Raw genomic sequence first — 1,080,562 nt, 5'->3', positions numbered from 1 at the left:
TGATTGGCAAAAATTTATTCGATATTCAACATCTTTGGAAGAAAAACCTTACTACAACAACTACTACTGCCAACATTAATTATATCAATTTAAATTCAATCGACCTGATACGATTTAGAGAAAAATCAATATAGCCTCTATATGTAATGTTTTGACTTTTTACATTACTGTATTTCATTTCAGATATTTGATGATATCATCTGGAACGTGTATTTTTACGCTTTGTAATAGTGAAAATGAAACGCTTTTGTTTGTGTTGTTTGTTTGCGGGTAGAAAATGATGATTGTGCGAAGGGCAAATATCCGAATATCGTTCTTTTTTTTGTTATGTTAATTTTTTTTGCTGAAAAAAAAATGAACAAAGTGTCGATGAAATTGAACAATCAAAATGGGTGAAAAAAATGAATGAATGAATTCTAAATCACAAACATTTAACGATGCAAACACACACAAATCGAATATATAACTTAAGGGCAAATGATGATGAAAAGAACAACAACAATAATAATAACAAATTCAAAATTCATTGACTTATTAACTGCAAACAAAAACAAATTACGAATCAAACAAAATATAAAAAAACGGATATTTTATTTTTGTTTTTAAAGGGAGAATAATAAGTTTTCAGAATCAGGATTGTTTGTTTGTTTGTGACTTGTCATTAATTAAGCCGTTAAAAATGATTCAAATTATTATTATTATTAGCTATTTGTGTTCTCTTCTATGTTCGTAAGATTGATGATCCATGAATTTTTTTATTTCTGGCGTTCGTTACTCGGGATCAAGAATACTGGAAAGAAGAGAAGAAAAACGGATATTTTGACAAGTGTATGTGTGTGTGTATATGATGCCATTATGTTTGGGGTAAAATGAAAACATTATGGACATTATTCTATGAAAATTCATTCATGAATGAAATTACAAAACAAAATTGAAGAAATGGAAATTTCTACGTTTTAAAACAAATGTTTATTTTCTCTCGTTAGAATTTCATTGCTACAAGTGTAATAATGATAATTTTATTCAATATTTGATTTGGATATCATTGTTGGTCATTTCAATTCAATTTCAAATCCAAATTCATATTGTCTATAGGGGATTTTGTCAAGAATAATTTTTTTTTGTTCGTTTCAGTTTCAAAATCAAAATCATTGAAGTGGAAATTAACATTTATGCCCGTTTTACGTTACGGTTATTTTATCCCGAAAAAAGTTTCTTGTCATTGTTGCTTATGGTTGACTGGTGGTATCTTATCATTATTATTATTCTGTGATTCAACAACATTTAAAAAAAAGAGCATGTGTTTAATGCAAACAAATGACTAGGATTATTATTGTTAAATTCTTTGTTGTTTTTTGTTTTGTTTTTCATTCTTCTTCATTTTCATCTTTTGTTTTCGCTTGTTTGAATCATATTGAATCTTGGATGATGTTTTGTTTTGGCCAAAAAAAAATAAACATTAATAAAAAATGGAAGAAAAAAGATCAAATCGATTCAATTCAAAATTTGAATTAAACATCTGTTTTGTTTATGTTTTCAAATTGAAAAGTTGATGAAACAAAATGCGTATGAGAAGAATGAAAAAAAAACTAATTTAAATAAAATTGAAATTAATTATTGGAAAAAAAATTTTGTTTTTCAATCAAATCAAATCATATGATTTTAAATTGAAATCGAAAATGATTTGTTTGAGTCGATTGGAAGTAGAAAAAAAATCAGGCCATCGTAGAACGGTTTGACAACATTGAAATGGGAATTTTTTTCTTTCATTGAACAAACGAAATTTACATAACAAATGAAAACAGGATTTAAAATGAAATGAAAAAATTTCAATTTTTCAATTAAATTGAAATTGAGATGCTAAAAGATTTTCCTGACTATGATTTGCGCACGCCTATTGTGTTACATAATCACAAAAAGGTGATGATGATGATGATGAATAAATGAAAATTTGAGATTGTTCAATATAATCATCATATTGGATGCTAATAATTTTGGCCAACAATTTTTGTTTGTTTGCATTATTCGATGAATTTTATTTTCACATCGAAACATCAAATTCAAATTCAAAGCATGCAATTCTTTTATTGATGAAACCAAAAAACGAAAACAAAAAAGAAAACCAAAATATAACTCAATTAAACAACGTGTCAGGTTTAATCGAAAACAAATGGACATTTCAAATTGGAATGATTGATAATTATTCCTGACACGATCATTTTGTGGCCATAAACATAGAATCTATTCGATATGTTCTTTCAATGTACATTTTGAATTATTTATTGTATCGATTTTGATAGAGATAACGATGATAACAACCAACAACAAACAAACAAACAACTATTTGCAAAATTGATTAGGATCGATTATTAGCACTTGAATATTTTCCCTATTTGAATTCATTGTTTACATGTTCAATATATATTGTCGAAAAAAAGGTCAATTGAATTGTTTTAACCACACATTATCGATACATGTTTTCAAACAAACATAACATAATAATAATAATAATAATGTGACACGTGAACCTGGACATCAAACATAATCATCATGATTGAACATCAAAAGAGGATCAAAGGTCAATATAATAAAAATAAAATAACAACATAGCCATTGGTCAGTTTTATAGTTCTGACAAACAAAATCATTTGAATGATCGAGTGAGAGAATCTCTAGAGAATTTCATTTTTTCCAAAAAAAAACCAAAAACGATAGAAATTTATTGAGAAAAACTTTTTAGTGACCGATGGCTAGTTTGAAATAATTGGAAAATTATTCCATAAAATGTTCATACAGGAATATTCTGTGTGGAATTTGGCGAATCATCAATTATAAATGCATGATGTTTGTTGTTGAATTATCCAAAGACACACAGGATGTTATCAATGAAAAGTGATTTTTGAAGAAAAAAAATAATAATCAAAACGCGTGTGCAAAAGACTACTAAACTTCATGTCGGAACAACAACAAAAAAAACCCGAAAAGTAAGCTAATTAATTAATTGATTTTTAATTGCCCAGAAAAAAATACAACGATCGAAACGCGATCAATTGATTCGACGACGATCGGTATCGTATTTGACGGTGATGGTGGTCATGAACATGATTACCTTTTTTGTTTCATGAATTTGTTCGTGGTGGTCGTGCCTTGTTTTCATAAAGAATCATTCATTACAAACAAAACATACTTCGCGTATACAAAAACGAATAAAATGATAGCCAGAAGCTTTTGATATCAATAATAATCTTGGTGTGTGGTACACACACACACAGCTAATGATCGGTGGTATTTTTTTCAATGTTTGTCTATGTGTTTGTGGATATTGATGGTGGTGGTCTTTATTATTACATCTGTTCACATTCATTCATTTATTTAATCAGGCCATATATTTTTCAATGATAATAATGATCCATAGCCAAAATATTTTTTTATATTAATCAGAATCGAAAAAAAATGAAATGAAATGGAATGAAACAAAAAAACAAAAAACCAAATGATGATAAACAACACCGGCGTGCGTATCCAATTGTGTTCAGTCATTTTTTTTGGGTTGTTTTGTTTATGTTTTGCTAACAATATTTATATAAGAATTTTTTTTTTTTGAAAAATTATTTGGAAATTTGGAAAACGTGATACATTTATATGGCTTTGGAGACACATACGCAAAAAAAACATCTTGTTAACAAATTTTGACCAAAAACAAAAATGTTAAGACAAAAACAAAAGAATTGAAATTGAATTTCAAAGAAAACAATTAAGAGTTTGGCCATCATTATTCCGTATGTGTGTGTGTGTTTGCATGGCGGTAAATGTTCTTTGAATTGAAATTCAATTTTTATTTTTTTGGTGTCTTTTTTTTCTTGTTTCAGGAAAAAAAACATTATTAACAACTTAAATGAATGGTCGCGAGTAAGTTTTATTCCACAATTCATCAATTCATCATGATGATGATGATGATCTAGATGCGTGTTTTTTGTGTGTGGCGATTCATTTTTTTCCTTGATCCACAATCAAAACCAGAAAAAACAAAACAAAAAAAACATTCACAATGTCTAGTCATCATCATCGTCGTATAATGATGATTTTTCGACGACGATGTTTATTATGATAATGGTAATTGCTCATTGGCACCACACACAAACACACCAACAAAAACTACCATCAATACTGATGATGATTACACCTCTCTCTCACTCATTCACTTTCGGATGTCGATCCTTTTTGATAATAATACCATATAATGAATCACTTATTCGTGCTTCAAATTGTGTATGTGTGTATTGTAGGCTATGATAGTTAAGTTCTCATATGATGGTGTGGTGTGTGTGTGTATTTTTTTGATGGTTTTCAAATTGGATTAGATTTTAATTAGCTTTTCGGAAGTAATAACCAAGTGTGTGTGTGTGTGTTTGTGTGTGGTTTCCTCTATCATCATTCATTCAAGCAATAACATTGGTTGACTTTTTTGCTTAGTGGTTGGTTGATTTGTTTAGTTATTTATAATTGTGTGTGTGTGTGTTCTGATTGAACAAGGGAGAATGGTGAAGAAAAAAAAACATTTGAAAATTTTTGGTCAACAAAATTATCATCATCATCCACAGCAGAAAAACATATTTTGGATATAAAGATTGTGTATGTAGAACGCACCTATAGTAGCATCAATTTAATTCAATTCAATTGAATTCGACACCAAAAACATCTTGTTGTTTGGAATTTTTCCTGTGTTCACATTGTAAAATGATGGATGTGAATAATTATTTCGACTTTTTCTATGATTCCATATTCCATTAAAATTCAGTTATTTAAATTTAAAATAATTCAATTAATAACTAAATGCTCTGAAATAATCAATTGATAGCTTTTATCTTAAGCTATTTTGACAGTAAACACAACCTTTCTCATTAAAACATGGTGAACAAAGAGGTTGAAAGACAAGATAAAGTGGTTGTTTTAAAAAAAGCAAACTAAATTTTCAAGCTTCATCACCAATGCATACGAAATACGAACACTGACATTCAAGACTAATTGCATAATTAATAGTTTTCCTATCTACTAATCGCTTTAAGTCAAAACAAAACACTAACACCGCAAAAAAACAAAAAACAAAAACATTCCAATTACTTTTCGTTAGCAATGAACGAGAAAAGAAAATCCAAATGACTTGTTTGTTGTTGAATATAAGTTATCATTATTTATTGAATCTTTTTTCTTTTCTGTACAACTAAACATTATCATCAACATTATCATCAATAATAACATAGATGTATTTGTTGGATAAAATTAAGACATTTATGTTGAAGAGAGGAAAAAAAGTTGAATTTGAAAACATTTTTTTGTTTTTCAATGTATTAAATTTTACACTTTTTTTTCCTTCCTACCTAACACTTGTTACAATGTGTGATTTTTTTTTACCATTCCTATCTTATGAATTTTTTCTCTTATAGATGATGTTATGATTTGTTAAATCAAAAATGATTATTATTATCATCATCATCATCATTATAATTGACTATGTGGCAGGTCTTTCTCTCACTTACACATTCCAAAAATTACAGGATTATAAAAGCCACACACATACACTGACATAGGTCAAGATATGAACTTTAATAAGATTTTCTTTTTTTTTCTTAATTCTTTAACTTTGAAAAATGATTAATGAGAATTTACCTGGTGATATTCACACTATATGTTTTTATGATACAATATCTTTTGCTGCTGCTTCTGCTGTTGTTATAGTCATCAATATTGATGATGATGATGAAACAAAATATTTTTCTGAGGCTAAGAGTGATTTATAAAGGAAATAAAGTGAGAAAAGAAACATCCGATATCGATGCGAACAACAAACAAACAAACAAAGACAATTCTCATTCAATTTTAACACGTTAAGTTAATCACATCTCTTTCGGATCAGAAAAAAAAATTGAATTTCATAGTTTTTTTCATTCATTCATTCATTGATTTGAAATAAAAAAAAATGAAAAACCAATTTGTCTGGTTGTCCAAATATTATTTGGCACCAAATACATATCATTGTTTTAAATGGCTGTTTGTTGTTGAGTTGAACAAAAAACGACCCTATCCATATTATCCATGTCGGCTTCTTTTGTCGGGTTCTTTTTGTACACGTATATACTATACATATAAATCGATTATTATCTCATTCAATTCAAAGTCACTCGTGTTCACCAACAACACTTTTTTTTCCTTTATTTATTTCAAGCCAATCAATCTGTACAAAAAAAAATTGGTGCTAAAATTGGTGATTCTTCTTTTCTCTGTTTTTCTTTGGTAATTGAGAACAACAACAAAATAAGCTTTATGATGATGATATTCTATGAAAAACGAAAAATACAATCACGAACAAATTTGGAAATGATAACCAAAACAAAAAAAAGTTCAAAGAATCTACGATAAAAGAACCAAAGATATTTGATTGAACAAATTATTATTGGCGATGACCGATCGATATTGATGATGATGATGATGATGACGACAATAATAATGATCATCATGATATATCATTGACCATTGTAAAACTATTTTAACCTTTTCATCCTCTGATTCCAATTAAAGACAGTAAAAAAAATATATAGAGTAATAAGACTGTGAAATTATTATTTCGAAATCTTTGAGAATTTGATTTCTAAATTTTTGTTTTCAATCGATTTTGATAATTATGTTGGCTTCGGCACTTTTTCTCTGTGATGTGTGTGTGTGTAATTCTCACATCAACATTCAAACGAGAAACACAATACAATACCGGCTTTTTAATGTCCGGCTCAATGTAAAAAAAAAATAAAGCAAAAAAGCGGTTCGAGATCAATTGAAAATCAACAACAACATCATAGTGTAGTAGGATACACAGTTTTACAAATGATGATGATAACGATAACGCTATAGTCACGCAATTTGCCGACAAATAAGTCAAATCAAATCAACAAAACAAAAAAAGTTGAAACTCTACAGCTCAAAACGGGGTTTGTGAATTTATAATTTTTCATCACATTGAGAAGTGAAATTTTTCTTTTCTTTTTCATTGATTACTTTTGTTGTTGTTGTTGTTGTGTGTGGAAAATCGATGAATTCCAATCAAAACAACCAACAACAACAACAATATCATAACGAAAACAAAAAATGAAATGATTATATTCATCATCAATGAATTTATGATTCTCACATTACATCTATGAAAATGATTATGATTATGATGATCATCATCAATTTTGAATGATTTTTTTCTTTTGGCAATCATTCATTCATATACTGAGAACATTGACTTTTTGTTCAGAATCTAATGATCCATAACATGTTAGTGAAATTTCAGTTGTTGTTTTTTTTCAATAATGATAATAAGAAAATCTTTTGAATCAGAAATTCAATGATTCTCTGAATGAACTCATTTCGCCCAAAATGTACATTTCATCAAATTAACCAAAAAAAAACTACCATTTAACAAATGAAAAAAAAGTTGATTTTTTTTTTTTGTTTCAGGTAGCCAAATTTTGTTTTAACGAGAAAAACAAAACCTTTTTACGTTTGTCAATGACAATAATAAATAGGATTTCATCACAAAAACACAATCGATGATGATGAAAAAGCAATAAAACTGAAAATTTAATTATCTACTGTGTGTGATTTGTCCTGAAGATTTTTCCTATAATTTTTTCAATTCATTATTTAGTCTATATGACGCCAGCACATTACCATTATCATCATCATCATTAAACATCACCACAACGACTACCAAACAGAAAAATATCAAACAACTAATTTTATTATATTCAAATCAATTTCAATCAAATAATAAAAATTTTTTATTTTTCAAATTGACAATTATAATTTTGACGCTTATTATCATCATCATAATAATAATTTCATTGAAAGTTATATCACTTTCCATCATCATCATTGAATCGATGATATTGAATTGGCAGCACAAAGAAATTCCAATCAAATGTATCTCATCACCATATGAATCGACAATCAAAATAAAAAGTCAATGATAATGATGATGATGGCAACAGAAAAACAATTTCCATTGATTTAATTACTTATCTTGAATAAGGGGAAAAAGACAATATTTTTTAATGTGATGATGATGATGATAATGATAATGATAAAAAACAATAAAAAAGAAATATATAAAGAAATTGAATCAAAAAAAAATTGATGAAATTTCAATTCGATCCATCATTATCATTATCATCATCAATTTGTTTTGTTTTTTATCAACGAAAAAGAGTAGAAAATTTTCTTTTAAAAGAAGAAAAAAAACAAATGGATGGATGCATAACAATCGTACAATGCCTGTGTTCCGTTATCGAACCAATCATTTATGATTGGTTCATCAATCAATCAATCAATCGATTGATCGTATATCAATCACGATTACAATTTTATCCCAAACAATCCTCAAAAATAAACTTTTTTTTTGATTGATTATCGAATAACAACAACAACAGCAAAAAAAGATTAAACAAGTCAATCAAGTTGTATGGATAAAAATTTTTACACTTCTACACACACACAAACATCATGAACAATTTATTCGTGAAAATCAAAAATATAAAAATTCATAAATAATCTTTCCCCTATGGATTATTTCTCAATGATTTTTTTCAATTTTTTTTCGTAAAAATTACACAACAAAAAAAAGAAAAAGAAGAAGAAACGGGCATGATAGAAGAAACAAACAAAAATGGATCATTTTCATTCGAATGTTTCGGGCGTTATCATCATCATCATCATAATCATCATCAGAGGCTGCGTTTTGTTGTTATTTTTTTCACTATAAAATTATAAGAAACTGCAAATGGATTGGGGAAAAGCTATATAGTTTTAAACATTCATAAGTTTAGCTATATAAACTATTGACTATATAGAGAAGAAAATTGATTGAACTTGTCAGATCATCGGTTATTAATATAAATCTGCTAATTGTTATATCAAATTCAAACTTAATGTTGTTGTTGTTGTAACGGGATTTATCAATTTTTCGTTCGTTTGTTCATGATGAAATAGAGAGAAAAAAACATTTTGATAGCAAAAGATGCTAATAATTCATTATTATAACGGTATCTGTGTGTGTATATAATTTCTTATCAATTTTTGCACAAGTGCATCTTGCAGTGTGCGTAAATAAAGTTATTATTATTATTTCTTATCAACCGAAATACCCGAATTAAGATTGGCCAAACACGATTTTTGTTTTTTATTTGCTGCCAAATCTTTCGATATATAACCATTCGGTCATTTTGTTTCCAATCACATTATCATTTTTTTTTCTTGCTTTGCTTTGGCAACTGAATGATTTAAAATAGCTTCGATTGATTATTGATGATTGAAAACAGGAAAAAAATAAAACCCTATAATCATCATCATCATCAACATTATCATTGGAATTTAGTCATCATCATCATTGATCAAATGATTACAAAAAGTGAAAAAGAAAATTATATGTATCTCTGTATGATATTATTGACTTTTTTTTTGGATTTTTCTCTTTCCATTCCATTTATATGATATGATATGATTGACCAGGAGTAATCGCAAAAGAAAAAAAAATCATGTCAATATGTGTTTAATTGACCATCGATCATTTGACTTTTTTTTATTTTCTTCTACTAAAAACAAACACAAACATCAGTTGTTTCAGGACCACCATGAACCACTATAGTAACGAAACCCAAAAAAAAGAACAATTTTTAAATCGATAGGGATAGTGGAACCGAAAAAAAAAGGTCACAGCTGCAAAGATTGACTTTTACATTGAACAACAACAACAACAATAACTAAGGAGGATTTATTCACATCCAGGATACAATGATAACCATATTACACACACGCACAAACACACAGTTAATACTAATAACAAAATTTATGTATGGTGGTTGGTTTTGGGTAAAATATTTGAAAAAAAATTTTAAAAACCAAACACCAGAATCTTTTTTTTTTGTTGTTGGCTGTATCCATATAATTCAATTTAAAATTCATATGTTAACCAACGAAAAAAATTTGATTTTCAATAGAATACGTGTTGGTATAGTGTAAGAATAAAACATACCACAAGCTAAACGAATCGTTTTTTTGTTTCCCTTCATTTTGAAACATGATTAAATGATGATAGATAATGGTGATCGCTAAAAAAATATAAAATTAGATGACGATCATCATCATTGTATTATATAATCATAATATTATGTAATTTGGAACAAGGAGAGGATCAGAATTTCTTATTTAAATCAAATTTGATTATCCTGATTGAATGATGATGATGATCATAGTATATGATGGTCCACATAATAAAACAATTGTGAGCTTCTGGTTTTTTTTGTTTTCATTGAATTCGACAACCAAAAAAAAATTTAAAACTTTTTTTTATGTAGAAAAACAGATTTTTCTAACCAACAAAAAAAACTTTAATGGTGGTGATTATAATCGAAAAAGAAAATTCGCGTTCCTCATGTGTAACATCAAATTGATTCTTTTTTTTTTGGATTTTTGAAAAATTTTTGTTTTCCAATTTAACAAATTGAATACGAAAACAAGTGAAAAAAGAAACCACAACTTTTCTCTTTTGAAAATCCAGAACCAGCTCGAACAAATAACTGGCAAACACAGAAAAAAGAATTCAATAATAAACGATGGATAAAAAAAAATGTCGACAACAAGACAACCTGTCACCCTTCAATGATAGAGAATAGAATCCTAATAATAAGATTCATACCATGGACCATATCAGACCATCATCAAATCATCATATAGAGCGAACATATTGTCTTGTTTGTTCAAGTGGTGTGCATTTAAATTCATTCACCATATGTGCTGTCAATGTGTCGCAGGTGCTTTGCTTCTGTTTTTGTGGATGCTAATATTAATATTTATTTTGAAAAAAAAATTGGTAACATCTCATCAAATCCAAGTTAAATATTTTTATAACCAACATTATTGTATATGGCAAAAAAAGGGGATTTGTAAACATTAATTTTAATAATCTTGACTATAATATTTCAGACAATAGCGATTTGGATATGATGTGTGTGTATGTGTGTGGTATGTATGGTTTTGACATAAAAATTGTCAGGTTTTTATTCTGCGTTAAGTAATGATTTGTTCATTTGATGAATGAATGAATGAAAAAAAAGTTTAGAATTTGTTTTTGCTAATTTGTTGTATGCTGTGTGTACACGGTTAGCATCACAGATTTGAAATCTAAATTGAATCAAAATCATCATCATCATTATTATTTGAAAAGGGGCATGAAATCTATAATGACCAATTTTTCTTTGAATTCCACAAGCAAAATTCAATTATCAAATTGTTTTCCACCACCACCACCATTGAAATCTTCGAGAAAAGAATCTGAAAAAGAAAAAAACAAGATATACAAAATTCACGGCTTTTTTTTGAATTCAAACCATGGATTTGTTCTTTCTTTCTCTCTCTCTCGGTTTGGTTCATTTATTTCCTACCTGTGTTAGAAAAAAAAACGAAAACATTATTGAAAATTCAATTCATTCAATCATTTTTTTTGCAATTCATTCAAAACTGATGATGATGAGGATACGCACACCACACACACACACATACAGATCAGGTTAGCATCGGTAATTGGAATTTTTTTTCTTTATACCATAACCCTCCTGAACATCATTAGATCATCAGTTGTTGTTGTTGATGATGCAAACAAAACAAAACAAAAACAGAAAAATCTTTTTGCATTATACAAAATGATTTGATAATAATAATCCCTATGATGATGGTGATGATGATGATGATGAGGGCAATATATTCTTTTGTCGGCACTTATTATCAACAACAACAACAACATTGACTTTAGCAAAGAGCCAAACCACTTTACAAAAAAAAAAAAACGTATTGGATTTTCAAAGATTTTTCGTGCATCTCTATCTCACACATAGTGTGTTTTTGCCTGTGGTAGGTCGTTGCCGATTGACTGGATAAATCAGACTACCTCCTTGTTGTTGTTTAAAATGTGTAAATCAATGAACCGAATAATAACGAACAATAACGAATAATAAAATGGCTATGAAGATTAGTTCAAAATCCACCAACAAACAAAAAATGATGTGTATTTTTCCAATGCTGTCTTGTTAGTCAAATGATAACTAACTAACTGAATGAATGAATGAATGAATTCAATCAATGTTTTGATTTCAGGGAAAAAAAGATTTTAATTTAATAGACCAATTCATTTCAAATTCCTGTATTTTTTTCAGGATGAAAACCAACCACACAAAAAATCACATCAAAATCAGAGACATCATTTGATAATAACAAAAATCTTTTGATGATAATGATGATGATAATCAAGTTGAATTATGCATTCGATTTTTGTTGTTGTTGGCATTCTATTGTTTAATATATGCAAATCATGTCAATCAAATCATCATCATCATAATCATAATCATCATTCGTCAGTCAGTCAATGTTAGTGTTTTAAGATGATGATCATCTTTGATGATGATTATATGATAATATAATTTTGTTTTTCTAACAACATTTTTTTTTTTTTTTTGTTACGGAAAAATTGAATGATTTACAATTTGTCGACTCTACATATGAAATGATAATGGTGGTGGTGTGTGTATCTACATCGGGCTATTTTTAACCACCAACATCATTATCAACATTGATCCACCACCATAACTATGTGATTTCGATTCAATTCGGGCCATTCGGTTTTTGTTAGATTTTTTTTTTTGTTCTTCCTATGTAATGAGATAGGAAAGAGAAATCCGATTACATGATTTGATGATGATGATGATGATGAGAAATGACACGCAAAAATATCATATGTCCGAGGACAATGTTTTATTTAAATATTGGTCATAATTAGCCCCTTTTTTACCACTTTTTCACCCCCTCACTCAAAATCGGTCATTTCCATGCGCAGATCGAATGTTTGAACTATAAAATAAATAAATTCGAATATGAAACGGATCCAAGTGTTCGAAAAAAAATATTTTCGAACAAACATTCGTCAACAAAAACAAAATAAAAATATCGATTTAGACATTAAAATTCTTGTTTTTTTTTCATTTTCAAATTTGAAAACTTTAGTTGTCATCATCATTATCATCATCATCAGCATAACAGGTAGGAGGTGTTTTACATTGATTTTAAAATAGATGGTCGGCATTCACTACCCTCTAATTATTTGATCATCATCATCGTTTCGATTGAATGGTGTAACAATCATAACAACAACAACATGGAGAGAAAAAAAACATTTACATTTGTATTTTCAAATTGTCAAACAATTCATTTTATTTTTTATTGTTCCTGGATCAAAATTGGATCACATGCATATGAATGAAACAATGACAAACTGAAAATTTTTTTTGGATATGATTGTAATCTAAATGTAAATTAGCCAAAAATGAATCGTGTAAAGAAAACTCGCTGTTGTCAGTGATTATGATGTGATTTAGGGGAGACAAAACAAAGAAAAATATGATTTTTTTTCATTTTCAGGAAACAATAATCTATATATGTATTACACATCAATTAGTTCCAAATTTGTCATACATTTGTCAAAGTTTCATTCCATTCATTCATCTATTCGATACATTTGAATCATCAATAGTGGTATTCAGTTTGTTTGACAAACTCTCACCGTCTTTCTATTCAACAAAAACAAAGTGTATCCATAAAAAATGTAAATCAAGAGACCATAGAGTGAGTAGTATTTTCATTCTGACAATGATAATACTTTTCAAAATCAACCGAGAAAGTGAACAACCAGATTTTTTTTTGTTTTGTTTGAAAAAAATGATAAGTCCCATATCACGCCTGTCATTCGGTTGATTATTCTACACATCTCTTCCTCACAAATATACAAAACATAATTGATATTGCGTGTCGGTGGTAGTATCATCATCATCATCATCATCATCAATGATATTTCGGTAATCACCACAGGATGGAAAAAAACAAAATTAGAAAAAACAAAAACAAAATTCTCACCAAGCTTATAAATTCAAGCTTGTTTTGGTGTGTAGTGTGGTGATTGATATATTTTCATATTTCACACTAAATTATATCATATTATTCTCATCAAATTATATGATATATTTGGTCGTTGGTCGCATGAAATTTTAAATTTGATTTCAATAATAATGATGATGATCGATATCAGAAAGCTGAATTTATCAAAGTTATGAAATTTTTCCATCAATTTTTTTTACCAATAAGAAATGAATTTAAAAAGTAAACAAACAATTTGATAATCGGGTCGAGCATTTTTCCCGAACAAGTTGGACAAAAAATTATTCACACACGACATCTATTGGCTGGAATATTTTTTGCTCAAAAACAAATCGATTCACAATCATTATCTTTATTTTATTCTGGTTAATTTGTCAATCAATTTATTCATTCATTTCAGCATTTATCAAATCTGACAATAAAGGAAGGAAAAGCAAAACAAAAAATGAACAAATAATAATAATGGAAACACAATATATATCATAGGTCATAGGTTAAAAATGTAAAACATTTTATTTATCTCGAAACAAAACAAAAAAATGTTAAAAAAAATAGAAATTCATAACCATAGGGATGATCGGTCAGTCAAAAAGATTGTTGTTGTTATTACTGGGTGGGCGGAATATATATATTGTTGTCGGTAAAAATCATCATTATCATCATCAGTGAATGGCTGGCCATTTTCGGTGGCTAATTCATATGATGATCTGATCTATAGCGATGTCTATGGCTATTTCAATCATTTTCATTGAAATTAATTGATGTCCATCGTGATTGAATGAATGAATGAATAAAGTAAGTGAATGAGTGAGTGATCAACTTGTTGTTCGGCTTTAAATCAAAAGAAATTCTTGAAATCAAAAAGAAGAAAAAGCCGCATCCAAAATAGCCGACACTTGTTTTTTTTATATTTATTCTCATCGAATCGATCCTGACACATCATCATTATTATTGTTATCAGTGATGACCTTTAGGCTCCAATTAGGGTCGACCCGAAATATTAGAGGAAAACCACACACAAACATACACATTCTTATTATCTTAATTTGAAACATAAACTTGGCGTGTGTCCATTTATAGATTTTTTTTTCTTTTGAAAAATGTTACATTTTCGACAACGATAATGATGATGATCGAATGATTGACAGCCGATTGTCATTGTTTTTTTCTGTTTGTTTCAGGTCCATTTGATGTGTCACCAATTAACAAATCATTTTTTGTTCATAAAATCAAAAAACAACAACATATCCTATTGAATTGAGATAAAAAAATGTTGTTATAAGTTTTTTGTTATTTTTTCTGAGTTATACTTGCCCACATAAACAATAATCGATCAATATTTTGATCGAATCTTTACTGTTGGAGATTGAATTGTTCGATATTTTGTTTTCGCATGCTTTTTCACTGACAAGTTTGTCAATCTTTGACCTGTTTGATCATCAGGATAAATCATCTAAAAAGATCTTTATGAAATGTTACGATTATATTCTTTTATTATTATTACATTGAAAAATAATAGGCAAAAAAAGATACCGACCCGATACAGACAGTCGAATTGATAATATCAGTGGCCATTCATTTGTTGGAAGAATTTAACATTGTTCATATATGGCCGATTACTTTCAGCAATCCGTTTTTGTTGTCGTTGTTAATTTGATTGGTATTTTTTTTTTGATAAAAATTGGTCTATTTTTGCCGAGGAAGAATCATTATTACTTTGGATGATTCATTTTGTTGTTGTTGTTGTTTTGTTCATTTTTTCAAATCCGGTCATCCAATTTTCAATTACAAAGTATCTTTTTAATCATTGTTGTTGTTATTTTTTCGAGTAAGAAAAAATCGAAGCAATTCGGCTAATAGATTCTTTTTTCCTTTTGGCTAATTGTGGTTAATTGCATCCATGGATTCGACCAACAACAATAACAACAAAGAAATTATGTTTTTATTTTGACTTTTTCTTTTGGATATAAATCATTCAAGCAGATAATTCGGACGGTTTAGCCATCGAACCGACAAGTTATTTTAGTTTTTTTTAGTGATAATTCAACTTAGATATAATCAATAAGTATTATCGAATTGTAAAAGAATCTTTGGATATATTTGATAAAAATAAATAATCATGATGATCGATGATATACAATCGTTTGGAGTTTGATTGTCATTCGGTGGACAATATCGATATTTAAGATAATCGAGCAGATCGGAAATGAAAAAAAAATTTCGAACGTTTTTTTTTGACGAGAACTCGAACAAAGACCATTTTTTTGTTGATGAAACAAAAGAATTGACCATTTTGCTCATAGATGGCGGCAGCATGTTGTTAATTTTTTTTGTTCCGTCAAAACAAAACAAAAAAAAATCAAGACGTGCTACGATCTTAATTTGATTGGAAATTTTCGATGATATTACCAACGGTTATAAACGTCTTCAAAAGAAATGGCTTTGGCGACAATCAACAAAATAATTTCGTACCTTGACTTTCTAAAATAATTAACCTGAAACCAAAACAAAAATAAACGAGAAAAAAAACGAATTATTTAAGCCTGATGCCTATCAGTTTGTCTAGTCAAAAATAGCTAAAAATGACCATACGGTTCATATAAGTTAATGAGTTATTCGTTTTGCAATTATAAATCCTGTCATCACTGTTTTTGTTTCGGCCCATAATGTATTTTGATAATTTTTATGGTCTAGATTTTTGTGTGTCATAAAAAAAATGGAGACGTTAACTCTTTCAAATAAACATTGTATTATTACGAAAATGAACGATTCGACGACCACGACGACAATAAAAAAAAGATACATTTCAATGAAATCAATGATTTCATCATTATGGCCAAATGGTAAAATGATGATGTTTCTTGATTTGATTCACGAAATTATCATCTAATGTTTTTTACTTTATAATGGCTAAATTTTAATTACATTTTTCTTTTTCTTTTTACAGGTTCATCCATTCATTCATTCAATTAACTTGATACAAAAAAATAAATGAAATCAATTCATCAAAATATTCAAAAAAAATTTTACAACAGCAAATGGTTTGACTAGACATAATTATTTTGCTTGCTTCCGAATCTTTTTGATTATAAATTTTAACCGATTTTTGTTGTTGTTGTTGTTGTTTAAAACACACAGGTTAAGTAATGTTGTTTTTTTTTTGTATCGAAAATTTCAATGTGGACATTTCAACTCATAAACACAAAGAATAAATCTAGATTTTTGCCTAGGACCATAGGTAAAAAAAAATACCAATGGAAGATGAAAGCAAAAATGCCGACTTTTGTATGAAAAAATTCTCGTCTAATTTCTAATTTTAGTTGATCCGAGAATAATGATGATGCCAGAATGTAGATGGTGATGAGAAAGGTGAAGAAACAAAACCAAAAACGAACAGCACGTTTCATGATGATGATAATGATGAATCAATGGATGGCAAATTAACAATATCTCGGCCAACCAAACTTTTTTACCCAATGAGGCCCAAGATATTTATTTTTTTGGCCCCTGAAGACACAATTTCTTCAATTTCAAACACACACAAAACAATAATCATTATTTATCAAATCTTACCTAATGGACCTAGTCAATGTAAAGAAAAAAGAAAAATTTTCTTTCAAATATCTTACCAGGTGAAAGGTGCGAGAATAGGGCTGGCCACCATCACCATCATCATCGTCACCACCGTCATCATCATCATCATCATCAATAGTCCTAATTGAATATCTAAGTAAATCAAAGACCAAAGTAAAGTTCAAAAACAAATTGAACGTTGAAAACATGAAAAACGTGTGCGGGCTTTTTTCCTTTTTATTTTGTTACGAACCAAAATACATTGCTTCTGATCGTATGTCCATCATCAACCGAAAATTTGCCGCATTTCATCGATCTTTTTTTTTCTTTTTCTTCTTCTGTTTCTTGTTGACCGACCACACCGACCGATTTACATTTAAAAGTTGAAATTTTTTCAAAGTAAAAAAGAAAAGAAACAAAAAAAACTCTAATTATCTAGGTAAAAGGTAAATCTAGGTAAATTGTTATTGTATCATTTTTTCTGTTCTTCAGATCAGTTTTTTTTCGCTCATCATCATCATCATTTATCTTCTAACGGATTCAGAATAATATTCGAAACAAAAAAAAATTTTTTGATTATATAACAGCCATCTATCGGTAGCCATCTCAATCTTTTTTTGGAAGAAAAAAAATCTTTGAATCTTTGAATAATGAGAACGACAAGAATTTTGAAAAAAATTTAAAGAATTTCGATAAATTTTTCAAAAACCCAAGAAAATCAGAGAAAATAATCAAATCAATTTTTTTTTCTCTCTCTCTCTATTATCTTTGTGTATGCCAATGGTGGTGTGAATATGGATCGTCCCTAATTAATAGGTACGTATTTGCCGACACACACACAAAAGGTCACATACAAAAAAAATGCACCGCTTTTTACTGGCCACACTTTTTTTTTCGTTTCTCAAATCAGAAAAAAATAGGTGTCAAGGTAAAGAAACACAGAGAGGTGTTCGGGCGCCGACATACACAAGCAAACTAAATTTTCATTTCGTCAATTCGTGATGATGATGACGATATCGATGATGAGATTCGTTCGTCATTTCTTTTTCCATCATCTCCATGATGATGATGAGATTATCATGCAATCTTGTAATTCAATGAGAATTTGGTCGTTCACTGAAATTGAAAATTTAATAATTTTTCAATTTTTTTTTCGTCAAAAAATGATCAACGATCGAAAATGGAAAAAAATCCTAGTGATGAAAATAGAAAATATGAAAAATTTCACCAAAACATTTTGGATTTTTCTCACCTCATAATTTTTGTTTTGTTTTCTTTGTTTTGTTCAGTTCTAGACACACACACACACACGAATAGATTCCATAAGATTTCTATGAGATCCAATCGGATCAAACTGAAAAAACAAAAAATGAACGAGTTGTTTGATGGTGGTCATAAGATTTGTTGTTGTTGCTGTTGTTTAAAGTCGGCAAATTATTCTTTGATCCTTTTAATGTTGTTGTTGTTGTTTTCATTTCTTCATTTGGCTAGCCTAGCAACAACAAATAATGATGAAACAATGAACAAAAAAAATATTCATAAACAACTTTCCGAACTAAACAGTGAAAAAAAATCTTCAGGCGGTCTATGAAGATGATGAAAAGTTTCTAATCGATGGGCGTAGGTATAAGGACTGACAACAATCATTTCTGATCAGTTAGTTCTATTCAGTTAGTTCACTAACACCTTTTCTACGAGTTAAGTTAATTTCACTTGTTCATTGATTTTAAAATCAACATATATATCGATTGATTATACTATCGATAATAATAAATTACTTTTGAATTTTTTGTTTTTAAAGTATGAACAAAAAATGATTAGCTTCGAGAAACGAAAATGGTTAATTTAAGCTCAATTCGATTAATCGAAACAACACCTTATCGATGGTGGTGTTTTTTTTTGTAGTGCAAAACACAAGCCAACACAGGAAATATATCGGCCAAATTTTGTTTGTTGGTCCTATCATCATCATTATTTACGAATTTTTGTTGTTGCTAGACCTAGCTTCAGTTGATACGGTTCAAATACTAATCAAATGTTTTCTTCGTCTTCAAACAACAACAAAACTATGAAACTTAACACACACCGACATACATATTGTCGAAAGACCACCAAAAGTGTTGACGGATCGAATTAGAATCGGCTGTCAAAAAAAAACTATATGAAATAGCGGGAAAAAAAACAAAAATATGGAAACAAGAAAATGTCATCGACTAAATGTCATCATCATCATGATTTTAGCGGAAAAACAATTTTTCCGGAAAAATTCTTAAATTACAAGCTTTGATTTTTGTGCGTCTATATAGTATTTTATTAGTTCAAAATCAAACGATAAAATAATAATAATAATAAGATATATTGGAAAATCAAGATTAAAAATAAACAAATTCTTGTTGTGTTTTGTAATACAATTTATGAATATGATACAAACATTATTATTATTATGGTTATCATCATTAGTTTTGTTTTCAAATGAATGAGATTATCCGTTTGTGTGTGTGTGTGTGATTGAGAACAATTGACTAAAATATTTACAATCATAGAATCAAGCTGCAGCTTCATTTATGGAACGTTTAGGCGATGATGATGGTGGTGAATTATTTGCCACATCAATCGTTGTCGTATTAATATTATCATTATTATTACAATTAGCTGCTATATCTAATTCTTGTTTTATTGATTTTTGATCAGGTGATAATTCCATTCGTATTGATGATGGTGGTGGTGATAATGATGTTGATGATTTTTCCGTATCGATTTGTTTTAAAAATGTATCCGGTGATTGAATATGTTTATTATTCATTATTGATCCCATATGATGATTTGATGTCGGTATTGATACCGATGGTGGTTGTTGTTGTTGTTGCTGAGCTGTTATGTTAGATCCATTTCCATATGCAGCAGCAAATGCAGCCCATAATTGTGGATTACCAGCTAATTGTGTTGCAGCTATTCCTGGTGGTGTTGAACCAGGTGGAATGTTTCGACCATTATTACCTGATAACATTGCTGCATACCATGGATTTTGCATATAAATCTGTTGTAATTGTTCTATTGATGGTGATGATTGTTGTTGTTGTTGTACGGTTGATTTTCCATCTGATAATGTTGGTGTTTGTGGCTGTGATGGTGGCCATAACATTGGTGGTGGATTTGATACAAACGGATGACCAACTGGAAATTGGCCAACAATTTCTGGAAAATTTCCTGATCCAGGTATTCCGAACAACATACGTTCACGTATAAAATTTGCCATTCTTGGATCGGTAATATCTGGATAACCAGGAGGCATAGGTGGTAAATTGAATGGTGATCCAGTAGCAGCACAAGCTGCAGCAGCAGCCGCAAAAAATGATCGAGCACTAAAACATTGATCGGTCATCATTGATTCCATTGTTTCACTGTTAAAAGCAAAGAAAAAAATTCAAATCATTAGTTAAGAAACAGAAACAAAAACTCGAAAATCAAGATCATAAAACACTGAACAAAATAAGAACAAGACAAGTCCAATGACAAAGTGTGTGGTTTTATTTCTGTGTGGCTTCTCCCCACACAGCATTTTAATCCGAAAATTAATGGCTAATTTGCTTCAACTTTCACGATCCTTATAATCATTGCATACACAAATGTGTCATCGATTAAAGATTTAAAATCCGTTTATTTTATTTTATTTCTGTTTTTTTTTCAATACTAAAAATTGCATGCATCAAGGATTTTAAATTCCATTCAACAACATTCGATAATTAAAGGGTATTCTTGAATAAGATGTTGAAATTCTCCTTGTATATTAACCATATCAACCAACCATTTTTTCTTGATCAGGTGTTCCAGGAACATAATTTGAAGTGATGAAAATTAACCCAAACGCACCCACATTCGTCCAGTGAAAAACACGCCCATTTGCAAAAATTGCTCTCCTGCGGCCATCACTCCGAATATTTTTGTGAAACTTGGCAAGATTATTCGTCTAATTATAAAGTTTCAGAAAAATGTCATTTGAACTTCCCAGGTCAAGGCATCAGAGGTCAAAGGGCAAAAAACTCTCACGCCTCTCCAACGGGCTTTGGTTGCATTTTTTCTTTTGGGTCATCAAGATATTCAAGATCTTCATCTGATTTCAAGTTTTGAAGAAATTATCAATTGTGGCAGAGAAGTTATCGATAAAAAGGTTAATTTTTATGCAAAAAAGACAGGCACCCTTCCGCCGGTTGGGGCGTGTCCACGCCTAATTATTATCACAAATATTGAAGAAAGCCTTAGCCATTGAATTCAATGGTGATATCTCTAAACTTAGGAATTGAATTTTCATTAGAATTATCATGACTCATCAGCATATTCACTCATTAAAAATAAAACATTTTAAAATCATCAAAAGATTTTATTTGAAAAATAATACAAAAAAAATGAAATACAAAAAATAAGAAAATACAAGAAATATGATGATTATGCCATGAATCATATTGGTATTTTTCAATCTTCTTCACTATCCTCATCAATGACAGTTGTCATCTCGGTGAAGTCGAATAACTTCGTCAAGTAATCCGCAGGCAGATAAATATGTGATTGGTATCGACAATGACTAAGATAAAAGACTATAGCCGCCACATGAGAGCAACAACCAATTGTCCGGTTTCCATTAAAACAAGAGCAATAGTGACCGATTATTCCTGAGGTATCATTTCGATTCGGAACATATTGGACATAGCACTTATATGTCTTTCGGTTGATGTGACGTGATTTGACTTCCCATTGAATCACGTCTCGTTCTTTTGCGTATTGAAATGTTAGACTACCGTCTTCGTTAATCATTTCAGCCAAATAAGACATAGCTTGACCTAATTGATAATTACCTGTGAAGAAAATCTTCAATTCCGGTATTGTCAATCGCGGAAAGTCCGCTATGTCCTCCTCGCTTAACGTTTGGAACATTCGCGTTCTCCGGTTCCAATTCTCCTTTTCCACCAATTTAGCCAGTGCATTGGTATTGTTCCGGGATTTCATTCGATCAATAATCACATCCATATCTTCCAAATCGGAAGAAAGGGACTTGCCGAACGAATTTTGCAAGAAACATGCAATTCTGCAAAGCGTTCTTGCATTGGACAAGTAATTATTTCGTAATTGGTGATGTAGCAATTTATATCGTTGACCGATAATTCCGTGAATTGCTTCTACGACCCATCTGATTTTGGTCACAAATCTGGATTCATTGGACTCTATGGTGGTCAGCTGGGGCCTTTTTCCTTTTAAAGCAGGCATCAATACATGGTATCCACGATTTTCCAGCATCGGTACTACATCTCGAAAACCGCGGTCCAATACAAAGTAGTCACCGGGCTGGAGAATGGTAGATAATCCACGAGGTTGTCGCAGCACTTCTTTCAATATATCTGCATCATTTTTGGTTGCTGAATATGGGCCAGCCAGTTCGATAACAAAGCCATCAGTGGCGCATATTGTAAAGGGCTTACACAACGATGTTTTTTTTTGCCCGGAATATGACTTTCTTTGATAGACATTGTTAGAACTTTTTTCATGGCGAAGATATGTGCCATCACATATGATCATAAGATGATCGTCATCAATATCGAACAATTTTTTTGCCACTAGGGATGTATGGTTTCGAATTAGAGAATCTCTTGAAATTGAATTGATACCAAATCTATTTGGCAAAACTTCATTTTCAAAAGATCTCATAACCGATTTGATGTATGATGACACCAAAGATCCAGAATCGATACCCCAGTTTACGGCAATGATGTTGTCCGAATTTCCAGATCTCATCTTATGAAGGAACACGCAGATCGCCTGGATAGCACTACGACCTTCCGTATCACGCATTGATGACATCCATTCTCGAAGCTGTTCGATTTGTCTCCAGCAAAACCCCGTTAACGTTTTTAAGTGAGTATCAGATATAGTCCGATTAGCCAAGTTTTCGAATATGGAACCACGAAAATTCGGAGATAAAGAATTCGGGAAAATATTCATCTCTACTCTTGACATCTCACATCTGTCCGATGCAATACGGATATTTCCAACCTCATCATCGTGCAACAATTTTCCAATCATATGACGTTTACAACAAACGTTATTAGCAGGCACAAAAACTTGTCGCATTCTGAAGACTTGTAATCGTGCTTCTAATGGAATGCTCTTCAAATCACTTGACCCTGAGCATATGAAGCAATAAGCGTGGGTTGACACTGATCTAAAATACGGAACTTCGAATAGCTCTGGATTTTGATGTACACTTGGCATATACAGTGGATCAAGAGATGAATGTGAGGATTGTGAGGAGATTTGCTCTGACGATGATGTTGAAGCCTGAGAAATTGCCATTTCTGATGTTGATGCTTCCATATCAACTGTTTCCGAAGTCGAAGAAGTGCGTTGTCGTTTTTTTTCCAAGCTGATTTTTGCATGAATTTTGTTCATACACCAACGGCAGACAACATCACCAATACGTATACTGAGATCAATTAATGTCAATGCATCCTGAACTAGATTTTGAGATTTGATAGTTTTTCTTTCTCTTTCCGGCCATCTTCTAAGGAATTGTTTGCAAACGGCACACTTTGAATCATCACGGTTTCTTGGAGATACACTTTGATCAGACATAATCGATGAAAAAATGACAAAGTCAATTTGCGAAGAAAATACCAATATTCGAAAATACGAAGACACAAAACCAATATTCGAAAATACGAAGACACAAAACCAATATTCGAAAATACGAAGACACAAAACCAATATTCAAAAATACGATGACGCAATACCAATATTCGAAAATACGAAGACACAAAACCAATATTCAAAAATACGATGACGCAATACCAATATTCGAAAATACGAAGACACAAAACCAATATTCAAAAATACGAAGACACAAAACCAATATTCAAAAATACGAAGACACAAAACCAATATTCAAAAAATCGAAGACACAAAACCAATATTCAAAAATACGATGACGCAATACCAATATTCGAAAATACGAAGACACAAAACCAATATTCAAAAATACGATGACGCAATACCAATATTCAAAAATACGAAGACACAAAACCAATATTCAAAAATACGAAGACACAAAACCAATATTCAAAAAATCGAAGACACAAAACCAATATTCAAAAATACGATGACGCAATACCAATATTCAAAAATACGAAGACACAAAACCAATATTCAAAAATACGAAGACACAAAACCAATATTCAAAAATCGAAGACACAAAACCAATATTCAAAAATACGATGACGCAATACCAATATTCGAAAAGTTGTTGATAAGTCAATAACAGAAGAATATCTACCAAGAAAGTTCTTTTCGTATCGAATATTTATACAAATCTTTTCCCTGGTATTTTTTGATAACGATCAGGTCCAAAAATTGTCCTGTTTGATTTTATTGCTGATAGTGGATTTTTTTTATATATGATTTTTTGATATCGAACGCTTTTTTGTCCTAGAACCTTTTGTGAACTTTTATGACATGCTAGTGGTAAGGCCAGAGGCTAATTCGACGAAGTTCTAGTCAGCACACTACATACTATCATCCATACTGAAAGCATACAGAAGAAAAAAAGTAGCCTGTTGATTACTTTGTTATGTTATTTAGATAGTTTGGAACGCTAAAATATTCTTTTGTTGAAAATAATGATGATAATGGTATAGGATTTTTTCTTGATTGTTTGATAATAGAAGGTTAATAATAAAACGGATAATAAGAGTAATGAAATGATAATACTTTATTTGGTTTTGTCCATTTTAATGAGTGAATATGCTGATGAGTCATGATAATTCTAATGAAAATTCAATTCCTAAGTTTAGAGATATCACCATTGAATTCAATGGCTAAGGCTTTCTTCAATATTTGTGATAATAATTAGGCGTGGACACGCCCCAACCGGCGGAAGGGTGCCTGTCTTTTTGCATAAAAATTAACCTTTTTATCGATAACTTCTCTGCCACAATTGATAATTTCTTCAAAACTTGAAATCAGATGAAGATCTTGAATATCTTGATGACCCAAAAGAAAAAATGCAACCAAAGCCCGTTGGAGAGGCGTGAGAGTTTTTTGCCCTTTGACCTCTGATGCCTTGACCTGGGAAGTTCAAATGACATTTTTCTGAAACTTTATAATTAGACGAATAATCTTGCCAAGTTTCACAAAAATATTCGGAGTGATGGCCGCAGGAGAGCAATTTTTGCAAATGGGCGTGTTTTTCACTGGACGAATGTGGGTGCGTTTGGGTTAATTTTCATCACTTCAAATTATGTTCCTGGAACACCTGATCAAGAAAAAATGGTTGGTTGATATGGTTAATATACAAGGAGAATTTCAACATCTTATTCAAGAATACCCTTTAATTAAATCCGAATCCTATGCCCAAAATGGATGATAAACAAAACAAAAACAAAAATCGATTATTGTTTTAATCATTTTGATTCGATGTAAACAAACATTGATTAAGTAGAAAAAAACGGGAACAATTTTTTTTAGATGAAAATTTTTTTCAAATTAACATCAATCAGCTGCTGCTGCTGCTGTCCATCATGCATTTTTTTTGATGATTTCTTTTTTCACTCTTCTTTGTTCGATTGAAATTATCAATTTTTTCGTCGTCGTCGTCGTTTCTTTTCTTTTCAATCGAAGTAGCAGCCGACATTCCAGCAACAACAAAAAAATAAATGATAAGCTCCGTTTTTTTTTCTCATCATCAATTGAAACCGAACCGGCTGATCACGATCCAATCACACAATGTTTATAAAATTTTCATTATTATTATTATTGTTTAAGCATCGATAAAAACAGAATGTGTGTGTGTGTGAAATCAACGAAAAAAAATGAAAATTTCCAATGAATAAAAGTGGCCAATTTATATGTCATCATCATCATCATCATCATCAAGTTAAAGTGGTAAGGATGAGCTTAATAATCAATGTTTTTCATTTTTTGTTGTTGTTGTTCATCAGCCGAAACCAATATATCTTTTTATGGACAAAATAAAAGACTGATTGACCATAAGACAGATCGTGATCAGTACAACCTTATCGTCGCCTTGATATTTCTTAAAGAAGCCGGTCTCATCATCATCATCATCATCATTGAAACAACAAAATCATAAAGAATTTATAATCAAAAAAAAATTTTCAAAAAAGGCAAGAAAATTATCGACAAAAACAATCAAACATTGAGGAACTCAGATAAAATCAAACAATCAATGTGTTTGTGATTGATTTAAATTAGATCAATCATGATGATGATGGTTGTCTAGCTCAAACAATATATGAATCCTATCCTGTCATCGTATTGTACAGCTGAAGTTTATTATTTTGAAAAATTTTTCTCCCCTTTACTACTACATTCTTTATCATCACCAATTTACTTTGGTCAAATTAACTGTAATTGTGTAATGTTGGGCAATTTTCTTTCTATTTTTGATTTTTTTTCATCAAATCATAATGATCATCGACAGGTTGAATTGATTAATAATTTTACCTAGATGATAATAATAATAATCAAACATGAAAATGAAAATAAATCAAAAAAAAAAATCCGAATCGATCCAGCCATAAAAACAAAAAACCGAACAGGATAAAAAAAATTGATGCGGCGGCCAAATAAAAAAAAACAACAACAATCAAATGATGATTAGAAAATGATCAAAATCAGAAACAAACCACCACCACATAATATGCTTTGATCAAGCGATGCTAAATTAGTCTTTCTTTCTTGATCTCACATCTATCGTTCAAAAAAAAGTTAGTTTAAATATTATGAATGTAGCCAAAAAAAAAAAAAAAATGATGATAATGGTTGGTTGTGTAAAGCAGAGAGAGGAAAAAAAATCCAATGTGTGATGTTTTACCTAACACGGTAAATTAGCCCCGATGAATTAGTAAATCAAAGAAAAAATTTTTCACATTGAAACGATTTGTTCGTTTTGATCAAGTGTTTTTTGTTGTGTATGTGTGTGGGAAACTCATTACAAATCTAAAAAAATTATTATTATCTGAAACGAATAATGATGATGATGAAATCAACGAAGATAAAAAAATTAATGTTAAAAGCCATTGGATTGATCAGAAAAAATTTCAAATTATTATTTAAAAAAAGTATACTTGTACTGGTGTGATAGTATAGTGTTAATTAATATCGCTAATTAATATTGATTATCATCATCATCATCAACAACATTGATTATAATTTATTCGAATATCATTTTTCTTCTAGTGAGAAAAGAAAAAAAAATTCATCAAAAAATAAAGAAGATTCTATCGATCAATCATTTTTTTTTCGTTCGTTTGATAATCAATTTTTTCCCTACTAAACGCATTAAAATCTATGAGGCGTTTTGAGTGATGAACTTTTCGTTTTCAGAAATAAAAACTAAAAGTAAAATCAAATTCAAATGATCCAAATCACCGGTTCAAACATATGTGTGTGTGTGTATGTTTGTTTGCCAATTTGGGTCAACAGCCGAATCGCCCACACACATAGAGCACACACATGATGATGATAGAAAAAACCACAGCAGATGTGTGACAATTTTTTTTTAAGTCAAGAAATTTTTCTTTGAACAGAAATTCATCAAAAGAAAATATCCAAAGACAAACCGAGACAAAAAAAAAGTATACAAAACATTAATCAAAGAGATGATTAATTATATGAAATATTCTTAGCAAGAAACTTTTTCTACAATCCATCAATGTTTGGGTACGCGATTGGGTTTTTTTTCGATGAGATGAGAATAAAGAAATATGAGATATTCTTACTTCTTCAAAAAAATTATCAAATTTTTAATGTTCAATTCAAAAAACAATAAAAGTTTATTCATTGAGTTAATGAATGAATTGAATCAACAACAACAACAAAAAAAAGATGTTATGCTTCAGAAAAATTTCTCTGTGATAATATCTTATAAGATGATGATGATGATAATGATTCATCTTTAATAACTTAAAAGAAAAACAAATTCTGGATTAAAGCACGCGACCAAAACGATGATGGCAATGTTTACTGATGTTTTCTTTTTTTTTTGTTCATATTTATGAAAAATAAACAAATAATATTTCATTTTTTTCGCATAATTTAATTATTAAGAATCCGGAATTTTCTTCATTGTTGTTGTTGTTGTTTTTGTTAGTTATTTCAGTCTATCTTCATCATCAACATTATTTATGGGGTTTTTTTCCTCATTCATTTCTGTCCAGAATAAAAAGATTTCATTCATCAAGAATACTACTAAAGATGAAAATGTAAAGATGATTTTTGTTTCTATTTCTCTTTGCTTTAGCAACAAATATGGTAATTTTATCCATTTGTAGCCTGTTTGTTGTTTATTTTCTGATGATGATGATTTCCAAAAACAAAGATGTGTTCATCATCAACAAAATCCGAAAAATCAGCAGCCTCTGAACTTTGACATTTATTTCCACATCCACTATCATACAAAGACATCATCATCATTAAGAATAGCAACCTTGAACATCATCAACAACAAAATGATTCAAAATAAAATTATCAAGAATAAATCGAAAAAACAATTCATAGAAAAACCGAACACACACACACACACGACAACAACAATGATCATGTTTGGCTGTTGTCGATGTCGATGATGATGATGATAATCGTAAAAACAAAAAAACAAAAATTCTTGATGACAACAAAGCAAAATGAGAGAAAAAGGAAAATTACGACAATGAAAATGATCATCATTGATCGGTGTTGGTGGTTTTTTATTTTTACGTTTTTATTTTCGTTGAAAATTGTGGCCACACACAAACATACATACGAAAATGTTGATAACAACAACAAGGAAAATTCTTTGTTTTGATGATGATTTTTGTTTTTGTTTTTGTTTTTTTGGTATCCGATGGTAGATGAATATTATGATGAATGGATGTGAACATGGCAAGTGGAAAAAAACATTTTTCTGGTTCTTTCTTTGGACAAAACAGAAAAATTAATGATCACTTTTTTTCGTCCTGTCACACACATACACAAAACTTGTCATATTTAAAAATCGATAACCTAAAATGATGATTGCGAACAAAAAATACCCGAACAATTTGTCTTTGAAAAAGTGACAATCTTCTCTTTTCGATCCTCTTCGATTTACAACCAACCAATCAATCAATCAATTTTTTTTCACTTGTAAAACTAAATATCCCAAAAAGAAAATGTTTCATTTTTCATTCATCATATTTTTCTCGACTCGATTTGAGTGTTTGTGTGTGTGTATAAGTGTCATTTTTCATACTTGGTCTACAAGACATTTCTACAAAAATCTCGATAGTAGATAGCTGACTAAACAGGATTATAATATTGAATCAACGACGATCATGGTGGGCTATTCCGATTTAAAATTCAAAGCAAAATGTTCGAATTCTCAACAACTTAAATAATAATCAGATTTAAAACACTCAATAAATCTATCTACGAAACCGAAAAATGACACAAGAATAAATGATATAATGAATGAGTGAGTGAAATAAGAAATTTACCACATTTAAATCATCAAATTTACAACATTTATTAATTACATTCAATTAATAATCAGCTCAATTCAGGATAGAAACAAAACAAAAAAACAAAAATCAATCAACAAATTCATTACGAATGAATCAAGCAAGTTGAAAAAAAACGAAAAGAAAATCATCACAGCAAGCATCTTTGAAGAAAAAACCTAATGAATTCAATTAGTGCCGAAGAAAAAAAAACTTTGCAATGAAAAATTATTGTGAAAATTTCTCCGGAAAAATTCAAATGTCGAATCAAGATTATCTTTGCAACAAAAAAAAAATAAGATTTATATTCGTTTCACACAAATCTTGAAGATATTGGCCGTATCTCAAAATTTTTTTCGCAATTTCTTTCTTTTTAAAAAATGATGATCATTTTTTTACGAAGCAACATTCCAGTTGATGAAATCCATTCATTATTTTTTTTCTTCACTTAATCTAACACTTCATTATGATAATAATAATCATCAACATTGGCACACAGGCTACCAGGAAATTCACACAAACACAAAAAGATGTCTATTTTCACAATACATTTCGTGTGGAAATTGAAAAAAAAACTTACCGTTCAAGATCGGATAAACGGCTAGAATCACGGAATCCTTTTGCAAATGGATTTGAATCAATTTTTAGTTTGGTTATCTAAAATTTGAAGAAAAAAAAATTTAAATTAAAGCTTTTTTTAGAAAGAAGAAAGAAAAAAAACATACCAATTGATTTTGATAAGCAGTAACAGCTGTAAATACCGTTTCAGGAAACACAAATGTACGATGTAATTCGGATTCAATATCGGTGATTGGCATATTAAAATATTGTGGATTTTTTCTTATTATCAAATGTACTCGTGGCTGATAACGATGCATTGAATTTAGAATAATCTATATATGGGATTTTTTGTGGGAAAAAACCGATAATTAATTAAAAAATTAAGACAAAAATATTGAAATAATAACAACAATATCAACATATGCAGATTAGATTAGATATAGAAACTTTGTAATCAAATGTAACGACCGCCTTGAAGCAACAAGTTTTTTTTGCTGTTTGAAATCATAATGCAATTACCATCATAATCGATCGAAATTTTATGGATGCAAAAGTCAGAAAATATTCAGAAATGTATCATTTTTTGTTCTTTTGCTTTAAGGTAATAAACAATGATAATGATGGCTCGTGTCGATTAATTACATTGACAACAGCAATATCATTATGGAAAATCGATGAAAAGTTTGCGAAATTTTTTGCTTCAAAAAACAAAATCATTTTCAATTTGATTATTTTCCCATATTTGATTGATCTTATTATCGAAACATTCGATTAAAAACTAATTTTCTAAAAAAAAACTGGCTTATCACAATCGACTAGACCGAAACAAGAAAAAAGAAAAGACAATCTTGATGTCATAATTGGAAAAAAATTAGCAAATTATAATTTATCTCACACACACACACACAGACGTGCAGAAAATCCAATCCAAATCTAAATGATCTTTTCAAATGAAAATGACATTTATACAAGGTCATCATCATCATGGTTACCAATCAAATGCGTATCGGTCAAAGGTAAAATGTTTCGGCTTGTATGTTGTAAATTTTACAACAACATCAACGAAAAAGAATCATTATATGTATGGACAACATACATATAGACATCAATCTGATTATCAGAAAAAAAACTTTTAAATGTGAACAAAAAAAAACAAAACTGTCAGTTTGATGGAAATATAAAGTGAGAGAAAAACACTTATGGACACCATCAAATGTGTGTGAGTGTGATGTGTGTGTGTGTGTGTCCATTATAATTGCACAGGTAAAACATAAATGCGACAAGCTGATAAAAGTCAATGGAAACAAAAACAAAAAAAATCATTATTATTATTATCAAGGGAAAAAGAAAAAACTAAAATAATAAGATTAGATGTGATCATCATCATCCTCATCATCAAGATTTTATCCTCGAAACAAAATTGAACAAATTTTTGTACAAGAAAATCGCTTTTTTCTTCAAGAAGAACCATTTAGGTGTAATAAAAAAAACATCAAAATGAAGAAAAAATAAAATAAAATAAACAAACGACGACCAATAGAATGACAAAACTACAACACACTTTTATCTATATGAAAAAAAAAGATAATTGAAAGATTTTGTTCAAATGATAAAGCAATTTGTCGCAAATGACTGGCGCCAGAAATGATTGAGATAGTAAATGATAATGATGATGATGACAAAATGTAAAATATATTTGAAATGATGATGATGAGGATAACCTATAATGACAAGGTAAATTTTGTTTTTTAGCTACAGACATTTAGAGCGAGATTCAAGCAAACAATTTGAAAATTTGATTGATTTGTATCAATGTATGATAGAATGAAATCAAAATTGACAGCTGTCAAACAACGATGATCTAATTTGAAATATAAAACAATAAGAATTTCAATGGATGTAAAATGAAGCGAATGTTTGTTTTATTTGCACATCAAAAAACAAACAATAAAATCAATGTTGTTGTTTTTTAAAATTTAGTGTTAATGTAGGTGTCATCATTAATTTTCAAGCATCAACAATGAAATTCTGTTTTTTTGCAGATAAAAAAGAAGAAGAAAACAATGTTTACAGAAATTTACAAACATTGCCATTAAATGAATATTCCTTTTTTTTGTTTCAAAGTGATTTATAATGATGAAGGAAGAAATGTTTTTTGATTACGTTAAAATCAATGATAAATCAATGAACCAAATATATATTGGCTTTCTTCATTTTCATCATTGAACAATCACAAATGATCAACGCTGGCTGACGCCAAAACCATTTACGAAAAAAAAATTCATCATCAGACAAATTTTACGATGTTTAACATTTTAACTTTCATTTTAACAATTTTCTTTCTACTTTAAATCTTTTTTTTTCGTCGTCTATCAATCAATATTTACAATCGGTCAATTCATCTGATTTTTTTGATTTTCGGTTGTTGCTGTTGGTTGATCTTTTTCATCAGAAAAAAAGTATGGATCGAGCAATTTTCAAATATTTTTTTTTGAATGCCGCTCGAACTAAGTGAGGAAAAAAAAATTTTGGCCGCCATGATAATGGACATGATTATCGTCATCGTGTATCAACGAAGGGCTGACTGAAAACTGATTGAGAATTGACTATTTGACTGATTGTGATTGAATTGAAAATGACCAATCTTGGTATCTTATCTTAGACACAAACACAGGTTGCAAAAATAATGTCTCGAGTTATTTTTTCAGTTTCGTAAAAAAAACAACAACCAAAAGTCATGGATGAAATCCTTTTGCTTGTCCATCATTACAATAGTTATTTGAATTTTGTTTGAAAATTGATCGATTTGAATTTGAAAAATAATCAAAAAAAACGATTTTGATTATGATGAATGAATATAATCGATGATGATAAACATTTATGAATCATGAATGAATGAATATATAAAACATAAACATTTTTTTTTGTATGATTAAACAAATTGAACAAAACAAACGATCAGATCGACAATTTGACGATTGGCACGTTAACAGATTTTCAAATTCATTCATTCATTCATCCATCTATTTGTTTCTCACTCTCTCAATCATCATTTTCTCCTATTTACATGATTGTTATTTGTGTTGTTTTGTATCGACAACAAATATAACGACGAAAAATATAAACAACAACAACAATAAAATCTAAACGAAATTGTTCAATGGATTTTAGATATATGGTAAACAAAACAAAAAAAAACAAGAAAATTCCAAGGTCATCACCATCTTTGAATATTATTTGAATATCCGAATATCACAATGATCAATAAAAAAAAGTAAATTTGATGTTTTTCTTTTCAAACAACAACAACAACAACGACCGCACACCTTGATCTGAATGAATGATCAATAACATCATCATCATCATCTTCTTCGTATTGATAATGTGTCGAATATTGTTGTAATAATAAAAATGTTTTACACATTCAAACAACATAATAATTATTATTATTTAAAAGTTGAATATTATGATCAATCAGAATATATCAATGTTTTGGTTAGAAAAAAAAATGCTGCCGATTGTTGTCTGTCTATTGTTATATGATGAATATATTTGGGATGGTAATCTTGGGGTACACATCGATCATCATCGATGGAAAAGAATCGTTTTGAAGGTTATTAATTTTTTCTTTTTTTTTTTGAACGAAAACCGATTGACACATGTAAATTGGCTTCAATTATGTCATCGTCATTTAGATGATGATGATGGCAAGTGATCATCAAAAACATCAGGTATACAAGAGGCAGTGACCAAATATGACGATGTGTGAGGTATTTTTTTCATTTCAATTGATGATTTTCAATCAAAATTGAATTGTATTCGAAATTCCTTTTTTTTCTTATTTGACCGACAATTTAACTTCTTTTTTTTGTTGTTGATTGAATTGAATAGAAAAAAATTCTGATTTGTTTAGTAAGAACAACAAAGTGAAAATTTGCTAATTTTATAATAAGTTTTGCATTGTTGATGTCGTTATTTATTTGATTATAAAAAGAAATTAACTTACATGTCCACTTTTATCCATTTCATTATTGGTTAATTTAACCTTTTCAAATGAGATCACTTGTTTACGTAATTGTTCGATTGAATATGGTGTATCAGGATGTACATATAAACGTGATGGTGATGGTGGATCAGCTTTACCGGCAACTAACCATGAACTACGATGATATGCATAACGATAACGTTTATTATCGATTGGTATTATATCCATACAAACATAGAATCGAACATCATTATGATGTTGTTGATGATGATGATGATGTCCACTTGAACCTAACATTGATGAAATTGTTGTTTCAATACCAGAAAATGAACAACGTAATGTTGGAAACATTCGTCTAGATTGGAAAAACAAAAAGAAAAAAGTTATTTTTTTTGAAAAAATTTAAATCAATTAAACTTCAAATGATAATAACAGGAAAAAAATAACAAAATAAAGATGGTAATGAATTTTTTTTTTTGTTCTATTCCCACCATTCACAACAAACTATAGTGTGAGTATAATTAATGATGTTTGCTTGAAATGATTTTACCGAAACACTTTATGTAAGTGTCAGCTTCACACACTTTGATCATGACCAACGAACAAAAATAAAATCCAACAATGATGATGATGATCATCATCTTTTGTGTAATTGGTCAGGCGGATCAAGTAAGAGATTAATTGTTTTTTCTTTTTTTAAACTTTTCCTGCCATCATCATTATCATTAACGCCAGTTCTATTGAGTTTTCAATGACCACAAAGAAAAACCAAACTTTTTTTTGGGTAATTTAGTAAATTTTGCAAGGGTCCACCATCACTATTTGCAAGAAAACCAGGACCAGGTGCAAGAATCAAACTAAAATAACCAACAACAAAAATTGATTATCATTTCTTTGGTCATGGTTTTTTTCAACTTCTTCAACAAAAACAAAATCTGCATAATTAATTGTCCTTATAATTGGACCAAACTGAAAAAAACAAGAGACTACCATACATCTGTCTTCGTAAGAAACAATTTGTCTTTATATATAGTCTTTATGTATTTTATTTATCACGTGTTTTTTCTTACCGATAAAAAAAAACAATTTGTTCAAGGTAAAAGGTCAAAGAATAACAACACCTTGTTCATCAATGATCACCAATAATCATCATCATCATCATCTTAAATTTAATAAATCGTGAAATGACCATCGGTCAATAACATATGAAAAAAATTGAACAACATTCATCAAAAGAACTGTGATAACCAAAAAAAAAGAGAATATGTACCAAAGTGGTAATTATTAAAATCAAAAAGGAAGCAACCAAAAGAAAAAAATACCCGAAATGGCTATTGTAAAATAATAATAATGATTGAAAATTATATAGTTTTTTATTTCAATCATTATTTCGATGAAACAAGATTTTTTCTCAATAAAAGAAAAATTTCAACTACACCTTTTTTTCTGGAGCCAATTATCATTATCATTATCGAGGATAATATACCGGCCTACATCATCATCATCAAATCTATGGTTCTATATTCACATTTAAATTCCATTTTTTCTGAAGAAAATATATTCGCACCAAACATCATCTACAATCTCTCTTCCTTAATAATCTCGAATCACATAAACAATAAAAAAAATCCTGTTGTAAAAGAAAAATTTACAAGATATTTTACTTTACACGATCACACATTAACCAAATGAATGATTGATTTTTTTCCCCTTTAAGTAATAAGATTTTTGATAATAATGATGATGATGTGATCTTGTGAGAAATAATTTTAACCAACCAACAAAATTAATAACAACGTTTGTAGATTTGACTTTAGATTGAGAAGGCGAGGCATTCGGGTTTTTTATTTTGGCAATGGTGAATGAACCACCAACAACAACAACACTATTATCATCATCGATGGATAATCCTATCTTCGTTGATGATAATATGTTGTGTGTGTGAAATGTACAAGGTAAATTGTAATGGTCAATATTTGATAATGATTATGATGATAGTTTTACCATTGTAACGAAATAAATCATCAATTTTTTTCTCGATTATTCAACTCTACCGAATATGTTGTTGTTGAATAACAGAAAGATAACGACACAAATTTTATAGGTCTTGATTGGATAAATACACAAACTAGTTCTACTACCACTACATGTTTGATAACAGCAAATTTAATTTGATGTTTTTGAGTTGGGGAAAAAAATTTTAACACCATCACACCATTATCATCATCATTATCATCTGAGAAAAAAAAATACACAACAGGTTAAAATGATGATAAACATTTTAATGAATTCTACAGACAACAAACAGATTCTCATCTTGATTGAAACAAACAAACAGAAAAAAAATCAATTCATTCAATGAATTGAATGTTTATGAAAATGCCTCAATGTGTTAGACACGCGTGTCAGGGCGTTCATGTAACGCATTATCAATTTGAAAACAACATCATGCGCATCATATACACATTTAATCACGAAAAAAAACCAATCTGGAAAAGGGTTATTGAAAAAAAAAAAATGGAGAGAAGTAGAAAATTCTGATCATGATTCTTGATATGTTGGTGATAATGATGTTAATGATGGAGAAAAATTAAACACTTTCTTTGAAAAAAATCATTGTGGTTAACATTATCTATTTATGGATTTCTCCTTTTTTTTTCTTTTCATTAAAACAACTGCAAAAAAAATGCCGCTTTTTAACATTTTGTTTTCATTAAAAGGTCATAGGTCAGTAATGGAACTTGGGAAAAAAAAAGAATGCCGACAGAATCAATTCGATTAATGGATCATCATTTTTATTTATTCATTTGCTCAAGATTAATTGAAAATAGAAATGTTCATCATCGACAAAACAAAATTAATAATAATAATGAAAAAAGTGTTTGCCAAGTAGTAAAAGTGTTAAAAACCAGATGGACGATATCAGAACCAGAAAAAAAAACAAAACCTTCAATATCAAAAATTCTCGAAAATTTTTTATTTTCTTTAAAAAAAATTGAATGAAAAAAAAACCATCAGGAAATCAATTTTTTCTTTTCACAAAAATCTATCAATTGTCTGCACCAAAAAGATTCGTGAGAACGTGAACAACAACAACAAAAACAAGCAAAGCACGCATCGGATTCGGCATTTTCTTTTTTTTCTGCGAATTTTTCGATTTTCATCAACCAAGAAAAAAATGGATGTTTTTCTTTTTCCAAGCTCATTATTATTGTTGCTGGGTGTTTGATAATTAAAATTCATTAACAAGCCAACATCATCATACGAAAGAGCGATCGGAAAAAACATTGCTGCTTTTGGGTGCTAAAAAACAACAACACATAATGGATTCAAAAGTCCAAAAATCAAAGGTGAAAACATTGTTTTGAACAAGAACAAGATAGAAAAGACTTTGGACATAGGATTTCATCATCATCATCATCAATGGTTATCATCCATTATTTGCCATCATTTGGATTGATTGCCCGAAAAAAAATCTGAATCGTTGTTGCCGAAGCTCTAACTATTAGAACAAGCAAAGCAACAAAGAAAAAAATGTTGCTTCTGCTGCTCATCATCATCATCATCATGAGCTAATAATTTCATTCTGTCAGTCGGTAGGTCTTTTTTCTTTTCAATTTTTTTTCTCTCCTATTCTCCCTAAAGATGATGAATCTTTTTGATGTTTTACCGATGCCGACAACAACAACAACAACAACAACTACGACAATGATGATGCTTAGATATATGGAAAAAAGAAGAAGAAGACACCTTGAATTTACCCGAAACAAGAAAAAAAACCATTACCAGCAGCCAATAATAATAATATGGCTATAACACCATCATCATCATCATCAAACAACAACCGAATGTAAAAAAAATCACATCTAATAATTGATTCGGGTTATTATTTTATATTGATCGTTTGGGTTTTTCAGATTCACTTGATTCATTCTTTTTATATTCATCATCATGATCATCGTTGTACGATAAATTAATTTTTAATTTTGCCTTTACAAGTTGAAGAACAGAATTCGGTTCCGATTTTTTTCCCTTACTCTCTCTCTCTCTCTCTCTCTCTCTCTCTCTCTCTCTCTTTGGCTGTTGTTGGCATCATTACCATCATTATCATCATCATCATCATCATTATTACCAAGTGTGGTTGATGATGATGATGATGACTAATAAATGATAATGACTATGATGTAATTGATCAATAATTTTTTTTTCTCTCACTGGATTCAATCATCAAAACAATTTTCAAATTTTTGATGATGATGATGATGATGATGATGAAATAATGTTTGAATGGAAAAAATGAAGAAAATCTGATTATCGATTATATCGATTATATATTTGACACAGAAAAAAAAGAGATTTTCAATCACAGTTAAAACAGGTGAATGTCGAATGATGATGATGAAAGACACCTGAACAATTAGACAATTTTTTTGTTCAACCATCATTTTATTTTGGACAAATTGTCCATACATTTTTTGTTGTTGTTGTAATTTCGGCAACATTGTCTTTTTTGAAAGCTATTTAATGCTCAACAACTCTAAAACTAACCTGTAATTTAGTTGAAATAAGCCGCCTGATAATTATATTTGAATTGATGAATTATATATGAATTGTTGTTGGTTGATCATCATCAACAACAACTAAATCATTAGCCAAAAACAAAACGTTAAAGTAAGAAAAAAATGAAATTAAATTAAGAAAGAAATAGAGAGAAAGAAAAACCGGATTATTTATCTCGTGTGTGTGTGTGAACATGTGTAAAAACTTATTAGGAAATTGAATTTGGAAAAAAAATCAAGCCGACAATGTTTTTTTGAAAAAATGAAAAAAAATATTCACAATGACACAATCACCAAACAAAGCTGATATTCTTAACATCCTTAATCTTTTTTCATGGAAATTCAGTCAAAAGAATATCAATTTTTTTTCTTTTCTTTTCTTTTTATTAATAAAATATCATCTTAATATGAATTTGCCGACAAACAAGTGCAAACAAAAACAACAAAACAACAAAGATTGAAAAAAATAATGTTAAAATAGTTTGAAAAGAAATGCCGCGTCTTAAATAATAAAAAGAATGTGTCGGTTAAAATAGCCTCTAATCAAGTAGATGATTATTATAATGATAATGATGATGATGATCAGAGGCGGCGGCAAATATAGCCTCTTTACCTTTATGGACAAGCCCCTTCAAAGAAAAGAAAAGCAGAGATTCAATTAGATCAATAAAATGTGGTCACTTTTTTTTCTGAATGTATCACGATATTGATTATCGATTTTGATTCGACTAATCAATCATTTTTCCAAAGATTTTTTTTCTTGTTTTGACAAATAATTTCCCGGTGAATGGATCGGCAAAATATTCTCAATATCAAAGTGATCAAAGTTGACAAAAGCAAAAAGGAATTCTTGTCAAAACGATTTGAATTCAAATTAGAAAAAAACGTTTCAATCATGAGAGAATCATTAAACTTTATTTTTTTTTTGTTGAAATCATTTATCATTGTTTTTTTTTTGTCCGGAAAATTAATATTAATGATGTTTGATGATGATGGAAAAAAGTGAGAAAATTTATTTTAAACATCGAGATTCATTTAATCTATGGACCGCCAAGACGAATGGATCAATCACCATTCACCACCACCACCAACAACAAGGTAAGGTAAGGCATTCAAAATAGTTAAGAAGAGAAAAAGAAGAAAAATGTTTGGCGTTAATTAATTAATTAATTCTTCTCATAAACTTCTTAACGATCGAACGATCGATGTTCATTTTCTTCAATCTTAAAACATTTTAAATGCTTTCAAAGTATTTTTTCTTTAAAATAATTTTTTTCTTTCTCTTGGTCTTCAAGACCTTAACCTTAATAATAAATCTTTGACGGTGGTCTTTTTTTTCTATGTTGCAAAGTGTCGAGATTTCTTACACAATAATGATATGACGACAACAACAACAACAACAGGTTCTTAAGATGTTTTAAAAAAAAAGAAGAAATTAAAATCGTTTTTTATTGTCGAATGATGATGTTTAGTTTGGTTCGAAGATAAATGATCATCCAGAAAAAAATAAGCTGTAGACATTTTATTTTCAATTGAATTTGAATTTTTTCTACCGAATGAACCAATTTTTCCTATGAAAAACCAACCGATGAATAAAAGGGAGGCATTTCCAATTGTAGAAAAATATTTCGGCAATCAAATAATTTTTTCAAGGGAAAAAAATGATTGTTACATCCAAACAAAAAAAAATTGTTAAATTGTAATTTCTCAAGAGGGTTATAATCATCAACACAACCGACAATACCAAATAACGACTATTCAAACAAACTCAAAAACAATCATCATTATTTTGTTTTGTTTTTTTTGGCAATGGAAAATGTTTCCTTTTCCTGTGTGATTTGTTATGATCTTCATAAGCAACTGTAAATCGAAACCATTACATCAGTAAAAAAAGGCCCAAACAAAAAGTAATTTCACAAGGAATAAAAAGCGGTGACAGTTTGCAAGTTAGCTAGTAATTTGAATATATATGAAAACAAAACACATTTACTTTCACGTGCTATATTCCAGAAACAAAATTTAATGCTTGTTATCCCCCCACCATGATTCCATGAAACCATTTAGAGACCATCTGTACCAACAAGAGGTTCCAATACCACTATCATCATCATCATCATCATTATTATCACATGAAAGTCGTAGGCAAAATCATAACTGTTATTTCTATCTGTGACATTGATAGCTGATGATGATGATAACAACGATTATTCGCAAACAAAAGATTTTTCAAGTGGGGAATTTTGTATGGCCAAAAAAACTTTTTTGACTTTGTGCGTGTTGATTAACTTTTTTGTTTGGAAATCAAACCAATAAACAATACGATGCAGCCGCGTGTATAACGATCATAAACATAATTTTTCCAAGTCATTTTTTTTTCATTGACATTTATTTCATTGTTTGTTGAAAATTTTGTTTTTGTTATTTAGTATTTTTCGGTAATAAATATGTTCCAAATTCAGAATGGGGAAAAACAATGAAAATAAGAGGAAGGCGTAATCACACATCGAATAGTTTTCATCTATTCATTCATAATCGTCACATTTAGCAGTTTTTCTTTTGCTCGATCAAAACACCGTAAACTAGTCGAAAGATTATTATTATTATTATTTTGATTTGAACAGAAACAATTTCACACCAGCTTTTTTTTCATTAACAAACCAAAAACCAAAGAGAGAGCATTATTGAAACCGAAACAATATATATCACACAGGAAAAAAAAGTCAATCATATAGTTCAAATCTATGTATGTTTTTGTTGATTATTTGTTCCATCATCATCAACATCAACAATCAACTGGCTACTGGGGTTTCATTCATTATTATGAATGAAATGAATGGAACTGATCATTGATCAACCCAACAACAACAACAACAATAAAACACAGTACTTGAAATTTCTATTCTTTATTTTTTTTTTTTTTTTGTCGCTGAAATACAATGAATGAATGAATGTTATTGGAAAAAAAGGCGCGAGATTCAATTGACTTTCATTCATTTTTTTCCCCTTATTTATCTCGTTAACGCCAATCATCAGACAGTAAATTCGACTGAAAATAAAAATGAAAATCAAAAACAAGTAAACAATATACTGTTTGGTTCAATTGTGTTTTACACAAAACACACACACACACATTCTCTTTCTTTCACTCGACAATGAATTCAGAAAATGAAAAAAAAACAAATTGGTAACACCGGAGACATATATCTGTTGTGTACAGTATAAATGTCTAACGTCTAGATACCACATTCAATTCTTTCTATTGCCCACACAATATAAATTGAATAGGATGAATTGAATGAGAAAAAAAAGACCCTGTAAATCAAATATGAATAACCAGAAAAAAACTTGATCAAACAATTGAGACTTTTGACTTTTTTTCCATTCATTCATTCATTCAATGATTGAATAGATTCAAAGATTGTCAATTGATTTCAATGAAAGAAAAAAATCATAATCATCGACAAGTTTTTCATGTGTGGAAATGAAATTTTTTTTCAAAAGTTTCACTTCATTGTTCTATTTTTTTTATATTCTACACTGTATTACTTGATAAACAACAACAAAAATGACACGGATACAAAATGTCCAAACAAACAAACAAACAAAATTAAACAAACAGGAATTTTTAAAACAAAATTTTGAATTGATCTATATCGTGTTTTGTTGTTGTTGTTGAAAAAAAGTTATCCATATAATAATGGGGCAACTATTTCATCATCATCATCATCATTATCTTTGGATGTCATGGATCAAAATAGTGAGAAGATCGATTGCCATTTTGGGGTATTATAACAATGAAAATTTTTTTTCACGAGTCTTCGACGACGACGACGATGACTATCATCATTATTGATGTCGACGGCCATGAATAATGTGGTACGATTTGTTTTTTGATTTTCACCTTTATTCTTTAGCTATTGTTACCTGAATGATGATGATGATGATGATTGGTCGAGTAACGACCATTATCATCCATGAAATGATTTTTTTTTATGAACAAAAAAAAATTTGTCGATCATCATTCATCGATTGATCGTAGTCAACTAAAAAAAAAAATAACTAGGTCCTATTATCCGGTGATCAACACAATCATTTTTTGTTGTTTTCGTAAAAAAAATTATCATCAAAATAATGTTTTGCTACAAAATTCATGTTATGGATAGTGGAAAATCATTTTGGACAAAGAAAAAATCGATAAATTTTGTTTCAAAACAAAAAAAAACAAGTGTGAAATTGTTATTTCGATGATAAATGTGTCACCGAATCAAATAATAATAATAGTCATTTCCGTGAATTTCAGTTGTGAAAAAAGAACAACCACTACTGAACAAGACTCTAAAAATCTATAATAGTTGTGAAAAATTCTTTGAACAAAAATTCACAATTCACAATTGTCATATTGATGATTCAAAAACAAAAAAAAAGAACAAAGTCAGCAGGATTTTCATTCTCATCAATAATAATCATATCAGAGAAAATTGACTTGAAAAAAACCAAAAATTCTGCAATTACAAAATTTTGAAAAATGATATAATTTTCATTTTAGTTGCCATGAAATGATTCCATATCCATACCCATATCATAATAATCATAATATGCTTACACGCGCGGTATTTAAAAAAAACCAATGGAAAAAAAGTGTCAATGTCACACATATACTTAATGTGTGACATATCATATACACCCCCTCAAATTCAAATTTCATGTCTTGACTTGATTTCTCATCATCATCATCATTTAATTTCATTTGCAATGGTCTCGCGGTATGAGACCGTTTTATTTTTGTTCATGGAAAAAAAAGAAAAATCCAAACGAATAAGATAAAAAAACGAGCAAGTTCATTCATTATATTTTCTTGTCCATGTTTTGACAGCTTGTAAATTTTGACATTTTTTTCCTCTCCTCTTTTTTTTTGTTTCTTGGTTAAATTAATGAAGAAGGAATCACTTTTGGGATCCCGTTCCTAGTTCATGTGAGGTCTTCTTTTTTTTCTCTTGTTTTAGCTGATTTTCTGGCAATTCAAGAATTTGAAAATTTCTTCTTGTGTGGCTATATGTTCATTCATCCATTTTCCACTAAAAAACAGAATTTACCGTATCGATTATGATTTGGAATATTGAAACAAAAATATCATCAAATGATGAGTAATCAGCAAATAAAATATTATGATTTTATTTGAAAAAAACGTGCCAAACAACATTCAAGAATTTCATCAACATTCAATTTGCATATTGCTTTCTACAAAAGCAATAACATAACCATAACCAAAAATGAAATAAAATCATCAAACAAAATAGATATTTATGACCAATCCAACAACAACAACAACAACAACAAGATTATAATGTCAAAACAAGAACAAGCATAACATGCGTAGGATACAAATTTACAACAACAACAAAAAAAACAGTAAATTTTCACATACAGATGTTTGTTTGAAAATATTCAACAAAAAAAAAAAGATTTGAAATTTGAATCGTATTTTTTTTTTGTGAATATATTTTAATTCAAAAAAGATATGGATCAAATGACTATTTTGTGTGTAACGTGTGTGTGATTGATAATGGATAAATGATTCAGACATCAGTAATATTTTTTATTTATTTATTTTTTTTGCATAAGTTTAAACATCCATTCATTATTCATCAATATGTAATATGTGTGTCTGTGTCTGTGATGTGAACATTTTTATTTCAATTTTTTATTTTCCTTTTTTGTTTATTATATGGTCAATCATCATCATCATTATGGATGAAATCTGATGAAAAAGAAAATCTCTATATATCTGAATGAATGAAATAGATGTTGTTGATTATATACTTTTTTTTCTTCTACATTTATGTTTTATGTAATAGAAAAATTTTTACAATTTTTTTATTCCATGTTTCCAGACTTTAATAATCATTAAGATGATGATGATTGTCGGCAATCAGACAAAAACACACACACATATATTATGTATATGTTTGTGTATGTGAATGATTTTAATAATCTTAATTGAAATTATGGAAATGATGATGATGAAAAAAAAGATTTGAAAATCTTTATGATAAGTATGTTTGGTTTGTTTGTTTGTTTGTGTGAATCAAAAGTGTTGAAAGGATTAATCTATCTAATACAATCATTTAGTTGTGGTTGTCATCATCATTATTATCATTATAAATGAGAAGTTGTCATTGGATTTTATTTTTTCTCACTTATTTTATCAATCGAATGTGAGAGAAAAAAAGAGAAAATCAATCAATCTTTAATCATTGATGAATAATGGCAGATTTTCTTTTTTGCAATTTCGGGAGCAACATTTATTCATGCCATGGGATAATCGTACAAATCATTCAGTCAAAAAGTCATCAAATTTTCGAAGAAAGAGATAAGATAAACACAACATAACGAATGAAAATCAATTGACAATGTCATTGTCAACTGCAGATATGAACAAAAAACATAAACAGGTTAGTTTAGTTTCCTAAGTTTCATCTGAAATAAGGGTGTGTGTGTGTATGCAAAGCACATTAAGGAATTTCACTCAATAAGACAATTGTTTGTCATAATTTGCATATTTTCGAACGAAAAAAAAATTGTCATAGGTAAAAAAGAAGCTAAGCTATTTGTGTGTGTTGGCGTTAGTGGCTTTGAATCAGAAACCAGAAACAAATATCCTCACTGTATACAGAATTGGGAAAAAAATATTTGATAAAAGATTTGTAGATTTCGCGACAATTTTTCCACTAAATCTTATCACTTACACTTTCATAAATAAGAACTTTAAACATCATCATCATCATCATCATCAAGCGTGACACTATAGCATTATCATTCATCTGGGCATGTAGCAAAGTGACAGATGGCAGGAAATGGCTAATTTTTGTTATGTATTTTTTTTTCTGGCCAGGTTTTTTTGTTGTTACTGCTCCTGTTCATCGCTATAATATACCCAGCAATAACAACAGAGAGAAAAAACAGGCTTTTTACTTCGTTAATAAAAAAAGAAAATAGTCTATACTCGTTGTTGAGATAAAGAAAGAAGAGAACGAAAACCTTGTCATCATCAAATGACATTTAACATTCCCACCACCAACAACCATTATATTGCATTATATAGCTATTAGTTACAAGCAAGCTACTTGTATTTTTTTTATGAATTTTGATAAGGTGGGTTTTGTCATCATCATCATCAATGGCGACGATGATGACGACAACATTCAATATGATTGTCACCAGACTTTGTCCCATGTAAATTTGATGCATAAAGTGTATAAAAGTATCAAACGAAAATAAACAAAATTGATTAGGTACTGTGTCAATATATAAAGAAAATGTTGGTTAGAAAATGGGAAATGAATTTTGCACCTATATTGGGTGCATGTAAATAATCAAAAATAACAATAATATTAAAAATTTATAAATTAATTATTTAAAAAAACTTACCTTCCAGTTTTTGTTATAATCATTTCGGTACCAAGTTCATGAAATTTATCCCATAATTCTTTATTCTCTAAATGACATTCAACTTTTGCCAAATTTTCACAATTATATTTTGGTTTTAACATTGTTGCATATGGATTAATTTCCGATGATGATGATGATGATGATGACGAAGATGATGATGATGAAGGTGATGATGATGAATTAGTTGATGCCGGTGATCCATTTGTATTTGATCGATCTTTATTTTTTGTTTGATTTTTTGTTTGTTGTTGTTGTGATTGATTTGTTGTTGTTGTTGTTAGCAAATCTTTGGAATTAGATGATGATGATATTGTTGATAATGCCGGTGATAATGATCCAAATGATACTGATCGTGGTGAATCGACTACAATTGCTAATTGTTGTTGTTGTTGTTGTTGTTGTGATGATGATCCATTATTGTGATTAGAAATTGATTGTATTGTTCCACTATTAGTATTATCCAATTGACCATTATTGATTGATGCTGTTGATGTAGGATAAATAACACCCGTATGTTGATGATGTGGATGATGATGATGATGACCACCACCACTATTAACAATATTTGGAAATGTTGATGGTACATATCCTGAAGCCGTATTAAACATTAATGCAGCATGCATTGCTGCCGCTTTTTGTGCTGCTTTTTGTTGTGTATGATGATGATGTTGTTGATGTGAATTCAACGTTACAAATGAATGATGATTATGATTATTATGAATGCCTGACTTAGAATAATCAATCATATCAAGAAAATTTGAATTCGGTGATAATGGTGATATTGGTTGATTAGGTATGGATGCATTGTATGGATGTGATATACATGATATAGGTAACGATGATGATGGTGATGATGAGACCGACAAGTTTAAAATACCTATGGTTATTATTATTATTATTTTTTTTGTTAGTCATCAATTCAGATATTGTACAAAGATTTTTATTTTCATTTCAAAACATTTACCTTTCATTGGTGATTGTTGTTGACTAGTAGCCGATTCAGCTGTCAATGCTGGTTGTGGTGATGGACGTTGATGATTTGGATAATGATGATGATGATGTGGATGATTATTATTAGAACCAATAATAGCATTGATGGAAAAATCAGTTGATTTTGTTGTCGGTGGTGGTAGTGGTGGCGGCGGTGATCTATCATTCATATGAGATCCTTTTTGAGATGATGCTAATATATGACGTTGTTGCATTTGTTGATAATAATGGAATTGTTGAAGATAATTTGAATGTATTTCGGCCATTGATGGCTGTAAGTATCCAGTATTATTTGGACCCATGTAATTATTATTATATTGATTTATTGTTTCATTTGATGATGATGATGATGATGTCGTCGTTGTTGTTGTGGTTGTGTTATTATTGGTTGACATAGTAGAAATTTGATCAACAGAATTTGTTGAGGCAGTTGATGTTGTCAATGATTCTTGTTCATCATTTGAATTTGAATTTTGTATATTGTTATCAAAATCGGTGGACAATTTTCGTTTCAACGATGTTGATGATTGCTGTGTCATTGTTGTTGGTGGTTTTGGTGGTGGTTCCATATTTTCCTGATTATTATCATCTAAATCTTTAGTACGAACATTATTTTCATCATTACGATTATGATGATGACGATTTCGAATAATACCACCAATAACACTACTATGATCAGAAGATGATACAGTTGTTGCGGATTTTAATTTTTTCTTTTTTAACGGTGGTGGTGGTTTTAATTGATGTTCCATTGATGTTGGTATAATATGTATAAATTTTTCACGTGCCACCAATGTTTCTTTTGTTTCAGGTATATCAAGCATATTCAATTTATATGAGATTATATAATGATGATCACAGGCGTCAATGTAGATTTAGATTGTCAATTCATCTCTAAATTTTTTTCCCAAAAGAAATAAACAAAATTAACATTTTAATAATAATTTAAATGGATCTAGATTAATTTATTTGATACTTTAAAAAAAAGTTAAACCTTGATAAGATATATCTTATCATACATTAATCTTTTTTATTTTGGTTGAAAGAAGAAAAATATTCGGGCGTGTTTCACATTATCATTGAAAAATAGATGATGAATCAAAATGCACCATTAAAATCAACATCAGTTCAAAATAACACCATCTAAAATGTTATGTAATTTACTTTATTTTTCAAATGTAATGCTGTCAATCAAATTCAAAAAAAACAGAGTTGAATGAGAGCAAGAAAAAGGGAGAAAAAAATTCCTTCATTTTCTTTTTTTTTTTTTTTTTTGGTTACCCGGTAATAGAATCCGACTTATTAACTAATGATGATGATGAATTGTGTTTTTCACAGGAAAAAACACAATTAATTAGCCTATTTTATATTCAACCTTTTTTTGTTTGTTTGATTAAATTTAGAAATGTGTCAATCAAGCCAGAAAAAATCTATGTGCTGAATAATTTCACACAAAAAACAAAAAACAATGATGACGACAATCATTACATCAAGGGTAAGTGTTATTATAAAATGTCTCACCCATCTTGGATATTGTTATATAATTTTCTCATCTAGTTTTAATTACACTAAAAATTAGAATCAAAATTCTGGTCATCAAAAAGAAATTTTATTTTGTTTTAATGACACAATCATCATTCAATTTAATGAAAAACCTTGATGAAGGTCAGGCAAAGAACAAAGATAATTATGATGATGATGAAGATGATCTACAATTCAATGATCCATGTTTGACATGTCTTATACTGTCATTCAATATCGAATATTTTCACATAAACAACAACAACAACAAAATGATCAAAATGACAAAATCATCATTGATTTCAATCAATTTTTTTCATACGCATCATTCTTCGAATGATGATTGACACATTCAGGGTGAAAAAAAAGAGGGAAAAATTGAAAAACGGTAAAGTAGAGGTTTGTCATCTAAATCAAGTTAAATTTAGTAGCGAATATAGTGTCAAATTTGGTATCAGTTTTTTTTGTTCAATGTTGTCACACAATTGAAATTGTGAACAAAAAATTTGGACAAAAATTCAAACAATTACATGGCTATCACAACAATAACAACATTGATGATGATGATTGGCAGCAACAACATTCCGAGAAATTTCCCGTGAAAGATTTGATCATCATTATCATTAAAATAAAATTTTTGCTAGACTTTTTTTTTGGAAAAAATGGATTTTTTTCCACAGTGTCACCATCAGTTGTTTTTGTTGTTTTTCATCTAGATGTCAATAATGATGATGATGATTTAGTAGTTTCTTCGTCGTTGTCGTCGTCATAATTCATGATCGACGAACCGAAAAAAAGAATGGATTTTTCTTTTGTTTTTTTTCAAAGCAAAATGAAATTGGTTCTATGTTTTTTTTCAATTTATTTACACTCATCATCATCATCATCATCATAGAAATTATGAAAATGGAAATTTGTACTCGGTACAGCAAGCTATAGCTATATTCGTTGAAAACATTTGGTTGAAAATGAAAAACCAGCAAAACAAAAAAATTTACATAATTTTACTATTTATTATGAAACAAAAACAAAAAACAAAAAATTCAATTATACTTGTCCTCAGTTCATTTACAAGTTTCAACACACACACACATACACACATAATAGACAGACAATAACACTTATAACACCAAATAGACATTTATTTCAAATTCAAATGATAATGATGATGACAATGGTGTGATATGTGTGTGTGTATGTGTGTTGTGTGTTGTATAAATCCACTAATCAAAAATTGTCATTCATTTTGAAAAGAAGAATAGATCATTTAGCATCAATCAAATGTAAACTGTTGAATGATTTGGAAAAACAAGCGAGCTAAATACTTTTCAATGACAAGAATTTCAATGATTTTTGAAATGAAAAACATCAAAGTTTACAAAAATACAAGGGCGTTTCCATGTGTGATTGAGTGAAAATCATCATTTCAATTCAATTTAATTTCTTTTGAGATTAGAAAATTTCATACAAAATAATGTCAAGTGTTATGATACAATCATAATGGTGATAATTAATACGGATATATTTATCATTTCAATCCAATTATCAATGACAATGGTGAGAAAATTTACCATTTGTCACCCCATCTTCTACCCCATAAGAAGATACACATATCCTCATCATCATTATTACATTTAAAACTAATTGATAATTTATTAATTGAATTAATTAATATTTCTGATATGACACCGATATGAGTCGATAGCAAAAAAATAAATTATCATTAAACAAATATCCAAAAATTTAAACCACCACTAAAGTAGCAGAAGAATTTTGTCAGTAACTACAAACACTTGAAATCAATTGATAAATATTAATCAAATCATCATCAATATACACTGTTTTTCTGCCTTCCTTTCATATCATTCAATTGAAAATTTTCATATTAAAAAAACTTTAAAATAAAAATAATTACCTAAATGAAAACGATGATTCAAAAAAATTGATACATTTAAAAAATGATGATTATAAACTTGATGAATTAAAAATGTTTTGGATTTAGATTATAGGAGACACAAAGAAACAAACAAACAAACACAAACAAACACAAAAGTCAATGAAAACTGTAAATGTGACGAACGAATGTGTTATTTTTAACGAAAACTAGAAAAATCAAATCAAAAATCCATCCATAATATATGCAATATGGATGATGATATTGTCGTCGTCGTTGTTATTATCATCAACAATAAAAAACAAACACAAATCTTTTCGTAACTATGACAACAAATTGATTACCTGTTGATTAATTTGAAAAAAAATATGGATCGATATCTTATTTAGATGTATTTGAATTCTGTTCAAAATTCATTTCAAAATCAATTGATCGATGTGTGTGTGTGTTAACAGGTATGATTGTTGAATATAACTAGTGTAAACCCGCGCGGTAATGTTTTGATGATACGATATGATGAGAAGAAATATCAAGTTTGTGGTATGATCAAAACAAAAGCAACAAAAAAAATCAACACTATTATTACTTAAGTGTGGTAGTGGCCATAATTTATCAATGAGAAAAAACTAAAATGTGTGAATGAAACATTCATTAAAACTAGCTTGATTGGCTTAACAACAGAAATAAATGACAGCCCCTTTCTGTCTGTTTGTGTGTGTGTGTGTGTTTGTGATGACAGCCAAAATAGTTGAATGATGATAATGATGACACCAATAACGTGTACAATACAAATGGCTATTTATTTTCGAGAAAAGCAAAAAAAAAAAAATAACAAAATTTAAATGGGCTGCAATTTTTTGCTGTGTTTGGGTAACACCTTTTTCATACTAATTTCGATACAATACTTTACATCAATTCAAAAGGGCGGTACATACCTACCCGTGATGATAATACATGTATATCATTTTCAAATGAATGAATGAATGAATGAATGATGATGATAGCTAAAGCACTAGTTCGCGCATCATCACTTTGTTTTAAAAAAAAATTTTGCCGCATCCATAATCATCATCATCATGGCGATGATGTTGTTGTTGATGGTGATGATGATGATCAGTAAAACTAAAACTAAATGATGAAACGAACCTTCTTAAAAGTTTTTTCTTTTTAATTTCGATGAAAATCTTGATACAAACATACTTAATGTATGATTTTGATCAAAATGAATGATCATATGATCAAAACAAAGTTAGAAGAAAAAAAAACATCAACAGGATTGATGATAAGTGATGATGATGATGGAAAAAAATTTCTCATCTCCAATGATAATTGTTAAAAAGAGAGGTGAGAGAGAAAATTGTAAAATTCATTTTAAAACAAAACAACACAGGAGAAAAAAAAGGTTGCAAACCTAAATGATTATTATTCAATAAAATGTTGTTGATGATGATTAAATAACCGATCATCATCATCATCAAACTCTAAGGATTGGTGTGTGTGTGTCAGTGTGTATGCATACACTGACCACCATCATCGATCGAGATCAATATCAATCACACCAAAAAACAGCAAAAGATCATTGACATTAAATTTTCAACAGAAGAAAAGATGAGAATTGATTAGAATGGAAAAACACTTTTATGCAACGGGAAAAACAATCTATGTGAATGAAAATAATTAACATTTGGATGATGATAATGATGATAATAGTGATTGTTATGTTCATTATTTTATAGTCACATCATCATAATCATCATCATTGCTCTATACAAGTAAAACAAGATTGAATAAATCGAAACAAATGAAGAGAGAAAATAAGTGTCGGTTTGATTAACGATGTGTGTATATATACCGCATCATCATCATCATGCTTACTTTTAGCATCGCCATCAATTTCATAACACAATAGTAACTACTGAAATGGATTGGATTTTTTTCAGTCGGTCGGTTTGTTTGTTCATTTTTCAAAAATATTTTCAAACTTTTTAACATCATAACAACAGCGAACAAATTTCAAAAATTTTTTAAAAATAAATTCCCCATTCAAAGTGTGTTGTGTCGAAATAAATTCAGTAGCTCGAAAATCCATGATTCATCTAAATCACCCACCACCAACGACAACCAAAATTTGACAATTATGAACACTGTGTGTGTGTGTGGCCATGCATTGATTCAGCAAAATTATTAGTAACTTCGGCTTGATAGAGATAGTGATAGTGTGTTATGTTGTTTGAATAAATTATCATTCAACAACAACAACAACAAAAACCTGTAATATGATGATGATAAATAATGACATGACAATAACTTTTTCAGTTGAAGCAAAAATGTATAAAAGTTTGATTGAATCAAAAATAAAATTAAATGATAATTCACCGATACACGCAGTGGAAGCAAGAATATTGTTCTAAATTGTCCATGACAAAAAAAATGAAAAGAAAGAATCAAGATTCTTATTCAATCACAATACGAATCTTGATTTTTGTCTGCTGCTGCTGAAATGAATGACTTTTCACAGATCAAAATAATGATGATGATGATGATGATGAACAACAAGAGAATTAGAATCATGAAATGAAAAATGGCTTACATTCAACACTTTTTCATCATCATCATCATCAAGATCTCACTTTTTCACTTGACTTGAATACTAAAACTATGAAATAAGAAAAATTACGAAGAAAAAGAAGAAAATAAAAGAAAAAATCGCAAACCTCATCAACAACAACTGAACCGAATATATTTTTATGAGAGAAAGAAAAAAGATTCTTACTTCTGTCTAAAGTAATTTTCTTTTCTTTTTTTTTTTTGTTTTTCGGGTGATAATTATACATACACATCGACCGAAACACACACACTAAATATAAATATGAAAAAAACATAGTGTAGAATGAATGAATGATTCTCTTTTTTTATCAAACAACAATCATGAATTCATTTTTTTGTTGTTGTCTATATAATCAGCTCAATCAGCTTTTATTATTTCAAAAAGTTTACATTCTTATATATTTTGTTGCAAATATCCATAACATGATTAATAATTAACATCTTTTTTTAGGGCAACGCTAAACTATTTAATGAAAAAAATTAGGAAATAAATATGATGATGATTTTGACAAAAAACAAAAATAGTGATGACGATGATTAATATTTTTCATGGGGCCCATCAATGATTTTTAATCAACATCATCATTATCCTAATATACAATTGATAAAAGATAATCAAAAAAAACACAATGAATTAAAATTTGGAAAAAGCGATACCTATCGGATGAAAAGGGAATCAATTTTTTTTTACATCAAGATTTTTTTCCACAAAGTTCGCTTGACCATTCGAGAGAAAAAAAAGGCTTGTACAATATTGAAATTAACCAGATAAAAAAAAGAGGGAGAAAAAACACATCATTTATATACACAGACACACACAGAGAGATTAACCTTGAATTTGTAAGGGCAACAAAATAAAAAAAAAGATTATAAATTTAAAGATCAAATAATGTCAAGCATACAGGTAGGTAGGATACGATTTTTCAAGAAAATTCAATTATCAAATTGGGATGAACTGCTATTATTGATATGACTGGCTTGGAAAAAAAAGCTCCACATGATGTGCCATAAGAAGAAGCCAGAAGCTACAAAAAAAAAACTACAAAATTAATGTCAATCACCTTTTGTATATGGTGTATGTTTAGACCTAAGTATTTTAAAATTTAAAAAAAAATTTTGACATTTTTAAAATGTACGATTATTATCCCCTTATGGATTAGTTATGTATTAGTTATTTAGTCGGTTAGTTAGTTTCGCAGGTCAAATGTTTAATTCAATGATGTGTTTGGAAAAACTCGTGTCATCATTTACGAATAACCAACGACCACCATCATAATAATCATCATCAAGATGTCATCCCTCTCTCAAGATAATCAATGACTCTCTTTCCCTTCCTTCTCATAACTTTAAGTTATGTGTGTGTATCTATTGACTATGCCCATTTTGATTGATCAGTAAAAAAAACACAGAAAATCTTTGAGCTTGAAATATATAACAACAACAACCCGGAGACTGCTTGGCACCATACCGTGTATTTATGGCCCAAAACATAGAAAATAAATAAATAAATAAACTTTGAAGAGCAAAATATTTCGATATAACCAGATTCTGGTTTGAAAATAGCATCATCATTGGGTTTTTTTTTCGTTTATGATCAATTTCTTCAATATCAGTGATCCTGAAATGTAAAACGATTTTGTTTATTTTTGCTGAATTTAATCAGTTAAAATCATCATTTGACAATTATAATAATGTTTGATTTTAGCAGAAAAGAAAATACATTATGATTTTTTGTTTTGACAACAGCAATTGAAAGTGAGGGAATAAATTACTATCCTGTATGATTAATAATGATTATTTGAAATGGTACACACACACACAAACCAAAGGAAAAAACATTATCATTTTTTTGTGGAATTTTAAATATTTCATTAGCAAAACAAAAAACAATCTGTCAATCAATCGATTCAATTCAATTCAGAAAGAGAGATGATTACCATCCATCATGTAAATGATTAGCAATTAGTAATTTTTAAATTTTTAAAAAAAATTTATCAATCAATTCTGATGATATCATCAATTTGATCAAATGAATTGATTGAATAACTATTTGAAAACATCAGTTTAAAATAAAACGATCAAATGTGACAACAACAACAACAACATATATTCAAAACAAACAATCATCTATGTTGACACACATTATGGATTTTTTTTTATTTGTTCAAAAATTATTTTTATGGTAAATTGAACAGATTGCTAAATAATTAGTCAATGATTATTGATTATGCTACTATTTATTGATAATTTTTTTCCGTTTACTTTTTCCTTTTCTCTATAGTTTGTTTATCGAAACAATCCCGATCATATTATATTTGGTTAATGATAATGGCCCATCTATGTGTTGTGTAAATAAACAAAAAAAAAATCTGAAAAAAAGGAAGTTAGATTTTTGGAATGTTGAATGAATGAAGCAATGAAGAAAAAAACAAATTAATCGTTATTTGATTATCGATATTTCTGGTTGTATTTGGTTCTCATGGAAATTTTTTTCTTCTTCTTCTTCTAAATCGATTGATTATCAAATGATGATTTTGGATACCAGGAAAAAAAGGCAATGACAAAAATTGTGTTTTTTTTTGTCGCCAAACACCCACCATATTGTGTTAACAATTGTCAATGAATCAAATATTAGCAATGAAAAATTATTGATTGATTTGTATTTCGTATTGACACTTACAATACATAAGGGCTTGCTGTTTTTTTTTGTTGTTGACATTTTTTAGATAAGCATTTTTTCCTTTCTATCATTAATTTTTCTTATCAACAAAATATAACGGTAAATAGTTTGGTGTGTCATATACACAAATATCGTTTATTTCCAAAAATTAATTCCAAGAAGAAAAGAAAAAACATTCGAAATTTATGTTTATTTTTCTTGTTGGAACGAAAATTTCAACAACAACAACAACAACAACGACAACAAAAACATCAATGTATAATGATCATATCATTATCATTAGAAAATTAGACAAATAAATTTATGACATATTCATTCATTCATTCAATAATTGTGTGTGTGTGTGCATCTATTATAAACCACAGGAACAAAAAAGAATTTGCAGAAACTAAATTGAATGAATGAATGAATGAATGAGATGGCAAAGTAATTAAAACCATTAATCTATTCTATGATTGTTTTTTATTTGAAATGCGCGTTGCATTTTTAATGTTTTGTTGTTTTTTTCCTGTTGCCATGTTTCCAGTTTGTGTCACCAATGTTAAAAGTTGATTTGTTTTCTTAACAATTTTTTTCATCTATAAATAGGAAAAGATATAATGAACAAAAAAAACGAAATGAAATGAAATGAAACGAAAGAATATCAAAGTTCAAAGGCATCAAATGGGAAACGAAAACATATAGCCAAATTGCAATAATCTTCATTCATTATATTATGTGAATGGTGAGGACTGAACCATAATAATCGTTAAGATTTTTTTTCGATTTCATTGAAACGAAAAAAAAATAACAATAATAATGATAACCACGATAACAACAACATTTTCTATTGAATTTTTAGCGGCAAAAAATAAACCATAATATAGAAATGATAATAATAACAACAACAACAGCAACGAATAGTAAACATTATTTGGCCACTTGAAAAGATAAAATAAATAAAATTCGATCATGGATAATATAATCGATATATTCGGCATATGTTATGTAAATTGCCCAAAAATGTTTTCATATTTTCTTGGTCAAAAGAAAAAAAAATTATTTCGGAAATGAAATGAACCATATTATAGCCACCATGAAATGAGCAAAGAAATTATTTCATTTATTTTCACATTTCGAAATGTGAAATTTACGCCGATTCATTATCATCATCATGTTATTATGGCTAGCCCATATCGATATTTTAGGCTAATTTTTTTTCTTGTTGTTGTTGGCCCATTGTTTCTGTTCACTGACAATGATGTAATTGAGTATTGTATTCAAAATTACAAACAAACGATAATAAACAACGATGATAATAATAATCGTTAAAAAAATACAGAATACTTTAACCCGTTCTTTTATAATGATGAAGATCTCTATTCGTTATTCGATAATTGCCATCTCAATTTCAACAACAACATTAAGTTTAAATGAATGAATGAATGAATGAAAACAATGGCAACGAAAAAAAACAACAACAACAACATCGATAATATTCAGGCCAGTTTATCATCATTATATGATCGGTCAACTCACGATAATGATGATTGAGAATTGAGCACAAAACAAAAACGTAAAAAAAACTTTAGTGAACTTGGCAAGAAAAAAAACCATAATAATAGTAATTGGACAATTTTGATTGAATTTTTTTATTTAAAAAAACATTTGTTTCATGATAATGATTTGAATACAATTCGATTGTTGATGAATATGAATTTGAATCGGAAATTCTGATTCGATTCGACAAAAAACAAAAATTTCATTCATAATTTTTTTGATTATTGAATTGAAAAATTTCAAAGGCGTGTTTCATTGAAAAATATTTTCACTTTTACAAGAACAGGTCGGCATTTTATGATCAAAATTACAGATCATATCAGACTATCATTATCATCAATTATTGTTTATGGTAGCGTAGCATAATCAAATGGATGAAATTCAGAAAAAATTGTTAGGTGACGGTAGCACGCGTTTCATTGAAATGTCTCATTATTATCATAAATATGATAATGCTATCTTGATTTAATCAATAGCGAGTTTTCCAATTTTCAATTCATTCATCATTATTAATAACATTAATTAGACATTAGATGATGTTTGAATGAAATGATTCCATGGTCGATTTGTTCTATAATAATCAATTCTTTTTTCCTAAAAGAAAAAGAATCATTAATATGATTATGATAATGATAATTCGTGACTTTACCACCTTTTTTGTCGGCAAAGTAGAAAAAAAAACGATTTGTTCCAGGCAGCAAAACAAAAATTTCATTAAAAACAACCATTGAATCGAATTTGAGCAAAACAGGTGAAATTTTTCATTTATTTCGCCAAAATGTCTTCGTTCGATGTTCGTTTTTTTGTTTTGTTGTTGTTGTTTTGTTTTTTCAAGTCCTTTCAATAAATGACGTGACGTTCGTATATGGCGAATGAATACAAAGAATTCGAATCTTTGGGAAAAAAAATCACGTTCCAAAAACAAAAGTTTATTACCTGAATAATTTCCTAATATTGTCAGCCCTAAACTAATGATAATGACGAAGATGATGATGATAATGGAAAAAAATATATCGAAATTGCACACAATGACAACAAAATTCATTCATATTACCGTTTGGTTTTTCTTTCCTTTCCATTTATTTCTTATTATTTCCCCTTTGTTTCAATCTCACAGAAATCATCATTTGTAAATTCATTAATGTGAAGAAAAAACAAAACCATTAATGCTACCTGTATTACATACAATTGTGAAGATGATGATGATGATTAAACCATGTCTAAATATTGTCCCGAAAACATCATTAAATTCCAACCAAAAAACAACAACAACAAAAAATCTCACGTGTATTGCCCATAGACAGAAAACCAAAATGTCCTTAATGATCAGATATTATTATTATCTACAGATCATCATTATCATCACAACCAAATAACAATCCTAGTGTAAAATGAATGAATGAATGATGTTCATCAACGGATTTTTGTTTTTGTCTTTCCAACAAACAAAAACAACAACAATAAGCAGTTATAAAATAAACGAACAAAATGATGATGATGATGATGACCATAAATCTCATCCCTATCCTATTTTGTATCTTGTTAATTATTTTATCATCATCATCATGTAAGGCGCCTATATTAACCATCATCATCATCATCATCAACGACAATAATCTTATTTTGTTGTTGTTGTTGTTTTCGGAAAAAAAATCTCGTTAAATTCAATTTTCTTATTGTTATCCTGCATTACTATATATCATTTTTAATGATATTTTATTGTGAATTGTAATTCTTCATTGTTCATTATCATCATCATCATCATGATAAAGTTTTATTGTTCATTTTTTTCATCATCTTTTGTCTTTATTCTTTTTCTATGATCCACAATTGAATAACTATATTTTTTTTGTCTAAAACATGTCATCGATTCAATTATACATCATCAGTGGTTTTTTTTCGAAACAATCCTGTCATATAGGATTGTTTATGTTGTATTGTGTTATGTCAATTGTATCATTAACATCGAAAAGAATTTTTTTTTCAAAAAGAAAACGGGTCATCATCATTCATTCATCTAACATAATGATAATGGCGATCATCATCAACAACCACAACAATGATATACTTGTCACATATGAATACGAATACAGATTTTTATCGTTAAATTTTTAAAATTAAAAATTTCAAATAAAATTTTACATGAATTTTTAATATTCTTTAATTTTTTTTGAGTGTTAAATTTCAATCAATGATGTTTATTTGATCGTTGATATTTACAAAAATGTAAATTTGATAAGTGATTTTATCAATCTAAAAACAGAAAAAATATGAAATTCAATTTTCTTCAATTCTATATGGCTACTTAAAGTGTCATTTTTTGTCAATGCTAACAAACCAAAATTCACTTGTTTCATTAATACCAAGTAAAATTATCAAATGTAAATGGCGACAAATTGCTTATCATTTTCAACAACAACATCCAAAAATTGTCATGTTTAACCATTAAACAATCTGTATAGTTGTGTATATGCATCTTATATAAATGGATTGATAGTTTAATGGTAATCAAATGGCCATCAAAAAAAATGGTGTTGAACAAAATTTTCTATTTTGTGGGTTTTTTTTATCAAATCCTAAAATGATCAGAAATCCATCGTTTTTTTTCACTGGATAATAATAAGGTGTCTAGCCGATAGATAGATAGATTGACGACAAGATGTCGTCAATCTGCACCATGAAACCAAAAAAAAACGACCAAACTTACCATTACATCATTATTATTACTTATTATCAATCATCAACAGATCTTAAGACACACAATTTTTCCATCATCAATTAATATGATAATAATGATATGAAATTTGTCCACTCAGGAAAAGAGAAAAAAAACATTTTTCCAAACGAAAAAATTGTATTGAAAATTATGTTTTTTATAGCATTTATTTTTCATCCTAATTATGATGATAATTTGTGCCACTCGTCTTTTTGGTATTTTTTTTCTCTAGATTAAATAATATATTCATTTCTTATCGGAAAAAAAATTAGAAAAACCTATATATTTCTTACAAATTGATATTAACGAATCAATAGCTTTTATGGCAAAAAAAAAAATTGTCATATCCTCGACATATATCACACAATATCATCAATGTTAAAGATTTATTTGTACAAATAAAATAAGACTATTATCAATTGTTTGTATGGATTTGGTTTGGGTTTTTCAATGATAGCAACAAGTGGTTTGTTGATCTAAAGATTGTCAATTGAATTTCGTTTTTTGTTGTTGTTGTTGTTGTTGAAATTTCCAGTAGCATACATATACATTTATGTAGTTATCAATAATTTGCTTTTTGAAAATATGATTTTTAACTTGTTGAATCGATTTGTTCTTTATTTTTTCTCTCTACTGGTTTTGATGATGATAAAAAAATGTACATTTTTTATTGGTTATTTGCTCAAAATCATTTCATAGATGTTGAAAATCAGTATTTTCAAATAAATTTTTTTCACTTTACAAAAAAAAAAAAATATGCCAGGATAAAATGCCAGAGAGAAAAAAAATATGTAAATTGATCACCTGTGAACAAATGAATCGAAATCCCATAATTTGTATCAATCAATTGGATTTTATTTCTTTGATTTGATTTTAAAATATCCGTTCTGTTCATCTCTGTATGTATGTTGTCGTTGTTGTTGTTGTTGTCGGTTATCGATCTCGATGATTGGCAATCATTTCTTACTTTTTTTCTGACCTCAATATTCAAGCTGAGCTTTGACACTTGTTGCTCTTTTTTTCCAATAGAAAAAAAAATATGTTATTCAAAGAAACTTCGAGAAGTAAAAATTATTCGGACAAATCATCCACGATGATGATGGTTGTCAATGGGATTTTTTTTTGGCTGATTTGACAGTTAGAATGTTTTTTTTTCTCCAAAACCGATATCAATAATACTTGTCCATAATTTTTTTTTTTTTTTTTTGATATTGATCCTGTGGTGTGAGATTTTTTTTTCCTTTTCAACTTTGGTCCGATTCTCATACAAGATGATGATGATGATGATCGTCAAAATCATCATCATCATCATGAATGATAATCTTACAATTTGAAATTTGTTACCATTGTTTTTCATTATGAATGTTGAGCAAGAGAGGTGAATGCATACATGCAAATAAAGCCTCCTGATCATCATCAACATCATTATATTTATTCATTCTGGTGGCTATTTGTCATTTGACAAGACATACATCCCGGTATAACCAAAAAGAAAAGAAAACTGAAAATGATCAAACATCAAACGTACACAGCACGGTCCGGTCCGATCATTTTATTTTTTTTTCTTCGTTGATGATGATTTCAATATTCGATGAAAAAAAAAATATAAAACTTTGGAAATCTATAGCACAGCAAGTATACCACCACCGCCAATCACAACCTGATATTACAACTGACATTTAAAATATTTATTTTTTTCAAAAAAATGATGAATCTTCAAATCAAATCATGAAAAACGATTTTTTTCGAAGGCAACAAACAAACAAAAAAAAACTAACGACGATTCACATGGCAATTATCATAAATTTTTTTGAAATCCATGATATTTTTTTCAGTGTTTCGGATATATGATGGTTAACACAAATCATCATCATTGAATGAGATGAAAAAAGAATTACTTTATTCAAATTTCGATGAAATACTAGTGGTGATTGTGGTGGTGGTGGAAGAATTCACACACCGCCAATCACACACCAAGAAAGATGCAATGCCATAATTCTTTTGAAAAAAATTTGTAATCTTATTTTTGTTTTGTTGGATTTCATCTAATTTATTTCTTCACTTCAGTTTTTCTTATGTTGGCTATCCATCTTAACAGCATTTCAGCAGCAGCCGGCTTTTCAATTTGCTTAAGAAAGTCATTTCAAATTTTTTTTTCACCTCTGAATATTATTAGATTATATGATCATTCGTTTATTTTTCCTGGAACATTTATTACGTGATCATATAATTCTTATATGGATAATCATTATATACTTTCAACAAATAGTGAACGTAACAACGAGCAACAAAAAAAACTAAAGATAATAATTTATGCAAAATTTTTCACATCTTTTCTTTCATATTCATTCATAATTCCTTCTTCTTCTTCTTTTTTACTGAACAAAACTCATATGGATCGTTGTCGTTCAAAGATGAATTATGGAATTTTTTATTTTTTATTTTCACATTTCATCTTAATCTTCCATTCTCTGTATGTTGTTGTTGTTGTTGTTTCTTTCACAAGGTGTTGATGAAATGACAAATAGCTTTATGGAAATTTTGCATCAGATTCATTTCTATTTTTAAACAAAATTTGAATTTTTTTTTTATTTCCATTGCTACACGTGACTATTTGTTTATTCAATGAATTAATCATTGATTTTAATTGATTTTGTTGAAAATGTTTCTTGTTGTCTGTCTGTCTGTTTGTTTGTTCACTTTGGTCACTCTAATTTTTTTATTTTTATTTATTCGATTCGATTTAATGATGGATTTAAATACAAATAATCCGATTTTGAACACAAAAAAAAATCTGATCATCATTGAATGTCATATATGTTTTGTTCGTTTTGGTTAAGAAATGGATTTTAATCCTTGGAAAAAAAGAGATAACAAATTTTGTTCTCTTGTTGCTTGTAGAAAATGATTAAACTTAGAAAATCAACTGTTGATTTGAATGACAAATTTTATTTTATTTCATTTTCGATGATATCAAAAGCAAAGTAAAGTAAGAGATACACAGAAATATTTGATAGATTTTTTTTGGAGCAGGAGAAAAAAATTTCTGATTTTGTGATTTACTGTGTGTCACCATTTGATCAGTTGATGGAAAAAAAACATATTCCAATGCACCAATATTCTGAACATCCCATCATCAACATTTTTTCTGTTTTCAAAAAGATTATTGTCCAATTCTAATGAAATAATGATCGTTAAAAAAAAGTGACCTGACCAAAGAAAAAAAAACTTTCAAAACGATAATCATGACCTGATGACATTTAAACTGACAACAACCAACCAATGTTTAATAATAAAGGCATGATATGTCGTTGGAAACAAAAATCTACATTTACTTGTGTTTTGTTGATCACTTGTGGTTTGTAAATTGGAATTTCTCGAAAACAGATCGAGGGTATTTCTTTTTTTCTCGTTGATTGTATTTATATAATGACAATTTTATGGATAATTTGTTAGATTTATAGATTGTAACAGCAAACAAAATTCTTCTTCTTTTTTAAAATCATTGATTTTAATATGCATTGATAATGATGTGATTGACCATTTGTGAAGCAACTTTGAAATTAAGAGAGAGAGAGAGAGAGAGAGAGAGAATCATCATCAATGGCGTATCAAAACCAATGAAATTGTTATTTATTGTTCATAGATTGGAGGGGAATTCAATTTACCGTGTCATCGATCCATTGAATGATCATAAGTGGTTGGTTGATTGGCTTATGGTTTGTTCACTTGTTTGTTATATCATTGTTATTGTCCACCCCTTGTTTGTGTCATAATATTTTGATTGTATGAAGCAAACACCCATTAACAAATAAACACAAATTTTCTTTAAGGTTGATTATAGAAAAGAGTACAATAGAAATTCAAAAATTCAATTCAAAAAATATTTGAAATGGTCTAGACACCACACGGTTGGACACATTATTTTAGTTCAATATTTTTTTTTTGATATTAAAATCCTAGCAACAAGCCTGACCGCAACTCAAGAAGGAAAAAAAAGTGTAATAATAATAAATTTTCCAATGAAAACTTTTGGGAGAAAAAAAAAGTTAGAAAATTAATTAGAAATCACACACCGGTATTGAGAAAAAAAAATTTATGAAATTGTTGTTGTTGTTGTTGTTGATCATTTCATGCCATAACGATTGACATGTGATCTCTTGTAAGGTGTCGAAAGAATGGTATTATATTTTTTTTTCACTCACTTGAACAAATCATGTCAATATCAATGTCAATCATACACACACACACACACAAATATTTTCGTAAAAAGTTACAGTTTGACAAGTATTCTGGTTTTTTTTCATGAATCTCAATGTTTATTTCTCGTGTAAATTTAACTCTTGAGACCTTTTGTTATGTTTGACTTGTCACATTGACCTTTTGCTTTTGGTTGTTGTTTCTGGTGATCAAATTGTTTTTTCATCAATCTTTTCCATTGTATGCATAGCACACTTAACAATGTTCCAGTTATTATTGATAAACAAAATAATAATAAAAAACCACATTTATTCACATGGTGGTGGTGGTGAACAATGAAAGAATTTATTCACTTTTTCACTGTGTGTTTATGTGTTTGTTTCAATTTTGTTTTGAAAAATTTGAAAAAAATGGTTTGTCTCGCCTTGGCCTTTGGTTATTGTTGTCGTCGACACCAACAACATTGACATTTATTGTTGTCATTGTTGTTTGGAACAAAACAATAATAACAACAACAACAACAACTGTAATTCATGGCGCCAAGATTATCGAATGGATTGATTTCAAGTTGATAAACAAAAAAAGTTGAAAAAACAATTTCAAAAAGTTGAGAGAATTTTGATATACATCCATACTGAAAAGGATGAAGAGAGAATTAATTTTTTGAATTCCAATATGCAAACATTTTCTCTATTAATCGATAATAAGTTTCAACGATGATGCTGATAATGTTAATGATCATTAATCATTATTCAATTCAGGAATTCCAAAGAAAAAAAAGGTAATCTATTTTAACCTTGTTTTTTTCTTCGAGAAAAAAATGTCACATTTCAATTCTTTTGTTGTCGAATGAATGAATGAATGAGTCTAGACATTGAATCGAAACAGAAAAAATTATTCAATTGAATTGACAACAACAACTTTCTATTCAAAAAAAAAAAAAACTAAAATTTTCATAGAAAAAAAAACATAAATACCTACAGCAGTGAATCAAAAGCGTTGAAAATAAAAAATTTAATTGCCCCACACACTGAAACACTTTGCAATCCTATGTTGACTAGCTTGATTATTGATTAATTTGATTTTTTTGGGCACTTGTTTCAAGTATCATTCTTCAGGTTGAGGGTGGAAGTCATTTGGTTTTTTATCGTACAAAAAAATGAAGAAGAATGATTCCGTATTATTTTTTTTTACCACCAAGTGTGTGTTGAATGGTGTGAATGATTTTCAATTGTTAAAGTCAACATGATTGTTTTTCTCTGGTTAACAATGATAGATAAATGTTTATTTTTTGTTGTTGTTGTTGTTGTTGTTGAATATCTCTTTTCTATTCCTGATGATTGAAGACTCTCTGGAGAGGAAGAGATTCTCATTTCATGGATAGTTGTTGTTGTTTTTACGTTTGGTCATTGTTGATGATGATTTAACCACCTACACGCTACCTTTATCTAATTAGCCTATTTTTTTTTTTTTTTTTTTGATTCGGGAGAAAAACAAATTTATTTAGTGAAATTTTTCTGTAAAAAACGATATTATTTAAGATTTTTTTTTTAAACCCAGGTGGAAGTAATTATTTATGGGTAATTACTTCAAGAATTTATTGTTTTTACAACAAAAACAACAACAACAATGAAAATGACAATAGACTGAATTGTCAATCGAATACACTAAGTTCACTATAGTCTTATGGTATCTGATGATTTGAATATTTTTTTCACTGTAAAACAGTGGTCAACAATGAATGAATGAAAATGAAAAAAATGTTTGGCCAGTTTTTTTTCATATGTTGTTGTTGTTTTTTATCGTCTAATTTTTGATTGATCACCACTCTATCATCATATTCATTGAACAATCAAACATTGTGAATAATAATCTCTTTCACTCATTCACTTACACTGAGGGGGTGTTTGTCCATAATAATCGATGACCATTCTAATAACAACAACAACAACAACAACAACAAGTCAAACAACCAGAAAAATATTCTATAGTTCAATGTTTCACCATCATCATCATCATCATCATTAATAAGAATGATTCTCATCATCAACATCAGATAATCAGATATACATAATATTCAGGATTTCTTTTCGTTTTTATTTCTCTTACATTCAACCAGCAGGTAATATCATAGGTAAACTTTAAGTGTGATAATTTTTTTTACTTTTTCAAGAAATAGATTTTAGAGTTTTTTTTTGCTCGTTAGCTAGAAAAAAAAACTTATAAACAAGATTAATGACATTATGATGATGATGATGATGATTGTAACCACAGATTTTACTCTAAGACACATTCAATCATGTCGAATCGATGTTGTTTTGGAAAGAAAAAAACACGTTGATGTTGATGTTGAAAACATTTTTTTTTTGACCAATAAGATGAGATCATTGAAGTTATCGAGGATTAGAAGAAATTGGAAATGAAATTTTTTTTCATCTTCTAATTTTTGATGGTTTTTTCCTTCATCATCATAATCATCAATCCTGATGATTATGATGAAAAAAATGATGACAAAATTTCTTGTTCATTTTTACCTTTTATTGATTATTTTAATGTTTTTTTTCGTCCCCTTTTTTGATCGAACCAGTGTTAATTACGACTTGTAAAATTTAACGAATCATCTTCGCTTGTCATCGGTTTTTCTTCTTAATCTTTTACTTATGAACATCGATTGCATATGAAGGAAGACAAAAATGAATGTTTAGCTCATAATTCATACACAAAGTATCTTCATATTTGTCATTTGGCAATATTAATTTTTTTTTCTGGATGGTGAAAATCTCCTGTGTTATGATTTATGTGATTCTATGTTGATTTGCTGAATGATTTTCTTTTTTGAAATCACTTTTTTTTAACACTTACAAAACTAAACTGATTATGATGAAAGATGCTATAGGATATATTAACTGCTGTCAACAGTTTACTTATGGATTATCAAAAATTTGAAATTTTTCATGGAGTGAAATGTGATGTTTTATTTGAAATTTCACATTTCTAAAATCAACATTTATCATTTTTTTTTGTGAAAATAATTTCATGTTTGGTTGTTGTTGTTGTCGTTGAATATGAATGATGAGAATCGAATCATTCGTTACTCCAAATGAAAAAAAAGATAATGATCATTGATGATAAACATCATGATGATGATGATCATTCATTCGTGATCATGTTTGTTAGAATTTTAACTTTGTTTTTTTTTTTTGGTTGTTGATAAATTCTTGAAATGATCGATTTCTTTGATAACATCGATTATCGATTGATTGATCATGACAAATTTCTTTCTTATTATTACTGATGATGTTTGTATACTTATCATCATCATCATCATCAATCGTTTTTCTTTCACTGTTTTTTTCTCCTGACCAAGTAGGTGGTAAAAAAATTTTTGAATGATGATGATCGATGCTACATTATATAACATCACTTGTTGCAGTAAATATTCTAAATTTACATAATATTTTCTTTGAACAAAAATACTGGTGATAAACAATTTTTTTTTCACTACCAATGTTTTATGATACTTAATCTCAGAAATTTGATGATGAATAACCCTTCTGAATTTTCTACAATCATCATTACTTATTTACAATTATTCAATAGCAAAAAAATATCAGTCTTTTGACCTTTTTTTTCTAAGATTCTGGCATTTACAAACAAACAAAAAATGTAAAATGAAATAAAATTGAAAATTTTCCTGAAGATGATGATGATGATAAGATTTTAAAGTCAAGTTTCTAAAAAATGTTAATAGTGTTGATGGAAAACAACACCTTATCAAATCCAAGTTAACTATGCAAAAAATACATAAAATTATCACCATGGAGTCGTTTGTTTGATATTTGGATTTCAATTTTTGTTCAATATTATTGTATATGCATAATTTATATGATTATTGATAAAATAATAGGTAAAAGAATTTGCATTTTTTTATTGAAAAAACACGTGCATCATTCATTTTTCAAAACCCCTTTTTTTCCCATCACTTTGATCTGATTGAATGACTATATTACTACATCGTTTCGAAAAAAATTGATATGTAATGAATTCAGAAAACTTTAAAACTTTTATTACTTCTGGAGATTTTTATTTCACCTTTCACCTTTTATTTCAACACCTGAACGATTTTGAAAAAATTGATTTGCAAAATAAAGAGTTGAAAAAGAATTTTCTTCATTCACTGACCAACCATCCACCATCTAGTGGTGAAACTATGAACTTTTTCATAATCTGATCAATTTATTCTTTGTTTGTTGAGAGAGTATTTAAATCGTTTCTTGTGGTTAAATAAGTGGATATTATAATTTTTTTTCGTGTTTTATTTTAAAGATTTTTTTGTTTTGTTAATAATGAAATTAATTAATATTTTCTCATTGTTTTTTTACCAGATTATTCTGCATGATCTATGTTCCTTAGCATCATCATCATTATCGGAAAAACGTAAACATTTAGATCGTATAATTGTCGTTGTTCGTCATGGTGATCGTGCACCATTATTTCCATTTGCATTTGATCGTGATCGAATGAATGAATTATGGCCAAATGGTTATGGATATCTAACATCGGAAGGTCGAACAAGAATGTATCGTATTGGACAATTTTTACGACGACGATATTCATATCAATTCCCAGGCCGTTATATTTCACCACGTGATGTTTACATTCGAAGTTCAACAATTCCAAGATGTTTAGAAAGTTCACAATTGATTGCAGCCGGTCTATCACCACCGATTGGTGTCTGGCAATGGAAATCTGATATAGGTGAATTATGGCAACCGGTTCCTATATTTACCGTGCAAAGATGGCGTGAAGCTGTAAGTTAGAAAAGATGAGAGAAAAGATTACCGATTATGATTTGATTTCTCTTTCGAATAGCTTTTGAATCCATCCTCAAATTGTGAATTGGCTTTCCGATTATTCGAACGAATTCGTAATTCTCCTGTTGTTAAGAATTATTTACTTTTACATCAAGAAATTATTCAAAATATTTCATGTATTACTCATGAAAATCTTCGTGATCATCGCGAAATAAGAGAATTTGTTGACAATCTTGTATCATCTAAACATCATGGACGTCGTTTACCAAAATGGTGTACAGCTAATGTTTATAACCAATTGAAAGAAATTTTTGATATTTCATTACGATTTGATTATACTGGTGAAATTGAACCGGAATTAAGACGTTTACGAGCCGGAGTTTTAATGAATGAAATATTCAAAGGATTAGATCCTGATATAGATCCATATCGAAGTCGTTTATCCATTTATGTGACGGTAAAAAATTAAGAATTCTGTTTCAGAATCAAATTCATGTTTTATTTTGTTTTATTTTCAGCACGATTCACAATTATTACATCTAAGAGATGCTCTAGGATTGGATATGAATAGTGTATCGTTAATGTTTGGTTCAATGTTAATGTTTGAATATAATAAACAAGAAGATTCCGTACATCTTTATTCTGCAAATGTTCCCGGTCCAATGGATCGTATAACGGCGGAAGAATTGAAAATTCCTGTTTGTGAAAAAAATCTTACACGAATACCTTTAGGATATTTGCAAACAAAATATAAACATTTATTTCTTGATTTAGATGAATTTGATCGTCAATGTGGTAATAGTAATGATGGTAAACAACCAATGGATCCATATTTATAATCAAGAAATAGATGGCGCTATGTGGTCTAGAAAATTGTTTTTATTAAAAAGTAAAATTAACCACAACGACGAAATGCCAAATGTCGCTAATCATCAACATCATCGTAAAACATTGCACGAAATTGACCATAAAATAAATAATGATCATGAAGAATAGACGACTAACCAGATCAAATCAGCCATACTATATTCACTAAAAAATAATAATAATCTTTGAGATCAACAGACGCCGCCGCTGCCAATGTTCCGACCATCTGTTTGCGGCCACACTATTTCTTCATTATCATCCGTCATCAGCATCAAATATATCGACAATATTGGCAAAAGCAAAAACATAACACAGGCTACCAGAATAGAAAAAAAATATTATACATTAACCTTTTTTCTTTTTGGACGGCATTTTTATTATTTGTTGTTCCTATCAAACATCAAAAACGAATAATGACGAGGAATAATAATTACAATTTAACCATCATCATTATTTCGGTAGTAAAAACAGAAAGATCAATCTTAAATCTGCACCATCTGTATGTTTGTTCAAATTTTTTTTCTTTTTACTGTTAAAATGTTGATGCATGTGGATGATGTTTTCTTGCAACGAATTCTCATTCGATTTTGATTTGGCAAAAGAGAATTTCTTAATCATTCCTCACAGTGGCATGTGTGTTGGCAGTCAGGCCTGGTTTTTACTTAAATTTTCTTGATATTTCTTTCTTCTGGTTACTGATGATTGTATTTATTATTGGCAGACATCATCATCATTGTGTGTGTTTGAATGGCGATTAATTTCATTTTCGGTTTTCTTGTTGTTGTTGTTTCTCTCGGATTACTCATGATTCTTGAATGATGATATACGATGAATTTTTTTTTCTGATTTTTAAAGAATCTTATTCCTTCTCTGTGTGTTCAATAGCTGATGTCTGGTTCGGTTCGGTTCGGTTTTGTTGCTTGCTGTTTTGAATAGATCAGCTTTTGTATAACACATCAGGAATGATCAACAGATCATTCATGCTGATTTTTTCATACAGTTTTGTGTTTGTACATTTTAGCTTTTTGTTCAAATATTGATCATGCCAGATATTTTTGTCAATCAAATCAAGATGGAAAATAATTTCCAACATGAATAACATTCGGAAATTGCATCCGAAAAAAAAGTATATATTGGTATAATGATGAGAAAGATGAATGTTTTTTTTACTAATTCAAAATAGTGATGATGATGATGATGATGATGATCGGATGAAGATTCTGATTCAACTGAATTGGATTCTCCGGAAAAAAAGCTTTTCCATGGTAATTCTAATTGATCGAAGCCTACACGCGAATACAAAATATAAATTGAATGGAAATTAAGAAAAAAAATATTTGGCCAGGATCCATTTTTTTCCTTAGAAAAAAATCAATCATTACTTATCAAAGAGAATAGAAAACCTAAAAAACCAATTTGCTCATACGAAATATGATCCATTTCGTTCGATCATCGATTTTATTGTTTGATATCATCTCCATCAAAGTGTTTTTTTTTTGAAAAAAATCCAGCAGCTAAATTCACATCTTATGTTTGTTGTTTTTTAATTTTGTATATTTTCAGTCTTTTTTCAATTCATCGAACTGATGACGTTTAGGAAGATTTTTATTTTTTCAATGTTTCGGCATTCTCATAGAAAATGGAGCAAAGCAAATAACATCACAAACAACATGGATTTTTAAAAATTTTTTTTAAACTATTGACCAGACAATATTGAATTACTTTCTGGCTAGATTAATGTGTATGTGTGTGGTTGACTTATATTTTTTTCCCCGTCGGTATCAGATCATGATCATAGGGAATAGAAAAAGATGTCTACTTTTTTTTTGGTAATAGATTGCACGCGCTAAATTTTATTTTATTTTTTTCCGGCTTTTTCTTTTCAACAGCAGAAAAACTTTTCAAATTTTTTTTTTTGTTTAATAGCTTTCGGCTGTCATCATCTTATTGTGTTGCGTGGGTGTATGTCATCAATCGGCTTATGTGTGTGTCAGATGTGATTTGAACAATTGCTTCGAATATATATTGAATAGCCGACAAATATCATTACTATTTATGATGGAATATATTTTGTTTTGTTTTGTTTTTCATTGATGTTGATCCAATTCAATTCGATAAGATGATAATAATCATCATCATCAGTGATTATAATCAATGTTATTTACTACCACACACACATTCAACAAGCAGCCAGCTAACTAACTAGCTAAATAAATGGAAAAATTTTCTGTCCATTTTTACGAACAAATAATTTCAAAAAAAATTCACATTTGTGGCCAGAGAAAAAAACATAGCGGAAAATTTTCATAAATCACTAATTATCAATAATAATGAAATGATTATGAATCTTCATCATCATTATCATCATTATTTATCTATTTTTCATATGATAATGAAAATCCTTGAGAAATTCCACTTGTAAATTTGTTTTGTTTTGGTCGGTTTTTTTGTTTTTGTTATTTATTTCGACAGATATATAATTTAAATCAAATTCCATTGAGACACTTGTCTCACTGGAAACTTTTTTTCTTTGCTTATCCACATTGCTACTGTTTGTATATGTGTGTGTGTGTGATTGATGATTTCATTGTCAAGTTTGTTGGATTTTTTTCATCTTCTTCTTGGGGCCTGTTTACAATTTTTGTTTTTGTTATTGTCTTTATTTCGATTTTTTTCCGTTATCGTTCAATAACAACAACAACAAGAACGACAACGATGATGGCCAATAAACAACCGAAAATTTAAACATTGATCGATTTTGTTTTTCTTTGGATTTGAGCCTTGGCTTCGTTTTCGGTTCGGTCAATTCATTCGGTTGTATGTAGTTCAAATTTGATTTGTTTGGCTCTTTTTTGTTGGTTCGTTTAAATTCAATCATAGAAAAAAACACACACACACGAAAGATTTGTTTCATCTTCATTCTCGATCGATCTATCGATCGTTCGATAGCAAAATCATTGAGAATCAAGTAGAAGCAAACTAAAATTAACTATTATAAACAATTGACAATAAATAAACAAAATGTGAAAAACATTTGGGATAAAACTAAAACTAAATTTGTTTTTGTTTGTGTTGATGGTTGCAGTTTTTTGTTTGTTTTTGGTTTTTGGATTCGTTGTTGTTGAACAATACGAAAATCTTATAGTGTATTTCTCCCCGCACAAATGATGATGTTCAAATCGTTTTCTCACTTTCTGATATGTTTGTGTGGGTGTTCTATACAGTAGAAATCAATTTTTTTGAGAGAAACAAAAAATGAAGTTTGATTCCATTTAATTCGTGTGTGGTAGTTCCTGTATTCTATACAGTTATGTACAATACTAACTAACTGTAAATGTATTTGAAAGAAATTTTCATTTCGGAATATCAATAAACTTTGTATTCAAAAATTGAGAAAAAAACAAAATTCTATTTCAAAAAAACATGGATCTTAATCACGAACACACACAAACTGTCAATAAACTAATGAAATGACAAGAAATGTCTAAACAAAATCTAATAATTTAACATGATATTTTTACATTCTATTAGTTAGATACTTGTAATTTTTGTTTGATCTCGTTAAAAACAACTTGTTGATGGAATCGATTCCAAATCAGAAAAGCCATATCATCGAAAAACTTTTATTTCCAAATTTATGTTTATAAACAGTTTTAACTATGAAACCATTTGAAAAGATAAAAAAGAAACAAAAAAAATTTTTTTCTCTCACTCTCTTATTTGATTTGCTATGAACGAAATGGTCAATTTGTTCGATGATAATCATTGAATGATGATTATGGTGATTATTATGATTGTGTGGGTGGCAAGATTGTTAGTTAGTTTGTTTTTTTGATTGAATCCATAACCAGTAGCTCAAATACAATTTATCTCTTGTTATTTTTTATGTTTACACTTTTTTTTGGTACCAGATTTAGCCGAACAGCCACCCAACACGGACCTAAATTGCCTGGAATTTATGGTACCCTTATTAGATTTCACTTTTTTTCCATTGAAATACACTTTGTGTACATTACCAGTTTTTTTTTCCATAAACACCAACCATAAATTACATTGTAAATTAAAATAAAATAAAATTTTGTTTGGTTTTTTGTTTTTCGTTTTGTTTGTTTGTTTTTAATATTCTCTTCACTTCAAGTCATAAAATCATTATCGATAATTTGAATTGATTGAAATATACTGTGCTTTCATGTTTGTTTTAATGTTTTTTTTCTCCAGAAAAAATAACACAAATTAAAAATTCAAGATGATTGAATTACATTTTCCCATGGAATTGAATTTGTTTACGAAAAAAATAAAATAAAATAAAATTCATCAAGAATTCTATTTCAAATTTCAATGTCAACATCCTAATTTTACCCGATTAGCTTTATCTATCTCATTTGATTAAAACCAACAAAAAAATATGATTAAAATTGAGAAACATCCGTCCATAAAGATTATTATATTTCGAATCGATTTGATTTAATTTGTTTATTTGATTACCATTATTTATCATCAAACATTGCTTCTTCATTTTATCAAACGTCAGAAATTTTTTCTTCATTGGTTGATTTCAATTCTATGGAATTTTAGTCTTGTTGTCTGTCTGTCAATGAGACAAATATTTGATAACATTGTACCAAAAACAAAAAAAAAAAAATTACCAATATTTTTCAATCAATCAAAAGAGGAAAGAAAATCAACACAAATTATGTCTTATAATCCCATTGAACGGGTGATATTTTCGTTTTTTTTACAAGTTTAATATACAGATTGTAAATTGAATGATATTTCTGAACTTGATGTCGATGTTCTTTAATTTTGTTTTGTTTCACTTATTGAAAGTTAGGGTGTGCGTGACGGATATTGATATTTCAATCCACCACAAATCAATGTATTTGTCTTGTATGCAGCAGTGTTGATTGTGTGTGTGTGTGCTTATTCTAGAAGCCATGATAATGTATATTTTTAAGAAAAATAGGAGGAACTAAATAATGTTAGATAAACGCCTACAGAATGATTCGTATTTGTTTTTCTTTAGTATCTGTTAGTGTGGGGTGTTTGTTTATTTTTGAGAATATACTATTCCAACAACAACAACAGTTAGTAATAACAGAAACAACAAGTTGTAAATATAAATAAAAATTCATTTCTTCAAATATTCTTTGCTTAAGAATTTTCTCCAAATTAAATTAAGAAAATTGAATTATTTTGTTGTTTGTTGAATATTCATTCATTTGAAATTGAAAACAAAATTATGGTCAATGATTCATTGATTTGATCGGGAAAAAAAATCAATCGATGAAATTAATTCAAATCAATCGATTGATTATCATACATGTCATATGCATTTTCAATGAAATGAATATTTTTCGTTGTTGTTGTTGTTGTTGTTGACAATCATCCCCAATAATCAATCATTTGATATCATCGATGCTCAACCTAAAATTTCTGTTTTGAATTTTTTTTTTTTTTTTTTTTTGATTTCAACAACAAAAAAAAAATTTCTTTTTCCCCTCCCCCTTCTCATCATCATCATCATCATCATCATCGTTGTTGTTTGTTGTCAATAATGTTGATGGCCGTCATGATATGATTATACGGTGACAAAGACCGATCATCATTTTAATTATCATTGATTGATTTTATTGATTAAACACACACACACACACAAGATATTATTAAAAATCGTTAAAATTTTTTAATTTTCTTCCAAAAAAATTCATTTCGATTCAAACAAACGTAAAAAAATTCAAGTATCCAATCAAATGCACATCATACATATTACCTATCATTATCATCATTAAACAAATGAAAACAATTAATAAATTTTCTGTAGTTTTTGTTGTTGTTCGATTTCGCGCCCAAAAAACAAAACCAAATCCATCAATGAACTGTAAAGAAAAATCTTTTCAATTTTCTTATCTTTCTTTTTCTTTTTCTTGCCAATCTACAATATTTATCATTTTTGGTTTTTTCTTTTTTCCTTTTATTTTCATCGTTAAATCAAATGAAATCAATCAATTGCAGCCAGTCAGTCATATTATTTCACATAAACACATACAAAATAAATCAAACTTTCAAAAAAAAAACTGAAAATATAATTTCCTCGCGTCAGTGATAAATATTCTTTGAAAATTTTCATTGTTTTTTTTTCGGATTCTCCAATTGTTTCTTGTTTTGTTCATTTTGAATGTTTGTTTAATATGTCTATTTCCGGTATTAAATCACCAAAAAATCTATCATCATCATCATCATCGTCATCATCAGCATCAACATCAGCAACAACAACAATGATGATTGATATAAAAACAGTTAATGATGATCAAGAAGTAACAACAACGAAAAAAAATGGATCAAATGCACGACGTGCAGAAAAACCGCCATACAGTTATATTGCATTAATTGTGATGGCCATACAACAAAGTCAAACAAAACGTATGACATTATCCGAAATTTATCATTATTTGCAGCAAAAATTTTCCTTTTTTCGTGGTAAGTGATTTTTTCTTTGCTGAAAAATTTGATGAATTTTTTAAATAGAAAATTATAAATGAAATTAATAAAATTTGAAAATAAAATTTGAAACTTTCAGGCAGTTATCAAGGATGGAAAAATTCTGTACGTCATAATTTATCATTGAATGAATGTTTTATAAAATTACCGAAAAATATTGGCCGTCCAGGTAAAGGCCATTATTGGACAATCGATCCAGCAAGTGAATTTTTGTTTGAAGAAGGTAGCTATCGTCGACGACCACGTGGCTTTCGTCGTAAATGTCAAGCATTGCAACAGGTTAATTCGACAAATATTCGTTCAAATCATCATCATCATCATCATCAACATCATCATCAACATCATCATCAACATCATATTGATGATGATGATAAAAATATTAATCATTCACATCATCATCGTTCACCACCCTCACATTTTATTCTACCACAATCAATGATTGAACCAAATTCAACACCAACTCATAACGATAATAATAAAAACGATGATAATTTGATCATAAATTCCTATAATAATAATAATAATAATAATAATAATAATAATAATAATAATGGAGAAAATGGTCAATCAGAAATAACAATCAATAATCATCATAATAATCAATTATTGGAACCATTATGTACAACAATAAATGGATCATCATCATCATCATCATTATTAAATGAATATGATCATTTTATAAATAATTCATCGACAATATCATCTTATTCCAATCAATATCATTCTGATAATAATCCACATCAATTTTCACATCATCATAATCATCATCATCATCAAACAAATCAATTAACAGCTACATATCCATATCATCATCATCATCTTATATCAACATCACCAATCGGTAATTCATCATCGACAACAATAACAACGCCGTCATCTACATTACCATCAATTAATGCTACCTTTGCTCATCATTCAAATCAATCGAATCTTAATGGTTCATTGTCATTGACACCGTTATCATCGAATCATCATCATCATCAACATCATCATTTTTCAACATCAACACCATTACCCTCTATCATGATAACTAATGCCCAATCATCAACAACACCATCATCATCATCATCTTCGAAAACAACAACAACAACAGCGGAAATAAATGGACATAAATCTACTTATTCAATCGATTCAAATTTAAATCATAATGAAAATCTAATTATCGATTATGATCATTTGGCTTCTTCATTTCGTTATTTAACTAATCCTAATGTTGTTGTTGATATTCCTGGAACAGCAACAACAACAACAACAGCATCGACAAAAACAACATCAGCAACAACGATTACAAATACAACGATAACAGCACAACCATTTACACAATTATGGCCAAGTAATAATAATATCAATAATAATGTTGAAGCATTAAATCAGAATTTTTTTCAAACAAATTCTTCTAATAACAACAATAATAATAATAATAATGGTTTTTCAATGTCAACATCGATGATGACAACATTGAAAAAAGATTCTAATTATTATCATCATACACATCCACATTATGGTTATGATTTTGAAACAATCAACAGTATGAATAATAATCGAACAAATTTTACTACAATTTTGAATCCATATTCAACAACAACAGCGTCAACAAATCAATTGGAATTAGGCCATCATCATCGAAATCATCAATTACAATCATCATTATCACAATCACCATCAACATCATCACAATCATCAAATTCATATTCAATGGCAAATAATTTTCGTAATACATCATCTTCATTTATGTATGGTGATGGTAACAATAATAACAACAATATATCGGCTATAGCAGTTAAATCTTTACCAACAGTACCATCATCATCACCTTTATTAACGGGTAAAACAACAACTGTTGCTATAATTCATTCATTACATCATCAATATCCTAATACTAATGGTAATAATATTGAATCATTTTTATCAAATGTAAATCCATATCAGCATTATAATAATAATGATAATAATAATAATAATCAATTACAAAATTTTAAATCCGAAATTATTGATCAAAATCAATCAATAATTAGTTTGATAAAACCGGAATTTGATGATGATGATGATCATCATCAGCAGCAGCATCATCATCACAATCAATCAACAACAGCAACAACATTGACAACATTACCAAAAGCAACGGAAACATCAGTAATCACTACAGCATTATCATTATCATCATCCACATCATCATCAACAGCATCATAATTTAATCAATCCTTCCATCACACAAACACACACACACATTTTTTTCATAAAAAAACCCCGAATTGAATAAACAAATTTGAATGAAAATCAGAAATTAAAAACAAAGTTATCCCGTTATCCCAAAGCAACAACAACAAAAAAATATGATCATGTTGATGACATTAAGATCAACCACCCCTTCTTACCAAACATGCATACACACACACACACACACACACACACATCATTAAGACATCCGAGTACAAAGACTTTTTTTCATTTGAACTTTTTATTTTGCCTATTCATTCATTTATATATTTTTTCATCAAAATCAAATTATTGATCAATCTCATCATAATTTTCCCTCTTTCATTTACGTTTGATAATCGTTCAATAACCGTTCAAATATTGTGAAGCAAAAAAAAAAAAACAAAATTATGGCCAAATCATCAAATGTCAAAAATCTCGTATCTTGCTCGATTTGATTTGCACCTTTGATCATTTTCATCGCATTCATCGATTCACAAACATACATGCATCAAATATCAATGATTTTGGATTTTATTTTATTTTATTTTTTTGAATTGAAAATAAAAGGATTTTCCCGATTTTGAAATATTTTTTTTCTGTTTGTTTTGCTTTTTTTTAATAGAAATAAAAATATCTTCATTTGTAGATTTGGTGACAACAGCATAAGAAAAATTGCATCTTATCAAATATATAACCAGATCGATCATTCTCGAATGCAAACACACTCATCAAATAGGGGATTTACATTGAGCTCAATCGATGATGATGATAATAATCCAAAAAAAAAAAAATCAATTTTGATGATAATGATAAATAAGTTTTATGAATTGAAATTTTCTAGATTTTTCTCCTGACTCTATTGATCGAAGGTTCGTTCAATTCAATAGGATGCTTATTTTTTGTTAGTGATAATTGATTGATTAGGTTGTTGTTGTTGTTGTTTCATCTTTGTCAATATTTCTTTTCGTCATTCATTTTTTTTTTTATTAATCAGAAGAACTTTGACATGAAGAAAAAAAAGTCAGATGATAATGATGTTTTTGATTTTGTTGTTGTTGTTTTTTCGGCAATCTCATCAAATAGATAATCATTATCATTTTGTTTGTTCTATATTCAAATAATTTGCTGCCGCATCTGAAGGATAACAAGTCTTTTTTTTTGTTGATAATTGTTTCCTAAAAAAAATTGCTTTCCGCTTAAGATACATCTTAATGAAAAAAAAACAACTAAATTATCATGATTTGTGGAATCATCAATAAAGTCGCTATTTATCTCAGAAAAAAACAAACATGTGATTACATTTTCGGTGCAATTGGTTGCGAATATTTATTGCAGGTTTTGAATATTTATCATTGTTTTCATCTTGATAATCGATATGAAGATTTTTGGCTATTTTGTTTAACTCAACTAAATCATGGCCAACCAGAAATAATAACAACAACAACATTAACCATCAACAATATGATATATGTCTATCAATTTTTATACTTTAGATTTTGGACAAGGTTCATGATTGATTGAAATCAAATAGCCAAACGCAACACACATATATAGTAATATCTGTTATCAATCAATTTAAAAGAAAAGCAACTATAGTCATTTGTCATCAATAAATGAATGAATGAATGAATGAATGATACAACAAAAATGGATTCGTTCAAGTTTATGATCCATTTTCCAAGAAAATTGTTTCAATTTTTTCGAGATCAACAGAAAAAAAAATTTGACAGGAATTTTTTCTCTTTTTTGATTGACATACGCGTGTTGGTCTTGTTCCAAATATTCTATTCATGTTTTCAATCATAGATGTTTGACAAATTTTCAAATCTTAAACCAAAAACGAAAAAAAATCCTCCAATCATTTTTCGGGTATATTCATTGATGATGATTGAAACATTTAGGGAAAAAACACCATTTTTAAAATGTTTTTTTTTTGATTCTATTTTTTATGTCAAATGGAAAATTCAAATGAAAATCGGAAATTCGTTGCTACTGCCATTTCATTAAACTATTCACATTTGAAAATTTGGCAAATTTTCAAAAAAAAAAAAAAAAAATAGGATCAAACATTTTGATTTGTGTGTTTTCCATTTTGTAATTCATTTCGTCAATAACACAGGAAAAAAATTTGAAGCTTTTGATTTTGATTCAGAATATTTTTTTTTTTTTTGATTATCGAATCATAAAATTAATATAAAGGAAATCATTGAAAGATTCATTGTGTGTTTGGTGTTTTCATCATCATCATCATCATCATCATAAATCGAAATTTGCTTGGAAATAAAAATTTTCCCTACCAAAACAATTATTTATAGTGTTTGTTTGTTTTGGAATGAATGAATATTAGATTTATGCTAAAAATAGATTCCTGGTGATGATGATAAATTTCCGGTATTTTTTTCGTGTTTTAAATATAACTTTGATCACGACTACAAGATGGCGTACGAGTGTGACAAATTTGATTGTAGAATAAAGAAAAATAATGATATTATTTTGCTTTGTGACAAAAAAAAAAATTGTTGGATTTTGTTCGAAGGAAAAAAAGTTCCAATGTTGAAAATAATGAAAAGAATCAAACTTTTTTTTTGTTTCATAATAATTTTCCCAGGAATATTTCATCAACAAATTGATCAAATGAACATCTATCATCTATCACTATTTCCACTATGACTGAATTATTTTGCACTTTGATTTTTTTTTGAAACAAAAAAATTTATTCAATATGATGAAGATAATTAACTTGAATTTTTCACTTATGATTGTTCATTATGTTTGTTTTTAACTTGATAAAATTCTTCTTTCGTTCATGTCTTTCTTTAGCATTTTGGAATTCATTGAACAATCGTTACCGTTTTGGTTCAATTGGGTATGAAACTACCGCTACTTGAAAAATATTCTCCTGTATTTTTTTGTTTCTTTCATTTATATTGTCGATATATGCTTCCAGCACTTTTTATTGTCGATAATAAAAATTGTTGGTCCATGACGCATTATCGTTACCCAAACACACAGAATATACTGTTTGGAACTATGTTCACATGCAAACACATTCCATTGATTTGACCGAATCCAAAATAAAAATGATTCGTTATACCCAATAGTTGGCCCAACAACAGTAAAATTGGTTTTATTTCTTGGTATGCGTGGGCGATCGAAATGAAAATGAAGAAAAAAAATTCTTATTCAAACACTGTTTGAAACAACACTGTATATATGCTTGTCGATAAAAATGATGATGGAATTCAAAATTCATTACACATTCAACAGTGGATGGTTGTAGATCAAAATTTTCAAATCAAATTTGATTCATTCATCATCTAAAGTTTCGTGTCTAATTTATTGAAATTTTTGTTTTGCGAAATAACCATGATGATATTGTATTTGATTTAAAAATTCAACCAATTTGTGATTATCGTTTCATCATTCTAATATTCAGTTCTGTTCAATTTCTTTGGTGCTTTCATCTGAATTTTATTCTATCAACACATTACAACCGTTCAATTTCATCAATTTGGGTTGCCACTATACAACAACAATTTTCAAGTAAATAACAATTCTGTAACAGCAACAGATTTTGTTGGTTTGTTATCAAATCACCAAAAATCAATCATACCTACCATATTGAATGTTTTTAATTTAATGTTTTTTTTATTATAAACATGAGAGAGAAATGATCAAAATTAATTACAAATAATATGCTCTATTTCTTTCTGAATTCCTAGATAAATCTTTACATTATCCTTATCATCATCATCATGATTATCATTTAAGATGAATGAATAAATATAAAATAAAATAGAATAATAAAAAAACAAATTCTTTTCCAAATACAATAAATGTCGGTATGTTTTGAATGTTTTTGTGATGATAACAAATTATTATATTCACATTCATTCATTCATTTTTTAACACACTATCAAGAATAAATATCAAGATTTTGATTGTATGTGAAGACAAGTGAAGAATTGAAATGAATGGATTTTTGAAATGTTAAAAAAAACCCTTATGGTTTTTTTTTTTTTGTGGGGAGAGGGGAAAATATTTGAAGAAAAAAAAACAATAATTTTTCTTGTTTTCAAAATAAATTGTTTTCTCCTTCACTATTGAATTTTCTCATTTTAATAAAATTTGTTTCTATTCATCTTTTTTTTCTGGTTTTCGAAAGGAAACGGAAATTTAAGGCGTGAAATTTTTGTTCTTACATTCACACAACCCACAAACCGAACAACAACAACAACAACAAAGACACTTATTGAAATTTCCATCTATTCATTGCTTATTTCGTTGTATTGAAATTCAAGAACATATTTTTTCCCATTATATTGGAGAAAAGAATACATTTTTCTTTATAGGGGTTTCACACTAGCAGCAATGTGAATGAAATATTTCAAATGCAATATTTCAGTCCATAAGGCTGAAATGTAGTGAAATATTGCATTTGAAATATTTCATTCACATTGCTGCTAGTGTGAAACCCCTATTAAAGAAACCATCATCAATTCTCTTATCATAATCGCCCTACAGCATCATCATCATCTTTTATTATTTATTTTTTTTTTTTTTATTCAAAAAAAAAACAGAAAAAATGTCAAAATGTCAAGTACAGTGCATGTGTGAGAAAAAGAATGGCCGGTCCAATCTTGTCTGTGTGTAAATTTCAATATAAAAGAGTGATGAATAAAGAAAAAGAATATTTTCAATCTAAATTTTTCATTCAAATGTGTCGACTATGATGTAATTTTTGGTTGCAGTTTTATATGAACCCATTTTTATTCTCTTGTTATTTGCTTTGAAGGGTTTGGCTCTCTCTTTTTTTTTTTTTTTGTTCATGAAAATTCATTCCATGGAATTGGTCCTTTGTGAAACAAGTTAAAGAATCAACAACAACAAAAGGGAAAAGAAATTCTTTTCCTCCGATTTGAAGCTTATAAATTGAATTATATTTGTAGCTATGCTTTTAATTTTTTTTTCGTTATTCATTTTTTCCTTAGCATTATCAGCAATTTTCTTTCAAATAGATAATTTCGAGCAAGAAAAAAAACTAACTAAATAATATTTATTTGATTAACAATATTCAGAAATATATAGAATCTCGTTCTTTGAAAATGAATTGACCCATCAGAAACAAAATTAACTGTAAAATTTTTCTTTTCTCCGTTTCAAATTCCATGGATTAATGTTAGCGAATATTTTCCCAAATCATTTCAAATAATCAATGTTCTTTTTTTCCAATAATTAAGCTATTCAGACTTTTAGACAGAAAAAAAAACTTGAAACATTTTTCGGTTGTTTCACTTCATTGAATAAGATGCAATTTTCTTCAAAAGTTTTTGCCAGATATTTTCTTCAAACTTTGGTTTCCCACTATTTCACTGTTTGTCGGTCGCTGTATTTATATTTGATCAATTTTTCTTTTCCTGTCTACCGAATCTACTGAATTTCGTACACGAAATTGTAGATTCAGTAGATCTTGGAATGAAAAATTTTCCATTTTCAGGTAATAATTTTTTTCTCTTTTTTCTTTTTCGTTTGTATTGTCGGCCGAATTCATGCTTTGTTTCTTTCTTATATCATCTATGAATGTATTTTAAATTTTTTTCTGGCCCTTCATTCATTCATTCATTTCTTATATGCCAAGCTTGAAAATTGCAAGGGAAAAAAATGGAATTGCCATATTATTTTGTTTGCATTTTCTATTTATTTCAACGTCTATTTTTTTGTTTTCTTTGCGTATAACACATTCATATTTGACGATGGCAATTCTTTGGGATTACAGTTAATGTATGTGTGTGTGTGTGTTATATAACTCAACTAACAAAAAAAAAAATCCAATTTTGAACTGTCACTTACAAACACACTATGTATGTATGTATGCCGTGTATATATTTACAACAACACATATTTTGGCATCATTATTATTAATCAGAACTAAGAATAAATAAAATAAAATGTAAAAAGAAATTTCACCTGCACAGAATTTTGGTTATTTTTTACATTGAAAAATTCCATAATTGATGATGATGTTCATTGATGTGTTTTTTTCCTCTTCTCTTTTTGTTGCTGTTGTTGGTTTGTGTTAATATAAATTTCCTTAGATTTTCGAATGATATTTATACGATAGTAACAAATGCTACAACGAACGACGACAGCAAAAAACAAAAAAGATTGTAAAACTAGCTTACCACCACCATCACTAATAATAAATTGGTATATGATATACATGTCAAATGACCAATTCTAACAATGTAAATGATGATAATCATTATTACAAAGAAAAAGTAAGACGAAAAGATTCCTTTTATATCCAATTTAGTGGTCTAAAATTTCGATCGGCTAGTAAAGAAAAAAAAGTTCATTTTTTATACATCAAAATACATTGGACATTTACCATTACATAATGTCGAAAAATTCAGTTACATTAGCAAACAAACAAACAAAAAATTTGTCAATAAATTCAATTGAATACAAACTGTTGTTGCCATATGTTACCATTGGTTATTTTTCATATCATTTTCTTTTTTTTATATATATCTCCCTTCTTCACTAACGTTATAATTATTCTTTATTCCATGTATTCTTTTTTTGTTATTGTCATGTTGTTGCTCATGTTTTTTTTCTTTGATTCCAAAACAACAACAACAAAACTCTTGAACAAAATAAATTTATTTATTCTGTAATGGAAAATTAATGAATTTTTTTTCTGTTTTTGATTTTATTTATTCTGGTTGCTGTGGATTTTCTTTTTTGTTGTTTTATTTTCAATTTCGAATTTCAATTGTATTAATTGTCAAATTTTTTTATTTGTGAATTAATTTGACATTTGCCATTTGGAATTTCCTAAATTTCCAATTTCCATTTCAATTTCAATCAGAACAACAACAATAAAAAAAAATTTTCAATTCCATTATTGTACTAATTTACACAAATTAATCATGGAGAAAAAATGGCCTACTATTGCTACCTGGTATAAAATGTTGCTACCTTGTTATTTTTTTTCTATTCTGTTGTTGTTGTTGTTGTCTATTATCATCATGAAACAAAAAAAAACGTTGATGATGATTTCTTTTCATTATTACAAATATGTTTACGAGTATGTGTTTGTAGCCAATACAAATGATGTTGATGATGATGATGATTATAACACATTGTCATTATAATATTTTTCAAATGATATCATTTCATTGTCAGTCAAACAGTCAACCATATTAATTCTAAATGAATGATAATTACATAAGACATTATTTTGAATAGAATTTTGTTTTCGTTATTTGTTTCAAGCTTGTTATTGTTATTAATATTATTATTATTATAATGATGATGATGATTATTTTTTCATGAAGCTATAATAATGGTTGACCATGGTTCTTATTATTATTATTATAAATATTCATTATATTACCAAATATCACGCCATTATTTACTATCTTTAGGTTATAATATGACATATAGTTTATAGAATGATAGTAACCATTATTATGTATAGAATAAATATTTATTTGAAGAATCGAAAAATATTTGATCTGACAAATAAAGAGAGAAGAGAAAGAGATATAGAAAAATTCATTTCACGTTTTCACGTCAAGGGACTAGTTTTTTTTCGATGTCTTTCTGTGTTTGGTGGTTTTGTTTTTTGCAGGAAAAAAAATCACTTAGGAATTTTTTTAAACACCTTATTCTGGTTTGGTGGTTGTCATAAAAAAACATTAAAAATTTATTCGTTGAATTTTTGGTCAAATAGTTTTTTTTTATTTGGTCACATTTGGTTTGAAATTAATCAATCAAAAATTTTTTTTGAATAAAGTTTTTGAATTTTGAATATCAAGAAAAAAAAATCAATTTTTTTCAATCATTCACCACGTTTGACATTTGCAAAGATCCGAATCAAGCAAACTTTGTAATTTGTATATACGATGAAAATCTTATGATCGGTAATTTTCTCATTCATATTTTACATATTCTGAGAACCCAGAATCCATAATATAATTATATATTTGTGTTGGTTTGGTTTTTTTGTTGTTGTTGTTTTGTTTCATGTGTTTTCTTGGTACATTACATATATACTTTTTTTTCGCTTAGCTTTTCATTATCCAATTCATTATTTGAATAAAATGATAAAATCAATAATCAATAAATATGAATCACATTTGCTTATGTAATCACATTATGGATTGATATTCTTGTTTCAGGTTCTTTTTTTTGTTTTTTTTTGTTATTCTGTTCCAAGGCCATTGTTGTATTTGCAATTTATATAATGACAAATGACAAATTGAATTGTCAAATTAATATTTAACTAATCAACAACCATCATTATCGATTGTGTGTGTTTAGTTGGTATTTATTTCGTTTTGTCGTTGTTGTTCACGAAGGTTTTTTTCATTTTGTTTTCCTTGCTTTCCTTCCTTTACATTTATAAATGATCATTATTAAATATGAAGAATATATTTAAAAAAAAACCATTTGCTACGATCGAAGAATTTTAATGAGAGCAGATAATTGAATTGATTTTTCAATTTACTTGGTTTTTTTACAATGTAGGGATTTTTTCTTTTTGCAATCTAAATCAATCTAAACTGTATTCATCATTAATGAATTTTTCGTTGTTGTTTAGTTTGAAACAATTTTTCTGGACATCTTTTACAATAAATTAATAATAATCATTCATACGATGAAAGTTGTTTATTCTTTATTCTTTATTTCGCCAAAAGAATATGGTTTATCAAAATTATTATTATGTATTTATCATCATTAATCATAATGGCTATCATCATTTAATTCTCATGTTGTTGAAAGCATTTTTATTCAAGTGTCTCATTCTGTGTGTGACTGTATGTTTTTCATTTATTCATAACTCAATTTGTTAAATGTGGGTCTTGGGTGGTAAAGTAAAAAACCACATGCCACAAACAATTCATATCTTGTTTCTTTCATCATCATCATCATCATCATCAAATATGAACCATATAAAAAAATTGTTAATATTTCACGATCTGAAGCTTGTTTGTTTGTTTCATTCTTTTTTCTCCTTCATATTACAACACCCAATATCTTAAAGCGAATAACAACAACAACAACAACAAAAATCAATCCATTTTCACATTGATTAGCAACATTATTATCAATAATTTAATTCGTTAGTTTCGTTTCTAGAGTTTTTTATAATCATTTTTTTTGAATTTTTATTTTTGTTTAACTAGGTCTAACGATCATTATGATCGTATAATACAAGACATGGTTTTTGTCGAAAGAAGGCCATAAAAACGACACACATTTACAAAATTGAAGAATTTTTTCTTTCTTTTTCACTTATTTTTGTTTTTTTTCTCTCTTTTTACATAAAATATCAAATATCATCATCATCATTTGTTTTTGCTCCTGGGAATACATTCAAGAATGAAAGAAAAAAAAACAGAAAATGTAACATCATTTTGGTTGTCATTGGTGAATGACAACAAGCTTTAAATATGAAGAATTTTTTCTTTGATTTTTTCATTCATTCAGGTTTCTAGGAAGAATTTTTTCTATATTACTACTACAGTAATGACATTTGTCATTTTGAATAAAGTTTATGAATATAATAAAGAAAGAAAGAAAAAATTCATTCGATTTCATTCGATTGGATAATAATTTTCAACTGTCAAATCGATCGTTATGTAGAATTTTTTTTTGTGCATAATAATTGGCATTTTTCCCCCAGTATTTATTCATGAAGATCCATAGAGGATCGATGAATATTTGGCGAACAAAATATCAGAATTTTTATTTTATCCTTTTTTTTTTGTTCTACTGTCATTCATTCAATTCTCTAAGCATATTTCATTGTCGTTTTTTAAATAATTTTTTTTTTGTTTAAAATGAATAGAATAAAAGTATTTTCAAATAATGACAATGATGAGAAAGATTGGTTGTATAATTAATCGTTTTGAAATTCGTAGAATTTATAAATGCAAAATTCTGATGAAATCCTAATGACATTGACTCAAACAAACAAACAAACAATGTATAATAACAATTAAATATGAAATGGCAAATAATGATTGCTCCTGGATTTGAAAACTTTTTTTTCTCGGTATTTTATTGCAAGATAGAAATGTTTGACTTTTGCCATTATGAGCTCATTTTTTTTTTTTTGCTAATCGTAATCATGTATCACGAATTTTCAATTGAAAAGCTTGTGGCTTTTGAAATGAATGAATTTATTTTGAATAAAAGTGGATATTGAAAATGGTACAGATTCATTGTTCCATTTTTTTTCTAGGGTTTGAAATTTCATCATTTTGATTATATGAAGAATTTCGTTTTTTTTTTTTGATTGTTCATTTTTTTCCACCCTACTCTTTAAAATCGATTGATAATAATGATTATTGAATAGATTTATAATTAATTTCGATTATCATCATCATCATAGGATATGCCTTATTAGATTTTAACCCCAAAAAAACAGAACACACTACATCAATGACAATAGAAAAAACCTCTTTTGTTAATTCAAGAATGTTTGGGAGAAACAAAACAAAACAAAAAAAATAATTATCATTAATATTTTTTTTTTTGGTGTGTATGTTGACATTTTCATTGTCTGTTTTGTTTGGATCTTGGTTGTTGTATCTCATTATATCATTTATGTACATTTGCCATTGAAAAATGATTTTAATATAATGACAATGAACAAACGACAAAAAAAACAATGAAAAATTCTATTATTAATACCAGTAGTTGTTGAATGGAATGTAATGTTATTTATTTTTTGGGTTGGAAATTATCTGGCATTTGTCATCATCATCATTATCAACGATGAAAATGATGATTATGGTCCTTGAAAAAAATGAAATTTTTGTTTTTTGTTTTTGTCTGGAATAATAAAGTTTCCATATGCCTTTTTTGCCAATCATTCATTTATTCATCTGGCTGTTTTTTTTTTTTTGCTTCTATTTTCCCACCATAATATCATTATCAAATTTGATTGCGCCATCGACAGACGAATTTTTTCCTTCGTTTCTACATCATAACCAAAAAAAATCGATGATGATTGTCATTTTTTGATAGCAAAAAGGTGATAAAAAATCGATAATAATGCGGAAAAAAGTGGAAGAAGAATTTGGTCTGACATTTCGGTTTTTTCCTGAATTTTTAAGTTTTTTTTATTTAAAAATCAAAGTTTGAAAAAATTTGATAACATCCATTAATTTCATCAATAAAATATGACCAATGTTTTTTGGTGAAATCAAAGAACATTTTCGGTGTCAAATATCAATTTTTTCATTATTATTAAGAGATAGTTTGGAATACGAATTTTGAATACTTTTTTCCATTAATGTAACGTATGTGGATCATAATTTTCATTATATTCTTCAGGAATTTAGTTAAATTTTTACATTAATTTTTTTTTGGTCTGGCTGGTTTTAATGAACCAAACAACAACAGACAACAGTCATTATTTATTCTCTCGTTATTTTTTATTTTGAATCGCAAGTGCATGTGATTGTTTATTCACCATTTCAATCGTTTGATGATTTTTCTTCTTCCTTCACTCACTCTTTATCTTTTCCGATTCTAATCATCATATGGTCGAGACTAATTAATATTCTAAAGTCGTCCATGATAATTTTTTTTAATTCACTATATGTGTGTATTCTTCAACAAGATGGGTTATGATGGGAAAAAAAGTTTTGTTCGAACAAATAAAGCGAGCACAATAGCAACAACAAAAACAAGATTTTTCACAAAATTGAAAGAAAAAAGATTCTTGAATAGTGAGCGACCTTGCCACAACCTATTTAAACATACTAAAGTCGATTTAGGTTGATTTGGTCGATATTTACCTTTAGAATTCTTGAATGAAATTCTTTATTTCCAAGCTATGAGCAATGAGAGAAAAAACTTTGAAAAATTCCAGAACAATAAGTCATTGTTTTGTTTTTTGTTTTTGCTGAATTTTGTTTTTTGCCTTATCAAGAAAATTATTCTTTTCGATGTAATTAACATCATCTTACCTACTTTATGCTCATTAATTAATATTTTTTTTAATTTACCTGTTTTTTTCTTTGTAGATAATATAATAAATTTTCGGAAATTCCGGAACAAAAGATAACACTATGTATACTATGGACCATGATTTTTACAAAATTTAACTCATTTTGAAATAAAAGGTAAACAAAACTGAAACTAAATTGAAATTAAAAATAATGTTCCAACAATAGTGGTTTGTAGCGGTAGTTTTTCAATTTCGTTTTTCAGCCGCAAGCAAATATTTTATCCCCCTCAACAAAAGATAAATATCTGAATTCTTTTTTGCTCCATTAATTTTCATCTTTTTTTCATCATCATTTTGTTTAATGATAAAATTTTTTAATATTACATAATGGTTTTTGTTGTTGTTGTTGTTTTTTCTGCTTAGTTGTTTGTCTTAACACAATAATAAACATTATATCAAGCAGGTGCATTTCTTTTGCTTTTGTTTTTTGAATTTGTCATTTATCTGGAAATGTAAAATTCTTTGGAAATTTTCTTTTCAAACCAATTTCTTATCATTTTGGCTTTTTCATTTTTTTTAGTTTTAATAATTTTAAAGAAAATTTTTCATTTGTCATTGTTTTGTTGGTTTCGTTTATGATTCATCTGAATTTTTTCATCTTCTTCCTTCCCTCATCATTGTTCATCATTAGAAACAGATTTTTTTTTCTTCTTTAATTTTTCTTATTCTTGTTCCACTTGAAAAATTCAATTTATTCTCAGTTTTTTTTAGTTTTGTAAGGAATCGACATTAACACACACACACACACACACACACACACACAAAAGATGATTGTTTTCCTTTGTAAAAAACAAAAAAAAAAAGAAGACACTTCTGTTTCATTATTCGTCCCAGCAAGAGAATAAAAGGAAATATATAATTGAAATTGATCATTACAATCAAACAATTCCTTACGCCATTTTTTGTTCTTTGTTCACCGTCGTTTTTTTTTGGCTGTTGTTGTTTGATCTTGTCATTTGTGAAAATTCTCAAGAATATACGATATATATCTAGTTACAAAATATTGTTTCATTTTTTTCGTTCTAATATTCCAATCAAATAATATGATGATAATGATATTTTTATCATTATGTTGAATGGATGATTTTGTTTTTTGTTTGTTTGTTTGTTTGAATGTGAGAATCGATGCGATGATGATGATGGAAAAAAAGCCCGGAATAAAAAAGAATCAATAGAATGAATTTTCTATTGGTTTTTTGAAAGAATTTTCGTTTTTTTTTCACGAAAAAAACACTACAATCGATTTGGATGAATAACAAAATATGTCAGTAGTTGTAAAGATGGTTTTCATTTTTCATTGTATTATTTGGCCATTTTCTATGAATAGAAATGAAAAGTAACATAATTTATGTTCTACGAAAAAAAATATCGATTGTTGAAAAAAAATGTTTTCTTGATTTTGCTACCTGTCTTGAACCTGCTATTAAAAAAAAACAAAAAAACATTCATTTCAGTAGTTTGATTTCCATTAGTTTTTCCTAAAAAAATAAATAAATCAATATTTGCATAGCATTTCTCTGTTTTGAAAAAAACGAATATGGTAATTAATTTTTTTAAGTTTAAATTTGTTGAAAATTTTTTAGTGATTTTTTTTTCTTGTTTAATTAATTTGATAGATTAAAATCAATAAATTCTTTACTGAATGACGTCAAACTTGAAAAATTATTCGATTGATTCTAGTAGAATCATTCTATTAAATGAAATAAATTTATTTATTTTAATTGTATCATTTTCTGTATTTTTATTTATCTATTTCTTAAGGACTTTTTTCTCGAATCTTATCATTGGAAACAGAATCAAAAATCAAATTGAACTATTATATTTGATGAAATAAATACTATAATCATCATCATTTGGTAGTATCGTAAATCGTGTAAATAAACGAAACGAAACGAAAAGTGTTTAATATTTGAGGAAAAGAAAACAAAACAAAAAAATGGCTTTATTGCATCGTTTTTCGAAACTAAATGATCGATCCAATACAGGAATATTTACATTCATTGTCACTAGATCGGTCACAAGGGATTTACATCGTGATGCAACAACTAAAGATTTTTATTATGGTTATCATCGTTGGGCAATTTCATTTACCCGTGCTAATGATAAAATTTTAGGTGTTTATCTAATCCTACGCGATACATCACCATCATCAATAACCTATACAGATTTTAGTATTACATTATTAAATCGTGAACATTTTAGTCGTAATGAACAATATGGTGAAAAACAATCAAAATTTAGTGGCGATCATCCGGCACATGTAAGTAAACAAATTCTTTTTTCCTTGTTGTTGTTCTTATTTTGTTCTGTTCCATTGAATCCGATTACAGTGAAAAGATGTAGAAAAAAAACAATATCTCAAGTTTTAAGTATAACAAAATACCGGATATTCTATGATTACAAAGTATAATATAACACATTCTTTAAATAAATATTCTTCATATAAAAATGATTGAACAAAACTTTTCAATAATCATATATAAAGAATATGATCGAGTAATATTGAATTTGTTCATATCATCAAGAAAAAGAAGCAAAGAAATAGCTTTCAGCTATATTTTGTTATAACGTTAACAGTAAATCATTATTACTTTCTTCGATTCATTGATTCAAATCGATAATTTGAATGACAAAAAAAAAATTCAAATTTCTTTTCTTTCATGGCTTCTTTTCCTTTGCCACCTATTTTTTTTTGTTGTCCAACTTATTGCCTGCATTGAAATTCTTTTTATTCAATCAACCACAACCACAACAATAATGTTAACGACAAAACCAATTTTCTTTCATAGAATTAAGAGTTTAGTCAAGAAAAAAATGGACGCGGCCAAACTTTTCATATATAGACCTTTTTATTTTTTTTGGTGAAAAAAACGATTAAAGCCTAGTTTTGATTGTCAAATGATGTTTTTTTTGGCACGATTATGTTAAAATAAAATAGTGGTGTTGATGATGATCAAACTGAAAATTCTGGCCCATTCCAATGATTAATGAGTGTTCTTTTTCAAGCCTTTTTTTCTAGCTAGAATTTCGTTAGAATTTTTTTTTATTGTTTTTCTTGTGGTCCAACACAGATTATCCATCATTATTTCTTTTCGTGTTTCGAAATGGGTAAAAAAATGTCATGTCTTCGTTTATAGTCTCGAAAAAAAGAGAACTCTCATATTGAATTTCTTGTTTTTTTCAGTTTCATTCAGAAATTTATTTCATTTAAATGAACATTGAAAAATGTTTTCATTTCCTTTTTGGTCCATAATCCATGAAACATTTATTTGGATTTTTTGTTTTTGTTTTTCCCACTCACATTGCTTTTATTTATTTTGATTTTATTCAGTTTATTTTATTTGATTATAACAACAATAATATTAATGAAAATTTATTAATATCGATGACATTTGCTTGTTGTTGATTCTGTTTTTGTTGTTTTTTTGTTGTTTTGTTTTATTTCATCACATGAATAAAATATTCATCAATTTTGTCTGTCGGTGTTTGTAAATCATTAGTTAATGTACAGAACTAATGACCCAACTAATGATAAAATAAGAAAATTCCCAATGATGTAATTGGAGATTTTGAATTTAGAAATTTTTCTTTCTTTCATTTACTTTGTTTGTTTTACTTAAATAAATGAAACAAACAAATATTGTTGAAATAGTAACAACAACAACAACAACAACAGCAGTGTAGATATTGCATTTCAAATTACATCATCATATGCATGTTAATCGTATCAAATATCGAAGAAGAAAATATCATTCATGTCGATTCTTCTTCTTTTCTCTCATCAATATATTCATACATTCATTTTGTTAGGCATTTTTTTTTAATTTGATTAATAATTCATCATCATTTTTGTTTGTAATGTCATCATTATCATATACATGTCTTAATTATGATTATTTTTGTTTGTTAGTGTTTGATGATTGGGTTAGAGAATTAGTGATTCTTTTTTTTTGGGGGAAACAATAATGACTTGTTTCATTTTTTGTTTGTTGTCCAAAATGAAAACTGAAAAAATTCCGGATACAAATTACAGACGTGGAATTTCCGGAGGTTTTTTTTCTTCGTTTTCTGCTACTAAATCAATATCCGTTTTTTGTTCCAATTTGTTCAATAGGATTATTCTGCACTGATGAACTAAATTAATTTTTGTTTTGTTTTATTTTCATCAAAAACAAACACAAAAAAAAACTTCTGAAAAAATAGTTTCAAAAAAAAGTTTGCATTTTCTACTGTTTGTTTCGATTAAAAATTAATCATTTATTTTTATCGTCCGGCTAAAATCATTAATAGTTGGAAAAAAACAAAATCAAAGCTTATTTATTTGTTGGATAATTATAACCAGAAATTCTTTTGTGTATAAAAATTTTATAATCTTATTGTTTTTTTTCCCAATTAAATCAATCAAAATAATTATCCAACAAAATTTTTTTCGATCGGTTCATTAACTCATTTATTCGAAATTTAATTTCATTTTGTTTTTTCCCAATTCAAAACAACAAGAAAGTTAGAGGAATAAAATAAAAACTCAAAGAAACTTTTTTTTTTCGTTCAAAATTTCGAAATACTGGGTAGCCGAAAAAAAAACAAAATTCAAACAGAATTCTCACTCGGTCCATCCATTCATTCATCACACATCATTTACTATAAATTATATTACTTGAGGGCGTCATAGTTGATGTTTTATATTAGGTGATGATTATGATGATAAACTACCTTTGAATGTTTTCTTATCATCATCATCATCATTATTTTCACTATAATCATTATCAATTGTTTGTTTGAATTGAAAATTTAAAAAAATAAACATTCACAAAACATTGACAACTATGTAATTTTTTTGGTTCTGTTGAGACATTTTATTACCCAAAGGAAAAAAAAAAATATTTTGTAACATGGGAAATTTTGCTTGTTTGTTTTTCAGATTTTTTATTCTGTTTGTTTGCAATTCAAAAATGTGTGTGTATGACAGATTTTTTTTTTTTTGTTTTTAAGGCGGCGGTCCCACTTGTATAAACTAACAAACAGACTAAACCGAAAAATGCACTGTGGAAGTAGAAAACGGGAAAAGTTTGCGATTTGACAAACTTTCGAGTTTAACATATCAAGCAAGCATGATCCGGCAAACTAGTTTTTTTAGTTTATACAAGTGGGACCGCCGCCTAAATGTTTCTATTTTTCAATGGGAAAGCAAAAGATTCAATTTTTTGATTTTATTGTTTGCCATCATCATAATTTGTACCGAATGAACAATTTTTTTTGATTGTTGTTGGTCGGATTTGGGTGTTTACAATGAATTTTATTTTCAAAAAAAAAAAATTGAAAGGGCGTCATAGAATCCCGAGCAAAGTTTTATATCGAATGTTTTGTTGCTTATAGTCTTTTGACCACAGTTTTAGTGAAAACAAAACAAAACAAATGGATCAATTATTGTTATTGGATAAAATCATAGTGAACAAAATACTAAAGACGACAAAAATGTTAAAATGAAATTGATTGCTTATAAAAGAAAAAATATAATAATTTGATAATTGATCATCATGATTGTTGTGGTTGTTGTTGTTGTTGTTGGAATTGACATGAAATAAAAGTGTTATGTTTTTTTTTGGGGTGTTCTGGCCTGCCAACATATATTATATGGTTGAATGAACATCGAGAAAAAAAAATTCCATTATCATCATCATCATCATCGTTATCATGATCAAATTCATCATAATCCAAAATAATGGTGACATTTTTCGAAATATAAAAAGTGTAAAAATGAAAAATAGATCAAGCAAAAAAAAAAAAAAAATATAGTGGAATATTTTTTGTGACCAATCGGGTTTGGTATTTTAGGTTTTTTTTTATTAATATCATTCTCTGTTTATACCCTTATCGATAGATAAAGAAAATAAAAAAGTTTAGCTTTTTTTTGGAAAGTTTAGTTTTTTTTCGGAAAGTTTCTCTCTTTCTTTCTATTATTTTCTTTTTCGTTATTCGAATTGCAAATCAATAAGATCAGTAATAGTAAATTTAATCAACAATATTTGTATGAAAGACATTCTCATTCTTTTTTACTATCGTAAAACACTTGCACACTTTATCCCTTAAGACTTTGATATCAAGAATCAGGAATGAATAACAAAAAAAAAGTTGTTGTTTTTTATCAGTTGACCATTGGTAAATATCCGAATAAAAGAAAGAGGTTCTATCTCGGGTGTACGCACTTTTATTCGTTGATATTTCATTAATATTCAATGAATGTGGAATTTCAAGAATTATCTGTGTTTGTGTGTGGTATATTGTCTGTTGTTTTTTTTCTGTTTGGTCTCAAAATGGTATGATTTGAATCCATATTTTTTTCATTTCATTTCTTATCCGATTTTTATTATTATTATTGATTTTCAATTCATTCACCATAAGAAGAAAAAAAACTTGATCCTTTGTTTTTTTCTTGTTCGCAGTATAGATCAAGAAAGTAAACATACAAATACTTTACTATAGTGTTTGAACTATCTAATAATACAATTCTTTCAAGTTATTTTTCTTTTTTCTCTATCGGTTTTTGTTTTGTTTTATCTTGTAGTTGGCATCTTTCAAATGGAAAAGATATTGCTTTTTATTCTTTTATTCTTTACTTTTTTTCATCATTTTCATCTTATTATTATTATTATTATTGTTTTTGGAAAAGGCAACAATAAAAAAAACGTACAAGTTTTTTACTTTTAAGCTAAAAGAACCAAAACACACACACACGCACACCATAAATTGCCCATTCTTAAGAGGCTTATTAGCTCCTTACACGAAATATTTATACCACCACCAAGATGATGACCATACATAATACTCATTTAAACATGATCATTGTACACAGATTCTTGACTACAATGTTGGAATTCATTTTTTATGTTAACATTGTTTTTTTTATGGTGTGTGATGTTCACCAGGATCATATTAAATAAATGTTCATTGATGATAATGATGATGATGATCTGCGAAGGAAAAAAAACAATTTAGTTCAATTTATACATTAGAAGAAAAACTAGGCCAAAACATGATTATCAATTAAGTGGTGGCTTCTTAAAAAAAATTTACTGCTTTTTATCATCATTATCATAATGATTACGTCAATAAAATAACTTTCAATAAATTTTTCTGTTGTTTTAAATTATTTTGGCTTTGTTTTTTTTCAAAATTAATTAATTTTCTTTTTATTTATTTTAATTGTTTTTAATTTAAAAATCAAAGGGAATTAATAAATGGATACCATTATCGGATATACAAACTAGAAATTTTGGCGATGAAACTGGTGAATTTTTATTGGAATTAAGCCTTTGCAATGTGATGACTGTTTATGAGACAAATATTTGTCTACAAAATCCTGGAAATGCTCAACAACAACAACAGCAACAACAATCAAATGCATCGACTAATTCGGCAACAGTAATGTTTAAAAATGGTAAACTTGAAACAAGTTATTTTCATTTTGCTACATTCGAATGGAATTTATCGATTGTGATGCATAATACAAATAGTGGTGGTACTGCGGCAAGTATGGTGCGTGGATTATTTAAAGATTCACAAAATGATTCGGATATTATTAATGCTACCGGTGGTAGTGGTAGCGGTGTTGGAGGAAAATCAAATCGTTCTTATTTAATATTTCTTAATCGTTTGACTGGATTCGAAAATTCATGCCGTATACAATATCGTATTGTATTAGGTCAGGATCAAATTCGTGAAGATTCTGGAATGATTGAACAAATATCCGATATGAATGGTAGATCTCGTGGCTATCAAATTGATTCACATACATTTTCACAATTAACATCAATGGGTATCTGTAATCTTTATTTTGAATTCTATAGCTGTAATCCGATCAGTGATGTAAAAGTATCGATTACACGTTCAATATCACCAACGATCAATTGTTATGATCGTAATAAACAAGGCTGGAGTATTGAATCAGATATGGAGGGTGAAAATCTTAAATTAAAACTTTATTTTATGGATATGCATTCGGTTCCTCGTAATCATCTTCGTTATGTTTCCTGGTATATCTATCTGATTGCACAAGATTTACATAATGGACAACAGGAAAATATATTGGTAAAAAATTCACCACATTATAATTACTATATACAGGATGGTATCGATATGGGTGTCGTAATGGAAACCGATATCCCTGTATCCGATGTATGTATTCTTTAACTGTATATATATTTTTTTATCAAATTTATATGTTAATTCGTTGCAATTTTTTTCGATCATTCAAAATTAGATTAAATCATCGTCGGGTAAAAAATATCTGGAAAATGATAACATTTTGAATGTACATGTTGAATGGTATGATTCGATAATGTTATTCAATCATATCTATCATAAATATGATGATATCGCTCGAATGCATTGCCATCAAATGAGGTATTTTTTTCAATTATGATTTTGATTGATGATCCAGAGCATCAGAAAAAAAATTAATTGCGTTTGTCTTATTTTTCTCTATATAATAATTTTTTTTCTTCGAACAAAACAAAGACGAGAAATAGCTGCATTGACCAAAGAAAATTATAGCCTTGAGCGACAAATATTTGCCTATCAACGATCAATATCAATGGCTAATAATCAGATTAATGTACAAAATAATATGTCACGTCTTAGTATATCATCACCATCGAAACCTAATCCACCGTGTAATTCAAATTTAATCGGTTATGGAAATAATAGTGGTTCGGGAAGTGGTGCTGGTGGTTCTGGTACTGGAACAAATACACCATCATCATCATCGTATCGTTTAACACAATTAGAAACAAATCCAGGTTATTATAATCATATTGTCGATGATATGAATTCGGCTGCTATTGCAGCTGCAGCAGCTATTTCTGGCGGATCTAATTCAGGTTCAAGAACAATTCCACGACCCGAAGCAATCAATTATTCGACAGAAAGAAGTGCTACACCTGTACCAAGTAGTCCTATGCAACCATCATCAATTGGTAATATTGCTCAACCATCATATCTTGGTAGTAATCTTGAACAAGGTATTCCATTACCAACGACAACACGACATTCATTTTCTGGTCCAACAACTCCACATCATCATCATCATCAACAGCAGCAACAATATCAAGGACAACAAGGTTATTCAACGCACCATCAACAACAATTGTATCATCATCATCTTCAACAACAGCAACAACAACATCTACATCACCATCATCATCATCAATTACCACAAATACCAAGTGCAAATGTTGGTGTACCTTATTCATCATCTAATTATCGATTACGTAGTCCAAGTTCAAATCCAAATATTGCACAAATGTATCATGATGATGATGGTGGCCGTAGTGATACGACAACAACAACAAATACAACAACATCGACAACAATGGATGGTTCAATTGATGATGCTTATCAAAGCTATGCTGGACGATATAAATTAACAGTTTAATAACATGGCATATTAACATTTATAAATGATGCTTCCATATCTTCATAAATACATGCACAACAAGAAATTGGAGAGCATTTCATTTATTTCAGCACTGTATGCACCTGAATTCACCCACGTTATTGTTGTTTGCAATTCGAATGCAATTTAAATTTTTATTTTCACTTCCATTTGTTTGATTGTTTGTTTTATCCACATTTTTTTGCAAAAAACGGAAACACATGAATTTTTCTGTGTTTTCAAGAGGAGTGAATAAATACCACTTCTTTTTCAAACCAAAAAAACTATTCATTAAAATTGAATAAAAATATTTGAAATGTTTTTAGATTTTTTTAAAAATAAAAAAAACATATTTTAGTTTATCATACAATTTCATGATAATTTCATTTCTTAACCTGAATCTAAAAATTATAAATTTTTATTCTTTTTATCCAATCAAGATTTGTTTTGGTTGTTTTTCATCATAATCTTTCATTACAACACGACGTAATTCGGAAATATTTGGCCGTATACGACTTTTTGTTGGTTTTCTTAGAGGTTTTTTTTGTTGTTTTTTTTGTTGTTGTTGTTGCGGTTGTAGTTGTTGTTTGCTTTTGATTTTGTTTTTAATCTTATATTTAGATAATAATGATAATGTTGTTTTTTTAATTGATACTGGTCGATAAAATCCTTTTGATTTATAAATCATTTCACTTTTTTGTCCTTGTTCAAGTAAACTAATCGGTATCGGTACACCGGATACATCTGTTGTTGATGAAAGTGATAATCGTTGTTGTGATTTTATTGGTAATGTCTTTATTGCTTGTTGATTTAAAACTTTATCCGAACCCATTAAATCACTTATTGTTGATTGATTGAGTGGTGCATTACAAATGCTTAAATTATCATTACTTATTGGAACTGTTGATTGTGCCTGTTGTTGTTGTTGTTGTTTTTGCTGTTGTTGCCGTGGTGATGGTACCGATGATGATGATAATGAATATGCAGGACCTGATGGTGTTTTAAATGCATCCGATAATGGTGCTGATGATGGTGTTGCTGATGATTGTGATACGGATTGATTTGATGATACTGCTGATAATTGATAATTATTTGATTCTGGAATTAATAATTGTTGTTGAATAGGACTTGATGTTATTGATCTTTCACGATCAATTTGACAACAGTATACACATAATGACGATTTCATTATTGATACTAGAATGATAGCAATTAAAATCATTGCCCATGCCGGAATAAAAAATGATTTTTCTGATAATTTCATACAAAATTCTGGTGATATTTTTCCAGCCCATGATTCATTTCCTATTGGTTTACAATTTATTTCTTTATGATAATCGAATGGTGAATTACAAATAATAATAGTATTATCATTTTTGGTCACATTTTTGCAAAAATCTTTAATACATTGAGTTGTTAACATTCCAATACAATGACAATGTTCATTTTCATCATCAACCGTTACATTTTCCATCATTTTTGTTGATCGTTCAAGACATGACTTTAAAACTTCTTTACTTTTTTCATCATAATTTGGAGATTCTAAATCTTTCATTGTATTTATCATTGTCATATTTACTTCATCAATAGCCGATGATTTAACAATAAATAACATGACTAGAAAGGTCATCATAATTTGTATCGAAAACATTGTGCAAAAAATTTTCTATACAATCAAGAAATACACCAAACAAACCGAACAACATCATACTTTTCATCAATTTCAATCAATTTTTAAATATTTCAACAAATTAATTAGATTAATATAATTTTTAAATTAAATTTCTTTTTTTAATATTTACAAGTAAATTGTTATTTTTTACGTTGTTGTTGTTGAAACAAATGAGTAACAAATTTGAAAAAAAAAAATGAAAAACAAAATATAATTCTGTCAAATTCATAACATTTTGATGATTGATTTTTCATCGTCTCTTTTTCTCTTTCTCGGTATGTTTGTGATGTGATGTAATTGTATGTTGTGTAATAAAATCCAAACATCATTATAATGAGAACAAGTGTAAGTTTAAAATTTCAGTTGAAAAAAAAATATAAAAAGAAATTGGTTTTTCAAACCAAACAACAACAATATTCCAAGCCAAAGGCACAATATATTCTATCCCATCAAAATATTAATGTAGTGTATTTGTTAGTGCATGTATGTGTGGATGTTTGTATGAAAAGAATTTTCTTTTTCTGAGGAATTTTTCACATTTATCCATTGAAAACGTCAAATAGACATCTGTTCATCTTTTTCGTCTTCTAGTCGTTACTGGTAATGATGATGAGTTTTGAGCTATTTGTGACTGATGATGATGATGATGATCTCTTATCATGTATGGTGAACATTGTTTCCATAATGCACAATGTTCGACAGCTTTATTCACCGCTTTTAATAATGGAAATTGTCCCCATCCACAACGATTTCTATAATCATCATAATTGATTGACCATATAAATATACCGGATAAATGATTGCCCAAAGCGTATTTTGTTTTTAAATAAAGGCTTAGCTCATCATCGAAACCGACCCATTGATCATGTAATTGTAAATTGGCTGTTATACGATATTCGTCTTCACTTAATCGTACGTTTGGATTACCCAAATATAATTCACATAACTTTGTTGTTAAATTAGAAAAAAATAGAAATCACTTTTTATTATGATTATCATTTAAAAATTACCTCATTAAATGAAAGCAATCCAGGACGATTAGTAATTGGTCCAGCTAAACCTGGACCATTTGATAATGAACCAATTTTTCCATTCGAATGATTGGCTAGAGTAAAACTTCGTCCATAAAATGCGAATCCAATCATTGTCTGATTTCTTGGCGCTTGTTTTTCTTTGATCCAATAGTTAACTGTAGAATTCTGTTTTTTTCAAATCAAACAAATGTACAAGAAATATAAATAATGGGTTTAAAACTAAATTCATTAGAAATTGTCAAGAAAATAAAAACTTACGATATTGAATTTAACATTTCGTTCATCGAATGAACTGTTCTGTGCATATAGTGGCGAAAAATGATGTACATGATTCTCCCAGGATCCATAATAATCATATGTCATCAATATCAAATGATCTACTGACCTAAAGATATATTTAAAATAATCAAAATCAAAACATACGTATAAGATTCTCAGGGGAAATTTGCAATATGTCATCAACGATAAGATACTTACTCAGCTAATTTTTTTGCATCATAACCACGATCAATAAAATCCTGAAATGGTGGTACCATTAATCCTAATTCCAAACGATTTTTCCTACTGATCGAATCGAATTTCTTACGCAATGATCGAACAAATTTTATAAGATTTTGTTTATCATTAAATTGAAACATGCTATGGCTTGTTGCACGTGTTGAACGAGAATCCATTGATGATTTACTGCCATAAACTGGATAGAACCATGCAATGATGGCACCATCGAATCCATTTTCAAATACAAATTTATAAATATTTTCACTAAGACGTTCACGAAGTTTTCCAGTTGCAACCATTAACGAAAACAATTGCGGTGGTGTATCCCATCCACCTACAGCGATCAATAACCGTAAATGTGGATTATTTTGTTTAAGTTTTCGAAAACGTACAAGAAATGCTTCATTATATTCACGATTTCTATCACGAACTAAACTATCCTGATGCATTGTATTCAATCCGGTATATAATTCACCATTTAGATCAATATTGGCAAATGCATAGATTAGATGGGTACAATATTTTAAAAATACTGAATTCTTTTCCAATTGATCGATATCAAAATAGCGACCTTTATCATTATTACTACTATTATTATTATCATTGTCATTTTCGGCGAATGGAATCGATCGATATGCATCATATGTACAGAATATTTTAAAATTATTTGTTTGATTCATCAATCGATTATTGATCGTACTGTTGATTAAAACTTCAGCCGGTATAATATTGATCGATGAATTATTTGTTGTTGTTCTTATTATTTCATCAGGTCTATCGGTTATTAATTCATTTATTGTTGGCTCCATTGTTGTTGTCATGATTGAAATTTCCGAATCATTATCATTTTGAGTACTATTAATCAAATCTAATGTTTCTATTTCGGGTAATATGGTTGTTGTTTGTCTTAAAATTTCATTATTTTCTACTTTTTTTATATCGAAATCGGAAATATCATCGATCGTACTTGATGATGGTCGTATTGTTGTTGTTGCTGATAGTTGATTACTAACAGAATCATCCGTATCAATAATCGTTGTTGTTGTTGCTAATGTATTGTTATCTTTTCGAATAAAACGATGACCATTCGGAAGTCGAATTTTACGGAAACGTTTTCGATGTTTAAAACGTGGACGATATAATCGTAATAAATTTTCCGGATGTCTATTAATAGTCATCATTGTTTGAGTATTTGATGAAAGTTTTGTTCGCCTTTTTTTCGATTGATTTTTTTCATTTTTATTTATCAATGATGATGATGACTGCTGATTCTGTGGATTTTTCTGATGGTCATCATTTTCCTCATCACTTTGTTTATTATTAAGTTGAAAAACATTAGGATTATTGAATTTATTTCTTGGAATCATAATATGATCGCTGTTGTTGTTGTTGTTAATGTTATTATTGTTTTCAACTTGCTTATTATTATCGATCAAATTCTTGTTTGTATCAATAATTTTTTCATTGTTATTATTTGAATTGTTCATTGTTTTTGATGATCCAACAGATGTTTCCTTTGATTCCGATACTAAACTATAATGCGTATTAGAATAATCATTATTGATTGTATGAATTTGTTTCGATAACAACAATGAATCATTAGCTAACGATATTGGTACATCTATCAATTTTGATTGATTATTTTTATTAACAAAAGATGTAGTAAAATTTGTTTGCTGTTGTTGTTTTTGTTGTGATTTATTTGTTGTAGAAAAATTTGGTAATAAATAAATTTCACCCACACTATTGATTCGACTATTGTTTCCCGGTCCATTTTTTATACGATAACGTTTTATTGATGCCGGATATAATGACATTGATGACATTGTTGATCGTATTAGATCTTGATGACGACGTAATGCTTCCTGATAGATATTTTCATCCGATTCAAATAAATAATCTCGATTCTTATTATTATTATTTTGATTATCGATATTATCGATTGATTGATCTTTTATATTTTGTCTATCGATTTTTATTACGTTATTGTTTTTGTTACCATTAATTGTACGAATTGGTTTCATAATTTTATGAATAATAGTTATTTTAGGCACATGAGTTAATATCATTGTTTCAATATTGGATTCATTATTCTTAATATTAACATTATTGTTGTTATTATTATTGGTAGATTCTTCTTCACCCCCATTACTATGTGATAAGATAAGAACTGAATTTGGTTCATCCATTGCAAACAATGAAGATGGTGATTTTAATGGTTCAATCATTGATGAATTAATTATTGGTATTACGATTTTCGATACATCATTACCAATCGACGATGTTAATCGATTATTTTGTTGAATGATTGGCATTAATAATGGTTTAGCTGTCGTTTTCAATGATAATATTGATCTGTCATAATTACTATCATTCAATTTGATTATTGAATCCGATTCTGTTTGTTTAGCTTGATTATTTTTGAAAATAGAAACTGCTGGATTTACATTTATCCTTATTTTATTTTGATCTTTATTTGATGACTTGACAATTTTAACGTTGTTTCTATTAATATTATTCTTTTCAATAATATCATCATTTGGTTGAATCGATTTGGATGAATGTGGAGAATTTTTCGAATAAATTATCTCATCATTATTATTATTATTATTGCCATTTTCTTTTATCAAATTGAATCGAAAACTTTTCTCTTTATTATTATTATTATGTTTATAAGTTGGTATTTGAATTGCTGTTGTTGTTTCATAATAGGATCCATTATCATCATTTGGCTGAATAGTGGTTGCAACAGCCTTAGCCGTGATGTTCTTATCAATATTCAATGAAGTCATTTCAATGTTTCTCAATGATGATGATGAATATTCTGGCGCACTTGTCGTTAGCATTTCATGAGATGTTTCATTATTTAGTAAATTTTTATCAAAAATATAGGTTCCACCAATTGACGGTTGATCAATTTGATTATCTTGATGTTCATTAAGATGATTCAAATTTGATTCGGTCGTCATATCCAATGGTGATTCTGTTGTAATCATTGGTACAGTTGTTGCTGTTATTGTTGTTGCAGTTTCTGCTGTAGTTTTGCGTCGCTGAAACACAGTTTGTTCTAATGTTTTCAATTTTTCAATCTGAATACTTAATAATTCTCGTGTTCGTTTTAGCTGTTCCAATAAATCATTCTGATTTATTTCCGACATATGTGGTTGTTGTTGATTTGAATCATTAGCCTTATTTTCTTTATGATAAAATTCATCCGTAATTTTTGTCAAATTGATTCGATTCTCGATTATCGATTTCATCGTAGTTGTCGACAAATCATCATCATCAACCACAACATTATTCAAATTGAAGACGGATTTTTCACCGGAAATATTATTTGTTTCATTTGTAACAATCATTTCGGATAATAATGGATCGAATGTCGTTGTTTCCATCATTAATGGTTGTATAGTACTTGTTTCTAAGAAAGTTTCATTCATAGAACTATTCTGTTGATGTTCTATCAAGTTATTTGCGATTTTTCCATTGTCATCATCATTATTGTTGTTATTATTATCATCATCATCATCATTATCGTCATCTTCAGGGTCAACATAGGCCATCAATTCTTCGATGGCAAGATCATTATTATAAGTTCCATCATTGATGTTAGTCATATTGGACATCATTTGTTCATCATCTTGTTCATCGATCAACGCTAATGGTAATTCTGTGGTTGTTGTTGTTGGTTCATTTTTCGTTTTAACAGTTCCTAATACAGTTTTAATAAATGAACTTAGCTCTTCATCATTCAAACCAAGTGTTACACTAGATTTGTCAGCATATCTATTAGTAGGAATTATGATTGAATTCTGATCTGTATTCGATTGTCGTTGCGGTTTTGTTGATGATGATTGTTGTTTTGCTACAACATTTGATTCGCCAAAATTATTTCGTAATCGTTGTCGTCGTTCATCATTCATATCGTCATCATCATCATCTTCATTCAAATCGTGGTGATAAACATATTCTCCCTGAGAACTTGGATGGTTAGTTATCGGTACAAATGTTTGATAGGCTGTCAGCCGAGGATGGATAGCTTTTTCATCACTTGTTTCAGCTGTTGAAATAATATCCTGCTGAGATTTCTTACTATTAGAATGACTATTTTTCTCACGGATTTCTTTACGAATATCCGGTAAATTTGCCAGATATTGAACATAATCTTCTAATAGTTTTCGAATATCTAATCGAGGAAAAAAATCGGTTAAAATAAAATTATCAATTTAATGAATAAAATACCTTTAGCCGTTGTTGTACTGCTGTTTATCGTCGCCGGATAAGACTTACCCTCACCATTTTGTACGCCATCTTTTGGCCGCAATTGAAATGTTGATTTTGAAATTGATTCCGATTGTGCGATTGGTTCATTATTGGATGATGAATTTGCTTGAACATTTGTGATGAATGTTATCGAAATGATCAAAATCAAAATGATTATCATTTTTGGCAATGTTGAACAATGTTTTATTGAATAATTATCATTGTTTTTATGATTATTGAACAATAATCGTTTTATGATTGTGGCAACTGTTAATTTGGGCAATAAAGTCATTTTTGGCAATGATGATTGTAGATGTCGATGATGATGATGAAATTTGACCATATTTCGGAAAATTCTGATTTATTTATTACTATGAAAGTTATTGTTTTATTATTTAATGGATTTGATGATGAATTGAATTATCCATCGATGATGGGCAAATATGTGGACCGATAATTAATCGGAAAAAAAATAATTGAAAATTTCACAGAATCAATGAACGATGATATTTTGCTATTTGGAAAAAAAATAAACAAAAATAATTTATTATTTATGTTTTGGTTGATAATAACTAATTAATTTTGTCAAATTTTTATTTTGATCGTCAACCATTTTAATATATCAAACTCAACAACAACCAAATTCGCTAACATCGATAACATCAATAAGTTGATTGAAAGAAAAAACATAATTTAGACATTCATTGCTTTCATTCGCCATACAATTAATCTTTGTAATGTTTTCGTGTTGTAATTTCATATTATCCGGCTTATCAAACTATAATGATAATAATTAGATTGACAGCAACGAAAGCGAAAAAAAATATTTCAACAAAATTCATTTTCAAAAAAGATATTTTTGGAATTTTAGTCGATGAGTTTTTGTTTAGGATATTTTTATTTATAAAAATACACATCCCTTTCATCATAGATAAAAGATTAATTCACTTGACTTTTCACACTAATTTTGCTTCCGGCGACATGATATATTTTGTGATTTGTGATGAAATTTTTTTTTTCAAAACCAGATTTGCTTGGCTCTCTTTTGATAACCAGAACAAAACTGATGAAATTTCTTCCTCTCAACAAACAAACTAACACAGGTACACACACATCTTCCAATGACATTAACATTATTATCATTTCAGGATCAATTTATGAAATGATACTTTTTTCACTTGTAAAATAATTATTATTTAGTTTTGTTTGATTTGGTTTTTCTTTTTTTTTCATTGAAACCATGAATGCTGAAAAATAGATAAATTTATCAGTTGTTTTTCATTCATTTTGTTCTAATTTCTATATTTATAAATAATGATGATTGGATCCGAGAAAAGAAAAACAAATCTTGTCTATTTCGAAATACAAATCAATTTAACCATTAATTGATGTTCATCCTTACATGATGGTGATAATAATAATGATAGACATTACGAATATTTTGCGCTAAATGTCAATTTGAATTCATCATATACAATCAAATAAATTCAAGATTGATTGCTGTTGAAATATTCTTTTAGATGAGAAGATCATCATCATCATTAGTTAATGTTTTTTTGGTTAGTTATAAAGTCATCATCAATTTTGTTTTTCAAAAGTTGATGATGAATTGACATTCAAATTTATATAATTTTCTTAAATGTTTCTTATCATAATAATAATAATAATAATCGATTGAAAATGTCAAGTGTGAACACAATTCATTCATTCATTCTTGAATTGTTTCGTAATATTGTTTCATGTAGAAAAATGATCAATCAATTGTAAATGTTTAAATATTTTATTGTCATTTTTCGACATAATAATTGCTGATCATAATAGTTTGCATGTTTCAGAATTTTGAACATCGAATGGTTCATCCTTTATCTTTATCACATCATCACAAAAACAAACGTATCGATCGAGGTTAACTGGAAAAAAAAATTTTTCACATCAAAATTAAACACAATTTAAATGTCAGTTACAGGTGATTATCAATGAATGAAACAGAAAAAATTTTAATGCAATTTATCTACACACACACACACACACACACAAAATATTGTTACATCATGTTCGTATTCAATATTGATCACGAATTTTTTTCTTTCCAAAAACTTGTTACATGCTCGTATGCAAAACGCCCATATTGATTTTATTTGTTTTCCCTAAAGAAGAAAATATTTTAATCGATTGATTGATTTGAAGAAAAAAACAATCCATTTGAAATGGATTATTATTTTGTCTTGTTTTTTTTTGTTTTGTTATTCAAATCTTTCGATTATCTTTATTTCTTGGTTGTTAAATGTGTGTGTGTGTATGTGATTTTGAATCTTTTTTTTTTGTTTATCTTGACAAAGTAAAATTTTGTTTCAATATTAACATTATTCTTTTTTGAACAACAACAACAACAACAGAAAAATATAAATTTCGTATGACATAAATCCTTCTTTTTTTTGTTCATTTAATCGTCTATTTGATTATGATGATGATGATGATGATGATGATGATGATGATTAAGATAATGGTCAATGAACTGATCAAACTTTTAAAACATCATTATTCATTCATTTGAATATATATTTTCATTGTTCATTCATTTTTCATGCCAAATTCGATGATGATCGATCAAAAAAATTTTTTTTGATTTTCTCTCTCTCTTTTTTCATTTGTAACAAATGATAATTTCCAGATAGTTTTTTTCTTCTTTGGCTGTGCGACAAACATAATCAAGAGATGATGGTCATCATCATCATCAAAGATTCTACATTGAAAAATTGATCGATCTATTTTTTTTCAAATAATGATGTTGATATTTTTTTAGTTTATTGTAACCGAAATCTATTCAAATAGAAGATTCGATACTTTTCCCATAATTATCATCATCATCATCATCAAAAAAAGTACTAAGTTCTGTATACAGATTGAATTCGATGACGATATTGCTCCATTTTCCATAGTTACAAATGTTTAAAAATGAATCAATTGAGGAAATGGAAATTTTTTTTCTTTTTCGTTGTTGGAAATACATCCGTAATTTGAAAGCTAAACTAATTTATCATTTCCGATATGAAAAAAAAACGAAATCTATAGATCACCTTGTCAAATATTGGGCGCTACCGGCTATTGTATCTGGTAGCCAATCATCGATTTTTGTTATTTGTTATTCGTTTTGTTCATTCACATTTTCGGTAATGATTGAAGAATTGTTCTCTACATTCACATTGGAAAACTTTCATTTTTGTTCATTTTTTTTTTTGCTGAAAATAATTTTGAATCGATTTTTTTCATTCATTTTTTTAAAAAATATTTTTGAATGCAAAATTTAAAGAAAGAACATCAAAATATCATTTTTTTTTGACAAGAAACAAAAAAGAATGTAACATTGCATAGATATCTTGGATATCCAATCTATTTTTGGGTATTTCCAACCTATAGGTATGTCTATGTTGGGCGAAAAATAAAGTAAAAATATTTCTTCTATTGGATACTTTGGTTTGGGTGGAATGTTTTTCATTCATTCATTCATTTTCATTAATCGATTTCATTTTTTTTTATTTCTCAATTTGGCTATGTTTCCAAAATACAAATTGTATTGATTTGAATAATCACAATAAACAAAAAAATTAATACCGGTTCAATTTACTTTAATCGTTTGCTAGTGGTAATTTTTTTCTATAGCTAAAAATTTGAATTTTAGCAGGTAGCACAGGTGTGATTTATTATTATCAACATATATTTTGTTTTCTCGTCGATCAAAAATTATGTTCAATCAACATTTTCATTATGCTGATGATGATGATGGATGCTTTAACTTTGAAATTTTAATTTGAATAACTTTTCTCTATCAATCTACCCAGTTAATTATGATAATAATCTTTTTTTTTCGAAACTTTTTTTTCAAATCATCGTTATTCTCTAGCGAGAAAATAAATGACAACGACCCTTGTTGTAAAGTTTTTTATATTAAATTTTCTATTTTCAAAAAAAAAAAAAAAATTATTTTTAACCATTTATATGCCCTTGATGATGATTAGGTTGATGGCATTTTTGTTGAAAATTTTTTTCCCTTTTTCCACACTGTCTGTCATGGAAAAATTGTAACACGAAAACCGGAATATGTCATGTCATTTATATCTTGATGTTTTTTTCTTCTACAAAATTTTCTTGCTTAAAGGCTTTTTTCTCTGATTATAAAAACTAACTTACAATTATTTGAATGTAAATGAATGGATCTCACCGGTTGATGTAGATGATGATGATGAAGTTAATCTATGTCGATGATGATGATGACCACCGTGATGATAATGATGATGATTTAATAGGAATTTTTTCTCATAATTATATTAATCTGGTGAAATTTTTCTGGTTTGTTTTTTCGTAAAAATTTAAAATTCAGTAAAAAAATAAACAAACATTTAATGTTGATGAAAGTTAATTTTCAAAATTTCATCAAATCACACACATTACATAAAAGTTTTCACATTGCAATGTATTTTGTTGTTTTCCGTTATTTCAAGATAGGTTTCACGAATTTTTTTTCGCCCCCTTTAGAGTAAACATAAACACTGATATAAACACTTGTTGTTGATCAATCAAAACCAGCAGCCAAACTGATGCGGCATCCATTAGAATATGAAAGATTTTTCAAATAGATACTCTTTATTTATTCATTTCATTTTTTACCGTTTCCAAAGTGAAAGGAAAAAAAGTTTTTTTGTTTTTTGTTTTGTAAGTAATAAAAATCTTAAAAAAAGAGAAAGTGGGTTTAAAGGACATTAAAAAATAGAGAGAAAGAGAAAATCCATTTTCGCTTTCGTTCTTTTTGAGAAAATTTGTTTTTTTTTGCGAATAAAATTTGAACAACCATTTTTTCATACACCCCCTTTTCATTCACACCCATTTAATCCCCTTCAATGAAATTGAAAAAAGGGGGCTATTGACATTTCAACAACGGCTATAGATTTTGCTTTAGATTTTATCGATCAATTTTCAATTGAAAAGAAAAAAAATTCATTTATATCTTTTTTGGATTTTTATTGTATTTTGCGGTACCAAATTGATACCGATTGATTCATTGATTGATTGATCATCAGAGAACAAACAACTTTTTCAAAAATGAAATTTCGTAGAAAAACACTTTCTAAAAATGAATTTTTAGAAAAAAAGACTCGATTGTTGATCGTATTTATATCGGACGGTCATTATCAAGTCGGTTCAGACCATCATCGTTTTCAATGATAAAAAAAAACTTGAAACCTTCTTTTCTTGGTCATTTTAAATAAAGAATGATGATATGACCAAAACTGACTACTTTTGATTCATTTGATTGTCATGAAATTGTATTCACCAATATATCAAATTCAATAAACAATATTAAGCCAGAAAAAAATATGATGGCGAAAAATCCATTTCAATGATGATAATTTTGTTTTTCTTTTATGTTCTGGTTGATGTTTCACACTTTCAACCGACATTGTTAAATATTTTTCTTTCTTCTCGAATGTCTGGTGTAATCATTTCGAATGTTTTTGTTGCTGTTATTGTAACGATGTATTTGAATGATCTATTTTCGAATGTTGAGTAAAAAAAATCATGATCCGTTTCGCTTTTTGTTGTTGTTTAACTTTATGTTTCATATTTGTTTTCATGGTTAATTCATTTCATTGCTAAACTAAAAATGCGAAACGAATTAAACATTATTATACGGGATCGGATTTCGTTGTTGTTGTTGTTGTTTTTTCAAAATAATTTTCTCCTTTATCTTGTTTCAAAACATAATCCAATTTTATAGTTTTCTACGAATTTCAGCAAAAAATTTTTCTTCAACAAAATTACCGATTATCACGATTCCATAGATTCGTTATTTATTAAAGTGTTTCTTGTAGATAACAAAATTGAAGAAAAAAGTTTTGTTGTTTTTGTTTGTTTGTCTTTTTATAAATGTCCAAAATTAGATAATTTTTCCAGTTTCTCTTTGGAAACAATAATAATCTTTCAAGTGACAAGTTTTTTTTTGGACATTTTTCAATTGGAATGAAAAATTAAATTATAATTCTAATGAATGTATGTCATTTTTATTTTGCCGAACAAACCATTAAGGTGATGATGATCCACCTTAATTCCGATTATAATACTGACAAATTTCGTAATAATCTTTTTGTTTTTCAACTTAGAAATTGGTTCATTTTTTCTTTATTAGATATATACAAACAAATTGAATTAATCTGTTTTCATGATTCGAAAAGAAAATCCTTGAAATTGATTGTGTAGAAAAAAGCGGTTTTTTCATTGTCTTTTTTTTACTCAAGTTATTTATTTGTTATTTTAACACTTGTTGTTTACAAAATTTTTCAATATAATCGATACATATCGATTCAAATACGATACAAATATGTATTTTAAACAAAAAAAAAAAAAAATTCCATGAATTTCATTTGGATTATAATGCCAAATGCGAAAAAAATTAGCATAATTCATTCATGGATCATCGATGGAGAAAACTGTGAAAAGAAAAACAATAACATTTTTTTCAACTGATCGATTAATTGATCCATTTTTTCCAACGTTATTGTTTTTTTTCAACATTAACATTCTGATGCTAAATCCTGATATGATGAATAATATTGGTCGCTTTGTGTGTGTGTGTGCGTGATATGCGTAACTTAGTTTGTTTGAAATGAGAAAACAAAAAGTTATTTTTTACTTTTTAAAATTAAGATTGCTTTGATTATCATTTGACACACACACACCGACTTATAATCAGACAAATTGTTGATTGTTTTTGTTTAAACAATCAAAACCCATGTTATCACTAATCTTGATTAGGTTATTCCTTGATGTTTTTTTTCATGAAAAAAATACTTTCTTCTCGACAAATCATCATTTATAATCAGATTTTCCCTCCATCCCATATCAATCAGTTTGATGAAATGTTGTTTTTTTTATTATTGTTATTGTAATTAATCGTGTTACATTTGAATCAAGTAAATTAGATTTTTTTTCCAGTATCAACAGATATCGTTTGTTTGGTCATTTCAATTAGATTTATTTTCACACGAAATCATTGATCAACAGGTCCATTGATTGATACAAAATTATTATTATTTCTTTCAAAAACGAGAAAAAAAATTCAAATGTTTGATTGAAAAAAATATGACGATCATCATCATCATCATAATCATATCGATCACGATGATTGGCGATGACCTTCAACATTTTTTTTTCATTGAAAATAAGGATTTTGGAATTGAACAAAAAAAAAAAAAGAAACCTTCGATATCCTTTGTATGGAAAAAACAAAAATTAAATGATTAGTGATAAAAAGAAGAGAAGAAAATGTTGAAAAATCAATTTTTTTTTTTTGATTTGATAATTTGATTTCTTTTTTTCAACATTACAATTTTTCTTAATCCAAAATGTATTCAACATTTGAAAATTCTAATGAAAAAAAAAGTAATGGGGTTTTTTTTTGGTGGAACAGACATTGTGAACAAAAATGATTTTATTCAATTTTTTTTCTGTTTTGTTTGTTTGAAATTGATGTTTGAACATTATGACATTTTTTTTGAAATGATAATCATACTTATTCATCTTTTGATGATGATGAATTGATTTTCCCTGAAGAAAATCTGGCATTTTTTTTGTTGTTGTTCAATAACGATAACAACAACAAAATTACATTCGATCATCGTTTAGAATCGAAAAGAAGAAATTCACTTAAATTTTAAAATTTCAATTTCGACCACACAAAATCTTTTTTTTTTTTTTTGTTATTGTTGAAACTTATTATAATTTTTGTTTCAAAAAAAAAATTCAATCGAAATGTGATGTTAGACTTGTGTGTGTGTGAGTTCGATTCCCACGCGTATTACCTGTCATTCATTCATTTTTGTTCATCTTCTCATCACCTGTGTGTGTGTGTGTGTGTGTGTGTGTCATTCAATTCACACTATGAATTTAAATTTATTCATCAAACATATAGATGATGTGAATATATGATTGAAATTATTGTAGAAACAAACCATAAGATGCTTGTCACTGTCATTATGGTCATTGATAATGATAATAACTTTTTTCAGTTTTTTATTCATCAATTCTTAATTTATTTATTTCATCCAGTTTTGTATATTAGATATCAATACTTTTTCTAGTGGATACTCAAATAAATATTGACCAAATGTATTTAACCCATCGATCAATCCATTCATTCATTCATTCATTTCCTTGATGATGTAATATTCGATTTTTGTTTCTTTCTCATTTAGGAAATTATTATTATTGCTTTAAATAAATAATTGCTTAAAATAATCGATTGAATCATGTAATTTTAAACATTTTTTTCTTTCATTTGATTCATTGTAACAAAACAAAACAAGAAGAAGAAGAAAAAAAATGAATTTTTTTTCTACTTTTCATTCATTAAAAAGAAACTAGGAAAAAAAACAAAAAAATACAATATTTCCTTTAATGGGTGAATATTTCTGTTTGTTTGACGTAAGTAAGTAAGTAAGTATGTCCGGATACTTTTGTTGCATCATCATTCTGTTGACTGATGATGTAAATTTAGAAGAAGAAAGATATAAAAATTACGGATGTCAAATGATGATGATGATGATGATGATCGAATGGCTAAATAAGAAAAGAAATTGCTAATAATGATGATGATCAAAAAAATGAACAATACTTTTAGTTTTTTTGAATCAAATTAGTAAAAAAAAGAAGCAGTAGAAAAAAATTAACCAATTCCAAAATTACCCAAACAAGTTGAATTCAACATTTTTAAAAAAAACCTTTTACCTGCTTTATCTATTTAGCTATTTACCGAAAAAAATGATGAATGTGAATTTTATCCCGACAAACAAAATTATCTTAAAAGATTACCAAAAAAATTGGTCATTAGTAAAGGAAAAACTTTTCCACAATGGTACGAAATTGTCGTCTGCATCTTTATATTTTCATAAAACAAGTATAGATGGAATGAAAATGAAAATTGAAAATGATTTTTTTCATATTACACCACAGTATTCATTGAGTAATATGAATGAAAAACTTTGTTTCTTATTCCCATTATTATCGATATACGATGGATTTTTCGAGACAGATAGTGAGAAAAATAGAGAGAGAAAAAGAGAGGGTTCAGTGATCAGTGGTCAGTAGTCATATCCATCATCATCATCATCATCATTTTTTCTGAAAAGTTTTTTTTCCGTATCAGGTAATGATAATAATAATCCAGGTGGATTGATGTTTTTTTTTCGTTTCTTTTTCTTTGCTTTGCTTGATTTATAATTTTAACTTTTTATTACGTTGTTGTTGTTGCTGATCGGATCGATCGATTGATCCGATCGATTCATTATGCCTGTCTTCTTCTTCTTTTTTTTAGGGAGACAATTATCGGATGATTATTATTATCACTATGTATGTTATACAAAAGTCAATTGATGATAGAAAAAGATAAGATTTGATTTTTTCTCCCAATCGTTGTTGTTGATCGGCATCATAATTATCGAACTTGGTTTGTTTAATACATACCATCATCATCATCACCCGTATAGGCATTATCAATCTGATACGCGGTAATTTTTTTTCTCCCAAAAAAAAAGTTTCTTCAAAGTTTTATTTTTTGTTTCGATCAGCAAAATGATGATATTTTGGATTTGGAAAAAAAGGTTGTTTGTTTTTTTTCTATGGAAATTTATTTTTAGAGATCTAGTTTTTTGTTTTGTTTTTTTGAAACAAAAAATTTTTCGATAATTCCGGATCATCATCAACAATTTTTCCCTGTCCAATTCAGAACTAAAGTTGAAATGATTTCGTAATTGATCACAGTGATATTTTAATGTTTTTTATTTTTCAAATGTCAATTTAGTTGAAAATGAAAGGAATTTCAATCAAGGGGAAAAATAATAACTGTATTAATAATTAGCACTGTCATGAATGTCGCTTGCATCATTGTTTTCTATTCATTCATTCATTTATTTCATTGAACATTACACATTCAATTCAATTCAATTCATCATTCCCACACATATCGCATGTGGATTGTTGTTGATTTATATTGAAAATGGTAGGATTTGGATCGACCTAATTTTATTATTATTAGTTTTTCTTAATTTGAAAAGAAATTCTTTCAATATTATTATTAATCTTATTGATTCAAGTTGTTTTGTTTCAATCAATTAATCATAAAACTAATACGGCTGATCGTTTCAAGGTTTCTTTTTTGCGGCTAAAAATTTCATTTTTTATTATTTTATTTGAAATTTTTTTTTCATTTCCATTAAAGAATCAATCTGATTGTCCATTTCACTTTTCATTTCATCAGACATTTCCTCGTCAATGTTTATTGTTTTAATTTTCAATTTCTCTTTCCAATATGGTTATAATCTATTTTTTTCGCCAAAACAAGCTATATTTGAAAAATAAATAAAACACAGGTAGCCATTATAAATTGAACCATTAAAATGATTGAAACTATATTTATAAATGCATTCATTTTTTTTTGCCAATGATAAATAATAATAATGATGATGTGTGATGCACACATGATGCACGATCAACAGTATTTATATAATGGGTATCCGATCAATCAAAAACGATCGATCCATCGAAACGGAACAAAGATGCTAATATTATCTATATTAACGTTGTTTTTTTTTTGATTACATCTTTTTTTTTGTCGAAATGCTTTTTCATTTCTTTCTGGTTCAATATTTGTACAAAATAGATTTTTTTATCAATTGTTTATGATATAAAAATTCGGTAGTGTAATGATGATGATGTTCAGAGAAAGTGATTGAGATATCGAAAAAAATGGAATTTTTCTCTACGAATATTGATTGATTGATTTGGATGATTGATCGACCGAAAGTTTGTTTGATTGATTGATTGATTGATGATCGAATCGTTGTTTACGATGATCATCATTTTTTGTTGTTGTTGTCTGATCAAACAAGATGATGATGATCTTTGATGATCAGCTATTTTTTTTTGTCCAATCATCATAGTTCATTCGTTATAGTTATTGTTTGCATCGTCAAAAAAAAAAAAATTTCTTTCCGAATCGATTGATTGATTTTCTACAGTCAAATCAATAATCAATAATTTTCAATGGGTGCAGATTCACTTGACTATATCTATGTGTGTGTGTGACAACAAGGATCATTTGTTGTTGTTATTGTTGATGTTCACAAAAACATCCGCTTTTTCAAATGATTCAAAAATCAAAGGAAAAAAAATCCTGCTCAACTATCAACTATTCACACATTTCCAATTCAATCATTCAACATTTTTGTTTCGTTCTGTTGAAATTGTCAATTACAAATGTCAACAAAACAGAACAAAATAATCTTCTTCTATATGTTCTATGTATCAATTTGTTTCGAACAATATTCAAATATCCAATTTGTTGTTGTTGTTGGTGATGATTATGATGAATTATTACCGTAATATTTCCGTAACTCAATGTGATGATACAATTTTTTTTTCTCCCGAAATTATTATTTGATTTTAATACGGTCTACAGACATTTTTTTTCATGATTCATCATTTGGATCTGGATCATTATTCATTTTTTTCGAAAACTACTTTGTCTTTTTTTCTCCATATCGTGTTTTTGTTTGTTTGTTGATAAAGGAATTTTAAAAAAATTCAAACTATGACCTGATATTATTATGTAAAAGGCCGTATGTATTCAGTTATTCAGTTGTTGTTATTATCGTTATTTTTTTTTGTCTAATCACGATAATGGTGATAATCATCTTTCATTTATGCAAACATCATCAGAGAGTGAAAAAAATTCATTGCTGAACACATTTTTTTTCTTCTATTTTGATTGACAATTTCCGCTGTTTATTTTCCTCTAATTTTTTCTTCAATTGATCCGAATTGTTTAAAATGATTACATGGTTAACAAAATAATTTTCTTTTTGTGTCATAACATTCGGATCGAAAAAAATTCAATTGTCCAAAAAATTTTCAATATTTTTTTTTCAATAGAGTTACATTAATCATTCCACTCGATTTTGGCCATCAATGATTTGTTTTGATTTCGATTCAATAAATCCTTTTAATTTTCTATGTAGATAAACCAATCACAATTAATCATTCATTAATCCACTTATTCCATTTACCACAATGTTTAATAAATAGCATCAATGATTTAGATTTCAATTTTTCCCATTCGATTAAATTATGAAATTTTTTTATTAAAAAAATCTTTTTTTTCAATGAAAAAAATCGATAATCTTATTATTATTGTCACCATAAACATTTCCTATGTAAAATTGATCAATTTTCGAAGGATTGACTCACAATGTATAGATAAAAATGTTATTCTACATTTGAAAAAAAAACGAAAATTATTCATCTTTTTAAGTTAGTAAAAAACAATGAAGAGAAAAAAATATTATGTAATACAAACATCGATGGATTTTATCATCATCATCATCATCATTCGATACAAAATTGTCTTTATGTCATTTTGTTGTTTTGTTTTAATTCGCTTTGTTGACTGTTTGTTTACACGTTATATTTCTACATCGACGAATCGTTTTCTTTTTCTGTTATTTGAATCATTTCTTGTAGATACGAATGTCCATTCGACACGAAATACCTCGATTTGGGGATTTACGAAAACAACACGTTGATGATATAACATTAATGATGATGGGCAATAAAAAAAGAAATAGCTTTATGAAAGTGAAAGTTTATATTGATGCTGAAACGATTTAAATTTGTATCAAATCTAAAACAATCATACTTTTTACGAATTAATCTTGAATGGTGATGAAATAATGATGATGATGATGATGACGATGATATTTGTTGTTGTTTTGATCCTTCATTTCGAATATCATCGATCATTTTTCGGCTTGAATTTAATAATTGATTCGAACATCATTCGGCGGCCATTATCCAGATGCTTTTGCCATCTATCGAATGAGCGAAAAAACAATAGTTTTTTCCAAACAATCCTAGATGGCGATAGTTTTGACGGTAGAATTTTTTTGTTTTTTGTTGAAACTTCGATTCTTGGAAAATGTTTGGCAACTAACAACAACAACAACAATGGAATTAGAAAAAAAATTGTCGCGAAAAAAGAAAATTCTTTAGATTTTAAACAATTTCGAAATGAATGAATGTTTTTTTTCACTTTTTCGGGTATGTAAATGGTCTATTATCGTGGTCTTGTTTGTGAATTTTTAATTAAATTCTTTCAAATTTAATGATTTTTTAGTTTTTTTTATTTGGTCGTTTGTCAATTTCAAGAATATTTCAAGTTTTCATTATCGTAAATTATCGTTTTTCATTATAATCGAATCAATGTCATTATCGTGTCCTCATTATCAAGAAACGTAACGTTTTTCTCCCCTGTTGTTAATTTATTTTATTTTTAGAAAAATAAAATTTCATTGATTCATTTCATGATTTTCCTTTTTCTCAATCTAGAAACATCATCATCATTATTATGACAAATTTTTCGACAAATTCAATAAATTGATTGGAAAAAAATAAATAAATAATTTTCAAATTTTGATGAGGACAAAAAAAAAATTTTAACAAGACTTCATTTTGAATATTCTGAAATTATCATCAAACCTTGCTGCATTCATTATTGAACACCTGGTGTGTTTGTGTGGACGGATAAAATAAAATAAAATTCAATATTGAGAACAACGAAAAAAAAATTCCATTTCCTTTCTTTCGTTTTTTTTTTGTGAATTTCAAACATTCATTTTTGTGTTTGTGTGTTTACATTCAATTCTTTCTACACAATGAACAAAAATAAAATTTCATTGTTATAATCAAAATGAAATGATTTTTTTTCTTTTTTGCACCTCTTTTTTTCAAAAAAAAAAAAATTATTGAAATGATGAATTGATGAATTTCGATTCGAAATCTATAATCAACATCAGTTTCGGGTAGATATGCGCAATAAATTCATTTTGCCGTTATTGGTCAAATGGTTTAGGTCAATAAAGCATAAAATATGCCATATATGGTTATGCATTCTTTCATATGGTTTATTTCCTTTCTAAACAATGATGAGACAATCTTTTGTCGTTTTTTTTCACATTCCAAATTGGATTTTTGTTTGTTGTGTGTGTCTCTGGTTTTGTTTTCCAATTGATATGTACTTTGGTGATGAAAAAAAAGGAAAACCAGTATTCCCGTTCAATATTTCCCTATGGATCTTTTTTTGTTGTTGTTGTTGTCAATATTTACCGACAAAACCTTACCGAATGATGATTATAATGAAAATAGTCTTTTTAACAATTTTTCGTTTTGTTTTGTTTTCTTTATTATTTTGTTGTTGTTGTCCGAATATTTTTTCAACCGAATGATGATAATTTAATCGATTAATCTAAATTCCAAATGAATTGAGATTGTTCTTAAAGGAAATTTAGGAAATATTTTAAAGAAAAACGAATTATAAATTTTATGCATTTCCTAACAGTGAAATTCATTCATTTCTTTTTTTTCTCATTTCATTCATTTATTAAATTGAAAATATTTTTTCCCATCATTATCATCATGCGATCAGTATAAAAATTATATAAGAAAAAACAAAAGTAAATTTGAAATGCTTCCAACAACAACAACATTATTAACGACATCCGACAACGGCGCAAAAAAGAAAAAGAATATTCATGACTACTGTCATCGACATTTCTTTGGTGATATTTTTGTTTTCGTTTTGAAATTAACATGTTTCTGTTGTCATCATCATCTTCATCATCGTTGTTTTTGTTGTTGTTGTCGTTGTTAATATCATAATAGTAAATGAATTTCTTGAAAATTAAACTTGATGGAAATGATATTCATATTCTTTTGGTGAGAAAATGAAAATGGAAATGAGAGAAAAAAAATTGATGATAATCATGACAAGGAAGATGGAGAGTGCAAATGAAAAAAAAAACAAAACCGAAGAAAACCGATAACTGTACAAAATACTAAATAAAATTCTAGTTAGAAATATCCAGAAAGTTGACTATTTTGTTTTTACTTTATTATTTCTTTCTCTATTACTCTTACTTTCAATCGAATATAAGATGTCCATCAAATTCAAATTGATTGTTTGAAGGAACCAAAAACAACGACAACGACGACGACAAGTCATATTATTTCTATTTTTGTTTTTTTCTTGTGTGGGTGTATTGATGTTTGAAGACAAAATTTAATATTTTCTTTCTTTCATATTGAAGATTTTGTGAAAATATTAAAGAATGTCTTTCTCGTTTATGTTTGGTCATCAGAATTGTTTTTTTTTCTCTCTCTCCCTGATCTTTTTCTATTTCGTCATCATTTTGATATTGTCAACAAACAATATTTTGACATATTTGTTCATGTATGTGTGTGTGTTTGTGTCCTGAATATTATTCTGGAAACAAAACAACAACAACAACAATAGATCATCAGCATAGCAAACTATAAAAAAATATACTGTCCATTCTTGAAGAAAAATGAAAAAAAAAGAAAAGAAAAATGGAAAATGATTGAATAGAATTGAAAATCGATTTCTAATGGTTTTGTTTGTGTGCTTGTGTGTGTGGCATATCGATATATCAATAGCCAAAGTAAAAAAAAAAATTTCACTATAGCCGACAGGAAAAGATCTTGATGATATGTGGGAAAACCGTGTGGCCACATCATCAGTTTCTCAACAAACAAACAAAAATTGTTTGTTTGATCAGGCTATTGTAAAAAGAATAATGATAATATTCAATATCGATAGATTCCTAAGCATATCAATATAGATTCTATGATCTATCTATGAATTTTTTTCTCACTCTGTTTTGTTGAAAATTCTTTATCGATTCGATGGATTAATGGGATTTCTCATACACACAATTTTATCAATTGAATTTAATGTTTTTTCTTTTTTTTTTTGAAATTTCTTCTTTTTTTCACTTTCTCAGGATTTTCTGTGGCATTATGAATCTTTCTATTTTTGATTTTTGATGATTGAATTTCTAATCCTTTGATTTTTCTTTGATATTTGACAAAAGTCAGCAGTTTTTTTTTGGCTATGAAATTTCCGTTGTCATGAAAATTTTTTCATTCTTATCATTCGTTTATTGTTTCAATAATGAATTTCATTGTAATTTAATGTTTTTTCTTCTTCTTCTTTCCATACAAATATGGTCGTTTCATTTATTTGAAATTTCAATTTCATTTCAAACAAAAGAGATACCTTGAAGCTAAATTCGTGATGCCAAACAAAAAAAAACATTGAAATTGGACAAATGAGAAAACAAATGGAGCATTCATTTTTCATATTGAAAATTGATTGAAAAATTCAAATTGTCTTCTGAAATTGCAATGAATTCAATTGAATATTCATATATTAATAATGATGATAAATTTCACAAATATTTTTTACTCATTATTGTATATGTATGATCGATTTACTTGATTTTTGTTTGTTTGTATCAAATTCACATGATTGGATACAAACAAACAAACAAACCTACCAAACCTTTGGGCTATTTTCACTATAGTTTATCATCGATAATGATATTCAATCAATAATGATTTTTTTTTATTGGGCCAAAATTTTATTACATTTGTTTCTGTTCAAGATTGATCAAATCTCATATAGAAAAATGAACAGAATATTTTTTATCGGGTAAAAATCATGATAAAAATGACAGGAGAGAAAAAATGAACCATATAGCTTTTAGTTATTATAATGAAAATTGTTTGTTTTCTATTTTATTGAATGATATTTTCACTGTTCACATGACCCTATTTCTTTATAAAAATTTCAAGATTAATTAATATTCCTGGGCATGAATCCAAATATAATGATTATTATGATGATGATGGCTACATTATTCAGCCAGTCGGATTCTATTTTTTTTCATTTTCTTTTTTTCCCAGATGATGCATTCTTTTTGTTGTCTGGAAATTCATATATTTTGCACCGATAAAATATTTTTCCTACTCTGGCTTGGTTTTTTTTACATTATTTTATTACGTAATGAAAATTGGGAATGGGAAAGAGAGAGAGAGAGAGAGAAAAAGGATTTATTATCTCTTTGGAATGTTGAATATTTGTCCATATAAACATATATCAACCTTATTTTTTTTTGCATTTTATAATCATCATCATCATCATCATTTTGATTTCGAAAAGTTTACATCATTAATTTTTACAATTCTGTTGTTGTTGTTGTTTTCTTGTTAAATAACAATAATAATCATTATCATTATTATCATTATTATTATTATTATGATAAAAAGTTGATTAAATATTCTTTGCTGTATATTTTTGGAATACGATTGCGAAAATTCAAAGTTGAAATTTGACATTCCGATAACAACAACAACAACAAAATTAAACAATTCATAAAAAAGTGATGTTACAACATGACAACATCAATAAATGTTATAATTTATCATCATTGAATTATAATAATTTTTTTCTTCTTCCTGATGGTCAATTTTTATTATAATAATCATTTTGAAACATTGTAAATATAACGGATATTATTATTATTATCGATTGGCATTATATTTAATGTGATTTTCAGTTTCAACCAACAGCAACAACAAAAAGTTGATTTTGGCCAAGTGTGTGTATGGGTTTATTTTTACTTAATATATAAAAATAGAAGGATATATTATGTGTCTACGAGTGTGTGTGTGTATGTGATGTTTATTGAGTCATTAATAATTTGGTCAACAACAACAACAACAACCGACGTTGATTCGTTTTAGGTTCATTCGAATGTTTGTGTAGGCATGCATTAAAGTTGGAAACTTTCTTGAATGTTGATTTTGGATGTTGATGATGGTTATTTCATGATTATGACAACATCAACAACAACAACAACTTTAGCTAAGGTCTCTTCCAATAATAATTTTTTCTCTCTCTTGGTTATATTTAATCAAATGCTATTTTTTTCCTTTGATCTTTTTTTCCTAAACTATTCATCAACATAAACATCATCATCGTTTCATTATTTTTTTTTCATATTGGCCACAACCAATAAATCAATTGAACCGTTATGTATGATTCGATCTGAATGTTCAAAAGTATCCAATTTATTATCATCATATATGCGGGATATTGAAGTGTTGTATTGATTAATTTTTTCTAAATTGGAAATATATTTTGCTTGTCTGCGTTATTTCGGTTTTTTTTTCTTCTTCACCCATCTGGACATGAGTGACATTAAAAAGGAAGATAGAAGTACAACAGGCTTCAGGCGCAATCATAGTGTATTTATTATCAAAAAAAAATGAGAATATTTTTCATATTTGCTTCCTGGTTTTGTTTTGTTCACTTCTCATTTTGTTTGAAACTAATTTTAACGAAAATATGAAGTTCAAGTGAACACAGAAAGCAATTTTTTCTGTTGTTGACAAATTTAAGATGTATTCATTATTATGATGAAAAAACAAGTCGAATATTTTGAATATTTTTCCCTTTTAGATTCTTACATTTACAAACTTGATTCTATTTTTGTGTGTGTGTGTGTGTGGACAAATATTTGACCACTTGACTACGAAAAATGTTTGAACACATATAACACATCAATCAGCAGCTATATCGATCAGATTCTAACCTCTAAAAAAACTGTGAATTGGATGATAAGTGTTGGTGTGCAACAGAAAAAAAAACAATGATTGAAAGAAAAAATCTACCGGAAAAAAACGATTTTATTTTTGGAATAAGCGCAAAAACAAAATACAAAGATTTATTTATTTTCTCTTTATTTGAAGAATTCTTAAGAATCATTATCATTACCATCATCATAATCATTGATTATTTTCATTCATACAATGAATCATTGATGATCAATATTTACATTGTAAACAATGTTAGCTAACAATTGATGAACAATTTAGCTATTGAATTGTAATTCTGTATTAATATTTATCTGTCTTTTGCACTTACACCCACACTCATTCACTATTACAATGTTAAATCATTCTGTTTGTTTTCTGTTTGTTTTCTCTCTTTTTTTTTTTGATTCATTGGGGCATATTTTTTTCAGAGAAAAAGTAAGAATTTTACACAACAACAATTCCTATTTTAACATTGTCCATATTTGTTTTCTTCAAGTTGTTACTAGTTTTTGATGAAATATATTTTTTGTTTTTGAAATATATGACTTTAGAAAATTTAACATTCATTTTCCAAACCATTCATGAATCTAAATTATGTGTGTTTTTTAGAGTATCTGGACTCATCTTAAATGAAAAAATGTTTATATGATTATTATGTTTTTTTTTTGTAATGGTCTATAATAAAAGATAATGATAATGAATTGTTGTGGTTGTTAGTGTTGTTCATGATCTAATCTATTTATTGATATTGTTATTAACAAACTATAAGCTAGTGCCATCCATTAGTTAATAGGAAGTTTGAAAAAACAAGAAATTTTTTTTTCACAAAATTGATCAATCAATTTATTGAATATTTTTTCTCATTTTATTTCATGGATCATATATTTTGATGAGATTGGTTGAGTAAATCATTTTTCATCTGGTATCTTGTATACAATGAATGTTTCGACGATTAAATGATGTTTGAAACAACCTTTGGCCATCAAATCGAATCGAATCCGACAAAATGTTTCCAAAAAAAAACCAAATTATTATTCGGTTTTTTTCTCAAATTCCACTGTAATTGATGCGGCAACTTGGAATTAAATTTAATTGAATGATAAATTAACTCAGATTCTATTCCTTTTGTAATCGTAATTTATTTTATCATGATGATGATCATCATCATCGATAGCCCAGTAATGTAACAAAAGCATTTGACTGAATTTTTTTTCATTAAGATTTTTTTTACGTAATCAAAACGGAAACTTAAATTGAAAAAAATACACTTCATTCATTCAGTTAATTAATTAACAAATGGCAAACAATGATGAACATTTTTGTGTTGACACTTCATTCAAGCACAAACATGAGAAACCGACAAAATGATAACAATTGATAAAATCGACAATTGTGATTGTCATCATCATACATTTCCAAATGTAAAATTGTTGAATTCAAATCATTTTATTCTTCGAAATTCTTAATCGAAAAAAATTTCAAACAAAAAATTCTTTCTTTCTGATTATTATCACACATTTTCCACAGAAAAAAAATTCTCTAGGTTTGCTGTTATGTTATCGTAAATGAGAATGAACAAAAAGAATGAGAAAAAAAGCTTGATTTTGAATTCACTGTTAAAAATGGTATGACTTTATAAGTTCATAAAGTGGAAGTGTGGACTTATAAGTTCACATTAGACCAAGTGAACATATAAACTCACTTTAAGGAATTGTGAGCTTATAACTTCACTTTAAGGAATTGTGAGCTTATAAGTCCACACTTCCACTTTATGAACTTATAACTTCACTTTAAGGAATTGTGAGCTTATAAACTCATACGAGAACGTTGTGAGTTTATAACTTCATACGAGAAAAAATGTGAGGTTTTTAAAATAAAAATAAAAACCCCTATACGCAAGCGTTTTTTTTTTTTTGATTAAAAAAATCTTGATGCGCAAGTGAAATTAAATTGAATTATCGAAGTTTTTAATTATTTTTCATTTAAAGATATATTATTAATTATTATAATTATTAAACAAGGCTAATAGAAATTTATCAATAGAAATCGTATCAGCAACATGAAAAGAGGACCCGACTTGGTTTTCATTGTTCGATCCATCTTTATAGATTATGACCTCGTGATCAAATGGACAAATAAAGTAAATTAGAATCTTTGCATTCATTCGACACTTGTAATCGATAACAGATAGCAATCGACCATCCCCAACATAAATGTCATTCTTTCTCAATCTTAGCTTGATTCCGTTTTATTGTAGGTAGTGATAAAAAATACTTAAACCAATGAGATCTGGAAAAACATGGAACAAGTTAGATATAAACAACAATCATATTCAATGAGCAAACCTGATAACCAAATTTTGTAAACGAACCACACTTAACAAAAATAATGAATAACAACTAATCGAACAGTAGTTTAAATAATCAAAACAGAACCCTAACAGCTAATTTCAATTATGAGGGCGCTCGTCGCCTCCACATGAATTCAAAATTTTTCAAAAAAATTTTCCAAGTCCAAAAATCCAATTTTTTTTAGTTTGTAATTTTAAAAAATAAAATAAAATCAAAATTGTGATTTTATAACTTCACTTTAAGGAAGTGTGAACTTATAAACTCATACGAAAAACGTTGTGAGTTTATAACTTCATACGAAAAACCATGTGAGTTGATAACTCCATTCGAAAAACATTATGAGTTTTTAATTTTAAAAAAATAAAATAAAATCCAAAATTCGAATTTTTAAAGTCATCCGAAAAACGTTGTGATTTTATAACTTCACTTTAAGGAAGTGTGAACTTATAAACTCATACGAAAAACGTTGTGAGTTTATAACTTCATACGAAAAACATTATGAGTTTTTAATTTAAAAAAAATAAAATTAAATCCAAAATTCGAATTTTTAAAGTCATACGAAAAACGTTGTGAATTTATAACTCCATACGAAAAACGTTGTGATTTTATAACTTCATACAAGAAAAAATGTGAGTTTATAAGTCCATTCGAAAAACATTATGAGTTTTTAATTACAAATAAAATCCAAAATTCGAATTTTTAAACTCATACGAAAAACGTTGTGATTTTATAACTCCATACGAGAAATAATGTGAGTTTATAACTTCATACAAGAAAAAATGTGAACTTATAAGTCCACACTTCCACTTTATGAACTTATAAAGTCATACCATTTTTAACAGTGTTCAAAATGTTGCTCCCTGTTTTTTTTTCATTTTGTCATTCGTATCGATCATCATCATAATAATAATAAAAATCCTGTTTATCAGATCATTATATATTATGGAATTTAGCATTTTTTTCATCATCATCATCATCTTCTTCGATCTCGATTATTTTATTTTTTGTTTGATCATAAAAAATTCTACTCAGAATCGAGATCGAATGGAATTTCTAATTTCTAAGCATTAGTTCCACAACTACATTTCCTATAAATCATCATCATGAATATATGCTGTTCATTTAATTTTTTTTGTTAATAAAAATAAATGAAGAAAACTGAAACATAAGCAGAATAAATTTACATTTCAATGATCAATGTAATAAACCCCATAATTATAAAACTAAAGAATTGACCATTGCAAAATCAAAATTTTGACTTTTTTTGTGAATAAAATAAATTAAAATTCAACAATTTTTATTATTTGTTGTTTTCAACAAGATAAAGAAAAAAGTGATTCAGGGAAAATATCAAGAATAAATTGCAAAATGAAGACATTTATATCTGTTTTTTTTTTGAAAATTTCATTTTACTTTTTCACTTTTTTTTTGTTTGTTTGTTTTGATTGTGGATAAAATATATGAAAACCGTTTGATTGATTAAATATTTGTGAATAGAAAAAAAAAGAGAGAATGTTGTTGATAAATCTGTGTGTGTATGTGTGCAACAAAAGAGAATTTAATGATTTTTTTTCAATTTTGCAATAAAATAACATTTGAAGATCACGATTTTTGTTTTTGTTTTTGTTTTTCAATCGTAACATAAGGGTGTATTTTTTTGAATTATCAGCCATTATATTTACGTTTATTGATATCCTTGAATATAACCTGATAGATAATCATTTTGATCCATTCCAGTTCGAACATTTACTGGTAAATTGTTTGTCATTGTTTGTTGTGGTTGTGGGCAATTCCAACCATTAGCTGGATTCATCAATAATGTTTGTTGTGATTGTTGTGTTTGACAATTTTCATTATCAATAATAACGGTTGGATTTATAAAACGATTACCATATTGATGATGATGGTTATGATGTTGTCCATGTCTTAATGGTGATGATGATGCTGATTGTGATAATGATGGTGCAGGCTGTTGTTGCTTTAAAAATGGTTGTGTTATTGTTAAGCTCGGTGATATCGGTGCACGATAATGAATAATTTCATTATCAAGTGTATTATATGATAATGGAGGTATAAGACCATTGATATTACTATTTCCACTACCATATGATGATGTTTGATGAATGGACATTGTTGATGTCAATGGAGAAGAATAATTACGTTCTCTTGATCGATGTAATGATCGTTGTTGTACAATACGTGGCGATAATGGTTGCGATTGTGATGGTGGTGGCGTTAAATTCGTCACAACATTTGGACCACCATAATCTCCTTGATCTTCACTGTAGAAAAATTTCATCGATGATGATGATGTATTATTTGGTAATGATCCATAATGTGTAAGTGATGCTTTACGTATTGCATTTAATTTTGGTGAATTTGTTATCATTGATGTATAAACAGCTGAATTTATATTATTAAATGAATGTTGATATGGTGGTGGTGTAGCTATTTGCTGTGATGGTTGATTTGGTATTGTTGGTAATTTATGATGATGATGATGAAAAATTGATTGTTGTTGCTGTTGTAGTTGTTTTGGATGAATATTACGTGCATTAATAACTATTTGCTGTTGTTGTTGTTGTTGCTGTTGTTGATTTGTTATAATTGATTGATTTTGATGTATGGATTGTAATTGTGTTGATTGAATAGATGATCCTAAATCCTGATGGCCATTTCGTTGAATATTTTGAGAAATTTGTTGTTGTTGATTATTTTTGGGAATGATTACAGATGATGATGATGATGATGATGGATTCTTGTTTTTGGATAAATGTTCAACATTCAATTGAATTTCCGATGATGAACGTCGTCCACCAATATGATGTTTATGTTGTTGCTGCTGTTGTTGATGTTGATGTTGATATGATTGTTGTGGTTGATTGCTTTTAATTGAACCACTTTCATTACTTGAATTATCTTTTGATAATGAACGAGAATTTCCACCAGTATGTCCAATTGTTTTCTGATAAGAAATTAATTGCTTTTCAAGGCTATAATTTTCATTGCTTAGGGCAAGTATTTCACGTCTATAATTGAAAAAAAACAAACAAAAATAAAACAAATATACCAAAAAGAAAAAATTAATCAATAAAAATACTCATGATAATGATATTTTCCAAATAAACAAACAAACAAACAAACAAACAGCCTAGCATCAATCCATTATTTTATTTTGATAATAAATTGAGTTTTCAATACAAACACATATACAGATGGAAATTGAATAAAGTCAATAATGATGAAAACAATATTCAATCATCGAAAGTTTGTTGTTCATCATCATTATTCGAATATAGAACCAAGAAACAAATTTTTTTTTTGGATACAATTCAATTAACTATTGTATGAAAATATCTTATAAAAACAACAACAACAACAAAAAATTGTATAGAAAGGGTTCTATAATTTTGGGGAAAATGTTCTCGAAAAGAAATGATAAATTTTTCTCCTTTCAAATAAGGGAAGAAAAAAAATGAAACCAGATTATTATGATGATGACCAAAATGAACAAACAAACAAACAAAACATGGCTGTTTTTCTTTAACATCCACACACACACACACATACAAACCAAAACATCAGATAACTATTATTATGTAACAATAGAATTATTGCCATTATTAGAAAATATTTATCATATGTTTCCAATATAGATAAGAGAATAAGAAAGAAGATTCAAGTTTTGTTGTTGTTGTTGTTGTTTTTTTTCATTAACAGATCAAATTAGAGTACAATTCTATTGTTTGCATCATTATTTTCAACACTAATAATTCATTCGCTTCATCATTATTATCATCATCATCATAGAATGATTATTTATTTATTTATTTTTCTTCTGAAGATGATAGTAGTATATTGCGATTAACGGCAATTTTAATCACTTTTTCATACATATGAAAAAAAAAATAAACTTGCAATCATTTTCATTAGTGTGCATGTACTGATTCCCAATGGAATGTTTTCTCACTATATGGAATTTTTGGGTTTTGATAATGATGATGAGAATGATGTGATTTGATTCATTCATTCATATAACACATTGTATTGCGTAACAGGGTAACAAAAAAAAAAATCTTCAGGCTAAATGATAAAACAATATATCAATCCGATAATATGGATAATTGAAATACAACACAAAATGCAACATTCAATTTATCATAATCATTATCATCATTGAAAGATTCTAAAAAACAGAAAAATCTAATCCCGATTTGTCAAATGAAATTAATTTGGGTTCGTTTTTGCTCCACAATCAAATGGATTTTTTTCTCCTGTCAATATAATTATTAATGTTTCCGGTAAAAAAAAATATTGTTTTTGTTATGATGTCAAAAAAATCATTTTTTGACATCATTATTTTGATGATGATTACCATTATGAAAATGATTTTCATCAATTCTTTTTCTTCCATTATTATTATCTTAAATATTTTGACATATGAAACAAAAATCCTGACCATAAATACACCTGTACTATAATCTTATTATGATGACATTGAAATTTTGATGAAAAATTTTTTTCCCTTATTATAAGCTCATCAATTTTTTTGCCATTTTGTCTTTTTTTTTCATTATTTGATACTATGACATTTTATTTCACGGCTACCGAATCACTATAGTGAGATTAGTTTTACTGCTATTTTTTTTTGTTAATGTATTATTGTTGTCGTTGTTTTGTTTCAGATTTATTACCCACATACAGACACACGCATAGGAATATTATCGAAACATTATTTTGATGTCATTTTATCCTGTTTGTTTGTAATGTTATTTAATTTTTTATTTTTTGTTGTTCAAAAATTCTAAACACACAATCGTATTGTGAACAAGTGAAACAAAAATGTGAAGAAACCAAAGAATAATAATAACCTGATGAAACATGAACATGATCTATTTTTTATAAACATGTCCATTAAAGTCAGATTTTCTTTTTGGGAGAAAAAATATCAAGTCTAAATAGATTTTTCAGGTTTCGTAAGAAAATTTTTATAAATTACTTGACTGTAGTGTTTTTTTCACTTTACTTTCCATTTTCATTTGCAACTTTATTCTTGATTTTTTTGTTGATGTTGGATTGTTTTGTTTTGATTTCAATTTTAAACATTGCCGTTTCTAGTTTTGAAATTCAATTAAGAAAAAAAACCAAATTTGTCTCTTGATTTGTTTGCCAAAGATATTTTTTGTTTGTTTCTTGGTTTTAGAAATCCAACCAAGAAAAAATATGATGATTCTTTTTGTTGTGTTTTGTTTGATTTAAAATTGGTTCATTAGTTGTTGTTGTTTTTATTGTACACGTAAATAGATGGACATTGATTGAATTAAATTCTAAACAAACAAAGCCACATTGATATTTGAAATCAAATTGAATTTTGATTCAAAAAAAAATTAGAAAAAAAATCATTGCCACCTCTGATTACACTAGTCGGGTGACTATCGTTTTCAAATCAATTTATTTACTGGAGAAACATTGTTGTTTTACATTAAAAAAAACAAACATAAAAAAAGAACAACTGTATCACCATTTCATTTAACTGAATAACATTAAGTGTGGAGATTTTGTATTTTTTTTTCATTGCTAAGTTTGTTTAGGATCAATTCAATTTTGGTCATTCATTGAAAAGCATTTGCAATCACCAACGAGAAAATAAATAAATGAATTAAATCTAGTTAGTGGTCAGTGATCAAATAAACAAACAAAAGTATTGTCCATTTCACCAAAGTAAAAAAAAATCATGTCGTGATTTTAGTTTGAGGAAAAAGGAAAACAAAAAAAAACATTTTAAAATGTTAATTCAATTTTTTTACAGAATGTATCAATCGAATTTCAAATTGCCAACCAAACAGCCTACTGCTGTTTTGAATTAGATTAATTAATGAAATTAATTATTATTCAACATGATAATCAAAAAAAAAAAAGGCTTAAAAGATATATAAATTGTGTATATTATGTGATCGCAAACGAATGAATGAATGAATGAATGGATAATATATTTTCAATGATAATAATAAAAACTAAACCATGAAAATTTCAAATGAATTTTTTGTTTTTTGTTTTATAATGAATAAATACTAAACACATGTGACTTTTTTTTCTTGTTTTGATTGAATTTTTACATCACACACATTCATTATAATTACCATTATTGTATAGATTTCCTTTTTATTATTTGATCGATTAGGTTCGAAAGGATTTTTTTCTCTAGTATTTTTTATTCGTTTGTTTGTTTGTTTGTTAGTTGTTTGACATTTAGAGACCCTTTTCCTATATAGAAATAATAATAGGAAAAATATTATTATTATTATTTCTGGAATAAGTCGAAAACATATGACAAAATTGTGTTTGGTTCTGCTCGATTCGAGAATGGTGATATTTAATAGTCGTATAATGTGTATGTGTGTAATAACCGATAGAAAATGTGATGAAAAAATAAAAAAACAAAAATGCCAACAAAATGAAACCAAAAGGGATTATCTCATATTGATGAAAACAACAACAACAACAACAATATTTGCTATATTTTCTCCTATCAAAGAAACCAGAAATGTTGAGCGTAAAAAATTATCCTCTCGGTATATAATGATTATTTTTTTTACAATAATAATGTTCGATTGTTTGTTGATCATTTTTTTTGTTTTGTTTCCTGTAATCCATTAAACCATAACCTTGACATATGATCATAATAAATGAAACAAGCACTAATGAAATAATAATAAAAGATAAGATTCAGAAAACACAGAATATTATTGATTATCAAATGAAGGTAAATTGCGAATTCCATTACAAACTTTACATATTTTGTTTATGTACTATGATGATGATTATATTTTTTTGTTTTGTTTTGTTGAAATTAAAAATAATTGATTATGATGATGATGACAATGATAACCATGGTAATATCTAAAAAAAAGTCCAATAATAAGGAAGTTATCATCGTGATTATCGTTGTTGTTGTTGTTGTTGTTGAATGAAGATCATGATATGATCGACCAATCGATCACTATTTGATAATATCGATTCTCTTTCTCTTTCTCTCTCTCTCTATCTCTCGATAACATGTTTATCCTGAACATATTATTTATCATCATGATTATTAATGAATTTTCCAATTCTATTCAGATCAGATGGAAAAAATGCCGTTTGTTTTTGTTGTTGTTGTTGTTGTTCGGAGAAGAATGTGTAATGATAAAAACAAAACAAAAAGTGAATTTTTAAAAGATTGGACATTCATCATATGACATTCTATGAAAATAGAATATAGCCTTGAAATAAAGGCGAAATTTTTATCAAATAATAATTTGATTTGAAATAAAAGCATTGAGCACAAAAAAAAAGTTGGACAAACTTTTCTCAAATTTCAATAATCTTGCTGGCATAGGATTTCATTGACACACACAAACACAAACACACGCAAAGAACTGTGTTAGTTTGTCAAACGAATGTGAAAAAAAAGTTGAAAATTAAATTTTTTTTTCTTGTTTGTTGCTTTCATTTTCATTGATGATTGATTTTTCAAATCTTTTTTTTCGAAATTCTCAAAATTCTTTCATTATTAGTATTATTTTTTTCATATTAAAAATTGATTTGAAAGAGAGAGAGAGAGAAGAAAGAATTTCGGTTCATTTTTTTCGGTTTTACGCCGTAAAAAAGAAAGAAATAGATGAAAAATAAAACAAAAGTTGCAAAGATAATCCTTTTTCCGTTTCTCTTTCCTTCATTGATAATGTAGGTATTATATTTCCTTCACTTTTTAATTTTTTTTTCTTTTCTTCTTTTCCATTTGATGGCTTATCATTGGAAGATTTTTTTTTCTTCATTTATCTATTCATTCATTAAGAAATACACATTATATTTCCTGCTCAAAATGATGCTATTTAATCATCATTTTTGTCATAAAATTTTCATGGAATTTAATCAAAATACGTTGAAAATTCGAGTAAAAAAAAAGTTTGAAGATAAAAAAGGAAAGAATTGAAAGAAATCCAATCAGCAATTCTATTCTATTTTTTTACAATCATCTTTTTCAACATCAAGAAAATTGCTTCATCAACTGAATCAGTTTAACACTGAAAAAAAATCAAAAGAAAACATTTAAGCTGATTTTGAATATAATTAGCGCGCTAAAAATAAGAAACTAAATTTATGTTTTATGAATAGAAAATGTATGTTTGTTTTTTTTTGTATATTTGATTTGAACAAAAATGAATGGAATACAGTTGTGCAAAAAAAAGTCAATCAATTCGAGTCGTTTTATGTGTTTTTTTCCTCATGTGTAAGTGTTTTATTTTATTTCGGAATGTGTGAAAAGAAGAAAAAAAATTCTTTATTCCTAAATTTTTTTTTCAATACCCTAAACAAAGTAAAAATGTCACAAATGATTAAGTTTAATTAAAGTAAATGATTGTCACACACACACACAAACAATAATAATTGTTTGAAGAAAGTATGTTTGCTATCGATGTTTATCTTACTATTTCATTCTGTATATTCTGTTATTTTATTATTACAGTATATATAATACTCATTGGTTTTTTTTCTGGTTGAAAACTTGAATTTGATAAAAGAAATAAAAACGATAATGTCAACCAAGAATAAGACCCAAAAATATCGATATCGGTTCAATTCGAATGGCCGTCAAGTTTATTTCACAAATAATCATTTGTCATTCGGCTATTTTGTTGTTGTTGTTATACGAATATATAAATACCGAGATGGAATTTAGAAAAAAATATTTATTTACAGCTACTTGGCTGCCAATCTTATTTTTTCATTCATTTATTCACTCAATCCTGTTTGTTCATAAATTCCAACGACATTATTGTAAATGGTGGCAACTCTCTGATCTAAAATTCTTCTTTCTCATAAGAAGTGGAAGAAGAAGAAATTCTTTTTTTGCTTTTCAATTTTTGTATTGTTCTCATCGTTTTGCTTTCTGTACAGATTCCAATCCGGTAGTTTAATTCATTCTTTTTTAGCTTTGTTCTTTTGCGATATTCATGATGTTCAACATACAAACACACATTATATCGATCAAACATATGAAAGATTTCAATCTGAAAATTGTTAAAATAATCACATACAAGCAAGCACGCACACAAACATGCACAATGAATTGATTGAAATACGAAAAAATGTCAGATAAGAAAAAAATCGGAATTCATTTCATTTGTTAAAACAAAATTTAAAAAAAATGAAATCTTATCTTGATTTTTTTTTGACGTTACAAAGAAAACAAATAACAAAAACAAAAAATTTTCATACCTCATTTGATGGCCATGTATACGTGTAATATCATCATATTTATGATAAATATGATTGAATAACATTATCGAATCACACCATTCAACATGTACGGTTAATTTTTCATTTTCTAAATAGATTTTTGGTGTTTCTTTGATCTATTTTGGATTGATTGATTGAAATCCATTATTAATTTATTAATTTAAATAAACAACATACTTTTGACACTGGTAATGTTGTATCCATCATTGCACCCATATCAATACCATCTTGAACATAATAATTTGAATGTGGTGCATTTGTAACAGCTAAACTTTCACGTACACCATGACGTGGATCTTTTGCAATCACATAAGCAATCCATGATATATAACGTAGATGATTTCTTGGTACAGAATGAAGATCCATAAAAAAAAGTTTAAGGCGTAAAAATTCACTATCCATATCGGCTTCAATACACCAACCCTAACAACAACAAAAAAAATGAAGTTTTCAAAAGTTTTAAATTGAAAAAATCATCATTTATTTACCTGTTTATTACGATCATAACAGCTAATAGTTGGTGAAGGATTACGAACGATAGGCACTTTTGCTTCGCTAATTGCATTACAACAATGTAATTCAACAAAAACACGAACGGTACCATTTGATTTAAGTAAATCAGTTAATGAATGTTGCATTTGAAATCCACGTATACGTCCACCAGCATCAGATATTTGATCTAAAACACCAGAATCTTCATGATTTTTTTGTTCATCATCACCGATTATAACACGATACTGTACACGACATGGATGATCAAATCCACTTAAACGATTTAAAAATACATAGATTATACGATTCGATGATGTTGTTGATGATGATGATTCATTAACTGTATTATCATTACTATTATTATTATTATTATTATTTGAATTAGCGGTTGTAGTTGTAGATGTGGCACCATAATTATGGATCACAATAGAAACATTCCATTCGAATGAACCGAAACTGAATGAGGCACTTTCAAATTTACCACTTTTGAGCTGACCATTATTTGACACTTGTAGATCAGTCTCAAAAATGGTCAATATATTACCTAGACTAAGTTCTAATAAAAATTCTCCAGTTTCATCACCAAATTTGCGTGATTGAATTTCATTCATCAGTATCCATTTACTAACGCCCTAAAGTAAATAAAGGAGTAACAAAAAAATAAAATTAATTTGAAAAGTTCAGCAATTTTCATTGAATTATCTAATGAAATGAAATGTTTTGTTGTTGTTGTTGTTATTGGTGCAACACCAAATTATCAATGATAATTCAATGATTACTAAATTGGCTACACACATGATTATTAATTGTAAACAACAATCTTATTGTAATAAATAGAAAAAAAAGTTGAAATTCAGAATTTGTTTTTTATTCATTTTCAAAACTACACCCAATATTGTTTTTGTTGTTGTTATGATTCTCAGTTATTCAATGAAATTTAACCTTAGAAAAGAAATTTTGTTTAAATAGAAAATAAAATCTCAAATCTTGATTCAGGTTAATTTTGAATACCAACATAATATATACCGGGCAACAAAAAAAACATTAATTTATCATTATTCTTTCATGCTTTTGAAATGTTTTTTTTCGAGGAAAATATGCTCAACATTATTTATAATAATGAATCATTCTGTGAAATGAAAATAATGTTTTGATGATGAAATTTTTTCTCTAGATTTTACGTTTTTTTCTTTCCCTATTCACAACAATAATAATAACGCTTTTATAATTGCTCTCAAAGATTTCATGTTTATCATTTTGTGGATGACGATAATGATAACGAATACCGAGAAGGAAATGAAGAAAACGATGATGAGGAAAAAAATTCATTTCCATTTTTTCGCACTGAAAACAGGAACTATGAAAAAATGGCCATATTTTCAACAAAAAAAAAAACATTTGATGATGCGAATATTATTTTCGCTTTCGTTCTCTCATATCTTATCAGTTTTTTTCTCATGATATTTACTAAACAATTTTAGTATTTTATATTTTACATTCAGATTTAATAGGGGAAAAATGAAGCTAATATTTGGTTTGGTCCGCTCAGTTTTTTTTATTCAACCAAATTCATTATTATTCGTTTTGTTTTTTTTTGTTTTTTTCGTCGTTCTTTTTTTTGGTTATCAAAATCATTATCATGATGATGATCACAATACCGGCTGTCTACCAAAAACTGTTCAACATTTAAAAAAAATTTTGAAACGAAAAGAAAATCGCTATCGAGTTATCATTTCTTCGAATGATGTTGTCATTGGCCAGAAAAAAAAACGACAACCAACATCAAAGTAACCAGAAATTGTTCGTCGTCAAAGTTGATGATGAGAGAAAGAAAGAGAAAAGAAAAGAAAAGTAAAGCCAAGGTATACGGGTTTCCTGTATTTGGTTCAATGATTTTTGAAGTTTTTTTTTCGTTTTTATCTTTCTGGTTTTTTTTTGTTCACTGTTTTCCACTATTATCATCATCATCTTGATCATCATTATTTTCTGCTATTCGAAACAATTCTTTTTTTTATATATTACGCCTGTATCACTACGAACCAAAGAATCTTTTGATGACGATGTTATTAAATTCAATATTTCGTTTTTTTTTCTATGTTAAGATCTAATTGCTACCATCATTTCATTGCTACAAATGCCACATTCACTCTTTCACTTTCTTATTTCATCCCTCTCTTTCGATGTTGTTCGCTGTTTCTGAGTAACATCTCTGTTCGATTCATGCAACCATGAAATTGTTTTTTGCTACTTCTTTTTTTTTTTTGCTTATTCTTTCATTTTGATAATTTTTTTTTTTTGGGGGGCAATAGATTATTTTACTGAAGACTCATTTCCGAAAAAAATGTTATCATTATTATAAAGGGTGTCTGTATGTTTTTTTGTGGGTGACCTGCCCATAATGTTATATTCATTCTGTGATGATGTTATATTTTCAATTTTTCGATTAATTTATCTATAAAGAATGAAAAAAATAATAACATTGAGATAATTGGTTAGAATTAATAGAAAATTGTTATTTTTTTTTTGGTTTCACCATTGTTTCCTTCATTTAAGATTGATAATGAAAGAATATTGTTATTTTTTTGGCCGGCTGTTTGGTTTTTCATTAAACAACAACAAGAAAAAAAAATATTAATAATATTTTCTTACCTGTGTCGTATGTTCTGTTGTAAATTTACATTGTTTTTCCTGATGCTGTTCATTACGGCTAAAATGTTCACGATTCAATAATGTTAATGTAAAATCGGCATAACATTTTGTTGATGGTGATGGATTTCTTAATATAAGATAAACACCCAATGCACGATCATTTGCACGGGTAAATGAAATAGCCCAACGATGATAACCATAATAGAAATCTTTTGTTGTTGCATCACGATGTAGATCACGTGTAACCGAACGTGTAACAATAAATGTAAATATACCTGTATTGTAACGATCGTTGAGTTTGGTGAAACGATACAAAAGAGCCATTCGGGCTGATTTTCAAAAAAATCAGTATCATTGAATTTGATAATTGCGAAAGCCACCAATTAAAAGCAAAAAAAAAGAATCAACTTGTGAATTGTCACTTATGATATTTGTTGTTTTTTTCAAAAATATATGAAGATAAATGTTACTAGGAAAAAAACAGAACCAAAAATTTAAATTCAAGTAGGCCAAACAATGATAATTGTTAATGATGATTGAAAAATTCTACAACCAAATTGATAATGATTAAAATTTTGTTTTGTTTCAACATTCGATGATGATTCTAAAGAAAACTTTTGATACATTTGTTGTTGTTGACGTTGTTTTTTCGTTTTTTGTATAATGAAAAAAAACCAAAACAAAATAAATGATAATAATGAAATGACAATGGACAATTCGATTGATTGTATTGATAATAATGGTTGACGGTAACGATGATTGTACAATGAAAATGTTGTCTTCACTGCATTTATTATTTGACACATTGCAATTTTTTACACACAAACACATTCAATACAATATTTTAACTTTTCTTCGATTCCTGTTTTTATATTTTTTTGTTGTTGTTGTTGTTCTATTCGTCTATCATTAGATTCTTGTCCTGTTGTTCATTGACCATGACTTTTTTTTTTATATATGTGTGTTTGTATTATAGCTGAACAATCATCATTATTTGCTGTTGTTCATTTGATATTGTTTGATGTTGTTCCTGTTTTTTTTTGTGTGGCTAATGATCGGTAGTAATTACACTGTTCAATTGTTTTGTCCATACAAAATGTCCATTTTGTTATTGATAGTTGACCATTGATGTTTTTATCTCTTATTTATCTCTTTTTTGTTTGTTTGTTTGGTTTTCTTTATTATCAACGAAAAAGATCACTGTAAAAACAAAAAAAAAGGAGAAAAAGTAAAAATCAAATAATTAATCATTCTGAATAATTGGTTTGAGATTATATTGGAGAAAATTGATAGATATAAATGGATAGCATAATTGTGTTTGTGTGTGTGTTGACTACAAACAAAATCAAAAAGATAACACACAATTTGGTTTTTAAAATTTTCAAGATAATGATTGTTTTGTTCATAAGATTGTTTAATAGAGAAAAATGATTTAAATTCATTTGTGATTCGTTTTCTTCACCGATGATTACATGCCAATAATTTTTTTCAATTATTTGAAATTTAACAAAATAATTTTTCATATTGAATGAAATTCTGTTGTTCAATGGAATTTCATTTTCATTCTTAATATTATGACTGAAATTTATTGGAAGAAAATCGTTTTTTTTCCTTTTTTTCTTGCTTCTCTTCTGACTGTTTTTTTTGCCTGAATGATAAATGTTTTTTTCCCTTTATCATTTTTTTGGGCAAACATAAGTTTTTTTATTTCTCACAATTTCTCCGGCATGTGAAAATATTCTTTTTTGTTGATATATTTACATAATAATAATAATAATAAATCGTTGTTTGTTTAATGACAAACATTGACGGATCGAATAAAATGATCGTTTTATTTATTTGTTTGTTTTCTCATTTCAAACAGGATGAAAAAAAAACGAAAACAAATGATGAAGGGATCTTTCGATTTGCAAAATTTTATAATACAAGCAATTATAATGATAAAAGCAAGAAAACCAATGGATGACAACAACAACAATAATGAAAAGAAATTAATTTATTCGGTTCGAATCAAATTGGAAAATAATTTTTTTGAAAAAAAATTGGATCATTTTCAAACAACAATATCATTGTATCAGTAACGTAAAAATTGCCCGAATCTTTTGATGAAAATGACAAAAAAAGCTGCATTACTATTGTTATAAGGAGACACAACGATGAAAAATTTTGTTTGTCATTTATTCTACTTTTAATATTTATAAATTTTTTATTCAATCATCGATAATGTTTTTTTTTCTTGTCAAATAATGGAGAATTTTTTTCCTTCTTTAGAAAAAGAATTACAAATGAATTGCAAAGCAATGGTAATACCAAGCAACAACAACAAACAAAAAATGACTTAAAACAAGGAATATACATCATCATCATTATGACACATATGAAATTTTGTATAATTAATCAAATATCGATATGTAAGAAAAAAGAGAAATTGGAAAGAAAAAAAGATTTATAAATAATAAAATATTATTCTTAAGACTTTTTTTTTTTGGTGAATGCAAAGAAAATTATGAAATGTGCAAAAAAAACAAACAAACAAACAAATAACGGTGCTAAAAATCGAAGAAATTTTTATTGGTTTTATGTTATGATGTGATATATATAGATGAAAATTATTGGAATCATTTCCAAAAAAAAATCGATCTTTAGTTTGATCGTTATATTTTTTTATTATTTTGTTCATCATACTCTTTTTTTTTCGCTGATGTGTGTTTATCCAAAGATTAATAAATAATAATAATAATAATAATAAATTACATAATGTTTTGTTTGCCATTCGGGTTGAACAACATTGAGCAACAACAACAACAACAAAAATGAAAATACATTTATATGATTGATATCTTTACTTTTGGATATAAATAAGAAAAAACACTGTTGATATAACCATGATAGTAATGATTCTGATTATTAGAATGAATGAATAAAGTATTGGCCAATAAAAAAACAGCCATTTTTATTGTTGCTGTTGTTGTTGTTTTTTCTTCATTCGGTTCATTCATTCAACCGTTCATTTCCTACACTGTTAAAAATGGTATGACTTTATAAGTTCATAAAGTGGAAGTGTGGACTTATAAGTTCACATTAGACCAAGTGAACATATAAACTCACTTTAAGGAATTGTGAGCTTATAACTTCACTTTAAGGAATTGTGAGCTTATAAGCCCACACTTCCACTTTATGAGCTTATAACTTCACTTTAAGGAATTGTGAGCTTATAAACTCATACGAGAACGTTGTGAGTTTATAACTTCATACGAGAAAAAATGTGAGGTTTTTAAAATAAAAATAAAAACCCCTATACGCAAGCGTTTTTTTTTTTTTTTTTGATTAAAAAAAATCTTGATGCGCAAGTGAAATTAAATTGAATTATCGAAGTTTTTAATTATTTTAAATTTAAAGATATATTATTAATTATTATAATTATTAAACAAGGCTAATAGAAATTTATCAATAGAAATCGTCTCAGGAACATGAAAAGAGGACCCGACTTGGTTTTCATTGTTCTATCCATCTTTATAGATTATGACCTCGTGATCAAATTGACAAAAAAAAAAAAAAAAAAAAAAAAATAAAATTAAATCCAAAATTCGAATTTTTAAACTCATACGAAAAACGTTGTGATTTTATAACTCCATACGAAAAATATTGTGAACTTATAAAATCATACGAAAAACCATGTGAGTTTATAAGTCCATCCGAAAAACATTATGAGTTTTTAATTAGAAATAAAATCCAAAATTCGAATTTTTAAACTCATACGAGAAATGTTGTGAGCTTATAACTTCATACGAGAAATAATCTGAGTTTATAACTTCATACGAGAAAAAATGTGAACTTATAAGTCCACACTTCCACTTTATGAACTTATAAAGTCATACCATTTTTAACAGTGTATAATGATTGTGAAAAAAAACAAGCTATTAAATTCTTTTATTTCAATCATTTTTTATCATCATAATCCTTTTGACATTGGAACAAAGAAGAAAAAAAAATTAAGAAGAATTCATCAGTGAACAACAACAACAAAAATCGGATAAAATTGATAGAAAACTATAACCGTAACAAGCTATTCTGGATAACAAGAATCAAAATTGTTAAAATGAAAATTTCTATGAAAAATATTAAGAAAAAATGAAACAAGTTTTGAACAAAAAAAAAGAAAAAGATAAGTAAGTGTAAGCAAAATAAAATGCCATAACAGGGGCCAGAGAAAGAAAGAAAAAAAAACAAAATTCAATTTATTCACAGAAAAAAAACAACAGCAACAACCGATTCGTGTCTTCGTTTTTTTTCTCTCTCTCTCCAGATGATAATAATAAATTGAATTTTTTTCTACTTGGTTGCATAACCTAAATTCACCGGAAAAAATTTTGGGTGTATATTTTATCTCTCTCTCTCTCCTTCTTTAAATGTGTATTGGATCGAATGTCATTGATGGAACGACCTGTACCAAACAACAATAAACAACAACAACGACGACGACGAAAAAAAAATCTAATAATAATTTCAAATTCAAATCAGAAACATGAAATAACGATTTCGTTTTATCTTGTTCAAAGATTCAAAATCATGAATCTACTCTTTTGATGATTTCAGGAAAAAAAACATGATTGAGAAATTCATAAATAATATTGTAATCATCATTTTTCATCTTCGATATTGTTGTTGTTGTTCGATTATTATTAAATGTAAATATATGAAATATAATGCCATAATTCATTTTATAATAGTGATAATTTTTTTTTCTCTCTCTCTCTCTTTTTACCTAAACATATCCATAATGACAGTCATTCATATTTGTCAATTTTTGTTTTCGTGGATAATTTCACATGCATATATATGATGAAAAACATGATGATGATGATGAAATGAAAATCACAATTTTCATAATAAATGAAGAATAATGGCAGTGAAGCACATATTGAAAGGATCATTTGAAAATGAATATCATTTTTGTTGTTGTTGTTGTTGTTGTTGTTGAATAATGAAATTTGAATATTGTAATATGAATAAATAAATAGATGAATTTGAAAATTGGGTTAAAAACATTTTCTTTTTCATCCAAATTTTTTTTTCGAATGCATTATTTTTCTGGGGTTTTTTTTTCTTTATTATGGTTCAATTCTATTGAAAACATGAACCACACACACACATGAAATTTATGAACACCTTGAATTTATGACTCTCAGCAAATGTGTGTGTGTGTGACTTTATTAGTATTTTTTTAATAATTTTTTTGCATTTATTAAACCAAACAACCATAAATCGTAATAATTTTCATGATAAATAACGATAATAATAATAATAATAATTTTGGTTTTTTCATTCATTCATTTATCGCCTTTGATAACATCAAGTTTATTATTGTTTTTAGCAAAGCAAAATAAATGAAATTATTGCAATTCCATGAATATTTATAATTTTGAAAAAAAAATTTCCATAAAAAAAGTTGAAAAATACTTGAAGAAATTGAAACTATTTTTTAGAATAAAGGGGAAAAAACGGTTCGATATTGTGATTAATCTGAAACATTTGTAATACGAATAGTGGATTTTTGACATGGATAGAGAAAAAAAATTACTTACCACTTGAGAAATAAATAAAAAAAAACAAAGATATTTGGCAAGATAGATTTTGAATTGGCTAAAAAAAAAGTTCTGTAAATGGTTCTCCATGTAGGAAACAAACAATAAGAGAGAAAATGGATAAAGTTTCAGTTTTGGATATTTCTTCTCTTTTTTTTGGTATGGGTCCCTTTTTATATTCACTTTCACCGTTCAAGCAGATGGTGGCTAGTGGATCGAATTTTGATCGGCACACAAGTGTTGTGTTTTTGCTTTGCTAAGTTCCAATGAATGATTTTCCAAAAGTTATTATTTTTTTTTTGCTTCATATCATCTTCTTTTGATGAGGGCATAAAACTATTTTAGACGATATAAAGGAAAAAAATATATTCTCATATCGAATCATTTAAGCCTCATTTAATTTTTTTCTGGCAATTATTGATCAAATTTTTCATTCTCTCTCTCAACTAATTTAAGTAGGTTCTGAATATAGAATCAATATCAATTTTACTTTATTACACTATTATTTTCTAAATGTTTTTTTTCAAAAGAAAATCAAAGATAATTGTCTTGTAAACATCTTTGTTAAATGTCTTTTATTTTATCACGATTATAACAATATATATCGTTGGAAAGATTGAACAAAAAAAAATGTAGCCCCAAATAACTGTAAGCCGATGAACCAGGATACACATAGGGGAGAAAATTGATTGCAATTCATTAATGTTTGGCTGTAATGAAAAAAAAATATAGGAAGATTATCATCCATAATCATCATAATCATCAATGTCGTCGTCGTCGTCGTTGTCGCCAAAGTCTATGGATTATTTTTTTTCTAACTTTACTAATAATTATTATAACTATTACATCGAATTGAAACCATTATTAATGATTCATTAATGGATCAAAATGAGTAAAAATAAAATGAAAATGAGAGAAATCTATAGAAATAAAATAAAATAAGGCCATACTATTTTTTTTTCTTCTTCATTAATTGATGCCTGAAAAAAATGCCTAAAGTTTTTATATTATTGTTATTTAGGTCGGATATAGTTTTTCTTTTGGCATTGATACTATTTGGAAAAAAAATATATCTCTTTTCCAACCTTGAATTCGATATATATGAAAATTATCCAGATTTTGTCAATTAAATACATTGTTTCCATTTACATTGTTGATTTTTTTTTTAAATATCATCATCAATAATTTGATCGGTGTTGGTTGGTTTTTGTATGTCAACAACAATATCACAAAATCGAATTGAATTAAGAATTTTGGCGACCAATATAAAATGAGAACAATACGAAAAAAAAAGAGAGAAAAAAAAAGGTATTGCCGTTTTTGAATGAAATAATACAATAATAATAAATAAATATTAGAAAAAAAGAAGAAAATTCTTTCATCCAATTTTTTTTTCGTATTGTGTTTTTGTATTGTGTATGTTCAATCATAATGGATCAGGATCTACCGATTGACCAATGTTTCTTTTGAAAAAAACAACAATGAATGAAAGACAAATAAAAAACGAGTGAACGAAATGTTTAAACCCACCAACAAAAAAGAAAAGAAAAAATCGATAACGACCACAATAATCGATCATAATGTTTAATATTTAATGTCTGAATGGTTGAATGAAATGGTGATATCGATTCTTATTATTTATTATAAAAAAAATATGTTGTTGTTGTTGTTGTTGTTGCTCAACGCCCAACTGATCAAATAATTCTCTCAATTTTTTGTTGTTGGTTGCTGCAATATCATGATATGATTGAAGAACAACAACAACAACAACAAAAATGATCAAGTTTTCATCCAATTTCAACATCGTTTTTGTTTAACTTTTTCAAATTCGATTAGAAATGAATGAATAAAAATGAAAAAGAAATTTCAACAATCAAAATATCCGTATTTGAAGAAAAAAATATATAAGATTTTTTCGGTGAAATTTTTATTTCAAATGATTTAAAATTCTTGTCACACAAATTTTATACAATTTTTGTTTTTGTTTATAAGTATATTTTCTATTGTTACAATGAACATTTCTTTGTCTTTTCTGATTTTTTAATCTGATCTGTTGAACGAATAAAAAGTGTTGAAAATTTCATTCATTTTATTAAAACATTCACATATCAATGTCATTATTATTATTATTTTAACCGGCATTCGTTGACTGAATAGAGATAAGAAAGTGGGAGAAAAAACTTGTTGTTTAGTTCAGTAGAGATTTCAAAATGAGAAAAAAATCTACTTAAAGAAATAGTTCAACAAAAAAAAAAACAGAATAATTTCCAAGACAAATAATGATGATGATAGTGATGAAAAAGTGATGATAAATTCTATATTTTTCAATAAAAAAGTTGACATCAAATGCATATCATTTTTTTTTTTTTTTTTTTTCTGTACTGATCAAATCCAAAATGCGCTTATTTCGCATGTTTATTTTTGGTTGTTGTTGTTGTTGTTGTTGTTTTTGATTTAAAGAATCTTGAATATAATGAAAAACTTTTTCAAACTTTCAAATTCAGTGCATATGTTTATATATTTACATTTTCATCACATAAATTCAACAACAACAACAACAATTCAATGGAATTTTCTTTTCCTTCCATTATAAATGATGACATAACATTGATGACAAGTCAAATGTATCTGTTTTCTTTCTATTTGCTACAACAACAAATGAATTTTTTCTTTTTTTCTTTTTTCTTTTTTTTTTTGTTATTTGCAATTCTATTCAATTCTGTTTGTCTCGATTTGTCATTCGATTCGATTGGTTATTCATAAAATCTATGACAATCTAGAAAATTTTTGCTTATGAGCAACAACAGAAAAAAAATTCCTGATAATGTCCAAATAAAATCCCGAATATGAATTCAATGAATGAAACATTAGTGGTCGATGAAAAAACCAAGTGGACAATGTTGATGACTGATTGAGAAAAGAATAAATTTTTTTTTCTTCATTTTTTTGTTTGCAGTCGCATTATTTTTTTCCCACTATTTATGATCATAATGATTATTCGAAGAATTATTTATTTTTCATTTGGAAAAAGAAAAAAAAAGAAGTAGGAGCGAGAGAATTTTCCGAGAATTTTCTTTTTCTTGTGAAAATGTTTTTCTCGCTTTTTCCCTATTTATCAGACACTTACATACACACACACAAACATTTGATCTTCCAAATATTATTGAATGCTTCATCGAATGGCTTTTCTCTCAACAACAACAACAACAACAACAAACAAAAAAAAAAAAAAAAAATATCGACAAACAAACATTATTCATTTATTCATTCACATAATCAATAGACTTTAGATAAACATAACATTAAAAAAAAATATTGAGTAAAGAGAAAATAAAAAAAAATGAATAAATAAAAATGAACACATAAATAGAGATTGTTATAAGAAATGAAGAAGTGAGTGACAAAAAAAATGAAGGAAAAAAACAAGAGAGAGAAAGATTTGCTAATATTGATAATGGTATTTGATGTTAACGGAAATGATGTTCCATGAATAGCAAAAAAAATAACAGAATAAAAACTTTGTTTGTAATAACTTCTATATTATCACATTGTTTTAAATCATCATTTTTCTTTTTCTTTTTCTTTGTATTTTCATTCATTGAATAATAATAATAATGTATTGACTGCTGAAATCAAGTCAGAAAGATATTCATTTGAATGAATGAATGAATGAATGGTTAATATATTTCGTTTTGTACAAGATATTGGTAAAGGTAGGCAATTTCGGGATTTTTTTCCTGATGAATTTTTGATAGGATAGAAAAAAAATCATGAATAAAAATGAACATCATTTTGTGAAATCAATTTGTGTGTGTTCATCAATAGATAACCGCATAATAATGATGATGATAATATGTCACCAATAGAATGAAATAGAGTAACCAGAAAAAATACCCATTTTTTCAAGAGCTTATAGAATGAATTTCGTTGCCTTGTTCAATCGATGATGATGATGATGGTGAAATGAATCAAAAAAAATGAAATATTCGAGATATGAAAATTCGAGAAAAAAATTTGAAAAATTTGATTTCATTTTGGCATCTCATATATAAATGTGTGTGGTTTGTTGAATCAAATGCAAAAAAAAGAGTTGATTTCATTCATTTTAAAATCAACAACAACCACCGAATATTGAAAAAAATTTTCAGAAACCACACCACATCACACAGGAAAACGATGACTGAAATACCGTTTTTTGACTGATTTTTCCGTTATTTTTTTTAAAAAACGAATTTTTCTAGATTCTACTAAAAAAATTGTTGAAATGAAATGCAATATTTCTAAACAGATCATCATGAAAAAAATGTTGTGGAAAATGAAAAACATAGAGAAAACGAATTCAAGTGAATTTATCATTTTAGTTTCCGTTTGAAAAAACATACAATTTATACAAAAACTATTCATTCATTTATTCGATTAATTTTTTTTATATAGATCTTTTGAATAAATGTATGGAAGAACAAGAGAAAATCGAATAAGAGCGAGAAAAAAATTGTCAAGAATGATTTATTTGATAAAAATTTTCTTACAAGAAAATATCAAAACAGTAAAAGCAAGAAAAGTGATAATAAAAAATCATTTTCAGCAAAAAAAAAATTCCTTGAAATTTATTAAAAGACGATTATTTGAAATTTTTTCTTTTTATTTTCACTTTCACAAAAAAAAATATTAAATTCTTTTTCGCAGGAATTTCTCGGAATTTTTTTTTTTTTGCACATGTTTGAATTTGATAAATAAAATAATGTTAATGATAAAATCCAATTACAATCGTTTTCCAATATTTTCAATTAGAAGCAAAAAATCCATTTTTTTTTCTTCTTTTTCCTTTTGTCGACAATAGAACGAACGAACAAAACTGGATGAAAAAAAAGACAAAATTCATGACACGTTTCACAATTCAATTTGTTTGTTTCATTTTGATTCGAATGTGCAAAATAAAAATCCATGCATTATGGCCGATTTATTTATATTTCTTCCCCTCCCCGATAGTGAAACAATGAAAAACAAAACAAACAAATGATAATGATTTCGTTCGAATTGAGAAAATGGGAAAAAAACTCTCCTTGCGAGCGACTATCGATATATCGATAGTGATGAACAACAATGTCATCCCAAATGAATACACACAATATGCGTTTCTTTCATTTTTGTCTGTTTATCTCGACAAATCATTTACGAATGAATGGAATTTATAATTTCATCATTGAATATATGATGAATAAACAAACAATAGTGAGAACAAAAAAAATTCAATTAACCAACCAAACATGCATATTTTTAATGTTAATATAGAATGAAAACAAAAATCATATTAAATTGCTCAATGAATCCAATTTGGATAGTAATATTTTCATATTGATGATTGAAGCCAGAAAAATGATTTCCATCATATATCAATATCGATAGATTTTCCATAAATAACATTTTCTCAAGAATTATTATAATGAAACAAATATCGGATTTTGTGCATTTTTGTTGTTGTTGTTTGGATTTGAATTTGAAAATCAGCTTATTATTTAACATTTTTTGTTTGTATAATGAATTTTTGTTCCTGTACCAAAAAAAACAACAACAACAACATTTGAAGATACATTAGTTGAATTATCTTTTTCTATGTCTCTCATTTAACAATCCAAATGATTGAGATGTTTTTTGTTTTGTTTTGTTTTGCTCAATATCCATTTAGAAACAACATACCTATATGAATTCCGTTTTCAAAAACAAAACAAATCTTTTTTACTTTCAATTCTACGTATAGCTGTCGAATCATATTGAATAATGAATGGTTATAATAACAACAGAAAGAAAGAGAAAATAAATCAATTTTATTCTGACAATGTTTTTTTTTCTTCTCCTTTTTCTTCTTATTATTGTCGTCACCTTTTTTCTCCCATATTGGATTGAAAATCGATTGATAATTAATAATTATATTAAAGGAAAGCAAAAGCAAAAGCAAAAAACAAATTCTGAAAGAAAATTGATTGACGCCCAATCAATAATAATAATAATGAAACACGAACATGGAAAAAAATAGTGAATTACAAGTTTTGAATCTTGTTAAATATATATATGTGTGTGTGTGTATGTATTGATGATGAAATTGATATTGATTTCGTTCGAATTTTGTTGTTGTTTTTCGCTTCTTTGTTCAGATTGAATAATAATAAAAAAGAGAGGGAGAGAAGAAAAAATAAATGACAACCAAAGTAAGAAAACAAAATATAATGAAGAAAAGTTATGATTTGGCTAAATGTTTCCAATTCATTTCACCTTTTTTCCATTTTTTTCAAATGGATCCGCTGTGTGTGTATGTGTGCATGTTTGATTTTCTACAAATTGAACGAAATCAGAATCTGACAATGTATATATGCGTTATGTGTGATTTGACCGAAAATCAAACAATATCAATAAGAAGAAGTTTATCGAATTTGTTTTACTTTTTTTCTGCTTTAGTATGGAAAAAAAATAGACAAACAGAAAATTCAATATTAGCAAATACAAACAACAACAACAACAAAAATTCGCACTAAAAAATCCATTAAGAGTTTCTTTTATTCTTCTTTGTTAACTTTGTTTCATCCGTTGTCATTGTCAATGTTAATGTGTGTGTGTGTGTGTGTGTGTGTGTGTGTGTGTGTGTGTGTGTGTGTGTTACTGACATTGTTTTCAATTATCCATTTCATCCTGTCCATTGGTTGTTTTTCTATGCGTGTTGTGTATTCACCTGAAATTCGTAACAATATATCGATTTTTAGTTATATAACTTATTTGTTCCGGAAAGAAAGTAAATTATTTCCATTGTTGTCCCCCTCTTCTCTCATTGAAACACTCCTAAAAGAAATTGATATCAAATCAAGCTATCATCATCATTTTCATTTTTTTTCCTTAACATAAAATATGGTCTTTATGAAAAAAATGTGTATTGTTTGCGAAGCAAATCACTTGAAAATAGAAATGATCGAAAGAATCAAATTCTTTCAATTCAATTGGTCAATAATAATAATAATTATTATTATTGATTGCATCAATTGATTACAATCGATTATTTATTATGCCATTATTATTATGAATATAGATAACATTTTCTATCATCATCATCATCATCATCATCATTGAAAATTGATGTAAAAGTATCATCATCATCATCATCATTTATTTCATTTAAAATTCATATAAGATGGGAAAAAAAATTTCATTTCTAATATCATGAAAGATAAAGCAAAAAAAAAAAAAAACAAACAAACAAAATACGAAATAATAGAAACAAAACAGAATATAATATAAGAGGAAAAAAAATTGTTTACGGAAAATTTATGATTCGTAATTTTTCATCATCATTATCATCATCAATATCAATGTCATTTGTATTAATATCAATTGATTCTTGAGAATACTTTGAGAATTCAAGTTTGTCTATAGTTCTAGACATACACAAAAACGCTACACTATTATTATTTATTATTATCTTTTTTTTATACAAAACAAAAATAAAATAAACTTTCAAAATGATTGTTTGAAATCAAACATTTAATTTATTAATGAAATCGATTTATTATTTTCATTTTTTTCCAATACAAATAATGAGACGGTGTGTGTGTGTGTATTCGAAGAAATTTACTATGCAATGATTTAAAATGATTAAATATCGATTTTTTTCTAAATTTCTAAAGTAAATGATGGAATATTTAATCGTATTTGATTTTTTCATATTTTGTCACAAATAATCAAACATACAAACAGAATGATAAACATTGACGACAATCAAATCGGCTAATCTCTTTCAATATTTTTTTCTTACAATTTTTTTTGTCCAAATAATAATCTTTTTGAACAAAAAATTTGATTTGATTCCAACTGTTCATAATAGAAAAAAATTTAAGTAGTATTTTTTTGAAGAAAAGAAAAGATTATCCGTTGGTTATTGATTTCTGACAACATAGATTTTCAATTTTATCGTTGAAAACTTTTTGATGACACAATAAATACTTATTGAAAAGAGAATGTTTAAATATTTTTTTTTTTTTTTTTGGTTTATCATTGATGATGATGATGATTATAGACATCGATTTTGTTTTCATAAAAAAAATGGTCAACAATAATAATATTCGACAGTTTCCATTATCATCATCAATGGTGATGACAATTTTTTTTCAAGAACCATAGCAACAAAATAAGAAATTTGACTGGAAATCTTATTCAGAATTTTTTTCTGGGAATTATTTTTTTTAAGCTAAAATTCAAATATTTGATTGGCCCGTATTAGTTTCCGATCAATTTTTTTTTGTTTTTCTATTTGATGTTCATGTAAAAATAAACAGTACTCTATATATATGTCTGACCAAAATTTTAAAGTAAAAAAATAAAATGTCATCGATTGTGAAATATTTAATGGACAACATAACAAGAAATCAAACAAAACAAACAAAAAAAAGACATCAAATATGTTTGATGACGTTGACACTGATCCTGCACAACGAATACACAGGAATTCAAACATTGTTAATACTTTTTTGGTTTTCCTGACAACAACAACAACAACATCATCATCATCCTGTTGTTAATGATAATTCATAATCTCTGGTTTCAAGATTATAAACTGATTTCAAGTGAATGAATGAATGAATGGATGGATGGAAAAACGATTATTTTTAGTTATAATGTAAAATGAGAATTCATTCGCATCGAAATAATAATCTTTTTCAATTTTCTCATTGCCTGATAAGAATTGAAAGAAAGTAAAAAAAACAACAACAACAACAAAAATAAAAATAGTTATAAAAGAGCTCATCTTGTATTCGCAACACAACAATAAAGAGTGAAAACAAAGCAAAACAAAACAACAACAACAAAAAAAGTTTATCTTTGTTTTTCATTTCAGATTTTTCGATGGGTTTTCTTTTTATTTTGACAAAGAAAATTCTTCAAGAGAATCTATTCGAAGTTTTATAACTATAAGAATTTTTATTTTCCTCACTTATTATTATTATTATTATTATTGGTATTATATATTTTTATTTTTATTTATTTTACATTCTTTTACTTTGTTTATTTATTGTATGTTTATGAATAGATGAAGAAAACGCCTTCAATTCTTATATAAACATACAAAATTTTCGATAAATAAATAACATTCATTAAAAGAAGAATAATAATAATAATAAGAAAAGAAATTCTGTCGTTACCAAACAACAACAACAACAACAACGAAAAAAAATCGGATTGTCAATTCTGTTTGATTAGTTCTGGAAAAAACGATAACCAATAACGACAATGACAACAACAACAACGATAACAAATAAATAAAACCATCGGATTAATATTGAACAATTGTTTGCTCTCTCTCTCTCTCTCTCTCTCTCTCTCTCTCTCTCTCTCTCTCTCTCTCTCTCTCTCTCTCTCTCTCTCTCTCTCTCTCTCTCTCTCTCTCTCTCTCTCTCTCTCTCTCTCTCTCTCTCTCTCTCTCTCTCTCTCTTCCTCTATATATATTCATATATGTTTAAATCAATGAAAATGAATCTTAGAAAAAAGTAGAAGAATAAATTCTTAATCTACTACTATTACTGCTACCACAATACAACAATCACTCGAATGGAAAGTTATTATTTTCATTTTGTCATAATGAATAGATTGGATCTACCAGAAAAAAAATAACTACCAACAAGATGAAATTTGAAAGGATGAATAGTTGAAAAGAATATGAAATTCATTTTTTTTCTCTATTCATTCATTCATTAATATTGATTTTAGTGGAGAAAAAAAAGTTGACAATTTTAATCTAAAGTAATATACCATTGATTTTATACACACAGAAACTCAGGATTTATATGAATAAAGATTTTTTGAGAAAATAACCAAGATTTTTTTTTATTTAATTTTCTCTTTCTGTTTGTTTTTTATTCTATCAAGTGGTTTTTTCAGGAGAGAAGAAAAAATAACCTTGTTAACAGAAATTATGATTATTGTCACTAATTAGCGAGAGAGAAAAAAACTTAATGATTTATGCTGAAAATTCATTGAATTTTTTGGGTCTTCTTTTTTTCAATTATAATTGCGAAATTATCAGTACAACTTGAATTTTAAAAATGAATTGTATTTCATTTTTTCGTGAAAAAAATAAACCTTACTTAATAAATATTAATGTGTTAAATGTAAAGAAGAAACAATAATATAATCCATGTTGCATATTATAAATCATTAATAGTAAAGAATAATAATGAATAATAATTTTTGAAAGCAATAAAAAATGAAAAATGAATTTTCAATTTTTTTTCCCGATTTAAATTATTTATGAATCTTAACAACCGAAAATGATAATGTTTTTTTTCCTTTGATGAATTGAAATTTAAATTATCAAGTGAGATTAGGCCAGCACAAAACAACAAATGACCTACCATGAATTCATTCAGAAAAAAAATGATTGGACGAATTTGAATTTTCGTTTCAGTTAAAATCAGTGAAAATAAATGATAAATGTAAATAATTAGGTGAAAAAAATTGTGTGTAACGGCTGCTGAATGTGGCCATCAACATTGCAATTTGTATTTGATTAATTAATTTATTAATTATGATTTCACTATCATAATTCATTCACATGCACATATTGCATATAATGATGGTAATATTATAATTTTACACTGTTTGTTTCCATTAAAATGTTGATTGTGTTTTCATTCATTGTTGATTGAATAAACAAAACAAAACAAAACAAAAAACAGAAAACAAATTCGTAATTGATTTCCTATTACGTCATTTTATAAAGTGAATTTATCATTTTTTTTCTCTCTATGTAAAGATATTTTCAAATAGCTTTTCGATTTGATTGATTGATTTATTATTGTTGTTGTTGTTGTCGTTGAACGTTGATGATTTTGTTATCGAATCGGTTGTTTGTGAATTATCATAAACAAAAATTCAAAAATCTATTGTCGTTGTTGATGATAATGATGATGATGAAAAAGAGATTTATCTTCTTCTTTTTTTATTATTATAATCAAACACACTCCCACACACACACACAGACACACATCATCAGTATTTAAATAAACAATAAATAAGTACGATCCAAATGGATCGATCAATCGATTGATATTATACACAATAAAAGCAAACACACACACAAAAACGTTAAATGAGATTTTATTGATTTTGATTGTTGAAAGATGAATAATTTGTCATCATCATCATTATTATTATCAAGTTGATGATGATGTTGAACCGATCATATTGAAGGCAATCGAACTAATGATACAACAACAGGGCGCAAAAAAAACCTGAATAAGAATTTTACTTTATATTTTTTTTCCGTTTCGTTTCATTCGTTGGATGCACGCATGCATCAAGTATTTTATATTTCTGTAGATTTCAGAATTCTAGTTGCTGTTTATCGAATGATGATGCGCAGAATTTTCCCAAATTTTATTTCATTTTATTTTATTTTTCTCTATTTTTTTTCAACAAACCTCAAGAATATACTATCGCCATCATCATCATCATCATTTTCATCGGTTTCCATTTAATTATTATTATCATTTGAAATCGACTTTTTTTTTGTATCTACAAGTTCAATCATGATTGCTACTACTACCTTATTACGACTACTACTACCGTTATATGATTACTATTACGCGTATTAGACCACCGAAAAAAATTCTTATTCTCATTCTTCTTTTCATAGTTTTTGAATATCCAATTCACAACTTTTTTTTTCCTGACTATAGACTAGGTGTTTTCTTTGGTTTTCGATTCCTATTCTACAAAAAAAAAGTTATCAATGAATTTGATCATTATAAACCGTCATATCAAAAAATATTTAAAAATTAAATTGGAAAACAAAATCAATTCAAGTATATTCAAGTTTTTCTTTTAAATTTGAAAATTTCAACAGAAATTATAGTGAAATATCGGTATCAAGAGACCAATATTTTATCATTATAAGAAAATTGAAAAGCAAAAAAAAGCAATAGAGAAAAAATTCTCATTACATAACATTACATTTTTATAGAATGAATAGATAAATCAAACTGAAATGTTTGTTGTTGTTTTTTTTTTGTAATTGTTGAACAACCAAATGAATAAAATGTATTTCAAATAAAATCAAATAGAATAGAATAGAAAACAAACATGTTGTTATTCTCACTTCTTTTTCCAACAATAACAAAAAAAAATGATGAAATTTTTTATCATAAAATTAGTGAAACATTTTTAAAATGATGATAAAAAAAACAAAATGTGAAACAGAAACATTTGCTTTTGGACACCAGGTACATTGTCGTCATCATAATCATCATTGGGGAATAAACTTTAGAGAATATTCAACTTGTCATGGCAGCCAAATTTTTTGTTTTTTGCTTTTTCTGCATCATCTAAATCAAAACTTTTTGTTTTTGTTTTTCATTATATTATTACATTTTCAATCATACGATATGCCTGATGATATGAATTTTTTTTCCCGTTGAGTTTGTTTTTTATCTCATTTTGTTCAAAAAAAAAACAAAAACAATATGAATTGAAAAGTTTCATCATCATAACTGATGAACATTTCATTTCATTATTGTATTAGATAACTTTGATTCCGGTAAAATCAAAATTATTCAACATTAATGAACAAACATTCAAATTAAACAAAACAAAACACCTACACCTTGAAAATGTGAAACAAACAAAAAAAAAGTTGAAAATTTCAAAATAATGATTATGTACATAACAGAATGAAATAAAGTTATTTTCGGCTAACTTAACCATTTCAAATATTTCAAAGAAAGAGAAATTTGTAGTGATTTTTTGTTTTTGGCCATCCGAAATTCTTGATCGGAAATGAGGTATTGAGAATTTTGGTTATTTGTTCAACAAACCGAATTTAATTACGTGTGTCAAAAGAAAGGTGTGTGTGTGTTTGAATCTTCAGGGAAATCAATAGGAAAAGTTTCAATTTCAATTTTATTGTTTTTAAATGTGAAAAAAATTATTAATTTTTTCAAATAAAAAAAAGAAAAAAGAAAAAATTGCTGATTCTAAAATGGGGTTTTTTTCAGAAAAATTGAATTATTTTGCCGGAAAATTTTCCGAAAATAAAATTGAATAGATTTTCATTTCTGCTGACCAAAAATCCCAATATCATCAAAGATTCTTTTGTCTTTTTGTTCATTGTTGTTTTCATAGGCAATGTTTTCCGCTTATAATTCAATGTTACTTTTTCGTGGTCGCCATCAAATTGATTGTCATTGTCTACTTGTTTTTTTTTTGTTTTGTTGACATAAACATGATCCAAATTCATTAAAAATTTTTTTCGAATTTTTCAAAGCATGCCTTACAGGATCCAAAAAAAGATTCAAGCTAATTTTTTGATGACTATGATGATGAATGTCATTATGGCTGAACAAAGCAAAAACAACGAACACTGACAATGACATCAGTCAACGAGTGAAAAAAAACCTGACATACAAAAATTGTTTTGTGGACAAATTTTTTTTTCGAAAATGTGAAATAAAAATAATAAAATTTTAATAAGTGACAAACCATACAGAACTAGAAATTTCGTATCACCACCACCACCATCATCATCACTTCAACACCACACTCGACATTTGGCTTAATTTGGTTTTTTTAATTACTTTTTTTTTCTAGCGAATATAATAACCATTATGATGAATTTGCTTTCAATTTTCATAGAATAATTTTGTTTTTTTTCAAATATAGCCACTTTGTAGCAGATAATGACGATTTAGCCAGGATTTTGTTTGTTTTTTAATTACTTTTTTTCAAGTGAACAAAAAAAAATGTAAAAATTTTTGTTGATGTTTTTCTTTACAATGAGAAAATTCATTAACGATGATCAAAATGATAATTATGATGATAATGATAACGACAATCAATGAATGAATCTGGGAAGTATGAATTCATCTATTGAATTTGCTTATTCTTAGTTTTTTATTTCAAACGAGAAATTTTCTTTCTTTTTTTCATCCATTTTAAAAATGGTGAAAATTTGACTATAATTTTTTTCAGCACATTGGAAAAAAACAATCCTAATGATTAGGTGGGCGTATTGCTCAATGATGCTTGTTTTTTCAGATAATGAAAATGAAAAATTTTTAACCCCGAGAAAAAAATGATAATTTTTATGCGTAGGCAAACGTGTAATAAACATATAAGAATGCGGAAAAACGGAAAAAATCTTTTTTCTTTTATTAATTTAGCATACATATCTATTCAATTTAGATTCTGTTCGTGGTATGTCAAATTCTTTTATAATTTTATTTGGTTACTTTTTTTGTTTCTCAACGGAATTGATTTCTTTAGTTGTGCAAACCATGATCAAATAATATCATTGTAATAAAGATTCTTCTTTTTTTGCATATATATGAAATTCTAGTTGAGATCATCAGCTATTCAAATAGTGGTAAGAAAAAGAAAAATTTGAATGAAATCAAATCAAATGAAACAGAATAGTGAAAATTAATTTGAATTTAAATATTGTCATCGAAAAATTTAATAATAAAATGTGAATAAATGAATTGAAAGAACAAAAAAAGATGTGAAAATCAAAAGAAAAATTAATACTTTCTGATTGAAATGAAAACACAACAAAACAAAAATGGAAAAGAGCAAATATTCAGGAAATTATTTTACAAACTTTTGGTTATCCATAAATTTCTTTCAATTTTGTAGGTTTCTATAGATTTTCTTTTATCTAATTCAGTAAACAACCATTCTCATTTTAGGAAAAAAATGTGTTCAACATTTAAAATTATCATCATTTATAATGAATTTTCATTGTCAAATCGATTGTTCTTTTTTATTTTTTTTGGTTCCTGATGCAATTGTTATTGTTTTATATGATTTTTTTTGTTCATTGATTATTCAACTATATTGCATTCTTTTTTTTTCTTAGTTTTTCTTGTTATCCAAAAAAAATAATCAATCGTTATGAGAAGAAAATGATCATCATCATTATTATTCATCAACCAACAAAACAAATTCAAAAAAAAATTTCAATCAATTTAATTTCAACAAAAAAAACAACAACAACCCTATTGAAATATAATGATGTAAAGATGGGAAAATAAGTTGGAAAAAGGAATCGAAAATTGAAAAAAAATCTTTGCCCATCAGTGAAAAAAAAAGTTCAATTTCAACAACGACAGAATTCTTCAACAACATCAACAACAACAAGCCCAAAGGGATTGTTGTTGTTCATTTTTATTCATATTACTTCGAAATGCAAAAAAAAGAATATTCTTGCTGAATGGAATGTTTTTTTCTCCTATAGCAAATAATAAGAATTTTTTCCATTTTTTTTTCTTTCATCATTTTTCATTTTACACTCAAAAAAAACATCATCATCATCACTATTTCAGAATACTGTTTTCATCATCATCATCATCATGATATGCATGATTGGATGAAAATAGTTGACGAAAAAAGAAATTCTTCCAACTTGAAAATTAGTGTTTTTTGTTTTAAAAAATATGCTAAAACAAATTTGGAGAATTTACCAAAAAAACAAACACACCTACACCAGCTTACTCCCATTAGCCATATATTGAAAACATATCATCGATCTAAATAAAACGACCATAGAAGAAAAAAAAACACATTATATTCCAAATATAATCTGGTCCTTAAATGACAAAATATTTTATTTTCATATTTTTGTCTCTCAATGCATTAACCTATAGAATGAAAATGTCACTATCCCAATAGGAAACAAAGAAGAAAAAGATGAAGAAAAAAAGGAAAACGATGTTTATAGACAATGGCAAAAAATATTGTCATAATATATGATGATGATGATTTTCAACATACACATACACAGACACAAGTACCATATAATGGTTTGTAATTTTTTTTCTTCGGCTATTTTCTATCACTATGTTTAGGATAGACAAATTTAATTCGACCATAAATAGCCACCATTATTATGATTATCATCATTTTTATGAAACGGAAATGGCCATTTTATGGTATAGTAGGATGATGATGATGATGCTTTTAAAAACCTAAACATATATGGATATTGATTATTATATAGGAATTGTATCAATCATATCAACAACAACCATATTGGAAAAAAAACATTGTTTCAATTAGTAATTTTTGATTTAATGATGATTCTTTCTTTTTATTTTTTTGTTAGGGTTATCGATAATGTATGTTGATGATGATGAAAAAAAATGTCAAAGAAAAATGTCAATCTATAAGAAGCTTTATTGGAACAAAAATTTCGTTTCATTTTATCAATAAGATGATTTATTTCTCAACAATCTTTGAAGAATTTTTTTTTGCTATTTATTATTTGAACATTAGATAAATTCATTCGGTAATGTATTTGTGTATTTTTTTTTTGTTTATTTATAAATAAATGAAAACAAACCGAAACAAGAAACAATCGATTGGGAAAACTTTACCGGAATTTTTGTTGTCTATATTGTTCCGGTAGAAAATGGATTTTTGCAAAGAGTTGAACACACACACACATATATATCAAAATAAAGAATAAAGCCATACAACCGAAATAAAATCATGTGGGAAGGTATTCTCAACAACAACAACAACAACAAAAAATGAACAACATATGGAGCCAAGAATATTGTTTCGTATTTTAACTTTTCAGTTTTTCTTTATCATTATTGGGTATTTCTTCTTTCGATAGTAAACACTCACATAAACCCCATTACGCAACATTATCGATAAGGTGATCGAACAACAACAACAACAACAACAAAAAAAACATTTTTCCGGTTACCGAATTTGTTCGCCTACTCCCAATATTTACAAATAAAGATAATGATGATGATCGGGGTAAATGTTTTTTTTTCATCTTTTTTTGGTTCGATCTAAACAACAACAAAAAATATGGATTTTAGTTTTGTTAGAATAAAAATTCAAATATTCTTTCATTCTAACACAGTAAATTCATTTAAATTCGTTCTTCATTTTTGATTCTGGCCAACAACAGATGTTTAATGATAAAAATGATGATCGCAACAAACATTTTTTTTGAAAATCAAAAACAATCGGTTTTTGTGGCCATATTACGTAACGAATTAAAATCGAATCAATTTTCGTCGTCGTCGTCGTTGTTATTGTTGTTGTAACGTTTGTAAAAGAAAAAAAGTGAACAAATTATTAGCAAATAATAAAAAAAATAAATTGTTAATTTTTTTACCAAATTTATTTTTGTTTATATGAATCCAAAATCTTTTTTTTTTCATCACAGTGATACTATGAGAATAAATCGATGATGATGATGATGATGATGATAATCAAATCAACGGATGATTGGATACTTAATTAAATCTGTCGACATTGCCAAATGATTTTCAATTTGGAATTTGTTCCTAATGTTATTATATATAATTAATAACTATTTTTTTTTTTTGGTTAGGAAATCATGTCACGTTTTAGATTCGTTAATATATATCGAATCAATATTGTTACAAATCATTCATTCTAATCAAAATTATATTCACTAAAAAAATTATTATTTTTATATTTTAAAATTTTGGATCAAGATAAAAAAAAAATAACCAAACAACCATCCAAATGGAACAATATCGGATCAACTTGTGTATACATACTGCCATCTGTTGAAATGATGAGTGAATTTTTTACGGCAAAAAAAAAAAGCTGATTGTATTCAATAACAATAGATGTCGTTGTTCGAATTTTGTTTAAATTCAATTCGATTTTTTCCATTTCCAAAAAATGATGATCATTTCATCGTATTCGTTTGATCTAGATTCTTTTTTGTAAACGACAAACTCTTATACGAATTAGAAATTATTTCTATTGTTTTTATTTTAATATTGGAACACTGTCATTTTTATGAGTTTATTGACGGGAAAAAAAATTTTCGGTAGCTAATAAATTGATTCACAATTATTCGAGATTGTTCGAATGGAAATATAATCTGTGAAAAAATCGAAATTTATCATCATATTGATTATGATAATGACAAGATTTATTTATTATTAATGATATAATGATCGAGGTTTATCGTTTTTTTTCTATCTGGCCAGGTTTTTTAAATTTCTATTTACAAACACCATATTTACGAACCTTTATTTTCATTCAATTATTTTTATCAGTTTTTTCTTCTCTAGATCATCATTCCATATTTATCGTTTTTTATTTTATTTTTGGTAAGCTGAAAATTGATTTCTTGCATGACTATAACATCATTTTCAATTGTTTATTTCATCATCTTCATCAACAACATTAGCCATTGATTGAAAAATTGAATTTGGGTGCCAAAATAAAAAAAGGTTAATGCTGCCTTGAAACGGGAAAAAGTGAGAGAAAAATTTTCCCAGAAATGAAAAAAAAATTAATTATCTCAAAAAGATTTACATTATTTTCTGTACGATTATAAAGATGGAAAAAAAATCATGATGAAAATCCAAAAGTCGTGTGTGTCTGTGTGTTAAATATTACCATTTATCTATATCTATCGAGTTCTAATCTTATATGATCTCAATCATGATCGACAATTTGACCGAATTTCACATCTGTTTCACATTCATTTATTCATTCTCTAATCAATCGATCAATTTCCGATTCATTTTGATCAACTTTTTTTTTTTTGATTTATTTCATTTTGCTCTTTGCCACCACCACCAACCATCATTATCATCATCATCGTTTCTTATGTTTTGATTTTCTATTTTATCAAATTTATGTTGTCGTTTGTTGTTTTTTTATCGTTCTCTCTCTCTCGATAATAGTGGTCAATTGTGATCAGTTATGTTCAGGATATAATGATGATGATGATGATTGGACATATGATTAATCGTCATTGACATCATCAACAACAACAACAACAATATATTCGTATCGTTATGCAAATTTTTTTTCTTCTTCTTTCGATCGCTACCTGCGTTTACTTTTATTTCATTGCGCTATATATTGTGTGTGTGTGTGTTTGTTTGTCTTCACGATAATGATGGCAATATGAGGAAGAAGAATATATGTCGTTTTTCTTTCCACTTTGATGATGAAGATGATTGTTTAGTATAGCATCCTCATACAGCAGGATACATAATGATGATGATGATGGTGATTGAAACATATTTCAATTTTTCAAACCACAAACAAACAAAAAGAAAACAACAATGATCAATATGAAAAACTTTCATCAATTTTTGTTTGTTCGGGATGAATGAATGAAAAAAATTCGTTTTTTTCCCTGCCGATTATTATTGATTGATTATAAAAGTTGAATGATTGACATTACATAATTATAATTTGGGTTTTTACTTCTTGAATTAATCGATTGAATTGTTTTTTAGTTTTTCCGATTGAAATTCGTATGAGAAAATAATTTCAATCAAATGAATGTTCATGTTATAAGACAAAAGCAAAATCATTTCTAAATTTCTGGATCCATTTCTATGCGATAATGCTTTTCCCTCATCAAACAACATTCGTTCGAAGATGTGATTCTTTTTGTTTTCCCTGAACAAATATATTTCGGATTATAATCATCATCATCATCATTGGTTATTATTATTTTGTTTGATAAAACTTTAATCTTGGATTTTTTTTTCTCCTTCTGTAAGATAATAATCATATCATACGAATACAGAAGTCTTTTGTTGTGTGTTGAATAAGAAAAAAAAACAATTTTAAAGATAGAAAAAATTGAAAAACTTTGACAAATGAAATGTCATCATCAGCATAATTTCCATATTTAAATCAGCTTTTTTTTCGACAACGAATTGTAAATATAAAAAGAATTTTCTTAGAAAAAAATGGAAGAAAATCTTCTTCAAAATGAGTATTTAAGCCAAAATAACAATCAACAGTAGAAAATTCATTTGTGTGTTCCAAATGAATTTTATGTTTTTCTTTCCCTCATCCGTTCGTTTTTTCTGTTTGGCATTTTTAAATTTTAAAACCTTTTCATTTGTATTTTTTGTGTGGAGATTTTGCTTTTGATTTCAATTAAATTCAGTCAAAATAAAAAAAAACGAATTATGATCTTTATTTAATCTCAAGACATGAATGGATGTTTATTTGGTTGGCTATTATCATCATCATCATCATCATTATTTTGTTGTGGTTCGTTTGTTATATATACAATCGACCACATATACACATTTGACCATTTTAGATGAGCATCTTTTTTTGACCATTTTTGTATGTATCCTCATATACCCGGAAGAATTGAATTGTGAATGTATGTGTGTGTGTGTGTATAAAATTGATAATAATTTCATTTTCAATTGGATTTTTTGAAAAAATTTCCCAAATTTTTTATCTCTGTTGTTTAGTTGAAAAAAAAACTGAAATAGAAATACAAAGACGGTATTGATTCACAACGAATGTGCATTTTTGTGTTTAGAGAATCGTTTTTTTTGTTCAAAGAAATTTTTCTGTTTGTTTTTCAAAGGATTTTTTTTTGGATCAAGATGTTCATTTTCTTCTATTATTGTCTTGTCATTTTGGTTTTTTACGACGACAACGATGATGATGATGATTATGATTTGATTCAATTTTTCATCTTTTTATTTTCGGTTTGTTTGCTTTTATTGAAAAATTTCATGTCAAAAATCATAGATTTGAACAACAACGAGCAATGATGACTGATGATGATGACTATGTTTATCAACAATGTATTGTTTGTTTTGTTTTTGTGTTGATTTTCATTGTTTTGTTCCAAATTTTTTTTTCAATTCGAAGATGTTTTCGATGGAATTTATTGTTTTGGTTTGGTTCTTACCAATCAGAATCGATTGGATCCGGACTGAATAAGAAAATAAAACATTTTGAACGAAATCTAATCAATTTTTTCCTATTAAATTGATTTGTATTGTCTTTTTTTTGTTTTGAATTTTTTTTTATTTCTATTGGGTTGGGTGATGGGTGATGACTGTTGGTTATAAATGGAATCATTTTTTTAAAATCAGAAATCTTCGAATTGCTTTCTTTTTTTCGGAAATGATATCATTATTTCAGTGATGATATTATCACATAACGAAAATATTATACATAATGAGTCTAATGGAAATTCGTGATGATATAATAACTAATGATAATCCACGAATCCAATCCAATAATAATGATGATGGTTTGTTTCCCATCGAATCGATCAATCTATGCATCTATTCATCTATGATGTTGTTGTTTTTTTTGAAAAATTTGAACATGATTCGATTTTTTTTCAACGAAAACATTTCACACCGTTATAACAATTTTCATTGGAAATATGATTGAAAAGATTCAAAAATTTCTTGAAAAATTTCTTTTAACAATAAAATTTATAGCTTTTCTTCCTTCTTTTTCATTGTTGAGAATTTGGCCAATAATTTTTTTCATTCATTCACTTTCATCATCAATGGCTGTCAAATATTGTAACAAAATACTGATATGATGGCATCATCAATGATGATTTGATAGTGGATCAATCGATCGATCCACTATCAAATCATAACAATATCCCAAATGATTCTCTTCCCATTTATATATCCTTAAATTCATTTTATCAAAACGAAATAAAAAAGTATATTGAATTGAATTCTGCTACATTCTTTCATCATCATCATTATTTAGCCTAAACCCTTTCAAATGATGATGGTTAAGGGAGAGAATTCAAAAAAAATAAACTATACTTTTTTACCAAGTTGGTTCCTATCAAATTTTGTTGTCGTTCCAGTTTACAAACTAAATTGAAATTATAATTTTAAATGACGAACCATTTTGTTTGGAATATTTTTATTATTATTCTTCTTTTAGAATGCTATTTTTTTTCTTCTGTATTTATCGATATTATACAATATTGTTTGCTATAAACCATCATCATCATCATCAAATATTCGCCAGCCGGCCTAGTAAAATGGTATTGCTGGAGAAAAAGAAAATGGTCCCAAATGAATGAAAATTTTTTTGTTCCGCTGTTTTTGTTAGATCCATACAATGCTACACTGTTGGATGTTTGATACACCCTTCTTTTTTTTCGGTTGTTGCTTAACTATTGTTATTTTCATTATTACAAAATGTTTGTATTATTATTATATTGATCATCAAATATATTCAGCTTTTTTTCAGTGTTTTATTTCAATAGCTGCTGCTGCTGTTTTTTTTCGTTGTTATAATTTTCGTTTTAGTAGCAGAAAGTTTTTTTTCAATTACATTTAAGTTACACGTTTTTTGGTATACGAAAATGAATCCAATTTCAACTATTGATTCACAAATAGCCATACCACAGCACATCACCAGTAAGCCAATATTTGCTTACTGTAAATGTTTTTATTTGAATTTTTTTTGTTCCTTTTTTTCTTCATTCTTCTGTTGTTTAAATTGTTTTCATTATTTCGGTTTAATTGATCACCACCACCACCATCATCGTATATGGCCGAAAAAAACCATACGGTTCTGGAAAACTTTGGAAATCAATTTGATCATTTTCATTCATCAACATTTGATAACTAAAAACAACTAATATTTATTTATCCATAACATACGGTATTGGATCACTTTAATTCATTTTATTTTTGTTTGGATCAGCTTGCAAAAAAAATTTTTTCTTTTCGATTCGAATTTCAGTTTTATCTCGACACTTTGTGTGTGTTAGTTTTATCAAACTAAATTATCCCGTTGTTATAAATCACGGCAATCAATGAATGGAAAGTTTGAAAGTGGAAAATTGAAGCTAGGAAAATGAAATTGATACAACAAATTCAAACAATATTTATCAGGTTTACTATACGGGAAAAAACATTCTGATAAAATCAAAATGGGGTATATATTTTTCCCAAAACGACCATGAAAATTCAAGTCAATCATATATATAGAATCATTTTAGTTGCTTTTATTCTTAGAAACTTAGTTTGTTAATTTTCTTTTATACACTCGATATTTATATTTGTTTGTAGACAATGTTATTAACAAAGTCGAATAAAGTCATTATGACCGGAACTTAACCATTTTGTATCCTGACGGTCCAATTTTCTAAAAATTTATTATTGTACGGTTCGACGAACTCGTTCTCGTATCTCTTATTCTTTATATTTTTTCATTTACTTAAATGATTATTATTAAGATTTATGTTCCGTTTTCAAGTTGGTCTTTTTTTTTGGTTCGGCCATTCACTATTAGAAGATAATGGTTTTTGGCTTTTCTTTAGAATTTTTTTTTGCTGTTTTGCAATAATGTAATGAAAAAAAAATAAAGTATATCGTTACATTGTATCAAAAATATTTTCATTTTGTTTCAAACAAAACATCTTAATCATTTTTATTTGTCGATAGAATTTTGTAAAATTTTGATTGATTTTTGGCCAATGACACCTACCTATTCATTTAATTGTTACAATCGATAGTTACATTGATATTGATACAATAATAACTATGTTTATCTTTTGCATTTAGATAGCAATGATGATGATGATGATGATGATGATAATCGAAGTGGATCGATTGATTTTCTTTTCTCTTCAATTATCCATTCATTCACCATATAATTATAGACAAATTTGAATGTAAATTTAACTTTGTAAAATTACCTTTCAAATTTAATTAACGTTTTTTGTTTCATTGATAATCAATTTATTTCATTCCGATTACTTTTCGAATGATTCAAATCGACATAGTTGAAATAGGAAAAATACAATGTTGTTCGATACGTGTTGAATAGGATGTTTGTCTTACTTCTTCTTCTTCTTCGGTTATATTTATTTGTTGATTGATTTTTCTTTCCTATTTCTGTCTTGTTCAAATGTTCAAACAAGCAAGAAAGTTAATTTTTCTTCTTATCTAATTGAGTGAAAAATAGAAAATAATCAATTTGTTAGTCGAGTTTAGCGGTGAAAAAAAACGTGTTGCCTGCTGTTTTGTTTTCCACTTGCCTGAAAATAAAAATGAAAAATCAATCAGAAAATAAAATAAAATGGTAATTTTTCTGGATGGTTTTTTCCCTACGATTTTCGATAAATCTGTTTTTTGTGTCTGCTAATCTATGTCATAAATCTGTTATGGACCAAAACGAACAACGTGACAACGATTAATCATTAATTAAACATTATTGCACTAAATTATCGACAACATTCAGATGATATTCTTTTGATTGATTTTTTTTTACACTGTTTAATTCATTATTACATAACCCAGGTTTATCGTAAATAAAGAGAAGAAAAAAAAATGAAGAAGACAATTAATTTCAGTGTAGTCGAATAACAAAACAAAAAAAAAATCACATCATTATATGATGCTATATTTGTCAAATTAGACAACAACGAAAATCATGATACTCTTTTTTTTGTTAATTTCGGTGGGAATATTAATCCAATCCATGTTGATAATGATGATGATGATGATGATGATGATGGTCAATGAATGTAGAAATCCTTAGTAGATTTTATATTGAGAAAAAAAGAGAACCAAAAATAGTTCAATCTTAATGAATGAATGAAAATCCGAATCAAAAATAGAAAGAAAGAAAAACTATAAACAATGTGATATATAACCGAATTTAATAAGAATGATGGAAAACAACAACAACAACAACAAATTAGTTGTGAATGTGAAATTTAAGGATGAAAGATAATCAGGATTTTATTCCAATTGAAAACCATTCATTCATTCATTCATTTGTTGTCCATGAAAACTATGTCCATTTTTTCTGTTTGGTTGATTACACAAATCATGTTGATGATACAACCAACGAAGACGATGGATGACCAACAACAATTATTTGGTCATCAAAAACTTTTATTTTATTTTTTTCAAAAATTTTATTCTCATTTCAATTGTCCAAATTGTTCAGGATCTTAATTAGAGTAGAAAATATATTTTGTATAAGATGATGATGATGATAATGGTGTTTTTGTAATGATAATGTAGATGATGGACGACAATTGGCCAATTGTAATGATGAAAATTTTTTTGTTTTCAATATTTGTTTGTTGTATGTATTTTTTCTTCATTGAAATTGATGAGGATTATTATTACATTGAGAGACGGAAAATCAAATCATGTGTCGAGAACAATATCCGTTGGTTTATTATTATTACTTTTTTTTTCAAGCAATTGCTGTTTATACTATTTGATGTCGATCCATTGGATTCATTTCATTTTAATCTAATTTCTTATTCAATTAGATCATCATGATCCATATATGGTTCATTCATTTACAAAAACACACACACACACAGAGAGAGATTCATGCGTTCATTCAACCCAAGCATATAGATCAAAAATAGTCGCTTTATCAGAGAAACTTGCTTTATGAACAATATTCGGTTTACTATTCATACTGAATGAATATCCGTACATTGTTGGTTTATATCAGTAAGGTATATTAATCAAAGTTGAAATTTTTTTTTCAAAAATTTTAAATTAAAAAAATACGATGTTTTTTTATAACCATATTTGTATTCATCATGATGGTACTTTGGTTGTTTTCTCTCTTTTTCGCATTCAGTTGGGATTTTTTTTTGTTCCTGGATCTTATTCCCAACATTTTTTTTCAATTTCAACTTTATCTTTTTCTTTTGGCCCAACAGAGAAAAAAGAAATTTATTAAGATAACTTTGCCGATGGACTAAGCATCATTTAATTTTAGTTTTTATTTTCTTTTCATTCATTTTATTCAATTCTTTTATCTGCCCAATGAGAATGGTAGTAGTCATTCGTATAATTTAGTAATTATTATTAATTTGAATGTAAGAAGATTTTATTTTCGAGCAAAAAAAATTGATGATGATGATAATAATAATATCCATAGTTAATCACTTTCGAAAATCTAATTATGTTCCAATGTTAATGATTTGAGAATAAATGAATCTTTATTTTTTCATCATCATCATCTTTTTTTCAATTCAGTCTCATTTTTCATGTCCATTCGACCATTACCGACTGGTTGAAAACGAAAAAACTTCAATGTCTTGAGATTTTTTTTGAGGGAATTTCGCTTTTCAAACAAAAAAATGACCATATATATCGCAATTTCTTTTTTCACTGTAAAGTTTCACTCAAATTGAATTGAATTGAATATGGCCGAAAGACAAATATATAAACAAAAAAAATTTTATATATGAGAAAGAATCTTTGAATCTTTTCTTATTATTTCAGTTTTTCATTTCGTTTTCTTTCACACACACACACACACACACACACTTTTTCTCTTATGATCATCATGAGAATGTATAAATTTATCCTCATAACATCCAATTTTGATTGACAGTAATAATAATCATTCGTCATCCCTAAACAAGCAGAAAAAAAAATTTTATTTGAACATTTTTTGTATGACCGAAAAAAATTTCTTCTGTAACAATTACTTGAATTTGTTTTTGGTTTTATTTAGGTTCGAATGTTTGTATCAAATTCTCTTTCATTCTATTCATCTCAATTTCTTTATTTCTGTTTGTGTCACTAATTTATAATTTGTAAATAAGAAAATGTTAATGTAAACTTTGAACAGAAAAAAACGAAAGAAGAAAAAAAATTATTAATGTTTATATAGAATTGTGTTTACGACCATTCCGAAAACGAATTGAAATTGAATGTTTCATTTTAATCGTTGTGCTTTACTGATGATAATGATAGTGAAACAAATATTGAATTTGTTTCATTTTCTTTGGTCTTATTTATCGATTTACACACAATCCAAACAAACAAACATTTATTTAATTATTTTTTTCAGTTTTGATTTTTTTCTTTATTTATAACGAATTGTCCATGTTTATTTTATGGTCATGTTTTTTTTTTTGTTTATTTATCTGAATTTGAATGATTAATTTTTCATTCAGATCCAATTTCGGGTGATGAAAAGATGTATTGTTTTCGTTTTCTTTAAAATTGAGAAATTTTTTTTCAAAAAAATTCTTGCCCATCCTTCAATCATTATCGATATTGTATTGTCGTGGAAGGTTTATGACCAATCCTATTTTTTTCGTGAAAATTTTTCATTGAATCATCTTTTGGCCAATGTTGTTGTTGTTGTTGTTGATGTTGGTCTTTTCAAATTATCAAATGAAAGCTAGATATATAACCGATTGAATCGAATTTCTTTAATTTATTGTAATGAATAATGGACGATGATAAAAAAAGAAAAAGTTTTCGACCATCATAGCTCACCAAATAACAATAATGTTTGTTCTTTTAGAAACGATTATTGTTGTTGTTGTTGTTGATCTTCTTTGATATAAAATTGATAAAAATACAATACAAATTGACTATTTTAAAGGATAAATGCAAGAAAAGGCAAAAAAAATGATGTTTATTCATTCAGTCAATCAATTGTTTTGTTCCAAATATAATTTTTTTCTTGCTCAAATCCAATTTTTTTCGGTTAATTTTGTCCATTTGTCTTACCATCTTTTTCAGTATTAAAACGATTAAATTCGCATTGATTGAACATAATGTTCAAAGTGTTGTGTGCGTTTGTGTGTTTACATCACAAATGATTTAGTTATATACTTGTATATCCAAAATAATATATTACCTAATGATAGGTTATGTTTGTTGTTTGTATTTTTGTCTAACTTTTACTTTTTTTTTATTTATTAATCGTTTAAAAGTTTGTTATACATATATAAATAAATATATTCGCCCAATAATCATCAATTATAAAAGGAAATGGATTGAAAATCTTCAAGTTTTCTATTTCTTACTTTTATTTTCTTTAGTTTGGCCAGTTTTCGTTTTCGTTTTATAAAATTCATTTACATTTTTGTGTGGATTGGAAAAGCCAATAAATCAGTTGGAATAACCAATCATCATCATCCTGTTTGCAGCCTTTGAGGCTTTTATTTAATTTATTATTTTTGAAAGAAAATAAAATTTTTCAAAAAGATTTATTTCAATTAATTTACATTAAGCTATTACTTAATTAATACATAAATTGAATACGAAAAGAAAATTAACTTTTGGTAGAAAAGTTTTTTGAAAGTAAAAAGTATTTTTTAAAAATTCAATTTTTTTTTCTTAAAATTTTCAAATATATGTCATCTGTTGTTGATGATAATGTTGTAGACTTAATATTTTGGTGTGTGTAGGTGGAAGGGATCCAAACATATAATGAATGTTTTTCAATGAAAACGAATAATATTTTTGTCATTAAAAATGTAATGTGTGTGTGTGGTCTAATATATGTTGATCATAAAATGTTTACGAGAAACTTTTTCTCATTTTCATAATCATTATGATGATGATAATAATCATATAAAACTAAAACTTTTTTTTTAAAATAATATGATAAATTGTATAAAAGATTTACTGTTATATGCAGAGAAATTTTGTCTCGTGGCATCGTTTTGTTGTTGTTTTTGTTGTCCGTATAAATACAATCAATGTATATTATTTTAATGAATCATTTTCTATTCAAACAAAATCCAATCATTCGGTTTAATTATAATGATGATAATGGTAGTTATACCAATGAAAAAAAATTTGTTCATTATTTTTGCGGATTGAATATGAAAATCAATTTGATCAAAAAAATGGGGTGATATTAGGTTTTTTCCTTTCGATATTTCATTTAGAGATCATTCAAGATTTTAGCTTTAGGCTATAGATAGATAGATAGAAAGCTTTTTCTTGTTTGTTCTATTCTCTCTTATTTTTACATCTTTGGTACATCCTTTCTGTTTGATTTATTGAAAAATACATGATGTTGTTGTTGTTGTTGTTTTCATTTTCATTCGATTTTTTTCTGATCGGATAATAATAAATTGAAATCGATCCTTGAGGAGAAAATATGCTTTTTTGAATAATTTTTGCTTGTTTCAAGAATTCAGATAATGATGCAATTCAAACCAAAAACAGTAAACAAAAATTTCAATGAATATTCAATGAGAATCATTAGTGGAAAGACAACAAAAAACATCTTTTTTCTTCAAAATTCTTTAGAATTCTCGAAATTTCTTAAAAACAAACTCAAAACATTCTGAATTTTATTTTGAAAAGAAAATCTAATCTTATTTTTTTCAGTTGAAAAATAATTCTTTAGAATAATGTCTGTATTTCTTTTGTATATAAGTTAGTAATGATGATCATGTTCGTCATCCAACGATGGTTGTTTACCAATGCTGAAATGATGATCTTTTGATGATGATCAATCTTTGTGTGTTGTTTTTGTTTTGAGGAGGGTAGTGATGATAAATAAACCGGGTCAATATAGAATTTTAAACCATTTTTAAAACAATAGATGTTTTTCTGAACAAAAACGATTTAGAATTTGGGAATGTTTTTTTTTGCCTTTGTTGTTCTATCTATGATTTGTTTTTCATTTCATTCTTTTTTTTTGCTGACAAAAAATGACAAAATTGATCACTTTGGGTGTGGTATTGTTGCCGTTATGTCAAAGACGAATGTTGACCATCATTTTATTTATCCCCAAAAAAAAACAAAAACAAAACTTACACAACACTGTTTTGATACAAGCAACAAAAACAAAATCCATTTCGACCTTATATAACAAGAGTGTGAAATAAATTTAAAAAAAATTTGATCAAATGTAAAATGAAGTTTTATTTTCTTCATAAAACATCCGTATTCAATGTATTTTTTAAATGTGTAAACGAAGATCATTTTCAATGCTTTCGGGTTTATATATTTACAATTTATTGAGATAAAATTATTATGTTGGGGAAATGGGGAGAAAATGAAATGAAATGAAAAAAAAAGTGAAATCGATTCATGGCGATGTATAGGTGTAATATATGGAAATATATGATTTTTTTTCCAACATAGTTGTAGGCGTTTTTTTCACTCGCCATTTCATTGATGTTCACGACTTATTTTTTGAAGCCAATTTTTATTGAGTGCCAAAATTATTAAATTTTTAAAATATTTTTGAATTTTAACAGAAAAAAAATTCTTTTCCATCATCTTTTCTCTCCTTCTTTCTCACTTCGTATCACATAATCATCAATTTGATGATGAGTTTGGATCACGTAAAAAATGAATTTTCATTCCATTCTATTGTGCAAAAAAAAAATGAAAGAAATGGATACCTAAAAACCTAGTGAACCAATGATGATGATGACTGTAATGATAATGATAATGATAATGATGGTGGATTGTGGTTAACGGTAGATAGAGTAATCATTATTATCATACATTACAAAGTAAAATGTTCACTGCGGTATATTTTTTTCACTAATTTCATCTTATTCTTTTTATTTCATTTTGAATTAGAATTCAGTTCATTTCAAATAAGATTTAATCATCTTTCTCATCTTTTTTTTTCGTTTTGGTGTCGGAAAAAATCAACTTGAAGTTTTTTTCCCGAATGTTTTTTCTTTCAACCAGTTTTCAACCGAATTGCCTTAAAACAACAATCAATGTAGATATTTCACTGTTTCGAAATAACTTGTTTGATAAACACTGGTTTTTTTTCTATTATGGAAATGACCTATCTACCTACCTACCTACCTGAGTGACTGACTATCATTTCATTCCATAGAATGTGAACACCAGACCAATCAATCTAGCTTGTGATGTAGATGAACATGTAACATCATTGTGTGTATGTTTGTATGTGAATAGATAAGTAGTTTTTCATGATAATAATGATCATCATCTTTATTGTAATTTTGACAATTTTAAATTATCCGAAATGAATGAATGAATGGATGAAAAACCTGAATTTTTTGTTTTCCTCTAAATTGAACTGTACTATTAGTATCATTATAAACAATAATAACACATATAATGTTAGGGAAATGAAGAAGAATATGAAATAGCTTGTTGGTCATATTGTATACACACACCAAGGTTAATGTTTGACATTGACACAATAGAAATAATTTAATTATGTCATATGGTATATGAATTGGTGACATTCCGGTTTTTCGATCGATAAATCCTCTTTTTTCATTATTATCAACAACAACCATGCAACCTTTTTTTTCAACTGAACTTGGCTTCACATCCTTGAATGATGGCGATGATGATGATGATGATAGTAACAATAATTACCTGGTCAGTAGCTGGCTATATGGAAAGGAGTACATGAACACTAGCCCATAATAATTGCATATTATGATGATGATAACGGTACGGATAACGGTTTTTTTTGACTGTCAACAGTTTTATCTTTTTCTTTCTTTTTTTTTTTGATTGAAAATGTAACATCATTAAGAAAAAAAATTCATTATTTTAAAAATTTGAAATTCTTTTCTTATCTCTTCCGTTTCTCTATTGTGTTCAAAATTCTGGTCACATTTGACATTTAATGTTGATGATGATAATGAAAAAAAAGATGGTAGTTCAACTTTTTTTCATCATTTTCATATTATCGTTAAGAAATACCGTAATTTTATTATTTATTATTATCATTTCATGATAGACAGGGCAAAGTTCATCGTACCATTTTATCGTCTTGATAAAATATTTATTCATTTTTTTTGGTCAAAGTTCGAAAAAAAATTCACATTGAATTAATCATTCGATCGATCGATCGATTCAATGATTGATCGTCATAAATATTTTTGTTTTTGCTTCTCGTCCATATGGCTTTTATTACTTGTGATATATATAAACAATGAGAAAACCTTGAGAAAAAAAGAATCATGTTGTTGTTTATTTCAGGAATCGATAATAATTTGGTTTCCTCATTTCTTTTCCCCATGTGTGTCTGGTCAATTAGTCGGTTTTTTTTATTATTAAATTGCATTTCAATTTGATGATAGTATGATGGCTGTAATCCTATGTCCACTGCCACCATCATCACTACCATCATCATCATCATCATCCTCAAAAACATCGATATCATTATCTTCATTGAAGCATGAAATTTTCTTTATTTTATTTCATTTCCGTTTGGCTAGTTTCTTTCTTTTTTTAAAAAAGATCGATAATGATGATGATGATGATTGAATTGTAAAATAATATCAATGTGATCGAATATCGTTTGAATATTTATTCGATTCGATTCGATTTGATCCTGTCTCGTTCCGATTCGATTGAAACGTTATCGTTGTTTTTTTTTTTTGTTGTTGTTGTTGATCAAATGAAAAATGAACAACAACAACAAATTCTAGGAAATTTTTTCAAATGAACAAAAAAAAAACTTGAATTAGAATTTTTATATTTCCTTCATGTTTTCTTTTGAGGATTACTATCCCCCTTTTTTTCTAATTTTCTAAATTCTTCTATCATTTTTTCACTTCCATCAATGAAATGATGTTATTTACTTTTTCCGTATTTATAATAGTGATAATTATAATTTTCACTTCAATATTTCATTTATTTTCTTCTTTATTTTATTGACAAATACCGATTTAATTTGAAATTAAATAATATTTATTATCGTTTTGAAAATGAAAACATCAACCAATCAATATAATATATTGGAAAAAAAATATTTTCAACATTCAACATTCATAATTTTTGTTTTCCATTGAATTTTGTCGACTGTTCATAACAGTTTGGGATTCAGGCGCCAAATATATTTTCTCTTCTTATATATATGATGATTACTTTGGAACTAACCACTACTTTATAGAAATGATTTTTCTTTCTCTCTTTTACAGTGTTTCATACAGGATACATTACTTGCGCAATTCAATAATGGAAATGAGACAAGAGAGAGAGAAAGAAAAAAATTTGTATTTTGGATCCAGTTAGTTGTCTATACACAATCATCATATTCACATTCAGTCTTACGATGATTACCGAATGATGATCGTGTATAATGTTGTTGGTTTTTTTGTTGAAAACATTTGAAAATTGACCCAAGACATTTTGTTTGTGATGATTATTTTGTGTGTGTGTTATGTTACGATGACAACATGAACGTTGAAATTAATTTTTTTTTGTCAAATGAAATTCTGATTGTTAATGGAAACAGTTTTGTTTTGAAATTTAAGAATTTCTTTTTTGAATGATTCTTTTCCTGCAAAGGACTGCCAAATTCAACTGTGTGTTTCTGTGTGTCTGTGTGTATACAGTTTATTAAATTGAAATAAAATTTCATCTTTAATGTTTCCTTTTTTTCTTAAATTAATAATTTTTCAACTTTTTAAATTTTAAATAAAGAAAAATGTGAGTTTTCTTTGGTTGATTCTTAAAAAATAATGAATTTTTTGTTTTCATCTTAACAACAAATTAATAGCCATGAGGTGAGAATTTTATCAAGAATGTGTTTAATGTTTGAACCGAAAACAAAACCGGAATATTTTTTTTTGTCATGGAAACGGGAATTGGATTTTCGTTTAATTTTGAACACAAAAATTCATCGTTTCTTAGCAGCAATATGTGATTCATTCGAATAGAATGCAATATTTCTTGATGTTGTTTGATAAAGATTTTTTGTTTCGTTTTTTATTTTTCCTATGTTTTAGTTTAACTTTATTAGTTGATGAATCATTCATTGATTCGTTTGATCTTGATTTTCTTGTTAGTTGTGTGTGTGTGTGTAACTGACACATCCATGTTACCCTTTTTTTCGGATGTTTAGATAAATTAACCAATCTGATATAGACATTGGATCGGTATATTCAATGTTAATTTATGTCAAATGTTATGCTATAATTGGATTTTGTTCTAGATTTGTTCCTATTGATGTTTATATTCAGAAGGATTTCCACAAAAAAAAAGATTTTTTTTTCTCTTGATATACACTGATCATCAACGTCATCAGTTCTTTGAAAATCAAATTATTGATGTAATTCGATATTTATCAAGAAAAATTAACACACACATAAAATATCTATAGAAAACAGAAATGTTTGCTTCCGAAAAAAAAACAAAGCCTATTATATTCATGATTGCCCCTGAAGAATTCAGAAGGCCATTGTATTATGTCGTTGTTGTTGTTGTTGTTGTTTGATGATATGTGAATGAACCAATTCGCTAATTTCCTAAGAATTTAATACATTAAAAGCTAACAAGCCAGAAAATAGACAAACAAACAAAATAAAACAAGAAAAAAATATGTTCAAACAAAACAAGAAAACAATGTTTCACATATTATGTAACATTCATTGTTTGTTTAAGAGATTTTTTTTTGTAGTTTTAAATTTCAAAACTGGAAAAAAAAACAAAAAAAAAACAAAGGTCTTTCCTGTCATCATATTAAAGATTTTGTTTGTTTTTTGTTTATTTAGGAATTTCCGGGCAGAATCGTTCTTTTCGACAAACAAACAACAACAACAAAAAATTCTGATCTTTTGTTCATCCTTGTTGTTTATTCATGTTGTTTTTTTTCATACGAAAAAAAAATTTCAAGTTTTAAATAATGATGAAAAACGGTTTCATTGCCCTTTCAACTTCCGTCATTGTTTGATTCATTCCATTCGATTGATTGACAAATTTTTTTTTGTTTCTTGTTGTTGTTGTTCAAGCAACAACGACAAGAAAAGAAAAAGAAAAACTAAAATAATAATAGTGGTCATCCTTTAGCTTTTTTTCTTGTTTGACAACAAAATGAATACGACCTTTTTTCCCTCTTCAATTCAATTCAATTCCAACTTTCATAAATCATTATCATAAATGGTTAGGTTATATCGATAGATATATTTATTGTTCTTGTCTTGTATTCAAATTGAATGCAGGGGATAAAAAGTCCGACTTTGACCACACACACACATCATTGATGTTTTTCTCCGTTTAGATGCAGAATAATGAACTTAATAACAATGACATCCTTATTATTGATTGAGATCCATATTGTAAAAACAGTTGAAAACGAATGATGGAAAAATTGGATAAATTCAATGATAATACTGCCTGTTCATTGTTAATGTCAATGTGATTTGGAAAACACGAAAATTTTTACTTGTCGTCGTAAAAAGCCATATGTTATCCATGTGTTTTATACATGTCTTTCACAAGCTTTATCTGTCATCATCATTATTATTATCATAGTTGTTGTGGTCGTAAACATAAAATGCCATTTGCAGAGATTGACATTATCATGATTTAAAAAAATAATCCTTATTAGATCGATTAATCTAATTTTCATCATTTGGAAAAATCCAAAAACTAAATGTTTAGTTTTGTGGGTGGTAAATAAATAATAATATCGATTTCATTTTTGGGATAATGGTGATGGTCATTAATATTACCACTACGAAAAAAAAACAACAACAACATCCATTAAACATCCATACAATATACATGAATAAGATTATTATTCTTACAAAAGCTATTTATTTATTTATTCATTCTGGTCTATGGATCCATTTTCTATGGTTTCCTAGAATTTTTTTTTCTATTGGGTTGGTCTAAATTAGTATCGGAAAAAAAGAATAACAACAAAATCAGAATGGTGTTGGCTGTATGAATAATGATGATGATTATTATTGCCATTTACAAAAAAATTTTATTCTATGTTTAACACTTTAACATAAACAACTATCCAGGGTTATTTTTAATAGTTGAAAATAATATGATTTTTAACTAAGAATAGATTTTCTGTTTTTATTTAAAAAACCAATACAGACTTGATAATCCTACCTTAATGATGAAATTCTGTAACTCTATTAAAATTTCTTTAGAAAAATAATTGAAATTCCTTACACACACACACACGCACACATAAATAATCCACCACAAACACACATGATAATTTAATTTAATTTTTTGGAATTTTTTTATGAAAATTGTCAATGGAACAAAATGGAAAAAATTTGAAAAAAAAACTTTAATTTAAAAATTATCACGTTCATATATGGTTGATGAATATTTTGTCATTGATTCCAAAAGAAAACAAAAAAAAACAATTTTACATGTTTGTCGAGAATACCGACCAATTGTGTATGTTTCACAAAGACATCTGCAAACACGTATTTTATTTTGGGAAAATTTTTCATTCATTAACATATCCATTTGCAAAATGTCCATACAAAAAGAAAATCAAATATTTTTTTTTTTTGTATATCATCATGTGATATACCATGTTATTATTGTTTCAAATTACAATGCCAACATTTTTATCATTAACAGTGTCACATTCATTTGAATTAATAAAATTTATGCAGGAAAAAAGTCTTCGTTTTTTTGTTTTCAATGAAAATATTCCATGTTTTTTTTCCTTAAAATGAGCAAAAGGCATTGATCTTTAAATGAATAATGATTGATGAATTAAAAACATTTTGACGATTTCCTAATAAATGTTCGCCTATCAATTTGTTTCGATTCAGTTCATTGATACTGAAGCTATTCTTTGATTCGATAAGGATGTTGACCATCATCAGCATCATTTTCAAACAATTGAATTCTTTTCAACAACAACAACAAAAATGAATCAAATGGATGCGGTTGGCTAGACACACCAACTTAAACATCAACTTTTTTTTTGGTCAAAAAGAAATGATTGATTTTTTTCATAATTTTCTTTTCTATTTCAATCATTATTCTTTTTCATTGTTTAATTGTTTGATTTTTATTTGTTTTGTATGAATTTCTGTTTTTTATTGCTTTTCTTCAAATGAACAATATTGTTGTTGTCTATCATTATCATCATACATTATTCTTTTATTTTCTGTTGTTGGTTTGTTTTTGGTTAATTGTATTTCTTGGGTTTTATTTTTTTTTATATTATTCATTCAATGATTGTTCAATTGGCCAAAAATGAACAAACCACACAATGAATCAATGAAATCAATCAATCACAATAAATCATTTGCCAATTCTTTTCCTTTTCTTCTTATTGTTTGTTTGTTTAGTTTGTTTTTCGTTCTTTTTTGGAAACAAGAATGTTTGCATTCTTTTTTTTTCTTTTCAGTTTAAAAGTCCTTGTATAAATTATAGGCAAATAAATGAATGAATGGATAAATGTTGAAAATTGACAAAAAAATGATAAATGAATTAATTGCATCGATACATTTGTAATGTTTTTTTTTACAAAATGACATTGTATGATGATAATTATTGCAACAAAACATCGTCATCCGTATTTGAATTTTAACAAATCTAAAATATTTTAACAAAAATTAAATGCTAATAATGAATGGTTTCAAATCAATGAATGTAACAAACATTCGACCATTCAGACAGAAAAAAAATTTGAAATCAATTTTTTTTTCGTTAAAATTTTACTTGTTCACGCTTCAAGAAAAGCAAGGTGGAACAAGCAAACAAACAAAAAAGAAATTTATCAATCGATTGTGAATGAAACAATCATTAAAAATCGAACCAAATCAATCAGATTGAATTGTGAATCAATCAAATGAATTGAACCAATCACATTGATTATTTTTGACGACCATAAACATTGACAATAATAATAATAACAACAACAACAAATGATTGGGACACACATTGGAGAATGTAAGATTGAAATCACCAAGATTTAGGATCACCATAATGATGGTGTTTTTTTTTGAAAGGGGGCTTCATGTGTGTGGAGAAATCTTTGACATTAAATTTTTTCTGTATGTGGATAGATATATTTCAAACATTTTCTTTCTAGTTAAAAATAGATTTTCCCTAATACAGAGAAATCAAAATAACAAAAAAAAAAACTGATTTTTTCTACTCTTTTTTCTTATTTGGATTTTCAGGTACGCCACATTTGTTTGATATACACACTTGGTGTAGATTTCAACATTCAATGATCGATTTGGATTTGAAATCGATCGAAACGAAGAGAAAAAAATCAACAATAAAATAATAACAAACAACGATTATATAGTTGGGTGTGAAAATAATAAGAAGAAATTTTATTGACAAATATAAGTTTGGTTGATTTACTTTCAATGGTTGACAATCAAATAAATTCATATATTTATTGGATTTGATTTGAAAGAATCAGTTTTTGTTTTCGTTTTTTTAATGAAATGAAAATTGTATTTGAAATCATCATCAATATGAAATGATTTTGTTCTTATCACAATATCCGATATAATTGATTGTCAATTCGTCAAGCATGGTGATGATAATAAGAAAATGAAAAATGTTCTGAATCAATTTCTACAGTAATGACAAATGATATTCATGATTGAAATTGAAATTCAATTTAACATACGACAATTTGATGTGTCGAATGTTTATCAACATAGCGTTTATTCATCATGTTAAATACAGATTCTATTCACATGAATGTTGATGATGATAATATCACAACAACTGCTACATTAACATCATTGTTGAATACGAAAGCTTTATTACAAGCTAATGATAATTATCATCTTCATTCTAATCAACATTTATGGATTACATACGGATGGTTAGGCATATGTATTACGACTATATTAGTGATTATATTGATCATATGTTCAACCATAATACATTATACATATCGAAGAAAATGGCGTACCCTAGATATATTATTAGCTGCCATTCTTATACAAGAATTACCGAATGCCATAATATTATTGTCGATATCATCGATCAAAAGTACCATAATACATTTACCTCGTTCATGGAGTTATACGTCAATGTATCAACATGATGATCATTCGAATTGGAATTTTTACGATATACTATTATGGTTATCGACATCAAATCGATTTTTTCAATTTGCCATCATCACATCATTGATTGTTGATCGAGCTTTTATTCTAAAATGGCCATATCAATATCGTTTCTCTGTTCGACATTCACAGATTCGTTTCTATATGATTACATTGGCATTAATTTCGGCAGTATTCGGTACGTTTGCTGTCATCAGTCACCAGAATCATCAATTTGATCGGTCACAATCGATGTCGGCAACAACAACAACAACAACTACATCCTCATCGCTTGATTTTGATCGATCATGGCCAACTATAGAAACAACTGAAATTAAAACCACAAACATTATCGATGACAATAACAGAACAACGGCGGCAGCGGAGAATGGCACAATATCGACGATTGCAATCAAGCCAACAACAACATTATTGAATCAAACGAGCTATTATAATTCAATGATTCAATTCAGTTATAATCCATTGATATATGACATTTATTATAGCTACTTTTTTATCGCAATCTATGGGTTGTTAACCTTGATCTGTTTTGTTGCATTTCTTTATGTTGAATTAAATCGACCAAAAAATCATAATAACAATAATGATCCAATGACAAAAAATTCATCATCAACAACAACAGCAACAAAAAATCTACAATCGATATCGACATTGTTTGCAACAACATCCTCATCAACATCTACATCATCATCATTATCAACATCATCACCATTACCATCTCGTTTTTCATCATTTGCCAATCTGACCAACAATAATGCTGGTCAACAATCAAACAACAATGTATCAGCTGCTGCTGTCAATCATCAATCATCGATAAATACAGGTAAAACAGCATTACTTCCATCTTTTTATTATCCCAATGTCAAACATCATGATCAACAACAACAACAACAAATGAAACAAATGGGAAATTCATTGAAAATCAATGATAGTGATGATTTATTTGATAATTCAAATAGATCTTTTCATCATCATCGACAACAACAACAACAACAACAACAATATAATAATGGTGATTCATCAATGATATCGTTAATAAATTCGACTAATAATAATGATAACGGTGATGGACATGATCCAACATCTGTCCATCTAAATGGAAATAGTGGTAGTACCGTTTTATCAGCTACATCACCAACAACAAACGGTACTACAAGTACATATACATCAATGACAACAACAACCGATAATAGTATACATCGTTTGATTGATAATAATATACCACATCAACATCAACAACAACAACAGCAACAAAAATGTGCCATCAATACATTATGTAATAATAGTAATTTAATTGGCTTCGATAATAATGGTGGTAGTGTCGGTGTTTCATCAATGATTCTATCACCATTAGATGTGTCAATCAATGCTACTGCTGCCGATTCTTATTCATTTCTAAAACAATCATTTAATAATCATGGATTATCATATCAAAAGAGTGGTTCACAATCAAAATTAAATATTTTAAATGATTCATTTGTGGATCATCATCATCATCATCAACATCATCATCAGCATAATCGACATCAACAACAACGAATAAATAATTCGGCATTTGATTTGCGATGGTCATCGGTCATTGGACCAGTATTATTTTGTTTTGCCTTTAATCATGGTCCATTTTTGGTAAGTGTTTTAAATTCAAATAGAATTTTCAAAAAAAAACTTTTACCGTAACAAATTTTCAACTATTTTTCCCATTGTATAAAATTTCTATTTTAAACTTAAAAACATTAGAAAACAAAATTTATCCATTTTGAAATGAGGATTATAAACTTAAAATGGTCTTTGGATGTTTTATTTTCTTTGCTATATTTACATTTTGATGGGTTTTTGTTCATTTTTTTCGTTTTTCGATTTCATTTACACATCTTCTGAATAATTGAAATTATTATGGTTGTTTTTTTATCTAACGAGAAAAAAACTTTTAATTCATTAATGGTAGAATTCCATTTTGAATTGAAAAAACTTTGCATCCCATCTTAGCTCTGTATGTTTTTCATTGAGCTATTTAGATTTTGTTTTTCGAGCTGATCGTAAAAAACAGAACACATTTAGTTGTCGTTATTGTTGTTTCAGAAAACAAATTCCATATATCATAAGCTGATGTGAAGAAAAAAATGAACAAATTTTTTCTCATTTATAACCATTATTTTCATAGTAAAATAGAAATTTTTTCTGCGATTCTTGCGTTTCTCATCACCATCAATGTTGACATCCAGATAATAATGATGATTGCAATGGTTTTTTTTCGAAACAAAAACGACAAATTTCCATTCCATTTATTGTTACTATCTTTGTTTTCTATAAAATTTTTTTCCGGAAAAATATGTTTTCTTTTTATTTTAGTAATATTTTTGAATCGTATGTATTTTAAAGGAAAATATTTTTCAATTTTAAAAAAGAAAAAATATCTTGGAAAATTGTCCATATGTTCAATGTATCCATAGTCACACAACAATCATTGTTTCCTCGGAAACATCATACATCCTTATTAAGAATTTCAAACAATTTCCTTCTATATCCGATTTCAGATGATCACGATGATCATCATCATCATTGATGATCACACGTTCATCGTTCACATTTTCAACATTGATTTTTTTTTCTTTAAAATAATGGGAAAAAAATCAATTTCCAATACATTATTCTTGGAATTTTTGCATAAAAGAACATAATTTTCAAATTTTTTTCTTCTTCACTCAAATTGATTTTAAATCTGACACCAACACACACTTACAAAATCTATTCAAATTGAATTATTGATTTTTAATGTAATTTATATACCAACGGTTATATAATCTCTTTTTTTTCTTTACATTAATAGAAAGTAATAATAATGTTTCTATTATGCATTACGGTTTTTTTTATTTGGAAAATATAAAATTCAATCATTTTAATATCCTAAGAAAAATATGAATGAATCATCTAAACCAGTATCTTAAATAAATAAAAAAACCAAAAATTTTTTATTCCCAAAAATAGATCATTCATACAACCACCACCATCATCATCAATAATGATGTATACATTTGTGAAAATCAAGTTCAATTTCAGGGCAATGTGTCTGTGTGTTTTTTTTTGATGGATAAATATAGATAGGTTATTAGAGCTAAATATACAGGATGATTGAAGTAAACTTTCCTTCCATATTTGGCTATTTGATAGTTAATCTTTTTTTTTAGGAAATTTTGGTTTTAAAAAAAATATAAGATAACCACCATCATCATTATCTATTTTAAATCTCTTCATCAGGATCATTTGATGATGATGATGATCATCATCATCATTATGAAGAGAAAATGTCTCATCATCATCAATGTTAAGAAGAGAAAATTCAATCTTTAATCCCTGAACATTATTTTTCTCATTTCATATTTTTTTTGGCCAATTCAATTTTGAATTGTATTTTATTTTTCATATTAAATCCATAATGATAAAGAATTTATTTGTATTCGTTTTTGTTTGCCATTGATCTCAATTGTTTTTTCTCTTCAATAACAACGATATTCAACCTTGAATATTTGACTCACAATGATGATGATCTCAGATTATCCAAATCGGGATAGTTTATCCATTCATTCATTCATTCATTTATTCATTCATCCATCATATTTGAATTGAATAGATTGATTACATTGACCAAAAAAAAAGATGGATTGACAACAAGATCTTCATGAATCCAAGATTTGAATGAATTTCTTATCTATATGTTTGTTTTTTTTTCTTTCATATTCAAAAATGATAAATAAACAAAACAAAACATTGAATGCTTCAACATTGAGATTCAGTGTGGAAAAAAATTCACAAAATTTTCAATTTGATTCGGATCGACATACTTTTTTTACCATTTCTCCTAGTTTGGTTGCCGTTCGGCATTGATTCGCTTTTCGGATTGACCAAATTGTTCATTTTTTTTATTATCTGTTGTTGAATATCACCATTTTACATCATCACCAACAATTCACTGACCTAGCTGATAATAAATAAATATTGATTGTTTTTTCTCTCTGTTTTGTTAAAAGGGAGATGTTTGGATATAAATTTGAAGTTTATGATGGTTGTTGTCGGTCAGTCAATCGGTTGTCTTTTCTCCTGCCAATAATAATGCATTTCCAACAACAAAAAAAAAAAAGATGAAAAATTGATTTTTTTTAAGCATTTCGTCGGTGATGATTATTATTTTTTTTGAAAAAATAATAATTTTAAAACCTTTTTTCATTCTTCTTTCGATGGATAAATGGTATATGGCTGTATGTTGCGGTATAGCCTGTTATTAGCCAGGTTTTTATTCATTCAAAAAATGTGATAAAAGTAGATCAAATTTAACCTTTTTTTTCGTTTATCTTTAGAATATGGTGGTGGTGTTAACCCTGTTTTTTTCACTTTTTATTTTCCATTTTTTTTTGGTTATTCAATAAAACCGTCAATCAATCAATCATTGAATGAATGAATGAATGAATGAATATGGCCTACACTTTTAAATTGAAATGGTTTTCTATATTTATAATATAAAAAAACAAAATTAGTTTTCATATTTTTCCATTAATCGAAAATTTTTTTTTACACCCAAATAAAATGTTTGACCATTGGGTATTGAGGATTTGTTCCTTTTTCTTTAAAAAAAGTAAAATAAAATGCCAATCAAAAACACATTAAAATCATCGGTTTGAACGTTTTCTTTTTGCTTTGGATTTACCAAAATCTACAAAGTGACAATTAATGTATTTTTTCATAGATAATATAACCGGAGTTATTTCTTGCTATACATATGTAATTTTCATTTTTGTTGTTGTTGTTGTTAATAACGAATATATTTATGTTTGATATAATCGCCACCTGTATTATTATCTGTAAACATTGAAATAAGCTACATTCATTTCGTTAATTTTTTTTTCTTTCCAGTTTATCTGTTAGATTTGTTAGTTAATAGTGTCGGATATCATTATCATTATCATCTATGATCAAGATGTGTGTGTGTGCATTTAATTTTGATCCGATTTATAATTACGTTATCCATGTTGTTGTTGTTTTTTTTGCAAAAAATGATGATGATTAACTTGTCATGACTTGTTAAATAAATGTGAATGAATGAATGAATGAATGTAACAAAAAACATACGGAAATCTTGATCATATCAATGTGCATATACCATTTGACATTTCAACAACAATTTTGAAAAAATAAAATGTTCAAGTCTATAATCATAAAACAATATGGCATAATTTTTTCTAACTCAAATGATCTAAAATGACAATTTTTATTTTAACATTTCAAACACACATATGGATTTAATTTTCAAAAAATCAGCCGACCATTTCCGTTTTTTTTGTTGTTCATCATTCTAATTGTCTTTTGATGATGATGATGATAATAATTTCAATGTGATAATAATTCTTTACTGATCATATTTCAGTGTAAATCTTGATTATCATTCCATTCTTTATAAAAAAGAGATTTAATTTTAAAGAAATTTTATTTTTAGAAATTTTATTTCTCAATTTCTTTGTAAAAAGGGTCAATCCCACACACACACACACACACACACACACATTTTTTTCATCTGATGATGATGATGGATTTTTTTCTGATTCAACTGACCTACCTGCCTGCTGCTGCTGCTAATGAAATTGTCCTCTACAAAGATTGTTATATAACATGACCATCATCATCAGATGATGATGATCGTTGTTGTTGCTGTTGTTGTCAGTGTTTGATATAATCATGAACGATCAAAAATTTTGATCATCATCATTGTTTTTGTTTTGTTTCCGTTGTTTTTGTTTCATTAATTTACTTCAGGTTCAATTCGATTGATTGATCTTGAATTTTTTCTTTTTGGAAAATCCTATTCATGTCAAAAGATTTATAGCCTCGTTTTTCTTTCTCGTTTAATAATCAACAGATGATGATCACACACACACACACCTGTCTTTACCTTGTTTTTCGTTTTGTTGTTTTTCGTTCAATTATTTTGTCATAATAATTTTTTCAAAATTTATCATTTCATTTATGACGCGCCCATCTTTTTTTCCTATTCATTATCTATAGGAAGAAAAATATGGTGTTTATTTTTTCACAGAAACAAAACCGTTACAAATGTTCCTTATGGACTTATATATCTAAAAGGATGATGGTTTTTTTTTGTTTTTAAATTTATAAATGTATGTTGTGCGTGTCTATCTTGTCAATTGGGTTGATGTTTGAAGAAGAAAACAAAAAACTGGGCGCAATATCCGTATACAGAGAAAATTTTTCATTTTTTTCCACCTTTTCTCGATATAATGACCAAAAAAAAACATCGGTAACTTGTTCATATATAATGTTTACACAATGTAATAATGATGATGATGATGATTAAAATCGAATAACATTTTATTTTCTTTTTGTTCTATAAATAGCTTAACCAAGAATCAAAAAGATGATGAACTGGGAAGAGAGAGGGAGAAAAACATGAATGAATTAAGAGTTTTTTTTTGAAAGACCTCACACACACGAAACATATGTTTGTTTGATTAAAATAAGAATTCTATTTGAAAAAAAAACTAAACAAATAACAAATTTGATCTTAAGCAATTAACCCTGTTGTGGTTATTTGTTTGATTAGGTTGAACTTGTGCAAATGAAACAAATGTATCATCATCTCTATGTGTGATGTATTTGGTAATGTAACAGTTTCTGTTGTTGTTATTCAATAAAATGATTATTTAGTATGTTACATAACCTAGGATGTTTTGTTTGCTTTGTTATTATATGTTTTTTTGTGTGTGTGTGTTCACCATTATTGTTTTTGAATGATTTTTTGTTTCTTTTCATTTGTTTCATTGTCATTTTTTTTGTGAGTGAGTACAAAAAAATAAACTGATAACATGATGTTTTTCATTCATATTTTTTCTGGGATGGACAAAAGGATTGATTGATTGATTGGTCGATTGAATGTTTCGAGCAAAACTTTTTTTCATTGTTTTTCTTTCTGAAATTCTATAATTCTTTTATTATTCATTTGCAATTTTATTGTATTGAAAAAACAAAAGATTCGATCAGTAAAAATAATGATTAATTAACATTATTCACATTTTGAATAATCCCATTATGTTGATGATGTTAATGACAATTCATTATCATTATAATCATAAATATTAATAAAGTGTAAAATTGAATTATATTGAATTTCAATTTACATTATTATCATCATTGTAATCAATTGAAAACAATTGATAATCAAATAACCGTATATATCTCTCTTCCTTTATCGACTATTTAAACATATCGTCATATTATTGTATGTAAATATTTGGCCGATAGCAAAAAAAAAGAAAATCTATTCGAGGTTAACGAAAAGATTAACATATTTGTGTAGCACACAATCATTATCATCATCATGATGGTAATGATAATGTTTTTTTTCAATGAATATTTCACACATAAAAATTTAAATTTCAATAGAAAAAAATCTGTATCCGAATGACTTTTTGGAAAAATCATTCGGATTTTGGATTTTTGTTGTTGTTGTTGTTGTTGTTATTGTTCGGCTTTTGAATGTTTGATGATGTTTTTGGCTTTTCTTTTCGATGTGTTGGTAATGATTTTCGGTGTTTCACACATCAGAAATCACATTTCTTTTTTTTTAATCAAATAAATTTCAAGTTTCCTGTTATTTTTTTCTTGTGAAAACCTGTATACACAGTATTTGGCAACTTTTTTATTATTTAGTCTGAATTTATTTTATTTTTTCTCAGCAAAATGAGAAAAAAATCGATAGATATTGTATTTCAAATACAGGGTGAATATTAAAGTATTTGTTACAATATCTGATACGGTTGTTGTATTTATTCGATCAGTATGATGAAATTTATCCTTCAACAACAACAACAACAAATTTGTAATTCAATTACAAATAAATTTTTGGTCAAAACAACAACAAAATGATGAGGGAATAAAGAAAAAACAAAATAGGTTGGACAATTCTTCAATTGTTTTCTTATGATATTATCAATGAGATTTGATACATGTAGTTGCTGTTGACCTTCTTGTGTTTTGTTTCATTTAAAATTTTTGTCATCAATTTTCGTGTTTTTTGGTTTGGTTTTCTGAATGAATGAAAAAACACTCACAAACATACACCGATCCATTATACATTTTGTCGTTGTTTTTTTGACATACATTATGATTTTCAAATAATGTATGTACCATATGGATGGATGAATTTCAATTCAATTCAATTCGAATTGAAATTTTATATTTAATTTCGTTTTTGTCGTTGTTGAAATAACAATTTTTTTGTTAATTTGATCCGCAATAAATCATAATTAAATTATGTTAAATTTATTTTTCAAAAAAAATTTTTCTTTTTCTAAAAAATATATTCAAAGAAAAATTGATCCGAATGTCAATTTCGAATGATAATCATTTCAATGAATGGTTTGATAGAATCATATGGTCAAATCTTTGCATAAATTTTTTTTGTTCATTTGTAAAAGATTAAATTCAATGAACATGATGATGACCTTTTTTTCGTGCTCATTCATAATATTCAGGATTTTTGTTCGATTTGGTCCAAAAGTTTCTGATTTTTTTTCTCTCATTATTCACCATCGTGATCCATTTCCTTTTCAATTCAAATATATCTGTTGTTAAATCATTGATTTGTTGACCGATTCTAGCAATCATCAAATAACATAAGAAATCTCAAAATTAAATCGTTGTGTCAAACTATTTTGTCATGCGAAATAATTTGAAAAGCGACAAGAAAACGCACCTCTATCATTATCATTTTTTTTTTCTTGAATGCATCCAATTTTGTTTTTTAAAAAAAATATGTTATAGATCAATGACACCTGTTGAATGTATCTGAAAACAAAATATTCTGGTTTCGAGGCCATCTATTTCAATTGTTTAAGTTGACATTTTTTTTGATTTCAAGATAGAAAAACACAAATGTTGATGATAGTGGTTATCTTGTAAAAGATTAGATGATGGATTCTACGCTGACCTTTATGATTGTCAAAGTTTTAATTATTTTTTTTTGTCAAGAAAAGACATCTAAAATATATCTGTTAATATTAGCATCATTTTAAGCAATTATAAAACTCATCCAAATACTTGTACTAGTCACAGATCTTCTCCGATCCATTTAAACATCAACATTAACGAAAATTTTTGAAAAAAAATTATTTAATTTGTTCGCATCATCAGCATAATTTTCATCAATCAAATAAAATTTATTCATTGTTTTGTATGCAAAGTGATCATATTTTTTTGCAAAATAATAATTGACCGATTAAAAAAGGTGACTATGATGGGCCAACAAATGATGTGTCATCCCATAATCTTGATTCTAATCATCACTGATTTTTTTGTTTAATTTTCACATAAATCATTTCTGTGGGATATTTTTTTTGCACAAAAACACGAATTCATTGAAATCGTGCATGTTGTTAAATTGCTGTTTTTTTCTATGGAAAAAATTTGAATTTTTTTTCCAATTTCCAAAATACATGTGGATGGCCATTGATTGATGTAATTGATTTGAAGATCGATGGATAATCATTATTTTTCCAGAAAAAAACAACTGTAATCATTTTGTTTTCTTTTTCTATTTCATTTTCGTTTCACACAAATTAAACAAAATCAATCATAAATTTTTCAAAAAATAATTTCTATTTCAACAGTTCCTGCTTTCTTGAATAAATCTTGTCATATTTTTGGTTTATTTCTCCACTTTGTCATTCAATTTATTTCCAATTATTTATTTAATGAATTTTTTCTGTTCAATTAATGTTTATATAATGATTGGTTATTTCAACAACAACAACAACAAAAAAAATCATTCAAACTATTTTGTTTTTGTATTGAATGAATTTCGCAAAAAAAAACTTTTCTTTTCACAAATTCAATGATTAATTACTTTTATATCAAAAAGGGTTTTTCGTTATATTTGTTTTTCTTTTCCGATTTGATTTATTACATTGAAAGTTTCAAGTTTTTGTTAAATAATCCTTTTTTTCATTTATTCATTCATTCATGTTTGTCACACATTGATCTTTATACCTTCGATGAATTGAAATGATTGTATTCGAAACAAAGAAAACAAAAAAACAAAAAACTGGGAGCGACAAAAATGGAACGCGCCCGATAACACAATATAACACACTCACATACACACACGTGTGTAAATTCAAATTTTTTATGATATTGTTGTTGATGATCATCGTTGAAATTTTTTATTTTTCGATTACATCATATACGATGATTATTATTATGTAGATTAGATGGTAAAAAAGCCTTGAATCTTTGAATTGTTTATACTTCTTTGACAATATTTGTCTGTTGTCATATATCATCAGGCTGAAACAAAAACAAAAGAACAAAAGAAACTGATCTTCAATGAAGAAGAAGAAGAAGAAAAAGAAGAGAAATTTCCCTTTCATTCAAATATAAATGATGAACGATTTTCCTTTTTTTAATATCATTCTCTCTTTCCCTTCATTTAGTTCTTTTGTCTTTGGAATCGGTTTTTTTCCTTCATTTTTTTTCTATGTTCCCGAAAACGATTAAACGATTTTTGCACGTTTCATATGAATCTGATGATGATTAACCTATTAAAATGTTTGAATAATGTTTGAGTGCGTGTGTGTGTGTGTGTGTGTGACGATGATATTTATCATTTTCTATATTGGGCGAGACATTAATTTATATTTCAAATTCGTCAAATCGCCCAAAATCTGATTTTATTTGTTTAAATTGTTGTTGTTGTCGATTGGCCTCACAGTTTTATAATCATTCAATTTTTTTTTGCGTGTTATTTGGCGTTAATTTGCATAATCATAATTGCTTTTTCCTAAATCAATCTTTTTGCTATTTAAGTATGATGGTTGTATGAGAAGAAAAATCATCATCTGCTTTGTCAAATATCCATTTATAATCATAGAATTTATTCTTTTGATCAAAATTTGATCCAATTTGAGCAAAGTCAAAAATATCTTTCTTCAACTGACTGTTGAAAACAATGAGATAATGAGTTAAATGAAAAGAATTTCCTTCTGAAAATTTTCATTTTATTATCATCATCCATTTCAATGAATTCAATTTAGATTTAATTGCCATTTCATTTCAAACAATAATCATTATCAATTTATTTTTTTCATTCATAAAAGAATTTATCTGTTTTCTCTTTTTTAAAAAAATCCATATAAATAAATATTTTTTTTTGTAGCTTAAATCAAATTTCAATTAAATATCTTGGAATTCGAGCGAAAAGTTCTCCAATTCCATTATCATTTCGACATTCTACTGAATTATGATCAAATAAATGAATGATAATGATTTTCAAGTGAACTTTATCCAAGAAAGACCAAATGGAAAATAAATGAAATGCAATCAACCATGTTGGTAAATCTTTAATTCATTAAGGAATCAATGATAATAATCATCAAATAGAATGTTCATTTCAATTCATTTTCATCATCAAGCTTTAGTTTTTAATGTTTGATTCATAATAATTTATGATTAATTATCATTAATTTTTTATAAATGAAAAAAATAAAATTATCAATTCAAACGACAAATTAAATATTCGATTCAACATTAATGATAATAACAGGATTAAGACATTTAGTATTTTATTTTCCGACTTTTAGATCTTAGTTGTAGATGAAATTATTCATTTCTTTTCTTTACATTTGACATCAATAAGTAAGGAAAACAAAAAATGTCTCGTCTGGTTTTGTTCGTTATTTTTTTCCTATTGTTTATTTCGTTTACTATTGTTTCATCATCCATCATTCATCACTAAATTCATAATAATTATGATTTAGATAAAAAAACGATCATTATCATAATCGTTATGAACGATGATTAATTTCATTTTTTTTCATTCTTTCAACAAAAAAAACAACTAAAATGAAATTTAAAAATTCTTTTCCTTATTTTTTTTAACAAAAATGCCTTTTTTCTCTTCATTCCATTTTAGATTTATTGACTTGAAAGAATTCTTACTATCGACATCATCATTCATTGTTCGTTGTGCATCCAAATTTTGTTTTTCCGCTAGGAATCACCAAAATCAGAATCGTGAAAGAATAATTTAATTTGATGACTATCGTACCCTATGCCATCATCATATATAAATGAATGATGTTGATGACCTTTTATATTTCTAAGCAAGCAAGCAAAAAAAACGCTGCATCCATTAGAACATTGTCTCATTCGGATCTTTCTTTTTTTTGTCATTATTTCGAACGTCAAGGGTTCATCTTACATTTTTGTTCGCATAACAAATACTAACACAGCATGAAAAAATTCACAGTTAGGATCGATAAATTATATCTTATCATGGATTTATAAATCAAGTAATTTGATCATCATTCAGCAGCCTAAATTATTTGCTTATGATGGAATTTTCTTTTTTTTTCTTGATCAATATTCTTCTTTCATCAATAGCACAAGTAAATTAACTTTGACAACAATCGTCACCGTCTATTGGCAATCATTTATAATGATGTTGATTATTATTACACACGTGATTCATCATCATTGTCAATTTTTTGTTGTGATTCTTGTGTCTTACATTTTTGATATTTCTTTTAGCTTCGTTCATATTATTATTATTATCATTCAGTCAATTGAAATTCAATAAGGCTATTGTCACTGGAGAGAAAAAAAATATGATAAAGTATTATGGGGGGACTTTTTTTCGCCTGTCACTTCCATTATAAATGCTGTTGAAGAATAATAAAATGGGTGTCTATAAGCATTTTTATCGTTATATCACGGTTCTTTAATATAAACAATATGGTTATATCTTTGTTTGCTATTTAATTTTTCTAATTGATCTTTGACACTTTTTTTTGTCTTTTTACAGCTTTTTTTTATATATTCAAGTCACATATATTTATGCCTTTTTACATGTTCAGGGTTCTTTTTTTTCGTAATTTAAGTCTGTTTATATTCATTATTTGTGCCGTATTATCATCATTATATTGGGTTGTTATCTTCAAATGGTCGTCGTCGTTTGTTGTTTGATTTATTTGATGGTTGCTGTTTGTTTTTGTTTCGAATACGAATTTTCCATACCAATTTTTTTTATATTTTGATCCTCTTTTTTTTGGAAATATATAGTGAATGTTCACTTTAATATTCTATACAGCATTCATGTCGCCTGGTTTTTTTTGGTTCCCTTGGCAATATTGTGCTTATGAATTGGATGGATTTTCGATTTTTTTTTCGACTAACATTATTTTTAGGAACGTTAGATTCATGAAGCATTCAAAATAAGAAAAAACAAGTGGAAAACTTATTCACACAATGTACTTAACATTTTTTGAACATCTTTGTTGAATGGTACATTTGGCCATTCAATTCTCGAATAATAATAATAAAAAAATTCAAGCAGTTGAAAACATGAACAAAACACATATACTGAATACACTCGAACCAAGTCAAATCATCATCATCATCATCATCATCATGATCATTTCTGAACCATTTCATTCATCGTTTTCTCTTTTTTCTTTGTGCATCTATACGTTTCAGTTGTTATTGTTCCAGGATCGGTCGTTCATTTTTGCACATTTATAATCCTGAAAATATAAGACAATAACTACAATAACGATTCTTTGTATTTTTTTTTCTCATTTCGGTGTTAACATTGAATGAAAATATTGTTGTTGTTGTTGGTTGATGACTTGTCTTGTCTTGACTTTTGTTAAGTTTTTTTTTCTATATGCACTTAACACTTCACTTACTTTGTTTTTTTTCTCATTCTTGTAGCAAATGTTTTTTTCTTTGTTCCTGTTTTGTTTTCACTATCTATATCATTCTTTATCTTGATGATTCATAAAAAAAAATTTGTTATTATAATAGCAAATGAGGGAAATTTTTCAGGGAAAATTATTTCCCTGGAACTTTTTTTTTGCTAAAGATTTTTACTTTGGTTTTTCAAAAAAAAAAATCAATTAATACCGCAAATGTAAGACAGAAATTGTTGTTCTAATTAGGCATTGGATTTTTTTTCTTTTCTTTTTTTAAATTGAAATTTTCTTTCTCATCATTCGATGATGATGTTTAACAATGAAAAAAAAACTTGAAAAAAACTATAGTAACATTAAAAATGGAAACTTTTCAATTAGCATTGAACAATCACGAATAATCCATAATGATGATGATGATGATGATGATAGAAGCCAAATATAAGTTTTTTTTTATTTTTGAGTCCTAAGTTTTGTTTCATTAAATTGTGAACAAAATAAAATAAAAATAGATTGAAATTGACAAAATACAGCAACAAAAACGAAACAGAAATGATTGTTACTTTTTGGAAAAAAAATACGATTGGATCATCATCATCATCATCATGATCCTTACGATCATCAATATCTCTGTCGTCATTTCGATGATTTTTTTGTTTTGTTTTGTTTTACTAAACATTTCAATCGATCGATCGATTGATCCATTGTTTCATCAATACATCATTGTTTTGTATCGACCTCGAACCTCGATATTCGTTTCATTCATGTGTTTGTGTCAATGACAGAAAAGGAAGAAGAAAAAAAAGAATATAAAAAAAACAGTTGCCATTTGGTAAAACAAATTGGTTAATGAAATCATCGATATACAATGAAACAAAGTCCAACACACACACAAAAAAAAATCAATCGAATCGATCAATAATAAAAATGTTTTCGGTAAACAGGAAAGAAGTGTAGGAAAAAAATGGAATCGTCTTTTTTTTCTTTCTTTTTTCTACGAAAAACGTGACCAACGCCTATATATTTCAATTTTCATTCTCCTCATCACTTCAAGAGCATCTTTTTGTCGTTGCTGCAATACAATTTGAACACTTTGAAATGCAAATCCATTTGGAAAAATAAAATAAAATAAATAATCTAGATGATATGACCAATAGCCAATTTGATTATTGATCAAAAAAAAAGTGATTTCTTTCATTATTGATGATGATCATCCGCATCATCATCATTTGATTGATTAAGTTGTTTGATTTTAGTATTTTACCTCAACATCATCATCATCATCATTGATGAACTCGATGCAAATTAACAATCCTGACATTTTTTTTGTGTTTCAAAAGTTGATGGTTTATTTCGACTTGAAGTGATTGATCCTGGTATACTTTGCATAACATTATTGAACTGCACTGCACTGCACTGGATAACTTTTTTATATTCATCGAAGTTTTGTTTTTTGATTGAAACGTGTATCTTCCATTCATTATTTGTTTGCCATTCGTTTTCGTTTTACTTATTGCCCGGATTATTATTGATCATCATTACATCACAACGAAAAAAATGAATGAATGAATAAAATAGAAATCGATTCATATGGATCATTCGTGATTCGTTATTTTTTGTTTTGTTTGAAATGTTTGTTTATATGCAAATTATTATTATCGATAATAAACTTGGACTTGAAATATTTTTTCCTTATGTAATATGTTGAGGGAATTTGATTTTTTTTTAGTTTGAATCTGATCTAGTAATGATGATGCATACTAATGATAATTATGGAAATGTTTTTGTTTTCACTATAATGATCATTATCATTGTTTTACATCATCCTCATCATCATGATGTTGCTGATTGAGAAATCAAATTGATGAATCAATGTCGCTGTTTATTTTATTGATATCATCATTATCGTTATCATTGTCATTAGTTCATTGTTATAATTTTGATTTTACCAATCAATAATGATTTGTTTAAATTTGATGAATTTTTTTTTCGAAATCATTTTGATTGGGCCATATTGATCACATCATTCATTTTTAGATTGAGGGCATCATCATCATCATCATCATTGATTATTGATCAATCATTTTGTTCTGTTTTTTTTGTGCAATCGATTCATCAATCCATCAATCAACCAATACGATATTTATTCGCATATCATCAACCAAATTATTGTTGGCCAAAAAAGAGAGAGAGAAAAAAAAACCGTTAACCAAATTTGTTTCGTATGACAACGGTGTTTCCATCATCATCATCATCATCATCATCAATAAATACAATCACCATTCATGATCTAAAATGAAATGGAAATAGATTGCCATACAAAAAAAAAACAGAAGCTAATCGAAATATTCAAATGATTAACTGGAAAACAAAAATCGTATCAAATTCAAAACTAACTAGGATCCTTTTCTTTTCTTTTTTTTCAATTTAATCAGATGATTACATTGTCAGATCAATCAGATTTTCTCAATCATTTTTTTTGAAAAAAATATATAGATCGAACAAATGATGATGATATGATTGTCGATCCTTATACCAGATATAGACATATATAATATAAATCTAGGACAAACGACCACGCATCAAAAATGAACGAAATGAACAACAACAAAACAAAAAAATACTTGTGTTTCAATGTTTTTTTTATCATCACCATGTTAATGATGATAACATAACATAATGATTTTCGATTGATGATATGGCGACGATAATGGTGATACCTAAGAAAGAAATTTTAAAAAAATCCACCTGTCGTCGTCTTATATTTCATTTTGGATATCATCATCATCATCTTGTTTCGATATTTTATTTCATGAAAATTTATCCATTGTTTTTTCCCTTGTCTCTTATCATTATAATATTGAGATTCATTCGATTTTCTCGATATAATATAAATATAGAATATTTTCTGATCAATTTTGGATCAAATAAGACCAACAATAAAAAAAATCCAATCGAATCAAATTATCATTTATAAATAATAAAGAAAATTTGTGATAATGAATGGTTTGTTTTTTTTAAAACAAAAACTTTGCCAAAGTGTTGAAGGTTTTGCTTTATTGAAAACTTTGTTTTTTTTTCATTTGTCATTTACACTTAGAAATAATGTGAATGATTTGCTTGTCAAATAGGAAACGATTTCTGTATACTTGTGACACTAATCGTTTGTCAATCAGTTTCTTCGTTGTTATTATTATTATCGTACCGTTATTGTTGAAGAATGAAAATTTCGGGCAATTTTTTTTTCATTTTGATCGACTTATTGAACGATTGATTTTGAAAGTAGTTCTTTTTTTCGGTTTTGTTTTATCATTGTAATTTGTTCAACTGTAATATTTATATCAGCATGACATTTATCTTTAAAAAAATAAAAAATTTCCAATAACCAATGACATTATTAAAATTTTGATCATTAAAATGAGATTCTCCCCTGAAAAAATTGATTAATTCTTACAGGTCCGACAAAGATTACCATAAACATTACCGATGATGATGATGATATCTTTTCTCTTCTTTTTTCTCTTTATATCTATATTTATAACAATTATTTTAGCCGAATAACTGATGATGATGATGTTGATGATCAGGTTTTGATTTTGCTTTTGTTTTCTATTCATAGGCTTATTTTTTATGAGGATTTTCCAAAATGTTTTTTTTAATCTTTTCTCTTAAATTATGTAGAGATTGTCTTATTCGGCGTTGTTGTTGTTGTTGTTTTTGGCATCACCATTATTCTTCTCGATGATGATGATGATGATGATGGTTTCAATCCATTTTTATTGTTCATTATTATTTCAAAACATGATGATGATGAAAATCATGTTCGGTCATGAAATTCAAAGAAAAATAGAATTACTATATAAATCATATTGATGGGTATTCATGTGGATACCACTGCATGAAAAATGGAGCCCCGAAGAAACAGTAAATCAAAAAGAAAATACAAATGATTGTTTTCGAAATGTTGGCCATTTTTTTCCGAACGTTTATTTTTTTTTTGGTCCAAGATAACTAAACAAAGTAAAAGTTTTGAATTATTGACTTAGTTTTTCCACTTGCTTTTCATTTCATTTGTGTGAACACACACTATGTAGATAATGATGATTGAAAATAATCATTCAATGTAATTGCAATTTTTGGCTGAAAAAAAAAGAATCTTTGAATGAGAAGCGAATTTTTTTTCAGCATAGAGCAAACCGTCTATAACACATAACATTGATTCGGCCATAATTAAGAATAGTGAAAAAAAATCATGATGATTTTCGATAATTTTGATGATGATGATTATTATTATGATGATGATGATGATGGCTATTTTTATATCCCATGTTAAAAATGGCCAAATATATAGCTAGCCATAGCCCGATGATTTATATCGGTCATTCATTCATTACACTGTTAAAAATTCATTCTTCTTCATCATCATCATCATCGAAAGTCAAAATATTTTCAGTTTTTTTTTCGTTGGTTTCTGTTGCATATTTAGAAAAAGGAGAGGGAAAAAAAGTATTCAAGTGTTTGTTGCTTGCCACTGAAAAAAAAACATTATTATCATCATTGTCGATGAAAATGAATTGACGATCGATTACCGGCATTCATCTTCAGGTTTTCTTTTTTTTTCTTGATCATCTTCGGGCAATAAATAAGATGGTCATTTTCTTCATTGGACAAGAGTGATGCGAAGAAAATGGTCGTTTCAAATCAACAATGATGATCAAAGAAAAAATGGAAATTTTTCTGTATTTAGCTTTTTTTTTGAATAATACACACAAACCCATCATGGCCATGATCCAAACTTGGATATTTTTTCATTTCTTTTTTTAAAAATGAAATGAAAATTTTCTAATGTCCTTATTTGATGATGATGATGATGATGATTATTATCGTTGTCGTCTTATTCATTGACTGACCAGATTTTAAAGTCTGGTCATCATTTGTCCACCTTTCTCTATCTATCTATCTATCTATCTAAATTAGTAAATGGTCAAATAGAAAGAAAGAAAAAATATTTTAAAAATGGTGAAAGTTATCAACAAAATACAAAGATAAGTTTTTTTTTACAAAAAATTATCAAAATTTTATTTTTATTTGTTATCCGATTCGTTCTTTTGATCAATCCATTGTCTATGTTTTTTTCCCTTCTTTATTCTGTTGTTGAACGATAAGATTCAAAAAAATGTTAAAATTAAATAATGGACAAAAAAAGCTTATTCATTTTATCTTTTGTATTGTTTTTACATTTATTTTGAAATGTTTTTTTTTTGAAAAAAAAACTCAAATCAAATCTTTTTAAGACAACAACAAAACTTTTTGTTGTTGTTGTTGTAATCACATCATAATTTTCTATGACGATGATTATCGAATTCAATTCATTCACAAAGAAATTAACAGAGGAAAAAAATGATGTTTTTTTTCGATCATTGTTATGTGTCGCTAAACATTGTTCACATGGGAAAAAATTTTATCAAATCAAAGATTTTACAAAGAAAAAAACAACAAGATTATTTTCTTTCGATTATCAACATTATTATGTTTGTTGGAAAAACTATGACCTAATCTATATATATTAACCACATCCATTCATTTATAATAATAATAACTTACATAACATATTATGACATTTACATTTTTTTTGGCCGTTATTGTTGTTGGGTCAATTTTTCATACATTTTTTTTCAAATAAAGAAAACTTTTATTCATGCTGATACTGTTGTTGGTATTAACAACAGCAACAACAACGAAAAAAATGTCATTCGACAGAAAGTAAAATGAAAAATGGAATATAATTTTTCTTGCTGACAGAAATAGAAAACTTTTTTTTGCTTCGCCTTGATGATAATCGTTTATAGTTTGAATAAAAACTAGAGATTTTGAAACAATGATTCCATTTGGACAGAAAACAAACAGAAATCTAATGAATATAATGGAATTTGAATTTAATTTTTATGAAGGAAATGAAATTTTTTCCAAAAAAATGAACAAAACACATTAGAAAGATTGTTTTTCTTAATATTTTAGGATTTGAATTGAATTTATTTTCATTTTGTTTATTAAAATTCATCTGGTAAATTGTCTCGTGATAGTATTACAATCTTGCTGCTTTACCGATCATCCGGAAATACCGGAAAACGTTGAAAACATCTTTGTAAAAACAAAAATAAATAATATCTTGAATCAGATATGAAAATATATTTTACAAGATATGTTCTATGTATTCCATTGACATGTGTTATATTAACTATGTTGTTTGGCTTCCGGAATTTTTGTTCATTTCATTTCATTTTTTTTCCATTACATTTATTAATATTAGATTGGGAAAAGAAAAAAAACTATACACACACCGGTATCCTCATATACTGGATTGTTTTGTTTCAAAAGCTTAGAACGTGAAGAAGAAAAAATTCACACACTGGACATCATCTTTATGTCATCGTGTCATGTCATCATGTTTTTTTTTGTTTTGTTATCCTGATGATGATTACACGATGAATTATCATCATCAGTTTTTTTTTGTGTTTTGTTTCAAAATAATAAACAATTTTTTCTACATTCTGTTTGATAATTGAAGAGTTGTTGTTGTTCAACTGAAATGATGAATGATAAATAAACCAATCTTAACTAAATAGTAAACACGGGTGGAAATGCAAACAAACAAACAAACAGACCAACAACAACAATCTTATTATTATTATGATAACTGATTATGATGATGATCTGATCAAAATGATCACATCCGCAAATATTGTTTTCCTTTTATCGAACAAACAAAATGATGTTGATGTATTTTGTTGCTGTTGTTCTAGTTGTTTTTTTTCGAGACAATTTGATTGATTGATTGAATCTTGAATCCAGTTGAAAATAAAGAAAGAAAAACAAAAACAAAAAAGACACATTAAAATCGAAAAAAATGAATGATCAGATTATATAAAGATTTTTTTAAGAAAACAGAGGGAGAGAATTTCTGAATCAAATTCATTTTTCCTTTACAAAAAAAAAAAAAAATTCATACATGCATCATAAATTTATATCTGGTTGGATGTGTTCAGTATCTTGAATCAATGACTTTTGCCTGTTTTCATTGTTTTCATTTCTAAAAACCAAATTCATTTAAATCAAGATAATTTACCAAATGGTTTTTATTTCTATTCAATTCAATTCATTTAAAAACTGTTGTTCATTTAATATTTAAATTTTTCAATTCAAATCATAAATTTTTTTTTGTTCATAACTCAACATGAATAGAAAATTGATGCATCATTGAATTTTTGGAACAATTCTTGGGCTTTCTTTCTTTCGGTTTTTTCTTCTGTTGATGTTTGTTCCAGAACAATGATCATTCTTCAGTCTTTTTTAGTTTACCACAATGTGTGTCTCTAATTGTTTTTTTTTTTTGAAAAAAATTTTCGAATGAAAAAAACGGCTTGGGACATTGGCTAAATTGAATGAAAAATCGATCGATTTCATTCATTAAAATTGAATGAACTTGTTCGCAAACACAATGACAAATATAATACAAAACAAGGAAACTGGAAAAAATGAAAAAAAAACATATTTCATTGTCAATCTTTTGTTGTTGTTGTTGTTATCGTTTGGTCAATTATCGATGTCATACGTGTGTGTGTGTGTGTGTGTTTATGTTTTAGATCGATTCTCTACTTTTTTTTTGTTGCCTTAAAGCCACAATGAAATGATGCTGATGGCCATGATAAACATCCTACATCCTAACAGTAAATTTAAACATCATCATTATTATTATCATCATTAGCTGAACAATAATGATTATTGATCCAAACATTTCCTATCGTTGTTATCATCTCAAATTGATAATGATAGTAATGTTATAATCATTTCAAAAAAAGTTGTCGTGTCAAAAATCAAATCACATTTTCGTCTTTTCTGTTGGAAACATTGACACATTTGAATAACACCAAGTTATTGGTTATGACAGTTGAAGAGGAAAGAAGAAAAAAAAATTGTCACAAAAACTCTTATACACATTATTTACAATTGACAATGTCCATTAGAATTATACAATGGTCAATGAAACTTGTTTTTTTATAAAAGAGAAAATTTGTCCATAACATTTTTATTGTTTTGAAGATGATGGTGGTAATGGTGGTGGAAAAAAATACACTGCCTGGACTACATTATCCAAAATTTTGATTGTTTCGTTTCAATATTCATCATTAACATTATCAATCGAATCGAATTGAATTGATATTAAAATGATGCAAAACAAATCAGTGGAAAAAAATGTCTTGCAAGGATTTCGAGAAACGAAAATGAAAGAAATAGTTCCCAACATTTTTCATTAAGATTATTTTTGCTGATGATGATGATGATAGCATCATTTTATTGTTTTCATTTCATTTTCATTAAACCGGATGTTACAATTTTTATACCCGAACAATTTCAAATTTTGTCCATTTACCATCATCATCATCATCATCCATTATTATTGCTGTTGTTGACATTTCTTTTTTCTTTGAATTTTTTTTTTCGTTTTGTTTCTATTTGATATATATTATATTTGTCATCAAGTTTGTTTCGCATGATTCACATTGTTGAAATGAAAAACTTTTTTTTTCAATTCCGGGTTTAAATGTATGATGAATGTTGATGAAACAAAAGAAAGGTTTATCGCTCTATTTGTAATTTGATGTGTGTGTCGGTTTTTTTTTCAAATCATCATCATTTTGTATGCATCATTTTTCGGTTCTGTTTTGATGCGTGCAATTTGTAATTGGAAATTTGATTGTTGTTGTTGTTTTCCTGGACCGTTAATTTCTTGTACTGTTTCATTGTTTTTTTTATGACAATTTTTAAATAAAATTTTTCAATGAAACTAATTTGATTATTTTATTCTTTTTTTGATCATCAATAATTAGGTATTTAATTTATTGGCTATTTTTATACCGGGAATATGGACACCATTTCATGATCTAATATTGGTTGCACTTTCATTGTTTGAAGCATTATTATTACCATTGATTATATTTATTTCGAATGAAACATTTCGTGATGCTTTTACACGATCATGTTGCCATTGTGGTAGCCATCATTCACATCGTTCACATCGTCATCATCATCATCATCATTCAATTCATGATAAAATATCATCAATTTGTTCAAGTAATAAATCTTCATTGACATTTACGGTTACATCGACAACCACAACAACAAATGACAATAATACTGTTGAACGTAATGTAATGCAATCACAGATGCTTCCACCACCATCATATCCGTTGTTAACATCATCATCAGCATCAAAAACATCATCCAATTCATCAACATCGACATCATCATCATCAACATCAACTGATAATAAACATCAAACACCCATTAATACATTTTTAACATCATATCATTCAGATTTAGATCTTTTGAAAAAATGTTCCAAAATCGGTATGAAATTGGTTTGATTGATTGATCGATAACAAGATGATTTATTTTTTTCCCTTTTTTTCCCATTAGATCAATCTTCAAATAAACTAAATGATTGTAGTGGTGGTAAAATATCGTTTCAAAAACATTTACAACATAATAATAACAACTACAACAACAATAATGGAGATATGAATCGTAAACTACATCAGGCAACATCAATGCTCGACCTTTCTTTAAGTTCACGAAATGCATATCACAACTATTATTTACATCATCATAATCATCCAAACAATTCACAACAACAACAACAACAACGAAATTCCCATTACCAACAACAACAATCGCAAAATCATCATCACGCATCACGGTCTCGTTATTCGTTAGCATTAACATCTCAACAACAACAACAACAATCGCAAACAAATAACTATGATTCATTGTTGCTGACGCCCAAACAATCATTTAATCATCGTCGACAACAACAACGTCCACCATCGGTCGCTTCATGTCATTATTTATTTTCTAATCAATCAGCCAATCAACAACAACAACAATCAAAATGTGGCCGATATTATGGCCAATTTATGTTCGGTTCATCAATTTTAATGCCAAAATCTGAATCAACATTAAGTGTACCATTGAATGTATCATCATCTGAAGCATTTAATCGTTTTGGCTCATCAACACCAACAACAACTTCTGTGATTCCAAATAATTATCAACATCATCATCATAATCAGCAAATGATTTCATCAAATAAGAAAGAATTCGTTCCCGGTGGTAGTAATAAACTATTTAATCATGGAAAATGTAGTCCAATTTCAATCAATCTAAATAAATTTGATTCATCAACCACCGTTACTATTAATAATATGCCCATAAGCAATGATGAAATGAGTACCGATATCGGTTATAATAATAATGATTTTTATCATGAAAAAGATTCAAACGCAGCTGCAATAAAATCAGGTCGTTCGGCAACAAAATTATTTGATAATATAATCAATGGAATAACAGGACGTTCACGTTCCGTAAGAAAAAGTGATTCCGATGCATCAACATTTTATAATCGTCATAATTTGAAACGATCACAAATTGCACAGAATCAATTATCAAATATTTTGTATAATAATTTTTATAATAAAAAATTAGCATCATCTGCATTTGGCAGTGAAATCATATTGTTATCCGATAATGAACAACAACAGCAAAAACATCGTAATAGTCCGCTGTTTGGACGACGTATGGCTAATGATCATAAGAATCAAAATCGATCCGATCATATTGATATTCATCATAATCGTCTAAAATCATCTAATAAACAACAACAACCACAACAATCTGGACAATTTCCTCGACCACATGTATATCTTCCAAGTGTTTCATCATTGCAAGAAACGAATACACGATCAAATTCTTGTCAACAATTATCAATATTAAACGGTGATGCTGATCATTATCACAATCATTTATTGTTGAAACAAAATCTATCATCATTGATTGATGAATCGGCACCATTAATAAGTTGTGAATACGAACAACAACAACAACAGCCACAGTCAAATGATAAAAAACATCACATTAGGAATAGTGATGGTATGCAATTTGCTATTATTTTATTTTATTCCAACCAAAAAATTCAATTCAAATTTTTTCCTCTTTTTTTTGCTTTTTTAAATTACATTAGATTTCAACAAAAACAATTCCATTGTAGATGCAAGAGATGGTAGTGGTGAGCCCATTTATGCTTCATTACCCAATGAAGAAGAACAAGTAAAACATGATGATGATATGAATGGTGATGATGAAATCAAAGCTTCTGGATCGTTTAGCGCTCGATCTACATTACCCGACAATTGTCAGCTTATCTCAGTATATGCACATGCAAGTAACAATGATGATGAGTTGGTACATCAACGACAACGACAGAAATCGAATATTTTGCACAATGTGAATGAAAATTTAAATTTAAAATGTTTCCGAGATAATGATAACAATGAATTTGATAATGATAACGATGTTGACAATGGTAACATTAGCAGCAACAGCAGTAATAGTAGTAGCAGTACTGTCGGTGAATCAAGTGAAGATATCTATGAAGAAGTTGGCCATCTAGCTCGGTCAAATATTCATCCAAATAATGATGATTTGAATGATTTTGAATTAAATCACGATAATAATAACAAGAGACAACGTTCAGCTAGCCAAGATACTTTGATTGAACAGAATAATGATCCATTTAATCTGGAACAACAACAACAACAACAATCAAATTTGAATTCAAATCACAACAACGACAATGATAATAATAATGATGATGATGATGAAGATATGAGCGATGGTGATGATCAAACATTGCCGACAGCCGATGATTTGGATGAAGATCAAATCTCTATTTTAAGTGGAACATCTTCATCAACATTTTCATCATTCACCACTTGTGCCAATCAAGATTTTGAATTTATTGTATCACAACAGTTGACCGATATGACAACAAAACAACAGACAATATCATCATCAAAAAGCCAAAATCATAAAAGCAATGTCGAATCGGTTATCAAATCAAACGCCACTAACAATCAAATGGCCGATCTGCGAAATTTGAAATCTGATCTGGAAAATTTTCTTATTGAAAAGCCATCGTTAGAGCCATCAACGTTATCAATGGCTGCGATGTATTATAATCGATTGATTTTGAATTCTGATTCCGACAATGCCAAATCTGGTCATCGTCAACGTACGAAATTGAATCGTAGACAATCATTTTCAACGGCTCATGAACTAAGACAACGCATACTGTACAATCAATTGAATAATAATAATGAAAATCAAATGGGACTTATTGAAGAAGAGAATGATGATCATAATAATCATCATGATAATGGTTCGATCAATGAATATTCAATGTTTACGACAAATTTTAGTGAAATTTTTCCATTTAAATTGGATCGTAGAATAAGTAGTAGTGAAGATAATTTACTTTCAATCATTTCTACAATTGCCAATTGTGGAGATGATAATAATGCAGAATTTGAATCTCCAGATTCTAATTTTATTCAAGCAAATGTACTGAAAGAAAATTTAACAAATGAAAATGATGAGAACGTTAAAATAATCGATCATTCAAATGGAACATTTGTAATGAAAAGAGATTTAAATCTTAAGAATAAATCAGCCATACCTAGAGCAACTGCTCATTCAAATGCATCAAATGAAACATTGAAAATAACGATAAAAGAATTGAAATCAAAAAAACAGGCTCAAAAACGTACATCAAAAAGTAATTTAAATTCAAATCAAAAATCCAAATCATCATTATTGGCCAGTAACAATGGTAATCGTGTCTATGAGCTCGGTTCATTATGGGAACGACAATCATCATCAAAATTCAATAAAGAATCGACAAATAGTTCGATATTGAAATCTTCATCCAATATTCCATCATCATCATCATCATCTTCGGTGACCAAACAGAATTTTAGTCAAAATAAATTCAAATCAACAAAAACATCGACAACGACATCTCCATCACCATCTTCATCACCATCATCGTCATCATCATCTAGTCGTGTCTCAACATTCATAACGGTATCACCACTTCGAACACCAAAACATCAGACGAATTTCACCTCGAAATTGCTACCACCTTCGGATTATGTAGTCAAACAACCAAAACAGGATGCACGACAAAATGCCATATTGGCTAAAAATGCATTGCTAATGAGTGGAATTAAAACGCCCATCATCAAATTGCCATTACAATCACAACCACCGATGGATTTACATCCATAAGCATCATTGAAAAGCCAAAAATGAAATAATTTCATTGTAAAATTTTTTTTTTCATTATTTGTGTCAATTTATAAATATATTCATGTGTATCATGCATGTCATGTTTTTTTTGCTAAAAATCTATTCTCATTTTCTAAATACAAATGCCAATTTTTTATATAATTTAATTTTGAATTTTGTAAATAAATTTTTTTTCACAAGCAAAAAAAAGTAGGCTCTGCAAAATTGGAGAATACTCTCCAAAAATGAGAGCATGCAAGAATCAATTTTGAAGAGTATTTATTGATTGGCAAGCGAAAAAACAAAAATTTTGAATTTTGAAGAGTTTTGGTTGATTTGAAAGAGAAAAAACAAAAATTTCGAATTTTTGTTTATTCAACGTTATTATTGAAAATTTACGCAAACAATGCTGCCATCTTTTATTGTTAAATCAAAATATTTTTTGTAATGAAATAATTGGCGGCCATTGTTGGCCTGTGATTGTTTTTTAATAAAAATCGGTCTTTATCCATCCATTGACAATCGTATTATATGATTATCTTTATTTTTTTTTTCCTAACAAAAACAATAAGGATGATTACATTTCGCCACATTGAGATATGATTACTGGTATTTTTGGTTTATTATTTGGTCCTGTCGGTACGTTTTCAATTTTCCTCACCACTAACATACCATCAATGACACGTCCTAGAAGTTTATATCCATTGGAAAAAAATAGTTAAAACATTTGTTGATATGAATCAATGTTTTCATTACCGAATACTACATGTTTTCCATCAAGAAAATCACAATTTGCGCAAGTAATAAAAAATTGACATCCATTTGTATCTTTACCACTGTTCGCCATTGAAAGTAGACCTGGTTGATCATGTTTAAGTTTGAAATTTTCATCGGAAAATTTTGTGCCACCAAATATTGACATTAAACCTGTACCATCATGCTTTTATATTAAAGAAATAATCATTTGTTTAAAGTTTTGTCATTTACTTTCGTTACTTACATTTACGAAATCTCCACCTTGACACATGAAATCTTTGATTATACGATGAAATGATGATCCTTTATAGCCGATCGGCACACCATCTTTTTTATATTCACCAGTACAAAATTGTCTAATAACAAATGGAAATGATTAGCAAATCATTATTCTAACGGATAATTACCGAAAATTTTCCGCTGTTTTAGGCACAACATCGGCAAAAAGTTCCATTTTCATACGGCCAACTTCAGTATTACCGATCATAATGTCAAAAAATACAACCGGATTTGATGGATGACGAAGCTGTTGTTGAATCTGTGTCCAAGTAGACATTTTTTTAAATATAAATTTTCAATTTATTTCAAGTTAAAAAAATTAAATTATAAAATATGAAATAAAAGTGTCAATATCATGTGACAGTAAAGTAATGTACGAAACTATCGATATTTACAATTTTTTTACAGTTTAATTGCACTTAAAAAATCATCATCATCATGATTTTGTTCATAGTTCTTCAATTTGATTTTGATTGGTGGTTCATATTGGAAACAAGGAATAGATTCAGAAAAGGATGGATCATTTGTCAAATGATAAAGAAAGAAATGAAAATCATTACCTAAACTTTTGATATTTTTAATTCTTAAATTGCTATCGAACATTTTTTCCAACAATGGATGTCGAAAATGTGGTGCCGAAAATGTAATGGAAAAAAATTGACCTGAATTTTTTCGTAAAACACGATGAATTTCTTGTCCAATCGGTCGAAGCGTTTGTAAAGCTTCATCCGATAAATTCCATGGTGATTTTTCACTCACTAAAAATACATCTAACGTAGCTTTTTCAACAATGACATCGAATGTTTCATCTGGGAATTCAAGACGTCGACAATCCATTGTTGACCATTTCATTCGTTTACATTTCTCACAATGTTCACTCATCGTTTTAATCACATTCGATGAAATATCAATATTATGAATATTTTTATATCCATCTTCGAATAATTGTTCTGATAGCAAACTATTACCACATCCTAAATCATTAATCATAATATGAAAAAAAAGAATGATAATAAAACCATAAATTTAAAGTTTAGATTGAATACCTAAAATCAGAATCGATAAAGATTTGTTGACATTTTCTCTGAAATAATCACAGAATAATGAATAATCTCCAAGCCATTCATTCGTTGCTTGGTTCTCATCAGAATATCTTTTTTCCCAAAAATTCGAGTCTGAATATTTGACATTTTCAGTTGGAATTGTGTGGTTCATATTATCTTGCTATGAATGAATAAATTCCTAAAATTTCAACACGTGGTATTCGAATTGAATATTCAAATATTAAATTCTTAACAAAATGTACCGTAATTTAGTTGAAAAAAATGATAATAGACGGAGTTATAAATGGTATTTGACATACAAAATGGTTAAGCTTTCGCTCGTAAAAAATCTGAGTGATATCGAAAGTATCAAAAAAAATGAAATAACGAGAGAAATGGCCAACAACTGAACCGCCTCTTTTATCTGGTCTTGGGATTTGCGCATGGTCGATCCATTCAGGTACATAATGGCTGTTGTCACAATCACCATTTTGGATATCTATTTTGTAAAGAGAATATCATTTGTATGATTTGATGAATATTCGATGCTTGATTCGTTTGATATTGAGACTAAAACCTTTTGTTGGCTGCCATACTCGCCATTCACATTTATTTGGATTCGGAATCCATTGTCGGCTCACTTACAGCACTTTGTGTGTATGTCGCGCTGTTTTTTTTTCATTCGTTCATTTCGTATCATTATCAATACTTGTCCCTCAGAAAAACCAGTATCCTCAAGCCGATATCATAAATCTTAAGTTATCGTTGAGAAAATAAATAATCCATTTTGGATCTGGTTCATCGATTTACAATACCTAAATCTATCGGATTTGAATCCATTAAATTCAACGTTTTTTATCGGTATTTAATTGATTCTGTTTCATGATTGTCAAACCCAAGTTGACAGTTTCATCATTTCACAAATACTTCAACCCTTGTTTTTTTTTGTTTCTTTTATTTTCATCTTACAGTTTTATTCTATCTTTGAATTTGCATTTTCTTCCATTCAATTTTCGGTCATTCTTGTCATTGGATTAAACAATTTTAACAAATATGTCTGAAACGGCCATCGATACAGGCTCTAATGCAGAAAAAACCATCAAAGAGATGAAATCTGATGTGAAACCAAATAATAATCAGGTAAGCTATACATCCAACCAGCCATCTGTCTGCCAATCAAATGTTGATCTATCATAATCCATGACTTTATCTGATATCTATCTTTTGAAAAGTTTGTTTTCCGAACATTCTTTTTAAGTTTCCCTCCAAAAAAAACCTTATTGCGACATTGACTTCATTCACTTTAATTTTCGATTAATAATCTATCAATTCAGCAATCTATCAATCAGTCTCAAAATAGAATCTTTAATTGAACATCAATTGGAAATCGCAATTAATTAGAATGGAAAAATCGAATATATTTTTCATACCAATTGTTTTGGCCGTTACGTACTATAAGGATAGCACATTTCATGGCAAACAAAAATTAAGCGCGCGGTTTTTAACTCTGTTCATTCATGATTACTAATTTTGATGTTTCAAATCATTTTTTAAAGGTTTCAACCAATAATGTTGCAAATGATTCCAAAGCTCAAGTAAAAAATGATTTGGTAAGTTTAAATTTGTTGATAAAATTTTTAAATCAAAGTTTAATATTTTAAAAAACTTATCAATGAGAAGAAAGAAGACAATGAAACTGCTAATACTCCTGGGCGAAAACGTAAACGAGTCAGCGAAATAACTGATTCGTCATTGGTTTTGGAGACACCACCTGGAGTAGATGGTAATCGTCGGCAAACACGTTCTCAGACACGTGGAACGCCTGCACCAACACCGGCTCCAACTCCAGTTAAAAAGGTCTCATTGGCTAATAGTAATGGTAGTAGTGCTAATAAAGGTCGTCGAGGTCGGCCACCAAAGAGTGCCACTTCATCAAGTGATTCGGAAGAACCGATCAAAATGGAAACAACAAACGCAGCTGTTGCTGATGAAAAGAAAAAAGAAGAAAAAACAGAACAAAAAGATGCGGATATTAAACCAGTCGTTTCTGGCTCCGCTGAGGCTACTGCTCCTGCTAAAAACGAAGGCAGCAAAAATACGATATCGGATAGTTCCAATGTTAAAGAAATGAAAAAATCTGAAGATGATGTTAAAAAACAGCCATCAACAGAGAAACCTAAACATACAGTTTCGAAACCTATTTCGGTAGCTGTTTCTAATGCTGACAAGCAAGCCGAATCATCAGGAAATAAATCAATCACATCCAATAAGACTACAGTAGCCAATGAAGTTGTCAATAATTCACAATCATCGACAACAAACAAACCAGAATCGGCCACTATTAATAATCATGAAAAATAGTCAACAGAAAAAATAACAATGATGGTTATGAAAAAAACATTTTGAAAATCACATAGGTATGAATTTGATATGTTAAGATCTTTTGGTTATAGATTTGTATTCTTTTTCTTTTACAGAATTTCTTTTCTTCATTCTTCTCGCATTTTTTTTCTCTTTATAATCTCAAATCATCATCATATGATTGAAATTCATCGATGAATTCTGGAAAATACACACCTTATTCACAATTTTTTTTGTGTTTATCTTTTTCTCTTTACATAGATAGATTTTTTTTCCACAAACAAATACAATAATCAACGATGTTAACATTAATTATTTTATAAAATTTCAAATCATAAAGAAAAGATTATCATCCTACTTACCCCCCTTTTAACAAATGAAACAAACAAAAAAGTTTAAATTAAAATGAATGAAACATGATGGCTTTAGATTGCGATGAACAATGAAAAAACATTTTATAATACACACACATAAATGACATCTTCCATCTTCGGCATTGGATTATTCGAACGATTTTGACTTTAACCAACTTTAGACTTTATTTCATAAATTTTATTCGAATCGTTCAGTTTTTTCTACATTTTTTTGGTTATTTTGAATCTTAAAAATTTAGATACGACCAGAATCCATCATCACATCATCATTTGAATCATTATCAATTTCATCACAAATATTATCTAATATATGATATGTGTACTGCTATCTTTTTTTTTGTTTCAATCACCCAAAATTCTTTATCATTATAAACCAATGTCAACAAAAAAAAATTGATTTTTTTCCATTCTTTTTTGATTAAAATTTTCATAAAAATAATTGTTTGAATTTTTTTTAAATTATCATAAACCCATCTATGAATATCAATCAATCATTAACAAACCATATGCACACATTCACATCCAGAGATTCAGATCATTCATTCGGAATAAAAAAAATTTTCTAAATAACTTGAAAAAATGAACAAAATTTCTGTTTTTTTTCTACAGCAATATCTAAATCAGCAAGATCAAGTTTGACGTTTTGCTTTAATTGGACAGGTATGGTGTGTGTGTTATATTCAAGTTTTATACGAGTTGTAAGTAAGTATCAATTCGTGTTTTGCCGCCTTTTTACCATTTGCTATTCGATATTATCACGCAGGTCATTTCTCTTTTTTTTCGATTTTTTTTAACTTGATCATTAGATCAGCATGTTTTGAATCAAATGCCTTTTGATCCTTGTTTGATCTTGTGACACATTAACATTGACTTACGACGATGTTCATTATCGTTCATTTTGTTAAACATTGACCCAGTAGTCATTTTTATTTTTAAACATTAACATTTTAAATATTTGCATTAAAAAGTTAACAAATGTGCTTATCAAATTATATCCAATCTTTTTTTATTCTTAAATAAATTTTGACGAATATTCGAATTTTTATCCAAAAAAAAGAAGTGGTATGTTTTGTGTGAAATTGTTCGAATTCTATTTCAACACACACCTACACTCATATTAATATTCTATATAGTATTGAAATGATAATTCTATCCGTATCCGTATTCTGTGTATATATGGTGTGCAAATAGAATTCGATTCATGAGACCAAAACAAAAAAAAAAACGGGTCATCATCCTTTTTGTTGACATACTATATATTGTGCTACTTTTATGCGTTTGTGTAAAGGTTTTTTTTACAAAGAATTAATTTTTTTATAATTATAATAATTTTTTGGTGTTTTTTTTGTATCATCACTTTTTTACAATGTTTAAGAATTGCAATAAATAACAGACATTATTTATTATCTGATAATAATCATTGATGAAATAGGATTGGCCATCATTCATTTTTTTATATTTCCAATTTATATCTCTTTCAATGTTTGTAATTTGTTTTCTGCCAAGTCATCTGATCTACAAAGTAAATTTAATCTGATCATATATAATTATAAATCACATTTATATGTCGATACAGTAAAAAAAACAAAATCTTTCATTCTTTGTTTATGTGTGTGTATTTTACGAACAATATTCTTCCAAAATAATGGATGATAACCGTTTGTTTTTTTTTGTACCCAACCAGATGAATTTACTTAAAAATATTCCAAGTTTATGATGAATGTATGATCATTCGTGCGATTCTATTCTTAGTGTTCATCATTTGATAATAATTCTTATTCGAATCAAAACAGTTTGAAAACGTCATTCACATTACTTCTACATTTCGTTGATGCAATATATCTTCTACAATCATCATTATTCGAATAAGTGAAATAAAATTCTAACCATAACTTTTACAAACAACGAAAAAGAAAGGGAAGAAAAAAAGTAGGTGAATCTTAACCATATATAACAGATATGAACGTAAAAAAAATAAATCTTGCGCAATGTTTTAAAAGAACCATTTCGATTTGTTTTGTTTTGTCTTTTTCGGTATATCTAGGTACATTCGTTACCGACGTTGAATTATATCAGAATCGTTTGTCGTTTTTTTCTGAAATCAATAAATAATTAACAAAGAATATCGATACTTCAAATGTACAAGTGATAAATTAAGTAATAACACTTGAAGAAAATAATAATTTGATCATCAATTGATCAACAACAGCAAAAAAACATCTTCCGGATTCAAGATGATGTCGAAAATTCTTATGAATATAACATTATTTCATACAAAATTGCTTGTAAATACATATACAGCATTGACTTTACCATTCTATGCTATTTATCAACGACCATGGCAACGACTTAAACTTTCTAATAAAATACAAGCTCAATTGATTTCGAAAACACCTGGTTCGGTTGTATGGACTCGTAAAGGACCACCTGGTACTAAAGCTGTGTTACAATGTTCTACATATTTAGAAGCAATGAAATTTTTGGATCGTTCACGTTTATCAGTCGGTGTTCGGGAAATTTTGGATGAAAAAATCTCATTCGACGAAGAAGGTTAGCCATTTAAAATTCAGCCATATTAATCTATTTTCACCCATCCATCCCTTCTTAGGTTTACCAATCACAATTGATGGCAAAATTTTGAAAAGAATTGTTCTTGATGATCAATATAAATGGATGACTGTTGGTGAAGTATTGGATCGTGTGGAAAATATTGCCAAAGGTTTACATAGTTTTGGCGTACAAAAAGGTGATAATGTTGTTATCTATGCTGAAACGTCACCCGATTGGTTTTTCACATCCATGGCTTTGGCCAAATTAAGTGCTGTAACAGTAACATTGTTTGCCAATCTTGGTGATTCTGGTGTTATTTATGGTATCAATCAAACAAAAGCAAAATATGTGATCACAACGGAAGAATTGAAAGAAAAAATGCTCACTTATACGGATCGAATACCTAATGTTGAGCATATTATCTATTACCCACGGCCTAAAAATGCTCCACCTCTTCCACGTGTCGAAGACATTAAAATACCGGCAAGAATAAAAGTTACGCCTTTTAATGATATGACTGAAAAAGGTGCCAAAATGGCTCCTATCGAATTTAAATTACCCGATCCAGAAGATTTAGTGTTAATAATGTATACCTCAGGAACGACCAGTCTTCCAAAAGCTGTGATGATCAATCATCGAATGTTACTGTCCAGTATACAAAGTATCACTACCTTTTTTGAACATATAGATGTCAACGTGGACGAAATGACGATGGCATCATTTCTTCCTTTAAGTCATATTTATGGTTATGTATTCAATATCCTTTTATTTCTCAGTGAGTACATGATCATATCTGAAAGAAACTTTGCGATAAAAATTTCTATTCTATAGATGGAACAAAAATTGGTTTTGCCACACCATTTACATTATTAAATTCATCGCCAGCTCATGTACCCGGACAAATAGGTGATTTGAGGCTAATCAAACCGGATTTTTTTGTTGTCGTGCCGTTAATATTGGAAAGATTTCAGAAAGAAATTTATGCTCAACTAAATCGTCGTGGATTTCTAGCAGCACCATTGTTTACATATTTTATGGAGTATAAAAATCGTTGGATCGATCGGGGATTCCAGACACCCATTCTTGATAAACTAGTTTGTCAAAAAATTAAAGAAGAATTTGGAGGCAAAATCAGTATGATCGGTGTAGGTGGTGCGGCATTACACACATCGATTGAAAAATTTAGCAGAGCTGCTTTAAATATTCACATGACCAATGGTACATTCTGATCATGAAATCTTTTGAAATAATAATTTTTATTTATTTTTTCCAATCATAGGTTTTGGTTGTACCGAAACATGTGGCGGTGTTTACGTAAAATCACCATGGGATCTAACACTTGGTACAGTTGGTGTTCCATCTGATATGGTTTATGGTAAATTAGTGGATTGGGAAGAAGGCGGTTACACAACACAGGATAAACCTAATCAACGAGGAGAAATTGTCATTGGTGGTGATATGGTTGCTTCCGGTTATTTTCAAATGCCAGAAGAAACAAAAGAAAGTTTTTATCGTGATGAAAATGGTATACAGTGGTTTTATACGGGGGATATTGGTGAAATTGATCCGAACACTGGACGATTGAAAATTATTGATCGGAAAAAGGATCTGGCAAAATTGGCCAATGGTGAATACGTGTCTCTTGGAAAGGTAACACAAATCGTTGTCAAAAATTCTGATAATTTTAATTTTGATAATTATAGATCGAGACCGGATTACGTTCATCACGTTATGTGGAAAACATTTGCATTTGTACAGAAATGTTTTCTAACGATTTAGTCGCATTAATTACACCAAATCGTAAAATTGTTAAAGAATTAGCAAAAAGTTTGAACAAAAATCAATTAAGTCACCCTGAACGATGTCAAGATGAAGAAATTATAACCATTGTACATGCATCGATAAAAGAAACGGGACAAAGAGCTGGTTTAAAATCGAAAGAGATTCCTACTAGAATTCATCTTTGTTCAGAAGAATGGACACCAGATAATCATTTATTGACAGCTGCATTCAAATTAAAACGTAAAAATGTTTATCAATTCTATGATAAGGAAATACGTCAAATGTTCAATTCGATTGCCAGCAAATAAGAATATATTCGTATTGAAAACTATTAAAATCTTTTGACAAACATTGCTAAGACAATCAAAACCTCCTATAAAAAGACAAACCTGCCTTTATAAATTTATTGTACAATTTCGTATTTATTTAACAGAATGATTTTTACGTAAATTATTTAATAAACAAGTTTTTTAAATTAAAAAAAAATATTCATTTCATAAATCAATATATTGTACGCATGCGTATTGAGTTCCATTTAAATTTTACAACGGTCTTTTAGTTCCAACCGCGGCCACACTCGCATTTGGATCGGTGAAAAAATTTACCTGACAAAATGGAATTGGATCAAGTGTTAAGATATGAAAATGGTCAAAAATTATTCATGGAATTTCTTCGCAAAGAATTTAGTGAAGAAAATTTGGAATTTTGGCTTGAATGTCAACGATTGAAAAATATTTCCGATGTTAAATTGGTTTGTACGATATTTATTGCCATAGTATTTTATTATTTCAATTGTTTTTCATCAGATTAAAAAATTATCTAGAGAAATTTATTCCAAATATATTTCGTTGAATGGTTCAAAAACTGTTAACATTGATTCGAATACATTGAAAATGATTCGATCTAATCTTAATAATCCATCAAACAATATTTTTGATAAAGCAGCCAAACATGTTTATGAATTGATGGAAAATGATTCATATCAACGATTTATGCAAACTACGGAATATCGAAATCTTCAATCATCTTTAACAATGGAGAATCGATCATTATCAAATCGTAAAAGAAAATCGATTCCTTTATATGAGCCAGCTGAGGATTCTATTCACTATCGTAGAACAGGACCGATATTTTGTGATAATAATCAATTATCTCGAATCAAAAATTCACCCATATTAGCAAGAAGATGGTCAAATCATCAATTCATCAAAGTAATCATGCCTGATGGATCATATGAATTTGTTTCGATCATACAACAATCAATAATTGGTTCAGTAATTGAAAATCTATTGATTAAAAGATCGATGCAAAATTATTGTTTTAAAATCATTGCCATTGGAGATAATCAGGTAATTTAGTAATTATATTGAGATAAATACTAATTTTTCAAATCTAGGAAATCGAACCAACTAGAAACATTTCATCTCTAGTCATGACCGATATTCGAATAGAAAGAGTGATAAATTTTTCCATTTGTTTTCCTGAAGGATATATGCTTTGCATAGAAACTAATCCAAATAAATTGGCTTATTATACCATTGAATCGATATTGAACAGATTTGGAATCTTCATTCATGACGTTGAATTGGTATTTATATTTTATGATATTTTTTTCCTTCAAGTTAAATTTTACCCGATTTTTACTTTTCAGACAAATGAACATGGTGTTAAACTTTGTGTTGATTCATTACTTAAATCTTCTTCATTTCTCGACGAATGTGTGATCAATGTCAAATATATGAGCAGTCTTCGAACATTCTTGGATTTAGGTGATTTTAATGATCTTAATCAATTAATCGAAGATGGTATCATTATCAAATCGGTGAAACATAAAAAATATCATGATCGAAAGGAAAAGCCATTCGATTTTTTTGCTATTGATTGTTGTGATCAATCGAGAAATGTAAAAAAGATCGAAGATGATCGATATGAAAATATCGACAATAATCAAATAAAAGATATTGAAAATGTTGATCTTGGAAATTTAAGTTTCAGTAATGAAACTAAAACGGAAGCATTTTTGCTAAATATGATGATAAACGATTCGAATAGATTCAATTTTACCTGCTCATCAATGAAACAAAATTATTATGAAAATATACATGTTGAACAGAAAGAAAATGAGAATGATAAAAGAGAAGACAGTAAAAATTTACATCATGCAAAATTCGTTTATATTGATGAACCATTATATGAAAACGATCAGATTATTAGACAAGAAATTAATCGTAAAAATATTTCAAAAATATCAAAAATTAGTGATAGTCCATTTACCAAATATATTCAAGAATCACCAGTGAAATTTTCGATATCTCAATGTCCCGAATATTGTTCAAGAACGCAATCAAAAAATTCTACTCATTTAAACAAAAAGAAGTCATTAGCTTCAATTAAACCAGATTTAATTTCCATAACTCCGAAAACTCGAATACGAACATTATCCAAGTTTCATAAATTCGTCTAATGATTTTTCAAACTTTCAAGTGTGAGAAAATTTCCAGAAAACATTCATGTTTACGATAAATTTTCCATTCATCCATGTGATGTTCGTAAAATATTCTAATTTACAAACATTCGATTTAAAAACGAAATGTCTTCGATTTTAAATCAAGAATCGATCGAAAAAATTATCGAACTTTGTTCGAATAAATCGCTTTATATTTGTTTTACATGTATTATAAGATATTCAAATTTACGTGAAATATTCATGTTAAATGATCATAATGATCTTTTAACATTTTGTAAAGAGCGTTTATCCAATAAAAATTTGTTGAACATTCTTGAAAAACGATTTATTAATGATGAAAACAAGCTATGTCAATCATGTCTTGATCTATTAAATGCTGAATATATGATGATTAAAGCCAAAGAAATTGCTGGCCATGTATCGACTACTAAGTTCACTATCGATGAATTTCAATTACATATCTGTCTGCCATTCATATTGACATTACGCCATCTTTATTTTTGCAAATTATTTGAATTAAATCCTGAAAAAGTTATTAATGTTAAAGATGTGATCAAAACATTTATTACAATTCCGATTGAAAAAGCTATTCAAGCACAACATTCGACTACGGGTAATTATGTGATAGAATTGAAATTCGATCATTCTCAATCAACAATGGAATGCGAAAAACTCATGCAAACATGTCAACGAAATGTTTTTAGTCCAAAAAGATTTAAATCTTCATCAATCGTTAATCATGCTGCTATATGTCGTCTATTTGAAAATCCAAATAATCAAATTGTTAAACAATTTGAATTGGCATCGATCGAAACCGTTTGCACATTGGATGTTTGCATCAGTCGAGAACCGATTTATATTGCTGGGCGATATCGGAAATTATCACGAAATTTATCTCAAACTCCATGGTTCGTTAATGATGGTAATCGTTTTAAATCTTCTGTACAGGAGAAAATTTTTTCTGGTGTCACTGCCTATATCAAATATAGTGATATTAAATTCAGTTCATCAGGCCGCGAAGATGTTGATGTTAGAATGTTAGGAACCGGTCGACCATTTTTGATTGAAATAATCAATCCACATTGGTCCAATGATGATAATAATATTATTGCAAAAATAAAAGAATTTATTAATCAAACACATCAAGATGTGCAAGTAAGGGATTTACAATTTGTACCACGAAATGAAAGTCAAAAATTGTTGAAAGAAGGGGAACAAGAAAAATCAAAAACATATCAGGCAATCTGTTGCATTGATAGACCATTTACAGAGAGCGACATGAACATATTAAATTCAGTGAAGGATTTGGTCATCTGTCAAACAACACCTATACGTGTACTACATCGACGTACATTATCCGATCGTCATCGTACAGTTCATTCGATTTCAGCTCGACCATTAAATGTTGATGAATTAATTGATCCAGAATGGAAAGAATTCCTATCACATATGTTTTGCATCTCTATTGTTACCGAAGCTGGTACTTATATAAAAGAATTTGTTCATTCCGATTTCGGTCGCACACGACCGAATATTGGTTCATTATTGGGAAATTGTCGTGCCGATATTATCAGTTTAGATGTTTTGGTATGATTTTATTTTTTATTAAATTTTATCAATTTATTTGAAATTTCTTTCAGGAAGTTAAATTGGATTGGCCTAAAGTTATTGATAATTGAACAATTGACTAAATCATCTAATTATTGTAAGGCTAAATTGCTAAATTTGAATTCGGTAAATATCTTTGAAATGGTAACTTCTTTTATGAAAAGTGCCATATATTCCACGTGACTATCAAAACTTCTCAAAAATTAAAAAAAAAAAAATCAAGATAATGTCGCTCGTTTTGAATACCCTTGATCATTTGTTTAAAATTCAAAAAAACATCGATAATGATTGTCGTTTATCGTCCTATTATCGTTGGCTATTAAATAATCGATGCGATCAGTATCAATCTCGTTTAGCGATTCACCCTGAATCCAAAATCGATCCCAACAAGAATAACAAAGAATTAAAATGTCTTTCAGAAATATGTCCCAATTGTTGGAGTTCAATGGCCAAATTTCGATTGATACCGAAGAAAACAAAGCACAAAAAACGAATGAAAAAGGGAAATAATTTTGATTATAACATTATGAATACTGAATGTAAAAATTGTAAATCTAAATTCAATTTCAAAGCTTTAAGCCGATCACAACCGAATAAACATCCTAATAGAATCATGAAAACAAATAATATATCAGCATCTAAATTAATAAATAAACGTGGAAAAGGAAATGAACGTACGCCGTTAAAAAGTCAAAGCTCTAAAGAGATATTGCAGAAATTATTAATCAATTCAAAGAAAAAAAGAAATCTTAATGATCAAACAAAATTGTCCAACTTTCTTGAAAATTGTTTTGATAATTAATGAAATAAATAAATTCATAAAAATGTTGATTATTCGCTTAAATAAATTATTTTTCAACGTTTCCAAAACGTTTATAAAGTTGCATTGTCAAAATAATAGGTTTTTCCATTTATACATCGTATCTGAAGGTATCAATACTATCATCAATGATATATTGTGTTTTCAAGGATTGCAACAACTTACGTCATAGTTACATATAGTTACAATATAGTTTTGCATCGCCCACCATTATTTATGTTTCATATTTGATCATTCCACCATTGCTCTCATCATAATCATTTATTTGTTGAAAGTGCTCAAGCAAAGATCAAACAATGAGCTTGACATATACCGAAAACCTTTCATTGACATTCGATTCGAGCAATGATGCTCGATTGGATTTTTTCTTCCATGTTATTGAAGGTTCCAGTCCTGAACGTACTGTCGAACTATTGGAAAAATCATGGTCACAATCACCATTGGATACGATGAAAATGATAATCAATTGTCGTGATATTCGTGGCGGAAAAGGAATCCGTCCACAGGCATTGATTTGCTTACAATGGCTTTATAAAAATCAATTCAATAATCTTATGCTTAATTTGGTCCATTTTGATGAATTCGGTTGCTGGAAAGATTATCTAAATCTATTGTTGATCGCTTTGTTCGATGTTCTACCAAATGATGTTGATACCTCCAAAAAGAAGGATAAAAAGTATTTTAAAATTATCATTTAATCATTATTTTGATAGAACTAATTTTGTTTCTCTTGTTTTTTTATAATTATTATAGACTTTATACACACATTAACCCGTTTGATACTGTCATATTACGATCTTTTCCAAAAACGAAACGACAAGAATTGGAAATGATACCAACTGTTTGTCGTCAAGTTGAACGTAAATTCGTCGCTAATGATGAATCGAAAAAAATAGTTCGACAAATTATTACTGAACGCCATCTTGATGGAAAGAAATTCGAATATAAATTATTGAAAAATTATTTTCCGAAGATGGATTATAAAGTTGAAAAATTTCATTATAAAATCAAGACTAATAAAGCCAAACTGAAAAAATTGAATGAATATCGATTGGAATATTTCAATAAATTTTATGAAAATGATAAGAAATTTCAACAGCTTTATGACAGAATTGTTGACCTGTTTGCACAACAACTATCAAAAGATTATGGTCATTTCAAGGAAGAAAAATTCAGCAAATTATCATTGGCTTCCAAATGGCTACCAAATCGTGGTCGATTTTTTGATAAATATCTCTTCATTTTGGGACCTGTTGCTAAGAAATTTTTCGAATTGAAGTCAGAAACCTTAAACGAAATCGATGCAACCAAACGTGGTGAAGAAAAACAATGGATTCGATTATTAACACGCATATGTACCGAAATGAGACGTAAACTTCAGGTGCCTGAGGTTTTCATGTCTTCCAAATCATGGGAATCGATCGATTACAAACATGTACCATCAATGGCCATGCTACGATATCGTCAAGCATTTATTCGAAGTGATCACGAACGATTCAATGAATTTATTGGCACCAAATCATTAAATTCAGGCGCTTTGACTCCTGCTGATCTAGTCAAACAAGTTATGGATGGTACTGTCCTCGGTGTTGATCTTTTCTATGAGCAAATGCCAGAGAATCTTGATGAAGAAAAGTTAACAGCACTGAAAGCTATCGATAATCAATGGAAATCTCTTGTTGATAATGTTCGTTCAAACGGAACACTATTATTCACCAATACGTTGGCCGTATGTGATGTGAGTGGTTCGATGTGTATGTCATCGCAACTCATTAAACCAATACATGGAGCTATTGGATTAACGTTGTTCATCATGGAAATCGCTGATAAGGCTTGGAATAATCGTTGTGTTTCATTTTCCTCAACTCCTTCATTTCATTCAATCGATATGACCAAATCGTTGGCTGATCGTTGTAAACAAATGGTTAGTTGTGATTGGGGAATGAGTACCGATTTGAACAAAGTCTTTGATTTGATATTAAACTATGGCAAAGAGAAAAATTTGACTAATGAACAAATGCCAAACATATTGTTCATATTTTCCGATATGGAATTCGATTCTGCTCTTTGTGAAAAGACTAATTATGAGAGTTGTAGAATACAATATGAACTAGCTGGTTATCGATTGCCATTCATCATATTTTGGAATCTAAAAGGTGAAAAAGCAAGCAAATCAACTCCAGTAAGATCCAATCAAGATGGTGTCATACTATTATCTGGTTTTTCGGCACAGACATTTAAATTTTTATTAAGCGTCAAGGATTTGAATGAATTATCACCTTTAGCTATGCTATTGAGAATTATCAATGATCCTCGATATGATTGTATTAAAGTTGAATGATTGAATTAATTAATAAAATTTATGTTTTTTTTTTGTTGAAAATAATCATTTCATTTATTGATCAAATGCTTCACAACAAATCATTATAATCAATTCATAAAATAATGTTTTGAATATAGGATTGATTTTGTATGGAATCTATTCATGTAGAACTATGATGAAAGGAAATCTAAAAACATTGTTTGTTATGAATCGAAAATTGTTAGATTGATTGATTGATTGATTAGTTGAGACCAGCTAAAATATAATAATTGTAAATAGATGGGTGAGGTCAATATATAGTATATATCATTATTATCTATGTAGGATGAATGAAATGAATAAGTAAATCACAAACATCAAAAAAAAACCAGAACATAAATAAATTAATATCAAATCAAATTTAAATTTTTCAATTAAATAAATGTGTGCTAATAAATAGTTCCAAAAATTATCTGTGGATGTGTTTGTTGTTCTGTGCATTGTATATGATTTTGGTTGTTAATGAAGATAAATATTCAATGTTTCAAAACAAAATAGGTAAAGCATTTCCAAAATAACAATAATGGTGTATGATGGAGGTAAGAAAATGATGATAACATTTTGAATGTAATGGATATACATACTTATCTCATTACATTCTTCACACATACACACACACAAACGAATACAATGTGTAAATGATAATTATGATGATGACAATAATAATAAAATTCATAAATAAAATGAAATTCAAATAGGCAAAAAATAAGCCAACAACCGGATGATGATGATGATCGAATAACAAGGCTTGGGTAAAATTTTGAATAAATCAATAGATTTTTGGTGTATATAGATTGTATAGATCACACATAATGATTCGAAAAAAAACAAAACAAAAATGTTTCAAGAAATGGTATGTTGTGCATGTATTCCAGATATCAATTAAAACAAACGAAAAAAAAACGTTAAATAATATAGCAAGAGCAAAACGAAAAAAAACTAAAGAACTTAATACACACACACACACATCATTTCATTGAAATAAATAAATAAATATATCAATTGCGATTGAATACACGGTGTTCTTTATATGATACAATTTTGTTTGCCCAAAAAATTGGCATACTGTTATCAAGTTTTTTGTTTCATATGACAAAAATCTTAATTTTTTTTTTTTTTTTGATCGATATACATGGTCAAAACATTAAGATTTTTTTAAAAAATTGAATGTAAAATGAAGTTTTGATTATATGATAAATAAGATGATGAAAAATGAAAAATATTCACAGTGTTGCGGTGAGACAAAAAATAAACGAATTCAATTCAAATGTGTCAAAAAAAATGCGAAATATGATTGTATATGCGTGCATGATAAATCAGAAAAAAATCATTAGAAAAAAACAAAATAATTAAACGATGTTTTATCGAAATAGATTTCTTCTCGATTGTAGATTAATGACAACAAATTACTATATTGTATATCGTATATGTGATTCAATGATTTCCAAAATACGACTATGGATATATGATGTGTGTATGTGGGTGTAAAAAATGTAAAAATTTAGTGTAGAATGAAATCCAAAAAAATGAAATAATATTAATGATGATTTTTTTATGGTTCTTGTTTGAATTGTCTGATTAATATAGCAGCAATTTATTTGAATGAACAATTAGTCAATATTTAAAATTGTTCATTCATTAATTCACCAGGCATCGGTATAACGAACATCAATTTCTTGTAATGATGGTAATTTTTGTTTCAAATTTTCATATGTTTGTGATGAAAGATTTGTACTATTGAGATTCAATTTACGAAGATCTTTCAATGCTAGAATAAAAAAATTATTCTTACTTAATGTGAATGTAAAATTCAATCAAATTTTACCTGTGAGATAAAGTAAACCTTTATCGGTGACAGGTGTTTCACAAAGATTTAGAACCTGTAATTGCGTTAAATGTTCGGCAAGTAATTGAAGACCAGAGTCAGTGAACTGTAATTTGACGGAAAAAAATTAATAACAATAACTCTTAATAGAATACAAATTGTACCTGTGTAGACCAAAGATTTAAATAACGAAGCGAAGGCAATTTAATCAGATGCTGTGCACTAGCACTAGTCACCTGTGTAAATGCCAATGAAAGACTTTCAAGATCACCGAATGAACCGGCACTCAATAATCTGGCCAGATCAGCATCAGTAGATCGTGAAGGTAGTGTTAGTTTTTTTGGACCACCTTTTTTTTGCTATAAAAAAACAATTGATAATAATGTTTATTTTAAGAAGAAAATAAAAAAAATAAAAAATGTGAATGAACTTACAAATTCCCTGAGATGTAGTTGTCGTTGACAAAGATCCTCATATTGTTGTCGACCAGTAGATGTACTTTGTAATGTTGTTATTATTTGTTGTTGTACATCCGATGAATTTTCTATAAGCTCCATTTCAATCATATCGCATAGAATTTTCTGACAGGTTTCCTCCTCTCTTAATGCCAATAATAAACAAGCATCCAATGATGATTTGACCAATACTTGATAGAATCTTTTACGTCGACAACAGCAGCTAATCAATGTTTTAAGCTATTGTAAAGGAAAATAAAAGAAAATAAAAAACAATAACAAAAATATTATTAAGTATGAAAATAAAAGGTGGTCTATTGTTTGATGGAATTAATAATTCAAAATACATAGAAAAAAGAAATTTTTTTTATTAGTTAATTTAACAATCAATATAATAGAATAGCGAAGAATATTTTTCTCTAGAAGAGAACATGAAAGAAATAAAAAATTCATGAACTAATGACTGTCAATGCTCGAAAACAAAATTGGGATTAGTGATGATGATGAACATAATTTTGATTCATCACATTATGATCGTTTTTTTATTTTGTTTGTTCAAAGGTAATCAATGAAAAGAAAAAACATATATCATACCATAGTGCTCCAAAGTTGACCATCATCATCGCAGCCAATATTGCCCGGTGTATAGAGATCAAGCCAGTTAGATTTATTTTCACGTATACCTAATAACATTTGGTGTACGTCACAACGATGATCATTTGCAACATTCTCAATCACAGGCTTAAATAATCTATTTGAAAAAAACACAACAAATTTTAAAACTTCTCATTCAAAATTAAAACGAAACTTACAAGAAAAATTTCGGATCACTCAATGCTGAATCGGGTAAAGGAATCGGTTGAAGTATTTGAGCTAATGATAATCGCCAATCTTCATATTGTGATCTAATACCGACCAAGAATGAATAAATGATTAAATGTTTATGTCTTTAGACGACAAAAAAAACGCTTACATAAAACGAAACATATCAATAAAACAATTGACATGAATTTGCCATTCTTCATCATCGAATGTTTCGATATCTGCTTCTGCATCATCATCATCAACATTTTTGATTGATTGAACCGAATCCAATTGACGATATTCAAACAATGAAAATATTGTTGCCAAACAAACGGAAACTAAATTACTAATGACACGTGGATGTGGACACATCATAGTTCGTCCATGAACACTAACAAGAAAAAGAAGAAGAAAAGATGTTTTCATCACCATTATCCGAAAAAAATGCAAATCAAATTATACCTATAGATGAATGTCTGAATCAAATGATTGCCATCATTATGTTGATTCAATGCAACAAAATAATCTTGTACAAGTACACGCATTCGTGGATATTTACCAAAATCCATATTATGTTTAAGAATACGTTGTACAATTTCGGCATAATATTCACAAATAACCATTGATCGTGGATATTTACGGCAATGCTATAATTTTCCAATAATATCCAGTAAAAATAAACAATCAAATTGTGATTTGTTAATATTTTCCGTTTTCCGATGTGAATAATAAGTTTACTAACCTTGCTTAAAAATCGACAAATTTCAATACTAGGATTTGTACGTTCAAGAAATGGTGATAAAAGCTTAATAATTTCTTCATTTACTTTCCGTGCTGTCATTTGCATTTCATAGGTTTTTTCGTCATCTCGTTCAAACTGTTTCATTATTTGAAAAAAAAACAAAAAACATACAAATAAAGGCGAATGTACTATGAATAAAAAAGAATTTCTTTCTTTGTTTTTTTATTTGTTTCAATGTAAAGATTATAATGAATGTTTTCAATCAATAATAAAGAAGGCCAATGACATTCATATAACATTTCATTTATTCGTTCATATTTTATTGACGGGTGAAACTTACGTCTTTAAGTCTTAACTGCAATAATTCATTGATGACATCCAACGATGTTTGATAAATACATTCATCCTGCAATGGTGTAGTCAACGTTAATTCAATCAGATTCTGTTTCGCATAGAAAAAAATCAAAATGAATTTCTTTTTCCATCAAACAAACAAGAAAAAAAACAAACTTTTAATTCTTTAGTAAGTACATCAGGGCGAATCGATGGATTGGCCAATATTTGTTGATATTTGAGCATGAAACGCTAGAAAAGAGTGAATTATAGAGAAAGGGTGAAAAATTGCAAAAATACAAAATATTGTTGAAAAAAAGTGAGAGATGGAAATAATGGAAAAAACAAATTTAGAAAAAAAACGAAACCTAAGCTTGTACGTAAAGCAATTAAAAGAGGAAAAACAAAATTTTAAATTTTATTTTCTATGAGGGTAGAGAAACGGGAAAAAATTGAAAATAGAAAATTCCACAGAATTGTCGCCTTTTGATATTTGATTTCTCTTCTTTTTTTTTGGTTTGTTTAATGTGCTGAATGATTATGATGTTATTAATATAAAAAAAGTAAGAATTTTGAAATTGAAATCAAATATCAAAAAAAATTTTCTCATAAAAAAAATTTATGAACAATATGAACAACATCAACATTTGGAATTTGAACAGACAATTAATGATAACTAACAATGATGATAATGATGATGTCATCGTTCATTTATTTATAAATTTATTTTTATTATTAAAAAAAATCCTATTCATTTTCGATTCCGTTACCCGGCATCGCCTCTTGAAAAAAAATAATATAATAAAATATTTTGTTTTCAATGAATACGTCATTAGAATAGAAAAAAAATGCAAAAATAGATTCTTTTTAGATAACAAAACAAACAAATATTTTTTCAATGAGAATTTTTACCTTCCAATTGATTGAATAAAGCCATTGATCTCGTACCCATTTGTTTGGTAGCTATTGAACAATGAAAAAAAATTTCAATGAAAAAAATCGATTTCAAACTTAAAAAGTCAAAAAATTGAAAAATCTACCTGTAACAGTACCGATCCATCAACAACAACTATACGAATATAAAATTTTTGATTCGTATCCCAACGATTTACAGCATATGCATTTTCAATCTGACTATATGGTAATGGAACTTCCATAAAACCAATTGGCTATATTTTTAAGAAAAAAATTATTTTTAAAATTAATTTTCTTCCAAAAAATGTATTAATATTAAATTCTAAGAATGTGATTCATTCATTTTCAATAAAAACGCAAAAAAAAGAAAGATAAATCCAAAAACATAAACCGGTAGTACTTAATTCTGGCCATGAACGTTATGTTTTTTCATGTACACCCAAACAAACAAAAAAAACAAACAATAATCTACGTAATTTGAATTCAGATAACAGAGCAGGTCAGCTGCTGTTATTGCCTAATGATGTAAACGTAAATATCGAATATACCGAAGTTGACCTAGTTTTATTTTTCTCAATTGATTCGATTCTTATCCGTAATAATTTCGGTCAAAGACTTTTTTGTTGTTGTTAATATTACATACACACGCACATATATACACACTGTATCTAGTTCATTGTGATATTTTGAACAAGACAAAATTCAGTCGGTTACGTTGACGTAACCGATCTAAAACTCTCTGTGTATAGTATTAATACTCTGTTCGTTTCTGGAACACTAAAATCGTCATAGCCTACGTGATTCTATCGACCTAAAAAAACTGTGTCACACACACACACACGAACTCATGTACTCACATATAGTTTATGTCCTTATTCATAAAAAAAATCATTCATAAAACATTTTCATGAATCAAATTGAATAATAATAATAAACAACAACTACGTAACTTTTACAATAAAATACATCCAACGCATACTCGTCAACCAGATTGTTCTAAATTTACGAATGAAAACAAAAAATACACTCTGAAAAAAATCAATGAATGTGCTAAAAAAGCAAAAGAAATGTGAGAAAAGAATTTGGAACACATTCAGATTTTCTTATCATAATAATGATTACGTTATTACGTAAGTTGTTATTATTATATAATCATCAAAAGAAAATGAATTCTAATTACAACAATAACGAAACAAAAGAATCGGGTTAAATCAGTGGTTGACAAAAAAAACAACAACAACAACAATAAAATTCAATTTTTAGGAAACAAAACTTAAGATTCTATATTTAATTATCATAAATATACTGTTTTTGTATGTCGATTGAGAGCAAAAGGATAAATATTTTGTTACACAATCGAGAATTTGTGTTATTTTTTTAAATATTATATTGTTGTTTGAAACTACTAAAATCTATCAGTCCTAAAGCCATGGGAATAAAAAGTTCAAGTATATATAGTGTGTCTGATGTAGGAAAAAAACGAGAATTTATATTGAATTTCAGTTCAGTATTGTAGCATCTTTCAATTCTAAGGCAATGTACATGTGTGTGTACAGTTAGTATAAATGGGTGCATAAATGTATTCAAGTGTATTGAACTTTTGGCATTTACCAATACAAGACTAAATAATACCAATATAAACCCTAAGCAAAAAAAAAGCAGGAAAATGAATGAAAAACTTGATTGAACCCGAATTTTTTTTAAATGGTTGTGATGTAAGAATAAAACACGCGCGTGCTATATGATGATTATTATAAAGGAAAAAAGTTTTGTTTTTGTTTTTGTTTGATTGCCCAATACATCATACAATACAAAAAACATTATTTTTTTAATATTTATATTTAACATTGCTTTATTTCATCGTATTAACATCAAGTTGTTGTTATTAGCATCATTATCATCATTGATTCGATTGTTAAAAGAATTGAAAACAAAATTGAAAACAAAGCAAAATTAAGCATATGGCCTTTTTTTCTGATTCCATAGATATGTATAGGTTTTGTTTTCAATCCTAATTTTTTCTAGTCATAATAATGATGATGATGTTGATAGAAAAAAAAACTTTATATCGGATGGGATAAACGAACCAAACATCAAAAACATCATTAACATCAATAATATTGGTCATCATCCAATATATTGGACTAAAGAAAAAAGGGTTAATCAAACGTCATATAATAATAAAATGATTGTTACAGACTAGAAAAAAAATTTTGGCCACTAAATGATTAAAAGTTTTTATTAGTTTCATCATCAACAACAACATTATCATTGTTATTATGTTTGGGTTTATGTGTTTATATCACACAAAACATTGTTCGTAAATTGTTGTTGTTGTTGTTATTCATGTTTCAAAGGATTTCAATAATAATAAGTGTTATTTGTTGTTGTTGTTGTTGTTGTTTACTATCAAACAACAATAAACAAACAAACATAAAAATGAATCCACTATCAACCCCCCCCCTCCCAAAAAAATTGGCAATACAAATCAAGGGATCCTAAATTCATGACGTCAATATGAAGAAATGTTTTTTTTGTTGCACATATATAAATCTATGTGTGTGGCTGGCTGGTTGGTTGGTTGGTTGATTTCACGACAATCGGACGACACATTTATGATGATCATCATAATGATGATGTTGGTGGTGGTGGTGTTTGAAAATGATTGTGTCAGAAAAAAAATGAAGAAGAGTTAGATAAAAACATTGATACAGAATTGACCTAAATTTTTGTTTTCTTTCTCATTTTTATGATTAGTATTTATCTCTATCACAATAAACCTTGGAAACCTTTATTAATCTAGTTTAATGGAAAATTTTCTCTCTATTATTATTCACAAAACAAGAATTTAAAATATCGATTTTTTTTCTATTCGTAGTTTTGCTTAGGCTATAATATCGATAGGGGAGACGAAAATTTTATGATAATGTCATTCATCATCATCATGATTGGTAATTTTAAAAAATTTATTCGAAATTTTCTTTTGTTGTTTAACATTTCCAACAAAAACAAAAAGCTGATAAAAATGAATCATATACATGATAATAATAATAATAATTCATAAGGTTACAAAGCTAATAACTGAATTCAGTGGATTATCATTATTATTTTATCCATAAACAGTGGCAATTTTTTTTCGGTCGGTATTTAGTTATTTAACAAATAATAATAATGCAACTATTCTGTATCTGGCAATGATAATCTAATGAAAAGATAAAAGACTTTACCGAAAAAAAAGTCTTGTCATCATCAACAAAGTTGGTCAATTTCAATCCAAAATGATAAGTAATAAAAAACTTTTTATTCTCATTTTCCATAAATTATATTTCCGACCAGAAAATAAACAGCTTTACAATTCCATTAATTTACCATTGTGAAGAACTTTATAACCACTAATAATGATGATAATATAGTATCAAAATATTTCAATAAGAATAATTGCAACTGGTCTGGTTGGATTATGACTATACAAAACAAAACAAAAAAAGCTATAATAGCATCCACAATAACAATGAATTCTGAAAAAAAACCGGACCATAAAAAGAACCCAGAATTTTTCGGTTGATATGCACACGCACATATATATCATTATTATGATTGTATATCATCGAGTATGTGCGGGGGGAGAGAGATATATAAATGTTTCAAAATATAAAAAAAAGTGAATTTTATGAAACAAGGAACAACCAAGGCAAGCAAGCAACTATTGGTATACCAAGAAAAAAAATAACACATTTTTTCCCTTCTTCTTTCATATATTCTACAGCCAGATTCTGCAGTACATGCATCAATATTCACGTTGTTGTCGTTATAAAATTTTTACGTTAAAAAAAATTTGGGTCACAATTGACGTCATTATTCAATGGCATCATGCAATGTTTCTAGGTCTCTCTCTGTGTTTTCGAGGTTTTACCATCATCATCTAGTTTTCATTTATATCTTTTCATTCTTTTCTATTATTGTTACTGGTTATTATTTGTTGCAAAATTGATTGAATTGAATTGATGAGATCAATTCAATTTTTTTGTTGTTGTTGTTGTTCGAATGAATTGATCAAATTTTTTTCATTCTTATTCTCAATAGTAGTAGTAAAAAAAAACTCAGAAATCCCTATCACCATGATCATGATCAATCAAACCAACAACAACAACAAAAAAATGATTTGTCAAAAAACAACGATACGTTGAAATGGATAACTTTGGAAAAATTGAAAAAAAAACGGAATGGATGAAAAAAAAACAACAACAAAAATATCCAATCCATCAATTCAGTTGATGTTTTTATTTGGGAAATTTTTTTTATATTTTATTAATTGAATGGAAAAAAACACTGATGATGATGATTGCAATTCTGTAAGGCAAAACAACAAAACAGACAAAACACAATAACAACAACATCATAATATTTGTTTTTTTTTGTTTTGTTTTTCATCATAATAATCATTGATGATCACCATCATCAATGATTGACCAAGTGAAACATCAGATGATGAATGTAAATGAACGTCATATATCTTTTCAGACGATCAATTTGATCAGATTTGAGATTGAACAAGATTTTTTTTCTCCAGAAGAATATTTGATTTTATTTCCAACTGAACAATGTAAAAAAAATCAAAAATTCATGATGAAAGAAAATTTAAAAAATGCAATACAGTGAAGCAAACTATCGAAGGGGCCATTTGACGTGATTTGTTCTCTTTCCATATCACTTGTTCACATTGTCGTCAATGCATTTTCAATAGGGATGCATAGAAATTATGATTTTAATATCTGGAAAAAAAATTTGCTTGACAAATATGCAATTAAATAAATGAAATTTTCATCATCCTGATGACGATGAATATTGCATAATCATCATCATCATTGAATAGTTCAATTGAAATATGCAAACAATCGTAATTTTTTTGGAAATTTTTTAAACTCAAAGGGTTTTTTGTGTTTGACATTTTTTCGTTTTTTAAACATTAAACATTCCAAATAATATTTTTGTTTACTTTGTTCTTTATACAAAAAAATGTATGTTTTTTTTCTGGAATGTTATCGAAAAAATCTTTGTCATAATAATGTTTGAGATTTTGTCAACATTAATCATCAATCTAGTTTAGAATTTTAACAAAAAGAAGAAACTAAGAATAATAAACAAACATACCGTTTTGGAAGCCAAATTTACTGATGTTAAATAGATACGATGTGTTTCCCAACGGCGTAAAAATTTCGAGCTTAATATTTTCGAAACAATCGTACGTTGATGATTTAAACGACAAAGATGAACATCACCTTCATGTATGATTTTAAATTTTGGTCCAATTGGACTTGATGGTGCTGATGATCGATTTGGTGAATTTAATGGTGATTGAAATATACCTTCATCCATACTGGTTGCACGTGATATTAATAAATGTGTTTGATCAAATATCAGACCTTGTATGCGAAGATGAGCCGCACTTTTAACATTATTATTTTTCAAATTATTTATTGTATTCAATGATGATTGTATGGCTGTTTTTGTTGTTATTGTCGTTTTTGTTGATGTTTGTGGTTCATCGATTCCACATTCAGATAATGATGGTGATGAAAATGCCGATGGTAATTGTGATGATGTAAATATTGTATTACCATTTTGTCGTAATAATTTATTACAATTATTGATTGATAATTGTGGCCTATGTGGTATAATATTCTCTTCCAATGGTGTACCTTCATCCGATTCATATGTTATACGGATATCTGTTTGAGCAAAACTACCAAAACTAGATAAACCAGATGATGATGATGATGACGATGAATTACCATCTGATGATGGTGTTGGTGATTTGGATATTGGTGATAAATCCGATGTTGATTCGAATGTTGTTGTTGATGATGATGAAGGTGATGATGGGGCAGCCATGATTTTCTGTTTTTCAAATTGATTGACAATTTTCTGATGATAACTTAATAAATTATTGAACCGGGTTTTTGTTTATCAATCAATAAATTATTTGTCTGATTGACGATTAAAAAACAGAAAACAAAACAAAAAAAAACGTCAAAATTGTTTTGTTTGTTTGATCATTCAATCAATCAACAAATGTTGATAAATTTAAAATGAAAATATTGTCATTTCCCTTTTCAAGTGTTTTCTTTTTTTTCTTTTTTTTTGATTTACGTGATCGATAATAACTTAAAGTTTGGTGCAACAACAACAACGACGACGACAAAGGTGATGATGATGATGACGTAATGGCCGGATTTTTTTCTAGTCAGATGATGATGATCAGTTTTCATCAACAACTAAATTAAAAACAAAACAAAAAAGGATTGTACTCAGTTCAGTTCATTTATTTCATCATGGATAAAAATTAATCAGAATTTTGAAGAAAATTCAAACAAACAAAAAAAATGTCAAATAATAGTTCATTATCATCAGTTTTACAAAAATCCAAATGATTTGATTGAGCCGGTTAGAAAAAATGGGAAAAAACAAACACACTTTTCTTCTATCAATAATGTTTGTTGATTGAAAAAATTTCTATCTCAAGATTGGATTGAAATAGTTGAAGATGAGAGATAAAATCATATTATATATCAATGTGGAAAACAATCATCAATCTAACTGAAAAAAATTGTGAATTGAACCAACAAAAAATAAATATTTCTAGTTTTTATATAATTCCTATTTGGTTGAACAAAACAAAAAAAATTCTGTTCAGTTTCAGAGTAGCAGCATATAGAAAAATGATTGAGATCAATATGTTTATGTTTCCGATGTTTAATTCTATATATTCCATTAGTATCATGTCCATTTAACAAAACAACTGTTTTCTATATAGAAATAGAAAACATATCTTGTATATATGGGGTACATTTATTGCTATTATCAATCTTGATGATTCAAATTCATATAAGAAGAAATGTTGGTGAGAAGAATAGTAACGGAAAAAACAAGCGCGCCAAGAATTTGCGCAAATTTTCTGATAAATTCGACTAACTTAAACTTTGAATTGTTTGTGCGTAAGAATATTTTCAGTAAATGTTTTTTTTTCGTCAAAAAGACAATTCAACATTTTTTTTTGAAATATTAATAACAAATCGATTCATTGTATGTTTCAATAATCCATAAATTGATGACGATAATAGTTTCAATCAAAAATAATAACTGTAATAAGTCTCAAAGAATCATAATCATAATGGAGTAATAAATAACAAAAATTGACTTACAACCAATGACATTAATAATAATAATAATTAATAAATGAAGCTACGGATATAAAATGCACAATAACAATAACAACAAAATGACGATAGATGAGCCGTCATCATCATTATCATCATCATAACTACTGTTGTATAATATTATTTACATTATCGACCATACACCAAAACACAAAATGATAATTTTTAGTTCATCCGTTTGTTATACTGTTTTTTTTCTTCAGTTGTTGACGTAATAACTTTGATTCTGGAAATGTTGAATTCATTCAATGATGATGATGAATCAATCAATCAATCAATCAATCACATGCCATACATTCAAACATTACATTTAAATAGATCTTTTATTTATTTACATCAATCAAATGTAGCAGTTTTTTTTGTTCGCGATTATAACACCAACACCCACACACTGTGAACACAAATGTAAAATTCTTTTTCTTTTTTTTTGTTAGTTCCATAATTCATATGACCAACATTTTAATTTGAAAATCATGTAGTTAAATATCATGAAAAAAATATAGACAAATACATTACAACAACACAAAACACAACATTTGAAACAAAATGCTAGATCCAAAATCAATCATTTTATTTTCACAACTCATTTAGTTATTATTTTACAACAACAAAACAAAACAATTCAGTTTGCAAAAAAAAAGAGTGAGAGGAAGAGAGAGAGGGAAAGAAATAGACATGATGATCATGATGATCATTATTAGCAAAAAAAAAAAAAAAAAAATAAAATAACAGAAAATTTTGTATATGAAATCCCAAATTGACAATTGACAAACAATTCACAATTACAACTGTATAATTTTTTTTCAACCTGTTATATCACACAACATATATACCGGTATAATTGAAAATTTTATACATTACACACATACTAAACAATGATTGTGTGGTACATTGACGTTGTCTTTGTTTTCTGGTTGATTGGTTAGTTAGTTGATTAGGCGTATACAAAATATTATCCATTTGTCTGTAAGGTTCTAACCTGGATGATGACGATTATCATCATCATCATCATCATCATCGACGATGTTATTTTACAACCTGTCGATTTTGATGATGATGATGATGATGATGATTATATACTTTGGAATACAAAATAATGTTGCCTATATCTTTATTGACGATGCAATAATGTACCATAAAACACATAACACATGTACAACATGGAAATGACATGTTTTTTTATATTGATTTTTTCTTTTGAAATGAGAAAAAAAACATTGTCAAGATCATTGTTATCAATCAAAAAAAAAAAAAAAAAAACAAAATGATAAATTATAATTGATTTTTCTTTTGTTTTTTATAGTAAAGAATTTTCCATATTTACAAATTTTTGTCAAATTCCAATTGGCATAAAATTTTTAACAAGAATTTTCTGATTTGTTATTTGACAACGAAAAATAAAATTGATTTCATTTCATCGGTATCAGCAAAATGAAATAACTAAATTGGATATCATCAAGTGGATCAACAACAACAACAACAACAAGAAAATCATAGTTGTGTAATCGACAATCAAAACGGATTAATTTCCTTTTTTTTTGATTGATTGATTGACTGATTATCAATAATGAATTCCATTATGAATTAGATATCGATGATATTAAATGTTTGTACCAAAATGAAATAAAAATGTACAAAATTGTATATAATTATCATAAATATCGGAAAATTTTCCTCTCTTTTTTTTGAATTCGCCTACAACAATATACAGTAGACCTGAAAATACATACAACATTTTCATTTTTTTTCATTCCAAGGTGAACAAAAATATCGGTAAAAAGGAATTCAATACATTATTTTCCTTTGTCATGATAATATTGATGACGTACGCATGTCAAAAAGGCCAACAACGACGATCGCGGGTCGATGAATTTCGAAATTAACCAATTTTTTTCACACATCATCATCATCATGATGAAGGTCTTTATTGAAATGAATGAATGAATGAATGATAAACACATAAAGTTTTCATTCAACAAATTATTGTGTTTGATAAACAGAAAACCAGTGTGGTCGTGGTGATTGAAAGGAAAACTTAAAATGATTTTCTCTGTTTTTCATTGAATTTTTTTTTTTGGATGACGTCAAAAAAAATGAAAATTCGATGATAATTTTATACACACGACAACAACAACGAACATGATGTTGAACTTTTTTTTTCACGTAAACATATGAAAGTTTGATTCATTTTTTTTCCAATGATGTTGATGATGATGATCGTCATCATCAAACGAAGGCTATATTTGTTTGATTTAATGGTATTTAAGCATCTGGTGATTATAATAATGATAGGTTAAGGTTTTCAAGGAAGTAATTTTCACAAAACAAAAATTCCATATGAATCAATTTGGATTGAGTATCGATGATGATGATGATAATGACGATGATGACGCGACAAACAAAAAAAAATATTCATATATAGTTACTATAAATAACCATTCGTCTGTTGATATTCGAATGTTTATGATTGTTGTTGTTCCGAAAATATTTTGTGAATAATAATCAGGGAAGTCTTTTCATTCGAAAGTTTTTTTCAGCATTTAAGTTTATTTTAAAATATTTCATTTTAATACATACAGAGAAATCAATCAACCGAATCAAAAAAGAAAAACAAATGAAGAATCTTGAAAACTTCAAAAACGATGTTAAGATATCGTTTTTGTAGATTTGAGTGGGTTTGTTTGATGATCCAAATGATATTAAGATTTTCAAGTAAATCTTATGAATTCTAATCAATGTCATCATCCTCATCATCAAGATCATCGATAGCAGTCTTCCTTCGATCATACTATAGATTTGGGGAAAAAAATTATAAATTATAAGACAGAAATCAAAAAAACCATTTACACTTACTTTAACGACAGTTTTCTTTTTGGATGTCTGTTCATTTACTTGTTCCAGAAAATTTATTAACTGTTCTTCTGAAAGCTGTTGTTATGGTTGTTCAATTGAAAATTAAATTATTTATTTTCTAAAAAATTCATATTACCTTTTCACGAATAGCACCACGTTGTGCGTTAGTAATGAGAATATTTTCAAGCATTTTAGCGCGCTCTGGTTTAGCCAATGCTATGGTACTCACTTTAAAGACCGAAAGAAAAATTGAGATTGAAATTTTTCATTTTTGTAAATCACTGTTCACTTACGTCTTGCCCTAGCTTCTTGTGACAAAATCTGTGTTAAAATTGTATTTCGTACATCTTCTTCACGTTCTTGTCGTTCTTGTGCGGCACGTTGTTGTTCTTGCTATATTGACATTGATTGAAATTCAATTATTTTAAACCAAAAATATTAATTAGTTAATTTACCATATTCATATTTCCTTGACCACCCATTCCCGATCCCGGTGATTTACCTTGATATTGCATTTGCAATTCTTGTAAACGTCTAGCTCGAATAGCATCTAATTCTTGATCACCCATTTTAAATTATTATTGACAAAACTTTTCTGAGATTAATAAATTGATTGGGCCGATGTTTGTTTCAATCAACAAATTGCTCACATGTGTATGAAAAAAAAACATTCGAATCACCGTCCATAGAGGACGTTGATTATTCCCAAATTAAAAAAAAAGTATTCGAAATTTTTATTCGATCAACAAAAAAAAAGATATCGACGAATTGATAATAGACAAATGTTTTTTTTGTTTCGATAGTAATCCATAGAAATATTTTAAACTCGATATGATTATGATTGATTTTTGATTGATAAGCTCTCACACATATGGCCAATATCTACGAAAAATTTTGCATTACTATGTTTATTTTAAAAAAATGAAATGATTGACATGACCAATATTTTTTTATTACAATAATAATTCAAGATGAGTTCATCAAATAATTCATTCATGGATCGCCGACAAATGAATAGACATTATTATGCCAAACAAATCGATTCATCGGAATTGATTCAAGAAATTCAACTTAGTTTAATGTATCTAATTCGAATGATATTTTCAGCTATTCAATCATCAATAAAACATTTCGTTAAGCGAATCATCCATAGATTGAATGAATTGTACATAAATTCTGCATTGAATATTTTAGTTTTCAAATTGAGAACTTGTAAGTTTTATAAAAAAGATAAGATTTTTTTTCGAATAAAAAACAATACCTATCACATCACAAGATTCATTGATCAGACAAAGTCGACAAAATGGATTAATGGAATGGCTACAAAAACAATTATCATCACCATCGTTTAAGCCGAATAATTTCAATGACGATTGGCGTGATGGAATACGTTTATGCGCACTTTGTGAAACAATCAGACCTGGATCTTGTCCTCGTTTTGATCTCCTTAATCCCAATAATTATGTCAATAATCTCAAATTGGCATTTTACCTTATCCGAAATAATCTGAACATACAAACGGTACATTTATTACATCACGTGAAACGTATAGTTTTTTATTGATTTCATCATTTATACAGGATTTAAATGTTAACGAAATATATGAATGCCATAACGAAGCTAAAATAATACATCTATTATCTCAAATGAAAAAAGTACATACAGAATCAATGTTACTAAAATCAGATCCTATTCGTACACGTCATTCGAAACAATGGATAAATCAAATAATTTCCAAAATCAAATATCTTGAATCACATGATCAATTTTTAAATGATTATAAAATTAAAGGTATGGGCATAACATTAGGTGTTCGTAGTCGTCGGACACGATTTAGCATCTATTATGCATCCTATCCGCGTGAATTTTCGTTTATCATCGAAATATTAGGTCCGATCGGATCATTTTGTTCCGAAAAAATCGAAATTGATAATAGTAAACGATTACAAAATGTAGTTCGGTCAAGTTTTTATCGTGATGAAATGACACAAAATTTAACGATGAAAGCAGCAATGAAAATCAAATACAACCGAATGAATTTAAAAATACCATTCTTTTTTGAATTGATGGACGATCATATTCTAATCACTTATATACCACTTTATGCCGGTGAACATCAAATAAGTATCATTTGGCAAGGACAACATATTGTTGGATCACCATATTATGCTATGATCGAAGAAACGGAATATCTTCAACAAGAATCCAATGAAATAGGACCGAAATTTATACCTGGTATGCAATATCCATTATGTTTACTTCGAACAGATCAAGAATATGGATTAGATGAAATCGGAACAGTCATACGAAAAAAAACGATACGAAAATCGATTATAATCAAAGGAAAAGAATATGATTACTATAACTATTTGGAACGATTACAAAAATCAAGGCAATTCGAATATCCATTTACGAATGTTCAGGATATTTTGAAAGAAATAAAAATTTCCAATGATCATAACAAAAAACCAATGTCAATTTCGGACAGTTCACGAACATCGTCTGTAGATTCTGAATGTTTAACACCTAAATATTCACCAATACAACATCAATTGTCATTACCGGAAGAATCTTTAGACGATAATGTGAATCCATTATCAAAGGATGAACTTTTGGAAAATGTAGAAACAAAATCCATTACACCACGAATCAAATCTAGATTATTTTCAATGAAAAGATTACGATCACATAAATCATTGAATGAAAATAATAATGATTCAAATGAGATTGGTAAAAAACTAAAAAGTAAATTTAGATTTCGAGATCGAAAAACTTAATTTATAATGAATAAAAAATTTTAAACTTGTGCGTAACACCATTTATGAATGTTGATGGGATTGGAGAAAAAAATCTGCGTGACACAGCAGTTCGAATTATTATTTTAATTGTGACAAGAAAAATCATTCATTGTTTCAAAATATTTTTTATCCATTCGAAAAAATGTCTCAAAAAGTTTCAAATTTTCTTGCCAAACAGCAACAATCATCTTATGCATCTTATTGGGTGACATTTGATGAATTGTATAATAAAAAACTTTGGCATCAATTGACAATCAAATTGTTGGAATTTATTCATAAAGAACAGCCAAGAAATTTGGTCGAAATCTATGATAATTTCATTTCGGATTTCGAAACTCGAATCAAAAGTTTATCTTTGGTTGAGATTACTGTGTTTGTTGTGAAGGAGATTTCGAATCATGAAGAAAAGTTACAATTTATCGACAAAATAAAAGGTGAGATTTTATCATTGAAATTTCATTCTTTTTCAAATGCAATTTTTTTTTAATAGAAAAAGTCAAAAATGATTCTTTGGCAGTTATTTTGTGTGGAATATTGAGCGGCCAAATCAAACTAGAAGTTAATGATTTCAAGGGTGCCAAAGAAATAATTGAGAGTATTGATCAAAAGATTGACAATGAATATGGTATCACAACTGTACATGCACGTTTCTTTCAATTAGCATCGGATTATTATCAAAAAATTGGCGATCACGCTGAATATTATCGTAATGCACTTCGATATCTTGGTTGTTGTAGTACAGCTGGTATTGAAATTCAAGAAAGCGATGAAGTTTTAGCTCAACGTGCTTTTACCTTGTCATTGGCTGCTATACTTGGTCAAGATATCTTTAATTTCGGTGAATTATTGCTTCATCCGATTCTTAAAAAATTAAAACCCGAGCATGAATACATGCGAGAATTATTGTTCGCGTTCAATTTTGGAAATATGGCGAAATTCAACGAATTGAAACCAAAATGGCAAACTCAACCAGATCTTGTTGTACATGAAGCAGATATGCGTAAAAAGATTTGCCTTTTATGTTTAATGGAGATGGCTTTTGCATCGCCAAATGCTGTATTGACATTCGAGAAAATAGCCACCTCAACTGATTGTCTAAAGAATGATGTCGAACTAATGGTAATGAAAGCATTATCCAAAGGTTTAATAAAAGGTCACATTGATGAAGTTGAACAAAAAGTCACCATCAGTTGGGTACAACCACGAGTATTGAATAAAGATCAAATTAGAGGGATGCGTGATCGTTTGGATAAATGGATCAAAGATATTAATGATTTCTCGCGGATTTTGGAGAATAAAGCACAGGATATTATGGCTTGAATTTAGCAATTTCATCTGAAAAAATGAAATATTTTACAATAAAAATGTACAATTTATTACTTTATAAAGAAAAGTTTATTGAAAATAACATTTTAAAAAATGAATTTTTAAAAAAATTAAAGTTGGTAAGTTGATGTTGTACTTGATAGACCATTATAGACAAAAGTATTATCGATAGGAATATATTGACAGGTAATTATTTTGATCGCTTCTTGTGCGGCACAACCACCGATAAATGCGCTGATTGAATGTAATTCACATCCACCATATCGACAACTTTAAATTGAAGTGAATTATAATATCGATAAATCAATCATAGTAGGAAAATACTTACATTTCATGAACGAGATCATCTTTGATCACAATACTACAACCAGCTTCAAGACAAAATTCTTTAAATTCTCTCTAATATAATAAACGTTGATAAAAATTAACAAATATTAATATTTTACAATGTCAAATACAATACCTTCAATTCGGAAATATCAACTTCATCAATGTTTTGACCGGGAAATCTTCGATGTTTCGAATAGAAACGATCGATCAGACGCATAAGAATGTAGAAACGTAATTCATCGGAATCGGATTCTTCTTCATCATTTTGTAACCGCAATGTTACCAGATTACGCATTGCTTTACTTTGCAATTCCTGATATATTGGACTGGTTCGTATGATGCGTAAATATCGAACATTTTTACAAAACAATTGAATATCCGAATCCGGTACAGTCGAACATTTTAATGTATCTTGAATGATTTTTGCTAAACATTGTGCATCTTCTCTAGCTTTGGTTTTATATAATTTCTGTAAACGAACATAATGTTCAGAACCAGAATTCATATCTGGTATACTGCCTTTTAGTGGCAAACAATCATAACGGTCAATGAATTCATTTAGGGCTTTCATCATGATCCAGAAATTTAAATTTGATGATTTTTGTTTCAACATTGTCATATCTAGTTGTTTTGCTTCGTCCAAAAGAGTTTGTAGATTTTTCGGTATTTTAGGTGAATCATAAAATATTTTATTAACTAATTTATAGGCTTCTTCAAAGTTTTCCAATTCCATTCGTGCACCACCAGATTCATCAGTAAATGATTGACAAGAATTACTTTCTTGCAAATTAAACATTTCATCTTTGATCATGGATATCAAAGCAGATTTTTCACGGTGATTTCTTGGAATTTCATTCATATTTTTCTGATATTTCACACGCCATTGGAGAAGGTTTTTGTAGATAATCACTAAAGAAGGTATCCGACTCAATTCTTGTCTGGTTGAATCTTCAAATGCTGGAAAAGAATGAAAATAGGAACTAAGCTCTGGAAATAGTTCAGTTAATCGAAGATCTTCAAGTGTATTATCGGGATGTGGTTCAAGAACACAATGTTCTTGTACTTGAAGACGAATGTAGCCCAGAAAACCGATAGATTTGACCACTAACAATGGTATGTTCAATGACCACATTTCCTGGCTTAATCTATTCAATGATCGTTCATCTCGGATGCCACATGCAATGACTAAACTGAAATTGGTAAAATAGCTAACATCTTTATCTAATAATGTTTCGAAATTTTCATGTAAATAATCTCCTTTCTTAACATCTTCATTCATTTCAAGAAGAAATGTTGCTGCAACTTTGGCTCTTGATTGTCCAATCGATCCTTCTACCGAAAGGAAAAAATTACTATCGGCATCATCTTCGCTAACGGTTTGATCATCGATAATTGTAAATGCACGAATTCCGGGCAATACAAGATTCTTTAATACTTCAGTTCCAACAACATTAGCATTTATCAAACAAACATGTGATGTTTCCAAAGCTTGTTGTCCATTTTCGCCCCACAATCTGAAAATGACATCCATGAAAAATTTTTACGACAAAAAATCAATAAAAATAAATTTACCGTATCTGACGATCATAACGTTTACTTTTTTCATTTTCCGGTGATTTTGGACTAGGTGTATGAATCGAAGTCATGGAGAAAAATTTTATTTATTTTTATTAAGACAAAATAGAATCAATGTTTTTATTTTTAATCATAAAGAGATAGAAATTCGGACAACAAACATCTAAACATGAAAGCATGCACAAACTTGTTTCAGTGCCACAACTAGATGGCATTACGCTACAGATTTTTTGTAAGAAATAACATTTTATAATTTATGAAATATTTTTAGATAATTTGATTTCTGATAATGACATTTGTGGTAAAGTTTTAAGCAATTCTTCTACACCTTTTTCAATCGAAATGGTCGAACGAAAACCAAGTCGTTTGATTTTCTCATAAGAAACTTCATAATCTCTTTTATCTTTATCCTGGCCGGTTACGGAAACACGAATCGAACATGGAAATGGCATCTGCTCGATGATTTTTTGTGCAGCCATTTTTTTCGTCATATTCATCGATTCATCGCCAACATTGAATATTTGTTCCTTCATTTTTGCATAATGTGATATTGTAAAACAAAATGCATGTGCAGCATCACGAACATGAAGAAATGTGCGACGAAAATCTGCTTCATACAAATCGATTTCACGTTCATTCAATAAAATTTGTGTGATATTATTGATGAGCAAATCTAAACGCATTCGTTGTGAAACGCCAAACAATGTGGCCAATCGTAAACAAACACCACCTTTGGATAAGATCATTTCTTCCGATTTGGATTTTGTTTTACCATACAAAGTTAACGGAGAGATGGGTGTTTCTTCTGTACATAATCCTTTGATAGCACCATAACAAGATCCGGTTGATGCAAAAATTAACTTTTGATTTGGTCGTATCAATTCAACGATATTAGCTGTTCCTGTTTCATTTACCTCGATGGCCAATTCTGGATTCTCATCACAAGCAGGATAACCAACAATTGCAGCCAAATGAATAACAGTGGTGATTTCATCGGTCAATACTGTACGTAATTCATTTGTGTTACATATGTTTCCTTTAATAATTCTTAGATTTGGATCTGCAATGACCGAAAGCAGTGAAGAAATGCCATAATAAAATTGATCGAATACGGTCACCATATAACCATGTTGTAAAAGTTGTGGAACCAATGATGATCCAATGTAACCGGCACCACCCGTAACAAGTACGTGTTCATTCGTAACGAACGAAATTAATCGATCATTTGTACATTCAGGCATCACTTCGAATTCACTTGAAATCAATTTCTTGAATGATGTCCAAGCGTAAAGTCAGTAACAACCAATTCTAATATTGATAATCAAACAAAAAAAATTGTATTTTATATGTGGCGCCAACCCAAACTATAAATTTACACACATATACACATTGCCCTCGAGGGCACTAACTTACCATAAGTGTAGAAACACTCGTGTTCACATCGTGCTAGAAAAAATCGATAATATAATGCAAACACATGGCAAAAGCAATGGCGCCCGATAAATCACCCTGCAATAAAATATATAAAGAATGTTGGAATGTGTAATATCTAGTTTTTTTTCTATCATCAAATATTACTTGAATTATTTATCAAGGACAGTTCTTTTTTTCCATATGAAAAAGTTTGGGCAACAAAAAAAAAATTATTGCAAATATTTACATGGGGTAACAACAAGCAATGATTGATTTGATAAATTCAATTATTCATCAATTTATTATCGTAATCGTCATCACTGTTTTTGTTTGTTTTTTGATGGTTCACAAACAGGTTCAAACTAGCTAATAGCAGTAGCTTATTTGTTCTGGGTGAAATTAAAAAATTTGAACGAAGTAAAATTATCAACAATTTCGAGTATTAATTTTTATTCAATTTGTTCTGCATACATGCAATCAATTCTGTTCATTTATTTTTGTTTCGAAAATTCAATAACGGTAATGTTCCGGCTTAAATGGACCATTTTTGTTGATACCCAAATATTTAGCCTGTTCATCTGTTAATTTAGTAAGTTTAACACCTAAATGCGGTAAATGTAAAGCAGCAACTTCTTCATCCAAAATTTTAGGCAATGTATAGATTCCTAGATCATGTTTTTTGTTAAACAATTCTATTTGTGCCAAAACTTGATTAGTGAATGAATTACTCATGACAAAACTTGGATGACCAGTTGCACAACCAAGATTGACTAAACGTCCTGCAGCCAATAATATAATATGTCGACCATTTGATAATGTATATCGATCGACTTGAGGCTTGATATTGACTTTTTCAATAGCATTTTCATCCAACCATTTGACATCGATTTCACAATCAAAATGACCAATATTACAAACAATAGAGTTATCTTTCATATTCATAAAATGTTCACCACGAATAATATCTTTACAGCCAGTAGTTGTAACAAAAATCGAAGCTCTTGATAAGGTTTCTTCCAATAAGGTTACTTCATAACCTTCCATTGCAGCTTGTAATGCATTAATCGGATCTATTTCAGTGATGATCACTTTACAACCAAATCCAAGTAAACTTCTTGCCGATCCTTTACCAACATCACCAAAACCAGCTACAACAGCAACTTTACCGGCTAACATAATATCAGTGGCACGTTTAATACCATCCACCAATGATTCTCGGCAGCCATAAAGATTATCAAATTTAGATTTTGTAACCGAATCATTAACATTGAATGATGGAACTTTAAGTTCACCATTTTTCAGCATACGATATAGATTATGAACACCTGTAGTTGTCTCTTCGGAAATTCCACGAATACCAGGCAAAAGTTCGGGATACTTTTGGTGAACAAGAGCTATTTTAAATAAAAAAATGTAAATGAATAATTGGTCCAATAACAATTCAACTATTACTATATTACCGGTTAAATCTCCACCATCATCGAGTATCATATTCAATGGCTTTCCATCGGGAAAAATCAATGTTTGTTCAATACACCAGATATATTCAGCTTCGGTTTCACCTTTCCAGGCATAAACCGGAACACCACGAGCAGCTATTGCAGCAGCAGCATGATCTTGAGTGGAAAAAATGTTACAACTACTCCATTGAACATCTGCACCTAATTCCATTAAGGTTTCAATCAAAACTGCCGTCTGAATAGTCATATGAAGACAGCCAGCAATACGAGCACCTTTCAATGGTTTTGTTGGACCATACTTTTCACGTAATGCCATCAGACCAGGCATTTCATATTCGGCCAACATTATCTCTTTACGACCAAAATCGGCCAATTTGATGTCAGCTTTAAATAAATTTAATTGAAGACGATTAATATCAATTTAAAATTAATAGCTTGAAAAACTTACCAACTTTATATTTCGGTTTTTGTTCCGTTATTTTCAATGTTTCAGGAACAGTAACATTTTGAACTACGGCTGCCATTTTGTATTATTGTAATTTTTTTAGATCAAAAATCAAAAATTATGAATTAATGAAACGACGACGAAAGAAAATAACGCCAGAAATCAAATTCTAAATGATTTTTATATGCGCCACCACGCATTTCGGTAACTCACTCATTGCAACCATGCTTTTTTATGCGCAAGCGTAATTCGAATTAATTGCTGATTACGAAAAAAAACTTGTGGCCAAATCATCGATCAATTGTACATCGTATGATCGACTTCGATTTAAATGTCGTTCGATTTTCTCGAACTCTAATCAATTATTTAATCATATCGTAATAGAATATAAAAAAACCATTTGCAAAACAGGAAAGACATTTGTTGATTATCATTATGATGATAATCATTTGGATAGACCAAAATAATCATCAAACTCTTTGTTTGAAATCTTACTTTTTTTCAATTTTTTAACCATTCTAGCATCTGAATTTAGTTCTTCAAGATCTAATTCATCAAAGATAATTTTTCTCGTACGTCCTTTCATCGTTTTATTGCGACGAACTTTGCGTATTGTTTGGACAATTTCTGGATTACGTTTGAAACCGAATTTTTTAGCCGTATTACTTTCTATTTTTGATACTTGTTCCGAATCATTGTTTTTGATAACTTTCTTATCATATAGGATTTGTTTAAATTTTCCAACAATCTTAGCATCTTCATCACTACCTTTAAATTGAGTGGAGCATTTTTTTGCCTGACGTAATTCAGGCATTTTAGGCATCGTTAACAATCCATAACCATTGGCAATATCAACCACATCACAATTTTTAAATAACCATTTAGCCATCAGATGTTTAGATGAATAAGTTCGAATAAAACTGACAAATGCTTCTATTGACATTTGATAAAAATTGATATTTCGTTTCAATTCGGATCGAATCCAATTGAACAGCGATTCTTTTAATTGTAAATCCGATTTCAATTCATTTTGATCGAATTGTTGTACATCGATACCTCTACTTTTAGAATGATCAACAAATTGCATTTCATGGCCAAGACAAAACAATAATGAATTACCATAAGTGTTGATCTGATGAGCTGAACGGCCACAACGATGAACATAGTTTTCAATGGTCAACGGTAAATCGAAATGTATGACCCAATCGACTTGAGGTATATCGACACCACGACTAACAACATCGGTACAAAGCAACAATGAATGATTTGTTTCACGAAATTGATCATAGATTTTTTGTCTCTTATTCTTAAGTTTTCGATGTAATTTAAGTAGTAAAATTTTGTTACTACTTAGATAACGATTTAAAATTCGTTCAAAATAATTCACTTGTGCACACGTCGATGTAAAAACTAGAAATTTTTCTTTCGAATGTTGTCGAATAAAATCAATAAGAAATGGTAATTTATCTTCAGCTGATTCGAAAACGATATACTTATTCATTAATCTATTGGGCATATGTAATTGATTTGGTTTCAATTTTTTCAAATTCTTTTCTTTGATTTCGATTTTCATAGGATTTCTAAGGCCAGCTCGAATTAATTGACTCACTTCTTTTGTTTGTGTTGCTGAGAATAGAGATGTTCGTCGTAATTTTGGCAGATAGTCAATTATATCGTTCAACGTTTTTTCAAAACCTAAATTCAATAATTGATCAGCTTCGTCCAAAACAAATACTTCAAGACATTGACGAATTTTCGAAGAAAAAATGGTGGATTTTTCAAGTAGATCAAACAGTCGACCAGGTGTAGAAACAATTATATTGGCACCATTGTTAGCATAGTTTCGTATATCTTTATCAGTATTACTACCACCGATTAGCAACATCATTTTAAAATGGAATTCATCTGAATGATCGGTGAATATTTTGAATACGTTGAAAATCTGAGTGGCCAACTCTCGAGTTGGGCTAACAACCACAGCTCCGATATCATGTTTTTTAATTGCTTCTGCTCGTGATTTACGTATGAGTATCTGCAAAATTGGAATAACAAATGCCAAAGTTTTTCCGCTACCAGTAACAGCTTCAACGATTAAATCTTTGTTTGTTATAAATAACGGTATTGATGCAGCTTGTATTGGGGTCATAGATTCGAATTTGAATTCATTTTTAATAATTTTTTTCAGTTCGGAATCAATATCCAAAGAATCCCAAGATAAATCCATGTCGAAATAAAAAATTGATGATTGAAATAAATTGGGAAAATTTCCACATGGATTCTATTCAAACTGCATAGTGCTCAGATTGGGTTAGAATAGCTATCAGACTGGACACATGTGAATCCATGGATCGATGTTGATTATTTTTTAGTTTTCATATATGAATCCATGGCAGAAATAATTAAGGAAAAAGAAGAAATCCAAGAATTTCTAAAAAATCTAGGAATTGAATATCGATTCAGTTGTTATTCAGAAAAAAATCCTCAAGGATGTCAACTATTAGGTGATTATTTATCTCAAATAGATAATGACTATGAAAAAGCCAACAAAGTTTATAGAGAAAATTGCGATGAACGTAATTATGGTCGAAGTTGTTCGAGTTATGGAATGAATCTGTTGAATGGTCGAGGTAAATAATACATAATCAAATTATTAAGAATAAGTGATTAATTTTTTTTCTGATAGGATTTACAAAAAGACATCGAGATTTCAAAGCTGCGTTAAAATATTTCACCAAAGCATGTGAATTGAACGATGCGACTGGTTGTGATTTTGCTGGAAAAATTCTTGCCGGTTTTGAACAACCATTACTAAAATATATTGAACCAGATTTTGAAAAAGGTTTAAGTTATCTAGAACGTGGCTGTAATCTTGAATCTTCCGGACAATTATTTGAATCAAGTGAAAGCTGTTATGCAGCTGCTTTTATGTATGCATCAGGTATAAAAGATAAGCTACCACATAATAACGAAAAAGCCATCAAATTCGGAACAAAAGCTTGTGATTTAGGAAATATGAATAGTTGTAAATTAGTATCGATTGTTTATAAACGTTGCAATAACGAAGAAATGTCCGAAAAATTTATGGCCCATTATGAACGATTAAAGAAACAAGTTACCGAAAATGTTAGCATTGAAATGCAACGTACATAATGTGTTTGTTACATTTTTTCCTTTGTTGTTATTTAGCATATGTATAGTTTTTCTTTCTTTTTTTTTAAATTTTTAATAAAAAAAATGAAAAATTAATTTATTTGAAAAAATCGAAAAAAAATCTTTTTATTTACAGGGAAACAACATTTTTCTATTTACATATTTCAAATGCAAAAATAAAAAACAGATGAATAAAATGACAATTGACAATGTTAAAAACTTCGATACATACAATTATGTATGAGTTTCATCGATAAAACTTTTATTATCGATTCCACCATTATTATTATTACTGTTGCTGTTGTTGTTGCTATTGTTAAACTCTTTCAATGTATTCGGTGAAGCCGTTGATAACGTACCGGAATTTCGAAGACTTTTTGGTGCCGGACGACTATTAATATTATTCGAATTGGGTGTTGATGATGATGACGATGATGATGAAATGCCATTTACAACATGTGGCGGTTGTGGGGCTGCCTGTTTATTATTAAGATGATGATGATCAGCAATGATGGATGAATTGGGCGAATATGAATTTAGCTGAAAATGACTTGCAATCGTTTTATCAACATATTGTTTCATTGCTTCAGTTTTAGGATTTGATGATTTTGATGATGACCAATTATCATTCAAACCATTCAATCGACCATTCAATGATGTACCATTATATTTTATCGTATTTGTTGGTGACATTACGGATGTAAGTTTATCCTTTTCCGTTCGATCTTGTTTCATCATGTTTGGACGATTTTTTTTATGTGGCATTGCATAGTAAAGTTTTTCCCAGAACCATTTTTCACCCCATACCAGATAGGTTTTTGTTGTTAGCAAAAAATTAAGATCTTTATCCAGTTCATCTTTTGGTGGAAGATTACCTCGTACTATAACAATTAGGCGATCCATTTTATCTTCCAACATTTGATAATAGGCGGTATGAAATTCTACTTGAAACCAAATAGATCGAATAAAACTTTCGGACAGTATTAAAATTGTGCGTTTCGAATTCTGTACACTATTCACAATGTTCCAACTGATAAGATTTCCAGGTAGCCAATCACGTTCATGGATACAAAGTCTATAGCTATTATTTTCTGTTCCATTTTCCACATCCATCGATGATTTATTTGTTGATTTAAGTGTTGCAGATTTTTTGAACACATTTTCCGGTACAACTTGATCCACTTTACCTTCATGGATGGACAATCCATTCTGAAGAATTAAACTAACTTCATTCATATCATGTGGTTTTTCAAGTTTTTCAATCAATTCCATCACTACATCACGATCCGAACTTGAGTATGATACAAATGCATCGTAAATTTTTTCTTCATCAAGATCGTCTTCGGTGAAATTAAGACAGATGAATATCGGATTCAGATGAATGTAAATAAATGCCAATATGGTTTGTTTGTTTCTATAATAGAGTACCGAAACGACAAACAATGATGATGCCAAAATTACACAGATAATTGATAATGCCATCAATGCTGTATTGCTTGTTGGTGGTATTAGTACAGGGCAAAGATGTTCATCACTCATATTGACAATGACTAAACTTGACGAATTTGTATCAATTGTTTCACGATCACATTTGATCATATTAACATCGCCAATTAAACTTGGATGACTTGAAAGCCATTGTTTAAAATCACGAATATAACAATCACTTCCCGGTGGTAATGGATCATTATGACAATCAATCGGATTATTACCCAAGAATAGTCTTGGTTTAATTGTTCGTGGTGATCTACGTGTTTGATTAGTTTGAACAAGCGCATCAAAATTTTCCAATAACGATAACGGTATCTGTTTCAAATTATTGTTTTGCAATGATAATTTTTTCAACAAAACCATTGAACCAATTGTTTTGTTATTCAATCGATTCCAGGACAATTTGCTTATATTATTTTTGTCCAATAAAATTTCAACAAATATTGGTTTATCATCAATATCACTTTCGTTCCATTTGATCATCGTATCAATATTATCAACTGATTCAATATGATTTTCACGAAGTTGAAATATTACACCTTGAACTGATGGAGCGATACCAGCATCTTTCAATGATATATTATGATAATTAGATAGGTTTATTTCATCTGGAATGACATAAATATTACGATTATCACAGTCGATAATAGCAGAACGATCTGAACTTCTATAATTACAATCACATTCTTTGGGACAAATCCGTTCATCATCGATCGTACAGATTAATTCGCTCAATTTGAGATTATCCAATGGACGATTAATCAAATTTTCCGGACTATGACAAGTAACTTTTGGATTCGCATCAATCATGAATATAATTTTTCTATTGATCGTATCAAAATGTTTCCCATAAAGACGGCCAACAGATTTTGTATAATTAAGGAATGGAAAAAGATGACAATCACAATTGAGAGGATTATTGTCTAATCGAACTAGCGTTTCTTTAGTAACCGTAGCTTGTGAACGATCAGTAACTGGAATTGTAGATAAAATTTCCTGTACATTTACAGAATCAAATTGATTATTACTGACATCTAATCGAAATTGAGATTCCAGCGAAGCCATTTGATTTGGAACCCATAATGTTCCAGTAAAATTATTATTTCGTAAATTTATTTCGGCAATATGAAGATAAAAATTCCAATTCATTTGCCGTATATCTGAATCAAAATCGAATAATTGGTTATATGACAGATCGATTTTACGAAGATAACCACCAAGACCAAATGGAAGTGCATTGGCTGCAATTGTATTGATTGTAGTGATAAGATTGTGACTTAAATCTAGCTGTTCAAGTTCACGTAATACCATGAATGTCATTGGTGATATCTGCTGCAATCGATTCGATGATACCGATAGTTTACGTATTTTACGCGCTTCAATAAACAAATTTTCCGGCAATTCTGACAGTTGATTTTTATTCAGATTCAATTCAACTATTTCGGTCGAATTGATTGTAAAAATATCAGCACTAATTTGTTCGATTTGATTGGATGAGAAATCAACTTTTGACAATTTAGTATTCCATGCGAACAAACCATTCAATGTAAGATTTTTCAATTGATTTCGTTTCATATTGAGTGAAAGCAAATTGGGTACATTACGAAAAAATTGTCGTTGATCAATACTGATTGCTGTTAGATTACAATGTGCAAGTGATAAATTCGATAAACTTGTCAATCCATTAAATAACTGGGCGGGCAATGGTTCCAGTTGATTGTTCTGACTAATATCTAACGAAATAAGTTTTTTGTTCGACTGAAATAGATATTCGCTCAGATTTTGAAATTGATTTCGATACATTGTCAAAAATTGTAGATTTTTCAACGGTTTGAATGTATAATCATTGAGGTGAACCAGATGATTATGTGAAATATCTAAAATTTCCAAATGTGATAGATTGGTGAATGCATTCGGATCAATATGTTTGATAGAATTATGTGATAAATAAAGTTTTTTCAATGCTGTACCAGCAAATTTGAATGCATTGGCCGGTATTGCTTCCAAATGATTTGATCGTAATTCAAGAAATTCCAGTTTATCCAGTCCTTTTATAACTTGAAACATAACATTCGGTATACTAGATTCTTTGATAAAATTTTTCAACCGTAGATCTTTTAGATTTGGAAGTATGCGAGCAAAATTAAAAACATTATCATCCAACATAATAATCGGTCGATTTTCAATGTTTACATCATTAATGTTATCCTCTTCAAAATTGATCGATTCATTTTCATTCGCAATAGTCGTTGATGATGAAGTCATATTTATGATCATATCATCTGGTTCAATGTTATTCGGATTATCGGGTGACATTATGGTCGTTGCTATAGGAATCATAGGTTTGATGGTCGTGGTTGACATCGATAATGATGATAATGATGATGATGAATTGATTCGACTATCATTTTCAGCATTCATCAAAGTAATTAACGTTTCATTAATAATTTTATCTTCAGGATCAACGACGAATGGATCCTCTATCGACAATGATCGTCCTAATGGCGGTAATGGTAAAGGTAATGCCGTTGTTAAATCCGAAAAATTATCTCCACCATTTTGATTGCTATTTACTGTTGTTTCTATATTTAATGGTAGTACTTCGGTAGTTAGTGTTGTTGTAGTAGGTATAGTCAGAGATGATGACATTTCATTTGTGCTCATAGTAGTGACAATTATTGAATCCCGATTATTATCATCATCATTATGGTTAATTAAATGTTCATCATTGCTTTTTCGTTTCATTCGTTTCGGATGATTAACGTTATGAAATTCATTTAAAACAGATGATGAATGTGTGTTGTCATATGTTTCAATAGCATAGCTATCAATATCGTTAAGATCAAAATCGGTCAACTGTAATTCTTCCAATGTTCGTAGATCGCTCAATAATGTGTTTAATTGTGTAACACTGACACGTTTACGTGATTTTATTACTAATGTTTTTATCGATGGTAATGTATCGAAAAAATGTTGTTGACCAGTTGTATTGATACTGAAACTATGTGAACCAACAGTAGATGTTAAATGAAAACCACCATTCTGTGTTGATGATGTTTGTGTACGATCCAATATAAAACTTAATGGTAATGTTTGTGGAAGTTCACAATTAGAAATCACAAAATTATCGATACGATCGATGCCAAAACCTGTAATAATTAAAAAGAAAAAATAATTATAATTAATTGATGAATATTAATATTTGAAAATGATTAATTCAAATATTAGAAAAAAAAACCTTGAAATAATGCAGGCTTAAATGCAGGCGCCCCTTTATCACATTCAATCTTGAGAGTTTGATGTTGAACATCATATTTAACAATAAATGCAATCGGTATCTCACCACCATAATCAAATTCAATGCCATCTTCAGATTCTAGCCATCGATTATTTTCATTATGATCACTATGATCATTCATGGCACTTGTTGATGATAAAGAATCTTCATCATATGAATTCATTTCATTACCACTTAAAAAGCAGGTAATTTCCCAACCACCTTCATCTTTGACCGTACAATCACATTCAGGTGTTAGCATCATATTTGACATAATTAAATCATGGTGATGAACAGAAGAATTGCTATTTTTAAAATGTAAATTATTTAAAGATGATGATGATTTTGTTGGCATTGTTAAACGTGGTATTAGATTAACATTTGGACAGCTAATATTATATAGTTGCCCTTGAATATTTTCAACCATCAATATAGCTGAAATGAAAATCATTATAATCACAATGGTTAATGGTGGATACATCACATTATTTGATTTATTATTATACAGATTGAATGATGATGGTAATGAAGTCTTTTTCGATTGATAATGATGATTTGTAAATAATAAAAATGGTGATTTAATCATCGATGTGAAACGATGATTATTATTATTATTTTGTATTGATAATTTGGCCATTATATCACTGGATTTTAATAATAATGATTGTTGTTGTTGTCGTTGTTTCTGATGTTTTGTTGTTGATGATGAATTTGGCACTGATGATCTATCAACATTGAACATTGTCATTGTTGTCTTTGTCGGATCTTTGGCATTATCATTATTATCCATCCAATAATGTTGTAATGAATGGTTGTTGATTTTATTATTATTATTGTAAACAAAAATTTGTTTCGAATCCATTTTTATTTAATTCAATTCAATATTGATGTGCAATATTGCCAAAAACAATGATATTTACATTCTGGGTGTTTGAAAATTTGGAAAAATAAACAAAACAAAACAAAAAAATTAGCAAAATATAATAGCAACGGAAATTCAAGTCGAAATAATGAATGAAATTTTTATAAAATTTAATTCATTATGTATTTTGAAAAAAAATGTTTTATTATCTCTATATATTAATGTTTAATGTTAAAGTCTCACGGATGAATGCATCCTTTCATTTTTTTTACTGTTGTTTTTTTTATAAATAACATTATCTAATGGCTAGATTTTTTCTTGTAACGTCTACAATTGTAAAAAGTAACGGAAAATTCATTAGGTACATTGATGATGATAATGTTTCAAAAAAACATCATCATTGGGAAAAAAATGTTTGGACAAAACATCAACAAAATATTATATATGGTATCATTGGCGTTAAAGAATGGGAAAAATTTATATTTCTCAATCTTGTTTTTTTGTTTCTGTACCGTTATTATCAAACAAGCACAATTTCATGTCTATTAAGATAAAAATAATAATGTCACATAAATAATTAAAGGTGAAAGCATCATTATTTTGAAAAAAAATCATATGGGAACCGAACTGATCATTATCATTATGGATTGACAATATACAAACATTTCCGAACCATGATGTATCAACGACAACAACAACGAAATATCAAAGAATCTTTTTTTGTTGTTACATGCAAACTGTATATTAGTTTAATAATTATATCCCCAAAAAAACAATGAAATGTTAATAACAAACAAACAAACGAATTGATCGTATTATTTTTTTTATTAGTTAAAACTACATATTAAAAAAAGAGAAAAAAATATTATGCCGACTTTATTTTCAAACAATCAAAAAAGAAAATGACGTTACGCCTAGTTCAAACAATTCAATCGTGTGCAACAAGGTGCAAGGTGATTTTTGTTCATGATAAAGGTGAAAAAAGTAATGTTGTTTTTTTTCTTTCGAAATTATACAGGTTTTAGAAAAGAAAAACATGCGGTATATATGTATGACCGGCATCAAGGACAAGTAATTAAAGGAAGAGAAAAAAAATGATAATCATTTGACTTTTGGAAATATAGATAGATAAAAGCAAAAAAAAACCATATTTTTCGAAGAATTGTGTCATAATTAGCCTAATTTTGTTTGTTCCACATATATATTGTGATTATCATGATACAAGTGGAAAAAAAATAACAGGTGGAATATATATTGATCCATTGAAACAGATGGTTATTTGATTTATTTATCTTTTTTTTGAATGATGTGATCAAGATTAGATTAGATTAGATTAGTTTAGAACTTTATTATGTGATAAGTGACAGTTGAGAGAAAAGAATGGAAAAAAATTCACAAAATGATGTGAATGGAATGATAAAACTAACTGGAAAATAACTTAATTTTTCAAGAATCTTAAGGATACAAAATTGAAAAAAAAATAAAAATTCAAATTGGCCCCAATTGATTTAACAATTATCGATCGATCGAAATTAATAGATCTCAAATAAGGAACATTTTTGCTGTTGTTTTCTTGCCTATCTTATCTTGATTCGATGTTTGGTTTCGTTAATTTCTATTTATTTGATAAATGAAACAGAACTTCATTTGTAACCTAGATTTGATTGAGGTGAGAAAGAGAAAAATATGCAACTATGGCCAATGGTGACTTTGCAAACTTTGTGTTTTTTTCGTGTTGCAAAAAGGTTATACATTTTATTTATTACAAAAAAAAATAGCGAAATTCACACTGTTTTGGCCAATGAAATACTGGACAATATCAACATCAACAGCCAAGCCTTTGATAATTTCATTTTGCTTTTTCTGTGCTAAATTTATGAATAAAATGTATTGAATTGGAATCGGATAGATAAATCTTTTTCTATCATTTTTTCGATCATCATTATCATAAAGTCAAAAAAAAAAATTTAATATCCAAAATTTATAAATATTGTACTCATTTTTTCGAAATTCAACCTAGTTGCTTTGTTTTTTTTAATGAATAATGTCGGACATTTATCATTCGAAACGTCAACAACACCTTCACACCTGTTGATGATGTTGGTGGAAAAAAAAGAACAATGATTGATTGATCACACATTTGACAAACGATTTGGTTACAACTACAAGTAGAAAAAAAAATCATCTTAAAACGTATATGGTAACCCTAGATTATTATTATTCCATCATTGAAAATTTTTGAAAAAAACTATATTTTGTGTTGTCTATATGCTGTAATCGAAACATCATTTAATCTAGCCGAAAAAGATTGCATCTTACTCAGTGTTGATGAATGCAATATGCAATCATTCATCAAAAAAAAATTCTTTGTTATCATTAGAAAAAATAGGAAAATGCATTGTTTCGGGCTTATGTTGTACATGGAAAAATAAATTATGCAAAAAATGTATACTTTGTTTTTGATTAGATTTTTGATGGTGTATCATCATCATCATAATCATAATGAACAACAACAAATAATGAAATGAAAAGCGTCCTTGAAGCCAACCGAAAAATCATATTATCTAAGCAAAAAAAAGGATGTTTCGATTAATAAAATCTTTCTAAATAAAAAAAAGTGTCCAATTGCATCGAATGAATAAAAAAACATTGAAAAAGCTTAGACAAATTAACCGAGATCAATGAAAATTGTTCTTATTTTTTTACATTTTACGATTAAATTACAGTCAAGAAAGTGAAAACGTCTAGTTTTATTTGATTTTCTTGATATTCAAAATGATGAATGAATAACTTTTTTTTGGGTGATCGATATATATTCATCATTAATATTCAAAAGGAATCTCAAAGAAAGACACGCCAAATTGTTGTTTGTTTCAATAATGAGGCGGCAAGATTTGAACTTTTTCAACTTTTTTTTTTTATTTCTTGAAATATGAATTATGCAAATCCAACTAATCATCATAATCAAATTTGAATGAAAAAGTTTTCGGGATACAACGAAAAGAAATGCCTGGATCAAAGAAATAAAATCTCAATTGAATATTATTATTAAGGAGAATAAAATTGACAATCAATCCTAAAGTAAAAACGGAAAACATCATTCCTGTCATAAAGAAATTATGTTTGATGAATGAATGAATGAATGAATGAATGAATGACTGAGACCAGAACAACAAAAATAATAATTTTCAATCAAGAAAAAAAAGCAGTGTTCTTCCTGTGTAATGTTACAAAGGATTTGATGTTTCTTTGTGTCTTCTTTTCTACTATTGTATCATCATCATTTTGACAAAATTTTCGATAGGAAATTATTATTATTTTTCAACTTACCATGGAATGGCCAGAATTTATTTGTTTGAAATAAATATTTTTTTCGTTGAATTTTAACACACTTTTTGTCGTTCATTCATTTTTTTGCAAATCTATTTGATTGGTGAAAATTATAATTTATTTTTCAATTAAACAAAATGGATGGCCATGAACAATGTCAATGATATGGTCATCACACATATCATATATGTTGATGATAATGATGGCAATAGTCAATATATGAAAAAAGAAGTCAATGTTTTTTTTCATGGTACGTTTGATGGATTTGAGACCTGTTTTGGATTGTCTGTCTGTTCATGACCGATACAAAAAAAAACATAAATTTCAATTTTCAATAAAACAAAACAAAAAAGAAAAAAAGATGAATGATTCGATTTTCTACATCAAAAAAAACAAAAAACAAAAGAAGACTTCGAATCGATCGATTATTGATTATCTATAGCAAATAAGAATGATAAAAAAAATGTTTTGAAAATTCACGATTACGAATCATTCGCAAAATCAAAATTTACAGGTGTTCAAATGATGAACTTTTCACAAAATGAAGATTTTCCAACACAAAGATAACAAGTAAAAAAAAATGATTTTGTTCTATGATATTATTATGGACAAATGTTGTTTTTTTTATCCATAACAATAACAAGTTTTTGAAAAATAAATCAGATGCACAAACATTGAAACAGACACTGAATAAATGAATGAATAGTGTGTGCATGGAAAGCGGGAGAGAGAGAGAGAGAGATTTAACCAGGAAATGAGCCTTTTTCTGGTTTATTATTATTATTATTACGATGATGGGATGGAAGATGGTTTATGGACAAAAGAGAGAGAACAAGTGGATGACGTTATTATTTATTTTTTTTCGAAATAATTTTGCTTTATTTTGCAATGATGATGACAATTTCCAAATTAAATATGAATAGAGCACAATGATTGAAAGTTAAAACAACAACAACAGCTACAAAAGAGGGATGATAATGATGATCAAGCAAGAATGTTGCGATGTCAATAAAATAATTATTAAATAAATTAATTTAAAAAAGAAAATGGTGTGATGCTGATGCGTAAAATAGTTTTTTGTTTTTGTTTTTTGGATTACGATTGGATGATATTAATAATCATTGATTAATTTAGAAAAAAAAACAACAAAGAATATCAAATGCATTTCATTGAAAAAAAATTAGCTGATTAGATTGATTCAACGATCTGGTTTAACGATACGTTTGAATGTTGATCATTATTTTTTGGATGATAATTTTTATTTTTCTTATTCATTATTTGATAATGTTCACACAAAATCAATCACAAAAATAAACATCTTTATCGAATGAATATCATTTATTGATGATGATGATGATTTTGTTGATACGCATCATTTTTGTTAGATTTATTTATTTTGTTATCAAAAAAACTGATAAATAAAAATCAATTTAAATGTAAAATCCGATTATTTTTGGCCGGATATTTTTTTGTTGTTGCTTATCTCGATATTGTCGTTGATTTTGGTAGTGGCATTTTTATTAATTTAAAAAAATTTTTGGATGATCAAGAATTTCCAGATTTTTGGCTGGTGAATCGGAGTTTTGCAATCAGAGAAAATTCTTTCTGGAAGAAAACAAAACTGGAAATATCAGAAAATAAATTTATCTCATTAGCCGATATCGACGACGACACTGTATGCTTGAATTTAAACAAGTGAAATGAGCAACAAGTGAGCTTCAAAGTAATAGGATTTTCAATCTTTGAAATAGCAAATAAAGAATTTCTACCAAACATGTCTGTTCGATATTATCATCGAACATTGACAGCGTTGTGTGTGTGGCAATATTGATGGTGGTAGTCGTAGTATGGCATTTGTGTGGCAGTTTTGTTTTCAGATTCAAAGCTGAATATTTTTTTTGTGATTTTTTTCTGGATTTTTAAAGTATTTTTGTTCTTCACTCACGAAAACTCAACCACCACTTGTTGCTTATTTCATTTTATACTGTTAAAGTCAAGATTTTCGCTTATCTTTTTTTCAGCTATCTTGAATGGATAGTTACAAAAAAAAATTGAATGAAAGAGATGCTTGATGTTAGTGTGTCGGTATATCTGGAAATACAAGTTTCAATTTTTTTTCTACTTCTTCTTTGCCTGATTTAAAGACTATGATAAACATATACAAACCACTTCTATAAATGTTCATTGATAATAATGATGCATCTTCTTCTTCTTGAAAAAGAAAATCTACCGTTAGATCTCATTCGTTTTTCATTTGAAAAAAAATGAGATAATAACCATAATATTCATTTTGATTGATGCTATTTTCGGTTAATGATGTGATCATACTTCAAACGGATGCATTCAAACAAACCAAAAAAAGTTTCCAGTTTACTTTCTGAATACATTGACCATTCAAATCAAAAAAAGAAAAAATGAAAATGATTATGGTCAAGTTTAATCATTGAAATAGGGTCTTAATAATTTTTCATTCCACTATTTCAACAACAATGACAAAAACTTGACTGATATAAATTATATAGCTGGGCGGAATTGAACTTTTGGAATTTCATTGCAAAAATCGGAAAAATTTCTCAGAAGAAAAAAAACAAAAATGTCGCTCATCAAAATCATATCCTGATCATTAATGAATAATAATGTTGAAAAAAACAACATAGTTTGATAAATTAGATTGATAGATATCAAGGATGTTGAATCCAACCAAATTAGGTAAATGAAAACAAAAAAAAAACATCGATGAAATGAAAAAAAAGACCATAAAGATTCATTTTCTTTTCAAACATTTGATTGATTAAATATTAATACCACGCATTTTTATTATGTCAATGATCTTTTAACATTCCACAAAAGTAACAATCCTTTTCAAAAGTTTAATTTAATAGCGTAATTTATAGTATGAAAAAAACATAAGATTATTGCGTGTGCTGTGATAATTGTCTGAACAAAAAAAAAACAACAACAACAAGTGGATTGATCTAGTTTTTATTTGTTTCCAAACCAAAGGTTACGATGATGATGATGATGATGATGATAATTATCTTGTTTTGAAACATAAAATTTTCTTAAACGTATCAATCGATAAAAACATTTGATGATGATATGCTCCACACCTATTTGCCCTATATGTAAATCATAGGTATCGATCCAATGTAGGAGTCAGAAATTGATTATGATTGGAAATCGGGAATTATTGATTGAATGCAAAAAAAAATTATAGATATGAATGTGAAATGAATATAAAAAAAATTAATGAAAAATTGATTATAATGTAGCTGTTTAATTTTTTTTCAATTATGGGTTTATCCCATATGAATTCAATGAATTAATGTACTGAAGAGATAGAAAAAATCAATCAACAAAATAAATCAGTGAAGAAAGGTTAAGGCAAAATGATTAAATATCGCAAATGATGTATGGAAATCATTTTTATCAACAACAACAAAAACGGCAATGACGATTGAAAAATTTCCCCTGAAATTTTTCGTTTTTTTTTCATACAAAATTTTAATAATCAACAACAACAACAAAAGCCATCAACCAAGCAATGAATATTTGTTTGAAGATGCTGATAAAGATGATTTAGAAACGAGTTTTTTTTTGGTGATTGCCGTTTCAATATTCATTAGAATATGAACTGTCTGTGTTTGTTTTTTCCATATTTTCAAGGACGAAATTTCAAAAACAAAATGAGAAAAAAAAATAACACGGTTTTGATTAAATTTTCATACTTATTAAAAGAAATCTTTATTGTATAATAATCAGGGATAAATGACTTGGGAATTACATTTTATTTAAAAAAAAAATTATAAATCACTATAATGTTTATGTTTGGATGGTGTTACGAAATAATCTTCAACCAATTTTTGAGCATTTTTTACAATTTCAACACGATCTGTAGGTTCAACTAAATCATCACGCATGTAAACACATTTATTATCATTTTCAGCACTTGGTGATATCATCGGCTTAGCATTGATCAATTTGTTCGGGTCGATCTGATCGATTTGTTTGGAAAATTCGACACATCTTATTACTCGTTCAAGAGCATCTTGATTGATGCGTACCAATGAAAGTCGTTCAAGTAATGGAACTAATTTGGTTACCGATTGTCTTACGTTCGAAGACATTATTCAATTGTTAACAAATAACGATTTAAATAATAATTTTTCAAAACAAATCACATTCTGTTTTTGAATCCAATCGTTCGATTCCACTATATCTACAGAATAGGGAAAAGAAATCATGAAATAGGAATAGCATTTAGGATAATGTTTACGTAACCAAATAATTGTTTTCTCGTTGAAAACAATGCAATCTTTGACACTTTGATATTGTTTTTTTTGTGTTTTTCCGAAACGATTATGGCCAAATAATTCTATGATGAGTAATCCGAAAAAACCGTGTGCCATTCCATTAAATAATGATGCCGAAAATTTAAAAGTAACTTCTATTGTCGACAAAAATAACCATGGATCTTCGAATCATTCCATTCATCGAAAAAACTATCCGCTTCGAATCGATACAATTAATCGCACAAAATTGGATACATCATATGATTCCATCATGAACGAATTGATTCCCTATCCATTCAGTTGTATTTCAACAATAATTGAAAAAGTTAACAAAGATGGAACAACTATTAACCCGAATAATGTCGAATTAACGACAAAGAAAAGATATAGGAAAAAGAGAAATTCACTACATAAACAACCAAGTCAATCAACAATTAGTCAATCTAGTCATGATACTGTAGATGGTGAATCAATCGCATCGATATCATCATTTTGCCATAACAACTTAGCTAGTCATGAAATAGAAAATAGCCAAAATTCAAGTTTCAATAATAATCAATCATTTGAACAATTAGATATAAGTAATATAGTCAAACGTCTTTGTGAAAAATCTGATCAATCGACGCAGACAAATCCGGTAATTTCAATGGTTGAGAAATGTAATCAATATGTTCAGGCAAACATTCCATTGAATTCGGGTGATACCATTCGAATCGAACAACAACAATCGAATCAAGCGTTGCGTAACCAGATCAATCAATTGACCTACATAATTGAAGAAATGTCAAAAGAACGATCAAATCGTGATCTTCACATGCATCAATTGCAAAAACAATTGATAATGATGGAAAAACGAATCAAAGAATTTGAAAATGAAAAACAACAACAATTGAATAATGAACAATCGGAATTGAGAAAAACACCAGTAGTGACCAAAACAGATGAGACGATTATGGTTGCTTACCAGCAAGAGATTTCAATAATAAAATTGGAAAATGAACAGCTCAAACAACGATTAAATGAAATGATTGCCATTCAACATGAAAATTCAAAACTGATCAACCAAAAAGATGATATTATAAATAATATGACTATTCATATGAATGCATATCAACAGGAAAATAATCGTCTCAATAATGAACTATCACGGTATAATCAGCAGCCGATCGACAAGATCGAAATAGATGATAATAATAGAAAAATACCATATGAACAAACGAAAGACAATGTAATGGTGATTCATGAAAAACATGAAGGTTTTAAGTTGAAAAAAGATGCCATTTTATTATTTAAACATCGATTGTATTCTATTCAAAATGATTGTCGACTATTACAACAACAATTGAATGAATTACGAACAACAGCGGTAAATAACAATAAAATCTTTGTGGAAAAACTTTTAACCGAACAATTATCCAACACTTTGATGCTACAATTTAATGAAATCAAATCCGAAACAAGTCGTTTGAAACGATTGAATGAACAATTGTTACAAGAAAAATTGCATGAAAAAGATCGAAATATTCAACTTAATTGTGAATTTCAATCGTGTCTAAGCCATTTACGAAATGAAAATGAACATCTCAAACAAATGAACATTGGACTCGAAAATAAATCAAAAACATTTCAAAATCAAATGGATGAATTGCGACAAGAATATGATAATAGTTTAGGGCAAATAAATGAATGCAATCATACAATCAAAGAATTATATGATAAAATAACCAATTATGAAATAGGAAAACAACGAGAATTGGAAATTCAACAAGAAATTTTTCAACTCAAAGAGCTTGTTGTCAAAATGGAAGAAAGTAATCAGACTTTGAAATCAAAACATGAACAATTATTATTACAATGTGAAAAATATACATCTGAAATCAATGAAAACCGGACGGATATTAAAAGATTAACTAAACAAAATCTTGCTTTAAACGAAGAAAATGAAAAATATCGAAAGAAAATTGATTCAGTGCCACAGCAATCAGATGATAATATTATTAACGATCGAAACATTAATGCCATTTCGCCTCAAGATGATCTTCATACAACAACTGTACATTATGATTATCATCGTAATAATAATGATAATGATGATGATTACAATATTAATGATGACATCAAACAAGTAATCATGCAAAAAGAATCAATCATACGTGAACAAGACATAAAATTAATTGAATTAGGCAAACAAATTGAATGTTTATGTTGTGAACGATCAGAATTAGAGAATCGAATCAATCAATCAATACAATCATCACAATTAAAGGAAATGGAAATCAAACGATTAAATATGGCCATGAATGATCATAATAACGGCAATCAACAAATTGATCAGCGTATATTATTACTTGAAACAGAATTGGCGAAAGAAAAAGAACGTTCCAAAGGATTGAGTTTGGCGTTGGCGAAGGAAAAACTTCAATCATCATCATCGAAGAATTTGGTTGAAAATCTAAGCCATCAGCAACAACAAACAAGTGTAAGCAATGAAAATTTGGAACATTCATCACCGCAACAACAACAACAACAGCAAAAGTAAGTGTGTGGACAGATTTGTCGTTTCGATTTTTTTGTTCGTTGTTGTCTATATGGATGTGTTTAACCGTGTTGGCCACATTTGTGTTTTTTGTTGTTGTTGTAATTGTTTTTATTTTCATGTGAAAACTTTAAAAAAATGAAGCATTTCGTTCATGATTGTAGAACACATAATAAATCGTGCATGATTTTATCATCCATATAATAATATTATTGATGTGATGTGATTTAAATGAATAAATTTCTTACTTTATTCTTCCGTATATTTTTCTTTTTCCCTATTCCTTTTTTTTCACTCAAATGTACTTATCAATCTCTCTTTTCATCTCTAATAGACCATTGATCAAATTACATTCCAGTGTTAATGAATTGAAGAAAGAATTCCAAAATTTTAAAATAATATTTCAACAAACGTACAACCATCATCAATCATCATAGTCATCATTCGTAACAATTCAAAGTGCCTTTGATAATTAATTTAAATGAATCTAATTAGAATTTTTTTCTGATTATATAATATTTGATAACACATTCCAAAAGGTTTTTTTTCGAATAATAAAATAAAATAATTTTATTTACAAAACTATTTCAAATCGACAAAAGAATTGAATTATATGGGAAATAATATGATGATTCGCTGAAAAATTAAACAAATTCTTTGTTTTTCGTTTTGATGATAACTGAAATTGTAAAAAATATATGAACAATAATTCCTGTTGATAAAGGTGAAATGTCTTTAAAAATTTATTGATTTTGATGAAGAAGCAATTGATTGATATTTCTAATCGACTCATAAATGAGTGGTCGTATTTGCTGATTCAGGAAATAGATTATGATAATGAATAACGGGAACGAATGCTGCTGTAATTAATCGACCTAAAAAGAGATTTTTAAAGTTTAGTTTAATACATTTTGGAAAAATATAAAAAATGAAAGATTGCTATACCTGCAAACCATCGTCCATGTAATGCGTTGACCGATGCGGCTGCTGATGAAATCGAAGCACATTTCACATAAACATGTCCTTCATTTGATGTGGGATCTACATAGATGTGTACGATGCCGCCATGTTTACGACATTCTTCAATCACATCGTTTTTTATTTCCTCTGGCCAATTTGGATTCGCTTCGGTTCTTGGATCAAACATGTTTGATAAGAGAAAACATTGTGTGGCTATGGGAATCTGGCTATTTTGCTGACCACTATTCGTTGCAGTTACCGATCCATTTGTAATCGATTGACCACTCATCTGCAACGCTGTCATTGCTGCCTTTGGAAATTCAATTCCCGTTCCTTCGGCAAGTTTAGCCATCAATTGTAGTCGACCTGTGGCACCTAAATCGATACCTGTTCGATCTAATTCATCACAATCTAAAGCTCCATGGTGATGATGATGAGAATGATGATTGTCAGATGATGAGCGTTCTGTAACATAATTAACTTTCATAGGCCGTCCGGCCAATTCAAAACCATTTAATTGTTCTATAGCTTTTTTAGCATCATCAGCATCTTTAAAATGAACAAAACCATACCCTTTAGAGCGATTTGTTTCGGGATCACGAGACAATTCAATTTTTTCCACTTTCCCAAACGGTTCAAATATACCGCGAAGCATCTCTTCCGTAATATTGAAATGTAAAGATCCAACATATAAGCTCATTGGTCCGGTAACCTGAACACGCTGATGCTGTTTCGCTTGCGAGGCATTCATGCTAGCCAAACGATTCTTTTCGGCTTGTGAATGTTGGACAACAATGGGTACACCACAAAGACGAGTTCCTGTTAAAGCAATAGCCCTTCCGACTGAATCAATATCAACAAATTCAACATATGCTATTCCTTTATGACGACGTGTTCGATTGTCCATGATCAATCGAACTTCACGAACTTTACCAGCATTGGTAAAAAACTCTTCAATATCATTTTGACGCACACGAGCAGCCAGTTGCATACAGAATACAGTACGTTGATCTCTTTCTTCTAGCGGTAATTCTTTGGGTGGACTAGGTGAGCGACGACGTCGTCGATCCCTTGATGAATAACGATCAGGCGATCGTTTTCGATCACGACTTCGGCTCCGACTTGATCGATGTTTCGATGATCGGGAATGATGTTTACTTGATGACCGGCTACGAGATCTTCGTGATCGTTTCTTATCTTTACTACGACTCCGATGACTTCGTTCTCGACTATTACTGCGATGACGACGATGACCTCGATCACGTGATCTACTTCGATGACTACGTTCATTTCTGCTTTTGGTAAGTTCATGTTTGCTAATCAATAAAAAATGAATCATTAGAATTGAAAAAGATTCAAATTAAAAAGAAAAATGTTACCTCCGTTTTTCATCCTTATCTTTAGCGTATCCATTTTTGGGTGAACGATCACGGCTATTAATACCATCACCTTTCGATCCATGATTGTTATTATACGACAAATCCTGATTATTCAAACGATTCAAATTCAATCAATGAGATAAGTAATATTATCATCATCAATGGTCATCCAAGACAGCAATTTTTTAGCAAATTAAATTTTTTTTTGTTTTGGATATTGAAGGATTTTTTGGGAAAGTAAATAAGAAGAAATATTAATGAAAGAGAAAAGAAAAAACATACATTTTAAATAATCAGTTTTTTTATAGCCAACATTTTTTTTGTTTCTTTTTGTAATTATGAAATTCAATCTAAATAAATTCAAAGAATGATAAGCGGTGATTATTGTCAAATGAAACAAATTTAAAAAAAATTTAAATGAAAAATTCGTTTTGAATTATTAACCATTATCATGATCAATCTATGATTGGTTCAATAAAAATTGATGCGGCCGATATTCGTTAAATACGTGTGACTCGAAACAAAGTCACATCATCCTCATCATCAAATACAGTGTCTGCAATGAGAGAAAAAAATTGTATTGAATTTTTGTTTTGAACTGTTTTTTTGCTTGTCAGAAAAAAATCCATTCAAATCCTTTTGAATGAAAAATTAAACACCCACAAACTTTCATGGTTGATATAGATCTTTGCCAGCCATTAATTTCGTCTTGTAGCAATAATATTGTGGTGAAAACATTATACGCCACCATATACAACAAAAAAAACGTTCTTTTAACATGGATAAAACATTCATGCCAAAAGAAACGGATGCAAGTATACGGTGTTAATCACCTGATTCATGAATATCTAAAATCATCATCATCATCACTATTGCTTTCGAGATCACAATCGGATCTAGATTTGGGAAACATCAAAAATCAAAATTTTCATCATTAATCAAAACGAATAATGATTCCATTTAATATATGGTTGCTTGTTGTTTTTTTTCAAATAAAAAATTGTGTTGAGCAAACGCCGATGAAAATATCATTTCGATTCGGTTCATCATGATCGATTTTTGTAGAAATGATCATTAATATTGATGAGTTTTTTTTTGTTTTATAAATATAATCGCAAGCTTACCTCACAAAATAAAGAAAGCAAAAATAGGAAAAAAAACACTTACCCTTTTACTATCGACAGCTGCTTCGAGTAAAGCTTCGACATCAAAATCTTCAGCCATAATTTTAAAATTTGATTATAACAAAAAAAATAATAAAATAAAATTTAATTTTTTTCAGCAAATTAATCACAAAAAAAAACGTGTAACGTGCTCGAACACACCAAGACGCATAATAACAATGGCTCAAAATAAATTGTATCTGCAGCGTTGCGAATATAACTTTGACTATACCCGTCACAATATGTAACGATACTTCATGCATTTCAAAAGAAATAAAAATCTTACTATCAATGTATAAATCGGTTGTGTCAAATACAGCTCCTCCCTTGCGTATAATGTAATTGTATAACTTTAACTGTTTTGCTGAAAATATCTCAGTGTTTTTTAATTTCGATATTATTTTCATGAAAAATAAATAATTGTCGAAAATGATTTTACTCATATTTAATGGTTGTTTATTTTATTTCGAAAAAAATGAATAAAATTTATCCATTGTTTGTGTGTTGTGTATAGCTTGACAGGAATATAGTATAGATTTTGTTTTATCCAAAATAATTTCAATGATAAGCTTTTATCAATCAATTTTTATCGCCTTTTACCATATAAATGATTAATGTCAATCATCTTAACTTTGTTTTTTCAATTGATTGATTATTGATTGATATCCGCGAATTGAAACCATCAAAACAACGCGTAACATGTGCATTGTTGGTGTTGGTTGGTTTTGTTGTTGTTGTTGTTGTTAATGTTGATGTTTGGTGTTTGAGTGCGCAGCATCTCCATTTCAACATTGATCATCAAATTTTTTTTTGTCTTCACGATTTGTTGATTTGATTCATATAATTCTTTTTATTGTTGCTATTTGCATTTATTTATTTCTGTTTCTTTGTGAGTGTAAATTGAATTGAACCAATGAAGTGAGAGCGGGGTAGACAAAACACAAGGATCGTATTGTTTGTTTATTGATCTTGAAACTTTTTTTTCCTATCTTCTTACCCGGGGTATGATGTTTCAACAATGATAACCATTTATTTATGAATTAATAATTATATCGAAAATTTATTCTTTAATACATCAGATAGAATTCTGAATTTTGACTACAACAAAATGGATGGCAATTCTGAAAGACGCCCACTTCTTTCCTCATCAAATCAGTCTTGTTTGTTTGTTTTTGATTGTTGTTTTTCAGTTATTCATTTTCATTTTTTTTTTTAATAGCTGGCCAAATTATTCCTGATATAATTCCAGTGCCGCCAATTCGGCCAGAAGATTTACCACAAAATATTGGCACAAATAATCTATTGGCATGTTTGGTCTGTGGTTCCATGATCGATATAACAGTTAAAAAAGATCAGCATGTTGTCAAATGTGACAATTGTAATGAAGCAACTGTAAGTTATTTCTTTGATATTTGTTATTGTTTTTTTAAATATTTTTGGTTTTGCCATTATTCAGCCAATTCGACCAGCACCATCCGGACGTCGATTTGTAAGATGTCCTTGTAATTGTCTTCTGGTCTGTAATGAAACAGCTTTTCGTATCTCCTGTCCAAGGCCACAATGGTAAATATAACACTTGTATATAGTAATGATTTGATTAATTTGACATCCAATTTTATTAGTCGACGTATTATCATTGTGAAATCTGATCTACCAACCAATAATAATAATAACCGTTCGGGTGATCTTGATTCCAATTATGAACAATCTTCGGTATCTATTTTCTGTGCTCATTGTCATAGTTCATTTTTATTTAGCCGTGATGAATGGTTGGCACGTTGTCCACATTGTCGTAAATTATCATCGGTTAATCCAAAACTTTCACGTATGCGTGGATTTATTTTTTTAATCATATCATTAATACTACTTGTCATCGCTTTGGGCACGATATTCGGTACGATGGCACGTACACGTCTTGGTTATGGAGGTTTCATTGTGCTTGATATTTTTTTGGCCATAATATTCATCTATTTTATCTATCGTACAATATTCTATTTTCGTTTAAAAATCAGTAAAAGTACACAAAGCAATGCATTTACATAAAGCTTTACATAAATCAAAATATCCAACAAAACAAAACAAAAAGAATCATCGAACGTAAACAAAGAATTAATTAATTAAATTTTATATCATTAATAGTTTTTGCCCAATCATCACAACACAACATCAATAACATTCATTATGTAATCCAGGTTATAAAAATTTTTAATGAAAATTTCAAAATGACGAATATTATTCAATTTAAAAGCATTTATTTGTTATATTATTTTTCTCTTTGTTCATTGATAATTGTTCATCTTTTCATCTCAGCTTCGATAATTTTTCTCTTTCAACAAACACACAGACACACATTAATTAAAAACTAATCAATATTTCTATACATTCTGTTAAACTTTTAATAATGTTTTTTTTAATAAAAACTTCATTCATTTCAAATGATAAACAAACAAATCAATTGTGTTAGCAAGACAATAATTGTTTTTTTTCCTTTTCTTATCATTTATATATTGAAACAAACAAACAAAAAAGCAAAACATCCAAATTCATAATTGATACAACAAATTATATTTATTAAGAAAAATTGGTTATGTATAATTGTAAAAAAAAATATATTTTTCAAAAAACATATTTTCTAAAATAATAATATTGCCATTGGTTTAATTTTCATTATCAGTTTAGAAACGTTTTTTAATTAAACCCATTGATTGTAGTTTAGTAGCAACTTTTGGTGTAACAAATATTGTAACCATAACACGTATAGGCATCATTGCTTTATAAACAGCATATGCAACACCAAATGTACCACCAGTAGATAAAATTCTCATATAAGTTTCACCAAATAAATCATTTTTTCAATAAATCCGAATGCATCAATTCCAAATTTTATCGCAACATAAGTTATACCCAAAAAGGTTAAAGAAAGACCGATATGTAAAACGGTTGCCAATGGACCATAAACAATGGCCATCTGTTTTAAACGTTCTCTGGTTGTCATACGTATACCATCTTCCATAAATTGTGATTTTATTTCCTTATTTTCTGTCATTTTTCCTTGTGATTTTTTTTGTGGACCATCATCAGATATTTGTTTTCGTGTTTCTATATAAATTGATGGTTTGTACAATGATTTGCAGTCATTAATAACAGATGAAAGACTATTGATTAGTCTATGATCACGGAAATAGAATCGATTTAATGTTCGTAAGGAAATCATTATGAATGAATGTCGATAAGTATAAAAGTATGACAATTATAGTTTTCGATTCAATTTAATTCAATTTGTTGATTCACACAATTGGCAAAATAATTCACATAATTTTCTATCACACGATATCTACATCAGTGATTGGTTTCAGGTAGAAATAGGGAAATGTTATTTTTTTCATCATTGTATGCGTGGTCCTAATTTGATGACAATTTTTTCCCTATAAATTCATTGATTATTTTAATCATTGTTTTTTGAAAAGAAAATCATTCATGGTTTTATTGAATAATTCATATTGATCAACCATTCAACGATTTGTTTTGTTGTTGTCTCAACACAAATATACGTCAATACAGCGATTTATTGTCTTTTGTTTCCGGCATAATCGAGTAAGTTTGTACTCAAATTAATCATTGGATAATTCCCCTATTCATTATGTTGTTTTTTTTCATTAAAAAAATGTTTAGCATGTATCTTTTCGATGATCATTGTTACTGCTGATGAACGAATAGTGCCGATAGTGCATTTCGCCTACCAGAAAAAAATAACATAAATACACGTCATCTTTATTATTAAATTCATAAATTTTTATTTAATTTGATTCATTTTTCATTCACCGTTAATCAAAATGACAACATGGTTTCCCAAAAACGAACGTACATGGCTGGAACGTATTGTCATACGAATATTGAGCCAAGGTATCATTCCGAAACATATTGCATTCATAATGGATGGAAATCGTCGTTTTGCTAAAAAATTAAACCAAGAAAAAATTCTTGGCCACAGTCAAGGTTTTATTAAACTAACCGAAACATTGTCATGGTGTCGTGATCTCGGTATTACACAAGCTACATTGTTTACATTTAGCATTGAAAATTTTAAACGGCCAAAAGAAGAAGTAAATTACCTAATGGATTTATTTCGAAAACAAACGAAAAAAGTTTTCGAAGAAATGTCCAAAATAAAGCAATACGAAATATGTATACGTGTTTATGGTAATATAAATTTACTACCGATAGATATTCAACAAGGTATCGCTCGTATGGTCATCGAAACAGCTAAATTTGATAGATTTTTCTTGAACATCTGTTTTGCCTATACTGCCCGAGAAGAGATGACCAATGCATTCAATGATCTTCAACAATGTGTTGATAAACATATTATCGAACCGAGTGACATTAATTATACAACCATTACGAATGCTATGTATTCGCTTGGTATCAATGATCCTGATATATTGTTACGAACATCTGGTGAAATTCGTTTATCTGATTTCCTTCTTTGGCAATCATCATTTTCAACAATATTTTTCCTCGACGCATTATGGCCAGAGTTTACCATTTGGCATCTTTTTGCCGCAATACTAAATTATCAATTTGAATATAGGTCGATGAAAAAATCACGAGAAGATTATTTCCAACTTTTACGGGATGAAGATGATAAATTTTGTCGACAAATTTATCATAATCAACAATCATCAAAAAATTATAATAATTATGAACAATTTATTATCGAACGTGAATCAAAAATCAATGAATGTTATGAATTCATCCGTAATAAACGAATTGAACATTTATATTCTATTTTATTAGCCAACGATATTAGCAACAATAATAATATTGATATGACAACTACAAGAAAAAAACTAATAACAAATGGTTCCGATCATCATCATCATCATCATCATCATAACATTGATGGTCTTCTCTATGAATTTAATCAATCATTGTAATAGAATTATAAAAAAATTATGTCGAAATCATATGTGCTATTATTTGAAATGTTTGAAAATTTTATTTGTTATATTCCTGTGATAATCGGATAATGATTATTAAAATTATTATTAAATTGACACACAAATAAATATTATTTTTTGAATTCAGGTGGCAGCTTGTTTGCTTTAATTTTTTAAAAAATTTGAAGTTTTAATTTAGACTCAAAGATTCTACATTTATCTGAATAAAAGGGAATTCGATTTCTTTTAATATTATCAAACATCTCAATCTGATATCGATAGAGATTGAGAATGAAATTTGTGTGTCTGTGTTCAAGAAATCATTCCATAAAACGATGATATAGTGGTCAAATATACACAGACATAAATTAAAATTTTCTTGTACAGTCTATCGAGAATTGATATAAATGTAAAGAAGAAATATTGATCACCGGATTGAGTTTTTCTTGTTGACTTGAACAACGACAACAACAACAAGAATCATTGAATTTCATAATGATTAGAAGTCTTGAATAGTGTAGGCTTCGAATTGAAGGCATCTCACATACATAATATATGTCCACAGGCTATGTTTACATAAAAATCAAGCAAATAACGAGAGAGAGAAAGAAAAAGGGATGAAGAGTATTATCAAACAGCAATCAATAGAAAAATATAAATAGAGGCAGCCATCAGAAAAAAAGATGGCCACAAGGAATTTTCATATAAAAAAAATGGTAAATGCACCAAATGATTGTCGTTGATATTGGTAGATTGATTGGTTGATGCATATTTGTATTCTATATGTTTGCCTTACGGACATTGGATGTGTGTGTTTCTATATTCATAATTTTTTTTGACTCGATTGAACACACGATTCTCTACACATCACCAGCATGATCTCTTTCATTTTTTTATTGAAATTTGCAAAACTGAGCTAATTTAATAGGATCTTAAGAATTCTGAATTCATTTCTCTTTTTTTTGTTTGTTAACGTATACACTGCACAAATATAGTTCAATTGCTTTCGGGGGCAATTATTCAAGACCATTCAAGATGTAGATATTTGGAGTTAAAATTATCAAGTTGAAGGACAGAATTCTTTTCTTTCTTTTTTTTTGGTTGCTTGACGCTGTTTTGTCTTGAATTTTTGAAGATTGATTAAAACATTGACAATTTTATTTATTTATTTAAAAGATTTATATAATTAAAGAATTAATACACATCAAAGAAAAGAAAAGAAAAGAAAAAAGTATCATGACAATAAATTATTTAAATTCTAAGAAAACATAAACCAAACTGCAATTATTATTGATGATATTAAGTAGATGATTTTGATAATGCTATTGGAATCATATATGATTGACTGAATGTATATTTAAAAAAATGTAATTATGCGTATCGATTTTTATTCTATGATGGGCTAATTCATATATTGATGATGATTCAAGATGATGATGAAGATGATGATGATGATGATGATGAACATTTGCGTACCATGAGATATTCAGAAAATTGTTGACCTTCAACACCACCACCATTCGAAGCCATCACTTTGAATCCATAATTAAGAAGACGAACAATTGTTTGCAATGAATTCAATTTACAATAACCATTTAAAGGAAAACGGATCACATGTTTTGAATCTTGATTCCAAACGGCCGCTTTATTTGAATCCATAATGTTTTGGCTAATTTCTGGAAAGACATCTTCAATCAAAGCTCGTTCACCGCTTATGCATACACGTTCACCAAGTTCGGGTGATATATTCACTGCTAAACATTGATAATTATATTCATTATTTTCTTGGCTACAATCTTTTGGTGAATCTGCATTGTCAGAAGTATTGCTATTGATACAAGAGCTAGAAAGTTTAAAATTTGTTTTAATATTCTTTTTATTGCTATTGATTCTATTCTGATCAATCATTTCGCCATAATCATCCAGACGAATACGTTTAGTTGAAAGATTTTGAGCACAATTTTTCGAAACATTCATTCCATTTTCATTGGGTGAACAACAACGGCTATGTGAATCTTGAGCTCGTTTATTTCGAACTTGATCAAGTAATCTGTCAAACAAAAAAAATTGACAACATTGTCGTAGTCTTGTATTCACATACCTGAGTAATGGTTGAATATCGTAGAATTTTACTTCTTCATAGAAAAGATCTAGTTCATCAAAATTCTCAGGTATAACCAATGAATTTGTACGAAGAAAATTCAATATATGACGAAACATTTTACCATCACGATCAATGAAATAATGTTGTTTAAGACTATCCAACACAATCGGTATTGATCCATTGAACATACGGGCTAATCTACTTTCCGGATGTCTGAAATAATTGAAGAAAAAAAACAAAAATAATAAGATAACATCATTGTCGGTAAATAATACAACATTGAACAAACATGTTTTTCTTCTAAATAAATCTTAAAACATTATTTAAAATGGAAAAAGTTGAACAGAAAAAAGATACTTACTTAGTCAATGTTTCCAGTGAAGATGTATAGATTGAGCCGCCCACGTCAATATGAACCGGAGCTGTATATCGTGATGCAGCAGCAACGCATGGTATGCCCGAAATCTTATGATTCATATTGACTATATTCGAATATAATGAATTTGTTGGTGATGTACGAGCCGGTGATGAATTTGAACTATTACTTAGATAAGAATGTGTTGGCTCTAATCCGGATCCGACAACCATTCCACTAGACAATACACTCATTGTTGATTGATCTTCTTTTTGGTTTGATCCTGTTAATAGCAAAAGAAAAATTTCTGCCATTCACAAAAAAAAATAAAATAGAAAAAAATAAACATCATTCAAAACAACAAAAAAAAATTATCAAACGAATAATTTTCTGACATGAAAAAAAATATAACAGAAACAAGAGATCATAGATTAGGTGTGCCATACAGAAGAGGAAAAACATTAGCATCAATCGAATCATCAGATTTTTTTTTTTTTTTTTTTTTTTGACCACATATTGTGAGCTTTAAATATTTTTTTCCCAATATCAAATAATTCGAATATAATTAATCAATATATTTCAATGAATTGGAAAATTGATTCACACAATTCTTTTGTTTCATTTATCGAATGAATGATGATACAACTTTTGATGTTGATGATGATCCTTTGGATTGATTATCATCATCAAGGTTGGAAAAAAAGTTTTTAAATTTAGTTTCTTGAAAATTTTCAAACTCGCAACAAAAATACAATTCATCCGATCGAAATGAACTAGACTGGAATGGAATAGGAAAAAAAATAACAAAAATCACATTCATCATGCCTAGAAGCATCATAGACAAAAAAAAATATAATGATTTCAAAGGTGCATTTCATTCTATTTATCTGAATAGAAAAATCTTCAATGAATGATGATGCCAATGGGCTAAAGAAATAGAAGAAAAAAAATTATTCAGATTGTCAGAATGTACAAAATGAATGATTTGTCTATCTGGAAAAATTTTTTTCCCACACTGGGTGTTAGCATTTTTGTTGTTGTTGTTGTTCTTGATTGAGTATTTTGTTTAAAAATTTAAAAATTTCCATCAAAAATTTAATCAAAAATCTAAAGCAGCTGATAATGTCTTAAATGCGTGATAAATTGATATCTAAGTTGATAAAATCTGAAATAAGAATTGACAGTATTTTGTGGGACAGAAAGGATTTGATCATGTTTAAATTTGCCTATGCAACAAATTTTAGTTTAAATGGCACGAAATCATTCGAAATCGATCATCATATGGAATTGTGTTAATTGCATATTTAAAACCGGAATCACAATGATTATAAAGTTTTTTGTTGTTGTTCAATGATGGTGGTCCAAATTACATGGAAATTTTTTTTTACCAACAATCAATCGAACGATCGATGCCCTATGTATGAATCTATTGATCGATTATAATTTCTGTTTGATTTTCAATCGATTTTTATCAATCTTTATATGTGTAGTTATTAACAATCAAAGTCGACCATCATCATCATCATCATCATCATGGACATTGTCTAATGAATGGCAATCAAATAATAACCATAATAACCATAATAATCAAAACAAATTAAATTATAGCGGAAACTTGAAATTATTCGCAATAGAACAATCATCATAATCAATATTTTGTTTTGTTTTTGGACATTGATCTTTTCTAATTAAACTAAATGCTTTAAGGCATTATCATTTGATCAGGCAAAATGATAAAAAAGAATCATTGTTTTTCGCCGGATTATGATTTCTGAGAATTTACACACTCAAATAAACAATTGAACACAAAATAGGTGATAAAGAAGAAAAAAAAAGATGAATCCCTATTTATAACTCGAAAAATATTTTGGTCAAGATGTATAAACTCAACCAAAAACCGAACAAAACTGTTTTTTTTTGTCTACTCTTCGAATTTAAAAGTATGTTGAATCACAAAATAAACCATCAACATCATCAAACTGGTCATATTATTAACAAACATTTTTTTGTATTGTTCATTCAGGATAGATTGTGGTTGTTGTTGTTGTTGGATTGTATTCATCAGGACGAATCAGACAAAAAGATTGAAAAAAAACACAATCGAAATACAGAACAATTATTATTTAATGCCATTTCAAGAAACGAAAAAAATAATGAAATGAAAAAACCTACCGTGATTGTTGATGAATGAATGAAGGAATTTTTCTTTATAAATTTCGTGGTTTATAAGAAAACAATTGTTGTTGTTATTGTCGAACATACGAATAGAAAAAACTGGCTTCAAGTTTTCAATTTCAAATGATGATGAGGTGAAACAAATTCTGACAACCATCAAATGTTAAAGACGATGATGGTTCGTGATGATCGAAAGAGAAAAAAAAATCAATGTATTTTGAAAATCTTAAAACATACGAACAATGATGAAGCAACAGTTTGCATCTATTATTTATTTATAATATGAATTCTTTGATCAAATCAAATTGATCCGGATGATGATGACGATGATGAGCAATAGTGATAAGGATACATCATCATCTGTCTCACGAAATGTCAAGGATTTAGATCACTGAATGATGATGATGATGATGATGGATAATTATTTAAATTAATCACTAATAGTAAGCATATAATTTGAATATAATAGATGATGACGATAATATTGATTAAGTATTTCAAGTAGATATCCAATAAAATTTGATTGATTTTGATGTGGATGATGATGATGAGGATGCAAATGATAAATATTGAAATAGAATTAGTTAGAAAAACAAGAACAATCGATTTATTGAATGATCAAATTATTATTACACAAGTTTATTGAATTTGATCAATATAAATAAAAGTAAAAATCATTGTAAAGAAGAGCTAAACTTTGCGAATGATTTTTACTGCGGATGTTGTTGTTGTTGCTATTGGCGCGAAATTTAAAGTGTCGAATATAGATATGATAAACATTATGTTTTTATATGAAATGAAAAAAACAAATTGAAAGAGAAGAGAATTTCCGATTCGTCGTAGATTGAGAAAAATAGTAAATCTGTGGATCCTATGATATAAAAAGTAGAAGCATTAATCAATGTTCTGTAAGATATAACCCGAGAGAGAAATATAATTCAAACATCCATTTGGCGTCAGGGCAAAAATATACACATTTTTAGGTTGGTTGGTAGATTTTTGTTTCCCTTATCCAACAGTAACTATTCTAGAATGCTTCTACTACCCATCAATTTTTGAAAATGATATGTGGAAGATGTTTTTCATCATCATATTGTTGCATTCGAATAGCAACACATCATTCTTTCTCTCTTTTTTAGCATCGATCAATGTTGAATACAATTGTGGCCAGAAAAGATTATTTCAAATGTTCCAGCGATTCTGGACAATAATAAAGAATTTTCTTTTTCTCTAAAATTTTCCCAAAAAAAAACCATTTCATAAGCTGATCAATAAAATAGAATAATATAATGAAGAACAATCGAAACATAACCTCATCAGCCCTGAAAACAAACTTTATAGATGGGAAAAAATAGCCTTGTAGCTATATTTGAGAAACGAGATGGAAAAAATTCATTATAAATTATGAAATTGTTTTGAACCAAACAAATTTTTTTTTGTATTATTATTATTATTTCCGATTAATGCCCATAGGCAATTAATGTCAATGTAAAAAATAAAAATTGTGAATCATAAATTCAACGAAAAAATGTGGAGAAAAAAACCAAGGGTAAATTCTCAGTGTTTTTGAGATTTTTTGTTTTTTGTTTTCAACCATTTCAATACTTATCAAATAAACAAACAAAACAATAGAATTAAACAACTTGAATAAATGAAATGAGCTATGTATATCGCATCATAAAATATATATCGATATCCTCAAGGTATTTCAAATAATGTTGCGTAACAAAAGCAACAACAACAAAAAAAAACATTTCATAAAAGGTAAAATATCAAAAAATCAACAATTTCTGATTTTGAACGTCTGTTGATGATGATGATGGTTGTGATATTGACCAAATTTTTGTCAATTGACTCAAACAAACAACATTTTAACCAGAAAAAAAATAAAAACATGGGAATTTTTTTCACGAATTGATCCAATGATTTTCTTTTTTATGGAAATTTTCAATAATTATGCAGAAAAAAAACTGGTGAAATTGTCGTCATAATTTGTTCGTTTATTTTCGCTTGAATAAAAAAAACAAACAAATAAAAATGATTGGCCATCATAGTTGTTAAAAGGCTAAACAATGAGAATCATTTAAAATAAAATTCATTTTATATATACCCTAAAACATTATTCAATCAAAAAATAACAACGTGTATCGATACGAAAAACTAAAATCATCATCATCATCATATACCAGCAACGGGAAAAAAATCATGCCTTCAAGCAGTATTCTTTTTTTCATTTTTCCAACAAAATTCATTCATTCAACATACAGAAACACAGCAGCATCACTTCTCTTAGTTTTGCATCTGCGAACAAAAAAAAATCCTCAGGCTATTTTAGGCCAATAGTCGTATTCGGTTTTTTTTTGTTTTGTTTAGCGTTTTATTTTTTTCATCTTTTCTTTCCTTCCTTACAATCATCTTACATCACGTCATCATCATCATCATCATACACCAAAGATCAATGCAAATAAATGGCAAAGTAAAAAAAAAAATAATGTTTTCATATGGATATAAACACACATCCTTAGGGCTGTTGTGTCATCTAATATTTTGTTTTTCTTCTTTAATTTTTTTTTCATATAAAAATATTTATCATCATCATCATCTCTTATACATTTTAGTAAAAAAAAGGAGTAAATATCTTTAATGAAGAAGTAGACAAAACAAAAATATAAATTCCTTACCCCCACACACTTTATCAAGCATCATCATATTGATAATATGCTAGGGTACAATGTCAAATACACAAACACACATGCAAATTTAATATTTGTACAGATGATAAGCTTCTTAACATTTATAATAATAAAAAGGTAATGTGTAGAAAATATGAGATGATAATATCAATATCATTAATAGTTCAATACAAACAATAGTATTCTGTTGTTGTTAAAATATTTTAAAATACAAAATAACCATATGATTATAATTTTAATTTGATGAAACAATTATATTTGGAATGTTGAAATAAAAAAGTAACATTTGATAATGTTGATGATAACTTATAAAAATCTTATAATCAACAACAAAATGAATGATAGCCACATTCGTTTTAATTTCTTTCTTTCACTCTCTATAAATTTCATATATCTTGAGGCAATTCATTGTTTATTTGATCAGTTTGAATGAATGATGCGTGTGTGTGCCGTATGGTTTTATTCTATGATGATAATAATAACCTAAAGCAATATTTCATGTTGATGATAATCAAAAACAAAACAAAAAATTTGTTAGATAATTCGGGTTTGGCTTTCTATAGCTAGAATACTGTTCATGCATCTTTTTTTCACCCTTCAAAAAAAAGATTGTATACAAAGAAACATATCGACAACAACATTCATCATTATGACCTCGAAGGTGGCGAATGATAGAGATGAATAGAAAATTCAAGAAAAACAACAAAACAATCCAAACATAGGAATGTACACACACACACACACATATATGGGCACCTAAATCGTTTTAATGGCTGGAAATTTTTATTTTTGATTCAGACAAGAACACTTGTACCATTATCATCAAGATTGATGAATATATATGAAAAATGATGATGACCAAACAAATTATCATAATAAATCATCTAAAATCATTATTTCAATAAAAGATTTATTAGATATGTAAATAGCAATCAATCAAACAAAAAAAATCCTTATCATTTATGATGATTTTGAATGTCGATGATGATCAGATCATTGGACAACTTGAATAACAAATTTTTTATTCTCATCAAAAAGAAAGAAAATTTGATTGTATCAAGAATTACGGAAAGAAATGGAAATTCAAATTGAAAACTTGCCCAACAACATTTTTGGGGACATAGACAAACAAACAAAAAAAAGATTTAATGATTTCATAAAGTTCAGTGACATTTTTTTTCAAGAAAAAACAAACAAAGTCATTAAATTTAAATTTCATTATCATTGTTTTAGTTTCTTTTTCTAAAAAATGGTCATTTACAATCAAAATCATTTGGTAATTAAATAAGTTAAATTAATTTTTTCAATGATAACCGTATAACAATCTTTACGAAAATATTAGTTGACTTACAATCATAATAGCCAATTTAACAATTTATATAAGTTATTCGGATAGATTGTGTATCTTCAACTTGATACCATAAATATAATGAAAAATGAAAATCGAATAAAATAATTATTATTTGAAAGAATCTTCAGGATAATAAATATTCATATAATGAAAAAAAATGAAAGGCTTGAAGCAGTCTTTCAAGTGAAAATATTAACGGTAAATATAGAAAGATAATGAATGAATAAACGTGATATTCTCTAGCTAATATTGTTTATATGGAACATAAACAAAGTATGCATCAAAAAGTAAAGAGAGAAGAAAATTTATCACACCCAGAAGCGATTCATGTTTGTTACACAGACCCATACACGGATAAACATCATTGAAATATTCATTCAAAGAATTGAATATTGTGACAGATGAATGAAAATATATATCGATAAATAGATTTTATTAGTTTATAAATTCAATATTTTGAAAACTATAATAATGACCATTAATTTTTGAAATATAAAATTCAAACATTAATGATTGTCTTTCTCAGCCTGAAACAAAAGAGTAAATAATTTGGTCACGATGATGATGATGATAAAAATGGCAAGCAAAAGAATCGTACATTCCAACTAAAATAAAATAAAGAATCGAAATAAAAAAATCAAGTGAAGAGGATGTATAATATAGAATAACTTGAATAATATTGTTTTACGTAATAAAAATCTTCTCTTACTCTTTTTTTTCAGCATCTCAACAACAATCATCATATGACATTTTAGGTTCACCAAAAAAACATATAAAAATACAAAAACAGAAAAAAAGCCTAAAGGTAGTTTTCAAAAGTTTTTTTCTTCATACATTTAATTGGTAGCGATCGATTAATCGATCGATCAATTGATAGACTGATAATAATCATGATGTGAAAATCAAATGAAACAAATGAAAAATGAGTTATACGTGCTTGCAGATATAAATCTTCATCAAAAAAATAAGAAAATTTCAAGTTGATTAATTTCGACATTCAATTCAATCACACCTGTAGACATTCACAGATCGGATCAATCAATGTGGATGAAAAAAACATTTAAATGAGAAAACTTAATCAACTGGGTAAAAAATGGGTAAAAACAATGGAAAACAACAAAAGATAATCGATAAAGATAAAGATCATCATCATGAATAATACTGGGTTTTGGTTTTGAATGTCGTGCTCGAATCAATTTTTTTTTGTACTTGATAAAATTGATAGAAAAAGCTTAAATTTGGTTGATTGTATGAACCTCATAGTCATGATGATAATGATGATGAGAATCAACAAACAAAAAAATCATCAACATCATCGACAATGGTTGATGTTCAAAATGAACAAGGGGAGAAAAAGTGGAAAAAAACTGGATTGATTAGCTTAAGGGCTTTTACCTTCAGGTGATAATTGGCAAACAAAATAAAGATTATTGCAGTAAAAAAAAAGCATAGGACAAACACCAAAAAGGAAACATGATGATAAATGAACGAATGGAATGGAATGGAAAATAAAACTATTGTATGGAATGTATTTTTCGATTTAGATTTTCGAGTCATGTTTTCTCTAAATCATCATCATCATCGTCAACATCAACGAAAAAGGAGGAGAAAAAAAATGTTTGCCCGAATTTGCTTCCAGGCTAATTCTGAACCATTGAAGGATATGCCATACTGATGATGATGATGAACACATAAATGCAATGTTCAATGATGATGCTATTTTGCAATGTTTGTCTCTCACTCTTTCAATGGTATGTTGTGTGTATCCAGAAATTCAATTCCAAAATTTTTGACGCATTGCTTCTGGTTGCGTTGTTTGTGTGTGAACGTTCAACAAAATAAAAAAATAAATATAGAAAAAAATGAAACGGCAACGATAACCAAGAGCCTAAAGTGTATATCAAGTGAAAAAACATGAAGAAAATAAAGTCGGAAACGAAACTAAAAAAAAGATGATGCACCGAATATAAAATAACCGAAAATAAATAAAGTCAATATTTGTGTGAGTGTATGTGAAAATGATGATGATGATGAACCGCTTGTGGCTAGGAAAATATTTTCTTTTTTACGTTAAGCTTGATTTATCTCTTTGGTGTGTGTGTTTGTGTCTCGGTGATGTTTGTATCTATGAACCAGAGAATTCAATATAAACTCTCCACACATTTCTAGTAATACAATGTGTCTGGTGGTCTTCATCTTTTTTGCTACAGGAAAATCATCAACAAAATAAAGAATTCATTTTTTCTTCTTGATGTTTATGAAAAAAAAACTTAATTTTAAATTATCAAACATGTCAAAATAAGTAAAACTATCGTTTTGAATGGTTTCGTAAAAGTTTCTTATTTTTATTTTCAAATAAAAAATTATCAAAAAGAAACTTTTCTAAGAATAATCATCATCATCTTTTCGCATCATCTTTATCCAAATTAATGATTTGACTTTTAAGACTTGTATCTGTATTACTTTCATTAGCTGATCGTTGTTGATGCAATTTTGATTTGGAAAATTCAATCGATTGTTTCATTTCCATACTTTTGGGATTATTAGTATTATCATTAACACTATTTAATGAACGTTTTTCATTGCTGACGTTTTGATCCACTACAGCTTCAATACGATCTTCCGGAACATGAAAATATTCATGTTCCATAATAGATTTTAATGTTGATCGTTCGCAAGGATTGTTGAGGAAAATACCATCCAATAGATTTGCTATGATTGGATTGATTTTATGTTTTTTCACAAATTTTTTCCATTGCTGATTAAAATCAATCTTGGATTTGACATTAAATACATAACGTTTTGTATGAATGGCTACAAGTAAAACCCCAATCGACCATATATCGGCTAATGCTGGATTATAATATGTTTCGTGGAATGATTCTGGAGGTAGATGATAATTATTGAACGATCGTATTTCACGTTTTTGTTGGATAATCTGATTCGAATTTATTCGATCAATATAGAAAACCGAGCGATTTAAACCGAATAATTTTGGTTCTTGACTATTAGTGGTTGGGATCAAAATCATTTCCAATTTGATAGAACGATGTGCAATACCATGAAGATGTAAAAATCTTATGGCATCACAGATCAATTGGATCCATTTTCGACCTTCACTTTGTGTAAATTTTGTATGATGTTTAATCATATGAAGTATTGTATGGCTTGCTGTACGTTCTTCCATAAAAATATAAATCTTTGTATCAATCTTAAATATTTCATAAACATGAATGAACATTTTATGACGAGCTTCCGAACGATTATAACCGCAAACAAATCGTATGATACGAATTGAATTGGCCAGAAAATTTTCCTTTTCTCTTGTACGTATAAAATCAGTATCCAATGAAATAATTTTACATACAATCGATTGATTTTGTTGATTTAATGATGATGGAATTTCTGCACGATATAAACAAAACGGACTAAGCGATACAGGTTTTTGTCGATAAAATCGATAACCTTGTTGTTCAAGATTGGTTTCATCCGCGCAAATGTTTGCAGTTGATTGGGATTCCAATTCGATTAGATCATTTTCATCAATCGTATCCTTTGGTTTTACAATCGAAATGGATTCTGATTTTTCACTTTTATCATCTTGATTATTACTATTAGCCGATTTTGTTGTTGTTGATGATGATTCCTCTAATAATGACATAATGTTTTAATATTTAAATTATTTTTTTTTTTTACTGAATGTCGTTTTTGTTTTCAAAATGAAAAAAACGAATAAATTATATTCGTTTGTTAGCAATAACGGCAGGAAAAAAAATTATTAGAGAAAAACTGACATATTGATTTCGATTCATATGGAAATTTTACATTCAAATCAATCAATTGTTGTTAATTGAATTTAGAAGTAAAAAAAAGAAATTTAATTTCTTATTATTCAAATTTTTTAAAAAAAATTCAAGCAATCATCTAATTGAATTAAATAATTCTGAAGAATAAAAATCTTTTTTTTTTTTTTTTTTTTTTTTGTTGAAATCGTTCTAATTATATTAACTAAAAAGATGTGACATATATGTGCTTGTTTTTTCTGGTAATTTTGACAATTTGATTAAAAGAATTTTTTCTGCGAATTGTTTTTTTCTTTGAATTTTTTAAAAAATTTAAATTAAATAAGAAATGAAATTCTGCTGATTGAATTAGATAGCAAAAACAAAACATTAAAAAGAAAATTCTAGGCCGGATCTAAGAAAAATATTCCAGGAAAGAGAAAAAATATCAAGAATATAAAGAATTGGATATCGATAGCAATTTTTTGTTCTCTACCAAGACCATCACTATCGATTGTTGGTTTTTATCCAAAAAAAATGGTAAACAGCAACAACAACAACAACAACAACAACACCAAACCATGCATCTATTCATATCACAATGGTGCATTGGTATAAATGAGGAAAAGTTTTCTATTTAAGTTAAATTATTATCATCATCTTTTATGACAAATCTTGATTGCTAAGCAACCAAACAAACAAAAACAAGATGTATCGATTATTGTTAATCTTATAAATTGGTGTTCATTATCATTGCTTATGTTCTTTCATCATATCAAATCAATCAAACGATAATAAGCTGCCTTATATGAATATTGCTCAAATTGAATCAAATTATAATGACAATGAATGATAATGGTAATGATGAATCAATCTTGAAATTATTTCAAGAATATAAAAAATTTTGCCATAATAAAATTAACGATCAAAATTCGACCAAAGATGTAAGTAATTTATATTGGTACTTTTCTCGAATTGTTTAATTTTCGCAATTTTTATTTAGGAAAAAATTTCATTTATGAATAAAATTATCAATAATCTATTTGATCAAAATGAACAATTGATTGAATTGATAATCGAAACCAAACAAAATGCTGAAATTAAATCAATGGAAATGAATCGATTTATGTTGGAAACGGCAACAAAAACAATCGACATAGGACATGCACTGTCATCTTACGAGCTAGAAATGAAACACTTTACACAACGAAAATTGCCTCAATATTTGAATCTAATCACTTTACTTGATGATCAATCGAATTGTTTGAATGATTTTGAAAAGGAAAATATTCATCTTCGAATGGAAAATAAATTGCTAAATGATAATATTGAATCAAAGAATATTGAACTCGAACAATATAAGAATATTGTTGCCAATTTGATCGATCATAATACAACTAATGAAAATAGGTAAATTTCATAATGTTTTAAGGATTTTTCTTGAGCTAAATTTAATTCGAAAAATTAGTCTGGCTATTCAACAATCAACAACAGTTTCAGAATCATCTTTAATCGAACGATTTAACGGTAGAAAGTTGGCAGAACAAAAAATGACAATCGATTCGATGATTTGTGCATCAATAATCGATGAGCTAATCAATACGGTTGAAAATGAACAAGAAGAAACGAATTATTCAGATGATTCAACAACAACAACATCCGATGCAACAACCATTGATCAATGGTTTGAATATTCAGAAACGGAATTTGAAAATGCTTGGTGCAATATTCTAATGAATTTTGATAATAACAATAATCTTTATTCATATAAAATGAATGATTGTCGAATTTTATCCTTAATGTCAATCATGTTGAATGAGATTGAACATAAAAATACTGTGATAAATGTAATGAAAAATGAATCCTGCCATAATCGTAAAAATTTTTTAGAGCTTCATTATCGTTTTATTGAACGTGGATTACAAATGTTAAAATTTTTGATAAAACTAATCGATTTGTCACAAGAAAATGATGAATTCAAATCTAATTTACCAATGATACAAACAATGGCCAATAATATTGAAAATGAAATCAAAGAAATTGTTCATTATGAAGAAACATCAATCACTATTTGATGATTCGAAAACAAAACAATAAGATTGTTAATTTTATTGAGTCAATTTTTTAAACAGAAAATTTACTAACGAAATAATTTTTTACATAAATAAAAATAATTTCTTTTTTTAAAATGCAAATTCTCAATGATATTGATCGCAAAGGACATTATCATATCAGAATGAAATGATTAAAGCGAAATTTTTCACTCACACGAACAAATTACCAGAAAACATTGTTTTTTTAAAGGAAAAAAGCTATTAAATTTTTAAATCGACAGACACACACAAAGTATCTGTCATGTCATTATCATTTTATAACGTCAAGTATTTATGAAAATAATAACTATCATTTCATCATCATCATCATAATCATCATCAAAACCAGTAGTCGAGAATTCTTTCATAATCAACCCATTCTATTCAAACACAAACAAATCGGTAATGTGAACGTACCAAACCGGTAGAAAATATTATTAAAAATTTAACCAAAAAAAAAGAGAAAGAAAAAGATTATGATGATGATGGAAAAAATTTTTTAAATAACATTTTTAATGAGCTCATGTAACACGATCAATTGCAATGTAGGAAATTCATGGAAAAAAACCTAAGAACATTCTCCATTCAATTTTTTTATAAACAGGAACTTTATTTTCTCGGGTAAAGATATGATCCAAATGATTATAAGAATAAAATGAAATTCGCCATACCAAACTTGAAAAAAGAAGAAAAAACTGAGCGACAAAATGAGTTTTCATCAAATCATTTTCAGATGATAATCAGAACTGCAACATTTTGCAATTAATTGTAATTTTGGAAATCAAGAAAAATATTACAATCAAAAACAATAAACTCCAAACGAAAAAAAGTTTCAAATCGACTAATTAATTTTTTACCCTATTTCTTTAACGGATGTTGAACCACACACACACACACATCAACAGACAACATCCAGGACTAAAAAAGTAAAAAACTTTAATTTTTGAATATAGAATCTTTACTTTTTTTCATAATAAATAACTTAAGTGGGCACAAAACATCATCAGAAGCAGCAAGCAAAACAAAACAAAAATAAAAAATTATAACCATCTTTGCATCATGTAACACACACACACACATAGCCATTTGTCTCATGTTTCAGTATAACAATAACAGAACTAACTACTTTTGGATTCTTTTCATTTCTCCGTTTCTATTTCAAATATGATGATTATGATCAACAACAACAACAACAAAAAAAGAAACTTGAACAGAAAAAATAAAAAAAGTTTTCTACAGGGCTTGTGTTGTTCTTTGGCATAGAGACCAAATAAGTTTTGTTCTTGATTTCAATTTTTTTTTCATCTCCTGAAAAAAATGCAAATTAATGGCTCATCTTCATCAACAACAACAACAATGAAAACAACATAAGGCAACAATAGTGCTATAGGTTTTTTTTTGCATTCTCATTAAAATATTGTGCAATTATTAGCCAGGAAAATAAACGAAAAAAATAATGTAGAAAAAAATAATGAAAATGAATGGCAAAACTTGATATTGCATAGAATATTATAATAATAACGAATAACAAAACAGTAACAAGAATTTTTCAAGTTGTTTATGTAAAAAACATTAGCCATGGCTAAACTAGTGGAAATAATGAAATGATTGACGTTTTAGATGTTGTTGCAAATCTATAAACCTTTTTTTCCAAAACAACAACAACAACGTTACATAACATTATTATCGATGATTTAAATAAAAAGATTTAAAAAAAAGAAAGTTTTTTCCCCTTCATAGTTGAAAAAATTGCTAATAAATTTTACGAATAAGAAAAATTCCTGAAAAAAAACATTGTCTTTATACTGGAAAAAAAAAGAATCCGGCAATTAATTATGGTTATAAGTCATATAATCGTTTTTAGATCCAAAAAAAAACTTAAAACTTGGCAATATATTAGGAAATTATTTTTTCCCCTTTTAGTTTCATGATGATGATCATCATCATTATCAAAAAAAAAAAATGATGTCGATGATTTAAAGCATCGTTCTATACATATAGACAGACATTGTTTCATTTTCTTAACGAATCATTAGACATTATTCACATCATATGAGATTTTTAAAAAAATAAAATCTATACCGACAGAAAGTGAAAAAAAAATCTTTAAATCTCTTTTCACATTGTCATTATCATTTTCTCAACAAATATTATGCAATATTATAATCATCATCATCATCTTCATCCAAATTTTTTTCTTGCTGAATAAATCTAAAACAAAAAGACATAGTTAACTCAAACTTAGGGTATTGAATGGATAACGAAATGAAAACAAGTGAGAGCTAGGGAAAAAATCCATAATTAATATTGAATTTGTTCATTCATTCTATATTTTTTCTTTTTAATTGCCATAGTAGAAATTATAATTATAATTAAGATTTAGGATACACAGCAGAATGAAACCAAAACAGAAAAACGGGTACCATATGTGCAATCAATGTGATAAGAAATGAATTATTTCCTTGACGTTTTTTTTTCACAAATCGATTTTATTAATTTTTTTTGAGATAAAGTAGTAATCACTGTAAGGTTATAAGTTTCGAAAAAATATTTAAATTAATTATCGTTTTTTGTTGTTGTTGTTCATTTAAATCATCTATGATAATGAAACTTTTTTTTGAATAAAAATTTATACAATGTGTGTGTTTGTATATATGTCGATCATTCTAAGTAAAATGACTGAAAAGAATTCTTAAGAAGAAACAAAAAAAAGATTATTTCGAAACATGAAACACTGTGTATACAGTGTAATCCAGAAAAAATGAGCTAATAAATCTTTTCACTGATGTGTAAATTAAGCTTTTGGATAACAGAAATCAAAAGCAAAAAAAACGGGGTATCACAATCGAATAGAATATCTGGAATATCCATTCCATACTTACTTATTTTGTCTAGACTTATTCACGTATTCTCTTGAATCATATATATAATATCAGTTACAAAACACAGCATGTGTGTATATGATTTAAACAAAAAAAAAAAACAACAGTAACAATTTTCAAATACGTAATAGCAAATGAAACATGCAACAAAAAAAAAGTAAAATTAATTTGATCTAATTAATTATTGTTACCAACTGTATCAGTGGTGTGTGTGTGTGCCTGTGTGCACGCGGATTCATAGCATCATCATGAGTTTTTTTTTGGTTGCTGAAATGAAACAAATGAAAACACTACGGTATGCAAAAAAAATGGAAAGATTCCGATTTTCAAACACAAGCGAGAGCGGGACAGAAAAAAAATTCAAATCAGAGGGATATATTTAAACTCGATTCGGTCCAAATAGTTTTCGAGAAAAAAAACAAAAGAATAAAAGAGAGAGAGAGAGTGGGGAAACAAATTTTTGGAGGGAAAATGAAAAAACTCATTCGTTAATTCACATTGTGTTTAACATTTATAATATTAATATTAAAAAAAATTTTCATTCATTTTCCAAAAATACAAATGAGTTTTTTTTTATTTTAAATTACGCATCCACACACCATCATCATCATCATCACCATAGACAGGGGCATTCTGTGTGAGTATAGAATGTTAAATTGGTAATTCCACACACACACGCACATTGATTTCAAGTTGTCTTTAGTTTTTTAAATACTGAATACAAGATGGAAAATTCCGAATATTGAAAAAAAAATCCGTTGGATAGGGTGGCCAGAATCATCATCAAGTTTTTATTATGAAAACAAAAGCCGTAGTGGATGAATATGAACATAGTGAAAATGGAAATTAGGCTTTAAATCGAACCAAAAAAAACTAGATTGAAATCAATTAGAATACTACAGTAGTAGTGAAATGAAATGAAAAAAAAGAGATTCATGATGGCTTTAATTGTTTTCCATTACTATTATTATGATGATGAAACTGATTAAATTGATCTCTCGCTCTTGGGTGAAAACTTATCTATTCTGATCGTTTTTCGGTTATTCAAATTGCATGATATTCATTTATTCATTCATTTGAAAAACTTTTTTTTATAAAAAAAACTAACAACAATTAAGAGGATTATAAAAAAAGTTTTTGTTTTCATTTGCTGGGTAAGTTTACCAACGTTCTCTTGGGTTGATAATGTTCATTGAATTTTTTTTTCATTTCAATGAATAAAAAAAACCAAATATATTGTTGTCACCAGTCAGAAAAAAAAGATGTTTTCTTTCATCGACCATCATTATTATCATGATTAACAATTAGACATCAATGTTAATTAAGCCATTCGTTCATAATTGGAACATCTTGAGTTACTTTTTTTAGTTGGCCAGAATCAAAGAAAAAAAACAACCTATTGTAACAAAGAAAACAAACACTAAATTATAATGTTATAACAAACAAATTAATTGCTATAATCAAAAAAAAAGTAAATGTAATGTAAAAATATAAAAAAAACTTTTACAACAAGATGAAATGAAATGAAAAAAACTTTCAACAACCCGAAGAAGAAGAAGAAAACTGAAACTGTTATATTCATTCAGGAATTCAAATTAATTATAATTTATTAGCTTAATTAAAATAGGTTTTTTTTTCGTTCGTTTCGTTTTTTTTGTTGTTTTTGATGACAATCAACAGAACAAAAAAAAAGAAAAGAAAAAGTTCCAGCCATTCAGTGAAAAGACCATCAAACATTGATGGTTGAGTAGAGAGAAAATGAGAAAATTTTTTGTTCTTCCTCAGAACAAAAGTCGTTATGTAAATTCCATTCTTTCCACTGGCTTATTGGTTGATTCTAAGCATCATACTGACGAAGACCAAAAAAAACAAAACTTCATTATGGCTCGTTTAAATAATTAATAATTATAGCAAAACCTAAAGAATGTTTTTTGTCTTAATTAATTCTTTCCGTATATAATTAAGAATAATCTATAAAAACAAGTAGCTAATCATCATTGTTTTAACGATGCACAACACAGCTACAAATAATTTTAACACTAACAACAACAAACAAACAACAAACTGTACTGTCAATTCATAATCATCAACTTAATCAACAACAATGATTCGGTCGTTGATTTTTTATTTGCCTATAGTGAATATAGTTCCATAAAGAAAAGGCAATCATCATTTAGTTATTTTTTCGCTACATACTAAATGAATCGAGTGTTGTTGTTGTGTTTTGTCATCCTCGTAGTCGTCGTTGTCGACCGATTTCAAACCCGTTCAACAAACACATTTACGTTTCATTAAAACATTCATAAAAAACATACGATGAAATTGAAAAAAATAACTTGAATTACCCGATGTCGACAATACACAACACACATCGACACAATAAGTCGATTAATTTGTTGATGATGATGATGATCAACCGTTTCCATAACATTTATACCTTTAGAAAAAACTTACGATCACGAGTTAGTGAATGCATAAAATCCAAATACCGAAATTTTTTTTTCTTTATTTAAACTTCTCACTCAAACTTGCTTTTATCTTCGGTTGTTAACAACATAATGAAATTCTATAATATTTTAATTGTTTATCATTATCAATCGATTGGTTGATTGATTGATTATTTCATTTTCGAAAAAATGATGAAAAATTTTCTTTACACACTAGTGCCGATAGATGGCATTCGATTCTTTCTTTTTTTTTGATAGAAATTCCAACAAAAAAAAATTAATTTCATTTTCTGACAAATTTCTGATGAAAAAAAAATTGGCGTCAAAGGAATCGAGAGAGGGAGAGAGAAAGAGAAAAAACTGAAGAAAAACCTGATGATAATGAAAATCGAATATTGAATTAAAAAAAAAATTCTTGTCTAAGTTAAATGAATAATAAAATGAGAGAGAGGGAGAAAAAACCCAAAATTAATAAGAAGTTTAATTAAATTTTTTTTCCTTTTTACATCTACATCTCATCATCATCATCATCACCAACATCGAATCTTTTGGGGTGGATTCCGAACAAGAACAAAAAGAAAAAAAAATATAAAAATGAGGATGTTATTATTATTAAAACGAAGATGAAAATGAAAAAATGTCGTCATCATCATCATCATCATCATTGGTTATAATTTGAAAAATTCATATTCATATGGGCCCTATATTATTATTATTATTATTATTAATCAGAAAATTTGCAAAAAGTTACGAGGTACATACACACATATTCGTGAAATAGAAAAAAAAGTTTAGATTAGAAAATAGAAAATTATTCATTCCAGCAAAAATGAAGAATAACATAGTTAAATTAAAAGAATTGAAAATGAAAAAAAATGGACGACAATTAATAAATTCAACACAGGCAAAATGTTTTCGAATGATCAATGAAAATATTGTATCTAATTAAAGAAAATGGAATGAAATCCAAATACATCCTTTGAAATGATTTTGTAACTTCGATACACACAACACACACATACACATAAAGAGAATTAGCTTTAAGCTTGTATAATTTTACATTCCATAATCAACCAGTAAAACATAGATGCAATGTAAATTTGAAAGAAAGGGTTGTGATAAGGAAAGAAGCAACGAAAAAAAAAATTTAATTAAAATAATGCAAATATACGATCCACACATGCATGATAATATTAAAGCTTTTTTTTTAATTTTCATTTTCAACAACAGCAGCAGTAAAAAAAATCGACAAAAACAAGATGTTCTGTTTCATGGGTAAGGGCAAAAAACACAGAATCTTCTTGATTCTTTTTTTTTCTTCGGAAAAAAAAAGAATTTAGAATTTTAAATAGATTCGGCTTTTCTCTTATCATCATCCTCATCATCGTCGTCGTCGTCGTCGTTGATTATTATTGCTATAATTAATAGAATACCATCATCATCATCATTATTATTATTTCCATGGATTGATGATGAGAGAACAGAGTCTGCATTGAAATTTAGTTTAAATTTAACAAAAAAAGAAAATTTTTTTTAATTAAATCGACAAAAATGATTGAAATTAAGGCAGAGTTTTTGTTGCTATTCTTTTTGTTTCTGGAACACACTTACACAAAAGCATCACATCATCATCATTGAAATAATTATTTTCTATCAATTACAATAATAAGACAAAAAAAACTAACTAAATAAATGAACGATGTTAGACAAAGACATTTAAGAATTGGTAGGCCCGGTAGGCTAGTTGAAAAAAAATCGCGCCATCACATTCGTCATTTACAGACATGTTTGTTTGAGGTTTTTGTTTCTTCAGCTTTCTTTCTTTTTCTTTATGATTCACGAATCCCAAAATTCATCATAGTCACCAACATAATGCCGGCCATAGAACAACGAAAACGAAGAAAACAACGAGAAAAAAAACATTAATTATTTGCCATTCACACATAATGTGTTTGTATTTTTTTAAAAAAAGTTTTGTTTTCCCATTTCCATCATCATATATTCTTTCATTGAATTTCCATCACACACACATACACACACTCATTTTGATTCTGGTTTTTTTCTCTTTGTTTGTATGTTGAGCAATTCTTCTTCAATGCACAATAGCATCGCTCTGAAAGTTTAAATGAGAAAAGAGAGAGAGAAAGAGAAAAAAATTAAAAAATATTAACAAAATTTAATTAAAAAAAACAAACTTGTCTTACAATGCAGAAGCTTTTCCAATGTTGATGATGAACACAATGAAAACTGGAAAAAAATGTAAAAGAATATAATGGAACTTTGCACATCCAGAAGAAAAACCAATGGTGAATGAAATAAAAAATGAAATAATGAAAAAAACAATGGGCTTGAAAATGAAAATGAAAAAAAAATAATTTCTTGATCAAGCCAGAAAAACAAAACAAAATTATAAAAAAAACAACAACATAGAATGTTATTGGCAAAGAAAACTTCTTTTTTTTGTGCGTAGGATACTAAACTAAACTAAAAATATACAGAGTCCGGTTTGGACAGAAATTAAATTAATATTGATGATGATGATTAACCATTGTGTGTGTGTGTGTGTGTTTCTGTGTTTCATTTTCTTTCTATTATTATATGTCCAAAATCAATCAAAACAAACAAAACCAAATGGAAAATGAAATTAAAGAAAGAAGCACGTGTATATGTTTCAAACGTGTTGTTCTGTTTTTTTTTCGTTTTATTTCGTTATTACATAACATTCATACACACTTAAATGAAACAACAAAAAGACATGGAAATAAATCAAAGAAAAAACAATATCAATTATTCAATCAGTAAAAAATTTCCAATCAAAATGGACCAAATTTCATTCGGAAATTGACAAATTTTTTTTCTGTATAAAAAAAAATTATATAACATTGTAATACAGTATCAGGACTATCTATGTACATAGTGAGACAGTGGAACAAAAATGATTCACATCAACACCAACAGAATAACTAATTTTACACCCAAACAAAATGAATGAATGAATGAATGAATGCAGAGGATATTAAATAAGATGACTTTGTTTTTTTTTCTATTTCTCTTCATCATTCCATCAAATGATATGGATTTTTTATTTTCATTTTCTTCTTCAATAGTGCAGTGAAAAAAAACCAAAAAAAAAAAGCGAAGCAAAAGAAAAAAAAACTTTAATCATCTTTGCATGCAAATTAACTTGAATCGAATAGAATGAATGAATGACTGAATATAAGAACCATAAGTATAATAACGTGACAGTTTTCTAGTTCCATCACCATCATCATTATTTTGGTTTGTGTGTGATACTTGAAAATAACAATTACATTCATTCAAATATGATGATGAAGAAATTAATTATTGAACATACAAAGAGAAAATATTATATAGATTATGTAATGGGAAAATATTTTTTTTGAGAAAAAGCTTATCATCATCATCATAGCCCTGAAACCATTCTTTTGTAATTAAAAATGAACAAAAATTTCAATCACTTTTGTTATAGTTCAAAACAAAACAAAAACATTTCGATTTTAAACATCAAATAGGGTGAGAAAAGGGCTTTTGTTTTAATTTTTTTCTCTCGTTTAAAAAATTGATGATTTATATATTTTTTTTTTTTTTGGGAAAAAAATCCAAAATGAAATCAAACATAGCGATGATGATGGTGATGACTGCGAATCATTATCATCATCAACAATAACATTTTAAAAAAATTATTGCTGATGAATGAAAAGAATTACCCGGATCAACAAAAGTCTAGTCATGTGCTATGATGTCATTAGATAATGATTATCATGATGATAATGATAATAATCATCAATTGACTAATGACATTGTCATGAATAGATCATCAGCGAAAAAAAACAGGCTTCATTTTTTTTTGGGATAATTTTCATGTGAAAAGTAAAAAATAAAATGCCAAATTCCACAAGATACCAGAGACAGGAGAATTTACTTTTTTTTGCATAATCCGAAAAAAAACACATTGTCAACATGGTTATAATCATTATTCTTATTATAATTTATCATTATACTTGTCTACTTTCTTTTCAAAACAAAACTTCAAATGAAAATTCACTTTTACCTTTTATCTGAATAATATTTCACAGTATGGCACGAGTTATATTTGAAAATTATTTCAAAAGATCGCCAACCAACCAACCATAGTGATCTTAAGTGATGCTAAGCAATTAGTGTGGTTGTAATAATAATACACACCTAAAAATCAAGTCATGGAATTTTTCGAAAAAAATGCAATTAAATTTTTTGAAAGCATCAATTATAAACATCATCATTCACAACGAAAACATACATAGTCAATTGACATTCATCTTCAAAATGCCACAATTCATTATAATTAAAAACCCTAAAGGCTATTATTATTATTATTATCATCATTATTTAATTGATATTATTCAACAAAACCAACCATACTTTACCACAATATGAAGAAAGAAAAAAAATATTGACCAAAAAAAAAGCTTTGTGAATGTATAATAAACATAATCCACACACACACCAATAATGATGATGATGACCACAAAATAAAAAATCACTGTGTGCATAGTAATTGTTTTTATTTCATTCGGATGTTTAAATACCGCCAAAAGAGAGTGAGAGAGTTTGTATATGATGATGCATAAATCTATTATATATATAGGGATGTTATCCTTAGTTATTAATTAGACAATTATTCTACTCTCTATTATATTGATGATGATAATGATTATCATCACCACCACCACCAACATCACCAAGAAAAAAAGTCTACAATAATAATCGTAATGATGATAATTATGGTATCGACAAGACCTAACCTCTCTTATAGACAATTTTATCATCATCATCATCATCTTAATAGGTTTTATATACATAAACCAAAAAAAATAGGCTTTGTTTTCTTTGGTTTTTTTTTCGAAATTTTAATTCGATGTAAAAAAAATAGAGAATTGATCATAATCATTGAAAATTTTTTGAAAGAAAGAAATTGGCCAAAATCATTAATTGGAGCTATGTTATATTTGATAATTTTTTTTGTTACTATCATTATCATTTTAAAATGATGATGATGATGAAAAAATATCGATTAAATTTGTTGTTGTTTATAATACAAAATCACTGTAATTATATCTATGGCCAGAGATTCTTATGGATTCTTTCAGGCAGCAATTTGTTGTTTTTCTTTTCTAATTCTCAAGGACAAAAAAGCTATGATTAATAGATGATGGAAAAGGCAAAGACAAGCATAGAATATTCTTGAACTTTTTTCGTTGTTGTTCCGCTGTTGTTGTTGTTCACACCATCATTGTTTTCGAATTTTGGTTTTTTTTTGGGAACGGGAAATTTTTCATTTACAAATAACTTAATGGATAACAACAACAACAATGGAAAGATTGAAAATTTATTGTTAAAATGAGGAAATTTGAATTTAAATTGTAAATTAACAACAATAACACAAACAAACTAAAAAAGGAAGAAAAAGTTTCTCATCATTTCTCCGTTTTCTAATTTGGACCCAGAAGAAAAAAAATATATCACGATGATATTCAAGAAGATTTTCAAAAAGAATTGAAAAACCAAAAAAACACCTACACCGAATTTTTCTTTTCTACACATAATTGAAAACCAGAATGACAATTATATAATAAGACAACAACAATCCACAAATGCAGTTGTTTGTTGTTGAGGTTTTTGTTCAATTTCAATATCAAAATTATAGTGGAAAAAAACAACAAAAAAAACTTGTATTTACCTAATATGAAATAATTTTCAAGATGTCCTACTGATTGTACTATTTTACTATTGATTTTATTAAAGAAATAAACCTCTTTTATTCATGTTTAACTCAATTCATTTTAATGTGTATAATGGTTTTGGACGATAAGAGAGTTTAGTGTAAATGATAATTTAACATTATTTTTTTTTTTGCAAAATGCCATTTACATTTATGTTTATTGTTTGAAACAACAAATGGATTCAGATGAATTGCAAAAAAAATATGATAAGAAAAATACAAACAAACAAACAACAATAATGAGATATCCAAATGAAAATGGCATCCAAAGAGTTGAAAACGAAGAGAGAAAAAAAATTTAATTAGATAAGCATCCAACAGGAAAAAAATCTGAAATGTTTTTAACAACTATCAAATACATTGAGTCAAAAAAAAAAAATACATTTAAGGCCAAAATATTCGTTGGAATAGCAATTCTTTTTTTTCGCATATTCAATGTGGCTAAACAAACATTGAGAGTGGTTGCAGCTGAGAAAAAAAATAAGAATCCAAATTAATGGATTGAAATTTATAACGAATTCATAATAATAATAATAATAATCATTATCATCAGTAATCAGGCAACCAGAAACAAGAGAAAAAATCAATTTAAATTTTTCTGTCAATATCGATCACACACTTACAACACATATCCATATAATTTTCGTAAGAGAAAAGAAAATCAAAATGTGAAAACAACAGAATGATTGTTTTTAATGAAACAGAAAAAAAATGATAATAATACCACCGGTATCAAAAAAAAATTGAATGAATGCAAATAATAATGAGAAATAATCAATAATTTTAAACAAAAATAAATCATTTTCATTCATTTCTTTATGAATTCCATTTTGACGAATCATTGGTAACATTATCAAAATCTTTCTCACATTTCAATCACTTTCGCCCTTCTCTAGATTATTATCATTATAATGATAGGAATAACTTGTATATCATTATCATGATGATGATCGATACGGTGAATGATGATGATGATGATAATGATGATTGAAAATGAATCCGATAATTATCATCATGTCTATCCATGATATTTATTATCTAATAGAGGTTTAAAATATAGAATTATATGTTCAAAAAAGGGAATGAAAAAGTGAAAAGAAAAGAAAACCAACAACGACACCAATCTTATCATCATTTCAATGATGATGATGTCAATGATTACCAATCAACTAATAATTTTAACCATTTTTGCTATATTCAAATTGTCATCATTATCATCATAATCATCATTGTGATAATACTTGTATGTATGTATCAAACATCCACCTACATATATTTTATTCGTAAGTAAGTGAAAATGCAAAAAAGAAGGGTGTCAAATTGAAAAAAAAATTTTAATTTTCAAAATTTATGATTATGACAATAATAATAAAAAAAAAGCTAATGATGATGATGATGATGATTTGGTGTTGTATCCCCTACACATACAAAAACAACAGAATAAAAAAACTGAATACAAGTAGCTTGCATGATGATGTTTTTTTTCTTTTATTCGGGGAATGAATGAATGAAAAAAATTATTAGGTTTAGCTAAATTCAGTATAACACACATGCATATAACGAAGTAATAAAAAAAACTGGCAATGAAATTATCGTCATTATTATTATTTTTAACGACAAACCAGAAAAAAAAGAAAGGGGTAAAAAAAACTATCCAAAAAAAAAGAATCCATATAGTAGGAACATAGAATTGTGGGGTAAAAGTAGAACCATTTTTTTTTTTGGTTCAGTTTTTATTATTATTATTTCATTATTAATCTAATTAATAGATTAATTTTCATGGAATAATAATAATTTTTCTTATTCTTGTTGGCTATTTCTTTCTTTTTTTGTTTGACTCACCCTCAATTTTCATTTTTTTTCATTTTTCTTTCCGTTTATGTGTGTGAATGACTGAGATGATGATTGTGCAAGTTTTACCCTATCATTTTTTTCATTTGGAGTGTTCCAAATGTTTTTTTTTAGTACAACGGAAAAAAAAATTATTGGCACACAAACATAATAAAATGATGGTGGTGGATATAATTTTCTAATTTTTATTTTCTAGCACATTTTTTTTTGTTGTTTAAAAAATTCAAGTTACAAAGACACACGGATAGAGAAAAAAGAGTGAGACATACATTTAGAAAAAAATCCCTGGGTTTATGGATCGAAATTGGAACAACGATTGTTTGTTGGTCTAAGCGTTAATGCTGTTGTGTCTAGCGCTTAGCTCAATCTCATTTTACTATGACAACTTATGAATGGTTCATTATGGTTTTGGATCAACAACAACAACAAACAAACAAACAAATGATGAGAACAACGACCCTCGTGAAATTTTGTTGTCTCGTGGCAAAATTAATTTCAAACGCAAAACAAATGAAAAAAGAAAAAAAATTAAATTTAAAATAGACAAATAAAAAGATGATAATTTGATTGTTTCGAAAAAATTTAACCATAAATTCATTCATGAAAATAGACGAATAGAAAAAAAACTCAAACAACCATAACCATTACGTTGAAATGAACATTTGGACAAATTGAAACAATAATGAATTAAATATAGACAAAAAAGAAAATCAATTTGACAAAAAAAAAGAAAAAACGATTCAATCAATTACAACAGAATCAATTTTTTGTTTTTGTTTTGTTTTCAAAGCTATCAAGTGTGATGAAAAATGGTCAACGCCTGAATCATCATCATTTGAATATATGTAAAATTCTATCATACAACACTTGTTGCCAAAATATTCTCAACTTCAAAAGATTTGCTCCAATAGATTTGAATAGAATCGACCATACTTCCTCTTATTTACAGTGAACAAAATACACACACACACAGACGATTGATTTTACAAATAATTACAATTTGTATTTGTTTCGCTTTGTTAATTGCACATTTAAATAAAAAAATTCTTTTTATTGTGTTTGATTGATAATAATTAGAACAAATTTTTTTTTGCATACACAACATGGGTAATTAACATCATCATCATCATCATTATTATGGTGATGAACATCAACCAAACTCCGCCAAATTATTGTCGCACACACACACACACATCATTGACCAGAAAAAAACCCGAATTTATGAAAATGGCATATAATTATAACCAGTGAAGAAGAAGAAGAAAAAAAGGAGATGACAATCAATTGTACATCTTTATTGAGTGTAGGGGGGAAAGTAACCCAAGTATATGATGAATATTTATATATAGCCGGAAGAATAATTAAATTGACAAATTTTTTTCCTTTCTTTTTTCTTTTCATCTTGAATGGATTTCCATTGAAAAAAAACCAAATGAATATTACAATTCTAATGACATTAATTAATGCTATTTTCATTCATTATAAATGTTGATGATTTAGTTTGATTTATCTAGAAAAATACAACAACAACGACAATTGTGTTAGGGAAATTGTTTGATTAGGAAATCCTTGATTAATAAAAGAAAAAGGAACTTAAATCAAATCGATTCAATTTGATGTTGATGATGATGATGATTATGGAGAAAAAAAAACAGAAGTCATTTATTCATCATCAACATTAGTTTATTTCTTAAATGATGAAATAATAATAATAATAATAATAATAAAAAGAAAAAGAAATAATTGATTAAAGCTTAATACACAAAATGAGTATCGTTTGTTGTTGATTGAATGAAATCATAGACAACAAAACAACAACAACAATTTTCTAGCTGACAATTGATTGAAATTTAGCTTTTTTTTAAAAAAAATGATGATCGAAAATACAAATGAAATTAAATTGAAATGAACGATCTCATTTGATTAGATTATAATTGTATTGGGTCCCCTTTTTTCTCTCCCTATGTTATTATAAGTTATTTTTTTTTCAAGGATCAGAAATTTTTGAAATCATTAGAGAGTTTTTTTTCAATAAAATGATGATGATTATTATCATCATTGTTTTGGTTTGGTCAATTGTTAATCGGTTTGATTGAATCAAAAGAAAAAAAAACTACAGTGATGATCATCATTCAATGACAATGGATCCAAAATCAAGAAAAAAAACGAAAATAATCATTTTGCTAAATAGAAAAACCGGGGAAAAAATTCAATAATTATTTTCCCATTTCAATTGTTTCTTATTAGCATCTTTTTCTTTGCAGGAAAAAAATTGACAGAAATTCTTGACAATGAAAATCATAATCATTACAAACACACACAATGTGTGATGTTGAACAAAATGTTCAAACTAAATTCTTTCAAACCATTGTTTTATGAATTTTTTTTTGCAATTAATCTAATGATTTTCAACGGTGAGAATCAACGTCAATTTGATGAGAGTTGATGATTTTCAAGCATGAATAGCATCAACATTATCATGACATGTGACATTACGATGAAAGCTATAATTGGCTATATATTTTCATGTCGCATTCTTTTAATCTCAAATATTTTTGTTTTCAAGAAACAAAACTAGAAAAAAAACTGTGAATAAAATATTCAACCGTCACAAAAAAAACAACTGGTCAGTTGGAAAAGTTTTCACACATTTCAAACAGACGGGAGAAAAAAACAAAAAATACAAAGGTGTTGCCCGATTCAAGTCAATGACATAATTGTATTTAATTACTTTTTTAAAGAAACTATTTTCCGATCATAATGATGACGGTGTGTGTGTGTGTTGATGTTCATTAATAATTGCTTGTCGCAAAACAAGAAAAAAACTGTTTAGAAAGCCATATTTTAAAATATTATTAACAATATTTTCATAAAAGAAAATGACTCTACTACCATTATCTCACACATGAATGTGTGTCCGAAAAAAAATGTCCATGACAATGATACATAATGATAATGTTGTTGATAATTGACAATAATTATTTCAAAATAATTATGTCATAGTAAAATATGTTGATTACATATATGAAAGAAAATGAATGAAGGCTATATATATTTCAATGATTATAATGACATTAATCTTGACACTCATTGGATATTTGGTTACAATGTTGTTTTTTTTTTTTTTTTGCTGTTGCCTAATATAGCTTCAATATGAGTGCAAATATTATAACAATTTTAGCATTTCTGTAAAACTCGAAACAAAAATCCTGATGCTAAATTAAAACAGGAATCAAAGCTAATAATAATCATTATAAAACATTCCTTCATTGAAAATGATAAAAAAAAGATTCATTTCTTTCCAATTTTCCTGAATTATCATACAAATTACATTTCTAATTCGATTTCATTTCATTTCATTATCATCATCTTATGAATATATGTGAGATGGACCGAAAACGAAACCAATGTCAAAATAAATTTGGATTCTCTCCCTCTCTCTCTCTATTTGTATGGCAAAAAGAACTTGTAACAAACTATAACTATCATCATCATCAATAATAATACTATGCTATCTTTAAAATAGACAAGAAATAGAAGGAAAAATATTACAAATTCACGAAATAATTATCGATATCAAGCTACATATCATCATCATCATCATCAAACGAATGATGCTGTCAATATTTCAATATTAATTGAGTCAATATTGGCTATTAATTATCATTATTAATGGTTATAATGATCAATGATGTTGAATTAAATATCCCAAAATAAAATTCATTCGGATGTTGTACGCTTTATCATCCGACAAAAAAGATGATGAAAGATTCGTGCTCTAGATAAATCGATAATATATCCCTCTCTCTTTCTCTTTCTCGTTTCATCAAAAGGATTGAATTGAATTACAGAATCTTAATCATAATCATAATTATAATTATTAATTGTCGATGTACATATAGCATTGATTTGTTTTTGGCCAAAAATTCAACGATAATGATCACCATTTTGACATATAACCAAACACACACACACATACACGAATTTTGTTTATTAGTTGAGCTAAAAGTTGAGAAAAATTAACAATATGAAAGTGAATAAAAGAAAACTGAATTACCGAATTCAAGATGGTCAAAAAAAAACTCTCAGATCAATCATAATGTGTAATAATCAAAACATGAATTTCTTCTCTTGTACTTGTTTCTTCAGTCAAATCATTAGTCACGTTTTGTTCACGCAATAAGCCGATGATGATCTTTTTGATTCATCATCATCATCATTATTAATTGAACTATATTGAACTTGGATGTTTTTTGTTTTGTTTTGTTTTTCAAGGTAGAAACTTTATCTGCTTGTCAAAAATGGTTCATTTTTTTCTAAGATTTGATTTTTTTCGGATAGAAACAAAAAAAAACAAAAATTATGAAAATTACAAAGAAAAATCAACGAAAACATGGGGTTTGATCAATCAAAAATTTTTATTTATCTTCGAATTTTCTTCAGTATAATCGAACAAGGCCATAGGATAGTCTAAAGAAAGATATGCAGAAGGTAAATTATTTCTTACATTAACAAAAAAAAACATTTGAATTATAATTATCGCATCACATTATTATTATTATTATTCGTGAACAACATAAATATTTCTAGCTACCTCAACAACATCAACAAGATATGAGTTCCGGGATTAGACATTATTGAAAAAATATCAGTAAAATACTGAAGTTAATATGAAATGATCTATTCGAGAGAGGATATACAATTCGATGATGAAATATCGATACGATCCATCCATAGTTGAGACAATGAAATAAAACTGGCGCCGATTGTGTATTAATATGTCCCACCTATTATTTCGATTGTCATCATGTGCGAGCCTCGTTATCATTTTTTCCATTTGTTTCTTTCGAATACATCAAACAAAAACAAACAAACAAATTTTTTTCATTGACCCGAAACACACACACACAAATGAATAAATGAAAATTGAAAAAACAAAAAATGTCAAAAAAAACAAAGATAATTAATGGATTGATAGTGAAAAAAACAACAACAACAACAACAAGAAAGAATCAAATTAATAATTGTGTGTTTGTTTGTCCAAAGAGTAAAACAACCGGAACAATACAAACATTACAACAAGCGAATGATTGCATCCACAGGTTTTCCATCCACTGATGTTGTTGATTCATTTTGATTTGATTATTGTTTTTTTTATTGTTATTTTAGAGCTAGAGATATTCAGTTTTATAATTAATCATTCATACCTGAATGAATTGTAAAATGAATAGATGAAAGTATCATTTTGGATATCCTTGTTTGTTTTTTTTATATTCTTCATCATTAAAGTTCAAAAAAATGAAAACGTCATACTTATTTGAAGATGGACACCTTGAAAGATGTGACAAACACAAATCAAAATATATGAAACATAAATAAAAAAACTTATAATCGATCAAATATCCGAAAAAATCAATAAATATTGCATCATAACACAAAAAATTAAAAAAAACAAAGCTGTCTGTCATTCATAAATATTTCACATCGGATTTTTTTTTTTGCAAGAAAAAATTTCTCACATTTTTCTTCTTGGGCAAACCTGTCCGATCATTGATGATGAAGATTTGTTTCTCTTAAATTGTACATTTCATTCATTTTATTTTTTGAATAAATATCAGTGTTTTCGTTGTTGTTTTGGAAAATAAAAAAAAAGATTTAAATTAATTATAATCTCCTATTTGTTTATTTTAGAATCTATATTTGAAAACAACAACAACAACTGATGATGATGATGATGAATCCTGTTTTATAAAATGTTTGGGGATATTATAATATTCATCATCATCATCAGTTGTTGTTATTTTATTTTCTGACAACCATAACATTGGTCGATTTTCTAGATTTAAAACAATAGACCACATATCATCATCATTGAAATGAATAAAACAATTGATCATTGAACCACATGATGATGATAAGCTGATATTTTTTTCATTAATTTTCTTTATTTTTATTATTGTACATCATACGATTAATTGATGAAACACATTGGTGATGAATGAGGAAAATTATCCGTTGCTGTTGTTGTTTTTTATTTGAAGAAGACAAAAAAACAATTAATATTTAGAGATTTTTCATTCTCTCATTCCAAAAACATACCTCAGGGTTATTGTAAAATTTCTTTTTAATTTATGAATTCTCTCTGAGAATGAGAGATGATATGGCTGATTTTCAATGGTGGTTCGATAATCAAATCAGTCCGATGATGATAATGATTGCCGGATCTATACATTTTTCTGCTTTGAATTTGAATATCACATTCACATAAACATGTCTAAGCATTCTTTGATGACCGGAGATGTTTTTTTTCAATCACCATTTTTGGAAAATTCAAGTTGATAATTTACTAAAGAAAATCTCAATTATTAATTTTTTTTTGTTTGTTTGCATGCAATTTTATAATTTAGTTTAGTCCTGTTTTTCATCAACTAATTCAATTTCTTTTCATCATCATTTACACAATGTTGAACGATTGACAATCTTGAATGATGATGATGATCATCATCATCAGGTAATGTTTCAATTATTCACAATGATGATGATGATGATCATTGCACACCCACAATATTCAAAATTGATGCGTACAGACTGAGAAAAAAAAAGAGAATTTAAATATTATAAGCTCTAATTAGCATTGATAATTTGTAATTTGACAGTTTGAGGTTTGGCACCATCAATGATTATGATGATTCGATGATGCTATATTTATTCCAAATATTTAATGCCCATATTGTGAGAGAGTGTCAAATATAGAAATCATAGTGTTTTTCATAAGAAAAATTTCTTACGAAATCTAATTCCTTTATGATGATGATGATAATTCTTAGACATTTTGGCTTTTGTCTCTCTGTGTGTGTCGAAGTTTCGAAGAAACCGAAATATTTCTTTCTTTCTCTCTTTATCTTTATTATTCAATTTGCCACAGATTTTTTTTTTTTTTTTGCCACAAACACATCACACACATCAAACATATCAAATCAAATCATAATCAAAACTAAAAATAAAAATTAAATTCATCAACACAGAGGATAATGTCCGTTTTTTTTGTTATTTGGTCAAGATTATGATAATAAATTATAAATCATGGCCATCATTCAGTAATTAACATCTATGCATCAAGCTTCGTTTAGCTTAGATGTTTATGTGAATCGAGTGATGCTTTTATGTAAATGTTAATGAGGATAATGTCTTTTGTTTTTTTTTCTATCCATCATCAAAATGATGATGATCATTTGATTTCAATCGAATGATTTTTTATTTGAATTTATTTTCGTTCAACAAAATCTGCATCAAATTTTTTGAATAGTACTGATTGATGTTATTGGTTGATTGAATGATTGGTCGCAACAATTTGATTTTGAAATGTAAATTAATTCCTTTAACATAGGTGAAAATTGATTGCCCAACAAAATATTGCTGATCAATTTGAATTCTGAATCATCAAAAATCATTCGAATCAATCAAATTTCGAATGATTTTTAAATCTGATTCTTTTTTCTCTATTACAATGATATAATCATCAGAAATAATTTTGAAATGGTAATTTTTCATAAAAATAATCAAATTCGAAAATAATTGATATTAAAATTTAAACACTAGATAAGAAGCAAAGATAGTTTTTTCTGTCAATTATCAATTGATCATCATCATTTTATAAAGAAAACAAAATATGAATATTTAAAATAGTCATACACAAGACATATGAAATTAATAAAAATTATCACTAATTATCGATTATATTTTGAATTTTGGACAATCACAAATCAAATCAATCTTTTGTTTCATTAAAAAAGTTATTTTTTCTTAATTTTCTTCTTTGCAAATGATTCAAACAAAATCACATAACATTTCAATGATTTAAATTTTAAAATTTTGTTTTGCTGAGAGAAAGAGAAAAAGAAAAAAAGTGAAAAGTTTATGTAATATATTGAATCAACGAATTCTTTTTTTCGAATATTTTTTCTGGTTTCTTTAATCAAATTAGAAATTGTTTCTTTAAAGCAAACAAACAATGACAACAATAAAGTGAATAACCATGTAACTGTGCAATGTGATGATCTTTGATCTAATCTCCAGAGTCTTTAATTGAAAACTGGAAAATATTTCGTTTTTTTCACCATTTCTTTTTTTATTCTGGAAAGTTTTTCTGTTTATATAATAATAACTAATTATAATCATTGAAAATTGAAAATCAAATCAAGAATTGAATAATCGAAAATGAAAATTAATTTCAATATATCGAGAGAATAAGTAAAAAAACTTTTCAAGAACTTTTTTTTCATTTTCATTCAATTTGTGATTTTCTTCTTTCTGTTTTTGTTCCACAAAAAACAAAGATCCTAAAAACGAGAGCAAATCTTTTTAATTTTAATTAAGATTTATTTGATTGGATTAATCTTTTATTTTATTTTTTTGTTAGAAATGTTGAAATCTTCCATGGTTGATATTGGCTGACAGTTTTTTTTTGGTTGTTTTGTTTTGTTTCATTTATTTATAATCATCATCATTCATCTAATGATATTCTGGATGCAAACATCCACACACACACACACACACAAACACATGGCTCTTAAGTAAGCTTAGCAAAATAATATTCGTTTTCATAATAAGTTTCAAGTTGCAAAAGACAATTGATAATTGCCTTTAAATGAATGACAATAATAATAATCATCATCATATTGAGAATTCGAAAAAAAAACAATTTCACATGACTAAAACAAAAAAAAACAACTATGAAAAATCAATGATTCGTCGTCCTGTTGTGATTTTCAAAAGTGGCCATTTTCGGCCTATGGCTATTTTATTGTGGCGATTTTCGACCAAAACCTTTTTCAATTGATTAATTTCAGATCAGTGTTTTGAGTATCGATCGTTTTTGTTTCAAAAGTTATTTTCCTGATAAACTTTTTGATCGTTGTTTGATTTAATTCCCGCGCCAAAAAAAAATTCTGATGTTATTATTTTTAGATAGATTAATTTTTTCTCATTTAGAAATCATCATGATTTTTTGTTTTGAACAGAATTTCTTTTTCTTTCCGTTTTGATTTCATTTCATTTTCATTAGCTTGATGATGATGATGATGATGGTGGTGGTAGTTATTGGATAGGTAAGTAATAGCATAAAGTTGAACAAAAATCATTTCCTTTTCTTTTACTTTTTCTTTGATTTTGAAAATCATGATGATCAGAAAAGAAACTACAGTTTTTTCTTTTCTTATTCCTTATAGTCAATAATTGAATTTGTTTTAATTGTTTTTTCGCTTTTCCCCTTTCATCTACACAACAACCCCAATTTCGAATTGCAGCCAATTAATCTTTTTTTTCTGTTCAACATTCAGTAAGCTAGAAAAAAACTGTCAGACTTTGAATTGTTAGGCAGAAAAAAAAGAAGGCAAGAAAAATTAAAAATTTAACATTAAATTAATGTTTTATGAAATTAAATGAGAAATAATTTCATTCGACATCATTATAGAAGAAAATGTCTGAAAAAATCTTTTTCTATGGATGGTAACCCAATATAAAACAAAATTCTTTGATTTCAAATTGTCGAAACAAAATGAAATTATCTATCGCAAAAAGAAATTTTTCTCCCAATGTTTCCATCGAACATTTAATTATAATTAGTGTTGTTGTTGTTGCTACTGTGTCTCATTAATTAAATTCTTCAATGTTGAAATCATTTTTGATCATCATTAGAAGAGAGAAAAAAAAAGGTTCCAGAAAATGTTCATTCCTTTGATATATACTGTTTTCATTTTTAGTTTGGCGCCATAAACATCTATATAGTGTTTTTATTTTTATTTTTTTGTTAAAAACAAAAACTATGCATTTGTTGTGTAGGTAAGTAACCGCCTATTTTTTCCCATTAGTATTTCATGATCATCATCACGATGCATAGCATTTAATTAGGAAAAGATTAATTGCAAAAAATAATGATGAAAATCAACAAAAAAAAACACTAAAACTAAAACCAACTACGTTTGTCGTGCGCAATACTAATTTAGCCATGCCTTATACTGTTGAAATCTACTGCTAGTAGCATAAAGATGATATCTTTTATACATCATCTCTCTCCTTCTTTATACTTTTTCCATTCATTTATTGTTTTTTTCCTCGAATAAGTAATTAAACAAAAAAGCTTAATGAATGAAATATCTATGTATGTATTATATATGCATTATCATGAAATTGTGAATAAAATGTGGGAGTTGATCATCTAAAAGTGATCCAATGTTAGGCCGCATCTTTTTTTTTGCTATCCAAGGGGAAAAAATAATGATTGCTAATTTTTAATTACATTAAACATATATCTCACTAATGATAATGATAATGATGATGATGGGCATCCCATACATTTCATTATTATTTTATTCTTTATATAGTTAGATAGTTGAAGATATCATCATTTTCTTTATTTTTATGACTACTTCCATAATCATGAATTAAGAAATAAGGGCCTATCAAAAAAAAATTCATTCTTTCGAATATGCAATTAACGTCGTTGTTGTTGTTGTTAATGTTGTGAATAATTAATTAACACAAACGCACAACGATAATGATTTTATATGATGATGATGATGATGAACAGATGTTTAGTAGAAGATGTTTTTCATTCGTTTCTTTTTTTGCGTGGAACTTGGATCGAATAAGTTTTTGCAAAATGAATGAAATCATCATCAGTGTTTAATTTGAAATCGAATGAATTTTATGATTTTTTTTCATCTTCAGGAATCACCTGTAAATTTTTTCATTGCAAATTTTTTTGAACACATCATTTCCAATCAATCGACTTCTATTATTATGATCAGTTGGCCAGCCAACCAGTTATCTATCAGTTCATTCAATCCATTCATTCATTCTTTCACCCACGCATTCAAAAGGTATTTTTAGTTGTTTTTTTTTAAATTTTTTAATAATGAAATTTAATTGAAAAAAATAATGAACAATAAATCGATTAGATAGCAAACAAACACTTATGGTGCCAGAGGGAAACAGCGAATAGAAAAAAATTTATGGATCTAAATTAGTGAGAAAAAAAATCATTTAGTTTGATTGTCTCATTGACAATGAAAACAAAATTCCTAAAATTTGTCTTTCACAACGTCATCCAACAAAATGAAATAATAATTTTCTTTCGATGAACAAAAAAAAATTAGAATAATTGCAAAGATGGAGAGAGAGAAAAGAATTCCGAATTTGATTTACTTTCTTTCTTCTATTCGTTTATTCATTCATTCATTTATTATTTCTAATTTAAATTAGAAATTATTATTATTTTCATTTTATGAAAATGAAAAAAAATTCTCTTGTTTGAAAATGAAATTTTTCAATTTCATTTTCAATCATTTTTGTGTTCATATGTTCATTCCCTGACATCAATCAATACAATTAGTAAGGTATGTCTTTGATAATGATAAACATTGTTGTTGTGATTGTGATCCAATAGAATTGATGTTGGTGAATTAAATTTTGAAAAAATTGAATTTATTGAGGTTTTCATTCAAAATAACTGTGAATGTTTTGTTGTTTGACAAAATTTACGTTTGAATTTATGATTTGAATTGAAGTTTGTTTTTTCATTATCATCGTTATGATAAATATTTGAAATTGATCGTTTTTGTTGATAACATTCTGGTAAGCTGATTGTATTTGGTTTAAATTGTGTAAAACTTTTAATAATAATAATGATGAAGAGAATAAATAGATGCGGCGAATCTAAAAACAAAAAAAAATTATTCAAAGGATGCAAATAACTGCACTAAAATCACACTGAGCATGATTCATTCATTCATTCAAAAAATGATGCTTCATTAATTAAACTCGAAAACGAAAAGAAAAAGGGAAAGTAAAATGATGATGATGATGATAATGATAATGATGATGCGGCTCAAATGTATCCATGTTTTTTTCCATTTTATTTTTGCTGTTGTTGTTGTCGAGCTCATTAATATGATTTGAAATATTTTTCCATTCATTCTTTCATATTCTATATGAATCTTTTTTCCACTTCCCCTTGTTTTGTCTTGGTGTTGAAAGAAAAACATACAAAGGTAACATTAACAATTTTTTTTTTGCCTTAAGTTTCTAACTTTTGGGTAAATTTTATTTTTGTTTCACTGCCCTTTTATCATTATATGATCCAATGATGCTGATGATTACATTTCTTTAGCAACAACCATAGACCGAAATGAAAAGAAGAAGTTGCAAAAAGAAAATGGAAAAAAAATGTCAATTTCATTATTGTAAATTATAAATTATTTTCATTAATTTGCCGTTTTTTTACTTTCATATAAATTTTCTTGCATTTTTTTCACTGTATATGATTCGACATTCAATGAAAAGTAAAATAAAAATGGAATGCCGATAATTTAATGAGATGGGCGCCATCACAATCATTCAATGATAATGCTGATGAATTTCTTTACGATTGAGTAACAAAAATGAATATAATGTCTCTCTATGTTTACTGTGATGTTTAATTAAGTTCGAAAGATACTAATTCATTACTGGAACCCTTTACAAATAGATCAATTTTTTCAAAATTTTCAATACATCATCATCATCTAAAATCATTTGTCATTTAAATGAATTGCCCTTTGGCTAAATTGAAACAAAAAGAGTTTTCCATTTGAAAATACTCTTTATTGATGATGTTGTTGTTGATTTTTTTCCATTAAATAATTGAAACAATTGAAAGAGAATATACAAGCCATCAGTGTCATCAACACCCACACTTATAAAAATTGAGAGGACCAAAAAGAAAAAAAAATCCAAAATCCGTTTAGTGGAAAATCCCTTAGTACCGTTCATCATCATCATCATCATCGAAATGATTGATATGAGAAAACAGGCAGTTAGTATTTAGATAACATTAGAATTAACAGTAACAATCACGAACAAATATGACATGACATTTTTCATTTTAAAGCGATTTTCATTTCATAAAATGAAAATTCAAAGTAACGAAATAAAATTTGTAACATTGTCATCATCGTGCATTCATTCATTCATTGACAAACTGTGTTTGTCGTATTCGAATGATGATAACATTTTTAGGTTTGTCTAAACGACAAATCAAACAGAAAAATAATGTCAGTGCCTCGTGTCCGATTCAATTCGATTCATTAATAGCCTACAATTTTTTTCACAACAAATTTAAAATTGCTTGTTTGTTCCAAAAAAAGAAAAATTCTTTCATAAGAGAGTGAAAGATGAAATCTGTCGACCTTGGCCTGTGTGTCACAGATTTGAATTTTCGAATGAAAAAAAATTGATTCATTGATTAGTGGCCATAGGGCCTTATTAATTGTGTGTGTGTGTGGTTTACTTTCAAATAGTGTGAGGGTGGGGAATCCAAAGCCAAAATCATAACCCTTACGGTAGTGGTGATAGTGGTATTAAGCTGTGAATTTTATCAACTAGAAATAAAAGTATTCATTAAAAAAATGGTAGAATCATCCAACCATTTTCTAATTTTTTTTTCTCTGTTGAACCCTTCTCTTTCATTTGATGATGATGATGATAATTACAACACGCACAGAAAAATTAAAAAAAGCACGCGTTTTGTTGTTATTGAACAACATGAAAGAATAGGGTAACGAATCGATCGTCAGAGTAAGAGTGATGATGGTGGTGGTGGTAACCCTTGGACCATGAGGATGATGATGATGACTATTAATATGCACATTTACCAAATGAATGGATATGATGAAAATGGAAAAATTGTGATGTAAAGTGTTGAACCCGGGTGAGTTTTTTTTTGGAACAAGGGAAAAGTCGAGAGAGCGAAAAAAAACTGAAATATAATAATAATAATAATCGACGATCCCGAAAAGAATAAAGCAGCAGCTATTTCATCATCATCAGTGTTAGCAGCAAAAAAAATGGATAATTTTTTTAGAAATACGGTAAAAACCATGAATGTTGTTGATGCTCGTTATTCTCGGTTTTTTTTACTTGTGCGCTTTCTTTTTTTCCCTCAGATGTTCCATTCGAATACTTCTTCATCCAATGCTTACTTTTGATTCATTTCCATTCAATATACAAGGATACAAATAAAAATTGTGAATGAGTTATGGTGAGTTGTGCGCCGCATCCAATATACATCATCATGCACTTGGTTGGTTAGTTTGGTGGTAGTAGCTACTGGAATATGATATGCATCTGAGAATGATGATGATGATGATGATGATGATAGAGAAAAAGAATTTGACACTAAAAAAAATTGTTCCCATTTTTTTCCATTATATTTTTCAAAATCAGTCAAATTCAGTCATTCGTTCCAATCACAGCATACACTACATACACACACACACATATAACACACTACAATACACATATCGTATTTATTTATCTTTCTACTTAAAATTTTTTCAATGTTTTCGGATGATTCGAAAAAAAAACTTTTGGCGCCCAATTTTTTTGGGCGTCAATGGTATTCTGAACTATGATGGTTCTGAATGAACTGAATTCAAAATAATTTCAAAGTTCCTTGTTAAAATCATTCCTATCATCATCAACATTTAAGAAAAAAACCACAACAACAACAACAAAATGTTCCTATTTCAATGATAAAATCCATTGATTGTCGTTGATGATCCATCCGTTAAAAAAAATATTTCTAGTTCCTTTAAATCAATCGCACACTAATCACAAACAAGTTCCTGTCAATCTTTTATCTAACAACCGAAATACAAAGTTCCCAAAATCTCATGACAAACTTTACGAAAAAGTTCCTAAAAAAAATTTCATTTTCAATAACAACTACAACATTCACGCAGGTTCCTGTTGAAACAAAAACAAACAATTTTCAAAAAAATGCATTGAATGGAGAAACGTTCCTGAATTTTTTTTTCCTCTAAAATTCATCATCAATTACACCATTATCATCATTATGAATTTAATGATCACCGTTTGATTCCGATCGGTAAGTTTATCAATACATTTTTTGTGCATGTATTCGTGGTGGACCCTTGATAGTTTGCAAAAAAAAATTACGTTGTAACAAATTTTTTTGTGTGAATAGAGAGAATTTAATGAAAAAATCAATGAAAGGTAGGTTGGTATGAAAGGTCAACGTGTCATTGTTGACAAATCATCATCAATGTAAGACGTCGACGTTGAATTTTTGTTTTTTTTCATTTTGGAACAAATGTCATGTGTCAGTCAATGTTCATTTTCACAATCAGTTGTGAGTGTGTACCGAGACAAATTATCCATTTGTGAATATCTTTTCATTTTTCATTGAGATTCATTGAATCTGTCAATCATCATCATCATTATTAATCGTTTTGAAATATGAAACAATTTCTGCTTCCTTCAGAACAGATGTCACATTAAACTTTTTTTGTTTTGTTTAAAAAATTTTAAATTTTAATTTAAAAAATCCTGTCATTGGATACATGTATATCCAACCGGTGGCCGTCCATACAATTTCCACATTTTTTTGAATCAATGTGTGTTTTTTTTCATTGTTATTGATGAATTGATTTTGAATCGATCGATTGTTTCCTCCGATCATATTTGTTCGGTGTGCGTGTGTGTATCTGTTTGATGTTCATGCGCAGAATTCAAATTTTTTTCTGATTCTGTTTGAATTTTTTTTCGGAAAACAAATTCTAGCGGCAAAATGAAATCTAACATAAAGAGAGAAAGAGATGCACACTAGTGTTATCAAGAATAAACTGAACTGAATTGAAGGTGTGAAGCAATTAGTGTCTCTCTCTCACACACACACACACTTACATCAACGAAGCATCCTTTTAAAACAATAACCCAAACAACAAGATTTGAAAAAAATCTTTGAATTTTTACTTTAATTTTTTTTTGTTGTTGTTATTCTTGTTCATATCCATCAATTATATCATTATGTAATGCTGCTATCAATTTTTCTTTTAATTTTTACATTGCAAATGCAGTGTGGCCGCCCCGTTTTCTCTTACAATTCTCTTTTCTCTTTTTTTCATTGATAATGATGATGTTCATGACATTACAATTTAAATTTTTTTTCGTAAATAACTAACTTACGAAAAACGAAACACTGTAGTCACAATTCTGAACGAAAGAATGAATTGATAACGTATTTATCAACATTTCGTAATTTAAAACCATTACGTTATTATTATAGCCATTACATTATGACTATTTCGTACTTGATTTCTTTTTCTGTTCAAAACCGGAACATTAAATTTTGTTGTTATTGTTTTCGGGGATAACAGACAGAAACAAATTGATAGAACAAACAAAATCAATTGATGTGTGATTATAAATGTGTGTGTGTGTGTGTGCGGTAGTAAAGGTATTGGTGATAAGAAAAAAGGAGGAGAGAAATTAAAAGAAAATAATAATTAGGGAACAACATACTTTTCCAATGTAAGAAAAAAAACTACGTAAACGTAACACATACCATGTGCAACATTGATCATCAAAATGAATAAGAAGTTGGTTGTTGATCGCCGTTGCATACACATTCTCTCGTCGTTATTTCTTTTTCGCGGTGTCAATCTATGGCAAATATTAAAACCACTTGGCGCGAACCACTCGTACAAATTTTTTTTTTCAAATTCACATTAAACATCATATAAATGTTATTCTTTCTACATGTGCATGTGTGTGATGTTATTGATCTATTTGAAATTCTGTGATCTATGAGAATCAAAGATTTTGAAAAATGTGCCTTATATAAAATCCAACAAGTTTTGGTTGTCAATTTTTTGATTGATCAATTTTTTTAAATTAATTTTTTCCAATTAATTTTTTTATTATTTTGCAGGCCAAATTGCATTGTTTTGAAATAAAATCTAATAATGATTTTATCATCGACATCATCAACTCATCATCATCATCATCATCAAAGTTCCTTTTAAGTATGCAAAATTCAATCAATATTTTTAAACATAAAGATAAAATTGATTGATACAACAATGATAACAACAACAAGATTTTTGTGTTTTGTTTCATTAAAAAAAAATCCAATTTCAAGTTCCTATGTGTCGATGGTGTTGGTGATGATGGATTCTTTTTGAATAAATCTATGAAATTCAACACAGCCTTTTTTGTTTCATAACATCACAGTTCCATCAGTTTATCTATATGGTCAGCGGTTCCTGTGTTTTTTCTTTTTTTTCTTCTTCGTGTCTTCTGTGTTTGTGTTTGTGTTTCGTATGCCAAATTCATTTGGTTCTGTAATAATTTTTCCTTTTTTTTCTGTTTTTATATGTTTTCTGTTCTTTGTGTTTGAATGTGTTTCAATCGATTTTATTATCATCGATCATCGATGAACAAAAAACACAAACAAAATCGTCGATCATCAATGAAAAAACTGAATTAAAATCAAAGGTAATTTGAATTTGAATTTAAGCAACAACAAAAAAAATTCATTAAAGAAGTAATGACAATGTGAAATCATGTTTTCACCAAATATATCCGAAGTTATAGTCCTAATTATTAGTTTTCAAGGAAAAAAAATTTGATTCACACACACACCAAAAAAATACCCACTAATTTTCCAACAATTTTGAAAACAAACCCAGCTAGCAAATACAGAAAAAAAATTCAATTAATTTAATCAATAATGAAAATTTTGAAAATTTTTTTGTTTGTTTGTTTGTTATTGTTATTGTTCACCATTTGCCAATAACAAACACAAAACAACAAATGCAATGAATTGATGATTATCTGAAATGATGAAAAAAACAAACATTTCATTATCATTATTATTATTATTATTATGGTTGTGGTGATCATGGTGATCGAAGATATTCATTTCAATTCAATTCATTTAAAAGTGTCAACAATAACAACGAAATGAAATGAAAAAAATTGATTATTATGATGCGCTTGAATAGTTTGATCTGAATTTTGTTTCTAGCTGATTTTTTCACATGGAAAAGTTTGCCAAAAATTCTTGATTTATTTATTTTTTTATATAACTTTCTTTAATTTTATAATGATGACAATGTGTTTGTTTAAAAAAAACTAAAAATTTGAATAGATTTTCTCTAATTTATTCATTCATTACATATCATTATCATCAATATTGACATTTTTAATTTGAAAAATTTTCTTTCTTATTGTGTTTATCATTCAAGAACGAAAAAAAAACAAATGTTGGATATTGATCAAATGCAAAATAATGAAAAAACTTGAAAGAAAAAAAGGTCAACGAAATATCCCAATGATAATGAATGAATGAATGATGATGATGAATGAATAAATCAAATGAAGGAAATAAGTATGTCACTATTTTGATTCCGGTCAATTGTTGTGGATATAGTGGGAAAAAAAGATAAAACAAAACAAAGCAAATCGGAAATATTATTTCGGTTAAAATAGTTTTGATATTCTTGTTTGGGTTAAGAAAATAGTAAGGAATCGGTATCGATTTTTTTTTCATTCAATTCCGTTTATTTGATTTTTATGACAACCGAATTTAATGACAAAAATCATTTAATGAGAAAGAGTTTTTTGTGTTTTTTTCATTATAGGATTAGCTACTGCTACTGTTACTTTTGATTATCTTTAACTGACTATCGGTCTGTCTAATATTTATTATACAATTTCCCCTTGGCCTTTTTTTTATTTTTTTGTTATTTTAACGTTACTATTGGTGATGTATTGCATTTGTTGTGTGTATACATTTGAGAACGAGAAATAAAAAGGGTAAATTAGTTTTTTCTCGAATTTAACACCAAAAAAAAGAAGATAAAATAAATGGCGACTATATAGCTATAATTAATGCAATGTTGCATTCTATGGAAATGGGTTTTCGATAATAACCAGCCTTGTTTTTCAGAATAATGGGTGTCAATCCGTTTTTCTACATTCTGACAAATTCTACAGAATTCTGTTGAAAAGATTTTTTTGTTTTAACAATGAACAAAAAAAATTTGAATTCTTTTTCAATTGTTTGATTCAGGAAATGAATATAATAAGAATTTTTTTCGATTAGTTTTGTTGATTAGTCATTATCTTGTTTTGTTTCAAGTTGAAATTTGATTTTTGTTTCATTTTTTTCCAGATTCATTATTCGCATTGTATTGCATGCATTCCCATCACAGAACAGAACCAATATTTTTTTTGGAAATAAAAAAATCTGCTAGCTTTCTTTCTCAGCCTGACATGTTTACTTTTTTTTTTTTGTTTGATATATTCATTCTATTTTCCTATTTTTGTTGTTGTTGATCATTTATTTAACCATCATCATCATCATCATCAGCAACAACGACAGCCGCAACAACTAACAAGCAATTTTTTTTGGATTCAATACATTGCTATTTCTTTATCTCTATCCGAGTTTTTTTTTGTAACCATCCAAATTTTGATTTTTTTTTGTACAAACACAATCTGTTCCAATTGAGAGAGTAGTGAGTGATGATGATGATGATATTGACTTGATATTTTAATTAATAAACACACATGGATAGATGACATATTCTCAATATTTTAATATTTGATTCTGGTTTTCTATTTTATGATAAAATGTGTTTTGGATAGATTTTGATCATGATTCAATCATCGTTTATGATAATTATTTTTTGTGTGTTGGTGGTGGTGGTTTTTTTGGTTATCATTACGCAAACATCGTTGTATGAAAGAGAGAGAGAGAGTTTAGCTTTTTTTCTCTTGTTTTGGTTGTCATAGTGATAATGAATATTTTATTGATAAAATATCCCAAAAAACCGTGTGAACGAAAAAAAAATGTTTTTTTTTTTCGTTGTTGTTGTTGTTGTCCAATGGTTTTATTTTGTTTGTGGTTTGTTCTGCTGTACTTTCATATTTGATCTAATAAAAGAATAGGGAAAATTATTTCAATTTCAAATATTCATTAGATTTGATGTTTTTTTTGTTACCATTTGTTTGTTTACAAATGGAGGGAAGTTGAGAAAATGTTTGATTAAGATTTTTTTATACTGTGGTTGGGATTAATCCCCATAATGATTTTCGTTATAAATTTTTTCTTTCTTTCCTCTCCTTCAACATTGATTGATTGATAATGAATTTGTATGTTTGGTTGGGTCGATTATAATTATAAAAAAAAATTACTGATTATAACTGATAATTAAGGGTGAAACATGCTATATTATGATGAGGCAGAATATTAAGAAAATATTATTAGTCTCTGTACTTTTGATTGGTGTGTTTGTGTTTATTATTCTCCAAACTCTCAAGGTCAGGTTAAACTTTATTTTTGTTATAACCGATTTTTTTTTGTTGCTAACTTTAATATGTAACGAAAAATTTTTAATGTGCATTTGTAAAATATACAGCACGTTTACATAATTTTCTTTTGGATGAAGTAAAAAAAATGACAATTAAAATGACTTTATGGCAAATTATGGCTTTAAAAAAATTATGATGATTTCCAATTATTTTCTTCTGTTGAATGGTCATTATGGACATCTGTTATTGTTGTTCATTTTCATTTTTTAAAAAAATTATGGTTGTTGTTTCACCGAATTCTGTTGTTGTTATCTTTACGTTTATTTAGTCGGCATTTTTATCTTTCTGTTTGGATGATGTTTCTTTTTCTTTTTTGAATGTTGTTCATACGAAAAAAATCATTTCGTTTTTTGTTTGATTTATCGACGAATAGTTATTTTCACTCTTTCGAGCTTTTCTGATTCAAATTTTATGATTGAACTGATGATGATGAGAATCTTGAAATTTTGTTCCTTCTTAAATAAAATATTCAACAATAACCAATGTTGTTGATGATGATGTTTAATTGTGTATATTCAACAATTAATTCAGCATATTTTAAATCTGAATGAAATGAATGAATTTAAAATTTGATGTGAATGATTTGTGTGTGTGTGTGTGTGGGTAAATATGGCAAATTTTTTTTTGTTTGGCATCATCTTATCCAACGAAATGTGCACAAGAATCATCATCATCCTTACCTGTCATGCTGATTGGTGTGATGTGGTGGATGATGATGACCTAGGTCACATATCAACCAAAAAAAAAGAAGGAAAAATTTACTTTTTACACACACCCGTATCATCATCTTATTTATTGCCATTATTATGTATTTTCTATTGTGTTTTTTTCAGGTAGAAAAACTTTTGCCCTTTGATTTTTGTAAGTTTTTTTTCAATATTTTAAACTAAAAGAATTGGTAATTTTTTACTATATTTTTTGTTGCCACTAGAAAAAAACCACACAATCAATGATGAGATAAGAACAAAAAAAACCTATCAATCCAATCAAGTGGTCATTCATATCTATTTGTGAATGTGTATAGAGCATCATCAATCGATCGATCGATTGATTTGCATTTTTATTCAGATTATTCAATTCAAAAAAATATACATATTTTTTCCTTTACTCATTCGAGAAGTCATATTGTAATATTTCAACAACAACAACAAAAAACAGGTATGTAAAAGCAGTTAGGTAGTAGTGGTGGTAGTGGACTTAATAATTTTCTTTTTTTTTCTTTTTCCTTGTAGATTGAACTTTTTGGAATCAAGAAATAAATAAATAAATAACACCCTGTATTCGATCGAATCCTCATCATCATAAATATGCAGATTTATTTGAAATTGAATTGAATATTTATTTTCAATCCAAAAAAAAGAGAAAAAACTATCATTAAGATCATGACTATTTAGAATAAAGAATTAAAACAAAAAGTTTTCAAATGAATTTGTTTTTTGTTCTTTTTTTATTTGTCTGAACCTATTGATTCATCTTTTTTTCCTGTGTGATCGATATATATTTGATACGAATCGACGAACTATGATTGAATGATGGAATCGTACAAATCTATTGAGAATGGATAGATGACTAGAGAAAAATATGGCTAATCATAATCGCAGGCTAGGTATTCTTATTTTTTTCATATAAGATGTGATTATATAATAAGAATCATATTTGCCATTTTCATTGATTCATTGCACAGCACGATATAATAAAATATTTGGTTCATACAACAACAACAACAAAAGCATCATGTGTATGTTTTTTTCTTATTGTGGTTTCTTACATTTTTTTAGATATTGAAATTTGATGTGTATGTTTAGCTGATATGGTGACCCGAACAAACAACCACCAATAAAGAAAAAGCTTTTTTTTCATTGACCTCCTGCCTGTAATTCATTTTTTATCGACTTTATTGATGTTGATGATGATGATGGTTCCGGATCAATTCAAGGTGGAATTTTTTTTTCTTCACTTGATCATGAATAAAGAGCGCATGCGTTTCATTATTAATCAGGTTTTAATTTTTTGCACAATGATGATTATTAATCAGAAATTTGGATTTTTTTTTCTTCATATTTTATAGGATTTGATCTGCATATGAATTGAATGAATTAATGCACATAAACAATGGATTGAAGCTGTATACAACAGGAGAGAAAAATAAAGTTATGCGCCCAAATGTTTTATATTAATTTTTTTCTTATATTCTGCCTTCGTTGTCAAGATTTTTAATTCGGTAAATTTCAAATCCAAACAAACTGGGCTTGTTGTATAGTGGTGTTTTTTTTTTTTGGTCATTTTTTCTGCAAAAAAAAGAAAATCTTATTTCGTTGATTGGCATACAGCACAATCTCAATTTAGTCCATGTTTATTCATTCATTTCATTTCATTGATGATGATGGTTCTTTAGCTTTATTTTAAATGTTTTTGCTTCATGTTTTGTTGTTGGAAACAAAATAAAAAATTGTTCATCAAGTAATTTGGCCTCCACCTTTTTTTCTCTTTCTCTTTATGAATTTCTATGAGGATGAAAAATATGAATTTTTTTAATTATTAGCTCTATTTCTATATATTCAACGTTTTGTTTTGCTTCATTTCCATTCATTTGAATTGAATTTTGTTTGGCATGTTGTTGGTTTCTATATATATTGATTATTTCTTTCGTTACAACATTGAACTAATTGTTACCATCATCATCATCATCATGGATGATGATCAAAATGTAAAAGAAATTGTTGTTATTCAACAAAACAAGACAAGCAAATCAAATTTTTTTCTTTCTTTCTGTTCAATCAAACAATGCTTGTGTTTATTTCGATTCGATTCAAACAAAACACAACGAAACATCTTCTTAAGTATAGATGATGAAAAAATAAGAAAAATGCTAATTAATAACCATAACGAAAAAAAATGATAATACAAAGATGTGTAGAAGATACGATACCGCATCATTATTCTCGGTAGACAATAAGATTTCAATGTTTTGAAAATTCAAAGTGTTCAACGACAACAACAACAACAAATTCCAACACAGCGTGTGTAGTTTGTTCAGTTTTTCATTTCTTTATATTTAGAAATCTTTTAGGGAAAAAAACTTGTTTAGTTTTTTTTGGTTTTTGTAATGATCATTTGTTATACATATCGAGCAATTAATAATGAGAGTGATTTTTTTGTTATTCAAAAATCAAATTTATTGATTAATTGGAAACCGGAATAAAAACATTGTGTTTTCAATTCAATCATTCATCATTTTTTTTGGAGTGAAATTTTAAATTCGAAAATGATGATGCCCATTGAAGAAAAATTTTCCACTACATTTATTTTCTCATTTGGTTTCTTTTTTACAAGTAAATCTTAACTAAATTCTGGTTATCTAAACATTATCTTAAGGATGTGCATATATGATATTTGCAGATGGAAAATCTCTTAGATTTTTTCTTCTTTTTTTCTATTTTTATTAAAATTCTAATGAGAGTAATTAACCTTGAAATGGAAATTACTACCACCACTGATGATGATGATGATGATGGAATAGAATTGAAATCGTTTTTTTTTTTGTTTCTCTTTCAAATTGCTTAAGATTCTGTGTTTATCTCTCTCTTGTTTTGATTTGACTGCAGAAAACTAAGAAATTTAATGAAATTGATTATACAGACCAATGGACAAAAAAAAGATTATTCAATTCAATTCTTTGGTTGGTTGATTGTTATTACATCGTTTTGTAGTTACTTGTGATGTTAATTAATGTAATTTTCGTGTTTTTTCTTAGCCATGACTGCCCGTGTGTGTGTTGATTACCTTTTATTCGTCATCATCATCATCATTTTGGTTGAAAAATTCAGATCAATCAATCATTTACTATCGTTGGCTTGAAATGAAAATGATGATGATTGCTGTTGCTGCTCTCGGTTGAGCCAATGACCATCATCATCATCATCAAATTGTATCGTTTTGTGGATCACCCGAAATTTTTCTGTTTTTTTTTAAATAAGGATGTTGGTAGTTGCGGATTGAAAAAATAGAGATTACAATCGATCAGTTCGATTTAGAAATATCTATTGGAGAAAAAAAAGAAAAGAGAAACAGAATTCAATTAGAAATCACATTGATTGATTGATTGATTTGATCAATGTGATTGTTTTTCGGATTGATACGTATTTAATTTTTCATTCAATTTTCATTACGAAATTGATCATTTTTTGATCGATTTCAATTTAATTTTAATGAATTGAAATAAAAGATTAAAAATTCCTAATTATAACCTTGCTGTTTTCAATTGTTTTCTTGATTTTTTTTCATTCGTTGTGGCTGGCGCTCGATACTTGATTTATTTTGGTTTTTTTTTATTTTAAAATTTTAATCATTGAGTTTTTTTTTGAAAACAATTTGATTTTGATCTCTGTGTTCCAGATTCAAAAAGCACATTGTTAATCAACATTTTTTTCAACACTCTAGAAAAAATATCTCGAATAATCTTATTTTTATTGAATTTACAATTAAAATGAAAACAAAAAGTTGAATCATTTTTTTATATGAAAAAGAACAAAATCTTATTTAAAATTATTTAAATTAAATGACCATCATCATAATCATCGTGATGATCAGCCGTAATTTGTAATTTGTTTTCTTATTTTTTGTTTTGCTCAATACAAAATTCGACATCATCAAGACTAATTTACCTGGCCTTGTGTTTTGTAATGTTTTTTAAACAAAAAAATTCTTTAATCACCAGTTTTGATTTCATTCTGTTATCCTATGCTATGCTGTTTTAGGAATTACAACATAGCCATCATTTTAATTAAAATCCGATTTAATTGCAATTAAAATTATGATGATGATGATCTTTTTTTTAGCCAAAAAAAAGTGATCAGTGTTTTTTTTTGTTTTGTTTTGAATTCATCATAATCATTTCTCTCTCAATCTCATCTTGTGTAATCGTAATCGAATTCATCATCATCATCATCATCAATGGTTTCTCTCTCTGTCTTTGTGTGTGAATTGTAATCATTTTAAATGTTGGCGAAACACAACAACATTACCATCATCATCATCAAAGACATTTCAATGGGATAATCTCATCATCATAAGAAGAAAACTTTGATTATGGTGATGTTGATGATGATGATGAGGGTACTTGAAACCACGACAATAAATGGTATAATGCATTGACTTTTAGTTCATCCACCCTTCAAGAAAAAAAAAGTGTTTGTATTCGAATAAAGAAATCGAAGAAAAAAAATGGGAAAGAATTTCGAATTCTATCGATTACTCATATCGATAAAAATATAAAATATCGATTGTTTTTCATTTCCGATTGTTGATTAATTGATTTCAAATGAATAATGAAAATATTTGAATTTTTTTTTAAACAAAAACAATTAAATTTCAAAACATTGTTGTTTCAATGGAAACAATGTAGTTGGTTCAATATTGATTTTTCTGTATGCCTTCAATAACCAATCAATCAATCAATCAAATTATTATTTACATAAATTGGAAAAATGTTTTTTTTTCTCGTTTGCTTGTTTGTTTGATTGCAATCATTTAATTATCAATATGATAATGGATTGTTTGTTTTTTTGTCATCTTCACTTTATTTTTTTACTGATTGTTTGTTTGTTTTTGGATGTTTTTGAAAATTTTAAAAACATTTAAACAATCCTCGAATAATTTTTTTTGTTGTTGAAATCATCGTACAAAAATTTCCCATGACCACATAATTCACCAATAATCATTATTGATGCTTAGCAACGAGAAACAAAAAACAATTAAATGATGATGATGATGATGATGGTTATTCGAATTTGAATGGATGATGTTTTACATTTTTTACTGTAAAGTCAATGTGTGTGTGTGTATGTTTTCTGTATTTGTTTTACACACCATAATTTGATGATGTTGGCCGAATCCAACATTTGAATTTAATCAATAATAATAATCATCATCATCAGTCATAGTTGTCGTTCGCATTATTTCCATTTTTTTCCATGAAACAAAACAAAAATTTGTTCAACACTTTCAAAATATTTGGAAAAAAATTTCGCGCATCCTTATGATAATCATAATAAAAATAATAATTGGGCTGGAAAGTTTCATTTTTTGTTTTGTTTTGTTTGGTTTTGTTTGATTGGTTCACTGGATTCATTCATTAGTTGTTGCTGTTTGTTGTTGATTGATTGATGTGTGTTATATTCACTGATCAGCATTTCAATGATGATCAGTTGTCTTTGAAAAAGAAAATCTTTTTCAATAGTTTTTATTTCTGGTGGCCAAAAAACATGCACACTTTTTTTTTTGATTGATTGATCGATTGATCGAATCGATTGATCAATTTGAATGTAAGAATTTTTTGGTAAGAATCTCTTCTTCGGATGGTGATCATCATCATTGATGATGATTGCACTTGCAATTTCATTTAGGTTTTTTTTTCTTGTTTCCCCATTTCGATTTCTCACTAATTTTCTTAGCTTGATGTCTTTTGATGTGTGGTGGTGATATTTTGGCAGACAAGTGTGAATGCCATTTAAAAAATTCTTTCGTTTTTAGCCAATTGATTCGTATGTTTGGCTGGTTGGCTTGTTTCATTTGTTTTTCTTGAAAAAAAATGATTAGTGCCAAATGATATTGGTAATTTTCGAAACAAATGAATATTGTTTCATGATGTGAAAGCGAATTCTCAATTTATTCGGTTCATTAATTAATTCGGTTTGTTTGCTTTGTTTTATGTAATATTGCATAATCATCAAAATTACTAATTGTTTTCGAATCGTTTTGTTTTAACACCATTGTTATGTCATTGTTGAAATGATATTTTCTGGATTTTCATTCAGAAGAAAAAAATTTCATTCATCCAGATTTTTTTTCATTTTGTAGTTCGGGGAATAAAATTTGACAGCCACCACCACCATCATTACCGATTGAAATCAAGTAATCATTGATTTTTTTCTTACCTTGTTTTCATTGATTCAAAATGAAAATTGAAAACAAAAATCCAACTATGTTGTAGCTATATCAATTGAGGTGATGGTTACTATTTTCACCTGAATGAATATTTAAGGTAGCCTGTATGTGTGTGCGTAAAAACAAAACCTCAGATTGATTAATGATCATTTCTCGTTGTTGTTGTTGTAGTTGGCCATGTTCTCATCAAGTCATTTGTTTTGTTGTTGTTGTTAATCGTTACTTTTACTTTTTACGTTTTCCCCCTTATCTCTCGGTGTTTCCACCACCATCATTCAAACAACTATGGATATCGAATAGCGTTTAATGATAAAAAAGATTTTGTTTCAAATTTTTTTTCAATGAATTCATCCATTCATTCACTTAGGCCTTTTTTCACCTGATTGTTAATGATGATGATAGTCAATATGGAGAAAAACTATTTTTACATGACTATGTTGTTGTTGTTGTTGTTTTCAGATAAAATAGAATGAAAGAAAATGAAATGAAAAATGATTTTACATTTTCGTTTGTTCGCACGAACGTTTTGTTGTTCGGCTGGCTTTCTTAATTGTTTCTTTAATGAATGTGTGTCTACGTAACTTTCGTACCTTGTACTGTTAATTAATTAACTAATTAATTACGAAATTCATTAATTATACGTAGAGATTTTCAAACGTAGTAAAAATGTATTGTCTACACCTTCAACATATGTGATTAATAATAAAATAATGATGTAAACAGCTTCTGAATTTTCGTATAATGATGATATCATTTCAAAAAAAATGGTGGCGAAAATTAAGAAAAAAATCTTGATTAAATTACATTGCTCACTTGTATTTATTTATATAAACATGTGAAATATTAATTTATCAAATTACAATGAATAAATCTTTGTTGTAAATAATAAGAAATTTGTTTATAATGAAAATTTTTTTTTACTTCAAAGAAATTCATATAGAAAAATATCATATTCAAGTAGTTTTGTAAACAAATGTTAATTATTAATTGTTTTTTTTCATTTCTGTTAGTAAAATCCATCCATGATGATGTAAACATCCATTTATGATTTATATTTAGAAAATTTTAACAAATTTTTCTCTACTTTGATTTCATTTTTAAATGTCTAAATATTGTTATTGGAAAAAAAGTGAAACAATGAAATGCTCGAATGATGATTCATTCATCCAGTATAATTAATTTCAGAAATTTCTTCAAAAAAAAGACAAATGGTTACTTTTGTTGCATTTGGTTACAATGTATCATCATCATTTAGCCGGTTTACAATTGAAATCTGTATATGTTCGCAATTGTGATGTGAAAATAAGTAAGATTTGCAAACATATGTTTTGCAGTTGTACATTTGATATGATTGTCATTCATTTCTTTTCTTCAAATACCGGTTGCTTTATGTTTTAATTACAGGTAACACATACACGATTTGTCTGTCGTGTGTTGTTTTTCTCTTGTAAATTTTAATTACAAGTTATAACTTTCAACATATAAAAATTGTAGGAAAAAAATCCTGAAAAGTTGTTGTTGAAGAAAAGTTATAACCGAACAGGTCATCATCATCACATCATTGGATTTTGTTTCGATGTGGGTGTTGAATTGAACAGGGAGGTTGTCAAATTATCAAACACCTAGCCAAAAAAAAAAATTTCAAAGAAAAACAGATTTATAATTAATTTTTGTTGTTGTAGTGGAACAATTAGTTATTGTTTTTCGTACCATTCATCAATCGATCGATTGATTTGAAGGACGACAATTGTACAAAAATAAAATAAAATAAAAGAAATAATCAATCATTGATTGAATGTTCAGGATTTTCTTTTATTTTCTTTTCTAATTAATAATAATTATTATATCGATGAAAGAAAGCCATTTTCACACACCTTGACTATAGTAATTAGTAGGTTTTTTTTATCAAAAATAAAATAACAATAAAATTAGACAACAATAACATCATTTCCATTACATGATAATGCTAAAATCTGATCTGTTCAGTTTTGTGTGTTTATTCGGTTCATTCACACTCACTATGTTTCGTTTTATTATCATTTGATGATGCAAAAACATCAATGTTTTTACATAGTATCAATTTTATGAGAATCAACAACGGCTATGATTCACACTTTGAGTTTATTTATTTTTTCTTCTCTGCAATATTTTTTCGGTTGTTCGGCATAAACAAAAACAACATTTGATAATGTTTTGTTGTTTTTTTTTTTGGCTGACCAAAAAACGTGCCTAGATTTTTCAATAAATATAGCTGCTATTTTTGTTTAATTTTTTTTCAATGGAAAAAATTCAAATCAAAATCGAATGCCTAATGACATCATCATCATCGATGGATGGATGGATACAAAATGTCTTTATTCAGATTTAGTTATTTTCAAAATAACACAAAATTTTGTCACAACTTGATAATGTTTTTTTTTTTTTTGCTTGATTTCAAATTGATTCGTTAATATTATCTAGATCAGAGAATATAATTTTGTTCGAGAAACTAGCATAAAAAAATTTGAAAAAATCCAATCAAATTTTTCTTTTTCTTTTTTTGATTTAATGATGATGATAATGGAATTAAAATCAAATAATATTTATGACCATCATATTCTCTCTTTCTCTCTAGTTTTCAAAGAAAATTTATTTTTTTTAAAAATGGCCATTTTCAAAAATATTTGACTGACAGCCTGTATTCATTTTTGCATATTTATTTCCAATTTCTAATGATTATTGCCTGCGTATGTTTATGTGACTGTCATAATTAATTTTAATTACAATTTTGATCATAATCATCATTGTCGATAGTGAATATCACAGATGTGGCCATTGCCAAGAATCATTTTAATTGCTGATTTCATGTTGATGATGAAAATGGCAGGGCATCATAATGAATGTGAATTGCTTAGTTTTTATTTTTGAAATGAAAAAAAATCTCGCTAATTACTATGTTCTTTAATTATGATCTTTGTTATTTTGCTGTTGCTGTTTATTTATTTATTTGTAATGTCTGCACTGAAATGTGAATTTTGGGGAGGAAAAAAAGTCATCGAAATTGAAATGAAAATTGTTATTGAGTGAGAGGAAATTCAGAACCAGATGTGTGTGTGTGTTTGTTTTGTATTTTCTCTATCTCTTATTCACATTTATTGCTCTCTTCGATCCGAAGAACAGCAAGACATTTTTTGGGTTAGTCCACGGCGGTGATGGAAATTAAGTCCAAAATTTTTTGATAAATTAAAAAGAAAAATTTATGAATTTTTAAATTAGTTTGTTGTTCATCAAATCACAAACATTTAGCATCGTATTTGATTCATTTTTATTTTCTCCTAATATCGATTGATTGATTGGATTTGATTGATCACATCTAATGGTTGATTATTATTTAGTAATGAAACAGAAAAAAAATTCGTTTGTCATCATCATCATCATCGATTGTGTCAAATATCTAAATGAACAAAATATTGAATATTAAATAGAAGAAAGAAAAAATTCATGGATTTTTTCTAATCAAAAATCTTTTTTTTTCTTGTTTACGTTTGGGTCAAGGCCTTTTCTTTGCTTTACTTTGAATCTAGAGATTTTACCTAGTGTTTAGTTTGGATTTTTTTAGGGTCTTATTGTAGCATACCCACACACACATGCCATATTTCCATACAATCAAATAAAAATATCTTGAATCGATCAAGTTCAAGATGTTAAATACACAAATGCATAGACACACACACACACACACACATACATTCCAATGTGATTCGAATATTGAGGATTTTTTTCTTTTTTTTTTTTGAATAAAAAAGCTATGAAAAGCCGCCAATCACAAACGCACACATTTCATATCTTGATGATGATGACCTGTGTGTTTTAATTACTTCTTAGCTGTTGTTGCAGAAATTCCATAGTTCTTCATCATTTTCAATTCTAAGGTATAGAAATAACAACAGCAATTTTCTTTTTGAAAAAATTTTCAGCTTAACATTGCATATCAATTGAATTTTAATTGTTCATCATCATCATTTTGATTGTCTTAGTTGGTAATAATAATACCTGTCCGAAAAAACATGAAAATTTTTTAATTCTGTTCAAAGTATGATCAAATATTCACGAATGATGTGATGATGATATGCTTGACGGGATCCTTTTTTTCATCGTCGTCGTCGAAGACAGAAGAAATTTTAAGAAAACCGTGAGCTTCTAACAACAAATCAAATTGATTGATTTTTTTTTGTCTATTTAGTTCATTGGCTTCGTGTAGCAGTGGTATGGATGTGTGTGTCTTGTTGATATTTGGCAGTCTTATTGATGCACGTTTTGGTGAAGATAATTGATTCGCAATAAAATTCAAAGATTCGATTCAGATGATACTTATAGAAGTTGTATAATGTCCACAAAAAAAAGCGAATATTTAAAAATTTTCAATTATTTCAATTTGTCACAATTTTCATTTTGAAAATATATTGAAACAATGAATGTTAGCAAACATTGTTTCAAATTGTTTTTTCTTGTTATTCAAAAAACAAACAGAAAAATCATTAATCAAATTTATGATATATAAAGGGATGTTTTGTTTCTTGGTTTCCATCATTGTCAACAAATATTCTTTACAATCAATGTTTGTTTTTTGTTTGGATTTTTTTTAAACCGAGAAAAAAATCAATCAAACCCAAAAAGCAAGAACAGGAGAAACAAAAATCTAATTGATTAGCTATATTTGATGATATTGATTGGTCATCATCATCATCGTTTATAACCAATATTTCATTAGTTGGAAAAACAGAGAGGAAAACAGAACTTAAGATGATGAAAAACTAGAATCGAATCTCTATTTTCTTAATCACATGTATTCTAACTATGTATTTATCAAGTTAAAGGTGTATATTTACTATGATGATGATCATCAATTTCATATCATTAAAAAATTCACGAAAAGAAAAACGAAATGAATGGGCAATTATCATTGAATGATGAAAGATTTTTTTCATTTCATTTCATTGATTTGATAATCTGATTTCGTTGTTGTTGTTGTTGATGTTCAATATATCTATGAATGTGATATGGTTTGATTTGATTTGATTCAATTTTGTTATTATTTTGTTGCTAGCTTTCTGAACAAAGAAATGAAATTCAATCCAAATGATGATGATGATGATAATAATAATAATTGCAATTATAAATTATTATTTTCGTGATAATTATAGCGCCAAATAAAAATGTTTGTTCAATTGTTATTATATGTTTGAAGCATCCTGGTTGTCCAATTTTGAGTGAAAAAGAAAACTTAATAAGATTCGTTTTCTTTTCGAAAATTTTGTTTTGTTTTCAAGTCTATCGATCGAAATGGATGGATCGATCGATTTCTCTTTCAATCATCATCATCTTGTTTGTGATAATTGAAAGATACTGTTATTGTTTGCCCTAGAATGTTTTTTTGTTGATTTTTTCATTATTTTTCTAATGAAGTGTTGCTTTGTGATGGCGAAAATATCTCAGAATTAAAAAAAACTTATCAATATTAAATTCATATGATTTTTAATTTTTAATTTATTTATTTAAATCCATAGATTTTTCATCAAACATCATGATTGATTAAAATCCAATACAACTTGTACATCACCAGGTAGGATTTGTGTATTCTTTTGTTTTCATAATTATTATTTTTTGCATGAAATGATGTTGTTTTTCTCAAATTAAAAAACAATGAATAATTTTTGGGTGTTCATATGATTAATTATCATGATGATGATTGAACCACACCAGATTCTAAAACAACAATTGTTACCTTTCTCATCCGAAATAAAACATACGCACACACCCACGCATATAATAATAATGATGACGATATTCAAATTCGATCCATTCGTTCATGATGACAGGCCAATTGTTCCAATGATGATTTAAACAGCAGCAGAAAAAAAATAACCATCACCAGATTGGTTTTTGTCTTTCGATCAATTGTCTAGATATGTAAATAACTATGTGATTAGTTTTTTTGATTGTTTCACATTTTCATTTTTTTTCTGTTTTGTTTTATGGATGCTTCCATGGCAGCTGACAGCAGTTATATTTGTCTATAGCATATAATCTGGTGGGAAATTTCTATTGGTTCCTTATTATTTTCCTTGAATCAATAAATTTCCCTGTATATTTGTAATGGACAACAACAACAACCAAACTGAAATGATGTGAGAATCCTTGCTACACATGGATAATTAGCTGTTTGTGAAAAAGAAATTTAAATTACCAATTTTGTTCATTTTGATTATGGTTTTACCAATCAATGATGATGATGATGATGAGAACCAAACGTTCATTTCATTCAATTAAAACTAATCAATCAGTCAGTTAAACAAAAATGCCTAATGAAATTAGTTTTTAATTGATTTTTTTTTCTCTTTTGGTTTTTGTTAATAATAACAGCAATAACTTTTCAATAATCATTTTCAATTTTTATTTTTATGAATCGTCAGCCACACCTTTTTAATCCTTGAAACGACATTTGGATCACTCACATTGTTTCTTTTCATTCATTTGGATCCAAATTGTTTTTTTGTTTTTGTTTTATTGCGAACAAAAAAGTTGAATTAATTGAATTTCTTAATTATTGAATGATAAGAGAGAAAAACAACAACAACAACAACAACAACATTCATTTGATTTGATTTGATATGACAATGTCGTTTGTTTTCAATTTAAAATGATTAAAAAAAAATTTCATTCATTTCGCTAAGATTGTTGTCGAATTGCCATATAAGTTTAATCAATCAGAAAGAAAATACGTCAATTAAATGACATTGATCGGTTGATGAATGAAGAGATTTTAATTTTCAATTAAAAACAACAAAATTCATTCTTTTTTTGGTTCTCTCTTTTCTTAATCAAATGGTGTATCAAAATGGTTTTCATAAATTGACGTCTATTTATAAGAAGCTAGATTTGTTTGAATTTCGATTTTCTGACCAAAAAAAACTATCAAATCTAAGGTTAATTATGAAGCATAGAGAGCAAGTAAGAAAAAATGAATAGCGTTATTTTTAAATAAATCTGTGCAAACATATAACGTTTTTTTTTTGTATTCATTTTGTTACTTTTTTTTTGATTATTCTTGACATGTCACACGTATTTAAATCTAGTTCGATTCTTTGATATCATTTTTATTGTTATCAATGTGTTGTTTCACTGTTGTTTAATGTGATCAATGTTTCTTTAGATTTTTTCCCTGTTATAATGTATTTTTTACCTGGGTCATATTATTTTGTTTAGTGGTTTTTCTTTTCAAAATGCAGGTGTGAAAATGAACATACCATACCCTGAATACATATATCCCCTGCTGTTGATTTCTATCAAATAAAATGAAAAATTAACAAAATCGGTAATCATAATCTATTATATACACAGACATATATCTCTCTCTCTCTTTTCTCTCATTTAGTCATTCGAATATGATGATGATATTCTGACATTCATAAGGATGGCCATTGAAACATTTATTACCTGATCTATTAATTCACGAAAAATTTTTTTCAAAAATAAAATTTCAAATACTACACCCTTTTTTTCTTGGCTCTTCAATCAAACATGATCAAACTCAGAACAACAAGAATAATGTGGATGATCATGATGATCTTCAGTATGTAGGGTTGCCAGATACGGGGAGGACGGGAGGACATGTCCTCCTTTCAGAAATTTTGTCCTCCTGTCCTCCTTGAGCATGAAAATGTCCTCCTTTCATATAATTTTTAAAAAATTTTGAAAATTATTCAATTTTAATAGACCTTCATGTAATAACTTTTTAAAACTGTCGTGTATAAAATTGGTAAATGCTTTCGCATAACTATTGGTGCACTAAACAAGCTGAATAATGAGTATAAATCTTTTCATACACTGAAACATAAAGAAAATCCGCAACTAACCAATCCAACCTAAGGCCGCGGTCACATTAGAACAGAATAACAGACAGACAAAACCAAAATTTATTTTCCGCCAAAATTTATTTTGTGTCATGATTTGATTGAAAATACGAATGATTAGATTGATTTTCATTTTACATTTTATCGAACCTTACTTGCGACAAAATGATTGATGTTTTTCTTATTCATTGGATCATAAGCCGAATTGTTTACCTAAGAATTTTGTTTTTAATTAATTGAAATGTTGAATTTCGAATTTGTGAATCGAACTAAAAACATATTTAAATCAAAACTGGAAAATTCCAAAGGTTTCAAGGTATGAGTGTTTTTTCTTTAATTTCATTAATTATTAAACAATTTAGAGAATGAATGAAATTCCCTCACATTCATTGTCTATGTTAATGTGAAAACGTGGTTTTTTCTCGAAATGATATATAAGTCGTGATATCTCATAATATCGAACTTCAGCAATCGAAATTATGTAATTTACTATTGCTATTCACGATTCACAATCAACTATTGGAAAAGAAGAAGATTCTCAGCTATCATCAAAATCTTTCTTTATTCTTTCCGTTTTTGCTCAATCAATCAGCTGAACGAGATGAACAATTATATTCTTCTTAATAATATAGTCGAAGATGAGACAAAACAAGCCTAAGTTTTGAGGCATATGCTGTATGAAACAAAATTTTTCTCGGCAAAGAATTTATAAGGATCAAATTCAATACCAAAACAATAAAGCAATTGTGACTAAAATTTACAAAACGAAGGAATTGGATTTTAAAGACGCAGATCAAATTGATTTCCTTCTGTGGCTTGATTATGTTCAAAACGAGAACCTTAATAACGACAACTTTTCAGATTACCAATTTATATTTGTTATAAAAAGATATTCTTCACCTTAGATTGGAAATTTGTATTTGTTATAAAAAGATATTCTTCACCTTAGATTGGAAATTTGTATTTGTTATAAAAAGATATTCTTCACCTTAGATTGGAAATTTGTATTTGTTGAATGAAGATTCTCTTCATGTTAGATTACCAATTTGGATTTGTTAAATGAAGATTCTCTTCATGTTAGATTGGAAATTTGTATTTGTTGATTGAAGATTCTCTTTATGTTAGATTACCAATTTGGATTTGTTAAATGAAGATTCTCTTCATGTTAGATTGGAAATTTGTATTTGTTGAATGAAGATTCTCTTCATGTTAGATTTGAAATTTGTATTTGTTGAATGAAGATATTCTTCATGTTAGATTGGAAATTTGTATTTGTTGAATGAAGATATTCTTCATGTTAGATTACCAATTTGGATTTGTTAAATGAAGATTCTCTTCATGTTAGATTTGAAATTTGTATTTGTTGAATGAAGATTCTCTTCATGTTAGATTGGAAATTTGTATTTGTTATAAAAAGATATTCTTCATGTTAGATTGGAAATTTGTATTTGTTATAAAAAGATATTCTTCACCTTAGATTGGAAATTTGTATTTGTTATAAAAAGATATTCTTCATGTTAGATTGGAAATTTGTATTTGTTAATTGAAGATATTCTTCATTATAGATTCCCAATTTATATTTGTTATGAGAAGATTTGAAATTTGGATCAAATGAACCATTTTGAATTAAAAATTAAAAATTTTCATTTCTTGTTTGAGCTGCAATGCTAATGGGACAGTTGAAAATATGAAAGTGAAATTGGAACTTTTCCAAAACATCGAAAACTGTTTAAACTACGAATACATGGAGTTTGGGCCGTATAATTTCCCTGGTTTGCGCACAAGAGCGATTTAATTGAGCCTGGGATACATTTGCAAAAAAAAAAAAATGTCCTCCTCTGGCCCTCCGCCGATCTGGTAACCCTATTCAGTATGGTTGAAATATGATTTTTCTCAACCAACAAGATTATTTATTGTTGTTGCACTAATAAAATATTTTATTTAAAAAAAATTGGATTTTAATTTTTGTAATTTTTTCCCAAAATCAAAATCAGTATGATAATTGGAAAAAAAATTTAATCACTATTGTTCTCGTTTTGTTATGTTGCTTAATGAAAATTTTTTTTAACAACAAAAAAAGTAAAATATTCAATTAAATCTTTCAACCATTTCACAACATTATTCGTGTGTGTGTTTTTTTAATACTAAATTAAAAATGAAATTTCAAACAAATCTATGGTCGTATAATGTTTAGAAATTGGTTTTTTTTGATGCAGTCATGCTAATCCTTTTATTCATTCATTCATACATAAAAAGGTGAAAAAAGGCAGAAATTTTGAAAAAAATTAAAAATTAATTTTTTTCTTTTCATGAAATCAAAATCATTATCGGAAACATCTTTATGGCTGATTGAATTTTTTCTTTGAAATTCCATTATCCTTATTATATGGACATATTGTATTCGTTGTTTGATTTCATTATAATTTTGAAATCTATCTTTTACGTTATTCATGTGTAACCCTATCATCCAATTTATAATATGATCTTAAATTTTCATGAACTTCCTTCGTCTATGTTTATTTCAAATCTTTTTTTTCACTAAAAATTTCCATTCCATGAATGTCACATTTTGTTAGTTTTTTTTTGATTAAAATTAGTGGTCATCATCATCACTATTATTATATATACCACCACGACCAGGCAATTTAAATTGTCTTTCCCCATTTTTTTTTGTTTCTGGCTGCTGTTGATAAAATGGTTGTCATTAAATTTTTGTTGTTGTTAATAATTAACCCTTTAAGAAACAAGTTGATTGTCCAGGTGAGAATAAAGAAAATTAGTAAAAAGAAAAAAAAATTTAGTAGTTCAAATCGTTCATGCATGTTGATGATGATGATGATGATTACAAAAATATCCACCGGACAATAATTTTCTTCAAGTGAGTGGGTGAGTGGTGGTGCCACTAACAACAGGTAAAATTTTATGATGACCATCATCAAAACAATCAGTTGTTCATTTCAAAATGAAATTTATTTTTTTGATAAAAATGTCCGGTAAATGTTATAATAATCAGAAAAAAAGAAGAGAAAAATTCGTACCATCGTTTGTTTGTTGTAATCAGAAACAAAATATATATTTTTTCGAAAAAGAAAAAGAAAAAAAAGTGTTGTATGTAATTAAAATAAAAATCATTTCATTTGAATTCATTTCATAATGTCATTGTTTATTTGTTCTTATCCATTTGTTTTAAATACATTGATGGCCAATTGTAGTTGCAAAGAATTATCTGAAAATGAAAAACTAGAAATTTTTCAATCCCCATTATTATTATTACTATTATTATTACACTCGGTTTATATGTGTTTTTTTTCGGTTAGAAACACCAGAAAATACATACCAGGATTATACAATTCAGATACCTACCACCATCATGATGATGATGAACCATTTGTTCCAATAGGTTATAATTATAATTTTTTTTTATCATCATCTGTTTTTTCGTTGTTTGTAATTGTTTTAAATATGATTATTAACACTGCATAGAAGAAAATGGCTACAATTAATGAATCAGAAAGAATTTTGTTGAAAAAATTGATGATGATGAAGGCCTTTCCTTTCTTTGTTTTTTTTGTTGTTGTTGTTCTTTTCGTCAAATCAACATTTTTGTAATTTTTTATTTTCATTGACATGTCAATAATGATGATAATAAAAATATATACTATAGTTGAAACAATAACTAACAAACTGCAATCACGAATTAGTTATTTGTGACTGTTTTTTTTCCTGGTCACTTTAATTATTATCTTCTTTTTTTCCGTATCTTTTTGTCTTATATGTTGTTCTCTCTTCGCATCTAATAATCAATTCAATGTTGTTGTTTTTTTTTAGTATACTGTTTTCTTCATTTTCAAATAACATCATGATAATGAAAAAAAACAGCAAAAGACAATTAATACTTTGAATGTAAAAAATATTAATTGTTTTTCTTTGTAAATTGAAAATGATCATCTCATATGATGATAATAATAGAAAGATTCTTTTTTTCTTTTCCTTTGCTAGGTTTGGTTTTGGTTTTGGTGTTGTTTCTTCCTTTTCATCAATGATGATGATGATGATCATTATTATTATAATGATGATGACCATGTTGTCATGATCATCATCTATGTTTTGACATTGTCTCAATTGTTTTTCGGTTGTAGTTTTTGATTACAATTTTTTTAATTAACAAAAAAAGAAATTCATTTGTTTAAAGACATAGACATTACCAATGCCATGAACAAAATATGATAGGTTAATTAAATTCATTCGGGCATTCACAAACATACAACCTACAAAAATGAAAATTCTCTCAATTCATCAAGCTAAAAAATTATGAAAAAAAAGTTTTAAAATGAATAAATTTGAAGTTTTTTTCAACGATTTTTCAAAAATTAAAAGATATTAAAAGTGATTTGCTGTTTGATGATAACGATTTCCTTTGCAAAATACATAAATTATTAAAAAATTCTCATTGAATTAAATCAATTCATAAAATGAATATTCAACCATTCGATGATATATGTAATTTCATTTGAATTCAACATTCAATTTTTTTTGTTGTATTGAAATGAATATATTTGGCCCATAATTCACTTTGGTTGCAATTAATAATAGATCTGATTTATGTATGACATATTTACGTATGTTTCATAGGATTTTATACGATGACCATCTTTCTTTCTCATACAAAACATCGTTTATGAATTTTTTTTTGAATGATGGCCACCTACACAAATTGTATACAGGATTTTAGTCTTTATCATTTCAGGTGTGTTTTGTGTGTGTGTGTGTGTAAAATTAATTGTAGTTTGATGAGAGTAGAATTTTTGTTTCTCGCCTACTTTATCATTCATTCATTCATTCATTTTATATGCCAGAGAAAATCATTTCAATATTGGACAATATTTAATCTGTAATAAGTTATCTAAAGGTTGTTGTCTCCAATTGAAAACTTTATTAATTTTAAATTATGTTTTTTTCCGGCTTGGTTGTGTTGATGATAGTAAGAAGGAATTTTTTCTCTTGTTTTGTTTTGTCCATTCTTTATGAATGAAATAAGAATCTCAAGATCAAAAAAAGCGATTTCTTTTTTTTTAAAAAAAATGATAATTTAAGAAATTTTCTTTAAAAGATGCACACTATTTAAGACTATCCTTCAATCTTACAATCATTTGATGATTAATATATATTTTTCTTTTGCTGAATAGTTGTTTTTAAATTCATCAATGATAAATGTTTCATTTAGAATTTATATTACAAATTTTTTTACTGAAACGAAAAAAAAATAATGTTTAATGATGTTTATATCAGCCATCAACATGGCTTAAATCAAATACACACACATAGTGTAATGATAAAAATGACACACACACACACACACCTTAATTGGAATTCATTGCTAATTAGCACTGTTTTATTTATTTTTTTTTTTGCATCACCATCATATCGATCAATTCATTTTAATCTGAATTTTTTGATCGAATTAAACTTGTTTTTTTTTGTTAATTACGTTTGCTGATAATGTCGTTGTTCACATCGATATCACATTGATTTGATGAATGAATGTTTGGTCGGTTGAAAAAAATGAATGAATGAATGGATGTATTAGTTGTAGTTGGAAAGAAAAACTCAATTTATTTTGATTGGCAATTATAAAATTCGGCAAAACGAAAATCATTGATGTGTATGTGTGGTATGTGTACAATGTTCGATGTTTGTGTGTGGTCAATGACAACCGGAAATTTTGTCTAAAAGTAAATTTCATCTCGTTTTTAGTTTTATGTCAGGTATCCTGGCTATTATATAGAGAAAAAAAAATTCAAATGTAATCCTGAAATCTAATTGTCAACCAATAATAATAATAAAGTGAAATTCGTTGTTCATCACATTCATTAAATGTTTTTTCTAGTTGGTTATTTGGTTAGATTTTAATGTGTGTGTGTGAAATGGATTGTGTTTTAAGAATAATAATAATAATAATGATAGTGAATAATGTCAACGACAAGAAAAAAGAAAAATGTCATTTTCTGGTAGCCGAAAAAGTTGAATTTCACCAATTTCATTCATTCATTCAATCAGAAAATGTTTGCAAAGAAAAAACAACTCGATATAACAAGAAGACCAAGACATATTGTGTTTTATTTTTATATAGAAAAAAATTGTCCCATACACACACAATCGATTGTCAATGTTTAATTTTTATGTTTGTCAACCGTTATATATATATAGTTTTAATTGCTTTCAATCTAAATTTGAGAAAAATTCCTAATTGAAGTTAACCATGTTCATTCATTCATCCATTCTTTGTTTTTTTCTTAATTTAAATGTCTGAGTATCAAAAAGTACGCCATAAATCTATGTGGAGAAATGTGTCAAAAAAAACTTTTGCCATTTACTATTTCAAATGTGGTTATTTTGAAATAAAGAAATTTGGCAGTTGTTCCAGCAGCATAGCTAGAAATTGGAGTTTGTTTTTTATTTTTGGTTTCATATTCTCGATATATTTGGTCTAAAAAAAATTCATTTGCATTTTCATTAAGAATATGACTATATAACTGTTATTTGTTCTGGTTGATGAATCATATTTGTCATCATTATCATCATCATCGTATTCTTTTCTGGACTCTTAATTAGACCAATACACAAATTTTTTTTATCGTGAATATGCTATGAATTGCTTGCTTTGATATATGCTATATTTAATTATTTCATTCAATGCATTTGCGCATCATCATCACCATTTGGAACTTTCCAATTTTATCAAAGTTTTTTAGGTAGTACATTCTCATGTCTAATTATAATAACAATGAAAATAGAATAGGGAAATTAAAAGTAAAGAATAATAATAATAGTAGAAAGTAAATAGAGTCGGCGTGTATTCTCCAACATCGATACAGAATATTTTTCTCGATTTCTAATTAAAATATTTTAATTAGTATCACATACACACTAACAGTCATTGTTCCACCCATTCTACATATATAGACAATAGATTAGAATTTCTTTGGTTCATTCAATTGGTTCCTGGAATATACATGAATTCTGTATTTTTGCATGTATGCATGTATTTGTGTGTGTGTGTGTGTTAATTAGTATCCCGCCTTATCAATGATAATCAAAACACAGCCAATTGGTTGTCAGCCAAAAAAAAAGAAGATTCGGCGACGGTCAACACAAACAACTATATTGCTACAAAAAATGGTTAACCCTTTTTTTTATTATCATTTTCACAAAGAGGATTTTTGTTTTCCTTGCTTGAATAAAGACTGGTATAACTTTTGTAAATTTTAAATGGTCAAAGAATAGAGAAAATTTTTGTTTCTTCGGAATTTTCTCTTTGATTTCTATTTTCCTATTTACTGTTTTCGTGATTTGTTTGTTAATTTTAACATTTAATTTATATTTATTTAGTTTTAGTTTTATTCGATTGACCATACCTTACCATCCGAAAAAAATAAGTTTCAAATCGGATTGTTTAATTTTCTATCTTTTTTTGTTATTACTATTATTATTGCTAAGATTAATTAAATGCGAATAACAATTAGGTGTTAAAGTTTTTCTCTCAATATTCGATTTGATTTGGTTTTTATTTTAAAGCAATTGCCACATTTTAAAGAAGAAAAAATGAATTGAATTGAATGTCGACAGACTTGCGCCAAGGCGGTGATTTTGTGATGTGATGAGAGAAAGAGCAAAAGAAGGGGATGATGATGATGAGTAAATCTCATTAATTATCATATAAAAAAAATTATTGGCGACATAGTGCGAGAATTTTCATTTCGATTTGCTTTAGTTGTTTGGAATGCGGTAAAAGTTGAAACGAATAAATTGATCGATTTGATTGTTTGCTTGTTTGTTTCAGGGAAAAATTTTCAAATTTAAATGAATAAAAATGTTTTTTAAAACTAAAATTTAATGTAATTTTTATGATCATTTCATTTTGGGTACGAAATCCTTCACATATAGCAAAAAGCTTAACGCGTTCAATCAAAATGATGACCACCTGAACAACAAACAAACAAACAAAAACATCACCTGAACAGAATTGCCCTGAATAATTTGCTAGTGATGGTGATGATGATGAGAATGATAATAATAGCAAAAGATTAGTAAAAAAAACAATAATAATAAAACAAAAATCTACTTAAAACAAATGCAATTCTTTGGTAGATTTTGATTCAATCATCATTATAATTTCGAAATTTCAATTTAGTTTTTTTTTAGATTTTCAAATCATTATCATTGATTGATTTTTTTCTGGTTATTGTTTGATCAACAAACATGGCACCCATCTAAAATTGCAATGACCTTGATGGAACGCCCGATTGATTTAATTGATGATAATGATATGGAGATGAAAAAAAAGAATTACGATTGATTCGAATAAAATGGATGCTTGAAACAAAAATAATTATTATCTATCGTCATCGTTGATGAAAATTGATTTTTTTTTTTGTTTATTTTGTCTGAAATTAAATGATGATGATGATTATTATTATTTATCCATTATTCACCCCATAATACAATTGTGAATCATCAATGAAATTGACATTGATGATAATGATTGATTTCTGATTAATAATAATTATAATTATTATCGTCGAGAAAAGAAGAATAATTGCAATTAATTTTTTTAAAGTTTAAAAGATTTATTAATCTAATGGTCAATTTGTTCAATGGACACGATTTTCTTTGAAAACTTTTTTTTAAAGTTTTCATCATAAGAATCCGGTATATCTATTTGGCTATGATACGACATCGTGCATCATTTTTTTCTGTTGTTGTTGTTCTGGATTTTTATTTATTTAAATTAAATATAATGACATTTAATTACATACTGGCGTTTTTTTTTATTATTATTGGAAAAATTACTATAGTTTTAATTATGGTCTATTTGATTCGTTCATCATCATTTGATGATGATGATGAACGTGATTCTAGTGATTAGCATCATTACATTTTTGTTGTTGATCAAAATCTGGATATTATCCATGATGATAATAATGATGGGAGTTGAATCATTTTGTCTGGCCAGAAAAAAAACATCATGATGATGATAATTAAAATTAATTTCTAATTACAGGGTTTTTGTTGTTGTTGTTGTTATTGATGTATTCGATGTTTAATAATTTATTGAAATAACAAACAAGTTTTTGTTTTTGTTTTAATTTGCCGAATCATAATTATCCATTAATTGATCAGATGTTCATTTTCTTTCAGATAGATCAATAGATAGATAGTTAGATAGATTGAGATATGATAAAGTACATTAATTAATGAAAAAATTATGATTAAATTTAATAATGATCATCATTAAAAAAAATAAATGTCGCAATCATAATGAATGTGATCAATCAATTTTACCTGTTCATAAATCAAAAACAAAAAGGTTATTTTGTCAGTTCAATAATTTCGAATAATGTTAGCTTTTTCCGCTACAACAATTCGTTATTCTGATTTCTATTCACATATAGTTTTCTCGATTTATAAAAAACATAATAATAATGGCCTACAATATATATTTCTGGTTCAACATTGGTCAACAACAAAAAAAAACAACAATAATGCGTTGGTGTTCGATGGAGATCGAACGAAACCATAGAGAAACAACAACCACAGAAAAAAAATTCTATCATTGATGTCAGGGTTATTGGCACTTCCAAATAGAGGTCAGTTACATCAACAACAAAAAAAAATCTGTATAAAATTGTCAATATTGTCCAAGAATGCGTGGGTGGTTTACATTTCATAACTGGATTCCATTTACCAGTAAAGAATCAGACGACAACGATGACGACTACAATAGATTCTGTCTAGACTTGAAGACTGTAAAGTAAAAAGAATATATTTTTTCTTCAATATTCTCTATATTGATGATGTTTTCAAGTGAACTGCTTGTTATTGGATACATTGCCGGTACAAATACTATGAGAATAAATGTGGTTTTCCTACAAAAAAAAATCGACTGTAGAAATAGTCTGTTCCAGGAACATGCACACTCTTCATCCAATCTACACATGTATCGATGATGATGATGATGAAATAAGAATTTCTTTTAAAAGTAATAACAGATATTTAGGAATAAAAAACAGCGACACTCAATTCGGTGAATGAATGAATGATGATGATGATCATCAAAAAATTTTGTTGGTGTGTTACGTAATTAGCGCCATCCATTATGCTGGCGTCAAGTTGAAATTTTATAAAATTTGAATTATCCTAAATATACAGTAAAGATTTCTTTTTCAACCAAACATTGCACTAGAATGTTATATAATAAATGAATGTGAATGAATCCTTTAAATTATTCTAATTTCTTCTCCATGTTATTCAGAAACGAGATTCTTTTCTTTGTTTTAAATTTAAAAAAAAATTGAAAACATTTTCACTTATGACCACTGGATGACGCAACAAATTTAAAAAATTTATCTAATTTTTCTTTTTGAAAATTTTAGCGCATCCGAATAAAATTCTATTCATAAATCTGGAATACTTTTATGTTCAAAATATTGGAACTTTTTTTTCTGATTTGCATGAATTGTATATGCTGCTGCTTGTGCGAACCCAGAGTATAATAACATGCACACACACGCAAACTGAGGTAGTGGCTGGGACCATGTTTTTGTTTTGGTTTTTTTGGGTATTTATTTTCATCGTCAGTTATAATAATTTGATTTCCTGTTGTTCAAAAATATTTTTTTCGGGAATAAAAGTATAATAAAAAGAGAGACATTTGATGGAAAGAAAAAAATTGATTGATGCTGGACACTGCTACTACCAATACACACACATTGTATAAAAATTGGTTTGTTAAGAATTAGATAAAACAAACCATGTTTGATGATTTGTATTCTACGCATGCGATAAAATGTTATTCTTTTTCTTTTTTTTAAATAATTGAAATTAATGAAATTTTTTTTAACTCTCTTGCTATTCAAGTTGTTGGCTGTGCTTTGATTCAGACGACGACGACGACGCCCGTTTCATTTTCATTATTATTCAATAGTTGTAGGTCGATGTTTCCATTACTCCCTCCAAAAAAAAATCTATTTTATTTATTACCGGGATTCTTCTATGCTACTACGTAGAATAAGTTTTTTTTTGTTTGACACTAGAATAAACACAGTAGTAGTATATGCTATATGTGTGTATTAATGTATTTTAAATTTTTTTATTTATTTTAAAACTTAAAAATGGAACCATACCCCCTTTATTGGAACACTTGATTCTAGATGTAAAACCATTGACGCATGACGTAGCACCCCCTTAGTGTATGTATATTTTAATGAAAATGATGCTCTTACACTTCATTTCTTATTATTGTATGAGATTGAAATGAAACGGGATATGATTAGTTCTTCCTTTTTTTCAAAATAAGATTCACAAAATACTAATTATTTTTTTCCTCATTGTTGTTCAACCATGAATATGCTAAAAGATGGCGTTACTTTGAGAATAAAAAATATTTTTACTTGTTTTTTTTTCAACAAGAATCATTCGATCGATTAAAACAAAAGCAAAATTTGATAAAAAGAAAAAATGCATATTTTTTCAATTAAGCTTGGTTATGTTAATTAGAACAATAATTAACACTATATTAATGTTAGTAATGAACAACTACTATGTGATGATTGGTCAATTGAAAGCCATTTGGGCGTCATTCCATGTTTTATTCATTAACTGTTTTATTCATTCTTTCATTCACTCTAAACATTCATATTAAGCTCCACCGCTTAATGAATGAATAACACAACTAATTAAATCGACGACTAATGAATATAACACATGCCTCTGAATGATATACCCAATCACGTACGTTGAAATGTACGGACCGCTGCCAATTTAATGAATGACTAAATTTTTCTTCTAAATTCAAAAAATAATCCACCAGAGTGCGATATAAATGCAATATGATAGGTTTTTTCTGTTGAAACAACAGTGAACTTAAACAACATCCGTCCTTTTTTTGGCTTTTCTGTTTCATCATCATCATCATCATTGGATTTAATTGGAAATGGATGTGACAAAATTAAAAAATGTATAGAATCATAAGCGGGAAGTATAGTAAAATAATGAGAATCTATCTGCATATATGATGTCTTTTGTTGGTGGCAGCGGCTATATTACCCCGATGAAAAATAATAAAACTTGGTTTCAACCATCCGTACTGTTTCCGTTTGTTTTTGTTTTTTTCGGGTTTCATTTTGGGTTGGTTGGCTGGCATCATCGCTTGCTTACATGCAAATCAGGCGCCATGAATATTGACATTATAACTGTGCGAAGAATAAGATGGGTTGGTATATTCATGGACATAGCACGCATTCATTTTCAATTTCATTAGTAACCAATGTTGGACTATATAATGCATCATGATCATTTTCTGTTCATTATTTTTTGGGTTTCAAATGTTATATATAACGGAACATTTTCATCCGGTTGCTAGTAGCATCATTTTCATTATATTTTGTTTTTGTTCCAGGGGTTGTTTTTGTTCATTCTTCACTTTTCTGATTACTACTTCTGCTACTTTTCATTATTATTTGGTTTCGTCTACACAATATCCTCGATCCATTTGAAGATCTAATGAGCCAAATTCATCATTATCCTCATCATCATCATCTCATTCTCATCATACACCGACACAGCACCCAACACATATAAACAGACACAGCTCGCGCGCGTGTTTCATTTCATTTTGATTTGTATTTCAGTGTTTAGTTTGAGTTTCATTTGGTTTTGGCATCTGAATATCACATCAGTTGCCGTTTGGCTGTCGTGCCGAACAGACACACACATTACTTATGTACTACCAATATCAACCAAAAATAATTGTTGTATAAAACCGGGCCTAGAAATTTTAAAAAAATTTTAAATTTTGTTTCGGTTTCCTTATTTCTTTTTCAACCATCATCCAATTTATATATACATCCATGTGTCTATGTGTATTTGTTTCTAGTTGTCTTTGATAATGATTGGTATCCATCATCATCATCATTATATATTCAAACACGTAGCACGCAGTATCGATTCGATACCGGTTTGAAAAAAACCAATAACTAAATGTGATGTGTTCACTTGAATCTATCATTCTCTCCATCTTTATTGATCTATCTATATTGATGGAATAATTGTTTTATTTTGTTTTTTATCGTTGCACGTGTTCTATCTCTTTCCGTCTACGTTCAAATATAAATGTTCACGTGTCATTGATGTTCGTTTTGATTTTTTTAGTCTGTGTCTTCTTTTATATATAAATGAAAAAAAATTCTTTGCAAAAAAATTACCTTTGATTTCCGATAAATTTTCATCATTTTCATTTTATCGACAAACAATTTTAGCCAAATGTTTTTTTTTCTAGTTAAATTAAGTTTAGTTTGTGTTTTTTCACATGAATATATATGATTGATGTTTATCTAGAAGAAAAAGAACTGGTTGCTACTGGATCAATAACTAAATAGATTGAATCTTCTGATTGTTTATTCTTTGTGTTCTGTATGTTTATATCAAACAGAATTCTTTAAATATCCGGAATCGTGAAATTCGCGCATCAAAAACGGCGCACACAGACGACATAAACAAACACACCGACACACAATGACCATGTGTTCCAAATTTTTTTTACCATCCAAAATTGGTTGAAGAAATCACATCATAATGTAGCAATCATATTTTGTAAAATTTTTTCTTTCTATTCACGAAGATTATTAAATCAATCAGATTAAATGAATTGACAAAAAAAAACAATGTAAAATCAATTTTCCAATAAGCCAGATTTTGGCTATTTTTTTCATCAACTATAAGTTCCTAATCTAAAGTTCCTAATGACGACGACGACAATGATTAAAATCACATCCATTGATTTTTCAATTTCAATTAACAAAACAAATGTGATACCAATTGAAAAAAAAGTTCCTAGAGAGATAAATTTCCATATTGAAAAAAAATGTTACGGATTTAAATCTGTAACCACTTATTGCATTGGTAACCAAAGTTCCTAACTTAGACAACACAAAAATTTTCAACTAAATCATCCAAAAGTTCCTATGAAAAATAATAACGAAGAATTGTTAATGTTTTAATTCCAAAAAAAATTTCTTTGATATATTCTAATTGTTTTGTCTTGTAAAATCCATCCATTTATCTTGAAAAATTATTCTCATCAAAATTATAAAACAACAACGATTATTTTTCCTGTATGGTAAGTCGGTGATTTACATTTTTTTTCAAAAAATCAATGTCATAAAAAATCGTTGATTCGTGTCATGTCCTGATGATTGAACATAACATACACAACAATACGATACGATACGATATCATTGTTGTTAATGATAATGATGATTATGGCAGTTAATTATCTAAACTCACGAAACTTTGAATTATTTTCACTTTTTTATCATAATCATAATAATAATAATAGCAATCACTGATTGAATTTTTATCATATTAATATATTAATGACCATTATTATCAATCAATCAATCAATTTATGCATTTTGTATTGATATTTCGATAACATAGAATATTGAATATTTTTTCCTTGCAACAACAACAAAAAAATCCACAAAGTTTGCATTTTTTCCATTATTCTGTTTTTGTTTTGTTTGTGATTCACCATATTCCATATTTATTCACTTATTGTGACCTGTCATACACCACCATCATCATTAGCATGTGTCCAGCAAGGAAAAGAAAGAAATTCTGTTTGGATTCTATCTTGTTGTTGTTTGTTAGTCATTCTTTTAATGAAAAAAAAAATTTATATCAAAAAACTGTGGGTGTTGTCATTATTATATGTTTTTTTTATTCACTGTCTCTTTTGCTGTTTGTCACGAAATACACGAAATTTTTTTTTAATTATTGACAAGTTGTCATTACATAATAATTCATTAACGTCAAATCATCATTAATGTTTTAGATAATTATTATTATAATGATGATGATGATTTTTTTTCTTCGCTATCACTTTCTTTGTGTTCTTTGTTATTATCATGATTTTCATATTGTCATATGTATGTGTATATAAAATTATCTTTTTTGTTTTGTTTTGTTTCCATCATTAAATTTTACTGCTCGATTGATTTGTGTTTGTATGGTGTATATATGTCTATGTATTGTTCATTCTTGTTAATGAGTTTATTAATGGATTTCGAAAAAAAAGAGAAAATAATCCGAACCAAAAGTGAGAAGAAAAATATTGAGGGAAAAATATATTAATTATAACACTGTTTGGCTACATGTTTTAGAATACATCAAGAGAACCGCAAACATTACATAGAAAATTTAATCGAACCAAATGTTTTTTTTACGGCTGTCCATTTCTTTATGTAATTTTTTTTACTATCGTATTGAAAATGAGAAAATAATGATTCACATCTGCCATATCAAAATATCAAGAAATTATTTATTGATTAACAGTTGATTTATTCGTGGGTGTTGATAGTGTGTTTACGGTTTATTAATTAAAGAAAAACTCATCATACGATGATGATAATTAAAATCAATTTTCTAAAATGATTATTTTAGAAACCTGAACGCACACACCCGTCACAATGAATGTGACGGTACATTTACGTCAACCATAATAATAATAATAATAATTATTATTATTATTATTTTTATTATTATCGGTTCATCATATTGACCATCGGGTGTGTCGTATATATTAAAAACAAAATAAAAATAAATGAAAAAAACAATGATGATGATACCCATTAATTTGTAAATGACAACCATCAGATTATCGAATATAGAAGCTAAAGTTTGATTCAGTATTCAGTGGGTGTGTGTTTTAATTGTTCTAATTGACTTTTTTATTTTTTTTTTCTTGCCTTTTTCAATGATTATTATTCGATTTCATTTCCATTCATTTCTGATTGCATTTTCAATCATTTCTCTTTTATTATTATTATTATTATTATTATTATTATTATTCTTGCTAAAATTAGTTTAGTATTTTTGCATTGTGTGTGATTCACACACCAAACAAAAATATACCATACAAATATCATCAACACCACTGTCATTAGCACACTTTAATTTCTATTTCTACTGCTGCTGCTGCTGTTTTTGTTCATTTTGACGCCTTGAACTGAAACTGGAATGTCCATTACTTTAATGAAAAAAACAAAACAAAACAATACACGAACGATTCTGTTGTTTGTTTGTTTGTTGTTGAGTAACATTCGTTTTTTTCTCGCTCTTAATTAATAGCGATCGAAATAACTATTTCGACAATGTTCATCATCATCATCATCCGAATGTAGAAGGAAAAATTCATTCCAAAACTATGGATCGAATTTTTTTTTGTTTTGATTGAAATTGGAACAAAACAAAACGAAAAAAGAAATGAAAAAGTGTTTGATATGTTTGACCATCATCATCATCATCACCAGCATTGTTTAACAACATTTGTCAATAATCTTTTGGCTCTCTTTTTTCCCATCATTTGGTCACCATTGTTGTTATTGTCCATTATCGTAAAATGTTTTTACGTAATTTGATCCGCGAACACAGTAAACAGTACACACACACACACACACCCCATTTAAAAAGGAGTTAAATGCACGCGTTCATTATGGTTTTTTGTTGTTGTTGTTGTCGGAGTTATCCCTTTTTTTCTCTCTTGCCCGTATCTATGCCCCCGACTTATTTCAATGAATCGATTGTGTTAGTGTTAGTTTGTTAGTGTGCAAATGATAGATATCCAATTCAATCGATAGCCCAAACGCGTAAAGTTATTGTCGAATAGTTTTGTATATAAAACAACGACAACATCCATTATATGATTTGGTAGGCATAAAATCGTTGTTTAGGTTTTGCTGTTTGTGTGAATTCATCGAACGTTGACCATCATTTTGGTCATCATTGTTGTTCAATGTGGTTTGACCTTCTGGCTTCTTTTTTTTGGTTTTTCGATTAAATATTTATCATGATCAATGTTTACAACCAAACATACAAACATATACCAAATGTGTGTAATTGACAATATATATTTCTTTTACTCTATTTCTGGCCTACTATCCATTCATCCATCTAATATATCTCAGATGTGGTGAATATTATTATTACCTCTCTTTCTTTCTCACAGACACTCTATCTTTCTCTTATAGAAGATTCTTTGATTACTTATTGGCTTGTTGTTGTTACCGCATTAAATTTATGTGGTCATCACACACACACACCACTAACATGGACATCCACTTCACACATTGAATACTTTTGATACATATGGTTAACATTTCTTTCTATTTTGATCACTATTTAGATTGCTGTATACCCAATATTCTTTTTTTTTGAAATGAAATGATATAATAATGGTTGGTCAATCGAACATTATTTTCATTTGAAACGACACATCATCATCATCATCATCATGATTTTTTTCTAATGTTTGACTAAATATTGATGAGGATGCTTAGTGTTTTGCACACATCCATAAACGCACGCACACATCATATGAACGAAACAAACAAGTCTTCTGATATTATTCTTATACTCCTTGGTGAATAAATATAGATAGATGGATGGATTTCTAATGAGGCATAAAAACAATTTGCTTACACACACACACATCTTTATTTTATTATCATTAATAATGAGAATTGGTTGATGTTTTCACACACACTGTGTCTAGCTATAGTTGATGTGGTTTAGTTAGTTAATTAATTAATAATAAGTTTCGTGTTTTGGTGATTGATTTTTTTTTGGTTTGAAAGAAAAAAAAATCAATTTTCAGAATCAATTTTAATTTGGAAAATATAATGAATATTTCCATTTTGTTTCTCGAAAAACAAAACTTTTTCCTTTGCCAACATTTTGGTTGTTTGTTGATTGAAAAAGGGGCCAAAATTAACCACCAAAAAAAACGATCCAAAACCAGAGCCAGAACAAACGAGAAAAAAAAGGAAATTAACCGATAAAGACTGATTGACTATGCGTTTTTGCAAATTAAATGGCAAAGCAAAAAAGATCCAGCTGCTGTATGTCAGCGTGCAATATGCATCATTATTATTATTACTAAACAACAACAACACAGATGCTAAAGCATACAAAAATAATAATTCCTTCTTTGCTCTTCACCATCATATGCATCCTAGATCCAATAGTTGATGATGATGATGATGATGATGATGAAAGAAATTAATTTACAAAAATACCAAACATAGCAGCATCAGCAACAGCAATTTTCCATAAGAAATAATATGAAAATAACATTATCATTCTGCACTGCTGCCTTTTCATTTTGTTAATGGTCATTCCATTCAGTCAATATTGAAAATGGTAATTCCATCACGACTATGTGATAATTAATAATTTTTTTTTCGTTTTTGTTTCATGAATAATACTTTTTTCATATTTGGTGCATACCATTTTTCGGATTTGATCTGTAGATTGTGGATCGATCGATGGATTAGCTTATGTTTATGTTAGATTATTTGGGAAAATTTATGATCATTTTTTCTTTTTCTGTTACATATTTTTGTTTTATATTAATAATTTTTTCGATCTATCTTTTTGGTTCAGTTTAAATATGCATGCTGTTCGGTTCATTTTGAGATACTTCAATATGTTATTTGTAGTTACCGGATTTCAGTTCAACATAGTAGATTTGAAAAAACCAAACATTGAATCTTGAAAAATGTTGTGTTATTTTTTGGGGGTAAATATTCGAGCCTTGTTATCTCAATAAGTATGTGTATTTTGAATTCAAAATAAAAATTGATCCAGGATAAAGTAAATGTGGTAGTTTATTTCTAGAATGAATGAGAGAAAGCATGAAAGTGAAAAATAAAATAGTTTTTCACTGTCAAAAAATACGTTTGAAAATTAATGACATTTCCGAATATCGGAAATGAAAACCGACCAGGGAAATTTTTTTCTGTTTTGTTTAGATCAAACACAAAATCTTGAATTAACTTTTTATTTTTTCATAATCATCATCCTAAACGTAAAAGTATCGAATTGATTTTAAATTTAATTTAAATTTTAAAAACTAAAATAAAAAAAAATACTTGATTACCAAAGTGTCAACTCATTTATTATCATTGAATCATCATGATTCATTGATTCATTTCAATGAAATAAAATACATTAGTAATGATGATGTGACCCCAAAAAAAAAAAAATTTACAAATCCAGTTTCAAATCAACTCGAAATTTCTAAATGATAATTTTGACTTTTTAACAAAATAAAAAAAATCATTCTAAAAAACGGCTGCTGCCTAAATCCATTCTTAACAATACAATATTGTATTGTTTTGAGTGAATTTAAACAAAACAAAAAAATTTCAATTTTTTTTCGTTCCATTTTTTTTGTTGTTGTTCGTTTCAACAAAAGGGACAAACGGGAAAAAACAACCGTTCATTTTATTCGTGGATTTTTGTTTTTTTCAATTTCTTTTATTTTAAAATTTTAACAACAACAAAAAAAAAAAAAAAAATTGAATCGGTTCGATTTCATTTTTAGATCGGTATGGGTCAAAAAAATGATGGTTTTGCACGTGGTATTCGTGCGTATCTGTATTTAATCAAATAATTGATTTTGAAAATTGTTTAAATTTATGTCATAAGATTCGTTGATAAAATAGACCGTTTTGGTTAGGAAGAAAAAAAATGAAATGAAATTTAGAACAACCAAAAAAAAAATCGAATGAATAACGGTTGTATTCATTTAATTTAATTTATCATAATAGAAAAAAATTGAAATAAATAAAACGATCGGGTTATGTTCTGTTTTTTTATTTCCGCATTTAGGTCAATACACACATCGATTCATGTTAAAAATGAATCGATGAGAATCAAATCAAAATGCAAACGATAAAAAATGTTTGTTATAGAAAAAAAATTGGGACATTTTTGATTGATTCATGATAAACTTTGAACGACGTTAATCTAAATTTATTGATGATTTAGTTGAAGTTTTCAATCCTGTCATCATGATTTTTTTTGTTGTTGTTGTTGTCATTTAATTATTGACTAATTAATTTTTCTTGTTCATTTTTCAATTCTTTATTTTTTAATATTTCGGATTCACCATTCTAATTCGGCTTAAAATTTTTGTTTGTTTTTTTTAATTCTTGACTCAGTGAATCAGAAAAAAATCAAGAAAAGTTCTTTTGCTTCATCCATTGGTAGTCAATTAGCGAACAAACAACAATGATGAAATAGAAAAATACCATTTTTTTCTTTTAGAAACAAAAAAAACCTAAAACCAAATAAGAAGTCGAAAAAACAAAAATAAAAACAAAACAAATGAAAATCAAAACAACATTTCTTTCCTTTTCTTTATGTATAGAGTAATTCTTTTTGAATTAAACAATAATAACCGAATTGGTTTATGTGGATGTTAACGAAAAAATTCATTACAGTGAATTCTTTACTATTTTTTTGAACACAAGAATTTGTCGTGAACATGATGTATGTGTGTAGATGATGCTGTTGTCGGGTATTTAATTAGTGTGTTTTCTGGTTGTTGTTCCATTTTGGAACTAAAACAAAGCCATTAGGGTTTGACATTCTGACTTGAACACCATCATTGAAAATAATAATTATCGAATCAGCTTAACCAAAAACTAAAAAAAAACAACAATGTTCAACATTGAATGTAATTAAAAGTTGAAATTAGGAAAAAATAAGTTTGCCGTTAAGCTTTTCGTGTTTTTTTGTCTTCAAAATTGAAAAATGAAAAAATCCCATTTAATTTTTGTACTGTTTATATTTTCCTCGTTGGAAAAAAATATCATGAATGAATGAATAATAAGATGGACCACCTGACAAAACAAAACTAAAATGAAATAAAATTTTCATTATTTGATCATGATGATGATGATTATTTTCCATTTCCATATGATTGGTCATAAATTGTTCTCCTCTTATATAATCTTTTTTCGTTCGTTTGGTTGAACTAACAAACAATCAAAATGCCGACAAAAACCAGGTTGTTGTTGTTAAATAATATTAAACATTTCATGATATTCAAACACAAAACTTTGAAAAATATTTCATTCACACATTTTTGTTTTGTTTGTTTCTTCAAGAAAAAAAACATTTAAGAATTTGCATAATAAATGTAAAGATAGAGCAAAAGGAAAGGAAAAATATTTAATTATTCATTCAGAATTTTCGGATTTAATTTTATAATTAAGATGCCGCTGCCGCCATCATCGTCGTCATTTTGTTTCCAAAATCGATTTGTTTGTTTGTTTGTTTGCTTGTTTCTTCAATCAGTTGATTGATCTATGTGATTTTTGGCAAATTTTTTTCTTTGTTTTTTCTTCGTATTTGAATGCATTTTGCTTTGAAAACATTAGATTTTGATCATCATCATATTATTCACAAATAACACATTTATATCCTCTTAATAAATTTATTTAATGATGTGTAATATTCTTAAAATTCGACTTTTCATGCTATTTTTTTCCAATCGTTAATGATTATTATCATTAAAATTTGATGGTGGTCCGATTTATTTGGCAATTAAATATTTTCCACTGCTGACCTTTTCATCATTCGATTTGATCATACCTATTAATGATTTAACAGAGAAAATTTTGTATTTGCATATCATATTGATATGGATGTTTATTATTGTAAAAAAAATCTTGTGATCAATTTTTTCGTGTGTTTTTTGGAAATCATTTGATCTTTTTTTTTTTTTTGATTATATCCATTACCTAAATGAAAAAGGCGTCGTTTGACATTTTCATTAATTCATTAATATGATGACTGTTTTTTACAAAAAAAAATATACATAAACATAATTAGTTTGGCCAATCATCATTATTATCGATTAGATTGTATTCAAAAACTTTTTGTTATTGTTGTTGCCTTTGCTTTTGCTGGAAATTAATGAATCAATGAAGAGCTAATGAAAAAAACAATATACCTAATAAAATAATGGTTAGTTTTCCCATATTTTTTCATAGGAATGAATCTTTTTCCCTTCAAAAAACAAATGAAATAGAATGGATAAGAGGCAATCATTTTTATTCAATAATTGTTATTTGTTTCATTCGAAATTACGTTGATTATGTACATTTAGAATTATGGCCCACACAACAATAACAACAACGAAAAAAAAATCGAAAATATTGAAACCATTTATTAATTGCATTATTAGAATGTCAATTAGTTTTGTTTTTCTGAAATCAACAAAATTCATTTTGTCAATATAATAAGAGTTAATGACATGAAATATTTTGTCCGTTTTCTTAATTATCATCATGCAAGATCGATTTTTTGTTTTTTTTTTTTCTGGAAAATTTGAATTTTCATTGCATGACAATCATCATAATGATGATAAATTATCGAAAAAGTTTTTTTTCGTTAAAAAAAGTCATCATCAATAATAAATCGATTAATTAATTAATTAATTTTTCTCATTATAATTATTCATTTTTGATTGATTGATTGATTATTTTTACCGTTTTGTTGCGAAAATCGAATGAAACAATGGTTCGTGCGCCAGCGCACACAATCTATCGATCTGCTTTATTATCGATAAAATAATGAATTGGATTTTGCTTTTTTGTTTGAAAATTTTAATTGCAATTTATGGCTAATAATAATCGAATTTCTTTATTTCTTCTCATTTCATTTTCATACTAATTGTGTTTTTTGTCAATTATTTTCATTTTCGTTTATTTGAAATATACATAGTGTATCTACCTGGCAGAGAATAATAGAAGAATTCACAGTCAATCGACAGTTACCAATCATCATTCACCTTTCAAGGGTAAGTTAGTTTCTCTTATTTAACTTTTTTTTTCAACAACCAAACATCAATCAATTCATTTGAAATCACCATTTTACGAATTGTTCACATTATATAATGATATAATTTAATTTGATTAAATTATTTGCCAGCTAAATTTTCAATGTTTAATTACAATGACAACTTGAATGACATTTTCTATGATCATTCATTTGTTCATTCATAAAATTTTCTATTTCAAATGATCCAACATAGATGATCATTTTCATTATTATTTTCTATGTTGTTTGATGTTCGTTAATAAATTTAATCATCAAAGAATGTGACATTCGATTGTGATGATGACGATAACGACCGTCGATGACAACGACAACACTTTTTTTTCTGATTGCATTTGCATCAATTTGCAACCAAACATTATCCTTTTATAAATCAATTTAAGTTTCATTTTGTTTTTCTGTTTTCTTTGTTGTTGTTGTTGTTGTTTGGTTTGATTGGAACATTGCATTCATTTTCGTTCTTAGAAATAATGAATTGATTTTTCCCTTTTTTCTTCCACTCGTTTTTTTCTGATTAAATTGATACCAATTAAACATTGTCAATTGTCAATCCTATTTTGTTTTACCCATATATTTTTGGTTAACAACTGAATATTGATGATTTTTTGTTGTTGTTTTGATTTATTAAAGTTGAAGGAATGATTAGCTGAATGATTGAAATTAAGTGATCAATATAAAATCTTTTTAAATATAGAGAAAAATAAGGATGTCATTGATCAATCACAATTAGAAAGGAAAAAAAATTCAGTTGACATCAATTGACATGCATGGACAGATAAAATTATATTCCATTTTAGATCATAATCATCATTGATTTTTGATTATCTTTTCTTATCATTAATTGTAAAATGTTTTGATTATCATTATTGATTGATGGTTTAAATGCATATTTTGAATGAGTTTCCATAAGAATAATGTTTGAATTATTGAACTTTGATTACCCGATTGATTGTGATTGTTTATCAATGTTTGTTTTTTTTTATTTATCAAAACATCATAAAGCAAGCAAACACACCAAATACGTTTTTATTGTCCGAACAAAATGAAAAAACGTGCTATGAATGTTGACATATTTTTTCAGTGACTGTATTGTAAGTTGGTTGAAGAAAAAAATGTTCAATTTCATTGGAATTCTTGTTTGATTCGGATCCAAAATCGGTTTTCTATTTATCATACGACTCGATTCAGAACAATGAAACAACAACAAAATGTTATTATTTGAAACTGTTTTTTTCTTCTTTTTGTTGAAGCTAATTGATCCAATTTTTTTCGAGGTTTTAATTTATATTTGGATCTTTTCGAACAAACAAATAAATTTGCCATTGTCGTTTGTTGTTTTACAAATATCCATCATATTCGATCAGTACAGAATAGAGTATACCTTATACAAAATCGAATTTCACTATTGATTTGTTTGTTCGTTTTTCTTTCGAAAACAGTGATGATGCTCGAAGAGTACAATTATTTTATTTTTATTTTTTTTAAAGATTTTTTTCGATTAATATTTCTTTCTTGGCTCATAGTTTGATACTCCTCCCCTCATCGGTATTATTATGTGGCCATTAATTTGAAATTTAATTTGAAACTTTTTTTTCGATTTGCTGGGGCAATTTCTGGAGATATGTTTCCGATGCAGTAAAAGAAAGGCCCGAAAAAAAACTGGGAACTTTACTAACCATCCCGATGCAATGATGAAATAATTTATTTTTTTCTAAAATTAAAAAAAAAATTCTTTTAAATTAATGTAATTTGATTTGTTAACTGTCCAAGTTTGTGCTTTGCTATTTCTATGTGTTTGTATGAACTGTCGCTGGTTGTTCGTTGCTGGTCGGGAAAATCAAATTCGATATATTTAGGAATGAGAGAAGAGAAAAAAACCTATGACAGTTTTAAGGGGATTTGGAAAACGGTTTATTTTTCGTTTGAGCTGTTTTTTCCCTTCGAAAAAAAAGAATTGCCTTATTGTTCTTCATCTCAATCCATCCACATCCATACATTTTCGATTGTCATCGAAAATTCGACGATAAAAAAATAGTAAGAGAATGAAAATTCGAGGGTTGTCATGGATTTCGATTTTTTTCCTCTAAAAAGTTTTTTTTTCTCTCTCTCTTATTTTCGACATTGAAAGAATTTCTTTTTTTTTAATTTTCTAAATGATCTAATCATCATCATCATCATCATCATAGTCTTTCGATTTCATTAAAGCAACACACCAATCTTATCTATGAAATGACAATGACGTTTTTTTCTAGAAAAAAATTTAATGAGAAAATATTTGAAATTGCAAATTTATCACATAAAAAGAGATATTTATTTTGCGTTGATTTCGTAAAAGAAAATTAAATTAATAAAGTTCATCAAAGAATATTTCATGTTTGATTTTTTATTTTATTCGATTCATTCGTAAACTCAAAATTGTCGTTGTGTGTTTACCCTTCAAGTTTTCTTTTCAATCATTTTTTCTTTTGGATTTGAATTAATATTATCACCTGGCTGATTCATTGATTTTTTGAAAAAATTTTCTAGTTTTTTCAATTATCATTGAAATATTGAATTTTCTCTGTTCCGGTCTTTTTGTTTGTTTGTTCGGTGCACATGAATAATGATATTTTGTTTCTCATATATTGTATATCATTAGATCATTTCAGTTCGTTTTGTTTTGTTTGGGTTCCGTTTTAATTCGTCTTTTTTTTGTCTTCTCCATCAAATTATCAATATGAATGAATTGATTTGCTTTTTTCTTTTGTTTAATTGCAAGATATATGATCAGAAAAAAATTAGCTGACTTAGTTTTTTTCTCTTTGTTTGCAATCATCATGTTTTATTTTGATCAATATTGCATCATTTTTATTTTCTTTGATCAAAAAGAAAAAAAGTTAGATTGGTGATGAATAGCGAGAGAGTTTAGTAAATGAAAAAACAACTAATAGATCGAAGGCAATGAAATAATTTTGAATCAAATGCAATCACACACACAAAGCTTTCCTTAGTTTTTTTTATAATGTATGCATACAAAATATACACAGAATCGATTCCTAACAAAAAAAAAAAAAAAAATCAAGTAAAACAACCTACTATTCTGAATTTTTTTCTTTTGAAATGATTACCATATATTACCATTTCTCATTTCATTTCATTTTTATTCGTAATGCTGTTAGCAATTTTTTTTCAATGATTATTCCTTATTCATTCTTTTATTGAATTCATAAAAGAAAATGCATTTGCATACAACGATTCTTTAGTATTATAAGGCATTGAATATAAGTGTCAATCCATCTATATTTTTTTTTGTCCATTTCCAATTCTATATAATCATTATTCTGTGGTGGTGTGGTGGTGGTTGTTTCATTGTGTTAGTGAAAAGTACGTACACACACACACCACCATAACCAATAACCATTTGCCACCGTCGTTTATAACATGATGATGATTACGATGTGTAGTTTGCCTTTATAAATGATGATGATGATGATGATGAATGCACTGCCAAATTGATTTAACTAATTATAACGGGCTTTTTTTCTTTCTATCAAATGAATGAAAATGAATTGGAATCGTCCAAAAGCAATAGGAAAATATGATTTGCCTATTTTCCACCCTCACCACTACTACTACTTTTGATGTATTTTTATTCTAAAAATGATGATGAATAATACTTGCGATCCAAATATATACTTATCAAAGAGAAAACAAGCAAATGAATCCCATTAAAAGCTTCAAATTTTTTTTCTCATTTAGATCTATGCAATAATAACGTACGATCACTTATTATTCTTATTTCATTTGGACTATCCCTGTATATATATGTCTCATTTTCGTCATCATCATCCTCAACCAAATAATAATAATAATAATATTCTGGTTCAATGCCATCATATCATCATCAGCCATCACTTGTCATTTTTTCCCTAACTATTACATATATGATTCATGAATCTTTGAAGCTTTTATATTTGGTTGCTGTATAATTTTTTTTCTGTAAATTCATTTTACAACATTGATTTTATTTCATTCATCGAATGATGTTTGCTTTTCAAAAGATTTTTCTACCTATTCTAGAAATCAAATTCAGATTCTATTTTTTCCCTCTCCACTCAATGACTGATTGGCTTACTGTGAAAATCTGACAGATGTATGGTTGATTTCATATGATGATGATGATGAATGTAATGTGTATGTGTGGGTAACGAGTGAGTGAGAGAGAGGGAGAATTATTGTTTTTCTATAGATAATCATCATTAGAGAATTATATTTGTTCCATTTTCGTTACAAAATGATAATTAAATTTAATTATATTGATTTTACGACAGCCAAAAAATGAAAATGAAAATTGGAAAACTATTTTTTCTTCTTTGCTTTTTATTTTCGTTCTTTCCTTTGTTTTTTGAAATCAGGCGTTGTGGAATTAACGGTAGAAAAATAACTGTTGTTTGTTGTTGTTGAGGACAAGTAGTTTTTTCATTTCATTACGATTTTGATTTCATCAATGATCAACAACAACAACAACATTCGACCTTAAATGTAAGCTCATAACAACAACAACAGAACATTAATCAATATGATTAGGATATTTTGCACACACACACACAAACACCAAACACTATCTTCAACTAGCTGATTTAGTTCTTAAAAGTTAAGTTCAATCTCTATTTTTCGCTATATATCATCTTTGCCTGTTGTTGTTGTTGTTGTTTGTATATTCTACATTGCTTATGATCCAAAAACAACTCTTACTTTGAATAACTTTGACTACTATCCTGATTATATGATGAGAATGTGTGTGTAGTTGCTTTGTGTCCACACACAAACATTCTTAATTAGATTTATTGAGCATTTTGTCTTTTTTTTCTGGGTTAATAATAAAAGAAAGAAACTATCCATGAAAATGCACACACGAAGAATTTCTATATTGCTTTTTTGTTTTAAATCAATGGTTAGTTTGGTTGGTCGATCACTGGTTGTTGTTGTTGGTTCCATCACTGATAATAAAAATATCCAGTATTCGAAATACAGAGCACTCTTATTTTTTGGCTTCCTCTGCACTCATTCATTAATTCATTCATTTTTTTTGGCTTGGATCTTTTCAATTTGTTTATGTGGTTTTCTTTCTTTGATGTGTGTGTGTGTTTACACTATCCTGGATCATTGATCTTTTCGATTGACATTTTTTTCCTGAAAAATATATGTAAAATGTCCATTGTATTCATTCGTTTGTTTGTTATTAATAATTGAAAAACAATTAACCAATCATTGATCCATCCAATATTCCATTATCATCATTGTCATAATAATTCTAAAGCTTATATGAATACATTGAGCAAGGCAAATAATTTCATATTTCTCATTTTCTTTGACAAAATTCTGGATATTCTGTTTATTACCCTTTTTTTTATTAATGCAAATTTGTTGTCAAAAATATTACTACAGCTGCCACCTCTTCTTCTTCTATTCTTTCTCTATCTAAATATAATGATATTAATTTTCTGCCTTTTTTTCTTGTTCATATTGAATCACTCTCTTTTTTTTCTACAATTGATATATATGAGGTGCTATAATCCAAATAAAAAATGCATGCATGTGTGCAGTTCAAATGGCGCAAACGCTAATTAAGATTTGTTGCATAATAATAATAATAGAAAATTCTAATATATTTTATATGGAAAAAAATCTAATTAAAAATTATGAATAAATTTCTACTCAACACAAAAAAAAACACAAAACTTTAAAGCAAATTTTTGTTTCCTTATCATTAATTTCTATGATAATAGTTTCCAGCCCCTTTTTATATATATCAAACGCAAACAATACACCAAACTAAACTAATATAAATTAATGAGCATATTTTTTTCTCTCTCTATATATAACCAGAAGGAAACATTGACTTTTTTGGAAAATGAGAATCCAAAAAATTACTTTGCATAGACAAGCTTTTTTCTGGTTTCATTCACTGATGATGATGATGATGATGATGGCCGCTGCTTCTAATTCTTGTTCAAAATGCATATGGCTCCCAAGAAAAACGAAACAAAAAAACAATCTCTAATTACTCCTTGGTCATATTTTTTTTTCTATTTGTTTATATTTCATTCAGACTTTTTTCTTGATTATATACAATTACACGTTCATGTTGTTTATTATAACATTTTTTTTTCAACCCACTGACAACATCTTTTTTTTCTTTTATTTTTTTACAACCATCCCCAAAACACATTCAACAATAATAAAAAGCATAGTGTGTTAATGTTGATGATTATTATATTAGACACACATTCACCTAAACAACGACAACAACAAATTACAACTTTTTAATCAAAAAAAAAGCGAAAAAAACTCGCTCGCCTTCCTGGATATATACTGAGAAAGAATTTTATTACTCATTATTATATTTTGGTCCAACACACACTCACTCATTTTACTAAATTCAGTTATCATTACAGATTCTTTACATATATTACACCCCCCATCATCATCCAAACAACATACCAACATTGTATGTTGTTATATAAATGTTCATTATATATATCGCATGCTATAAATGTTTTTCGTTGTTCGATCCACGTATAGCCTGTGATATTCTCTCTTTTTAATGAATATAAAAAAGCTCATAAACTTTATCCAACAGAGAAACTTGAATGATTATAACATTTATGAATTGCTTTTGATTACTAATAATAATTATTACATGACATCAATGTTTGGTAATGATAATGATCACTACTATATAAATGTTGATTGAATTTTCTGGATTTCTTTATTTTTTTATCATCATAAAATATTTGAATTTGATTCATAAAAACTTGATAATTAGCAATGATGATGATAGTAACCATGCATATCTATGATTTTTAATTAATTAAACGATTGGATTTTTTTCGAATGAATTGAAGACAAATACAAAAAGGGGAATTCTTATTCCATTATTCGTTTTTTGATTCAAATCAATCAACCCTCGGGTATTAACGTTGTTTTTCTAGATTGTTATTTATTTAGAAACATTCATTTCATTCGAATTCAGTATTGTATTTGGTATATTTGTCGTGACAAGAATTTTTTTTCTGATTCATCTCAAGAGTTTTTTTTGCATTTTCAGACTACACATGACACAAGCACACATGCTACTGCATGACGATTGTTTTGTTTAATTTTTTCAATTTGGAATTCAATTTAATTAATTAATTTTGCTCCAAACTGATCTAAAATGATTTTTCTCCCACACTCTTATAGAAAATTGTATTTAATTCAATTAGAAATCAATGGATGTTTGTGTTGTGTGATCAGTATTCGAATTTCTTTCAATCAATAGGACTTTTGCTCTTTATTTTTCTATTAACCGCGAAAAACAATGAAGAAATTCAATCTGTAATTTTTGTTTTTTTTTCGTTCGAGTTTGAAATTAATAATTTTAAAATTGAAATAAAATACATCTTCCCATATATAGATTAGTAATTTCATATCTCTGTTCTGATTTCATAAACTAGAAAAAAAAACAAAATCAAATTCAAGGTTAACCCAGAATATAAAAAAAACATTGGAGTAAAACAATTATTTTTGATCCAGATTCTTGTTGTTGTTGTTTTTTACTAATACAAAAAAAATGTCCGGCAACAACAACAAAAATGATGTACTCGACTTTTACGTTATACATACATAGCGAATCTAGCTGAGAATAAAAACATGAATCACTTTCTTACAAACCATATATATAGCGTAGGCTATTTTATTCTGTATAAAATTTTGATGAAAATAACTTCATTATGATGCTGTGATGGTCTTTACATACATTCGAAACAAAAAAAAAATCGAAATCTTCAATCATACGTACTGTATGTGTGTGTGTTTGCGGTTGATATTCTTCAAAGAATTTTTCTTCGTTTCTTCGTACACACTTGACTTTTATACATACTTTCAATATTAACAACAGTAACAAAATTGAACAAATTATATAAACATCCTCTTATTTTATTTCATTGATAATTTGATTTTTTTCAACATAGTTACATTATTTTCTCTTATCTTATTCTTTGAGTATGTGAGTGGAAAATCGTTGATCTGATTTTTTCTTTTGATGATGATCTACTTTTTTCTCTTTTTTGGATTATCGAAAATAAATTGTCTGAGTCTGTCTGTTTAAATCGTCTACATTTTTTTTTGCCTGTTGATCAATCAATTGATCAATCTTTATTGAAATATAATTTTTTAACTAAAGAAAAATTAATCAGAAAATTCTGGCATTTTTTCATTAACAAATTAATCTGTTTTGTTTTTATAGTGTTTCTCTACTATTTTTCACATTTTTTTTGTTGATGAAGCTTTTATCAAAATTAATTAGTTCTTTGAATGAGAGAAGCCAATCCCCTTCATCAACTAAAACTAATGTTTTCGGTTCGTCCTCTTTTGTTTTTCATTCATTATAAATATCAATGCATACTCTTTGTCTATGTGTCTAGTGTGTGTATATGTATGGTGCTTGTATTATTTTTGCCTCTAATCCTTGCGCCAATTAACATAATGAGTGTTGTTGTTGTTTCAATGTTTTTCAAATGAGTACAAGGGAGTGAGTGAGAGATATAGAGAGAAAAAAATTGTCGTATTTATTTCATTGGGGAAAACTTTGCTTTTATATGTTTATATTCTGAACACTTTTTTCTCTCATTTGAAACCCTTGATGATGATGATGATGATGATGATGAACAAAGTTGAAAAAAAGAGTACATTCATTGATGCGTATAATAATTTGTTGTTGTTTGAAAAACTATAAATTCATTAATTCTATATATAGAAAATGTATGGAATTTCTTTTTTCCATTGCATTATTTTTTCATTTCATAAAATTCTCTTCGATTACAATGATGATGATGATGATAATAATTAAAGTACGGCACACTAACATTTTGATTGATTAATTATGTATTCAATTTAGATGTGTGTGAGTGAGTGTGATAGTGATCGGGTGATGGCCATAATCATTTTTTTCTATATAAAAAATTTTTTATTATTTTTCCCAAAAAATATCTAAAAAAATGAATCGGTTGGTATCCAGTTTGTTTCATTTTCATTTTCGATAGAATTTTTTTCTTCATTTTTTTTTGTTGTTGCTCTGATCATCAAGATGATGATGATGGTAACCCAGGAGAATGAAATTGTAGCCCGTGTTAATTACTATTACTGTTATTCGTTACAGAATATTCTATATATTTGAAACAGAATATTTTTACCAACACACACACACACATACTTTATTCTCATATATTCTATGGTGCATCTAATTAATCTAGTTTTGTTTTGTATGCGTTTATGTGTTTTGTGTGTATAAAGATCATTCATATATATAAATGATGATAGACCACATGCTCATTAGAGCCCTACGCGGAAACAAACAACAAATAAAAATCCTAAATAAAACGAATAAAAATACATTGATAAGAAAAAAAGTGAAAAATTCTATGCAAAAGAATAATAATTTTTTCCATTCTTTCATTACTATATCCATAGTACTTTAACTCTTGTCAGGCGCCATAGAGTAAAAACATTAGCAAAAAAAATTAATAGGCGACGGCCAAAACATTGAAACGAAATGAAACATCATCAAAAGCAGCAAGCAGCATTCTTTAATCAATCCTTTTTTCTGTTTTTTTTTGTTTGTTTCTTTGTTACACGCATGTCTAATTAATTTATATTAGTCTCATGAAAAAAAAGGTTCACGAGTTTTGATCATAATGATTGGCTTTTTTTTCATTATGCTTTTTTCCTTTTTGCTTTCGAAAATTTGGTTCCAACAATGATGATTAGTTTACTACCACCCAATTCTCATCATCATACAACCAACGATCAAGGCAATTATCTCTCCCTCTCTTTCTTTCTGCACATCGATATACATAGAGAATGAGCAAAAAGCATCAAATTTCCTACTTTTTGATATTTCGTTAAAGGATTTCATTTTTTTTCAATGCTCATCACCACCATAGAGGAAAAAAATCTCTAACATTGTTGTTGTTTCTGATGATTATTTTGTATGTGTATAATATCAAATCTATTGCTCCAAAATTTTCATTCATTTATGTATAATATCCCCTTTTTCATTATTCTGGATGATAGACCTTTTCTAGCATTTCAATTTACATTCTTCCCCTTGCTTGATGAATATATATGTAACCATCCTGCAGGATCAAAACTACGCTGTATATGGCCGCCCTTTACATCTACTTTTCTTGTTGGATGGAATGAAAATGAATTTTTTTTATATGAAAAAAATCCGTTAATGAATAAAAAAATGAAATGAAATACTAGGAAATACGACGGAAAGAGAGATATAACGATACAATAAATTTTTAAAACACGATGATGATAACAAACAGCAAATTAAATAGTAACAGTATTTGTGTGTGTGTGCAAATATTGAATCGAAATTTTAAATAATCAATTTTTTTAATTTTGATATTTCAAAGTTATAGCAGAGATGTTGTATCCACATGACGATGATGATGATGATACAGATTAAAACAAACACACATTAAAAGCACGTGTTGTTTTTTTTCATATAAAAAAATTTCATTTTATTTTTACAAATATACTTTATTCGTTGTTTTTTTTATTGTTATAGCCAATACGTGCTTTGAAAACAATTTTGTTACCCATATATCGGTATCATATAACGAAGTTTATTTTTTCATTCATTCACGATTAAAAGTGAGATATGCCTCTCACTCATTCACTCAAACAATGTATTCAGAATATAAAAAAACAAATAATGGGAATTAGTTTCATGAAATGAAAAAATAATAATAATAATAAAGTCTATATATATTGTTCCATACACATCAAATATCCAAACATTATTCCTTACTCGCTGAACATGGATTTTTTTTGCTCAATTTTTCTGCTGCTGCTGTTTGTGGGGATAGAAATTGATTAGGTTATGTATGTGTGTTGCTTAAAATATATTGAACTTGGGATGATTCCAAACTTGAAAAAAAAACATACACACATCGATCTATGAAAATCTGTCTCTCCCATTACCCCTGATGGCATAAACCATCGGCTTTGAAAAAAATTATCTCCGTTTGTACATTATATTTTGTAATATAAAAAAACAGAACGAGGGGTGCCAAAATGAATATCCAGATCCATGTTTAATTTGTATTTGGATTCTTTGCTTTTCTGTTTTTGTTTCGCGATATTCATTCATTCATTTTAAATTTCATCTACCACCCTCACTCATTCATTTAAATTTGCTAAAATTCTATATGAAGTGTGCCTGAAAGCATTACACACCCGAATTACGGAATTGTAAAAAAAATGATGAAAAAAATTACAAAAATTGCACATGATGATGCTGTAAAATGATGTGTGTGTGCATACAACATTGCATCCGCATATGTTACGATGCTACGTGTTTTTTATTTTTATTTTCATTTCATTACAATGCCTAAGCATCATCATCATCGTCGTTGTTTCATTTTACATTTAAATATTTTAAAATGAAAAAAAAAGAAATTCATTTCATTTCACTATTAGTTTTCCTTTTCGTTTTCTATTAGTTGTTATTGTCGTTGCAATTCTCCAATGAATGAATGGAGTAAAAAAAACAAGAAAGAATTGAAATGAAAATTTCAAATTTTATAAAATGATAACAACGACAGGCTGCTGCTTATGTAATAAAGTTTTGCGCCAATGTCTTCAATATCTATCGATTATGTTATTATTGGTTGAATGAATATGATAAATTCAAATTTTCTCTATTTCCCCTTTCAAATAAATCAATATATTCATTGAATGATAAATCAGAGTAAAAAAGAAAAACCGCTTTTTCTATTTCCGTTTGTTGTTTTATTTTCATTGGTTGAAAAAAAACAGAAGTTGAAGAAGGAAACTTTTGCCCATTCAAAATCATCATCAGATTGTTCCATGGTATCAATTACATGCTACAGCCTGTATCAGATTGTATCTAAAGATTGAATCTAGCATCCAGAATTGTTCCTTTTCTTTTTTTTCAATGATAATGTAAATGTTTTTTTCTTTCTAGATAGACTTTTTTTTATTGTTGCTGTTGTTGTTGAAATTCCAATTCGGAATTAAGTAGAAAGAAAATTATTCGTTATCAAATCTTGTTTTTTACTATTAATGTTACGAAAACAACTTTTTTTTCATTCATTGATGATGATGATGACGATGATTACCATTATCATCATCTTACTAATTAGGCTTCAATCATTAAAAATACGGAATAAAGTGTGCGAAATTGTTCAAAAAAAATCATTCTACATAGGGAGTAATAAATCCTTCACTCTAAACAACATCAAATGTAATTTTATTATGATCCTTGTGCGCGTGCGTTTTATTCATTTGAATTCTTTAAAACACGACTTTTTTTCCATGTTGTTATCTTTCCATTGATGATAACATCCATCCATCCATTTATTCATTCATTCATTAATTTTTTGCCTCTATAACATTCATTGGTTTTTTTTCTCTTTTGCATAATCATTTTCATTTTAGGATTCGCAAATTCCGATTCTAGTCCTGACATTTTATACTCTATATATTTTATGAGAAATTATATATTTTTTTCCCAGCTAAAATGAATAAATGATAATCCTTTTTGATTAATTTTTTTCGTTTTTTTTCTGTTTGTTGTTGAATGCTCTATTCACCCCCACACACACGCCAAAATAAAACACTATTACTGAGTGTGCATATTATTAAAATCAACACAAACACCATATATAATGATGATGATGATGATGATGGAAAATATGCACATCTATCTCATATCTAGACTATATTTTGGTATTTGAATGTTTTTTTTATATTCTCATATGTGTGTGTGAGACAAGCGTATAAGGAGAAACTATATCCAGCTAACTAATGATGATGATTATTCATTCATTTACTATGAAAGTTAAAATTAATGATATCAAACACAACAACTAATGAATATTGTCTTGTTTGAATTTGCTTCTTATCATCATCATCATTATCATTAACATTGATCCATTCATTCATTCATTCAATACATGACTAATCTCTTTTCAGGAATAAGAAACGAAATATAAGAATAGAAAAGAAATTTTCAAAAGAATTCATATTGTTTTTTTAGAATTTTATTCATTCAGAATCCATCAGAATTGAATGATTTTTTTTTACTTTTTTCTCTTATTTCAAATATAATGATTAATTTTTTGTTTGTTTCATTCTTCATCATTGATATAACTGATTAATTTCTCTCGCTTGCTTTTTTCCATAAGTTCCGTTCATCAACTGACCAAATGTCCGTTTTTTGTTGTTAATTTTGCTGTTCGTTTTCTCATTATTTGTTGTTGTTGTTGCTGTTGGATGTGTTCGGTGTCTAATTAGATCAAACTTTAACTTCCTATATATTTTTCTGGTCTCTCTTTTTCTCTATCGTTGTATGACAATGTTTGACCATCACACGCAATCAATCAATATATGATATTTGCATTCGTTGATTACTTTTTCTGTTGGATCATTGTAAAATTGACACACGCAACTGACATCTCGTTGTTTTTGTTGTTGTTGTTGTTTTTGTCGACATAATGGAATATTATTCATCAAAAAAATAACCCGATCAAGCATTGGTTGAAAATAATTTGCAAATTTAATGAAATAATACAGAAATTCATATATGAATATATGGCGCCACCACCTAGTCATCAGGATAATTAATCTTGCTTAGTAGCAATAATAGTAGTTCCAGGATTTTGCTTTTCAACATCATTTTTTTTTGGATAATAATGAAAATACAAAATTCAATGATGATTTTTTTTGCTTGCCATACTCTTTTTTTATTCATTGTTTGCAAGCCCAATGAAAAAAAAATCTAATGAAGAGAAGTATGATGATTGCTGCATCTCAAAATCTCACATTGAAAATGAATCAAAATCCATTGGAATCATTCAATCTTATTAATTATATTAATAATAATAACTATTCACTCTCTCTCTCACACACACACCACTTTTGGTCGTTTCACACACACACACACACAATCATCATATTGCTCATCATTGTAGAAAACCTTCGGCTCTATCTTTCTATTCGAATAACAATTGCTTCGTCTCCAATCTTTCCCGATGCTTAATGTTTAATATAATAATGGCTGGCTGGCTGGCTATCTGGCCTGGTCTGGTCGGTCGGTCAGTTTGGTTGAATGAATGAAATGAAATTATATGAATGGCTAGTATATGAATCCCTCACTCGATATATATTTTTCTTTTTTTTCGGTTTGTTTCAAATATAATAATAATAATAATAAAACACATTACAAATAGCCAAATGAATTGTCTATGTATTTGATGAAACTCATCATGGATGCGTTAATTCTAATTCTAATTATAATTATTTTTCTTTTTCATCATTTTCATTATTATTATTATTTCATTTTTTGCTTGGACAAACACACATTTGTCCATCACCCATAGACACACATGGTTTGGCATTTTTTTTCCCGATAGTCATTCAGTAAAGAATAGAGAAATAGAATAGATGAATGAATGAATGAAAAAAAACTTGATGCCCAAAATGATGTTTATGCTTTTTTCCTATTGGTTTTAGCTAAAGTCTGTTCATTCATTTCATTTTGTTTTTTCCAATGGCTAATAATTTGTTCGCACTGTTTGCCTACTGTCAATTCAAATTCATTTGATTATTTTATTTCACATTTTCTCTATCTCTATAGTTGTTTCGAATATTACCAAATTGTCTTTTTATTTTTTTTGTTTTGTTTGATATGATGATGCTTGCCACACTTGCAATGACAATCCATTTTGGAAACGATTATCATCGATTAAATTAAATTTTACTTAAATGAATCTTATGTTCTCTAAGTATTTTTTGTTTGTACATGTTGTACATTTCAAAGAATTCGACTTTTTTTTGTCCAATTTTATCCAATGAAAAAAAATCTAATAATGATCATATGGTAGTGCGTTGATAGGGAAGATCTTTTCTAAAAAAAACTATGAATGAAATATTTTTCAAAACTTTTTTTCAGGTGTTAACCTTAACCAGGTAAATTAGAAAAACACCACCACCAAAGAAACTTTTGTATTGTAAATCACCACACACCGGTGTTTGTGTGTGTCAGTGAATGTGGTCAATCGATTGATTGAATGAATGATTGAATGAATGAATGAATCGGGAATACCAAAATTCATAGAAAACTTTTTTTTCATTGGGGTCATAATTAATTTTCTATTTTTTTTCGTTCCACAAACAAGTGAAAAAAAAGAGTAACAAGCGTGAGCACACACACACCTTATATATTTCATCATTCTATTGTTGTTCACTTGTTCTTTTTTTTCACTTTGCAATTTGAATTTTTTTTTCTACAAAATTTTATTCTGATTTTAATTGAACAACAACAGTGTATTAAGATTCTTTTCTTTATTATTTTTTTTTTTCTTAAGCGAGGGTATTTTAATATTCTTTGTGCTGATTTATTTATCGATCCATTTTTTTTATTGTTACTGTTTATTTTCAATTTCTCATTTTTTTTTCTTTCTCTCTTTTTCTCTATTTTTACCATTTTTTAGGCTTCTGATTTTTCCAATCTTCGTGAGCAACTATTTAATAAACAAAAATAAAAAAAATGTTCCAAAATTTTCATGCTGTGTGAAAATGTCGATATAATCATCATTCAAACAATAACAAATACAAATTCGGAATATCTACCCTGACACACACACACCCACACTAATGCTGCAGCAAAAATCTCAAAAAGGTATTTAGTTTTTTTTTCGTTTGATTGAATTTATTTTGTTTATTGTTTCAAATTTTACATTTCAATTTTCTTCTTGTATTTCAAATTATTAATCATCCGGATGTGTATTTTATTTGTGAACGTTGGATATTGAACAATTAACATTTTTGTTTTTTACCGAATTATTTCCGGTAATATTGCGCCTATCTAGTCTAAATCGACTAGACATGATAATTTTGTCGCCAATTTTTTTTCATATTGACCGGTCAAATTAGAAAAAAAAAGAAAAAGTCTGGTCTAGGTCTAACTTGTTAACCCTTTTATCTATTTTTTTTCGATGTTGTTGCCAAGTGAGTTTATTCATTTTTTTATGATCTTCTGTGTTTGTGTGTCTTAGCTACAATTTAGTTTGAGTGGAATTATCATTGGTTCAATTAGTCAACACTGATTATTGTTTATCGTCATTTGTTTATCGTTTCATTTCTTTCAATCACAACCTGAACTTTCCAACATTCTTATTCAAATACAGTGAAAAAAAAGATTCGAGTAAACTATGCTGTACGAAATGACAAGAACAAAAGAACGAAACAATAACCAAAATTTTTTCTGCTCAAATGTCACATGAATGCAATCGGATGAAACGAATGACAAAAAAAAGAAGACCCTGAACAAACAAATGTTTAATTTTTTTTTGGAAAAAAAGTTTCAAATTTTTCATTGTTTGAAGATCCGAGCACCAAGAGAGAAAATTAATTGCCATCTGTCTGGTAAAGCAAATCTCTCTTCTTTTTTATTTGTAAAAATTTTTCCAATCATAACGATAATGATCGATAAATATAGATTTTTTCCAAATGGTTATCTTCATTTCAAAGATATATGTTCAATCAGTTTTCTCATCATCATCAATTGAACTATATTCAAATTTTGTTTATTAAAAAATGATTTGAAGATTATTATTGAATTTATGAAATTTTTGAATTCATTTTTTTTTGTTGAAAAATTTACTTTAGAAAAACATTCCTGCACACACAGAGAGATATTTCAATACTAATCAATCACTTTGACAAACATTCGAGCTAACTTCAATCTTTGAACGCCCATGTTATTTCAATGATTGATATTGCGAGAGAGAAAGAAAATACAAGCCACATATGTGTTTGTGTGATATTAGATGAACTAATTGTCAGTTCGGTTGGATTTGATGATCATCTTGTGTTGTTTGTCCACCAAATTCAATTCATTGATATTTGCCATCAATAGAAGAAAAAATATTCATATCGTATCGAATGAAATGACCAGAAGAATAAGAAAATGAAACTCAATTGATTTTTGTACATTTTCGCTAGCTATAGCTATAGTTTTCTTTACTTTCAATCGGTGGTGTATGTTTGCTTTTGTTCTTTTTAATAAATTGATTTAAGTTTAGAAAAAAAAGAAATTGAATCTGTGAACACACCTGGCATTAAAATTTGTGCTTCATTTTCGTCAACAACAACAAAAAATACCTTTAAAAAATTGAAGACCATGTTCTTATTTAAACAAAAAAAAGTAAAAATCCATGTTCGTTAACATTAGTTGTGTGATGGTAGCAGTAATAGTAATAGAGGGTGGAGGTTATAGTGAAGATTATACCGTTCAATGTTCCGTTGATTATATGAAAATCAAAATCATCATCATCGTCATCATTGAAATGAATAGGAAGAAGGGTCTAACCTTTGTTGGATCATTTTTTTTCTTCCCCGACTCATTTTCATTTCATTTAATTTGAATATTTTTTTTCTCTTCTCAACAAACATAGTGTTCCCACGAACAAAACAAAAAAAAACCTTAAAACTTTGAAAAAATTTAAATCGTCATTCATCCCCCATCCCCTTTTGTTTTGTTTAATACAACCATCTTACATTAGTTTTTGATATTTTTTTCCAAATATGTTGTTGTAGTTGGTAATGGTAATGGTGGTCTATTGTTTTGTTTCAAAAAAAAGGTAATAATAAAATACTCTTGTCCTTCTCTGATCCATCATTCGTCATTGGTTTTCTTTTTTTTGGCGGTTTTCTTCTTCTTCTTCTTCGTTTTTCGGTATTTAGTTGTGTTTGGTGTTCAGGGCTTAAATGAATCAATCAAACAAAACCAGCAGCCAGCTCATTGACCGTTATATATTTGGGTTTTTAATAGTATAGCGCGATCTCCTACTATCTTCGTCGGTTCTTCTTTTGTCTTGACAATTTTTTCCCCATTCCGAAAATATTTGCCACCGTTTTTGTTTTCTTCTGTTCTCTCGGTTCATTGTTTTACATGTCAGATATATATCCACCATCATTCATTGGAAAAAAATTTTTCGATTTTCTTACCATTTTATTTTGTTTTTTTTTTCGTTTGAATTTCATTTCAATTCAATTGTGAAATCATCGAGATTCTTTTATTTTGAATACATTTTTTTTTGTTGTTGAAAATTATGGAAGGTTTTTACATTGCCAAGGAATCAAGATCAAATCAAGTTATCTCTTCTATTTTGTTGTTTAGTTTAGTTTATCCAATGATTCAATGTTTTATTTATTTCAATTTCAATTGTAATTAATGATATCAATCAAACGAAAAAATAAAAATAAAAAGATAGAGAATGACTGTCATATATATGTTACGCAAGACAAAAGACAAGAAAGCGAGAAAAAAAATTGTTATATAATGAAATGAAAAACACATCCAATATTGGCCGGTTTTTTCTCATATACTTTATTATTATCATCAAGAACAATACTGAATTCTCATTCATGTGTATTGTATGAGTGTTTGTATTTTGTCTTGTTTCGTGTGTGTGTGTGTTTGTATTTACTTCGGATATAATAATGAAGTCTCTAAGGTTAATTATTAAATAGTTGATCATTATCATTATCATCATTATCATCTCCACCTTTTGTCTATCTACGTTTGGCAGGCCAGATCGATCCAATCGATCGATCCGGTCTGTTTAGGTCTGGTCTTGATGTTGCCGATTGTTTTTTTTTTTTTTTGATGATGATTTCTCGTATGACAATTGAAGTTTTGTTTCGTTTTTTCTTTAGAAAAGATTTGAAGTAAAAATGATAATAATGAAAAAAAAATGTTGCAATTAGTTCAATGATGATGATGAATTCTTGTGTTTTGTTTTGTTGTTGTTGTTGTTTTTCATGTCGAAAACAATGTAGACCATAAGGTATAGATTATTAGTGATATTTCGATATATATAGAAAATTATCTTGTTTTCTCTCTTTCTCTACCACCATCATCATCATCATTATCAACAACAACTTTATAATTAACTTTTTTTTCACTTTGTTCCACTCCATTCATATAATGATGATTGTTGATGATGAATCACACTCAATTCTTGATAAAAATGGAAAATTTTCTTCAAAAAAAACAAGTGAAATCCTAAAGAGAAAAAACCAATTTTCAGATGATCGATTTGATTCGATCTTGATCAAATTTAATTGAAATAAAAACAAAAAAAATTGTTCATTTTCATCAGATAATCTTTCCCTACTTATTCTTGCTTGTTTTTTCATTCCGGTATTTCTCTTAATTGTTTGGAACTAAATTCAGTCCTAAAAATTAATTGAATAAAAATATTGTGTCAATGTTCTGTTCTGTCCACTCGTTGATTGTTTGTTTTGTATTTTTGGTCTCGTCTTCTAGGCGATTTGTTGATTTTAAAATTTTCTGGAAAATAATAATTTTGTCGGAATCTTTTCAATTTTTCTGTTGTTGCTTATGAATGAATGAACAAATGAAGTCGGCATTCTTTGTTGTTGTTGTTGTCATGTCATAGCAATATTATGTTATGTTTCTCTTTCAACACTAAACAAATTCAACTGGAAATATATTTTTTTCAAAGATGTGTCATCTTATCTCATTAGAAATTTGATTTTTTTCCAATGCTTGTTTGTATCTGTTTATTGATTTTCTTTATTTAGATTGCGGCTTGATTGTTCCACACTAAAACATTAACAACAACAAGTAAAGTTATTAAGAGGGGTAGAGCATAGTACTTAGCCAATGGTCATGGCTCATATTCTCAAACCCGGTAATAAGTTTTCGGTCGTCGTCGTCATCATCATCATCATCGTCGTCGGTTTGATCGACCTAAGTAAAGCAAAAAAAAAGAAAAGAAAGAAAAACATTCGTAATTATTGTAATTATTTATTGAACAATAATTATGATTTTTTCTTTTCTTCTTTTGTACATTTCCATTTTGATTTGCCCCAAATACACTCATTTGTGGTTCTTTTTCGTCTTTGCAGCAAAAAATTTTTTTTGTCTTAAAATAAATAATAATTTCTTGTGTTGTTATTTTGGTAAGAAAAAAAATAAGGGCCGTAGATTTCATTTGAATGATGTGTGGGCCAAGTTTTTTTTTCCTACGAAATAATTAGGTGCTTACATTTGTAATTATTATCATTAAGTGAGGCGCCAGATTCTAATAAATATACCGTGTATGTCTATGCTGAGTATGTCATGATTTTGGAAAAGTTGTTGTCATAATCACCTTTCATCTTCTCTCTAATCATCATCATCTTTTTTCTTACCATCCAAAGTTTTGATCGAACGATGAATGAACAAACACGATATGTTTATTTGCTTCTAGGTCCATCCATTCCATTGCCATTGCCATGCATTGAACCATACCAATAAACGTTTTTCTTTTCGTAGTTAATTCGTGTTGAAATTTGAGATAACTTTTGCTTTTTTTTCTGTTTGAGGTAACCATCAACTGTAATTATTTGACGCGACTGACTTGAAGACCAAAAAGAAGATATCCTTAGTAATTAAGAATAACTTTTCTAATAATTAACTACAAGGATTTTCATTTGATCACATAGGTAATCTTCGGCTTTTTTTCTTCTGTAACCATAACACAAAAATATCATTCGTGATTTGTTTAGTCACTTGACGATGCTTAAAACCTGAGATTTGATTTTTCTCTGTGGGTAATCATGACCTTTTTTTAAGAATTTCTTTCCTATCAATTTTCACATCAAATTCAAATGTCAATTACAATGTCAAAATTTTTCGCAATTCATTGAAATTAGAATCTATAAATTCTGTTATTGTTGTTTTGTTTTTATCATCAAAAGATTATGGATTGTACACATATGTCATATATCGATGATTTTTTTTTGTTGTTGATAAAAATCGATTATTTATGGCATCACACACACCTCTATATATATCATTGATTGATTCGAATTCAATCGAATCTTTCCTTTAAATGAAAAACATTATCATCATATTTCAATGATGATGATCATAAAGTGACAAGATTTTTTTTATCGAATAAAAATCAGATAACAAAAAATTATGGAAAATGACATTTATTCATTTCATTCCAATTTTTTCATTTCCTTTTCTTTCATTTTTGAGCAGACAAAAGACTATCTTTTTTCTTCTTTATTAATAATTTGGTTTCATTTTTTGGTTTATGTTCTGCTCCAAATGAATCTTTTCATCAATGACAAGTTACCGTTTTTTCTTTTTCTTTATTTTTTGCGTTTGTTGATCACCGTGAAACATAGATTATTTGACCAAAAAAATTTGAAAATAACAGTAGCCACCACCACCACCACTAAATAACACAATGATCAATGATCATATTGATCTAATCAACATTTTTTTCTCATTTGAATTTTTTCTCTTTCTTCCTTTACAATTTTCTTTTCCTCTTCTTGCCAATACGGTACAATGATCTTCGTTTATACAAAGGGGAAAATATTTTTCCTTCCCAAAAAAATGGCTTATTATAATTACAATCACTGTTCATATATTTTGCTTCAAGTTTTTAACACATTTTTTACTTTAGTTCGACTTGGTTTCGAACGATATTTGTCAAATGTAGCGATGATGATGATGATGATGATGACGAAGACCCATACGATACGCGATAGGTCATATTGTCATTTTCGTTAAGATTTTTTCTTTTCTTTTACCAATTTTTTTCTGGTATTAATAAGTGGTCCAGGTGTGTGTGTGTGTGTTATGTTTTTGTTTGTTCATTTCTAAAATAATGTCCAACATAAAATGGAAAATCTTCATTGATGATGATGATGGAAATGTTATTATCGTTTTTTCCCCTTACCACCACTCAATTTCCCTACCCAATTTCGGGTATGTACTGAGTACCACCACTGAGTGATCAATTTTTTTTCTGGAACGAAACAAAACAAAACAAAACTGAAAAAAATGTCCATTTTTTCCTGTTTCTTTTACCGTTGTTTTGTCTTTTTTTCTGGATTTTCAATCTGAATTCTATTTTCAAATTTGTTTCAGCATTTCAGAAATCAGTTTTTTTCCTTTTATGTTTCGTAAATTTTTAATCGGCTACCCATCTTCTTGACCGTCGACGATATTAACCTTCAAAGTTCCAAAATAGTCGGGAAACAAAAAACAAAAAACTTAATCTTTTAAGCATATAATAGGGGAAAAGAAAATGGTTTAACCTTGATATCCAATCATAATCATCATATTGATCATTGCTGATGATAATAAATCGAATGAAATTTTTAGTGAAAAAAAAACAATCCCGGAGTTCGGTTCTAGGTTGCTAACCTTGTTGTTGTTGTTGTTGTTCATTCTTTTCTTGTTTTACGATTTACAAATAAAATCACCATTTTTTCCCGAGTTTGATAGATTTCATTTATCAGTTGAAAATGTTGCAAGTGAAAAGAGAAAGAAAAAAAATTATATAATTAATTTAATGGCAGTCAACCGCACAAATTATTACCGATCAAATGAATGAATGTTGTTGTGTTTTGTGCAAAATAAAAAAGGTGTAAGGAAAAAAATTTGTTAAGTTTCTTTTTTCGTTCGAATACCTGGTGTGATTTTATGACATTTTTTTTTTTTGCTTAGCATATGAAACCATGTATCTAACTTAGCTAACTAACTAACGGTGGTGTTTCATCGATCGATCGCTTTCGTTGGAATTTTAGCTTTCAGGCTTTTCACAATTCACATTGACACCGATTTTTTTTGTTCAAAATTTTATTTATTTTTTTCTGTTTAATTTTTTTATGATACAAATCACACTTGGATATCGATCAACAAAACCAACACTGATTCTGATTATTTTGATTATAAATCTTTGAAATCAATCTAGAAGTAGTTTTTTGTTTCTTCGTCCCTTTGATTACTGAATGATGTAAAAATATCGATGATGTTTTCTTCTTGATCAATAGCTACAACGAAAGATCAGAAATTTTTCTCTTTTTTTACTTATTTTCCAAATAACAATCGATGAAAATACCTGTCGAAAAAAATCAATCCTCATTATTTAAAATAAATTAAATATTTTGGTTGGTTGTAGTGGTTTGATAAAGGTAGCTGAAGCTGTGTTGCAGAAAATTGGTTATATGAATTATTTTTTTGAAATTTAAATTCAAATTGAATTGAAAATGATTGTTGTTTAACACATGTTGCTTACTTTGCTTTACACACAACTCTTGTTGCTGCCTTTGTATGATGATGATGAGGATTTCAAATTGTTGACGCCTTCGCTTTTGAAAAAAAATTACGAAAAAAAAACTTTGAATAAAAAGACCACTATCATTACAACTACCACCACCACCACCGCCGCCTTTTCATTTGTACAAAATAATTACAACACATAGACTGAAGAGAAAATAACAAAAAAATAAAGATAGTGAGAGAAAGAAAGACATTGGATAATGAATGAATGATGGAAAGATCATTTGGCGAATTGATCGATTGTTTGTTTGTTTGTGTGAGAAGCCATTCCCATTCTCATTTCAAGATTAGCCATAGGCCTGTATGGTAATAACAACATACATTTCTTTATTTCATAAGGTTTGGCTTATCAATACCCGGATTGTATGTTGTTTTTGTGTTCGTGTGTGTGTGTGTATGTTCAGTTAGCGCATCAATTCATCAGTTGTTATTGTCATCATCATTATCCATCATTGTGTTGCATCATCGGGTATTTGTTTCAAACAAACAAAATTGTGAAAGGTTGCCATTTAGGAGCCATTATCGTGTTCCATTTTTCTTTCTTTTTTTTATCGTTTGTTCTGTGTTGAAAATATTTAAATGAAATTCAACAACAACTTCCGCTTAATTTGTTTAACAACAAAAAAATTTTGCCTGTGATAAATATATTGATAATTTTTTTCTGTTGCTGCTTTCGTCATTGTCGTCGTTGTTGTTTGATATTTGAATCGATTCTTATCATTTATTTATAAATCAATTTCATTATCTTTCTGCATTTTCTGATTGATATCAATTTTATTTGATTTTTTGTTTCGTCATCATCTCTTGCTTGAATTACACGTGTATGTTTAGTTGTTTTTCTCTTTATTTGTTTCATGATGTGAATTTAGTTTTATTCATTACCATTCTTATCGATTATCGATTATCAACAATCAATTGTTAAAAAAATTTTCAATTTTTTTTTGTTCGTTTGTTCTCATTCTTTATTTCTTCTTTCTTTTTTTCTTTTTTCTATACGAACACCAAATCACAGATCTCATCATCATTCCGGAACGTAAAAATTTATCTCATCTCAAATCTCATCCTTTTTTTCTTGAACTTTGATAACGGCCGCATCATTTGTTATTGTTGAAATGATTTTCGCAAACAAAAATCTTTTTCAAATGAAATGTAATCATTGATTTTCTTCTTACCCTTCATTCCGGCTATCGATTATTATCGAGTAAAGAAAAAAAAATTCATTCATCTGTGTTGTTTGTGCATATGTTTGATGATCGGTCAATTTTTCAAATTTATTAAATATCACCTTACCATCATCATCACTATTATTAATATTTTGTTTTTAACGTTCCTATGGAGACCAGTACGGTTTCAAGTGGCAATCCTGCTTTGATGATTTCGACAACAACTGTCGATGCAACAACAACGGTCAACAATAATAAATCACCATTAAATAATTCGTTGGATACCGGTCAAATGCGTTCATCATCATCATCAACAACAACATCACCATTCACACCAAATTCTTTTCCATTACATAAGAATTCATCATCATCATTGATGTCTTCTTCATCTTCTCCACCAGCAGCAGCGACTGCTATATCACCGTCATTATTGAATGATACAAGACTATCACCAGATAAAGAATCATCATTAACGATTGATGATCAACAAACATTATCCGCTTCATTGAATAATGATGGTAATGAAAGTGTAACCAGTTCATTAAGTGATGTTGAAACATTCAATGGTAAAATAGTATATAATCCGGATGGTTCTGCATACATTATTGAAGGTCCCGATTCGGATGGTAGTGAAGTTGAAGCGGAAATAAGCCAAGAAGGCAGTATTATTGATGCTCGTGGACAAAGTCCAAATTATGGTTCGATTTCATTTCCACAAATTGTATCCGCATTTCATATATCACGTAGCTCAGCAGCAGCAGCCGAATTATATTCATCATTATGTGGCGCAGCAAATTTATCATCATTATCATCCTCGTCATCAACAGCAGCAGCGAATATAATCGCAAATGAAACGAAAACAACCGAAGTGCCAGTTATGCACAGTTATCGGGTATTCACATTACGTAATAAAAAATCCCAAAATACTGACGATAACACGAATGGCAGCAATGACACTGATAATGATGATGATGATAATAATAATTTCATTGAAAAATTCGAACAAGAACAAGAAGAATCTGTTTCATTGAAACAAAATGCTGCCAATAGTAATAATAATTGTCCTTCAGTCCCGGTCAAACCAATATTAATGTGTTTCATTTGTAAATTATCATTCGGTTATACTAAGTCTTTCGTTGCACATGCCATTGGCGAACATCATCTGGCATTAAATGATGATGAAAAACGGATACTACTTTCTTCCAGAAATATATCGGCAATAATACAAGGTGTTGGAAAAGAGAAAGAACCATTATTATCATTTTTACAGCCAAAATCATCTTCACCGACACCATTCAGGACCTTGAATCAATCACAGCAACAACAGCAACAAGTTGATGCTCAACGATTACTTGCCGTGCAAATGGCAGCCGTTGCATCAGCATTATCTCGCTCAAATAATTTTTCAACAGTGAATACGAATACAAATTCTTCTTCAATATCCGATATTGTGAGCCCATCATCATCAAGTAGTCCAATTAACCAATCATCAGATCATAATATGAATGTTGATGACAACAATTCGGTTCAAAAATCATCACAGTCAATCGATGATGATGATGAACAACAACAACAACAAAAAACAAATATCGCCATTAATGATGATAATGATAAAGATTCTAGCCAATTGAAAACAATCGACAATTTTGATAATAATAATAAAAATATCAATAATTCCAATGATGCTGCGTCACAATTTGCATCTGAACTTGCTGATCTCGCTAATTTAGAAAAATTCGCTCAGGCTGCAGCTGTCGCTGCTGCTGCTCAACAACAACAACAAATTGATCTTCATTCAATCGCTGCTGTGATGGCTGCGGTTGCCGCTTCCAATAATAATAAAGTTTCCGGTCAAAATCGTACACCTTCACCCGGTTCAATGTCGACAACGACATCAACAACAACAACAAATAAACGTGTTACATCACCGAAAAGCGGTAGTATTAGCAATCAGCATCAAACATCATTAATCAATACAAGTCCAATTACAAATACATCATCATTTAATAATCTTGGATTACTTACTACTAATGCTGATAGTAAAAGCATATCATCATTATTCAACAGTCAATCTGATGGTGATACTTCAAATCTATTAGCAACGGTAGTGAGTAATCATGTAACACGATCAACATTATCATCATCAACAACATCCAATCATCCACCATTATTGATGCAACATTCACGTAATTCATGTAAAACATTGAAATGTCCAAAATGTAATTGGCATTATAAATATCAGGAAACATTAGAGATACATATGAAAGAGAAACATCCGGAAAATGAAATGAATTGTATCTATTGTCTTACGAATCAACCACATCCACGATTAGCACGTGGTGAAACTTATACGTGCGGTTATAAACCATATCGTTGCGATGTTTGTAATTATTCAACGACAACGAAAGGAAATCTTAGCATCCATATGCAATCAGATAAACATATTAATAATGTTCAAGAATTACAGAATGGTAATATACCAGCAACAGCGACTGAGCATTTATTACAATCTCAAGCATTAGCGGCTGTTGTGGCACAAGCATCAGCTGCGGCTGCTGTTGCCGCAAATGCAGCCACCGCCAATACAACATCACCAATTACGCCTACAACATCCACGACAACAACATTATCAAGTTCACCAGTGTCAACACCAACATCAGTTGCCGCTATGGCCGTTGCTGTAGCCGCACAACAACAACAACAAGATGCCAAAAATCAACAACTTCAAGTGAAAATGGTAACAGCTAATAATACGACTGGTGTTCATACACCACCATCTCAAACACCACCGACAACGCCCACCACTCAAAACAGCAATAACAACAACAACATCGGTAGTTCTGGCAAACAAAAAGCAACATGGCGTTGTGATGTTTGTAATTATGAAACGAATGTTGCACGTAATCTTCGTATTCATATGACAAGTGAAAAACATACGCATAACATTATGGTACTCAAACAGAATGTTACACAAATGCAACAACTAAATGCCATTCAACAGGCCGGCATATTAAGTCCAGAATTATTGCAATTGAATCCGGGATTTTTTGCCGCAGCAGCAGCAGCTGCAGCCGCTGCTGCCGGTATGAACAATAATACCGAAACAAATACGAATGATAATAATAATGCTTCAATGCAACCGGAAGTTGCTTTGGCTGATATGGCTTATAATCATGCATTATTAATGATGGCCAGCCAACAACAACAACGAACAATGGCCGCTTTAATGCAACAACAACAATTGCAACAGCAGCAGCAACAACAAACAAATGAATCGAAATCAATCATGCCAAATGGTTTACAGGTAAACGAATTGATTCCTTATAAAATGTTTATGTAGTTTTTATATATATAAAATTTCCCATTTGATTTTGTTTGTTTTATTTATTAGGCTACATTCGATATGGAACATACAGATCCCAATGTAGCAAGCATAGCAAATTCTGTACCATTTGATGAAAATTGTCACCTTTATCATTGTTGTGTTTGTGGTAATTTCAGTTCCGATTCGATCGATGCATTAAATCAACATATCCAATGTGATCGTACACGAACCAGAGAAGATGAAGTATTAATGTCGATCGGTGGTAGTTATATTTGTAAACTTTGTTCATATAAAACAAATTTGAAGGCCAATTTTCAATTACATTGTAAAACTGATAAACATTTACAACGATTACAGCATGTTAATCACATCAAAGAAGGTGTTAGCACTGGTGAACATTTAAAGCTCAAACTTGTACAAATGTCCAATCCAATACAAGTGTTACGTTGTAATGTTTGTAATTATTATACGAATTCTATACATAAACTTCAATTACATTGTGCAAATCCACGACATGATGTCTATAGCCGTATATTTAATCATCTACAAATCTCAGAGTTTAATATCTCAGGAAATAAATATTTCTATTGTACATTATGTTCAACGGCAACGGCAACAAAAATTCAACTAATACAGCATCTAAATTCATTCAAACATGTGCGAAATGAAAATCTTCGCCAATTAAAACAACAACAATCAACTACCGCTACTTCTACAAACACAACATCGTCTAGTTTGATTAAAGATTCGGATGAAGAGATACGTGAAATGTTTGTTGTTAAAGAATTACGACCTGGTGATAAAATTATCTTCGACAATAATAATGGTGAGTTTTTTTTTCTTTGGAAATATTCCGATTTTTTTGTCTCTTGTACATTTTTCGAATTGAACAGAAACGGAAATAGAAATTCCATTATATAGAAGGTGAATAGAAACAGCTGTTTTTTTCGAGAAAGAAAAAAAAAGAAATTTTCCAGAAAACTCTCAATATGTAATTAAGGTTATCATTATAAATATAAATTTAGCATATTATAATATACCATATGGTGCTTTTCACAATCATATCCAATCTGTTCAAAAAAAATTTTTTTCAAACTCTGCATCCGAACTCTTTATTTTTTCCTGTTCAGTTTTGTTTTGGAAATTCAATAATTGATTATGAATATATATAGATTAGATTATGATCGATATATTCTTAATGATAAATCGATTATTGCGCCAAGATGCGCCATCAGCGGAGATATAGAAAGAGATTCATTCTCTGATGCTGCTGCTGCTGCTGATCATCATTATTATTTCTATTATAGACTAAGAATATTGCATAATATTTTTTTCACTAAAAAATATACTAAAGAGAAAAAATCATATAATGCAATCGATTTGAGAAAACAATTGAATCATATTAGTTTTCATTAAAAGAGAATGAGAAAAAAATGATCATTTTATTTAACATTTACAATTCATTTTCAGGTTTGTTACAATGTATTGTTCGTGTGTGTGTTTGTGTGTGAGAAATATACTTAATATTTAAATGAATCTTTTAGATGATTAGAAGCTTGAAAATGATCATCATCATCATCAAGTGTTTATATCATTAAAACTGGTTATATAATAATGATAATGTGCATTTTGATCAATGTTGTTTGATGATGATGATGGCCAAATGGTCGATGGCCAAAGCTAGACATTGAATTTTTTTTTGAAATAGAAAAAAATTTCATTATTACTTTGTGTGTTTTCCTGCATTGGGGCAAAAAAAATAAATAAAATTGAGAAAAAAGACAAAAAAAAATTATTCGATTTTCTTTTTGCGAATAATCATTTCTTGATTCATTAAAATCTAAATAATAACTGACTGACTGTCATTGGCCATATCGTTGTTGTTGACCACTATTGGATTTGATTTGATTTTTTTTTATTATCATTTTCATGATGAACTTATGGCTAATGACATTGTTCAACAATAGATCATGTGTTGTGTGTGTTGATGATGGTTGAGAAAAACTATTGAAATTTTTTTTTTGTTGTTGTTGAAAAAAAGTAAATGTTTTCACCACCACTTTCTCATCAAAATATTTATCTATCTGGATAAACATTTCAAATTGATCAAATTTTTTTCCATTCATTCATTCATTATGAGAATTAAAACTTGAAATGATTGAATCATCATAGATCTTTCCTTTTCATTTGTTGTTGTTGAATAATGGCGGTCAACTTTCACTTTGAATTTAACATTTCCCATTTTCATCCGGACAATTTCATTTCATTTTTTTTCCAAATAAAAAAAAGTGCCTTATTGTATTACATTTTAATTAAGTTTTTGCGGCCATCATCATCATCATCATCTGATTGTTTGTATCCACAATTGATGATCCTGATGATGATGATAATATCCATCATCATTTTGATCAATAATAATTTCAGTTATTCTTTTCCATTTCATTTTAATTTTTTTTCAAAAAATTGATCATTACAAAGATCATTATTATCTTTGTTTGTTTGAAAGTTTTTTTTCATTTGTAAAAAATCAATGTTGTCACCATATATTATTATCATTAATGCATCCTATATGCTTATATCGAAAAGTATGAAAAAGGTGTGTAAGTAAATTATCAACATTTGATTATTTTCTGTATGATGATTATCAAGTATTTCTCATTGTAAACTTATTATATTTTCTGTTATCAATTTTGTGAATTATCATTTTCTTGATCATTGGACATTTCTGGATGAACAAAAACCAAGAACCAATTCGTTCTCCTTTCTTCATGTTGTTGTTATACATCATATTGATTTATTCAATGTTTTTTTTGTCATTCCTGGAATTTCACTTTTCCAGAAAAACAAGAAAATTCTTAGCATAAATTGAATTAATAATTTTTAAATAATTCTATCTCTAACAACAGCAAGAAAACGAAAAAATTGATTTAATGAAAATGAACTTATCTTGCCACATTCGAGCACACACACAAATTTCTCATCAAAAATGTTTTAAGCTTGTTTTTTGTTTGCTGTTCCATCATCATCATCATAATCTTTGAGCCAAAAATTGGAAAAAAGCCACAAATTTCTTTAGTAAAAAATTTTTTGTTGTTTTTTCAATTCATTCCGTTGGTTTTTTGTTAAAATATCGATTTTTACATTAGAAAAGAAAATTCATAATAATCATCATCATTCGTTTTGAAGATGATGTATATTTTTTTTCCTTCCCGAAATGAGAAAAAAAAAGAAATATGTGAATAGGAAGCACATTTTTTTGTTGTGAATGATCATGATGATGAGGAAAGACAATAACTTAAAAAAAATCGACAAACAAAGTTTGAAAAAAAGAGAGAGAGAGAGAGAGAGAGAGAGAGAGAGAGAGAGAGAGAGAGAGAGAGAAAATAGACATTTTTTACATTATTTAATAAGGTTTATTTATTTATTATATGTGAATCGAAATTTTTTTTACGAAAAAAGTTAGATCTTTTTTGCTTGTTTGCTTCTGAAGTGAACCAATGTGAACAAGAGAAAAAACTTACAAATAACAACGACGAAAAGAAAAAATCCTTTTTCAAAATCTTCAGTGAATGAATGTTGATTGATTAATTGAATGGATAGATTGTTGTTGGTGAGATGAAGTGATGAATTTTTTGAAAAATGAAAATTCCATATCATCATCATCAGTTTAATTTGAATTTCATCAATGAAAATTAGTGTTAAATCAATGTTTATTACATTCTTTCTACCACAAAATGTTTATTATCATATAAATTTATCAATTCTTTTTTCTTGATGAGAAAGAGCGAGAAAAAATAATTCAGGTAATTTAATATTTTTTTTTCACTTTTCACTGGAATTTCAACGTTTAATATTTCGTGAATAAATTTGATTCAGTTTTTTTAATTAAAATATTTTTTGACGTTTAAATTGAAAGAAAAAACTCTTGATGTTGCAAAACTATAATCGATTCTCTATTCATCATCATCATCATCAACTTATATTGTATCCGCTTTTTTTCATTTTTCAAAAAAAATTCAATTTTGTAAAAAAATCATCATTATGAACAATTTTATTTTGTTAGTTTTATTTCATTCAATGAAAATGAATATTGTTTGCCCCACCAGCCCACGCACTCACTATGCACTAACCATCATCATCTTTCTTTTTTCTTTTTTTGTTGCAACAAGAATCATGTTTCACGATAATGAATGAAATGAAAAGAATATTCTCTATTCTTCTTCACTCACTCTTTCAAAATGATTGTGATGATGTGCATAGACACTATATTCGAATTCATTATCATGTTGCGAATTTTTCATTTTTTTAAGCTAAATAAAATTTTTCGATCATCACTTTTTTTCGCAATAAAAATGGAATGAGTATCTTTTACCGAGAAAGAAAGAGACATAGATGGATGGATGGATGAATAGATTGCTGCTATAATGATGATGATGGCAAGAAGAATGTAATTTAAATTCTTTTTAAAAATATTTTGCTTCTGTCATTTTCAATTTATCAATTACAAAATTATCCAAACTTTGAATCTTTGAATTTTATTTGTTCAACAACAACAACAACAAAAATTATTAAAGTTGATAATGATAATACCATCATCATTCTGACGTTGTGATTAATTGATGAATTTTTTTTACTTCATAAAATTCATTTATCAAATTGAATTCGATTCCTCTTACATTTGATGATGTAACACTTATGCATCTTTTTCTATTCTCAGAAATTTTCTGAAATCGAAAAGAGTCACTGTTGTGTCATCAATAACTTTATCAAATTCAATTTAATTTCTGTCAATTGTTTTTTTTCTGCTTAAATTCATTTCCAATTGAAAAAAAAACAATTCCACGACAACGATGATCATTGAACCGCTGTTGTTAGTAGAAAAATTTTACCCATTTTCATTCCAAATTTTTGAAAACATTTAAATTCTTTAACACTGATCAGTTATATAATGATAATTTGTATTGAGAAAAAAAATCGTGTTTTATCATTTAAATTGTTTCTAAGGTTTTTTTTGTTTCTACTCTCGAGATTGGATTGAATATTTCAAAAGAAAATTCATCCGATCATCAACAACAACAACAATCATCATTAACTTTCCTTAGCTTATAATGTTGTCAATCGATTTGCTATGAGCAATATTAAAAACAAAAACAAAAATCCAATTCCTGTCATGATAGATTTAGACTTTAGTGAAAATCATGACTATTGACAAAAAATTTAAAATTAATTTTGAAACAAAACAAAAAAATTTCTGAAACAAAAATGTTAACGTCGTCATCGGCAACAACGATGATGGTTCTATATAGAGAGAATCCTTTTTTCTCAAAAAAAAAGTTGAGATGATTATTATAGAATTTTTTTTCTTTTTCTTTTTTCAAAACGAAATTCATTATCTTGTAATGATTAGATAACTTGAATAAAAAGAAATAGTTTTTTTGTGTCTTGGTGTCAATATGGCAATGATTTTTTAGTGTTTTTTTGTCCACCAAAAATAAATAAATAGTTTTTTCGCATTATCTCAGTGGACAGTAAATGATAATTACCTGATTAGTTTTGTTTTCTTTGTTTTGTTTTTTTTCTGAACATTATCTAATCGGATTTATCATATGAATGTCATTGTTTTTAAAATTTTTTGTCATAATAATAATTTTTGCTTCATTGTTTTTCTCTCTCTCTTTTTCTTTCACTATTTTTTTTAGACGATGATTACAATAATATTGGCAATGGAACAACATTATTCAATAATGATTTAAATGCTGATCCATTAATGTTGAAAAATGTTCTAATGGAACAATTCAAACTTGCTGGCCAACTAAATCCGAATAATAGCAATAATAATAACAACAACGAACATGAATCATTAGCAATCAATTGTCCATTTTGTCCATATTCAAATACTTCTGAATTACATGTTCAAATGCATATTTTAACTGCTCATCATCAACCACAATCATTGAATGATCAACAACAACAGAATCAGCAACAATCGACTACAACAACAACCACAACGAAAAAATCCAACAACAATACAGCACCACCACCAACAATATTATGTCCATTATGTCAGGAACCATTTAATGAAAAGAATCGTCTTGAATGTCATCTAGTCGAAATACATAATGTTAATAAAGAAGGCGTTCAAAGATTAATGTTATTAGTTGATACAAGTGAATTGGATAAATATTCATCATCAATTAACAATAAAAAATCAATAAGTGATGTTGATCAAATGAATCGTGATAATCAACAACAACAACAAAATGATGATGATGATGATGGTAATGGTGATGATGATGATGATAATGTTCGACCAAATTCAAGTGATTCCAATTCAAAATTATTAATGGCGGCTGGTGATGATGAAATGGCGATGATGATGTCAACAATGATGGATACCAGTAATATGATGATGATGAATTCAACATTATCATCAACAGCTACAAATAATATGAATGCATTATTATTCGAACATTTGATATGTCCAATTTGTAATCGAATGTATCTAAATCTGGAAGAATTATTCAATCATATGACAGCTGATTCACATATGAAACAAACTAATAGTGGCCAATACCAATGTTGGCGTAATGGTTGTGGACAAACATTCAAAACGATTACATCAATACAACAACATTTTAAAGAACAGCATTTCGCCAAATGTATTAAGATGATGAATAACAGTACTTCAACAACAACATCATCATCATCATCAAATCTGGCATCGAATGCTTCTGTTTCCGATCGTCATGTTTATAAATATCGTTGTACACAATGTTCACTTGCATTTAAAACATTTGAAAAACTACAGCTTCATTCACAATATCATTTGATACGTGCAGCCACTCAATGTGTCATTTGTGGTCGTAGTTTTCGTTCGGTTGAATCATTACAAAAACATGTGGAATCATCGCATTCAAATCTAAATGATGATGAATTGGAACAATATAAAGCTAATTTGATCAATAATCAACTGCTATTTGCACTTGGTCGTAATGGCGGTATATTGGATCCTTCCACCACAGAATTATTGAAAAAAGAATCCTGTCGTAATGAAAATGAAAATGATGAATCAATGGATATGGAAAACGGTGCCATTGATCTAGCAGCTAATAACAATAAAGATCATGATGATAACAATCCATTATTGGATAGCATTATGGAACAAACATCTGGATCATCCAACAACAATCTAGACAATGTTTCGAATGCTGCTGTCAACATTTTCAATGGTAATGTTGATAATGCAAGTCTGGAAGATTATTTAAATTCACAGCATTTAGCCGAAGATAATTATAATGATCCAAATCGCCGTTTCAAATGTCATCGTTGTAAAGTGGCATTCACACGACAAAGTTATCTTACATCACATAATAAAACATTATTACATCGTAAAGGTGAAAAGATGAGCTATCCAATGGAAAAATATTTAGATCCAAATCGTCCATTTAAATGTGAAATATGTAAAGAATCATTTACGCAGAAGAATATTCTACTTGTTCATTATAATTCTGTATCACATCTACATAAATTGAAGCAAAGTATGAAAGAAAGTAGTGCCGCTGTTGCGGCTTCAGTTGCTGCATCCAATAATGCTAATAATACATCACCAACATCAACCATCAGTGAATCGATGAACGAAGATGATAATAATGAAAATAAGTTGTACAAATGTAATCTATGCAAAGTTAGCTATTCAATGGCATCATCTCTACATAATCATTTACGATCATCATTACATCATCAACGAACATCTAAACTACATGAATTGGCTCAAAGTGGTCAATTGGATCTAAGTTTACCATTGATCGAACCACTTAATCATAATGATATGAACATCAATAACAATTCATCATCATCGAAAATCAATTCAACATCGGTGGAAACAAGTGCCAAAACAAGTTCACCTAGTCCGAATATGAATAAATTTCCTGAAATGTTGATGGCCAATCTTAATGAACAACAACAGCAACAACAAGCTTTAGCTTTTCAACAAGCAGCACTTAATCTTGCATTTGCTGCCGGAACAAATCCAAATCAAACTGGTTCAACACTTGATACTAATCAAACATCATCAATAATGAATGGTAGTAACGGTGGTGGTAGTCAATCACCATTTACCTGTGTAAAGTGTGGTGCATCATTTATTTCACAAGAAGCACAAATTCAACATCAACAATTATGTGGTCTATTCGGTAACATAACCAATGTTGCTAATATGCAATTGTTTGCAGCACAACAACAAGCAAAACAACAACAACAAACTGTATTGTCTAAATTATCTAATCTACAAGGTCCATTATATAAGAATAAACCACAATTATATAAACATTTACTTGAAACATGGGGATTTGAAATCGTCATGCAATTCAATGAAAGTAATCAGAAAAATAAGAAATCGGATGATTGTACCAACAAAGATGATAATGATAATGGTGATGATGAAGAAAATTTGGTAGACAATGATGATCAACAACAACAATCGAAAAATAATGAAAATGATGAATCAACGGTTCAAATCAAATCCGATCAATCAATCGAACAATCCGATGTTGATGATCCGAATCAAACAACGACAAACAACAAACAAGAAGAAAACAATTCAATGACCGAAACAATAAAAGATGGGAATGAAAATGTACCACCAGAAATTAACAAATGTCAATGTGAAATTTGTTTCAAAGAATTCTCCTCAATATGGGTATTGAAAGCACATCGTGAAGAAATCCATAAAGATGTTATACCATTAGATGTTGTCGAATCATTTGCCGATGAATATCGTAATGAATATGATCGTAAATTTTTCGTTAATGGTAATGTTGATGATGATGAAGATGATGATGCCATTAATGAAGATTCAACAGCCAACAACAGCAATAATGATACTGTTAAATGTAACAAGACCGAATCGAAACGAAATAATAATGTTTCAATCGATAATCCATCTACTCAATCACATCATGAATCAATGAATCAATCAGCAAATTCGATTGGAGAATCATCAAACATGATTACAGCCGATCAAATGAATCAACTTGCCGCTGCAGCCGGAGCAAATAATCTTGCTCAATTATTACCTAATCTATCTCCGAATGCAACACCAGCTGAAATTGCCGCTGCAAATCAAATGGCAGCACACATTCAATTCAGTCAATTGTTGATGGGTATGGGATTAGCTGGTATGGCTGCCGGAATGCCAATGCCTCCCGGTATGAATGTACCGTTTGCTGCGGCTGCCGCCATGGGTATTCCACCACAATTAATACCGGTAATGATGGCTGATCCAATGATGGCTGCTGCAGCTGCATTCAATAATCCGGCATTAGCAGCCGCTGCTGCTGCAGCACAATTGAATCAAGTACAACAACAACAACAAGTTGTAGCACCGAATACAAATTCAACACCGGGAACTCCATCACCGGTTTCAACAGCAACATCAACAACACCGGTAATGCCAATTCAAACACAAGTCAACAATTCACAAACACTAAATCAACAAACAGCTGCTGTTGCTGCAGCTGCAGCGGCGGCAGCATCATCCGTTTCTCAACAACAAAAACGTGCTCGAACTCGCATTAGCGATGAACAATTAAAAGTATTACGACAATATTTTGATATAAATAATTCACCAACTGAAGAACAATTAATCGAAATGAGTCAAAAATCTGGTTTACCAATGAAAGTAATTAAACATTGGTTTCGTAATACATTGTTTAAAGAAAGACAACGTAATAAAGATTCACCATATAATTTTAATAATCCACCATCAACATTTTTAAATATAGATGAATATGAAAAAACTGGTGAAACTAAAGTATTTACATTGGATGAATTGAAAAAGACCGAAAATAATGCCATTGTTTCTCAACCAAATGATTGTGGTGGTGGTGGTAATGATCATAAAGAGAATGCTAACAACAACAGTAACAACAATAATAATAATAAAGATAAAACAAATGATTCGGAAAGTGAATGTGATGGAAAAAATTTAAGTGATGTAAAAAGTTCATCATCAAATAAAGATACTGATTATGCTACTTCGGATGATGAAGAAATTAAACATCGAAATCATTCATCAACAACAAAAGAAATTATTGAACAACAACAATCAACATTAATGGAATTTAGTAATAATGAATTATCCAGTAATAAACAACAATTATCATCGGCAATTCAGCAACATCAACAACAACATCTAGCTCAAGATTTTGATCAGCTAAGTAAAACAATGTCATATCAAACAAATAGTCCACCACCATCCGAATCATCAATGTCATCCGCTTGTGAATCGATTAACAATAATCCTACATCATCATCCGCATCATTATTTGCTGGCCTAACGAGTTTCAATCATAGTCTTGCAACATCTCATCATCAAAGTCACATTACATCATCATCGCCTTTACAATTTGCATTGGATGCGGCACAACGATCACAATTAGCTGTTGCTGCTGCAGCTGTCGCTGCTAATCAATCGAATATGATGACAACACCACCGCCGAATGTTAGTACACATTCATCGTCTGGTAAACGTGCTAATCGTACACGTTTCACTGATTATCAAATTAAAGTTTTGCAAGAATTTTTCGAATCGAATGCCTATCCCAAAGATGATGATCTGGAATATCTTTCCAAATTGTTGAATCTAAGTCCTCGCGTTATTGTTGTTTGGTTTCAAAATGCTCGACAAAAAGCACGTAAAGTTTATGAAAATCAACCACCAACAACACCGGTCGGTGAAGATGATGGTTCAGGTCGTTTTCAACGTACACCTGGTCTAAATTATCAATGTAAAAAATGTTTACAAGTATTTCAACGATACTATGAACTGATCAAACATCAGAAAAGTTCCTGTTTCAAAGATGAAAATCCATTGGCCGCACAGATTCGTATGGCAGCCGAAGCACGTGCACAGGCTTCATCACCAAATGTATCAACATCACGTGATTCGGCAACATCCACACCAATTGACTGTACACGATCAAGTACGGCTACACCGGAAAAAAGTCAACTAAACAATCTTATGACAAGTCCGAATTCAGTTTCATCACCATCAAGCCTAACGGGTAATTCGATAAAAACCAGTCCAATCATCAACAACAATAATGAAAGTCAAACATTCCGGTGTGATAAATGTCCATTGGTTTTCAATCGTCTGGATCTATGGAGAGATCATCAAATTGTTCATATTGTTAATTCAAATCTGTTTCAAGCAACGGCTAATCCATTCGGATTAATACAACAACTTGAAAATCAACATACTCCTCCTCCTCCTCCTTCTCAACAACAACAACAATCCTCAATGGCGAATAGTCCACAACCATCACCAAATTCAATGTTACAATCGGGAAATAAACGTAAATTCATCGAACCAACTGATGACGATGATGATGATGATGAATCACGTGATTTTGATTCAATGAGTGGAAATGGTAATAATAGTAATTCAAGCGATCAAACACCACGTGATAAACGTCTACGAACCACCATACTACCTGAACAATTGGATTATCTTTATCAGAAATATCAGCTCGATTCGAATCCAAGCCGAAAAATGTTGGAAAGTATTGCGAAAGAAGTTGGATTGAAGAAACGTGTCGTACAAGTATGGTTCCAGAATACACGTGCACGTGAACGAAAAGGACAATTTCGTGCACATCAACAAGTGATCCATAAACGATGTCCATTCTGTCGTGCATTATTCAAAGCAAGATCAGCGCTCGAATCACATTTAGCCACTCGTCATGCTGATCAATATACGAAAGGTGATATTAATATCGATAATCTGCCTGATGGTGATCCATCTGAAGATGGTGATATTTCCGATATTGTTACTGCTAATAATAATGCTGATGGTTCACAAATGGCCGATGTAATGAAACGATATGAAGATTCATTTAAAAAATATCTCGATGAATTAAATATTCAAGGTTAGTATCTTTTTATATAAAACGATTCCCAAACACCATATTTTGAGATCATCGGTTGGCAAAACGCGTTGTCATTTTATATCGATCAGTCAGTTTCATTAACGGCAGAAAAATTAGTAACTAGATTTTTGTAGAATTGTAAAAAAAAGTTTAGAATTATCCTTGATTACACACACACAACATGAGAATAGACACATCAAAGAAAGTTAGCTAATGATGATGACATCACTTATTTAGTTATTTAATTTCCTATTAACAATAAAAAAAACCCATTTATAATTTCGACTGTAGACATAGCTAACATCTTCGTTCATCTCCAGGAAAAGATGGCGGTCAATTGCCCACAGAGCTCGCCTTCAAGATGATGTCAGCCTTGACAACAGCAGAACAGCAACAATCAGCCAACAATCATACACTATTCAGTCAACATCATGATAATAATAATGACAATGATGATCTATCCATTTCCACAGCCAATTATAACGAAATTGTTAATAATTCTTCCAATCAATTTCATCATAACAGTCGAGATGATGAAGCAGCAACAACAATCGACGACACATGTTCATTAGATGCATCATCGTTATCATCGGATTCTTCTTTTATCGATTCGGATGTCGAAGAAGAGATCGATTTTGATGAAAGTGTCAACAATTCAACTGTTTTTGGTGGTACAACATCGACATTGTCAACAACAAATATGATCAAAAAGAATAATACTCATCATAGTGGTAAAGTAAAAATTACTAACAATAGTAAACGATTTCGTACACAAATGACAACAACCATGATAAAAGTGATGAAATCAATATTTGCCGATTATAAAACACCAACAATGTCACAATGTCAAACATTAGGTAAAGAGCTTGGTCTATCCAAACGTGTCGTACAGGTTTGGTTTCAAAATGCTCGTGCTAAAGATAAAAAATCGCGTTCAGCAACAATGATGATGATTAATAACAATAGCCATCAACAGGAACCGGATCAACTAAATCAATCATCATCATCAGATCGATGTAATATTTGTAATGTAAAATATAATCAAAAACAACGTAAACAACAACAACAATCAATGCAGGAACATCTTTTCTCTAAATCACATATTGATCGTCTTAAGAATCAGATTGATATTAACAATAAAATTTATCATCAACATCATCCAACCAACAACAGTGATGATAATGTTGAGGATGATAATTCCACTGATTTTCCTATTGCATCTTCATTATCATCTTGTTATCCTAATCAGAATCAAATGATTGATATGGACAAACAACAAGAAGAAGAAATGGTAGCTGCACAAAGATTTTTACAACAACTTCAAATGATACAGAATCTTGCTTCCATTCAACAGAATAATTCTGGTAACCAATTTGGTAGTGTGAACAGTGGTAATCTAGCCGAATCAATGACACAACAATCACAAACGAATGGAAATGATTGAATAATTCAACTCACATCCCCATTTCAAAAAGAAAACAAACTACTTATTATCATCATTATCTCACATCATTCTACTTAAAAAAAGTGCTTCGGATATCAATCAACACTCAACACTCCTTCCACATTTTTAACCTTGTTTTATTTTCACTTTCAATTCTTTTCCAAATAATTTCTTTGATGTGGCCAGAATTACTGAACTACAATTTTTATCATTATAAATAATAAACTTTTGAACTTTTTTTTTTGTTTAAAAAAATATTGCAACAACAACAACAATGACAAGACAAAACACCTAAATGTTCCTACTTTCTTTTTAATTTCTTAATAATTTTTTTCAACGATTAAAAAAAATCTCAATTCAATATCGATTTTGGTTCGATAGAATAAACTTGATATATACATACGAAAACATCAAACATCATTCATCACACATTGTATAAATTGATTTTCATTATTTTCTTTGATTTTTTTTTCATCAACATCATTCTTCTTATTATTAACGTTATTTTCATTATTATTAATTGTGGATGTGAATCTCACTCTCGATTTTTTTTATTTAAAGAAAATATAGTCTCTCTTCATTCATTTTGATGAACATTCATCATTCACAAAGTCGTCATTTTGATATATTACAAATACACACACACAATTAATATGTTGACCAAATAAATTTGAAAAAATTAGATTTTCTACAACTACTTCCTAAACTATCATATTCCTAAAACCACCTACACACACTCACACTATATATATGATATTAATAAATTAATATAATTGCATTTTTTTTCTCTCATTATGAATTAATAAAAGAAATATTCATCATTCATTTTATAAATTTGTAGTTGTTTTCTGTTGTTTTTTTCCATTTGACGATTGATTAATCGATTAAACAATTTATGAATGGATGGATCGACCGACCGAACAATGATAAATGTTAACGATGAAGATCGTTTTTTAATTTCATTTTTGTTTTCGTTCTTATCATCGTTGTCATTTAAATTTTCGACTTTATTCGATTTTTTTTTTTGGATTCTGGTTTAAAATAGCAGAGCATAAAAAAAGCGATAATGGGAAAAGCGATAATGTGAAAATAGACAATACAGAAAACAGCCATAGGTAAAAAATAGCCACACTTTGAAAAAAAGCCAAAAAAAAGGAAATTCAAAAAAAAAAAAACAACCAAGCGAGCGAGACAAAAACGAAAAAGAATAAAACAGAACGTTCGAAATTGAAACTCAAAAACATTCGAATTATTTTGAGCGCCATCTTTCCCTAATCGATGGAGTTTTTTTTAGTTTTCTGATGAATTTTAGCATCACATATTCCTAATAAAGTATATTCGATCCATTTGGATTAAATTGATGTCAACAATTCATAAAATTTCCATGTCGTCAGATCGAACAAAAAATTTATCATCAATGTATGTTATTGATTGATTGATTTCAACAGCAGCAAAATATTCTTGTCATATCAACAAGTTTTCTTTTTTGTTTTTGGTTTTTTTTGAATCAAAAAATTATGACAGAAAAATGTGAACATTCTTTTTCAACACCCAAGTGTTGATTTCAGTATTTTTTTAAACAGGCTGCTCAACGAACAAATCAACCATATCATCGTTAATGTTTCATAATAATCATCACCTTTTTTCTTTCAACCATTGTGATGAAGATTATTATTATTGTTTCGATGAGAATGGTTCATTTTTTCTCACACCAATTCTTCTTGATCAATGATCAATATTATTATCATCATTCTATAATTGTAATGTGTTATCAATCAACCAATGATGATTCACCAATGTCAAGCCGAATATTTTTTTTCTTTTTGTTTTTGTTAAAAAATTTTATTTGTAAAACAATTCTAAAGATATTATAATAAAGTTCAATTTTTTATTTTCCTAAAGAACCTTGTTTTCGAATTACATTGTCATGCGTCATAGGATTCTGTGTGACTTTTTTAGTCCAAAAATAGTGATGGTTATATAATGATGATAATAATGGAAAATCAGGCCATTAGTAATCGAACTTTTACGTTCAATATATTGGGTGTATTTGGTTGATTGATTCTGTGTGTGTGTGTGTTTCTTATAATTTTTTCCCCTCTTTCTTTATTATTATTATTATTATTATAACCTTATCTTAACATCTTCAATTTTTTGTTGTTGTTGTTTTCGTTGTTCAAATGATGCTTAAATACAATTTTTTTTTTTGGTAAGAAAAAAATCATCAGCAACCATTTCATTTTTACATTTTAAAAAATTCTTCTTTTTTTAACAACAACAACAACGAAAAATTAATTTAAAATAGATGGCTATAATTAATTATAATGACTTGTCAATGTGATTCACCATTTTCTATTCTCTCTCTGTGTGTGTCTGTCATGATTTTAGTTTTTCGTTTACAGAATTTTTGTTGTTGTTGTTGCTTGGTATTAGTTGTTGATGACCATTATTTGTTGTTATTCTTCATTTCCTTTTCGATTATTTTTTTTCAATCGTTTTTGTTGTTTCATTTTATTCGATCATCAATATGATGTTATATGAAAACTATATATTTTTTTTTGTTGGATCACATGATCCGTTTCGTTTCATGTTCATGTTTTATTTTTCCGTTGTTCATTTTTTTAATTTTCGTTTGTTTTTCAATTAATAATAATAGTAATGATAATGACAACAACAACAATAACAATAGAATAAACTTCACATACAAAGACTGATAATGATTGGTGATTGAAAAATTATCATTATTTTTTCATTTTGGAGCCCATGGATCCTGGATAGTCTGGTACACTAACATACACACACGTCAGACAGGTTTTTCTTTCTTTACATTTCATTGTCATTAGCACAAAATCACAACAACGACAAACTTAATGCAAAATTTTTTGACATTTAATTTTGTTTTTTTTTCATATAGCAATATAGCAAATGACGCCCAAACAATTTTCTTATGATAATCGTTTTTTTTCTTCATCTTTCAGCAACAATAAGACCTACAAAAACTAACAACAAACAACAATTAGGAATTTTTTTTTCATCATTAATATTATCATCGTAAAAGTTGATTGATTTTGTATTAAACAAAAAAAACAAGAAGAAAAATTGATAATTTATTTTCTCAACATTTCTTTTTTTTTACGTAAAAAAACAACATTAATTTCCTATTGATCCTATTGTTTTCATTATTTCTTCTCATCCCCACTTTTTTTCTTTGTAAATGATTAGTTAGTAGGTGTGTTTGTTATATTAGTTACACGGGAAAAAAAATTCTTAAGAAAAATAAATACATTGTCACAATTATAATGTATAGTGTCATTATCATTGGCTTTTTTTTGGTAATATGTGTGTGTGGCTAATGATAATGAGACTTACTTGGTGTGTGAGAAAAAAAAGAAATTATTATAGTGTCTAATAAAATATTATTATTATTATCTTAGCACACAAATGTTGATTGTCTTAACATTAACATTTTTCTTTTTCTCTTGTTCATTTCATTTATCTTATACTTGGAGTTAACTCCTATTCCAATCTATGAATGTATATTATGTATATGAGAAAAAAAAAGAGAGAAAGAGAGGTCATTAATTTATTATTTCAACCATTACAGAATTTGTATTCAATCATTGACATGGATGAATTAGAAGTAAAATAAGAAAATGAAAAAATTTTCAAGCTTGGCTAAACAAAATGAACTGAACTTAGTTGAACTGAATTGAATTGAATTGAATTGAATTTGAAAGACATACAATCATTATCATCATCATCATCATCCATTGATAATGATGATGATCAAATCTAATTCGGTAATTTTCTCAAAACAACGAATGCCTTTCATTCATTTAATACTGAAATCTCTTTTTTTTTCTTTTCAACTCTCAAACATGTTGAAAATTTATTTATAATTTCTGGTTTTTTTCAGGCTATATTTAGCTATATAAACACTACTATAAAATTTAACACACATACATCTATTATATGTATGGATCGAATGAATGAATAAATGAAATGAGATGGGATGATTGTTCTGAATTTTGGTTGTTTTTGTTTAAAACTAATTAAAATTAGCGCAGTGCATATTTTCAAATATATAGAGTAGAGATGAGAAAAAGCTTGTTTATTATTGGCTGGTTTGGTTGGATGGTTTTGTTTTTCTTTTCAACTTCAATGTATGTTCCTCCTCTACACTATTTTTTCCAATGAAAAAAATTCATGGCTCCAAATATTCAGCCAACCAAAAAAAAAGAAAGAAAAAATAATGAATAATTATCTTTTGTAACTCGTTTTTTTCAACTCATTTCATTAATAACTACCTTGTGGTCGTGGCCATTTTGTTTGTATTTGTATTGTGTTTTGAAAATTTTGACTTTCGTGACCGTTTCATGGAACTAAATAATTTTTTTTCATATTCAGTTGATAATGATGATGATGTTTATAAAATTATCGGTTTTTTTCAAGCCAAATTCGAGTTTTTTAATGAAAATCCAAATTCGATAATCAATATACATAGAGTAGTCATGCTTGATTTGATTTGTGAAAATTTAAACGCATATTTTGATAATCCAAAATAGAAACAACAAATGGATGTTTGTTGACCTCGATTTTATGATATACATTGAGTTTGACAATCATGAAATATTTGTCTATTCTTTTCATCATCAAAGTCATTTTTTTTAATTATCGCTAAATTTATGCCCAAAATTTTGTGCCTTTTTCATTTATTCAATCAATGATATCGATCTGATCATTGATATTGACAACAAAATTACGTTGAACACAAACAAAACTAATGAAAAAAATGATGGTAGTATATTTTTTACCTTGTCCAAAAAAAAATGTTTCTCTATCGTTTTAGTTTTATTCATTTTATTTCATGTACATTTTTCATATTTCATATTTTTATTAAATTTTTTTTCTTCAAATACCAATCATCAAGGATATTCAGTCTTTCAGTGTATGTGTATATGCAATTTTTTTACATTTTTTAAATTTTAAAAAATTTTCATTATTCACACACCACATACTTGGAAGAAAACTGTCGATGATAATGATAATGACGGTCGAAAGTTGACATTTTTCATTATTTTTTTTTCATTCATCACCATCATTATAATAATGATAATATCAATATATATCATCAACAGGGACAATATGGGCGTCCATTTTTGTTTCTCTTCATAAAGTTTTGATTTGATCTGATTTTTTTCCCATACGCAAATCATTTCGTCAAAAAAATGAAAAACTTAAAATAATTAGACTTGTCGTGATTCTTTTTTTTTCATTAGACACAAAATGAAAAAATGGTAATCATTTTTTTCAAATTTTTGATTTGATTTGAATTAAATTGAACTTAGATGAATGAGTGTAGGGAGCCAAAAAATCATTAAATTTAAATTTGACTTTTTATTTTATTTTATAAATGTACTCAACCTGGTACCAACCAACTAACTAACCAAAATAATAATGATAATATACGTCATCGATTGTATTGACACTTTTTTTCTCTTTTTCTTTAATCATAATCATAATAATGATAATGACAATTTAAATTATGTAAATATAAGAAATTTTCCCTTTAAAAAAAATACATATGTTATCTATTCTATTTGGCTGCTTAGTGTCACTTTTTTGTTGTTGTTGTTGCTACATTTAATGATTTTCCAATGAAAATCCTATCTATGTTTATTTTATTGACATAATTTTCAAGGATTTATGATTATATGAATGTTTTTTTTAAAGAAAAGAAATGTCATTTCATCCGTTATTGTTGATTGTCAGATCATGTACGTAATTGGATCGTAATTTAGATATGTTTAAATATCTATATTTTTATAGGCAACAAAAAAAATTTTACAAGGAAAAACATTAAACGACCAAAATATCATTCAGACTGTCATTATAATCATAATAAACATTTTAATAATAATTTCCATATTGAAATAAAAAACAATTTTCAATGATTTTTTTGTTTTATTATTTCAATAAAATTGATTTTTATGGTTGTTGTTATTCATTGACAAAATAAACAGTAAATAATTTTCTTTTAGTAAATTACTTATGATGATTTTTTTTTCGTAATTCGTTCGAATTTTTTTAAAAATAACAATTGGGAAATAAAAAATTATGGAACGTCAACAAAAAAAATAAATTAAATTAATAATTTATCGATTCAATCTCTGTAATTATAATTGTGCGTTGTTTGTTTGAATCAACATTTGATGCAGGAGATGGTCATTTATCGATGATTGTATTCACATGATTGATTGAATCAGTCAATCAATCAATAAAGTGAAAAAACAATTTATTGATTTTGTTTTGTAATAACGATTTGATTGGTAGAACACATTTTTTATTTGAATTCATTTTTATTTATCAAAAAGTATCAAAGTTTTTTTTCAATTCGAATAAATTGAAATTCACACCAATGAAAAATCTCATTTGTGTGTTTGCATCTTCTGTAAACATTAACATGTTTTTTTAATGATTTATCACCATTGTCTATTCTTGATGAGAAACATCATTGATATTTTTTCCCTCTCTCTCTCTCCCGACATCAATTTAGTATTGGCCATCATCAGTCAATGAACAAATTGTCAATGATGATGATGAGGAAAAAGGTGTGTAACATTAATAATAAAATTGAAAAATTTTCATTTCATTTTCGATGAATAAAATTGTACAAACAAACATTTAAATATGTGATGAACATTTTCTGTTTCGGTTGTTGTTGTTGTTGTTGACATAACAGGCATTTGTTTTGTTTGATTCGAGATTGAAGATAGGCAGATCATTTATACATTTTTTCAATTGTAATTTTTTTGGCATTCATTGTCACCTGTGTTTTGTACACTTGTGTTCAATGTAAATCAATGATCCATCGAAAAATTCCAAAAGTTTTTTTTACCAAATCATGTTTACCTGTTCTCTTTTCTTCTGCAATAACATGGTGATGTTTTTTCCTTTGAATAATAGATAATTATAATTAGCAATTTTCAAGAGAATTTTCTATATTGGAAATGAGAATTTTTTCCTGTAACGTATACAGTTGTATGAATGTAAATGCAAATTCTGTTTGTTTGTTTGAATTGTTGGTTCGTGTTTCTGTTTTTCTTTCTCTATCGCCAATCAACAAGGTGATGATGATGATGGTAATTTGTCATGTAAACAGTTTGGCTGAAAGAAATTATTGAAATTCTACTCGATTCATTTCATTTATTCTTTTTTTTTTATATATTCTCATTCTGGATGGATGCAAATTGTTTATTCACTTCATTTCATCATTTCAAATACATATCAATGTTTGTTTGTTTGCATTGACAATAATATGGTATAAATTTTTTTTATCATTTTCTAATGAAATAAATAGCAGAAATTTTTCCAATTTATCATTACAATTTTGTTGTTGTTATATTCAACTGTTTTCACATTTCATTTGGAAAAAAAATCTCAAATTCAAACATTGATTTTCTTTCATTTTATAAGAAAATAATTTCAACAAAAATAAAAATGTTTATATTTTAAAGGAGAGAGAGCTTCTTATTTATTTTAGTTTTTCTTCAATTCGTATTTTTTCAAATCATCAGGAATTGACAGATAAACACTAACGACGTACAAACAAACAAACAAACAAATACCATTTACCATTCAACATCGATTAAATAAATGTTTTTCATCATCATCATCATCATATTATTCAATGATCAATTTTGTATCTTGTTACTGGTTGTTATTTATAGATTTCAGAAATGTTTTCTTATTTCTTTAGATTATTTGTTCAAAATACATTTCGGACACAAAAGAAATGAATGAATGAATGAATGAAAAAGAATCTTAATATGATTATCATCACACGGTTATTTGATTGAAACGATTCATTTTCTCATTAGACTAAAAGGGCCATTTTTACACTATTGCATAAGTGAATATTTCGTTTTCATTTATCGTTAAATTAAATAATTCTTAGTACAATCATTTCGGTCTGGTCTATTTGGTTTATTAATCGATCATAGACTTTGTTTGTTTTTTTGGGTGTCCACGAAACAAACAAACGAAAAGAAAAAAAATTAAAATTAGAAATCAGCCCAACTTTTTTTTCTTATTATTTTTGATTTGATTCGATTCTTTGTAAGCAAAACACACACACTATTTCTAATTACTTGATATTTGTTACATTTTATATATTCATTCATTCACTTTGATTTGATTTTCCAATTATTTTGATTCACATTGTGATCAAATTGATCCAAAATTCTGTCCGTCTCGCACACACACACACAAGTTGTAATCAAATTTTTTTTTATTTCTATAAATTGTAATTTGTTTCATACATTTCATTATTCCAAAATGTATGCATGTTTCATTTTGTGTGTGTGTGTGTGTGTGATCCATTCATTTGGAACAAAAATGTTGTCGTTCGACCAAACATTCGTGATTAGTATATTCACATTCATGTTCCCTTTTGAAACAAAAAAAAATGTTTCTGGTAATCATAATGATTATCATCATCTTCATTGAACAACAACAACAACATTCGAATTATATATAAGCACTGGTCACCACTATTATCATCATTTGAAAATGATATACATATAAACAATTTAAATAACAAATATCGACCATAAATGTTGTTTTTTTCCTCTTTCTTGCCCGATCTTAATTGTATTTTGCACGAATTTTTTTTCTCCCATTTGAATCGATGATATCCAAGCCATTTTTTTTGGTTGGTTATGATTTTTCTGGTTTTGCTTGTTTGTTTGAATGAAATTTCTTTTTCTCTTGTCTGTGTATATGAAAGGTAAAAATAGAAACAAAATCTTGTGTTTGTGTCGATGATGATGTGTCAGTGTGTTCCACCTCGTTTCATTTCATTTCGATTCAATTCATTTTTTAAGGTTTTTTCCCAATTGCTCGATATTAAGAAACAAAAAAAAATTAGACAAAATTTTACTGATTTTTGTTGTTGTTGTTGAAATAATAATATTAAAAAACTAAAAAACAACGACAACAACAACACTGACATCATTATCTTGGCAATCAAAGAAAAAAACAACAGCAACCAATACAAAACAAAACAATACCGAAACGAAACGAAATAGCTCAAACTATTACTATAGTCGGTTATGGTTGGAATATGAAAATAATTGTTTTCTTCAAAATATTCTTAAGTTTTTTTTGAGGAAAATATTATTTTTTTTCCAAAGAAACTTGTTGTTGTTTGCATTCACAAATTTTTTTATTTTATCGTTTTGTTTGGTTAGTAAATTGAAGTAGACAACAACAACTATAGTATCAATCAGAGAAACATAACAGAAAGGTCAAAGTTATTAAATGTAAATCTTTTCCAGAAAAAAACACACCGTACCAATGAAAAAAGAATGATTAAAGAAATGATAATGATGATGTTCGTGTTTGTCAAAATAGCAACTTTTTTTTACAAAGTTCGTTTTGTTTGTTCTCAATTAAACAACTAAATAAAAAAAAAGAATCAACATTTACAACAGTAAGGAAAACAGTACAGAAATTATTTTTTCGATGAGTGTATCAATCAAAACCAGGAAAAAAAAAGAGAAGAATGAATAAATCGCGGCGCCATATGCGATATAATCACACACATAGGATCGATGAATGATTAACTGCACGCAATACTTGAATTCACATATATACTCATACAATGTTGTTGGATATATTCAACCTGAATCCTGGACAAGAAAGATGGTGAGAATATAGAGAGATAGAGAAAAACATCATCATCATTATTATCATCATCAATCGATGCTTTTTTTCGAGTTTGATTTCTCAAAATTTTAATTTTTCATATTGATTCTGATTTTCATTCATTCATTCATTCATATTTTCAATGAAAAATTCATTCGTAGTTGATGATGATGATGATGATCAATTTGATTTTCAAAAAAAGTTTTGTTAACAGCCATCCTTAATCATCATTATCATCATCATCATTATTTGAAACATGATGAAAACAAAGAGTGTATATACTTTTTTAAAAAGAAAATTATTTCATTTTTAAATTCATATTCATAATGATAAATATGACAGTAAAATATATTTTATCATCATCATTTGTGTTTGATTATCATTGATTGATTTGTTTGAAATGAGAAATTTTTGTTGTTGTTTTTCTTCCAAAAAAAACTTGCTTTTTTGCGTGATAATTCATATATGAACAGGATATATCATCATCATTATTCGATCGGTGAAAAAAAAAGAAATACAATGAAATGAACAAAATGAAATGAAATGAAATGATGTCAATTGGCTCATCTCAATCATCAAAATTGTGCGAATCATTTGTTGATGATGATGATGGCGAATGGTAGCCAGACTGACGACGGCAACGAAGACGACGACGATGACTTTGTTGCCATCATAATTATCGATCAAATAGGCGTCAATATCATTAGATCATGATGATGAATGAAATGAAAAAAAATGATAAATACCTTTAGATGAAAAAAATTATATTTTTTCGCAAAACTTTTCCTTACACGATCATTATTATTATTAAAATGTCGATTTTTTTTTGTTTGTTTGAAAAAAATGATGATGGAATGACGGCGCCGGTATTTTCATTCCATATTTATAATTTTCGATAGAATCTTTATCGAAATGAATTAGACAATGAATGAATGATGCAAAATTAAAGATACCCTTAGTGTTCAATATATAGAGAATGGCAATGACGCTGATTCTTTCATAATTGTTCCACTTGATCATCATCAATCTATGATGATCAATCGTGCCGAAGTTCAAATGTTGATTAAACAAATTATTTCAATGAATTGTATTGATTGGTTATTGTTTTGTTCAAATATAAATCATACTCATCATCACCCAAAAGAAATGTTATTCAACTTTTCATTCATTCATTTAATTCACCAATCATCATTTTTTCATTACACAAAATCCAATATGTCCATTCAGACACACGCATATATAATTCATCATCATTGTATTTAATAGATCCATATGATAATGATGATGATGATGTTCATTTTTTTTCATGTAGAAATAATAATAAAGATAATTATATTTGATTACTTCCTGCTTAATTTGCTATACAAATACTGCTTCTTGTTTTTCTTTTTGCTGTAAAAAATTTATTGTTCAAGGGTGCAACGATCAATATTTCAATATGATGATGATGATGATTTAATTGCAATCAAATTTCAGAGAAAAAATTGGTGATCGACGACTATCGTCTGAGACTATTTGATTGATCAGTTTGGTTGATTGGTTTAGTTGATTGGAGCGATAAAAAAAGACTAATTAATTTACGAAAGTTGTCTGTGTGTCTGGTATCAGATTTTTTGCTGTTGCTGTTACGAAGGTCGTATGATGATTATGATTACCGCCCATTTATTATCATTAGTTGATGAAATGAATTAGTTTTTTTCTCGATTTATTTCTCAGGTGTTTTTTGTTTCTCTCTGCTCTGGAACTTCGAAAAAAAAAGATGAAAAATTCATAATCATTGATTGCAGACAATGACCACGACGACGACTGGATAGATTTAAGATCAAAATGAATTGAAAATCGTACTATGATTAGTCGGTCGGTCTTTCTATGTGTCGGTTTGTTGGTTGGATGAATGGATGGATGGTTGGGTAGAAAGAGAGAGATGAAGAATTGTTTCTACTGATATTTGACCATCATCCTGAATTATTAACCATCGATCGATCGATTTGCGTGAATGTTTTTTTTTCATTCATTTTTGGGTTGTGAAATGTTGATTTAAACCTGTCAAAAATCAAAGAAAAAAAAGTAAATTATTTTTTTAGCGAAAACAACGACAATGATGATCAATATAGCCTAGAATTATATTTATGGCTTGATTCTGTTTTGTAGTTTAAGGACAACACCATTATCATCATCATCATCATCATTGTAATTAGACACTAGGCACGATTATTTTATTTTTATTTCATTTTGACACATTTTCATAATGAAATGGCTCGGTTTTTCATTTCTATACATAATTAGAAAAAATATTTCAGGAAAAAAATATATAATGAATATTATAATAATAGATATCTAAAGATTGAATTTTTCCATTCGTGTTTTGCGTGTGTGTATTTGTGTGGGTGAATCCCGAATTGAAAGATTGAAATTATTATCATTATGGTTATGTTCATATGATTATAATGTTTGGCTATTCATCATCGATATAGTTTTTGTTATTTATTCCACTTTTTTATCATCAAAATAATAATGATGATGATGATTTCATTTGATCAATGATTGTCAATGGACAATGGACTTGAAACAAAAAAAATAGTATTTTGTTTTGTTTTCCTACAAACCGGATTCAGATTTTTTTTAATACAATTGTTTTTTTTTGTTTTTTTTCATTGACTTTGTTCATGTTTGAAAACTTTGAAATCAAAAATATCTATCTATCTGATTGGTTAATCATTTAATCAATCAATTCATTTAATTCAATCAATCAAAACTGATGATGATGCTGATGATAATAAGAATGTGTATAAGGTTATTTTTGTTTGGACAAATAAATTCTCAATATGAGAAAAATACTATAGTAATGAATGACTGAATCATCATCACCATCTACCACCCACCAATCTTAAGTGAATAACGAGAATAATATTTTCAATTTAAGATAGAAAAATTGTGGTCTGTTGTCTATAGTCCTAACATGGTATAATTGAAAGCTTTGATCGGCATTGATTTTCTTAAAGGTAATTTTTCTTTCCGATTAGTTGTTTTTTTTTGCTTTTGATTAATGATACCGACACGTTTTTCTTTTCGGTTTTTTCTCTTTCTCTCAATATTTATTTATAATAAACATTTCAATTTGTGTTGAATTCTTTCAAAGTCAATATCATCATCATCATCATTATTCATCCATTCAATTAGTATATGATGAGTGATATCATTGCTCTACATGGTGTTCATCAGATGATGAATGATCATCATCAATTAATGAACATTTTATTTTGAATGAAAAACTTGGAAAAATTAATGTTTTAATTTCATTATGATATTGAAATTTTGAATTCGACTTGATTTTTTAGATATTGAATATAAATATTGATAATATATCGAATCCACATTATACAATAATCAAAATAATGATGATGATGAACAGGTCACTAACCAAATCAATCGATGACCATCATCATTATCATTATGATCATCATCACATTATCGTGACCAAATCTTTCTTTCATTTTTACATCATTGACATAATAATTACATAGTTTTTTTGTATCACTTTTTTTGGTTGTTGTCTGGATGATAAATAATGAAAATTGTTTTGATCTTAATAGAATCTTTCGCTCATTCACCCTATCCATTCACAATTATTCATTCAATCAATTGAACTAATTTCAAGTTTTCAAATCACTGACATTAGCAACAATAATTTTCATATCAAAAAGAAATGAATTTTGTTTAAAACATTTAAAAAGGTTCTTTTCTTATATGATCTTGATCTTGGTTCCATTTAATAATTTTCATTGATAATCATCCTTTAAGTTTTTATGTGTGTATATGTGTGGGTACCATTCATTTTAACTATATACCATGTTCTCATTGTGATTATCATCATCATTATCATGCTGTTTCATCTATCTATGGTTGGTCGATAGATAGAATCATAAAAAAAGGATGAAAAATAGGATGTTTCTTCTTTTTTTACATTGTAGAAACGAAAAAAATGAAATAATTCCTTTCCAACAACAATAACAACCGAAGCAAAATACTTGAAGATGAGATAATGTTGATTACGATGATGATGATGAACAATCAAATAAAGTTAATGTTGAAAAAATTATATTGATCAACAAAAAAATGAATGAAGGATGTTTCTCTCATTTTATGCAATAAGTCTAATTACCACCATTTTGGTTATGGCCATCAATATTATTATCATCATCATTTTTTTCTGTTGTTTGAAAGATGCTAACATTATATAACAAAGTATAAGATCTCCTGGTTGATGCGGACATTGAATTTCTTTCCCCTCTTTTTTTTTCTCTCTCTCACTACATGAGATAGTCTTTCAAATGATAATCATCATCAATTCAAACTTTTTTTGATGAACTTTTTTTTTGAAGATCCGGTTTCATGTCAACTACACTACCACTGACTAACTTACTAATGTCGCGGTGTTTTTTTTCCATTCATTCAATTTTTTCATTCATTTAGGACACGACACACGATCAACACCAACACAACACACAAAACACAAGCCGAATTGATCGACACATCTTGATCAAAGAGAAAAAATCATTTGTGCATGGTAAATTATAACGAGAAATACATGGTGAAAAAAAATTCACCACACACAAACATCAGGTAAAAGAAAATTCTAAATTATATAAAGTAATGATAGTAATTACTTATCATTTTCATTCCATCCAAATATCTATCGAATACATCTCTTTTCTCTTATTTTTTTTTATCATTGTTTTGTTTTGTTGTTTGCAACTTTTAAATGATGTTTAAAAAAATAATGTAGATCTTTCTCATTTTAGTCGAAGAAAAAAATGACCATTTTTCTTTTTGATGTTACACACACGTTTGCATCATCATTATATTCAATTCAATTCAATTCAATTCAATAATGATGATGACAATAAACATTCATTGTTAATATTGATTTTATCAATAATTTTTTCATTAAATTTTCTTTGATTTCATATCTTTTTTTTGAAATAAGTGTTTTTCATATAATTATAATCTTGATGATGATGATGATGAATTTTTTCCAAAATAAAAAATGAATGAATGAATGTAAATGATGATTGAATTCTTTTCTTATATAAAAAAAACATGAATAAATTGAAATGTTTATTTCACGACAAAATTAATTATTTTTTTCTAAATTGATTGTGTTGGTGTTTGGAATGAGATATTACATTTGGTTTTTTTCTGATTTATTGTCATGCAATGATCATTTTTATTATTGTTTTTTTTTGACACGTTCGCTTTGTTTATTCATTGTATGTGTATAGATAATGAGTTTCAAATGGAATTCCCTTTTTTTCCAATTCCAAGGAACAAATCATTTTTGTTTAATCTAGTTGATCAACAATGATGATGAATGTCTATGTTTAAATAAATTTCATTGTCATAATTCATTATCATGGACAAAAGCAATATAGCGGCTAATTATTATCAGATGAAAAAAAATCAATATCTAAATATGATACGATATGATTCATTATCTAATGATCATAGGTTAAAATAATCAACAACAACAAAAAAAAGTTGAATGAAAATATTCATTAAAAAAATGAATGTCATTAAAATATCAAATAATCGATGTAGAGAACAAGAGAGGAAATAAAACAATAGACAGACAATACGATCGATTAAGAAATGAAAAGAGCAATCATCGTCATTAGATTTTTTTAGTTTTTTTTTCTAGGAAAAATGAAAAAATTTTCCAGATTTTTATTTTTATTTTATTTTTCTATAAAATTTTATTCACTGGAAATGAAGTAATATTCATTGCAAGAACAATGCAAATAATTCAAAGAAAAAAAGATCAGAACAAAAAAAAAGTGTAGCGATTCTTGACAAACAAAAACACACACACATACAATGGACAACAACAATTATGATTCATCATAATCATCGATTGTCTATTTCGTTATTCATCTAATGGTTTTCATTAATAACCTGTATTATTATTTTTTTTTGTTTAATTTCATTGTTATTAAGTTGTTTTGTTTCTCCAAAAAAAATTAAAAACATATTAAAATCAATTCATGCCTAAAAATCTATGAAAAATTTTGCCATTTTGGAATAATAATAGAAAAAACTTGATTCAATTGTTCAGACACACCAAATACATATACATCTTATTCTTAATGAATCATTTTACTATTTGACTTATTAGCTGATGATTATTGTTCATGGTTCATATAGTTTTAATGATGATAATGATAATTCTTTCCACACACAAACACAATTATTATGGAAATATTGATTGTTTTTAACATTAATATAAACTATAGTTGTTATTATTAATAATGAATATAATGAGGCCACAATGTCAATGTTTTTGTTGTTGATGATGATTAAGTTATCCATATATTAGCCATTGAAATGAGAAAAAAATTGAAAATAACCACATTGCAAATTCAATGATTATTGTTTGATTCACGAATATACATAGTGTTTATGGATGGATAGAAAATAAATGATGCATAATGCCAATTATCACTGAAAACAAACATTTTTTTTGTACATTCAATTAGTGATGCACAGAAAAAAAGCATAATGGGAAATATCAACAAAAAAAAATGCCAATAATAATGGTCAAAACAATAATAATAATGATGTGATGTGATGATCATTATGAAGTTAAGTGTTTCCTCATATACCAATGTTCTTGGTTCTTGAAATATAATAATAATTTTTTTTTGTCACTAATAATCGATCGATTATGATGTTTACAACGAATTCGATTTGGTCGAATATTGTCAAAAACATACTGCTACATTATTGTTTAATTCATTCAAATTTGATTTATTTTGAATTCAATTGTTGGTGTTTCCCCGAAGATAAAATTCTTTAAAAGTCTTAATTATTTAAAATTTTAATTAATGGATATAATTTTATCATTTTTCTTTCAAAAAACATTAATCATTATTTACATCATTACATAACGATTATATCCGGCTATATTTTTCAACATCCTGTTGTTTGTTTGTTTGTCCAAACAAATTTCTATTTGCACATCAGTTTTTTTTGTTGAAAAAATTTCATTTTTGTTTGTTATTTGACTAGAAACGAAGTAAACACAGTAAAAAATATTTATTATCCGAATTCCCTGTTGTGTATGTGTGTGTGCGTTGAATACAAGATATTCATATTTTTTTATTTAAAGAAAATTTTTCATTGTCTAACATAGTTGTTGTTGTTGTTGTTTTATTTTCCCGATTACAACAACATTGACCAGATGCAAAAAAAAAAAGAAAAGAAAATGGAATAAAATGAACATTTATAAATTGGGTTATAAATTATCCATATGAAAACTGTTTATATGGAACATAATGTTTGTGTATGTGTGTGGGAGGAATTGATCAAAGAAAAAGAAAGATCATTATTCATTTTGTGTAAAGAAAAAGAAATAGATAGATCTGATTAATGTTTATGCCTTTTTTTATTCTCAATATCTCGCTTTATCTCAATAATAATGATTTGCTATTGTATTTTGGCATTTTCTATCCGGTCATCATCAGCATCTTTTGTCCATCATCATCATCATCATTGAATAAAACAAAATAAAATTTTTAAAGAAAATTTTAAAAAATAGCAATGACACTAAACATTCAAACAACAGGCGGGTATAGTTCATTCACATCTTGATGATGATGATGGTGATTAAAGATTGAAAAATATCCAAAATGAATCAAAAATCATTACATCATGTCATCATTGTTATTAGTTGAGGATGAAAAAAATGAAATGAAATGAAATAAAATTCATTTATTCATTGTATTAAATTTTTTTTCCCGAAGGTGAATATTATCATTAATATTATGATGATGATTTTCTTTTCCCTTAAAATGAATTTTCAATTTTTAAAATTTTAAATTTTTTTTTCTCATTCTTTTTTTCTTTTCTTTTTTCCCAATCAAATTATTATGTGTGACTGTGTGATCATTATCATCAGCGAAAAGAAAAAAATTTCTCTATTTTTTTACAGTTTAAAACCATCATCATTATCATTATGTGGGCGTTTAGGTTTTATTTTTTCCTCTTTGCTGTTGCTGTTGTTGTTACCTTAATTACAATTTTTTTTCATTATGACTATAGATTATTTATGTTGAAAAATATTCATCATCATCATCATTGTCATTATCTTCATTATGTTGTTATTATTCAAGGTAGCAAGAATTTTTTTCTACTTCTTCTTTCAAAGATTATGATTGTGAATTCATGCATTTCATTAATTTTTTTTTTAAATTTTTGATATGATCGAAAGATCGGGGGCGGAGGATCATGATGATGATTATCATCATATGTCCAGTGTCAATGTTTCATATATTGGGCGCTCTGTTCTTTTCCCTTGTTTTCGTTTTTGTCTGAATTTTGTTCATCATCAGTCAATGACTGGGGTATCATTCGATTTTTGTTGTTGTTGTTGCTGTTGAATATCACATAATAATATCATTGGATTCAATTTTATAATGATGGCTGTTGTATAATGAAAAATTGTATATAAATGAATTCTATATTTGAATAAAGTTTGTAAAATAATTATTATAATTATAGAAATAAACAAAACTGGTTTTTTTTGGTTTAAATTTTCAACTCAAATTCTTTCGTTGTTGTGTATTTTGAGAAGAAAAAAGATAGGCATGAACTAAACCAAATGATGGTGTTTGGGATGGTAATGAAAAAAAATTCAGGTATAGAGAATGATGAGATGAAGAAGAAACAAATGATAAAATATTCATTTGCTTGATAGAAAACTGTGTGTGTGTGAGCTAGTCTTTATCATTATCATTAGTTTGTTCATACAATCCAATCATTTTATTTTACTTAATTTATTACTGCATCAATGTTTTTATTTCTGTTTGATTCTTCGCTCCATTGCTCACACTCAACTTGCTTTAGTATCTTCTATATTTTTTTTTCTTAATTACAATCACACACACACACACAGATACAAGATGATGGAAAAGAGAAAAACCTCCTTTTTTACTTCACTCAAATATCTAAGCAGCTGAATGAATGAATGAATGAAACATCTTTAATCACCTTTTTTTAGTCTTGTGTGTGTGTTGGTTTTCCATTAGATCTTTTCTTTCTTTTTTTTCATTCATTCACACAGACATTAAGTGTGTGTGTGTGTGATCCAATCCCATTTTCATCAATTAGAACCTCCTACTTTTTTTTATACTTTTTTATTCTTAGTAATTTATTATCATCATCATCATCATTATCAACATTTGCTTTAGTTCACTATATAATTTTTTACTTTTTTCTTTCTTAATGAATTGCGTTCTTCATCAACCTTTCTTTTTTTCCCTATTATTTTACTTATGAAGAAATAGTTTTATTTTATTTTAAAGTTTCTTTTTTTTAATCAACTAAACACAAAACACACCTACCTATCCAAACAAACATTTATTTTCTACCTCACTCACGATTAAATGTTGGTTGGTTGGTTGATTTATTAAGTATGTTTAGATAAAATAATAGAATGAAAAGACTTTTGATCGACTCCACCTGTTTAAATAATAATTTTCGCCATGGTTCATCATTATTATTGAATGATGTTGATGACGGCATTCTCTTATAATTTTTAATGATGATGATAATGATTATTATTATTATTATGATTTTTTCCAGTTTATCTCAATCTTTATATATAGATGTAATTTTCAAATTCTCTATCCTTTGCAATGATGATGCTGAAGAAGATGCTTAACATCTATGCTATAGCAACATTTAAGTGCAGAACAATAGAAATTCATTTTTAATGAATGAATTGAATGTCTTTAAGAAATATGTTTTTTTTCTTCTTTCTCTTTTTATATTCATATAATGATGATGATGATGATGAACATTGGCCAAGGGGCATTGAATCTTCTATCTGAATCTATTTGATTGTGTTACCATTACGTTTTTTTTTCTTTCTTTCTTTCTTTAAAATTTCATTTCATTCATAGGTTTTTTCTTTCTGTTGTCTGTTTGGAAAGAAAGCCAAACAAAAATTTTTCTTCAATTTATTGATTATTATTTAATAATAATTGTTATTTGATTGGTTTATGAAGTAGAAATAAAATGATAATTTCATTCATTCAGTTTTTTCTCTTATTTTCAATTCGATTTGATTTGATTTGATCATAATGATAATGATGATGATGATCATCATCATAGCAAAACACTGACATGAAACAACAACAACAACAACAATTGATCTTTTTTCTTCATTCATTCATTCATTCGAATTTTCTGAAGATGATTTTGTTGAATGAACAAAAAAAAATAATAGTAGTCTATATAGTGGTAATTGGTACATAATTAGTTGATCAACAGTCTCATCATTTTTCTATTCTGAATGATAAGAACAAAAAAAAAAACTGAATGAATGATTGGCGCCGAATTTCTACTGTTGTGAAAGGAAAAAAAATGATACACAAAGATATTGACATGGTCCAATTATCTGTCGTCCATATCATAATCATCATCATCATCACCGAAAAACATTGACATTTTAAAATCATCAATTGCGATTGATTTCAATAATGATTATTTATGTTTTGATTACGTAAAAAAATTCAGAATCCATTTTCATGTGATCAGAAAAAAAAGAGAGAAAAAAGTGATTATTAATAATAATTTCTTATGTTTTTTTTTCTCGGAAAAAAAAGAACAGGGGCCATCGTCCGTTTGTTTTTTTTTTTTTTGAGAATTATTTTTTTCGTTTCGATTCATTTCATTTCAAAATTTTTTATTGTTTCTGTATGGCTGTCAATGTTATTATGATGGTAATAATGATGATGATGATCAAGATGATCAAGATTGCATTCATCTCATCATCATCATCATCATCATTATTATTATCATATCGAAAATTGTCGATTGATTGTTTATGTAAAAAAAAAGTATAGCTATAATTTTGATTGCTTTGCATTTATTTATTCATTCATTCATTCATTCATTCACAAGATTAACATTAATTTCGTTGAATCTTTTGATTTTTCAAATTTTTTTTATTTATATTTTTCATTTCAAAATTTGTTGTTATTTCTCATTTCATTTCAATAATTCCATATGCGTGTGTGTTATGCTCGAATTGTTATCGTTGTTGTCCATATATAATTACAGTATTGATAATCATCATAGTCCAATTTTGTTTCGTTTCATCATTTTTTTTAAAATAAATATTATAGTGTTGAATTTTTTACCATTTTTTTCGGCTTTTTAAAATATTCATAGATGAAAGAAAAAATAGTTAAAATTTTATAATGATTATTATTTAGATAGAAATTTTTCATTTCATATTCGTTGTCTTCCAATAGATCACAAATAATGTTTTTATTTTTTTCTTATTTTCCTCATCCGCATCATCATTATCATCTTTGAACGAAAAAAAAAACAGTTTATTTGAATCAATTTTTTGTTTTTGTTTTTTTGTTGAATTTAAACAATTTAGTTTTCTCTCTCAAAATTTAAGGATGTTCAATGTTTCGACCAAAGAATCTCATTGTTCTTTTTTGGCCATGGTTTTGTTCTCATCATCATCATCATTATTTTAGATGCTGTAATCAATCTTATCATATACAAATGACCGATGATCATCATGTTATATTTATCATGATCAAAAATCAATGTTAATATTGTTGATAATGAACGGAATCAATATTCATCATCATCATCATCATCTATATTATTATCATGATCATGGTCACACACACACCGAAGGATCATTGGGCATTCATTTTCACGATTTTTTTTTTCATTGATTTACTCTTTTATTTTCTCTTTCTCTCCATCAAAAAAAAAATGCTCAAATTCGCCTTGTAATAAGAATAAATACATTTTTTTCTCTTGTTTTTTTTGATATATTAAAAAAATTTGATAAAAATATCTGTCGTGATCATATACTCCTTATTCTTTTTTTTCATTATATGATGATGGTAGATTGCTTGTCATCTTGTTTGATGATGAAGATGATGGTGGTGGTTATTTGTGACCATTGTGTCTGATCCTATGTCTGTTTGACCGTATGTTTTTTTCTGAAAAAATTTTAATGATCTATGACCGTTTTTTATATGTAATGATAATAATGCCAGACATTTTTCGTAAATTAGTTTGCTTGTAAATAAATATTAAAAAAAAGAATAAAATGTTGATACCGGTTGTAAAACAACCACGACCATAATAATAATCATCATCATCATCAACATGATAATCATCATATTGGACACACACATAAACCACACATTAGTTAAACATTATTATCATTCTCTTCCCATATCGATTTGTCGAATAAGAATCATACAACCTATGTGATGATCATCGTGTTCTATATGGTATCTAGTTTTGTTGTTATTATTGTTGTTGTTTTTGTTCATTACAACAAAACAGGATGGCAAAGAAATTGAAATCCAGGAATAATCATAATATTGATGAGATATATGTCATTTCCATCCCTCTCAGCTTTTTTTTTCTCTGTCCTAACAATCACCAAAGCAATTTCTTTTCTTTCAATCCTATTTGATAATCAACGTTATCATTAAAATTTGTTTTTTTTGAATGTCGAAAATGAAATGAAATGTAACGAGAAAAACATCATGAAACTATTCATTTTGTATTTGGGTTTATTTTTCCCCCACATCATCATTATCATTGTATTTTGAATTTCATGAAAAAAATGATTAGGATAATTATTAATTGTAGTTCAATATGCACTGTTGGGATTTTTCTCTTCTGCTTCGGTCCACTGGCAAAAATGCAATGATGTTTTTGGTTAAAAAAATTATGAAACATTTCTAGTTTGAAAAAAAGGTAAAAATTGAATATGAATGCAAAAAAATATTATTAACCACAAAAAAATGTTTGAAAAGTTTTTTCTTTTTATCACAAAGAAATGTTGAAAAATTCTTTTCTTTTTTGTTTCCCTAGTAGCATCACTTTGTGTGTTTTGATTTTCATCATAATTTTGGTCTTATTTTATTAAAAATCATCATTATTTGATTTTGGAAAATGGAAATTTTGTTTTTCTTTTCTGATTTCATTTGATTTTCATTATTTCCACACACGGGCACAGTAGCAGACGCCATGAAAAAAGAAAAGAAAAGAAAAACCTTTTAAAACAAATTTTTCGATCTAATACTTACCGTTCCTGTTATTATTAGGTTTCCATTTTCATTTTCAGAAATGGGAATCAAGAAAAAAAATTAGAATTATTCAAAAAAAACGAAATGAAATGAAATGAAAGAATCTATGGACAAAAAAAATAAGAGAAATTTTTCATTCAAACAAAAAAAAATATTCTTTTCCATTTTCTTTTTTGTTCAACAACATCAACATCATATTTTTAATAATATTTAAAAATTAGCTCTTTCTTTCTTTTCCAAAAAAAAATTCAATAAATATCATCCCTTTGAATAATGAATGCTGAATACACATACATGGAATGTGAATGTTTTTTGGGTGAAATGAAAATTGAAAATTGAAAAAAAATTTACTTTTTTGCTTAGGCTGCTTGCAGCAACATTTGCATTTGGTACATTTGGTTTTTTTTCGCTCTTTGTATTTCACTCAAAAATTTTCTCCCCCCTCAAATCAACAAACATTATTCTATTTATGGATTCCATCTATTGATTTGCTGTTCTTGAATTCGTCATTCATTTCTATTTTTTTTATTCATTCACTCAACTAATGTCGATGTTAATAATGATTTAAATAGTTGAAGAAAAAATTTAATTCTTTCAATTTCCCATTTCATTGCTAATGTGTTTGAATGGAATAGTTGAAAATTCTTTGCCTTCCAATGATGATTCTATTCAAGCTTTTTAAAAAAAAATCCATTAAAAAACTCTTGTTGTTTAGGTATATTTTGCTAATCGAGTGAATGAGTGAAGGAGAAAGTGAATGGAGAGACAGTGGATGAAATGGGCAAGTTTCAGGAACAATTTCAGTTTCGTTTTGTTTGAACATTTTATTCATCAATTCATTCGATAATTTTTCTTTCTTTTTTTTTTTGGATTTCTTGTTTGTTTATTGTATCATCTTTTTTTTTGTCTGTTTATTTAAGTTGAACAGTTTCAGTAAAAAAAAGAGGAAGATAATTTTTCGTTTTTCCTAATATTGAATCCAAGTTTATATAAGCCTTGTCCAGCCATCTAGTGGTGATTGTAGACATTTGTGGATTTTGTGGATTCGATTGTTTTGGAACACAAGTATCGAATAAAAACATTTGATACTTTCACGATTTTATTTTTCATCATTTCGATTCATTCATAATTATTGATTATTCATCATCATCATCATGATATCTCAACGATACCGAAAATGAAATGAAATGAAGCTTTGACCATAGAAGAAAACTAGGTCACTAGGCGGTTTCTGCAGGTGATATTATCATCATCATCAAAATCAAACTGAACGAATGTTACACAAAAACAAAAGAAATTAGAACCAAAAAGAAAATCATGACTCGAAATAAAAAAAAATGAAAATATCGTTTTTTTTTTGATTTCATCATAACAAACTAATGAATTTATATGGCTAATTTACAAATTGCCAGGAACAAGAAAAAAAAATCTCATCAACTCATCAGTAAATGGTATAGTTTTTGAACAATTTTCTTCTACAATCAAACAGCCAAGATAAAAAATAAAACACCGGATGATGATTGATGAATTGTTTTATTCATTCGATTCTTCGGTAAATTTTGACGCGTGTTAGGATTTGTTTCTTGCATGCAATGATTTTATAATTTTTTTTTGTTGTTGTCTTGATTCATTAACCTAATTTCGTTTCGTTTTGTTTTGTTTTTCATTTTGCCGTTATATCATTATATACTGTCTTTGGCAAAATTATAATAATCTATGGTCACACACAAAACAAGCTGCTGTTTTCATTTTGTTCTTTCCTTTTCGATGTTCTGATGATGATTACCAAATGTTTCATCCAATTTTCGAAACATGGGATAGTTTGCATGTTTTTCCACGTTCTTGTTTTTTTTTCTCTGATGATGATTTAGTAGAAATAAATTAAAATTACTTTTTTTCCTTTTAAAAGGACAAAAATTCTGTGTTCCGGACAACAACAACAACAACATTTGGTTTATTTGCTTTAGATTTTTTTTCGGTTCCAACAATTTTCCGTTTTTCTCTTATTCATGTCATAACGTTAAATTTAAATAAAAATTGAGAGTGAAAATTGAAAAAAAATTGAATTAAATTCTTTCTGAAAAAAACATCTCTAACATTGTCGGTTTTTTTTGGGAAATTAATTTATCAGGCATCAATGCCATCGATGATGATGATGTTTGTATTATTCATTCGAAAAAAAAGAATAAGATTCTTTCAATTTGTTTGAATAAGTTTTTGAAAATATCGTTGAAATTGAAATTTGAAATATATGCGAACGAATTACAATGTTGTCCAGATGTCCAATATTGTAATCATGATGATGATATTATTCTGCATGAATATATTCTTTCAACATTTTCTTTTTTATTTTGCTCATCCGTCATTTATAAACACACATAGATTTCATTTGAAAATGAGAATTCAAACATCATTGAAAAAACTTTCATTTATCTTATCATTTCATTGCGATCCAAAAAAATACTGCTGGACAACAACAAAAACAAATGTTATTCATTTGTTTTATTATCATTCAATTTCTGATCAAGACTTTTTGTTGCCATTTGTTTTTTTCCTTAATTTATTTATATTTATAAACATTTTTTTGCAAACGATGAATGATCACGCGTACCATTAATTTATTATTATTATCATTATGTTTGTTGTTTTATATTTATTTATATCATCCGGTGTTCTAATCAAACTTGGACTATTTTTGTAGAATTTCTTCTACAACATTCAGACAAACAAAAAAAATGATAATAATTTTGCTGTATTTAGTTAGTGAACAATTTCCTTCATTCTCGAAAAAAAACATTACAATTTTTGGAATATTCTTTGATTGATCAATTGTAGTCGAATGGTTGGCGTGGTTGATGATGATGGTTTTGCTTATCACTTTTTTATCTTGTTTTTTTTCTTTTACTTTTCCATTCATTCATTAAGATGAATCAAATAAACAGAACAACAAATCAACAAAACCGAACCAATAAGAAAAAAAACTGTGACTAAATTAATCGAAATAAACTGAATGTTTTCTTTTTTTTTGGTTGTAACAACAATGAACACCCCACAAAAAACGACGTGCGTACGGTTTCCCTCTCTCTCTCCATTGCTATCTATCTATTTTATTTTTTTTTCTCGTCATTTATGGACAATAAAAAAACCGAAATGTTTTATCGTCATTTATCGTCTTCTTCTTTTTTTTACGGGCAAGGGGACTTGGATAACCAAAAATGAGAAAGGGGGTGGCCAAAAAAAAAGAAAAATCAGCAGAAATTATATTAAGATAAAAAAAATTAGAAATCAGAATGAAATGAACAAAAAAAACTTTTTTTTTCTCAATGTGTACAACCAACAACAACAACAAAATTCATATCAGAATGATTAATATTATTCTGGGTAGGTGTGGGTTTTTGGACCCAAACATAATGATGATGATGACCAATGATGATAATGTTTTTTCACTGTTTTTCTTTTCTTTTTTTTTGCAGCCCGGTTTTTTTCCACCATTCCATAATCTAGTCACTGTTGATATAATATTTTTTGGGCTCATCTTGTTTCATCATCATCATCATCAAACGTGCATTATTATTAAATGACAATTATTTATTATTATTATTCGTTCAATTTTCATTTATTCATTCATTCATATTATCTACCATGATGGAATCAAAGAAAAATTCAACGAAATATAAAAAAATAAATAAATAAATAACAAAAAGCAACTTTTTCGCAAAACTTGGCAAGAATAGAAAATCCAATATCATTGATTGACTTAATTGAACCGAACCGAAACGAAACGAAAAATGAATGAAATGAATTCATTTCCATCTCCATACGATTCGATTATCATCATCATCATAATCACAATCATCAATTGTGGCCAGATGATTATCCACAATCAACTAAAAGAAAAAAGAATAACGAAAGAAAGAAAATAAATATCTTTCTCTTTCACTATCTTTTTCATGAAAAAATATCGATTTTGATTGAGAAACCAGCTGCCCTAATAACTTTTTTTTTCTTATTACAATATTAAAATAATACATATACTGTCCATGATACACATACATATATAGAGAATCCTTAATTGATGAATTAATTCTGTTTCGATTCTGCTTTGTTTTTCTTTTATTATTCTCAATGTTTGTATATTATGAATTGTGTTATGAGTTGTTTTCTCAATTCCAAATTTACTGAAATTCTTATAACGTTTTTTTCTCTAAAAAATATAAAATAAAATAAAATAAGCTTATTTGTTTATATTAAAAAATAAAAATTTAAAAATGAAATTTAATTTTCTTTTCTTCATTTTCCATGATGATCCTGTGAATCAACAAAGATCAGGGATGTTCAATTTGTTTTTGTTATTGTATTATGTGCAATAGTGTATATCAACAAACATAGATTCGATGCATAGATGAAATGAAATTCTGGGCGCCATATTTTTTCATAGACAAAAATAAAAACTAAAATCGAAAATGAACAAAATGAAATGAAATGAACGCGCGTTCAGAAAGTAATCAAGTTATTTTTTAATAATAACAAATAAGTCCAATGTATATGTGGTGCTTTTGTATGTAGAGATTATTCTCGATGTGTATGTTGGTTTAAGTAATCAAAAATAAAAAAAAAGAAGCAAAGAATTGTAGTGAGAAAAAACTGATGAATAAATAGGAACCGCCTTTTGTGGATGTTTCTTCACCATTTTCTAGGCCTATGATTGGATGATAATGATGATGATGATGATGATGGTAATGGTAAGAAAAGAAATGAAGAAAATAAAATGTAGATGAGAAAGACGCGCCTAATTAATGTCATAGTCTAAATAGTATGTATGTGTGTGTATGTCGAATATATACAGAATTTGTCGAAGAATATTCCAAGCTCTATTCATTCTCGTTGAATTAAGTTTTCTTTTTTCTTTTTTTTTCTTGCTAAACAAAAACTAATGTGTACTGCTCTAGTTTCATGTCTATGTACCATCATCAAGAATTTTTTTCTTTGCTTGAAATTCTAACGACAAAATAAAATGAAAAAAGGATGTATATGGCGTCATCATCATCATCATCATTGTTGTTGTTGTTCCTGTATTCTAATTCCGTACTACCACCATCCCCACCTCAGATGCACAAAATACAATGAAAAATGTATTATATTTACAGTACTTGCGCTGCCGCTTATCATTCTTTGAAGTAATGAACTTTTTTTCTATCTCTTTATTTCATCATTATTCAAAGAAGCGCAAATTAAAATGCGCAAATAAAGTTTTTTTTTCTTTTTGAATATAATCATGCACCATAATCATCATAAGACCTTTAAGAATCTCTATGTGCATACATTTATATAGCGATAATATCAGCCAGATAGGAATGGAAATGACGTTAGTCTCTTTTTTTGTTGTTGTAATGATGGAAACTTTGAAAAGAATGAAATTGAATGAATTTCCTTGTATAGATGCATAGTGATGTCTTTCTATTTATTCGTTATATATAGATTTCTTATCAGTTTTTATTCCAATCAATTGATTGAAAAAAATGTATGTGTAGAGAGGGAAACAAAATTGGCATCATCATCATTATTCTAATAAAAACTGAATTTTTTTTAAACTTTAAAATTTCATCATCTTCTTTAATGCAACTAAATTTTAATAACCAAAATACAATCTGAAATGATGGAAAAATTCTGGTTTTTTGGCCTTTGGAATAGATTTTACATTTCCAAGTATTTGAACATTTTGATATAAAAAATCAATTGAATATCCAAAAAAAATTCTGACATTTTTTTTAAGTTTAGCAAAATAAACATGAAAATTGAAATTCAATTTCAATTCATTTCAATATGTATTAGTTTGCATAATGTAAAATAAATGCATTCAATTTACTTTGGCGTCATTAATTTCTTTATTTATCTATGGATGGATAATATATTTTTATATAACGTAAATGAATGAATGAATGATGTTGATGATGATCAACAACCAAATAACCAACCAACCAACCCTAAAATGTATTCATACAGCCTCCTTTTTTCTCCTTTTATCTCATTTCCTTTTGTCATCATCATCATCATCACCCGTTCTCATTACTGATGTTTTCATTACTGTGATGATGTTGATGATGATGATGATGATGATGAAAATGGCAACCTATATAGGCATCTATCCTATTTTACATTCATATACTTTTTGTTGGTACGTATCGATCGTATACAGAAAAAGAGAAAATGTAAAAGAGTGAATAAGTAAGCGAGTGAGAGAAAAGGGTTTCATCTAATGTACATTTTATATGATGTACACATTGGCTTTATGCCTTTGTCACTTGAATGCTTGGTTGGTTGGTTGGTTAAAACATCATTGACAATGATGATGATGATGATGATGATAATAATAATGTAATATGATGTGATTGAGAAAAAAAAAGTAAAAGCCTCTTTTTATTTCTCCGTGATTTTTGAATTAAACAACAAACACAATACACATACAGTTTCATATACATTTAGAAATCTTATTATTGAAACTTGGGCGGGAATTATTATCATAGACATTTTCTCATTAACTGTATATGTGGAAATAATTGTACGGAATAAGAATTCTGATATTCAATTTCCGGACATGCTCTGAAAACAAAATGAAATGAAAGGGCTTCATACTAATAATCATAATAACAGAATAATGGTAATGTGTAATAATAATAATTGGTTAGTTGGAATCCCATAATAATAATAACAGTTTCATTTGTTGAAAACATAAAGATTTTCCGTCTACTTTTTTCGATTTTTAATAATTAATTTTTATTGTTTGGTAAATTACAAAATTTAATGACAATGAAGAAATGAGAAAAAATTCCAATAGTAACTATAGAGATGGGATGATAAAACATTTTTTGTTATAAATCTAACATAATTCGTTAATGGAATTCTGAATTTTTTTTTCTTGGTTCCTAAACACCTGAGAAAAAGAAACCCAATTATTAAAGAATGAAATTTCACTATCAACGGAATTCGTAACAAATTTTTTCGATCCCAAATGATCCAACACATGGTGATAGAAGCGGAATTGAATTATTTTTTTTCAAATTAAACTTGAAAAAAATATTTTTCATTCAGAAATGTTCAGATGTTCACGAATGATTATGATTTAAGCTTTCTTCCAAAATGAGAAAAGCATCATTTGGAAAAAAAATTTCAGATTTGTCGACAAGAAAATGAAAAAACTAAACAAAGAAATGTTCTGTATTTAAATCAAGTTTGAAAATTTTTTTCATTTCCCCATTCTTTGTGCATCTCATTCTTGTTGGCCATTTTTCTCGCCTCTTTTCTTGCATGCGTTCAATATTTTTTTTCGATTCTTCATTTTGGGTCGATTATAAATCGAAATGGCGCCCGAAACAACAACAACAACAATAGGCAAAATTATTCTATTCTAGAAACGACTATAACAACAACAAAACAAAACAAGATTCAAAAACGACCCAAAAGAAAATGACAGTTGCAACAATAACAACAAAAGTATAAAATGGAAATGGGAATGGGAAAAAAATTCCAAAATTTAATCGATTTTCAAAGGAAAAAAACATTAAATTTTAAAATTACAATAAATTTTAATGCAATTTTTTCGTTTTTTTTCTTCTTCGCTATAATTACGATGATGTGTGTGTGTGCAACAAACACACAGAATATGGTAGCGGTAGTGAAATCTGAAAGAAAAACTTTTAAATTTCAACAACGAAAAAAAAACATTTTCCATTCTCATCATTATTATCATTATATTATTATGTCATCGTCTTCTTCGTTTTTTTTTCATTTTACATTTGCCGAATCATAATCATAATGGCACCGTTATAATAAGACACAACAGCAAACGATATGACAAACACAATGCAATTGGGAAATGCATTGATTTTTTTTTTGCTCCTTATGTAATGATGTCACTCGTATTGAGATGACATTTACAAAACAAAACAAAACAAAAATTCTTGTTCAAATAGAATTCTGTTTTATTTTTCTTTTCTCATTCTTAATTTTCTATTTTTTTTATTACGTCGACGCAAGGGACCACTATTATTATTTTTTTTAGGGGAAATGAGAGTAAAAAATTTAAATTTTGCATTATCATTTGAATCAAATTTTTTTTAGTATTGTTTTTTTAAAAAAATGTCAATTTGAATTTTAAAATTTTTTCCAATAATTTTCTTTAAATTTATTATTTTTTGTTTCTTGTTAATTTTCGTTGTTGTCGTAGCAAGAATTTTTTTTCGTTTTTGTCAAAATGTAACCAATAAGTAATCTTTGAAAAAAAATTTAGACAAAATTTTAAAATTAAAAAAAATTCACTTTTTTCATTCAATACATTTCGGAATTCACATTTATTTCATTTCAATTCAATTTTGTTGTTGTTGTTGTTTTTTTTCGTTTTAATCAAAATGATTGAAAAACTCAAATACACACACACACACCGTATACTGAGGATAATATCTTACACCATCAGCTGTTACTATTAATTCCCTATATGATACAAATTTTATTTTAGAATCTCGGTTATTTTTTTCGAGCTGAAAACACATACAGTGAGAAAGAGAGAAAAAGAAACAAAATTTTCTTTTTTTTTGGATCCATGAATCAAAGTTTCAGGTCCTACACAAATATAGAATGCATTATCATGCATCATCTACGTTCAATCGACAACCGACAACAGAAACAACAAACTTGCAACGAACGTGAAAATAATTGATCAGTTTGAATATTTTCTCTCTCATTCTTTACATTTCTTATTCAGGATATCTGCCATACACACACATACACACTTCGAAAGAAAAATTTTTTTCCAAATCAATTTCATACACCAAACACACATACTTTTTTTTCATTACATTCCTTATTTTTATCCCAGGATGTTTTCATTTTGTTTTGTTTCTGAAATCCAAAAAAAAAATTTAAATTTAAATTTTTCTTTCCTACGAATTTATCACCAAATATTTGCTGTTGTTATTTTAGTATAGAACAAAATGAATTCAAAGATAAATTCTCTTAAAAGTTTCAAACAATGTCTGTGCATATTTATCAAAAAAAAATGTATGATTTATTTGATTAATAAAGGAAAAAAAATTCTTGCAATTATTTTCCACTATCCACCCACATGATCTGTGCATGATGCTATTCTATGCTATTTTTTTTGATTTATTAGACATTGAAAATATGAAATTCTGTTGAATAAAATAAATTTCGTTTTCTTTTGTTTTTTCGCTTGTTTGACGTGTATGTGTTTGGTTGGTTGATGTATGTGTATGTGTGTTTATGCATCATGATTAGTTTGATTCGAGGGGAATCGGAAAAAATTCCGAATTGGGAACATGAATTAATGAGAGAATGGAACATTCGCAATCGTTCGAGCTAAAATATAGTCAATCAGGACATGGACTGAATCGCCCTTCTATGATGATGATTGAAATTCTTGAAACAACAGAAAAGAAAAGTAAAAAAATTAATTGCCCATATACATGTTGAATAAATGAAAATTGATTTTTTTTCTGGCTACTGCTTTTCATTGTCCAGTGAATATATATCAAAGTCTAAGAACCGAATATCGATGACAGAATTTAAAAAAATAACAAAATGAATGTGCTTATATCGTATTAATCGTATTTAAGCATTTCCTCAATTTTGCTGGTCACCATAACGCGCATCGTTTGACATTTCATACCCAAATTTTCTTATTGATCACGAAAATTTTGAAATTAATTGGCAAAATAAAATAAATAAATAATTTCCAAATGAACAACATTTTTGATGAAATCGATAAACAAAAACTTAAACAAAATTCTTATTATTAGAAATAAGAAAAGAATTCTTAGGCCAACTATTTATTCTGGATGGTTGAATCGATTCTCATCATTGTAGTTGATTCTACAACGATTCATTATCGACGGCGACAATTGCCCATTTTTGTTTATATAATATTCTAGTTTTCGTTTTCTCTAGGTTTTTTTACAGTTCAATTCGTATGGATGCTATTGTCGTCGTCGTCATCGTCATCATGTAAGTCGATGATTGATTAGATCAGAATCGAAAGATTACTACACACTATTCATTTCGATAGTTAGATCACGGCTTTCCTTTTTTTTGCTGTACTTTGAAAAAGAACCTTTTTTCTTTTCTTTTTTTTTGTTCATTTCATTTGATGAAATAGAATAGCATGATAGATTAATCAGCATCATTCTATGTTTAGATTCAGTTGTTTTTTCATTATTGGTCGATATAATCACAACCATTTACTTGATTCAGAATTTGTTAGAATTTCTTTTAATAATTTTTTTGCTGTTTTTGAATGTTATTACTATGATGATGATGATGAAAATTTTGTTGTTGTCGCTGTTGTTCATAGCCACCCGCTCAAAAGAAGAATTATATATGCGTAAAAAAATTATCAATTTCAATTCGATTGTATAAAGGAGAAATGAGAGAGAGAGAGAGAGAGATTTTCGGTAATGCATCATTGGTCATCATCCGATGATGAAAAAAAATACACATGACATTCATACAGAAATGATTAATAATACCCATCACATCATCATCATCATCATCATATGGATACGCAACATGGATTCTAATTAATATGCCTTGTTGTTTATTTCTTTCTATTGATGTGTCACTAAGGAATCATTCATTTCAGTTCGATTTTTTATTCTTTGGTTACAATCCATGGTTTGTTTGCTACAATTTTTCTAATAGCTATTTTGCATTTGATGCAATCGTTCATTAAAAAACCAGTTTTTTTTAGAGAATATTTATTCACATTTATAAGAATATGAATGTGAATCCTCTTTGGGTTATTTTAATCAAAATGAAAATGTCACCCCGAAAAAAAATAACTGATAAGTATAAGTATTATTTAACCCAAAAGTAGATTACCAATCAAACGATAAACACACATACACAGTAACAGCAACAACGATGATTTGAATGTTAATGATGCAAATAGAAACGAAATTATTTCTGGAGCAAAATATTTATATTTTAATACGGATATCTGAATCATATATTATATTTATCATTTATTATTGTTATTGTGATTAGGATCGATCTAACTAACTAGTATGCTATATTCAAATATTTTTTTGAGTTTTAAAATTTTAAAATGAAAAAACAAATTCCATTTTGAAACACACACAAACAGAAAATGAAAGCTTAGTAATCGTATATGTGTCTCATTAAAATTGAAAGCAAGCCTTATTTTTTCTCGATAAACTAACTACTCCTGATAATAATGATGATGATGATAATATCCAGAATATATTTTTTTCCCTTAGCATCATAATATTCATGAATACATTATATTGATCATAATGATGATGATGTTTTATAGCAAATGATAGAAACGAATTTCTTTTTCTTTCTCTTTTTTTTAAATTGTTACAAATTTCCATTTGTTTCCAATGTTTTATCTTCATTTTTTTTGTTTTATGATTCAATACATAACAATTTCAAGCTCATTACATTTATTTTGATTGGTAATTCTACTGCAAAAAAAACATCCAAATCTTTTAAAATTTAAAATCTCATTGTTAGTTTTAAATTCAAATTTTGTTCCCGTTTTAAAAATATTACATGATCATTATCGTCAGGGAAAAGTCATCAATGTTGTTATTGCTAACGATTTTTATAAAAACTATGGATGCGCAACATTAGTTTTTGTTTTGAATTGAAAGCCATTCAGTGTTTGTTTCAAATCAAACAAATTTGAATATCTAACTTATCAATTATCAGTATAAAACAGTGAAGGGAAAAAATTTAACATCCATTTTTCAGTGTAAAAAATCAATGGTCAAAATTATTGCCAGAATCTAATTGTGAATTCATTTCACTCATTTTTTACAGAATAGAATCCATTATTTTCCATTGTTTGATTCCCCCACCTTTGCCTCGAAGAAACAAAAATGTCCATTGTTTGTTTCTATGCAAATTTTTTTATTATCTATCTGTCATTGATATAAAGTATAAAAAAACAAAATAAAAATAATGACAAAAAAAACATTCAGAATTTTTGGATATGGACAAAAATAGAAAAAAAATACACAGTATAACATCCGGAATTTGTCTCATGAGAGTTTTTTCTGTTCGTTTTATTCCATTTTGAATCTGAAAAACAGCAAACAAAATGAAAAATAAAATATATTAACGAAAAAAAACTGATTGGCCTTTTTGATTGTCACGAACGTTTAATACGAATGACTACTGGCAAACACACATAGACAATATGCAATGAAACATTTATCTCTTCATTTAATTGTTGTTGTTGCAACAATTTATCTTGTACATTTCAAATGAGAATCAAAATTTCCATATATATCATTAAATTGGTTCTGTGGTTTATTATTCTAATATCGGCATTGGTAATAATAAGAATTCTGTTTGGTATTTATATTATCTATCATCGGATAAAGCCTTAAAGCTTAAATTTTTTTCTATTCTAGGAATGAAAAAAAGAAATCAAAAAATGCCCATGACGGATACTTAGCTGTTCATTTTTTTTCTGTTGTCATTTCGAATTTTGTATCAAATATTTGGTTATTTGAAAAAAATTTACTCTTTTTCCCCTCAAATATTATTCTTATTAATGAATCTCAAAGTTCATAATCAATTAATTGATTAAGAATTTGATTCGCTAATCAAAGTTTTCACATCATCAAGTTATGTCTATATATTTAAATGATAAAATACTTTGAGTTGGACAAAAACAAAATTGATTGATTTTCTTTTCTTGATTATTTCATTTATATTTTTATCGGCGTTCAATATTACAAAAAGAAAATAATAAATATAATTCAATCACTCAAAATAAGTGATGGTGATTGGATAAATTAGTTTGTTTGCTGTTGTTTTCGGTTGTTGTTGTTGTTGTTTAGCTCATCATCCTGTCCTTCATCAAATTCATTCATTTCATCTGGTTGTTGTGGTTGTTTAGAATAGTGTTTAGAAGTTTCTTGTGTTATTCAATAGGGATAAATATATTAGAGTAGTTTATTATTGTCCAAAATCTTTCTTGCTCTCTCTTTTTTTTGGTGTTATCTAATATAACAACAACAGAAAAAAGAAAGAAAATGAGAAAAAGTTCTGTGGTCGACCTCAAACAAAAATTTAATTAACTATACCGAAAATCTTTTTTTTTCTTCATTTTCATTTGGGTGTTTGGGTGGGTGGTTGAATAAGGGTGGATGATTCGTATCACATTTGATATTGTGATAGAATGCCGAATGTGTTTTTTTATTTTTATTCTGTTTTCCATGGAATAACACCGTTACTAAGGTTGTCTGTTTGATATTTGGAACAATTCATTTTTGTAAGCTCAATTTTTTTTCTGACCACCACAAATAATAATATAAGCTATATGGCTATTGTTATTCTCTTTCTCTCTTTATTTTCGTCGATTATTAAGCATCATCGTCATTGAGCTTGATGAGACAATTGATTGTACAAAGTTTTTTCTTTCGTTTGGTTTTGGTCACTTGAACGTGTTGTTGTTGTTGTTCACTTATTATTATTCCAGCCTTAATGTTGTTTATGTCATCAGTCTTCTTGTGTGTATGGTTTTGATTGGTTTAGTCAACAATTATTATTTGAAATGGATTGTATACAACTTATGTTCCGTATATTACGTAAATAAGAATTTGCATAGGATTTTTCTTTTGTTTTGTTCATTGCACTCATACACAACACAAACACACATATATAATATTCCATTGATTTTGCAATACAGTATTGTTTCCCACTGATGAATCAATTGTTTAATCGAATTGATTTGATCAGAATTGATGCTATCATCATCATGATCATCATTTGCCTTAAAGATAATGCAAATATTTATATGTGAGAAGGACATAGGAAAAATTTGTAGTTAGCACTGTTTGTTTCGTTTGTTCATGAGGTTAGTTTAAGTCGAAATTAATAATAATAGGCAAAAAAGAAAAAGAAAAAATTAGATGAAAATCTGTTCCCTTTCTCATTAGCATTCGTATTGAGTCATATTTTTTTCTTTTTGCCTCTCAATTCATTCATTCATTATTATCAATTTGGTTTTTCATCAGAATGATGATTGAACGAAACCCTTGTTTGTTTGTTTATTTGTTTGGATCGTTAGGATTCTTTTTTTTTGCTGCTGCTACTTATTATTATATTTTATTAGTTTTCAACACTTGACACTATGTTGAATAATTCTGGTTGTTTTATTTTGATTTCAAGAAACACACATCCATCCATCTATTCATCCAATTGATTTGATGAAGGTCGATTTTGTTTGTCATCATCATAATACATTTCTAACATATAAACGCATCACACCACTATTGTGATACTAAACTAATCCAATCAATGAAATTTATTTGTTTGCATATTTTTTTTTCTTCTGTTTTTCTATGCATTTTTACAATTTCCAGTTTGGCAACAGCTGACTAATAATAATTGATAATCGTATAGGATTCTTCAGAATTCTTTAGGATTCTTTTTTCCAAAAAATTGCAAAGGATATTTCATTACATTAAAGATACATCATGATAATTAAACAACTATACACATTCGTTAAACTCTTTCATTGGTTGTTGGTAATATATGGTTCTTTTTATACGTATTGTTCCTGGAACACTGGTATATATAACTCTCTTACTCTAAACTAGCTAACTATACAACGAGTTACAGCCCACCATCATCATTATCAATAACCGTGTGCGTGTTTACTCCTTCAATTCCTGTATTTGTATGTGCGTGCTATGTTCATAAGGGTTTTTACTCTTTCCTCACTAACTGAAAATGTATATCCTTTCCTTACTATAAACTACTGTGACAGTAACCAGAAAATTTATACATGAATAAATTTTGTTGCATCAAAAACACACAATTATCATTATAGAAATGCTATATCATCATTATTATTAACTATTGTTGACACACTTGTATATATACAAAAAAAACCATTCATTTTCATTGATATTTTTTCATTTTTTTATACATAATTTTAACGTAAATTTTTAGTTATAATTGCCAATAAAACACTATTTGACACATTTGGTAACATTATTATGATGATGATGATAACTTAATGTATAATGGAACGATCATATTGAAAACGGGTGCCGCGGGTAATCACATCACACTTTGTGTATTGTTGTTTGTCGTCGTTGTGATAATGATGATGCAAAAGCATCATTATTAAACTTTAAAATATTGTCAATTCTTTCTCTTTCGGTTATTATCATATAATATTATATTTTGTTTCTTTCTCACTACAAACTACTAACATAACTAAGCAAAAATAAACAATAATATAACAGCATCAGAGAATCAGTTGTAGAGAATCATTAGTTGAATTTTTTTAAATTTAAACTTTAAAAAAAAATCTCGTATAATAATCATCATCAGACTCCCATAAAAACATTTTTGGTGTTTTTTCAAATCATCATCATCATCATTCATGAAAAGATAAATGAATGAATGAATGAATTCCAAACCAGTCATGTTATTTTAAAATATTTTAATTCTATTAAGGTTTCTCTATTTTTACAATTGTATTTTCTTTTTTTCCTTTATAAATCTAATAATATTTGTTTTTTTTTCTCTCTCTCTTCGTTACATTTGTTTCTCGTTTTGTATGTTTTTTCCATTTGAATCTCATTTATAATAACTAACTTGGCTAAAACTTTGCTATGATAGAATCAATGTAAAATAAATGGTAATGGCATGGTTCTTCATTCTTTTTTTTGGCTTCTGTTGTTCTTTGGTTGATTTTTTTAAAAAATAAAATAAATTTTAAAAAAATGATACAAATAATAATAACTATTTTTGATGACAAACTCGCGCGCGCGAATCCCATATCTATTGTCTCTTGATAGTTTTTTAGCCAGTTCGTTCGTTAATGTGGGTGTGTAAAGGAAAGGGGAAGAGGATTGCAAGGGGAAAGATGGTTTAGATCTCATCATTTGTGGATTCTCATCTGCAATCAACTAACCGACCGAACATCCAAAAAAATTCATTTTGGATTCACTGAAAAAAAATTTTGGGTTTGGTTCTTCCATTGTTGTTGTTGTTGTTGTTTTTTAGAGATTTTGATTATGCACCACATCCCTACATACACAAATGATGCTGGCATAATGGACAAACAAAAAAAAGAAGAGTGGCAAATGAAATTGTAGGATATTAACGAAAGAAAGAAAAAATTTTAAATTTTAAAATCGACACACTGGGGCAAGTCAAGCGATGCCCAACGATATCCAACAATTGAAACACATCAATTCGGGTGAGAGAGGGAGGTAAGAACGAAAAAAAATTTAAAATTGTAGTCAGATTATTTTACCCCAAAAAAATTTAAGTTTTTTTTGTTGTTCAATGTGACCAAAGTGAAAATAAGTTTTTTTTATTTAAAAATTGTATAACAGTGCTAAATGTGCAAATCATGTTTCCAATCATTTCCCCCTGAATACACTCAACATCCTCATCATTTTTGCTGGATGCTGCTACACACACACAATATATTTATTGGAAATTACCAAATTCACCACCACTACTACATCATCATCCGTTATATATTTTGTCATTAACATTATATGAATTATCGTTATATGCATGTGCATCCTTGTGTTCTATTCAACTTTTTTTTCAATTTCCCCTTCTACTTTTTTTCCCTCCTGCTTATCGGCTCAAGAGGACCCTTAGTTATTTATTTTTTATTTTTTTAAATATTGTCAAACAAAAAAAAACAAAATTGATCAGGTCAATGGCGCGCGCACACCCTATAGTTATATAAAATATTTTTCATCCATAGTTATGATTACCGTTATATCCCCCATTTTTTTATATTTATCATTCTTGAATATGGAATCAACTTGAATTTTTTACAACAAAAAGAACGTTGGTTATTGTTGGTGGGTATGGGACACTTTATAATTTTAATCCTCCTCTGTAATTTTCAAGAAAGAAAAAACTTTTTTTTTACTTTGTTCCATATATGCCTGATGCTAATATGTTTACTTGGAAAATGTCTTTTCGCTGCTCAATTCAATAGTGGAGAAATTGCTTTGGATTTTGTCAAACATTTTCATTTCATTTTCCAAATTCTGTGTCGTTAAAAAATTTTTTTTGTTCTTTTTTTTGTTGCCTGAATAATTGATGAGTTCGTTTTTCATACACATCCGTATCTATTTTATCAGCAAACGAGAAGGAAAAAGGCAAATTTTTTTTCAGGGCGCGCGCACACACATTTTGTATCATCATCAATATCATCAACGACCATAATGTGCGCATCATTTTTTTTTCTTCACTCATCATCATTATTAGTATTCCTGATTCTATGATTCATTCCGTTATATTCAAAAAAGTTTGCTTTTTTGATTTTGAAATGAGTAGCATTAAATTTAAATGTCATCTCCTTTTTAAACATCGTTTGGATAATTCAAAATGATGATGATGATGATGATGATAATGATGACGAATTTCTTTTGGATCTCAACCAAAACGACAATTTTCAATTTGCATCCCCTTTCCAAAAAAAAACTTGAAATTTTCTAAACAACAACAGAAAATTACCGACCAACAACAGTCAAAAATACGTAGATCCAAGTGTAATGACTCGAAAATGACGGACTGACTGATTGTATATAAGTGAAATAAGAAGGATATATTTGAAAAAAATAATAAAAAATATTGAAAAAAATAATAATAAAATGATGTAACTGACAAACACCCCTCTCTTTGTGTATCGCGCGCGCGAGCTTTAATATATTTTTTAGGAGATCCAGAACAAAGTAAAATAAAAAAGCTTTTTTCAATGCCGCATCTATACTTCGACAACAACAACGATACATTAAATCCAAGTGTGTGTAATTTTAAAATTTTTTAAAAATTGATTTAAATTACTATATTTTTCCTTTTTTTTTTGTATGTTTTTTTTCACAAACGAACAAACAACAAAAAATGGGAATAAGGTTAAAACATGAAAATTCTCTTTCTCTTCGCTATTGCTTTAACTAAATTGAAGAGCTTCATTCGCATCATTTTTTTTTGGATTTGTTTTATCGTATGAAAAAAATGAACATAGTGATTGTTTCGCGCGCGTACACAAAAAAAATAATATCATTTTCAATGTGTGTGAAAAGTTTTTTTAAATTGTTGGTTTTAAAATTTAAAAAATAATAATAACCAAGCATAGTTCGTAACACTGGAATAGTGCATTATCATCGGTCAGAAATAGAAAAAAAATTCTCATCCAGAATCGTTATTTAGCCATGTAGTTTTTAAATATGAGAAAAATTGCCCAGAATCAAATGTCCAATTTGTTGATCGAGAAAGAAAAAGAATAAAAATATTCAATTTTCAATATTAATTCATTTGGTTTATTGCGCATATTTTTTTTTTGTTTTGTTTAATGGAATCTATCATATTCCAAAAGATAACGAAAAAAAACAGAATGAAAGGAGCCATAAATGGATCATTCATTATTGGTTTTTTTTCTCTCTCTCTTTGAAAAAAAAGAAAAAATCCAGAAGCTAGTGAAAGAGAACGTCAAAAAAATTTGATGACCATTAATTCAAAAGTCTGAAACGAATACCCGAATGAACGCCAGAGAGTGAGATGGACATGCATGCATGGAATTCATTCTCTTTCACTTTCGCTTTTTTACATATGAAAGAGCAGAATATTTATTTATTATTTTTCATTTTCATTATTATGATTATGAAGAATATTTTTTTACTTGTTTTCTTTCTCCTTCTATTGGTCTATCTATGATAGAATCACATTTTGTTGTTGTTTTTTCCCCTTAATTCACGATTCTACAAGCAAATTCCAAAGCAAAATAAAAACAGAATTTGTTTTTTATCAATAAAATTTCGTTTTTTTGTTTAGCTTTAGATTTTCTATTGATTATCATCATCATTATTTTCCATAATTGTGCATTGGACATTGGACAACAACAAAAAAAACTTTAAATAGATGTAAATTATACAATGCGATAGCGATGGATCATTATTCCATTCACATAGAATCAATTTAAAATTTCATCTATTTTAAATTAGTTTTTTTTTGATCGGTCATTTAAAACATGAAAATTATGCTATCCATGCATCATTTTTGTGCAAATTCTGTATTTTTTTTTTTGTTGACAAAACCAAAAGCAAACTTTCATAATTAATCATTATCATATGGGTCGGGAAAATGTTTTTTTTTGACCCAAAAAAGAAAATAGAGAAAAGATATTTTTGGCTAATGCTTGCGGTGGATTTAAATTAATGAATCCACCACCATAACAACGAATTGAATGGAATAATCATCATTGATGTATGCATATCCAAAATGACCATTAACCATTAAATAAATGTTTTTTTTTCAATGATAATATTAATGATGATGATTATTATTATTTGGTTTTTGGTTGCAAAACAAAACCAAATAAATCGATAATAATGATAGTAATATAAGCAAAATTATTATGTGTTTTCTTTTCCATATTTTTTCACATTCATTTTATTTAAAAATGATGTTGATAATCAAAATGTCCCTATTTTACCTAGTAGTTGGTAGAAAAATGGTGACAAAACAAAACCCGAATGAAAAAAAAATATTGAAAATCTAAAAAAATGGCTATATTCAGTGATCACGTGTCTCTCCATCATAATCATCATCGTTATGATGATGATGTAGTGACTCGATAGTTGTTCAATCTATAAACGCATCATTTTGGCACATATATTTCATTTTTTTGAACATATTTTAGTTCGTATCCGATTGTGTAATCATCATCATCATTGTTGTTCAATAATTTTTTTTTCTTCTTACTGGTTAGCAATGAACGTTAACAACAAAAAAAGCCATTAATATATAAAAGAAAACGTGGGTATAGTGATAATTCTTCTGATGTTGATGTTGAACGACCGGAATTGATAAATTTTTTTTGACATTGTAGTCTACTACTAGTCATTCCCCTGTCTAAACCGATATTACTTCTGGTCATTTTCTAAAAATCATCATTGTTGTTGTTGTTGTTGCGGTTAATCAATGCGAATGGATATATAGATTTAAGGTTAGGTTATGATTAGCGTGTGCGAATGAGAATGAAACACAAAGATTTTGATTTATGACCAGTTGGATAACAATGATGTTTTTTTTCTGTTTTCGTTGTTCAAATGTGAAAGAAAAAAAAACATGATTTTTTCATTTTTTAAAAAAAATTTATCTCAATAATCCATTTAATAATAAATATGAATCAAAAATATATAATGTTAATTAACTGGAGGAAATCTAAACAGAGAAAAATTTGAAATTGAAACCAATTTTTTCTAAAAAAATTATTCGAATGATTCAGCTAATGATATTTTCACACTATGCTGTTCATTCTATAAAAAGTTCCTGAATCATGTGTCATAAATGTTTTTTGCTATATTAAAATTATAATGTCAAAATTTTACATCATTTTCACAATATATATGATAAAAATGTCAAACAATGATTCACAATCGGATATATGTGTTTATGGTAAACCAAAAAAGAAAAACTTTAAAATGTTTGATAATACTATAGTATATAAAAACATCAAAGAGTTATTATAATGTAAATTAGTTTTATTCATTGTTCTTTAGAATCAACCAAACCGGTTACGGTTTTTTTTTGGTTCGGGTGCGTGTCAAACGCGTGCTACTTGTTATTGTTGATGATTATATGAAAGGGGAAAATTATTGTGTTTATTACACGTGTAGAATATAAAACTCATCGATCTTGTTTTTTGCATAAAAAAGAGATATAATTTGTCAACAATCACTTAAAACTTTCATCAACATCATCATTATAATTTTGAATGAAATGAATGATGAGCACAACCTGAATAAAATTCTCTTTCGATTCTGATTATTATCCTGTAACCTAGTGTAACAAACATTTTGGTGCAGGAGATTTTTAATTTGAAATTCTTTATTATCATTTTTCATCACATTCAGAATTTGTCACTTATCCAAAGTAAAAATAACTATTCGATACACCTACACATTTCCCGTGAGATTTTTTTTTCATATTTGTCGTTGTTGTTACAGTTCTCTATTTTTTCAACATGTTTCAGACAAAAAAAAATACATAAATGTTTGTTGTTTGATGCAAAAATGCATTTGGGATGACAACAACTGTAATCATCATTATCCAAGAATAAAAATTATTGTGTCCACATTTGTGTTTTTTCTTTTGAAAAACTAACAAACATCAATGAGAGATGATGATGATGGCAATAGAAAGAAGAAAAAACAATAGATGTGTGAAATGCAAGTGGTCACCACCAACCAAAAAAAAAAAAAACTACCTATGTTGTCGTCGTTCACATCAATTTGATCATCACCATTCACACAAACACACATCCATTCTATGAATTTTTTTCCTAGTTCCTGGAACCATTAACATAGAGGGGCTAAAAAAGGACCAAAAAAACTTCTAATTTCTCATTTGTGAACGAAAAAAAACATTATCTTAATTTATTCACTCTAATTTATATTTTTTTTTGTGTGTGACATGTTTTTTTTGCTCTTTCAAATTTTTTTCACTTTCCACAAATAGAGAATGTATCGTCCTCATCGTAACTTACTTACTCTCAAGAACTTTTCCGATTTTTATATTGATTGCCATTGGAAAGAAAAAAAAGACAATGAAAAAACAAAACAAAATAAAACTTGTGTTCGTTATTTTTTGCCAACACAAGAGATTAATAATTCTTATTTTTTTGTTTTATAATGTGATTTCATTGATTATTGTTCATTTAAACAACACATTGCCACCCCTCATATAGAAATTTATTCTAAACATTCTGATAATGTTTTACAATGACAATTTTTTTATGCGAGAATCGAAAAAAAAGTAGAAACAATTTTTCGATCGATCGATCGATCTATCTGACATCTTGAATGATTTTTTCGTTATTTTTGTTGTTGATTTTCTTGTTTCATTTAGATTTTCCATTTTCTTCCATAACAATTTGATGTTAATTTACTGTATGATGTTGATGATGATGGCAACAAACAATTTGAATCAAATTATAAAGCAAAAGCATCCAAAAAGACAAAAAACCATATTAAAATATCATCATTTCTATTAATGTGTGTGGGTGTTTTGATCATTGTCAATTTGTCCATGTGTTTATGTGTTTAGTGTCATTATTTTCAGGTTATTTTCGCATCGTGAATGAAGGAAACAAAAAAAAAGAAAGAAAAAAACGTTTCAAGAATAATTAAATGGATGATATTATTATTGTTTCATGCATTGTGTATACAAGGAAAATTTTGTTTGAGATGCTTTTGCAATAGCATTTTTAGACTATATCATGATGTGTGTTATGTAATTTTTTTTCACACTGCGACTAACCGATGATGGTCAAATTAATCAACGATGATGACGGTGTTTTTTTTGTAGAATGTCTCATAGCTTGAATTTTTGTTGCAGTATTTTGGGTCCAATTCTAAAATGATAAAAATTCTGAGATGCTAAAGTTCATCATCAAATAATAGTAGCGAAGTCTCATTAATTTTAATGCATCAATTTACTTTTCGCCTGCGATGTGTGTGCTGTGCATTAGTTGATTTTGTTGTAAAAATAATGTATTTGATATTCTAAAGTTTTGTTGTTGTTGTTTTTCACTCAAAACATCATTCAACATTGATAATTTCCAAGTTTTTTTCACTTCGTTCATTTCGTAATTTTTCTTTTTGTTGTTACTGTTAATGTTTTCATAAATTTTTTAGTTCTAGATCTTAATTTCTTTTTGTTTTTTTTTGTTGTTGATGTTGCAAAAGAATTTCGACAGAAAACAACAACAACAAATTGGACCAAAGGAATAAATGAATGCTATTCAGTTGAATTTTTGTCAAATACAATACAGAATGAAATTGGATTTGAATATGCGATTGAAAAAAATGCAGAGACAAACAGATTGATATAAACAAAGAGAAAAACAGAAATTCAGACAGCTGACCCCATGATGATGATGATTTTCCAGTATCCCATTCGACAGAGAAGAATTTGTTTTTTTTTGTTGTTTTTTAATAATTTATATTCGTACTTGATTCAGACATGAAAAAGTTTTTTTTTGCCAATTCAAACAAGTAAAAGAAAGAAAAAGTTTGGTCGTCAAGAATTTTGAATTTAATTTCAAAACACATCGACAACCAGATGAAACGAACTAAATGGATTGGTTGCATAAGAAGAGGAGATGAATGAATTAGATGCGACGGTATGCGATTGGCATCTTTCAAAAACCTCTTTTTTTCATTTTCATTTTAAGATGGAGAATGGCAAGGGAATGTTTTTGTGTGTGTGTGTGTGTTTCGAATTGTATTTTGTTTTTTTAATTTATTTTAAATTCAAAATATAAGCTTGTTCTTCGTTTTGTTGGATGTGCACATCATCCGCATCATCGCTGATGATGATGATCATTCATTTCACAATATTCACACACAACACACAAACAATAATAATGATGATGATTCAAAACTATATAGTCGATATATATCCATTTCCATTCCAATTCTTCTTCATTTCCCCACCAATATTATTATTATTATTATTATTTTAAATCTAATTCTCGATTTTGTGTCTGAATGTTTGTGTTTGTGTGTGTGTGTGTGCATGCATCAAACAACGGATGTTAACAAACTTTCCTGTTTTGTTTGAATTTTGTTGTTGTTTTTTTATTTTCAAAAATTTTTCTTTCAAATTTTTTATTCGTTTATTATTCTCAATAGTAGTGGTAGCGGTATAGTCAAAAAAAATGCAAAATAAAAAAATTTTTATATTAATTTAAATGAAGCTTTCGTTTCTTGTTATTCTGGTGAAAGAACGCAGATGCCTCATCATAATCATCATCATCATTATATATATGATTCAGAATCATAGAATTGAAATGAAAAATAATGCTTTTGGATTTTAAAATTTCAAAAAAAATTCTAAACATTAACATGTGCGCGTGTGTGTGTGTGTGTGTGGCTATGTCATTTCAATTCCCAATGTGCAATTTTTTTTTGAATTTTTCTTGGTTCGTTCATTTTTTCTTCCTTTCGTTGATTGTTCCAAATAATTCTTATTTCTTTCTTTCGACTAAAACATTCATTCATTTTGGCTTTTTATTCTGTGTATGATGATGGTGATGGTGGTGTATGTTCGTTAGTTTTTTTTCTGTAGATTTCATTTCCAAATGCCTGTTTTTTTCATTTTCATTTTCTGTTACCAATCACACACACACACATATAATAATGCTTCATTGAACATTTAAACTTTTTTTATTTTTTTTTACTTTAAAATAAAATGAATGTGGATGCATACAATGAATGAATGAAATCGAATTGAATAATAGTGAATTAGACAGAGATAGATGAATGAATAATCAAAGAGAAAAAGAAAAGGAAGTAAAGTTTTTTTTGAGAAAAAAAGTTTTGTTCAATTTTGAACATCAACAAGCCTTAAGCTTTTGAAGATGTAAGATAATAGAAAAGATTCTCTTTGGTCCCATTTGAGAATTATTCAATATTTTTTTTTCTTTAAATTTCTTATTATCATCATTATTATTATTTATTATTACTGATTATTATTAGTGATAGAATATTTTCGTTTTTTATATTATAGAATTTCTCATCATCATCTGAATATTCTTGTTTTGTTTTGTTCCAGAACAGTGAAGGGGAATAAAGAAAACCTTTATTATTTATTGCCATGTTTTTTTGGTATTGATGATGATAATGATGTTGGAACGTTATTCGGCTTTTTTATTATTGTTATTTCTGGGGCGTTTTTGTTGTTGTTGCTGTTGTTCGGTTATAATAGATGTTCCCGAAAAAAAACATCAGCAACAGCAGTATTCATTGATTATTATTATTTGAATTTTTTTTCATCTTCTTCATACGTTCAAAATATTTAGTATTCCGTGATGCCTGGTTGATTTGGTTCAGTTCAGTTTCTCTTTTTTGCCCATTCATTTGGTTCCAAAAGAAGTTGGCTGATTTGCGCGCGTTCAATTTTCCAAAAAAAAGAAAAAAAAATTCATTCAGCCATACCAATTCTGTCTTCTTTTTTTTTGTTTCATTCATTTTCATTTTCATTTTCTATTCAATTTTTTTTTGAGTTTGCGTTTTACTTTCACATTTACATTTCTTTTGAGGCTCGTTTGCCTTTCTTTTTTATATATGTGATATTTATAAATGTCAAAACTTTCAAATTAGCCCCGGAAAAAAATGAAATGAACAAAAAAAGAAAATAGTATAGTTGAAATAATGTAAGTGAAGAAAATAGATTAAATTAGAAATATATGTATGTGTGTGTGTGTGTATTGCTGCCATTCTGATTATATTCGCTGTATTCTGCATTTTTTTCCCCGATTCTGGAACCGAATTGGAAAGTATAAAAAAAAATAAAAGGCACGATACAAAACTCACACTTCAATGCAAGGCTCCCAATTGAATAATGTGCTGTCATTTGAATGTGAAAAAAAAGAGGAGAAGAAAACTCATTCGTTTTCTAAAAAAAACGAAATGCAAAAAAAAAATAAAATAAAAAAATATCCAAAAAGAAAACAACGACAGCAACATTTCCCTTTGCAGTTTGCTGTCTTATTATTATCATTATTATTATATTTTAAGATATCACAATTCTTGGGAATATTCTTTCCTTTTGTTTGTTTGATTCGTTAACACAATATCGAAAGTCATTCGGTGTTTCAAAGCATTTCCTTTCAAATTTTATTTTATTATTTTTTGAATAAAAAAAATTGGTATATAAGAGAAACAACCATATTAAAACCAAATAAGAATTGTTAGTTAGTTCAGTTTAGTTTTTTTTTGGTTAGTTAGTTGATTTGGTTCATTTTGATTTTTTTGAATTGTCGTTGGCATCCAAAAAAGGGCGTCCTTATTTGCACAAAAAACGTTTGATGAACAAATTCTTGAACCGTAACTCTTGAGTTTTTCACTGTTTATTTATTTATTTAAATTTTGAAAAAAAATTCCCCAAAACATCAATGAATAGCAAAATTTCCAAATTAAATATCGTTAAACATGCAAATCACGAATGTCTTTTTTTTATATTTTCGTTCATAAGTATTATTTTTTTAACGTTAGAATGAAAATTTGAATTGAATTTTTTTTAGTTCAAAAATTGAATAATGGAGACAAATACTTTATATTCTTGTTTTCAATCTTCATTTGCTTTCATTTTTTTGTGTGTGTGTTATTGCGTGCAATAATACCGTTAATGAATCCAACCGGAATTGTTTGTTTGTCGTATTTTTTTTCATTTCATTTCCATGTTTGCAAGGTTACAGAACAACCAACCAACAGAAATATCCTAAATTTTCTTTGAAAATAGCTATTAATAATGATTTTCCATTAAAATAATAAAAAAAATGATAATGATGATTATTAAAATAATTGAAATTAAGTTGAAATAATCAAAATAAGACATTGCCAAAATTGGAAAAACAAAACAAATATAATCGACTTTTCTTGGGCTAGACCCAAACTTAATATAATTTTTTCAGATTCTGTATCTCAAAATTCTTATGTTTTATGTCTATTTAGTTTGTTCCACTTGTTTTTTGTAGTCCATAAATTAAGCATAAATCGTACACACACACACAATGGCAATGAGAACGATAGTCCAAAAACAAACGAGAAAACAAAACTTTTTATTTGGTCGGTAGCAAAGTCACAAAAAAGTTTTAAATTCTAGCTACGAAGCTGGTTTGGTAACAGCCTAAAAAGAAAAAATTAAATAAATTTTTCATTCTTTAAATATTGCCATTATCATCATCATCACCATCCTCATCCATAAGTCGAATGACAAACATTTTCTATTATGTTGTTGAAAGTTAAGTATGAAAAAATATGGAAAATAAATGGATATTTTCACAAATAATGCGGGATTCACCAATGATGATATATTTTTGTTTGTTTATGTTGAATAATGTTTTTTTTATTCTTTTCTACTGGAAGAAAGTTTCTGGAAAGAATTATGTAGCACCCCCTCCCAAAAAAAATCAAAATAATCATTATCATATGATGATGATGATGATATGACATTAGTTTTTTTCACTCTTTTTTTAAAACTTTGCAACTGTAAATTTTTTTTCCTATTTTTTCTTGGTCGAAATGCAAATGTTGCATTATCTTTAACATTTATTTATTTATTCCATCTATTTAATGATAGTTTTTCTTTGAAAATAAAAGAGAATTATCAATTGCTGAAAAAAATATTCAAAATTCATGCTGATGGTGATTCCTTTTTTTCTCTGTTGCTGTTGTTGTTGTTTGTGTATGAGAAAAAAATGGAATAAAAACGAAACTATTAATAACTAAACATCATAGGCTTGGATATGTAAAGGCGTGCAGATAATGATGACCAGGAGAAAAAAATCATCATCATGGATCAAAAATAAAAAATATATTTTTCTCTGGATAATGATGGCCCAATGTCATGGTATAGTAATATTTTATCATTGACAACATTTGATTATCAATTATATACATCTTTCTTTCTTTCTTTCTTTCAGATGATGATGATGATTATTATTCGAGTTGCATTCAGGTTTTTGATTTCGATATTTGTTTTGTTTTGTCTTGTTTAATAATATTCGATCATTCAATGCTTTCAACTTTGTGACTTTTTTCATTTCTTTCTTAACTGATTAATCGATTATCGATTCTGCTATGTTAGGATTTTTCTTTGCCATTAAAATTAGTTTGTCAATATTTATTTCATTTCTCTATTTGAGAAAATGTTTTTATTTATGATATTTAGACAAAACAAAGCGTATAAGATGAAAAAATTCTGACAATTTTTTGTGTTTGTTTGTTTGTTTGTCGGAAGAAAACCAAATTTATGAAACAAGGAAAAAAGTCAAAGAAAATTTATGAAAAATTTATGTACAAACACATCTCTTTTTGAGATGAGCGAGGCAAAAAAGATGCCATTTTCATTTTCATAAAAGATCTGAAAAAAAAGAAAAACATTTCAAAAAATGTATGCAAGAATCATCATCATTATTGTGTTTTGTTTTTTTTGTCTTATTTTGTTGAGTTGTTACGAAATAAATAAATAAAATAAAATGAAAAAACAAAACAAAACAAGCTCAAATCTTAATCATGTTTCTTGTTTCAGTTAGTATTTTTTCCTCTCTATCTATGATCGAAAAAGAAAAAACATCAACAAGAATTGAATGAATGAATGTGATGCACATTGCATTAATGTTTTTTTTTTGATTTTTTTTTGTCAAAATAAATAAATGTAATTTTACTGTTTTGCATGTCTTGTTATCTTTCGTTTGTTTTTGTTTTTTTTGTTGGGTTTTACATTTACGATTCCCTCTGGTTCTGGAATGAAATTCTGATCATCATGACATTGGGTAGTAGTATAAGTAATGTAGACAACGAAACGAACAGTAGAATGAAAACAACAACGAAAAAACGTCAAAATATTCTTGTACAACTAAAGCCAATTTATCGAAATTCTTTAGTCTTGTATTTTTTTTTTTTTTTTTTTTTTTGTATCTCATTTCTTTCATTTTACATTCACGCATCTTTTTTTTTTATTTGTTTGTTTGTAGTAGGTTTTCTTCTTCTTCTTATTTGCTATTCTTTATATTCATCAAGAGGAAAAAAAAGTAAAATAACATGATTCTATTATAATTAATTGCACATTTATCATCGTTGTTCATTTTTGGTGAACACAGACAACAACGACAAAAAATGGCAAACAAAATGAAATTTCTTTTTTCGGGCGCCATTTACATACGAACAAACAAACGAAATAAACAAATAAATAAATAAACGTCATATACACATCACAAATTTCAAGAAGAAAAAACACGTCTTCTTTGTTTTAGTTATATGATTCTTTGTAAATGGCATATTCAAAATAACATCAATTTTCTTTTCTTTTTCCAGTTTTATTCATCATTTTCATTGGTTCTTTTTTTTTGCATCAATTCATTCATTATTTGGGCGTCATTCTCAGTTATATATGCGTTTCAAAGATCTTTGTTCTTTGATTGGTTTTTATTCTGATATAATTTGTAATTTTTTTTGAAACATCAATTAACTATATATAAAAATATATTTGCACATCTGCTATGTTAAAACACTAAATATAATGAAGACGCCCAGTTTTTTCTCATCATCTACACAATTACATGTTGATGATAATTACAGTTGATAATAGAATTCTTTTGATCTATCCTTTTTTTTTGGTTCGCTATTCTCTCATCATTGTAAATGTAATGAACATTCTTGTTTTCGCTAATAGTTGTTGTGTTTCATCTCATTCATTTATTCATTCATTTTACATTCGTTAAAGATAGTTAGTTAGTTAGTTTAGTTCGTTAGTTAAATACAAAATGTTCACTCCTTTCTTCATGCGCTCTTTATTCACATTCATTCATTCATTCATTGTATAGTGTTTTTGCCTTATTCATTAAATGCTATATAATTCTAACAATTCTTGCCTGTTTTATTTTTATTTTTGTTTTCTTTGTAATTGCCAGAATAGAAGGCGTGTTTGTGTATGGCTGCCATATACATACATACATAGATATTTCGCATCTTAATGTATCGTTTTTTTGCTAATGATGATTGCGCACAACAATTTTCCCATCATCACTAACTAATCCGTTTCCATTTTAGTATTGTTGCTTTGTATTGTTCGCATGGCATTAATCGAATGGACCTATTAATTAAACCCTTTCAGCTCTTAGCATCCCCATTTTTATGATAGATATTCTGTTCATTGTTCTACTTGTTTGTCTGTAGTCTTTCGTTTTGTAACTTTACCAAAGTTTCAATTGAATTCGTTGCGTATGAGGAAGATAAGAATAATTCTTTTTTGCCATAAAATCAAAATCAAAAAGAAAAAATCAAATAATTAATCAATTGGAAAAAAGCAGCATATTCGGATCGATTTTTTTCTGTTCGAATAAGTAACAAAGTTAAATTGACTTGACCAATAAAGAAAATTGTGACAAACACGAATAAGAAGTGTGTGAGAGAAAGAGAGTAAAAATAAATGTGCCCATAGAGATCCATATCAAATAGACATTAATACAGACCCGGTGTAAATGTAGCGTCAAACAATTAACAATAAAAATGTTTCTTTCCACTTTTCCATTCTTTTTTTTTAACATTCACTCATTCAGACTCTGAATGAATTCCGGATCATCGTCATGGATTCGAAAATAACAAAATTTTTTTGCCTGATTTCATTTTAATCGATCTTGATGTGATATATATGGTGTGTGTATTGAGAAACTGATGACCATAATGTATTTGAAGAAAGCCATATGATTTTTTTTCAAATGATCATCATTAATACGATTTCAATGGCCATGATTTTTTTCCAAAAAAAAAGTTTATATACCCAAATGGATCATCATCAATTTTATATGTGTTTGTGTATTTGATTCACTTGAATCATCATCATCTTCATCGTCATTGTAGATAAATTAAAATTTTAAATTAATTTCCAACGTTCTTTTTTCTCCCTTCAGTTTTGTTTCGCATTGATTTCCCGATATATGTGTTACCGAAATCAATGGTGTAACGAATAACGGCTTTTGATAACTGAAAATAAAGTTGAACACAATGACCATTATTTTGTTTTTGAAAACCAAACTAAATTGTTGTTATTTTTTTTCTTGTTTTGATGCGTTTATATAATATTCGGTTATGATCACAATCAAAATATATAGAGTGTTTTGTTGTTGTTGTCTGAACGAATGAAGTGAGAGAAAGAATAAATTCAGTAAAATTCAATTAAAAAAGTTTTGAAATTGTTTTTGAAAATTTATTCTCTATTTTCAATATAATTTGTAGAGGTGCGTAGTGGTCATTTGGTGTACGTTTTTTACTTTTTCCTTTTTTATATTTTGCTCTGTTGATTCATTTCGAAAAAAAACATTCATTTTGTATGAAACGCACCAGGGATAAAAAAAATCTTTCTGGATTTGATCAATTTTTTCCACAATGTGTTATTGAATCTTTTTACAATCAATCAAATATTTGTTTGTATCATTTTATTCACTATATATTTCATAAGGTGGATAAGTGAGAATTTTTTCATGAATCGTTCCTAAGAATGATTAGATATACGCCATCCATTGACCAGTGGACAAATCATTTTAAAATCCTCATACATATTACATTAAAATTATCTAATCACAGTGTTTTTGTCATTACTACACTATTTATTATCATTATCATTTGACATTTGATCATCATCATCATTAGTTTATTTTCAATTCAACAATATTTTGTTTTTTTTTCATTCAAATTTAAACATAATTTATCACAAGTTTTATGCAAAATTCTGTTCCCCTATCCTTTTTTTTGGAATGGATGCTTTAAAAAAATGAGAATTTTAATTTAAATAAATGCCTTTTTCCATTAATATACGAAGGCGGGTAAAAAGATACCATCTTTTTTTTCCAACATACTTTATGTATAAGTGGTGAAAGAATGTTTTACCCATTCTTTATTCCTGAGATTTATTTATTATTATGAAAATTGGGGTGTACAAATTCATTGAAGCCTACATTATTTTTTTTCTCTATCATAATATAAATGAATTCTAACAATGATAATAAAGAAAACGGGTTGAACATTAAATTCTATACCATTTTAAATATGCGAATCTCCATAGGCTTTTTTTCCATACTAACAGAATTTTTTCATTTTAATTGGGCTGTACACAGTGTTTGGACTGAATGCATCATCATTGCATAATAGATAGTTAGATAGGGTTGGAATTACGTGCGCATACACATCATTCAACTACTAAAAATCTTTTACAAAATATTCTCTCACTTTTTTTCGCTATATTCATGAATAATGAGAATTTTTTTTTCTTTATTTTTGTTCGGGTACTGCCTACAACCCTTTACTTTATTATTATTTAGATTTTCTTTTTTTCATCTTGATGGTTGACTGAAATCACTGAATTTGAATGAAAATTATAATTAGATTTTGTTGAATTTTTTGCATTTTGCTTTTTATATTTTTTCTTTCGTTGATATTGCTGTTTATCATCATAATAAATCTGAATTTTTTTTCTGTTGTTGATCGATATGAATTCCTTGAATCTGATAAAGTTTTTTTTCATTTTTTTGCTATAAAATTCTTTAAAATGTGTCATTCTTGTTTGACATTATCATACATCATCATTGTTAGAACTTTTAAAATTCAATTTCAATCATATATTCAAAGAATACTGAGTTGAATTTTTATTTTTATTTTTTTCTGGAATAAAAATGCTATTTGAGAAAAAAGATAGGATGGATGCTATAAAAAAAGTTTAATTTAAAATTTAATTTATTTTATATTAAGACATTTTTTTGCAAATATTTATTTGACATTATCATCACTGACAATACCGACTACAACAACAGTAAATATTTCAATGAAATTGATTTGTTTAAAATTCACACACACACAGAGAATGTTAAAATTTTTATTTTAAAAAATGTTTTATTTTTTTTCCTTTAAAACTCAAAATTTTGTTTCTCAAAATTCCATCATCATTCAAATTCTTTTTGAATATATTTCTTTAATGTCAGTGGTTATTGGTTTGAGAAGAAATGTTTAAAAAAACAAATTTGAAGAATCGATTCTTTTCTTTTACTTGCCTTCATTTAATGATTGAAATTTCCAAACCTAATTTTTAACTTTTTTTTATCAATTCCGAAGATAAATGTTTAGATTCGAATAATAATGATGGCTGTTGATGATGATGATGGTTAAAAGTAAAAAAATAGAATATAACTCTGCATAATAGTTCTGTTGAAAATAATTCCATCACATTTTGCATCATCTGCCTTATAGGCTTTTAGCTATTCAAGCATCATTTTCAGGCATCTCTTATGGAAGAAAAAAAATTTAATGTAAAAAAGTACGAACGATGTGGAGAATGATGAAGACAGAAGAAAAAAAAATCCAACCATTAAAAATCATCCCGAATTGATAATCAACTTGATGGGGAAGGAAAAATAAAAAATTTTTGAATATTAAATGACAATGCCAAAAAAAAAAAATTTGAATGTAATTTTGTGCAGACCAACTTTTTTCTTTTTGCTATTCACTTATCCACCCACTTACTCTCATCACATCAACATCAAAACATCACTAACATTATTCAATAACAAAATATTCCATTAACTATCTTATCCTCATATATGTTAGTGAATGTAGATCTTCATCATTGTCGATAAAAGAATATTCTGTATTCTGGTAAAATGATGAAGAAAAAAGAATTAAATTCATTCATTATACATACTTATGATGCATAGAGCTGAATATTTCACATCATCATCATGATGAAATTGAGGGATGGAGAGGGATAAATGAATGAATCAGCTTGTCATTGTTGTAAAATAACATTTTTTTGGGATTTTTTCTTTTTGTTGTTGCAATTTTTTCGATTTTGATTTTAGTTTCTATTTCCATTTCCACCAAACAATAATTCCAAAATGTATAGCTAGTCATTTTCTACCATTTTGTTATGGAGCAAGCTATATTCTTATTTTTTTCATCGCTCTTTTCCCCCATTTAAGCAGCAGCCGGATCGATTGATTCATTCGATTAGATTAGATTCTGTTTTTTTTTCAAAAATTTATATATAGTAGCTTTTGGCGTATTCAATTTTTAAAAAAGCAAAATGTGTACTGTTGAAAAGCTTTTTTAAATTAAAAATTTGAATTTTATTAAAATTTTTTTCCCGATGTTCATTCCGTTTATAATTCCGTTTTCCGAATATATGTGTGTGTTGTTATCGTAGAAATTGATGAAAAAGAAAAAAATGAGAAACAGGGGAGACGAATGAACGCCAAAGAAGAGAAATTAAAAAATCTAATATTTTTCAAGATTCTTTTGACTGGAAAAAGAATATTAAAAAATAAAATTCGATGACGATCGCAATGACAATTTTTTTTTGGTTATTTTATTCTCTTTGTGCTCTGCATCTTCTATACAATGAATGAATTTATTTTCAACTTCTTCTTCCTATTCGAAATTGAAAGAAAATTCTTTTTAAATTACCATCAATGGCTGACAACGAATGAATGAATGAATGCCGTATGTATACACCACACATCAACACTCTTGTTGTTATCATCATTACACATAAGTGTTTGATGAAAAAATGAAGAGATTTTGATCAAACGAATTGATGAATTGAAATTTTTTTTGAACAAAAAATTTTCTCAATTGGTTTTATTTTCTGCAAATTCGGACACACTGAAAAAAAGAATGAAATTAAACAAAACAAAAAAATTTAATTGTCACATCATCACAGCGAACGAACGGAAGGATCAAGAGAGCATTTTTTTATCTAACACAAATAATAACATGTGTGATTGGGATAAGTGCGACTGAATCTTTTGTTGTTGATTCAGGTGGAAATTTTGTTTAATTTTTTCTTTCATAAAAATAATACATAAAGGAATTTCAAAATCAAAATGAGAAAAAAAATGATGTTCACACTAACGAAAACGAAAAGAATTCGTTAACACATCATAAATCAAATTCTTGATTGATTTCAACAAATTCCATTTTTAAAGGTAAATTGAAAAATATATATTGAATCATTGTTTGGAAACAAAACGAACAAAAAAAAAATTCTACTCGATTTCACACTGCAATAATTATTTTGACACAATTTATATCCAATGCAACAACAACAGCAACAATTTTATTGATATTTTACTTTTCTTTTGTTCGAAAATAAAAACTTTAATTGCCAATTTATTTTTTATTTTCTTAAAAATACAATTAAAAACCAATTTTGATTCTCCAGAATATGGATCCATTTTCAAATCAATTTTTTCTCATTGATTATACTACCTACCCTTAGATGGCGTAGCTATTTATTGAATTCAATTAAATTACATGCTCCATAATAGATTGTATATATACAATCAGCAGTGACGATGAAGATTCCAAATTGATTAATTTCTGTTTTCCATCATTTCGATAATCAGATGACCAATTATTGATAAATTTGGGAGTTTTTTCTTTTTCATTGTTGTTTGAATTACTTTTTTTCATCTATTTTTAATTCTTTTCTAATCAATCTAATCGTTTGGTTTATCACGATCTCCTCGAAAATGCCTGGAAACAAAAATATCCGTTTTTCTATCTGTTCCATTATTATCAACATTATTATTATCATACAATTTATTGTTCATCAAGTTAAATCTAAAGAATTAACTACAAATGATTTTGATGAATGGGATAAAAATCAAAAATATCTATTCGTTTTATTCTATTCATCAGAGTATGTATATTCTATGTATTTATTTTTTATTATCGATTAAACCATTTTCTATTCGAATAGATCATCATGTAAACAATGTGTACAAGTATTATCCGATTGGAAATCCTTTGAAAATCGTCTGGATAATGTACAATTTTTTGCTGAAGTCAATGTAGGTCGTGTTGATTGTAGCGTAAATCGTGATCTTTGTTCACGTGAAGATATCCAAGAGTTACCAATGGCAAAATTATATGTTGAAATTAATAAGATAACACGAATCGAAATGAATTATGAATCGAAAGAATACGATCGAAATTCATTGGATATGTTTCTAATGAAACAGATCACTCGATTTGGGTTTCAAGATTCACAAAAAGAACAACAACCCGATGAATCGATCGATGAAACGGATGCAACGACATCAGGAGAAGAAAGAGGATTCACTATAATGCCATTGAAAGCTAAAAATGGCCTTTACGAATTAACAGATGATGATTCATCTTTGTTCCTAAGTCATGGACAACATTTTGTTAATTTTTATGCACCATGGTGTTCACATTGTCAGAATCTAAAACCAAAATGGGAGATGATTGCCAAATCATTAGAAAATAATGAACAGGTCAAAATATCACAGATAAATTGTCAGGAAAATATCTATACATGTAAAATGCAATTCAAGATTAAAGAATATCCAACATTATTATGGATATCAAATGGCAAAATTGTTGCACGTTATAAAGGTTCCCATGAATTAGATCACATTAAATCCTTTATTAATTCTCAATTGACCGATTTTGAATTGGAAAAATTATTGAAAAAATATTCTGATGTGGATTCCGGTATTGAAGAATTAGAAATTGATTATCGTAAAAAAAGTTCCAATGTCTTACTACTGAATTCAGACAATTTCAAAATGATTACCGATTCGGGTTGGACGTTTGTTCATTTTACTGTACCATGGAGTAAACACTGTCGTCAGATGAAATCTGAATGGGATAAATTCAGTATTACTGCGCCACCGAATTCATTAAAAGTGGCCAAAGTTGATTGTTCTATACAGGAAAAACTTTGTACAATGGAAAAAATCGATAGCTATCCAACATTGTTACTTTATAACGATGGACATAGATTTCCCGAATATGATAATACATTACGTACGGCCGATTCATTTCTACAATATTTCAATGTACAATCAAATAATAACCAACCGAAAAAAGAATTATAAGTAGAATTTTATATTTGTTCATATGTAACCATCCATATATATGTGATTTTTCCAATTTTCCTGTGACATTTTCGTTATTTATTGATTTTTACTATTGAAATAAAAACATACTCTAAGTTTTGACATTGTTTCACATTTATTTTATTTAGATTCGTAAAAGATTTTATTTATTTTTAAAAATTAAAGAAATCAAAGCAAAGCAACAAAAAGAGTTTGTTGGAATAATTTTTTTGTTTCTTTTTCAAAGTAAATTATTATCGATTATCAATTGAATGTTTTTCGTTTTTTCGGTTAATTTAAATTTGAAAAGAATCTATATAAATCTTTTCATCTTTACTAGATGAATAAAGTTGAAAATAGAAAAAAGCGGGCTTGAGAATGTAAAAATGAAATAATGATGTTGAGCATGGATTCAGCAATCAACCAACCATCCATACATCCATAAACATGTACACCATAGAAACAATTTTGGAAAGATGATGATAAATCAAAACTTGATAGAAAAATGTCATATGTATAGCCACTGAATAAAGATGATTAGAATGTCAACTTTTTTGGTCAAAAATGTTTGGCGTTTTTTTTCAAAAAAGACCTTTCTTTTTCTTTTCCTTATTTTTGGATCCATCCAATTGTAGACTATGACAAAAGATTGAAAAAACAAACATTTATTTAAATTAGTTAAAAATTGCAATTATTAAAAAAAATTAGATTGGTCCCTTTTAGTGATGAATACATAATAATAATGGTGATGTTGACGACGAACCAAAGAAAAAATGAAATAAAATATTTGGCCTTTCTCATACTTGTTTTTGATGAAAGAAAAAAATATTGGCGAATCACATATCATAACAAAAGAACATGAGAAAAAATAACAAAAGCAGGCAGCAAACAAAAAATGCAAAATTTTTCAAGTGAAATAATTTAAAAAATTGATGATTGATTAAATTAATATTGATTCTCATTGTTTACGTATGGTGGAAAAAATGAATGCTTTTTTCAGACCACCAAATTTCAGGGCATTCTTTGGTATATAGGCCAGCCTATCGGTTCGAATATCGATGCATGATTTCGAATTCCTGTTTCATTTTTTGTTTTGTTTTTGGTTTATTTGGTTGATTGGGGAAAATTGGTAATACCAGGAAAGATAATCGGTAGGAAATGAATTAAGGAAAAAAATTGAAATGGCAACAAAAAAAAAGAAAATCTAATCAGTCAAAAGAAAAAAGAATGCAAAAAACAACATAACATAAAAATAGAGAATGGGCAGGCAAAAGGGTATTTGGTGTCGAATTATGGAACGAAATTCGGATTAAACACACATTCACAAACACAAATATTCAAATCGACTTCGAGAAAGACACAATGTGAAATAGATCAGTAGGAATTAAGGGACTATGTGAAAAAAGTAATTAACAATCAATACTTACTCTTTCATATTGAGATCCAGTGTATTCACACGGCGAATCTCTTCCATATCTTTCGATACTAATTCGAACGCTGCTTTCTCCTTTTCAAATGCAGCCCTTCTTTCATCCACTTCTTGTCGTTGTTGTTCTAATTTTTTAGCCATTTCCTCATGTCTTCTCATGTACTAATTTGATTTAATACAAACAATAATTAATAAAGATAAACTCCTAATCATCAAATATTATACGAAACCTCTTCTTCCGTTTCTTTGAGTTTATGGAGTTTTTCTTTGACTTTTTGTTCAAAAACTTGTTCCATTTCGATTTCCATACGTTTCATTTTTACATCATGTTCTTTTTTCTCTTCTTCCATTTGCGCTAATGGATTCCTGTATTATGAAATAAAACACGAATAATTCATTCATGAAATTTGAAAAGCAAACAATTTTAAAAAAGCAAAAGTTATGAAAGGAAAATACGAAAACAGGTGATAATGAAAAAGGGACAAATTAAAAAATTTCAATTTGGTAACAAGGTGTTGATAAGACTAAAGTCACTGACAACTGGTTCGGACAGAGCTTACCAGAACACCATTGTAGATTTTGAATTTTTGTTACTGCCATGATCGCAAACACTTTTTAGTGTTATATATCAATCAAGAATTTTATGAAAAGAAAGAATTCAATATAAAATAATGAAAAAGATAAAACAGAGAAAGAGAAGGAAATATGTGAAGCAAAGAAAGCAAAAAATAAATAAAATTGATAAAATCAGACATACTTGTTATCTTTGCCTTTGAGTGCCATTTCAGGTGAAATACCAGTCAATTTACGGCAGCGATAATTTTCATAATGAACATTATTGGTTGTTTCAATTAAATCTAACATATAATGTCGAATCAATAAATTACGTAATGCATGAAAATCGCAATGTTCCAAACTTTCGACTGTCAAAAAAAAGAATCAATCAACTCTAATTCCGATATCACATGCTCAAAAAACATACTTTCGACCAAACCCCATGGATATTTACGACCACGTTTACGCTCACCAGCCACTTCAAGAACATAGTTACTTCCGACCACTGCAAACGGAACACGACTTTTGAAAGATTTCAATAATTTACTTTCCTCTTCATCTTCTGGCTCAGGAAAGTCATAGATTTTTATCTTATTCACATTGATTTCATTCATTATCTATAGAGATAGAGAATAAAAATTAGTTAACAAAAAACAAGGTATATTTTTATTACATTTTTCTTGAATGCTGACAATTCTTCGGGTGTAAATGCATCAGCTTTCGCAATGACAGGTATAATATTGACTTTATCATGGAGATGTAGCATGAATTGAATATCAATCGGTTTCAATGAATGTCCCGATGGAGCAATAAAATATAAGCAACAATGAACTCTATTATCCTGAATGTGAGTTCGATGAACACGTGTTTCTGCATTCAGATATTCTTCATATCTTGATTCAATAAAATTAACTATCGGTTGCCAACAATTCGTATTATCCACAGCAGTTCCATATCCAGGTGTATCCACAATGCTGAGATAAAGATTAACGGATTTTTCTTTCAATGATACACGAGTTTGTTCCACTTCGACAGTTTTGGCAGCACGCTTCGATGGACCAGGATATTCCGGTGAATAGATATCGGTCAAAAACATTGAATTCACCAATGTTGATTTACCTAGACCAGACTCACCAACAACCATCAATGTGAATTCGAATCCTTTTTTGATTGTTTTTCGGTGTATCTGATTTGGAAGATGTGAAAATCCAACAAAATGTTCACCATCTTTAGTAAGACTTGATGACTTCAAGTCATCGGTGTTTCGGCTTGAGAATCCCATTGATTCCAGTCGATCACGAGTATAATCTTTAGTTCCGTTACTTATTGTCGAGGTTGGTGATGAAGAATCGCGAAAATAATATTCACGTTTTGAATTGAGCGATAAAAAAGAAAACATGAATTAATATCAAGAAATAATTTGAATATTTAATTCTGGATATTTTTTAATCTTTGTTTATTTTGTATAAAAAATAGCAGCAGTATTCGAAGACTTACGGCATCATTTTTACTCGGATTATTATTAATATTAATCTCATCATCATCGCATAAATCATGAATTTTTCCGCGAGATAAACTTGATGACGTATTCAATATCGATGTACCATAAACATTACCACGCTGCGCTAGACGTTCAACACCGGCAAAACGATAGCCACCTCCATACGAAGGTGTCGTTGCCATTTTTGTTGAAGAACCATCAAAATTATGTGTAATGATTGGTTGCTGATGATGATGATCATCATCATGTAGTTGTTGTGATTGTGATCGATACTCTCTTATCGGAACGTTTAAATAATTCGAATTTGACGTAGGTGTTGTTGCCTGTATCGTAGATACATTTCCGTTGTTCATAAATTGTTCACGAAGTGATGCATTACGAACACTTGACGACGATGATGCTGATGGTTGATAAATAGTAGAAAATGTAATCGGTGTGAATGACATTGGGTGATGATTAGTTGATGGAGAAGAGGTCAACGAAGGTTGTGGTGAATAAAGATTCGATGATGAACGATGATAATTTTGTGTGGAAAATATTGAATTTGGCCTAGTTGCTATTGAATCAATCATCGGTGAAGTTGGTACAGATTTTTGACCATTTTGAGATGTTGGCGTTACGGTAATGATTGTATTGGATGCAACCGATGTTCGAGATGCTTGCTGCTGTGCATCATTTTTTGATACAACTGGATAGGATATTGTAGTCGATGATTGAATACCTTTCCCTATGTTAGTATTGTTTTCCCAACCAACCATTAACGATTGAAAATTTGATGCTTGCTTAGCATTACCACCACTTGAACCAGTCGATAATTCTTTTGGCCGTGCAGGTTTTGATGGTGTCGAACGAAAAACATTCATCATGATTTTTCAAATTCAATGAAAAAACAACCAATCGAATTCTAAGTCGTATAAAATCTAAGGATTTTGAAATCCCTTTCGATGTTAGTCAGTTTACTTCACGATAAAAATGGATGAATAAATGAATCTAAACCAAGTTCTAAGCAAACATATATACAATTCCTTTTATTCTATCCATTGTACATAATCAACTTCAATCAATAAGACACACACACGAAAACTAACGGAAACTTATTGTGGGTGGTAATCCTCATATCAGAAATGTTTGAAACAATTATGATGATTCTGGTTGCGTGCCATTTTCGTTTATTCATTCATTTATCCCGAATGCCATATCAAAAAATGACAAACTCAATTAACTAACTGATGACAATATCATGGACAAAAAAAATATTCGTTGTTGTCGTTGTTAATTTTTAAATATTTTGAATAAATTTTTCCCTGTTTGATCAATAACGAAAATTCGGTCAATATCAGTGAATAGTTTTGAAACTCGTTTTTCCTTCACCAATTAACAACTTGTTGCCAAAATATAAAAAAATGTTATTGAAAGCTAATCAAATATTCATTGATCGGTTATTGGATGATTGATTGACAGAATTGTGTTTAAACATCAATTGAAATCGATTGTTTTGAAAAAAACATTATAACCAAACAATCAGAAAATCAAACAAACAGGCAATTTCTATCTTGACCAAATATGGAAATCAATGAAATTCGTATAGAATTCGGATCGAATGGGTGGAAAAAGACTTTATATCTTTTATGTTTGACAGGTTTTTTTCTGTCATTCCATCCAAGAAGTAAAATCGTTCATGATGATCGCGTGCATTGTACGCCCAAAAATGAAAATGCAAAACAACAACCTTGATCCTGAACATAAAATAACCAATTTTTTCATCCAACAAAAAAAACGGAAGTATTGTATTACCCATAATAATAATGATGATGACAGTAATGAAATGTGTCAATACTATCAGTCAAATATTGCACAAAACTCAAATTAACTTTTAGCTGCTATTTTTTATGAAGAATATCTTGTCATATGATTATTTGCATAATTTAATACAAACAGAGAGAGATCATTATCGATAAGACATTGAGAAAAAAATATTTTTAAATCTACTTACCGCTAAAATTTTTTTATTTGACCCAAAAATACAACGATGCGACGATTTTACATTGATTTATCCAATGATTGGGGTCAGGTTGATGATGATGATGATGAAAATGAAAAAAAGATTTGAATGAAATATTTAGTTTTTTCAAGTAAAAAGTCATCCAAGATATAAGTTGAAGAAAAAAGAAGAGAAAAAACAAAATCAAGATAAGTTAAATATGCAAAAAGGGTTTTTATAAATAGTAAGTAAATAAATAAATTTGTCTGATTTGTTTGGAAATTTTGGGTAAAATCGACAAAATGAAATAAAACACAAAATCTCACATCGTGTCATAGCCGATGATGACTCTTTTAAAGTTTCATCAATTTTTTTTCTAAACATTTTTTTTAAATAAAAATCAGTTATATTATTTTGTCGATCATACACTTTTTTGGTTGATTTTTTGACAGGTAAATCAAAATTAGCTGGTGTGAGTTTGATTGGCAGATCAAAAAAAAGTCAACAAAGAAAAAATATTTCTTTATCTTAATAATACGATATAACTTTTGAATAGTGATCCAAATTATATGACATATTTTTTTTGTTTCAATGAAATTTTTTTCAAAAATTGTCGATTGAACAATAAATGTTGATAATAGCATTGAGATTGTTCTCGTTTTTTTTGTAAATTTGTTTTGTTTCGTATTTCATATGTGAATTGAAATGTTTTGTGATGAAAATCACTATGTTGTTGTTGTTGTAATCACTTTCATACACAAACTTTCTTACCAAAATATGATCACGGCTTTTTTCATTGCATGATTTTCACACACAATGAAATATGAGTATAAATTATTGAAAGGAAATATCAGAACGACAAAATTCTAATCGATGATTATTTATCAATATATACTAGATATGAAATGAATAATAATTTTCGTTATAACAGAAAAAATGGAAAGGAAATATATCGATTGAATAACATATAAACATTTCAAATAAAAAATCAATAAAAAATCCATGTCCTGTTTCATTAATTTTAAATTCATGATAATCAATTCCACTGATTGATTGATTGAAAGATTTTCTATCTGCCATCTAGTTTCTACAAAAGTATTTCATTTAGGTCTTTACAATAATTGAATTCGCGAGGAAATCAATGAATTTATTTGAAACTCACCAGTATAACGTCGAGTCGATGCGGTATAGGCACCACTTGTATAATCAGTCGTAGCAGCGGCGGTGGCAGCTGTTGTTGTTATACCTAATAATGTATCCGGTATTGATATTGGTATCGATTGTGGTTGTATCGGAGCCATATTTTATGCATACAGCAAAAAAATCACGAGAAAAAAACCGAAAAGAAAAAAGAATAAATCAGCAATGCAAAAACAAATAATGCTTAAAACACAACAAGTGAACACAAAACGAACAAGCAAATATTTGAAAATTGAAAAAAAATTGACATCGAGAATCAACACATCAAACAGGTGATGTGAAATTTATTCACTTTTTCTCAAAACTGGACTGAACTTTTCAGTCATAATAATTTATTGCAAATAAAGAGAAAGAGACAGAGTAATTTTTTCAAATCAAAATCAAAATAGAAAAGAGAAAAAAATAATTTTTTGAGAAAGAGAGAGAATCCATTTTCAATCAGTAGCGCGACAAAATCTAATCCAATCATCATCATCATCATAGATGATGGTAGTCAATCATCGATACGATTTATCAAAACTAACCACACCTGTCTAATTTCAATATCTCATCATCATTTTTCGTTCTTCATATACAACAATTTCCATACATCATTATCACTAATCAAGTATTCAACTTTTGTTGCATATAAAAATAGTAAAGAAAAAAGGCCAAAGAAACACTTTCGAACCTGAACTATAGTATCATCATCATTGTATATTGTCTGTTTGTTTGTTACTTCATTATCATTCTTGAATAATGATGTTCCAGAACAAATGACATCACCATTCATAATTCAAAATGACAAAAGATAAAGATAATAACATGAATAACAATAGAATGAAAAAGCGCGTTTCATTATTGATGTGATGAGAATAAACAAATAATGATCATCATCACTAAATTTGGTAAAATTTTTCATCTTGGCTCATCATTTATTCGAATATAAAATACAGGATCCATGATTTTTTTAAAAAAAACGAAATTCAGTTATCATTTAGTAACATCTCCGGAGAAAAACCGTAAAACACTAAACTATCACTACAAAACCTGAATTTGAATGAATTAAATCTTTAAAAAAAACGGTTAATACCAATAGCAAAAAATAAAATTAAAGCGAAACACACGATTTTAAAAATCTAATATTCATAGCTTACTTAAACCATTGATAGTGATCTTGCAATGGAATAAGTACAGATATAGTGTTTGTAAATGAAATGATGAAGATTTTCAAAACTAGATCAAAAGAAATATTGACATCACCGACCATTCGAATAAAGAAATTTGATTAGGATTTTGAGCGGAGAAAAGTGATTATTCATTCGGTCAAAATCATTTACCTGATTAAATGATCGACGAAATGATGGTAATAAAGTTGAGAAATCAGATAATAAAAATTCGGTTGGTTCGCAACCAGAAAAAAAAACATATTTTTTACTGTAATAATAACAAATAAACTTATGAACCAATTTTCAATTGGTGAGCAATTTAAAGTTCATAGACACCATTTGTGTATTCGCTATAGTAGGAATATATAAAAAGAGGTGGTGGTGGCTGTTGTTGGGAAAAGAATATTCCCTATGTGTTTCGAGAATTCTGAACAACAATAACAAAATTGATGCGGAATATGATGATGGACTATAGAGATGTTGAGTATGCGTTGTAAACGTCGGGATCCATCATCATGGCACATGCCATAACAAAGCCATACAAAAAAGACCGGAAAAATTCGTCATTGAATTGAAATCACAACAAAGAAAAAATTTTTTAAAATTGAAAAAAATTTCCACTTTTGTAAAAAAATTTGACAACAAAAACAAATCAGAAAAAACAACTACAATTGAATGCTATTACATGACATGAATGGCTGAATGAATGATCATCATTAATATCGAATAACGGAATAGGAAATGATTACTTACCATTCTTTTGCATCTTTTATTCTTTTTTTCAAATATCTTGCGCAAAAAGGATTTTAATCAAAATTTTATGTCTGTTGACAGCTGCTAAAGGTGATCGATGATGTTGAACACAATGATGATTGAAATTTACATTGATTTTCCGAGATGATGATTATGATCAATCGTCGTTATGGTCACTTGTTTTAGTTTGTTTTACTGATTGCTTGTTTGCCTGATTAGATAGGCAGTTCAATTTTTCATTCACATAAAAATAAGGTTTTCAAATTAGACAAGCTTTTTGGAATGCTAATGAAAATAATGAAGAGGGCAAAAATTTGGATCAAACCAAAAATTATTTATTGTAAAAAATTATCTAAAAATGTTTCGTTCGAATTCATCTTTTTAATTTTATCATCATACACAAAGAAACAAATTGGTGGATCGAAAACAAACACAAACATCACACAATTTGGCCGTTCGATTTGAACATAATGGGGGAGGGAGTAAAAAGAGGAGGTTGTAAGATGATGGAATGGTCAGATGATGTGTGATGGAACAGTTCAAATAAACTTTCGGGTTTGCTTTTTCATCTTGACCTATGCTTCTATCACACACATTGTCAGTGTGTGATGAAACGCGGGCTATTTTTTCTATTCGTTGTAGCAGTATGATTTGAATGATTGAATGAAGGTGTGTCTTCGGTGCATTTTATCGAATGTACATACTGCTACAACAAATATCACATGGCATTCTTTTTTGGTTCGATGTATCGATTGTGATGGGAAAAAGTAAATATCCAATTTATACATTGGAAATTATTTTCTTCGGATATTTTATTAATTTCTTTTAGTTCCGTTGAGAAAGAAATCTCTGAGTTTAATTTAATTCAGTTTACTGCCATTGATATGATAAAATTCCTAAATAATCAAGATTAGCTTCGAATAAAAATCCATGAAAAAATTCTCACCAGAAAGAACTTATATCGTATGAATGAAGATTTTCAACAAGTGTCTTGTGTGCGTGTGTGTCAAGCACACGCGCACACATACTTCCACATTTCATTCTTCCTTTTCGACTTGTGCTTTGATTTGGTGAGTTTGTTTTTTTCGAAAAATTCTTAAATTTTAATCATTTTGAATTATTATTTTTTGTTTCTAGCGGACCAATTCGAAACATTACCGAACAGCAAAATGGTTGAAACACCGTGTACTATTCGAACTCGAAAGTTCATGACCAATCGATTATTATATCGAAAACAAATGATTGTTGATGTTATCCATCCAGGTCGTGCCACCGTGTCAAAACAAGAAATTCGAGATAAATTAGCAAAAATTTATAAAACAACGCCGGATGTTATTTTTTCATTCGGTAATCGTACAGATTTTGGCGGTGGACGTACCACTGGTTTTGCCTTGATATACGATACATTGGATTATGCAAAAAAATTCGAACCAAAACATCGGCTTCAACGAAATGGTCTTTATTCTCGTGAAAGAACTGCACGAAAACAACGCAAAGAACGAAAGAATCGTATGAAGAAAGTCCGTGGTACTAAGAAAACGAAAGTTGGTGCTGGTGCTGGTAAAAAATAGACCAAAAATAACGATTTATTCCATACAACTTTTGAACAATCTTTTTTTTAATATATAAAATGTCTATTTTTTGATAATAAAAAAATTGTTCAAGTTTTTTCAAATCATGTCTGAAATTTTATGGAATTACTAATTTTTGTAGTACTAACAATCCAAAAGTCCATTGCCATCAATGTCAATGAATTCAGCCCCCAAAATAAACTCAACAATGATAATCATCACAAATGAATCCTGGTTGAATCCGAAATTTTTGTTTTCTCCCTCCAAGAATCTTATCTCAATGTCAAAAGACTTTGACCTAAATAGCGTTAAATATCAGTTAAAAGTTTGATTTTATCTTGCTGACAATGAATTTTTTCCTTTATTTGATTGATACTGATTGTCATTGTCGTTTCAATTATTAGTTGAAAAATTCAATTGTTAGATCGAAAAATTCTGGTTATCTGTCAATTGAAAAAAATCTATGGCAAATGGAATAGAAAATCCAAGTTTTTCCGCCTACTGGACTATGGTCTTTTTTAATTTTTTTCCTAATTTGTTTGTTTGTGTTTTGTTTATTTCGATCCACTCTTTCGATTATTTTTTTATCATTAAGGCGATCAACCAATCAATCAATCAAACACTAATCAATGTATACCGAGATGATGAATATCATATCGAAATCATGTTTTCATGTTGATGATGATGATTGAAGATAACTATGTTGAATGTTTTTGCGATCCAAACTTTGATTTGGCTTTTGATTTATTTCGGTATTTCAGAGTGAAAAAAAATTGGAATGAAAATCTATTAGATTTTTTTAATTGTTTGTATTTCATTGATCACGATTGTTGTTGGGGTGAAACAACAACTCTTCCCGAGAACGAAAAGTGTAAAGAAAATTTTTCTTTCAGTTTATGATTCGTTCGTCTTTTTTCATTTTTGTCTTTGTTCATTCACAAATCGAACATAATTTACTGATTCGAATGATATGATGATTTTCACTTCCAAAATGGATGGCGACTTAATCACACACATCAAACACATTTTTTCGATGTCATTTATTTTCGTTATTATTTGATTAGATATGAAACAGAGTTTTTTTCTATTTTTTCGTTCACAGTTCTTCAATGAGTTATTGAATGTTTGAGTCGTTTTTTTGTATTGTTTAGAAATGAAAAAACCGAATCATTTACCATCATCAGCATTGAGAGGATCACGAGTTTTTTATTTTTTCTCTATTTTAAATGAATAGCGGAGAGGTGGTGGTGGGGTGGAAGAATTCATGTTTTTTTTCAATTTCCATTCTTTTTCATTAATAAATACTGAACGGTGATTGAACAACAGACCGATGAAATGATTGTGATTGTGATTGAACGATAAAACAAAAAAAAATTTCGAAATAAAAATTGAATGAATGATTATCATTCTTATATGATTTACCATGGATTTTAATGATGATCATCATCATTAAAATCAATCGAAAAAATCTTCATTGCCATTTATATTCACACAGACAACAAATATCAATCGTATAAATAAAGGATTACATGTGTGTAAATTTGACATACGTACATCTCATCTTATCTATTTCCGTTAATAAAAGAAGAAGCAATTCATCATCATCGATTATTGCGTTTTGGTTTGGGAAGAAACGTTGCGAATTCATTTCAAATTGAATCTTCACAATATCAGCATCATCATAGCGACAGGATAATTAAAAAAAACAGGGTTCGTGGTCACAAATTGATTTTGTTTTTCATTTCAAGTTCATCAAAAAACATTATCATTTAAATCATGTTGAAAAGCAGATCATTATCATTTTACGGTTGTTTTCAATAAATATATGACCAATTGTTTACGTGTAAAAATTAAAATAAAAATGACATCGATATCGAGAACGATTATAATATCCGATTCTTATCGTTTCAATCAGATTAGATTGTTTCATCTAAATTTTCTTTTCATCATAATCATTATTCTTATATCGTCAATATCATTTAGTAATGGATCTCATTATATGAAATGTAAGCAAATTCTTTCATTTATTTAAGAATTTTTTAAAATTTCATAATAACCAAATTGCGAATATATAGATCATATGAGTGATTATTGTGATCAAACAAAAATCAATCTTATTGAAATGCAACCGCATTCAAATATGACTGCCATTATAATCAAATTGAAACGTGAATCATATAAACCGAATATGAATTGTAGCATTCATTTGAATGTACCATCACCGTATGGTTTAATGGCATTCATAACTAAATTAAAAATGCGTCGTCTTCAATCAAAAGCTGATTATATTGAATTCATTACCAATGGTCATTCATTGATACGATTTCATGGTATAAATCAGGAAATGGTACCGAAAAAAACAATATTAACAAGTAGTGAAACAATGACCATACGTTTTGTTAGTGAACCACAATATTATTCATTACCCGGTAAAGGATTCAAAATTGTTGTCAATCTTTTTGCTCGTAAGTTTTTTTTTAATTTATTCATTTATTTCTTAATTTTTTAAAAATTGAATTTCAAAATCCTATAGCAACAAATGAAAAAAATGAATGTGATGAAAATATTGGCTTGACAATGAATTGTCAGAATAAATTCTGCATTGATAGTATATTAGGTTTGTGAAGAAAATTTGTCTAAAAAAAATTCCAAACAACTCTTTTTCGTTACAGAATGCGATGGAATCGATAATTGCCGAAATGATATTGATGAATTACAATGTGGTAAATCTTAACTTAATTCCAAATTTCAACAAATTAAAATTAATTTTTATTCATTCAAAAATATAGATGAAACATCTGAAACAAAATTAAGCCTTTATGTATTTTTATTCACGTTGTTAATCATGTTCATATTATTGGTCATGTTTTTCACCAAAAGTAAAGATCGCCGTAAAATAATCGTACGTCGTATGTCGGAAGCATATGCTAATAATCATCCAATTCTTTATGCGATGGAAAATAATAGTGGCACAGAAAGTCCAACCAATTCAAATACAAGTGTTGATTCATCAAGTCCAAATCTAAATAATATTATATCATCGGAAATAACGATGATAAAACGACCAATTAGTTCATTAAAAAGTCAGCTATCATTAAGTTTACCACATGGTATCGAACGTCTTCATAATAATATCAATGATTTTGTTGTTTGATCCATTTCATTTCATCACATTGCATTTGTTCTTATTAATTCTTGATAGTTTTTGTTGTTCCTTAAATTATTATTATCAATCATCATTTTTTCATCAAAAAAATAAAAATTTAATTTTTTCAGATAGAAAATAGTTTTTTAGATTAATAAAAAAAATATAAAAATCACTTTCATTGATTAGCTATCATGATCATCATTATTTTTAGGTTGTGAATATTTCACACGATCTATCGCCACATAACAGATTTGATTCTTGACATCTTGATAACCTATTGGACCATATTCACAATCACAACAGGCTAAATATTTTATTTTACCATTTTCTGTTTCAGTTTCTTTTGTAAATGTTACATTTTCAAATTTAAATACATCATCTAGACGCCAGAATGTTGATATGGTATCCACATGATCACCTAATGGTAATTTTTGCTGATGTTTCGTCAGTTTGACAACAAAAATTAAACAATTATATTCAAGTCAATTAATAAAATTAAGCTGATTTCAAACCTCTTGGCGATGTAATGGTGCCGTATCAGTACGAAATATTAATGAATTACAACCAGTAACTTTACAACGGCAATCAAGACGATTATTACCATTAGATAATAATTCAACGTCATCAGATTTAGACTCGTTCATTTCATTCTGAAATTTCAGTAAACGCGATTATTTGAAAAATTATTCCATAAGAAATTTCATCTATTTCATCATCACTTACCATAATTTAAAAAAAAATTCAAATGAATGTTAAATAAAGTTTTTTTTTATTGATTCGGTTTCAGATTTTCTTTTCGATAATAAACACGGATGATTTGGTTCATTCACAAAAAGTGTTTTGAGCATACAATTTCATTGTGTTCCAGATTTTATTGCATGCGTTTTCTTAAATTATATATTCAAAATTTCTACAGTTTGTTTATTTTAAATCCGAAATTGAATCCATTTTATAATGGCTAAAAATATTTCATTTGTTTCGGAATCGATTCTCGATGAGCAACGTAAACATCGCCAAGAAGAATGGTTGAAAAATCGTAAAGAATCTGATCCGATTGGTAAGCAAATTATATTTTGGATTTCATTACAATAATAATATTCAATGATAACAGAGGCTCCTGAACCTGAATATGATCCAAGAACATTATATGAACGTTTACAAGAACAAAAACAAAAGAAACAAGAAGAATTTGAAGAATCAAAAAAAATGAAAAATCTTGTACGAGTATTAGATAATGATGAAATTGAGTTTTTAGCTATTTGTAATAATAGTAAAGCTGAATTAGAAAATCAAAAATATCGTGAAGAATTACTTGCACTGGAAGAATATAAACGTGGTGTAGCACATTTGAACAATGAAGAACAAGAACATAAACTATCCGAATTTAAACGTGAATTATTTCAAAATCATAAGAAACGTTTAGTAACGAATCAATCCATTTCGAATAGTAAACGAAAAAGTCAAGCAGATTTATTAATGGGTGCTATCAAACGGAAGCCAAAAGATGGATTGAAAACTGAACCAGATTCGTTAATAATATCCGATACAAACTTCACCAAAGATGATGGTGATTTAAAAATCAAATTTGATGCATCAAAACCAACCATTCAATGTATTGGAATATTACCTGGAATTGGTTGTTATGATGATGAAAGCGATAGCCTTGAAAGTGATCGTGAATCCAACGAATCGGATTGTGGAGATTTCAATGCGTTTGGTCATAAATTGGCCGAATTAACAAAAGCAGCAGCATCGGAAGGGCAGAATAATAAAAAATAATTGAATTTCAATTCTAAAATTCATTTATCATTGATTTTTTTTCATCAAATTTTATATTTCTATCGATCGATCAATTAATCAATCATACAATGTGTACAGAATAATCATAATAAAATTCTAATGCGAATGTTGTTTTTGATCGTCCGAATTGCCATTTGAATTTTTCTCCCAATTTTGAATGTATTCTTTTTTCAATTGTTCACGACGTTCAAAATAATATGGATATTGAGCTTTTTCAAGTGGATGCCATAGATCCAAAAGAGAATTATCGTAGATATGCTCACGTTCAAACATTAAACCTCCGGGTGAAAAAATAAATTTTTTCGGTTTCGGATGTTGATGTTCGAATAAACGTCGTTCACCATCATCGATCAATAATTTTGCCACACGTAAATCTTTTACATGACGATGTTTTTCGAATTCTGCACGTACAGTTGCCCAAACGAATTGTATATCACCTCTTCATATAATTTAAAATATGAATTTCAATTTCCAAATATATTAGTTACATTTGATAACATACTTATCCTTAACAAAACTTTCTTCATTACGAACACATCGTTTGTAAAGATTTTGCACACGTCGTGTATGCGACAAAAGATCACGTTTTAAATAATCGGCTATATGAGCCATTATTTTCGATTAATCGATTTATATTGAATAAAAATCTTTAAATTTGGATTTTCAATCCGAAAAAACAACAAAGGTCAGACAACAACAACAACATCAATTCGAACAATCATATGTTTACATGGAAAATTTTCCGATTTTTTTTACTGGAAAGATTTCCGAATGATTTTTTTCAATTTTTTAATATCTTTGATTCAGGAGTGGTTCTTGGAACAGTGACTATTTTTTTTTGCATAGCCGAATATCCGCTTTTATTATCAATACATTCCAGGGTGGTGGTGATAATAGTAGTGGTAGCAGTAAATGGAATACAGTATCTCATTCTCTCTTTAAATATACATTCAATGTGGTGATTGCAGACTTCTCAGTTGAACTTCTACCGAGGAAAAAATTTTCTTTAAATAATTATTATCTTTTTTTTTCGTATTCTTTTTTTCACGTTTGATGGACTCAGGGCGCGCGCGTTGTCCGAATCTTATGTTGTTGTTGAAACATTTTGGTGGTGGCTGTGTGTGTCTGTCAAAAAAAAAAAACATCATTGGATAATAACTATACGATTTTTTAAATGGTTAAAATATAAGGTACTTACTACATCCGATGTCAAAACAAAACAAAACGATTAGTATAATCATCTTGTTCAATTTTTTTCCAATTCAATATTATGAATGAATCGTGAGCATCATCTATATAATCAATTTTATGTGGTGGTGGTAGAAGTGAATGTTCCAAATGTTTTCAAAATGCGTCATCCAAAGAATATTCTTTTGAATCATCATTGTGTGTCCGAATGAACTCTATGATTTTTTTTTCAACTATATCTGATACAATTGCGCAAATGTCTTTCGTTTATTCCAAACTTTTCTTCGTTTTTTTTTCGGGACCTAGACAATAATCCTTTACTCATAATATTCCTATAGATTCTTCGATCAAACAATCTTATACTTTAAACAAATAAATGTGTGTGATACAGATAAAAATCGAGTAAGTAACCTTTACATTTTGTTGTTGTTTTCGCATACAAAATGTTTTTCATAGTTTTTAATTTTGAAAAAAACTAATTTCTTCCGTTTATCAAAATACTATTTTCATTTACATTAGGTTGTCATGACGCATTCCTGATATCAGGTTTTTTTTTAATATTAATTTTTCATCATAAATGGATGGATGATATTGACAAACAACACATGAGATAAATAAATAAATATGAAATAGAAAATCTTCAAAAAAAAGAAACGACAATAATTTTGAAATATTTTTTTAGTGTTGTGTTGTTTTCCTGTCTGCTGTTTGTTTGTTTTTTTTTGTCAAAAACAAAATGAAGATAAAACCTAATCATCAGCGGATATCGTTTCATCATCATCATCATCATCAACCAACCAACAAAAATGAATCATTTTTGTCTTCCTTTGAATAATCCCCCCACACATAAATTATAAATAAATAGATCATCAACATTACACAATCAAATAGCAAATGTTATGGTTACTATTTCCATCTTGACTATGATATACAATGATTATCATTCAGAAAAGAAATTATCATCATTTTTTCCATTAATATATGGAATGTGATGATTAACAACAACAACAACGGACAATAAATTCAAAGAAAACAAATGCTTTAAACCAATCGATTATATAGAAAACTTATTTGCGGATATCATAGCATTTTTATCTTCATCATCATCATCATCGTTATCATTCAAACATACATCGATTTACCAGATGTTTGAAATTAAATACACACCAAAAGAGTAAGAGAGAAATAGAGTATTGCATCTTTTTTGTTTCATACCAGAAAATCATTGATGATGATGATGATGATGATTAACATTATTTGATTAACTTGCTTGTTTTACATCATCATTTTGCTATTTCAGTGTATGTTTCGAAAAAAATTATTTCATCAATTTTAAAATTAATTTCTTTTTTGTTTATTAAATGTTGTGTCAATCATATTCTTCCATCCACATCTATTTTGTGTTGGTTTTTGAATTTAAGAAATTATTTTATTCAAAAATTACTATTGGGTTTTTTTCCCATAGAAACCAAATCACTTGATTCATTGACCTGATCAATCAATCAATCAATCCAAAAAAAAGATATAATATCCAACATTGTTTTTTTTTCTTTCTCAAAATTGATCGATTGATTGACACTTGATATATGTCAAAACAATAACCAAAAAAAGAAAATTTCCATAAAAGTGACATGTTTGTGACATTACAATTTGTCTTCATTTAATGAATGAATGATCAGAAAGACCTGATCTGAAAAAAACAATGGTCAACAATTTATCATCAACTGTGACAATAATGACAACAACAATGGCTTCAACTACACCACCACCATCAATAACAACAAATATAAATCAACAACAACAACAACAACCAAAATCTGGTAGTATTAAACGTAATAATCAAGCAATGATGAACATAACTAAAGAAATTGAAGGTTTGTTTCCATTTTTTTAAAATAATTATGATGATTTTTATTCATAACATCATTATAATTATGAATCATTTCATAATTATTACCTTTAAGATTTCGTAAAGAAAAATTTTTTCAAAAAAAATATAGGTGTTGTTTACTTCTTTCTCAATTTGGCCGTAATGTGACTGTGCCAATGGAATTTCTTTTTTGAAATTTCCTACAATCCTTTATATAATTGTGTATTGTTTTTCTCCAGTTTAAAAATCCAAAAGCCTAACCTTTTTTTGAAAAAAATGAGTTAATGTAATATTCTAACTGTTTTTAAATGAATGTCTATTATTTTATTTTATTTTTTTAATCTCGGAATCTTGATGATGATTATCATAATGGCCACTACTACTAATAGATAAACTGAAATAGATAGCGGATTATAAATTATATATGATGATGATTGCAAATTTTTTTTTGAAGGATTTTATTCAAAAACTAGTGTATGCGAGATTGGATTAGATGAATGAACCTGTGTGCCTTGTTGACAGAGAGAAGAGGTTTTAGTGTTGGGGTCAACATTAGATAATATTTAAAACATGATGGTCATCCTTTTTTTTCTCCAATCAACCACAACTGATCAACCAATATGATGTTTTGATATAGAACTTGTTTACAAAAAAAACACGATTCACTAATTTATACCGGTATGTTGATGATGATGATGATGATGAACAAAATGGAAATTGTCTTGATGTAATCTCCAAACCATCACGAATACGTCAATGAGTATATTGAAATAAATTATTTCATTGAGAAATTTTTTTACTTTATCATCAATTGTAAACACATCATAATTCCATAGGATTCTTTTCTAACATTAATCACGTTTTTTTTCTTAAAAAAAAACTTTTTTTTACCTGGTTTAAGTTTCGTTAAAATGAAAAATTATCCTTTTTTTTCTTTATATAATTATCATTGATTGTGTTTGTGTGAGGGCGAACAACAATTCCAGCAACAACAAAAAAAATGAGATTAATTCACCCTTGTTACTTATTTTGAACAATAAAACATTTTTGTTGTTCTGCAGAAAATTAATAGGTAAATTATCATTATCATTAAGGAAATTTAATGAATGAATGAAAAAAAATTCGGTCATTTAGACATGATTTTCTTCGTCATCGTCGTCGTCATTGTTTCGCCCACCATTATCATCATCATTACCGTTTATGGATGAATGAATGAATGAAATGTTTCGTTTGTTTAACTTTGGGTTTCATATCTTTTTTTAATTTCTCTCTCTCACTTTTGAATAGTGCTAAATGTTTTTTTTTATTTCTTATTTTTTGTAATTTTAACATTTTCATTCTGTCTCTTTAACAATTTTCGAATCAAATTCAGTTTTTTTGTGTGAAAATATGTGAAAATATCCCGCTTTTTTGGATTATTACGGTTATTCACAAAAAAAATCGAGCGAATAGAAAAAAAACGATTCACATAGTAATTTAAATAATTAAACAAGAAAAACTTTCATGTTGAATGGATTGTTATTTGCCAACCGAATGGCTTATTTTCGTGAATCGTGATGAAAATTTTTTTCCAAAAAATTGTAAAATTTACAAAATGCAAAAAGGAATGAATTGAATTGTTTTGTTGTTTGAACAATAAACAAATATAAATTATTGAATTGTCATTTGAAATGTTTTTTTAAAATTATCCTTTCTTTCATTGAATAAATCCTTTCATCAACGTTATGTCAAGGTAATATTAATTAAAAACAATCATCAATTAATGAAATGATTGATCAATCGTTTCAGTGAAAATTCAAACTTGGATTTCTCCATATTTATCCATAATGTGTTTGTTATTTTCTTCATTCATTTCGTTTCTTTTCTATTGTCATTCGAAAATCTTTTCATTTTTTAAACTTTAAAATGAAAGAAACGGTGACATTTGAAAAGAAATGTAACATTTTTCTTTGATTGATTACTGATTGATTGAAAAATTTATGATTTTATGTGACATGTATGTATTTGATTCAAATTGGGCTGAAAAAAATTATCGATCCATATATCGATGCAATATTTAAAAAAATGTTATGCATGTCGTCATTACTATTGTCCTCCTATGGTGAATCCTAATTTGAAATTTGAAAAATCCTTCAATTCAACATATAACTTTTCCAATTGTCATTTAATATTTTTTTGACAAGTGTTCATCATCATCTGAAATTATTTATTGCGTAGAAATTTTATCATTTATAAAATAATAATAATAATAACAACAACAGATTGAAAACAATGATATTTTTTTTGATAAAAAAAGATTATTTTAATGATAAACAAGAAAAATATGTTACCGATTTCATTTGTTAATTGAATCTGGTATATTTAACAATGATGATTGATAATCAATAAATATCAATATCATTGATATTATATTTTCCTCTCTTTATTCGCGAAACTGCGATGGAGATTTTCTTATTTTTCATTGCATAGAAACATCAATTTCAATTAACCAACCATTCAATTGTGAAAAATTGATGTTTTTCACTTTTTAATCTTTATATTTTTTTTATTTTTTTGTTGTTGTCATTGTATTCATCGAAATAAAATTGTCAATAAGTTTTTTTCTCCATTAAAAACTTTAATGGCAACAACAACAACAACAAATCGATTAATTTGACATTCCTATTGAATCAATCAATCGTCATTTTCACGACATGAGTCATTTTTGTGTATCCCCTTGTCTTCAATGATTGTGAAAAACATTGAGTTCAGCTGTTTTGAAAAATTTTTAAATTTTTTCTTGTTAAAGATGCCAAAACATCGTAATAATAACGATGATCATCTAATGATGATGGATCATCGTTGGATTAGTATGATTGATGAATATTTTATGTCTGTTGATGCAATAATGTCTTTTTTTCATTTTTATTCCCAATAACAGAACATGTCTCCAATATGATTGGTCCAAACATAAAATTAACACATAAAGCGATGCTTAAATTGGAATTAAAAACGGATAAATTTGAAAATCGTTTATTAATATTTACACAATATCGATTATTTATATTCACAGTGAAAGGAGGCGGAAGCTCAACTAAACTAGAACATTCATATAATTTGATTGATATAAATCATATTGAATCAAGACAATCGGATCGTTTGATAATCGGTTTTCGTTCGATTGATTCAAAACATCCATATTGTTTTCATTCCTGTGATCCAAATCAAGAAGAAATAAATTTGATTATTTGTCATTTGGTTAGCTCATTAAAAACATTATTTCCATATATGCCATTCGAATCGTTCATCAAACGATTTATTGTTGAACCAAAACAACGTTTAGATAATATTTATGAGTATGTTCAATTGATGGAAGAGCGATTACGTTTCCGTTCCCATGATCATCCTTGCGGTGGTTTCTCCAATCAATATGCTTGTTTTTGTGATTATTATGGTGTGCCATATAGAGAAGAAGTTGCCAGAGATATTGATACAATATATGCGGCTCATAATCATACCGAGCTTTCAATATTAGATTTCGAACATCTTGATCTAAAAGATTTACAACCGCTCATTGCTGCATTAACATATAATGGATATTTCACAAAATTTCGTGTTTCAAATGTTAAGATTGTTAATAGTAGCCAATCAGGTAGTGATCAACTTTGTGAACTCATAGTCAATCTTGTACGACGATCAACTAAACTAGAGGAAATATATTTAGATAATACCGGTATTCGTGCAGATTTTGTCAATAAATTATTTCAGGCAATGTTATTGAATAATCAAACATCGATACAATATATTGATTTATCAAATAATACAATTGAAGATAAAGGTTTGAAAAATATGACTGCATTCGTTGCAAAATCATTTCATATGGCTAATTCTATGATGATGAATAATTCATCCGAAGATCTCAGTTCAGCATCATTATCGTTATTAAATTTTTCAACCTGTTCAAATCCGATTCAAAGTCAACAACAATCGAATAATAGCAATAATAATACGATAACATCATCAGCAAAATTAATGTACAAAGGTCTTGTACATTTGAATCTTTCACATTGTGGTATTACATCGAAAGGTATTTCCGAACTATCAGAATCACTTTATTTGAACAAATCAATGTTTTCAACATTGACCTACCTTAATTTAAGTGATAACTGTTTCAAAGATGATTTATCGGTAAGTTTAAATTGTGAAAATTGTTGGTGATTAGTTTATATTTTCAATATTTATTAAATTCCTGAATTCGATAGAAACTGTATAATTTTCTGGCTCAACCAAACAATATTGCTCATCTTGATCTGTCCGGAACCGATTGCAATTTGGAAAGTGTTTTTGGCGCCCTTCTTCATGGTTGTACAAACAATCTTGTGCATTTGAATTTATCACGGAACCAATTTAGTGGAAAAAAATCCAGTCATAAAGATTTGATAGTGCCTGTTTCGATCAAAAAATTTTTCTCTACTGCAATATTTTTACGTACATTAGATTTATCGCATAACAGATTGCCTACTGATGCACTCAAAGCCATATTACTCGGTTTAGCTTGCAATGAATCGGCTTCAAATTTGCGAATTAATCTTTCATCGAATGAATTCAGATCGAATGGCGCCGCCGTACTAGAGCTTTGTCTGGCCGATATTCGATGCGTTTCCGGTTTAGATCTCAGTGACAATGGACTTGATATGGACCTCATTCAAGTGATTGGTGCAATCGCTAAAAACAAATCGATCAAATATTTATCGATTGGTCGTAATTTTAACAATATTAAAGCCAAGTAAGTTTATTTTTTAATTTTTCATTTCATTTTAATTATTTTATTTACTATTTCTCCAGACATTTGCCAAAAGTTTTAGATGCATTTTCCACATTACTACAAGATCCAGATTGTTCCATCGAATCATTATTGTTGGTTGATTCGAAATTACGCGCTGAAATATCAATTATTTTGGATGCACTTGGTTCGAATCAATCATTGATCACTATCGATATTTCGGGTTTGTTTTTTATTCATCCAAAATTTTTCCTACAGCTTTGTTTGACAATCTTTGTTTTTTAATCAGGAAATTTAATGGGGTTACTTGGAGCAAAAACGTTGGCAAAAACACTCCAAATAAACAATCATATGGAAACAATTTATCTGGATCGTAATCTGATACCAACAGCGGGATTTTTTGATATTGCCTATGCACTTGAACGCAATTATACATTGAAATATCTTCCAATCCCGATACAAGATCTACAGGCAGCGATGATGAAAATGCCCGAGCGTACAGAAATCGCTATGAATAAAATTCAGGAATTTATACGTCGTAATAATCTACCGCAAACGGCCGCTGTACGTAACATGCGGTTACATAATCTACAAAATTCCCATTTCATTGTTGACAATAATTTGTTTGTCAAAATTGATAAAATTGCCATACAATTGCAAAATTTAATACGTGAAAAATCACCATTATATCAACAAAATCGCAAACCATCATTGGATTCGATTGATATTAGTACACATTCAAATCAGGATAAAACAATTACGGTCGATGATTTTTGCATGACGAATGAAAATTATATTGGCCGAATTGAAAATCTATTGAATGATGTACGAAATATGCGATCACTTTATAGTAAAGTACAAGAAGTTTATGCACATACAACACAAACAATGAATGGATTGTCATCATCATCTTCAATAAATGATAGCTATGGACGAAGATTTTCATCTATTGCGATTTCACGTCCAATTGAAGCAACAATTTTGGAATTTTCACGTGAATTAAAAAGTTCATTTGAAGGTCAAGTTGTATCGGTTTCTGAATTGATCATACAATGTATAAAAGATGAATTTCCAAATGTATTTTTTCATAGTCAGCATCTTGAAGGTGATCTTCGGGAATTGTATAAAAATTCAATCAATATAAACTCGACTCAATCATTAATACCACCGATGGAATATTTTCAAGTGTGCCTTACCGAAGCAGTCGGTACACAATGGTCAATTAAATTGGAACAGATTCTCAATACAATAGCTAGTCAAATATGTAATAAAGTTTTGATCGAAATTAATCGGTGTTTAATGAATACTCAGAAAATGATTGATAGCTGTGATCTAAAATCAAGGACAAATGCAATCAACCTTAATAATAATCATCATGTTCATTCGAATGGCAATAGTAATGGTCCATCGATACGAAGTTTAACACCATCGGATCTTCGAAGTCAAACATTAATCGAATCATATTGTAGCTCACAAGATTCAAATGATTTATTAAGTTTATCGAAACATGATAATGATCAACAAATGATGGATTCCGATAGCGATAATGCAATTGTAAGTTTTTACTTTTTATATAATCAAAATATTTGTTAGTGTTACTTGCTTTTATTACTTACTTGTCCTATTCTTTGTGTTATTTCCTTTTTTTATTGCTACCATTTAAAGTGGCTAGCTTGGCTAAATCTCGTAAGTTAATCGATGATGTTTTCCTTTCATTATATAATGACATTTTGTATTGTTTTATTAATTTTATTTTGTTTTTTGTTTCGAAATAGGCAACACCTAAACTTGGTAATAGTCAAAAACGTCAAAATGTCTATATAAGAAAATTACGGCCACAATCAGTTCTAGATGGTGATATCATCGTAACGAATGAAGATGATTTTACCGATCTAATGATCAATCGTAATGATCAATCTCAATCGAATGATAATAATAATGCTAATAATGATTCAATACATCAAACAAAACCAAATCTTCATCTAACTAAAATGCGACCACGAAATCGTAAAATTCGCGCACCGACACGAGTGACGATTGTTGATTCGAAAACAACAGCTAATAAAGATCAACAAATAGTAGATAATAATCCGATTGGTTCAAAACTAGATGAAGGATTGGATAATTTTTTCCCCTCATTATCATTGATGAACAATTCATCATCATCGAATGTTTCCATCGAATCCAAAGAGATTGATCAAACAATACAGCAGAATTATCAACTACAACCGAATAAACCTCAACCACAACCTCGAAAAATTTTAAGAAAATTAGGTTTCAAATCTCAAAGCGAACAACAGCAATCAATAGATAAACAGGCAATGATCAAACAGAATGAAGAATTGATTTTTTCAAATTCACCGATCATTTTTGGAAACAGACGAGTTGCTACTGCTGGTAGTGGTGGTGAACATGTTTCCATTTGTAGTGATTCAAATGATGTACATCATACCGGCGGTAGCCGTGTTCATAGTCCATTACCATCAGCAAGTGGTGATATACAGCAACATAATGAATTATTAGCCGAAATGAAAGCAATTCAAGAGAAACGTTCATATAATTCTACACCTGTTTCTAATGAACAGCTAACATTTGCATCAACGTTGGAAAAGAAATCTAGCATAGAAAATATTGATGATGATAAGTCATCAATTATTTCGCAACAACAACAAAGTTCAGATGACACTTCAACAACTAATAATAGTACATCAATATCAGTGGCTAAACGTGCAACCATATTCGGTGATTTACATAAATCACCATCCAAACATTCGATATCAAGTCCAACGGAGGAAAATAATGAAATCATTGGTTCGAAAGAAAATCATATTGCTAATAGTAATAATCAAAATAAAAGTACCACAACATCAACAACATCGTCATCACGGCAACGACCTAAATCAATGGTTGGAATGTTGGGTGCAAAATTTGAATTATCATTAATGAATTCTAATTCTAATAAATGATCAATTGTATACAATCCACTAATATCAATAGTCATTAACAGGAAAATCAAAAACACACACTTGACACAAATATTCAAAATCAATAAAGAATTTATCGATTTGATATGATTTTTTTGTTATTATTATCTGTATATGTTTGAAAAGTAAAAAAAAAAATAAAAGCTAATTCCAAGGGACAATTCATTTGAATATGCAACTATCGACTATCGATGATAAGCGATGTTTTTACAATCGATACTGTTAGGTTAGGAGTGGTCTGTGATATCCAAAACCACTTGTTGCTATTGCCAAATATCCAAAATTTCAATCCGGTGAGTTTTTTCAATTTCTTTGTAGTTGTCACATTATTAAATGATAATTAGTATTATTGGTTGATGATTAGGATTGCTTAGAAACATGACATTAATTGCAATACCATTTATTGTTCCCCTTGTTTATAGTTGATCTCATTGTTGGCGTGTTCGTGTGATATACAATCGTTGGAAGCAAATTTCACAATACATTTTAACCAACGATATGAAGTTCTTGTCATGTATAACATCAATCAATAATGATGATGAGAATGCAGAAAGTATTGTCAATGATCGTAAAAAATCTCAATCATGGTATGAGCCATTGAGACAATTATTCAAATCATCAAACAAAAAGAATCGTGTTATCATTTCTGATCCAACGCCATTGTCAAAAGAGAAAGTACCCGAAGTTACTGGTGTTGTTCAAGTTGGACCCGAAGAATTAGGTGAAACTGTCGAAAAATCACTGAATAATAATAATAATAATGATAATAATAACGGTGAAGAGATATCGGTGAAGGATTTGATTGTTCCAGATAAAGTGAATGCCGAGGCTAACACTGAACAACACGAATCAAACCAACAAAATGAACAGCAACAACCAAATGATCAATTAATAGAATCAAAAGAGAATGAAATTTCAGAAATAATTGGAGATAATGAAATCTTCAATTATGGTTGGTATTGGGGTGATATAACACGACGAGATGCCGAAAATTTACTTAGAGGACAAGAAGAGGGAACATTTTTGGTGAGAAAAAGTTCCAATCAACGATTTCTTTATTCATTAAGTTTTCGTTCGAATGGAAAAACTCTTCATACACGTATCGAATATTCAAATGGTTTATTTGCATTCTATTCAAATGATTCAAAAGAAAGTAAAGAGCTAATCGATGGTAATTCGTCATTATATGATCTGATATCGGATGCAATGAATCAAAATAATGCCGAAAATATATTTTTCTATTCACGCGGTTTACATAATAACGAAGCGTCTCTTCATACCATAACATTGGTTCGACCATTATCACGATTTCAATATGTTATCAATTATAATTATCTTGATGATGATCGACATCGTTCATTACAATATTTATGTAAATTTATCATACATCATTCATCAATTGCTCAAACTCAACTTATCATAAAACAAAATTCTCTACCCGAAGAATTACAAACATTTTTAAATAATGGTCTCCTTTTTCCGTATGTCGTACAGAGAAAAAATCAAAAATGAGCTTTTCTATCTTATTTCTCTTTGATTGTGTTCATTCGCTTTTTATTTTGAACTTAGCATTTTTTTTTTTTTTTTTTTGATTGTCAACCAAAAAAAATTAATTATTTTTTAAAATCAAATTCTTTTTTTCAAAAATACTTTTATCGATTGTATCGATCAAATGTTCATTACCGTTTTTTCACGATTTAAAAGTATCTTGGAAACAAGTGAAAAAATTTCTCAATTAATATTGTCATTATTTAAGCGTAGCAGTATACACTTGATGCTTTTTTCCAATACTGGCAGCAAAGGTAACAATGAATCCATGATAATAAAAATATCACTATTTATTGCTACTACTCTACTGACAGTATAAAAAACCGCATTTATTATGATCAATTCAACAATGACATTGCTATTGCTATTACTACTACCACATCTATTGAATATTTGCGCAAGCTATTATAAACATCTTTATGCTTGCTCAATATATAAGCATTGCCGTCATCGTTAAACAAAATAATAAAAAATATTGAGCAAAAAAGAAAAAGAAAAAAGAATGAACACACAGGTAGAAGCAGCAGGTTTCTTTTAAAAAAAATTATTGAAAAAATGAATGGGTTTTTTTCCTACCTTGCTGCGCCTGTTGCTCTTCAGATATACAGAACTTGAGCATCCAAAAAATCAACTAAATGTATGTGGATAATATAGAGGCATCATTATCAACAACAACAATTATTTGTACGTTTCTTCTATATTGCTATATGGATTGGGCTTTTTTGTTGTTACTTCGTAGTCGTGCTATAGGTGGACTCAATTTTTTATTATAATAATAATTATTATAATCACCATCATCATCGTAGTCGTCATCCAATTGAATTAAATTCCATCCATTGATGTGTGTGTTTGATTCTGTGTTTGTTTTGTTTTTGTTTTGAGTAAACTCAATTTCTTTAGTTAGATATCAAATGTTTCTTAATGAAATTAAATTAGTTAACAGATGACTAAATATTAATCAATCGACCATCATTTTCATCATTCATTCATCAAGGTTGTGTGTGTCCATCGCACACACACCTGTTAACCCTTAAGATTTTTTTCAAATTTTTCAACTTAAATTAGAATTTCAAGAAAATTTGGTGATAAATTCTTAAAAGGCCTTATTATTATTTTAAAAACTTATCTTAAATCATCTTTATTTGTATGATGCCTTATCTATCAATCAATCACTATTACTAACAATAATAATTATTGTAAAGGTATTGTATTTTCGATGAATGAAAGCTATTGATTTAATAATAGGAAATTAATAATTTCAATATTTTTTCTTTGTTTTAATCAAACATGTCACATACGCGGATATACAGATCAATAACTAAACGTAATATAATCTTATTAAACACTAACCAAAATCCTGGTTTATTATTCATTTATTTGTAATGTGTGATGTAAACTTGAAATTTTTTCAATTTATCCTTAGAATTCATTGACTACAAAACAGGTAAGTTTTTGTTGTTTTACTGTAATGTTTTTTGAAGTAAATAATTTTTGTTTTTACCTTTTATTTTCAATTCTCACTTGTAGATTTTATTTTCAGAATTTTTATCCCATAAAAGAATTTTTCCTATACTGCTCATGTGATTCATTTTTTTTTGTCGCTAATCGATTTGTGCCCTCAAAAAAAATTTCAATTAAAAAAATCAAGGAAAACTTTCAACTCTCGAACTTCCATTTTGTTCTATTCGATTTTTGTTGTTGTTCATAATTTGTCCATACTATTTTTTCCAACAATTCCCTTTCAAATGTCGATGGCCATTATATAATGATGTGGTAAAGATTTTGTCGTCGTCATCATCATAATCATCATAACGACAAAAAAAATATATCTAAAATATTGCAACAAATTTACATGAACGGAACTATTCCATCCGTTATTTTCAAAATCGATCATCATCGTCATCATCACTACAGTGTTCATTTGTTTGTTCACGACATTCCATCCACATTCATTCTTCCATCCATCTATCCAATTAGACAGGATTTTGATATTTTCAACAAAAACAAAAATATTTTCATCCATCGATGATTCATTAATCGATTAAATTAAGTTCCATGTTGTAAGTTTTTTTTTGTTGTTGAAAATCATTTCAATCAAAAGGGTATGTGTGTTTTGTCTTTATCTTTTTTGTTTTATTTTCCATTTATCTATACGACAATGATGGCAAATTAAGAAATTCTATTTTTTATTAATTGTCTTTTATTAAGAGTCAAAAGTGGATAAAAATTTTCTCTTCAATCATTTTAAATTGTCAAAACTCGATCAATCCAAAAAAAACTTATCATCATCATCATCATCGAAATATTTAATGATTGATTTGTTGTCTCAAGACAACAACGTTTGTATCAACGACAACGGCATGATCAGAAAATGTTTTTTTTTCTCTCCAAATTTTCAATGTCATCATTGTGAAGATTTTTGAATGAATGTACCATAGAAACAGTGGAGAAAATTCTTTTATTTTTTTTGTGTGGTTAATGTTTTGATTGTTGATTTTGAATAAATGCCAGATGAAAAAAATTGTGAACCAAATAACGGTGTGAGTGTTTATACGACGATGATCATCTTTGTTGTTATTTGAAAATTTCATCATGATCATGATCATGACCGTGATAAATATGATGATGATGATTTTGATATTCTCTCGTCAAAGCTAAATTCAAGAAACAAAATACGGAAAAAAAGAATCCGACATTCAAATGTAGGAAAAAAGGGAGAAAAAATTTGCTAATTTTTCTTGGAATTCTTTGAATATCTCTTTTGATGTTAATAAATTATGAAGTGTTTTTATAGAAAGAAAATAAATAACACTTGGTTGGTGGTAACCTAAATTTAAATTTGTTTTTCTTTCCACATTTTTTGATTTTTTTTTCGATTCACATTCTGAAAATCTTTCAATGAATATTCTATATTCTATTAGCTTTGTTGTTCATTATTATTATAATCATCTGGAGTGTTGTTTAATAGCAAAGAATTTGTTAATTTTCTTTTCTAATTTTTTATTATTGTTTCGCAACATTTGGAAAAAACCATATGTTTTTGATTTTGTATTCCCGATTTTTTTCTCGTTAATTTGTGGTAGCAATTTTATTATATCATAATATTCGAAATAAAATAACAAAAATAAAAATTTTTTCTCGGGAATATTTCCGAAATATCCGAAAAAAGTTGTTTGTTTTCACTTTTTTTCCATCAACATTTTATAACGGCAATTCAAAAAAAATATATGTTTCCATAACAATGTTTATCATAATCATTATGGTTTTGTTTGATCAAAAGATAATTTAGATTGGATTTTTCATATTTGGATTTCGATTGACACAATTAAATTTTCTATTCTATCCTTTTATATGTTTTTCAAATATTTTATCGAAATAATTTGTGATGCAATGATAATCCAGATTTAGTTAATGAAATACAGTGAGTGAGAAAGCGAAACCATGGTAACCCCAATATATTGCTTTATTATTGGTTGTTCCAGGAACAATTTTTTTTTCTTTGAACAGGTGAAACTGTGTGTGTGTTCATTTCATGCACATGTTTTGTTTTGTTTTGATTGTTGACAATTTGTTTTTTTCCCACCATAAGAATGAAAATTCATTTCAAAAATTGATTGATTGATTTTTGCTTTTGATTTGGTGTTTGGAAAATCTTTCTTGATTTGCATTGTATGATCTTGAGTCTTTGAAAATGATTGTTCGCTAAATGTCCGTGTACATGAGCTCGATAGGCCCAAAAACGAAAAAAAAACATGATTTATCTTCTTCGGTCATACCTGGATATAATTGGTTATGTGATGTGATTGTAATCATTGTTTTTGCATTTTATTTCAGCACGTTATGATGATGAAGGATGTACGTGTATTTTTGATAAAAATGTGTAGGTTTTTTTTAAAAAAAAATGATTCAGATTTGGTCACTTTTCATGTTCATGTTGATTTTCTTACATTTTTTTCATTTTCTTATTACATAAAATTATTATCATCATCTTCATTGATAATCATTATCCAAATGCGTGTTTTTTCCGTATTAAAAATGAATGAAAAAAGTTGATCTTGATGATAACGATGCTGAACAATATGATGATTGAGATTTGCATACAATTTTTATATTTCATTTCATAATAATAAAAAAAATATTTAGATTCATACCAAATCTGTAAGAAAATTTATTTCACTGTGATATGGTTTTTTTTTCTTGTTGCGTGTCTGTATTTTAATCTTTAAAACATTTGAACTTTGTTGAAATTTTTATCGCCATCCTTATGTAATGGTTGCTTGTCAAGATTTTGTTTTGTTTTGTAACATCTTTTTTTTTCTTTTTTTCAATGACATTTTCGTTTGTTGTTTCTAGTGATTAAAATTCTCTTTGTTCTCTCAGTTTGTGTTTGAAAGCGGAAAAGATTAAAATTTTATTTGAAAAATTGAAAATAAATAAGAATAATAATAAACAAAATCATTGTTTATTTTCATGATTGATATGGGATTTCATCAAATTATCAATCAATTGATCTAATTTTAAATGATAAAAATTAATAGGATTTATTTCAAAATTTATTTCGAAAATTCCCCATTCAAAATTGTCGTCATTGTTAATTAATTATTTAATTACGTCAATATAAGGATGTTAAATATTTATGATTTTTTTCAAATTCGTTTCTCTCATTTATATACGAAAATAAATCTGGTTGACCTTGTGTGTGTGTGTGTGTTTATATGATGAGTCACCTGTTTTGTTCTGCTTTCAGGTTGTTATTCTATATCTTTAGTCTATATCAATGGCGCCAATCATTTTTTTTCTTTGATGGGTAATTGTAATGTTTAACAAAGTGCATTATATAACATAATAAATTGATGAATAAGGGTAGCAGTTGAAAAAAAATTCATAAATTCCATTCATTTTAATCATTCTGTACATTATTATTTCTTGTTGTTGTTCTGCCGGTCGTTTTATTATAATTATGTAACATATGATCATTATCATGATTGAGAACAAATTACAACAACAACAAAGTCCTTGAAATGTCATCCGACAACATCATTATCATTGAACTTGTTACTTTTCGTTTATTTTTTGTAAACAGGTAAAAATTACATAATGATGATAACCTTACAATTAGTTCTTTGTTCGTTTTCAATTGTTATATTTGTTAATTACATTTACTCTCTGATCTTTGTTCTGTTTACCATTGAAGACCAAAATCTGTCTGATCTGTTTCAGGGTTGAATTTTTTTTCAATTTTCAGAAACCATAATTATTTGAAAATTTATTGATTGTCGTTTTTTTTGTCTGAAGCAATGGAATTGATTTTTTTTCTTCTTGAAGAAAAGTGTGTGTGGGAGGATATTCTGTTGATAATTTTTATAAGTTGTTTATCTATTTTTTTCGTAAAAAAATGATTAAAATTTCATTTTCGGTTTTTTTTATTTGATTTTGTTTTAGTAAAAACAAAATCCTTGTTATTTGCCGTCTTTACCTTTTTCTCAATCCGTTAAGTTTACCCGATAGTTATTATATAAAGATAATGTAATAAAATTAACAACCCATATTGATAATTATAATGGTGCAACCAAAAGAAAAAAATGTTTGGTTGGTTCAAATCATCATTATCATTATCATCATTGTATGGAAGAGAGAAAAAAAATCTCTTTGTATATTATGTGCTCTATACTCACAAACATACATGATGTATCCATTTAGATTGGGATTTGATTTCTTGGAATTTTTTTCTACAATGGTGAAAAAAAGAATAGAAAATGAAACATAATGATAGAAAATCTAATGATAATATGTTGTGTCCTGGTTTTCTTTTATTTTTTTTCTTGATATTGATGAATAATGAAGATTGAGAGAATAACAATGATGATGGAAAGAACAGGAAAAATGTTATTTTTTCTTCATGTCACGTTATCAGTAAATAGTGGATATGAGATTGGTTGATCTATGTTTGTGTGTGTGTCGATCATGATAATAATGATAATGATCATTGATGATGATGTTGTTGTTGTTGGTTTTCTGTATTTAGATTTTGATTACGAAATGATAATAGCATCAGTACTTTTTTTCTGCTGTTATTGGTGATGATGATTATATTTGTTGTATGTATGTATGTGAATGGTAATGGGTTAGAAATAAAATGACGATTTCAAAAATATAAAATTTGACATTGAAAAATTTTGATTGATCAAAAATTTCTTTTGCTCTCCTATTGGAATTGATTTACTATGGTTAGATTATTCTGATCTTTGATTTAGGGTTAGGTTGTTCATTTGAATTGATTTTGAAAACGTGTTTTTTTTAATTTATCATCTGAGATTTAAATACAATAGGCGTTATTATTATTAAATAATGATATGTGATAATGATAATTTAAAAAAATCAATAGTTATTATCAATTTGTCAAATTTATTGATTGATTCTAATCTATAAGCTCATCTTCATCATCAAAATTAAAAAAAAACGATTGGGTGTTTGTTGCGTATCAATATAAAATTGTTTGTTTTCATTTAATCTTAATACCCGTTATATGATGATCATGATCATAAGGTTAATCGATAAATTTTTTTTCTTTGTTTCAATCTTTAATTTGATTTTTTTTCTTAATCTTGAAATTGTTTTTTTTTCTTTTTATCATGCAGATTTGTTCTTAAATAATGCTGATCACTGACTACGTGTTTATTATTTTTTATACGCAGTAGCTTCTGATGATGATGATTATCATTTAATATCCTACATTAAATCAAGAATAAACATCAGATGTGAAAAAACACAATCAAAATGTCAATTTGTTTGTGACAATAATAGCCGAAAATAATCACAAGCAAGAATCGACAAACAAATAAAATCAAAAAAAAAGTCTTTCATCATCTAAAAATCAACAATTGTGTTATTATTTTGGTTCCAGAAAAAATTTAATCAAAATGCAAATAAATTATAAAATTACAAAATAATGATGATGATTAAATATTGATTTTCTCGACGACAAAAGAGAAAAAAAAGGTCAAAAATCTCCATCATTTCAAATACAAAAAAATGTGATGATTATAATGAAAACAAGCCACATATTAAATTAAAATTAGATCATTATAATTGAAATGATTGCCACAGATCATCATCATCATTGTCATCAACCGCAACAACAACAACAACAATTGTCACAACATACAACGGCATCTACTACCTTATTATTACCATCATCATCGACTTTATCGACGTCTTTGACCGAATCACAAATATTCATCAATAATAATAATCATCTTTATCATCATCATCAACAACAACAACTACAACACTCATATCCCAATATGGAGTAAGTTATTCTAAAATAATTGATTTAAATGGATGATGATAATATCATCTTTGCAATTCCAAATTTGTCTTTTTTTGCAATTTGTTTTTTCTTGCTTGAATTTCATTTTAAATCAGATTGACTAAATGAAAGAAATTTTCTTTTCTGTTTTTAATTTCTACACTAGTAACGAACATCAAGGCATTACTAAACGAACTGTGATCATACATAAAGATCCTCGTGGTTATGGTATGCGCATTTCGGGCGATAATCCTGTTTTCATTCAACATGTTAATGAAGGTTTGAATTTTTGTTTTCTTATTCCGTAATTTGAATAAATCATTCTTTGTTTTTGTTTTGTTTTTTTTGTAGAAGGAGCTGCTTATAAAGCCGGTGTGCGATCAGGTGATCAGATTGTTAAAGTTAATGGCACATTGGTAACCCGAATGGGTCATGCTAAAGTTGTAGAAATGATACAATCATGTGGTGCATTCGTCGGTCTAACATTACATACGACTTCGACAAATTCTTTGACTGCATCATCTATTTCATCAAATTCCGATACATCTTCGATGAATAATACAAATAATAATAATGGAATGACAAATGCTACCATTACTTCACAATCATCAACATCGTCGGATATAACTTTACGTCATTTATCGCCAACTAATTCACCAACACCTCCAAACAACAACAATAATAATCAATCTTCTGGCATTAATAATTCAGCATCGATGTCATCTTCATTTGGCCCAAATCATTATTCATCAATGTATCCGATGAATATGGTTGTATTAACTAGTAATAATCCAATACAAATAACTGGGCCGCAACCCGTGCCGGAATCAACCCAGCAACATTATCATGAAAATCAGATTCGAACCTTGAAAGAAATGATTAATAAAGAGCATAGACATTTAGAAGAATTAAAATTAATGTGTGCAAAACAATCAGATTTGGATAGCTGCCAGAAACGTATCAATGAAATGACATCTAAATTGGAGATGCATCAATCAAATATAGCGGCACATATTAACAATATTAATCATAGTCGACAACATAGTTTTGAAAATTCTTCCACATCCGTACAGGATTTTTCCACACCAATCATCAATCAACATCAACGTTCAAATTCATCATCCGATCATTCAATAATTGGTTCGAATTCTAAATCACCACGCATTATGCCGATGGATGACGATGTAGATATTGATGCCGAGAATTCCGGTATCTATCCATATGAATATATTGAAAATATTGATCGCCAATTACAACAACCAGATCAACATCTAACATCTGCAACTAAATCTTCGATTGGTATTGCTAAATCCGTATCGAATCCTTCGGTTCTATTAAGACCGAATAGTGGTAATAGAGATAAAGTAAAACGTGACTCAAAAATTATGCCCATATTAGAAACACCCTCACCATCATCACCGTTACCATCCAGTGTTGTTGGTAACGTATCAATATTGAATCCAAAATCCTGGTACAATATTCATCTGGATTCATTACGTATGAGTCGATATTTGATTCAGCATAAAATGCAACCACCCAATGAATTATTATTCTATGTGATGGCAAGAAATGTATTTCCAAGGATTGTTACATCAACTGCTATTCCAGTTGGAAATAAATTTCAAGTGATACAACGATGGGCCTATCAAATTATAGCTACATTTGTTACGAAAGAATCACCATTGTTTATGCAAGAATTTCCACCAGATTATCTTGAGCAATTTGATCGTAATTTAACAGCATTAATATCTGCAAACCCATCAGCCACAGATATTATTGCTAGCCCATTTGATCCATTTTTAATGACCATATATGAAACATTACGAAAACAATGGGAAGAATTTATGTTGGCAACATCATCAATGTCTCAGATGATGATCAATTCGAATCCTAAACATGATCTACAAGCCATCATTGAAATGTTATTTACCACACATACAAATATTTGTATGGCATCACAACAACAACCTGCACCGACAATGACAACCAATTCCAATATGAAAATTGATCTTCGCGACATTGATCCAATATTAGATTCATTTGTTGCATTAGTAAAATCACATCAATCTGAATCGACAATGGCATTGATTAGTTCACTATTGGCTATTGGTCGTTATATATTCCAAATGACAACATCTAAACATTGTCTTTTACTTGAATGTTCGGGTCCTGGATCATCATCATCATTATCGTCAACATTATTGAATAGCAATTCAAATACAAATTTCAATTCGACTCAAGTACCAACATTAAATCCATTGCTAAAATTATCATCAGAATCATCACGTTCATCAAAATCTGGTCATAAACGTAATTCAATGATACCGATCGGTTCGAAATCATTCACATCGGCAACACATTCATTGGGTAATTCATTTGATTCTTCATTGCTTGCATCATTGACGAATGGTAAATTGAATAAAAATATGGATTCACAATTACAATCAAATGTTGGCGGATCTGGTATTGGCACTGGTAGTAGTAGTAATATTGTCGGAAATATTGCATCATCAAATTTATTAAACAGTGGATTTACAATCGAAGATCGATCACATTCATTCGTATCGATAGTGGAAATGAATCAAATAATTTATTGTACCAGTTGTATGCTGCCTATGTGGGGTGATCCATATACATGGAAATGTACAAAATGTTTGATGTATGCCCATCAATGGTGTAGAAAAATTGCTGCAGCCAATAATATTTGTAATAATGATACTCATCATCATCAACATCAACAACAGAATTCTTTATTATCGCAGACATCTCAAACGGGTGGTAATAATAAGAATAATCGTCGTATAAAATCGGAAAAGAAATCTGTATTTGAAAAATTTTCCGTTGGAAAACGACGTCGTAATCATCCTAGTGATTTTAATATTGGCACTTCATTAGCCCGAACACAATCATCGTGTTCATCATCATCATCAACATCATCGATTTCATCGGAAAATTCTAGTTCTGATCTTGAGGATTTTATTCTTTCAAATCCTACTACAACAACTAATAACAATTACAAAAACATAACCGATGAAGTTGGCTCTATGATTTCAAACAAAAGTGTCAATCAAGAAAGTACAAATAATACTATGTCATCTACATCGACCGCGCCAAATCTAGTGAATCGTTCCGGTTCGTTTGTTCAACGAAAAAAGAAAAAATCTTCTACATCAGTCGGATCACCACGAAAACGTTCCGATCCGGCATTGACTTCCAGACAAATGATTTCAACAATGGCTAACAAAATAATGATGAATATGATGATCGATGATGTGGGGACCAATAACATTGCTTCAACAAGTGGAACATTACCTCAATTGACTAGTGCCAGATCAAGTGGTGCATTGATGAATTCGGCTTCTGTTGGTGCACATGATTCTGTTCAATTCCGACCGATTACTGGTCAACGAGCAAAACACATGGCAGCATCGGATTCATCTTTGATGTCAGTCACATCAAAATCATTGAAATCACCTCAACCAATTCCTAGTAGTAGTAGCGGTATACCGAATTCTACGAACACTGAAAGCCAAAAATCTTCATCTACAAATCTAACATCCACTTCTTCACCACGACGTACTCGACATCGGAATACAAATGATTCGGCAATTCAGATGGATGGTAGTTCTGAAGACGATATCGATGATCAACAATTGAATGAAAATGAAACTCCAGCAACAACTCTATCAAATGAAATTGATGGTGAAAAAACAATTCCATCACCAATACCACCACCTCCTCTTCCGCCTCCTTTAACATCATTGGTACCACCACCCTTACCTCCTAGACCCGATTCACAAACCGAAAAACGTCGACAAATTCAAATGGAAATCATTCAAACCGAAGAAGAACATTATGAAGTTTTACGACATATTCGAAAAATCTATCAAAAACCATTGAAAAAAGAAAAATTATTCAGTTCCGAGCAAATCGATATCATTTTCGGTAACATTAAAGAATTACGTTTAATACATAAGAAAATTTTCGTCAAAATGAGTCTTGCCCACAAGCTACAGATGCAATCGAAAAGTTCGGATTCGTATCATCTAGAGGAATCATTACATGATATATTCTGTGGTGAGCTTGGTACACAACTTGAACAGGAAGCAAGCAAATTTTGTGTTAATCGCAAAATTCGCAATGGTACTGAACTTTGGAATCAGCGGAAAAAAGATTCTCGTTTACGTCAATGGGTGGATTCTGAATGTCGTACTCGTGCTATACCGGATAATCCATTGGCTCGTTTAGGTCTTGACGATCTGTTAAGCCGTGTTTTTCAACGTCCACTTCGGTATCCATTATTGTTTGAACGATTGCTGAAATCTACACCAAAAGATTCGCCTGGTCATCGCTATTTGGAACAAGTTATGATCTGTATACGTCGTTCGAATGAACGGATAAATGAAGAGACAAAAAAAGCTGAACTACGTTCTCGACTTGTTGAACTGATACGTAAAACTGATTTTTCCAATTCATCTGTTCCGGTTAATCTTGAACACCATGAATTATTACATGAAGGGCCACTTGTGTGGAGAATCACTAAACAAAAACTAGTCGATGTTTTACTGGTACTTACTGATCAGATCATTCTGGTATTAACACGTGATTCAAATGATCGATATGTACTACGAACACACACCAATCCGACGACTAAACATGAACATCGTCCTCATGTAAAAATGGATGATCTATTGATGCGTGATGTTGCTACTGATCAATCGGCATTCTTTTTAGTATCAAAAAATCAAGATATTATCTATGAATTTGCTGCACAAACAACTAGTGAACGTAAAAAATGGAAGGAAGTAATAACCGATGCTATTAATAAATATCGCGATAATCGTTCGATACCTCATCAATTACAATCACAACGATCATTTACATCATCACGATCGATGACAATGATGGATCTGAAATCGACGACAAATGATTTGATAGCTAGCAATCAACCCCATAATAATAATAATCCTCATCATCATCATCAACCACCTCCATTACCACCACCGATTCAAAATCGACCATTACCTAAACCTCCAATCGATAGTCAGCAGTCCTCATCATCATCGCCGCCACCAATTCCTCCGCCATCAGCACTATCATTCGCTAATAGGCCATTACCACAACCACCTAGTGATTCTACACAGCCACCTCCTTTACCTTCGACACCATATCCAACAAGAGTGGATGGAAATGTACAAGTGGTCACTGCCAATGAACGACATCCATCAAATGTAGATTTTATACCATTTTCTCAGGTTAAAATCACTTCCGAACAAAATCGATCCGGAAAATTGAATCGAAATAAAACGGATGATCTTCAAGAGATCAGTGATAATTTACAAAATATGATTCAAGAACGTCGTCGTTCTGGTATCCGCAATTACGAAGGTAAGTTGAATATAGTTATTATTTGAACTGTGTGTCATTGTAAATTTCTTTTAGATTTAGCTCGAGAAATTCATGAAATGTCATTGGTTTATGATGTTGCTAAACATGATGATTCGAAAGAGATTTTAATTCGTCTCATAACCGATATGTTTCGAAAAGGTTTGTTATAAATTGTTTTTGTTAATACGGATTTGATATTTTTTTCATTGAAATATACAGCAACTGAATGGAGCTATCATCTTATTCAAGATAATGATCCGGCTAAACAAGAACTTTCACAACGTGTCCGTAATTCTGTCGAATCTTTTGTCAAATCACATATCGATTCGAATTTTATTTTACCATTACCAAGCGATGATATTGATTCAAATGTTGAATGTACGGAAACCTTATTTGATAATTGCGGTCAACCTTCAACATCGACAAATGATGACAATAATGTTGTCTCTAGCACACCATCATCATCTATTGTAGAATCAGTAATCACACCGATGATGGCTAATGTACGGCTTTCAGCGTCGGCACCAACAGCCCCTAGACCCCAGCAAATTCAAAATCGAATTCGACGATCACTCAGTGATAATTATGAAAAGTCCGATAAAACACAGGTAACTTTTATGATTGTATTTTTCATTGCATAATTCTTTTTTTGAATTTGAATGACAGAAAACTGGACTTGAACTAACCATTCATGATGATGATCAAGATTCGAATTTGACTGTCGATGAAAGTAATGATAATAATTATGATATTGTTACTGAAGAAAATTTTCTTTACAATTCAACAACTCAACAACCGGATTCAAACAACTTCCTTGAAGAAGTCATAAACGATTCACCAGGTTTCCATTCATTCGATAATACACAAGCTGATGAATTGAAGAGCCGAAATAATTCCTCTGCAAATGAATCAACACTAATATTATCACCAATTCCATTAGCATCATCATCATCCAATCCATTCATTTCATCCAAAATAGAAGATTCGAATATTGATAATATGACTCCAGCAACAAATATAGAAATTAAATCATTAGGAGTTACGGAAGAATTTGTTGTCGTTCTTGATGATGGTGACATAATTGTTGGCAACGAAGAAAGTGATCATCAATTGCAGGATATTGAGCAACAACAAACAGCAAATAGTGATGACAACGAAGTGATATCGAATGATAATATTGCCGATAATTCATCAATATCTAATATCGATGAACAAACTTATCAAACAAACAATAACACTAACAAAACAACAACAAGTCAAATGTATCTAATCTGATGATCAATAATTGATAATAATTTTGATCTTATTAACTATCTTTGAATTCAAAGTATTGTTATTACTTTTGATCCTTATCCTCTTTCTATCTATTAGATTTATTATTCTTGTTTCTGTTTCTTCTTTTCATATCAACAAATTCATTGTAATGAATAGAAAACAAATCAATATCAATATCATCATCATCTGATTAATCCATTAATTATTTAATGTAATAGAAATTATTTTTATCGGGCGATAGGGTTACACATTTATTTGTTTGAATATTCCTTTTACAACCATTGTTATTATATTGTCTCTGATTGAAAAAAATTATCTAAATGCTTACATCATATATAACCTTTATTTTTATAAAATTTATCCTTCAAGTATTTTTCGAAATAAAGTGTTCAACATTTATATAATTATTGGTTGTGAAATTCAATGGAATTATTAAAAAAGAAAAATATAATCCATTATAATTAGTTTAATAGAATCAAACTTGAATTCTTTTGATAATCAATTCATTATGACATTGTAAACCGGGTATAATTACGTTTGATGGTCGAAGATTTTCATGATAATTCTTTATTTTCAATGCACGATGACGTCGATTTTCAAAACGATTTGTTTTCATTAATAAAATAAAAATTGCAATCACACGATATAATAACATGTTGAATATTAACATTATAATTGTCATTATAAAGTATGTTACATGATGTTCATGGTCATTTTCTTCCATTTTTAGTTTTAGCAAAATTTTTTGGACTTCTTTTTTGCGACAACGATCGAATCCATATTGTAATAATAAAATGCCTTCCATACCAAATCGTGTTGGAGCAAAATTGGATAAAAATTCAAAAATATAATGTAAACGGCGAATAGGTGTTGCTATATTACTAAGTAATAACGATAAAACTTCAACGGCTGGCATCGATATGGCTAATGCAATAAAATCACCCATTGTAAGTATAGCGATTAGATGACCAAGTGCTTGTGCAACTAAACTGCTAATTATAAAGTATAATAACATCCACCAGTACATTCCTGGTCTAATTGGTTCATAAATATCTGTTATATAAGTAAATATTAAGATTGCAGGTAATAGCGGTATGATTTCAGTAAAAATTTTCATTGTATAAAATACACCTGTACTGTACCATCCTAAAAAATGTTAAAAAAAAGAATTATAAAGACAATTATATAAATCAATCAATCTCACCATTTCGATGTTCATTGCGAAAAAAGACCATTTCTTTTGAAAACATAATCGCTGCTTGTAATAAGAACAAGAAAAAAAACATTCCATTCGTAAAAGCTAGATAGATAAATGATGCTTTTAGATCAAAATCTTCATCCTCTTTTTCTTGTGTTTGATTACATGTATTATTAAAATCATCCAGAAGATCGACACAACCATCATAATAAATCATGTTGTGATTGAACATTAGATTTAAAGACGATCCAAAACCTATGTAAAGGCAATACATAATACATAACATCTTCCATAAATATCCACGAAAATAGAATGCATAACGAAGGATCAATACCCAGACAGAATTCAATGAAAAACGATTTCGATTTGTTGGAATTCCATCCATTACATGAATAGTTTCGCCCGATAGAATAGAATCGTCAGTCAGAATATTTTTATTGGTCAGTGAAAACAATTCTTGAATTGAAGAATCCTCAAAATTAAGACAAGAATATTTTATCAATTCTTCAGCAGGAAAGATATCATCGCGGTGCATTCGATCTGAAACTTTCGATAAATGTTGACGTATATCGGATGGTGGGCCCGAAAAAATACAGACACCGCCTTTGGCCAGAACATACACCTGATCAAACATGAAAAGCACATCGGCATTAGGCTGATGGATCGAAGTGATGATGCAAATGTTGTGATGATGAGCAACTTGTCGCAAACATGACACGACTATTTGAGCTGAACTCGAATCCAGTCCACTGGTCGGTTCGTCGATACAAATCAAGTTAGGCATCCGTACGGATGTGAGTTCCAATCCCAAAGCCAAACGCTTGCGTTGACCACCTGAACAATTTTGCACGTACGTATCTTTCGTATCGATCAGATCTAGTTCGTTGAGAATTTTCATGGCGATCGCTTCGTGATTCAAATTCTCATTTTCCATAGCATTTTTTAGCATTGAAGCATAGATCAGGCTTTGTTTAGCTGTTAAACCGGGCAACAAATGACCTGAAACTTCTTGAGTGAGGTAACAAACTCGTATAGGAGTGAATTTACTTAAATGGAATTCGGTAGTATCGCTGAGTCGAGTTTTAGATTGACCATTGAGAACATTCAAAAGTGAAGTTTTTCCTGCACCAGATGGTCCCATCAATGCATTCAGAGTACCAAAACGGAACTGACCATTCAAATTTCTAAGAATTATTTTTGAATTCGGTCCTTCTTTTTCCACATTTCGAATTTCATAGATTGATTTAGTGCCGAATAGTGTTAATGAACGAAAAGCAACAATAACTTTATGACGTGAAAAATCTTCAAATCCAAGTTCATCTTCTTTTTTGATTCTAACAGTGCTTGACAAATCGATCTTTTCTTTTTTTTGATTGGAAAGATTTCCATAATCAATACTTTTGATAGCATCAGATTTTGATGCTCTCACAAATCGTTTTGACCGATTGATTCCACTAAAATGGAAGATCATCAAGATCAACACCAAAAAACGAACGATGACAGTGTTGATGATCAGCATATAAGAATCGCTATAAACTGTATCTACGTTAACACCAAAATCTTCCAACACAAATGAAATTGTCGTTTCGTCCACACATCGATCAAGTCCGTACATTGTATACATTAATCCATTGGGAACAGTCTTGAACGATAGAACTTCCGAAACTCGTAGCATAATTGACGGTAATGTTTTCATCTTGTATGGATTGAACATGTAACCGGTGAAGAATTGTTGACACAATACAATAATGTATGAAGATACAACCGATATTTCGACTTTACCCAAAAATATCAAACAAACAATATAACCGATGCTTTGTTGAAAAAAATTATTTAACCAAATAAAATATAAAAAATGTCGAAATCTGTTCCAATTCAATTGATAATTGTCAGTATACATATGATCAACAGTAAAATATGCAGATAAACCAATGAAACCGGTAATTAAAGTTAATTGAATAAAACGTATGATCATGAAAGACCAATAGAATGTGCCTAAGCTGTACCATTCTATAATTAAATGATCATTATTATATCATCATTATCATTAGTTTTTAAATTGGATAAACTTACGATTACGATGTTCATTTCGGAATACTTTTAATATTGGGTCAAAAAATAGGCTACTTATAGAAACTATGCTAATACTGATAAGTATAATAAAAAACCACTGATTCATTTTATAATCATCAGTCAATGCTTCATCATGTAATTTTTCACGACAGGTGATATTTTGAAAGCTATCATCAGTTTCAAAGGAATAACAAGTGTTTGCATGAGTCATTGATGAATCGAAAAACGTATTGATCAAAATGATAGCGAAGAAAAAGTATGGAAATTGCATGAAAAAACTTTTATATTCTGCCATGAATGTTATTCTAAATATCCGATGAAACTGTAAGATTAAATCAGATATGGAAAATTTTTTCCGTCCTTGCTTTATACCATTCTGTAAGAATTCCAAATTATCGACCAAAGAATCCAACTGATCATGTTGTTCAAGTAAAGTTGAATCTGCCAATGTCCGAACATTTTCACTGCCAAGAGCTAATACAAGAAACCAGAAGTCTTGATTAATGGATTAGATTTTCCCAGAGAGTACAAACCTTCACAAGCAATTTCTAAATATTCTTCGATAGGTGGTATTTCTTTGTCAAATTCATCGTTGACTTTTTTCTTCAAATTGTCACGCAAATTGTCTGGAGGGCCTGAATAGATGCAAACACCACCTTTGGCCAAAATGAAAACTTTGTCAAATAAGCTCATGATATCTGAATTTGGCGTATGAATCGATACCAGGATAGTCAATCGGCTATTATCAACCAATTTTTTTAGGCATTCCATTACCAATACAGCGGCATTACTATCAAGCCCGGTTGTTGGTTCATCAACGAACAAAAACATTGGCTTCTCTAATGACATCAGTTCCTGAGCAATTGCTATTCGTCGTTGTTCGCCACCAGAACATTTTTCAAAATGATTATCCAGTATAGTTTTATCCAGTAAAAGTTCACTTAATACCAACCGTATATGTTGATCCATTTGATTCCATTTACTCATTGGATTCTTGAAACGGAATGCATAATGCAGGATTTCTCGAACAGTCATTCGAGCAATGATGGTTTCGTGGACGTGTTGCTCAACAAATCGAATAACCGGTGTTTGATTAGATTCCGCTTGATTCAGATAAATTTCTGAGTCCGATGTGATTCCATTACGCAATGTACCATTCAAACAGTTGAGTAATGTGGTCTTCCCAGCACCACTTGGTCCAAGAAATGCATTCATACTGCCATAACTGACATGGCCATTCAAACGCTTCAATATGGATTTCTTCCCTTTGCCAAACCAACCACTTACTTCGTATGATAAATTTCGCCATGCCAATGATATGTTCTCTACCGGTAGTTGGCGATCCAATTGTTCATTAAGATGATGATTGTCATTAATATCATTCATAATTTTTTCACATCTGTAGTTCACTGTCAATAAACTTGTGATTATTTGCTATTCAATTTTTTTTTGAATATTTTATGCAGATAATTTTTATGTAATAAAAACAGAGTTAAACTGGTGCGTTTCCTTTTCTAACACTGAAAAATTTAAAAAATGAACGATGATCATAATAACAATTGTTGAAATAATTTTCTTAACATAATATTAAGCCATCAATTTATAGCAGATTCAAAAATATAATGAATCGCAAAAATCATGCGTCAATTTTTTCGAATTGATTCGCTTGATTTTTTTTGTTTCATACCCATTTCACTTAGTAACAACCCATCATACACCCCATTATATATGCTTTAAAAAGTTACTTGTTTTCCATTATTTCCTGTGCATTAGATTCATATTCATGTATTCATTTTTGTTCAAGGGTAGATTGATTGAAGATTTAGACGATATATCATTCAGACAAGCTTTTTTCACGGTCAAATTCTAAAACTAATACAGAAAAAAAAGATAATTAAAGCGCCTCATTTATCATTTTGCTATCGAATTATGAATAAATATGGTAATATTTTAAATTTATCTGATTGATGATTGTAATGATCAAAACATTTTATTTGGAAAAAAAATCATTTTTATTTTAGCAAATTTCATTGCTCAATATTAGTGGAAGACAGCATCCTTTATGAAATTTTGAATGTTGTTGATAACATTGCAATATTATTGACATAATTTATAGGGTTTTTGTTCGATGTACATTGAAACATTTTTCATTATTATTATGACAGTATCTTTGCATCTTAATTTATTTCAATTCATACTATTACTGGTATTGCATATTTTTTTGAAATTCAGAATTAAATTTGTATTTGTTTGATAATCAATTCATTATGACATTGTAAACCAGGTATGAATACATTCAATTTTTTAAAACTTCGATGATGGTTAGCAATTTTTTGTGCACGTTTTCGACGATTTTCATAACGATTTGTTTTGGTTAATAATATTAATAAGGCAACAATTCGGTAAAAAATGATGATAAATATTAACATAATAACTGTATTCATTAAAAATGATGGATGATGTTTATGTTCGTCATTTTCCATTCGTAAACGATATAAAAGTTTTTGAACCTGTTTACGTCTACAACGATTAAATCCATATTGTAATAATGATATTGCTTCAATTCCAAAACGTGTTGGTGAAAAATTTGATAAAAATTGAAAAGCATAATGTAATCGTTTTATTGGTGTTGTCATATTGCTGACCAATAATGATATTGTCTGTATAGCTGGTATGGATACGACTAATGCAACAAAATCTCTAAGTGTGATTATGGCAATAAGGTGACCAAGTGCTTGTGATGCTAATGATCCAAGAACCAGGCAGAATATGATTGAATAATAAACTCCTGGAATAATCGGTTCATAAATATTGATAATATAACCATAGATAAATATAACAGGAATTAATGGTATTATTTCAATGAATATTTTCACGAAATAAAATGAACCAGTACTGTACCATCCTGTAACATAAAATAATAATTAAAAAAAAAAAATAATTAAAAATGAACTAAAATATTTTTTCAGATTTTTTTTAAACAAACCATTTCGATGTTCATTATAAAAAAATATAATTTCTTTTGAAAACATGAGGCGCTTCAATATGGATTTCTTCCCTTTGCCAAACCAACCACTTACTTCGTATGATAAATTTCGCCAAGCCAATGATATGTTCTCTACCGGTAGTTGGCGATTCAATTGATGATTGTCATTGATATCATTCATAATTTTTTCACATCTGTAGTTCACTGTCAATGAACTTGTGATTATTTGCTATTCAATTTTTTTGAATATTTTATGTAGATGGTTTTTTTATAACAATATTGAACTGAACTGATAAATAAAATAAACAACAATTGTCCAAATAATTTTTTAATATTTTGTCATCATCAATATAAAACTGATTTACAAAAAATAATTCGTAAAAATCATGCGTATAGCATATATGGATATTTTATATTATTAATTTATCCATTTTTTTTTTTGTTCAAGGATAGATTGATTAAAGATATGTACAAAATATCATCCGAATTGTAAAGATTGTCAACAAGCTTTTTTCACGATCAAATTCTTCAACTAATTCAAAAAAAGATAATTTCTTGATAATAATTTCCTACTTTATCATTAACAACATTTTACTTTCAAATTATTAAATGAATTAATTTGGCTGTATTTAATATTCATTTAATTCAACGATGACATTGAAATGATACTGATAAATGCATTTATTGTACGGATTTAATATGTATTTTTTATGTTGCCAAACCCCTCAGTCAATTCGTACAATAAATTACCCCACGCCAATAATACAATGTTTTATCAATCAAGAATTATTGGATATTTCATCAGATTTTTGATTGTGATGACAAAATCAACCAAAGTTTGTTGTGTTTTTTTATTAAATATTTAGTCATAACTGAACGGATATATTTCCTTTCATAAAAATTGATAAAAAATAACTTTCAATTAAATCAGCCCTGCATTTATCGGTGATAAACATAAATTAGATCAATTAATAACATTTCTGGTTAAAGGATGTCGAAAGGTTTTCAACCGTTTTAATTTAAAATAGATTAAAATTAAAAAAATTTTTCTTTGACTGTCAATTCATTTAGTTTCTTAATAAATTTAGTTTTGAAAATTATATCGTTTTTTGAAAAACAAACGTTATAACAGTCACTATTCGATTCGAAAGCGAGCAAAAATATTAATATTAATTTTTAATCATATCTAATCAAATGTAAAAATCATTTTCATTCAAACTTGATATGCATGAATGTACATATGTAGAATGATATGAAAATATCTTGATCGCCATCTTAATAAAAACAAAAATATGATAATTATTGGAAAAAATTTCTGATTTTTTGTTTTTTAAAATTGCATGTACACAGAAAATCTTTTATAGTTTTACCGATCACAATTTTTGAATGACAAAAAAGATGAAGACAAGACTAAAAGTTCCAATGTCATACAACTATATTATGAATTTTTAAATTTTTCAAATGATTAAAGATTTTTATTTGAAATTTCCGTTTATTCATTAAGATATATCAGAATAGACTATTTTGAATTGCTTTTTTTCTAATTATGTTGATAACAAAATAATTTTATTGATAAAATCATTCAACTTTGTCACAATTAGACTTGAATTTGTTTAATTGTCAATTCTTGATGACATTGTAATCCCGGTATGATTACGTTCAATGGTTGTAACTTTTGATATGAAACAGCAATTCGCATTGCACGTTTACGACGATTTTCATAACGATTTGTTTTTGCTAACAATAATAATATTGCAACTATGCGATAGATTAGTATATTGAATATTAACATTATAATTGCGTATGTAAAATAATTTTCATGATGTGCATGTTCATCTTCTTCCATTTTGAATCTGAGCAAAGTTTTTTGCACTTCTTTTTGACGACAACGATCGAATCCATATTGTAATAATACAATGGCTTCTACTAAGAAACGAGTTGGAGCGAAATTTGAAATAAATTGAAATATATAATGTAGTCGTCTAATTGGAGTTCCCATATTACTGATCAATAATGAAATGACCTCGATGGCAGGCATCGATATAATTAATGCTACAAATTTTCCCAACGTCAGTATAGCGACCAAATGTCCAAAAGCCTGTGCCGCTAAAGCAGCCATAAGAATGAAGAACAACATCCAGTAAAACATTCCAGGGCGAATCGGCTCATAAATATCGATCAAATATGTAAAAATAACCAATGCAGGTATCATTGGCAGAATTTCAGTTAAAATTTTCATCGAATAAAATACACCAGTACTGTACCATCCTAAAATAATGGATGAAAATTAAAAAATAAATAAATAAGATGCTTTCAATCATACCGTTTTGATGTTCATTGCGAAAATAAACAATTTCTCTCGAAAACATAAGAGCAGCTTGTAATAAAACAAGAAAAAACATGATAGAATTGCAGAAACATACAAAAAGAAATGAAGATTTAAGATCGAAATCTTCATCCTCTTCTGTTTGAGTTTGATTACAGGTGCTATTCATTTCATCTTCCATGTTAACACAGCCATCACTAAATACCATATTTTTGTCGAAGACAATAGAAATCAAAAAACCAAACGATATATACAGAAAATACATTAATGCGAGAATTTTCCACAAATATCCTCGAACATAAAATGCATAACGTAGTATCAACGCCCAGATAGATTTCAGTATAAAACGATTTTTATTGGTCGGTATGCCATCCATCACAAAAACAGTTTCATTTGATAGAATATGGTTATCTGCTAAGATTTTCTCATCAGTCGAACGAACCATATGTTGAACGGAAGAATCTTCATAACTGAGACAAGAAAACTTGATCAATTCTTCAACTGGAAAGATGTCCTCGCGATCCATTCGGTCCGAAACTTTCGATAGATGTTGACGTATATCGGATGGTGGACCCGAATAGACACAGACACCACCTTTGGCCAAAACATACACCTGATCGAACATAGCCAATATGTCTGCATTAGGTTGGTGGATCGAAGTGATGATGCAAATGTTGTGATGATGAGCAACTTGTCGCAAACATGACACGACTATTTGAGCTGAACTCGAATCCAGTCCACTAGTCGGTTCGTCGATACAAATCAAGTTGGGCATCCGTACGGATGTGAGTTCCAAACCCAAAGCTAAACGCTTACGTTGACCACCTGAACAATTTTGCACGTAAGTATCTTTCGTATCGATCAGATCTAATTCCTGAAGAATTTTCATGGCGATCGCTTCGTGATTCAAATTCTCATTTTCCATAGCATTTTTTAACATTGAAGCATAGATCAGGCTTTGTTTAGCTGTTAAACCGGGCAACAAATGACCTGAAACTTCTTGAGTGAGGTAACAAACTCGTATAGGAGTGAATTTACTTAAATGGAATTCGGTAGTATCGCTGAGTCGAGTTTTAGATCGACCATTGAGAACATTCAAAAGCGAAGTTTTTCCTGCTCCAGATGGTCCCATTAATGCATTTAGAGTGCCAAAACGGAACTGACCATTTAAATTTTTAAGGATTAGCTTGGAATTCGGTCCTTCTTTTTCCACATTACGAATTTCATAGATTGATTTAGTGCCGAATAGTGTTAATGAACGCCAAGCCACAATAATTTTGTGGCGAGAAAAATCTTCAAATCCAAGTTCATCTTCCTTTTTGACTCTAACAGTTTTAGACAAATCGATCATCACTTCTTTCTGATCAGATAGATTTCCATAGTCGATACATTTAATAGCATCAGATCTTGATGCTTTGACAAATCGCTTTGACCGAATGATTCCGCTGAAATGAAATATCATCAAGATAAATACCAACAGACGAATGATGACAATGTTGGTAATCAATATATACGAATCACTATATACAGTATCTACATTAACACCAAAATCTTCTAGTACAAATGAAATTGACGTCTCATTTCCACATCGTTCAAGTCCGTACATTGTATACATTAATCCATTAGGAACAGTCTTGAACGATAGAGCTTCTGAAGCTTGTAGCATAATTGAGGGGAAACTTTTCATTTTATATGGATTAAACAAGTAACCGGTAAAGAATTGCTGACAAGTAGCTATCATGTATGCGGAAACTATGGATATTTCTAAATTATCAAGAAAGATTACACATAAAAGATAACCAATGCTCTGTTGGTGAAAATTATTGAGCCAAAAAAAGTAGAGGTAATTTCCAAAACGATGCCAATTCAATTGATAATTGTCAACATAAAGATGATCGATCGAAAAATAGCTTACTACCCATATAAAATCTGTCAATAAATTCAATTCGATAAAACTAACGATTGAAAATGCCCAATAAAATGTTCCTAGACTGTACCATTCTATTTATTATCGATCAAAGATATAAAAAAACAATAAAAATAAAATCCATCATTTTTACTTACGATTTCGGTGTTCATTTCGAAAAACTTTAAGAATCGGATGAAAAAATAGGCTACTCATGCAAAGGATGCTCACACTGATCAATACTACCTCAAACATCTGATGCATAAGATAATCATCTGTTAATGCTTCATCATACAATTTTTCGCGACATGTCAAATTAAATGAATTTTCATCAGAATTCATTGAATAACAAGGATTGGCGTGAGTCATTTTCGTGTCATAAAACGATGCTACTATAGTGATAAGAATTAAAAAAAATGGAAATTGCATTAAAAATTTTTTGTAATCCGCTACAAATGTGATCTTCATTATTCGCCAGAACTGTAGGATCAAATCAGCAAATGAAAATTTCTTCCGTCCTTGTCGGATACCATTCTGTAAGAATTTCAGATCATCAACCGAAGAATCCAACTGATCATGTTGTTCATGCAAGGTTGAATCAGCCAATTTCCTAATATTCTTACTTCCAAAAGCTATCGAAAGAAATCAGTTTATACATCTTGATTAGTACGAGAATTATACATGCCTTCACAAGCAATTTCTAAATATTCTTCGATAGGTGGTATTTCTTTGTCAAATTCATCGTTTATTTTTTTCTTCAAATTGTCACGCAAATCGTCTGGAGGGCCTGAATAGATGCAAACACCACCTTTGGCCAAAATGAAAACTTTGTCAAATAAGCTCATGATATCTGAATTTGGTGTATGAATTGATACAAAAATGGTCAATCGGCTATCATCAACCAATTTTCGTAGACTTTTCGTCACCAATACAGCGGCATTACTATCGAGTCCGGTTGTTGGTTCATCAACAAACAAAAACGTTGGCCTCTCCAACGACATCAGTTCCTGAGAAATTGCTATTCGTCGTTGTTCACCCCCGGAACATTTTTCGAAATGATTATCTAGTATAGTTTCATCGAGTAAAAGTTCACTTAATACCGACCGTATATGCTGATCCATTTGATTCCATTTACTCATTGGATTCTTAAAACGGAATGCATAATGCAGGATTTCTCGAACAGTCATTCGAGCAATGATGGTTTCGTGGACATGTTGCTCAACAAATCGAATAACCGGTGTTTGATTAGATTCCGCTTGATTCAGATAAATTTCCGAGTCCGATGTGATTCCATTACGCAATGTACCATTCAAACAGTTAAGTAATGTGGTCTTCCCAGCACCACTTGGACCAAGAAATGCATTCATACTGCCATAACTGACATGGCCATTCAAACGTTTCAATATGGATTTCTTCCCTTTGCCAAACCAACCACTTACTTCGTATGATAAATTTCGCCATGCCAATGATATGTTCTCCACCGGTAGTTGGCGATTCAATTGTTCATTAAGATTATGATTGTCATTAATATCGTTCATAATTTTTTCACATCTGTAGTTCACTGTCAATGAACTTGTGATTATTTGCTATTCAATTTTTTTAAATATTTTATGCAGATAATTTTTTATGTAATAAAAACAGAGTTAAACTGGTGCGTTTCCTTTTCTAACACTGAAAAATTTAAAAATGAACGATGATCATAATAACAGTTGCGGAAATAATTTTCTTAACATAATATTAAGCCATCAATTTATAGCAGATTCAAAAATATAATGAATCATAAAAATCATGCGTCAATTTTTTCGAATTGATTCGCTTGATTTTTTCTGTTTCATACCCATTTCGCTTAGTAACAACCCATCATACACCACATTATATATGCTCAAAAAAGTTACTTGTTTTCCATTGTTTCCTGTGTATTAGATTCATATTCATGTATTCATTTTTGTTCAAGGGTAGATTGATTGAAGATTTAGACGATATATCATTCAGACAAGCTTTTTTCACGGTCAAATTCTAAAACTAATACAGAAAAAAAAGATAATTAAAGCGCCTCATTCATCATTTTGCTATCGAATCTTATTAATAAACACGAGAAGCGAAGCTTCTCGAGAGTGAGACCATCAGAGAAATGTGTTAGGAAATTTTTAATACACAAATGTGATAGAAAGGGTCTGCAGAAAAAGTCAATGTGCGCAACTTTGTGCGCAACATGAATTGCCTCGGGATAGAAACAATTGTTAACGCTTAGGCCCCGGTCTCATTATTATGGGACCGCGGCCTTAATCAGGTTAGGTTAGGTTTGTGCAATTAGGTTTTCCGAGAGGAACTAAGTGAAGCGCCAATATTAGTGGCTATCTTTGGCGATTTTTTCCAATATTTTTTGGACCGATTTTCGGTGAAACCCGAAACAAATGGATAGAAAACAAATAATTGATTGTATCGAATGAATAAATAGTTGGATCGATCGCAAAAGAACAAAACTTCAGCCAAAGATTTGGGAGATGGGCGGCGTAGCCGCTCATCTGCCAAAATCTACGGCTGAAGCAGTGTGTGTGCTGCTGGCCGAAGGCCGGCAACACACACTTGTTATGAATAAATATGGTAATATTTGAAATTTATCTGATTGATGATTGTAATGATCAAAACATTTTATTTGGAAAAAAAATCATTTTTATTTTAGCAAATTTCTTTGCGCAATATTAGTGGAAGACAGCATCCTTTATGAAATTTTGAATGTTGTTGATAACATTGCAATATTATTGACATAATTTATAGGGTTTTTGTTCGATGTACATTGAAACATTTTTCATTATTATTATGACAGTATCTTTGCATCTTAATTTATTTCAATTCATACTATTACTGGTATTGCATATTTTTTTGAAATTCAGAATTAAATTTGTATTTGTTTGATAATCAATTCATTATGACATTGTAAACCAGGTATGAATACATTCAATTTTTTAAAACTTCGATGATGGTTAGCAATTTTTTGTGCACGTTTTCGACGATTTTCATAACGATTTGTTTTGGTTAATAATATTAATAAGGCAACAATTCGGTAAAAAATGATGATAAATATTAACATAATAACTGTATTCATTAAAAATGATGGATGATGTTTATGTTCGTCATTTTCCATTCGTAAACGATATAAAAGTTTTTGAACCTGTTTACGTCTACAACGATTGAATCCATATTGTAATAATGATATTGCTTCAATTCCAAAACGTGTTGGTGAAAAATTTGATAAAAATTGAAAAGCATAATGTAATCGTTTTATTGGTGTTGTCATATTGCTGACCAATAATGATATTGTCTGTATAGCTGGTATGGATACGACTAATGCAACAAAATCTCCAAGTGTGATTATGGCAATAAGGTGACCAAGTGCTTGTGATGCTAATGATCCAAGAACCAGGCAGAATATGATTGAATAATAAACTCCTGGAATAATCGGTTCATAAATATTGATAATATAACCATAGATAAATATAACAGGAATTAATGGTATTATTTCAATGAATATTTTCACGAAATAAAATGAACCAGTACTGTACCATCCTGTAACATAAAATAATAATTAAAAAAAAAAAATAATTAAAAATGAACTAAAATATTTTTTCATTTTTTTTAAACAAACCATTTCGATGTTCATTGTAAAAAAATATAATTTCTTTTGAAAACATTGTGGCAGCATTAAGCAGAACGAGAAATATAAACAAACCATATGACCAACAAATATAAGTGAATGACGCTTTTAGATCAAAATCTTCATCATCTTTATCTTGTGTTTGATTACAGGTACTATTGAATTCATCCTCTAAACTTACGCAACCATCACGATAGATCATATTATGATCAAATATTACACTGAGTGAAAAACCAAAAAAAATATATAGGGCATACATCATACACATATTTTGCCATAGATAGCCACGAATATAATGTATATAACGAAGTATTAATACACCAACAGATTTCAATGTAAAACGATTACGATTGGTCGGTATACCATCCAATACAGGCGTAGTTTCTTCCGATAAAAAGATGCCTTGTGATTGAATGGATTCATTTGATAATCTTGATAAATTTTGTACATTATCATTTTTATAGCCGGAACAAGAATACTTGATCAATTCTTCAACTGGAAAAATGTCATCGCGATCCATTTGGTCAGATACTTTTGATAAATGTTGACGTATATCGGATGGCGAACCCGAATAGACACAGACACCACCTTTGGCCAGTATATACAACTGATCAAACATGACCAATACTTCGGCATTAGGCTGATGGATTGAAGTGATGATGCAAATGTTGTGGTGATGAGCCACTTTTCGTAAGCATGACATGACCACTTGAGCTGAATTCGAATCTAATCCACTGGTCGGTTCGTCGATACAAATCAAGTTAGGCATCCGTACTGATGTGAGTTCCAAACCCAAAGCCAAACGCTTGCGTTGACCACCTGAACAATTTTGCACGTACGTATCTTTCGTATCGATTAGATCTAGTTCATTGAGAATTTTCATGGCGATAGCTTCGTGATTCAAATTCTCATTTTCCATAGCATTTTTTAACATTGAAGCATAGATCAGGCTTTGTTTAGCTGTTAAACCGGGCAACAAATGACCTGAAACTTCTTGAGTGAGGTAACAAATACGTAAAGGAGTAAATTTGCTGAGGTGAAATTCGGTAGTGTCGCTTAGACGAGTTTTGGATCGACCATTGAGAACATTCAAAAGCGAAGTTTTTCCTGCACCAGATGGCCCCATCAATGCATTCAGAGTACCAAAACGAAACTGACCATTCAAATTTCTAAGAATTATTTTTGAATTAGACCCTTCATTTTCAATCGATCGTGTCTCATAAATTGATTTAGTGCCGAATAGTGTCAGTGAACGCCAAGCCACAATAATTTTGTGTCGAGAAAAATCTTCAAATTCGAGTTCATCTTCTTTTTTGATTCGAACAGTGTGGTCTAGATTTTCCGTATTCCCTTCAAGGCCAGACAATTCTCCATAATCAATTGTTTTAATTGATTCAAATTTCGTTGATCTCTTGAAATTTTTTGATTTCATAATTCCACTGAAATAAAAAACCATGATGATGAATGATAACAATCGTACTAAAGTAATGTTTATCATTAGAATATATGAATCCTGAAATACTGTTTTAACGTTGACACCAAAATTTTCAAGTGCAAAAGATATTTTCGTTTCCTCTTCACATCGATCCAATGCATATATTGTATACATCAACCCATTCGGACTTGTTTTAAATGATAATAATTCCGATAAACGTAGAAATGATGATGGCATACTTTTCATTTTATATGGATTGAACATATATCCGGTAAAAAATTGTTCAGAAATCACGAATAAATATGATGTTATAACAGCCACTTCAATTTTGTTTAAAAATATCAAACAAATTAAATAACCGAAACTTTGATGGAAACAATTATTCAGCCAGATAAAATAGAAAAAATTTGCAAAACGATTCCAATTCATTTGATAATGATCAATATAAAGATGATCAATAGCAAAATATGCGACCAAACTAATAAAACTGGCTATTATTGTCAATTCAATGAATCGAACAATTGTTAATGACAAGTAAAATGTTCCAAGACTATACCATTCTGTTGAATTAAAACGAACGAAATAATTTTTATTTTCTACGGAATTCAAGTATCTTATAATTAATTACTTACGATTACGATGTTCATTGCGAAATACTTTCAATATTGGATTTAAAAATAATGTGCTCATGCACATTATGCTTAATGATACCAATATTAAATATATCCATTGATTCATACGATATTCATCAGTCAATGATTCTGCATACAATCTTTCACGACATGTAATATTGAATTCATTATCATCATGATCAATTGAATAACAAACATCGGCTTGTGTTATTTTTTCATCAAAAAAACATGCAATGATGCTGATCAGAAGGAAAAAGAATGGAAATTGCATCAGAAAATTTCTATATTCAGCAACAAATGATATCATGAACATTCGATATAATTGCAATGATAGATCGATAAATCGAAATTGCTTTCGTCGTTGTCGAATACCATTCGGTTGAAATTTTAAATCATCAACGCATGAATTTAATTTTTCATTTTCTTCAAGTAGAGTTGAATCGGCTAATTGACGAACAAGATGGTTTTGGATGCCTAAAAATATCAACAACAAAAAATTTAACAACAAAAATTTTTGTATGGAAATCATTTGAAGTAAAAACCTTTGCAAGCAATTTCTAAATATTCCTCAATTGGAGGTTTTTCGGTATCGAATTCAATATTAATCTTTTGTTTAAGACTATTACGTAAATTTTCTGGAGGGCCTGAATAGATACAGACACCGCCTTTGGCAAGAACAAACACTTTGTTGAATAAATTCATGATATCTGAGCTAGGCGTATGTATCGATACCAGAATGGTCAAACGGTTATTATCAGCCAATTTTCTTAAACATTCCATTACCAACACAGCGGCATTACTATCGAGTCCGGTTGTTGGTTCATCAACAAACAAAAACGTTGGCTTCTCCAACGACATCATTTCCTGAGCGATAGCTATTCGTCGTTGTTCACCACCGGAACATTTTTCAAAATGATTATCCAGTATAGTTTCATCGAGTAAAAGTTCACTTAATACCGACCGTATGTGTTGATCCATTTGGTCCCAATGTACAGAATCATTTTTGAAACGAAATGCATAATGCAAAATATTGCCAACACTCATTTTACCGATAATATTTTCATGTATATGTTGCTCAACGTATCTTATATTAGGCACATTATCATGTTCATTTTGATTTAGATAAATTTCGGATTCTATTGTCATACCATTCGAATTCGTACCATTCAAGCAGCTAAGCATAGTCGTTTTACCAGCACCACTTGGACCAAGAAATGCATTCATACTATTATAATTAACATAACCGTTCAAACGTTTTAAAATAGTTTTTCGTTCACCACTACCAAATGGGCCATTAACTTCATAACAAAGATTACGCCATGCTAAGGAAATATTTTTTTTCGACAATTGAAAATCAATATCTGTGTCGATATTTTCTCGCAATTCAAATTGAATTGTTTGTACACGATTAGAATGATTGTCATTTCTTTTGAGAATATACATCATTAATTTGGCAAAATATGTTTTTTTTCTTCCAATCTTACCATTAAATACCTTTTCCTATATTGAGAAAATTTTTATCAGTTCGAACTTGAATGATGAATTATATCTGGTTATTTTTTTACCTTTTCATATAATTGCGACTTAATAGATTTGTTTATCATTCAAATCTATTTATCTATTTCATTCATTTCGTAAATTTTCATATAGGAGATATGATCAATAAAAATTGTATTTGGAAAATTATTGAACAATATTTTTATTGTGATTAAAAATACAGTTTTTTCGAACAAAAATTAAAACAAAAAATAATAATAATAAATGTGTTGATAATGATCTTTCATTAATAATTAATTCTTTGATAGTGACGATGTGTGTCATTTTGAGTTATTAGTTTGTTTTAATGATGGCAACAAATTTAATGAATTCATCGAATAAAGAAGAGAAATTTCTTCATACTTCAATCCTTTTGATTATTAATTCAGTATCACATTGTAGACCGGGTATAATAACGTTTGATGGTTTAAGATTTTTATGAAAATCAGAAATTCTTTGTGCGCGTTTACGGCGATTATTGAAATGATTAAATCTAATGATGAGCAACAATAAGGAAACTAAACGATAAAATATTAAATTAAATATTAACATGATAAGTGTTTGTAGAAGAAATGAAGCATGATGTTCATGTTCATCATTTTCCATTTTCAATTTGAAAAGAATTTTCTGCACTTCTTTCAGGCCACACCGATCGAATCCATATTGTAATAGAAACATTGCTTCAATACCGAATCGTGTTGGTGCAAAATTCGATATAAATTGTAGAATATAATGTAAACGTTTGACTGGTGTTCCTAAATTGCTAACCATTAAGAAAATAGCTTCGATGCCCGGAATCGAAATAACTAATGCAACAAATTCACCCATTGTTACAATTGATAATAGATGACCAACTGATTGAACGGCTGTTGCGCCAAGAATTACATAGAAAGCAATGGAAAAATATATCCCAGGACGTACAGGTTCATAGATATCAATCAAAAGTGTATAGATGAGAAAGATTGGAATTTGTGGCAATAATTCGACCCATATTTTCATGAAATAAAATGCACCAGTACTATACCAACCTATTTTCAAAACAATAACATTATTTTCGAAAATGAAAAGAAATTTTCATTTTAAAAGCTTTCTTACCATTTCGATGTTCATTACGAAAAAATACCATCTCTTTCGAAAACATTATGGCAGATTGAACCAATACAAGAAACAAAAACATTCCATAACCAAAACAAACATATATGAATGAAGCATCGAGATGAAAATCTTCATCTTCTTTATCCTGTGTTTGATTACAAGTACTATTAAATTCATCTTGAAGGTCGACACAACCATCAGTGAATATCATGTTATGATCAAATAGAATGTTTAATGTCAATCCAAAACACAGATAAAGACCATACATTAGACAAAGAATCGGCCATAAGTAACCAAGAACATAGAAGGTATATCGCATCATTAAAACTCGAACAGATTTCATGGAGAAACGATTTCTATTTGTCGGTATGCCATCCATAACAGGAGTTGTTTCTTCCGACACGATCAAGTCTTGTGATGTAATTTGCAAATCCGAAGAGGCTACCAAATCCTGAACGGAAGAATCTTCATAATTGAGACAAGAATACTTAATCAATTCTTCAACTGGAAAGATGTCATCGCGATCCACTCGATCAGACACTTTTGATAGATGCTGACGAATATCGGATGGTGGACCCGAATAGACACAGACACCACCTTTGGCCAATACATACACCTGATCAAACATAGTCAATACTTCTACATTAGGTTGGTGAATCGAAGTGATGATGCAAATGTTGTTATGATGAGCCACTTGTCGTAAACATGACACGACGGTTTGAGATGAGCTCGAATCCAATCCACTGGTCGGTTCGTCGATACAAATCAAGTTTGGCATTCGTACGGATGTGAGTTCCAAACCCAAAGCCAAACGCTTACGTTGACCACCTGAACAACTTTGCACGTACGTATCTTTAGTATCGATCAGATCTAGTTCGTTGAGAATTTTCATGGCGATCGCTTCGTGATTCAAATTCTCATTTTCCATAGCATTTTTCAACATTGAAGCATAGATCAGACTTTGTTTAGCAGTTAAACCGGGTAGCAAATGACCTGAAACTTCTTGAGTGAGGTAACAAACTCGTATAGGAGTGAATTTACTGAGATAGAATTCGCTAGTGTCGCTTAGACGAGTTTTGGATCGACCATTAAGAACATTCAAAAGCGAAGTTTTTCCTGCTCCAGATGGCCCCATCAATGCATTTAGAGTACCAAAACGGACCTGACCATTTAAATTTTTAAGAATTATTTTCGAATCTGATCCTTCATTTTCAATCGATCGAATCTCATAGATTGATTTAGTGCCAAATAGTGTTAGTGAGCGCCAAGCCACAATAACTTTGTTTCGAGAAAAATCTTCAAATCCAAGTTCATCTTCTTTTTTGACTCGAACAGTTTTCGACAAATCAATCTTTTCTTCATTCAGATCAGATAGATTTCCATAATCAATACATTTGATAGCATCAGATTTTGATGCTTTAATAAAATTTTTTGACCGATTAATGCCGCTAAAATGATAAACCATCATAATGAATATAAGTGATCGAAAAATGATAATATTGACGATCATCAGATATGAATCACTATATACTGTATCAACATTTACACCGAAATCATCGAGTACAAATGAGATTTGTTTTTCATCCAGACATCGATCCAATCCATACATTGTATACATTAATCCATTAGGACTAGTTTTAAATGATAATAATTCGGACATTCGTAAAAATATTGAAGGCATATTTTTCATTTTATATGGATCGAACATATAACCGGTAAAAAATTGTTCACTAACAGCAATCATATATGACGTTACAATAGATACTTCAATTTTGTCCAACAATAATAGACAAATAAAATAGCCAATACTTTGTTGATAAAAATTTGTAAGCCAAATAAAATAGATAAAATTTCCCAAACGATTCCAATTCATTTGATAATGATCCACATAAAGATGATCAATGACAAAATATGCGACTAAACCAATAAAACCGGCCATTATTGTCAATTCGATAAAACGAATAATCATGAATGCCCAATAGAATGTGCCAAGACTATACCATTCTATAAAGAATTTCACTTTGAAACCGATTTCAAGAATAAATAAAAACAAAAATAACTTACGATTACGATGTTCATTTCGAAAAACTTTGAGTATTGGATTGAAAAATAGACTACTCATACATAATATAGCTAAACCAACCAGATTAAGCCAATACCATTGATTCATTTTATAATCATATGTTAATGATTCGGCATGTAATTTATCACGACATGTTACATTGAATGCGCTATCATCAGCTTCGAATGAATAACATGTTTCGGCATGTGTCATATTTGGATCGAACAATACGGTTATGATTGCAATCAAAAAGAAAAAGAATGGAAATTGCATAAGAAAATTTTTGTATTCAGCAACGAATGTTATTCGAAATACACGATACAATTGTAGAATAAGATCATCTATTGAAAACCATTTACGCCGTTGTTGTACACCATTCGATAAAAATCGCAAATCATCAACAAATTCATCCAATTTTTCATGCTGTTCCAGTAAAGTTGAATCAGTCAATTTACGTACGAATTCATTTCGTATGCCTACAATTTTAATAAAGAATTGATAATTAAAGATTTTTTCAAAAAGTACAAACCTTCACAAGCAATTTCTAAATATTCTTCGATTGGTGGCTTTTCTGTGTCGAATTCATGACTGATTTTTTGCTTCAAATTGTCACGCAAGTTGTCTGGAGGGCCTGAATAGATGCAAACACCACCTTTGGCCAAAATGAAAACTTTGTCAAATAAGCTCATGATATCTGAATTTGGTGTATGAATCGATACTAAAATGGTCAATCGGCTATTATCAGCTAATTTTCTCAGACATTCCATTACCAATACAGCGGCATTACTATCAAGTCCGGTTGTTGGTTCATCAACAAATAAAAATGTTGGCTTCTCTAGCGACATCAGTTCTTGAGCAATTGCTATTCGTCGTTGTTCACCCCCGGAACATTTTTCGAAATGATTATTCAATATAGTTTCATCGAGTAAAAGTTCACTTAATACCGACCGTATATGTTTATCCATTTGATTCCATTTACTCATTGGATTCTTGAAACGGAATGCATAATGCAGGATTTCTCGAACAGTCATTCGAGCGATGATAGTTTCGTGAATGTGTTGCTCAACGAAACGAATAATTGGTGTTTGAGTTGGTTCCGCCTGATTCAGATAAATTTCCGAGTCCGATGTGATACCATTACGCAATGTTCCATTCAAGCAGTTGAGCATTGTGGTCTTCCCAGCACCACTTGGCCCAAGAAATGCATTCATACTGCCATAAGTGACATGGCCATTCAAACGTTTCAATATTGATTTCTTCCCTTTGCCAAACCAACCACTTGCTTCGTATGATAAATTTCGCCATGCCAATGATATGTTCTGTGTCGATAATATATCATCTTTTCTGGTTCTTTCTTCTAATTCAAACTCAAACGATTTAACATATCCATCATTGGAATATTTGATGTTTTTTTCACTGTCCATATTATAATGTTGATTGATAATAAAACAGTGATTTCAGAATGTTTACATCAGATTTATTCGAAACTTTGAGTATCTTATTGATCGTTGAAAAATATTTCATTTCTCGGAATATTTTTTCGAATAACAGTTTCACAAATCACTTTTATGAATATCGATAATGGATATCACAGATGAACATTCACATAAACAAACACAAATATGCAACTGATTTACGAACATTGAAACATCAAGAATGCAGGAATGAATGTATGTTTTTACTAAAGATGTATGTATCAAAACAAAAAGACCTTGAATCAATGTTTTAGTATGGTGTTTTTTTCATTTCAAACACATTAAAGAACGATAATGAGAATCGGTGTTTTTTCCAATGATGAAAGTAAAAACAAATATATTTAGAGAGAAGATTTCTCTTGCTTACCATGATCAATGAATATGGCTTTGAAATATTTTCATTTTTTTCTGAAGAAAAAAAACTCGTTTGAAAAATGAGGGATATTATCAATGATGAATAATGTATCCATTCGATGATGGGGGAACCTCATCGATTTTTGTTTTTTTTTCTGCTCAAAAATGGGTATGATTTGATCATTTTGTTGATTATTGTTCTCAACACTTTTTTTTCTTTGCTTTCGTCAAACGTCCAAGGGTCCAGTGAACTAATAGTTTTCCTTTCTGTTAAAGGGAATATGTGTTCACAAAATTTGTCAATTATGATTTTGAACGGAAATCCTGTACATCTGTGAAAATTCTAGATAAAATAATTAAAAAAACAAACAAACAAAAAACTTTGGCAAAAATAAATGAAGATAACCCATATCCTGCTATATCCACGCGAGTAACAAACATCATCAAACATTCGATTTTTTATTTTTGAAGTTTGATCAATAGATGGCGGCCAGAGCAGATTCTTTTGTTTTAATACTCGAATTTTTTTTCCAATACACAAAACGTTTTATAATTCATTAAAATTTGGAAAATATGAGAAAAAACAAATTTTTTTAAATAAATCATTTTGGACTTGTTATTGTTGAAATAAAGTAAATAATCATTTATTATTCAATATTTATTATATATTTATATATATAAAATCGATCAATCAAGAGAAGGAAAGAAAGAAAAAAAATGGTTCTTATAATAAGAAAATTATAAATTTTGTCTGTATGAAAGCATGTGTGTGTGTGTGGGTGTATGGTCATTGTAAAATTATATAATTTTAATTTGAAAAAAAAGAAAGAAAATTGTGATAATAATGTAAAGAAGGCAATAAAAAGAATTTAAGCATATCATGAAACATCGAATGAGAAAAAATTCCAAAACTATTTGTTAACAAATCATCGATTTCGTATATATACATTCAAATAAATTTTCAATTTTCAATAGAGAAAGTTTTGAGATTTTTGTTTTGTTTTCCATCAAAAAGAAGACGAAGAAGAAGAAGAAGAATTTCAGGAAGGAAAAAATAAAAATAGAATGATAATATGCTTTGATTGAAATGAAAATTAATTATTTTGTAAATCGATCCAAAAAATATGAAAAAAATGGAGAAAATGATGTAGAAAATATATATATTTATAACGAAAAGAAAATGTTTGTTGCTGTTGTAAATGTTATTTCGATTTTACAATTTAAATTATTATTATTTTTTTTTTTTTTTGCTAATTAATGTCGTTGTTGATGTTTTTGCTGCTTTTCACAAATAATATTTAGGTAAATATAGTGTCGGTGAATTTTAACCACGATCGATCAACGGTTTTGGCAGTTATTAGAGGATTTTTTGTTTTTTGCTTCTTTAAAAAAATCATGATATCAATTTGTAATTGTAAAATATAATGATAATGAGAAATTGTAATCAAATAAATGTGTAAATTATTATTATTTTTTTAAAAAAACCTGTACAAACATTGTGAATGATTAAATGAAATATTTATAAATGTATAAAGGCTATATAATCAAAAAAAAAAAAAAAAAAATGATGAATATTTAAATTTGCTGATAATTAATTAATTGATTGACGATGGTGAAAGTAACAAATATAAATCTGCCGTTTTTTTTACTTACAAATAATCTTTTTTTTCGATGTAATTTGTGTGTGTGTGTGTGTGGGTATACAACAACAACACTAACAACAACAACAAAATTGACAAAATCAACAACAAGAATTTGTAAGTGAAAAAAAAACATCAAATTTGTACCATGATTCTGGGGTTGTTTTATATAGATTTTTGTAACAGTTTTTTTACATTATTTATCGTTCGTTATAACCAATCGGATTAGGTGTGTGTCTGTTTGTATTGATTAAAATAAATTGAAAGGAAACGGAAATAAAACAACAACAACAGAAAAAACTTAATAAAATTGAAATAAAACGAACGTTAGAATGTGTTGAAGAAAAATGAATGTTTGTTATTGTGTGTGTTTGTGTGAATTATATATCAAGGAAAAGATAGATACATAAAAAGATTCTCCAAATTTTTCAATTAAAAATTATCATTTTTCATAGAGTTTTGCGGAAAGATTTCCAGGATTTATTCAAAAAAAAGACTAGCACAAATGTCAAATGTGTGTGTGTGTGTTATCATTGAGTTTAAAGTTTCTCGTATAGATTAAAGTGGTTGTGGAAAACAGAAATAATGAGAAAAAAAACAAATTAGGTTTTCATTGCAGAAAAGCTAAAGGGCAGTTTTATGTTAGCACGATTGGTGAGAGAAAAAAATGATGATTTCCGGTGGTTTTTCTGTCTCGTTTCCAGTGTAGATCAGATTTTAGTTGTTTGTGTGGTGGATGTAATTTTTTTGTAATTCGATAATATACGAGAAAGAAGAGGCAAAAGAACTTATCAGGTAAAGTATGAATATTATATACAGATAATCACGTTTAAGGATTGGGATTTTGTTGATTTGATGAAAAATAAAAATATGGGGAAAGCATATATGGAAATTGTTTGTCTCAGAAAAATTCCACTTTGCTTTAGTGTTTTGTAGCTGCTCGTTTGTATTGTTATCATTTAATCAATTAATTTATCGCAATTATTTTCATGAGATTTGTTGTTTTCAATTGGAACCAACACCTGATCCCGATGCAAGAATAGGTGTAGGTGTTGTTGTTGGTGGTGGTTGCGTGGATGGAGTTATCGTTGTACCATTTGTTAACGATGATGATGATGATGATGTTGTTGTTGAAGTATTATTATTATTTGATTGATTCGATGTAGATGAAGATGTTGGTGGTGAAAATCGATTCATAGAATTATTATTAGTTATAATTTGTGATCTATGATTTAATGATGAATGATGATGATGAGCATCATAATGTTGTTGTTGTTGTCGCATAGCAATATATGGAATATTATGATTATGGTGATGATTATTATTATTATGATGATTATGATGATGATGGCCATTTATCATTGAATTATTATTCTGATTATTCATAGTTCCAGTTGTTGTTGTTGTCGATGAATTATTATTATTTAAATTATTATTATTATTGTTACTACTGCAATTCATAAGGAACGGTACATAAAACATTTTCGATTGTAATAGTAGATTTGCAGCCGAACTAACTTGTGCCAATAGATTCAATAAAGAATTCATTCGTGCCAATACATGACCTGCATTTGGTCCTAATGCACTGGTTAGATTATGTGTCTGTGCTGCTGAATTTAATGATGATATAAATGCAGCTGATGAACCATTTCCATTACCATTTCCACCAACATTACCACCACCAGCCATGCCATTTAATGCTAATTGTGCAACTGTTGAACATTGCCCAGAACCAAGTGGTGGTTTTTTATGTATCAAATGTGAAACCAATGCTTTAAGATAACGATCACGTATCTTTAATACAGAATTTGGATCAGCAATATCTGGCTGTTGTTGTTGATTATCACTTCGAGATCCAGAATTATTAATATTTTCATTATTATTATTAGCAACAATACTGGTCATTGCAATAACTTTTAATGCAACAAATTCATTCAATGTTAATCCTAATGATTTGAATGCAAATCGTACGGCACATAATTCGGATACTAAACCGCCGGCTTCCATTTCTAATTGTGCACATGATATAATAGTACCGGATGATGTTGCATTTAATCGTGATAGATTACCAGCTAAATTTGTCATACATTGTCGTATTTCCATATCCAATGATTCAATACATGTTGTATTACTATTTATAGCTGAAAATGCACATGTTGATAGGACTAGTAATTCATGCCATTTATGTGTCAATAGCTAATGAAAACAAACAAACAAACAGACAAAATTTTAATTAGAAATTAAATTTAAATTATTTAATCATTTATTTGATGTAAAACAATAGGAAAATTAGGTTTTAAAACAAAAGAAAAGAATCTCGGCAACACACTTGAAATAAAAAAGCCGATACACATCATTCATCAGATGCATCACATGATTTAGATATAGTAACCAAGAACCGGAAAAATATTTAAAATTTCTCTTTATTTTTATGACCTAGTTTCTAGAACCTAGACTAAAAAACAAACAATCTCACACCATAATGATTATTGACTTGTTCAATTTTGTTATTGCATGTTTATAAAAAAATTGAAATTTATAATCGATACTTGAATCTTACCAAAATAAACACTGATTAGATTTCATAATCAATATTGAAAAAAAAGCAGAAAAAAAATTGATCAGAATTTAGGCAGTGAAGCAAACTTTTTCCAAAATTCAATGGGTAAGGACAGTGAACAGTGAGATTAACCGGAAAATTTTTTTCAAAATAAGTTTCGAGAATATTCTTGAGAATATCATCATATAACCTGCATTCTTGTCAACAATTTCTTTTCTCGTTCAATATAACAATGATGACAACCAACCAAACAAGCAAAAATTTACACAAAAAAATGTTTATCCTTGAAGAATTCTATTATAAACACGCACATACACATCATCACACAAATGACGCCCGCGAATATCAATAAACACACACATACACGACAATATTCTAACGTACAATATATGAAAGTTTGACCTACAAACAGTATATTGATCCCATCATAATAATCATAATAATCTTTTACGACTTTGAGCAACCATCAACACCACCACCACCGACGATGATACCATCAACGAACTAATGATATACATGATGAATGTAACACAAATAATTTTGCCAAATTTTTTCCCCTCTATATTTCTTTATTATAATTGAAAATTAATCTAAAGTCAATGATAACGATAAAAAAAACTACAACTATTTTTTGAAGAAAAATACCAAAAGATGATCAATGCTGTTAGCATTAATATTCCTTTTTTACTTTTAAATGATGATAGATTTTTTTCGCTGATGAATAATGAAAATTGAATATGAATGAATGGAATGAAATGAAATGAAATGAAATGAAAAGGAAAGATTGTTTGAAAAAAGAAGGACCTTGCATTCGTTCATTCGCTTTTTTTTCGTTGTTGACAACCATGCAGCAGCAACAGCAATACCGCAATCATTATCATGCGTTTGTTTTGTTAATTTCTCGATCATCGATTCATATATTTCACCTTGTTCATGATAGTTTTATTTCTTGCAATTGTTTGTGTCTATTGTCGATATTAATATTATGCATAAACATATAGAGATTTTGATAAGTAAAAAGAAAAAGAGAGAAAAAAACGACTATTGCGATATCGAATTATGAATGAATTTGAATGCAACGAAAACAAAAAATACAAAATACGACCAAGGGCGTCAAGACAAACAACAGTATTTTTTTCAATCCGATCCAATCCATATATTGCTGTAACACCGATCACACTGAATGAAAAATATATTTTGACACAAGTTTTATGAAAATATTTTGGAATTTTCAATGACTACACACTACAACAATGGGAATTTTCTTTAAAAAAAAAGAAAAGAAAAGGAATAGCTGTCTGTTCACAGCAAAAGCAAGCAAGTATGAAAAAAAAGATGATGGTCCATGTGTAATGAATATAAAAAAAAGGAGAAAACTTTTAAAAGAAAATTTCGAAATCAACATCATTGTCTTTTTCGCTCTTTTTTTTTGAATACATTTTCCATAAAAAATCCACATTATTTTTGTTAGTCTTTCAAAAACAACAAGAAATTTCTTAAATCAAATTTTTGAAATCAAAAAAAAAGAAAACATTTTTTTCAAAAAGATAAAGAGGAAAAAAATGTTTACGCAAACGTCTGATAAAGTTGTTGAAACAATTTCTGCTAAAATTAAATAGAGAATTAAAAAGAGACAAAATAAAGAAAAAATCGTGAACTTGAGACTTGATTCATTAGATTTTATTTGTGTGTATCACATTTCTAAAGAAGAAATAAAATTTCGTAATTCTATGATCATCATCATATTATGTTCAATGAAATAGAATTAAAATTGACAGGTAATGACAGAGAAATAAGAAAACAAATTTGTATTCAATCTTTCTAAATAATAATCTTTCGATTCTTCAATGATGACAATCCTTCATCATCTGAATTCATATGATGAAATAATGCTAAGGAAATAGAAAAAAAAATTTCAATTCTAAAATCATTGTAAAATAAACAGAATCTAGAATATCAGTTTCACATAAACATTCTTTTTTATTTAAATTTCAATTGTTTTTCACAACATTCTTCATTAATTTTATCATAAATACTTTTTCTATATCTCTATATATAGATACATCATATAAACTATATATTTTCTAACTGTAAAAAATTATTCATTAAATAAATTTTATATTCGAAACGCAAAAAAAAATCCAACTAATACTAGCGTACTCTTATTGCTAATTTAACAAACGTACAAAACGAAACGAAATGAAACGAAAAGGAAGCTCAAGGATCTTTTCAATGCTATAAGTAGTTATTATTGCTATACACTCTCACCATCAAACCATACAAACATTATGAAGCAAACATACAGAGTTCATCAAACTCAACAACAACAACGATGATTTGATATGACGAAAACAACATATACACAATGTGTGTGTTGTACAAATCTGTTGACCTAGATTCAGAAATAGTAAAGAAAAAAAAACATTGCATATACATTTTTGTATGATAAAATGGATGGATGGATGGATAAAATGATCATGATGACGTTGAATGTAAATAAAAAGCATACACATACAGTTAACAATAATAAAATGGATAGTTTTTGAAGCGCGCATTACTATATTGGCGTCTTGTCCTAGGCCGAATAAATACAAAAGAAAAGAATTTCAAGCAATTATATATGAATCTACGGTGAATCTATTCCTGGATCATTTCTGAAAATCAAATTCTCTTTACTACTTTAGAATCTATCAAGGACACACACACGCACAACTATACACAGTATGATTAATGAAAAAATAGGAAATATAATCGAAACAGGAAGAATCGAATGATAAAAGATTCTTTGGTTTTTGTATGTATTTTTTCTTCTGTTTATCCTGTTAATATGATTGACTGAAAACACTTACCTGTGTATGTGTATGAACGGGTAATTGTTCATAGAATGGTAAACGTTTGGTCCATTGTACTAATCGATATACGATTGAATCACCGATTGAACATCTAAATTAAGGAGAAAAAAACAAAAGATGGTTAGAAATTTTGTAAAAGTTTTTACTATATAACACTTTCAGATTTTGAAACAAAAAACAAAACAAAATCCGACGGAAAAAAAAGAAACATTGAAGCTAAACAGAGAATCATAAAGAAAGGCATTTGGGTGCCATTGGAAACGGGGAAAAAACGAACCGGCATTAAATGATAATAATGATCATCATCATCATTGCCGTCGCCGCCAAAGTTCAATGTCTCCTTGTTCTCATTTTTTCTTTTCGGTGTTTATTGTTCGCCCAATACCATGTTTATTCAGGCATTTAATATATTAATAATAATAATAACGATTCTGAACAACCAGAAATACACTACTGTTATATAGCATAAAATGATGATAAAAAGTAGTGGTTATTAAAGTGCATGATGATAACACACAAAAAAAAAGATTAGATCCAAAGAAATCAAATCAAAAAGGAAGAAAAAAAAATTACAATAAAATAAGCGCCAGCGCATTCTAGGAAGAGATTCTTGTTGAAGAAAAATATTAACAGAATCTAACACAAATAGAATATTCATATTTAGATACAGTGAGAATTTTGGATTATATCCAAAAGGAAGAATCCAGAAATTTTTTAAAAATTGAAATTGAAATATCGAATATATTGATCATTAACATTGAAAATTTTCAATTTCATCCACAAAGAAAATTATCAGTAATTGGATGCGGAATTTCCGGGTTCAATTTGTTCATCATCATTATCACTGTCATTATTAATTAATAATTGTGCTTATCATGACTATCATTGCTACCAGAAAAAAAATTTCTGCCAAATGTGATGATAATCAATCAATCAATGTCGAATTGAATACAGCGTAGGGTTTTCATATACACAAATACGGCAACATTAACATTGTTTTTCCTTAGTTATATCAAACAAATAAAAATAACAATATTTTGGCTTTTTTAAAATCTTAATATCATCATTAGATTAGATGATTTGTTAAATTTTTGTGGATGGAGAGGAAAGAAACAAAAAAAAGTCTCATTAGAAAAAATGACAATCACAGATCGACAAATGATGATGATGATGAAGGCAATAATTAATTGTCCATGTGCTATTTAAAGAACATCGAACCCAAAAAAATATGACAAAATCAACAATAACAGCAACAGGTATATTTTTCTAAAGAAAAACAAAGAAACCAGAAAAAACAAAAAGATTGCAACAAAAAAAAAAAGAAAAAGAAAAAATTCTTTAAATTTCAAAATTTTTCAACCTTCTTTTTTCTGGGTTTCGATTTTTGATTTTCTTAAAGATAATACAAAAATAAAACACCTTTGATCTTGTTATTAGGGTCACGAATGAGTGAAATAGAATTACACCACCATCAACACACATTGTTCTTTTTTTCATTTTCGATTATTTGATTTGACCGAAATAGAAGAAAAGACTTATTACACAATTGATCTTCATCATCAACAATGGCGAAAAATATGTTTAAAAATAGAATTTTTGGTTGTCCCCTCAAGATAGAAACAAAACAACCAACCCAGAAAGTAAGAGAGAAATCATTCTAGTTTTTTTTTGTTGATGTCATTCTCTGTTATTATGATGGCGCCCAACAAACCAGAAAGATGTTTTTCTTTTCTAAATTTTCTAATCACCTTGTAATCAAATCAGGTGATTTTTTGTTGAAAGACAAAAAAAGATAAAGAAGAATGATAAGTAGTAGTTTTTCAAAAATTTTCTCATCACTCTGTAAAAAACAGGTTGAAAACAAGTTTTTTTCCTCTTGTTCGTTTGAAATGTGAATATCAGGTTGAATTTTCACCAGGTTAGTCTTTAGGTTACTAGACTAAATTGTGTGAGTATGTTATTTTGATGAACCTTTTTCTCTTTTGGTTTTTCTAATAACATTTAAGAAAAAATAGGCCTTACATAGTGAGAGAGAGAGAGAGATTGATTGTCCACATCAACAACATCATCATTATTATCATGAACATAGCTCACTGACCTACATACCTGTAAATAATAACAACTACTGACACGAAAAAAGTGACTAATGACCATCACCACACTTAGGTCTTTCACTATATAATGATAATGATGATGATGGCCAGTAAAAAAAGACCTTTAAATGATTGTTTAACACCAGAGAATATATTAATTCATGAATAAAAAGAGGATAGATTAAATTCATCATTGTCAACATCAAAAAGGAATCCTCAATCAATCAATTAATGTGATGAGTTGTTCACTCTTTTAATTTGTTACATTTTAGTATGACGATATCATTAACAATATTGTAAATGACCAGAAAAAATGAAATTTTTTTCTAACCAAAGACAAACTAAAACGAAAAGGTCAACGAACATTACAATTCGTGGAAAAATTATATCATCAAAGGTCAAAGGTTATGAACGTTGATGAAAAATATTCCAAAACTAAGAACTAAGGTCATGGCCTTGTTGTTTTTTTTTACTAATCCGAATCCATTTTTGGTTTTTTTTACCCGGTACCAGTCAGTGTAAAGTCATTCTATTTTTCTATATAGATTTTTATAATTTCTAAAGGTCAATGAGCGAATCATTTGTTTAATTCATTCATTCAATCGAATCAACAAACGATTCTTTTTAAAGCAACAATATAATAAAAAAGCGAAATATTCCGAAAACATCAATTGCTCCCTCTTTCCAAAAATGGAATTCTTATGGAAATTTTTTTCAAAAAAAAACGTTATAGAAAAAAATTTGAATAAGGAAGTGACATTCAATATAAATCATTCAATCAACATCATCATGACGATGATGATGGCAAACATTATGAAATAACCAGAAAAAAAATTAAATTGGTTGATACAATGTATCAAAAAAAAATCTCGACCATAATGATTATTAGAAAAATAGAATGCAACATTGAATCAAAGTAGTAGCAATACTTGAATTCAAAAAATAAATGGGCGTCATGTACAATTCTTACGCCTATAAATATATCATCCTACCACTACTGCCACTACCAAATGATGTTGCTATAAATATAAATTTGTAATCAATTGCAAATTGGGTATTTTATTTTGGATTTTAGATATCTATATATACGGATATGGATAATATGATGATGATGGCGTTTCAAGTCAAGTAGTGTGAGAAGGAGTCATGACGACAAGTATACCACAATGTCCAAAACAACGGCGACAACATTGCATAGAGATTATATAGTAAAAACCTAGACGATAGAAAACAAATAGCATAGTCTTTTCAAATTACATTGTTTTCTTTCCTAGCTTCCCCATAAAAAAAAATATGATCACAAACATTTTATTTAGAGGGTAATGTTCCCTAACTGAAAGGCAAAGTTGAATTGCCTTTTTTCATAATTGATTCGTTTATATATGTTTTGGTTTGATAGTGATGATGATGATGATGATGATGATGACCATATTTGTTATTATCAGTTCAAAGACATTTCAATGAGAAAAAGAGATTTTCATTTCTATATTTTCTTATGAATCAGAATATGAATCGAACAAACAAAAGGGCAATGATCATCATCATCATCATTTTATGATAAATGTAAAATCATTGAATTGATTGAATGAATTTTTGGAAAATCATTATTCAAGAATCCAAATCAATAAAGGATTTCTTTATGAATTACATTATTTATAGTTGATTTTCAATAGAAAAAAGGTCATTAGCCTTGATTCTTTTTATTCCAATTAGAAATAACTTGTGTGTTTGTGTAATATGGATGACATTACTTGATATGAAAACGATATAGTCATGACATAAAACCTACCAATTGAACGATGAACTCTCTTTCTATTTCGAAACAAGGGCTAAGGTCATGTCAAGGATAGACCACTTATAAATTATATATCAACACACACTTATAAAAATTTAACAATATGTAAACAAAACAGAACATCAATTATTATGATGAAATTCGTCGATGTCAATAAAGATCATCATAATTTTTCTTTAATATGAAAAATCATAACATTAGGAAGGAATTTGATTTGATTTGATTTGATTTCAACTTATGAGTACCACTACCACTACTACAGCAAAGGTTAATGTCATTATCGTGAGCGTACTTTAACCTCGAAAAGAATATCATCATATAAGATTGAAAATAATAAAAATAAGCTAAGCACAATTATTGGATTCTATAAAGTTTTGAACATTGGAAAAGGATTAGAAAACAATGTTACTTACAATCGATCACTTAATTCATTGCTATTCGACGCTGTCGATGTTTCCGTTAATTCCAATGCGGATAAAGATCTAAACAATTTAATCAATCAAATAAAATCAAGTTAAATCATTAAAATTGATTATTATTTCTTACCCGAATTCGGCAAAATCATCACAATCAATCAAAGCGGATAAATATTGATCACTTTCATCACGTGACATTAAACATTCACCATTATTACCATCATTGGCTGAAGATGCATTAGCTAATATTAGATGCATTTGTCGTGCAATCGATGTTAAAACTTGATTACCACCATTATTTAGGAATCCGTTTACGATCAACACAGGAAATATACTGGCTGCAGCTGCAGCAGCCGCAGCTTGTGCTAGATGTGAATGATTGGTTGATGATGAATTATTATTGTTGTTATTGATTAAATTAAATGCTGAATTCGATCCGATGGTCGATGATGTTGTTGTCGTCGTTGTGGATGATGATGATGTTGATGATGATCCATTAAGATGACGATAAAGAGACACATCACTATTACTATTTTTACCATTTACATATGATAATGATGTTGTTGATGATGATGTAGTTGCTGTCGTTGGCGATGTCGAATGTTGATGATTATGAAGACGATGTGGCATTGTTAAAACAGTTTTCAATATACCAGATGGTGGTGGTGATGATGATGATGATGATGAATTTGTTGTACCATTTAATCGAGGAATTGGAGTTAAACCCCCACTATTATGATTATGATTATGATGACCATTCATCAAGGAACTTTGATGATGATGTTGAGGTTGATGATGATTAATATGGCTACCATGATGTCCATTTAATGTTGCAAACGGATTTGTATGATTGGCAGTGTGATTATTGGATATTAATGGTGAACCATTTCCATTCATCATCATATTGATTGGCGGTGTTGTGGGCGTTATGGTCGTTGTTGTACCATTTGCTGAGACCATCATTGGACTATTTGGCTGTGATGATGATATGGCTAATGATGTGGCAGTATTTGTTCCGACCGGTGACGAACTAGACGAATTATTTGAACCCGGTTTCTTATGTTTTCGATATTTAACTTTGTACAGATTATAAACGGCACCTGAATTACGACCACCAGGCATACGATCTTCTCGTACGGCAGCTAAAACCATACCTTGCCTCAGACATTTCTGAAATCGGCAATATTGACATCGATTACGTTGTTGTTTAGTAATTAAACATTGGCCATCGGCAACACAAGTATAAACTCGTTTATTTTGTACAGTACGTTTAAAGAATCCTTTACAACCTTCACAGGTAATGATTCCATAATGTAATCCGGTTGCTCGATCTTCACATATCATACAGATCATTTGTTGATTATCACCAGGTTGTGGTTGATTCTGTTGCTGTTGAGCAGCTGCAGCAGCTGCAGCAACTGGATCTAATCGTAATTGTTGCTGTTGTTGATAATGTGATAAAGGAAATCCATGATGTGGACCTAATTGTTGAGCTGCAGCAACAACGGCGGTGGCAGTAGTTGTCGTTGTAGTTGCCGAATTTGAACCGGAAAATGTTAACGATGATGATGTACCATTTGCCGCTGATGGTAATGATGCAGTACCAGGGATGGTTGCCGCCGCTGATTTTTGTGATTCTTGTTGTTGTTGTTGTTGAGCAGCGGCAGCTTGTGCAGCAATTGCGGCAGCTGCTGCTGCTGCCGCTGCAGACATTCCACCATTTAACAAAGCTGATGATAATATCAAAGAACCAATCGATGCCGTACTAACATTTGTATTATTGTTATTATTATTATTTCCAGATTTTGAAATCTGTGACGATTGACCACCGACCATCATCATTGAAGAATTTGAAGATTTGACTATGGACGACGATGATGCTGAAGTGGACAGCGACGATGTTGATGAGGATTGTGGTGGTGATGATCCACTCGATAATGAACAAGCCGATGGCGATGATTCGCCTATACAAACGGCTGCCAAACCACCATTAATACCTAATGATTCTAGGCTACCGCTTCCATTACCAGATGATGGTGACGATGCGGATGATGACGAAGTTGAATGTGACTGATGTTCCATTGGTGATGCTGCCCCACCCACATTTGATGGCGGTGAAGAAGCTGATGATGAGGATGATGAACTAATAAAACCATTCAACGTATGATGTAATAAAGAACCATGTGTGTGGCCAATATTCGATGATGTTGATGTTGTCGTTGTCGTATTAGAATCATTTGCTACAGTGGTTGCAACCATTAATAATGGTCGATTAATTGTTGTTGTCGTTGTAGCAGTTGTTGTCATGTTTGGCGTCACCGATGAAGTCGTTGATTGTGGTAAAGATCTTGGTTTGGATAAATCTAAACATTGTTCATGTTCACTACCATTACCAGATGATGACGAAGACGATGATGATGATGATGATGATAACGACGATGATGTTGATCCAGATGACAATGAACCGGTCGCTGAATCAATTGAATCACTTGATTTTGTTGTGACAGTTGCTTTATTCATCAATGATGATAGCATCGCCGTTGAATGATGATCACATTGTATAATTGATGTTGTCGATAATTGTGGTGGTGATGATGATGGTGAATGATTATGATGACGATCAACTATTATTAATGGATCATCATCGGCTAAAGACCCTGATGATAATGGTGATGATGATGAATTATTGGTCATCGAGGATGAAGAAGGTGGTGGTGGTGAAGAGGCAGACGATAATGTCGATGATTCTATTGATTCCGGATTTTCAGTTAATGATAACATTTTTGTCGTCGTTGAAGTCATCATTGTTGTTCCATTTATTGTACCATTCATTGTGACTGTTGTTGTTGCGGTGGTCATTGTTGTGGTTATCGATGATGATGTAGTTGTCGCCGCCGTTGTTGTTTTTATCGAATCGACAATTTTATTTTCAACAGTATCATCAACTAAATCATTGTTGTTGTTCACTGTTGTTGTTGTCGCCATCGACGTCTGATCATCGGATGAAATAGATTTCATTTGATCACCGGAAGTTAATGTAGCTGCAGCAGCGGCAGCTGCGGCTGCAGCTGCTGCCGCAGCCTTTAATTCTTCTTCGACTTTTCGTCGTTTCAATTTATATGAATGAAATAACGACATTATTGTAGTTGATTTGGAGTTATTTTTTCCTCTTGGAAAACAATGAACAATTTTTCACAGCGAAATCAACAAAATATTATCTCAGAATATAGAATCAGAATATTTGTTCAAAGTTCAGTTATGATTGCCTTTTTCAATATGAAACATTTTTTAATTTGAATAAATAAAATGGACAACACACACGATGACACAATATATATTCATATTGTGTCATGGTAACATTGACCAGCACACACAAACACAACCGATTCAAGAAGAAGAATTGGTAAAAAAAATAGGATGATGAAATTTTCCAATTCACCAAGTATAAGGTCACCGAACTTGCGCACTTTGTTTTTCTTTTGTCAATCGATAGTTTTTCATTCATTCATGGTTTTTTTGATGAAATAAAATTGAACAAAAAACATTATTGGTTGGATATGAATTAATTCCAAATTTTTGTAAAATTGAATTTTTTTAAATCACATTCATGTTTCATTGATTTGATGCTGATTGGCTGATGATTTTTTTCAAAACCAAAACTTCTGATATTGAATTGTATAGTAACTTTGTTTGAAAAATAAAGATAAATAGATGAAAATTGTGGTCAAAATTCAATCATTATTTCAATCATATTTGATAAGAAAATCAATTCAATACTTTAAGGTGAAAAAAATATTCCAAATTCATGATGATTATACACTGGTATCACAAACACACACACACATTGTATGTTTAATATGATGATCATAACGACTACACGATATATCGACGACGATAGTAAATGATGATGGTAGTGTTGACTGTCGAACAGCCGAAATATGAATGCCGTAGTGTTTTTGAAATGGTGGTGGTGAATGCTCGATGAATGGATGAAATGAATGAACCAAAAAAAAACCGAATAGAACCAAACTAAAAACACATACACCGAACAACCAACCAACCAACCAGCCAGCCAAACAACAACAACAACAACCAACAAAAAAACGACTATATCACATCATGTGTAGTAGGCGATATATATTTATTATCGTCCCAGAAAAAACTAATAATAAAAAAAGGAACGACCACATCTCTCTGGTTGCATATTAAGATATATAGATGATTATGGTAGCTGCTGTTGTTGTTGCTGTTCTTCTCTTTGCAAATTTTATTACATGAAGTGTGTATGTATATAGTCCGCAATCTTCAGATGAGATATGGGCAAAAAAAACTTTAAAGACCCTGAATAAAGAGACGATACATATCAGTGAAGAAACCAGAGAAAAACGGTACTATTTTTCAAGAATGGTAGAAGCATTAACCAGTATGTTGATGAAAATATCTTGGAGCGCGGTAATTTTTTTTTTTTTTTTGAAAGAAAAAGAAAAAACCGAATTTCTACCACCGCCAACTACACAATACTAAATGATGATGATGATGAACACAACGGGTCAGGTAGATAATAATATTTCTTATTCGGCAAGATAGAGATTAAGAGAAAAGTTCAAAATGCTTTTATTTTTTTTATTGTCGGCTAAAGGTTGATTATTTAAAGGTTTAGAATTTGTAGAGATAGAAAGAGAAAAAAAATGAGATGATATAGAGATCCATAAAGATTATACACGTTTTTCGTATTGGAGAAAAATGAAAATTAACAGCGGAGAATTACGGTACATTTTTGTTTTCATTGATGATGATGATTATGTTTTGATTAGATTAATAACATTTTTGTCGATTGATTGATATTGAAGGATGTGTGATCAATTCAAAAACATTCGACCGCATCACTAATCATCATTAATCCGAAAATAATAATAATAAGTAGCAAGTAGCTGTGCAAGAGCAACAAGCAAGATAGGAATGGAAAATAAGAAAAATATTTCATTTCTGGATTTGTTTTTTTTTCTTTTAATAATTTTGATAGCAAAAAAGAAATAAAATAGCAAAGGGGAAAAAATAGTTTGCAATCATCAAATCGAATCAAAGAGAAAAAGATCGATGTTTTTTTGAATCATGAAGAAAAGAGAAAAGAGATTTTTTTTGCTGTTGTGTTGATGGTGGTTGTGGCCGATATATGATAGTAGCATATGATTTATAATATGATATGATGTAAAAAAAATTATCCCACTACCACAACATTGGTCTATTAGGTTGTTGTTTTTTCTGGAACATTTTTTCTCCCCTCTATTCTCTTTACTTTAAATGATATTACTACATCAAATGATACTGTTGTTGATGGTAGTATGGTGGCATTGTATGAGAGTCAAGTGCATGCAATTAACGACGGCAACGAACAAGTGTTGTTGCCATAACTTTAACGAATTGAAAATTAATGGTAAAAAAGAAATGATCAACCAAGATGCAACCGAAAATAAACCGATGATGATGATCACAAGCAATGGTAGCAGCCGCAGCGGCATCAACGAAGCTGCAACTATTGTGAAGGTCAACGGCCAATGAGTTCAACGAACGCCATTGCAACATCGATCGCGTATACACAGGCACACACACACTTGGACTTGCAATATCAATCCGAAATGATCCACCATCATCAACTACTACTTCCATTATCTTACAAGGACGCACACACGACACCGATATATTGCAATTTTTCTTCTTTTTTTTTCTGTTAAACACTTGAACAATTCAATATAGAATCTTTATAAAAACTTTGATTCTATCGATTATTATCATTATCAGAGATTCTATTTCGGCAAACATTTTTCCGGATTCTGTCTGTTTTATATATATGAATGATAGTGAGGCGGTGATTTTTTTAAAAATCGGGAATCCGAGTTTACGTCAATACCAAAAATGAATCGAAAAAAAATTGGGTCATATTGACCTGGAACTACGACGAAGATGAATTTTTTTTTGGTGCTTTTTCACTTGCCTTTCTATTCCTCATCCAAATGAAATGGAATTTTTCGTATTCAGAAATAAAAAAGATTTTCGCCATTAGGGAAAAATTCAATGAATGAACGTAGAAAAACGAACAAAAAAAAACAGTAAGATGAGAAAAGCACAGAGAAAAGGAGAGATTACTTCAAGAAAAAAATCGAGTAAAGAGAAACGAAAGAGATGAAGAGAATTTTTTTGAAAAAGAAAATTTATAAATATAAATAATAAAATGTAGGGCAAAGTATTTTTTTTTACTTCGATGTGATTTTGTTATTTTTAGGTATCATTATCATCATTAGTCTCGAGAAAAGCCAAAAATGATGATGATGGTGGTGATTATCAACAACACCGATAATAATCATCATATAATCAATATTTATTTGCAGAAAAAAATTGAATATTTTTCAAGCATTATTTTTCTCTATCTCTGTTCATCATACAAAAATCCAATGTATCTCTACGATTATTTTGGATTCCAGAATAGAATTTCAGAATTTAATCCAAATTGATATTTAGAAAAAAAACAATGTAAATTTTTTCCGAAAGAATAAAAAATGTTACATGATAAACGATGATTGCCTTTCAATGTATATTACTAATCATTCATTCATTTCATATACAAACACAGCCCGAAAAAAATTTAGTAAATGCATATGATAACGCTAGTGACCTAGTTCGAGGTCATGTAACTTCATCATCATCATCATCATCTTGTTCTTCATACACCATTCATCCATCCATCCATATATATTTATATATCGTTGTCGAATCATAATAATTATTTTTTCGGTAAAAAAAATAGAAATAAAAAGAGAATGTGAAATTTTTATGTCGAAGAAGAGAAATGAAATGAAATGAAAAGAAACTTTTGAAGAAAATAAAAATAAATTTTATAAAGATTTTAAATCAAGAAAAGCTAAGAAAGTAGTGGAAATTTCGAATCAAAAAAAAAGAGAACGTTGAGCTTTGAAATTTTGCCTTCGTTTCGTTCTTGGCCGTGTGTGTGGTGTGGTGTCAACGATAATGATGTTGATGATGATTATGACGGGCGAACCATTTCTATTTGGTTTCACCGTTATCTTTATCACTAACAAAATTTATAAATATTTTTTTTCGATTTCTATATATGGATCACGAGAATAGGTAACCAATTATTGATGATATTTGATGATGATTATAGTTAAACAACAACCTAGACCATTGGCATCGATTTGGTCATAAATTTTCTTTCATTCATTCATTCATCAGTCAAATTGATTGAAATCATTTGGGGTTTTTAGAAGGATTGGCTTTGATCGTTTTTTTGGGATTGTTTTTCGTAATTTAATATAATTCAGTTTCATGATTTTTTTTCGAAAATTACAATAATGGTTTGTCGGTAATAGGTCGTCATAATTTAAGGGTTGCCATTTATTTGATTTAAAACAAAAGTCAAAGATAATCAAAATAGTCAAAATACTTTTTTTTTGAATGATGTTATTCATTTTATTAATAGACCTTAAATTTTCAAAAGTCAAAAGGTTAGAAGAAAAATGTAAAGTAAATTTAACTGTGGTTATCTATCGAAAGCATTCTATTTATGGATATCTCTCTTGCAATTTCAGTAATTTTTTGTTCTGAAATTGTATTTGAATCAAACAATTTGGTCTAAAAGATGATGATGATAATGATGATAAATAAACTAAAGTTGATGAATCTTTGATGATATTTCAATTGTTTAACCAGAAAAAATACAATATCCGTTATAACCGTTATTCTCTTATTTTTCTTTTTTTACATACAATCATCATCATTATTGGCGAAAACCTGAATGAATAAATGAACAATATTCGAGAGGCTAAAAATATAAAATTTCTATTTCGACAATCCCAACAAAAAAAATGGCTCACACAAAACAATCTGAATCGATAGTGATCATGTCTTGTCAATGTTTAGATTCAACGAAAAAAGAAAAGAAAAATCATCATAAGATTCGTGACCGATATTATCATTCGTTGTTATTCGGGGTAAACGAATAAAGCCAGAAAAAAATAACAAGACAAAGCGAATGGAAAATGAAATTTCTTCTTTTTCTCTATTTTCCATTATCATCATCGACAACAAAGAGAGTGGCATCGATAGACATAAAATGGTGTCAAGTGCCCCCCTCCCAAAAAAAAATTGATGATAATATGATGATGATCATCATCACAGACCAATTGTTGATATGCCATGTTAAAGAAATGATAAAGATTATTGGCCACCATCAACAAAAAAAACAACTTTATCAAGTACCGGTTTTTGAAAATTTACCCGAATTTTATTTATCTTGAAAATACACAATTCATCATCGGGCGTCTCGAAGATAATTCCAAAAAAATCAAGAAAATGAAAAGATTTTTGGTTGAGTGTTTGTAACAAAACAAAAATTCACTGTGTGACCGATAATGAATGTAAAAGAAATTTTTGAAAAACTTAATGATTGTGAAACGATCAAACAAATGAAAAAAATTAAAATGTTTAAAAATATAATGTGAATGACCTTTTTTTTACCGAAAAAAAAACATTCACACCGGGTATTCCTTTGGATAATTAGAAAATCTTTTGAACTTGTTTTTGGTAGTTTGAGAAAAACAGAAAAAAACGGGATTCAAAGTATTTTTAAAACATCAAGATATATTAGTTGTAGTACCTTTCGCTTTCGTGACATAGTCATCGTTTTTCATCACCCATAACCATTATCATCATCATTATTTATTAAAGTTAATTCCATTTCATTCAAGAAAGGTGAATAAAAAATCAACAAGAAAAAGAGAAAAATTTGGGCAAAGATTGTTCAATAAATAAGTTTAAGTTTGGTTGATTAATTGCCAATAATGTTTGGATCATCATTATCAATGAAATGAAACAATCATGGATTATCAAAGACGACGGCCATTTTCTGTTTTATACCATACTGCTTAAGTTTTTTTTTATAAAAAAAATCAGAGTTTGAATTTATTTATTTTCGACTTCTGAACCGGTTATGAATTGAATCAAAATATACGGGTGTCAATGATTTCAAAATACAAATATAAGTGTGTGACACATCGAATATAAATAAAGAAAAAAAAGATTGATGATGATGCGAAACAAATATTCGGGAAAAAAAGAGAAAGTTAGTGACTTTCCGGATTTTTTTTTTTTTAAATTTGGGAATTTTTTTTTGGTTTTGAACAATGAAAGTGAATTACACCGGAGTACAAACTAAATTGAAATCATTTTTATTCAAAATTTTTCGAAAATAGTTTCCATTCTCATATCATTATCATTGAAAAAGGTTTTGATTTATGAACATTAATTACGATATTTAACTAATAAGTACACTGTCAATGTAGGTAAAAACTTAATTCTATCCTGGATTTTGAAAGAATTCAAAAATATAAAATTTCTTTTCAATATCTTAGAATATATCATTATTGGATTTCAAAACCAAAATTTAATCAATCAATCAATCAACCATTCATCCATCCGCCACAAAAACGCAAATATTAACAACAACAACAACAAATGATGATGATGAGGATGGAGAAATATCCCTTCCTCCTTCAATCCGTTCATTCACATTTGGCCTCATTTTCATGGCTCCACAAACAACAACAACAACAACGACAACGAAAAAAAATTGTACAGTTAGCTAGCGTGCGTGTCTCTATTTGTATTTGCAACGAAGTTACAAGGCTTTCATTTTATTTCTATCGTTGACGACGACGGCAATATATATGATGTTGATGATGATAATGGTTTGATGCATTTGCGCGGGGTAATGTTAATGGTAAACAGATATATAATAGTGGGCTATCTATATAAAGTTTTTTATCCAACCATTTTATAATATTGTCGGTTGGTGGTTTCATACAAAATTCTTGGATTTTTAAGCTAATCTACTGTTGCTAAAATAGACCAATTTATCTAAAATTGTTGTCAAATGAAAATGAAAATTTAAATTTAAAAAATAAGCAACATTCAATTGTTGCTTTCAGTTATATTTGATTGAACTTGAAATTTTTATTTCAATTTTTTTGAAAAAAAAATTATAATGGGAGGTGGTGGGAGGCACAATAATATCAACAACAGCAAAAAACACGTATAGAAGGTGGAACAAACACGTGTTGTGAAAGCCTATTTGATTATAATATTTTTTTTTACTTTTTTACACATAATAACGAAAATAATGTGAAAAAAAGGCAGAACAAGATGAAAAATTTCTCAACGTATTGCCATTTCACCATTGAAGAGGATTGCATGTTAATAAAACAATTTTATTTTCAATTTTTTTCATTGACAATGATCGACAAATGATGATTGTTCATTGATGATCTGCTAAAAAACAAAAAAGGAAGAAAAAAGATCAAAAATCAAGGAATTGGTGCTTGGGTTGTTTTAAAGAATTCATGAATTTATAAACTAATAAACTTAATTTATTAAATGTTTAAATTTTAAATATAGAAAAAATAAACCAAACATGTCATCATCATCATTGCATCGAGGTCATCGAGTTTTTTTTAGAAAAAAAAACAGACAAATGTTGCAATCAACCTAAGCAAAATAATGGCCATCAATCAATTGATTGTTATTGTTGTTGAAAAACATTCGATATTGTGACATGACATTCAATCAATTATTACGAAAAAAACTTGATCATCATCATCGATTTGTCAATGACAATCGATTTAATTGCGATCAGTTCATTAGAAATTTGAAAAAAAATTCTTTCTTCTGATTCATTGGAATTTATTTATATCCGTGTTTTTTCTGTTCAAGACTTGAATTAATGATAAAAGACAAAAACACATTGACAAGGGTTTATGGTCAAGGGAGTTTGTTGCTGTTTAATTTTTCTGTTGTTGTTGTTAATGAATCGAAAGAAAACATTGAAAGAATTGAAAGAAAAGTTTTTCATTGGAGCATCATCATCATCATTTGATTGATTGTTTGTTTGCAAAGCAAAAAAAACAAACTACAACTTCAATGACATTCAATCAATCAATCGAATAAGATTCATGAATCAATGGCAATCTCTATTCATTTATTTGATTAATTAATTAATTGATTTTTTTTCTCACTATTTAATTAATAATTAATCAAACGAAAATATATTTTTTTTTAAATTTTACAAAATTATTTTAAACAGTTATAAATGATTCAAGCAATTCATTTGTTTAATGACAAACAAACAAAAAAAAACAATGAATGAATGATGTGAATTTCCTTGAACTCTATCTTGGTAACTTTGAATTTATGCATTGATGATGATCAACGAAAAAAAATATTGTTTCAGTTTTTCTTTTCACTCATACACTACGTAGACATACGCACACAGGTAGTAACTTATTTTAATATTTACCTGACTTAGTATTCAACAAATTGTCCTTGCTGAAATTTTTTGTTTCAGTATTAAACATATTTCATATTCAATAATGATAGTGTGAATGAATTGGTTTATTGGAACAAAACGACAATAACAACGGTCAATCACTCAATTTGGAAAACCCTGACCAGAAAAATTTTTGTAGGAAAAAATTTTAAAAAAAGGGTGGTTGTACTCAATGTTTGTGAATGGAAAAATCCATTTAAAAAATCATATTTAATATAAAATGGATTTTGCCAAATCAAATCGATCATATTTTATTCAAAAAATATAATGGATAGGTTCAAGATCGTTCAAAGCTATTTGTTTTTTTCTCTCCCTCACTTTGTAATGATGTTTCAATGTTACTAAAATGTCGCAATGTCGCTTTGATTGTTGTTAATAAATTAACATTACATTGATGATGATGATGAGGATGGATGATTGTTGGTTGGATGAATGATCAAATCCCAAACAAACAAAATAAAAAATTCAAAATTCATATTGATGCAAACAACATATACAAAAAACATTCATTTTTTGTTGTTGTAATGACCTTGTCGGTCATTACATTCTCTATCTTTCACTGTCTATCTCTTTCTCACTTTATCTTTTTCCATTTTATGATAATTGCTGACCGTTGTTGTTGTTGTTGTTGTTTTACTCTTTTTTCTCTTGTTTAAAATTTACATTATCCCTAAATTGTTTGTTGTCGCTACCTGTTTTTTTTACCAATTTTTTTTTACCACCACTTCTAGTTAACCTTGGTTAATCTTGTCATCAGTTTCGATTATCATATATATCGATCGATTGATCAATCGATGTAATGTCATGTTTGTTAATGAAACATTTTGTTATTGTTGTTGTTGATTATCGCAAAATATTTGTGAATGATCAAAGCCGAAAAAATTCCAGGTAAAAAAATCAATTCATTAGCAACAGGTTCGGGTCCCCAATTTTCCCACATTTTAGTTGTGTTTTTTTCCATCCATAAGTAAAACGATGGTTTAAAAAACTGGGTCAAGTCGGTTATTTGTTTGTTTTCATTTTGTTTTTTTCTTATTGATTCTGGTGAAAATCAGCGGTGAATTAGAGAGAAAAAAAACAATCAACTTTTGAACCAATAAGATATATTTACATAACACTAAAGGTATCCACCACTCTTACCATATCAAAGGAATAGAAAAAATTTTAGAATTTTTTTTCCAAAGAAATATTTCCCTTGATATTATTGTCTTCTAAAGGTCGATTGTTTTCATCAGAATCAATTTGGTAAGTTGTAAGGTTGAAGGTCAATGTTGAACCGATTGTAAAATGTTGATTGGTTAGATAGAAGGTTTAAAGAAATTTTTTTTGAATTTTGAAATGTTTCATCTCAATGTACGGAAATTATTATCATCAACTAATAAGTAAATTCCAATGACAAGAGAAAAAATAAATATATTTTTTTCTACAAGAGAAAAAATTCAAATTACATGGTCATGGTAACAACTTACTACTATCATCAGCAAACTATGAAACACGAAGAAAAAAACAATCAAGGTGTTTTGTTGTTTTTCTCTCTTAGAAGAAGACGATGAAGAATCAATTGAAAAATAATTTGAATTAAAGAAAGTTTCCTGAGAGTAAAAAGAATTATAAGTAATGTATAATGTTTTCCAGGAACATTCTTGCGGAAAAAAACTTTATTAATAATGATAATGATGATGTCCTCAATCGGCGGACATTCACCTCGTTATCATCATACATTGCCATCGTCATCTTCATCATTTTAAATGATAATTTTTTTTTGGCATTTCATCAATGTGCATAAATATCCTTCCTACTAAAAATGTTGTCGTCATTTCATTTCTGTTCTTCTTCATAGAATGGTGCTGCAATATTCAATCCAATCCATTCCAAATGATTATGTCCTTGTCATTATCGTTGGCTTAAAAACGCTTAAATTAAAAAAAGAAAACAAAACGAAGCTATGTTGAGAAAAATACTAAAAAACATTCATTTGAGAGATGGGGTGTCGACATTTATTTCTTTAAGCTTTCAAAAGCGAAATGCAAAAGAAGAATGATAATCATTGCTCAAATGACCAATACGGTGATGATGATGAAGACATTTTTGTCAAGATATGACGACAATCGATGATGATCAATATTTTTGTTGTTGTTGTAGCCCTTTATTACCTTTTTGTTATTATTGTAGCATTGATTCAAATGGTTCGAAAAGAGTTTTTTATGACCTTGTCACACAAAAAGAAGATGAATTTGTTTAAAGTTTTGAAGAATAATTTTTTTATGAGCCCATAACTAAGATAATACATTTTATAAGTTTTCGGGCCATAGGTTCAAGGTCTTCTGAGGTCAAATAATCATTTCGAAATGATTGGTGCGATATTCATTTTATTTTGTTTCCGTAATTATTCTTGTAGCAATTTTTCCTGCTCAAATACTCATCACTCATGCGCAAATCGAATATTTTCAATCATCTATTATATCTAGAAATGTATTAAGTGAGGTTTTAGTTTTATTTTTCTTATTTTTATTCTCTTCAAGTTCGTGTGCCAGTGACATTCATTTATTCGATGATTTAATTTTCCATTTATTGGCTACAACACTGGTTGCTTTTTGTTCAAATTTTTATATAGAATTTCTTTTAACAACAAAAAACAGGAAAAGAAAGAAAAATTCTATGATTCTGGAACGTTTAGATTGGACATTTAATAGCGCATGTCTTAATATTGTTGATGACGATAATAGGAAAAAAGAATATATATGATATTAACCTCTATTACTAACGCATCCTCCAACATCATCGACCAACCGAACAATCGACTGCCAAAATATACAAATGGAAAAACAAAGATGAAACCATAGAACAAACGAGAAAAAACTAAGCATTTAAACGTTGACGACGACATTATCATCATCAACAGTATTATCGCTAAACAGCATTCACCCAGGCCGAAACAGCTAAAAAAAGTAGGCCACGGTCGATCTTCGAACCCGAAAAACCAAAAAAAAAAAAGAGAAGCAATGAAAAAAAACTACAACAAAATGTTGTACATAATAATAATAATATATTGGTTTTGATGATGTTTATGATGATGTTGTTTTTTAGTTATGCCTTGCTTAATTTTCTACCAAAAAAAAAAAAGAAATCAACCATCACATTTTATCCAATGTCATTGTTAACTAGCAGAAAAAGAATCATCATTACTTTACATACAACTGTAATAAAATTGATTTTAAATGAATTACAAAATAATCGAAACCGAATTCAATCGATTATATGGTGTAAACATTCAATCGGAAAGGGTTATCATTTTTATTTCTTTTGACAAAAAAAAATTCTAGAAAAAAATCTTATCATAAAAATAGTGAAATTTCCTTGATTATTACTATTAGGAGAAAAACAAAATAGAAAATTCTCATCACCATTATTCAACAATAAAAAAATGATTATTATGAAAATAAAAATCATTTATCCTTGGCTTGTGTTTGAAAACAATAACAACAACAACAACAACAACCAGCCTAGAACTCCAAAATATTTATTTTGAAAAAAAAACGAAATGACGAAAAATTAACCGTCATCATTGGCAGCGAAAATAAAAAGAAACGAAACGATGATGGCAACCAACAATAACGGCCAACAACCTTTTGACCCGATTTCTTTGCAAAAAAATAAAAACTTCTTCTGGTTTCCCTTCATTCGCTTTCTTTTCTTTTATATTATATATAGATAGATTTATTCTAGAAAAATAAATGCAATGACGCCCGTACATATAACGCCTGGTTTTATAATAATAATAACAATAAGCACAAAGGATCCATGGTCGACATTCAACGTAGTGTTGATATATTGTGACCGCTACCACCATCATCATCATTCATCCGAAATTAGATGTTGATGATATGGTGAAAAATGATGATAAATATAGATAGATATAGAGATAATAAGAAAAGAAAGAAAAATATTGTCGGTTTTAAAAGGAATAAACTAATCAATTTTTATATTATCTGCAATTTTTTTACGAGTTATAATTGTGACTAAAGCTTGGTGATATCGTTTTTTGATAAGAAAAGAAAAAATCAAAAAAAAGGAATTGGGCACTAAACATTCTAACGAAATTTTTTCGAGATTAAAACTTATGATCATCATCATCGATAGTTTTTTTTTGTTGTCGTAGTCGTCATTGCCCTTTTTCTATGTCAATGATGATTATGATGATCCAACCAAACAACGGCAGCAATGCAAAAACACATTGTCGGCGTCATTCGTTGTTTAATAATTTTGTTTTCCTAACTGTTCTTTTTTTTTGGTTATCGTGGGTGAAGGCCGTTTATTCGTAAAAAAAATTTCTGGTTCATTTTTGGGTCTATACACACACATGTGATACCGGAGGTTTTTATTTTTATTTTTTGCCATCAATTTAGTAGTAGTAGTTCGAATTGATTCTTCGTCTGTTTTCACTTTATGTATTTGTTTGTATGTTTTGTTCAATCAATTGGGACAAAATTAGGAAAAACAAAAAATAATGGAAAGTTTGATTTGATCCAATGATATTTCTAGATCATGATCAATTATAATAGGAGATTAAATTTTTTGAATTTTTTCTTGGAATTATTCGATTGGTTTTTGAAGATAACATTTTTGGTGAAATTTTCAGTAAAAATTATCATTATTTAAAGAAAGCGAAAGCTTTTTTTCCCCGAAATGATCGACATAAATACAGTTTTTTTTAAATTTAATTTTAGTTTTTTTTAAAGATATGGTCAAAAATAGCATAATTTCTCTTTCGATTTCAACACAAGATTATTTACTTTTTCTCTTTCTTTTTTTTCTTTGCAATCACATCTAATGAAATGGAACGAAAATATTTTTTTATAAATAAAAGAAAGGTAAGGAGAAAGAAAAAAAATTCTAAAAATAATCTTTTATACCATTCTTGTCGTTCCTATTCGATCGGGTTATCATGGTTCATGTTTGTTAGTCAAACTTGACTTTTTTCCATCATTATAATCATCATGATGAGAATTAAGTTTAGCAACGAAAATCAACCTGTTTTTTCAGCTAAACAAAAAAAAATTCCAGAAATAGAGAAAGGGGTAAAAAGCTAATGTTGAAATGTGCTACCATCTATTTCGGATTTTGTTCAACTAAATTTTCAATTTTTTTTCGTGAGAAAATTTTTTCATATTTTTCCGTTATTAATTATCTCTATTTTTTTCGACAAGTTGATGATTTATATTTGGATTTTCCAATATTGAAAATTATAATGTTAACAAGTTTGAATAAATACAACAACAAAATGACAATTGAACAAACAATCGATCGATTAGTTATTGTTGATTTGTTGAGAAAAAGCAGAAAAAAAGGGTGATTGGAACAAAACAAAACAAAACAAAAAATTTGTTCGATTCAAATTTAAACAATAAACAAAATAAGAAAAATAAAATGACCTGAATAATCGATAATAATCAAATTGATTTCGATAAACAAACACAAGCGCAGCAAAAACATAGTAAATCGAATTTGAAACACCATCGATGAAATCAAATTGATGAAATCACAAATCCAAATCGAATTGAATTAATCAAAAAAAATAAAAATATGAATCTGATTCCAATATGATGATTATGATGATTTTTGACCTAAATATTTTGACCATAAATATGAAAATATTACACAAAAGCTTTCCAAAATACAATGGTAAATAATAAGAAAAAAAAACCTGATATAAATCATCATCATCATCATCATACAGAAACCTTTCACACATATAAAGATGTTTTAATTCAAAAATCTCTCTTGCCGGTTGATGTTGACAACTTTATTATCAATATTATTATATAACAAAGTTCTCAAACAAGTGTGTCAAGTAAGTTTGGAATCAATATGATCATCGGTATCCGATATCATGTGTAGTGGTGGTTATTGTATTACAACAACATAATTGTGTGTGTGTGTGGCGTGTGAAATAAAGAAAAAAAATCAAACAAAAAAGCATCGTTCGATCTATAGATAGATCGATTGAAAATCGATCGATCGACACACGTCGATTTAGTTCATTATATTATGATTGAATAACTCAGTAGATGTTTATTATTTTTTGACTTTGTTTAGATCATTGTTGACGAGGTTCTAAGGGGTTCTTTTTTCGGTTGTCAAAACTTTCTTTTTTTTTGTTTAAAAACCAAAAAATAAATAAATAAAAAATAAGAACAAAAAAGGTTACTTTAACCATCGAATTCAAACAACAACAACAACAAAGTTGATGCGGTTTTCATGTTGCGGTTAGTTAGTTAGTTAGCTTGTTACTATACATATGCATCCTGTTGTAAATATGAAAAACAAGGTGTTCCAAGGTAGGTTTTTTTCATAAAGAAATCAAAGAGGTCGACTAGACTTTAGGTGCTTTTTAAGCTTAGATGTTTGACTTGTCTAGACACACATATAACCCTCAAAAAATTGTTTTTTGTTTTGAATAGCAAAAAAATCAAAATTAATGTTTTGGTTTCTTCAAGAAGCAATTGATCTCATACACCCAACATTGACTCTTTGATCTGTCAAGGCTACTATTTTTACTATGAAATCGGGTGATACTTTTCTTTTACTTATTAATGAGATGATGTTTTTTCTGAATTGAATCTTTTTGATTCAAATTTTTTCAACGAAAAACGAAAAAATTCAGCCAGACGTTGATCAGACCGAGGAAAAAACAACCGAAAAAAAGAGGTATCACGTATACGGTGTAATCAGAAAAAAGGTCGCGTCGCGTGTCAATAAAAACTTTGAGAATCTGTTCTGTTTTGGTTGTTTTTTGTTTGTTGCTGCTCAACTTTTGATTCCTTACAATAAAGTTGAAAACAAGATTATCGAATGGATGTTGTCGGTGTTTTGACCTTTGTCCTAATTTTATCCAGGATGTTGTTGGTTGTTTTTTTTATTGATGAAAAGTTTTAAAAAGTGAAAACAACAACAAAATCCAGAAACAACAACAGCGGAAAACAATGATCAACAGAAAAAACAAGCAAAACAAAATAAAATAAAAGGGTAGCAAACGATTCAATGACAACAAACAAGTAAAAAAAAGATTTATGTGTCTGGCTGAATATTTATTCAATTCAATGTTTTTTATGAATTTTTTTCACAACAAAAAAAAGTAAAATCAAATGAAAATGAAAATAACATTTTTGGAGTATTGTGATTATTGAAACGACCATGGCCAAGAGACAAACAAACATCTTGCATAGAAAAAAAAACATGATTATGCAACAGTTTTCATATTGACGATTTTCAAATGAAACAAAAAAAATTAATTACTAGTTTTTTTACAACAAAAAAACAGAATGATGGCAGAATCAATTTCCATTATACACTTGCGACATTACATTAATTTTGTATTTAAAAAAATTATATTTTGTTCAAATCGTAAACGCAATAAATCATTTCAACGAAAAACTTTGATAATAAAAAACGATGAATATCAATTTAGATCAGGGAAAACATCGTTTTTTGTTGTTGTTGTTGTTGTTACTAAAGATAGATCAGATTAGATAACTTGTTAATTATATAATTTTTTTTGTTGAAAGAAAAAAATAAACAAACAAAAATCAATTAAAAAAGGGATCCGGTGATCAAATGGTCACTATGTCTTTTTTCTTCTTTTCATATCTTCAAGCCCATTAAAAAAAGTTTTTAATTATCAAATCAATGTCCTTCAGAGGATAAAAAATGATTTTTTTAAAAGAAATTTTTCTTTTAAAAAAATAAATTATTTATGGACAAATAATTGAATCCATCCATCAAATATCATTATTTTCAAACATTGGACAAAATTATATCCTAATCGAATCAAAAATTTGTCGTTGTTTCATTAATAAAAAGAAAAATTTGTAATAAAAAAATAATTTTTGGAAACAAAAATTGATTCAAAAAGTGACAAAAAAAGAAAACGAAAACCTCGAAAAAGTTTATTAACATTTTCTTTGCTTGTCATATTTTGTTGAATGAAATCTTTGCGAAATTATGACAAAAAACGAACAATTATTGGATTGATAGGGATATATTCAGACAATGATTAACAAGTTTGTAAGAAGAGAAACAAATATTGATGTCCTGGCAGAAAGGTATATTCTTTTAACAAATAAATTGTCAAAGAGTTGATATTTTTTTTGTGTAAATTTTTAAATTATCATATGATCTGTTTGTATCATTAAATCCAACATTGATCCAAAATTGATCGACAACTGTGGATTTGAATAGTGATTTTTCTTTTTTCTTTTTGTTATTTCATCAAATCCACAGATGATGGATCGTATAATGATGGCCTTATACGATTAGAGACATTTTGTTTATGTTTCTTTTTTTCAACAAAATTACAACATCCAAAAATATTCAAACGACCTTCCACATTATATCATCAAATTTTTAATTAATTTAAGAATGATGATGATGTGTAATACAGCCACAGGATAGAATTTTAAAAAAATCGGTTTGAAAACGAAAAATTTCGATTGATTAGTTGAAAACATTATTGTTTCAATGTTTTTTTTTGTGTGTAATGAAAGGACAATTGTTCCAATTGAAACAAACAAAAAAAAAGCAGATGTTTGAGTGTGGACAAAAACCGGAAAAAAGTTGTCCGAATTCAAGAAAGAGAAAAAAAATTGGTGAATGAAAAAAAAATTATTTTTTACAACCAAAAACAAAATCCCGTGTCCGGTTATTATTCAAGCCCCACAAATACACACACACACAAACAAAGCATCACATAAATAATATCAAGCCCATCTATTTATGATTTCTTATTATTTGATGCGGATATTGTTGGTGAGATATTGTGGGTTGTTTTTTTTCTTGGCTATTTTAATTTTAATTTTTTTTGTGGAAAAATTGGATTAAATGAACAACAATGATGATGATGATAATAATGAATACACATAAATGTAAATTTCAAAACACCGGTTCAAACATCAATCTTTTTTTAGTTGGTTCTCATTAACGTATTAAACAACAACAACAACAAAAAACAACCCAAAAAAATAACATCGGTTAACACAAGCCTACTATTTACCCGAAGAAATTTTTTTTGCCCTAAATCGATGCTTTAAATGAATTTTCATGTATTTTTTTTTGTCCAAAAAAATTGAATTGAATTGATGAGAAATCTTTTAATTTAATAGACACAAACACACACATAACGCTGAGGTAAACATGCACGATAGAAAAATTTTTACCCGAAAAAATATTTTTCATTTTTTTCAAAAAACCCAACAGGCTGTATGTATGTATTTCCGAAGGATTCATAATCAAAAAAAAGGAGAAAACCATAAACCAAACCTAAAATAATGTTTGACCTGAATTTTTTTTGGCTTCAAATTTTATTGAATAAAAAAAGTCTAGTAAGAAACAAAACAAAAACAGAAACCACAATTTAGACATTGAATAGACCGAGGTGGAATACTAGAAAAGATTTTCATATATTTTTTTTTGTTGTTTATATTTGTTTGTTAGACGTTTTCTTATTTTTGTTTTGAGAGCAATGATGGTTATATGATGATCATCATGCGAAAATAAATATAGAAAAAACTACTGAAAGGTTGAATATATCTGAATATATTTCACTAACTATAGGAGAAAAAGGTCAAATTTTGGTGTGCGGGTGTTTCGTTTGGTTTGGTTTGGTGTTGGTGTTGTCTACGACCATAGTCTCAAGTATACCAAGATAATATTGTGACCATGATAGCCATTGATTATTATTATAATTTGGACATTGAAGCTTGACCTTAGACCTAAGATATATACTGACCTTGTTACATGGAGGGAAAGAGAAAAAAATACTTTTAAAAAAGGTGAACGTAACTAATGCAAAAATAAGTCAGTCATCCATTCATTCATTCATTCAAATGTGGCCAGACCAACGCATACAGACAACATCCAGACCTTGTCCTTGGATGAAAAATGCATTTTCTTAAGACCCTTTCATTTTTACTCTAGTTTTTAAAATCTAGATCAACAAAGAAGAAAAGCACACCCACGCATATTGGCTAACAACAATACAATGCCAATGTCATAATTGGGAGAACCATATGGATCAAAATGACCATGATCTTTGGGTCACAATCGAAAAAAAACATATTTGACTGTCTAAATCAAGTCTGCATAAAAAATCCATTCGAAAATCTGTTGTCATCAATGAGGAAAAGAGAGAGAGAGAAAAACAAAAACAGGAACAAGAAAAGTTGGATAATCAATTTATTTGATCTCATAAACCATTCATTCAAACAATTGACCGTTCAAAATTTGTGTGGGTGTGTGGAATGAAATAGAATAAAGATTTTCAAGGAAAAAGGAAGTCTGGACCAATTCAAAAAAACTACCTTATGTCACATAATATACTTGTGTAATATTCAGTAATCAATTGTTGGATTTTTCAACATCAACCAGGTATAGGAAGATGAAAAAATTGAATCAAACCAACAGAAATCCATGTGACCGTCAATTTTTTTTTGTATGTGCACACCAGTCAAGCCTTGTGACCTTATTTTTTTCAATATTTAAGCGTAGGCGAACCCAAAAGCAGTGAAACAGTGAGACCCTGTTGAGTGAACTTGATACCATACTTTAGTGTATCTGTGTGTCAAGAACATTTCATTAAAGTCCATGTTTGTATACTTGAAATATCGATGAAAAAACACGCACAAATATCCTATTACGTTAGTAACGGATCGACTAAAGGTTACGGTTACGTTTGTTGGTCGGTTAGTTGTTGTAATAACCATTTGGTTATGATGATTATCATTATAAAATGTTGTTTTTGATGGTCGAGGTCGTCACACAGAACACATTGAGAGAAAAAACCCCGAGGGTCTAGGGAAAAAAACGGTCAAATTCCTTATGTATAGATCGTGGCATTTGACCTCGAAAAAAAAATGTTTCAACAGAGTGAAAGAAGGTAGTTCTTAACTGAATGGCCCACCATCATCAAATAAAAATCATAATAATGTCACTATTACCTAATGATGATGAAATAACAACCTCCCACTCGAAGAAAAAAACATCTGCATAATCCAACGAAAAAACAAAACCGGAAACATATCGAAATCAATTAAAAGTTGTTTTTTTTGATATAGAAAATATTTACCGAAAATTTTTCTAGGTTTTCATCATCATCAATTAATTGAAAGCAAAATATTAAATAGCCATATCACATGTGATGATGAGTTGGATGCTTAATGGTTACATTCAACAGGCATCTAATTTCTAAATCCAAATCATTAACAACAGAAAAAAAAACATCAACATCTGCCTACACAAACATACACACACCTTGCCTGTCCCTTTCGGGTTAAAGGCCTCATGTCTATCATTGTGATTGAATAACATTTGTTAATGAATAAATGAATGCAAGAAAATATGGATTGACCTAGAATTTTTTGGTTCATAATTTATCAAATATTATTTGATCGGTTTGGATTTAGTTTAGTCATCTGTTGATTGGATTTATTTTTGATTCGGTTTAAAAGAAGAAAACAAAAATATTATGAAATCGGAAACATAATAATCAATATGATTGACATTCGATATGAATTGATTGGTTTATGACAGTTTTTTTTTACTTTTTGGTTCGTTTGCCCATTTTTTGTTGTTTTTTTTTCTGTGTGTGAATTTTTCTGCTTTTCAGGAACTTTTCTTTTGCATGGATACTGAAGGTGTGATTTTTTTATATGAAGGCTTAGGGTTGTTTGGTTTTATTTTTGATTTTCAACAACAACAAAAATTTCAAATTGAATAAAAGGTATAAAGAAAATTAGGTCATATCAACCACCAACACTAACACATAACCATCCATCGTGCACCAGGTGTGTGCATTACTTATGATCATAAACTGTGTATGTGTGTGTGGGTCAATACAATATGGCATTCATTTCTATATATCAAAAAACACAAAAAAATATCAAAATATTGAATCTTTTGATGTCTAACAATCTTTTTTCAATTTTTTTCGTAAATTTTTTGAATCATATTTTTATCGGGAAAGTTGTTAAAACATGGATAAGATGTCGCCATCTATTAGCAATGAATGTTAATAGGATCCTTTTGAATTGAGGATTTTTTTGTTGAAAATGTTCCAGAATGATATATGGCGCGATAATTTATTTAAAAAAATGACTTGTTTCAACGAATTATTATTGTTACAACCAACAAGGTCATTTCTTTTTGATTGTTTTGAGAAATGAAATATGACATGTGAAAAAGTGGTCAACAAGAGAAAAAAAATTGATGACCAACAAAGGAAATGATAGCAATGTGCATAACAAAATGATAATGAAATGATGGAAAAGTTTTTTCTCGGAATAAAAGGATTGATTGTGACACAAACAAACAATAATATATGTGGGTGTAAGAGAAATTTGAATATTTTCTCTTCTCTTTTCTCATCTGTAATTTAATTCAATAAATGGATAAAAAAGTGTGAAAAAAACAGTCATATTCCAAAAAATGAAATCGAGAATCAAAATTTCGACATCAAATAATATAATCATTAAAATAGAAAAAAAGTAATTATTATTCATAACAAAAAAACATTATAACTAAATGATGGCGGGGAAGAGAAATGATTCAAGATTTTATTTTCACAATTTGCTTTTTCATCATTGACATCCAATGAAGGTTTTCTCTCTCTTATTGCAAGCTTATTTTGTGACCATCCAATAGAAACAAAGCGAAATAACATGACTGCAAAATAAAATGAAATTAAAAATAATCAAAATCCAAGGATCCCATCATCATCTGTAATGATTGATTTTTTCAATACATTTTTCCATCTACAGAATATTAAAATGATAGCGACAAAACAAAAGTGGATAAATTTAACACGAAATGACATGATGTATGAATCAAAAAAGACATTTCCAAATTCGGCTATATTCAAAAAAAAAGTTTATTGGGTCATCATCTAAATTACGAACAAACAAAACGGAGAAGAAATTATGAAAAATTCAATTAAATTTTATTAAAAAGCAAAAAATCTTCGCAAAAAATTGATGACGTGTTCATATGTTGAATTATCGATTTTTTAAGATTTTCTATAAAAGTTTCAAAACGAATTTTTTTTAATGATATGAATGGTTTCAGAAATCGAATTTTATGACAAAATTATAATGATTATTATCATCATCATCATGGTTCGTATTATTAAAATAAAAAATAAAATGGAAAATTTTCAACAACAAAAAAACTAAATGAATGGATGTATCCCACACAAATGAATGAATGAATGAATGAATAAATGGATAAGAATCTAAATCGATAAATGTTGCGATGTTTTTTTTTGTCATAGAGATTTTTATTCCAGGTTCGATTACGATTATTATGTACAATGGATGATGAAATCAATTCAACAAGGTTAATCGTAACACAATTCTTTATAACTATTATTAGCATCATTAAAATGAAATGAATGTCATGTTTTATTTCTTGTTTCTTATTTGCAATTTATGCAAAATGATCATAATAATAAAATCTTATTGAAATGGACATGACAATTAAATTGATGGTAAAAACCATTTTTTTCAATGTCATCTTGTTGTCGTTTAAAAAGTGACGTGTACGAAATCCAAAACAAGATGATTAGAGAAATTTGAACAAAAACAACTAAATTTCCAACCTGGAACTCAATCTTAAAAGAAATGAGGAAAAAAATGCTGTTCTCTTTCGTTTTTTTTCCTACTTGCCATTTTCAATTAAATTCAGATTTTTTTCAGCTTTACTCTTAATTACTGATTCATGATCTTCAAAGATGATTTTGGCTCTTTCGAATCATAACTTTATTCAAGAACATTAGAGAAAAATGGCAACGCCTTTATTTCAAATGATGATATATCGAACCATGATGATTTTGTATATAAAAACCTCATACTTATTGATCATTTTTTCAGATTCTTCTTTGTGAATTTTCTCAATCCATTTTTTTTTTGATTAGGATTTATCAAATTTTTGGATAATTTTTCTTGTTTATTTCATTTTTATCAGTGTGTCTGTCTTTGTTCTAACAAAATATGAAATTCTCAACAATTTTTGCCATCACTTTGGCCACATCATCGATGATGATGATGACGGTAATGGCCGCTAACAAGAAAAATAAGATTGTTGCAGCTGCTTCCGAACCATCTACAGTTTCGGTTCAACCAGCAGATCAAACACCACGAAGGCCAAAAATCAATTGGGGCAGATGTCCACAATTAGAGCCGACTGAACGTGATATTGAATCAAAATCAAACATTCTACAGGAATGTTTACGACAAAATCCACCACCACAATCCGAATCGATTACACAAGAACAAATTATTCAACGTAAGTTTATTTTCGTAAACATCATATTCATCATCATTATATGATCTTAAATTATCATTTTCAAAAAACAGATCAACAAAAAGTTACGGAATGTGCATTGAAAATTGAAAATTGGGTATGTTTTTTTTTCATGGAAAAAACTCAACTTGATTTTAATGAATAAAAATTTTCAAAAAAACAATAGTTTGATAAAAATGGTGAATATAAATATAGTAAAGCGGAAAAAGAAATAAAAAACAAAAACCTAGCCAAAGATATGGAAAAAAAATTATTGGAATCACATAAACAATGTTCACAGATTGCAAAAGATCGATCACAAGCGGTGAAAAATATGACAATTGTTGAACAGGTTCAAGTTTATCAAGGATGTGTAAGTTTTGTTTCTGTGTTTGGCCAAATGTTGTTTTTCCAAATCAATAGGGGAAAACCCGAGATTCAAAAATTTAGTTTCAAAAAACTAATGTATTTTTTCTTTCACTTTTTTTTTGTTTCTCTAATTTTATCCCCATTTCACAGATGGATGCTCATATCACACAGAATTGTCAGATTGAAATCAGCGCTGTTTGAAACGGTCTGTTGGGTTATCAATCCGGTTTCGTCATTCATTCTTTCTTCTTATTCCCGAAAGACTGTGGAAAATCCAACGATAATAAAATTTCAACGCAAACAAAAAAAAACAATAATTGAATTCTAATCTAATCTGATATTTTTTTTGAAATAAAATATGATCGTTTTTTTCAAATTTAATTTTTTTTTTTTTGAAAATTTTTCGATTAAATATACATTTACATCGTCAGTGTATGTTTGTGTGTTATATCAATATATAATTTGTTCTGGAGAAAGTTTCCAAGAAATCGGAATTATAACAAACAGACAAAAATAAGGATGGGGCGAATGTTTTCAAGTTATTTAGGTTGAGTGATAATGTTCCAGAAATTTTTCGTGTAATACCCCCACACATACATTGTAAAAAGCAACAACAACCATTATCAATATTTTAAAAAAATTGAAAATATCAAAAGAAAAAAAAATCACATCAACAACGTTTGCTTCACTTCTTCCATATGAATGTTTGACGTCATAAATTCAGTTAAACCAAAAATAGATCAATGAATGAAAATGAAAACAAAAACAAACAACAGATTCTCCAAACATTGTCAAATAATAATACATGTAATATGAAATGATTTTACGTTTGTTATTTTTTCTGAAAAAATAATAGAAAAAAATTCATATAAAATTGACATAATATGCACGAAATTAATGAAAAAAAAACATAAAAGATAACATTATTATCATCATCATAATTATTTAAAAAGGAAGTATATATTTAATGTTTTTTAAGTGGGTGTGTAGATTGTTGATTTGAAGAAATAAGCTTATGTCAACGGAGTGTATTTTTATTTGTAATTGTAATATAATTCAAAATGCCCTTGTTTTTTTTTAAAAAAAAAGTGAGAAAAATTTAAAGGTTAAAATCAATAAAAATTCTTTTGACAATAAGATATTTAAAATTTTGTGGGTGGATTTTTCTGCTGTCGTTTTTGTTGTTGTCACGTACATTCATGTTTATCTCTATTCAATCAATTAATTAATTTAAATAATTTCAAAAATTCAATTGTTTTTGGTAAAATCGTGTTACAAATGTAAGAGGGTGCAAACGAAATGTGTGGTGGGAAGAAAATTCAATTGATTGAATTTCATTTTTTTGTTTTTTAATGTATCAATAAAAATAATGACGAAAAGGTAAATCATGTCAAGGTTGTGGTGGTGATGGAAAAAAATAACGACAATAATAAAAGTTGATGCGAAATTACGATAATGATGATTGTTATGGATGGTTTTGTTTTTTTTTGTTTCGATAAAACAATGATGAGGATGATCGTGATTATATGATATCAATGATCAACAATTTCCCTATTTATATATAGCCCATCTATCACACATAGACATTTTGGACACGCACACAAGCACCGACACCTTAGCGGATAATGATAAAATGGCACATCATTCCACACCAGACATATTAAAGCGGACATTCAAATCTATAAGATCGGAAATTCTTTAGGATTAGATGATGCAGCAATATTTTCGTTTTGATGATGAACGATTATTGAACATTAACACTTTTTTCGGTTTATATTCACTTAGATAGTCCAATTGTTTTGCATTGATTGCACCACGTCGAGCAGCTATGTATGAAAAAAAACAGAGATTATTAATTCAATTATTATATCAATGTTTTTTTATTGTTATTAATATTTACCTCTGATCATTTCGACAGCATCAATATATTTTAAGCCGGCTTCAATTAATGCTATGGCAACAAGTACTGGCGCCCTACCTAAACCGGCTACACAATGGACAGCGATACATGGCAATTGGCTATCAATATTAGCGGCTGCTGTAGATCCTGGCGATCCTTCTACACTATTCGAACCATTTATTTGTGCCGGTGTTTGATTCGTAGTTGTCGAGCTAGCTTTACGATCAGCCCTAGATGTCTGCGGCATCGGACAATCTTTAAAACGTTCAATAATTAATTCCAACCATTGATCAATAATTTTTTGCGGAGGTGGAGTTCCTAATATAGTTTAAATGAATTATTTGAATATATTGAAAAAATGAATCACTTATCATACCATCATCAAAAGCCCAATCATGACATTTAATACCGGCTTGTTCCAAACGTTTTGGTGAATACGTTGCTTCACAAACACGAACAACATCAGTCACATTTCGTCGTTGTAGCTCCTAAATAAAACAATGAGAACGATAATAATTTATTAAAATTGTAAATTACCTCAACATATTGATTCAAAGTAGCATCAGTCGGTTTATCAGTGATTAGGAACCTTAAATTTCTATTACGGATTTCAGTAAATTTTGGTTGTACCAATTGATTTGGATTATGGCCATGAATTGATGATTTTTTAAATGATTTATTATGTGAATGATGACCAAATAATGATAATGAAGGTGATTGCGATGTTGAAGCACGTTTTTTAAATTCAATCGAAACGGCATCACCACCATCGAAGGTAGATAATGAAATCAATGGCATCGATGATGAGCAAAGAGAAAAACGAAGAGAAAAATATAAAAAACGAATTCAATTAGATTTAAAGTGAACAATCAATCAAGAATTTTTTTCTGTTGTGTTTTAATTAGCAAAAAAGTATTTTCAATGGAAAATATAAATCTGAAACAAGAGACTGAAATCGAAAAAGAAAAAAAAGGAACATCAACAACTAGAAGAAAAAATTTGTCGTCAAGTAGGCAACGAATATAAGCATTTTGAAGATAATCAAAATTGTTTTCTTCAGCACCCAAACACACGCAGTCAAATAGTGTGATATTGGATAACTTTTTTAGCTTATCGAAATCAAAATTCAACACGATATTTATATCTATCAAGCTCGATATTTTTTGATGATAAATCAATGAAATCATTAGACATAAATACACACTCACACACTCTCAATCCATATTTATGGGAACATCATCATTTTATAACATACAACAAATAATCTACAAACCAGAAAAGGATTCAATCCAAATAACTATTTATGTCCATTTTAAATCAGATGATGAAATTTTTCCATAAAAATATTGTTTGATAATTTTCAACACTAATGATTATGAATAATAAAACTGTTCGGACATACATTCTTCCTTGTTTACATGATAATTATTCAATCAAAATAGTTCTGAATGATGAAAATAAAAAGTTTTCACATCAGTAAGAAAATCAATGAGGAATAATAATCATAGGTAATTCTACTGAATACAAAAAATTAGGTCATGTCCATGTGTCGGTGTTGAAGAAAAAAACCAAAGAAATAACGGAAATGCACTTACCGATATTTGATCAATGAAGGTCCACAACGTCCTGATGATGATGATGATAATAATGATGATGAAACGGTTATCCCCAGATGATTATTATGATGTGAGCCTGATGTTATTGTTGTTGATGATGAATGATGATGATTACTAACACCACCACCACCACCAACAGCACTAGTAGTCGTCGTTGTCGACGACGACAATGCCGCATTGGCTGTCATTATTACTTTTTGTTTTTGATCGTTTCAATTATATAATTATAATAAAATTTGAATCAATTTTTCTTAACAAAGTTATTCATCAGATAGATCAATGATTGATATAGATAGATTTTTGCTACTTCTAGATCAGTGATTCTCAACCAGTGTGCCGCGGCACTTTAGTGTGCCGCGAAATTCTGAAAATGCAACTGTTATCTATTCAAAAATTCTAAAATTGTGCCGCGACAACAAAAAGGTTGAGAATCACTGTTCTAGATTGTTCGTCGATGATTTTTGCTTTTGTTTTGTTGTTGTAAATAAGATTTCTTCGTTATTTATTCATGGAAGGAAAAAAACATGGTCAATAGTTGCGTTTTGTAGAACAAATAATCTATGTGGTGACTTTCTTGACAAATGATTTTGTTGTTGACGTCTTTCTTTATTATTATTATTACACAAACGATATTATGGTACTTCAACACATCCACGACAACAACGATAACAAAAAATATGGGCAATAAATCCTATAATTTTTAGTTGTCATTGATATTAAGAAAAAAATTGACAAAATTATTGTACATTATCATTTTCTTTATTCAAAAAAATATGATAAGCATACCTTGATGGATGGAACAAATTTATTTGAGGATTAAACTGATAATGTCAATAAGTTGTTGATGATGAGGATGATGATTGGTGGTCGTTATGGCGATCAACAAATTCAATCCGGATGATTAAAATTGAAGATTTAAGCAAGAACAAAAAGGAATGATAACTTTGACGATACTAGGTATCTATATTGTAGTAGTAATCAGAATTTACATGACTGATATATGAATTTTAGATGGTTTTAATCGACGGCACAAATGATTCACTTTTGTTTCACACACGAATGTCACATTGTCGATTTTGTTGTTGTTTGGATTCAAGAAAAACAAGAAAGAAGAGAAAACGATTCTGATCAAAGCCAATTACTAATCTCGACCTTCATCTTTGACAAACCGAAAAGCAAAAAAAACAAAAGCTATTATCATAAACATTTCACGATAACTTACATACCTGTGATTATCGAAACAAATCTTCTAGATATATAAAATACGTCCTTAACAAGATATGATGATAGGTAAAATATATTGAAAAATAACTAAAGAAAATTTTATCTAAATTTTGTTTTAGAGGAACAGAATTTGAGCTCAATAAAAATAACAAAAAAAAAATTCGTCATCGATTTCTAGTTCTTTTTTTTCACACATTTACATCATACATACACACATGAACACCACTGAAAAAAAAATAAAAAATAAAAATTTGCTAAAATGATTAAAGCAGAAGCATATAGCTGTGTTAATCATTTACATCGACTGTTTCATTATAAACAACTACTACTTTTTCATCAATCACCAAATAATCATTCATTATATTGTCTTATACCGAAATTATTGCTTCTATTTCAAACACAAACACACACCTTCTGTTCGGTATATTATAGTTGTAGTAGCATAGTTTGATGCTAAATTAAATATTTACATCTATTTTAACCTAATATGGTACACCTAAATGATGATGATAGTTGTCATTTAAATTTTTAAAAGATTTATATATTCAGATTAAAGTTACAAGAAAAAAAATTCAATCAAAACAATTAAAAAATCTAAATGAAATGATTTCCTAATCACATGATTGCCATGTCTATTGCTGTATGTTTAGAAGGATTGCAAACAAACAAAATATTCTATTCAGACTTTTTTTTGTGTTTATGACACTTATATCATTTTCCATGTTTATATATACACCATAAGATATACATGGTAATCATGTGAAAAAAAACTATCAAATTATAATAAATCAAAGATCAAAAACATTTTTTAAAGCACATGAATTACTGTAATTATAAAACGATAAAATCGATAATTACCAATTATTTCTTAAATAAGAATAAAAGATGGCGCTTCAAACACATTGAAATTAATTCTAAATTTTAACGAGATAATAAAATTTTTAAAAAAAAGTTCATTGAATGTTAACAAAAAAAAATATGATTCTTTTGAATTGCTTGGGTCATTGAAACAACTATCAACACTTGGATATTCCATCTTGGATTACCATCTTATTACCATCGTCATCATGAAGATCGAATCTTTTTTCTTAGATTGTCAACAATCACAAAAAACAACGAATATTGCATCGTAGCGATTTGTTCATTATGATCAGTTGATTTAACAAAGCAAAGCAAAACAAAATAAATAATACGATTTAAATAAACAAGTCATACATATACATGCAAAGATTCTTGGCAGAATAATAGTGACGTCGTATTGAATATGACGATATATAAATAACCTCGACAATTGAAGGAAAAAGACCTGATTATCACACCATTCTTATTCATAAGCAGAATTTCATTCTTTCTCTTAATCTATATGTTTGTGACAAATATAAAAACATCAAAATGTTTCAAAAAAAACTATGTCTATGTTTCATATTGATATTGTTGAAACCATATTATTGTTATGTCCAAGGTATGTAATTTAAAATTAATTACGTAAATATTTTAAACATTTTTTTTAATTAAAGGTATAATTGAACATTCAACACCATCATCCGATGAAATGATATTCATTCATAATCATCATGATAATATGGATGCCGAATCATATGAGGATAAAATTTTACGTGCGCGTGCTTATGTTAATGTTCTATCGATGTCATCTGATGATCATCATTTTAATCAAGAATCATCATTGTCATCATCATCATCATCAAAGTATATGTATGGTCCAATCGAACCATTTGATCATCGAAATAATGATAATCATCATCATCATAATAATGTAAGATTCGAATGGATGTATCCATTTGAATTATACGAATGTAATATGGAATGAAACAAAATGATGTTTATGTATAAATGGATTTTTACATTTTCTATTTCTATCATTTTTTATGCGGATATTCTGGCTTTGTATTCTTTTGGAAAAATTGAATAAATATACATACTTTTTTCTGATCAAAAACTATCCCGGTTTATCAATTTGTTGCTCATTGTTTTGAATCAATAATAATAAAATTTTTATCATCATTATCATTATCATCGGCATCGAAAGCAATAATGTCGTACGGTTTTTTCACAATGATTAAATATGCTAACCAATATTCTTATTGGTGATAATTATCGAGAAAAGGATTGATTTTTACTTTTTTTTCATAAACGTAAACAAAAAAAAAAAACACAAGAAAAATAATTCTTTATAAATGAGAAGATATACTATCGTTGTGATTATTAATAATCCTAGAGGATAATGATAGAAATGATGGAGAAAAAAATTTAAATAAATGGATTTTATGTCATAAATTTCATTTTTTTATTATTATTTGTACTGATAATCAACATCATGATGATGACATGTGTATTTGGTATGATAAAAGCAAGAGGATTTTTTTTAATCAGCGACAACAACAACAACAAACAATAAATTTTGAAAATAACAACAACATATACCATTTGTAGTGTTAAAGATACAACTTGTCAATTTTTTTTTGTTTGGTAAAATAACTAAACAAAATCTAATATGTGAAATTGATTAGATAAATGTTTGTTTTTTTCAAATATTTTAGATAATATTAATGAGTTGAACGAGTGTTTGTTTTATCAAATGATAATAGAATTTTAACCATTGCCAAATAATCAATTATTATTGATTTGATAATCAATAATTTCTTGTCGTAATTGTTGATAATCATCATAAGTATAATCATCATCATTATCATTGTTATTATCATTCATCATTGTTGTCATAATCATTTTATGATCCCATTCAGGTGGATAATAATATGGATCAATAATTGAATGCCAATAATTCAACACATCTTTATTGAATATAATCAACATTGTTATGATGATTGCCATCAATAATATCGATATCAATATACAACCATGTTGTCGTTTACGTTGTAAAGCAATTTCATAAAAATCTGTACTGGTTGCCATAATTTTTGTGCCAATGAACGATAAAAAGAAAAAAATTGATCAATTTTAAGCTAATCAATTGCTTTTTATAACAAAATTTCATCATTTTTGGATTAAATATAATTATTTTTTAAGAAAAAAAAGGTCAAAATAGCATTGAAATTCATTTAAACTTGAGTAATATTCAGCAAAAACAAATTCTATATTTTAGTTAAATTCTTCGCCTATTTCTCATACGTTAATCATGTCATTAGTTGCTTCATTCAAAATTGTACATGAAGTTTTTTTCTCTTTCTTCTCTCTCTTTTTGTTTCTTGACAAACACACAATCAATTGACCATAAAATTTAAATAAACAATAATTATAATTCGATTGATTGATTGTCGATTGCAATAATTTTTTTTCTGATCAAAACAAAAGCTAATCAATAAACAAAACAAAAAAAAAATGAATAAATTCCGATTTTTTCATTTATCGGCAAACGATTGTACAATGCAAATACCTTGAATTTTTAAAAGGCTGCCCTAAATTTCAAAAAAATAAATTCTGATAATGAATTCAAAATTATTAAAATTATTTATTATCGTTGCTTTTATAATCATTTCAGGTGAGTAATTTTGTTTTTTTAAGAAAGATTCAAATTTGCAATTGATTTCAATCAATGTATAGTTAGATCGGCAACGGATAATGTTGGCATTAGCAGCAATTCTCATCATCAAAACGATAATAATGATGATGAAGTAGATGAACTGGCCAATCGATTGATTGATGGAGCTCTCGAAAGAATACGTAATCTTTCGGATATTGAACCATATCATTTGCATCGAAACTATCGTCTGGAAATACATCAACAACTTGGTCTAATTCCAGTCGATATTTGTTTATCATCATGTTATCTGATCATACGTAATGGTATACTAAATGGTTTATCGCGAATGCAACGTACATCAAATGGTGCAATTGTTAATGAAGAAGGTACCAATGATTTGATAGCTTATTTTGTTGTTGGCATTGAAAATGCAAATCTTGAATCAATTCTACAATTTACCATTGGTCACATGGAAGTGTTTAGCCGTTTGACAAGTAGTCATATTGGTTTGATACGGATCAAAATGAAAATTGCATCACGAAAAAAAGGTTTAGAGTTGTTGAGTTTACGCGTACGACGTATACAAAATGTACGGATAAGATTTTCGACAAAAAACGAAACAACGGTTAATAATGATGGTGATGATGATAATGAACGATGGTTACTCGATGCAATGACCAATGCTATAATCACCTATTTCAATGATCATGTTCGTCGTGTACTATCACGTGCATTATTTGAAATTCTAAGTGAAGAATTTAAATTTATGCAAGATTGATTCGAAGAGAAATCATTTGAATTATTTGATAAACAATAATTAAATATCAATTTTTCCCCCTACCCTTAATATTTTTCATTATTGATTTGATTGATTGATTAAAAATTTAAGAAAAATAAATAAATAAGTAAATTTATATGTAGATGTAGTAAATTAACTGGAATTTCGAATGCTTCATCGAATCGAAATAAGATAAGAAATCATCATTCTTCTTGCCATTCGATCATTTTTAATGTGTGAGTGTGAGTAGAACAAAGAAAAAATGTTTTACCGAATCATTTTTCCATCATTGTTATTATTATCCAGTATAATTTCTATCATCGGTAAGTCTATATTCAATAATGTTCTTATATTCGTTTAATCATTTTTTTTCGTTGATGTTATTTCTGGAATTGAAAATATCAATTTTTAATAGCAAATGCGATTGATAATGAAAAAACAATAACAACTCAAAATTCAATCGATCTAAATGATTGGGGTATGAATGATGATGATGAAGTTGATCCAGTTACCAATAATCTAATCGATCAGATGCTTGATGGTTTGAAAAATAATGGTCAACTTGATGAATATCGTTTGCATGAAGATTATGAATTGGATTTGGTTGATGCATTTTTATTTACATGGGATCCATGTTATGGTAAATGTAAAATTCGTTTAACAAATGCAACCGTTTGGGGATTGACTAATATGACCCGTTATGGTAATGGTATTATGACCAATGATGGTAATGATTTGGTATTACGATTTCGTTTACAGGCATATAATCTTAAAATGAAAGGTGTCATGTCAATAAAATTGATCGGCTATAGTGTAACCGATGCACCATTCATTGATATAGTTGGCTATCAAATACAATATATGGATCTATCTATTGGTCCAAAAAATAAGATTAGTCTTAAAGAATTACGTGTCGAAGAAATTCGAGATGTTGAATTGGAATTTACAAGATTTCAAGATTCAAAAATATTGAAAAAATTTAGTGATATGATTGCAAAGAAATTAGTTGCCATGATGGAAGATCAGATGGCCGAACTATCGACAAAAATATTTTTTCCAATTTTAGAAGGTGAATTAAAATATTTGGGCAAAGATGAAGATGAGATTGCCAGTATCAAGGAAAAAGAACAAGGACAATAGCCAACATCATTTGTTTAACATTTTTTGTTGCATTTTAAACCGAATTATAATTTGTTTTAAATAAAAATTTTTCAATTTCAATTGAAAGTAAATTCAAATTTCAAGGCTACTATTGTGATTTTTCATCGTTATTTGAAAAAAAACGAATACAAATTATTATTAATGATTAAAAATAAATAATTACTATCATTCATTAATTTAAAAAAATTTTCAAATCAATCATTAAGAAAGCATAATGTTTTCTTTTCTTTTTTGAATTACAGAATCATTCATGCTAATCATTGAATTATTTAAATTATGAAAAAAAACTTGCATAATAATTAAAGTGAAATCTTTTTTTTCTGTCGAAATTCTTGTTTAATTGTTTTTGTTTGTTCAAGTTTTTTACAAGTAAAAAACTTGTTGTTATAGATTTTTGTTTATGTTTTTGATAGTAAATGAAAATATCCATTTCAACATTGATTAATTAATTAATCGAAAAAAAAATTTAGAAAAAAATCATGATAATGATTAATTACCAACTTGATATGTAAATATTATTTTAAAAAAAACAATGTTAAAACCACCATTCTTTTAATTTGAATAGGAAAAAAGAAAAAGAACCGAACAAGACATTCGAAGGAAATAAACACTTAACTATTCATAATTCTCTATCAAAAGTTTCTCAAACTATAGAAAATACTATAAAACTCAGCACACACAAAAAAAAAAATTTCTTCTGCGCATTGCAGAATCGAATGAAAAAAATTCCTATACTAAAATATACAATACACAAATGGAAACAGAATTCAGTCGCATTCTAGCAATCATCCATTACAGTCAGTTCCATTTTCATGTTCAAAAAGAATGTTTTTTTTTCGTATTGAATAAATAAATATTTTCGTCGAAGAAAAAAAAAGAAAATGAACAAATGATGTGTCAGCTTGCCGAAAGAGAAAAAATCTTTGATCAACAAAATCAACCCGAAAAAAATCCTCAATTCTTTTTTTTCATTTCAATCGCACAAGGTGAGTATTGAATGAAGATTCTTCAATTGCATGAATGGATGTGATCATTTTATTTTAATAACAACCACAAAAAAAAATGAAAAAATTGAATTGAAAAAATCAATTTGAAATGAGTGAAAAAAATGTCCCCATTTTTTAATGTGAAGAAGAAAATTTAAGAAATTTTAAATTAATTTCCATCAACAACAACAATCAACGTTACTACCTCTACCAATTGTATTATTATCATTTTCGATTCAAGAAATTCTTTTTCAAATCAATGAATCGAGCATCAAAACCAACGCACAAAAATTTCCTATAGGAAATCAAACTTATCAATAGAGACTGTCATTGTCAATCAATCAATCAATAAACCTAACAGGAAAAAAAATGTAGAAAAAAAATTCTAGTAGAACGGAAATACATCCGAATTCGGGAAAAAAGTCGGGCTTCACTCATACAAAGTGAAATTGAAATTTTTTTTCTTTTTAATTTTCAATTTTTTTCACGCACAAAAAAAAACGACGACGACACCATTGAATTTTGTTTTTTGTTGCTCCTTTTTTTCACTTTAATTTTCCCATTTTTTTTTCTTTGATTCATATAGTTCCGTTTGGTTTAAACATTCGCTCTATGGTTTCGAATATATTTTCTAAAAATACAATATCTACTTGCCAATCGATCATATTTTTTTCCAAAATATTTTGACATTGAAATGAAATGAATTCATTACAATTCTTAAAACATTCGCATCATTCATTCATTTATTTTCATTGACAAAAGTAGAAATCGATTTCAAACTAAAAAAAATCGACGACGATTAAATAATCGTTTCAATATTATAAATGTGAAATAATAAATCTTATATGTCATTATCATCATTTGAAAACTTTGTCAAGAAGAGAGCAAAAAAAAATTCATCATCACTTAAAACACTATTGAAACGGAATAGAAATTTTAGTATTTTCAAGAATTCTAAATGTGATTCCGAAACAGTTATCGTTTATTTTTTTTTCATTTTTTTCATTGTGTGTGTGTGTTTTGACTATGGTGAAAGATGTCAAAAAGTACATGATACATCAGTCGTTGTTGTATTATTTTCCTATTGAACTCAACAATAATCATCATCATAATTTTATGTTTGAAAAGAAAATGACAAATAAATTTCATTCATCATAAATTCTTCTTTTTTTTCATTCGTGTATCATCATCATGTTTCATTGGATTGTTATTGTTGTCATTGGATGTCATGAAATGAATTGCGAAAAAGGAAGATTGTAAATTTTAATTTTATCAAAGCAACGATAATGACAATTTTTCTTTAGAAAAAAATTCTTCATTTTTTTCGTTTGTTGTTGTTGTTGTTGTTATTGTTAATATAATATGACAACATAAATGACATTTTTCTTGGTTCCAAAAAAAAAGCAACGGAATTTCATTCACTAACATCAACATCATTATCATACATTATTTTCGGAACAATATTTTGACAAATAAATATATAGGTTATTGAGATAAAAAAAAAATAATAATAATAACACCACAAACAACAATAATGATGACAGATCCGATTGTTTTAGCAACAAAAACAGAAACAACCAGAAAACCAAAATATTGGTCGATCAATCAAAATACTAACAACGATGATCATGATGATGATCATGATGTTTTCAACATAGTCAAAAACACTATTAATTATGTAAATGATGATGATAAAAATTTGGAATCGATCGATTATCATGTAAAAAATTCTTATTTTATTAATGTTTTCGAACATCAAACATACAACGATTATTATGATGACAGCAGACAAATACATTTATCATCATCAATGATGAATATTCATAATAATAAACATCAACAACATCATCATTATTATCATTGTAATGTTAATCATAATATTCATGTGAAAATAATGCAAAAATTTTTCCTCTATATATTATTCACAATATCAATAATATCGATTTCAAATGATCATATTACAATTGTACAGTTAGCGAATGCCGCATCATCATCAGTGAATCATGAAAACATAATCAATTCAACAATATTAACAAGGTTCCAGCAACAACAACAACAGCAACAACGATTAATAAAAAAAGCCTATGATCCACAACAACAATCGACGGTATCATATCTTTCTACAATCGATGGTAAGTACATACAAAAATGAATGGATGAACAAATGAATCTTGTTTCAAGTACAAATCATTATCAATTGATAATTAGTTTTCTTTTTTGAGTGTGTGCATGTGTTTATGACATGAATAAAATGAAACTTCATCAATTTTCCATTATAAATTATTTTATTCATTCATTATATGTTTGGGATAAATAATCGAAAAGGTTCAAGTATTGTTGTGAACAATAACAACAACAACAAATCAAGTTTAAACATCGATCAATTCGTGATTCATTATTCTATTTTTTTTCATATCCAAAATAAAAAATGATACAATTTCATGACATCATTAAATATCGTTGTATTGAATATCGCATTCCATTTCCAATTGAAAATCATTATTAACCATAAACGAACAAACCAGAATGGAAAAAAATATATGAAAAGGAAGTAGAATAGCAAAAAAAAAAAGTTTTCGTTCCATTTTTTTCATTTTAATAGAATAAAAAAAATAACCGGATCGATTTTTTTCCAAATGCCAGAAAAATTCTATATATTTTTTTGAAAAATACGAATTAAGATTTTCTGGACCAATGTATACGAAAGCGTGCGCACGTTCGTGTGAGTGTTTGTCACATTTAGAATCATGAATTCATGAATTATGACAAAATAAAAATTTTCATAAAAAATCATGAATTTATGGAAATGATCATTCATATAGATCAAAAAGCAAACGAAATGAGAAAAGAAACTAAGAGAGTAAGGGAAAGAGACCAGGTTTTTCATGATCAATATATTATTTTATGGAATGAATGGCCAAACACGCTATCATTACCGTTAACGATAATCATGAAATTCAATGTTTTTTTTTGTGAAGAAAAAATTCATGTCGTTTCTAAACCTTTTTTTCGAACAAATCGATTTACGATAGTCGTAATGAAAAGGAAGAAAAATCATTCAAACTGGCCATGATCATCATTATCAAAAGCATTATATTTTTTTTACGCTGTCGTCATCCGTTTTTGATAAGACCTAGAAAAAATAAAAAATAAATGTCAGTGTGTGTGTGTATGTGTAGGTTTGCGTGTATCATTTTCGAATGAATATGAAGGAAAAAATTCAGCCCTAATCAATTTTTTTGAGAAAAAAAATTGAAAAATTTATTCACAAAAAAAAAACAAAATGAATGAATAAGCTATTCAAAAAAAAAAAAAAAAAAATTCAAAATTCAATGTAAAGATTTCATTTTCAATGATGAATTCGCAGAATTTTTTTATGATGATAATGAAAATCAATAGGAAAAAGAAGATGAATTTGTTTTATTCTGCAATTCATTTTATGAACCAAAAAAAAAAACGAAAGTTTTTATCCAAAGTAATAATATTTTCATGGAAAAAAAGATAAAAAAGAAAAGAAAAATCATTATTATTATTCATTTATAATGAAATAAAATAAAATCAATGGATGATGTATGCAAATTGATGATCCAACATTAATGATTGATGAAGAAATAAGAAAGAAAATAGTGGAAAAGGGTTCCGAAACAAAAACCATTGATGTCGCTTCTATTTTATTCATCTATGTTTAAAAATCATGTCTCTAATAATTGCAAGAAAAAAATTATCATTGTCATCTTCATCATAAGTCGATATTGGGAAAAAAATCTTCATCATTTTTATGTCAATTATGATTTTGGTTCCCATGTTAGGAACAAGTAATTAAACATTAACCAATATTTCCAGCCAAACTTGTGTCATTTGGTTTTTGAAAAAAATAAAGATTCATGAATAAACATTGACTAAATTAATGAAATAATGATGATTCATTATTTCTCAATAAATCTATAATTATTCATCAATTCATTTCCGATTCTGATATATTTTTTTTCTTATTTTTGCATTCATCACACATACACACACACATTTAGGTCATCAAAAAGCATTCATATCGAATAATGGCAATAGTAACGAGAAAAAACAATCATCATCATTATTAGGATCATGTACAGCACCAGAAGTAATGGTAAATGGTGCACCATCACCAGATATTGCAGGTACTGTAAACGGTGGTGAATGGGGCACTATTGAAGAGATACAATTTGTCGGTATGGTTATGTCGCCAATGATCAAAAACAATGATGATGATGAAACGATCGATATTAAACAGAAACGTATCTGTAAAATAAAGTGCCTTAATGGCGTCTGGATTGGACCATTCTGTGCATTCCAAACTGGTAAGTCAATGATAATAATTTTTGTTTCTTAAGAAAGTAAAACAAAAAAATCTCATCCATCAAGGTGAATAATTGATGTGAATTTTATAAACTGTTCAAAGGCATGCAATTTATTTACATTTTTTTAGTAATATATAATTATTTCACAATAAACATTTGGTACAAAAAGCTTTTAAGTTGAATGAAAGAATATAGAAAAAAAACTTTCAATCATATTCAAACAGCTTAAACTGACTTAATATAAACTTTGACAATCAGGAATATTGATTAATTCATTCATTCGATTTGCATGTTTTATCATTTTTGGAAATTTTACTATGCATAATAAGAAAATAGTAACCAAGAGACAAAGAAATCTCAAAACGGAAAACAAAATGTTTTAATTATAAGGTGAAACAAAAGATTTTTATTGATAAGCCTAATAATTCTGGAAATTCATTAATGTATTTTCTGTGTATGAACATCGATGATTATTTTTTCCATAAATCAATGACAATACATAATTTTGATTACATCAAATCAATTTTTAAAAATTATTCAATATTCAGCAAGTAAGCCAAGCAAATAAGAAAAACAAAATTGTAGTTATTAATAATTTATAGGATTCGATTCGATCCATAAATCATTATCAACAGAATATTCTGTCAAGTATTTGACCGGTCGTCGTCGTCGTATTCATAGATTCTCTCAATTCAATAAATAAAATCAATCAATGACAAAATTACGAAAAAAAATTTGATTAAAAATGATATAGCTTTTGTTATAAAATTTGATGAATATGATTTTTGGAAAAAATTCTCACATTCATGATGAACTGAAAATCATAATCATCAGTTGATTGATTGAATAAAGAAATTTTTTTTGTATATGAAATTAAAATATAGGAATGAATTCTAAAAAAAACTTTTCAATCAATCAATCAATCGATCGATCAATCAATAAATTGATTTCTTTCGAAACAAATGATTAAAAAACTGAAAATAGTTCTATCAGTTTTTTTTTTGAAATTCAGCAGACAAACAACAACAGCAAAATTCCTAAATTGGAAATAAACTACTACCACCATAGTAAAAAAAAACAAAATCTAGACAGAATAATGTTTGTGGTTGGTGGTGATAGTAATGAAAACAAAACTGACAAAAATTTTCCATTCAATTTCTTCAGTTCCTAGAATATCATTTTTCTTTTTTTGTCATTCATTTATCCTTTGCTCTACCCGCGCAAAGTTATTGGTTTATTTTTGTTTTGTTTTTTTTAATAATCAAAATAAAACAATAACAAGATTTATTTGGATCAAATTGCTGTATGACAATAAAATGAATAAATGAATGAAATGACCCTCAAGCATCGATTGTCATGAGAGATGATTGAATATTTTTGTTTTGAATGGTCACAAGAGAAACAAAAAAAAATTCATTATCATTTTATTCAATCAAATAAATTCCAGCTAAAATTATTATGGGATATGATTTTGATGATGATAATATAATGAAATTAATTGTTTCAATAATAATAAGTTTAGTAGCCAAACTATTATAACAGAAGCTGAGCGAATCAATGGTAAATTATTCAGAAAACAAGATTTTGTGGTTCATTTTTTCGCACACACTTTTTTTGGTTTCTTTCAAAGACTTTTATTTTTTTCAAATTTAAATTTAATTAATTTTATAAAGTTTACATTTTATATATTCAAAATAACAAAAATCGAAAAAAATATTCCTGAAAACTAAACACCTGAACAATTTATTTCTTTCATTCCCTCATATAATTCATTAAAATTCCATAAAAATTCAAGAATTTTTATTTAAAAAACAAATTTAAACCATTATTTTCCCTCAAAAAAAGTTTTTTAATTAAACATTTTCGTTGTTGTTGTAACCAACATTCCACAGAAAAAAATAGAAACAAACAAACAAACACAGTTGACAAAATGATACATTGGTTTACTGTTTTTTCCAGTTGACTTACGCTTTGAATTTCCAAATTACAAAATTCAATGAATAAAGGAAAGGAAGAAAACAACATCAACAGCAAAAGATAATCAAACTGACCAATGATTCATGAAAGAAAAACTAGACATGATTAAAAGTAAAAGTATGTGCATTATCATCATAGTCAAATTATTAATTAGCTTGAATACCAAAAATACTTTCGATGAAATGAATGTACCAAACTAAACTAAACTAATTCACTAGTTACATGGACAAAATGTACTGAGATGTATGTTCGGCCCTAAATGAACACGAATCGTGTTTGTTTCATCAAAAAGTTTTATCATTTAGAAAAAAAAAGAATTTTTTTTTCATTTTCCCTTTACTTGTATATTTGGGCTTCAATGAAAATAAATTGGTATGTTTTAACGAATTTAGCTTGGACAGAATCGTTTCGAAATGATTTTAGGGCGTCAATATGAACGACAACAACTTTCAAACATAAAATTGACACAAAAAGTTAATCAATTTTATCAACATTCGATATTTTTGTATTGATGATAATCAATAAAAACTTTCGTCGTCGTTGTTGTGCTATGATTGTGGGACATGCATTGTTGAATTTATAATAATAATAATAATAATAATGAATGAGAATAAGAAATAGACAAATTATTATCAAAGTTATTACTAAATATATAAGTCATTAAATATATAATTGAAGAGTTTTTAGCTATAATTTTTTGGATGAAATTCGTGAAATTACATTTTTTCTTGCTTGTGACTAACTTTTTTTTTGGTTTCACTGATTATATCTTTTATTTGTGCCATAAAATCATAATGATACAATAAATGAATGGAATATAATCCTCACTAATGACGTAATTCAATACAATTATTTAGCCGATGAATATGAGCCAATTTTACGATCATGTCGTGTGCCAATTATTGCCAATGGTTCGATAGTAATTATCGATTCTAAAAATACTTATAATCACAATTCAAATGATGATTATATGATGATGAAAAAAATTCATCATCGAAAACCGCGTGAATTACCTCATGGATCAATTATCAAGGTGAGTAAACAGCACATCAAACAAAACATGGAGTAAAGAATTTTTTTTTGTAACTACTCAAATATGTTCATCATATGTATAACATTTCATAATAGGTAAAATGTAAAGAGATTGGAATGTTTAAGCTAACAACAATGAACGGAAATGAAACAATGCAATGTATTGACGGTGTTTGGGATCAGGCGGAAATTCCACGTTGTGAACCAACAACATTGCATATGAATTTTTCACGTAAGTCTTTATAATCAGCTTTTTTTGTTTATTTTTGGCAATAATAATTTATTTATGTTTACTTTTTTGTTTTTTATTTAGTATCTAGTCCTCCAAGTATTCTTTATACATTATTAGATGGTACATTGGGTATTAATGATTTTGATGAACAATATTTGGATTTATCATTTAATAATAATGATGATGATAATGATGATTATCATGAAATGGAAATCTATGAACAACAACAACAACAGCCACAAATTGTGATATCACCTGGTTCAATTGTACATCTTGATTGTGTATTTCAGGAAACATTTGGACAACCACAATGGTCAGTATCGGATATACCAATCTCGAACAATATTTATTATGATTCTGAGCATGGTACAATCAACAATAAGATTGATTCATCATCATCATCATCATTTGATCAACAACATTATCATCAACTACATCATACACAGATATTGAATGAACAGCATTGGAATCCGAATCAAGAACAACATCAAACACAACATCAGCAACAACAAAAACAACAAAGAAAATATCAATATTCATTATCAAGAAATAAGCATTTACGTCGTAATAAATATCAGAATCGCCGTAAACATTATTATCAACAGAAAAAACCTGGATCATCGGCTAATATCAGGTATGTTTTGTGTTTATTTTACATGCATCTCATAAACATAAAGTTTTTTTTGTCTGCTGTTGTCAAAGTTCTTTTTATTTTACATCATGGTGATCAGATTTTGTTTTTATTGTAAAACAGGATTCTGTTGTTGGATAACTAACTGCAAAAAAAAACTCATTTCTCCATATAATTAATTGATATAAGACACTTTGAGCTTATGTTTTTTTTTGTTGTATCTTTCGTTTTTCTTTTCATTCATTGTCCTATGTTTTTGATCATTCAATTTTCTATTCTGGTTTTTTCAAACATGACAAAACAAAACAAGAAATGCTGTTATCAATGATCAATAGAAAGTCAATGAAATGAAAGTCAATATCATTGATTATCATCATTCATGGTCTGTACATTGATCCAATCTGATGATGATGGTTTTTACGTTAATCAAAAAAGAAAGAAAGAAGACAAAAATTTTTGTTCATTTTCATTAACCCAGAATTTTTTTTTCTTGTTAATTTATTGATTTTACTTCATTCAGTAATGGATTTCTTTCTGCTTTTCTAAAACTTTTTCTTCTTCTTCTTTCAACAAAATATCGATCAATTGAATGAATGATTGAGAGCATTATCCTCTTGGTTTATATATGAATGATTTTTATCCAAAGAAAAAAATATACACAAGGGGAATCTTTATCGAATTGAGCTTATAAAATTATTGATGATGGATGAATATTAACCATATTTATCATCATTTCAAGCATTTATTGCTAAACACTATTTCTGTTTTATTGAAAATGTTCAATTGTCTTGATCTTGATTCGATTTGATTCTATTATTTATTTGTTTCATGTTATGCCGTAAGATATGTACCAATTTATCTTTTTTTCTCATGCTGCCATTTCTTTAAAAATTATGAGAATGAAATCGATTCTTTTTTACCAGTTAAACAATCATGATTGTGATGATTAATTCTTCAATTTAATCTCAGTTTGAAAATGAGAATTCAAATTGCTCATCATATTTTGTTTTGTTTATATGATGCCTTGAAGGCATTATTTTTCTCAATAATGATACTAATATTCGCATTATGCAAATCATTTTTGTGGAAGTAAATTTGTTGAAAATGAATCGATTTATGTTTATTATTTTTTCTTTTATTCTTGATTATATAATAATTTAGAACTCATACCACTGGTTGGGCAATATTAACCGATAAACATTCATGGAAATATCGTTTAGCTATTTATTATGCAAATGAAATTGATACCGGACGTTATACATGTACAACACCGAATGGTTTAAGCAATTATATTGATATTGTTGTTAAAGGTAAGTGTGAAAAAGAAAAAAAAACATGTTTTTTATTGAATTTTTTATTAATCTTTTTCTTAGATGTTCAATGTCCATCATTAGAAGAATTGAGACAACAACAAAATAATAACGATAATAATAATCATCATAATCCTTATCGTGATGATCCAAATCGTTTAGCATCTAAAACTGGTTATCATATGCATGATCGTATTCGATTTTCATGTAAAGATGGTTATCGTTTATATGGTAGTCATAATGAAGTTAAATGTCTACCAAATGGTCATTGGTCACATTCATTTCCAATATGTCAAGGTAGGTTGTTGATTCATCAACAATGACAAAACAAAAATCCCATTTACTATACATGTATTGCGTGTATGAGAAGGATTCCATTAATTATGTTCAATATTATTCGATTTGGTTCACTTTTATATGAGCTGGGAGCAGAAATTTCGGTCTATTATTATATCATAATCATAATCATCATTATGACAATGATGATGAAAAAAATTAACTAAATTAGTAGCCGAAATAAAGCTTTACTCTGACATACACACACGCAGGCATCAAAAGCATCATTTTTGTCGGTTGGATGAACAATTTTTTAATTATTTTTTTGCGGCAGTCATCAATTCATTATCGTTTCATTCTTTTTTATAGAATTTTTTTCAATATTTATATAACAGAATTAGGTGTATTTTAATTTCAAAAATTTTTTGCTGTTTTTATGATTTAGAAAAAAAAATAGTGAATAGATGCTATTCAATCATTCATTTATGATTGATCCTACATAAAGAAAGCATTTTTTCATTACCGTGAACGATATCGAAAATGAAAATCATATCGAAACATTTTTTTTTTCATTATCCATTTCATTTCGATTACATAATGATACACATAAATTGATGATGATAATGGAAAGGAGAATTTTTGAATTGATGAAAAATAATGATTTCCTTTTTTTGGTTTTCAATGAATTTTTGCTTCAACACATCTCATCTTGCCAATATTATTGAAAGATTGATTTTTTTTCACTCATCCATCCATTTACACGCACACACATTGATGATACTGATTGGCTCATTATATATTGCTTATTGTCATCGAATGTATAGTGTTTTTTTCTCTTCTTGCCATTAATTCTTTTCACCGAGAAAAAAATATCATTATTATTCTTCGAACCCAAAATTGTTCATCAATAGATCTTGATTATTTACTATTAGTGAAAGCATCACTTTTGACTTTTTTTTATCATAGCCCATTATAATTTGTGCAGAATGTTTCTATAGCTATCTTTGTCGTTGTTGTTGATGCTTTGACATATAACAACAACAACAACAATAGGCTGTGATTTTCGTTTTCAAGAAAAAATATATTTTTCTTGTTTCAAATTGAATTCTTTCTATTTTAATTCGAAGTAATTTTTTCCAAATCCTTTTCAAATCTATGTTTCGCAAATACCATAATAGTTACGAAAACGAAATATTTTGATAGAAAAAAATCATTGAAATTACAAAGTTTGTTGTTACGTTACTTTGTCTTTTGATATTCTTTAATCCTTATAAAAGATTCAGTTTTCGTTGTTGTTGTTGTTGCTTCATTTTTTTCAGTCAATGAAGCATAAATTCCTTGATATGTTTATTCTTTGAACGAACAAATCTTTCTTATAAATAAATAACTAAAACTGATGTTTTTTTCTCCAATTTCCATTTTATTTTATTTTTTTGAACAGAAATAAGCTGTCCAGATTATGTCAATTTAAAAGATTTAGATCCAAATCTATTCATAACATATGAAAAATTAACAAATGTTCATGAACAACAACAATCATCAATTAATCATTATGGTAATGATGATATTAGATCGACACAGGAACGAAATATGGATTTTAATGATGATTTTTTTATTCATTCTTCATCATCAACGCCACCATCATCATCATCATCAAACGATCATTACCATTCCCATCATCTTCATCATTATCATAATCATCATGATCGACAAGCATTACGATTTCGTTGTCCAATTGGATATCGTTTGATTGGTCCATCATTAATCAAATGTGATCATAAACGTAATGAATGGAGTGAAATATTTCCAAAATGTCAACGTAAGTTTTTCCTTTTATTTTTTTTTTATATACGCAATACAAGTAACATTGTGATTGACTAACTGACCAAACTAAACAATAGTCGTTGGTCGGTAAATCAGAATTTCATGAAACAGCATGTGACATAATAATAAACAAAATTTTTTCATTTTAGCTTGTTTTTTTTTGATTATCAAACCTTTCGTTATTTTCTTTGCAATGAAAAATCACGACAGGGTTTATTTATTGTTGTTGTCGTTGTTGTTGATTCTGATTCTGGTTTTTTTTTGATTTTTTTTCTGCATATAATTTGAATAATTTAGTAACAAGAAAAAATATTCTTTTTTCCTGAATAGAAAGATGGTTGAATAAAAAAACTGTCAGAATTTTATTCTTTTTGAAATGGCTCAACAATAACAACAACAACAACAAAAATCAAAACTGAGTTATAAACTTGAAATAAACAACCATAATAGCAAAAGAAATCCACTATTCTTTATTCATAATTTTGAATTCACAATTTTTTGGCCATTGTTCTCAGCAGTGGAACAAATAATGAAAAAAAAACACAAACACAAGCGGTAATTGTTTTTTTTCACTAACCCGTTTGTTGTTCATAAATATCTAGCTATGAATAATCAAAAAAGAAAAAAGTTGTGATAAAATTGATTTTCTTCATAATGATTTGATGAAATGAATTCTTCCGAAAACGAATTACATTCGTGTTTTTTACCAATTCGTTTTGATAATGATGATGATTCTTGAGAAAATTATCTTGTTCAATAAGAGTTATTCTAATAACACTCGTACTTTGAGTATCTTTCATATCTCAATAAATATCTCAATAAAATATTCATTCAGTTGTTTTCAACATTCAAAATTTATTGAGTTTATTTTCGATTTTTTTCATTTAAAAGAGATATTTGAAAAAAACTAGTTAGTTGGTATACGAATTCTGTTCTTTTTTTAGAATGATTTGAATTCAAACAAATTCAGAATTCATTTGAAAATATTATACAGGTTTTTTTCTGAAATTCAAAAAAAAGAAATATCAAATCAAATATTGATTTGTGTATATTTCGCACCCAATATATTTCTTTTTGATTCTTTATATAAATGTTGCAATAACAATGATCTTTGATCAAATACATTTTTTTCATCATCAAAACAAAAAGTAGTGAAATTTGAAATAGCAGTGTCATCTTTTTAGAATAAAAAAGTAAAATATTAATAATAAGGAAAAAATGACAAACAGAAAACATTTCTAAGTAAAAAGTTTCCCAAAAAAATGGTCAAAAAAAAAGATATTCCAAATAATGAATGAATGCATCATATTTCAACCGAAAAAATTGCTAAAAATGATAGTTTTTTTTCCTTAATGTTTGTTTGTAGACAAAACATAAATAGCATTGTCATTAGCCATTTATTTTCATTTATAGTCATAACAAAATGTGAAAAATGTATAGCCGCCAGAAAAAAACACGATTCGTGAGAATCTAACCTTAAATTTTCTTCTTTTTTTTTGTTTTACATTCAAAACTAAAATGATTTGAATTTTATTCAAATGAACATTGGTATCGTTGTTGTTTTCAACTTGGTTTTTCATCTGAAAATTGAATCGAAAATAAATAAATTTCAAATCTCAACGGATTTTATTCCAAATAGATGATGATTATTTTGTTTTCCATTATGTTTATTTTGGTTTTTAAAAATCAATTTCATATTCATATGTAAATTGAATCATTTCATTTGAAAACTATATATTTTTGTCAAAAAAAATTGAATTTGAATTCTTTCAGAAAAAAATTCAAAAAATAAAAACTTTTTTTTAAGAATCATTATTATCATAAATGGCCATAGTTTCCAAGTTCTTTTTTCTTCGAACATTCAAAGGTTTGTCTGTTTGCTATGGAAATTCAATTTCGTATTTTGTTTTAAATAAAAGATTTTCTTATTAATGGAAAGTTTCACGCTTCATATATTCTTTTTAATATTGAAAACAAAAGAAGAATTTCTGGTAACATTCATGTCATGATTCAATGTAATGTGTTGTGATGTATAATAAGAAAATTTTCAATACCAAAATAACATGACATTTGTCACCCGTAAAAATTAAATGGAAATGGAATTTCATTTCTTTTATGTATTGTGTTGATTGTTTTGTTTTCTGGTCTCATTTCTGCAATATAGACATTCCGTCGCTAATGACAATAACAATGATGATGATAACGACAACAAATTATCAACAAATTCTACTTACCCAGCTATTCTCAGTTGATTATCACAAGTTTATTTGGAAATTTAAGAATGAAAAGTAAAATAAAGAATTTTGGATTCCACATGAAGGAAAGAAATTTTGTTGTTGTTGTTGTTAAAAGAATGCTACTGAAAACAAAACAAAATAAAAAGATGATTATTTCACAGATCAAAGTGAAAAAAACAAAATACAAAAAAATCATATAATATTCTGGATAATGTTTCCACATTATTATTTTTATTACAAATTGAATCCACGAAAAAATAAAAAAAAACATATACGGATTTTGTTATTTTCTTTTCGCACACATTTTTAGATATAAAATGGAACACACACAACAAAGCTAAAACAAAGTCTTATGATGAGTTTTAAGAATTTTCTTCCATTTTGTTACTGCTACTATTTTTTAGGTAATAATAATGGTAATAATAGCAAGAATTGGCTGGCCAACCAATTCTTGAAAATAATAGTAATGTAGGCTCTACTAATAATATACTTTTTATAATGATAACGATGATGTTGGTGATTTTCACTTGCTTGCTTTTTTATTTCAAATTTAGTTTGGTCAAAACCAAAGTTATCTTTAATTCTTTCATTAATAAAATGAAAGATTAGACCAGTTTTAGTTTATAGTTTTGTTTTTTTTGATTAGCTTTTTTCGAATTTTTTTTCGTGATCCAATACTAATTAATTCCAATCTTTCTTCATTATTTTCTAGTTTTTTCGGTTGGTTAGCTATTTGCAGTTTGTTTGTTTGGCTGGTTGTTTGCGTAGTGTTGACCAAAATGAAAATAATAACCAACCAACCGACCAAATAAACAACAATAAGGTGCTATAAATACATTGTAGATTGGTGAATTGTGAACATTTCATTTAGTAATAAGCCAATTTCACTTTTGAAAAACCCACTCGCATTAATGACGAGTAATAATTGAAATGAAAATATATTCTTAGTGATATATACGCTAAGCCCTATAGAAAATTGAATGTTTTCTCTGATATTACTCAAATTAAACTCAATTCTTTTCTAAATGGGATACTCATTTGTTGTCTTTTTTTTTGTTTTGTTTGATTTTTTGGTCCTCGAAAACCTTTTTTTCCTTCATTGATAATGATTGTGAAACATTGTGAAAAAACAATTGTTTCAGATAAAGATAAATGGTATATAACGATGCAATCTTCTTCAAAACATTATATTATTTGATCAATAATAATAACAATAAAATACAATATTGAAACCTTGTATGTAATGTATTTTCCTATACACCGAATATTCTATTTTTATTTATTCTCTCATTTTTTTACAAATTCCGGATACAGCAAAAAGAAAATAAACGAAACAATCTTGTATATTATGGAACAAATTATCATGATGATGATGATTATGGCTTTGATATAGTAAAAACAACAACAACATTATTATTATGTTGATGGAATTTATATGATGATGAAAATGAGTGAAAATGATGATAATAATGGTTATTTTAATGCTACACACACATAGAGGCACTTTATTGAATATAATATTTATACTCAAATTGTTTTTCCATTATCATTCATTCAATGGATGAATGAATGATTGATAATAAATTTGATTAAATTTACCAACAATGAATATTTTTGTTTATCATCATTATAACTAATGTTGTTTCGGAAATATTTTTCAAATAAATTTTTTTTTCGATTAACCTTTTGCATCTCTTTTTGTTGTTGTTGATTATATAGAGATACGATGCCCAGAACCGGAACTACCATCAAACGGAGAAATAATTATTAAATCTAGTTCCGGTAATCAATTATCATCATCATCTAGTTTCAATCAAACACAAACATCATCATCATATCTTGTTGGTGATTATATACAATTTGGTTGTCGTAAAGGTTATCGTATGATTGGTTCAGATATTATTACCTGTTTACATAATGAACAATGGTCTTCATCACCACCGAAATGTAAGTGAAAATCCCGATTTTTTTATTTCTTTTATTTGTTATTACGACAGTTATCATACATGTTACATTATTTTTGCATTTGAGGTTAATGTTAAAAGATTTGAATTTAATCCCGAATGAATGGAAAAAAATTGAAGCTGAAATCCTATGTAAACTGACAAATTTAGACAAACACAGACAATGTATTAATTCATTCTTTTTGTCGTTTCTTTTTGCCTGTCACATTCAATTTTAATTATTAATGTGATGATGCCACCGACAAATACAGAATCGTTGCACACAGATTTTATATAGAAAAAATATGTGGATGATACATTCGAATTGAAAACAAACAAGACAAGTCTTTTTCATTTTCAGGCCTAGATTCTTCAATTGGCTTACGATGAAAAATAAGAATTTTTTATTTATTGAACTTAGTGGCCAAAAAATAAAAAAATAAATCTCTTCACACTTTTTCGAGTTTTTTGCATTTCGATAAATGGGTTAGGAGTTTTTTTTTCTGCTGTTGCTTTCAGAAAATTGAATTAAATTTTCTTAATGTTGACAACAATCTTGTTCGAACACGAATTTCATTCGTTCAAGTAGATGACAACCGACCGTAATAAAGTGAATTGAAATGACAGAAGAAGAAAATCTGGAAATGAAATTTCTTTTTCATTTTCTATGATTTTAAGAAAAGAAAAAAATTCTAACCAAAATGAAAATTCATTATCGAAAATATACCGGCGTAATAAGAGATTGTATTTGGCAATTTCCATAGCATCACCATAGTTATTTGTTTGTTTATTTTCAGGATACCAATTCAGAATTTGAATTTTGAGAGAAAAACCATTCCTAATGAATAAGGTGAATCATTTTTACAATGACAAAAAAAAAAAATTTCATTAGTGAAATTGATTTTTGTTTTTCCATTTTTATTTCCATTTCCTTTGCATGTTTCGTATGCTTTTATTTTATATAAATTATATTTTTTTTGTCTGTTTTTTCTCATTCTTTCTCTTTTTTGATATTTTATTGTAGGCAAACAAGTTTGTTCATATCCGGCTAAACTATTACATGGCTATTATGAACCAGTAAAATTCTATTATGATATTGGCGATATTGTTCATATACATTGTGATCATGGTTTTCGTTTGGCCAAAGAATTTGATGATAATATTTATCCATTGCATCAAAATAATGAAACAATCACAATGTTATGTGGTAATGATGGACTTTGGATTGGACCGGCTATCAAATGTAAACGATTGAATAATAATAAACAGAATGCAAAACATTAATTCGCTTTTTTGGAATAAAAAGTGGCTTATGGAACATTTCGCTATTTCATTATTTAATTGATTGTTGAAATCATGATCTCATCATCAATTTCAAAATTGATTTCATTAGTTAATAGTGGTTTTCATTTTTTTTGTTTTGTTTTTTCTCTCGTAAAATGTAAATTATTTTTTTCTGTTATCAGGTCATTATCATGATGATTATTCTTATTATTGCGTTGAAAATCAAATAAAATACGATAAAATTATTATAGAATTTGTTCAATGAAAAAAAATTGCTAAGACATATATCGTTATTGTTTTGTTTTCAAAAATCGAGAAAAAATGCTCTTTTAAATGGAATTTTCATTATAACGACGACGACGACTGAGAAGAAAAAAGAAACAAAAAAAAAAAAGATAAATAAAATTGATCAAGAAAAATTGAGAATTTTATCCATGAAACTGGGAAAACAAAATATCAACAGTAACGATGAAATATACGCCAATTGCCTTGCCAATTTATTTATTTATTTGTTTATTGACAACCAAAAAGAAAAAAAAGCATTTTTCTTCGTTTATTTTTTTGGTTGTTGAGAGACTGAAGAACAGGAATGAAAAAAAATCAGCTATTTCAGATAGAGAATTAGTTATTGAATGTTTTTTATTTTTTTTTAGCAAGTTTAATTCCATTAATCCGATTAGATATTTTTCTTTTTTTCCACCTCTTTTTTCATATATTCTGTTTATTTGGGCTAAAATTGTTTTCAACAAAAAAAAAAAAAAAAAATTGAAACAGCAAATGGATTGATATTCCATATGGTCTCTCTCCTTTTATGATTGGTTAAAATGACGTAATAGAATTTTTTTTAAGCAAAAAAAAAGGAACGGTAAAAATTTTTCCATCAAATATAATCGTGAGTGTGCTTTATCAGCATCTAAACAAGAAGAATTTTCAATCTTTACTCAGTAATAATATCAGTGATAATTTAAATCTATAAGGAAAATCAATAAAATGAAAATCTCATCACCCTTTCACCATCATCATCATTATATCGTAAACAACATTTGAATTGAACAACATCAATTCATGTTTAACATTAGTTTTTTTCATTTGATTAAATTTTTATCATAATGAAAAAAAGAAATGAAAAGAATGTTGACTGGAATGTTGTATAACTGGAATTATTATTCTTAATTTATTTCCAAATATCATCGATTTCAATTTTCTTTTAAGTTTTTTTTGTTCCTGTGCTCTCCTCGGTTATCACCGTGAAAAATCCAAAATGAAAGATGATCATTTTTTTTTGTTCTGAAAAAATGGACAGGAATTTAATTCCAAATTCTGTTTTTTCTGTTTGTGTTCGAATTCCAGAAGAAAAAAATGAAATAAAACAGATCAACACAATAAATTTTTATCATTCTGAGTTTGTGTATAGATTAAATTGACCCAAAATGTGATTTGGTCAATCAATTGGGTTTTCTCTTTGTTTGTCCACAAAACAAATAATAAATATATTTATTATGAACAATATATAGAGTCATTGTGATGATGAAATTATTTCTGATTCATTCCCTCTGATGGCTACTTTGTGTGTTTGGATAAATTCGTTCAAGAAAAAAAAAAATAAATGAAGATGAAAATTTATCGTCAATTTGATGATGATGAGAAAACAAACAACCAACCAACCATTTTTTTATACATTTATGATGAACCAGCATACAATTTTCAGTAATGTTTTTTTTTGTTTCTTCCGATTTTTTTTTCTTTCGATTGTTTTTGAAAACAAAGTTACGATAAATAATATAAACGTATGTTTTTTCTTAAAACCTACAACATACAATTCACACACACCCACACACACAACATAAATGATCATAGTTAAAAGAATAAATATCAAATAAGAGAAAAATCATTTTTACGGTAGAATAATTTTTCAATTGTTTTTTTTTGCAAAACTAAAGGAGAAAAAAAAATATTGATAGTAAATAAGGAAGGAAAAATGAATGAATGTAGCATCGAAAATAATAACAATGTCTTGTCTTTAGTTTTTTTTGTTGTTGTTGTTGATGTTATTGCGTTGTTCGGTATCACAAAAACTTAAAACAATACAGTAACGGAGAAAATTATTAAGAATCAAAGAAACAAGAAGGATTTTGGGTATACAATATATAAAAACGCATTCATCCAAATCGATCATCAAAAAAAAAGAACATGGTTAAGATTTGGGCGTATTTCCTTCATTTGGTCCTATGAATTCAACAAGATTCTTATTTTTTCCTGTCTAAAAAAATAAATCTACAACAAATCAAAATCAAAAGAAAAAAATGTTTATTTTTTCTGTCGGTAAGCAATAGGATTGATTTGGTATTTAAAAAAACGGCATTCGAAATTGAGAATCATTCCCAAAGGCAATCATCAATTTTGAATTGGATTTTTTTACCAATAATATAAATTTCTCATTTTGATTCTTGGGTGAAGTTCTTCGTCGGAAGAACTCTGATGGTTATTCATCATATATTCGCGACAACAGCCAACTAGAAAATAACTGTAATTTCCTTTAACAACCAAAAAAGGGGTTTTTATCCAAATATTAAAAAAATCGGATATGGTTTACCAATGAACACTTGTAATTATAAAAACCACAATTTCATAAATCCCTGTAAGCCACATCCGATTATTGTATGAATGAAGATTAAATTAAATTTTGTTTTACCTTTTCATCTCTTTCTATCAATTATATTTCAAGTATTTGAATCTAAAATTTTGAACATCATCACAAATAATCAATCAATGAATGACTTTTTTCATAAGCATATCATCTCGTATTTATCTTTATCACCTGCAAATTTTTTCATGTAACATCTATCCTTTTTTATTTTCTTAACATAGATCGATATGAATTATTTATTTATTTTTTTTGCTGTTGTTGTTGTTGTTGTTGTTGTTGTTTTTTATTACAAATCGAATAAAATTAACATTTTGTGGTATTTTTTCAGACATGGATGGTGGATAATAAAAAATAGAAAATTGAGTAAGCATAATTTAATGAATTACTTATTATAAATGAATAAAAAAAAATCTTTTCCCATAAGTTTATTTATTTATTTCGTAATTTATTTTCTTTCACATGTGTTTTTGTGTGTGTGATATGAATGAAAATCTATTTCTTATTTTTAGTTTTTGACTTAGTGTGCACACCATTCTTGTTTGGAATTCATCAGTTATGTGCTTGATTTGAATTTCATTTTATTTTTTATTTTTTGTTTGGTTTTGAAATGCAGACTTTAAGATATTCTTTTTTTCCTGTTGAAAATATATGATGAATCAATTTGCAATTTAAAATCCCAAAAAAAAGTTGACCAAAACGAAATAAATTTGAAAAATATCACCGAAATTCTTATAATTGAATTATGGCCGAAAAGAATGAACCAAATCTTAGGATTTAAATATGAAATATAAATAAAAATGATTACAAATATGATAATTTTAGCTAAAATAAATTCTAGATTTGCTTTCCTTATATAACAAACAAACAAGCAAACTTTAAGTGAGAAATTTTGCTCATTTTTAAAAGATAAATAGTGATATATAGTGTATGTAATAAAATCTTATTTTTTATTCTAGGAAAAAATTTAATTTTGAAATGAAAAAGAGATGAATAAGAGATTCATTCGTTTGCTAGCTTTCTTCATTTTATTTTGGTCGAACGATAAATTTTCAAGAAATAAACAATGTTTCACATTTATTATTATTTTTTTTCATCATCGAGTTTCTGTTTATCTGAACATCATTTTGTTTGTTTGATCCGAGCCAAAAAAAACACTGAAACAAAAAGGAAACAAAAGTGTAAGATTAGAATCTTTTTTATAGAGAAAATCAAATTAAAAATGAAAAACAAAACAAAAAAAATCTTTCCGATTTTCGGCAGTGAAGCCAACTGTTATTTTTTTGCAGTATAGTTTCATTTTTGCCCAAGTGTATTTTTGCTTTACAGTATAGGATATTCAAGAAAGTGAGAAAGTGAAAATTGAGTAAATGAAAACAACCAGAAACAAAATCTTTGCAATTGAAGAAGATTTCTCCAGAGAATTTTTTTTTTGAATCGAAAAAAATTTCTTCTTTTTTATGTTGCTGTTGTTGTTGTTTTATTTCATTTCATTAACATTTAACGAAATTTTATTGCCCATCGAATATAATCTTTCTGTCATTCACATTTGTGTGCGTATTTTTTATTTATTCAATTCATTCATGATCATCAAGTCGAAAATAGTGTGAACAAAATAAAACAGTAGAATATAAAAAACAAAAAAAACTTTAAAATTCATTCAATGATATGATTCGATTGTTTTTACAATGATTTTCTTTTATGATTTTCAAAAAGATGATGTAAAAGCCTATCTTTGTGTATGTTTGTTTTCTGGTTGGCAGACATTTTGTTTCAATGAATTCCGAATAAATGAAAACAAAAATACTTTTTCTTCCTTTTCAATACTTACGTTTCCCTAAGGCTTTTTTTCCTGGCCATGATGTATGTGAAAATGTTTCCCGGTGAAAAAAATGATTGTTTTTGACAGATTATTTCTTTGATTGAAATTTTAATTTAAATTTTTTTTTACAGCCCCCGAAAAAAGTGAAAAAGTTTCATTTTGAATGGATTATTTGATATTTTCATATTATTTGATATTCTTTTTTTTTGTTGTTACTATAGCGCATTATAAATAAAACTAATGATTAAAAACACAAATTAAACAACAAAAACATGTAAAGAAAAAGTTTAGCGATGCAATTATGAATTTTTTTTTCGTGGAATAAAAATGAATTAAAGCAAACGAAAGAAAGTTTGCTTGTTGTTGCTGTTGTTGCTTTTTTTCCATTATTATTTGTCTATAATCAACATCTGGTGAAAAAAAAGAATAATGTACAAACCATTTTGAAGCAATAATTGGTTATCGTCCTACTAGAATAATGATAATAATTCTGTTGATGGATCATAACTCATGGTCAGTAAAAAAAATAATGATTTTAAAGTGGTTATATTTTCTATTACCATCATCATCATTATTTATAATCATAATGATGGTCCCTTACTATTCATTATTATTATTATTATTATGACCACATTCACGAGGAAATAATTAATTTGAATCATTGATGCATATATGATGCTACCGTTGTCGCATTACATATTCATAATCACATCATAATTATTATTATGTTCACAAAAAAAATCCAATCATCATCATTATATCTTCAAATCTTTGGTTGAGTAAGATTTTTAATCATAAAATTAAATGAATTATAAAATTTTTAAAACTGTTTTTGATTGCCATCTAGCGTTGGCAAATTTTGTTAAACTATCATTTTTATAAAAAATAATCAATTATAAAAAAGAATATAATCATTAGATATTTGCCTACTATAAACAGAATTAGATATGTATTTTTACGAATTACTTTGAATTTACTTGGAATAAACACAACATTTTTCTCATTCTTTTCACTTTGGTGAGGAGATGATGTAAAGCGTGATTTTGGGCTTCCTATTGTTTGAAATTCTGATGATATTGTCGTTGTATCAGATCTAGTTCTGTTGTTATCTGGATGAACAATCTCATCATCTTTGTCTTTTGCAGTTGGATTAAGTTTATCCGGACAAAAAAATATCGATTCAATTGACACAAATGTAATCTCCTTATGTACATCCAATTCAGTTAACAATGATTTGTCAACTAAAAGTATCGTTGATTTTGCTGTAAATACCAGATATATTAATTTATTGCAAATAAAACCAAAATCAAATGACGGCCAAAGATAATAATCTTGATCAAAATTATTTCCACAATAATTTTCTGTTAAACTTATAGATTGATTTTTTATATCATGACAAATGTAACCTTTACGTTTATTATTTACAAAGGTTTCATGATATATTTCAAGATCATAATGTGATGTCTGTACCCAATATCTAAGTATCCAGATTGAATTATGCTCATCAACTATATAACGTAACAATATTGATGTACCATCTTTCGGCCATCCATCATCGGTTTTAAATTCATCATGTGATTGTGATTGTTTCAGTTGAAATTCTGTGGTTGTCAATGAATGCGAAGGACTAAATGGATTAAACATTGCAAAATCCAGTCGTATCTTAATGTATTCTATGTCAAAATTCATTGCAAAAACACCACGATATCGTAGCTGATGTTCTTCTAATCGAAACCAATTATCAAAACGTTCAAATAATTTGTTTACAAATTTGGACATTGGTAATTCAAAACCTTCGGCTAAGTAAAATTTAGTAAAAAATTTCGAAATAATGCTCTGTGCTATTGGATAAACAATTAATTTATGATCCAAAGTATAAAGAATGATTAATTTCTTTCCACTTTTAGACACTGGCCATATTGACATTGAAATCGTTCGATTAAGATAAGAATTTCGTTGAGCACAATTAATATTCTGCTCTATATGATGATTTTCATTTGATAAGGTAATAAAATGTTCTCGGAACGTTTTGACGCTTTTGATCAATTCATAAGGTTCTTGCTTCGATAATTTAACAGCTATCATAATTGTAATAAACAACCAAAATGATAATTGAATCGAATACATTCACAATACATTTGTGAAAACAACCGATTAAATTCAAAAATTCCTAATCAATTTTTATGGACAGCCCAATTATAATTATTCTAAAAAACAACAATTAACAAATAGAATTCGAATTATTATTATTCGAATATTTGATTGTATTCAATTGATTCATTTATTTATAATAATGAAAATAATTTGGTGGTGTGTTGTAATGCTGCACAGTTAATTATTTTTTTCAAATGTTTTTGGTTGACAAATTTCTGTGTTTAGTGTGTGTATGGTTGCCATTTAGTAGTGTGAGAATTCATTTTTTAAATAAAAACTTTTACAGTTGTTGTTGTTGTCAAAATCGTATAACAGAGACACAAATATATAATATGCATAATAATTTGAAAGAAAGGAAGAATTTATCATCTTTCAAAAAAAAATCATTAAGAATAAGTAAGTACACCAATAAGTAATTTATATATAGATAAATGATTTTGGCATTCCGAATTCGGAAGAGAGAGAGAAAGAGAAACAAAACAAATGATGGCTTTAAATTTAAGAGTGAGAGAGAGAGAGACTAATTCATTCACAATCAAAACTTTTAATTCCTTTTTTTTTTGTTTTGAGTATTTTATTTCCATTTTGGCTGCTTCTGTGGATAATATCGATCGTTTAATCCGAATAACCGAGCAAAAAAAATTCACTAACTGATTGTTGATTAATGCTTATGATGAAAAAAAATCGAATGAATGGTACGGATGTATTTCAGATGGAATTCTGTAGAGATCATAAGTTGACCGATGATGATGATGATGATGAGAATAAGAAAAAATATTTTTTTTTGTACAAGAAAAATTTTAATGATTGTTTTCAGGTTTCGGTGAAATTGAATACACAATGATGATAAATGAGGAGAATTGATGCTTTAGTTCTTTTTCAATGAGAATTTGGCCGAAATTTGTTTGGCGAAATAAAAAAAAACGTCATTTTTTTGTCGTTTGAGCAATGTTTCGAATCTATCGGTGGTTATAGAAAAAGAAAATGAACAGTGAATTATTAGTAAATCTTTATCCGATCTTTACCTTTGAATTGTGATTCCTCACTAAATTAAAATTATGGCTATGTAAGATTGTTTTTTTGCATTCGAATCAAATGGAATCAAAATTCCTCTTTGACCTGTGTATTTCTTTTTCGGCCACGGCGGCCACCGCCACCACCACTAGTTGTATTAGTTGTGTTGGTCGTCGTATTGCCAGTCGAATTATTCGGTGTAGTTGATGTTGGCGGCGTTACTCTTGTGTTGACATTATTAACTCCTGGTCCAATACCATTCGGTGCTGATTGAGGTGGTTGAGGGCCATTAGGAGGCCCATTAGAATTCGGCATCCCTGTTTGATGACCCATATGAGGATGATGATGATGATGATGGTGGTGATGTGGATGATGATGGCCGCCATACATTCCATTCATGTTATTTGCTCCGTTATTATTATTTTGATTCGGTGGTGGATATCCATTGGGTGGTCCACCTCCCATCATAAAATTTGATGATTGATGAGGTTGCAGGGGATGTGAATGTGATGAATGTGGAGGGTGAGGGTGTTGCTGATGTTGTTGCGGTCCAAAATTTTGCTGCTGTCCAGATAATGGTCCTTGACCGTGCGAATGATGGTTGCCATGCTGATTTTGAGGCGGTTGTCCTAGTTGATGTTGTTGAGAATGGTGATGAGGATATTGTGGTGGCGGCGGTCCATGACCGTGATGATTACCACCACCACCACTTGATATCATTGAACCTGAATGATGACCATGCATTGATGGCCCTTGTGGTCCATGTTGTTGCATCATAGGGCCCATAGGCGTTGGATTAACCATCTGTGAATGTGGATGTGAATGCAATGAGTGCTGCGGTGGTGTAGCGTTCGGTCCAGCACTGGTCGTACCAGAACCTGGCGGACCTTGCGGATGTTGTTGCATAATACATTTCTGGCATACGATCATCTGATCGGTGGTGAGCATGAATCGATCACCGGTTTCCAGACGATGTTGACATCGTCCACAAAAAACGCATTTATCATGCATATATCCATATCCATTGGCTTTGATCACCATATCACTTTGGCTGAGTGGTCTTGAACACGTTTTACAAACGCAATTAATACGCATATAATCATTTTTACAAATCAATGAACCACGAAACATATACATGGATTGTTCACCAACCACCGACGGTGTATGGCCACACATTTGACAAGTGAGACATGATGAATGCCAATAGCGATTATCACATTTCGATACCATCGGTTCGGTGATGGCTTTATGGCACTTGGAACATGAATAGACCATTTTTTGCATGTTTGGCTTATTTTCGTATTTATTGTCTGTACGTCGTTTTGATTTTTTTTTGCTTTCAAGATCAAACATCAATTGATCAACAGTGGCAATGAAGATGGATCTGGTGATCAAATGATTGTCTTTTCAACATTGAATATGAAAATAATAACAGCAATAAACAATGGCGATGAAAACAAATGGAGGACATTTTTGAAAATATTTATCATCAAATTTAATAAACCAAAGGACCTGTTATTGTTAACTTTCTATAATGTTGTCCAGTGGGCGTGTGTAACTGCTTGTTTTTATTTCACGAGAATATTGTAATACAAGTAGGTGCTGAGAATATACATGCAAGCCCACACGCACAATTATTTAATTGAAATTAATATTTTTTTTCGCCAAATTGTTTAATAAACAAAAATGTTTTTCTTTTTTGTTCAATTAGATGATATCTTATCGTTGTGTTTTTCTTCTATATTTTGATTCATTGCCCACACATTCTGAGAGAAAAAAGAAATTTTTCAATTAAAATTATTGTCCAAATTTAATTATTATTTCAGTCTAAAAATCTAATTATTGTTCATCATTTAATAATACCTAAGTCCACAACACAACAAGCTGTCAAATTTCAGCGGGAAACACATGTTTTTATTTTGTTATAAAAACGGATGGATGTGTATTGTTTGAGAGAATAAAGCAATACAGAGTCATGTGAAAAGAAAACAAACACAGTTCAAAAGAATGTTCATTGTTCATGTAAACTAAGAAAACTTTCATACGAACAACAACAACAATGGAATTCCATTCATCAATGAAAAAAAAACATGAGATAAAATTTTAAAATAAGATGATATTGAAATGAATGTTGGCCTCAATCACTTATTAAATTAATCAACGAAGGATAATGATGACAGAATTTTTGATGATGATGACCAATTGATCCAAGGTCCAAGCTATCAAATGAATTTGTACTTGTTTTACGATCATTCAAGAAATTTTGGAAGTTGTTAGTGTTGGTGGTGATGATGATGATGATGATAATGGTCGATATAATTAAAATGATTATCACTTAACATGATTATCATGATTATTTTTTTTTACTAATCATAATAAAATTAATAAATAAGAATGATATATATTCGAGTAGTAGTGGTATTGATTGGATTCGCGCGGATTCAATACAACACTCAATACACAACACAATAGGAAAATAATGATTCGAAGAATAAATGAAGCAAAATAATTCGATGCTCCACACATACACACACAAGGTGGGAGGAAATTTAAGTTACAAATGTTGTGGTTGGGGGCGTGGAATAATGGAATAAAACAAGTTCCTAAACATTCAATTTACTCGTAAGCTCGTATGTGTTTGAATCGCCACCACTACAACGGCTATTATTATTATTGTTACAACTACTACTTTTTTTTATATTCTTCGATACACATTTTCTCTGTTTTTCCTTCCCCTTTCTTTGTCTATTTTCCCCATCCTACACACACACACACCATTATCCATCATTATATTATCATTATCATTGTCCCTTTGTAGATATAAGAAGTCATGCTTTTGGATGTTAGGAATTTTCAAATGGATGTGTTGATGATGGATATGATTATTGATCAACACCAAAAATATAAATGTGAATGATCATATAGGTATAAATGTGTAGGGTTAGGAAGCTTATTATTTGATTAATTGAATCTTTTCTTTTCTTTTTTTTTACTTTTTAATCACATCACATTTATTCTTTTGTTTCGATTCTTGTCGTTAGATGGTGCCGTATAGTTTGAAAAAAGAAGAATAATGATAATTTGAATGTCAAGTGTTTTTCTTGTTCAAGAAAAAAGATTGATTAGATTTGATGGGATCAACTTTAATCGATCGTCATATGATTTTGTTTACGTCAAATCAATAATCACTTGATCGATCTATTTCAGATTAAAGTATTCGAAATCAATTCGATCCACCTACACTTTCCTCTTCAAATTGGATAGACTTATGGCAAAATTTGAAATCAAAATCGGTAGCTTATGGTCAGTTCCGTATTTTTTCCCCTGACAAACTAATGAAAATAGACAAATAAGTGGTTGACCTAAATCCTCTCGTTTTGTTCCTGTTCCATTAGTTTGTGTTTGATGGCAAATAAAAAGAGAAAATAAATTCATTGATCATTTTAAATCACAAAAAATTATTTCTTTTTTTTCCACATTTTTCTCACACTCAAATTTAGGTATTATATTCAAACTCGATTTTTATCATAATCTATTGATTGATTATAAATGAAAAATCTTGTTAAACACGTTCCAAACAGAGTTACATCACATTCGAATCGAAACCTTGTCAACAAGAAAAAAAACACGTTTGACTGACTAAACTACGTACCACTACCGTATCTCATTCCCACCATGCTCTTTAGCTATTATCCGGTTCCTTTTTTCTCACATTCTTACTCGTTCTCTTCTCACATCCAATGATATTTCAATAAATTGCATCAAATTGTAGTGGTATTGTTTGTTGAACGAAATTGTTGTGAGAAATAAAATCGAACGCATGCGTAACACATAAATTGGAAGTGTGTATGTGGTGTGCTCGCGTCATCATTTTTATTTTTCATCATTTTATTTCTGGTAGTTATTCCCTTCAGGTTTTTTGTTTTTTTTCTCTTTTCATCATCTTAATAAATAAAAAAATTAAAAAAAAACCCAAAAAAATTCCATCTTTATTGATCGAAGTAGTAAAATATTTTCTGGATCACCAGACCTTCAAGATTTTGTCGTTTCATATTCGAACACGACATCACAAAATCCACCCCCAAAATCGAACAATGATTAACTGAAAAAAAATAAAAAAAACAACCCCTAATAAACTAAACCACAAAAAAAAACAAAAAAAAATTGAAAAATTCTCAACAAAACTTTAAAAAAAACAAAAAAATCCAAAAAAATCGTAAAATTAAAAAAATCACTTATTTGGCTGTGTGAAAAAAATACCGAAAAATACATAATCGCTAATATTTTGGTGAGTATTTTTAATCCTTTTTTGTATAATATTCTTGTAACGAATGCTTTTAGGCGCGTTTTACTTTTTTTTCGTTCAGTTTTTTCAATAAAGTCAATTTTTAATGCGTCATCTAGTTTTTCATGTGATGATGATTAACACTTATCTTTTTCCAAAAAAAAACTTGCGTTGTAGCCGGAAAATGATAGTTCTGTGTTAGTGATAATCATTACCATCATCCAGAAAAAATATACATCATTTTATATGATTATATGGGTACGCATTTATTATCATCAACTAAGAAAGCATTGAATAAATGCGTTTAGCAGCGACGATGTTGCTATGTTTACCTATTTTATGAATATGCTCAATTAATACACTTTGTTTTTGAACATGACCAAGAGTCACGTTGTTTAATTTGATTAGGATTTTTTTCATTTCATTTTAATTCGATTTCTTTTTCGACCTTATATAAAATCAGTCAATCCAATCATTGGTCAAATTAATATAGTAATTATTTTTTTGTTTCTTTTTTTCTTGTTTTCCAACATCATATAACTTAAAGAAAAAAATTCATTTTCAACAAAAAAAATAGTAAAATCTTTATAAAATCCAATCTTGAAAAAAAATTGAAATCAAAATGAACAATTCTACAACAACAGCGGCACCAGCAGCAGCACCAACTGCAGCCACCACCACCACCACAAGTACAAACAGTTCTGCAAATCATTATCCTATTGCATCGTTGTATGTTGGCGATTTAGCTCCTGATGTTACCGAAGCTGTATTGTTCGAAAAATTCTCCAGCGTTGGTCCTGTTCTTTCTATTCGGGTTTGCCGTGATATTATCACTCGTCGTTCATTAGGCTATGCCTATGTTAACTATCAGAATTCATCGGATGCTGAAACCGCTATCGATACATTGAATTTCGAACGTTTGAATGGCCGACCTATTCGTATCATGTGGTCACAACGTGATCCATCTCTTCGACGATCTGGTGTTGGCAACATTTTCATCAAGAATCTGGAAAAATCTGTTGACAACAAAGTTTTGTTCGATACTTTCTCCTATTTTGGAAACATTTTGTCATGCAAGATTTCTTATGATGACAAAGGGCAATCAAAAGGTTATGGTTTTGTACATTTTGATTCGGAAGAAACAGCTCAGGCTGCCATTAGCGGATTGAATGGAAAAGTTATCAATAATAAAAAAATTTATGTCGGCAAGTTTATCTCGCGTAAAGAACGTGAACACAAATTGGGTACACCGCGGCGATTCACCAACATCTATATCAAGAATCTGAGCGATGAATATGATACGGATGATAAAGTAAGAAACTTGTTCGAACCTTTTGGCTCAATTACATCTGCTGTTGTAACCAAAGATGATGATGGAAAATCTAAAGGTTTTGGTTTTGTTTGTTTCGCCACTCCGGATCAAGCTGAACAAGCTGTTAATGCATTGAATGGCAAAGATATGGGCAATGGTGAGTTGATGCTTTTCATTTTTTGATGAACATATTTTTATATTCATTACTTTTCAGGCAAACAATTGTATGTTGGTCGTGCACAAAAAAAAGCTGAACGTGAAGCTGAATTGAAACGAAAATTGGAATTATTGAAAATCGAAAGAATTAATCGTTCCCAAGGTGTCAACTTGTATGTGAAAAATCTTGAAGATTCGGTCAATGACGAAAGATTGCAAAAAGAATTTAGTGCTTATGGTACGATTACATCAGCCAAAGTTATGACCGATGAAAAAGGACGATCAAAAGGTTTTGGCTTCGTTTGTTTTTCCACACCCGAAGAGGCGACCAAAGCTGTTACCGAAATGAACAATCGTATCATCGAATCGAAACCATTGTATGTTGCATTGGCACAACGTAAAGAGGATCGTGAAGCACAGAAATTGAATACAATGCGATTTGGCGCTCCAAACGCTCGTTTACATCAACCGATGCCACCACAACCTGGCCATCCTCATCATCCGCTTGCTCCAGCACAGATGCCATTTGCTAATCCTGCTTCATTGGCTGGATTTGCTGGTCTTCAAGGTCAACCCGTGCAAGGACCACAATCACAGCCTTACTTGTTGCCAATAGCACCGAATGCTCATATGCAACGTGGTTATTACCCATCGAATGGACCAGCTGCTATGCCACCAGGAAGCCAAGGACCTCCAGGCGGTATTCGTATGGCTCGATGGAATACAAATGCCGGCATTCCCCGTGGCCAAATGTCTTACAACCAACAAGGATTTCAACGAAATATGCCACCACGTGGACAACATCAAAATATGCCTCGTCCTGGAGTTGTGCAAGGACCTGCTTCTAATCAAGGTGGTCCTAGACCATATGTTGGTGGTCCTGTTACCGCAAACGGTGCTGTTAATGTTCGTGGTCAAGGTCGTGGACCGCAAACTGGAATTCGTGGCCCGAGCAAATCGATGGTAGCAACACCCGGTGGTCAACCGTTGCCATCACATGGCGTACAACAGGCACATCTCGCTCCGATACCGATTTTGGCCGAACAATCAGGCGAGGATCCAACACAGTTACTTGGTAAGTTTTTTAACAATGAAAATCATGGAAAAAATTATACACAGAAATCGTATGTGATGATATCTATCCGGAAATTGGTCTAAGATTTGTTAATCTGGTCAGAGCTAGAAATAGCTGAACCCACTGACCGTTAAGGATGGCATTTCGATGGCGACAATCATGCTCCCTCGTCTGAAACTTTTTCAAAGATATCTCCAACCATATATTTTGATGACTAGAAATTAAAATCAATTATTTCTTTGTACGCATAGGTGAACGATTGTATCCATTGGTACAAAAATTGCAACCAGAATTGGCATCCAAAATCACTGGCATGTTGCTCGAGATGGATATACAGGAAATTATGCATATGCTTGATAATCAAGAAAGTCTTCGTTCTAAAGTTGATGAAGCATTAGCCGTATTGCAAGCTCATCGTGCCAAAGAAATGGTTAAAAAGGAATGAATTGATCGAACAACGACCATCGGTACACAGCCAAATAACTAAAAAAATGCAGAGAAACTAAAACCGTAACAATCCTTCCTTTAAATACCACTGATGATGATGAAAAAAAATTCTTTTAAACCTGAATACACACACACACAAACACTACAAATTTAAAAACACCTATCCAAAATTCATACAAACACACATTCAGTCTAAAAATTCTGAAAATCAACTTAACAAAAACATTTAAAAAATTTAACAAAAAAATAGCAAAATTTTACAAAAAAAAACTAAAAATATGTCCACATCGTCTTCCATCTGTGAACAAAATTTTCTTTATGAATGATGTAATTCAATGATGATGGAAAATGAATGCAAGAAACATTTCTATTTTTGTCTAAATGATAATGTTTAATTTTTGTGAAGAAAAAAAAATTTAAAATCAAAAGTTTCATTTTCAAAGAATAGATGGTAGCACTTTTCAGATTTGAGCGGTCGCAGTATTGTTATCAGTGTTTTATTAGTATTGCCGCGTTTTTCAACGGATTTTTTATTTTGGATTGAAATTCAATCACATGTTCCAGATGAACTCTTTTGTTTACCATGGTTTTTAGGATCCATTTTTGTTTTAAACTAATTGGCTTTCATCGTTCATTTATATGTTATAATCACTAATGATTTTTTTGTCATGGCTAAAATTCATCCCGATATCAATGATCATGATCGTCGATGTCCAAATAATGGATTTAAAGTGCAATTACGATGCTTACAAATGAAACACGATGATGGTAATGATGATAATAAACAAATGATTAAACAAGAATCATCCACAACTACGCTCGAACATGATTTGAAACCAATTGTGTTTGATAACAAAAATCCTTCAGTTGGAGTTAAAATCGAATCAACAACAACAACATCTTATTCGTTAAGCTATGAAACGGATCCATTATTGAGTAATATTATGAATAAATTAAATATATCGGGTAAAGTGTTGACCACACCTAAACGCAATTTCGATCATTGTATACGTTCATTACCAAAACCTGCATCATCGGTTAATGACAATAAATATAAAACAAATTCAATGTCTAATATTGAGAACATGAAACAGACATTTAATCATGACAGTTTTGATCATGAATCGTCAGTCATCAATGTTGTTTCTGTTGATCAAAATAAGGATATTGACTCAAATTTAATTCTCAATCGTTTATATGGTGATGATACGAGTAGTAGCTATTCTAAGACCAATTTCGAATTTCATCGCTCGGATGCATTACGGCGACAAGAATTACTAAAACAAAATGTCGATCTTGTTCGTTTGTTTGGCAAAATAAAATTTGACAATTCAGCCGACGACGACGACGACAATATTAATCAATGTGATAATCTAGAAGTTGATGACGATAATGATAACAACGAAAACGACAATATCAAAAACGACATCCAATCCAAATCATTTAATTTAGAACGAACTCTAGATAATAATTCTATTAATAAAATGATACGAACATTTTCAGCTGATGAATCAGTTGCTGAAATTGCACCGGATGATTTGGAGCCCAAATTCGCTAAAAACATTGATTTTGAAATTCTTAAACATCCGAATTCTCGACAATTTCGTTGGAATTCGACATCAAAAAAGAAAGAATCTTCTGGCAAAAAAATTCCCCATCGAGCACATGAAACATTAAAAAATAATCGTTCTCCATTAGTTGCATTGAATCTTGATTCAAAATTCGATTCTGTACAGACAACCAATGGTGAAAAACCTAGCAAATCCAAATCATTGCCAAATTCTTTGAATGATATTGAAAATAACAAATCTAAAAATTCCACAGCAAATAACAATGAAGCAAAAGATTTAACTTTTTCATCTTCATCTTCGTTACCGAAGGCAGTATCATCACCCAATTTTAGTGAAGTGCAGAAAATAGTCGAAAAATTTGGTTCAAAACATTTAATGACTAGTAAAAATAAAAGTGATACGATAATCAAAAAGAAAACGAAAATATCGACTTCAAAAAAGAAAGAATCTTCTAGCAAAAAAATTCCCTTTCGAGCACCTGAAACATTAAAAAATAATCGTCCTCCATTAGTTGCATTGAATCTTGATTCAAAGTTTGATTCTGTACAAACAACCAATGATGCAACAGCTAGCAAATCCAAATCATTGCCAGATTCTTTGAATGATATTGAAATTGACGAATCTAAAAATTCGACCGCAAATGACAATAAGGCGAAAGATTTAACTTTTTCACCTTCATCTTCATTATCGAAAGCAGTATCATCACCTGATTTCAGTAAAGTGCAGAAAATGGTCGAGAAAATTGGTCCAAAACATTTAATGACTAGTAAAAAGAAAAGTGATACGATAATCAAAAAGAAATCTGCTTGTACAATCAATAACAACACAAATGCTTCAACAAATAAAGATGACCTCAAAATAGAGAAAATTTCTGTCAATAATAAAAATTATCAACTATTAAATCAGATTGGTAAAGGTGGATCATCTATTGTTTATCAGGTCTATGCACCGTATGCTATGAAGTTATTGGCATTGAAAGTAGTTGATTTAAATAATGCTGATAAAACAGTGGTTGAAGGATTTCGTAGAGAAATTAGACTTCTCAATCGTTTACGGAAATGTCAGCGTGTTGTACGAATGTATGATTATGAATTTCGTAATGGAAACAAAGAATTGTTTATTGTAATGGAAAAAGGAGATGCCGATCTTTCACAGGTACTTAAATCACATTTTCAATTATCATCATCGAAACATTCACCTCATGTTATACGATTATATTGGCAAGAAATGCTTGAAGCTGTGAAAGAAATTCATGATGCCCAAATTGTTCATTCAGATCTAAAACCAGTCAATTTCATTCTGGTTTCGGGTACTTTGAAACTAATCGACTTTGGTATTGCCAATACAATTCAATCAAATCAGACAAATGTGTATAAAGATTCTATTATTGGAACAGTTGATTATATGGCACCGGAATCAATTCAGAGACGTTCTGAACATCAAAACAAAGTAAAATATAATCAAAAAGTAGATATATGGAGTCTTGGCATCATTCTATACAATCTTGTATATGGCCGTACACCATTCTCACGTTATGATTCAAATATGTTTCAAAAAGCTATGGCAATCGTTAATGATAATATTGAATATGAACCGATTGATGATGATTTATTACTCGATGTTATCAAGGTATGTAATTAAAAATATGGTTGTTTTCTTTATTTAAAATCATTCTTTTTTTTGGTAAATACAGAAATGCTTACAGAAAGATCCGAAAAAACGACCTACAGCCAATGAATTACTTAAGCATCCATATCTAACATTACAGAATCGGACCGATATGTTATTGGATTCATCATCAACCAAATCTAAGCAATCGGAATGTCAACAAGCAAACACTAATATACCCCCGGAATTATTAAATCAGATGAATAAACTATCTCCGAATACATTGCGAACATTTACAGAGGTATATTTAATTTTATGGATTAATCATTTTCTTAATTTTACTTTTCTCAAACAGTTTATTTCGAATTTCACCAAAAAATGATCATGGAATGGATTTGGATTATTTTGATTTTTAAAATTTTGCATGTCATTTTTTTAGTTAATAATAAACGATTCTTTCTATGTATTTCAAGTTCAACGTATTTTAACAGTCGTGATTTATATCACTAGTAGTCATTGCCCACTAATATAACCATCCGTACGATAATCAATCATTGAATGTAAATTATTTGATTGTTGTTGATGTTGAATACTGCTTTCGTCATTTTTGGTAACACTAACACCATAGTTGTGTTGTAACAATGTCTTCGTTGTCGCCATCATCATAGCATAGACACCAGTATCTAACCATAATCGATTTGTCGTTAACGTTGAAGCATCTGTGTAATCATCATTATCATCCAATTGTTGACTACTTCTGTTGATTTGTTGTTTATCATCTGTTGACCATAGATTTTGTCGATCAAACATACGAATTAATAGATCAATGTAAGCACGTGGAAAATTTGATTCATAGAAAAATGTATCCGGAGGTTGATAGAAAATTCTTGATTCATCTAATGAACTTTTTAATGTTTGACAATTGAGAAAAATTTTGTTCATTACTTGAACAGCAGCTGATAATGATTGTAATGGTCCACGGCCACCAACGCTGCCAATGATTAGATGAATGATTTCCTGTTGGACATCTTTAATCAATATTGGCCATGATACTTGCGAATGGATTTGAAATGTTTCATCATTATCGTTGAAAATATCGTGCACCATTCCTGTACGTTTGGAAATGAATTTATGTTTACCTTCAAACATTGATCGCCGTTTAGATGTGGTCAACGTAACTACATCGCCTGTACGTCCATCATAAACGGTGATTTGCACGTTATGTCCTTTCAGTTTTTCATTCGGAATTAATTCCTCATATATCAATGATTTTTTGATGTCAAAATATTCCATATCTCGTTGATTCATTTTTTTCGCAGTACTTTCAGCTATTTGTTTGGCAATTTGATCAATATAGATTTGATTCAATAGATACGATTCATTCGATTGTTTCGCGCGAAGTTTAGCTAATGCTGCTGCTCCGAATTGAATCGTATCAAGTAGATATTGAAATTCTAATGCACCTTCTTTCAAAGATCTAGCCCGATTATCATCATCGTCATTGAGAACATGACAATTCGAACCGGAATCGATTTCATTATAAGTAAGTTTTTCTAGGATTTTCATCATAAATGCCAATGTAATTGCTTCGTTTGAATTTTTCAAGCTTCCAGTCAGAATATTCAATTTTGAATTAAACATTGAAAATACAAATGGTTCATCGATAGTAATCAATTCAGTGTTGGTAAGAAATGAACGAAATTCTTGAATCGAAATTGTTTCATTTAGTTCTTGGTTGATTTCATCGACGTAACTTTCCTGAAATAATGCCATAGATCCATTGGCTGAAATTGATCGTAATATCGAAGCTAATGAAGGATTTTTATACATTTCACCGTCATTCAATAAACGTTCAGTTGAATTTATCGATCGAACAAAACGATCGCGAATTATTTTAAATTCATTTAAAAGTCTTTTATCATTGGCACGAATTTCTCTTGCCAAGTGTTCACTAACTGGTGAACCATTTTCGGCCAACCATAAAGATGGCATTAATATTGTAGGCCAGGAAACTTTTCCAAAATTTTTCCAAAGTAATTGGGCTGCAATCGGTAGAACTGGATATGATAGACTAGGTTTTTTTGTCGAATTTAATTGTTTCAATGGGAAGCTTCGTTCCATCACATCGAAAGTATAAGTTTTTTGATTCGAATAAACAAGGCCGCGAAAACCGGAATCAAATCCAACTAAATGCGGTGATGCCATAGTCACACAGAATAATGATGCTAATGCAGCATCCATTGCTGAACCATTCCTATTCATTAACATTTCACGGCCGGCATCAGCGCAGCTTGGATATTCATTATCGCTAACAAGGACAGCAAATTTTGAATTCAAAACTTCGGGTAAGGGTGATTCATAGAACCGAGCAGCAAAATATTCATCCCGCTTAGCTTTCAATCGTGGTAGACCGAATATCAATGTTACCGTAACAGCAGCGATAAATAATAACATCGAAATGGCTGCAATGAAAAATTGTTTACGAGTAAAATATGTACGTGGATATCTGGTATCAATCAACATGGTACGTTTGAAACCATATGATGATGTTGATGCACGATTTGATTGAAGTGTACCATAACGAGTACTTGAACTGGCACTATTTGGATTGTTAGTCATTAATGAAGATGATGATTGAGGTGTTCCAGTTGATGACGACGATGATGATGATGGTGATGGTTCAATTGCTTTACTCATTTTTTCCGATTGTTTTTCAGCAAAAGTATTTCGGTGACGAATCTTATTATTATTTTTATTGACCATCAATGAGGTTGTTGGTCGCAGATCTTTTAATTCTTGTTGATCGTTATTTTCGTTATCATCATCTTGAAGCAAAGGTTTTGTTTCGCTCATTCTCTGATTTGTTTGTTTTTTTGTTTTTGTTTTAATATAAAGCAAATTTTGAAAAATGTTTCGTTTTTGCTCAACAAAACAAACAAATTATTTTGTCCAATAGTTTAAGCTAAATGATATCAGTAGGGTATGATGATGTGATTGTGTAGGCAAACATGCAATACATTAATACACAAAAACACATGGGCCAAATCATCATAAGCAACAAGTTTTATCTAAAATAATCAAAATTGATGATTGTTGATCGATTTTTATCGCATGCATGTTTATCGCAGATTAAACAATTCAAATCAAATAAAGATGATTTCCATTACTGTTGCGTAGTTTTCAATGGTTGCGAATCACTATGCAATATGATAACATTTTTACTATCATTTCCAAAGTGACAAATAGAAAAAAAAATTCATAATCTGGAAACGATAAAAAAAACATGAATTTTGAAAATAATAAAGAGAGAGCCATCTATTGATCAGAATTCTTATCACATTGAAAATAATTATTTAGCTTTAAATGATCCAAAAAAAGAAGCAGCACGCGCCCAACAGAATATACGCGTTTTGGATGAGAAGAGACAAATACAATTGTACATTACCACCCCTCCTATATATATAAATGACATCAGTCACACAAATACACACACAATAACAAACCGATGGCCTAACCTGCGGGTTTCATATTCAATTTATCCCAATCTGTCTGTCCAACCGATTCGTTCGTCCAAGCTACCCTGTTTTCCTCTTTTTTTGGTTGTGTTATTGAGTCGCATGTTTATTTTTGTGCGTGTGTGTGTTGATGTTTCTGTTTGATGCATGGATCAAAGTTCGAATTATCGTTCGATTCATCTGTCTATTGGACAATTATTTACAAAATAATAATCATTTTAGAAATTTAAATCAATTAATTTAGCATTTTTCATTTGTTTGTAATAGATTTATTGTGAAAATTTCATTTTATCCGTCCAATCATTTTTGTTTCAAAAAAACAAAAACAACAACAAAAAACGAAAGAATCCTATAGCTGCCATTTATTTGTATGTGTTTATTTTTTTCCCCACCAACTTAATCTTCATTTCTTTCTTAATTCTATTTTTTAAATAATCAATTTTATCGTAATCAAAATTCTTGTTTTCTTTTTTTTATTCATTATTATTTATTATTAATAGTTGGCACCTGTTTCATGAATTTGGGATTTTTGATTTATTATTACTGGTAAGTCATTTGTTATTCAATCAATGTTCTGGAGAACCATTGTTGTTTTATTTTATTTTTTTAAACGGTGACTTAGGCCCGTTATTTTTCCAATTGAATTTTTTTTTTTTTTGATGATATTGTTATGTCAATCCTGTTTACATTTTGAGACGTCGTCATAGTTCGAGGCGAGCAAAATCTTGGCTTCAGCTTATATATAGTAGCTAGCGAACTCCATTAAAAATGATTGTGATTCTCTCGTTTCATTTGTAGTTCAAAATATATACATGTACACACACACACACACACATACAATACAGATATATTTTTTTAAAAAATATCTGAACTCTTAATCTTTAGGATTCGGGCATACCATAGGCACTGATATGGTATATGTGATAGCATGGGTTCACCGGAAAATTATAACCAATAAATAAAAATATGCGAAAAGTGAAATAAAAAACATTGGCATTTCTATATCCAAAGTGATCTGATCATTCTGTTTGGATAGCAAAAAAAACTTAATTTTTGTTTTTGAATGAAAAAATGAAATCCTTCGATTCTTAACATCAATTTATAACCTCTGTCTTTTTTCGACTTGATTCATGATTTAGATTTTTCAACCTTTCTTCTTATCAATTCTTTTTCAACAATGATGTCCGTAGTATTATTTGAATGGTGGAAAATTGAATGAGAATATTGGTAGTCAAAAATAAAGAAAATTTGTTTTCCTAACTGCATTTAATTTTGTTCTTCATTAAAAAACAAAATTGCAATTAAAATGGCATCCACTGTTGATGATGGTGGATGCGAACCAGCATCTGAAGTTTCAATTGGTTCGAATGAACATTCAAAAACTAAAATCGCCATTGAATCATTAGCAACAAATATTGATAATAAATTGAATCTAAATGATCATATAAGTGATTCAACAATATCATCATCACAATGTCCTAATGATCATGAAACGACCACCAAATCTGAATCGCAATCTTCATCGACATTATCATCATCATCATCATCAGCTCAAACAAGCTCAAAAACAACAAGTAATGTAACAGCTAACCAAAACAATCATCATCATAACAATACCAATAATGTGCCCAAGTCTGGTACACCAATTCCAAATCGTGTATTCGTCGGTGGTATACCTGATGATGTAAGCATTTTATATTAAAATATTTCTGGTCATGATTATTTGTAATTTTATTTTTTTACAAATGAAAAGGCGACTGAAAATGATTTACGGCATTTGTTTGCGCAATATGGTCATATTAAGTTGGTCAAAATAATTAATGATCGTGCTGGCATCTCCAAAGGGTATGTGACACATTTTATGGCCTCGATGATGACATCTCATCGGTTTTTTTTTGTTCGCACACACACATTTTCATTCATAAACAGTTATGGTTTTGTTACATTCGAACGTGCTGATGATGCACAGAAAGTGATCAAAGAAGCTGAAAATATGATCATTAAAAATCGTAAACTCAACGTTTCGGCAGCTGTGATTAAGAAGCAAGATTTTCCATTGGGTATGTAATAAATGTTTTAACTATTGTGTGATTTTCCATTGGCAATTCTTATTTTATTATTATTATTATTATTATTTAAAGAATCGAGAATGATGCCGACTACTGGAATGTTGTTCTATCCACAGATTTCTACATTTGCCAATCCTGTTACGGCTTCAGCCTCAGCAGGCTACAATCATCATCCATACTATAGTGAAAATTATCCCTATCCATTGATCGAAGGATTACCCTTTGCCATGCCACTGGCCGCGATGAATGGACATTTCATTCCTGGACCACCTCCATCCGGAAATGCCTGTGCTCCTCTTTTGACATCGCCAGTTTCTGCTGCGGCTTCCCAATATATTGCAGCTCAACAACCCCCACCGACAGCTTCAACTCAAACCTATTCTCCAGTCACTCCATATCCACCAGCGTGTCCAACAGCGCCCACACATTTTATCTATTCAGCCAATCCATCGGCCAATTCATCTTCCATTGCGATCTATGGTGGATCACAGCATTCAACACATATGTTAACAGGATCAGGAACTAACCCAAATGCTGTCATGAACGTATCGCCTGTCTTTCCCACACCACCATCGCAAACAACGCCATATCCATCTAATGTCACTGCCACAACTAGTACGACATCCAATACTGGAAATAATGGTTATCAGCAAATGAATGGCGTTACTGCCACTGGTGGACATCCAGCCGGAAATTCAGTGCCAATATCATCATCATCTCAGGTTTGTTGCGGTTTATGATAAAATTGATGTTTTCTTATATTCATTCATTGATTTCGGAAAACAGATGAACGTGGGCAATAGTCAATCACAACAGCAGCAATACTTGGCATATTCTAATTCGCTATCGGATTCAATGGTGGTCAATTCCAACTCTCCGAATAATAATGCTGGTATGATGATTATGGCCGGTGGTCATCCATCGCATCATCAGCAAACATACGCAACATATCCCTCATCAACAAATCCTTCTATGAAAATGGATGGATTGGTCGATATGACATTGGTATCATCTTCGATGGATTCGACAAATGCCGCTATGGTCCCTCATCCCATGAGCACTCATTATGCCAGTCATATGCCTAATGCTCATCATTACATGCAACCACCGCAACCAGGTGCTCATTACATGCATATGGCAGGTATGGGTGGTGTTGAACTACATCCCATGTGGTCATCATCGACAACAACCTCCACCACTTCAGCTCATGGTCATCATCAAAATAATGCAGCAAATGTGCCTAATGGTCAACCTTCCCCACAAAAGTTACCTGTGGCCGGAAATTTCGCCGTTGTGCAACCACATACAACAACTTCAGTGAATGGTCAAAAATCAAATCAACCGCTAATAACGTCTGCAACAGGATCAAGATCCCAATATCATGGTCATTACGCGAATAAACGATCATCACCGCCTGTATCCCAATCAACTTCTTCATCGAATCGATCATCATCATATTCGACTACTAACAATGTTCAGTATAATCAATCGCTAGTAACCAAAGATAAGATGGCTGTTCACAGTAGTCGCCATACAAATCAAAATTCGTCTTCGTACAACCATAACAGTCATTCTAGTTCTTCATACAACAACAATAGTAGTAATGCTAGTCATCATAATAAAAAAATATACCACAATAATAGCCATCATTCATGGAATTCGAATTCACGAATTCCATCGAACAAAGTATTGAATGGCCATGGTCATAATCGTGGTCATAATTATCATGATACTATGGCTATAGCAGATATGGCGAAATCATCATCATCATCATACAGTAGTGGTCATCATTATCCACCTTCAAACAACCATAAAACATCATCGGATATATATTCCAATAATCACAATCGAACGGGTAATGGCCATCATCAATATCCGTCGAGTGCAATAAAAACTAATCATTTGGTACATTCATCATCTACTTCTTCGTCGTTGCAACCGCATCTCCAAACCTTTGTTACGAAAACGATCAATGGTGTTCAGATTTATGCATTGGCCAATAGTAACAATACAACCTCTTTAGATGCTCAATCACAAACAGTACCTGGAAATGGTGTCTCGAATGGTAGCATTTTAACATCGCCTCCATCATCATCATCATCTTCACCATACAAGACATCAACATAACTTAGCATTTGAGAAAAATACGAACGACGATCTCACCTCGAAACCGGAATTTGAACATTCCAAGCCCAATCAGGAAATGACAACCACTTGGATCACCACCATCATACCATTTGTCATTGTTAAATTCTCTCTACCGTTTTCGTTTCGTTTATCTCCTTTTTGTTTTGTTTCATTTTATTATTATGTTCTGTTTCCGTTCCATTTTATATGATTATCCCGTATCCATCTTTTTTCTCATTTTCTCTGTAGCGTTCTGTCTTTGTTCAATATACACACATAAACACACCCTAGTCACATTCATGCTAAATAGGCACATATGCCCAGCATCTACTGCTACTTTACCAAGGTATTTATCTTCGTTTTCTTTAGTATTTTATTATCATCCTTTGTTGGTTGACAGATCTTATTGTTTTTTTTTGGTCCAGAAGTGGTCGAAATTTGAAGAAAGAAAAAAATTCAACAGACACGGTTTTTGTTTCTACTTAAAATATCCAGTTCAACAAACACGCCCAAAACCCAAAATCCAGATTGATTATAAACGTGTGCCTTTGTCATCGTTGTTCATAATTTTTGTTAAATAATTTTCAACTCGGTCAATATCGATAGCTAATGATTATTTACTTATCACGGAAAATTACCTGAGCATGCATATAAACCGAGGTTTGCTTTCGTTTTTTTCGATGAAATCTTATTTCAAATTCTGGTTAGAAGAGGAGTAGTTTCACTAATATCACACTACGACTCCTTTTTTTCGTTTTTCTAATTGTAGAATCAATGGCTGACTGGATAATCTTTCGTAACCTGTTGTCAATTGTGATAACCGAACATACATACATATGCATACACCCACACACCCAACACAACACAATCAGTCAATTTTTTTCTTGTGTTTATTGCCAAAATTAAAACAAGTTTGTAATAACACAAAAATTTGTAATACAAAATTAAATTCAACATTCACACAAAAAACAATAGCAGTAAGAAACGATCAAATAAATGAAAAACAAGCAAGACAGAATTTTTCTGGGAGAATTTTGAGAATAAAATAATTAAAATTTTAAAGCAATTGTAAACCAATGTCCATCTTCATAAGGTTATGGAATGATTAAAACTTTGCCTGGGTTGAATAAGTTCTTTGGATCCATAGTTTGTTTAATTTTTTTCATAACTTCTAAAGAAAAAGCATCGTGTTCTTTCTGTAGGAATTTGATTTTACCACGACCGATCCCGTGTTCACCGGTACAGGTACCTCCCAATCGTATCGCTTCTCTATAGAAAAAGTTTTTTATTTAAACATCCATGATATGTTAGAATAAATTCGACTTACTCGGCAATCATTTCGCTGATCATCAAAACATTGCCAGTTTCAACACTATCATTCGGATCATAAGTAATGACGGAATGAAAATTTCCATCACCTACATGACCAAACGACGAACCTTTAATATTATATTTATCTAGATAGTTTCGCATTATTAGGATAATTTCCGGTAATTTGGATATTGGTACGCAAACATCGGTGATCAATGCTCGGGTGTTTGGTCGGGTATCAAAATTGCGACATGCATAGTAAAGATCATGTCGTGCTTTCCATAGACGCGATCGCTCTTCCATTATGCTTGAATGTTTAAAATCAAGAGCGCCATTATCTAAAACAATTTCTTTAACCAATTCAGCTATTGACTCGACAACGGTCTGATTGCCAGCGATTTCCATAAACAAAGATGGCTTCACCAATAAGTCACCTTTACTGTATTGATTTGAAGCATGAATTGATTGACTATCCACGTATTCGATTCGTGATAAGGGTATTCCATTCTGTAGTAATAAAACTACGGTGTGGATTGCAGAGGCATTATCTTCAAATGGACAAACGCATAAACAAGTCTGAACAGAAAAATAACAATAAATCCTCCTAAATAAAATTTAAATATGATTTTTAACAAACCGATTCAGGTATCGGATAAAGACGTAAAGTCAGTTGAGTTACCGTACCAAGAATGCCTTCACTCCCGACGAATAATTCGGTCAAATTTAAACCTGCAGCTGATTTTCGGCAACGAGAATTTATGCCAGCCGTTTTTATTACTTCACCGGTGGGCAATACGACTTCCATATTAAGGACATTTTCTTTCATTGTGCCATAGCGAACAGCATTAGTACCAGATGCATTGGTGGCTGACATTCCACCTAAACTGGCTGATGCCCCAGGGTCTATAGGGAAAAAAAGCCCGGTATCAGACAGATATTGATTCAATTCTCGCCATGTAACACCAGCTTCAACAGTACAATCAAAATCTTCGACATTTACTTCGATTATTTGATTCATTTTATTAGTTGCCAAACAAACACCTCCTTTGAGAGCGTTCACGCCACCTTCTAAACCAGTACCAGTTCCGAACAATGTGATTGCTACATTCGAATCGTAACATAATCGAGATATACGGCTTACATGATCGGTATTCAACGGCCATACGACAAAATCAGCCAGAACAGGACTGTTGAGAATTTATATATTTATTAAAAGGTTTTGATTTATTTGATTGACAATTCATATAATACCTGAAATGACTTTCATCGCGACCATATTGTTCCCGTACCGCTTCAGCTTTGCTCACATTATCCACACTGACAATATCACACAGTTGTTCATAAAGAAAAGCATTTTCTTTCAAATCCTATGATTCAATCAAGAAAAATTCATTTAAAATAAATTCTTTTAAAAATCAATAAATACATTGTGAATCGCTGTTGTACGAAAATATCTAGACGTACACCTTAAATTATTATCAATACGGCAAAGTTTAATATCATTTTGTAGATAATGGAATGATTTAGAGCGTACTAAATTGATTAAATAACGTAACATTATCTTTTTTTGGTTGTAGAACAAATCAATTAACTTGATCAATAACGGATAACATAACGGGAATTTGTTTTGATTTATACCACCGCCATCAGGCGACATTGAATGCAACCTTGGAATTCGTATAAAATTCGTGTTTTCAAGTTATGTTTTTAAATATGTAATTTATTAATATTTCGAAATGAATAAATCAAAATGTTCAACGAAATCATCAAATGAAAAGATGATCATCATTTTCAGTGATTAGAATTAGAATTTAGTATTTACATCAATGAAGCAGTTACATCGATTTGTGTGCATATATTTAAATTGAACTAGAAATAAATGAGACGAGCATCAGCCGGATTTTGTTCGGCTGGACAATATGGGCATTTAAGCTTAGATCCATTGGATAGCTTGTTCAATGCATCACGGGATATAACATGACCACATTGTAGTCGCATCGGAGGATTTGAATCACAACTTTGTTGTCGAAGTATGGGGCATGCAAATATTGAATGATAATGACATTTACGAGTTACATCGATTTCGATAGGCAATTCATCGCGAGAACTCCAAACATCATTCACGTTTCTTTGTTGGATAGCCTGTTTGATATTGATCAATGCGGGTAATGCAATACATCCAGCATTAAATGTGACAGATAATGGAGAATCAACTGATACTTCCAGGAGAGAGCATGCTTCTTTAGTAAACATTTGACATATTTCAACCCAATTGTTTGAATCCAACAGATATTGATATGGAGATTTTTCAATGCCCGATCGCAGAAACATTAATGAACCCATCAGAGCTTTTATCTCTGCCTGGTATCTCTGAGCGAACGGTGTAAAATGTGTGCGTGAATAAGTGATCAATTTCCATTGGTTTTCGATTCCACCTCGCAATAATTCAATGAATTGCAACCGATGAAGCTTGAATTCAAAATCGCTATTGCTTTTTAGCAGTTGGTCACGATGGGTTTGAGCCCATTTCAAAGCTGGTTGTAAATTGTGATTTTTCAATGCATCTAATACAAATTGTTTATTGTAAGATTAAAAGTATAGTTTTAATATGAAAAAAACTTACCGAGTATTTTGTTCATTTTAATGTAAGGAATTTTATCATTCGTATCGATATCAAGCTTAGATTCCTGAATCAATTTTTCAGCAATATCCGATCGTCCTTGTCGCAAAAAATGTTCGACAATAACTTTGTTAAGAATTTCATTATTTTTGCCTTGTTCGAAAAGAAACTCATTGCCCACGCAAACATAGTCAGAAATAAAATTTTTATCGATTGCCTTGCCAATCCGTGATACGGAAGAATGTATATCTCGATGTTCGGTCGAGAATTGACTTATAATATTGCGAGTTTTTTTAATCACATTATCAAGCAACAATTGACATTGAATATCAGTCAATGGACAATCAGGAGCTAAAATTAGAACATAACAAAACAAAAAATTATGCAACGAACATTAAGAAAATAAACTTACAAGTCAATATGCTCAAATCTCGTTGATAGCTTTCAATCTGTTGTATTAATTCGGAAAGATTTTTTTCGCCATGATCTTTAAGACTTTTGAATTTATGTAAGACTTTTTCCGTTTCTTTTTCAACGTTTTCGATAGCATTAGCCATTTTGTTTCGTTTTTTTTCTTTAATAACTAAAAACGCAAAAAACAACTCAGTTATTATTGTAACTGAGCAAGATGATCATATGATGAGTTGACACAAACATCAATACAAAACAAAAACATTTCGTTCATAGACAATAGGACAATGAAATTTATTTTTTGGTTCGAACTTTTTTTAAATACAAAATCAATTTAAATATTATACTTGATTTACCGAGAATTCTTATTGATTGTTGAGACAATCCAATCACGATAACCAGATACACTAGTGAAAACGGCAGCATAATTTCTGGACACACAATCACTGATCGTCCATGAAGCGATGCCAAATTGTACCCATTCACCATTTTTGAGTCGACATTGAATTGGGCCACCAGAATCACCATTACAAACACCTTTACCACCTCTTAAATCACCAATGCAAATATGATTTTGAGTGATTGGCCAACCAACACCTTTCCAAATTTGACGACAAGTAGTGGAATTATGAACTGGTTGTGGTAATTTCTGCAAAATGTCTGTAACGACACGACCTGAAAAAGAATGAAAGGGAAAAAATAATGTCCACAAAAAAGCATGCCCATTTTTTACCTTTATTACCGCGTCCCCATCCAGTCGCAACGCATTCATAATTACTTTTAGGCACATCTGTTCTTTTGGCAAGACAGATTGTCTTCAAGTGTGGATCTTGTTGAAAATCGATCGGTTTTTCTAATCGCAATAATGCAATATCGTATAGTTGTTTGTTTCGATCATAATTTTCGTGAATAATAATCTGTTTTGGTTTGAAAAATTGTTGAATAGAACATTAATAGAGCAAAATAATTGGAATTTACCTTATCAACTTTTGACAAGCGTTCTGTTGAATCTTGCTTTCGAAGGTTATGTTCGCCTAATTTGATTTGCCATGAATATGGATAATCATTTCGGGTGAAACAATGGGCAGCACAAAGAACCCATCGATTAGTGATCAACGTTGCACCACAAACATGTGAATTGAAGTAACGAATCTGCAACGATGCCTGATGAGGGAATTCCATCGGTTTTGCATCTTTTCCGCCATAAATTCGTTTCACATCGATAGCAAAATCCGAATTACAAGTTCTCAATTTACTCGGATCAAATTGAGCTTGCTGAATCAATTCTAAGCCATGACAATCGATTGTGGCGAATGTTCCAAGTGCCAACCACAGAAAGATGAATAGAAATTGCATTTCGATCGATTAGCCGATAATGATCATGGATCGAAAGGGATGTGATTAACTGCTTCATTACTGAACCATATTTATAGCAACATGATAATTGACCATCTATGAATGCGACATCCCGGAAATAAATGCTCAGGGTTATTCGAATGGATAAATTAATGATATGACAAGATTGTTCATTAAAGATAGGTTCAATTTTAAATATAATCGATCGAATAAAACCAGGCTAAATCATGACATGGATTTTGAAATCGATAATCAGGAAAAACATCAAAGGCTGTGGATATCCGTGCATTTTTAATACAATTTAAAAACGATACAATCGATACTTGGTTATGCAACGTAAAGTCACATGGTCTTTAGCAATAACAGCAACATTATTTGTTCCAGATAAATCGATCAAGAATGGCCACAAACGCATCCGATATTGAAATCAAAACGTTCAAAGATTTCTTTATTAATTATAACAAATTGGCCGAAATGTGTTTCATGGACTGTATACATGATTTTACCTTTCGTGAAGTATCGAAACGAGAAGAAAAATGTGCTGAAAATTGTTTTGATAAATTTGTCAAATTAAACAATCGTATTAGTCAACGTTTCCAAGAGATACAATTTGCTCAACATGAAACCATTTCTGCATCAATTTCGAAATAGTTTTCAAATCTATCATAGCTATTCGGATCGATTCCAAAAAATAGTACCATCATCATCATCATTATTGTTTTGTCTCGTTTGTTTATATACAAAATAATACATTCGCTATACAATGAATGAGGTCAATGTAATAATCCTTTTTTTCCTAAACCAATCATAATCGATTTACGTTATGAACAAAATTTTGTTTAAAAAAATTTATAATTAATAATTAAAATTAATAAATAGTTAATTGCAAAAACAAAAACGTTTTAAATTATTTTTCATTTGTCTGTATATAGATGGCAGTATTAAAGTGATAAATATAAAAAAATTCAAAATTCTATGCATACGATCTTACATAACTTGATGTTGCACACCTTAAAGTGCAATGGTTAATTGTTTTATATGTTTGTATGATCGGTAGGTAAGTAGTTTTATTTGTTAAAAACCAAAGAACTGGTTCGTCATCGAATGTAGTTGCTGTTTTGCTATAGTCTGAAATACCAATGAAAAAAGTCATCACATCACGGGAGGGTTAATGAAGTTCATTTTATTGAATTCTTTCGTTTTGTTTGAAAAAAAAATTCAATGACTGACGACAAATGACCATCAATGATGATTATTTAATGGATTCTACGCGTGTGTGTGTCCGATTCTATGCAATGTGTGAACAACGGGTTTTTGAAAGAACAAAAATTAAATGGAATCATTAATATAACGAATAACGAACGGGTAAAATATACGTACTTTATTTACATATATTTGTACGGTTGTGGAAAAAAGTATTGAATATGAGAAAAATGTGTGTATACGAGAAATAATAATCAGGATCCCAAAGCCAAACATTTTGGCCGTTGGAACTTGAACATAACAAACCAACCAAAACAACAACCGCTGGCTTCGCTTTTTTTCTTTTTATCCTTCTTTCTCTCTCATTCACTCTGACCATCCACATGTCTGCCATTTTTATCTAATATATAAAAAAACCAAGCTATTCTATCTTTTGCATTCAGTCTCGTCGTCACCTTGACTGACGTGAATGAACTGTGTTCAGTGTGTTTTGTATATTGGCGTGTTTGCATGGTGGCATTCTCAATTGTTGATGATTTCGAACGAGTATTTCATTTGCCCGCGCGGCCTAGTCTCGCTCTCGCGCGTTCATTTTTTTTTACAATTCGTTACAATTGTGTTTAAAAAATCTAAACGGCAAAAACTTATGACATTAGTTTTCCATTCAATTTTGTGATTCAGTCTCTCATTGATGGTGATTGTGTTCACTTCGGTTGTGTTTATTGTATAACATCATATTAGATGAAAAAGATCATCATATCCGATGAAATGAATGATGATGATGATGATGATGAATTATCTTTTGAATCCATTTTGGTTATGATAAATACAATCTGTTCGCGGTCACAATTGTACATTCCATCAATTGCTTAATATCACGTCACATTCTTATTAATATTCGAATTTCCTCATTCGTCCATCACCAATTTCAATTATTCTCAGTTTTGTGTTTATTGTCATTATAATTGGAAAAAATAACGAAAGAAATCCTATCGTTTATTATTGTGTTTTGTGTATTTTTGTTGTTGTTGTTCGAGAATAAAATTTAAATGAAAAAAAACACTCATGTCGAACATCACATTCATCATGTATGTCAACAACAAATATACATGTCTGTGTTTGTTTTGCTATTTGCAAATATTAATTAATAATGAATGTCATTGATTATCAATTGAATAAATGATAATCAATTTTAATTGATTGATTTTGGTCGAATTTATCAACATTGAAACAAACTTCCGATTTATAAATTGATAACATCATTTCTGAAAAGACGATATATCACCGATTTTTATCGTTATCGTTTTCCTTTTCTTTTGTTTATAATGTGTGCATGAATGAGAATCACAATTGAAATCGCTATAAGAAAATCTTGTTAAATTGAGTTGTTCACTATTTTTTTCCCATGAACAAATTGTTTTCATTTGAATCATCATTTGAATCTTGTCGTATACTTGTATATATGTGAAACACAACGAGTTTTTTTTTTTTGGTTTTTGCCGCTTTTAATGTTTGTTCTGTTTGTGTGTTTTAATGTTATTATTATTATTTTTTGGTTAAACGACAAAAAAATAAATAACATTATCCAATAAAAAAGTGAAAAAGACAAAGCAATGTTCAATATATAGTCATCACATTATCATCACTTTCATCATAAATTCAATATCAGAAAAAATTGATAATAATCTTGATTGATGAAAAAAAACAAAATGAAAAGAAAAAAAATTCATTTCCTATGTCATATTTGAAATATTATCTTCATCATCATCATCATCATCATATGGCTTTAATCAATAATTTTTATTGAAAAAAAAAGAAATTTACAATAAATTGATAATTTTTTTTCTCTCAACTAACAAACAAAACAATTAATGTTTTGATGATAACGAAAATATCTTTAATAGAATATGAAAGTATTCATCAATTTTGGTGATATTCGTTGTGTTGTACCGGTTGGTGATGGCTCATTAACCGTATCCGAAGTAATTTTATTAGCAATCGAGCGTTATCGTAAAGCTATCACAAAGGTATGATGAATCAATGCAATTGAACCTTTAATATTAATAATAATCTATCAGAAATCAAATTTGATCGAAATATTCCTCACACACAAACACACATATTCGCATCATAAAAATCTAATTTCCATGTTTGTTGATTTTTGTCAGAATTTGGGCGAGGTACTATTTCTCATTCATCAACATCATCATGCTCAATTTCATTTTTTTTACAAGTTAGGTTTTAATATGGTCACCATCGATACCAACCAACAAAAAAGAAAAAGAAAACAACTTTCGTTAGTAAATTTGTCGCTTTTTGTTCCTGTGACACTATGTTGAGCTTGTGGTTGGTTGATTGGGGTTTTTTCTGCTGGTTGGTTGTCCTCCCTCTCTCATTTTTTTTCATTCATAAAACATTGGTGGGTCTTTTTCCTACTCCTCTTTATTCATACCACCACCACCACCACCACCAATAAATATGACCTTATATCGTGTGTGTGTGTTTCATGATTATAAAGGACATTAATTTGAAGCCCAACGAACAAACAAACAAATAAACAGAACAACCAAACATGCCAGGTGTTCGATGACGAACTTTTATGAAAAGAAACTTGAATCTCAAACATAATTTGACTAGGGCCATTTTCACTGTTTTCCCATTGTAGAATAGACCAATTTTGTATAATTCTTCAAATACAAAAACAAGGGATGGCACAGAGATCAAATCACCATTTTAAATGATGATAACATAAAATTTTTATAATGATAAAATTAATGTGAAAAAAACTAAATAGCTTTTCATCATTCATTAGGATTTTCTTTTAAAACATTCAATTAATTTTCATGATGTTCCAAATTGGATTCCGATATCTTTTGTGTTTGTGTGAATAGACACATTGCAGATGTTTCTTTCACTGAAATTTTCTGGAGAAAATTTCTCATTTCAATTACAATTTTGTTCAAGGACTTTTTTCCTTAAATCCTTTAAAAAAAATGTCGCCTACGTTAATTCATTTTTATTATATACAGTGGAAAAAAATTATTCAATTGTTCTTGATAATTCATTCATATCTCTATAAATGACTATTAATTCATCATTTAGTTTGTACCAATTTTTCTATTTTATTATCATTATCAACAAAATAAAATAACACGGAATCATTTAATCTTTAAATCATCCTACATGTTTTCATGTTTTTTTTTGAATCAATGGTTTTTTTTACCAAAAATCTTTTATATAATTGTGAATCTGAAACGGGAGAAAATATATCTATTGAGATAGATTCGTTTTGATCATTTCCTATTGATAGATTGTGCCTACTTACTTGGATTTGTTTTTTTTGGAGTGGGAAAAAAACCTCTCATATTGATGGATCTCCACACTCCTATTTTTGCCTTGTTTGAATAGTCAACAATTTTAAAAATTAAATAAATAAATCATGAAAAATCATCATCTACCATAAATTGGTAGTCATACAATGTTGCAATTATTGTATTATGGCTTGGAGAAATAAACTTAACATAGTAACTTTCTTTGGCGTACATTTTTGAATATTTTTTTTTGACAAATTTTGTTGACTTAATCTTCCGGATGACGATTATGATGATCGTCGGTTATTATAGAAAAAAACACTCGTTTTAATTTGATTTTGTTTGTTTGTTTGTTTGATTGTAAATGTCGTCCATTCATCAACATTAATCATTGAAATATCCATGGATACAAAATCTCTAATACAAACTGGTAAAATGTTTTTCCACCTTTTTTCTTCTCAAACGATTTATTTGGCGCCAAAATGAAATTATTATTTAGATAAATAAACTCAAATAACATTCCAATATTTTATAATGATTGATTTGAATCATAATAATTCAAATTCAAAATTTTTTTTAATGATGATTTTAATGATGGAAAAAATCATCTTGTTGATTCATAATTTTCATTCATAAATTCGTTTAAAAAACAAAAATGAACGATGGATTCACATGACTTTTCAAATATTTCATTTGAATGAATGAATGATTGAATGTAGATAGAAAGAAAGTGAAAAACTTACTGAACCGCCTTTTTCCGTTTTATCAGATTACATCTTTCAATTCTGGATTTTATCTATGAATGAAAAATGTGAGAGAAAATTTCAACTGTTGTTTGCTGTTTAATGGTTTTTTTCTCATTGACAAACCAAATAAAATTGATGGCAAACATACGCGAACTATAGCGAAATAGACAAACAGATGGAAACCATTATGGAGTAGATATTTTGTTCTGTTTAATTTTGTGCGAAATATTCTTTTTGAAAATTCATTTTAAAATCACATTGAACATATTGTTGATTTTCTCTTCATAACTATTTTTGACAGTGTTTTTCTTGGTGATACATTTTGTTGTTGCTGTTGTTGATTCCCATTGATAAAATAGCTTTGACATTCGATACTAGCCCAAAGTCTTCAATTAAAATGTTGTCACATTTTTCTTTCCTCTTGTGTTTTTTTTTAGTTTTTAAAAATTATCCTAGTATTGTTCAAAACTCTGAGAAGAAAATTTACTTTTCTTCTATTCAATACAAAATTCATAACTATAGCGAACTAAAATATTCATATTCGGTTACCGAACTCGAATATTTAATAATAATTTGAAAATCGACTAATAAGACACACATATGGCTTATTTGGATCAAGTCAATGGTATTTAGGAAAAATAATCTTTGCCACACTTATGTTCATCATTTTTCAAATTTATATGTAAAAATAAACTTTGTTATATTCTGATTATTTTTTTTCGAAATCCAATATAGAATATTCGGCTCGATCAAATAAAACATATTTATATTGATGTTTTATTCAGTTCAGTTTGTTTCGGTTCGGTTTGTTAGCTTTAGATGTTATATAAGTAAATATCATTAGTGTCAATGAGCCAATGATGATCTGACGGTTCAACGTTTTTCTTCATCTGAATTGTTTGTTTTGTTTGTATCTAGCAGCAAAAAAAACCACACAGTTCATTTCACTTTTCATTGTCGTGTATTGGTTAATGATATCTTGTCATCTGCAAGATATATTCATATGTTATTGTTTTTGGATTTTATTCAGTTCAAAGCCAAAGAAATCCTGTTCGAATGAAATGTTTGAATTGTTTAGACCCGAACATCTTATTCTTTAATTACCTATAAATAAAAGGATTTATTTTATTTTTTCGTCATTTTAAAATTTTCAAATAAATTATGATGCAATACATGACCTTTTAAATCCTTTTTTTCAAAATTTACAGACCATTGTGTCTTTTTTGGTGTTGCGCTTCATTTCTATAAAATCGTCTATACTTTGTATGTTTTAATTATTCTTTTATTTTATCAAATATATAAATTTTATATACATTTTGATCATGTTGATTTTTTTTAATACTGTTTCGAAATCATCAATCACGAAACATTTCGATGTTCATGTTTTTTTTGTTTTGTTTCACTCACTTCATATTTATCGCCGGCGAAATGCCAACGACAACCATATAATATTATTGATCAATTCGAAAAAAATAAGAGTTAACGAAAGAGAAAATGGGAAGCAAATGAAGACACCTTATTGAAAAAAAGAACGTTTCATTTGTCCATTGATTAATTGATCATTTTTTACGCAGGATTTATCACCATGATTAAGGGCATGATTATAGTCGATTTAATAATTGGTTAAATGATAATCAATGGCCTTCGTATTGCACGTGTTTTTGTTCGATAAATTTTTTTCCTTCACTCCTTTATCTCTTCAAAACATTATAAAATATATCATGATTGATTGGTAAAATATCGATTAAATGAAAATTAATCAAATCGATTCATTCATTCAAAATGAAATCATTCATAAGAGATGATTTATTTATTTTTTTTGTTCAACAATTTCGATAATGCCGACGGCTTTTTTGTGATTGTTTTTTTTTGTCGGCCACTATTCACAATCATTACAAAGATAAAAAATAGGGAAATTGAATGTTTTTTTCATTTGACAAAATTCGGGCAAATTTTTCCAATTTCAAAAAAAATGTTATTGAAAAAAGGATCCACTCTTGAATAATCAGGAAAAAAATAGCCAAAGAATGGCAAAATAGCCAATTATTAAAAAGAGCTAAAAAATGGAAATTTTCTTATCAAATCACTAATGATCGTTACCACCTTTTTTGTTGTTATTGGTGGTGGTGTCAACATTTCCTTAATGTTTTTTACAGTTTTAATAATGATAATAATCTTATAAATGATTATTACCAATTCAAAAATTTCTTATTATTATTCGAACATCATCAGCTATCATTATGTAGATCTTTTTGTTGTTGTTGTTACTGTTTATCATAGTCATTATCATCATTATTATAGATTGCATTCAACTTAATATTCCTTTTTTTCAAACTTGTGGTATAATCAATTCAAATTAAAATCAATTTAATTTTTCGGCAATTTTCCATTATGTTCGTATCGGAAAGATTTTTCATCAATCTTTCAAATGTTTAGAATTTTATAATTTTAAAAAATGAAAAAAAATGTAGGAAGCCGGTAACTAGCATCATCATGATGATGAAAATCAAAAACGAAAAAAGCACTGACTGACTGACTGACATTAATCCTGTGTTGTTTTTTTTTGTTGCTTCTGTGAGGAAAGATGAGAAGATTCGTGACCAATTTTTTTCCATTATGATAATGATTATAATCCAATGAAAAATTGTTGCCAAAATATTATTTTTCATTTATACACACACAGCACACAGCACCTATCTATCTTTAGCTATAATAAATGAATGGATTTGCATAATCCAATTGAAACTATTTATTGTTTTACCTGTTTATTATCATAACCTAATTTGTTTTTTTTTCTGTTTTCTGTTGTCGATCAATATGATCACTTCTCAAATGTCGAAACAGATAGAATTATTTTCGGTTATTATTAATTTCTTCTTTCTTTTTTGACGATGTTCTGGATTTTTTTTCAAAAATTTATTTTGTTTCATTTTTTGTTTTCAGCCATCATCTTCATCATCGACTACAAATACTAAAATCATTGTACATACATTAAAAACATGTCGCGATGGAGCCATTCTTGATCCTGATGATCGACTATACGATGTGGCCGATGATCGTGAACAGGTATGAATAGTTTTTATTTTATTTTATTTAAACATCACAAATTGGATAGTGATGATGGTTTAAAGCTAAATTTAAATCAATAAATCTTAAAATATACATTTTTTGTTGTTTGCTTTCTTTCTTTCTCTTTATTGATCCATTCAAATATGTTGGCTACTAATTATTTATTCCAAATTCGACCTAGTTGATTGCTGTGTTTGATGAATATCCACAACATTCTTTAAATCTAAAAAACAACAACGAATCACCATCAAGATTGAGCTGTCAAGATCAGCATAATGATACGAATTTAGTCGAAAATATGATAAAAATGGCTCCTTCCATTCAAAATCGACAATCATCATTATCATCATCATTATCGACGACATCGAATCCTAAAACAAGCTATTTCCTATCAAATCAACAGCAACAATTATCTAGCCAAAAAACTATTTATGGTCATAGCATCAGCAATAAACCACCGTTACCACCACAGCATTACCATAGTAACAGTATGTCCGATTCGTTACTAGGTAATGATCAGATATTAATCAGACGACAACAAAAACATCAAAATGAGTCATTATTTTTACCTCATAATCGATTATCATCTCTATCATCATCATTATATCATCAGCATTCAAGTTCATTAAGTGACAATAAACCACAAGAAGTTCATTGTTCGACGAACAATAGCAAAATCACCGTTACGGATTGTTGCCTAGATGAAGCGGTGATCATGGCAACTGATGATGATTCCGGCTCAAATATATCTACATCCGATGAACCATTAGATGTAGAAATAACTGTCGATGATTCATCGATCAATACATATTCTGCAAATATTCCTGCCATGTTACATGTAAGACATGGTAGTGAACCGAATCTGAATCGTAGTTTTGTCCATAATTCAAATGATATTTCCATGGACAGTAGTGATCATACTCATCATCATCATAGACGAAATGCATCAAACGTTATGGTTGATGATGATGACAATGATCATAATCATATGAATGCCATCAAAATGAATGATCTCGAACAATCTAACTATCATCATCATCATCATCAATACAAATCAACAAGTAAACGTTGGTCAACTGCCATAGCTATTGGTGATAAAGCCGCAGCAACTTTAATCATGGGATCACCATCAAACAAATCAACAATCAAGCCATCATCTCATCATCATCATCATATGGTTAGTATTTGTTTTATATCATTTCATTAGGATGACTCCATTTAAATTCGATTAGCTATAGTTTTATTTTTTGAATACCTGTATATCATATATTTTTATGTGATTAGTCTGCTACCTGGTGGTATTCATACTTATATAAACATCATTCTACCTGTTCGTTAAGAGCAAAATAATACAAGCCACTTTATTCGAATGTGCTATAGCGAGTGAGAGAGAAAGGTTGTATTTCTGGCCAAATGAATAGATAGGATAGGATAGGATATGTGAGTGAAAAGACCACGACGACGACAACAACATCAACAAGTGTTTTCTTCTTCATAATAGAAATTTCATCTTAAGAATGTGTGCATTGTATTCATGACTATTCATTTCATTCTTTTTTTCTTGTTATTACAATGATAACATCATTGATCCATTCGACACCTGGCTACTAGTTGGTTTATTATGGATCGAGATTGGGTTTTATTAGTATTTTTTTTCTAGGTGTGTGATGTCTTATGTCATATACATGAATTTTTCAACTGTTTAATTGAAGACAATTATCAAATCAAATAATTATAATTTATTAAAAACAAAGCATTACAAACGTGAACGCAACATTTCATTGTATCATTCATTTCATTTTTTTGTTATTTTGGTATTGCGTCGTCAATGATGATAATGAGGATGGTGATTGCAACAAGTGTGTGTGATGATTATAATCATCATCCCATTGGTTCTTATCATCATCGTTCATAACTTTAATTGGAATTATTGTTGTTGACGATAAGTGCATGTGTGTTTTAATGTGTTTGAAATGAAATTGTATTTTCAAGTCAATTCTTTATATGCTTTGTGGCTGTGTTTAGCTTACACAATTGACACCTGATTATATCCACTCATATGTTTCCGAGATTTATCTTACCATCATATTTGTGAAAAAAATTGTTGCGTTTGACACTTTGTTTTTTATATTTGTTGGTTTTTGTGTATGTTTTTGGAAAAAATTGAGCTTATTTTGAATGTAAAAAATATATTTCGCTCCACATGCTTAGTGTGAGTTTTATAGATTTTTGAATTTGCATTTCCTATTTTGTGGTTTTCACTCATTTCATCTTTTTCTTTTTTAATTATCAATCAATGATAATAGGTTTCGAATTATGAACACTCCGATGAAGACAAGTCTTTCAGTCATTCAATCTCACCGCAAAGTACCAAAGAGGAGGGCTATGCTAGTGAAGAACAATCGGCAAATTCTCAATCTGATCCGCCACCTCCATCTCATCATCATCATGAGCATAGTTCATCTACTTCACCTTCCGGTTTGAATAGTCCGACAATGTTTCAACAGCAACAATCAACTTTTGCTCGTGGATCTGGCCGACTTTCAATGTTGGCACAGAACATGGATCAATGGGCTGATGCAGCCGATCGACAATTAATAAAATTGCAGAGTAACTCACACGATACCAGCAATAAAAATCATCAACCATCTGCATCTACATCTTCATCTGCCAATCACACTCATTCTTCACAACAGTATGCCAAACTTCTTCAGCCACAACAATTATGTGACAGTTCATTAGGATCAATGGGATCAAATTCATCGCAAGAGAATGACCATTTGACTATAGGAGATAAGCAACAATCTAATCGTATGACTGTGATAATCGATTTGACCAAACAATCAGGACCATTAGGAATTCATGTACTGCCTGACTCCAGTGATGGTTCCAGTTCTCGTCTTAAACGTGGTCTTGAAATTCAAAGTATCGAACCGGGTAGCCGTATTGATCGTGATGGTCGATTAAATGTGGGCGATATAATCATCGAAATCGATGGTCATCCATTCGCTGGATTGGAATTCGGACGAGCACAAGAACTTTTTAGATCATCATTATATGCCAACAACCAAATCCAGTTATCAATAATCAAATCCCAACTTTTCTGTGATAATTCAAAAAATCAACAAACTGAGCAGCGACTTCATCGACAATTCGTCACTAATAATAATGTTAGTGATGAATCTGATTCTAAACATTGTGACACTACATTAAAATCCGAATCAAACATGTTATTAGTCGAAGGTGAAGAACGATTCGGACCAATGACCAAATTAGCGACTGTAACAACAACAAAAAAACATTCACCTCAAGCTGTAACAACATTGATCGGATATAAACCGGCGACATCGGCTATTGTCATTGCAAATACGAGAAGAATCGGCAAAAAATTTCATATTCAATTGAAAAAAGGCGATCATGGTCTCGGATTCACGATCACTACCAGAGATAATCCGGCAGGTGGTCTTAGCCCAATTTATATCAAAACTATTTTGCCACGTGGTGCAGCTGTACAAGATGGTCGCCTTAAGCCTGGCGATCGATTGTTAGAAGTATGTGGCATTGAAATGACTGGAAAATCACAAGAAGAAGCAGTCAAAATTCTAAGGAATCTTCCTTCTGATTCGATTGTTGATCTAATCGTTTCCAGGCAAGAGGTCGAAGTATCCCCTAGTCCATTGATGCCCCGTCAATTGCCACCCGAAGCAGCAGATGAATCGAATTGTTCTTCCACTAAAACGGAACGTGAAGTAATGACGTTCCAAATACCTCTAAATGACACTGGTTCGGCTGGATTAGGAATTTCTGTCAAAGGTAAAACATTGACTGCTGATGGTCGACAACAAGATTCCGGGATATTTATCAAATCAGTATTGCATGGTGGTGCAGCTTCAAAAGATGGTCACCTAAAACAAGATGATCAATTGATTAATATCAATGGCATTCCATTATCCGGAAAAACCAATAGCGAAGCTATGGAAACATTGACAAGAGCGACGATAAAATCGGCTCATCAGATTACATTGACCATTGCACGACGTGTTTGTCATTCGCCATCACATCAGGTTTGTGATTCTGGTGATCATTCATCGTCCGAACATTATCCTCGACATCAACACGAATCATCCATTTTGAGCAATGATTCGTATGATATGTCTTTCATTCATCCTAATCAAACATCGATTGCTGAACAATCTCGAAATAGCAGCTATTCCCATGAGGATAGTTTTCAATCTTCAGCCGAGAATACCGTCATTTACAGCAAAAAACCTTTGATTGAAACAGATCGATCCATTCAACAATCGACAGTTTCAAATACACCTGCTTCTGCTCAACCACCGCTATCATTGAACGATAGTCAATTGTCATTAAATGATTCAAATGGTGGAGAACAATCATCTATATCAGCAGACGACCGATTCCGACGTGATGGATTCGGCCGGCAAAGTATGTCGGAAAAACGTCATGCCCAATTAGATGCCAAAACTACCGATACATATCGAAGGAGTAAAAAGACCAAGGAACATCCAGCTTCTAATCAACAAGATAAATCGACCGAACATGGAAAGAATCAAGATGATCCAGTCATCAATAAAGGTAGTTTTTTTGTTATAATCAATTGTATTGATCAAACTTCAAATTCATTTATCCTTCTTATAGAAAATATCGATATTCAAACTCCAAAATCAAATTTAACTGCAAACAAAAAAATCAAATCACCAATTTCGAAGAATCAAATTCTTTTTTCTCCTGTTTGTTGTTGTAAGCTACAATATGAGTTCTTTATTTGGTTTCCAATGTAAATAATTTTTTTTTCATTTGTTTGTCACAATTCATAGGGAAATGTCAATCGCCTGGATCATGCCCATGTCGCAGTAAAAGTGAATTATCACCGGCCGACGTTTACCATATGAATGGATCACATTCATTACAAAATGCACGTGTAATGTCCGAACATCAGCAGCAGCTACTCTTACAACAAAAAGCCAATAACAATGGTGGGATTAATATTGTTGGTGGATCAACGTTGAGAAAATCGTGCAGTTTGGAATCATTACAGATAATGATGCAAGATCTTCAAAAAGAACAATTGCAAGAACAAGTTAGCGGCAGTAGTAATGTCGCAGCTAATTCTTCTGGTGGTGGTTATATGGGCCATCATCATCAGACCACTGGTCCGATTCGCATGAGTAAAAATTATCCAAGTGAAAGCTTTCGCGCTGCAGTTGATCGATCTTATGATATTAAAAATTATTTAAATACGACAAATATTCATTCAGGTAAACCGATGTTCAGTTTTTGCCAATAATCTAATTAATTTTGTTTATAGTTTCAGAAGAAAATGATGCTGACGATACTATGAGCCGGCCATCAACGTGTCCATATCGCGTTGGTGGTGGCCATTCAATGGCAAGCACCAATTTCACAATGGAAACCGCTACGACAACTCAAACAACGACGACAAATACAGATGATCACGCTAATCTTTTGAAATCGACTACTAGTTCGGCGAAGAAAAAGAAAAATTCGCTATTCAAAAACCTTTTTCACTTTGGATCGAAAAAAGGTCGATCTAAATCAATGGATCCTGGTAAAAATTCAATCAACAACAATAATAATAGTCCAGAATCATCCACGATTCATTCGTCATCACAAAGTGAAGAAATGAAACACTTTAGCCCAGATTATCGACATAAATATCAACAAGAGCAAGAACGAATCAATGCACAATACCGAAAATTATTGGAAGAACAAAAACAACGACAACAACTTCAACAGCGTCAATCAGGTTTTGTTCGAAATCAACTACATCCGTTGCATCAATCAATGCCTTTATCGAATTCAAATCGTTCTAAATCTGGTGTTTCACCACGTAACCAACAACAACCAACCACTAAATCACCTCAAATATATGATGTTATGAATACTGTGGGCGTTCCTCATGCTCAAAACAAATCTAGTGATAATAGCACTGTTAAACCTACTACAAATGCATATCTTCGATCGCATCATCGAATACATCCGCAGGATTGTTCGCCCATGTTCAATGATGCTAATCATGCTCAATCGACACCAGAAAACCCGAGACATATGAGAATTAATTCGCAAGAATTCTACGTTCGTCAATCAATGGATAGGTCTGTCTTATTTTTTATTTCATTAACTTATCAAAATTGATTCGATGCTTTTTTACAGGCCTACTAGTCGTGTAACAGTTCCTGAAAATATCAACTACGGAACATATGGAATGATTAACAATTCTAATGCTCAACGTATTTATGGTACTGCTAATAGATTGTCTGTCGATCCAGAAAGGATTATCTGTCATCCTCAACAACAACAACAACAACAACATCATCATTATAGGCAATTATCATTACGAAATCCGCAACATCATCGGCAGATTTCTTCACCGGCCGCAACGATGACAACTGTCAATCAGAATTTTTACAAACAACAACAGCCAAGAGGAAATCATTACGTTTATGAACAACAACAACAACCGCAATTACCGGTTCGTGATCAACGAAGCTATACAATTAATCCAAGGTCATATACGGCCAATTCTTACGGTCAGCTTATTGGTACTTCTAAATCTCCAAACATTGAAACAACATACGGAATTATAGGCCAACATCATAACCAACAGCAACGCACAATACCTTCCAATATAACAGGATCATCTACGCTGCAGCATGCACAGACACCACATTCAAATATGAACGTTTTTCGACAACAGCAACCCATTTATCATTCCAATCAGGTACAAATATATGGTACTGTTTATAACAATCAAACAAAATCGAATAACCAACCATCACAACAACAACTTTATGCAATGTCAACTAAATTAAATTATGCGCCAATTAACGGTTTACCACCTTCCAATTAATCCACAGTAAGCCGAATTCGCCTGGTTGGATGAAAAGAAATTCTCATTTTTACTTTTGTCTACATAATAAAAAATAATTTTAAAAGACAAATTTAAACAGGAAAAATATTTCATTTTGTCCCTTGTTTGTATATTGAATTTTTGTAAATGTTTTTGCTTATCGGATTTTATAAACGATTTTTCATTTGTACAAAAAAATTGAATTTTTTTTATCATTAAACAATATTAATTAATTATATCGATTGTTCATCAACTATATGTTCGATTTGGTTTAATTGTTCGTTCAGGTTTGCCATTGTTGAATGCCATTTTTTTAGATTTGTTTCGCCTGCATTAATTTGTGCATCGATTTGTGTGGCAAAATTTTTTGCTGAATGTGCAAGAATGTCATTTGTACGTGATGCTTTAATTATCTGTCGACATAGTGAGCCAACATTGTGTACATTTTGTACCATTTTTTCACATAATTTTATCCGCGAATCTTCATACAATGATCGTTGCTGCTGTATGGTTGTAAATTGCTGTCCGGATGACGATTGTTTCGACATGACTGCTTGTCGATAGTCGTTAATTTATGTATTTTTTATTATTCAAAGAGTTCTTTAAAATTCAACACAATAACAACAACAATGAAACACCATGTATTATCATCGAATATATCACTTACATGCAGTTGCAGTCAATGACAACAATTTCTTGGATACTGTGTGGATAATAATTCATGCAGATCGTATAGATTGCAATCACCTATAGGCTTGGTAACCACCATCGACCGTTTTTTGGATTGTATTTGTGTGTTTATATAAACACAATGTCCTTCAATCTGTCATAATGAATGAATGCAAAATAACCAGAAATTTATTTCATTGTCATTTAGTTAAAAGGAATGAAGTTAATTTTTTACATTATAAAATTCGAATATCAATGCGATCGATTATTTAAAAAAAAATTCTAGCCATTAAAACAATTTATATAATTTAAAATTTTAGTCATATGTTTAGCTATTTAAAAAAACCATCAGCCGGTGAGCAGTCAATTATCAATGGAAAATATGTTCATTAGAAATATGAAGCTTAGTGCATTACACGATAAAGTTCTGCTATTCGTGGCCATGGCTGGTTGGTTTACAATGGCTTCTATGCGCCGTTGTCAAAACACAACAAACAACCCAAAGTAAACGAAAAAGAAATCGAGCAACCGAAAAGAAATTTACAGCGTTGTAGTGAACAAACAAATAAATCTGTCAACAAAAAAAACTAATTTTATTTTTTTCCCTTAAAACTATATCTTTTATCGATATCTTCATTCATTTTTTCCGAGGAGATTGTTGTTGGTGTTTGTAATCAAGTTTACTTAATTTTGCAACCATAGTTTTCAATGGCTTTTAATGATTATAATTAATTGGATGATTTCTATTGCTTTTCAGATATCAATCGCAATTGTATATAATCATTCATAATGGTTCAATAAATGATGACTAATGTAGAAACTTGATACCTCATTCTAGAGGTGCCGTGATAAAGTTATCATGTTGTATGAACAATAACGACGAACAATATTTTATTCTATAATTTTGAAATCCTCAATAACGGATTGTTGATTTTGTGTTTGTGTGTGTTAGTGTTAATACGTTCCAATTTTAAATTCTCCATTATTAATATTGTCATTGTTGCCGTTACTGTTTGCAATTTTTCCGTTATTATTTCCGTATAATGGAAACTTGGGTGAGGCAAATTCCAGAATTATTTTGGATAAGCACAGAACGTGTTGAATTTGGATTGAAAGAGCTGAGCAGTCAACTAATGCTGCGTTCACCTCCAACGGATTGGTTGACAATATTGTTTGATTTGGCTAACAATGCTACTGATCTTTTGATCAATTTCTATCTGGTCAATCCTCGAACGTTCTTTGCAATATTATTGTTTTTATGTTATGTTCTCTATTATATTCGCAATGTTGTCCATGTAAGTAACCAGGATCTAAACAGCATTGATATGATATTCTTATCGAATATAGAAACCAATGTTCGTATGCGCTGAAGGTCGTTTTAAATGGTTCATTAAGGCCAATTGTCCGATTGTTAACGAAAATTATTGGCCAACAATATGGTGCTATGAGACTCATTTGCTCACTCCTATTTCCAATTTTCTTCGCAGTCTTATACCAGAATTAAAATATCATAGGTAATATTATATTATCTTCAAATACAATTCAATTGGACATCTGATTTTAACATTGACACATTTGACAATTTGATATACAGAGAAATATTATCCACTTCAGATGGTGGTCAGATCTCATTAGATTGGTATAATCCTGATGGCAGTGAAACAAAAACTGTTTCGAATCGTCAAGAACAAAGTTCGCCGACACATTCCATGCATGAACAATCTTTCCATAGCAAACCGATCGTTCTTTTCCTACCTGGATTAGCAGGATCATCACAAGCCGAGTACATCAAGTCATTGGTTCCAATTGCTCATCGAATCGGTTATCGTGTGGTTGTCATTAATTATCGAGGACTAGGAAATACTCCTTTATTGACTCCTCGAATGTATTGTGCAGCCGATGATGCTGATCTGCGTACAGCGTTGGCTCACTTACGTGAAACGAATCCAAGAGCAAAAATTATAGCAGTTGGCATTTCGTTAGGTGGTATCATCTTGGCAAGATATCTGATTAGATCGGGATATCATTCATTGGTAGATGCAGCATTCATGGTGTCAGTCTGTTGGGATATAATGGAAGGTATTGCCAGTATGGAAAAAGGTTTGAATTTTGCTCTAAATCAACATCTCACTCGAACATTGGTGGGCATTGTTGAAGCTAATAGGGAGATATTTCAGAAATTACCAAACATCGATATCGATGCAGTTAGTAAATGCCGTAACCAAAGAGAATTTGATGAAAAATTCACCATACGTATGTTTAACTTTGAAAGTGTTTCTCATTATTATTGCGAAAGCAGCCATAAAGGAAAGATTGCTTGCATTAAAACACCAACATTCTGCATCAATGCTGCCGATGATATGTTTATGCCTTTAGAACGTATGTAAATTGATTACAGCGAACTATTTATTTTCACTGATTTTCATTTCTATTCGTTGTAGATTTACCATTGGATGAAGTGCTTCAAAGTAAAAATGTAGCAATGTTGGTCACACAACGTGGTGGTCATATCGGTTTCATGGACGGATTCCTACCGAATCTTAAATGTGAATTCTACTCTGAACGAGTAGTTGAACAATATTTGAGAGCATTATATCATCTGTCTGATATAAAACACGATTTACTATTGTGATCTTTGCAATTCTAATAATTTCGTTGATTGTTTGCTCCATTATTCAGTGTTTATCGGTTTATTTATTTTTTTAGTTTGTTTTTCCATTCTTTCGAAATTCTATATAACCAACCGATATCTGACAAATTGTATCAAAAATGTGATTGTTTTAAAAATATAAATTTATTTAATTTAAAATCACAAATTTAGAAAAATAAAACATTTTTAACATGTGTTTATCACGTGACTATCGATTGTATCGTTTTATTCTCGGATTCAGCAGACAATATTGAAGCGTTGTCACAATATTAACTTCAGAATTCTTTTTATTTTCTTTGATGACGATATCACCTACATCCACATCATTCTGTGATATTTTGTACTTATTTTGATTTTAATTAAAAATTTTTATACAACAATGACTACCCATCGTAAAACAACATCAAATGCACAATTGGACGTAAAACCTTTGTTCGAAAAGATTCGTGAATCAGTTGTCAAATTGGATGCCTATCCAAAAACTTTAGAGGATTTCAGAATAAAAACATTTGGTGGTGCTACAGGTAATTCTTCTTGATCTAGTTTCATTTGATAAATTTGATATTGACATTATTGATTTCATAGTGACAATCATCAGCATCGTATTGATAGTTATATTATTTATACTCGAATTACATCATTATTTAACGCCTTTTGTTCAAGAAGAATTGCTTGTTGATTTATCCAGTGGAAAAAAGACAAAAATCAACTTTGATATAACGTTTCCTCATGTCGTTTGTTCACGTAATTAGAATCGCATAATTTTCAAAGTTCAATTTTTAAAATTTTTATTGCGACAGACTTGTCATTGGATGCGACCGATGTTTCGGGCGAACAACATATTAACATACAACATGATATTTTCAAACGAAGATTAAATGAACGTGGTGATCCTATTGAACTGCCTCAGAAAGACAATAGTATGTTATTCTTACTAATTATTCAATTAATCAATTATTATTAATCGTTAACAAAAGCCATAGTAACAAAGAAAAGTTCAAAGAAAATCAACTCGAATCAAAATGGCCTTGACGATTCAATTGTAACGACATTAGATCCGAATCGATGTGAAAGTTGTTATGGTGTTGAAGATACGATTAAAAAGTAAGTTTTAAATGATGGCCTTGATGAATCAAATAAAATTTTTCTTTTCATAATAAATAATAGATGCTGTAATACTTGTCAAGATGTTCGTGAAGCATATAACGCTAAAGGCTGGGTATTCGATCCTGTCAATGTTGAACAATGTAAAAGAGAAGGCATTATAAGTATGAATAATACGTCCAAAGAAGGATGCCAATTATTCGGCTCGATCGTAGTGAATAAAATCGCTGGAAATTTTCATATTGCACTTGGACAAAGTTTTGAGAAACATCATGTACATGGTAGGCAATATTCATTTGTTTTTCAAAAACATCCTTTCATTTTTTAAAATCTATATGACCATTTTAGTTCATGATATCAACTTGGGCGAATTGATCTCGGTAATCAAAACAAAACAAAACCAAAAATTCGATTACAAACTAACCAACAGGAAATTTTTATTACATTGTAAAATATATAATATAGATGAACACTTCACACCGTATCAATCATCTATCATTTGGACAAAAAGTTCACACCATTGAAAATCAATTGGATGGAGTTTGGTTCATTAGTGAACAAGGTAATTTAAGGTTGAATTAACATCGAATGGCTGTTCCTATTGCCATGAATGTACCAAATGTACCACCACCTTGTATCATAACTTTACCCAAAGATGACAATAGTTCACGACCACGTAGGCCCATCCTAAAATATTAGATGAAAATTGGAAAACCAGAGATTTCATTAAAACATGATAGAACTTACGATAATGCTCGAAAACCGCCAAATAATCCACCTGATGCAAGGCCAACACAGGCACCCATCATAAAACCATATTTGACACGATCCCAGCACGATGGTTGATAACCACGTTGGTATACATTACTTACTGCAGGCATAGTTTTAGAGTGACTGTTGATTAAACTTTATTATTTTAACGAAAATGAAAGAATAGTAAATCAAAATGAAAGGAAAACAATTATAAAATTCTCAACCAAAAAATTCACATGCGAATGTCTGCTCTGATGATGATAATCCATCGCATGTTTTTTTTTGATAGCGGTGTGATACATAGATGTCGTTATCATCATTTTTTTGAAATTCAAAAAAAAATTTCCCTCACTTTTTATTTTTGGATTGATTTTAGGTCATGGTTTAGCTACATTTCAGTATTACATCAAAATTATACCGACAATCTATCAGGATCTCAGGAGTCAGGTAAATTAAAAAAAATGAAAATTTTCTTCAACAACTAATCATATGTCACAATCAGCAAATTGAAACGAATCAATTCGCTGTGACTAGATTTAAAAAAGAATATGGTTCAACGTTAGATGCAATAACGGATGCAAGGTTACCGGGCGTATTCTTTATCTATGAATTTGGTCCAATGTTAATCAAATATAGTGAACAACACCGATCTACATTACATTTCCTGACCAATTTATGCGCAATAATTGGTGGTATATTGACGGGTAAGTTGTTTATTTATGATTTGGCTATCTGAATTTGTTTTTATTTTCTAACATTTATTTCGTGACTATAGTGGCCAGTATTATCGATTCGTTTATCTATCATTCACATCGAGCTTTACGGGCTAAAATTCAAATTGGAAAATTGGGCTGATTTTCATTTATTTACAAAAGAATGCATAATTTTTTTTCTTTTTTTGTTTATATATTGAGATTTAATTATTTTTTGTCAATAAATATATGATTATCTTGTGCAAAAGAATCTTCCTTTATTTAAATACATAAAATTAATTTGTTTAAATTTACAAAGTGAAATAAAAATATTCAAAACAAAAAAAAACAAACTAAAATTCAATCCCTTCACCATTCATGGAGAAAAACTTGGTTAGTCTGGCCTTGGCTGTAGGTATTTTTTTGGTAACTTTTCTTTAAAAAAACAAACGCAAACAATTTCCGGGTTGATCATATTGAAAAAACGGATTCTTCAATAAAATTCATATAGTAGCCCAAATATTGGGACACACATTTTAGATATGTTTGTTGCTTTTATGATATAGCAAAAAGTTTTTTCGTTGTTGTCTTTCATTGGTGTTCATAAACATTTATGGTTTTTGCGCCGTCGAAACGAACAACGACCTGAACATTTAGTTTGGCGTTGTTTGTGTTTGTATGTATGAAAGAATATGCTGTTTTCGATCAAATTCAATGATTATGGCGATTCTTGCGCAGTGTATTGCATAGTGATTCATGAAAAAAATGTCCATGTGTGAAAATAGAGATGATTACCATAGACAAAAAAAATGCACATTGAAATGATAGGCGATGCCATACACTATTTGATGGCCATATATAATCGTATCAAATGATAATGTTAGCTTGATTGGTTCAATTCACCAGTCAATAACCCCAAGAATTTGGATTCTGTGCGCAGAATGACCCTAGGAATTTAATGTGTACAAGTTTCATTAATAATCATTTCGGTACCTTATTGCGCCGACTCTTGACCTAAACCAAATAAACAATTTTGATGATGGATCCCACCATTATCTTCCGCATATATGTGTTTTTTTTGTTAGTCAAGAAAATTTTCATTGATCATTATGCAATGACATGGGCACATTGACACACTCACACCAATTGATTCGAAACATCGATCTGATGATCATACAATCATGATGATGACGATTATGATGATGGTGCTTAAATATTTCATTGATCCTGGTGGATATTTATGGTTTTATTTGCTGCGAATTTTTTATTTTGAGTGTAATGATTTACACCAGAAAAAAACGCAACTTAATTCAACTAAAATTCTACGTTTAAGCTTATAGGCTGTATGTTGTGATCGACTTAAAATGTGACTGAAGAAGTCATTGTATCCGAAATTAGAATCTGGCTGATTGTATCTAGATTCTAGACTATCGTGTAATATTCTTTATAAGTTATGAATGGTGACAACGGTAGGGCTTTCATCATAATCATTTCGGGTGAACCAGATTTTTCGATGGATGGCCTGCCTGCCATGTGTCTTTGCCTTTTTTCTTTCTGCATGTCAGCTACATTTGAATTTTTTTTCGTTCTTTTCATCCATTCAACCAATTCATTTGCCGAAAAATATTATATCGCACCATTTCAATGATAATACGTTTTATCGTCTTATATTGTAGTTTTGTGTTTTAATTGTGTTGATAGTTTTTTTGTTTTTTTTGTTTTGTTTGTTGAAATTCTGTACATTTTGATGAATGATCATTCAAGACAAAAAGATGATTATTATGATCAACAAATCTGATTATTGATTGATAAATAAATAAATAAATTTCCTGCTGTGATTAGCACGTGTTTGTTTTGCATCATTGTGATCCTGATTCATCATTGCAATGAATGAATATTGCAACCATCAACACACATCATCAAGGATAATAAAATTACTTGCTGGCTGTATTCAACCAATGAAATGCCAGATTTCCATTTGCAGAAAAAATCCCTACTTATTGCATCATCCATTTATTCGCAAAGTGGAATTCATCACTAAATCACTGTATGTTTATGTATGTAAGTGCCACATTCTAGTGATAACTAGATCTAACCTGATTCGATTTAGAATAAATAAATAGCCAACCTTGAGCCACTATTGTGGTAATCATTGTGTGTAATGAGAGAAAACAAAATTTAGCAGAGAGAATTTTTCCATTCAGCTTATAACTTGTCCTGATTCAATTCAACTTGTAATGACCGAACTAAACCTATCGATCAACGACCCAACAAAAAAAAGATGATAATATTGTTGTATGGTTAGATTATAAATACAGGAATTCTTATTCTCTTGTTTAAGACAGAAATTAATGATTTTCGTTAAAAATTTTGACTAACAATTTCCTCAAACAACCAAAAAAACAAAATACTTCAAAAAAATGAAATTCATACTTCGTTCAAAGCTAGAAACTAACAATCTGATATGGTGTTCAAGATTTCTTTAAATTCATTTTTCAATCGAATAAATTATCGATAAAATGACCAACTCTGATGAGAAAAATAACGTTACAACCATTTTTTTTGACTTTGTACCACTAATATTTAGCGAATAAGAGGCAAAAACAATAAAAGACCCTTTGAATAATAGTAATTACCAAGTGTAGAGAAAATTACCATCATCACCCAAAGGGCAAGTGTGTTGTTGAAAATTTTGTTCTTTAGTTGATCCAATTTTTCATCTTTTTGAATGCTCAGAGTGGGTGTACCAAGGACAAAGGTGATATTCATGTCCTTGAAACGACTACTATTTGAAAAAATATAGCTAAAAGTTTCAAATTAATATACCCATGTTTATTCCATTTGGCCTTGAAGAAATTTTCGTTCAGGTCTCTTTTTGGAATATGTTTTGGGAATCGTGAATGAACTATTTGGTGCATGAACTTTTTTTGAACACATGTCATGTCAAAAGTTCATTAGAAAACAACAATTCCAACCAACCAACCATCACAATCTACCACTGCCATACTAAAATCGATTGTCCACATGTGTTCATATGTTTTATCCCCACAAATCACCCACCCATTTAAATTCAGAAATATATTCATTCATTCATTCATTGATATCAAGTTTGATTGGATTTTCATATACATTTTGGCTACTACTATCTTGGCCAGCAGCTAAATTTTTTTCTGTTGTTCGTTCATATGTACGTTATTATTTCAAAGTCGGCCATATTGCCGCGCGCTACAAAAATGAAAAAAAAACTGAAAGACAGCCACACATGAATGATGAATGATGAAATAAGGAGAGTTTTGAAAAGGTTTGGTCATATAAAAATCTGCAAACAAACAATACAAAGTTAGCTAAACTTTGTCGTTGTTATTGTTGTTCAATTTTGGCCTAAAATCTATACTCATCAGCTTTATACATTGTTATATGTAGTGTATGTTTATAGAATTGCTGAGCTAGCTGCAATGAGCTCGTTATTGGTGTTCTTTTCCCCTTCCTGGCACTACTTTGTTGTTCGTAATCATTGATTCAATTCGTTGTATGTTATATTCAGGTTTGTGTGCTGTTGAAGAGATCTAATCATTCAACATACATTTAATGTATATGCTACTCGAACAAAACACGAATGACGGCCCAAAATCAACTTTGAACAAGTATGGTTTTTCTCTTCAAAAAATATCTCTTTCTCCATAATATATTTGTATAATGAATCAAATGTGGCCAAAATTACATTCATATAGTATCTATATAATAAACACGAGAAGCGAAGCTTCTCGAGTGTGGTGCACAAGAAATTGTCGTTAACAGAGAAATGTGTTAGGAAATTTTTAATACACAAATGTGATAGAAAGGGTCTGCAGAAATAGTCAGTGTGCGCAACAGTCTGCGCAACACGAATTGCCTCGGGATAGAAAAAATTGTTAACGCTTAGGCCCCGGTCTCATTGTAATGGGACCGCGGCCTTAAGCAGGTTAGGTTAGGTTTGTGCAATTAGGTTTTCCGGGAGGAACTAAGTGAAGCGCCAATATTTGTGGCTATCTTTGGCGATTTTTTCCAATATTTTTTGGACCGATTTTCGGTGAAACCGAAACAAATGGATAGAAAACAAATAATTGATTGTATCGAGTGAATAAATAGTTGGATCGATCGCAAAAGAACAAAACTTCAGCCAAAGATTTGGCAGATGGGCGGCGTAGCCGCTCATCTGCCAAAATCTACGGGCTGAAGCAAGTGTGCGTGCTGCTGGCCGAAGGCCGGCAACACACACTGTCATCTCATAATCACCATCATCATCTGAAATATCATCATCGATAGAGAAGGCAAGTGGACACAACAAACCAAGCTGCACTGCTACAACGATCATAATTTTGAAAGTCCACTTCCATTCATCCATTGACGACGACGATCATCATCATCATCGTCATCGTGGTTAAATAATAATCAACGAAAAAAGAAATTTAACCATCAAAATTTGTTACCATTGACGTCGACAGAAAACAAAAATTTCATTCTAACCATTGGTTTGTCATTGTGTTAATATTTTTTTTGAATATCAGTATTTTTTTTTGTTGCCTTTTTGTTTTTTCCAATTTTTGTCCATCATCATCATCATCATCTATTGGATGTGAAATAAATAAATTTGTCTAGCAAATTTTTTTTGCAGCTACTGGCTAGCTGCTTTTTACAAAACAAATTTCCTTTTACGCCTGTTGAATTTTTGTTTTAAGTTCATTTATTTCAATGAAAAATTAGCTTGGAATTTTTGCTGTGTGCGTTTGTGCATTGAAGAATATTCTTGTGAATTCAATATTTATTTATGTTTTTTTTTTCGTTTGTTCGAATAGTGATCAATAAATTTGTGTATCAATCCCATCAACAACAACAAAATTAATCAAATATGTTTCAACTATTTGGTTCGTTGAAACAATTTATTAAACCACAAAGCTGTGTAATCGATAATCACATTTATCGATTACATTATAAAGCTACCGTTCTAATATTGGTTGCATTCTCATTGATGGTAACAGGTATGTTTCGTTATTTTTTTGTAATGAAAAATTCAAAACCCCCTCTCTCTGCCATTCCTCCATAAATCAAATAAAGCAGTAAGACTAGAAAAAATCATAGGAAAATAAGACAAACCAACACCTGGCTTTTTTAACAAGATGTAACCGGATGGACATTGTCCGGCCTGACGTTCTTCTTATTATTATTACTAAAAGAAATAAATTTTAAGGCTTTTGTTAAATAAAAAACCAATAATTTTTCATCAAATAAACTCTTCTAGTTGTGTTCGATTGGCCTCAATAACCTAATCGATAATTATTCAATTTAAATGTTATGATTTTTCTTTTTTTTTCAAGATTCAAAATTTTAATTACATAAATTGTGTTACTACGACAACAAATGACTAAAAATTTTATTTTTTTATTTTATTCATAGCTCGACAATATTTTGGTGATCCAATCGACTGTATCTCTCGTGACGATATTCCACCAAATCTTCTCGGTATGTTGATCATCTAGTTCATATATTATATTTCTGTGTTTATGTCTGAAAAACAAAAAAAAACAACAAAATATTCAATCATTAATGGTTGACACCATTAAAATACTATGTCACTATCGTGTGGTAAATTTGATTTTTATCGCGATAAGTTTTAAAAAAAAGAAATTATCCCTTTGATAAAAAGGGGAAAAAAATATGCGAACCGTTCTGATTTTCTGTTTCTCTCCCCCGCCTCAATCGATTTCGATTTAGTGATATCGCCCAAATGAAAATATTCACTATATTTTATTTCGAAAAATAAAAAGTGTGAAAAAGTTTTTTTTCTGATTTGAAAAAATATTTCCATTTCCAAAGAACCATTTGCAAGTATTAATTATTAGAGAATTCAATAATTTATTTTTTCCATAGTTTTGTTTATACGATTGCGAAAAACAACATCGATAATAACATCTGTGCAAAGATAAACCACTTGTTGTTTTTCCTTGTTACTGCTACTGTTGAATTGAATTGTTTGTAAATGAAATTCAAAGGCATTTATCATACAAATTACTTGGGTGTTTTAGCTTGGAAACAATTTGTGCTGTTGTTTGGTTAAAATTACAAAAATCCTAATGTTTTGTTATGTTAATTACAAAAAATATTAAAAAAAAATTTATCATTAATACCTGTGAAATGCAAGTGTAAACAGTTATTCTCTTTTGCTTGCCAAACAACATGATTAGAATCGGATTTTTTCTTTCCCTTATTTGATAGATGAAATGTGTGTAAGTGTGTGTTTGTGTGGGTACAGTGTTTAAAAGAAAATTAATGTTTTTTAAATTATAAAAAAAACTTGAATTTCTTCTCTTCCTCCCCCTATTTTATTTAAGCACGACATTTTTTTCAGTAATCAAAGAAATAACTTTTCAAAATCGTTTTTATCAGCTTAGAAAATAATTTGAATGATTTTTTTGATTAGTTACTTCGATACTTCCACCACAACCACTTGTTGAATGTATGTTTTATGTGTGATCTGATCTTTTTCTTTAAGATCTCGTTTAAAAAAGACATTCAGATCACATATTTTGATACTAGGATGTTAACTATGATCAATCTGAAATGTCATCTATATCGGTTTTCAAGAAAGAAAATCAATACCTTTCATTTATAAAATAACGATGTTATGTGAAATGAATGCATAAAAAACTAATTAATATTCGTATGATGAATGTTTGATATTAGCAAACAGCAGCAGCTTATGAAAACCAAATGACCATATGATGACAGTGATTAAAAGTTTCGGCCATTTTTTTTCGCTTGCCAATGTATTTTTGATTGGTTACCAAACTAATCATCATCATCATTCATGATATAGCCTAGCTCAAACAAATTTTTTTTGTTGTTGAGGATATCAATGTATTTTTTTATGCAAGCAAACCACTGACAATCATGATAAAAAAAGATTTATTATTGTTGATTTATTTCAAAAATGAAAAAAATGAATTTTTTTTTTCATTTTGATTTTAAATGATGAAAAATGTCACTCATGCGCGTTTGTTTGATTTGGATAGCTTGATGATGATCTTAATCATCGTTAACAACAACATTTTTCTTGCCTTTTTCGTTTGCGCAATCCATTGACCCCGATCAAGGTTCGATCAACTTTCTTTTTTTTGTTCCTTTCGGTTATTGTATTTGTCCAAGTTTTTTTCCCTAAAGGATTATCCTTTTAACAAGATATATTTCGTCTGTTGATAATGATGATTAAATGAGGACGAAGAAGCCTTTGTGCCCATTCATTATATATTTTTTTAATTTTATTTTTGTTTGGTCATTTTTTTAATAATTTTGGTTTTCATTTCCTATATTTTTTCGGTTATAGATACGTATTGTTGGATTCATACGACATTTTCCATAGAGAATGCATGGAAAAAACGTGTCGGTGAAGAAGTGCCATATCCGGGTGTGGATAAAACTACACCGAATGAAAAACGTGTTTATCATGCCTACTATCAATGGGTCTGTTTTGTGCTTTTCTTCCAAGCGTTAGCCTTTTGTGTTCCTCGTTATCTATGGAAAGCGTTTGAAGGTGGTCTTGTTAAGAATCTTATGCTTGGTTTAGATCGGCCTATTCTTCCGGATGAGGATCGTATGCGAAATATTGATCTTGTTGCCTATTACCTTTACCGTAATAAAAAACTTCATAATACATTATTCCTCGTCCATACAATCACCGAAGTGCTCAACATGTTCAACGTTATTATCCAGATGATGGTAATGGATCGATTCTTGGGCGGCGAATTCTCCAGTTATGGCTGGGAGGTTCTTAACTTCACTGAATGGGACTGGTCTGTTCGTTTTGATCCAATGGTGAGCATAGAAATGATAATTATCTTCAATCAAAATAATATTTTTTTTTCTTTCAGATAAAAGTGTTTCCACGATTGACCAAATGTACATTCCATCGTTATGGCTCATCTGGTGATGTTCAACGACATGATGCTATGTGCATTTTACCAATCAACATTGTAAATGAAAAAATCTATATATTCTTGTGGTTCTGGTTTTATTTCATGGCTATCGCTAGCGCACTTGGTTTAGTGTATCGTGCATTGACCATCTTATATCCAGGTATCCGTTTGATGGCTACACATTCACATTGCCGTATTGCTGAAATAAACTTGATTCGTAATGTTCTTAGCCGTGGACAAGTTGGCGATTGGTTTCTTATTGATATGATTGCTAAAAATATTGATCCAATCAATTTTCGCGATCTATTAATTGATCTGTCCAGTAAATTAGAAATGGATAAAGAGGGTTAGAGAAGATAAAATTCCGAATTCAATATCAAATCGCCAACCATACATTCTTGCATGACGATCAATTTCAATAATATTATTGTTGAACCACGATAAAACGACCAAAAAATTTAATAATGAAGAAAAAGATCTCCTATCTCTCGCTTTTTAAACATACATGCACACGAAACTCTATAAACACACACCTTTTTCGAACCAAAAACAAACCAAACAGAAAGGAACGCATAAAAACAATCAACTAATAAGGCCATATTATGTTGGATCATAGATTTTTTTCTTTTCATGTTAATCATCATCGCCACTTTTTTCAATTAAAAATTCATACATCTAATGATACACCACACAAAAGAATTGTGATTTTATACCATGCTCCCCTACATTTATACAATTTAAATATATATCATGATATCTTTCCATATATATTTTATATTATCATTCTATTATTATCTGTGTCGATATGTGGACATGAAAATTTTCAACACAATTCGTCATTCTAATTGCTATATCAATATACATTTTATTCTGATAGCCAAGCCAAAACATAAACATCTGAATTTCTGTAATTTCCTTACGACAAATTGCAGAAAAATAATTTGAATTCATTACTATATTTTTGGAAACATTTTTTTTTCTCTTCCTTCCTCTCTTGCTCTATTTGTATTATCATATATTTTATATTTTGAAATTATTCCTTTTTTTGAAAACATTTTATGATTTTATATTATATTATACAACACATGCATGTTCAATACACACACATACACCAAAATTACGAATTGTGAAAACAAATTTTTTTCAAAAAAAAAAAATCAAACATTGATGGTCATCATCATTATCATCATCATCATCAAAGCAATCAATTAATTATTAAATTGAGTACAAATATATCACACCTACAGATTCTTTTTAGGATGTTTAATAATTTTATTTGTTTTTTTTTGAAAATTATCATTTTTCTTAAAAAAATCATTTTTATCAAATTAGAATTGAATTAGCTTGATGCTGTTAAATTGTGTTTTTTTACTCATTTTTTCTAACATTTCAAATTTTTAAAGTGATGATGAAATTTTTTTTCAAAAATCACCTCTGGATCTTATAACATTTGGTCATAACAATTACAATGTTCATAATAATGTGACGAATAATAATTATTATTGATTTGACGAATCAGCTATAACATAAACTATTAAACGGGGTGTAGAGGTGAAGGAAGAAAAAAATTACCGATTTGACAATATTTGTGTTTAAAGAGAATTTTCGTTTTCTCCATTTGAAATCCATATCCATAATTTGTTACAATTAAATGGGAAAGAAAAATAATTTTTACCGCTATAATAATACTTGAAGATAATTTTCATCGATCAATCATAAGATGACAGTGATACAGTTGATTGATTTAACTCTTTAATTTTTTTTCTCTCCAATTGTACAATGGTATTTTTCATTGTAGATCATGTGACAATGATTGTATGACATGAATATTGTTCGCAATTTTTTCCATTATTTTCGGGGCAAACAATTTTTTAATTATTACACACGAATGATTTGGATGCGTTTGAATGATTTTCATCCATAAGGTGTTTGTTGATTACTTTCTTTTACTCTATCTTCTAATTGATTAGAACATTGCTTGCATCATAATCATGATTATGATGATAGATCAGTTAATCAGTTAGGCCAGTCAGCCAATCAATCGACTTATGTAGGTAAAAACAATACTTAGGATCATTTTCATTTAGCCAGATTATTATCTTTGTCAAAGATTTTTTTTGTTGTTAGTGCTTTTCCATTATTATTGGAAAAATGGTGCCAAGATAAATTGATTAAAATGAAAACTATTCATTATCATTGAACAACAATAATAATGATTTAACTGAAAAAATGGCTGTTTATTTCAGGTTCCGAAATTTTTAACTGTTTTCCTCATCGTCGAAAATATTGTCATTGTTGTCATCATTTTAACTGAAATTATTAACAGACAAATAATTAGAAATGTCAACCTTAGTTTTTGAATCGAATATTGTATGGCACAATGATCTCTCTTTCGGGACTTCAAGATACACAGATATCCTGTTTGGCCAAATTCAGTAAAATAAGTTTTTCATTCAGTTAGTTTCTAATCTTCTGGCTGTCAACAACTTCAATAAATTTTGATCTGATTTGCTGTTTGAATTTTTGTTTTGTTTTTTTGTTCTATAACACTTTATAAGTGTGTGTGTGATTGTGTGCAGGGTGTATGAATAAGATTTTGTGAACAGAATCTATGCGATTAAAATGATTGATTATAAAAATCAAAAAGGATTGCCGGAAGCTTTAAATGAATCAAAATCTTATGAGGCTCAATATGTCTATAAACAATATAGCCCAGAAAAGAAAGCCGAACGAGATTTTACACGAAACAATATAATATTGCCAGAATGGCAGATGAAAGAAGAATTAGTAGTGAGTGGAATGTCTGGCCGTTTTCCTGAAAGTGATACGATTGATGAATATGCATACCATTTGTACAACGGTATCGATATGGTCACAGAAGATGAACGAAGATGGCCTTTTGGTAAGTGATAACATTCACGATACTTATGTTTTTCTAAATTAAATTATCTCGTCTAGGCTATCTTGGATTACCTCGAAGATCAGGCAAAATTAAAGATATTTCATTGTTTGATAATGAATTTTTCAAAGTAAGCGAAGAAGATGCACATTATCTTGATTCACAAATTCGCATCATGTTGGAAATTACATTCGAAGCCCTCTGGGATTCAGGTAATTTGAAATAGCGTTCGTATTTTTCATTTTAACTTCATATTTATCATAGGTATCGATCCTAATAGCTGGGCTGGTAGTAACACTGGTGTGTTTTTGGGTCATTGTTTTGATGAATATATGGCTGCATATTCAGATGCAGGAAGTGACATACCATCATATAGGCAGACGTATTTTTCAATGTTGCACAATGTTTTTGATTTCCGAGGGCCAGCTAAACATTTTGACACTGCATGTGCATCCGGTTTCAGCGCTTTTCATCAGGCGATAGTTTCGCTTCGTGCTGGAGAATGTGATCAAGCCATTGTTCTCGGCCTAAATATTTGTCTTCGTGCTGGCACACAGCATCAATTTCTTAATCTCAACATGTTATCGCCAGAAGGCAAATGCAAATGTTTAGATGATGACGCTAATGGTTATGCCAAAGGCGAAGCTTGTGTAGCCGTAGTTTTGCAACGCAAATCACAAGCAAAACGAATCTATGCTCGCATCATTCATTCAAAAACCAATTGTGATGGCTTCAAAGAATTGGGCATTACGTTCCCAAGTTTTGAATTGCAAGCTGAAGTTATATCCGATGCATTTAAAGAAGCTCATATTGACCCACTTGAAATTGAATATTGTGAAGCACATTGTACCGGTACCCAGGCTGGTGATCCTTCAGAAATGAAAGCAATTATGGATTCTATGTGTGTTGGTCGTACTAAACCATTGAAAATTGGCGCACTAAAATCGGTCATTGGTCATACTGAAGGTGCATCCGGTCTTTGTGGATTAGTCAAATCGATTCTTTGTTTCGAAAACGAAATAATACCGCCTAATATACACATGACTAAACCAAACCATCGTATCGAGGGCCTAATTAATGGTGTTCTTGAGCCGGTTACCGAATGCACCCCATTTAAAGGACAAAAAATAGCAATGAATTGTTTTGGATTTGGTGGTGTAAATGTGCACGCTATTATCGAAAAAAATACCAAAGAAATTTCTGATGATGATTATCGATTTGGAACATTACCACGTTTAGTGACTTTTTGTGGCCGAAATCAAAAATCATTTGACAATTTACATCAATTCTTTATAAATAATCCCGAAAAAATGACCACTGGATTTTTGGCATTATTGGATCAGATTGCAAAAACCAGTCCATTTCCGAATCGAATGTTCTCCGGAATGACATATAGAGGTGCTCGTTTATTTAAACCTGATGATAGTGGCCGTCTGAAACCGTTTGATGAAGTGCGATTTAATCAGGTAAAAAGCGAAACAAAACCATCAGTTTGTTTTGTCTTCACTGGCATGGGTTGTCAATGGCCGACGATGGGAAGAGATTTGTCCCAAATTGATTCAATGTCCAGTGTTTTTAGCAAGTGTTCGGAAGTTCTAAAACGAATCAACAACTCATTTGATCTTATGAACGTTTTGACAAGTGACGATCCAAAAATGCTGCAATCTCCAATCAATTCATTTGTTGCCATTGCTGCCATACAAATAGCACTCGTTGATTTTCTTCGACAATTAGAAATTGAACCCGGTTTTGTTATTGGTCATTCCATTGGTGAATTGACCTGTGCTTATGCTGATCAATGTCTCAGTCTTGAAGAAACAATTACGGCTGCTTACATTCGAGGTTTATGTATGTCCGAAATGATTGAACAGAAACCAGGAAAAATGGCTGCCATTGGCTGTACTTGGGAACAAGCGCAACAATATTGCAAACAGTATTCTGAAGGTAAAGTTTGGCCAGCATGTCATAATAGTTTTGATTCGGTTACTGTTGCCGGCTCACAATCCGATATGGACAATTTTATATCGAAACTACAACAACAGGAACCGGATTTATTTGTGCGTGCTATCAATAGTTCAAATATTGCATTCCATTGCCCGTACATAAAAGAAATGCGTGAACCATTGAGACGAGCACTGAACAAGAATTTATGTTTTAAGCAACGAATGCCAATTTCGTCTAAATGGTTGACGACAACGTATGAACAAGATTGTCAAGAATTCGATCTAGAATATCTGGTAGATAATTTGCTGGAACCTGTAAGATTTTACGAAGTTTTTCAACGTTTACCTCCAAATACTATATTCGTTGAGATTGCACCTAACAATTTACTACAAGCAGTCATCAAACGTAATATTTTTGAACAAAATAAGGATTCGAAATATGTTGCCACAATGGTACGTAAAAGTGGTCAAAATAATATCGATATTCTTTTGATGAACATTGGTCAGCTATACGTAAATGGATTGAATCCTCTAATTGAAAAATTATATCCTTCATACGAATATCCTGTGGCTAGAACTACTCAATCATTACATTCAATAATCAGTTGGAAACATGATCGTCATTTTAAAGCCACAAAATATCCCGAATTTTTCAATCATGATCAACGAAAAAAGACATATAAGGCTGTTGACTTGCAAAACATTGAAGATAAATTCTTCACAGATCATTGTGTCGATGGTCGTATCTTATTTCCAGCCACCGGTTACTTATATTTTGCTTGGGAATTGGCTAGCCGAACATTAAATTTAAAACGAGAAGAAACGCCCATCATTTTCGAAGATGTAATTATACACCGAGCTACAATTATGCCGAAAAGTGGTATGATGAGTTTCGCCATGAAATATAACCAAGAAAATGGAACGTTTGCCATGTTGAACAATGGAACAGTTACTACTACTGGCCGAATTCGAATACCAAACAATGGATCGAAGTTTCTAATATATCAGGATATGCTAAACACGATCGATACTGTCAAAACAAAAAAATGTCGAATGCAATTGATTACAAAAGATGTGTACAAAGAATTTCGTTTACGTGGTTATGATTATGGACCGGAATTTCAAACTATTAATGAAGTGTCAATTAATGATGAATTCAGTGTGGCTACAGTCAAATTCAAAAATTGGGTCACATTTGTTGATGGTATGATTCAAACGGTAATTATTGGTCGTCCGATACGTGCATTATTAGTACCGGTACGAATTGATTATCTAGCATGTGATCCGATAATAATGTCTCAACATTTGAAATCAATATCGGAAAATGACTCATCAGCAACATCTTCATCATATTTGGATACGATCTATGATTTTTGTCTAAATATTGCCGCTAGTTCAGGCATCGAATTCCGAGGAATAAAAGCTAATCTAGCCCCACGTAGAATACACCCGATCGCTCCATCTAAGTCTACTTATGAATTTGTGCCGTACAATCAACATGATTTACTTTTGGCCACAAACAGATCAAATAGCTATGAACATCGATTATTTCTTACAGAACAATTGTTAAAATATCAAGATCTTTGTGCAAGTTACGTACAAAATCATTCCATTGATGAATCATTCAATATAGAACAATTCGAAACCAAAGTGGCCATACCAGTTCTAATGAAAATACTTCAACAAATAAATACCGATAATTTTGAACAATCACAATTTGATACAATCGAAGATGACATTCTCTTTAATTCCTACATGAATGAAGTTTTCCTTCGTCCACAACTTGAAACGGCCGTCGAAAATTGCCATTTGGAACCATTAATCGAGATTTTAGAAGTAGGCCAGACTAAAAATCTTATGGCATCGAACATACTTAAATGGATAGCGATGGATACGTTCCGTGTGAATTTTAATTGTCGTTTATTGCATTCATCACCATCCACAGTAAATCCGGATCATTTAAATTCAGTTTATTCACAGCATGAATGGCTAGCCGAAAAATCGAAATTTCCTAACGACTTGGTAAATATCGATTTGATCGTCTACAAGGATTCTAGCATTTGCCCTTTGCTTTCCAGACATGAAATTGATTTATCACTCATGTTTGAATCATTATGGAATTGTCTCAAAGATAATGGCTTTGCTATCATTTTGATTAGAGATCATCCGTTTGCTGTCGAACGTTATTTGTTGGAAAAACTCAAGATGAAAGTGCCTAACGTATCGCGTGTTGAACAATTCATGAATGCACTTGGGAAAACTTCGTTTAAATTGATAGGCGACCGTAGCGATCGAATGGGTGTACATTCTTTCCTTATTCGTAAAATTTCCTATGAAATTATTCCAGAAAATCAAATTTACATAAATTTTACAAATAATGTTGAAGATTGGTTCGAAACGTTACAGAATAGCCTTAAAGAAATAAAAAATAGCCAAAGTGTTGAGCAAAAATTCGTATGGCTTATTGCTAATGATCAACATTCAGGTGTATTGGGTTTTGCCAATTGTTTACGTAAAGAACCAGATGGTTTGAAAATTCGATGTCTATACAATGGACAACCAAATTGTACGATTAACAATGAATCCGAAATTTTGAAAAATATCGTCAAACTTAACCTACAAATGAACGCTATTGGACCGGATGGATCTTTTGGATCGTTCAAACATTTTTCATTGCCTAATGAAGATACTGAACTTATGCCAGTGGAACATTGCTTTCTTAATGCACATACACGAGGTGATTTATCAAGTCTTCGTTGGTTTGAAGCTCAGCACAAACTTTGGCCAGTGAATCGTAAACCGAATGAAAATTTCTTCACCGTTTATTATGCCGCATTAAATTTTCGAGATGTGATGTTGGCCACAGGTAAATTACCACCGGATGCCTTGCCATTGGAAATCGGTCTTGATGATTGCTTATTGGGTATTGAATTTGCTGGCCGTGATGAAAATGGTAATCGTGTGATGGGTATGAAACAATCAAAATGTTTGGCCACCACTCTTGTATACGATGATGCTAGCTGTCTGACATGGCCAATACCTGATAAATGGACAATGGAAGAGGCAGTCACCATTCCTGTTGCTTATGGTACTGCATATTATGCCTTAGTGATTCGTGGTAATCTACGAGAAAAGGAAAAAGTTTTAATTCATTCGGGAAGTGGTGCTGTTGGTCAGGCAGCCATCGCTATTTGTCTTAGTTATAATTGTCATCTATTTATAACAGTCGGATCCGAAGAAAAACGAACATTTTTGATGGAAAAATTTCCTCAATTAAAACCAAATCAATTCGCCAGCTCACGTGAAACAGCATTTGAGAAGATGATTTTACAGGCTACAGATGGAAGAGGTGTTGATGTCGTTCTGAATTCATTGGCCGAAGATAAATTGTTTGCAAGTGTTAATTGTCTGGCTCCATATGGACGTTTCTTGGAGATCGGAAAGTTCGATTTGTCACAGAATAGTAAATTGAGTATGTTTTTTAAAAAAGATAAGTAAACATTTGTATTAATGACTTTTATTTCAGATTTATCACAAATAATGAAAAATAAGACATTTCACGGCATTTTACTCGACAATATGATTCATGTTTATGATTGTACACCGACGAATATCCTTCGACAACGAGGTAAAATTCGAGATTTGATTTATGAAGGTATGACCAACGGAGTAATTCAGCCATTGAATCGAACAATATTCACGGCGGATGAAAGTGAAAAAGCATTCCGATACATGACAACTGGGAAACATATGGGTAAAATTCTTATAAAAATTCGTGAAGAAGAAATAGGGGGAAGTCCAGATTTTGCAGAAATAATGTCTCGTAATAATAGCCTACAAATACCAGCACTACCTCGTACGGTATTTCATTCGGGAAAATCATACATTATAACAGGCGGATTAGGTGGATTCGGTATGGAATTAATGAACTGGATGATCGAAAGGGAAGCTCGTCATTTTGTTTTGACTTCAAGAAAGGGAGTCAAAAATCTATATCAGAAATGGCGTATTGATCATTTCACCGAATTGGGTGTAAAAATTGAAATATTCGTTGATGATACAACTACCAATGAAGGTGTCGATCGATTGATTGATACGGCTCAACAAATGGCTCCATTGGATGGAATTTTCCATCTAGCAATGGTCATTAGAGATGGTCTATTTGATAATCAAACATTGGAATCATTTCAAGATGTTATCAAACCTAAAGCTAACACATTTCTCTTATTGGACAAATCAACAAGACAACGATCAATATGTTTGAATTATTTTGTTGCTTTTTCATCGGTCAGCTGTGGCATAGGAAATCCTGGCCAGAGTAATTACGGATTAGGCAATTCGGTTCTAGAACGTGTATGCGATCAACGACGACGTGATGGTCATCATGGATTGGCTATTCAGTGGGGACCTATCGGCGATGTTGGTTATATTATCGACAATATTCGGGGCAATGACATAGTTATTTGTGGTACAATTCCGCAAAGAATACCATCGTGTTTAAATGTACTCGATCGTCTACTGCAAAGTCCATTTTCTATATGCTCCAGTTTGATATGGTCAGATAAACAATTTGGTCTACACTGTGGAAAGACTAGCTTAATCAAAACGGTTGCACATATTTTGGGCGTGAAAGATTATGAAAAACTTGAACCGAATGTAACTTTAGGTGAACTTGGCATGGATTCATTGATGACCGTTGAAGTCAAACAAGTGATCGAACGTGATTACGATGTTGTTTTTACTCTGCAAGATCTACGTAAATTAACCATTGCTCAAATCATTGAAATTGGTCAGGGTAAAGCAAAAGAGACGCTCACCACTAATGATACAGACAATACGATCAATGCAAAACAATCAATGGATGAAAAATTAGCACCTAGCCAACCAATTGTTTATCTGAATGACATAATCAATGGTGATCCTATTTTATTCTTCCCACCTTTGGATTCTACATTCGATGGAATGTTGCCGATCGCCCAGAAACTTAATCGACCTGTTATTGGTGTGAATTGGACACAAGAATTAAAAGGCGTCAGATCACTTAAAGATACAGCCGCATATTTTATAAAAGTGCTTGAAACTCAGCTACCGAATCTGGATCGCTATGACACGGTAGCTTATTCGTTTGGTGGAGTCGTTGCACTAGAAATGGGCCTACAGTTACAGCAAAGAAAATCAGACCGTTTGAAACGTTATAATCAACTAATCCTTTTGGAATCATCACCGAAACAATTCAAAATCTATACCGATGTCATCGCCAAGAAATATGCGATTGAAAATGATAAAATCAATGATACAGCATATGTTGATTCAATGTTGATGTATCTACGTGGTAAAGTGAATATGGATAATACAAAAATGCGTGAAACGTTGTTAAAAATGAACGACAATCAACAACGAATCAAATTTTTGGGCAATATCATTCGACAAACACAAAATATGGACATAAAAGATGAAACACTTGATTACCTGATGCAAACACATTATAATAAATTGTACATGGTAAATCAATATGATTGCCCAACAAAACAATTTGAAGGCGATATTATACTTATACGAGCTTCAAATGTTTTACTTAAATCTGATTATGATGATAAGAATATCCGTCAAGATTATTGTCTTGATGATCTGGTAAGAAATAAGTGATTTATTGCTAATTTTCAAAATTAATTTTCATTTTTTTTCGGGGTCAGATAACTGGTAAATGTCATTTACATATCCTGGATGGTGATCACGAAACATTTATAACAAATAATTATGATCAATTAGTAAAATTGATTAGAAATTATGTCTGAAATTACACTTTACCCTTTTTACCCTCTCTTCTGATTCATTAAATTAATTTTTCTTTAGATTTGAATTTTAATAAATAATGTTTTCAATTTTATTTTGTTTATTGTAATTAAAATTTCATCATTGTATTTTTACGACACGGCTTCGAAAATTTTACGTACATTATGAATCGTAATTTTTTCAACACATTGGAATTTTTTATTGCGGTCAAAATATCAATCCGAATTTCGGATGATCTCTTTTTTTTGAAACATCATGACCGTTCTAATTTTGTCACGTTTAAGGCCATTAGTCCGAATAACAGTGATCAGCAACAGTCAGAATTTTAATCAGGTAATTCGAAATTCATCGATTCGATCATTTTTTTATAGGTTCAATCAAAATGATTCGATCTCAAATCAAACTAATTTGTTAAAACAAAAATATGGAATCAAGTCGGATTCCCGAAAGTATATGTCTATGTTTCATTCGATCCGAAAATGGAAACGGATGAAAAAACCATCCATTTTTTTCATTGGATTCGCAGCAATGTCATTGTTCGTAGTGATAGAATTTTTGTATGATAAATATCGTCGTTCAGGACTAACATTAACAGAATATTTTCGTTCATCAATATCGAAAAATTCGAATTTGATTGTCACATCAAAAGTTGATGACTTTTCGAATAAATTTCAAACAAAATTTGCTTCTGTATTGAATGAATCGGAGATTCCACAAGTAAAACCAACCAGGATTGTAAGTATTTGTAATATATTCTAGATCAAATAAGAAAATTTACTTATTTGATTTTTTCTGATAGATTCCCGGGACGATTGCACTTGATGGCTTGAAATTATCATTATTTCAATATCAGAACTGTCCTTTTTGTTGCAAAGTTCGGACATTCTTGGATTATTATGGATTACCTTACGAGATAATTGAAGTAAATCCGGTGATGCGACAGCAGATAAAATTTTCAAAACATTATGGCAAAGTGCCCATTTTGTTGATTACAGATCTAAAGAATTCATCAACCAATGAGGAGGCTGAAATTCTGGTACGGTACTTCTTTATATAACATATGGCCATTATAACTTAGTTTTTTAATATATAATACACAGCAAATTAACGATTCTACATTAATTGTTTCTGCAATGAATTCCTACATTTTGTCCAAGAATCCAAAATCGAGGCACAATGGAGAATCACTTGCAAATATGATACGATGGTATTTAAATAGTCAAGTTTTATCCAACGAATTAGAAGGAACTGAAATAGACAAGGATGGATCAACATATGGAGCCACACGATTGAAGGATGAGCTAATAAACCGATATTTTCTTATGATTGGCGATGTTGATCAAAAAAAATATGAAAAAATTGATCCATTACTAGCCCAAGATCGTCGCTGGCGGCGTTGGGTTGACGATCATTTGGTTCATGTTCTTTCACCAAACATATATCGTACAATGGATGAAGCATTCGATTCCTTTAACTATTTCGCCAAAGTCAGTGAATGGGATAAAATATTTTCCAAATGGGAGATAATGATCATAACGAATGTTGGTGCCATGGCCATGTATATGATTGGAAAGCGATTGAAAAAGAAATATCGACTCAAAGATGATGTTAGGCAATCATTATATGATTCATGTAATTATTGGTTAAAAGCAATTGGTCCAAATCGAAAATTTATGGGTGGTGATACTCCTAGTCTATCGGATTTGGTTTGTTTGCTATTTCATGTATATTAGAATCTTTTATTGACATAAAAATTTTCTCATTTATTGCAGACTGTTTATGGAGTTTTAAGTTCAATCGAAGGATGCCAAGCATTTGGCGATCTGATGCAAAATACCAAAATATCCGAATGGTACTATTCAGTCAAATCAATGGTCAATGAACATCATGGAGCAAATGATATCCAACATTTGTTTGTTCAATAAAAAACGTTTTTATTAAATTGTATCATAATATTTGGTCTTTATATTGACCTGATTAAAAATTAAAAGGAAAAAAATTTCTCTATGAGTTGAATGAATTCTATTGATAAATAATTTTTTTATATAATTCCATTCTGGATATAAAACAGTTTATCCAAGAATTTGGCAAACGGACAAAACTTAGACAGAATCTTATGAAGGAATCTTGTTAATTACATAGTTGGTTACATCCATTAAATATGCGTATTTAGTCAATACTTGTTGACGAGTAGCTTCATTGTTACATTTAGGATACAATAAGTGACATTGGTCACAATGATAAGCGCCACCTAATTCTCTACCCTTTTCGATCGCTGCCAATATATATGATACATATGCATCATCAGTTGGGTATGTATCAAAATAATTATTGGCCGACTTGTTCATCTCATCTTGACAGGTTTGTTCGCACATTACCTGTGCTGTACATTGTGTCAGTCCATTTTGATGACCTAAAATAGAATCCGGAAATTGCTCCAAAAATTAAATCTTTATGATAGAAAGTTTTATTTGTTACCAACCTATTGTAAGAAATACACGGAATATAAGATTACGACCAGCTCGTTGTGTCAGAGATGTAGCTCCTAAGCTTCTTATCAATGCATTACGACGATGTGGCATGGAACGTATTCGTTCAATAGCCTCTTCAATAGGTATACCGACAGTCATCATTTGTCCAGCATTCCATCGTTTCATTGGACCATCTGATTCTTCATCGATTCCTACTGCAAAACTAGATTGGAAAAATAATGTTGATAACAGCACAATCAATAGCACAAAAATGGTGCTCAAATCAAATAGCACTTGAGACACTTTCATTTGAATAGTTCGTATTCACATTACAAAATCAGTAACAAAATTAATTCGACCATTGGTTATGAACATTCAAGAAAGCAATCGTTTTTTGTTGTTTCAACATCGAATTGTCTTGATCAAATGGTTAAAACCTTATGATAATGTAAACAATTTCGGCAACAGTTTTATTTATTTGTTTAGTTGCAACTAGTGTTGTTTTTACCGGAAGACCAACCTTTTCCGTTAAAAATTATAAAATGGGTAAAGTGATTTTCTATGCTTGGTTGATCTTTATTGTTTTCTCAATATACCAAATTTCTTGTTATATTAACTAACATCCAGCCAAACGTACATATTTAGTATATATTTATATTTACTATAGTTGTCTTAGCCTTGAAAACTATTAAATTCATAATATGATTGTCACATTGATTTCTTAAAAATACAAATAAATGAATCCATACAATATTCGAGCAAAACAAATATCAAGGACAATGAAAATTCATAATTTTTCATATTAAGACTTTTCAAGAGAAAATATAATTTTTAAAAATGAATTTTCGTCAAAATCATCCGGATTACATTTTAGTTTATTTTATTTCATGATATAATCCAATATTTTTTCTACAACTACTTAAATCAAATGATAATTTCAAAATATATGAATGTTTATTGCAAAAAAAAATTTCACTGAGAACAAATGCGTTGTCCACGTCCATGTTGAAAATAAATGATGTAAAATTTGTGGATACGTTCTCAGGAATGAAGCCATCTTCGTTACAGTAGTCCAAATTCCAATTATGATCATAATAATTTTTTTTGATGATTTTAGATTTTTGACTGAAAATTCATACGATAGAAAAATAATGATGCTCAAAAATGATTCATTATTGATTTGGATTTTGATTTTTTTTCCAATTTGCTATCTATCTTATATGAACTAAACTAATGAGAATAAAAATTTGATATCAGTAAAATGATGTTGTAGATCACGTTTGTTTGAATTAATCAATAGTTGTTGTTTGTTGAATAGATCGGACACAATGGTTACTGTAATGATCGTAAAAGATGGCTTCGTTCTAGGGGGGATTTTTTCATTACATTTGACGACGGCATTCCAAATTTTTTTGGAATGCTTGTGGTGCATAACGATTGTAAAGGCCCCATACGCTGTTCATGAATTTGTGATTATAATTGTACATCTCTCCGGTAACTATGTTGGTCATTTGATTCAAATATGAAAAAAAAGAAACAACAACAAAAAAACAAAAAATTATTTTTTAAAAATGCACCCATGCAGATCTAATATATACATACATTGGCTTTGTATATTCGATTTCATGTTATCATTCGAGTCTTTCAATTGTGAACATGATGGTGTTCGATTTGATTGCGAATATTTTTGACCACGTGGTGGATCATCACGACCACCGGATCGTTGTTGTCGTTGTTGTTCACGAATTTTCTGATGAATATCCGGTGTACTGAATGTTATGAATGGAATTGCAGACATCCTGGAGAGTAGGAAAGTAAGATGGGCTTTTTCTGGAATTAACTTTGTTATTTTGATTATATTGCTAGATTATCATTATTATAAAACAAAAATAATGAATAAAAAAACATAAAAATTTAAAAAATTAGTCCAGATTATAATGCATATTGAAATTCTTGTCACAAACATAAATAAAAATCGTATTGGTGAAAAAAAACATACACTTTTTTACAATTTAAATGTTAAAATTTCAAAATGAACACTGACTTTTAATCCTGCAAACAAACAAGCATAACTAAAAATAATAATAATCTGAATTCGAATGAATGTACGAATCGTCACAGCAAACAGAATTTGTAAAGATTAAAATTTTGGTGTGTAAACACATAAATCACTGATTTTATTCGAGCAAATTTCAAATAATTTCTTATGTGAGAATCTATAGTGGAATTTGATTAGACTTTTTTTTCTCATTTTCAGAAATTCACGCAACACCGGTTATTGTTTTTCTCAAAATTTCTAACAAAACAAAGAAACAAAAGAAATGTTATTAGATTATTAGTGAAAATAAAAATAAAAATCTTTCGAAATATCCTGTTGTTGTGATTGATAAAATAAATCCATACAGTATCAATGAATTGGTAACAAGATTTCAATATGGACAGAATACTGTGTTATAATCAAATCTGAATTCAAATTATTATTAAATTACAATTGATTATATTCGTCGTTGCCGTCAATTTCCAGTATGTTTGTGTTTGTATTGATCATACAGATGATAGTGTGAGTTGAGCAAGTGAGATAATAAGACAAATAATAATTTGAAATTCAACGATGATGATAATGGCGTTGAATAAACTTTTGAATGTAAGTAGATGGACACGTTCGGAAAATAATAATAATTTGATTCAGTTTTTCTCGTTTAATGATTTGAAGAATATTGTGTAAATTTCTTTCTTGAATTTTGTCGTTTCGTATTTCTTAGATTAAAAAATTGAATTTTATTTTATTTTATTTTCAGTTGTTGTTCATAAACAAAAGAGAAAAATTTTCATAGTAAAACTAAAAACAAAACAAATCAACAAGAAGAATGGGATTAATTTTCGGGCTTGAAAATATCTTTACTTCTGCGCTAGCAAGAAGTCTAAATTGTGGGCGCAAAATTGATTCAATTTATATACAAACCAGTAGAAGTGATAAATTGACAAAAAAAAATTCGAAAATTTGATTCGTACTTTTCGCTAAAAATGAATTATGTCATACTAAGAAGAAGCAAAAAAAATAACAGAGAGTGTGTATATGATGATTGTGATCGATCAACAGATCATTTCGAATTTAGCATCAAATTTCATTCGCTCGACTCTAAATAGATGATAGATAAAACGATGATAGTGCTGATTATGATTTGAAAAAATAGGGACCGATTTTTATCATAAAATTTTTGTTTTGTTTTAAATCTGTCGATGTTATTATCATCATCATCATTGCTATGAAATCAAGCTAAACAAATATTAGTAATCAGCCATTTCAAATTTGGATTTTTATCCTCATCATCATCATCATCATCATAATGAATTTAGGATGCTTGAAAATTGATGACAATGATCAAAGTCCTTCGATAGACAATTTTTGAATATTATTATCAAAAACTTTCAAGAGGCCGTTGTTGCTATTCGAAATTTTATATGCATTTTTCGACGAAATAATATAGTTTATTTTCTCTAATGATCATTGTAATAATCAAATTTAAAGTTATCCATCGATTCAAAAAAAAAGAATGTAGGTGTTTTCAACAAAAAAAATCATGCTCATTTCTCGATAAAATCTCAAATTTTGTTTTTGTGACTGGTATTCCATTCACTATTTTTCGCCCTTTCATTTTTTTCAAACAAAAAATTCATTTGTTTCTGTATTTGATTTCAATGATTAGAAAGTTATTTAATGTAACCAAGTGGAAGAAACTACGAATACAACTCGAACAAAAAATAATGGAAAATGAAATTCATTTTTTTCACCTTTTATTTCTGGTCAAAAATTTCGTAATCAGACTATATCGAAAATAATATTTCCAATAATAATCATCAAAATGAATGAAAGAAGAATAAAATAGTGATCACTCAACAGTGAAGTTTATATTCACAAATATTATAGAATAACGAACTAACAATAACAATTGATAACAAAAAAAAGAAAGATATTTTGGTCAATGAACAGTTCATTATTTGAATTGAAAATATCGAATCGAATCATTGATATAGCCAAAAAAGAAAAAAACATCATCAAATCGAATATCATTTTTTTAGGAAGATAGAATAGAAATGATCAATACACATTGGATATTAGCAATCATATAAATAAATTTTGAAAACAAAAATGTAAAGCCTCTCTATTCAATCGAATGAAAGAGTTGAATCGATATGTATTCGGTTGGATGGCTCAAATGTCAACACCATATTTGGTTTTTCTTTCTGCTATGATGATGATGATGATGATAATAATAATAATGATGATTAACCAATTTTTTCCGAACGAAATGACGAGAATAAATTTCCAAGGGATTTCATTCTTGAATTTTTTTTCTTTTCATCGATTTGTAACCATCAGAAGATTAAATCTATAATTGTCAAAAATTTTGTTTATATTTCAAGAGAAATAACAACAACAAAAAAAATCAATATATTTCGATGTTAGAAAATTATACGCCCATATGTTTGCAAACACAAACATTTTGGAAAAAAAAAGAACGAGAAGATCCAAAGTACATTCAATGTTATCATTCGAACAGTGTTTGTATTGATCGAATTTAATCATGCATCATACATGTTACGATAGATATATTAGCTAGTGAAAAAAAAGAAAAATATTCTTATAAATGACAACATTGAATTCCAATTTATGTTTATAAACGATTTGTCGATGATGGCGGAAAAAAAGAAGAAAAAAGTAGATTTTTTTCTGCATATTAGAGATAAATAGCAAAAATATAAACAGCCGAATAAAAGAAATGATAATAAATTAGCATGCATTCGATTTATTAGTTTGGATCGAGAATGAGCGACAATTTTGATTATCATCCATGATTTGTTGTCATATATGAAATCAAAGTTTTTCTTTCTACATTTCACATTGATTTTAAATTCACAATCTACACATTATATCCAAACATAATGCTTATTCGTTTACGTTTGTTCGTAGACAAAAAAAAAACGAATGATCATGACAACAACAATTTCGGTAAATATCTTCTCAAAAAAATAAACTAAACTCTTTCACTTCAATTTGATTACTTTATCTAAAAAAACGAATGCATAGCAACGAAATTTCGATATATTCAAATAATAAGGCATGAATGATAAAAAAAAGAGAAAGAAGAAAGTCGATACTGTTATTTGTGAATGCAAATTTATCAACCAACTTAAGACTTGAACTTATATAAATGTATTTTAAAATCTTTATAAAGATTTTTTTGAATCGTTTGAAATAAAACCAAGAAGAGAGGTTGAAGAGAGGAAAATATCTTCCGATATTCTTCATTGGCCTTAAGCTTTTAGATTCGGAATAGACTTTGATCCTGGATCGATTGAAGCGACGGATTTTTTTTGATCCAAACTAACTGATCAGAAAGAATGATATATAACAGTATGACCACTATCCTGGATGTATATTGTGACTTAAATTCAAAAAATATAATATATTTTTTTCATTTTATTAAGGATTCTGATGTGTTGGAAGTAAATAGAAGAATAAATTGAAATTTTGTTCTTTTTCGAGTATTTCTACCGAAATAAGGTAAGCGACAGAAAATAGAAAATCTCAAATAACATCAAAATGTAAGATGCAATCTATTTTTGGTTTGTTCTTCATCTTCATTTAAAATCGTTTAACCGTTTATTATTATTATCGTTATCATTTGCTTAGTCGACAATAGTTAATTAGAAAGTGAGCACCAAAAAACGAAACGAAAAAAATGGCTACATCAAATATATAATAATCAATTAGTAACAAGAATCAGAATCCAAAATCATGAAAAGTAAATGGCATGCTAATCGACCAAAAAAAACGAAATAATATCTACCAACCAACTACTTCTACTACCATGATGATGATGATGATGATGGCTAGGTTATGGGCGATGGAAAAAGTTTTTTGTTTTTTGGATTCATATATTCTTTACAAGAGAAAATGAAGGAAAAAATGATTCAACTCGAAATCGTTCTAATTATAATCGTTGTTGAAGAGAATGGCAAATTTCTTTCGTCCATCCAGCCATTCATCCATTCATTCATCCATTATGTAAATTCCAATGGGAACAAAAATTTCTATAACTTTGGTTCAGCATTTTTTTGTTGCTGTTATTGTTGCTGTTGATGTTTTTTTAGCATTGTACGCAAATAAAATGAAAACATATTATAGACAAGATAGCAAAAAAAATATTCAATTCTCATAGAATCAAATTAAAATTATCTTACTTAGCTAAAGAGATTTTTTTCCCCATAATGCACTATGAAATACCTTTTTTATCATTTAAAGAAAAGGATTCTGTTATTTTATTTCTAAGATTTGTTATTTTTCCTTGGATTATTTTGTACCCAAAAAAATTTATTTTTATTTATTTATTATGCATGGATTTTTGTTTTTGTTGTTTTTGATTGAAAAACAAAACTTAGATTTTTTATATCTAAATGATAAAAAAAAATGAAAAAGCAAATAATACACCCATATCAATATATATCATTGCATGATTTTCATCATCAAACAAAAAAAATAAGGTCGTGTCCATTGATTTCTTTCATATGTTTGTGTGTAATATGATTTTGATTTATTTTCTTTTTAAAATAGGATAAATCTTTATAAATAGACTTAAAAAAGTTATTATATAGAATAGTAAAAGTTTTTTTGTAAGCGAATGTATGTGACTGTTGTTATTTTATTGTCAGAGAATGTAAATAAAATATGAAACTGTTATTCATTCGAAGATTAAATCCAAAACAATTATCGGACCAAACATCACATGAACAAACAAACCAAACAAGGACAACAACAACAAATGCTCTCGTTGATATGAATTCTTATTTGAAATTCTTATCCGAATGAAGAATCGCTAATAATATGATTCCATAGTTTCCAGAACAACAAAGATCACAATCAATAATAATCTTTCAATTTCAATATATTTATAAGAAGAAAGCGTGTGTGTGTGCTTAAAAGTGTGAGCAAGATAGAGCAAGAAATAAAGTCACGTAAATTTGAAAGCGATAAATATTGTTTACTTGTTTGATAAATTGAAGGACAATTTTTATCCACAGATTGAAATATTTTTCTGTTTAGTTTGTAATTATTTTATATAATAGCAAAAGAAAAATTATCACGCAAACCAATATTGACTGCTAACTTTTGATATCATCAATTTTTGTTTTACATCATCGAATTTCAAGCAACAAAGATTATCTTCGTGATTATAATAATCTATAATTGATAAGAAATTGATTTCATATGTTAACGAGATAGGAAAAAAATTGAGCAGCAATGAAATAAATGATTTACATTTGTTTTTTTTTGGGTGGATTCAGAAATAAAGCATTATTTGTTTATTTACTGATTTGATTTTCTTTTTATTTCATTCGATGATGATTGATTAACAATACTATATAAAATAGATTTCAGAAACAAGAGAGAGAAAAAAAACATTCGAAAAAGATTTAAAATACATTATCAGATTCAATTTGTTTAACTGCGTTGGCGTCTAGATTCTTTTATTTAACAATGAATTTTTTCCATCTGTCCATTCATTTAGTTTCAGATGTTAATGAGAAAAAGTGTGCTGGGAAAATTTTTTTCGTGAAAAATACATTATCCGGTTTCACAGTTCCGATTGACTGAATGATAAACGATGCAAAAAAAGCGAAAGAAGAAATATGATTCAAACAATGAATCTCTAAATCAATTAATAATAATTGATAATCATTCCATTCATTTTTTTACATTCATCAATTCATAATGTAAATTTTTATTTAAATCATTAAAGAAAAAAATTATTGGATTTTTTCATTATTTAAAAATTTTATTTCGTCAAAGAATTGAATCAAGGAATTATTAATATTTTTTTATGATTTTAATGAAATAAAAACGAAATGGTTATTCAAATCAATCATAATTCAATGGATGATTTTGAGTGAATATTGTTGTTGAAAAAAAATTAATAAAAATAATTTAAGAAGGAAACCAATCAACAATAATAACAAGTCTGTAACGTTTGTTCTATTAATGAATGTTTGTGTGTATGTGTTGGTGTTCTTTAACAATTATGAAATAAACTTTAAATGACATGAATATTGAATTGATGATTATGTCAGGCAAATTCATTTTTATCGTAAATTTTTTATTTGTCATTATTGTTTCATTATTCGATTCATCGTAATCGGTAACATTAACATTAATTACAAATGACAGCAAACATCATTGAATCTTCACTCGTTTATTGATAACAAATTTGTCAATTTTTTTCCATTCTTGTAATCGTCAATCAACCATCATTTTGTTCTAAATACCGTAAACCAAACTACATGGTCAAGAAAAAACATTGGATAAAATTGAGTGATTAGATTAAAAAATTGATTCGGACTTCGGTTTGATCATAAGTTTTTTTTCGGTTTTGGTTTTGTTTAAACAAATGAAAGAGTCATTTGCTATTTGATTGGCTTAACTTTTCTTGACAGTTAAAAAGTTTGTCTTTGATTTTTTTTATTATTGTCCACTATTGATAATGATTCTGCTATAGTAAAACTGTGTACTCATTTTAAGTTTATTTTAATCAATCAGTCAATTGAATGTGTTTGGGTGTAAATGAGTGTAATTTTTTTGACACTCTTTTTTCTTGTAAGAGGTTATATAATTTGTGTGTTCATTTGATGTATGCGGTATATTGAAGATTAATCATTCCTATATAAATAAATAAACACATCAAACATGATGCTCATTATTCTTGAAACCTTTTTAAAAGTGTTTTATAAATGTGCGTGCGTGGGTGTAATAATCTTATTTAATTTATAGGGTTCTCAATAATGACAATGATTGATTTACTTTAAATTCAAAGTTTTTTCCAGTTGTTGTTATTTTTGTTGTTTCATTTAATTTGATTGATTCAAAAGCAACAATCTGATCGATTTTAAATAATTCATAGTTTCAGGTAACATTTCATGAAATTGGTTATATTAATAAAAAAAATGTTTTATCTGAATCTGTCCAGAATCTTACTGCCTAATTCTTGAAACTTTTTATGTCTATTTTATTAGTTTTTATTGGGCTGATCATCATTATTGTCATTGATTATTTTAACACAAAATCATAAACATAATGTGAAAATTAGAAAAAAAAACATAATTTGTGTAATGTTGAAACTTTTTTTACTATCATCTATTCTTTGCCGCATCATTTATTTCGTGTTTTTATATAACTTTCTTTCTAAAAAAATCAATCATATAAAAAAGAGAATCAAATGTTGATAGATTTTTTTTACCTGTTCACATAACGGACAAAAATATTCGCCGTGAAAATAACAAAACAAAAACATTCTATCATTGTTTGATGATTGAAAAGTTTTTTGTTTGGATTTGTTTTAATGACATCATTATGTGTTTGATGATATTGTACAATACGTCCATCGCTAGATAGTATCGATAACCCTCGGCTATCCAGGTGGGGTCAAATTTGACCCCAACGACATTTAAAACTTCGCCATTCGAAAATCTATCAACATAAATCAATTTTCTCTTGAATGATCGAAGATCTATGTTTATTGAACATGATAGGCAATTTTCACCGTTTTCCGACTAAGAATAGTGGAGAAATCATCGATTTTCGGGATGAAGTCTAAATGTGCATAACGTAAGTGCTGTAGGATCCCTACCTACAACACTTACGTTATGAACGGACCCCAAATTTAATAGGAAAATCAAAATTTGTTTGCCGCTTTGTATCATTAATGATATGCTTTTAAGATAGAATTTTTTGATGAAATTTTAAAATTGATAATATTTTCTAAGAGTTGAGCACAAAATTTTAGATTATTTTAACTTTCTAACATAATTTAAAAGCGATCAAAGTTGGGGTCAAAAATGACCCCACATGGATAACGACGTGAGAAATGCTGCGTGAATAGCGGAGGGATAATGATGATGATGATTATCTGTGATATGCTCTATAAATATACCAGTATGTGTGTGTACGTTAGTTGTTGTATGACCATTGATGACAAATGGATGATAATGATGATTCGATTTGGCTACAGAAAATGGCCGGTATTAACATTTTTTTCGGTCGTAGAAAAGGCATGTGTTATAATAATAAGTATCTTTTGGTTGATTCTCAAATACAATTTTATAAATGATTATTATGATTCACAATTCGATAATGATGATGAACTGTTTTTTTTTCGTTTTGGATATCGATATTTTTCTGGAATAATGATCAGAATAGAAAGCAAAAAAAATGTGTGTCGAATTAGAGGAAAATATATGTGAATTTTGTAACAAACAAAGTTAATGATAAATGATATTAATGATAAAAAGAAAAAATATTTTTATATTTTTATATTTTTTGGTTTTACAATTTTGTCTGTCCTTGTTGTATTACTTTTATATCACTACTTTGGTCATTTTGAATTGAATTTTTTTGTGATAATCATAAGTGTGTGGGTGTGGATATTTGGATGATTGATAGTTCAGATGGAGAAAGAGAAAGAGAAGAAAAAATTCTTGATTATGGAATAATTTTTTGTAATGATAACAAATGATGATGTGATTAGCGTTATATGATGTTTAATACAAGTACATTTTGCTTTTGTTTTTGTTTAATTATTTGCTAAAGTTGAATAGAACCTTCATGTAGCTCATCAACTGTATCACAGTGTACTTGATCGCCATTTGAATCTGTTTCCAATATTGTTGGTGTACCGAATGGTCCAGTTGCATATTGTGAACGTAGATGACGATTTAAAGTTTCACGTAATGCACTACTTTTACGATATGATGTTACTACCAATACAACAAATATGATTATATAGATGACCAATACGACCTTGTTTGAAAAAAAATAAAATATAAAAAAAGACATTATTTATAATGATTTTTCCCTGTATCGATGAATCAAACTTGATCAATAAAATAGAACAACAACAACAGCAAAATTAAAAATTCATTTTTCCAACTAATATTTATTGGATACTGAAAAAATAATGAACTTCGGTGCAGCAGCTTTCAACAGGAAAAAATGCTTAATCATTTTCGATTTAAAACAAAATTCAGATAATAAAAATTAATTCACCAAAATATTATCAAAAAATGTTGAGTAAGCAAAAAATAAAATTCGATTAAATTCTGCAAAAGCCTATCAATAATGAGAAGAGTGATCAATGATTCTATAGTAGAAGAGGTGACATATAAACAATTGCTATGGGCAATGCTGAAGATTCTTCTCATTACATTAGAAAATGGATGCATTTCAATTATTTCATTTATTTTTTTTATGTTGGAATGTCAACTTTCAATTTTGCCGGTCGGTCGGTCGGTCGATCAATCGATGGATTTTGTTTCGTTTTTGTTTTATTCTTATTTTGATTACTGTGTATTGTAAGAGAAAAAAAAAGCTATTAACATTGTGAAATGGAAAAAAAATTCTTGTATGAATTATACAAGTTAACGATAAACAATTCATGTCAGACATTCAATAGTCAACATGTTGACGTTGAAACTATTCAAGCGAATAATCACCATCGACAACAAGAATACAGTGAAGAAAATGATGACCAAAAGAAAGAAGCAGAAATTGTGTTTTTTTTTGTATTTCTTGACATAAACACAAACCGAAATTGATAAGAAACAACAAAAGTAAAAAAAAGTAGGCGACTATGTTCACATTAATCTTTTGACATGAATTCTTGGATTTCAAAATATATTTTCCTTCCCCTAGTTGTTAATAATAAAAAAAAGTATCGTCTTTTTTTGCAGCCGAGATTTCGTTTTTTTCGGAAGAGGGATGATGAAATTGGTGACAAAAAACATACACACATTATAATGGATAAACAAACAATGCATTTTACATTCTTTTCAAGTATTTTTACTATTTATAAGCAAGTAAGGCTATCGACCAAAATGAAAAATCTTGTTGATGAAAGTTTGGGCTATTTTTTTCATGAGGTTTTTTTAAATCATATATTTTTGTTATACAATAATAGAATGTATTTCTTTTGCCATTATCATTCCACTGAAAAAATGGAAAATGAAATTTCAATAACAAAAAATAAAGGAATTCTGAAACCGCCTTAAGGTGTTGAATATAATCGAAAAAATGAATAAAGCGCCATCAAATTTGAAATTCCAATCATTCTTCAATACACATTGTTGTTGTTATTGTTATTGTTTGTAAATGACAAAAACAAAAATTTTCAAAATAAAAAAATATAGAAATATTACCGTTACATAGATGATAGCATCACGAGATTGGGCCGAAAATACGACTTGTATGGATTCATTATCACCACCATTCATTCCAACAACATTATGTCCCATCGAATTATAATGTGTATTCGATGATGATGGTATCAATCGACATAATAATGAGGTAGATGATAATGGTGATAAGGACAATGATGATGATGATGATGCTGATGATGATGGTGAATGTGATGATGTTGATGAACGAGATCCAATCGGATCATTTAGGCTATAATGGTTAACAAAACAAAAGTAAATAAAAATAAATAATTAGATTAATTTTTTCTAAGAGATTTTCGATATTTATTTTGAACAAAAGTGTGCATAGGATTTTTAAAAAAAAAAACTTTAAAAATTTCGTTAAAACATTTTGACAAGTATAATTGTAAGAAAAATGCAAATTAAGTGACATTTGTAAATAAGGTAACAACAATTTAATATGAATAGAGAAAGATTCCTTGATTCTGATTTCGCAACTGAAAAATTTCGTTTTTTTTTGCATAATGTTTTTCTCTTGAATATTGATGTGTTACAAGAATACTTCATCTAAATAATAGTTTGAAAGTGATGACAATTTTTTTTTGTTACACAATGAATGTGTAATAATGAGCTTTTAAAACTTTTAAACTTTTCATTTAGCGAATAAAAACAAACAAGTAATTTAGATATTGAAATCATCAAATCATTTAAAAATCTATCTTTGTTTTTTTGGATTGTTAATCTGCGTGAAAATTCGACATTATTGCTGATTCATATGTATATGATTAGAATTTCTTTTTATTATTTGTTTCAACAACAAAAAAAAACATTACATGCTTACACAATAAATTACCATATATAACAATTTTATATAAATTAAGCATACACGTAGAATTCAATTCTATGTTTTTGGAACCTAAAACAAATGGAATATTTTCTATAGAATAAATAATGACCTTGAAACGCATATCCTCATCAAACATTTGATTCATTCAAGTTAATTATTTGAAAATATTTCCTGCATGCATATTTATCCCATATAGAAAAAAAACGAAACGAAACAGAATAAGAGAATAGAGAGAGAAAAAAAACTGTATGTATGTTCATTCATTCATTTTTTCCATTATCGTCATCAAGAATTCATTGCGGAATAAATGAATGAATGTTGAACGAAGTTGAATGATTAGATGGCTTAATTAAACATTGAATCTATTTTTTTTAGTTTAGTTTATAACGAACACAAGTTGCTAGAGGAATAAATAGGGTAAAGATGGTGTATACAAAATAATAATATAAAATATTGTAAGCAATTCCAATTGAATGGGTGAGGAAAAGAAAAATGAAAAAAATGAGCAATGAATATTGATTATTAAAAAATCGAAATTCATAAATGAGAATTAATTCTATGAATTATATATTAAATAAGTAAAAGTAATTACAAATGACAAATGTAAAAAAATAAGCACATTTGAAATTCTTAATTTCAAATATGGTTTGGGTGCTTGTTTTTTTTTGAATCATGAATCGTTGATGATGGCCATCATAATCTTTAAACTTTTTTTTTGTCACTGATAAATATAACGAAAAAAGATAATGATGACAACAAAAGTTTAGCATTAAAGTGCGTGATAAAAACTAATTTTTTTCACCCTTCATTTTTGCTATCACAACATCATTATAGAATATATAAATAGATAGATGGATATGCCGACCAAAGTTATAGATGATGACAAGGGCAATGTGAAAAACGACAAGGTTTCTTTTTCCAAAAAAAAACAACGTCATCATCAAAGATTATGAATAATATTTAAATTCTGTTTTTTTCCTGTTTTTGAATGACGTTGATAATAAATAATAGATTTTACTCAGAAAAAAATTTATCGATTATATTCATAATGACCGCAATGCCATAATCACAAGGACATTTATTTCATTTAATATTCACAATATAAATGTTACAAGTTTCAGGTGTAAATAAGAAAAATGAATAATGTGAAAAACGAAAAGGTGTTTTTCTATTTTTTTCTTTTGATCAATTATTATTATTATTATCATGGCAATGAAATTCGTTTCGAAAAGATTATTCAAAGTATAAAAAACAAGAGATATTATTAATAAATGATACATGAAAACATGATAATTTTGTTATGTAAGAAAATTGAGAAAAAGAGAAGAAAAATTGAATAACACCTGACACAACGAAATTCGATTAATCAATTGATCATGATGAAGAAAAAAAATATAACCCAAAAAAAAGTAGAAAATTTGAATAATATATTATGGGGAAATAAATACATCAATATCATATCGTAAATGTAAAATCATCATTGAGGATGTTTATAAAGCATTATCATATTAGTCATCATATTGACATTTGAAAACATAAAAAAAATAGAATTAAACATAGGAAAAAAATGATCCTGTCAAAAAGATATTTGTTGTTTGCAAAATGAAAATGGTCGAATTCCTAATACGATCCCATTATTTTCAATTTGAAATTTTCAAACAAAAATAAAAAATATTCTGATCTTTTTTTTTTGCTTTGTATTCCATTACATTCATTCACATTTATTATTTTTTCAAATTCTATTGCATATCAGCAAAATTTTTAAATTTAACTTTGAATTTAACAAAATGAAAAAAGAAAAAATGCAATATGAGATAGAATATCGACATTTTGCAAATGTCTATTGAAAAATAGTCACGAGAATTGAAAAATTTTCCGAATCTGATGATGAAAACATGTCTGTATTTTCTTTTTTACTCATTGTTAAATTCATTTCTTTTTTTCATCATTATTTCGATCATCATCATCATCATCAGCATTCAAAACCTAAAAAAATTTCTCGAATCAAGGTAAATTCATTCAAAATATTCATGTTTGATTTGATTTGATTTGTATGGATGAAAAGTATTTGTGTAGGAACGAATAAAACACAATAGGTGTTATTCGTTTGTTTGGGTAAATATTCTGATTTCATAATGTTTGATTTGATTTGATTTAATTCAATTCTATTTCAATTCAATTCAATTCAATCTTGATTTTATCATCATTGATGGTATTGCGTAGGCAAAAGAGAGAGAGAAAAAAGAATGTAATGAATTGATGAAAAGAAAAAAATATGTTAAAAAACCATGTATTGTCAAGTATTATTTGATAGAATATTATCATATGATGAAAAGTTTAGATTTTTTTTCACTGGGAATTTTTTCATTGTCGGATGATGATTTGTCTCTAGACGAGATATTTGTCACCACCCTGAAAAGTGAAATCTGTCATGAAAATATTCAATTTTTGACAGAAGACTAGGACTTTGAGGGAAAAAACCTTGAAATAAGATTGAAATATTTTGAGAGACAATGAGCAAAAATGAAAAATGGAATAAGATAAGATTCCAAATTGAAAATGACAATGAAGTCCATTCTAATGAATTTTTTTTCTCTTCATATCAAATCTGTATTATATAACGTTTTTTTACGTGTCTACGTTGTCATAAATTTCAAGATATGCAATTTTTTCACATTATCTAACAAGAAATAAATTGAAAAAACACATACACACAATATTCATTGATTGAATAAATAATTCAATTGAATAACCATTGTCAAATTGATGAATCAATGTTATTTAATAATAATAATAATATCTTTTCGTGACATTATTTTTTTTTGTCATTTGACATAACTCACTCATCCATTGATTGTAAAACCATACAAATGTCGTGTATTGTAACAAAGTTTTTTGCAATTCTATTTGATAATAAATTCTGTATATTTATCTATACAGATAGTGAAGAATAATGATAACGAAAAAAAAAAATCAAAAAGAACACAAAATTTTTTTTTCCAAAAACTAGTTATTATTTACCAATTAGGACTATAGAATTATTAGAGACTAAAAACAAATGAAATATGGCTGCACTGATAATAATAATAATAATAATGATGTCAGCTAGATACCATCACATTTTTATATGTGTGTGTGGGTGTCTGTGAAATGATTATTTCCAAATTATCATTAGATAAAATATCTTGGATGTTTATTACATGATTCATTCATGAATTTTTCATTGAAAACACTACAGGAATGAATTTAACTAGCAAAAGAAAAAAATAATTCATTCCAGAAAATTTTTCGAAAGTGAATAAACACTGAACACTTATAAAAAAAATTTAAAGATATAGATGAATGAAAAGTTCGGCAAAAAATATATTTCAATTTTGAAATGTTGAATATTCTGTTTTTGTTGTTGTTGTTGTTGTTATTGTCCATCTGCATTGAACATGTATGATGTAATTCAAAAAAAATAAAGTGAATGGTCAGTGAAAATGATTGAATTAAATGAGAAAAATATTCAATTTCAATATATTCGCCAACCAGAAAAAAAGATGTTCACGAATTCATGTTGTAACAGTTTAGGATTTCATTTTTGAAATAGATAAGAATATGAAAAAAATATGTTCTCGAATGAAAAAGCTTTGAATATAATAAAGATAATCATTCTTTTAGAATGTAAATAGAGATAAAATAAAAGCGAAAATATACGATAAATTGTAAACGACACGGAAAAAATGCAATTCGTGACAACGATGATGATTATCGTCATCATCATTTGATGAAGATTTAAGCATTCATCATGCGACAATTTTTATTTCAAGATTAACTTGACTAAAAGAATGATATAATGAATTAAAAAACTAAAAGTAAAAAAATTCTAACTATAAATGATGATGAAAGAAAGAAAATTCATTTTGACATTTTAAGATAGTAAAACCGAAACAAAGACCATGATATGGACTTAAATATAAAATAGGTGATAATTTCACCAGACAAAGAGTAAGATGAAATTGATGAGATAGCCTCAATTGTCAGAACTCATTAGATTAATTCAACAACAACAACAAAACATTTCAGATGACAATAGTGATAATAATAACAATAAAGTCGAAATAGTCGTTGTAGAAATGATAATGCAAAGACAATGAAGATAGAGATGTCTTTGTTTTGACCTGATTCATACATGAAAAGAATGATAATAATTTTGCTCAATGAAACCAGATATTCTTTTTTCGGACTGTGTTACTTTCGGACCATTGTTTGTATCTCTGTTTGAGATTCTGTTGAAAATTCCAAAAAGGTTTGGCAACCGATCGATAATGTTAATCAAATTTTCTAATGGAATCTTTTTCTCAACTCTCTCTTCGTCAATTCGATACTAATTAATTTTTCTTCATTTATTTAATTTAATTATCATCTCAATCCATAAAATGAATAAAATTATTTATATTATGACCTTATTATGGCCACGAATGATTTGAAAATTGTTAAATTTTAGTAATGAAATTGAAATAAATGAATTTTCGATAATAATTAAATTACTGAATCGTTAATCAATTGAATTCGTTCAATCAATTACATAAAACAACATAAACATACGACGATGGAAATATCTAATGTATAATGAAAGTCTTCGAAACAAACCGATTGTCAATAACCACAAGATATACATCATTCATGTAACAATAGAATAATGATGAAAACAAAAACATCGAAATCCACTTAAACGATGAATAAAAATTCAGTTAGTTATTATAGAATCTACCAATAAAAACAACAACACAAAACCAAAATGAAAATGGGAATTTCAACAAAAAGCGAATGGATAATACATTCATCGCCATATATAAATGGAGCAAGAAAAGAAAAATTTCTATCGTTTTCTTATTAAAAAAAATGATAAAATTCCCATTGGAATTATTAGACTTGGTTTTTTATTTCTCTATCATTTTCTTTTTTTTTCAATAAATTCATCTACACAATATTATGCATATGTGAATGAAATAAATCATTTGGTAATCGTTTACAAAACGGAAAAAATCCATTAATCATTCAGTATCAAATATGCCATCAATCAATTTAACCATCGGCTTTTTTTTTGGTGATCAATATGATGATGATGTAGTGATTGATGAAATAACATTTATTATATACAGGTATATTTGGAATAAATGAGAAAAAAAAATCAACAGAAAAGAATTTTCGAATTCTAATAACAAATCTAATCTATTGATATGTTATTATACAGGCTTAATACTGTTTGATGATTGAAAATGATAATAAATTTTTATTTAATTAAAACCAAGATTCGATGACATATACAAACTATTGTAACTAGATAGATCTTAAGCCAATTTGAGCAACAAAAAAAAATTGGCAAATAAATAAAAATTTATCATTTGGATCATTTTTATAAGGAAAAATATAATGATTCTGAATAAAAAAAACAAATACAAAGATTGATAAAAAACCGAAAAATAATAGGCTAAATTTTTTTTTGGATTGCATTATAGATTTACAATGTTTTTTTTAGGAAAACTTTATGAAAAAATTTAAAGTGAGAAAAAATTGTCCTCTTTTTATTCTCATTATCATTATTGTTATCTTTGTATAGCTTTTTATACTCGAAAAAAAGTTTCGACCAAGTTTTTTTTCAATTCCAATTTGAAAAAGTTATGAAAAAAGAAAAATTTTCTTCATAAATTTTTTTTCTTCTCATCAATTTTCATTCAAAATTTTCTAACGGTACTCATTAACTGTTCCAAAACGATTCGTTCGTTGACATTCACGATCGTTTTTCTTCAACTTCATCATGTACGAATGAATAGAACCAAAAAAAAACCCGTGACATTGCAGAAAAAAACTTGGGAAAATGAAATTGTAAGCCAAGTGGTTGAATTCAAAAGAAAAGATAATTCTTAACCAAATCTAAACAAACACCCTTTACACTATTTATGTCGACTTAGAATAAATTCATTTTGTTCATAATTTATGATGATATCGGTGTTGTTTGATATTACCACACCGAAAAACAAACTAAACAAAATTTATTGTCAAGTTGGCAAAACAAAACAAAATTAACAATTTTGAATTCGAATTTTTTTTTCTTTTCAATGAAAATAATCATCATAAACAACGACGACGACAACAACAACAAAAGCGAATAATAAGAAAAAAAATGAACCAAAAAGTTTTTTTTTCTACGGAAAAAAAGTATAGTCACAAAAAAATAACTCAACATTCGTAAATATAGAAAATTCTTTTCATATTTTTTTCCAAGGAAAGTTTTGTGTTTAAGGACACTCTCTGAAAATTTAAAATAATATTGTCCAATGATTTTTCTTTATAGGGGTTTCACACTAGCAGCAATGTGAATGAAATATTTCAAATGCAATATTTCAGTCCATAAGGCTGAAATGTAGTGAAATATTGCATTTGAAATATTTCATTCACATTGCTGCTAGTGTGAAACCCCTATTACCGTTTTCGTTCAACAGAACAAAAATCGATATGGTTGCTATTTTGTTTTATTAAATTATTGAACTTATTATTATATAACATCAACGATCTAAAAAAAATAAGAATGAACATTTATTAGTATTGTTGGTTGTTTTGTCCCAAAATTTTCATCTATTTAGACTTAATTATTTCGATTTCTTTTTTTTGAAAGTAGCAGCGACAAAACAAAACAACAACAAAAAAAAGAATCTCAAAATACTTGGATAAGAATCGAATAATGGAAAAAAAGAAGAAGAAACAGAAATGAATGACACTCAAGAATGACAAGTACCATCATAAGAATGGTCATCATCATGATCTAAAAGTAGAAAAGAAGAAAAATATATTATGATTAATAATCCAAATATCGATCATAGAATTGTTATCAGGTCAATAAAAGAACAACAACAACAACAACAAAATGTTTAAACGAATGATTTTCACATAAATAAATTATAAAAAATACAATATATATTGTCAATTTCATTTAGAGGAGAGAGAGAATGAGAGTGAAGAAAAAATTGCCAATCGATAATGATGACAAGTTAGATTGGAAAAGAATAATAATAATAAAACCAACCAGAACGAAAGTACGAAAAGGAAATAAAAAACAAAAATGTTTGATGATGATGGTGACAACATTGAAAGACAGATAATTCTTTAGCATTGTTTAGTTGTATTTATTTCGTTCGTTTTTTTTTGTTTTCGGATTCGAACCGAACAAATACAAATTGGTGTGTCGGAAAAAAAAGCCTAGCAAAAAAAAATTGGTTTTTAAGAATGTCAAAAGATAGTGACATTATATATACTCGTTTAAGAGAGGTGAAAGAAAAATCGATTATCCGAATAGAATTCGTTTTTTTAAGTGCAATGTTGACCTTCATCAAAAATAGAAAATAACTTTTTTATTTTTATTTTTGAAAACACCATGAAAAAAATGAGCTTTTCCAAACAAACAAATGATAAGGAAAGAAAAACAAATAAAATGGCAAAAGAAAAATCAATAACATTTTGTTTTTTTAATTTGAAATTCTAAAAAATCTTTTATTTATTCGAATTATTCTAGGAGAAAAAAAACTCCACGCTTTCATTATTATAATGAATTCGAATCTAAAATTGTGATCATAAATATGAATGAAAAATTTTAAAAAATTCCAAACAACATAAATATAATTCAAAAATGAAAAAAAATTCTCATACGTAGCTGTTGAATCAAAACGTAATCAGAATCGGTCAAATGGAATCCTAGAATTTATCGACTATTGTAGATATGAAGAATTTACAATTCACGTCGATTCATTCATCCGTTTATTTTATCGTTTAAAAGAATCCAGATAGAAAAAGATAGGAAAGAAAGTTTTCATTTTTTGTCATTGCCATAAGTTGAAAAATAGTCAAGTTTTTTTTGTATAAAACCCCTTCTAACACACTATATAATGAATGAATCTATATTACAGAATTGTGAACCATTAATTGAGTTTTCATCATTCTATTTTGTGTTAATTTTCTTTCGATCTATTCATTCATTCATTACCAATGGTAATAGTAAAAACAACAACAATAATTCGACAAAAGTATTTTTTTGGTTCATCAAATCTCGTTTAGAAATCAAAATTCTTAATGAATGAATAGAAAAAGAAAAGAGAGAGAGAAAGTGGAAAAAAAGATGAAGAAAGAGTGAAAAAAGCTGATAGAATGAAAAGCTCTAGATAAAATTTGAACACATTTGCAAATTTTTTCCCGTATTTATGTTTTCTATTCTATTATTATTATTATTATTGGCTATTCTGCATTGATGATGATGATGGTATGTCATTATTCAAGTAATCAAGTTATTCTCTTTAAGAAAAAAAATTCTCTATGTTATATGTTCCGGAGGTGAATTCTCTTCTCTATTATTGAATTTATCATTCAGAATGAAAAAACCCGAAGGAAAAATAATGGCTTTAGAGAATGAATGAAATAAAAGAATAAGAAAAAAAGAAAAATATTTGACTTTGGCTGCTGAATGGATTCACATCTGCTGTCAATTCGTAACAGTTATATGTATATGATGATGTCGTCTATCAAAAATGACATTATCACTAATGTATGTAGGTGATTGTAGATTTTATGTTTGTGTATATGTTTTTCACCATTTGTATATATTAATATAACAAATGGGGGTCGATTCTGGTTGTTGATGAAACATTCATCATTCTTAGTCAATAATAAAAATATTGAATAAAAGCTGAAATGAATGGGTGTTTTGTATTTCATTTTCCATTTTTTCTCCTTGGTGAATAGTGAATGAAAAAAAAATTATTAATATTTAGTTTTTCATATTGAAAAGCCAAAAAAACTTTATTTGGAAATAGTTTCAAGAGAGAAAGAGAAAATAGTTTGTAAGGTCGACATAAATAAATATGAATTTCGCGGCGAAACATGGAAATTTTGTTTTAAAAAAATGGATCTTAACAGAAAATTATCACAGAAATATCAAAAAATGAATATGAAACAATATAATGTCATTAACGATAATGATCATCAAAGATTATTTGGAAAATTTACCACGACTTTTCATACTTTCATTTATTCAAATGAAGCGTATAAGTTATTGAATTCTGTAAAATTCTGAACAAACAAAAAAAAATAATACACAAAATTTTGTGAAGTGTGAAGGATTGAAATTCCATTAAAAATGATGATAATGATCGCCATCAATTATATTGAGCAAGATGAAAAAATTGTATGCTTTTCTCACTCTCTCACTTATTTATCCATATTGAAATTATATAATTCAAACAACTATACAACTACAAGAATAACAACTTGTCATAATTCTTTTTTTTGGGACATTTTTTCTCAATCATACTTTGATCAATGATATAAAACTTATCAAAATGAAAGATTAATGGTGTTAGTAGTTGTTGTGGTGATCAAATTGAAAATTGTAAGTTAGATTGAAAAAAAATACAAGAATACAAAATTCACTATCACGATCATCGAATGAATGATCGATCGATTATCAGCAATCATCATCAAGTGTAATAGAAAAACATGGTTGAATAAATGAATGAATGAATGAAAAAACCAATTTTGTTTTTTCCCCAATCAATTTTGTTGAAATAATTTCCGTTCAAAAAATAAAAAATAAATAAAGATAAAATTGAAGAAAATAAATTGTGACTAGGTGAAGTACACAAGTATTGATGTTTATCAGATATTTTTTTTCAACCAATTTCGATTCTATATTTTGTGATTCATATAAAATTGATAAAATTTTTATTGGTTTGTTTGTTTGCTATTCATTTATCTAATCTTTTCTATATATATCTTAAATACATTCAGATGAAATGATGTTTGAAAAATTCAACTAAGAATCAACACTATAAGATTGTTATTTTGATGCTTTCGGCTGTATACAGTTATGATGTAATTACAACGATGAAACAATAATTCGGAAATAGTCATTATTGCTATCATTATTTTGTATTTGTGAAGATGTAAAAAAAAAGTAATAAACATGATGATATTTTAGCAATGATAATTATATAGAATAAAATTGAAAAATATAATAAAAAAACGATAAGCAATAATGAACATAAAGATTATTGGTACCGATTTTCCCTTGTGTACGATCAAATCCGATCCAATCAAATGATCGAATCTAAGACACAGACACTGAAAATAAAAATTGTTAAAAATTTATTTTACAATTTCATCGATGGATAAGAATTGCTGACAACAATAACAACAACGAACAAACAAACAAACAAACAAACAAAATCAATCCACAATTTTTTCATGGTGAACGAGAAAAAGGGGAAAATATATACTGGATTTTTTTCTTCATTCAGTTCCTTTCTCATTGATTTAACAAAAAAAAATCAAATTTATACTTGATTGCGATTTTTTTTTGTTTTTATTTGAAAACGTGATTCTTTTTTCTCTAGATCAACAAATTCTTATTAATAATCATTTGAAGAATATTATAAATTTGAAAAAATCTCAATTTTCAAATGAATGATATTTCGAAAACATGTTTAACACAAAGTTATTATGAGCATGAAATCAAAAATGAAAATCTGGTCAAATCAAAATCAAATGAGAAAAACAGCAAAAAAAATCTGAACGAACGGTAAATTGCCTGAAGAAAGAAAATGTTTTCAATGTGTGTTTGTATGTTTGAATATACAAATAAATCGGAGAAAAAAAAACAAAACAAATAGAATCAAATATATGTCTGTGTGTTTGAATAAAACATTGACGATATTGAAATATGAAACATTTTTTTTGTATTTTGAAAAAAAATTCTGAAAATGTTCTGAAATTGAAAAAAATACATAACAACATTGTAATGAACAAAAATAAATTATCAAAACAGAAAGGTCATATGAATGTGAAGGTCCGTGTAATGTTCTAGTGTTGTACCGAATTGTCGGGAAATTTTCATGTTTTTTTTTTTATCTTATTAGGTTTTTTCATAGACACACAAAACAAATAGACAAAAAATAATAATATAAAAAAAGAGAGAAATGGAATAGAACAAAATTAGATTTCAAAGAGAGATTTAGTCAATCTAAATTTGTAATATTTTTTTTGTAAATAGCAAGAGAATGAAATCTAATCCATCAAATTATGAAAAAAAATGTTTGAACAACAAATGTTATTCTGTAATATCACAGCTTGGAGTGTGATGAAAAATTTAAACAAAAACAGTGTGAGAAAATTGAATTTAATTAGCTCATAAATTTTTGACATTTTCTATTTTTTTTTTTGGTGTTGTTTCCCGGATACCAATCTAGTTTCATAAGTATGTGTGTTGAATGACAAGATTTTATTTTGTTTTTCAAAAAAAAAAAAAAAATAAAAATAAAAATAAAAATAAAAATAAAAATAAAAATATTGAAATTCTAGTTATGTTTGTTCAAAAATTCTCATCATCAACAACAACAACACAGATTGAATTTAACAACAACAGGAAAACAACCTAATCAAATCAAACAAGAATAAAAGAATTCAAAATAAAACAAAATAATCAATTTTAGTCTGTATGGTATTTTCCAAAAAAAAAGACTAAATTATTTCGTGAAAAAAAACATGGAAAAAAAGATCAGAATTCAATACTAAACAACGACATTACATACAATAAGATAACACACTCATGATATATCCAAGTACAAATAAACTCAATATTTTTTTTTGACACAAAAAATATAGAAAATTATGTAATGAAACCTTTTTTCACGCAATTGGAACATATGACACACACACACACACACAATGAATGGATAAATATAGCGATCGAAATCATAAATTCTCAAGTCAGTCATTATTATTATTATTATCATGATGTATATAAAGATAGAGCAAGGAACAACATTTGTTTCATATCAAACATGAAATATCAATTTTTCTTTGAGTTTTTTTGTTGGTTGGTTGTTCATTCTATTTTCTAATAACTAGTTAGTCGTTTTTCTATTATTATTATGGTTATGTTTCCGAATGAATCGAGAAAGAGAGCGGAAGCAAAATAGAAAAAAAATTGAGAAAAATATGAATTACTTGAACAAAAAAGAAAACGCCTGAAAACGCAAGAATAGAGAATTAAACAGATTGTTATGATAATGATGATGATGATGATGACCATGAATTTTTATAGAATAAATACAAAAACAATAATAAATATCATAGCTATAAATATCAAGATAAGATATGATCATCAACAATTTTAAGAAATGTTCCAGAAATTTTATTTTCAAAAAAAATTACCTAACCATTGTGCCGGCTAAATATTATAAAATTTCTGGTTTTTTCCCATATCATTATCATCATCATAATCATAATCATATGAACAACGTCTTCATTATGATGATAATATCATTTCCATCATCATTAGAATAATGAAATTTCATTATAAGCAGATGAATGCGATAAAGATGAAGAGTTCTTTTTTTGGATAAATAAAATAACGATAGCAGAACAAGACGAATATAAAATATGCCTAAATGATTTCAATATGAACGAAAAATAAATAAATAAACAATGAGACCGAAAAAGAATGTCAGCCAAAAAAATAATATCTGTGATCATTATCATTATGATTATCATTTTGGCTGTTGTTATTGCTGCCGTAAGAAATGAAAACAATTTACAGAATTGGATGGGTGTTTGAAAGGGAAAAATATATAATATAATTTGATCAATTTATGCTTAATTTCTATCCTATTTTAACAAAAACAAACCAGATAGATTCAAGGATAATGTTGATGGAAAACGAACAAAAAAAACTGTCATTTGTTTTTCTCATTCAAAAATCTGAATATAATAGAATAGAATTTGAATGTTGACAAAATCATCGGTGATAATCGAGTTGACATTGAATTGAATTGACAATAGAATTCAAGAATGATAAATAAAAATTGACAATTTTTGAATTATTCTAATTATTTTCTTTTAGATGACGTCGAAATACAAATAAGCGGGAAACAAACAAATCAAAAAAGGATGGAATTTTTTTTTGTCCCGAATACAAACAATCAATATTGTCATCCGAAACTGTCGAAAAATAGTTCCTTTGTCATATGAAACTGTTGATAATTATTTTAATACAAGAAAAAAATATGGACAACTAAAATAAATAGGAAATGCTTATATCAAAATGACGACAATGGTGAAGAAAATGAGATTATAAAAAAAAACAATTCGCAGCAAACTATGGTTGCCATTAGATACAATGATATTTTTTTACTGTTTGTTTTAGTATAGAATTTCAATTTTTATATAAATAGCCACAGAAGAAAAATATGATTCTCGGGTATGTTGAACTACCTCGTTGTATCATGTGAGTGGTCAATTAAAAAATGGCCAAACGTTTTAAATGGTTCAATAAAAAAAAAGTTAATGGAAATTCATTCGAATCAAATTTCAATTTTCCAAATTGAAAAAAACGAAAGTCTTATTCGTCAGTCCATAAAAAAAAAGAAATCCAATCATTTTTTATAAACTGTTTTCATCCTTGACAAAAAAAAATTCCATGGTTTAAAAAAAGGTCAATTGAATTGTTTTTTTTTGGAAAAAACTTTAGAACAGCGATATTTATCATCATCGATATATTTGACGGGAATCCAAAATGCCAAACAAAGATGAGTAAATGATGCCAACGAATTTCAATCAATTTCAAAACAACAAAAAAAAACGACGACGATGATGATTAATTACTTAAAATGTTTGATTGTGTGTATAGATGTAGAGAGATAGAGAAAAAAAAGCAATTGGTAATTAATAATAATCGATTAACTATTTTACTTTTTTTCACAGTGTGTATATTACATTCTACTCATCACAATATCAATTATGTATTTTTTTTAATAATAAGATCCAATCGATCGAGAACTAATTTCCGAACCGATCAATAATGATAAACAGGCAGAAATAAAATGAAATGAAACAAGTTGATGAAAAAGAGAGAGAGAGAGAATTCCATTATTATTATTATTATTATCATCATTTTTATATTAAAAATAAAATACGACCTTTGGAATAGTTTTTTCATATCTGATGAATAAAATATCTATCGTTATTCATATTTCATATTCATATTTTTTATATATTTGAAAAAAATATATTGTTTCTATGTCTATGTAAATTTATCGATTCATCGATCATTCACATTTTCCCACCATTTTTTCATTATTATTATTCTTACACCCACTATTTTACGAAATACAATTCTATTCTATTTTTATTATTCACCGGTTTTGGATGGAATTTTGTTATTCATGAATATTATATAACCAAAATGAAGATAAAGAATCGAAAAAGATAGAAAGAAAGAAAAAACATGACCAAATTTTACGAAACGAAACTCGAAACTTTAATTGTTGCTAAAAAATTTATTCTACGTGATCATCATAACAACAATAGTGATAACATTATTTATAAACCAAAAAAAAACTTGAAATTTACAATGACATTTTTTGTAATTTTTCAATTTTCCATTTAACTTTGTGTTTGTTTGTTATTGATTATTTATAAGGTGTAAAAGTTTGTTCGTGATGAAAGAACAAAAAAAACGAATATACGAACCAATTATGAGTGGATCCTAAGCTTGGTATACGCATGATGATAATAGAATTGGATGTTGCTAATCGTTTATATTGAATTTTACTTTTCTTTCGACAAAACACCGGATACAAAAAGAAGAAGAAGAAAAAAATGATAATGAGAATCACGAAAGGTGCACTCGAATCGTCAATTGCTAGAACATAAATGATGATTACCAACCATCGAGAAAGATTCGAGAAAAAAGAACCCGAATCGAAGAATTAAATCAAATGTTGCCCGCTTAAAATACTGCGCATATTCATTCATATGAACGAACAAAAAAAAATCTAACAAACCAATTCATATATAATAAAAAATTTGAAAGAATCCAAATTTTATTTCATAAGAATATATTCATTTTATTCTACGATTTAGACCATGCGCGTATAACGATCGATTTGATAATGATCGATGTAAAGTGAATATTATTATTATTTTCTTTTCTTTTTTGATAATAATTAGAGAAAAAAAGAAATCTCGCTGCCAAATCCAGATAATAATGATGATAATTTTTGTCCTTGAATAGATCAATCCAATTATGATCATTGCTGTTTCCTTTGCTTTGATCAATTCATTTGATCTTGAAAAATAATTTTAAAAAACATTAAATAGATGATTTTCTGGATCAAACAAATGCACAACAAGACAGATAACGAGAATCGAAAGAGTGAAATAAAAAACCACACAATCTAATAGAATGGACAATTTAACCAGAATTATTTTCCATAAGCTTATAATTATGTAATGTTAAGGTATGTTTTTTTTTGTATAAAAATTTTCATAACCAACAACATTGCAATAATAATAATAATAATAATAATGATGATGATGATGATGATTCTTGGTTATATTTTCATAATTATTTATATAATAATATATTAAATTTGCATAACATAACATCGGAAAAGTTTGTGACGAACGGAAAACAATACCCTTGTGGAACGAAAAACAAAAACAAAAACAAAATCGGTCACAGCCGACATTAGTTTACGACAAAACAGAATTTGCAAGCAAAACATTATCCTGGTTGATCACGATTAAATAACCCATTGTTCTGGAAATTTAGCAGAGCAAAAACATCAACGAAACGATAAGCTGTTGCAATAATTATTAGAAACAAAAACTTAGATCAGATAAATTAAATCTTAGTAATTTTATATAAATAAACAAATTTATATCCAGTTATGCCAAATGGAATAAACGAAAAACAAAAATACATTTAAGAAATTGGAATCTTTGGGTGTCAAACAGGTGTAGGTGTATATGTTTGTGAGAAAGAATTCAGATTAAAAAGTTTTTAAAAAAATCTATTGATTTTTCTTGGTCGTGAATAAAATACTGCCATCTATGAGTGTTGATTGAAAATACGGATTTTTCATGTTTATTATGGAAAATATAGAAAATAAAATGAAAATTATATAAATTCTGGTCGATTCTGATTTTGAGAATATTGATCCATAAATTTTATTGTCTGTTCATGGTTATCGGGTGGAGCTTCCGAATCAGTTGAAGTTATTATCGGGCGTTTTTGTCGTTGATTAAATTTGGTCACTAATCTTTTCAATGAGGATTTGATTGTATTTGGTATGATTGTAGTGACAACGTAAATCAAACCAAATGGTCGATTATGATGATGATCGTTTCTTTCAATAATCATTGGATCAATTCGTATTAGATTATAATCAGCATGCGATAATGTTGTTGTTGTTGTTTCTGGTGTTTGTTTCCCGAAAAAATTTACCAAATGAAATTTCGGTTTCGGAATTACTTGATCGTTGTTGCCGTTGACAACATTATTATTATTATTTTCTCGTTTATGTTGTCTTCGTTTTCGTTTTTTTCGACTTTTTTTGTCATTATCATTGTTATTGTGGTTGAATGAAGTCCAATTTGCATAGATTAATAATGAAAATAATAGAAAATATATACACAATACAGCCTTTGATAAAGAGTGAGATTGATAAAATTCAAGTGTAGAATAACATAGGATCCCGACGATATAGTAGTTTGTTTTTTCAATTTTTGTTTTCACAATCATAATCAGTGGAGCATAGAAAAAAAAAGAAAAAGAAAAAAAATTTTGTTTAGTTTGTGAAAAAAATTTGTTAAATTATTCATTTTCACATACAAATTCTTGGTCGATTCAGTATGTGATGAGTCGATTTTTTTAAACAAAATCAAATTCAATATCATAAACATACCATTATATAAATAATTGAATCGGAATATTCTGTTGAATAAAATATATGAAAAACGGGTGTAGATATACGTTGATGATCAATATTTGTACTATCGATACCGGTATTGTTAATATGTTTGAATGATGTTGATGACCATGATTCATTATTGTCGGATGATGATGATATATTATTAACAATGGATGATGCTGATGATAAACCATTTATGGTCATTGTATCGACCCAATCATATTTGATTGATTCACCACGATTAATTGAACTGCATAGAATGAGTTTATTACCTGAAATAGATAATTTTATCAATAAAAAAAAGAACAATATTAATCATTGGTAAATTGGATAAAATTTGCACAAAAATAAAAACGTGATGATTTCAACCAAAAATTCTTTTCGAATCTTAAATTTTCTTTACAATCACACCTTCGCCACACATTTTTTTTGCTGCTGTACATTTTTCCTTGATCAACAACAAAGAAGGTTGAATACATTAATCAAACAAAAAAGTCGGTGAAAAAAAATTTAGATTCAGGCCATTGATATTCCAAAGAAATTCATTCCGTTTCCTATGACCATTGTTATTGCAACCAGCAACAACATTCACAAATGAATTAACATTTTATTTCATATGCAATATATGCAATGATTTTGATTCATCGAAGTGAAAAAATAATAATAATAACATCATCAAACATTGAATTTATTCAATGATTTGCATTATAATGGAAAATAAGTGGGTGAGATTTTTGCATCCAACAACAACAAAAAAGAAGAAGAAAAGTTTTCTTCTCCAGAGAGTGAAAAATTCAACTGAAAAGAGCGAAGGAAATTCAAATTTTCATAAAAAAAACAACATATCCAAAATGTGTGTTACACAAATAATTGATGTTTCAGCTGTGTTTGTGTTGAAAATTTTTTAAAAATTTTGGAATTTTATTCTTTTTTTTCGTCTATTATTGTAGACAGGGTGGAAAGGGAAAATATGACGCTAACAGCAAATATTTCGATCGCAACTCAATCAACCAAAAAGAAAACTATGAAAAAAATGAAAAGTCAAACAATATGGCGCCAATTTTGTGTAAGTAGAACTTTTTTTTATTTAGAAAAAACCACTTTTATTTGCAAATGATAACGAAAGAATTGTTGGAAAAAATTCTGTTTTTTATTACGCTAATCAATATGATTTGTCTGTGTAGGTTGATGTGTCATATCCGTGGTTTGAAAAAGAATGTCTATAAACCGTCTTAATTAAACGATTAAGTGATAATATCCTTATTCTTTGGAAAATATATTTATTTTTTTTACATTATTTTAAATTATTTTTGAGCAACTAAAATCGATAACTATGTGTGCCGTAGATTGAGTTTTTCTATATGACTTATATATGTAGGTGTTCAAGATTAAACTTTACACGGACTCAATTCTATCAAAATACAACAACACAAAAAACAACAGTAACAAAAAAAAGAAAGATTAAATCGATAAAAATCATTCTCAATCAATTTAATATAGTTATTCTTAATCAACCATAGTTGAAGACTTATCAAATAATCATCAATATAAAATGAATAATAATTGTATCTTGTATAGGCATCATACAAATTAATAAAAATAATGATTACAACAATATCCACAAAACAAAAAAAAAAAAATAAATAAATAAATCAATCTATATTTTCATTTTCATTCTACCATTTACAAATACGCATGTGTCAACAAATCAGAATCAATATCTTTTCGAAATGATATCGATTTGAACATTTATTCGAATGACTGTATGAATCTTAAGGTAACCTAACTAAGAATTTAAAATAAAGTCATAAAGAATTGATGAGGTTACATTTGTTTGTTTGTTCATGTATTCATTCATTGTTTAGGTATTTATTTGACACTTTGAAATTACCAAAAAAAAAAAAAAAAATCTTTTAAGAATTTTCTTTGATTTTTATTGTACCATTAGAACATTACAAATGACATAGTAATGATAATGAGAATTTCTTTATTTGTTAATGTTATTGTCGTTGAGATTAGGTATAGTCACATGGGCATACATAAAAAATTCTATTAGTTTTTTTTACAGATATATCCGATCAATGTAAATGAAATACGGATCAATATCTCCCCATGTATGCTGAGGAATGAATTCTTTCTTTCTTTCTTTTTTGTTGTTATTGTTGTATATAAATGAAATGCGTCCATATGTAGGTGTATGTTTTTTTTTCATTTACTGAGAATTGTACATGTGAATACGAATACGGAAGAAAATGGAAATAGAAACATTAATGATTTGAATGGTATTATTTTTATTTTATTTTATTTTTCTCCATTATTCACTATGATTTTTTTTTCATTTCTATTGATTCTATTCGGAAATTTTTGTTTTTGTTTTGTTGTCTACATTGAAATTGAACGTGACTATAGATTTTAATCATTTTATTCATATGGAAACCAAACAAAAAATAACGATTTCAGTAGAAACAATATAAACAAAGATGGACGAAATTATTCTGGAAAGATAATATCGTTCGTTATCGTTCAGATCTAAAAAAATACAATTTATATGACCAAAAACCTAAAATGATCAAATTCACATTGGTATGTTTCAATTCGAATTGATCTATCGGGTTTCGAAATTTTTGTTTGTTTAGAGAAATTCCTTGAAACATGATTCAATAACAACGATTCTTGGATCTTCATTATTGATTGCCGTCATTTTCAATTTTCATTTCGAAAGTATACTGAAAGCATTTTGTAACATTCAATTCATCTAAAGTTTATCATTTAGATTGTAATAATAATTATTTTCTTCATTTTCCAATCAGTCTTGTTTGTCTTGTTGGCTAAATCAAATCAATGATAATTATCATTCATTAATCGATTAGTTTTGAATCACAGTTTTTTTTGAAAATTCACTAGATTTGATTCAAATTTTTAGCTTAATTTATATAATTAATTCCAACAAACATTTGAGTCATCTGATTCAATAGAATTTGATATACATTCACATAGACATAAAATATTGAATGAATAATGAAACCAATCAATTTTTATCATAAAATCATTTTCTATTCCAAGTAAATAGTCAACATTTTTTTTCTGAATCTTTTTATATTCTAAGTAAATAGTCATCAATTGATGGTTGCAAACATTGTAATGAAAACATTTTTGTTTTTTCATTCTCTTTATTTGACTCAAATCATAAAGATTCTGTCATCTCACTTTTACATCAAAGTTACTCTTAAGTAAAAACAAAAAAAAACAAGTAGATCTAGCCGAAATAGTAATCAAACAATGATCATCTCATCTTTTGTTATCAGGATCAATATCACAATCTCTGATTTCTAGTGATTTTTGTTGTTGCTTGTTGTTGTTTTTACTTTTTCCTTTTCCATTCTTCATTATCATCATTTGCAATCATATCATTAGCTGTTTTTTGTAAGAAGCAAACAGGAAAAAAGTTTTCCAATTTGGACATTTATTAAATGTACATTTTAATGTGCTTATTTATTTAAGTGTAAAAGCGAGAAAAAAAGAGATAGAAATGAGGCAAAAAAAAATCCTTTCAAATCCATCATTTGAAGTATGATATTGAAAAAAATCAATCAAATTAATTAGCTGGATTGTTAATCATAATGATTTTTGTTTACAATGAAGGTGAATCATAATGATGAATCAAGAAAAAAACAAACAAACAACGAGATTTGGAAAATCTTGTCGACGGCATTCCACAAAAATGTTAACAAATTAAGTGTCCAGAATCCAATTATTTTTTGTTCATTTGTTTGTTTTTGTTGTTGATGAAAAAAAAATGAAATTCCAAGAATTCAAATTGATTAGGATTCTACAGAAATCTTTTTCAATTTGTAGTTGAAATTTTTTGCTGTCGTTCTCGTTTTTTTTTGTTGCTATTGCTGCAAGCAAGATTCATTCGGGAAATTGACTGGAAAAAATAATGTCAGTTAGAATGAGAGATAGAAAAAAACAAGCAATAAAAGCAACAATTTTTTCATTTTAATGGTCGAAAAACCATTTTTAAATGAAAATGAAATTTTTTTTTATTTCCGATGGCCACATAGCGAAATAAAATTTGAAACATCATGAAAAAAACAGTGAAATTTTTCGATTCTTTCGTTAAAATTAATAATATTTTTCTATGCCGATCGAAACATCAATCGTAACTTTTTTTTTCTTTTTTGTTTGACTGTCATGATCAATAATGAAATATTGGCAAACCAATTTCTCACTCATATCATATAATGCTTACAATCGATTGAATCGATTCATTCAGAATGAAATTCTATGCTTTAGTTATGTGGAAAAACGAAGAAGAAAAAGAAAAAGTTTTTCTTTTCAACTTTTGAAACCAGTCCTATTCGAATATAATGTGAAAATAATTTAAGCATTTTCACCCAATGTTAATCTGACAATATTTTGTTTAAACTTAATGTGAATCTAATCATAATCATAAAAAACCTTTGAGATTTTAAATTTTCCGATACACCCAAAAATTCCATTTACCTTGCCCAGAAAATAAAATCAATACTTCGAAAAAAGAGGAATAAATTGTCAATTTCAGCATAAATAGTTCATACAAATATTACTATTATTCCATCATAAGCATCGATGACAGGCAAATGTTTTAATATCATAATGTCATATATAAATGGAATTTGTTTTTTTTTCACTGAAGAGTCAATCAAATTGTTACAGATTTTTTTTTTCGTTGGGAACAAACGAAAAGAGAAAGAGAAACTTGTCACGCCTGTCAATATATATTGGAATTTTGAATAATAATAACATTTCGAGTGGATTTTATTGGAAATTCAAGATAAAAATAAAATTCAACTTGGCCAACGACAACAACAAAAACAATTATGAAAAAATACAAAGAATTATGTAAACAACAAATAAAAAAAAACAAAAATTCTTCATACAAATCAATTTGAAATAGAAATTAAAAAGCAATGCAGATAAGCCAATATTTCAGTATTTATTCTGCAGAAAAAAACATGTTCATCTTTTCAATGGAAATGAAATCGTTGAATAGTGAATGAATTTTTTTTCTGTCAATCACAAATTCTTTGGAAAACAATCATATGAATTATGATGTTATTGAATTTAAAATCTTCATATTTCACAATAGATTGCATTTTGGAGAAAAAAAAGAATTAATTTATATGTCACTAGACCATAATTGTAAATTGAACATTTCAAAAAAATAAATAAAACAAAATTGAATTTTCAAATGCAAAAAAAAACCCCGAAATATTTGTTCAAACCAACAGACAAAGGTTGTGATCATGTGTCAACATTCTGCATGATGAAATAACTGAATATTCCATCAAAATCCAATGGAGATTTGAAAATCGATTTTCATTCTCTTTTTCATTGTATAAAAATGTGAAAAAAATAATAATCATCGTCATCATGTCATTCACAATATATTTTATTTGGGATTTTCTTTTCATATTCACTTTTTTTCTATTTGAATAATAACAAAATATAATCTTTACTAGAATGGATGAATAAATAAGTAAGCTTGCACAAATTGGAATTGTTAACATTTCAACACAGAGACACACCCACAGACAGGAAACAACAACAGCAAAAACAGCAGAGAATTGAAATGAATTGTGAATAGGAAAAAAAAGAATTCTTACGCAAAAAAATTCAAAAGAATTCTTTATATATTATCTGCATTATTGATTTGTTGTTATGAGGAAAATGACGAAAGAAACTTATTTTGATTATGTAAATTTTACTATATATATTTGATGAACATAATTAAACGAATATAATTGAGCATGAGAAATTTGGCATATGTTGTTGGTTTTGTTGTTGTTGTTTTTGTTCATTTCATTTCAATTAAATAATAATAATCACTATAAATTTTTATTCTTTTTTTTTGTATTCGGGTTCATTCAGCATTAAGACATCAACACAGCAACTAATTTTTTTCAAATTGAAAAAAACGACAACAACAATAACAACTGAAACGAGACCAGAATCTGGAAAATGTAAAGGAACCAGTAAACACAACTACAAAAAAAAAGTTTACCATCAGCAACAGATTTTCATCTTTAATTTTTTTTCTTATTTATAATGTCTGACATTATCTTCAGGAATTCAATGACATGTCCGGCGTTAGTAAAAATATTTTGCTATAAATATGGTTGTTATTGTTGATATAACTAAAAAAATAATGATAATATAAAAGAAGAATACGTAAATTGTATGATCAAAGGAAGAAGAAAAATAGACGACAGAATTGTAAATTAGGTTTAAATTTCTAGATTCTGGCAAAATTTTTTTTTCGTTTGTTGTTATATTCTTTATTTATAATTTTTGTATTTTTCTATCTAAAAAAATTGGAAAAATGATCCAGTGTGAAATATGAAGTTGGAAAAAATGAAAATCCATTTTGAATTTAAAGTAAAGAGAAAAAAGGCTAAATCTTCTCATATGAATCACTGTATTAAATTGCATTGTTTTTTTTCTCCTATGGATTTTGAATTTGAGTTCAAAGAGAAAAAAATCGAGTAATGTAAATTGTAATCAAAAACCAGAATATAGAAAAAAATGAATTCATGGTAAATTTTCATCACCATTTCATATTGAATAATAATAATAATAATTATTATTATAATTTTTATAATGGAAAAATTTCATGAACAAGTGAATCAGAAAAAAAATATGAAAGTGTCAAATCGTAAAATATATGTGGAAAGAAAAAAAAATATGATGACGGCTATTGACAATATTTTTTTTTGTTCATTCGAGTATAATGATAATAATGGAGAGAAAATTTTTGATTGACAAGCTTAGCTGAATAAGTGAATGAAGGGAAATTTGAAATCAAAATTTTTTGTTTTCTTATAATCATTTTGTGTCACAGAATAATTTCTTCTTTGTTAATGTTATGATTTTCTTTTATTTTTTGTTTTGTTTCTTAACTGATGAATGATTCGTGACGAATAAATTGGAAACATAAAAATGTTTTTTTTTCTTTGGTGTCTTTGATCATCACCCGAAGAATATAATTATTGTATGAATGTATCTACACATCGAAACTCAATTTGTTTTTTTTTCTTGATTTAAATTTTCATAATCAATACAACATTCGTTACAATCCTGTTTGATCACAGATTGGATTTTTTTTGTTCTATATATTTCTATATTTTATTTCATTTATTTGATGAAATTCTATTAATTTTTACAAACACACACATAAATGGATCACTGATTTGATAACATTACAGATGAATGATTTTTGTTGTTGATTCAATTTAGTTGAGTTAAAGTTTTGAAAATTCTTTGAACTTTTGATTGATCAAAATGAATGAATGTATTGAATAAAATATTTGCTTTTATTTTTTTCCGAATAGAAATAATTTTTTTTATAAGCAAACAACAACCAAAATAAATTGAAAAAAATAAAACAGAATTTAAAGAATAAATAAAATTAACAAAATCAAATCCCTCTTTTTTCATACTTTCTCTTGAAGTACAGAACGTGATTTGTCTTAATGATCAAAGAATTTATCTGATTGATTTGTGTTTCGTAACAAGAATTCTTCGTAACATGATGACGAAAAACATTATAAAGTTTACTATATTGATAGAAAACTATTTAATTAAAATCGCCTTTAATGATTTGTGTGTATAATGAAAGTAACAAGGTTTTCATTTCAAGGAAACAGGAAAATAATTCAAATAGATTTCAAGTGTAGACCAGTCTACATTTATTGCGTGTGTGTGTACATTGTTTTATCTAATCATAAACAGACATTTAAGTATAAGCAAACTTTATTAAGTAGAATAAGATAAACTTATTCAAACACTGCTGAACTTTAAAAAGAAATAGATATAGAATAAGTGAAAAAAAGAGAGAACCAAGAATGGATTATGACGCCATATTATTTCCATAGTGTGGAAAAAATCTAGTTGATAAGTAGAAATTAAACCTAAATATTAATTTCATATAAGTTATTAACTTTATGACTAAAATAGATTAGATTTTTACAAAGTTGCCAGAAAATTTCTTGCAATATTTAATCGATACAGTTGATAGATGCTATTAGATCATTTTTTTCTGTTGCAGAATGAAAAAAATTGTTGTTGTTTTCGCTTGAAAATTCGTGTGTTTGATACGGATTTTTTTTTACTTTTTTTCTTCATTTACTTTTTGATGAACGAAACAATGTAAAGCATGTTGAAAGAAGCATTTTTTATTCTCAATCAATCAATTTATCTTAGTTATAAGAAAAGTTAAACAAAAATGAAATTGACAATGATTGATTCGATAATCGAGAAATGTGATACGTATTTTGAACCACAAAAAACTGGGAAAAAATAAAATCCAAACACGAAATATGCAAAGTGAATGTATAGAATTAGATAATTTGTTTCTTGTTCAAATCAAGGTTACGTTAAAATCATACAGAATAGAAAAAATACTAGATAAGGTGAAATAACATAGTTAAAAATTTCGAAAGAATTTGGAAATGGAATTAGATTCTGTGAATTTTTATCAAAACATTTCACAATAACAAACTTTCACAATATTATACAATTAATTTTAATGTTTTTTTGAAAAGCAATAATAACAACGATAAAACTTACCATTAAGATTAGCCAAACGTGAACGATTATTGCATCCAATTTGTCTTACAATCAATCTATTTAATGATGATGTTTCTTGCGGATCGAGCAACATTTTCCGGTTTTATGTTGATGTGTAAAAATAGAAATGATATTGGATGACGGAAACGGAACTTTTATTAATGAGCTCGCTTTTATTAATAATCCGTTCAATAAATAAATAAATAAAAGAGATAGAGATATAAAAATTAGTAATCGAATTTCCGGCTTGTTGATTCGAAGGAAAAAGAAATCGATAAAAGTGTGATCGATAAAATAAAAACGCATATGTAATCGAATTTTACCATCTAAGCAATGAATGATAATCGTTTGATGATTGGGTAATTGATTTGATTTTTCAATCAAAAAGAAGGAAAAAACATTGAATTCGATCACACAAATAATAATTGAAATAAATGAATAAATATTAATTATTAACTAACTTTTGATTTTACGATTCTTTAGATTTGATGCAACGAATGACAGTTTTATCGATTCAACAATAAAAATAAAATAAAAATATTTTTTTTTGCAACAAGATACGTGTATGTGTGCGGGTATGCTGCATTCAAATAATGAAATGACCATCGATTCAACAAATCGGTAAGAATAATAATATTAAAAAATACCCGCCGTTATGAGCATAGAGTTAGTTATATATGATATTCTTAGTTTTAGCTTGATTCTCTATGGGTATTTCTTGCTTTCGATTTGATTCTGTCAAATGCATACCAAACCGATTTGACAGACGAAATTTTTTGTTATTATTATAAATATATAGATAGATATAGTCCCTTATACACCATAACCGATTGATAAAATAATAAAAATAAAAATACAGAAACTTTTTTTTATAGTGATAGGCTAAAAAAATAATAAAACAAAGATTAGTCCCATTTTTTCGTATTATTCATATGAAATGCGTATGCGTTGACGCACGGAATTCATGGAGTGAAAAAAAGTAAGAATTTTTTTTTAAATTCTTTAGGCCTGGTCGAATCGACAAAAAAGCTTTATAGATCTCATCGCAATATAAACAGGAAAAATCTGATAATTAAATATAGCTGATTGACAAATTGACAACGATTCATTTTCTGTTTCATCATTAATCTATCATCGACACTTTTATAATGATAAAGGAAATACAAAAAAAAACAAACAAAATTCTGTAAAAACAAACATTGAACAATGACTAAAATAGGAGGGAAAAATTCTAGGAAATACTGATTTGATGAAAAATAAACTTCAGTTCAAGTTACAAATTATCATTCTTTTTTATCATTAGTATCTCCAATTTCGTATTTGACCATCATTCAAATCAAGATGCACATACTTTTCAATGGGTAAGATATGAAATAGATTCGATTTGCAAGTAATATAATTCAAAGTCAATTTAATAAACGCAAGTTAGAGTTAGCAAATAATTAAACAGATAGAAATTTGAAAAAATTCTTTTTTTATTGATGGTAGAGAAAAAACCGATTTTTATATAAAATACATTAATTCAATTCAGGCAGCTCGTTTCTGTGCCAAACGTTTATCACGTTCTTCGGCAACAGTCAAACGAATACCACGACCACGCGGCAATGAAACATAGGGCAAATTATTTTTACCAATGACAAAAATATACGCCGAACGAGTAGCGAATGTATGGCCCAATGCATCTTTCACGTGAATAATATCAAAACTACCCACATGTCGTTCCCGCGAGGTGATAACACCGACACGACCCAAGTTATGGCCACCAGTAACCATACAAAGATTTCCAGTTTGAAATTTGATGGAATCGACGATTTTTCCCGTATCCATTTCATAGCGGATGGTATCATTTACTTTGATCAATGGATCTGGATAACGAATAGTTCTACCATCATGAGTGACCAAATATGGGATACCTTTCGGCCCGGTAGCAACTTTTTTCACTCGACACAATTTGTACTAAAAATTAAAATTAATCAATTTTTGACAAATTCAGAATTAAATTGAGAACATACATTAGCTTCTTCTTGGCTGATCTTATGCAAAATGTATCGACCTTTAATATCGTAAAGCAAACGGAAATAATCGCCGGTTCTATCGATGGTCACAACGTCTAATTTAAGAAAAATAATAAATTGTTAGAGCTCTGGGTATGCTCGTATTTCATAAAATGAAAAAAAACAAGCGACCAAATTTCACTCATCATAAATGATTTTGGCCATAATTTGAACTTGAAAATCATTGATAGATTTCATAAAACATTCAAGTCTTCGATGAATGGCCAATTAATTCATTGAATGATGAAAAAACTTACCCATAAAGCCAGCCGGGTAATTGATGTCAGTACGAACTTTACCATCAACTTTGATCGTACGTTGCATGACGATTTTAGTCACTTCATCACGAGTTAATGCATACTTAAGACGATTACGTAGCATTACAACCAACGGCAATGATTCACGAAGTTTATGCGGACCAGTCGATGGACGTGGTGCATAAACACCGCCAAGTTTATCCAACATCCATGATTTTGGTGCTCGCAAACGTTTCAAATGTTTCTTTGGGCCTCGAGCCTAATATTAAAAGATTCAATTATTTTAGGTAAATTAATTTAAAACAAAAAATTACCATATTTAACGAATTTTATCAAGAAAAATCGATGAAAACTTAGAAAAATGAAAATCTGCCAACAAACATACGGCTAAAGCGTGAAACAAAAAGGAAACATGCATGCTTTGCTTGCCACACACACGAGAGAGAATGTATACTGTTGAGTGAGGCATCCGTTTTTTTGGCTTAAACTATTCATAAAGAATGTTACTTCTTCAAACGTAAACATTTTTTAACATGCTTGTATAATTTTGGAGGTAGAAGTTCAGACAAATGATACGCTTATTCAATCGATTCATAGATACAATTACCAATTAGTGAATAATTCGAATGAAAATTTAACTTCTCATAATAATTAATCGAACATGTTATTATGACGATATATTGATGTCCAATAAATTTATTTCGCAAGCTGAATATGAATCTGTGATAATCATTCCAACATTCACTTATCCGAACGGACCCAAAAATCTCGAACAACAAAATGTCCTCAGAAATAACCATATCATTGGAAAAATCGGTGGAAGGGCCAACTTTGTTAACGATTGGATCGCGTAAATCACGTTTGGCCATGATTCAAACACATATTGTTATTGATGCACTCAAACATCATTATCCAAAATGTGAATTTGTAGTGAAAAATATCGATACAACTGGGGATAATATTCTTGATCGTCCATTGGCCAAAATTGGTGAAAAAGCGTTATTCACTCGTGAGCTTGAAGAAGAATTATTAAAAGGGACAATCGATATAATTGTACATTCTCTCAAAGATATGCCCACTACATTGCCAGATCGATGTTGTATTGGTGCAATAATGCAACGTGAAGATCCAAGCGATTCATTAGTACTTCGTGAGGATTTGATTCATCTAAATAAGACGGAACAAAACATGAATATCAAATATATTATAGATGATTGTACGCAACATGTACAAACATTTGGTACATCTTCATTGCGGAGAATTGCTCAACTTCGTAATTTATCTCAGAATGTATCCATAAAAGATGTTCGTGGAAATTTAAACACCCGGTTAGATAAATTAGACAATCACCCTAAATACGGTTATGACTGTTTGATATTGGCCACTGCTGGCCTTAAGAGAGCTGGATTTAACGATCGTATAAGCTTAAGATTAACCGACGACAATTGGTATCATGCAGTATCACAAGGTGCATTAGGTATTGAATGTCTTGCTGATGATTACCGAATGCAACGAATTCTTCATCCGTTAGTCAATCCGCGTGCAGTATTTGAATGTACATCTGAACGGGTACTGATGAAATGTTTGGAAGGAGGTTGTTCAGTACCAATCGGGGTACAAACAGAATGGTCTAACAATGAGAGATGGTTGTTAACATTAAAGGCCAAAGTTCTTAGTACGGATGGAAAGCAATCGGTCCAAGGTGAACAAACAGAAGATCTGGACAATCAAAATGTACCGATAAACGAAACGTTTGAGCTTTCAGACTTTACTGACATAAGAATTTCAGAGACCGATAATCAGTTTGAATGTCGGTTACAAAATTCTGTGCGACTTGGGCGTTCTGTTGCTAAGAAGCTTATTGATATGGGGGTTAAAGATATTTTAAAACGTTCTTAGTAAAAGCATCATTTTTTATTAGATTTTTATTTTTAATCAAGAATTAATAACATTGAAAATTATGAAAAGAAAGCTTATAATTTGAATGAATTTTCAATCCATTGTTTGTTCTTTTTCCAAATTCTTGTTGAGTAGGCGTAAATAACCAAGCAAAAAGATCGAATCAATTAAAATCAACTTCCATAGATGGTAATAATTCATTGATGATTTTGTTACTTTCCATCACTGATTCATATAAATTTTGTAATTCGGGCATCGTTTTGATGGCATTCATTAATTCATTTGCAGAAGCGTCTTTATCTATGTAATAATTGTATAAAATTAATGGTAGAAAATTCAAATAATTTAATTAATACAAACCAGCATCACGAATACGATAAATGGCGACAAATGCTCGTATAGCTGATCTTCGAAGTTCATCCTGTTTTTCGAATTCTTGTTTAACTGCATTCGATTTTAATTTGGCAAAACAAGTTTCTTTCAATAAACCGACAATATTTTCCAATCCTAAGTGATAAAAATAATAATTTTAATTATACTATAAAGTTTTGACAAAAGACTTACGTTGAAGGATAGCCGATGGACATAGATCGGATAATCGTATCAAAATTAGATACGTTAACATTTTAATGTCATACGTATCTTTTAAGCCGAGTTCGACATTGTTAAGATATTCGAAAATTTCCACCTTATCCAAACAGGAATCCAGTAATGTATACATGCATTCGAATACGGCTTTACGAAGATCCAATCCATCATCGACCGTATGTTTGAATGGACCCATTTCAACTTCTCGTACGTATTCCGGCTGTTTGATCGAAAAAAATTGATTAGAAAAAGATGAATCATAATTTTACGTACCTTGGGATGAGTTTCCCGATATAACATAGGGAATACTTGTCCAAGAAAATCACGTATTAATGATGCTTTGTTATGTAGAATCGAATTCAACGTTATAAATGCTACTCGGCGTACATTGATGTCATTATCATTTAGTGTTTCGATGTAGGCGCCTATCAGCTTTTTTAGCATGGTGAAATATTCTGCTTGTGGACTACAATCAGCGATAGCAAATCGAATCGATGTAATGATTGTTTCACGTATATTCGTTGAGCCATTGCGAAGATTTTCTAATAAAACAGGCAACAGATTCGCCGGTTTCAAAAGAGTTAATTTACCTAGACATTCGGCGACAACATAACGTGCACCTTCTTCATCACATTGGGCGTATTTGATCAATAATTGAACAATGGATTCAAAATGTGGTTCCAAATGACATATTTTTTGGTGATCGACGGATAAGCAGCTAACAATTTCTTTCAAAGCATTTAGGAAGAGATATTGACGTTTTGAATTGTTCGAGATTTCAGCAAGGATAAATGATAAATTACGCTCAAGGTTACCCATTGAAACACTACCCAGACAGATTGAAGCAGCAGATTTTACCTCTTCATGAGAGGAATTAAATGATTGAATCAATGCTTCTTGCAACGGTTGTTGTAGCTGTTCTAGATCCAATGATTTTCCAATCTCAGCAATTGTCAAAAGAGAATATAACTGCACAGACTCGTTTTGAGCGCCAGCACCACTATTTCCGGTAACTAACGATGGATTACGAATCTGTTCAATAAGGTTTGAAACGATTGATGCAGCATATTTATCATTAAGCAATGAAATTGCAGCTATACATTTAGAAATGGAATAATATGCTTGTTTATGTAGTTGCTGGTTTGGCTGCATAATAGGCTGAGTTAAACGAGCAATCAATTCATTATAATCCAAACCAGGAAAAGAACTTTTAACAATAGCACGGAAAAAATCCAACATTGCCATTAAAGTGGAACCTTGCATCAATGGTGATCGAATAAGAACCAATGCTTCAGGTAGAATTCTCTGCGGTATAATATCATGGAATGCCTTATGAGACATGATCATTGCTGTCAATGCGGCCAATGCCAATTGAGAAATATATAGATCAGATTCTGAAATCAATGGTACCATCTGTTTGACTATTTCTTCATTGATATCTTTCGAGCAATATTCATTGTAATTTTTGAAAACTTTTTCCAATAAAATCAACGTATGTATCTTAATCGAACGTTTATTTTGTTTTAGAAACTGCGCCAATATTGAAAAAGCCTCCGGAAAAATTGGGTTCAATTTTAGTGGCTTGGTGAAACTTGTACTTTAAAGTTGAAGAAAAAAAATTACCAAACAAAAGAATTAATAGCAATGATTTCAAAGACTTACCTGGTGATTTTTATTAATGCTCTGACGCAAGTCAACCTGGTAGTTTCATTTTTAAGCCGTTCGAGAAATAGGGCAAAAGTTCGGAAGAGATATTCGTCATTCATATGATCGCCAAATGTACAGATAATCTGTGCCATACAATTAATGGCGCTTTCTTTAACTTCAAGGTCAACATCAGAGACTTTAAGCTTATCGTATGTCATCGAATATAATGTATCAAGATAACCAAAAGCTCCGGAATTTGAATCTATACCATTCGAATCGATTGATAGAGAGGGACGAATTATCTGAACCAATTCAGTGAGAACAATCAACGCTTCACCAGATATCTTATAGAAATCATCGCTAACAGCTTTCCGGATTTCAGTGATTAATGCGTTGAAATAATTTTGAAATACTTGTGCATCATGATTTTTGAACAAGATGTTTAAAAATGATAACGCTTCAATTTTCATACTGGATGATGAATTATTGCTATTTAATGAATAAAGAATACCAGGTATTATATTGTTTAGATAATTTTTCTTTTCATCCGCTTCATTGATTGGGTCAGCCAATGCATTTGGTAAAATTTGAACCAATTCACTGAGCAATGCAAAACAACATTGACGGGTTTTGATGCTTTTCTCTTTTAGCTGTCGATCTAAGGAACGGACAATTTTCGGTACCTGATCCCTTAGGATTTGTTTGAATTTTTCATTATTCTCTGAATTCGTAACTAGAGCACGGGTTTGCCGCAATAGGGCGATGTAAGTATTGAAAATATCAACTTTTACATTTTCTTCGCGCTCACGAAATTGTATGATTATTGTCGGTGAAATCAGTTGATAGAATTCTTCCAATAAATCTAATCGATTTAGGATGATTGTTTCCAATGTTTTGGCAGATGCTCGTCTAACCTTCCAACTCATATCATCTTCGTCACTATATTCTTCATAATCATCTTCACCATTATATTCATCGACATCATTATCCATTTCCATATCTTCATCATCATTATCATCGTAATTATAGTTCGGATCATAAGCAATATATTTTACACAAACATTTATTATTTTTTGCAGATGTGGATTAATTTCTTGGGGACAACGACGTACAAAAATTTCAAAAATTAGTAAACAAGCTTCAATCAGTTCATCTTCTTGTCTTTGTAGGAATTTTTCATTCAATGCCACAATCGCATCAATATATGGACTTATCCGGGTACCAGAATGTTTACAAATGGCTGTCAAACAATTTATATAGATTTTTGCTCGTACATTATCGCATTGTTCCAATTCGGTTAGAAGATATTTAATGATTTCATTGTAAATTTGATCATTACAGCTGATTGACATGCCAGCCAAACAATTTATCGTTCGCTTACTGATTGAATTACGACCATTATTGAGAAGTGGAAGCAATGAGTCTTTCAATGCTGGATATGACATACTGAGAACATGACCGAATCGCATAATTAAATCGCAGAAAATATCGAGAACATCAATTTGTACGGAATAATTGTTGTTCTAAGACATTAAACAAATCAATCAATTCACATTTCAAATATTAAAAATTTGATTTCACTTACCAAACTGTTCAACGCGATAATCAATTTACTTGTTATACGAATACAAATGGTTGATACTAAACTTTTCGAATCAATTGATATTTCCGAAATGACAGTTTTCAGTCCTATACTCGAAGTTTCTTTAAGAACTTCGTCCGAAGATAAAATATTTTCACATAATGTATCTACAACACTTTCCGCTAATTGCTCTTTGATTTTATTGATCAATGGTCCTAGGCTGAATAATATATGAAAATAGATATTTTAATTTGAAAAAAATTGTCATTAAACCATACCATTTGACAGCTAAATTCTGCACTTCGGCATTATTATCTTTCAACCGAACCAATAAAATTTTAACAATTTTTCTTTCCGCATCATCATCTAATTTTATTGAATCATTTTGCAATTCATTAAGAAGATCATTGGTGGCCATAAAACGGAAATCCTTATCCGATGAAGACATCTAGACGAAAAAAAAATTCAATGAATCTTTCATCAATATTAAACAGGTTAGTTTCACCTTCTGGATAAGAGCCGATATCTGATATGAATTGTTGGTAGTGGCCATTTTAGATTTGATTGACATAAAATTAATCAAAGACGATGACAACTTTGAATTTTCCGGAATTCTTTGTTATGTGTGATGATTATGAATTCCAATTAATGAATCAGCAGATCCTAATGAGCGGCATATATCTTCAATACAGAACTCAATGAATTTCAATATTAAGACTGACAAAAAAACACACATCGCACACACAATTCATAAAAACTGATCCGTTCATAAAGGATAGTATATTCGATTTAAATTTTTTTTAAATAGATATTTTAAACTTAATTTTATTTGAAAAATATATTTTATATATCTATAGATTCTCGACATAATATTGGAATGTTCATTTTGTCTTTGGTCTCAATATGTTTTGGAAATGATTGTATGAAGATTTTTCGGTACAGTTTCGAATGTTCCGACAGACAATCGTGCAGCTTTCAGGCCGAATCGAAGTGAATCTCGATATGTCATTTGATTTAACCATCCATAGACTGTAGCTCCAACAAGACTGATAAAATAATTTAAATTAAAATTATAACAAGATCAAAACAAATCACTTACCAATCGCCAGCTCCAGAAACATTTACAACATTGGCTACATTTTCTTGCATCATGTGTACTGATTTAATGGGCACCTTTTATTATAATAGAATTGTATGATTTTTTTAAATTGACATGAATTTTTCAAAAATAGTCATCGAACCTTTTCATTATTATTAAAGAGATTTGAACATGGTCCCAAAACCATTTTACTATCTAATGCATCATCAGGACCAACATAGATAATACCATGTTTATCCACAGTAACAATGATTGAATGTAGACCGGAAAGATGACGAAATAATTCACTACCATATTCATTTACAACTTCGATCAACTCGGCACTAACCAAGAATTAAGAAGAGTTTCTATATTTGTTTTAAATTTATTGAGAATTTCAAACCTTGATAATTTATCTCGTGAAATCGATGAATCTTTTCGATGACCACTTGTTAAAATTTCATAAATGGCTTGTAATTCATTAAAATTTGGTGATAAAAATTTGATGGCATCAAAATTTTCTCCATTAATTTGAAACAATTTATCAATTAAATTCAAATCAGTTGGCTCGAACCAGACTATGAAAAAAAAATTAAATTTTCAATTTAAAAAACATTAACTTTTTTTGAACTCGATAGATGACGACAGTGGGTTCATGAAAAAAAATTTGCAAGTTGCTTTGGCAACTTGAATTCCTCTATTCACTTTGGCATCAACATTTTTTTTATCCAGTTGAACACAGATCATTCGTATGAAAACATCCATGCTTATCGATCAAATTATCATCAACAATGGAACGAATTCGAGCGGCTAAAAAAATGACCAAAAATGTGGACATAACCAAAATTCGAAATGTAACCTATGGGGCCATTTTTACATTTTTAACAATGTTTTGCAATACAATTGCATTTTCAACACCGAATTGGTTAGCAGCCGATGGCCGTCAACCAATTAAACGTTTTAATAAACTTGGTCTTTGGGAAGCTTGTTTTCATCAATTTCGTGATCCATACTATCTATTCGAACGTGAATTTCGTGGCTGTAAATGGATATTCGATGAAGATTTTGCATTTATGATTGATTTTCTTGAACCAGGTAAGTTACCACCCTTTTTGTTTCCTTTTCCGGTCAGAAAAAAATCAAGTACTGAAACTAGGGAGTTGTTTTTTTTATAAACAAAATTGCTAAAATACGTTGGATACAACATCAAATGAAAAGATGAAATACAAGGTATACATCGAGTGCGAGCAGGTTTGATGTTCAATGTGTGTATTGTATGTGTGTTAGTGTTTCCACTCGAAGAATCACCATCTCTCCATGGCAACGTCCAACCTGCTACTGCTGTGACTGACATTACAAGTTGATTTTCTCCGAGTGGATGCCAATCGTTCATTTTCAAATATTTGATCTTGTTTCTGTAATTTGTGTCTGAATTTTTCCGTTATTTTGATAATGACAATGAAAAACTATCGTAGTGATTATGATTATGGTCATGATGATGATGAAGATGGTGATGGTACTGTAGATCGTACCGATGGCTTGGGTTGGCGTATTATTCGACAACGAAAACGAATGTCAGATGCAAGAATTGTTGCTATTGCTGCAACAACCGTAACGGCCATTTCCGTTTTCATCGCTTTTTTTAGCCAATATTGGCTTGCCTCTGAACGACGATTATATGGCGCAAAATTCGTACGTCTTGGTCTTTGGGTTACCTGTTTTCGTAGCTTTGTTAGTCCAGAAGATTATGAAATGAATAAATATTATGCCGGTTGTCGTTGGATTTTCGCTGAAGAATATCAAAATATTAAACATATTCTTATGCCGGGTATTTTAAATCTCACATTTTTACACATTCACACGATTTTGTTATGATAGCATAAAAATTTCATCTATATTAATCAAATTCTAATCATACTTTTGATTGGTTGTTTTATTTCTTTTAATAATGATTCTAGGATTCTTTATCGCTACCCAAGCATTGTATACAATTGGATTTGTTTTCTTGCTCATTGCCTGTATCTGTGTTCTTGCCATACAATTATGTTTTGTAATTGAAAAAGAAATTCTTGCTATGAAATTTTTATCATCGGTCATGTTTTTCTCTGGTTTGTAGAATTTTTTTCTATTTTGATCATTGTTTCATTTCTATTTTTATATCTAGCCTTATTTACAACATTGGCGGTCATTATATTTGGTATACGTGGTGATGATCGTGATTGGATGCCTGATCATGAACATAATTTTCTTTCGTGGTCTTTTGGTTTTGCCGTTGTTGGTGCATTCTTTTCCTGGATGGCATCGGCATTATTCTGGGCTGAAAGTCGTATTCTTTTCAAAAAAGAATTGAAAAAGCGACAAGAAATATACAACATGGAAGGAAATAAACATTCTCTTCAACATCAACAACAACAACAACAACATCGATGATAACAAATGTTCCAGAAGAAAAAAAACAAAGCAAAACACCTAAAGACATCATACACTATATTTATCAATTATTCATTATTTCGATTCCTGTAAATATAACATTTTCATTTATCCATTTTCGAAAATTATTATTTATAATTTTTCAACTAACTTTTATATCTGAAATTAAATGACTGAAAAAAATCGTATTCGATTCTTAAATCTTTTAATATTTTCATTATACATTTAATAATAAATGCCACCTTGCATATTATTGTTCATTTGAGCATGAAACCTGAAAACATGTATTCATCATGATCATGCAGGTAACCATAGTTTCACATTCAACGTTGAATGAGCTAGCTTTTGGTGTGGCCATTTCGTTACTGTGTATACAACGCGTTGCATGTATTGTGTTGACGAGTGTTGTATTCTTGTTTGAATTAAACAGGTCGGTGCTCTTTACCTCTACTATTTTCATTTTTCGATGTTGATGAACACGATGTTTTTTCATCATTCATTTTGACATTTTGATTTTAAAAAATTGTTTAAATAAAGAATCTCGATGAATGTCTCATGATTTGAGAACTTGTAGAGAATCTTTAAAATGTCTTCAGTGGATGGTGTATCGGTCATATCGGAAGGACCGACAATGCGTAAATATCGTTATCGTACATCTTTTCTATTGATTGCCGCTTCGTATACGGGATTATTCGGTTTGATCACAATAATAATCGCCTTTTCAAGCCCTTATTGGCTTTCAGCACATAAATATACCTATAGCTCATTTGTACGGCTAGGTAAGCTTTATTTTCGCTTATTGATTCTTATCATAAAATTCATTTATTATTCTTTCTGTTTAAAATGAATATAAATAGGATTATGGACATTCTGTTTTGATCATTATAAGTAAGGCTATTATTGAAAAAAATGCTGTTGTTATCGAAAATCTAATTTTTCTTTTGCATATTATGAAAATATAGACATCCACCATATCAATATGATGAAACCTTCACCGGTTGTCGATGGATTTATGATCCAAAATATCATAATATTCGTGATTGGCTTCAACCAGGTAATAATATTGCGATCGATGATAATGTATAATGAAAAATGACTTTCATTACTTACAAACATTAGGATGGTTCATATTTGTACAAGTGATGATTACATTTTCAATGATATTCTCCACCGCTGCCTTAATGATTATTAGTATACCTATTATGCACTTTTTAATCCGTTATAATGTTGTTATGATTGGCCTTGGTTCTTTATTCAAATGTCTATCCGGTTCGTTCAATATATTTGCTTATTTTATATTAAATTTAATGAAAAAATTTTTATCAGCAATATTTGGATTCATAGGCTGGTTGGTGTTTGCAGTAAAACATGATGTACGATCATGGCTTATGAATCCCCGATTCAATCATCTTGATTGGTCATTCTATTTGGCCATATTATCAACATTATTAAATGCATCAGCTGCCATCATGTTAGCAATTGAAATGAGAAGAGCACGACAAAAACGTCAACGTTTTACTAATCTTGTGTATAACATGCATCATTCAAGGTTTTTCTAAGATTTTTTTCTGTTTGTTTACTTTTTTTCCTGCTGCCATTATTGTAAATTCATGATGATGAAGGCTATTCAATAGCCATTTTCACTTTCTACTTGCCTGAACATTTAATTGTTTTCCTTTTGAATGAACATCTTGTATATTAAATATGACAAAAACATTTACACAAATAACTTAAGGCTAAACGGAAAAAGATGCTCATAAAAACAATGAGGCAAGAATAATTTTATTTACAAAAAAATAGTAAATAGAATATCATACATAGAAGCTTGATACAAAAAAACTGCAACAACAGATCGATTTTGCTTGAATGAATTTCAATTTTTTTCCTTATCTCACGCATCTTATATATACATAATAGAACAGAATCTATAATGTGGTCATATAAGGGAAAAATTCTTACTGATAAATTATCGATAAAACCGATATATATAGAAGATTGAATGGACAATGATGATGAATATATTTTTCTATTATTAATTAAGTTTCCTGTTACTATTATAGATTTTCTTGAACTTTTTATTTAAATTGGTACGAATCATATAATTTATTTAGTTGATGAAAATTTCTCTTTAAAAAAAAACATTTTATTAGATCAATCGGAAGCGGTGCAACTAATGGATTTGAAACAATACCATTGAAAACACCACCACAGCCACCGATATCAACAACGGGACAAAGTCCACATTATCCACATAGTCGACAACAGCATCATCATCATCATCATCAACAACAACAACATCAACAATCTCATCATCAACAACAACAAGGAGCAAGATCACCAATCGATTCTATACATTCATCACCATATGCATCGATATCAAGATTTTCACAACAACCGCAACAACAACCAATGACACCTCAATCGCAAACAAGTTCAAGACAATTTACAGCAGTTTAGTTGAAAATTATAAACATAATCATCATTATTATTATTAAAATTCATTACACTTGCAAATTAAAAAAGAAAAGAAAAGCAACTTACCCGGAATTTTAGACAATCGACATTGTTGACAAACATAATTCATTGTTTCAGTGGGTAGATTTGCATCAGTTATTACGATAGGTGCTTGTTTCAATTCTGTTTCAAATCGAAATACCTGTCCAACAGAAAAAAAATCCAAAAATAAACAATTCTTCATTTCATTCTAATATGTACAATAACAATGCTAATGCAATATATTGAAAAAAATTAATGTCTTTTTTTGCTTCACATTTTTCATAAAAATTTTTAATATAATAAAAAAAAATGAATTCTATAATAACTGATAAAGAATGGATTCCATGAATTTTCATTGTATAATTTAGCCTCTAGCTATTTATAAAAAGATTTAAACATCATGATATGAGCAATGTTATTGAATTTTTTTTTTTATCTGATAATGATAAATAAATGAACAAGTACAGTGGTACCTCGGTTAACGACGATGATCGGTTCCTGAAAAACCGTCGTTAACCGAAATGTTCGTTAACCGAAATACAATGCAATACTTGTTTTTTAATCATCGTTAACCGAAAAAATCGTCGTTAACGGTTTCCTGACCGAAATCGTTAACCGAAAATTTCGTTAACCGAGGTATTCGTTAACCGAGGTACCACTGTATATAAAAAAAACTTACGAAATTTTTATCAATACATTGATTCGCACGAAAATCTCCAACAATCAAACGACATTCACCATCATTATCGATGATTACCGTACATGATGATGTAGGTAATTGTTCCAACAAACGTATGCCATTAGTCATATCCTTTAGATTTTATTTCAAAATATAAGAAATAAAAAAATTGGAATAGTGTGATGATAAATTTATATGCCTTCACAGAATCTTCTAAAGATTTTTTTTCGGATATTATTAATGAAATTCCGTTTGTCTCTATAACAACAACAAAAAAAATTTAATAATATCCGGGTTCCTGTTCCATTTTGTAGTTTTTTTCCATTTCTTTTTTCAATATATATTAGAAATTGTGATCCATATATTTTCGAAAATTTTCAAATATTAAACACTTGTCGGGAAGACTTACTTAAGAAATATGTTATGAAATTTAAGAAAGAATGAACAATTTTCTTATATCTGCTTGTAATTTTTTTCTCCATCACTTTGAAGATTATATTTTATTTTATATTACCTGATTATTGATAGCAGAAGCAACTGAAGAAATAATCATCTGACCCGGTTGATCATGGCCAACAGCTGTGATAAGTAAACATGGCTGTTGTAAACGTTGTATAGATTCGGCAATATTACGACCAACACCGCCTAATGTTGCCGCCACTGATCCATCATATGTTGAACCATTCAACTATTATAAAGACGACATATAAAGAAAGTGAAAAGATACAACAGAAAAAAGAAAATTTATTTATAAACAATTCAATTTATATTTTTATTATGTTTCTAAATCAAATCAAAGTATTATCGTTTTTGTCGACATTTACATGTCATATACTATCAGCATTTGAATTCTTGGATTCTACATCGATAATAAAAACATTTCTTTATGAATTGAATTTAATTATTTCGTTTTCTGAACAAAATGCTACATTGACAAAATTGAAATAATTTTTTTTCTGAAGAATCTTAAAATTTTAGAAATAAAAATGATTAAATTTTTCAAATCATTATCATTCATTGTTAAATAAAAGTTCTTATTCATTATATTCACTTTTAGAGATTGGTTGTTGAAAAGAATAAAATTCAAAATGATAATCATGATCAATAGTATGGGATGTTAATCAGTATTCAGCAAAATTTCTAAATCAATTTCAATTGACAAATAAATGGTACCGAAAAAAAATTGAGGACAAAGAAATTTTCAATTAAATCCACTGGTTTTTTCTAGTTACTATCATAAAAAAGAAAGAAAGAACGGATGGATTCATTCATTCTATTAAATTTTTTTTTGTTCATCCAAATGAATCTGGAACGAACGAGAAATAAATTAATTCATCAATGATGACAATAGAATTAAATTTGGTTAGTTTAGAGCATGTTAACGCGTTCGCTACCAGCGACGCATATATGCGTCGTTTATTTGCTGTAGTTCTATGTGTTTTTCGAAATCTCCGGTAGCGAACGCGTTAAAGGATTTTTCAAATTCTTCAATTGATATTAATTCTTTCTTTCACTATTTTCCATCATATAAAGCGAATAAAAATACATTTTTTCCAAACTATAAGATCAAATTTTAATGAAAAGAATTGAACAGCAAATCTTTAAAGATATGAAAATTGGAAAAAAAGTCACTACTTGATGGGAAATAATTTCATCACACAGTTGAATGAAGCTTTAATACGCATATATTGGAATTAAATTTATTTAGTCATTTTATTCGATTTGATGAACAAACTTGCACTGCATGTATGAATTTATGAGAAAAAAACATTAAATAAAGAGAAAAATATTTGAAATTTTTCAATCTTCAATTCTAAAAAAATCATTTCAAATTCAATTTCAATTTTTCCATTGTCATTTTTTTCAATAGAAAAAAACTTTAGTTAAAGATGGCCAATATCAAATCAATGAATATAAGATTTCGATAAAATTGTAAAACCTACAATATTTATTAATTTAGGTTTATTTTTTCATTAATTATGACATTGAAATAACCTTGAATATAATGAAAATAGATTTATGACAAAATCGAAATCGAATAATAAAATAGTTAAAATGGAAGTGAAAAACATCGAAAAAAAATTCAGCCCTATTGGACCAAAACTTCGGTGTACAAATCTTCTTTCTATTTTATCCATTGTTATTATTGTAGTTGTTGTTGATGATGATAATAAAAATGAATGGAAAAGTAAATTGAGAAAATTAGAAAGAAAAATAAATAAATAAATCCATTAATTACTCAAAGATTTGATTCTGTTCTTGAGGGAAGAAAAATTTATTGTAAATGTGGATTTATAATTGTGGTTACAGTTTTTGTTTTTCTTTTGAACAACGATGAACAACACATCCATTCACCTTCTACCACCCACCATCAAACCATTAAAGAATATATTTGAAAAAAATTAATTGATCTAACAAAACTAGAATAACCAAAAACAAACAGATGAAATTGGAACTGAATCAAATAAAAGAGAAGAAAATTGAAGGAAAAAAAATTTGGAATGACATCACATTTATGGCTGCCAATTATTACCCAGACCAAATGGCCTTCAAAACAATAACAAAATATTAAAAAGAAAAAAATCGTTCATCATTTATCAGAGCTTGTCAAACAAAACAAAATCAAGATAGTTACAGAAAATTATTACTATTTTTAAATCCAATATCTGAATGACAAACAAATGTTGAGAAACACTGATCTATACATGTTCCATCATCATCATCACGCTACCATCATAAATTGGAAATATTCTAGAATCAGGAACAAACTACGCAACAAAATAAATATTATTAAGCCCATCATCATCATTGAAGAAAATGAAAATTTGCAACATTTTAATTTATTGCTACATTGAACAGCTAAACAACAGACAAAAAAAACAGTGAAAGAGGAGAATTTTATTTGATTGGTGTTTGTGTTTGTTAGTTTATCACCTTCGATGTTTATCCAATGTCTCAAATTATGCTGGACATTATTATTATTATTTTTGCTGTTTTCAACAATAAAAACATTATTGATGGAAAAAATTACTTATTTTGATTAAAATCAAAAAAAAAAAAATTCTTGAATAAAATTATATTTCATTAAATTATTAATAATTTGTTTTTTCTGGAGAATAAAAGCCAACCTCAGATAAGAAACAACAACACTGTGATTTTCTATAAAAATATCGATCATTTAGATCAAATCGATTGATTGATTTGTTTGTGAATTTTGAAGACGACAGCAAAAAAAGCAAGACACAGAAGCCAACATTTAAGTTCGATCGAACAAAGCTAAAGAAGGAAAGAATAGAAAAAAATGTGCGATGGTGATGATGAAATTCGACAACAAGGATTATTATTCGATCAAACCGTATTCGTAAATAGTAAAGGTCAAATTCGAAATGAAACCAAAATAAATATGAATGAAATAACCGATAATCATTGGTTTGAATTGAAAAATGTTTATAATTGTATGGGTGGATTATCCATTACTGAAATTTTACCATTGATTGGTCATGATCGTGATAATTTGTATCGATTTATGGAAAATAATGATCGAATTATTTTACCACGATCAAAGTCAAACAATATGACAGATATTGACGATAATTTTGAAGATGAATTAAAAAAAATGTCACGCCCGCCTGGAGCCTATTTGGTAAGTGATGGTGATCAATTATATGGTGTCACAATTGTAAATGATCAAAATGAAAATATTAAATTTGGTCCTGTGACAATGATCGTTCCCAATAAGAATGGCCAAAATGTTATCGTTATTAAAAGTGGCATCAAAAATGATGAACATAATAATATTATGTTGCAAAGTTTTCAATTACAAACTACTGAGGAGATGAATTTAGATCAGATCATTCTAAATGAACAAAATGAAAATGTTAACATTGGAATTGTGAGCATCGATGGTTTTCTATTGATCACTCAAACTCATTTCAATTCTACAGAATTCGTTTTGTTACTAAATGGTGGTTATATTGTAACGTACAATGCTCAAATTGAATGGATTCGTGCAAATATTGATCAGACAATTATTATGGATGTCAATCAAGAACAAATTTCTAATGTTAAATGTACAAAAATTGGTCAAAATGAAGTATTCGTGTGTTTTAATGGTGCTCTAGTATATGATGATGAAAATCATGATCATTTTGATCATGGTGACAACAGCAATAACGATAATCAAAATCAAACGACAATAATGAAATTGATTGGTACAAATAATGCAATTGTCGATTATTATGCTTTCAAAAAATGCATACTATCTTTAAGTGGTCAACATCGCACATCAGCATCGTAAATTTTTAAATTAAATTTAAAAAATAACTGAATACCCAAAAAAAGACAATGCTAAAACCAAAAAATAATATACAACGAAAAAATATTCAATAAAAACAGACAAAACTAAATGTTCATTACTAAATGATAAAAAAAATTCTTAATTGAATATGTCAACAATGTGAAAATGTTTGAATTAAACCAATTTGACAAATAGTTACAATGAATGATTGGCGATTTAGAATTCTTTAAATATGAGAGAACAAAAATTGAAAATTGACATTTGCATGTATGGTGATGGTGAGTGATGATGATGATGATGATCAGAATGAGAACAAAAAAAATCATGTAAACAGAAAACAGAAACTTTATTGATCAATTTTTTGACTATATTTTTTCTATCTAACTTATATTTTCCATCTGTGTTTCACAATTCTTATCATAAATTTGATTCGATTAATGTGTTATCATTAATACCATGTGATGCAATCATTGGAGAAAGTTTTTATATAGAAGCTCATAAAATTAGTTATATGTGCGTGTACAAATTAATTTCATTTCATTCGCAAATTGATTTTCTTATTCCTTTTTTTCATTTAACAATGAATGGTGGTTTATGTTGTTAGTGGTGTTATGGTTTTGCCTAGTCAAGAAAAAGGAATTTTTCAATGTAAAACCAAATACAAAACCAACGATTGTTTCCAACAGAAAAAATTATTGAACTCTTTGAATGGTCATCAAATAATTTGAAACCAGGAAAAAATTTTGAAATTTGTATTGCGGATTATTATGGAAAGCATGCGAAAAATATACACATGCTACAATCATCAATGAAGAAATAAAAATAAATCAATAGACCAAATGAAAGAGAAATGTTTGCTGCAGATTTTGTCTATAATGGCGAATGTGCTTTACTCAAAGAATTCTTAAAACTCCAGGACAATTCGTTTTTTTCGCTTTTTGGACATGCAAACATACGAAAAATAAAAATATGGTGATTCATCAAATTCTTACATAATATATCAAAATGTGAATTCTGAATGATTTAAAAATAAAAGCTTGTGAATATGAAAATTTCTATATTCCTGATCTTTGTTTTCATATATAATATATATCCAAAACATTTATATAACATGTACGTACAATGGTTAATGTATTTGTGTGTTTTTTCATCGTTTTGTTTTCATTTTGTTTTCTGTTAGCATTATTTTATTGGCCTAAATTCAATCGACAACACTGCCCCTTGCTGTTTAATATAAATTCTTCATGTAATTGATGATTGTTATTGTTGTTAGTATTTTTAGGATAACAAAAAAAATTAAGATTATCATTAGTGATCTCTATTAAAACATATGCATAATGTACGACGAGAAAATGTGGATTTGCCATCATTTTTATTGTTTGTTTTTTTTCAAATGACAGATGAAAATATAATAATGAATCATACATGTGTGTTTTAAACGATATAAAATCTTCAGGTAGTATTGTATTTCTTTTACACTGAACAAGTTCTATATTTTACCTTGATAGTTTTTTTTGCTTCATTATCAACAGCAAACTAATTGATTCATATATCAATGATAGTATAAAATGCTGTGGTAGCCATATCTTGTTCATGTTCTGGGTTAATAATGCAGCTGCAGCTGCAAATATATCGATCCAAGAATTGAAAATTGAAAACTTGTATGAGAAAAAAAAATGAAAATAAAACACATTAAAGGATATGCATAGCATAGTATAATCGTCAAAACAAAAGAGAAACAATACGACGACAAGAATATACACTAGCTAGTCGATAATGACAGGAAAACTGAAAAACTTTCGGTATATTGTTTTGAATGTAGCAAACACAAAAAAAAACCAGAATTTATTTTTTTCTGACTATTGAAATCGTATGTCGGTGTTGTAGTCGAATATACAATTTGTGTACAAGTATATCATCATAGCGGCAATAGAGAGAATAAAACACAGTGGCTAAAAAAAATGCTGCTTACATTACAATCGCAAGAATATAGAGGCGTGACTTGTTGACGTCATTATCGTCGTATGAAAATTTTTAGTTTAGTTTAGTTTATGACATAGTTTGTGTTGATGTTAGTATTTCGATTTCCATCAAACATACATACACACACGCCACACATCAAACAAACACACAAATACACAGTGAAAATAATAAAGAATATTACCGATATTGCAAGTTTTCTTGTTATTCGAATTCAATTCAAATAATCATCATTATTATTTTTGCATTATTTTGAAATATGAAAATTTTCCCGAAAATATTCTACAAACAAGAAAAATGAATTCTGGTCATCATTCAAAATTTTGAAAAAAATCTCTAAAACGACAACAAAATATAAAAATTTCAAGTTAAAATTGATCATCGATCATTAAAATATTTTAGTGAGAATGAAAAAATGAAATAATTCCTATTTGCGTGTCAAAGATTTCCACCAAAAATAAAAATTCTCTCTCTCTCTCATTATATTCGTTTACTTATTAGTTTACTCACAGCATAATAAAAAAGTAAAAAATAAAAATAAAAAAATGTTGATTCTGCTGATTCTGACTTTAATGTGAATTAATGTGTGTGTATGGGTGCGGATCCTATTCTCTCATTCGCATTTGTTTGTTTTAGCTATTTTAGCAAAATTAGTTGAAATCATTATCGAATAGAGGCTAATTATTTCATGATTATGGCCTTTTTTTCGAGAAAAAACTAAAAAAAAAAAAAAATAAAATGTGTTTCAAATATGATTTACCATTGTGTGTTTGGGTGATTTTATCTGATTGACTATCATCAAAAAAATGAGAAAAAAACCACCGAAATTGCAAAACAACAAAATTATGATGTTCAAATCTCAAAAACATCATCATCATCATCAATTGACTCAATCATCAAAATACAATATATCAAAGATCAACGACAATGATTTAAAACAAAAATCTATATAAAGTATTATTATTATTGTTTTTTTAAAAAAGTTTACATTGTAATCACATACAATACCAGGAATTCCATTATCTACATGACAGCAAAACGGAAGTCAACTTAATGTTTTCTTTTCCATCTTTTCTATCCAAAATAAGAACATCCTATTCAAGTACCGTTAATCGACGTCATCATTCTTATTATTATTGTAACAATACAATAGAAAATTCAAGAAGAAAAAAGTGAAAATAATAATTCTATTCAAACGACATAACTTTTTTTCGATCAATTATAAAGATAAAAGAAAAGGTAATGTATAGAAAAGAAAATAAAAACAGATAAAATCAATTATTGTTGTTAGGTTCTTGTTCACAATGACCAATTAGAATTTTTTTTTGTAGCCAATTTATAATTGAAAAAAAAACAAAAATAAATTGAAAACAAACAAGAACCAAATTTATTGTGTGGAAAAAATTGCAAACAAAACATTGCGCTCAAAAAATTGATCGATTTCACTGATAAGTAATTTTGATTACATAAAGAAATATATTTTAAATTATTCTGCAGTGGAAATTGCTATTTTATCGATAACACACAAACAGAAGAAAAAGATGGTCCTTATTTTTTATGAACTATTTTCATGAAAAATAATTAATTATTGTAAAAAAGGTTAAACCATTTTTTAGTCATATTTCAGCCATAAGGAAATTCAAACGACAACATTACAATCACAACTTAAATTAATCATACGAATGAACAAAAAAAAAACAAAAAAAATTCAAAATGACATTTTTTCCAAAGCTTTGATGTTTGTTATAATAGACTTGTTCATTATACGATTATAACGAAGAAAAACAATGAGAGAAAAAATGCATAAATAAAACGATTATTAATTAAATATAGAATAAATAAATGAAGAGAAAAATCATATTTATCAGATAGTGTGAGAAAAAAAATGACAACAACATGGAAAAGATGAGGAAAAAAGAATAACCACCCAAAAAAAAAAAATTGGGACATAATAAAGGTGGCAACCAACTAACATCAAACAAACTAACAAAAAACATCATCAAGTTAGCAAAATGAAGATGGATGAATTAACACTGTAATGATGGTGATAATATGATTATCATCTCAGCAGTGCATTCTCATCATTAAAACAACAACGACAATGCAAAAAAATAACAAACCAAAGAAAGAAAAAAAAGAATAAGCTAAAAGTTAATTATCAAGAAAACAGACTTATTATTATTATTATGATTTTATTTCACTCGAATGGATCAAAAACATGATAGAAACATGAATAGTGTGCAAAAAGACACAAGAAACAACAGTTTAGATATTTGATGATAATAATAATAATAATAATAATTCTGTGATCAACATCATCAAGAGATTTAAAATGGTATACATTCAAATAAATAAATTATTATAAAAATAATGTTGATGAATAAATTAATTCGCGTACATTGTAGACACATTTCTGATCTTTCTTTTCCTTTTTCATTCACTACCAGTTTTTAAGGATTGTTGACAATGTCCATTTGGAGAATAAATTTAAGCAAGAAAAAAAATCTATCAAACTTTATCAATGTTGTTGTTTTGAAAATAAAACATTCAATGACAAGTGAAAGAGAATCCTATTATCAATGATTTTCTTTCTTTTTTTGTTCCAAATCAAAACACTGTTTAGTTTAAACTATTTTGGTAGAGAGAAAATGTTTTAGTTTTTACAAAATTTTATGGTTAGTCATACTGTGTAAATTATTCGTTTTATTGTTGTTGTTATTTTGACAATAATATCAATGAAAATAATGATAATATTAGTGAAAAAGTAAAAGAAAATGAAACAATACTAAATCGGAAATGGCTTTATACACACACCCTAGCGCAAACATATTTAGAATTACAAATGTGAATTCAATTTTTTTGTGGTACATACTTAAACAAACACACACCCACACACACATTTAAAGATGTCTAATTCCATGATTCATTCGGTTGGTTGGCCAAGTCATTTTTTCCCAAAATAAAAATGTTCAACAAACACGCATACATGCCAATAAATAGACATAACCGAGAGATGAGAATAAAAATAAAAATAAAAAGAATATAAATGAAAGCTTGAATTTCAATAATCTTCAAACATCTTTTTTTTCTTTTTTTTTACTTAACGTTCGTCACCAACATCGTTTTGTCAACCGAACCCAACCAAACAAACAAAAATTATTATTATCATATAAAAGAAATTGAAAATACATGTTTTAGTCAAGAGAAGAGAGAAAAAAACCAGACTATCACGGTCATAATGGTCGACAATTTTTTTTTTGTTGCCCGTACGGGGAAAATGAAACACCGAAATGAAAAGAAAATGTCATCATTAAGGTTTCATCATTCTTGCCGACGTCGATGTTGTTGGCTGTTTACTTTTCATATATTCTTTACCATTATCTGTTTACATCTGATAAAATGGTTTCAATGTCTATTGTTATTGAGCCTAAGCAAAAGAATGGCTACGACGACGACAACAACAAAAATAACAACGATGAGAAGAGAAAAAAGAAAAAAAATTTATATAAATAAGAAACTGATGCCTTGGTGGCAGAAAAAAAATATTCTTTGTCACCAGAAAATGAATGAATAGAAAGACATTACCAATTCGGTGCCGTTTTTCTCAATTTTTTCCCTCCTGATTCTTTAGTTTTCATGTTTATGATTCTATAACTTAGTTTTTGTTATAAATGAATAAATACAAAAGTTTTTAGGCAACATTTCTGTGTGTGTGTGTGTGCTAAGTATATGTGTTGACTAAATGTGTTTACTTCGTTTTTTTTCCCGCATACATGATAATATTTATTCATTCTTTGTTGTTGTAGCAAACAAATCATCGACGACAACATGTCTCGAATGAAAACTACGGACCGACCGGCTACCAACATCCGGAATCTGTTGTTGTTCAATATTTTTTTTTCATCACTGATGAAAAAAATCTCTGAATATAAATTTAGATTATTTCATGCTATTGATAGAAAATAGGGAACAAAAAAATACGATAAACTAAATTAATGCAGAATGAATAATTTTTATTTCCTATTCAGAATCGGTGTGAAATTGGAATCTTTCTATCATTAGTATTACCGAATCTATTAATCTAAATAACTTACTATAGAAGATGAATGACAAAAAAAAGAAGAATCTGATAATCAAAATGAATCATAAAATCCAAAGGGAATGTATATCGAATCAAACATCAATCAATAAATGGTGATGGATCATTGAATGAATGAAATCTAATCTTTTTTTTGCAATTATCATCTATCTCATTCATTTGAATATAATATGATGCCATTACTGATAAAATAATTCCATCTTTTTTGTTAACTCCATTTTTCGTTGCTTACGAATGAATAAAATCATTTTTTGTAACTGAAAAAAATCAATTTAAAAAAACAAACCAATTTCGAATGGAATGTTTATTTTCATTGTTTTCCTATATGCTCGATGCTCTCTATTTCTTCTCGCACATCGATATATTCATTGCCTCGAGTAATATCATTTTGCGCACAAATATTCAATTTCAATTTCCGTATTTAATGTTAAAATCATTATCATACAGAAAAAAGGCAAATAAAGAAATATCATTCAATTTGATTTGAAATTGATGTCGAATTCAACAAACAAATTGAAGCAAAAAAAAAACTATTCAAATCAGGCATTACAGAGATAATAGTATTTCTATTGATAATAATGATAATAATAATGCATTAAAAATTGAGGATTAAAAACATACACATGGATTCCAAAAAAAAGGAAAAGAGAAAAACTTGAAATTGATATGAAAAAGAAGAATATAACAATACAACAACAAAAACACAAACCATGAATATATTAATCGTTTTCAGAAAAAAAACATGATTCGGGCCCGTACAACAACAACCAGCAATAAAAATCAATGTTTTTCAAAGCTGGCCAACTTTTTGTTAATATATTTTGGCACTGTTTTCTCATATATATCGATATAAATGATAATGATATTATGTTTGTCTCCATATGGTTCGTGTATTATCTTTGAGCGTCAGAAAAAGTTTCAGTTTTTTTGTTGTATGAGATGATGATTTTGTTACATCCATCCATTCTTTTTTTTTCATCATTTATTTTTTTTATAGTTATCTTGGGCTCGATGAAATAAAGATGATAGTTTTCCTTGTGTGTTTGTTGTTCTGTTTCGTTAGTATTATATATTGTTGGAATCAAAACCTGAAAATTTTATAAAGATGATTTTGAGTATTACACATAAAATCTGTCTTTTTTTCGATCCGGTTCAAACATATAACAAATGAATGTTTTTGGGTTTTTTTGTTTCACAACGAAAAGATTTGTTCTATACGAAGACTTTTCATGAATGTGTTTTTTGTTGTCTTTTCAAAAAGATTCTATCATTAAAAATACAAAACAAAAACAAGTTTGTTTAATTCTAGTTCGTTAAACATTTCAAAGGTTTCTACATCATATAACAATGATGAAGAGCTTTTTTATATATCGATATAAATGAATGAATGAAAATGGTCATTTAAAAAGCAAGAACGAAACATAGAACAAAACAAAACTTCTATGTTTATGCGTTTTTTTAATGTTTTCTCGCACTCACACTCTCTTCATATAAAACACACACACACACAGCCGAATGATTCGTAAGATCATAACTCCAATTCATCATTAATAATTCATTCTTATGTCTGTATCCATAGTGATTCTTGTTGTTGTTTTTACTGTTATTATTTTTTATAAATTTTAAGAAGTCTTTTCAACAACAACAACAATAACAACAGCAAGAAAAAAAAACAATAAAGATTTTTGTTATGCCAAAAAAATTCATCGAAAATATTAACAACCAAGTAATATACTTAAATTCTTTGTGAGAATCTAATCAAACAAAACGAAAAAAAAAGAAGAAAACTATGAATGATAATAACGATGGTGAGTAGAAATATAAAAATCAATTGAAAAATGGCGAAAAAAAAATTCATTCATTCAATATGATGATAATACGAAAAGCGAAAAAAATATCTCATGAAAATTAACAGTAAAAAAGGATCGTTTTTTTCTATCGTTTCGTTCACCTGACATTTCATCAATCATTTTGGCTAATGTAACCAGAAAAAAAACATTCTATTTTACTCATATATAAATAATATTGCTGTATGTCAACAACTTTTTTTCTCTTGGTTCTATTCTGTTGAATTTTCTGACAACGAAAATAAATGATAAGAAAATGTATGTAATATATATAAATAAATTAGAATGCTATCATCATCGTCATCATCGTTGAAACATATAAGTAAAAAAACTTATTTTTTTTTCTTAAATTTATTTTCAAAAGTTACCCACTAAACATTCGAATGATTAAAATTCAAGATGATGATAATAATGATCTATAGAAGAATTACCTTCTTGATATGAAAAGTTTCAAACACGAAAAAAATATTATAGAATCGATCTATTGTTATATCATGTTGTTGTTATAACCTATCAATCATCATCAAATGTTTTTTCTCTCTTTCTCTCTCTTTTCCAATTCATTGAATTGATTATGAAAGATGAGAAAATAAAATCACTTAATCGATAAATAAAGATTCCACTTTATTTGAAATGAAAAAAAAACAAGAACAGTTTCGTTTTTGCTACTATTTTATTTTCAAAAAAAACGACGATGCAAGATAACCATTGGTTTGTCAACTAATAGTTAAAATGATTATGATCGACTATTGTGGGCGTCATTGGAATTTTTTTTTGTTGTCAATTTAGTATCAAAAAAAAACTCAACTCACTTTCTCTTCAAATAGTATAAATTTTCGAATCGATACAACAACAATCTATTTACCATTTTTTTTCGACATTGTTATTTGATTATTTGATTTTTCTTTTTCTGATTCTGGTTTTGTGTACAATCATTTGGGAGAATATAAATTTGAAATTGCCCAAAAGAATTGAAAATCAAAATCAGTTTTTGTTTTTGTCATTTTTTCTTTTTGTTCATATGTGAACAAAAAAAAACAACAAGATTCGACAAACAATATATACTTAAATAAATTGATATTGAATTTAAATTTGAATAAAACAAAACATCACCAACAACTTGCAATGATGATGATGATAAAACTTTTGAGAATAATGATTTTTGCTTTGAACCAACAAACAAACAAACGAGCCAAAATGTAGAAAAGAAAACCACCTAAACATTTGTAACACAATTCTTTCCACTATAGTATTTTTACTAAAAGACCAGCATGGCAAAAAAATAAAAAATTCTTGATCGATAATCTTTATGGATCAAATCAATAATTAATTATTATGGAAAAGAGAGAGAAAAATAAATGAAACATTCATGATATGAAAACAAATTAATCTTTAATCCCAATCACATCAATGATAAAACAAAACGTGAATAGTAAATTGATGAATGAGAATCATTTCATTTCATTTTTCTTTTTCGCTCATAAAACTTTATCATCATCAAATAGTTCAGAATATCCAAGACTAAACTGAAATTGAAATTAGTGTTTTTTCTTTTTGCTTTCTTTTTCAAATGACTGAACCATTAAGATCATGATGATGATGACAACAATGAGCGATATACATTTGATGTTTATTTTTTTTCTTGTTATTACTGAATTTAAATCTAAATTCCATACATGCCATTGTTTTTTTGTTCTTCCACACATGTTTCTTTCTTTCCCACACAAACATACTCACTTTCTCATTTGTTTAATATTCACCGAGAAACATACACACACACGGCATCAGGTTCTGTATGTCTGGGCAATTTGCATTAATAATATACAGCAATTTTTTTCATTCTCCCATCATACTAAGACAAACATTGAAAGCAAATACATGAAGCTTATATGAAAATGTAAATTTTATTGGTTCTTTATAATACTTTTTGCCAATGTTATTATACCGAAGAAAGTAGAAAAAGAAAAAAAACTCTTCTACTTTCATATTTGAAGGTTATGTATTAAGTTTCGGCATTATTTTTTATTTTTTGCTTGACGTTTTTGGAACATGAGAAACTATTTGTTTGGGATACATGCAAATGAATCTATCTATGTTCTGCACTTAGCGCGTGTTGTTTATTTTTTCCGGCTTGTTTTCTTATTTCTATCTTTCAATTTTTTTTTACTTTCAGCTTCATAGAATTTCCATTCAATAAATTATAAAGAAATTGTTAGTGAAGAGAAAAAACTATCACTACCGTTTACGTATAATAATAAATTTAAATTTAATTCTTTTTTCTTTAGTGTTTGTGCTTGAAACAAATAAACAAACAAAAAAGGGTTTGAAAAATTCATACAAATTGATAAAATTAATATTCCAATGTATGTTTCTATGTGATATATATGCAAGTGTGAGTAAGAGAAGAATAAATTAATTTGTTCACAAGTTCACTATTCAAATACAGAATATATAAAAAACACCCACCCACATATGGACAAAATTAGCTACAAACGTATATATTATCTGATGTATTATTAAAAATAAAAATATGATAATAACAATATTAATTCATTCATCAAGCTAACAACAACAACAACAAAAATCTTGTAAATGATAAATCAAAAATTAGAAATAGAAAATAATCATACAATAGATTATTATTAATGATGAAATCATATTGGTAGCAATTATAGTCAATTTTTGTCAAGATGAATTGAAACTTTTATGAATCGACAAGCAGACATATGATTATCAATTATATAAGAAATGAACAGGAATCGATATCCATGATCAATGTAAATTAATGATTTTCTGGTTATACGTCAATATAATAACATATTCAAATCAATTATTATTCTGGTACAAAAAAGAATATCGATTAAATTTTCTTAGAAATTTGACCAATAAATAAAACTAATAGAATAGAAATGACGTCAGGATCTTTTTTTACAATAGATAATAGTGGAAATGAGAAAAAAACGTGCGTTTGCTTTTGGATTACATTTATTTTCACCATTGTTTCGGTTACACACACATGCATAAATCTATTCACATCCATTTCAAACTGTTCAATATTTTAGAATAAAAAAAATCAACTTTTGACATTTACATTTAAATCCATTTTCAAAGATGGACAAGTAATAAAAGTTATTCATCAAACAAAAGCATCTGGTGTTTGGAAATCAAAATCAAAAAAATCTGAATCCTATTTCATTGAAAATTTGTGTCAGTGTAAAGAACTGTGGTGTTTGCATTTTGTACAGTACGTGTGTGGACGAATTTTTTCTTTGTTTTTGTTTGAAATAAAGGGAAAATTTGATTCTGATTCGTGATTCGAATTCGTAATTCTGGATCAACAATCAACAATGACGGTGTTGAAAGTTCTATATATTTAAAATCAGAATCCTCTCTCTTTCTCTTTCCTCTTTGATTTGTTTACTGTCACTCTTTTTCTTTTTGGCAAAATCATTTCGGCAATGGCGTATGATGATCGATTTTTTTTCGTTGTTGTTATTACTTTTTGTGTTTTCCAACAAAATTTTATAGTCCAGTTCAGAAATTGAGGATTACAACAAACAAACAAAAAACTTGGAAGGAATTTATTTTTGATTTTCTTTCCAACAATTTTCATTCAATAAATCATAAAACGGTTACATTCTAACTGAAAAAATTTCAAAGATTTTTTTTCGTAATAACATTTTTGAACTTTATTTTTTTCTGGAAAAAAAAGACAAACGTTAATTCAAGTCATTAATATATTATCATTGATAAGATGGCAAAATTTCTCTTTCCTTCAAGAGAAAGGAGAAAAATACTATTTAAAGCGCGAATTTCTTTTTAAATAATAAAATTTTTATATAATAATGGAAAAAATTAAGTATTTAATCGTTAAACAAAAAAGTTAAACGAACATGATTGTATTGTGGAAATGAGAATAAGTGTGCAAGGATTTTTATTTGTCTTGTCATAAGTTCATCACCAAAAAAAAACCGAATAAAAGATTCATATCTTTCATTTGAGTCTGTTTGAATCGATTTGATTATCAACGTCAATAATCATCATTTTCATTTTGTTTTGCCACGATGATAATCTAAAAATGTTTCGCTATTTCGTTTTTTTTCTTGCTAAAATAAAGGCCAGAATATAAAAAAATACAAAGTTTTCAAAATTCATAAAGTTGAAGTGAAAAAATTGGATTTTTTTTCCTCACTCATTCAGATACAGAATTCAAAAGAAACTTTGACATTTGTTTTCATTTTTTCACCATTTCATTTCTATGTTCTCAAATTTTCAAATCTAAGCCTAATTTAATGGGAATTTAAAAAAACCATGAAAATGTCGAAATATGAAAAATAAAAATGCTGAACAAGAAAGAAGGAAAATAGATTATAGTTAACATGAAATCAAAAGCTTATTATTATTTGTCGTTGTCGTCATTAACAGACCAAAAATATATCTTAAATCAATAAAAATTCTGATCTAAAGATCTTCATAATTATTATCATCACCGGATAGTTCAATGAAAAAAAAGAAAATGTCAAAATTAAAAAAAAATGAGTGACAAAGATTATTGAGCAACGAATCCGACGAATAATATGTAAAAAATTCATATAGAACAAAAAAAAATGAAATGATTTACAAAAAATGAAATTCTCATTCCATTTGGTTGCGTTGCGTTTTTTGCTCACAATTCTATACATAGACAACAACAACAACAAAAAGAATGTAATTAAAATGATTTGCAATGAATCGCTTGGTTTTTTTTGTTGAATAAAAGAAACTAGAAATTAGCTAAAATGCAAAGCTAAAATTCATGAACCAATTCTTTTCAAATAATAATGATAATTTTACCGAAACAAACACAATGGAATCATCTGGCATAAACATAATCATCATAGAATATAATAATGAACATGATGATGATAATTCATTTTATTCTATATCATTTTCCTCACATACACAGAGACATACACTCAGTTTGTTTAATAGGGGTTTCACACTAGCAGCAATGTGAATGAAATATTTCAAATGCAATATTTCAGTCCATAAGGCTGAAATGTAGTGAAATATTGCATTTGAAATATTTCATTCACATTGCTGCTAGTGTGAAACCCCTATAATTGAAATTGGAATTTTGTTGTCTTTTCAATCAGAATTTAGTTTAGGCAAAAAAATACAGCCTGCAGAAAATTTTTTTGAAAACTAAAATGACAAAAGAACAAGGAAGTTAAAAAAAATCAATTCCGATTTTTTCCTTTTTGACATTTGCCAAATAGAGCGGCCAGGTGGTATGTGGTAATTTTGACGATTGAATACAGTTCATTCTGAAATTTGAAATAATGTTAAAAAGTCAAACCAATCTATTATATTATGGAATGATAAGTGTGTACATTTTTTGAACCAAAAAAAATATAAAACTGTTTTTTGAAAAGAAACAGGTGAAAAAAATTCTAAAATGACATTATTCGATCGAAATGTTAAATCAATTTTATGATGAAAATTATGCCTGTGCACGAAAAAATTCAATGAACATTTGATTGTTTTTTGTTTTTGTTTTTCATTTTTTTGGGTTTGGGGTGTATCTTATGATGATGATGACGATAATTTCGGTCAATGATAATTGATTATTGGTTATATTAAATAAAATGAAAAAAAAGTTAATCACCATTTTTGTTTCAAACAAAATTCTATAATTGTAATCAATTATGATTGTAAAATAATTATAGTTTATCACTAATTATTTCAAACTCAAACACTTAATGAAACAAAAACATTCATTGAATTTAAGGATTTAATTGAATTAGAGAAATAGATTGCGAAAGAGACAGAAAGAGAAAGATGAAACTGTACTGTGAAAAAAATAAAATAGCAATAATTGTCCGTAGAGAATTTGCTCTTACGCAAGAGAATTCACTGAAAACCAGAAAAAAAATTCTGACAAAATTTTTCCAAAACGATTAAATAATAATTATACCGGTTAGTGCATTATGTAACAAAAACATACGTTGTATATATAGATTTTTTTTATTTTTGAAATATAAAAATTATAATCAATTGCTATTGTTGAATACATCAATCATCATTTCTATTCTTTTTTTTCAATTCATTAATATGATTCGTGAATTAATTTTTTTTTGTTTTCTCATTTTTTATAATTTTAACCGAAATCTTCAAATATAGAAATTTGACAACAAATCATTCACATTGAAAGATCGATCGTTAAATATTAAGAAAAAAATCAATCCATTTTCTTTTCATGAGAATTTCGTGGTGCCAAAAAAAACAAAGACGCCAAACAACAAAACAAAAAAGTGGAAAAGTAAATCATTATTATTTAATCAGAATTTCGTTTGTGAAATTTTTCATCATCAACCATTGATCATTTTGTAGTGAAAGCAATTAATTTCGATTCACCTGGTTAGAATAATACAACAGCAATATATTTGTTTCAAAATAAAAACAAAACCGTTTGAATGTTCATAACGAATCCATACGTAACGTATCCACAACGTTCATTGTTACATCGTTACCATTTTGGTCGTAGAGCGGCCATTGGCGAGAAACATGAACACATGTTTCTCCGTGCAATAGGCAAGGCCATGCAGTATTATCGTATCTGGATATATTCCTGTAATGCAGCATTATTCATCGGAACATTCATTTATGTAGTTGCCTTCATTACGGTTATAACCGATTCACGTTTAAGCCTTTTTCCCAATATTCGCCTTTATCATCCATCATTTATATATGCCTATCTAGCCATCATTATACAAGGCGGCCTAGTACAGGTAAACAATTGTGGTCATATTAAATCATCATCATATGATCATTCTAATCCAATTATTTTCCATTTGATTTTAAATAGGCGATCGGATGTCTTGGTGCACTTAAGCTCAATGAAAGTTATCTACATTTATATCTAGTAACAATGTCAATATTAGTATTTGGTGATGCGATTGTTGGTGTAGCATGGGCTTTACGATATAAAAATATAACCATGAATCTTAAAAGTGACCTCAAAAATCAAATTTTTAATGAATATGATACCAATATTGAAATACGGGTAAATATTAACCAATTTTTAATAATAATTGATTTGTGTTTCTTCTGAATTCTTATTAAAATTATAATCAATAATTATCCATACAGAATGTCTGGGATGATATCCAAGTCAATTGGAATTGCTGTGGTGTTGATGGTCCAACCGATTATAATGTATCGACATGGGCCTTACGTTATCTTCCATTACCAGAATCCCAGCATCTAGTTTTACCATTAAGTTGTTGTCATCCTGAAGAGCCTACCTTTGGTCCACCACATAATGAATGTATTACGAAAATGAATGAACATGTATTTAGTAATGGTTGTTATGAGCATATTTATCTATGGTTACAGAATTCAACTGATTTATTATTAGTACTTGGTTTCTGTGTGATTACATTTGTTAAGTTGTGCTTCCTATTTTTATTACGCTCAGAAATCAAAGAAATGATTGAAAAAATTAAAGTGATTAAAGGTGAAACTAGTAGTGATATTCCTATGTTACCCTTTCAAGATATTGAAGCCTATTTACCAAGGCCATCAATGCAACAACAACAGGATCAAACGGCAATAGGCACAACAACAATGTTGCTCAATCCATCATCAACAACAACAGCTGCTACAAATCAACATCCAATGATTTTTCGTGGTAATTCAACACAGGAAAGATGTCATTGTCGTCTTAGTGCTGCAAGTGGCTATATAAATCCAACAAATGCAACAGCAGCTACAAATCTAATCAATACATTGACCGGTTCACGTACAATATTAAGCTATTCTGCAGCCAATCTGGCCGCATGTCAATCATTTGCTAAAAAACATAGTATTGTATGATTGATTATCTGTTGTTGCCATAATAAAAAAAAATAATGAATAAATATAGTAAAAAAACAACACAAATATACATTTACGCAAACTTATTAAACAACAAATCAAACAAAACAAAAAAAAACTATGTTGAAATAAATGAAAAGACATTCTTATCTAACCAAGAACAGAAAATTTAGCCAACCGGAAATTCAAATCAATCATCAACAAAACCAAAAAACGCATTAATTTTTGTGTTTATTCAAGATGTTTATACGTGTGTATGTGTGTGTTTGTGTTTATAAGTGTGTTTGGATTTATTTTAGCCTAAATTAAGTGATATAACAACCGCGTAAACAATGAATCAAAACACTCATACAAAATATACACACACACACACACACACACACAGAGATACACTTATACAAACACAAATAAATAGACTATCTTATTATTAATTCAAGTGCTTTTTCTGCTTTCCTCAAAAATAAAATCTTATATAAATATTTTGTTTGTTCATCATCATCTACAAATAAAAACAAAACGCAAAACAATTACCGATTGAAAAAATCATCAAGAATATATAAAAACAAGGAACCATCATTTTCATCATCGATTGAATGTCATAAATAAGTATATATGGTTCATCAATTAATCATTATGATATTTAAGTGAAAAGTTTACATATGTGACAACAACAACGAAAAAAAACAATTTTCATTGTTTCATTCCTTTTTTATTTGGAAAAAAGAGATGTGATATACATTGTGTGCATAGAATAAAAATAAGACAAAACAAAACAAAATTATTATGCAATTCACTTTTCTTCACATTAATTAATCATTTTAAATTCATCATTATTTCAAAAAAAATCACATTCATTTCCATAGGCATTATATAACTTTTTTTCCTCAATTCATTCAATTTGGTCAATTTGATGTTTTTTTCTTCAATTATAATTTTATTTTCAATTGTTTCTATTTTCATTTGTTTTTTTTTGCTTCGGCATTTTTCATTATTTTAAATTTTAATTGTTTTGATATGGATAATATTAACGAAAGAAAAGCATTTGTATTATGTGAATCTGTTACTAATAATGATTGACTTAATTTATCAATTTTGTTATAATCACCAATAAAATAATGATGTACACAATCACGTGATGTTATAAAATGAAAAACATTTAAAATAATTGTAAAATAATTCATTTAAAAATATATATAATGTGTTATATTTTTCAAATTTTTTCCTTTTAATAAATTATCAATTTACAAACAATATTGATTTTTCGCTATTTTGGTAAACAAAAATAATCAATCGATCGATTGATTGATTGAAATTAACAAGAACAAAACCCAAAACATTAATGAATTATTAATTTGTTCTAGAGAAAAAAAATTAATTAAATGTATCTTTCAGAATATTATTAATAATTCTGGATTGAGGTAAAAAAAACAAACAAACAAACATCGAATCTTTCCATGTTAATTTCTAATCAAATTGAATAAATAAAATGATAATCAAGTTCATGTTGGTAAAATTAATCATTAAATAAAATATATTGCTATTGACAAACTTGTTTTAGCATATCGAGCAACAACAACAAAAGTAATATCATAGAATAAATAGAATGATGTTATTGTTTTTTTCATCATTTTGGATTCATTTTGAAAAAAAATGAAAAACAATTAATTTTAGCTAAATGTTTCGCTCATTCTCATTAATAAATTTTTTTTTGTCATCTTATAATGCTGATGACAACACGATACAATGAATGTGTGCTGTGTGTGTTTTTGGATACAGGAAAAAAGCCAAATTCCAAAATAATAATAATAAGGCTTTATTTTGCTCTGCAATTATAAAGACATTAGCGTAGGTTATTGTCTCTTTTGTTTCAAATTTTTGTCTTATTTTACTTGCTTTCGATACTGATGCTACGGCAACGAATTGTTTTAATCCGAATCAAAATTCCCTAATCAATGATGAACAAAAGAATTAAAATGAACCAAAAAAAAAAAAAAAAAAAAAATAGGAATCGATCATAATTACAATGAAATAATCATTAACAACGAACGAAAATGAAATTTTTTTCCATTTTAAATTCAAACATTAAATGAAAAAAGTAAGCTTCACTGCATTGCATTTTTTTTTGCATTGCCGCTGAAAAAACAGACTGAATCTTCCAATTAATATCCGGTTACCATAGGATCCAAAATATACAAAATTGACAATCTCAACCGCAAACAGTTCAAATTCCAGTCTGATTTAATGAATATTAACATTACTAATGTTGTCAGTAGTTGTTGTTGCAACATTCATGCAACTGACGAACAATTTTAGTAAAATTAAAATAATAACAAATCAGTGAATCTAATACAACTACCAGGAATGACAACAACGAAAAAAATGAAACGAAATTCCAACCCACAAATTCAACCCACAAAAAAAATCAAAATGAAAAAAAACCAAAACCAGAAAACAACAACCAAAGCTGCATCATCAATTCAATTTTGGTTTGGGAAAAAAAGAAAAATTTTTACGAAAATATTAACAACTAGATTAAATCGGAAAAACTTGAAGAGTAAAAAAGATGAAGAGAAAAATCAAACAAGCGAAAACAAACTGGTGCGCATAGAAAACCATGCATGAATGAATGGATAAAAATTGCATGTTTTTTTTATTTATGTGCACGAATCGTAAATATATTCATTTTATGAATAAGATTTGATGACTTTTTTTTCTTTTTTTTTGACTAAACACAAGCATACAAAATTATAACAAATTCTCAAATCAAAAATCACCAAGTATTGATTCTAAGTAAAAAAAAACAGTTTTTTCAAAGTTTATCCAAGCCAAAAAAAAACTAGGAAAAAAGACCAAATGTTTCAGGAAAAACAAGAAAAGCAAGAGAAAAGCAGAATGAAATTTGTTTTATCAATCATCATCATCACCATTATCATTATTTTTATCATTAAGATCTTGATGATGATGATGATTAGAAAGTTAGTTGAAAATGATGCAATTCTCGAACATTAAAAACAACAACAGCAACAAAAACATGTTTCGACATATGTAACATGGAACAATCATAAGGAAGGAAATCATCAACATCATCAACATAATCATCGTAAAACAAATATGAAATGGACGCGAAAAAAAACTATTATTACCTAATGTAACGATAAGCATAGAAAATAATGACATTTTCACTATTCAGTGGTTATCATTCGAAGAAAAGAAACCGGCAAAGAGATAGAAAGAGAAAAGTAATTTCAATGATAATAATTATTATGGAACAAACAAATTAATGAAACAAACAAACAAACAAATTTAAGAATCATTAGACTGATGAAAAAAATGTGGGAAAAATTCCTGAAATATTTAAGGTCAAAAATCCATTATATTTTATGTTACAATAGAATGTTAATGGTAATGTTAATGATTTTGATTTTAATGAATATTTTTAAAGCTAATTACATTGTTTATCTTAAAAAATATAACAAATTATATGAACAGAATAAAAAATTGATTTTTTTCAAAAATTTTTAAAATTTGTAATAATAAAAACCAATTATAACCTACCTGAATATTTGATGAATTTATTTTGGTAATTATATCATAAACCGAACCACCGATAACAATGGGCGGTTTTTTCGAATCGAATCTACTAATGTGATAATAATCGTTCTTATTATCTTTGCTTTGGTCATTGACATTTGATGATGAAAAAGACAATGTTTGTTGTCGACAGGCCATCAGTTTGCTATATTCGATAGCAATGGCCGCACCAACATTGGCATTATTTTCAATTAGATTTTGATTCAATTGCAATGTTTGTTCATTGGTCAATTGTGACATTTTTGATAATAGAAATGGTGTTACCATTTTTCCTTTGATTTTTTCTTGTCTATTTTTATTTTCATTAAATTTAATTAAATTATTTTTCGAAATAGCATTGAAATTTTATCCATACCGTGCTTGTTCCAATGCCTGTTTTAATGCATCATCAAATTGTCGTTGATATTCATTAGCTTTGGCTGTTCGATTAGGTACGGCCAATAGTATCGCCATTTTAAGACCAATTTCATCACGTGTATCGATTAATTCAGCAATTGATTTGGCGGTTAAAAAATTATAGTTAACAAAATGGCCACTATTTGGTGTATAGAATGCAGGAAATTCTACACGATTAGTATCATCGGTTTGATCACCATCAAAAACAGCTACACATACACCATTTGTTTCAAGAACTTCAAGAGATTTTTCCACATCTAATATCGATTTTATACCGGCCGATACGACACAAATTGGTGTACGTGATAATTCCATTAGATCAGTACTGATATCCATGGAAATTTCAGCACCACGATGCACACCACCAATACCACCGGTAACAAAAACACGTATACCAACCATATTAGCTAAATATGCTGTAGATGATACTGTTGTTCCACCACTTCCTTTCATTTGACAAATAGCTGCCAGATCGCCTTGAGAAATTTTACTCAATCGATCAGTCTGTAATTTTGGTCCTTCATATCCTGTAATCAAAATTTGTATTATAACATAGATTAAGTTTTTTTCTTAGAATTTTATATCTTATTGAAATGAATTCATGTCAAACAAAACAATCAATTTTCATTTAATTTGATTTTCAATGATGATTTTTGTTGTTATTTCTCTCATAAATAAATAAATATAATCATAAATGACATTTTTTTAAATGATGAAGAAAAAATAAAAAGTTTCTTACAAGGAGCTAGGAATTTTCAAATATAAAAATTTTGGTTCATCATTCCAATCATATCCAATATTGTCTATCATTTATGTGTACCGATGTCATCTCAGTAGATTTTTTTCAAATCAAATCAAAAAAATTTGATAAAATCAATATTATTCAGTTATGAACAACAACAACAGCAGGAAAACATTTGGCCAACAATCAATAAATACAATCACAAACAGACTTTCACAGACAAACACACACAATCCAGATGATCGGTTTTGACATTTGTTAGCAATAGTAATATTTCAGAATTGAAAAATTCATGACCAAAAACGACAACGATAACGAACAAAAAATAGAAAGCAAAAAATAAATAAATAAATAAACGCCATATCCCATAAAGATCATATCGTATTACTATCATTCAAACAATGAAGATGATGGAGATGATACGAAATTTTATCTATTATCTATTATAGAATAGTGATATTGTGTTTTAATATTAGAAAACAAGAAAAAAAAACATCCATGGTTACAGAAATGATATTATATTGATGACTGAATGCCAACAAACCGGCCGGCCTGCCGGTCATAAAGTTATGAAAATTAATATTTTATATCCAAAAGCTGTAAAAAAATACGATTATTATTATATGAAAGAAGGAAATAAAATACTGTATTCATTCATCCATTTATTTATTGAACTGACATTGTATTGTAGTATTGATTGAATGTTTGTTCCAATTCAAAATAATAATAATAATAAATGTCAATCATAATTTTTTTCAAATGTTTAGTCTTGAAAAACAACACTTCATCAATTATATGATTGGTATGTGATGAATTTAATTTTTTTCTGGATTCAAGGATAAAAAAATAAACATCAAATAACGACCATTATTATTGGATTATCATCAATGTCATATCATTATAATTATAGATTTTTGTTTGGATTATTATCATCATCATCATCATCATATTCAATGATCCAGAAAGTAAAAGTAGAATAAAAAAGATGCTGATATGACTTCAAACCATTTCATGCGAAAAAATATCATCATCATCATAAATGATTTGAATCAGAATATTAAATTCACATCAAATACGGGGAAAAAATATGAAACAAAAAAGAAGATAATAATGAAGACATCTATTTCGATTATCTTTTGTGAATAAAAGTCTGAAAAAAAACAAATTCTTCAACAGTGATCAATCGGAATAACGAATAAAAAGAGGAAAATTAATGTCTTTTGTTTTATCATTTTTTCTTTTGCCGAAAGTTAAATTTTTAGTTGTTTTTTTTGAATAGGTTCAATGACAAAACAATAAACTTTGTTCACTTGTCCATGTCAAACGATAGTAAAACTTTAATTCCTTTCCAAACATCATAATCATCGGCAAATTTTTGTTTGTTTGTTTGAAAACATCTACAAAATAACAGTATAAAAGCCAAAGAAGTAGAAGATTTGAGTCATCAATTTTTTACGGCTTGTTTTTTGATTAATATTTATCAAAATAAACAAACTGTGTAATTCTTGTGGACCAAACTAAACGAATGGATAAACAACCAAACAGCTTTATGGTAAATCCAAATATGGGAAAGAATTAGAAAAAAAACAACACAAGCTGACTGATAAATGGAAAGGAGAAAATGAAACATTTTAGCTATATGTAAAAGATTGATTATCGATATATTTGGTCCGATCATTGAAAATGGTTAGCGAGGCATCAACCACACAACCGCAAATAATCTATCGATTTAGCCGAATTAAACTGACAGCTGTATAAAAATATATTGAAAAAAAAAGTTTTTTTTTGACAGTCCAAATAATGATTAACAATCATAAAAACTTGTCAATTAGTTTTATCCACAAAAAAAAACAAATATTTAAAAAATGAAATAGAATAAAAATTCTAGCTACATTACCATTACCATCATCATCATCACTAATATCAATTATTGACATACACACTCAAACACGTCTTAACTGTAAAGTTAATCTCAACATTAAATTGATTATTTAATGACGAACATTAAAGAAGAAGAAGAAAATCATTTGCTATACTAATAAGCAATTAAGAAAAACAATGAAATCATGATATATTGTGTAATTGAAGCAATAAATAAAAAAATGAATATTTATTATCACCATCAGCAGAATCATACGTTGTCTAATGCATTGAATATTAGTCTAATTAGTTTCATATTTCCAATAATGATGACGAAAATCCATTGACAATACAATACAAGTTCAACAATTTTGATTGGATGATTACAATTTTTTTTCAAAAATGAAATTCTGTAAATTTGATCCTTATAAATTGTCAAATAGAACGGAGAATTTTCTACAACAAAAAAGAAACAACAGCGAAATCCTAATGGAATTGTAATGATCAATTACTGTGTGTGAAAAAAAACTACAATTTTTATTAATATTTTAAGCTTTTAGACCTATAAAAATCATATAATAAAAATATATGTGTTTGTGAGAAAAGTGCAAGTGCAATCTTCCATTCAACGGATACAATGATAGTGATGATTGATGTTATAAGAAGATCATCATCATCATCATAATAATGAGATAGCCATTGATGGTGAAATTTATTTCATTTTTTATTTTCATTTTCTTTATTCTTAATACATAGGAAACTATTATAAACATTTTGACAATGATGATCGTTGTTGAAAAGTAAATTAAAGTAAAGTAAAGTGAGTGAGAATAACATCAATCCTGATAATGAAAAAGAAGAAGAAAATGTTTTTTTTGAAAAAATAAATAATCTTTATCAAGCTTCAATTATATTCTTCTTTGCTTTTTTTCGATTTTATAATATGATGAACAAACAAAGTTTTAAAAAAAATTTTAGATTTTTTTCATTGAATGGAATTCATTCTTCACAATTCTTTTTTTTGAAAATAGTGTTAAAATAAACATTTTTCTGATGTTGTTGTTGTGTCCAGTTAAAAGCATATTAACAAACGAAACTAACCTGGCCACCATTTATAACAAGTTTTCTATTTATTTTTTTGTTTGTTTTAGAAATAAAACATTCTATATTTTTTTTGATTACATGAGATTTGTGTGTCTGTATACATTGACTGTATTCATTATATCTTTATGAACATTATTGATGATGATGATGATGATCCAACTATATGGACATGTTGAACAAAGTAAACAAAATAGAAAATAGAAAATCTAGGCTAATGTTTTTCAGAATGAAAAAGTCGATCGATATCTTCGATTGAATTGATCGAATCAATCATTTTTTCATTCTTTCACTCACTCTTTCAAATTCTAAAGAATTTGCTAATTCATTGTCTTTTTTTTTGTTGCTGATGTTTTTATTATTTGTGTTAGTGTGTATACTTATTGGGTAGTCAAATTTTGATTATACACAATGATGATAATTAGTTTTGATAAAATTTAATGAAACTCATCTTTTTGAAGTTTTTTTAATTTTACAAGATAAATAATTCATAACAACGACAAAACATTATACTTGTTTTTTTTCAACAAATAAACAAACCTCTTTTAGCTAGCCATTCTAATTGTTCGGATTGTAATCCAATGAAAATGATACCATCAATAACACCGATTGTAGCGGGTATAGCTCCATTATTTCTGATAATTGATTCCACATTTTTTGCAGTTCTTCGAACAAGTGGAGAGAAACAAAATTCACAATATAAAAAATAGAAATTGACAACATAAAAAAATAGAAATTCAACTTACTGTAAATTATGTGGATATGGCATTCCATGAGTTATAATTGTCGATTCTAATGCCACAATTGGTTCATTATTAGTACGAGCTTCATACAATTCTTCACTTACTACAATTAATCGATTTGATCGATTGAATTTTGTTGTTCGACAAAACGTGTCTATATGATCATGACAGTACAAAAAATTGCATTTATCAGAATGATGAATCTATTAGCATTTCTATAATGTTATCATCTCACCATTATCGGTGACGCGAAATGGTCTGAAACCATTTGGAATTTTTTTCGCATACGAACGAATTGCATATGGAAAATATTTTGTATAAATAAGTTTTTCATTGAAAACATTGGATATATTTGTGATAAATTTCCAATGAATATTTTTCAATATCATTTTTATTTTAAAAATACCCAGGAAATAGATTTTAATGAAATCAACTTGAATAATGAAAAAATTTCCAAAGATATTTAGCAACAAAGACAAAGCAACAAGTAAATTATATTGAAATAAATATCGATTGTGGACAATCGATTGATTGATTCATCGATTAGAAATATGAATTTTTTTAAAATAAAAATTTTTATTACAAAATATTTTCAACATAAATCGTCTAATGTTCAACACGAACAATTTGTTTTTTAACTTCAAGCACTCGTTCTGGCTGTTGACCAGGTTTACTATGCCGTAATCGGTTTGTTTCCCTAAAATGAAAAAAAATTATCAATTAATATACAATCGATAAGATTAAAAAGAAACATACTTTCGTTTTTTAGCAGCAATAATCTCCTGCATTTCTTTTCGGCCATGATAGATATGCTTCGGTACGTGACGAAATCGAGCGATACGACGAATTTCTGGGAATTGGCTAAATTTTTCCTTCAATTTATCCTGATAACGAAAATTGCTAAGCTCACGTGGTGCTTTCTATTGGCAAAATTATCAAATAGATTATTTTTACTTCAAATGCATTATACATACGAATCCTAATTTTTCCGATGCATTTGCCTTCCATATCCGTATGTCCATTTCATCTGAACTACTAATTATATAACGAGCATCTAGTGACCATGCAATATCAGTTAATCGTTGCATTCGTTTTGTGTGATAAACTTCACGACTGCGACGTTCACGTGCACCAAATATTCGTATTGTTTTATCATAACCGGCCGATACGAATTCGCGACCAGTCGGTGAGTAATCCAACGATATAACAGCTGATATATGATCCTTGTGAATTTGTAAGGGAAATTTGAGTTTTCTCATGTCGAACGTATGCAAACTAAGTGATGAAAAAAGTTTTTTAGAAGCATTTTCAAAACAAATCAAAATCTTACTCATAATCCTCATTTGCAACAGTAAAAACGAATGCTTCCATTGGATTCCAGCAAATCGCATTCGAACGCATAGCCATAACTACTTTACGGGCTGGTTGTGATTTTCGAATATCGTATAAAATTAAACTTCGATCAGTTGATGCAGCTACAGCGATATCATTTTCAATCGGATTAAAACGAATATAATTAACTGTGTCGATACCCCATGACCAGGATTTTAATGGTTGGGTTCGATTCTCTTCCCATAATTCTACACCTTGTCCACATGTTATTAGATATGGTTTTTGTCGATGATTATCCATAAAATATACAGGATTCTTGGTCAATATCGTATTGATAGGGGTATCAGTCACCTGCATCAATTGATATTGCCGTTCGGAATCCATTTCAAATACTTGTTCACCATTATCAAGCCATGAAAGATTCCACTGTTTTATGGTTTGACTATCATCAACAGAAAAGAAATATTTTCCATGTTGTGGTATGCAAACATTACGAACAATACTATTATGAGCTTTGATTGTTCGTAAACAATGACAATTGGTAAGATTCCAGATTTTAACTTCACCATTACAGGCAGCTGAAAATAGTAGGGATAATTTAGTAGGATGTTTAGCCAATTTTTGTACCGAATCGGAATGACCATCCAAAGATCCGATAAATGGTTTAGCGAAAATTTTATCTAATTTAACCGAATTCAATGCTCGTTGATATTCACGATTTACGGCGAATGGATGTAAGGATGGATCATAGTTGCGAGGCACTAAAAATAACATGAAATTTATGCTTTAAACACACTTTACACACTTACGTTTATGGATATCATTTTTGGTTTCACGTAGATAATTATCAGCACTTCTACTAATTACCTTAACTTTAGGCATTTTTTTCGCAAAAGATCCAGAATTTTAAATTCTGGTATCATAAATACAAATACCCACGTGTGTCATGAATATGACATAATAATTCCAATACAATCGATATTTTCTTTCCTAAATCGCGCATGTGTAGTAAAATTTTCCAAATTACATTATGAGTCAACATATTTATGGCGTTTTTGTTTGTATTATTTCATTTGTTGGAATCATCGAGAAAAGTCCAGTTATTTTTGCATTGTTATTGCGTTTTAATAGTTTCAACTGAAACGATCAGTATTGTCATTCGATTTTAAAGTATCGTATAGTGAACAATAAAAATTATAAACAAAAATCATGTCTATGTTTAATAATGCCCACCATGAATCAGGTGGTGTCGTCCTATTCAATGGTGAATTGATATTGTTATTCTGTGAAAATGTTAACATTCATGTTATTGAACGAAATCACAATGTAAGTATTGAAGATAACTTTTTTCAAGAGTTCAAAGATTGATGTTTTTTGTTTATAGGAAACTGGCAAACTTTACCTGACCACACACAGAATGATATTCACTAATCGTTCAATGTCAAGTGGTTTGAAATCATTATCGATTCCTTTTTATACATTGCATGACCTTACATTGGAACAACCAATTTTTGGTGCGAATTACATTAAGGGTAAATCAACTGAGGCTGGAAACAATTCTAAATTCACATTTAAATTGAAATTCACAAGTGGTGGTGCAACTGAATATGGACAAGCTTTGTTAAATGCTGCTAAATCTGTTAGGAATTATCAGCAATCCACTGCTTTTCAACCTCCACCAGCTTATTCAAATCCGGCCGGACAATATTATCAGGCGCCACCAAATGTTTATCAGCCTGCCTATAATTGTGGCTTTGCATTACCGAATGATATATTTAATCAACCGCCACCAGCTGGATTTATTTACACATCGGAAGCACCACCACCGTATCCAGGATTGAATACACATGAAATGCAAAAATCAGCATATCCAACACAGCCACCACCACAACAATCTGCCGGTGGACAGCCACCACAAATGGGATTCGGTGGATTTCAACAGCCTGGATTTCATCCACAAAATCCACCACCAGCTTATCCAGGATCCCAGAATGGATATCCATCAAGCGGTCAAAACAGTCAACAACCAACCAATTCAATGTATCCTAATCTCAACAATTTGGCACCATCTGCACCACCACTCTAAAAAAATTTATTTGAAAATCCCACAAAATACTTTATCTTTTATTCATTTACAGAAAAATACTTTTGTTGTTTAATTAAATATTCGCGATTCTTATTTAAACTAATATATCAATGATGAGTTTAATTAACATTAATTTTGCAACTGAAAATTCTAACAATTGTTATATGTGATTTGATTTGAATAAATAAATCAGTTTCAGAACATATATAAATATTGTTTATTGAATTTGAGCGAGTTTGTGTGTTTGTGTATGTACGTAAGCAATGGATCAAGAAATGAAATCCAAAACTAACAATCAAAAAAATGACGAAGCATCAAAAGTAATGAATATGATAGCAGATAAAGTTGAATCAGTTCAGTCAATATATTTGGAAGTTAAAGACAAACAACCGATCGATCAGAAATCAGGCATTGTTATCAAATTTATGTCAAATGAAAAATCTATCATCGATGTTAATAATGAAAATAAAATGAAATTGATAAATGTACGGCCGACTATTGATCAACCTTCGAATGATTCTTCTTGTTATTCTGCAATGATTGATGGCAAAAATTTCCCGGTACCGATGCAATTAGAGGAATCAGAAAGTTCGGAAGCCGATTTATTCGTCACCAGATCGGAATTGTTGGCCGAAGAAAATGTTCCATCGATTATCGGTATTCAAGAAAAAGATCAGCAAATTAAATCGAATATTGTGGATGTCATACCATCTAATCAACAACAGCGACAACAACAAACATCATCGGTCATAATAGAAACCCATAAACAATTTCAGACAAAAGGTACAAAATTAGAATTAACATTAAACAAGGTAAAAAAAGCGATAGAAAATCTTCGACCCTCAACACCGATATCTTCGATGCCTACATCTGCATCGTCAATGATCATAGATTACACTTCGGCAGGTCAGGATTTGGTCCGATTTAAATGGATACCATTGCAGTCGGTAGAAGAAATTAGAAAGAATTGGCTCGAGTGGAATCAAAAACAGGAATCAGCGTGCATATTAATGGATGAAAATAGTTTGTCGGTTGTTGACGGAGATGATCAATCAGCTGTCTATTATGATCGTTATCATAAATTATTTGCATCAAAAATACGTGGGACTGCATTTTATCTAGGACGTTATCGAAATCATCATCCAATACTGGTCAAAAGAATTAATACCGAGCGGAAATATTTTGATTTGGATGCCACCTGGATCGCAATAGCAAAACAAATTTGTTCTCCATCAAAAAATGATAACGAACCATTTATAAAAATCTACGAAATTTTTCATTCACCATCCGCTTCTCAAATATTCATGTTCGTAGAATTGTTACCAAATAAATCTTTACATTATCATCTAAGAAGACGACGATCGATTCATATTGATGAAATTACTCTTTGGTCGAGTCAATTATTGAATGGTATAGCGTTCCTTCAGAATCGTGCCATTGTCAACAGGTCATTGCGTTTGGAACATCTTCTTTTAGATGAACGATTCAATATAAAAATAATCAATTTCCGTCGTGCAATACCATTTTGGATTCCTAGCCCTACTATTGGTCGTCAACAAATGAATCGAATTTCTAGACGAGAACGAAAATGTCGTCAAAACAATCATCTACCACCCGAATGTTTTCATAACAATTATGATCCACAAGAAATTGATCTATGGTCATTTGCTGTTGTTGTATGTTCATTGGTTACCTATCGTTATCCATTTAAATGTATGTCAAGACATATCATTCGAAATATGGAACAATGTTGGCTAGATTTTAAACAAAGACATCAATCATTATTCATTACGACTAACGATGGTGTTCGTATTCTTGAACAAATAGCTGAAATGCTATCAATGATATTCAAACAAGATCCTTGCAAACGTGCTAATGTTAATGATATACAGAAATGTTCATTCTATCGCAAAAATAATCCATAATAATTAGAAAAAAACAATTAATTGAAATAATTTTTTCAAAATAAAAATTATTTGACGTTTTTAACACCATCTAGTGGTCAACAATTATCAATCCATTTATATATGATTATTATGTCGTAGCAGTAAAACTGTGAATGCTATTCGTTCGTAAAAAAAATATATGCCAAATACGACAGATGTTCGAAAGCTGGGTGGCTCACGATATATCGTTTTTTTTTGTATATGTGATTTAGAGTTACTCAATTTGATTTGGATGACAGAAGTGGGATCTTTTCCTTCTTTTTTTTTGGTTCGTTGTAATTTCTTACCCGCTCATTTGTGAATAATAAACATCATATTAATATCAAAGTGAAATGCATTTATGACATCTATAAATTAATTTAATATTGTATGTCTTTTCACCGTGTTTTTATATACTCTATATGTCATTTTATGAAATGAACTTGAAATAAATAAATAAATAATTTTCATTTCTCATCATCAGGATTTTGATTCGTCATATTTATAAATGTTAATGAAGAATTTATTCGAAAAATATTGATCAAATCAAGGGAATAATTTATTTCTGATATTTCATACCACACACATATATAGCAATACGATATTGGCTAAAATCGAATTTTTAACCAGCCATTTCAATTTAGTAACTTGGAAAACCACCATCCATGGATTTTCGACTAAAAAAAAGTTTTGATTGAACTAATATATCTGATTCATTTTTTCTTTTAATGTTAAGAGTCAACACACGACCAACGATCAAATCCAAATCGACTTGTTAAATAAAAACATTCGGGTACATATTATACCCGATCATATCTCTTCTTTATACTGTGATCGATTTTTCCTATTGGTGTAATCGTAACATACACAAAAAAAAGTAAATAATAGTGAGTGATATTTGAAATCCTTGGTTCTAGGCAACCAAATCGTCTATTATTACCAACAATTGTTGTTCATATAGATAAATCGTTCCGAATTTGACTCCCAAAATCATATAACGAAAAGAAAACTGATTTATTGACTTGTGGCTTTATATTGTTTACTAAAGAGACGATTCTTAGATCAAAAAGAATGTCATTTAACAATCATTCTCATCATCATAATGTTCATCACAATCATTATCAGCAACATGACAACAACATCAACAATAACAACAATAGCAACAACACTACCTCCTCATCATCATCATCATCGATGATGAGAATGTCTGCAACAACAACGGCCACTGATAATGGCAACGGCATTAGTTTGTCACCATCGTCATCAACCACTGCGGTCGGTGCCATCATTGGCAGTAATGATTGTATTAATCATAATAACAATAATAATAATAATAATAATAACAACGGTACGTTCCTTTGTGATATATCGAATCTAACGGCGGAAGAACGAAATAAATTGGATGAAATTAGACAAAAACGGCAAAAATTATTGAATGAGATTCAAAAATTAAAAGAGGAAATTTCGTTTGTTAAGAAGGAAATGTCTCGACTTGATCATCATCCACTACAGCAACAACAGCCTCAGCAATATCCACAATCAAATTCAATAATCGATGGTTCGTCTAATGATCATGTAAACAATAACAATGGTAATGGAAACCAACAACGTTTAAAACAATTATCGATTGGAAAGAAAAAATTCAACATGGATCCAAAAAAAGGTATCGAATTTCTTATCGCTCAAAATCTAGTGGGCAATACACCCGAAGATGTTGCAAGATTTTTATACAAAGGCGAAGGTTTAAATAAAACGGCCATAGGAACATATCTGGGCGAAAAAATCGATTTTAATCTGAAAGTTTTGAATCATTTTATCGAACTTCATGATTTTAAAGATTCATTACTTGTTCAGGCATTACGGCAATTTCTTTGGTCATTTCGATTGCCGGGTGAAGCACAGAAGATTGATCGAATGATGGAAAAATTTGCTGCACATTATTGTCATCAGAATCCTGGTGTATTTTCTAATACAGACACTTGTTTTGTTCTTAGTTTTTCGATTATCATGCTCAACACATCATTACATAATCCAAATGTAAAAGAAAAAATGACGGCTGATAAATTCATTCAAATGAATCGTGGTATTAATAATGGTGGTGACCTACCTAAAGAATTACTTTTATCTTTATATGAAAACATACGTCATGAGCCATTCAAAATACCGGAAGATGATGGACAAGAATTGATGCATACATTTTTTGATCCAGATCGTGAAGGTTGGTTATGGAAACAAGGTGGCCGTTATAAAAGTTGGAAACGTCGTTGGTTCCTATTGAATGATAAGTGCCTTTATTATTTCGAATGCGATACTGATAAAGAACCACGTGGTATTATACCGTTAGAAAATGTCGACATACGTGAAATCGGCGATCGTGGAGGTCGGCAACATTGTTTCGAACTTTATTCACCTATTAGTGATGTGATCAAAGCATGTAAAACAGATACCGAAGGTCGTGTCATTGAAGGACGACATTCTGTATATCGATTATCGGCTGCAACTGCAGTGGAAAAAGATGCCTGGGTCAAATCTATACAGACTAGTGTTTCGAGAAATCCATTCTATGAAATGTTAGCGGCGAGAAAACGTAAAGCACAGCAAAATTAACAAAGTAAACAACAAAATCTACAAAAAGTCTTTCATTGATAATTCGCTCATTTCAACTATCATAATTCTATTATTCGATAATCATTGATAGGATTTACGAAAAGATTTTGATTCTCACATTCTAAGTCAATCAGTTAAAATCATCATCTTGCGAATTTTAAATCATACAATTCATTGATGCCTTTAGAATCATGATCACTATTACCATCTTCGTTTCACAGATGCATTTATTTTTCAATTCATTATTGTAAATATGTTCCTTCAATTAACAATTTCGTTATTATTATATTTCAAAATAAAAATTCCATCCTATAACGTTATTTTTTAAAAAAATTTCTCATTTCTAACCGACAAACAAAATGAATAAATAAATTTTTAATTATGTAAATTTTTGATTTTTATTTTACAAAAAATGATGATTTTGTATCTGTTTGGATAATATTGATAAAATCAATTTTCTCAAATTCAACTGTACTCATAGAATATTCAAGGCTATTTTGCGCATTTGTTGATCTTGTTATTTTGATTATTGTTATGCACAAAAATAATAAGATATGCTCAAAAGAAAAATAACCAAAAAAATTAAAGAATAATTGAATTTTTTCTCTACAAAATTTTCTATTTCCACGATAATTATACTAATATGATCGTACAGCTGGCGGTATTGTTTGTGCTTGTTCATCCAATGTTTTATCAATTACAGGACGATACCAAAGTTTAACAGTACCATCAGGTTGTACATACGATAAAGTATGTTTACGCCAATGTTCTTCAAATGAGCGTCGTTTTTGACCATCCAATGGTTTCGAATAATCAAATTCATCAATACGATCTTTATAATCTTCTCGTGCATGTGCACCTCGTGATTCTTTTCGTGCTTCAGCAGAATTTACGGTCATCATTGCATTGAGCATTAAATTTTGTAATTCCAATGTCTCAACAAGATCTGAATTCCATATTAATCCGGAGTCCATTACCTATTAAAAAAACAGATAGATGTAGAGTCATTAAAAACAAACAAAAAACATCTAAAGGGAAAAACTCTGAAATTAGATTCAGCCGTTGACAAATCCATTTTGTATCACTATTAATTATCATTTACAATGATAATGGAATAATAATGAATGGCCAAACAACATGTCAAACATATTAATTTAGAAATCGTGATGAAAAATTACACTTGTCATCATTTCTGGTGAATTCATTGCCCTATCAACAATTTGTCAATGTTATAACATAATATGAGATTGAAAAAAAACTGACATTTTTTACAAGTGGAATGAGCTATCATCATAATTCCAATTATGTGGGATGAATCAAACATGGTACCACATAGCACAAAAATTTAAAAAATTAGGATCATTATATTTTTTCTCTCTAATAAGAGAATGTTGAACTTATTTGTATTACAAAAAAAACAAAAGAAGAAAAGAAAGAAGATAATCTTATTTCTAAATGTTTGATTATGGTGATCAATCAATCAATGATAGATAAAAGAACAAATCATATTTATCAGGATCAATGACAAGAAACTGACGATATGTCTTGTAATAATTATCACTCGATGTTGTAATAAATACACACAATCAAAAAAAAAAAAAAAAAAAAAAAAAGATTTTGGGTGGAATTCGATTCATGTATTGCTAATGTTAAAAATAATGTGTAATATATACTTTTGACATTTACATTCACATCAATCTAATCAATATTTTAAAAATCTAAAACAAAAAAATTATCAATTTTGATATTATCAACATCTATCAAAATCAATTAATAAACGTTCGGAATGAATAAAAAAATTGATGCCTGTTGATTGATAAGACTAATTTTTTTTTGTTGAGAAAATTTGTTGATTTCAATTGCTGTCCAGTCACACTGTTCATATTTTTTGTTGTTGTTGTTGAAAGACTTTGTAAGTGTATTGATGTCACCTTTAAGATTAAGATCTATTACATATACTGAAATTTCTTGTTTGACAATCTGCTGCCAATAATTAATTTCGAAGAACTAATCAATGAATAAGCATAAACTTTGCAGAATAAAAAATATGAAAAAATCAAGTTTTTTCATATGCTTAAATAAGAGCAAAATATTCGATAAAAAATTGAACAAGTTGAAATGATCGAGAGTAAAAATTGTTCTAGATCAAACTTACCTTCAAATCATCAAGCATTTTATAGTCTTGTTTGAGTTTTTCAACACCTTCTTTCAATAATGGACCTGTACGGAAAACTGCTGCATGTTCTTGCATATCTCTTTGCATTTTCAATCGTAATTGAGCTGTCAATATAGAACCTTTGGCATAACGTAAACGATCCAGATTAGCAACGGAAGCTTCACCAGCTGTAGCAGAAAATTCAGGTAATGGTTCACCAGGACGATCAGATTCAGCAATTGCATGAGCACAAGCACGACCAAAAACCACCAAATCCAAAAGGGAATTCGCACCTAAACGATTGGCTCCATGTACGGATGCACAACCTGCTTCACCCGCCGCATATAGACCTGGAACAACTGTATCACCTTTTTCCTTTGAGTAAGTCAACACTTGTCCTTTATAATTGGTCGGTATACCACCCATATTATAATGAACAGTGGGCAGTACTGGTATTGGTTCTCGAGTAACATCAACACCGGCAAAGATCATGGCAGTCTCTGAAATGCCAGGCAAACGAAGAGCCAATTGTTCGGCTGGTAAATGATGCAACTGTAGATAGACATGATCTTTTTGAGGACCACAACCACGTCCTTCTCGAATTTCAATGGTCATTGATCGTGAGACGACATCCCTCGATGCTAAATCTTTTGCTACTGGTGCATATCGTTCCATGAAGCGTTCTCCTTCACTGTTGACCAGAAATCCACCTTCGCCACGACATCCTTCAGAAAAAACGAAACTCGTGAAAATGTCTTTATTCACCTGTATAAATTACCTTCAGTTATTAAACAACCGGCACCATAGATACCCGTAGGATGGAATTGAATAAATTCAAGATCCTGAGAAGGAAGACCAGCACGGTTGACCATGGCCGTACCATCTCCCGTGCATGTATGTGCAGATGTACAGGAAAAAAAGGCACGACCATATCCCCTTGGATAGAATAATTCAATTTCGATTTCTGATCAGAGTTAAATATAACATACCCCGTAGCTAGGATTGTATTCTTCGACTTGAATCGATGCAAAGTGCCATCTTCTAGTGATAATGCTATAACACCACGACAAGCACCACCTTCCATAATCAAATCGAGAACAAAATATTCGATGAAATATTTGCAATCATAACGCAATGATTGCCCATATAAAGTATGTAATAGTGAATGACCGGTACGATCGGCTACGGCACAGCAACGATGTGCTTGACCACCTTTACCAAAATTATAAGATTGACCACCGAATGCTCGTTGATAGATTTTGCCTTCCGGTGTACGGCTAAAAGGCATTCCATAATTTTCGAGCTATGTTATTGATATAATTTGAAATGGAATGATAATACATCAAATGTTCCAAACCTACCTCAGTGACCGCTTTGGGTGCTTCTCGTGTCATGTATTGAATGGCATCTTGATCACCGAGCCAATCGGAACCTTTAACCGTATCATACATATGCCAACGCCAATCATCTGGCTCCATATTGCCCAACGCAGCATTAATACCACCTTGTGCAGCAACCGTATGTGATCGGGTAGGAAATAATTTACTAACAACAGCAGTATTAAATCCTTTTTCTACAAGACCAAATGCAGCACGAAGACCGGCACCACCTGCACCAACAACTACGGCATCAAATGTATGATCAATCACCTGATAGCTTTTAAGCTATAAAAAACAACAGGTAAAGTTAGCATCATTTAAATTTAGGATTCTCACATTTGATTTATCATTGCATCGGGAAGTGGTCGAGATATTGCGATGAAAGATTTTTTCTATCATGTCCATGGCAGAATTATTTGTCCTCGATGTCCCACGCACATCACAACAATTCGACCTTAGCCTTATACATTTGTGTAATAAGCGCATCGACATTTTTGCATTGATCAAATTTATCATCCCGATGGTAAATAATAATATGAATATCAATAAAACACAATGTATTAAACTATTCTGGCAATTATAATCGACAGCCAATTGATAAATCGGATTTGTATAAATCTAATGGTGGTGGTATTTAATATTTGCCCTAGCGCACAGACCTACACACAAACATAGACAATCGCGATAGTTGTATTCGATATATCGATAATTTCACAAAATCCTTTGAATAAATCGTTTCGATTTAAATTGTTCATTTGAGGCCTAAAAAAGTCAATTTATAAATTTCATTTTCAAGTTAAATAAAATAAAATCAAAAAAAAATTTATAATACAAAAATTAAATTTCTTTCTTTGCTTGCATGACAGTGAGAATTATAACATGAACAAAATTTAAGTAGGTTGATGAGGATTAACTCCAGCTGATGAGATGAATGGAGAAGGAATTGGCGGTTGCGGCGCTAATACCGGTAATCTGCCAGGTTGGGCTACAGTTGCAATTGTAGGTAATCCAATGGCATTGATTCCATGCGGTAGTGGTGGTGGCGGTGGCGGCACCATATGAACAGGATGAATGACATGAGTTTTACCAGCTGTAATTCCTAAAAATTAAATAGAATAAGATAAAAAAGATAACGCATATATGATAATCGTACCAGCTAATGGAAAATTATAAAACGTTGCCATTGATGGGTCCCATTGATGTGGTAATCCAGCGGCAGAAATTTGGGTTTGTGCAGCTAGATTTGTGACCACAGGAATGGTTGTTGTGTTTGGTGGAACAATGGATGGGGGTACAGTTACAGCAGCAGTAATCGCTGTCGCATTGGAAATCGGACGGAATTGCCCAAGTGATGCGACTGGGACTGCTACTGGCGTTGGCGGTGGTCCAGTAGGTAATGAAGGTTGCTGTTGCTGAAACATTTTTATTGGAGTCGATGGCGACGATTGCGTTGCAGATTGTGATAATTGAGGTTGTGGCGGTGATCGACCTGGTTCTTCATTAGAATTCGAATACAAATCTAAAACCTGATGGCAAATATCTTCAAGCAATTCAACAGAAAGATCTTCGACGTAAATATCCCACCAATGTTTCTGATGTGGTAATCGACCTTCCCAATCGGTTATCTCATAACGAATTTTCGAAGCTAAAAATATCATGGCGATAGCAACTATTTCTGGTTCCCATTGTAAACAAATGGTAGTACAAAGGCTAAAAAAACAGTAAAGATATATAAATAAAGCAAAGGGGTTGATTATTACCTGTCGTTGGTGAATGTCCATGCCATTTGTAACATGCCCTGTATTTTATCTTTATTTCCTTTGAAACATTTAGCGTAGCTAACTAGGTATTTATACGGATGTTCTACTTGTAAATCAAATCGTATCGTTTGCAAAACGATTCGTTCTAGTGTAAGAACTTCTTCTTTTGGATCATCACCAAATGTACCAAATTGATTATCATCCATCAATGTACGAGCAATTTTTATAATATCTTTACATTTTTTAGGCGTTTCTTCAGCTTTTCCGGCTAAAAATAGGCAACAAGCTGCAGTAACATAACGAGGAAAAACTTTGAACGAATGTCGCATGTAAAATCGATGAAAGTATACGACACCGGTGGCCAATGTATCGTAACGGAGCTTCATCTGAAGGCCAGCATTCAAAATGAATCGAGCACCATCATTTCGATACATTCGTTCTTTTTCATAACTTATACCATCCAATATCGAAGGTGTTCGTTTTAGTTCAGTTTTATCATAATACCAATTGTATTGTTGGATTAAACTAGATGATTGTTGATTAGAATTATTTGATGAATTGTTCATCATAGATGAAGAAGCTGATCCTGGAATCGTTTCCGAATCCATTTGTGTCATTCTTATTAAAAAAATTTAGTTTCTTTCGAAAATGCAAATTTTAGAAGATAATTTATAAAAGAATCACTGGATAAATAAATAAAAATAAAAAATTGTTCGAAAATGGGACAAAAATAAATGATCCAACAAGACAAAAAATATGCACAGAAGAATACATGCGAGCGAGCGCTAATGACACACAAATGGATCATTGTGTTGTTTAAATAGAAATTAGAGTAAAAAAATCCTCGAAATATGACGCGATGCGGTTTCCACGATTCATTTAGTTAATAATTTACATTTAGCACAAATTGTCATAGAATTTTATTCACGTTCGTATGAAATTGGGCAAACTATCTCATTTAAAAACAATGGTTCCATAATTGAATTTCGAATTACTGTGCATTGTTATATATTTAAAAAAAAATTTTAGTGGTCAACGTAGATTTAATTGTACAATATGTTGAAAGATCTTACTTCAGTCCGTGATAGTACCGATCAATTGGTACAAAAAGTTCAGTGTTATAATGTAAAACCACTAATTTTGCAAGGTTTTATTGGGCCATTTTTCACACTACAATCAATTTTATGTGTTTGGTATTTTTATTCTGATGAAAATTATTCCGATATTTATATTATCACCGGTGGTACACTTTGTTTATTGCAAGTGCTAACATTCTTATCTGGAATGTGGTCCGTACATTGTCTTTGTTTTCTTTCCTATTCAAAGGTATATTCAGAAGTTTTTTACATTTCCTATAATTCAAATTTGTCATTTGATTATATGTATTTATGGTTTTACAGGTAAGAAACGTAGCCGATGCAGCCTGGGCCAAAGTAGTGCCGACTCCTAATAATGGTTCTGCTGAACTTGTACCATTACGCCATACAAAAATTGATGATAAAGAAACTATTTGGTTTTTGTTTCAAAAAACCAAATATGTTTATGATTATGAAAAACAAACATTTCATCAAATTATATTTCCTACGGATCTCCCGTATAAAACATATCAAAAATGGCATGGCTATCCCAATGATAATGAGCTACAAACGGCAATTAAATTATATGGAAAAAATCTTCTCGACATGGATATACCAGATTTTTGGACATTATTTCGTGAACGAGCAACAGCACCATTTTTTGTTTTTCAAGTATTTTGCGTTGGTCTCTGGTGTTTGGATGAATTTTGGTATTATAGTTTATTCACTTTAATGATGTTGGTTGCATTCGAAAGCATTCTGGTCACACAACAATTGAGAAATATGGCTGAAATTCGTAAGATGGGCAATAAACCATATGAAATGTTGGCTTATCGTAATCATAAATGGCACTCAATTCTATCGTCCGAACTTATACCGGGTGATATTATATCCATCGGTCGATCTCAAGATGATAATCTTGTTCCTTGTGATTTAATACTATTACGTGGTTCATGTATTGTTGATGAATCAATGTTGACTGGTGAATCGGTACCACAGATGAAAGAACCGATTGAAAATCTGACCGATGTCGGTGATCGTCAATTTAATGTTGATACCGATGGAAAACTACATGTTTTGTATGGTGGCACCAAAATTATTCAGCATACATCCCCTGTGAAAAATGCTGTCAGTTTACGAGCCAGCGATAATGGTTGTGTAGCATATGTACTGCGTACCGGATTTCAGACATCTCAGGGAAAATTGCTTCGAACAATTCTTTATGGTGTTCAACGAGTTACGGCCAATAATATCGAGACATTTGGTTTCATCTGTTTTTTGCTTATTTTCGCTATTGCTGCCGCATCATACGTTTGGATTCATGCTTCAGAAGATCCTAAACGAAATAAATATAAATTAATGCTCGAATGTGCATTAATCTTAACATCAGTCGTACCACCGGAATTGCCCATAGAATTATCTTTGGCTGTCAATAGTTCATTGACTTCATTAATTAAGCTGTACATTTTTTGTACCGAACCATTTCGAATTCCATTTGCCGGAAAAGTTGATATTTGCTGTTTTGATAAAACTGGCACATTAACCAGTAATGATCTTGTAGTCGAAGGCATAGCCGGTCTTGATTCACAAAATGATCAAAAAATTCAAGCAGCTCATGAAGTACCAATTGAAACCATTCAAGTATTAGCCACATGTCATTCACTTGTCTGCTTAGACGATGGACTCGTTGGTGATCCGTTGGAAAAATCCACACTCAAAGCAATCGATTGGACATTGACTAAAGGTGATTCGGTCATTCCTCGCAAAGGCAAGCAAACAGGTCTAAAGATATTCCATCGAAATCATTTTTCAAGTCAATTGAAACGAATGTCTGTTATTGCTGGTTATAATGACGTTACATCAGGTGAATCCAGTTACTTTGTATCGATTAAAGGAGCTCCAGAAATTCTTAAACCAATGGTTTGTATTTTTCTAAAATAAATAAAATGTTGAATTTTAATTCTTTCCTTTAGTTTTCGAAAATTCCTTCACAATATGATAACGTATATCTGGAAATGTCTCGTAAAGGTGCCCGTGTATTAGCATTGGGTAGAAAAAACTTGGGCAATATTTCGTCTGGACAAATTAGGAATTTAACTCGTGAAGAAGTAGAAACTGAACTCGAATTTGTTGGCTTCTTAATCATTTCCTGTCCTCTAAAACCTGATTCGATAGCTGTTATGAAAGAGATTATTGCTTCATCACATTATGTTACCATGATTACCGGTGATGCACCACTTACCGCTTGTCATGTAGCTAAAGAGCTATATTTTGTTTCGGATAAAAAACCAACATTGATTCTTCATGGAACGGAAAAACCTGCATGGAAATCAATAGATGAAACGATCCGTTTACCCCTTATACCTGATAAAGAGGAATTTTTTCGAAAATACGAATTCTGTGTAACTGGTGATAGTCTTAATGCATTATTGGATTATGATCCAAAATTTTTTGTAAAAATTTTGCCAAAAATCCGTGTATTCGCACGTGTCGCACCGAAACAAAAAGAATTTATCATAACATCATTACGATCATTGGGTTATACAACATTGATGTGTGGTGATGGAACCAACGATGTTGGTGCATTGAAGCATGCAAATGTCGGCGTTGCCTTATTATCGAATCCATTACCCATACCTAAAACGAAAACCGAAAAGCCACCCAACAACGCTCTAGCTAATAATAATGGCGATTATCGTCGTTCAATCAATGATGTATTAGCCGAGCGGAATACTAATCGTATGTCAAACAATAGTCATCATAAACAACGACGACATCAAGCTCATAATAATAATGCCATGAATCCTTCTTCAGTAAATCCACGTATGGTTAGGACACAAGAACGAATCAATCAATTATTGAAAGAATTAGAAGAACAAGATAAAGCTCAAATTGTCAAGTTAGGCGATGCGAGCATTGCTGCACCATTCACATCGAAGCTATCATCCATTCAATGCAGTAAATATGATTATTTTTTTATCGTGATTTCCGTTTTTCAATGCTAACTAATTAATAATTTTCATACTTTTTATTCTCTATTTTTTTTATTAGTTTCGCATATAATTCGTCAAGGCCGTTGTACATTAGTGACAACATTACAAATGTTTAAAATTCTTGCTCTTAATGCTCTAATTTTAGCCTATTGTCAATCAGTTCTTTATCTGGACGGAATTAAATTCAGTGACGGTCAAGCTACACTACAAGGACTATTCTTGACTGGTTGTTTTCTATTTATCACTCGATCAAAGGTAAATTTTCGTTAACTTAGTGATATTTATTCTGATTTATTAATGTTGTTCAATAGCCATTATCAGTGCTATCTAAACGCCGTCCATTATCCAACATATTCAACCTGTACACAATATTGACTGTGCTGCTTCAATTCGCTGTTCATTTTGTGACCTTGGTTTATCTAGTCCGTCAGGCAACAGCAATGTCGCCACCACGGGTGGAAAAATTTGCCGATTTAGATACAGAATTCAAACCATCTTTGTTGAATTCGACTGTCTATATAATTTCAATTTCATTGCAAGTTGCAACATTTGCCGTCAATTACAAGGTTAGTGGTTTGTTTTTTTTCTGATTGTGACCGTACTTGATGAATTTGAAATGATTGATTTCATAATTATGTTTTTTTTCAGGGTCATCCATTCATGTGCAGTTTGGCCGAAAATCGTCCACTTTTGTACAGTATTCTTGGCTCATTCGGTTTGGTAATTGTTCTTGTTACCGGTGTGATGCCTGAATTTTCTGAACAATTTTCCGTTGTTGAATTTCCACAGCCGGTAATCATTCAAACTTTTTCAATGTTGAGTTCTTTTTTGACTTTTTTTTATTTCAACAGTTTCAAACGACCATACTAATGGTATTGGCTTCTGATCTTATTGGTGCATTATTTATTGATCGACTATGTGAATTGATTTTGGATCGGTCATCGATGAAATCGATTTAGGTTCTGGTTTATAATTAGAATATTTTTTCAAATTTATTTAAATTGAACAGATACATCTGAATTAAATTTTCAATGAAAAATATCTATTGTATTTTATAATAATCATTTTAATTATTAAAAATATTGAAATTCTAATCAAAAACCCAAAGTTATGGCAGCCGAATTACTTTTTGTCCTAGACTTTGGTATATTATTATCCTTTTCACGTTTAATCGGAAAGTTCATGGATAATGATAAAACCATATTATAAAGGACAAAATCAAACAAACAGAAAATTGTGACCGTTTTGTGATATCAAGATTAAAGTTTTTACTTCTTGGTATGCGATTCGGTCTCAACAAATTTAAATTTAAATTTGTTGTTGTTTTTTCTATAGAATAAATAAAAATTTAGACCACACAGTAAAAAAAATTTTTTGCTTTTCTTTATTTATTCATTTTTCTATCTTCAAATATCCAAAAAACAAACAAACAATAACCAGACATGATAATCAAAAATTGTAACGAAGGACAACTTATTTGAAGGAATAATAATAATAATAATAATGATGATGATGATGCGATGATGAATGATGTTGATGTATACAAAATGGTCATTTATGGTCAGATTGGTCATCAAATGATTCAAATCATCATCAACAATAGTAATGATATAATGATTATGGTTGAAAACCATTGACTTGAATGATGATTGAATGTAATGGCTGAATTGCCTAGATTACAATAATTACTTCTGCAGCAACTAGCACATATGCTTAGCTTAGTTTTTTCACCTATATTTTTTTGTAGATAAAAACGATGGGTATGAGAATAAATGGATGATTATCGTTAATATTTCGACTACCAAATATTTTAAAGAAGGTAAAAAAACTTACCATTACCGATGATAAAACAACCATCCGTGCATTGTTCAGCACAACCACGTTTTAAGGCAAAAAAATTAAACTCTTGTACATTGTCTGGTGCGCTAACGCCTAATCGTATGACTACACAATATTGTTCGTTTGGTGTACAATCAGCACGAAATTCATTCATCAGATTTGGATTCTTATGACCCGCATTATTTGTTGTCGTGTGACCATCATTTGATGACGAAGCTGTTGCTAGAACATCATAGCTACTACTATCGGAGGATAAGATCGATTCAAGTGTATAATGATTATGATTTGGGTTATGATGATGATGGTCATGATTCAAATATCCGGATGTATCACTATCGAATCCCATCATAGAATTGTCATCATTGCCAGTGTTACCGCCTATTTCTTTCTGTTGTTGTCGATGAATGCGGTTGATCGTTTCATTCAGATATTTGCAATTAATATCATCGATTGTAGTGCAAACGAAACAAGATAGATTCGATACGAGTAGCATTTCTGAAACGTCAACTCCAATATTGCCAGTGATTACTTCGCTGTTCATTCCTTTCGAGATCATTCAGAATTTATGGTCAATACTTTGGAATGATAATAATAATCTTAAATAAACTTACTTGATAAAGCTGCTGAAGTTGAAGTAGCCATTATAATCAACGATGGTATTATTAACATCCATATAATTGTCAATAGCTTTAGCATTAATGAACATTTACCAAAATTTGAAAAAGATTCAAATGTCGTAGACGGATTCAATGGCATATAGGAAAGTGTATACATTTTTGATTCAAAATTTGATTGTTAAATTTTCACTTTTTTTACTCAATAAATTATTATTCATACAATGAAATGAATCGAAAATCTTAATTAGTTTTGTACTTTTTTATACAATCATATGTGTTGAAATGTTTTTATTCTATTCTATAGCTATAGTAAGTCATACTAAAACTAAATCAATATAGTGGATAGATCAGACTGATGAATTGACCAGAATCGCAATAATAAAATGAGCGCATGAATCTTGAAATTCGTCGATAGAAAAAAAAATATTCATTTTCCAACCACCACAACTAACGAAGAATATTGACATGACGCCCAAATTATATAGTGAAAATTTGTGTATTCAATGTTAATGGATGACAACAAAAATTTTATTCGAGAGTAAATCAACTTGAAATATTTTTTTTCAAAAATTTTTATTATTCATTTTTCAACAGGAAAAAAAATTCGGCACAGTAGAATGAAAAAAAGTAATAAATAAATGAAAAAATATAACAAATAAAAAAAGGTTTGAATAAAAGCCCATCGATTTCACGCGCCATTCTTATTTGACTTATAATCAAGATGATTTATATAGAAGAATGGTTAAATCTTTGTACAACATTCGGATATAATTTGACTGCAATGTTGGAAAAAAATTAAATTAATTTTCAATCAAAATTTTTAAAAAATATGTTTATTAAATGTAAATGGCGTTTTACCTTGGTATGAGTTACACAGGAACCCCAATTTCGCCCCACAATACAATGCCATGTGGGCTCATAAAGTTGATCAAAATTTTGTTTAATACTTTCGGCTATATGTTTTTCGGTTGTATATGTACGTAATGCATGTATTGTTGATTGCATTGCTGATTTTTGTATTGATGTAGGCATATCGGCTGCTTGTATTTTCAATTCTAATGATGGATCATCATCAGCAGATGAAACATCTGTAGAATTATTGTCGCTAGATGAATTTATTACATTAACATCATGATGATTGACATTACGACCATTATTAATGGAAAATCTTCTTTCAAGATCTTTATGTGCACTTAATAGCCTTATTTTAGGTCTATTAGTATATTGTTGAAAAGAAAAATATTCCGGTACAAATTTATTTTGTAAATATGTTTTTTTAAACAAAATTAAAGCTAAAAATATATTCATTATATCAAAACATATAATAAACTTACAGGTAACCACTTTGTCCTAGATCACCTGAATCAAGTTTCCCATTAATGCCATTACTATTGGTTGGACTTGATTTTGAATTCGAAACAGGCGCAGCTGCCATCATCGAACCTCTATGATAATGTGCCGATGAATTACCGATCATCGATGGAAAACGAGATGTTGATGGCCTTTCGATCATGTATTCGAAATTTTTTACACTTAATAATTCTAGTTATCATTGGAAAAAATAATAATCATAATCACTATTTTGATTGATTTATTTATTTATCTATTCATCTACCTTTACGTGCTCTTCGATAAAATGATACGGCACAAATGACCGAATATACACGTAACGAGGTTAAAAATGTTACAATCACAGAAACAAATATATCGATAACACCCGTACTCGACTATTTATAATGATAAGATGAAAGAAAAGTGTAGGATTTAAATTTAAAGAATTTAAAGATATGAAATAGAAATACCTTCATACTGGCTAAACGAAGTGCAACATGAGCCGGTAATTGATTATATTCCAATGAATGTATAGGTATCCGCATGTCACGAGGAAAATAATGATCACGCATCAAATACTATTATGGAGAGGTAAGAGGGTTTTTCCCATTCATATTCCAAAATTGACAATTCAATCGATCAATTAAAGAATTTAAATAATTTTTTTCCTTACCATTATGATTCGAACCATAACAAAACCAGCACTGGCAGCAATATCAACAGCAGCAAATATGGCCAACAAAAGTACCGTTTTCAATGATATATCTTGCTGTGATCATTTCAAGTTATTTTATGATTTTGTTTCCGAAAAAAAGGGGGCAAACAAAAAAAACGAATTTAAATTTAGAAAAAAAGAATATAAAACACTTCCTGTTGACAAAAATAAAATTTTTTTTTGATTTTACTATTTGATTGATTGATTTATCTCCTAAAACAGCTAGATATAACACTACTGTAAATTCAAATTTTGCTTTTTCCTTAAACAAAACAAAACGAAACAATTTCATACATTTTGGAGATGCTTTCAAGTGTGATGCTTAAAACTAATTTTAGATTTAGATTATTGTTCTTCTTTAGAAACTTACCGGTGTGTTTGTTGCTCGAATAGCATAGGCCATCCAACACCAACTGTTTGGGATATGAAAGGCAAAAAAAGTATGGTAAAATGAATTAATTGAGAGAAAAAAATCTATTAAAAATATTGTAAGAAAAAATTATCCTATATTGATGATGGGATTAACAAAATTCAACGTTTTTTTCAATTCAATAAGAACAATAGTAATACATGACAACAACAAAAAACGTGCCACAATGATTGAATGTTTGAAATATTTTCTTCGCAATCAATTATAAATAATCGATCAATTGACCGATCAATGAAACGATATTCACCATCATGGATAAAAGAAAAAAAAAGTACTACATTTTTTTGTTCACCCCAATTTCTTCTCACCGTATATTTCGATCTGATTTTTTTTCGGGAAAAAAACATTCATCACGATCGACTCATCAAACTTTTCTTTGAATTTTTTCCGAAATTTCAATTTAATTCAAGCATTACGCTTTCGTTTTCACATATGGTGATCACATTTTTTTCAACGAAATTTTGTCATTTTCTTTACCGGTCGCAAGATTGAGAAGGATATGAAGAAAAAAAACGGAAAATTTTCCTACAGATCGACTGAGTGTGCCGACTTGTTGATTATAATCAAAATCGATAAATACTATCATCGATTGTTCTTGTCTATTTTGGTCTTTTATTTTATCGTTGTTGATGTTGCAGATTTTACAATTATGTCATATCAAATCAAATCAATTTTTTTCAAATTGTTTGTTCATCAATACGAAAAAAAAACAATGATAAATAAATAAAACAAAAGCCATTTTCTTTTCAGTATAATAAATTCTGAATTAAACAATAAAAAAACCGTTTGAAAAAATAGCCTTTGTTAATGTGTGTAAACTTTGCTATAGCGTATTATTATCCTAATCATCATTTGATGATTTTCAATTCATAGTGACACATTTCCACTTAAAAGTAGAGATGAGCTCAATTATCTATAGATATTTTTTTCCACTTGAACTATTTTAAATTACGAAACAATAGCCTTTATTTGCGAAAAACTTGTTGAACACGTGTTGATTAGTAATAGCTTTAAAGCTATCATTATTATTATGTTCTACTTTCAACAGATTCCGAATTGAGATATATAAAATAAACAACAAACATGTGAAGCAATGATAAGTCAAGATTTTCATTCTTAGTAATGAAGATAGATGTCTAATCTAGTTATATAAATGTCTGTGTGTGTGCGAAATGCATTCAATATATCCGTAACGAATATGGATATCAGTTTCGTTGTTATCTCATCATTTTTTTGAGGATTTCGATTACATGAAATATCTTTAACATTTTTATGCGATTAGTTTTTTACAAGACTAATAAATGTAAATTACAATAATTTAAATGAAATCGAAATTTAATTTTTTTGTTTAATTTTGTCTTTTCAAATACTGACCTTAATATGTAGACCAAAACAAACACTAGGCTCAATAATAATGTTGTCCGTGATGCCATCAATTCACCTGTTTTGTAAATTTTTTGTATCGTAATGAAAAATATTTGTTTTTAAAATTTAATTTTAGATATTTTAGAAATTGTAAATTTTTTTTATCATACTCATCAAAACATCAACATCTTCTTTTAGATAAGTGATGATTGAAATTATATTTGCCAATTCGATTACATCATGATTACTTGCGGCAAATTCCTGAGGTTCATCAACATTATTTTTATGATCATCATGATGAATTATTATATTTTTAACTGGTGATAATCGATTTTGTTTATGATTGGTAATTGGTTGAGTTTTTAACTGTTGATTATGATGTAAATTTGTAGAAGATCCATCATCAACAATAGATGTTGATGATTTCGGTTTGTTTGTTGGTTGATGATGACGACTAGCTAATTTTTGATTATTCTCTAATGGTTGTGATTTTCTTTTGGCAATAATTGGTGATGAAATTGGCCGTAATCGATAATTGGTGAACGATGATAAATCATTGAATAGATCTTTTTCTTGATCTAAACTTTTTTCTTCATCAAAAATTTCATTTGAATAATTGTCTTTAGTATTGGTGGTAATGATAGTGGTATTTTTGGCAGTTTTTGTTGTGTTCAATATCAATGAATATAGATTATTATTGTAACCATCATCATTATCGTGATGACCATCTAATGGACGGCTATCCATTCTTCGTTTTGATGGTTCTGCATCAATAACAGCAGCAGATGATGATGATGATAATAACTGATGATTGACTGCTTGCTGTGATAGCCATTCATTGGATATATAATGTAGATAATTGATTTCACGATCAACATCATGTAGTTTACAGATGAGCAACAATAATACCAGAAAAGATATTCCCTATTGATAACAAAAAAAAATCAATAATTGAGATGACAACAAGATAATGGAAAAAATCAAATTAGTTTTCAGTAAAAAAAATTGAAAAAAATGGTCGAAAAAAGGATTTTACTAGAAAAAATAAATAATTATTTGTCAATTCAATATCGAATCCTATTACAAAATCCTATCTGATCTAATTCATCCATAATAATTGATCGATACGAAAAAAAATTATGGGCGCACGAATTTACAAGTAGGCTGTATTGTATACAACGTATACGTGTGTGTGTGTGTGGGCATAAAATTGCAATCTAAATCTTTCATCGGTCGGTTTTATGATTTTTTTTTGCTATTCAGGATTAATCAATGACTGTAAGCAATGATTTGGATGATGATGAGATTGTCCAGGAAAAGTTGTTGAAACTTTCATTGATCTTATCATCACCATCATCATCGTATCCGCATTCATAGATATTAATAAAATCATAATCATAATTAAACGAAAGCAAAAAAAAACTGGTTGTAAATATGAATGTCGGACAAGCCAATGATTTTTTATTTTGTAAAATTTTAAAAGGATAGGGATGAATGGAGAAAAAAGATTCAAAAATTCGACATTGGAATGTTTTCGTTGTTGTTGTTGTTTTTTCCCATCAATTACCACGTGTTGTAATTAATTTCAAAATTATTCAATTTTTTATTTTTATTATTTCAATCCGGCAATTTGTGAACCATGCTGATGATTATAATGATAACGAGCAAAATGGATCGATGTTATCTTTTATGCATGATAAAAATCATAATAATTTTTGTCACCATATAGAAGATCAGGAAGAATGTAAGTGATAATCATTATCATATATAGCTATCGGATGTTTATTTTTCTTTTTCAAACTTGTCATATGAAAATGAACTTGCATTTTGAGAATATAATATTTTACTTTAAATGATTATCTACATACAATTATAGGTCGTAAATGAAAGATTTCTCTTTTTTTTCTAAATATTATTGTTGTTTCATCAATTCATTCATAAATCTATGATAATGATGATGATGATCAAGATTGAATCAGGTCAACAATGAACCAATGAAAAATAAACATAAACAAACAATGTATTCAGGTAAAAACAATCCATTGGTCATGAATATAAATTTTTTCTATAAATTATAATGAAAAGTAGGAAGAAGTATAATAGAAATTCTGCTATTTTTTCATATCATTTTTATATAGAAAAAAGGGTTACTAATAATGGAACTTGACTGAAATCAAAAATTTTTATAAAGATTAATTTTTGTTTTTGAAATAACAAATTATTAATCCACACTTCACATTATTAAGTATGAAGTTTTCGTATATTTTTTGATAGCTGACCTCATCACAACGATCATTTGATATTTGATAGCGTTCTGTCAGATATGATGATCTACAAGTAAAACAAAAATGTCTATCTATCGATTGATTGAATTGAATTGAAAACAAACGATTCGATTGGCGATAGAAAAAAAGCCGTTTTTATTTTTATGACCAATTGAAGTGAAAAAAAATTCAATGACAAAATCAAGATAAACTTAAACACGAACATAGAAAATCCATGTATTAGATTTATATCATCGAACAATCGATAGATTGAATGAGAGAGAAACATCTAAAAACATCAAGAGACAGAACGACAAAATGATTGATAAAATTGATACCTATTGCCATTGGGTCAGTAACAACAACAAGTGAAGAAGAAGAAAAAAACTTATCGAAACTGTTCGTTTTAGAATTATCATTCATGTTTAATGTGGATTTCAATCTTATCATCATCACGAATATACATGATTTTCATCTTTATTATTTCTAAATATTATATTCAAATATAATCGCTCTTTTTTCTTTTTATGTATAAAATATATCCATAAAGATGTTACAAGATGTTATCAATTCAATTTTTATGCAAAATTTTTCTCTTTACACATTGAATCCAATGTATTGTATAAAAATAAAATTATATTAGTATCAATGATAGTATAATCATTGATTTGATTGCTTTAAGCATCGATCGCACAATGGACAACCAAATCGATGTATTGCACACAATAATAAGGAAAAAAAACATTTTTTTTTCTATTCACAATCGAAAAATCGTAAAACCACAATTCATAATGAAAATTAAATTTAACTTTAATTTAAACAAAAATAGTAATTTTTTTTTGATGATGTAAAGAAAAAAAATGGATATATTCGCATACAATACCGAAATTGAATTTGTATTACAAACTAACCGATTCAGCGAATTGATTTGCTTTGTTTTGTTTTGTTAGAAGAAAAAATCTAAATAGATTTTGATTTAGGCAATCAATTCATAATCAAAGTAAACAAGAAAAAATGCAAATCGTTTGTATACCGAAGAACAAACAAAGCAAACAAATGTATGGTTGAATCGACAAATAAAAAGTGATTAAGATCAAAACAATGGCATGTGATGGCTAAGTGAAAATTGTGTTGGATAACTTTTTTGGCTGTTGTTGGTCGACAAATCCATCATTCAAATGAATTGTTTATGATGTATGGCTTATCAACGTTATTGAATTTATATTTGATTATCATCATCATCATAAACGAATAAACTTGTTTATCAAATGAAGATGAGCCGAAACGAACCGAAAAGAATCAATCGATCGATCAATTGACCCAAAACTTTTTAGCTATTATATAATTGTAGTTGTCGATTGTTTCAACAAAGTTATCGTTATTATTTTTAATGAAGAATTTTTCATATTTTGTTTCATGTATGTGTGTATGTACACATTCTTTCATTCATCAATTCGATTCGATAATTTTGAATGGTGAAAACAAAAAAGAAACAACAGCAAATAAAATTACCGAAATGAATGACCGACCGACCCGAATGATGATGTTGTTGTTCAAACAAAATGATTAAATTTCCAAACTACAAAGATTAGTTTATTATCATTATTTTTTTTCATATTTTCGACAAGTATAAATGAATCATAAAATTTTAATCACGCTCTTTCTTGATTCAAATGCCTGACAAAAAACCCTTGATTTAGCCAAGAAAGAACAACGATTGAAAAGTTTTTGTTGCTGTTGTTTAGTTTCATGTCAAACATCTGAAATTATTTAATAATTACTAAGAATGACATTTTTTTGTCTATCAACGGACATCATTGTCATCTTCAAGTAGATTTTTGTTTCTTGATTTTTTTTTCTGGCTGTCAGTTGTTGTGGATACTCACAACGAGAAAAAGTTTTACTTAATTTAAAACTATTATAATCATCATCATCATCATTATGATTATGAATCTGATAATTTAAATCAAGAGACATGATGACAAATGATAATTGTCCATCACATCATTATAAATATAAATAAAAAACACTGAAAGAAACAAAATTGAATTATTTCAGGCACGTAAAAACTACCATAATTATATAATCTCGGGTTTTTTTTCATCAAAAAAACGGAATTCCTGTTCGTAAATCTAAATTTAAACAAAGTCTTTAAAAAAGTGAAAATTTTCCCTTTTCCATTCGTCTATGAATGATGATCACTAAATCACGTATTCGGTAATCTTTATCAATGAATTTTCCAAGATTTTATTCTCTACACGATGGATTTTTTGTTTGCCCAATAATTCAAGAAGAAATTTAATAATTTCATTCTAGCCTAAAGATAGATAGCTTTTTAGATGTGTTCAATCATGATGAATCGAACATTATAATCAATCAATCAATCAATCGATTATGATTAGAAAAGGGTCCTTTTGATTATTTGAAAAAGCAACGAAATCGATTCATTTAAAACTAAATATTGAACTTGAAATCTACATTTACAAACATTGATGACAGGATAGAATTATGATAATTGATATTAGCTCAAATGTTTTCAAGTAAAATGAAAAAATTCCGTATTACATCTTGATATTTATTGTGTGTTTGTGTCGTTGATTGGTTTTTCATTTTTATTCTTTTTTTTGGAAAACAAAAATTGGTTGATGATCTCAGAAAATGACATTTATTTTTGTTTTCATTATCCAAATATATGAGTTCAAATCAAAATGTCAAATCATTCACCAAGTATAACAATCTGTAGTTGACAATTGTTAGATGATAAATAATCTCTATGTAGATTCACATAAAATGACAATAATTTACATACAATTGATGCCGTTTTCCATGATTGTAATCGATTACCGAGCTGCTGTAATTTGACACTTGAATTGAATGCATGAAATGATGATTGCAATGGTAATGATGATGACGATAACGATGACAAACAATATGGATAGGATGTTGAATAATATCTTGGATAATTATGTGCTGGATATAGTTTTAGATGAGAATTTGATGACTGTAATGGTGGTGGTGGCTGTAGACCAGAACGATATGGAGAATAATTTGGATTGGCTATACTGTAAATTGGTCTTCTATATGATAATGATGGCCTATGATAATTTGATCCATGTGGATTTTTTGATGTTGATCGTCGATTCATCGATGATGGTGATGAGGTATTTGATGGACAATTTGTACTATTATTTTGTTGATGATGTAATAGATTATGGTTTCCGTTTCCTGCCCCACCACCAGCACCACCACCACCACTATTGTTATTTAATGGATTTGGCATTGATGTTGGACAATAATAACTTACAAATGAATGATATGGTGTACTACCGCTACCGGTAGATTTATTATTAGAAAATAAATAATTCAAATAAGGGTATGAATTTCTATCCATATTCATTGGTTTCCAGTTGAATTTTGGAAAATTTATGCGTGTAATTGATACACACACAAACGCACATCAATCATCATTTTAACACAATTATCACAAGTAAAATCACTAATAAATCCAAATTCTCAATGATGTTTACAATATTAATATCATTTCTGTAGATAATTTATAATTGATATTTTTTTCAAAAAAAAATTCTCACCAAATAAAAATTAACAAAACAATAATAAACAAAACATCGAAACAATTATATCATAATTCCAGTTGAATTTTTTCGAACATGATTTAAAGATCATTTTGTTTTTGTTTTTTTTTGTTTCAATGTAACAATATCGGTAGAAAAAAAAAATCCAATTACTTGAAACAAGCCGACACAACCATTAACAACAGGTCTTGCCATACTAATGGGAAAATATTTATTTCATTCATTGAATTTAGAAAAATCTTAACGAAGAAATCATCATCGAGAAAAAAAAAGAGTCATGAAAAAATGAAGAAGAGAAAATTCTTCTTCCGAGACTAGACTAATAATAAGAGAGAAATAGATTGAAAGTATAGAGTGAGAGTATGATGCCAATACAAGTTTCAAGCCTTCAAACACATCTATCGGATATTCACTTATATAAAGTGTTGAAAAAAAACAAAATCACATCATTTGAAATATTTGTTGTTGTTGTTGTTGCAATGATAATGATGGCTACTACTCATTTTATACGGCAATTGGTCAATAAATAAAAGAGTGAATTTATTTTCAATCATAATAATAATTATTGTTACAATAATAACAACAACAACAACAAAATGATAATTCATCATCAAACCAAGTTTAATTAAGAAAACATCATTCATTTTCAGTTCATTATTATTACCTTTTTTTCTTTTAAGATTGGGTCCACAAATTAAATGTTTTCATTCTTGAATGAAAAAAAAGACCGGTAGCAAAAAAAAACAAAAATAACACCAAATAAATAGAAAAAATAAACCAACGCAGATACACTTTTTAATAGATCTCCCCTTTTTACCGTTCAAAATAATGTGTATAAAGAAAATCTAATTGAACTATTGATAAATGAAAATGAATCGATTCATTATAAATTGATCGATCGATCCATTTATAATGATTTTTTTAAGTTTGCGCTATATATTAGAAAGTGAAGTGAAAAAACCACAATTATAATTGGTTATATTTAAAGTTTTTTTTATTTCATCGGAAACCGAACACTGATTAAATCATCCAATCATTAACCAAATGGAATAAATCTGAAACCAATTATATTGTAGATCAACGATTTGCTACCAAATTAAAAATTGTAATATTATCCGATCCAAATATATCTCTAATACACAATCTCTATAGTATTTCAATGATAATTATAGTGTTTAATGATAAAAAAATGTCTAATTTCATTAACATTTTCAATGAAAAAAAACAAATTATTTCGAAAGATTAATTAATTAGTCAAACACATTTCCCAAAATATAATTTGGTGATAAATATTCCAAGCCATTTTCAACTGAAATATTTGTTCATCTTTGATAATAATCGAAAACAAAAACAACAACAGCAAGGCCATCAAAGTTTTGCTCTCATACGACAATGTTGACCGAAGTGTTGAAAATAATCGGCCGACTGACCATGGAAATTTCAATTCAAAAATTCAAAAATTCCACAAATTTAGCAACAATTATTTCAAATTATTCAAATTGATGTAAGGAAATTGAAACAAAAAAAAACTATTAGTTAGATTTGTTTAAGTCTGGTTGAATAATGAAGTGTCTTCATAATGATAATTGAACCGTTAAACTGTAGAAATGGAACAAAACAACAACAACAACAAAAACACTAACACAGGACAGGTTTTTGTTTACATAAGAAGACACATCAGATATATTAGTCAATCAGTGGTTTTCAACCTTTTATTGTTTTCCATGCCAAAAAAACAAAGATATATGAATTTGATATGATATAAATGATAAAACATCCTGTTGAAATCATCTGATTTTACGTAAAACTTGTTATTTATATGCATGCATTACTAAGTATAGCATTGTTTGAAATGGAGAAAAAATTTCACTTTCATTCATTCATTCATGAATCATATTATTGTTGTTTTGAGAGTTCAAGTTCTTAATTGAATATACAAGTCAATGATACGGTTATAACTCTATCCTATTTTGTTATGATGATGATAATAAATGAAAATGGAAATTGACGTACACGTTATGCTTGAGAGATGATGTTCTATTGAAACGTAATTCAATTCTCAATCAAGATTTTAGAGTTGTAGAAAAAGTTATTGACTTTACTCTTCTTCTTGGTCTTCTTCGTTTTTTTTGTTGTCATTTTTCGTTTTCTCACATATTGTATCCCAGTAGAAGCGAAGAGAAAGAAATCACTTAAGTGAAAAAATAGAAAATAAACAAAGCTTGATCGATGTAAATATTATATCTGGTTCAAATGTTATTTATGCCCAATATATATTGTCATCAATCCGATCGTTGAGAAATGAAGAGAGAAAAAAATATACGATATTCATTTTATCACTTATAACACGGGATATGGACGATAAAAATCGAGACCATCGATATATAAATTACCCCGAAAAAAAACACACACACGCACTCAGACAAAACAATTTCTACATTTGAAAATTTTCCGACATGTTTTTTTCACCCAATTTTTCAAATTGATTTAGCAAAAAAGAAAAAAGATTTACCAAAATAATCATTCAAAATTATTTATTGAAATTTTCTGATCTAATTGCAAGCTTTTTATTTTTAAATTCTTTCACATGGTACAAAATTCATTAGATAAAATATTGACAAATTATCAAAACCGATGAATGAAAAATGAAAATGAAATGATAATAATTTCATTCGATAAAATCTAAAAGAAAAAAAGATTTGTCTATTGATTAAATTCATTTCATCGTCAATCATAATATTAAACAAACAAACAAATCAACAACAGAAGAAAATGGAATGAATTTTTATGAAGGAAATTCAAAACATAGATAATCGATGATGATGATGATCGATCGATCGATAATATCGTTTGACCGATATTAATCAAAAACAATCAAATCATTTATGAAAAAATAAATATTAAAAAAATTGAAAACCTAACCCCAGAAAATCAAAACAAGATAACATCGAAATTAAAATTCATGGGATGGGAAGTATAATTGAAACAAAACTACGAAAAAAAAGAAGAAATTTTAAACGATTTGATGGAAAAAATGAAAAAAAACCGACCACAGATAAAAATTGTCACAGAAAAAAGTTGATGAAAAAACTATTACGAATTCATTTCTAATCAGTAACAAAAATAATGAGAATTGAGCAAGAAAGAAAAAAACGGAGCAACAGTTTAATGAGAATGGTCAACATATTTTTTTTGTTCTTTAAAGAAAAAAGCCCATACTTCTCATCTCAAATGACGACGATTATCATTGTCTATTAAATAGCTGATTAGCCTTGACAATGGAGATGATTATTTATTTCAATGGTTTACTTATCTTTGTATTCTTCTTAATTTTTTTTCTCATAAAAATGGATATTTAAGAAAAAAAAGCGAAATTAAGATTGCCGCATAATAATAAAAAATGCATCATCTTCATTCAACTATATTCGTTAATCGTGAGTAGCTTTAGCTTGATGTTTGTATGAATTTGAAAAGAACATTAAAAAAATCAAATAATGTGTGTTTGTTGTGCAAACCAAGTGACCAAACAGCAATAACAACAAAAAGCCGTGACTGAATGATGAATACATATTATCGATTCGATTAGATAATTCTGGTTTCATAAATTAAGACAGAGAATTTGAGAAGAAAACATATTTAACCTAATTTTCACAGCTGAAAAAAATTCGTGATTTATTAATTCGATCGGCCATCTATGAAGATCTATTCAATAAATATATTTTCTTCATTGATACGATATCGGTCGCATATTGTACAGTTACTTTTCTTTACTTGTAACAAAAAAAAATCTTTCTATTATTAGATAAAAGTTCTATTTGGACGGCTGTAATAATAAATTTTTTGTTTCAATTTTTAAAAAATATGAAAATTTCATTACGTAATGCTTTGTTGTTCGTTGTTTTATTTTCGAATTTTTTTCTAATTTCATTACTGACAATTGCCATCGTTCTTTTTTTCTTTGTTGTTGTTCATCATTCATTTGACCACACATATTACATTTGTTATTTCAATCTTATATCATCATCATTATTATTATCATCTTAGCATCGATATGATATAAACTTTTCTTTTGTTTTAATTTCATCATATAAACATAAAATAGATATAGTCTATTCATATTATTTTGACACAAAGAATGAATATTGTCTGATTTAAATTAATCATACTTTGTAAATTTTTTTTTTGAAAAATATTTTTATATTTTCGTAAAAATGTGACAAATGATAATATTTGCGAAGGCAAATCTGTCAGTTTTTTTTGTTAGATGATATTTTTGGCAGATATTGCTCTAATTTTGGATTTTTTTTCTCTTTTACAACCTTGTAAGCTTATTCGAGCAAGATTTTTTTTTGTTTTTGTTTAAATAAAAATTAATTTAATTCAAAAATAATAAATGTTGATTGTTTTCTTTTGTTTTTTGTTGCTTGTTGAAAAACAAACGATTTCATTTCATTTCGTATCATTATCAAATGTGATTATTAGAATAATGATTACCATTTTCATCACGGAATACACGAATTTTCTTCATTATTATCATCCACATCAATTGAATTGAATTGAATAAGATAATTACAATTATTACAATTTAGCTTTTAATGATAAAAAACGAAATATTGGGATAGTGTCGCCATCTAATGTTCGACAATTGTGAGCTTTAAGAAAATAAAAAATATTCAAAAAATTAACTTACCGCCGCATATCGACAATGTTCGGATACTTGTCGTTTATTATTATAATTTTCCAATGCGCCTAATCGTCGACTTAATCGAAATGAATGTGACATTTGTTTTTTTTAATGATGGATAATTAATTAATTAATCAATTAATGAACGTTGATTAATGAGAATGAATAAATGATTTGGATACGATAGTTTTATCTTTTTTGTTTGTTCAAAAATTTGTTTGATATTTCAAACATTGTTTGATTGATTTGAAAATCATCATCATCATTTGAAATGGACAAAAGTAGATAACATTGTAAATTGATCATCATAAACATTGTTTTTTGAAATGAAATTTATTATATTGTCGTTATAGAACAAAAATCATTACATCATCATTGTATTTATTAACAACAGCAACAAAAATTCTAAGAAAATACAAATTTCACTTTGAATACAAATGAAAACAACATACGGACTTTAATATAAATCAGAAAAAATTGATATCAAACAAAAAAAAACATTGACCATGTTTTCACCCGAAATATCAAACACTAAATGAAAATAACCAGATTACATCGACTATCTGGATCCTATCCATACGAATAAAATGGATTACACACACTTATTATTTGTTGTTAGAGTTGGAAAAAATGTCAACTTTTTTTTGACAAGCAAACGAAAAGAGAAAAAAAGATAAGAAATGGAACAAAATAAATGAATGAATAAATGAATTAAATGGTGAATGAATTAAAAAAAAGGTTGAAACAACAACAACAATTCAAGATAATAGTAGGCATGTCCAGTGTGTCCGGATAATTTATTTTTCATATTTTTTTTCTACGTTTGTTTCATTGCACCAAGCTGTGCTTGTATTTTATTATATTTGTAAGCCTGGAACATAAAATGACCGAAAATATGTTTTTTTGCAAGCTTGAATTTCTGTGCTGAGAAAATTATTATTTTGATTTGCTATTGCTGTTGCTACTGCTGGGAGCGGAGAGAAGAAACATTTTTTAGAATCATCATCATCTTTTTGGGCGATTATACATTTAAGCCATAACGAATAATTTATATGAACTGGACTTACAATGAAATGACCGTTATGATTATGATGATTATGATGATGATGAAAGAAAGGCGATGATAGACAGGTTATATAAATACAACAGGTAGCAACTGCTGTATGCTGCTGCCTGTTGTATATAATATTTTCCCAATGCATTGTTGCTTGTAATGATAATAAAATTTTGAATATTCAAACAGATATTTTATTACGACAATTTCACCCGTATATTTTTTGTTTTGTTTTGTTTTCTCCCTTTATCTTGTTACAGGTTGTTTATGTTGTTTATGTTTCTCTTTTCTATTTTTTCTTTTCATTTCTTTTATATATCAAAAATTCATTCATTCAATATTTCGAATCTGATTGAATGTAGTGATGACAATAATAATTTGTCCATCAAATATTTTCTTCGAGATTTGTCACCTGTCAGGAAGCCATTGATTGAAATTTGATAATGATAATAATAAAATGTAGATTCTGATTCTCTTTCATCGATTTATTGATCCGGTAAACATTAACTGTTGACGATTTTTTCTTTTTTGAAAAAAAAATTTGTTGACAAATTTTCACCACTTGTCAAATTGGCCACATTTCTCTTTTTTTCTATGAATATTTTTTTCTATTTACTAAATGAATGATGAAATAATGATGGTCATCATCATCATTATCATTGTCATCAGATGCATTAAATGATCATAATAATCATTGTCTTCGTTTGGATGTTTTTTCTCGATCAAAATTTTCCTTTCAACTTTTTTGTATCTTTTTTTTCGAAAAAAAATTCATTTCATTGACGATTGTTTTCGAAAGAAAAGTTTTATCAATAAATAATGAGAAACTTTTATATCATGAAAATGTCATTGAAATATTGAACATGATAATATGTATGTATAACATATAAAGAGAAATATTCCTAGTTGGAAAAAAAGTGTCAATGACGGATATTATGAATTGAATACACTACCTAACACATTTGACATTTTGAATTGGTGTATACGGAAATCCAATTCATTCATTTATCATTCAATTTGAATAGTCGACAAATTTTATTATTATTATTGATATTTATTCATTGTTATTAGAATTACATTTCTAACTTGAATTATAAAGAAAATTTTAAAACTATCATTCGTATTTATCAATTCAACAATATTCTTGTGTTAGTATAAACTTATCACAAAATTAGTGATTGGCAGTTATTTGAATGATAATTTACCTGATGATGATTACATTTGATTTATAATGAATTAAAAATAATCGAAAAAAATTCGCCGATTATTTTCAATGAAAAAAAATGTTAAAAATGAAATTCATAACATTATCGAAAAAATGTCTAATGTATATACACAAAATGTCAATGATATTTACAACGAAAAAAAAACTTTGTATGATCGTAAAAAATTAAAAAAAAACGGAAAAATTAAGGCAAAAAAATCATCAAAAAAAATTAATAAATACAACTAATATAATGAATGAAAAATGAATTGTTAAATTATGACTGGATTTAAAAAAACCATTTTAAAAAATTATTATTAGTCCATGTGTTGAGGCAAACAATCGATGATTTTGATTCATCAATTTTGATGGCGAATCGTTATGACTATGAAAAAAACAATTCATATTCCCGGTAAATAGAAAGACGATATACTCATTTATCCAATGGCAATATTATTTGTATAAAGGTTGATTATATTACTAAAACCCATTCGCGGTGTAACATAAAATCCTCGTATCAGATCTGATGCTTTTTCACCAATCATAATGATCGGTGCATTTGTATTTCCACTAGTTATTCTTGGCATCACCGATCCATCAACTACACGTAATCGTCGTACACCTTTTACACGAAGTTCATGATCAACGACTGCTGTTGGATCACTTGGACTACCCATTTTACAAGTACCGACTGGATGATAAATAGTTACGGTGAATATTTGAGCTAAACATTTCATATAGTTACGACTATATAATGGATATAATTCACATCCTGTGTTTTTTGGAAAAACAAAAATGGATTTTATTTAGAATAATTATTTGTTTGGAAAATTGATTATACCTGGTACAACAATTTCACTTGGTTTTGAATTGTATTTTTGCCGAAACGGTGCTGAATTTCCAATTCTAAATGAAATTTCCATAGCATCGGCCATTTTTTCCAAATCTTCTGGATGAGTAAAATATCGTGGATTTATTATGGGGTGATGATATGGATTGGCACTTCGAAGTTTAATATATCCAACACTTTTTGGCTTTAACATGACAGGCAATAACGTGAAACATTCTTTCTGTACAAATGGGAAAAATGATTTTTGCCATTGAAAATCCGTGATACCGATGTTTCTACGGAATACATAGCCATCATCTAATTGATAAAATAAATGTTGATAATCGATAAAGAAAGTTTAAAAATAACAAACCAGATGAAATACAGCCGGAAAGAAAATGGATTTGAAAATCTGGCCAATCTGGAAATGTACGATTGGCAAAGCTTGTACGAATAAATCCGAGTCCTTCTAATGCACCGATTGATGCTATTGGACCTTTGGCAAATGACACATATTTCAATATGTTGGGTAACGTATGGACACGCGATTGAATATACGTCCATGTCACACCTTTTGGCCGTAATGAATCATCAGCGATAAAGTTTAATCCTAATGGATAAATGTGATCTTGAAGATTATGACCAACTGGTAAATCCGAAAGGACAGGGATTCCATGCCGGCTAAGTTCGCTACGGGGACCGACACCTTCATATCAAAATTAACACAGAAAACAAAACATTAAACATTTTACAATTGTTGGCGAAACCGAAAGTTGGCGATGGCCGCCACTTGATGCCGCCTCAGTCTTTAGCAATTTGTTTTTATTTACCTGATAGCATGAGAAGTTGCGCCGAACCAATAGAACCGGCCGATAATATCACTTCACGAGTGGCGAACACTTGATGTCGTTCACCCAATCGATCAAACACCACACCGACCGCCTCTTTAAGATCATTGAATAATACTCTGATGACAAAGGCAAATGTGACTACGTGCAAATTGGCACGATAACGTGCATCACCAAGTAAATAGGCTTTCGCCGATGAACAACGGCCACCACGACGAATTGTAGCCTGAGGTATTGTGAATCCAAACTGCGTTCGTCCATTTACATCGATGTTTGGATAACCTACAAACCGAATTGTATTGAACCCATTTGAATGAATGTGATGTTTGTTTGGCCATAAAACAAAAAAAAATTTCATTAGTGTTTAATTTAACAACAACAATATAAAGGTTATCAATGTGTGTATGCATACCAAATTGTTTTCCGGCTTCAACAAACGTATAGGCCAATGGACTGACCATTTTACTTCGTTGTACAGTCAATGGGCCACCACGTCCGTGAAAGCCATTGTATGCAATGTCCGGATCTTGATTATCTTCAGCACGTATAAAATATGGTAACACTTCTCGATATGACCATCCATAAGCGCCTTTAGCAGACCAATCATCAAAATCATGACGATTACCTAATAAAGAGATAAAATCGTGGAATTCTATGGCAAAACCTGAGATGAATAGAACACTTACCTCTTACATACATCATGTAATTAATGGCAGATGAACCGCCTAAAACTTTACCTCTAGGCCATTTTGATCGTCGCCCTTCAAGACCATAACAAGCATTTTCTTGTGGTACAGTTTCATATTGCCAATCTAATGGTGTACCTTGCATCATAACAGGTGTCTGTGGAATATCCGAAACAAGAATTTCCGAACCACCGGCTTCCAATAGTAAAACTTTAATTTTTGGATCTTCAGATAAACGACTAGCAACAACACAGCCAGCTGATCCGGCACCGACAACAATATAATCATATTGCTATTATGATAAAAATCAACAAAAAAAAATCAAAAAATGACAATCAAAATCAAACAAAACGATTTAGATTCTAAATATAAACAAATGAAAAAAATGATTTTGCATCCCGGTTTTTTGATGAAAGTGTATCAAGATCTACACACACATATCATTATGATTTACAATCATTAGAATATCTCATTTTGATTCATTTTAGGGCAAATTTGTTTTGCTGCCCATACTATAGTTATAGTTATGCAACAGTTTAGATCTTGCCATTGAATTTTTTTTGTGCTTGCTTTTGTTCAACAACAACAGAAAAAATGCATCATTTATGTTTATATTTCAAGGCAATTCTTGTTTTATTATAAATGATTATCAAAAATCTTTCAATCCTTCGACCATATCAAATACAATGTCATTGGCCAGGTTTCTCTCAGTTTGTAGTATACCCTAGATTTTTTTATTCATAAACATTACCAACGAATGACAACAACAAACAAAAAAAATTGGTTCTTTTCGCACCGTTTGAGACACTCTTTTATTTTGTCCAACAACATCTTACATAATTCAATGAATTTCACTTTAGAAAAAAATAAGATATTTGGGAAAAAAACAATAAACAATAGCAATGATGACGACAACAACGACGGCGGGATATCTACCCGAAGAAGAAAAAAAAATGAAAAATATAAATTCAAACCTGACTTTGACTTTGATTTTTTTTTCGAAAATAAAATCGTTAAATCACTCGAATAACGATATCGTTGTTGGTTAATGTAATATAAGTGAATGTGTGTGCCTATGTACCGATTGGTTTTGGTTTTCATCAACTTTTCTCCTTTTACTCTCAACAAATCATTGACCATCATGTCAGATAATAATGATGATAAAATAAATACGAAAAATGTTCAACCTACACCAGATTTATTTGTGTATATATGTAACATTGAAAAAAAATCTTATCTTTTTTTTGATTATTTAAAATTTGACCTAAAAAATCTGAAAAATATGTAAAAAAAGAAAAAGAAAAACAAATTTACAAGGTGACTACCGAATTCGGTACAAATACAATTATTTGATCCGATTAGATTCGGATTCCAATTTTGGATAGATCAATTGATTTATTTTCGATTAAAAAGAAAAGAAAAATCACCGGTTCGATTTGATACGAATTTTATTCCATTTCTTTTTCATTATGTTTTTTTCATTCTTATATTTTCCGAAACGAAAATCGACTCGAATCATTTCATTTTATTATTAATGCAAAGGTTATGTAAAAATAGAATGATTTTGAAATAAAAAAAAAAAAATTCAAACAACCCAAACAAACAAACACACACACACACAACATTATCATCAAAAGTATGAAAATGGAAAACTAACAAATCAAAATTAGAGATGAAGAAAAAACAAAACAAACGGGTATGACCTCAAATAGTATATTTATATTGTAATATTTGGATTTAAATTCTATTTGTACAACGACAACATCATCAACAATGATGATGATGATGATAACCAATAGCCAAGAAATATTTTTGATAATTTTTTTTCTTTGCAGTTGTTGCTAAATGTGTAAAAAAACAATAAACATATTGCCCGATCATCATCATCAAACATTCTTGCATCCACAATTTGTTGAATGTGTAAGATTATACAAATCAATGGATAACAAATATACACAGACACACACACATCGAATGATGATAATGATCATAAAATGGATGTGATGCATACAAAACAACAAAATCTTACACCGGGAATAGCCCTTAATCCTATCTATAAGTTAAATAATGATTTACCGTTTTTTTTACTTTTCTCTTGTGCGTTTGTTTGTTGAAGTGTAAGTGTATGTCAAGTACTCATCACTTTAAACATTTTATTTGAGTAAAAAAAAGAAAAAATTTCATCATTCATTTGTTGAATTTACCGGGTTTTTTTTCTGGTGAAGATGGAAAAAATTGAATTAAGAAACCTTGTCTAGATTTGAGTTTAAGATTTTAATAATTGAATTGAAAAAATTCCATAACTATTTGTTAATCAAATTATTTTTAAGTAATATTTCGGAAAAAAAATTAATTATTAATTAATTAAATTTCAATGTTCATGATAACATTAATTATTTGGATGATAATGATGATGATAGTTATAATTCAATTTATAACAATAAATAACTAACAAACACACACACACACACTCATACAAATAAGGGATAATGAGATTCCTGTGTAAATGATTTTGTTCTTTGCAAGTATAAAATAATGAATATGCAAAATAATTAAAATGATGTAACAAGTTAATGTTATTATTAGATTACATTTTTTTGATGAACATCGCATTTGATTCTTTACCATCATCATCATTTATAATGAATGGTTAGTCTTTATTCATTAAATTTGTTTGTTCTCTTTTTTTTTGTTAATAATTATCATTATCAAACCATATGCTATTGTTTTTCGTAACTCATCACCACCAATCATACAATATACACAGGATAACGTAGCATTAGTATAAGATTTCATAAGACCCAACATGATTTAAATGAAGCCATTCTTTACTGGTTTCTTAATACCAATCTTTCATTTTTTCTTTTCTTTTTTCATTAGCTTAACAGCTAGTTAGTTAAAGGATAACGATGCTATCATGTTCATTTTGATGATGACTTGAATGAATCAAAAATAAAAACCACTTTCACTATTTAACCAAAAAAAAAAATTAATTTACCTGAACACTGGATGTTTTTTCTCTCAATGAATTCAATAACAAAAGTGACATGTTTTTTTCATAATAGTAATTTCAAATTTAACTTGATTTTTTTTAAAAAGTCTTTACTTCATTTTAAATTGATTTACAAAGAAAAAAGAAAAGTAGGGAAAAAAATTTGGCTTATTTTTGGCCAACAATATATATCCCTCATCCGAAATGCATGCACACAAATAACCTTTGTATGAAAATGCATTATCCATCGATTTTATTCAGATTTGAATATAGCGTGTGCTTGAACATGGAAAAAATACCCATCATAATGATTATGTAAAAATTCAACGAAAAAAAACCAGACAAACATATTACATTCAAGAAATAAGAAATACATAGAAAACAAATGTTAGGAATATCTTTCTTTCTCTTAAAATATCTTTTTTTAACCCAGAAAGATACAATAAACAAGGAGAAATCGTTATCCAATTTATAATGGAATCCAATCAAAAATAAAATAATAATACAAATATACTTTCTATGATATTTTTATGGGCAATCATCATCATCATCATCATGGATATTGTCTTCTATTTTGAAACATCATAAATGAATCATCGATTTGGATGATGATGATGATGATGGAGAAGATTTTTTAAACTAAAATAAAATCTGATCATATGAGGAAGAAAGTTGTTGATGTAATCATATACCGATATAATGCTATGGCTATTTCCGACATCCAAACAACATGAATTTAAAAAAAGAACATTACACAGAGTCAATTTCGATTTCATTCTTTTCAACAAAAAAAAACTAATAAAAAAAATTACATCGATCGATAACGAAAATCTGATCTGGGTTGATTGTGGTCAATTCATTTGTAAGTAGAAGATCTTTACTTTATTTCTCTTTTTGGCTTCACTATATGATTGACATAGATCGATTTCTTTTCTCTTCAAACTTTGATGAGACAAATTGTATCCGAATCGAATTACTTTAGCCTAGCTTTGATCGATAGTATGATTGATTGATCAATAGATTTTTAATGACCCAAAGGGAAAAAACAAATCAAAAAAAGAAAACAACGGATTTCTGACGTTCGAAACAACATTTTTCCCATGCTTCTGGTCGTCATATGCTATTGATTTCTTTTTTTGTTTTCAATAACATTTTTGATTATTGATTTTTATAAGGGCGTTGATTAGAAAATATTCATTTATGTATAATTTACTTACCGAATCCCAATATCTTTTGGATACAGGTGGTTGTGTGACAGCATAAAACCAGAATGCCGTCATCGGTATTAATGCCGGCAATGATGCTATCAATAGATTTAGGCCAAGTGCCATTTTTATTGATTATTCCGTTGATGATGACTGTTTGATTGTGGAATTTCATTCGTACATGTATGATTGTTTGATGATAAAAACGACATTACACCATTTGATTTTGTAGAATTTTTTTTCAATACAACTCGACACAACTTTTTTTGATTTCGAAAATACTTAATTGATGATAAAGATTAATTTAAAAAAATTCAAAATATCATTCAATTATTTGATATTTAAAAAAAATTTTTGTCAATGGAAAACACATTTTTTTCTCGTGACAAAAGCTTTTCACATGAACATGGACAAACTATCAATCATTAAACATACATCTTAAATATTTTCAATGACTGTCGATGTTTACGAACATGCTGGTACATCGAATATGATCGTTATGTAGATATTGATGTTTGCGATGTATTCGAATGAATTTGATTTCAGGATCGATATGTTGGAGAATAGGAAAAGTTTGAAAGCATCGTTTTTGTTTCTCGATTTTCAAATATACACAAACAATTGAAAATTCATTGGATCGACACGTTTGGTCATTGTGTGTTTGTGTGTATATTGTAGATGAAATTATCGACAGTGAAGAAGAAGAAGAAAAATAATATTGTCGTTTCAATTGGAAAACGAAAGAGAAATATACATACAAATGAAGAATACCAGAAAGAGAAACCCAAAATATTACTTGTATGTATGTAAAGGAATAGACAAGATCATCACAAGTATATTCGGACAGTAACAATCAAAATAACGGTGATTTGATGATGCAACCAAAATATATGACAATGCAAAATATAATAACAATAATAAATATGATGAAGAGAATCTATTTACCCGAAGAAAATAAAGGTGATAAAAAAGCGAGAGAGAGAAAAAAAAATACAAAGAAATCGAAACTTCCGAAAGAAGAGAAACCGAATATATTGTCGTGGTTGTCATGTTTTTTTGTTGTATTTTATCTTCGAATGAAAAAAACAAAAACAGAACCAGATACTAGATTGACCATGGTGATGATGGTGGTGGCCATAAATATATAACAATCATAATGTACGAACTAAATAATGAATGTGATGGTCATGATGGTAGAAATAGTAGCTGAATGTGGTCACTATAATAATGATGATCTATGATAAAATAGTCGGTCAATGGACCATGATTATGTGATTTAAATCATTCAGTAGGTCATTTTGATTTTTTTCGAACCGATAAAATTTTAGATTTTTTACTCTTACCATACACTTCTGGGGTAGTAAAATAGATTTATTTGAAAAATGAATGAACAAAATAAATAGTTAACAAAAACACAACATTGTAACATGGATGAGGTGTGTGTGTGTGTCTTCACCACAACATATCCAGAACTAAGATCATAGACTGAGTTTAAATACAAAATATTGTGTGACAATTATTGATGACTGAAGCAATCAATTTGTTGAATATGGTGATCTAAGAAAAGAAGCGATGATCATTATCACCTTATCAACCAACTTTCAACCCAGACAGCAATACTTGTTGCCATGTCCCAATTTCTTGAAAATCATCATCATTTCATTTGGTACACAAGGATCGTACATCCTTAGATATTTTATCTTCGAATGAAAAAAAAACAAAAACAGAACCAGATACTAGAATGACCATGATGGTGGCCATAAATATATAACAATCATAATGTACGGGTTAAATAATAAATGTGATGGTCATGATGGTAAAAATAGTGGTTGAATTTGGTCACTTTATTAATGATGATCTATGATAAAACTAGCTCGTCTCAACCAGCCAGACAGTCAGTTGATTAGTTCGTTATGTTAATTAGATTAGATAGTCGATCAATGACCATGATTATGTGATTTAAATCATTCAGTAAGTAATTCAGTGAGTAAGTAATTTTGATTTTTTCGAACCGATAAAATTTTAGATTTTTACTTTATTTTATTTAATTATAATTTTTACGATCATCATTATAATCAGATATACAGGAGTAGTTGGTGATGTACAGAAATTTTTTTTCTGGTAGCCAAAGAAATCAAAATTGTCTTCGATTTTTTTTTCTATTTATTATAATTTTATTAATGACAATTTTCATTCACACAAGGGAAGTGATAGAAAGATGTTTGAGCGTGAGAAATTTTTCGGAATTATATTTACCGGTAAAAAAAACTTTCCCTTTATTATTGAATCATTCGATTGACGTAAATGACTTTTTATTCTTTTTTTCTGTATATAATTCTTTTGTCCTGTGAAATCAACAATTTTTTATGAAATAGAAAAAAATTTCATCAAAGAAATTACAAGTAAGGGAATTACAATGCATTAAGAAAAATAATAATAATAATTTGATATAATGTGCCAGAAACGATGCCAGATTATCGCCGTTCCATGATGCTGAAAAAAAGTATCTGTGAAACTTTAAAATTCCCATCGTTCGATTTATTTTAATATGTTTTCATTCAATTTTTTTGAAAAAATGAAATGAAATCTTCATGCTTTTCATCATCATGTTGATGATGATGATGGCCATCATCGAAATCATGATGAAAATGATAATTCTCTTTTATGTGAGGAATGGTATGTTTTTTTTGATGGACATCCTTTTTCGTCAAATGCCGTTTTGGTTCGATTAGTGTTGAAACTATTTTATTCATTGTTATCTAGGTCCTTTGAAATCACGATCTCTTCTCAGTAATTTTCATATCATTATTTTTTGTAGCCATTTTTTTTCCTTTCTTTCTTCTTTAATGATAACCACATTGAATTCACCCACCACACCACCATCACTGCCATCATCATCATCATCATTGAAATTTCAAAATATCATTATTGTAAAGAGTAGGCTAAAAAAAGGGTTTTTCAATTTTTTCGAAAATCCATTATTTATTTTTATTGAAAAAAATAATAATTCATCTTCATAATAATAATTATTGTGATGACCAGTTTTTATTATTATTATTATCATTTTGATTTTGTTCCAAAACCATTAATTATGATGATGATGATGGTAATAAATAGAAAGATCAACAAACATTGATAGGTAATTGTGGTCATGGACAACATTATATTTACTTTTTTTTCAATAATATCCTAAATTATAACAAAATTAACTATAGTAATTTTGACCATTAAGTTAGTTTGTGTATTTATATAGAGATACTATCAAACAAAATAGAATATATTAGTTTTGATTTTGATTTTCATTCAAGATAAAAATTGAAATGAGAGAAAAATAAGAAAAGTAAAAAGTGACAGATTTTTTTCTTTTTTTGGGTTTGTTCAGATTGAAATACACTTATTGAATTGTGTTTGTTTGTTTATTCACTGATATCTGGTTCTAACTTGTTAGTTTATTCTATTTAAATTATCTATCTGCAAAAAAGACAATCATATTTGACAAGAACGTGCAAATTGGTTTTTCTTGTTGTTTTTTTTTGTTTTGGAAAAATATTTATCCCACACACACTAAATATTTTTTCCGAAAATAATATTCTACCTTTTTTTTAAATTGAATTTTCATTTGTTTCGGATGGAAATAAACAGAAAAGAGAGAAAACATTGGAAAAAATTCAGATCGATCAATCAATTGACACCATTTTTCTTGTTTTGTTTTACTTTCTGATCATAATGTTGATTCGTCATTAATCATCAATCTGATTTGTCCATTATTTGATTGTCTTACATTAATCTGTCTGTTATTTTTATTATTGTCGCCGATAAATTTAATCTGATCAAATGATTGATACAATCTATTCAATAAAATCATCACATAAAAAACAATTTATTTTGTCATCATTATTTTAAAATTTTTAAAAAAGTTTAAATTCTGTCGTGTATGGATCATTAATGTGGATTCAGGTTCCATTAATTTACAAGGGGGAATGAAGGAGATGATGATGTTGACCGTATTTTTTTACGAGGAATGAGGGGAAAAAAACAACAAGAACGGATGTTCTAAATTTTCGCTCTCATTCAATGTTGGCAGATAATCGTTTGAATTTTTATTTTCATTCGAAATTTTTGATGGATTGCTTGATGTTTATCGTCATGGTTTTTGTTTTCTTTGGATCTATTTTTATGTTACGTTTTATTGTTGTTGTTGTCAATAATGATTTGAAAGAAAAAATTTTTCGGTATTGTCCATTATCTCAATGATGTATGTATGTATTTTTATGTGTAATATAGGTTGTATTCTTTATATTTATTTATTTTAACAATACAACAACAACAACATTATTACAATAATATTTGACCTCCTCAACATAACATCAAACAAATCCGATCTAATATATATTTGTAGTGATGATAATGATTATGATGGTCAAAAAATGATGGTGTAAAAGTGTCAAGTTTATGGATTTAGATCTAAAGAAACATTTAATCACTATTGTTATATAATGTTTATATTGTTATCTGGTTTAAAATATATTGACGGTGGAGAGAATAATTTGTCGAAACGAAAAAAAAATCCATATCGAAAGTTTTAAATGCCAAACAAAACAAAGATGATGATGGATTGAGAATATTTAGAAAGATGAAAAGAAAAGCAACAACAAGTGAGATTTTTGATCAACATTTTCACACAAACACAATCCGTTATTGTTTTAATATTTTCGTTTGTCTACTTTATGTTCTTTACCAATTTTTGTTTAGTTTTGATTATAATCAAATCGATTATATTCATTCTAAAATAGTAAATCTGATTTGAATATGTGAAGTTTGAAGAGTGAGAGTTTGAAAAAAATGATTATTTGATGCAAAAAATAAAAAATTACTGCACAGGAGGTATTGTAACAGGTGTGTGTGTTAATGTTTGTGCGTAGGTGAAATTGGGGGGAAAAAATCTTAACGCACCTTGAAATACCAATTTCAAATGAACCATATTGCTGCTGTTGGCATTTACACTCTTTACCTTGATCGGTTTGGATCTTTTTTTTCACTGAAAGTTTTTTTCATTTTTGAATGAAAAACCATTTTTTCATAACATGACCAACAGCAAGGACAATCATTTTGTTTTATTATTATTATTATTATTATTCGATTCAAACAAAAGTGTTGTGATAAATTTAGAGCATCTTCAACAACAATCATAATGATGTTGGAAATGGAATGGAATGGATCATCATCCCCCTCTTTTCCGAAATTTTAAAAATTGTTTTGGATAATAATGAAAACAATGGATTTGATTTTCTGAAAGTTTTCATTCTCAATGTTTTTCTTTTTGTTGTTACTGTTGTTTTTGTTGTTGTTGTTGTCTGGTTAGTTCTGGACTTTCGATGATAATACTTGAAAAAAATATAACAAATTTTTTTTTCTCAAAAAAAAGATCGATCAATAAAAGGAAAAATGACAAAAAAAGAAAACTGAATCGTTACTGTCTGTTTTTTTTTCAATGAGGAAAATGTGGCAGTCCATTCAACATCAATAACAATTACATACTGAATGATCATTGAAAACGCCAGACAATGGACAACGACAATAATAACAGCAACAATGATAATGATGATGAAAGTTAAGTAATTAGCCAATCGATGAATCGAATCGATCGATTAGTAACTTTTATTTTTTCATCCTTAAACTACATTGCTCTCAACACCATTTTATATTCTTTGACCATTATATAATAGTCATACTCCCTTTTTTTTTGAAAAGAAAGTTATTTTCATGGATCCATTTTTAGAATGAAAATACTACATATATACCATTCACATTGTTTTTTTCAAATCGATAAAATTTCTAAATCGGTGGTGGTAGTAGTGGGTGTGGACGGTGATTAAAGTTTTGCTTTTTTTCACTTCAATTTGACCATATCGTAATTGAATTAAATTGAATGGCTACTAAATTCATTCTATAATCGATTACTGTTGCGCAAATTGATTATTTTATTTTCATTTTTTTTGTTGAATTCAGTTTTTTTGTTAAGATTTTATTTTCAAAAGAAAAAAACAATCAGACAGATATACTTTTTAGGATTACAACTGAAAAAATGAAATTTATTCATTTATTTTCATTTGATGAAGACATCATTACGGATTCATAATGTCGTACCATCCATAAAGCATAGCTTAATGTTTGAAAATCATTAATGATTGTGTATAGATTTTTATATGTTATCGAAATGGATCGTCGTAGTTTAATGTAATAATCATTTGTTTCATAATAATATGGTATATGATAAAGACTACATATTTCAATCAATTTATCCTGTATCGATTGTAACATTTGCATTGAATCATAAACCATCAATGATACTTGATTGATAGCAAATTGTATTTTAAATCTTATATCATCATCTAGTTCAAAATGATCAGGATTTATTTCTTTAATATGTTCGCGTATATTTTTTGGAATTCCAGCCAAAAACACAAGAATCTGTTCAAGCATATCGGCATTTTCATCCAGATCAGATTCAGTTTGTTTTATCAATTGTGTGATTAATTCACAGATTTTACATTCTTCATCATTGATTGTATCGATTTTTTCTTTCAATAGCTTAGATTCTTCTTTTGGTAAATTTAATTCAAAATAATCGATAAGATTAGCAACAATTTTACTATAATCACATACACTTTGATTAATAAATCGTAATCGTTGTTTCTCCAATAATGGTTTTTGATGTTTTTTATCATCATTTTCAATATCATTTATATTATCGTTTACATTCGGTGGATTTTTTTGTGCGACAATCTCATTGAGTACGACACCAATCTGTTCCAAACCTTTGATAATGTCCATATTTCTTGTTTTTTGTTCGTTTGTTTTAATTATACAACACAATCAAGGAAGATTAACGATTACAAAAATTAGAATGTAATCAATAATTGATTGCATATTTTATATGAAAATCAAACAAAATTCTATAATTATATTAACATTTTTTTAATGCAATTAAACTATTACAAAGAAGTCAAAATAAAGTTGTTCGTTTTTTTCAATACAGGTTATTTTGCTGAACATTCATTTGATAAAAACGATAGTAAATAAAATGAATGAAACCGATATTTTTCATTGCATTTTTTCTGTATAATAATAATATAGTCAGATTGTCAGAATATAATATAATGATCACATTTTTTTTTGTTATAGTATTTGTAATAATAATTCTGTGTTTGATTCGATCCGATACGTATCTATCAAATTCGATGAATGTTTGTCCTCGATGGTTGTGATTATGAGATTGGAATCGGATATAGGATTACAGGTTACAGGAAACATAGAGACAGACAGACAGACACACATTTATCAATGAATGGATAGGAACGGTGATGCACCAACTAAAGACAGAAATATTATGATCAAGCTCACTATATTAGTTGAACTAGAAGCCATTGTTTGAACAAAACCTTTGTTGACCGTTTCCGGTTGAAATGATGATTCCACTTTTCTTCCATTTAATGGCTGAATTCTACGAAAATTATTAGCCATTTTTTCTCCAGTATGTTCATCAATTACGCCCAAGAATTTTTCAAACTAAAATTCCATTTTGAATTTGAAAATTTTAAAACGTTAAACGAATTTATGAATTATTTTTCTCTCTCGCTCTTTTTTTTTTTGTTTTCTACACAAACCTGTGAACGTCCAATTTCACTCGGTTGACTTAATACTAGCCATACAAGGCCTTCAGTACATGGTGGTGTTGTCAATGATCCATGATAACGATATAATTTTTCCAAATTTTCGGGCAATAAATTCTTTAAGGTAATTGTTTCACGCAAGAATTGACTTTGTTCGGGTGTTGATTCTTGTAATTTTTCAATCATATCGCCTATAACTTCAAATTCTGGATTCATTTTTTTGATCTAAAATTTTTTTAGAAATAAAAATCAATTTAAAATTTATATTTTTTCAGAAAATAATAATAATAATAATGAACATGGAAAAAAAATGGTAAATATCTTGTAATGGCTAATTTAAAAATCACAGCGAAGAAACTGAAACTGAAAAATAGAAAAGAAAAAATATAGAATAGAATGTATATCGAACCTCGAAAAATACACCCAACACTGAAACACTACCATCACGTGCTTCTAAAGCTTTGCTTAATGTTTCATGTTTAGCATGATTATAATGTACCAAATGCATCTATTTTAGTGGAAAAAATTAATTATTTATAATTTTATTTTTTATACCATAGAATAATCATCATTTGTATATATGAATACCTCAACAGGAAATGCACGTCCATTGATTTTATGTTCGGAACCAATATGTTTGGCCATTCCCCAATGGAAATGAAATTGTGCTAGACGAAATATTCCGTTATTTAATACGGTACCAGTAATTGCCGGTGCTGAATCAACATCACCCGTATAATCAAATTGTACTATTTATTTGAAGAAAGGGGGAGAGAGAAAAAACATTTTATTCTATAAAATTAATGATCAAATTTTGTTTTTGTAAGATTTTTCTTACTTGAATGTCCATTATTTGTTACTTTATAGCTAATAAGTGGTTGATCATAATTGATGAGATCCAATTTCAATGTATTATTATAGAAAACATCCTGTGTAATTAAATCGATTGGTGATTGACTACTTCCATCACATTGATTTTCACCATTTGCCCAATTTTGTTGTTCTAAAATGTATTTTTTCCAAAAATTAATCATCGTAATTTTTAACAATAAATTCTCAAGTGTTATTTATTTGTGTATCCGGACAATCGATTACATAGATTTGTTGATTTTTTTCATAGAAGTATTGATTAATTGAATGTAAAACACTTACCCTTATAACTCCAACCGGAACTTATCACTAATTGAAATATAAAAATAAAAGAAAATTAATATTAATCATTTTAACACTCAATTCATTTTGAATAGATATTTTTTTGATATTTATTTCCTATCTCTTTTTCTTTCTCTTTCTTGTTTTCATTATGCTTGATAGATCGATTCATTAATCATTTTGGTTGATAATTCTATGCTTATCTATTAATTCGAACTAGCTATTACATCTTCATCTTGATAAATCGATCAATTATAAACAATCGACAATAAAAAAGCGAAAACGTTTTTACGTCACCTAAAATAGTTGTAAAAAAATGTTACGAAATAACAATGATAGAGCATCACTCTTCATTTTTTTTTTTTTTTGACATTTCAATATATAAATCATAACCACACATTTGACCCTCGAGAAAATGTAATTTATTTTAAGAAAATGATACGATAATGAAAATATTGACCTTGACTGAATAAATCATCGAATTTTTTTATTCAGTTGCAGTTATTTTTTTGCAATATTGGTTTAGAATTATTCTACAATCCATCATTGATGCCAAATTTAGCCACAAAAAGAAAAAACAGAAGGCGAAAACGTCATACATTTCTTTTTTTTTGATGTTGTAAATATAGCGGAAAAATATTCATCCTCGACATTCATTATGAGGATAGAATTTATAAATGATAATCGGAAATTTTACACAATCCGATTTTCTAGACAACATCATCAACCGAAAAGAAAAAAACCGTTTTGATTCATTTAACTAACAGTTAGTTTGTCTGCTTTTTTTGTTGTCTGCTGCAGCCGAATATGACAATTATGTTAAAGATCAAGGAAAAAATGTGTATAAAATTCACTTTTTTTTGTCATTCATCAAAATAAAAATTTTCATTTCAAAGAGAGAACGCTGCATACATTTATCATTATCGATATAACAAAATATAAACATACCGGTTGAGATGTAATAACAGGATAATAATAATAATATGGATAAAAATTTTGCCATTTTCACTCTTTTCTTTCTCACTTTTTTTTTGTCCCACCAACAACACTATAGGTTATATGGTTGATTGAAAATTTTAAAATGAAAACAAACAAGTAAATCTATGCAAATGGAATCACAGCAATGTGGAAAACAAAAATTATATCAACAAATCAATATGGATAAAGATTAAACATCCAAAATGAAATGAAATTCAACTATGATATTATGGCAAAAAAAGAGTTGTTGTTATTGTTTTTAAAAAAAACTCTCCAAATCAATGTTGTAATGATGATCGTGATCATTCAAACAAAAACACAACAACAACAACAAAAATTGTTCAATAATGATCGAATTTTTTTTTCTTGGTTTAAATGTGATTAAATTAATCTGATTTTTTTCAAAATCCAGTGGCTACTATATTTTGGTAGTAAAAAAATCATTCGACAAACAATTACACAGTTGTTCCACATTAATCCACCCACCCACACACACACACACAAACAAACATATACATTGAATTTTCAATTATCCAATCGAAATCCAGTAAAACAAAATGATTAAACAAATAAACATGTAAAAATTTTTAAAGATAATTACAACAAATAACAATGATGATGACGATGTGGATAAAATTAACGATTGATTGTTTTATATTTATAATAATAATAATTATTATTATGATGATGTTGATCGTGATGATGAAAATATTTTGTTGGAAAAAAATTACATTCAATCAATAATACATAGATCGATTGAATAGATGAATTTTGAAGGGGAAAGGAAATGTTGGAAAAAAACACACAAAGATGAATGATGAAGAAAAAAAATGATTGGGAGAAACACTAACTATTGGCCTAAAAATGACAATGATGACAAATCCAAAAAAAACGATTTGTTTTGTCGACCAATAGAATTTTGCCGCCACTTTTTTTTTCTTGACGATCGATATTCAACACACCGGTACGGAGATGATGTTTTATAATATGAAAATGAAGATGATGATGATGATGATGGATGTTTTAGTAAAACACGAATGTTCAACTATTTTGATGTTATTCAACGTAATTTTTTTCTGGTACCAGAAATTTTCTTTTTTAAAAATATCTATCTCCATGTCTATGTCTGTCGATGTATGTATGTATGTGTGTTGATGTTCGTACGCTGCATATTGCTATGAAATCCTATCTACGGCAATGGATTGTATAGTTTACAACATCTACAATATTTTATAACATATAATCATCATCATCATCATCATCATCAAAGATTGTGTGTTAATCAGAATATAAAGACCCGAATTTTTCTTTTTCTTTCTTTCTCTATTATTTTTATCCGGTATGCGCCCGCGCCAAATTTTATCGTCTGTGATTGTGAACATTTTCTTTGAAAATATTTTTGTCAAACATCTTGAAGGATTCTTTTTTTTCATTATTATTGTTATTGTCCAAAGGGTATTTTCGGTTGTTGTTGTTGTTGTTGATCTGTCGATGGGCTGTAGCCATATTAATTTGATTAATCATTATCATTAGGAATTTGGATGCTGTTGATGATGATAATGATAATATATCAACTTACACTATTTATGAAACTCAATTTTTTTGAAAAAAAGAAGGGAAAAAAGATAGAGATAAAAATTGTCATGTCATTTAGAAAAAAGAGACAGATTGTGTGCCATTAATTTTAATCTGGATGTAGAAAACTAAAACTGAAGAGACTGAAAAACTTTCAATTTTTTTTGTCTATTATTGAAATCATAATAATCAGAAAAAATGTACGATAATAAAATCGGGGCCAAATCCAAAAAAAAAGACAAATCGCATTATCATCATGGTAAATTATTTAATTTCATATTTTTTCGGATCAATTTTTTTCTTCTTCGATCCACTACTGGAATTGCTTTCATAATCTTAGTTAATCAAAAAAATGATAAAATATCCACTTTTTAAACCATAAAAATTGCCCAATACATGAAACCTTATATTCAATTGCGAAATGTGAAAACACTTTTTTGGTGATAATCATTATGCGAATGATAATTATAACTTGGCCATATCAAAATGTAAATGAAAATTTCGTTTTTTCCTTTGGAATCGAAAAATTATCGAATTAAAAAATTCTACAATTTTAAGTAATATTTCGGGTTATAATAATGAAATTTGTTTCAATCACAAAAATGTTTACAACAACATTTTTTATTTTATTATCTATTGATCAAATGTAAACAATATTGTTGTCGTTTTCTAGTATCTATTTCTGGAGCAACGTGATGTAATGCTTATCAATCGAATTACTCCGTAACGATTGATTACTATTGTTTCTATCAAATCGAAACAATAATCAATAAAACAACCAAAACATCAAACACAAAAAAGTTTGCCTATAATTATAACCTTGATTAGACAAACATAAATAATTGGGAAAAAATACTAAAAATTATCGATTAATTAGATTTGATTTTTTTTCATTTGTACAATTATAATCAATTATTGCATTGACATGACACCGATGATGATGATGATGATGATGATGATGACGAATAAAACTATTGAACAATTTAGAAAATGAATCAATCAAACAATTTCGATAAATAAATAATTGTCACATGATGACCAGGAAAAAAACTTGTAACTTTTCAATATCCTCATAGCCTAGATTTTATTTATTTCAATATGACATTATCATCTTTGATTTCGGTCATCGAATCTATTGAAAATTATTGTCAAATTAACAAACATAGAGACAAACACAAATGACATGCATTAAAATGAACCGGAATAGATGAAATTTCAAATTTTCCTTTCCTTTTGTTTCATTCGATTTGTTTCGTTTCGTATACACAGGAAACAAGCAAATAACCAAGGAAACTTTTTGAAAATAATTAGTAATTTAACATAGAAAAATAATTGTTTATATTTCATATGGAATCACAATGAATTACTCTGGATTCATAGATTTTCTGGGTTAAAAATTCAATATTGAATGATCTTTATTAGTAAGAAATTTTAAATTCGAATAATTTCTTTTAATCGATATGCAGTGGCGGCATCTATCGATGATAAATATTCCCAAAGAAAAAAAAAGAATTGAATTTTATTTTATTGATTAAAACAATGTCTTCAACAATAAATACAACAATTAAAATGATAAAAGTATTTAGTTAATTTGAACTCCACAAGGTGGTTGCCAACCACCAAATTTTTTAGCAAATAATTCGGCTGCAGCCAATGTATAACGATCATTTAAACGTTTGGCTATAATTTGAAAACCAACAGGCATCTTTGATCGTTTGCCAATACCCATGGCAACCTGTGTAACAGGCATTTCCATTACATTAAATACGGAAGTGTAGCCACAGTTGTTTACACGTAAAAATGTTCCACTATGTTTTGGTGCTCGTTCTGGTAGACATGGCATAATCAAGATGCTACCATCCTCTATGAAATAACACAGAAAAATCAATACGATAAATTTTAAAAATGTTATTGATAAAATACCTAACATAGAATTCAATTGGTCGCGCAATTGTTTTCCCATTTCTATTATCTTTCGAAAAAAACGTTTATTCCGTGTTTCGGGAGAATGTACAGCATTTTCTAATATCACATTCATACAGGTAATTTTACGAAACTTCGAACGACCAAATAATCCTTTTATCAATTCGATCCCTGCATTCAATTGTCCACGTCGTTCAACAATTTCTTCTCCCAACGATGGTGCATCACAATCGCCTAATGTAGCTAAAAATATTAGGAAATTATATTTCATCAACGGTATTTGAGCATCGATGCAAATGAAGCCACAATCTTTTTCAAGAAAATTACGAGCACGTTGTAATGTTTCACGTACATCAGACGAAACGGGTGTTTTAAATGGATCGCCATCTTCATAGAGAAAATAGAATCGAGATTTTTTCAAATCAACTGGTCGATCTAAATCAAGTTGAGCTAATGCCTTTTCATCATCAGCAATAATCACTTTATATAATGGTTTTAAATCCGTTGCATAACGACACAATGGGCCATTGACTAGCAATTTTTCCCTCGATTTATGGCCACAATAGGGAAAATTTCCCTGGTTATTTGTCATATATGATGATGGCTTATGTCCGAATGTACCACAGAAAAATGGCGGTATTCGCAATGAACCACCGATATCTGAACCAACACCAATTATTGAACCAGCTGCTGCTTGTATGGCTGCTTCACCACCTGAACTTCCACCGGTAATTCGTGATAAATCATAAGGATTACGGGCACGACCATATACATGATTGTTCGTATCCCACCATAGCAAAAATTCAGGTACATTTGTCACACCTTTGGGAAAAAATTGCAAAAATTAAACATTTAAAAGTTGATAGCCTATTTTTTTACCTAAAACAATTGCACCAGCTTTGCGAACATTTTTCACGACCTGTGCATCCTCTTTGACGCGAAAATCTTTTCTTGAATATAGACCAGCAGTGTTGGGCATTCCTTTGACAGGGATGCATTCTTTGATCGTGATAGGCACACCAAGCAACGGTAATTGAAGTACATTATCTTCGATCAATGGGTCATTCAAAGCCATTTCAATACGACGATCATATTCTTTCGCTTCTCTAATAGCATCATTAAAACAATTTGCAACAACAGCATTGATCAATGGATTTACCAGTTTAATACGATCGATAAATACTCGAACAAGTGTTTCACATTTTAATTGACCAGTACGTGTTTTTTCCACCAATTCTGTTGCTGTGTGCAATAACAAAGGATGAGTTATGGGTGGAATTCGATTCCGTTGCGTCCAATGATATAAACCAGTTATTTCCATAAGGCTATCAAGAAAACATCGAATTATACGAATGTAAATAGCTATCATCATCGATATGATCCATACTATAGGGATGATTAAAAGTTTTAACTTTTACATAACTATGAAAATTTTATCAAAAATGTCCTATATTACATTTTTAGATTTATATTGTTTTCCCTAAAATAATTCATTTTAATCATCAATATCATTCGATGTAAATACTTACATATTGATTGGCCAAATGGTACATATATTTCGATAAATGATATTATCCATTCCATGTCGGGCTCAAAATTAAAATTTATGATCATTCTCTAGTATTCACACAATGATTGTATATCTATGTTTTCAGAAATGAGAATTACATCAATCTACTTGATCATAACAAATCAAAAGTTTTGAGTAAATGTACTATGAATAGTTAAAACATAATTATTTTTAAAAAAACAAACCATCCAATGTCGATTAGTTTCTCAATTCATGTATACATGCACTTGGCTATCAAGTTTTTTCCCTCCACTAAATAATAGTGTTTGAAATAAAGGGAAAAATGATCCGTTGAAATGAATGTTAGCTTTAGTTTAAACAAATAATTATGTACACAGTAACAGTTATCGTATAAATTCATTTAAAATGAAAATGATGAAGAGACAATTCACTAATCATTCTTTTATTTGACAAAATATCTTGATTTATCAATAATGTAGCCAGTCATCCGTTTTTTATCAGTTAAATATCCATTGTTTATATGAATAGAAAAAAATGTTTTGAAAAAATTCAATTGAAGTTTGTTTTGATTTAACACTTAAAATGCTCCGTAATTTATTCGAATATACGAGAGAATGTTGGGATCACACAAAGTGTTAACCAATTAGTTTATAAAATGAGTCATTCATCATGTAAGGTACATTTAAACGTTTTGCTTTGAGTAAATTAATCAGAAAACATTAATGATGATTTGATTAAATCAATAAAAAACACGACAAATAATTTTCATTGATAATCTGCCGAAACGTTCAAATCCGTTGCACAATTTTTGGCAGGCATTTTGTACCCAATAGGTATATTAAACCAATTTAATGGTTTGAATAATTTTTTTTGCACTGTTTTCAAAAAACTCCATCAACATCACGATGATAATGGTAGAAAAAGAATTCAATTAACAACAAAACATTGAAAACTAAAATTTTTTTTACATTACTTCAATTTATCAATTTCACAGTACAAAATATCAGTAATTTGAAATGATTGAATCATAATAAATCTAAAAAGATGAATGATGATCTGAAATAGACAATGATTGCTGGCCATCTTGTTGGTTGTCGTAAAAGATTTGGCTGTATGAAAATCTGATCCATTAGAAATTTTTTCATTGTAGATAGATAACAAAGACAATAAATCAATAGAATTTGTACAAATAATTCGATGACAAATGCAAATTCTTCGGTGAATGATGTGATTGTCGTAATAATTTCTTGATTAGAATTCACTTCATCGTTGTCATCATTATTATGATCGATGTATTCAGAAATTTCTACAAATTGTTGTTCTACGTTATCCGTCATTATAATCTTATTATCAACATATATTCGTGGTCCAAAAAAAGATCATTGTCGTATGGTTGTTTGTTTTTTAATGACGAATAACGAATGAATAAATCAACAATTTGAAAGAAAGAAAGATTTATTCGAATAAAATTTGGCGAAAACTAAATATCTTTTTACATTGACATTGACTATTGCCGGTTTCTGATTGATTGGTTGGTTGATTTTACTATTCATTTCATTTCAACAAAAGACAATTTTGGAAATTAAAAAGGAAATGAATTTGCTTATCCTTTGTTGTTTTTAAGAAAACTACGGAAAAAACGAAACAAAAACTAATGAATGAAATAGAAATCATTGAAAGCTTTTTATACTTATAATAATGACAACCATGTGTGAATTACTTATGTTGTAATAGATTTTTTTCCTGTTCCAGGAATGACAGGTAAATTTGAAAGCTAACATTCACACTGAAATTCAAATTTCAAAGTTTAATAAATTAAAAGCAATTTTATGAAGAATTTTTTTTAGTTTTTGGGCAGAAAACAAAATTAAATACTCTTGACAATGTGCTTTTGCAAATCAATCATGCAACACTTGTCATCATCATCAATATATAGAATTCAAAACAAGACAGACAAAAAATTAAGAAATTTAGAATGTGATAAATTTTCCAAACCTGAATTATTAGTAAAAAAAATAATGTGCAACAGGTTGAATGTTGAAACAAAAATCTTATACCGATCAAGTACGCTGTTTGATCTTGGATAAACATCAATAATCGAATAGTAAATCTTTGAAATTATCTTTTTTGGTGAATAAACGACATTCTTAAATTGCACGTACGCATCATTTGTAGTTTACAGTGAACGATCACACTAAATTGATTTACTGATAAAAAAAAATATTTCCTCTGAATGAATTTCAATTTCGACCCTGAACTACTATTTATTTCATTTTTTCCAAATTTAAATTTCACAAAAAATTGACCATGATCATTATCATTAATAATTTAATTTAACTAAAATGGTACTAATTATTTTCAAAATAATGATCGAAATGGACAGGAAATTATCGTTTTTTTTCAAAAAATGAGGCCAAACTGGAATGGTTTTTCCCAATTATTTAATTAAATATATGATGTTCATTTGGTTTTTTTTCGAAGTTGAAATGTGTTCCATTTGAATATTGGTCATTATAATTAGATTGCCACCATCATCATAATGATAATTATTCAAAATCTACATCGTTGTTATTGTCATCGATTGATATAAAAACCTATTTTCCTTAGGTTCAAACGATTTTATCGTGTTATATTTTTTAAACGTTGATCCAATTTTTTTTCGAGGACATTTTTCTAAAAAATGAATTCGATAGTCTACTTACTATTATTACTAATCATTAATGATAAATGGACAATTTTTGTTTATTCTACTCCAGTATATTATGATGATTGTGGTATGGAATTGATTAACTTATTTTCTACATTTATTTGTTTTATTTCTTTTCAATTAAAATAAAGGTAATGGTGAAATCAAAAGTATTGATATTGAACCATGTCATTCGTTGCCATGTCATTTTGAAAAAGGTGAACGTGCCAATGTTACCATTATTTTTCAACCAAAACAAAAATCCAATTATCTTAGGGTACATAGTACATTGCGTACAGGTGGCCTATTTGATTATCAGATAAAAGTTACGGATGAAGATCCTGAAGTTTGTCAATCATCTAATTCAAATCGTAAAAATTGGGGAAAAATTAAATGTCCTGTATTGCCCGGAAACACGTATACGTTTAAAGTAAGCCGAATTTTTCCCGCATCGACCACTTGGAATGTGAGTAAATTTTGGAAAAGTCAATCCAATATCAAATATAAATCATCCGTAATATTATAGATGTTTCGATATTCAAAAATTCAATTACTGAATGAATATGGTGAAATAGTCGTTTGTTGTGATTGGCATCTGGAATTCAATAGGGCAAGCAACGATTATAAAATGCTTTATGTACAGAATGCTAATAATTCGTCATTATCATTTTGATAGTTATTAGTTTTTTTTCGGAAAACAAATTAATTTAAATATTTTTTTGTCTGTCGGTTTTTTTGTTTTTTTTTTGTCTTGAAAAAACATTTAAATGATGAGTGATAATTCGTGATTCGTGTAACTGAACAAGTAACACAATAATTAATAAGATAACCAAAAACAAACAAATAAAATTTGTGAAGAAAATAAAATCACAGCATATTTTGTCTGAGGTGGATATGAAATGAGAAAATTTTTAACTAAAAGATAAAAAAAAATAAAGACTCGATTAATTGTGTTAAGTTATAAATTATTGAAAAAACGAAATAAATTTTTATAGAATAACAAAAACAAATAATTAGATGACCAGCTTTCATCACCAACGAACGGAATCACGAAATTCATCATGTAAACTAAGTCGTTTTAAAGTTTCATAACCTGCAGCAATAAATGTTGAACTAAGCCCACTATGGACAAGACGAGCTGATAAACCTTTGGTGAATATTCGATATCGTTCTTCGGACCATAATAGTTGAGCTGCGTTTACTATCGATTGTAATCGTCGAACTTGAATGTTTGCTCGTAGAACATCCAACGGATTTGTTAATGCTATTATGAATGAAAATATTTTTATTGTATTTCAGGTTTGTTTTTTACAGAATTATGCTTACCAGCGACAGTCATTCCCGAAAGACTACCAGCGGTACAATGTATTATCATATGTGGCGTATTATTTGGAAGCTGAGTGACTAAGCATTCCGAATAAACAGGATAAAACATCCACCATAGGCCACTAGTTGGTACATAGGTAGCGACCGAAGATAGATAACCTCGATAATAAGCCTATTAAAAAAGTGGTTATAATTTGATTATAAAGGATCACCAACAATTTGAAATTACCCTTAATCCTCCATCACAGCGATACAATTCTTTGACTACGGTTTTGGCCAATCCATTATTTTTTACAATTTCTGGATCAATGTTTAAATGATACGATGATTTCGTTGATGATGTGGATGAAATTTTGGTCCGTTTAGATTTATTCCAAAGCATTAAATGTTGAGAAATGACATCGAATGGACCTATGAATAATTTCATTCAATTAACTTAATTCAAAAAAAAAAATCGATATAAACTAAGACATACAAATAATTGTTTGACTGACTAGAGATCCAAGACCTCCGGCAATAAGGCCTCGTATTCGATTATCATTGATATCGTTTTTGGAAAGTATATGTCGCGCTTTTTCATAGGTCAATATATAGCCGAAACCTAAATACAAAAGGTAACGTTAATTCGATTTCAATATGAATGATTCGAAAACATTCATTACCTGAAACGACTTGCATTGTATTTACCCAGAATCCTTTGTACAAAGCAGAAAAGCCTTCAGTACGGACAATATGACGAAATGCATCGGCTGTACCTCGATACACTTCTTGGCCAGATTTTTGAAGCTTTTTAATAAAACAATTATTATCATTATTTAGTGATTAAATTAGTGATACGATATTTGATACCTGAAGACGAGTTTTAATCACTGTTAATGGATACAGAAAAAATCGTAGCGAAATAGAATGAACAACACTTAGACCAAAAAATCTTGTTTTATTCATCATATCCCATTCGATTGTTAATAATGGGAGTCCAGTGGATTCCATTTCGTCCATTCTTTGTTTTTGGTAGATCAATAAATGTATGGCAAGCAAATAAAATATTCGCACTCTAATATTTGTTGTGCTTGCTATCGTTCGTTCTGGTGTTGAACCAAGATTCAATTCAATTACTGTTTGATTTTGAAAACAATGTTTGGAAATTTAAAAAAAAACTTGAATTTTTTAGAAAATCATGTTTACGTTTTTTTCGTTGTTTCGAAATTCAGCTGCAAAACTCTGGACTATTGATTCTCATGATTGGCTGCTGAATTATAATGACACGATTCTTTATGAAACGATCGAATGGTTCATCATTGCTCATTGAGGAATTTCGGATTGTGAAACGAAAAAATTTCAGACCAAATTATTTTTGGTTAAACACTCAGCAATAAATTGGTCACTTTTGGAAATTTTTCAACTCTCAAAACTCGATATTGTTGGGAAACTTTCCGGAAATATTTTTGTTGCATGATTTTGGCACGTGTTCCAGAATTTTGATTATAGTGTTTTGTTTTATTTGAATTATATTGTAAAAGTGATGAAATGTCGACTCGTAAACTGAAAAAAGTTTCGTTTGGTAAAAAAGAAATACCGTATTTCTGTGCTGAAGATGGTGGCTACCTAGAACCGGACGATGCAAATGAACAAACGTATCAAATCACGCAGAAAGAGATTGTGAAATCTGTGGATATAACATCTGCTGCGAAACATTTTGATCTACATTTGCCACATTTAGGTCCATATAAATTAGATTATTTTCGAAACGGGCGTCAGCTATTGATTGGTGGCCGAAATGGACATGTAGCCGCATTCGATTGGATCTCTAAAAATCTCAGCTGTGAATTTAATGTTCGTGAATCAGTTCACGCCATCAAATGGTTACATATGCCTACGATGTTTGCCGTAGCTCAAGCGAATTGGACTTATGTTTATGATGAAAATGGAACCGAAATTCATTGTCTTAAGCGGTTATATCGTGTATATGAGCTAGATTTCTTGCCTTATCACTTCCTATTGGTAGCTGCGTCTGACAATGGATTCCTATCATGGCTAGATGTATCCACTGGTAATTTGGTGGCAAATTTTCGGATGAAAGTCCCACGTCTTACTTGTCTTACGCATAATCCTAATAATGCAATCACATTCACCGGGCATCCAAATGGAACAGTCCGGTTATGGTCACCGAATAATAATGAACCATTGGTGCGTTTGCTTTGTCATCCTTCAGCAGTACTAGATGTCGCTATTGATAATCGAGGACTATTCATGGTTACTACCGGTGCGGATAGATCAGTTCGCATATGGGACATTCGTAATTATCAATGTATGAACACATTTCGAGTTCAATCAACACCATCTCGCATAACCTTGAGCCAGAAAAATTTACTTGCAATTGGTTCTGGAAATGAAGTGAAAATTTTCAATAGATATTCCGATCAAACAGATAAGCCATATATGCGACATCAAATGGATTTAAGAACATCGGTCATTTCATCATTGCAATTTTGTCCTTTTGAAGATGTACTTGGTATTGGTCATCAAGATGGTTTCACATCCATATTGGTGCCCGGTTCGGGTGAAGCGAATTTTGATGCATTAGAAGCAAATCCATATATGACCAAATCTCAACGTCGTGAAATGGAAGTAAAGGCATTGTTGGAAAAAATCAATCATGAATTGATTACATTAGATCCGGATTTTCTAGCTAAACGTTGTGATGATTTACAAATTCAACAGCGATCAACGATGAAGATAAAAAAGAAAAAATCCAATAAACATCGATTAATGAATAAAACGATCGATGTCATGGAAGAAGAAAATCCAATAGCAGATTCCATTAATGATAAAACGGATCATCATCAATCAGAAAAACCGATATTACGACGAAAACGTGGCAAGAAAAATTTGGCAGCGAAATTACGATCAAAAGCGGCACGTAAAGAAAAACGACGACGAAGCCTTGTGCAACAAAAACTATCGAATCGAAAGTCATGAATAATGCAAAGAAAAACATTGTAAAAATTTCATTTTATTTTGATTTTTTAAATTATATAATTTTAAAATGTAAATTAACCGCAAAACAAATTGAAGTAAAATCGATATTTTTTCATCGTAAAAAGACATAAAAAAGGGTTTAAAGTTGAAAAAAATCAATTTTTTGTTTTCAAACTTGATAGGTCATAAAATTATTGTTATTATTTTTAGAGTTTTGTGATTTGAGCATAATAATCGAATCATTGATTGTTGGTTGAATTGGTGATGGTGATAATGGTGGTGTCGGTGAATCTTTTACACACCATTTTGGTTGATCAGTTTTTTTAAATGATGTTGAAAATTTTATCATTTTTTTATCATTGTTATGATTGTTATTGTTGTTGTTGTTGTTGTTGTTATTGATGATTATAACATTGTTGGTATTCGTATGTGATCGATTAATCCATGAATCATGACGATTTACTTTACAGCAAATAATGGCTGCCAAATCTGTCATCTAGATTTAAAAAAAAATCAATAATTAATTGATATTAAGTTTATCAATTTTTTTACTTTAGAAAATCATCACAAACCTGAAAATTATTACTACAAAAACAATAGATGAATGGATTCATAATTGTATGTGAACAAGCTAACCAATGTGAAATAAAATATATGGAATAATAGATAATTGAATAATAGCTTGAACCAACAGCAGCAACATCATTATCATTATCAACATTGACAGCATTAGGATCTTGACGTATATCTTCAAATATCCAAAGCATTAGATAGAATATTTGACATGGACTCCAACAAATTATGAATGATATCACCAACAATAAAAGCATTTTGAGCACCTGATTAAAATTAGCAATAAATAATTAAACATTGGTGAGAAACAAACAAAACAAAAAAAATCAACGATTTATTCGAATTAAAAAAATAAGACTTACTTTTACTTTAGTTTGAGTTAGATTCTGATTTGTGACACGATTATCATTTCCTTCGGGAAATTTATGCCTATAAACAATAATACCAATATGGCCATACAAATAGGTTAATGCAACCACCGGTAATATGAATGTCATGACGAATACAATAATCGTATAAATCGTACCAATTGAATGACTATTTGTTGGATCAAGAAAACTCCAATCTTCTGTACATTCTACATAGGTTTCATTTACATAGATTACTGGTGAAATTTTTGTCGCAATTAATATGGGCGATGCAATCAGACCGGACATTATCCATATGAATATAATCACTGATTTGGTGTGGCTAGATTTTGTAAGAAAAAGTGATTCTTGTCCGGTTACAATGACGTAATACCTATATTTCAAAAAAATGAACAAGTAAAAACAATCAACAACAACAACAAAACGGTGAATCATAAATGGAAAAAATAACTTTTTTTAGAATCAGATACCCCCCTCTCTCCCTCTCTCTCTCTATCTCAAAACAAAATTCTAATCAAATTAATTGGCCAGATAAATGTCGCAGCTGTTACATCTATGTCTACTCGGCAAAATAATATGATTAGTCGATTATATTGGTCGGGAAAAAAATTGCTTCAAAAAAAACAAAGTTTTTCGTATCGTATTACTACATACACACACAAAAATATATTCAACTCTTTTATTGAAAATGAAAAACCAAAATGATACTTTCAAACTTTGTTTTGGTTTTAGACTTGTTTTTTTTTGAAAAAAAGGAATACAATGTATACTGACAACTGAAAAAAATGGGAAATCAATCAACTCGGGTTTTTTTGTTCATAAATTTTGTCAGATTAATGATGATTAAAACGAAGAAGAAAAAAATTGATTAATTAAGAAAAAAATAGATTGCATCATGTTGCAAATTTTTCCATCCCTTAAATTATCATTAATCGTTTTTCCATTTCAGAACTGAAAATAACTTAATAAAATGAATTTCGATGAAAAACTAAACGAAACAAATAACCAGACTATCAGAATTTTCAATTTAACAAAGCTTTAAACATTATGAGAAATTTGTTGCCGTGAGTTTTTTTTTGTTGTGCATCTGCAAAATGATCAAAATTGATCATCATTATCATTATATCATATACAATCCGCAAAAAACTATGATAACCAGAAGCAAAAATGAGATTTTTGTTTTTTTTATTTTCAAATAAAATGAAACTAAAACATCTATTTTAGCATGTCTGCAAATGTCAGACTATAGACTTTACTTAGAATGTATGATCAAAATTGTTAGAATCAAGATAGTAGACGAAGAAAAAGAAAATCGAAAAATAAAATAAAATTTTCAGATAAATTTAATTGCAAACAAAAGGCAGACAATTTTTTTTTGGTGCTGTAAATGGACATCATCAAAAGCATTCAGCAATGCGAAAGCAAAATCAAAAACAAAATCCTATCATTTAATGATAATACACGAGACAAACGATAATCGGATGAAGAATGCTTTTTTCGTGATTTTTTTTATTTATTTTTTTTTGGGGTTCAAATGAAATTCGAATCAAACAACGTTCAACCAAGGAGAAAAAACAACAAACATTAATAACAAATTGAATTTTTTAAAAACAATAATCGGATACACCCACAATTTTTTATTTATTTTTTGGTTTTGGTTTTTTTTCGTTGATTTGCATCATTCATACCCACACATAAAAAATGGAAATGAAGTGAAACACATGCACACACACACACACGGGATGTGAATACAAAGAAGAATGAAATTGATTTCGATTATGAATAAATCAAACAAAGATTCTTTACAGGATATGGTTGAATTGTGTTCGGTTATCGGAACATTGAAGTTTGCTGTTTCGGATTCAAAAGAATAGGATTTTTTTTTATTTCATTTATGAATTCATGAAATGGATTCAGTAATAATAATAAAAAATAACAAAAAACAATCAGGATTGAGATAAAAAAAATTAGATTTAAATATAATCTATATGTCATAAATTTTATTCATTTATCGATGAAATTGGTAAAATGTGTGCCAATAATAAAAAGTGCACACGATTTTCTTTGAAAATATACCAACCCACTGATGGGAGAGAGAGAGAGAGATGAAGAGATCAGAACAGTGAATTATGAATGAAAATGGGGAATTCAAACGAAATCACATCAAATATTTATTTATTTATTTTTCTTATTCTGTCGAAAGAAATCCGTTGATTTTTTTGATTGTCAAAAATGTTGACATTTCATACTGAACATTCATGAATGATGAAATATTTCACTAGAAAATTATCAACAATGATATGATTGTTAGATAGTTTTTTTTCTTCTTCATATAAATAAATAAGTTTTTTTTCACGCGAATAAAAAAACAAAAAACTTGAAGAAAAACCTTCCTTGTTACTGATAATAAACCATTTGAATGCATTTGAATTGATCATAATGAATAGAATTAATGATTTCACTTACCGACCAATACCAATAGCGATGAGTGTATAGAATGCAACAGTTGGTGCCAATACCTGAACAAAACTGGTTAATGGACAAAGAAATTCAGGTAACCACCATGTATTATAAATTAATGTAATATATGTGAATGGTATGTTGAATATGGCAAATATAATATCACTGAAGCCAAGATTCGATAAGAATAAATTCAATTGACGGCTAGTACGTCGACTATAATTTAAAATTAATATTGCCACTATGTTGGCTATAAAGGCAACGAAAGCAGTCAACATATAAATGACAACCATAACTGAACGAAATGTATATGACATTTCAACTAGTCGATCGATTCGACGAAATTGATCATTACCATCATCGCCAATATTGGTGATGCTGCCGCCACTATGAATTCCGGTTGCCGATATCTGTCTTTCCGGATATGATGCAAATGAAATCTCATCATTGTTGACAAGATTCATAAATTTTTTAATGTTGGTCGAATTTTGATTCATAAAACTGGACAATAATGTAGATTCATTTAGATTTGTTACTGCAAAATATAATGGCATTATCTGATCATGATGATTATGATGATAATGAGGATTGGCAGTTCTGATCGATGATATCCTGACGTTCAATTCATCATCATTGGATGAATAATGTGATTGATGGTGGACTAAAGTTGATATCATTACTGTAGGAACTAGCAATAACAATAAAGACAGATTATTTGCCATTTATTCTGTGTTATGGAAAATTAAATGTTGAAAGAAAATTATCTATGATTATTATTTTCCAGATTCTTTTGAAAAACAAAAAACATTGAATTTCGGATTTTCCAATTCAGTCGATTGATTCGCTATAAATGATATTCTATAGAAAAAATAAATAAAGTGGAATAAAATAAAAACAAAAAGTATGCAATGAGAATCGATAAACTATGAATGCATGAAACAAAAACAAAACAAAAAAGAATTCATTGCAATCATTCATATTGTTTAATTCAAAAGATGACCGTTTTTACATTCATTTCATTTTTTTATCTGTTTGAATGGAAAATGGAAACCACAAACGACAATGAGAACAACGACAACATAAATACCATCGTTATAATAAATTATATGGGAAAAGGAATAAGAACCAAAAAAATTCAATTCAATTGATTCGGTATAATCAAATAAAATAAGGAAGAAAATCAAATATATAACAAATACCATACCATAAAAAAAGAATGAATATGATATTCGTTAAAAAAATGGTCAAAAAAGGAAAAATTGTCGTTGTCGATAATCAATCGATAAAAATTTGGACAATTTTCGATAGTTGAACTGATGAAACAATTCGAAATAACATTTTTGGTTCTTTACTATTCAATATCAATAGATCGATAGATTGATCGCACAGATATGTAAAAGAATGAAAGGATTCACCAATCAATCGGAGGGAAAAAACGACAAAGAATCCTAAACATACAATGAATAACCACAAATTTCAGATCGATATTCAACGGAAATTTGTTTGTCTGTTTGTTTTTTTCTGATTTCTGATAAAATCAACTTTATATTTTATATAATAGAATTGATGGTTATGATCTATCTATCTATTTATCAGATTACTAATAACAACTAAATTCTGATTTCCTTGAACATTTTGATTTTGATTTTGTTCTGTTTTTTTCTTTTGATTAGATGGACAATCAAGCTTGTACCAATCCAAATGACAGACCAGACAAAATGTGTTAATGTAAAAAATTTGTCTCAAGTTTTTTTGCCAATATTCAAGGAATGTAATATATTTGAAAGAAATTTGATCCACATCATCATTCATTGTCATCGAATTTTTTGTCTCAGGATTTATTCGTGAAAAAAATTGTCTGAATAAAAAACAATGTAAATATTTACAAGCTATTTGATTACATTTTCTAAATATTATAGAAGTTTGATGAAACAAACTGAAAATAAAATCAAAATCAATTTTTTTTCAATGAAAATTCAATATGAACATAAAATATACAAAGAATTTATGCTTATTGAATGAATTTGGATCTGAAACATTTCCGATGAAAACATTCTAGACGATAGGATTTTCGAATTGTTTCTATGGGTCAAATTACATAAACATAAAAGAATTTGTTTGTACTATGTTTGTTTGATTGAGTGTGTGGATGAGGATGTGTATGCATCAATGATTGTATTGCCTGATTGAGTAGATTTTTTTTGTTGTTGTTGAAACAAGTGATAATCATTCAACAAAGAATAGAATGATCAAGTAAATTCAGTTTTTTGAGAAAAAAAGGATTAGCTGAATTTTTTTGATTTGATTCTGTTTTCATTTTCTTCTTATAATAAATAAATAATTAATATTAATCATATGACATGAAATGATAAAGTTATAATATTTTAGTATGCAAATAAAATCTCCGATTCTGTGATTCTTTAGAATTCATAATTATAGAATGCATTTATTCATCCGAATTGACAAACCACACATAAAACCATCAGAATATTTGGGAAAGAATGAGGAAAAAAAGTTGTCGATGTCAACATCATGATGATAATAAGCCTCATAGTAAATGATCGGATAATTTTCTTTTTGGTTATAAGGATTCAAGTTTCGCCAATGAGAATCAATTTTCTGTCACACACACACAATAAAAAACATAAAGAACCAATTCCCAGATGGCTGTTGATGAGTGTAAGAATCATTCAGAAACACTTATCAAATACTAACAATGTTGTTGTTGTTTTTTGTGTGAAAAAGACTGAATAAACAAAATTTTATGAATAAAATGTTGTAGAAAACATTTAGAAAAAATGACAAATGAAATTCTGATAACAACAATTTTTAACATAATAAAAACATGAACAACATTTTATTGTTGACCAACCAATCTAAAAAAACTCATAATAATCATCTAAAATCATGTTTGAAACATTTGCAACTTCGAAAAGAGATGAACATATTGATTGAAATATACAAATCATCGATCTAACTTTATAACTAAATTGAAAATTGACCATGCAAAACTATTTCTATTATCAATATTGAAAGCCTCAAGGCCCTTTCAATGATCCCAAATCGATTCATTCGATCAATGCTGCAATATTTAGAGGTGAAACGAAGAAAATGGAAAAAATCCCATTATCTAATAATGGATTTTTCATCCTTTTTGTTGTTGTTGTTGTTCATATAAATATCAATTCAAGAATCGAGTCAAGAATTGACTATCGTCATTGTTAGAATCAATGAAAAGAAATCCACAAAAAAAAACAAGAAATAGAAAAATCACTGAAAAAATACTTGACATTTTTTCGGAATCACTTGAATAGAAAAAGAAAAAGAAAAATTCCAATACGTGTCTATCATTTTGAATTAGGTTTTTTTATCGAAGCTATTTAGAAACACACAAACAGATCCTATATTCGTTTTCAGAATTCAAAACTACTGTAAAGTTGTTGGTTTGCTGATGTGTATGTGGTATGTTCATCATGATGTTCATATGTTTGGACAATAGCATCAGCAACAACAAAAAACGACTGATCACTTCACTGCATTGCATTCTTTTTATTTTTTTGTATTTGAATTTTTTTTCTTCTGATTCATCGAAATTAAATGTTTGGTTTGAGTATCCTTTTTCTATAAGTTGAAATTAAAAAAAAAATTTTGAACTGAGAAAAGTAATTTCTTTGAAAGTAGTTTTTTTTACTTTTACTGATTATCCAATGATAATGATGATAATATTAGATTAAACATTCGATAATGAAAAAAACAAACAAAAAGCGCATGTTTTTTTCTTCATCTTATGTCAGATTTTGGATAATCAAAATTAATCCATATAAATGGTCATTAATTAAATAAACTATCGAAGCCTAAATCAGCTAAAGAGTTGTACATACTGGAAATTCTTGGAACAAGAGAGAGAGAGAACCAAATCGAAATTTTCATTCCACAAACTTTTATGGTAACAAACGATGGCAAAAAAAGATGGAGAAAAACTTGGAACAATTTGTTTATTTGGAATTTCTTAGGCCTTGAGATCATTAAGTGTACACACAAACAAACAGATAATCAATCAATTCGATCGATGATTGCAGAAAATGAAACAACAATAACATGAACAAATCTGAAGTAAAAAAAACAAAATGTTAGTCTCAATTTTATAACATTAATGAATGATTACAAACAAACAAGAATATTCTTCATATTATATTCATCGAATTTTGATGGAATAACATTATCATTTATCATTCAATTCCTTATTAAGTTAATTTATTTTATTTAGAAGGAAAAAAATGTTTGAAATGAAAAAACAAAACAAACAAAGCAAAACAATTAATAAACAACCGTCTGAATAGATAGCCAGAATGAAAGAAAAGATTCAGTGAAATAAGTAAAATCAAATTTTATGTTTATGTTTATTTTTAATTTTGATTGTAAAACATCATCATTGTTTATTCAATTCAATCTTGTTTGAATGTTTTTTCATTCCTATTGTTTTTTTTTCTAGCTATGAACTGAAATATATGATTGTATTGTCACGGATATTTTTTTTTTCGTTTTGTTTTGCAAGGAATTTTCCATTTATCAAAAAAAAAAAAAATAAATAAAAAAAATATTTGTTTATATTAAAGAAAAGGTTTTCTGTCTCGTTTCTTATATTATTTTTTTTTCTGTTTCCTTTCTGTTTCAATTTACATTATTTTCAATTCAGAAGAAAATGAAAACAAAATGAAAATTTAAAAATAAAAAAGAAAAGAGAACCGAATTTCATTCAAAAAAAGATACGAAATTTAAGATATAACTCAATTCGAACTAATAAATGAATAATGAAATTCAAGAAAATCCGATTATCCATGATGATAAAGATGAATGCAAATTTTTTCTTTGCTATCATCATTTGATCTTCTTTAATATATGAATTGTTTATCTGTTTCAAATGCAGGAAAAAATAATTTAAAGACAATCATTGAAGCAAAAGTCAAATTCTATATCAAATATACCTTACAGAATATATAAAAAGTTTCTTTCTGTTTTATCTAAAAGAAAACAAATTCAGTAGCATCGATATTTAATTGAATTTTTGATTTGGTGAGCAAAAACAAAAACAAGAAGAAACATAAACATAGAAAAAAAATCAATTTGATCAAATTTTTTGCTGTTTGTTTTTCATCATTGTTCCTAAATTGAAGAATCAATGACAAAAAAAAAACAAAAAATATTTGATTGTCTGACTGAATAACAAACCGGGAAAAAAGTGAATCATTTCATTTCATTTCTTTTCTGCATTTGTCCAGCACATTTTACTTACATGATGGACAAATAAAACATTCATTCATGATGTGATTAGTGAATTATTGTATTATTTGCAAACATTCATGATGTGGACGAAATAATAAATATTCTTCACCAAAATAAAATAAAAACATGGACAAAGATTGTAATAAAATAAATACCGGAAACAGTGTGGTTATTAGATGGTGCAATATGGTCATATGAACAAACGGTCCGGAAATTAATTAGTTTTTGTTTTAACCAGAGCGTTTGTGTGTGTGTGTGTGTGTGCGATGGTGTGGGAGGAGAAGGTTTAAGAAACAACAAAAAACATTTCTAATCCATTGCAAATATGTAGTAGTTTTTTTTTGGTATCGGAGAAAAAAAAACTTGGCAAAAAGATTCGTAATTTGAAACTTTAGTTTAAATCATCATCGTCATTTCATTGTATTAATATCGATTGGATGTTAAGTAATAAATGATGATAATGATGATGATGATGATGATAATAATGAGTAAATTGTGTGGCAGTACAATTATATGTCATTATAGGGGGGAAATAAAATGTTTATTCTAAAGTTTCGCTTCTTTTCATCATATATTTTAATGAAAAATTGCATCACTTAAAATACTCTATTATATTGAAATGATTATTCTACTACTCTTTCATATAGCTATCATCATCATCATGATCATTTTTTTGAATGTCAATTAACCTAACGTATTTTTTCTATTTTCATTTCATTTAATTCACTAGAAGTCAATTGAAATAATAATAATCATTATTATCATTATATTAAACAACTGAATTAGATGTTATTATATGATAGCTATTGATGATACTGATAATGATGATAATAATGCCTTAAAGTCAATGTTTGTTATTTCCGTGGTAGAATAAAAAAACGGAAAACTTTGGATCAAATTTGAAATTTTTCCCACAAACTTTTAAAATAGAGGGAAAAAACAATAAAAATTAAAAAACATGAGACGAATCTCAAATTTATTTTTTCAGAATTCTGTTTTTTGTTTTGTTTTGGTTTCATGAAATTATAATCCTCACAAATTTGATACCAAATAAACATCATATTGGACAGATTTCGATTTTTATTTATGATTAAAAACATTTTAATGTTGTTGTTGTTGTATTACTTGTCACTGAGTAACCGAACCGAACCGAATATTGTTTTTGCTGTTGTTGTTTTAACCATAAAAAACAATGAATCAAATGAACCAAATAAAACCAGACGACTTTTGGTTTTAAAAAATGAATCCAAATAATGTTTGTTATATATAATAAATTTAATTTTTAGAAACAACAAAAGACGAGTAAAGTTTTCATTTATTCTTTTTTTTCCACTGACATTTCTTTCGAATAAATCAAGTTTTTTTATGACAAAACTAAAATTGGAAAAAAAATTAAAAATTGATGTATCCAAATCAAATGAAGTTTTGTTTATTTCACTATGGTAATCAAATATTACATAAAAATATATGATTTTCTATTTAAACTTAACGAATTCTAACAAAAAGGTACAATGTTGATCTACAACAAAAAAAAAAAATTTGTTTCCATTTCTTTCACAGACGATTGATTGCATAAAATAGTAGTTTTTCTTCTTTTTTTTGATATAACTTTTTGGTAATCAATAAAAAAAACATTTGTTTTGTTGTTTTTGTCGTTGTTATCCTTTATCCGTTTGATTGATGATTTTATTATTCACTATATATTAGCAAACTAAACACTTTTTTTTGTTGTTGATTAATTCACACTTATTATGATGATAATGATTTTTAAATGGAACAACTAAAATCAAACAGACTGGACATTGCAGACAATACTTTATTTTGTCTGACACATTTGATCGATCCATTTAAAAAATTGAAAAAAAGTAATATGAATGAATGAATGAAAAATTCAGATAATGACAAAGTTTCGAAAATAAACATGAAATGTTGAATACTTAAATTCCCTTGGAATTGTAGAGAAAGATTTGAAACACATCAATACATCGATTACTCAATTGTAAAAAATATTTTGTAAAACTTTATTCTCTTCACATACATACAAAATTGTGCAAAATGACCGAAAGAAAAATTCAATTCTATTAAGAATATTTTGTCAACAATCGTAGAAGGCAAAAAATGAATGATAAATAGAACTTATCGAAATATATTTGATTGAATCGATTTCTTTAATGTTATTGATTCAATCATCGTTCGAATCAAGAAGCAACAAAAAAACACGAATAAAGACATAAATGGTAAAATTCAATGTAAAATCCTACAATTAGAAGAAATTCATTATGCAAATAAATGTATTGACAGACACAAAAAACATATAGATCAAATTTGTTTCATTTATTTGAATATTTATAGAGATAAAATACAATTCACTCATCAACAAACATTATTGACAGACGAAGAATCGATCGATAATGATTGATATTAAATGCAAAAAAAAAAAATTTGTACGTCATCAACATTTCTTTTAGATTTTGATTATGAACGAAAAAAATGAATCTAAATGAATATATTTTACTTTTTTAAATATTTATCAAAATAACCAAATAAATAGAATAGTCACGCATCTTTGATTCTTTCACTTATATTCACATACATAAATCATTATACATTCCTTATTCAATCATCACCTTTATGCTCAATTCGTATATGAACATTTTACGGAATTGAATTGATTTTGGAATAAAGAAACTGAGTGATAATAAGATAAAATGATGAACACGCAAAAAAGAAATAGGAATTATTAAAAAAAAATCCTACGAAAATGATTGAATGGACTATGAATAAGATACAAACAATAGTGGATAATCAAAATAATAATTACTTTTCACAGAAATATTCCAATTTTTTATATTTAAATGCTGTCTAATCAAAAGTGGACGAAAATTTAGCAACATTTTTTATTGGTGTTTTGGCTAAAGCATAATGCATAGGCGTGTCAACGAGAAGAATGAAAAAATGATTTTTTTTTGTCTTGAAATAAATTTTCATTGTTTCATCTCTTATCTGTGGAATTTATCATGTCAGCAGATTATTGTCGAATGTAATGAAAATGAATAGCCACTAGAAACTGTAGGAATCAGAATTTGAAAAGACCGTTTTGCAAGTTTTTATTTTATTTTCAATTGCCAAAATCATTTTCCAAAAAAATACAATAATAAAAATCATAAAAGTAAAAGTGGAAGAAAAAAATTAGAAACCATCTTTAGTCTCAAAAAAATAGATTAAATGGCAGTGTGATTTCCTATGGTAAATATGGCGTATGACTTTTTTCCACATAATACCGGATGATTGAAATTCGAGAGAAAAAAAATTTTCATTAAAATATTCATTGAATAATAAAGGGTGAGAAAAAAAATTGCCGATTTCGCTGTTTACAGTCCATTGAATTGATATTATTTGTTATATAAGGCACATGAATAATATCGTTGAAAATATCTTTTTTTGTCGCTGTTATTGTTGAAAACTTTGGTTCAAACAGTAAAAATATTCAATATCGATTGCCATCATCATGATCATCATCATCAATGTCATTAATTCGAGGAAATAGGACAGAAAAATTCAAGCTATTCTATAAAATTTTCCAAATGGTTTAATCAGAATCCATCAAGGATTGTATGAATTTTTCGAAATGGTTTTTTTTTCTCACAAAAACTAATCATTTTAAACATGATACCAACCACATTGAACAGAATTGAATTGTAAAATTTTTTTTTATTTTAAATTTTAAATAACCGGAAACTTGATGACATTGTTGTAATGGAAACAACAATGGTCTTAAATATTTTTTCATAAAATAGATTATTTATTAAAAATTGAATGAATTTTGACAATTTTTTACTCGAAACAAACAATTTTAATCAAATTAAATCGAATGAATCGCGATTGAATTGAGCAAAAAAAATCAAATTGAAAAAATCTTCAAATTTAACAAATTCAAAATTTCACATTTTGAATTTTCACAGAAAAAAATTTAAATTTTTATTCATCTTTTGTTTTTCATTGTTCGAAATTTTGAAGATAGTAAAAAAAATGGAGATAGAAAGATTTTTCAAAAAAAACTAATCTAAAAGAGTCTGAATAAGATTTTCATATATGAATATATTCTTTTCTTTTGTGGCCGAAATTTTTACCGAATAAAAAGGTTTCAACAAAATAGCCAATTTTTTCAAACAAAAAAAAAAAAAGGCAAATGAAAGAAAAATTGAAATTGAAATTCATCTTGAAAAAAATTGTCAAATTTTTGAATAAAATAAATCCCGTTGGTCATAGAAGGTAAGCAAATATATGAGATAAAAGAACCTTAAAAATTCAATGAATAACTTAATGATGTATATTGAAATTATTGTAAAAAAAATATTGTGATTTTGAATTTTTCTTTTTATTGCTAATAATCATATATGCCAACTCAACCGTATTATCATTAATAATCATTATTATGAAAGTAAAGAAAAAAGATTATTAAAAAGATTTTATGGCAAAAAAGATGACAACATTAAACAACAGTAAGTAAAAACGATATTCAATTTCCGACTTTTTATTCGTTTCGTTTTTATATTTCTTTAGTCATCAATATTGTAAGAAAATTGACTTGATTTATTTCGAAAATAATTTACGAATATTCATTAAAATACATTGTGATTGGCCCGAGATAGAAAAAATCGAAGAAGATGGATTCGAAAACGAAATCAAATTGACATATCAACTTAACGAATCCTTCGAAATTCAATTCACGAATCTGGAAAAAAAAGAGAGTATAAGAAAAGGAGATAAACGTTTAAGATGCTAATAAAAACAATTTTCTCTAGTCTATTTTCAACGAAAAAAGAATGGATAAAAGAAAGTTTTTAAAGTGACAAATTCGTTAGAACAATAATAATAAAAAGGCATCAATAAAAAAAACTTATGATAGCGACTGATGTTGTTTGGCTGCTTGATGCCAACATACGAATAGTGTGATTACTTAGTTGAAATGATACGAAATGCAACAAAAACATCCACACACACTCAGACAACAACAACAACATCGTTTCTTATTAGACATTTTAATGAATATAAAGAATCTACATGAATTGATTTTTTTCAAAAAATTGACTAAATTCAGAACAAAATCATGAATTTATGAATTTAAATAATGAAATAATGGTTTAGAATAGAAACATAATGAAAAACAGAACATCAAACTGAATTTCATAGTAATAGTCATGGGTCACAACCGGTAGGAATTTTTTTTGGAATGAAAAATTATTTACCAAAGAAAATTTCTTTTCTATTTGAAGAGTGAATAAACAAACAAAGAAAAAAGCAAATATTATGCTGATGTTTGTAATAATGCGAATACTGTTTGTTTATATTTCTGCTTTTTTTCGATGATCACCTGAACAATGATGGGAGAAAAAGGAAGAATAAGATTCATGAAATAAATATGTATGAAAAAACAAAACAAAACGATGGCTTTCTTCACAACGTTAGTGCTAAGACTTTTTTTTTATTTTAAGATAGATTTCATTCATTCAATCAATAAATATCTTACATAGTAGAAAAAACATTGTGTGATCCACAAATGAAACGCACAAACACACACATTTATAAAAAATAATAGACTAAACAAGCAAAAAAAAGAATAACAATCTGTATGATCGAAATTGATTGGAAAACAAGAGAGATAGATGATGAAAGATATTGGATATTATATGAAAAAAAATGAAGAGTATAAACAGTTTGTGTGTGTATTGAATTTCTAAACACGAAAAGAAAATCATTTCACTCAAACTTTTTTCCATGTTTCTTTTACAAAATATAATCCTACAATGAATGGTTGAAAAAAATGATAAACTGAACATCTCTCTCTCTCTCTCTCTATACATATAAGTAATGTGTAAAGAATGATATTTCAATAGGATTTTTTTTTCTTATTCGTTTAAAATAACAAAATATTTGTTCAACGATTTTATTCATTCAAAATAAATATCAAAAATAGCCTACAGTGATTAAAAAAACAGAATATCAGAATCTAATCATTATCATTATCACATCGTTTTCCTCTTCTCAAAATGAACATTAATGATGACCGGTTTTAGAAATTGAATCTAAATTATCTATTTTCATAACATTCATTAATGAGAATATAATGTTCATTAGTGATGATGTTTATCAATTTGACAAACATTACTGTTTTGCATATATTATGAAAAACAACAAAAAAATAGGGCCAATTACATAGTAAATTACAAGATTACGATATTCCATCCGATTTTCGTTGAAAAAAAAACAAAAACAAAAATGGATGAAAAAAAACAGTCGAAAAGAGGCCATAAATTAGAATAAAATGTCAACTTTAATTTAGATAAAACAAAAAAATTGGCTAAAAAAAAGTTTTTCTTTACATAGAATATATTTGGATCCAATCATTAGATTAGGTGCAAAAAAATTTTTGAAAATCTTGAAAAATGGAAAAAACTGAATTTAAATGAATGAATGAACAAGAAAATAATGATTAGATTTTCATTTCCAAGTAAACACAGACGGTTATGTTTGTGTTAAACGATGACAAATATATTTGAACAACAACAACAACAAAAATTAAATTTTTTCATAATAAATTGTAGGAATATGGTGAAAAGAATATTGGCCAAATGTAATAAAGTTGAACATTTTTTTTCTGTTTGTTTCTTCTTTTTGCTCAATTTATCTTTGAAAATAAGATGGCATTCACCATTATTATACAAACAAAAACAAAAAAACAACAATAAAAATTGTGAAAAAATTTGATTTTTTTTCCTGAAAAAATTATGGAACCAAAACTTTTATGGTGGGCGGGAAGAAAAGAAGAAAAAATTGTGATTAATAATAGAATCAGTATGATGAAAAAAATATCAATAAAAAAAATTTTTCTTTCTTTTAAACAATTTTTTTAACTCTTAGAATTTTAAAAGATTTGCTTCCATTTTTCTTTTCTTTTTTTTTGATTCTTCATATTCATATTTATGATAAAATATGTTTTTGTTGTTGTTCAATTCTATTAAACATCAAAGTTTTATTCAACATTCATTTTTGTTTTCGCATGTGTGTTTTTGGCATAATTATGATGAAAATTCTTTACGTCTTTATGCGGATCATCATGAATTCTTTCTAACGAATGAATGACATTCTACATACATCACCACCCACACACACAATTGTAAACAAACAAAAAAAAATCTAAAAGAAAATCAAAAATAATCAAACCTGCAAAACGAACAAAAATAAAAATGAATGATAATCAACAACAACAAAAAACAAACAAACAACAACAAAATAATATCAAACACTAAATTCAGACAAATTGATGATGAATATTATTTGGAAGAAATAACAAAAAATTTAATTTAGTTTCAGAAAGAAAAATGTTTTATTTTCCAATGAATCGTTTTTTTTGGTTGTTAGCCGCATATGAATAAATAGATGGATGAATGAAATGAATAAAGATGAAAACGACTAAAAATTTCCATTCATTCGAAAAAAAGCCCATTTACTTACCTTATACTTGCATAGAATATTGTGTGCAAAAAAAAACAAAACAAAATTTTCCCACATTTTCCAATGAGATATAAGAGATAGCAAACTATCATCAAATAATCTTATCAAATAAACATTGAATTCAATTCAATTCAAGCTAATTCAATCAATTCCTGTATAAATTTGGCATCTTCATAACTATTCTTATTTTGTTATTTTTGTTTTTTTTTTGGTCTGAATAAAACATCAATATGGTTTACTTTAGGGGTTGTACTTTACCTGTTTTATTTTAATTTTTAATTTCGGATAAAAAACCATCCGAAAACATGAAAACAAGTTGAAAATATTTTCATTTATTTCATTTTTGTTTTTTTCTTCAACTGGACACTATTAGTTTACGGAAAAATGATAAAAATTTTGAAATCAAATTTTTTTATCGCTTATGGCTATTTTGTTGTTGTTGTTTTATCGATTTCATCTTATATTCTTAAAATAGGTCAATTGTTTTCATTTATTCCATTCCCTAGTAATGCAATGATATGTAATTATAGATTTAAAAAAAATCAATTTTGAGGGAATTTATAAAATTACTTATAACAGACAATGATGATGGTGATGATGATGACAAAGAATCAAAGAATTTCTTATTGCATCAGTTTTCTTTACCCTAAAGCTATTAGAAAATGTCATTTTAGCGCAATGATAGTGGTAGTTTTTGGAGCATAAAAGATAATTGTTCTGAGAAATAAGAGTTCAGTGTAAATAAAGACAACGAAGCGAAAAAAAAATTCTCAAGTATCACTTACCCCAATTAAATGGAGAAAAAAATTGTACAAAGAATTGATATATTCATGCAACAAACACAAACACTCAAGAATGATTAAAAAGTTTATGACAAAACACCCACACAAATCATTATTGATGAATAGAAATATTTTCGCTTAAAGTTAAATAAAAATGCTGAATCTATTGTTGAAAAGTCGAATTTGAAAAGATTGATTCATCATCGTCATCGTAGATCAAAAACATCAATATTTTCAAAAGGAAAAGCGAAAAAAAATTCCCACCAATTTTCTGTTTCAATTGATAGACAAAATTATTTGATAAAAATAAGGGAAAAAATTCATGTTTGAAGAAAATAAATCAATCTGATGATGCTTGATGATTTGATCAAAAAATGTGGAAAATAAAATGAATTTACCAGAAATGGAACCTCCTAAATCATGAGAGAAGAACTATTTGATTTTGAAGACGACCAAAAAATGAACATTTTTCTTTTACATTCTGGGTACAACAACAACAAACAATTAAAAAAAGACAAAATATCACGAACACAAGAGACAAATGATGATAAAGTAGATACATTGAATAAAAATTTAATTTTTCAAACAAAACAAAACAAAAAAATCAATTCTAAAAACCCATTAAAATAATGATTTTGAAATTAATTATTGTTTGCTTTTGAATGGGGAAAACAAATTTTCAATTCGATGTTTTTGAATTGTTCATTATTATTTTTCCATAATTATCATCATCATTTTTTACATTGTTACATTGATAACATTGATTCAATTTGCAAAAATTTTCATTAATTGATTGTTGATGAAAGAATAATGAATTTTTTTTGTCCAGGCAAAAAACAAATTTTTTTCTCAAACGATAAATGTTTTTATTTAAAACCACATTTGGATTTTTGGATTCAAACTGATACACACACACAAAAACACGAATGCGAATGATCCAATAATACAAATATGTAAAGAATCCTTTATATAAAAATCAAAGAGGAAGAAAAAACGGATCTAATGCGTAAGAGATTTGCGCAGACTCTTCAGTTATTTTTTTAGATAGAATTAATCAAATTTACTTATCCAATGTATGGTTACAAATACGTTTACGAGTTTTGATAATCTATTACTAAATCTTTATTATCAACTAATGGAATAATTAACTTTTTCTTTTAAAAATACAATTCACTGTTTTAATCTGAATTGGTTGGTTCACACATATAAGGAAACAACTTACAAAAATCTACAAATCAAAAAACCAAATGTTTTGAATATAATTTACCGATCTAAGGGTTTAATGATTCATTGTTCTGACTTTTGTTTTTGAAGAATTTTTTTTATATCGTAAATTGACAAGTTGACACTACAAGTGGGTGTGTATATCAAAAATTCAATTATTTTTTTCAAAAACGATAGGGTGTTTTATTCAAGGTTTAAGAATTCTATTAACAAAGATGATGATGATATGATGGCTATTACATCAGCATTGAAATGAAAACAATGAACAAAACATGTTCAAAACATTGCATGATGAAATGATGGCCACCATTATTATCGATTACTAAAATTTAAAAAAAAATTTGTAACATTTATGTCTACAGTATGTAACAAAAATAAATTACAAAATATGGCTGACACATTTGACATGGCCCTGCCTCTTTTCCTAAAGATATTTCACTGAACAGAATAGACAAAATATTTTTTTCATAAAAAAAAACAGAACAAAAATTGAAACGAGTTACAAATATCAACGGAAATTTTAGATACATAAATCAACTGATAAACGAAAAGAAAGATATTTCTGTTACAAATAAACATTCGAAATGTGTTTTTGTGAGTGAAAACAAGAACAAGAAATGAAAGGTGTGAAATAAAAAATGAAACAAAAAACTTGAAAGAAAAAAGTTTCAAAGAATTTGACATATTGAACATCATCAAAGTTTTTTTTCATTTTTTTCTAAGTTCTACTTTTGTGTACGTGAAACATTATCATCATTGTTGTTGTTGTTGTAGATCGGAGACCATCCATACAGTAATATATGCGATGTATTTTCGTATACGATAAACGTTATGGCACATGCAGGTGTTACACGCAATATATTTGGAACGATTCCTTTGTAGAATCCTTTGGCACCTTCAAATCTAAACAATAAAAATAAAAATAAAATAAATAAAATAGAGAAAGAAATTCATTAATAACAACGAATAAGTGTCCATTTATTTTTTCTCCACTTTACACCAAAACTACAATTTTCTTCAGTATAATTTTTTATGTTTAACAATTCAAAAAAAATCAATTCGAATTCAATGTATCAATGATGATTGTAATGATGAATTATTTATTAATAAATTACATACAAAAAAAAGAAAAGAAATCTCATTACAAACGAATGAAATTTGAATCGAAAACAACTAATCATTCAGATTTTTTCTAAATCAAAATCATCATTCTATAACTTTAAAGATCACCGGATTCTCGATTCCAATTGATATGCATAGCATGTATTATTATAACATTATCATCATCATTACATCATGACATCTAAATTTTGGAATGAAACTTTTCGTTTTCATCAAAAATCTAACCAAATAAGAATTGGTACTTTTTTTCCCACACCCAATTTTCTTCTAATGGTATTCATATATTTATCATGTTTAAATAAATAAATTATCAACATATACAAACATGGCTAAGAAATAAAACCATTAAAAATGTTAGGGCATTTTTTTTTGTATTCAGATAATGTAAATGGCTGTCGAGTCCGAAAAAGAAGAACCAGAAAATGAAATAAATGAAATTATTTGATTGTCGAAACAAGAACCAGATATTAAAGGAGAGAGATAGAAAAAGGATGTTAACATTGAATATTCACTCAGATAAATTCATTCACGAAAAAGATCAAAAACATGATGGGAAACAAAAACAAAAAAACGCACACATCGATTGATGAATCGTACGTTTCCAATATATTATATAAGTGAACCAAGGGAATAGGCAATTTTTTTCTCCTTTTTCTTTTTGTTTTTTTCTTAGTTCGACATTTCTCTGGTTTTTTTCTCAATAATTTTATCATCATTACAGAGAAATGGATACGGAAAAACGAATCCATCATCATTCAGGTTAAAACTCGAACAATTTGACATTTCCATTCATTTTGTTCAGCAGCATCAAATCTAATTCATTTATGAAAGCTATCTTGGTTTTTTTCTCATTTGATTGGATTAAAAATGTGCGAAAAAATATAATGAATCAAAAAAAAGTTTCTTAAACGAAATTTACATTAAATAATGAACATCTTAGATCATATTCATTCATTCATTATGTTCGTCAATATTCAAATTTCAAAAGTCAAATGCTAAATTTATATTAATAAAAATATATATAATAAGGCATCTTAAAGAGTGATCGTAATTTGTTTTTTTGGTAAACAATATAATTAATAACTATAATTATTTAAACAATCATTCAGATTTATAACACAAAACAATGATAAAAGCGACAAAAAAAATAATTATTGCAAACACAATTCACAATTGATTAACAAAAAGATAGTCTAAAACTTAAGGACGGAATAGTGATTCAATAAATTATCGAAAAAATAAAGATCGATTGCATTTTCCATTCGGCCATCATCATGATCATCATCATCATCAAAACCAACATACTATTACATAATTAAAGATTGTGGTTGTTTGGTCTTGAAATTGGTTCGGGTTTTTTTCTGAGTAAAATTGGTATCACAATTTTTTTTCGAATCGAAAGTTCATTCATCAAATACGAATGATGTTGTTTCAACAGCAGCAATGTCATTGACTATTAAAGATGATAATGATGATGATGGTGATGATTGTGGTTGTTGTAATGGTGATGGTGGAGATGATGATGATGACGGTATTTGATGATCAATAACCGAATCCAATTCAGATGATGGCCGAGAAAAATGTTCATATATAATAAACACGATGCAAATGTTCGGTGTAACATGAAGTAGATAGGCAGCAAGACCTTTGTAAAATCCACGTAATGATTCGTACCTGACATAAAAGACCGAGAAATGAAAAATAAAACAAAAATAGACCAAGACGGGAATAGGTAAGAGAGAGTAACAACAAACACAAAGAAGGAAGTGTTAACTATAATCGAAAAATGTAGCCCTGCTCTATATGAAAATAAATGAATCATGTTGGGAAAAAAAGCATAATAGAGAGAACAAAAACATGGATCAAAATGGAACAATATAAACACTTATTTCATGGAATATGGGTCGTATGCTTTACTTGAAATTATCAGACCGCAATTCGAAGCCATTCATCTTACATCATACCAGATTCTATTGTTTTCGGTCCGATGAATAGGAATTGATAGGAGAATGAATGAAAGAGTTTTATGCATGTTAGAATTAGAATTACCAGAAAACAAAAAAATTTCAAAGGAATTCTCATGAAAATGTACAAACACGTAAACATGTAAACAAAATCCAAAAAATTAAATAATAATATGGAAAGTCGAATGAAGCATGAAAAAATTTGATTTAAATTTTTTTCAATAAATCAACATATTTGAACAATATCCTAAAACCAAAGACAAAAAAAAACGAATCGACTAAATCAAATTATTGATTGAAAAATGAAATTCCATAATTAAGTACAAATTGATTCAAGGCAGCCAATAAAATTAAAAACGATAAAGTTTGAAAAAATAGTACAGTTTTATGCACACACATACCTCCATGTACGACGTATAACATCCATAACTCCATTATAATTTGCATATTGATCTTGAAGACGTGCACGTACCACCTGATATGGATATGTAATGACTGCGGCAAATAGTTTACTCGTAGCAGCACAACCAAGATAGGCTAATGTCCCTAATCTTTCTTCTCGTCTCAAACCATAATGTTCAATATAATATCGCTTCAATTCTTCATAGGCCATAAATTGTAGGGCACCATGTGAGACACCGAATATACCCGGTACGAATCCGCGATATAGACCACGAATGCCTTCAAAACGATAGATTTTAGCTAATGCATCCACCATACCACGATAACGTTTTGTAGGCTGTACAGCGTTTTCACTCATACCACCGTATTGAAGACATAATCTCGTCTTGACCACCCATATTGGATTTGTCAACACCAAAGTCATTATACCCGCTTCGCATGCGGCCATTATATGTTGGCCAGCATTTAAATCCATTTGTATCTCACCAACATTGGACATATGAGATTTTATTGCATTATAACTGTTATAAACATTCGTATACTTATTAAGTAAATGTTTCAACTCAGATGAAAAATTACTTGGCTTACAATAGAAAGTAAAGACCCCAAGAAGTTCCAGCACCCCAACAATTAGGCGTGACACCCCGATAAAATCCACGAATACCCTCCGAACGAAATATAGTTTTAACGGCATTAATTAGGCCACTATATTGTGGTCTAGTTGAAACTTGACCATCATTGACTGATTATTCGAAAATGAAAATTAGCATTTGTCTAAACGAAAACAATATGATGCCTTACCAGCTAGACGAACTTTCAGTAAATCAAGTGGATGCAATGCCAATGTAGATGCTACCCCTCCGGATATGCCGGCGACTAGATGTTCATATTTCACATTAGATGATAAGGTCATAGAAGGTTTGGACGTTTTTTGGCTTTTAGTAGCCATTGATGGTTGATTTGAATTTGATTTAGAAAATGATTGAGAATTCAATTTATTCATCGCATGAAGCGGCGATAAAAATAATAAATTATTTGAATGCCAAAATTGGGTTGAAAACGTTGCCCTTTAAACCGTTCATTATATATAATGGGTCAATCATTCAGCCATTATTATTTCAATGATTGCAGATGATAATGATCGATTTTATTTCATATTATTTCAATCAACTATGCAGTAAATGCGATAAGATTGCAAAATTTGCAAATGAAGAAAAAACCTTAAGCATGCATGAACGAAATGAACCATACGTATCATGTAATGAACGAGACTATCGATCTTTGTGATATTCAATGAATCCTTGGATTTTTTGCTTAAAATAACAACAAAAGATAAAAAAAAGAAATTTACACAATCGATCAAATAGAAATTTTCAAAACATTTTCATTGGATATTCATTATGTGTGTGTGTGTCCATTTTTTAACAATTTAAATTTAAAATAATAATATATCGAACAACTTCGACTTTTCAATTTATCGATAAGATTTTATGAATCTAAATCATGTACAAATAATACGATATTATTGTCAAGATTACATTTTTCTAGTGGCAGATTCATATCCGAAGAATTCGATAAACTATTATCATCTACTGATGGTGAATGTCCGGGAAGATCACGTGTAGGAAAATTGGTACGCAATTTGAAATTTATCAATTCCATTTCTTTACAAAATACATAATAGTAAAGATATTTGACTGGATCTGTACAAAGAAATCGACGCTCTAGACGTGTACCATTTGGCAGTTTGAACATAATGCGCCATGCATTCGATCGATCAGGATCCGGTTCCGGAGATATGTCTGCAAGTAATGTTTTCTTCATGTCTGATATCCTTTGTTTACGTTCCTCTTCAGCTTGCTGCTTTTGTCGTTCAAGACGTTCTTTTTGTTCTATTTTTTCTCGTTCTTCTCGTTTACGGCGTTCTTTTTCTTGATCGGCTTTTAATGATTCTTCAAATGCTTCATCCTGTTGAGCACGAATCAAACTGGCCATATCTCGTTCTTGACGATCGAGACGGGCAGCCATCAAAGAAAATTCATTATTCTGTATAGCAGTACGTAAAGTGGCCACAACAGTATCAACATTGTGAAAGCCTTCCATTTTTTTCATTACAATCATTTTGTGATTCTTAAGGCCAATCAATGCCATAAAAGGGTATTGATTGACCTTCAACGATTGATAAGCTTTATAACCTTCTGGATAATCCACCGAACATGACCAGAAAAGGAGATTTTCTGCGTTAATTAAATCGATAAATTTTTGTGCAGCAATAACAGTTGAACAAAATTTATCAATTTCGCGATATGATGGAGAATGAATGTAGATTAATACGAAACGAATTTCACGTTTACCATGCTCAATCACTTGAGAATAGGTACCACGGAAAAATGTTGGATGTTGTTGGCCATATTTTTCCTCAAATTCGCGAATAAATTGTTCAACTGTTCCATTTGGATCATAATCTGAAAAAAATAGATACGATGTTTTTTAAAACTCATAGCATAGTAGATTTCAAACCTACGTAATGTTGGATAAATCATAGAGATGAAAAAATCATAAATCGTATTCAAAGTATTCATGATCAATATATATGGTAATCTCAACAGCCAGGTAGCCGCATTCCACGGAATCATAAAAAGACTATTATTATTATCATTGTTATTGCTATTTTCATTGTCATTTATTGCACTTGTATTCGAATCATTATCAGACAAAGGTGTCGATGAACTGAGAGCAGCCGAAAACATTGTTGAAGATGTTGGAGCATTTCGACGTCTCAATGATGATGATGTAACATTCGTCTGCTCTCCATTATTATTACCATTTGAATGTTGTATCATATTCTGGATGATATCATGATTATAAGCTCCTTCCAAAGTGAGATCCAGAGCAATTTCAAAATTCCATTCATTTGCCCGCAATATATGATAAGATTCCAAATCATTCATTCCAGATATATCCTAAAATAAATACATCGTATTTAATGCAATATAAATAAAATAGAAACTACTAACTTTAAATTGAGACACTTTTTTCCGTTGATCTTCGGTCAATTGATCACGGATCTGTTCGATAATATCTTGTTGTGAATAATCACTCATTGCTCACTATATTCTATTTACGATCGAAGACTGTAAATCGGCAGAGAATGTATTCAAAAAAAAATGAAAAATAAAATAACCTATCGTATTCAGGATAATAATAAAAACAAATCTGAAAAGCTGAACAAACAATTTGATGATAACAATAATGGTAAAAATGATGAAATCAGAATTTAATAAAGAAATGCAGCGATATAAACATAATTATAACACATTTGCTCGAGACTATTTCTACTCGTTTGGTTCCAAATGTTTACTTGCGAACAATCACATTCGAAATACGAATTGAATTCAAATTTTTATCTTTTTACAATTGATTTTTTTTTTTGTTAGAATTACGGAAATGCAACACATGTTAATCCATCGTAGGAAAATATCTGTTTCCACATCAATACAACGATGGGTTCGTTTGTCGACAGATTCATCACTATCGAATGCAGATGGCAGCTCGACAAAGGATAAAATTTCTTTGACATTCAAAGAAAAACTTAATAAAGGTCCTGAATTCGAAGATTTTATTGCCGGTGTCGTACCACGAAATATAAAAACATTTGGTGATTATCAAGGCAAATTGAAACGAGAAATAGGTGAAAATGAGCGACTACGTTTGCCCCCTTGGCTTAAACGAGAAATTCCTGTTGGTCCAAATTATCATCGATTAAAATCGACGCTTCGTAACCTTAAGTTGCACACTGTTTGTGAGGAAGCTAAATGCCCAAACATTGGTGAATGTTGGGGTGGATCAGAGAGTTCAACAGCAACTGCTACCATAATGTTAATGGGTGATACTTGCACTCGTGGATGTAGATTTTGTTCGGTAAAAACCGCACGTAAACCACCACCAGTCGATCCGGAGGAACCGGTCAATACTGCTAAAGCTATTGTTGCTTGGAATTTAGATTATGTCGTTCTTACGTCTGTCGATCGTGATGATATGCCAGATGGTGGTGCGGAACATTTTGCTCGTACCGTCCGTGAAATTAAGCGTCTTTCACCCGATCTTCTTGTCGAATGTCTTACACCAGATTTTCGTGGCCAACATGCTAATGTTGCAACGGTAGCATCATCTGGTTTAGATGTCTTTGCACACAACATTGAAACTGTTCGTGATTATCAAAAATTTGTCCGAGACCCACGTGCCAATTACGATCAATCATTGGACGTTCTTCGATATGCCAAAGAATCACAGCCAGTAATCATAACGAAAACTTCGTTAATGCTTGGTTTTGGTGAAACAGATGACCAGATCAAACAAACTATGGAAGATCTACGGCAAGCAAATGTAGATTGTCTTACATTAGGTCAATATATGCAGCCAACAAAACGTCATCTAAAAGTCGTCGAATATGTAACGCCAGAAAAATTTGCCTTCTGGGAAGATTATGGCAATCGATTAGGTTTTGCCTATACCGCCTCAGGTCCATTAGTTCGATCATCATATAAAGCAGGTGAATTTTTCATCAAAAATCTGATTGCTAAACGTCGCCAAAATAATTCATCATCATCAAATCTATAAGGTAAGATTGACGACATTTTTTATATTTAACAATTTCTATTATCGACTTCTCCGTTCCTCATTGCAAAATTTTAGATTTCAAAATTGTCAATGATTTTGGAAAGTCATAAATTAATCAAAAATTATTCACACAAATAAATTTTTTGTCTTTAGTGATAAACAATCAATCAATTTATTTGTTTTTGCTAATTGTAACATTTTTTTTAATTCACAGGTTAATATCAATGAAAAAATATCTATGGAGAAAATTGAATATTCTCATTGTTAATTATTAGGTTTTTTAATAAAAAAAAAAGATTATATTCTCAATTTTAAAGAGTATTTGTGCTGCCACCAAGCGAATCAGCCTCCGAATCTGAACCAGATATAGAAGATCCTTGGCCATCATCATTGTTTTCATGATTCATACCACCAACCGTTTCTTTTGTCATTATTGAAATATCATCATCATCATGGCTACTGGATAGGCTATCCATATTTTGAAATATTTCATACAGTGTTGTAATGAATCGATGAACATCGGTGAATGAATTATATAATGGAGTAGGTGCAACACGCATCACACTTGGCATTCGAATATCACACTATTTTCAAGTTCAAATCATAAAAAGATCAGCAAAACCGTACAAACTAGATTAAATTGATTTTTAATCTCTTACCACAATGCCACGCTTCTGAAATTGTTCGTGAATGATCGAAAGTGGTACGGAAAAAATTAATGATAATTGGGCTCCTCGTTGTTCCGGATCTGATGGTGTAATGATTTTGATGGATGGCATTAATAATGATCGACTATCGCCATTATTATCTGCTGATCGTTGATGATTATTTCGTTTATCCGTTTGAGGGAAAAACGATTTAATCATAAATTCTAAATATCCTGTCAGTAAGTATTCTTTTTGTCGTAATTCTTCCATCGATGTTTGTTCGAATATCTCCAGACTCGTCATAAGCATTGCGTTCAACACTGGTGATGGATTGCTCAATTTAAACATATCAGCACCTAAAGCTGGATCGAAATCACCTTTCATCAGGAATTTCGTTTCTACATTATTACCCCACCATCCTTGATACATGGGAAATGTTTCGCTATAATTAGTGAAATATTTTTCATTCACATAAATTGCTCCCATGCTTCCAGCACCGGCATTCATATACTATTTTGAATTATATGATCAAAATAGCTGAAATTATTATTAAGAATTATTTACCTTATATGTACACCATGCTGCGAAATCGACATTCCATTCATCAAGATAAATCGGGACATTACCTACTGCATGAGCTAAATCCACTCCTACTAATATGCCTTTTTTGTGAGCTGCTTCAGTCAAGCGTTTTACATTCAACAATTGACCTGTATAGTATTGAACAGCCGGTAATAATGCCACTTTAATCTGATCACCTTGTTCATCAAACAATCGGATGATGTCATCTTCGTTTAATAAATTTTCTCCCTAATCAATAAGATTGAATGAAAATTAGTTTGATGATATCATCAACATCAAACTTACTTTTCGAGGTTTTAATAATATCAATCCTTTTTCCGGTGATATTCCATGCGATCGTAGTTGTGATTTAGCCACATACTATCAAATTAATGGGTAAAAACCACAAAGTCAGATGATTTGCTGATCTTAATCAAATGTGATAAACATACCGTATCAGAAGGGAATGCATGATCTTCGATCATCAATTTATATCGATTTGAATCGGGTCGATAGAATGTTGCAAGTAGCAGATGTAGATTCACGGTTAAACCGTTTAAGATTGCAATTTCATGTTCTTGTGCACCAACCATACGTGCCATTAATTTTTTTGCCGGAAGATCGGATAATGCAGCCGGTAGATATCCATGAAAATGACTGTGTACACCTTTTTTTGACCAATTATCCAATACTTTTTGTACATTTTGATCCAATAATTTGGGTTTTAAGCCCAATGATTGGCCACATAAGTAGATACATTCTTCCTCAGGATCTTTTAGAATGGTTTTATCAACTTTAAGATAATAATAATAATAAAATGAAAACTTTAAGCATTCAAGTTATCAATGTAATCAATCAAATCAATAGAGTTGTTTTTCCCTCATAATCATTTTCTATCGAATGATTTGATTTAATATCAACTCACTGTTGGGTAGATGAGATTTCTTTGGAAACGTAAACATCTGCCGAAATGAACGCAACGGATCATGTTTATCCATTAACCTTGCAAATTCAGCCGATTCAATCGATACATTCCATTCGTGAGCATTTTCCCGAAGGATAGACACCGGATTAATTCGTGATTTTGATTGCTGTGAATGAATAGATTTAAATCGATCGAATAGTTTGGTTGATTTATTCGTAATCATAATCATTTTCATGCATCGAAAAAAAGGTACTTACAATATCTTTGATTTTCTGCTTACACTTTGATTTTACTTCCGTAAAATTGTCTCGATGATTTGTATCAGATTCATTATTGGTAATGTTTGTCGTTGACATAGCTATTTTGTCTTTCATTTGAAAAATAAAAAAAAAATTCACTTTTTGTTACTGATTTCTGAATTAAATGTGAACGATGATGTAATAATCAAATGGATATCCAAAATAAAAATAAAATTGCATTCAAATATATCATATATCGAAGATATCAATATTTCGCGATCGAACCAATATCATCGATCCGCATTTATATACTCATCATGATGATCATTGTTGGTTTGATGATTATGATTGTACGGTGATTATGGTAGTTTGATTGTGGTTGTGGTGGTGGTGGTTGTTAGAAAATCTAGGCACCATCATCATTTTAAACGTCTACATTGTTCTGACATTATTGTTTTATGTCATTTTTTTTGTGTGTAAAACTTTTCAAATATATTTTTTTTTAATTTTGGGGGTCTTAGCTTGTCATCACCTTTCTCGATGGATTGTCTGACAGGATAGCGATCAAAAATTGTCATTGAAACGCCATTTAATCGATATATGAATAGACCAAACTATAATGATTGTGGATTGAGTTTCAGATTGTACACTTGTGAAGAATCAAACGATGATGTTGATGCTTAACCAGCAGCCTTGAATCTTTTAACAAAGTTTTTATTATGCGACCATATTTTAATGATAAATTGAAAAATTTTTGTCATCCAATTTATCAAGCTTATATTTGTTTCCTCAATTCATTCGAAATAAATATCGATATTTTAAGAAACCTTCGATAAATAAATCTACAGATATAATGACATTTCATATCAAATATAAAATATTGAATTGTCGAGCTTACATTTCAGACACAAAAATTGACATTTTTATTTGATCTGTATTCAATTTATTATTATATAATTCTTTTTCTTTTAAATTTATCTTGCGACCTGTCTATCATTATTTTAATAGAAATTAATTCATAAATATATTATGATGTTTGTATGGCATAAAGTTGGTTACTAATACGGATGATGATGATGATGACCTTGCCAAAATCATCGGTATCATCCAGCTAATTGGATGCCAAAATATCATTGCCCATTTTTTTTTTAATTGAAAAAATTGTTTATTTGTCCATCTATCTTTACAACAATTTGTTATACAGATTTTTTTTTCTAAATAAATTTTCGATCGAACATCATATTTACCTAACGGTCATTATTTTTTTCTATAAATAAACTTTATTTTTATTGTCCATTTGTATCGAGATTATCACCTTTATATCAACATTGGAGGATTATAATTAGAAAAAAACCCTATCGAATATTGGTCGAAAATAATTTCGATTTGTAAAAGTTGTGCAATCGAGAAAAAAATGGCCCACTTTTTTTCAATATAACTTTAATCAACTACAATCAATACAGGTGACAATCAATATTTCAATCCATCACTCAATCAATCATTCAAAGATTGATTAAATGAATTCATGAAAAATCAATGCAAATCATTATTATTATTATAACCACAATTATCATCACCTCCGGTATTGAATAGGTCATGATAATAAAAATAATAATGATAATCATTCGTAGTCACGAAACATTACTACTAACCAACCAGATTTGAGTTTGGGTATCCTTTACAAATGTAAATTGGGATCAAATATATGTAGATTGTTTTTTTTTCATCGCTAAAACATTGGTCTATCATTTGCATATATAATATTATAGACTACGTTTGATATTACAAAATTGATGATGCCTTACAATTCCTGCTACCTGTTATTTTAATGATGATGATGATGAAAAATGACCCTTATTCGTACAAATATTTTCATTTTATTCATGATGAAAAATATTTTCAAGATAATTAACTTTGATAATACATTTTCATCTTATTTAATGAACATTATCACCATAATGATCATCATCATCATCATCATCATGTCAGATAAATTACTTTTTTCAAGATGTATGGATGTCATCATAGGTTATAATCATTATTCGGCAGGTAATAATCATTTTAAAATATTGATGATCAATGTTTTGAATTGATCGATTATTCAAAACATTTGACTATAATTAATTCTTCTTTTTTTTCGAAAAGAAAAATTTCATCTTACAAGAATGATTAAAAATGTCATCAATAATTTTCATGAAAGAAAATAATCAAGATGAATTTATATCAGCTAGGAAAAAAACAGATTTTATCATCAATGTTTTTTTTCCGTAAGATTATTAAGGGAAAAAAACCAAAAAATGTTTTTGTCTTATGTTTTGGTCATATGGAAAACATCATCAACAACAAAAACCGGATAGCGTCACATTGAATAGGTTGTTCTACATTCTCTTCCTAACACACACAGACAGAAACACTAATTATCTTTTTAGTATATCCCATTTTTTTCAAACTGACAAATTTTAAATAAACAATGTTTACAATCAACCAACCAGCCAATAAACAATTGTCAGTTCATTCAGAATGTTCAAAACGAAAGATGAAAAAAATTATTATTTGTCCATGATTCGAATGGAATTCATTCTATTCAATTCAGTTAATTATATTCTATTTTTGTATGTTTGAAAAACAAAACAAAAAACATTTCTCTTTTCCGATCATCCAAACAACCGACCAAGCCTTGAACTTGACATTTTCAATCGGATCGCTGGTCATTTAGATGATGGTAAATGTGCTGATTTCCACTCAATGAACTATCAGAGAGAGAAATAGAAGAAGAGAGAGAGAGAGAGAGAGATGGTAATGATGATGAATGATTTCAGATTTCAAACATGGCAATAAGATGAGCGGGAAAGAGGAATGAAAAAAAAGAGTAAAATTTTTTGGAGAAAAATACCTGGAAATACCGTTTTCTTTTTATTTTTGGTTAGTTGTCGGTGTTAACTTTATTATTTTATTCATTTTAGCTCTTGCCAGTGCACTTAGTGATTGAGTGAAAGATTTCCAGATATTTTTTCTTTTTCATTCGGACATGGTTTTTCTGGTTGTTTGATGATTGAATATTAATTCAAAAACGAAAGAACAAAAATTCCACTTTCAACAACAACAAGAAACAAAGTTTACCTATTTTGATTAATTTGTTTGTTTATTATTTTTGGATGATATTATTTTTTTTCAACTAACGAATCATAATTCAAATCACGATTGATTTTTGTTAAAATTTTTAAATTTCAATCATTCAAGATGATGTGTAATATTTTGGGTAAATTTTTGTTTTCGTTTAGTTTTGTTCTTTGTTTACAAGTGATTTATTTTATATTACATATATAAGCAGTGTTATCAATGATAACGATGATGGTAATAGTGTTAACTGTTTCGAATGCTGCAACTATCCATCATCATTCGACAAATTTTCCGATGAATCCAGATCAATCACAAAGAACGAAAGCAATTCTGCCCGATTCATCGCCTGTGGAAAGAAGTTCGGATGAATTCGTCCCGGAAAAGTTTTTAGCATCTGGTAAAATGGCTTCAACTGATTTTGACAATATTCCTTCACAATTTATTGGACCAAATTATTCATTTGGAAATTCTAGATTACCGATTATCACATCTGGACAATTACCTTTAGGAATATCTGTTACTGAAAAATCTACATTAAATAATTTACCGATTAAAGATGAGAAAATGGACTTACTTGGTGCAGCTTTGAGAAGATATGATATGAAAAGATATTTGCTGAAAAAAATCTTAGGAAATTCGCATGATCTTGATGAAGATATTGATGGCGGATTTTTCAGTAATAAACATCTTAAACGTCATGGAACAGCAGGCGTGGCAGCCAAAGTTCTTGGTGAATTGATTGGCATCAAAATTCGTGAATCAATCGAAGGATTCGGTAAATCATTCAGTGAATATGCAAAGGATTTTACCGCACGAAATTTCGTCAATGCTGGACAATTATTTGGAAAATTATTTCGATTTTCACAGCCATAAAATACAAAAACCAAAACTTTTAAAAATAATACAAATTTGTACATAATAATCTGATAGATTTATTCTAATTTATTGTCAGATTTTAATTTATTTATTTATTTAACAAAAATAATTGTCAAAAAAAACAACTTTTTCTTTTTAAAATCATTATTAAAATTAAAATTCAAAAATCAAGATTGGAAATACCGACCACTAGATGGCAGGGAGTTTTCAATTTACTCAAAAAAAAAAAAATTCGATTTGTTCGAAATGAGTGAAGCGGAAATCAATCCTCATAAACAATATTGTTGCATTGATAAAACAATTTTGATTACAGCAATTTATTTTTCAATCCTTTTGATTATCTAAACTGATTTCCATGAAATATTTTTTCCATTTAATTTTTAGTTTAAAATCGATTTGATCAACTGTTAATATCAGTCAATTGTTTTGAAGTTGAAATAAGTTTATATGAGATGTTTTTTTTTGGAAAATTAAACTTTTTGAATATATAGCTGCTAAATATGATGAAAATAAACTACGAAGTTTCTCACCAACATTATCGAAAATCAAAGTGAAATGATAAAAATCATGTACATAATTGTTGAAGAGAGGTTGAGAGAAAAAAACGGGAATTGTCGTTCGACAGGTTCAGCTGATGGTCTCTCATATACTGGTCATTCGACTAAACCGAAGAGAACCGGCCAATCAAAAAATAAATGAATAAAATTGTGTTTGTTACCTAGTGACCTAGTTAGGCGAATATTTATTATTTTCATTTATTTTGTGTTTGTGTCTTGTTATAAAATACTCTCTTTTTATTATAATGAACTTTTTGAAAAACTTTGCTGAAATTCGGTTCATTTGACATAAAATATCATAAATAACTTATTATTAAAATTTGATTAGAATTTGTTTTTGTTTTCCATTGAAACTGAATTTTTTCTATCAACAAATAATGCAATCCATTCGTCCATCTCAATTTTTCAGATTGGCCACGACAAAATGTACATCATTTCGAAATGTTCATCTATCAATTGCCACGTCAATGTCTGGACGTCATCAACAACAATTAGAGAAAGAAGTTTCATCCAGTTCCAGATTAAATCATGTATTAGCTAATGCAAACCGAATTCTTATGTCGACCGAACAAAATGATCAAAATTTACAGAATTTGATCACCGAAGAAGTGATGGTTATTACTCAAATATTACAGAAATTAGTTGGCACCAATTTTTCACTCTCTGAAATTCAAAAGTATGTAAACATTTTGAAAATGTTGTTTTTTTTGTTAAATTCCACATTGTGTTTTGTCCAGATTATATGAAAATGAATCATCTTCCGATCATTTTATTCGTGGTTTAATTGTCCTACTGATTTCGAAAGCAGCTTCATCATCATCATCCAGTAAAACGCAATTAGGGCAGCAGGATATTTCGACAATACAATGGCGTCTAGCTAAAATAGTCGAAATGATACATATGGCGGTACTTATACATCGACAAATACGAAACGTTTCATTCAATACATTGGATTCCGGTTCCATTGAGACACAGCTTAATTTGCAAAATAAAATTTCCGTTCTGTATGGAGATTTTCTTTGGGCTAAAGCTTGGAAAGAATTGGCCGATATGGGAGATATTCAAGTAATTGATATGATGGTGTCCGTTTTGGTAAACACTTCTACGGGGCAATTTCTTGCCGAAATTGAATCGCATGATTTGAGCCGAAAAATGAAAGTTGATTATTGGCTGGAAAAAAATTTTCTTCTAAATGCCTGTTTACCTGCATTTGGCTGTCGATCAACGTTGAAATTGGCGGGTGTAGATGAACGATTGCAGAAAAATGCTTATGATTTTGGTCAAAATTTCGGCTTTTTCAGCAAAGCATATCAGGAAATAAAATGGTTCGAAAATAATGGCAGTGTTGAAGATTCAAACAATATTCATTCATTGGATATATGTTCATTGCCGGTTATCATGCATTCGATTGAATCTGGTCAATCATTCGATCGAATGATTAAAAAAAATGTATCCGAAAATCACAAACAGCCGGGTGAATTGATCATGGATCAACAAGAATTCATTGAAATCATACGTAAAGGTACTGGTCTGCAAAAATCACGATCAATTTTGGAAAATTTTCGTCAAAAATCATTAGGAAACTTGAATGATTTTCCCGAATCAGAAGCCAAAGTGCATCTAAAATCCATATTGGAAACGATGGATCCATAAATCGAAAAACAATTCTGACTAGCCATCCGAATTCAATTTATTCGTTACCAACAAACGCACATAATGAATATTTTATCAAATCCAAATTGATGTTTTTTTTCACTGTTTTGTTCAAATTATGAATGTGTTTGAATGAATATATTTCAATTTTGTGACCATTGCCTTATTTTTTTTGTTGCAGATTTATTTATTTGTTGATGATCATGATTATTAATGTCTCTCAACGGATTTTTTTAGCTTTAATTTGTATTCGGTGTATTTGAATTGACGTGTCAACACACAATTTTGAATCAATGGGAAAATGGAAAAATTCTTCTAACCATTATAGGTTTGTTTGTTTCAAATTCAACCATCACTTGGGACAATCGATATTTCCATGGCTGTCATTCGCAATATTATAGAAGCTCTGTCTCAAAGGATTCATCAATAAATCGATCAAACAAACAGATTAAGGAGAATATAAAAAAAACAACAAAAATAGTAGCCCAAAATTTTGTTGTTGGTTAGGGATTTTTTTTTCAATTATCCCGATTTGACTTTAATTGATCGATTGATGATCAAGTGATCAAAAAAATTCAAAAATTTTATTTTTAAAAATTATTTTTAAAAATTTTTCTTTTTCATTTCGGACATCTATTTTTTCTTTAATTTTATTTTCTGTTACGTTGATTGATGAAGCTGAATGTTGAATACTTCATGTAAAATGGACAGTTTTTTTTCAATTTTCTGTTCAATAGAACAAGTTGGAAAATTGAATTCTCCAACTAAATAAAAACACTTAATTTGTCCCAAGTGGTTCGATATTGACGGATCCTAGGTCTGTTCTTTTTATTGTTGTTGTTGATTTGAATTGTTTTGCGCAACCTAGACAAATGATGAGCGTTGGTATTCTCCACCTGCCGTGAACGATGATGTTGTTGATGAGGATAATGTTGATGATGATGACTGTGGTGGCTAACCACCAAAACCACATTTATCAAAGGTTTTTTTCTATTTTGGTTTTCAGATTGGTCGGCCGCATCGAGAACGTCAATTGTCACGCAATTGTATGTAGGCTGGTCAATTTTGAATAACATTAAGTTTTTGTTTTCAAAAATGAAAAAAAACATTCGACTTCCTGCAGCTGGTTTTCCATGAATGGCCAAAATAACTTCCAAATTCCGGGATGTATTTAATGATGGCAAAAAAATTATCAATTTTTCGATGTGATTTTTTTTATTGAATAAAGTGTATTCAACTACAATTATTATAAATGAAAATTTTTCTCATTTACGTTAAATCGAAAATGACAAACAATTCTTTTCAAACATCATGACTGATATGATCTGATGGATGGATGGATCATATTTTTAACCCGAGAGATCCATGATCATTTTATGTCATCATCATACATTCGAAAACAAGCGTGAGAACCCGATCAACTATTGTGAAAATAGAACATCATAAATGACTTAATAACTGTATTTTACGTGGGGACATATATGCCCGTGAAACTAAAATAAAAATAAAAATAATAAAAATCGAACGAAACGATCATACATCGAAGCTAAATCCCAGACTCGATGCCAGTCGCGTGTGACCGAATGAGAGAGCGAGAGAGAGAGAGAGAGAGAGAGAGAGAGAGAGAGAAAGCGAAGTGAGAGCAATAGAACAAGGACATGTAAATGTTCCAATGATCCCATGGTTCAAGCTCTAATTGTACAAATCGAGCATAAATGAAAAAAACGTAAGCGTTTTAACTATGGGAACAAAATGAATGCCATTTTCCCACTGTATTCGATCATTGATCATTGAATCGTGTGTTTACATTAGCAGTTCTTATCGGCCTAGTCAATGAAAAAATGTGATTTTTAATGATTGTGATGCTTAATACAAGAAAGTTGTCTATGAAATTTTTTCATTATTATTGAATTTTATTATCAAAATCAACAAAAACTTTTTTCTCACCTTTAACCTGGTATACCAGATACAATGTCATCATCATTATGCATAACAAAACACAAACTGACAACAATAAAAATTAGCCTATCAACTATGCTGAGTAAACTTGTATGTCGCGTGTCTAAAGTTATCTGACTATGACCACAAGACCGGAAATTTTACTGAAAAGACCAGTGGCGGAAATAGACATCCTCTCCCTTTATTTTTTACTCTAGTTCTTTATTAATATCAAATTAGAGAAAAATTATTCTTAATTTAAAAATTAATTTCAATATTTCAATCGTTCCTTACGATTATCGAAAAGACACTTGACAATTTGGATTGATTTTGATCAATTTTCTCGAAATTGTATTCGATTCAACAATGACCTTGATCATGAGATGGCACGTGTCATTTTTGATGTTTTATATTTATTAAGGCTAGTAAAACTTTGAAAAGAAATGGACAAATTTAGTAAACTTCATGAAATATAAGGATTCTTCAAAGAAAAAACTTTTAATAAATAAAGGAATAAAAAAATTGTATTTTCCCACGTTTTTTTGGTTGAGAATGATAAAATATTCTACCCCCAATTCATCGAAAAAAATTCGAATGAAATATTCGTGGGAAACTGAGGGCGGTCCATTAGAAACCTAACAGGCGGGTCAACATGATATTGGTACACCAATTGGTTGAAGCATTGAACTATTGGCACCACCCTGCCAACAGTTTCTGGGCTATACAGATGCATCCATACGCCAGATTCAAACTCTGCATTCACAATATATTACAATTACTGACTATGAGTAAAAAAAACTTAGTTTCCGACCGCGTGCCATATAACAGGCAGCGAGCATCCAAATTTTAAGAATCTTACACATTCACCAATCATTGATTCATTTGATCAAGTGACTTGCATACGGTCGGTCACGTGTTCTTCATATTTTATTCTCCATTCGTGTTGAAAAAAACTTGGCGTATTTTTTTGCCAGAAAGAAAAACTGTTCCATCATCATAATTATGTATCCACAGCCACAACATTATGGACATCATCATCAAACACAAGTCCATTCATTGACTATGATGATGGCGAATCCGGTTGTTACTGCTCAGCATTATAATAATTCGGCGATACCACCCTCAACAACAAGCTCATCTTTCAGCGGTAATTTTTCGATGATGAACGATTCCGATCAGCCAACATATACAACATTAGTTCCACCACCACCACTAGCATCATCGGGAATTAAACATCATGGAATAAATAGTTGTGGTGGTGGTGGCGATGATTCGATGGCTACAACATCAACGGATGAAGAATTGGAAACAATAAGCCATAGTAGCAGCCATAAGAGGTGAGTGGTCTGATTTTTTAAATACATTTTGTTTTTCTTCAAACCATTGTTAAAAAAGAGGGATCCGCCTCTGGTTGTATTACACGTATTGAACACGTGACGCATCATCGTGCCCATGAACAAAGCCAGAGGAAGTCTTGGAACATACACACTCATTCATTGTAAACTCGCGCGAGTCGCATGTCAGTCTCGTGTCCAGTCTTGCGCCCGAACGGTTGCCTTTAGTTGATACCTAGTAGTATTGGTTAGTTGGTCGATAGGTCGGTGTTGATGTTGCAATCCTGATGATTAAGTCTTTAAGATTGACTTAGCTCTTTTTTATTTTTCGTGTCCGGCCGTGTGTTTGACACATTGTCAGTGTACGTGTGCATGTGTTAGTGTGTGTCTGTGACAAATCATTTATTCTTTTAGATCTTATGAAAGTAAAAAAGTTGGCGTGTGTCGGATCATCTGTACGTTCGTCAGCAGGCGTACGGCGTTTCCTTAAGACGACCTATTGTGTAACAACTCTCACGTGTCCAAATTCCAGTCGTTGTGTATCAGTTTGTAAAAAAACAAAATCTGTTGTAACTGTAAATAGTTGATAGTTCCGGTAGTTATCAGGTGATCGACATGTGGCGCAAAACCGCTCAAACAACAAATTCTAATCACCATCATCATCAGCATCATCATAGCCATGGCCATAATAATAGTAATCATCATCAACAACCGCAACAATCAACACATCATGCACAAAGCATGGCAAATAATCATCCCACCCACCCACATCATCAACCACAACAACATCATCCAACAAATTCATTTACACAACCAAATAACAAGTTTAGGTCAGTTCAGGGATATAATTATGAAAAACGGGAAGACAGGTGTAATATCCAAGCACATGCAATTCATTTTGAGTGGTTGATTTCGTTTTTTATTTCTTAGTTGATTAATAAATGATTTTTATTTTCTGTATTTTCTGCATTTCAGTATACAAATGGGCGATGCGAATAGCCTTGACAGTAGTTGTCATTTGATGAGCCGAAAAAAACGAAGAGGGGTAAGTGTTTCAATTATTTAATTATTGTATTTTTACAATATTTTTATATTGATAGATGATTGAAAAACGTCGACGAGATCGTATCAACAATTCTTTGCATGAATTGAAACGTCTGGTACCTGCTGCATTCGAAAAACAAGGCTCAGCCAAATTGGAAAAAGCCGAAATTCTTCAGATGACTGTTGATCATTTACGTATGCTACATTCGAAAGGATTCGATGCATTCTCATTTGATCCGCATAAATTTGCTACCGATTATCATATCATTGGATTTCGAGAATGTGCAGCCGAAGTTGCAAGATATCTGGTTTTGCATGAAGGGTTGGATTTCCAGGATCCACTTAGATTGCGTTTGATTAGTCATCTTCAATGTTATTCAGCACAACGTGAAATAAGCCTGAAATCTAGCACAGAATGGAATCCGAGTTTGTTCACAACGCCCATGAATCATACGGCACAACCGTCTTCAACAGCAACTTCAACATCAACTAGCTCGACAATGGCATCATCAACAAATTCAGCTCCGATCACAAATAGTAACAGTACATTACATTCATCATCATCCACCACAACAACTTCTCAGGCACCTAATTCCGGTTGTAGCGATTCTAATAATAACATGCAAACTGCCATGTCATCTTCATATCAACAATCATCTAGCGGAAAATCCGATTCGAATCCATCCAACACACAGCATTCATCATATAATACTGGTTATTATGGACAATATGATACTACCGGGAAATTGGATCATATAAACGGTATTAGTTCAATGTCTTGTAACAATACGGGAATCAAATCACCAATGTCACCTGCATTCACGACATTGAACTATGCAGGTGCTTCTTCAGCTGCCGTCGCCATTCCTAATTCTCCATCAACAACAACCAATTCATATTCATATTCATATCCGACTTCTGCTGTCGGTGGTTCATATTTTGCACCGAATGCTACTGCCGGTTACATGCCAGTAACAATGATGCCTGGTCCAACATCTATGGCTATCTCTTCGAATAATAATCAAGCTGGTATTCCAGGTCAAACTGGACAATCAAATGGACAAGGCAATGTGAATTCTGTTAAACATTATCGTCCATGGGGTACCGAATTGGCTTATTGATATCATATTAAGCTTAATGCTCATTAATTATATCTAGTCATTTTATTCTTTCATTTTGATAAATTTATATATTTTTTTTATCTTAACGTTTGTATTATATGACAAAAAAAAAGAAATATTTTTTGATCACATTTATTTTTGTACAAAAAAGTTTATAAAATTATAAATTACAAAATTCCAATTCAAATCAAATCTACATGGTGTAATATCTTATATGAAAGGTATTGAATTTACTCGCATGAAATAAAGCGTGCACATGTTTTAATTTTTGAGTTTATTTAATTTTTTTCTTTTTCAAAATCAGTAAAATGTCACCAACTTGTGATAAATTATTGATGGAAAATAAGATATCATTCGATGAAGTTAAACAATTAAATGATTATTTCAAAGATCTAATCAATAAAATTCCACCGAAAATTTTTTTCAATAAAAACGAACAAATCCTTCAAACAATCGAAAATGCAAAGAGAAAAAAATTTGCTAACAATTCCGAATTATCTGACAAATCAAAACATAAACGAGTCAAATTAGATCCTAGTAATCAACAACGTGTTTCAGATGTTGCACAAGAATTTGTTCAACAAAAAGAAAGTGATGGAAAAATTAATGAACTCCGAAAAAAATTGGCTAAAAGAATTAAAGATCTTCGTGACAGAAGAACCGGAGGCAAAAATGTTCATCAAACAATCCCTAAAATAATGGATAATGATAATGCGAATTCTGAAATCAGCCTGAATAAAAATAAGCCCAAAATTTTTAATGAACAAGGTATGAAATGGAATGATATCAATAAACTAATCCAATTAATTGTATAAATTTTCAGGTAATCTGGTGTTCTCCAAATTCGATTTAACCTCACAGGTAGATTTATCTGCCGAACGGGAAATGACCAAAGATCGTGAACTTAAAAAACAACACAACAAAACTTCATTGCAAGGATTATTAATTAAAGCCGAAAAAGATGAACGAAAAGTTTCCCATTTACAAGCCACTAATTCGAAGGCCGCAGAAAAATTTAAAAAAGCAAGAATATGGCAAACAGTACTAGAAAAAAGTGAAGGTAACAAAGTTCGTGATGATCCACAATTGATCAAAAAATCATTGAAAAAACAACAAAAAAAGAAATCGAAAAATTTTAAAGTTTGGAATGAACGAAAAGAATCGGTTAAAAAACGTCAACAATCTAAACAAGATCGACGACAACGAATGTTGGAAGAACGAAAAAATAAAAAAGAAAAACGTTCAAAACGTTATCTTAAGAAAAATAAATAAGACATTCTTTTATTTTATTCTAATTTAATCACTTTATATGTATTTAACTTAAATATTGAATATGAAACAATAATAATTATTACTGTTGTAATAATGGTGACTGGAATGCCAAGTAAAAGATGAAAGGAGATTTTGGCTGGAAAAAATCGGGTAACAAAATGATTTTGATCCAATAAAGGTACAAGAATGATCCATAGACTGTAATATATTAATATGGATGATGTTATAAACAATATGGTAATGCCAAGTGGACGATCATAGCCAGCTAAAATCATTTTAATTCGATCAATAAATTTGAATTTTATTCTCTGATAAATTATTTTTAATTCGATCCAAAAAGTCACATGCTCAATTCTTGCTTTAAAGCGCCCAGAGTCTTACACACATGCTGTTATGATGTTTAAAAAATTCATTTTACAAAATTTTACAGCTCGGAGAATGTTTGATTCGAACATTCATACAAATGTGTTTTCAATTGAATATTCGTTGACATATCAATTGATCTTAATAGTTTATGATATTTTTGCTTTTGCAATTCATAATTTTCATCATCGGCATCATTTTTAGTAAATTTAAGTTTGAGAGGAGAATCATCCGCAAATAAAGCTCGATGCAAATGATGAACAAGCATGCAGTATAAAACCGATTGTTCGGGTGATTGAAATCGTTCGGATAGTAATGTTTTCAGATAAACTTCCAATGTTTCAAGATTAGTTTCAATTGGATACAATAATAATCGAATCGGCAACAACATCTGAAATAAAATGGAAATAAAAAATAAAAAATGACATGCTCTTTAAAAAAATCTCATACCTCATCGAATTTTAAATAAGACATTTTAACAGAAAATGAATATTCGGATAAAAAATGACAACGGAAATAATTTGAGCACTTTGGCTGTAAATAAACAAAAAGATAATTACAAAATATTGTATTATAATAAGATGAATTGACAAATTGATCGGAAAATTTATTAAACAGTTCGATTATGGTACCCATTCCATCCAGTAATTTATCCTCATTCGAACATTGAATTGGTGAATCGGTTTGAACGAATCGAATCAAAAATCGTCGTAATATTTGATCAATTTGATTGTCGAAAAAATAATCTTCATTGATCAGAAATGTTGTGCAAAGAATCTCAAACAATAATATTTGGTTCACATTAATTTTTTCAAGAAAATGTTCGCTAAAATTCTTGTCCAGATGTTCAATATACAATAGAACGGATGCTAATTCTTCCAATTTGATTACAGATTGCTCTTCTTTATTTTTGGTTTGATTGCTGAAAATGCTTTTTACTTGTGTTAATAATGGATCGAAAAGCCAATAACGATGATCAAATTGAGAATAATTTTCATAGGTTTTCCTTATCATTTTGAAATCTAGATTATCAGCATCTGAATAAAATGATTGATCAAATAGACATTTCTGCAGTAATTCTTGCTTGATTTGATTATTATTCATCACATTTATCATGAGAACAAAATTCAATATAAATCTTGAGAATTTTCGATCATTATCATTGAGATCACAATCAATGGAACGAATTGCTTCACCTGTAATAAGACAGGCTTGTGCAACGATATTGATTTCAATTAAATCAAAAATATTAGATGAGAATGTTCCATTAATATTGGCCGTAACTAGATTGATGTAATCGAACAGGTGGTCAAATGTTTCTTTCGAGAATTTCCGTAAGATATCAACATCGGCTATGCAAGCGATACGAATCAAACTTTGCAATAAACAAATAGCAGAATCATGGCGAAACAATGGAACACTATCGAATCCTTTTAGATAAATTGAACCATATGACGGTAGATTTGGTGAATCTCGAACACGTCCACAGATTTCTCGTTTTGCAGTGTTTGAATTGCGTCGACAAGAATCGATTAATTTTTTAAAAAATCGTTGATTATTGCCTAGTAATTTTTCTAATGTTATTTTGATAAATTGATTATCAAGTTTTAAATGTTTGATGATGAATTCAACCAGAACCAATATGCAAAGACTACAATCGAAATCAGGAACAATAGATTCATTATGAATGATAATAAACCATTTCATGGCGATATCATACAGGTCGAAACAATATTGATTAGCATAATCATCAGGACAATTCAATAATTCATGATACATTTTGATCAATAGCATTACACACGAAGCAAATTTGAAATCGAATGTTTTTATAGCCGAATCCAATGATGATGGCTCCGATGGTGTTAATCGTCGACAATAGCTCATTGTTTTCAATAAAAATGGACACATTTCAAAAAAATTTCGCTTTATCATTTTCATTAGGTCATGTTCTGGATTCTGTTCACAAAATGATAATAACTTGATCCATAACCTTAAAGCTTCAATGCTAACAATTGGTATAACTTTCTTGACATTATTAACATCTTCGACAATAAAATCTTCAGGAACTAAGAGAAAAAAGAAATTTATTGAATCGATAATGGCCATTCTATCCATTAGATCGAACAATTTCCGTAAAGTTCTGGACAGTTTATTTTCGACCGAGTTAATGCAACAACGAAATAATTTAAAAATCTTTACCGTGGCTCCACTAATCTCAGAAAGAGATCTTTGTCGAAGACGAGTCAAATTCGTACCGATAGCATTAATTAAATCAGAACAATTAATAATTTTATCTGAAGATTCAGGCGAGTGTCGTGCAAACCGTATCAATATGTCGAAAATATCTTCTTGAAATGGTCCATCCATTGATTCGTTGGTCATATGATTATTCAGCAAATAGGCGAACCTTTCTAAGATAGATGTTCGATTCAATAGACAACCAATAATATCATAGATTAGATATTGTTGATCGGAAAACGATTCAATATCATCTTCATTGATCTCAAGATTCGTTGGTCTAAGATTCAAATCGATTTGATGTCCATGATTGAGAAAATCTTCAAAAATTATAAAACCACGATCAAGAAATATTTCGTCATAAATGGTATTGCATATTAATGCCTTAAGAGTTTGAATGGCGGATTTCCATACGGTATCTGCCGTTTCATCTAAACAGCTTCTGACGATTAAAACGAGCGGTGATTCTTTCAAAAGATATTCGACTAGATTCATGTTGAAACAAGAATCATAAAAACCTTGATAAGCTTTTGTAACAATTTTTTCGAATACTTTCAATCCGATTTGTTTTTGTGATGGAAAGGAACTTTGTAAGTAGATGAACAATTCGTCGATTGTGTAGCCCGGACGTTCGGGATTATCGCCATGGTGATGAAGACCTTGATGAATGGTATCAATTTCTTTTTCAGATTCAGCGGTTAGTAAAACGCCTTCAAAATTGAATCGAGCAACAAGGGAATCAAAGTTTTGCGATTTTTGATCATTTTCTTGGACATTCTGACCCGGATTAACATCGCCAATCCATTCGAGTTTATCATTTTCAATTACATCCATGTGTATATATTTACGAGCTTTAATTTCATCCTTTTTAATAGGGATTTTATCCAAAATGTCTTTGACATTTTTGCTCACTTTTTCTTGATTGTTTGTTATTGTTTCGACAATCGATTCCCTAGTTTTTTGTAAACTTGAACGATATGAAAATTTTTTACTTTTCAAGAATTCTACAGTTTTCGGGCTCAATTTTTTCATTATTTCATCCCGAAGTTTTTCAATATCATCTGGACTCATATTATCCAAAATTTTTTGATTTTCTCGTCTAATTTCCGAAATATCTTTTCGCCAATCTTTAGAACCAAGACCAATCCCAGTGACTATCGAATTATGACCAATCGAATTCCCATCTTTATTCTCATCGATTACATTATCTATCCGTTTCAAACATTTTTGAGCATATAAACTCAAACTACGGGATTTCGTGGATGAATCAACAAATGAATCATTCCCAAAAAACAAACAAGGAGCCTCAGGAAATCCGCTAGTGTTGGTCTCATCATCAACTTCTTTATCAACAAAAGTTGAATCATAGTTTCTTTCGATAATTTTAAATTCTAGATCAACAATATCATGATTATTTTTCTGGTTTTTAATCTCTTCTTCATGATGACCGACCGATTTTGTTTCGATCTTCGGGTTCTGAGCTAGGAATTCATTCTGCTGGCGAAGAAGATCATCTTCATCTTCACAAGCGGTTGGTCGTTTGGTAAACATTGTTTATTTTGATTAATTAAAACTTTTACGAGTTCAAATTTGACGATGACAAATCGTCATGCCTTGACCGTTCATGAATAAAGTGATAATGAGTTAAGAATATTTTATATTTTATTTTTCATATTGTTTGAATAAACAATGAATTATATTAAACAAAAAAACAAAAATCTAAATTTTGGATTTCTTCTTTTTCAATCTTTTCACCAAAGTTTTCTGTCGTTTTAATTGACGTCCATTCATCCAGGCTGGATATTGTCCAAATTTGTTGAGCAAAGTTTTCCTATCACGTTCATTTTGATCGGTTTCCATCGAAATGTAATCGGTATTCTTCTCTTGTTTTTCGACCACATCTATTTGTGATATTTTTGCAATAGTTGCTTTCATTTCTTCTTGCGCTTGTTTTTCATTTTGCTCGGATTTCTGTACCATTTCAACCAAACGTTTCAATTCTTTTTGTCCATATCGAACACGTTTAATTGCACGCATTTTTCGTTTCTGCTTGCTACGAATACTTTTGGCCATTTTCGATACACAAAAAAATTGAAAAAGAGATAATACGAGAATGGAATTTCAATAAGATGGCAATGTAATTTAAAAAAATGAAAATGAAACAAACAAAAACACGTGGAAATCACTTGTTCATAAAGGACGTTAATTCAGAATAATTTACAATTTTATTATGAATTTGATGATATAAATTATTTTGAATCAATCTCAATAAAGAAACAAACAATAAAAAACTTTATTTGGCTTAACTAGAGAAATCGTAATACTGACCAGCTAAAAACAATCAATAGTGGAAGATCAAATATTTTAAAAAGTTTAGGGAAATTAATTCAAAACAATACAATACAATACTTAAGATTTGAAGTAAATAAACACACAAATACTTATAAATTATGCAAATTATTAAAAAAGCAAATCTTCATCGTGTTCATCTTCAAGGATATTGGTCGGTTCCTTAAATTGATTGCCCATTTTTTCTTTCAATAAACGAACATCAGCTTCACGAGCTGCTCGAACTTTCTTCTTTTTTTCTTGTACCTTTTTCAAACGATAAAATTCTTCTCGTTCCATTTCATCCAATTCGGAAATGATATAATTTATTGTTCGTTCGATACGTGGTATAACAACATATTCCAATGCATTAACACGTCGATTTGTTATCTTGATTACTTCGTCCAATGTGATAAAACTTGTTTGCAATGATGCCAATTCGACCAATAGTTTTATTGCGTTAGCATAGTTTTTCTTGATCTTGGTCAATTGTTGCCCGCCACGAGCCAATCCAGCAAATTCATTTGCATCGCTACTATTCTGAAAGGTCTCGAAAATTGGTAGATTCACTCCGGCAACGTTTTCTTTTTTGCATCGAACTTTGAATTGTGCATTTGTCACATTTTGCAATATTATGTGATTAAAATCACTGCCAACGGTGAATTTAGCTTCGGCTAAACTGAAGGATGCTTCACGCATTACATTACCCATCAGATTTTTTGTTTCGATAATCTTTTTTAATATACTTCGGAATCGAATCTGTAATGCATCAGCTTTTTTCTTCAGTAAAGAATGACCTTTTTGTGCTCCCTTCAAACGTGATTTCATCGTTGTGAGTGCCATTCGTGATGGAAAAATATTTATGCGATCTTTGGAACTCATTTTTGTACTTTTACTTTCGAAGATTAAAGAATTTGTCAACTCCAACAGACGAAATCAAAACAACAAAATTGAGTTTTTTATTGGCCTAGGTCATCTATTTCTACCAAAACAATCCTATTGGTTCAAATAGATAATTATTAAATTGTTCCGATATTATTCGATTTAAATTCGTTTATTAAATATTGATTGGGTAGAACTCATTCGGTTGACGATACAATAAATAAAGGTTGTCATGACACCTAGTCGTTTGTTATTCGATTGTCATTGAAACAAAGAAACTTAAGAACAACTAATTCTCAATAGATAAAAATTATCAATATTGATAGTCAATTTAATAATCAAAATATCATTAACATTTTTACTAGCCATGATAATCCATTGGCTACGAAGTGGTAAACATGCGTTTTTTACAATCATCCAATCTTCAATCATATTGACGTTGTTTTTGTTAATAATTACACCCAGATTTGGGCGTTCAACATTGAGCCGATCTGATCGTCGGCCATCCAAAACGCATCAGGTAATATTGTTTTTCTCAAAAAAGACAACATTAAACTGAATTAAATATGCTTAATTTTTCGAAAGCCAATTGAACCAAATCCGCCAGTACTGGAGACCGTATATGAACGATCATTGGTTGTTTCAAATGTAAAACCAAAAGATATCTTACGTGAACATCGATCGTATAGTCTGAATGGACAACAAACCAAAAATTTCAACGGAACCGTTTTGGCTTATGTGACGCCTGTATGTATTGTTTTTTGTTGTTGTTCATTCTTATGAGAAATCTTTTAAAAAATTAATAGTGGAATTCACATGGTTACGATATTGCGAAATTGTTTGCGCGAAAATTCACGCACATTTCACCTGTATGGCTTCAAGCCAGATTAAATAAGGAGGAAAATGATATTATTGTCGAGGGTAAACACGACATCGATTATGGGTGGATGCAAGAATTACGTACTGAAAATGATCGGATCAAAATTGTACCCCGTGTTCTTTTTGAACGTATGACCCATTCACAGTATCTACAATTGATCACCGATTCTTCATTAGCACGACAGATCGGTCGACATCTAGCTGATCTGGCACGAAAATATGAATTTGACGGTTATGTAGTAGAGATATGGCGTGCATATGCCGGTCAACATCGATTGGATCTTGCAAGAATGTTTGAATGGATTACCGACGAACTGTCACAGTCAAATCTTGAGCTTCATATTGCCGTCCCACCTCCCATTCATTATGGGGATTCTCTTAGCACATTCCAAAAAGATGACATTGAACGTTTAGCACCATATATTCAAGGATTTTCTGTTATGACATATGATTATTCCGATCCATCCAGACCGGGTCCTAATAGTCCATTACACTGGATACAAAAGTGTATTCGACTATTAGCACCGAAAGATACAAGTCCAGTGCGGAAAAAAATCTTAATCGGATTAAATTTTTATGGTAACGACTATTCAATTACCGGTGGAGGGCCGATTCTTGGTACACGCTACATAGAAATTCTGGAAAAACATAGACCAAAAATTCTATGGGATGAGTCATCGGCTGAACATTATTTCGAATACAAGTAAGTTTTTATTGAATAAATACCCTTTTTCTTAATAATTCAAAACGTATAACACGTAGAGAATCTTCTGGTCGTAATCGTGTATTCTATCCGACATTATATTCCATACGAAAACGTATCGAATTGGCTATAAAAATGGGCACTGGATTATCCATATGGGAAATCGGTCAAGGATTAGATTATTTTTATGATATTCTTTGAAAATAATCTAATAAAATGCTTAAAAATAAATATTAAAAAAACATAAATGAAAAATATTTTATTTTAATAGAACGAAGCGCTGAAATTTTCAATTATAATAATTAGTAGCAATATTTTGAAATATTCATATATAGAGAATGTTTTTAATAAGTATAGGGAAAATGATTATTGTTTGGAACAATTTTGTGTAATTGTGTTTCTGTGTGTGTGTGCATGTTACATTCAATTTTCGTACGATTCATAACTATTCAATCGATAGATTGTATGATCCAGACAAAAAAATCTTTTTATGTATGGGTAGGATGTTCAAGTACGTTTATAAGAAAGATATTGAAGCATAAATATACAAACCCAAAATCTTCAACACCAACAAAATTCGAAACAATAATTTAGATCGACTTATTTGTGCTCCTGGTCTATCTCTGGTTAGAATCGATGACTTAAGAACAACGTTTATGTTTTGCGATAATTTCATTGATTCGAATCGTGATGGTGGAAAATGGCTTCTGAAATATCTATGAAATACAATTTCTTAATTTTACCAAACCAAATACAGAATTGAATTAAATGGCAAAATGTGTGTTGAACGAGTTCTTGATTAGAATGAAAAAATTTAAATTAACTGTCATAATTCAATAAAAAGAAACGGGTGTAAAAATTAAGAAAAAACATGCATGTTTTTTTTTGTCAAAGCGGGATTTTTTAGTGATAATATAACAAACAAATCAATGGAATTATTGTCAAACATGATGAATAATTTATGAAAATTTTAAAACACAAGATGAATTTTTTTTGTATCGAATAAGAAGTGGACGTAAAAAATTGACTAAATGCACCTACTGAAAATTATTAAAATGTAATGTGTCGGTGTATTTATGTTCTGGACGATTGATTGAAAGAAAAAAATTCGGACACAAAAATTTGAAAGATATGAGAAAGCCAATAATTTTGTATGAAATTGATTGCAGAATCAGATATTATTATCATCGTTGATAAAATGTAAATTAAAAGGATATAAGTGAACGATTGAAAATTCATCAAATCAGATGAAATAGATGATTATATGATACGAAGGGAGAATTGTTTTTCATCATTGATGGAAGATTTATCCAAAAATTTAAATTAAGCAGAATTCATGCTTTACTTTCTGGCCCCTTTCGAAAATAATATTCGATTCATTGTTCATTGGGTACGGACGGTGGTTGTAGACTGATGATGTTTGATGCCTGATTAGATGAGAGCGAAAATTAAAACGATTGTATGTATGCATTCGTGGATTTGATGAGATTCGTTTGCAAGTAAAATATAGCTGCTTCGTTTTCAACATATGTAATGGCTATTAATGGCTAGGTGTGTTTGCAACAACAAATGTAATCATAAAGTGAAGATATGCTAGTGAATACGACGATTGGTCATGATGATTAAGACAAAATTAATATTTGTGGCTTTTTCGGATTTTACTGCTGGTTAAGTATTCAACAATTATCAGTATTTACTGAAAGTTGTTCAAGCGAAATACATGACATTGAATGAATTTGGATGTAATGCTATTGATCGTGACATTGCAGCTGTTGTACGTTCATCCAAATTCGTTCCAGGATAATGACTGGTACCTTCACCACTACAGATAAAAGATAAATTGATTAATAGAGTAATTGTTTTCATTCTGACATGAATACATACGTGGGATGTGGTTCATTTTCCGAAAATGAAGTCGAAGTATTAGATTCGATTTCGGCTAAACTCAATCTTCAGGTGAGAATACGAATAAAAAATTAGTTACTCATCCCTAATCAAATTACTACCAACCTTTCTGATTCTTTTAAATCGACCAGATGATAACGAGCACGGAATGCAACTAGATGAGCATAATAAGCCGGAGCTGGAATCGATACCGAACGAGTACATCGCACATATGTATGGCAAAGTTGATAGGTCAGCACTTGAATTTCATCTAAAAAATATCAATATATATAGAATTCATATAATACTGGACAATGTGGAATAGACAACTAACCCGCTGAGAAATCATTATCATCCCATAATACATGATAATGTGAAGGGCGACTTGTCCCTTGTATACCAGCATGCGAACATAAATAGAAATCAAATTCTGTAGGATGTGTAATTCCAACATCCACAGTGGTACCGGCCGGAATGTTGCCGCTTTTGCCGATTTGTTCTTTTGGGTTGGCGCAAAATAGCCGGGTATGGTGACGTTTTTGTGTAACAATGAACGTAATGCCAGGACGATAATCGTCTTCAAGTTGAACACATGCTTTACGGATGGCAATCAATTCATGGGTTAATACTTGCTGAAATTGGCCTTCGCTTACACCATCACGATACATTATTATACGATACGGTTTAAATCTTGTAGATCGATAGAATTGTACCAGCAATTCGCGCACCATTGTGCTGAGATCTTGAATGACCTCTTGGCGATGCTGTTGAACGCGGACAGTTGCTGCATAACGACTGGGATGGCCATCCATTGAACCGACAACAGCTGCAATGGATGGTTTTTTAGTATCGCCTGCTGGTGGATGAGTTACATCTGCACCGAGGAATATCACAGGCTCGTTGAACACCTTCGGTCTATTGAATATGAACAAGATTAAACATTATAAAACAAACAGATAAAGTTCATTTACCTCATAGAGGGCACAAGGATATTGTTGACACCACCCAATTTGACATTAATCTTCAAGCATAAATTCGATAATGTTTGTGGAGATGTTTTGACAACATTTCTTGTTTGCACACATTGGGTAGCGATGCCTAATACAGTATCTCCAACACGTTTAACTTCCGCATAGACGGGTGTTTTGCCCGGTAACACGCATACGACCAATTGTAGGCCAACATATGTTTGTCTCAGATAACGAAACATAGGTTCCACTTGATCAGCACCGGTAGCATATTTGCAGAAACATGGTTGTCCAATGATGGGCATGCCAGCATCATTGGAAATTTTCTGCAAACTTTGAGTGAATGAACGCAATGCATCTTCACGACACAAACGTTGCGGTGAGAAACAAGCAATAGCCCATGTTCGGATTTCGACACCCGTGTGAAACTGTTTGTTACGCATATCCCATACACCTAAAACTGGAAAAGCTTGTTGTCTTGTACGCCCACCATATTGAATTTTCGGTGGGGGCAGTACTCGTCCTTTTACTTCCATCATCATATTCGATATGCTTAAACCGAATTCACGTACATAGGGATCATTATTAAAATCTGCTTTCTTTACGAGATTATTTATCTCTCGTTCACGATCTGGTGCAGAACGAGCAGTAGCTTTGATCATCGTTGATGTTTGCATATCTGTCAATTTTCTGATACATCGTTGACCAGATACAATATTACACACTTCAATTGGAAGATAGGTATGTTTGTGCTCTTGACCGACTTGAAGACAAGGCAAATTTGGATATCTGAGATCGAGAAATATAGGGTTTGAAAAAATTCAAAGCAAATAAACAAAGAAAGCTTACCTTAATTTCATTTTATATTTGTCCAGAAAATATTTGGCCACAGTACATTCGATGGTTTGACCATTTTCAAGTTGCAATGGAAAAGATTGTAGCTGTGCCGGACGTCGGGTAACATTGCATACACGATATTTTCGTCGCATAGTACCACAATGTGTGATTTCAATTTTAAGACCTTTGATTTCTTTGGTAAATTTAACCCGCATAGAATCAGACAATGCTTTACGGATATGATCATCACGATAATCCAATACTTCCATTAAGAAATCGACTACTGGCTGGGCTTTATAAAATGCAGTCGCTGAAACATCAATATTCAATGACATTTTCCATTGTGATGGACGGACCGATTGATGAAAACCGAACCAAACTTCACGACCACCACCCAAAGGATGAAAATAACCATCGGGTGTTGAGAAAAAGGAACGTCCGACCGGTGTATATGTCATAGATGGTAAATGACGCATGACAACATCCAATGCTTGTATTGAATCCTGTGGCATCGTACGAGAATTGCCTTTAAGTGCTTCTTCAAGCAAATCAAGATTAACTTTGGACACGTATTTGATTGCGACACGAAAAACTCGATCCTTTCCTTCACCAGGTAGTGTTACTTCCAGTTCGACTTTGTCACGGCCTATAGGCAAATCATCACGTGTGTAGATATTTTTTCGACCATCGAAAACGGGTTTTATGTTTCCAAATATTTTGTTGTATGCTTGGACCATCAATTCGATAATTTCTCTGTTAATTTTTCTTGGACATTTTTCTGGCGTGATGGTCACATCATAATGATGAAGAAAACCACGTGGCATAGTGATCTGGAAATGATTGGCTCGCAGTTGAATAGGATGTCCGAAATGGCCATAATCTGGTCGCCGAGGTGATATAAACTTTGGTCCAGTATAGCCTGGATCACCTACCGCACCACTACCAGCACTACCATTTCCGGAACCACCGTTTCCTCCACCACTTTGCAGACCACTTGTCGATGGAACAACCGAACTTCCTGATGCAACACTACCAATCGGACCTGTTGTAGCACCTCCACCATTACCACCGGTACCAGCTGACCCAACGACTAATGATCCGGTGAATTGGCCATGTTGACCGATTGTTGGTGGCTGCAATTGTGGTAATTGTGGAGCCTTCCCTCTAGAAGCTAAACAAGGACAATATGAGAAAAAACATGTAAAAACGACAAAAAAAAGTTGTTAATTGGGTATATAGAAAAAAAAATTTGGATTTCTGTCCAAAATTTTGAAGAATATAGTTTGCTTACGTTGTGTTCCCATTGGAAACATGTTATTCACAATTGTCTGTTTTTGGTGCTGCTGAATTTGGCTTGATAATAATGGCGGCGAGGATGTTGATGTTGACGATGATGACGAGCTCGAGCCAATTGGTGGCGGCAGTGTCTGTGATGGTCCTCCGGTGGCGACAGCAGCAATCGATGGCGACAATCCGGTTATAGCAGCAGCGGCACAAGCAGCCGATGGTAAAGATGTTGAAAAAATATCGTCAAAGACGACTGCACTCGTCGATAAACCGTTTAAATGTGCGAAAGCCGTGTTGAATGATTTTTGTTGAAACGTACGGATTTAATCCGGAATTTAAAAAGTTGATACAAGTATTTGCGAACAAAAACAAAAATGTTTTTTTCAAGAAACAAGTATAACAAGCACTGGTGAATTATACAAAGGATACTATTGATGTGTATCAGATGAGTTGATTGTTTGACAATTAATAGTGATAAAAGGGAATGAGAATCGAAATTCAATTTAAATATATGTAAATCTAAATATAATAAAGACATGTAAAGAAAAGAGAATATTCTAGGTGTTTGTAAGTTGTGTGGATTAGATTATTGTCGTAATATTTGGTTATGTTAAAATTGAAGAATTCAATGAACGATTGAAAAAAAAAGAAATAGAACATCTATTTTTGTGATTCGCAGCAAAAGATTGGTGTGAAGGTTCGATCTTGACTTAGAACGATTGATTGATTCAAAGATAAAAGTTATTAATGTGCGAGGGGGAAGACCAGGACAGACAAAAAAAAATTCAATCAATAAAAAGTGGAAACTAGACGAGGTAAAACTTGGATAATATAAATTCGTAAATTGTCTATCTTTGGCAATTCATTCTATTAGTTCGCAATAATCTATTTGACCATCGATTAGACATTAATTTTTGATTGTTGTAATCTTGTTTAGTAAGTTGATTTGTGAATGTAATATTATTGACTAAATGTATTCGTATTTTTGGCTAAGGAACAAAAGAAAATGGACAAAAACAATAATTGATTCGGTGTCAGATTTGTGTAAGAGTTTGGATGATTTGGCGATTTAAATCTATTTGAAATTTTGACAAAAATCAGATTCTTCGATTTGCTAATATACACACCCAACAAATTGACTAAAACACACAAGCACACACACATACACAGACACCACAATATTGTTGAGTTATGATTTGAACGTGGGAATAATTAAAATGATAAGGATGATTCTATTCCTATAAAAATTAATGTAAAGGTATAAACAATCGAAAGATGTCATTTATTATAAACTGCATACCTTTAACACAATAATTTTATTCATATGGAACACTAAAATAAATGGTCAGAATAGTGTAAATAATTGTTATAAAAAAAATTATCAAATTCAACGGTAACGATGAAGGTTGAGAGGATTTTGATGGCGTTGATGATGATGAGGATGATAATGATGCTGGTAGTAATAATATTCAATTACCAATATCGTTGGGCAGGTCGATGGGTGTGTATTTTCGAAATAAAAGTTGACGTAATGATGATGATGATTCAACAGGGCCAAGAAAATTAAATTTTTTTCGAATTGATTATTTTTTTATTTTGTTCTAAGTTGATATTTGGCCCGATGAAACAAACAAACAAAACAAAACAAAAAAACAATTGATGACACAACGACAACACCAGTCAGCCATACACAAACCACACTCGAATCCACTCAAACTTACAACCAGGAATTATTGTTCCTGTACACAACATTCACTCATACAAACAGCATTGTCGGATGGATTGATCTGGCTGTGTTGTTACTGTATAGTTTTCTTTTTTGGTAGCCCATAGTGATATGTATAGAAAGTTCGAGCTGGAGCATATACAATCAACGCACTTCTCGATTGGTGGTTCGTTCATTTCAATTTCGTTCGTTGTTCGATGATGAGCTCAAGTTTTAGAAGAAAAAAGTCAATTTTCTCACCAATAAAAGGCGGTGGCGCCTCTTTCCAAATGAAAATTCGCAAATATGACGCCTCGTTTTTTTTCAATATTCGCAATTGTTGTGAATGGAGCAACACAGATGCAACAACAACAAGAAAAATTGAAAAAAAAACGAGCGAAAAAAGTTTTAACGGCAAAACTAAACAGCATACAATAAAGACTGAGAGGTATCGTTATGTATGCTTCTGCTTCTATCAATCGAATAATGTTTGGCAGCATATATAGTGAGAGTAAGTGGTAATAATCAATGTTTAATTGGTTGTATTCTCGAATGAGTAAATCTAAATGGTCGCCATTTTTTTCAGCTTTATAATGTGCTACTGCTATGAATTGTTTTTTTTTCGAAATGAACATGCGTATTTTTCTCATTCAAAATTGTCAGTATTTTATTTGCTTCCATTTTACCTACACATACAAAATATCAGAGTTTGATTTAAAAAAAATTTAAATATTCCAACCAAGACAATACCCCTTGTCTTGAAATATAGATTTGGTACTTTCGTTCTTTTTTTTTGAATTGAGGGCACAAGGTAATGGATATGTCAATCTCAAACAATCATGAATCTCAAGATTTTGTTGGCCAAGGATATCGTTCCATTGAAAATTATTAAAAATCAAGGCTAAAATCTAACCTGTGAAAAAAAATTGAAATCAACTGCATGTATAGGACACAATAGAGTTCCGTAATTGTGTACATTCACAAGGTCAGATTCAAATTTCAAGGATTTCTCTTTACGAACCTGGTCCATCTGGTTATTTTTAAACATTTATGAATCAAAGCATCCGGTCGATTTTTTTGTTGAATTTTTTGAGACTTTCATTTCTCAAGGCTGCTACCCTAATTGTCAATAAGGATAACAATAAGGATAAAGAACTTAACAAGTCATGACCTTATTTTTCTGGTCACATGAGATTCAAAAAAAAACAATAATAATTTTAAAAATTTCAAAAAAAATCTAAATAGTTGAGGATTATGAATGAAAGATGTCGCCACTACAAGTGCACATTTATCATTAATTTTTTTCCGGTTAAAAAATATTAAATTTTAATGAATTTTTAGATTGAATATATATCGATAAGATCAAATCAATCAAAAATGAACATATTAAAAAAAAATTCTTCACTTAATTAAATCAGATATATTTTCGCGCAACTCATAACATACATTTTTTTTGATATACTATTCTACATGAACTATATTCTATAGATCTTGATTGGAATAATGTTACCAAACAGACTATATATATATTCTGTTTGTGTTGAATGTTTATGTGCGAATAAAAAATTCGACTATTCAATGATGATGATATTTTTAGCTTATTATTTTATACAAGGACATATATCAAGCAATCATATTACAGCTTGATAGCCTTATGATCAAACCCCGTAGATAGAATGACGTCGATGTACACGATGATTATCGTCATTTTATATTTCTTTAAATGATTAAAAACAAGAATTATTTTTTATCATTCATTCATTTATTGGTGTTTGTGAATTGGAAAAATTCTAGTCTCGAATCATTTTTGTTTTTGTTTTTGAATTCAAAATTTCAAAATGGGTAAGTTTTCACTGTTGTTGAATTGATTTGTTTGTTTATAATATTCCCGAAAGTTTTTAATCGAATATGAATTCATCAATAGTTTTTTTCCAATAACATCATCATTTGTATGAAATAAAATTTTAAGCACAAACATTTAACATGTATATATAGATGAGATAATGATTAACAACAAGTTTAAATATTATTGCAAATCAGATATTACATTTGTAAATATATTTGAGGAGAAAATAAAATTACTGCCACACATTCACAGGATTAAATATGAATGTGATATGATTAGTTTAGTAAATTTGAAATAAAATCTTTTTTTTTATTTTATTACTCGGTCTAATTTATTCAAGGATCTCCTGCATTTTATTTATTTCGACATATTTTTGCAAAATAAAAAATCCCTGTTCCATGTTTAATGTTTGATGTATAAATAGTGTTGCAATCATTTAAAATTCAATATTATTAATTGAACACGTGAAATTTTGATCTGAACTTGATCTTGTCCTCAATTACTCTAGATTTTTTGTGTGTTTAATATTGATTGAAATAAAAATAGCTTTATACAACAACGACAACAAAAATGGTGGTGATTGGTAATGGTTGGATCTTTCCATTCGATGATATATTTATTTCATTTTACATTCATACGTGTGTTAAAGTGGTGATTGACGAAATCGAAAAAGTCCTCCCATTTTGTTTTTTTTGACTGTTTTTGATTGATTTCAAAGATTGTCTGTTTTATCTCATTCACCACTATTGTCGTCGGAATTGCTGTAATCAAAGGATGTAATTTCTTTTTCTTTTTTTTCGTCGGAATGATAATTTTTTTTTCGTTCTCTGAATTAATCATTTGAATTTCGTTTTCATTTTTTAGTTCGAAAATTTTCATTTAAATGAATCGTTGTTGTATCGAGACAAATGTTTTTTTATAATGGTGTAACCAACAACAATCATGTCCAACGATTGTAATAATAATAAACACATCGATGGCTATGATTGTGATTCCACCAAAACATATTCCATATTTATGGTCATGAAATTTGTTAAAACTTTAATGGTGAAATTGTTTCCGATTAATAACAACGATCATAATATGGGCAAATTGCTGAATACAAATTCATCGATTCGATTCGATGAATTATTTAATTTTAATCCAATGGCAAGCCAATTAATTACATCATATCAAAAAAAGGTAAATAATTACCTTTATATAATTGTATATGGAATTTTATTTCATAAGATTCCTAAAAATAAAAGATCTGTCATTATGATAAACAACAATGGGATCGAACATCGGCTGCGATTACGATGGCAATGACCACTGAAGATCAAATGACTGTGGGTGTCAAAAGCAATAAATCATCATTACATTCACAAAAAGCTACACCATCACAGTGGTCATCATCAAATCAATCAAATTCGACTACGACAACTCCGAACAATATAATCAATGCTGATCTTATTGATTTGGACCTAATATCTGGTTCGGCATATACGATGAAATCTAAATCGCAACAAGGATGGATATCGATGCTATTTCAGGCCATTTTACGTGTCGCATTCTTTCCTTTATATTTACGATGGTGGGCCGAACAAACTAGCGCTTTTTTAGTCACCTTATTATTCATTCTATACATCATGCAAATCATTTCTATTCGTCTTTATTATCAGAAAAATATAACAACTACATTTAACAATGCTTCATTTAATTCATCAACGGCAACAAATTCATCATCAACATCAAATTCAACAAAATCGAATGAATTTTCCGAAATTTCTGCAACAGAAGTTTTAATGCCCATTGCTATGATGATTGTATTGGGTATTATACATACACAAATTGTTGGTATCAAAAATTTCAAATTATCGTCAACATCTTCATCGTCATCATATGGAACATCATCATCGAATACTATAAACAACCACTCGAATTTATCATCGACAAATAATGCTCACAAAACTCATCATCATCATCATCATCATAATCATCATTCAAGCTCGCACCAAACCGATTGTTCATCTACATCCGGCAGCTCATCGAGTAGTAGCAGTAGTACAAGCTCATCGGTTGATTCATCACCGGTTGCTAATGTTCATCAACGAATACAGAACCGAATGGCACGTTTGGAGAAATTTCAGAATAATAATAATCATCATTCATCAAATTCTTTACCCACGAATTACCAGAAATCACTTCTGCCAAAAACAAGTCCGATCAATTTGCCTAAAATTCGTTTCTCCAATGAGAATGGCAACCAAACTATTAACCGATCACTTGATGTTGACGATGATGATGATAATATGGTAAATGATTTTCCTGTCATTCCTCCACGAAAGCGTGCCGATTCACTGCCTAGATCATGGTCTAAAAATAAACCAAGTCGGCTTCGAACTTCTAAAAAACCGACAAAACCTTCGTTCACATCATCATGGAGTTATGAAGATGACCATCTAAATTCATCACCTGTTTCATTAAGATCGAGTTTATATGGAAGTTCAATCGACTCGGAAGGAACAATTTCACCTATGACGCCAACTGTCTTACAGGTACAGGTGACGCAATCTAAACTTAATTAAGGTTATCCATAATATTTATTTCATTAGGGCGAGGAATGGCCAACCATTCAATCAGATGCTTCATCATTCTTAGATGAAGAAGAAAATAATGCACAATATGACTATTATCCTGATCATTCTCGTGTTCGGAATTCACAGTACAAAAGTCAATCAACAGTCGTTGATGAAGATTATGAAAATCATGATCCAACGCCATCTAATCAATCGAATCAAAGCGATAAAACCTCTAAAATTCATATAGCAGAGAATGGTCCCACCAATACACAACCACCATCTTCAACAACAGCCACTTCTGTACAAACTGTATCGAATGAATTGAAAGGTTTGTTTTCCATCTTGGAATTCTTTTTCAATTTTTTGTTAATATCCTTATTACAATTCATTCAGTGAGCTGTTCATTGTGGCAGCATAATGTTTGCCAGAAATTTGACCTTTCCGTTGTCGATATAAGTTCATCTATTATACGAAAAGTAGAAACGGTTGAACATAGTAATGAATACATCTATTTGGGAATTTTATTCTCACTCACCGTATCATTAATACCATCATTTTATCGTCTACAATATTCAACTAAAGATGGTCCAAGCATTGCACAAATATTGAATTCATCTTCATTAGCTGTTTCTATCGCACAACCAGTTGTAGCAGCTGCTGCTGATGTATCACATCTATCCGATCTTTATGGATTATTGAATTTTTTTCTTGATGAAGCATTCTATTTCAATCGTAGCGCACGTGTTCGTTTCGTTATACTTACCGCAATGATTGAACGCTTTGTTCTAAGTTTAATTTTTTTCTTCTTACTTTGTGTTACTGAACGAACTTTCAAACAGGTATAATATTTTAAGTAAAATTTTTCGGAATCATTCTAATTTCTATTTTCTTTCAAATCAAGCGGTTCTTATATTCAAAATATTTTTCACATATAACACGACGTGATCGTGCAAAACGGTCACAAATTCCTCATTTTCGTTTGCACAAAGTACGCAATCTTAAAGTGTGGCTTTCAGTTCGATCTTATTTGCGACGGTAAAACTTATAATTGTTCAAAAAAAATTATTCAATCTATTTCTAATTCCTAATTCTAGATACGGTCCACATCGTTCGGTCGATACAATATGCTCGACAACTTTTATCATATCTATTTGTTTATTAACATGTATCAGTCTACAAATACTTAAGGATTCAAATGAATCCTGTACAACTCGATTGATCTGTTGGGAAATGATCTTCTGGAGCTTAGCAATGGGCATATATATTATGCGTCTTATGATACTTGGTTCTCGTATCAATCAGAAATATCGTTCCAATTTATCAGTATTAATTACTGAACAAATTAATCTTTATCTTCAATTAGAACGCAAACCACATAAAAAAGATGCCTTAATGTTGGCTAATCAGGTATTGAAATTGGCCGTCGATCTACTCAAAGAGCTTGAATCACCATATAAGATCTCAGGTTTTAGCGCTAATCCATATCTATATAATATAACTAAAGTAGTCGTGTTGTCCGCATTTTCTGCCGTACTAACCGAAATGTTAGGTTTCAAATTGAAATTATACAAAATCAAATTGATGCGTTGAACAAACCTTTCTCTCCTTTTACGTTTTGTGATAATGTTCCAAAACATACCCCCATATTAACCAATTCAGTAAGCAAGCTGCAAACAAATAACTGATTGTGATTGTTCGTACAATTTTATCTATGTGATTATGTAATTTGAATTGAAAATATATCTATTTTTCTTGTTAAATTGTTAAAATGATTTATGAACTGAAAATAAATTAACTTGCAATATGACGATTATTAGCGAATTTATTCGGTACGTTGGCACTAGATGGTGTTATTAATCAAAATTTGTCCACGTTTTCAATCAGATGGTCGACCGTGAGATCTCATCTTTTTTTGATGGCCAAAAAATGAATTTCTTTTAAAAAGTTCATTTATAATTATCTTAAATTCATTATCTTATTAATTATGAATAGCGGCAGCAGTAGATATAAATTTGCCATCCCATTGGATGCAAATGTACCAATTTCGGCTGAAGAATTCAATAAATTGGTACCGAATCCAGCTAAAAGATATCCATTTGAATTGGATACGTTCCAGAAACAGGCTATTATTCATATTGAAAAAGGAGAAAATGTTTTTGTTGCGGCTCATACATCAGCTGGAAAAACGGTTGTGGCCGAGTATGCAATCGCATTATCTTTCATCAATAAAACACAAGTTATTTATACATCGCCTATAAAAGCTTTATCAAATCAAAAATTTCGTGACCTCCGAAATGAATTTAAAAATGTTGGCATCATTACAGGTTCGTTATTTGTGCATTATAAGCCATTGAATGATTCAAGTCCTTTTTTTGGCGGTCAATAAAGGTGATGTTCAACTTGATCCGGAAGCACCATGTCTTGTCATGACCACTGAAATTCTTCTTCAAATGCTTTATGCCAGTTCTGAAACAATTAATCATTTGGAATTTGTCATCTTTGATGAATGTCATTATGTAAACGATACGAAACGTGGACATGTTTGGGAAGAGGTTTTCATACTTTTACCGTCTACGGTTAAGCTTGTATTACTCAGCGCCACTGTACCGAATGTTGTTGAATTTTCCGATTGGCTTGGTCGTACACGACAACGGCAGATCTATGTAATCAGTACAACACGACGTCCAGTACCATTGAAACATTATCTCTATTTGGGTCGTGATGGTAAAACACAGAATCAACAAATTCTCATTCTCGATGGCGATGGTTCTATCAACAAAGCGAACCACGAGTTAGCTATGGACTTAATGGATCAAAGAAAAGCTAGATTTGGATTTATCAATCGATCACCACAAACCGAACGAAACATATATCTGAATCTGATCCGTCATCTTGAGAAGAATGACAAACTGCCTGTTATCTGTTTCACATTATCGCGTCGAAAATGTGATCAAAACCTTGCAATGTTATTAAATATTAGAGAAGAGAATTCAACATTGACGAACAAAAGAGAGGCATTCTATATAAAACGTTTTATTTACAAACATCTTAAAAAATTAGATAAAACCGATTTCGAGATTGATCAAGTAAGACGAGTTAGTACAATGTTGGTTCGCGGTTTTGGCGTCCATCATTCGGGTATTTTACCCATTCTAAAAGAATTGACTGAAATTCTATTTAGTACTGGTTTGGTGAAAGTTTTATTTGCCACCGAAACATTTGCGATGGGTGTGAATATGCCGGCACGAACTGTGGTGTTTGATTCGTTAAACAAACATGATGGAATTTGTCGACGATTTTTACGGCCCGCCGAATATATTCAAATGGCTGGTCGTGCAGGACGACGTGGCAAAGATACGGAAGGAACAGTCATAATTGTTGCCAAATATGAGGTGCCTTCATTAGTTGAATTGAATCTTGTTATGAAAGGTTCCGCACAACTATTGGAATCACAATTTCGTCTTACTTATCATATGATTTTGAATATGCTCAAGTAAGTTAAACTTGGAAATTTTTATTATCAAAACTTCAAAATTCCAATAATTTTTTTACACAGGAGTCAAGCTTCGTCCATCGAAAAATTTCTTGAACGTTCATATCGTGAGCATAACAAAGTAATAGCATCATCATCAGTTGAATCTGATATTCAACAGCTCACCAGTAAGATGAATGAGTTGGCTGAAATTTCCTGTGAAAAATGTTCTGTCGATATAGATAAATGGTATGAACATTTTAAAACCTTCAAAGAGTTTAAAAGACCGTTGATGAGCAAAATTGTTCTTCGAGCTTCGGATAGAAAATTATTGAATTCAGGTCGAGTTATTTTATTTGATGATACGGATCATTTTGTGCGGGCTGGTTTATTACTCAAGTCCCTCAAATCGGCTAATGCAATCAATGAATTAATCATATTATTCACAATTGAAAATGGTGATGTGAATGTAAAACCCATACCAGTGCATGAAGTGATATGTTTACTTAATAAACAGATTAAAGGAATCGATTCGGCAGAAATTATTGCCGAAAATGAACAATCAAAGTCATCGTTTGGAAAGAACAAAATAAAATTTGCAACCAAAGATGGGATCCAAAAATTGAATGATCTAAATTTGCCAGAAAATTTTCAGCTACTAGTTTATGCAGCAGATAATTTTATAGGTCATGATAAATTGGGAAAATTAGATCCAGATACTATAATGCTGCTACAGGAATATGGTCGAGGGTTGAAATCGGTGAGCAAGGGTGTATATTCTTGCATTAAATGTGAACAATTCTCATCACATTATCACATGTATCGGGCACGAGCTGAAATGCAAAATTCTCTTGAACAATTAGATTTCAAATTATCTAATGAAAGCTTGGAATTGTTGCCAGAATATCGACAAAGAATTGAAGTGTTGAAAGATTACAATTTTCTTGATGAGCATCTTGTTCTACAACCAAAAGGTCATATAGCATGTTGTCTTGCCGAAAATGAATTAATTATCACCGAAATGGTATTCGAAAATCTTCTTGGTAATCTAAGTGATGAAGCTATACCAGCCGCATTGTCTTGTTTTATTTTTGATAGTAAACAAGCTAATCAAAGTGTTGAATCGACTCAACATATTCAGGAGGTTGAAGAATTGGATCAAATAATCAAGAAAATTGTTCAAATATGCATAAAATTTGGTCGAGCTGAAAATGATCGTGGCATTGAAGATAGTGATACTCGTTATCTAGATCAATTGAATCTCGATCCAGTACGTGCAGTTTATGAATGGGCCAAAGGACGGTATTTTGCTGATATTATGGAATATACTGGTCTTCAGGAAGGTATAATGGTACGATGTATACAACGGGTTGATGATTTGATCAAAAACATTCGAATTGCTGCACGAAATCTGGATCTTGTTGATTTTCAGGCGAAATTGGAACGATCATCTAAAATGATCCGTAGAGATATTGTTTTCATGCCATCATTATATACAACTCGAAGTATGGTTGATCAATTTATTGATCATGATAATAGTGAGCAACAAAGCACTCATATTCAACAGGATATTGTCGATGATCAAATAGACAATTTACAACCTAATAATTATACCGGTAAAGATGATGATGATTATGATGTTGGTATCGATCTGGGCAAAGATTTTTTCAACTATCGATTTGATGATACCGAATTTATTGAAAATCCAGAAGCATTAAATGAGGAAAATTTCAGCGCAAATTTTCTTTGAATATTTTTTCTCAAATTCTATAATTTTATTTAAAATTTTCTTTGTTGAATAAATCTGTGATATCATTCGTCAGAAAAAAATTATGATCAATAAAAAATAATTTTTACAAAGAAATTTTTACAGATTAGTGATGGAATTAACTTTTCAATTTCAATCATCATTTTGAAATGACTGACTGAAAACACCTATAACCACCACAATCAGCCAACCATTAAACAATTCATGGCCATGAATTTAATTTCAATTTTAATCATTTTTTTCAATTACTTATTCAGGTATTTTAGATTTTTTCATTTTGAATTCTTTAGTACAAATGTACCTTTATTTGTGAACATTTGTTTTTCTTATTGACCATGTGCTTATCACAAAATTTAAAATTCATTTGAATCCATTTTCCGGTTGATTTGGTCGTTGTCTGTTTGGATTTCTTTTGAACAAAAAAAAATTTTTTTGTTTTGTTTTTGTTTTTCCTATATCGTTATTTTGTCAAGCAGAAAAAAAATACAACAAAATTAACATTCCAACCATAACATCAATGTTTTGTTTAAATTTCTACAAGTTTTTTGACTGATCGTTGTATAAACAATTTTCAACACATAGAAAAAAATAAAAAAAAACTTTCAAAAAGATCCTAATAATCTCACAAATGACGATGGTTGCCTAGACATTTATGATGATAGCAATTTTGAATGTGAAATATCAGTTTCCCCCCCCAAACAAACACCAAAAACATTAAAATCAACAATATACAACGTGTTCATCATGATCTGGTTGGCTTGCTTACTTGCTTTCCATTCCATTATCAGAATAACATCATCATCATCATCATAATATTATCTACATAATCGATTATCATCTTTCAGATTTATCATCATTTTCAACCAGTAACGCCTTTGTTGGTGACAGTGATCATCTCATCCATAGACAAACACTCACGCATACACACAAACAGTATCATCAACATTTAATTGTAAATGTAAGGTTCATTTTTCCAAATTAAATAGTTGTTGTATGTGCGCACATACTATTTGTTGATCATTTTCAAATGAATTTGTTTTAATTACATTTTTTTTAATAATATTGGATCGGCAAATTTTTCTGTACTGTTTTTTGAATTGGTTACTGTAGGTGTGTATATCATCATCATCTCCATCATTATCATTATTTATTCTTTATAGCTTGATTAACACAGATACATCTGATAAATTCTATTCCAAAAAGAATCAGAATGAGTTTAGTTAAACTTGTTCCTATTGTAAGTTTATTATATTTCAAATGTATAAAATATTATCACGTTCAATTTTTTTTAACATCAAACGATTTAAATATATTTTTCAAAAAAAATAACAAATATAATTAGAGTCGTATCAAATATCTGAGTAAGTATTAATAAGAATCAAAAATTCAATTTCGAATCAATCAAAATAATGATGAATAATCGATTAATATAGCTAAAATTCGTGAAGTGACCATCGATGATCTAACATTTCGTTTACATTATCGTTTTACATTCTCATTTCTAATCATTGGTAGTCTTCTGTTGGCTGGTGAACAATTTTTCGGCAAACCAATACAATGTATCAATATTAAAGATGGAACCGTTCCCGATGCCGTAATCAATTCCTATTGTTGGGTAAATTTTTCTTATTTTTTGAAAAATATTTAAAAAGAATAAAAATTTGATATTTTTTAGATTGAAGGGACATTTACTTTACCTAAAGGATTGATGAAAAGTAATTGGATCTGACTTTACGAATCTAAAATATCAATTAGCAATTCAAATTTTTTCTCTTATAATTATTTTTTAGTTATTGGCTATGAAGTATCTGCTCCCGGTGTTGAACAATATAAAGATTTTGTCGAAGAGGCTAAACATGAAAAAGATGAAGTTATTGAACATTCCTATTATCAATGGGTCGGTGTGGTTCTTTTTCTTCAAGCATTAACTTTCTATGTAGCACATTTATTCTGGAAAGCATGGGAAAAAAGTAAGTGCTTTTATTTTCAGAATTTAATAAATAGCTATCATTTGTTGTTCCGTTTTTCTTTTGATAGACAAAATGAGAGACATAATAAATGATCTGAACAAAGCAATATTGGCTGATGCAAAGAAAACAACAGGGAAATTAAATCTTGTTAATTATCTTTATGCATCATTTGGACGTAACGATAGCTATGCATTTCGATATTTTCTTTGTGAAATATTGAACATGGTAAACGTAATCATACAGATGGTATGTTCTTTTCTGACTTTTCTGACTACTGTCGTTGCTAACATAGAAAAGATATAGATGTTTATCAATTGGTTTTTGGGTGGACAATTCGCTAGCTATGGTCTTGATGTTTTAGCATTTCTTGATGGTGATTATTCTGAACGAATCGATCCAATGGCTAAAACATTTCCAAAAATGACTAAATGTACATTCAGACGATTTGGTCCATCTGGCGATATTGTCAAGTAAGTTGATTAATATCGATTTATGTATCATATGAATTGATATTTTCTACCTTAATTTCATGATTTAGAACTGATCATCTTTGTATGTTACCATTGAATATATTGAATGAAAAAATGTATGTCGTATTCTGGTTTTGGTTATATTTGGTCGCCATATTTTCTGCCATATCAATTATTCGACGAATGGTTTTGATGGTCTTTTCGGGTGTACGATATTTTATACTGGCTAAATTTCAACGATTTGCTGAGCCAAAAGATTTACAGATTGTACTCAAAAAATCCGTTTATGCTGATTGGTTTGTTATCCATCTGGTAAGTTTTAATAATTCAACAAATTTTTTTTTAAATTTTATGAAAAATTTAATTTCAGCTAAGTAAAAATATTGATCCAATGCATTTCCGTGAGGTGATTCGAGATTTAGCTCAACTGATAACAGATGAAAATTCTCCAAAACATCCTAATTATGAAAAACAAATCGATACAAATGTTTGAAAAAATAGTCAAATTTTTTAAAATTTAAATTCGATACAAATTACTTTTATTTTCTTTACAACAATAAATTTGGATAAATCCTTCTTTGCTCAATTTTTTTTCTGTATAAAAAAAAACAAATGTTTTCCGCTTCCAATAGGCAACACAAACACACACCTAAATCATTTGTAATATTTTTATAGTTACAAATAAAATGTTAATAAAAGAAAAATTATTTTTCATTTCATTTCATATAAGTGGTAATCAATTGTCTTTATTTGTTTGATCATAAAAAACCAGAAAACGCTCAAAGATAATATCATTATTATCATTAAATTATAATCGAAAACGTCAAGGATATATTATTATAAATATGAGCCCATTTTTTTGATGATGATGATGGCTGAGATGACATCTTGATCTTTTTTTTTCTTGTACTCTTATCAAGTGTTTTGAAGAAGGTCTGGATATTTGCGATCAATGAACGTTATTTATTATTTTTTTTCCAAATGATCGGAATGTTATTGATCGAATGAAATTGATGATTGATATATTTGGATTTCTAGATGCAATAATATTTTTCAAAATATATGAAAGAACTTCATTATTTACTAATCTTGATTTACGAAAAGATGATTTTTTATTATAGTGTTTTATGATTTTTTCCATCTCAATTTTTATTTGATAAGATTTGGTATTTTTTTTCGCTTGAATGTCACGTTATAGTAAAATAATAAAAGCACTTCTAGATGAGAATTATCAAGTGCAAATATTGCAATAATTCTTTAACAAAATCAAGAAAATTCAATTGAATTTCTTTGTTTTTGAAAAGTTTAAATGAAAAAATTACTAAAAATTTCTAATTTTGTGGACAAGAAGAATCATAAGTTATTTATTTATTTATTTTTGTCAACACCACTTGTTGATTGATAATTATCACTTAGTACCGGCGGAATCCTTTGATAAATGAATTTTATTTTTGTATCAATCAAAAGTTCCGATCATAAAAGATGAAAACATTGGTGAACTTGGATTATTTATAATTGTTTTTTGATCGATTGATTGATTGATTGACAAATAACAACAGCAAGGTTACACAATAAATTGGTTTCCACTTACAAATACTATTTCGTATCTGATAACAAAATCATATTAATGATCGATGGGTATTTTTTTCATTTGGGTTTTTTCCGACCAAAACCTCATTATATCAACTTGTTGTTGCAAAACATAATTTTTTAACCGCTAAAATAAAAATTTAAATGATCACGTCGTATGTGAACGGAGATCATTGATAAGTTTGATAATAAAAATAATTTTATTTTTTTCATATGATAAAACGGACGGTTATACCAGAATCGATAATGTGTATTGCATTCTTGATTGGAAATTTATTTATTATCACATTGATCAGTCAGACAAATTTATTTTTTATTTTTTTGTTATTGTTTACACTGCACAATGCAATGCAGTTGTAATTTTTATTTTTTACCTGTTCTATTTATTAAATTTTTATCGATATAAAAATTTTATTTCCAAAAATGTGATGATATATTTATTGTTCTTTTCACATCTCATCAAATATTATATACAAATCAATTTGTGACAATACAAAAAAAAATCGACCGAGGTGGGATTTGAACCCACGACCTTTGGATTGGCTTCTAAGTATTTTTGCTCTCAAAACACAGATGCACTCAAAATTTGGTGGAAGCGAATTCACTTGTATTTAGAGAACAACAATTTATAGAAGTCCAATGCGCTATCCACTGCGCTACGCGGTCAAAGTATTGACAATAGATACAGTTCAATCATATTTTCAACATATGTATTTAAAAAACGGAATGTAATTCATTTAGTTTTATTTTAAATATAACTGATATGTATTCACATCAACCCATATAATATAGTTTTCAAAATAATATGATAATATTTTATCCGTCTGTATTTTTACATTTATGATAACGTTAAATTTACCTATTGACATCTTATATACAAAATCAAATAAAAGTGCTCAATTGAGGCCTTAAGGCCTATTTAAACAACCACACATGCGCAATTTCGAAATGAAAGAAATAAAATGGACCCTTCTTTGTTCGGAGCTAGCTTGGTTAGACTGATGTTGATGCAAATGCACACACAACTGGCTCGTTTCTAAATTCCTCTATTATTTGGCCATCAAAATGCGTTTTATTTTGATCACCACCACTTAACCATTACAGTGCATTCAATTAACGTAATCACAAATATATCGTAATTATCATTTTATCAATTTTTTATCGATTGAATTGAGCAGTTCACAATTGTTGAGTAAAAACCATTAAATTTTTTTTTATTTTTTTCCCGTTTTATTCTTTACTAATATCATTTCCGAATACATCCTCATTTCGAACACAAAGTAGAAATCATCATTGGCGACCACTTTACATCACTAAAGCATATTATAAAAATTGCATCTCTTTTCAAACTCAACATCATCATCAAAACATTGGGAAGGGCCATCATCTACAAAGCATGCAAGCAGTGAATAGTGTTTTGTCTAAATGTATATGAAACTCGTTTATGGTCGACAACGTTGCTAATCTGCTATTTGCTGCTCTTTGACAATATTGATATCATCATTTTTTGATTGTGTCTGTTCCCTTTTTTCTGGTATTATTGTTTCACTGTTATAAGCATCAATCATTATCATCATTGATGGTAGTACTGCAACAACCATCTCGATGACAAGATAAATTTTCTTTTGGCAAGTGGCAAGCAAAAACACTACGCTTGTTTTAACTCAGTGTCTTATTTTTATACGTACATGTATATGTGATTGTGTATAGTTTATCGGCTGGACTATGCCAATGTAAAGAAAAAAGTAAAACATCCCCAATATCCATTTGATCACCCACGCATACACATAGCCTATATTTTTTCATCGAATGTTGTAACTGTTGTTTTTTTTCAATTCGATCCGATATTGTTGCCAAAGAATTTCCTTTAAATCTTGTGCCTTAATACTCAATTTAAACCAACGATATTATCATAACATTGGTAACCATATGATCTATTTCGCATACACACAATTCATTTTTATGCTGACAACTATTTGATTTATTTATGGTCGGCAAGAATCTTATTCCATAAAAAAAGAAAATGGTCTATGATGTCCTTGGCTCGATTCGTAGCCTAATCAAAATTGATGATTATTGTATCGATAATAATGTATTTCGTTTACATTATAAAGCGACGGTCATTTTTTTGGTCGCCTTTTCTTTACTTGTCACATCCAATCAATATTTTGGTGATCCTATAGATTGTATACAAAGGGACGATGTACCACCTGCATTACTTGATACATATTGTTGGTCAGTTTTTATTTCTGTTTTTTTTTCAATCAATCAATATTGCTAATCATTTATTTGAAATACATAAAATAGGATTCATTCAACGTTTACATTGCCCGAAGCTTTGAATAAAAAAATTGGTGTCGAGGTGCCACATCCTGGTATTGATAAATATACACCAGGCGAAAAACGTGTCTACCATAAATATTACCAATGGGTGTGTTTCGTTTTGTTTTTACAGGCAGTCATGTTCTATATACCACGTTATCTTTGGAAAATGTGGGAAGGACGACGATTAAAAAGTCTTGTGTTACATCTAGATTCACCGATTCTGGACCAAGATACCCGAGAGGTTCAGGTCCGATTGGTTATCGATTATTTCCGAACCAATCTCAGGTATGTTAATAATTTTGATTCTTTTGTAAAAATCATATCATTTTTTTTGTTTTTTTTAAATAATCAAATTCAGATACCATAATACGTACTTTTATTACTATGTATTTTGTGAATTTTTAAATTTTGTCAACGTTATTCTTCAGATGTATTTGATCGATGCATTCCTTGGCGGAGCTTTTTCCACTTATGGTTTTGATGTTATTCAATATACGGAAATGGATCAAGAAAATCGAGTCGATCCAATGATTGCCATATTTCCCCGTATGACAAAATGTACATTCCATCGATTTGGTTCATCTGGTGATGTTCAACGTCATGATGCTCTTTGCATTCTGCCATTGAATATTGTTAATGAAAAAATATACGTTTTTCTTTGGTTTTGGTTTGTCTTTTTGGCAATCATCACTGGAGCATTACTTGTTTATCGATTATTTGTCATATTTTTGGATCCTGTTCGAAAAACGATGCTCAAATCACGGGCTCGACTTTGTGATCCATACAATTTAAATATCGTTCTCAGTGTTACGAAAATTGGCGATTGGTTTTTACTGTAAGCATTATTGATTAGGAATTTGAATTTTATTTAAATATTTTTTCTTTTATAGTTATCTATTATGTAAAAATATGGAAGGACAAAACTTTCGTGAATTTATTGAAAGATATGCTGAAGAAATTATGAAATCTAGTAACGGTAATGATAATGAAAAGGAACCAATAATAAAAAAATCGGGAAATGAGACACCACCTCAAGAAGGATAAACAGTTCATTTAAATTTATATCATTAATCATTATTATTGGGACCAAATGCTCAAAAAAACCAATAAGAATTTTTCATAAAAGAACCAAGACAATAAAAGAGACCAAAAAAACAACAAAAATATTCCAAATCTATTTACAGTAATGAAAATAGCCATTATCAATATTTTTTTATAATTGTTTCGTTTTTTCTTCAAACCCAATTCTAATTAAAAAAATTATTCTATATTTTCTACTGACCCTCTTTCTTTATCATACTGTCTTTTTTTTCGAAAAAAATTATCACATTGCATTTCTTGATCCAATTCTATATAAAAAAGAAAAATTTCGTAATTTTCATTCAAAAAACTAATGATTTCTCATTTTATTTCATAGGAAAGTTTATCTTTCAAAAAAATTGAATCAAACAACGATGAGCTTTATAGATATGGAGATAAAATAGTTTATTTAAAATTTTTTTTATTTTTCAAAATTGATATTCTCCTCTCATACATACACAAAGATATCAAATCGAATTATTTTTTTGTTATTTGAAAAAATAACAGAGATTCACTTTTCATCAAATATGTAATATCATAACATTTTAATGAAATTCAAACATATATTATCGTGAGACATTTGTTTTATTATCATTGAAATGAACATTTTCTTTCCAATCTTTTATCATTTTATCGTCACATTGTGACCGAGTGTGGATACGGAGGAAAAAACATTTTCCAAAATGCATGTTTACACAGCAACCAAAAAACAAAACAAAACAAAAAACATTCATTGACGAAACAACTTTGCTTTTTTTCTGTTAAATATTTTAACAAATCCAATGATTCTGCCATTATCAAAACAAATGATTTGTTTGTATTGATTTCATTTTATCTTCATCATTTTTCATATCAATTCTACAAATAATACATAGGATTTTCTTTCTTTTCTTTTTAAATTTTCTTTTTAAAACTTTTTATTCATTCATATGAAATGAAATCGATCTACAAAATGTTTGAAATAATAAATATAATAAAAATTTATTATAATCATTTATAATGATATAGTTGCAAAAAAAATTTGATGATAATTTAAAAAAAATGATGATGATGATCAAAGTTCAAAATTAACTCCTCCAAAAAATTCAATGTTTTTTATTTTTATCATTTTTATCATTTATAAATTTGATTTACGCATCCCTATGGTGACAACATCAGTAACAACAACAACAAAATGATGTTCGATTCTAAATTGTCCGTTTGTCATCGTGTCATACATCATAATGATGAGGATGAGGATTTCTATACACAACCATACATACATGTACTTTAGTGTATGATTTAGAAATGAAAATGATTTTTCTTTTTTCTTTTTTCTTTTTTAATCACAATCAATCCATAATTGTCGTCATTATCTCATCAAATTAATCATCAAATCAGAAAACAAATAGATTATTAAAATCTGTAAAATTCTTTTTTTACATCGTCCCCTTTCAAATAAAATAACAGAAAAAACAAAATAATATCAACTGAAGAGAAATATAAGGCGAAAAAAATTTGGTTTCCCACCTACAATTGCTTTCTATAGATATTGTACCATTGAAAAGGTAGGAGGACCATGGGGTATGGGGGGAGGAGTGTATGGATGTTGACTATCATGTTGCTGTTGATGATAATGGTCTTCAGATAGTGGTCTTTGTATGGTGTGTGTATGTTTGTGATCATAGATTAATTTTGTTCATCCAATTCATCATTCAATAAGATCTTAGTCAATTTAGTTGGCATTTCATTTTTGTTCATCCCATTTACCAAAAAAAATTATTGAATACCACTGCAATCAACAATTAACCATTAAAAAACAACATTCCAACAGGGACAACTAATCATCATCAATTTGTTTTTATTCGATATTTTAGTTTTTTTGGTTTTGGTGACGATCACCATAACCATCATCGAAAAAATTTACCGGAAAAATTGTTTGCGATTCGTTGTCATAGGATTTATTTTATATTCTCTGTGTGAATTTCATAATAAACGTATCCCGTGTTGATTCCCTTTTCAATGTGTTTGTTTTTTTTTCAGAAAATAGAGTTCAACTAGAATTTTTTCTTCTTAATAATGGAATCCTTATTTTCATCATTGAAAACGTTTTTCAAGAGACCACCAGTTATTATCGATAATCTTGCATTTCGATTACATTATCGTGGTACATTTATCGTATTGGTGGCATGTAGTCTAATGGTAACAAGTAAACAATATTTTGGTGATCCAATTGATTGTATTTCCAAAGATGATATACCGAATAAGTTGTTGGGTAAGTTTACATTTTGATTCATAAATATTTTGCACCTACCTGTTCACAATGATGGTAGTTCAAGGTTAAGGTTTACCTTTAAAACAGTTCATTCATTGTCTGAATGATGAGAAAAGAATTTCAAAAATGTTGAACTCAATTATAAATAAGGACTGGACCTTACTAACGTACTTACCACCAGCAGGTTGTGTTCTGCTTTTGTATGATGATAGTTTTTTCATGCCCCCTATTTCAAATGATTTTTTTGTCGATTATTTTACAGATACATATTGTTGGATACATACAACGTTTAGCATTGAAAATGCATGGAAAAAAACTGTTGGACATGAAGTTCCATATCCGGGTGTTGATAAAGCCACCGATGGACAAAAACGTGTATATCATGCCTATTATCAATGGGTTTGTTTCGTTCTGTTTTTCCAGGCAGCATTTTTCTACATTCCCCGTTTCTTATGGAAAGCATATGAAGGTGGTCGTGTTGCTAAATTAACCGAAAATCTTAATGCACCATTAGGCAGTGATAATAAACGTATCGAATTGTTGGCTAAATATCTCAAAGTTTATGAAAAACGACATAATCATATGTTCTATTTCTATTCATTTATGGAAATATTGAATCTGGTCAACGTTCTTGTACAGATGATGATCATGAATCGATTTCTGGGTGGTGAATTTACTTCCTATGGCTGGGATGTTCTTCAGTTCACCGAATGGGATTGGTCAGTGCGTTATGATCCAATGGTAATTTATAACAACTAATCAGATATGATCAATTCACTGTTTATTAATACTTCATCTAATTTTAATAGATAAAAGTTTTCCCACGTCTTACTAAATGTACATTTCATCGATATGGTTCATCTGGTGATGTTCAAAAACATGATGCCATGTGCATTCTTCCCATCAATATTTTGAACGAAAAAATCTATGTAATTCTCTGGTTTTGGTTCTATATGGTTGCTATTATTTCAGCCATTACTATAATCTATCGGTTAACAACATTACTTTTTCGACAAGTACGACTATCTCGAACTAAAGCTCATTGTTCCATTGTTGATCGTAATAATCTGGAAACGGTACTTGATCGTGTGTCTGTCGGTGATTGGTTTCTGCTTGATATGTTAGCCAGGAATATGGATGCATCTTGTTTCAATCGATTGATTGAACTTCTCAAAGGAAATAATATTAATGCTAAAGTTTGAATTCACTCGAGACATTTTCAAAATATCAATTCGTCCAAATGACCAAATTTTTGTTATAATATATTTTTTAAAAAAGAAAAAATTCTCTATTCAGCTCAAAATGTTTATATTCTGATTGTTTAAACTATTTGTTCTATATTATCTTATTCTCTACAAAATCTTGATAATTTTCTTACAGCTTATGATTGAGAATAGAAATAATTTTCAAACATTTTGAATAAATAAACTGTTTGTATACCATCTGGTGAGCAAAATCAAAATAATTGATTATCGGCTTGGTTTGGGTTCAGTTTTGCAAAAAGATTTCATCAAGTTTTTTAAAAATGTCATCGGATGTTGCTGTAATGAAAGGAAAACTTGATGTTGATATTGAGAAACTTAATCTTGCTCTCACTTTGAATACTGGTCAAAATTTTCGTTGGCGATTAATCGATTCAAATAAATGGTTTGGCGTGATTGCCAATCTTTATGTTGTTATTCTTGAACAATGTGACCACACCATTCATTATGAAGTTATCAATGTTGATTATGTTATCAGTTCTTGGTCAACAAAAGTTTCGACAAAAAAAATTCATGATTCTTTTCATAATCTTCTTGAAAATTATTTCCGATTGGATGTGGATCTTGATTATCTTTACGATCATTGGTCCAGATGTGACTATAATTTCCATCAAATAAGTAGCCGTCTTAAAGGCATACGGTTATTACGTCAAGATATTATCGAGAATATATTTACATTTATTTGTTCATCAAATAACAATATTAAACGAATTTCTAAAATGGTCGAAAATTTATGTCAAAATTATGGCACCAAACTTTTTAACGCCTGTGATCAATCACTCATTACTGAAGATGTCTATTCATTTCCGGAAATCGACAGTCTTGCCGCTGGCGATCATATAGATCGTCGACTACGAGAACTAGGTTTTGGATATCGTGCTCGATTTATTTGTCAAACTGCTCAGCAAATCATGGATCAAAGCAATCAGAAACCAACTGAGTGGATCAAGCGATTAACTTTGTCGTCCTATGAAGATGCTCGTCTATTATTGATGTCATTGCCAGGCATCGGTGCCAAAGTAGCTGATTGTATTTGTTTAATGTCACTTGGTTTCACTGATTCAGTACCGATCGATACACATGTGCTGCAATTGACAACCAAACTATATGCTAATGAAAATCCATCATTTAAAATGACAAAATCATCATTGAGTGCCAAAAAATATAAAGAAATCGGTAAAATATAAAAAAATAATCTGTTATTCCTTTTTAACTCTTTTTTCCAATTAGGAGATTTTTATCGTCAAAAATTTCAATTGCACGCTGGTTGGGCCCAGACCGTGCTATTCTGTTCAGATTTAAAAAAAGTGTGATAAAATCAAAAAAACTAAAAATGAAAATCAAGATTAAATGGCCACATAAACCAAAAAATTGAGCGTTGATGAGTTTGATAATTCAAAAGAATGTGATGAAAAAATCGAATTGAACAGATATGTTTTGATCTAAAATTGAGGATTAATGATTCCTGGGGCTGGAGGTGCATCGGCATTATTTGATGGTTCATTTATCGGCAGATTGGTAATAATTATTGGCATGTTCATCCGTAAATCAAATGATAACGGAATTTTCAATTTAGCCGTCACCATATATTGAATCTGTATGATTGGACAGGTATTGTAAACGATTGGCAGATTAACTGGTATGGCAATATTCATATCATGCGTAAGTTCACTTTGTGGTTCGATCGTAGCTCCCATTACTGAGGATAATTTTTGCATCAATTTTCGTTCTTCTTCATGTGCTTTGAATGTAACCTCTTGTCGTAATGCACCTTTTAAAACAATCCTTTTCAATGATTGATTATTAATTGTACATTTGATTGGCACTTTTGTTCCTGTGAGGTGGACAATTTTCGAAGAATTTTACAGATAAATCAAATTTATACATTTATTATACACTTACCTAATGTAAAACCTGATCTTGGTATTTCACAATGTAACAATACTGTCTTACCATTTAATAGGCCAATATTTTTACTTTTGTTTTCCATTATAGGAATCTGTAAATTGTAAAATTATAATAAAGTTTTAATAATTTATTTAAACAAACTTACAAGCAATTCATTTGGTGAAATACTTGGAGGCGAAATAATACTAAGTACGAATTCGGTCTTTTCCGATCCAGCTTTAGCTTTAATCTTGTAACGAATGAAACCAAATTGTGCATCATATGAACTTGGTACATTTGGCGGTACGATGAATGAATAGCCAATATCATGTTTACCCGTTGATAATTTTGAATGATAAACTAATTTTGCAGGTGAAAAAAATCCAAAATCATTCAAACTATTCAATTGAATAATAAAAAATAAACATACCTTTACTTGGTTTATAAACCAATTCCAGTAAGCTTAATTCTTTAATATATTTATCGAAACCATTATTTTTATCATTATTGTTACGGGAACTATCATTGGTCGGTATTTCTACACGTGATTTACCAACTAATTTTATTTCAATACAATCAAAATCCATTTCACCTGTAACTGTTACAATACAATGGCCAGTGACCACTTCGCCACTTGTATATGTTGCACTCGGTCGATCCGGTACCAATGTAACAGAAGTCACTTGATTCATCGTTGATTGGATTCAATTAAAAAATGCAGAATAAAAATGATTTAATAAAAAAATGTCGACATCGGTATCTGGCGTGTTGTTGTTAAAGCATTAAAAGTTTTTGATACAACCTTTTAATTGCTTTATTTTTGTTATTGTGTGTTTGTGATCGTGATGACTGGCATTCGGACACACATATACACACAAACACATTTTAATTTGTCCATGGTAACATTGTTGTATTTTGTGTCTATTCAATCTTCATACTCTATTGAAAGCGTTGTATACTGTTTAAGATGACGGTTATCCTCATTGAAGACGTCTAATAAACGTAGTGGTAGAAGATATGAAGAAAAAGAATCCATTTCAATAATGAAGATAAAACGAATAAATGGCGCGAATGTGAAATAAAATTACGTTAGTTTTTCATAATTATAACGTTATTTTTATTTCGATTTTTTGACGTTTGTTCTTACGATTTTAAATGTTTTTTTTTGGCAAAATTTTGCTTGATAAGAACTATTTAGCAAACAAGAAAATGATGAAAATAAACTCAATCGATCATATCGAATTGAAATGATCAAATTGATTCAAGGTAATGAATATACAATTGTCAAGGCAATGAACCATCACACACACATATCGTTAATCAATCTTTGATTTTTTTTGCCTATTCATTATAACTCAATTGTTTGTATTGATTATTAATTTAGGTTAATGTCTTTGATGATTGAAAAAAAATCAAATTAATTAATTTATTCAATCAATTTCGGCAAAATAATCTCATTGCAATATGATTGGTGTGTAAGTGTAACGAATATGAAAATCGATTATTTACAACAAAAAAAGTGATAATAATTGTTGAACACAAAAGTTCGGATTTTAATCATTGGATAATTCACACACACATGACGATGGTAGTCGATACATTCGCATTTTTGGACAATTTATTGCCTTGTGCAATGTTGTATCGAATTGATGATTCAAATTATTTCCAATTTTTTCATGTTCATTATGTTCAATACTGATCAATATATGTGTCCGATATTTTTGTCGACATTTTACTCGAACAAGTTTTTGATTATTACATTCGCTGATATAATTGCAGCTATGATCAGGATTAGAACAAATTTCTACCGGTATTTGTTGAAAATAAAATGAACTTTGTAGAATTAAATGATAAACATTATGAATATCTTTGATGACGGATGGACGTATGTATTTACGATCGGCATCGCATAATGATCCATTTGTTGCTTTTCCTGTCGGTGAAGGATTTACAGCGTTGCTATCGAAACTATTCGTTTGGGCAGAATGTACATGAAACAATGATTTATAGCCACTAAAATCATCCATATTTTCCGGCATTTCAGCATACATATCATCAATAATCGATGTACAATTTGTTATTATTGAATTGACGTAATCGCTGATAATGAAAAAATGGAAATAATTGGTCAATTTTTTCTTATGAATTTTTCTTAAAATTATAAATAAATTATTACTTACATTGGATAACTTGAATCATATTCACAATATCCAGCCTGACGAGCACATTCAATGCCTTGTTTTCGAAAATTTTTTATATTTGGATAATTGGAAATTGTTTCGAATACTGGTAATCCGTAACTATTTGCAAGAAAACTTTGCGTATGAAGAAAACCATGATCAGGCCTGAATGATTCGATGTCAGTGAACGCTAATTTATGAATATTATCACTGCTTTCGGTTTCCATTGGATATGAAATATATTTTTTATAATCATGAGAAAATGGTTCTTCCAAACGATTTGTACCACTGGCTTCCAATGATTTCATTGTTCTATTATTAAAACTGAACAAACCTTGAAAAAGACCATCATTATCATCACCATAATCATCATGTTGTCGATCATCTTCCGTTTGTTCATCTGTTTCGATCGGATCGTTCATCTGAATCGAATTGGTTGATAAATCTTTTTTTCCACCTGGTAATGGTTTGAATCCATATTCTAATTTAAGATTCAAGGCTTTTTCTTGATTATAATTGTTGTTTTTTCCGTTTGCAATTTTTTTCATTTGTTTATGATAATAATAATTGTGGTTATTATATTTATTATTCGCTTTACGTTGACGATTATTGATTGAAGTTATAGCTGGATTTTGATAATTAATTTTTTTTATTGATTCAGCCATATCTTCATTTACATATTGATTCGAAAGTTGTTGTTGTTGTGGTATTTTTTTGAATGAACTATAAGCATTGTTATTGTTGGTGGTTGTCAACGAATTTGTCGAATGAATACGATTCAATTTATTCTCACCATCCAGGCCATCATTATTCAAAGATTTTTCAGTTGGAAATCGAACATTTTGTTTCGATTGTTCCGACATTGATGATGGAGATGATGATGATGATGGTGGTGGTGGTGGCGGCAGTTTTGATGATGGAAGGAAATCGTTCACACCGTTCGGTAGATCAAAACTCGGAAATGTTTGACCATCGAAGCTTTCCATCGCCAAATGATGATGATCGTCAACTGAAAATTGTCCATTTGATTTAATGAAATTATCCATTTGTGGAACAATCAATGAACCATGTTCATCAAATTCACTTTGCCATAATGAATTCTTTACGAATGATCTTGTGAACAAAGGATTCTTGAGATAGCGATTTAAATTGTTACGAATCAATGAAGAGAATATATTGGATGCTGTCAATCTATTTGAATCAAGTATTATTGAAATGATGATGATTATGAAAATCAATGTATTTTTTGACATGATTGGTGACATTGTCGTACAAATGTTTCAAATTCAGCTGAGCTAATGAAAAAAAGTTTCGAATTTGATTTGAATCGTTTTGTTGTCATAAGTGAAAAAAATCGATTAAAAATCAATTGAAAATTGAAATATGGACATTGTAATAATAACAAAACGATTGATTGAAATCAAATCGAAAGATAGAGAGATCAAGGTCTGGAAACACGATTTTACACACACACGTAAACACGGACAATAGGCCTGTAGAATCGATTATTCAAATTACAGGTTACCTTTAAAGATTAGTGGATCTGACGCTATGAAGTTCTCGATCAAAACTGAAAAAGAACAATAAATAAAGATCGACCCTTTTTCATTTTGGACTTTTTTTTCTTTATTTGAATGAATACAAATGATAAAATAATCATCTATAGATTGTATTACTAAGAGAGATTTTCTGCTAGAAAGAAAGAAAGAAAAAAAGAGAATTTATTCACCCAAATGGTTAACCAATTTTATTTATTCAATTCAAAACAAATGACGATCATATGTCATCATAACGACCAAAAACCGATCATTCGAATGATAATCAACAAATCTACCAGCCATGACGATAATATCGACCATCCAGATGTAGCTAGTTTTCTATATATCTCAATGATCATTATGGATGGATGAATGGCAAAAATATTTTAATTAGAATGACCGAACAACCATCAAACACCCTCATTGTTGTTGCTCCAGAATTTTTTTTCACCCGATTTATAAATAATGACAAAAAATGGACAAAAATAGTTGTCCACACATGAATGACAGTCAAAACAAAAATGAATAAGAAAGAGAAAAAAAATTATTCATTTATAAAGTATTCACCAAAATGATAATCAAAGAGAAAGAAGAAAAATGAATACCATCAGTCAGGCGTTTGGTTGAATTGTATAATATTTTTTTCTTATTCAATTCGTCGATTCCAAATTGACATACAGCAAAAACAACACTGGACAATAATAGCAGCAAAAATAGAAGGAAAAATAATCATAAATGTTTTCATATGGATGATTAAATTAATTCGGTCCACAGATTTTTCTGATAAGTGCATCGCTTTAGGGAACTATTTTCATTTTTTTTTCTAATCTTTATAAACCCCATAAAACTATTATATTGTTTTATTTTTTTGAATGACCCTCATCATCGTCATGCTATTTATTTTAGAGAAAATGAAAATAATTTTTATGATTAATTATTGTTAGTTGGATATTAACTATCAATTTAATTGTATCATGTAGAAATTTTAGATCTATAGGATCTTCTGGAATGTATAAATATACACTTTATGATTAACTGGACGAAAAGACAAAGAAATTTTTCACTCTTTGATATTTTATGTAGATTGACATGGTATTTTAAAGGGTGATGATTTTTTAAAATTTATTTATTAGGCAAAGAAAGAGGAAAAAATGTCAACCTCCGAATTTTTGGAGCCGAAGTAAGCCTTCAACCATGAAACATTGATAAATTATAATTAGAACATATCTTGATTGTTTTAATTTAGCATTTTTTTGATTAAAATATAAGTTGGTGCATTTTTTCGGTGTGATATATCTTTTCTATATTTATCCAATGGAGGAAACAAAATATTTTTTTAGACATAATTTTAACCATGTACTTCTATTGTATTTTTTTAAAGTTTATTTTGTCATTGTCCAATGCAGTACACTTTCTTATTTTCACTTTTCTTAAACGAAGAATTCATTAAAATTCTTCAACGTTTTGCTGACCAACTAGATATTATTGATAAATTTAGTTCCGACTCAAAATTTTTCAAAAAAAAAAAAAAAAAATCATGAAAACCTGGAATATGATTATTGTATAAAATGATCATTTTAATTTTTCTAAATAACTTTCATTGTATGAAAGTCTAAGCACGTGATTCAAGAATTTTGTGATCAAAATTTAAAAATTGTCATTTATGAATCATGGATGAATCAGTACAAATCATTGATAAAATAATCGAAATTAATGTGCATAAAGTAAAATTACAATTCATTAGAATTTATCAAACCTTTATGGTATGGATTGGCGATCCATCAGATCCTAAATTCGAAAGTTTAGCAATGGCTGTATGTGATAATTCGACATCGATCATTGCCAATCGACAACAATTGGATTCAATTTCCGATCAAGAAATGGCCAAAAAATTGAGCCATCGTTTCAATAATAATCGTCCAGTATATGTTGCATACAACTACTTACCAGCACTGGCTGATACTGATTTGAAATTGCAAATTGACCAACAATTGATCGAATTTATTCGATCCATTCATCATAAATCTTGATTATTAATTTTTTTTTGTCAATAAATTAAATTAATTTTTGTTGAATTATATTAATATTGAATAAAAACCCGCTTTAGCATTGATTCAAAACAAGGTTTTTTACTTCTTTATTTTGAATGAAACGAGCTAAGAGTATGTCTAAATCAAAAAAACCTGATAAAGGTAAAACCACCAATCGTAAACATACTTCAAAATCAAAATCTAAACAAATGACAAATAGTAAATCCACTTTTGCCGATGCTTTGAGTTGCAGTGTGATTGGAGCATCACAAAAACCAACAATGGAAAAACCGAAATCTGCTGTGGATACAATGAGTGTATTGATGGAATGTACAAAAGTTCAACAACAAATCGAAAATCAAACAATAACTAAATGTACATCAATGAAAGAGTTGAATCGTAAAGGATTTAAAGTAAACGTTGATAAAGGTAAAGACAATATATTCAGCGGTAAAGGTCCCGAGAATCTAGAGATGCTTGTAAAAATTATAAATCTTAAAATGATGACCCCACGATATAGAAAAAATTTTGAACAACAAAGCGTGAAAATTTATAAATTCATTGGAGAGAAGCCGTTGTGTGATTCATTTCCTAAAGTTTATGATATATTTCTCATTGAAAAAGTTTATCTAATTTTTATGGAAGTAGTGGGACCGAAAACTTTATACGATTTAATTGTGGAAAAGGAATCATTTCCAGTACGTACTATACAGCAATGGATGCACCAATTGACCCAAGGTATATGTGTCTTACAACAGTATGGTATTGCTCATCGATTTCTTAAGCTTAAACATTTGGTCATTAATGGTGAACAGTTGAAAATTCTTGGCTGGAGTAAAGCAGTTTTTTTCTGGGATAATCACAAACAGAAAGCGTTGAAACAGCAAAAGGAAAAGCGAATACATAAGAATAACTTTTTGCCACCTGAAGTATTTCAAGATGCATATGATCCATCCAAAGCGGATGTTTGGTCGTTGGGAACTATCATTGTAGCAATACTTACACGTCATTATCCATTTCATGTTCGTATAAAAACGAATTTCAATGATCAATGGCAAATGTTCTCGAAGAAACATTTCATCGATCCTGTGGCTAAAGAATTATGTGATAAAATTTTTGTCATGGATCCAAGAAAACGAATCAAAGCCGCTGACATTCTACGTGATCAATTTTTTCGAACCGACATTATGATCATAGATTCTTTAAAAAGTGAACAAAATAAATCCAGCAAGCATACAACAAAAAGCAAAAAATCAAGCGAACTGGGTGAAGTCGAATCATCATCATGTCGTAATAAATTACCAACTTTTTTCCAAAGCAGCAACGATAAATCTAAACAAAAATCAACATCGGCAAAGGAACCTTCTAAAAAATCGTCTAAAAAAGAAAGTTCAAAACAAAAATCACAATTTTCAAACAGCAAAGCGATGAGCAAGAGTGCCATTGGAAAATCTCAACAAAATTCAGCACCAATGGGATTAGCAGCTGGTGCTCCAAGTGATAAAGAATCTGCCAAAGCATCTTCCAAAGGATCTTCCAAAGGATCTTCTAAAGAATCTGCCAAAGGATCTTCCAAAGGATCGTCTAAAGCATCTGCCAAAGCATCTTCCAAAGCAAGTGATAAAGCATCTCTTAAAGCATCTTCTAAAGCATCTGCCAAAGGATCTTCCAAAGGATCTTCCAAAAAATCTTCGAAAGGATCTTCCAAAGGATCTTCTAAAGAATCTGCCAAAGCCTCTTCCAAAGGATCTTCCAAAGGATCATCTAAAGAATCTGCCAAAGCCTCTTCCAAAGGATCTTCCAAAGGATCTTCTAAAGAATCTGCCAAAGGATCTTCTAAAGAATCTGCCAAAGCATCTTCTAAAGAATCTGCCAAAGAATCTTCCAAAGGATCTTCCAAAGGATCTTCTAAAGAATCTGCCAAAGCAAGTGATAAAGCATCTCTTAAAGCATCTTCTAAAGCATCGTCAAAAGCATCTTCTAAAGCATCGTCAAAAGCATCTACTGCAGCTTCGAAAGCTTCTGCTGCATCGTCTAAAGCGTGTGATGCAGATTCTAATGCATCTGCTGTAGCTTCTAATGCAGCTTCAGCTTCTAATGCAAATTCATCAAATGATGAAGGAGAAGGAAAAATAAAAATAAAAATTGAACAGCCACCGAAAGACCCATCAAGTGAGTCGAATGATGATAAAGATGAAGTTAAGGATGAAGATAAGAGTGAAGTTAAGGATGAAGATAAGAGTGAAGTTAAGGATGATGATAAGAGTGAAGTTAAGGATGAAGATAAGAGTGAAGTTAAGGATGAAGATAAGAGTGAAGATAAGAGTGAAGATAAGAGTGAAGATAAGGATGAAGATAATGGTGACGATAAGATTGGAGAAAAAGTTGGTGAAGAATCGGAAGCAGATGAAATTGGCGCTGAAGAAGATGATGAAGAAAAAGTAACTAATGAAGAATTACAAGCAGCCGAAGAACAAGAAGAATCAGCAAAACCATCCGAAGCCGATGAAGTTGCCGATGAAGAAGGTAAAAAAACGATGTTGGAAGCGGCATCCGCATTGAGTGAGCAACAATCCAGTCAGAATAAAGCAAAATCTGAGGGCGGTGGCAGTGCTTTCGAAGATGAAGAAGGTAGTAATGGATCTGCCAAAGTATCAAATGCCAAAGTATCAAATGCTGCACAACCGCCTGAATCAGAAGATGGTGGTGGTGAAGAGCAACCGGCATCACAACAAGAATCACCATCATCAGCAGGACCAAATGAAAGTGGGCAAGAATCGAGTAATACTTAAAATTATTAGAATAAATTTGAATATTCTTAGCAATAAAATTTTAGATCAATAGATGGCGTCCAAATTCGTTTATGAATTTTTTTCCAATATTTTTATTGGATTAAGAATGAAAAACACGGAGAAAGAGAAAACTTGTTGGCATATAAATCTATTTTGGTTCAGTGAGTGCATTTATTTATTTAGGATATTTTTCATTTGAAGAATCTATTGATTATTGCTTTAATGACTGTGAATATCAAATAATTGTTTGATCATCATGCTAAAGAGAAAAGAAGGAAAACAATAACATTTTAAACATTTTAATGAAACATGGAATATCTAAAATTATTATTATTCAAAATGAATAAATGTTGTTGATCTTGCTTGATATGATGATATTAAGAGAAACTTGAAACGTTATCCTGTTTGCATTGATTTCATTAGTTGTTTTATTTCCTTTGATGTTTGCCATTCGACGATATATCGCGTTAGGCAACAATAATAATATTATGTTTGTATTAAATTTGAATAGATCAATGTTTCGTAATTCAATATGTACAATATTGTTGTTCATTGTTTATCGGATTGAATTCACTATAGCCGAACAGCCATTTAGTTATGATCATCAACCGATCTTCCATTATTCATGGTTTATTCATTTCATCAAAAATCTTACCGATTATTTTTTTGTGATAATACCAGTCGGGCTATTGGTTTTTCTGTCCAAACAAGATCTTTTACCATCTTATAGTAGGTGCCAAATGATTTTTCATCCCCTAAATTAATTTGAATTCATTTTTTAAAGTCAAACACATTCGTTGGATTAAACTCTTGGTGTACGGTGTTCCGGCAAACAATGAACTCCCATTGACCATCGAAGATGATCATCAATCATCCTTATTATCTGATGTTGAAGATAATCTAAAATCTAACAAACCAGAAAAATTGGGCGTAAAAAATATTAGTGTTTCCCATTTGCTGTATTGTTTTTTCGGTCTACAAATCTCATTTTTAACATGGGGAATTTTGCAAGAAAAAATTATGACACAAAATTATGTGGTTCACAGTTCTTTTATTGATACTTATTCGAATCAGATAACAGATAATCTACTTTCTATAATTTCCACTGGTAAGATTCATTTTTGATTTTATTTTACATTCAGATTGTCATTTTTCATATGGATTTATTAGATCCGGTAAATCCGAGCATGATAAATATAAAATTTCGAAATGCTCAATTTTTAGTCCTCATCAATCGAGTATTAGCCTTCATCATTGCTGTGATAGTATTATTGTATCAGCAAAATTATCATTCAACGCAACGGAAATCATTTTTTCGAACAAAACAACCACCATTCTATATGTACATCTATTGTTCATTATCAAATATTATGAGCAGCTGGTGTCAATATGAAGCACTAAAGTATGTTAGCTTTCCAGCACAGGTTCTATCAAAAGGATGTAAAATGATACCAACAATGGTAATGAATCAAATCGTTATGGGTCGTACACAGAAACGTGAAGAATGGCTTTTTGCAATCGCTATTTCATTTGGTATGTCTATATTTATGCTTAATGAGAAACGAGAATCACATGGAAATATGAACGAAACAATTAATGATTCATTCACGTTTTCATCGTTTATGTCGGGCATCATCATCTTGGTTCTCTATCTAACATTCGATTCGTTCACATCGAATTGGCAACAATCGCTTTTTGATAAATATCGATCATTGACTAGTCTGCATATGATGGCTGCTGTCAATTTTTATTCAATCCTATTCACATCGATTTCTTTATTGCAACAAAGCGATTTCTTTCCGGCAATCAGCTTATTATTTGCAAATCCTGCTTTAATGTTGGATTGTATAATTTTATCAATATGTTCAGCCGGTGGACAGTTGTTTATATTCCATACGATCTCGACATACGGTGCAATTATTTTCACTTTGATAATGACCTTACGGCAAGCGTTTGCCATTCTCTTATCCTGTTTTATATATTCACATTCAATCACATGGTTAGGTTTTCTTGGTATTGTGATTATTTTTGCCTCATTATTTCTCAAATCCTATAGAAAATTTTCCGAACGAAAAACAAAAACAACTATTACATTAAACAGTAAACCAAATCATCAAAATGTTTGAATAAATGAATTTTAAAAATGTTTATTTGGAAATAGAAATATTTTGAAAGTGTTCATTTTATATTTATCCTTCATAAAATTTGGGTAAATCACCAGCTAATTTAATACGACGTTCGACACCTTTTTCATTAATGATGGCCAATCGTGCTACACCACCACTAGATCCATCACGTGACATTGCCAACGATAAAGCATTGAATACGAGTTGACAACAATCTTCTTTATTCATTCCTTGTCGAAATTGTGAATCAACATAACCATAGATATAGGTAGAACCAGATCCACCAATCGATATAGGTTGTCGTACGACCATACCACCAAGTGGTATCGTATAAACTTGTCCACCATATCGACGATCCCATCCGGCACAAATTATTCCAGCCGTCATTGAATCGCGATAATTGTAGCACATATCTCGAAATAAATTGGCGGCGATAGGAACTAAAGCCGGTTCACCTGTTTCCATCTGATAGAAATCCAAATGATAGGCAACAACATCAGCAATTGCTTGTGTATCGGCTGCACTTCCAGAACGACACACATAAATATGATCGGTAATTGGCGTCAATTTATCTGTTACACGATTGGCGATATAAGCACCAGAGGTTGTACGTGAATCGGCTCCGATGACAACTCCGCCATCGAATTCTAAGGCCATAATTGTCGTGCCAGTAGAATGGGGTCCATCGAACGAATCATGAATGACCATATCTTCAAGATGAGTTTTGCCATATGGAATGGCCGAAAAATCGGACGTTATTTTAGGTTCGAAAGCCATCGTTATGTTAGGTTTGATTTTTATTACTATTGTTGATCGTAACACTCAAACGGCAAATTAGCAAGTCATGACAGAGAACTGTTTCGACAATACAAGCAACAATAGAGTAAAAATAGGCAATTGTGGTTTTAATTTTTTTTTTCAATTGAAATTTTCTGCTATTTAAATAGCAAACTTGCAATTTATATAATAATTTGCAAATAATAATGCTAAAAATTTTGAAAATCTTAAAAATCAAATCAATTTCTATAATCGAACAGAAGGCACTATTAGCATTTGGCAATAGTAGACACATCAGACGACCAATTGAAGTCAAAGGCGCGAAGAAAACAGTTGGGACATCTTTGATAAAAGACAAAACAACGTCCAAAGTAAAATCAAAGACATTGACATCAAGAAAGAAACGATCGGGAAATAGAAATAAAATCCGATCAATGGAAAAGAATTCAAAAAGAAAGTCTTGATTTATTTAAGTAATTCCGTAATTTAAAATGTATTTACAAATAAAATTTGATTGAAAAATTTGAATGAAATGTCTAATGTTAAGCGACAAAATCTAATGGTCGATTAAATCCGCCTTTTCGATTCATATATTGACGATATTTACGTTTCTGTAAAACATTAACAGCCGAAACATCATTGCCTTTAACAGGTTTACCTTTTGTTGAATCAAAACCAGCGAAACCCATCAATTTCATCATTTGTTGTTCTTCTTCTGTTTTACCTTCGAGATCTTTATCGGTAATTTCCGGACGATTCATTAGAAATTGTGGGACGGCGCCACCATTTTTTTCTGATTTTGGAGTTCGCGATCTAGATCGGGAACGTCGACGAGCACGAGGTGATTGCGATTTACGACGATCATTGTGTCGATGGTCACGATGATGTTTGCGTTCATCTATTCTACCGCGATGTCGATTACGATCATCAGTGCCAACACGTTCTCGATCATAGTTTCGATATCGCTGTTCACGATCTAATTGTCGTTCATTATCATCGCGTTCACGTACTGGACTACGGGGATAATCTCGGCCTGTTCGATGTTCGCGATGGGATCGAACATTGCGAATTGTACCATTATCACGACCTCGTTCACGTTTACGTTCACCTCGTTCTGGTCTTGCATCATGTCGGGAACGGTTACGAGACGGGAGTGGAGATCGAGATCTACTTCGCATCGCGTTTATAATAATCAAATAACAGATAATTCGTGTGAATACGAATTAATACAATCAGTACCTTGATTATGAAAAAGAGGAAACTATGAATGTTTCTTTATGCAAGATTCAATTTAATAAATTGATAAAATTAAAGATACTAGCGAAAATTATTTCCAAATACAATCGAGCAACAATCGAGCTCCTTTAAATTTGATTGAGATCAACACTAGATGTCGTTACATAGTTTTGTTTGTAATTTTTTGATGATCCCACGTGTTTACTCAAGTTCAAAATTGTGAATTTTTTTAAATATTTTTTTTTGAAAAATGCCGCCAAAACGAAAATCCAATGATGAACATCGTTGGAAACCTATGAAAATTGAGTGTGATGATGGCCTAACAGCAGAGGATTTTCAAGGTTTAGTCGCCATCGAAGAGTTAGACAGTTATCATATTATCCATGCTGAACCGAGTAAAAAATCGCTTATCATCGATAATGACAAATCCGAAAAAGAAATGAAGCAAAAAAGAAAGAAAAAGAAATTAAGCAATAATATAAATACATTTGATGTGTCCAGGCAAGAAATTGAAATTGACAATGAAGAAGACAAAGACCTGGATATGTCCCATTGGGGAAAATTGTCTGTACCAGCACCAATTATTCAATGTTTACGGTCACTTCGAATGTCGATGCCAACGTCTATTCAATCGCTTACAATACCAGCTGCAATCAATGATCATATGAATATTTATGGTGCTGCACCAACTGGAAGCGGCAAAACATTAGCATTCGCTATTCCTATAGTCGATCAAATTATCAAGGAAATGGATGAAATGCCGAATAATCCTAAACTTAGATCAATCATTCTGACACCAACCAGAGAGTTGGCCGTTCAGATTAAGCAGCATATTGATAATATATGCAAATTTAGTTCGAAGATCAAAGTAGCATTGATAGTTGGCGGTTTAGCAATACAAAAACAGCAACGAATCCTTTCCAAGCAAAAACCACAGATCATTGTTGCAACACCTGGAAGATTATGGGAAATGCTTACTTCGAAAACGGTTCCATATTTGAATCGTGAGTCACTTATAACCGACTTAAGATCATTGGTCATCGATGAAGCAGATCGAATGATTGAAAAATCACATTTCCGTGAACTAAGATTTATTATTGATTTTTTCAAAAATGATGATCGTAATCCGTTAAAATCTGGCCAATGTCAAGTGTTTATATTTTCAGCCACATTAACAATGAATCGATCCATAAAGAATAAACAACATCATCGATTGTCATTGAAAAAATCAGATCAAGATTCAATTGATTTAATCACATTATTAAGTCTTGACCGTAACACAGTAAAAATATGTGATTTAACCGATGGTGGTCAGAAGTCGAAACCCGATGCTGAGCATTTGACCGAATCAATCATACATTGTCAAAAAGACGATAAAGATCTATATTTGTACTATTTCGTCTTGAACAATCCAGGTCGAACGATTGTTTTCTGTAATAGTATCGATTGTATACGACGCTTATTGAATCTGTTTCGATTTCTAAAAATGAATCCATTGTCTATTCATTCATCGATGCCTCAAAAGCGTCGTCTAACAAATATTGAACGATTTACTGCCACAAGAAATTCACTACTTTTCGCAACCGATATTGCTTCACGTGGATTAGACATTCCTAATATTGATCATGTTGTTCATTATCAGGTACCACGTTCAGCCGATATCTATGTACATAGAAGTGGTCGTACAGCACGAATTAATAACAAAGGTTTCAGCCTTATCCTTTGCGATCCAAAAGAAGATGCTTTTTTTCTTCGAGATTTCTCGAAAATCATTCATAAAGAATCAATAGCAGAATATTCGAAAATAAACGTGAGAATATTGAAACGTTTAAAAGAACGTATACGGCTAGCACAAGTGTGTGATATGCTTGAACATAAACTACGGAAAAATCGAACGGAAACGAATTGGTTTCGAACGAATGCTGAAGCTTGCGAAATTATTTATGATTCTGATGAGCAAGATGATGGTGAACATCATTTTGATGATGAAATTCAAAATGCCAGTATCCGTGAACGTAAAGATTGTGAACGAAAATTAAAGACCTATGAACATGAACTATCGATTCTATTGAAGAAACCATTAAATTTTAGATCTATTAACAAGTAATATTTGTTTGTTTTTGTTTAATTATACGCCCAAAATGTTTGTATTTTTTTCAAATATTTTTTTTATTCACTTTGTAATCGAATTCAGACACTGTATAACACCTACACTTTTTTTGTGTTTTCGTTTAGCTTTGCATGTTTATCCTTCCTCTTGAAAAAAATATGGAAGCGTCTTTCACTTATTATTTGAATCGATTATTTTTTTCAAATGATTAACTGACCTTGCCCTAAACAAAATTTAAAAAAAAATTCTGAAATTCAAATAAAGAGTGGCCTTTTTATATTTGATATTTAATAAAAGTTTTATTCAGATCAAATGATGATCAAGTACACTTTTTTTCAATTCAAAGTCAAAGTCATTGGTCGATTTGATGGAGTAAAATTGTGATCAATTTGATTGATTGGGTAATTTTTTTGTTGCGTTCGAATTTACGACTAAATAATCAATTTATATGTGAAACAAAGAGATTGCCTCCGAGAAGGTGAACAACCTGATTTGAAACCATCTGGCCATTAATTATGAAATAGTCATGCAAATATTGCTGATTCATAACAAGAATGTGGTAAAATTTCATAATGTCCATGAATTTTTATTTTTAATATATCCAGAATAACCAAGGGCAACGATATTTATCGAATTCATAAAGAGAATATTGTCTTGAGATTACATTATTTAATAGCAATATGGCTCCACCAAAATCGTTGTTAACCAATTCTTTGTTTGATCAAAAGTCAGCGACATATATGGTTGTCAAGACAACCCCCTTTTTTCCCACTCATTCTTGAAAGAGAACCGACAATACTCATTATCCAACATTTAATGTGTATAGCCAATATGTTAAGCATTTGTATTGTTTCTGATAATCAAATTGATTCTTTTCAATTTTATTTCCGTAATATTACTATAAATAACATTGAAAATTTCGGAAAAAAAGGAAGTAACGAATAAAAAACTGGTATAGTTTTTATGAAGGATGACTAGCTTGATGATCTCTTTTGAATGAATGAATGAATCAAACCTGTATGGATGCTATTGAGTTCAATAAACGAATACGGAAAACAAATGAAAATCTATTTACCGCAACTAAGTATCGTTTTTTTTCATTTTCAAATATTTTTCATTAACAAAAGAAAAATTAAACGTATTCAATTATAAATGTCAATTATGACGTCTTGACCATGGAAATTCAAAAAAAACAAACAAAAAATCCATATGTCAAAAAAACGTGCATATCAATACAAGCAAAAAAAGCTAACAAGATCAAATATTTATCCACAATAATGATCTAGACAGATGGCTTATAAAGTATACTTAGGAAAAAATAAATCTAAATTGAATGGATACGATCTCTCATTAAATTACTACGTAAGTACCGATTTTCAAACATCATATTAATATGGCCACCTTTATCCTCATTGAGAATTAAAATAACATTATCATTATTAATTTTGAGCAAAAAAATGACAAAATTATAATCCAAAACAGAAACACCATCACAATTATCAATTAATAAAATATTGTAACCATACAAACAATGTAGAAATTTATATTTTCAAAATGGAAATTGTTTGTCTGAATAATTTCATCGTCATTGATAACGACAAACAACAGTGAAAATTAAAAATCTATACAGCAACCACGATGATTATGATGATGTTGATCATCATCATTATTTAATGGTAAATTTTGTTGGCGATGATTATTTCCAATGAGAATGAACATTAAAATCATAAAAGAGTCAGAAAAAAACAAGAAATCCAAATGTTTAACTGCTATAATAAAATCCGATCTCGAATACCATTTGCTGCTACAACTTCTTCATTGATTGAGAGAATATGTATGGCTCCCACTACACTATCATTTTGATATGTTGAGTATTGTCGTCATTTAGATGTGACGCCTACGACTACGACGACAAATAATCCCAAACAATATTGGAGCCACAACAACGACAAAAATCATTGGGAATATTGCGTTAATGAAATTTTTTTTTTTTGCATGCGTTCTTGGATTCGAATTCAATCACATCCAATACAGACACCAGGATAAAAAAAATATAGAAAGCCATTCTTTGTATTTTTAAATTTTGTTCGTTTGTTGTGTAACTTCGACAACAGATATATCTTGCTCAAATTTTCCTCATTGTTTTTCTCTCTTTTTTCTGTTTGTTATCATCATCATCATCATCAATATTCATCGCCATCTTAATCCATTTGGAACAAAACATTCCACATATGTTTTGAAATATGATACATTGTGGCGTCTTTTGATCGATATTGATAGTGTTGTTTTAGTAGCTTAATTGCTTTCTACCATCAATCATCAGATCAATAACAAAAAAAAACCAAATTTTTTTTGTCAGATACATATCTAAATATTCAAAAGTTGTGCCCATTTTTTTAAATATATCACTTTCTATAGAATTTTGTTTCGCATTTTCAATTTATTTCGCTTATTCAATTTATAATGATTGGTAATAATGAAATAATTATCTCAACTCTGGATTGCCATCATACAACAATTAACAACAAACATCGTTGATCCATATCATTTAAATTAAATCAATATTTCACTTCAATTTTTTTTTTGTACAATTACATCTCATTGTTATTTAGAGGTAAGTAAAATATTTTGCATTTAAAATGACAAACATGGAAAATATTAAATTGAATTGAATGATTGATAAATTATACACTCGATTAAATGATTCAAGAGATGATAGTCAACATTATCATGTTGAAATCAATTTTTTTTGTTGGTAGTTGATTGCAAATACTGCGAAATCAAAAAAAAAAAATCCAGTAAGTCTGAAATAGAAGCTATGTAAAAAAAAATACTTTTAAACAATAATAGTAAAATGTTTAAACAAATATATGTTTTTCGATAACTTTTTCGACAATCTAATTTGAAATCTAATCTTTATTTGATAAACTTTCAAAGTAATAAACAAAAAAAGTTATCTCATCTCAGAAAGGAACCCAAGATTTGGACCTTGACTGCTGCGCTGTATGTTTTTTGTTGTTTGCTTTCGATTTCGATGAGCAAAATTCTTCATTCGTGATATCGTCATTAAAGCGTTTGGAAAAAAACGCAGCATCGTATTTTTTCCGAAAGTTTGACTATTTATATTATCTAGATCGTTGTCTTATTTTTAGAGAAATTTGAATTTATTTTTAGTTCAGCTAAAACATCTTTAATTGTGTGCATTAAAGGTAATTTTTCCGAAAAAAAATTATAAAAATGTTAGATCCATATGTCGTGATTAGAATTATAACTGTTACCCGAAAACAATAAAAAATGTAATAAAGAATCACCAGTTGAATTTTTTTTCTAGATATGATAAGAATTTATTACCCCTACTACATTCGAAAATGTTCTAGCCACCACCCTTATCTTGACCATATTTGAATGCAATACATATACATTCATTTAGGGTTATTATTATCCATGTTTTTTTATGTATAGTCGATCCAATAATTCATCCATACATGAAAAGACATTCAACTTTGATGTAAAGTGTGTTTGTGTACGAGTGATCTGTTCGTGTTATTTCTTTTTTATCTGCAAATCGCATGTACAAAAATTCATTGATCCATTAGACAATTGCGTGTCTATTGGGTAAGTATGAAGAGAATGAATAATGAAAAAAAGAGAGTAATTGTTTTGGTTAATAACAGTGAAAAAAAAGATCAGAACAAAACGAGGCCAACTACCCTGCCAATCAAAATTGCTTAATTATTATCATCGTCATCGCGCGTAATAATCGTATGACTGTACAAAAACAAAGTCTAAACATTTTCCTTCATTCATAATCACCTTTTATCAATCTATTGCATATAATATTTGACGTTTGCCATATTTTTCACTCACTGTTTAATCATTCAACTTATTTACAAGCTTAACAACAACACAACAATTATTATTATTCAATTAATTTTAAATTTGTTTTTAATTATTTTAATAATACTAGAATCTTTGTGTAAGAATTTTGAGTGAAAAAATTTCGATAAAAATTCGTTCATTGTTTACTTTGGTTTGAATTCGAAAAAAACGTTTTTTTAACGACATCCAACGAACAAAAACTATTGGCACTTTTTCCAGCTACTCATATCTGCCTTTGTCAACAACCTCATCGAACGTGTGATAAAAACATTAAAAAATGGCGATCGATTATTATGAAATTCTGCAAGTAACCCACACTGCATCACCAGATGAAATTAAAAAAGCGTAAGTTTTTATCATTTTTTGATTCATATAAATTAAATCTTTGAAATCTTTGCATAATTTCAGTTATCGCAAATTGGCATTAAAATGGCATCCGGATAAAAATCCAAATAATAAAGATGAAGCAGAAAAACAATTTAAACAAATTTCACAAGCATATGAAATTTTGTCTGATGGTGAGTCGATTTTTTCAAATTCTTGAAACAATGAAAAATAACTCCGATATTTTTATATTTGTAATTTAAAGATAAAAAACGTCGTCAATACGATAGATATGGTTCGGTCGATGATCAGCAAGATTTTTTTGGTGCAAACAACAATCACAATCCATTCGCGTCTATGTTCTCATTTAGAGATCCACGTGATATATTCCAAGAATTTTTCCGTGGTGATCCATTTGCCGATTTCCAACCATTTGGAGTTGGCGGTTTTACTCAATTCAATCAAAATGGCTTCGGTTTTGGCAATTTGCAACCATTTGTTGATTCTTTTGGTTTTAATAATACCCATAGCTCTTTCACGACATTCGCATCTGATGATTCATTCACTAATATGAATGGAAATGGTATGCGCTCAAATGTCAAACGCACTACAACAACGACGACTAAATATGTGAATGGTAATAAAATTGAAACCAGAAAGTAAGTAATTGATATGGATAAAAATTTAAGCAAATCTTTCTAATTAAATATTCTTTTCGTGATAGGGTGTTAGAAAATGGCAAAGAAACTGTCACTGTCCATGAGAATGGTATTCTCAAGTCAAAAGTCATCAAAGATGCACCCCAAACTAATCTCACCAAACAATCTATAAAATTCTAATCAAAACCAAACACTTTAATCTGATAATTCATAATTCACAAACACAAAATTAGTTATTGTTAACATTCACAAATACATAAATACAATTTTTACATTTTAAAGATCAAACAATTCATAGGATTTGAAATGACCAATTTATTCTCATATATATTGAACAATGAAATTGTTTGAAAACCATTGATCTTTATTTGATCAAAACAAAACATTCAGAATCATTCCGGTTTTCCTACAATGTTTATTGTTATTTTTTCCTGCATCAAGATTTGATTTTCCCCATGTTGCTCATACTTAACTTGATGAACCTTTCTTGAACAAGTATTATCAAAATCATTATATTCACACGAGGATTTATATTTCGAAAAAAATGGGAATGCACAGAACATGAAATAGGTTCTGATACTTTGAATATAAATAGTCGAGATCCATAAAAAATAATTTATTGCTTTAATCGAATTTTTCTCGTAAAGAAAGAAGAATTGGTCCATTACATTATTCAGAAATCGATTCCACAATTTTCAAAATACACAAATTCGTCCTGTTCTAATCCATTCATACATATTGATCTTTTGTACATTATTTTTTTCTTTTTATTTAATTATATCAAATTTTTCAAACAATCGATGAATTTAAAAAGGAATTAATTAAATCATCTTCAAGAATCCTTGTTCACAAAGGTTTGTTTTTTTTGTTCATATATTTTTCTTTCAATGATCATAACTATCTGCAAAAAAGTATGATCATTGAATGTTGAAAAATGTTTTCATTCATTTGGGTGAAAAAAACCTTGAATGTAAGGATGTTTTTTTGAGGGGGGAGATTTTATTTCGAAATTAACTGAAGTTGGTTATGTCTGTGGCTATACATAGACATGATTTATTCGTTCGATGTTCATCATTATCATTATCAACATTGATTTTTTTTATTATCATTGTGAATGTTACAAACACTCACGCACTCATCCATAATAATCAAAGGAAATTTGTGTTTATTTTAAACAGAAGCAACAACAGTAAAAAAATAAATAAACGCAAATAAAAAGAATAATATCGTTAACCCACACACATAGAGAAATTTTCGCGGCCAACCGATATATAAAAAAGTAATGAATTTTAAATGTTTAAAAAAAAGATACATCTCAAATGATAATTAATGGCGCCAATGTTTAATTCAAACACGTTCACACAAAAAAAAAGTAAGGAGAGTACTCTCCAAAATTGAAGGTTTTTTCCTTCAATTTTGATGAGTGTTTACCAAGGTTGAAGAGTGTTAGCCAAATTTGGAGAGCATTGTGAAGAGCACTGTTCAACGTTGGTAAGCATTGCTCAAAATTGGAGAGTACTCTCCAATCAATACTCTCCAATTTGGAATAGCGTTTTTCAATGTTGGTAAGCATTGCTCAAAATTGAAGAGTACTCTTCAACACAATACTCTCCAATTTTGAATAACATTCTTCAACGTTGGTTAACACTATTCAAAATTGAAAAGCGAAAACAATCGAATGTGAATGATCTAATTTAAAGTTCAAAATTTGAATGGAAAATTGTTATTTAATATAAAAATCGATCGATTTATTGCATTTTTATTTAATTATGATAATGTAATTTTGATTGAATAAAAATAAAAAGGGACATTTATTGAAAAGGATATATATATATGCAAAAAAAACTAATGAAAATAAATCAAATAAATCGATTTACATAACATCGACCATTCGATTTAAAAAGATAATCATTTATGTGGAATAAATGATCACAATTTATTATTCTACATTGTTTGCTTTTCTTTATCAAAACCAAATTGTGTTTTTTGATAATATCACCATCTTCATCCCGACTTTCGGTCCAGATAAACCCTTTTATGAACATCTGGCCGGTTTCTACATTGGTAAGAAATTTGGATGCTTCTATCCAAATTTTCGAATTGTATCCGCGGATACGTAATCTTCTCAGTATATTTTTGCCAATTTTGAAATCTCCCTGGTGATTTTTCACTTGCACCAATTCGTAAACATACTTGGCATCATATTCCGATATTGATGTTTCTTTGATCAATAAATTTGGTGAAACTTTGTGCTTTAACGACTCCAATGTTTGCCTTAAGGCCATTCGCTCACTCAATGTAATTGTGGGCGCTTTCCAGTTACCCATCAATCGCCCATATTTTTTGGACGATTGATGACATCGCTCATATCTTAACGTCGATCCAAGGTAGAGCGGACCGAATCTCCTAGCATTTTGTCCATAATGTAGTAACTTGTGAAGTTTGAAAGTTACTTCATATTTCATTGAAGGGTACTTTTGACTCATTTCAACAAATCTGTCAAGTATAGATTTACTTAATTTTTCTAAATCTTCCAGATCCGATGTGGTTAATTCGGTTCTTAAAACCGTTTGGCAAAACGATTTAGCCGATTCATATAATGACAAGATAGCTGTTTCATTTTCGCAAAATAAATCAGATTCGTTGAAAAAGATTTCCGATAGGCGCATAAAACATTCGAAATGCTATTGAAAAGAATTAAAATAATTTGAATGAATATGAACGATGATATAGTATTACTCACTTGCACACCGGTCGCATATATTTTGAATTTGTTTTTTTCATAAACGACTAGAATATCTCCGTTATAAAACTTGAAATTTTGTAATCGTTGTATGATAATTGATGACGTTAAATCTAAGCCCTTATTTTTGCATGATATCATTTCTTTTAAAAAAAGATACGTGATCGGTTTAAGACAACCCTCTATAATTTGTAATAATAAATTATTCAACCAATTCAAATGAAATTTCCAACATACCGAATAAGTCATGAAAAATGTCGGGCGGCGCAATATTGGCGATTGTGACACCTTGTAATTGTGTCAAAATGCAATCTCGAAAGACGATGTTTTTGACTGAGTTTTCAAGATTGATTCCATCAGATTCCAATATAGAATGGAGTCTTTCCTCAGTATATAGTTCACGTTTTATCAAGCACTCCCGACAATTACTGCTTCGACCGAATGACATTGAAAAGCCCAATATTTCATTATGCGAAAGATTGTCGCAGACCACTTTCCCAAGTGTTACCTCGATCTTGATTGATTCTGGAAATTGTATACCGTTTTTTTCCAATTGTTTCATTTCATTCACGAATGGCGTCAACATAATGTTCATCTCTTCTTCTATTCGAATAAACGGTCTTCTTGCCATTAAAAACAAGTATATATTATCTCGTTTTGTTCGTTCTTTTAATGGTAAATTCGTGCACGACATGTAACCAGCTACGAATTTTCTTCCTTTTTTCCCGACAAACGAGAAATCATCCAAGGAAATTTCTACTCGAAGCTTTCCTTGCAGTCTTCGAAAAATTCTTTCGTCCGTTGTGTCCAAGTCGGATTTAATCAGCATGTTTGTTCGTTGAGATTCAGGCTGAAAATCAAGTAATTTTTCTCTAGCGATTGAATCAATCAATGATGGATGTTGATTGATGATTGACCTCAAAATACCTTCAACCGAAAAATATTGAATATCGATTCCACTTGGGTGAGAAATCTAAAAATATTATGATAAGAGCCGAAACAAAGAATTGAATGGAACTTAATACCTGCGTTGGTTTAAGATAGTTATCTTGTATTTCGAGGAATTTATTTTGCAAATAACAACTCGAAGAATATCTTGCCATACATTTTCTGACATTTTCCGGATAACGTTCAGCTTCTATGAATTTGCTTGAGATTATTTTGCCGAATTCTTCAGCATGAGCGTTTGGAATTGATTTTTTCAGTCTAAATTCCATTAGTTCTGCAATGTATCGTTTCAAAAAATCTCGTTGATCTTAATAAATTACAAAAATTGGTTGAATAAATACAATTATTCTTCAATTAATACCTTTTTCCAATGATTCCATTGTTGAAGTCAAAAAAGAATTGTGTTTTGGGTCCGGTTTCAAACAACTTTCGTAAAATTCATTAATTTCACCTAATTCATTGTCCTCATCGGATTCATCATCGTCCACATCGGATTCATCATCGTCCACATCGGATTCACTTTTTTCAAAATCTAGTGGTTCAGGAACCATCGAATTATCACTTTTAGATGTTGAAGTTTGTGAATAATGTTGCTGAGATGGAAGGATACCAGATGCATCCATAGGATCCTGATCGGTTGTTTCCATAGGCTCCTGATTGACTGCTTCTATCGACTCCTGATCGGTCGATTCCATAGGCTCCTGATTGACTGCTTCTATCGACTCCTGATCGGTTGTTTCTATCGATTCCTGATCTGTTCTTTCTATTATATCTTGATGAGAAGGACCGGCAATCGGTTGGTGTGAAGCACTTGCTTCCTTTGATTCCCTTAATTTAATCAATTAAATTTGAAGATTCTTTGAAAAAATATATGGTACTCACGTTATTCGTTTACAATAATTCAGATGCTGAGTATTCAAATGATTTATTAAACTACATGGATAAGAAAACGTTGCTGTGCATCCTCTAATTAAGCACTTTTTCTTCGGATAATTCTGTTCGAATTCTTCAGGAGTCATATTTTTGTTTGAACTCTTCATTCTTCTTCTTCTCCTCAAATAATCTAAAATCGGTTCAACTTCGGTACCAAGAAACTTATCGTAAGTATACCTAGACATTTTCAGTAAAATCTTGGTCGAATTCTTGTTTTGAAAAAAATTAAGAAAAATTTGAAATTCAAAATATTGGTGGAAAGACAAAATTAAATTTGTGTAAAAAACACGATGATGACGAAAGACGATTTGAAATCGATTTGAAATCGAAATTAGAAAAATAAATACGACTCGTTGTATAGAAAAGACTCGTTGTAAATAATATTCAAAGATAGTGGTGTAGGTCATAAATTCTAAAAATACATTGGTAAAATAAATACCATATGTGGTCTGTTTTTTGTGAGTTTTGACCTATCCTTGTATACAAAAACGAATACTCAAACGAATAAATATTTTTGTTGCCTGAGGCCAATAAACTGTTCCTATTCAATCATACTGGTGACCATAGTGGACGATGAGAAAGAAATGATCATTTAGTAAATGCAAACAAATGTAACATGATCTTCATGGTAAATTCAGAAATTCCATCGAACAAGAAATGGAATATAAACAAATCGAATATAGAAAGAATAACACAAGTTGGTTTCAATTAAATCTTAATAAAATCATAAAAGTTTTTGTTCAGTAAACTTCAATTTCATAGATTTGATTATTTTTATGAAAATAACAACAAGCATATTCTTTATTCATTTGAAAAGGCAGCTAGAAAGATTATTTTAAAAGTCAAATTTACATTTTTTACTATTTTTCATTTATTTATTTTCTTTACAGTATCAGCTTTGATCATATTCGAAAATCAACAATTTTTTTCATCTAGTTATCATGGAAAAACAAGAATCGGATTTGAAATGTATGTTTTGCAACGAAAATCATTCGGATACCAAATGCGAATTACCGGTTTTGGACAAAATATTCAAATTGTCCGAACAACGTCGATGCTACAAGTGTTTTAGCGATGAACACTTGAGCCCAAAATGTACGAAAATAAATTGCATATACTGCGATATGAATCACGACAAATCAATTTGTATTGAGACAGAATTTGATTTTGATGAGAATTAAATTAGAAGAAAGAATTTTCTTCTTCCTTTTCTTTCTAATAGATTTATTAAATAATACTATGGTCCTTTACCTTGTTTTTTATTTTGTTTTTGTTTTTAAAATTCATTACGATGGCAGAAATATTTTGATAGATGTTGAATTCTATTTCTAATTGGATGGATGTTTTGATTGGATGGAGCTGGAAATATTTGATGGAAAAACATATTTAAACCCCATCAAACTTGGCAAACGGCGGTTGAATTACGGTTGAATTTTGGTGGTATTGGTTATCGTTTTAATTGGTGAATTCAACTCATTGGTGGAATCAACAACGAGTGTTTAACGAATTTATTTGGTGGTCAACATTTGTATTAGTTATTGATGTTTAAATTGTGAAAATAAAGTTAAATTAATAAAGTGAATATTTAATCGGTGTGAAAAACATTTTTTATTTCGATATGGCCATATTTTTTTAAATTGTACAATTAAAAAATGAAATATAATAAATATTTTTTTTTCATTAATTTTGTGTATTTTCTTTGATTTGATTCATATCCGAAAATTCGATTCAAAATTCGAAAATTCGATTCAAAATTCGAAAATTCGATTCAAAATTCGAAAATTCGAGATGCTTTAGAAAATCATCCTATGATATAAATAAGAGGACTGTCTAAAAGGTTTATTCACTTGTTAATTAAATTACTGATTTGAACGTGATTTAAAAAACGTGATTTAATTTGCAGATTTTCAATTAAGAAATTGAAAAAATAAAAATAATTTTAATCATGAGTGACATTATTTCTATGGGTGATAATTCACATGATGCTGAGAATGATACAAATGACGATTCTTTGCATGACGAAGATGAGGTGGACAAAGCAGCCAAGATGAAGAAAAAAAGCGAACAACAAATGAGAAAAGTAAGAATAAAATACTAAAAATTATTAATAATGAAAATTTATTTTTTGTATTTTTGAAAAAAATGTTTAGAAGGATAGAATGAGTAACAATTTAAATATAGTAAGTAGAATTGACTGAAATTACTAGTAGAATGTAAAACTAAAAATATTTGATTTTTCAGCATTTCGATGCTGTTTATTTCGACAAAAACAAATTAATTTTCATGGAAGAACAATACGAATGGCCATCATTTGATTCAAGAACTGAGCGTTGGTTGATAAATGCTAATCGTATTCCAACTGAAATGGATAATGAAGAATTATACAAGAAGGATATTATTCATATAATCAACATAATTCATCAGGATCTTGTCGGAGAGGGTAAATTATACTTATATTATTTACCAGATGAAGAATGGAGGAAAATTTTCTTCAAATTGATTGACAAATATCCAGGTATTAGAGATCGGTTTAACCGTTTCAATACAAAATCCGGCCAAACAAAAGATCCGTTGATGGTAAGATAATTTTTGATAATCAATTATCATTAATATCTTTTCATTTATTCTGAATAGGTTTATCTGATAAACAAAGTCCGCAACAATAAATCATCAATCAACCAACGTCAAAAACGACAACGACAAAGACTATTGAAGTAGTAAAATCGAATGAAGAATTAAAAAAAAATTAAAAATCATCTATTTTAATATAATGCCTATGATAAATGTTGCCATTCATATTTTCCCAATACATATCTTATCGACATATTGCCTTTGGAAATTTTAATATATATATATTTTAATATTTGCGATATATTTTACATTAAATTCAATAAAAAATTAATGGTTTAAAAACAATTAATGGAATAATTTAAAAAAATATATATATATTTGAATATTTTCAAGTTCGACAAATGATCATTTGCGCATAGTCAAATACTAACTATTTTCAATACAAATACGGCCTGCACTTTCGATAGTGTAAATTGTTTTAGCGCGTAAAATTTCTCTCGCGGCTAGTGGCGGCTAGTGGTAACTATTTTCTATACTTTTTCTCGTCCAATCAGAATGCAAATTTCAAAAGTTCTATTCAACGGTCGTCAAAATCGTTTGTCCTCGTCATTCTATTTCGAACTTTTTTCGGTGACGGTTGTTTTTTCGAACGTTTTTTTCTGGTTAGTCTTATAAGTTATTTTTTTCAATTTTAATCATTGATTTTGGTCCAAATTTTTGGAACAACCACTTTTATTGATTAAAGATTATCTTTGTTTATGCTTTCATTTGTTTCAGATTAAAAATTGACCACGAAATTGATGAAAATTGTTTGGACGAGTTGTGATGCCATTGACGAAAAATGATCATTTTCTCGATTTCATTTATTCAAGTTTGTAATTTTCAAATGATAATTCATCTTAAATTAACTTTCATTTAATCACATCTTTTCAAGTTTATTTTTTCAGTTATTATTATGGTCCAGTAAATTAATAAAGGTAATATTACCATTTTGAGTGACATGAAAATAATAACAATTTATCTTCGTCTTAGCATACAATTCCACATGGCAAAAGACTATGGATAATTGGTGAGGAAAATACATTGTCCCAAATAAAACTACTGATTGGATCGATGGACTTCCAGATAACTAATCTTTACTTTCTAATCGATAATTTTTACACTTTAGTTCCTCAAGTTTTTGCTAATGAATGTCGAAATAATATTCGAATGATTATCATGTTCCCGATCGATTTGGCGATTCCATTGTTCATCGGCATCTGATTCAAGAATAGTTTGACAATGTTAAACAATAGGCTAGGCTAGATTAGAATTAGGAAACATGGTCTGAGCTATTTCCTATTGAATCCGATGCCTGGTGACACTTTGGAACCAAAAAACGATCGAAAATTATGATATCATTCGAGTATTTTCAAACTGGAATGGATACTTGTAGTAAATGATGGTAAGTTTTTGAATCCAATGATCGAAACTATCAACTAATATTCTTTTAAATTCAGGATCATCGCTGAGAATGATGGGATTCAAATATTCAATTTCATGGATCAAATTTGGACATTAAGTCTTGTAACATGAATCGGATCGTTGGACATCGAATATTCAATTTTGGATCGATTTGGAACTGGACAAGAATGGAACAACGTGGGATGTTAAATATTAATGATTTTTATGAATTTCAAATTTTTTAATTATCAATAAAATTATAATTAAATTTTAATTTATGTGTAATTAAATTAATATGGGGGCCAATGCAATAAAAGGGGGAGAACCTGCAACAATCGGAGAGAGCGACACTATCGATAGTATTTTCGATTATTTACTGCTTACGATTGTGTGATTTCAATTTTGATGAGTGCTCTCCAAAATTGAAAAATTCGGCATCGAACAGATTTGAAGAGTACTCTCCAATTTTGAAGAGCCTACTTTTTTTTGTGTGTTGGATAAGAACGTTGTTTATGTATGATTTTGGATTCTGTTAAAAGAATTAAAATATCATGTGATATAAAATCTTTGATAATTTTATCGGTAAATGATGCAATCGATTGTCCGCTCCAATTCGATATTGAGATTATCATCTCAATTTTCTAATCATATTTTACTGAAAAGATTTATCGGATCCAACACTTTCGATCAATTATCATCAAAAGGATTGTTTTATTCGCATTTTCCGCAAAGGTAGCTTTGCATTTTAGTTTTTCGAATTTTCAATTTTCTTTCTTCTCTCAGTACAAACATCAATGAAATTTTATCACGAAAACAGATAATCTATGCTGGTTTTGATCCAACCAACAAAAGTCTCCATGTTGGAAATCTTTTAGTTATAATTTCATTACTTCATCTACATCATCATGGTCATCAAATCATTCTACTAATTGGCGATGCTACAGCCCGTATTGGTGATCCTTCGGGTAAAGTACAAGAACGACCTATACTTTCAGATAATTTTATTGATTTGAATGCCATTGGTATTCAACGAGATGTACAACAAGTTTTTGAAAATTATCAAAAATATTTTGCTAAAAATGACAATAGCGATCGAAAATTTATTACTCACCTAAATAGTGAATGGTTTAACAAAATGAATGTTGTTGACTTCATCAACAAATATGCCCGGTATTTACGTATGGGTGATATGTTGAACAAAAGTGCCATACGAGAGCGATTAGAATCTCCGATTGGTCTTAGTTTTGCAGAATTTGCCTATCAAACTTTTCAAGCATATGATTGGTATCATCTCTACAAGCGTTATGGATGTCGAATACAGGTTGGTGGTATTGATCAAACAGTAAATATTCATAATGGTTATGATTTGATCAAAAAAATTGATCAACAACTTACATGTGGATTATTCATTCCATTGATTACGGACAAAAGGGGAAATAAACTGGGTAAATCCGAAGGTAAAGCCGTATTTTTAAATCCCGAAATGACGACACCGTTTGGACTTTATCAGGTTAGTTATTATTTTGTTTGCATTCCAATTGAACTAAAATTTTGTCTATTTGTAAGAGAAGTATTTTATGCGAATACCCGATCGTGATATCAACCGTTTATTGAAATTATTTTCATTTCGGCCCCTAACCGAAATCGAAACATTGATACAAATTCAGATGAAAAATCCGAAACCATGGCAATTACAGAAACGCTTAGCAGAAGAGATGACATTACTGGTACATGGACAAGATGGTTTAGATCAGGCAAAACGAATTACTTCAGCATTGTTTGACAAAAATCTTGATCAATTAGGTGACCTTAACGAACAAGAAATCAATGATGTTTTCGACGGTGTTCCTACTATTCATATGGAATTCATCAATCAACAAACTACCGTTCTGAGTCTGGCAATGCGAACGAATTTTTTTCATTCCGAAATCGAAGCAATCAATACGATTAAGGATGGTGGCCTTTACATTAATTATAATCGTCATTCTAAAGCAGATGATTTCATCGAAGATAAACCCGAACATATAATGAAAAATCATATTACAATAGTTAGCTTAGGCAAACGAACACATTGTTTAGTAAAATGGCTATAATAAATAAAATTAAGCTTTCCACAATTTTAATAATCCATCGATACTATAGGTAGCCAGAATATTCTGTTTGGGATGATGACAGAGGCCAATAATTTCAGCATCGGCAACTTCCATAGTTTGATCGATCTTTCCAGATTGAACATTAAAGCAATATAATTGTCGATTTTCAGCCACAGCATAAATGAATTCACCATGCGGTGAAACGGTACAGCAGACAAAATCTCCGCCATCTGCAACAGCATTTGTTAACGTTCGAACAATTTGTCCGGACATGTTCATTATGCTGATTGTATTACTACGGGTACAGATTAGAAAATGTTCCGGTGTTTTTGGCATCAATTGTATGGTATTCACTGCTATTTCAATTGTTGCCGATCCAGATATTGCAGTTGATTTATATGAATTAACACATTCAGCATTTTTAAGATTCCATATTTTAACCGTACCATCCGAACTTCCACTGATAACATGATGTTGATCATTGCTAAATATTACGGTGTTAATAAAACTTGTATGACCACGAAATTCTTTCAGCATTTTTCCACTTTTCATTCCATGTATTCGCAATGTACCATCATAGCTACCCGAAAGGACTTGTGTACAATCACGATTGAATTGAATACAGGTGACACCTTTGTTATGAGCTTTATCATAACGGCGTATACACTGACCAGTTTGAATTTTCCAGATTTTTATCTTGCCATCTTGACTGCCAGAAACAAGCATTTCGGAATCTTTACTAAACGATAAACTCAAAACAGCATCGTCCATCATCATGAATTGCTCCTGTGCTTGATATTTGAGATCTTTACGAATTTTTCCAGTGATAAAATTCCATACTTCGATTAGTCCATCAATGGTACCTGTAACCAAAAATTGACCATCCGGGGAAAATGTTGCACATTCAACGTGAATTTTATGGCCAAATTTGATTATTTTTGAAAGCCTTGTAGGATAGGTTTCATCTTCTTCTTCTTTTATTGATGTTTTTCCACGGAACAAATCAATGGAGCTACCTTGTGGTAATAGGCCTTGATGTTGTTGCCATTTTAATGCCTGGCCAATGAGTACCATCAGTCGTGATGACGGAACAACGGTAACATCTGAACTCAAACTCTGAGCAATCTGTGCACGTCGTTTTTCTTTACAGCTCCCTTCTGGGTAGGCTTCATTTGGATCGAAATAACTTTTGGCCAGCAATGTTTCCAAATGAAGATAACGTTCGGCGTGATCATTTTTCAGTTTTAACATAGGATCGGTTTGTCGAAGCAGACTTCGAGCAGCACCATATTCACGCATTTCAATCAATTCAATTACAAGTTGTTCATACAAATCGACAAGTTTTTTATCCGGAAGATTTAATGGTTGTATAACTTTTAATACTGTTTCCCAATGACCATTTTGAATATCTTGTACAAAAGATTCAATAGAATCGACCGTATTTAATTGAATCGATGATTCTTCTTGCAATACTTGCAACGTTTTATGAAGATTATTTTCTTTTAAAAATTGTTCGATCAATCTTATAACATCGGATGATTCAATTTCAATCGACATTGTTATTGTGAAAATAAAAAACAAAATTCAAAAAAAACATTCCAAAATAGCTAAAGAAAAGAAACACCTGAATATAAAATTAGGTGTAAATAGCACGATCACGTGATCAGCAACTCAAAATTAAGAAGCGCACACGCATTCAGACAACGGAAAGGGTTCGTCCATGTAAACACAAGCGTAAATGGTGTTGAATCGAATTGAAGAGAAAAAATAATTTTAGAAAATATTTATTTTTTTAAGGCCAATATTTTCGGTGATTAAAATTTTGATTAAAAAGGAAGAAAATTGAATTAAATTCCTATGAATTTTTATTTCAATATTTATCCAATAGTCAATGATTATAGCATTGAATATGAATGAAAGAAAATACCTTGACACAGACACACACACTCAAACGTTCGAATGGAATCGTTATGATTCGAAATACCGATTAGTAGCCGGTATTTGAATTTCCGGTAACACTTGATGATTCTATTTAAGTGATGATATGAATCTAATGTTATTTTGATACAAATGGTCGATTTTGATTCTTATGATAGATTTAGGTTGACATGTGCTATGTTATTGTTGTATTGATCATCCGTTCTGATCTGTCAAAATTTATAAACACGTGGTATTTTGATTTTTTTTTGTCACGTGGATAGCACATGGCTTAATATTTTTCAGATGATAATCAGCCGTGAATGGTCAACCTGAATAAACACTAACTTAAACCAAAACGAATTTTAGTTTGGATATTCTTACGTTTCTCGAATCTTTGCTTTTCATCTGATTATCTTTACTTTGATTTTTAATGGCTCATGATTCGGCTTACTTCCCCCATCATATTTCTTATTCATAATATCGATTGAAGATTATTTAGTGCCTTTTTCATGTAAATAAACATTTAACCATGAAAATGGTCTTGCTCTTTCTAATATTGACTTAATTAATATTATTCTCGATCCGATAGATTTATTCGATCCTAAACTATTGATTATCATCGAAAAATGATGAAAAACATCCAAGCTAGGTCTTAAAAAATAACAATCAAAAATGTTGAATTTTAATTGTTGTAAATCGGAAATTTTTGACATTTTTATGATACTTCCGGTTTTCGTGGTTCAAGTTGATCATCATGGTTTCCTTTTCCTTTTCGATGACATATCCAAGAATGTATCAGACCCAACAAATATAAAGGGAGGAATCAAGTTACGAAAACCCGCAAATCACCTCATTGCCAACTCTCCGTCGTCATCATCGCTCAATATCGATATGAAAATAGCAATAGCAAGCGCTTGCGCCTACTAAAAATTTCTGCAAATCCAACACATATTTTGATCACAAATTGTTGTTGTTGTTGTTGACCATATTAAATTATAACACAAATGAATACCGCTGCCAAATGTTGAAATCTAATGTAATCTATTTACAATTACAGTGTTTTTGTATCGCCCTTCTCATTCATCAATGAACCACTACCATTAAATTGTTTTCTCAGACAGTTGTTGGCCTTTTCATTTTCTCATTCGATGATGAGTCGTTGTCGTCGTCTCTTTCGCTCGTTTTACTAGCCTCAACAAAATATTCAACCAAATTGAATGCCTCACTATCAATTGAAACAAAAACTAAAGAATTTTTGCATCATTCTTTTGAATTGTTTTAATAGGAAAAACTGTATAAACGATATTTTTTTTCAATAAAGATCTCATTCAATTTTATTATCAATCAGATTTTTCTGTGAGTGTAAACTTTTTGTACAACGCTATGATTTGCAATCAAGTACAGCAACAACAATTGGACAATTTTGTCTCTTCATTCAATTTTTAGCCATAATTTGTTTTGATATATATCAAGTTCAGTCAAAATTAAGTTCATTCATAATTTCACAAATGGAACAGGCTAGCCCTTTACCACCATCATCGTCATCATCGTCATCATCAGCATCAGACCATCCCGATGATCAAACATCGGGTCAACCACAACATCAAGAACAGAATTCGTTCAACAATCAACAACAAAAATCAAGCACAGATCTGATTCCGGCAACCATCGATGATAATATACTTAAACGTGAATTATATTTTTTAATCTATAAATTTTTGGAAAGAAGTCCACTACAACAATCATTTCAAGTATTAAAACATGAATTAGAATCAAATGCATGTCTATTACCACCACAATATGATTGGCGTACCGGTAGTGAACGTTCATCAAATGAATTCGGATTGGGTAATGAAATACTCGAGTTAGCTATTAAACAACATCCACACATCACTGCCGATTATCTATTTCAATCACTAAAACAAGCGCATCAAGCTTTATCGCAAGTTGTGCCACCACCGATTGAAAATTCTATCGTTTCATTCCTATCCGCCGGACGTTTTTCATTAGTACGCCCTATACCTAAAAAATCATTAATATCTGAGCAAGATGAGCGTTTATTACCACTAAATCGTAATCCATTTTCATTGGCATCAATATCTAATCATCGAAATCATGCACCACCGTTGTTGTCGCAACGTTTTTCATCTGTCCATTTTCCCGGACATATTAGTCAAACATTATTCAGCAGGCAATTGGCTGGTCCTAAGCCCATAACACATTTATTACCTGTCGGATTCTATGAACAATATCAAAAATATAATCGTGTACTCGGTCACCTTTCTTCCGTATTCTGTGTTCTATTTGATCGTACCGGACGATTTTTAATTACCGGAGCGGATGATACAATCATTAAAATTTGGTCTGCATCTGATGGCCGTTTATTGGCTACCTTACGTGGACATCAGGGTGAAATAACCGATTTATCTATATCGTTGGAAAATGATATGTTGGCATCGGGTAGTTGTGACAAAAAGATTCGTGTTTGGAATTTACGTACTACGGCTTTGATCAAAACATTGAAGAATCATGAAGATCAAATATCCGGCGTAAAATTTTGTCCGCTTATGACGCAAGATACTCGTTATCTGGTATCGATCTCGCAAGATGGCAGTGTTTGTTTTTATAAATATGATGCCAAAACTCGATTATTTCAGGATGATCCGATTCGTTTTGTCGAGCGTAAACGCCGCGATTCTCAATTAGTATCATGTTCATTTTCGGCAGGTGGTGCATTTTTTGCTGTTGGATCAACCGATTGCAGTCTTTATGTTTATCATGTTTCCGCACCAGCTGGTCCGACAAAAATTCTTGAAATCGAACAGCATACTGATCATGTGGATTCTTTACAGTTTAGCAATCGTTCAATGTTACGATTTATTTCTAGTGGTCGTGATGGTCTCGCACATATTTGGAATTATGAAAAACAAAAATGGAATCACCTCAAGATTGATATCAATCAACGATTAGATGGTCGGCCACCAGAACGTCGAGTAGAAATTGCTGGAACATCAAAAATTTGTGTTTTACGTGTCTGCATGGTAGCCTGGACAATTGATGATCGATTCGTTATCACCTCTTTGACCGATAGTTCTATTAAAGTTTGGTTTTCACATAATGCCAAATTGAAACATGTTTTATATGGTCATGAAGATGAAGTATATATTATCGAACCACATCCTACTGATGGTCGAATTATATTGACTGCTGGACATGAAGGTGCTATAATGATTTGGGATGTGGTCACCGGTACAAATATAAAAACATTTTATAATGCATTGGAAAATTCTCAAGTTCCGGCATCATTGTTCGATGCTAAATGGAATCCGGATGGTACAATGTTTGCCGCAACTGATAGCTATGGACATTTAATCCTATTTGGACTATCACCATCAAATCCATATTCCGAATTACCTGAACATATGTTTTTTCATACGGATTATCGGCCTATCATTCGTGATGCCAATGATTTTGTTATCGATGAACAAATGCAAATCGCACCGCATTTAATGCCACCACCATTTTTAGTCGATATTGATGGGAACCCCTATCCACCAAGACTTCAGCGCCTAGTTCCTGGTCGCGAAAATTGTCACGATCCGCAACTTATACCGTTCGATGGCGGTGATCAGCAAAATGATCAACAAGCTCAACAACAACAACAAGGAGCCCTTACGATCGATGATATGATTCAGCGCTTGCAACGAGAACAGCAGCAACGACGGCCTAGTAGTTCAGGAGATATAACAGCTCCTACTTCAGGTTCGTCACCAGCTAATAGTTCGCGAAGTGCACATTCTGTCGGTGATGGTGTCCGTAATGCTGCCAATTTAGTCGACCCAAATAACCGTGTTGTTAATGATGAAAATAGTACCGGTCGGCCAAGTGGATTTCAAATGGGCATATTCATGCGAAAACCATTAATCATTCCGTTGCCAGAACGAGAAATCGAATTCATTCGTGAACGACAATGTTCGCTAAATAAAATGGAAGAGGAGTATTATCGAACCGAACAGAAAAAACGACCTAAAGAGATTGAACCAATTGAACCATTACCTGAATTTAAACCATTTACGCGACGACAACGGAGAATTTTATACCAGTCCAGTGGTGTAACACGATCATCATCACGATCGAATCGTTCAAATATGAATAATAGCGATCGTACTGAACGTCAATTTTCATTAGTTCCTCTTGATGAGGATGATTCAAATGATGAAGATTTTACCGGTACATCAGAAGAAGAATCGAGCGAGTCAGATGATGCTACATCGGATTCAGATTGGAATCAACCATCAACTTCACGTGATCGAACGCCATTTCCATCTTCAGTTGCTGGTGTATCTAGTGCTCCTGCCGTGCGTAAACGCAAACGTCGTGCTACCGATGTAGAAGATGATGATCATATTCAAAGTGATAATGATGATCAGCATGATACGTCCAATGATATAATCTTTCTTAATCAGCCATCAACTTCACTTGGGAACGAAGGGTCGATTCGATCAAGACGACGAACAAATATTGACGATATTCACAACCCATTAGAAAGGCGTCAAAGGTTCGAGCAAATTAATGTTGATCATCAGTTTAGACAGGTTGAAAATGGCCACCTTGATGAGCAATTTCGACCCCCCGAATGGTTCACGAATAGTAAACCGAAAAGAACGCCTTATTTTCCTCAGATTGGTGATCGTGTTGTATATTTCCGTCAAGGTCACCAGAAATATATTGATGCTGTTCGTGAAACAAAATGTTATAATATCAATCTTGCGACGAAACCATTCCGATTACGTGGAAGTGATTCGGATGAAATATTCGCCAAAATTATCGGTATCCAATATCATGTTAAGCCTCCGCGTCTGGTTACACTACGTATGGTTGTTATTGATCCATTAGCTGAAGAAAACGAAGCTGAACAACAACAAACCAGTAATGTCAATCAATCGTCGTCTAATCATCATCCCCATATCGCCCAACAACAATTTTCTGTTCGATATCATGATCTTGATCATGTTTGTGATTTCATCATTCTTAAACAGTGGTATGATATATCCGTGTCACGTGAATGGCGTGTTGCTGACCTATTTCGATCAGCGATTGATGATCAATGGTGGATCGGACGTATTCATTCGATGCGCTATACAGAAACTAATTCTTATTTTCAATCAATTGAAGTTATTTGGTGCAACGGTGAAAAAGAATTACTAAGTCCTTGGGATTTGGAACCTTTAGAATCGAATTTAGATATTCCTAATCAACCGCCAAATGATGGTCAATCAGTAACAGATGAAGAAAGAATAGCATTTTCAATGATAGATGAGCAAGAATGGCCATCAGAGCAGCGTAATCGTGATCGGGAACGTATAATAAATGGTCTGCTTCGTGTTATGGAATTTTCTCATGCTGAAGAATTTGCCGCTCCCGTCGATCTTAATCAACATCCATTATATGCAATGACAATACCGTATCCGATGGATTTATCTACAATCATGTCGAGATTACGATCGAATTTCTATAGACGTTTAGAAGCGGTCAAATTCGACGTGCGTTTTATCGAATCGAATGCAGCATTATACAATATGCCGGAATCACTCATTGTTAAAAAAGCAAAAATTATTACCGAATGTTGTTTACGTTTCATCGAAGATTCTGAATGTCAAGATCCGACACCGATTATGAATGAATTGAGTAATAATTATGCATCGGAATTAGTGAACGCCACCGGCATTTCAACAACTGCCGATCCCACTCCACAACAACATTCATCATCAATGTCATCGTCATTCGGCCAACAAAGACCTCGAAGATCTACACGTCGTATTCGTTCAAGCATATTTTCCGATAGTGATGTAGATGAAATAAATCGTCCTGGTCGCCCATCAAGATCCGACCGTACTAATCGTATTCACAATCGATTTATAACCGAACATGATAATGATAATCGACCACGCAAAACTTGGAAACAATTGTGTCGAGAACTTATTGATCAGATTTTTGAGCTTCCAGATTCTGAACCTTTCCGTGCTCCTGTTGATCCAATCATCTATCCAAATTATGCTCATATAATCGATACACCAATGGATTTAACAACAGTGAAAGAACAGCTCCTAGCCGATATCTATGATTCACCGCAAGATTTTGCGAAAGACATGCGTCTGATATTCACCAATTCCAAACAATTTAATACAAGCAAAAAATCACGTATTTATTCAATGACAATTCGTTTGTCGAATATATTTGAAGAGAAAATGCGCTCACTGATGAGCGAATTAAAGTCATCGAGATCCCGTACGAATCGTCAGTCATCGAATGGTGGTAGATCTGGTCGAAATCGTCGTAATGGAAAACTTCGAAACACTAGTCGATTTCAGCGAAAATCATCTTCACCAATGTCACCTACAATTATTAGCCCCTATGAACAGCAATTGACGGGTCCATCGACAAGTCGAAGACGGTGTTTTTCACAACAATTAATGATTGTTGATTCGAATCAACCATCAACATCGTCTATCACATCTAATTATTATAATCAACAACAACAACAACAACGTTCTAGTCACAGAATTTCAAAGTATTATTATGAATCGAATTCTATGGAAAAATATGGCCTTAGGCATCGAAGAAAACGTATTCGAACTTATAAAGAAGATGATAGTAACGAAGATTTTGATGATGAAGAATCTACCGGATGTTCGCAAAGTAAGTTACTTGCACCTTATTTGTTAATATGTATTTTGATTTTGTTTTTTACTTTTTAAAGATCATGATCAAAGCAATGATGAATATGTAGATGCTGCCAAAATTCCTAGCGATACCAATAATAATAGACCATCAATCGTTAATGATAAATACCATTTACGACAAAACAACCGAAAACCTCGACGATACGATTCCGATGATGATGAAGAAGAAGAATTAGAATTACCTGAAGAAGAGGAAGAAATAAAGGACGAAGAAGATACAGATGAAAAGACAGACGTCGAAGATGATCGTGATGAAGATGAAGAAGAAGACGATGATGAAGAGGATGACGAAGAAGTGGAACCGGAAGAACAGCCAAATGATTCAGATGCAACCCAATTAGATGCTGAAGAAGATGATGATGATAATAAAGAAAATTCCTCATCTCGTACTGGAACGCGGAGGCCAATTCGTGCTGCAGCAAGGAAACGAGTAAATTACGGTGAAAACGACTCTGATTCTGATGATGACTTGGCCGTTAATCAGATTCGTGAACGAAATTCAAATATTCGTTTGACGCATCAACAACCACGACCAGCGCCGACTGTTTTCATTGATTCATTTGCTTCCAACAATGAATCATCACGAGAATCAACAATGTCATCAAATAGTAATCGTTCGGATGGATCTATCAATCGTGTCGGTCGCCGTGCTGCTCGTCGTCGTAACGGCCATGATATTGATGAGGACGATGATGATAGTAATCACCAGAGTTCTTCTGGACTTCGACGTTCCACTCGAAAAATTCAACCAAAACGTCGTTATAGTTCAGATTCAGCTGATGAACAATTTCACCAACAACTGAAATCCCGTATTCGACGATCACGAACATATCAAAAACATTATGATGGCCGTGTAGGGTTGAAAGACCCAAGGAGGACGGGAAGACATGTCCTACTTTCTGAAACTTTGTCGTCCTGTCCTCCTCAAACATGAAAATGTTCTCCTTAGAATTTTCCAATAAATGCATATAATTTATATTTAAAAATCATATTATTCAATTAAAAGACTAGCTTTTTAAAAGTTAGATCGTTGTTTGTAAAATGTTGTTTAACCATTCATTTTGTATAAAAATTCTTCAATCATCTCTTTTGTTATTCTGGTAGATGGCACTATTGTAGCTTGTCACGTTATTTCGAGTAAAACACCTTTCATCTCATCTTCTAATCGGATGATCAAATTCATTTTAGAATTTTTTTTTTGTGTTTTGATTCATCAAATCACCAATTCCTAACATATGGATCTTTGGGGCGAAATAGTAGATTCACAGATCGATACTAAATCTCATGATTTGTTACTGAATTCAGCTCCGAAAATTGTTATACCTTCAGAATTTGAAATCCATGATCAACAAAGATTTCAAGCGAATCCATTGTTGGTCAGCCACGATTCCATAATTCGATCCGAATGCTCAAGTCAAATGACTAGCCCGTTCTTTGAAACGCTCAAACTATTGGTTACTAACGAACAACAGATTAATGTCTATGAAAATGTTGAACAGCCAAAAACATCGAAAAGCAACGATAAATCCGCGGCTCAAACAATGCGCGAATCAATTATCATGATATTAACACACGTTGGCTTTAATTTTTCCCATGACCTGACCATTGATCTATTGGTCGATGTGCTCGAGTATTATTTGAAATCATTCGGAAAATTACTACGTTTATTTACTGATTCGATGGATTTACAATCACCTAATGATTTTTATGATATTATTGATAAAACTTTGCATCACATGAATGTACCGAATTTCGAGGCTTTACATAAATTCAATGAAGAACTTGTTCAATATTATAATCGAGTAAAAATGGAAAATTCCTCTTCGTTGAACGAAAATATACAAAGAAAATCATGCCAAGAACAACAGCAGATACAAGATGATGATTAGAAAGAAACAAATTAATTATATTCTATTACTTATTATTACAGTGAATAATAATTGAATAAATAAACTTAGTATGATGTGACTTGATGAATTTCTGTTTTGTTTTTACAATGTTTTGATATTCAAGTAAAACAAATGACTTTATTTAAATAATTTAAATTCATGATATTCTGATGTGAGTCATACCAATGAGGTGAGAATAGTCGATAGGTGAGTATCACGCTGAAATTTCTGATATTTTCCCATTTAAAAAATCAAATCAATTTTATTTTTTTCAAAAATGGATGTCAAACAACAAATTAATGAAGAATTGAATAAATTCCAAACAATAAGAAATCAATGTAAAAAAATACTTTCGCAACGTGGCCAATTAGAAATACAATTGAATGAGAATAAACTTGTCAAAGAGGTAATGGTTGATCGAAATTTCTAGCGAATCTAATTGTCTATTATTTTTTCAACAAAAGGAATTGGACCTACTCGAAGATGGAGCGAAGACGTTTAAACTAATTGGACCAGCATTAATAAAAATTGAATTAAAAGAAGCTCAAGATAATGTGAACAATCGTATCGAATATATTACCGAAGAATTGTAAGTTATTATTTTTCAGATTTTATACTTATTTCATTCATCACCCTTAATTTCTCTGTCTATCTTTTTTGACACAAAATTAGAAAACGATATGATCAAACATTGGAAACGTTGACTAAACAACAGGATAAACATCGTGAGGCTGTTATGAAATTGGAGCAAGCAACACAACAAGCCATGTCAGCCGCCGTAGCATCAAATCCAAAATAAATTCATTTGAAATATAATTGTATTTTTTCTTTTTCTCTTTTCATTTGTTTGACATTAATTGTTTCAAAATGAATAAATAAAAAAAAATATTAAACAATGATACAAACAATCGGCAGGAAAATGTCAGTCAATTCAAAAAAAAAAAAAAAAAATCAATACTGCCGTGGAGGCCAATACAATGAGGTATCTATTGAAAAAGTTCCATTAGATTTTTCTATTACTATTGTATTTGGAATTTGTTTAAAAAATTGGGCAAAACAAAATTTTTTTATGTACAATTAAAATGTATGTGTGTCTGTCAATTTCTGTCAAAAATAGAACATCCACCGATATAGGCGTCAACAGGTTATATGGCATTAAAATATTTCGTTTAACAAATGTAAATAATAAACATTACATCACATGAATGTATCATCAAAATGTCCATTATAATAACTTGAATAGGTACGAGCTTGAAACAATTCTCGTATAAGAGAAGATTTTTCCCTTTCTAATTGTGTGATACGATCACTTTTTCTTGTCACTTCATCGGTCAATAGTCGATTTTGTTCCTTCAACTTGTTGACCAAATTTGGATTGACAACTAATTGTCTTGGCTGATTTGGATCAATACGCCCGGTCGCTAATGATTGTGGTGATAATTGCGCTCCAATTGATTTTATTGATGATGGCAGCCCATTTAATGGTCTTATAGCCAGATTCATGTGAATGGGAAAATTTTGTCCAACATCACGTAATGCTGTTAAATGCTGATTCAATGTCTGTATGCGAACTGCTTGAAAATTTATTCTTTCCTGGTAGGCATCAATATTATTATAATCAGATGCAATGAATGATGATCCACCGGAACGGCTGACAATATTGATTCGATTCTGTAGAACTGATATTTGCCTTAAATACCATTCTTTTGTACGTTCGATTTCTGCCAATCCTCCTATCAATATGTCTTTCTCCTGTTCAAGTTGCTGAAATCTTTTTACCTAATTCGGATACATAGAGAAAGAGAAAAAAAATTATCCATCATTATTTATCCGATTAAAATATTTGACTATTTGACCTAAAAAAATTATCAAAAAATGCATGAAAAAACTCATCTACTTACAGCATAAAGGTCGATCCCATTTGCACCTACGGTATGTCGACGTGGTTCTCGTGGCTGCCTATGCTGACGAATTGATGATCGTCGATGTAATGATGAATGCTGAAAACCACTAAACATTGCCATTGATTGATCATTATTATCGATATAATTGTTTTCATTGGGGACTGATATAACGGGAGCGACGAATTCTTGATCATTAAGACCATCATCATTAATGATGGGAGAGGCCTGTAAATGACTAATGTCGTTATTTTTTTGGCAATTTATATTTGATGTTGGTGTTTGAGCGGATTTTGTGACCAATGAACGTGGCCAATGAAAATCGGTACCAGTATTCTTCGTCTGTAGAATTAAATCATTAAATGATGGCAATGGATGTTTGCTTAAGATATTATCTCTCCAATTTTGCAATGTTTTCATTATGCAATTACGTGAAACAGTTTTTGGTGCAGCATTTCCATCATTAATTATCGTTTTGACTATTGGTGTTTGCTCATTATTATCGCTAATTATCGAATTTGCTGAACTATTATGATAATTAATATGCTGATCTTTTCGGTTTTCATTAGTTGTAGGATGTCGTTGATAAGTATGGCTATGGTGATGATTTAGTAGGTGTGTCTGATAATTCATAGGTATTTGTTGAGAATAATTAAGATGATCAGCAGTGTTAAACGAGAAAGATGATGATGGAGAATTGTGCGAAACATCTATCAAATGTGGCATACTTTTGGCACGACATGCTTGCTGATGTTGTAATGGCTGTTGATTATCATTATTAATCGATGGACGATTCCCTGATGTATGGCCATATTGGCTTTCCAAATATCGATGATTCACCACGCGTTTAATCTCTTCTAATTGATGTTGAGAGAGATGAGGAAATTGTTTGGCTGTTTTAGATGGTTGTTTTTGTTGGTGGGATTCTTTATTCAATGAATTCGTAGATGCAGTTGCTGTAGGTGATTGATCAGAATTTGAATTGTGACTGACGGTTGAAAGTACCGGTGGTGGTACTTTAGGCTTACTTTTAGCAGCCATAACTTGTTCATATGAAGGAAGCGGTAACTTTTTTGTAGCCGATGTGATTTCAGTTGGCTGTATCTGTTGAAGACATGTGGCAGTGTTTGTCAATTTAGGATTATTAGTGTAAATGATATTATTATTATTCACTTCCGCCGTTTTGTTACTACTCGATGTTGGTGTTGGCGATGATAATGAAGATGGAGGCGGTGGAGCAAATATTTGTGGTTCTGATGATGGTCGATCAACGGAAGTAGATAAAGATGGTGCAGGTGGTGGTAATAATTGAGAATGACTATTTAAATCACCACCATTTGGTATGGTAATCGATGAATCAGATGTAGTCATCGATCGACATTCATCAGTCATTGATGTGATCATTCGAACATCATTAATATCGACTTGATTTTTGAGCAAACAAAGCTTAATACCGGCACAGAATCGATCGAATGTTAGCATACCATTCGGTAGTTTAACTTTAGCTAGACAGGCAATCAGACCTCTGGGAAAAAATGGATCACCATCATCTTCTTCCCATTGATTGGCAAGATCAGCAAAATGAATCGTACCCGATTGCTCTGTATCCATTACATCGAACAATTGTTGTAATGCGGCGACAAATTGTTTGGACATTCCATGTATGAATGGATTATCTTCAGTTGCTTCACACAATTCAATCATTTTTTTATCTGTTAATTTAATCAATTTTTCAAAAGAAAAAAATCAAGTTCGAAACGAAAAATGAACTCAGAACACAAACGTATGATTGATGAATCAATTCTCTACACTTTCTTGACAGGATATCACATCATCATAATCAACTTTGTTGCTCAATATCACACCTGATTCCGATTGATCGATCAATCGATCATTCAAGTTAAAAAGATGAAATTCTAACGAAAACCATGAAACATTTCTTGATGATGATGATATTGTCGATCGGTTTGCTAGTTGGTTTTTTAATTGATCAATCCTTGTAGAGATGTGGTTTTTTTAACTATTCATTGAGTTTTTATTTTTCAACATTTCCATTACAAAATCCACATACACACACATCATTGGGCAGGACACGAACACACACTACAATCAAGTAGCATCCATCAGGTAAAACAAGAGCTTCAAATCGATGATGATGATGATGATACAAACATTGAAATGTTCTTCAAATATATAGAATTGATTTTTTATTAAAAAAAAACACCAAACAGGTTGGCTTGAATTCACATCAAAGTCCAGTATACTTGTCATGTGTGTATATAATGTTTGGTCGATCGGTTGGTTTTTCTATTTGCTGGACTGATTATCTTTGAGTGTGTGTATTGAGTGCCCGAAGCCATTCACATTTTAATAACGAACAAATGAATAGAAAAAAAGAGGTTCGATTGAGAAACGGCTTTGGATTGTACACACAATACACACACCATCAAATACGAATGGGACGTTCAACGTTATTGTATAGCAATGCAGCATGCATAGCTTTTGATAGTTTGATAGCCACAGGTCTTGTGCCAATGTCTTGGGAACTATGACATTTTTTCTTTTTCTCAGGATTTTTTTTTAATAATAAAAAAAGAACATATGGCTTGACATTTATTTATAACGGTCTATGAAGAGAGATGATGATGGTAAAAAACGATGAAAAACAGAGGACTTGTTGTGTTGTAGAAATTGAATATTTTAAATCTTTATGTATTCTCACATGATGATAATATTTGAAATTAAATAAAAATTTTTCTTTTACTTTTAAACATTTAATTTTTAAGCTTATCTTTCTTTTTTTTTTTTTTTTTTTTTTGCTGTAAATCTTTAAAATCAATTAAACCTTTCATCATCGTCATTTAATGATTATTTATGCTTTGAAAATTACAATGATAATCATTTTTAAAATGACCGGTATTTAATCCTGTGGAAAAAAAATCATCCGTATAGGAAATTTTTTTTTGCATTCAATTTTTTTTGAATATCGAAAAATAAACGAAATTGACAGCGGCCATTGGACTTTTTCATAAATCCAGTTTGGCGCCAGTTTGAATATCAATCAAATGAATTTGTACGATCGACAAAGTTCATCAATAAGCTCGCAAGGTGGAGCGATATACATATAGTCATCGCAATAAATCAACATACACAACCTACCGGCGATAATTGGAATCATGTGAATCTTATTCGAACAATGATTTTGAAAATTAAAAGCAGTGGCACTATATTCAATCGTGGATCCTATCAAATCTATTGACTACTACAAGGATTGTTTTTTGCTAGCAGAACAGCACCGCCATTTTGCCTTCTTCACACTTTGTATTTGTCGGCTCGGTAATTTTGTCTGTGTGTGTATTCTACAATATTCTTGGATCATTTTTGTTGTTGATTCTTTTGTTTTGTTTAAAATTTTAAAAACAAAGTTTATTATTTTCGAATCAATCAGTTGATTTCTCAATAAAAAATGTCCTTTCAACGGCCATACGGCAATTATCCACCACCACCGTCAAATTATCATCATCAAGGACCACCTGGTATCCCACCGCATCAACAACCACCTTCAAATCAATATGTGGGGAATTCCGGTAATTTAAGTGGTGGTCAAACTCAACATCAACCACCTCCACAATATAATCGTAACGTTTGGAACCATCCACCTGGTATGGCAGCACATCCTTCTCCAGGACCTCCTCCCCTTCCCCCTCATCATGGACAACAACATTCACAATCAAACATTAGTCCATGGATTAATCAGAACATGCCACCGCATATGAATGGGCTGCAGTTTCGTGGATACCAACAATCACCGGCACAACAATATCCAATGGATCATAATCAGTTAAAACATGTGCCAAACATGCGAATGGTAAGCTTAAAAGTATTAAGAATTTTTAAACAAAATAACACTTTTGTCTCAGAGTCAAGGAAATAAACGTCATGCTGATTGGAATTCGAATACACAACAAAATCATCATCAGAATAATAAACGTAATCGTCCGAGTAATGTCAACAATACACCAAACAAGAATAATGTTCAAAATAATAATAATAATAATAATAATAAACAACAAACTCCAGGCAAACAAAATAATTCAATCAATAATCAAAATACCAGCAAGAATAATCAACAGCAACAAAATAATCGTAATAAACAATGGGTGAATTATAATAGCCCAAAAAATCGTTATAGCTTTAATAATAAAAAGCGTATGAGTAATAACGCAAAATCGAATCAGGTAAGAATTTTTTAAAATTTCAATAATTTTATATTAAAATTCTGATTAATGGTTTTAATAAATTTAACCTTATTAAGAAGCAGCCTAACAATGCCAATAAAAAGAAAGAGGTACCTATAGTCAATGTCGATGATAATGAACAAAAACAACAGAATGATGATCACAAAGAACAGATTGAAAAGTATTTTCAAAATGTAACCGGATTAATTTGCAGTATGTACAAAATGATTTATCTCATTCCAACTCCTAAGTTTTTTTATCCATTCTTCCATATAGATCTTTGTAATGTATTTATCCGAAATGTTCAAGATGCAAATGTACACTGTAGAAATAATGTCGATCATAAGTCAAAAGTAGAAGCAGAAATAAAAAAACAACAAGAAGAAGAGCTAAAAAAGAAAGAAGCTGAAGAAAAGAAAAAGAAAGAAGCCGAAGAAAAGAAAAAGAAAGAAGAATCTGAAGCGAAAACAGAAGCTAGTAAATCAGATAATGCATCGGAAACACCGACGACAACTGATACTTCAGATACTGTAACCGCTAATAGTGGTGATCAGAAAACTATCGATGCTCAAAACGAGTCATCAATGAATGTGGAATCATCTGAAGTGGAACCAGAAAAAGTGACAACTGTTGAAGTAGATACGACGACTGATGACAAATCAGCCGAAACGACAGCCACATCGACTAATGATGAAGATGAAACGGAAGAAGCCGAAGCATTATCGACTACCATTGTTGAATCAAAAGCGGATGAAGGTAAAAAAATTATTTATAAAAACAATTATTTTGATGGATAAAATTTTTTATTTCATTGAAAAAATTAGATGCCATCATGGCAAAACAGCCTGAATCACATCAACAACAAACACAGATAACACGCGGCGGACGTGGTGGCCGTGGTTATCGAGCTCGTGGTGGTCGTCGTGGTAGGGGGAGAAGATGAACAAATATCTTACAATGAAAATTTAATCATGTACCTCAGATCATCATTGACCATATTCTTTATTTCATAATGTGAAATCACTGGTTTCAGTATATCGACCATCATTTTCATTATCATTAGAAACATAATTTTTTGAATTTTCATTTTGATATATTATTTTTCATGAATTGCATACCTACACAAAAAATGCATTGCTTAATGTATTTTGTACTTTAGACAAATATATTTGTTCATCATTTATATTTCATCATCATTTTTAATCGATCATGAAATAATGATACCTTCATTATTCATTATTGGAAAAATTTTTCTTTATATCTATCTTGAGAAATTCTTGCATAGCAAAACATCAGCGCAAACAAAAAAAAATTTAATAAAAATCCATGGAAATACATCCTCAATCATATTTTTTTGTCACTCGCGACTTCATACTTAATTTCTATATAAAATTGTAAATCATACAAAATGAGAAAATTTAATTTTTAATTAAATTTTTTTTTGTGCTGAGAAAAGCTTTAATGGTATACCAAATAAAATCATTTTTATAAATTGTTTTGGCAATCGATATTCGGTTAATTTCATTGCCAGATTTTTTTTTTTGTCGATTGAAATTTTATGGAAAAAATAAAATATTCTACAGTGGTTTTTCATTGGGATTGATTCGAACACATTCAATGATTTATATAACAACATACACGTTCTTTAATTTATAAATGCGTATGCGATTATTCTGAAGAATTTCTATTTAAAAAAAGGAAGGATTCAATTTGATCAATTTTTATTGATGAAACTCTGAATTCCAATTTGTTTGTTTTGTTTTAATTCGATTGAATATGATGATCAAGATTGGTGGTAAGATTTATTGGTTATTTTTTCCAAGTTTTTCTCTTCTTATTCCATCGAATTTACTTATTTTATTATTCATTCGAATTGTGAATAATTCACAATTTTTGAACTAAGATGAACATCTGGAATTAAAAAAAAATAATTTCAATTTTTTCTCGTATATGAAATTCAGCTTTGTTAACAACAATCATTTTCGTTGTTGTCTAATGGAAAAACATTCCAAATTTAAAACATTTTCTCAAATCTCTTTGATTCTTTGGATTTTTTTCTCTCTAAAATAACTGATCCAAACATTCAACAAATGTGTTTACCATCTGAAATCCGTTCTATATTTGTTGATAAATTCTTCAAAAAAAAAAAAAAAAATTCGAGGACCGAATTCTTTTATATTATTCATTCATTTCAGAATTCATTATAAATAAATTGAAAACGATAGCATAAAGAACCGATTCCTAAATTATATGTGTAGAAATTTTAAATTAAATTTCTTACTTCACTCAAATTATTAATCGGATCAAAGCGATAATCAAAAACCAAAATCCATCATTGATGTTTGTTTAAACATCAATAAGGGATTTTGGCCCAAAGGCTATCGAATAGTAGTAGTATACGTTACGAACGTTAGAAAAATTTTACGTCCGCACACACACAGACACACATTCAATGTGGCCAAACTACTTGTTTTTATATTGTCCGTTTGAATTCAATTCGAGTATCGTTTAACATTGGGAAAAAATTGCGCGCCATAGAAAAAATTTGTTGATTGAGATTTTGTTGTTTTCTTCGTCGAATATGAATGAAAGATAGAGTAATGGAAAGAGATATAGAGAAACTAACTATAGCCGTACTGGTCAGGTCTTCAACAGCGAAACAAGCTTATGTATTTTTTTCAGGCTTTAGTTTTTTTTAAGTTCTTTCTGTCCCTTTCTCTCAATAATTTTCACTCATCCACTTTCGTAAAAAGAAAAGAAAATATGATGAGCATTCAATTCATGTGGTCTTCTCATTGCCATTCGTTGTATGTTTTTTGAATGGTGAAAGCCTCGATTATGGTTTCAATATTTATTTGGCCAACAAATACACATTGGATAACAGCAACAGAAAAACAAATGATTTTCAAGCATCAATGAAAATTTTCATCATCAACAACAAATTATGATGATGACGATGAAGAATGTAAATTATTATGAGAAAGAAATAACTTTTATTCAAATTATTATATCTTGATATGAATATATTTAAGTGTGTGTGTGTGAAAATATTCCCTTGTAGCATTTTAAATCATAATCATAATTATCATTATGTTGAAACATTGAAGTTTCCATAATTTTATCATCAACAACATTGTATTGGATATCATAGATTCAATTTAAGTTTGGTGTTATTTGTTCATCTATGTGAATTTATCTGTGCAAAGTTTTTTTCTGAATATTTTGTTGTCGTTGTTTTATATTTGTCAAGAAATCAAAGTTAAACTACCACCATCATGTAGATATTATCCGAGCCAAAAAAAAACATCATATCATAAGTAAGTACATTGTAATAATCATTTAGCCATCTAGACATTTTGATCAGTAAATTTTATAATTTGAAACAAGCATTCGAAAATAAAAATTCACCGAAAAAAAAAGATGAAAATAATTCAAAATTTATCCATTTAAATCAACATCATTCATGATCTCGGATATAAATTAGTTATAGGTATTAATCTTTGATCGGTCTGAAATGGATGATAAAATTTATGGTAAAAATCTTGTTTGTTTTTATATTTGTTTTGAGATCTAACTTCTGGTTCAACAACTTTAGTAAAATTTGTATTTTTTGTTTGTTTGTTTTGCATCTCATGATGAAAATCTCTAAATTTTCTCCAAATATACGGATGTTTGAAACCTAACCCTGTTTTCCATTCAAAGTTTTTGTTTTGATTTTTTTCCCTTTCATTCTTTGTTTGTTTTCTTTCAATATTTTAGTAATTATAATTGATCTAAAACCCAATGATTTTCTATTTAAAAAAAGACAAACGAAAATAATCCTTATGTTTCTGAAATCTACAGATATATTTCTCAACTTATATTTAACAAGATGAAATAATTTTTTAATCGGATTGATCGATTGATTGATTAAATTGTTTGATTGCTTCTTTCACTGTGTGTTTGTATCAACAAATATCTTTCTTTTTTTTGAAATCGAAATAAACATCAAAAATACGTTATATGTAAATCATTTAAATCGAACAAATCCTTGTATCTGTTATTGATCGATTTGATTTTTGTTCTCTGTTTTTGGTCGCCCTTCCTATGCTCATAGATCGATAAATAGATTTTAGGTTTCTGTTTCAATCGGCGAAAAAAAAATCCCATCTTTATTTTTCACCATCAAATGGTGATTTTTCCTGATAATTTTTGTTTAACAAGAAAAAATGATAAAAAACGGCTAAAATTTTTCTTGTCTTGCCCATAACGAAATTAGTGACATAGTGGATTTGGGTTACCTGAATGGATTCCTGTTGTTATTGTCACCATTTTCAATTCATTTTGATGATTGACATTCAATATAAATATATAGTTTTATCAGTTGATTCATAAATCCATTACATTGATCATCAATAATTCGATTGAATCATTTCGAAACGAAATGATGGAGAGCGAGAGAGAGAGAGGGAAAATTCTATTCAATTTTGTCACGAATTCGTTACTTTTATAATGTATTATATTTTTGAAAGGATTTTTATTATTTTCTTTCGATTCGGTTTCATGATGACTATATTATTTTGAATAGGAAAAAATCGATGAATTAAAAAGAAAATTGCACCGTAAAATAATGATCACTATTCCCTAGTGAAGAAACTTGAAAAGGAAAAAGGATTTAATGAAATAATTTTTTAAAGATAAACTTCTCAAAAAATTAAAAGCATCATTCAATACCACGTGTAATTATAATCTAAAATAGCTATATCAAGTTCAAAAACATATATAGGATTGTATATCAACCGTACTTGGAGCAAATGAATGAATATAATTTCCATCATCAATAACAATTAATCGATGCCAAATGACCTGTCCTCAATTTTTCTCGAACAAAGAAAACAAAAATAGAAAAAAATACCCTTTATATAACTTTAATGGTTGAATTAGTATAAATGGATGACCATTAAAGATGACCATATTGTTCCATTATGGTCATATATAAATCTAAATAATAGTATAATTTCAGGAATGGCATTCAGGTATTAATGTTTGCCTCTCCTTTGAATCTATCAACGAATAACCGAATGATGATTGTTCATTCATCGTTTTATTAATTGATTTTTTTTGCTTCTTTACATTCAATCCAATTGAATAGATTCCATTCCCTTTGTTCATTGTTGTTGTTGATGTTGCTCAGAGTAAATCATTAATTTTAATCATTTTTTCCAATTCAATATAAAAAAACAATTTTTTTAATTCTCCATTAAAAGCTAGGATTAAATTTTCGATCATTTTCAATAATAACATTGTGTATAAATAAGTGTTAATTGGGATATTTTGTGGTTTTGTTTGAATGAATCTTTTCAAATATTTATTTTTTAAGTTTGTTTTTTTCTGAATACTTTTTCTTATCACTTTTTTCAAGTATTCAGATCATCAACATTATTTTCCCAATACTTTGCGTTTTCATTAAAAAAAAATATTCATTTCATTAAAAATGACGCAGAAACGAATTATATAAATGAAAAGAAAATGTTTAAGACTCAAGATCAGCGCAGGCAAACACAAATCCAAACAAACACGGGATTTTTTTCTTGAATTAAGAAAACGAATTGATTCTTGCTTAAAACATACTTTGCCTCAAGACTATGGAGTTCAAAGTTGGGATATACCAAATAAAATCTAAAATGAAAACAAAAATTTGAAATTAATTGGAAATTATTTTTATTTATTCAAAAAAAAAGAATCAGCAAACTTAGATCTTTGAAAAAATCCAAAAAACTAAAATAAAAGTTTATTGAATAAAACATTTGGAAAAAAATTTCGTTTTAAAATTTTCCCTTTCTCTCACCGGAAAAACAAATCAAACATAATAAACATTTCTTATTTGCCAAAACCCAAAAAAAAACATTCGAATTTGTTTCTCCGAGAAATTCAACTATTTTTAGATACGACATTTTCTGATGTTGTTGTCGTTTTCATCGCATTTGATAATCAAAATATTTGCTTTCACAAACATTTATATATTTACGTCAAATTCAATCTTAAGTGTATTTTATCTATCTTTTTTTTTAATCTAAGAAATTGCATAAATATCATCACTATAATTATGCTTTAGTTGCTTTTATTATTATTATTATCACTATAGCCATATACTTATTGAAAATAAAAATGAAGAAACAAAAAAATCCAACGATAAATTATTTGACGATGGCCATGATCTAACTTAAAAAAAATTCATTAATTAATAATCATTATTATAATAATAAATATTTTAAACGTTTTTTTCCAGGTAAAAAATTCGTATAGAAAGGGTGTGGAAAAAAAAGGATTTCGGATTTGCCAACAAAGAAAAAATGACAAAGATACAGCCAAAAATTTTATTGAATAAAATTTTTTCTTTTTTCTTCCTGTTTTGTTGTTCTATACATCATTTGTCATTTCATCCTCATCATCATCATCATTGGTTGTCGTCGAATAAACATAAATTATTGTGAGAAGAAAATAAAAACGATTTCCTTTTCGATTTTTCATCAAATTCCAATTATTGTTCCAAACATTTACAACCAACACACATGACAGATTGGCCTGATGATGATCAACAGGAAAAAAATTTTTGTTTGAATAATCATCATACATCATTTGTTATTATCGTTTTTTTTCATTTATTTGCGAAATATATTTTGAAATAACCGAATAAAATAAACAAAAATTCAATGCCACTGTTTGTCTGTGTGGGTGTGTGTTTATCACCTGAATAAAATTTTGAAACAACTGTGAATTGATTCCTCTGCTTTTTTTTTCTTTTTTTTTGAAAAATTGTAAATTTTGGAAAAAAATTGTCATTACTTATCGAAGAGAAAAGTTTCGTCATTTTTTATCATTTTGGTTATGGTCATCTTAATGATGATGACAGTTATCATTAGTGTTTTATCATATAAATGACCACAAGTACCAACTCTTCTTCATTTTTTTCAAATGTCGTAATCGTGCCATCGTCATAAAATTTAAATTTTTAAATTTCTTCCTTTCCTATCAGAAATAAAACACATCATTGATGTCGACAACGATAATGTCTAAATCATTTAATTCGAAATCAACAACATCCGAACAAATTATGAAATTGATTGAAATTATTCGTTCCAAATATGGTTATGGTTTTACATTGTCCGGTATGTTTTTTTTTTTGAAAAATGATTTTATTTTTCTTTAATAAATTTAGCTTTTATCATGTATTATCTGTTATGAGAGTAGGTTGACTGGTTTTTCAGTTTTATTTTATGTTTTACTTTGAAAAAGAATAATTAGCTTGTTAAAATTCTCACACCTTATCGATGGAAAGAAATGAAAAATTGCATATATTCGAATCAGTTCATCATATTCGAGGAACTTTATCATCCAGGTGTTGAGATTGATTTTAAAAAATTTTTCTGGTAGATGCAGTCAATCAAGATCATTAAAATAAAAATTCATATATAATTTAGATTTTTTTCCCAGATATTAAACAAAAAAAAATGTGATTGTGGAAATACAAACTCTTTTCCACGATAAAATTTCTTATCAATGATGGAAATTTTGTAATATACATTTTTGATTTGTTCATATCTCATTATCAATATCCTTGTGTATCATAAGTTAGTTTTCTCATCACAATACCCAACACAGCAATTTGATCTTTCGAACGATTCAACTTTATTCGATGAGAATTTATATGATAATTCAAATATGAATATCTTATCGAAACATTTTGCGATGACAGATAATGATGTGAGTTTAGTCAATCAAAATGATCTGAAAGTTTTAACCATTTGACATTTATTGATATTTCGGGCATTTAAATTAATCAACAAATCCTTTTCATAATCCAAATGACAAATTATCCTAGACGTAGAAGGAAAAAAAATCTACATTGATAATTGGATTAAAAAATGTTTACCATTTTAATAGTTGTTATTTATCAATCAATTTCGTTATCTTTTTTCTATTAATCACTTTTATCCAATAAACCATATCAATCTACCATATCAATCATTTATATAATGTAATGGTCATCCATTTATCCATCATATAATGAGATTATAAATCGACCTTTTGTTAAAAAAAATTAATTAATCTTTCATTAATTAATCATCATTTCAATAGATTCATCCAAAACAAGTAATATATGTTTTTTTCCCATTCATTCATTGGTTCCGGAATAGTTTTAAAATTTTCATTTCCTTTTTCTTTTTCAAAAAAATTTTCCCAAGTGAACTTTTTTCAAATGTCACTGAGCCATCAATCATTCAATTCTAATTATGTTTTATAATCATCTGATAATCTCAGACAAATTAGTTATAATTGATATTGGATGTGATAATTTTATTTTTTATTTTTTAAAGTGAAAAAATATTCAAAATGACCACAATATGATTCGTTAATTGATGTTCGTGTGCAGTGTCCCTTTTCGAATTAATTTTCTATGTTTTCCAATGAACAATTTGATCATTCAAAGTAAAATTTTTATAATAAAATCATGTGCATTCAATCTGATTAAGTTGAAATTTTGTTTTCTTACTCATACTCAGAAATATACTGTGCTTTATTTTTCAAAAAAAAAATATCCTATTAGTATCTTAAGAATCAATAATTTAGGTTATTTGGGTGTCATTTGCGTGTGTGCATGTATTTTCAGACATTTCACAATTTATTTGCAAGAAAATATTAAATTAGTTTTTACTTTTTTTTGTGTAAATAAAGAATTAGCTGAAAAACTACCTTGAAATTATTCATCTTTTGATTTACTAAGTTTGCGTGCTTTCTTTATTTTGGTCATAATAGAATAATTTTTCTTTAAATAATTCTTTTAAGCTTTTATTTTGTCTTTTTTGTTATAAATTATATTCAAAGAAAAAATGGTCACCTTCTTCATTTCGTAATCATGTCTAAAACAATTTGTTATTTTTAGTTGAATTAGTTACATTTATTTTGGTTGTTGTTAAAATTATTTGTCTAGATTTTAATCAAAATTCATTAATAATTCAATTCAGATTCGATTTCAGACAATTTTTTTTGACCGTTTGTTAACTCCCTTAATTTAAGATGACATAACTGTGGTTCTCATTGTTGTTCTGATTTTCCTCCGGTTTTTTCCATCCCTTCCCGGCCTTTCTATCATACCTTCAGAATACAAATATTTATTTTTCAATCGTTCGGAAAGTCATTAGCTTTTTTCCTATTAATCTCATGCAAAAAGTCGTTGGTGACTTTCCAAACAGTTTGTATATAAATATAGAAAAAAATTGCGAATGTTTAAGAATTCTTGTCTATTTCACACAAACAAAAGCCATATCATTAAAGAAATATTTCTTTGAAAATATTCTGGTTAATGGAAATATAAAATTATTTTTTGTCCTTAATGTTTGTATATCATAATGATTACAATAATTTTATATTTATTCGTCATTTACTTTGGTAAACTTATCATGAATCATCATCATTTATGACAATTATGTTGGTCCAGAAACACTAATTTTATAACATATGTGGATGATAAACAATGATAAAAGAATGAAATGAATGCACAAGTTGAAAGTATTGACTTGCTGTCGACCTAAATCACACACATTTATGTGTTTCGTTTTTTTCTTCCACTTGATGGTCACGCGATTCTTTATGAGTTTTTTTTCAATATGACTACTTGGTCTGTCATTTTTATTTTGTTTTGTGTAATTCGTGTCCTAGGTACCCGAATGGTAGCAAGTTATTGTCGTTCATGTTAATCTAATCGGACAAAAAAAAATTCTTGACCGGAATAAATGTTTTCTCTTTACAATTTTCTTTTGTCGATTGTTCCATTTATTTGTCCATATTAATATGGATAGGCCTCTATAGTTACCAAAAGTTTGAATTAAAATTCAAATTATATAAAAACTACCACTACACGGCCTATAAAAATTGTAATGACCATGCCATATCAAAAAAAATTCTTTTCCATTAATCGTTTCATTGTCTTGGTTATAATAATTCTGAAAACTTTTTTCCCTGGTTACAATTTGTAAACCCTTTTTGGATTTGCATAATATTACATCAGTTGTTAAGGCCAAAAATGAAAGGTGTGAATGTTGTGAACAAATAAACGAACAAAAAATCACTAGCCTCATTTTTTTCAATGTTTAATATCTTTTTATTTTCATGTTTTGCAAATTCAACCAAGAATTTTCTATTACATTCGTTTCATGAAGTATTTGAATCATCTAATAAATTTAATTTTTTTTCATTGTATAAAATATCCAATTCAGGTGAAATGCCATGCCGATTAACACATGTCAAAGGACATGCACGTTCGGGTGGTCTACGATCCGGTGATCGTCTTCATATCGTAAATGGACAAAATGTTGATACATTTACACATGATCAGGTGGTCGAATTGATTACATCAATTCCAGATGGACGATTATTGTTACATGTTTCAGCTGCTTCTACTGACGATTCTCTTTCATCATCATCATCACCATCATCATCATCGTCATCTACATTATCATCTTGTTGTTCATCTATTGATGAAAATAATGATAAACAAAAGCCAATGATTTGTCGTGATAATCAAAAACAAAACCAACGTCAATTTAATTCATCTTCCGCTAAAATTGCTACTTCGACTTCAAAATCAATGATGATTGATGTTGATCGAAAATCATCGATATCACTTCTAACTACATCGACACTTCCTAACCAACAGCAATCATCGAAAATGCAAAAATATCGCTCACATCGAAATACTAGACATCATCATCATCGAAATAATCATCGTACTATACCTCGCAATCATCATAATTATCATACGAAAAAACATCGATCAATAAAAAATAATCAATGCAAACGCCAGCAGCAACAAGAACCACAATCTTCAACAACGACAATCTTAAGTCCATCAGAAACATATCAAGATGAATCTCAAATATCATCATCTAGGTATCATTATCGTAACAAACCTAGATTCAAAGATTATAAACGAAATTACCATCATCAAAATCGATATCATAAAAATGGTGATCAATCATGCAATAGCGATGGTGATATCTATACAAATGTAGCCGAACATTTTGAGGGCCTGTGGAAACGAGCATCAAGTCAAACTGGAACGCTCCATCAAACACAATCACAAAAACCATCGTTTCATTCATTCAAATCAATAGATAGCCTATTGGATCGATTTCCAAATCATGACAATCATAAAGATTGTCATGAATCAATGTTACATCAACATTTTCGAAATCATAAAAAATTAGAAAACAAACAAATTCTGCTGAATATTCAACATCAACAACAACAGCAAAAACAACAGTCGTTTGATGATGCAAAAGAAGTCAATAAAAAAAAGCTATTTCAAATTGAATCTGATCATCAAATGAATGATATAAACTCGTTTAAAGTTGATGCCGATGTTCATCATCATCATCATCATCAAGTTCAACCAGATTACCATAATAATGATGGAAAATTATTTGCACTTTCATCAAAAAATTTGTCGATGACCAGTGATCAAGATTTAATTCCAAATGACCAACAATCATTTATTGCAAAAAGGAATGAACTAACTAAAACAAAAACAAATTCTACATCAGGCTTTTCTTCTATATCGCCATCATCATCAACATCCATTTCTCCTGGATCATCACCAACATCGACCACTGAACGATTGATAAATGAAACGAAAATACAACCAAACATCGTCAATATTGAACAGCATTTGGTGAGTTCCATTTCAGTTGAATGTTTTATTTCTTTATTTTCTTTTTCATTTTTTTTTACAATTCAATTCAACAATTGGCTCCTTATTGTTGTTGCAAAAAAGGCGATTTCTCAAACTTGACCTAGTTTAGTTTAGTTTAGTTTAGTTTAGTTTAGTTTAGTTTAGTTTAGTTTTGTCTTGATTTATCTTGGACATCACCTGTCATTTTTTTCGCTGTTGCTTTCTTTTGTTTCTATTTATACAATAAATATGTGATAATGAAAAGAGGATAAAGAAAATATATTCAATAGAATATCGGCTAGCCATAAAATTTCATTTATTCAATTTATTCCTTCGCTAACTATGATGACCTTGTACTTGACTTTTCTTCAAGGTTCTCTTAGAAAAATAATTCATACATTTTAATAATATGATGGAACAAATTTTTCAAAACTATTTGTCAACCGTCATAGTTTCAATGGTCATCTAATTCTATTCAAATATTCGTCTATTGACGAATTGACTTTTGTAGATTGATTGATTGAATTTTTGTTTCCCATTTCATTCATTTTCCATTATTCATTGCCATTATGACTATATTTTGTTTTTTACATTCATTTTTCACTTTATTTCATTGTATTTTTAGCTTTGAAATTCAAATTTTGGGCTATGAATGTGCAAAGCTTTTTATCATTTTTTGATTTTGTTTTTGTTTTGCATTGTGGTCGATTGATCAAACATATAACTGACGGAAACTCTAAACTTTCTTGAGAACAAAAAAAAAGAAACACTTCAAAATATTGAATAACTTCAACTGTGTTAAAGAAGTGGAAAAAAATAGGCGAGGATTTCCGTTTTATTTTTGTGAAAAAATTCCATTCAATTAAAAAAAACAAACAGCGAAAAAAATGCCGTTAGTTGAGCATGAAGAATATAATCCGGAAATCGGTGAGACTATTGATCTCTCTCACTCTTGGTTTGAGTCTGAAGAATGCTTTTTCTTGATTTTCAATTTTTTCAAACTTGACAAGTTTGTTATACAATCATTTATCTGGATGTGTGTATCAAGCTGTGAATGATTTTCAAATCTTTTCATTTTCTCATTTATTAACAGTTTTTATTGTTCAAATCATTCATTCTTTCATTCGAAGTTAACCAAAAAAAATAGAAAAATAAATTGCAATAATCAATCACTCAGCCAATTAACCTTCTCTATTTCATCTTTTTCACACAGTGTATCCACTGATTGCAATGTCATCGTAAAACAAAAAAAAAGATGTTTATGTTTTGGATTTTTACTTTTCTTACTTTGTTGTTTTTACAATTGAAACAATACAGAAATTCTAGTTGAAATTTATTCTGGTCGCTTTTGCTATCAAATTCTGTTGTTCGTTTTGTTCGGCCAAACATTTTGAAAATACTTTGTCATTCTTCATTTTTTTCTTTTCGATTCCGTTTTTTATTTTCAGTAAATTATTTCTATTATTGTCAAAATGACTTTGCTTTCATAGAAAAAAAAACGGAAACAGAACTTTCAAACTTAATTACATTTTTCTTCTTTTTTCATCATTACTGTTTCCATACACTTGGATCGAAAGAACAAAATAAAAATAAATAAATAAACAAATAAGTAAAAATCTGAATCATAGGTTTTGTTTTAACTTGAAATTTCCGAACCGAATAGTTTTGGTTTTTACTTGTTCTTTCGAATATATTGGAATTATGATCTTTTTGATTCTATAAACACTATTCAAAATAGAATAAAAATCAACTAGAATCTGAAAAAAATCGATTTAATCGACATTTAATCGATCGATTTTCATTACTATTATTGTCTTTTGATTTTGAATGCAATTTCTTTTTTTTTATTGAAAATATACAGTTGTCTTCCTACCGGAACAAAACAAGGAAAAACTGTTTTTCTTATGATTAAATTGTCTTTTTTTTTAATTTTCTGTTTTGATTATCTTTTTTTTGCTTTTGTTTTTATAGTTGATGCAATCTTCGAAAACATCACCTCCGGAACTGTTCATTTCAAATGCTTCAACAACAACAACATTATCAACTGATCCTGATCAACATTCGCAAGCAATATTTCGTTCAATCGTCGAATGTATACGAATTGTTCGTTATCGTAATGATCATAATATTTGTCATGATCAATGGATAAATATTCAATCAATATTTGATCATGATCATCATACATCGTCATCTGAAATCATTGATGATGATGAATCGAATTTCCCATTATTAATTGCCATATATCCATGTGAATTATATCTATTTAGCTATAAAATAAATTGTCATATACGAGCCAAACAAATCATACAATGTCAATTATTATGGCCGACAAATAAAGAATATTTTGTATTAATCATACGTGATGATTTTGACTGGATTCGTGCATTTATAATGAAAGTTTCATCCGAAACCTGGCAATCTCATCAAAATCATCATCAGATAGCTTCATTATTATCAATAAAATGTACTCCAGATCCGATTGCCAAGAATCATTGTCTTGAATTTCCGGGTAAGTGAATTCGATGAAAAAAAAATTGTGAATAAGGTTTCCATTTACATTATGTTATTGCTAATGTTGTTAAAATAAAAATTTACATATGAAAATTATTCACATTGTTCATCATTGCTATTGATGATCCTGTTTATCTGGCTTATTATCATTTCTTATTTTTCATTTAAATAATAATATCTGTTCTTTATTTAATGAAACCAAATTCACAGAAGTCATAATTACAATATGGTTGGATTGATTTTTTCATTAACCTGGAATTAGTTGACTACTTTTTTAATGATAATGAACAAAATCATAATAATAATGATAACAACAACAGTTTTTTTAATGAAATAAAATCTCTAACTAGTAATTGTTAATGGCATGCACCTTTCATTATTTTATTTCTGTTTTTGTATTGTACATACAGTAATCTATACATCGAAATGGATAATATGGTTTTTCTTTTTTGTTCAACATTCACCAGTTTTCCAGAATAATTTACCAATCATTTGAATAAATAAAGAAAAAATATCATATAATCATCGTTATCATTGCAAAACGGATTAGATAATACAATTTTTTTAGGGAATGATTTTCATTATTTATCAATCACGAAAATGAGATTTTTTTTCCTGTTGAATTCTTCCTTCAAAGATTTCCTTGAATCTTAAATTTAATGATAATGATAATAATAATGGTGATATTGTCTTGATATTGAATTCTGTAATTGGGAATCTGAAACACAAAAAAAACAGGGAGATCATTTTTTCCGCTCATATTGAAAAGCGGCCGCTGGTAACAATATATGTTTTACAAGAATTTTTCTCTATTTATTCATTTTTCAATTGAAAAAAAACACAAGTACACATACACATTCACACCAGGGAAATAAAATACCGTCTTGTGTTTACCATTCAAGTTCAAGAAACGAAAAGAATAGGAAAGAAAAAAAGTATATTATAAGAATAATGAATGGAAAAATGTTTGATGATTTGCAAATTAGTTTACTTACTATGACAAAGGACAAAAAAAAACATATGACAAAGATTCATGTGAAGATATTATGAAAGAATCAAAAACAGAAAAGCAAAAATTATTCAGCCGATTCAATGAAATATTCTTCGGCAAGTAATTTTTTTACATTTCCTTTCTTCTCTTCAAATTTTAACAATTTTTACATTCATTCATTTATTTATTTTTCAATACTTTTGGAAAATTTTGTTCCCCATCTTTTCCTCTTTGTTATTATTGATGTTGTCGAACAAACAAAACAAAACCTACAAATTTGAAGTTGATCAAGGTTAAACTGAATGATTTAAATGATTTGAAAACAAGTAAAAACAAACAGAAATTGTTCTTTGATATTCATATAAATCTCATTCTTTTTATCTTTTCATGATATGATAGATTTCAAATGAAGAATACAAATAAAATCAATGTGATTTACTCTGTCCTCAATTTTCTCAAGAATTGCATTCATTTTTGAGAGGGCACGCGCACACTGAAAAATCGATGCGATTTTTTTTTCTTATTCCGTTGTTTTTCTTACACACAGAAAAATAAAGTCGTAAAATATACGGCAAAATTCATAACATTTTTGGGTTTTAACGTCATCCACAAAATGTTATGGTTTTTTTTCTTTTTTTGTATTTCTGGGCAAAATCCATGAAATATTGAGGCAAAAAACTCAAATATTTGTGGCCAAAAAATCATGAAATATTCTGGAAAAAGACCTAATATTTCTTGGAAAAATCCATGAAATATTCTGGAAAAAGACTGAATATTTTTGGGCAAAAAATCATGAAATATTCTGGTTAAAAATATTTTTATTTACAAAAAAAATGCGAAATAAAAGAGAAAAGAAAGATAAATTTAGCCGACTAAGGTGGCATAAAGATCATTTTTTAAATTCATAAACAAAAAGTAAACAAGTTAATCAGTGAATAAAATTATAAAAAATTAAGATTATTGGCCAAGGATAGATTGAAATTCTCCGATTTGTTTGCTTTATTTTCCAGATTATCGCTCAAATCATGGCTATGTGATTTCTAATAATTTATCATGAATGGATGAATCTTCCTTGGTTGCCCTCAGTTCACCACTGATGCTTGCTTGAGTTCCATATCGCTTCCGATTTCTCGTTCGACCATTGGAGATTTCCTTATCCAGCCACAACGCTTTCTATTGTTTTTTCCATGCTTTGAGCCGTTACACAAAATAATATTTTCTGATTCGAAAAATAGTCAAATGGCAAACGAAAAACAAAAACTTCGTTTAAAAACAAAAATGCTGGATTCGAATTATTTCAATTGTTTAATTGAATTATCAACAATGTTTCGAATGTTAGCGAATTGTTTCAAATTTCAAGTTCAATTGTTATGGCTCAATCGAACAAACATCGATTTACCAAATCTTTTCATGAATCGACCATGAATCCAATCAGATATTCAAAAGCAATTTAAGGTTAACAGTTGTTTACAAAGCCAGTTAACAACAGCCACTAGTTTTGGCTTCATGATCAAATTGCAGCATTTGACCCCTTCACATTTTTTAACCAGATTAGATATTAGTCAATTCGATTGGAACTCATCGTAGACAAATGGAGGAAGATCCAATCCAATACCTTCTTCTTTAGCCCTATTGAAAAAAATTTGCTTAGGAAACATCCATTTTGTCTGTATGATTATTCTGACCGGAAGATAGGATAGGATAGAATTCCATTCTCATTGAAACGTGGTTTCAAATCAATCATTTTTTTGTAGATCCAACTTCGCAAATTCATTGCAAACGCGATATGTTTGGCCGAGTGTCAAATTGTACATATTTTATTATGAAATTTTGATTAATCCAAAAAATGAAAAAAATTTTCTAAGTCCAGAAATTTTTCATGAAATATTGAGGCTAGCAAAAAAATCCATGAAATATTGGGACAAAACAAAAAATCCATGAAATGTTTGGGCAAAACAAAAAATCCATGAAATGTTTGGGCTGAGTATAAGATTGGCCAAAAATCATGAAATATTCTGGAAAAAAATCCTAATATTTCACGATTTCAGTTTTCCATAAAATATTGAGGAAAAAAACCATAACATTTTGTGGATGACGTTAAAACCCAAAAATGTTATGGTTTTTTGGCAAAAAATCGAACTATTTTACGTTTCATTTTTCTGTGTGTACTTGATATCGTTTTCATTTTTTCCCCATCAAACAACTAGAAATAACCGAATTTATATTCTGTTTTATTATGTTAATTTTTTACTGTTATTTTCCTGGGAATTGTCAAAGTTTTTATTTTTCGTTTTATTTCACAAATTTTTTTTTCTTTCTTTTCTCTTCGTTTGATGTTCAGAATGAAAATCAATTTTCAATACCTGATTGAATAATAAGTTGACAGTGAATCAACAATATTTATATGATGAATATTCGTTATATAATTGACTAGATGATTTATCATCATCATCAACATTAACAACAACATCATTTGCTTCATTAAAAGCACGTCTTTAATATTTACTATTTTCTTCCAGTACATTGCATATTTATGCAAATAACTTTTTTACATATATTCAGTTTATACTGATACATAATTTTTATAAAATTTTATTGAATTATTTTTCATTCGCAAAATCATTTTCTATCAAATTTATTCATTCATTTTTCATTGATGAATAGGTTTTATGAAAATATAAAAATTGTTGATTAGATAATGATAATGATTGTAACCTAATTAAAATAAATAAATAAATAACCTAATTAATTTGTCAATAATTTGTCCTATTATGTTTGTCTATTTGTATGTGAAGGCTTTCTTTGTATTCTATTCGTATGTTTATAAAAAAAAGTTTCTTGGAACGTGTTCACTTTGTTTTCTTTGTTTGTTTTCCAAAGATACAGTTCATCAAACATAATACTCTACTGTATTATTTGGCAATGAAAAGAAAAGAAAAAATCTATGTAACTAATGTTTTGTTCGAATATATTTTTTGCTTTCAAACTAATTGACATTCATTACTTTTTTTAGCCATAATTATAAAGATGATGGAAAAGTATTTTATAAAAAAAAGAAACAAACAAAAAGAAACTTCTATTCTGATATTCTGAAAACAAAAGAATCAGCTAATAAATTAGCATTGTATTATTCTGGTTGTTTTATTTTCAGTATCTTTGAAAATTATTTGCCAACATTTATGAAAATTCTATTTGATAATCATCAAATGAATCGAAAAAACATTGTTGTTAATAACAATCAAATCATTCTTATTTAGTCATAATTTATTTTTTTTCTGATTGTTATCGTTGTTATAACCAATAGATTTTTTGTCATCCGGAAAAATTGACAACAAATTGATTAGATCTTTTTAATCTATTTATTTTATCCATATTCTGAATTCAAATTCATGATCATCATCATCATTGTTGGAATGAATAAGAGAAAAACTACACCATTTTTAATGGGTGAATTTTCTATTCATTTATCTTTTATTTGGTTTTTTATTTTTTCAAATATTTATTTGATAAAGCAAATGTTTGATTTTAGGGTTTGCCATTCATTACAATTGAAGAAAAAAAAATAGCAAAGTAATTTGAACAAATACATTTTCTACAATTTTTTTCATTTCACCCATATATTTTCATTGATGATCTTACTTGGTTATTTTCTTTTAACCCCTTTTCTTTTATTTCCAGTGAACAAACATACTTTGAAAAATAAAATGTCACGAAAACTTTTTTTTTATTCAATGTTTTCACCCATCAATGCTTGTAGGTGTGTGTGTATGAAATGAATTCTTTAAAAAAAGGTTTCTTGTTTCAGTTTCTAACCCGTATTTTTATACAAAAAAAGTTGAAATTCTTTCCATATTCTTGGCCATGAACAATAATAATAATAAAGTAAAATTTTTTAAGAAATAAATAAGATGAAAAATAAACAGGCAAAAGTATTCTCTGTAAATAAATTCTTATTTTTTTTTTTTTTTTTTTTTTTTTTTTGTTGAATGAAAAAAATAATTTGCAACATTTGTTGTTATTCGTTATAATTTTTTTCCAAAATTTAAATTGCATGCCATTTTAAAGTTCATTTTTTAAAATTTTATTTATTTTCTTTCTATCCCTCTTGTTCATTATGTTCTACATTATATAATAACCATCATTCGTTTTGTAAAGAAGAATTTTCATTGAAACTAGGCATACCAAAAAACACGCCCACCCTTTTTTTTATTATGAAACTATGTTGATCGAAAATCATAATAACATGAATTCAATCAGTAAATTCTTAAATCAAGTTTATTCGATTGATTGATTGATGGATGGATTTCAGATTGAGAAATTGTCAAGAATTTTTTTTCTCAATTTAAACGAGTTTTCATTTGATTCGTTTTTTTCGCTGATTAGTTTCATTCCTTTATTCTTTCATCTTATAATATCATTTTCTGTGCAAACAGCATTAGCATACCATTTTTTAATTTGATTATATAATTCTTGTTGATCCCTAAAAATATAATGTTTTTTTTGGATTTCTTTGGTTGTAATTTTCAATTTCCATTATCACATTTGATTAAATATTTGTTCATTTTTTTCTTTTCTTTACAGAAAATTGCGAACCGATATTACGCACTATTTATACGCTTTATCGGCGACATTTAACCAATAATAATAATAATACGAATAACAACAATAACAATGGAATTGAATTGAATACTAGATCAGAAATGATAACGAAAAAGAAGCCATTAAATAATGACCAACAGGCGACATCGATAACAACAACATCGATTATGGCCAATGACCAGAATAAAATAATTCGGCCTAGATTTTCAAAAATGGATAAAATCCAAGGTCGTACCTCAGTCTTTTCATCACCATCATCATTGACATCGATTAACATGGGTCATAATTTACAAATGAAAAAAAATTTACCAAAAACAATATATGATAGTAGTAGTAATAGTAATAATTGTACGCCCACCAGAATTGAAAAAACAGCAACATTGTCAATGAATGATTTTACCGCTACAACGGAATCGGATTCATTTTTATTAAAAAAACAATTTTATTCATCCGACATGCTCGGTCATATTGTACAACAACAACAACCAATAGCAATAAATGAACAGCAAACACCTATTCCTCCGCCTACATTGTCTTCTACAACAGTTTCGACTACAATGACAACCAAAGAATCTATGTCGAATATAAATTGTAGTGGTAGTAAAATGATGATGGTTGAATCATCATCCGTTTGTCAGTCATCACCGAACAATCATTATAATTCCGAAAATTCACATTCGAAATTGTTGAATTCGTTGAACTTCCAAAACGGTAAAAACAAGGCTAGCATTGGTGAAAGTAACGGAAACAATCTAAAAACTCCAATAATCGCCGGGCACATAGGTAGTAACAATCATATCGATCCAAGTGTTACACCTGACCGATTTCAACAACAATACCAATCAATGGTTTCACCTTGTGAACAAAGATTGCCATCGAATCGTGAAACATATAATCGACCGAAATCAAATGAAACCAGTTCCAAACCAAATTCATTATTTTATTCATCGCCATTTGTTGTTCAGCCAATGATACGAAAGGCCGATTCATTAACGAAAGATGAATGGATTGTCAATGGAAATCGAACAATTCAACTCGATTCTTCATCATCGCAAAAAATCAATGCTTCTCATGTGCATCAAATGGTTGAACTGAATCATTATGATTCTGAAACATCTGATCAACAACAACAACATCAATATTATTTGTTAAATGTGAACAATGTACGACAAGCAGCAGAACGTTATCTTTTGCATCATCTACGTCATTATCATCAAAAAAATCCAAATTCTGATCGTTTAAATAATAATAATAAAAAAATGAGTGATGATACTGATCATCAATTAAAAATTAATAATAATAATAGTGATAATAAGAAATCAGAAGAGCAAGAAGTAAATATCATTAATGATAAAAGTAGTTTAAATACTGATGAAATATCTAGTCAGCAAACAAATACTGAAAATTTAACGGAAAAAATGTCTATATTAACAATACAACATCAGCATCATCGACCACCATTACCACTACCTTCATCATTATCATCATCACAACAGAATTCTTCGATTGACGATGATCAACGAAAATCAATTGATCATCAATCATCAATGAATATTCTGACCGGTCATTCATTTGAACATCATCATCATCATCATGAACATTCATATCAATCACCAACTGAATCATCTTTAATAGCAAACATTACGGTAGGTTATAAAGTTTATTTTAATTGAATCAATTTTTTTCATTGATTATAATCGCTTAATAAACGTCTGAGATCCAAAGTGAAAAATATCATCATTAATGAATTTGTTTTTTTCTTCTTTTCATTAATGATTATTTTCCATTTAATTTTTGAACAATTTTTTTTTCTTTTTGGAATTTTTTTCTCTGATTGTCATTATGAATTGAAGTTGATGTAATTTTTCAAATGGAATTTATATCTATTTTATTATTGTCACTTAATTTGTTGATATATATTCATTATGATTGTTGTTTTGTTAATTTCTTTTAGATATTTAGATATTATGTCAAAACTTTTCTTTGACAGAATTTATTCGTGCAAAATATTTTATTTTATTTTCTGAAAAAATTATTTCCATTTCATTCTTTCATTTGGATACTTTATGTGTGAAATATTTCTGATTAAAATTAATAATAACTATGATTATTAATAAAATTATTCATTCCCATAATCATTGTCAATTTTCATTTTTATTTTTATTTTCAAATAACAATGATGATGATGATTCTCAATGAAAAAACAAACAAACAGAGAGTGTTGAATATTCTTTTTCAAAAGAATAATGATAATAATTCTTTTAAAAAAATATTTTCGATTGACCAATTCATGGAATTCATTCCTGATTGATTGAATACCAAAACAATGTGTGTGTGTGTGTAAACTGTAAAAAAGAATACCAGTGAATCAAATTCCAATTCCATATACACACACAAAAATATATTTCGAACAATGTCTGCCATTTTATTTGCCTACCGAAGCATTGATAATGTAATATTTTTTGTTTTAGAATTAATAATAGAAAGTGAAAACTATGAGAGCTTGTTATTATTATTATTTTTATAATCATTATTTGTTTTTTTTCCGTTTCATATAGGAAAATGAAAAGAATTTTGTTTCTCATTTTTATTATGTTTGGTTTTATTAATAAAATATTCAGTAATGATAATATTAATACTATTAATAATGAAAAAACTTTCTGAACTCTTGAGAAATTTTCAAACCAAAATATGAAATTACCGGTTGATGAGAATCTTGTGTGGGAATCTCGTCAAGGCAATAAGCAAATAGAAAACACACCAAATAAAAAAAAACTTTCAATTTCAGAATTGAATCATCTATCTATTGTAGTTTATATATAGTCGAGCATTGTTGATTTTATATAAATAAAATTCTTATCATCATTATGGTCATCATCATTGATTCATCAACACTTGTGAATTTCATCTATTTACTTTTATCAAATTCAATTAATATTTTCATATTACAAGAAAAAAGATTCTATTATCATCATATATATGGTTTAAAGAATTTTCCATGTTCTACTGCTACTCAGTTCCAGCTTAAAGAATTGAAAAAATTTTCTGAAAACATAATTGTAATCATATGATGAATAAACCTTTTTTAATTGATGAGAGACTAACTCATCTTCATTTATGATAATAACGAAAAAAACCTCTTCAGGTTTCAGTTTTTTTTGGCAAAAACTTTGCAAAAGTGTGAAAAAAGTTTGCAGTATTTAATCATCAATATCGTTTTATAATGAAGAAAAAGTTTTATTGCTTAAGCAAAACGTTTTTTTTTGCTCGAATCATGTGATTTGATCTTCTATGGTTTTTCCGTTTCGAAACTTATTTTTTTTGCCAATTTTCAGATGTCATCTAGAGTAAATCAATTAAATTATTTTGGATTTATCTGATAGCAATCTAATAATGGTTATGCAAAGAAAAAATGCTCAATCTCATATGTCTAATATTGATGCGAATTTGTGAGAATTTATGCAACATCGAAAAAATGTGTTCATAGACCTCCCATTATACTCTCATTGTTGTTTATCGTTGAAGCTATCGACATATTTTTATCAATAATAGTTTGGTCGGTTGACATTTCTATCTGATCATTTCAAATGATGATAAGAATAAAACAAGAAAAGAATTCGTAATTTTATTAAATTATAGAAATTTATGGATAGATTCACATCGATAACGACAATAACAACAACAACAAAAAACATCACCAACGACAACCGGAAAAAATTTTCGTGTTAAATCAATTTTTTTCTGTTCGTTTTCATTTTTACTTATAAATTTTTCATATTCATTTTCAAATTCTGAATGATAGGAAAAAAATTTCATTTGAATGTCATTTTTTTCTACGTTTAACGTCTAATCATACGGAGATATTTTCATATTGAAAAATGAAATGGAATTTTTTTTGTCATCTTTATCGTAACCGGAATTGTGAGAATGTGAAATTGTAAGAAAAGTTACTGGACCCTAAGGGGCTTAATTTTTTTCACACTATCGCTTTATATTTTTCAAAATTTAAACATTATTATGGATATATGTAGTATTAGATTGTCGTTATCATCATTATAAATGCAATTTTATTTGAATTATTTTTGTTGTTGTTAAAATTTTAACATTCATCTCTTCATAATGTTAAATGAAAACCAGAACACATTTTACACACATTTGGAACACATATTGTTTCGGTTTTTTTTCTTTTCGATGTACAATTTGGTTCGAATTATTAACTAGTTACAATTTGTAATTTTTTTGGCCAAATTTCTCTATTCTATCAATCAATCAATCTTCGAATGATTGACAAAATTGTGATAGAAAGAAAAAAAATACTTTTACTTTTTTCTACGAAAAATATTCTATAGTGGCCTTCTTATTTTTTCATTAAGAAAAAAAATAACATGATGTTTATATTTTTGTGTATAATTTCTGTCCTCCATCCAATAAGAGAATCGACACTAATGGGATTTTTAATGTTTTTTTAAGCGTCAAAATCTTTATAAAGAAACGAACAAGCGAAATAATTTGTCAAATTGATCAAAAGGACAAGAATTTTTTTTAGACATTAAGATTATGCTTCAATTCATTGGTGGTTATATATCTAATGTTAGAAATTAGATGATGCAAACAACTACAATTTAGGTATTTTTATTTTATTTTATTCGACTAGATAAACTCACTTACTTAATCATCAAAATCATTGGATCATTATTGATTGAATATTTCACAATTTGGTCTATTTATTTCAAAACTGAACAAAGATTCAAAATGAAAAGATGACAATTTTTATTTGTATCTTTTTTTCCTGTTAACAAAAATAGATAAATTGATGTGGCAGAAATATAGCCAAAAGTGTTTTAGTGTTTAGTTCATTGTTTAAAGTGTCTACAAGGTTTGTTTTGTTTTTGTTGTCGTTAGGTAGGATGTGTCGATGTAGCATGAAATGACAAGTTTTTTTATTTGTTAAAAAAAATTATGTTCAATATTAATGATTGATATTGTATCATATGATAATAATGTAAAAAAAGAAGATTCTTTTTCTTGTCCAGATCAATTGAATCGAATGATTGATTGATCGATTTATTAAATTGTGGATGTTCGTACAGATCATTACCATCATGTAAAATTTGAAAAGCTTTTTTTTCTCAAAAAAAATCATTGTTCCAAACATATTTTTATGTCTGTTGTGTAAATTTACATGATAAATTTTCTAAATTTTCTTTTCATCCTTATTGATTCATCATTTTTTCTTTACCCATCGTTATTATCTGGAATTTTTTTTCACTATTGGTCCCATTGCTAATTCCATTGTCCTTCGCTATACTATTATACTGGTTCTTGGTTTATGTTTTTTTTCTGTATTGAATCCTATGATGAGAAGAATTGTTTTGTTGTTGTTGCCAATTTATTTGGTTCCGTACTTTATTCTTGTTTTTTTATTTTAAATTGTCTGTGTTCTTTTGTTTATAGAATTGTAATGTTGATGATGATCACCAAGCTCTGTAAAAATTCATTTTTTTTCTTCCTTAGCTTTTGGAAAAAAATATGACAGAAAGAAAGAACTTCTCAGTCTTCCTAAAAATATTGTATGTTGTCCACGTTACATCATTATTATTACATAGTTTGATTTCGAAATTTGATTCTTCTATCATTGGGCATCAATTTTCTCGCTGATTCCAGATTTTTCACCTACTCTTTCTCTGCATCTTCCCCCTCACTTTTTTATATATTTATTTAAATGCACACTTAAGTTTTCCTCACCGATCACTATAGATATATTTTCTAATGGTTTCTTTTCAATGAAATTCAGTTTCCCAAATGTTTACATGATTTTTTTTGTGTCGCAAAACTTTATCCTTGATCAAAATCAAAATCAAAAAATAAAAGAATTTCTAAACACTTGATTGACGAATTATTTGAATTTTTTTTGCCTATTTCCAAAAACTTTCAGTTATCGTGTGCGATAATAAAATCAGGAATACTTTTTGTATGATCAAAGAAAACAGTGTCGGTCAATTTTATTTTATTTTAAATAAAAAATTTCATTTTTGAGCAGTGAAGAAAACTTTTTTCGATCATTGTTTATTTGAAAATGTGGAAAAAAATCTAAATCAATTGTTTTTATATAAAAAAATTTATCATTCAAACATTGCTTGAAGCAATATAATCGTTTTCTATTCAAATAAATCCCATTGGATTTTTTTTTCACTTCGTTCAAACAATTTTTTTATTTAGTTTCCACTAAAATAAATTTTTAAAGTTTCACAATTTTTTTCATTTCAAGTTCGATTTATTCAGTAATCGGATTTAAATGAAATACAATACAAACAACACAAAACAGAACAATACAAAACAAACAAACAAACACACAATTTGTATGAATTATTTCGAAATTTAAAATTCTTATCTGTGAATTTTCATTTCTTACCGTTTTGTTCTATTTCATGATCTATGTTGATTGTTACGTCAACACTGATAAGTATGCAAGTGATGAAAAAAAAATTTATCAAGAAACTTGATTTCCTAACATGCGAACAGATTTCTAATGAATTTGAAATTTTTTTCTAATGAATGATTGGAAAATGAAAATCCGTTGACAAAAAAAAAGTAAAATCCGTTATTTTTCTTTACATGTTTTTCACATTGTTTCATTTGATTTGATCCAAAAACAGGACAATCTTAAGACATTTGATAATAGAAATGAAAAGTAAAAAAAAAGAAAAGAAAATCCATTAACATCAAAATGAATTCAGTTGTTATTTGTTTTATTATGTTTTCATATCAAATATTCGATTACATCCAAACATACACACATAATGTTCATGTGAGTTTGAGTGTATCTGGGTGCTATAGTCTCAAACTATAAGATGATGATGATGCTTTTGTTTATGCTCCTAATTTATGGAATTTTTATCATTATTTATTATTACTTTTTTCTCTTTCTCCGTTTGTGTCGATTCCCATGATTTTATTTCATTTTTTTCCTGTTTTACTATTACAATAATTAATGAAGATGACAATGATAATGACAAAAAAAAATAACGATCCATTTTCAATTTTATGTCTAATATTATTGCATAATTATTTTACGAAAAACTGATTAATAATTTATCATTATATTTGATTTAGCTCAAATTCACTCTATTCTCGTTTTCGGTTTATCCAACCAGAAAAAAATGAATATTCAAAAAGTTGTGAATAAATTATTGCAATCAAGTAGAATATTAATGCTGAAAATTTATTGGTTTTTACCTTGTTTGATTTTTTATAATATTCATTTATATGAAGAAAAAAAATGAAATTCAATTATTATCATTAATGAATTCTAAAAATTCAAAAAAAAGTGACTGGTAGTATTTCAGCACGAATGAATTCGTTCACCATTCTCATTTCATTTATCTGAATTATGTTTTTTTAAATAAATAGAATGAAAATTTGGTCGATTCAATAGTCGTAATTATGGTATTAAAAAGATTGTGTTCATATTCATTGTTGAATTCTTAAAATTCATTGTGTAATGAACATTGAAATGACAAAATTCAATGATAATTGTTTTGCCATTATTGAATGGGATGAAAAAATAATAATAATTGATGATAAATAAAATATCCGGATAATAAATCGATAATTTTTTTGATGATGATGTTTGGAAACAATACATATTTTCAAAATTTCATATATATCAGGATTGTTCATTTATAAAAAAATGGTTTTTGTCAGTTGCCACTCCTAACATTACAATTCAATCAAAAATTGAATCAATACATCTTTTTTTCCGTAAAATGTTTTCTTTACTTTAAGTGAAATTGTCTTCTTTGATCTCCTTCGCTCGAAATTTTTCTTTTTCAAAACAAAGTTTTTGAACTTTGCAATTTTTTCCCCATTCCATTGAATTACATTATCGATGTTTAATGTCACCATTGGTTACAAGAAAAAAACAAGAATTTCATTTTTTTCAATTTTTTGAATTAAATTGAAAATACGCAATCAAAACAGATTAAAAAATGAGATTTATTATGACGTTACCGTTGCTCTTTACACAAATACACAAACAAAAAAAATCTGACAAAATGTTTTTTATTTATTGCGCCCAGATTTGTTGCCTTGTTTTTGTTGGTCTTTTTTTGTTGTTGTCCATCGACAAATATGCTATGTTATTGGCTGAGCAAGCGCTTATACATCAAAAAAAATCTGATGCGATTGTCTGAATGTATCGATGTAATCATTTCTTTCATTTTCTCCCTCTATCATTATTTTTATTTTCATTTTTTTTGTCGCAAATCATACCCAAAAGGATCGTTGATTTAATCGAAACAAAAACTGATACAATATCTGACTATAGTCGTCTTTCATCATTGTCAATACGAAATATTTTTTCGAAAATGTCATAGTTAATGTTATGTTCAAATAAGAAGAAGCAGTAAAAGGAATTTTTTCTGAAAAAAAAGATTCATTATTCTCATCGATATATTTAGATAATGATGATGATGATCGTTAATTAATAGTGAAAAAAAGTTACATATGAACTGGATATAGTTACTGTAATCATAATTTTTTTGCTGTTGTTGTTCGAATAGTGATCATTATTATTATTATTATTATTACGAAGATGATTATGGTGGAAAAATGAGACCCAGATATATCTTTATATTCATCATCATAATCATCATTCTACACTATCAGATTCTTATTCTTTTTTTTTCTTTATGTGATAAATATATAATTTTTTCCCTATTTCATTCTTCTTGTGCTATAGTGATGATTTATTTTTTTTGGATTTGAATTATTTTATTCCAATCAAACCATCATTTTTTTCCTTTAATATCAAGTAAAAATAAAATAAAATGAAATATTATTATTTTCAGAAATCAATATTAAATTATGTGGAAATCTCAAATTATTATTGTTGTTTCAATGGAAAATGGTTTTTATCGATTTCCAAAACGATATTTGTTATGCATGGACAACAAATATTTTCATATTTTTGTATTTCTATATTGGCTGTGCTGATATATCATAATGATCGGTTGAGTGGTTGCAAAAATTTTTTGGTTTTGTTTTGTTTCCTTATTTTCTCCTATGTCAACTACAGTATTAATTTGCATTTACTGTTTTTGTTTTTTTTGCCATCAAATTAATAATCAATAATGAATATTAAATTACTTTAATGAATATGAATTCGAATCGTTTATTTATCCATTTTTTGCTATCATTTTTTTCTGTCATGTGTTTTTGTATTTGCACTTTTCGACTATAATTTCCTATTTGTTGTCCTTGATGTTTGTTTGCATTTTATAATATATGAAAATTTCTTCATAAATTAAATGAAGACTTATACTCCTACGCTCTTAAAAAAAAGAATGCCAAATGAACCAAAAACTACAGTATTATGACATATGAGAAGAGAAAAATAAAAAGAGAGAAAATGAGAAACGAAAAAAAAATGTAAAACAAATTGATTGAATGATTTTTCATCTCATATTTTTTTGCTTAATGAAAAGAATCCTTTCATTTAATCGATTTGATTGATTCCCAATAGAATTGAATAGTCTTTATTTTTTTTATTTTTTTTTTTGTTTGTCACCTTTTTTTGTACATTTTTTTCATTATTATTAGGCTATTATTATTGTTTTTCTCTCTATATTAATTCTTAAATCTTCATTTTCATTTGTATATAGCAAACATTGCGATCAATAATCTTTTAGGTCATTGGATGGGAATGACATTTTCTTCAATCACAATATTATATATTGTCAACACCATTTCAATAACAATACAACAATAACAACAACAAAGGAATGATGAGAAAAACACATTCACGGGCTTAGGAAATAATCTCTCGAAGATCAATGATCATCATTGTGATTTGGATTTTTTTCCAATTATTTTCACCAATGCTATTCATCAACCAAACAGTTTGAAATACATTCTGTTTTTATTTCTCCTCTCTGTTAAAATATTCTTGGAATTTTCTCAAGATTTTCACCTATGAAAATCGTATTGCCAAGCAAAATAATTATACATTCAATTGACATTGGTTCAGTGTAATTGGTAACAGTAAATTAGTTTGACATTTATAAGATGCATACAAACACAAACACAAATATTTATGTATTTGCTAAGCGTTTATGCAGTCAAAGATAAAATACTTTAAATTTTTGTTGTCAAAGGTTTGAATATTAGCCTAACAAGAATTTTATTCTTCATTTTGTCATGGATTTTGGCTTTCAATTATCATAATTATAAATAATATGTTTTCGACCATCATTTTGTTATTTCATTTTCAAGAAAATGGCTAAAAAATCTATTCAATTCTTGAAAATAAACTATTTCTCCATATCATTGGATTAGCATCATTAACATCAATTTCCATTATAATGATGAAAATACAAAAGAATTTAGCTCATGTCAGCATGATGAAAAAAAAGAAAAGCCGATTTTTCAGTCTATTTCATCACAATAGAATATTCTCGACCCTTTTTTTCGGTACGTTCATCCGTTCACTTTTTTTGTGAGGTTAAATAACCAGAAAAAAATACAGATCAGCAACAAACTTAAAAAAAACAAAACTCTTGACTCCCAATTGGATGCTTTTATCATCAGTTTCGTATCATGATCATTATAATGTTGAATTGTTTAATCATCTTTATTCATTCAATTTGTTGTTACTATAGTCTTAGAAACATTTTAGCCATAATGAATATGCATGTCTAATGACAATTGATGATAAAACTTCACTTAAATATGCCCTTGATGTTTTTTTTCGCTTGAATACATAATTTAGTTTTGTTCAGCCTAATTTTTTCTAGATTTGTTTGATTTAATCTTTTATGCTATCACTGATCCATGATAATGAAAATTCTTTGTTCAAAAAATGTAAAGCCGCCTCAAACCATTCATATATGAATATATGGATAAGAAATTTAGATATTCGAAAAAAAAATATAAAATCGAATGATCTGAATGATAACGTATAAGATGTTCTTTTGGAACATTTTTTAAAATACCATGTTACTATCATTTTGTCGGAATACTTTGATATTAGTACATAAAAAATGTAAGGTGCATATTTCTTTATCATAAAAAAGAAATTTATTGACAGATTGATACTTTTTTCTATCGATAATAGTAATATTAACTGTTTTAGACTTTGATTGAATACAACCAGTTTGAATTTTAGCCTTATCACCATAAACTGGTCAAATTATATCTTATTTCTATCATTATTTTTTTTCCTATTTAAATGTAAAAACAAATGTTAAGATCATTTGTTGATTCTATTTCATAATTTGAATGATCAAACATATAGCTAATAATAATGATTGATAAACGTTTGAAAATTTTTTTTAATTCAGTTGATGCTGTTGGCCATATCAATGCTTGTATTGGTATGGCACAAGCATTTGCCAAACGTGGACATCAGATTTACTTTCTAAATAATAGCAATTTTTCCGGTTTATTTGAAAAATTTGGCTTCAATGAAATTATTCTTGATCTTAAATCTGATTCTAAAGACAAATCATTTGAAAAAAAGGTTATCGATGAAAATAATCACCCAGTAAAAGATGTTTCAATCAATGATACTTTCGCTGAATCTGGCATGTTATCCGGTAAATCATCGTATGAACAATTAGATCTCTTTGATCGACATAAAATTGAAAGATTTTTTTGTGAGACAATGTACAATGATATACGAAAAGTTCATCAAGAAATGGCCGAAGTTATTGAGAAAGAAAAACCCGATTTGATCATTGTCGATCATCCCTTAGTCGCTCCATGTATTGCCTATGGTAAAATTCCATGGGCATTCTCATGGAGTGGAAATCCTCTTCCAGTGTACCGTTCAGAAAAACTTCCTCCAACCACGTCGGGTATGCGATATTATTTTGAAATACGTTATTTACAATATTATGACAATGAATTTTTTGAAAAGGTTATCCAACGTACGATCAAACTGATTGGGCGAAATTTAGAGCAAAATATGCTCAAACTATTGAGCCAAGTTTTCAATATTATCAAAATTTATTAAACGAAGAATTTGGTGGACCTAAAATTACATATAAAGACTTTTTTATGCTATCTCCTTATATGAATATCTATGGTTATCCAGAAGAATTGGACTACACTGACATTGTTACATTACCTGATCATTTTATTCGAGTGGAGGCATTCTGTCGTGAATTACCCGAATTATTCGAACTTCCTGACGAATTCAATGTACAACCAGGTGATAAATTAATTTATTTATCATTAGGTTCGATCGGAAGTTCGAATGTTCAGCTATTGAGAAAAATTATTGGAACATTGTCGAAAACGCCATTCAAATACATTGTATCGAAAGGCCAACATCATGAAGAGATTAATTTGCCTGCCAATATGTGGGGCCGTGCATATCTTCCGCAGACTAGAATTCTACCATTAGTTGACATGATCATTACACATGGTGGCAACAATACGGTTACCGAAGCATTTTCCTTTGGTAAACCAATGCTAGTTATGCCATTGTTTGTTGATCAATTCGATAATGCTCAACGTATTCAAGAAAAAGGTTTTGGATACCGTATCGATTCACATCGATATGATGATGATGAATTAATCAAAATGATTCACATGATACTAAATGATAAGAAAATGATTGAAAAATGTAGACAAGCTGCCGAACGTTTAAGGAAATCCGATTCAAAACAGAAAGCATGTGAAAAAATTGAACTACTTTTACAAAAAATTTCTCAATAAATTCATTTCAATACATTTAATTGATGTCGAATTTGTCACATTCATTCTTTTGTTGATTTGCGATTTTATTTTATTTTATCTACAACTTTGTCTTTGCAGATTTGTTATTTTGTTCAAATCTATCTACGAATGATTACGATTTTTTTCTTTATAATGTTCATATATAAATGGTGGTGATATTTCTAAATTGGTGTGATTGAATCGGCATTCGATATATCAAATTAATAATGAAGAAATCGTTGAAAATTTTTTTTCAAGCTTGCGATGGTATTGGTCATATAAATGCCTGTATTGGCCTTGCACAGGCGCTTGCCAATCGTGGTCATCGAATCACATTTCTTAATAATCGAAATTTTATCGGAACTTTTCTAAAATATGGTTTCGATGAAATCATTCTTGATGATGGTGATGATGAAAATAATGTTGATGATCGTGTTAAATCACATCCAATCGAATCTGTTCCCGTTACACAATCATTTGTCGAATCAGGTTTCCTGTCCGCTAAATCATCATATGATCAACTAGATCTTTTCGATCGACATAAAAACGAAAATCTATTCTGCAAGTTAATTTATGATGATTTCAAAAAAGTTCATGAACATATGGCTAATGTTCTAAAAACTGAACAGCCGGATTTAATTGTCATTGACAATTCATTAATACCTCCGTGCATAGTATATGGTCAAATTCCATTTATTTATTCTTGGAGTGCGAATCCATTGATGATGTTTCGTTCAGATAAATTGCCACCAATGATGTCTGGTAAGATTTTAGTGAAAATCAAAATACGATCATTATTTTAAAGAGCGGTATAAATTTCACTCATTATTGATTTTCTTTAGGCTTCCCAACAAATGATAGCACTACTTGGTCAAAATATTCAGAGAAATTAAACAATACCGCCATATCTAGCATAAAATACTATCAGAATTTACTGAATAAAGACTTGGGTTATCCCGAATTTGAAGATGATAAATTTTGGTCAGCCGAACTGATCATTTATGGTTATCCCGAAGAATTAGATTATACTGACATTGTACCAATGCCTGAAAATTGCATACGTATCGATGCATTTTGTCGTATGGAAAACAAATCTTCACAGCCATTATTCGAATTACCAGATGAATTTAAAAATCAAATTCATCCTGAAGATAAATTGATTTACATCTCATTAGGATCGTTCGGCAGTTCCAATATTGAATTGATGAAAAAAATTATTAATGCATTGTCTCAAACTTCACACAAATACATTGTATCAAAAGGACAATTTCATGAACAATTCGATCTAGCAACAAATATGTGGGGACAACCTTATTTACCGCAAACACAAATTCTTCCTATGGTTGATATGGTAATCACACATGGTGGTAATAATACAGTTACTGAAACATTTTCATTTGGTAAACCTATGCTGGTTATACCATTGGTTGCTGATCAACATGATAATGCACAACGTATTCAGGAAAAAGGTTATGGTTATCGTTTGAATCAACATAATTTCACTGCCGATGAACTCATACAATTAGTTAATAAAATTATCAACGACAATGAAATGATTGAAAAATGTAGAAAAGCTGGTGAACGCATACGTAATGATAGTGATTCAAAAATGAAAGCCTGCGAACGAATCGAACAATTTGTCGAGCAGAAAAAAGCAATGATGATGAATAAATAAAAATATTATTGTATATCCTATTCCAAACAATAAATGAAATGAAAACAATTTCTCCAAAAGTCAATAAAATTTTCTCTCCAGTCATCAATCTAGCGAAACGTTGAATGAACATGGACATTCAACCTGAATCATTCGATATTATTGTTGACATTTGATATATAATATTGAAGTTATCATAAAAATTGATAATGATCCAAATAAAAATTCCATACGATCACTAATCTAAAACCATTATTGCGGCCTGAAATTTTTTTTATGGCTTTATTTTTCAAAATAAACTCGATAATTGATAGTATAATTCACTAACTTTTATCTTTTCATCATGATTTTATATTTTGCTAAAATTTCAAATTCTATTAGATGTTATTACGATAATGTTTTGATAAAAAGGCGAAAATGAATACACTCAAACGAGTGCTTTGTGTTGAAATAGATGAAAATTTGTTCTGTGACCATGTATACAAAAACATTCGATTTTTTTTTGTCTTTTTTGCTAAATGTGTGCTACTAATGAAACTATCTAATGAGGAATTTTGGCGGAACTCATTTATTTTTTTAATGTTTTCATCATTTTTTTTCAAATGAAAGAATGAAAAGTAAAAAAACGAATCGATGATGTTAATCATTTTTGTGACCTTTTTTTGCTGTCATTGCTGCTAATAACTAAATTATGTCTGTATGGTTTTATCGAGTTTCGGATTTTTTTCCTGATCCAATTTCAATCCAATTCATTATCATATCATTAGCTTGTTTTTGTTTTGTTTACTTTTCTCATTTTGTTTTTTATTATTGCAGAGTCTATTTATTCCTATTTGGATTATTTGATTCAATTTTTTTCTGGTGTTGCGTGAGGATTAGCCGCCATCACCGCAATTATTATTGAATGAATTTGTTTTCGAAATGTGTCAGTGTTTGTTCAAGCGTAGGCGTATATATTTTTTTAAATATATAATTATTATACTGGTTTTTGATTCTCCTTTTTCATTCGTTGTTTTGGTTTTAGTTTTTGTTTGTGGAAAGCTCTAGACGAATAGAATTAATTGAAAGAATTGGAGAATCGAAATCAAATGAAAAACAAAAACTGGCTTAGTAAACACAGCGTGTGTTTGTTTGTTTGTGTTTGGAATACCATTGATGTTTTGTGTTGAGAAAAAAAATTATATTTGTAAAAAAATAATGTAACATTTTTTTTACCATTTGAACTTGAAATCAAATAATTGAATCAACAACTGGAAAAAGAATTCCATCCTCATTGATTCTTTTTAATATTTGAAAAAACCATGACATTCCATCCTGACTATGTATGCCATTCTTTTATCTATCAATTTCCGTTACTTCGATATATACACGTAAGCCTTGTAGTTTTTTTTTCGATCTGAATTTCTATCCATATCATTATCTCATCGATATATTGGCAGCTCAAAATTGATTGTAAAAAAATTTCTGTTTCCTGTTTTTATCAAAGCTTCAGGGAACAATATAAAACTTTCAAGGCATATCAAAGCATAGTACATGATTTTTCTTTCTTTTTTTTAAATAATTTTTTTCTATCATAGATAAATGCCATAAGTCAATCATTTCATTTGTTCACACCGAATCTCATCATATGATTTTTTTTTGTATTAAAAATAAATAAAAACGAAAAATAAATTCCAACATTTAATCAATAAAAAATTTCATTGAAAATCCTACTAACTTCATTAGTTATAATTAACAAATAGCTTAGTCCATAGTTTATTTTTTCATATCCCGTTTAAAGTTTTTATTGTTGTTATTGTCATAATCCTTGTGTTTGTCGAAATGCAATGAAAATTTTCATTCATCAGCCAATAGATTTTTTTCATTAAAATAAATTTTTTTCAAAATTTCACTTTCAATAAATTCGAATTATGATATCAATAAATTTAATTTTGTGAATACAAATTATGTGTCAAAACATCGTGATTCAATAGAAGAGGCATCGAAAAATTGGCCATCATTTAATTGGAAAAAAACAAACAACACAATTATAATGGTGGATAGAAATTATCGACAAAATTTTTTCTTCCGCATTTGTTGTTGTTGTTTCTGTAATTTTTCACTCAAAAACGACCATGATCATGATCATGATCCTAAATATCATGATGATGATCATTTTCAATTAAAATCACATGCAAAAAATTTGGATCGATCAAACGATCCAGCAAAAATTACAACAAAGAAAATGATTTCTTCTTTTTCTTTCACTAATTCCCGTCATAATAGCAACGATACATCATCGACTATGAATCTATCAAGTCGAATGCGTGAACAAAAATCTTCATCATTAAAATTATTTAATCGAAAAATGGATTTAATGATTGATCATCATCCTCAACAACAACAACAACAACAACAACAGTTTAAAGCTCATAATGAAATCAAATCACGAACACGTAATTCATTGATGATGGTGATGTTAGATCAAAATAATAATAGTGGCTCTCATTGCCGTCATCATTATGGTGTTGATACATTTAATCAAGCAAAATCATCCTGCACAATGGAAAATCAATGTTTTCATTTTCTATTAACAATGGTGATATGAATCGATTCAAAAACAAAAAAAAATTTAAGGGATATTTTTAGATAGCTATTTCGAATTGATCGTTCATTTTTTTGAAAAATTATTTATGACAGATCCAAACAAGACAATCGATTCTTATACACTTTATATTATGTTTCTATTCTAACAATCCCCACATAATATTTATTATATTTGTTCATACAATAATAATCTGATGAACTTCAACCGAATGTTATTATGAGAATCTGACGTAGTTTATTTTCAATTCATGACAATCATGAATATTCTTTGCCATATTTTTTCTCATTTTTATCACATTATATTTATATTTTTATTCATTTTGTTGACGTTTTTTTTCATATCTTTTTTTCACAGGACAATCGTTATCTTTCTGAACAACAACAATTACGAAAACAAATACAAACGGGAAAATTATCAATTCAACATGAACAAGGTAATAATGGTGATCATAAAAAGATCATAGAACAACAGAATCTAGAATCATCATTTCAGAAACAATCACAAAATCAACAACAACAATTAATAACCAATTCTACTGAAAATGATAACAAGATTAATTCAAACAATGAAAAAAATAATGAATCAAAAAATACCCAGTTGCCTAGTAAAAACCATCTGCAATTACAACATCAAAAATCAGTTGCAGTTGATGAATATTTTGTGATGGATGGATCATCGCCTCCACCACCTACTTCAACTTCTTATTTATTACATCATCATCATCTAGATCAAGAACACAAGGAAAAACATGATGAACGGCCAATTGATGTTGGCTGGGTTGGTGGTTGGGCATCTGATTTTGACATTTTACTCAGAGATTCAATCGGTATCAAAGCTTTCACTGTAAGTAATAATAGGCGTCATAATAAATATCCTTTTTTCAATGAATTTCTTTATTTGTACATTTAGGATTTTCTTCGTAAAGAATTCAGCTATGAAAATTTACAATTTTTTTTGGCTGTACAAAATTTCAAAAAACTTACTGATTCAGATGAGGTAATTCGAAGAATTGATGTGTAATGTTTAGAATTTTACTAATTGATATTAAATTTTTTTTAGATACGGAAAAAATCTCAAGAAATCTACGATAAATTTATTGCACTTTCAGCACCAGACCCTGTAAATGTTGATAGCCGTGCGAGAAAATCTGTCGAATCTGGCTTGAGCAATCCGAATAATCGAATATTTTTGTTAGCAGAAGAACAGGTATTTTTAACTGAATACTAAGGTTTTGATCTTAATGAAACTAATGGATTTATATTTATTTTTAGATTTATAATTTAATGAAATTCGATAGTTATGTACGTTTCCTTAAATCAGATATCTATGAGAAATGTTCAATCTTAGATTTGAAGGGCGAATCATTGCCTTATGAAAATGATGACGCCATTGTTGGTGATACAATCTGTGATACATTATTGAGTTCAACATCATCCGCCAATGCTATTTCGACAAGTGGACGATCTGGTCATAATAGCGGTAAAAATAATCCGGCTGCTGTCAAAAAACGAAGATCATTCATACCTTGGGCTAGATTAAAATCATCAATTAATCATAAAGCATCATCATTATCGTCGATGACTGCACCATCGTCAACCAAGGCCGAAATGTTTGGCTCGAAAAAACAATATATGATGAGAAAATTAACCAATTCAATACATAAAATTCGTTCAAAATCACTGGATGAACATTTAACTAATCATGTGAATAATAAAACACAACATTTAATCGGGTCTGAAACTCAAAGTCACAATTCATCTATCGATAAATCATCCATTATTTCAAATGGGCAAAAAAATCCATTCAACTCGACAAGTCGTAGCTCATTAATGCCTCACAGTTCTGATTCTATCGATTCATCTGATCATAATGTATTTCCTCCATCACCAGATAATATGAAATCAGTGGAAATTATTGATGCCTCATGTTCTCCTCCAACTTCGATACCAACAGCAATAGAACATTTGAAAAGTCATTCCGAAAGTGATCCTGTTTCGCCGGCAAAGTCTTTATCTTTGGCAATGACTACTACTTTATCTTCAACATCAACGGCCAACCTTCCAAATTTACCATCCTCGGCATCGTCTTCATCGTTTAATCACAATTGTAATCGTGATAATTGTCATTTTTTGCGTATAGTGTTTCCCGATCGTTCGCAAACTGTAGTACCATCATCACCAAATGAAACACTTAATAATTTATTGAAAAAATTGTTTGAAAAACGTTCATTAAAATATTTGGCATGGGACGTTTTCATTACCGGTAATGAAAAGGTTAGTGTTTTTTTTCATTTTTTGATAACATTTTAAATCTGACATTTGTTGGAATTTTATCACAAAATTGTCTAATGATTTTTTGTTTTCTATAGCCATTGGATTTATCAACAAATACTACACAACTTGGATGTGTTGAACTTCGTGTAGAACAACGTGTAATATTTCGTGTTGAATTTCCAAGCCAGGATATTATCGGGGTCAAAACAAGGCCGACAAAACTCTGTTCAGAAATTTTTCATCCATTATTGATACGGTATGGTTACCGTCCTGAACATACTGTAATGACTATTGCTGAAACTGAACAAATAGTGCCCCAAATGTCACCAGTATCAGTACTTGATGGTCAACATATTGTTGTCAGTTATTTTGATGATCTTGAAGAATGGGGTTGGGATACGACTAGAAATAACATTCCAGTTGCATTGAGTTTAGCTGGTAAGTCATTTAGTGAAGATAGTAGTATGAAATCGAAAAAGAAAGATGAAAAATCGATGGATGGCCATGCATTGATTGATCAACAACAACAGGCATCATCGGTACCATCGGTGGCTACATATCATAATTTAGGTTCGATTCGTGATCATTTATTGGCCAGTAGATATATTGCTGCCAAAAATAATCAAAGTAATAATTTGAATCTAGAATGTAGTCCTCAACTAGATTCATATGAATCCCCTACAAATACATCATCATCAACTCCGGGTGATGATACGCAATCGGATATATTTTTTCGTGAATTGATGAAAACTGCACATACAATACCGTCACCACCACGTGGCCCATCATTGACATCAACTTATTCTGCTGCATATGGTATTATCAATAGCAGTTCTCCACCGAACGAAACTACAAGTAATCGTTCACAACAATCACAAACACCGATATCGAATACAAATCGAATACCATATCGAACATCTAATAATTCGTCGCAACAGCAACAACGTAACCAATCTCTTCGCGATCTGCAAAATCATCGACATTTTAAATCTTACCAACCGAGCCCATTATCATATGAACCAGTCCCTGTACCTAGAAGTCTAGAAATGGCTCGAAAACAAATTATGTCCGAAAACGAACTGGGTCAATCGATTTCGTCAAATTCATCACCATCAATTAATACATTACCGTTGGATCTTCCTAATCATCGGCATAAATTGAATAGTCAGCCGATCACAACACAGGAATCAAATAAATTGAATTTGCTACAACCGCAAAAACCGCCATTACGTCGTCAAAAATCTGATCCGCCTACTCAACCACCACCATTACCACCAAAATCAACCAACACCACCAATTTGATGATGAATACTAATAATATTACTACAAACACCATTTGTCCTCCACGACCACCACCTCGAACATCAATTTTTACGCATCGAAATCAATCATTGACTAGTGATAATTGTCAAAATCAATCCAGTTCAATTACAATGACTAATCCTAGTGATTCTAGTTTAGCTTGATTATTCTTGAAGCTTGAAGTTAATTTTAAAATGATTTTTTATAATGTTATATCAGTCAGATAGAATTCAATTTTTGTGTGCATTTTTTTTCTTGCTGTTCTTTTTGTTGTATTTCATTTTTTAGTACATACATAAAAAAGTTGACAGATTTTTTCCTTTTACTAATTGTTATCATTATCCATTTATGCAAAAATTATTGTTTAACCTGTACAACACATCAATATGCCAATACGCAAAATTTCAAAATTCATAAACAAAGAAATAATTTACTTCATCCTTTTTTTCCGATGATAATATCGATTGTTTCAAATCAGATAATTATTTTTTTCAGAAATTAATCTTATTAATAAAAAAAATATATTTCTGTTTAAAATTTTGAATTTAATCTTCATACATTAGTGTTGTATGAAAAATTTATTGATCAATCGTTTACGTTTCTATCATATAAATTTACATAATTCTTCAGATTCGTTTTCTGCACTGAATTTCTTTTGAAAATGAAATCTATACAGTTTCATTATTTTTCATTTTCAAGGGCGTCTTTGATGGATGATGGTTATGTCATTTTTTTCCGCCATTTTTTATTTGATCAATATCATTTATTTGATTTTAAATTTATCACTCACCTATTTATTTGATTTGTTTATGAGAAAACAAAACAGGTTTCTTATCAAGATGAATATTATAAATGATTGACACTTTTATATGGAACGCTCTCAATTTGTTTTTCTTTTTGTCCATCGACTTATGTAATAATAGTTTTTTTTAATAAATATGAAATGACACATATCTTCGAAATTCAATCAGTTAATCAAAGCTCGTGTCCCATATCAATCGATCCGATTTATCAGCGAAAAAAAAAGAAGAATAGAAAATATTGCGACCACACCGATACATTTAAGAATCTATAGATTAACTTCAATTACTAATGGATTATAAACATCGATATGATTATCATGATAGTGGTTTTCGTTTTTATGTTCTACTTATCGTCGCATTAACATTATCAGGTTATTGCACTACCAACGATGAAATTATCATCAATCATTTTGACTTTTTTTGGAGATCATTATTCAATGTTTCCGATGAATTTTTTGCACATTCAATTTTACCGACAACATTTTTTAACAATCAAAAATTTTTCTCCCAAAATAATCTCACCTCATCATGCCAGAATGATTTGAGAATAGCTATCGAATCTGTTTGGCATTTACGTGAAATATGGTCGGTGAAATTATTTAATTCATGGTCAAAATCTATGATACCAGCTGGTATGTTCATGGGAACTTTAACCGATTATGGTGATTATGATCAATGTATGAGCATCACTGATGATCAAGAATCAAATCAATCATTGATCATACCACAATATTGTCTGATCGATATGTCCATACCAATGCCTAAACCGCGCCCAACAACACACAATTATTATCACCATACTGAAGGTATTATTCCAGACAAAGATTTGCTTGCAAAAACTGTCAATCTCGACTTTATCGCTGATCAAGATTTATCATCATCGATAATAAAGCAAATGATATTGGCACCAAATCCAACAATTCATGAATATTTAGCTCAAGTATCATCCAATTTTTACTATTCATTTATACGGAGAGGAATTTGTCTTCCCAGCTCATGTACAACAAATGATGTACATAAAATCATTGAAAAAGATTTTGGTCAAGAATTCGGATGGCAATTGAATGCTGTCATTTGTACACCGAAATCAATGCAAAAATGGAGACCCAATGCATTGCAAACATTTTCCATGTGAGCATTTCTCAAATTGTTTGTGTTTGTTTCGAAATAATAGTAGGAATTTTTTAAATAATTGCTAGATTTATCATCGGTTCATTATTAATCGTGACCATCATAGCAGCAATCTATGATCAGATGTCCAATAAGAAAAACAAAACAATTAGCCAAAAAATTCTCATGTGGTTTTCACCCATATCGAATACAAGAAAATTGTTGTTCTCCGAAACTGATGATGAAAATTTTAATTGTGTTCATGGATTAAAATTTCTATCAATTTCATGGATTATTATCGTTCATACATTAGCCTGGATTGATTTGAATGGATTCCGTATGTTTTTTCTTTCAGGAATTTTAATTATTTGTTAAATTTGACATTGAACTTTTAGGAAATTCTTTTAGGATGAAATTTTTCCTTTCAAAATTTTATCTTCAACCTATATTCAAAGGATTCTTTGCTGTTGAAACATTTTTTTACCTAAGGTAGGCTGATTGTAAAAAAAATATTAATAAGTAATTAATTATGGTGAAAAAAAATGTAGTGGAATGTTGACTTCATACAGTGCATTGAAATATACACGTAGTAATTATCGTAATTTGAATAAAACCACTTACCTGTTGCTTCGATATCTTCGTCTGACTCCACAGCTCATTTTATTCATGCTCATTATGACCTTATTGCCACCCATGTTCGACGGACCAATATGGTCACAATTAATGACATCTATTTCCGATCAATGTTCAAAAACCTGGTGGCATAATCTTATCTATATGCAAAATCTAATCGATATAGACAATATGGTACATTTAAATAACATGTATACATTTGAATAAGCTAATTGCAAATCATTATTTTCATTTTGAATACAATTGAAAGTGTGGTCTTCATACATGGTATTTGGCTGCCGATATGCAACTACATTGGCTATCCTTAATTCCAGTCATTTGGATAATTAAAAATCCACGAAATGGCTTGCTATTGACTAAATTCTTTATCATTGCTTTTATAATCATAACAGGATTCCACATTTATTTGCAAAATCTACCACCAGGTGGCATTGTCACTACACAAAGGTAAATTCTGTAAAATTAAAAGAATTTGCCATTCTTGAATGAATTTCATTTTTTATCACACAGTGACATGCTTGAAGAGGATCGAACCCCTGGAGCTTTTACCGATATATTCTTCAAACCTTGGAGCAATGCCTATGTGTTTTTTGTAGGTTTTATTTTCGGTTTCCACTTGTATGATTCAAAACTTGTTCATAGTTTTTTCTGGACAAAGGTAACAATGATTTTGATAAATTTTCATGAAATTTTCATTAATCATTTATTAAATCAACAAATAGACCAAGATTGTTGCCTGTTGGTTATTGATAATTTATTCATATTTGTTCTGCATTTACAGCACGATGCCTTGGATTTATGGTCAACCATATAATCGATTATTGTCATCAATTTCATATCCATTGAATCGTATTGTTTGGTCTATAATGTTAACATTATTGCTTTTTATGTGCATTACTCGACCACAATCAATGATTGCCCGAATTCTTTCCTGGAGAGTTTTTCGCCCATTATCACGTATGACTTTGTCTGTTTATTTAACGCATGCAATCGTATTACATGTTGCACTTGGCAGTCGACATATTTTAATTGATTTGTCCATTACATCGTTAACATTTTTGTGTTCGTCAACACTACTTTTGTCATATGCTGTTGGTTCAGTATTTACCATTTTGTTTGAAAGTCCAATTGTCAATTTGTTTGGTTATGTTAAACATGATCTACTTCGACAACTTCAACTTCAACAACATTTGAACAACAACAATAGCATTAATTTTAATAATAATAATCAAAAGAAAGAAAAAAGAATAATCAATATTGACCGAAATACAACAAATGTTTAAATAAATTTCTCAATACATATTAATACGCACGTGTTTAAACAAACAAATAATTGTTTTTCTATGATTTGATATTGATGAATATTTTTCTAATCGAAAGTATAAATCTAAAGAAAATTAAATATGCAATCATTTCGAAAATATTCATTGATGATAATAGCCCATTATTTTCCACTATAAATGATTTAATGACCCAAATAATAAAGACATTGCGAAAAAAATAAATTGATTCGTATATTAAATGTAACAAGTTTTTTCGTTGTTTTGCTTGTTCAATGTTTGAATCTGGTTCTTTTAGCAAATATCTTCGACCACCCATCAATGTCTGATAACAAAAATCTGACCAGTCAATCGTATTGCAATCACAATTGAATAATGGCCGTTCTTGCTCATTGATCAAATGATAGATTTCCATGTTATTTTTGCATTGAAAATGCCAATTTTTGGTCGTGAAAAATTTCAATTCTTCCGATGTTGCATGCATAATGCGAGTGATGCGAACTAGAAAAGGGCGATTACCAGTAATTAAACAAAGAAAATCAATGAATAAGGCAAATGGATAATGATTGAATAATTTTGTCCATTTATAGCATAGTTTGTCCCAGCTTGTTTGATACTTATTAGAATAGTTTTTTTTAACCGGGCGAATCAGTTTCATTGTTGGCATTTGATTTTCATATAAGAAATTTTCATCATTCATTCGTTGCCATGTTATTGAATTTTGCGGGCCAATAGTTTGATGAACCACTTTTCTACATGAATCAAACATGGATGATGCACGGTATGCTGCACAAATTAGCAACGAATTAACGACATAATCGGCAGGAATGATTTCGGCTTTACAATCTAAATTTACTATTAGCGATCTTGCTATTCCGGTGCATAACACTGAAACCATACTTGTATAGCCGGCAAATTTATCGATCCAACCGCGCAATGGTTCACGATATGTACTTGCAACAATTGATGGACGGCAAATCATTACTGGCAGATGACCATATCGCTTATTAACATGCCATTCAGCAATTGCTTTTGAAAAAGTATATGGATTAGGATGGCCATTCAGGATCGGATGCCCATTTTTAATGTTTAATTTAGCAAAATTTTTTTCAAGCATTTTCAGAAATGAATCTAAATCTGGCCATTTAGCAAGATCAAATGGTGGTGGATAGATTCTTTCTTCAATGTTTTTTTGCACACAATTGGAAAACGCGGTAGATACATGAACAATTGATTCAAGTCTTAACATTTGTTCACAAAGACGCATCAAACGATCGGTGCCCTTCACATTCTGTTCGATAAAAGTCTCCAGTACGCCACTGAATTTTACATAAGCAGCCGAATGAAAAACTATCTGCACTTCTTGACACAATTTTTGATAATCTTCGTCGGAAATGCCCAAATTATCTTGACAAATATCACCATCAATCGCATAGACTTTGTCAAGTGATTGATGGTCAAAAATTAAAGATGATGAAAACATGTTCTTTAATCGTTGCTGTGATGAAAGCGATTTTTTCGATCGAATCAGTAGATAAATTCGTTTTACTTCCGAACATTCTCGTAATAGTTTTTCTAGTAAAAGTTTTCCGATCGATCCTGTTGAACCCGTGATCAAAATTGTTTTGTTGGCATAAAAATCGATGACCGAGAACGTTTGTTTTTTGTCGGTGTTCATTCTATTTTGATCAATGCTGAAAGAAGGGTATATTCAATTCATATAATGAAGTCGAAATGGTTCCAAACATTAATTAACTTCTTTTATATAGCAAAACGATTTGTGTTCTGTAGAATCAAAGAGAACGTTTTTGCTCATCAAATTTGTGAAACTTTTTGCATTAATTTATTCACTCATTTTACTTTCAATAATAATTCTTATTTCATTTTTTGAAATTAAAAAAAATTTCATTGATAATCTAATCATTTTGATGTAATGAATGGAATAATTTATCGATTAAATCAATGTACATGGAATTTTTTTTGGACAGAACATTTCTAATATAATCTGCTATCATATAAGATATTTTTCTCAATAATACGAATTTCTGATGGAAAAAAATATAAAAATTCAATTATTTTATTATTTTATCTGTTGTTATTAATCAAGACAAAGTTAGAATAATTAAATTTTCGAACAGGTTGAAACAGAAATCACTACAAATCATTTTTATCATATAAAATTCAATAACTATTATGTATTTTATTTGTAAAAAGAGCTAAAAAAATCCTTGAGTTATATTCTTTGGAAATCTATTTTTAAAAAAGCGAAATGAGCTATAACCATTATTCTAGAGTTTTCTTTCTGGAATTAGTTTTTTTGCATTCTTTTCTATCAGTTAGTTCTTGAACTAAGCCAAAAATGATCATTTTTTGACATTTATATGTTTTGGATTTAATATTTTAGAAGTATTAAGCTTGATCACCAACAATCATCATAGCAAAAAGAAAAAATTCCTGTTTAAAATAGCCAATCTAATATATACTATCTAAAATGTTAAAGAACGAAATCAAAAACTACATATACGACAAGTCTTAAATGATTGTGGAAAAAAAATTTTCTCAAAATGTCCATCAGAAATCAAATAATTCAATTATCAGTATTAAAATTTCTTAAACTTTGTTGGTACACACTTGAAATGAAACAAAATTCCAATGGAATTATAATTTCATTTCGTTATTTATCCCTCTTCTGATAGTTTTGGTTTTATTATTGAAAAAGTAAACAAACAAACAAAAAATACTGTAAAATTTTGCAATATATAAAACACAAGACAAAAAAAAATTAAATTAAAACGAAAAACTTCTGTGGGTATGCGCTCTTGAAAAGAATTTAATAAAAAAAAACATATTCTGCTTTTATATTAACAGATTTAAAATTTTTTAATTTAATTTTTGATTTCTTGATTTTTAGGATTCGTTGAACAAATCTTGAAAAACCTTGAAACACTTGCTTTCGTTTTTCATTCATTTTCTCACAATGTTATTATTTTTTTCTTGTTGGATTTTTCTTTTTGACTTTTTGATATCAATTTTTGCCCGAAGCTTTTTTTCATTACATTTTTATTCACTTTAGTTGAATCATTTTCTGATTTATTATGCATTTTCTTTACACAAAAAATAAAAGACGATTTGATATTCTTTTATTTGAATGTATATCTGATTTTAAAAAAATTAATAACCAAAATTGTTTGAAAAAAAGATTATTATCTCGTTCGTAATACGTTTTTGCAAAATTTCTCATTTTTGATGATGATATCTAATGATGGAAAAATTAAAGAGAAAAAAACGAATTCTCTCATTTGATCAGCACCATTTCAATCATTTTTCTTATCCAATGTACTTTTATTGAGCTTTGAAATTATTATTTATCTATATCGATCGAAGCAAAAAAAAATTTGTCATCCTGTTTCAATTTATTCGAAAAAAATGTCTGGAAAAAATATTTTGACAAATATTGTTGATGATGATTATTCGATCAGAAAACTTATTTTTTCATTTATTATTTACTATAATGACTGTAAAAGTAAATTTTTGGGATTTTTCATTTCAGAAAAAATAAATAAATAAATAAAGAATAGAAATAAATGATGATGAAAAATAATGAATTCATTAAATTGATCAAACTTGAAAAAAATAAAAATTCTCTGCCAATTCGAATCAATAGAATTTCGAAATACATACATTTTTTTCATTTTTTCTGTTTGAATTTCAATTCATTTTTTCAATTCAATGCTTGATGATCTTATCAATGTTTTGCAATTCAATATTTTTCTCATGATATATCATTGAAAAAAAATGAGATTTCTCCTCTCTTTCTCAACAGAGTCTGTCTATATAAACATTGTTATTATTATTATGGTGATGTATATGGAAAAGAAAAATACAACCAACTGGAACAATAATGATTTTTTTTCTTGTTATGTTCCAGTTGTTGTTCAATCACTATATATATCAAAGAATTTCATGAGAAACTGAGCTGCTGGGTATGTGTGTGTGTGTGTGTGTGTGTGTGTGTGTAGTTTTGCTGAATCTAATCATTATCCATTTGGAGTTTGTGATGATCATATCATTTTTCAATTTTTCATACAGAAAAAAACAGAATTGGATGATTCTTCTTTTTTTCTGTTTTTTATATTTTTAAGCACGTTATTTGGTAAACATGTTTTGCCGGATACGGATCCGTTTCTATGAATTTTTCTTTTATTAGACTTTTTTCAACAAAATAACATTTTTATCGATCCACAAGAAATAATTCTTATGAATTTTTTTTTTTGCCTTTATGTGTGCGCTTGAATTTTAAGATTTCATTTTTGTTTTCATCATAAATTTCCGTGAGAATCCATTTAATTTTTTCCGTGTTATTTGTGTTGCAAATATTAACGAATAATAAAAATTTTTTGTTTAAACGACGACAAACAAATGAATAAATAAATTTAGGAATGAGAATTAAAAATCATAAATGCAGAATAAAAGTTTTGTTGTTTTGACATGAATAATAATAATTTTTTATGATTACAACATTCAATTTGTTTCTGTGTTGTCATCGAATTGTTTTTAAAACTAATAAACAAATGAACAAACAAAAACATCCGGATAAAATATACAGAATTATAAATTCGGTATGTATTGAATATAAATTTAGTTGTTATTGTTGTGATTGATGAATGAATTGATAATTTTGATAAAAATTTATCCATTTATTATTTTAATTATAATTTGTATTATCTTTTTCTATCACATTTTTAATTCTACACATTTTTAATTCTTTTTGCAAAAATTACTATCATTTAAAATGTATCTCTTCGCAATAATTTTTTTCTTTTCTTTTTTTCATAATTTTGTAATTTTTATTATTGCACAAATGCCTTAGGGCAGTGTGTATTTTCTCAATAAATAAATAAATATGTATGATGTGTGCGCGAGGGAGGATACTCATTAAAAATTTGTTTGTTTGTTTTTTTCAAAAATAATTATAACATTTTCATCATTAAATTTGTTTTCTTCATGTCAATTCTATCTTTAAATTTTCATCAGTATTTTTTATTCATTAATTTTGAAATCTGTTTCTGATTATAATCATCATCCATTTTCATTGTCAATTTTTAGTTCTATTCAATGAATTTGAATGATGAGTAGACTTTTAGTTTTTTTACTACAACAACTAAAACTAAACAAATGAATTATTTTAAAAAATAAAAAATTTGATAAATTTCAGTAATAGGGGTTTCACACTAGCAGCAATGTGAATGAAATATTTCAAATGCAATATTTCAGTCCATAAGGCTGAAATGTAGTGAAATATTGCATTTGAAATATTTCATTCACATTGCTGCTAGTGTGAAACCCCTATAATACAAACTATAGCAATACATTAAGAAATTTGTCTTTTTTTCGATTGAAATATTCATCTTTGATTCATTTGAATGTTCAATTGCATAATATCCGAATTTATTTCGAAATTAATTTACATTAGAATTTGTATTGTTATTGATGGTTGCTATTACGACTGATTAATGAAATTTATTTATTTCCATTTTCTTCGTATTCTCACAATAATAACGTTTTCACTTGATAGGATTCTTGAATCGATACTTTTAAGGTGGATAAGTATCAAGAATGAAATCAGATAAAAGTTTTTTTTATCAATATAACAATGATGCTGAGGAAAATGATATAAACCGAAAACATATAAGAGAATAAAAAAATAAAGATGGAGAAAAGTAAAACATAATAACAGATTGGAAAAAACTAGAAAAAATTATTATAATAATGATTATAGTGTTTGTATCGATAAGAATTCAAATAAATGAAACAAAAAAAATCAGAAAGAAAAACAAAATCTAATCTGAATAAATTTTTTTCTTACCTCTCTTTTTCTCTCTAGCTATTTTTATCTTTAGGATATGTTTTCAGTAGATTTTTCCAAATGGAACAGATAATAATTCTTTTTAGCTCTATTTTTTATCTTTAACTTTTTCCCTTCATCATAATCATAATTCTTTTTTATTCATTTGTTATTATTATCATCATCATTATTTTCCGTTTGTTAACACTTTTTTTTTGTTTATAAAAATTGAAAGAAAAGCAATATGTATTCATAAGTTATAGGAAGAAAAATAAAATCTGCCAATATTTTTTATGGAACCATATATGATTTTCTTTTCATTTTTTGCGTCTTTTTCATTGTGTGTGCAGGTGTATGAGTGTTTGTCTGTGGGAGAAAAAGATGTAAATCAAATCTGTCACTTTTTGCTGTAGTTGGTTGGATTAAAATTAGAATGTTTTTTTCCCAAATAAAATATGATTCGATATTTTGCCCATCTCATTCTAAACTTTTTTTTAAATCTATTCATTTGAAAAAACCGTTTTCATTCAAATCTTCAAAATCTTGTAGGATTGATTTTCATTATCATTTTAAGCTATTTTTGGGATTATTGTTTTGGAAAAAAGTTTTTGTTTGGTATCAGTGATAACGTTATCCTTGTGTTTTTAATGATGATATTAAATTTAAAATATTCCTAGACAATGGTTTTATTCTAACTGCAGTTAATTACTCAGATATTTTTAGCTTTACATCGATGAATGAATTGTGTTAATATTTTCTAATCAACACAGCAGAACTATTGTATTACCAAAACTAACGCTTTTGATGTTTCTGTGTTGGCTAATTGATCTTTTCCAATCATTATCAAATTTTTTGTTTTTAAAAACCTACAATTATTTATTTTGAGATAATACATGCGTAAGCTTACATCAGCAGTGGGTTATCAATTTTTAACCATCTCTTTTTCATATACAGATTACCAATCGATTTTGTCATCACCGCTTTGATCATCATCATTGTTATATATGAAATATCACATATTCAAAACATTATTTGTTTCGGAATGTTAATGATCAAAATATCATTGTTAGAATTTAGTGACTTTGTTCAAAAGAATGTTATAACCCAATGAAATGTAATTAATGGAACATCCATCTTGTATATAAAAATTTTGCTAAATTATCCGATAATCATCAAGTATCCAGGGATTTATGATCTTCATACGTTTGAACAATGAATTTTATTTACATCGTAATTCAGTCATAGTCATTTTATTCCATAGCCACAAATGCGAACACGTAAAGATGATGGTTAAGAATTCTTCAAATATTTCATATATTACGACAATCAACAATGAATAGACTTACTTTAAGCTATCTAAAATTCGTAGTAAATCGTTTTTTGTCATAAACTCAATTTCCAATGAAGTATAGAGAATATTTTTTATAGAAAAAATTGGTCCCAAATGATTTTATCTATCGCTATTTTCTATCTTCTTCCTTACCACATTATCGATTAATTTAGAAGAAATAATACATTATATTCAAGGTTTCTTTCGATATATAATTTTCTTCCATATTGCTGATGTGATAGTGTATTTGCCTTAGTCATCAAATCGAAAAGCAAACATCGAAATTTGAGCAGGTGGCCAAATTCAATTTATCGAAATTTTGCCATTTTTTTGGGAATTCTACTCTTTGAAAATTTCAAGAAATACTATTTAAAATTTCTTGAATATTTTGTCAGATCTTTAATTTAAAATGTTTCTCCTTTCAAAAAAAACAAAAATTGCTTTTGTTCTCGAAAATTCGATCTTTTTTTATGAGCAAAATAATACTCATACAAACATGAAATATACAAGACAAGAATTATCGAAAAAAAGTTCAAATAAATTCATTTTAGTTAAATTATTCAAGTTAATGATGTAAAAATTGAACGCATTTCGAAAAAAAAATTCTCCTCAAGCAATTTTCTCATGTGTAATGGCAATATTCTTATTATCAGAATACAACATTTTCACACACTAACACATTATATCAATATTATGTTTGACAAAATCTGACATTTACTATTTCGGGAAAAACTTTGAAAAAAACTTCATCAAACATAATGATTGAATAATCGAAAATTCTTTCGAAAAATCAACCATTTATGAACCTTTTTTCCTAATTCCATTTTTAAAAATTTTAAATTAAGGTACTATACATCATTATTATTATTATTATTATTATTATTATGATAATAACAATGATCAATATTGTTTTTGAAACATTATTCAAAAAAAGTGATCCTTTTTACGTAATAATAATTATAATAACTATAATTTTATACACTTTTATTCGTAATCTTCATTACACTGTTCGTATACTTTATCATATTTTACTTTTCTTTTGTTAACTTTTTCGTTTGTTCAATGAGCAGCAATATACCAAAAAAAAAAAAAAAATACCAAAATTACATGAATGTATTTCTACAGAAGAATATGGCGTTTATTATGTATTCATGAATTTGTATGTTTGTGTATGAACAAAAATCAGTTTCTTATTTCTTTAGTTCTTTTCTCTTATTCTAATTCTTTGAAGGCAACACTTAATCAATAAATAAAATTTTATGATGATTTTGTTATTGAAGATTATTCGAGAAAAAAACCAATCGAAAATCTTTCATTATTTTTCTGATGATTATGTAATTCTCAATTGACTGTCTATGAAAAATGTTTGAAAAGTTAGTCATCTATTTTTTTTCATCATCGCATCATTTACAGTAAACTTATGTCCAAACATATTATGTTTACTCTATATTTTTTTGTTTGCAGTTACATATAAAATTTTTCGATTAATATTTTATTTATCTGTATAATTAATATTAAAACAATCGATCATCATCATCATTTTTTGTTTGATACTATAAGAATATCAAAAAAACCGGTCTAATCAGGCAAGAATCAAAAACAGCAACAACAACAACAACAATAACAAAAACTGATGTAGGATTTTAATGACAAGAAAAACTATTTATTTTTTGGTTTTTATATATAAAAAATAAATAAATAAATATTTACACTTTATTTACGCTATGAAAATTGGTCTATTTTTGTTGATAAAACAAAACGTATTTATCAATATTAATTTGATAATTATTAAATATTATCTAACTAACTTTGGTTTTTTCAAAATTACGACTCAATATAATTGCTACCTTTTTCTGTTTTCATTAAATCATTATCATTATAAAATATAAACAAAAAAGTTGAACTTTTATTCAGTATTATTTACGATCTGATTACTATCGATTTTATTTTGGTTTTTGGTCTTTGGAGATTATACCTAATTGAATGAAATTGAGTGAAAACAAATGACAAAAAATTTGAGAAAATAAGTAGATAAAATATCTATAACGAGCTAAACAAAAATGGTAGATAGATAAAAATCATTCAATCAAACTCACATAAATGATAATGATAAAACAAGTCTTTGTCATCTTTAAATTTTTGTTGTTGTTGTTGTTGTTAATCTCTTCAGCAAAAATGAATTGATTAGAACAACGACAAAGATCGAAATGGAATCCCCACTGAATTCAAGTTTTTATTGTTCTATTTTTTGTGATTATCGTTAATTTCTTGTTTATTTACTGAATATTTTCATTATTATACAATAAAATTCTATCATTTTTTCAATTATTAAATATTTTTTTTTCAAGCATCTGCATGAAAAATTCTCAAATGAATTTTGTTTTTTTTCGATTCTAAAATATATTCCCCACAGATTCTCATCATCATATTGATTTTATTTGTTCTAAGTTGTTTAATTTAAGCAGATACGAAGAATTCATCATCAAAAGAACCACGAATGACGTCAAAAGTTTGTCAACATTAACCAAAATTTATCAAATAAACATAATGTTGTATGAAAAAAATCAATGAGAAATTCGGTTTTGTTTTTTTTTTAATTTTTAAATCAAATGATTGATCGAAAAGTTAATAATCATGCAAAAATGAATGAAGTGCCGATATTTAGTATAGGTGATGATTCTATGAATATTTTATCAGATGCGGATAATCATCAATCTCAACAACAACATCACCATCAACCGCATTATCATCCAAATCATCATGACAATTATAATGATACAAATTTAATCATTCATATTAATAATTATCAATTTTATGCTATTGTGATACAAGTAATACTTGGTATTACAACCCATACAACGATATTATGTTCATTAGCTATTACAATAAGACGTCGTCAACGTCAAAATCTACATGTCATAAATTGTGGATCGGGTAAACAACAATCACAGATAATACCTGTGATCGATATAATCATCATCTTGATTTTCATCGAATCATTGTTTAAGATTTTATTTCGTTCGGCAATACAGCTAGCATGTTTTTATGGTAAGTAAAATATTTTCAAATGTTTTTTAAAATTTTACTTCATTTGGACTTTAAAAAAGAGAATGATGATTGAGTAAGCCTTTATTTGATATTGTGTTGTCTTATTACTGTGAAATCATACAAGTTCAACAATATATGAGAAAACATTTTATTCTCAATAACTATTCTCACCATCTAAGACCATCCACCATATTTATGGACATAACTGCTATTATCCCTGATGTACACTGTTCATCTGTTTATTTCTATGGCTTATCTTTGTGTTGGGGATTGTTATTTGAAAAAAATGAAATAATAATAATAACGAAGCATAATCTTCTAAAAATAGAGTGAGAGATGAAAAAAAAGAATTCACTTTTAGTTATTGGTATCATCCGCATTGCTTTTTGAACATTCATTACACCCATGATGACCAAATTCATAAAAAAAGCAGAAATCATTCTTTATTGACATGCAATAAAACAGCTAGCTAAACATCATCATATGATGGGCAAATAATTTGCTGTTGAAAACGGGCAGAATTCAGAAGAAAAATTCATAGTGAAAAGAGAAATAAAAAAATTCATTCATTGTTTACATAGGATTTTCTTTTTTTTCAACTTGATCATTCCATACGAATTGAAACTGAATTGGTCTTCTTTTTGGGAATAAAATCTTTGATTAAAATCTAACCGAAAATGACAGTTGAATATTCAATTTAGTAATTCTTTTTCATTTTATATGACTTCTTCACTTCCTTTAGAATCATATTCCTATGAGAATGATACTATTTTAATGTTTTTTTTCATAAAATAATTAAATTTATAGGCTTTTGCATCATATACAACGATATACTTTGTTATCTTCAAGGATTCGCAATAACTTTTATGCATTATATACATCTATGGACGATGACATTATTCATACAAGATCGGTAAGTATTTTTTTTTCATTTGAAACAATTATACGACAAGTATATTTTGATAGTTCTTCATAATTTATTCATGAGTATTTTGTTTATATTTTTTTCATTCAAAACTATTAAAAATTTTCTATTCAGTTTTCTATTCCTTGTTTAAAAATTATTAAATGTGAACATGTCATTGTCTGATAATCGATCGATATGGAAATATGAGCTTTTTTTGTTTAGTTTTTCAAAAGTTTTAAACCTGCTTACCAAAAAAATAAAATTTAAAAAAAGTAGATAAAAATAATGATTTATAGTGATTTTAAATGATTAAATGAAAAGATTTGAATTGAACAAAGAAGAAGAAATGCTGTTCTAATGAATTTATTGTTTAGATTTTCATTCTTCCATTTTTTACAAACAATATATATTCTAATTCGATTCTGTTATGTGAACTTGAGCTTGAATCGATTTTTTTGCTATTATAATCATGATGATAATAGAAACAATTATAGAAATATTATCTAAATGAAAACAAAAACAATAGAAAAAAATGTTACTCTAGAAATTCCAATACATTTATTTTCATTCATAATAATAATAATAATAATAAAAGATGAAGGAGAATATTGATAATTCATCTTTTGTGTTCATTCAATCGTAAACAGATTCTTTTGATTATAATCTATTAATTATTATTTTTTTCTTTTTTGTCTTATAATTTTCATTAAATTAAATGATAATTAATTTTACGTTTGGTTTCGTCTTTTTTTTCCTATGAATTAATCATTTGCTGAAACCGATAACTATCAACAATCTTATATCATTCATTCATTCATTTGTTTTTATTTCAACATTTTCAATATTGTGTTATCATCATCAGTTATATAAAAAATTATAAACAACAGAATGATTATCTTTGTAAATGTACGCATATGGTACTTTATTTGACTATGTCATGTATAGTATTTTTGATTACATTACATCTTTGTGCACCTATCTATGGCTTTTCCAATTATCGTTTTCTATATGGTAAGTATCAGAAAATCATTCATAATATTTGATTTTTACATTAAATATTCCATTTTTGGTTCTCATTTAATAATGATATGATTTTTATTATTCCTAATGATAATTCTAATGATTTCATGATAATGATTTTGTTTCTGCAATATGTTTATGTCTCTTTATAAAAAAAATATAGATGAAATAACATGTGCCATTGATTGGTCATCACGACATTCATGCCCATTCTATGTATATTCATTGATATTAATCTCTGGACCAGCATTTATATCTTTAATTTATTGGACAATTGAGATAACTTATAAATCATATTGTACTTATCGTAGAAATAATGATTTGAAAAATGAATGGAAAATGTTTTGCAAGTATTGTCGTTTTTGCTGTTTTTGTTTTTGTTTACATCGTTCAAGTAAAAATGTTGATTATGATGGTGATAATCCTATTTCCAATAATAATAATGAAAACAAAGATATTACTCAAACATCATTCTATCAAGCTCCAACAATACGTTTCTCTAAACAATCTGAACAAATCGAAATATCTGATCATGGACAATCACATATGTCTCAGCAACCAAAACAACAACAACAACAAAATCTTGAATCGGTGATTATTATAAATGAAGCTAATCAAAAAACAATATCGTCATCCATTAATGATGATAATGATAATTTTCAAATAATTCCAACATCCAAATTGCAATCATCTACACCTACATCATCACCATCAATTGAATCTGTTAATCAATTTTCAATGCCAATTGCATCATCCGGTATTTCAGTGAAAAATTTGAATGATGATAATGTTAATAATAATAATAATCCTCATCATCGTCATCAAGAAATGAGTGTTTTGATACATTCAAATACGAATAAAATTGAAACGACAAAATTTGTACCAATAAAAACGGATATTATTGTTACTTCATCAGCAACAGCATCGTTGACATCAATAGCATCAAATAAAAAAGTGCCTATTGATTTAAATGATAATGATAGTAAAAATAAAAAAACTTCACCAGATCATCGAAAATCGAATAAAAATTTTTCAAAATTGAAACGATCTTTTATGTTTTTTCAGCATAGGCCAAGCATCATTCATCGATATACAAACAATCAACGATCACATCATTTTGAACAAAATTCTGCAAATCTTAATACCAATAAATTTACGAGATCCTCATCATTTGGTTGTGGTGGTGGTCAAACTTGTAGTTATGGTGTACGTTCTTATATTAACAAACATAATAATACCGGAAGTTTCTCTGTAAAGACAACAACAACAACAACAACAACAGCGATGACAAATTCTACACAATTCTCGCAACAACATCGTAAACAAAGCCGTTCAATTTTATTCAATGAAACAAAAGAAATAATTTCTATAACAATTTGTTCATGGATTTATATCATTGGTTATTTGCTCAAATTATTCATTTATGGTTGCCATGCTTGTTTACCATCAGCATTATTTCAAACAATGACTGCTACATCAGGATCATCTTCATCAAAATTATTATCAAATCAATTTTTTATCACTTCCATCGATGAAATTGCCTCTACCATTTTATTACCTTTAATTATGTTGTTTGTACATTCAAATTTACGAATAATTTTACATATTTGTTTTGAATCATTATGGTCATCATTAATACGTTTAAGAATGTGGCGATTTTCATTTTTCATCACCACATCGACAAGAAATAACAATTCATCTACGATAAGAACTAGTGGTGCGCGTATGACAATGGATACATTTAATTAAATTAACCAATACAACATCGACCTCTTCAGACTATCATCACTATCTCAGATCAGTTGTTTCCCGATTTATTTTTATTATCTATTTAATTATCAAGAGAAAAACCAATTGATTTTTTGTTTTGCTTTGTTTTTATTGATTAAATAAATTGAATTAATAAATACGAAATTGATTATTTTCATTGAACAAATGGGAATTTCCATTCATTCATGGTGACAAAATAAAGTATTTCGATAATAAACATTGTTATGGAAAAACCGATACTCAATAAATAAACATAAATTAATGATAATGTATTTGTCGCATCCAATGAACGTTCGGTCATATTATTCTCAATAAAGATTTTATTTTTAAACTTAATTTCAGATATTTTTTTCGCATTATCTTCGGCGCTTTTTAGTGTTAAATTTCCTTGATTTTGTAGAATATTCAATTCAGATTGTAACCGGTTGAATTTAATTAATTTAAGCCACATCACTTTCCAGATACCCATTTCATGAATATTTTTTGATATTCGGCGTAAATAATGTTTTGTTTGATTATCAAGACTTTTACGTATGGCTAAATTTACTAAAGTTCTTCGTAAACCTTCAATCGATACGTGTAGTTTAAGATTTTCATAAAAATTCTCTAATAATTCCGCTCGTCTACGATCAATAATGAGTATATGATGGCCGTTACTTAATTTTTCAATTGTTCTCCATGTGGTTAAATCACGATTTTCAACAGGTATTATGAATTTTTTTGATTTCGGAAAATCCTGTTAAAAATTGAATAAAATTTAATAATTCATAAGCAAGAAAATCTGAACAAGTAAAAAAAATTCACCTGTAGATATTTCTGTCCTGTCGAAGATTTCGGATCCATTATGATACGGAAATTCGGGTGTTTTTGTAGTAATGATTCTAATTGATCAAAATAATCAATAGTTTGCTCTTTTTCCGATAAAAATAAGGCCAATATGTCTAATGAAAACAATAAGCGCAAAATCACTGATGCAAATATCCAGATTATCAACGAATATCTTAAACTTTTTATAGCTGTTTTCGAATTTTGTCGTAAGCACTGATGATGATAGTCATCATCATCATCATAATGAATACGGACAGAATTTTTCCATTTGGTTAAATCTATTGGAAGAAAAATATTTAGATAAAAAGTAGCAATAAAATTACATCTGAATTATTAATGAATTAAGTTTTGTCATGTTTTAGGTTTAGCCACTCATCAAAAATACATGTAATGTTTATTGAATTTTTTTTTCATTCCGACTAAACAACATTTTACCTTGACCCATGAATAAAGTGAAAATATCAATTAGATTATTAACTAAATGATAAAATCTAAACCAATGATTGTGATTATTTTCATAATAATCATCAATAAACAATGATGAATGAAAATTTTCATTCACATTAATTGTCATTAGACATTCGAATAAATTTATTATGAATGTAAATGATATAAAGCTGATTAATATTAGTAACCAAATATCCAATGTATATGCATGAAATAATTTAAATGGATCATAATCGATTATATAATTTTTTTGACTCAATATTGTTATTGAATGTTCTTGTGGAAATAATTGTTTATCATCCAATAATTGATTACGATTATCGGCAAATGAAAACATGTGAGGTATGAAATCAACTTTCTATTCAATAAAATTGGAAGGATCGTTTTATTAATTAGAAAAATAATTCGATTGAAAAAACATCATTACATTCTGATCCACAAATTTTAATATACCGGTCCAAGAACCGTTAGATGTCAGCTTGCCACCGTATTCCTCATCGGAAACTAAAAAGCTTATACTGTTATTAAAAAACGTTTCATTTATTAAAATGAAAATTCTCTAAAATCAAAAAATATACTAACCTACATCGATAATAATGCAGTAACATAATAAAGATTTCATAACTTGATGAACAAATATAATTTTCATTGTGAATAATAAAATGTTCGTTAGGAAAAAGACCGATACGTAAATTACAGCTCGTATTACGATCAACATTTTCACGTTCAATTTTGGCTAGATTTTTAAAATTAGTAGCAAAACTCCACAATATTGATGATGATAAAGTTGGTATCGAATTATATATTGAATTGTCCAATGGCCAAATAGTTTCATTGAGATCCATTTGGAAACAAAAATCATTGATCAATTTAGGTAAAGTTGTCATTTTTGAAATTTTTGTTTTTGTGGATTCGATGAAAAGAATTCACTTATGAAAACAACACTGAACAATCTGATTCCATATGACCAATTATTTCTCAAGTCTAGCACAAAATAATAATAAAAGTTACAAACAGTTGTATGTAATTATTATATTACCACTTGAAAACGGTAAAACCAAAAAAAAATTACATTCATTTTTTTGGACTTATTTCAACAAAAACAATAGACAATATTAACAATGAAAACAACAAAGTTTTATTTGAAATGATAAAGTTGTTTCTCATTAATGACAATGACCACCAAATACAATCACAAACATAAATTTGCACGCAAACTTACATGACGATCTTTGTAAATTCTTACTAATTACATTCGTGGTTAATTTAAAGAACGGATATATCTACGATGATCTGTGAATCATATTCAAGGCATCTGTGTTTTCTCTTGAAAGCATGTAGTTTGTTTCTTGATTGAATATTGTTATTTTCATGGCCATTTTATTAGGGAAAAAAGAATACAAACAATTAGATATTGAATGTAGAAAAAAACCATTTTCAAGAAAATTTTTATCTGGTAAAATAATGTTTTTATTTTCTATGGTCACATTCATTCGATTACTCATGAATCTTTTTCTCTGCAACCAGGTTTGTTATTATGGATTCAATGTTATTTGATTCTAAATGAAATCAAATGGAAAAACATAAACATCAGGAATTTGATTCAACGAAAGATCTTTTGTTATTCATTTTTTTCAATAAATAATGGTTAACATTGAAAATATGAGAATGTTTTTTTTCTTGTTGCTGTTGTTGTTGTTCGTTTGTCAGTTTGATTGAGGTTGTTTGTGTTCAATATAACAACAATCAACGTTCCGAAATGTAAAATTTAATCACATTCATGTAAAAACAGAATGTCAAAAAGAAGAACATAAAATTTTATTAGCAAACTGAATGGGGAAAAAATACTGGTTGTATATTAATGTTGTTTTCGTTTTATACATTCGATTTCGCGTATCCATTCTTCATCGCTTTCTATTTAATGTTTTTTTTTAATATTCCGTTTCTTTTTTCTTTATTTAGAAATAAGGATTTTTTTTGTATAAACATATTTTGTCGCCGGAAGAAAGATTGAATAATAATAATATTTATTGAAAAAAAAACTTAATTTATACACACACAAACACAGACATTATTCAATAAGAATCGAAAAAAACTGTTATTTTTTTCTCGCACACATACACTATTCGATTTTTTCGGATTTAATTTCCTATTTTGGTCATTTTAGCTTTTGTTGATGTAGTCGTCCAAATATTATTTTGGTTTTATTTTCGATTTTTTAAAACCTCTTTTTAAAAAATCGCTGTTATATGCTAATAATAAAAATAAAACTAATATTTAAAAAAAACGTCGATCATTTATGAAGCACTCATATGCTTATTTTCTAGCTTTTGTCATTTGTTTTTTTAGTTATTATTTTAGAAATATAAATCATTATATGTTTGGAAATGAAAAAACAATAATCACACAAAGATATTATAATAATATTTTCATAATGTTTTTCTGTATACAGTGTTTTTTCTGGTTTTCCATTTGCTAATTTCTCAATTGCTACGATTCTTTAGTATTGTTGTTTTCCAAATAAAGCTTATCAGTTGTCAAGTTGTTGTAAATAATAATAACGATATAATGTAATTATTGATTTTGCCGTCATCATTTTGGATAATATTTTTCTTATTTTTGTTTTTGTTTTTCTATCTCTAATCTTGTAATATTTTTCTTCATTATGACGTCAAAAACTATGTGAAAGAAAAGAGATTGAGGATGGAGTTATTAGCTGTTTATAAGATCTTATCATATCATGAATGATATGAAGCGGAAAGATTTTTTTTCTGTTATGCTTTTATACCGAATCGATACTTTTATAAATTCACAAAAATATTTTCGAGCTGTTTTGCACTTCTATTTTTTCTTATTATTATTATTATTATTATTCGTCTATAATGAATCGGGATTCTGTAAATTTTTAACATTTTCGCATGATCGGATAAAAGAAAAACATGATTTTTTTCTTTATTGAAAAAAACTGTAATACATTTTACACTCATTGAATTACCGATTAAAAAGATTGAAAAGCGTTTGAAAAGTTTTCATGTTTTCTTTACCAAACTTTTATTGTTATTATTATTATTCATCTTGATTTTTATCTCTTTAATCATTCATATATGAACTTTTTCTGTTTATTCAGTGTGTCAGACATAATATTAAAATTTTCACATGATTAAGCAATGTGTTTCATGTTTGTTTACTTGACATTCTTGCCAAATCCAAATGATATAATAATAATTCTAGAATAAAAATGATAATTTGATTTTGCCTTATGGACTGAAATATTGCATTTGAAATATTTCATTCACATTGCTGCTAGTGTGAAACCCCTATGAGGATAATTTGCATAAAATTTTTTTAAGTTACACAAACCTTGTCCCATAAACAATGCAAATATATCGACTATATTATGTAATAAAAGAAATTCTTGTATTCGATGATGCTTATTATTAAATAAATCATAATAATGTTGTTGAATTTTGTTCATTACATATAATGATATTGTGAAACAAACGAATGAAATAAGTATCAACAACCAAACATTGGTAGAAAAAGCCCTAAATAATTTTGATGGATCATTATCAGGTTGATAACGTTTTTGGCTTAAAATTGCTACGGTATGTTCTTGTGGAATGAGAAATCCCGTATCCAATATGGCATCACGTTCATCGTTTCGTGATATCATGTGCGGTATGAAATCGATTTTATTTTCATCAATTAATCGTAATATGCCCGACCATGATGAGCCATTTGCTGACAGAAATCCGCTAAAATTATCATCGGATACGATAAAGTTTATACTGTTTTGTCGAGTAAGAGAAAATAGCAAATAATGAATTTATTTGATTTTAAATTTTTACTTGCCTACAGCCACAATAATTTAGTAGTATTGAAAATATTTCGTAACTTGGTGTGCATACATATTGTTGATCATTAAAAATGAAAAACTTTGAAGATAATTATTTGTTTATTATCAATTTGAATTGTTTTTATTAAACATTTTATCTGCATAATACCTCATTTGGATATAACCCAGCTCGAAGATGGCAATCAGAATGTGTTGTATTCTCAATTTTATAATGAAAATTTTTGGATAATTGTCCAATCATTGATAATTCATTTCTTTTGGATACAGTTGTGGATGGCCATATTGTTCTATTTGAACTAATTTTAAAACAATAATCATCAATTAATTCAGCTAGCTGTAACATGTTCACACTGTTGTCATGATGATTATGTTGCTTCTTGAATTACATTTTATCTGTAATCTCAGTCTAGGTCAAACGATCGAATGATCAATAATTATTGCAATCAAATCAATCATCAGACAGGTGTAAAAAATTCCAAGCCAACAATAACATATTATTGGAATTGGTTTTGTTATCTGGTCTTTTATTGAAACAGTTTGATAAATCATCGATTTTTTCAATTATGAATGTTTGAATGTTTTTTTTGGAAAAAAATCTATTATAATTTTAATCGAAAAAACTCATTCTTTAATTCAATGTTTTTTCTATATGATAATGCCAATTTTTCCGGAAAGTACATTTTCAGACAAATCAAATCATGATTCAGTTCATATTTTTTTTAATCAGAAAATTTTTTTCTTGATTTATCTATGTTTTAAGTGAATTGTTCAATTTTTTATGGTTGAAAATGGATATCTTTTTATTCACATTGTAATATCGAGTATTTGATCATTATTTCAAATAGATATAATTGTGTAGATATCGATTATAGATAGCTATTTTTTTCTTATAATCATAATCATTATCATACTTTAGAAAAACCTGCGTATACACAGATAGGATTATGTTTTTGATCATTCTAATTTTTCTGGTTTGTTGAAACATTAGATTTATTTTATTCGAATGATTTACCTCTTTTTTAATGAGATGTTCTTTTACGTTAATAAACGTAAATGCTTAATTAATCAATGATGAATAATGTGCTATTGAATAATGCAGCTATATTTTGTAATTTATCCTTTGATTTTTAATGACAATGATTCCAAGTGAATATAGTGATCCACATTTTGTTGGTAATCGTAGTGTTGTAGCACATTTAATGGAATGGAAATATGATGATATTGGTGATGAATGTGAACGTTTTTTAGGACCTTATGGTTATGGTGGTGTACAAGTTTCACCGGTAAATGAACATGCCATTATGGATGGTAGACCTTGGTATGAGCGTTATCAACCAGTTAGTTATGTAATTCAAACACGTAGCGGTAACGAACAACAATTTTGTCGTATGGTACAACGTTGCAATCGCGTTGGTGTTCGAGTATATGTTGATGTTGTGCTAAACCATATGACTGGTGGCCAACAAGGCCTTGGAACAGCCGGTAATCGTTTTAATGGCCATTTACAACAATATCCGGGTGTACCATTCAATCCTGAACATTTTAATGGTCATGAAAGTTGTCCAACTGAAAATTTAGAAATTATAGACTGGGATGATCCTATTCAATCACGTAATTGTCGTCTATTTGGACTTCGTGATCTAAAACAATCTTGTGAATATGTTCGTCGAAAACAAATCGAATTTCTGAATAAATTAATCGATTTTGGTGTAGCGGGTTTTCGTTGTGATGCATCCACACATATGTGGCCCGAAGATCTCCGGAATATTTTTTCCCGTTTGAATAATTTAAATGAGGATTTTTTCCCACCAAATTCCCGACCATTCATTTATCATGAAATAATTTATTATGGTGGCAGCGGTATTAATCCTAATGAATATATTTCATTAGGCCACATTATTGAATTCCGTTTCTGGAAAGAGATAACAAACGTTTTTCGTGGCCACAATCAGTTACGTTGGTTACAAAATTTCGGCACCGAATGGGGACTGATAGACAGCTTTAATGCATTCATCATGATTGATAGTCATGATTTACGGGTCGGTCATAATGGTGAACTTGGGTTCAATATTAATTGCTTTGAACCTCGATTGTTAAAAGCGGCTACAGCATTCATGTTAGCATGGAATTATGGAATACCAAGAATATTAAGCAGTTATCGATGGAAACAAATCATAAAGGTAATTGAAATTTCTGATCTTATATGACATTTATTTAATCAAAATAAGTTATTCATTGATTGTCTGATCAATCATTTTTATCATTTCAATTTACAGGATGGTAAAGATTTGAACGAATGGGTAGGACCGCCTACCGATTTGTTCGGAAATATTATTTCGATAAAAATCAATCCAGATAAATCATGGAATGATGAATATTGGATTTGTGAACATCGATGGAAACAAATTTACAACATGGTTCAATTTAGATTGATTGTCGGTGATGAACCCATTTCAAACTGGTGGGATAATGGTGATAATCAAATTGCATTCAGTCGTGGTCATTCTGGATTCATTGCATTCAATTTACAAAAATCGAAAAAGAATACCGACAATACTGGCAAAAACGATAATGATAATGACCAACTAGATCTACGTCAAAGATTGCAAACAGGTTTACCAGAAGGAATATATTATGATATAATCAGTGGTGATCATACGGGTAACAAATTGATTACTGTCGATCAAAATGGTTGGGCCGACATTTACATCAGTCACGATGAATCGGATGTTGTTTTTGCTACTCATTTGAAAGCTAAATTATCAAAATAATCATATCAATATTACATTATCAACAACATAAAACATACATGAAAATTTTTGTTATTGTTGTTGTTGTTGTTGTTAATCATCATCATTTATAAATACATTCGAAAATGATGTTTGAGTTTTCTTTTCATACATAAACATGAAGATTCTGTTTTTGTCTATAGATATCATCGGGGAATTCTGAAAACAATAACGAAAAACTAATGAGAAAACCCAAAAACATTCATGTTTGATTCGGATACATGGTATTTGTATTTAAATGACATTTGAACATTTTTGTAATCAAATCGATATAAACAACTAAAATCAATGAAAATAAAATTCTTTATTATATTACATGATTATATTCTTATTATTGTTGTTGTTGTTGTTGTTGATGATGATAATGATAAGGAAAAGGATTTTTTCATTACAATCAAATTGAAAATAACAATGTTTTGTAATTTTAAATTCATGAAATAATGATAAGTATACAAAAACAAAATTATTTTGAAATCAATTATTTACTTGAATCATAAGAGTAATATATCCTTGTCACGATGACTTGTTTTTCTCTTGAGAATTTTACAATATAAAAAAATATTTTTACAAAAGGATATTAAAAACTCATAGACACTCATGCCAAAAGAATCATCAAAGCAATTTTTTTCACTCAGATCATTATCGTTGATATATTATTTTTTTTCTTGTTCAATCAAATTGAAAAATATTTTTAAAATCATAATCCACTCCACTTTCATGATAAGAGTTAATGATCAATATCAAATTTCTGGTATATATGAGATGTTGAAGATGATTGGATAATTGATTCAATTCGATCTCATTTCTACTCGCTGTTGATCGATTTAATTTAATTTTTTTGTGTTGCCAATTTTCTCCAATACAGATACAAATATCATATCATGTTACCAAAACTTTATTCAAAATTTATGATTTTGGTGTTAACGCTGTTTGTATGTTCATTTTTTACTAATGTTGATAGCAAATATCACAATCCACATTTCATTGGTAATCGAAGTGTCATTACACATTTAATGGAATGGAAATATGATGATATTGGTGATGAATGTGAACGTTTTCTTGGTCCATATGGTTATGGTGGTGTACAGGTTTCACCAGTAAATGAACATGCAATATTAGATCGTCGTCCTTGGTATGAGCGTTATCAACCTGTTGGTTATGATATACGAACACGTAGTGGTGATGAACAACAATTCCGTCGTATGGTAAAACGTTGCAATAAAGCCGGTGTTCGTATATATGTTGATATCGTATTAAATCATATGACTGGTGCTCAATCAGGTGGGTAGCGAAAATTTTATTTGATATGTTTTTTATCATTATTCATACAACAATTTTTCATTTTTTAAATTTTTTTTTCATAAATAAAAGGAAAGGGAACAAATGGTCATCATTATGATGGTAATACCTTACAATATCCTGGTGTACCATTTGGTCCGAATGATTTTCATGGTCACGAATCATGTCCCACACAAGATTTAGAAATTCATGATTATACAAATCCTAAGGAGGCTCGAAACTGTCGTTTGTCGGGTTTACGAGATTTGAAACAACAATCGGAATATGTTCGACAAAAACAAGTCGATTTTCTAAATCATTTAATTGATATTGGCGTTGCTGGATTTCGTTCGGATGCCTCTACGCATCAATGGCCCGATGATCTTCGATCTATTTATTCTCGCCTACATAATTTGAACAAGGAATTTTTTCCGGAAAATTCTCAGCCATTTATTTATCATGAAACTATTTATTATGGAGGAAATGGGATTAATTCGAATGAATACACATCTTTGGGCCGCATTATTGAATTCCGTTTTTATAAAGAAATCACAAATGTTTTTCGTGGCAACAATCCGTTACATTGGCTGAAAAATTTTGGAACAGAATGGGGATTGGTTCCCAGTGGTGATGCATTGGTTATGATCGATAGCCATGATTTACGTGTTGGCCATACTGGAAATTTAGGTTTCAATATTAATTGTTTTGAAGGACGATTGTTAAAAGCTGCCACTGCATTTATGCTTGCATGGAATTATGGTGTACCAAGAGTGATGAGCAGCTATTTTTGGAATCAAATTATAAAGGTAATGAATATATTTCTCATTCAACCAATTACTTCTTTTATTATACATAAACAAATTCTATTATTCTAATAATAGGACGGTAAAGATGTCAATGATTGGGTTGGTCCACCATCTGATAAAAATGGTAATATTCTTTCGGTACATCCGAATCCGGACATGACTTGTAATCATGAATGGATATGTGAACATCGATGGCGTGAAATATACAATATGGTAAAATTTCGAATGATTGCTGGTCAAGAACCTGTACATAATTGGTGGGATAATGGTGATTATCAAATAGCATTTAGCCGTGGTAACCGTGCATTTATTGCAATAAATTTGCAAAAAAATCAGAAAAATCTTCAACAAAAATTGCATACAGGTCTACCAGCTGGAACCTATTGTGATATAATCAGTGGCAATCTTATCGATAATAAATGTTCAGGAAAATCTATTCATGTTGATAAAAATGGTCAAGCTGATGTCTATGTTGGCCATGATGAATTGGATGCATTTGTTGCCTATCACATTGGTGCTCGCATTGTATCCTAATTTCTCATGAGAATTTTTTTAATGTTCTTTTTCGATTTTTCCATTTTTTTTTTGTTTATTCAAAAAAATAAAAATCATATTCACATTGTCTAAATTATTGTCTTTTTTTATTTACTAAATAAATATTTGATAAATATTCATGCATTTACTTGATGATGTAATGTACTTATCAGACACAAGAGGCTGGGGAAAAAATTCTTTGTTTATCATCTCCATTTTTATTTGATACAAAATGATGTGACAATATCAAAATAATAAACAAATTTGCCATTATCGATTTCATCATTCTTTGTTGTTTTTTCTTTGGTCGTATGTAAAAGCTATAACTTTCATATTGTTGGAAAAAACTTTTTGTTTTCCATATTTTTTGTTTGGTTAGCATTTTATTTATAGGGGTTTCACACTAGCAGCAATGTGAATGAAATATTTCAAATGCAATATTTCACTACATTTCAGCCTTATGGACTGAAATATTGCATTTGAAATATTTCATTCACATTGCTGCTAGTGTGAAACCCCTATTATGGCTATTTTTTCTATTATCTATTTTTAACATTCCCTGTATTCAATTAGTGAAAAAATGAATCAAAGTTTTTAAAATTTGTTTTGATTATTTTTGCTCATTACAGAATAGATAAAAAAAATCAAACACTACTTTTTTTTGATAATTTTATTTCTCAATTCAATTCTTTAATGTTAAAAATAAATATTATCGATGATAAAAATTCATAAACATTTATCATAGAGGAGCACACGCACACAGAAAACAATTTTTTTAATATTTGATGAAATGGCGTGCAAAAAAAATTACCTAATGACTTTCCAAGCGATATCATTTCATTCAAAATTAATGATTATGATGATTTTAATATGATTGTTCTATAATGAACCATATAGTCAATTAGGCAGGCAAGCGGTTTTTTTCCTTGATGGTTTCCAATGAAATCATTTCTCATATATGAATGTAAAATAAATACAATTTGTTAATATGACTATCAAACTGGTTATCGTTTTTTTCATTTGACAAAAAAATTCAAACAAAAAAATGATAAATGCTGCAATGAATTTTTTTTTTTCGTTGAATACTGACATTTGTCATCGTAGCATTGCATGTTCAAACATACAGAAACATAATTACAACGTCATTAGATCGGAAATTGTTGGCAACTAGATAAATATTTTGTGATTATATCAATCTATCCATATACACGTTTCCGTTGAAAATATTTCCGGTTGTTTTTTTGGATGAAAAAAACATGTAACATAATATTTTTAAAAAATCATCAATAAATAAACCTAATGAAACAATTTTTTGAAAATTGTCTTTTATTTAATTATAAAATAAACACCGTTAATTAGAATTTGTTCTTTTAAATTATTTAAATTATCAAAAAAAAAAAATAAAATAAAAAAACTTAAAAGATCATTATGATGCAATAAAGCTCTTTAAAAGTTTACATTAAAATTTTTCTTTAAATTATTTAGTGTTTTTCTCGTAGTATTATACTTTTTTTTCAACCGGTTTCAAAAACATTGTCTTTTAGTGAAAACTGATTATTAACACGATTCCATGATCATTACATTATTCTTGTTATCATGTGTATTGTTACTAATTATCATTATCATTATGGCTATAATATCTTCAACATTTCATGATTATTACGATTTTCAAACAATCGAAAAACGAATAAATTATATTGATAAAGATGAAACCGAAATATCAATAGCAGCCGATCATTTTCATCATCAACAACAATATAAAGAATATTCCGAAAATTCCAATAAAATATTTTCGACCAATATTTATTATCAAAATTCTCATCATCATGAATTAATAAACGAATTTGGCCATTATGATGATGATGACAGAATAAAACGAAATCATCATAAACGATGTCGATCAAAAAACCAATCGAATGATGTTGACAATCGCGATGATTATAATCAAAACAAAATCTCAATCGCTGAGCTAAATCATGTCGATAATAATAATAATAATAATCGTAAAACGAATAAACGGAATGCAATCTATTTCCATGCCCAAAGGTATGATAATGTTTTAGTCCAATGTTTTTGTCAATAGTCTGATGTTCATAAATGAGATTTTTTTTTCAATATATTTTGCAGTTCGATGAATCTTTTTGTCAATTCTCCATTTTCAATTAATAATTGTAATTTTTTTTCGAAACTAAATCAACTTATTCTGTTTTTCACATTGAAATATTAATCATTTATCAAATGTAAACACTTGAGAGAAGAGTTTGTTTTGGAAAGATTTGACTTCAAAATGAGTGAATTGTTGAGAGCTTTGTCAGAATATCGAATAAATACATTGAATGAATTGTATTGTTTTTTGTTCCGTTTTTTGATTTGAACCCTTGGAATACAAAAAAATATTTTATGTGAATTTTTTATCTGATTGTATTATACATTAATAAGACTAATGATAATCATTTTGTCAATAGATCCATCAGTTTAGAACAACAATTTCAAGCCAATACATTGAGTATTGATCGACAATTTCCTGGTTTTGAATCAATCGATAATGTTAAAATTCGTCGCCGATTGTTTAGTTTTCATCAACGAAATGCATTTGTCTTGGATTCTTTGAATTCTTTGTCAACAAAACAAAATGAATCTAGCAATAGGATTCAAAATCATGATTTAATGATTACCCGGACTTCAAGTTTCAACACCATTGACAATAATAATAATAATAAAAATCAAGATAAATTGCTGACGGAAAATTTTAATGATAATAACAGTGAAAAGCTACGGCAGCATCCGAACAATGTTAAAACAATTCCATTTCAAAGACAGACATCATTCGACGATGATGATGATAAAATTAAAGATTGTTTTCATCAGCATCTCGAAAATTCTATACAAATACCGATAAAAGAACCATTAATTCATCATATTCCAAATCATCAAGTTCATCATCGATTTCATTCATTATATCAACATCAACAACAACAGCAAAAACGCAATAATCCTTTTGACAATAATCATTACAATGACAATAGCATCAATTACCTCGAAAATGATGAATCTTTAAATCCTGATCGTTTGAATAAATTATCTAACAAAAGCGTAAATAGCCTTAAGCATGAAAATGATTCTTATCATTCATTTATTGATAAAGATATTCAAAATTTTATTATAAAATCAAGCAATGAAAATATTGGTTTGTATATATTGAAATCATTTTAATTGATAATGAATAACAAATATTGATTTTTGTGTAATTTTGTAGTAAAAGAAGTGAAACACGATATCCTTGATCGGTATGGTTATGAAAAAAAACACTTTAATTTCTATAATAAAAAAATTATTGTTAATGAAAATGATTGTATTGGTAAGAAAAAATAACTATTCATCTATTATACCCTATTATTTTTTTATAATGATGTTTTATTTTTCATTTAAATCCTATCATTCAAATAGTTCGAATCCTTTCTAGACCCCAAAGGCAACCGACATCAAAACAAACACTCAAATTGATAATGATTGGCGATTCTACTGTAGGTAAAACATCACTTATAAATCGCATTCGTACCGGAATATTTCAATCTGATCCATGTCCAACCATTGGTATTGATTTTCAGGTGAACATATTAAAAAATTTTCCAATACTGAAATTATCATTGATTCAAATTCATTCTAAAGACAGTACAAGCTAAAGTAGATAATGAATATTATGATCTTCAGCTATGGGATACAGCTGGTCAAGAGCGTTATCATTCAATAACAAGAAATTATTATCGTCATGTTCATGCTATTTGTATGGTATTTGACGTTTCAAAAGAGCAAACTTTCCTCAACGTCCGAAATTGGCTGACATCAATCGAAGATACTGTTTCCAAACCGATTCCATTGCTTTTGATTGGAAATAAATGTGATCTTCGATACATTAACAATGATGGCCAATTTAAATTCCTATCTCGACAATCTGGCCGACGTTTGGCTGATGAAATTGGCCCGAATTGTGTATTCATAGAGACTAGTTGCAAGACTGGTTTCAATGTTGATAACATAATGATTATCGCTACTAAAATGATTATTGCCGAACAAAATCGAAAAAATTACGGGAAAATTAATGATGGCCTAAAGGTAGCGAATAAATCGAATTATACCAAAAATTGCTGTTAATGTGATAAATAAAATCCTATGTGCTATCATAATAACCACTCAATTATATAGATTCCCTAACATATTCCGTTCTAGTATTCTTTTTGTAATTAAAGTTTAATTAGTCATTGATAACTGTCAGTAGATGATTATAATGACCAAATGTTGATAATTCCTGCTTCTGCCCGTGGCGGTTTTTTTTGTGAACAATTTGGCGAAGGTTGGTGAAGGTTTAATTTAAAAAAATAAAAAATATTAATATTATTTTTCATTAATAATAAAATTTTATTGTCAAATTACAAATATTTTAATGCTTAGATGGCTATTCGATGAATAGTGAATTCTTGATGACAAGACAGTCCCGGTATTGTTGCATTTGATGGTGCTAATGTTTTATGATGATTCAATATACGATCGGCACGACTTCGTCGATTCTGATATGGATTAGATGTGATCCATAAAACTAAAAATGCTATCAAACGATAAACGATTATATTGAAAATCAGCATTAAAATACAGAAAGTTAGATCATCTTGATCATGTGTCAGATGTAATTTGTACAATATAACTTGCAATTGTTTTCGTTCACAACGACCAAATCCATATTGTAATAAAATCAAAGCTTCAAATACAAAACGAGCTGGTAAAAATTTTGATAAAAATCCGTAAATATAATGAAGACGGTGTATCGGTGTTACTGAATTGCTAAGCAATGCGGAAACACAACTAAAGCCAACAAAATAAGCAATGAGTGTAGTAAAATCACCAGAAGCTAAAATTGCTAATAAATAGCCGACACCTTGTAAAGACATTGCACCTAATATGAATAAGCCGACGATCCAATAGAAGATATTTGGACGGATAACTTCATAGATATTGATTTGATAAGCAAAGAGAAAACATGAAAACAACAAGGGCCATATTTCAATTGTCATTTTCATCACATAAAATGCACCAGTGCTATACCAACCTAAATATCGATATATCAAACAAGAAACGAAATCATGAAATAATCTTGAAATATGATTGGCAAAGTCTTACCATTACGATGTTCATTACGAAAATAAATGAAATCTTTCGAACACATTAATGCACTCTGAAGAATAATCAGACCGAGAAACATGTTCGCATGGGTAATTGTATAGGTATAATTTGTTCGTAAATCCGAATCATCTGTTCGTTGTTGTTCAGTACGGGCGCACGTATTATTAAAATCATCTTCCAGATTTATGCAACCGGTCACTAAAGCGATTTTTGGATCAAATATTAGGCCCATAATTAAACCATCAAGCATTATACATAATGGAAAGATTGATAAAAGTATCCATTGAAATCCGCGAATAAAATAACAATAACGAATTATTAATATCCAGATCGAATGTAATGAAAATCGAACACGATTATTTGGTATGCCATCCAAGACTAATTGTGTCTCGTCATTCAGGCTGTAACTAATATCTTCAATAATTTTTGTCTTTGTTGCTTTTACAAGATTTTTTACTTGATAATCAGTGTGATCAAGACAAGAATATTTTATCAATTCTTCAATAGGAAATGAATTTTTATGAATATCATTGCTGGTTGAACATTGTGATAAATGTTGTCGTATTTCATTTGGATGACCAGCATAGACACAAACACCACCTTTGGCTAAGACATATACATCATCAAACATCATTAATACATCGGTATTCGGTTGATGAATAGAAGTAATAATGCAAAGATTATGTAAACGTGCTAATTTACGTAAGCAATCTGTAACAACTACGGATGAATTTGAATCCAATCCACTTGTAGGTTCATCAATACAAATCAAATTCGGCATTCGTAGCGCTGTTAATTCAATGCCTAAAGCTAGACGTTTACGCTCACCGCCGGAACATCGGTCGACCATCGTATCCCTTGCCTCTTGAAGATCTAATTCATTCAGGATGTTTAACGCAATACTTTCATGATCGACTTGTCCTTCTTCGGATACATTTTTCAGCCGTGAAGCAAAAATCAATAATTGTTTTGCTGTCATTCCGGGCATCAAATGGCCTGAAACTTCTTGTGTAATATAACATGTTTTTGTTGGTGTAAATTTACTCAGATAAAATTTACTCTCAACATTCAATCGAGTTTTCGATCGACCATTCAACACTTTTAACAGTGATGTTTTTCCTGCGCCAGATGGTCCCATCAATGCATTCAATGTGCTGAATCGAAATTGTCCGTTTAAATCACGAAGAATTAATTTCGATTTCTGAATATTCTGAATTGAACGAATTTCTCGCATGGATTGTGATGCAAATAATGTAACCGATCGCCATGCAATCATAATTTTTTCACGTGAAAAATTTTCGAATTCGATTTCATCATCATGTTTAGTACGAGATATTCGATCCATATCAATTTCAATTTTTTTAGGTAATTCAAAAATTTCCGAATAATTTATAGGTTTTAAATCGGCATCAGACGATTGGGTGAATGTCTTTCGATGTATTCGTATGCTGAAACGTAGAATCATTATCAGAAATGTTATCAAACGAATATAGGCAATCATGGCAAGCGTTTTTTGAACATCATTATATACAGTCAATGGGTCGACACCAAAATCTTCCAAAACAAATGATATTTCCATCTCTTTATCACATCGATCTATACCATAAAAAGCATAAATCAACCCGCTTGCTATTGGTTTAACTGGCAAAAAAATCGACATAATTTTAAGTATTGTGTTATTATCATTGAAAGTAAACATATAACCGAGACAGAATTGCATAGTGTTGACAATTGTTAGGCCACAAAGGATAGCAACTTCTATATATCCCAGTGATATTAAGCTAAACAGATGTCCAAAACTTTGCAGATATATGGCATATATCCAGATAAAATATAAAAAATTTCCAAATCTTGACCAATTTAAATGATGATCATCGACATAGCTGTGGTCGACAAAGAAATAGATTGATGCAGTCATATAAACAGCCATTATGCTTATTTCAATAAATCGAACAATAATGAATGACGAATAGAAAACTCCCATACTATACCATTCTTTGTATAAAACTATATTTAAAATTTATTTTCATAATTTAAAATAAACTTACGATTGTGGTGTTCATTTTTGAAAACTTTCAAAATTGGTATGAATGAAATGCTCGATATGCATATAATACTCAAACCAATAATTGTAAGCGAATATGCTTGATAAATCTTATATTCATCACTAAAAGATTGAGCCCCGAGTCGATCACGACACGTAAAATTATGCATCGATTCTTCATCCATATTCAATGGATAACAAGTGTCTGCTTGAACAATACGGTGATCAAACAATGTTGCTGTAACTAGAAAAATGGTTGTATAAAATATTGCTTGAAAAAATAACTTTCTATACTCGGCAACAAACACGATATAAAACATCCGACATATTTGCAGATAAAAATCCAAAATTGAGAAATTTTTTCGACCATTTTGAACACCTTTTTGCATAAATTGTAATTTTTCTAATGAAACTTTTTCATTTTCCTTTTGTAATTGCCCTTGTTCTTCAAGCAAAGTTTTATTGGCCAGCATTCGCACACTCTTATCGTTAATGCCTAAATTTCATTTTTTTAAATTAAAAATGCATCAATAATAAAGAAAACATACCTAGACAAGCAATTTTAAGATAAACTTCAATAGGCGGTTGTTCAAGATTTTCAAGCATTCTTAAAATTTCGGCATCAACAATTGTTTTTTCGAGCTTTTGGCGGAGATTATCTGGTGAATCCGAATAGATACAAACACCACCTTTAGCTAGAATATATAGTTTGTCAAATAAGGTCATTATCTCTGAGCTGGGTGCATGAATGGAACATAGAATTGTCATTCGATTTTTGATTAATAATCGTCGAAGACATTGCATAACCAATAATGCTGCATGACTATCCAGACCAGTAGTCGGTTCATCGATAAATAAAAATGTTGGTTTTTTCAACGACATTAATTCTTGAGCAATGGCCACACGACGTTGTTCACCACCGGAACAATTTTCGAATGGATTATCCAATATCGTTTCATCTAACAGTAATTCTTTCAAAACAGCTTGTGTATGCTGGAAGAATTTATTTTTCTGGCCTGGATTTTTAAAACGAAATGCATAGTATAATATTTGTCGAACAGTCATACGGCCAATAATTGTTTCATGAACATGTTGTTCAATAAAACGAATCGAACGATTTGATGATTTTTCAAGATGAATTTCCGAATCTTCACTCAAGCACGAATAAAAGGTACCATTTAGACAGTTAAGCAGTGTGGTTTTGCCTGCACCACTTGGACCAAGGAATCCATTCAAACTATTGCAACGTAGATGGCCATTCGAACGATTAATGATAATTTTACGATCACCACAACAATCCAAACTTAACCAGTTGTCGGCAACTTCATAATTTAGATTTTTCCATGCAATCGAAATTTCATTTATTTTCGGTGATTTTAATTGTTCATCATTTTTGGCAGGTATTGATTTGAACACCGGATTCATACATGATATTGAAAGTCGATCCTGTCGTTGATGTTTATCATTCATGGTTTTTGTTGAATCTGAACAAAAGTTATTTGTGTTTATGTGGTTAAAAAGGAAAAAAATTCGCACTGGTGTGTTGAAAACGCGTAAACAGATAATAAAAAATTCACATCAATTGATTGATGAATGAATCTATGATGCCTAATGGATATGGATTTTCCTGTCATGCCAAACACATCTATATGCAGATATTGACAATATATTCGCTCATCATGAAAATTTCAAGCAAAAACATTATAATCAAAAAATATTATCGACGAGAGGATACAAAACAAACATTCAACAAAAATAGCTGCCATAAAATTTTTTGTATTATCTTGATTTTATTCGTTTTCGATCAATATCATAATCATTATGGGGGTTCATATTTTGAAATAGAAGCAAAACGTAATTCAAGGTCGAGATTTTTAAAATAAAATTAAAAATTTTTATTGTATTAAAAAAGAAAAAAAATTCATGTTTTAATTATTCTAAATTAAATTATGATTAACAGAATGGTATACAAATTGAATATAATGGTATAGTGCTATTAATTTATTCAATGATATTAGCAAAACCATTTTCGATTAAATAATCACCAACATTAACATCGTCAACAATTAGTGAACACATTAAGTGATTTTTATCATGATCAAATTCCATAGTTAAAACTTCAGCTTTTTGTTCACAAATAAGTTGCTGCAATTCCATAGTGGTTTCTATTTCATCATTTTTAGGCGTAATACCTGTAAAAAAAAGAGAAAAATTTTCATTCAAATAAAAGAATCAATTTTGAAAAATAATCACCATAAAGAGAGGCACGAACTGATCGTGCTGGAAATGTGATGAGTTCTTCAGGTATTTCGTACAATTGTGAAGACTTATAGAAAGTTTCCATTCCTTTGTCCATTTCAAAACAATTGTATTCATTTGCTACATCATTGAATGATAATATATAAACACGAATGTATTTATTACGATGATGATCGGCTATAGCACCGTATACATGGCCAATTTTTGGGTTGTCAATTTTTTTAATCGAATCACTGGTCATAAAAGATTTTAACTTTAACTTGAATTTTTGATAGTCAGGATCGGCAATAAATTTCAAATAGAAATCACTTGGAGATGTAACCATTTTAACTTTCATGATGAATTGTGCGAATGATTCGGAAAGCAAAGGATGAGCAATCATCATGGATGATGATGATATTATTGGTTCGGAAATGTCCACATCTTTTTGAGAATGATTATTCGATAATTCCACCGGTGCATTGGGGTGTTTGCTTGTAGTTACAACCATATTGGCTTCAGAAACCATTTGTTGTTCAATAAAATTGACAATGTCAATAATTTCATCATTATTTTTACAATAAATATCAACTTTTTGTCGAGCATTGTCTTTTGAAAAAGCAATCCAACAATCAGTACTTGATAAAACGATTTTTTGCACAGCAAGATTAAATTTTGATTTATCGGGATGATTTCCAATTTTTTTATAACTTGCTTCATCAAATTCAAGTCCAAATTTAAATCCCTGTATTGGTAACTTCAAGAAATCGGGGTTGTCACTCAAGATTAAATCATCTTTATCAGCAATATATTCATAGCCAAGATCGAGAAGTAATACATGATACTAAAATATAGAATTGTTGATAATGATGATCATTGAGAATATCACAAACCTTTCGATCAGCAAATTTTTCAATTATTTTTGTCCGTAAATACATATCATTGTGGTGATCATGATAAATGAAAAGATTTTTCCATTGTGCCTTGCTTGTTTTTTCAATGAAAACTATCTCATCCCAGGATTTGTCACAATAATATGCATGCATATCACTTGATAATTTGGCCAAAGAATCCTAAAGGATTAAAAAGATTATATTAAATTGTAATCAGTAATCACTATAATTAAGATGATTGAACATACTCGATATTTTTTGAATTGGACAAATATCTCATTATAGTTCAGATATTTAGTGATAATGCAAGGGATTTTTTCATTGGGATTCGATGTATCAGGAATAGTCTCTTGTAATAAACAGGATAAATCCAAATCGGATAACATTGTGAAACTGTGTTTAATGTACTGAACAAATCAATCTGTTCTTAATTTATTTCAATGTGAAAAGAGCTATGGCATCGATGACACGTGGATGGAAGATTCGAGAGAAAAAAAATTGCAAATTGATAGAAATCGCCAAAAATATTGTTCACAAACAACGTGAAAACTTTCCTGATGTAATGTTCGTTAGTGTTTCAAGTCTATTGCGCATATCCAAAGTAAAAAAAAAGCATGATAATTCGAATTCGATTCATTTATTTTTGCACAAATACACGTGTAAATCATCAAGATATCGTTTATTTCACTCTATTTGAAGACATAGTTTGTATATTTTAGCTTTGGCGAATTTTAATCAAATACGTGAAGGCTATAAACAAATGATCGATTAATATCAAGGATTTTCTGCATCAACAATAGATCAATCTACAACAATGACATCAATGATTGGAAAACAGGCCGGTTGTAATTGTCGGGTGGCAAGATCAAAGGTAAATAGCGAATCAATTGAGCAATATCTTGAATACTTTGGTTGTATTATCGAGATGAACGGATGGAATGATGAACAAGCAGCGAACGGATTTCGTGCAGCTTTAGTTCCGAATACTCAATTGTGGAAGTCGGTTCTTGTGATTCCCATGGCCGATCGAAAATCATTTGCCAAAATAGCTGAGGCGTTACGGGTGTCAACTAGGCAACGTAGAGACTTGATGGTACTAAAATTTTTCAACCTGACCAGAAAACCTGGGCAATCATTGGAAGCCTTAGCTTTAAACATCCAAAAATTAGTAGAAGAGCTATACCCAGATGCTCCAGATAAAACAAAAAGATCCTTAATTCGTGATCGGTTTTACGAAGCTTTGGGACCTGATTTGATTGCTGCTATCGGAAGTTCAACAAATTTCAAAACTCTCGAAGAATTGAAGATCCAAGCTTTGTTGATGGAAGATGCCTTGTCGGAAAAAGCAAAGGCATCATCATCGAATAACAAAAATCAAAAAAATGGTAAATCAAAATATTGCGATCATTGCTGTAAAGCTGGGCATGATACCGAGGAATGTCGCTTAAAATCAAGAAAAATAAACGTTCGGCTTGCCAGATGAATCGTATTACATCCATTTTCGCATTGCAATAAGGTTCGCTAAAATTGGATCAAACGATTGCATCATTGTTGTCGATTGAGTAATGAATTGGTTCATTTGTTTTTCTGTAATCTGTATTACTTTGATAATTTGTTTAAATGTTGATAATGATCATTAATATTGAATTATAAGATTTATATTTTGTTAGTAATAAAAAAAAAATGCTTCCGTCACTCTGAATACCGATTCCAACCTTGAAATGAAAAGAAAATAATAAGTAGTATAAAAAACAATGAACTATTTTTTCAAGATCTGAAATGAGAATTGATCTTGTCATGGTAACGGTTTTTTATTTGTTTTAAAAACGCATGATGATCAACATAGAGTTGTCCATGGCATAGACAACAACGGCCGTAATTCGATCGATTTCGACATTGAAATTTTTTCTTCATTACAATTTTCGAATTTCACTTGTAATATTCTTCTCATATTTGCTTTAAAGAATTAACACGAAATAATGAGTAAAATTTCTAAATCATCCAATCAATCGAAACAGTTGTTCAATGAAAAATGTTCCATCATATCAATGCCAAAAATCAAAGTGATCCCATTACCTGAACTAATTGATCATCATGAGCCATTTTTAGGTGAGATAATTAGAAAAATTTCCAGTGTTGGGAATGTCGAAGAATTTGATTCGATACAACGAATAAAAGCGAAACAAAAACAAAATCGATGTTGGCAATTTTTGAAATCAACTTTCCAAATCATAATCATATCGGCTATTGCACTGATAACTTTATGTTCTTATTTTGTTTTCGATCCTATGATTAGTGATGGTTTGTTTGTCATTTTTTTTTGTGATAATGATTCATAATAATTTTCTATTTGGTTCAAATAGCTATCGAATCGCAATTGAATTTGGATGAAAATTCTTCCATGATAAATGCATGGCAACATCCATCATACCCCTATACAATGAAATTCTATCTGTTTGGATTGAAAAATGCAGCTGATTTTCTTCGAGGCCAACGTCCCATTCTAGTTGAATATGGACCGTTTGTTTACCAGTAAGTTCGTTTTTCTAAATGTATATTCATCAAATTCAAATTGGATTTCTAATTCAAGCGTGGACACAAAACGTACGATTACAAAATGGAAATCCGAATCCATTCAATTCACAGAACAAGCATTTTTTCATTTCGATCCTAATCTTTCATTGCCATTAGGAACCGAATTGACTGTACTCAATTATCCTCTTTTGACAGCTTTATTTATGGTAAAATCAATGATAAAAGAGAATTCTATTTTAGGATTCTTAAGTCCAGTTGTTCAAAATGTTGTAGCAAATGTAATTCAATCTAGTGGTGAGAAAATTATTGTACAAAGACAAGCACTTGATCTATTGGATGGTCATCGAGTAAAATTTTTAAAAAATGTTCAACGCCTTCTGAAACCGATCAAAGCTTTGGGCATTACATTCAATTCTGAATTGGAAAATATGGATTTTGAACATTATTCATTTGGATTTGGGCCTCAAAATTCTGGTCACAAATCAGAATTAAATGAACATTATCGTCACACAAAAAACGGCCATCTATTCGATGGAATTTATAAAATTGCTGGCAAACGAAAACTTAAAGATTTCCGTTCACCATGTAATGAGATCAATGGCAGTTCAGGCATATTTTTTGGGATGCGTTTGACAGCACCAGAGATTTCATTTTTTAGCAATTCTGTTTGCCGAAAAATCCGTCTGATAAAAAACTAGTAAGCACATTGAAACGAATTCTTATGATTATCCGAAAGATTATTTTTTCCATCTTTGAAACAGTACACATTATTATCGACCCCTTATCAAAGTTGTGCGTTATTCTGTCGATATTCAGTTGTTTAATTCTACATATCAGCCAAATCGATGTTATTGTTTACAATCAAAGTTATCCAAATGTCAAGGATGGCTAGATACATCACCATGTCTTGGACAATTACGAGTGGGTGCTTCTTTACCACATTTTTATAATAGTTTTAGACGACAAAAAACTGTAATAGGTTTACAGCCCGAATATTCGAAACATATTGGATATTTAGATGTAGAGCCAAATATTGGAATGCCAATCAATGGTCGTATTGCTGTACAATTCAATATGCGTATTTCATCAATACCAATGATTGGTTTACAATCCATACGCAATACAATATTGCCAATGTTTTGGGCCGAACAATCAAACACAATACAAACGCCAATGATTTATTGGCTAATGATTATATCATTAAGTTTTAATTATGGAAAATATTTTATTCTTTTTATTGGAACATTTATTACATTGATATGGTTTTATCGATTTTTCAAAAAACCATAATGTTGCTGAACAGTTTGAAATTACTAATTAATTAATTCGATAATTGAATTGAGGTCAATTAATCAACCAATAGGCTATATAATGAGTAGCCATTCCTAGTTAATTTTCAATGACTTTTGCTGCTTACCGAATTTCCTTTTTATGAATTGCATTAAATCAACGTTACGATTTCAGTTTCATAAAAAGGAAAAGAAAGAACATTTTTGTTGGAAAATGTATTGCCTGGCTATTTTAAATGGTATTTACTGACCACGTTGAGAGATGAAAGTTTTGACCGGGTAATTGATCATTTATTGGATAAACTTGGTTCAGAAGACATCACAAATCTGCGAATGGTTTGGAATTTATCGAATGTTAAATTTTCTTCATATGCATTTGTTTCAGAGATAGCATTGAGATTGGATCGATTGTTGATTCAAGCGAAAGAATTGGGTGTTTCCCATGAATAATTAAATTGCTATTTATTGAAGCAATGAAGTTAGTGATTAGTTCGCAATAAACGATTGGAAACATCTTTTTTACCGGAATCTAATGAGAAGATAATAATAAATGAAAAGATCTCATTGACTTCAGATGACGTGAATCAGGTTTGTTGTTTATAAGAATAAACAAAATATAATGAGAAAAGCAACATGTGTAAGTAGTAACCAGCATGTGGAAGAGGTGTGTTAAATTGTTTGTTGAGTTCTTTGTTAAATTGTTTTGTTGAGTTGTGTGATAAAATGTTTGTTGAGTTGTTTGTTAAATTGTTTTGTTGAGTTGTGTGTTAAAATGTTTGTTGAGTTGTTTGCTAAATTGTTTTACTGAGTTGTTTCAATGTGTTGAACTGAGGTGAAGTTTTGCAGAATATTGAGCAAATGATGAGTTGGAAGAATCTATTGGGATTCGTTCCGTATTGTATAAAATGGAACAATGGTTCAAAATGTTGAAGATTTGAAAAATGAATCTGATAATGATGACGTTGACGAAGAATTGACAAAACTTCGGCCAACGAATGAATGAATGTATAAATGAATGCAAGAAACCTGATGATGATAATACTGATGTTCCGATTTTAGTATTGTACTGTCGATTAAGCCGTTTAATGGAGCCATGAATGGTGACGAGTCGAGATGATGATTATCAAATGAGAGTAAATGTCGGACTTAAGAAAAGCTCAATTGGACGCTGTCATATGTGCACAGCAAAACGTAGAATTCAAAATGAATTTGTCCGAGTATGATGGCTTGTTTTCTATGTGATAAACCTGGTCATTTTGCTATCGTTTGTAGAATGTCGATAAATGGTTAATAACTTGATGATAAACAAGATGATATCATATGTTGATGATGTCAATTATAATGGATCAATGAATAATGTAATTGGTACGGTTTAAGTTCGAATGGTAAAGAGTTTTTGTTTTTTTTTAGGATATCATGTAACGGAATTGTCTTGGCATTATAAGTACCAAAGGGTTCAACTTTGTGAAAATTCATCAAATATAGATGACTTGTTGGTAGTCACGAATTCAGAATCGGTAATATTTAATGTCATGGAAGAAGCGCAGTCTTCTTTTGTTCCAGTGCTATTGATACAAAACGAAAATTGTTAATTGCTTTGCCAATCCAGCTAAGTTGGTTTCGTGTGGAGTTCACTTTAATGCAAGATATGAAATGAGACGATATAAAAAAAAAGAATTAAACTTTTCGTGTTTAATCGTAAGGAGAGAACCATTTTCATGTTTGTAAAAGCTTGTGGTGATGATTATGGTTACGCTGTATTTTGTAAGTATCAATGTTTCTTATAGTCTCTACGAATATTGTCAGTTTTATTGATCGCCGGTGTAATACGTATTGAGTTTTGTCTTGTTGGGAGAAAAAGAAATCTGATGTGTTTTCCAGGGGATGTCTTATTAGTCGCTGCATGAATTCAAACAAATGATACTAATTCTGAAAGTAAATATTGATGCTAACAAAAGCTGATGCCTTTTGGCTTGGTATCTGCTCCGCAAGCTTTTCAACGATTGATGGAAAGTCTTTGGGGACATTTAGATTATGTTGAATGTTATTTGGATGACATCTTAATGTTCATCGATCGATCATTACCGAAAATAAAACGAAAACATTGAATTTCCTGAAACCAACCGATCAACGAGAAGTAACAACATTTGTATGTATGGCTGGTTTTTTACCGTGTTTGATATATCGCGAAACCTTTGTTTCGACTGTGCAATAGTAAAGTTAGAATGGAGTCCGAGAGAAGAGGATGCATTCCGAAAGAACATCGAGAAAAATTCGGAAGTTAAAATTCCAGATCCTTCACTCAATTTATTGTTACGTGCGATGTATCAGATTTCAGTTATGGAGCAACTTTGTAGCAGTTCATTGTTGATAAAAACAGCCGTCAATTTCTTTTCGAAAATGTTCTCTACAGCACAGAAGAAATATTCGAGGTCGTCCGTTCAGGATCGAAACCGATAATAAGTCACTCAAATGGTTACTGTCGAAAAGTGATTGTACGGGTAGATTAGGTCGAATGGTTATAATATTGATGGAGTATAAAATCGAAGGAATTGATCATATTAAGGGAAATGATAATGTTTGGGCCAGGTTGGAAGGCTGATTTGAAACAGTTTTTGGAAAGTGTGCAGCTTTTAAAGATGATATTGATCGTACACGGTTGCCTATGATTTGTAGTGAATCGGAAATGAATGACTGGCATAGAATCGGATGGATATCTGTGGTCCATTGAAAAATCGTTAGATGGAAATCGTTATATGGTTTGGTACAGGATTGTGTTTCACGATTTCAGGTAGGTACGTCGATGTCGGATGCAGAAGGTATTTCCCGATGGCTTTCGAAAATGTTTTCAATATTGGTTGATTCGGTCATAAAGCTAAAGATTGCCGAAAAAAAAAAAAAAGAGGAATCAGTTGAATGTATAACGTGTAATGGAAATCATCCAACGCCTTTGCACGATTTTAATGAGTCAATAAATGTAGTTACTATGGCTGAAGTTCGAATTGCAAAGAATGGTTCTTCAGTTGGGAAATTTCAATGCCGAATTGGAGCAAGTGATTGTGAAGTTCTTATAGATTCAGGAGCTGACGTCTCTATAATTTCTGGGAATCTGGTCGCGACTCGGAATCGTCGAACCTCAACGCCAATCAAATTGTGTGGTTTTGACAATGCAATGTATCGAATTGCTAATCAAAGAATGGGATAGATGTCTACCAAATATGATAGCTGCGTATAATGGCTCAACTCATTCGTCTACTTGGTTGGCATCGTCTAAAGTGAAGCTAGAGAGATCATGAGACACTGGTGACTAAATGTCACAAAGAGTTTCGACAATTGGACGCTTTGCAGACAGTGAACCGTTTTTATCAACAGAGTGAAGCTAGGTATCCTGATAATTTAATTGAAGTTAATGGTTTATTTTGTTTGAGACGAGAGATAGTGATAATCAGCTGATTTGAATACCCAGGATTCTGGCCTTGCTGTCCAATTATTGGTGTTCGCTCTTCGAAAGTAGAATCATCCGAAAAAATCGATTAAGCATGTATTGAGCTGTATCGTGTCATCGATAGTATAATTGCTATCAAGTTTTTGATGGTTGACGAAGACTTGATGTTGGTGTCTTTGCAGATTTTGGTAACGTGAGATTAGATGTCAGATTTACCTTGGTTGGATATGAATATACGCGACGCATCTCTTTGGTACGGTTGATATCGACAAGGAGTTCAGCTTTAACCGTTTTCCAAATATCCATATAATATTGTTTGAGGATAACAGTCTACGGAGTTATTGGTGTTAGTCTGTGGGTGTATCATATGTCGGACAATTCGTGGTAATGTCATTAATCAACAGTTTTGTTTATTACATGAAATGTAGAAAAGATTCATAAAACTGTTTGAGTGTACAATGATGGTTGCGATTAGACCATCTGATCAAAGAATGCCTACGGCTGCTGCCGAAAAAGTTTGGTCTTTGTTGGCTTAAAACCGAAATTTCAACTATGAGGAATATGTTAAAGATCAAAGGACTGTATTTTGGTCGCACCAAGAATCTTATGTCATCGTCTGTTCGTGAAGAATCGATTTGAAAGAATTTAAATTGTTTTCTTATGGATGTCTCAATATTTTTAATGGTTAAAATGAATTTGGGAAACTAACCAGTGGAAATAAAAATCGCTGACTGATTGTTGGACCTAGAAATGCTTTGAACCACAGAAATTGGCCGATTAAACTGGTGACGGATATAGTGATTGGTTCGGATGGGTTTGTGGTTCTACGTGACTGCGTTTTATGGACGGACGTTTTTGTGGTCAACGGATAAATTATTTTGGATCGCTCGCTCTGGGGCTGGGAGAGAACTGTTGCTGAACAGTTTGAAATTACTAATTAATTAATTCGATAATTGAATTGAGGTCAATTAATCAACCAATAGGCTATATAATGAGTAGCCATTCCTAGTTAATTTTCAATGACTTTTGCTGCTTACCGAATTTCCTTTTTATGAATTGCATTAAATCAACGTTACGATTTCACCATAATAATACTGTATAGTGAAAATTTGTGTGGTATGATCACTATATTTATTTTTCTTTTGCAAAAAATTATCAATCAATTCAGATGCTTGTTCATTGACTAAGGTCAAGTCAATGTAACTTTTTCCTAAATTTTTGCATCTGAATGATGGTTTAGGTGTACTATAAACTTTTAAACTGAATTCCCGTATCCAGTTCAATAGTTTATTGCCTTTTTTGGTATCATTTCCATGCCAAAATGAATGGTGGCTGTTGAAATCTCCACTCATTATCGTTGGGGTGTCGTTGTTGTTTCCAAGAAATCCGGTAATTTTTTTTAATGATCATTAATCGATGAATCTGATGGAAGATACACCGAAATTAAAAAAAACCCATGATGATGTGGTTAATTTAACCCCACATAAATCTTTTGAATAAAGTGGGATAAATTGTGGAACGATATTTTTGTTGAAGATGATGATTATGGCTTGAGGTAGGTCGGTGTGCGGTGATATAATGGTATAATTTGATAAAATTTCCCGGAAATTTTTCGGTGGTTCCGATATAACCACCAAATCACATTGATTTTTTGATACCACTTGTATCATTTCTTTTGTTGCCTTTCGGCTTTTATTAAGATTAATTTGCATAATTTTCAATTGCTTGTTTGATTCCTGTATAATTTATATCCGAAAACAAATACAAATAACAGAGAAAAAGAATAAAATCATTTGTTTTTGTTGAAAGTCATAACAAATTCTACCAATAATTATCATGATTAATTGAATTGATTGATGTTTAAAATGATGATGAAATTATTGTTAAAGTTAACATGCTTTAAACTCAAATAGAATAAAGGAAAAGGAAGTTTCTTGAGAAGTTTTCTTGAGAAGTGAAGTTGCTCCATCTATGAACAAAGTTTTTTTTTGATATTAAGATGATGTTGTTAAAGATGTGGTCCTAGCTTTATTGTTGAAAGATGACTCAGTGCTCTCACACTAGGGTGAGCTGAGCTCGCCCATTTTTGTAAAGTATAAATTCGATCTTTAAATAAATAAACATGATCAGTTGTTTTTGATCGTTTAACATTTATTACTTTGTTTATAAAATACAATATGTAAAGTATTTCAACTGCGTGTTAACCGTTGGACGGATGAGGACAAAGTTGATATGTTTGAAGTTTCATTAACGCCTGGTTCTACTCAATTTATTGCTTTTGCGATTCTAGGTCCTAACGAAAAATTATCATCAATCTTTGGATGATTTAAAATTATCAAAAAAGTAGCTGAGCTATATCCTGAATTTCCTGATGAACATAAAGCTAAATTGGTTCGGGACAAATTTTATTCAGCGCTAAATGAAGAATTGGTAGTGACCTTGGTTAATTTGGATAAAGCCAAAGTATTTTCGAAATTAGATTTCGAATTCGGTTATTATCAAGTACCTCTTCGTGCTAGTGATCGAGAAAAGACGGCTTTTAGATTTGAAAATAATCTTTATCATTTTCGTGTGATTCCTTTTGGGATGGTTAAAAAAATACTGAGGGCAAATAACAAACGACAAAAAACTGTAATAGGTTTACAGCCCGAATATTTGAAACATATTGGATATTTAGATGTAGAGCCAAATATTGGAATGCCAATCAATGGTCGTATTGCTGTACAATCCATACGCAATACAATATTGCCAATGTTTTGGGCCGAACAATCAAACACAATACAAACGCCAATGATTTATTGGCTAATGATTATATCATTAAGTTTTAATTATGGAAAATATTTTATTCTTTTTATTGGAACATTTATTACATTGATATGGTTTTATCGATTTTTCGAAAAACCATAATAATCATCACAATTTTTTTTACATAAGATACTTTGAAAATAAACTATAAAAATGGAATTAAAAGTGACCAATATATGTGCTATAGGACTTGATTGAAAAAAATGATGATGATGATGATCGACATTTTTTTTGTCAAAATTAATTAATTAATCGATGGATGAATGAAACCATTTTGGATGATGAGAACAAAAACCTAAATTGATTAGTATTTAACTGTTCATTTGCACAAACAAATAAACAAACATGTTTAAAATAAAAAAAATCAATAAAATTATAAACTAATAGACATCATGTGTATAGCTTTTTTCTTTATCATGATCATCATACGATTCTTCCTTGACCACAGTCAATGGTAATGGTTCTTTATGTACTGAATGTTCCTTTTTTATAGTAATCCTGTTTCGTATGGATTTTTTTGATAAAAAAAAATTTTATTAAATTAAAAATTAATTAAAAATTTTCAACAAAAAAAAATTATTATTTAGAAAAAACAAAGAAATACTTACGGAATTGGGAGTGGAAGGGGTAATGGGAGGGGTATAACCAATCTTTTTCGATTCAATAATGATAATAAGAATAATAAAAGCATACGTTTCTTTTGTTTACCAGCTTCAATTTCTTGTAATAATATTACTGTGACTATTATTATAGCCATGAATAGAATATGAACGAAACGCATTTTTGCAAAATTTTATGTGTTCCGAATATTAAATGTTGAAAAAATAAACAAACAAATCAGACGAAAAAAAATTAGCGCAATACAAGATTTTCGAGACACTTTTATACCTTCTGTTTCTATTCTTTGGAGCTAAAACCGTACATTCATCCCTTATTAGCAATTAGTTTTTTGGAATATAATATTTGTTTCTCTTATATCCGATAGAAAAAATACTAGGTTTTGACTCTTTTGCAATTTTTCTGTTGACTCTTTAAATTTTGTTTTGTTTTTTAGCATGAAGATATTTTTTTCTTGTCGCTAAATTTATCCCAAATTTTTAAGCAAGTAAATTTTATTCCAACGCGGAAAAGAAAATCTTGATCTCGATATGATATCATCGACAAAAATGTTGGTCGCAAATAACGATTTTGACAATTCGGAAATTAATTATTAAAAAACTAGATGTTGATAATCTTATTGATATTTTTTTCCTTTTTGAATACGTAAAATCAATAATCATAATCATAAAATAGGTTAAGGTTAAAACTCAAAAGTTGATCCAACAATCAAATTCAATGATGAAAATAAACCCAGACACACTGATCATCCGATTGTTTCGATATTTATCAATTGTTTCGTTGAGAGTGGCTTTTTAATCTTTTTATAGTAGTTTTTTTTTGTCCATTCATATGTTCATGTCAATTGGATTTCAATAATTCATTTCGTCGTTTGTACTTAAGAAAAATATCCAACATGTTTTTTTGCCAATTCATTCATAATTTCTTATTTTTCGGTTACGATCATTGATCATCATCATCTTCAGGAGTTTTTGTAACAAAATTAACGATGCTGGTTTTTCTCGTTTTTCATCTCAAAATAAAGATAGAGGAAGGAATTGATTTTTTTTTACTCGCCATGACCACTGGTTTTGTTCATTTACTTTGCTTATATGGATCGATTTCAATGAATAAACTATTTATAGGAAAATTTTTTTGCTAAAATAAATTGAAAGTGTTTCTCATTCGCTAAATCACATTTATCAACATCATCAAAGGTTCTACTTATAGAAATTTAAGGAAATGAAAATCCTGATTAGATCATGTGATAGATGGACTAACTTTTATCAGTTAAAAAAAGGAAAATGACAAATAAGTAATGATGTATATATGATAGTTTTTAATTAATAGATGCGGATGATAATAGGAAAAATCACGATTGACAATAAAATGAAATGAAAAAGACTCACTGTCAAAGACATATACAAGAAAATCTTTTTTTTTCTTTATTGAGATGCGAATTTTTCAATGTTGATTCATGATTATTTTTTCGAAAGCACTTTGCAATATTTCTCACATCTATAAATGACTTTTTCAAATAATTTATCATGTTTTATGATTCATCAACAATCGCAAATGCAATGGATCATATTGAAATTTCTCCTGTAAATGTTAGTCAACAACAAGGTCGCCAAATAGAATCACAAACACATATATCTTTATGTGTAATATGCAAACAGCCAGTTCAAATTCTTCAAAATAATGATCAACAGATTTCAATCGGCGCAAATTGGAAAAATATTAATGAAGACAAAAAAATCGTTTGTCTTCAATGTCAGGTACGTTTGAGTACGGAAAACTTTTTAAATAATTGTTTTTTTTTCGTTTCGAACATAAACATCATTAATTTTCTTCAAATTAATATAACAGAAATTTTATAATGAATCTATCGAATTGTCAATCCATTCAAAATTCAAATGTATTTGTGACGATAATGTCAATGATGCAAAATCTTTTGATCATTCATTACATTGTGATTATTGTCGTTTTAATAGAATAAATCAATTAAGATCGATTCTAAAATCCGATAATAATTCATCCAAAATCACTGTAATATCAGAGTCACGATGTAGACGAATTGAAACCATAACCGGTGGGTATGCAGGAAGGCAATCAATAATTTATCACACAATAAATAATGATGATGTCAATGATATCATTGTTAAAAAACAGCCACCGAAAACCCAACAACAAACAGTGAAACATCGAATCAATAATAGCAATATTAAAACTATTAAAAAATTAATTTTTCTTTCGTCAAATTCCTTGTCAATGTTTCCATTTATTTCTCAGACACCCGTTTCAACTCAACAATCAAATACACATGATTCACTCAATCCGATGATCGTCAATGCTCCAAAATCTAACTCAATTGAGCATCATCAACAAATCCAACAGTCTTCTACTACACCATTGTCAATACAATCACAACAATGTTCTAAATATGTCAACTCAATTTTGAAAAAAACTCAATCCACAACTGTGAACAATAAAAATGGCCCGAACAAGAGCTCAAAATTATCTAATCGTACGAGTAAAAAGAATTTCGGACAGCAAAGAAATGTTGCAAAATATCGTTTGTTAGCAAACAAGCCAGGTTTTGTGATTTTTTAAAACATATAAATAATTCAGTTAAATTCAACAGCCAGAAAAAAATAAACAACCGAATGATCTGGCTATTCTGGACTGTTCAATGAATGATAAATTTCAATCAAATCGATTTACAAACTTTTCACTAGTTCAAAATCCAGTGGATCTGGATCGAAAATTGTCGGAAGCCTTATCCGGCCTGGATTCCAATCGTATTTCAAAGTACCGTTGTCCATTGGAAGAATTATTTCATAATTGGACATTTTTTATCGATCATATCAGTATGATTTATTGGTCTTGTTTTGGACCGAACCAATTACGAATCGAATTGTTTATTAAGAAATTTTGGTCATTTATGAATGATTTTCTATGTTTATATCGCTGTGATCAGATTAATGATCATGCCGTGATTGCATTGGTAAAATCCATAAAGGTTGAATCGAACATATCTATCAATCAGATTTTACTATTGAATATATGTTGGCTTAAATTTGGACCATATAACAGCCATCGTGATTCAAAATCAAGCTCACATCCTTGGTGGATAACAATTAAACCATTTTTATCCAACATAGATAATGATACCAACAAAAAATCGAAATTATTGACAGAAGCATTAGATAATATTGGTTCTATAGCTGATCGTTTTCATATAAACGATATTGAATTGGCATTAGTTTCAACAATTCTTTTACTTAAACATTGTGACAATCAATCGATAAAAATGATGACGATGAATGATAATGTCGCCTGTCATGTATGTCATCGCCCAATGTTTCGTTTACAACAATTATTCGTGGCCATGTTGGAATTGTTTGTCGATGATAATCAACAATTAAATAATGCGAATGATTATGATTCAGCTGGATTATCAAATAATGTTTCTGCTGGTCATAGCGGCAGTATTAATGGTAGTTTAACACAATTAATGCTATTTCTGTCACCAGAATTAGAATATTTTTTTGCTTTATTAAATGCTTGATTTTTTAAATAAATGTTTGAAATAAAATAAAAAATAAAAACAATTTGCAATTATAATCGATTTCATTCATACACAATTAACATACCCTCATAAATTAGAGTTGAATTTGTGGATGAAAATAATTTGTTTAGAAATTTATTTTTCATTTCCATTTTGAAATTTTCACTTTTCATCATCATGTTTCGTGGAATTTTTTTCATCGTTCTAGTTACATGCTCATCATGTTTAACAGAATCGATTGTGGATCCGAAAATTCAAACCCCAACGTCTATTATTGTCGGGAAACAAAACCAGGTACGGATTGGTTCGAAAACTGTATTGGTTGATCAATTTACCGGTATCACATATGGCCATGCAAAAAGATTTCAACGATCAACACCAGCGTGGAAATTGGATACAACAAAAATAAAAATAGATGCAACAAAGCCATCAAAATTTTGTCCACAGCAATCGGGTTTTATCGAAATGTTTAAAGCTGAAATGACCATGGAGCAAAAACAACTGGCACGTATGACCGAAAATTGTCTTCAACTTAATGTTTGGGTCAGTAATAACACCAATGAATCATTCATGCTGAAACCGGTACTTGTTTGGTTCCATGGTGGATCATTTATATCTGATACAACAGCTCGGTTATTATATCAAGGAGAGCAACTTGCAGCACGTGAAAATATTGTTGTTGTCACTGTTAACTATCGATTAGATGCATTTGGCTTCATGTACACTGGTCATCATAATCATACAATGAAGACACAAACAAATGCTGGCATTTGGGACCAATTATTAGCTCTAGAATGGATACAAGAACATATTGAATATTTTCAAGGTGATGCCAAACATATTACCATTGCAGGATTCGATTCTGGTGCTACTTCAGTTGGACTTCACCTTATGTCTCCAAAAAGTAGACGATTATTTCAACAAGCTATAATGATATCCGGATCAGTATATACACAATTAATATCAACTCGTTCTGTCTGTAATGCAGATGTGGCTCAAATGTGGGTCCAAATGGCTACAAAGATTTCTTGTGGTCAAGAATGGTCATCAAAAACTCTCAAATGTCTGAAACGAGCCTCAATCGAAGAAATTTTACAATTAATTAATCCATTAGGTTCAATATCGACTGGACCAGAAATTGTCATGGATCTATCGGATGATCTTTTCCCATTCGATAAACTATCCCAAGCAATCGATCAAATTCACACATCAAAATTAGCTATCATGATTGGTTCGACTGATGATGAAGGCAGTCAAGTTTTACCGATCATGAACAGTAAACTGTTTCAGCAATTTATTTCCGAACAACAATTATCAAAGAATGAAGCTATCGAACAGATGGTTCAATTAGCTTCGAAACTAGTGCCGCCTCGTGGCTCTAATCATAACAAAGTGAACGGAAAGGATGTTGCCGCATTTTATCTGACTGATTCGAATGTTACTGGAAATTTCAAAACAATCGGTCAATGTATTGGGGATTTTTATGTTTCATGTCCTATGACCCTGTTTGCCGAAAAACTTGTCGAAAAACGACAATATCCTGCTCATTTATATCAATATGTTTGGTCACAAAAAACTCGTCCAAATCGGTTTGCACCATGTTTAGAATGGATGGGTGCTTGTCATGGAACTGATGTTCTAATGATGTTCGGTGTACCATTCATGACACCGAATGAATTTGATGATATTGATCGAGACATTTCGACAAAATTCATGCAAACTATTGGTCATTTTGTTCATCATGGTCGACCAAATTTAGAAAAATGGTTGCCATGGTCATGGAATGAAAATAATTCATTATATATGCCTTATTCGCAATTCATAGATGGTTCTTGGAAATTCGAAACCAATTGGAAACAAGATAAATGTCACAAAGTATGGGCCAAATATTTTATGACCAACGATAATGATAATCAGCATTCGACATGCAGGCGAGAATAATTTATTTAGCATATAAATTTATATATCAATTAATGCTGGTCATGAATTAATCAAAACTGTTTTCAAATTCAAAAATGGAAATCATTTTATCAAAAACAATTGAATTGAATAAATGACAAAAAAATTTCATATTAAATTATTTGTTTGTTCAGTCAGTTTACCTTAATCAATTTTATATCAATACTATGATTATTTTAGTGATACTAGCCATTTTTGGCTTTCCAACATTAATAAATGGCTATTCAACTTTTGAACTTTATAGTGATGATCCGGATATTTTTCGTAATACAAGTGAATTGATTGAATCTCGTGGATTTCAATCAGAAACTCATCGAATGATTACTGAAGATGGCTATATATTGACAATGTTTCGATTAATTAATCCATATTTGAAACATGAACGTCCATTACAGCCAATATTAATACAACATGGCTTATGTGGTAATGGTGATTATTTTATGTTATCTGATCATGAAGCATTGGTCGAAGGTGGACAATTTATGGATCTAAAAACATTACGTCCATTGAATTGTACTGGATTGGATAGGAATGCTTCCGGTACAAGTATAGCATATGTTCTGGCAGCCTGTGGATATGATGTATGGCTGGGCAATTTTCGTGGCAATCGATATTCAGATGGTCATATTATATTGAATCAAAGAATCGGTGAGTAGAAAAAAAATAATAACAATCAATTAATCATAGTTAGTTTTTGTTTCAAATGATTATCAGATCGTGAATATTGGTCATTTAATATTGATCATTTTTCTCATTATGATACACCAACACAAATACATTATGTACTCAATTACACTAGACAACGTAAGTATTTGACAGAATGAAAACTTTATTTTAAAATTAATCAATTCAACACATTAATCATAATTATCAGCACATTTGACGTATATTGGACATTCGATGGGTACAACATCTATATTGCAACTTTTGACAGAAAAAACCGAATATTCAAAATATCTTAAGCCAATCATTCTGTTGGCTCCAGTTACTCATGTTTCTCATATACGATCACCAATTTTATTGTTGGGAGCTTATACGCCAGCACTCATCAAATTCTTCGAGTCAGTCTCTTTCATTTATATTAATTATCAGTTTTAAATTGTTTTTTACCAGAAAAGCTAATTTACCATTTTTTGGTCTACCAAGCCGAATTTGGGCTCTTGTCGATCAATTAGTAGCAACATTCATCTGTGGAAACTCATTGTTTAAACCATTGTGTGCATTATTTTTGTTCATAATCACTGGATTTGATTATCCTAATCTAGCACCGGTAATTTGTTATTATCATTATTTTTCAAATTATGATCTAAATCCTCAAAATTATAATCCAATACATTTTCAGCAAATTATTCCATTTACAACCGGACATTTTCCCGATGAAACATCGATGGCTGCATTTGCACATTGGGCACAACGGGTTGTTTATAATACATTCAGCTACTATGATTATGGAATTGAAGAAAATCTGTTACGATACGGAACAGCTATCCCACCAATTTATAATTTATCCAAAATCGATTCGGAAAATCTTATGTTTATTTCCGGCATAAATGATTGGCTTGCTGATCCGGATGATGTTGATATCCTGAGAAGTCAATTGATTGGTCAGTTTTTTTTCGTAATTATTTCCTACAAATTAAAATAATTTATTCTACATAGTTCGACCGCTGAAAGACTATGTCATTCCTTTTCAGCTATGGAATCATGCAGATTTTCTGGTTGGTACAAATCGTGGTATTGAACAGAATTCAGTAATATTACAATGGCTTCATGAATTTTTTGGTGAAATAAAATCATAATCACAGTGTTTGTAACCTGTTTGGTTATCATCGACAAAAAAAACACTGATTAAACAAAATAATTAATTATTATTCTTACCTATCATGAAAATTTATACCCAATAAATAAATAGGAAAATTTAAAAATCTGAAACATTGTTTTCATGAAAAAAATGATCCATTCATTTTTAGGTAGACTAAATTAACTGATTGTTCATAGCATATGTCCATATTTGTTGTTCTCATTCGTCATCCGAAGTACAAGAGAAAAAAATCGATGCTGCTTATTGTGTGTCCATGATTTACTCTTTTCTCGAAAAACCTGTTTTTCACTTATATAATCATTATTTTATCCAGTTCAAGATATCATAGGATTTTTTTCAATAGTAATAAAAATTAGTTGATAAAAATGTCATCTAAATCTATTATCAATATCAAATGGCCAAAGATGGTTTAGATGGTTTACATCAATCTTAGATTATCTCGAAATCTTAGCAAAAAGCGTCGTTGGTTCAGTGGTAGAATGCTCGCCTGCCAACAATATTCGGCTATTAAACGGAAGTACGCGGGCGGCCCGGGTTCGATTCCCGGACGACGCAGTTGGTCAAATAATTTTTTTGACCATTTTTTAGACGAATTTGGAATTTTATGTTCAATATTTAAGAATCTGGTTTCAAATTTGAATTTGAATGCCGTAATTACGCGTTTGCATTCTAGATGGCGTTATAAATCTTTTTTTTCTAAATTGTGTTCAATTTATAGATTTGATTTCGCATAAAATCGATAGATGACAAATGATAATTTTATTGAAGATTTTATTTTAAATAATAATAATAAATAAAAATCATTAAAATTTTACTGAGAAAATTTATAAATTTATTTCAACTTTCGGTGTGTGTTCAGCAAGAATTCATTATAGGTGGTATACCACGTTTTACTTTATGCGGCCTTAATTTAGGTACCATTTCAATACAATCGATAATTGGACAAACAGAATAACATAACGTACAACCAGTACAATCTTCCGTAACTTCTGGTAAATGTGTGCCTGCATTAAATTTGATAGCTTGATAGCCCGAATCATTACATGTCATATAACATTTTCCACAATTGATACACATGTCCTGGAAAAATTTAAGTAATAAAAAAAAATATAGTACCAGTTAAATATAAGTATAATAAGATCTTAGAAATAGTAAAAACCTGGTTAATTAATGCCACTTTTTGTTCTTTATTATTTAATTGATTAAAAGTTCCAATTTTCGGAAGTGAATATCCGACTAAATCCTATATAAACGAAATGAATTATTAAATAATCTTTGTTAAATTCATTATCTAAATTGTAACCAACCTTTAGTTTAATTATCGAAGGTGTTTTCTTGTTCTTCTTAGTACACAATGTTGATTCAATGAAAGTCTTACCAGGAATGGGTTTCCCTTTTTGATGGACGGGTGTCGGTGGTGATTGAAAATTCCATTTCTTATCATATTCTTCATCATTTAAACTTTTCAAATAAAGTAAGGTTTTTAATCCGGTTATATAATCTTGTATGACGGTGAAATCCTGATTCTGTATAGCACTGCAAATTTGTAGTGCACTTGCACCTGCATAAAGAAATTGTAATCCCGATTCCGCCGAATCAATACCACCAGTGGCCAGAATTGTCAATTCTGGTACGGTACGGGCCACAGCCGAAACAGCACGCAATGCGATAGGTCTGGTTGCATTGCCGGACATTCCACCATAAGTGGTGCGAGCTTCTGCTCCCACTTTTGGCCATGGACTTCCATCGCTTTGTAACCACATTAAACTGGATACAGTATTTATGACAGTTACTCCGTCGGCTCCACCACGTTGAGCTGCACGGGCAATATCAACAATTTCAGTGACATTCGGAGTTAATTTGGCAAAAACTGGTACAGTTGAAACCGATTTGACCCATTTACAAATATCTTCAACCATTTGAGGATTTTGTCCACAAGCTAAGCCCATTCCTCTTTCACCCATACCATGTGGGCAGCTTAAATTTAATTCTAATGCATCAGCTCCAGATTCCGTAGCCATTCGTGTTAATTCAATCCAATCATCTTGATTATATTTAGCCATTATACTTGCGATCATAATATTTTCAGGAAAATCTTTTTTCAATTCAGAAATACATCTACACCAATAAGCGGCTGTTTTCTCACTTATTAATTCAATGTTTAAAAATGAGCTTAAATGTGGCCCATAAAGATGGTTAGATGTTGAACCACGAATAATTCGGGGGGATACATTTGTTACAAGATCTTTATCCAGGCCAAAAGTTTTCGTCAAAGCAAATGCCCAACCTGCTTGAAATGCACGACGAATCATTGCACCCGAGGTAGTAGGCGGCGCACTTGCTAAACCAAATGGATTTGGAAAACGTATTCCACATATTTCGATGCTAATGTCTACCGAATCAATTGGTGTATACATTCTTGGTAATCTTGCTATAGAGCCAACATCATTGTTATGTTTACTTTGAAGATAACGATGAATAGACCATGCAGCCGTTTTCCCATCATTAACAGCTTCAACGGTTGTTTCGGAAACTCCGGCTAAATCTCCACCACAAAATACCCATTCAATGCTTGTAGACATAGTGTCAACATCAACTAACGGTAACCCAGTTTTTTCATTCATTTTTAATGGATTCAGTGCTTTGATTACATCAGGATCAGTTAATGATGAACCAAAAGCTGATATAACAAATTGACATTTAATTTTTATCGATTGTTCACGATCCTCAACAAAATGGCCGTCATCATCGATTTCAGTTCGATAAAATTCCATTGATACAATGTGACCTGATTCCATTTTGATATTATATGGAGACATGAATGGCATTAGTTCACATTTTTCTTCGATAGCTAAATTAACTTCTTCTGGTACGGCACGAATATTATTAAATCCACGACGAAATACGACCGTTACTCGTTTGGCTCCACAACGAATTGCTGCTGTTGCACAATCAAATGCTGTATCACCAGCTCCCAGAACAATCACATGTCCATGAAGTTTAGGCAAATTCGCCTCAGAATCGTATAATTTTGATCCTCGTGAAACGGCTGGAAGAAAATCTTTTGATGTATAAAAACCATTACGAGGGCTAAGATTATTGAATATGGAATTTAATTTTGATTGAGGCAACCCAAGGCCTAAAAATATGCAATCATATTTATCCTGATTACGAAGTGATTTCAATGTATAATCGCGTCCCAAAGCTTGATTTGTTCGAATTGTCACGCCTAAATCACACATTAAATCAATTTCAAATTGAACAGCTTGATATGGAAGACGATATTGAGGTATTTCCGTGGCGCTTAAACCGCCAAGAATGTTTTCTTTTTCCAAAATTGTCAAATTCAAATAACCTAAACGAGCTAAAAATGTTGCACAGCTTATGCTAGCTGGTCCACAACCGATCATCGCAATCTTAGATCGAAATACATCAGGAATCTGATGATCAGTTGTCTTCAGAGATGGATCACGAGTTTGTGGAACATTCATTTTTCTGAATACATCTACAGCAAAGTGTTGAAGGCCAGAAATATTAATTGGACCTTCTTCTGTAGCATAAAGATTGCAACCACCAACACAAAGATTCGATGTTGGACATACCATACCGCATGTAAGGCCCAGCGGATTATCCGATAAAATACATTGAGCTGCTCCGTAATAATTCTGAAAAAATAATGAATTATCTATGTAAAGGTATTCACAATGTTTATGTTTACCCTATTAGCAATCATGCCTATAAAAGTTTTGATATCTAATTGAGTTGGACAACTTTTCTGGCAAGGAGCATCGGCACATTTTAGACAACGAGCAGCTTCACGAAGTGCACCACGTTCACTCAATGTTGTTGGTTTAATATCATCAAAATTTTCAATCAATTTCGACCAATCACAACCGTTACGGCCACAATTACGTTTCCATTGAGATTTTTCCTGTTTAGTACGATGGCTAGGAATAACGGTTGCCCAGTTTTTTACACGAGGATTAAGAGAAAGTATATCCTAAAAATGATGATTCATTCCAAAACAATACGATTACGACATAAGAAAAAAATGTTATAAAATAGAATCCAGTGCAAATCAATTAATGAAAAAATATATAATTTATGTTCATCATTCATACTTCAATATCTTGTGAATCTTCGGTCAATTTATGTATTTTTACCGTTGTGCAATGGTCCATTTTCTTTTTAATTATGTTCAATTGTGGATGAAAAAAGAAAAACGCAAACTTTAAACTAGATCTTAATAATAATTTGAAGAAAATTAATGAATCATAAAGTTTAACTTTGTGATTGATGAGATTTAATTGAAATTATCAAATGGGAAAAAGTTTTGTTTGGAAAAAATTTGTTAACACGAATCATCAATAAACTTGGCCACCAATATTTATATAGATTGAATGGAACTCTTTGTATTGTGAAAGCTACAGTTTCGTTCTTTTTTCACGTGATTTTTCTGTATTGATTCGAAAAAAGGCTCCATAGTTTATACTAACTATATTAGATTTACAATTTTTCTTAACTATAAAAACATATATTGAAAAATTCAAAATACTGAACTAAATGCGTCACCACGGATATCAATCAATCATCACTAACATCATCATCATCATTTAAATCAACAGAAGCATGAAACAATCATGGATGGTTGTTTCTCATGGAATGACAGCGCTACAATTCTCAGCATCATCAATGCAACTTCGTTTTTTTTGTTGTTGATAAAAGAACAAAGCCAACATTGACAAAATGCTACTTCGTTAATGATAAATTTCTTTTAAAAAATTATACAAAAAAATGTAAATATTTGGATCAAGGAGACATAATTTTATTTTGCTGTGGTCAGTTTTTTAAAAAATTAAAAAATTTTTTCGGAAACAGTTTGCTTTCAATTTTTTCGCCATTAGATGGCATTTCATATACGAATACAAAAACAATACAAAAAGATAAATCCTTTTTGTTTTTTTTTCACTTGAGCTAAAAAACTAATATTTTTCATGTAAATTTCTGTCATTTATTAGTTTATATCGAATAAATTTATCCATTCAATTGGCATCTTTCGTCATCATAATGAAGATTAGCCCCAAGAAACAAAAGGAATAATTTTATTCCATTCACATAACATAGGCAAAAAAAATAATGTAACATCATTTGAAATCAGACAAAATGAGCAAATGATAAGAAAAATACAATGTAAATACATTGAAAACGATATGAATCCTCATTGAATATTATCGAACTTTAACAAAAATTTCGTGCTTAGATTTTTTTTTGCTTGGTATGCGATAAGGTCAAATGTATGTCCATTTTAATGCTTCTATCGTTTTTTTTCAAATTTGTATTTTTTCTGGTGTTATTCAGCTAAAGATGTTTCTATTATTGTTTCTATTTCTGATGATAAAAATATGCAAATGGATTTTGTTTTTTTTCCAATCCAGAAAAAAACAAACAAAATCTGTTTATCTATAGAAATAACAATATGGATGAATGGAATAGTTTTTTTCACCGTTTATTTTCAAAACATGGAAAAAACCAATGCTAATCTCATCAAATTGATCAACAACAAAAAAAGAAAGAAAAAAGATTTTTCATCACCATTGATTTAATCATCAGCATCATCACCATTAACTATTGAAAAATTGAACAACAAAAATAAAAGTCAAGTGATTCAATCGACATTGTAACTAATATTTTTCTATTTGCCAATATAATACTAATCGATTTTTAATTACTAATGTAAATAAAGTCCAAAAGAAATGTAATTTTATAGTGATAATAATAATCATTATCACCTTTTTATGTAAAATAATAGAGTGGAAAATGTATAGAAATTAAATTGAATATAAAAAAATGTTTATTTGATGGCTAGCCAATTTGGATCATCAACAATATTACACTGTTTCAAATAAATGGCTATTTCAACAATATTTTTATAATCATAAAGATTTTTGTTATTTGATATAGACACGCACAGTGTTAAAAGAGTTCATAATTTTACGGATCACGACCCAATCATGATTATTATTATGAATTTTTTTCTATTTATTTATTTATTTACTTTACACTCTCATCTTCATCATTATAATATTCAAGTATAGAATATACATCCTTGAAACATCTTTGTTATATTGAATTTGCATGTTTAATAAAGTGACAAAAAAAAAGAAAAGAAAACAAGAAAAATGAGAATGAAAATTTCAACACAATAATATGTTGGCGATCAAATCAATCGTATTGAAAATGAATGAAAGATTTCATTTTTTTCGTCATTTACCTGTGGACAGTGTCCATATTGTACACATTCTTGTGTGCTAATGACAATCAATCACAAATTTCAAAAAAATCTTCTTTTTTTTGAAGGAAGCTTATTTGGAGAATTGCAAAAATATTCAGCGATTAAACAGAAAAAATGCGAGGTCACGAATGTAACGGAATTTTCTTTCAGCATCGACAAAATATATCGAAAATTTAAAGTTAACGAAACAAAAATTTTTCAATATTTTTTCAACAATTATCAATATTAAAGTGAGAAGAAACGTGAAAAAAATATGATCCATAGCCGTAAAATTTATTCTCTTTGTTGAAAAAATAAAATAATATAATATTGCGAACAAATCGTTTTAATCATCATCATTATCATACAAATGTCAGAACAGTACAGAAGCGACAGCGAAAAAAAAACATGATAATTAGAATTTTTTCTTTAATTCGTTCCATCAATTAATTGACAATGATTATCAAGATGATCTAGATTAATGTTTTTAATCAAAATATTATAACAATAATTTGATTATCAATCCGAATGAAAATCCAATTTTACAAAAAAAAAGTTTAAATTATTTGGAAAAAAAAATTTCATTCAGAGAAAAAAACTCGACTAAAAAAAATCCAAAATCAAGATTGTGATCATTATCATCATCAGTGAAAATGATCTAGTTAATAATTTTTAAGTAAAAAAATGGCCATCATCATCACAATAATGATTATAATCGAATAAACTTTATTTCAAATGGAAAAAAATTGAGCCATCATCATCATCATCATAATCGAAACAACAACAACTACTAACACGAAACCATCTGTTAAATTCAAGTTCCATATGAAAATTGATAATAATCATCATCATTATCAACGATCGCAGAGGTGGTGGTGGTGGTGGTGGTAATGATAGCTGATCTAATCTAATCATCTGAAGAAAAAATGATTTAAAGTTTTTTTCTCATTTTACTTGAATGAAAAAAAAATTGTTACAAATGCAACAGGTGCTTCTTCAATTGGAAAAGGACTGTCGACCATCTATGTTTTTGAATATAATAAGGATAAAAATTGCAGGTGAAAGTCGAACCAGGGCATATTTCATAAAAATTTCTCATCTGAAATCAATAAGAAAATGTCAAACATTTGATATTTCATATAACAGCAAAAATTGTCCTTCTTTATTGGTTTTGGCTGTATCTTGAAATGTTTTTTTTTTTTTGCTAAAAAGATGAGATAATTAAATTTTTATTAGAATTAACATATTAGATTTTCGATTCATAACGTGTTTGATGTTGTTCTTTGTAAAATATAAGCATGTGACACGTGTATGTCATTCAAAATGGATGTGTGGATATTGAAAATGTTGATTTAAAAAAAATCGAAAGAAAATCTTAAAACATGTTGAACTTTATCCATAAATTTTTTTCATGTCCATCATCAAGACGATCATCATACGATCATTCTGATGATAATTATTATCATTAAAAATGGTCAATTATTAAAAAGTAGCTAGATCACCTAACATAAGGTAACGATTTAATTTATATCGAATTAATGAAATGATCATCACATTTTGTTTTGTGGAATTAATCATTCAGGAGCATATATATCAATATCGATTTTTCTTTGATTGACATAAATATTAATTATACAAAATCTCCAATTATTAAACATAAAGCAAATATTTCCATTACGATTATATGAAAAAAATAAATAAATGAAATAATCAAACAAACAAAAACAAGATAAACTCATCAAATAGGATTAATGTAAATCAATTTGGACATTTGGTGATTATATTAATCAATTTTTTTTTGTTTTTGATTCAAAATCATAAACAAAATTAATCATTGAATCAATCGCTATGAAACAAAGACAAACAAAACCGAAGGGGATTTTCAATTGGAAAATTTCAATTTTTTGGATTTTTATTTTGAAAATAGAAATTTCAGGATCAAAACATTGTACTATGAGTTGAGGATTAAGATTCTATGTGCATGATTTTAAGATTTCCGAACTATTCATAATACAAAAATAGCCTCCTAACTGCAAAAAAGAAAATCCCTCTTTATCAATGATTATAATGTAAAAATTCTCTTGTTTGCGACAACAACAACAAAATATTTAATCGTCAAAAATTTCACAAAAAAATGGAAATTTTTGACGATTTTTTTTTGTATTGAAAATTGAAGAAAAAAAATCCCAAAATATCATTCCCTCTTAGAGATTAAGAACAAAATATCATTTGACAGATCCAAATAAAGGAAAAAAAATCATCTTCATTCAACGGGAATAGCTTTTGTTAATATTGAATGGATCAAATTAAAATCGAATTAAATCAATGAAACAGAAAATTTTTGTTGACTATGGCCTTGATTCCATTATCAAATATAAAAAAGAAAATTATATCGATATCGTGTTTGACCATCGAATACCTAGATATGAAGATAATTTAATGATTATCATCATCATCAGTATCAAACGCATGTAAATTTTACAACAACAAAAAAACAATCACTGACAAACAGATGCTTGTCATTTGAAATTTGTATTTAATTCGAATGTAAATATATGGTGTGATATATGATGATGATTATTTTTATGAAAAATTCAACTAATACGAATTTATGTGCATCCTGTACAAATGATCATCTATCACAAGGAACATGAAATTTAAAGAAAAAGAGATTTTTTTATTAAAGTTTTTTAAAATTTCGATGAAACAAGAAAGATAATGAAATTTTTTGAAGAAAAAAAAACAAAATTAAGTGAACAAATGTAAAAGTTTTCTAATTACCAACGATAAGATTATCGTTTTTTTTCTGTCAAGTTTTACGCAAACACGCAAAAAATAACAAAACAAATAACATAAAATTTTGAAATTGAACATCAAGACATCAAAGATTCCGTTAATTATTGAATCCGTAATAAGACGTTTCATTTTTTTACAAAATTTCGTTAATTAATGCTATATGAAACATAAATAGAAATCGTATGTCCATCGTTCATCGTTACAAATAAGTAGAAGAAATAGAACAAGGGACATAATTATTTGTGACAATAGTCTGTTTTTGTGACCTCCATCATGTTTTTTTTACATTTTATTTCAACAACAACAACAAATAGCAGGTGTAAATGAATATGAATCTATTGAGTGGAATTTTCACACAGAAAAAAATATCAACGATAATCCTTTTGTTTTAAAACAAATCTGACCATTTTCAAATTTCAAAAATTTTCAAATGATTAAAGAAAATTTCGATGGTCAAACTAGAAAAAAAATTGGCCCGTTAATTGTTTGTTGAAATTGCAATTGGATTATTAAGTAAAAAAGCAGTTACAGTGGACATCATTATCGAAATAATCAAATAAAGTTTATGAATAGACATTTTGAGGTCTTCAATCATTCATTCATAGATGATTATGATTATGATTGTTATAAGACCATGACACTCATCATATTCAGATTGAATGAATAAAACAAATGATGACCATTGATTATTGGAACAAATAAAATAAAATAATAATAAATGCATAATTAAAATGATGATTGCCTGACAGACTGATGAATTGAAAAAAATGTTTGACAATGATGATGGTCAATAATAATCGTTATAAGTTAAGTAAAAAAGCATGTATACTTGTCAACACGTGTGTATACGTAAGAGATGAGAATATTTATTGTTAAAATTCATAAATAAGACAAAAATAATGTTGTTTTCGATGATAATTGATGGTCATATTTTGCCATAACAATAAAACGAATTCATTCAAAACAAAACAAAAAATCAAACTCTTTTGCATACTTTTTTCAAATCAATCAAATCGATTTAGTTATCATTGATGAATGAAACGGGAAATATTGCCAACACACGCACACTGATCATATTTTGTACGACTGTTTCAGAATTATTTTCCATGCCAGTTTTCAATCTTTTTGATTTATGTTAATCAACAGACAAATCAATGGATCATGTTTTTTGTTGCTCTTCTATTCTCTCTATTTATACATAAATAAATAATGAGAATAACAATAATTGACATGAGAAATACAATCATGCGTATCATATTTCCGAATTTGTCTTGGAAAAATCTATCATTCATTTCCAAGCATAAATTCCGCCATACCAAAACATAAACACCGAAAAAACCGATTGAAATATCAACAGAAAAAAATCAATTTATGACAACAAATGGATATAAAATCTATTTATCACTAAGTGATAGCTAAATACATCATTGGTGAATTGCAACAATAATTTTTTTTTCCTATGGTGGTATACCAAGCCTCTTTATTCACAGGCACACAATAAAATATGTAAAATGATCATAATCAGGATTTCCGTATCATCAGTTCAAAACAAAAAGAACGAAAAACTAAAATTATGAATCCAGAGTGTGTGGATTACCGGTTATGTTGTTTTTTTGTCTGTTCTTTCCCGCTAATAGTCGAGGATTGTTTTCTTTTGACCAAAAATGTTAATACAAAATGAAAGGAGGGGGAGACAATTTCCTTTCACAACTTTTCATAACTGCCCCTTGAAAAAATTGATAGAAATTTATTCAAATTTAAAATTATCAAAAATAAAACAGAAACAAAATTCATTTTTTGTATTATAATGATATATCCGTATATAACTATAAAACATCATTATTATAAAGATGATAATGGCTAAAAGAAAACAAGTTAAATCGACAACATCTGGAATTATTAAATTACCGGACAGGATATATACAATTGATTATTACCATAAAATGTTAATTTTTATTTTTTTTATCTTTATTTGATTATCATCATGATATGATTGTCGATATGAATGACGGAAAAATGATTTGAAATTCTGATTATTATCATTACAATAATAATTTATTAAGAAATTGATTGTAGTTTTTTACCCGAACCGAGCAGCCGGCTTTTCATACAAATTTTTGTTTTGAATCATCATCATAGTTACATAATTATATAATCAATAAACAGTATAGTATTTTGTTCTGTTATCTAATATTGGTGCAACAAGATAATTGTGAAGATGGAAAATTCATTTTGAAATTGAAAAAGAAATGAATTTGTGATTTATGATGAATGTTAAATGATAGGGAAAAAATGTTGGTATATCCTCAATTTTACTAATTTTTTTTTGTTTCATTAAAAAACAATAATGAATTATGAATCATTTGTTAATATGGGCGTCGGAATTTGTGCAATTATCATTATTTTTTTAATGATACACAACAAGGAAGAAGAAAATTGTTTTCAATGAAAATACAAATTTTCAACATTAATCCATTTATTCATGCTTGATTCGAATAACACTGGTGGAACGGAAGAATTATTTCAGAACAAAAACAAATTTTCATATTAATTACTTTATACTTTATATTGTTCATTTCCATTATTTTTTCGAATTATCATTTTATGAAATGGGTTGATTTATTTATTCCATTATCATTGATTTTTTGGTAATGATAATTTTTCGATTTATTCATATCACATTCGAAAAAAAGATAAATGTATCAATATTAAAATTGACTTTGTTTCAATAAAAAAGAAACTCTCACACATTATACGTTATTTATTTCATCTTTCCGCATTTTCTTTAAATCATTTGTTTGCATCATTTACAGGTTGTGTGAAGATCAAATTTGAACTTAACCCGTACAGGATTGATGATGATTATCAGTAAATGTTACGGAGATAAATTACTTTAAAGAAGAAAAAACAATTTTTTTTCATCGCTCAAGATTTTCATTTGAAATATAATTTCTGACAAATCTGAGAGAGATAGAGAAAAAAAATCTTTTCCGAATTGAATTAAAGCTGTGTTTAAGTTAAGGATGTAAGATTATTATCATCAATTTTGGATGATAATCTTTTCATTTCAAATTTTTTTCCGATGTTTGAATTCGAACAAAAACAAAAAACATTTACAGACCAATCTTGATAATAATAAAAAATTTATCACATCATTCATTCGAAAAAGCAAAAGTGAAAACATTTCATTATGATCTCATTGTGATCAATTTAAGTATCAAATCAATGATAATAATAATGATCGATCGATCGATCAATCGATTGACAATTCATCTTGTGTTAATGATAATAATTGAATTGTCAAGTAATATAAACTGTTAAGAAAAAGTACAATTGTTTCTTTTTTACTTGAAAAAAAAACAGTTGAAACCTTGGGAAAAAATGTCACCAGAAAAAAAAAGAAGATTGATGCTACTTATTCTTCAAAATAAATAATGAACAAGAAATGATTACAATCCCAAATAATCGTTCAACTGAAAATGAATGATACATTTTTTTTCTTAGATTTGTGTCATCATTACATTAGACACAATAACCTTTTTTCGTTGTTGTTGTTGAATTTTAACATTAAAAAAAATCTGAGATATAGTTTTGAATCAATTTTTTAAAAAATTAAATCGATAAGTATCTAAAATGTCAAATTGATTAGTTTTCAGTTCGTTATTATGAAACATCATTTATTTGCGATTACGTGCTGCAAACAAACAAACAAACAAAAATCAAACAAATAAAATTTGAAATTTACCAATTAAATACACAACCTAAAGATATAATCGATTAGAAAATAAAATTGCAAGAAATTAATTCTAAATCTATAATGAGATGAAAAAAATCCATTCGTGAATCTGTTTTTTAATCATGTCCGCGCTTATAAACCTTTCCATAAAACCAATTAAAATATTATTTTGTACTATACAAACGTGCACGCGTTGCACGTGCACATTTATCTACTTATCGATATTTTTATTTTTTGATTTGAAATACGAAAACATTTATTAATCAAATCAGTTGTTTGTTCCGTTTTTTATATGTCATAATTCATGTATATTTGTCTTCCATAATCAACAAAAATCATATTCAATATTACAATCAACATTATGTTTTACATTACTTGATCATCATGTTCGTCAATTCTCAATTTAATGATGATGATGATGATGTAAAATAATTTGATTGAATAATAATTTTTTTTCTTTTTTTTTTCTTTCTTAGCATGATATGACCGTATATCATTGGTTTGGATTGATTTTTTTTCTTGTTTATCAAAATAAATAAAAATCATTATTGATACCACTCACTTGTAGGACCTTAAATTAAATGAGATGCTAAGAAAACATGCCTATAGAAACAACTATGTGTGTTATATGACAAGGTATGCAAATATTGTTCGGTTCCATAATTAAAATCATTATGAAGCAATCATATATTACACGCATACACATACATGGCCCAACGAAACGATGATGACTCTTACAAATTCAAAATCATAATGATGATCTCGCCTTTTTTCCTATTTGGTAAACTTTCTCTTGATGATGATTGTGACAAACAGCGTATTCAGAGAAGAAAAACAAATCAAATAAAATCCATGCCTGTTTCATGAAGAAAACGACGACGACGACGACTACGAATAAGAACGAGTGTTTAAGGATTAGAGCAAAGTGAATGAAATGTAAAAATCTTAAGAGAATGATGCTACATAGTATTTTTTTTACACAAAATATAAAAAACGAGAACGAAAATTCCAAATGTTGAATCAAATTCCAAAGTATAAAAAGACAGCATTAAAATCGGAGAAAAAGTAAAGAACAAAAATCTTTGATCAAATAATTTTTACTTTTCATAGTTTATCTTCAAAAAAAATCAAGTTGTGTAAGTGAAATTTCTTTTTCTTCTTCAAGATTGTGAAATATTTTCTTTTATCAATAAGAAATCAGAGAAATAAAAAATTTAATTCGATTCCGTGATAGTTGATCATTTTATCTATTATTTTAAATGGTTGTTGGTGTATGTTTTAATAAGGCCATCATTTAAATTAAGTTTTTTTTTATTTCAAAATTTTTTTAGTGACCATCATCTTCAGAGAAGAAAACTGAAACAATAATTCGTTCAACATTTTGAATTATTATTTCATTTTTGTTTCGATTGCAATCATTGTTTTAATATTTTATCCAGTATTTTTTTTTTGTCTATTTTTTCTCCAGTATTATTATTATCATTTCGAAAATTCCGAAAAAATAATTCTATCATCATGCAAATCAAGGTGAATTTTTTAAATGATGGAAAAATTTTAATCTCATTGTTTTTTCTCCCGTTAAATTTACATTACAATGTTTAATATTTAAAAAATTGCACATCAACATCTTAGCTTAACGTAAAAATTGTATTCATATTAGCCACATTTATTACGGCTTGTTTGGCTCAAAAAGGTGGTTCATATGGTAAAACTTTGTTGAATGAAAATCGTAGTCCAGCCAGACAAATTCAACAACAACAAGTTTTTCAACAAGCCGCTGTTGCACCAATTGTACAACAAACTTTTCAACAAGCTCCAGTTCAACAGGTAAATTTGAATTTATTATCAATAAAATAATATATTACATTTATTTTTATTGAAAATTTAATTTCTAGTACGAAGATGATCAAGCAGCCGTTGCTGGTCCAGTCCGTCAACGACCAGGAGAAGCAGCATTATCTGCACCAATACCCGATAGTGATGACGGTAGTGGCGAACAACATCCAGCACCTGAACCATATTCATTCTCTTATTCGGTAAATGATGAACAAAGTGGTTCGGAAATATCTCGTGAAGAATCACAGGATGCTAGTGGAAATGTTATTGGTATGTTAAAATTAGTCATATTAATGATGACAACATTCGATTTGACAAAAAAAAACAAATAGATAAATTAGCGTTGATTTAGAAATGATTCCGATAGGCCATATAAAGTAATTAGGCAATTTGGATTGAATTTAGACATAGACATTAGATCTTATTTGATATGTAAAATAGGTCATATTCCAAAACAATGCGCCTAAATTATTTACTCACGAATTTTCACGCCTACATTTAGGATTCTATCATATTCGTGATGCTGAAGGTCGTATGCGTCGTGTTGATTATACAGCTGGTCCTGAAGGCTTTCGTGTAAGTTGAATAACCCATTGTTTAAAAATATGACAAAATTTCAAATTTCTAAATTTGGATTTCGTAATTGTTTATTTTGAAAAATAGGCCGTAATCCGTTCAAATGAAGAAGGTCTTGCCAACAAAGATTCAGCTGATGCTAAATATGAAGTAGATGAAGTTCCAGCCGATCGACAAAATGCAGCAGCACTCGCAGCACAATCACGCGCACAAGCTGCAGGTTATGGACAACAACAGGCAGGACCATCCGGTTACGGACAACAACAACAACAACAACAAGCAGGACTATCCGGTTCATTAAGTGGTTCATCTTATGCAGATGAAGCTGCTGCTGCACCACAACCACAATCAAGCTATGCATTAGCTGGCAATGAACGTCAACGTTTACAACCACAAACGAAAGGATTACCGAAAGCACCAAGTTCATTTGTTTCACCTGTGCAACAACAACGACCTGTAGCACCATTGATTCAGCAAACATTTCAACCGGCTCCAATTGTTCAACAACAACAACAGCCGGTACAACCAACTCAATCCACATCCTATTTACCATCAAGACCAGCTGCTGCTGTAGCTTCCACATCCACACAAGAACCACAAGTTTTTGAACAACAACATCAACAGCAACAACAACAAAGTGAAGAGGGTAATTATAATTTGATTTAAATACCCTAAATCCAATAGGATTAATTTCCTTCCTTCCTTCCTTCCTTGTTCATATGTTACCTGAAGCTTTCTTTTGAAATCCTTTTCTATGGCCCAATACATAAATATGAGCTCTCATCTAATCCATCCATAAACCCACCAACCAAATCATCATATAAAATATATTCTTGTATTCAAGTGCCAAATTAAAAATTTTTTTTGCTGCTATGAATGATTGCAAATAAAATCAATCAGATACAGCTGCAATTCAACCAATCATAAATCATCGCCATTCATCATCACATTCGTCATCATTTCCATCACGTATAACACCAATTTTACGGCCAGTAAGCCGAGTACAGCCACAACAATTCAAATTACCACCATTTTTTCAACGAGAAGAATATGAAGATCAACAAAGATTACAATCGGTCAAATCAAAACGATGGGCATTACCATTAAATATTTTTTCTTCCCAAAGAATATCGTTCATGATCAAAACGATATTGATAACATAGTCAGCGAATATAAAATAACCAAAGGAAAAATCTAATTCACTCAACGTTTAAGCAAATCCAAAAAAAAAATGGGGCAGTACTTTCGGGAAACAGGATTCATTTGTACCTTTAATAAAAAAACATACATACAAACAAATGTCTTTATGGAATCAATTCATTTTTTTCAATTCAATATCAATGTTTCATTGAGATTTGATATATTTTTCTTTGTATAAAATTAAATCGAATTTTTTTAAATAATTTTCTTATGCCATAAATACATTATTCCTAAGAAAAAAAACGAAAAAATTAATAAAAATTTAAATTAAATTTTAGGAAAAAAAAATTCAAACAGAATTCTTTTTCCATTATAAAATGCAAACACAAACCATAATTATCGATTGAATGATTGAAACAATCGATTATGATGAATCAATTATGGTTCACCAAGATGATGTTGATGACGGTGGTTATAAAAAAGACCATAGCATCTAAGCTGTCAGCTAATGTAACAAGAAAAATAGATAAACCATCAAATTCAATCTCGACACAAAATCCCGAAAGCTTAAATGTAACTATAGTATTGGTCATAAGTTTTATGGTGGGCTTTTTTATCGGTCTAATCATCTTTCTATACTACATTCTATATTATGAAGGTGAAGGCCGATTATTTGCCGAACGATCAGTAATAACAGAAGATTTTTGTCAATCATCTGAAACATTGGTGCCAGCACTGAAAAAATCAACAATTACAACACCAACAACAACTTCATCAATTTCATCTGAAATGACGGTAAAAAAACAGAAAAAGAAAAATCATCGTCATCAATTGTTCACACCTGGTAATAATGAAAGGAAAACATCAAAATTTCACTTATTAAAGTCCTGTTTTTCTGGTACAATTCGATTTATTTCGAAACGAGTGACAAAACGCTCATATTCATTATCATCATCATCATCATTATCATCATCATCATCAGCAACGACACCAACACTAACGACAACAACAACGAAAACAATATCCACATGAAAATTATTAATCAAAATTAAAAAATCAACAATGCTTACACCGAAAACATTAACAATAAATCGGACCCGAAAACGAAAAACAATGAATAAATTTACAATAAAATCCACATTTGTAATCATGACCAAACGATGGCGTTAATGATCGTTGTTTCATTTCCCTCCTTTTTTTACCTTAAGAAAATAAAGAAAAAATAATTAAATCCAACAACCCTTGTTGGCCTGAAGTTTATATTTTTGTTTGTTTTTTTTCAGAATTAGAATCTAGTGTGAAAAAATGATTTGAATTCTGAATTCTGGATTTTTTCTCATTTGGTTGAAGGCAAACAAATAAAAAAAAAGAAATAAAATTCATCTGGAAAAATTGCCCATTTTTTTCATTTTACAAAAAAATGACAATATTCGCTGTTGGAAATATTTAGAAAAAAATTGTGCAATTTTAAAAATCAAATGCCTAGATAATAATAATGGATAAAAATTGATGCGGCGGCAATGATCCGACAATTTCATCATAATATGGACCATTAAATTGGCCAATTTTTAGCTTGAATGTAGAATGATGAAAAAAAATGAAAAAAAACTGGACTATATCAAATAGAAAAGGTTCATCATCATCTGGCCATTAAGATGAATGCTATTCGGAAATAACAACAACAACACCACATCACACCACACACACCCTCTTCACTATAGTTTTCGGTCACCGTCCGTTAATAATTTCAAACATATTTGGTAAAAAAAAATAATACTTAACATCAATAAACTTCGGGCAAAACTTAGAAAACTTATACCGGGAATGAATTTAGGTCGACAATTTATGAAAGAAATAGAAAAAAATTATGAAGTTTTCCTGACACTTGTCCTTCTGACGATGATGATGATGATACATGTAGAATAATTATCATTCAAGTAAAAGTTTCAAAAATTTTGAACAACTCAAACTGGAACTGATAATTCTCTTTTGTAAGTGTGTGTGTTTGTGTATTTGTCATCATCATCAATGTAATAAAACTTGTTTTCTTTTCTCATCAAACATAAAACTCTTAATGGACATCAAATAAAAAAAATGATGAACAAAATAGACATAACAAAAAAATGAGCTTATAATGACCGGAATAGAATTCTTGTTATATTCCAATGATAATGATAGTTGTATTTAGAAAAAAAATCGACAAATTTTAAATCGATTTCAAAAAAAAATGATGATACATTTTGATAAATTTTCTTCTTTTTTAATGTTCTATTTTATATGATAAAAAAATATGATCATTAGTTTGCGTCGTCCGGGAATCGAACCCGGGCCGCCCGCGTACTTCCGTATATCGAAACTATCGATAATTTTCAAGATGGCAGGCGAGCATTCTACCACTGAACCAACGACGCTTTCAAACTCGGAATGAACATAGGAATTGTACATTGATCCAATTGAACCATTGTTGGTCAATTGATGTAAGTATATGTTTTTTGATACATTTTCATTAACTCAAATCATGCAAGATATTATAGAAAAAAACTTGAAAAACATTACATAATAAGAAAAACAGATATAGTGAATATTGACGTCAATCAAGCAATCAGGCAACTTCGATAGTAGTCATATGGAAAAAACCTGTTTGACTTGTGTGAGCCAGATCTCATCATCATCATAATAATCATGCTTAGATCATCGATGATAGTCAAGTTTTGTGTATAACATATGGACGAAATTTCGTTCAAATTCTAATAACGATAAGATTGAAGAATAATGTTTTTTTTTCTTAAGAATAATAGAACTTATAGATTCTTGAAATTCAAAAAAAAATTCCTAAAAGTTTTCGGCCTCAAAATGATGATGATCATCAACGTCAACCGTAAATGAATATTAATGAATCATCATCATCATCAGATTCGTTTCTTTACGTTTAGACGATTATAATCACACAATGCAAGACAATGTTATTCTCATTTTCATGATCGTGGAAAAAAGTTTTAAAAGAAAAGAAAAAAAGACAAAAATTTCATTATTCTTCACTTTTTTTGTCGATTTCTTTTTCATCACATACTTTCGAAAGTGTTACTCAATAAAAAAACGAAAGAAAGAAAAAATTCAACATTTAATTTCATCATTTCATGATTGAATCGTTGGAATTGGTGGAAAACATGTTTCAACAAAAAAAAAAAGAAAGAAAAAAGATTTCAAAACATTAGGCTTATTTTGCATTTTCAACATATAATGGCCAAAGTTTCTCAATAACAACGGCAACCAACATACCATACCATCATCATTATCATTATCATTATCATCATCATCATCATCATCTTGATCTTATTCTTTTCAAGCCATTTTTTCAATATAAATGATTAGTGTTCATCAATCAGAATATTTTCAAGATTTTGTTCCATGCATCAAGTTTTTTCAAATTCTTTTCTTTTCCACACTGATATTCATTAATTTTGGAAACCATTTGTTTCGATATTTTTCAAAATTGATTCACCATTCTGTTTAATCTAAATAAATAAATAAATTGATTCGAATATTTTCATTTTTTGAAAATTAATAATAATCGTTTGAAGTTTTCAAATGGAGAATTGTTCCTTGTTCTATTCTTTTTCCTAAATAAAAAAATTCTAAAAATATTGTAACAATAATAATAAATGAACAAACAAATTTATGAAAAAAATGTGTTCCAATTTTTTTTTCTTCAAACATTTTTCTATATGTTTTTGGTTTCTTGCATTGAATGAAAATATCTGTGATGATGATATGAATTCATTTTTCATTATTCATTGTGTTCATTGGGATCATCGATATTATTCGTCTGAAATTCTAAAGTGTCGTCATTATTATTTTTTCCTACTCTTTATACAAAAACGGAACAGTAAAAGTATTCAATTTAATCTATGAATTTTTTCAGTTTATTACTTTCATTTTTGTTTAGAATTTAACTTACAACCTTAAAACCTTAAATTAATAGCAGGAAAAAAGATGAGACAAATGGTAGAAATAGAAGTAGAGAAATCTGTTCTTGATTCACAATAATAATAATATTCCAATCCGATCAATTATTTTTCTTAGAAAAAAATTAATTCACTATCTGTTGAATAATATCTTGGGTCATATAATTTTGTTAAGCAAAAAAAGTGCATAAATTTTGGTTAAATTCACATTGAGTAATTGTGAAAAAACGATTATAATCATCGAATCAATTTGTTTCAAATTAATTGTGATAATTTTCTTATATCCAATGAAACGATAATAATAATAATCGTAATCATTATATAAATAGCATCAATATGACTTGAAATTGATTACACCATTGGGAACAATTTCAATAAATTTATATATTCTTCTGATGAAACCAAATGTCAATGATTTTTTTTTTTTTTTTTTTTTTGAGCAAAAAAAACTATTTCAAGCATGAAAAACATCATTGAAATTTTCAATTTTATTTTTATTGTTGTTTTTTTCTGTCCAAACGATTTGATCAGATGCTAATGCTGCCGTTTCATTATAAAAAAAACAAACAAATAAAATGTTAACACAGAATGCATAGAATCGTATGTTTTGTTTTTTGATAATATTTTTTATGCATTCAGCACCAAATCATTTTCATAAGCAACAATAAAAGAAATTTCCATAAAAAAGTGATGAAAAAATCATAAATATTTGATATGTTATGTAACATATCATACATTTATTATTATTATTTTTGCTTTGCCATAAATAAACAATTGTAAATTACTATAGATATCAATCATTTGACAATTGATTATTGATAATTCATTAAAATACATATAGATCTATTTATTGAATCAATTTCTATTTCATAGGAAAAAAATGATAGATCATAGTCGAAACATGAATCGTAGAAATAAAAAACATTAACAATGGCCAATAATGACAATGACAATGACAACAACAACAACAAAAATTATCCAATTCCCCAGGAGATATATGGCAAAAAAAAAGAAGTGGAAATAAGAAATGGATCAAACATAAAACCTCGTGGGGACATATAAGATCTTTTTTTAACAAAACAAAACGAAAAAAAAAGGAAGAGAGAATAAGAGAAAAAAGGAAAGAATCTTTTACTTCATGATCTATGCATGTATGCAAGTTCTGTCGTTTTCGTTTTATTCATTCCTTATCATTGAATTCAATGTAATCAATCAGTTTAACATTAGAAATCGAATGTCAGGTTGAATGTTTTCCCTCTAAATGACGTGTATGTATGTGTGTCTGTGTTTGAATTATTCAATTCATCCATGCTGAAATGAAAAGTCAAAAATAGTCAAAAAAATAGTCGTTTACAGTTTCTATGATTTAAAAGCCAAAAAAAAAAAAGAAAAAAAAAAGAGAGAGAAATAAAAATTAAATCAACGAAATATAAAAAGATCAGAACAACAACAACAACAAGTCAATGAATAAATTCCATCAGAACCATCGAGCCATGATGGACATCAAAATTCAATGGAAATTGATGGAAATGTTATTTTTTTCACATTGATAACAACTGTATGTGTTTATATAATTAGAAATGAAAATATCATCATCTATGACTACAATATCCAAAGATGTAAGATAATAATGTTGAAAAAAAAATAAATCGAATTTCAAAGTATGTGAAAAATTCTTTGCAATTTCAATTTATACGATATACATTAAATCTTTTTGGAAAAGAATCTCCTGGACAGAATTTCTTTGATTTAAGAATATTATTTTATTCAACAACAAAATCATTCTAGTGATTAGAATAAAATGACTGTCATAGAATTTTTATGCACAAATCAATGATGGTATTTATGGAATGCTGAATAATAATGATGATGATATTATGCTAACCACGATACACAACTAAATGGACTACTCATCATGATGGTCAATGGATCATTAAAAATTGAAATGTGAACCTAATAATATTAATAAAGATTTTTATCATAATCATCATCATAATCGATAAGCAACATTATACACGTGCGGTCATATTACTTTGATTAACATTGATTGCTTTCTTGTTTGCATAAAAGAAAAGATCAATAAAAAAATACGAGAAAAAAAATAAGAAACCAGATTTGAAAAATATATTTTAGTGATTGAAAATATATTATGTTGTTGTTGAGGATGTAAATGATGATGATCAAAAAAAAAAAAAAGAAAAAGAAAAGAAAAGAAAATGAATGAATGATCATTGTAGAATATGACAATGTTATTGAGATCATAAGATTATGACGCGTTAAAAATGATCTAGTTGACAATTGTCGACGATCATAATTCACATCATCATCATCGACCAGCGACCACAAATGAATGGAATATTCTAAAATAGGCACAAACAAATGGCCAGCCGATATAGCATTCATGCATTCTTTAATATTTCGAAAAGAATACATCTGAAAAAATGATTTTCAAACTTTTTTCATTTCAATATGCCACTACCATTTTAATAAGAATATACTGGCATCACTGTGTTAAGTGTATTAGCCTGTATCAGTGGTATTTCGAGATGAATTCGTGCAAATCATTCAGTTTTTCAAATTCCTGGGAAAAAAGTTTAGTTGCTATCCAAAATAACGTCGATTCAGTCATGATTTACTCGTGAAACGGATTCAAACGTCGAAATTTTATTATTGTTTCCTGTAAGTGAGAGAGGTGAAACAATCTCCACTGAAAACATTAATCTGAAATTATATAATAGAAAACATATCTTAAATTCCCTGTCATCATCATGTCAATGAATGTTTGATATGTATTATTCAAAAAAAAAAAATTCTTCGAAACAAATATTATATTATGTTGGAAAAAATGAAAGGAAAAAACTTTCAATTTCAGTCATCTTTATCATTACATTTGATTCTGGATAAAGTTTGTGGTGTTGTGTTTTTTTTCATTCCTTCAAACAAATATTGAATGATTGACAATCGATAAAAAGTTTTTTTTTCTAATTCTTCTCTTGCAAGATCCAAAAAAATCAAATAAAAAGTTTTTTTCATGGAAGTTATTGATGATGACCAATTATCATCTAGTTTCCGAATATGATTTGTTTGTTCCGATGTTCGAAAAATATAAAATGTTACAAATTCACTATGAATTTTTATCATGGTCATTGATGATCATAACGACCATGATTAAATATGATAAACATAATGTGGAACAACGACAAAACAGCAAACAATTCAGCGACGATTAATCATTATGAAAAATTAATCAATTTTTTACGATTTATTTATTTCTATTTTCATTGTTGTTTAATGTTGATGAAAATATTCATGTTTCAATGTTTTTTAGCTTCATTATTTTTGAAATCTAATAAATTAAAATTTCAATGTTATCCTCCTCATCAATATAATCGAAAATTTTCAATTGAAATTTTAATTGTGAATTTCATATTTTTCTGTGCCTTATCCACCATAACGATGCCTTCAATCAAATCAACATTATTTACAGATGCATTTGTTTTGACTGATTCGGATAAATCTTCATCAAAACAATCATTTAATAATGATAGATCAAATATTCATTCCACACCAACAATATTCAATGATTACAATCTTGATGATAATGATGATGATTATGATTTTGAACGAAAATTATCATCAACAGTGGTAAAAATTAAATATGGTCTATTACAAGGCTTACTTGTAAAAATGGATAAAGTGTTTGGAAATACAATCAAATCAACTAAAAATCATCATCATCATCATCCAATTCGATTACAACCTGTAAAAGCTTATCTTGGTATACCTTATGCATCACCACCAACCGGTGCCTTACGTTTTATGCCTCCGGTAACTCCTACCCATTGGCGTGGTATTCGTTTAGCAACTGAATTACAATCACTTTGTCCACAACGAATACCATATGCTGATCTTGTATTAAATCAAACAACATCAACTGAAGCATTGAAATTAATGCCATTATCACGATTCGAATGGCTTCGACGTATCATACCGCGAATGTCAAATCAAAGTGAAGATTGTCTTTATCTTAATATTTATACACCGGATTTAGGTTCAGAATGGTCTGAAATAAAAAAATCTATAGTGAAAAAAACATCCGATTCGATTGTCGTTGCCGATCAACGTCAAGTATTTAATCAAGGTAAGTAATAAAGGAAAACTATTGCCAAAAATATTTTCATGTGTTCTATCTTTTCTTCCTTGATTATTTTATCTGCTCATTTCCCATCGATATTTTATTAATCAAAAAATAATAATAATAATCAATCATCCAGAAAATATCACGAAAATAACATAGTGATACAAAAAACACCAATATTCCACACATAAATATTAGAAAAATATATTATATCAAGATATTTGTTTACAGCTTGAATATCAAAAATGATAACCGTCGTTGTTATGTTGTTTTTTTACCCGGTTCTTGTCTTCCTATCTTGTTAGTATTCGAAAAATAAATGTTTGAAAAAGTCACATTATAAACATTCACATACGAAAACAGTAGAACCTAATGATGTCAAAAAAAAAGAACAGAGAATTTTATTTCAAAATTTTCCCTGCATGCAAAATTTAGATCTATGTGAAAATTGGTCAGGAAAAAATCGAAATAACAAATATAGAAAGGATATAATGAATGAACGACAAAATCGATTTTACCATTTATCTATTTGATCTTTTCCCGAAAGGCAATGATGATTTGGATCGACAATTTTCTTATTCTTTTTTCTTTTTGTTACTCAAGATTGTTGATTAGCTATAATGTCTTCATTCGTAATTGTTCAAACAGATGAAGATTCAAATGTGTTTGACACTATCATCAACGACAGAATAACATTAAGCCTGTTAGTGAAATTGTTCAAACATTATTGAAAAAAAAACACAAGCAGATTGAAAGAAAAAAAGAAATTTAATTTTCTGATTCTTATAAATTATGATGGGTAAAATTAAAAAACAAAATAATTGTTTCAATTGCAAATTGATTTACTTGGTTTTTTTTTTTGTCCTAACGTCATAGATATGTTGTGCAAATATTAAAGTCTGTGTTCGATTTTCATTGTATATAATAATTGTGTTAAAAAATTAAATCGAAAATATCTTTTTCATCGATTCAAATTCTACTCTTTTTTACTATGGCTGATGATTATGATCTGAAGAAATCGTTATCATTATCAGGAACCTTTATTTCATATGTGTTTTCTAAAAAATGGATCAAATATTCAACAATAACATATGAATTGTTATGATAGAATTAAAAATCTATCTCATATTGATCTTTGATATTTCATATAAAAATATATTGTTGACAAATTATATAATATTTGATAAAAAGTTATGCTTTCAAAATATTAAATTCACAGCAAATAATAAATTGAAATAGATAGTTTGTCATTTATTTTTATTTGTATCAAATATTCAATTGAAACAAGAACAAAAAAAATTCCATAATCAAATCGTGATTATAAGAATTGTGAATTTTTTTTCATTTTCACTTTTTTTCATTCATTCATCCGTTCATAACTATCATTAAGAATGAAGATAAGAGCAAAAATAAAATAAAAAATCTTCAAAATTCATTTTGTAATAATTTTTTCGCACTTTCATGATTATTTTTTTCACTTAAATTTTTGTCAATAATGTTAGGTTTCTATTTTTATTGAATCTGATTCTTTTGAAATTTGCACCGATATCGAAACACCATGACTATCATTATTATAACAGTTACGAAAAATATAGGATCGCTTACAATAACAAAAAAAAAAAATAATTTAGAATCCATTTATCACCGGGAAAAATTCCTCTCTTTTTTTCACTGTAAATTTATAGTTTCATAAGTATTTTTTTTCTTTTGAATTCGATTTTTTCCGATCATTCGAGTCAATAAAAAAACAAACTAAGCTTGAAAGAAAAACAAAATTTAATTTAATTTAAAACTTATAATTTTCTATTTTTATCTTTTTTTTTCTCTCCCTCTCTAACTTTCTCTGTAGTTAATGACAATGGTGAAAACAACGACAGCGACAACTATCATCATTATTATCATTATCAACAACAACAACAACAACGTCAAAAATATAAAAAGAAAATTGAAAATGAAGCCGATTCTTCATTATCATTCGGTAACAACAATAACAACAACAATGATGATGATGAAAATAATAAAAATAATGATGACGAAGATGATGATGATGATGATTTAGCTGTCGGAACAATTTCCAATGAAGATGGTGATGATGATAATGATGATGATGATGAATTCAATGATGGTAATAATAATAATCAAGACGATGAAAATGATGGAGTTAAAATAACTGATGAAAATTCGGAATCAACTAGGCTTGATGATGAAAATGATTACATACAATTGATCAAACAAGAATTTATACATCATCATGATAATAATGATCATATGATACGAAAAAGACGTCGTCAAACATTATCATCATCTTCTTCTTCAATGTCTCAAAGAAAATTCCCTGTGATTGTATTTCTTACCGGTGAATCTTATGAATGGAATCCTGGATCATTATATGATGGAACAATATTGGCTAGTTATGGACAAACAGTTGTTGTAACATTGAATTATCGTCTTGGAATTTTAGGTATAATAATTTATTTTATTTTCAATATTTCGTTTTAAATAAAAAAAAAAAAAGTCATAAAAGTCAAGAGAAAATAATCTATTGGTGGTTGACAAATAAATAACGAGCCGTACAGAAATATATAATAATTTAGCCGTTTAATTTTATTTAAAATAAAAAAGAAGAAAAATGGCAAGCATTGAGAAAAATGTTCATATTTTTTAAAATATGTTTTTGGTTGTCTCAGTTTATCATAAAGAGAAAATATTTTCCCATTAGTTTATGATGAATTTTCTCACATATAAAATTATTTATTGTTTGTTTTTTTGTGAAAAGGAAATTCTGGTTTGCAACTATCCAATGTACATTTAAAAATGATTATCAATGAAAAAAACAACACGAATAATGACAAAAAACTTGCCACAAAGAAAAAAATTTACTCTTTTTTTGTTATCAGTGAAACTATTTTTTAAATGGTTAAAGCCATATGTCAAATGTCATGAACACAACACACACACACACGCAAACAATGACAATGTAACTGATTCTGGAACAACTATGATCACTACTTTTTTTCCTATCAGAATCGATTTTAGTCGGAAACAATTTAACCGAAAACCACCCACATCATTGATTTCAATGAAAAAAGATAAAATAAAATAAAAACCACACATAGAAAATGACACTGAATTTTACCCATAGGAATCTTTGTCACAATGATAAAGTATGACGGCAAAAAAGCTCGTGTGGAAAAAAAAACAATACGCAAACAACACTTGAATCAAGGACTAGAATAAAAAATAAATATTAAAAGAAAAATAACATTATGTCCACCAATGAAATAAAAACTGTATGACACAATTGATCTGTGGTCCCAAAGCTATATCTAATGTGTTTGTGTGTTTGTCACTAAGCAAAATATTTTTAGGATATTTGAGTGCGAATGTCCAATCATTTCTATTGTCATTTGCTAATAGCGACTGAAAAAATGCCGATTCCGTAATAATTTATTGCAAGTTATTTTATGAAAAAACCGATGATTTTAGTTCTTGTTCTATCACTGTTCGTTTTATTATTGAATTAAATTTTTTTCTTTTTCTTGTTTGTTGTTCTGAATGATCGTCCATTAAATCTGTCTTTTTTATTTGTTTGTTTGTCGTGGTTTGCTCTTTTTAAGGATTTTTGCCAGCAAACATCGATGGTACTATGCGTGGAAATTATGGCCTAATGGATCAAGTAGCAGCATTACATTGGATACAAGAAAATATTGAACAATTTGGCGGTGCATCCGATAATATAACTCTTGTTGGTCATGGTTATGGTGCTGCATGTGCTCATCTATTAATGCTATCACCAATGGCTAAAGGTTTATTTAATCGTGTTATTCTTATGAGTGGCTCAGCGTTATCACCATGGGCTATTGCTCGTGATGCCAATGTATATGCCGAACAAGTTGGAAGACAATTAAATTGCCCAATCAAGGTATATCTATTTCTGTAATTAATTTGAAAGATAAAGTTGATTTTAAATCATTAACATTAACATTTTCTAGAAAACTTCATTGATCATTGATTGTCTCCGAACACGAACAATCGATCAATTACAGTTGGTTGATTATCAAGTGCCTGATCATTTAGCTGGATTCGGTCCAATTATTGATGGTATTGTTGTACCACAAGAACCAAGAATTCTTATGCATCAAATGCGACAGTCATTATGGTTACGACAACAATATCAACAACAACAACAGAATCATTCAGAGCCAGAAATTTCATCATCAGCATGGTCAACCTTATCTGCACATTTGCATCAAATTCATTCGAATAATGGTGCTCGAACATCATTATCTAATTCTAGGAATCATCATATCATAAACATTCCAAGTAAAATGTCTGCATCATCATCATTTCCAATCACAACAAAATTCCAGTCGCCACAGCAACAACAACAATCTCCAACATTACCTTGGTTTTATTGGACGACAACAATACCAGATTTAATGGTTGGTGTAACAAGAGTAGAATCACCAATAACCATATTCAGTTCACATGAAGAACGCAATGGAATTTCATTACCACGTCGTGATCGATTATTACGAACATTAGTACGTAACCTCTATGATTATCATCAGCAGGTATGTTTGTCCGTATGTGTGTGTGCGGTTAACTTTAGTTACAAAAAAAAAGAATTAAGAAGTTTTCATTGCATCAAACATTTTATTTTTTTCAGGCTATTTTCTATACATTGATTAATGAATACACAGATTGGACAAAACCATCTATTGAACATCCATTGAATTTAATGGATTCATTAATGGAATTATATGCTGATGCATTGGTAGTTGCACCATTGATTGAATCATTGGATCATCATTATGCTCAATCATCAGCAACAACAAAAAGTTCAACAAACAATCCAACAGTGACACCCAGTAGTTCATCATTTACTACAACAACGAATACACCTAATACCTTTTTCTATGTGTTTCAATATCAGAATGAACATTTTTCCAGACAAAGTTATCATGAACGTCTTGGTGCAGCCTATGGTGATGATCTTGCCTTTATATTTGGTGTACCATTCATACTACATAATCAAGGTGACAATTACTTTTTCCAAAATCATAATCAACATCGCTATTATCATCAAAATTCGGCAAAAAGTAAAAGTAAAACTTGTTATCCTACATTGGATATTTCATCTAATTGGTATCCATCACCATCAAGTGTACCATCATCAAATAAAACATCTATGGATGAATTAGAATTATGTCAGCGATTCATATCCACTTGGGTGAATTTTGCTATACGCGGGTAAGTGTAAATTTTCACATTCATTACATAGAAAAAATCATTGTTATGATTAATTATATCATTAAAAATGTGATGAAAACTTTTCCAAGCGCAAAAACAATTCTCAACCAAACAATAAACAAATGTCAGCACATCAAACAGCAGAAAAAATGAATGACTGAAAAATTATTATTATTTGAATGTCTACATTAGCTTTTTATACATTCACAATTGTTAGCTATAGCCATATTGGTTTCTGTATTTTCGATGAGTTATATATCTATTTATTCGACCATTACATGGATGAAAGCCATAAACATTTTATTCCCTTATCTATTTAAAAAAAATAGAAAATTCTGGACAACCACACACATTTTTTTCAGGACTGGATTCGTTTGTGAAGCAAAAATGAAAAAATTTAAAAAAAACGAAACAAAATAAAAAATAAAAAATTTATATTTCCAGAATATCGTAAATGTTTGCTGATGTCTGGATTGAAGCCAAAAAATGTTTTTTTCCTTGCAAAAAATACTTTACAGAATGCTTTCATAATGCTATTTTTTGCTTAGATTTGCTTTAGAAGAAGTAAAAAAAAGCACAGACGCACACAGATCCCCTGTAATGTTGGCTTTTTTGTCTTGCATTTTTGAATGTTAGATTTGATTCGTGTGTTTGGGTGTATGTAAAATTTCGAAATTAATTAAAAATTTATCGAAAAAAATGGAAGAAAAATGACTGATAATTATTAATTAATTCCATTTCAAATTATAGGAATCCAAATGATGATGATGGAAATATTTCAAAAATTCGATCATTGCCAAAACATTCACGTCATCATTCTCATCATTATCAACAACAAAAAAATTCATTGTCTTTATCATCATCATCAAAGGAAAAAACAATTCCAAAAACACATGATCAATGGATTGCATTCTATGGTTATCAAACCGTACATACATCATGGTCATGGCAATCGAATACAAAATTATCCAACAACAATCAACAACAACAACAACAATGGCCACAATATGATACGACAAAAAAAAGATATTTACAATTTGGTAAGCATAAATTTTTTTTCAACACATTTTTATCATAGACTGAATTACAGAATAATCTTTCATGGACCATTAGATTACAACCAATCTGAAAATGAAATAATTTCTAGAATATTTTTTTTTTGGAAACACACAAATATATTTGATTGAGATGAAAAAAACCAGAATAAAAAACTACCAAAAATAAAAGGCCAAAACATTCAAATCAATACAATATATATGAATGAATGAATGTTTTTGAAAAGATAATAGCACCGGAAAAAAAATTTCTTAATATGATTGACACATGCTTCTTTGTTTTGTCTTCACTCGACGTAAAAGCCGGCTATCATTATCATCATTGAAATTTTTTTTTCGCATACACAGAATAAGTTTAAATTGAATTGAATAGAAATTTTTGTTTTCAAATTTATTTTAGTTTATTTTTTATTGAAAAGAATTTGTTTACAAAAACTTTTTTTCTCAAATTTCTGAAAATTAGGCCAAAGAGAGGCCTCTTTTATCAATTCAACAGATATTCGAATATATAATCGAATCAAGTTGTCAATAAATTTTGATAAGAAAATATAATTTGTTTTTTTTCTGGACAATCAAAATCGATCAAAAAAAAATTGAATTACAATTTGTCATTCCATTTAATAATTTTTGTTGTTGTTGTTGAAATATTAAATCTTAAAATAGATATCAAATCTTTTCAATTGATAAGAATGATTCAATCAATCAACAAAATTGAAACAATTTTTTATAATAAATCAATTTCGAACAAAAAACTCTATTTCAATTTTTCAAATGGTAGAAAATATTTTTAGATCAGGTGTTGGTATTGTTCGGCTTTAACATGTATAGATAAGATGTGGGAGCAAAATTTGTTCAGCTTTTTCATTTCTTCTTAATGCATTGCTGTTTTATTAAAACGAAAAACCGGAACATGTACATCTGATATTTCAACGGAACAAACAAACTGAAAAAAAATGAAATCAGCAAACCAAATTGTCGATCTAAGGCAAATTTTTTTATTTTATTTCATTGAAGTAACAACAATTTTTTTATTGTACAATTTCTACCGATATTACATTTTTTTTCGGATTGAACGCTACACACGAACACATAGCTAGGAAAAATGTATGTGTGTGTGTGTGATTTAGTTTCTGTGAAAAAAACAAAGAAGAAAAAACATTGATGCTGTGCGAAATGAGCAAAAAAAAGTTTACATTTCTTCATTTCTTTTTTGTCGTTCCTTCTCCATTACAAAAATATCGGATTTTGAATGCATGAATTTCCTGCATAGGAGAGAGAGTTAGAAGAAAAGAAAAGCCGAAAAAAAGTAATGACATAGAATTTAAACGCTAAAAAGGAGAGTGAAAGAAAAAAGAAAGAAATTGCCTATGAGCTGAATGATTTTCAGCTTCGATTCTTGTCATTCATTTATCCATAAATGTATCCCTGCAATGAGAAAAAATGAAGAGAATAATTCAATCGAAGAAAATGGTCGTGAAGCAGATTTACAGAATATTTTGATCAAAACACAACGACAAACAAAGACAACGATGACAACAAACAAAAAAGTTGAAAAATGTTATATTCTGGATCGAAATAGTAAATTGTTTTCACATTTTTTTGTTGAATTTTTTTTATTTTTCTTTTGTTGAATGGATAAATTTCTGTGACAATCAAATTGTTGCGAATAAAAGTGAAAGATAACAAGAAAGAATATGTGAATATTTTTATTATAACTTGACTATGGCTTAATTTTGCGAATGAAAAAAAACTTGTTTTGACTTGTTTTTCATGATATATAACAGTTCCCAGTTTCTTTATTGAAAAAAAATTTGGTCTGTTTTTTTTTGTTGTTGAACAAAAAAAATAAGAATTTCATAATCATCAATGTTGAACTGGGAAAAATGATTAAACTCACTGCTACTGTCATTGTATTGTATTTATTTCTCATTTTTTTCAGAAAAAAATATTTGAATCATTTTTGGACCGTGTAACGCTATATATTCAAATAATATTGACTTTAGAAAGGAAATATAAGTTTTGAAAAACCGATACGAGAAAAAAAAACAAAAGTTTTATACATTCTGATATGATCATAAAAGATGATTATTGGTTAAATTCAATCAATCGTGTTTTTTGTTTTGTTATGTTTGTTCAAAATGTCGATCGAATCAATTTCGAAAAATATAGTTAGAAATGAGAATGAAAAATTCAAGCCAATTCTTTTAACCCAATCGTTTCTACACACATCCTCCTTGAAGGAAAAATTGTTTCAAGTGTTCGTGTGTGGATTTATCGAAAACAAGAACAAAACAGAGTGTAAAATTCTTAAATGAAAGTCGACAAAAAACAATGAAGACGATAAAATAATCGAACAATAGATAAATAGTAGAATAAAAAAAAGAGAACGAAACAAGAACATTTTTTTCAAATACCGACAACTATCAAAGTATATACAATTTTATGTTGCTTCATTAGTTGTATGTTTGATTTCAAGAATCATTCGCATTGATCCTAATGTTACATCATTTAGAGTTAACATTCAGCTCTATTTAGATTTGAGATTCGATTTGGGTTTTATTTCTTGAAAAAAATTGCAAATCAAAAGAAAAAAAAAATACGAATAAAAAAAACTTTTCATCATTTGTCGAACAACACAATAGAATGAATATATGATCAGACCAGAAAAAACAAAAATGAAGAAGAAAAAAGAAACCGAAGAAAAAAAAGAAAAAAAATCGAAGCTATAAATGTTGAATTGTAAGACATTTTGAAAATGAAATCAACAATTTTTTTCCCGATCGTTCTCACTTCAATTCACACCACTACTAATAATGTTATTCGGGTTTTCTGCCGAATTTTGTAGAATAACATAGAATCAAAAAAAAGAAAAAAGAAAAAATAGAATGAATGAATGAAAATTAACAACAACAACAAAAATGATGATGATTGTGATAATGATATCACACACACAAACACTTACATATCCATTCAGACTATAGGCAAACTTTTCTATTTATCGTTATGTTTCGATCACAATTGAATGGTTGAAAAAAGATTGCCAAAAGCTGTATGAATCTTGAGGAATGGAATAGAATAAGAAAGAAAAATTAATGAATGAAAATCAAACCAAACACACGCACACACCTCTTTTTCTAATATTTATTAAACATCTCGTTACGATTAGTTTTCTTAACGATATTTTATTTCACTTTTTTTTGTTGCTCCATAAGAAACGATTTTTCATGATAATGATCATGATATTGAAATGGAAACGATATAGAAAATTGATAATGAAAAATTTGAATATGAAACCTATTTCTTTTTTTTCGGAATAAAAATCTCATCAGACAATATTCATCTGTTTTGATGTGTATTGTTTGCAAAGACTGATTTTAATTTTCATTTATATGTATGATGATTAGAAGAGAGAAAATTAAATTGAAATTCCATTTTCACAACATTTATTTTTTTCAATTTGAATTTATTTTTTTCAATTTCATTTGAATAAATAAATAAACTGAAAATCCGACTGTATTTTCATGTATACTAAAATCAAGATAATTTTGACAGCCTAAATCTATAAACATTGATATGAAATCATCAATAGGGTTTTTTCTATGATGATGTTTATAGATTGAAAAACTTTTGTATCAAACATTCTTTTCAAATGAAAAGAAATATCTTCATGACCATGATATAAAAAAAGCTAAAGTGATGTCCACTTGTGTGTATTATGTTCATGAAATGAATATATTTATTATAAATACCGAAAATTCACGAATATATTCATCATAGATAGATAGATAGATCCAAATATTATTGTCGATTTATACAAAACAGAATGAATTGAATTCCTTTTTTTTTCTCTTTATCGTTCTTCAATATTTATAGTTTGAGATACATTGTGTAGAAATAAATAAATAAATATAAATAAAAAGCTAGAAAGAGAGAGAGAGAGAATATAAAACTATTATATTTTGTTTGAGATGTATTATCAAGAAAAGAATGAAAAAAAATATTTGTACAAATATTTGTTTTTCAGTATCTACATCTGCATTTAAACACACACTAACACAGAAATACATAGATCAAATTGGAATTCTAATGAATAAATGAATGAATAATACTTTAGCATTCTAGTTTTATATTTTCATTATTATTAAGTGACACATATTGAATACACACCCATCTAAAATTGAACATAAACAATGTAATCGGTTCATATGAATAAAATATTCAGTAAAAATTATTTCGCTTATTATTAACAAAGTTTTTACCAAAAAAAATCTAGTCTTGATAATAAAATTCTATTATATAAATTTTTTTCTTTTTTTTATACGAAACACTTACGTATATAAATACCTATATTTTAGGACAATCATCAATTGAATCGCGTGATCATTATCATAGCCATCGATTGTCAATTTGGTTATCGTTAATACCACGTCTACATGTACCAATCGAGCTTAAAGATTCATCAATAATGCCTTTTTATGGATCAATCGATTCAATGATGGAAAAATCGATGGATAATGTTATAAATATTGATAAAAATAATGTTGATGATGATCTATCCGATGATTTTCAACTTGATCAAGATCAATATTTTTATCTAAAACATCATTTATTGCCTGATCATGAAAATATGGATACATATGATGGTAATGTTAAAAAACTATCAATAAAAATACCCGAATCACAACAATGGCAACAAAAACATTTACGACGAAATATGACTAGTTTGTATGAACAACAACAACAGACGTTATATGGACGTATTTATGATACAATGAATAATGTGATTATTAATGATGGTTTATCATCATCATTATCGTCATCATCAACAGGAATTCGACCACAAATGTCAACATCTCAACAACAATATGCTCGCCGTCAAATTGAATCAAATAAAAATAAAATTCTTATACCAGAATTAGTGATACATTCCAGTTCAAAACAAAATGATAATAATAAAAATGATGATAATAATTTAGCAACCAATTCATTAGGAGGAAATTCCGTCGATTCCAAAAATAATTCACATTCGGTAAGTTTTTTTTTGTGATTCGTTAGAAAGAAAATTTCGAAAAAATACTGTTCAAGAATAAAAATCTCATTCAATCAAATCTGTCATTTTTTAATTCTGTCATCGAATTCAATTCTGATAATCAATATATGATTTATTAGCAACATCGGTATAATGATGATATAAGTGATGAAATAAACTTTTTTCGTATCCATTTGTCGTCATTGATTATAATTTTATTTACAAAAGAATATTACGAAAACAAATCTAAATTGGTAATAGCAAACGAACTAACTATTCAGAAACGGAAAAGTCTAAAACATAACAAAACAAAAATGATTCATGTAAGCGAAATCGTGTGAAATGTTCAACTGATGAACAACATTGTTATCATTAAAGTGAATAAAATGAATTGAATGACGATGTTGGTAAGAATGAGGCAAAAAGTAAAAACAGCAAAAACAACTTAAGAATTAGCATTATTAAATAGTAATAAGAACATTAGTGATTTTTGTTGTTGTAAAAATGGGGAAGATGATGTAGGGTGAAATTTCATTTTATTCATTCGTGATTAGTGAATGCGAAAAAAGTTTAGGCCGGAGAAAAACAAAAAACGAAAAAAAGGGATCCAACCTAATTAAAGGAGACATTCGGAATGAAAAAAAAAGAAAGACTAAAAGAATCATGTTTTATGAAGAAAAACAAAATTCAACAGAAAAAAAGGTATAAGCAAGCATTTATACCAGAAATTTTTCTGAGAAGAACAAAAGACAGAAAAAACAAGCAAAAAATAGTATTGACGATTGAAAATTCTTTATTTTATTTTTAACTTCCTTCTCATTGTCGTTGTTGTTGTTCATCTGTCTTGTTTTTTCCCCATCGTATATTTGTTTCTATGTTTGTTTGCTGATGTATGAAATGCTGAAATAGAATACAAAAAACAACAACAAAATACAAAAAAAAACTAAACAAATATACAAAATGATCAACAAACAAGTGAAAATCTATATTATGTTCTGAATATATTGTATGTATGATGAAAAAGTTTAAAAATGTTCAAATAAACAAAAAAAAAGATACGTGATATTGGAAAAAACAGAATATAAATACGATCCACACATGTCTCATCTTCATTAACATTCACCGTTATTCTGAAATGTGAATCAAGTTGATCATTTTCATTGCCGAAAATAACCAAAAACAATCGGGGAAAAAACAAATAGTCAAACAAATTGAAACGATGAACCGATAGTTTGAAAAAAGTAAATTCTTTAAATTTTATAGTATAACAATCTTTGAAATCATATAAGGTGATAGAAATATTTGAAAAGTTTTTCATTGTTTACAACACATCGATTAAAAATGTTTTTTTAAAAGGCCAACATTCGGCTAAAAGGATGAATGAAATAATCATTTTTCTACAACTATTCTGCTGACAAATATTCCATTATCATTATTATATGCAAAAATGTTTGCATCATATGAGTTTGAAACTATACAAGCGTGTCGATGCTGTTATTGTTCCTGGAATTGATCATCATTGTCATTATCATTATCATCATGGAGAGTAGTTTTTTTTGTTGTTGTTTTGTCATATATGATGCATTTAGTGATCAACTTTCTCATCATTTATTCCATTATATACATTCAAAGATGAACAAACATCTTAAAACATTCGGCTAAAAAAATAAATAAATTAGTGAAAAAAAGTTGAGAAGATCATTCAATAAAGAATGTATAATCTGAAAAAAAACATAAGGCATATACATTTACTCTTTGTAAAATAGCTATTAACTAAATTAAAATTATAATAAATTCACTGCGGCATATGGTGTACATTAGAATAAACAAAACAATAAAAATGTTAAACGTGAAAATTTTTCTTCATCAAAAAAGAATGTTTAACAAATGAATGCATATATCATTATTATCATTAATGATTCGACGTGAGAAGAACAAAAAAGCTCATTATACATTGAAATATGTTTATTATTTTTTGTTGAGAAAATTATTTTGAAATTTTAATAATCAAATGAAATAATAATGATTGAAACTAAAATAATGAATCGATTTTTTTGGATCGATTTTAAAATGTTCATCCATAGGCAAATTAAATAAATTTAGATAATTTTTCGAAACAAAATGAATTTGTTTCCTTAGTTTTTGACATTTCTGTCGATAGTTTCTGCAACTGAATGCGAATTCTCGTTATTCAATATTTTAATCGAGAATAGTTTGTCGGTGATCGCTGTCATCATAGTTTGTCGTATATTTTTTTCAACAATTTGTTATTATATTTGTTCACATTTTTCAATAGAACATTTTATCGTTATTGTTTCTAACTATCAGAAAAAAAATTGAAACGATTGTCCGGTTGTTGTCGATAAAACTGACATTCACAGAATAGTTTTTTCTCTATATATTTTCATTTTCTAACATCATTTCTTGTATCGACCATCATAATCAATATCATCATAATATTAATAGAATTGTTTGGAATGATGGAAAAAAGTTCATGAGAAAAAAAAAGAATTTCGATTTATTTCTCAGCTATGATGTACATTTTATGGATGAAATTAATCAATAATTAATAATCGGATTTTTCTGTTTATTTTTATTTTTATTTTTTATTTTCAATTTATTATATGATATTCCAAACATACAAATCGTTATCATTTCGATTACATATTTTGGTCATTATTTCCCAATGGATCATCATTATGAACATAATGATAATATGATAATATATCACAAGGAATCAAAATCAGCTGTATCGGCACATCAAATTCCATCATCATCATCATTTGTAACTGAAACATATAGCACCTTGGTTTATATTTCATTCATAATCGGTGGTCTACTATTTTTACTCAATTTGATCATCGTTATTGGTGTATATTTTCAAATGAAAAATGGCCGTCAACAACGACGACAACGACGACGACTTGAACAAGAACAAAAATATTGTACAACATCATTAGATGAACAAATTAATAATACTAATCAACAACAGCTCGAACAAACATCACAAAAACATTTAGATTCTAGTGGTAAAAATAATGGAAATGGTGATGATGATGAAGAATTTTTGGAAATGGCAACCACCACCACGACCATAACTACAAATGATCAATTTAATCGTACACCAAATAAATACATTAACCGAAATCAACAACATCAACAACAAACGGAACATAGTCATCATCATCATCATAATCAAAAATTATTGAATCGTCATCATAGAAATTTCGACAATAGTAATGTTGAATCAGCCATAATGAACCAAAATGATATGAACATTGGATATAAAATAGAAAAATCAACATTACAACGATCAACATTATCAAAAATTGATCATCATAGAATATCTGGCTATAAAGATAAGGTAGAAAAAAAACAATAAAATTGGTTACAACTCGAAAACAGCTATACAAAATGAATCAATGAATCAGAACAAAGTGGAAAAAAATGAATAGACAAAAAACAATCATATTTCTATGAGGGTCAATATTATGATTAGGGATTTCATTTTTTATTGACAGAAGCAGCCATAAAAAATGTAATTGAAAAACAAAAAGCAATATGATTGAATTCAGAGCAGAAAACAAAACAAAATTATTATTATGTTATTTTAATAAATGAATGAATGGATATGGAAAAATATCCCAGTTGGCAAAAAAAGAAAAATAAATAAACAAATAAAAATGTAAATAACAGAGCGAAAAAAATAATAATTAAAAGTTCTCAAATAGAGAAATGGTTTTTGTTTTTATTATAATTTAGAAATCCTCATAAACTATTACAACAACATACATCCATACATATTTCATTTAGCTGATAATATTCGGACAGATTGTTTTATTCAAGTGGATATGAGAGGAAAAATATTGTTGAATAAGTTTTGCATAAGCAAAGTTTTCCTATTTCTGTTTAACCAAATAATCAAAAATTGCTTTTTTGAAAGGATTATGAGTAGCCAGGAAAAAATTCTTCATTTTTTTCTATGATTATTGTTAATTTATACATGTTCTTTATGAATATTTTTATGCAAACAAAAAAAAAGATTTTTAATCCATATTATTCATTCATTCTTTTTACAGTTATCAATGTTGGAAACAAATAAAATCCGAAACTATCAACAACATCACAATCATCAAAATAATTATGATGACGCTATTAATAATAATATAGAAATGTTACATTTAGTTGGAAATTCTGCGAATAATGTTGACAGTGATTCTATTTTACAGCAATCATATAAAAATCTTAAAATGAACAAAGTGAATGTTGATAATACTAAATTTCAAACATTACCTTTAAAATATGGTAAACAACAACAACAACAACAAGAAATGACGACTGAATTTTATACCGATTCTGAACCAATTATAACAGCCACATCAACAATTTCTGAACAATCTACACCATTAAAATCAATATTAAAAAATTCCTCACAACAACATCATCAACATTTAGAACAACCGGATACAACAACTTATTTAGTTGCAACCGATTCATATCAGATGTTAGATCCATCAACTAGTAATACTGATTCATTAATATTTTCATCAACAGATTCACAATTATTACAAGATGGACATACATATTTGAATGGAAATGATTTTGTTAACTGCTTTCTTACAGCTACAGCAACAACAATGGAAACTGGTAATGATAATAATAATGAATATAATCATCATCATCATCGTCATAATCATCCACAAATAGCAAACATCAATGATAATGCGATTAATGTACAACATCACCAAGATTTAAGCCAACTACCATATATTACATTAACCGAAATGTATCAACAACAACATCATCATCAACAACAACAACAACAATCAAGCAATAACCAGGATACGGATAGATCATAGATACATACATTGAGAAACCCAGCAAAAATTTTTTCGATTAAAATTAAATCTTGTTATCATTAACATGATGAAGCAAAAAATAAAAAATAAAAAATAGATAACAGCAGGACATTTGTAACCAATGTTGACAAAATATGTTTAAATAGAAAAATAAAAATACATTATATAATCGAAGTGAAAAAAAGGAAAAACAAACAAAAATTCTATGAATTATTCTATCAACTAATTCTGAAAATATAAACAAGCAGGAATATTATCCATGTTTTTGTTGTCTACAGTTATTTTTTTTATAATCCGTGAATGATTCCAAAACCATGCATTCAACATACACACATAATATCAACGATAAAATACAACAATAACAAGTTACAGTATCCAACACATGGGACAATGGGAATTTTTTTTCTCCACTATGTAATACAAACATGAATTTCGAATAGCCAAGAGCTAAAATGAAAATAAAATAAAAAAATAATTTATTCATAATAGTGTTCATGATTCTATGTTGTAAAATTATAATTCAATAAAGCCCCACAGAATAATGTTGGATATTTATGTTTGTTTTTTTTTCAAAGACCAAGCCACCTACGAATTTTCATTAACACTTACATTACACTATAACACATTGGAAGTAAAGCAAGAAAGGACAAAAATGACAATCTAAGAATAAACAATAATAAGAAAAAAATTTTCTTTTAAATATTTATAATCTATAAAGAAAAATCATTTTTTCAGATTTGCATCCCATATATATGAACCAAAAAAAACATAATGAATTCCTAAATATGCTGTATAAATTATCATATAATCTAATGTAATAAATTGTTGAATTCTTAAACAACAACAAGAAGAAGAATATTGTAAAGCCCTCAAACAAAAAAGAAGAAATCGATAATCATATGGATCCAATTTTTATATATGTAAATTATTATGAATAAAATGATGAAATATTTGTCAAGAATATGATAATCATAATGAAATCTTACTTTTTTTCTAATAAGGAAAAATAAATAAATGGAAAATAAATTGAAATTATTGGAATGAAACAAAAAAAAACTTTTCCATTCGTCATCATTATCATAAACATTTGAAAAATTGAGGAAAAGAAAAAAATATATCCGAAAACAACTTTACTTTTTAATTTCGAAATATAACTATGGAATTCTATTTATAGGCAATTCAGAGATCAAAAAAAAAAATTTAGTTCGATGCAAATTTGATAATGAAAAATTTATCACAAAAAAAAAAATTAAACTCAAAAGATTTAGATTGCAAAAACATTCGTCATTTTTCTCCTGAACAAGTATAGATTATTATCATTTTTAGATTCCATAGTATATAGAGAAAAAA

General features: G+C 28.7%; 162 protein-coding genes, 13 long non-coding RNA genes and 3 other non-coding genes across 252 annotated transcripts; 95 read left to right on the top strand and 83 right to left on the bottom strand.

Moving 5' to 3' along the window:
* Nucleotides 1-14,503: 14,503 nt before the first annotated feature.
* On the bottom strand, nt 14,504-16,257 carry LOC142646262 (uncharacterized). Of its 2 annotated transcripts, none has more exons than XR_012847227.1 (3): nt 15,551-16,257; nt 15,328-15,476; nt 14,504-15,262 (listed from the first exon to the last, which is right to left on the bottom strand). It is a non-coding gene; the product is annotated as an uncharacterized LOC142646262 (long non-coding RNA). The 2 variants fall into 2 exon arrangements; XR_012847228.1 differs by having other exon boundaries at nt 15,332-15,476.
* A 3,616-nt stretch (nt 16,258-19,873) lies between these two features.
* LOC113790202 (uncharacterized) lies at nt 19,874-52,227 on the bottom strand. Of its 3 annotated transcripts, XM_075824888.1 has the most exons (8): nt 52,002-52,227; nt 51,088-51,861; nt 47,626-48,545; nt 46,641-47,538; nt 34,675-35,008; nt 30,833-31,000; nt 30,688-30,764; nt 19,874-20,987 (listed from the first exon to the last, which is right to left on the bottom strand). In XM_075824888.1, the coding sequence occupies exons 3-8, from the start codon at nt 48,473-48,475 to the stop codon at nt 20,132-20,134; spliced, it is 3,183 nt and encodes a 1,060-aa protein (XP_075681003.1). In that variant the 5' UTR covers nt 48,476-48,545; nt 51,088-51,861; nt 52,002-52,227; the 3' UTR covers nt 19,874-20,131. The 3 variants fall into 3 exon arrangements, with proteins under 3 accessions (XP_075681003.1, XP_075681002.1, XP_075681004.1); XM_075824887.1 differs by lacking the exon at nt 52,002-52,227 and having other exon boundaries at nt 51,088-51,867; XM_075824889.1 differs by lacking the exons at nt 51,088-51,861; nt 52,002-52,227 and adding an exon at nt 50,226-50,412.
* Nucleotides 21,944-24,455, bottom strand: LOC142646305 (uncharacterized). The gene has a single exon (XM_075824890.1). It carries the CDS (start codon nt 24,205-24,207, stop codon nt 22,057-22,059), a length of 2,151 nt encoding a protein of 716 aa, XP_075681005.1. The 5' UTR covers nt 24,208-24,455; the 3' UTR covers nt 21,944-22,056.
* Nucleotides 52,228-69,097: 16,870 nt separating the features above from the next.
* LOC113798573 (testicular acid phosphatase homolog) lies at nt 69,098-70,976 on the top strand. The gene is made up of 3 exons (XM_027349133.2): nt 69,098-69,619; nt 69,681-70,079; nt 70,141-70,976. The coding sequence occupies exons 1-3, from the start codon at nt 69,155-69,157 to the stop codon at nt 70,459-70,461; spliced, it is 1,185 nt and encodes a 394-aa protein (XP_027204934.1). The 5' UTR covers nt 69,098-69,154; the 3' UTR covers nt 70,462-70,976.
* A 4,709-nt stretch (nt 70,977-75,685) lies between these two features.
* On the top strand, nt 75,686-79,712 carry LOC113798583 (uncharacterized). The gene is made up of 2 exons (XM_027349145.2): nt 75,686-76,966; nt 77,067-79,712. The coding sequence occupies exons 1-2, from the start codon at nt 76,678-76,680 to the stop codon at nt 79,175-79,177; spliced, it is 2,400 nt and encodes a 799-aa protein (XP_027204946.2). The 5' UTR covers nt 75,686-76,677; the 3' UTR covers nt 79,178-79,712.
* A 2,219-nt stretch (nt 79,713-81,931) lies between these two features.
* On the top strand, nt 81,932-100,826 carry LOC113789176 (uncharacterized). Of its 3 annotated transcripts, XM_075824936.1 has the most exons (7): nt 81,932-82,052; nt 82,134-82,729; nt 91,234-91,332; nt 92,979-93,477; nt 98,445-99,392; nt 99,478-99,620; nt 99,735-100,826. In XM_075824936.1, exons 4-7 carry the CDS (start codon nt 93,154-93,156, stop codon nt 100,648-100,650), a joined length of 2,331 nt encoding a protein of 776 aa, XP_075681051.1. In that variant the 5' UTR covers nt 81,932-82,052; nt 82,134-82,729; nt 91,234-91,332; nt 92,979-93,153; the 3' UTR covers nt 100,651-100,826. The 3 variants fall into 3 exon arrangements, with proteins under 3 accessions (XP_075681051.1, XP_075681052.1, XP_075681053.1); XM_075824937.1 differs by lacking the exon at nt 91,234-91,332; XM_075824938.1 differs by lacking the exons at nt 81,932-82,052; nt 82,134-82,729 and adding an exon at nt 91,022-91,157.
* Nucleotides 100,827-102,416: 1,590 nt separating this feature from the next.
* On the bottom strand, nt 102,417-112,708 carry LOC113789270 (uncharacterized). Its single transcript, XM_027338822.2, has 6 exons — nt 112,306-112,708; nt 108,097-108,631; nt 103,834-108,040; nt 103,615-103,741; nt 103,333-103,521; nt 102,417-103,268 (listed from the first exon to the last, which is right to left on the bottom strand). The coding sequence occupies exons 2-6, from the start codon at nt 108,458-108,460 to the stop codon at nt 102,894-102,896; spliced, it is 5,262 nt and encodes a 1,753-aa protein (XP_027194623.2). The 5' UTR covers nt 108,461-108,631; nt 112,306-112,708; the 3' UTR covers nt 102,417-102,893.
* A 7,942-nt stretch (nt 112,709-120,650) lies between these two features.
* Nucleotides 120,651-121,861, top strand: LOC142646220 (uncharacterized). Its single transcript, XR_012847192.1, has 3 exons — nt 120,651-121,260; nt 121,337-121,454; nt 121,549-121,861. It is a non-coding gene; the product is annotated as an uncharacterized LOC142646220 (long non-coding RNA).
* An 8,448-nt stretch (nt 121,862-130,309) lies between these two features.
* LOC113788846 (uncharacterized) lies at nt 130,310-158,270 on the bottom strand. Its single transcript, XM_075824603.1, has 6 exons — nt 157,429-158,270; nt 141,453-142,652; nt 138,800-139,435; nt 138,489-138,734; nt 138,291-138,427; nt 130,310-132,058 (listed from the first exon to the last, which is right to left on the bottom strand). The coding sequence occupies exons 2-6, from the start codon at nt 141,774-141,776 to the stop codon at nt 130,714-130,716; spliced, it is 2,688 nt and encodes an 895-aa protein (XP_075680718.1). The 5' UTR covers nt 141,777-142,652; nt 157,429-158,270; the 3' UTR covers nt 130,310-130,713.
* On the bottom strand, nt 147,512-148,201 carry LOC142646269 (uncharacterized). Its single transcript, XR_012847231.1, has 2 exons — nt 147,988-148,201; nt 147,512-147,876 (listed from the first exon to the last, which is right to left on the bottom strand). It is a non-coding gene; the product is annotated as an uncharacterized LOC142646269 (long non-coding RNA).
* A 26,451-nt stretch (nt 158,271-184,721) lies between the features above and the next one.
* On the top strand, nt 184,722-212,643 carry LOC113789209 (uncharacterized). The gene is made up of 4 exons (XM_027338715.2): nt 184,722-187,028; nt 208,039-208,558; nt 208,628-210,136; nt 210,228-212,643. The coding sequence occupies exons 1-4, from the start codon at nt 185,001-185,003 to the stop codon at nt 212,330-212,332; spliced, it is 6,162 nt and encodes a 2,053-aa protein (XP_027194516.2). The 5' UTR covers nt 184,722-185,000; the 3' UTR covers nt 212,333-212,643.
* A 46-nt stretch (nt 212,644-212,689) lies between these two features.
* LOC113789376 (peptidyl-prolyl cis-trans isomerase H) lies at nt 212,690-213,732 on the bottom strand. The gene is made up of 4 exons (XM_027338906.2): nt 213,496-213,732; nt 213,333-213,444; nt 213,089-213,272; nt 212,690-213,019 (listed from the first exon to the last, which is right to left on the bottom strand). Exons 1-4 carry the CDS (start codon nt 213,642-213,644, stop codon nt 212,910-212,912), a joined length of 555 nt encoding a protein of 184 aa, XP_027194707.1. The 5' UTR covers nt 213,645-213,732; the 3' UTR covers nt 212,690-212,909.
* A 25-nt stretch (nt 213,733-213,757) lies between these two features.
* On the bottom strand, nt 213,758-215,089 carry LOC113789366 (EEF1A lysine methyltransferase 4-like). 3 transcript variants are annotated; one of them, XM_075824844.1, is made up of 3 exons: nt 214,988-215,089; nt 214,414-214,909; nt 213,758-214,341 (listed from the first exon to the last, which is right to left on the bottom strand). In XM_075824844.1, exons 2-3 carry the CDS (start codon nt 214,580-214,582, stop codon nt 213,770-213,772), a joined length of 741 nt encoding a protein of 246 aa, XP_075680959.1. In that variant the 5' UTR covers nt 214,583-214,909; nt 214,988-215,089; the 3' UTR covers nt 213,758-213,769. The 3 variants fall into 3 exon arrangements, with proteins under 3 accessions (XP_075680959.1, XP_075680960.1, XP_075680961.1); XM_075824845.1 differs by lacking the exon at nt 214,988-215,089 and having other exon boundaries at nt 214,414-214,609; nt 214,674-214,897; XM_075824846.1 differs by lacking the exon at nt 214,988-215,089 and having other exon boundaries at nt 213,758-213,823; nt 213,928-214,341; nt 214,414-214,889.
* Nucleotides 215,090-215,129: 40 nt separating this feature from the next.
* LOC113789331 (uncharacterized) lies at nt 215,130-217,715 on the top strand. The gene is made up of 5 exons (XM_027338854.2): nt 215,130-215,271; nt 215,382-215,550; nt 215,967-216,020; nt 216,091-216,827; nt 216,888-217,715. Exons 2-4 carry the CDS (start codon nt 215,464-215,466, stop codon nt 216,769-216,771), a joined length of 822 nt encoding a protein of 273 aa, XP_027194655.1. The 5' UTR covers nt 215,130-215,271; nt 215,382-215,463; the 3' UTR covers nt 216,772-216,827; nt 216,888-217,715.
* Nucleotides 217,716-218,713: 998 nt separating this feature from the next.
* Nucleotides 218,714-221,828, top strand: LOC113789249 (fatty acid CoA ligase Acsl3-like). The gene is made up of 6 exons (XM_027338767.2): nt 218,714-219,074; nt 219,190-219,695; nt 219,754-220,470; nt 220,527-220,913; nt 220,975-221,345; nt 221,399-221,828. The coding sequence occupies exons 2-6, from the start codon at nt 219,380-219,382 to the stop codon at nt 221,783-221,785; spliced, it is 2,178 nt and encodes a 725-aa protein (XP_027194568.2). The 5' UTR covers nt 218,714-219,074; nt 219,190-219,379; the 3' UTR covers nt 221,786-221,828.
* Nucleotides 221,829-221,956: 128 nt separating this feature from the next.
* On the top strand, nt 221,957-224,066 carry LOC113789280 (regulator of G-protein signaling loco-like). Its single transcript, XM_027338801.2, has 4 exons — nt 221,957-222,228; nt 222,284-222,826; nt 222,874-223,065; nt 223,129-224,066. The coding sequence occupies exons 1-4, from the start codon at nt 222,091-222,093 to the stop codon at nt 223,939-223,941; spliced, it is 1,686 nt and encodes a 561-aa protein (XP_027194602.2). The 5' UTR covers nt 221,957-222,090; the 3' UTR covers nt 223,942-224,066.
* Nucleotides 223,971-225,720, top strand: Pus10 (Pseudouridine synthase 10). Its single transcript, XM_027338823.2, has 2 exons — nt 223,971-225,531; nt 225,585-225,720. The coding sequence occupies exons 1-2, from the start codon at nt 224,068-224,070 to the stop codon at nt 225,621-225,623; spliced, it is 1,503 nt and encodes a 500-aa protein (XP_027194624.1). The 5' UTR covers nt 223,971-224,067; the 3' UTR covers nt 225,624-225,720.
* A 58-nt stretch (nt 225,721-225,778) lies between these two features.
* On the top strand, nt 225,779-226,383 carry LOC142646300 (uncharacterized). Its single transcript, XM_075824847.1, has one exon. The coding sequence runs from the start codon at nt 225,779-225,781 to the stop codon at nt 226,352-226,354; it is 576 nt and encodes a 191-aa protein (XP_075680962.1). The 3' UTR covers nt 226,355-226,383.
* A 122-nt stretch (nt 226,384-226,505) lies between these two features.
* On the top strand, nt 226,506-228,746 carry LOC113789259 (uncharacterized). The gene is made up of 2 exons (XM_027338778.2): nt 226,506-227,048; nt 227,126-228,746. The coding sequence occupies exons 1-2, from the start codon at nt 226,669-226,671 to the stop codon at nt 228,711-228,713; spliced, it is 1,968 nt and encodes a 655-aa protein (XP_027194579.2). The 5' UTR covers nt 226,506-226,668; the 3' UTR covers nt 228,714-228,746.
* A 74-nt stretch (nt 228,747-228,820) lies between these two features.
* Nucleotides 228,821-241,134, bottom strand: LOC113789218 (C-Maf-inducing protein-like). The gene is made up of 15 exons (XM_075824841.1): nt 241,011-241,134; nt 238,960-240,083; nt 233,934-234,062; nt 233,806-233,856; nt 233,071-233,145; nt 232,901-233,002; nt 232,561-232,695; nt 232,281-232,465; nt 231,988-232,209; nt 231,827-231,919; nt 231,609-231,765; nt 230,994-231,254; nt 230,724-230,918; nt 230,560-230,665; nt 228,821-230,502 (listed from the first exon to the last, which is right to left on the bottom strand). Exons 2-15 carry the CDS (start codon nt 239,698-239,700, stop codon nt 230,378-230,380), a joined length of 2,577 nt encoding a protein of 858 aa, XP_075680956.1. The 5' UTR covers nt 239,701-240,083; nt 241,011-241,134; the 3' UTR covers nt 228,821-230,377.
* A 2,418-nt stretch (nt 241,135-243,552) lies between these two features.
* On the bottom strand, nt 243,553-244,557 carry PDCD-5 (programmed cell death 5). The gene is made up of 5 exons (XM_027338918.2): nt 244,334-244,557; nt 244,172-244,271; nt 244,015-244,106; nt 243,879-243,953; nt 243,553-243,813 (listed from the first exon to the last, which is right to left on the bottom strand). Exons 1-5 carry the CDS (start codon nt 244,445-244,447, stop codon nt 243,754-243,756), a joined length of 441 nt encoding a protein of 146 aa, XP_027194719.1. The 5' UTR covers nt 244,448-244,557; the 3' UTR covers nt 243,553-243,753.
* Nucleotides 244,558-244,684: 127 nt separating this feature from the next.
* Rpn9 (regulatory particle non-ATPase 9) lies at nt 244,685-248,161 on the top strand. The gene is made up of 4 exons (XM_027338758.2): nt 244,685-245,090; nt 245,155-245,399; nt 245,459-246,623; nt 247,167-248,161. The coding sequence occupies exons 1-4, from the start codon at nt 244,850-244,852 to the stop codon at nt 247,994-247,996; spliced, it is 2,481 nt and encodes an 826-aa protein (XP_027194559.2). The 5' UTR covers nt 244,685-244,849; the 3' UTR covers nt 247,997-248,161.
* Nucleotides 248,049-250,047, bottom strand: APP-BP1 (Nedd8-activating enzyme E1 regulatory subunit APP-BP1). Its single transcript, XM_027338789.2, has 4 exons — nt 249,905-250,047; nt 248,466-249,846; nt 248,331-248,401; nt 248,049-248,272 (listed from the first exon to the last, which is right to left on the bottom strand). The coding sequence occupies exons 1-4, from the start codon at nt 249,976-249,978 to the stop codon at nt 248,113-248,115; spliced, it is 1,686 nt and encodes a 561-aa protein (XP_027194590.1). The 5' UTR covers nt 249,979-250,047; the 3' UTR covers nt 248,049-248,112.
* Nucleotides 250,014-251,148, bottom strand: LOC113789321 (GDP-D-glycero-alpha-D-manno-heptose dehydrogenase-like). The gene has a single exon (XM_027338843.2). It carries the CDS (start codon nt 251,146-251,148, stop codon nt 250,162-250,164), a length of 987 nt encoding a protein of 328 aa, XP_027194644.1. The 3' UTR covers nt 250,014-250,161.
* A 595-nt stretch (nt 251,149-251,743) lies between these two features.
* Nucleotides 251,744-253,428, bottom strand: Ahcy (adenosylhomocysteinase). The gene is made up of 3 exons (XM_027338833.2): nt 253,229-253,428; nt 252,781-253,164; nt 251,744-252,714 (listed from the first exon to the last, which is right to left on the bottom strand). The coding sequence occupies exons 1-3, from the start codon at nt 253,302-253,304 to the stop codon at nt 251,831-251,833; spliced, it is 1,344 nt and encodes a 447-aa protein (XP_027194634.1). The 5' UTR covers nt 253,305-253,428; the 3' UTR covers nt 251,744-251,830.
* Nucleotides 253,429-253,434: 6 nt separating this feature from the next.
* LOC142646299 (ATP-dependent RNA helicase DDX55) lies at nt 253,435-255,573 on the bottom strand. The gene has a single exon (XM_075824842.1). It carries the CDS (start codon nt 255,447-255,449, stop codon nt 253,671-253,673), a length of 1,779 nt encoding a protein of 592 aa, XP_075680957.1. The 5' UTR covers nt 255,450-255,573; the 3' UTR covers nt 253,435-253,670.
* A 38-nt stretch (nt 255,574-255,611) lies between these two features.
* Coa7 (Cytochrome c oxidase assembly factor 7) lies at nt 255,612-256,572 on the top strand. The gene is made up of 2 exons (XM_027338884.2): nt 255,612-255,852; nt 255,909-256,572. The coding sequence occupies exons 1-2, from the start codon at nt 255,612-255,614 to the stop codon at nt 256,373-256,375; spliced, it is 708 nt and encodes a 235-aa protein (XP_027194685.1). The 3' UTR covers nt 256,376-256,572.
* On the bottom strand, nt 256,423-266,360 carry LOC113789198 (uncharacterized). Its single transcript, XM_075824839.1, has 3 exons — nt 265,336-266,360; nt 261,105-262,066; nt 256,423-261,015 (listed from the first exon to the last, which is right to left on the bottom strand). The coding sequence occupies exons 2-3, from the start codon at nt 262,003-262,005 to the stop codon at nt 256,610-256,612; spliced, it is 5,307 nt and encodes a 1,768-aa protein (XP_075680954.1). The 5' UTR covers nt 262,006-262,066; nt 265,336-266,360; the 3' UTR covers nt 256,423-256,609.
* A 2,707-nt stretch (nt 266,361-269,067) lies between these two features.
* On the bottom strand, nt 269,068-269,571 carry GatC (glutamyl-tRNA(Gln) amidotransferase subunit C, mitochondrial). Its single transcript, XM_027338929.2, has one exon. It carries the CDS (start codon nt 269,460-269,462, stop codon nt 269,139-269,141), a length of 324 nt encoding a protein of 107 aa, XP_027194730.1. The 5' UTR covers nt 269,463-269,571; the 3' UTR covers nt 269,068-269,138.
* Nucleotides 269,572-269,577: 6 nt separating this feature from the next.
* On the top strand, nt 269,578-272,905 carry LOC113789227 (uncharacterized). The gene is made up of 2 exons (XM_027338739.2): nt 269,578-272,162; nt 272,498-272,905. Exons 1-2 carry the CDS (start codon nt 269,713-269,715, stop codon nt 272,598-272,600), a joined length of 2,553 nt encoding a protein of 850 aa, XP_027194540.2. The 5' UTR covers nt 269,578-269,712; the 3' UTR covers nt 272,601-272,905.
* Nucleotides 272,846-275,814, bottom strand: Caper (RNA-binding protein 39-like protein Caper). Its single transcript, XM_027338812.2, has 4 exons — nt 275,670-275,814; nt 274,503-274,606; nt 273,109-274,439; nt 272,846-273,038 (listed from the first exon to the last, which is right to left on the bottom strand). Exons 1-4 carry the CDS (start codon nt 275,724-275,726, stop codon nt 272,953-272,955), a joined length of 1,578 nt encoding a protein of 525 aa, XP_027194613.1. The 5' UTR covers nt 275,727-275,814; the 3' UTR covers nt 272,846-272,952.
* Nucleotides 275,815-276,224: 410 nt separating this feature from the next.
* On the top strand, nt 276,225-278,116 carry LOC113789342 (type 1 phosphatidylinositol 4,5-bisphosphate 4-phosphatase). 2 transcript variants are annotated; one of them, XM_027338873.2, is made up of 5 exons: nt 276,225-276,667; nt 276,749-276,825; nt 276,885-277,057; nt 277,122-277,228; nt 277,288-278,116. In XM_027338873.2, the coding sequence occupies exons 2-5, from the start codon at nt 276,774-276,776 to the stop codon at nt 277,706-277,708; spliced, it is 753 nt and encodes a 250-aa protein (XP_027194674.1). In that variant the 5' UTR covers nt 276,225-276,667; nt 276,749-276,773; the 3' UTR covers nt 277,709-278,116. The 2 variants fall into 2 exon arrangements, with proteins under 2 accessions (XP_027194674.1, XP_027194666.1); XM_027338865.2 differs by having other exon boundaries at nt 276,745-276,825.
* Nucleotides 278,117-278,211: 95 nt separating this feature from the next.
* Nucleotides 278,212-279,008, bottom strand: LOC113798043 (protein FAM210B, mitochondrial-like). Its single transcript, XM_027348524.2, is given in 2 exon segments — nt 278,212-278,510; nt 278,513-279,008. Coding segments are annotated over 2 exon segments (537 nt in total). The 5' UTR covers nt 278,880-279,008; the 3' UTR covers nt 278,212-278,340.
* A 65-nt stretch (nt 279,009-279,073) lies between these two features.
* Nucleotides 279,074-280,752, top strand: Dhdds (Dehydrodolichyl diphosphate synthase subunit). The gene is made up of 2 exons (XM_027339779.2): nt 279,074-279,259; nt 279,338-280,752. The coding sequence occupies exon 2, from the start codon at nt 279,499-279,501 to the stop codon at nt 280,600-280,602; it is 1,104 nt and encodes a 367-aa protein (XP_027195580.2). The 5' UTR covers nt 279,074-279,259; nt 279,338-279,498; the 3' UTR covers nt 280,603-280,752.
* Nucleotides 280,753-281,753: 1,001 nt separating this feature from the next.
* On the bottom strand, nt 281,754-287,963 carry twz (BTB/POZ domain-containing protein twz). Of its 5 annotated transcripts, none has more exons than XM_075824650.1 (4): nt 287,921-287,963; nt 283,071-283,371; nt 282,707-282,922; nt 281,754-282,655 (listed from the first exon to the last, which is right to left on the bottom strand). In XM_075824650.1, exons 1-4 carry the CDS (start codon nt 287,946-287,948, stop codon nt 282,031-282,033), a joined length of 1,170 nt encoding a protein of 389 aa, XP_075680765.1. In that variant the 5' UTR covers nt 287,949-287,963; the 3' UTR covers nt 281,754-282,030. The 5 variants fall into 5 exon arrangements, with proteins under 5 accessions (XP_075680765.1, XP_075680767.1, XP_027204310.1 ...); XM_075824652.1 differs by lacking the exon at nt 287,921-287,963 and adding an exon at nt 285,477-286,003; XM_027348509.2 differs by lacking the exon at nt 287,921-287,963 and adding an exon at nt 285,237-285,454.
* Nucleotides 287,964-291,597: 3,634 nt separating this feature from the next.
* Nucleotides 291,598-293,051, bottom strand: LOC113797907 (testis-specific serine/threonine-protein kinase 4-like). The gene has a single exon (XM_027348373.2). It carries the CDS (start codon nt 292,942-292,944, stop codon nt 291,682-291,684), a length of 1,263 nt encoding a protein of 420 aa, XP_027204174.2. The 5' UTR covers nt 292,945-293,051; the 3' UTR covers nt 291,598-291,681.
* Nucleotides 293,052-293,445: 394 nt separating this feature from the next.
* Nucleotides 293,446-295,260, top strand: LOC113795444 (uncharacterized). The gene is made up of 3 exons (XM_027345662.2): nt 293,446-294,009; nt 294,069-294,475; nt 294,534-295,260. Exons 1-3 carry the CDS (start codon nt 293,905-293,907, stop codon nt 295,138-295,140), a joined length of 1,119 nt encoding a protein of 372 aa, XP_027201463.2. The 5' UTR covers nt 293,446-293,904; the 3' UTR covers nt 295,141-295,260.
* A 27,415-nt stretch (nt 295,261-322,675) lies between these two features.
* Nucleotides 322,676-407,828, top strand: zfh2 (Zn finger homeodomain 2). 7 transcript variants are annotated; one of them, XM_075824834.1, is made up of 9 exons: nt 322,676-323,046; nt 324,892-325,457; nt 340,832-340,887; nt 365,813-365,888; nt 381,478-381,665; nt 390,157-393,611; nt 393,699-394,458; nt 399,332-405,559; nt 405,851-406,073. In XM_075824834.1, exons 6-9 carry the CDS (start codon nt 390,477-390,479, stop codon nt 405,922-405,924), a joined length of 10,197 nt encoding a protein of 3,398 aa, XP_075680949.1. In that variant the 5' UTR covers nt 322,676-323,046; nt 324,892-325,457; nt 340,832-340,887; nt 365,813-365,888; nt 381,478-381,665; nt 390,157-390,476; the 3' UTR covers nt 405,925-406,073. The 7 variants fall into 7 exon arrangements, with proteins under 7 accessions (XP_075680949.1, XP_075680950.1, XP_075680944.1 ...); XM_075824835.1 differs by lacking the exon at nt 405,851-406,073 and adding an exon at nt 406,085-406,264 and having other exon boundaries at nt 322,677-323,046; XM_075824829.1 differs by lacking the exon at nt 322,676-323,046 and having other exon boundaries at nt 324,835-325,457; nt 405,880-407,828.
* Nucleotides 407,829-430,863: 23,035 nt separating this feature from the next.
* Nucleotides 430,864-433,873, top strand: LOC142646223 (uncharacterized). The gene is made up of 3 exons (XR_012847195.1): nt 430,864-431,298; nt 432,773-433,228; nt 433,321-433,873. It is a non-coding gene; the product is annotated as an uncharacterized LOC142646223 (long non-coding RNA).
* Nucleotides 433,874-464,764: 30,891 nt separating this feature from the next.
* On the top strand, nt 464,765-466,466 carry LOC113788974 (thioredoxin domain-containing protein 5-like). The gene is made up of 2 exons (XM_027338455.2): nt 464,765-465,139; nt 465,200-466,466. Exons 1-2 carry the CDS (start codon nt 464,970-464,972, stop codon nt 466,341-466,343), a joined length of 1,314 nt encoding a protein of 437 aa, XP_027194256.2. The 5' UTR covers nt 464,765-464,969; the 3' UTR covers nt 466,344-466,466.
* A 91-nt stretch (nt 466,467-466,557) lies between these two features.
* LOC113788519 (septin-7-like) lies at nt 466,558-475,495 on the bottom strand. 6 transcript variants are annotated; one of them, XM_075824906.1, is made up of 9 exons: nt 474,911-475,489; nt 472,972-473,055; nt 469,001-469,710; nt 468,755-468,944; nt 468,530-468,695; nt 468,333-468,383; nt 468,003-468,138; nt 467,771-467,934; nt 466,558-466,979 (listed from the first exon to the last, which is right to left on the bottom strand). In XM_075824906.1, the coding sequence occupies exons 1-9, from the start codon at nt 474,921-474,923 to the stop codon at nt 466,925-466,927; spliced, it is 1,569 nt and encodes a 522-aa protein (XP_075681021.1). In that variant the 5' UTR covers nt 474,924-475,489; the 3' UTR covers nt 466,558-466,924. The 6 variants fall into 6 exon arrangements, with proteins under 6 accessions (XP_075681021.1, XP_075681023.1, XP_075681019.1 ...); XM_075824904.1 differs by lacking the exon at nt 466,558-466,979 and adding an exon at nt 466,993-467,419 and having other exon boundaries at nt 474,911-475,495; XM_075824909.1 differs by lacking the exons at nt 466,558-466,979; nt 474,911-475,489 and adding exons at nt 466,993-467,419; nt 474,329-474,464.
* Nucleotides 469,717-472,729, bottom strand: LOC142644827 (uncharacterized). Its single transcript, XM_075824910.1, has 2 exons — nt 472,136-472,729; nt 469,717-471,823 (listed from the first exon to the last, which is right to left on the bottom strand). The coding sequence occupies exon 2, from the start codon at nt 470,692-470,694 to the stop codon at nt 469,756-469,758; it is 939 nt and encodes a 312-aa protein (XP_075681025.1). The 5' UTR covers nt 470,695-471,823; nt 472,136-472,729; the 3' UTR covers nt 469,717-469,755.
* A 332-nt stretch (nt 475,496-475,827) lies between the features above and the next one.
* On the top strand, nt 475,828-476,585 carry RpS24 (ribosomal protein S24). The gene is made up of 2 exons (XM_027338487.2): nt 475,828-475,980; nt 476,048-476,585. Exon 2 carries the CDS (start codon nt 476,080-476,082, stop codon nt 476,479-476,481), a length of 402 nt encoding a protein of 133 aa, XP_027194288.1. The 5' UTR covers nt 475,828-475,980; nt 476,048-476,079; the 3' UTR covers nt 476,482-476,585.
* Nucleotides 476,586-477,571: 986 nt separating this feature from the next.
* On the top strand, nt 477,572-480,287 carry LOC113790851 (uncharacterized). Of its 2 annotated transcripts, XM_027340560.2 has the most exons (6): nt 477,572-478,191; nt 478,272-478,487; nt 478,557-478,946; nt 479,015-479,098; nt 479,154-479,204; nt 479,271-480,287. In XM_027340560.2, the coding sequence occupies exons 2-6, from the start codon at nt 478,307-478,309 to the stop codon at nt 479,633-479,635; spliced, it is 1,071 nt and encodes a 356-aa protein (XP_027196361.1). In that variant the 5' UTR covers nt 477,572-478,191; nt 478,272-478,306; the 3' UTR covers nt 479,636-480,287. The 2 variants fall into 2 exon arrangements, with proteins under 2 accessions (XP_027196361.1, XP_075680835.1); XM_075824720.1 differs by having other exon boundaries at nt 477,573-478,487.
* Nucleotides 479,721-480,475, bottom strand: strat (RAB interacting factor STRAT). The gene is made up of 3 exons (XM_027340591.2): nt 480,353-480,475; nt 480,142-480,279; nt 479,721-480,063 (listed from the first exon to the last, which is right to left on the bottom strand). Exons 1-3 carry the CDS (start codon nt 480,353-480,355, stop codon nt 479,812-479,814), a joined length of 393 nt encoding a protein of 130 aa, XP_027196392.1. The 5' UTR covers nt 480,356-480,475; the 3' UTR covers nt 479,721-479,811.
* Nucleotides 480,476-480,543: 68 nt separating this feature from the next.
* LOC113790862 (PSME3-interacting protein) lies at nt 480,544-481,556 on the top strand. Its single transcript, XM_027340570.2, has 2 exons — nt 480,544-480,686; nt 480,741-481,556. The coding sequence occupies exons 1-2, from the start codon at nt 480,584-480,586 to the stop codon at nt 481,406-481,408; spliced, it is 771 nt and encodes a 256-aa protein (XP_027196371.1). The 5' UTR covers nt 480,544-480,583; the 3' UTR covers nt 481,409-481,556.
* Nucleotides 481,414-482,172, bottom strand: ND-B22 (NADH dehydrogenase (ubiquinone) B22 subunit). The gene is made up of 2 exons (XM_027340580.2): nt 481,932-482,172; nt 481,414-481,868 (listed from the first exon to the last, which is right to left on the bottom strand). Exons 1-2 carry the CDS (start codon nt 482,039-482,041, stop codon nt 481,526-481,528), a joined length of 453 nt encoding a protein of 150 aa, XP_027196381.1. The 5' UTR covers nt 482,042-482,172; the 3' UTR covers nt 481,414-481,525.
* A 279-nt stretch (nt 482,173-482,451) lies between these two features.
* LOC113790833 (F-actin-uncapping protein LRRC16A-like) lies at nt 482,452-492,323 on the top strand. 3 transcript variants are annotated; one of them, XM_075824717.1, is made up of 8 exons: nt 482,452-483,019; nt 483,137-484,491; nt 487,408-488,654; nt 488,729-489,252; nt 489,312-489,472; nt 489,539-490,803; nt 490,915-490,935; nt 491,025-492,323. In XM_075824717.1, the coding sequence occupies exons 2-8, from the start codon at nt 484,320-484,322 to the stop codon at nt 492,213-492,215; spliced, it is 4,581 nt and encodes a 1,526-aa protein (XP_075680832.1). In that variant the 5' UTR covers nt 482,452-483,019; nt 483,137-484,319; the 3' UTR covers nt 492,216-492,323. The 3 variants fall into 3 exon arrangements, with proteins under 3 accessions (XP_075680832.1, XP_075680833.1, XP_075680834.1); XM_075824718.1 differs by lacking the exon at nt 490,915-490,935 and having other exon boundaries at nt 482,454-483,019; XM_075824719.1 differs by lacking the exons at nt 482,452-483,019; nt 483,137-484,491 and adding an exon at nt 487,159-487,336.
* A 92-nt stretch (nt 492,324-492,415) lies between these two features.
* On the top strand, nt 492,416-493,993 carry LOC113790158 (uncharacterized). Of its 2 annotated transcripts, none has more exons than XM_027339790.2 (2): nt 492,416-492,526; nt 492,656-493,993. In XM_027339790.2, exon 2 carries the CDS (start codon nt 492,732-492,734, stop codon nt 493,743-493,745), a length of 1,014 nt encoding a protein of 337 aa, XP_027195591.2. In that variant the 5' UTR covers nt 492,416-492,526; nt 492,656-492,731; the 3' UTR covers nt 493,746-493,993. The 2 variants fall into 2 exon arrangements, with proteins under 2 accessions (XP_027195591.2, XP_075680836.1); XM_075824721.1 differs by having other exon boundaries at nt 492,423-492,526; nt 492,578-493,993.
* Nucleotides 493,994-500,419: 6,426 nt separating this feature from the next.
* On the top strand, nt 500,420-508,157 carry LOC113798594 (uncharacterized). The gene is made up of 6 exons (XM_027349155.2): nt 500,420-501,090; nt 501,257-501,369; nt 501,442-506,478; nt 506,533-506,637; nt 506,698-507,086; nt 507,145-508,157. Exons 1-6 carry the CDS (start codon nt 500,876-500,878, stop codon nt 507,751-507,753), a joined length of 6,468 nt encoding a protein of 2,155 aa, XP_027204956.2. The 5' UTR covers nt 500,420-500,875; the 3' UTR covers nt 507,754-508,157.
* On the bottom strand, nt 508,083-512,690 carry LOC113798612 (uncharacterized). The gene is made up of 4 exons (XM_027349178.2): nt 511,558-512,690; nt 511,025-511,498; nt 508,958-510,961; nt 508,083-508,899 (listed from the first exon to the last, which is right to left on the bottom strand). The coding sequence occupies exons 1-4, from the start codon at nt 512,408-512,410 to the stop codon at nt 508,229-508,231; spliced, it is 4,002 nt and encodes a 1,333-aa protein (XP_027204979.2). The 5' UTR covers nt 512,411-512,690; the 3' UTR covers nt 508,083-508,228.
* A 561-nt stretch (nt 512,691-513,251) lies between these two features.
* On the bottom strand, nt 513,252-515,033 carry LOC142646290 (uncharacterized). The gene is made up of 2 exons (XM_075824788.1): nt 514,011-515,033; nt 513,252-513,929 (listed from the first exon to the last, which is right to left on the bottom strand). The coding sequence occupies exons 1-2, from the start codon at nt 514,189-514,191 to the stop codon at nt 513,259-513,261; spliced, it is 852 nt and encodes a 283-aa protein (XP_075680903.1). The 5' UTR covers nt 514,192-515,033; the 3' UTR covers nt 513,252-513,258.
* A 506-nt stretch (nt 515,034-515,539) lies between these two features.
* Nucleotides 515,540-519,949, bottom strand: LOC113792668 (uncharacterized). Its single transcript, XM_075824786.1, has 4 exons — nt 518,928-519,949; nt 518,401-518,874; nt 516,334-518,337; nt 515,540-516,278 (listed from the first exon to the last, which is right to left on the bottom strand). The coding sequence occupies exons 1-4, from the start codon at nt 519,778-519,780 to the stop codon at nt 515,608-515,610; spliced, it is 4,002 nt and encodes a 1,333-aa protein (XP_075680901.1). The 5' UTR covers nt 519,781-519,949; the 3' UTR covers nt 515,540-515,607.
* A 1,182-nt stretch (nt 519,950-521,131) lies between these two features.
* Nucleotides 521,132-525,434, bottom strand: LOC113798603 (uncharacterized). The gene is made up of 4 exons (XM_027349166.2): nt 524,507-525,434; nt 523,965-524,438; nt 521,889-523,892; nt 521,132-521,809 (listed from the first exon to the last, which is right to left on the bottom strand). Exons 1-4 carry the CDS (start codon nt 525,408-525,410, stop codon nt 521,139-521,141), a joined length of 4,053 nt encoding a protein of 1,350 aa, XP_027204967.2. The 5' UTR covers nt 525,411-525,434; the 3' UTR covers nt 521,132-521,138.
* Nucleotides 525,435-525,633: 199 nt separating this feature from the next.
* Nucleotides 525,634-530,317, bottom strand: LOC113790209 (uncharacterized). Its single transcript, XM_075824785.1, has 4 exons — nt 529,187-530,317; nt 528,660-529,133; nt 526,596-528,599; nt 525,634-526,528 (listed from the first exon to the last, which is right to left on the bottom strand). Exons 1-4 carry the CDS (start codon nt 530,079-530,081, stop codon nt 525,858-525,860), a joined length of 4,044 nt encoding a protein of 1,347 aa, XP_075680900.1. The 5' UTR covers nt 530,082-530,317; the 3' UTR covers nt 525,634-525,857.
* A 797-nt stretch (nt 530,318-531,114) lies between these two features.
* On the bottom strand, nt 531,115-546,287 carry Hr4 (nuclear hormone receptor 4). Its single transcript, XM_027348136.2, has 4 exons — nt 541,973-546,287; nt 541,840-541,908; nt 537,536-537,629; nt 531,115-534,322 (listed from the first exon to the last, which is right to left on the bottom strand). The coding sequence occupies exons 1-4, from the start codon at nt 544,978-544,980 to the stop codon at nt 533,132-533,134; spliced, it is 4,362 nt and encodes a 1,453-aa protein (XP_027203937.1). The 5' UTR covers nt 544,981-546,287; the 3' UTR covers nt 531,115-533,131.
* Nucleotides 546,288-567,147: 20,860 nt separating this feature from the next.
* LOC113788996 (uncharacterized) lies at nt 567,148-568,315 on the top strand. The gene is made up of 4 exons (XM_027338478.2): nt 567,148-567,568; nt 567,640-567,683; nt 567,753-567,938; nt 568,085-568,315. The coding sequence occupies exons 1-4, from the start codon at nt 567,274-567,276 to the stop codon at nt 568,133-568,135; spliced, it is 576 nt and encodes a 191-aa protein (XP_027194279.1). The 5' UTR covers nt 567,148-567,273; the 3' UTR covers nt 568,136-568,315.
* Nucleotides 568,316-569,016: 701 nt separating this feature from the next.
* Nucleotides 569,017-572,849, bottom strand: PRL-1 (protein-tyrosine phosphatase 4A family member PRL-1). The gene is made up of 7 exons (XM_027348476.2): nt 572,677-572,849; nt 572,237-572,608; nt 571,430-572,141; nt 570,372-570,432; nt 570,211-570,322; nt 569,835-570,152; nt 569,017-569,760 (listed from the first exon to the last, which is right to left on the bottom strand). The coding sequence occupies exons 3-7, from the start codon at nt 571,636-571,638 to the stop codon at nt 569,639-569,641; spliced, it is 822 nt and encodes a 273-aa protein (XP_027204277.1). The 5' UTR covers nt 571,639-572,141; nt 572,237-572,608; nt 572,677-572,849; the 3' UTR covers nt 569,017-569,638.
* Nucleotides 572,850-573,583: 734 nt separating this feature from the next.
* LOC113798008 (uncharacterized) lies at nt 573,584-574,699 on the top strand. Its single transcript, XM_027348487.2, has 2 exons — nt 573,584-574,136; nt 574,192-574,699. The coding sequence occupies exons 1-2, from the start codon at nt 574,067-574,069 to the stop codon at nt 574,500-574,502; spliced, it is 381 nt and encodes a 126-aa protein (XP_027204288.1). The 5' UTR covers nt 573,584-574,066; the 3' UTR covers nt 574,503-574,699.
* Nucleotides 574,700-575,154: 455 nt separating this feature from the next.
* On the top strand, nt 575,155-577,087 carry LOC113790220 (mite allergen Lep d 7-like). The gene is made up of 2 exons (XM_027339858.2): nt 575,155-576,191; nt 576,254-577,087. Exons 1-2 carry the CDS (start codon nt 576,137-576,139, stop codon nt 576,949-576,951), a joined length of 753 nt encoding a protein of 250 aa, XP_027195659.2. The 5' UTR covers nt 575,155-576,136; the 3' UTR covers nt 576,952-577,087.
* A 70-nt stretch (nt 577,088-577,157) lies between these two features.
* LOC142646303 (mite allergen Lep d 7-like) lies at nt 577,158-578,189 on the top strand. The gene is made up of 2 exons (XM_075824881.1): nt 577,158-577,274; nt 577,367-578,189. The coding sequence occupies exons 1-2, from the start codon at nt 577,214-577,216 to the stop codon at nt 578,089-578,091; spliced, it is 786 nt and encodes a 261-aa protein (XP_075680996.1). The 5' UTR covers nt 577,158-577,213; the 3' UTR covers nt 578,092-578,189.
* Nucleotides 578,190-578,887: 698 nt separating this feature from the next.
* Nucleotides 578,888-596,388, top strand: LOC113799059 (uncharacterized). 2 transcript variants are annotated; one of them, XM_027349653.2, is made up of 11 exons: nt 578,888-579,098; nt 579,685-581,230; nt 583,127-583,432; nt 586,267-586,442; nt 586,538-586,673; nt 586,755-587,307; nt 588,466-588,614; nt 588,678-588,911; nt 590,332-590,709; nt 594,671-594,898; nt 595,919-596,388. In XM_027349653.2, exons 2-11 carry the CDS (start codon nt 580,633-580,635, stop codon nt 596,176-596,178), a joined length of 3,018 nt encoding a protein of 1,005 aa, XP_027205454.2. In that variant the 5' UTR covers nt 578,888-579,098; nt 579,685-580,632; the 3' UTR covers nt 596,179-596,388. The 2 variants fall into 2 exon arrangements, with proteins under 2 accessions (XP_027205454.2, XP_027205462.2); XM_027349661.2 differs by lacking the exon at nt 595,919-596,388 and having other exon boundaries at nt 594,671-594,906.
* Nucleotides 596,389-602,901: 6,513 nt separating this feature from the next.
* LOC113789460 (uncharacterized) lies at nt 602,902-606,346 on the bottom strand. The gene is made up of 3 exons (XM_027339001.2): nt 605,676-606,346; nt 603,824-605,578; nt 602,902-603,757 (listed from the first exon to the last, which is right to left on the bottom strand). Exon 2 carries the CDS (start codon nt 605,163-605,165, stop codon nt 603,900-603,902), a length of 1,266 nt encoding a protein of 421 aa, XP_027194802.2. The 5' UTR covers nt 605,166-605,578; nt 605,676-606,346; the 3' UTR covers nt 602,902-603,757; nt 603,824-603,899.
* A 1,346-nt stretch (nt 606,347-607,692) lies between these two features.
* On the top strand, nt 607,693-611,469 carry pAbp (poly(A) binding protein). The gene is made up of 4 exons (XM_027338990.2): nt 607,693-608,100; nt 608,645-609,566; nt 609,624-610,640; nt 610,892-611,469. Exons 2-4 carry the CDS (start codon nt 608,720-608,722, stop codon nt 611,083-611,085), a joined length of 2,058 nt encoding a protein of 685 aa, XP_027194791.1. The 5' UTR covers nt 607,693-608,100; nt 608,645-608,719; the 3' UTR covers nt 611,086-611,469.
* A 131-nt stretch (nt 611,470-611,600) lies between these two features.
* On the top strand, nt 611,601-614,732 carry Mps1 (dual specificity protein kinase monopolar spindle 1). Its single transcript, XM_027338958.2, has 3 exons — nt 611,601-614,287; nt 614,352-614,567; nt 614,622-614,732. The coding sequence occupies exons 1-3, from the start codon at nt 611,756-611,758 to the stop codon at nt 614,646-614,648; spliced, it is 2,775 nt and encodes a 924-aa protein (XP_027194759.2). The 5' UTR covers nt 611,601-611,755; the 3' UTR covers nt 614,649-614,732.
* Nucleotides 614,546-617,442, bottom strand: LOC113789439 (scoloptoxin SSD14-like). Its single transcript, XM_027338978.2, has one exon. The coding sequence runs from the start codon at nt 617,117-617,119 to the stop codon at nt 614,780-614,782; it is 2,340 nt and encodes a 779-aa protein (XP_027194779.2). The 5' UTR covers nt 617,120-617,442; the 3' UTR covers nt 614,546-614,779.
* A 321-nt stretch (nt 617,443-617,763) lies between these two features.
* On the top strand, nt 617,764-623,050 carry LOC113790895 (uncharacterized). Of its 4 annotated transcripts, XM_075824703.1 has the most exons (9): nt 617,764-618,149; nt 618,282-618,327; nt 618,921-619,465; nt 619,535-619,626; nt 619,711-619,841; nt 619,923-620,572; nt 620,637-622,323; nt 622,403-622,637; nt 622,747-623,050. In XM_075824703.1, exons 3-7 carry the CDS (start codon nt 619,088-619,090, stop codon nt 621,975-621,977), a joined length of 2,592 nt encoding a protein of 863 aa, XP_075680818.1. In that variant the 5' UTR covers nt 617,764-618,149; nt 618,282-618,327; nt 618,921-619,087; the 3' UTR covers nt 621,978-622,323; nt 622,403-622,637; nt 622,747-623,050. The 4 variants fall into 4 exon arrangements, with proteins under 4 accessions (XP_075680818.1, XP_075680820.1, XP_027196403.2 ...); XM_075824705.1 differs by having other exon boundaries at nt 622,406-623,050; XM_027340602.2 differs by having other exon boundaries at nt 622,403-623,050.
* On the bottom strand, nt 622,381-624,945 carry LOC113790904 (putative D-lactate dehydrogenase, mitochondrial). Its single transcript, XM_027340613.2, has 5 exons — nt 624,715-624,945; nt 624,540-624,655; nt 623,926-624,475; nt 623,305-623,864; nt 622,381-623,246 (listed from the first exon to the last, which is right to left on the bottom strand). The coding sequence occupies exons 1-5, from the start codon at nt 624,943-624,945 to the stop codon at nt 623,072-623,074; spliced, it is 1,632 nt and encodes a 543-aa protein (XP_027196414.2). The 3' UTR covers nt 622,381-623,071.
* A 42-nt stretch (nt 624,946-624,987) lies between these two features.
* On the bottom strand, nt 624,988-626,539 carry Sou (required for meiotic nuclear division 5 protein souji). The gene is made up of 3 exons (XM_027340623.2): nt 626,321-626,539; nt 625,912-626,259; nt 624,988-625,852 (listed from the first exon to the last, which is right to left on the bottom strand). Exons 1-3 carry the CDS (start codon nt 626,463-626,465, stop codon nt 625,158-625,160), a joined length of 1,188 nt encoding a protein of 395 aa, XP_027196424.1. The 5' UTR covers nt 626,466-626,539; the 3' UTR covers nt 624,988-625,157.
* A 44-nt stretch (nt 626,540-626,583) lies between these two features.
* Nucleotides 626,584-627,740, bottom strand: LOC113790927 (trypsin I-P1-like). Its single transcript, XM_027340634.2, has 3 exons — nt 627,298-627,740; nt 627,053-627,236; nt 626,584-626,994 (listed from the first exon to the last, which is right to left on the bottom strand). Exons 1-3 carry the CDS (start codon nt 627,673-627,675, stop codon nt 626,672-626,674), a joined length of 885 nt encoding a protein of 294 aa, XP_027196435.1. The 5' UTR covers nt 627,676-627,740; the 3' UTR covers nt 626,584-626,671.
* A 235-nt stretch (nt 627,741-627,975) lies between these two features.
* On the top strand, nt 627,976-628,525 carry LOC113790938 (mitochondrial import inner membrane translocase subunit Tim9-like). The gene has a single exon (XM_027340645.2). The coding sequence runs from the start codon at nt 628,075-628,077 to the stop codon at nt 628,324-628,326; it is 252 nt and encodes an 83-aa protein (XP_027196446.1). The 5' UTR covers nt 627,976-628,074; the 3' UTR covers nt 628,327-628,525.
* Nucleotides 628,526-630,657: 2,132 nt separating this feature from the next.
* On the top strand, nt 630,658-643,132 carry baz (par-3 family cell polarity regulator). 2 transcript variants are annotated; one of them, XM_027342262.2, is made up of 8 exons: nt 630,658-630,905; nt 635,879-636,001; nt 636,186-637,181; nt 638,311-640,600; nt 640,664-640,765; nt 640,843-641,283; nt 641,334-642,141; nt 642,200-643,132. In XM_027342262.2, the coding sequence occupies exons 1-8, from the start codon at nt 630,786-630,788 to the stop codon at nt 642,894-642,896; spliced, it is 5,577 nt and encodes a 1,858-aa protein (XP_027198063.2). In that variant the 5' UTR covers nt 630,658-630,785; the 3' UTR covers nt 642,897-643,132. The 2 variants fall into 2 exon arrangements, with proteins under 2 accessions (XP_027198063.2, XP_075680817.1); XM_075824702.1 differs by lacking the exon at nt 630,658-630,905 and adding an exon at nt 635,738-635,794.
* BORCS7 (BLOC-1 related complex subunit 7) lies at nt 642,922-644,033 on the bottom strand. The gene is made up of 3 exons (XM_027342981.2): nt 643,801-644,033; nt 643,564-643,719; nt 642,922-643,496 (listed from the first exon to the last, which is right to left on the bottom strand). Exon 3 carries the CDS (start codon nt 643,442-643,444, stop codon nt 643,130-643,132), a length of 315 nt encoding a protein of 104 aa, XP_027198782.1. The 5' UTR covers nt 643,445-643,496; nt 643,564-643,719; nt 643,801-644,033; the 3' UTR covers nt 642,922-643,129.
* A 358-nt stretch (nt 644,034-644,391) lies between these two features.
* Nucleotides 644,392-646,415, top strand: LOC113792433 (protein ABHD1-like). The gene is made up of 4 exons (XM_027342354.2): nt 644,392-644,860; nt 644,913-645,079; nt 645,160-645,944; nt 646,007-646,415. The coding sequence occupies exons 1-4, from the start codon at nt 644,609-644,611 to the stop codon at nt 646,195-646,197; spliced, it is 1,395 nt and encodes a 464-aa protein (XP_027198155.1). The 5' UTR covers nt 644,392-644,608; the 3' UTR covers nt 646,198-646,415.
* Nucleotides 646,416-646,457: 42 nt separating this feature from the next.
* LOC113792531 (endoplasmic reticulum-Golgi intermediate compartment protein 3) lies at nt 646,458-649,051 on the top strand. Its single transcript, XM_027342467.2, has 10 exons — nt 646,458-646,739; nt 646,801-646,959; nt 647,016-647,135; nt 647,193-647,319; nt 647,383-647,600; nt 647,668-647,699; nt 647,785-647,881; nt 648,449-648,519; nt 648,575-648,776; nt 648,848-649,051. The coding sequence occupies exons 1-10, from the start codon at nt 646,595-646,597 to the stop codon at nt 648,925-648,927; spliced, it is 1,251 nt and encodes a 416-aa protein (XP_027198268.2). The 5' UTR covers nt 646,458-646,594; the 3' UTR covers nt 648,928-649,051.
* On the bottom strand, nt 647,727-648,348 carry LOC113793086 (reactive oxygen species modulator 1). The gene is made up of 2 exons (XM_027343091.2): nt 648,067-648,348; nt 647,727-648,006 (listed from the first exon to the last, which is right to left on the bottom strand). The coding sequence occupies exons 1-2, from the start codon at nt 648,198-648,200 to the stop codon at nt 647,898-647,900; spliced, it is 243 nt and encodes an 80-aa protein (XP_027198892.1). The 5' UTR covers nt 648,201-648,348; the 3' UTR covers nt 647,727-647,897.
* Nucleotides 649,052-653,012: 3,961 nt separating the features above from the next.
* Nucleotides 653,013-657,946, top strand: LOC113792723 (innexin inx2-like). 3 transcript variants are annotated; one of them, XM_027342756.2, is made up of 5 exons: nt 653,013-653,275; nt 653,600-653,782; nt 654,198-654,263; nt 656,125-656,612; nt 656,669-657,946. In XM_027342756.2, exons 2-5 carry the CDS (start codon nt 653,653-653,655, stop codon nt 657,062-657,064), a joined length of 1,080 nt encoding a protein of 359 aa, XP_027198557.1. In that variant the 5' UTR covers nt 653,013-653,275; nt 653,600-653,652; the 3' UTR covers nt 657,065-657,946. The 3 variants fall into 3 exon arrangements, with proteins under 3 accessions (XP_027198557.1, XP_027198486.1, XP_075680821.1); XM_027342685.2 differs by having other exon boundaries at nt 653,013-653,524; XM_075824706.1 differs by having other exon boundaries at nt 653,013-653,782.
* Nucleotides 654,112-655,302, bottom strand: LOC142646275 (uncharacterized). 2 transcript variants are annotated; one of them, XR_012847235.1, is made up of 4 exons: nt 654,929-655,302; nt 654,814-654,871; nt 654,467-654,757; nt 654,112-654,308 (listed from the first exon to the last, which is right to left on the bottom strand). It is a non-coding gene; the product is annotated as an uncharacterized LOC142646275 (long non-coding RNA). The 2 variants fall into 2 exon arrangements; XR_012847234.1 differs by having other exon boundaries at nt 654,112-654,757.
* Nucleotides 657,947-659,165: 1,219 nt separating the features above from the next.
* Nucleotides 659,166-667,442, top strand: LOC113792212 (fatty acid synthase-like). Its single transcript, XM_027342160.2, has 5 exons — nt 659,166-659,615; nt 659,672-659,824; nt 659,877-665,027; nt 665,082-667,186; nt 667,249-667,442. Exons 1-5 carry the CDS (start codon nt 659,336-659,338, stop codon nt 667,348-667,350), a joined length of 7,791 nt encoding a protein of 2,596 aa, XP_027197961.2. The 5' UTR covers nt 659,166-659,335; the 3' UTR covers nt 667,351-667,442.
* Nucleotides 667,443-667,525: 83 nt separating this feature from the next.
* On the top strand, nt 667,526-669,364 carry Su(P) (prostaglandin E synthase Su(P)). The gene is made up of 4 exons (XM_027342574.2): nt 667,526-668,083; nt 668,148-668,384; nt 668,449-669,054; nt 669,121-669,364. Exons 1-4 carry the CDS (start codon nt 667,604-667,606, stop codon nt 669,271-669,273), a joined length of 1,476 nt encoding a protein of 491 aa, XP_027198375.2. The 5' UTR covers nt 667,526-667,603; the 3' UTR covers nt 669,274-669,364.
* Nucleotides 669,258-670,276, bottom strand: LOC113792877 (uncharacterized). Its single transcript, XM_027342872.2, has 2 exons — nt 669,831-670,276; nt 669,258-669,761 (listed from the first exon to the last, which is right to left on the bottom strand). Exons 1-2 carry the CDS (start codon nt 670,126-670,128, stop codon nt 669,463-669,465), a joined length of 597 nt encoding a protein of 198 aa, XP_027198673.1. The 5' UTR covers nt 670,129-670,276; the 3' UTR covers nt 669,258-669,462.
* A 406-nt stretch (nt 670,277-670,682) lies between these two features.
* Nucleotides 670,683-672,721, bottom strand: LOC113788985 (uncharacterized). The gene is made up of 3 exons (XM_027338466.2): nt 672,309-672,721; nt 671,422-671,681; nt 670,683-671,317 (listed from the first exon to the last, which is right to left on the bottom strand). Exons 1-3 carry the CDS (start codon nt 672,365-672,367, stop codon nt 671,202-671,204), a joined length of 435 nt encoding a protein of 144 aa, XP_027194267.1. The 5' UTR covers nt 672,368-672,721; the 3' UTR covers nt 670,683-671,201.
* Nucleotides 672,722-675,063: 2,342 nt separating this feature from the next.
* On the top strand, nt 675,064-675,739 carry LOC113799017 (uncharacterized). Its single transcript, XR_003474902.2, has 3 exons — nt 675,064-675,235; nt 675,310-675,426; nt 675,515-675,739. It is a non-coding gene; the product is annotated as an uncharacterized LOC113799017 (long non-coding RNA).
* Nucleotides 675,740-679,359: 3,620 nt separating this feature from the next.
* Nucleotides 679,360-697,669, bottom strand: LOC113788856 (uncharacterized). The gene is made up of 3 exons (XM_027338319.2): nt 697,472-697,669; nt 682,066-682,315; nt 679,360-680,671 (listed from the first exon to the last, which is right to left on the bottom strand). The coding sequence occupies exons 1-3, from the start codon at nt 697,504-697,506 to the stop codon at nt 680,456-680,458; spliced, it is 501 nt and encodes a 166-aa protein (XP_027194120.1). The 5' UTR covers nt 697,507-697,669; the 3' UTR covers nt 679,360-680,455.
* LOC142646322 (uncharacterized) lies at nt 687,036-688,204 on the top strand. Its single transcript, XR_012847276.1, has 2 exons — nt 687,036-687,203; nt 687,402-688,204. It is a non-coding gene; the product is annotated as an uncharacterized LOC142646322 (long non-coding RNA).
* A 958-nt stretch (nt 697,670-698,627) lies between the features above and the next one.
* Nucleotides 698,628-709,674, bottom strand: LOC113791641 (uncharacterized). 5 transcript variants are annotated; one of them, XM_075824490.1, is made up of 4 exons: nt 709,658-709,674; nt 708,307-708,476; nt 699,691-699,968; nt 698,628-699,428 (listed from the first exon to the last, which is right to left on the bottom strand). In XM_075824490.1, the coding sequence occupies exons 2-4, from the start codon at nt 708,398-708,400 to the stop codon at nt 698,904-698,906; spliced, it is 897 nt and encodes a 298-aa protein (XP_075680605.1). In that variant the 5' UTR covers nt 708,401-708,476; nt 709,658-709,674; the 3' UTR covers nt 698,628-698,903. The 5 variants fall into 5 exon arrangements, with proteins under 5 accessions (XP_075680605.1, XP_027197238.2, XP_075680606.1 ...); XM_027341437.2 differs by lacking the exon at nt 709,658-709,674 and adding an exon at nt 708,768-708,887; XM_075824491.1 differs by lacking the exons at nt 708,307-708,476; nt 709,658-709,674 and adding an exon at nt 700,559-700,620.
* Nucleotides 700,322-709,583, top strand: LOC142646218 (uncharacterized). The gene is made up of 4 exons (XR_012847191.1): nt 700,322-700,549; nt 700,647-700,762; nt 708,790-708,927; nt 709,313-709,583. It is a non-coding gene; the product is annotated as an uncharacterized LOC142646218 (long non-coding RNA).
* Nucleotides 709,675-709,763: 89 nt separating the features above from the next.
* Nucleotides 709,764-711,090, bottom strand: RpS4 (ribosomal protein S4). Its single transcript, XM_027341482.2, has 4 exons — nt 710,932-711,090; nt 710,618-710,876; nt 710,319-710,416; nt 709,764-710,262 (listed from the first exon to the last, which is right to left on the bottom strand). The coding sequence occupies exons 1-4, from the start codon at nt 710,932-710,934 to the stop codon at nt 709,834-709,836; spliced, it is 789 nt and encodes a 262-aa protein (XP_027197283.1). The 5' UTR covers nt 710,935-711,090; the 3' UTR covers nt 709,764-709,833.
* A 126-nt stretch (nt 711,091-711,216) lies between these two features.
* On the top strand, nt 711,217-712,613 carry Hmbs (porphobilinogen deaminase-like protein l(3)02640). The gene has a single exon (XM_027341404.2). The coding sequence runs from the start codon at nt 711,398-711,400 to the stop codon at nt 712,514-712,516; it is 1,119 nt and encodes a 372-aa protein (XP_027197205.2). The 5' UTR covers nt 711,217-711,397; the 3' UTR covers nt 712,517-712,613.
* On the bottom strand, nt 712,510-717,038 carry Cand1 (Cullin-associated and neddylation-dissociated 1). The gene is made up of 8 exons (XM_027341304.2): nt 716,839-717,038; nt 716,612-716,781; nt 716,337-716,553; nt 714,767-716,274; nt 713,378-714,701; nt 713,081-713,324; nt 712,877-713,023; nt 712,510-712,816 (listed from the first exon to the last, which is right to left on the bottom strand). Exons 1-8 carry the CDS (start codon nt 716,902-716,904, stop codon nt 712,680-712,682), a joined length of 3,813 nt encoding a protein of 1,270 aa, XP_027197105.1. The 5' UTR covers nt 716,905-717,038; the 3' UTR covers nt 712,510-712,679.
* Nucleotides 717,039-717,121: 83 nt separating this feature from the next.
* Nucleotides 717,122-752,064, bottom strand: LOC113791544 (uncharacterized). Of its 3 annotated transcripts, XM_075824484.1 has the most exons (13): nt 751,891-752,064; nt 751,765-751,854; nt 751,533-751,683; nt 751,327-751,451; nt 747,043-747,610; nt 746,652-746,976; nt 723,531-723,704; nt 723,017-723,148; nt 722,383-722,497; nt 717,815-717,989; nt 717,575-717,755; nt 717,433-717,506; nt 717,122-717,379 (listed from the first exon to the last, which is right to left on the bottom strand). In XM_075824484.1, the coding sequence occupies exons 1-13, from the start codon at nt 751,916-751,918 to the stop codon at nt 717,232-717,234; spliced, it is 2,286 nt and encodes a 761-aa protein (XP_075680599.1). In that variant the 5' UTR covers nt 751,919-752,064; the 3' UTR covers nt 717,122-717,231. The 3 variants fall into 3 exon arrangements, with proteins under 3 accessions (XP_075680599.1, XP_027197138.2, XP_075680600.1); XM_027341337.2 differs by having other exon boundaries at nt 751,765-752,064; XM_075824485.1 differs by lacking the exons at nt 751,765-751,854; nt 751,891-752,064 and having other exon boundaries at nt 751,533-751,578; nt 751,634-751,683.
* LOC113791630 (uncharacterized) lies at nt 718,096-720,042 on the top strand. Of its 2 annotated transcripts, none has more exons than XM_075824494.1 (3): nt 718,096-718,506; nt 719,370-719,519; nt 719,576-720,042. In XM_075824494.1, the coding sequence occupies exons 1-3, from the start codon at nt 718,203-718,205 to the stop codon at nt 719,839-719,841; spliced, it is 720 nt and encodes a 239-aa protein (XP_075680609.1). In that variant the 5' UTR covers nt 718,096-718,202; the 3' UTR covers nt 719,842-720,042. The 2 variants fall into 2 exon arrangements, with proteins under 2 accessions (XP_075680609.1, XP_075680608.1); XM_075824493.1 differs by lacking the exon at nt 718,096-718,506 and adding an exon at nt 718,532-719,239.
* On the top strand, nt 720,278-722,610 carry LOC113791619 (uncharacterized). Its single transcript, XM_027341415.2, has 6 exons — nt 720,278-720,620; nt 720,699-720,729; nt 720,804-720,895; nt 720,961-721,110; nt 721,168-721,390; nt 721,992-722,610. Exons 1-6 carry the CDS (start codon nt 720,428-720,430, stop codon nt 722,296-722,298), a joined length of 996 nt encoding a protein of 331 aa, XP_027197216.1. The 5' UTR covers nt 720,278-720,427; the 3' UTR covers nt 722,299-722,610.
* Nucleotides 726,147-727,422, top strand: LOC142646216 (uncharacterized). Its single transcript, XM_075824489.1, has one exon. The coding sequence runs from the start codon at nt 726,318-726,320 to the stop codon at nt 727,311-727,313; it is 996 nt and encodes a 331-aa protein (XP_075680604.1). The 5' UTR covers nt 726,147-726,317; the 3' UTR covers nt 727,314-727,422.
* On the top strand, nt 729,383-744,224 carry LOC113791597 (uncharacterized). Of its 3 annotated transcripts, XM_075824488.1 has the most exons (5): nt 729,383-730,532; nt 741,402-741,540; nt 741,612-742,009; nt 742,087-742,284; nt 742,371-744,224. In XM_075824488.1, exons 3-5 carry the CDS (start codon nt 741,695-741,697, stop codon nt 743,094-743,096), a joined length of 1,239 nt encoding a protein of 412 aa, XP_075680603.1. In that variant the 5' UTR covers nt 729,383-730,532; nt 741,402-741,540; nt 741,612-741,694; the 3' UTR covers nt 743,097-744,224. The 3 variants fall into 3 exon arrangements, with proteins under 3 accessions (XP_075680603.1, XP_075680601.1, XP_075680602.1); XM_075824486.1 differs by having other exon boundaries at nt 741,402-742,009; XM_075824487.1 differs by lacking the exon at nt 729,383-730,532 and adding an exon at nt 734,852-735,200 and having other exon boundaries at nt 741,402-742,009.
* Nucleotides 752,065-752,081: 17 nt separating the features above from the next.
* On the bottom strand, nt 752,082-753,843 carry LOC113791575 (DDB1- and CUL4-associated factor 13). The gene is made up of 5 exons (XM_027341371.2): nt 753,671-753,843; nt 752,860-753,622; nt 752,504-752,804; nt 752,286-752,449; nt 752,082-752,226 (listed from the first exon to the last, which is right to left on the bottom strand). The coding sequence occupies exons 1-5, from the start codon at nt 753,741-753,743 to the stop codon at nt 752,136-752,138; spliced, it is 1,392 nt and encodes a 463-aa protein (XP_027197172.1). The 5' UTR covers nt 753,744-753,843; the 3' UTR covers nt 752,082-752,135.
* A 68-nt stretch (nt 753,844-753,911) lies between these two features.
* On the top strand, nt 753,912-755,052 carry Wbp2 (WW domain binding protein 2). The gene is made up of 2 exons (XM_027341469.2): nt 753,912-754,187; nt 754,246-755,052. Exons 1-2 carry the CDS (start codon nt 754,071-754,073, stop codon nt 754,945-754,947), a joined length of 819 nt encoding a protein of 272 aa, XP_027197270.1. The 5' UTR covers nt 753,912-754,070; the 3' UTR covers nt 754,948-755,052.
* Nucleotides 755,053-755,168: 116 nt separating this feature from the next.
* Nucleotides 755,169-756,936, top strand: LOC113790289 (protein kinase C iota type-like). The gene has a single exon (XM_027339939.2). The coding sequence runs from the start codon at nt 755,211-755,213 to the stop codon at nt 756,870-756,872; it is 1,662 nt and encodes a 553-aa protein (XP_027195740.1). The 5' UTR covers nt 755,169-755,210; the 3' UTR covers nt 756,873-756,936.
* Nucleotides 756,937-757,068: 132 nt separating this feature from the next.
* On the top strand, nt 757,069-759,867 carry step (cytohesin steppke). The gene has a single exon (XM_027341360.2). The coding sequence runs from the start codon at nt 757,944-757,946 to the stop codon at nt 759,477-759,479; it is 1,536 nt and encodes a 511-aa protein (XP_027197161.2). The 5' UTR covers nt 757,069-757,943; the 3' UTR covers nt 759,480-759,867.
* On the bottom strand, nt 759,840-763,529 carry SdhA (succinate dehydrogenase, subunit A (flavoprotein)). Its single transcript, XM_027341348.2, has 6 exons — nt 763,350-763,529; nt 762,996-763,298; nt 762,624-762,937; nt 762,413-762,570; nt 761,635-762,359; nt 759,840-760,456 (listed from the first exon to the last, which is right to left on the bottom strand). Exons 1-6 carry the CDS (start codon nt 763,527-763,529, stop codon nt 760,118-760,120), a joined length of 2,019 nt encoding a protein of 672 aa, XP_027197149.2. The 3' UTR covers nt 759,840-760,117.
* On the top strand, nt 763,173-763,767 carry LOC142646217 (uncharacterized). The gene is made up of 2 exons (XR_012847190.1): nt 763,173-763,314; nt 763,376-763,767. It is a non-coding gene; the product is annotated as an uncharacterized LOC142646217 (long non-coding RNA).
* On the bottom strand, nt 763,755-765,552 carry CycK (cyclin K). The gene is made up of 3 exons (XM_027341382.2): nt 764,774-765,552; nt 764,167-764,723; nt 763,755-764,112 (listed from the first exon to the last, which is right to left on the bottom strand). Exons 1-3 carry the CDS (start codon nt 765,388-765,390, stop codon nt 763,904-763,906), a joined length of 1,383 nt encoding a protein of 460 aa, XP_027197183.1. The 5' UTR covers nt 765,391-765,552; the 3' UTR covers nt 763,755-763,903.
* Nucleotides 765,553-765,628: 76 nt separating this feature from the next.
* Nucleotides 765,629-769,943, top strand: LOC113791522 (endoplasmic reticulum transmembrane helix translocase). Its single transcript, XM_027341315.2, has 7 exons — nt 765,629-766,099; nt 766,174-767,769; nt 767,823-768,807; nt 768,901-769,097; nt 769,154-769,408; nt 769,491-769,634; nt 769,694-769,943. Exons 1-7 carry the CDS (start codon nt 765,830-765,832, stop codon nt 769,799-769,801), a joined length of 3,555 nt encoding a protein of 1,184 aa, XP_027197116.2. The 5' UTR covers nt 765,629-765,829; the 3' UTR covers nt 769,802-769,943.
* Nucleotides 769,944-770,204: 261 nt separating this feature from the next.
* On the bottom strand, nt 770,205-771,738 carry LOC113791657 (uncharacterized). Its single transcript, XM_027341458.2, has 3 exons — nt 771,293-771,738; nt 770,676-771,224; nt 770,205-770,573 (listed from the first exon to the last, which is right to left on the bottom strand). Exons 1-3 carry the CDS (start codon nt 771,453-771,455, stop codon nt 770,425-770,427), a joined length of 861 nt encoding a protein of 286 aa, XP_027197259.1. The 5' UTR covers nt 771,456-771,738; the 3' UTR covers nt 770,205-770,424.
* Nucleotides 771,739-771,866: 128 nt separating this feature from the next.
* On the bottom strand, nt 771,867-785,808 carry LOC113791534 (uncharacterized). Of its 2 annotated transcripts, none has more exons than XM_027341326.2 (10): nt 780,214-781,133; nt 775,311-776,064; nt 775,150-775,216; nt 773,716-773,758; nt 773,304-773,399; nt 773,101-773,208; nt 772,914-773,025; nt 772,633-772,840; nt 772,157-772,511; nt 771,867-772,074 (listed from the first exon to the last, which is right to left on the bottom strand). In XM_027341326.2, exons 1-10 carry the CDS (start codon nt 780,799-780,801, stop codon nt 772,015-772,017), a joined length of 2,391 nt encoding a protein of 796 aa, XP_027197127.1. In that variant the 5' UTR covers nt 780,802-781,133; the 3' UTR covers nt 771,867-772,014. The 2 variants fall into 2 exon arrangements, with proteins under 2 accessions (XP_027197127.1, XP_075680597.1); XM_075824482.1 differs by lacking the exon at nt 780,214-781,133 and adding an exon at nt 785,688-785,808 and having other exon boundaries at nt 771,868-772,074.
* Nucleotides 785,809-787,904: 2,096 nt separating this feature from the next.
* LOC113798175 (glucose dehydrogenase [FAD, quinone]-like) lies at nt 787,905-795,236 on the bottom strand. The gene is made up of 7 exons (XM_027348671.2): nt 794,512-795,236; nt 790,303-790,594; nt 790,029-790,241; nt 789,599-789,898; nt 789,142-789,474; nt 788,781-789,086; nt 787,905-788,711 (listed from the first exon to the last, which is right to left on the bottom strand). Exons 1-7 carry the CDS (start codon nt 794,623-794,625, stop codon nt 788,377-788,379), a joined length of 1,893 nt encoding a protein of 630 aa, XP_027204472.2. The 5' UTR covers nt 794,626-795,236; the 3' UTR covers nt 787,905-788,376.
* Nucleotides 795,237-797,804: 2,568 nt separating this feature from the next.
* On the bottom strand, nt 797,805-801,461 carry LOC113798499 (uncharacterized). The gene has a single exon (XM_075824514.1). It carries the CDS (start codon nt 801,331-801,333, stop codon nt 800,596-800,598), a length of 738 nt encoding a protein of 245 aa, XP_075680629.1. The 5' UTR covers nt 801,334-801,461; the 3' UTR covers nt 797,805-800,595.
* LOC113798484 (carbonic anhydrase 2-like) lies at nt 801,462-804,862 on the bottom strand. Of its 2 annotated transcripts, XM_027349045.2 has the most exons (8): nt 804,273-804,862; nt 803,325-803,351; nt 803,011-803,175; nt 802,761-802,921; nt 802,582-802,680; nt 802,167-802,397; nt 801,942-802,068; nt 801,462-801,872 (listed from the first exon to the last, which is right to left on the bottom strand). In XM_027349045.2, the coding sequence occupies exons 1-8, from the start codon at nt 804,325-804,327 to the stop codon at nt 801,841-801,843; spliced, it is 897 nt and encodes a 298-aa protein (XP_027204846.2). In that variant the 5' UTR covers nt 804,328-804,862; the 3' UTR covers nt 801,462-801,840. The 2 variants fall into 2 exon arrangements, with proteins under 2 accessions (XP_027204846.2, XP_027204838.2); XM_027349037.2 differs by having other exon boundaries at nt 801,462-802,068.
* A 2,523-nt stretch (nt 804,863-807,385) lies between these two features.
* LOC113792281 (fatty-acid amide hydrolase 2-B) lies at nt 807,386-809,913 on the bottom strand. 2 transcript variants are annotated; one of them, XM_075824476.1, is made up of 5 exons: nt 809,556-809,913; nt 809,330-809,474; nt 808,680-809,186; nt 807,801-808,622; nt 807,386-807,740 (listed from the first exon to the last, which is right to left on the bottom strand). In XM_075824476.1, exons 2-5 carry the CDS (start codon nt 809,412-809,414, stop codon nt 807,460-807,462), a joined length of 1,695 nt encoding a protein of 564 aa, XP_075680591.1. In that variant the 5' UTR covers nt 809,415-809,474; nt 809,556-809,913; the 3' UTR covers nt 807,386-807,459. The 2 variants fall into 2 exon arrangements, with proteins under 2 accessions (XP_075680591.1, XP_027198001.2); XM_027342200.2 differs by having other exon boundaries at nt 809,330-809,443.
* A 2,036-nt stretch (nt 809,914-811,949) lies between these two features.
* On the top strand, nt 811,950-812,927 carry LOC113792313 (mite group 2 allergen-like Ixo r 2). The gene is made up of 3 exons (XM_027342229.2): nt 811,950-812,105; nt 812,170-812,483; nt 812,544-812,927. Exons 1-3 carry the CDS (start codon nt 812,012-812,014, stop codon nt 812,688-812,690), a joined length of 555 nt encoding a protein of 184 aa, XP_027198030.2. The 5' UTR covers nt 811,950-812,011; the 3' UTR covers nt 812,691-812,927.
* A 34-nt stretch (nt 812,928-812,961) lies between these two features.
* Nucleotides 812,962-814,705, bottom strand: LOC113792302 (solute carrier family 25 member 44). Its single transcript, XM_027342219.2, has 7 exons — nt 814,529-814,705; nt 814,193-814,458; nt 814,006-814,129; nt 813,819-813,944; nt 813,573-813,754; nt 813,344-813,515; nt 812,962-813,281 (listed from the first exon to the last, which is right to left on the bottom strand). Exons 2-7 carry the CDS (start codon nt 814,340-814,342, stop codon nt 813,049-813,051), a joined length of 987 nt encoding a protein of 328 aa, XP_027198020.2. The 5' UTR covers nt 814,343-814,458; nt 814,529-814,705; the 3' UTR covers nt 812,962-813,048.
* Nucleotides 814,706-814,766: 61 nt separating this feature from the next.
* Nucleotides 814,767-816,412, top strand: LOC113792292 (WD repeat-containing protein 46). The gene has a single exon (XM_027342210.2). The coding sequence runs from the start codon at nt 814,871-814,873 to the stop codon at nt 816,320-816,322; it is 1,452 nt and encodes a 483-aa protein (XP_027198011.2). The 5' UTR covers nt 814,767-814,870; the 3' UTR covers nt 816,323-816,412.
* Nucleotides 816,341-834,262, bottom strand: LOC113790343 (RYamide receptor-like). Of its 2 annotated transcripts, none has more exons than XM_075824478.1 (5): nt 833,307-834,262; nt 819,730-820,581; nt 817,258-817,636; nt 816,895-817,161; nt 816,341-816,818 (listed from the first exon to the last, which is right to left on the bottom strand). In XM_075824478.1, the coding sequence occupies exons 2-5, from the start codon at nt 820,443-820,445 to the stop codon at nt 816,492-816,494; spliced, it is 1,689 nt and encodes a 562-aa protein (XP_075680593.1). In that variant the 5' UTR covers nt 820,446-820,581; nt 833,307-834,262; the 3' UTR covers nt 816,341-816,491. The 2 variants fall into 2 exon arrangements, with proteins under 2 accessions (XP_075680593.1, XP_075680592.1); XM_075824477.1 differs by lacking the exon at nt 833,307-834,262 and adding an exon at nt 825,162-825,426.
* LOC142646215 (uncharacterized) lies at nt 829,278-830,861 on the top strand. The gene is made up of 3 exons (XR_012847189.1): nt 829,278-829,508; nt 829,570-830,470; nt 830,541-830,861. It is a non-coding gene; the product is annotated as an uncharacterized LOC142646215 (long non-coding RNA).
* Nucleotides 834,263-834,855: 593 nt separating the features above from the next.
* LOC113790990 (solute carrier family 25 member 32-like) lies at nt 834,856-839,232 on the bottom strand. Of its 2 annotated transcripts, none has more exons than XM_027340713.2 (4): nt 838,817-839,228; nt 838,604-838,757; nt 838,015-838,536; nt 834,856-835,430 (listed from the first exon to the last, which is right to left on the bottom strand). In XM_027340713.2, exons 1-4 carry the CDS (start codon nt 839,016-839,018, stop codon nt 835,253-835,255), a joined length of 1,056 nt encoding a protein of 351 aa, XP_027196514.2. In that variant the 5' UTR covers nt 839,019-839,228; the 3' UTR covers nt 834,856-835,252. The 2 variants fall into 2 exon arrangements, with proteins under 2 accessions (XP_027196514.2, XP_027196507.2); XM_027340706.2 differs by lacking the exon at nt 834,856-835,430 and adding an exon at nt 836,650-837,323 and having other exon boundaries at nt 838,817-839,232.
* Nucleotides 839,233-839,374: 142 nt separating this feature from the next.
* Nucleotides 839,375-841,271, bottom strand: LOC113790956 (FAS-associated factor 2-like). The gene is made up of 3 exons (XM_027340668.2): nt 841,033-841,271; nt 840,540-840,978; nt 839,375-840,480 (listed from the first exon to the last, which is right to left on the bottom strand). Exons 1-3 carry the CDS (start codon nt 841,117-841,119, stop codon nt 839,504-839,506), a joined length of 1,503 nt encoding a protein of 500 aa, XP_027196469.1. The 5' UTR covers nt 841,120-841,271; the 3' UTR covers nt 839,375-839,503.
* Nucleotides 841,272-841,350: 79 nt separating this feature from the next.
* Nucleotides 841,351-842,944, top strand: Las (lipoyl synthase, mitochondrial). 3 transcript variants are annotated; one of them, XM_027340679.2, is made up of 2 exons: nt 841,351-842,636; nt 842,911-842,944. In XM_027340679.2, exon 1 carries the CDS (start codon nt 841,463-841,465, stop codon nt 842,633-842,635), a length of 1,173 nt encoding a protein of 390 aa, XP_027196480.2. In that variant the 5' UTR covers nt 841,351-841,462; the 3' UTR covers nt 842,636; nt 842,911-842,944. The 3 variants fall into 3 exon arrangements, with proteins under 3 accessions (XP_027196480.2, XP_027196488.2, XP_027196496.2); XM_027340687.2 differs by having other exon boundaries at nt 842,850-842,944; XM_027340695.2 differs by having other exon boundaries at nt 842,711-842,944.
* LOC113790946 (kynureninase-like) lies at nt 842,792-845,296 on the bottom strand. Its single transcript, XM_027340656.2, has 7 exons — nt 845,026-845,296; nt 844,769-844,934; nt 844,296-844,636; nt 844,150-844,224; nt 843,847-844,092; nt 843,295-843,792; nt 842,792-843,219 (listed from the first exon to the last, which is right to left on the bottom strand). The coding sequence occupies exons 1-7, from the start codon at nt 845,140-845,142 to the stop codon at nt 842,947-842,949; spliced, it is 1,716 nt and encodes a 571-aa protein (XP_027196457.2). The 5' UTR covers nt 845,143-845,296; the 3' UTR covers nt 842,792-842,946.
* Nucleotides 844,920-849,183, top strand: LOC113798093 (uncharacterized). 3 transcript variants are annotated; one of them, XM_075824479.1, is made up of 2 exons: nt 844,920-845,017; nt 848,336-849,183. In XM_075824479.1, exons 1-2 carry the CDS (start codon nt 845,002-845,004, stop codon nt 848,998-849,000), a joined length of 681 nt encoding a protein of 226 aa, XP_075680594.1. In that variant the 5' UTR covers nt 844,920-845,001; the 3' UTR covers nt 849,001-849,183. The 3 variants fall into 3 exon arrangements, with proteins under 3 accessions (XP_075680594.1, XP_027204384.2, XP_027204392.2); XM_027348583.2 differs by lacking the exon at nt 844,920-845,017 and adding an exon at nt 847,082-848,266; XM_027348591.2 differs by lacking the exon at nt 844,920-845,017 and adding an exon at nt 847,085-848,266 and having other exon boundaries at nt 848,339-849,183.
* A 242-nt stretch (nt 849,184-849,425) lies between these two features.
* Nucleotides 849,426-851,379, top strand: Pdss2 (Decaprenyl diphosphate synthase subunit 2). The gene is made up of 2 exons (XM_027350033.2): nt 849,426-850,236; nt 850,298-851,379. The coding sequence occupies exons 1-2, from the start codon at nt 849,938-849,940 to the stop codon at nt 851,211-851,213; spliced, it is 1,215 nt and encodes a 404-aa protein (XP_027205834.2). The 5' UTR covers nt 849,426-849,937; the 3' UTR covers nt 851,214-851,379.
* Nucleotides 851,380-853,614: 2,235 nt separating this feature from the next.
* On the top strand, nt 853,615-856,922 carry Hey (Hairy/E(spl)-related with YRPW motif). 2 transcript variants are annotated; one of them, XM_027349670.2, is made up of 3 exons: nt 853,615-854,488; nt 855,461-855,530; nt 855,586-856,922. In XM_027349670.2, exons 1-3 carry the CDS (start codon nt 854,154-854,156, stop codon nt 856,648-856,650), a joined length of 1,470 nt encoding a protein of 489 aa, XP_027205471.2. In that variant the 5' UTR covers nt 853,615-854,153; the 3' UTR covers nt 856,651-856,922. The 2 variants fall into 2 exon arrangements, with proteins under 2 accessions (XP_027205471.2, XP_027205474.2); XM_027349673.2 differs by lacking the exon at nt 853,615-854,488 and adding an exon at nt 854,506-855,315.
* On the top strand, nt 856,892-857,950 carry LOC113798864 (uncharacterized). Its single transcript, XM_027349460.2, has 2 exons — nt 856,892-857,418; nt 857,474-857,950. The coding sequence occupies exons 1-2, from the start codon at nt 856,959-856,961 to the stop codon at nt 857,920-857,922; spliced, it is 909 nt and encodes a 302-aa protein (XP_027205261.2). The 5' UTR covers nt 856,892-856,958; the 3' UTR covers nt 857,923-857,950.
* A 246-nt stretch (nt 857,951-858,196) lies between these two features.
* LOC113798832 (uncharacterized) lies at nt 858,197-862,170 on the bottom strand. Its single transcript, XM_027349426.2, has 2 exons — nt 858,736-862,170; nt 858,197-858,676 (listed from the first exon to the last, which is right to left on the bottom strand). Exons 1-2 carry the CDS (start codon nt 862,072-862,074, stop codon nt 858,347-858,349), a joined length of 3,669 nt encoding a protein of 1,222 aa, XP_027205227.2. The 5' UTR covers nt 862,075-862,170; the 3' UTR covers nt 858,197-858,346.
* Nucleotides 862,168-862,718, bottom strand: LOC113798888 (protein LLP homolog). Its single transcript, XM_027349478.2, has one exon. The coding sequence runs from the start codon at nt 862,594-862,596 to the stop codon at nt 862,243-862,245; it is 354 nt and encodes a 117-aa protein (XP_027205279.2). The 5' UTR covers nt 862,597-862,718; the 3' UTR covers nt 862,168-862,242.
* A 74-nt stretch (nt 862,719-862,792) lies between these two features.
* LOC113798876 (V-type proton ATPase subunit D-like) lies at nt 862,793-863,835 on the bottom strand. Its single transcript, XM_027349467.2, has one exon. It carries the CDS (start codon nt 863,731-863,733, stop codon nt 862,984-862,986), a length of 750 nt encoding a protein of 249 aa, XP_027205268.1. The 5' UTR covers nt 863,734-863,835; the 3' UTR covers nt 862,793-862,983.
* Nucleotides 863,836-863,911: 76 nt separating this feature from the next.
* LOC113798853 (chitinase domain-containing protein 1) lies at nt 863,912-865,570 on the top strand. Its single transcript, XM_027349450.2, has 4 exons — nt 863,912-864,253; nt 864,319-864,480; nt 864,540-865,315; nt 865,375-865,570. The coding sequence occupies exons 1-4, from the start codon at nt 864,101-864,103 to the stop codon at nt 865,514-865,516; spliced, it is 1,233 nt and encodes a 410-aa protein (XP_027205251.2). The 5' UTR covers nt 863,912-864,100; the 3' UTR covers nt 865,517-865,570.
* On the bottom strand, nt 865,560-872,346 carry AGO1 (protein argonaute-1). Of its 2 annotated transcripts, none has more exons than XM_075824475.1 (8): nt 871,592-872,346; nt 870,296-871,529; nt 869,017-870,175; nt 868,171-868,956; nt 867,534-868,114; nt 867,326-867,470; nt 867,200-867,265; nt 865,560-867,137 (listed from the first exon to the last, which is right to left on the bottom strand). In XM_075824475.1, the coding sequence occupies exons 2-8, from the start codon at nt 870,315-870,317 to the stop codon at nt 867,023-867,025; spliced, it is 2,874 nt and encodes a 957-aa protein (XP_075680590.1). In that variant the 5' UTR covers nt 870,318-871,529; nt 871,592-872,346; the 3' UTR covers nt 865,560-867,022. The 2 variants fall into 2 exon arrangements, with proteins under 2 accessions (XP_075680590.1, XP_027205239.1); XM_027349438.2 differs by having other exon boundaries at nt 870,296-870,719.
* Nucleotides 872,347-873,631: 1,285 nt separating this feature from the next.
* Nucleotides 873,632-878,210, top strand: phtf (putative homeodomain transcription factor). The gene is made up of 7 exons (XM_027338374.2): nt 873,632-873,838; nt 874,707-875,024; nt 875,090-876,379; nt 876,437-876,731; nt 876,797-877,242; nt 877,305-877,438; nt 877,498-878,210. The coding sequence occupies exons 2-7, from the start codon at nt 874,785-874,787 to the stop codon at nt 877,991-877,993; spliced, it is 2,901 nt and encodes a 966-aa protein (XP_027194175.2). The 5' UTR covers nt 873,632-873,838; nt 874,707-874,784; the 3' UTR covers nt 877,994-878,210.
* A 65-nt stretch (nt 878,211-878,275) lies between these two features.
* Nucleotides 878,276-881,739, top strand: LOC113788896 (superkiller complex protein 2-like). Its single transcript, XM_027338362.2, has 3 exons — nt 878,276-878,727; nt 878,792-879,896; nt 879,960-881,739. The coding sequence occupies exons 1-3, from the start codon at nt 878,388-878,390 to the stop codon at nt 881,623-881,625; spliced, it is 3,111 nt and encodes a 1,036-aa protein (XP_027194163.1). The 5' UTR covers nt 878,276-878,387; the 3' UTR covers nt 881,626-881,739.
* Nucleotides 881,740-882,245: 506 nt separating this feature from the next.
* Nucleotides 882,246-884,802, top strand: LOC113788917 (innexin inx2-like). 6 transcript variants are annotated; one of them, XM_075824855.1, is made up of 10 exons: nt 882,246-882,601; nt 882,818-882,880; nt 882,986-883,004; nt 883,077-883,258; nt 883,319-883,358; nt 883,434-883,613; nt 883,681-883,859; nt 883,917-884,083; nt 884,152-884,395; nt 884,454-884,802. In XM_075824855.1, exons 2-10 carry the CDS (start codon nt 882,854-882,856, stop codon nt 884,574-884,576), a joined length of 1,161 nt encoding a protein of 386 aa, XP_075680970.1. In that variant the 5' UTR covers nt 882,246-882,601; nt 882,818-882,853; the 3' UTR covers nt 884,577-884,802. The 6 variants fall into 6 exon arrangements, with proteins under 6 accessions (XP_075680970.1, XP_075680968.1, XP_075680965.1 ...); XM_075824853.1 differs by having other exon boundaries at nt 882,804-882,880; XM_075824850.1 differs by having other exon boundaries at nt 882,754-882,880.
* Nucleotides 884,803-886,177: 1,375 nt separating this feature from the next.
* On the bottom strand, nt 886,178-886,339 carry TRNAR-UCU (transfer RNA arginine (anticodon UCU)). Its single transcript has 2 exons — nt 886,303-886,339; nt 886,178-886,213 (listed from the first exon to the last, which is right to left on the bottom strand). It is a non-coding gene; the product is annotated as a tRNA-Arg (tRNA).
* A 307-nt stretch (nt 886,340-886,646) lies between these two features.
* On the top strand, nt 886,647-889,279 carry LOC113788927 (innexin inx2-like). Of its 2 annotated transcripts, none has more exons than XM_027338396.2 (5): nt 886,647-886,808; nt 886,958-887,908; nt 887,981-888,283; nt 888,357-888,833; nt 888,889-889,279. In XM_027338396.2, the coding sequence occupies exons 2-5, from the start codon at nt 887,697-887,699 to the stop codon at nt 889,040-889,042; spliced, it is 1,146 nt and encodes a 381-aa protein (XP_027194197.2). In that variant the 5' UTR covers nt 886,647-886,808; nt 886,958-887,696; the 3' UTR covers nt 889,043-889,279. The 2 variants fall into 2 exon arrangements, with proteins under 2 accessions (XP_027194197.2, XP_075680963.1); XM_075824848.1 differs by having other exon boundaries at nt 886,955-887,908.
* A 1,491-nt stretch (nt 889,280-890,770) lies between these two features.
* On the top strand, nt 890,771-892,774 carry LOC113792130 (innexin inx2-like). The gene is made up of 3 exons (XM_027342032.2): nt 890,771-891,332; nt 891,595-892,073; nt 892,142-892,774. Exons 1-3 carry the CDS (start codon nt 891,137-891,139, stop codon nt 892,532-892,534), a joined length of 1,068 nt encoding a protein of 355 aa, XP_027197833.1. The 5' UTR covers nt 890,771-891,136; the 3' UTR covers nt 892,535-892,774.
* Nucleotides 892,775-892,836: 62 nt separating this feature from the next.
* Ogg1 (8-oxoguanine DNA glycosylase) lies at nt 892,837-893,961 on the top strand. Its single transcript, XM_027342044.2, has 2 exons — nt 892,837-893,770; nt 893,825-893,961. The coding sequence occupies exons 1-2, from the start codon at nt 892,858-892,860 to the stop codon at nt 893,905-893,907; spliced, it is 996 nt and encodes a 331-aa protein (XP_027197845.2). The 5' UTR covers nt 892,837-892,857; the 3' UTR covers nt 893,908-893,961.
* Nucleotides 893,772-895,450, bottom strand: LOC113792147 (arrestin domain-containing protein 2-like). The gene is made up of 4 exons (XM_027342056.2): nt 894,912-895,450; nt 894,648-894,841; nt 894,497-894,593; nt 893,772-894,428 (listed from the first exon to the last, which is right to left on the bottom strand). Exons 1-4 carry the CDS (start codon nt 895,171-895,173, stop codon nt 894,037-894,039), a joined length of 945 nt encoding a protein of 314 aa, XP_027197857.2. The 5' UTR covers nt 895,174-895,450; the 3' UTR covers nt 893,772-894,036.
* A 470-nt stretch (nt 895,451-895,920) lies between these two features.
* On the bottom strand, nt 895,921-899,051 carry LOC113796724 (uncharacterized). Of its 2 annotated transcripts, none has more exons than XM_075824588.1 (3): nt 898,805-899,051; nt 896,662-897,956; nt 895,921-896,581 (listed from the first exon to the last, which is right to left on the bottom strand). In XM_075824588.1, the coding sequence occupies exons 2-3, from the start codon at nt 897,924-897,926 to the stop codon at nt 896,035-896,037; spliced, it is 1,812 nt and encodes a 603-aa protein (XP_075680703.1). In that variant the 5' UTR covers nt 897,927-897,956; nt 898,805-899,051; the 3' UTR covers nt 895,921-896,034. The 2 variants fall into 2 exon arrangements, with proteins under 2 accessions (XP_075680703.1, XP_075680704.1); XM_075824589.1 differs by having other exon boundaries at nt 896,662-897,951.
* A 734-nt stretch (nt 899,052-899,785) lies between these two features.
* On the top strand, nt 899,786-900,277 carry LOC113791501 (uncharacterized). The gene has a single exon (XM_027341293.2). It carries the CDS (start codon nt 899,870-899,872, stop codon nt 900,227-900,229), a length of 360 nt encoding a protein of 119 aa, XP_027197094.1. The 5' UTR covers nt 899,786-899,869; the 3' UTR covers nt 900,230-900,277.
* A 30-nt stretch (nt 900,278-900,307) lies between these two features.
* Nucleotides 900,308-903,072, top strand: LOC113791451 (uncharacterized). Its single transcript, XM_027341234.2, has one exon. It carries the CDS (start codon nt 900,346-900,348, stop codon nt 903,019-903,021), a length of 2,676 nt encoding a protein of 891 aa, XP_027197035.2. The 5' UTR covers nt 900,308-900,345; the 3' UTR covers nt 903,022-903,072.
* A 38-nt stretch (nt 903,073-903,110) lies between these two features.
* sll (adenosine 3'-phospho 5'-phosphosulfate transporter 1) lies at nt 903,111-906,457 on the top strand. Of its 3 annotated transcripts, none has more exons than XM_075824592.1 (4): nt 903,111-903,182; nt 903,533-903,750; nt 903,806-904,129; nt 904,192-906,457. In XM_075824592.1, exons 2-4 carry the CDS (start codon nt 903,537-903,539, stop codon nt 905,145-905,147), a joined length of 1,494 nt encoding a protein of 497 aa, XP_075680707.1. In that variant the 5' UTR covers nt 903,111-903,182; nt 903,533-903,536; the 3' UTR covers nt 905,148-906,457. The 3 variants fall into 3 exon arrangements, with proteins under 3 accessions (XP_075680707.1, XP_075680706.1, XP_075680705.1); XM_075824591.1 differs by having other exon boundaries at nt 903,113-903,182; nt 903,601-903,750; XM_075824590.1 differs by lacking the exon at nt 903,111-903,182 and having other exon boundaries at nt 903,189-903,750.
* On the bottom strand, nt 905,143-905,924 carry Prosbeta1 (proteasome beta1 subunit). The gene has a single exon (XM_027341269.2). It carries the CDS (start codon nt 905,922-905,924, stop codon nt 905,211-905,213), a length of 714 nt encoding a protein of 237 aa, XP_027197070.1. The 3' UTR covers nt 905,143-905,210.
* On the bottom strand, nt 906,370-907,102 carry ytr (U4/U6.U5 small nuclear ribonucleoprotein 27 kDa protein yantar). Its single transcript, XM_027341281.2, has one exon. It carries the CDS (start codon nt 907,100-907,102, stop codon nt 906,467-906,469), a length of 636 nt encoding a protein of 211 aa, XP_027197082.1. The 3' UTR covers nt 906,370-906,466.
* A 238-nt stretch (nt 907,103-907,340) lies between these two features.
* Nucleotides 907,341-909,554, top strand: LOC113791462 (ATP-dependent RNA helicase DDX24). The gene has a single exon (XM_075824586.1). The coding sequence runs from the start codon at nt 907,411-907,413 to the stop codon at nt 909,265-909,267; it is 1,857 nt and encodes a 618-aa protein (XP_075680701.1). The 5' UTR covers nt 907,341-907,410; the 3' UTR covers nt 909,268-909,554.
* Nucleotides 909,555-911,143: 1,589 nt separating this feature from the next.
* Nucleotides 911,144-914,985, top strand: mrj (DnaJ heat shock protein family (Hsp40) member B6 mrj). 2 transcript variants are annotated; one of them, XM_027337838.2, is made up of 5 exons: nt 911,144-911,884; nt 913,238-913,494; nt 913,558-913,667; nt 913,739-914,132; nt 914,198-914,985. In XM_027337838.2, exons 2-5 carry the CDS (start codon nt 913,427-913,429, stop codon nt 914,310-914,312), a joined length of 687 nt encoding a protein of 228 aa, XP_027193639.1. In that variant the 5' UTR covers nt 911,144-911,884; nt 913,238-913,426; the 3' UTR covers nt 914,313-914,985. The 2 variants fall into 2 exon arrangements, with proteins under 2 accessions (XP_027193639.1, XP_027193704.1); XM_027337903.2 differs by lacking the exon at nt 911,144-911,884 and adding an exon at nt 912,319-912,479.
* A 939-nt stretch (nt 914,986-915,924) lies between these two features.
* Nucleotides 915,925-919,095, bottom strand: LOC113794662 (uncharacterized). The gene is made up of 6 exons (XM_075824585.1): nt 918,706-919,095; nt 918,185-918,651; nt 917,901-918,130; nt 917,113-917,848; nt 916,876-917,057; nt 915,925-916,816 (listed from the first exon to the last, which is right to left on the bottom strand). Exons 1-6 carry the CDS (start codon nt 918,939-918,941, stop codon nt 915,992-915,994), a joined length of 2,676 nt encoding a protein of 891 aa, XP_075680700.1. The 5' UTR covers nt 918,942-919,095; the 3' UTR covers nt 915,925-915,991.
* A 1,530-nt stretch (nt 919,096-920,625) lies between these two features.
* On the top strand, nt 920,626-921,574 carry LOC113794661 (uncharacterized). The gene is made up of 4 exons (XM_075824515.1): nt 920,626-920,836; nt 920,907-920,936; nt 920,998-921,333; nt 921,391-921,574. Exons 1-4 carry the CDS (start codon nt 920,702-920,704, stop codon nt 921,472-921,474), a joined length of 585 nt encoding a protein of 194 aa, XP_075680630.1. The 5' UTR covers nt 920,626-920,701; the 3' UTR covers nt 921,475-921,574.
* Nucleotides 921,575-923,356: 1,782 nt separating this feature from the next.
* TyrRS-m (Tyrosine--tRNA ligase, mitochondrial) lies at nt 923,357-924,896 on the top strand. Its single transcript, XM_027350557.2, has 3 exons — nt 923,357-923,502; nt 923,554-924,280; nt 924,342-924,896. The coding sequence occupies exons 1-3, from the start codon at nt 923,357-923,359 to the stop codon at nt 924,861-924,863; spliced, it is 1,395 nt and encodes a 464-aa protein (XP_027206358.2). The 3' UTR covers nt 924,864-924,896.
* On the bottom strand, nt 924,820-926,466 carry Smu1 (Smu1 spliceosomal factor). Its single transcript, XM_027350446.2, has one exon. The coding sequence runs from the start codon at nt 926,418-926,420 to the stop codon at nt 924,873-924,875; it is 1,548 nt and encodes a 515-aa protein (XP_027206247.2). The 5' UTR covers nt 926,421-926,466; the 3' UTR covers nt 924,820-924,872.
* A 1,442-nt stretch (nt 926,467-927,908) lies between these two features.
* BRWD3 (bromodomain and WD repeat-containing protein) lies at nt 927,909-934,568 on the top strand. Its single transcript, XM_027340337.2, has 2 exons — nt 927,909-933,482; nt 933,544-934,568. The coding sequence occupies exons 1-2, from the start codon at nt 928,292-928,294 to the stop codon at nt 934,458-934,460; spliced, it is 6,108 nt and encodes a 2,035-aa protein (XP_027196138.2). The 5' UTR covers nt 927,909-928,291; the 3' UTR covers nt 934,461-934,568.
* Nucleotides 934,569-934,627: 59 nt separating this feature from the next.
* LOC113790666 (uncharacterized) lies at nt 934,628-935,503 on the top strand. Its single transcript, XM_027340358.2, has one exon. The coding sequence runs from the start codon at nt 934,762-934,764 to the stop codon at nt 935,413-935,415; it is 654 nt and encodes a 217-aa protein (XP_027196159.1). The 5' UTR covers nt 934,628-934,761; the 3' UTR covers nt 935,416-935,503.
* A 111-nt stretch (nt 935,504-935,614) lies between these two features.
* Pfdn6 (prefoldin 6) lies at nt 935,615-936,323 on the top strand. Its single transcript, XM_027340369.2, has 3 exons — nt 935,615-935,821; nt 935,880-936,004; nt 936,088-936,323. The coding sequence occupies exons 1-3, from the start codon at nt 935,693-935,695 to the stop codon at nt 936,212-936,214; spliced, it is 381 nt and encodes a 126-aa protein (XP_027196170.2). The 5' UTR covers nt 935,615-935,692; the 3' UTR covers nt 936,215-936,323.
* Nucleotides 936,324-936,449: 126 nt separating this feature from the next.
* LOC113790655 (uncharacterized) lies at nt 936,450-939,865 on the bottom strand. The gene is made up of 2 exons (XM_027340347.2): nt 937,317-939,865; nt 936,450-937,194 (listed from the first exon to the last, which is right to left on the bottom strand). Exons 1-2 carry the CDS (start codon nt 939,018-939,020, stop codon nt 936,613-936,615), a joined length of 2,286 nt encoding a protein of 761 aa, XP_027196148.1. The 5' UTR covers nt 939,021-939,865; the 3' UTR covers nt 936,450-936,612.
* Nucleotides 939,866-940,626: 761 nt separating this feature from the next.
* Nucleotides 940,627-942,901, top strand: LOC113799322 (uncharacterized). Of its 3 annotated transcripts, none has more exons than XM_027349953.2 (5): nt 940,627-941,184; nt 941,237-941,554; nt 941,638-941,767; nt 941,831-942,310; nt 942,379-942,901. In XM_027349953.2, the coding sequence occupies exons 1-5, from the start codon at nt 940,783-940,785 to the stop codon at nt 942,495-942,497; spliced, it is 1,449 nt and encodes a 482-aa protein (XP_027205754.2). In that variant the 5' UTR covers nt 940,627-940,782; the 3' UTR covers nt 942,498-942,901. The 3 variants fall into 3 exon arrangements, with proteins under 3 accessions (XP_027205754.2, XP_027205747.2, XP_027205739.2); XM_027349946.2 differs by having other exon boundaries at nt 941,635-941,767; XM_027349938.2 differs by having other exon boundaries at nt 941,632-941,767.
* A 5,648-nt stretch (nt 942,902-948,549) lies between these two features.
* LOC113792066 (uncharacterized) lies at nt 948,550-982,382 on the top strand. Its single transcript, XM_027341939.2, has 9 exons — nt 948,550-948,702; nt 951,811-953,264; nt 955,236-955,773; nt 961,348-963,011; nt 978,681-979,169; nt 979,236-979,322; nt 979,386-979,532; nt 979,598-980,599; nt 980,695-982,382. The coding sequence occupies exons 1-9, from the start codon at nt 948,588-948,590 to the stop codon at nt 982,063-982,065; spliced, it is 6,867 nt and encodes a 2,288-aa protein (XP_027197740.2). The 5' UTR covers nt 948,550-948,587; the 3' UTR covers nt 982,066-982,382.
* On the top strand, nt 972,605-974,103 carry LOC113792087 (NDP-glycosyltransferase YjiC-like). The gene is made up of 2 exons (XM_027341970.2): nt 972,605-973,220; nt 973,283-974,103. The coding sequence occupies exons 1-2, from the start codon at nt 972,668-972,670 to the stop codon at nt 974,083-974,085; spliced, it is 1,356 nt and encodes a 451-aa protein (XP_027197771.2). The 5' UTR covers nt 972,605-972,667; the 3' UTR covers nt 974,086-974,103.
* LOC113792079 (NDP-glycosyltransferase YjiC-like) lies at nt 974,255-975,988 on the top strand. Its single transcript, XM_027341957.2, has 2 exons — nt 974,255-974,847; nt 974,928-975,988. The coding sequence occupies exons 1-2, from the start codon at nt 974,313-974,315 to the stop codon at nt 975,758-975,760; spliced, it is 1,368 nt and encodes a 455-aa protein (XP_027197758.2). The 5' UTR covers nt 974,255-974,312; the 3' UTR covers nt 975,761-975,988.
* Nucleotides 982,383-982,777: 395 nt separating the features above from the next.
* On the top strand, nt 982,778-985,868 carry LOC113799756 (nose resistant to fluoxetine protein 6-like). Of its 2 annotated transcripts, none has more exons than XM_027350451.2 (7): nt 982,778-983,835; nt 983,904-984,151; nt 984,210-984,303; nt 984,363-984,621; nt 984,698-984,894; nt 984,958-985,105; nt 985,170-985,868. In XM_027350451.2, the coding sequence occupies exons 1-7, from the start codon at nt 982,994-982,996 to the stop codon at nt 985,728-985,730; spliced, it is 2,349 nt and encodes a 782-aa protein (XP_027206252.2). In that variant the 5' UTR covers nt 982,778-982,993; the 3' UTR covers nt 985,731-985,868. The 2 variants fall into 2 exon arrangements, with proteins under 2 accessions (XP_027206252.2, XP_075680732.1); XM_075824617.1 differs by having other exon boundaries at nt 985,229-985,397.
* On the bottom strand, nt 985,637-987,510 carry LOC113790353 (putative fatty acyl-CoA reductase CG5065). Its single transcript, XM_075824624.1, has one exon. It carries the CDS (start codon nt 987,403-987,405, stop codon nt 985,789-985,791), a length of 1,617 nt encoding a protein of 538 aa, XP_075680739.1. The 5' UTR covers nt 987,406-987,510; the 3' UTR covers nt 985,637-985,788.
* LOC113788347 (uncharacterized) lies at nt 985,862-1,055,176 on the top strand. 3 transcript variants are annotated; one of them, XM_075824626.1, is made up of 7 exons: nt 985,862-985,867; nt 1,052,864-1,052,888; nt 1,052,994-1,053,188; nt 1,053,257-1,053,467; nt 1,053,700-1,053,773; nt 1,053,861-1,054,419; nt 1,054,674-1,055,176. In XM_075824626.1, the coding sequence occupies exons 2-7, from the start codon at nt 1,052,877-1,052,879 to the stop codon at nt 1,054,934-1,054,936; spliced, it is 1,314 nt and encodes a 437-aa protein (XP_075680741.1). In that variant the 5' UTR covers nt 985,862-985,867; nt 1,052,864-1,052,876; the 3' UTR covers nt 1,054,937-1,055,176. The 3 variants fall into 3 exon arrangements, with proteins under 3 accessions (XP_075680741.1, XP_027193621.2, XP_027193613.2); XM_027337820.2 differs by lacking the exons at nt 985,862-985,867; nt 1,054,674-1,055,176 and adding an exon at nt 1,054,506-1,054,647 and having other exon boundaries at nt 1,052,820-1,052,888; XM_027337812.2 differs by lacking the exon at nt 985,862-985,867 and having other exon boundaries at nt 1,052,830-1,052,888.
* Nucleotides 989,770-999,983, top strand: LOC142646249 (uncharacterized). Of its 2 annotated transcripts, XM_075824618.1 has the most exons (6): nt 989,770-990,058; nt 990,165-990,346; nt 995,351-995,950; nt 996,758-996,863; nt 997,720-997,868; nt 998,041-999,983. In XM_075824618.1, exons 3-6 carry the CDS (start codon nt 995,512-995,514, stop codon nt 999,624-999,626), a joined length of 2,280 nt encoding a protein of 759 aa, XP_075680733.1. In that variant the 5' UTR covers nt 989,770-990,058; nt 990,165-990,346; nt 995,351-995,511; the 3' UTR covers nt 999,627-999,983. The 2 variants fall into 2 exon arrangements, with proteins under 2 accessions (XP_075680733.1, XP_075680734.1); XM_075824619.1 differs by having other exon boundaries at nt 989,770-990,346; nt 995,316-995,950.
* Nucleotides 999,756-1,001,896, bottom strand: LOC113790362 (uncharacterized). Its single transcript, XM_075824623.1, has 5 exons — nt 1,001,505-1,001,896; nt 1,001,350-1,001,440; nt 1,000,911-1,001,280; nt 1,000,452-1,000,753; nt 999,756-1,000,383 (listed from the first exon to the last, which is right to left on the bottom strand). Exons 1-5 carry the CDS (start codon nt 1,001,807-1,001,809, stop codon nt 999,802-999,804), a joined length of 1,650 nt encoding a protein of 549 aa, XP_075680738.1. The 5' UTR covers nt 1,001,810-1,001,896; the 3' UTR covers nt 999,756-999,801.
* On the bottom strand, nt 1,003,630-1,005,851 carry LOC113790382 (uncharacterized). 2 transcript variants are annotated; one of them, XM_075824629.1, is made up of 4 exons: nt 1,005,791-1,005,851; nt 1,004,927-1,005,074; nt 1,004,775-1,004,857; nt 1,003,630-1,004,710 (listed from the first exon to the last, which is right to left on the bottom strand). In XM_075824629.1, exons 2-4 carry the CDS (start codon nt 1,005,017-1,005,019, stop codon nt 1,004,215-1,004,217), a joined length of 672 nt encoding a protein of 223 aa, XP_075680744.1. In that variant the 5' UTR covers nt 1,005,020-1,005,074; nt 1,005,791-1,005,851; the 3' UTR covers nt 1,003,630-1,004,214. The 2 variants fall into 2 exon arrangements, with proteins under 2 accessions (XP_075680744.1, XP_075680742.1); XM_075824627.1 differs by lacking the exon at nt 1,005,791-1,005,851 and having other exon boundaries at nt 1,004,927-1,005,382.
* On the top strand, nt 1,005,909-1,007,867 carry LOC113799873 (alpha-amylase-like). Of its 2 annotated transcripts, none has more exons than XM_027350574.2 (2): nt 1,005,909-1,006,958; nt 1,007,055-1,007,867. In XM_027350574.2, the coding sequence occupies exons 1-2, from the start codon at nt 1,005,909-1,005,911 to the stop codon at nt 1,007,547-1,007,549; spliced, it is 1,545 nt and encodes a 514-aa protein (XP_027206375.2). In that variant the 3' UTR covers nt 1,007,550-1,007,867. The 2 variants fall into 2 exon arrangements, with proteins under 2 accessions (XP_027206375.2, XP_075680740.1); XM_075824625.1 differs by having other exon boundaries at nt 1,007,007-1,007,867.
* Nucleotides 1,008,341-1,010,279, top strand: LOC113799864 (alpha-amylase-like). The gene is made up of 3 exons (XM_027350563.2): nt 1,008,341-1,008,848; nt 1,008,939-1,009,651; nt 1,009,727-1,010,279. Exons 1-3 carry the CDS (start codon nt 1,008,449-1,008,451, stop codon nt 1,010,183-1,010,185), a joined length of 1,572 nt encoding a protein of 523 aa, XP_027206364.2. The 5' UTR covers nt 1,008,341-1,008,448; the 3' UTR covers nt 1,010,186-1,010,279.
* Nucleotides 1,011,266-1,014,580, top strand: LOC113790393 (uncharacterized). The gene is made up of 5 exons (XM_075824620.1): nt 1,011,266-1,012,231; nt 1,012,651-1,013,372; nt 1,013,442-1,013,543; nt 1,013,633-1,013,793; nt 1,013,855-1,014,580. The coding sequence occupies exons 1-5, from the start codon at nt 1,011,756-1,011,758 to the stop codon at nt 1,014,335-1,014,337; spliced, it is 1,944 nt and encodes a 647-aa protein (XP_075680735.1). The 5' UTR covers nt 1,011,266-1,011,755; the 3' UTR covers nt 1,014,338-1,014,580.
* Nucleotides 1,014,548-1,019,112, bottom strand: LOC113799509 (uncharacterized). Its single transcript, XM_027350154.2, has 4 exons — nt 1,017,953-1,019,112; nt 1,017,409-1,017,900; nt 1,015,358-1,017,355; nt 1,014,548-1,015,286 (listed from the first exon to the last, which is right to left on the bottom strand). Exons 1-4 carry the CDS (start codon nt 1,018,872-1,018,874, stop codon nt 1,014,631-1,014,633), a joined length of 4,068 nt encoding a protein of 1,355 aa, XP_027205955.2. The 5' UTR covers nt 1,018,875-1,019,112; the 3' UTR covers nt 1,014,548-1,014,630.
* On the bottom strand, nt 1,019,285-1,021,035 carry qin (tudor domain-containing protein qin). Its single transcript, XM_027337771.2, has 4 exons — nt 1,020,784-1,021,035; nt 1,020,536-1,020,715; nt 1,019,658-1,020,486; nt 1,019,285-1,019,596 (listed from the first exon to the last, which is right to left on the bottom strand). The coding sequence occupies exons 1-4, from the start codon at nt 1,020,919-1,020,921 to the stop codon at nt 1,019,406-1,019,408; spliced, it is 1,338 nt and encodes a 445-aa protein (XP_027193572.2). The 5' UTR covers nt 1,020,922-1,021,035; the 3' UTR covers nt 1,019,285-1,019,405.
* Nucleotides 1,022,015-1,024,360, top strand: LOC113799832 (scavenger receptor class B member 1-like). Its single transcript, XM_075824892.1, has 4 exons — nt 1,022,015-1,022,836; nt 1,022,899-1,023,067; nt 1,023,126-1,023,767; nt 1,023,832-1,024,360. Exons 1-4 carry the CDS (start codon nt 1,022,515-1,022,517, stop codon nt 1,024,358-1,024,360), a joined length of 1,662 nt encoding a protein of 553 aa, XP_075681007.1. The 5' UTR covers nt 1,022,015-1,022,514.
* Nucleotides 1,026,166-1,028,895, bottom strand: LOC142646250 (uncharacterized). The gene is made up of 2 exons (XR_012847216.1): nt 1,028,842-1,028,895; nt 1,026,166-1,027,234 (listed from the first exon to the last, which is right to left on the bottom strand). It is a non-coding gene; the product is annotated as an uncharacterized LOC142646250 (long non-coding RNA).
* Nucleotides 1,030,667-1,031,718, bottom strand: LOC113788789 (uncharacterized). The gene is made up of 2 exons (XM_027338246.2): nt 1,031,218-1,031,718; nt 1,030,667-1,031,107 (listed from the first exon to the last, which is right to left on the bottom strand). Exons 1-2 carry the CDS (start codon nt 1,031,388-1,031,390, stop codon nt 1,030,990-1,030,992), a joined length of 291 nt encoding a protein of 96 aa, XP_027194047.1. The 5' UTR covers nt 1,031,391-1,031,718; the 3' UTR covers nt 1,030,667-1,030,989.
* On the top strand, nt 1,032,691-1,034,837 carry LOC113799804 (uncharacterized). 2 transcript variants are annotated; one of them, XM_075824622.1, is made up of 3 exons: nt 1,032,691-1,032,984; nt 1,033,499-1,033,802; nt 1,033,855-1,034,837. In XM_075824622.1, the coding sequence occupies exons 1-3, from the start codon at nt 1,032,754-1,032,756 to the stop codon at nt 1,034,775-1,034,777; spliced, it is 1,458 nt and encodes a 485-aa protein (XP_075680737.1). In that variant the 5' UTR covers nt 1,032,691-1,032,753; the 3' UTR covers nt 1,034,778-1,034,837. The 2 variants fall into 2 exon arrangements, with proteins under 2 accessions (XP_075680737.1, XP_075680736.1); XM_075824621.1 differs by having other exon boundaries at nt 1,032,692-1,032,984; nt 1,033,076-1,033,802.
* LOC113790506 (acetylcholinesterase-1-like) lies at nt 1,034,851-1,036,835 on the top strand. Its single transcript, XM_027340184.2, has one exon. The coding sequence runs from the start codon at nt 1,034,955-1,034,957 to the stop codon at nt 1,036,716-1,036,718; it is 1,764 nt and encodes a 587-aa protein (XP_027195985.2). The 5' UTR covers nt 1,034,851-1,034,954; the 3' UTR covers nt 1,036,719-1,036,835.
* LOC113788324 (lysosomal acid lipase/cholesteryl ester hydrolase-like) lies at nt 1,036,825-1,038,668 on the top strand. Its single transcript, XM_027337791.2, has 6 exons — nt 1,036,825-1,037,384; nt 1,037,451-1,037,540; nt 1,037,611-1,037,797; nt 1,037,850-1,038,006; nt 1,038,079-1,038,340; nt 1,038,396-1,038,668. The coding sequence occupies exons 1-6, from the start codon at nt 1,036,904-1,036,906 to the stop codon at nt 1,038,533-1,038,535; spliced, it is 1,317 nt and encodes a 438-aa protein (XP_027193592.1). The 5' UTR covers nt 1,036,825-1,036,903; the 3' UTR covers nt 1,038,536-1,038,668.
* On the bottom strand, nt 1,037,546-1,038,744 carry LOC142646251 (uncharacterized). The gene is made up of 2 exons (XR_012847217.1): nt 1,038,615-1,038,744; nt 1,037,546-1,038,551 (listed from the first exon to the last, which is right to left on the bottom strand). It is a non-coding gene; the product is annotated as an uncharacterized LOC142646251 (long non-coding RNA).
* TRNAG-GCC (transfer RNA glycine (anticodon GCC)) lies at nt 1,039,016-1,039,113 on the top strand. Its single transcript has 2 exons — nt 1,039,016-1,039,051; nt 1,039,079-1,039,113. It is a non-coding gene; the product is annotated as a tRNA-Gly (tRNA).
* On the bottom strand, nt 1,039,310-1,042,933 carry su(r) (dihydropyrimidine dehydrogenase su(r)). Its single transcript, XM_027350244.2, has 5 exons — nt 1,042,680-1,042,933; nt 1,042,277-1,042,558; nt 1,039,866-1,042,223; nt 1,039,718-1,039,801; nt 1,039,310-1,039,638 (listed from the first exon to the last, which is right to left on the bottom strand). The coding sequence occupies exons 1-5, from the start codon at nt 1,042,737-1,042,739 to the stop codon at nt 1,039,414-1,039,416; spliced, it is 3,009 nt and encodes a 1,002-aa protein (XP_027206045.2). The 5' UTR covers nt 1,042,740-1,042,933; the 3' UTR covers nt 1,039,310-1,039,413.
* On the bottom strand, nt 1,054,723-1,056,196 carry LOC142646252 (uncharacterized). The gene is made up of 2 exons (XR_012847218.1): nt 1,055,305-1,056,196; nt 1,054,723-1,055,203 (listed from the first exon to the last, which is right to left on the bottom strand). It is a non-coding gene; the product is annotated as an uncharacterized LOC142646252 (long non-coding RNA).
* Nucleotides 1,056,197-1,057,216: 1,020 nt separating this feature from the next.
* TRNAG-GCC (transfer RNA glycine (anticodon GCC)) lies at nt 1,057,217-1,057,324 on the bottom strand. Its single transcript has 2 exons — nt 1,057,289-1,057,324; nt 1,057,217-1,057,251 (listed from the first exon to the last, which is right to left on the bottom strand). It is a non-coding gene; the product is annotated as a tRNA-Gly (tRNA).
* Nucleotides 1,057,325-1,061,483: 4,159 nt separating this feature from the next.
* Nucleotides 1,061,484-1,079,280, top strand: LOC113799458 (uncharacterized). The gene is made up of 9 exons (XM_027350085.2): nt 1,061,484-1,063,019; nt 1,064,866-1,065,477; nt 1,066,634-1,066,938; nt 1,067,009-1,067,590; nt 1,067,686-1,068,269; nt 1,069,020-1,069,309; nt 1,073,680-1,074,353; nt 1,077,088-1,077,717; nt 1,078,433-1,079,280. Exons 1-9 carry the CDS (start codon nt 1,062,053-1,062,055, stop codon nt 1,079,210-1,079,212), a joined length of 5,424 nt encoding a protein of 1,807 aa, XP_027205886.2. The 5' UTR covers nt 1,061,484-1,062,052; the 3' UTR covers nt 1,079,213-1,079,280.
* The last annotated feature ends 1,282 nt before the right edge of the window (nt 1,079,281-1,080,562 follow it).

Source organism: Dermatophagoides pteronyssinus, unplaced genomic scaffold, assembly GCF_027571235.1.
Source record: "Dermatophagoides pteronyssinus isolate colony J.1.1.1.1 unplaced genomic scaffold, Derpt_VIB-CSIC_2022.12 sq0002, whole genome shotgun sequence".
Classification (NCBI taxonomy): Eukaryota; Metazoa; Arthropoda; class Arachnida; order Sarcoptiformes; family Pyroglyphidae; genus Dermatophagoides; species Dermatophagoides pteronyssinus.
This window is presented reverse-complemented; position numbering and strand designations above follow the sequence as displayed.

Excerpts from the sequence above, each read along its gene's own strand:
- LOC113792313 (XM_027342229.2), top strand. The coding sequence starts at position 812,012 with ATGAATTCGATAGTCTACTTACTATTATTACTAATCATTAATGATAAA. Across the intron at positions 812,106-812,169 it reads AGTATATTATGATGATTGTG|GTAATGGTGAAATCAAAAGT; the intron begins GTATGGAATTGA and ends ATTAAAATAAAG. Across the intron at positions 812,484-812,543 it reads CCGCATCGACCACTTGGAAT|ATGTTTCGATATTCAAAAAT; the intron begins GTGAGTAAATTT and ends GTAATATTATAG.
- LOC113789249 (XM_027338767.2), top strand. The coding sequence starts at position 219,380 with ATGATGTCGAAAATTCTTATGAATATAACATTATTTCATACAAAATTG. Across the intron at positions 219,696-219,753 it reads AATCTCATTCGACGAAGAAG|GTTTACCAATCACAATTGAT; the intron begins GTTAGCCATTTA and ends ATCCCTTCTTAG. Across the intron at positions 221,346-221,398 it reads AATACGTGTCTCTTGGAAAG|ATCGAGACCGGATTACGTTC; the intron begins GTAACACAAATC and ends TGATAATTATAG.
- LOC142646299 (XM_075824842.1), bottom strand. The coding sequence starts at position 255,449 with ATGGATTTATCTTGGGATTCTTTGGATATTGATTCCGAACTGAAAAAA.
- LOC113792087 (XM_027341970.2), top strand. The coding sequence starts at position 972,668 with ATGATTGATAAACGTTTGAAAATTTTTTTTAATTCAGTTGATGCTGTT. Across the intron at positions 973,221-973,282 it reads ACTTCCTCCAACCACGTCGG|GTTATCCAACGTACGATCAA; the intron begins GTATGCGATATT and ends TTTTTTGAAAAG.
- LOC113788519 (XM_075824904.1), bottom strand. Across the intron at positions 468,945-469,000 it reads TGTCAGCATTCAAGAAAAAT|ATAATGAATGAAATCAATGT; the intron begins GTAATAAAAATA and ends CTATCTCTATAG. Across the intron at positions 467,935-468,002 it reads TCAAAGAAACGGAAGAAGAG|TACATGAGAAGACATGAGGA; the intron begins GTTTCGTATAAT and ends AAATCAAATTAG.
- LOC113791534 (XM_027341326.2), bottom strand. The coding sequence starts at position 780,801 with ATGAATATGGATAGAAATTCATACCCTTATTTGAATTATTTATTTTCT. Across the intron at positions 773,209-773,303 it reads TTATGGTTCGAATCATAATG|TATTTGATGCGTGATCATTA; the intron begins GTAAGGAAAAAA and ends TCTCCATAATAG. Across the intron at positions 772,075-772,156 it reads CCTGTGTAACTCATACCAAG|TCAAATTATATCCGAATGTT; the intron begins GTAAAACGCCAT and ends CCAACATTGCAG.
- LOC113798175 (XM_027348671.2), bottom strand. The coding sequence starts at position 794,625 with ATGGCACTTGGCCTAAATCTATTGATAGCATCATTGCCGGCATTAATA. Across the intron at positions 789,899-790,028 it reads TGAAGCCGGAAAACAATTTG|GTTATCCAAACATCGATGTA; the intron begins GTATGCATACAC and ends TTCGGTTTGTAG. Across the intron at positions 789,087-789,141 it reads TTCCGGCTGTATTTCATCTG|ATGATGGCTATGTATTCCGT; the intron begins GTTTGTTATTTT and ends TTTATCAATTAG.
- LOC113799873 (XM_075824625.1), top strand. The coding sequence starts at position 1,005,909 with ATGACAATGATTCCAAGTGAATATAGTGATCCACATTTTGTTGGTAAT. Across the intron at positions 1,006,959-1,007,006 it reads GATGGAAACAAATCATAAAG|TTATTCATTGATTGTCTGAT; the intron begins GTAATTGAAATT and ends AATCAAAATAAG.
- LOC113791630 (XM_075824493.1), top strand. The coding sequence starts at position 718,864 with ATGACAATGAAAAACTATCGTAGTGATTATGATTATGGTCATGATGAT. Across the intron at positions 719,240-719,369 it reads TAAACATATTCTTATGCCGG|GATTCTTTATCGCTACCCAA; the intron begins GTATTTTAAATC and ends TAATGATTCTAG. Across the intron at positions 719,520-719,575 it reads ATCGGTCATGTTTTTCTCTG|CCTTATTTACAACATTGGCG; the intron begins GTTTGTAGAATT and ends TTTTATATCTAG.
- Sou (XM_027340623.2), bottom strand. The coding sequence starts at position 626,465 with ATGGCTAATGCTATCGAAAACGTTGAAAAAGAAACGGAAAAAGTCTTA. Across the intron at positions 626,260-626,320 it reads AGATTTGAGCATATTGACTT|CTCCTGATTGTCCATTGACT; the intron begins GTAAGTTTATTT and ends TTCTAATTTTAG. Across the intron at positions 625,853-625,911 it reads TAAAATGAACAAAATACTCG|ATGCATTGAAAAATCACAAT; the intron begins GTAAGTTTTTTT and ends AATTTGTATTAG.
- ND-B22 (XM_027340580.2), bottom strand. The coding sequence starts at position 482,041 with ATGGCTCATATAGCCGATTATTTAAAACGTGATCTTTTGTCGCATACA. Across the intron at positions 481,869-481,931 it reads GAAAGTTTTGTTAAGGATAA|AGGTGATATACAATTCGTTT; the intron begins GTATGTTATCAA and ends AATTATATGAAG.
- LOC113790343 (XM_075824478.1), bottom strand. The coding sequence starts at position 820,445 with ATGGCAAATAATCTGTCTTTATTGTTATTGCTAGTTCCTACAGTAATG. Across the intron at positions 817,162-817,257 it reads TAACTCAAACTAAAGTAAAA|GTGCTCAAAATGCTTTTATT; the intron begins GTAAGTCTTATT and ends AATTTTAATCAG. Across the intron at positions 816,819-816,894 it reads TTTGTAGTAATAATTTTCAG|ATGACAGATTTGGCAGCCAT; the intron begins GTTTGTGATGAT and ends TTTTAAATCTAG.
- LOC113789209 (XM_027338715.2), top strand. The coding sequence starts at position 185,001 with ATGTTAAATACAGATTCTATTCACATGAATGTTGATGATGATAATATC. Across the intron at positions 187,029-208,038 it reads TTAATCATGGTCCATTTTTG|GTATTTAATTTATTGGCTAT; the intron begins GTAAGTGTTTTA and ends ATCAATAATTAG. Across the intron at positions 210,137-210,227 it reads TCACATTAGGAATAGTGATG|ATTTCAACAAAAACAATTCC; the intron begins GTATGCAATTTG and ends AAATTACATTAG.
- LOC113792292 (XM_027342210.2), top strand. The coding sequence starts at position 814,871 with ATGTCGACTCGTAAACTGAAAAAAGTTTCGTTTGGTAAAAAAGAAATA.
- ytr (XM_027341281.2), bottom strand. The coding sequence starts at position 907,102 with ATGCGAAGTAGATCTCGATCTCCACTCCCGTCTCGTAACCGTTCCCGA.
- LOC113790506 (XM_027340184.2), top strand. The coding sequence starts at position 1,034,955 with ATGTTTCGTGGAATTTTTTTCATCGTTCTAGTTACATGCTCATCATGT.
- Hey (XM_027349670.2), top strand. The coding sequence starts at position 854,154 with ATGTATCCACAGCCACAACATTATGGACATCATCATCAAACACAAGTC. Across the intron at positions 854,489-855,460 it reads CATAGTAGCAGCCATAAGAG|TATACAAATGGGCGATGCGA; the intron begins GTGAGTGGTCTG and ends TCTGCATTTCAG. Across the intron at positions 855,531-855,585 it reads GCCGAAAAAAACGAAGAGGG|ATGATTGAAAAACGTCGACG; the intron begins GTAAGTGTTTCA and ends TTATATTGATAG.
- CycK (XM_027341382.2), bottom strand. The coding sequence starts at position 765,390 with ATGACACAAATGGATTCGGAAACGATTCCAGGATCAGCTTCTTCATCT. Across the intron at positions 764,724-764,773 it reads TGGACATTCACCAACGACAG|CCTTTGTACTACCATTTGTT; the intron begins GTAATAATCAAC and ends CTGTTTTTTTAG. Across the intron at positions 764,113-764,166 it reads TTATAATTTTCCATTAGCTG|GAATTACAGCTGGTAAAACT; the intron begins GTACGATTATCA and ends TTTAATTTTTAG.
- LOC113792302 (XM_027342219.2), bottom strand. The coding sequence starts at position 814,342 with ATGGACGAAATGGAATCCACTGGACTCCCATTATTAACAATCGAATGG. Across the intron at positions 813,516-813,572 it reads GCTGTGATGGAGGATTAAGG|GCTTATTATCGAGGTTATCT; the intron begins GTAATTTCAAAT and ends CTTTTTTAATAG. Across the intron at positions 813,282-813,343 it reads TTCGGGAATGACTGTCGCTG|CATTAACAAATCCGTTGGAT; the intron begins GTAAGCATAATT and ends CATTCATAATAG.
- LOC113790895 (XM_075824705.1), top strand. The coding sequence starts at position 619,088 with ATGGCATCCACTGTTGATGATGGTGGATGCGAACCAGCATCTGAAGTT. Across the intron at positions 619,842-619,922 it reads GAAGCAAGATTTTCCATTGG|AATCGAGAATGATGCCGACT; the intron begins GTATGTAATAAA and ends TATTATTTAAAG. Across the intron at positions 620,573-620,636 it reads CAATATCATCATCATCTCAG|ATGAACGTGGGCAATAGTCA; the intron begins GTTTGTTGCGGT and ends TTCGGAAAACAG.
- LOC113792079 (XM_027341957.2), top strand. The coding sequence starts at position 974,313 with ATGAAGAAATCGTTGAAAATTTTTTTTCAAGCTTGCGATGGTATTGGT. Across the intron at positions 974,848-974,927 it reads ATTGCCACCAATGATGTCTG|GCTTCCCAACAAATGATAGC; the intron begins GTAAGATTTTAG and ends GATTTTCTTTAG.
- LOC113791657 (XM_027341458.2), bottom strand. The coding sequence starts at position 771,455 with ATGTATACACTTTCCTATATGCCATTGAATCCGTCTACGACATTTGAA. Across the intron at positions 771,225-771,292 it reads AACTTCAGCAGCTTTATCAA|GAATGAACAGCGAAGTAATC; the intron begins GTAAGTTTATTT and ends TGATCTCGAAAG. Across the intron at positions 770,574-770,675 it reads TTGTTTTATCATCGGTAATG|GTGAAAAAACTAAGCTAAGC; the intron begins GTAAGTTTTTTT and ends AAAAAAATATAG.
- sll (XM_075824590.1), top strand. The coding sequence starts at position 903,462 with ATGTTTGCCATTCGACGATATATCGCGTTAGGCAACAATAATAATATT. Across the intron at positions 903,751-903,805 it reads AGATCTTTTACCATCTTATA|TCAAACACATTCGTTGGATT; the intron begins GTAGGTGCCAAA and ends CATTTTTTAAAG. Across the intron at positions 904,130-904,191 it reads ACTTTCTATAATTTCCACTG|ATCCGGTAAATCCGAGCATG; the intron begins GTAAGATTCATT and ends TGGATTTATTAG.
- BORCS7 (XM_027342981.2), bottom strand. The coding sequence starts at position 643,444 with ATGTCGAAACAATCGTCATCCGGACAGCAATTTACAACCATACAGCAG.
- LOC113791597 (XM_075824488.1), top strand. The coding sequence starts at position 741,695 with ATGTTCATAACGAATCCATACGTAACGTATCCACAACGTTCATTGTTA. Across the intron at positions 742,010-742,086 it reads TACAAGGCGGCCTAGTACAG|GCGATCGGATGTCTTGGTGC; the intron begins GTAAACAATTGT and ends GATTTTAAATAG. Across the intron at positions 742,285-742,370 it reads ATACCAATATTGAAATACGG|AATGTCTGGGATGATATCCA; the intron begins GTAAATATTAAC and ends TTATCCATACAG.
- LOC113789376 (XM_027338906.2), bottom strand. The coding sequence starts at position 213,644 with ATGTCTACTTGGACACAGATTCAACAACAGCTTCGTCATCCATCAAAT. Across the intron at positions 213,273-213,332 it reads AAGGTGGAGATTTCGTAAAT|CATGATGGTACAGGTTTAAT; the intron begins GTAAGTAACGAA and ends TTAATATAAAAG. Across the intron at positions 213,020-213,088 it reads TGGAAAACATGTAGTATTCG|GACGTGTCATTGATGGTATG; the intron begins GTAATGAAAACA and ends ATAAACTTCTAG.
- LOC113791522 (XM_027341315.2), top strand. The coding sequence starts at position 765,830 with ATGTTGAAAGATCTTACTTCAGTCCGTGATAGTACCGATCAATTGGTA. Across the intron at positions 767,770-767,822 it reads CAGAAATTCTTAAACCAATG|TTTTCGAAAATTCCTTCACA; the intron begins GTTTGTATTTTT and ends TCTTTCCTTTAG. Across the intron at positions 769,098-769,153 it reads TATTTATCACTCGATCAAAG|CCATTATCAGTGCTATCTAA; the intron begins GTAAATTTTCGT and ends GTTGTTCAATAG.
- PDCD-5 (XM_027338918.2), bottom strand. The coding sequence starts at position 244,447 with ATGGGTGATCAAGAATTAGATGCTATTCGAGCTAGACGTTTACAAGAA. Across the intron at positions 244,272-244,333 it reads GTCAAGGAAATATGAATATG|CAAGAACAACAACGTGCCGC; the intron begins GTAAATTAACTA and ends ATGTCAATATAG. Across the intron at positions 243,954-244,014 it reads GTGGTGCTATTCGTGAAAAG|CTTTCAGAAGAACAGTTAAT; the intron begins GTAATATGAATT and ends CCATAACAACAG.
- LOC113790666 (XM_027340358.2), top strand. The coding sequence starts at position 934,762 with ATGGATCTTTGGGGCGAAATAGTAGATTCACAGATCGATACTAAATCT.
- LOC113798832 (XM_027349426.2), bottom strand. The coding sequence starts at position 862,074 with ATGTTTACCAAACGACCAACCGCTTGTGAAGATGAAGATGATCTTCTT. Across the intron at positions 858,677-858,735 it reads CTTATTTAAAATTCGATGAG|ATGTTGTTGCCGATTCGATT; the intron begins GTATGAGATTTT and ends ATTTTATTTCAG.
- LOC113799509 (XM_027350154.2), bottom strand. The coding sequence starts at position 1,018,874 with ATGAATGATAAACATCAACGACAGGATCGACTTTCAATATCATGTATG. Across the intron at positions 1,017,356-1,017,408 it reads CAAAAATGAACACCACAATC|AATGGTATAGTATGGGAGTT; the intron begins GTAAGTTTATTT and ends TTTTATACAAAG. Across the intron at positions 1,015,287-1,015,357 it reads TCGTAATGAACATCGTAATG|GTTGGTATAGCACTGGTGCA; the intron begins GTAAGACTTTGC and ends ATCGATATTTAG.
- RpS4 (XM_027341482.2), bottom strand. Across the intron at positions 710,417-710,617 it reads TTACCCGGCTGGCTTTATGG|ACGTTGTGACCATCGATAGA; the intron begins GTAAGTTTTTTC and ends TTCTTAAATTAG. Across the intron at positions 710,263-710,318 it reads TCAGCCAAGAAGAAGCTAAT|TACAAATTGTGTCGAGTGAA; the intron begins GTATGTTCTCAA and ends TTTAATTTTTAG.
- LOC113799864 (XM_027350563.2), top strand. The coding sequence starts at position 1,008,449 with ATGTTACCAAAACTTTATTCAAAATTTATGATTTTGGTGTTAACGCTG. Across the intron at positions 1,008,849-1,008,938 it reads TATGACTGGTGCTCAATCAG|GAAAGGGAACAAATGGTCAT; the intron begins GTGGGTAGCGAA and ends CATAAATAAAAG. Across the intron at positions 1,009,652-1,009,726 it reads TTTGGAATCAAATTATAAAG|GACGGTAAAGATGTCAATGA; the intron begins GTAATGAATATA and ends TTCTAATAATAG.
- Mps1 (XM_027338958.2), top strand. The coding sequence starts at position 611,756 with ATGGCTAAAATTCATCCCGATATCAATGATCATGATCGTCGATGTCCA. Across the intron at positions 614,288-614,351 it reads TATTACTCGATGTTATCAAG|AAATGCTTACAGAAAGATCC; the intron begins GTATGTAATTAA and ends TGGTAAATACAG. Across the intron at positions 614,568-614,621 it reads CATTGCGAACATTTACAGAG|TTTATTTCGAATTTCACCAA; the intron begins GTATATTTAATT and ends TTTCTCAAACAG.
- LOC113790862 (XM_027340570.2), top strand. The coding sequence starts at position 480,584 with ATGGCTAAAAATATTTCATTTGTTTCGGAATCGATTCTCGATGAGCAA. Across the intron at positions 480,687-480,740 it reads TAAAGAATCTGATCCGATTG|AGGCTCCTGAACCTGAATAT; the intron begins GTAAGCAAATTA and ends CAATGATAACAG.
- LOC113788974 (XM_027338455.2), top strand. The coding sequence starts at position 464,970 with ATGCCTGGAAACAAAAATATCCGTTTTTCTATCTGTTCCATTATTATC. Across the intron at positions 465,140-465,199 it reads GTTTTATTCTATTCATCAGA|ATCATCATGTAAACAATGTG; the intron begins GTATGTATATTC and ends CTATTCGAATAG.
- LOC113792212 (XM_027342160.2), top strand. The coding sequence starts at position 659,336 with ATGATTGATTATAAAAATCAAAAAGGATTGCCGGAAGCTTTAAATGAA. Across the intron at positions 659,616-659,671 it reads TGAACGAAGATGGCCTTTTG|GCTATCTTGGATTACCTCGA; the intron begins GTAAGTGATAAC and ends TATCTCGTCTAG. Across the intron at positions 659,825-659,876 it reads CGAAGCCCTCTGGGATTCAG|GTATCGATCCTAATAGCTGG; the intron begins GTAATTTGAAAT and ends TATTTATCATAG.
- LOC113790382 (XM_075824627.1), bottom strand. The coding sequence starts at position 1,005,121 with ATGTTACAGCTAGCTGAATTAATTGATGATTATTGTTTTAAAATTAGT. Across the intron at positions 1,004,858-1,004,926 it reads CTGGGTTATATCCAAATGAG|TTTTTCATTTTTAATGATCA; the intron begins GTATTATGCAGA and ends TTATCTTCAAAG. Across the intron at positions 1,004,711-1,004,774 it reads CTAAATTATTGTGGCTGTAG|TATAAACTTTATCGTATCCG; the intron begins GCAAGTAAAAAT and ends TCGACAAAACAG.
- twz (XM_027348509.2), bottom strand. The coding sequence starts at position 285,396 with ATGGTTGTCAGAATTTGTTTCACCTCATCATCATTTGAAATTGAAAAC. Across the intron at positions 283,372-285,236 it reads TTCATTCATCAACAATCACG|AAATTTTTCTTTTGCTATTA; the intron begins GTAGGTTTTTTC and ends TGTGAATGGCAG. Across the intron at positions 282,656-282,706 it reads GATATTCAACCATTACTCAG|ATTACTTGATCAAGTTCGAA; the intron begins GTATGTGAATAC and ends TTTGTTTGACAG.
- LOC113790393 (XM_075824620.1), top strand. The coding sequence starts at position 1,011,756 with ATGATCATTACATTATTCTTGTTATCATGTGTATTGTTACTAATTATC. Across the intron at positions 1,012,232-1,012,650 it reads ATCTATTTCCATGCCCAAAG|ATCCATCAGTTTAGAACAAC; the intron begins GTATGATAATGT and ends TTTTGTCAATAG. Across the intron at positions 1,013,544-1,013,632 it reads TAATGAAAATGATTGTATTG|TTCGAATCCTTTCTAGACCC; the intron begins GTAAGAAAAAAT and ends TCATTCAAATAG.
- LOC113790362 (XM_075824623.1), bottom strand. The coding sequence starts at position 1,001,809 with ATGACAACTTTACCTAAATTGATCAATGATTTTTGTTTCCAAATGGAT. Across the intron at positions 1,000,754-1,000,910 it reads CACTTTATTCATGGGTCAAG|ATTTAACCAAATGGAAAAAT; the intron begins GTAAAATGTTGT and ends TTCTTCCAATAG. Across the intron at positions 1,000,384-1,000,451 it reads CAGGACAGAAATATCTACAG|GATTTTCCGAAATCAAAAAA; the intron begins GTGAATTTTTTT and ends AATTTTTAACAG.
- LOC113790851 (XM_027340560.2), top strand. The coding sequence starts at position 478,307 with ATGACCAATTGTTTACGTGTAAAAATTAAAATAAAAATGACATCGATA. Across the intron at positions 478,947-479,014 it reads TGTTGTCAATCTTTTTGCTC|CAACAAATGAAAAAAATGAA; the intron begins GTAAGTTTTTTT and ends AAAATCCTATAG. Across the intron at positions 479,205-479,270 it reads TATTGATGAATTACAATGTG|ATGAAACATCTGAAACAAAA; the intron begins GTAAATCTTAAC and ends TCAAAAATATAG.
- LOC113789460 (XM_027339001.2), bottom strand. The coding sequence starts at position 605,165 with ATGTTTGATCTTGAAAGCAAAAAAAAATCAAAACGACGTACAGACAAT.
- LOC113789227 (XM_027338739.2), top strand. The coding sequence starts at position 269,713 with ATGATGAGTAATCCGAAAAAACCGTGTGCCATTCCATTAAATAATGAT. Across the intron at positions 272,163-272,497 it reads CAACAACAACAACAGCAAAA|ACCATTGATCAAATTACATT; the intron begins GTAAGTGTGTGG and ends CATCTCTAATAG.
- LOC113799059 (XM_027349653.2), top strand. The coding sequence starts at position 580,633 with ATGATGACAGATCCGATTGTTTTAGCAACAAAAACAGAAACAACCAGA. Across the intron at positions 590,710-594,670 it reads AATATTTCCAAAATGTCAAC|AGATACGATGCCCAGAACCG; the intron begins GTAAGTTTTTCC and ends TTGATTATATAG. Across the intron at positions 594,899-595,918 it reads GTCTTCATCACCACCGAAAT|GCAAACAAGTTTGTTCATAT; the intron begins GTAAGTGAAAAT and ends ATTTTATTGTAG.
- Smu1 (XM_027350446.2), bottom strand. The coding sequence starts at position 926,420 with ATGTCGATTGAAATTGAATCATCCGATGTTATAAGATTGATCGAACAA.
- mrj (XM_027337838.2), top strand. The coding sequence starts at position 913,427 with ATGGCGATCGATTATTATGAAATTCTGCAAGTAACCCACACTGCATCA. Across the intron at positions 913,668-913,738 it reads ATATGAAATTTTGTCTGATG|ATAAAAAACGTCGTCAATAC; the intron begins GTGAGTCGATTT and ends TGTAATTTAAAG. Across the intron at positions 914,133-914,197 it reads AATAAAATTGAAACCAGAAA|GGTGTTAGAAAATGGCAAAG; the intron begins GTAAGTAATTGA and ends TTTTCGTGATAG.
- LOC113788347 (XM_075824626.1), top strand. Across the intron at positions 1,053,189-1,053,256 it reads AACAAGCTCCAGTTCAACAG|TACGAAGATGATCAAGCAGC; the intron begins GTAAATTTGAAT and ends TTTAATTTCTAG. Across the intron at positions 1,053,774-1,053,860 it reads CTGGTCCTGAAGGCTTTCGT|GCCGTAATCCGTTCAAATGA; the intron begins GTAAGTTGAATA and ends TTTGAAAAATAG.
- LOC142646249 (XM_075824618.1), top strand. The coding sequence starts at position 995,512 with ATGATTGATCGAAAAGTTAATAATCATGCAAAAATGAATGAAGTGCCG. Across the intron at positions 995,951-996,757 it reads ACAGCTAGCATGTTTTTATG|GCTTTTGCATCATATACAAC; the intron begins GTAAGTAAAATA and ends TTAAATTTATAG. Across the intron at positions 997,869-998,040 it reads CAATTATCGTTTTCTATATG|ATGAAATAACATGTGCCATT; the intron begins GTAAGTATCAGA and ends AAAAAAATATAG.
- LOC142646216 (XM_075824489.1), top strand. The coding sequence starts at position 726,318 with ATGTGCGATGGTGATGATGAAATTCGACAACAAGGATTATTATTCGAT.
- LOC142646290 (XM_075824788.1), bottom strand. The coding sequence starts at position 514,191 with ATGAATGATATCAATGACAATCATCAATTGAATCGCCAACTACCGGTA. Across the intron at positions 513,930-514,010 it reads TTATAATGAACATCGAAATG|GATGGTACAGTACTGGTTCA; the intron begins GTTTGTTTAAAA and ends TTTATGTTACAG.
- LOC113790833 (XM_075824717.1), top strand. The coding sequence starts at position 484,320 with ATGGTCAACAATTTATCATCAACTGTGACAATAATGACAACAACAATG. Across the intron at positions 489,253-489,311 it reads TTTAACAATATTAAAGCCAA|ACATTTGCCAAAAGTTTTAG; the intron begins GTAAGTTTATTT and ends CTATTTCTCCAG. Across the intron at positions 489,473-489,538 it reads GATCACTATCGATATTTCGG|GAAATTTAATGGGGTTACTT; the intron begins GTTTGTTTTTTA and ends TTTTTTAATCAG.
- RpS24 (XM_027338487.2), top strand. The coding sequence starts at position 476,080 with ATGGTTGAAACACCGTGTACTATTCGAACTCGAAAGTTCATGACCAAT.
- LOC113792147 (XM_027342056.2), bottom strand. The coding sequence starts at position 895,173 with ATGAATCAAGTGACTTCTGTTACATTGGTACCGGATCGACCGAGTGCA. Across the intron at positions 894,594-894,647 it reads TTTCACCAAATGAATTGCTT|ATTCCTATAATGGAAAACAA; the intron begins GTAAGTTTGTTT and ends TACAATTTACAG. Across the intron at positions 894,429-894,496 it reads AAGATCAGGTTTTACATTAG|GAACAAAAGTGCCAATCAAA; the intron begins GTAAGTGTATAA and ends TCCACCTCACAG.
- LOC113789218 (XM_075824841.1), bottom strand. The coding sequence starts at position 239,700 with ATGGCTGCCCCATCATCACCTTCATCATCATCAACAACAACATTCGAA. Across the intron at positions 232,696-232,900 it reads TGCAGTTAAGACTTAAAGAC|TTTGAACGAGATGACGAAAA; the intron begins GTAAGTTTCACC and ends ATAATGAAACAG. Across the intron at positions 231,255-231,608 it reads GTCAACTTTGGAGCACTATG|CTTAAAACATTGATTAGCTG; the intron begins GTATGATATATG and ends CCTTTACAATAG.
- LOC113790927 (XM_027340634.2), bottom strand. The coding sequence starts at position 627,675 with ATGCAATTTCTATTCATCTTTCTGTGGTTGGCACTTGGAACATTCGCC. Across the intron at positions 627,237-627,297 it reads GCTTGTCAAAAGTTGATAAG|ATTATTATTCACGAAAATTA; the intron begins GTAAATTCCAAT and ends AAACCAAAACAG. Across the intron at positions 626,995-627,052 it reads ATGGGGACGCGGTAATAAAG|GTCGTGTCGTTACAGACATT; the intron begins GTAAAAAATGGG and ends ATTCTTTTTCAG.
- Ogg1 (XM_027342044.2), top strand. The coding sequence starts at position 892,858 with ATGTCATCGGATGTTGCTGTAATGAAAGGAAAACTTGATGTTGATATT. Across the intron at positions 893,771-893,824 it reads CAAAAAATATAAAGAAATCG|GAGATTTTTATCGTCAAAAA; the intron begins GTAAAATATAAA and ends TTTTCCAATTAG.
- LOC142646305 (XM_075824890.1), bottom strand. The coding sequence starts at position 24,207 with ATGTCTGATCAAAGTGTATCTCCAAGAAACCGTGATGATTCAAAGTGT.
- LOC142646303 (XM_075824881.1), top strand. The coding sequence starts at position 577,214 with ATGTTTTACCGAATCATTTTTCCATCATTGTTATTATTATCCAGTATA. Across the intron at positions 577,275-577,366 it reads CAGTATAATTTCTATCATCG|CAAATGCGATTGATAATGAA; the intron begins GTAAGTCTATAT and ends AATTTTTAATAG.
- LOC142644827 (XM_075824910.1), bottom strand. The coding sequence starts at position 470,694 with ATGATGAATGTTTTTCGTTCGACACCATCAAAACCTGCACGGCCAAAA.
- LOC113788324 (XM_027337791.2), top strand. The coding sequence starts at position 1,036,904 with ATGATTATTTTAGTGATACTAGCCATTTTTGGCTTTCCAACATTAATA. Across the intron at positions 1,037,541-1,037,610 it reads ACTCAATTACACTAGACAAC|CACATTTGACGTATATTGGA; the intron begins GTAAGTATTTGA and ends CATAATTATCAG. Across the intron at positions 1,038,007-1,038,078 it reads ATTATCCTAATCTAGCACCG|CAAATTATTCCATTTACAAC; the intron begins GTAATTTGTTAT and ends ATACATTTTCAG.
- LOC113792668 (XM_075824786.1), bottom strand. The coding sequence starts at position 519,780 with ATGAACGATATTAATGACAATCATAATCTTAATGAACAATTGAATCGC. Across the intron at positions 518,338-518,400 it reads TCGAAATGAACACCGAAATC|AATGGTACAGTCTAGGAACA; the intron begins GTAAGTAAAAAT and ends GATAATAAATAG. Across the intron at positions 516,279-516,333 it reads TCGCAATGAACATCAAAACG|GATGGTACAGTACTGGTGTA; the intron begins GTATGATTGAAA and ends CCATTATTTTAG.
- Hmbs (XM_027341404.2), top strand. The coding sequence starts at position 711,398 with ATGTCCTCAGAAATAACCATATCATTGGAAAAATCGGTGGAAGGGCCA.
- LOC113792433 (XM_027342354.2), top strand. The coding sequence starts at position 644,609 with ATGGAAACTTGGGTGAGGCAAATTCCAGAATTATTTTGGATAAGCACA. Across the intron at positions 644,861-644,912 it reads ATATTCGCAATGTTGTCCAT|AAACCAATGTTCGTATGCGC; the intron begins GTAAGTAACCAG and ends TATCGAATATAG. Across the intron at positions 645,080-645,159 it reads CCAGAATTAAAATATCATAG|AGAAATATTATCCACTTCAG; the intron begins GTAATATTATAT and ends TTTGATATACAG.
- LOC113791501 (XM_027341293.2), top strand. The coding sequence starts at position 899,870 with ATGGATGAATCAGTACAAATCATTGATAAAATAATCGAAATTAATGTG.
- GatC (XM_027338929.2), bottom strand. The coding sequence starts at position 269,462 with ATGTCTTCGAACGTAAGACAATCGGTAACCAAATTAGTTCCATTACTT.
- LOC113789321 (XM_027338843.2), bottom strand. The coding sequence starts at position 251,148 with ATGCCTGAATGTACAAATGATCGATTAATTTCGTTCGTTACGAATGAA.
- LOC113790158 (XM_027339790.2), top strand. The coding sequence starts at position 492,732 with ATGAAGTTCTTGTCATGTATAACATCAATCAATAATGATGATGAGAAT.
- LOC113789342 (XM_027338873.2), top strand. The coding sequence starts at position 276,774 with ATGGATGGCAATTCTGAAAGACGCCCACTTCTTTCCTCATCAAATCAG. Across the intron at positions 276,826-276,884 it reads TTCCTCATCAAATCAGTCTT|CTGGCCAAATTATTCCTGAT; the intron begins GTTTGTTTGTTT and ends TTTTTTTAATAG. Across the intron at positions 277,058-277,121 it reads ACAATTGTAATGAAGCAACT|CCAATTCGACCAGCACCATC; the intron begins GTAAGTTATTTC and ends GCCATTATTCAG.
- LOC113798853 (XM_027349450.2), top strand. The coding sequence starts at position 864,101 with ATGATAATCCATTGGCTACGAAGTGGTAAACATGCGTTTTTTACAATC. Across the intron at positions 864,481-864,539 it reads TTTTGGCTTATGTGACGCCT|TGGAATTCACATGGTTACGA; the intron begins GTATGTATTGTT and ends AAAAATTAATAG. Across the intron at positions 865,316-865,374 it reads GAACATTATTTCGAATACAA|AGAATCTTCTGGTCGTAATC; the intron begins GTAAGTTTTTAT and ends TATAACACGTAG.
- LOC113798864 (XM_027349460.2), top strand. The coding sequence starts at position 856,959 with ATGTCACCAACTTGTGATAAATTATTGATGGAAAATAAGATATCATTC. Across the intron at positions 857,419-857,473 it reads CAAAATTTTTAATGAACAAG|GTAATCTGGTGTTCTCCAAA; the intron begins GTATGAAATGGA and ends ATAAATTTTCAG.
- Coa7 (XM_027338884.2), top strand. The coding sequence starts at position 255,612 with ATGGCAGAAATAATTAAGGAAAAAGAAGAAATCCAAGAATTTCTAAAA. Across the intron at positions 255,853-255,908 it reads GAATCTGTTGAATGGTCGAG|GATTTACAAAAAGACATCGA; the intron begins GTAAATAATACA and ends TTTTTCTGATAG.
- LOC113792723 (XM_027342756.2), top strand. The coding sequence starts at position 653,653 with ATGTTTCAACTATTTGGTTCGTTGAAACAATTTATTAAACCACAAAGC. Across the intron at positions 654,264-656,124 it reads TATTCCACCAAATCTTCTCG|ATACGTATTGTTGGATTCAT; the intron begins GTATGTTGATCA and ends TTTCGGTTATAG. Across the intron at positions 656,613-656,668 it reads CTGTTCGTTTTGATCCAATG|ATAAAAGTGTTTCCACGATT; the intron begins GTGAGCATAGAA and ends TTTTTCTTTCAG.
- LOC113788927 (XM_027338396.2), top strand. The coding sequence starts at position 887,697 with ATGGTCTATGATGTCCTTGGCTCGATTCGTAGCCTAATCAAAATTGAT. Across the intron at positions 887,909-887,980 it reads TTACTTGATACATATTGTTG|GATTCATTCAACGTTTACAT; the intron begins GTCAGTTTTTAT and ends TACATAAAATAG. Across the intron at positions 888,834-888,888 it reads ATTGGCGATTGGTTTTTACT|TTATCTATTATGTAAAAATA; the intron begins GTAAGCATTATT and ends TTTCTTTTATAG.
- Pdss2 (XM_027350033.2), top strand. The coding sequence starts at position 849,938 with ATGCAATCCATTCGTCCATCTCAATTTTTCAGATTGGCCACGACAAAA. Across the intron at positions 850,237-850,297 it reads TCACTCTCTGAAATTCAAAA|ATTATATGAAAATGAATCAT; the intron begins GTATGTAAACAT and ends TGTTTTGTCCAG.
- baz (XM_027342262.2), top strand. The coding sequence starts at position 630,786 with ATGAAAGTATTCATCAATTTTGGTGATATTCGTTGTGTTGTACCGGTT. Across the intron at positions 641,284-641,333 it reads TACGACAAATATTCATTCAG|TTTCAGAAGAAAATGATGCT; the intron begins GTAAACCGATGT and ends TTTTGTTTATAG. Across the intron at positions 642,142-642,199 it reads GTTCGTCAATCAATGGATAG|GCCTACTAGTCGTGTAACAG; the intron begins GTCTGTCTTATT and ends GCTTTTTTACAG.
- qin (XM_027337771.2), bottom strand. The coding sequence starts at position 1,020,921 with ATGTTATCCGATTTGGATTTATCCTGTTTATTACAAGAGACTATTCCT. Across the intron at positions 1,020,487-1,020,535 it reads AAAAATTTGCTGATCGAAAG|TATCATGTATTACTTCTCGA; the intron begins GTTTGTGATATT and ends TCTATATTTTAG. Across the intron at positions 1,019,597-1,019,657 it reads AGTTCGTGCCTCTCTTTATG|GTATTACGCCTAAAAATGAT; the intron begins GTGATTATTTTT and ends TTTTTTTTACAG.
- LOC113788846 (XM_075824603.1), bottom strand. The coding sequence starts at position 141,776 with ATGGCTCTTTTGTATCGTTTCACCAAACTCAACGATCGTTACAATACA. Across the intron at positions 138,428-138,488 it reads CAACATTACCAGTGTCAAAA|ATCAAAGAAACACCAAAAAT; the intron begins GTATGTTGTTTA and ends AATCCAAAATAG. Across the intron at positions 132,059-138,290 it reads ATACATGGCCATCAAATGAG|ACGTGAAATACTTGCCCTAA; the intron begins GTATGAAAATTT and ends TTTCAATTATAG.
- LOC113790956 (XM_027340668.2), bottom strand. The coding sequence starts at position 841,119 with ATGAGTGATTATTCACAACAAGATATTATCGAACAGATCCGTGATCAA. Across the intron at positions 840,979-841,032 it reads AAAAAGTGTCTCAATTTAAA|GATATATCTGGAATGAATGA; the intron begins GTTAGTAGTTTC and ends TATTTATTTTAG. Across the intron at positions 840,481-840,539 it reads TATGATTTATCCAACATTAC|ATTATGATCCAAATGGAACA; the intron begins GTAGGTTTGAAA and ends TATTTTTTTCAG.
- LOC113798876 (XM_027349467.2), bottom strand. The coding sequence starts at position 863,733 with ATGAGTTCCAAAGATCGCATAAATATTTTTCCATCACGAATGGCACTC.
- Caper (XM_027338812.2), bottom strand. The coding sequence starts at position 275,726 with ATGGCTGAAGATTTTGATGTCGAAGCTTTACTCGAAGCAGCTGTCGAT. Across the intron at positions 274,607-275,669 it reads CAGCTGTCGATAGTAAAAGG|GATTTGTCGTATAATAACAA; the intron begins GTAAGTGTTTTT and ends TTGAATAATCAG. Across the intron at positions 274,440-274,502 it reads GATAAGGATGAAAAACGGAG|CAAACATGAACTTACCAAAA; the intron begins GTAACATTTTTC and ends TTTATTGATTAG.
- LOC113790220 (XM_027339858.2), top strand. The coding sequence starts at position 576,137 with ATGAATTCAAAATTATTAAAATTATTTATTATCGTTGCTTTTATAATC. Across the intron at positions 576,192-576,253 it reads TGCTTTTATAATCATTTCAG|TTAGATCGGCAACGGATAAT; the intron begins GTGAGTAATTTT and ends ATCAATGTATAG.
- LOC142646300 (XM_075824847.1), top strand. The coding sequence starts at position 225,779 with ATGTCGCTCGTTTTGAATACCCTTGATCATTTGTTTAAAATTCAAAAA.
- LOC113790202 (XM_075824888.1), bottom strand. The coding sequence starts at position 48,475 with ATGCTTGATATACCTGAAACAAAAGAAACATTGGTGGCACGTGAAAAA. Across the intron at positions 35,009-46,640 it reads ATTATAACAAAAACTGGAAG|ACGAATGTTTCCAACATTAC; the intron begins GTAAGTTTTTTT and ends TTTCCAATCTAG. Across the intron at positions 31,001-34,674 it reads AAATGGATAAAAGTGGACAT|ATTATTCTAAATTCAATGCA; the intron begins GTAAGTTAATTT and ends TCCCATATATAG.
- LOC113799458 (XM_027350085.2), top strand. The coding sequence starts at position 1,062,053 with ATGATAAACATAATGTGGAACAACGACAAAACAGCAAACAATTCAGCG. Across the intron at positions 1,065,478-1,066,633 it reads TTATCGTCTTGGAATTTTAG|GATTTTTGCCAGCAAACATC; the intron begins GTATAATAATTT and ends GCTCTTTTTAAG. Across the intron at positions 1,069,310-1,073,679 it reads AAAAAGATATTTACAATTTG|GACAATCATCAATTGAATCG; the intron begins GTAAGCATAAAT and ends CCTATATTTTAG.
- LOC113789366 (XM_075824844.1), bottom strand. The coding sequence starts at position 214,582 with ATGAACCACACAATTCCAACTGAAAATGTCAAATATTCAGACTCGAAT. Across the intron at positions 214,342-214,413 it reads TTTATCGATTCTGATTTTAG|GATGTGGTAATAGTTTGCTA; the intron begins GTATTCAATCTA and ends TTAATGATTTAG.
- LOC113791451 (XM_027341234.2), top strand. The coding sequence starts at position 900,346 with ATGAAACGAGCTAAGAGTATGTCTAAATCAAAAAAACCTGATAAAGGT.
- LOC113790904 (XM_027340613.2), bottom strand. The coding sequence starts at position 624,945 with ATGTCGCCTGATGGCGGTGGTATAAATCAAAACAAATTCCCGTTATGT. Across the intron at positions 624,476-624,539 it reads CGCGATGAAAGTCATTTCAG|TCCTGTTCTGGCTGATTTTG; the intron begins GTATTATATGAA and ends AATTCTCAACAG. Across the intron at positions 623,865-623,925 it reads TTTATCCGATACCTGAATCG|ACTTGTTTATGCGTTTGTCC; the intron begins GTTTGTTAAAAA and ends TTTTCTGTTCAG.
- LOC113792130 (XM_027342032.2), top strand. The coding sequence starts at position 891,137 with ATGGAATCCTTATTTTCATCATTGAAAACGTTTTTCAAGAGACCACCA. Across the intron at positions 891,333-891,594 it reads TATACCGAATAAGTTGTTGG|ATACATATTGTTGGATACAT; the intron begins GTAAGTTTACAT and ends ATTATTTTACAG. Across the intron at positions 892,074-892,141 it reads CAGTGCGTTATGATCCAATG|ATAAAAGTTTTCCCACGTCT; the intron begins GTAATTTATAAC and ends TAATTTTAATAG.
- Las (XM_027340679.2), top strand. The coding sequence starts at position 841,463 with ATGCAACACATGTTAATCCATCGTAGGAAAATATCTGTTTCCACATCA.
- LOC113798612 (XM_027349178.2), bottom strand. The coding sequence starts at position 512,410 with ATGAATGATATTAATGACAATCATCATCTTAATGAACAATTGGATCGC. Across the intron at positions 510,962-511,024 it reads CCGAAATGAACATCGTAATC|AATGGTACAGCTTAGGCACA; the intron begins GTAAGTTTATCC and ends ATTTAATTATAG. Across the intron at positions 508,900-508,957 it reads TCGCAATGAACATCGAAATG|GATGGTACAGTACAGGTGTA; the intron begins GTGAGATTGATT and ends AACATTTTTTAG.
- LOC113798594 (XM_027349155.2), top strand. The coding sequence starts at position 500,876 with ATGATTGCCACAGATCATCATCATCATTGTCATCAACCGCAACAACAA. Across the intron at positions 501,091-501,256 it reads CACTCATATCCCAATATGGA|TAACGAACATCAAGGCATTA; the intron begins GTAAGTTATTCT and ends TTTCTACACTAG. Across the intron at positions 506,638-506,697 it reads AACCGATATGTTTCGAAAAG|CAACTGAATGGAGCTATCAT; the intron begins GTTTGTTATAAA and ends TGAAATATACAG.
- APP-BP1 (XM_027338789.2), bottom strand. The coding sequence starts at position 249,978 with ATGACTTCGATTCATACACCTAGTCCAAAATCACCGGAAAATGAAAAA. Across the intron at positions 248,402-248,465 it reads TTGATATTTCCGAATTGAAG|AGAGAATTTAAAGAATTTTG; the intron begins GTATTGTATTTG and ends TTATTATATTAG. Across the intron at positions 248,273-248,330 it reads GATGATCTCGTTCATGAAAT|TTGTCGATATGGTGGATGTG; the intron begins GTAAGTATTTTC and ends TTCAATTTAAAG.
- AGO1 (XM_075824475.1), bottom strand. The coding sequence starts at position 870,317 with ATGTTTCCAATGGGAACACAAC. Across the intron at positions 868,957-869,016 it reads AAATATAAAATGAAATTAAG|ATATCCAAATTTGCCTTGTC; the intron begins GTAAGCTTTCTT and ends TCTCGATCTCAG. Across the intron at positions 867,138-867,199 it reads GAAAATGAACCACATCCCAC|TGGTGAAGGTACCAGTCATT; the intron begins GTATGTATTCAT and ends TTTTATCTGTAG.
- LOC113798499 (XM_075824514.1), bottom strand. The coding sequence starts at position 801,333 with ATGGACATTATCAAAGGTTTGGAACAGATTGGTGTCGTACTCAATGAG.
- Rpn9 (XM_027338758.2), top strand. The coding sequence starts at position 244,850 with ATGAGTTCATCAAATAATTCATTCATGGATCGCCGACAAATGAATAGA. Across the intron at positions 245,091-245,154 it reads AGTTTTCAAATTGAGAACTT|ATTCATTGATCAGACAAAGT; the intron begins GTAAGTTTTATA and ends TCACATCACAAG. Across the intron at positions 246,624-247,166 it reads GATTGGTAAAAAACTAAAAA|AAAAAGTCAAAAATGATTCT; the intron begins GTAAATTTAGAT and ends TTTTTTTAATAG.
- SdhA (XM_027341348.2), bottom strand. The coding sequence starts at position 763,529 with ATGATAAATTTGATCAATGCAAAAATGTCGATGCGCTTATTACACAAA. Across the intron at positions 762,938-762,995 it reads CACCCAAAGCGGTCACTGAG|CTCGAAAATTATGGAATGCC; the intron begins GTAGGTTTGGAA and ends TCAATAACATAG. Across the intron at positions 760,457-761,634 it reads AAATGCTTGATGATTTGAAG|GTAATGGACTCCGGATTAAT; the intron begins GTAAGTTTGATC and ends TTTTTTTAATAG.
- step (XM_027341360.2), top strand. The coding sequence starts at position 757,944 with ATGTCATTTAACAATCATTCTCATCATCATAATGTTCATCACAATCAT.
- strat (XM_027340591.2), bottom strand. Across the intron at positions 480,064-480,141 it reads CACCATTACATCGCCAAGAG|CAAAAATTACCATTAGGTGA; the intron begins GTTTGAAATCAG and ends ACGAAACATCAG.
- LOC113789198 (XM_075824839.1), bottom strand. The coding sequence starts at position 262,005 with ATGGATTCGAAACAAATTTTTGTTTACAATAATAATAATAAAATCAAC. Across the intron at positions 261,016-261,104 it reads TAAGCCTGCATTATTTCAAG|GTTTTGGCATCGATCGTATC; the intron begins GTTTTTTTTTCT and ends TAATTATTACAG.
- BRWD3 (XM_027340337.2), top strand. The coding sequence starts at position 928,292 with ATGGAACAGGCTAGCCCTTTACCACCATCATCGTCATCATCGTCATCA. Across the intron at positions 933,483-933,543 it reads ATCTACCGGATGTTCGCAAA|ATCATGATCAAAGCAATGAT; the intron begins GTAAGTTACTTG and ends TACTTTTTAAAG.
- pAbp (XM_027338990.2), top strand. The coding sequence starts at position 608,720 with ATGAACAATTCTACAACAACAGCGGCACCAGCAGCAGCACCAACTGCA. Across the intron at positions 609,567-609,623 it reads TGGCAAAGATATGGGCAATG|GCAAACAATTGTATGTTGGT; the intron begins GTGAGTTGATGC and ends ATTACTTTTCAG. Across the intron at positions 610,641-610,891 it reads GGATCCAACACAGTTACTTG|GTGAACGATTGTATCCATTG; the intron begins GTAAGTTTTTTA and ends TTGTACGCATAG.
- LOC113789176 (XM_075824937.1), top strand. The coding sequence starts at position 93,154 with ATGGCTTTATTGCATCGTTTTTCGAAACTAAATGATCGATCCAATACA. Across the intron at positions 93,478-98,444 it reads GTGGCGATCATCCGGCACAT|GGAATTAATAAATGGATACC; the intron begins GTAAGTAAACAA and ends TAAAAATCAAAG. Across the intron at positions 99,393-99,477 it reads CCGATATCCCTGTATCCGAT|ATTAAATCATCGTCGGGTAA; the intron begins GTATGTATTCTT and ends ATTCAAAATTAG.
- LOC113790938 (XM_027340645.2), top strand. The coding sequence starts at position 628,075 with ATGGCCACAAACGCATCCGATATTGAAATCAAAACGTTCAAAGATTTC.
- TyrRS-m (XM_027350557.2), top strand. The coding sequence starts at position 923,357 with ATGATGCAATCGATTGTCCGCTCCAATTCGATATTGAGATTATCATCT. Across the intron at positions 923,503-923,553 it reads TATTCGCATTTTCCGCAAAG|TACAAACATCAATGAAATTT; the intron begins GTAGCTTTGCAT and ends TTCTTCTCTCAG. Across the intron at positions 924,281-924,341 it reads CACCGTTTGGACTTTATCAG|TATTTTATGCGAATACCCGA; the intron begins GTTAGTTATTAT and ends TTGTAAGAGAAG.
- LOC113789280 (XM_027338801.2), top strand. The coding sequence starts at position 222,091 with ATGGAATTGGATCAAGTGTTAAGATATGAAAATGGTCAAAAATTATTC. Across the intron at positions 222,229-222,283 it reads ATATTTCCGATGTTAAATTG|ATTAAAAAATTATCTAGAGA; the intron begins GTTTGTACGATA and ends GTTTTTCATCAG. Across the intron at positions 222,827-222,873 it reads TTGCCATTGGAGATAATCAG|GAAATCGAACCAACTAGAAA; the intron begins GTAATTTAGTAA and ends TTTCAAATCTAG.
- LOC113798603 (XM_027349166.2), bottom strand. The coding sequence starts at position 525,410 with ATGATGTATATTCTCAAAAGAAATGACAATCATTCTAATCGTGTACAA. Across the intron at positions 523,893-523,964 it reads TCGCAATGAACATCGTAATC|AATGGTATAGTCTTGGAACA; the intron begins GTAAGTAATTAA and ends TTAATTCAACAG. Across the intron at positions 521,810-521,888 it reads TTACAATGAACATCGAAATG|GATGGTACAGTACTGGTTCA; the intron begins GTTTGTTTAAAA and ends TTTATGTTACAG.
- LOC113788856 (XM_027338319.2), bottom strand. The coding sequence starts at position 697,506 with ATGCGTATACCAAGCTTAGGATCCACTCATAATTG. Across the intron at positions 682,316-697,471 it reads TTAGGATCCACTCATAATTG|CCTAAATGATCCGATTGGAT; the intron begins GTTCGTATATTC and ends TAACCATTATAG. Across the intron at positions 680,672-682,065 it reads ATGCTATCATCTATGTAACG|GTCGTATTGGTCATCTATAT; the intron begins GTAATATTTCTA and ends TTTTCAAACAAG.
- LOC113794661 (XM_075824515.1), top strand. The coding sequence starts at position 920,702 with ATGAGTGACATTATTTCTATGGGTGATAATTCACATGATGCTGAGAAT. Across the intron at positions 920,837-920,906 it reads GCGAACAACAAATGAGAAAA|AAGGATAGAATGAGTAACAA; the intron begins GTAAGAATAAAA and ends AAAAATGTTTAG. Across the intron at positions 921,334-921,390 it reads AAACAAAAGATCCGTTGATG|GTTTATCTGATAAACAAAGT; the intron begins GTAAGATAATTT and ends TATTCTGAATAG.
- Prosbeta1 (XM_027341269.2), bottom strand. The coding sequence starts at position 905,924 with ATGGCTTTCGAACCTAAAATAACGTCCGATTTTTCGGCCATTCCATAT.
- LOC113788789 (XM_027338246.2), bottom strand. The coding sequence starts at position 1,031,390 with ATGCGTTTCGTTCATATTCTATTCATGGCTATAATAATAGTCACAGTA. Across the intron at positions 1,031,108-1,031,217 it reads CCCCTTCCACTCCCAATTCC|GATTACTATAAAAAAGGAAC; the intron begins GTAAGTATTTCT and ends CATACGAAACAG.
- LOC113791641 (XM_075824490.1), bottom strand. The coding sequence starts at position 708,400 with ATGTTGCTCGATCCGCAAGAAACATCATCATTAAATAGATTGATTGTA. Across the intron at positions 699,969-708,306 it reads ACGTTTGGCTAATCTTAATG|GTAATAAACTCATTCTATGC; the intron begins GTAAGTTTTATC and ends TATCTATTTCAG. Across the intron at positions 699,429-699,690 it reads ATTCAATTATTTATATAATG|GCTGTATTGTGTATATATTT; the intron begins GTATGTTTATGA and ends TCTTTATCAAAG.
- LOC113789259 (XM_027338778.2), top strand. The coding sequence starts at position 226,669 with ATGAGCTTGACATATACCGAAAACCTTTCATTGACATTCGATTCGAGC. Across the intron at positions 227,049-227,125 it reads TCCAAAAAGAAGGATAAAAA|ACTTTATACACACATTAACC; the intron begins GTATTTTAAAAT and ends TAATTATTATAG.
- LOC113790655 (XM_027340347.2), bottom strand. The coding sequence starts at position 939,020 with ATGATTGAATTGTGTGAAGCAACTGAAGATAATCCATTCATACATGGA. Across the intron at positions 937,195-937,316 it reads ATGGGATCGACCTTTATGCT|GTAAAAAGATTTCAGCAACT; the intron begins GTAAGTAGATGA and ends TATCCGAATTAG.
- LOC113790946 (XM_027340656.2), bottom strand. The coding sequence starts at position 845,142 with ATGAAAGACAAAATAGCTATGTCAACGACAAACATTACCAATAATGAA. Across the intron at positions 844,225-844,295 it reads ATGCATTCCCTTCTGATACG|TATGTGGCTAAATCACAACT; the intron begins GTATGTTTATCA and ends TTAATTTGATAG. Across the intron at positions 844,093-844,149 it reads TATTATTAAAACCTCGAAAA|GGAGAAAATTTATTAAACGA; the intron begins GTAAGTTTGATG and ends CTTATTGATTAG.
- LOC113791619 (XM_027341415.2), top strand. The coding sequence starts at position 720,428 with ATGTCTTCAGTGGATGGTGTATCGGTCATATCGGAAGGACCGACAATG. Across the intron at positions 720,896-720,960 it reads TCGTGATTGGCTTCAACCAG|GATGGTTCATATTTGTACAA; the intron begins GTAATAATATTG and ends TACAAACATTAG. Across the intron at positions 721,111-721,167 it reads TTTATTCAAATGTCTATCCG|CAATATTTGGATTCATAGGC; the intron begins GTTCGTTCAATA and ends AATTTTTATCAG.
- LOC113798583 (XM_027349145.2), top strand. The coding sequence starts at position 76,678 with ATGTCTATTTCCGGTATTAAATCACCAAAAAATCTATCATCATCATCA. Across the intron at positions 76,967-77,066 it reads AAAATTTTCCTTTTTTCGTG|GCAGTTATCAAGGATGGAAA; the intron begins GTAAGTGATTTT and ends TGAAACTTTCAG.
- PRL-1 (XM_027348476.2), bottom strand. The coding sequence starts at position 571,638 with ATGACAGCCAATGCGGCATTGTCGTCGTCGACAACGACGACTACTAGT. Across the intron at positions 570,323-570,371 it reads CTTTGAATCAATATGTTGAG|GAGCTACAACGACGAAATGT; the intron begins GTAATTTACAAT and ends TGTTTTATTTAG. Across the intron at positions 569,761-569,834 it reads TGCTGTCGAAATGATCAGAG|CTGCTCGACGTGGTGCAATC; the intron begins GTAAATATTAAT and ends TTTCATACATAG.
- phtf (XM_027338374.2), top strand. The coding sequence starts at position 874,785 with ATGTCCAACGATTGTAATAATAATAAACACATCGATGGCTATGATTGT. Across the intron at positions 876,380-876,436 it reads TGACGCCAACTGTCTTACAG|GGCGAGGAATGGCCAACCAT; the intron begins GTACAGGTGACG and ends TTATTTCATTAG. Across the intron at positions 877,439-877,497 it reads GTTCGATCTTATTTGCGACG|ATACGGTCCACATCGTTCGG; the intron begins GTAAAACTTATA and ends TCCTAATTCTAG.
- Hr4 (XM_027348136.2), bottom strand. The coding sequence starts at position 544,980 with ATGTCGTTATTTCATTCATATAAATTGAAACGACGAAAAGTCGAAGAA. Across the intron at positions 541,909-541,972 it reads GATGATTTTGCCGAATTCGG|ATCTTTATCCGCATTGGAAT; the intron begins GTAAGAAATAAT and ends TAAATTGTTTAG. Across the intron at positions 534,323-537,535 it reads CCGTTCATACACATACACAG|CTATTGACACATAAATGGCA; the intron begins GTAAGTGTTTTC and ends TGTTTTCATTAG.
- LOC113791544 (XM_027341337.2), bottom strand. The coding sequence starts at position 751,918 with ATGATATTGAAAAATATTCATTGGAAATTTATCACAAATATATCCAAT. Across the intron at positions 747,611-751,326 it reads AGAATGGCTAGCTAAAAGAG|GATATGAAGGACCAAAATTA; the intron begins GTTTGTTTATTT and ends TTTTGATTACAG. Across the intron at positions 717,507-717,574 it reads TCTTTAATAATAATGAAAAG|GTGCCCATTAAATCAGTACA; the intron begins GTTCGATGACTA and ends TTATAATAAAAG.
- LOC113788896 (XM_027338362.2), top strand. The coding sequence starts at position 878,388 with ATGAATAGCGGCAGCAGTAGATATAAATTTGCCATCCCATTGGATGCA. Across the intron at positions 878,728-878,791 it reads AAATGTTGGCATCATTACAG|GTGATGTTCAACTTGATCCG; the intron begins GTTCGTTATTTG and ends CGGTCAATAAAG. Across the intron at positions 879,897-879,959 it reads ATGATTTTGAATATGCTCAA|GAGTCAAGCTTCGTCCATCG; the intron begins GTAAGTTAAACT and ends TTTTTTACACAG.
- LOC113789439 (XM_027338978.2), bottom strand. The coding sequence starts at position 617,119 with ATGAGCGAAACAAAACCTTTGCTTCAAGATGATGATAACGAAAATAAC.
- LOC113799832 (XM_075824892.1), top strand. The coding sequence starts at position 1,022,515 with ATGAGTAAAATTTCTAAATCATCCAATCAATCGAAACAGTTGTTCAAT. Across the intron at positions 1,022,837-1,022,898 it reads CGATCCTATGATTAGTGATG|CTATCGAATCGCAATTGAAT; the intron begins GTTTGTTTGTCA and ends TGGTTCAAATAG. Across the intron at positions 1,023,768-1,023,831 it reads ATCCGTCTGATAAAAAACTA|TACACATTATTATCGACCCC; the intron begins GTAAGCACATTG and ends TCTTTGAAACAG.
- LOC113788985 (XM_027338466.2), bottom strand. The coding sequence starts at position 672,367 with ATGATCAATACAAACACAAACATACTGGAAATTGACGGCAACGACGAA. Across the intron at positions 671,682-672,308 it reads AACGACGAATATAATCAATT|CAATATAATCAAAATAACAA; the intron begins GTAATTTAATAA and ends ATGATAATCTAG. Across the intron at positions 671,318-671,421 it reads ATCGAATATACAAAGCCAAT|TTACCGGAGAGATGTACAAT; the intron begins GTATGTATATAT and ends TGACCAACATAG.
- LOC113792066 (XM_027341939.2), top strand. The coding sequence starts at position 948,588 with ATGTCGACAACGATAATGTCTAAATCATTTAATTCGAAATCAACAACA. Across the intron at positions 955,774-961,347 it reads TCATTGTCTTGAATTTCCGG|AAAATTGCGAACCGATATTA; the intron begins GTAAGTGAATTC and ends TTTTCTTTACAG. Across the intron at positions 963,012-978,680 it reads CTTTAATAGCAAACATTACG|GACAATCGTTATCTTTCTGA; the intron begins GTAGGTTATAAA and ends TTTTTTTCACAG.
- LOC113797907 (XM_027348373.2), bottom strand. The coding sequence starts at position 292,944 with ATGTCATTATTAGAGGAATCATCATCAACAACAACAAAATCGGCTAAT.
- zfh2 (XM_075824829.1), top strand. The coding sequence starts at position 390,477 with ATGGAGACCAGTACGGTTTCAAGTGGCAATCCTGCTTTGATGATTTCG. Across the intron at positions 393,612-393,698 it reads TCATGCCAAATGGTTTACAG|GCTACATTCGATATGGAACA; the intron begins GTAAACGAATTG and ends TTTATTTATTAG. Across the intron at positions 405,560-405,879 it reads CGATGAATTAAATATTCAAG|GAAAAGATGGCGGTCAATTG; the intron begins GTTAGTATCTTT and ends GTTCATCTCCAG.
- LOC113798888 (XM_027349478.2), bottom strand. The coding sequence starts at position 862,596 with ATGGCCAAAAGTATTCGTAGCAAGCAGAAACGAAAAATGCGTGCAATT.
- LOC113790990 (XM_027340706.2), bottom strand. The coding sequence starts at position 839,018 with ATGAATAAATTGAATTCTCAATCATTTTCTAAATCAAATTCAAATCAA. Across the intron at positions 838,537-838,603 it reads TGGGGTCTTTACTTTCTATT|TTATAATGCAATAAAATCTC; the intron begins GTAAGCCAAGTA and ends TGTTTATAACAG. Across the intron at positions 837,324-838,014 it reads GTTATACGTCGTACATGGAG|GTACGAATCATTACGTGGAT; the intron begins GTATGTGTGTGC and ends CTTTTATGTCAG.
- Pus10 (XM_027338823.2), top strand. The coding sequence starts at position 224,068 with ATGTCTTCGATTTTAAATCAAGAATCGATCGAAAAAATTATCGAACTT. Across the intron at positions 225,532-225,584 it reads TTATCAGTTTAGATGTTTTG|GAAGTTAAATTGGATTGGCC; the intron begins GTATGATTTTAT and ends AATTTCTTTCAG.
- LOC113788996 (XM_027338478.2), top strand. The coding sequence starts at position 567,274 with ATGAAATTCTCAACAATTTTTGCCATCACTTTGGCCACATCATCGATG. Across the intron at positions 567,684-567,752 it reads CATTGAAAATTGAAAATTGG|TTTGATAAAAATGGTGAATA; the intron begins GTATGTTTTTTT and ends AAAAAACAATAG. Across the intron at positions 567,939-568,084 it reads TTCAAGTTTATCAAGGATGT|ATGGATGCTCATATCACACA; the intron begins GTAAGTTTTGTT and ends CCCATTTCACAG.
- LOC113792281 (XM_075824476.1), bottom strand. The coding sequence starts at position 809,414 with ATGATCATAAATTTTAATTTTGAGCCCGACATGGAATGGATAATATCA. Across the intron at positions 808,623-808,679 it reads AGCTGGTGCAATTGTTTTAG|GTGTGACAAATGTACCTGAA; the intron begins GTAAAAAAATAG and ends TTTTTCCCAAAG. Across the intron at positions 807,741-807,800 it reads CCAATTGAATTCTATGTTAG|AGGATGGTAGCATCTTGATT; the intron begins GTATTTTATCAA and ends GTTATTTCATAG.
- LOC113799804 (XM_075824621.1), top strand. The coding sequence starts at position 1,032,754 with ATGTTTTATGATTCATCAACAATCGCAAATGCAATGGATCATATTGAA. Across the intron at positions 1,032,985-1,033,075 it reads TCGTTTGTCTTCAATGTCAG|AAATTTTATAATGAATCTAT; the intron begins GTACGTTTGAGT and ends TTAATATAACAG. Across the intron at positions 1,033,803-1,033,854 it reads TTTGTTAGCAAACAAGCCAG|AAAAAAATAAACAACCGAAT; the intron begins GTTTTGTGATTT and ends TTCAACAGCCAG.
- LOC113790209 (XM_075824785.1), bottom strand. The coding sequence starts at position 530,081 with ATGGACAGTGAAAAAAACATCAAATATTCCAATGATGGATATGTTAAA. Across the intron at positions 529,134-529,186 it reads TTTAGAAATTGCTTGTGAAG|GCATACGAAATGAATTCGTA; the intron begins GTTTGTACTTTT and ends TTAAAATTGTAG. Across the intron at positions 526,529-526,595 it reads TCGTAATGAACATCGAAATG|GTTGGTATAGTACTGGTGCA; the intron begins GTAAGAAAGCTT and ends TTTTGAAAATAG.
- LOC113796724 (XM_075824588.1), bottom strand. The coding sequence starts at position 897,926 with ATGTCACCAATCATGTCAAAAAATACATTGATTTTCATAATCATCATC. Across the intron at positions 896,582-896,661 it reads TATGATTCAAGTTATCCAAT|CGATTACGTCAATTCAATAA; the intron begins GTAAGTAATAAT and ends TTTCATTATCAG.
- LOC113794662 (XM_075824585.1), bottom strand. The coding sequence starts at position 918,941 with ATGTCTAGGTATACTTACGATAAGTTTCTTGGTACCGAAGTTGAACCG. Across the intron at positions 918,131-918,184 it reads AATGGAATCATTGGAAAAAG|ATCAACGAGATTTTTTGAAA; the intron begins GTATTAATTGAA and ends TAATTTATTAAG. Across the intron at positions 916,817-916,875 it reads TATATGCGACCGGTGTGCAA|CATTTCGAATGTTTTATGCG; the intron begins GTGAGTAATACT and ends TCTTTTCAATAG.
- LOC113789270 (XM_027338822.2), bottom strand. The coding sequence starts at position 108,460 with ATGGTCAAATTTCATCATCATCATCGACATCTACAATCATCATTGCCA. Across the intron at positions 108,041-108,096 it reads CAGTACAACAACGGCTAAAG|ATATTCGAAAACTATTAGAA; the intron begins GTATTTTATTCA and ends TTCCTCGATTAG. Across the intron at positions 103,522-103,614 it reads GAAATGTTAAATTCAATATC|AATTCTACAGTTAACTATTG; the intron begins GTAAGTTTTTAT and ends TGAAAAAAACAG.
- Pfdn6 (XM_027340369.2), top strand. The coding sequence starts at position 935,693 with ATGGATGTCAAACAACAAATTAATGAAGAATTGAATAAATTCCAAACA. Across the intron at positions 935,822-935,879 it reads AGAATAAACTTGTCAAAGAG|GAATTGGACCTACTCGAAGA; the intron begins GTAATGGTTGAT and ends TTTCAACAAAAG. Across the intron at positions 936,005-936,087 it reads GAATATATTACCGAAGAATT|AAAACGATATGATCAAACAT; the intron begins GTAAGTTATTAT and ends ACACAAAATTAG.
- Dhdds (XM_027339779.2), top strand. The coding sequence starts at position 279,499 with ATGACAACATGGTTTCCCAAAAACGAACGTACATGGCTGGAACGTATT.
- LOC113792877 (XM_027342872.2), bottom strand. The coding sequence starts at position 670,128 with ATGAAAGTGTCTCAAGTGCTATTTGATTTGAGCACCATTTTTGTGCTA. Across the intron at positions 669,762-669,830 it reads CCGTGTATTTCTTACAATAG|GTCATCAAAATGGACTGACA; the intron begins GTTGGTAACAAA and ends ATTCTATTTTAG.
- LOC113798008 (XM_027348487.2), top strand. The coding sequence starts at position 574,067 with ATGTTTCAAAAAAAACTATGTCTATGTTTCATATTGATATTGTTGAAA. Across the intron at positions 574,137-574,191 it reads ATATTATTGTTATGTCCAAG|GTATAATTGAACATTCAACA; the intron begins GTATGTAATTTA and ends TTTTAATTAAAG.
- LOC113799322 (XM_027349938.2), top strand. The coding sequence starts at position 940,783 with ATGTCCTTTCAACGGCCATACGGCAATTATCCACCACCACCGTCAAAT. Across the intron at positions 941,555-941,631 it reads ATAACGCAAAATCGAATCAG|AAGCAGCCTAACAATGCCAA; the intron begins GTAAGAATTTTT and ends AACCTTATTAAG. Across the intron at positions 941,768-941,830 it reads TGTAACCGGATTAATTTGCA|ATCTTTGTAATGTATTTATC; the intron begins GTATGTACAAAA and ends TCTTCCATATAG.
- LOC113793086 (XM_027343091.2), bottom strand. The coding sequence starts at position 648,200 with ATGCCTGCAGTAAGTAATGTATACCAACGTGGTTATCAACCATCGTGC. Across the intron at positions 648,007-648,066 it reads GGCGGTTTTCGAGCATTATC|GATGGGCCTACGTGGTCGTG; the intron begins GTAAGTTCTATC and ends CTAATATTTTAG.
- LOC113798484 (XM_027349037.2), bottom strand. The coding sequence starts at position 804,327 with ATGGCAAAATTTTTATCCATATTATTATTATTATCCTGTTATTACATC. Across the intron at positions 802,922-803,010 it reads AACAAATAATGGACATTCAA|TACAATTTGATTATACGGGT; the intron begins GTAAGAAAAATC and ends TCAAATAAATAG. Across the intron at positions 802,069-802,166 it reads GTGAAATTGGACGTTCACAG|TTTGAAAAATTCTTGGGCGT; the intron begins GTTTGTGTAGAA and ends ATGGAATTTTAG.
- LOC113790353 (XM_075824624.1), bottom strand. The coding sequence starts at position 987,405 with ATGAACACCGACAAAAAACAAACGTTCTCGGTCATCGATTTTTATGCC.
- LOC113795444 (XM_027345662.2), top strand. The coding sequence starts at position 293,905 with ATGACAATGAATGATAATGGTAATGATGAATCAATCTTGAAATTATTT. Across the intron at positions 294,010-294,068 it reads ATCAAAATTCGACCAAAGAT|GAAAAAATTTCATTTATGAA; the intron begins GTAAGTAATTTA and ends ATTTTTATTTAG. Across the intron at positions 294,476-294,533 it reads AATACAACTAATGAAAATAG|TCTGGCTATTCAACAATCAA; the intron begins GTAAATTTCATA and ends TCGAAAAATTAG.
- LOC113791462 (XM_075824586.1), top strand. The coding sequence starts at position 907,411 with ATGCCGCCAAAACGAAAATCCAATGATGAACATCGTTGGAAACCTATG.
- LOC113791575 (XM_027341371.2), bottom strand. The coding sequence starts at position 753,743 with ATGCCTAAAGTTAAGGTAATTAGTAGAAGTGCTGATAATTATCTACGT. Across the intron at positions 752,805-752,859 it reads GTTGCAAATGAGGATTATGA|TTTGCATACGTTCGACATGA; the intron begins GTAAGATTTTGA and ends TTCATCACTTAG. Across the intron at positions 752,450-752,503 it reads CATCGGAAAAATTAGGATTC|AAAGCACCACGTGAGCTTAG; the intron begins GTATGTATAATG and ends TTTTGCCAATAG.
- LOC113799756 (XM_027350451.2), top strand. The coding sequence starts at position 982,994 with ATGGATTATAAACATCGATATGATTATCATGATAGTGGTTTTCGTTTT. Across the intron at positions 984,152-984,209 it reads GATTGATTTGAATGGATTCC|GAAATTCTTTTAGGATGAAA; the intron begins GTATGTTTTTTC and ends TTGAACTTTTAG. Across the intron at positions 985,106-985,169 it reads ATAGTTTTTTCTGGACAAAG|ACCAAGATTGTTGCCTGTTG; the intron begins GTAACAATGATT and ends ATCAACAAATAG.
- LOC113788917 (XM_075824855.1), top strand. The coding sequence starts at position 882,854 with ATGAGTTTAGTTAAACTTGTTCCTATT. Across the intron at positions 883,359-883,433 it reads ACCTAAAGGATTGATGAAAA|TTATTGGCTATGAAGTATCT; the intron begins GTAATTGGATCT and ends ATTATTTTTTAG. Across the intron at positions 883,614-883,680 it reads CTGGAAAGCATGGGAAAAAA|ACAAAATGAGAGACATAATA; the intron begins GTAAGTGCTTTT and ends TTCTTTTGATAG.
- Wbp2 (XM_027341469.2), top strand. The coding sequence starts at position 754,071 with ATGTCTATGTTTAATAATGCCCACCATGAATCAGGTGGTGTCGTCCTA. Across the intron at positions 754,188-754,245 it reads TTATTGAACGAAATCACAAT|GAAACTGGCAAACTTTACCT; the intron begins GTAAGTATTGAA and ends TTTTGTTTATAG.
- LOC113798573 (XM_027349133.2), top strand. The coding sequence starts at position 69,155 with ATGAAATTAATTAATATTTTCTCATTGTTTTTTTACCAGATTATTCTG. Across the intron at positions 69,620-69,680 it reads TGCAAAGATGGCGTGAAGCT|CTTTTGAATCCATCCTCAAA; the intron begins GTAAGTTAGAAA and ends TCTTTCGAATAG. Across the intron at positions 70,080-70,140 it reads GTTTATCCATTTATGTGACG|CACGATTCACAATTATTACA; the intron begins GTAAAAAATTAA and ends TTTTATTTTCAG.
- LOC113789331 (XM_027338854.2), top strand. The coding sequence starts at position 215,464 with ATGTCTGAAACGGCCATCGATACAGGCTCTAATGCAGAAAAAACCATC. Across the intron at positions 215,551-215,966 it reads TGAAACCAAATAATAATCAG|GTTTCAACCAATAATGTTGC; the intron begins GTAAGCTATACA and ends CATTTTTTAAAG. Across the intron at positions 216,021-216,090 it reads CTCAAGTAAAAAATGATTTG|AAAGAAGACAATGAAACTGC; the intron begins GTAAGTTTAAAT and ends ATCAATGAGAAG.
- Ahcy (XM_027338833.2), bottom strand. The coding sequence starts at position 253,304 with ATGGCAGCCGTAGTTCAAAATGTTACTGTTCCTGAAACATTGAAAATA. Across the intron at positions 253,165-253,228 it reads AAAACCGAAATATAAAGTTG|CTGACATCAAATTGGCCGAT; the intron begins GTAAGTTTTTCA and ends ATTTATTTAAAG. Across the intron at positions 252,715-252,780 it reads TGATGGTGGAGATTTAACCG|CTCTTGTTCACCAAAAGTAT; the intron begins GTAATATAGTAA and ends TATTTAAAATAG.
- LOC113790289 (XM_027339939.2), top strand. The coding sequence starts at position 755,211 with ATGGATCAAGAAATGAAATCCAAAACTAACAATCAAAAAAATGACGAA.
- LOC113792531 (XM_027342467.2), top strand. The coding sequence starts at position 646,595 with ATGACTACCCATCGTAAAACAACATCAAATGCACAATTGGACGTAAAA. Across the intron at positions 646,740-646,800 it reads AACATTTGGTGGTGCTACAG|TGACAATCATCAGCATCGTA; the intron begins GTAATTCTTCTT and ends TTGATTTCATAG. Across the intron at positions 648,520-648,574 it reads ATCAGGATCTCAGGAGTCAG|CAAATTGAAACGAATCAATT; the intron begins GTAAATTAAAAA and ends TGTCACAATCAG.
- Cand1 (XM_027341304.2), bottom strand. The coding sequence starts at position 716,904 with ATGTCAATCAAATCTAAAATGGCCACTACCAACAATTCATATCAGATA. Across the intron at positions 716,782-716,838 it reads TATCGGCTCTTATCCAGAAG|ATGTCTTCATCGGATAAGGA; the intron begins GTGAAACTAACC and ends TTTTTCGTCTAG. Across the intron at positions 713,024-713,080 it reads TCCATCGGCTATCCTTCAAC|GATTGGAAAATATTGTCGGT; the intron begins GTAAGTCTTTTG and ends TTTATCACTTAG.